We start from the raw sequence: 1,153,433 nt of genomic DNA on the forward strand, positions 1-1,153,433 counted from the left end.
TCTGGGCTACCTTTGTGCCTCACAGACGAGCTTTACTCTTGGCCAAGACAGCCCTTGCCCCAGTGTGGAGCTGCTTTTTGGAACAAGTGAGGCCAGAGCTGTTGCTCGGCTCAGGCTGGGTGCATGCCAGGGCAGTGGTGGGAAACTGGTCAGAGACCTGTGTAGTTTCAATCTGCCCTGTTTCAAGAGTAAGCAAGTCTGTGCTTGTTCCTCATGAGTCGAGTCCAGGCTTCCCCCAGCCCTTCTGTTAGTGCCATCAGCCCTCCAGCCAACCAAGGGATCTCATCTTCCTGGGGCACCCAATATGTGGCTGGAACCGCTCACTCCACAGGAAGGATCTCTGCCCGTGTAATCTCCGTGCTCGTTTGAGTCCCCTCCCAAGGGCACAGGTCCCAACCTGATCACTTCTCTTACCTTCCTGCCTGATTCTTTGTGCATCTTTCTTACAGCCTTGGTTGCACAGGAGTCTTTCTGCCAGTCTCCAGTTAGTTTTCAGTGAGCATTGTTCCACATGTAGATGTATTTGTGATGTGTTCACTGGGGGAGGCGAGTCCCCCATCCTACTCCACCATCTTGATCTGTTTTTGACACTTTGGATATTATCAGCCTTTACCTTTTCTTCCCATCCAGTAGATGAAAATATGTATGTCTTTGACTCTTAGCTAGGACTCTTAAAGCTGTTTCAGCCATTTGTATCTCCTGGATTTCCAGTTTCTATCATCTGCCCAGTTTGATAGGTTTTTTTTTTTTTTTTTTCTTTTTTTGCGGTATGCGGCCCTCTCACTGTTGTGGCCTCTCCCGTTGCGGAGCACAGGCTCAGCGGCCATGGCTCACGGGCCCAGCCACTCCGCGGCATGTGGGATCTTCCCGGACTGGGGCATGAACCCGTGTCCCCTGCATCGGCAGGCGGACTCTCAACCACTGCGCCACCAGGGAAGTCCTGACAGGTTGTTTTTGTTTTTCTTATAGATTTGAACAGAGTTAAGTTTACTTGGGAAACTTTTCTGTGAAACTCAATGTCTATTGCTACTGTGAATGGGGTAATGTTGCTGATACATTTGCTAATTGGTTATTGTTGGTGCGTAGGAGCCCCTACTTTTTGGGTACTTGATCTTATATGCAGCATCCTTGCGGTTCTTGAAAATAATTTGCATGTTCTGTGTGGTTCTTTATTGCAGTGTCCCTGAGATTTCCTGAGGGTACTGTGCAGTACCTTGCAGAAATTTTCTGAGTTTACCTACTGAATACCTTTTTGGACAGTGCTGAGTACATGGCTAGTCGTGGGGGAAATTAACTCATACACAGGTCCTGGTCTCTTGAGTTTATCCACTGAAAGTAAAATAGATACAGAAGTTATAATAGGATAGAAAAGAGACTTGTTTATGTTTGTATCCCCAGCACCATAGTGGGACACTCAGTGTCTGAAATGTCACTATGGTGCCATAAGAAGATGGTTTTCAAACTTTCTTTTTTCAGCTGAAGAACCCATTAGCTAGAGAAGTTCTCAGTGTTCGAAATATTTATGCTCAAGCTCAGCTGGCAGAGAATTGGATTCAGTTCGTCTAAGGTGTGACCAAAGCATCAACATTTAAAAAAAACTTGTTAGGTGATTCCATTGAGCAGCCAGGGATGAGAACCACGGCTGGTCCAATAGGTAAACTCTACAAGTAGAGCTTGAAATGGAGTGGGAGCGCCGCTTCTCCTCCCTTTGGCCCCTGCTAGGGCTTTGTAGAGCACAGTTTGAAAGCCACATCCCTGTGGTCTTGAGAATCCTGTGAGGGTGCTGAGGATGGGGTGCTCACTTGCTGGTGGTGACCTTGTTCTGGGCTTGTGCTGCTGCTTCACATGCCAGGATGGGAAATAGGCAGATATTCTGGTTCAGCCAGACGGAGCCTAACAGCTACCCCTGTGCTGAGGTTGCCAGGCCTGAGAATAGCTGTGGGAAGGTGGTTGGAGTTAAGTGTTAGACCCCAGTGGTGCATGTGTCCAGTTCGGTCAAATAGTGCATTGCTTCTCCTTTCCTCCTTGTCACCTTTGGGAAGGAATTACCAACATAACCCACACTCTCCAGAGGGCACGTTAAGTGAGGATGCTGTACCAAGCGCAAAGCTACTGTTGATTATAGCCAAGATTTGGAGGTGGTGGACTTTTTTATTAAAAATGATCATCTCATGCTTTTAATTAGCGCTTATATCTAATTTTGAACTTTACAAGGATAGCAACTTACACAGGGGCTTATTGCACCCATCTTACTGATGATGATACTGAGGTCCAGAGAAGTTGTACCTTGCCTAAGACCACACAAGGAAGCATGAGCATGGATTCAGACCCTGATAGTCTGACTTCAGAGGCCATGCTTTTCCTCCTGCTCCATTCTGGCTTTGAGCAGCCCTCTGTCAAGAAGTGGGCCGCAGTTATTTATACACCCAATTACACACACACCAACAACCTCTTTATCTGTCACCATCTCCTCTGCTGGGAAGGCTGTCTGTCCAGCTGAGATTGTGACCTGGTGCACAGAGATTGGAGAAGGCTGCAGAGGCAATGAATCTGACTTAGATTCATTCGTGGGTTTCTTTTTTCCTGGTATAAATTGTGACCCCAGAGTTGCTTTCAGTTCTATTCTCTGGCTGCCTAAATGACCGGAGTGCAGGCTCTGTTATCTAACACTCGTTACCCATCACCCTCCAGGACTGTAGACACTGCGGCACCTGTCAGAGATGATGATAAATATCTAGGCCAAAGGTTTTTAAAAAAATCTTTGCAGTTGAATGGAATGCTCAATCAAGATGACAAGGTATTTTCAAGGAATAAATAAAGCACTGATAACCTAACTTTCTCCTCTTTTCTTTCCTCTTGGCTGCCCATATATGACCTGATGCCAGTGGTCAGTCTACTTGGCTGTCCTGCCTCTTCCGGGCCTTTGCTCAGACTTCGTCCCTGCTACTACCCCTCCTCCACCTTCTAGTCCACCTGGGAAGGGAAATTGCTTCTCATCTCCTTCCTTTCCACTCCTTCCATTCCTGGCTCACATCCTGTAAGTTACCAAGTCCTGTTGATCTATTTCCCTCGTTCCTCCAGAATTGCTCTCCAGCCCAGTTGCCACTTCCTGGAGAAGCCACCATCATCTCTGTGTTGGACAGCCTGCACCTGGTCTCCCGGTCCTACTCTTGCCCTACTCACTGTCTACCTTGTATCAGAGGGGCAATAGTGTCTCTGTACTACTTCTGGGGTGAGTGAGCTCTTTGACAGCACCCCCTTATCTTAGTATCCCCCCCTATTTTCAAATACAGTGTCAGTCACACAGAAGTCATCAAAATACCTTGCTTGAGTGAATTACTTCTGACAGCTCTCATATCTGGCTGTCCTGGGCAACGTTTCTCGCCCAGGCAAGCATTTGTGTAAGCAGGGCTTTAGTCACTGACTTCTCTCTCTGTCCTTCAGGGAGCATAAAACCAAGCACAAGTTTACATTTTTCTTTCCAAACATCCCTATTTATAAACCTCAGATGTGTCAGGGACCGGTATGGTCATTTGGTCAGTTCACTTGTACAATATGCTTTATAAAAAGACAATTTATTTACATTTCAGGAAGGATTTAAGCCTCAGTCTGATTTTTTTCAGAGGCCCAAAGCCCTTTCCCACCCCGTCTGCCATACACCCTCTGGTGGAAGCAGTGGTGGGGTGGCATCTAGCAGAGGGTAGTTGGAGCCGTGCTTCCAGGACCCTACCCTGCACCCAGGAGCTGCCCTGTACCTTTTCACCTCTGCCTGGCCCCAGCATGAATAACACTGGGTGGAAACAACCCTTTCATGCTTTGTAGACTTTCGAGGTGTTCTCACACCTGAGTCTGAGGTCAGAGGCCACAGTCTGGCCATCCCCCTCCTTGACCAGGTGTCATGTTTGCTTAATCAAACCCACTTTTTTGCTTAAGTGATGAAGATAAGGGCATAAAGATGGACATCTGCAATAAACAGAGGAACAGCCCTCTTTACCAGCCCCTCCTGGTCATCTTCCTAGGGCAGAGCTTGGTCAAAGCCCTCATTTTTGCTACTGTGGCATCTGATGTTTGCCTGAGCACGTGGAATGTTCCTCCATATGGCTGCCAGGTGGATGGCTGGCCAGGCAGAGCCAGGACCGGTGGGAAGCCACAGGTCCACGGCAGGCTTCCGTGGGTGCCATGAGCTCCCAGTCACAGAGATGTTGAAGCTGACAGGAGTGCCTGGTGCCCAGTCGTGCAGGAGGTCAGATTAGATTCCCCCAGAGTCTCTTCTAGTTCTAAATCCTGGAGAATTCAGTGATGCCCCTCGCTCCCTTCTCTGTCCCTGCCCATTGTGAGGCTGTCATCACAGGCAGGCAGGAGCAGAAAGGAACCCCCTCTTTCCTTTCCTGGAACAGCTTCCCCTTTCCCTTGGCTTATCTTGGTCACTTGTTCCCAGAAGCCTCAGGACTGCTTGGCACATCAGGACATTTCCTGTACTGCCGCCAGCTTTCTGGTCTATCTGTTCCCCTCCACCAGGTCAAGGGCCCCTTGAGTAAAGCCAGTGTCTGAGGTGTTCCTCCTCTTGAGCTCACAGTGGGTGGGCCACAAAGGTTAATGAACGAGCAAGCGAAGTGATGAAGTCCCAGGGAAGGTGGTCTATGGGGATAGTAACAGGCTCACTCAAGGTGTGCCCGGTGGAGGAGGCCCCCCCCCGCCCCCGGCATGTCTGGCCCTGAGTCGGGGCGGGCTGCTGGCCTGCTGTGCCGGTAGAGTGTTGGGGCTCCCACAGGCGAGCGCTGGGGAGGCCTAGGACTGCGGAGCGGCCGGTTCCCACTGGCTCTCCCCCCGCAGTCACTCCCCAGGCCCTTGGCGTGGCTGGAGCAGGGCCGTGGCAGGCCTTGGGCAGCAGAAGTTACGTTTCTGGGGCCAAAAAGACAAAGGCCGGAGAGCACCAAGAGCGGAAGAAGAGCTCGGCCACCTCTGTGCCCAGGTCAGCCCGCATAGACTCCAGGCCTGCCTAAGCGACCATGCCACAGCCCCTCCGCCTCGGCAGACCTGTCACCTGTTTCCTGCCTGGAACTAAGCTTGGCTCATCCCCAGAACGTTCCAGGTGTCCCTCCTCCCTGTGCTCACACACCTACCCTGTCCTGCTGCTCTTGCCTTCCCTGTGTTCTGTCTGCTGCTGCCCTGCTCTAGCCCCAGGAAGCCTGGTCTCCCCATCCCAGCTGTCCCAAGCGTCTCCTTGCCCCTACCCCATCCTCCCTGACCGCTGCGGCCTTCTCCCATTGCCCGCTGTGAACATGTCTCCCTGGCAGTTCCCCGGGACCCAGGGCTAGGGTACCTCCCCATCCCCAGCAGACCAGGGACAGACCCGAGCTGGGGCCTTAGTGACAACACTGCAGGTGGGGAGCTCTGCTCTCCTGGGCTTCTCCCCTCCTTTGCCTCCTCCGAATTGAGCACTTGGACACGGGTGCAAGGAGGAAAAAGAGCGCTCCTTTATTCCCTGTGGGAAGGACTGCTCGGGAGCAGCCGGTACCTTTCCTGAGGGTAGGCTCTGTCTTGAGGCCCCTGCGAGGCCAGGGCAGTGGTGAGGGCACTGCTGGCCCCGTGGACAGGACAGGTCCAGGCGGGGGCTACTGCCCCTTCCTTAAAGCTTCTCCAGGTAGGAGCCAGGGACAAAGCCACGCTGCCCATTCCGTTGCACTGTCCACCAGCCATCCTCCCCTTCCTGGATGACCTCCAGGATGTCCCCCGCAGAGATGTTCAGCTCGTCGGAATTCTGGGCAAGAGAATGAAAACGCATCAGGCTGAAGTGGGCCTGCTGGGAGGGCCTCTGGTCAGGCGTTCCCCCAACCCCAGGCAGTAAATGCCAGCCTGTCTCCCAGATGGGCTGTCAGCTGAGACATGCTGGCCTCCTGGGGCTGTAAGACACGGCCACTCTGGGCTAAGGCAGCCCTGGAGACATAGGGTGTGGGGTGCCTCGTGGGGCTCAGCCTCTTGTCCCCTCTGGTTTGTCATTGTGGGCCTCCCACACAACCTGGGGCTTCTTCCCCTGCTTCACCTCCCTGCCGCTCCCTTCTTCCCCTCCCTGCCTCAGATGCTGCAACCTAGCAAGTCAGGTGTGTTTGCCACGCCCGCACCTCTGCTAGCCCTTGTCATACAGGCACACCATCATTCTCCTGGGCTGTCTCCCTGTCCAGGGACCAGGCTTCGGGAGTCAGTGCAGCCCGCCGAGCCCCGAGGAGATGCTTGGCCTCAGTCCCAGTGGATCTGGAGTCCAGCTCTGTACTCCCTCACCTCAAACTGGGAGCAGATTAGACTCTTTGGGGATCTGGGCACAGCTGCCCTGTGGCTCCTTTACTCATCCTCCCCTTGTGGGCTTCAGAAAATCAACCCCGGCACAGCTGAGGGCCTCCTTCCGACCATGGCTTGTTCTGGGCACCCGTGGTCACGGAGAACAAGGCCCTCAACCTGTGGGTGCAGAGCCTGATCCTCAGACCACTTCCTCAGATAGCTGCAGCTCTGCCAGCTGCTGCACACGTGCACACCTGCCTGTATACCGCATGTGCTTGTGACCAAGGCCCTCGTGCCGTTCATCAGCTTTCACTCAGCACGTCCGCACTGGGCCCCTCCCAAAGGCCAGGTGCTGTTCTAAGGGCACCCACCCCAGCCCACTCAGTGCATGTGCCTACGTGTGAGCACACCCTTGGGCGTGCTGGTGCCCTCCCAAGGAGGGGAGGGCGGGGCCTCACCTGGGCTGTGTAGTCATAGAGCGCCCTGTAATCCTGGGCTGGCAGGGTGTGGGGTCCTGGCGCCTCCTGCACAGCGATGGCGGCATAGACACCCTCATTCCGATCAGAGGTGGGAGTCAGGGTCTCTGTGGAGGCTGAGAGCAGGGTGAGGCCTGGCACCCGCCCCTTACAAAGAACAGTGGTCCCTGGAGGCCCCCCAGACATGGAGCTTCCCCAGACTTGGCCCAGCCTCTTCCCAACACCCAACCTCCCAGCTGTTGGAAGGCCCATCTGTGCCAAGTAGGCATCCTCCCCTTCACCCCAGGTTGACAGTTGTCACCCCCAATTACCTGCAGAAGCTGCTGACGATGTTGTTTTGGGACTTCCATGCAGCAGCCCAGAGAACCTGGGGACAGGGAGGAAAGCAGGTGAGTCGGGGTGGGATGGGGGGAGTAGATGAGGCAGGGAGCCCACAGGGCTCCAGGGCTGGGGTTGCCCCTAGCCTCCAGGCACAGATGTGATTTATGGGGTGCCCCTCACCATGAGGACTCCCTAAAGAGTGGTCCAGTGGCTCTTGCCCAGCCGCACTCTCTCAGTCCCTCACCCTGTAGACGTCTTCTCAGTACCTGCTCCCTGCAGGGCCTAAATGGGGGCTCTAAGACCTCTGTGCTCCAGGGCCCAGGCCCTACACCCACCAGGCCCCTGCTCCAGCCTCCCCCATGGGCAAAGGAGCTGCCCCCTAGAGCTTGGCCCACTCACACCTCGCTAGGACCTTCACCAGCCTGGGCAGCCCAGCTGCTCCCCGACCACACAAAGTGAGGTCCAGGAGGCAGTGCTGGGCTAATTCACCCCTTCCCTCGTGCCTGGCTCAGACCTGGACTGAGCTGGACTCATGGAAGTTTGTTGAATAAAAGAGAGAAAAAAAAGGCAAGAATCAAGAGGCAGAGGCAGACACTGGGGTACCTAGTAAGGAACCAGATGTGGGTGCCCCGAAGCAGACAGTGCTGAGGGCTAAACGAGTAGAGGCTGATGCTACTTCCCCTGATCAGGAAAGGCTTCCTGGCCTGTTGGGGTCAAGCCAAGTCTGCAAAGACTCAGCTTTATCAGGTAGAGACTGGAGTGCAAGGCATTGCCGGTGAATGGGAGAGGAGTGCAAAGGTGCAGATTGTACAGACAGAGGAATTTGGGAAGTGGAGTGGACCAGTTTGGGGTGTATAGGAGATAAGACTGAGATAGGGACAAGGCCAGACCGCCCAGGGGTCTTGAGTGCCCAGTAAGGGGCTGGGCCCGTAGGAGGCTGCCCTGTAGTGCCAGGTGGGACACAGAGACCTTTCCCAGGGTGGGAGAATCCGGGACCCCCGCCCCCTTGCAGGGTTTGTGGAGCTGAGGGCCCAGGATGGAAACACATGGACAGGCATGCATGGACTTGGCACACGTGGGAAGGCCTGATGCTACCTTGGGCCCTGCTGACTTGGTGCCTGTGGCATTCCTGCCCCTGCCAGGTAGGGTTAACCCAGCAGGGCTGGGGCTGGAGGAGCAGCTCGTCGAGGCTGTGTGTGCCAGGGCTGTCTGCGCTTTTGACTCCATTCCTCCGTCCACTCACTTCCTGGCCAGTGGCCCCTGCCCCTCCCCAGCCCTGCCTGGCTTCTGGTCCCCACACGGTGGTCCCTGCCTGTCCCCTGCAACAGCCAGGCCTCTGCCTGTGCGACCTCTTTTCCTCTTTATCTTTCATCCTCATCAGACCCCTTTCTGACCTTTCTTGATACTGCCCCAGGTGAGCTCTTCTGTCCCGTTGTTTAAGTGACCACCTGTGTTGGGATCTGGGTCCTCACTGGGAGTGCAGGGAGGTCTGAGTCCCCTAAGATTTTGTAATGATAGCGAGCGTAGGAATGCCCTCCTCCTGGGGTTCTTACTTTCTCAGGGTTCCCAGAGGAGCATGCCATGGTGCCCACAAGCCTCTGCCTCCCAGGAGCCTTCCTGCAGGGCGGCTCCAGAGGCCTCAGAAATGAGCTGTCCTCAGAGGACCGGGAGCCCGTCACCTCCACCCCACCCGCCTCTCAAAGGCAGGGCCTTCTCTGCAGTGGGTTGGAGAGAGGGAGGAGGTCACAGAGGCCTGGGGGTGGGGGTGGGGCGCAGGCACCATGTGAAGCCCATGGATGCTCCTAGATGTGCACAGATGGGGAGCTCAGGGAACTGGCTCCTGGGCAGGGGGGCTCCCTGAGCAGGCCATGGCGCTCCCAGTGGGCTGTCACCATCGTCACCCAAGGCCTGAACCAAGAGGGTCCTTAGGTCTGAGTCTGCCCCCAACACGCATAGGCCCCGGGCTTAGAGGAGGTGTGTGACTTGTGCAAGTGACACGCTGGGGCCTGACACCAGGACCCTGGCACCTACCACAGCCAGGCCAGGGAAGGGGCCCTGGAAAAACCTGGAGAATTCTCCAAGAGTACTGGCTGTAGGGCCTTCTCCTATGCCCTGATCCCGTGCCAGTGGGAGAGGGTTGCCACTGCAGCCTGACTGTCCAAGGCTCCAACCAGGCTAGCAGCAGAGCCCAAGGGGTCAGCCAGCCTGGGGTCTCCCTGGAGCTCTGAGCATGGTCGCTAGTGAATAAGGGGGCTGTGATTCTTTAATGCCTAGGTCCCCTCGGGCTGAGGGTGTCATGAGATTAGATTGAACCTGTCTTGTCCCCGAAGAGTGCCCAGCACCTAAACCCTGGCACCAGGCACATAATAGATGCCCAATAAATACATGTGGAAGAGCCAGTTGCAGGAGGAGAGGCTGGCCTCCCTCCCTGGCAGCCCCCGTTCCCCATCCCCGGCCCCACCCTCTGTATCCCGTCCGGCTGGCACCCAGCAGGCGGCTCACCTCTTTATCATGCCACAGGACGGCTGAACACCAGGGCTGCTGGACAACGGGGCAACCTCCCGATCATAGTAGTTCTGGTAGGGCACCGGAGCTGCAGGCAGCAAGCACATGAGGCCCAGGGTGGCAAGGGCAGGGCAGGCAGGACCTGTGCCACTCGGCACCCCATCCTCTCCCCATCCGGAGACCCAGACTGGGGCCCCACCTTACCATCCTTGCCCTGGCCACCTTGGTGCTTGAGGACGGGGCCCGCTCCCTTCCTAGAGATACTCACTGTGGGTAGCACCAAGATCGAATAGTCTAGACTCAAGATGTAGTGGCACCAAGCAGGCTGGAGCAGGTGCTCTGGGGAGGCTTCCTGCCTCTGTCCCCATCCTCATCTCCCCCTCCAGTGTCAGTGTTCTTAAGCTCTGCTCATTCTCTATCTTGGATGAGGCGGCAGGCTAAGGACCCAACCAGGGGACTGCACTGTCCCTGACCCCTTCCACGGGCCTGGCCAAGGCTTCTCCACCCAGAAAGGAGCTGTGAGCCACCCCAGTTCTGTCCTGGCAGCTGAGGCTCAGAGAACCTGGGCCAGGCCTAGGGAAGGCGGGCCTGGACCCAGAGGCTGTGCTGCCAGTACGTGGGCCTCACCTGGGGGCTCAGTGCCCGTGCTCTTGGCCTGGATGAAGCTGTCTATGTCGGCATCCACACTGCAGCCTTCTAGCGTCACTCGCACCTCTTCGTAGAGCTGGGGGCAGGAAAAAGCAGAGGCTGAGGGGCCAGGCCTCACCTCCATGCCCACATTGTCAAGCCTGCCCCCACTTCGGGTCTGAACTCTGACCAGGGGCCTTGAGGTGTAACTGCCCCAGGCCTGCCTGAGGGGTTAGAGCCCTGGCTGACAGTTTCTCCTGTTTCCGGAACACCTACTGTGCACAAGTTCCTTTGCAAGGGATTTACCCCACTCCTGTTCTCTGAGGTAGACACTGCTTCCTCATTTTACAGATGAGGAAATTCAGAGGAGAGTGACTTGCCCAAGGTCACAAAGCAGGAATTCAGTGTGCTGGGCTTTGGATCCGGTATGAGAGGATTCAGAGCCCACGCTCCTTCCTCCGCTACAAGGAGGTCACCAGGTGGGCTCAAGTCATTTGGGGAGAAAACCCCTAAAACTCCTCACCCCATAGGCAGAAGGGATTAGGCAAGTAACAGCAGCGGGCATCAGGGAGTCAGGGCTGCCATGAGAGAGGGAGCTTATGGCTCTAGGACTGCAAGGCCCCTGGCAAGGGAGGTGGCGGCCCCTCTCTGCTGAGGAGGACCCACCCAGCCCACCAGGCATGTAGAGCTCAGTAAGGGGGAACCAGGACACCCTGGAGATGTCTAGAGACAGAAGAGGGACCGAACCTTGGCTCCTGCAAGTGCCAGGCCTGGAGCAGGGCAACCGAGGGTCCCCCAGCCTCTCTGCAAACCTCTGAGGTGCTGTGTCCACCTCCGTTCCCCATCCCAGCAGAGGGAGCATGTGTTCTGTGGCTCTGATAGCAGAGCCAAGGCCTTGGAGCAGGGGTGAGCAGAGAGGGCAGATGCCAGGGTAACCACAAAGCCCAGTCTGCAGGCAGAGAGGCTGTGGCCCTTTGTGGTACTGAGCTCCCTGTACTCGGGGCCTGGGGCAGCGGCTCAGCGCTGAGGTCGGAGACCCCTGAGGCCAGGGCTCGGACCACAGAGGACTAGGTATTTGCTGACAGGCTCAGGTGGGCCTGGGTGCGCCGTTGCTAGGAGGCTGACCTTTCCTTACGCCCCCCTCCCACTCCCTACCCCTCCCTGCCCTCAGCCCCTACCTCATCATCCTTGACGCACTGCATAGAGAGCTGGTTGCAGTGTACCCACAGAGCATTGCGGAGGATGGTCAGCCGGTCAAACTCTTGCAGCTGAAAGGCCTGGGGGAGAAGCGGGGGCGGCGGGGGCTGCTGCAGGGCTGGGCCAGGCCAGGCCCCACTCAGCTCAGCTGGGGCTGACCAGCCAGACCCCTTCTGCTGAAGCCAAGCCGAAAGGAAAGACTCTTCCTGGGCATCCCCACCCCCACCTCTGTGCCAGCTCCTGAGGCTTCTGGGGAGGGAAGTTGAACTGCCTGTGGGCTTCCTGCCCCGTCCTTCCTCCAGGCGTGGGGGAGTGTACCCCTGGGGAGTGTCTAAAGAGGAGCCCTGGACCCCGAATCCTGAGGCCTGTCTCCCAGGCCCTGCTCATCAGCAGAGCCCAGGGAAGCTATGGGTTTTGTCTGAGCCTCAGTTTCGGCTTCAGCCAAAAAGGGTGAAGGATGCCTGCCTGCAAAAGGGGACCCAGAGCACAAAGCCAGGCGGTGAGCTCCCCGGGGGCAGGGACCCAGCACAGGGCCTGTGGAGTGAGTGGATGAGTGAATGAATGAAGGAATGATGCCTTTCCCGCAGCACTGCCTCTTTTCCCCCCGTGAAGCGGCGGGAGCGGGGACGGGCGTCCCTCCCATTTCGTAGCTCGGGAAGCAGCCTCCACGCCGGGAGTGTCTCACCTCACAGGTGGTCCGGTGCTCCTGCTCCCACTCGCCCCGCACCTTCTCCAGCTGCTCGATGTTCTGCCTATACACGCGCTCTGGAAGCACAGGCAGTCCTTGGGGAGGCCAGCGGCCTAGACACCCCCCCACAGGCCACCCCTTTGCTCCTGCAGTGCCCCTGCCCAGAGTGCCCTCCTCCTCCTTAGAGAGACCTGCCCTGGCTGCTGGTGCTACATCTGAACGCTCGTAAGGGCCACCCACTGTGGTACTGCCCTTAGGGTGACTCTCAGCTCCCCCTGTGGTCCAGCTGCCTGGGGCTGGAGCAGAGCCTCATACACCCAAAGTCAGAATCTGGGCCTCTCACCATCCCCAGGTCCCACCGTCTCACTTTCCAGATGGGAAACAGGCTCAGAGAGGGCAGCCCTGGAGGAGGGGTGAAGGGGAGCATTGGGAGCTATCGGGCTGGGAAGCCAGCAGGCTTGGACCATGACCTCTGTGCCCCCAGCCAAGGGAGCAGCTGGGTCCTGGGAAAGGCAGCGCTAGCAGGAGGGAGAGCCTTCCCAGGGAAAGGGAGCAACGGTAAGCTCTCTGTCCTAGGAGTTGTGTCAGCAGAGATAGGGGTGTTGGGGTCTTCTGGCATCAGGAGAAGGATAGAGGAGACAGAAGCCCAGAGAAGGCTCTGATGGGTTTCAGTGTATGTAAGAGAGAGGTATGTGCGATGAGTGGGCCTGTCTCCCTTGATTGTGGCTGTGAAAGTCCTGGGCCCTGGAGCCAGATGGCTTGCGTTCAAATACAGTTACTACCACTTATTGGCTGTGTGACCTTGGGCAAGTTAATTAACCTCTCTGTGCCACAGTTTCCTCGTCTCTTAAAAAAAAGGGGATAGTAATAATGACCACCTTGCAGGATTGTTGTGAGTGTTAGTTAAAACATGCAAAGCACCAAGAACAGTCTTGGCAAATGTGAGAAAACGAATGGTTTCGTTTTACTTGCATAAGTATGGAAATGAGAGTGATGAGCGTGACTGTGTCCCCAGGGTGAAGGCAGTGTGCTATGGGGGAAGGGATGTCCAAGCCACCCTACCCGCTAGGCTGAGGAGGTGGGCTAGCCACATACCTGCCTCCATGGCTGAGTCCTTGCACTGCTTGGCTTTGTTCTGGCTCTGAAGAGACAGAGGGAAAGCAGCATTGAAGCCCCGCCCCCGGGAACCCCCCAGCCCAGCCCTTGGGCTCCGAGTTTCCCTGGACAACCCTGAAGGGACTCTGTCACCCCCTCTCTGGCCACACAGGGGGACACTCAGGAGCCAACTGTGGGCAAGTTCCATCATTAACTCCAGCCTCACCCTGCAAGGGCCCACAGCCTGGTTCCAGTAAAAAAGGAATAAAACAGAAACCTGCACTTCATGCAGGTACATGTGAAAACTAGATGTTGAGACCTAGAGGGAGAAATGTAGGCCAGGGGCCGGGCCCTGGGGCCCCACGCCCACTGCTGAACCCACTGGCTGAGGCTGGGGCTCTGTCCCTGACTTGCTGCCACCAACTCACCTGCAGGCCCCTGCCCTCTCTGGGCCTCAGCTTTCCTGTCTGTGCAATGGGCAAAATGTCTTCTTGAGCCCTGGCATCTCTGACACTCCCACCCTGGCCAAGAGGCCAGAGTAGTCAAGAGCTTGGGTTCTGGACAACCTGGGTTTGGGTCCTTTCTCTGTTTCTGCCTGGCCCTCAGACCTTGAACAAGTCACTTACCATCTCTGGGCCTGTTTCCTGTGACATGGGCCTACTGAGCCCTTCTCCAAAGGGTTGTGTGAGGGTTAGCATCTGCTCTCATTGCCCTGTGAGCTCTGGGCCTGGGCTGCAGTGGGCCTGCTCTGAGGAGTGGGTCCTTGGGTGCAGCCTGGAGATGGCAAAGGGGATCAAGCTGACTGTCTATCTAGACCCTGAGATTCTAGGAAACCCATTTCACAGACAGAGGGAGGAAGGTTCAGAGCGAGGTGAGCAGCCAGGATATCCCAGATGCAGACCTTGCCTTGGAGTGTCTGTGGCACCCCTTCCCTCCCTCCCCGCCCTGCCCCAGCCCTGACACCACATGGCCTCAGGGGCTCCACGCACCTTCTCCACCTGCTTCTGTTGACCGTTGGTGCTAATGCGCTCGAAGGCCTGCTCCGCGTCATCTGCATCTCGGCACTTCTGCTCATATGTCTTCTTGGACTGGGGGGGGGGGGGGGGCGGTGGGGGGGCGTGACTTGGGGGCCCCAAGTGAGGCTCCTGAGCCCAACCTCCCTTCTCCCTGTTGGGGGCTGTGGATGGGTTGGGGGCCTCCTCACCAGGGACAAGGATTTGGGGATCCAGAATGGAGATGGAGAAGGGAGTCTTGTTCCCAGGCCCCTTCCCAGTGGGGACAATGTAGCCCTGCCCACAGCCCCGGCCTCTTCAGAGGTGTGGTCGCATCAAACCGCCAGCAGGGCCCTTAAAATGCCATGCGTCATCACGATGCCAGCCTCTGCACACGTGGTGAAGCTATTTTTCTCCTTACTCAGTGAACTAGGAGACACAGCTCAGGGGTCCCCTCTCCCTCTGCCCCTGGAGTCCCCAGCTGACAGCCTGGATGACCCTGTAGACCGCTGTCCGGGACTGGCTGCTTGCCCATCAGTCAGGAGCCCCCCAAGGTCAGGCCGTGGGCCAATCTGCATGGCACCCTGGGAGCAAGTGCAACACCAAGAACCCGACAGGCCACTGTGCCTGTTGCTGGATGGAGACCTGAGGCATCCCTGTCCCAGGTGCCCAGTCTAGGGCTCCTGGCATCCACACCCTGACCCCGGCCACCCCTCCAGGCCTAAGACCCCTGCGCTCACCTCCATGGCCTTCTTGTGGAGCAGCAGCTTGCTCTTCTGGACACGGTCCATGATGGCCTCATACTGCAGGGGACGTAAGGCTCTGAGCTTGGGCCGTGGCCTCAGGACACTCCCTTAGGCCCAGAGGACGGGGTGTCCTTGGGATGAGGCCCAGCATTCCTTCCTGGCTCTGAAGGGGGTGGTAACAAGATGCCCTCCCTCTCCCTCAGCCTGCTCTTTCACAACTACTGCTCAGAACAGAAAGCTAGAGGAACCCGGGGCATGGATACACATGGTGTATCCTCTCCCTGCAGACCCCAGACTTGGTCTCTAGCCCGGGAATACCCAACCTACCTACGTGCACATGCGCACACACACGCACGCTGTCCTTCACTCACAAGCCTCTGTACCCACTCAAAGCCATCATACCCCGTGTACCCACGCTGGCACACACACGCACACACATAAGTAAACGTTAACAGGCCCCCACGCTCCCCCTTGCATATACACAAGGCCTTCACAGAGCAACCTCAGACACCACTCACAAGTACACATACATACACTCTCCCATGTCCGCCACACACAGCCATGGGCCCTGTGTACACACCCCAGACTTGGTCATGGTCACCCGCTGGTGCACACGGGGCCCCTGCACCTCCACCTCGCCTCCCAGACTTCTTGTACAGATGGAGAGGATGGAACTCGGCCTGGACAGAGATTGGCTCTAAGGATAATGGGAAATGAAACACCTCTCGTGTTGGGGCTGGAGCCGGTTCGTGCCTGGGGTCTCAGTGGGGCCGGTGCCAGCGGGGAGACCTCGAGAAGCCACCTGGTCACACACACACACACACTGAAACACATGCACATGCTCACAGGTGTGCAGAGGTGTCCTGTCATTCTCCTGGGTGCACACCCACGTCCATACATGCACACGTGTGCACACACACCCAGGCAGTCTTCCCCGCACACTACATCACGGCTGTCCTTCGCTTGTGGGATCCCTGATCACACCCTGGAACTGTCCCTCTGTCCAGAACAGCTTTTTCAGACATCACAGCCCCACTGGCCACAGGAAAACTCAAAACAGCCATCCTGGGGCCTTGCTGTCACAGTAGATGCTCTGCAAGCAAGTCCCAGCTCAGAGGGGTCACCTGCTGCAGCTCCTTAAGGCTGGGCCAACTTCTGGGGCTGGCTTGGAGGACCCATTGTCTGCTCAGGAACCCAAATTTAGAATCGTGAAAGCCTGAGGCCCCAGCTGGCCAGATGGGCAGACAGGGAGTACAGCCACACTAAATTTCTGTGGCCAAAGCTACTAATCGGAGCCAGCACCCTGCCTGTGAAGACTGCAAGGGGCCTAGTTCTGGGCTGGGTCCCCCAGAGCTTGGGAGGTGGATGTAAGTGTCCCATCCCACAAGAGGGAAACAGGCACAGAGAGGGTAAGTGGCTTGGCCGGGACACCCAGTCCCAGCCTGGCCCCAGCTATGAACTGTTGCCTTCTGTCCCTTCACAGCTCAGTTGTGTGGAATTTTCCATTTTCAGTTCTTTGGACAGTTTACAATAATGCTTCCTCTCCAAGCAAGAAGTGCTCCTGTGCCCTGGCCTCTCCCACCCTGTCCAAGGCACCACGCTCATCACTAAGGCCCTGAGAGGCTGATCATGTGTCCGTACCTGCCTTCCCAGAGGGCCACGTGCTCAGCCAGTCAGAGAGTCTCAGGCTTGGGAGGGGGCCCTGGGACACAGGGGTCACCAAGCCCACCTCCCATCCAACCTCTGCAGCTTCCCTGACAAGTAGCCTCCAGCCTCTGTTTGTATACCTCCCATGATGGGGACCTCACTTCCTCTCCATGCAATCCCTCCATCTAGGGACAGCCATACCCTACAGATGGGTGAACAGTACCTTTGGATGCTGAGGTAGGCTCGGCAGCCCCCACTCCCCACAAGCTCTGTCTGTTCCCCTCAGCCTCAGGCAGCCCTGCAGAGTGGCTGCAGTGACTGACTCCCAAGTCTTCCTTTTTCCCAGGTAAACAGCCCTGATCCTTGGGCTCAGGACCAGTTTCTGGTGACTCCCCAACTTAGGTTGCCTCCTTTGGATACCCCCAAGCTGTCATGGACCCTCTATAGCCTGTTGTAGTAGGATGATCAAAAAGACCAAGGTCTTTCCCTCTTCCTGGCCTGAGACAGCACAGGGGGAAGACCCCCAGTGGGGCTTCCAGGCCCGAGAGCTGGGCCCTGGTCCCAGTACCAGGTGTCTGTCCACAGCCCCCTCCCCTCCTTCAAATCGCCGTCACCCGCAAGCCTGGGGTGCTGCCCATCGGGAGAGCCCGTCCCCTACTGCCTCCACAGCAACAACAGCCACCGCCCACTCGAGGCCCATCCCCACGCCCCCTTACCTTCCTCCTCTGCTCCTTCTGCCTCTCACGAAACTCCTCCAGGCTCCGCAACTCCTCACGCAGGGCCAGGGCCAGCTGGATGTGGGCGCTGCCCACATTCTCCATTTCTGGGGGTGGAGTAAGGACAGTGGTCCCCGGTGTCAGACCTGGTGGGCCCCAGCCACTCACATATTTGCCCCTGCCTGGGCCAGCCCACCCCAACCCCACAGCTCATCTCTGTCATCCCCAAGTCCTCCACCAGCCTCGACTCCCGGCCAGCATCCATCCATCCCCAACGGTGGGGGATCTGGTGTTCCCAGAAGGTCCTGTCACCCTGCAGCCTGGAGTGGGGAGCAGGCGGGACTTACGCTGCTTCAGAGAGTCAAAGGAGGCCCTCAGGGAGCTACAAAACAGAAAGACCAGGGTCAGCAGGAGGACAGTGCAGGGGAACCTGAAGTCCTGGCTGGGCCCGGGGACTTTTATTTTGGTGGGAGGGCCCTGGCTTACTCACACACACTGACCTAGATCCCAGGGACCCTCTAGCAAGACTGTGACCATCCGCTCAGAAATCAAACCTCCCACTGTGACAGAATGCTCTTGGCTTCTGCACATCTTCAGGGCCCTGCCTCGAAGCAGGAGAGGGTGGGGTTCAGACCTGGCAGGTGGCCTGAGGACATTTTGGAGGGGGCTGTGGGGGAAGAGGGGGACAAGCAGGGCAGAGGTGATGGAGGGGAGAGATGTAGGGGCCTTCGGACAGGATGAATAGGAGGTACAGGTGAGGACAGTGAGAAACTGAGGGGCTCCCTGGTCCCTGGCTAGGTGGCTGGGTGGATGGTGGTGACACGTCTGAGAGGGGCCCAGGAGGGAAAATGGGGAGTTATTTTAGGGTGCACTAAGCTTGGGGTGCCTGAGAAAACCCAGTAGGAGGAGTCAGGAGGCACCAGCTGGCCAGTCTGAAGCAGACATGCAGACACTGCCCACTCCAGAGAGGGCACCAAGGAGAAAGGAAAGGGAAGGGGCTGGCTGGGCATAGGAGGTGTGAGGGGGTTACGCCCAAGGGTAGGGTTGCCAGATGGAGCAAATAAAAATACAGGCCACCCAGCTAAGTTCAAATTTCAGATAAACAACAAATAGTTTTTGAATGTCAACATGCCCCATGTAATATTTGGAACACACGTAAACTTTAAAAATATTTGTTGTCTATCTGAAATTTAACGGGGCAGTCTATATTTTATCTGGCAGTCCTGCCAGGGGGCTGTTTCCCAGAGCTACCAACGGAGTTGAGATCTGAGCAAAGATGTTGGAGCCCACTCAGGGCCCAGTCTTGTCTGCTGCTCAGAGCAGGACTGACGGTGAAGTGCCTCTCCCCAGCCCATCAGCTCTCAGGGGCAGGGGCCTCTCAGAGGAGTGAGCTCCCCCTCCTGGCAGAGGAGGGAGGTGACTTGGAATCCCAGGCTAGGAACCTGGGTAGGGGCTTCCTGCTCTGGACTCCCAGGTGCGTTAGAAGCAGACCCTGGAGCCAGACGGCCTGAGTTCAATCCAGGCTCTGCCACTGACTCTCTGTATGACCTTGGGCAAGTTACCTAGCCTCTCTGTGCCTCAGTTTCCCCTTCTGTAAAATGGGGATAATAGCACAAACAGAATGGTTATGAGGATTAAATGAATGTATATGTGTAAAGCACCTCTGAGCTGGTGCAAAGAAGATGCTTTACAAGGGTTGCTGTTGTGCCACCCTCCCCTGAGCCCACTACTGCACACCCTGACCTGGGGGTCCCCCAGGCCTCTTAACCTGACCTGAGCTGTAGCTCCAAAATGCCCCACCTAGGGGCTTACTGCATGCCCCCTCTTATCAGAAACCCCCACTGGATTTGCCTTCAGGTAGGGGGTCCCCTTGAGGCAGCCCCATAGATTGGGCTCCTTTCCCCCCCACTCCCTGCAGCCCTGTGGGTACCAAGACTCCCAAGTGCACAGAGACGGTGTGTGGAGGTTGCAGATTGGCCCTGAAGTGAGGCTTGTCTATCTCAGGGGTAAAATTCTCTGCCTGTGTTTATGGCCCCTTAACTCCCCCCTCACCAGGACGCCTGAGGAGCCACAGTTCCCCCATAGGGGAACTGAGGCCCGAGTGTGGCCAGGCTTGCTGGGGTCACACCCAGGCAGCGGCGAGGATCCTGTTGCTGGCCACATCCTGCTGCAGCCCATCCAGCCTCTCTGCGGGGCAGCGCTCCCGCCCACTGGTGGCCATATGGCCACATGACACCCAGTGAGACAGCCCTGCCCACCCGCCTGCATTTCCCCTCAAGCCTTGCAAGGCAGGCTTCACAGGGGGGGCTCCCTCCTCCCATGGGGACAGTTAGGGAAACTGAGGCCATGGAGGAGCAGCAGACCAGCAGCAGCAGCATCACCTGGGAGTTTGTTAGAAACGCAGATTTCAGGCTCCACCCCAATCCTCCTGAAGCGGAAGCTTGGAAGAGGGGCCCAGCACACTGTGTTTTAACAAATCTGCAGGTGCTGCTGATGTACGTTCAAATGCTGGCCTAAATTATGTGATCCTCACACCTCTGCCAGGCAGGGAGGGTACCATCATTATCCGCATTTTACAGGTGAGAAAAACAAGGGTCAGAGAGGTAAAGAAACTGACCATGGCCGCACAAGTGGAGAGAGCCGGAGCCTTCTGCCTCTTACCAGAGGAAGGAAGGGGCGATTGCCATGGTGACCCCACCTGCCCTGGCGGGGGGTGGAGAGGTCAGGACTCTTCTCTGACAGAATTGACACCTTGCCAGCGGTTACACCTCCGTCTCACACACTCATCTCCTGCCTCAGTCTCCCCATCCATGGTTAGAGCCTCTCTAGGTCCAGTATGGCCACTTCTCCATGCCCCATCATGACCCACAGCATGACCACACCCTGCCCAGACCCCTCCCACAGGCTGGGGCTTGCACACCCACTGCTTGGTCCTCACCTCCTTTTAGACTTCACGTCTCACAGACACCTCAAACTCAGAGTGTCCGAAACTGGACTCATCGCCCTACAAACCTGCTGCTCCTGCAGGGCTCCCTTCTCAGCAAAGGCACCACCGTCTACCAGGTTATGCACACCAGAAACTTACGAGCCGCCCTTGACTCCACCCTCCTCCCCCTCTGTTACCTTCTTTTTCACTTCCCAAATCTCCTATGTGTCCACCTCTCACTGCCACCACCCTAGCCCCTGCCCCATCACCTCCAGCCCTCCAGCTTCACTTCTCACCTGTTATCCCTGTTCTTTGGCCACCTACCAGTTCCTTCTATATGCCATGTTCCTTCTTGCGCAGGGCCTTTGCACGTGCTAATTCCCTATGTGCAGCATCTTTGCCTGGCTTCCTCTTCTGTCCCTTCGGAGCACTTGTTCCTATTGTCATCTTGGGTTGATACCTTGAGTGTCTGTCACAGCACTGAACTGTGAGGCCACTGAACAGTGGCAATGCCTGGTTCTCCTCCCCGTTGTCCCTAGGATTACAGCCCAGAGCGATAAGTTCCTAGGCCTTTCTCAACTCCAAACCACTCAGGGAAACCATGACCCAGATTTCCCAGAGCTCTCCTCTACCGTGTCTCCATCACATGTCAAGGATGGGGACCCCTTGGAAGCCTCTGACCTCTGTTATCAGTCACCAGTGTCCTCATGTGTAACTCATCCCATTGCCCCTTTCAACACTGCTCTCAGGACACTCAGCCTGGAATTCTGTTCCAAACAGTCTGAATTTCCAGTGTAAATGTCTCTCCTTCTGTACTTCTGTACCACCATGTGACACGCACCATCTCATGGTCCCTGCTTTGCCATCCCACTTCCTGTGCACCTGCCAGCCAGGAGGCCCCTGCCTCCCAGCTCACAGGAGATGGGCCTCTTGCTCCCCTTGCTGGAGGCTGGGCCTGAGTGAGCTGACCCCAGAGGAGCCCTGATGGGAACAGGGCCCGCCTCTCTCCCTCCAGTATCCTCAGTGATACCTTCATGCTCTGAGCTCAGAGGAAGAGAGATCATGAAAAAAATCCCTCTCTTTTGACAGGAAAACACAGCGTTTTAGGCTGTGACAAGTGGGGGTGAAGCAGGGACGAGAGGGTGTGAGGACTCAGGTGGGGGCCGTCCTTGCTCGCGGCTACTGCAAAGGGGCTCGCAGGAAGCTGCTCCCAGCCCTGCCTCAATTCCCCTTTATTTCCTGAACCCCTGCCCCATGCAGCTTCTGCAGCTTGTGACACTCAGCACCCTACGTGGCGCAGGATGAACAAGAGGTGGGGGGAGGTGACAGCTTTCTGGGGGAGGTGGTATTTCAGCTAGACCTCGCAGGAGAGAAATGAGGGCAACAGCCAGAGCAAAGGCCCCAAGGTTGGAAGGAGAGTCAAGATGAACTTTCTGTAAGGGCTGGATGTGTGGTTTAGATGTTATGGGTAAGCCCCCTGTACCCACCGAGCGCTTCTTTAAGATGCATTTGAAAGGGCTTGTGGGGATCCTTCGAGTTGAGGACCAGGTCTTATCTGTGTGTCCTCCATTGCCACTGCCCAGCAGATGCTTGCTGAGTTAATGTGTGAAGGAGAGAATGCTAAAAATCACTCGAAGGTGGGAGTAACCTTGTTTTAATATATGTGGCTGAGTCTCCGGCCTTCTGACCAGTCTGAGGTCAGGGGATGACACAGAAATGCTCTATTTCAGGCAGCAGGGGTGGGGAGGCTGGCCTGCTTCACCCTCTCAGCTCTCGCTGGGCTATTTCTGGGGTCACTTCACCCCTTGGCTTTTGTCCTCCTCGTTCACCGCATCCAGCCTATGCACCCCCAGCCCTCCGCCCACCCTCCCAGGGGCTGAGAATGAGCATCCCACGGGACACAGGGGCCTTGGCCATGGGGAGGCAGGGGGCTCCCCCTGACCAGGAGACGGGCCCTGGAGGATGAGCTGCCAGTCCCCACATGGAGTGGCCAGGCCAGCTTTGCCAGATGCCAACACCACAAGTCTCCACGGCGACAAGGAAGCGACCCACGTTGTCATGGTTGCCACTCCCCCTACCCACAAAGAGCCCTCCGCGTTGGTGTGGGATGGGACAACCTGGTCTAAGCCAAGACCCTGACAGGCAGGCAAGGCCAGAGTGTCTGGGAGAGCTTCCTGGAGGAGGTGGGGCACGAGAGGGCCCTTGGAGTGATGTTCTGATGCAAAGGACTGGGGACGAGAGTGAAGTTACCCTCAGTGTGCTAGGCCCTGGCTTCAGAACAGTGAGGCCCTTTATTTTAAAAATTCTGAATCCCTCCCAACTCGGCCTAGGGCATGGCACATAGTAGATGCTCCTTACATGCTTGGATGGCTGAGGGATGCTTGGCCCACGGTTAAAGAAAGGAATGGCTTAATCGTGTCACCAACCCTAGTACATGCCTCGTGGATCAACAGCAATAATGGTGAAGGACCTACTGCGCACAGTCAGCTGAGCTGGGAGCTGCAAGGGGCACAGCCCTACGGGAAGCAGCAGGTGAGCTGGGATGGTCTGCCTCCTGCCTCCTGACTCTCTGGTTCTGAATGTGCCCTGAGCTTTCCAACCTCCAGCCTTTGTCCGTGCCGGTCCTCTGTCAGGAAGGTGCCTTCCCTTCCTGTCCACCTCTCCCAGGACGTGCCCTCTGCTCTGCCCTGCTCCTCTGGCCACCCCAGCTCGAAGGGAAACTCGGGGCAGTGCTGGTATGCATGCACTGCTCCCAGCCTGCTCTGGAACCCGTGTGGCTGTGCAGCGGTTCCCCTGTGGGTTTTGTTCCTGCCTCTCCTTCCACTGGTTAGGCTGAGCCTTAGGGCCTGGCCCTCCCAGCCCAGGCACCAGCTCCTCCTTGGTAGGCAGCAAGGTGGACCCTGACTCTCCTCCCTTCCCTGGCCTGGGGCCCCACCCTGGTGCTCCCACCTTGGATGGAAGCTGTGTCTCTAAGGATAGGGCCAGGGCCAGGGCCAGGGAGGGGCTGGGCCTCATAGGAAATGGTCTGGGCTGGCCAGGCAGGCTCCTTAGCGTTAAACTAAACTGGGTGACCCCAATTTATCTTACTTATGGAGGGGCCCATGAGATCGTAAAGACCCCTGCTGTTTATTGAGCATCGCTGTGGCTTGGCACTCTCTGCTTGACATTGTGACTGTCCAGAGCAACTCTTGGGAGTGATTGTCCCCTTTCACAGCTGAGGACCCAGGGCTCAGAGAGGGGGAGTGACCATCCCAGGGTCACACAGCATATAGGGAAGGGCAGACCTTGACCCACTCGGCCTCCTATAACCACGCAGGGAATCAGTGCTGCCCACAGCCTCGCCCTGGCCACTTCTGTGCACCTCTCCACCCTTCCCACTGCTCACCTGGCTCCATTCCCACTTTATTCTCTTCATTGGTGGCTTCTCCTTCCTTATTTTAAGTCCCCTGTGACTCACAGCCCCCTGAGTGTGCTTCACGCAGTCCATCTCCAGCCTGACCTCCCACCGTGACCCTGCCTGGAACACTTCCCCCAGGAGGTCTCCTCTCTTGTTGGGAAAGTTCTCCTTTTCCAGCAGGCCTGGGAGGGCAGGAGGTGGGCAGGGACTCCCCCTGGGTCATGGTCCCTTGATTCCACCCCCTGCCTGGAAGACAAAGAAGGTCCCCACAGACTTCCATTCGTTCCTCACCATGTCCTGAGCCCTCCTCTGCACTGGTATTCAACCTCGGCCCTGCCATCTTTATCTGCTCAACAGCCCACCAGAGTGGACAGATGAGAACCCAATTCAGAGAGGTTAAGTGACTTGCTCCCAGTCACACAGCTCACAAAGGTCAAGTGGGGACTGGGGCTCCTGCGTTCGTACTCCTGAAGCTGCCGTTCACACTCTGTGGTCCATTCGTACTCCTGAAGCTGCCGTTCACACTCTGTGGTCCCGCGCAGGACCCTTGGGCCTTGAGCATTCAACTCCCCTGGCTCACACCACTCTTCAACCTTCCTCTAGCCCTCCCTAAGTTTTCCCCGACTCCAGGTTGGAAGCAGGGACCAGCCAGGGTTGCCTATGTCTTTAGGAGACTTAGAGCGTGTTGTTTATTCAGACACTCAAACAAGGGGACCCGGTTCTGGGCTTTGCAGCTGACGGGGTCCAGGGCCACTTTCCTTGGGCAGCGTTAGACGCTCACAGGCCTGACCCCTGTGGGAGCAGGGGCAGGGGGCAGGGGTTGCTATGGCAACTGCAGGCTGAGTGAGGACTTGCGGCTCTGGGGTAGGAGGAGAAGGACTCATCAGAGCCCTACCAGGACTTGGAATCCAGGGTCCTGTCTGCCCCTCAGCCTGGCTCGGTCCTCATGCAGCGGGGAGAGTCCATACGTCCCGAGGCAGCCCCTCCACTCCACTGTTAGAAAGTTCTCCTTAGCTGCCCTCAAATCGTCACTCTGTCTCCATCTGCGTCCCCGCCTGACAGTCCGCACACAGAGGCCCAGGCCCCAGGGCCAGAGAGGCCCAGCGGCTTCACAGCAGTAAGTGCCCTTGCTACCTCCCCTCCCAGCCAGGCCTGAGCCAGCCCTGGACTCACATATTCCTCTGAGGAAGGCTGTACTGTCATCTGCTCACCGATGAGGAAATGGAGGCACAGAGTGTCAGTGACCCCCCCACCAAGGTCCCAGGGCTAACGGGTGAGGAACTGGCACCCCCACCTGTGGCCACACAGTCCCTCCTGGAAGCCTGAGCCGATGCTGCGGGGTCTCGGGCAGCCAGTGGGGTCCTGTCACCTCCCCTCAGGGCTCTCAGGACTTAGATGGAGGCCGCCCAGAGGCTGCAGGCTGTGCTGCAGGCACCTGAGGACAGATGACCTCACCCCCTGCCCAGGGCCTCCTTGGTGCTCAGACTGCTGGTTTTCTTCCCACACACAGAACCTGACCTCACCCAGAATGCCTGACTCCCAAGAGAGATGCCCTCCAGGCACCCTGCCCTGGGAGCCATCCAGACCCTCGCCGGCCCTCCCCAGTCCACCCCACACGGGGAGGCCCTAAACCCTGTGGAAAGTGCCTGGCGAAGCAGGAGGGGCCCTCTTACTTGATCTCTGTCTGGCCGCCTGCCTTCCGGGCGATCTGCACCAGGTCCTTCCCATACCGTTCCTCTGCCTGGGCCCTGCAATGACAACCCATGGATGCTGCGTCTCCTCCACTTCCGCCGCCCACGGCTCAGACTCCGCCGGCAGTGGCAGGAGGACCTGATGGTCCACCCGCTCAGCCTCTGGGGGTCAGCTGGCCGGCGGGCTCCTCCTTGAGAAGGGTAAGCCTCCAGCCCTTCGTCTAAATAAGTGTTGGCTAAATTCAAGGACATCTGGAGGAACATTAGATTATTTGCCCACTTGGGGGAGGCCCAGGTCGGGACAAACAGGAGAGTTGCGCTCCTGACTTCTTACAGCGGGGGGTGGGGTGGGGCGCAGCCAGGATGGGGGCTCGGCCACTTCCCAGGGGCTGGGGGGAGGGGCTCACCTCTGCCTCAGCAGCTCCTCCACGTCCTTGCAGGTCTTCCTGCCATCCAGCAGCCGCTGCAGCAGCACCTCGTAGCCCGTGTGGGCCGTGAAGTCCCTGCACTGGAACACAGGACAGAGGGACGTGTGAGGGCCGCAGCCGGGCTGCGTGGGTCAGGGGAATGCAGACTGCAGCCTGGTGAGGACCCTGCTGACCTCCTCCAGCCTGGCCTCCCCGTCTGCCCCCCTCTGCCCTATCCAAGAACGAGCTCTTGGGACTCAGGACCTGGCTTTGAGACAGGCTGGGACCTGGGCCCCTTTGCTGCAGTGCTGCAGTGCTGGCACCTGGACACACCTCTCCTCAAGCTACAAAATACAAAGAAATTATATGGTGTGCATGTGCATTTGGGGCAAATTCTGAACCAAAAGATACAAAAGACCAAAAAAACCTCAACTGCCACTTCTGAAGAGCCGGGGGAGCAAAAGCTCCTTGCACACAATACCAGCTAAGGGGTGGGCAAACCACCTAAGCTACCCCTCCAGCCCGACCCCTGGACACACCCCTACCCTCACCCAGTATAAAGAACAAGTTCTCCCCGCTTGAGCGAGCGGGCAAACAAGGGAACGTGTTGTTTGTTCTCGCTCCCCGGTGCTGCGGCAGGGGCCCCAATAAAACCTTGCCTGAATTTCTTGTCTGGCCTCTGATCAATTTCTATTTATTAAGGAAGCCAAGAACGCTGGTCGGTAACAGCTTCACACAGGCACACAGTAGGTCCCCCATCTGTGGAGGTACCAGGTGTAGGTGAGCCCCTTGCGGATCAGAGCTCATAGTCAGGACACAGCAACTCTAATCTAAGACAGGGTCCCCACCAAGGCTCCGTGATGACAGCCTTTATGGGGTGCCCCACACTGCTCACTCCTGTCACCTTCTCAATTACCCTCTTATCTCAGGGGTCCAAGTGAGAAAACTGAGGCACAGATGGGTGAAGTGTACCCAGGGTGACACAGATTGAAAGCAGCAGGTGTGGCATTGAACCCAGGCTGTCTTATTCGGGTCCGTGCCCTTCACCCCCCTGCACTCTACAGCCTCTGCAGAGACAAGAGCAGCTGCTGTTCCCTGATCATCCACTGTGTACCGGATGCCACTCCGGGCTCCTGCACCCATCCGCTGAGGTGGGCCTTGAGGGTCAGGGCTAGGGCACATCCTAGCACACACTTAGGACACACCTAGCTGCCCAGGACACCCAGCACCCCCTAGGTCCACCTCTTAGCCAGGATGGTGGGGAGAGGGCCATCTTGGAGAAGTCACAGGACACAGCTGCCTCTCTGCCACCCGTCCTGCTGTTGATCTGACTCTCACCCCTGGAGTGGGTTCTGAGCTGCTGGTGTAGGAAGCTGGGGGCGGGAGGTAGTACTTGAGGAGAGGGTGTTTTTCTTCAAAGTCTAAGGAGAATCAGATGTGGTAGAGAAGGGCAGAGATGCCACAGATTGCTCCAGATGGCCCCGTGCCAGGCCCAGCCCACCTTCAGCAAACTCAGAATAATGGAATCTGCAGGCCTGTAGGAGGGTTAGGATCCCAAGCTCACACCCTCCTCCTTAAGCAGCACTAGAAATTCCTGAGACCCAGGTTCAGCTGCCCACGGGGTGACAAGCAGCGGGCCTGGGCCTTGGCTGACTACTCAGAACCCCAGCAGGAGGGAGTCAACCCCCCAACTCCTGCAGGCCTGTCCACCACAATGTCCAGGCTAGTGTGCACCAGGCTTCCATTTCTGTAGCTTTCATGGGCCACTTGCCTACTAACCAGGCAGCAGACCACGGCTTCCTGCCCCTCAGCCTCTGTCCTCCCTCCGGACCCCCAGGACTAAAGCCTGTGGCAGCCAGCGAGGAAAATGGATCTGCCCTCCCCCCCAAGAGGGTCACTCTGAGCTGGACACCAGTATTCAGGGCCAAATTCCATAGACCACCAGAACTGGGAAGCATCTTGTCCAGTGCCCCTCAGTCCTTGGGGAAACTGAGGCCCAGAGAAGGGAAGGACCTGCCTGAGGTCCTACTGGCGGAGGCAGGACAAGGATTTGGACTTGCAGGGCACCTGCTGTAACTCCCCGATGCCTCTGGGAGGGGGGCCTGAGCAGGGAGACGCAGACCAAGCCCAGCCCTGCAGCGGACACTCTGCTCTTCCCTCCCAGCCCCATGCCCAGCTCCCACTCCCCAGGGAAACCCCACTGTCCTTCCTGAGACCCCCAGAGTGGAAAGAGAAGCAAAAGCAAACCTACATTGGCCATTCTGGAGGAGGTGGCAGGCAGAGGGGTCCTGCAGACTGGATCCTCAGGAGCTCAAGTCCCCAAAGCACTCCAGGCTTGAGAGTCTGGTCCAGCCCCTGCTCAGAGCGCGCTGGTGCCGGCAGGGGCTTTGGCCAAGTGAGCCACCGTCACAAGTGACTAGATTGTTCCAAGGAAGTGCCTGAGTCCCTGGGGCCTGTTCCCTGCCAGCCTGTACCCCTCCTCCACCCCACCACTGCCTCTTCCTCCAGGGCTTCTGACTCATGGTTCAGAGCTGGGCACAGCTGGGCTCAGGAAGCTGCTGAGGAAATGAACTAACCAATCATTCAATCAGTTAATCAATCAGTCCTGCAGGCTTACTGTCTAAGGCCCAGCACCAGAGTCACCTCCTCCAGGGGGCCCATCCTGGCCTTTCCTCCCTGCACCTACCCAGCTCCATCCTCTAGGCGTCCAGGGCTCCCTTTCAGGGCCTTGCTGACAGGCTCAGGCTGCCATTTCCACAGTGCAGAAGCTACTAGAAGGCAGGGCCTCCCATCTCCTTCTGTCTACCTGCAGCCTCTGTCACCTGAGACCTGCCTGTGGCCTTGCCCTCTGTGAAATTGCTATTTATTGAGTCCACTTACCACACACCATATCAAGAATATCACAGCTGTTTTCTTATTGAAAACACCACACACCCAGGGAGGTAAGGACGGTGATAAGGAGGAAAAGAGGGGAAGTGACTGCCCAAGTCCCTCAGCTGGTAAAGATCAGAATCTGGGATGTGAACCCAGGTCAGCTTGTCCCCAAACTCACATACCGACATCAGTCATTCAACAGACAGTCCAGCAGCTCTTTTACATTTTGAAACATCAAAAAATGATTAAAGGGGCTTCCCTGGTGGCGCAGTGGTTGAGAATCCGCCTGTCGATGCAGGGGACACGGGTTCGTGCCCCGGTACGGGAAGATCCCACATGCCGCGGAGCGGCTGGGCCCGTGAACCATGGCTGCTGAGCCTGCGCGTCCGGAGCCTGTGCTCCGCAGCGGGAGAGGCCACAACAGTGAGAGGCCCGCGTACCGCAAAAAAAAAAAAAAAAAAGATTAAAAAAAAAAAAAACTTTTGAAAATGATTTCCCAAATTCTCTCTGCTTCAAACCAAAGCTGTGTTTCGGTCTGTCATTCAGTTACCACGGATTCACAGAGGCCAGCTCTGTGCCAGGCTGGGTCAGAGGAACGCTGCCCTGGAGAAGGGCCGTGCTGGCTCTGCAGATGAGCTGCTGAGAGCCGGCAAGCAGCCGGAGGCCCCGCCCTCACCATGTGGCACTAGGGCGATCCGCCCCAGGGGAGGGTGCCAGGTGGCAGGCAGGTGCGGTCCCCTCTTTTGGGAGACCTCCCTCAAGCCAGATGTGGGACCCCAGGCCTTGCCACCCTCACTGTGTGGCCATTCTGGACCTCCTTTTCCCCATAGAGGGGTCAGATCGGGGCTGCAGGAGGAGGTGCTCAGGACAACTCTGGCAGGAGGAAGCATGGTCCTACCTCAGCCTGAAGGCAGCATGTGGGAGGCCTGGGTGCCGGGTTGTGCTCAGGGACAGCCCACCTGCTCCCTTCTCTGGGTGGCTCTGGCTGTGAGCCACTGTCCAGGCCCGCCAGCTGACCCCGGCCCTGCCATGCCCCCACTGGGTGGGTAGAGAGCTAGCCTTTGTACACACTGCCACTTCCTCCTTTTTATACCCATACAATTCTTGGTGGCTGCATGGGCTAGGCCGCAGAGACCAGGGCGCCAAGCAAGCCACTTCCCTTCTCGGGACCTGGTTTCCTCATGGAGGAAGTGAGGGCAGAGGCCAACCTCTCCTGGCCCTGACAGCCCACCCTCTAGGGCACAGCCCTATCAGGGCAGATTGGCCGCCCAGTCAGGGAGGGGGCCCGGGCCTGGCCTGAGAGATTGGACAGAGTTCAGCAGACCAGATAGGGGTTCACACCCCACCCTGTGGTCCTGGTCATTCTCAGCCTCTACTTCCCTCCCTGTAAAGAGAAGCCTAATTGTTCCCACCACCTAGGTTTGATCTGAGAAGCCAGTGAAATAATGTACACAGGTGAGAATAGTAAAAGCAAGGTCAGAGGTTGCCCTGAGCCGGGATTACCCCCATTTTACAGATGAGAAAAATGGAACCCAGAAAGGTTACCTAATCTGCTCAGGGGCCCTGAAGGGCACAGAAGGGATTTGAACCCAGCTCCCCCAGACCAGATCTTGGCTCATTCCCTCACCTCTCTGCAAAGCCCCAGGCTCAGTGGCTGTTCAGCAAGTGGTAGCTCCCCATATGCCCTACCCTGTCCCTGCCTGCCTCTCACCCCCCCCCACCACCCCCACCAGACAGAACCCAAATGTGCCAGGCTGGAAAAAACAAGTTATCTCCCTACCATACACCCTCCCCCACCAGAGGGTCCATTTAAAAGGCTGCAGAAGCCTTTTCAAATGTTCCCTTATGTGGAATTCCAGAATATAAAGTCCCTCAGAGGACAGCTAAACCTCTAACCTTAGAGGGAGAGGCCTGGGTTTTGGTACCAGGTCTGATCTGCCAGGAAGAAGCTGGGTAGTCTTAGTAAAGTCCCTTGCCCTCTCTGGGGGCCTCCTGACTGTGAAACAGGTTTAGGGACAGGAAGTGACCTTTAATTGACCTTCCAGCAGGGAGGCTGCTGTCTGTCTGCTGGCTTTTGGAAGCCATGGCAACCATGGCTGCATCTTACCTAGAGAAGTCTGAAGTCCGGGGTGGGCTGGAGCTGCCTGAGGGGAGTGAGGCCTGGGGAGGGAGCAGTTGGGAACTGGCACCATGTGTTTCCTGGGAACCAAGAGGAGGCCGGGAAGGTGGCTGGGAAGAGCTGCCGGTAGTAAGCGAGGGAAGAGTCCCCGAAAGAAGCTGCGTGGAGTGGACGGTGGGGAGCAGCTGGGAGGGGTCAGACGTGGACAGCTGCAGGGGACGGAGCCCGCCGAGGCAGCCAGGAGAGGAAGAGCTGACCTGTGTGCGCTTGCTACCCGCCGCACCAGCTACAGCAGCACCAGGGAAATAAGGGGTGAAGTACCCCTTTAGAGCTTCCAAGCCCGCGCCCCACGCCATCTGTGGAGACACAGAAGCAGCAGGCAGTGGAGGTGGCAGAACACGGCGAGTGCAGAGACAGACCCGTTCTCTGTCCCCCCGGCAGCGGCTTCCAATCACAGGCCAAGTGGGGAAACTGGGAAACTTTCAAGTGAACAAGAGTGAGATTTTGATATGTGGTGGAACTGGAGGGAGTTAGACCTGAAAAGGACTAGAAACGCTCAACACGTGCCCAGGGTAGAGGAAGGGAGAGCTCCCAGTGGCTTTGGAAGGTGGAAGGAAAAACATTAAGTTTCCTGCTTGCACCCTAACCAAGTTCAGAAACCTGTAAAATGCTAGCCATGCTTGTCAAAAACCTTTCTAATAACTGAGGTGCTCTTGGGTTGCTAGGCGCTCTCTCTCTCTCTCTCTCTATATATATATATATTTTTTTTTTCTTTTTTTTCTTTTTTGGACTGCTCTGCACAGCATGCAGAACTTCCCCAATTGAACCCGCACCCCCTGCAGTGGAAGCGTGGAATCTTAACCACTGGACCACCAGGGTAGCCCTATATATTTTTTCTAATATTTTTCTTTCTTTCTTTCTTTTTTTAAAAAAATCACCTTTTACTAGTGAAGAGGAGACAGAACAGGGAGACTGGACTTACTCCCTTCATCTCAGGAAGCCCCAGAAGCCAAGGACTGCGATTTTGAACACGGTTACAGGCCTCATGGTGCCCAGGCTGCTTTGCCCTCTCCTTTCACCGCAGTTTAACAGTTCTCTGCGGCCAACGTGCCTACCATGGCTGGTTTATTAACAGCTAGTCCACTGTTGCTTGTCTGCTGTGGGCTGAGAAACCAAACCACTGGGATTGTCAGCACACCTGAGGTAGTAAGCACTGAACTCTGGAGAAGGCAGCCCTCTGGAGGCAGAACGTGGGTCTGTTTGCCTACTGGGTCCTGGTGCCCAGGTCTGCACAGCAACACTCAGCAAATACACTGGACAAAGGCTGAGGAAGTGTCTGAGGGAGGCCCTCGAGCTGACGTGGGTTTGACAGCTCCTGAGCTGCCCCATGGAGAACACCAGACCATTTGTTTGCAATTCAATGACTCATTATCCAGCACCTTTAAATAAGCCAGACAGACTTGTCCCCTCTACTTGGTACAAGGTATTATTATCCCTGTTGTACAGATAAGGAAACTGAGGCTCAGAGAGGATAAGCCAATGAATAGCAGCTGGGCTCTTTCCACGGCCTCACAGCTAGTACCCCACATCTCCACCATTATTGGCTGCTAAACTGAGGAAAAGCAAAGGACCAGACACCCACGTATGGCTTGGTTGGATGGATGGATGGATGGATGGATGGATGGATGGATCAGAGACTTAAGTGAGCAAGCCGGTTGCTTACCCAGAGTACCCCAGGAGGAGGGTTGGGTAAAGCAAAGTTCCCTAGTCTCAGCCCTTGAGGAGCCATTCGGGAATGTGGTCATTTGCAGAGCTTTGTGGGGCCATCAGGAGCAGAGGGCGTGTCTGTGGTTGGTGCCCCCAGAGAGGCCAACTCCAAGAGCCCAAGTGGCCCCAAATGTGCAACACAGGTGAGCCGCTCTGATGGAGAATGCCCCATCGCCGGGGTCTATAATCAGGTTAGGGATTCCGCAGAGAGGATTCGCGCCTCAGATGACGTGCTGAACTAGGTGTTCTGGGTCTAGGTGTCCCCTGACTCAAAGACTGGAGGGGTCCATTCATAAGCAGACAAATGGGGGGGTGATTTACAGCTTTTCTAAGATGGCCCAGGCTAGGTGGCAAAGGGAGAGAGCCAAGAAAGCTTCCTTTTAAGGAACAAAAGCACATTGAGTGTGGTTAGATGAGCTACTCTGGGTTCAGCTGGGCTGACAGGGGCTTGGGATTAGAGATGAGTTTCCAGAGGCCTCTAGCTCCCCACTGAGCCCCAGTCTGAGGCCTCCCCTGGGCCTTAGACAGCCCTTTACTCAAGCAGCCCTGCTGGATGGGCCCCTGAGACATCCAGGCCCTTGACCTTGGGGAATCTGGAGGCAGGGTGCTGATGGTTACCTGCGGCCTTCAGTGGGCCCCGTTGGAGCCCTGAGAATGTTCAGGAGCTCTCAGGAATCCCACGGAGCCGGGTGTGGGGGCCAGGGGAACAACACAAGCAACAGAAGGGGACCAACTGTGCACACCTGGGGCCTCTTATCTCAGTAACACCGACCCGGGGAGAATGCGAGGATGAGAGAGGTTATGTAACTTGTCCAGGCTCAAACAGCAATTGTGTGGGCGCGTGTGGCTTCCGACTTTGTTCTTTTAAATAGGCCTCTTCCAGTGTCAAGCAGGAAGGGCCTCCTCTACTGCACTGCCCTCCCCCATTCTGTGATGTACTTCTCACTTCCCCTCTGCTCTTAAAAGCCCAGCTCGATCCCCCACTTCTGCCTCCTGCTTTATGAAACCAAAACGTGTAGTAGTTAGCACGAGAGGTGGGGCAGGGAGTGAACACGAGCTGGGGCGGAGGCCTGGAGGTGGGGATGAGCCCCTCGGGTTTAGGAGACCGGAAGCTTGATGCTCAGAGCTGTGAGTGGCTACAAGCCCAGCAGAAAGCAGCAGTGAGGGGTCTGAGGGGCTGGAGCAGGTGTCTGAAGAGGTAGCCTGAGGCCAGCTGAGGTGGAGCCCTGAGTCAGGCAGACCAAGTGGTGGGACCCTCCCTGGAGGTAACGAGGATTCAGGGCCAGGTTCCAAATTCAGGGGAAGGGAACAGGATGGATGGGATATGGATGGGTAGAGGCCAGTGTTCTCCATGCCTCTAATTCCCAGAGAAGCCTGCAATGTCAGGACTGTGCCCTTACTGCCCCACGTCACAGATGAGCAACGGAGGCTCAGCAAGGTGAGTGACTTGCCCGGGTCACACAGCTCCTCTTTAGTGCCCCCCACTCAAGTTGATTAGGCGGGGGGCTTGTAGGATCCAGCAGTGGCCAGGGCTGAGGGCAGGTAGGGAACATGGTTGGAGGGCAGAAGGGAAATGAGCCACCCGACGCTGAACCCTGGAGGAGACTCTGACCTGTCGGCAAGGGCAGGCACTGACCATCCCCTGCACGTGGCCGGCTGCACAGGGCTCCTTGCTGCATGGCCTCCAGCTTGTAAGTGACCGGCCAGGGACTGGGGACCGGCGTCTGTGGCCCAGGCGCTGTCTCTGCACGTCTCCTTCTGCAATTATCACCCCTCCCACACCTCCTACACCTGCCAGAGGATGGCCCACAGGGAACACCTCGACAAGAGAAAGTCCAGGTAGGGGGTGTGGGAAGACCCCAGGCACTGCGTCCTCGTCCTGGCCAGTCCCACGCACACAAGTTGAGCAAGTTACTTAAGCTCCTGTGCACAGATTCCCTCCTCTGTAAAATGAGTGTGAACACACTGTCCACTTTCCCTGGGACTCTGAGGACTAAATGATATAATATATGTAGGAGCCCAGCAAAGGGCACCCTGAAACTTAAGGAGCTCCTGGAAAATGGTGGCCATGGTGATAAGTACATATCAAGTAAAAGTAAACCAAGAAAGGAAATAAAAAAGGAGAGCTGGGTTTGAATCCTAGCTGGTTGGAATCCAATCGACTGACTGCTTGCTTCCGATCTCTCAGCCTTCATTTTTTCACCCGTATAGTGGAACGCACACTGGACTCCAAGACCTCCACTGGGCTGACGGGGGGTGTCTTGCTTGGTAGCTGTGAATTGCTTCAGGGTGAGGACTGACAGCCTCCTCTGGGCTTGAGACTTGCTCAAGAGACAGAGATGGGCCCCTGGGGTGCAGGAGACCCCCACTCCTCACACCTTTCCCCAAAGGCAGGAACAGACACCCACAGCCCCTGGATTAGGTCCCTCAGCCTCCTCTGCCAGCCTTGGTAGGTTCTGGGCCTCAGAGCTGACCCTGGGCTCTGGCTCCAACGCTTTCCAAGCCCAGGGTCTTCCTGGGCTCCTGTACCTGCCGAGGGTCTATATGCGGGGCTTCTTGCCCTAGGCCATTAACATTCATTTCACCACGTCTATCTTTTAACCACAGTAATGGATTTAATACAGACAAGGAGCCAGAGGCTGAGAGAGTGGAGGGACTCACCAGGGCCACACCGTGAATGCAGTGGAATCCAAGCAGTGCATCGGGTTCTAAAGGCAGTGTGAGAGACAAAGACGGTGCCTTCCAAGCAAGAGTTCTGTGTTGGAGACTGGGAAATTGCTTCACCCTGCCCAACACAGCCAGTGTGCATCCGGCATAGCACAGCACTGTGGGAAAATACATCTCTAAGTGGAGCAAGCTGCCACCTCCAGGGTTCTGGGGCGCTGGGGCTGCCTGAGGGAAGCCTGTGCTCTCTGGAACCATTCACTGCTTACCCTTCCCACTCAGCCCCTCACTTGCACCCGTACGTTGGTAGGACTCAAACCAAGACCTTTGGACCCTGGAATGCAAACTCCTCCCCTCAATGAATCTGCAGTCCCTCTAAGGTTGGGGGTGATCTGAGGACTAAAATAAAATTCCAGCAGCCTCATGGCAGCTCCCGCCCTGACCCAAGACCTGGTCTCAGCTGCTGGTCTTCCCCTGGCCCTGGAATTAGCCACACTGTTCCTTTGGTTCCAGTGTCAATTTCCATCCTCTTCTGGGTCAGACTGAGAACAACTGCAGACACCAACACAGCACCTACTACGGTGCTGCTCTACGCTGTGCAGACCCCCACAGCCCAAGCTGTTAGTATTCACGACAGCTCCAGAGACACTGATCCAGACTTCTGTGTTGATCCCCTGCCTACCACCTCAACCCTGCTTGCGTGGGCTGACTCCAGCTGACCTCCTGGACCTTCCTACCACCTGCAGTCTGGGGTCCCCAGGCCTGGGAGAGTGGGCTCAGAGCTGGTCCAAATGAAGGGAAAACATTCAAGAGGTGACAAAGAAGAGGACCCCTTCTGCTTCAGTGGCTGCCATCTGGGCAGTTGGGGGTAGAAGTCCTGGTTTTCAAAGACCCCTCAGGTCTAGGCAGGCCCAGACCAGGGTGGACATCAATTCCCTCAGGGCCGTCTCATGATCCACTGAAGAAGTCGGTGACCCCAGCCTGTGGGACAATCCTCCTTGAAGAGGGAGAGCTGGTGGGGCCTCAAGTAAGCTCAGAAGTCATGGGCCTTCTCAGGGGGCCAGAGGTAGGGCAACTGTAAGGAGGAGCCCACCATCCCCAGGGGATTCTCTCTAAGGACGGTGTCTCTCCAAGTATGTCCAGGTTTGGGAGAGTTATAGGGGGTTTTTCATAGACTGGTGGCCAGTCCAGGTTGGCAACCTCAGGAAGGTTCAAACCTCAGTTTCCTCACCTATAAAAACATCTCTAGTGTGGAGAAAAAGGAACTCTCCTACACTGTTGGTGGGAATGTAAATTGGTGCAGCCACTATGGAGAACAGTATGGAGGTTCCTTAAAAAACTAAAAACAGAACTACCATATGACCCAGCAATCCCACTTCTGGGCATATATTCAGAGAAAACCGTAATTCAAAACGAACACGCACCCCAATGTTCATAGCAGCACTGTTTACAATAGTCAGGATGTGGAAGCAACCTAAATGTCCATCGACAGATGAATGGATAAAGAAGGTATGATACATATATATAATGGAATACTATTCAGCCATAAAAAAGAATGAAATAATGCCATTTGCAGCAACATGGATGGACCTAGAGATTATCATACTAAGTGAAGTAAGCCAGACAGAGAAAGACAAATATCATATGATATCGCTTGTATGTGGAATATAAAAAAAAGATACAAATGAACTTATTTACAAAACAGAAATAGATCTGCAGACATAGAAAACAAACTTATGGTTACCAAAGGGGAAAAGGGGGGGAAGGGATAAATTAGGAGTTTGGGATTATCAGATAGATATACATTACTATATATAAAATAGATAACCAACAAGGATCTACCGTATAGCACAGGGAACTACACTCAATATTTTGTATAACCTATAATGGAAAAGAATCTGAAAAAGAATATATCAATATATAATATGTATAACTGAATCACTTTGCTGTATACCTGAAACTAATACAACATTGTAAATCAACTATATTTTAAAAAATTAAAATAAATTAAAAAAATAAAAACACCTCAACTCAGGACCTCAATAGCTGATAATTTTGAAAAAAAAAAAAAGAACAAAGTTGGAAGACTCACAATTCCTGATTTCAAAACTTACTACAAAGCTACAGTAATTAATATAGTGTGGTACTGCCATAAGGACAGACATACAGACCAATGGAATGGAACAGAGAGCAAGAAATAAGCACTCACATATATGGTCAACTGATTTTCAACAAGGATGGCAAGACCATTCAATGTGGAAAAGACAGTCTTTTCAACAAATGGTGCTGGAGAAACTGGATATGCACATGCAAAAGAATGGAATTGGACTCCTAACACCATATACAAAAACTAACTCTTAAAACTGAACAACAAAAAGATAAACAACCCAATTCAAAAGTAGGCAAAGGACTTGAATAAACATTTCTCTAAAGAAGATATACAGATGGCCAATAAATATAAAAAAATATGCTCAACATCATTGGTCATTAGGGAAATACAAATCAAAACACCAATGAGGGACTTCCCTGGCAGTCCAGTGGTTAAGGCTCAGAGCTTCCACTGCAAGGGGCACGGTTCAATCCCTGGAAGGGGAACTAAGATCCCGCATGCAGCGTGGCACGGCCATATAAATAAATTTTTAAAAAATAAAATAAAAAGGCAAAGTTTAAAAAAAAAAATACCAAAACACCAAAGAGATACCACTTCATACCTACTAGGATGGCTATGATTGGGGGAAAAAACACACAGAAAATAACAAGTGTTGGTGAAGATGTGGAGAAATCAGAACCCTGTGCATTGTTTTGTTTTGGGTTTTTTTTTTTGTCTGTTTGTTTGAAACCTTCGTGCATTGCTAATGGGAATGTAAATGGAGCAGCTGCTGGGGAAAATAATTTAGCAGTTACTCAACATGTTAAACATAGGATTACCATATGATCCAGCAACTCCACTCCTAGGTATATACCCAAAAGAATTGAAAGCAGGGATTCAAACCAGTATTAGAACACCTGTGTTCATAGCGGCATTATTCACAATATTCAAAATGAGGGAACAACCCAAGTGCCCAATAACAGATAAATGGGTAAACAAAATGAGGTATATACGTAGAATGGAATATTTTTCAGCCATAAAAAGGAATGAAATGCTGACACATGCTAAAATATGGATGAACCTTAAAGACATTATGCTAAATGAAATAGGACAAATACTGTCTGATTCTACTTATATGTGGTCCCTAGCATGGCAAATTCATAGAGACAGAAAGCAGAGTAGGAGGTGAGAAGAGGGATATAGGGAGTAATTATTTAAGGGGTACAGAATTTCTGTTTGAAATTTGAAAAAGTTCTGGAAATAGATAGTGGTGATGATTGTACAACATTGTGAATGTACTAATGCCACTTAATTGCACACTTAAAAATGGTTAAGATGGTAAATTTTACATTACGTATACTGACCACAAAAAAAGTAATTGTATAAGGTTATAAGGTTAAAAAAAAAACAACCCTCTACCCTCTACTCATTCACAAGTGAGTCAGATGAGGTCACGTAAATGATAAAAGCCAGATATATGCTCATTGTCAGCAACTGCGATGCATCCGAAACACCACAGTTATCTACACCAATGGTTCTCAGCCTTGGCTGCACTTTGGAAACTGGAGAACTTTGAAAAATACTGCTCCTCCACCCTGAAATTTGCATGCAATTGACCTGTGGCAGTGCCTGGGCATTGGTATTTTTGATCCCTGTCACATTTCTGATCTTATCTCCAACTACTCTCTACCTCTGTCCCTCTGCCCCAGCCACACAGGCCTCCTTGTCCCTTGAAGAGGTCAAGCATTTCCTGATTCAGCCCATCACCCCCTTTTCCTCTCCAGTATAGCTCAGCTTCTGCTTTTCCATTTCTGCAGTTGGGAAGCCCTGATCCCATCTGGCTGCCCCATCCCCACCCAGGCTGCTAGTCTCTGGAGCACCAGCAGACACTTCCTGTTGCCCAATAGTGGGTGGCCTGTCAACACCAGCAGAAGGGGATGTCACTCACCCGCCTCCTCTGTCACTCATTGCTCAGGGTACCAGGTCTCGGCAAACCACCTCACACTCTCACTGACGCCAAGGGCTTTCTGAACTGGCTGGGAAGGTAGCAGTCAGGCCTAGCCCAGCAGCCCCAAAGTCCAACGGGGTGGTATCCCCAGGCCCACATCCCCTCTATAAGCCTCAGTCTTCTCTATAAAGCAGGAATAAGAATACCAACCTCATGGGGCTATTGCATCTTGTCACCTGAAGCCATAGGAATGAATCTCTAATGGTGGAATTTAGTATGCAACGGTGAACAGAGTTGGGGAGGCATCCTGAGACTGGGAGGATCCACATATGAGGCTCACCCTGTAGGTGCCTATCCAATTATAAGTGGGGATCCCTTGGGATCTGTTACTGGTCTGCTAACTCCTGATGCTGAGCAGAAGAATGTGGACCCCTGAGCCTCTCCATCTTCAAAGCCTTTATCTTAGGTGAGAATCACTCTGACATCCTACAGATGAGGTAACTGAAGTTCAGAGAGGGGAAAGGATTCTCCAGGTTCCCCTCAGAGAGTGAGGGTTGAAGCTTCACAGAGGCCTATTCCCCATTCTGAGACTGGAAGACAGGGAGTGACTGAGCCCATGAGGGAGGGACCTTCCGGAGCTAGCACAGCAGGGAGCCCTAGCATGGGCAGCCCCCAGGGCACAGGGTACCACTCTCTCTAGTTGGACGTGAGGCAGTTTCAGTTTCCACAAGTTCCCTCCATCGTGTGGTTTGCAGCGTCAGCCAGGCTCTAGGCGAGGTGGGCGGGCATCCTACCCACAGCCTGCAGCCTCCAAACCTCTGCATGAGTGGAAACATCCATCCCTGCAGAGGGTGCAAAAAGGAAGAAAGCATCTTTGCCTTCACTCAAGGTTGGTCAAGACCTTTCACAAGCCGGCAAGGGCCTTCCCTTCCTACCAGTCACCCTGCACAGTCCTCTGGGCCAGAAAACCATCTTGCAAACCCACTGTGCCCTCTCCCCCTTCCACACCTTTGCCTGCGCCATTCCTTCCACCTGGAGCATGCTCTGCCCTCCTGCCACCTCCCAAATCCTCACCAACCCTTCCAAACCCAAGCAAGGCCCTTCCTCTCCATCCCAGGAGCTGGCAACCCCGGCTGGGGGGAGGTGCCAGGAACAGCTAGGAAAAGTCCATGAGTTCCTGGGAATTGGATCAAAAAGAGGGTCTGGAGAAGCAGATCTTGTTTTCCACCAATAATAAAATCAAAGGTGTGGTTTATGTTCTTGGCCCAGGACACCGCCTCCAGGAAATCCTACAGGAGAGCATCTGCAGGCATCGCAACAGCAGGGCAAACACAACCACAGACCTCTGCAGTCACCTATTGCCATTACATGGCCAACCGTGTCCTGTGGAGTGGGCGCTGAGGAACCAAGTTCTCAGGTCCCAGCGGGCACACGCGCCACAGAGTGTGCACAGGGTACGTGGAAGAGTTCATGCTATCGAGCTACAAATGTCGCCTAAAAACACCATCTTGGCCTTGAAAACAGGAATTGCTTAGTTGTGTTTTTAAATATTTTCCTTTTAATGAAATACGTAATCTGTGATCACTTGCAGAAAATTATGGAGAGAAAAATCGCATTACTTCCAAAACCATGGAAACCAGTGTTAACCTATAGGGAGCCGCCCTTATATCCAACAGGAGTTATCATTGAACCAAGAACCGGTCAATCTCCTTGGAGTCAGGGGCAGAACAGGATGGGGTCCGACAGAGCTAGGTGGGTGCCCCTGCTTTGTCCTGGACATATGACCATGAACTAGGCCCTTGACCTGCCCATGCCTCCGTTCTGCCGACAGGAGGACTTTGGCAAGTCTTTCCCTGCAGGGTGGGTTTGGGGACACACATGGAATGACTGTCGCAGTGCTTGGCGCCTAACAGACACTGAACAAACAGGCACTGTCGCTCCTCTGGGGATGATTTAAGTAGCTGGGACTCAGAGAAAAAAATCTTCACAGAACAGGAAATAAACATTCTCTTTTTCATTTTTAGTTGTGTAATTTAATTTTTCAATAGGTTATACATTTGCATGTTCAAAAATTAAAAACTATAAAAAGATACATAGTGACAACGCTCACTGACACCCAGCCCTGTAACCCATCAATCGCTTTTCTCTGACTCCCCCCAAGGTTATCAATTTAATTAGTTCTCTGTGTGTCTTTCTAGAGACTCTCATTAATACAAGCCTGTGCCGACATAAATGCTTATTTCCCCCACTTTTCACAACAGGTCGCAGGCAAGACACGCTGCTTGGCTCTATGCTTTTTACACAGAACACCATGCCTTGAAGAGCTTTGCAACCAGCACAGAAAGAGAGTCCATCCTCACCCCTTCTGACAGCCATGGCCAGGGAGACATTGGGAAGGCAGTAGGTGGCGGGTAAAGGAAGGACAGCCAGGGGCCTCCCTCTCCCACCTCCTGCCTCTACAATCCCCTGTTTCTCGGGAGGACCCCACTCCTCAGCCACTGGCCCCCTCAGCCTTCAAGGCCACAGGGCCCTGCCCTGCTGCAAGTCCACCCACAAAGCCTGAGTGGGCTTAGGTTCCCAGCAGAGCCCCTCCAGGCCCAGTCCTCCCAGCCCCTTCCAGGTCCCTCTGGTCCCTCTTTCCTGGATGAAAAGTCTCCTGCCCAGCCAGAGGACTATGAAGGGTCCCAAAGTGACTGCTAGTGCCAAATGCTAGAGAACTGGGCCCACTCTCTCACCCAGGAATGCCTTCTCTTCTGGGAAGCTACCCAAAGTCGTAGTCCTCAAGTGCAAAACCTTGATACACAAAGATCTACCCAGTACATCACTGTCCAGAATACTAAATAATCGGTAGTAACCTAAATGTCCAACAATAGGGGATTGGATAAATAAATCACAGCATGTCCACCAAATCCACAAGCTGGAGGACCATGCAGTCATTAACAATGGTGTTTTGAAGATGAGGAAATCATACCCAGGCCCACATACATTCAAAACAGAATTATGCTGAAAAGAGGGTCTTCCCCACCTCAGTCTCCTCCTCTGTGGGGAACCTCAGAGTCTCAGAACTGGGAAGGAGAAGAGGCAACAGTAGCTGATCAGACACACGGGGCCTGAGTCCCCTCTCCCCACCCTCACCCGGTGCATCCTGGGTGAGTCATTCCCCCACCCAAGGATGTGGTACCTCCTTCTGTCCTCTGTTGAGGAGCTCAGCTCCTCCCAGCTTGGCACAGAGGTTTCCAGCTGAAGCTGGAGCCCAGCCTCAAAGGGGAGAGATGTGACCTCAAGTCAGAGGGAAAAGTTCAGGCCTGTTCTCTCTGTCCCCATTGATGGTTCCTGCCCAAAGCCGGGGCGGCAGGGAGGGAAGGGCAGGGAGTGAGAGGTAGTATACGCGGCCCTTACTTTTCCTTTTAACAACCCCAAGTGGGACAGGATGCGGATCTTAATAAAACCTGGTCCAGACCTAGATTTTCCCTCTTGAAGCAATATCCAGTGACTTCTTTGCAAAGGCGGTTGGACATATAGGTGGGAGGCAATGAGGGGGTAGGAGGGGAAAGCGCAGCTCGGAGCACCCCTCTGGGTATGCCCCGTGCCTGGCCGTGTTATCAGAGAAGCTCAGTCTCCAGCACTGGATTCTGGCCTCCTTGAGGGCAAGACAGTCTCATTCACCTGATTGGACGTGGGGGTGGGAGGCCCAGCTTAGGCTGCCTGGTAGTGAACCCTTCTCAACAAACATTTGCAGAATGTAACTAAAGTAAAATGAAGGAGAAGGTAGGTTCAGGAAGGCATGAGGACCGTGGATGCATTTACTGTTCATTCACTTATTCTATAAACTTTGACTGAACACACACCCCACTCGCCAGCCTTATCCAGAGGAGGCAGACAGGTGTTTCTTGCAGTACAGTTTGGCAAGGAAAGCTGTGTGTACTGGGGAAGGGGAGTGGTATCCCCGCATCCTGGGGGCTTCTGTGCCGCTCGGTGCTGAGTCAGGTTACATGAGCTCTAAGTCCCCCTCAGCTCGAGCACCTGGTATTCTCATCCTCGGCCTTGTCTCACCAACAGCCCCTGCTCTGAGGGTCAGCCGCAAACTTCCTGCAAAGCCGTGAAGTTCTTTATCACTGTGCGTGTATAACAGACATCGAATGATCCCTTCCCTCCCCCTGCGGCTAGGCCCGCCCCTGCCGCACTCCCACAGCGGCCTGCCTCTGAACGTTCTGCTGAAGATAAACGCAGGCTATAAATACATACCGTGTGGCCACACTGGCAAAAGTTGCAAATATCGGCACACTGAGGGACGGGACTGGGCTGTTCCCATGCTGAATGTTCCCACCACTTCTGAACTGCTGTGTCTGCTTTTTATAATTTCTTTGTCTCCTCTTGCTATCAGGCTACCAGCTATCTGTGAAACCGTCTCTGACAGTTCAGGCCCACCAGTATTTAACCAAATGTAGATCCCTACTATTTGCTGTATCTATAGGTTAAAAGACCACATGACCAAGCTTGCTATAACTGTGGGTAAAATCAGAGTTCATGGGCCCTAACCACTCTAGGGCATCTCGTATGAGTAAAGTGTATAAGCTTCAATGCAAGCTCTCAGCTCCTCAGAAAACACTTCTGTTTCCCTCCTCACAACGGAGCTGGTGCGCCTTGGACTGGGGTGGGGGAAAGCCAGGGGGAGGGGCAGGCAGGCCCCTGTCCCTAACACCCCCATGGCAGTTAGATCATTAAGTCTTTTCCATTTAACAGATTTGTCTGTAAATTGGGCTTTAAAAGACTTCTATGGACCTCATCTGATCTTACTTCTCTGGGAGGTGAGAAGGACAGTTTTTCTCCCTCCTCCACCAACGTGGCCCAAAGATCCAGTGATGGGCCCTGTTGCTAGAAGAGCAATGAAGCACCTGGGTGAGAGTCCATACACTGGGGCCAACCTGTCCGGTTTCACCCCAGCTACATGACCTTGGGCAAATGACTTAGGCTCTCTGTGCCTCAGCCTTCTCTTGTGAATAATAGGGATAACAATAGCATCTACCTCCTTGGTTTAAATGGGTGAACAGATACAGAGTCCTGAGAACGGGCGGCTGGTACATCTTTAATGCTCAGTAACTGTTAGCTGTCCTCGTGGGCTGGGTGGGGCTGAGCTCCCGTGAGAGGTGTCAGAATTCAGAGCCCTGGGGGCAGGGGTGCTGCCACCGACCTTCTGGGGCATCTGCCCAGGCTCAGTGTGAGAGGCTCCCACTGGCCACCTCTCCCGTTCTGCTCCAGCCTTCCCTAGGGAAGCTGCACCCTCACCCCAGGCCCAGGGAGCGAGCAGTGGTGGAGAGGGGGCACCTGTAGGCCGTGAAGCCCGCAGCAGCTCAGAGGTGGGGAGAGCACAGAGCGTGGGCAGGATACCGCTCAGGAAGCTGCCACCATACCCTGCTCTCCCTCATGTACCATCCCCCGCTGCCCAGATCCTGCCTTAGGCTATTCCTTGGCCCAGCTGTCCTAGGGAAGGTGGACCCAGGGGCTCTGGGCTGGGACAGATGTCCTGGAGCTAAAATATAGTCAAGATGTCCTGGCCTGCCATGGGCAACTAAGCACCTGGATTTTCAGGCCCTGTCCTTTCCCCAGACTTTGCACTCCAAGTCAGAGCAGTGATGTAGTGACCCGCTGTCCGGCCTGTCACCCCACCCCTGCAGCCCCTCGCCCCTTGCCCCTTGCACGGGCCCCATTTTCCAGCCTGGTGCTTGGAATGGGCCGAGCCAGGTCTGCCTCCCTTGGCTTCTCTGGGCTGGTCCCAGCCCCTCTTTGTAGATATGGGGAAACGGAGGCCCAGAGAGGCATCCCTCTGCCCACTGTGCAGTCAGTGCCGGCGGGAAGCAGGCCACTCACACGCTGGCCACGGGCCCCAAGCGGAGCGTGGCCTGGAAGGCAAGGAAGACCTGGCTCGTTAGCTTTCGTCCTCCTGGCCGGAGGCCCCAGGAAAGAGCCCAGGGAGGCCAGGCTGTTGACTGAGGCCGTGCGAAGTGAGCAAAGAGCCAGGTGTCCTCTGCAGGGCTGGAGGGGATCCCTCAGGACAGCCACATTCCCCAGCAGTAACCAGAGAGGTCTCAGCTTTTTCCTGTGAGCCACTGGGAACAGCCAGAGCTTGGGGAGCAGAGGGAGAGGTTGAGAGACAGCTGGAAAAAAGCTGAAGGGATCTGGGGTCCAAACTGGGCTTGCAGGCTGTGTGGCCTGGGCCAAGCATTTCACCCCCACGAGCCAGCTGGGTGCTGGAATTTCACTAGGAAAAGGCTTGATTTACATGTGCACTGGATTTAAGAAAGTCAGCAAGGAATTGCCCAGCCCTGTCGCCTCCTCAAAGGACCCCTGAGGTCTGCAAGGAAGAGGGGTTGGGTGAGGGGAAGAGAATTCCCATTTGGCGCTCCAGCAAGGTGCGGGGGAGCTTGTTACCTCACCTTGTTTTAACCCTCCCATCCAGTTGGTGCGTTTATTAATATCTCTCTCTGCTATATAGATGGGGGAAAATGGAACTCAGAGAGGTTAAATGACTTGTCCAGCCTCTAAATAGCAGAGCCAACATCCAAAGTCAAGTTTTTCTGGTCCCCAAACCTGACCCCCTCCCTCCTTCGCCTCACAAGACCTCCTCGAGCTCCCACCCATATATCAGACACTCCTAAAAAGTTCCTGCTGTGGGGAGAGGGTCACTCAGGGGAAAAACCAGCCCTGGGAGCACAGAGACTATCCCCCACTCACTGTGTTGAAGTTTGCAGAGAAATCAGTACCCCAGACTGAGGATCCCCTTCGTCTCCTGACTCAGAAGCAGCCCAAGTCACCTCCACGATGATAAAGACCAAAAATCAACCACTATTTTCATGAGAAATCCCCCTCTTGGAGCCGCATCCCCACCCACCACCCCCGGGGAAACTTCGGACGGACTGGCCTCCCCGGGGCCAACACCACTGGCTCAAACCGGCAGCCGTCTTCACTCACCCAAAAGGCATCTTTGAACTGAAGCTGGGGCATCTTCCTCAGCCGACTGCCACGGCAAAGCTCCCTCTCCTGCCACAGACAGGGCTGAACGAGGGCCAGGAGGCAGGCGCACCGTCCCCGTCCTGGCAGCGCTGGCCCAGGGCCCCCCTTCCAGGCCGGCGCCGTCTGCAGTGCCTCAGAAGGCAGCTGTAAGCCAGAGACTGCTGGAGGGAGGAAAAGGGCTCAACCTGTTTTGTTTGGGGCTAGAATCAGCAGCAAAATGAGGAAGGGCTGGTGCCCAGTGATGGGAGGGCGGGTCCCAGTGTCCGGCCCGGCCCCTCACCAGCCCCGTGGAGACGGAGGACACAGCCCAGGCTTCAGGACTGAGAGCAGGGATGCCAGCCCCGGGCTGTGGGGAGGCAGGGGCCAGTGGGAGACGCAGCCCGGGGCCTGTGCAGGTAGGTTTGTGCAACCTCCCCTAGGGCAGGCTCCAGGGCCGTCGCCCCACAGGAAGTGGAGCTGCCATGCTCCCCTGTGCAGCCCCGCCTGCCATCTGCCACCCAGCTACTTGTCTCCACTTGCCTCCTTCCGATGCCCTAGCTGGGCCATTCTCAGAGGCCATAAACTTAGGGAGCCTGAGGCCCACTGAAGCTGTGGGTAAGGAGGGGGGGCAGGATCCCAGGTGCTGTCACCTACCACCCCAAGCCTCACCCCAGACCGGGTCCAGAGATGCTAGACTCTCCACCCCTCACCAGCAAACCTTTTCAGGGAGGGAGGGGCTCACCCAAGCCTAGAACATCATCAGACCCTGGGTGAACGTTGCCCCAGTCCACATCCTGAGCTCAAGGAGCTCACGGTCTGGGCGCAGACAGAGCTGTGTGCTGGGGGGAGCTGTGAAAGCACAGAAGTGGGGTGAGCAGGTAACTAGCCAAGGGGTAACAGCCTGTGGATACTGCCTTCCCTCCAAGTCCCCAGGTGAGGCACTCTCTGGGGCAGGAAGCCCCCCTCTGAAGATGGAGTCTTCAGGCTGGAAGAATGTGGTTGGATCGAGAGACACAGGATTACAAAGGCATAAACGTGGGAGTTTGAAAAGCCAGGTTGAGGCCCCAGTTTCTGTTCTGTCTGGGCCTTACCCTTCAGAGGGACCTTAATCCACCCTCCAACTCTCTGAGCCTCAGTTTCCCCATCTGTCACCCCCAGTCTTTGGAAAAGACACAAAGTAATGTTGAGAATATAACTGGAGTTTTCTGGTTTTGATGGGGCAGGTGCCGGGGGCTCTGTCTGGTATCAACTTGGGAAGAGCCCTGGGCTGGAGCTCCAGATACCGCCCTGGGGAGCCAGGGCCTGCCCACTCAGCAGAAGACATCAGCAGGGGGGCCGGAACCCAGGGTGGGTTGGCAAGAAGGGATGAATCAGGCTCGTCCACAAATCACCACCCTTGGCGATGCCTCCCTTACCATTGACTGGTGGTGATTAGACGGATGAGAGCTGCCGCAGGAGAGAGCTAAGAGCCCAAGTGCCAGTTATGTAAGCCCAGGGTTAGAGATGGGGCACACCCACACTTCTGCAATAACCACCCAAGAGAGAACATGTCAGGGAGAGCTGCAGGGCAGTGGGGCTACCGTGGTAGCCCCCTACCTCCAGAATCCTTGGGGTCAAGCTAATAAACATCTCCAGCATTGAAGGCACCCCAGTCAGGCTGTCTGCTGCTTGCAGCTGAAGACAGCTAATGTAAATTTAACTCTGAACCCCGAAGGCCAAGTGCTGAGGTTGTTCCTCATCCCAATGGCATCACCGCCTCTGATAGCACCGACTCAGCCTCCCTGGCCTTGGTTTTTCCATCTACCAAATGGGGTGACGCTTCTAGTTCTGGAGGCGGACTAGAAACTTTCTGTCGATAGACGGCTCTTACCCTCTTATCAGCAGGAAACTTCATAGCCAGGCTCTCTCCCCTGCCTCTCCAGGGGCTCCTCCCATCACCCCTCACAAATTTCTGCTCCAAACAGGCCTCTTCCCTCTCCCCAAAGGTACCCTCTCTACTCCTACCTCCACAGCTTTGCCCCTCTGCTCCCCAGCCTCCCTCCTGACATGCCTTCCTTCATCTTCCTTCCCTGGGCCAATCCTCCCATCCCCCAAGGTCCATGTCAAGGCTCCCACACATGAGGCCTTCCTTTCCCAGCTGCTCTGGTCCAGTCAGGGCAGCCCCAGACGGATGGCCATGCTGGTTGTGGGGTGAAGCAACTGGGGAAGGAAGTAACAGAGACGTCAATCTAAAGTACTCTGCTGCAGAGAGGTCTTCTCCCTCCCCACACCTCACCTTTTGCGGCTCCCAAGTTTGGGCCACCAGGACAGCCAGCTCGGCTTTGGAGCACTTGCTGAAGCTTTTTACATGGACAACCTCACTTAGTCCTCACCCCATCCTGTGGGGTACACATTATCATCATCCTCACTTCACAGAGGAGCAAACTAAAGAGTTTATGCAACTCGCCCAAGGCCAGTAAGTAAAGCGCTAGGCTTCAGACCCAGGCCTGCCTGATGCCAAAGCCCATGTCTTAACCTTCACAGGTGTCTGTAATCAACAGCCCTCTCGTAACAATGGGTTTCATCCTTCCTTTCTCCAATTCTGCCTCCAGAACCTGTCACCCTGATCCGTAGCAGGAAAAGCTGAGTCCAGGGAGGCTGCTGGGGCTGGTGGTGCCATTGGGTGAGAGTCGAGCCCTGGCACGTGATCTTCCAGGTTCACTTTGTTATTTGCACCCATTGAGGACGCCTTGGCCGCAAGGAACATAAAACCAGAGGGTCTGACGTGGAGGACGTATGTTATCACCCACACTAGGGGTTTGGAGGCAGCACGGCCTCCAGGTGAAGTGCATTGGAGCCCCAGCTCAGTTTCTCTGTGATTCTCCTCATTGACTGTCTCCCTCCTCCGTCTGCAACGGCTCTGGTCTACAACTCGACACAGCCACAGAGGAAGAAACGGGACCCCTCTCCTTGTCTCATTTTCTCCAAAGTCCTCCCCACCCAGTCTCCCGGGAGACCTCCCCGTGTGTCTCACTGGCCAGAATGAGACTGAGTCACATGCTCATATACCACCATCACTGGCCTCAGGAAGGGGGTGCCTTGATTGGGGTGTTACGTGTGTCGGGAGCCAACCACCGTGGCCACTACAGCCTTCTCCCAATCAGGTCCACGAACACTGCTGGGTACCAACTCCTGGCAGGCCCTGCTGGGACTGGGGCTCAGAGAGGACACAGACCTGGTCTCTGCCCTGGAGGACCCACAGACAGGTTCTAGAAAGATGTCTCCAGAGGGGAAGTGGTTGGGAGGGGGTGAGACAAGAAGAGGGTGTTGTAACTCTGAGAGAGGGATGAGGCCTAGATGGGCAGGCAGGGAGGAGGGAATGGATTGGTGGGACATCAGGGAGGTGGAAGAGGGGGACGGAGTCATCTGAGCTCCCCTCAGAAAAAGGAGCTGCCCTCAGGCCTCCCTTCATCAGCAGCTCCCCTGGGGAGGGGGATCCAGTCCTGAAAATCACTATCACAATTGCCTCAAAACACAATTTGCCTTGAGGTCTGGGCAGCTGTGTTTGAGGCACGCTTTGCTCCTTTTCTTAAAGGGGGAGTCCCCCTGTGCAGGCAGAGCCCCATCCTGTTTTGCATGACATTTGAACACATCTACTTGAAGAATTTAAGAGGTAGTGGGTCTGAGGATTGAGAATAAAATGCAAACTCAGTTATTACAACATTGATTGCCACAGCAAGCCCTCTGGCGGGGTTCGGCTCCTGAAGCCACTTCATCCATCCTTTTGAGCCAAAGAAACAACAAAAACAATACTACTAGCCAGCACTGAGGGAGTCTTACTGCCTGCAGGGCCTGCATGTGTTTTACATGCTTGATCTCATTGAATGCTCTCTACCAGGACCAGCCATGTCATTTGCAGCATCAATGCAAAATGAAACTATGGGGCCTATTATTAAAAAGGTAAGGGGAAAATTGCCATTAAAGGTCCTAAAATATAAAGTCTTTTCCTTTCCCATGTTCTCTCAACCTGTCCTGGTGCTTCACTTGCTATTTAATGTTACGCTCCCTTGGGCATAGGAATACGTGAAGGACAAGCACCCTCCATCTCTTGACTCACTTCCGTAGGAGACCCAAGCTGCTGGGTTTCCCATCCTGCCAGTTACCAGACTGCATTCCCCAGAGGGGGGGCAGAGAAGTAAAGCAGGCATCTCCCTTTCCCATGGTGGAGGGTGATCCCCAAGAATATTGCAAACTCATGCCAGGATGCCCTAGGTACCTGGAGCAGAAGTGAGCAGGAGACCCACCAGCCCGAGTCACCTGCTGAATGCGCCACGGTGCTGCCAGCACGGCACAGGGACAACCGCTGCAGTGCCCCATCCTGAGATGCCACCAGTCAACCCTGAGCCTCCCCACACCTGCACCAGGTTCCTGCCGGGGGCAGAGGGTGGCAGTGGTTGCTAGGCAGGAGTGGGGAGGGGAAAGCTGAGAACCCGTCAGGGGTGGTAGTAGGAGACGGGACCACGCGTGAGCCGAGGCTCTGAGCCCTGAATCCATGCTTCATTGTCCCATCAGACTTCACTTAAAAATACAAATCCAAAGATATTATTAGGAATTTCAAGATGCACATCCCTGTAGCCAACCCTGCTCACTACTGTCAGTTCTCCACACAGCAGGGTGACATTTTCAGACCCAAATCTGATCATCACCTTCCCGTTGTCACCTTGCTATGATTTCCCATTGCTGTTAGAACAATGGTCATTGTCCTTACATGGCCTGCATGATCTGGCCCCAGGCTACCCTTCAACTTCATCTCATACAGGAAGAATCTTACGCAATAGCTTGGAGCCTTCTGGAAAGGGGAAGGGGCTGTAGAAACAGAGCATTTCAAAGCTCCTTGGTGACATTAGGAATCCGGAAGGCCCTTACCACGAATTTCATTTGGAAACAGTATCACCACTGGTCCAAGCGACATTTGTTTTGGCCCTTTCATTGCTAACATGCTGTCTTGATAATATCTGCCATTCTTTAGGCAGGCCAGGTGACACATGTATCTCCTTCCTTCCTAGAGGAGCAGAGTGCACTGCCATGATGCTGGCATGGCTGTGGTGTGCCCTCCCACCCCACCTACCCCATGGTTGAACTGGAATGTTCATGTACCCAGCTACTGTGGTCCACTGTTCCCGGGGGAAATGCCTGTGGGGTCCCTCCAGGTGGCCAGGTCCACTGGGCTGGGGCTCCCACTCTCGACCGCAGCTACCCTGGCCCAGCATAGAACAAGCTCTGCTGCAGAGCACCCACCAGCATTTACTGAGCATTTTTGCCTGGAGACCTGGAAACAAACAAGGCAGGGCTTCTGCCTGTCTCAGCGGGGAGGCAGCCCAGGTGGGGAAATGTGCCGAACGGCAGGACAGCAGTGGGTGCAAGGAGAGAGGGGCTCTGCCTGGGAAGTCCTCCCTCAGGAGGGGAGCTGGGGCCTGATTAACCAGAACAAGCTCACTGGTGAGACCAGGCAACAGGGAGTTCCAGGACGACAGAGGTAAGCCTGCTGGGGTCTCACTGCCCAGGGCCCTGTGCTAAGCACGTCACATGCCTGAGGTCTCACCTAATCCAACAGATAAGGAAACTGAGGCTCAGAGAGTTCAGTTAACTTGTCAGAGTTCCATCCTAAGTGGAGTCTTTCCTTCCTAGAGTGTGGGGCTGGAGGTGAGGGGCCAGGGCAGGGTCTGGAGCAGAAGCATGATGAGGAGGAAGGGGAGAGAAGGGAAGTCAGTAGCAGAGGAGGAAGTACGGGGACAAGGGGCCATGCGGGATGGGGCCCAGGGCTCCCAGAAATTATGTCTGCCGCCTGGAGACATCCTGGCCCCAGATCTTCGGAGGGGACCGAGGGTGTGGCTCTTGGCCCTCAGGATGTGATATAGATTCTGTTTTTCAGTTTGCCCCAGGAAAGCAGTTGCAAAAAATAAAGCTTCTTCCCGCTCACACGGCTTTTCTGAGTTTACAAGGTGCTTTCAGATTTAGTAATGTGCAGCAACCAGGGTGTGACTCTGAGTTTCCAATCATCGTTGGTCTTCAGAAGCTGGGTGTTGTTGGCCAGGATCCTTAAAAGACATCAAAGAAGTGCAAAGTGGCCAGTGGGCAGCCAGCAGAGTAATCAGGACCCCCCTGCCCAGCCCGGTAGACATGGGGGAAGGGCTCCTTCAGTGAGGGCTGAGAACCACCACCGCTCACTGGTCAGAGAGTGGAGGACTGCAGTGGTGGAAGGGCCCGCAGAGACGCTCTGGAGGTTCTCAAATGGAGGAAGGGTGCCTATCAGAAGCTGTGGGACTTTGTTAGAAAACATAAGGCCAGGCTCCAACTCAGACCGCCTGACTGCGTCGGGGACACTGACTCCGCCTAGTTTCTAGTCACAGTCCGTGAGTCAGACATACACGCTTGGATGGGAGCTCCTTCTATCCTCTTACTGCTTCATTTTACAGATGGGGAAACTGAGGCCCAGTGGGACAGAACAACTGACCTGATTCTAACAGGGAAGGCATGGCATAACCACCTCCCATGCCAACACCTGCCCCCGTCCTTTCCAGCCTGCTTTGTTTTGTGTTTTCCATCGTAGCTCTTTTCTGTCTCAAAACAGAGCATCAAAACAGTTTTTCGGCATCCTCTCCTCTCCTCAGTTGGGCTGGTCTTAATTTAGTCAGAAAATGACTTGTTCACAGTAAGGCAAAGCTTGATTGTGGCCCAGCTGGTGTTTAATTATCACTGAGAACCTGGGATTCAGAGGTAGGAGACCTGGACTTCAGTCTTGGCTGGGCCAGAAAATCACTAAGTTGAGAAATGGGGAGGGGAGCACGGATGCAGGCAAACGAGACAGCATGGGCCAAAGTGCGGAAACAGGAGGGTTCCAGGCATGTCCAGCTGGGGCGGGGAGGGGGGAGCAGGGAAAGCACTAGACTGGGAGTCCGAAGAGTGGGGTTTGAATCCCGGCTCCAGCCTCACCTCACCGAGACTGAGTTCCTCATCTGGAACACAGGGATGATAAGTCTATGTATTTAATAGGGTTGCTCTAAAATTTAAATAAGATGTTTCTAACGTGCCTAGCCCAGTGCTTGAGAACATGAAAAGGCATCTAGCTCAGATCCCGCGCAGAGCGGGCTTTCAGCCCACCGTGACGATGCACCCACAGACCTGGCATTGTTGCTGCTGAGGCCCTGTCCTCTCAGGATCGACTAGAAAAGCCTCATTCCCGGGACTTCAAACAGCAGAACAAAGCCGAGGAGTGACTGGTAGCCTGAGCCTCGTGGACGGCGTGACAGTAGACTCTCACCAGACGGTGAGACCCCACATTCCTGGGGTGCAGGTGCCCATCTCCCTAGTTCCCTCCTAAGCCCTGCCCTCACCAGCACTCTGCTACGGTGGTCAGTAAAAGGCACATTTTCTCATGTTTTGGTTTGGCTTTTAAATTTTTTACATTTTTATTTTGATATAATTTTAAAAGTAAAGAGTACAAAGATCTCTTGTCCTCTTTCCCCAGATTCAGCAGATTATTTAAATTTTACCCAATTGCTTTATTATTATGTCTCTCTATATACTTACATATGCATATTAATTAATTATATATGCTTAATAGTACAGTATATATTATCTGAGTAAGCTGGAGACATGGAACTCTTCACCCCTAAATTCTTTAGTGTATATTTCCTGAGAACAAGGACATTCTCTTACATAACCACAGCACAATTTAACATTGATACAATGCTCTTGTCTAGTCTGCACTTCTCATTCAAATTTAATTCCATCAATTGTAATGTCCCTTAAGTCTATTTTTCCCTCCTGGTCTCCTTCAATCTCTGACGGTTCCTCTATTTTCCCTTGACATTCATGACATTGACACTTCGGAAAGCAGCAGGCTGGTCATTTTGTAGAATGTCTCAACATTTTGGGACTTCCCTGCTGGCACAGTGGTTAAGAATCTGCCTGCCACTGCAGGGGACAGGGGTTCGAGCCCTGGTCCGGGAAGTTCCCACATGCCGCAGAGCAACTAAGCCTGTGTGCCACAACTACTGAGCCTGTGCTCTAGATCCCGTGAGCCACAACTGCTGAGCCTTTGTGCTACAACTACTGAAGCCCGCACACCTAGAGCCCATTCTCTGCAACAAGAGAAGCCACTGCAGTGAGAAGAGCCCACGCACCACAACGAAGAGTAGCCCCCACTCGCTGCAACTAGAGAAAGCCTGTGCGCAGCAATGAAGACCCAACATGGTCAAAAATAAATAAGTAAATAAATTAATTAAAAAAAAAGAATGTCTCAGCATTTGGATTTGTGTCTGGTTCTTCCCTCATGATTAGATTCAGATCATGCTCTTTGGGTAGGAACACCACATAAGTGCTTCTGTGTTCTTCTCAGTGCATCATATCAGGAGGCACATGATGTCAACTTGTCCCATTGTTGGTGATGTTAACTTTGGTCACTCAATTTCAGTGGTGTCCACCAGTTTTCTTCACCATAGAGTTATTGTTTTCCCCTTTGTGATTAATAAGTATCTTATAGGAAAATTCTTTGAGGCTATGTAAATAAATATATGTATCCTATTCCTCATCACACCTTCACCCACTAGTTTTTTTTTTTTTTGCGGTACGCAGGCTTCTCACTGTTGTGGCTTCTCCCGTTGCGGAGCACACGCTCCAGACGCACAGGCTCACGGGCCCAGCCTCTCCGCGGCATGTGGGATCTTCCCGGATCGGGGCACGAACCCGTGTCCCCTGCATCGGCAGGCGGACTCTCTACCACTGCGCCACGAGGGAAGCCCCACACCCACTAGTTTTGACATTCACTGATGTCACCCAACTCCACTCTTCCATCTATGTGTATTAGTTGACATCCTACTGAACAGAAGAATGTTCCCTTTTCCTCATTTATTTATTCATTTACTTATATTAATGAGGACTCGAGAATTTCTCTTTCAATGGGTTATAATCTGTTGTTATTGTTATTTATTTTGATGCTCAAACTGTCCCAGATTGGCCAGTGTGAGCCCCTTTAGGGTGGCTTGTGTTTCCTTTTGATGTGGCACTATTAGTTTTTGAGCACTTCCTTACTTTCTGGCATGAGATTTTTCAGGCTTATCTTATATATTACCTGTCCCCAGCTCTGGAATCAAGCTTTCTCCAAGGATCCTGGTTCCTTCCAAGGGTGAGTCCAAAGTTTTTGCTCTTAACTCATTGCTCTTTACCGCTTGTCTGTCAGAAATGGTTGGAATAGATTTTAAGGAGAGAGTCAGAATTTTGTATGAGCAGGTGAGCCAAGAATTTTTAGGTCATTGCTGATCTGAGCCCCGAGGAGTGCACATGGTTTGATGGAGCCTAGAGAAACATGAGTTCTTTTATCATCATCATCATCTTCTTCATCACTATTAATAAAAAAAAAAATTCCATTCATTCAGTGATGCTCTGTGCCAGGCTGGGAAGAGGCAGGGCCAGCTCATGCAGGCGTTACATGCCATGTTGAGGGTTTGGACTTCAAACTAAGAGCACTAAGGGGCCACTGAAGACCTTGGAGCCAGAGGGTTCCATCTCCCTTCTTCTTGTGAAGGTCACGTCTCTTTCTAGGGCTGCCTCCTCACTCCCTGATGTCAAGAACTTGTGGCCAAATCACACAGAAAGGGGAAAAGGAGAGAAATGGAAGAATGAACACACTTTCCCAGCAGAAAGCGTATTACGAGGCCCAGGAGCTAGTGCAGGGGGAGGGCAGGAAGTGGTGAGATAAGACAACCGGACATTTCAAAACTTCCAGGCCAGAAAATCAGGAACCAGCATGCTCAGAGGATGTGACTCTCCTGACAGGGACTCCCTTAGTACAAAGACAATGATGTGTTATTTGATTTTCTTTTCCTCTTCCACACTTTTCAAAGCATCTAGAGAAGGCACAGGTTTGTATCCTCTAAAATTTCTCTCCCACAGGGCTGCCATGTACAGTTGAGCAGGTGGTTCACTGCCCAAGCTGTGAAAGACATGAAGCTGTGCTGCCCAGATCCCCGCCCACCCCCCCCCCCCCCTTCAAAGAGAGTGAAGGGAGGGAGAGTGCTCAGTACACAACCTCCTGTCAATTCCTTCCAAGCTCATCGCAGCTGCAGGGGGCCGCCTTACGTGAGATCACAGCTGTCCTGGGGCAGCTCAAATCTGGTGACTGATGGAGACAAGAGGATAGAGGCCCCTCCATTTAGGTCTGATGCTGGACAACTCAGATGACCTGGTGCTGGGTTTGCTGAGACTTGATTGAGCCTAGAACACAGGTTGACTTCTCTCTGCCCAGTCCTGCTTTCTCCCCCTTCCTTTCATAGCTGTGGGTCTCTAGTACATACCACGTGCTCCAAACTCTGCCTCAGTGTCTGCTCTTGCAGAACTCAACCTGCAACACAGAGTATCAAGCCAAGGGGATTAGTGAGGGCTGAAAACCAGAGCTGGTTTCTCTAGCCAAGCAGTATGAACATGGGACTTCACCCACCAAAGCAGGCGTTTTCTAATTCTCCTCGAGCCTGACTTGGGGCTGCCCTGTCCACTCTGCTCTGGCTGTGGTCACTCTCTCTAAGCAAGCCCTTTCCCTCTGACCTCTGCCCTTCCCCTTCCCAATAATCCTTCAGAAAAGTCTTCCCACTGATCCAAGAGACCCAGGGCAGTTCTGTCTCCTGTCTGAAGTAGAAAAACTGTTTGGTAGGTATTTAAACTTATTCAGAGGGCCAGATGGGAAGTCATTCATCTCTTCAGGGCATTGCCAGGCCAGAGGATGTCAGAGACAGAAGGACAACAGAGACTTCTGCAGATGGGTGCGTCAGTGCCCGGCAAGGGTCAGGTTCCTGTCCAGGGGCACTCAGTGAGCTAGTCATAGAATCAGGTGCTGGGCAGCCTGTCAGAGCCCCCTGGTGCCCACCCCTGCCCTTGGGCCAGCCTCTGGGGACCTGATTGGTACCTGGATTCACCTTACATCCTGGCGTTGAACCAGCCCTTCCCTTTGGCTCTCATCACCTTGGTCCTGCCTTTTCCTGTGGCCCCTGAGACCTCTACCCCTCCTTCTTCCCTCTCCTTCCCAGCTCCCCTCCTCAGTCAGCCTGGAAATCACTTCCTCCCTCTGTTTTGCCCCCAGAGCCCTTTGTTCACTTTCTCTAGCCTCCAATCTTGGCCTTTGCCTTCTGCCCTGCTGCCTGCAGCGCTCCTGGGGGCCCTGGCCTGGTCAGTGTAAGGGCACCTGGGCCTGGGCCAGCGGAGGCTGGAGCTGAGGCCTCACCCTGCAGCCTCAGCTTCCAGAGGGCATGACTTCACCCCAGGCCCGACCAGGAGGCTGTCATTCCATAGCAGTAACCAGTTACTGTGCTCCTACTGTGTGCCAGGCACTGAGCTGTGTGCTTCACATCCGCCATCTCTCATCTGCAGAAAACTGGTCAAGGATAGTGTTATCACACCTGTCATGGGAGAACCGACGTGGCCAGGGCTATGGGATGAGTAAATGAAGGGGCTGGGATTGGAACCTCCAAGTCTGTATGATTCAAACCCCCACCCCAACCTATCTTCCTACGATGATCCCCTACCTCTATACAGACTTAAGTCTAAACAGTGCCACAGTTGCTCTAGGGTGCGCCCGAAAAACCGACTCAGAAAGACATTTTGCAGTAGGTATCAAGGGATTACTGAGGGATTTTAAAAATTTGATATACCATGTCCAGGAATTCCATGACTAGAAATCTACCCCAAGGAAATAACAAGAAACATGGGAAATAATTTATGTACAAAGATGTTTGTAACAGTACTATTTATCATAGGAAAAAAAAACAACCCAAAACAATCTACATGTCCAGGCCTAATTAAATCAGGGCATTGCTCTACTGAAAATACACTGCAGCCATTGAAAATATTTATAAGGAGTTCAATTGGGGCTTCCCTGGTGGTGCAGTGGTTAAGAATCCACCTGCCAGGGCAGGGAACATGAGTTCGAGCCCTGGTTTGGGAAGCTCCCACATGCCGCGGAGCAACTAAGCCCGTGCGCCACAACTACTGAACCCGCTCTCTGCAACAACAGAAGCCACCACAATGAGAAGCCCGCGCACCGCAAAGAAGAGTAGCCCCCGCTCGATGCAACTAGAGAAAGCCCGTGCACAGCAATGAAGACCCAACACAGTCAAAAATAAATAAATTAAATAAATAAATTAAAAACAATAAAGAGTTCAATAATCACCGGGTGGAAATATTTATGACATAATGACAAATGAAAATAGCAGGTTATAAAATTATACAGCTCGATCTCAACCACGAAAATGTGCTCTGCAATTAAAATGAGAAAAAAAGGAAGTGTGAGTCTTCCGCAGCTCCACTACCTCGGTATCCCCTGCCTTGTGCACATAACTCCCATAGCAATCCCACTCTCATTGTGTCTCCTTGCTTTGTCTCTCTCCCCACTGGAACGTGAGCACTTTGGGTGGGGAGCATCTGGGTCTTCGTCCTCCCTGATGGAGCAGCAGCCAGGACAGAATCTGTTCCTGAGTGCACAGTCAATCCATATCTGCGGAATGAATGAGCAAATGAAGGAAAGGAGTCCCAAGCCCTAAGCCGCTCACTTCCTCAGAATCAGCCTCCTGACTTGCAGAATCTTAGACCTGCCACCTCCTGTCCTGGGTCCAAAGCCGACCTGATTCTCTCCTAAAGCCTTTGGCAGCCTTGTCACCTGAGAAACGGGGAGATATTTGCCCAGAGCAGTGCAGGATGTCCAGGAGGGAGCATCCCCATCACCCTGGGGAATGGAGCCAGATGCCTGAGCCGCCACCGGGAATGGGCACCTCATACACATCATTCCCTCCAATCCTCATAGCTCTACAACATTAGAATTGCAAGCCCCCATTAACATTTATGGAACCTGAGACTCAGGGTTGTAATTTGCTCCAGCTCTTACAGGAGTAAGTGGCAGAGCTAAGATTCAATTGTCTCTGTCTCTAAAATCCACACCAGGACTGTAAAAGTGACCTCAGCGAGTCCCTTCTCCAGTGTGAACCTCGGCTTCCCCTCTGGACAGATAGCCCGTGATGATAAAACGCCCCGACTCAAACCCCACCTTCCTTTGCACACCCCACCCCAGGTCACTGGAGGCAGTCTGGAGCCTCGAGGACCATAGGACTGCAAGCAGGCCAAGTGAGGTCATGCCCACTGACCCTTCACAGGCAGTCTGGGGCTGGAGAAGAGCTCCTGCCTGCCCCCCTCCCAGGATACTGGCAGAGAGCCCTGGAGCATCCATGCCTCAGAAAGACACACGTGCACCAAGTCGCTGGTCATTTCCCCTGCCGTAACCCCCGGGACTGGCATCTGAGGGTCCTGGGAGGGGCCTCCTGCTGTCTTTGCTCAACTCAGCTCTTATGGCTAAAGGGCTCCAAGAAACACAATCATCTCCCTCCACCCTCAACACACACCCTGCCTATGGGAGAAACCATCGTAATAACAGCCGACACCTGCAGAGTCTCCCACCCACCCCAGCCTAGTAAGGCGGTCAGGAGAGGATGGTAGTTCCATTTTACAGATGGGCATCCTGAGGCCCAGAGAAGGACAGTAGCTCTCCTCAAGCCACACTAGGAAGTGGCAGAGCTGGGACTAAGCTCTAGCCTCTCAAGCCAGTGTTTTTAGTGCTTTCCTGCCAGAGCCTGTTTGTCCCATTCAAGCAACACACATTTATTAACCCCTGTCACAGGAGCTGCAAAATGGGTGAGACCCTTGAAGGGTCTCTGCCCTTGAAGGATTTGCAGTTGAGTGGAGCAGGGGAAGAAGGGTGTCTCACGCAGGAGGTTAATACGAGAGGGTTAAAGAGATCACAATACAAGGGATGAGGTGTCAGAGCTGCGGGTCGGTGAAGCTGCCCGGAATGTCAGGAGCAGAGCGAGACTCCTGGAATACCTGTTGAAGGAAAGGTGGACAGACTGAAGGAGTGAATTGTCAATATTAACAACGGAGAGGGGAGGGCAGGGATGGCAGACATCACCTGAGCCAAGGAGTGGCAGTAGGAATAGCACACACAGTTTGACACACATGCAGGGTATGCATCTGAAAGAAAAGAGAAACAAAGTTGAAAAAGTTCAGTAAGGCCACATTTTGAACCCCTGTAAATGCCAGGCCAAGAAGTTTCAAAGACCTTCTGTAGATAAAGGTTGCCGTTGTAAAACATGCTTCTGGACCATTCATTTGGCAACAAGATGGTGAACAATCAGTCAAACAATGGCAGCTCTGGTGGGTGAGGGTGAGGGGTGAGGCTGGAGGCAGAGAGGCAGGGGAGGAGTCTGGAGGGACATGAGGAGGCTGGCCCAGGTCTGGGATGGGATGGATGTGGGAGAAAGGCGTGTGGGCCTGGCTCTGACACTGCCTTCCTCTGCTCCTAACAGCTGGGGTTCCCTGCTGGCCAGCCTCAGCCTCACGCCACCACAGGGGTCAGTCTTGACTCAGGAAACGAGGATAAGAAGGTAGCCAGCAGTAGGTCTCATCAGCTCTGGCTGGTAGTCAGTGTCTTATCTGGATGAAACACAGTAACACACAGTGGACACTCAGCCCATGGTGGTAACCCTAGACTCTGAGCTGCACTTTCCAGACCCCATAGATGTCACTTTCTCTGAATGTGGGACTGCCCCGCCCACAGCCTGCCAGAGCTGGAGTTAAATGGCCCTGAATCCCAGGTCAAGCTGCCTATAGCCACAATGCTAGGGGCCACCTGCCTGCCGGGCCATACCACCCCCTAGACTGGAGTAGTAGAAAGGGGGAGGAAGATTTGAAGCCAGACAAACTGGGGTGTGAATTCAGCTCTGTCCCTGACCAGCTCTGTGTTCTTGGCAAGTTATTCAAACTCTCTGAGCCTCATTTTCTTCATTTATAGAAATGAGCCAACAATACTCATGTAACAGGATGTTAAAAATGGGGCTTTTCTTCTCTCTCAGAGTTTTGGCTGATGTCCAAAGGTGAAGATGAGAAAAGACATTAGGAAACTACCTGTGTTTGCAGGACCTGCCAAAAGGGGGCTCCAAACAGACCCTGCACTGCTGCCCACTACCTGCCTCCAGCTTCCTATAGAGTTGAGGGGAGAGAGAAGACTGGTGAAGAAGATGATTTTGAAGAGAGTTTTGGGGAATGCTGATGTTTCTTTTCCTCTTCCCTCCTGCAGATTCAGATAATCAAAAGTAGCATTAGGGCTTGGTCAACAGATTTCTCTCCCTCCGTCACCAATTCTCAGCTCTGCTTTCCTTGGGGTTGGCTCTATTCTCAGACAGGCTCTTTCTATGTGGCCACCCATGGCTGTTCAAGGCTTATATCCTTGTTTAGCATCCTCCGACGAAAAGAGACAGCTTCTTATCTAACGGTCCAGCCAAAGTTTCCAGCCTGACTCTCCTTTGCCTGATTTGGGTCATGGGTCCATCTCTGAACCAATCACTGTGGCCAGTGTGGGATGGGCTGCCCTGATTGGCCAGATCTGGGTCACATGTCCTCTCCAGGAGCCCTTATGGATCGAGAGTGGAGAAGGGAACTGAGAGGGCTGTACAAGGAGAGGGAAAGGGATCCTGGGCAGGGGAAAACCTCCATGATCACTGCTTCAGCCTCTGTGCCTCCTTTCCTGATCAGCACATGAGGCCAAGTGAGGTCATGCCCACTGTCCTGGCCGACCTCGAAGGCCTTGAGTTCTAGAGTAGCTCCCTCCTCCCCATTATTCTCCATCTCAACATCCTCCCAACTTCCCTCATTGTTCGCATTGCTATTTAGAATTAGTATTTGATTACTTAACTGTTTGTTTGACTCCTCTGCTCTCCAGTGTCAGATCCAGATCACTGGAACCACATAGCTCTTGTTCACAGCAGTATCCTGCAACTAGCCCAGTGCCTGACACATAAGAGATGCTTAGAGAATAGTTGTGGCACAAATGGTTGTTACCCTCATAGCAAGTGCCCTTTCTCCGGGCAGGGACCATGCTTATTTCCTATGAGTCTGCCACCCACTCCCACCCTAGGCTGCCCCAGAAGGCTCACACCCCATGGGCTCCTACTCACCTCCCCACTCTCCCACCTCAATCTCACTGGCCTTGCCCCAGGCTGTCCTTAACTGAAAGTCATGCCCATGGGACAAGGGTCCAGAGGGCCAAGAAAAGTCCTCCTCTACACTGTCTTCCTACTATTTGCTGTGTGCCTGTCGTACACAGAAGTTGTGGTTGTGTCCTCCTGGAGAAGGCCATCCTCGGGTCCTGCCGGGGAAGGTCCCTGCTCTCCTGCTAGGGAGGAGAGGAGGCAGGAAATGGAACTGCAGGGCAGGGCAGTGTGGAGGGAGGGCTCAGCCTCTTTCGGTCTGCATTTGGAAGCGTCTGGATGAATAGGAGGGTCTCCTGGAGCAAGGAGGAAAAGGCGGTGCTAGTTGTCAGGTTTCTGCCTGAGCCAATTTCCCTTCATTCTCCCCAGGGCTTTGTCTGAGCGGTCTCTACCATCAATGTGAGGCACCACTGAGCTGTGTCACCTGAGAGCTGCCCTTGGTTCTGGCTCAGAACCTCTGATGTTAGAGAAACAGCGCCCCCTGAAGGCTGGTGGGGTCGGGCAGTGCAAATCAGCAAGAGCCCATAGGCCCCATCTTAGGGCTGGAAGAACTTCTTCCTGGAGTCAATCTGGGTGTTTCTGAATTTTGTTTAGTGCCAGAAGCCTGAGCTTCTTGGACTATGGCTTCAGTCCAATAGTTAGAGAAGCTGCTCCCCAAAGGCTTGCCCGGGGGCAGGGGCAGGTGCAGGGGTGCCTACTGATCCCAGGGTGTTCCTGCTCAAGTCTTCTGCCTGCCCGGGCCTGGCCCCAGTCACTTCCCAGCCTTGGGGTGAGGGCTGGCTGTCCCCCTACCCTGAGCTGTGCAGGAGGGGCCAGCTCAGCGTTCAGGGCTTGCCAGCAAATTCTTTGGCGATGTTGGGCCTCTCACCTGGACCCTGGGATGTCTTCTCCTGGCGCAGAGGAGGGCAGAAAGGCTGCTCCTCAAATCCAGCTTTCCTACCTCAAATCCTGTAGTTTTAGGAGTTAAGCCCAGTGCTACAGGGAGGATGGGAGGCGTGGTGGCTCTTCAGACTTCCAAAACATCTCTTCCAGGCACAAGAAAGGGGTTTTGGCACTTGCTGTGCTAATAGGTTTCCAGACTAAAGCCTCTGTCTCAGTCCTATGACCCAGAAATTCTGTTCCTGTGCCCATGATGGATGAGGGAGGGGCAGCCTGAGAGTCCACCGGCGGGGGAGTGGATGAGTAAAACGTGGCCCATGAGCTGCGGGCACACTCAGCAACGTGGATGCATCTTAACATCAGAGCGCTTAGTGAAAAAAGTAGGAAACCAGATGAGATTTTATAACAGAATGCAATTTCCATACATTAATAATACAGGCAGTGCATGCTTATTTTTACCATTGTACTATTGCCGCTGGTGTGAGTAAAATAAACAGGACTATCTAATACCAGTGTGTAAAAGATTTCAAAGACTTTGCTTATTTTTAGGATACTAGGGGAACATATTTTCATCCAAAATCTGGACGCTAACTTTGTAAGCCAGCACAATAGTATAACATTTCTCCTATGTTAATTTTTTTTTTAATTTTGCAATTTTCCATACTTCACATAGTTGAAAGGTATTTCAGTGGTTACTCTCAATAAGTCAGTGCTATTTCAAATGTACCAAAATACTATAAACTGACTTTGGCATAATATACCTACATGGAAATGGAAATGTACGTGTTATTCACAATGTATTTTTGTCCCCCCAATTATTTTTCATTTTCACATCACCTGGGCCCTGAATTTGGAATAACATGCTTATTCTACATTTGCATAAAGTCCCGATAAGGTATTAGTGCTTCTAATTTCCCCTTACATTTAAGAAAAATAAATTATTTTCCAAGTTAGAAAATATATACTCACAAAATACATGCAAGAACACACGCAAATAATAAGATGTGCATTAAGCCCATTAGTGTGCTTACCTATAGAGGAGAGGGGGATGGGAGGGAACTACGGGATAAGAGGGAATTCATTAATTCAAAATCAAGGAAGGGGCCTTGCTCAAAGATGATAATGGACCATGAGGCTAAGTAACTCAACCTTCCTGTCCATACCTAAGGGCAAAACAAAGGAAAAACCCTGCAAAGCTCCTGTCTCCAGGTTCCAGGCCAAGTTCATCTGCTCCAGCTCTGGGGCCCAAGGTCTTCCAAGAGTTTGAGTCAAAAGCACAGTGGTGGGCTTCCGTGGTGGCGCAGTGGTTGAGAGTCCGCCTGCCGATGCAGGGGACACGGGTTCGTGCCCCGGTCCGGGAAGATCCCACATGCCGCGGAGCGGCTGGGCCCGTGAGACATGGCCGCTGAGCCTGCGCATCCGGAGCCTGTGCTCCGCAACGGGAGGGGCCACGACAGTGAGAGGCCCGCGTACCGGGAAAAAAAAAAAAAAAAGCACAGTGGCCTGTGGTTTAACACCCACCCATCCAGAAAATTCCTAGAAGCTTGTGGTCAAGGCTCAAGAAATTTCACCCTAAAAAAGACCGTGAGACTGAGAAACGTGCCCCCTAGAGGCCAGAGATGTGGTCAGAGGTCTATTTGAGTTGAACCAAAATTTCAAGAGAACGGAGCCTAGACAGTCTGTCCTGGCCTACCTCGAAGTCCTTGACTGCCCAACAGCTCTAGCTCCCAGCAGTGTTCAGGCTGCCGTGGCTGTGAGGGCAGGAACTGGCTAGGCAGGGCCTGGCAGAGCACTAGTCAACCCGAAGCCTGCTGTGCTTTTGGCCCTGTACATCCAGCTCCCACATCAGCCAGGATTCCAAGGACACAAGCCTCAAGAGCGCTGCCTTGCTTAAAGAGCCCTGAAGAAGTACTGACCTTTTATGTCTGTGATACATTCTGTATCACATCCTTCCCTGGTATAGGAGCCCTCAGCAAAATTATAAAGACAAACTTGGGTGGAAATCTGTACCGTTTCTGAAGTCCTGTGCTCATTCTTCAGCCCTTCCATGCAGGGGTCAGGGGCTCTCTGGCTGCCCCGGCCCTCCCTGTGGGAAAAGCTGATGAACTTGTTCTCAGTAAGGTATAAGGATCCGAAAGGTTTCCCTTCCTAGAACAAGTTGCATGCTGCTTTAAGAGCCTGGCATGTACTGTGAAAGGAAAATTAAAATGGAGTCGGTATTGCTAATTCTCTAAAATGAAGCCAGGAGGCACTGAGTGAGTGTGATTTATGCACACCTCAGCCCAGACGGAATCTGGCCTTTGATCACTTATGTCTCAACTCAGGCATCCAGAACATCTGCCCAATGTTCCAGACACTCAAGATATCATATGGACCCTTACCCTAAATAACTCATGACAGCCTATCCCTTAAGGAGAAATATTTCCTTTCCTGTATCAGGGCCAATCATAATTCCTGCCAGACAAGTTTAACAACCTTACGGTCTTTGCCTTTATAAACCCCTGACTCTTTTTCTTCCCTGGAACACTCTTTCCCTTCTACCCAAATCTGTGTATCCTAAATTACAATTCTCTTGGTGTGCAGGCTTCTCATCGCGGTGGCTTCACTTGTTGCGTAGCATGGGCTCTAGGCGTGCAGGCTTCAGTAGTTGTGGCACGTGGGCTCAGTAGTTGTGGCACAAAAGCTTTGTTGCTCTGCGGCATGTGGGATCTTCCCGGACCAGGGATCGAACCCGTGTCCCCTGCATTGGCAGGCGGATTCTTAACCACTGCACCACCAGGGAAGCCCCAAAATTGCAATTCTTAAGACCCCCATAAAGCTCTTTGTTCTTTACAGCCTGGATGCTGATTACTGTTTGACAGTATTGCTGCTAATGCCAAGGGAACAAGCACTGAGGGTGGGACTTTAGGTGGCTGAAAAGCAAAGATTGTTCAAATGAACCTGAGAGACAACCACCTGACCAGCCATACCAACAACCCTTGGGGGGCAACTTCCCCTGCTGTTCGGTCTTGGAAAGTATGCCAGTTTCATCTTGGAGGCATGATATGAATTCAATTTCAATAAGCACCGTGACTTTCTCGAAGGTAAGATGTGTATAATTGATCTTGTATTTTTCCCAAACCAAAATAATTGTATTATTTATAATGTTACTCCAAACTGTCAGGTTTTTAATCCTAAAGGATAAATCAGTCCTTTTAAGATGTCTTCTAGGACACCCTCTCCAACCATAGGCCTTGATTTCTCTGTGGCTCGTCATCTTGCTGTGGGGTTAGGGCTGGGGGCCAAGGAAATTATCCTCTTTCTATCATCCTTTAGGTGAAAGTCATGTATTTAAATTGGGATTTTGAAAACTCCAAGGGCCTCCAAATTTTGCTTCATCTGAGATAAAATTCCCATCCTCCCACCAGCCATCGCTGGTGTCACCCTGGGGACTCGTGGACCCTGAGCCCCACTATGGCCCTCCCTCAACCATACCCTTTTCCACAGCATAAGGAGTCAACAGAACCAAGGAGATGTAACCACACAGAGCTGTGTCTCCTTTCTAGAACAAATTTCATATCCCTGAGACTCTGGAATAGCATGCCCACATGGCCCCAAATCTTTCAAGGGCCTCTTCCTCACAATTCTGTCCCCCTAAGTGTAAACTGAACTGTTGGTGTGTGCAGCCCTAGGCCCAAAGGATGGCCAAGGGGCAGCTTTGGCGGAGGATGTGGACAGAGCTTGGACATGTGACCTGGGATATATACACACATGCACACAATATTCTTTACAACGTGAGACAAAGCTGGGGGCGGGGGGGGGTGGGAGAAAAAAGGGACTCCTTTTCCAGATTCCGTGTTCCAGCACAGAATTCAAGAATGTTTAACTGAAACCTGGTGTTCCAGGTCTGTAGGCAAATATATTTTCCAGGGTAAGAGGATAAAACACATTTTACTTAGCAATTTGTTAGCTTGATTTATAACTTTTATTATTTCGATGTCCCATGGCATGTGACTTCCATTTGTACTCTTAGCTTGAGCCCTGCAAATATTGGGGGCAGGCCTAACCAGGCCTTCTCTTGTGAGGTTGATGTACAATCAGCCGTTCTCTTGTTCTATGGGGTTGGCCAAAAAGTTCGTTCGCGTTTCTCTGTAAGATGTTATGGAATATGAGGCGTGGGAGTAGAGAAGGAGAGGCAAAAGGGTCTTGAGAAGAGGGTAGAGGAAAGTCAGCGCCCCTAAATATTCCCTCCAGTCCATCTTTCACAGGTTGCTGCGGGGATCGTTCTTTTCGGCTTCATGGCTTTGTATTTATGTTTTTAAACATTTGATTGTGGAAAATCTCAAACGTATCCAAAAGTAGAATAGAAGAATGAACTCTCATGTCCCCATCACCCACCTGAGTCATTGTCAACTCATGGCTAAACTTGTTCCTTTTCCATCCCCACCCACATCCTGCCCCTCCTCTATTATTCCAAAGCAAATCTCAGATATTGCATTTTATATGTAACTATTTCTGTGTATATTTCTAAAAGATAAGGATTCTTGGAGAAAAACATAACCACCATAACATCACACCTGAAAACAATTAATAATGTTAATGTCATCAAATATCCAGCCAGCTTTCAAATTTCCAACTGTTTTTAAATGTCACAAAATTTTTATTTTATTTTTTTAGTTTGTTTGAATCTCGATCTAAATAAATAAGTCCTGTACACAGTAATTGGTGATATGTTTCTTAAGTTTTTTTCTTTTTATTAATTTTTATTGGAGTATGGTTGCTTTACAATGTTGTGTTAACCTCCACTGCCCAACAAAATGAATCAGCCATATGCATACAGATATCTCCTCCCTTTTGGACTTCCCTCCCATTTAGGTTACCACAATGTACTAGGTAGAATTCCCTGTGCTATACAGCAATGTTCCCATCAGTTGTCTATTTTATACATAGTGTCAATAATGTATATGTGTCAATCTCAGTCTTCCAATTCCTCTCACCTCACCCCTTTCCCCCTTGTATCCATACATTTGTTGTCTACCTTAAGTTTCTTTTAAATATCAGTTTCCTCCTCTTTTTTTTTCCTTGCAATTTATTTGCAAGGAAACTAGATCATTTATCCTATAGAGGTTTCCACAATATAGATTTTACTGATTACATCTCCATGGTGTCTTTTAATATTTTCTCCTGTCCCATGTATTTCCTGTAAATTGCTACTTGAATCTAGATTTAGGTTGAAATTTTTGGCAAGAATACTTCACAGGAGCCATGTGATATCTGGTTGTCTTTGTGATATTAGCAGATGTTGCTGATCCAGTGTCACTACCCATTAATTAATTAGGAGTTGCCAAATGGTGATATTCCAATTCTATAATTCCTTCTTTGTTTATGAACTGAATTACTTCTATAAAGAGAAACTTCCCCTCATCTACTATTTGGTTACCCGGTAGTACAGCCTGTATAGGAAAGACAGATAAATGCTCAAAGATAATTATATGTCTTTATTAATTTTCAAAATAATGAATTTGCTCATGACCATACTCCAAAAGTGACCAATTAAATTTGTTTTAGTATCATTATGAACTCATGGAATTAAACATATTTGATGTATTCAATCCATTGAAGTTTTGCCGTTATTGATGCTAAAAGTGTCCATCTTTGGCCAGAAGGAGCCTCTTCAAGTTGACTTCTGAGTCCTTCTGACACTATCCTAGCCGTCTTTGAGGACTTCCTTCCCATCTGGTATGATAGGCTCCTCATGTTCATTTTCTACCCCAGCCCTGGAATTAACATTTCTTCATGGAGCCCTAGTCTTTTGTCGGGAAATGGAATTTCAAGACTAAGATCTGGGCACCGAGGGTGTTCACTGCTACAGGATTGATTACTATTCCTAGATCTTTTCAGAGATCAGAGCTAGGGAATAATGTTTTCTGTTAGTCTTAAAGATAAAACTTATAAGTTCATACTGATACTTTCAACTCAAATTCAGGGCTACGGGGCTTTTGCATAACCTCTTATTTCTTCCACCTGCATCTCCTTTCTTCCATGCTAAGAATCTCATTTCTCAAATACACCAAGAAAGGGACTTCCCTGGTGGTGCAGTGGTTAAGAATCTGCCTGCCAATGCAGGGGACACAGGTTCAATCCCTGGTCCGGGAAGATCCCACATGCCACAGAGCAACTAAGCCTGTGTGCCACAAATACTGAGCCTGCGAGCCACAACTACTGAGCCCACACCCACAACTACTGAGCCTGCACACCACAACAACTGAGCCCACATGCTGCAACTACTGAAGCCCGCACGCCTAGAGCCCATGCTCCACGACAAGAGAAGCCACCACGATGAGAAGCCCGCGCACGGCAACGAAGAGTAGCCCCTGCTCGCTGCAACTATAGAAAGCCCGCGCTCAGCAACGAAAACCCAACGCAGCCAAAAAAGAAGACAGCAAGAAATATATAATTAGAATTTCACATAATTTCTCATTGGCTTCATCCCACATTGCACACACAAGTCTCAGAACACCAATACCAATTCTCTCACCAGCCAAATGATTGCTGAAAACAAGTTAAGATTGTTTGTTTGCAGTCCTTTTTGTCCTTAGGTCATATCTCTCTATAGGTGTACAGTCAAATTACTGTGTTTGGAACAGTTCCCCTGTGTGCTTACCCCACTAACCATATGCACACTTATGCTCATTTGTTCCATTTTACTTTTAGGAATTCTTTCTTTATTTTTATTTTATTTTTTTTGCGGTACGCAGGCCTCTCACTGTTGTGGCCTCTCCCGTTGCGGAGCACAGGCTCCGGACGCGCAGGCTTAGCAGCCATGGCTCACGGGCCTAGCCGCTCCGCAGCATGTGGGATCTTCCCGGACCAGGGCACAAACCCGCGTCCCCTGCATCGGCAGGCGGACTCTCAACCATTGCGCCACCAGGGAAGCCCTATAGTTTTGTTTTTTACATGAAATTTTTACTTGGTTCCAAAGTCAAATACACAAGCCAAGCTTTATTCAAAGAAGTCCAGCTTTTCTCCCCATCTCCTCCACACTGTACTCTCCCTCCCCCTATAGGTAACCACTTTTCATTGGTTTATCCACTGCTTGTCTGTTTTAAATATAAGTAGATACAGTTGTATGTTTATGTATTTGTATCCCTGCCTTTCTTAGATAAATACTATACACACATTCCTTTTTGGTTTTTTTAATTTTCTCTGTTTTATTTACTTTTATTTTATTTATTTATTTTGGCCGGGCCGTGTGGCATGCAGGATCTAAGTTCCCCTACAAGGGATCGAGTCTGTGACCCCTGCATTGGGAGCACAGAGTCTTAACCACTGGACCACCGGGGAAGTCCCACACATTCCTTTTTTACTCAGAAATATATCATAAGTGGAGATATCCCTCATTCCCTTCTACAGCTGCCTAGTACTTCTTTATTCGACCAGCCTTTTGATAGACAAGTGGGCTGTTTCCCATTACAAAGTCCTGCAATTAATTGATTTTGTATTTTGGTCTGAGGTCATTTGGATGCAAATCCTAGACATTATCTTTTCACAGAGAAATCTTTCTAAAGTACAGATGTGGTCAGGACTCTCCTCTGCTTAGAATCCATCAATGGTTCCTCCTCACTCTTAAGATAAAGTCCAAATTCCCTAGCTCAGCAGACAGTGCCCTACCAGATCCTACCTTGCCCAGCTCACCAAGCCACCTGCTGCTGCTCTCTCCCTAGCACCTCTCATGCCCCTCTCCACCCAGGAGGACAGGTCCATACTTCTGTAACCAAGCAAGAAGGGCTTGTGCATCCACAGCGCAGAAAGTCAAACTCCTGACAGTGTGTGTTAGCGGCAAAGTGAGGGTTTATTGCAGGGCGCCAAGCAAGGGAGTGGGAGACACGCCTTAGATTCACTCCCACTCGGTCTTTGAGTTAGAGGGTTTTTTAAGGGGAAGAACAAAGAAGCTGGGGTTAATAACGGTCTTGTGACATTTCTTAATCGTAGTTTCAGAAGTCAGGATGTCTCTGGTTTACTATCTCTGGCCAGGTGGTCCATGGCTTGGGGGTCTGTTAGCTCATCTTGTCCTGGAGAAAAAACCTGAGTTTGTAGGTTAACGATGTTATCGACAACAGCAGTTTTAGTCATCTGACTCTGGTTGATTAGTGTTCAGTTAGCACAGGATTGAGGTCAGAAGGAGCAAGAAAGGGAATAATTTTAGACAGAGAGGTTAATCAAACTCAGCAGGGGAACTCGGTTTTAGGGGTCTTGGTTTCACTACCCCTGACTTCATGCTGCTTACACATTCTCTATTGTCTGCTTAGAAGCCTTTTTGTTCTTCTTTTATTCACCTTCTTTTCTTCAGCCTGTGTAAACCAGTTGGTATCAGTACATGGATGCCTGAACTGTGATTTTTCCCATGTTTATCCCCTCACCTCATGGTTCCTTCAGAGCTGGAGCTGACAATATGCCCAACGCCAAGCAGAAGCCCAGCAGCTCTATGTGTTTAGTAAATGTTTGTTGAGTGAATGAACAATTGTCTTTCCTTTCAAATAAACAAAATCAGCTTCAGGTTATAGTCATGCCTCTCGTCAACCAGAGAAGAAGCTGCACTATAATGAAATCTCCTTGGTGTTTTCTTTTTGTTATTCTTCTGAAGGAGAAAATTTCTGCCCATTAGGTGTTTATAAGAGAGGCCAAAGCTATCATCACTGTGGAAAAAAAAAAAAAAAAGGACATTATAATCCAGAAGCTCAAGTAGTCCAAGAATTTTATGACAAAAAATCTGGTTCTGTTGGAAAAAAACAGACTCAGAGCCAACAATGTTGGGCAGAGAAGGGAAGGCCCTGGCTGACAGCCCTCCCTACCACGGGTCCGGGGTCCATCTCACATTTGGTCCCTTCAGAGTTCAGGAAGGCCCCCTCTTCACTTCTGAGACCCCCACCAGGGCAGGCCCAGACAGCATCTGGGCCACTTTCAAGGTGGGTCTCTCACAGCTTGGAAAACCCATTCCATTTAGGTCTACCTGTTGGCTCAGTCTGCCTGCCTTTTTTCCTGTCTGCACTGAAGGTGGCTAAAGACAGGCGTGTCCTGCTCGGGGCTTCTGCCCTCGCATGCCACTAGGAATCAAGCCTCAGCATGCAAAGTCCTCACTGTGCACCATCCCTGGGGAGGGGCGTGTGAGGCGTGTGGCTGCATGCACTCTTAGGTTTTTCTCATCTTCTGTAACCATTGCTATTTTGGTGACACACATCCCAGGAAGCTCATGGGCAGCTCAAGAGAAGCCTGGGGAGAAGAGAGAGAAGTTCTGGTTTGAAAAGAGGTCAAAGAACCACAGAATCAGAGGAGCTCATATTGCAAGGGATTTGGGTACTCACCTAGGACGTTCCAAAGAGGATGTGTCCCAGGGATCACAAAAGAGGCCCCTGTTTAATCTGTTTTATAAATTTAAGTACCAAGGGGTACTATCTCACTTGAAGAAAGAGTTCTGATTTTTTTAAATCTGCAAAATATTGACCCTCGTGCAGCTTCTTGCCTGACACAAGAATTTCCTTTATTATGGCGTCTCTGTTACAGGGTCACCTAGACTTACGTGCTCCCGGAGCAAGGGGGCTCCCTATCGCCCCTAAGATGCCATCCCATTGTCGGGCAGCTCTAATGATCAAAAGGATCCCCGCACACCTCTCCGTGGTTCTCTGCATTGGTCCTGTTCCTGGTCAACTTCCCCAGGTCCAAGCTGTGGCCTGTTGAAGGCGGAGCTCACCTCCTCCCCCTTCTCCCCACCTCACTTCTCCCTATTAAATGTCCTAGGGTCCTTGGTCTGCTCCTTTGATATTTAACAGATCATTACCTGCCCTAAAGGGATTCTCTCGTCAGAAGTAAAAATGTTTTATGGCTATCACTTCAATTTGCTGTGCTACTGATTCAAAATAGCAGCTGTGTGTCCCTTTAATGGGTTTTATTTTTTTTCCCAGTTGTTGAGTGCTCTCCCTTTTCAAAGGTGTGAAGATTCAAAGCAGACTCTGGCAGGTCTGAGATTTCCTCGCCAGGCGTTTGTTTCACAGCACTCGCCTCCCTCTCCCCCTCCTGTCATGGAGGCTGTGGCTGTCAGAGAGTAACCACAGCCCTTACAACGAGGCGAATTCAGATGCACAGAAACACAAAGCCGACTTTCTAAACTATTATTAGCAAAGCAATTTGAGGACCACACCAATAGAACAGCAGGCCAGATACATGGTTCTCACACTTGACCCCTAGAATTACCTGGAGGGCTTGTTAAAACACACTCCCAAGTTTCTGATTCAGAAGCCCTGGGTGGGGCCTGAGAGTGTGCATTTCTTACCTGTTCCCAGGTGATACTGATGCTTCTGGTCTCAGAACTACACTTTGAGAACCACTGGATTAAATGGAGAAATACCCCAAAGAAAGCAAGATTTCAAAAAATGGAAGTGTTTCTAAGTGCCCCGTAGGAAAGCGTGCAGCAGGATCCGCGTGCTCCACAGGTGCCTGAGTTCATCGAGGTTCCTTCCTCAGGTGCCTCATCTCCCCCAGCAGCATCACCTCCATGTGCAGTCTCGCAGGGCTGGAAGTGGAGCAACGGACACGTTAGCCTTGTTTGCTGACCATTTCATCTCAGAGCCCAAGGGAAACTGCTCTTGTGGACCCAGTTTTGGCCCTTAGGGGAAAAGTGGGCAAGAAAACAGCCATTTCCTCTTGGAGGCGGCAATAATCAAGAGAACGGCCCTCAAGCATTTCATCAACACTCCCGTGTATGCCTGAGGGCCCTGCAGATGTGTCCTAGGGACCTGAACAAGGAAATTTTCAAAATTCTGAGAAATCTGGTTCCCAGGAGATGTGGTTCCTAAGAGATGAGAAACACTTTAAAATAACAGTAACAGCGACCTGACTTTGCGATCCTAGAGGATGCTAGGAAGGAAGAGAAGCTGAGCAGGGAAACAAAGTAGGAGGCTGGGCCGTCATCAGGGCAAAGAGGTGTTAGAGTCTGGGGAATTTGTTTTGTTGGTTTTTAAAATATTTAACACCACCTGAGCATCAAAGACTGACAACAGACTGTGAAATCTCCTAGTCCCAAAGAGAGCGGGCAATTAAGTTTAAAGGGCAGAAGCTGTCAATTGGTGGCCAATATATATATAAAAGGAACCTTCCTCTCTGGCATCTCACCTTGCAGCCTTATCAAAGGTTTGCCCTTCTGTTGCTTCGAAAGTCACTTTATTGAGATTTTGAAATGCCAGGGTTTTCAAACCTGCAGCAGCAGCTATCCGAACTTAAAGGAGTTTAATCAGGTGTGTATTTCCTGTTTTAACTTCTGAGAGAAACTGCTACAGTACTCACTGAGGTCTGACAAGAACTGTTTCACAACAGCGGGTTCCAGAGCTTTCCTTCATGTCGTATTTTGGCCACGCTTGCTATATCTCTCTATTATTACCTAGCAAGGAAAGAATTTCCCTTTTTTTTTTTTTTCTAGTCTAATCATTCCCCATGAGAAAAACAGTCTGCTTCTCTGTTGAATAATAGGCCCCAAAGCCTGTTAATAAAAATCAAAGTCTGTTTAGAAATTAACAGTAGGTAAGAATCACATCATTCATGTTAATCGTATTTTTGCTACCTGATAGAGCATAAAAAGTAGATTGTCTTTCTGAGTGTGCTTTGAAGGAGTTGGTTCTGTCTCCAAAATGTCTCTACCATCTGTTGCAACCACAGTTGTCTTCCCTAGGGCTCGTTATTGCTTCCTAGATGAGTCAACCCCCTCTTACATGATCTCCCCACTTCCACTCCCCTTCCCTTCTTATCTTGCTAATGATCATTCTCCACACACTCCCCCAAACACAGATCCTCTCCTAGGGCCCACAGATCAGCTCCACACACCTCTTGGGGGAGTGGAGGAAGTGCACCAGGGCAGCACCCTGAGCTACCTTCAAGGTGCGTTTCCTGTACCTGACCTGTCTTTCCAGCTCCACCTTGCCCATTCTCATAGTTCAGCTCTTGCCTCAGACTCATTGCTTATTAAGTCATGCAACCAGGAGCGCATTCACTCGTCAGCACACACTACACCCCGATTTTGATCTTGGGCAACAGGTTAATAATAACAATAAGAACAGCCAATATTTACTGAGGACTCTCTGTATGCCAGGCACTGTGCTAAGTCCTTTCAGGTAAGAACTCATTTGATTCACACATGACTCTACTAGGTAAATACAGCAACTCATCAACTCCATTTAACAGTCATGAGACAGAGACTCAGAGAAGTTAAGCAACTTGCCCAAGTTCAGGTTTCACAGTTCATGGTTCATTCATTCAAATAGTTTTTGGAGCACCTATTATGTTCCAGGCATTGTCCTAGTTGCTTGGAAAACATGAGAGAAGAAAACAAAGAACTCTGCCCTCATGGAGCTTACATTCTGGTGGAGGGAAATGGACACGAGAACAGACGTTATAAGTAAATTATATAGTGTGTTCGAAGGTGATGAGTACTATGGGAACAAAAGAGGAGCAGAACTTAGGGAATGACGAGTCAGTATGTGGGCGGCAGGTTACGGTATTAAATAGGGTGGTCAGGGTGGCTGCATTAAGCAGGTGACTTCTTACCAAGACCTGAAGGAAATAAAAGGAGTTACCCTATGCTATCTGGGGGCAGAGCATCCTTGCGAGAGGGAAGAGCAAGTGCAAAAGTCCTGAGACTGGAACGTGCCAAGTGCCTGGTGTGTTTAGGAATTGTAATGGTGTCCAATGTGGAGGGAGAGGAGTGAATAAAGGAAAAGGGCATGAGGTCAGAAAGTTATGTGAGAAGCCAGATCGTGTAGAATCCTCTAGCTATTTCGTTTTTACTCTGAGTAAAATGGTAAAGTGGTGGGGTGGGCAGGACCAAGTCTATTCTCTGGTCGCCTAGTAGGAAAGAGATTATGGAGAAGGGGAGTCAAAGATGGAAGCAAGGAATAAGAGGCAATTACATGAATCCAGGCAGTACCAGTGGAAGGGTGAGAAGCGTCTGGATTGGACTCTAAAAGTTTTGGGCTTCGGAGAGTGATTTAGAGACCTAAGTGCCTAACCCCGCCTTCCTCCAATTCTACTCTGCCTCCTTGCAGGTAGTTACACAGGAGTCTCTTTAAATTATCACAGATTCATTTGAAATCACACACCCCAAAGAGGAAATAGTTCATTTAACTTCATTTAATACTAGCACTACAGTTTCTAAAAATAACTTTCACCTTTTAAATTTCCTACAGACACTTTTTGAAAGTTAAATCCATCATCTCCACTTTTAAATTCCTCTCATAAAAAGGCTGTGTTTCTTCCTGTCTGTTTAAATCATATTCCACACTGAAATTGGTTATGTAACTTAGGAATGAAAACAATGTCATGCCTTACTTTTCGTATGTCTCCTGGGAGATTGCTACAGGAGGTGGAGTGGGGAATCAGTAAAGTCATAACCATAAAGCAATTTAATCTACTTTTTCTTAATTAAATGGGAAATATAAAATTCTTTTCAGTAAATGTATTAAATATAAAACACACTCCATTTCCAACTGGTTGCTAGGTAAAGCAGCAAAGACAAAGCATCAGAGCTGGAAGGAAATATAAAGATCGACTCCTCTGATCTCTTCCATAGCCCTCTGATGAGAAACCAGACCTGGGAATGAAGAGAGCTGCCTGGATTGCACTGAGGTTAAGTGGCTGAAGCTCAGGTCCACCTTCAGACACCAGCCTAGTGCTTTACCCAGACACAGTGATGCAGCTTCCTGTCAGAAAAGACACAGAAAACAAAATTATGGGCTTTCAAACCTAGACTCTTAAAGCAATATGCAGAGCAACTAGACCAGTGTTTCTAAGTGGGGCGATTTTGCCCTTGGGGGACTTCTGGCAACGTCTGGAGACGTTTTTTTTATCTGTTACAACTGAAGTGAGGGTGCTACTGGCATCTCACAAGTAGAGGCCAAGGATGCTGCTAAACATCCTACTGTGTACAGCCCTTCCTTGTCCCCAACAAAGAATAATTCAGTCCCCAAAGTCAATAGTGCCAAGATGGAGAAACCCTGAACTAGAACCAGTTTGTCAACACTCAGCTGCATTTTAGAATCACCTGGGTGTCTGCAGACCAATGAATCAGAATCTCTAGGAGAGCGGGTCAAGCATCAGTGTTTTTGGAAAGCTCTCCAGGTGATCATAATGTACCCAAAGTTTGAAAATCACTGGTTCAACCCCTACAAATTGGAAAATGAATCACACCACCAACCGAAGAAGATATTTAGCCCTTACTATGTGTCCACCAGAAACTGGAGGAGATATAAAGCACTTCACAGCACAGTCCTTGCCTTAGGGAGCTCACAGTCTGGATGAAGAACAGACCAGGAATCACTATCATTTGTTGTGGGGTATTTAGGTGACGAATGAAGATCCACTCCTTCGGGATCTTCATTCCCAAAGAATGAAGAAGAGGAAGGGCTTTAGCAGAGAGAAGGCAGCAAAGAGCCATGAGAAATCAGAGGGCTCCTGAGTTGTCACCAAAGGTGGGTTTATTGGTGGGACTACTTCACTCATTTTGCATCTTTGTATATGTTTACTTCTATGATCAGAAAAAGCCTTATTTTTTTCAGTCTGCTAGAATTGGGTTAACCTCTTAAGGTACGTTACTTTACCCTCCAAATTATAATTATACATGATTTAATAATATTAAATATAATGTATGTGCATTACTAAGCCCAGAGAGACTGCTTTATTGCTTTTTTAAAAAAATTATACAGGCAATTCGGTGTAACTGATACATTAAGAATATAATTGTCCCCTTACAGTTATTGGGTTAATTAAACCCATCTTTCCCATTGGGAATTGTGTCCCTTAAGGATATCTTGTTCAGATTCTTTAACTTGCCTGTCATTTTTGTGGTTACAACTCCTTCACTTCACAGTATAGGACACAGTATTTAAGACATAGTCTTTTTCATTTTTAAACTAGTGTCTATTCAAAACCTTTTTCCCCTCCTTCCTAGAGGCACTGGTGGTTATAGGCAGTGGTTTTCAACTCTAAACAGACCCAACGCTCCTTGTAATAAAAATTATGTGGTTAATAGCTGGTTTACTATGTTGAAATAGAATTCATATGTAGTATAACTTATCTACATATAAAATTTTTTTAAATCAATATATATTGATTGTCCCTTCTCCCCCATGTATTCTCCATGCTCCTATGACCTGCTCTGGGCCCAGAGAGGTAACCTCCACAGACTGTATCCACCAGGGGTTCCTGTTGCATTAGGCCAATAGGAGGCACTGATACAAAGGCCACAGCAAAAGGAGAGAGGTGAGGGTATTTATTCCCTGCCCCACTGAGGTACCAACAGTGTTGACATATCTCTGTAGACATATAGTCACAGCTCATGTGTGGGGGGGGGGGGTAAACTAGCCTGCTAAGGCTGCCATAACCACAGGCTGTGTGGCTTCAACAACAGACATTTATTTTCTCACAGTTCTGGAGGCTGGAAGTCCAAGGTCAAGGTGCCTACAGGGTTGATCTTTGGTAAGGCCTTTCTCCTTGGCTTGAAGACAGCTACCTTCTCTGTGTCCTCACATGGCCTTTCCTCTGTCCCTGGTGTCTCCCTCTCTTCTTTTATGGACACCAATCCTATTGGATTAGCGTCCCACCCTTTCATCTTTAAAGGTCCTGTCTCCAAATGCAGTCACATCCTGAGGTACTGGGGGTTTAGGACTTCAGAGTATGAATTTGGGAAGGGTATTAGCTCAACATGTAAATACTTGGGAATGACTGTCCCCAGAAGACATCTTGAAGTACTGCTGTCGGCTCTTTGCACCATGAATGGGCTTGGGTACAAATGCAGATGGATACCGGGGTTTTTATCAGAGACTCAAATACCGCTAGTGGCCATGTCATTTGGGACCTCGTTTTCTGCAATGGTGAACAACTCCTGGAAAAGTTCTAAATAAAAGGAAGCCCAACCTTCCTTTGATTTACATAGTAGTTGAATTTCTGGAAATGCAGTGTACATTAAAACCATGTAAAAACTACTTTGTTTAAAATGGAGTTTGCTTCTAGGCTCAGATGATCATATCCAGGTCTTTTATCTACATGAATGTCCACTGGGACATTCTAAAACCATGTGGGACAAAGGACACTTATCTCTTGTGCAGGACTGTCCCAAAAATGGCAGGGCACCTAGGACCCCTGACCCTGCCCTTCAAATGCTCCCAAAGTGCCCCCAGGGTGTGCCCCCCAAGCACAAAATTCCAGGGGATTGCAAGTGGGGTGGGGTACTTGTGGCCTCTGCTGCCCTCTGCTCCTTTCTGGCGTTGGAGTCTGGGAGGAGAGGTGGGATGGCAGGGGGTGGGGAGAGATCACTGTCTGTAGTGAGGATTCTCTCCTCTCTCAGGTGGTTATCATGATTCTGTGGCTCGCAGTGACCGATTAGGCAAATCTTCTGTGGAACTCATGTGAGTTTGATTTTTTCTTTTTTAAATGATCTTTTTGAGATATAATTCACATACCAGAAAATTAAAGTGTACAACTCAACAATTTTTAGAGAGTTCTGCAACTGTCACCGCAATCTAATTTTAGAACATTTTCATCACCCCCAAATAAATCAGGGACTCAATAGCAGTCGTTACTCATACTGTACCCCCAGCCCCAGGCAACCACTAATCTACTTTCTGTCTCTGAAGATTTTGGAATCATACAATATGTGGTCTTTTGTGACTGGCTTCTTTCACTTAGCAGATTATATACAGGTGCATCCATGTTGTAGTTTGTTCTCAGTACTTCATTCCCTTCTATAGCCAGATAATATTCCATTATATGAATATACCACCTTTTATTTTTCCATTCATCAGTTGATGCACATTTGGATTGATTCCATGCTTTTGACTATTATGAGTTATGCTGCTGTGAACATCTTATACAAGTTTTTGTGTGTATGTATGTTTTCATTTCCTCTGGGTATAGACCTAGGAGTGGAATTGCTGGGACATATATATTTCTATGTTTAACCTTTTAAGGAACTGCTAGACTGTTCTTCAAAGCAGCTCCATAATTCTACATTCCCACCAGCAGTGTATAAGGGTTTTAATTTCTCCACTTCTGCACAAATGCTTGTTATTATCTGCCTTTTTGATTATATACATACTGAGTAGGTGCGACGTGACATTTCACCGTGGCTGTGATTTGCATTTCCCTAATGATTAGTGATGTTGAGCATCTTTTCAAGTGCTTGTTGTCCATTTGTATATATTCTCTGGATAAATGTTTATTCAGATAATTTCTTCATGTTTTAACTGGATAATTTATTTTTATAAGTAGTTTTATAAGTAGTTTTTATAAGTAGTTTTTTATAAGTAGTTTCTCAGGTATGATTCGCAAGTATTTTCTCTTATTCTGTGGGTTGTCTTTTCACTTTCTTAATGGTGTCTTTGAAGCACAAAAGTTTTAAATTTTGATGCAATTCAGTTTATCTATTTTTTCTTTTGTTACTTATGCTTTGGTGTCATATATAAGAAGGCTTCGCCCAAACCAAGGTCACAAAGATTTACTCATACAATTTCTTCTAAGAGTTTTATAGTTTCAGCTCTTACACTTAGGCCTATGATCCATTTTGAGTTAATTTTTGTATATGGCTTGAGGAAGGGGTCCAACTTCATTCTTTTGCATATGGCTATCCAGTTGTCCCAGCACCATTTGTTGAAGAGACTATTCTTTCCCCACTGAATTGTCTTGGCACCCTTGTCTATCAACATGGTTTTATTTCTGGACTCTCAATTCTACTCACTGATCTATAAGCCTATACTTATGTCAGTGCCACACTACTTGATTATACCCATATGGGTTCTAAAATGGACCTTCCAAGGGCCTGCCCCATTTCATACTTCCCCTGATATGGGAGATCCAGCTCCTTTTCAACCTCTCTCATTTGCTCCATTGCAAACACCACAGGGATTTACCCCATATCCTCTTACTGCTGGCCCACAAAGCAAACAGTCCTCACAGATGAGATAACGAGCCCATTTTCAAGGACTTCTCAACTCATGAAAAGCTCAAGTATTCATATATGCCAAAAGATGGATGTGCAGCCTCCTTCAACACTGAGATATGGATTTGGGAGTCTCAGAAAAGTTCTCCAAGTTGTGGGGGTAGTGGAAATAGTCTGGGCAAAGTGTGTAAAGAGAGAAAGCCATGGATAAACCCCAGGTGGTGGACGAAAAGCCAATAAAGGAGTCTGAGAAGTAGTGATCAAACAGGAAGGAGAAAAATTAGAAAAGCATGGCATCATGAAAACCAAAAGAAAAAAAGCATTTTTCAGGAGGCTCTAATCAGGAGACATATGCTCAAGAAACCTTATGTAAACTCCATATTTGAGCTTCTGTTTGCACTGTGTTGCCATAGGAATGCCAACCCAGGTGAGCAAGCAGGAAAGGGGATCCAGTTTCTCTAGTTGGAGCCAGCAATGGTTTGGATTCAAGGTTTCTGTCATCAAAACTAGATGTTTCCTCTCCTGTGATCCTGTTTGCCTAGGATACTATCCTATCCCTATCATTGGTGAACTCTATTCTCTCACGCAGTTTTGAATAGAGTCACTGTACACCAGAGTGTTTCTGGTCCCTTTCTCTTCTGCCAACCTGTTCAGTTATAATGTAAACTTCATGTGATACAAATACAATTGAAAGAGAAAATACTTTTTCTGTTTTAAAAGCTCTCAAGAGGGTAGGGACAGAAACCAACAGGTAAGATAATATTGATGGGTATGGAAATTTACAAGGCAGGTTAGTAGTGGGAAGGAAGGGATTGAGAGCACAAGAGGTCATCAGAATACTGAGTATCTGGAGGAGGATGGGATGGGGGTTAGGACTCAGAAAGGCAGAGACGAACTCTGGTGGCCCTACACTTTTGCTACACGTGCCTATTCTAGATCATTTTATCGCCAGAACCAAAATGATCTTCTCAAAGTCAACCTGACAATCTCATACACTTGGTGGCATTACCCACTAAACTCTGAAATGACCCACCTGGTTTCCTGCCATTACCTCCTAATTAAATCCATCTGCAGAACCAACAGTTGCTGAATGGTGTACAATCAATTCTATTGTTAGAAGGTATTTTAGGGAGAGGGCTAATTCTTAAATTTTGATGTATTCTTGAAACTCTTCTTAAGTTTGAAATTATAACTTTGACTTAGATTCACCAACTGTTTATATTTTGCCCCATTTGCATCCTTATTCTCTCTCTTTCCCCTCCCTCCTCCTCTCTATGCATGAACACAGACCTTTTTTCTTTTCTGAACTATTTGAAAGTAAGTTGCAGACATCATACTCCTTTCTCTTCTAAAAATACTTTGCTAAGAACAAGGACATTCTCATAAATACCCACTGTTCAACTGTCAAAATAAGGACATTTATCACTGATACAATATTAACCACAGAACATTTTCAAATGTCAGGATTGCTCCATTCACAACATTGATACCTATTTTTCCTTTCTTCAGGATCCAGTCCAGGATCACATGCTGTATCTAGCTGTCATAGTTTTTTAGTCTCTTTTAAACTAGAAGAGCTCTTTGGCCTTTTTTGTCTTTCTTGACCTTGTCATTTTTGAAGAACATAGGTCAACTATTTTGTGGAATGTCCCTCACTTTGTTTCTGTGAGTTTCTTGTGGTTAGATTCAGACTATGTAGTGTTGACCCTTGAACAACGAGGGGGGTTAGGGGTGCCAACTCTCTGCACAGTGGAAAATCTGAGTATAATTTTCACACGGCCCTCTCTGTCAGCGGTTCCTCTGCACCTCCGGATTCAACCAACAGCGGATCATGTAGTACTGTAGTGTTCACTACTGGGAAAAAAGTCCATGTGTAAGTGGACCCCCGCAGTTCAAGTCCATGTTGTTCAAGGGTCAGCTGTATTTTTTCAGGAATACCATAAAAGTGATGGTGTGTCCTTCTCAATGACCATATCAGAAACACAATGTTGGTTTGTTCCAGTATTGGTGATGTTAACTTGGACTACTTGGTTAAGGTGGTGTCCACCAGGTTTCTCAGCTATAGTTACTATCTTTCTCTTTATAATGAAAAAGTAGGGCTTCCCTGGTGGCGTGGTGGTTGAGAGTCTGCCTGCTAATGCAGGGGACGAGGGTTCGAGCCCTGCTCTGGGAGGATCCCACATGCCGCGGAGCAACTGGGCCCGTGAGCCACAACTACTGAGCCTGCACGTCTGGAGCCTGTGCTCTGCAACAGGGCAGGCCACGGCAGTGAGAGGCCCGCGCACAGCGATGAAGAGTGGCCCCCGCTTGCCAAAACTGGAGGAAGCCCTTGCACAGAAACGAAGACCCGACACAGCCAAAAATAAAAATAATTAAAAGAAGGCTCAACATTTAAAAAAAAAAAGTAATTTGTGTGAAGATACTTTGAAACTGTAAATATAATGTTCCTCATCAAACTTTCACCTACTAGTTTTGGCATCCCTTGATGATTTTCTAACTCCAGCATTGTTTTACATTTATAAGTTGGCATTCTACTGTATGGAAGAGCGTTCCCTTCTCCCCCATTTATTTCTTAATTCATTACTTTATTTCACCATGGACTCATAGATTTTTATTTTATTCGAATGTTATAATCTATTATCATGATTTATTTTGATGCTTAAATTATACCATATTTGGCCAGTGGGAACCCCTACAAGCCGAGTCCAGCATCGTTTTGATATGTCCCCCTAATTCTTCTTTCAAGGAATTTTAAGAATTCCAGTTTAGTCATTTAGTTGACTCAACTGGCCTCTGGTTTGCTCAGACCTCATGGCTAAGTCTAAGAAACAAAATGCAAATGAGATTAACTAGCAGTAGGACTTTTCTCACAATCTGCACATTGCATTTATTTTTAAAGCATTTAAGATTGCATTATATACTTTGCATTATTTTATGCTACTAGCTTATAGTCACATTAAAAATCCAGCTCTTTCAGTATAAATTAACAGTAGAGCTTCTTAGTCATCATGGCGATTGAAATCCTGCTCCAAACAAACTTAAAAGCTAGACAAAATACAATCCAAAACATTTAAGAATATAAATCAGAGTATAAGAGCAAGAAAGAGAAATCTCCAGGTACTAGAACAAAGAAGGAATAAAAACAAAGACGGAATGAACAAGGGCACGATGGTTCACAGGAGGATCACATACGGCACCTGAATATGGGCCTTAACCACAGGGGCTGAGGTCTTAATGCCAAAGAAAAGGAAAGGAGATGATGCTTCTACAGTGGGGAGCTGGCCAGGACCATGAAGGAGGCTCTCTTTGAAATGAAGACTAGAAAAACCCACTCACTGGTCTAAAAAGGAACAAGGAAGTACAGTATCTGCCAATCGTGGGTAGATAAGGTCACTGATGAGAAATCAGACACCAAAACTGTGCCCATGCAGATATATGGAGTCCAAATTCACACTACTGTGAGGTACAGAAACTTCAGGCTAAGAAATTTAACACAGAAACCTGTCTAGAACTGATAAAACCCACAGGACCTAACAAATGACATTTCTACAACCTTGGACACACGAGACTCTATGCAAACAGCTCTCACTAAATGTGAATTCAGTCAAAACTTGCAAACCATAATGAGGGAGAGTCAGTGGACTGACAAATGGGAGTACACCTAGAACTAACAGAATAATCTCAAAGATACTTAAACAAATATATTTAAACATCCAAAGAATTTTTTTTTAAAGAGAGACCACAAGGCAAGAACAGGCTGAGACACTTAAAAAATTAGTCATTGAAACAAACTGATATTATGTCAGCTTTCTCTCATCTTGTGTCACTAGTAACTTCATTCAGTAAATATCTACTATGTGCTAATCACATACTGGGCACTGGAAACACAATGATAAAGATACAGCTGCAGTCCTCAAGAAACTTACATTCCATTCTTTTAACTTTAAGGAAGGATAACACATTGATGTCCAGATAAACTGTTACATTTTTTCTCTTTGTCATACAGGAAATTTTATAAATAAATGTTTATCATGTCCTTTAAATTGAGTAGGAAAGTGGCATTAATACAAATCACCCTCACCTCTTTTCTAAGCTCGCAGTATTTGCTGTTTTGCTTTGGTGGGTTGTTCGGGAGTTAGGAGCTTTGCTGCGGTGCTGGGGTTTAAAAAGTGGAAGGGCTGCGGGCTTCCCTGGTGGCGCAGTGGTTGAGAGTCCGCCTGCCGATGCAGGGGACGCGGGTTCGTGCCCCGGTCAGGGAAGATCCCACATGCCGCGGAACGGCTGGGCGCGTGCATGAGCCATGGCCGCTGAGCCTGCGCGTCTGGAGCCTGTGCTCCGCAACGGGAGAGACCACAACAGTGAGAGGCCCGCGTACCGCAAAAAAAAAAAAAAAAAAAAGGAAGGGCTGAAGGAGCACAGGTGGAAGACTAATTGCTATATGCCGGTGAGGTGAAATACCTGTAAACAGCTTAGTCACAGCTCAGCCTCAGCTTAGCCCAGCTTCCCTTTCCTTACCACCACGAAGGCAAGTCTACAATTAAATATAATCAAGTTTTTTTATTACAGAGTACTCTTACAAAATCAATCACTTGTATGAGGTCATTTGTTCAATTCAGGCAGGCCAGCAGCTGGCACAAAAAACACCTTTGTTCATGCTTTTAGTGTATCCTTGTAGTGAGATGGTCTCTTTACCTGTGTTACCAATCACTGCTAATGGTACTACACAGCAAAAGAACGATGCTTTACGTTCATTGGATCCTGGCCTCAGAAGAAAAGAAAAATATCTTTGTAGAACAAAACAGAACTAGGATGATTTTTTTCGTCTAGGGTACATAAAACCAAGACTAAAGGCTATGTGATTTTTAAACAATCTCTTTAACCATTTTTAAAGTTTTATAAATTCAAGTGGTTTACTTTCGACAGCTCATGAACTAATTTTAGTTAATTTGAAATAAAGATATGGCGAACTCTAGGTATTTCACCATACTTGTTTTCCTCTATACTTGAATTGTCTTTTTTTCCAAATCAAATTGAGACATTTTAGTAGCTGTTCTGGTGGCTCTTAAGTAGTTGAGCTACTCACTGATATCAGTTGTAAAAAATTTCATAGCAGCCAGGAAATCTGGCCAAATATTAGACAAAAACTCAATGTTGAAATGAAGCACACTAGTTGTTATACTTGTTTCAAAAGTTCGACTCTTACTGGCTTTCCCAAATCATTTTCCAAAGTTGAAAAGATCTTATGGAAGTTTAAGTAGAAATTTCTCACTTAAAAGGAAATATGGTAACACAAAAACCTAGAGCAACAATGGTGTACATTCAAAACTGCAAAGTAACCTTAAAAGGCTATATATTGTATAATTCCAACTATACGATGTTCTGGAAAAGGCAAAACTAAGGAGACAGTAAGTTTAGTGTTTGCCAGGGGTTTGGTGCAGGAGGAATGAATGAAGGCAGAGCACAGAGGATTTTAGGGCAGTGAAACTACTCTGTATAAAGGTGGATTTGTCATTATACATTTGTCCAAACCCACAGAATGTACAAGGCCAAGAGTGAATCCTAATGTAAACTGTGGCCTTTGGGTGATAATAATGTGTCAATGTAGGCTCATCAATTGTAACAAATATACCACTCCGGTGCAGGATTTTGATAGTGCAGGGGGCTGTGCATATGCAAAGAGCAGAGCGTATGAGAAATAACTACCTTTTTGCTCAATTTTGCTGTGAATCTAAGACTGCTCGAAAAATAAGGTCTGTTTAAAAAAAAACAAAACTGCAAAGGAAAGAACTAATAAGTAAGGCAAACATGACATCATGGCTTTTTACTATGAATGTCCTGGCTTCCTTTAAGTTCATACCACAAACTATAAAGTCATTTTCTGTCCTGTATATTTGCCCAATCAGAAGCACATATGAACTGATTTGTGCAAATACTGCCAACTTTTCTATTTTGAAGTAGTACCTGAAGTCAAACAGTGGAAGTAACTAAGTCCTTCAGCCAGAATCAGCTTATTCAAAAAGCCTCATTCTATCTTTACTCTCATTCCATATGAATAAATTCGAATTATCCTAATTCTGTTAAAATTTTTTTTTTTTTTTTTTTTTTTTTTTGCGCAGTACGCGGGCCTCTCACTGTTGTGGCCTCTCCCGTTGCGGAGCACAGGCTCCGGACGCGCAGGCTCAGCGGCCATGGCTCACGGGCCCAGCCGCTCCGCAGCATGTGAGATCTTCCCGGACCGGGGCACGAACCCGTGTCCCCTGCAACGGCAGGCGGACTCTCAACCACTGCGTCACCAGGGAAGCCCTAAAGTTTTATTTTTAAAGAGGCTTATTTAAAATTTAAATCCAAATAAAAGCCTTAAAAATAAACTTTTCTATTTTGAATTAGCAGAAGATATAGAAACTCCGTTCAAGTAGATGATGATTCTTCTCCATATGCTTATAAAAGCCAATTGTTTAATACTAAATCTTCACTCAGTAAGGATAGGCTGGGCTCTGCTGTAGTTTAAAAAACAAAAAACCAAAAAACACACCAAAATCTTAGTAGCTTAACATAATAAAAGTCTATTTTTTGATCATGCAAAGTCCACTGATGGTCCAACTGACCTCCATGTGATCACTCAGAAATCAAGACTATTTTGATCTTGTGGCTTCACCATTTCAAGTGAGGCATCCTCTACAATGCCATGGCAAAGGTTTGTCACTGGCCTGGTCTGGGAGTGACTCATACTACTTCTACTCACATTTAACTGGTCAGAACTAGCCCTTGCTCGCCCACATGGGGGCTGGAAAGTGTAATTTTCTTTATGCCAGAAACTAAAGGAGTACAGATACTTGTGACCGCTAATAATGTCACCAAAATTCTTATATCTGCATGAAATCAAGACAATGTAGAATGCTAACTCTTAACTCATTAAGATTAAAAATAAAAGCCATATCCAATGATCTAACAATTCTGGTATAGATTTTGGAGAATCTAGTGAGAAAAACAAATGGTTAGCATGCTAATCAAACTGGTTATTCCAAATATCCCAACTTCAATAAGTCTGACAAGTAGCAGATGAGTGATAATGGTATATCTTTAATTCTTAAAAGGCCAGACAGGTATTGTGTAAGTTAAAATGAAAACCATGTACTTTAGATACCAGGGTAAGCAAGCTATCACTAAAGTGTGAGAGGTTACAATTTGCATTCGCGACTCACATCAGCAGAGGTGGGAGCAGTAGAAAGGTAAGCTGATGCAGTTAATTCTATTGGAAAAGGGCTTCAGATTTTCTCTAGTAACTCATAAAGACTGGCTGAGCCCTCCAGTGCTGTGTGTGCTATAAAGGGGACAACTTTAGATTGGGAAAAGATTAATAGAATGCATAGCTGACCTCGTCATCCACAAATAAAAGTAATTTAAGAAAACAGAAAGAAAAACTATCTGTGAGTCAAAGCTATGAAAAAATGAATTTCTCACCTTCTCACTTTTCTTACTCCCCACAAAGGTAATAAGTTGACTTCCTGAATAAGGTTAAAACTGACCATTTAGGTGTGGAGAAATGCTTATCAAGTATGATTTTAATTTCATTATGACTGATCTTGAGCTCTACTGCGGATAACTAACCAGCTCTACTGGTGATTTCAACCTGTGTAGTTCTTATGATTATTTCTAGCCCCAAATAGCAAGACCACATTTGCCACAATAGCAACTGAAATGTGTCAGGTGCACATTCAATTATAATATGATTCTTTTATCTAGAAAAAAAAAAGGCAAAATAAGAATATGCAGCAAGAATATAACTTAACAGAGTTTTGAGAACATTCACTCCCCAAATAAAATACAGGAATGGATGAGGTGAAGTAATGTATAATACAACAAAACTTTTGCTAAATTCAAGGTTTACGTGAAAGATTAAAGAAAAACAAACACACATATAAAAAGATAGGACATTTCATTTTTAATCAGTCAAAAAAAAGAAAAGAGTTCTGGACAATGTCAAATTCCACTCACCATAATGCTATAGTTACACATTAAATATAATTACTATCTATACATATGCAAAAATATAAAGTTCTATTTCATACAATAAAACCTTTTATAGAAACCATTTTAAAATTAAGCAGAACTTCTCATCATTAACATGTGAGGCATAAGTCCTTCTAAGGTTCCTTTAAAGGTTTTAAAACAAAAATGCTAAAACTAAACACAATGTCCTTCTGTCAGTTCCCAAATTAAATCTACTTAAAACAAAAATTGCTAGCTCAGTCATATACTACTTAAATAATATTGTTCAGCCATCTCTAGAATCCTCCATTTTTTCAAGTATGGAAACAGAACTCAAATATTCCATAATACAGTACTAAACAAATGGAATATTTAGGAAAGACTATGTTGTCATATGGCACAATATTGTTTCATTTCTTCAATATGTTTTGAAATAAATATCAGGTTTTTGTTTTACGTTTCTTCTAAAAGGCCCAAATTTTAATGTACATTAATCTTGACTGTGGTAAGATGTAAGAATGTAAAATATAACATCAACATTTTATCACAAAAGTAAAGCTGGTAACAAACTATAAAAGGAGCCAGTACTCTACTCAGATATACCCGGGGATTAAAGCTCATCGTGATAGAAATATTCATCCTGAAGCTGTCTGCCATAATCTGTGGCTTCGCTGGTAAGAAACAAGTCCTGGTTCTCCAGAATCTCTGCTTCAGACAGCTTTCTGTCACTATTCAAATCCACTTCATCAATTAGATGAAGAGCCTTTAAAATAAAACAAAACAAAAAGGTGTCAAGTGTAATAAGCATTTTCAGCAAGATGTTCACATTTTAATGTGATTTGATTTGTCAAAACCATTCAGGTATGCCAAGTACTCATTATTGTCTAAGTATCTAAAAATATTAACCATTGTGACCAGGTCTGTCTACGGAGTCTCTCATTACCTCCTTCCTTAATTTCTGCTGGGTTCTGCCTCCTCCCAACTCAAATCCAATTCAGGATATCTCAAAGTAAAGCAAAATTAATATAACTCATTTTGAGCCCCTATAGGTAAATACAAATTTTTATTATTCTATTGTGCTATCAGATTAATACATGATACAATCTTAACTTCTTTGTCTCCTTGAAAATCTAACAGATCATAGATTTAAATCAATAAATAGCAATGCATTATTCCTAAATAAATAACTCCACTACTTCTTTCTTTGGCTTAAGATTTTGAATTTCCTTTACTACCAGCACCACCAATTTGGGGATGAGAGAGTAATTCTGTAACACTTACCTCTTCTTGTGCAATGCCTTGATTGTTGGGTACTACCCAAGACAACAGCTCTTGGGGATCAAGCCTGCCGTCAGCATCTTTGTCATAATCATTCAGGAATCTATCTTTCTCAACGAGTAACCACTCTGGATCTTCATTTGCTGCTTAAGATATTAAAAAAAACCCCAAGAACATAAACATGCATATGCAAGAATATCACATGTATCCAATAAGTTTGGTATACCCCTAGAATAAAGGAAATGAATTAAAGCTCACCAAATAAAGGAGGCCCAAAGAAACAGAGGTACTTAACTGAAAAGTCCTGAAATAAGTATAAACCCTATAGTAATTTTCAAAAGTGATACTCAGAGTTTTAAAATTGTTGCTTATTATCACAAACTAGTAATTTTGGTAACTGCTGCTACTTGTTCGGATACAATTTTCCCAAGTTTGAGCTAGGTAATGTTTTTACGTACATCATGTGACTAAAGCTTCCTGCGTGCTCTTACAAAGCAATGCCATGTGTAATTTTAAAGTGACATTCACAATAAGTGATGCTTTTAAGCAACAATTCTGAAAAGACAGCTGCTTTCAGAAAAAGCTGCATTTAAAAACTCCTCAAATTTCAAACACTCAGTAAGCCACCTTCCAGTCTTACTCCAGTCTTTATAGGATTCTATATTTTCTTCTCTTTCAAGATCTGCATGCAAGGGTACAGAAGTCTATTTAAAAATATCAACCTTTACTTCCTCACCCATTTGGATTAATGATTACATTGTATTTGTTTGAAAAGGAATAAAAATGCTTGGATCTAGATGTGGAACTAAAAGTGAGTAAAAACAGCATTCTCAGATAAGTTTTAAGTTCCTTTGTTTCCCTTGTATTTTACTGAACTTGGCAGAACAAGGAGGAATCAGGCCTAGTTCTTCTTCCATTTTCCTCTGTCAAACAGAACTCTCAATGAGCAAGACTGTCTTTCAATTTCTTTCTTCTTCCCCACCCCCTTCCACACATCCCCAAGCTACTTACTTGGGTCCCGCCTGTAGTCACCAAGAAATTCTTCCAAACTAACAAATCCATCACCATTTTTGTCATGTTCTTCTAAAGCCTCTTGAATGACAAATTCCTATTGCATGTCCGTTCACACACACACACACAAAAAAAATTAGTCACAAAAGTTTCAATCCCACCACCATCTGAATCAATGCTACTACAGAACTTATTTAGGAATAATTATTTTGGTTGTCCATACTTGCAAGACAATCTTTCTAAACAATGGAATTTAGAAGCAGGAATAAAACCCCAAATATTAAGTAGCTTAAAATTCAACATCCTTAAGTTTCTATTATTGAGCACTCCACTTCACCCTCCTGAACAACCTCGGCACTAAACTCACACTCCTATTTTCTGCACATTACCCTCCTTCTGAAGAATGACGTATCTTACTACCTTTGTGTTCTTTAATTCCACTTTCCCTCAAATCTATTAACAACCCCAAAAGAACCGCTGTCTCAGATGTCTTTGAATAGAGCTGCTGTTCTACCCCCAGACCTGAAATGGGGCAGTCCCCTATAAAACCTCAACTTCCCTGCTTCTTCTTCTACCAATCTACCCTATCCACACCAGATTGCCCCCAAATCTGTTCCTCACGCTTACCAAGGCTTCTTACCAACCACTCCCCTCTGACCCAGAGACCACACCCTTTCTCATTATACTTGACCCAAGATGACCCATTTAATGGCCAGCTGCTTCAGTACTTCCCTTATTATATTCCTATATCCCCTTGTACCTTCTTCTTATTATGCCAATCCCCATCTAGTACAACAGACTCACTTCACTTTCTCCTTTATTCCAGAATCAGAGAAAGATACAAAAATAGAAACTAGTCCTTGTAAATTAATTTGCCATTTTGGTGGGGTCTCACTGCAGCTTCAAAGTCTATCTCTGCCTCACTTTCCCTAACATACCCTCTACAGCTGTTTTTTGAAACCTCCATTTTCCTTGGGCCTCACCCTAACTCTCTCCAATACACTCTTGACAAAGACCCTCCTGTTTTTCTAAACATGGTACAGGTCTTCTGAAATGCTTCCTTGTTTCCCAGCATTGCATCCTCACCTTTAATTACCTCTATATATGCCTTTTCCTCTCATCATTTTAGGCCTTTGATTTCAGCAGTTAAAGCTCTCTCTCCCTCTTCTCTAGGGTGAAGCCCTCAACTGTCTTCCTAGATCCCATACTACCCCATTTCCTGAGTGCTTTCTTTCACTCTTAACTCCAGCCTCTCCCAAGGCTCCAATCTCTTTTCCACTAGCTCCTTCTTCTATGCCTTTAAAAACATTCAAGTCCCCAATGACTATGCTGCGCTCTTTAGCCACCATCCTGGTTTTTCTTTTCCTCTCATAGGTTATACCTTACAGTTCTCGTTTCCTCATTACCTACTGCCACCCAAATACCTTTCAATCTGGATTCTAGCATCACAACTATAATGAAATGTATTCTCAAAAGTCTACCATTCTAGTCAAACCCAGGGGCTTTATCTATATCTGTATGAAATAACACTGAAATACAAGTTGTTGGCGTTTTTAAAAATCAAATATTACAGATTTTATATATAGAAACCAGGGCATCTTAACCTGGATATCCAAAGATTGGTTTTAGAGAGAGGATCTGAGAATCTCTTGAAATTATAATCCAATACTTCACGTGTATGAGCATGGACATACATAGGATTTTTCTGGGACACAGTATACAGTTTGCATCATATTTTTTAAGGAGTCTGTGACCCAGTAAAAGAATCACTGATCAAAATGATTATTCCTCCATTCAAGTAATCCTCTTGGGAAACAATAGTTTGCATCATATTTTTTAAGAAGTCTGTGACCCAGTGAAAGAATCACTGATCAAAATGATTATTCCTCCATTCAAGTAATCCTCTTGGGAAACAATAGACTTATTACAATAATGTTGCCTTGGTTAAAATAATTTTTGGAACTACGTGAATGAAAATATCTTTAAATTCCAAATTTTAATCCAAAGTAGAATCACTTAGTTGATCTTGTACTCCTGCCTTTTCCTATATCAAACATATCCTTAAAGGGAAAAAGGGATACGCAAAAACAATTGAGACACCAATTTATGGTCACACACCTTATATGCTGCCATCAAGGCCAACTCAGCACAAAGAACATAACTTCCCCATACTGACACACCCCATTCTGCAATGGGCTTTCATTGTTACGCCAGCCCCAAACCTCACAGTCATCTCTGACTCTTGCCCCCCTCCCTTCCCGTGCTTAGTCAGTAACATTCCTGTCTATGCTTTCTTCAAAATGTTGGTCAAGTCTAATTCATTCCATTGCCACCTTGTATTCCGGGGCCATAACATATAATGCCTAAATTATTTCATTGCTTTCATTGGTCATTTCCCTCCTCAGTCTTCAACTGTTCCTTATTCCTCAATCAAGATCCAACATCCTCTGCCTACCATGCTAGGGCTCAATTTTTGGCCCTAATTAAACAAATTGTGCCAATGTTCTTAAACTAGGTCATGAAAAACATATCTGCAGCCTGTCTAACAAGGTAGCAGCATCTGACCATGACCCATTAAACAAAAAGCTACATCTCCCCTCCCTGAAATGTCCAGGGAACTAAGCCACATGGCTGGAGGCTGATGCCAGGCAACAGACCTCAATATAAATGTTTAGCCTATTTTTTAAAAGCCATGTCTTATATTAATCTTTACCCTCCAATACGATAGTTTCTGTTCTCAAGAAGCTTATCAAGTCATAGGAGGGACTTAATCAGTGTTAAATTAAACCTAGAGTCCAACAAAATTTTGAAGAGCTGGTACTTCTTTTAAGCACTAAAGGGATGAGAGGACTCATTATGCCTAAAGTTGCAAAAACATCATTAGTCATTAGCAGCTGTACTCCCTACCCTACCCCCACACACCCTATGAAAGGGGATCCAAATGTGATACATTTTCCCAGACCAAAAGTTTTCACAAGTGATGCTGTAAACTAAATAGGAAGTTCTAGTGTTACTAATACTGCAACACCAGAGGAAAGTCGGAAAACTACAAAAAGACAAGGAAGGCACTGAAGATAATGTGGTTATGAAACAGAAACTAGCCAGGGAAAGACTGATGCTCATATATGTTACAGAGATTAAAGAAAACTCATTCCTTACCTTCTTCCTCCCAATAAGCACACCCCACCCCACCCCACCAGAAAACCTCCTTCTTCCCACTCCTTATCTTAAGCAGGGAAAACTAGATCTTCCTGTCTCTCAAAATTCTGTTTGCCATACAATTCATTTTAATTACTTTGTAAAAGCAAGTTTTAAAGTTTTGGTCATTCAATAGTCATCTTGAAATGTTTCTTCCTTACCGTCATGTAATCAACTTCTTCAGGATGCTCAAAAGCAATAAATTCTTCAAGATTCAAACCAGGACCTGAATCCTGGTTAGCTTTTTCAAATCTCTTCTTGTCTTTTAAATGAAGCTTTGAAAATTAAATATTGAACACGTTTAAAGGTCTCATCCATACCATAACATCGTTAAAAATACTTTGAAAAATACAACTATGTGAAATCTAAAGTACATTTACACCCATTATCATATTTTATCTTCACATCATCCCTCTGAAGGTAAGTTGGGCAAATAACAAACATTTATTAGAAGCAGTACAGAGACACAGGCTCTAGAGTCAGAGAAACTCAGATCTGAATTCCAGCAATGCCACTCACTAGCTTATTACTTAGGGCAAATTGCTTAACCTCTCTGGTCTCCTCACCTATACAACTGGGATAATCTGACACCAAAAGCAAAAATAAACAAGTGGGACTACATCAAACTAAAAGGCTTCTGCACAGCAAAAGAAACCATCAATAAAATGAAAGCTACTGAATGAGAGAAAATATTTGCAAATCATATATATGATAAGAGGCTGATATCCAAAATATATAAAAAACTTGTACAACTCAACAGAAAAAAACCCAAACAGTCCAACTAAAAAATGGGCAGATCTGAATAGACATTTTCCAAATACATACAGATGGCCAACAGGTAAATGAAAAGATGCTCAACATCATAAATCAGGGAAATGCAAATCAAAACCACAATGCGATATCACACCTGGCTGTTACAAAAAAAACAAGAAATCAAGAAATACAGGTGTTGGTAAGGATATGGAGAAAAGAGAACTCTTGTGCACTGTTGGTGGGAATGTAAATTGATGCAGCTACTACGGAAAACAGTATAGAGATTCCTCAAAAAATTAAAAATAGAACTACCATCTGATCCAGGAATTCCACTTCTGGGTATTCATCCAAAGAAGATGAAAACACTAACTCAAAAAGATATATGAGCCTCTATGTTCACTGCAGCATTATTTACAATAGCCAATATATAGTATGTCCAATCACGTAAGTTAGTTTACATGACGGGCATACACTGTCACATGCGTGCATCCTCTATAAGTGGTTGTGCTTTTGTGTACTTTATTGTACAATACTGTATACAGTACAGTAGTACAGTATCTTTATTTCAAGCCCAGGATGTCCGGAAGCAAGCGTAAAAGCAGTGGTAATGTAGCTGGTGCTGCTAAGAAGCACCAAGTGATAATAGAAACAAAAGTGAAAATAATTGAGAGAGTGGAACGAGGCGAAAAGATGGAATTGGAGGCCCAGAGAAAGGATGAAGAGAGACAAAAAGAAGTAACTAAAGAACTGAAGAGATTCACGATACCGGAAATGGCAAGGGGATTTTCTTTATTTGAGGAGGCACTGTTACTTTTCGAGGCACAGGACCCAAACGTAGAATGGTACACGAAGGTTGCAGTAGCCGTTCAGAATGCAACCCAGTGCTACCATGTCATCTGTGACAGGAAAGAAAGAGCTACTACCCAGATATCACTGGATCGTTTTTTCAAGACGGTAGATAGAATTGAATCCAGAAAGCAACCAGAACCTGTGGCATCAGCGTCAGGCGTGAGTGAAATTGCAGCTTGCCCTCCATCTCCTATTGCTGACGATCCTTCAGCTCTACCATCTCCCACCTCCTCTCCCTCCTCCAGTAAGTAACTCTTCTTGCCTGTTCACTCGATGCCAGCTGTAGTACTGTACTACTGTACTTTTCAAGGTACTGTACTGTAAGATTAAAAATGTTCTCTTGTTTGTGTTTATCTATTATTTGTGTGAAAAGTATTATAAACCTATTACAGTACAGTACTATATAGCCGATTGTGTTAGTTGGGTAGCCAGGCTAACTTTGTTGGACTTAACGAACAAAACAAATCGGACTTACGAATGGAACTCATTCGAATGTATGGGACTTATTATTCAGCCATAAAAAAGAATAAAATCTTGCCATCTGAGACAATATGGATGTACCTTGAGGGCATTATGCTAAGTGAAATAAGTCAGAGAAAGACAAATACTGTATGATCTCTTATATGTGGAATCTAAAAACAAACAAACAAAAAACTCCCCCCAAACCAAGCTCAAGATACAGAGAGCAGACTGGTGGTTGCCAGAGGTGGGGAGGTGGGGAGGTGACAGAAATGGGTGAACTGTTTTGTTTTGTTCTTTTAAATAAATTGAACAATTTATAATAAATAAGAAAAAAATCTCTGTTAAGCAATTGGGATGAGAATTCCTATCAAGCAATTAGAAACCTTAAGTATTAGGTATTAAACAAATGTTACATATTACTATTATTGACAGAAAAACTGAGATTAAAATGATTTGTTGAAAGGGATGTCAGGAAAACAGCTAAAATATGTTGAACTTGGATCCTCCCTGTTCTTTCTACAGTACTACACACTATCTTCTTTAACAATCTCAATAATTTTTTTCATGTCCCCAAAGCAATAAATTTAGACTACGTATTAATTCTTGGTATGTCTATTTCTAACTATTTCTGGTCTTCAAAATGACTTTTCAAAAACAGGTTAACAGTTTTCAAAAAATAGTCCTTTAATGAGAATACTTTTGATAAATGTACATAATATTTGGAAGTCTACTCTCTGTAGGCTCTTTACAGTGCTAATTCTGTATGTCCAGATAAAACACATCAAAAGCTGAAAAGGGCCTATCTTGAGGTCGAGGTTAAACAATCATACCCTTTTCTACTTTCTCACACCCATCTTCCTTTTTTTCCCCCAAGTACACTCTGATAGGAAATCAAGAAGTAGCAGCTATTAGGGACAAGGCTGCTTTTAATGAATTTCTCAAAGGTAATTCTGTGATTAAGAGCCTTGGAAGCCAATAGTGGCATATTGCTAATCCTGCATAAATTCTATTTTGAGAATTTCTGGGAATAACTTTCTATAAACTTAAGTGTATTAAACTGCACATTTTTGAAAAAGTACAATTTCAAATATTTTAGAAGCTTTTAACTTACGTGATTCACTGTTGAAAAGAAATACTCTTTTCGGTTTTTTGGAATACTAGAGGTTAGGTAGCAGTCATTTACTGAAACACTAGTTCTTTTACGATGATTGATTTACAGTGGAGAGGCTCATTTCTTTCCCCAAAGAATTTCTTTTAAACATCCAGATTCCACTAGCCAGTTATATCCACCCAATCACGACAGGGGGAAAACACTGTTTCCAAATAGCTGTTTTAACTTAACGTTTCATAATTTTAAATAATTAGACCAAATAATTTACATGTTATGTGCAGGTTTAACATGGGGAAAAGTAGAAAAATAAGAACTTGAGGTACTTTGTTGAGTCAATCAAGTTCTTTTTGAATAAATCACTATTCAAAATACTAAGTGCTTAGATTTCCTTATGAAAGAACCCTTCAATTCAGAGCAAGAGGTCCACGTTTCAGCAGAGGGAGCGGAATTTGGCCAAATTTGCCTATGGAAAGAAAGGATCTCTTTCAACAGCTAAGATTTCTTTAAAAAAAAAAAAAAAAGGTATTTTCTGGTTTACATTTCTCAGTTTTAAAAATAAAATGAAATAATGTGATTTTTTAAAGTTTTAGTCATTTGAGGAACACAATTTAAGAGACTCATATTAAAGAAGCCAATACACTGAAAGACGTTTTTCAAAGTGGCAAATTTCTAAAAGACAACAAAAGACTATCAGTTTCATAAAACCTCAACACTTTTCTCTTCTGTATAAAGACCTTGTGTTTTAGTCGAGAGTAGGAAGTACTATACACAGTAGTAAAAAGATAGAAACTACCATACTCGTTTAGTTTATATTGTAATAGAAACTTGTGAAGAACAAAACTGCCATCTTTTGGTAGACTAAAAATTTTACATGAGGAAATATGTAACCTGTGATACCAGAAAAAAAGCCTAGGTCTTATTCTGATTAACCACATGCAAGATAATATCTTATATAAATAAACGTTGCTTATACATGCACATTCAGCAGCTGGCTTTAGAAGTTAGAGCAATTGAGCTTCTGCCAGGTTGGTCCTCAAACTTTAATTATCCTGCTTAAAAGTGCTGACTATACTTGTTCATCAGATCATAAAGAAATGCTTTTTCAGACATTTCACTGCCTGAGAGGGTCATTATTCCAGGTTATCTATATTCTCTATATGAAACATCAAAAATAAGATAAAATTCAGGTATCAAGTTGATTTTTGTTTATTATTAGGTTTCCATATAGAAACATTTTATTTTATTTAGATATCCAATTACTTTTTATGATTATTTTATGGTATAATGTTTAGTCTCTTACTTCGATTAAGACCGATTCATTCTTCATCCTTGATTTTTTATTTTGAATAATAATGCAGCTGTGTCTGCGTTCATCTTTACACCCCACATCCACTTTTAGTGGGTTATATCTCTATATATCAAAATCTAATAAAGTATTATAAATAGAACTTCATGCAGAGACATATTCCTGTGTTGTCAAAAAATAACCATTAGGACTCCCATTGAGAAGAGTTCATTTTAGGGATCCATAAATTCCTTTAGGCTATTAAGATCCATCTAATTCATTCTTTAAAAGTAGAGTCTTATAATCAACATGTACTGAGTACCTGGGTGGGGAACATAGCATTAGAACCAGACATCTTTTAAAAGAAAAACTGTTCATAAATACTTTATATTAACAAGTCATGTACCTCTTCAAAGTGAAGATTTTCTCCTCAACATCATGTATTATTTCATCCCACACCCCCAACCCTCAAAAGAATACAGATTTTAAAAACCACACACGTTTCTTACTTTTGATGGGATGCTAATTGAATCTTTTGAGTGAAAAAAAAAAAAAAAAAAGGACAGAATCTAATTCTAGTAAGATTTTAAAATACTGTATTTAACTTCTGTATTATTCTCTGGAAGGGAAGTCATAATATCATACCATGGTCTGGTTTTAGAAAAGTCTTGGAATGCGAATGATGCTTTTAAGATGAGTTAATTCCTATAGTAAAGGAGAATAACTAGTAAACAAATCCCAGATCTCATTATTATCATTTGTTTTCTTTTTAGCACTAAGTAGTGAAAAGACTGATTTGCACTCTTTTCAGTCTGCTGTAAGATGAAGACCCAAATAAGGAGAAAAAAAGGAGCAAAGACATTTTTCCCCTATATATTAAATCCTAACTAATCTAAAGCTGATATAGTTAACAAATGCTTAAACAACTTTCAAAAGCTGATTGTATATAAATATTAAAGATAAACATGTGAATCACACCTGCTTTCTTCAACAGTATTCTTTCAAATCAACATAGAAGAGTTTACCAGTCCAAATGCTACTCTCAATATTTATTACTGTTTCTCCATACTATTATCATTCCCATTTTTAGGTATGAGGAAACTGAGGCATAAGGAGGTCTGACTTAACCTAAAGCTGCACCACTGTTAAGTGGTCTGCCTGAATGTGAAGCCAAGCAGACTGGCTCCAAAGCTGGAGCTCTTAACCTCCACACCAGTGGTATATGCATAGCATATGCATAATCATTAGCAGAGAAACAACCAATTTTGAGCTAGTGATGGCCTACAGAGTTCAAGTGGACAATATGATTCTATAATAAATAGCATATACACTGATAAAATATGGCCATGGTAAAAAATAAAAGGTAGATACTAATAATGGGATAGGTAAGTTAAGGAATAGAGGAGCCTCAAATGTTTTCCAAGCACCCTTGATTAATATTTTGGGACACAACATTTGCAACAAGGTGTTTGGTTTTATTTTTTCCACATACAAAAACTCTTTTAAAAAAAGTCTTTACGGCTCCTCTGGTGGCACAGTGGTTGAGAGTCCACCTGCCTATCAGGGAACACGGGTTCGTGCCCCGGTCCGGGAAGATCCCACATGTCGCGGAGCGGCTTGGCCCATGAGCCATGGCCACTGAGCCTGCGCGTCCGGAGCCTGTGCTCCGCAACAGGAGAGGCCACAACAGTGAGAGGCCCACGTACCGCAAAAAAAAAAAGTCTTTAAAATTACCTCTGAAGTACAACAGTATTTGAAATAGTAATTTCTCAAGCTTATAGTAATTTGTCTTAAAAAGTTCCTAGTAATTACTAAGTAAAAAGTCTTTAAAAGTTCCTAGTGATTCCTAAATATTGTCTTCCTCAACTCTGCTTAAGAAATATATTTCAACAAATTAAACAATGAGACACAACAGAACTCATAGTGATACTGAATCTTCAAAAATAAGTTATTTTAAATGGTGCAGCCACTATAGAAGACAGTATTGTAGTTCCTCAGAAAATTAAAAATAGAATTACCATATGATCTAGCAATTCCACTTCTGGATATATACCCAAAAGAATTAAAGGCAGGGCCACGAAGACATATTTGTACATCCACGTTCACAGCAACATTACTCACAACAGCCAAAAAGCTGAAGCAACTCAACTGTCCATTGATTGATGAATGGATAAACAAAATGTGATATATAAATATAATGGAATATTATTATCTTAAAAAGGAAATTCCAACACATACTACAACATGGACGAAACTTGAGAACGTTAAGTTAAATAAGCTAGTCACACACACACAAAAATGTTATGATTCCACTTATACGAGGTACCCTGAATAGTTGAATTCAGAGACAGAAAGTCGAGTGGTGGTTGCCTAACAATGTGAATGTACCAAACAATACTGAACTGCACACTTAAAAGTAGTTAAAATGTAAATTTTGTTATGTGTACCTTACCACAATTTTAAAAAATTTTAGTTATTTTATATAAAACTATGTGCTTAAAAATGGGAATAGGCCTCTACAGTCTTAATATAATAATAAAACCAATTGTTCAATAACAAAAAAAAAATAAAATATTGAGATACATATTCAAAATACACTAAAAAAGCAACCCTGGAAATGAGGACAAATGATGCAGCTGAGAAATACAGATGCAAGGATAACTGAAGTAGTCCAGAATAAGAGTCCTAAATCTGGCTAGAAAGGAAACCATCAAAATGACCACTGAAGTGAAACAGGTGATTGCCTAGAGAACAAAGCAATCAATCTATGACCTCAGGCCTCTTGTGCTCACTCATGCAGGAAGGTAAAGTGAACTGATATAATCAAAAGCTTGTGCACTTGTACTCACCTGCCTAAAAGACTCCTCTTCTGTATCATCCAGAGCAGTGTTCTCATCAAAGTCGATTACGCGATCATACATCTGAATATTGTATTCATCCCACGACACACTACCATCACTGTTTTTATCATATTCAACAAACTGTTGTTTCGCTTCTTGCATAGCATAATGTTTAAAAGACATTTGAATCCATGAACTGAGTTCACCTATGAGAATTTCCCAGAACACAATGAATGTGATAGTAATTCTGATACTTAAAACGAGTGAGAATTTCTAAACATTCTTTAAAAGAAGAAAAAAATCTTTAATGTATCTAAATAGTGAGTGAGAACTGGCCTAGTTGTATTCATAGAAATAGGAGTAGGAGGTGGGGAGAGCTGTTTGGAGTCTTAAGAATGTTATAATATGCGATCTACACAGAATGTAAGCTCTTTGAGTACAGAGAGTTTTGGTATGTTTTGGTATGTTTTGGAGGTACTCCAAATGCCTAGAAAGCACCTGGCTCAACAAGTATTTATTAAATAAACTACCAATTGGCCAAAATAGCACTTGACTTTTAAAACATATTATCCAAAAAATTGTAGATAACTTTTGCTAATTATCACAGATATCTCAGGAAGCACAAATATTTGAATAACTGCCCATTTATGTTAATATGTATTGGAAAAAATAGTGTTCTTCATTTATGAAATATAAAGTTTTCCTTTAAAATACATTTTACATTAAGTTGAATCAAGACTATATTAAGGAAATAATAGATAAGTAAATAGGGCCTAAATTGTGAAAAATGTACTCAAGTGACTGAAGTTTGAGAAATATTGTTACAGTACATTCCCTTTAACTATGTCATAAAGCATCTGGAGGAAATTTTAAAAAGTTATGGGTAGCAATTATGATTTATGCCCTTCTTATAATAGCTGTCTGTCTTAACTGGGTACCTGAAGACATAGGGGAAAAGTTTCTAAATCGCAAATGTCCACCTTCAGATGAACTTTTAAAAATCTATCATAGAAATATTTACTATACTGCATTATAGAAAAAAGGGGGGGAAGAAAAACATAAATATTTGCAAGGAAGCAAGAGTACCCATTTGGTTTAAAGATAATACACCATTTGGTTTAAAGAGTGGTACTCCTCTGTTGGTTTGGGGGAGGTCAGGTGAATAGAAAAGTAAAGACACGTTGTCTCTCCTGAAACTCTAAATCAGGGCAGAATAATTATGGCAACCATGTATTGAACAATTATTATATATCAGGTCCTCTATATACTTTGTCTCTAATCTTCAAAACAAGGCAATTATAATAATTGTTTTACAGTTCAGGAAACTGAGGTTAGGAATTGAGGACTCACGGCTAGTAAGTAGCAGAGTCTAGATTCAAACCCATGTTTGGCTTCAAAGCCCAAACTGAACTTAGCTGTCTCTCAAGAACCTGAGTCCAGTCCTGGCCCTTAAAGTGCAAATAAGCAAAATTCCCTGAACAGTCCTCAAGTGGAATGATCATCATGGCTTAACAGAATACAGAACAAAACAAAGGTCAGAAACAGGGGTTCATACTTCAGCTCTGCCGTAAGGAATAAGTTTACCCTCTCTAGGTTTTGTTTTCTCATCTATAAAATGAAGATTTGGACTAAGTTCCCTTTAATTTTAACTTTTTAAAAAGCTTACTATTAAATATTTGAACACATGTAGGCCCTTACAGATAAACAGCACCAAGTCTTCCAAATCAACTTGTTTTATGTGCTCTCTAGTGTAACAAAAGATGGACCTATTCTTATTGGATAATTAGTCTAAAGGTTCTGTTGTTTAAGTACAAGGAACAAAACCTTAATATTCCTGAGGGCACCAATGTGAATACTTCATTGACAACACATCTTGAATTTACTAATCAGCTTATAATTCTCTCTCCAGCAACTTCATTCTTCAGATGCTGAACAGTATTTAAATAAGAGTTATAAGAAAATAGCTCCTGAATTTTTGTTGAGGATCAACTTGGAAAGTTGATCGGGTTCATCACATGAATTAAGCAATGAGGTGAGGCAGATGCACAGCAATTTATTTGGAATATTCTTTAAAGAATCTGTGCATTTCATTTCTGACTCTAGAATCTACCTAAGAGCACTCACTTTGTTTTTTGTTTCTTTGTTTTTTTAAGTGAAGGATATTAAAGACTGAATTAAGTGCAGGAGATATGGGTTCTAATCCTGGCTTTGCCACTCATTGGAGCAAGGCACTTAATGCCTCTGGGCTTCAGTTTCTTACAAAAAGAGGTGGACATAATGATTCTAAGGCCTCTAACAGTTATAATAATTTGTGATAAACATAATTCACATGCAACAGGTCCTTTTCTACTTGCTTATAAAAAGAAGCAAGTTGTTAAGATTCTAATGAAGCATATATCAAAAGAGCTATAAACCACTTAATGCCTTAAGAAGGTTTTTAGCATGTTTCTCTAAAGTGAATCATGTTGATATTGATAAAAAGTCATGTGAGGAGCAGGGCGTTTGCTCTAGGTGTGACTTGCACACACCATGTAGGGTCAGTGATGTTTATATATTACTGGAGAAAGCACTAAGTGTTAGTTGGTATCCTATGTCTAAAGATTTCCAGGTATAAAACCTACTCACCATGTCCTTTTTTCCCTCTCACACAGTACCTGTAATTGATTGGAACACTAGCAATCTACACTCAACAGACACCCTGCTTAAATGTTTGTATTTCTGTCTCCTACAAAGGGATGTCTCCATTGTTAGTTGTGTAGGACGTCCTTACTTTCGGTGAGAAAGCCATCTGAGTCCAAGTCAATTTTCTTTATGATTGACTTCAGTCTTTTGTGTTGCTCTTCGGGGGTGAGTTTAACATATTCATCGACTTCTTCCTTTGGGGGGTAAGCGATATACAGGGGGTGGTCAAGCATTACTATCAGGAGGGCAAAATGGTGGAGAAAAATAGAGCTACCCTCGCCGAGGGCTTTTGGGGTGACCCACACCTGCTCTCCAAGGCCCCTGCCCCCTACACAACCTCAGTGATCCTGCCTCTTGTAGGGAGGGTAGAAGGGATCCGGCTCCTCGGCCGCGCTATTTTCTCAGCCTTACAGCCCCCGGGGTCCACGGGAGAGTGAGCTGCGCCCCGCCCGGCCCCCATTGTCAGGCTGCCCCGGCCAGGCCTTGCCCGGCCGCCCCCTTTGTCCCGGGACAAAGCCCGCGGCAGCCGCGCTGCGAGGCCCGGCCCTCCCAACCCCCGGCCTGGCCGCCTCACCTGGCTGCCCAGCAGCGCCTCGCGGTCGTAGTCGGCGCGGTGTTCTCCCCGTGGGTAGTGCAACTCCTCGGCCTCCCCGGCGCCGGCTGCCGCGGCGCACAGCAGGAGCAGCCCCAGCGTGGCGGGCCTCGGGCCCAGCCGCATCGCGCCGGCCAGCCGCGGACACATAGAGAGGTGAGCAGGGAGGCGGGAGGGGGCTCAGGTCGGCGGCGGCGCTCAGCGGGCGGCCGCAGAGAGGCGGCGCACGGTACGTGGGGAGGGTGGAACCGAACGCGAACAGGGCCGTGGCCTCCGTTCCTCGGGTGACCACTGGCTGAAGCCCGAGCGACAACTGCGGTGATGCAGCAGGCAAGGCCGAGGCCTATATAGCCCCGGCGGAGGGGCGGGGCGCCAGGCCGCGCCGATGATTGGACCGCACGGCGCTGGGGCCGGGCCGCGGCGATGTGGCGGTCTGCTGCGGGCCCAGAGGCTACAGGAGGCTGGCGGTCGGGGCCGGGAGGGGAGACCCCCGGAGGAGCCTTTCCTTGCGCCACGACGCCCTCTAAAAGACACGCCCCTCCTACCCCCGCCCTGTCTCTTTCCGTCAGCCTCGTTCCTACCAGAAGCCCCCTGTCCACTCCGTGTGTCCGACCCGGTTTCCATCAATAAGAAAGGCTGGAGATTTGGGTGAAAATAATACAGTACCTAGGAAAATCTTTGTTTTTGCCAGTCTTTAATGTATCACTACTTATTTATTTGACCAGAGAACGACGAACGAACCCAAGTACTAAAGCCAGATGTTTGTATGTGATGCTCAATTTCGCGACTTACAAGTTCTGTGACCTTCGCCAAGTTACTTGGCCTTTGAAAACCTGTTTGCTCATTTAGAAAATGATCATAGTAATAAGACTACCTTAAAGGGTTATTATGAAGATTAAATTAAAATAATATGCGTTTAGAACAGTACCTGGCACATATGGTAAAGTGTTCAAGAAATGTAAGCTTACATCATGCTGCTAGAAAAGCAAAAGATGGTTGCGCAAAAGGAATAGTTCAGTAAGTACCTAGGAAATCCTGTGCAGATAGAATGCATGTGCACGTGGTTTTTATTCCATGTCCACCTACAGTTCTATGTGATTTCTGCACCTCATCCCAAGCACACTAAACTCAAAGTAATTTGTAGGCTGCAGCTTGAGCCCTTTTCTTTCATTGATTGGTCCACTTAAGATCAGGCCTTTTCACACAGAAGAAAAGGCTTTCTGGGTCCTCTCACTTCTCACAGTCTCTGTTTGGATTGGGTGCAAGAATTCTGCTCCAGACTGAAAAACTGAATGGGCACAGATTGGACAAATTTCCTGGGTCAGGCTGGAATTTTATTTTTTTAATCAGAGACCATTGAAAAGTTTAGAGAACAAAGAGTAAGTTCAGTGGAATCTTTCCAGTGTTATAAAGATCAGCACAGAATAAAGTTTTAAGTTTCAGAGTGTAAATATAGGCAACACTTCAGGGTTGATTTCTCTAAAACAAACAATTAAAAAACAAAAAAGAAAAGAAAAACTTTTATCATTTTTTTTTTTTTTTTTTTTTGCGGTATGCGGGCCTCTCACTGTTGTGGCCTCTCCCGTTGCGGAGCACAGGCTCCGGACGCTCAGGCTCAGCGGCCATGGCTCACAGGCCCAGCCACTCCGCGGCATGTGGGATCTTCCCGGACTGGGGCACGAACCCGCGTCCCCTGCATCGGCAGGCGGACTCTCAACCACTGCGCCACCAGGGAAGCCCAAGAAAAACTTTTAACACTTTTATCACATTTTAATTTTAACTTTAGTTCTGGGCTTTAGGGCAGTCTGTGAAAAAAGAAGGACTAATGTCACAACTCAGCTTTGCACGTATTGTTCTCCAATAAGCACAAGGTAAAATTTGACCAGCTCCTGATGTGATTCCAATTACAAAGGGTAGGATACAAGATATTATGGAAGTTCTTCTGAACTCAGGATCTCCCCAGATAGAGGCTTTGGGGCAAAGGAGATCTAATGATATCTAAAGAGGTGCTGTTGGAGTGAACAGCATAAATGTCTGAATATCAGAATGTCTGGGTTCTGTCTTCCCTCAGCACCTAAACAGGCTCCTTTCCTTCCTTGGGCCTACTTTTTTTTCACCTGTAGGAAAATGATTGTATTAGTTCAGAGAATCTTAATTTGAAATCTTTGGCTGCTAGGTGGGTCCTAAGTGGTGTGATAATCTCAAAATCCCATGCAAAATTTTGTGCATAGTACATTTTTGGGGAGGAGGTCTATAGTTTCACGTTCATCAAAGTCTCAAAAAGACCCATGTGGCAACCCTTCTAGAAGCCTCTAAGCAGCTCTTCATCTCTTAAAATCCACAATTTTATTATCTTGACAGTTAGGATTGTTAGGAAGCAGATTATAGTAAAGACCTATGCTTAAGAGAGGCAAGACTGATCCACTGTCATTACTTGTAATTAATCCATTTTATTTAGAGAAAAATAAGTATCTACAACAAGCAGCCTGTCAATAAAAAAGGCATTATGAGAATACAGAGATCAACTTTCTTGACCTATAAAAGCCAAATCATGTAGCAAATACGTTTTCATGTAGATTTTTGAGGTGTAATTTACATACAATAAAGTGCACAAATCTTACATGTACAGCTCAACGAATTTATACATATATAAACCTGTGAAGACTGACCAGTACCCCAAAAGTCTCCCTCCTGCTCCCCAAATATCACCTCTGCCAAACATAGTTACTATTCTGACATCTTTCATCATAGCTAAGTTTTGCCTATTCTTGAACTTTATGTAGATGGTGTCATACAGGATTTAGAACTACTAATCAGGGGACTTCCCTGGTGGTGCAGTGATTAAGACTCCGCCTGCCAACGAGGGGGACATGGGTTCAACCCCTGGTCCAGGAAGGTCCCACATGCCACGGAGCAACTAAGCCCGTGCACCACATCTACTGAGCCCACGTGCCCTAGAACCCAGGTGCCGCAACTACTGAGCCCGAGTGCTGCAACTACTGAAGTCCGCATACCTAGAGCCCATGCTCTGCAAGGAGAAGCCACCACAATGAGAAGCCCGTGCACTGCAACAAAGAGTAGCCCCCACTCGCTGCAACTAGAGAAAGCCCGTGCACAGCAACAAAGACCCAACGCAGCCAGAAAAAATAATAACAATAAAAAATAAATAAAATAAAAATTAAATAGAAACAAAACAAAACAAAAACCTACGAATCATATACCCTTCTGCCCTGCTGGGAAGCAGTATGGAAAGAGCATAGACAATTTTGGAATCAGACACACAGAACTTGAATCAGTCTCCATAGCTCACCCACTTTGTAACATTGAACAGATGACCTAATCTTTTAAAAATTCTATTAAAAATGTAATAATAAAAACCTGTCTGATAAGTCTTATGAGAGTAGTATATTAAATACTCTATGTAAGGTGTCTGGCTCATAGAAGGGGCTCAAATTTTTAAATTTTTCTTTCTTTCCCCCTAGAAAATTTCCACTCCACCTTCCAGACCCAGCACAAGTGTTTCCTAAAGGAGGCCTTTTCTAACTCCCTACCAAGCAAAATTGTTGGTCTCTCAAGTCTCTTTGTTCCATTATTGTGCTTTGTATGTTCCTCTGCTACAGCATTTAGTACAGTCTACTGTAGCTATTTGTTGATATTACTACAAGAATTTGAGAGTCTTGAGGTCAGGAACTGTGTGTTTTCACCTGTATTTCATCAGTGCCCCTACTAATAAGAGGAACTCAATAAATTTTTGTGGAATGAATGAATTCTGCTCTATTGGCATTCTTTTAAAAGTATGTACTACAGATAGCAGAGTTAGCTTTGAAACTATTAAAAGAGGGAATTTGTAGATTTTGAGTTTTTTAAAACGTGCATTACAATGGATAGTGGCTTAAGAAACAAAGCAATACTTACTGAATATATTGGTATGGACACTGTGTTATAGGCCCATTTCCATGAGAATGAATGAGATTTGGCACAATACACAACTTATGTGGAAAGGCCAACAAACTGAATGAATTTGTAGCTTTTCCAAAGTCGGAAAACACAAGACAAAGGAATAGATTACAGGGCAGTGAATGAAGGAACAACTTAGACTGAATGATCACATAATTAGAGGGATTTTGTTGGTTGTTTTATCTTTTATTAGTCTTTTGAGAAGAGAAGGAGATATGAAAATTCCAGGGTTATAGTGGGGTCTTAGAAAATGACAGAAAATATGTAGGTGGGTGGGTGTGCCGTAATACCTAGAAAATATACCAAGGAGTATCCAATACTAAGGAGTATCCAAAAGTGTGTAGGGGGCTTCCCTGGTGGTGCAGTGTTTGAGAGTCCACCTGCCGATGCAGGGGATGCGGGTTTGTGCCCTGGTCTGGGAAGATCCCACATGCCGCGGAGCGGCTAGGCCCATGAGCCATGGCCCCTGAGCCTGCGCGTCCGGAGCCTGTGCTCCGCAACGGGAGAGGCCGCAACAGTGAGAGGCCCGCGTACCGCAAAAACAAACAACAAAAAAAAGTGTGTAGGTAGTCATAAAATTGTAATAACCTATTAGAAATAATTCCAACAAATTCAGTTTAACTGTTTCTTACTGAATGAGATTTCCCTAAATTAAACATGGATCTGTCCCAGTGATCAAATAATCAAATGTAATGATAGCTCCATCCTCAAATAGAAGCCATCCTCTACAACCGGCAATTCACATTTATGGCCCTAAGGCAGTTACACCCATCTCTGGCCCTAAAGGCAGCCCAAGTGGACAGATAATAGTCAGAGTGCCTTCCCTGACTTGCTCCCTATACCCATTGGGTGACCATACATCTTGGTTGACCTGGAATAATTATTAATCATGTCCCCATTCACACTTGAAAGTATCCCAGAATGGGGTGATAAATTATAACATCACCTTACATTTGGGCCTCACATGCAGACTGTCCAGCCCCCTCCCAGCCCCCCTCCCCGAGTCCCAGGCTTTATTAAGCTTCAGAACCCTTTCCCACACTCTTTTCCCCAGGCTCTCAACAATAGGTCCTTGAAGTCTTAGTCAAACACATTAGCAGTAAAAACAAAGTATACAAAGAAGGAAGGGATGAAATTTAGTTAAAGAAGGTAGTGAAAGAAGGAGTAAAAACTGGAGTAACATTGTGTACTAATAAAGAATTTCTTACAAATTATAATGAAATTGATTTTCTTTTGGCATTACTAAACTAGCTCTGAAGACAATTTTGTGAGAGGAAATCCGAAACTGATACGAGGAGAGTGACTTCTTTGAAAGACACCACTTCCTGAACCTATAAGTTTTGGAGTGTTTGTGGGAACCAGACGCAGTATTGCTTTATAGTCACACCAGACCTTCAAGGCTTACATGTTGTTAGATCCAACTGACAAAGAGAAAATGTTCCTACGACTCCAGCTCCATCACAAGACAGTGTTCAGGAACTTGGTGCTTCGAGTTTTTTGATTCAGGATCAACCTCAGGTCTGTGGGCTTTTGAGGTTGGTCGCTGTTAAAAAAAAAAAAGATTTGTCCTACAATGTAAGTGCAGAAACAAAGGAGTTACACGAGTAATGCATGCTTACTTATTTACTTTAGCAAAATGAGTATATAAGCAAATAAGCAAAAAGAAAAGAAATGATCATAAATCCCATTCTTATAAATGACTGCTATAAACATTGGTGTTGAACTTCACAGTTTTTCTGTATGCATTATGTACACTTTTAAAGGCAGATATGCCTTATGCAAAAAATAGGATTAAAAAGGAAGCTACTACTATCACTGAAATAGCTCAAGAAAGCAGAGGAGCATAGCCCAGAATGACCTACAAGGTCTGGGGAGCCCTTAAAACTCCTCAGCAAGTATTCACATTCCATCTCAGGAGTTTCTTTGTGTCAATTCACTTTTGCCTGATTTGCTTTTCCTTGTCTTCTATCTCCCTGGTTGTGTGTCTCCATCTCCCACCACAAGTGTGCTTTACCAGATCCATCTCACCTCTGGGAACATGTAATCTATTTTGGAATTGAGAGTAACAAGCTAGACCTTTGAGTCTCCTCCAAAGTATGACTCCTGGTCTCTACGCTCACTTTTTTTTTTTTTTTTTTTTTTGCGGTACGCGGGTCTCTCACTGTTGTGGCCTCTCCCGTTGCGGAGCACAGGCTCCGGACGCTCAGGCTCAGCGGCCATGGCTCACGAGCCCAGCCACTCCGCGGCATGTGGGATCTTCCCGGACTGGGGCACGAACCCGCGTCCCCTGCATCGGCAGGTGGACTCTCAACCACTGCGCCACCAGGGAAGCCCTACGCTCACTTTTTACTCATAATACCCAAATGAGATGTGTCTCACATGCCCTGGCTAAACAAACTCCCACCTGGCACTCAATAGGAGAGTGGAATTAGAACACAAATCTGCAGGGAGGAAAGATGGACATGACTGTATCTGTTATTTATTCTATTAGAGAGGCTGGATCTCAGATTCCTGTTGCTCAGGAACTTCTGAAGAGTTCCCACCCATGTGCACTGGGGAAAAAAAATCTGTATTCTGAAGTCATTGATTGCAGTTTTCTATATATGTCAATTAGGTAACATCTGCTCATTGTGTGGTGTGAATCTTTTATATCTATACTGATATTTTGTCCACTTGTTTTATCAGTTACTGAGAGATATGTTTCATAATCTCCTACTATGGTTGTATATTTCTCTACTTTTGGTTTTCTCAATTTTTGTTATGCATATTTTGAGGCTATGTCATTAAGAACATACAAATTTATATTTTCCTGGTGGACTGATACTTTAACAATGTTATCTTTACCTTTAATAAAGCCTTTCATCATAAGCCTTTCATCATAAGGTTGTTAGTATAACAACATCAGGGTTCTTTTGATTACTGGTTGCAAGTATACATTTTTCTATTCTATTCATTCACTTTCAGCCTCATTGTATTTTTATACTTAAGATGTATTTCTTGAAATCAGCCTATAGTTGAAGTTTTACATTAAGTCTTAAAATCTTTGCCCTTCTAATAGGAGTATTTATTCTATTTATATTTGATAGAGTGACTGAGAGATTTGGGTTTAAACCAACTATCTTACTATTTGTTTTCTACCTGTCCAATACATCTATGTTCCTTTTTGTCTCTTTTCTTGCCTTTTTAAAATAAAATTTAAAATTTTCTTTTTATTATTCTATTTTTTTGTCTATTAACTTGCTAGTTGTCATTCTTTTACTGTCTTTTAGTGTTATAAAAGAGATTATAATATGCATCCTTGACTTAATGGAAATTTCTCTAATATAAATTAGGACTTTTCCCAATTCTTGAACACTGCAAGGATTTTAGAACCCTTTAATTACAATTTACTACTCACCACATACCTTACTGCTATTGTTGTCATGTATTATAATTCTTTCTATATGTTAAACTCTATAAGGTGTTGTTATTATTTCATAAGTCAATATTTATTTAGAATTACATATTTAGCCTAGCAGTCCTAGTAGGAGAGTCATGGCGAAGACCGCTTGGGTTCTAGAGCAGAGTCATGACATCTGTAGCAGAGAATTTTATTGAAGCATAAAGTTAAACTCTATTTTAACCTTGAAAAGCATCTACAATTATGCTATTGTGCCTTGGTAAGAAATGAACATCTGACTATGATGACATTTTGTGAGGATGGGTCTCTATCCTTCTTTACCTTAAACCAGCAATCATTGTGTGGTACTGTGTCCCCAGTCAGTACAATACATGGGTCTGAGAATTAAAGAGTGGAAGTTGGAGTGACTCCACTCACCATCGCTCTCAGAAAACCGTTTGAAGAATTTGTTCTTCCTAGCCCCACAATTTTTAGGTCCTGTGGTTCTGTAGTTCCTAGTTTCCAGAAAAAGGACTCTTCCACCAGGGAACAAAGAATCCTACTTAACTTAATACTCTGACTGCCACCTTGCCACTTTGGGGTCTTTGTGCCAGTGAAAAGGAGCTACCACCTTGTGGGGGAAAAGTGACTTTGATATCATGAGGAGGTGGGGCTACTGCTACGTAATGGAGCAGGCAGAAACATTTGGCACTTTGGTGATCCACTAAGGAGTCTCTTGATATTCCATGGCCAGTTTTAACTGTAAGTGGAAAAATTCAGCAACCATGACCTATTAATGGCATGGTAATCAGGAGCTCAGCATCCCCAGAAATGAGGATCTAGGTCACCCACTAGACAAACCATATAGAACAGCACAAACACTACCTGAGGTTGAGGGAAATCTAGATTGGGCAGTACAGGTGAGAGATGATAAGTATCAATGATAGCCTAGGGTCTAACTGAAGCAACAGGGGCTAGAGCTCATCTCACAAACCCTCCTCTCTTATGTTTTGCCAGAAATTATAACTGACCAGAATCCTGGAGAAGCTGTGATAGAATGGAGTGAATCTAATGTCAAAAACACATGGATCTGAATGGTGCAAGAGGTGGGCCTTGGCAGACATTGTTGATGCTCTACCCAGACCTTCTGAGATTCCTTTAACTACTTTAGTTTTTGTGTTCAGTGCCAGCTGCCATATACTTGGGGTAAAGGGTCATACCTGCAATGTTCTCTGGAAGATTTCCCTTGTATGTTTGAAGCCTCTGGGGCTGGAGATTCCTGGGAGTTATACCAACTGCCCATTTCTTGGACCATGACTAATATCTAGATGGGGTAGGGGTACAAAAATTCCACTCCCTTGCTTCAAGGTAAAAAGGGCTTTGCAGTACACTTTATACTCCATAGCTTCTTGTAGGATGAGACTGAAGATAGATTTCACCTGAAACTCCATTCTTGCATAGTTCCTTTCCCATCCTGCTTCCTTCCCTCCCTTACCTGTCTGTCCTGAGTACATTCTCAATAAGTTACATGCAAACAAATATCCATCTCAGGTTGTTTCTAGGAACCTTACCAAAGACTTCTCACAAAGAAACTACCTGCACCCAACTTCTTCTCCAAAATAAGAAGGAAATCATTCATTCAATGAATTTTAATAGCTGAGAAGACCACATAACCCTAATAGGGGAACTTCAACTATTATAAAAATCATTAAAATGGAATCGCAGATTATCTTGGTATACATAACTATACTTTGTACTTTTAACGGATTTTAATAGACTTTGACCCACTTTCTGTACGGAAGATCAGGTGTGTTTGCAGAAATGTCATTAACAATGACATGAAAAACTTCAAGATGTGAAATTAGTTTCAATGGTGTAAATTTCAGTGAGAAGAAATTTCATTTAACACAAGGGAGAACTTGTAGCTATTAGAGCAGCCTCAGGTTGGGTTGAATTTTGTGTCATCTTAGATTTCCAAACACAAGCTGAACAATCACTTGGTGAAAACAAAACAAAGTGCTCTTCAGGCATCAGAAGCATTAAACTGGTAGCTAGTTGATGCAGGTGATTATAGTTATCATCTATATTCAGGAACTTAACTATGATATTTTGAACCCTCTTTTTGCTGGAGATTCAACTGAGAAATTATTATTTCCAATAATTTACTTTTTCTATTCTTTTTGTTTTGCTTTCTAGTAACCAGTATTAAGTTCATCATTTGTTCTATATACATTTCTCTTTAACCAAATCTCATTTTTATGGTAAAAACTGTTGTTCAAATATATAACCAACACTAGCCTATGGGATCCTTCAGTGAGTTGTGCTGGGCAGTTGACCGTGACTGAAGGTGTGGACTGAAAACCATGGGCTTTCTATACCTATAGATGGTTGAAAACCAAATTTAAATTCCATTTGTTGAATTTAGGCACTTTTTGAAATAATAGCCTTTCTCTTATGTGAAAATTAGGGCATTGATTGGAAAGTAGGATGCCTAGAATTGAAGTAGGATATATGGGAGTGTTTGGACGACTGCTCTCTGATGGCATCATTCAACATCCCTGCCCACCATGCCTCAGATCATACCACCATCCATAGCCTTAAATGTCTTATACACCATCATGGTATCCCATATAACATTGCTTCTGACTAAGAAAACTTCCTTTATGGTGAAAGAGTTAAGGCAATGAACTGATGTCTATGGAATTCACTGGTCTTATCATTTATTCCATCACCTGGAAATAGAAATATAGAGAGGTAGGATGGTCTACTGAAAACTCAGTTAAAATGCTAGTAGGGAGATTTTGCGAGGTTACTGTGCTATTCTACAAGATGTGCTATATGTTCTAAGTCAGCAACCAAGATATGGTCCTATTTTTTTTCCACTGCAAAAGTATAGTCTCCAAGATGGAAGTGGAAAGTGTACCTTTCACACGTAATGCAAACTGGGAAATGTTTTGTTTTCTACCCCTATGATTCTAGAGCGCTGGTATAGAGGTGTTGGTAAGCATGAGAGGAATGCTTCTACCAGGGGACACACCATGGTTCCACTGATTGGAAATTAAGACTACCACCTGGATGCTTAAAGCTCTTCATGTCACCAGGAATACAGGCCAAAAAAGGTGCCAGCTGGGATGACTGATCCTCACTATCAAGAGGAGATAGTGTCACCGATAAACACAGAGGCTTAAAGGACAATGGCTGGGACTCACAGATCTCCTGGGGTTGACTCTTAGTACTGCCATGTCTGCTGGTAAAGTTAATGGAGGACTCCAACAGTCTTATAAGACCATCAAGGGCTCAGATCCCTTGGGAATGAGGGTTCGGGTTCTTCAACCCAAGTAATGAAGCCTGACCAGTTGCAGCTGGTGGCTCTGGGCAGGAGAACATAAAATGTGTGGTAGGGGATGGAAGTTAGAAATATCAATTACAGCGCTGTGACTTCTTTTTTTTTAATTTTTATTTTATTTTATTTTTATTGGAGTATAATTGTTTTACAATGTTGTGTTCGTTTCTGCTGTACAACAAAGTGAATCAGCTATATGTATACATATATCGCCTCCCTCTTGGACCTCCCGCCCATCACTGCCACCCCCCAGCCCACCATTCTGCTCATCTAGGTCATCACAGAACACTGAGCTGAGCTCCCTGTGCTATACAGCAGGTTCCCACTAGCTATCTATTTTACAGGGTAGTGTATTTATGCCAAACCTAATCTCCCAATTCATCCCCCCACCCCCGTGTCCACACATCCATTCTCTACATCTGCGTCTCTATTCCTGCCCTTGAAATAGGTTTGTGAGTTCTTGCAGAAATAAAGATGATAGGATCTGCCTCATTGTTCTGCCATGCATATGTTTAAACTAATTTTTCTTTTCTTTTCTATCCGTTTCTTCCAGGGCATGCTGACAGTGGTTAGCTTTATAATATTGTTCATGGGTTACAGAATTCTGAGACAGGATCATGATGGAACCAGAGGAGGACTGAACATCATACAGAGATTCTATATAAGCTGGATTCAGCCACCAGTAAGATTCCAAGTTATCATCCCTTTAGGGAGAAAGTGAGCACGTTTTGATTTTATAAGGAACAGCTGCATTATGTTAACTGGCAGTATTTTTTCTTCTGGAGGATTAAGTATGGGAAGAAGGGTTTATGTTAATATTTGGCATGGGTAGCAAAGAAGTGCACTCTAGTGAATGTTGTCACTTTTTTTCAATCGAGTGTTTGCTTTCCTTTGGATGATTGCAGAATTTCCCACCTTAAAGTCTGTCTCTCACTCTAGAAGCTGAAAATGGCCTATACTCACTTTCTCACGTTCCTTAAAGTTAGTGTGTGGGTACATTATCTAGGATCCACCACTAACTGGATACAATCTCCCAAAACTATATCAGAAGTAAGCCACAGGAAGACTGCAAGGGACTCTTCGACAGCTACAATATTATAGAAAGATCAAGTTCTTTGAGCAGTAGTGGTGCTCTCACTGACAAATTCTGGGGTGTGAATTTTGGGTATTGTTCCTGGCTGGGTAGCACTGAGCCTGAGATATTTCTAGCCCTCCTGGCAATTCGACATCACTTTTTTGGTATACAAAGTTTAATTTTTATATAATTTCATACTTAGCAACACAACATTGCAAGAATAGTTAAGGAATCATATACCCTTGAGAAAGGAAGAGAGGGATACAGAGAGGGAGAGAGGGGATGAGAGGAACTGGGGGGGGGGGGAGAATGGTAAAGCAAGTGAGGCAAAGTGTAAACAACTGATAAATTTAAATAAAGGGAATATGGGAGTTCCTTAACTATTCTTGCAACACACACACACACTTTTTTTCTGAATCATTTGAGAGTAAGTTGCAAATATCATAGTTCTGTATTCGTAAATACTTCAGTGTATATTTTGTAAGAACATGGATATTCTCTTACATAGCACCATACAATTGTCTAAATCAGAAAATGTAACATTGATATAAAACTATTATCTAATCAATACTTCATATTCAAATTCCTATATCACTTAAACAAATTTCTTTACTGCTTAAGTGAGTCAGTGTTAGCTTCTGTGAGCTCTAATTAATTTGCAATCTCAGAAATCACTTCCTCCAGCATATGTTCCTGGACCCCAACTTTGGGTTAGGCAACTCTCTTATGTACCCTGATAATACAGGGTACTTTACCTACCAGTGTATTTCTAACACTCTATCCCTGATTGTGTTTGCCTCTCCAACCTGAATCAAGCCACTTAAAAGGCAGGTATGTCTCTTTTTCACTGGTCTTTCTTCACTGACTAGAACTGTTTCTGACACATAGTAGATACTCATGAATATTTATTGAACAACTAGATCTGCACACTTTAGCGGCAATTAAGATGAAATATGTTCTAAGTTGTATTTGTCATTTTCCCTCTTTCAGTTGACAGCTGTATCTGTCAAGGTTCAATGCAAAGTAGAAACCACTCTAGGTATTTTTTACAGGAAGAGATTTATTGCAGGAAATTGATGCATATAAGGTTTAGGAGAGAAAGATCTAGGCTGGACTACTAGAAATTATTCCCAGAACAATACAGAATGGACCGTCACCAACACTCCAAGGTCATCATTTGAATTATTCAAGACATACCCCCCCATAGTTTTGATCCAGGGGTCAGGAAACTGTAATCAAGAAGCTGCTGCTATTGCCACCGTGGATGATTGCACCATCTCTCAGCACTCAGAAAGATGGAAAATGGCTACTAGAATCCCACTACAGAAAAAAATTCACATTTTCCCATTTTCTTGACAGTGTAAGGGGTAAAAAGATGGCTTTAGACTTTATCTCACTTCTGCCTTATATTTCATGAGGTCATCCCATTATCAGAAATCAATTCACATTCAGAAACCCTGTTGCAAAGGAGTCAGGAATATGTACTTTTCAGCTACCCAGTCTCTGTAATGCAGCCTATGGAGACTGAGTTAATTCCCAGTATGTACCACACTGGCATCCCCATTCATGAGGTTGCTGAAGCTAGACACAGGTATGTAATCCTCAACCCCTCCCTGACACCAAGATTCTCCCCTTGGATGGAGGTGGTAGCACCTCTTCACCAGGAGATTAAATTTAGAGGGTTAAATTTAGTACTCCCAGGGAATGGAATGAAGTATGCCTTGGTTGACTGCTTCAGAATCACTTACCCTCTGAGCAGTTTTCTGCCTGAGAAAATGGCAGTCACGTGACCAACTTGGATGTTCCTCCCTTTGGAGGTGGCAGTAACATGCTAACTCATTTTCCAGGTACCCCTGTGACTTCTGGGGTCAATGTGGTGGAAGAAAAGTGGAGAAAACAAAGCCCAGAGAGATGAGGAGATGTGTGCAACATCATGGAAAGAGCATGAACTTTATTTTCACATGGCTTTAGATTTGAATCCAGATCGTGCCTCTTACTAAATGTAATACCTGGAGCAAGTTCCTTAGTCTCTCTATATCTTGGTTTCCTCATCTTTAAAATACCTATCTCATAGGATGGTCATGAAATTAAATTAGATAACACATGTTAAGTGCAGGTACCTAAAAGTACACAAAGAAATGTTGGTTCTTGGGACTTCCCTGGTGGTCCAGTGGTAAAGAATCTGCCTTCCAATGCAGGGGACACAGGTTAGATCCCTGGTTGGGGAATTAAGATCCCACATACCACGGGGCAACTAAGCCCGCATGCCGCAACTACTGAGTTCACGCCTCAACGAGAGAGTCCGTGAGCCACAAACTACAGAGCCCACACACTCTGGAGCCTGCACACCACAACTAGAGAAGAGAAAACCTGAACGCCACAACTAGAGAGAAGCCCACCCACACCAACGAAGATCCCATGTGCCGCAACTAAGACCCGACACAGCCAAAAAAAAAAAAAAGAAATCTATAAAAAGCAACTCTAATAAAAAAAGCAAGACTATATGATAACATGATATAATTATCATAATGATAATGCTAATTCAAAAAAAGAATATAAAATTAAAAAAAAAAGGGCTTCCCTGGTGGCGCAGTGGCTAAGAATCTGCCTGCCAGTGTAGGGGACATGGGTTCCAGCCCTGGTCTGGGAAGATCCCACACGCTGCGGAGACTAAGCCTGTGCGCCACAACTACTGAGCCCACGTGCCACAACTACTGAAGCCTGTGTGCCTAGAGCCAGTGCTCCACAACAAGAGAAGCCACGGCAATGAGAAGCCCACTTGCTGCAAGTAGAGAAAGCCCGCGCGCAGCAAGGAAGACCCAACGCAGCCAAAAATAAATAAATAAATTTATTTTTTAAAAAAAGAAATGTTGGTTCTTTTACTAGTTTCTTATGGCTGCTGTAATAAATTATGATAAACTTAGCGGCTTAAAGCAACAAATTTAATTTAAAATTAATCTCTTACAGTTCTGGACATCAGAAATCCAACATCAGTTTCACTGGGCCAAAATCAAGGCGTTGGCAGGGTTACACTCTTCCTGGAAGCTCTAGGGAAGAATCAGATTACTTGCCTTTTCCACCTTCTAGAGTTGCCTTCTTTGGCTGTTGGGCTCTTCCTCCACGTTTGAAGCCAGCAGTACAGTATCTTGCTCCAGTCCTCACATAGCTAGGTCAAATCACACTCTCCTCTTACTTGTGATTTACAGTTAAGGCCTACTTGCATAATCTAGGATAATCTCTAAATCTTAAAATCCTTAACTAATCACATCTGCAAATTCTGTTATCATATAAGGTAACACTCACAGACCCAGAGACCTGGGTAACTTTGGGAGCTGTTATTCACCTGACCACAGTTCCTTTTATCACCAACCCTTACTATCTTTTTAAAGAACCCATTTGGTGTCTTGAACAGTGTGTCCAACAGAAATATAATGTGATGCATATGTGTAAAATTTTCTAATATCCACATTAAAAATGAGTAAAAAGAAACAGGTGAAATTAACTTTAATGAATTTTTAAACCAACATACCCCCCAATACTATCATTTCAACATGCAGTTAGTATAAAAATTATTAATGCAATATATTACCTCCTTTCTTAAAATACTTTAAAAATCCAGTATACAATTTACACTTACTGCAAATCTCATTCAGACTAACCACAAATCAATTGCTCTATGGCCACATGTGGCTAGTGGCTACTGTATTGGATAGTGCAGATCTGGAGGGCTGTAAAATTAAAAGGGCCCAGGGTGGGTTGGACCGTATACTCTTCACATCAAACCCATGTTTCAGCAGCTATAGCCTACACCTCATTCTGCTTATATCCACTACCAAGTTGATGACAACTGCCTCAAATCCTTGTCAGTGTGCCAAGGCTGCCACCAGTGTGTTATAAACACCCCATAGAACCAGACTGAGCATGGGATTAACCTCAGGTTATGTATCAGTTAAGATACAGTCAAGAAAACATAATCTACCCTACGTTTTAAAAGAAGAGGGATTTTTAATTTTGGAAATTATACCAGTTGATGGAAGAGCTGAGAAATTCAACAATAGATAGTGAGACAAACCACAGATTGGCAACATTACACAGCTGCTACCACTTCTAATGATGGAAGGAGAATAGAAGGAGGTGGTGTTGTCTGAAATTGGCACCACCCAAGAGTTAGACCATGGCAAGGATTTTGGACCATGAATGAAGGGACCGTTTGGTGAGAGCTGGAGATATGGAGAAAACATAGCCACTATTGGAGATGTTGCCTGAGGAGGGAGGAGTAAGAGAGGGAAATACCCTGATTCTCCCTTCCTTCCACTCTCCAGTGTTCTGCCAGGGCCTCCCATTGGCTTAATCTATCTGGAAGCCCTTTGTCGAGGGATGCTAGGAAATGTAGTTCTCTGAGAGTTAGAGTGGAGCAGGGGTAGATCAGGGAACAGACCAAGAGCAAACAGGCAAACAAAGTGTCACAGTCCACGCCTTTTGCTATTCATAATATTTACCACCTATGTTACAACTTCATGCTTCTTTCTAGCAGGATGCAACTACGGTTCACAAAAATGAAGATGCCCTCATCATCTCTTCAGTATGGGTGAGGCAAGTCATCATTGCTCTTTTTAAGTCCAAGATCTCTAGGGAATTCACAGTCTTCCCCAGTAAACCATGGCTTCTCATGGTCTGGTGACATATGAACCAATTGACAAAGTTAAATATCATTGACCTTTGTACAAAATAGCCTAGGAAAGGGAAAAAAAAATAATCGGTAAATATTAATATATACATAACAAAAATATGCATAGCTGTTAATCATCTCTATAACTGGTCATAGGGCAGAGTTGATATTTATTACTTCCTTCTGTCACTATTTATTCCATGCTTCCCTTGTCCTTAGTCAATGATTTGGCTGGTGGTGTCTCTTTGCCTGGGTAGTGAGCCAAACCTTCATTCCTGAAGGATCCAAATCCTCAGTGGTCTTGCCTTTATTGGGTTCTTCCTTTAATCGTTTCTACTAGAGATGGAAAAACAAGGGATTCCCCAATGATTCCTTCTGGGTACCAGAATCCTCTCTGCCCTCATTGTGTGGCAGCAATTTAAATCCCCCTTGTTAGTTGGGACTGACCACTCCAACCAGTATTGTAACCTCTCCTCTAGCTATTGGTTTAGTGGCATGAGGACCCCAAAATAGTCAGGTATCAGTTTCAATTTCTCACTCAATTGGACCATTATTGTGTCCCCTCATGAAAGCACGCCTCCCTTGGGGCTGTAGCAGATGAGGTGGATGCCTCTGTCCATATCCCCTTGGTCTACCTGAGTCACCTGCAGCTGCAATAGAGTCTCCTTGCACGATGACAGCTTCCCCCCTTCTCTAGTCTCTTCCTGTGAGTTTTTTCTCACACTCTGCCAAAGGAAAAAAGCCCAGAAATGCAAGGGAGTTAATGTCCTTTAATTGGAGTTGGTGGGTATATGCCTTGCCTTCCTGTCCTCCAAAAGGACAATTCTGAAGCTTGTTCCATACCGTTTTTCAGAGGGATTTTGGTGAGATTGAGCTTCAGTTGCCCACAGCAATCACCTGCTCATCATCACACACCTTACTGGCTTTTCTCCTTTCTCTGTCTCACTTTCCTCCCTTCACTACTTGTGCTTATTGGAATTATCTTCCAGGTAAACTGCATGCACCCAAGGCCTTGTCTTAGGGCAAGAACCCAAACTAAGACAGGAACAAAGACCTCTAAACCAGAGGAATCTATGGCTGGGGAGAAGGGAAACTAAATTTTTTCAGAGGGTTATTAGGTGTAATAGCTTCTAGTACCTGGTTATTTTTGGCTGTAAGAGAAACAGCACCATCTGTTGGTCACTGGCTCAAAACATAAACTCCATCCTGTTAAGATAGCACTGGACCTCACAGGGTGTGTTCCACAAGTAGTGCTGTAATTATGACTTCAGTAGGTTATTCCATCAATCTACCAGATTAGATGTTCTCAGATGATGGGGTATGTGATAATATTAGTGAAATACAAGAGTCTGAGACAATTTCTCTTGTTTTCAGATGAGATCCTTTGTGAGAAGCAATCTTGTATAGGACATCATGATAATGAGTCATGGAATCAGGACATTCCAAAAGTCCACAAATGGTGTTGCTGGCAGAACCATTTTGGATAGGGAAAGAAGAAAGAAGTATCTATTTCAGTGAGAGCAAATTTCTGCCCCACTATAATGGAAGAGGTCCAATATAATCGGCATGCCCCCAGTGCCCTGAGGAATGGTGCGATAGCAAGGGTTCAATATTGGCTTCTGCTCTTGTCAGTCTGAGCTTTCTGCCTTGGAGAGGGAAGTCCATGTTGTTGAGCCCTTATGCCTGCTGCCATGGCTACTAGTACACAAGCCCAGTGAACAAGGACTCAGTGGCTGAATAATGAAGCTGACCAACATCCACAGGATGGGTCATCTCCCTGATTATTAAGAGCTTTCTCTCTTTTCAAAAATTAATTAATTAATTAATTGAAGTATAGTTGATTTACAATATTGTGTTAGTTTCAGGTGTACAACAAAGTGATTCAGTTGCGTATATATATACATTTTTCGGGTTCTTTTGCATTATAGGTTATTACAAGATATTGTATATAGTTTCCTGTGCTATACAGTAAATCCTTGTTGTTTATGGTATATCTACAAAGTAGTTTGTATCTGTATATGGTAGTTTGTATCTGCTAACCTCAAGCTCCTAATTTATCCTGCACCCCTCCCTTTCCCCTTTGGTAACCATGTTTCATTTTCTATGTCTGTGGGTGTATTTCTGTTTTGTAAATAAATTCATTTGTATTATTTTTTATATTCCACATATAAGTGATATCATATGATATTTGTCTTTCTTTGCCTGACTTACTTCACTTAGCATGATAATATCTAGGTCCATCCATGTTGCTGCAAATGGCAATATTTCATTCTTTTTTATGGCTGAATAATATTCCATTGTATATACATACACCACATCTTCTTTATCCATTCATCTGTTGATGGACACTTAGGTTGCTTCCATGTCTTGGCTACTGTAAATAGTGCTGCTATGAACATTGGGGTGCCTGTATTTCGAATTATAGTTTTGTCTGGATGTATGCCCAGGAGTGGAAGTGCTGGATCATACAGCAACTCTATTTTTAGCTTTTTTGAGGAGCCTCCTTACTGTTTTCCATAATGGCTACGCCAACTTACGTTCCCACCAACAGTGTAGGAGGGTTCCCTTCTCTACACACCCTCTCCAGCATTTGTTATTTGTAGACTTTTTAACCTGAACTTTTAAAAGTGAATTTTAAATAGATTCTTGACCTTGATCTTGACGTTTTGGGCTTGATAATTCTTGGTTGTGGGGGGGTGTCCTGTGCATTTCAAGTTGTTTAGCAGTGTACTTGGCCTCTACCCACTAGATGTCAATAGCCACTAACTCCCCTACCTCCAGCTGTGACAACCAAAAACATCTCCAGATATTGCCTGCTAAATGTTCAGTAGGGGACAAAATTGCCTCTGGTTGAGAGCCACTGCTATACAGGGATATCGCAATACTCCCTTCATGGAATTTTTGTGTCTCTGGCATTCTTATGTCTTACTAAGAATATTTGCTACTTCCTGTTCACCAAGCTAATCAACACGATATTATCAATGTAGTGGATCAGAGTGATGTTTTATGGGATGTCCAGATGATCAAGGTCCTTGTGGACTATACTGTGACAGAATTTGAGAGCTGACATGGCCCTGAAGTAAAACTGTAACGGTCAGTCACTGTTCCTGACATATGAAAATTTGTTGCTTCTGATTTTCTTTGCTAATTGATTTGAGGGAAAAATGATTTGTCAGATCAACAACTGCATGCTACGTGGGCAGGATTATGTTGATTTGTCCCAGCAAAAATGCCATATCTGGATCAGAAGCTTCAAGTGAAGACCCTGTCTCGTTTTTTTTTTTTTCATTTGACAAATATTTATTGAGGCACCTATCACACATTCAACACTGTTCTAGGTACTAAGAATATATTTGTGAACAATCATGTATTTATATTTATCTATTAACAAGGGTTAGAAATCTCCTGAGTAGAAGCTTGAATAATCCCAATCACTGTCTAGTTTTGCCACTGTCAAACACAGGAATTAAACAGAGGTGAGAAAAGAGTCATCACTTCTGCATCTATCAAATCTTACATGGTGGCACCGATCCCTGCAGTTCCCACAGGTCTGTGGTATTGCTATTGGCTTACCATTTTGTTAGGGAAGGGCAGTTCCAGGGGCTACTTGGCTCTGCCTACCAAAATAGTCCTCTCTGCAAGTTTCAGGGAGCTAGTGCAGGAGATCTGCCAGTTGCCAAGTATGTCTCGTCTAAATATACAATTAGGACCTGGTGAAATTACCTCAGCATGGGTCTACAGAACCTGCTGAGCCCTCTGTGTGATGGACTTGGACATAAATTTAATTTATTATCTGATTACCCAAAGCCCTCAATCTATCCGGGGGCCCCCAAGGATTAGCATAAATTCAGATCAGTGTCTAATAATCCTTCAAAGTCTGGGTATGTCCCTTCCCTCAGTGCATGCTCATTCTCCTAATAGCCACAGGTCCTTTTGGGAAAGGCTTGGAGAAATATTTATGGTATACAGTTGTGACAATGTCGCAGTGTCCTTCCTCAAGAGAGCCCAGTTTCTCCTTCAATCACTGGGCCCTGGGTATGTGCCGTAACTGGGAGAGGCTATGACTTCCTTTTGTGGCTACTCAAGTTGGGTTTCTGTGTGCTAGAACTTTAGTTTTCCCAGTTGTGTCTATCAAGGAATACTTTAGTAGGTTACCCATCTATTTCATCCCTAGGGACCCTGTCATCAAACTGGTACCCCCACAGACCCCTGAGGGCATTGCAGGGCTTTCAAGGATGCCCATGTTTCTCTCACTAATGTTTTCTCAGTGCGTTAGTGCCCTCTGTGCCCTTCCAGGAAGCATAGTCAGGAGGAGGGTGAGCAGGTTACACATAACACATTCACTCTAATATTCCCATCACCTTGACTCTTTCATATGTGACACTGTGGCTTGACCTTTTTGTACAAGACTCTTTACATTTCTTTCTCCCCATTATGTGAGTGAAGTTCTGGCATCTCAGCTTCATTGAATGTAGGCCACTACTGAATCTTAGTTTCAGTCAACCACATCAGGCAAGCTGTTAGAAAGGCTCAGTTTAGCACATTAAAAGACGAAGGATACCTGTGTTTAAATTTAACCTGACTCATCATTTTATTCTATCTTTTCTCATATAATACCCGTAGAATCTACTCGGGTATAGTTTTCCAGGTTATTGATAATGTAAATATAAAAGACACTGTAATTGTTTGGGTGTATGAGTTTATTTATTTATTTATTTTCTGGAATATACCTTACAATTCTCTCCTGGGTCCCTGGATTTAAGTTTATTTTTTATTTATTAATTTTTTTTATTAAAGATTTTTTTTTAATGTGGACCATTTTTAAAGTCTTTATTGAATTTGTTACAATATTGCTTCTGTTTTGGGTTTTTGGCCGGGAGGCATGTGGGATCTTAGCTCCCTGACCAGGGATTGAACCCATGCCCCCTGCACTGGAAGGTAAAGTCTTAACCACCGGACCACCAGGGAAGTCCCTGGATTTAACTTTAGAATTGGGTTTGGAGGTAATGGGGCGGGGGGCTAGGATTTAAGGGAGACTAGATATCTCTTTGCAAGGCAACTGCTGCATGTAGAATCTTTAAACAAGGAAAGGTCAGTTTCCTTATAAAGGAGAGGGGGCACAGGGATATTTAGGGGGCTAGTTGGAAGTCACCTCAAATGTCCCCATCCTAAGTCACAGGGCCCCGCTAATTTCCAACTGATGTCCTAACTTTAAGGCAGTGACTTAGAAAGGCTGTGAGTTCGATGTCATTATACTCTAGCAACTTGGACAAATAAATTTGTTCTGATCCTCAGCCATGGTCTGTCCTTAAGTCATAAGAAATAAGAGATTCTCTACTACACTGTACAAGCTTTCTGGTTCTCTGATCACACCTTGAGCTGAGAGTTTAACGTCCTGAATTTAACATTTTTGTTCTCTAAGCTGCCTAATGCTTGTGTCTAATGCTTGTCAGCCTACTCTGTAGTCCTTGTAATTATCATTACAGTAGCTCCGAATTTTCTAATTTCCTTACCTTCATCTGGAACTTTATTTCAAGCAACCACAGATACTAATTCAAGCAATTACAGTTACAATTGTCTGCCATGGATTATTAGAATTTTATTTTCCACTCATTGGAGGTGATAACAGCATTCAAATCAAACACGTGAGCAAATTAATCTGCCCGTGAACAATGGAAAGATGTGATGTTATCAGAACATCAAAGCCAAGGCTGTTAGGCAGAATCTAGAGCCATGGCAAGAGGTTCCCAGTTGGAGCTGGAGCCATGGAGAAGATGTATTAACCATTGGAGATGGTGCCTGAGGGAGAGCAAGCGAGGGGAAATCTCTTGGCTTCACCTCTCCTAGTGCCAAAAACAGAAAGAAGCAGAGAAGCCAGGGAATCCACCTGAGAGAAGCAAGAGAGACTGGTTTCGAAGGCCTCCGCATTTCAATTCCAGTCTTACAGTAAACTCTACTTTTTACTGGGTTCTTGTTCCTAGTTTTCAAGGGGATCTAACTATCAGACTTTGAACAAAGTGCTTTGGAAGCCCAGTGGGGAGAGCAACCAAGCTTGCTGCAGCAGTGCAGGAAAGGATATCTGAGGTCCCAGAGGTGAGTGGGAGTCTGCCAGGTGGCAAAGAAGAGCAGGCGCATTCTGGAGGGAGTAGTGTGTCAGAAGTCAAGAGGTGGGAAAGGACAGGGCAGCTGAAGGAAAGGGGACAGTTACATAATAGTACCAACCTCATATCTATTTGTTGCGAGGCTAGATGAGAAAATAAACATTATAGCTGATATAATTTGAGCTCTAACTATAGACTAAGCTATTCTAAGTGCTTTCTAATAATTGATTCATTTAATACTCACAAAAACCCATTGAGGTACATCTTACTGCTACATTTTACAGATGAGGAAAATGAAGTTTAGAGAGTTTAGTAATTTTTTCAAGGTCACACAATTACATGATCTGACCCCAAAGTCAGAGTCTTAACTGCTACGGGATACCACAATTCTATACTTCTATTGTATGTGATTTCTTTAATGGGTTAAATTTAGTCCATGCAAAGTGCTTCAGTGTAATGCCTGCCACATGGTAAATGCTCAATAAAAGATAAATAACTCTATATATTTTTATAGCATAATGATTCAAAGAGGAGCTTTGGAGTCAAACAGACCTGGGTTCAAATCCTGTCTCTGCCCCTTTCTAGCTGTTTGCTCTAGGAAAAGTAAGTCTAGGGACTTTGTTGATTTGTAAAGTGGGATAGATTGCCTAATTCTCAGGGTTGCTGTCAGACAAAATGAGACCATATATAAATATTGTCTTGCACATAGAAAATACTCAGGGAAAGATAGATATTACTGTTATTCCGGTAGTAAGGAACAAATTGGACAAAGGTCCAGGATGGGGAGAGAAAGAGAGGAAGAAGTGAATTCCAGGGTATCAACGTATTTTATTTTGTCTGGAGTATAGGGTGGTTGAGGGAATGGCCTGGAAATGAGCCTGGAGAGGTCAACAGGCCTGATCTTCATGGCCTGGTAGGCCATGTCAAGGAGGCTGGAGGGATAGTAGAGGCACTCACACAGCACATAGGACAGGTGTATCCTTTAGCACAGGCTAGGTTGTGCTGCAGTAACAAATGTCCACACACATCTGAGTGGCTTACAAAGAAAAATGCTACAAGTCCTTTGGGGATCAGCTGTGGTTCTGTTCCATGTCATCTTCACTCTGGAACTCAGGCTGATGGAACAACTTCTCTCTGAAACAGATTGCTAGTCTTGTGGCATACAAAAAGGAGACATGGTGAACCCACCAGCTGGTGCTTAAAGCTTCTGCTTGGAATTGATCCTTCTTCTCAAATTTTATTGGCCAAAGCAAGTCACATGGTCAAGCCTGCCACCAGTGGGGCTGAAGAAGGGGCATTTCATGGAGGGGCACCAGAGTATTTGTCAGAACAATAATAGGAACAGATTTTGTGCAAAAAATAATGAGTGGTAACCCAATTTAAACATAGGCAAAGGATTTGAATAGACATTTCTCTACAACATTCAAATATCTATTTGAATAGACATTTCTCTACAGACATTTCTCTACGTGCACAAATGGCCAATAAGTACATGAAAAGGTGCTGAACATCATTAGTCATTAGGGAAATACAAATCACAATCACAGTGAAATACCACTTCACACCTACTAGGTTGGCTGTAATAAAAAAGACAGGCAATTCAAGTGCTGGAGAGGATATCAAGAAATTGGAAACTTCGTGTACTGCTGGTGGGAATGTAAAATGATACAGCTGGTTTTATAAATAGTCTGGCAGTTTTCCAAAAAGTTAAACATAGAGTTACCTATGACCCAGCAATTCCACTCCTAGGTATTTATCCAAGAGAAATGAAAACATATGTCTACACAGAACTTGTACACAAATGTTCATAGCAGCATTATTCATAATAGCCCCCAAATGGAGGTAACCTAAATGCCCATCAACTGATAAATGGATAAATAATATGAGGTATATCCATACAATGGAATATTATTCAGCCATAAAAGGATTGAAGTATTGATACATGTTATAATGTGGTTGTAGCTTGAAAAACATGCTAAGTGAAAGAAGCCAGTCACAAAATACCACATATTGCATGATTCCTTTTGCATAGAATGTCCAGAATAGGCAAATCTATATATGGAAAAAATAGATCAGTGGTTGTTTATGGCTGAGAGGAAGTGGGCGAGTGACTTTTAATGAGCATTGGGTTCATTTTTGGGGTGATGAAAATGTCCTAAAATTGATTATAGTGACGGTTGCACAACGCTGTGAATGTACTAAAAACCATTGAACACTTTGAGTGAACTGTGTAATAAATAAAATATCTCAAGCTGTTTTATATGTATATAAGAAAGATGAGTGGTTTTTGTTTTTGTCTTCTTGATTTTGAGAGGTTCAAGTGGAGATGACCAGGTAGTTAACCATGTGGCTCTGGAGCTCAAAGCAGAAATCAGGGCTGGAGATATATATTGGGAAATATAGGGGACAAAGATACTAACTGAATTTAAAAAGAAGCAATCACCAGAGAAAGTGTGTCCAGCTGGAAAAGAGAGGGCCTACACCTATCCCTGAGGGACACCAACATTTAAGGGGTGAGAGAAATAACAGGAGACTTCAAAAGAGGTGGAGAGGGAGTGGTTAGAGATGGAGAAGTGAGATCAAGAGAGTAAAAGTGGAAGGCAAGGAAAGAGTGTTTCCAGATGTAAGGAGTGTCAACTGACTCAGAGAAATTAAGTTAGGTCATGATGATAACGCCCATAGGATCTGCAGTAGGGAGATCCCTAGTGACTTTGAAGAGTGGTTTTCATAATGTGGTGGGGCAGAAACCGGAGGGCAGTAACGTGAGTATTTATTTATTTGGCTGCGCTGGGTCTTCATTGCTGCATGCGGGCTTTCTCTAGTTACAGCGAGCGGGGACTACTCTTTGTTGTGGTGAGTAGGCTTCTCATTGTGGTGGCTTCTCTTGTTGTGGAGCACGGGCTCTAGGTGCACAGGCTTCAATAGTTGCAGCATATGGGCTCAGTAGTTGCGGCACACAGGCTTAGTCGCTCCATGGCATGTTGGATCCTCCCAGACTAGGGATTGAACCCGTGTCCCCTGCATTGGCGGGCGGATTCTTAACCACTGGACCACCAGGGAAGTCCCTAACATGAGCTTCTAGACATGAGTAGTAGTTGAGGAATTGGAGACGTCCTTGTGTAGGTAGTCAGAGAGATGTATCCGTGAACGGCAGATCTGTAAACAGAAGAAAGCAAGCAGAGGTTGAAGTGGGGTTTGGTGGGTTGGGTGGGAGATTTCAAGATGGGAGAGGTTATTTAAATGCTTATGGAAATGAAAGAGAGCGGAGAAAGGGGACAATTGATAAGAGGAATAACGCCCTGACCACCTTTCAGGAAATCGCATTATGTTGCCTCCTTATCCTACTCATTTTGTTTACTGTAGTGCTTATCATCTCATTATCATGGAACTTTATTATGTTCACTATTTATTGTCTGTTTCTACCTTGCTCCAGGAAGGCACGGATTTTTATCTCTTTTGTTTATTTCTTAAGTCCAAGCATCTAGAATAGCATCTGACATATAGTAGGTACTCAAAAAACACTTGTTAAATAAATGAACGAAAGAGCAAGTTTTCTAAGAAGGCAAGAGGGAAGAGGAGCCACAACAGCCAACAATATGGGTCCTGCCCTCACAGTACTTACAGTCTAGTTGTGAAGTAGACTCCATTGGATTCCATAACTTCCTGCTTATTGTGGGAAGCAAAGGAGAGGGAAAGGTAAAGAGAGTTTCTCAGATGTATGAAAAGTGATGGGGGAATATTCATGTGATAATTATGGTCTGCGTTGTTCAGAGCTCTAATTTAACACCGTTAAATTGTTAGGTCTTTGTACTTTGAGACTTTCAAGCCTGGCGCACAAGAGAAGCTGAATAAAGCTTTGCGGCAGAGAATAAACTGTGTTCAGCTTAGGGCTGCTGCTTTTCTGAAGCGCTTTCAGTCACAGATTTTTGAGGCGTACTTCTAGGTCCTTTATCTATGGGACAGACTGTGGTGATAAAGGAGGCAGGGGGAAGGGGCTGATTCCGAAAGACAGAGAGAACCGTGTGGCCAAAAGCTCGTGCAATCGCACAGCCTAGGGGGTGGAACAGCCAGCCACCTACAAGCAGCCGTGACCGGGCCACGAAACGCGCCCACGCCCTGCCTCCCGCTTCGGCGGCCCATAGGCGGGAACCGAGCTGCGCTTGCGCGCGGCCTGCCGAAGAGTGGAGCGGGGAGAGGCGCGGCTGCAGCTGGAAGTCACGTGGTGCAGCGGCCAGCCGCCCCGCCCCTCTGCAGCCGCCCCGCCCCCGCCCCGCCCCTTTCCCGGCGGGACGCTCGGAGCCGCCCCGAACTGCGCAGGGCGGTCAGGGGTGAGTGTCCGCGAGGGGCGCGCGTTGCACAGAGTTGGGCGGGCGTGGGCTGGGGTGCGGGCCGGCGGAATGCTTAGCGGGGGCAAGGGGACAAAATGGCGGCGGGGTACGCCCTTTCACCCCCTCCTCTCACCTGGGAGTGGGAGCGGAGAAGGGCAGGGAACACTGCTGGGGGAGGGGAGCCGCGGCTACTCGGGAGGGCCCTGGGGTCCTCTGAGGAGGCCTGGGGGCGGGGGTGGGCAGGCTTTGGGCCTGCCCTGTGGACTCAGCTCGGGGTGTGAGCGACAGCGGACTGCGCGCACCCCGCGGGCCGAGAGGTGGACAGGGGGGCTGCGTTACTCCTTAGAGGGGCGGCCCGGTCCGAGGTTTCTGGAATATCTAAACTGCGAAGGGCTAGCGGAGGAGCCGCCCTCCCAGCCTTTCATTTGACAGGTGATCGTCATCATCTCATTCTCAGCGGGGTTTACCACGCTTTCCCTGCACAGTGACTCGGGTATTAGCTCTCCCCGGGAAGTAGGGCGGGAAAGGTCTCTCCATCTTACAAATGCGTAAACTGAGGCCTGGAGGGGTAAAGAGTTTAACCAGGGCCTGGCACCTGGGTGTAGTAGAACCCAGCCTTCTGCCTGTTCTAGTGCTCTCTTCCCAGCACTTTATTCCCGCCTACCCTCCCCTACCAGTGAGGGACGGAGTGAGGGACGGGATTGTTTGAAACCAGGCAGAAAACTGGTCCTCCAAGCAGCACCTGCTGCTGTCAAGTGGCTCTCGCTGAGGTGGGGCCTGCCCGCCTGAGAGCAGCTTCCTGTCGTTTGTGAACTGTATTCCTCATTCTGTTTGTGCTAAGTTATTCTAACATGAAAATAGCTGTTCAGTATAGTCATCTTACTGAGTAGATAGTAGTTCCTTATGTGTATTATAGTTTGTTATAGTTTACCTTTTGATTTCACCAACATTAATTTCATTCTCATAAACAATCCGAGGTGGAAGGATGGGTTAAGCGTTATGTCCATTTTACCAGTGGGGAAACTGAGGTCATTACTTGCTCCAGATCACCCATTGGTGAATGGTTCATCTGGAATTAAGTTTTCAGACCTGAGGTTGGTATTCTGACCAGTGTCCCTGTCTGGTTTATATTGATGCTCTGGCCCTTGTATTTTTTTTTTCCTCCAGGTAACTATGACTTTTCCTCAAAATGTAGTGGTGCAGATTGATTTATGCTGCATATTGAAATGATCTGAATAATATCCACTAAGGAATTAATATTTTAATCAAAGAATTTTTAATATGATTTGGAAAGGTGTCTTTGTGGGAGGAAGTGTGGTATGATGGCCTTGAAGGCAAACTGATCTGAGTTTGAATCCCAGCTCTCCTACTTGTTCTTGGACAGATTAATTTTTCTGAGTCTTGGTTTCCTCATGTATAAAATATGGATGTTATTATCCACCTCATAAATTTGTTGATAGCAAGTAAATGAGGTGTCTGTAAAGCGTTTAGAACTGCTCCTGGCCCGTAGTAAGCACTCAGCAAATGCATGCTCCTTTCCTTCTTTCTCTCCACTCCACTGAGCTGCCATTCTTTATTCTCTAAAATTCTCTAAAATTCTCTAAACCCTGGTGGTTTAGGTCAGTCTACCTGGTGGATTATGCATGGAAGCATAATCAGTGTTGCTATATGAATGCAGTTATGAATAATTTGTTGATTGGTCTCCAAAGGATCTAGTGTTTTAAACATAGACTTCAAAAATATTTGTCCTTACAGCTTCATAGATATTTAAGAATCACTAAAATGTTGATTTGATATTGACTTTATTAATTCCTTCATTTAACCACTTTAATGTTTTAAGGATAAGATTAAGGGGCTTGAGATTCTGTCTTTTCTTTCACCTTCATACCCAACTACAACCCAACCTAATTTAAAGGAGAAGCAAAAATTCTTTGGGAATCACATGGGAACATTCTTTAAACACTTAGAAAGTGATGGTGGTATTTAGTGGGAAGTTAAATAGAATTTTCTTTAATGGTGCAATCTAATATCCATTGTGAAATTGGCATTTCTGAAATTGTAGAAGTGAAAACGGCAGATGGCATGTATAACAAAATAAGTCACTAATAGAAATCTGTTTCCAGTTTTATGCTGGGATGGTAACCTTTTTCACAAACGTGTTTGGCTTTGGCAGTAAGTCTTAAGGAATATAAGCAAAAGATCTACAGTCCATTGGTGGAGACAACCTTAAAAAATATTAGAATGAAATGATTTATAGGCAGACTTTCCCCTCTGTGACATGAAACACTAAAGATTTCATGAAGCTTTGCTAAAATAATTACTACTTTTTAATGATAACTTAAAAAAATATATGTTTATTTATTTATTTGTGGCTTCATTGGGTCTTCGTTGCTGTACATGGGCTTTCTCTAGTTGCAGTGAGCAGAGGCTACTCATCGTTGTGGTGCCTCTCATTGCGTTGGCTTCTCTTGTTGCGGAGCACGGGCTCTAGGTGCCCGGGCTTCAGTAGTTGTGGCGCGTGGGCTCAGTAGTTGTGGCTCATGTGCTCTAGAGTGCAGGCTCAGTAGTTGTGGTGCACGGGCTTAGTTGCTCCACAGCATGTGGAATCTTCCCGGACCAGGGCTGGAACCTGTGTCCCCTGCATTGGCAGGTGGATTCTTAACCACTGTGCCACCAGGGAAGTCCCCTAACTTCTTAAAGCACTAAGTTTATTATATATTTAATATTATATATTTTGTGAAATGGAGAGAATAGAAAAATTAATTTCTGTATACCAATTTATTTCAGCAGTTACCTATGCATGGACAGTCTTGTCCCGTAAAAGCTATCACTCCCCATTGTTTTGAAGCAAATCTCAGACATCATATTTCATTTGTAAAGATTTCTGTATGTGTCAAGCCAGCTTTTAATATACTATTGGAAAGAGAAGTAATTTTGATATTTTCAAAGAGGCATGCCAGGTTCATGGGAGAAAATAAATGCCTTTTATTTGATGTTTTCATGGTAGTAAATATAGGTGTGATCAGAATTGAAAACCTCATTAAACAACTTGGACTTATAAAATGTCTGTGTTGCTCTTCAGAATACTACTTATTTTACTGTAATACACTTACTTTCCATTAGGAAACGTGAAAAATTATTGATAGTTTTGGAGTATGCGGACATCAGCATTGTTTAAATACCAGTCTCAGAAAGGTAAATACTAAGATTTTCTTATATTTCAGAAAAAGCAAAAACATGGGTGATAGATTTTATGAACATTGGAGAGGAACTGATTGAAATCCCGATTTTTCTAGAATTTATTGACAAACATGAGACAATTCATAGATGTACTGTCCTGACTTCAGTTAATTGGGCCTATAATTTTTAGAATAGTGCTACTAGCAGGCTTCTCACTGTTTTGGGCCTGCCATTTGATTCTTGCCTTTACAGAGCCTGGTGACCGAACTCAGAGAAGAGAGAAGCCTTTCCTGGCACTTGAGCCAGTCTTCACATTTTTATCTCTAGGACTCTCAGGTGTCTCTACATTCTGGGACTGCAGGGCAGGGTAGGACAAGTGAGACCTCAGTTCATCACAGGCAGCAGCTTGTTCAGAAACGTTGGGGCCAGTTAGTCCTAGTGTTCATTCCCTGTTTACTGACTTATTTTGTTTTTTGTGCTCTATTTTCTACGTGGCCATTGTTTTGCCATAGCCTGGGTTCTCAAATTTAATTTGAGTAGCACTGCCAATATATTGCCATATCCATTTTTTTATATTAGCTGATTTTTCATTTAGGTTAGTGTTATAAATTTTCTTTTAAAATTTAAGTAGAAATGTAGTTCTTTTTATAGAAAAATGTTTTGTAGATAATAGTATGGGTGGTAGTTATGGCAAATGTCATGAAACTAGTAACTGATTGAAGTTTTGGAAATTGTAAGTTCTATTTTTAGAAAACAGCTTTATTGAGATATTTAACATACCACTAAATTCAATCATTAAAGTGTACACTTCAGTGGTTTTTAGTGTATTCATGGAATTGTGCAACCATCACCACAATCAATTTTAGAACATTTCAGTATCCCACTATGAAGCCCCATAACTATTAGCATTCATTCCCTATTCCTGACTTCCCTCCCCACTTTTCCATCCTACTCCCTACCTCTGCCCCAGGTAACTACTGATCTACTTTCTTTCTCTATGAATTTGCTTATTTTGGCAAATAGGATCATGCAGTATGCGGATTTTTGTGTCTGACTTTTTCCATTTAACGTAACATTTATAAGGTTCATCTATGTTGTAGCATGTATCAGCACCTTATTCCTTTTTTTAAAATATAAGTTTCAGGTGTACAGCATTATAAGTTACCATCTGTATACACTACGAAGTGACCACCACCACAATTATAGTTACCATCTATCACCATGTAGTTGCCCCCTCCTTCGTCCACTTCCCCCCCACCCCCCACCAATCCCCTACCCCTCTGGTAACTACTAATTTGTTCTCTGTATCTGTGAGTTCGTCATTGTTTTATTTTGTTTGTTTGGGTTTTTTTTCAGTCCACATATGAATGAAATCATACAGTTTTTTCTCTTTCTCCTTCTAACATATTTCACCTATCATAATACCTTCATGGTCCATCCATGTTGTTGAGAATGGTAGGATTTCATTCTTTTCTGTTACTGAATAATATTCCATTGTATATATATATATATATCACATCTTCTTTATCCACTCATCCATTGATGGAGACTTAGGTGGTTTCCTTACCTTAGCTATTGTGAATAATGCTGCAGTGAACGTAGAGGTGCATGTATCTTTTTAAAATAGTGTTTTCTTGTTCTCCCAATAAATACCTGGAGGTGGAATAGCTGGGTCAAATGATAGTTTTATTCTTAATTTTTTGAGGAATCGCCATAGTGTTTTCCGTAGTGGCTACACCGATTTACAGTCCCACCAATAGTGTATAAGAGTTCTCTTTTCTCGGCATCCTCTCCAACATTTGTTATTTCTTGCTTTTTTTTGATAATGGCCATTCCAACAGGCATGAGGGGATATCTCATTGTGGTTTTGATTTGCATTTCCCTGATAATTAGTGATGTTGGACATTTTTTTTCATGTGCCTGTTGGCTATCTGTATTTCTTTTCTGGAAAAATGTCTATTCATATCCTTTGCCCATTTTTAAATTGAGTTTTTTCTGTTGTTGTTGAGTTGTGTGAGTTCTTTATATGTTTTGGATATTAACCCCTTATCAGATATATCATTTGCAAATATCTTCTCCCATTTGGTAGGTTGCCTTTTTGTTTTATTGATGGTTTCCTTTGCTGTGCATAAACTTTTCAGTTTGATGTAGTCCCATTTGTTTATTTTTGCTTTTGTTTTCCTTGCCTTTGGAGTCAGATCCACAAAAACATTTAAAGACTGATCAGTGAGGTTACTGCCTATGTTTTCTTCTAAGAATTTTATGGTTTCAGATCTTACATTCAAGCCTTTAATCTGTTTTGAGTTAATTTTTGTGTATGGTGTAAGATGGTGGTCTAGTTTCATTTTCTTGTGTGTGACTGTCCAGTTTGCCAACCACCATTTATTGAAGAGACAATCCTTTGCTCCTTTGGTGTAAATTAATTATCCATATATGAGTGGGTTTATTTCTGGACTGTGAATTCTGTTCCACTGATCTATGTCTCTATTTCTGTGGCAGTATCACACTGTTTTGATTGCTGTAGCTTTGTAGTATAGTTTGAAATCAGGGAGCATGATACCTCTAGCCTTCTTTCTCAGGATTTTTTTGGCTATTCAGGATTGTTTGTGGTTCCATACAAATTTTGGAAGTGTTTGTTTTAGTTCTGTAAATGTTGCCATTTGAAGTTTGATAGGGATTGCATTGAATCTGTAGATCACATTGGGTCATATGGACATTTTAACAATATTAATTCTTCCAATCCATGAGCATAGAGCATCTTTCCATTTATTTGTGTCTTTTTCATTTTCTTTACCAGTGTCTTATATAGTTTTCAGTTTACAGGTCTTTCATCTCCTTGGTTAAATTTATTCCTAGGTATTTTATTCTTTTTGATGCAGTTATAAATGGGAATGTTTTCTTAATTTCTCTTTCTGATAGTTTATTATTGTGTAGAAATACCACAGATTTCTGTGTATTGATTTTGTATCCTGCACCTTTACTGAATTCATTTATTGGTCTTAACAGTTTTTGGTGGAGTCTTCAGGGTTTTCTATGTATAGTATCATGCCATCTACAAATAGTGAGTTTTACTTCTTCCTTTCCATTTTGGATGCCTTTTATTTCTTTTTCTTGCCTAATTGCTGTGGCTAGGATTTCCAATACCATGTTGAATAAGAGTGGTGAAGGTGGGCATTCTTGTCTTGTTCCTGTTCTTAGATGAAAAGTTTTCAACTTTTCACTGTTCAGTATGTTAGCTGTGGGTTTGTTGTATGTAGCCTTTATTATGTTGAGGTATGTTTGCTCTGTACCCACTTTGTAGAGAGTTTTTATTATAAGGGGATGTTGACTGTTGTCAAATGCTTTTCTGCATCTATCAAAATGATCATGTGATATTTATCCTTCCTTTTGTTATTGTGATGTATCACATTTATTGATTTGTGAATTTTGAACCATCCTTGTGACCGTGGAATAAATCCCACTTGATTGTGGTGTACTTGGTGTATGATCCTTTTACTGTATTGTTGGACGCCGTTTGCTAATGTTTTGTTGAGGATTTTTTAATCTGTTTATCAAAGCTATTGACCTGTAATTTTTTTTTTGTTTTTTTGGTCACGTCCTTGTCTGGTTTTAGTATCAAGGTAATGCTGGCTTCGTAAAATGTGTTTAGAAGGTTTTCCTTCTCCTCAGTTTTTTGAAAGAGTTTGAAAAGGATAGGTGTTAAATTTTCTTTGACTGTTTTGTAGAATTCACCAGTGGTGCCATTTGGTCATGGACTTTTGTTTATTGGAAGGTTTTTTATTTCTGTGTCAGACTCCTTAATAGAAATCTGTCTATTCAGATTTTCTATTTTTTCATGATTGTCTTGAAAGATTATATATTTCTGGGAATTTATCCATTTCTTCTAGGTTGTCAAATTTGTTGGTGTATAATTATTTATAATAGTCTCTTTTGATCCTTTATTTCTGAGGTATCAATTTTAACATCTCCTCTTTCATTTATGATTTAATTTGAGTCCTCCTCCTTTTTTTCTTGGTTAGTCCAGCTAAAAGTTTGTTGAATTTGTTTATCTTTTCAAAGAACCAGTACTTAGTTCCATTGATCTTTTCTGTTTTTTTTTGTTTTAATTTCTATTTTATTTGTTTCCTTCCTATCTTTATTATTTCCTTCTACTAATTTGGGGCTTCATTTGTTCTTCTTTTTGTAGTTCCTTTAGGTGTTAGGTTAGATTGTTTATTTGGGATTTTTCTTGTTCCTTAAGGTAGGCCTGTATTGCTATGAACTTCCCTCTTAGAACTGCTTTTGCTTCATCCCACTGAATTAGGTATATCACATTTCTGTTTTCATTTGTCTCTGGGTATTAAATTCTCCTTTGATTTCTTCAGTGACCCACTGGTTGTTAAGTAACATGTTGTTTTACTGTCCATGTTTCTGTGATTTTTCCCATTTTTTTCCCCTTGCGATTGATTTCTAGTTTCATACTATTTGGTTGCAGAAGATACTTGACATGATTTCAGTCTTCTTGACTTTATTGAGACTTGTTTTGTGACCTAACATGTGGTCTGTCTTGGAGAATGTTCCATGTGCACTTGAGAAGAATGTGTAATCAGTTGCTTTTGATGGAATGTACTCTATTTATCTATTAAATCTACTTAGTATAATTTGTTGTTTAAACCTGATGTTTCCTTATTGATTTTCTGTCTGGATGATCTATCTGTTGTTGTAAGTGGGGTGTTAAATTCCCCTAGTATTATTGTATTGCTTTCCATTTCTCCCTTTAATTCTGTTAATATTTGCCTTATATATTTTGGTTCTCCCCTGTTAGGTACATGTACATTTAGAAATGTTATACAGTCTTGCTGGATTGACCCCTTTATCCTTATATAATGTCTTTGTCTTTTAATACCATCTTTGTTTTAAAGTTTGTCTGTTATGAGTATAGCTATTCCAGCTTTCTTTTCATTTCTATTTCCATGGAATATCTTTTTCCATCCTTTTACTTTCAGTCTGTGTGTGTTCTTTCTTCTGAAGTGAGTCTCTTGTAGACAGCATATAGATGTTTTTTTTTTAAATCCCTTCAGCCACTCTGTGTCTTTGGATTTGTGAATTTAGTCCATTTACATTTAAAGTAATTATTGATGGGTACTTATTGCCATTTTGTTAACTGTTTACTGGATGTTATTGTAGTGCCTCCCTGTTGCTTATTTTCTTTCTCTCTTCCCTTGTGTGTTGGTGGTTTTCTTTAGAGTTATGTTTAGATTCCTTTCTCATTTTCTTCTGTGTATTTACTATAAGTTTTTTCGTTGCTGTTACTCTGAAGTTCACATACAATATCCTACTTACTGTATAATTAGTATGTATTGGGTTGGTAGCAACTTAAATTTGAACAAATTCCAAAGGTTTATCTTTTTACTACCCCCAACATTTTATACTTTGATGACACATTTTACATCTTATTTTGTGTATCTCTTAACTAATTGCAGTTATAGTTGATTTTATTACTTTTTGTCTTTTAATTTTCATGCTTGCTTTCTGAGTGATTGATCCACTACCTTTGTTACTTATTTACCTTTTCCAGTGTGATGTTTCCTTCCATAAATTTTCTTATTAATTAGTGTCATTTCTTTTCAGCTTAAAGAAGTCCCTTTAATATTTCTCTTAGGGCCAGTATAGTGATCATGAGTTCTTTTAGCTTTTGCTTCTCTGGGAATCTCTTGATGTCTTACTGAATTCTGAATGACAACCTTGCTGGGTAGAGCATTCTTGGTTGGAAGTTTTTTCTCTTTACTTTGAATATGTTATGCCATTCTCTTCTGGCCTGTGAAGTTTCTGCTGAAAAATCTGCTGATAGCCTTTTGGGGTTTCCCTTCTATGTAACAAGTTGTTATTCTCTTGCTGCTTTTAGGATTTTCTCTTTACCTTTAACTTTCAGCATTTTAATCATAATGTGTCTTGTTATGTATCTCTCTTGATTCACCTTATTTGGAACTCCTGGGGCTTCCTGGACCTGGATGTCTGTTTCCTTCCCTAGATTAGGGAATTTCTGAGCCACTATTTAAATAATTTATTTTGGCCCTTTCTCTGTCTCTTCTTCTTCTGGGACCCCTATAATGTGAATGTTATGCTGCTTAATGTTGTCCGAAAGGTCCCTTATCATATCTTCACTTTTTAAAATTCTTTCTTCATTTTGCTGCTATGTCTGGGTGAATTCCATTCTTTAGTCTTCCAGCTTGATGATTGGTTCTACCTCATCAAGTCTGCTGTTGAACCCCTGTAGTGTATTTTTCAGTTCAGTTATAATTTCTGTTTGGTACATTCTTATGTCTTCTGTCTTTTCGTTGAAGGTCTCACTGTGTTTTTCCATTCTTCCAAGTTCAGTGAGCATCTTATTATTATTACTATTTTTTGCTGCATTGGGTCTTTGTTGCTGCACACGGGCTGTCTCTAGTGCAGTGAGCGGGGGCTACTCTTTGTTGTGGTGGCTCCTCTTGTTGCAGAGCACAGGCTCTAGGTGCATGGGCTTCATTAGTTGTGGCACGTGGGCTCAGTAGTTGTGGTGCATGGGCTTAGTTGCTCCATGGCATGTGGGATCTTCCTTGACCAGGGCTTGAACCTGTGCCACCTGCATTGGCAAGTGGATTCTTAACGACTGCGCCACCAAGGAAGTCCCTGGTGAGCATTTTTATGACATTACTTTTAACTCTTTATCAAGTAGATTGTTTATCTCTCTATGATTTAGTTCTTTTCTTGAGGTTTTTTCCCTTGGTTTTTCAGTTGGAACATATTTCTCTATTTCCTCATTTTGCCTAAGTCTCTGTGTTTGCTTCTGTGTATTAGCTGTATCAGCTGTTTCCCAATCCTGGAGGAGTGGTCTTATATAGATGTCCTGTGGGGCTCAGAAGTGTAATTCTGCCTGGCCACCAGAGCCAGGTGTTCCTAGGTGGACTGCATGGGCCTCCTATTGTGGCAGGGCCACAGTGACTGTGGGGCACTGATGGGCAGGGCTGTCACTCAGCTGGCTATGAGGCCTGGCTTAGGCACAGGGGTAGGCAGAGCTCTAAGTGGGGCATGGCCACTGGCACTAACAGGTTACATGGAGAAATTCAAATGCATGCCCGCCAGCGCTGGCATTAGCAAGGTAGCCTGACATCACAAAAATGGCTCCCACTGACACTTCCTAACTCACTTTGTGAGGCCAATATCACCTTGATACCAAACAGAGTAAATTACAGGCCAATATCTTTGATGAACATTTCAATACAAGCAAAAATCTGCAACAAAGTATTGTTGAGTCAGCAAAAAGTATTCAGACTGAATTCAACAGTACATTGAAAGGATCATTTACCATAATCAAGTGGGATTTATTCAACATTTACAAATCAGTAAATGTGATATACCACATTAGCAAAATGAAGGCCTCAAATCATATGATTATCTCAATAGATGCAGAAAAAACATTTGACAAGATTTAATGCTAATTTATAATAAAAACTCTCAACATAGGAGGGACACACCTCAACATAATAAAGGCCATATATAAAACAAACCTTCAGATAACATCATACGTAATGGTGAAAAATTTAAAGCTATCTCTCTAAAATTGGGGCAAGACAAGGATGCCAACTCTTGCCACTCTTATTCAGCATAGTATTGGAAGTCCTAGCCAGAGCACTTAGGCAAAAAAGAGAAGTAGAAGTCATCCAAATTGGAAAGAAGTAAATTCACCACTATTTGCAGATGACATGATTTTATAAATAGAAAACTCTTAAAGACTCCACCAAAAAGCTATTAGAAATAATAAATACAGGGGAATTCTCTGGTGGTCCAGTTGTTGGCGCTTCGTGCTTCCACTGTGGGGGTCACAGGTTTGATCCCTGGTTGGGGAACTAAGATTTTGCATGCTGCATGGCCAAAAAAGAAAGAAGAAAGAAAGAATAAATACAGTAAAGTTGCAGGGTACAAAATCAAAATACACAAATTTGTTGTGTTTCTATCTGCTAGCAATGAGCAGCTCGCAGGAAGAGAAATTAGGAAAAGAATCCTATTTAAATTACGACAAAAAGAATAAAATATGTAGAAATAAACTTAACTACAGATTTGAAAGACCTTTACACTCAAAAGTGGAAGACATTGAAAGAAATTGAAGAAGACATAAATATAAATAGATATTCCATGCTTATGGATTGGAAGAAGTAATATTGTTAAAATGTCCATATTACCTAATGCAATCTGCAGATTCAGTGCAATACCTATCAACATTCCAAGGACAATTTTCAGAGAAATAGAGCCAAAAATTATAAAATTTACATAATATTAAAATTTACATGGAACCACAAGATACTGAATAGCCAAGGCAATCCTGAGAAAAAAGAACAAAGCTGGAGGTATCACACTCCCTAATTTCAAACTATACTACAAAGCTATAGTAAGCAAAACAGCATGGTATTGGCAGAAAAATAGATAAACTGGTCAGTGGAAGAGATTTGCGAGGCCAGAAATAAACCCACTCATATATGGAGAATTGATTTATGACAAAGGAGCATAGAACATAAAATGAAGAAAGGCTGACTTCTTCAACAAATGGTGCTAGGAAAACTTGACAGCCATGTGCAAAAAAATGAAACTCTAGCTCACACCATACACAAAAATCACTAGCTCACACCATACACAAAAATTAACTCAAAATGAATTAATGATTTGAATGTAAGACCTGAAACCGTAAAACTCCAGAAGAAAACACAGGCAGTATGCTCTTTGACATTGGTCTTAGCAATATCTTTCTAGATTTGTCTCTTCAGGCAAGGGAAACAAAAGCAAAAATAAACAAATGGGACTACATCAAACTGAAAAGATTATGTGCAGCAAAGGAAACAGTCAGCAAAACAAAGACAACCTACTAAGGGGGAGAAGATACTTTCAAATGATGTATCTGATAAGGGGTTAGTATCCAAAATATGTAAAGAATTCATACAACTTAATAACAAAAAGCAACAACCCAATTAAAAAATGGGCAGAGGATCTGAATAGACATTTTTCCAATGAAGACATACAGATGGCAATAGGCACATGAAGAGATGTTCAACATCATTAATAGGGAGATGCAAATCTAAACTATAACAAGATACCCCTCATGCCTGTTAGAATAACTATTCAGAAAGCCAAGAAATAACAAATGTTTGTGAGGATGTGGAAAAAAGGGAACCCTTATGCATTTTTGGTGGGACTGTAAATTGGTGCAGCCACTGTGGAAGACATTATGGAGATTCTTCAAAAAATTAGGAATAGATCTACCATATGATCCAGCTATCCCACTTCCTGGTATTTATCTGAAGAATATGAAAACACTAATCTGAAAAGATAGCTGTATCCCTATGTTCATCACAGAATTATTTGTTTTAAAATAATTTTTAAAAATTTTATTTATTTATTAATTATTGGCTGCATTGGGTCTTTGTTGCTGCACGCAGGCTTTCTGTAGTTGCGGTGAGCGGGGGCTCCTCTTTCGTTGCAGTGCACGGGCTTCTTATTGCGGTAGCTTCTCCTATAGTGGAGCACAGGCTCTAGGTGTGTGGGCTTCAGTAGTTGTAGCGCACGGGCTCAGTAGTTGTGGCTTGTGGGCTCTAGAGTGCAGGCTCAGTAGTTGTGGTGCACGGGCTTAGTTGATCCACGGCATGTGGGATCTTCCTGGACCAGGGCTCGAACCCATGCCCCCTGCATTGGCAGGTGGGTTCTTAACCACTGTGCCACCAGGGAAATCCCTGCAACATTATAATCACTAAGATATGGAAACAACCTAAGTGCCCATCAACATATGAATGGATACAGAAGATGTGATACATATATATATGATATGGATATGTATTTGTATACACACACACACAATGGAATACTACTGAGCCACAAAAAGATGAAATCTTGCCATTTACAACCACATGGATGGAACTTGAGTGTATTATGCTAAGTGAAATAAACCACATGGAGAAAGACAAATACTGTAAAATTTCACTTATGTGGAATATAAAAACAAACCAAAAATAAATGAACAAACCAAATCAAAAGAAACGTGGATAAAGAGAACAGAGTAGTGGTTACCAGAGAAGAAGGGACAGAAAGGAGTAGGGTGAAATGCATAAAGGAGATTAACTGTGTGTTGACACATGGAATCTAAATTTTTGGTGGTGAGCACACTGTAGGGTATACAAAAGTAGAAATATAATGTTGTATACACAAAATTATATAATGTTATGAACCAGGTTACCTCAAAAAATAAATCTTAAAAAAAGTCTCCTGTCAGTGTCTCAGTCCCTGGGGAATGTTCTAATTGGATTCTGCCTCTCTGGCAGATGCTTCAAGATAGTAAGTGGGTCCTCATTACTTAGGGTCCACGCTTTTTAATCAGGTGTTTTTACGCTGATTCTTGGGTTAAGTCTACCTGTGAGCCCTTTAAGAGTGGGTTGTCCATACTCTGAAGTTTTATAGGTTTCCTGGGTATTTGAAGACAGTTTGGGGGGCCCATCTCTCCTGTGCAGCGTCTACCGGTTGGAGTGCTTGATGTGGAGCTCACATCCCTCACTTTTCAGGCAAAGATCCATACCTTTGTGGTTCCTCCCGATTGTGAATTGACACAGCTGGTGGGTGGGTTTTCCTTGGTGAAACTTTCTCTGCCTCTCTGATCCTCTGCCTCTCCTATCTGTCTTGATGATGTGCTTTTACCTTTTGTTGTGGAGGTTCTGTTTACCCAGTTTTCATGTCCCTTTCCAAGGAAATTATTCCATACGTAGTTTTAGATTCATTGTGTCTGTAGGAGGAGGTGAGTTCAGGATCTTCCTGCAGCACCATGTGAACGCTCCCGAACCTTTTTTTTTTTTTTTAAATAAAACTTTTTTCTTAGAGCGGTTTTAGAATTGCAGCAAAATTATGAGGCACATATAGAGACTTCCCATGTACTCCCTGTCTCCACTCATGCATAGCCTCCCCATTATCAACATCCCCTGCCAGAGTGGTACATTGGTTACAATTGATGAACCTACATAGACAAATTATTGTCACCCAAAGTCCATAGTTTACATTACTGTTTAGTCTTGGTGTTTTACATTTTATGGGTTAGGACAAATGTATAATGGCATGTATCCACCATTATAGTATCATACAGAGTACTTTCACTGACTTAAAAATTCTCTGTGCTCTACCTATTCATTCCTCCTTCCCCTTGAATCCCTGGCAACCATTGATGTTTTTCTTGTCTTGGTAATTTTGACTTTTCCAGGAACTTCATTTCTTTTATGGATGTACCACATTTTATTTATTCATTCATCAGTTGATAGTCATTTGGGTTGTTGCACTTTTTGAATTCTATGGACAATGCTACTATGAATATCTGTGTATAAGCTTTTTTTTGTGGGGCTATATTTTCATTTCTCTTGGGTATGTTTCTAGGAGTGGAATTGCTGGGTTATACTGTAACTCTGTATTTAACCTTTTAGGAACTGCCAGAATGTTTACAAAACCAGCTGCACTATATTGCATTCACAATCCGCAGTGTATGGTGGTTCCAGTCTTTTCACATCCTCTATAACACTGGTTTTGTCTGTCTTTTGGATTATAGTCATTCTGGTAGTTGTGAAGAGGTATCTCATTGTAGTTGTGAGGTTGTGATTTGTATTTCACTAATGACTAATGATGTTTAGCATCTTTTGATGTTCTTATTAGCCATTTATTTATCTTTTTGGGAGAAATGAGAACATGGCCTTTTTAACCTGATGTAATGGTGACATTTAACCTGACGTGGGCTCTTGGTGTCACTCCTGTGCTTGCTCACTCTATTGGTTTTTTTTATTCAAGTGATTGCTCCCCAGAAATCCATTGTATTTAAATACTCTACTGTGACACACACATCCCTTATTTAAGTTTATTAATATACACATTATAGTTTACCCAAGTAAGTTAAATTAGGTCCCATTTGCTTATTTTTCCTTTTGTTTCCTTTGCCTTAGGAGGCAGATCCAAAAAAATATTGCTACAGTTTATATCAAAGAGTGTTCTGCCTGCACTTTCTTGTAGGAGTTTTATGGTTTCCAGTCTTACACTTAGGTCTTTAATCCATTTTGAGTTTATTTTTATATTTTGAGTGAGAAAATGTTCTAATTTCATTCTTTTACGTGTAGCTGTCCAGTTTTCCCAGCAGCAGTTATTGAAGAGACTGGCTTTTTTCTATTATATATTTCTGCCTCCTTTGTTGTAGATTAATTGACTGCAAGTGCACGGGTTTATTTCTGGGCTCCCTGTTCTCTTCAATTGATATATGTGTCTGTTTTTGTGTCAGTGGCATATTGTTTTGATTTCTGTAGCTTTGTAGTATAGTCTGAAGTCAGGGAGTGTGAGTTCAGATTTGTTCTTTTTTCTAAAGATTGCCTTGGCTATTTAGTTTGTTTTGTGATTCCAAATGATTTTTTGTTCTAGTTTTGTGCAAAAATGTTATGGGTATTTTGATAGAGATTGCATTAAATATGTAGATTGCTTTGGGTTATATGGGCATATTAACAATTCTTCCAATCCATAAACATGGGTTATCTTTCCATCTCTCTGTATCATCTTCAGTTTCCTTCATCAGTATTTTATAGTTTTCAGAGTATAGGTCTTTCATCTCCTGGATTAAGTTTATTTCTAGATATTTTATTCTTTTTGATGTGATTTTAAATGTTTTTTTCTTTCCCTGATAGTTTATTATTAGTGTGTAGAACAACAACATATTTCTGTATATTAGCCTTGTACCCTGAATCTTTACTGAATTCACTTCTTAGTTCTAATGGTTTTTTTGGTTGGGACTTTAGGGTTTTCTATATATAGCATCATGTCATTTGCAAATAGGGACAGTTTTACTTCTTTTCTTCCAATCTGGATGCGTTTCGTTTCTTTTTTTTTGTCCAATTGCTGTGACTAGGATTTACAATACTTTGTTAAATAGAAGTGGTGAAAGTGAGAATCCTTGTTCCTGAGTTTAAAGGAAAAACTTTCAACTTTTCATCATTGAGTATGGTATTAACTGTGGATTTGTCATAAATAGCCTTTATTATGTTCAGATATGTTCCTTCTAAACCAGCTTTGATGAAAGTTTTTGTCATGAATGGATGTTGAATTTTGTCAGATACTTCTTCTGCATCTATGATTGTGATTTTTATTGTTCCTTTTGTTAATGTTGCGTATTACATTGATTTGCAGATATCGAACTGTCCTTGTATCCTTGGAATAAATCTTGCTTGATCATGTGTATGATTCTTTTTATATATTGTTGAAATCAGTTTGCTAATATTTTGTTGAGCATGTTTGCATCTATATTCATCAGAGATATTGGCCCATAATTTTCTTTTTTTGAAGTATCTGTGTCTCTTTTTGTTATCAGCATAATGGTGGCATTGTAGGGTGAATTTGGGAGTGTTTCCTCCTCTTCAACTTTTTGGAATAGTTTGAGAAGGATAGGTATTAGCCCTTCGTCATATGTTTTGTAGAATTTCTCTATGAAGCTGTGAGTCCCTGAACTTTTGTTTGCTGTCAGTTTTTTTTTTTATTATTAATTCAGTTTCATTGTTAGTTATCAGTCTGTTCAGATTATCCATTTCTTGTTGATTCCATCTTGGACGTTTGTATGTTTCTAGAAATTTATCCATTTCTTCTGTATTGTCCAATTTGTTACCATATAACTGCTTGTAGTATTCTCTTATGATTTTTTGTATCTCTGTGATATTAGTTGTAATTTCTCCTGTTTAATTTCTTATTTTGTTTATTTGGGTCTGCTCTCTTTTTTTCTTGATGAGCCTGGTTAAAGGCTTTAAATTTTGTTTGTCATTTCAGAAAACCAGGTCTTGGTTTTATTGATCCTTTTTATTGTTTTTTTGGTCTCTGTTTTATTTGTTTCCTCTCTGATCTTTATTATTTCCTTCCTTCTGCTCACTTTTGGCTTTTTTGTTCTTCTTTTTCTAATTCCTATAGATGGTAGGTTAGGATTCTTATTTGAGATTTTTCTTGTTCCCTGACATAGGTCTGTATTGCTATAAACTTCCCTCTTAGGTCTGCTTTTGCTGCATCCCATAGACTTTGGAGAGTTGTGTTTTTATTTTCATCTATCTGAAGGTAATTTTTGATTTCCTCTTTGATTTTTTCATTGATCTATTTTTTTTAATAGTCTGTTGTTTGGTCCCCTTGTGTTTTTTTTTCTCATTTTTCTTCCTGTAATTGATTCTAGTTTCATACTACTATGGTTGGAATATTGCTTGATGTAAATTTTCTTAAATTTTAAAAAATAAATTATATTTATTTTTGGCTGCATTGGGTCTTCATTGCTGCATGTGGGCTTTCTTTAGTTGTGGCAAGTGGGGGCTACTCTTTGTTGTGGTGCGTGTGACTCTCACTGCAGTGGCTTCTCTTATCGCGGAGCACAGGCTCTAGGCATGCGGGCTTCAGTAGTTGCGGAGCTGCAATGGAGCAAGAGGGGCTGGAGCGGGCACTCAGTGTGGATTGGGGCATGCGCTGGGGCTGTCCAGGCCTTACAGTCACAGTCCAGACCACTCCCAATCTGCTGCTTCTGGGAGTGCCAGTAATGGCTGCCCTTGCCCCATTCAGATGCAGAGCTGGGTCCAAGTTGGCACCATCCCCCACAACTGTGCACTTTCCTTGGCAGCGGCAGCCTTCACCCTAGTCGGGAGCTGTGTGGAGGAGCAAGGTAGGCCAGGGCGTGCACTGGGCTGGTTGTGGAAACCAGCTAGAGTCCCAGGCAGTCTCAGTCTGCTTCCTCTGCCTTGTTTTGGGAGCAAGCAAGCATGTGCATGCTCTTAATGAGTGGAGTTCACGTTTCTCACAGCCCCCCTGCCAGTCCCACTTGTCTTCAAACCAGTGAAGGGGATTTGTCTTTCTGGTGTCGGACTCCGGGCCTGGAGTGCCCAATATGTGGTTCAAACCCCTCTATTTCCAAAGAGGATCTCCAAAATGAAGTAATTCCCCTACTTCTGTGTCCCCTCCTTCAGCTGTGGGTTCCAACCTGATCACTACTCTTCCCTTCTTTCCTGACTCTGTGTGGATCTTTCTTTACAGCCTTGGTTATGTAATAGTCTTTATGCCAGTCTCCAGTCTGTTTTCTGTGAGAATTGATGTGTTTCTTTCTTTTTTTTTTAATATGTTCTTGGGGGGAGGTGAGCTCAGCATCCTCCTATCCTGCTGTCTTGATCTCCTCTCCTGCATACATTTCAATTTATATCATTATAATCTTTTAAGGTTGTAATTGTACTCCAGTTGTATTTCAGAAAATCTGGAAAATAGCAAAGAACAAACATAGGCAGATTCTTAACCACTGTGCCATGAGGGAAGTCCTGCGTTACATAGATTTTTAAGTGTCAGTCTTGGGATATGTATTTGGGTCTGACTTCAGAGACCCATTCTTTACTTCACATTGCTTCTTGTCTATTTCAAATCTGTTTTCCAGTGCATATAGATCATATAGTATATAAGTTTTGTGTCTGCCTTAAAAAAGTTATTGGTATCTAGCCTACAACTGTCTTTACTGAAAAGCTCAGTAATTGATTCTGGAATGACCAAAAGAAAAAGAGGTAATTCTGCTTAAGCAACAAGCCAGCCTACTTCCTTCCTTCCTTTCCTTCAAAATCTTTGTTGAGTGACTACCATTTTTTAGATAGAATCTTAAGTAGAGGAAAGAGAAGATCACTGAGATGCTGATCCTGTCCTTCAGGATCCTAAAATATAGTAGAGGAGGAAATTCTCATCCAAGGAAAATGGGGAAAAGAGTATAACACTAATTGAGCATCTACTATGTGCTGGTTTTTATGTATTATTTAAAAAACTATTGGGGTACTTGTTAGGTAACAGATATTTCTTAACTGGTGGAAACTCTAGTATGCTACCATTTAACTCTGTAAAGTAGATATTATTCTCTTTACAAAAGAGAAAACTGAAGTTCTGAGGGATTAATGAGTTGTCCAAGGTTATGTAACTAGTAGCTATAGTAATTTGCTAAATTGAGATTCAGTCCCGTATCAGTGTGTAGTCTTTCCCACTGTGCCATACTGATTTCAGTAGAAGTGTTTCTCATCTAATCCTCCTAACAACCTTATAAATTAAGGATAGCCTTTATTTTTTCCCCTTAAGCTGTGTGCCCTTGTCTTTAATCAATTTTACTGGTATAATTTACAAACAAAAAGTATAACCACTTGTTAAGTGGGCAGTTAAATGAGTATTGACACATTTATATATAATTGGGAACCACTATCGCAATCCATCTTCCCAGAAAGCTGCCTTGTACTTCTCCCCAGTCCTTCCCTTCCAACTGAGGAAATCCTCTTTTGATATTTTCACCTAGGATTAGTTTTGCATGTTCTAAAACTTGATATAAATGATATAAATTCAGTATTCTTTTGTGTTCAGGTTCTTTTTCTGAACATAATGTCTGTGATATCCATCTTATTGCATATATCAATAGTTCATTCCTTTGTATTGCTTTCTATTCTGTTATACATTTATGCCACAATTGGATTGTCTCTTTTCTTTTTGATATTTGGGTTGTTTCCAGTTTGGAGATATTATGAATAAAGCTGCTTTCAATATTTGTATATAGGTCTTTGTGTGGAAAAAATTCTCTTGGATAAACAACCCAGCCTTAATTTTTATAGGTGGGAATACCGATACTCAGAAGGGTTGAATGACTTCTCAAGGTCACATGACCAGTGATTTGGTTGACTCCTGTGCCTATATACTCTTTTTCCACTGTATCACACTTTCCCCCACTTTTTAGAGGTAATGATTACAGATGAAGTGATCTGGGAATTCAGATGAAGATCTCTGTCAGCTGGGGATATCAAAATGGGTTTCATGGGGCTTCCCTGGTGGCACAGTGGTTGAGAGTCCGCCTGCCGATGCAGGGGACGTGGGTTCGTGCCCCGGTCTGGGAAGATCCCACATGCCGTGGAGCGGCTGGGCCCGTGAGCCATGGCCGCTGAGCCTACGCGTCCGGAGCCTGTGCTCCGCAGCGGGAGAGGCCACAGCAGTGAGAGGCCCGCATACCGCAAAAAAAAAAAAAAAAAAAAATGGGTTTCATGAAGATGACTTTTGAGTTGGCCTTGAAGAATTGATAGGCTTTGAATACATATAGGGTGAGAAGAAACGAATATTGTGAGCAAAGGTTCTTTTTTTTTTTCACACACACACATACACACTGTATTTTATTTTTACAAGAGATAAATAGACTAACACCAAGCATTATAAATGGATGACCACAACAAAAGCAACAAGGATTGCAATTACCAAACACGAAACACACTCATACTGTGTCATAATATTGACATTCAGTCCAGTAATCCTCCGCTGTAACAGCTCCTTTACTTTGCAGTGAAAATTGATTTGTGTATTTTTTGCCTCTGAGTCCTTGTTGGATTTTTTTTAATTCAAACAGAAAGTCACAACAATTATAATCATCCTCATCAGTTCACTCAGTCCCATGTAATTAATTTTTTTTTTCATCTTGATCTTTTGTTAGCACTTTTATGAGTTCATCAGTTTTCCATTAGAGTTCTGAAAATGCTTATTCATTCAGTTCAGCACTATAGTCAGTTACCAGAAACCTGTACTTGTCAAAGTCTTTTCCATGAATTCCTTGAAGATGAAACCCTTTTACAGGAACATATTTGCAAAAGCATCAGAGTACACCCAGAACTGTCTGTAAATGACAAAAGACTTAAAAATGACTACAGTTAAAGATTTGATGAAAGTTCATAATAATGCAATTGACAAGGAAATTTAGTTATTTCTGAGATATACATTTTAAAGTAATAACTAGTATTATTACTTATAACATTATACCAGAACATATAAGAGTTTTAGAAATTTCATGTAATATCTGAAACATTTATATTAACATATTTCCATACAAATAACCCAAAGAAAGTTCTGTATTAGTTGTTTGTTTGTTTGTTTGTTTATACTGCAGGTTCTATTAGTCATCAGTTTTATACACATCAGTTTATACATGTCCATCCCAATCGCCCAATTCAGCACACCACCATCCCCACCCCACCACGGTTTTGTGCCCCTTGGTGTCCATACGTCTGTTCTCTACATCTGTGTCTCAACTTCTGCCTTGCAAACCGGTTCATCTGTACCATTTTTCTAGGTTCCACATACATGCATTAATATATGATATTTGTTTTTCTCTTTCTGACTTACTTCACTCTGTATGACAGTCTCTAGATCCGTCCACATCTCAACAAATGACTCAGTTTCGTTCCTCTTTATGGCTGAGTAATATTCCATTGTATATATGCACCACAACTTCTTTATCCATTCGTCTGTCGATGGGCATTTAGGTTGCTTCCATGACCTGGCTATTGTAAATAGTGCTGCAATGAACATTGGGGTGCATGTGTCTTTTTGAATTATGGTTTTCTCAGGGTATATACCCAGTAGTGGGATTGCTGTGTCATGTGGTAATTCTATTTTTAGTTTTTTAAGGAACCTCCATACTGTTCTCCATAGTGGCTGTATCAATTTACATTCCTACCAACAGTGCAAGAGGGTTCCCTTTTCTCCGCACTCTCTCCAGCATTTCTTGCTTGTAGATTTACTGATGATGCCCATTCTAACTGGTGTGAGGTGATACCTCATTGTAGTTTTGATTTGCATTTCTCTAATAATTAGTGATGTTGAGCAGCTTGTCATGTGCTTCTTGGCCAACTGTATGTCTTCTTTGGAGAAGTGTCTGTTTAGGTCTTCTGCCCATTTTTGGATTCGGTTGTTTGTTTCTTTAATATTGAGCTGTATGAGCTGTTTATATATTTTGGAGATTAATCCTTTGTCCGTTGATTCGTTTGCAAATATTTTCTCCCATTCTGAGGGTTGTCTTTTCGTCTTGTTTATGGTTTCCTTTGCTGTGCAAAAGCTTTGAAGTTTTATTAGGTCCGATTTGTTTATTTTTGTTTTTATTTCCATTTCTCTAGGAGATGGATCAAAAAAGATCTTGCTGTGATTTATGTCAAAGAGTGTTCTTCCTATGTTTTCCTCTGAGAGTTTTATACTGTCCGGTCTTACATTTAGGTCTCGAATCCAATTTGAGTTTATTTTTGTGTATGGTGTTAGGGAGTGTTCTAATTTCATTCTTTTACAGGTACCTGTCCAGTTTTCCAAGCACCACTTATTGAAGAAACTGTCTTTTCTCCATTGTATATCTTTGCCTCCTTTGTCATAGATTAATTGACCATAGGTGCGTGGGTTTATCTCTGGGCTTTCTATTTTGTTCCATTGATCTGTGCGTCTGTTTTTGTGCCAGTACCATATTGTCTTGATTACTGTAGCTTTGTAGTATAGTCTGAAGTCAGGGAGTCTGATTCCTCCAGCTCCGTTTTTTTCCCTCAAGACTCCTTTGGCTATTCGGGGTCTTTTGTGTCTCCATACAAATTTTAAGATGATTTGTTCTAGTTCCGTAGAAAATGCCATTGGTAATTTGATAGGGATTGCATTGAATCTGTAGATTGCTTTGGGTAGTATAGTCATTTTCACAATATTGATTCTTCCAATCCAAGAACGTGGTATATCTTTCCATCTGTTGGTATCATCTTTAATTTCTTTCATCAGTGTCTTATAGTTTCCTGCATACAGGTCTTTTGTCTCCCTAGGTAGGTTTATTTCTAGGTATTGTATTTTTTTTGTTGCAGTGGTAAGTGGGAGTGTTTCCATAATTTCTCTTTCAGATTTTTCATCATTAGTGTATAGGAAATGCAAGAGATTTCTGTGCATTAATTTTGTATCCTGCAACTTTACCAAATTCATTGATTAGCTCTAGTAGTTTTCTAGTGGCATTTTTAGGAATTTCTATGTATAGTATCATGTCATCAGCAAACAGTGACAGTTTTACTTCTTCTTTTCCAGTTTGTATTCCTTTTATTTCTTTCTCTTCTCTGATTGCCATGGCTAGGACTTCCAAAAATATGTTGAATAATAGTGGTGAGAGTGGACATCCTTGTCTCATTCCTGATCTTAGAGGAAACGCTTTCAGTTTTTCACCATTGAGAATGATGTTTGCTGTGGGTTTGTTGTATATGGCCTTTATTATGTTGAGGTAGGTTCCCTCTATGCCCACTTTCTGGAGAGTTCTTATCATAAATGGGTGTTGAATTTTGTCAAAACCTTTTTCTGCATCTATTGAGATGGTTATATGGTTTTTATTTTTTGATTTGTTAATACGGTATATCACATTGATTGATTTGCGTATATTGAAGAATCCTTGCATCCCTGGGGTAAATCCCACTTGGTCATGGTGTATGATCCTTTTAATGTGTTGTTGGATTCTGTTTGCTAGTATTTTGTTGAGGATTTTGCATCTATATTCATCAGTGATATTGGTCTGTAATTTCCTTTTTTTGTGGTATCTTTGTCTGGTTTTGGTATCAGGGTGATGGTGGCCTCATAGAATGAGTTTGGGAGTGTTCCTTCCTCTGTAATTTTTTGGAAGAGTTTGCGAAGGATGGGTGTTAGCTCTTCTCTAAATGTTTGATAGAATTCACCTGTGAAGCCATCTGGTCCTGGACTTTTGTTTGTTGGAAGATTTTTAATCCCAGTTTCAATTTCATTACTTGTGATTGGTCTGTTCATATTTTCTGTTTCTTCCTGGTTTAGTCTTGGAAGTTTATACGTTTCTAAGAATTTGTCCATTTCTTCTAGGTTGTCCATTTTATTGGCACAGAGTTGCTTGTAGTAGTCTCTTAGGATGTTTTGTATTTCTGCGGTGTCTGTTGTAACTTCTCCCTTTTCATTACTAACTTTATTGATTTGAGTCTTCGTTTTTCTCTTGCTGAGTCTGGCAAATGGTTTATCAATTTTGTTTATCTTTTCAAAGAACCAGCTTTTAGTTTTATTGATCTTTGCTATTGTTTTCTTTGTTTCTATTTCATTTATTTCTGCTCTGATCTTTCTGATTTCTTTCCTTCTGCTAACTTTGGGTTTTCTTCATTCGTCTTTCTCTAGTTCCTTTGGGTGTAACGTTAGATTGTTTACTTGAGATTTTTCTTGTTTCTTGAGGTAAGCTTGTATAGCTATAAACTTCCCTCTTAAAACTGCTTTTGCTGCATCCCATAGGTTTTGGATCATCATGTTTTCATTGTCATTTGTCTCTAGGTATTTTTTGATTTTGTCTTTGATTTCTTCAGTGATCTCTTGGTCATTTAGTAACGTATTGTTTAGCCTCCATGTGTTTGTGTTTTTTACATTTTTTCCCCTGTAATTCATTTCTGATCTCATAGCGTTGTGGTCAGAAAAGGTGCTTGATATGATTTCAACTTTTTAAAATTTACTGAGGCTTGATTTGTGACCTAAGATGTGATCTCTCCTGGAGAGTGTTCCATGCGCACTTGAGAAGAAAGTGTAATCTGTTGTTTTTGGATGAATGTCCTATAAATATCAATTAAATCTATCTGGTCTGTTGTGTCATTTAAAGCTTCTGTTTCCTTATTTATTTTCATTTTGGATGATTTGTCCATTGGTGTAAGTGAGGTGTTAAAGTCTCCCACTATTATTATGTTACTGTTGATTTCCTCTTTTAGAGCTGTTAACAGTTGCCTTATGTTTGAGGTGCTCCTATGTTGGGTGCATATATATTTATAATTGTTATATCTTCTTCTTGGATTGATCCCTTGATCATTATGTAGTGTCTTTCCTTGTCTCTTGTAACATTCTTTATTTTAAAGTCTATTTTATCTGATATGAGTATTGCTACTCCAGCTTTGTTTTGATTTCCATTTGCATGGAATATCTTCTTCCATCCCCTCACTTTCAGTCTGTATGTGTCCCTAGATCTGAAGTGGGTCTCTTGTAGACAGCATATATATGGTCTTGTTTTTGTATCCATTTAGCAAACCTGTGTCTTTTGGTTGGAGCATTTAATCCATTCATGTTTAAGGGAATTATTGATATGTATGTTCCTGTGACCATATTCTTAATTGTTTTGGGGTTATTTTCATAGGTCCTTTTCTTCTCTTGTGCTTCCCACTTAGAGAAGTTCCTTTAGCGTTTGTTGTAGAGCTGGTTTGGTGGTACTGAAATCTCTTAGCTTTTGCTTGTCTGTAAAGCTTTTGATTTCTCCATCGAATCTGAATGAGATCCTTGCTGGGTAGAGTAATCTTGGTTGTAGGTTCTTCCCTTTCATCACATTAAGTATATCATGCCATTCTCTTCTGGCTTGTAGAGTTTCTGCTGAGAAATCAGCTGTTAACCTTATGGGAGTTTCCTTGTCTGTTATTTGCTGTTTTTCCCTTGCCGCTTTCAATAATTTTTCTTTGTCTTTAATTTTTGCCAATTTGATTACTATGTGCCTCAGTGTGTTTCTCCTTGGGTTTGTCCTGTATGGGACTCTCTGCGCTTCCTAGACTTGGGTGGCTATTTTCTTTCCCATGTTAGGGAAGTTTTCGACTATAATCTCTTCAAATATTTTCTCTGGTCCTTTCGCTCTCTCTTCTCCTTCTGGGATCCCTATAATGCAAATGTTGTTGTGTTTAATGTTGTCCCAGAGGTGTCTTAGGCTGTCTTCATTTCTGTTCATTGTTTTTTCTTTATTCTGTTCCACAGCAGTGAATTCCACCATTCTGTCTTCCAGGTCACTTATCCATTCTGCTGCCTCAGTTATTCCGCTATTGATTCCTTCTAGTGTATTTTTCATTTCCGTTATTGTATTGTTCATCTCTGTTTCTTTTTTAATTCTTCTAGGTCTTTGTTAAACATTTCTTGCATCTTCTCGATCTTTGCCTCCATTCTTTTTCCGAGGTCCTGGATCATCTTCACTATCATTATTCTGAATTCTTTTTCTGGAAGGTTGCCTATCTCCACTTCATTTAGTTGTTTTTCTGGGGTTTTATCTTGTTCCTTCATCTGGTAGCCCTCTGTCTTTTCATCTTGTCTGTCTTTCTGTGAATGTGGTTTTTGTTCCACAGGCTGCAGGATTGTTATTCTTCTTGCTTCTGCTGTCTGCCCTCTGATCGCAAAGATTCTTTAGTACAGGCTTTATTCAATAGTAAATAAGTGTTTAATTAACGCCTATTCAATGCTAGGCTCTGTTCTGTATTCTGAGGCTATAGCAATAACAAAACCAGATGAGAAAGGGGGCGGAGTCAAGATGGCAGTGTGGGAGGACGCAGAGTTCACGTCTCCCCACAACTAGGGCACCTGTTGGATGCTGGTGGAGGACCTCGATGCCCAAGGAAATGGGAGGAACCCCCAAGAAACTGGCTTGGATGTGGGGGGGAGTGAGAGGGGGAGGAGAAGTGGAGGCTGGACAGGACCAGGGCCCCTGAGGTGTGGCTGGCAGAGGGGAGGGATTCCCTCACCTGGGGGACCCTTGGGGGCTCATGGATCAATGGGTAGCACGCCTAGCATTTCCCCTTCCCAGTCAGGCCCCAGGAAGCCTGCTGGGCTCCCAGACCAGGTCTTCTGCTTGCTAAGGCGCCATCCGGGCTGCCTGGATCCTAGGGGCATAGGAGGGAGGTGAAGGGAGAAGAGGAGAGGTGGATGGGGAGGATCCCTCCAGGATCAGAGGATCAGGAGAAGCGTGCCGGGTGTTTCCCCCACCCACTTGGGCCCTGGGAAGCCTGCTGGTATCTGGGCCTGGTGCTCTGCCCTCCGAGGCCCCCTCTGCCTGTGGGGGTCCTAGGGGCATAGTAGGGAGGGAAGAGAGAGAAAGGGGAGGAGGGGCGGACCGGGAGGGGACCCTCTGGGACTGTGGTATCAAGGGAAGTGCCGTGGGCATATTCCCTGCCCACTCAGCTCGGGAAGCCTGTTGGGCTTCTGGGTTACCCTGCCTTCTGGGGCCACCTCTGGCTGTGTGGGTCCTAGCAGCATAAGATGGGGTGTGGGGAGAAAAAGAGAGCAGTGGGGAGGGACCCTCCAGGATTGGAGGATCGGAGGGGAACGTGTCTAGTATTTCCCCTGCCCACTTGTGCCCAGGGAGCCCGCTGGGGTCCTGGACCTGGTCCTCTGCCCTCCAAGGCCTGAGGCACTCCTGGGCCCCTCCTGCTGTGTTGAGCCTAAGCCCCTCTGCCCCCGGTGCCTTTTCCAGCCCTGTGAGTCCGAAGCATAGGCCCTGCCCACTGCCTAAACCTTGCCCCTGCCTAAGCCCCGCTCCAAACAGCCAAGGCCTTTTCTGGCTTTTTTTTCCTTCCTTTTTTTTGCTGCTGTTCCAGTGTACCTTCTGGTTGTTGTTTCATCTATATTTTTATTTAAAAATTTTCTTCTAACACATCTGTTAGTTTTCTAATCTTATTGTATTTTTTACTCTTTGTTATTGTTCTCCTTTTTTTCTTTTTCTTTTTGCTGCCCTGCGCAGCTTGTGGGATCTTGGTTCATGAGCTGGGGGTTGAGCCTGAGCTCCTGCAGTGGGAGCCCTGAGTCCAAACCACTGGAGTAACAGAGAACCAGAGAACCTCAGGTCCCAAGGAATATTCGTTGGAGTGAGGTTTTCGGAGGTTCTCATCTTGGCACCAAGACCCAGATCTACACAACAGCCTACAAACTCCAGTGCTGGAAGTCTCAGGCCAAACAACCAGTAAGACAGGAAGACAATCCCACACATCAAAAAAAAAAGAGATGACAAAAAAATATGTTACAGATGAAGGAGCAAGGTGAAACCTACAAGACCAAATAAATGAAGAGGAAATTGGCAACCTACCTGAAAAAGAATTCAGAGTAATGATAGTAAACATAATCCAGAATCTCAGAAATAGAATGGAGGCACGGATTGAGAAAATATAATAAATGTTTAACAAAGATGTAGAAAAAATAAAGAACAAACAGAGATGGACAACACAATAACTGAAATGAAAAATTCACTAGAAGGAATCAATAATAGAATAACTGGGGCAGAAGAATGAATAAGTGAGCTGGAAGACAGAATGGTGGAAATAATTGCCGAGGAGCAGAATAAAGAAAAAAGAATGAAGTGAATTGAAGAAAATCTCAGAGACCTCTGGGACAACACTAAACTCACCAACATTCAAATTACAGGGTTCCCAGAAAAAGAAAAGAAAAAGAAATGCTCTGAGAAAATATTTGAAGAGATTATTGTGGAAAAGTTACTTAAAATGGGAAAGGAAATAATCACCCAAGTCCAGAAAGCACAGAGAGTCCCATACAGGATAAACCCTAGGAGAAACCCACCGAGACACATATTAATCAAACTAACAAAAATTAAGTTCAAAGGAAAAATATTAAAAGCAGCAAGGGAAAATCAAAATATAACATACAAAGGAATCCCCATAAGGTTAACAGCTGATTTTTCAGGAGAAACTCTGCAGGCCAGGAGGGAGTGGCAGATCTACTTAAAATGATGAAAGAGAAAAACCTACAACCAAGATTACCTAGCAAGGATCTCATTCAGATTTGATGGAGAAATCAAAAACTTTATAGACAAGCAAAAGCTAAGAGAAATCAGCACCACCAAACCAGCTTTACAACAAATGCTAAAAGAACTTCTCTAGGCGGGAAACACAAGAGAAGAAAAAAGACCCACAAAAACAAACCTAAAACAATTAAGAAAATGGTAATAAGAACATATGTATAGACAATAACCTTGAATGTAAATAGATTAAATGCTCCAACCAAAAGACACAGACTGGCTGAATGGATACAAAAACAAGACCCATATATATGCTGTGTACAGGAGACCCACTTCAGACCTAGGGACACATCCAGACTGAGGTGAAGGGATGGAAAAAGATATTCCATTCAAATGGAAATCAAAGAAAGCTGGAGTAGCAATACTCGTATCAGATAAAATAGACCTTAAAATAAAGGCTGTTACAAGAGATAAGGAAGGACACTACATAATAATCAAGGGATCAATCCAAGAAAAAGATATAACAATTATAAATATGCACCCAACATAGGAGCATCTCAATACATAAGAAATGCTAACAGCCATAGAAGGGGAATTCGACAGTAGCAATAATGGTAGGGGACTTTAACACCTCACTTACACCAATGGACAGATCATCCAAACAGAAAATAAATAAGGAAACACAAACTTTAAATGACACAGTAGACCACATAGATTTAATTCATATTTATAGGACATTCTACTTGAAAGTGGCAGAATACATGTTCTTCTCAAGTGCACACAGAACATTCTACAGGATAGATCACAGCTTGGGTCACAAATCAAGCCTCAGAAAATTTAAGAAAATTGAAATTGTATCAGGCATCTCTTCTGACTACGATATGAGATTAGAAATCAATTACAGGAAAAAAAGGGTAAAATACACAAATACATGGAGGCTAAACAGTGCACTACTAAATAACCAAGAGATCACTGAAGAAATCAAAGAGGAAATCAAAAAATACCTAGAAACAAATGACAATGAGAACACGACGACCCAAAACCTATGGGATGCAGCAAAAGCTGTTCTAAGAGGGAAGTATGTAGCAATACAATCCTACCTCAAGAAACAAGAAAAATCTCAAATAAACAACCTAATATTACACCTTAAACAATTAGAGAAAGAAGAACAAAGAAAACCCGAAGTTAGTAGGAGGAAAGAAATCATAAAGATCAGAGCAGAAATAAGTAGAAAAAAAGAAAACAGTAGCAAAGATCAGTAAACTAAAAGTTGGTTGTTTGAGAAGATAAACAAAATTGATAAAACTTTAGCAAGACTGATCAAGAAAAAAAGGGAGAGGACTCAAATCAATAAAATTAGAAATGATAAAGGAGAAATCACAACTGACACTGCAGAAATGTAAAGGGTTAGAAGAGATTACCACAAACAACTATATGCCAATAAAATGGACAAGCACAAAGAAATGGACAAATTCTTGGAAAGGTACAGTTTTCCAAGACTGAACCAGGAAGAATTAGAAGATATAGACAGACGTATTAGAAGTAATGAAATAGAAACTGTAATTGAAAATCTTCCAATAAACAAAAGCCCAGGACCAGATGGCTTCACAGGCAAATTCTATCTAACATTTAGAGAATAGCTAACACCAAGCCTCAAATTTTTCCAAAAAACAGCAGAGGGAGGAACACTCCCAAAATTCGTTCTATGAGGCCACCATCACCCTGATACCAACACCAGGCAAAGATATCACAAAGAAATAAAATTACAGACCAATATCACTGATGATCATAGATGCAGAAATCCTCAACAAAATACTAGCAAACAGAATCCAATAGCATGTCAAAAGGATCATACACCATGATCAAGTGGGATTTATCCCAGGGATGCAAGGATTCTTCAGTATACACAAATCAATCAATGTGGTACACCATATTAACAAATTAAGGAATAAAAACCATATGATCATCTCAATAGATGCAGAAAAAGCTTTTGACAAAATTCAACACTCATTTATCATAAAAACACTCCAGAAAATGGGCATAGAGAGAACCTACCTCAACATAATAAAGGCCATGACAAAATCACAGCAAACATCATTCTCAATGGTGAAAAACTGAAAGCGTTTCCACTAAGATCAGGAACAAGACATGGATGTCCACTCGCCACTCTTATTCAACATAGTTTGGAAGTCCTAGCCACAGCAATCAGAGCAGAAAAAGAAATAAAAGGAATACAAATTGGAAAAGAATAAGTAAAGCTGTCACTGTTTGCAGATGACATGATACTATACATAGAAAATTCTAAAGTTGCCACCAGAAAACTACTAGAGCTGATCAATGAATTTGGTAAGGTTGCAGGATACAGAATTAATGCACAGAAATCTCTTGCATTCCTATACACTAATAACAAAAAATCAGAAAGATAAATTAAGGAAACAATTCCATTTACCATCGCAACAAAAAGAGTAAAATACCTAGGAATAAACCTACCTAAGGAGGCAAAAGACTTGTACTCAGAGAACTATAAAACACTGATGAAAGAAATCAAAGTTGACATAAAAAGGTGGAGAAATATACCACTTTCTTGGATTGGAAGAATCAATATTGTGAAAATGACTATACTACCCAAAGCAATCTACATATTCAGTGCAATCCCTATCAAACTACCAATGACATTCTTCACAGAATTAGCAGAAAATTTTTTTACAATTTGTATGGAAACACAAAAGATCCCGAATAGCCAAAGCAATCTTGAGAAAGGAAAATGGAGCTGGTGGAATCAGGCTCCCTGTCTTCAAATTATACTACAGAGCTACAGTAATCAAGACAGTATGGTACTGGCTCAAAAACAGAAATATAGATCAATGGTACAGGATAGAAAGCCCAGAGATAAACCCACGCACATATGGTCACCTAATTTATGACAAAGGAGGCAAGAACATACAATGGAGAAAAGACAGCCTCTTCCATAACTGGTGCTGGGAAAACTGGACAGCTACATGTAAAAGAATGAAATCAGAACACTTCTTAGCACCATACACAAAAATAAGCTCCAAATGGATTAAAGACCTAAATGTAAAATTGGACACTATAAAACTCTTAGAGGAAAACATAGGAAGAACACTCTTTGACATAAATCATAGCAAGATCTTTTTTGATCCACCTCCTAGAGTAATGGAAATAAAAACAAAAATAAACAAATGGGACCTAATGAAACTTCAAAGCTTTTGCACAGCAAAGGAAACCATAAACAAGACGAAAAGGCAACCCTCAGAATGGGAGAAAATATTTGCAAACGAATCAATGGACAAAGGATTAATCTCCAAAATATATAGACAGCTCATGCAGCTCAATATTAAAGAAACAAACAACCAAATCCAAAAATGGGCAGAAGACCTAAACAGACATTTCTCCAAAGAAGACATACAGATGGCCAAGAAGCACATGAAAAGCTGCTCAACATCACTAATTATTAGAGAAATGCAAATCAAAACTACAGTGAGGTATCATATCACACTGTTCAGAATGGCCATTATCAAAAAATCTACAAACAATAAATGCTGGAGAGGGTGTGGAGGAAAGGGAACCCTTTTGCACTGTTGGTGGGAATGTAAATTGATACAGCCACGATGGAGAACAGTGTGGAGGTTCCTTAAAAAACTAAAAATAGAACTACCATACAACCCAGCAATCCCACTGTGGGGCATATACCCTGAGAAAACCATAATTCAGTAGGATGCATGTACCCCAATATTCATTGCAGCACTATTTACATTAGCCAGGACATGGAAACAACCTAAATGTCCATCAACAGATGAATGGATAAAGAAGATTTGGTACATATATACAGTGGAATATTACTCAGCCAGCCATAAAAAGGAACGAAATTGGGTCATTTTTGGAGATGTGGATGGACCTAGAGTCTGTCATACAGAGTGAAATAAGCCAGAAAGAGAAAAACAAATACTGTATATTAATGCATATTTGTGGAATCTAGTAAAATGGTACAGATGAACCTATTTGCAGCACAGGAGTAGAGATGTAGATGTAGAGAATGGACATGTGGACACAGGGAGGGGAAGGGGAGGGTAGGACAAATTGGGAGATTAGGTTTGACATAAGTACACTACCATATGTAAAATAGAGCTAGTGCGAACCTGCTGTATAACACAGGGAGCTCAGCTTGGTGCTCTGTGATGACCTAGATGCGTGGGGTGAGGGTGGGGTGGGAGGGAGGTCTAATAGGAAAAAAAAAAAAGAACATAATGGAGTTTACATTCTTGTGGGGAAAGAGGGACAGTCCACCAAGTAAGTAAATAATATAAAGTAATGAGTGCTCTAGAGAAGAAGTGGGATAGGGAGTGCCAGTGGTGGGAGTCAGGATAAACAGGTTGCACTTTTTAAAAGAGCGTGTCAGAAGGCCTCACTGAGAAAGTGACATGTGGGCAAAGATGGAGTTAATCTTGAGTGTTCCAGATGGGGACTTTAAATTGTAAAGCCCTGAGGCAGTAGTGTGTCTGGCATGTTGGGGAACTTAAGGAGGCCAGTGTGGTTGAAGTGGAATGAACACCAGAGAAGAGGGGAGTAGGAGGTATGGTCAGAGACTTATGGGGAGTTAGAAGGTTTAGGGTGTGGTAGGCCACTGTGAGGATTTTGACTTCTACTCTGAGTGAGATGTAGAGGCATTGGAGAAGTTGTGAACAGAGGTAGTATATTTTTAAAAGTATAACATTTTTACTGGGATATAATCCATGTACCCTACAACTCACCCATTTAAAAAGTGATTCTTAGTATATTCACAGAGTTGTACAACTGTCACCATATTGAATTTTAGAACATTTTCATCATCCCAAAAAGAAACCCTGTACTTATTAGCAGTAACTCATCATCCTCCAACTCTCTAGCCCTAGGCAAGCAGTAATCTGTTTTTCTGACTCTCTTGATTTGCCCATTTTGGACATTACATATAAGTGGAATTATGTAATATGTGGTCTTTTATGACTGGCTTCTTTCACTTAGCATCTTGTTTTCAAGATTCCTTTATGTTGTAGCATGTACAAGTACTTTATTCTATTTTGTGGCCGAATAAGATTTCATTGTATGGATATAGTACATTTTATTTATCCAACAGTTTTTGGACATTTGGGTTGTTTCCACTTTTTGGCTATTAGGAATAATGTTGCTGTGAATACTTGTATGTAAGTTATTGTGTGAACATATGTTTTCATTTGAAGTGCTGCATTTTAAAAGGAGCAGATTCACTTGATGAAGATAAATGACCTAGACTGTCATCCCAGAAGGTTGGGTTCCAACTGTTGCTTGCTTTTCTTTGTTCAGTAGCTTTTGTTACGGCGTTAAGCCATTTTTTCTCACAATTTCTCTGTCCTCTTGTTTTTTATCTAGTTTCCTAGCTTTGGATTTCTTTGAATAAAGGGTTGACCAATATTAACTAGGTTCCCTGAAAAGTAGGATCTGTTGTACGTAGAGAATTAGATGTTCTGTAATTGAGATATTATGATAAAATCTCAGTTTTCGGAAGTTCCTAAGGAGAGGTTACACAGTGTTTTGTATACTGAGTTGGGATTCATTAGTGGGTCATAAATCAATTCAGTGAAAGCAGTATTTAAAAATTTCATTTAAAAAATGAAATAGAATAGAATAGGAAATAATCAGAGTGCATCTCTCACAATAGGGATAAATATTACTTCATGAAACTTTGTTTCAGTTAATCATGTATGTATGAACTGAGTCATGATATAAAGTGTGTGTGTGTGTTTAGTAAAAAAAAAAGCTTGAAGCCTTTGGATTGGAATGTCATAGGCTATTTATGTAATTAATACTCTTTCTCTTCCATTTAATTTCTTTTGGAGATATTGAGGTATTATTCAGCATAGAGTGTTTGAAATATGCTATAGTATATCTAAACGGAATATAAAGGGGTGATGTTTTTGTTGTTTAATGTAATGAGAAACTTGCGGGGATGAGATTTTTATCTTTTATGAATAAATATGATTTTATGACAATGTTATGACTAAGAGTATGTACTATATATTTTTTATTATAGGAGTCACACCCCATGGGTTTGTGTGGTAAATGAACTTCTTGGCATAGAAGGGAATTGAAAAATGATGGTAAGTGATCAAGCTACCTTGAGCATTAACCTTAGTTTTTTTAGCCTCCTTCTACCTCCCTTCCTTCCTTCTATTTTTAATTCATTCTCTTTTTTGATGTAGTATTTGTTACCTTCAAGACACTCTATGGAACACATTTGTTATAAAGCACAACAATAAAGTAACTGACTGTGAATGTACTGTTCAACTTGAGAGCCATAGACTCTCACTCCTAACATTTGTACAACCTAGGGCAAGAATAGAAATGGAAGTCAGCTTTTTTTTTTAACAATATGTCTTAATCTTAAAAAGTTATAAATCAGGTTATGTCAGCAGCCTGACTTACTTTCCTACCCAGGGCCCAGCCAGCTCTTAAAGGAGCAATATACTCCCTGGGGTTGGCAGGGTGGAAGTTGGGCCAGGGTGGTCTCCGAATCTTAGATGGGGACTGATGTGGTGAAAGTCCCCAGAGAGTCTGGGCAGATGGGTTCTCCTTCCCCATATTCTACTTTTCTAACTCAAGATTTAAGGCAGTTCTAAGTATCTTCTTAAACTATCCCACTCAAACCCAGGAGGAGGAGGGAAAGCAGTTTCTGGGGGAATCCAGGCTGCCTAGACACATTCCTTGGGAGATTGGGGGTGGCCATTCTTAAGTAAAATTAGATGTTTTTACCTTGGTTTCTCAGCACAGAGGCTGTGCTTTGCCTCCTTCCTTCTCTTCATTGTCTTCTCTTAGGATGGGGAGGTCTCAGTTCAGTTTGTGAATCTCTCTCTATTAATTCCTGTACCCTCAATTAGTTACTTATTATCTTTGGGTTTTGATATTTTTGATGTTTTGGTATTTTGATAGGTGTAATCTCCTAAAGTGTAGGGCTCAGGGCAGGAGCCTCCTCTTTTGGGTATAAAGGCAGGACTGTTTCTACCTATATTCTCCTTTCCTATCTCATCCTGCCCCATTCCACACTCCAGTTTCTTTTATATCTTAAAGACATAAAAAAAGCTGAGTTTTAAATTTTTTAAATCTGTCATTTGGGATTGTTTTCTTGCTGCCTTTAATATTCTGAGAAATTCTTATAGTGAGGGCCTTTTAAGTCCTAATAAGCTCTGTTTTTGTTTGTCTAAGGTATCTTTTTTTCCTGCCCTAATTTTGAAAGATGGTCTGCTGAGTATAGAAGTCTAGATTGACTAATTTTTCTCTCAGTATGCTGAAAAAATTATTCCACTGTTTTCAACCTCTTTTTGATTTTTTTCTTTTTACTTTGTTTTAATATTATATGCAATGTTTACATGGTTCACAATTCCTATTAAACAGTATTCATTTAGAGAAGTATGACTTTTCTTCTTCCTCTTCTTCCCTTCGTGGGCAATCTTTTCTTTTCCATGTTTTAAATTGTGGTAAAATGCAGAAAATTTACCATCTCACCCATTTAAAAAAATTTATTTATTTATTTTGGCTGCATTGGGTCTTCGTTGCTGCTCGTGGGCTTTCTCTAGTTGCGACGAGCGGGGGCTACTCCGCGTTGTGGTGCGCAGGCTTCTCTTGTTGTGGAGCACGGACTCTAGGCACGTGGGCTTCAGTAGTTGTGGCATGTGGGCTTCAGTAGTTGTGGCTTGCAGGCTCTAGAGCACAGGCTCAGTAGTTGTGGTGCATGGGCTTAGTTGCTCTGCGGCATGTAGCATCTTCCTGGCCCAGGGCTCGAACCCGTGTCCCCTGCATTGGCAGGCAGATCCTTAACCACTGTGCCACCAGGGAAGCCCCTCGACCATTTTTAAGTGTTCAGTTCAGTGGTATTAAGTACATTAATATAGTTGTGCAACCATCACCACTGTCCATCTTCAGAACTCTTTTCATCTTGCAAAACTGAAACTCTATACCAATTAAACAATAACTCCCTATTTCTTTCCTCCCCCAGCCCCTGGCAGCCACCATTTTACTTTCTCTCTCTATGATTATGACTACTCTAGGTACCTCATATAAGTGGAATCATACAGTATTTGTCTTTTTGTGACTAGTTTATTTCACTTAGTATACTATCCTAAGGTAGTAGCATATGTCAGAATTTACTTTTTAAGACTGAATAATATTCCATTGTACGTATATACTACATTCTGCTTATCCATTCATTTGTCTACGGACAGGGTTGCTCCCACATTTTAACTATTGTGAAAATGCTGCTGTGAACATGGATGTATAAATATTTCTTTGAGACCCTAGTTTTAATTCTTTTTGCTATATACCCAAAGTAGAATTCCTGGATCATATCAGATTTTTTGAGGAACCTCCATACTGTTTTCCAGAGCAGCTATACCATTTTACATTCCAACCAGTAGTGAGCAAGGGTTCCAGTTTGTTCACATCCTTGTTATTATTAATTTTTTTTGGTAGTAGCTATCCTAATGGGTCTTGTGGGTAATCATTTTGACTAGTTTTTGGTTTATCCTTTATTGCTTATATTTTCAAAAAGAAGAAAAATATATAAGTATGTATATAATTTATATATATTTATCATTCTCTTTCTCAAATCCAAAGATACCGTATTCTAATACTTTTTTCCCCCACTTAGCAATATATCCTAGATCATTAGAGATCTTCATTCCTTATTACAGCTGCATAGTATTTCCTTTTGATCTCTGTTGTTTTTAAACTGCTTAATGGGAAAGGTATAGTAAAGCACTGCTTATTGTGACTCTGAAGAATGTGGCCAAAACCCTGAAAGTAAATGAAATATGCCTGTGATCATCCATAACAGATAATTCACATACAGAAAATATATTCACTGTACTTGTAAAATTCTTGCGTTTCTTATTCAGAAACATAGTAGTACATTTCCCAGAATTCTAACAGATAAGAATTGACAGCTGATAGCTTGATAGGGAAGAAGACAAAATAATTAAGAATTAAGTTTTTGTTTTCTGCAAAATCATTAGGAAGTAAAGAGCCCAAAAAGTCTAAAAACACTTTGGCCTGGGCCCATTTATTTTAAGACAGTCATCCACTGCCCTTCTATAGCTCCTGAAGGCTATATATTACAATATCATACAAAAGTTGGTGTTTGTAGTGATAGCCTGAAAGTTTCAAGAAAAGAGGAAGTTGCTTCAGTAGTCTCTGTTTCAGAAGTCAGGGAGCTGTAATTCAGAGATTTTCATCCAAAATGGTAAAATCAAAAAGAATTTGTGCTTAGCAGGGCAGAACTTTACTTGTGGATTTATGTTGAGCACCTTATTTCCCAATGATGTTCATTTATTCATGATATATTTATTTTGTCAATTATTTATTGATGATTTCTTTTTTTTTTAAACATCTTTATTGGAGTATAATTGCTTTACAGTGGTGTGTTAGTTTCTGCTTTATAACAAAGTGAATCAGTTATACATACACATGTCCCCATATTTCTTCCCTCTTGTGTCTCCCTCCCTCCCACCCTCCCTATCCCACTCCTCTAGGTGGTCACAAAGCACCGAGCTGATCTCCCTGTGCTATGCGGCTGCTTCCCACTAGCTATCTTGACGATTTCTTTATCATTCCAATTATTCATCATTCATGATGTATTTATGTGCTGGGCACTGTGCTAGCACACACTAGCTAGAGTGATGAACAAAATCCAGTCCTCCAGAAGCTTACGGTCTAATGGGGAGCATAGATGGTAAACACATAATTATATAATTTAAAATTTAATTGTGAGATGTGCTACAAAGGTGTACAAGTTGATTCGAGTATATAAAAGGGGTCCTGGCCAAGTCTGGGAGTTGAAGATACCTCATTCTGAGAAAGTACCATTAAGTCGGGGCTTGAAAGATCATTAGGCCTTGGCTGGGCTAAGAGGAACACTGTCTTAGTTAGGATGCTTTCAGTAGCAAGTAGAGATAAGACTTGATCTATTAGCTCAACAGTTTCACCAAGGATTTGATTGCTTTTCTTCCCTTGGTTCTGCCTTCTGTTTTGTTGCCATAATCTTAAGGTTTGCTCCCTTTAAGGTCTCCAGTTGGTTAGTGATAGTTTTCAGAACTTTGTATTCCCTCATGTATGGCCAGTAGGAAAATGAGTCTTTTCTCCAATATTTCAGGAGAAGATCTGAAGTCCACTGTGTATTGATCACCTTACGTTACATGCTTACACCAGAATCACTTGTTATGCCTGGAGGAGTGGAATATGCTGATTGGCTTAGGCAAGGTCATGGGTTGCCTGGAGTTAGGGATGAAGTCTACTTCTCTAGAACCACGTGAGACCTCAACAAAATTGAACTATTAGGAAAGATGTAGGGAGTGAATGCTGGGGAGGAAGCCAATAAATGTACATTGTAGAGTGGCAGAACATTCTAAATAGCAGAGAGAATTCTATATAAATGCCTTGAATTAGGAGGGAGCTTGGTGGCTGTAGGGAACTGAATAGAAGTCAGTGGGGTTGGAGCATGACAGACAAGAAGAGTAATGGAGGGACTTCCCTGGTGGCACAGTGGTTAAGAATCCACCACAACTACTGAGCCTGCTCTCTAGAGCCTGTGAGCCACAGCTGCTGAGCCCGTGCTCCACAACTACTGAAGTCCATGTGCCCTAGGGCCCATGTGCCACAACTGCTGAGCACCGTGTGCTGCAACTACTGAAGCCCACACATCTAGAGTCCATGCTGTGCAACAAGTCAATGAGAAGCCTGTGCACCTCAACAAAGAGCAGCCCCCACTTGCCACAACTAGAGAAAGCCCATGTGCAGCAACAAAGACCTGATGCAGCCAAAAATAAAATTAAAAAAATTAATAAATAAAATAAAATTTCTGAGACTCAATTTATCAAAAAGAAAAGAAAAGAAAAGAAAAGAGTAATGGAAGATGAGGCTAGAGAGATAAACAGAGGCTGGTTTGTGCTTTGGTAGATAATGCCAGATTTCCAAAGTGGTTGTACCAGTTTAGCTTCCTGTCAGCAGTGTAAGCAGTTGCCCCAACTCCTCACCACCATACAGTATAGTCATTTATTTAAAAAAAAAAATTTAGTATTTCCGGTGCCTGCTTTTGAGTAGCTTTTTGTATGGTAATTGGTTATTTTTGTATCTTTTGTGAAGTGCCTATTTTCCTGTTGGGTTGTCTTTCTTTTTCTAATTGATTTAAGGAGTTCTCTATCTATCCTGGGTACAATACCTTTGTTTCTTTTATGCATATATCTTCTTTGTGGCTTGCTTTTTCATTCTTTTAATGATGTCTTTTTAGTAGAAGCTGTTCTTAATTTCAGTGAAGTTCAGTTTATTAGTTTTTTCCTTTATGATTAGTGCTTTTTGTGTCTCGATTAAGACTTTTTTCTTTACCTGAAGTTCATGAAAATATCATCCTTTATTATCATTATTTTTAGCACCTTTTATTTTGCTATAATTTCAAATTTAAGAAAGGTTGCAAGAGGAGTACAAGGAATTCTCATATATTCTTTAACTAACTTTACCAATTGCTAATTTTGTCTCTTTTCTCATATTCTCTTTCTCTTTTTCTATATGTATGTGTGTGTATATAAAACATGCAGATGTGTATAAATGTATATATACACAATATGTGTATCTAAAATTACACATAGGGAGTTCCCTGGTGGTCCAGTGGTTAGGACTCTGCACTTCCACTGCAGGGGCCCTAGGTTCGATCCCTGGTTGGGGAAGTAGGATCCCACATGCTATGCGGCAGAGCCAGAAAAAAAAGATCATGTAAACATACAAACACATATACATATGTACCTATAGACATGTACACGTATTTGCACACACATATATTTGCACAAACATGCATATAGTATATGCATGTTATGTGCATAAATATATTACTCTTCCATGAACCATTTGAAAATATTTTGATCTCAAGGAGACAGCAGTGAGTGGTCCTGAAGAGAGATCCTAGTTCCCTGCTCAGAAAGTGAACCTGGGTAGCCTGGGTGAAAACCAGGAATCCTAACCACTTGACCACCAGGGGCTAGAGGCTAGAAGCAAAGTTGCCCTGGCTCTTGCCCCTCACTGAAAAATAAATTTCTCAAGGAGGCAAAAACTGTAAAAACAGGAACAAAGTTTATTACTAGAGACACAGCACAAGTGGGAGAGCACAGAGAAACAGTTTATTTAAGACAGAAGCAAGACAGAGATACACACCTGTAGAGAAAGGATGTGGGTGTCCTCCCTAATGAGGAGGAGTGCACCAGAGAGGTGATTCAAATCACTTACATAGGGCACTTCTTCCTGGTCTTTGTTTACCTTTGGCCAATTATCTCATTTCTTTCCCACAGGGACCTGTCCTAGGGCCCACCCTGAAATGTGTGTGCATCTTTTTGCCAAGATGGATTCCAGTGTAGAGGCCTCTGGGGAGGTTGACACCACCTCTTATGGGGTGGCGCCCCCTCCCCTTTTGACCCCAGAGGAGCCTTTCTGCACACGTGTAGTTGGAGAGGTCTCCTAGTCCTTAAAAATGAGAAATATGTGGTCTCTTTATCTTTCATCCAAGCAAGACTCAGCTCCTCCTTGCTCCTGCCATTATCTTTCTCTTGGAGTATCTGTCCACAGGGGACAGATTCCAGGTGCTCAGCCTGGGGTCCACCTATCTCCTGCCTAAATTTGAAGCTAGCATACTCTTTTATCCCTAGATATTCAGTGTATGTTTCCTAAGAGCAAGGACATTCTCTTACATGACCACAATTCAATTATCAAAATCTAGAAATTTAACATTCATATAATACTATTATATAAGCCACAATGTAGTCAAAGTTTGTCATTATCTCAGTAATATCTCTTGTAGCTATTTTTTTTCTTGATCCATTTAGTTATCATGTCTCTTTGGTCTCCTTTAACCTGGAATAATTCCTGAGACTTTCTTTGCCTCTTTTGACTTTGCCATTTTCGAAGAGTACAGGACAGTTATTTTGAAGAACGTCACTAGATTCTGGTCATGTTTCCTTATTATTAGAGTCAGATTTTGTATTTTTGGCAGAATAGCACATGAATGATGATGTGTCCTTGTCAGTATATCACATCATGAAGCATATGATGTCAGTTTGTCCTACTATTGATCATGTTGACTCTGATCACTTGGTTAATATAGGATATTGTCAGGTTCTTCTATTTAAAGTTTGCCTTCTCTTTTGAAATTAATTTGTCAAGAGATACTTTGATGCTATGTAAATACCCTGCAACTCATCAAACTGTCTACCCATTAGTTTTAGCATCCACTGATGATAATAAATATTAATTAAAGTAGATAATAAATATTTGCTTTCTTCCCAATTATCTGTGCGCCTGTCTTTCAGGCTTTCTGGATTTTTTATTTATTTACTGTTATAATCTATTACTACCATTTATTTTGATGCTCAGATTGTCCCTGATTTAGCTGGTGGAAACTCCTTCAAACTGGCTCTTGTGTCTTTTCATATGCTCCTATTATTCTCTGAGTCTTTCTATACTTTCTAGTGTAACAAGCTGTTCCAGGTTCACCTTATATTTTCCCTCTCATTCTTTTTCTCACCTTATTACATGTGCTAGGAACTTCAGTACAGTGATTCATGGAAGTGGTGATGGTAGGCATCCTTGTCTCTTTCAAGATTTTATCATTAAATACGCTGTTTGTTATAGTTTGTGAAGAATTTTTATCATGGATGATTGTCCAGTTTTATCACATGCTTTTTTCATCTGCTGAAGTGAGCATCAAACTTTTCTCCTTTATTTTGTTAATATGGCAAATGACATTCATTGATTTTAAAATGTTAAATCAGCCTTGCTTCCTGAAATAAAATCAACTTGATTGTGATGTTTTACCTGGATTCAGTTTGCAAGCGTGAGTGTGTGTGTATGTATATGTAATTTTCACATTGTTACTTTTGAAAGAATTTGAACGGGTAATTTACTTCTCTTGTCCTCTTAGGTTCTCATATCCTAAATGTGTCACGTGGGACTCTATGAGTTGAGATTTGATCCTTCTTTTTTATTCTCTGGAAGAATTTAGTGCAATTTTTCCTTCAGTGATTAAGAGAATTCACCAGTGAAACCTATCTGAGCCTGGATTATCTTTTGTGGAACTTCTTCAGTAAATATTTCTTTAGTATTTAAAATTTAAAAATTTCTTTAATAAATACTCAGATTTTCCTGTTTCCTTTTATGCCAAGTTTGGTTGTGTTTTTCAAGGATTTTGTGCATTTCATCAACATTTTCAAATTTATTGATACTATTTATAGCATCCTTTTATGTTTTTGACTTCTGGAGATTCTAGAATCTGTAGTGATGTTCCTTTTTTTTTCTTGATATTGGTTATTTTTGCCTTCTTTTTTCTTTTGTTTGATGAGCCTTGCTAAGAGGTATATATGTTTCTTGGTAAACATTCTGAGCACTTACTTTCTTAGATTATATAGTGAAGAGTCAAACATAAAAACTTTAAGGCTGATGTGTATGCTTTTTATTGAAACATTTAGTTTTTTTTTTAACATCTTCATTAGAGTATAATTGCTTTACAATGGTGTGTCAGTTTCTGTTTTATAACAGAGTGAATCAGTTATACATATACATATGTCACCATATCTCTTCCCTCTTGCATCTCCCTCCCTCCCACCCTCCCTATCCCACCCCTCTAGGTGGTCACAAAGCACTGAGCTGATCTCTCTGTGCTATGCGGCTGCTTCCCACTAACTATCTATTTTACGTTTGGCAGTGTATATATGTCCATGCCACTCTCTCACTTTGTCCCAGCTTACCCTTCCCCCTCCCCGTATCCTCAAGTCCATTCTCTAGTAGGTCTGCATCTTTTGTCCCATCTTGCCCCTAGGTTCTTCTGACCATTTTCTGTTCCTTTTTTTTTTTTTTAGATTCCATATATATGTGTTAGCATACGGTATATGTTTTTCTCTTTCTGACTTACTTCACTCTGTACGACAGTCTCTAGGTCCATCCACCTCACTACGAATAACTCAGTTTCGTTCCTTTTTATGGCTGAGTAATATTCCATTGTATATATGTGCCACATCTTCTTTATCCATTCATCCGATGATGGACACTTAGGTTGCTTCCATGTCCTGGTTATTGTAAATAGAGCTGCAATGAACATTTTGGTACATGACTCTTTTTGAATTATGGTTTTCTCAGGGTATATGCCCAGTAGTGGGATTGCTGGGTCGTATGGTAGTTCTATTTGTAGTTTTTTAAGGAACCTCCATACTGTTCTCCATAGTGGCTGAACCAATTCACATTCCCACCAGCAGTGCAAGAGTGTTCCCTTTTCTCCACACCCTCTACAGCATTTATTGTTTCTAGATTTTTTGATGATGGCCATTCTGACTGGTGTGAGATATCTCATTGTAGTTTTGATTTGCATTTCTCTAATGATTAATGATGTTGAGCATCGTTTCATGTGTTTGTTGGCAATCTGTATATCTTCTTTGGAGAAATGTCTGTTTAGGTCCTCTGCGCATTTTTGGATTGGGTGAAACATTTAGTTTTTGAACAAGCCTCTGTAAAATCTCCCTATGGCACTAGGTGGCACACTGTGACTTTGGATGAAAATACATATATTTTGTTTAAGTCTCTTGGAAGAAAAGAACCTGTGTGAAAATACTGTTTGAAATAGACATCTATAATGTTTTGAAGTATCTCAGACTCATTTATTGCATTTGAAACCCTGATGCTTTAATTAAAATGTTTAAAATTGCATTAAGTTACTACTGACATTTTTATAAGAATAGGATTATTAAAATTGATTATAATATATGAGTTTTTACTGAAAAGAGTCCATTCAGCATATACTGCAGAAGGCACTTGTGCTTTAAACTGAAAAATGGTTTTCAGTCATGTGTTGTAAGATGAGTGTTATAATGTTTTTCCTTATGAAGTATTGGAATTAAGAATGAAGACAGTGTTGAGCTGGTGGCTTTTTCTTTGAATATGTGTATGTGTACTAAGTATAAAAGAACTAACTACAAAATTTGTGGTAGAACTGAAATGTTTATGGAAGAAGACAATATTAGGTTTCCAATTTTCTGGTCTAGCAGTACTACATTGTTGCTCTCTTGTGGTCATTTTAGTTCCGAGAAACTCATTACTTTATGAAGACTCTTGAGTTATAAAGTAAAGAATAGTGGATTTTATGATCTGAGATATATATATATATATGTATATCTACCTATATAATTTTCTGTGATTGCATAAGAGAATTATCTGAAAAAGAGATGAAAAGTAGACCACCTATTTAAATGTATTCATCTGGCCTGAAAGGAATAGTGATACATTTTGGTTAAAACAATGCTTAGATAACCTAAATGATAGATGCCAACCTAAGTTATATAATCATTGGGCGATGTCTTTAAGCAAAAGGAGATTTTATGATGTTACACTGATTGGAAAGTATGGGAATAGAAAAGAGATCATTCAAGTATTTTGCACAGAATGGAGCTGGAACATTGGTCACGGACTAATGAGTCTCAGTGAAAGCTTATGAGTCAGGTAAGTAGATGCCATGTGGATATCCAGGGTAAGGTCAGAGGAATGAAGGAATGTGGAGGCAGGTATTTATTTTAAAAATATAAATAGTCAAGTTTTGGAGAGGGAAATTTGGGTTAACTTCATAGCACAGAGTATTAGAGTGGAAGAGAGCAGTCTTTGTTTGCCTAATAGTTTGAGCTGGGTGGTTCATTCGTGTACACTGAAACTCAGTTCCTGTCACTCGCAGCTTTAGCTTCTTTGGTTATTCCCTGTTTCCCTACATATGCAATTTCACTTCCTATGGATCATTCCCATCAGCATAAAACCATACTATCATCCATCTTAAAAACCTTCTCTGTTCATTTTGCTTTCTTCTTTCTCTTTTCGCCTGTACTACAAAACTCAAAAAAAGTTATTTATACTTACTGTCTCCATTTTCTCACTCAACATTCTCTTGAACTCTCTTGAGTCAAGGTTTTTGACCCTACTATTCTACTGAATAGGTAGTAATAAGTTATTCATTTATTTATTATAAATTATTACTTTTATCACTTCCTGGCCAATTCAAAGCTGTCAGTCTCACTGTATCATTGCTTCAGTGAGAGCTGTTTTTCCCTCCTCTGTATGCTTTTAAGTTTTTCTCTATGTTTCAGGCTATCATCAGTATTTCTGTGGTTGGTTTAGGCATGGTTTTCTTTGTATTTATATTTATCATGCTTGGAGTTTGTAGAGCTTCTGGAATAATTGAGCTTATATCTGTTGTCACCTTTATTTATTTATTTTTTACATCTTTATTGGAGTGTAATTGCTTTAAAATGGTGTGTTAGTTTCTGCTTTATAACAAAGTGAATCAGTTATACATATACATATGTTCCCATATCTCTTCCCTCTTGCGTCTCCCTCCCTCCCACCCTGCCTGTCCCACCCCTCTAGGTGGTCACAAAGCACTGAGCTGATCTCCCTGTGCTATGTGGCTGCTTCCCACTAGCTATCTGTTTTACGTTTGGTAGTGTATATGTCCATGCCACTCTCTCGCTTTGTCACAGCTTACCCTTCCCCCTCCCCATATCCTCAGGTACATTCTCTAGTAGGTCTGTGTCTTTATTCCCGTCTTACCCCTAGGTTCTTCATGACAATTTTTTCTTCTTAGATTCCATATATATGTGTTAGCATACGGTATTTGTCTTTCTCTTTCTGACTTACTTCACTCTGTATGACAGACTCTAGGTGCATCCACCTCACTACAAATAACTCAATTCCATTTCTTTTTATGGCTGAGTAATACTCCATTGTATATATGTGCCACATCTTCTTTACCCATTCATCCGATGATGGATGCTTCCATGTCCTGGCTATTGTAAATAGAGCTGCAATGAACATTTTGGTACATGACTCTTTTTGAATTATGGTTTTCTCAGGATATATGCCCAGTAGTGGGATTGCTGGGTCATATGGTAGTTCTATTTGTAGTTTTTTAAGGAACCTCCATACTGTTCTCCATAGTGGCTGTACCAATTCACATTCCCACCAGCAGTGCAAGAGTATTCCCTTTCCTCCACACCCTCTCTACCATTTATTGTTTGTAGGTTTTTTGATGATGGCCATTCTGACCCATGTGAGATGATATCTCATTGTAGTTTTGATTTGCATTTCTCTAATGATTAATGACGTGGAGCATTCTTTCATGTGTTTGTTGGCAATCTGTATATCTTCTTTGGAGAAATGTCTATTTAGGTCTCTGCCCATTTTTAATTGGGTTGTTTGTTTTTTTGTTATTGAGCTGCATGAGCTGCTTATAAATTTTGGAGATTAATCCTTTGTCAGTTGCTTCATTTGCAAATATTTTCTCCCATTCTGAGGGTTGTCTTTTGGTCTTGTTTATGGTTTCCTTTGCTGTGCAAAAGCTTTGAAGTTTCATTAGGTCCCATTTGTTTATTTTTGTTTTTATTTCCATTTCTCTAGGACATAGGTCAAAAAGGATCTTGCTGTGGTTTATGTCATAGAGTGTTCTGGCTGTGTTTTCCTCTAAGAGTTTGATAGTTTCTGGCCTTACATTTAAGTCTTCAATCCATTTTTGAGCTTATTTTTGTGTATGGTGTTAGGGAGTGTTCTAATCTCATACTTTTACATGTATCTGTCCAGTTTTTCCAGCACCACTTATTAAAGAGTCTGTCCTTTCTCCACTGTACATTCCAGCCTCCTTTATCAAAGACAAGGTGACCATATGTGTGTGGGTATATCTCTGGGCTTTCTATCCTGTTCCATTGATCTATATTTCTGTTTTTGTGCCAGTACCATACTGTCTTGATTATTGTAACTTTGTAGTATAGTCTGAAGTCAGGGAGCCTGATTCCTCCAGCTCCATTTTTCGTTCTGAAGATTGCTTTGACTATTCGGGGTCTTTTGTGTTTCCATACAAATTGTGAAATTTTTTGTTCTATTTCTGTGAAAAATGCCAGTGGTAGTTTGATAGGGATTGCATGGAATCTGTAGATTGCTTTGGGTAGTAGAGTCATTTTCACAATGTTGATTCTTCCAATCCAAGAACATGGTATATCTCTCCATCTATTTGTATCATCTTTAATTTCTTTCATCAGTGTCTTATAATTTTCTGCATACAGCTCTTTTGTCTCCTTAGGTAGGTTTATTCCTAGATATTTTATTCTATTTGTTGCAGTGGTAAATGGGAGTGTTTTCTTAATTTCACTTTGAGATTTTTCATCATTAGTGTATAACAATGCCAGAGATTTCTGTGCATTAATTTTGTATCCTGCTACTTTACCAAATACATTGATTAACTCTAGTAGTTTTCTGGTAGCATCTTTAGGATTCTCTATGTATAGGATCATGTCATCTGCAAATAGTGACAGCTTTACTTCTTCTTTTCCGATTTGGATTCCTTTTATTTCCTTTTCTTCTCTGATTGATGTGGCTAAAACTTCCAAAACTATGTTGAATAGGAGTGGTGAGAGCGGGCAACCTTGTCGTGTTCCTGATCTTAGTGGAAATGCTTTCAGTTTTTCACCACTGAGGACGATATTGGCTGTGGGTTTGTCATATATGGCCTTTATTATGTTGAGGAAAGTTCGCTCTATGCCTACTTTCTGGAGGGTTTTTATCATAAATGGGTGTTGAATTTTGTCGAATGCTTTCTCTGCATCTATTGAGATGATCATATGGTTTTTCTCCTTCAGTTTGTTAATATGGTGTATCACGTTGATTGATATGCGTATATTGAAGAATCCTTGCATTCCTGGAATAAACCCCACTTGATCATGGTGTATGATCCTTTTAATGTGCTGTTGGATTCTGTTTGCTAGTATTTTGTTGAGGATTTTTGCATCTATGTTCATCAGTGATATTGGCCTGTAGTTTTCTCTCTTTGTGACATCCTTGTCTGGTTTTGGTATCAGGATGATGGTGGCCTGGTAGAATGAGTTGGGGAGTGTTCCTCCCTCTGCTATATTTTGGAAGAGTTTGAGAAGGATAGGTGTTAGCTCTTCTCTAAATGTTTGATAGAATTCGCCTGTCAAGCCATCTGGTCCTGGGCTTTTGGTTGTTGGAAGATTTTTAAACACAGTTTCAATTTCAGTGCTTGTGATTGGTCTGTTCATATTTTCTATTTCCTCCTGATTCAGTCTTGGCAGGTTGTGCATTTCTAAGAATTTGTCCATTTTGTTTGTCCAATTTGTCCAATTTGTCCAATTTGTCCAATTTGTTTCTTCCAGGTTGTCCATTTTATTGGCATAGAGTTGCTTGTAGTAATCTCATGATCTTTTGTATTTCTGCAGTGTCAGTTGTTACTTCTCCTTTTTCATTTCTAATTCTGTTGATTTGAGTCTTCTCGCTTTTTTACTTGATGAGTCTGGCTAATGGTTTATCAAGTTTGTTTATCTTCTCAAAGAACCAGCTTTTAGTTTTATTAATCTTTGCTATCGTTTCCTTCATTTCTTCTTCATTTATTTCTGATCTGATCTTTATGATTTCTTTCCTTCTGCTAACTTTGGGTTTTTTTGTTCTCCTTTCTCTAATTGCTTTAGGTGCAAGGTTAGGTTGTTTATTTGGGGTGTTTCTTGTTTCTTAAGGTAGGATTGTATTGCTATAGACTTCCATCTTAGAACTACTTTTGCTGCATCCCATAGGTTTTGGGTTGTTGTATCTCCATTGTCACTTGTTTCTAGGTATTTTTTGATTTCCTCTTTGATTTCTTCAGTGATCACTTCGTTATTAAGTAGTGCATTGTTTAGCCTCCATGTGTTTGTATTTTTTACAGCTGTTTTCCTGTAATTGATATCTAGTCTCATAGCATTGTGGTCGGAAAAGATACTTGATACAATTTCAATTTTCTTGAATTTACCAAGGCTTGATTTGTGACCCAAGATATGATCTATCCTGGAGAATGTTCCATGAGCACTTGAGAAAAATGTATATTCTGTTGTTTTTGGATGGAATGTCCTATAAATATCAGTGAAGTCCATCTTGTTTAATGTATCATTTAAAGCTTGTGTTTCCTTATTTATTTTCATTTTGGATGATCTGTCTATTGGTGAAAGTGGGGTGTTAAAGTCCCATTCTATGATTGTGTTACTGTCGATTTCCCCTTTTATGGCTGTTAATATTTGCCTTATGTATTGAGGTGCTCCTATGTTGGGTGCATAAATATTTACCATTGTTATATCTTCTTCTTGGATCGATCCCTTGATAATTATGTAGTGTCCTTCTTTGTCTCTTGTAATAGTCTTTATTTTGAAGTCTATTTTGTCTGATATGAGAATTGCTACTCCAGCTTTCCTCTGGTTTCCATTTGCATGGAATATCTTTTTCCATCCCCTCACTTTCAGTCTGTATGTATCCCTAGGTCTGAAGTGGGTCTCTTGTAGACAGCATATATATGGGTCTTGTTTTTGTATCCATTCAGCCAGTCTGTGTCTTTTGGTGGGAGCATTTAATCCATTTACATTTAAGGTAATTATCGATATGTATGTTCCTATTCCCATTTTCTTAATTGTTTTGGGTTTGTTATTGTAGGTCTTTTCCTTCTCTTGTGTTTCTTGCCTAGAGAAGTTCCTTTAGCATTTGCTATAAAGCTGATTTGGTGGTGCTGAACTCTCTCAGCTTTTGCTTGTCTGTAAAGGTTTTAATTTCTCCATCAAATCTGAATGAGATCCTTGCTGGGTAGAGTAATCTTGCTTGTAGGTTTTTCACCTTCATCACTTTAAATATGTCCTGCCAATCTCTCCTGGCTTGCAGAGTTTCTGCTGAAAGATCAGCTGTTAACCTTTTGGGGATTCCCTTGTGTGTTATTTGTTGTTTTTCCCTTGCTGCTTTTAATATGTTTTCTTTGTGTTTAATTTTTGACAGTTTGATTAATCTGTGTCTTGGCATGTTTCTCCTTGGATTTATCCTGTATGGGCCTCTCTGTGCTTCCTGGACTTGATTAACTATTTCCTTTCCCATATTAGGGAAGTTTTCAAGTATAATCTCTTCAAATATTTTCTCAGTCTGTTTCTTTTTCTCTTCTTCTTCTGGGACCCCTATAATTTGAATGTTGGTGTGTTTAACGTTGTCCCAGAGGTCTCTGACACTGTCCTCAGTTCTTTTCATTCTTTTTTCTTTATTCTGCTCTGCAGTAGTTATTTCCACTATTTTGTCTTCCAGGTCACTTATCCGTTCTTCTGCCTCAGTTATTCTGCTATTGATCCCTTGTAGAGTACTTTTAATTTCATTTATTGTGTTGTTCATAGTTACTTGTTTCCTCTTTAGTTCTTCTAGGTCCTTGTTAACTGTTTCTTGCATTTTCTCTATTGTATTTTCAAGATTTTGAATCATCTTTACTATCATTACTCTGAATTCTTTTTCAGGTAGACTGCCTATTTCCTCTTCATTTGTTAGGTCTGGTGGGTTTTTCTCTTGCTCCTTCATCTGCTGTGTGTTTTTCTGTCTTCTCATTTTGCTTATCTTACTGTGTTTGGGGTCTCCTTTTTGCAGGCTGCAGGTTTGTAGTTCTCATTGTTTTTGGTGTCTGTCCCCAGTGGCTAAGGTTGGTTCAGCGGGTTGTGTAGGCTTCCTGGTGGAGGGGACTAGTTCCTGGGTTCTGGTGGATGAGGCTTGATCTTGTCTTTCTGGTGGGCAGGTCCACGTCTGGTGGTGTGTTTTGGGGTGTCTGTGGCCTTATTATGATTTTAGGCAGCCTCTCTGCTAATGGGTGGGGTTGTGTTCCTGTCTTTCTAGTTGTTTGGCATAGGGTGTCCAGCACTGTAGCTTGCTGGTTGTTGAGTGAAGCTGGCTGCTGGTGTTGAGATGGAGATCTCTGGGAGATTTCCGCCGTTTGGTATTACGTGGAGCTGGGAGGTCTCTGTGGACCAGTGTCCTGAAGTTGGCTCTCCCACCTCAGAGGCACAGCACTGACTCCTGGCTGCAGCACCAAGAGCCTTTAATCCACACGGCTCAGAATAAAAGGGAGAAGAAGTACAAAGAAAGAAAGAAAGAGGATAAAATAAAATAAAGTTATTAAAATAAAAAATAATTATTAAGAAAAAATTTTTTTTAAAAAGTAAAAAAAAAAAACCAATGGACAGAATCCTAGGACAAATGTTGACAGCAAAGCTATACGGACAAAATCTCACACAGACGCATATACATACACACTCACAAAAAGAGGAAAAGGGGAAAAAATAGCAAATCTTGCTCGCAAAGTGCACCTCCTCAATTTGGTATGATCCTTGTCTATTTAGGTATTCCACAGATGCAGGGTATATCAAGTTGATTGTGGAGGTTTAATCTGCTGTTCCTGAGGCTGCTGGGAGAGATTTCCCTTTCTCTTCTTTGTTCTCACAGCTCCCGGGGCTCAGCTTTGGATTTGGCCCTGCCTCTGCATGTAGGTCCCTGGAGGGCGTCTGTTCTTCACTCAGACAGGACGGGGTTAAAGGAGCAGCTGACTGAGGTGCTCTGGCTCACTCAGGCCAGGGGGAGGGAGGGGCACGGAGTGCGGGGCGAGCCTGCGGCAGCAGAGGCCTGCAGGATGTTGCACCAGCCTGAGGCGCGCCGTGCGTTCTCCCTGGGAAGTTGTCCCTGGATTCCGGGCCCCTGGCAGTGGTGGGCTGCACAGGCTCCCCGGAAGGGAGGTGTGGATAGTGACCTGTGCTCGCACACAGGCTTCTTGGTTGCGGCAGCAGCAGCCTTAGCATCTCTTGCCCGTCTCTGGGGTCCGCACTGTTAGCCGTGGCTCGTGCCCATCTCTGGAGCTCCTTTAAGCAGCGCTCTTAATCTCCTCTTCTGGCGCACCAGGAAACAAAGAGGGAAGAAAAAGTCTCTTGCCTCTTCGGCAGGTCCAGACTTTTCCCCGGACTCCCTCCCGGCTAGCCGTGGTGCACTAACCCCTTCAGGCTGTGTTCATGCCGCCAGTCCTCTCTCCCTGCGATGCGGGGTAAGCCCGAGCCACAGCTCCCAGCCCCTGCCCGTCCCAGCGGGTGAGCAGACAAGCCTCTCAGGCTGGTAAGTGCTGGTCGGCAGCGATCCTTTGTGCGGAATCTCTCCGCTTTGCCCTCTGTACCCCTGTCGCTGTGCTCTCCTCTGCCACCCGGAGTATCCGCCCGCGAAGGGGCTTCCTAGTGTGTGGAAACCTTTCCTCCTTCATGGCTCCCTCCCACTGGTGTAGGTACCATCCCTATTTTTTTTCTTTTTTCTTTTGCCCTACCCAGGTACGTGGGGAGTTTCTTGCCTTTTGGGAGGTCTAAGGTCTTCTGCCAGTGTTCACTAGGTGTTCTGTAGGGGTTGTTCCACGTGTAGATGTATTTCTGATGTATCTGTGGGGAGGAAGGTAATCTCCGAGTGTTACTCTTCCTCCATCTTCCCCCTCTCTCTGTTGTCAACTTTATATTATCAAAGACATTAGTGGAACAGTTGGTGAAATTTAAATAATTACTCTAATTTAGATAATAATTTGGATCAATGATAATTTCCTGATTTGATAGTTGTAGTATATTTATATAGGGGAGTGTCTTTGGATATATGAAATACACATTGGAGTACTTAAGGGCAAAAGATATGATGATTGCAGTTTATTCTCAGATGTTTTAGGAAAAAGAATATATGAGGATATTTTGAGGATTCTTTGTGCTAATTTGTAACTTTTCTATAATTTGAATTTATTTTAAACTGAACAGTAATATATATTTCCCACAGAGCAACACCCATTTGTTTACATGTTGTGTATGGCTGCTGTCACACAAAATGGCATGATTGAGTAGTTGTCATAAGAGACTGTATGGCCTGCAAAGCCTAAAATAATAATTGTTTATTGTCTGGCCCATTGTAGAGGAAGTTCGTGGACCCCTGCCCTAGAGTGTAGTGACTTTTTTCTTCTCTCAAAGTCATACTAATTAATACGTTCTTTTGTTTGAGAACCGTGTGTTGCCTTTCTTTCACATACTCCCCAAATAAGCCAGCAATTAAAATTTACCAGTACGTGAGGGGAACCCAGAAACTAAAGAGTAACATATTACAGGTATATAATGTAACCACACTGAAGGGTTGAGGATGAGACGAAATAATTTAAGTAATTTTGGAAAACAAAATTTAGTACTTTGGACACTGTAAGGCTAAAGATGGAACTGTATAGAAATATAATCTTGTTAGTAAGTGTGTTTCTCACAGAGATGTGGGTTAGCAGTTATGAAACTACTTTATTTTATTTATTTATTTTTTATTACTTTTGGCCACATGGCGTGGCTAGTGGGATCTTAGTTCTCTGAGCAGGGATCAAACCTGGACCCTCGTCAGTGAAAGCACAGAGTCCTAACCACTGGACCGCCAGGGAATTCCCCCTTTTTTTTTTGAAACTACTTTATGTATATATTAGAATTGAACAGGTAAGTAAATATATTTTAGATGATGAGAGCTGGGTTTCTTACTGTTGGAGAAAGAAATTACGAATAAGGAAAGGGGAAGGCTAAAATGAACCTATGATGTAGGATTGAAATCAGAGGTATTGGGACTTCCCTGGTGGTCCAGTGGGTAAGAATCTGAGTTCCCAGTGCAGTGGGCCTGGGATTGATCCCTGGTCAGGGAACTAGATCCTGCATGCATGCTGCAACTAAGAGTCTGCATGCTGTAACTAAGAAGCCCGCATGCTGCAACTGAGAATTCCTTATGCCGCAGCTAAAAGTCTGCATGCCTCAACTAAGAAGCCCACTTGCTGTGACTAAAAAGCCTGCATGCCGCAACTAAGGATCCTGCATGCTGCAAGGAAGATCCCGTGTGTTGCAACTAAGACCCTGTGCAGCCAAAATAAATAAATATTAAAAAAAAGAAATCAGAGGTGTCAGAGGTATTAATATAAACTCACAGTTTTCAATATCTCTATACAGATAGATACAGAAATACAGATGTGTTTATTGTGGATTAGTGTGCATACATATAGTTCCTGTTACCTGTCATGATACTATGGGTTGACTAGGTGGTTTTTCTGCCCTGGGGTGCTGGGATGGCAGCATTCATCCGGGGGCTTGACTGGGCTGCAATGTCCAAGATGGCTCAGTGGATGTTGTCTGTCAGCTGGGAGTTCAGCTGGGCCTGTCCATCAGTGCTGACTTTACGTGGTGTCTCTACTGGTGGCTTTGGCTTCTCATGGCATGGATGGCTGGGTTTCAAGAGTGAATATCCTAAGAAGGAGCATTCCAAGAGACCCAGGTAGAGACTGCAAAGCTTCTTATGACCTATTTTCAGAAATTATGCAGTGTCACTTCCACCTCATTTTATAGGTCAAAAAGCAGGTCACAGAGCCAGGTTCAAAGGGAGGGGATTACACAAGGGCATGAACACCAGCAGGAGTGGTTTATTGAGGGGAAGGGGGGCATCTGGAGACTAGATACCATACTGATTAATTCATATATTAGTTTTTGCTCTTACGTGTTTGGTTCACTCATTTGGATTGTTAATTCTTTGAGGATACGTATATTACCTTATATTTTTGTATTCTTCTCGGTGTTTTACACAGTGCTTGGCACATAGTAATTGTCCAGTAAATTTGTTGTTGACTAAGGATTCCAGGGATGCTAAGAGTTTAGACTGGCAAGAACTAGAAGAGAAGATGAACTCACTCATTAGTTGGACTAGGATTTTGGGCTGGGCCAGGAGTGAATTCTTTTCAGAAAGAGGTAGATTTCCCACATGGAGTTAAGGGTTGGGCAAGGAGGCTGCATCCTTGTGCTCATAGGGATGCTTTAGAGCTGTTTTCTTTTCATAGATTCTTGACTTATAAAAATGGGCTATTTTCTGGTATTGAAGAACCTAGAGGCAGGACAGGAATAAAGATGCAGACGTAGAGAGTTGACTTGAGGCCACGGGGAGGGGGAAGGGTAAGCTGGGACGAAGTGAGAGAGAGGCATGGACTTATATATACTACCAAATGTAAAATAGATGGCTAGTGGGAAGCAGCCGCATAGCACAGGGAGATCAGCTCAATGCTTTGTGACCACCTAGAGGGGTGGGATAGGGAGGGTGGGAGAGAGACGCAAGAGGGAGGAGATATGGGGATATATGTATAGGTATAGCTGATTCACTTTGTTATAAAGCAGAAACTAACACACCATTGTAAAACAATTATACTCTAATAAAGATGTTACAAAAGAATAAAGTAAAAAAAAAAGTAAAAAAATAAAAATAAAAATATAGAGAAGCAAAAGAAGACAGTAAAGGCATCCATGATCTTATTACAACAGAAAAAAAAGGACTATTTTCATATAGCATTCATTAGTGGGAAGGTAATTTCCTTTACATTACTGGATCTGGCTTCCATTGGCCCAGAGTTTTGTTGGGGCTGAACCTGTAGGCTAGTGTTGCTTTCAGCTGTGTGGAACTAGAGAAAGCAAGAATACACACACGCACACACACACCACTTACATGTATACATACACACATTGTGTGCAGTAGGGCAGAGTTTAAAATTTTGCAACTTAAATATGTTAGTTTACAGGAATTATTATTTAGATCCCAATCACTTGGAGATAAAATTATGCAGTGGAAATTTACAGCTGAGTGAAAATTTACTTTAGCAGTATCTGTAGGGAAAAAAATAGGAGTCTTGAAAACATCTTTTGTTGCCGAGAGCTTTCAGAGGGAATATGTACCCTCTTTAACCTGTGATACATATGGGGGAGTGGTGCTGAAATGGGTACACAGCAGTGTTTGTGCTCCTTAGGACAGTTTTTCAAACCTTAGGTTGAATTCATTCTTGAAATGATTTATTTATTTTTCAAGTTGTAAAATTCAGTCTTTTTAGAAGTAAAAAAGATCTGGGACTTACTCTTATTTCTGTCTAAGCACCTTTCCGATCCCAAATTAGTTTTAAGTGTTTCCTTTCTGAGAAAATAATAGAAATGATGAATTTGTCTGCCAGATATATTTTTTATGTTGACTAATTTAATAAACTAATACATGTTCTCTTTTCTGTGCATAGGCTTCATTCCAGCGCTCCAATAGTCATGACAAAGTAAGGAGAATAGTTGCAGAGGAGGGTCGTACAGCAAGAAACCTAATAGCTTGGAGTGTTCCACTAGAAAGCAAAGATGATGATGGTATGTATTAAAAAAAAAGTTTCATTTTTGTTGTAAATTAGAAGAATGTATTTAGTCTTGAACAGTAGACAGACTGAAGACTGTTTATAATTAGAAGTCTTGGGCAAATTAGTATGTATTAAATAAGAAATAATTTTTAATTGATTTTTTATCTTACCTAATACACAAATGAAAATGATATTGTTAGTTTCACTGTTTCACATAGGAATGAAATTGGCTGTGTTATTATGACTGGCAGATTAGGTTTTTTTTTAAAGTTTAGGAGATTTAGATTTTTTCTATCCTCAAGTCCATTCTTTACGTCTCCGTCTGTCTTTATTCCTGTCCTGCCCCTAGGTTCTTCAGAACCATTTTTCTTTCTTTTTTAGATTCCATATATATGTGTTAGCATGTGGTATTTGTCTTTCTCTTTCTGACTTACTTCACTCTGTATGACAGACTCTAGGTCCATCCACCTCACTCATTTGTCAGTCTTATTAGGTATTTTTAGAGAGCAGTTCTTTTGGATCACAAAAACTATTAAATAGAGGTGGAAATTAAATTTTTCTTTTTAAATCTAGCTCCTTACTAGCTAAAATTGTCATATGGAGCTTACTATTACTTCATTTCTTTTATAGAAAATATATATCAACATTATTTAGTACAAAAGTGGCAAGAAACCTAGAAATATCTCATGGTTGCTCTATGTTATAAATACTGTTTTATGAAATTTTCTCATTTTTCATGGGTTATTCAGAACACAATATAGTCTGAAGGTGTTATTATTAAAATTGCTTCTATTCAAAAAACATAAAAGGAAAGAAAATATAATAATGAATCCTATATCTGTATATATCCTGATATTGCACATAAGTACATAAAAAATTGGTCAGTACTATTTTTTTTTTAGTTCGTTTAATTAATTAATTAATTAATTTGGCCGCGTTGGGTCTTCGCCTCTGCACGAGGGCCCTCTCTGGTTGCGGCGAGCAGGGGCCACTCTTCATCGCGGTGCGCGGGCCTCTCACCGCCGCGGCCTCTCCCGTTGCGGAGCACAGGCTCCAGACGCACAGGCTCAGCAGTTGTGGCTCACGGGCCCAGTTACTCTGCGTCATGTAGGATCCTCCCAGACCAGGGCTCGAACCCGTGTCCCCTGCATTGGCAGGCAGACTCCCAACCACTGCACCACCCGGGAAGCCCGACCAGTACTATTTTAAAGCTTCATTTATGCTTATTGCAAACTAATGGAAATAAGAGCACAAAGAATTAGAACGTTCTGAATATCTATAATAATGATGACAAAGGAAAAATGTTAACTTCATAATTTTTAAGGATTATTTTATATTGTTAAAACGTTGCCACTTACAGAAAAATCTTTATTTTGCTTTTTAAAAAGTATCAACTCGTTCTTGTTTTATGGCTGTCATCTATACTCAGATGTTTCTGAGGATGATAATTCAATTTTTAAAAGTTTTCTTCTGTTCTTTGTTTTATTCCTGTCTCCTCTGGTATTTGTTCTAAGCTGATTATTCTCCTGGATATTCTAAGAAGCCTCTGATACATTGTTCTCTATGATGAAAGGATGAATAAAAGGCTGTGTGGGGGTGGAGAGTTCTCTGCCTCCACCCCTGGTAGAACAGTGAGGGAGGCCCTCTGATGTGCAGATAAATTGATAGTAGGTGTTATGGTTCATTTCATTTGTACTGCTTCAGGGGTCTTGGCCCAAAATTATTTTGCAAAAAGGAAAACGAGTCTGTTGTACATTACAGAATTTTACTCCTGTTTTGGAATAGCTCTCAAGAATAGAGTGATTATAAAACAGTAGTTAGTGTCTTTCTTATAAAAAAGAGCAAGTGAGAAAGCTGTATCTGCTGCAGAAATACAAAGAACTGAAAATGTCCCTTTTCAAAATGAAACTATATATTTCATAAATCAGATAAATTAAAACAGAAAATACTGAGTTTTTATATGGTAAAAAAATGTATTCTTGGGCTTCCCTGGTGGCGCAGTGGTTGAGAGTCCGCCTGCCGATGCAGGGGACACGGGTTGGTGCCCTGGTCCGGGAGGATCTCACATGCCGCAGAGCGGCTGGGCCCGTGAGCCATGGCCGCTGAGCCTGCGCATCCGGAGCCTGTGCGCTGCAGCGGGAGAGGCCGCAGCAGTGAGAGGCCCGCGTACTGCAAAAACAAACAAACAAAAAAAACATGTATTCTTAATTTTATTGTCAAACTAAAATTTGAATTCAAAGAACTATTTTCACAGGAGCTATATATAAGCTGAAGAGTGTCACTAACCTGATTTTGTTTTTAAATTATCAGACTATCTGACTTCTTGAAGAAGTTGATTTTCTTCCTATTCTGAGAAGCCATTCAATAAAAGCAGTCTCTGGGACCTTGGAAATTTGTTTTTTATGACATCTGTAGTTCATGTTGGCCATGTATAGATTGTTCTGTGGTCTCTGGAAGGAGATTATGTGTTAGTATGCCTGGATAATTTGCACAGTTCAGTTTTATATTATCTGTTTGTTGATCTATATATTTATCTATTTTTGCCTTGAAGGAAAATCTAAATGTCAAACTGGTGGAAAATCAAAGAGGACAATTCAAGGCACTCATAAAACGACAAAACAGGTACAGCATATACAACTGTTTACTTTTTTGTGATTAATTTCAATTATAAAATCTAATTTTTCAGGATTTGAATATTGCATATTTTATCTTCATATAAAAATTTAATGTAACATCCTTTATTTAACAAATGTGTATGTAGTATTATGTGCCTAACTTGTACTAAATACTTTACAGATATTAATTTGTTTCTTATAACAACCCTTTGATGTAGGCATTATTCTTCATTTACAAATGAGAAAACTGAGGTAGAGAGAGGTTATGTAACTTACTAGTAAGTGACACAGCCAAGATTTGAACCCATGCCATCAATTTCTACAGTTTATCTTCTTAACTCCTCTGCTGCACCTGCCATATTTGTGATTCTTCTATGATTTACTTTCTAGGTATAATGAAGTCTTTTGGATGTAGGATAATAAAGATGTATTGAATCTAAAATTTTTCAGATTGTTCTACTAAAATTTTAGAGAACACAAGCCTACCTTATTTTTAAAAGTGTTTTGGCATATTTATAGTTAGCTCTGTAATCTGTAGTTATTTTCCCTGAACTTTTCATATATATTATTTTAGTTTGATGTTATTAAATATACCAATATGTATTATGTAAACCCCAAACTACACATAAGGAAAACATGGACTTCTAATCAAGGTGGCATTGTGAGTTCATAAAATATTCCCTAGTCCTCTCATACAAGAGGCATCAATGATAAAATATTTTTTAAAAATTAAAGAGACAAGGGATTTTCAAAAATAAAATAAAAATCTCTCTGGATCAGAAATAAAACAAACACATATATTCACAGATAAGTGGAGTTGGGGACACACTTACTGGACAAGTCCTATATAAGGGAGGCTGAAACACCCTGATTGTGGTGGGAAAACAGATCCAGGCTCATGGCATAAAACTTTAGGCTTGTGCAGTGTTCTGCACTAGGAGACAAAGAACACTACAATCTGCCTGGGGTTGTGGCCTGTGATAATTGACATCTGAAGCAATAAAAGAGAGTGGCCCTCTGGTTCATGACTGGGTCTGCTATATTCTTGAAGGATGAGAGCTTTAAGTCCCCAATAAAAGGCCTCTGGAAGGGGACCATGGTGGGCCAGATGATGGTAAACATAAAACTAGTACACATGTAGTTAGGGTGAGCGAAGTGAAAAACTGAAATAAAACAAACTTAAATGCAAAATAAGTTTGCAAAACAAAATATCAAGGCACATGAGGAAAATAATACCGTAAGATATAAACAACACATTCCACAAATGAGAGAATTTACTCCTGAGGTAATGAAAAATGGTCATTTTTCTAAAGAGGACTTTCAAATAAACAAGTTTAAATTCCTCAAAGGAAAGATTAAATATAACGCAAAAAGGAAAATTCTGAAATAAAAGATGGATATGAATTTTGAACATTTATAGATAAAAGTGAACATCTTACAAATGAAAATGTTGTCCGTGAAATTTTAATTTTTTATTCGTACCTGCAATTAGTAAGAATAAATGATATATTGGACAGAGAGATTAGTTAAAGAGAGAATTTGTGAGTTGGAAGACACTAACTACTTAAGAGGATTTAGAACGTAGCTCAGAGAACTAAAGAGATGGAAAATTGGAAAGAGAATTTGAATGAGAAATTCTAACATATGCCTTCTAGGACTTTTGAAATAGAGAATAAATAGTGGGCATGCAATATTTGGAAAAATGATGTTTAAAATTTTCCTTACTTTGAGTTCTCAAGAGATTCAGAGCATAACTGTAGAGCTGAGCAGGGTAAATAAAAATAGATTTATACCTAGATACATTCTAGAGAACCTGCAAAATGTTAAGGATAAAACTCTTAAAATACCAGGAAGTAAACAAAAGCACAGAGGAATAACAATAATCTTGTAATGAACAAAAGAACAGTGGACCAATATCTACAAAGTTATAAGGCGAAATAACTTATAACCCAGAAGTCTGTACCCATTCAAATGATCATTCAAGTGCAAGAGTGAAATAAAGCCATTTTTAGATGTACAAAGGCTAAGGGTTTGCCACCTACAGATGCTTAATGAAGGGACTATTAAAGACATACTTCAGCAAGAAGAAAAGGTAACCTGTAGGAGGGAGCTTGATAAAAGGATAGCTGTAAAATATTTTAGTAAATCTCATTAACTATTGATGGTTTTCAAAAACACTCACACAACTAAATTTAGAAAGGTGGAGCTATAATCTTAAACAGTGTTAACACAGAAGACCATAGGGAGTTTGGAAGGGAGTTAACGTGATAAAATCCTTGTCTTATTTAGGAAGAAGTCTTTGTTTAAGGCTAGCTACTAAAGGACTAAAACAAGCGGGCACAATTTCCAAATAAACAGAGGAAAAGAGAAAGTGAATAAACCAAAGCTTTTCAACTAAATAGAAGGAAAGAGAAAGAAAAAAAGAAGAAAAATCATAGTAAGTGAAAAACATGAAAGATAATGGTAGATACTAAGTATAAATATTTCAGCAAACATAATATCAATACATGTAAACTGATTAAATTCAGTTCTTAAAAGTCAGATGATTGAATTAAACCTCTCATTTTAGATTGAGCTGTATACTGCTTATAAGAGACATATTTAAAACTTCAAGGAAAGTTTAAAACAAAGAAAGAGAAAAAAATCCAGGCAAAATACTTGATATTCTAGATGTGCTCTAAAGCTAGAATAGCAATATTCATATCAAACCAGGTGGACTTCAACATGAAAAGCATTGATTACAGAAAGATAGAAATTATATAATGGTGAAAAGAATAATCATCCAAAAAGTATAAAAGTACAAAACTTTTAGGTACCTAACAGCATGGGCTTGAAATATTTAAAGCCCAAACTAACAGAGTTACAAGGAGAAAAGTGTATTCATGATCATAGTGGTAAATATTCATATCCCTTACTCAGAAACTGATCAAGCAGGAATAAATAGCAAGAAGATAGAATTAAGATGCAATTATGATTGATCTCATAAATACATATACATATATGTATGTATATGTATGCATGTATATGTGTGTATTTATTGGCACTCAAATAGTGTACACAAAGCACATGCAAAAATTGATCACATCCTAGGTTATAAAGAAGTCTCAGTAAATACAAGTCAGACAAGAATATAGAAGTCAGACACAGCATGTTCTCTGACTGTAATGCAATTAAATTACAAATAAAATATAAGGATATTTTCATGTAATATAAAAAAAATTATTGATGGGCTAAAGACCAAATGAGAAAACAAAAAAATTAAGATTATCTGGAAGGATATTTTTATGACCTTGAATTAGAAGAGGCTTTCCTAGACAAGACAAAAAGCATAACTGATGGATATGTTATATCAAAATTAAATTTATATACTAAAAAACTCACTTAAACAAAGTTAAAGGTGAGATTGACTGGGAGAAGATACCATTCATCAAAGACTTCATAAAGAGCTAAAATTCATCAGAAAAAGGACAAATAACCCAATAAAAAATGGGGGAAACCTGAATAGCCTGTAAACCTGTGAAAAGATGCTCAGTTTCAGTAGTAATCAGGGAAATGCCTCTGGATTACTTGTGAAATCCTACAACTTTGCCCTCTAGAAGTAGGTTTGCCATCAGCAAAACTTTCTTTGTTCCTCTCTTCCCTGCACATTCCCTTTACCTTCTTGTTTTAGGTAAATTCCAACTCACGTGTGGGGATACTGCTTCCTCCACAGTTGTTTTAAGTAGTAGTTGTTTTCTTCCCCCACAGCACTCCTACCTGTGATCCTAGAGGTGGCTTAGGTTTCCTGCTTGCTCCTCACTGGCATTTCGGGCAGTTCTCCCTCCCATCTCCTAAAACTCCTCAGATTTGAAGGACATGCCATCAGACATGTTGCAGCACTTACAGATTTCCAGGTCACTTCTTATTCCTTGAAGATATAATTTTCAGGCTCACTGCATGCTCTACACCATTACTGCCGTCCTCTCAATTTCTTGCATTTCTTTCCTCCAATAGTTTTGTCTTCTACTCATTCCGATGGTCAGACTCTTGCCTTGTTCTCACTAACAACTACTCTCTCTCCAGGATCTCAATCTCAGCCATCCCATCTTCTACCTGTCATCTCTCCTCCTGCCTTATTGTCTGTGATCATGTGACTCTAACAATTCTTCAACCCCATGCAATCTATAATTTACTGATCCTACCACCCTTTCATTATCCCTCATCCTCCATATGACCACACTTTCCTGGATATCCACCTGAGATTCTATGGTTTGTCTGTCACAATTGCCTTCTTGCCCACTCTCCCAACTGTCTGGCTACCCTGCCCCTTGGTAGTACACGCTTGACAGAGTTGTCCTCATTACAGCCACTTTTCTGCCTATTCTGCTCTGTGCCCCATGCATTTGAAAGTGGCAGGAGAAAAGTATCAGTTATGTTGAAAGGCTCTTTTGACACTTATGACCGCTAACCTCATATGGATAGTACTGTCCCAAAGTCCTATTGCATGTCCCTACTTATTCATTTCAGTACAGATCCCATGGGCATTAAAAGGACAATAAAATAATACCATGAACAACTCTTTGCCACAGATTTGATAACCAGGATGAAATGGACTGATAGCTTGAAAGACATAATCTGTTAAAATTCACTCAAGATGAAATAGACACTCCGAATAGGCCTAAATGTATTAAAGAAATTAAATCAATAATTAATAACCTTTCAAAACAGAAAGTACCAGGCCCAGGTGGATTCACTGTTGAATTCTACCAAGCATTTAAGGAAGAAATTATACCAATTCTTTACAATCCATTTTAGAGGGTAGAAGCAGAGGGAATGCTTCCTAACTCATTTTATGAGGCCAGCATTATTCTAACACCAAAACCAGACAAAGACATTACAAGAAAACTGCAGACCAGTGACTCTCACAAACATAGATAGAAAAATCCTCAACAAAATATTAGCAGATCATATCCCACAATAAAAAGAATGATACACCATGAGCAAGTGGGATTTATCCCAGAGGTGCAAGGTTGGTTCGTAATTTAAAATAAATCAATGGAATTCATCACAGCAACAGGATAAAAAAGAAAAAACCTACTTTTATATCAATGATGCAGAAAAAAACTTTGACAAAATTCTACACCTAGAAAAGATGATAAAAATCTTTTACTAAACTAGGAATAGAGGGGAACTTATTCAACTTAATTAAAAAAAATTACAAAACCCTACAGCTAACATGATACTTAATGGGAGAAACTAGAAGCTTTCCCATTAAGATCAGTTATGAGGTAAGGATGTCCCCTTTCACCATTGCTTTTCAACATCTTAATGGAAGTTCTAGCTAATGCAATAAGACAAGAAAAGGAAATAAAGGGTATACAGATTGGGAGGAAGAAATAAAACTGTCTTTGTTCGTAGATGACATGATCATCTATGTAAGAAATCTGAAAGAATCAACCAAAAAAACTCCTATAACTAATAATTGATTACAGAAGGTTGCAAGATACAAGATTAACATAAAAAAGTCAGTTGTTTTCCTGTGTACCAGCAGTGAATAAGTGGTATTTGAAATTAAAAACACAATACCATTGGGACTTCCCTGGTGGTCCAGTGGTAAAGAAGCTGCCTTACAATGCAGGGTTTGATCCCTGGTCAGGGAACTAAGATCCCACATGCTGCAGGGCAACTAACTAAGCCTGCGCGCCACAACTAGTGAGCTCATGCACCTCAACGAGAGAGCTCACATGCTACAAACTACAGGGTCAACATGCCCTGGAGCCCACGCACCACAACTAGAGAGAGAAAATCCGCATGCCGCAACTGGAGAGAAGCCCGCACACCACAATGAAGAGCCCGCGTGCCGTAGTGAAAGATCCCACATGCCTCAACGAAGACCCAACACAGCTAAAAATAAATAAATAAAATAAATAAATAATAAAATAATAAAATCTTAAAAAAAACCCCAAACCACAATACCATTTATATCAGCACTCCCCAAAATTAAATAGGTGCGTATAAACCTAACAGAATATGTATAAGATCTATATGAGGAAAACTATAAAACTCTGATGAGTGAACTCAAAGAGCTAAATAAATGGAGAGACATTCCATGTTGATGAATAGGAAGACTCAATATGGTCAAGATGTCATTTCTTCCCAGGTTGAAGAATATATTCAATAAATCCCAGCAAATTATTTTGTAGATATCAATAAACTTATTCTAAAGTTTATATGGAGAGGCAAAAGACCCAGAATAGGCAACAAAATATTGAAGGAGAAGAACAAAGTTGGAGGACTGACACTAACCAACTTCAAGACTTACTGTAAAGCTACAGTAATCAAGGCAGTGTGATATTGGCAAAAGAAAAGACAAATAGATATATGGAACAGAATAGAAAGCCCAGAAATGTACCCACGTAATTAGTCAACTGATCTTTGACAAAGGAGCAAAGGCAATACAATGGAGCAAAGGTAGTCATTTCACCAAATGGTGCTGGAACATCCATACGACAAAAAAAAAAAAAAAAATGAATCCGGACCCAGACCTCACATTCTTCACAAAAATTAACTCAAAATGGACTATTGACCATAAATGCAGAAGTATAAAACTCCTAGACAATAACATAGGAGAAAACCTAAATGACCTTGAATATGGTGATGACTTTTTAGGTACAGTATCAAAGGCATGATCTCTGAAAGAAATCAGTGATAAGCTGGATTTCATTAAAATTAGAAACTTCTGTTCTGCAAAAGACAATGTCAAGAGAATGAGAAGACAAGTCACAGACTTGGGAGAAAATATTTGGAAAAAGATATCTGGTAAAAGACTGTTATCCAAAACATACAAAGGACTCTTTTTTTAAACATGTTTCAATGTTTCAATCATTGAAACAACCTGATTGAAAAATGAGCCAAAGACCTTAACAGACACCTCACCAAAGAGGATGTACAGATGGCAGATAAGCATATGAAAAGGTGTGCCACATCATATGTCATCAGGGAAATGCAAATTAAAACAATGAGCTACCACCACACACCTATTAGAATGACCAAAATTGGGAACACTGATAACTCCAAATGCTGGTGAGGATGAAGAGCCAAGAAACTCTCATTCAATGTTGGTGGGAATTCAGAGTGGAAATTCAGCCACTTTGGAAGACAGTTTGGCAATTTCTTAACACAAGTAAACATACTCTTACCTTGTGATCAGCAGTCATGCCCTTGGTATATATGTAGATGAGTTGAAAACTTATGTCTAAACAAAAACATGCACATGGATGTTTATAGCAGCCTTTTTCATAATTGCCAAACCTGGAAGCCACCAAGATATCCAGTAGGTGAATGGATAAATAAGCTGTGGTACATTCAGCTCTAAAAAGAAATGAGCTATCAGGCCATGAAAAGACATGGAGGAAATTAATTGCATATTATTAAGTAAAAGAAGCCAATCTGAAAAGGCTGCATACTGTATGATTCCAACCTTAGGACATTCTAGAAAAGACTAAATATGGAGACAGTAAAAAGACAAGCTGTTGTCAGAGGTTTAGGTCCATAGGTTTCTTCAGATTCTCAGGGGAGTTGACGAGAGTTCTAAGAGAGGTGAGTCAGAAATCTCAATTTCCTCCTTCCCCTTTCCCTCTCCTTTCTTTCTTTTTTCCTCTTTTTCTCTCAGAAGTGATTGATTAAAATAGTATAACATTTGTTATATTGAATTTTATTTAAAACATGAGATTCAGTTGTGTCTAGCTTTTTCCAGAAGTTTAGGTTGCTTTGTCTTCTGTTGAATGTCTTGGAAACAGGCACAGTAAGTCATAACAATGGGATAGTTACCTGATTTTGAATCTTGGCTTTGTCTCTTACTTAGTGTGAGACCTTGGGTTTATCATTTAATTTAGCTAAACCTCAGTTTTCTCCTCTATAAAATGGAACTAATAATAGTAACTGTGATATAAAATTGCTTCAAAGATTAAATGAAGTATAACTGTATGGAAAGCACTTAGCACAGTGTCTGGCACATAGCAAGTATGACATGAATATTAGATGCCACTGCAGTTATTATTATCACTGCTGTTATTTTTATCAGTGGTACGTAAGAGCGCTGTATTTTGAAACTTTATACAAACTTATCAGCCTCTACAATTTGATATGCTTCTTCTACCTTTCTTCACAAATTTGGCAATTTTGCCATTAGTTTATTCACATTTTTCTGTGAGCATATTTCTTCACCTCTTTGTCTTTCCCACTATAATTATACCTAACATTATATGGGTACTACTGTGTGCTAGGTGCTATGTGAAATGCTTTATGAACATTGGAGCAGAAGTTGGAAGACTCGGTTCTGGTCCCAGTTCTGTCACTCAGCCTTTTGACTTGGTCAAGAAATTGAATCTTACTGATTTTGTCATCTACAAAATAGGAATAATAATATTTCAATATTTGTCCTGTCTTTATAGTTTGCTGTGATGATTAAATGATATGTTTTCAAAAGCCCTTCATAAAATGTAAATAAATGTGCAAATATAAAGTATTACTATTTTTGTCAAGCTTAAATGTCAAATTTGTATAGTACATTGCCCTTCAGATGGAATTACCTAGCTGTAGTTTCTGCCTTTCTGGAGTCTTTCTTAGTAAAAGCCTCACATAGACCAATCACGGAGAATAGAAACATCTTAACCTAAAAGCAGTTTTGCCTATTCTACATTTTAAGAAAGGTTGGTTAAAGTATTTGAATCATATACATATGGATGCATGATAGGGTAAATACATAAATGGGTGAAGATGAGTTAAATTATTTTTGAGAATTTTATAAGATTAGGATCTGAATTCACAGGAAGCTACTAGTGTTTTGCTGATCACTCTAAGAAGTTTGTGAGGGACGTATAATTCAGGAAAATTCAAGTTAATTTTAACTTTGGGTGGTATATAGGAAGAGAAATGAGGTGGTCTGGAATATTCGGTAAAGGGTTGTTAGCACAGGGCCTTGGGGTGCAGTGTAATGGGAAGTCAGTGGTGTAATTGCAGAGTTCTAACTGGAAGATAGTCTCCTGTGGCTATGTGATCTTGGACAAATCAACCTCTAAATCTCAATTTTCTAAGCTGTAAAGTAGAGCTAATAATACATACTTTAAAATTCGTGTGAGTGGGTATTTGCCATCATGATTTATCATTTACTATTAGGGTTGGAAAGTGCTTGGAGAGCCATTGAAGCAAAGGTTTTGTGGGTTGTTGATGATTACTTTAAATTTTATTGCTTGAGTGTTGAGAATTTGGGCCTGGACTAAGGCTGTCAGATAAAATATTTACTAATTTTTATTTGCTGAGTCTGACAACCTTAGTCTGGATGGGGGACTGTGGTGGATGAGCAGTTCCATCTCAGTCTCTTAAGTGTGCATGTCTTTGTGAGTATATATGTTTTGTTTGCTTGACTTTTGATAGTGAAGATTCTATATAAACCGAAGATTGGCTATAAAAGATTTTTGAAGTATAGGAATCACTGTTACATTGAAGGCCAAAGCCTAAAATAAAACAGGAGAGTATTAGCTTCTATTTTGGATATTCTTCACTCTGGGGCTCTTCTATGAAAAGGAAAAACAAACAAGCTAACAGGAATGACATACACACATACAAAACAACCCAAAGAAACTTGAGATTGTTTGTTGTTGTAACTGTAGTACAAGGTTAGTATTTATTTATTTATCAGTTTAAGTAGCCACAGAGAGATAAGCAACTCCTTTGTACTTCTAGTGAGAAGTTCAGGTCTTTATGTAAACTGCACGCTCCTGTTTGTGGGGGAATGATTCTTTGGTACAGTCTATAAAAGTATAGAATATAATCTTGTATTTTCAAAGTCTGCCTGTGCAGCTGAGGAAACATTGGGTCATAGAATACTATAGTTACTTTATTTGGTGAGTCTGCTCTGTAGCTGATGCTTGGTTTTATTAATCAGTGTTCTTTTCTAGTAAATTGTTTTGTATTTATATATTTTTACTTTTAGTGGAAAAACGTTTAAGATAAAATTCAGTAACTGAATATAAGTATAGATATGTCATTTCTAAATGAAAAGAATATATACAAGCAATTTCAAAATGTTGAAATTAGTATCTGTTATTTGTTACTGTATGTAAATGTGCCATACACATATTTTAGTAAATCAGGAGCCACTTTAGTGCTCCTTTTTGACTGAGTCTGTTCACCATTAAAATCATCCTAATCTTCAATGAAACATGTAATTGACCTTACAAACCTGCCGCTTTTATTTAAGTTGAGAAGTTTTGTTTTGATGAATTCAGTGTGATATAAGCTAAAAAGAAGAATGTCATGTTTTTAAGTATTTATGTTGAAAAATTTGATTTATACAAAAATCCAGTTCCTGGAGGCTTTTAAAAAATACTTTTTCATGTTTTGTTTTATTTCATCAGAACACTACAGTAGACTGTAAAATAACGTCATCTACAACTGGAGATAAACACTTTGATAAAAGTCCCACTAAAACAAGGCACCCTCGGAAAATTGATCTAAGAGCTCGATACTGGGCATTCCTTTTTGACAATCTTCGCCGGGCTGTAGATGAAATCTATGTAACTTGTGAATCAGATCAGAGTGTGGTGGAATGTAAGGTAAGCTTTGCTTTGAGGCTTTGTAATCCATTTGAAGTCAGATTCTCCAATTTTTGCTACGTCTGACTTGATAATTTGCCTCAGTACACAGTACTTTAATAATAACTGTAGTCTCCATGCTATACGCTAGATCTGCTTAACTTATTCATCTTATAACTGAAAGTCTGTACCCTTTGACCAACATCTCCCTATTTCCCCTATCACTTGCAACCACTGTTCTACTCTCTGCTTCTGTGAGTGTGTCAGGTTTTTCTTTGTTTTGATTTTTCAAGAGTACCCTTGTTGTTGTTGTTTGCATTACCTACTTATGTACTTTTATATTCTGTGCAAGATTTGGTAGAAAGTTGTCTTGATACATAGTCCTAGGCAAGAAATTAAGGGATAGGTACACATATACACAATTTATTAAAAAATCTCTTATCTGTGTTCTCCATTGGTACTGTAGGTGGCATTAGTGAGATTTTCACATTCTTTGGTTTCCTGTTTAATGTCTTTAATTGGACATTGCTTCTTTTCTGTTGAGATACTTATCACTCTTCTAATTCACTGTGATCAGGGAAAAGTGAGATTGATGGCTAACCGTAAACAATCCTGGGCGGGATTAGGATGTCATTGTAAGGTGTGTTTTCTAATTTTAGATAACCTTGTATTTGTAATAGTATATTAAACAGACACATAGCATAATATGGCTCTAAAAATTCACTAGAAAGTCTGGCCGTTTAGTAGATACAAACTATATACTGTATTAGTTTATACTAAATAAAATTATTTTGAGAAAAACCAGAATGATACATCATCATAGAAATATTACAGAGGTAGCTTCTGTTTCTACAGTGAACATGGTTGAAAATCCTGGAATTCATTGTTTAACCTTTGAAATGTCCGAAGGGTCAAAGCAAAGTTACATGTTGACACAACAGCTATGTTTCCTCTAAAACTGGAAATAGCCAAAATGTTTTAAACTAGCCTAAAAATATGACTCTTCAGAAGCAGTTTTCAGAATGAACAGTGGTTGAAATCACCCAAATTTATGCTTTGGTTGTCACAATTAATATTGTTACTATCAGCATGTAAAACTTTTTATGTTTTAAGAAAAATATTTTTAAGGAAAATCATATCATTGGGGTGGAATGAATCAGCATGTTGTGGTAGAAAACACTATTGGATTTAATTTTGGGTTATAGTTTCTTATATAAAATGAGCATGTGGGCCTAGATAATCTTTAGGTCATCCCTAGAGATCAATAAGATCAGCAGATTCTTTGATTTTGTGATTAAAAATAACAAAAGGTTGACTGAAGAAATCAAATTTGTCAAATGTGTACTTCTTTATAGAAGTGAGTTGGACCAATTGCAGCCATGTCTCTGTGATGAGCAGAAACTCTTGCACCTATCTCTGATACTGTATTCAGGGAAGCTAGACTTGCCATAAGACAGTGTAGCTTTTATTTTTTAAAAAATTATTATATATATGCAATGGAATATTACTCAGCCATCAAAAAGAATGAAATAATGACATTTGCAGCAACACTGGTGGACCTAGAGATTATCATCTCTAGTGAAAGAGAAAGACACATACCATATGATATCACTTATATGTGGAATCTAAAATGTGATACAAATCAACATATCTATGAAACAAAGACAGTGTAGCTTTTATTTTCAGTCCTGTCAAAGCTTTGTGAAAGTTTAACAGTAATAGAAATTGGTTGTGCAAGTTGTAGATTACAAGAATGGAGAAGATTTAAAAACATTTTTTTTTAATTTTTAACTTTTTATTATGAGAATTTTCAAATACAAAGTAGAATAATGCAATATAGGGACTTCCCTGGTGGCACAGTGGTTAAGAATCCGCCTGCCAATCCAGGGGACATGGGTTCGATCCCTGGTCCGGGAAGATACCACATGCCGCAGAGCAACTAAGCCTGTGCACCACAACTACTGAGCCTGTGCTCTAGAGCCTGTGAGCCACAACTACTGAGCCCATGTACCACAGCTACTGAAGCCCGTGTGCTTAGAGCCTGTGCTCCGCAACAAGAGAAGCCACCACAATGAGAAGCCCACGGACCAAAACGAAGAGTAACCCCTGCTCACCGCAACTAGAGAAAGCCCACGTGTAGCAATGAAGATCCAACACAGCCAAAAATAAATTAATAAATAAATATATTTTTTTTAATTAAAAAAGAAAGAAAGAATGGAGAAGATTTTGACAGAGGAGTAGAAATGTATTCTCTATTCTTTGTACTGTGTCAAGATGCTCAAAGGTTTATGCTGAGAAATAAAATCTGGGAGCTTAAAAGTTAATTTCATACCCAACTCTGCTCCTCTCCCCATCTAGGACTTACAGGTGGTGATGTAAAAATATACAGTTTAATATTTGCTTTATCCATGTGCTGGGTATATAATAACTGGAGTTCTATTTATGTTTTGTTCTATTCTCATTTTAAAAGCACTTCTATCCATTATCTCATTTGATTAGTACCACTGTAAGATGTATAACCCTCATTTTATAGATCCTCATTGTACAGGTGCATTCAGCCTTTATTTTGTAGATTTACTGACAATATTTATCCTTCTTCGTGATTTTTGTGCAACGCCTTTGTTAAGTAACCACAGTTCAATTCTTTGTCTCATATGTAAAATGCAGTTAATAACTCCTGTATTATGTAATTCACATGATAAGTACAGTATGAAAAAGTATCTTAACTGTATCAACCAGGATTGCTGACCAGAGCCAATCTCTTTAATCAAGAGGCTAAAATTCTCATTTTTTTCGTTTAAAGGCATGCCTGTTATGCCATCAGCTACTTCACTGCATGACTTGCTAAGAGCTGACTTTTTCAGCAAAGCTGTAATCTGACCATCACCACTGCATTTCCCCTTCTTCCATATAAAGTGGGCTAGGGGGAGATTGCCTTTTGGGGAGTGCACAGTTAATGAAGTTTGATGTGGTGCGTGAATTGCTTGTGAAGTTTGTGTGTATGGCTGCAGGAAACTGGCATCTTGTTCTCTGGTTGGATCTTTGCCGTGCTGATTTTGGTGCCTGTGGAATATGTTGAGAGATTTTGGGGAAAAGCATACTGGGAACATATTGTACTTTCCATTCCCTTTTTTCCATTTCAACCTGGGGGAACTGGATGTGTGGCTCTGGAATATTGGGGGCATCCTTGAATATAGAGAGTGGTACCTACATCTCCCTTAGAAGTTTCATAGCATAATAAGCTTGCTGGAGTAGCTCATGCCAGCTGGGCTTGAAGGGACTTTACGGTAGTATGCTTTCTTTGGAAGGAGATAGGATGGGACTTGTCATTGACCAAGTAAAGAGGAACCCCAGTGCATCTCACGATTTATGTGAGAGTAGAATTGTGTACATTAGTGAAGATGTTGGAGTAATAGGGGCTTCCTATGGGGACACTTGGTTAGGTAAAATATACCAACCTCTGTTGGAGTTGAGGCAGATACTGCTTGGGCAGAGGGAGCCAGGGTGAACCTGATCACTGCCTAGAGAACCATGAATGTTCCCTGTGCAGAAATTACCATGTACTGCAGAGATCAGTAGAGACCACTGACTTCAAATTGATTCAGAGAAAGATTAGGGGTGCATCTCTGCCTGGCAGCACTTGATTCTTTTGGTGGTCAGTATCACCTTAGTCCCTGGAGAAGGACTGGCTGATGACTGTAGTAGATCCATCACTGATAACTGGTGAGCTCTATAATAAGTAGGATATTGCTGTGTTCCCACAGCTGCCACTTATGGCAAGGACATAAGTTTGTGAATGTAGGAGAGTTTGAAGGGGTACAGAGGAGGGCGAGAGGAGAGACACAGTGAGGACGAGAGGAGAGACACCGTGAGGACAAGCTGTGTTCTTCCCCACCACAAGCATCTGCTAAAGCATGTAATTCTCACTTGTGCTAGGCAGGTTGTCTGTAGATGGGATTTAAAAACCAAGCTTTGATAATTGAATGTGACTGAAAAACTGTGGAATTTCACTGAGCATACTCAGCAGGTTTAGGATTCAACTGAGTAGTTAGTTATATGGGGGAAAAATAAAAGTATTCTATGTTTATATCTCAATAGTTGAGACTTCTCAATTCAACAAGTAAGGATCAAAATGAGATGTGAGAAAGTGCTTAGAAAGGTATGACACACAATAAAAAGAAAATCAATTTTATAATTAGATGAAAGGAGAAGTCACAGATGAAGAAAGAGGAATATAGGTCCAGGACAGAGAAAGAATCATCATAGAAGTAGGAAGGAGATAGGAGAATAGGAATGTCCCAAAAGCCATGGAAGAAGTAGGAGAGGTGCATAGGTTAAGAATGACTGCAGTTGAGAGAAAGCTTGTTAAACTTGGCATTCAAGAGGGATAAGAACAGATGGGATCAAGGTGGAAATTTGTGATAAGAATTTGAAATTCCATTTGATGGGTTCTTTGCTCTCTTTATTTTGAAAAGTAGGAGGTGTGGGGTTGGAAGTTTGAAGAGAGTGGAAAGGTCTGAAATAACTGTGATGGAGATGAAAGGGCTGACATATAGAAACCGATTGCCCATCAGCCTTGAAGGTCACAGTTGAGATTGGAAATTCTTCTCTTTCCTGTATCTTCAGTTTTCCTTATTAGATTCTTTTCCCTTCAGCCTACAACATGCTTATTTCTCTTCTATTCTGAACTACAAAAATAAGAACAACAAGAAGAAACCCCCAAACCCTTTCTCTACTTTACTTATCCTTTCATCTACTCTCCCAGTCCCCATTTTCCTCCTCCCCTTCTTAGCCAAGTTTCTTAGAAGAACTTTCTACATTTGCTGCCTTCATTTCCTTTTCTCCTGGGTACTCATTAGTCTACTCCAACCTGGTGTCACATCCTATCAGAGCTCCTGTTAAGTTCTTATTAAAGTCACTCAGTATTACTAAGTCCAGTGGCTGTATTTCAGTCCCTTCCATGATCTCTGAGTAGCATTTCATGCTGTTGACCACTCCCCTCTTCTTACAGCACTCCCTTCTTTGGCTTTTATGGAACAACCTCTGCTAGTTTTCTTCCTCCTTTGTTGGCTGCTGCTTCTGCCTCCTCTTAGCTTTTTCTTTTCCACCTGACCTTTAGCTTTTGAGAAGTTATTAAGGCTCCTTTTAGACCATCTTTCTCCCTCTTCAGTTTTCTCCATGCCATGGCTTAGTTTACTATTCATTTTCTGATGATTCTTAAATTTATATGTCTAGCCTATATCTTTCGTCTGATTTTCAGACTTGTATATCCAACTTGCCTAGTTGGCATCTCCACTTGTATATTTCACAAGCATGTCAAACTGACATATATAAACCAAGTTCATGGTAGCTTCCTTTGCCCCAAACCTGGAGATGTATTTCTCTTCCCCCCTCCTCCCTTCACCTCACACCAGCCACTGTCCAATGAATCAGCCTCTTTCAGATTACTTACTAAATCTTTCTGATCTGTCCACTTCTCTCATTCTCCACTGCTACCATTCTAGTCCAAGCCACCAGTAAAAAATGCCTGGATTACAACTGAAACCTTGTAACAGGATTCCCTGCACCCTTCCAATCCATTCTCCACGTTATAGGCAAAATGATACTTAAAAACCACAAAAATAAACTCTACTTTTATTTTTATTTTTATTTTTTTTTGTGGTACGCGGGCCTCTCACTGTTGTGGCCTCTCCGGTTGCGGAGCACAGGCTCCGGACGCGCAGGCTCAGTGGCCATGGCTCACGGGCCCAGCCACTCCGCGGCATGTGGGATCTTCCCGGCCCGGGGCACGAACCCATGTCCCCTGCATCGGCAGGCGGACTCTCAACCACTGCGCCACCAGGGAAGCCCCAGCTCTATTTTTTTTGATGATAGCGCCTCAAAAGTTTCCCTTTGCTCTGAGCATTAAAATCTTCAGCATGACCTTAAAATCTTGAGTGACTTGATCAGTGCTAACCTCATTTCACACCACTTTTCTCTCTTCCCTTCTGCCTCATTTAAACCAGCCTTCTTTCAGTTAGTCAAACATGCCATGTGCTCACTAGTCTTCAGACATTTACACATTCTGATTTTTCTGCCAGAACACTAATCCCTCATTCTCCTTGCCCAGCACCTCCTCACCTCCCCCATCCCTTTTACCTAATTTCCTTAATTTAGATTTCAGTTTAAGTGTCACTTCCTCAGGGGGAGCCTATCCAGATATTTCAGACTAAACCAGGTTCCCCTATAATATACAGTCGTCTCTCAGTATCTTCAGGGGATTGCTTCCAGGACACTTCCCCCAACCCCTGCCCTGTGGATACCAATATCCATGGATGCTCAAGCCCCTTATATAAAATGACATAGTACATTCAGCCCTGGGTATCCATGGGTTCTGCTTGGGCACGTATGGACCGACTGTACTCTTAATACTTTCCCTAGAAGCACTTATCACAATTGAAATTACATAATTGTTTATTTTGTTGTTTTTATATCTGTCTCCCTTATTAGACGGTAAGCTCCATGAGGACAGAAACCATACTGTTTTGTTTACCCCTCCATCATCAGTTCTTGGAACTGGCATTGAAACATAGTAAATGCTCTGTAAATAGATATCAAAAGGCTGTGTGAAGCAATGAGACTACGTAGAGTTTGGGGGTGAAGACACTGGTTTACACAGTGATGTGATTCCTCTCTCTCCTGAGTTATACTTAGCATTCAGTTGCTTGCTAAAAATGCACAAAGATGGTGGGTAGATGAATTAATCATGGGTAGGTATTTTTTAGGCAGATGCAGTGTAATTTCATTGGAGTAAAGGATTGAAGAGGGTGAGAGAGTAGTTGGAGTAGTGGACCATGGAACCTAAGCTGGATGGGGAAGGAAATGACTACTGCAGAAGCCTGATAGATGTGGAGAAAGTAAAGAAGCTAAGTGTTTGCAAATATCCTTTGGACATGGTAGGAATAGGTAAGGTGGATTCTCTCTAGATAGAAATTGATAAGTTTATATTTTTAAAGTTACTATTTACATACTCCAAATTATTATTTTTTTAATCTTCTTGATCTGTCAGACACAGATATTTTAGTCTCCCACTACTATTGCAGTTTCTTCAATATTTCCTTGAATTTCTGAGATTTTTTTTTTAAGTTGCAAAATTTATAGAATTTATAGATTTATAGAATCATCCCATCTAGGCACACAAGTGCAAAAGTCTAGAAGTGCAAAAGAAGTTTTTGCAGCAAAACAATAGGCTGGAGAGCCTTGGATTGTAGGAGAGAGAAGGGTGGAGAGTGAAGTGGTTAGAGGAGTGTCCTCAGAGGCTTTGACCTGGAGACAGGGAGCCATGTTAGATCAGTTGGGGGGAGCATCGAGGATGGGCGGGCTCTGGGAGAAGACCTCCTCTCAGGCTGTGCATTGCTAATTTGGGGCATTGCCACAACGAAGTATACTCTGCAGTGAGCACCAGAGGGAGGCCTTGAATTTGAGTCCCTAGGAAAACATCTTCATTTAATTCCATTGTTTCTATTGGAAAATCAGATTTAACTTAAGGCAAAACTTTTAGGTAATAACCTGCTGTAGGAATAAGTATTACATGCATGTTTACTTTATCATAATCTACTTTCAATTAATATCACACTGTTTCATGAAGAGTGTAAGGACATAACAACAGCACAATTCCATTGACCTACTCCACCTTTTATGTTCTCATTGCTTATATTTTACTACTCTATACACTGGAAGCGTCTCAATTGCTTAATTTTTGCTGTAAAAATCGATGGTCTTTTACAGAAATTTGAAAAGAAAATATATAAAATAAAGGTACTAAGATTTTTTAAACCATTTTGCTGCCTTATTATTAGTTGTATAAAGGATCATATGAGTTGTATTTTCATTGTGAATTTAACATTTGTGAATTCTGTTTTGTGTGATGTTAATATTATAATCTCTCTATTTTTGGTTTGTTTGATTTGCCTATTGCCCTTTAGCTCGGGTATTGCAGTTTGTTACAAAGAACATGAGATTCTGCACAGGGAGAGTAGGCTAAGAGTTCACCTGTGCATTTATGGACTAGGCTTTGGTTACCTTACCATTGTTTTACATTAATAACTATCTTTCAGAAATTTAGTTTTTATTTATTCAGTATATGTATAAATTGTGAAATGATCACCACAATAACTCTAGCTGACATTCATCACCACACATAGTTACAATTTTTTTTCTTTCTGGTGATAAGTTTTAAGATCTACTCTCTTAGCAACTTTCAAATATACATTATTATTAACTATAGTCACCATGCTGTACATTACATTTCCTGAACTTCATTATTTTGTAACTGAAAGTTTGTACCTTTTGACCAACTTACCCATTTCACCCACCTCCCACCCCATTAATAGCTATCTTTTCCTCTGTCTGTATCTGGTCTTATTCTAGTTATGTATTCTTTGCTGTTTTTCATTCATTGTATGCTTACAGTAAAAATTTGCTATCTTTATTGATTAAAGAATAATTACTCCTATGTGTATAACATTTCCTGAGACATTGTTTTATGATTCAGTGTTTAAGTTGTAGAGGTAGATGAATTGTTATTTTTTAGTGTATTTAACATGACACTTCATTGATGATATCTTCGTTGATAAGTCTTTGTTCCTTGTATTTGGTTCTCATTTATTATAATCAATAGAGAATAGATTATTTTTCTTTGGGGTATTTGGAATAACTTAATAACTTGATCCCACAATCACCATGTTGTAACTATTACTGGGGTTAGTCAAACCTGACTTATCTGGGCTAAGTTCCTAGTAATGGTAACCTAGTTCTTAGGAGTAGCCATCAAACGATATTATACTTTCATTTTAAAAGATTTCTTCCTGATTTCTTTATTTCTGTTAATGACCACCACTCTCCCAGCCACCCATGCTTTCTTCTTTGTCAGCTTCAAAGTTCCTATTCATTTGTTTTTTGCATTTTTTTCCCATTCACACATCCCCTCCCTGTTTCCTAGTGTCAATACATTGCCTTTTAAAGACCCTTATTACTCTCTGGTGAACATTTTTCTTGTCCTTTTGGGTATGTCCCCGTCTCATTTTTTTTGTTGTTGTTGTTGTTTCTGCTTTTGTAGTGCTTTTTACCAATGACGTTAATCTTTCATTTTTTCTTATTTTTATTTTAACATCTTTATTGGAGTATGATTACTTTACAATGGTGTGTTAGCTTCTGCTTTATAACAAAGTGAATCAGCTCTACATATACATACATCCCCATATCTCCTCCCTCTTGCGTCTCCCTCCCACCCTCCCTATCCCACCCCTCTAGGTGGTCACAAAGCACTGAGCTGATCTCCCTGTGCAAAGCAGCTGCTTCCCACTAGCTAGCTATTTTACATTTGGTAGTGCATATATGTTAGTGCTACTCTCTCACTTGGTCCCAGTTTACCCTTTCCCCTCCCCGTGTCCTCAAGTCCATTCTCTGTGTCTGCGTCTTTATTCCTGTCCTGCCCTTAGGTTCTTCAGAACCTTTTTTTTTTTAATTCCATATATATGTGTTAGCATACAGTATTTGTTTTTCTCTTTCTGACTTACTTCACTCGGTATGACAGTCTCAAAGTCCATCCACCTTGCTACAGATAACTCAATTTCATTTCATTTTATGTCTGAGTAATATTCCATTGTCTATATGTGCCACATCTTCTGTATCCATTCATCTGTCAATGGACTTAGGTTAGGTTGCTTCCATGTCCTGGCTATTGTAAATAGAGCTGCAGTGAACACTGTGGTACATGACTATTTTAAAATTGTGGTTTGCTAAGGGTATATGCCCAGTAGTGGGATTGCTGAGTCATATGGTAGTTCTGTTTTTAGTTTTCTGAGGAACCTCCATACTGTTTTCCATAGTGGCTGTATCAATTTACATTCCCACCAACAGTGCAAGAGGGTTCCCTTTTCTTCACACCCTCTCCAGCATTTATTGTTTGTAGATTTTGTGATGATGGCCATTCTGACTGGTGTGAGGTGATACCTCCTTGTAGTTTTGATTTGCATTTCTCTAATGATTAGTGATGTTGAGCATCCTTTCATGTGTTTGTTGACAATCTGTGTATGTTCTTTGGAGAAATGTCTATTTAGGTCTTCTGACCATTTTTGGATTGGGTTGTTTGTTTTTTTGATATTGAGCCACATAAGCTGCTTGTATATTTTGGAGATTAATCCTTTGTCAGTTGCTTCGTTTGCAAATATTTTCTCCCATTCTGAGGGTTGTCTTTTCATCTTGTTTATGGTTTCCTTTGTTTTGCAAAAGCTTTTAAGTTTCATTAGGTCCCATTTGTTTATTTTTGGTTTTATTTACATTTCTCTAAGAGGTGGGTCAAAAAGGATCTTGTTGTCATTTATGTCATAGAGTGTTCTGCCTACGTTTTCCTCTAAGAGTTTTATAGTGTCTGGCCATACATTTAGGTCTTTAATCCATTTTGAGTTTATTTTTGTATACGGTGTTAGGGAGTGTTCTAATTTCATGCCTGTACATGTAGCTGTCCAGTTTTCCCAGCAGCACTTACTGAAGCAGCTGTGTTTTCTCCATTGTATATTCTTGCCTCCTGTCTCAAAGAGGTGACCATATGTGCATGGGTTTATCTTTGGGGTTTCTATCCTTTTCCATTGATCTTTATTTCTATTTTTGTGCCATACCATACTGTCTTGATTACTGTAGCTTGTAGTGTAGTGTGAAGTCAGGGAGCCTGATTCCTTCAGCCCCATTTTTCTTCGTCAAGATTGCTTTAGCTATACGGGATCTTTTGTGTTTCCATACAAATTGTGAAACTTTTTGTTCTAGTTCTGTGAAAAATGCCGGTGGTAGTCTGATAGGGATTGCATTGAATCTGTAGATGGCTTTGGGTAGTATAGTCATTTTCACAATGTTGATTCTTCCAATCTGAGAACATGGTATATCTCTCCATCTGTTTGTATCGTCTTTAATTTCTTTCCTCAGTGTCTTATAGTTTTCTGCATACAGCTCTTTTGTCTCCTTAGGTAGGTTTATTCCTAGGTATTTTGTTCCTTTTGTTACAGTAGTAAATGGGAGTGTTTCCTTAATTTCCCTTGCACATTTTTTATCATTAGTGTACAGGAATGCAAGAGATTTCTGTGTATTAATTTTGTATCCTGCTGTTTTACCAAATTCATTGATTAGCTCTAGTAGTTTTCTGGTAGCATCTTTAGGATTCTCTATGTATAGTATCATGTCATCTGCAAACACTGAGAGTTTTATTTCTTTTCCGATTTGGATTCCTTTTCTTTCTTTTTCTTCTCTGATTGCTGTGGCTAAAACTTCCAAACTATGTTGAATGTTAGCAGTGAGAGTGGGCAACCTTTTCTTGTTCTTGATCTTAGAGGAAATGGTTTCAGTTTTTCACTGTTGACAACGATGTTGACTGTGGGTTTGTCATATATGGTCTTTATTATGTTGAGGTAGGTTCCCTCTATGCCTACTTTCTGGAAAGTTTTTATCATAAGTGGATGTTGAATTTTGTTGAAAGCTTTCTCTGCATCTATTGAAATGATCATATGGTTTCTCTCCTTCAGTTTGTTAATATGGTGTATCACATTGATTGATTTGCATATATTAAAGAATCCTTGCATTCCTGGGATAAACCTCGCTTGATCATAGTGTATGAGTCTTTTAATGTGCTGTTGGCTTCTGTTTGCTAGTATTTTGTTGAGGATTTTTGCATCTGTGTTCATCAGTGATATTAGCCTGTAGTTTTCTTTTTTGTAAATCGTTGTCTGGTTTTAGTATCACCATGTTGGTGGCCTTGTAGAATGAGTTTGGGAGTGTTCCTCCCTCTGCTCTATTTTGGAAGCGTTTGAGAAGGATAGGTGTTAGCTCTTCTCTAAATGTTTGATAGAATCACCTGTGAGGCCATCTGGTCCTGGGCTTTTGCTTTTTGGAAGATTTTTAATCACAGTTTCAATTTCATTGTTTGTGATTAGTCTGTTTATATTTTCTATTTCTTCCTGGTTCAGTCTCTGAAAGTTGTGCTTTTCTAAGAATTTGTCCATTTCTTCCAGGTTGTCCGTTGTAGTGGCAATCGGTTGTAGTAATCTCTCATGATCCTTTGTACTTTTGCACTGTCAGTTGTTACTTCTCCTGTTTCATTTCTAATTCTGTTGATTTAGGTCTTCTCCCTTTTTTTCTTGATGAGTCTATCTAGTGGTTTATCAATTTTGTTTATCTTCTCAAAGTACCAGCTGTTAGTTTTATTGATCTTTGCTATTGTTTCCTTCATTACTTTTTCATTTATTTCTGATCTTTATGATTTCTTTCATTCTGCTAACTTTGGGTTTTTTTGTTCTTTCTCCAATTGCTTTAGGTGTAAGTTTAGGTTGTTTATTTGAGATTTTTCTTGTCTCTTGAGGTAGGTTTGTATTGCTATAAACTTCCCTCTTAGAACTGCTTTTGTTGCCTACCATAGTTTTGGATTGTTGTGTTTTCATTGTTGTATGTTTCTAGGTATTTTTTGATTTCCTCTTTGATTTCTTCAATGAGCTCTTGGTTATTTAGTAGCGTATTATTTAGCCTCCATGTGTTTGTATTTTTTTCAGTTTTCTTCCTGTAGTTGATATCTAGTCTCATAGCATTGTGGTTGGAAAAGATACTTGATACGCTTTCAATTTTCTTAAATTTACCAAGGCTTGATTTGTGACCCAAGATATCTATCCTGGAGAGTATTCCATGAGCACTTAAGAAGAAAGTGTATTCTGTTGGCTTTGGATGTGAATATCTGTGAATATCAATTAAGTCCGTCTTGTTTAATGTGTCATTTAAAACTTGTGTCTCCTTATTTATTTTCTTTTTGGATGATCTGTCCATTGGTGAAAGTGGGGTTTTAAAGTCCCCTACTATGATTGTGTTACTGTCGATTTCCCTTTTTATGGTTGTTAGCATTTGCCTTATGTATTGAGGTGCTCTTATGTTGGTTGCATAAATATTTACAATTATTATATCTTCTTGGATTCATCCCTTGATCATTATGTAGTATCCTTCTTTGTCTCTTGTAATAGTCTTTATTTTAATGTCTGTTTTGTCTGATATGAGAATTGCTACTCCAGCTTTCTTTTGGTTTCCATTTTCATGGAATATCTTTGTCCATCCCCTCACTTTCAGTCTGTATGTGTCCCTAGGTCTGAAGTGGGTCTCTTGCAGACAGCATATATACAAGTCTTGTTTTCATATCCATTTAGCCGGTCTGTATCGTTTGCTTGGAGCATTTAATCCATTTACATTTAAGATAATTATCAATATGTATGTTCCTATTACCATTTTCTTAATTGTTTTGCCTTTGTTATTGTATCTCTTTTCCTCCTCTTGTGTTTCCCACCTAGAGAGGTCCTTTAGCATTTGTTGTAAAGCTGGTTTGGTGATGCTGAATTCTCTCAACTTTTGCTTGTCTGTAAATGTTTTAATTTCTCTGTCAAATCTGAATGAGATCTTTGCTGGGTAGAGTAATCTTGGTTGTAGGTTTTTCCCTTTCATCACTTTAAATATGCTTTGCCACTCCCTTCTGGATTGCAGAATTTCTGCTGAAAGATCAGCTGTTAACCTTATTGGGATTCCCTTGTATGTTATCTGTTGCTTTTATCTTGCTGCTTTAAATATTATTTCTTTGTATTTAATTTTTGATAGTTTGATTAATATGTGTCCTGGCGTGTTTCTCCTTGATTTATCCTGTATGGGACTCTCTGCGCTTCCTGGACTTGATTGACTATTTCTTTTCCCATATTAGGGAAATTTTCAACTATAATCTCGTCAAATATTTTCTCAGTCCCTTTCTTTTTCTCTTCTTTTTCTGGGACCTCTATAATTCAAATGTTGGTGTGTTTAATGCTGTCCCAGAGGTCTCTGAGACTGTCCTCAATTGTTTTCCTTCTTTTTTTGGCTCTGCAGTGGTTACTTCTACTATTTTATCTTCCAGGTCACTTATCCGTTCTTCTGCCTCAGTCATTAGGCTATTGCTTCCTTCTAGAGAATTTTAAATTTCATTGTTGTTCATCATCGTGTGTTTGCTCTTTAGTTCTTCTAGGTCCTTGTTAAACATTTCTTGTATTTTCTCCATATTATTTCCAAGATTTTGGATCATCTTTACTATCATTACTCTGAATTATTTTATAGGTAGACTGCCTATTTCCTCTTCATTTCTTTGGTCTGGTGGGTTTTTACCTTGCTCCTTCATCTGCTGTATATAAATATAAATATATATATATATATATATATATATATATATATATATGTAGTACACATACAGACATGACATATCTTCTTTATCCATTCCTCTGTTGATGGGCACTTAGGTTTTTTCCGTATCTTGGCAACAGTAAATAGTCCTGTGATGAATATAGGGGTGCATATTATCTTTTCAAATTAGTGTTTTCTTGTTCTTTGGATAAATACCCAGAAGTGAGATAGCTGGATCATGTGGTAATTCTGTTCCTAATTTTTTGAGGAATTTCCATACTGTTTTCCATAGTGGCTGTACCTGTTTACATCCACCGTCAGTGCATGAGTTTCCCCTTTCTCCACATCCTCTCCAACACTTGTTATTTCTTGCCTTTTTAGTAATCACTTTTCTGACAGACATAAGGGGATATTTCACTGTGGTTTTCATTTGCCTTTCCCTAATAATTAGTGATGTTGAACAAAACCCCAGTTTTGTTCTTCTTTCTCAAGATTATTTGGCTGTTCAGGGTCTTTTGTGTTTCCATAAAATTTTAGGAGTGTTTTTCCCAGTTCTGTGAAAAATGCTATTGGTGTTTTGATAGTGATTGCGTTGAATGTGTATATTGCTTTGGGTAGTATAGGTATTGTAGTAATATTAATTCTTCCAATCTATGAGGACTGTATATCTCTACATTTATTTGTGTTGTGTTTAATTTCTTTCATCAATAATAATAATTCTTAAAACTCTTATAGATTTCAGAGTACACATCTTTCACCTTCTTGCTTAAATTTATTCCAAGGTATTTTATTCTGTTTGATGCAATTCTAAGTGGATTTTTTTCTTAATTTCTCTATGTGATAATTTATTATTAGTGTATAGATATGCAACAGATTCCTGTATATTAATTGTATATCCTACAACTTTACTAAATTCATTTATTTATTTCTAATAGTTTTTTGATGGAGTCTCCCACAGTTTCCTGTATATATTATCATGTCATCTGCAAATAGTGACAGTTTTTCTTCTTTCCTTTGCTATAAACTTCCTTCTTAGTACTGCTTTTGCTGCATCCTGTAGATTTTGGTATGTCATATTTTTATTTTCATTTGCCTTCAGGTAATTTTTAATTTCTCCTTTGATTTCTTTATTGACCCAATAGTTATTCCATAGCATGTTGTTCAGTCTCCACATATATGTGATTTTTCCAGATTTCTTCTTGAATTTGATTTCTAGTTTCATACCATCATGATTGGAGAAGATGCTTGATATGATTGTAGTCTTCTTAAATTTGTTGAGACTTATTTTGTGTCCCAAAATATGGTCTACCCTTGAGAAAGTTCCATGTGGACTTGAGAAGAATGTGATTTCTCCTCCATTTGGATGGAATATTCTGTACAAATCTATAAAATCCATCTCGTCAAAATTTCATTTAAGGCTGCTGTTTCCTTGTTGACTTTCTGTGTGGATGATCTACCCATTGATGTAAGTGGGGTGTTAAAGTCCCCTACTATTACTGTTGCTGTCAATTTCTACCTTTAGGTTTGTTAATCATTGTTTTATATATTTTGGTGCACCTATGTCAGATGCATAAATGTTAATAACTTACGTGTTCTTATGAAGTATCCTCTTTATCATTATTACTATCCATTTTTGTCTCTTACCTTTTTTACCTTGAAGTGTATTTTGTATGATAGCAGAATGTCTACACCAGCTTTCTTTGGGCTGCCATTTACTTGGAGTATCCTCTTTCATCCCTTCACTTATGTTTATCTTTAGAGTTGAGGTGTGTCTTCTGGAAGCAGCATACAGTTGGGTTTTGTTTTTTAACCTGTCTCGCCACTCTGTATCTTTTGATTGGTGGATTCAGTCCATTTGCATGTAAGGTGATTATTGATAGATGAGGACTTAGTACTGCCATTTTATCTTTTGTTTCCTGGTTCCTCTATATCTCCACTGTTGCTTATTCCTAGTATTAGTGTCTTCTAGTTTGGTCTCTTGCCCCCTTAGGTAGGTGTATTCCTAGGTTTTTTTTTTTTTTTTTGGTGCAATTGTACATGGGTTGCTTCCTTAATTTCTCATGGGTTGTTTCTCTTAATTTACACAACAGTGCATTTCTATACACTAATAATGTTAGTGTATAGAAATGCAACTGATTTCCATATATTAATTTTGTGTCCTGCAACTTTACCAAATTTATTCATGAGCTCAAGTATGTTTTTGGTGGCATTTTTAGGATTTTCTATGTAACGTATCATGTCATCTGCAAATGGTGACAGTTTTACTTTTTCCTTTCCAACTTGGATGCCTCTTATCTTATTTCTTCTCTGATTTCTGTGGCTAGGACTTCCAATACTATGTTGAATAAACGTGGCAAGAGTGGACCTCCTTGTCTTGTTTCTGATCTTAGAGGAAATGATTTCAGCTTTTCACTGTTGAGTATGGAGTTAAACTGTGGGCTTGTCATATATGACCTTTATTATGTTGAGGTATGTTCCCTCTATGCCCACTTTCTGGAGAGTTTTTTTTCATAAATGGATGCTGAATTTTATCAAAAGCTTTCTCTGCAGCCTTTGAGATGATCATATGGTTTTTATTCTTCAATTAGATTTGTTAATATGGTGTATCACATTGATTTGCAGATATTGAAAAATCCTTGTATCCCTGGGATAAATCCCACTTGATCATGGTGTATGGTTCTTTTAATGTATTGTTGGATTTGGTTTGCTAATATTTTGTTGAGGATTTTTGCATACACGTTCATCAGTGATATTAGCCTGTGATTTTCATTTTTTGTCATATCTTTGTCTGGTTTTGGTTATCAGGGTGATGCTGGTCTCATAGAATGAGTTGAGGAGTGTTTTTTCCTTTGTAATTTTTGGGAATAGTTTGAGAAGGATAGGTGTTCCCTCTCCTCTAAATATTTGGTAGAATTCACCTGTGAAGCCATCTTGTCCTGGGCTTTGGTTTGTTGGGAATTTTTGTTTTAATTGATTGTTTCCTTACTGGTAATTGGTCTGTTCATATTTTCTAGTTCTTCCTCATTCAGTCTTGGGAAATTGTACATTTCTAAGAATTTGTCCATCCCTTCTAGGTTGTCCATTTTACTGATATATAGTTGTTTGTAGAGTCTCTTATGATCCTTTGTATTTTTCTGGTGTCCATGGCAACTTCCCCTTTTTCATCTCTGATTTTATTCTCCTTCTTTGTCTTTTTTTTTGGATGTACGATGCAGCATGTGGGATCTTAGTTCCCTGACCAGGGATTGAACCCATGTCCCCTGCATTGGAAGGATGAAGTCTTAATCACTGGACTGCCGGGGAAGTCCCCTCTGATTTTATTGATTTGGGCCCTCTCTCTTTTTTCCTTGATAAGTCTGGCTAAAGGTTTATCAATTTTGTATATCTTTTCAAAGAACCAGCTTTTAGTTTCATTGATCTTTTCTTCTTTTTTTTTTTTCAGTCTCATTTATTTCTGTTCTGATCTTTATGATTTCTTATCTTGTATTAACTTTGGGTTTTGTTTGTTTTTCTTTTTCTAGCTCCTTTAGGTGTAAGTTTAGATTGTTTGAGACTTTTCTTGTTTCCTGAGCTAAGCTTGTATAAATATAAATGTCTTTAGAACTGCTTTGGTAGTCTGTAGACTTTTGATCATTTTTTTTTTTCATTTTAATTTGTCTCCAGGCATTTTTTGATTTCCTCTTTGGTTTCTTCAGTGATCCATTGGTTGTTTAGTTGCATATTGTTTAGCTTCCATAAGTTTGTGTCTTTTACATTTTTTTTCTTGCAGTTGATTTGTAGTCTCACAGTGTTGTGGTCAGAAAAGATGCTTGATATGATTTCAGTTTTCTTAAATTTATTGAGGCTTATTTTGTGGCCTAGCATGTGATCTGTCCTGGAGAATGTTCCATGTGCACTTGAAAAGAATGTTTATTTTGCTGCTTTCAGATGGAATGTGCTGTAGATATCTTTTAAGTCCATCTGGTCTATGTGTCATTTAAGTCTAGTGCTTCCTTATTGGTGTTTTGGCCTGGATGGTCTGTCCATTGAGGTAAGTGGGGATGTAAGTAGCCTTATGGGAGTTTTCTTATGTGTAAGTTTTTATTTTTCCCTTGATGCTTTTAATAGTCTCTTTATTTTTAATTTTTGCCATTTTAATTACAATTTGTCTTGGTGTGTTCCTGTTTGGGTTAGTCTTGTGTGGGATTCTCTGTGCTTTCTGGACTTGAATGTGTGTTTCCTTTCTCAGGTTAGGGAAGTTTTCAGCAATTATGTCTTTAATTATGCTCTCAGTGCCTTTCTCTCTCTCTCCTCCTTTTGGGATCCCAATAATGTGAATATTAATGTGCTTGATGTTGTTGCAGAGGTCTCTTAAACTTTCCACATTTCTTTTCATTCCTCTTTCTTTTTTTGTTTGGCATCAGTGATTTCCACTACTCTGTCTTCCAGCTCTCTATTCATTCCTCTGTATCATTTAATCTACTGTTGATTCCTTCTAGTGTATTTTTCATTTCAGTCATTATATTCTTCATCTGTTTGGTTTTTCTTTATATTTTCTAGCTCTTTGTTTAAAGCTTCTAACGTCTTGCTTTTTGTGTCCATTCTTCTCCTGAGTTCTTTGGGTTTCTTTATGATCACTACCCTGAACTTTTTCTCAGGTAGATTGCCTGTCTCCACTTCAGTTAGCTCTTCTTCTGGGGTTCTGTCTTGTTCCTTCGTTTGGATCATGTTCCTTCGTTGCCTCATTTTGCCTAAGTTGCTGTTTTTATGTATCTGGTAGGTTGGTTATGTTTTTTGACCTCGGAGAAGTGGCCTTCTGTAGGAGATGTCCTGTGCACCTCAACAGCGCACTCCTCTCTCATCACCAGAGCTATATGCTCTAGGGGTTCCCCTTATGAGGGCTGTGTGGGTCTTTTTATTATGGCAGGCTGACTACATGGATGGTATGGTAGGCTTGGTTGGCCCCCAGCCCAGTTGGTTGCCAGGCTCTGCTTGTGTGAAAGCTAACAGCTGCTGGTTGGCAGGACCCGGTCACAAGGCAGCTGACTCTGGGACCCTGGGGGTCCCCAGGGACTAGTGCTGGCTTACTGGTGGTGTAGTCAGGGTCCAGGAGACCCCTGGGCTATTGTCTACCTAGTGGTGGGTGAAGGAGGTCATGGGGCTAGTGCTGGCCTACTGGTGGGCAGAGCCATGTTCCAGGGTCTCGTTGTAAGTCCCAAGGGTCTCAGAGCTGGTGTCATGTTGCTGGTGGGTGGGGCCTGTTCCTGACACATTTGGCTGTGGGGACTGGGGTTTCATGAAGCTTGTGTTGGCCTACTAGTTGGTGGGGCCAGGGCTCAGCCAGTCTCAGGGCAGGATCTGATATGCTAGTAGATGGGCTGTTTCACAGACTGTGCTGTTATGCTTTTCTTGTGGTTGGTGTCTGCCCCCTGTTCGGTAAGGGTGGTTTCCACAGTCTCTGTCTGGAGGGCCTTTGGGGTCCTGGGGTCCATTGCTTGTGCATTGATGTTTGGGATTGGGTCCTGGACCCTCTGGAGGGCAGTGGCTTGTCCAGGGGCAGCTGTGGGCTCAGGGGGTCTTAAGGTAACTTGTCTGTCTCTGGGTGTGGTTTTGTCCCATCCAGTTAGTGTTTAGCCTGAGGTGTCCCAGCACTAGCACCTACAGACTGTTGGGCCAAGATGGGGCTGGGTCCTGGGGCTAATAAGCTAGAGGGGGGATTCCCAAATGGTACTTGTCAACACCAGTGCCAACGTAGTTAAAGGAGTTTCCAGAAATGGCTGCTGCCAGTGTTTGTGTCCCCAGGGTGAACTGCAGTTGGTGCCTCCCTCTCTGGGAGACTCTCCAACATCAGCAGTTAGGTCTGACCCAGGCTCCTATCATACTATTTCTGCCCTGGGTCCTGGAGCAAGATTTTGTACACACCCTTTAAGAGTGAAGTCACAATTTCCCCCGGTCCATGAGGTCTCCTGAAACTGCACTCTGCTGGCCTTTAAAGACAGATTCTCTGATGGCTCATCTTTCTGGCGCAGGGCCCCTGAGCTGGGGAGCCTGTTGTGGGGCTGGACCTCTCACTGATTTGGGAGAGCCTGTGCAATTGTAATTATTCTTACAATTGTAGGTCACCCACCCAGGGGTATGGGACTTGAGTATATCATGACTCCACCCCTCCTACCTGACTTGTTGTGTTTTTTTCTTTATATCTTTAGTTGTAGAATATCTTTTCTGGTAGGTTCTGGTCTTTTTCACTGATGGTTGTTCTGCAAATAGTTGTGATTTTGGTGGGCTTGTGAGAGGAGGTCATCTCAGGATCTTTCAGCGCTGCCATCCTTTCACCTGAATCTCCCCTCAGCTTTTGTTTGTCTGGGGAAGTCTTTATTTCTCCTTCATATCTGAATGATGATTTTGCTGGATAGAGTATTTTTGGGTGACAGTTTTTATCTTTCATATTTTGAGAATGTCATTTCACACCCTCCTGGCCTGTAGAGTTTCTGCTAAGAAATCTGCTGGTGGCCTAATGGGGCTTCCTTTATAGGGTACTGTCTTTTTTTTCTCTGGGTGTCTTTAAAATTCTTTCTTTGTCATTGGCTTTTTTTTCTTATTTATTTATTTATTGATTGGTTGCTGCATTGGGTCTTCATTGCTGTGCCTGGGCTTTCTCTAGTTGCAGTTAGCAGGGGCTTCTCTTGTGGTGGAGCACGGGCACTAGTCACGCAGGCTTCAGTAGTTGTGGCACACGGGCGCAGTATTTGTGGCTTGTGGGCTCTAGAGCACAAACTCAGTAGTTGTGGCATACAGGCTTAGTTGCTCTGCAGCATGTGGGTCTTTCTGGACCGGGCTCAAACCCATGTCCCCTGCACTGGCAGGCGGATTCCTAAGCACTGCGCCACCAGGGCAGTCCTGTCATTGGCTTTTGGCAATTTTAATACATCTTGGAGAAGGTCTTTTTTGCATTGAGGTAATTAGGTGTCCTCTTAGCTTCATGAACTTGTATATCTAGTTCTTTCCCCAGGTTTGTTAAGTTCTTAGCTATTATTCTTTAAATAAATGCTCTGCCCTCTTCTCCCTTTTCTTCTTCTGGGGTGTGCATTACCCTAATGTTACCCTTCCTAAAAGAGTTGGATAACTCTCGTAGAATTTCCTCATTAAAAAAAAAAAAATCCCATTTCTCTTTCCTCTTCTGCTTGTATCATTTCTAGATATTTTTCTTTGAGCTCTCTAATTTTCTCTTCCATGTGGTCTGCTCTATTTCCAGTACTTTCTAATGCATTCTTCATCTTGTATTATCGAGTTCTTCAGCTCCAGAATTTCTATTTGGTTCATTTTTAGAGTTTTAGTCTCTTTGGTAAAGTATTCCTTTTGCTCATTAATTTTATTTCTGAGCTCACTGAACTGCCTTTCTGAGTTTTCTTGTAGCTCATTGAGTTTCTTCATGACAGCTGTTTTCTCTATCAATTAAATCACAGTATTGCTTTTTCTTTTTTTCCTTTTTTTATTGAAGTATAGTTGATGTACAGTATTATGTTACAGGCATACAATATAGTGAGTCACAATTTTTAAAGGTTATACTCCCTTTTATAGTTACTATAAAATATTTTCTGTATTCCCTGGGTTGTACATTATATCCTTGTAGCTTATTTTATACATAATGGTTTGTACCTCCTAATTACCTACCCCTATATTGCCCCTCCACCCTTCCCTCTCCCCACTGTTAACCGCTAGTTTATTCTCTATATCTAAGTCTGTTTCTTTTTTGTTATATTCACTAGTTTGTTGTAGTTTCTAGATTCCACATGTAAGTGATATCATACAGTATTTGTCTTTCTCTGTCTGACTTATTTCACTTAGCATAATACCCTCCAAGTCCATCCATGTTGTTGCAAATGGCAATATTACATTCTTTTTTATGGCTGAGTAGTATTCCATTGTGTGTGTGTGTGGGGTGTATGTGTGTATACAGCATCTTCTTTACCTGTTCACCTGTTGATGGACACTTAGGTTGCTTTCACATCTTGGCAATTGTAAATAATGCTGCTGTGCACACTGGAGCGCATGTATCTTTTTGAATTAGTGTTTACATTTTTTTTTGGACATCTACGCGGGAGTGGAACTGCTGGGTCTTATGGTATTTCTATTTTTAGTTTTTTTGAGAAACCTCCATACTGTTTTCCACAGAGGCTGCACCAGTTTACATTCCCGCCAACAGTGTACAAGGGTTCACATTTTTCCATGTGTTTGCTAACATTTGTTGTGTTCTTTTTGATGATAGTCACTCTGACGTGTGAGGTGATATCTCGTTGTTTTGATTTGCATTTCCTTGATTATTAGTGATATTGAGTATCTTTACATCTGTGTATTGACCACTTGTAAATCCTCTTTTGAGCGATGTCTATTCAAGTCCTTTGCCCGTTTTTGAATTGTTTTTTTTTTGTTGTTGTTAAGTTTTAGGAGTTCTCTATATAGACTATATAGAGGGATACATATAATCCCTTACTAGATACATGATTTATAAATATTTTCTCCTGTTCCTTGAATTTCCTTTTTACTCTGTGGGTCATGTTTTTTTTTTTCATTTCTTTGTTAAATATATTCTTCATAGTACAATGAGAGTAATTTTGTTATCAGAAAATCATTTTTATCAATGAATTTTGAAGTGTTTAGAAGAGAAATTGAGCTTAACTAAATTGTCTCCTTCAAAATCATATTCACATTGTTCATTTTTTTGAATATCTTTTCTTAACATCTTTACTGGAGTATAATTCCTTTAAAATGATATGTTAGTTTCTGCTTTACAATGGAGTGTTAGTTTCTGCTTTATAACAAAGTGAATCAGTTATACATATACATATGTTCCCATATCTCTTCCCTCTTGCGTCTCCCTCCATCCCACCCTCCCTATCCCACCCCTCTAGGTGGTCACAAACCACCTAGCTGATCTCCCTGTGCTATGCAGCTGCTTCCCACTAGCTATCTATTTTAAGTTTGATATATATGTCCATGCCACTCTCTCACTTTGTCACAGCTTACCCTTCTCTCTCCCCATATCCTCAAGTCCATGCTCTAGTAAGTCTGTGTCTTTATTCCCATCTTACCTGTAGGTACTTCATGACTTTTTTTTTCTCTTAGATTCCATATATGTGTGTTAGCATACAGTGTTTATTTTTCTCTTTCTGACTTCACTCTGTATGACAGACTCTAGGTCCATCCACCTCACTATACAAATAACTCAGTTTCGTTTCTTTTTATGACGAGTAATATTCCATTGTATATATGTGCCACATCTTCTTTATCCATTCATCTGTTGATGGACACTTAGGTTGCTTCCATCTCCTGGCTATTGTAAATAGAGCTGCAATGAACCTTTTGGTACATGACTCTTTCTGAATTATGGTTTTCTCAGGGTATATGCCCAGTAGTGTGATTGCTGGGTGGTATGGTAGTTGTATTTCTAGTTTTTTAAGGAACCTCCATACTGTTCTCCATAGTGGCTGTATCAATTTACATTCCTACCAACAGTGCAGGAGGGCTCCCTTTTCTCCACACCCTCTCCAGCATTTATTGTTTCTAGATTTTTTGATGATGGCCATTCTGACTGGTGTGAGATGATATCTCATTGTAGTTTTGATTTGCATTTCTCTAACGATTATTGATTTGGAGCATTCTTTCATGTGTTTGTTGGCAATCTGTATATCTTCTTTGGAGAATGTCTATTTAGGTCTTCTGTCCATTTTTGGATTGGGTAGTTTGTTTTTTGTTATTGAGCTGCATGAGCTGCTTGAAAAATTTGGAGATGAATCCTCTGTCAGTTGCTTCATTTGCAAATATTTTCTCCCATTCTGAGGGTTGTCTTTTCGTCTTGTTTATGGTTTCCTTTGCTGTGCAAAAGCTTTTAAGTTTCATTAGGTCCCATTTGTTTACTTTTGTTTTTATTTCCATTTCTCTAGGAGATGGGTCAAAAAGGATCTTGCTGTGGTTTATGTCATAGAGTGTTCTGCCTGTGTTTTCCTCTAAGAGTTTTATAGTGTCTGGCCTTACATTTAGGTCTTTAATCCATTTTGAGTTTATTTTTGTATACGGTGTTAGGGAGTGTTCTAATTTCATTCTTTTACATGTACCTGTCCAGTTTTCCCAGCACCACTTATTGAAGAGGCTGTCTTTTCTCCATTGTATATTCTTGCCTCCTTTATCAAAAATAAGGTGACCATATGTGCGTGGGTTTATCTCTGGGCTTTCTGTCCAGTTCCATTGATCTATATTTCTGTTTTTGTGCCAGTGCCATACTGTCTTGATTACTGTAGCTTTGTAGTATAGTCTGAAGTAAGGGAGCCTTTTTCCTTCAGCTCTGTTTTTCTTTCTCAAGATTGCTTTGGCTATTCAGGGTCTTTTGTGTTTCCATACAAATTGTGAAATTTTTTGTTCTAGTTCTGTGAAAAATGCCATTGGTAGTTTGATAGGAATTGCATTGAATCTTAGGTTACTTTGGGTAGTATAGTCATTTTCACAATATTGATTCTTCCAACCCAAGAACATGGTATATTTCTCCATCTTTTTTTTTTTTTTTCTGCAGTACGTGGGCCTCTCCCGTTGCGGAGCACAGGCTCCGGACGCCACGCTCAGTGGCCATGGTTCACGGGCCTAGCCGCTCCTCAGCGTGTGGGATCTTCCCGGACCAGGGCATGAACCTGTGTCCCCTGCGTTGGCAGGCGGACTCTCAACCACTGCGCCACCAGGGAAGCCCTCTCCGTCTTTTTATGTCATCTTTGATTTCTTTCATTAGTGTTTTATAGTTTTATGAGTACATGTCTTCTGCCTTCTTAGGCAGGTTTATTCCTAGGAATTTTATTCTTTTTGTTGCAGTGGTGAATGGGATTGTTTCCTTAATTTCTCTTTTTAATTTTTTGCTGTTAGTGTGTAGGAATGCCAGAGATTTTTGTGCATTAATTTTGTATCCTGTAACCTTACCAAATTCATTATTTAGCTCTAGTAGTTTCCTGGTTGCATCTTTAGGATTTTCTATATATAGTCTCATGTCATCTGCAGACAGTGACAGTTTTACTTCTTCTTTTCCAGTATGTATTCCTTTTATTTCTTTTTCTTCTCTGCTGTGGCTAGGAGTTCCAGAACTATGTTGAATAAGAGTGACTAGAGTGGACATCCTTGTTTTCTTCCTGATAGTGGAATGCTTTCACTTTTCACCAGTGAGTGTGGTGCTTGCTGTGTGTTTGTCATATGTGGCCTTTATTTTGCTGAGGTAGGTTCCCTCTTTATCCATTTTTCTGGGGAGTTTTTATCATAAATGAGTGTTGAATTTTGTCAAAAGCTTTTTCTCCATCTATTGAGATGATCATATGTTTTTTATTCCCTAATTTGTTAATATGGTGTATCACATTTATTGATTTGTGAAGAATCAATTGAAGAATACTGAAGAATCCTTGCATCCCTGGGAGAAATCCCACTTGATCATGGTGCATGATCCTTTTAATATGTTGTTTGAGTCTGTTTGCTAGTATATTGTTCAGGATTTTTGAATCTATGTTCATCAGTGATATTGGTCTATAATTTTTTTTGTGTGATATCTTCTTCTGGTTTTGGTATCAGGGTTATGCTGGCTTCGTAGAATGAATTTGGGAGTGTTCCTCCCTCTGCAATTTTTGGGAAGAGTTTGAGTAGGATCAGTGTTGGCTCTTCTCTAAATGTTTGGTAGAATTCACCTGTGAAGACATCTGGTCCTAGACTTTTGTTTGTTGGAAGATTTTTAATTACAGTTTCAATTGCATTACTTGTGATAGGTCTGTTTATATTTTCTAATTCTTCTTGGTTCATTCTTCGAAAATTGTACCTTTCCGAGAATTTGTCCATTTTTTCATGGTTGTTCAGTTTATTGGCATATAGTTGTTTGTAGTAGTCTCTTATAATTCTTTCTGTTTCTGTGGTGTCAGTTGTGATTTCTCCTTTTTCATTTCTAATTTTATGGTTTGGGTACTCTCCTTTTTTTCTTGATGAGTCTGGCTAAGGGTTTATCAACTTTATCTTCTCAAAGAGCCAGCTTTTAGTTTTATTGATCTTTGCTATATTTTTCTTTGTTTCTATTTTATTTATTTCTGCTCTGATCTTTATGATTTCTTTCTTGCTACTGACTTTGATTTTTCTTTGTTTTTCTTTCTTTAGTTGATTTAGGTGTAGGGTTAGATTGTTTATTTGAGATTTTTCTTGTTTCTTGAGGTGAGATTGAATTTTTATAAACTTCCCTCTTAGAGCTGCTTTTACTGTGTTCCATAGGTTTTCTGTTGTGTTTTCATTTTCGTTTGTTTCTATGTATTTTTTTATTTCTTCTTTGATTTCTTCAGTGATCTCTTGGTCATTTAGTAGCTCACTGTTTAGCCTCCATGTATTTGTGGTTTTTACAGTATTTCTTTTTTACTGTTTTTTTCCTGCAGTTGAATTCTACTGTTAATTTTGCATGATGGAAATTTACCAGGTAATGACTGCAATATAGAACACATTTCTTCCTGATGTCCAGATCACAAGGTGTAGCAGCAAAGGTTATATTTCTGTCATGCTATTCCTCAGGATTTTAAAAAATATTTGAGATTTGTTTGCTGGGAGAGAGTCAGTTTATGTCTTCAGAAGAAGTTTTGCTGTTCTATGCATGGTGACTTAGTGGAGGTTAAAATTTTAGAAAAATGTCATGTTATTTTTCTCTTAGGATGTGGGTCGCAATATTACAATATATGTGGCTTGAGGGAGAAAAGTCTTTTCTTCCTTTCAGGTTCATGAGTAGCACTTATGAGTTTTGAATATGTGTTAACATTAGTTTTTACATATGCTGATATTCATAGAAGGAGAGATACAGGCTGCAGGATTCTGGTAGAGTTTCTTTACATGTGATATTTGTGCTGTCCCTTGAAAGGAAAGTAGTCGATTTCATGGAATAATAGTTATTTTAGTGTTTTCTCTACTCTAGTTGCATGACTTCGGAAAAATCACCAAACCTTTTCCTACCTTTGTGTTCGTAAATGAAGAGTTTGGCTAGATGACACCTGAGGACCTTCAGCCTGAATGTAAACATTTAGTTTGGTATTGGGAGAATATTCCAGGCATAAGAAATTCATTAAGTAGTTGTTTAGAGGTAACCATGAAAGTATCAGTGGAGAATTTGAACTTGAGTATGTTGATTTTGTGCATTATAACAATTTTATTTGAGTATCTTTGCTCATTTTTAGTTGCAATAGGTCTCTCAGTTTTCATAGTGGGAAATTACATAAGAGAAAAGCATCTATTCAAGCCAGCTTGCAAATGAGTTGAGATAAAAATTAGCCACTGCAGCAAAATATTTTTTTATCACTACCCAGGCAACTGCAAATTTTGTTTATCCAAAAGGATCCTAGTAAGGATTAAATTATAGGAGAATGGTTTCCATCAGCAGATTTTCATTTACAGGCTTTCATTTGTTGAACATATAATGTATTCTTTTTCCAGGTTGCTTATACTGAAAATTAAGGCGAGATATTTGAAAGAAGTGAATGATAAAGGAATGAACATGACCGTGAATGTTGAAATTAGTCAGTTTCGTTAGTGGTTTACTTGCCATTTTGCTTTCAGATGATTTCCCTTTTGAACTATTTATTTCATTAGTAGTTTTTAAAAGTTAGATTAGCTGTTTTTAAAAAATAATGCTTTTTAAAACTTGTTACACTTTTTGTAAAGTTCTTTCTTTCATAACATTCCCTTTATCACTGACTTCTCATGTGATGGTTATTTCCACTTCTTCATCATCACTGAGGTACACCACTGTGCTCATTCCTGCAGCTGAATTGGAGGGCTGTATTGATGTCCTGGGCCCAAGGGTCTGCACTAGTATTGTGTGTCAGGAGGACAAAGGGATGGCGCCAACCATCCTGCTCTGTGTGCCAGTAACTAGAATTAGTTACAAACCAATCGAATCCGTTGCAGCCAATTGGTAAACTAATTGGTAATTTTAGCTGTACATCTATATGTAGTTATCTGAATGCCTATAACATTACTTTCAGAGCCACTTTTGTTCTGTTTCATCTTGCTTGACAAAATGGCCTTCATAGCTGTAAGGAGGAAGATGTGCATCAGTGACTGTGAGGCTGCTCCAGCTGCTTGTCTTGTTTGTATTCCCTTGTTCGTAAAACATGACTCGGATTACAGCTGCACGGTACCACTCTGATCATTTCTGATAACGTTGAGCTAAACATTCCTTAAAATAGGTTGTTTAAGCCACCAAATGTACTTTCTCTGTGCCAACTTGTATTAGAAGTATAGCTGCTTATATTCTTACCTTTTAGAGGGTTTTTTCTTTTTCTTTTTTTTAGCAAAAAGCGAAATCAGTAGAAAACTTCTAAAATAAATTATCCTGAATTAAAACTTTCTGTGCCCTAAATAAATAGGTCATTTAAGTTAAAGATTTTGAATCTGTTAGTAGAATTGAGAAAAGGAAGCCGACTAAATTTAAAAATTTTTCCTTTTCCTGATTATAAGAAGACTTTTATTACCAGTGATTTGGCACTAAAGATTACCTTTGAAAGAAAATAAACAATACTTCTTTGTTCAGAAGAATCTTTTAAAGTAGAATATAACTTTTATGATTGAAGTGAGGTTGGTACTATATTTCATTTATGAATAATTAGGCGTATATAAGTGAAAAGCGTTTTTGAGGTCTTTGAGGGTCACTGACACTAAAACATCAGTCTAAGATTTTGTTATAGAAAAGTAATGTATTTATAAAACCTAAGCATTTTTATAGTTGGTTAGCATTTTCTGATAGTCATCTTCTGGGAGTATTGGAAAGTTGGCTTTTATAGTAAAGTGAGAGTGGTATGTCTTCAGTCTTTATAGTAAGATGAGAATGGTGTGATACTGGTGAAGTGAATACACTTTGAAGTTCTTTGTCTTATGCATTTAAATGACAACTTTGGCCAATTAAGCAATATCTACACATAGTTACACTTGAAATCAGTTCCTGTTTCTGAGTAACGGAGTGGATGTTAGTGGCCTGTGCATTTAACTCTTGTGTAAAATTTTCATTGTCATTCATATGCAAAACTAGTCTGTGCTAAGAAAAAGTCTTTGCGAGATGTGTAGAATGTAGTGTCCCAGTAATGTTATTTTCTATTATCTAAAGAAGAAAATCAGAGACTTCCCTGGTGGCCACAGGGGTTAAGAATCCGCCTGCCAATGCAGGGGACACGGGTTCAATCCCTGGTCTGGGAAGATCTGACATGCCACAGAGCAACTAAACCCTTGCACCACAACTACTGAGCCTGCACTCTAGCACCTGTGAGCCACAGCTACCGAGCCCACGTGCCACAACTACTGAAGCTGCACACCTACAGCCCATGCTCCACAACAAGAGAAGCCACCTCAGTGAGAAACCTGCGTACCACAATGAAGAGTAGCCGCCATTCACCACAGCTAGAGAAAATCCCGTGCTCAGCAACGAAGACCCAACGCAGCCAAAAATAAATAAATTAATTAGTAAAAAAATAAAGAAGAAAATTAGAGTGCAGCAATGGTTATTATCATGAGTATGTACAGTGGAGCACAGACAAGCTGATTTAGAAATGATTCCCTGTGAAATCCAGTCAATTTAAAATTTATTTTGCCATTGGAAGCTCACTGCCAGTGCAAATGCTGTATTTGATAAACAGAATGCAAGTAGTCCATCATATTATTGAAAACTGGTTTTAAATCATGCATAATTGCCTGTGATATATTTAGCTTTGAGTCAATCGCATAAGAAATGCTGGTAAAATTCTAAACATTTACTTTTCCAAATTTATTTGTTTTTAAACTGATGATTTCACATATATGGTAGTAGAATTTAAGACTGAGTATTTAGAAGACACTATTATTATTTTTTTGAATTTTCACATCAGAAACTTTCAGTTTAGTAGTAAATGTAAAAAGTGTTAATAAAGAACACTGGAAGAAACATGCCCTTGATAATGGATTTTGCTAGTAATTTTTTTCGTTCCTATCTTTTCTTCCTTTTATTTTTCTTGCTGCTGGTGTAGGAAGTCTTGGAGATACGACTTAGCAGAAAGAGCAGTGGGCCAGGTGTCAGTAGGGTTTGGGTTCTGTGCCATCACATCCAGATCGCTAAACGTCAGTGTTATCTTGAAAATGAAGTGGCTGACTATAGACAGTGTGACTTCATCACTCATCAGATAATTCTGTGGGATTTGCTTGTTATTTAATGTATTTTGCAGCTAATAGTTTTACTTATTAATCCAATTTTTTAGGATAAAATTATCTTTTTAAAATTTTTTTATTTACTTTATTTTTTATATCTTTATTAGAGTATAATTGCTTTACAATGTTGTGTTAGTTTCTGCTCTATAATAAAATGAATCAGCTATATGTATACATATATCCCCATATCCCCTCCCTGTTGCGCCTCCCTCCCACCATCCCCGTCCCACCTAAGTTGTCACATAGTACCAAGCTGATTTCCCTGTGCTATGCAGCTGCTTCGCACTAGCTATCTATTTTACATTTGGTAGTGTATGTATGTCATTGCTACTCTCTCACTTTGTCCCACCTTACCCTTCCCACCCTGCCCCCTTGTCCTCAGGTCCTAGAGTAAAACTTTCTAAAGATTGGAGAGAATAGAAATTTGCTTTAAGAGGGATTGTAAATTATAATTCATTCTGTCAGAAAGTACCACTGATAAATGTTACATTGGGTATCTGAGGGAATAATCTGTTTAATTCACTCAGCCTAAAGAGCAGCATTTGCAGGCATGCTATCAGTGTTTTAAAGCATAGAATACATCTCTCCTGTGGTTTGAGTTTCATAGATTCAGTATTTTGGCACATAGTGGGTTCCTAACAAATTTGCATTTGGTGAGTAAATCATAGAATCTTAGAACTGTAAGTAAAGTTGTCTAGTCCACATACCGATTACAGAGTTACCCTTGACCATATTCCCCCAGGTAGCTAATTCTCTTTTGAGACAGCTCTCCCAGGTAAAAATCTGTAATTTTCACCAAGCATTCTTTGTTCTATAAATTATATTCATACGGAAATAATATAATCCCTTTATGTCAAGCTCTCTTATATGTGAAGGTATCTATCATACCATCCCTTTAGTCTTTTAAAATCTAGTCATCCAGTTCTTACTATAGTTCCTACTATGATGTGATGTTAAAGTCTTCCTTATTATCACACTTGTTTTATTGTGTTCTGCTTTATCTATCTAGCCTCCTTAAATTGTGCTTACAATGGCTTATCAGTCAGGCTCTTGGTAGCTAGCAACAAAAATAGACTCTAGCAGATTTAAGTAGAAAAAATAATTTATTGGGAGGATATTGGATAGTTCACAGATTTGTCACTAGAACCGATGAATCAGGGTTAGAAAGTAGGCAGAAACCAAGGGAGGTTTTGCAGAGAAACATCTGGCTAGGTTGTATTGCTGTTTTTTAATAACACCATTGCCTCTTCATCGTTGCCTTACTAGTTTGAGATTCAAAGTCCCAGGCAAGTGAATCTGATTGGTTAAGTCCCAATCATATTTCTGAGCCTTACTGCCAAGTAGTAGGAAGGAGGAGGAGGATCTTCTCCTTTTACATCTGTGCAAGAACCCAATTCCCCAAACTGGAAAGGGAGTGAAAATTCTGGTTAGCAATAAAAAATGTTTAATACCAATGGAAATCCCACAGAGGAAATGGTCTCATTTTACCTTGTGCTGGTGAGACTCACAGCCTTTTCATAGTTGCTGTTATCCTTGTATTATTGAAGTGTGAGGCCTTATTCACTTTTTCCTCTCGCTCAGCAAACTATTTACTCAACTTGAGTTTAGTGTCAAATAAAATTCCAGTCTTTTTATATGTGTCATGTGTTGTTAAGACCAACCTCCCCCCAATCTTTTACTTGTACAGTTAGTTACTGGATCAAAGGGTAGAATCAGAAATTTATCATTTAAAAATCTCATCTTTTTAGATTTGCCAAGTTACTGTAGCCTGTCAAGATCAGTGCCGCCCAATAGAAATATAATGTGAGCCACATATGTACTTTTAATCTTTCTATTTGTTACATTAAAAAGGCAAAAAGAAACATTAAGTAATATTTTAAATTTAACCCAATACATCAAAATTATTTCAACATGTAATCAGTATGACCATTATTACTATTTTTTAGTTATGAACATTAAGGTATTTTACATTCCTTTTCTTTTGGTCCAAGTCTAAGTTCAGATGAGCTACTTTTCATGTACTTAATAGCCACATGTGGCAAGTGATTACCATATTGAACAGTGCAGATTTATATATTTTTCGAATTCTGTTGTCTACCATAGATTTATTTCACCTGTAAATTAGATGAGCATACCCTGTATTGCTTTATGAAAATCACTGGTAAAAATGTTTGGGTAGAGGGGCTTTCACTTCTACTAGAGATGGAGTAGAAAATTCAGGTCAACTCTCTCTCTGAGGACTGGAAGTGCTAGGTGATAAATAACAAATCTACAGACAGCTTAGGAGAGGGAAGAATTCTTAAGCAGGGGAGAATGATAGGGGCATGATCCAGGAAAAGATAGAAATCCTTAGTGGGAAGCCTCAGCAAAACACTTCTGAATAATCCATTGGTCAAAGAAGAAGTTACAATAGAAATTAGAAAATATTTTGAACTGAATGATAACAAAAACAATATATGTGAGATGGAGCCTAAGTCCTGCTTAAAGGAAACTTTATAGTGCTAAAATGCGTATAATTGAAATGAAATAAAGGCTAAAAGCCAATGATCTTAGTATCCAGCTCAAGAAGTTAGGGGAAAAAAGTAAACTATACATATATGTGTGTGTGTTTATAAAAAATATATATATTTCTATTGTCTACTGGGAGCACCTTGAAGTGTTGACACACCAGTACCAGTGAGCACATTAAACACCTAGTCGTGGTCAAGATACCATTCTCCAATAAGAGGAACTAGAGCTTCTTAGAGGAATGGCTGGTTCCAGAGCAGGGGCAGGGAAAATACAAGATGAGCCTGAAAATTCTTTTTGTGACAGAAAGCTAGGGAATGCTCTGATATAATGGGGTCGTGTCAGAAATACATAGGAGCCAGCATTAAGGGCTTCTGATTGTCCAAATCTGGGACAATTTGAGCATCAAAACAAATATAGTAATGGATCATTCAATAATGTAGGAATTGATGAATCCATACTGTTATGAATAACTAAATGAATAAATAGGCAAATGAGGGAGAAGGGACAGCACCTTTCCTACAATAGGATGCTAAGTAGTAAATGTAGAGGGAATGATGGAATTAGAAAATCATCATTTAGCAATATTATAATAATTTATTCAGGCAAGAATCACCAATGGATCTTAAATTAGTGGGTGAAATTTTGTTGAAGAACAGGATATTTATATAGTCACAAAATGTCTCTCTATAAAATATTAATTACAAAGAAAAATAGGAAGTTTAGGTGGGGGAGTTGGTAGGTACCACTTAATCAAATCATCAAGGTTATTATCACCAGTAATAGGACATATACATAGCAGGTGTCCTTTTATTTATTTATTTTTGGCTGCATTGGGCCTTCGTTGCTGTGCGTGGGCTTTTCTCTAGTTGCGGCGAATGGGGGCTACTCTTCGTTGCGATGTGCAGGCTTCTCATTGCGGTGGCTTCTCTTGTTGTGGAGCAAGGCTCTAGGGACGTGGGCTTCAGTAGTTGTGGCTCGCGGGTTCTAGAGCGCAGGCTCAGTAGTTGTGGCGTACGGGCTTAGTTGCTCCGTGGCATGTGGGATCTTCCTGGACCAGGGCTTGAACCCGTGCCCCCTGCATTGGCAGGCAGATTCTTAACCACTGCGCCACCAGGGAAGCCCCAGGTACCTTTTTAAATAATGCACTAAGGCCACAACATCAGAAATGTGATATTCCTGATAATTTAATTTGACCTGAAATTGATTGACATATTATGAAATAACTGGCCTGTATCCTTTATAAATATGAGGTCATGAAAGACTGAGGAAGAACTGTAGCAGAGCTAAGCGGACAGGACAGTTAAATGCAATGCCTGATCCTCGACTGGATCCTGGATTAGATTATTTTTTTTCTCTAACGTACGGTAGTGGGGCAGTTGGTAAAATGTGAGTGGTTTGAAGGACCCACACTTCCTGAATTCAAAACTTACTTCAAAGTTATAATAATCAAAGCAGTAAGTTACCAGAACAATGATAGACATATAGATCAATGCAATAACATTGAGAGCCTAGAAATAAATCCACACATCTGTGGCCACTGTTTTTTGACAGGGGTGCCAAGACTATTTCATGGGGAAAGAATAGTGTTTTCAACACATGGTGCTGGGACAACTAGACATCCACACGCAAATAATGAATTTGGATACCTACCTCACACCATGTGCAAAAAATTAACTGAAAATGGAGCGAAGACCTAAATGTAAGAGATAAAACTATGAAACTATTTGAAGAAAACATAGATGGAAATCTTTGTAACCTTGGACTGGGCAATAGTTTCTTAGATATGATACCCAAAGCACAAATAATTAAATTAAAAATATGTAAATTGAACTTCAACAAAAGTAAAAACTTACGTGTGTTATAGGACACTATTAAGCCAACACTATTAAGTCAAAAGACACCTCACAGAATGAGAGAAAATATTTTCAAACCATATGTCTGATAACAGTCTAATATACACAATATATGAAGAACTCCTACAGTCCAACAATAAAAGGGACAAATGACCCAGTTAAAAAATAGGCAAAGAATTTAAATAGGAGAGACCTTCAAGATGTCAGAAGAGTGAGACGTGGAGATCACCTTCCTCCCCACAAATACATCAGAAATACATCTACATGTGGAGCAACTCCTACAGAACACCTACTGAACGCTGGCAGAAGACCTCAGACTTCCCAAAAGGCAAGAAACTCCCCACATACCTGGGTAGGGCAAAAGAAAAAAAAAAACAGGCAAAAGAATAGGGATGGGACCTGCACCACTGGGAGGGAGCTGCGAAGGAGGAAAAGTTTCCACACACTAGGAAGCCCCTTGAGAGATGGGGGCTGGTGGGGGGGAAGCTTCGGAGCCATGGAGGAGAGCGCAGCAACAGCAGTGCAGAGGTCAAAGTGGAGAGTTTCGCGCACAGAAGATTGGTGCGGACCAGCACTCACCAGCCTGAGAGGCTTGTCTGCTCACCCTCCGGGACAGGTGGGGGCTGGGAGATGAGGCTCTGGCTTCTTCAGAGGTCAGAGGTCAGATACCAGGGAGAGGACTGGGGTTGGCTGCGTGAACACAGCCTGAAGGGGCCTAGTGCACCACAGCTAGCCAGAGGGAGTCTGGGAAGAAGTCTGGACCTGGCTAAGAGGCAAGAGACCATTGTTTCAGGGTGCGCAAGGAGAGGGGATTCAGAGCACTGCCTAAACGAGCTCCAGAGACAGGCAGGCGTGAGCTGCAGCTATTAGCAGGGACACCAGAGGTGGGCATGAAATGCTAAGGCTGCTGCTGCAGCCACCAAGAATCCTGTGTGCAAGCACAGGTCACTGTCCACACCTCCCCTTGGGAGAGCCTGTGCAGCCCGCCACTGCCAGGGTCTCATGATCCAGGGACAGCTTCCCCAGGAGAACACATGACGTGCCTCAGGCTGGTGCAACTTTACATTGGCCTCTGCTGCCGCAGGCTCGCCCCGCATTCCATAACCCTCCCTCCGCCCCGGCCTGGGTGAGCCAGAGCCCCCTAATCAGCTGCTACTTTAACCCCATCCTGTCTGAGCGAAGAACAGACGCCCTCAGGCAACCTGCATGCAGAGGCGGGGCCACATCCAAAGCTGAACCCCAGGAGCTGTGTGAACAAAGAAGAGAAAGGGAAATCTCTCCCAGCGGCCTCAGGAGTAGATTAAATCTCCACAACCTACTTGATGTGCCCTGCATCTGTGTAATGCCTGACTGGACAACGAATCATCCCAAAATTGAGGCGGTGGACTTTGGGAGCAGCAATATATATATATTTTTTCCTTTTTCTCTTTTTCTGAATGTGTATTTGTATGCTTCTTTGTGTGATTTTATCTGTATAGCTTTGCTCTTACCATTTGTCCTAGGGTTCTGTCTGTCCGTTTTTTTTTTTGTTTTTTTTTTTAAGTATAGTTTTTAGCACTTGTTATTATTGGTGGATTTGTTTTCCAGTTTGGTTGCTCTCTTCTACCTGTTTTTCTGTTTTCTTTTTTTTCTTCTTAATTTTTTAAATTTTTAATAATTATTTCTATTTTAATAACTATTTTATTCTATTTTATTTTTTTCTTTCTTTCTTTCTTTTGCTCTCCATGTTCTTCTGAGCTGTGTGGCTGACAGGGTCTTGTGCTCCAGCCGAGTGTCAGGCCTGTGCCTCTGGGAGGTACAGGTGGGAGGTGAGAGAGCCAAGTTCAGGATATTGGTCCACCAGAGACCTCCTGGCTCCATGTAATATCAAATGGTGAAAGATCTCCCAGAGATCTCCATCTCAACGCTAAGACCCAGCTCCACTCAACGACCAGCAAGCTACAGTGCTGGACACCCTATGCCAAACGAGTAGCAGGACAGGAACACAACACCACGCATTATCAGAGAGGCCGCCTAAAATCATAATAAAGTCATAGACACCCCCAACACACCACCGGACGTGGTCTTCCTCAACATAAAGACAAGATCCAGCCTCATCCACCAGAACACAGGCACTAGTCCCCTCCACCAGGAAGCCTACACAACCCATTGAACCAACCTTACCCACTGGGGGTAGACACCAAAAACAACTGGAACTACAAACCTGCAGCCAGAAAAAGGGGACCCCAAACACAGTAAGTTAAGCAAGATGACAAGACAGAGAAACACACAGCAGATGAAGGAGCAAGGTAAAAACCCATCAGACCAAAGAAATGAAGAGGAAATAGGCAGTCTACTTGAAAAAGAATTCAGAGTAATGATAGTAAATATGATCCAAAATCTTGGAAATAGAATGGAGAAAATATGAGAAATGTTTAATAAGGACCTAGAAGAACTAAAGAGCAAACAAACAGTGATGAAGAACACAATAAATGAAATTAAAAATTCTCTAGAAGGAATCAATAGCAGAATAGCTGAGGCAGAAGAACAGAGAAGTGACCTGGAAGATAAAATAGTGGAAATAACTACCGCAGAGCTGAATAAAGAAAAAAGAATGAAAAGAATTGAGGGCAGTCTCAGAGACCTCTGGGACAAAATTAAACGCACCAACATTCGAATTATAGGGGTCCCAGAGGAAGAAAAGAAGAAGAAAGGGACTGAGAAAATATTTGAGGAGATTATAGTTAAAAACTTCCGTAACATGGGAAAGGAAATAGTTAATCAAGTCCAGGAAGTGCAGAGAGTCCCATACAGGATAAATCCAAGGAGAACAGGCCAGGACACATATTAATCACGCTATCAAAAATTAGAAACATGGAAAAATATTAAAAGCAGCAAGGGAAAAACAACAAATAACATACAAGGGAATCCCCATAAGGTTAACAGTTGATCTTTCGGCAGAAACTCTGCAAGCCAGAAGGGAGTGGCAGGACATATTTAAAGTGATGAAAGGAAAAAACCTACAAACAAGGTTACTCTAAGCAGCCAGGATCTCATTCAGATTTGATGGAGAAACTAAAACCTTTAAAGACAGCAAAAGTTAGGGGAATTCAGCACCACCTAACCAGCTTTACAGCAAATGCTAAAGGATCTTCTCTAGGCAGGAAACACAAGAGAAGGAAAAAACCTAGAATAACAAACCCAAAACAATTAAGAAAATGGTAATAGAAACATACATATTGATAATTACCTTAAATGTAAATGGATTATGTGCTTCAACCAAAAGACATAGACTAGCTGAATGGATACAAAAACAAGACCTATGTGTATGCTGTCTATAAGAGACCCACTTCAGACCTAGGGACACACAAACTGAAGGTGAGGGGATGGAAAAAGTTATTCCATGCAAATGGAAATCAAAAGAAAGCTGGAGCAGCAATTCTCATATCAGGCAAAATAGACTTTAAGACTATTACCAGAGATGACGACGGACACTGCATAATGATCAAGGGATCGATCCAAGAGGAAGATATAACAATTGTAAATATTTATACACGCAACGAAGGAGCACCTCAATACATAAGGCAAGTGCTAACAGCCATAAAAGAAGAAATTGACAGTAACACAATCATAGTAGGGGACTTTAACACCCCACTTTCACCGATGGATAGATCATCCAAAATGAACATAAATAAGGAAACACAAGCTTTAAATGATACATTAAACAAGATGGACTTAATTGATATTTATAGGACATTCCATCCAAAAACAACAGAATACACTTTCTTGTCACGTGCTCATGGAACATTCTCCAGGATAGATCATATCCTGGGTCACAAATCAAGCTTTGGTAAATTTAAGAAATTAGAAATCGTTATCAAGTACCTTTTCTGACCACAAAACTATGAGACTAGAAATCAATTACTGGAAAAATTCTGTAAAAAAATACAAACACATGGAGGCTAAACAATAGTTAATAACCAAGAGATCACTGAAGAAATCAAAGAGGAAATCAAAAAATACCTAGAGACAAATGACAATGAAAACATGACAACCCAAAACCTATGGGATGCAGCAAAAGCAGTTGTAAGAGGGAAGTTTATAGCACATCAATGCTACCTCAAGAAACATCTCAAATAAACAATCTAACCTTACACCTAAAGCACTTAGAGAAAGAAGAACAAAAAAACCCCAAAGTTAGCAGAAGGAAAGAATCATAAAGATCAGATCAGAAATAAATGCAAAAGACATGAAGGAAACAGTAGCAAAGATCAGGAAAACTAAAAGCTGGTTCTTTGAGAAGATAAACAAAATTGATAAACCATTAGCCAGTCTCATCAACAAAAAGAGGAGAAGATTCAAATCAATAGAATTAGAAATGAAAAAGGAGAAGTAACAAGTGACACTGCAGAAATACAAAGGATCGTGAGAGATTACTACAAGCAACTATGTGCCAATAAAATGGACAACCTGGAAGAAATGAACCAATTGTTAGAAAAGCACAACCTTCCAAGACTGAACCAGGAAGAAATAGAAAATGTAAACAGACCAATCACAAGCACTGAAATTGAGACTGTGATTAAATATCTTCCAACAAACAAAAGCGCAGGACCACATGGCTTCGCAGGTGAATTCTATCAAACATTTAGAGAAGAGCTAACACCTCTCCTTCTCAAACTGTTCCAGAATTTACCAGAAGGGGGAACACTCCCAAACTCATTCTATGAGACCACCATTGCCCTGATACCAAAACCAGATAAAGATGTTACAAAGAAAGAAAACTACAGGCCAATATCACTGATGAACATAGATGCAAAAATCCTAAACAAAATACTAGCCAACAGGGCTTCCCTGGTGGCGCAGTGGTTGAGAGTCCGCCTGCCGGTGCAGGGGACATGGGTTCATGCCCTGTTGCGGGAAGATCCCACATGCCATGGAGTGGCTGGGCCCGTGAGCCATGGCCGCTGAGCCTGCGTGTCCGGAGCCTGTGCTCCACAACGGGAGAGGCCACAACAGTGAGAGGCCCGCGTACCACAAAAAGAAAAAAAAAGAAAATACTAGCAAACAGAATCCAACAGCACATTAAAAGGATCATACACCATGATGAAGTGGGGTGTATACCGGAAATGCAAAGATTCTTCAATATACGCAAATCAATCAATGTGATACACCATATTAACAAACTGAAGAATAAAAACTATATGATAAACTCAAGTCATGTAGAAAAAGCTTTCGACAAAATTCAACACCCGTTTATGAGAAAAATCCTCCAGAAAGTGGGTATAGAGGGAACTTACCTCAACATAATAAAGGCCATATATGACCGACCCACAGCCAACATCGTTCTCAATGGTGAAAAACTGAAACGATTTCCAGTAAGATCAGGAACAAGACAGGTTGTCCACTCTCACCAAGATTATTCACCATAGTTTTGGAAGTTTTAGCCACAGCAATCAGAGAAGAAAAAGAAATAAAAGGAATCCAAATAGGAAAAGAAGAATGTCAATGTTTGAAGATTACATGATACTATGCATAGAGTATCCTGAAGACTCTACCAGAAAACTATTAGAACTAATCAATGAATTTGGTAAAGTAGCAGGATACAAAATTAATAGCCAGAAATCTCTTGCATTCCTATACACTAATGATGACAAATCTGAAAGAGAAATTAAGGAAATACTCTCATTTACCATTGCAACAAAAAGAATACAATACCTAGGAATAAACCTACCTAAAGAGACAAAAGACCTTTATTGCAGAAAACTATAAGACACTGATGAAAGAAGTTAAAGCCGGTACCAACGGATGGAGAGGTATAGCATGTTCTTGGACTGGAAGAATCAACATTGTGAAAATGACTATGCTACCCAAAGCAATCTACAGATTTAATGCACTCCCTATCAAACTACCAATGGCAGTTTTAACAGAAATAGAACAAAACTCACAATTTGTATGGAAACACAAAAGACCCTGAATAGACAAAGCAATCTTGAGAAAGAAAAACGGAGCTGGAGGAATCAGGCGCCCGGACTTGAGACTATACTACAAAGCTGTAGTAATCAAGATAGTATGGTACTGGCATAGAAACAGAAATATAGATCAGTAGAACAGGCTAGAAAGCCCAGAGGTAAACCCACTCACATATGGTCACTTTATTTTCGATAAAGGAGGCAAGAATATACAATGGAAAAAAGACAGCCTCCTCAATAAGTGGTGCTGGGAAAACTGAACAGCTACGTGTAAAAGAATGAAATTAGAACACTCCCTAACACCATACACAAAAATAAACTCAAAATGGATTAATGACCTAAATATAAGGGCAGACAGTGTAAAACTCTCAGAGGAAAACATAGGCAGAACACTCTATGACATAAATCACAGCAAGATCCTTGTTGACCCACCTCCTAGAGAAATGGAAATAAAAACAAAAATAAACAAGTGAGACCTAATGAAACTTAAAAGCTTTAGCACAGCAAAGGAAAACATAAACAGGATGAAAAGGCAGTCCTCAGAATTGGAGAAAATATTTGCAAATGAAGCAACTCTCAAAGGATTAATCTCCAAATTTTACAAGCAGCTCATGCAGCTCAATATCAAAAAAAAAAACAACCCAATCCAAAAATGGCTAGAAGACCTAAGTAGACATTTCTCCAAAGAAGATATACAGATTGTCAACAAACAGATGAAAGGATTCTCAACATCACTAATCATTAGAGAAATGCAAATCAAAACTACAATGAGATATCACCTCACACCAGTCAGAATGGCCATCATCAAAAGATCTAGAATCAATAAATGCTGGAGAGGGTGTGGAGAAAAGGGAACCCTCTTGCACTGGTGGTGGGAATGTAAATTGATACAGCTACTATGGAGAACAGTATGGAGGTTCCTTAAAAAACTAAAAATAGAACTACCATACGACCCAGCCTTCCCACTACTGGGCATATACCCTGAGAAAACCATAATTCAAAAATAGTCATGTACCACAGTGTTCACTGCAGCTCTATTTACAACAGCCAGGACATGGAAGCAACCTAAGTGTCCATCGACAGATGAATGGATAAAGAAGATGTGGCACATACATACAATGGAATATTACTCAGCCATAAAAAGAAACCAAATTGAGTTATTTGTAGTGAGGTGGATGGACCTAGAGTCTGTCATACAGAGTGAAGTAAGTTAGAAAGAGAAAAACAAATACCATATGCTAACACATATATATGGAATCTAAAAAAAATTGGTTATGAAGAACCTAGGGGCAGGACAGGAGTAAAGGCGCAGATGTAGAGAATGGACTTGAGGACATGGGGAAGGGGAAGTGTAAGCTGGGACGAAGTCAGAGAGTGGCATGGACATGTATACACTACCAAATGTAAAATAGATAGCTAGTGGGAAGCAGCCGCACAGCACAGGGAAATTAGCTCAGTACTTTGTGGCTACCTAGAGGGGTGGGATAGGGAGGGTGGGAGGGAGGCGCAAGAGGGAAGGCACATGGGGATATATGCATATGTATAGCTGATTCACTCTGTTATAAAGCAGAAGCTAACACACCATTGTAATGCAATTATATCCCCATAAATATGTAAAAAAAAAAGAATTTGAATCAACATTTCTCCAAAGAAGATATACAAATGTCCAATAAGCACATGAATATATGCTCAACGTTTTTAGTCGTCAGGGAATTTCAAATAACAACAGTAATACCACTTTATCCTCTTTTTGTTGACTAGTATCAAGAAGTCAGAAAATAGCAAATCTCGGCAAGGATATGAAGAATATAGAACCCTCTCATATTGCTGATAACAATGTAAAATGGTACAGCTGTTGTGGAAAAAAGTTTGGTCGTTAATATTAAATGTTAAACTTCGAGTTACCATATGTAACTATGTACCATATGTAAATCCACTTCCAGTTATACACCCAAGAGAATTTGAAGCATGTGTTCACATAAAAATTTGTACATGAATGTACGTAGCAGCATTATTCATAATAAGCAAAAAGTGGAAACAACCTGAATATCCATGAGCTGACAAGTGAATAAGCAAGTGTGTTTATTCATGCAATTATTTAGTTATAAAAAGGAATGAAGTACGGATACATGCTACCCGGTGGAAAAACGTTGAAAACATTATACTAAGTAAAAGAAGCCAGCCTCAAAAGACCACATATTGTATGATGCTGTTTATATGAAATGTCCAGAACAGGCCAATCCATGGAGACAGAAAGTTGATTAGTGGTTTCCAAGCCTGGAGAGAGGGGAGCAAAGGGAGTGACTGCTTATGGTTTCTTTTGGGCGTGATGAAAATGTTCTGGAATTAGATAGTTGCACAACTCTTTGCATGTATGTTGCACAACTCTGAATTGTATAATTCAAAATGGTGAGTTTTATGGTGTATGAATTATATCTCAATTTTTAAAATTGAGGAAAAAGTGCCAGTATTATGCAAATTCTTCTAGAACCTAGAAAAATAGAGAATTCTTTCCAGCATAACTTTGATAACGAAAGCACTTACGAGAAAGGAGAATACAGGCCACTCTGGAGTACAGAGTGCACAAGTCCTAAACCATGTAACGATGTATCAAATCTGGTTATTTGAAAATTAGACACTACATCACAATCAAGTCAGTTTCCTTCCAGTCCTGCAGTGTTCCTTTAACATTTGAATATGAAATTAATGTTATTTACCAAATTAGATGAGTGAAGGTGAAAAATCATATTGTCTCAGTAGATTTAGGAAAAATATTTGATGAAGTTCAACACCCATTCATGATAAGACTAGCAAACTGGGAATAAAAGGGAACATCCTTACTGATATAAGGAATCTTCCAAAAATTCTAGAGTAAACATCGTACTTAATGGTGAAATGTTGAGAGCTTTCCTTCTGCAGTTGTGAATGAGACAAGAAAGGCTGCTAACCTTATTTCTGTTCAACCTTGTACTTAAGATTTTAGCCAGCAGAGGAATACAAGAATAAGACATAAAAGGTATAAGGCTTAGGGAGAAAAATAGATATGTCATTATTCACAGATTATATATATATATATGTATGTATGTATATATGTATATTTATGAAGTCCAGAAGAATCTAAAGATTAGCTATTAGAAGTACTGAGTGAGTTAAAGTTGCTGGATACCAGTTCAAAATAAATCAACAGTAACTGAAAAAGAAAAACTTTAAAACAACTTCCATTTATTCTTAGGGTTAAATGTAACAGAAGATGTGTAAGACCTATACACAGATAAGTGTAATACGTTACTGAGACACATTGAGTAAGATAAATATATGGAGCTATAGATCTGTTCATAGACTAGAAAACAATGTTATAAAAATGTTGGTTTTCTTCCAGGTCATCTATAGAATCAATGCAAATGCAGTGAAAATTCTGATTTTTTTCCCCTGAGAAATTGACACGCTGATTCTAAAATCTATATGGAAATGCAAAAGCCTGGAATTAGCCTAGACAACTTTGAAGTCAAAGATACAGTTGGAGAATTTACTGAGTTTTGAGATTTACTTTAGAGCTGTAGCAACGTATGATAGTTTGGTACTGGTATAAGAATAGATAAACAGACCAGTGTAACAGAGGAGAGATTCTAGAAATAGACCCATTCTCTGAAAGATAATTTTGGAGAATATCTTCCTGACCTTGTGGTAGGAAAAGATTGCTACATCAGTCTTTAGGTGAAAGGCTCATAAATGAGACTACCTTAAATTAGGAATTTCTGTTCATCAAAAATTCCATTCCATTAGGAGGGTGAAAAGGCAAGTATATATGTGCTGCACATATAATCAACAAAAGACACATATCCAAAAAATGTGAAGAACTTCTACACATCAAAAAGAGAAAGACAGTTGACACTCTAGAAAAATGGGAAGTGTCTTGAATAGGCACTTCACAAAAAGAGGATGGCCAGGAAGCATATGAAAAAGTGCTGAGAATCATTAGTAATCAGAGAAATACATACTAAAACCAAAATGAAACCATTACACCCCCATCAACCAGAATGGCTCAGGTTAAAAACAAAGAAGACCCCAAATGGACAATACCAAGTGTAGGTGAGGGTGTGCAGCAAGTAGAGTTCACATAGACTGCTGGCGGGAGTGGCAACCACTTTGGAAAACAGTTTGGTATTATATACTAAAGTGGAGCATTGGGACTTCCCTGGTGGTCCAGTGGTAACGGATCCGCCTTACAATGCAGGGGACGTGGGTTTAGTCCCTGGTCAGGGAACTAAGATCCCACATGCCGCGGGGCAGCTAACCTATGTGTCACAACTGCTTTGCTCACGCGCCTCAACTAGAAAGCCTGCGTGCCACCAACTACAGAGCCCATGCACTCTGAAACCCGCGCGCCACAACTACAGAGGCTACGCTCCCTGGAGCCTGTGTGCCACAACCAGAGAAGAGGAAACCCACACGCCACAGCTAGAGAGAAGCCCGTGTGCTGCAATGAAAGATCCCGCATGCCTCAATGAAGATCCCGCGTGCTGCAACTAAGACACGAAGCAGCCAAAAATAAATAAAATAAACTTAAAACAATAAATAAAGTGGAACACATGCTTAATCTGTGACTCCGCAATTACACTCTTGGTCATACACTCAACAGAAATATATACACATATGCATAGGACATGTACATGAATAACAGCATATAATTTGTAATATCCCAAATTTGGAAATCACTTAAATCTTCAACATTAGATTGGGTAAATATTGGATAAATAAATATTAAAATGAATACCAACCAATAAACTGGATAAATAAATTTGAGGTTGGCTAAAAAGTGCCTTCGGTTTTGTTTTTTTTTAAAGATTTTTTTTGCATGAGGACCATTTTTAAAGTCTGTATTGAATTTATTACAATATTGCTTCTGTTTTTATGTTCTGGTTTTCTGGTTACAAGGCATGTGGGATCTTAGCTCCCTGACCAGGGAGTGAACCTGCACCCCCTGCATTAGAAGGTGATGTCTTAACCACTGGACCACCAGGGAAGTCCCATCTTCGGTTTTTAAGTAAAAATAAAAGACAAATTTTTCATTTTCACCAAGCACTTTATTGAAAAATGTATTCACCCTTTTGTTCCACTACCTTCTGCCATTTTTCAGACAACTTCATAATTCCATCTTCCCCAAACTGTTTTTATCTTTTTGAACAAAGAGCTTTTCCAGGTGCCTTTTACAGTCTTCTAGGGAATTGAAATTTTTTCCATTAAGAGAATTTTGTAAAGACGAAATAAATGGAAATCTGAAGATGCAGTGTCTGGTGAATACAGTGGATGAATCAGAGCTTCCCAGACAAGCTGTAACAGTTTTTGCCTGGTCATCAAAGAAACATGCGGTCTTGCATTATCCTGATGGAAGATTATGTGTTTTCTGTTGACTGATTGCGGCTGCTTTTCGTCGAGTGCTGCTTTCAGTTGGTCTAATTGGGAGCAGTACTTGTTGGAATTAATTGTTTGGTTTTCCGGAAGGAGGATAATAGAGGACTCCCTTCTAATTCCACCGTATACACAACATCACCGTCTATGGTTGAAGACCAGCCTTTGGTGTGGTTGGTGGTGGTTCATTTCACTTGTCCCACGATCTCTTCCGTTCCACATTATTGTACAGTATCCACTTTTCATCTGTTTTAAAAACGGAATGTTTTCATTACATTTAAGTAGAGAATCGCATGTGGAAATATGGTCAAGAGGGTTTTTTTTGCTTAAGTTATGTGGAACCCAAACATCAAAGCGATTAACATAACCAAGCTGCTGCAAATGAGTTTTGGCACTCGATTTGGATATTTTGAGTATGTTGGCTATCTCCCACGTGGTATAACTGATTGTTCTCAACGAATGTCTCGATTTGATTGCTATCAACTTCAACTGGTCTACCTGACCATGGGGCATCATCCAGTGAGAAATCTCCAGCACGAAACTTCGCAAACCACTTTTGACATGCTTCATCAGCCACTTTTGACACTTTTCGTCAGCCAACTTCTCCATACACAGCAGAGATCTTTTTTTGTGTTTCATCTGTGTTTTTACCTTTCTTAAAATAATAAAGCATAAAATACCGAAAATGTTGCTTTTTTCTTCCATCTTCAGTATTGAAATGGCTACACAAAAATTCACCAGTTTTGATGTGTTTTTTTAAATGCACACTGATATGACAGCTGTCACATACAGCCTAACAAAATTGTTTTGAATGAAGTTAAAGACAACTAAGTGCTACTAGAGCCATCTTATGGAAAAAACCAAACGAACCTTTTGGCTAACCCAATATTAATACATTAGAATACTGTTTAGTAGTGACCTTGGACAGTGTCAGTAAATGAATCGCAAGTACACTCTGCAACATGAATGAATGTGGTAAACGTACAAAAGAAGCCACAGAGTAATACATACTCTGTGTTCATTTATGTGAATTTCAAAATCAGGCAAAATTAACCTATTAGAAGTCAAAGCAGTGGTTACTTTGGAACAGGGGTGGAATAGTGATTTGGAGAGGGACATCAGGGAACTTTTAGAGACTGATATTAATAAATTTTTGGTCCTGGGTGGTGGTTGCATGGTTCCTTGCTTTGAGATAATTTATCTGTACATTTATGTTTGTTTTTTAAAAAATTTTATTGGAGTATAGTTGCTTTACAATGTTGTGTTAGTTTCTTGCTGTACAGCAAAATGAATCAGTCATACACACATATATCCATGCTTTTTTAGATTTCCTTCCCATTTAGGTCACCACAGAGCATTGAGTAGAGTTCCCTGTGCTATACAGTAGTTTCTCATTATTTATCTATTTTATACATAGTAGTGTATATATGTCAGTCCCAATCTCCCAGTTCATTCCACCCCTCCTTCCCCCCTTGGTATCCGTAGGTTTGTTCTTTACATCTGTGACTCTATTTCTGCTTTGCAAATAAGTTCATCTCTACCATTTTTCTAGATTCCACATATATGCATTAATATACAATACTTTTCTCTTTCTGACTTACTTCACTCTGTATGACAATCTCTAGGTCCATCCACGTCTCTGCAAATGGCATTATTTTGTTCATCTTTATGGCTGAGTAATATTCCATTGTATATATATACCACATCTTCTTTATTCATTCCTCTGTTGATGGCCATTTAGGTTGCTTCCATGTCCTGGCTGTTGTAAATAGTGCTGCAGTGAACATCAGGGTGCATGTATCCTATCGAATTATGTTTTCTTCTGGATACATGCCTAGGAGTGGGATTACTGGGTCATATGGTAGCTCTATTTTTAGTTTTTTAAGGAACCTCCATACTGTTCTCCATAGTGGTTGTATCAATTTACATTCCCACCAACAGTGCAGGAGGCTTCCCTTTTCTCCACAACCTCTCCAGCATTTATTGTTTGTAGAATTTGTAATGATGGCCATTCTGACTGGTGTGAGGTGGTGCCTCATTGTAGTTTTGATTTGCATTTCTCCAATAGTGATGTTGAGCATCTTTTCATGTGTACATTTATGTTTTGTGCACTTTTCTGTTTATTAAATTTAACAATAAAAAAAGGTTAAAAGAATGGTCAGTTGAGAAAGTCTTGAGAAGGAATATCAGTACCATTTCTTGGTCTTTAGACTGTCAGCTTTACCTAATTTCTTACCAAAGAGTGAGAATGAAAATAAAACAACCCCCCCTCAAAAAAATATCTGTAGGTTTTGCTGCTTCCTCAATGAGTATATATAGTGTAAAAAATATTAATTCCTAAGTCCTTTTACTCTAAAATTTTTTCTTGAAACTCTTTAGTTTCAGAATGGAATCTAATGTTTGTTGTTTGTTTTGAATTAGGAGGTGCTAATGATGCTGGATAATTATGTAAGAGATTTCAAAGCGTTGATTGACTGGATTCAACTTCAGGAAAAGCTAGAGAAGACAGATGCTCAAAGCAGGTAATGAATTCTGGTCTTTATATTTATAGCAGACAGCAGATTGGAAAACAATTATTAAAATTGACAGTGAACTTGATCTCAGCTTAATTTGAAACTTGTAAAAATCTTAAAGTTGGGAGCTGCATTTCTCAAGTTAAGTAACAAGTATTTATCGGGTACCTACTAGTACAATGCACTTTTATCTGGTACAGAAATTTAATTGCCTAATATGATACATTTACTCCTTTCATGAATTTTCAGTCTAAAGGTCGAATAAAATAGAACTTACTACAATGAAAAACTATTATAGATGTTCAGTGAAAGACAGGGTCATATTTCTTTTGGGGGATAGATCAGGAAAGATTTCATGGAAAATACAGAAGTGTTTAAAGAAAGTGATGGATTTTAACAAAGTGGTTGGCCTTTCAGATGAAGGAAATAAGGATAGCTATAGAAGTGCAGAGTGTGTGAAGTGACAGCATGTAGGGAAAGGTACGGTATTTCTTAATGTAGTAGGCACTGAGGAAAATTGATGAGATGAGGGGAATAATGAGAGATTAGAGATATTTTAGAAAACTTCATTTGGAATCAGCACACAACATCTGAGTGCTATGTGTCAGACTCTGGGACTATTGTGGTGAAGAAAACAGACAGTCCCCGCCCTCATGAAGTGCACAGTGCATTGACAGTAAACACTTACTAGTGTACAAAGTGTCATCCAAAAGAAATGTAGTATACTTTGGGAGTATAAGAAAATGCACCATCATGCAGTTTGTTAAGTCCAGGAGGGCTTCCCCACGGAGGAGGAGGTTACATTTAAGTGGGGAAGAAATATCAAGAAGCAGTTAGCTTGACAAGGAGAGAAGAAAAGTGTAATTCCAGGTAGAGGTGATGGTATATGATATCCTGGAGGTGGAAGAGAGCACAGTGTAGTCAAGAGTTTAAAGTTTAGCAGGGCTGGAGTGAAGAGAGCAGGGGAAAAGTGGCATGAGAGGAGCCTAGAGAGGTAGGGTGAGACCAGATTATGTAGGACTCTGTAGACATGATAAAAACCTTAAACTTTATTTTGAGCCGTAAAGGTTCTTAAGTAAGGAAACCACATACCAGGCTTGTGTTTTTATAAGATCTTTCTGGCTGTAGTGTGGGAAGGTTGAGATTCATCAGTGTAGTTTATAGATGATGGCTACTCAGACTAGAGTAAAGGCACTAGGGAGAGTTGAGAGATATTCCAGAGATAGGTAATCCAACTGGATTTAGTATCATTTTGGCTATGTGCAAAGGCAAAAGAACAATTTACTATTTCGTTTAGACTTAAAAGTGAAACCTGAGCCCTTGTGAAATGGGTCAGTTCACATGGAGCTACAATGATGCCTTTTTACCCAGAGAAAACAGGCCTAGGCTGCCTCTTTCCCTTAGATTTAACCTTGGTTCAGTCTCAGTGAGTGGAACCGTCCTGTAGAGAACGTATCTTTTATCCCATCCTAGTGTATCAGCCCCAGGGGGAAATCAAGAGAGTGAAGGAATCCCAAGAGACAAATCCAGGAAGTCTTGATTCCCAGGAAACCAAATTCAAGGAAGCCATGATATGTTGATCCTTTTAATATTTTTTTCTCACAATGAAAATTTTTTACTCTGTCCCTGGGTGGATCAAGCCTAGTTGTCTTTGTAACAAGCAGTTTCGTCTTTACGCCTTGGTAATAGGTGATTAGATTGGGCAGGGGTGGGGGGTACATTCCTTCACTGGGTTGAACCAAGTTAAGAGATCATCACGCTGATTTGTGATTGGTGACTATATTGCCCTTGTAAAGATAATCAGAGGAAAGCAATTTCAAAGAAAATGGAATAGATGTACAGAGAGAGGCAGAAATGAGAGAAATCATGTGGTCTTTGAGAGTTTAAGTGTTGCTTTAAAGCCTGCCTCTTCCAGGTGGCTAATCATGAGCCACCTTGAGGATGTCCTTGACATTTTACAGTTTGTATCCTTACAATAAGTCTTTATTACTTTTTTCTTTTTTATTTAATTTGATGGAGTTCCTGTTCCTTATATCCAAAAAGGGTCTGTAATATAACCATTAGTGCATTAAAAAAGCTAACTAGATTTATTTTCTTGCTTGCAAACTCCAAGCTAACAGTGGCTATGTTGAAGATTGTATTGAGAAAGCTTGTGAGGCCACGTCCAACAGCTATTCATATCCTACAAAAATATACTTGAGGCAACTATTTATTTATTTATTTATTTATTTATTTATTTATGGCTGCATTGCATATTTATTTATGGCTGTGTTGGGTCTTTGTTGCTGTGTGCGGGCTTTCTCTAGTTGCGGCGAGCGTGGGCTACTCTTCGTTGCGGTGTGCGGGCTTCTCACTGCGGTGGCTTCTCTTGTTGCAGAGCACAGGCTCTAGCCACATGGGCTTCAGTAGTTGCGGCACGTGGGCTTCAGTAGTTGTGGCTTGCGGGCTCTGGAGCGCTGGCTCAGTAGTTGTGGTGCACAGGCTTCTTTGCTCCACAGCATGTGGGATCTTCCTGGACCAGGGCTCAAACACGTGTCCCCTACATTGGCAGGTGGATTCTTAACCACTGTGCCACCAGGGAAGCCCTGAGGCAACTCTTTTAACTTACGTACTTATCAGCATTTCTCCTTTTTGCCTCCTGAGGCAGCTCCCAGATATAGAAAACAACCTTAAATTTCCTGTAGATGGCATTATCCATCTTTCATTCCTCAAATCATGCATCAAAATTTATTTCACGCAGACTTGAAATGTAAATGTAAAAACTGATGTTGTACATGCTTAGAAAAGAAAGTATAAATATTTATATATTTTTATTGTGGGTAAGGACTTTGTGAGACAAAGGCAAAAAGCACAAAGGAAAATATTGATAGGCTTGATTTAACAGGAAGAAAATATACCTTTCTACATAAAAAAATAATTACAAGTGAAATAGTTATGTCATCTATGTGACAAGATTTGTAGCCATAATAGTAGTAATAATAGTAGTAGTAGTAAATGATTGCAAATCAATTAGAAAATGATGCAAGTATCAGTGGATAAAATGGACAGTAGATACCAATGTACAAATCCCAAAAGATGAAGTTTAAATGGCTGGTGAAAAAGTTCAGCCTCACTTGTAATGATAGTAAGTGTATTATAATTTAAAAAACAAAAGCAAATACCATTTTGCCAGTGAATTTTTTTTTTCAACTAAACATCTTTACTGACATCCTTGTAGGAAAAAGAACTCATCAAAGACTGAAACTCTAGCACAGGAGTCAGCAGACTTTTTCTGTAAAGTGCCAGATAGTAAACATTTTAGGCTTTGCAAACAATGTTGTCTCTTTCACAAGCCAACGAAAATTCTAAGACAAGATACCAACTACTTGGCAACGTTAAAGTAAAATGGGTACTTTTCATCTGGTGGAAGTGTAATTTGTTACAACCTTTCTGAAAGGCAATTTAGCAATAAGTTATCAAAAGCTTTAGACTTTATTTGGATAATCATCTATCTGAATTTTCTTGTTTTCTAACAATAAATTTTACTTTTTAATGGGAAAAAAATCACAATCACTAGATTAAATGGAAAGTAAGAGGCAAGGAGATTTGGGGAGTTATGGAGGTCTGATTGAGGGCATAGGATAAAGAAGATGTTGCTTCGGAAAAAACATTTTAGTAGAGATTGTGCATCCTATCAGCTGATTGGTTGTGGGGCCAGTGAAGAAGGAGGAATAGTTAGCTTTTATAGCAAAGAGCAGTGAAATGTCTATGATGTCACTCTCACAGGTGATTAAGAGGTAGAGGACGAAGACTTCATATTTTCCTGTGTATTCTACATTTTAACCCTCACCACTGTATTTCTGTCTTGATCTCGGTTCTACACACTTAGCTCTCCAAGGATATTAGACACAAGCAGCCAGAATTAGTACCATTGCCTTTTTAATGTGTTTTTAGCTGGGTGTATGGAAGCTTTTAAAATATAAGTAGTTTATATCCTGTCTTTGTAACCCCATAGCCCTTTTTTAGATAATTACGGTTATGCTGCTATGCTGTAGTGGGTGGAAAATCCTGGACCATGCATCATCTGGGATTACTTACTGGTAATGTGGTAACTTTCTGGAAAACAATGCACTAGGGAAAAATTGTGACCTGCTTATGTTTTCATGCACTAACAACCAAGAGAAAAGATTAGATTACCCCTCCCCCTGCCACCCCTTTTCTCTGTTAATCTGCTGTATGTCTTGAATTGGCAGACCAACTTCATTGGCATGGGAAGTAAAGAAGATGTCCCCAGGACGTCATGTGATTCCAAGTCCGTCAACAGATAGAATAAGTGTAACGTCAAATGCTCGAAGAAGCTTAAATTTTGGGTGAGATGAACTCAAAAAAGCCTACTGAGGCTTGCATTACAGTAAATAATTTTTTGTGGGTAATATAGTATTATAAAACTGGTATTTCACTATAAATATATCCATGTATATGTTTTTGTTTATGTTTGAAATTGTTTGAATAAAAAGTTAAAAAAATCCAGGAGAGTAAAGTTTAAGTTTCAGGAAATGTTGTATATTCAAACATAATTAGGATCCAAAAATTAAAACTCATAAACATATTTCATGCTAAATGATTTGTAACATCAACTGGCAATTTCTTTCACAACAAATGATCTAAATATATCATAAACTGTGTTACCCATATTATCATATGGATTACATCTTTATACATTATAATCTCATCAACACAGTTTTATAATTATTGTTTTATGCAGTTGACTTTTATATCACATACGAGAAGAAAAAGGTTACAAGAAAAAATAAGTTTGTATTGTCTTTTGAATTTACCTATGTAGTTACTTTTAGTGGTCCTCTTTATTTCTTCATGTGGATTCAAGTTACTGTCTAGTGTCCTATCATTTCAACCAGAAGAACTCCCTTTAATATATCTTATTGGGCAGGTCTGCTAGTGACATTTTTTCTCAGTTTTTGTTTATCTGAGAATATCTTATTCTTCAGGTTTTGAAGGATAGTTTTGCTGTGCATAGAATTCTTGGTTGAGAGTCTTTTTCTTTTAGCACTTTGACTATGTCCTCTCACTACCTTCTGGCTTCCGTGGCTTCTGGTGAGATATAAACTGTTATTCTTATTGGGAATCCTTTCATGAGATGCCTCAGTTTTCTCTTGCTGCTCTCAGAATTCTCTCTTTGTCTTTGGTTTTCAGTAGTTTGACTATGAGGTATTTAGGTGTGGATCTCTGAGTTTATCCTACTTCACGTTTGTTGAGCATTTTGGATTTGTAGATGAATGTTTTTCATCAAGTTTGGGAAGTTTTTGTCCATTATTTCTGCAGATATTCCTTCTGTCCCTTTCTGTCCTCTGGGAATCCCACTATACCTGTGCTGGTAATCATGATGGTGTTCCACAGGTCTTTGAGACTCTGTTCAAATGCCTGCATTCTTTTTCTTTGTGTTTCTTGGGTTAGATAGTCTCACTTTACCTGTCTTCAAATTTGCTGTTTTTTTATTTTGCAAGCTCAGTTATGCTGTTGAGCCCCTCTGGTGAATTTTTCATTTCCATTATTGTACTTTTCAACTCCAGAACATCTATGTAGTTCTTTTTTATATTTAATCTCTCTTTATTGATATTCTGTATTTGATGAAATGTTATCATACTTTATTTTTAGATGTGGTTGCCTTTTGTTCTTAGATATTATTTGAACATATTTATAATAGCTCATGTAAAATCTTTGTCTAGTAAGTCCAAAGTTCAGGCTTCCTTGAGGACCTCTTTCAGTTACTGTTCTTTTTGTGTGTCTGTGAGTAAGCCATACCTTCCTGTTTCTTTGCATATCTTTTTTTTTTGTTGTTGTTAAAAACTGGATATTTTAAATCATATAATGCAACAGCTCTGGGGATCAGATTGCTACCCTTTCCAGGATTTGTTGTTGTGGCTGTTTAGTGGTGGTGGTTTTATTGCTATTTGTTTGTTTAGTGACTTCCTTGAACTAGTTTTATGAAGTCTATGTTCTTTGTCATGCATAGTCACTAAAGTTTCTGCTCAGTTATCTTAGTTGTCAACTAATGATTTGACAGAGGTTTCCTTAAGTGCCTTGAATCAGTAAATCACCTTGAACCAGTAAATCTCCTAGCTCTTGTCTGGTCTTACATGTGATCACTATGTTTTCGGTGCTCTGGAGTTTACAATTCTGCCTTTACTGTCAGTTCCTGCTTCCTCAGAGCCAGGTCAGTCAGAGGTGAGAGATTAGGGAAGCCCTGAGGCAACTCTTTTAATTTAAGCACTTATCAGCATTTCTCCTTTTTGCCTCCTGAGGCAGCTTCTCCAACTTTTCCTTTTAAGTTAGGCCCTGTTTGCCCAAAATGCTATTCACAGCTCTGTCAGCTATGATATTGTTCATCACAGTCATCACTGTTGTTTTCCTTAAATTTCCCTGGCAAAATTTGTTTTTAAAGACGAAAATTTGTTTGGACTTTAGTTCTTTAGAGCGAGTCTTAACATTTGATGTGTAGTGTGAGGATTGGTGAGTAGTTTACTTGGTCAGTTATCTTTCTTCTGTTAAAACTTACCCTTTATTCATGGCTTCTTACTGCTCCCCTCACTGCCCACCCCACCCCACCCCACCCCACCGTGTCACAGTCATTTTTATCTCTTGTTACTGCTAAACCTTGCATATACTTATATTATTAGATTTTCAATGTGTTAAAAATATTTTTTAACATCTTTATTGGAGTATAATTGCTTTACAATGGTGTGTTAGCTTCTGCTGTATAACAAGGTGAATCAACTATATGTATACATATATCCCCATATCCCCTCCCTATTGCGTCTCCCTCCCATCCTCCCTATCCCACCCCTCTAAGTGGTCACAAAGCACCAAGCTGATCTCTCTGTGCTATGCAACTTCTTCCCACTAGCTATTTTACATTTGGTAGTGTATATATGTCAATGCTACGCTCTCACTTCGTCCCAACTTACTCTTCCCACTTCCCATGTACTCAAGTCCATTCTCTACATCTGCGTTTTTATTCCTATCCTGCCTCTAGGTTCATCAGACCTTTTTTTTTTAGATTCCATATTTATGCATTAGCATACGGTATTTGTTTTTCTCTTTCTTATTTCACTCTGTATGACAGAATCTAGGTCCATCCACCACTACAGATCAATTTCTTTTTCTTTTTATGGCTGAGTAATATTCCAGTGTATATATGTGCCACATATTCTTTTTCCATTTCATATGTCGATGGACACTTAGGTTGCTTCCATGTCCTGGCTATTGTAAATAGAGCTGCAGTGAACATTGTGGTACATGACTATTTTTGAATTATGGTTTTCTCAGCATATATGCCCAGTAGTGGAATTGCTGGGTCGTATGGTAGTTCTATTTTTAGTTTTTTAAGGAACCTCCATACTCTTCTCCATAGTGGCTGTATCAATTTACATCCCCACCAACAGTGCAGGAGGGTTCCCTTTTCTCCACACCCTCTCCAGCATTTATTGTTTGTAGATTTCTTGAAGATGGCCATTCTGACTGGTGTGAGGTGATACCTCATTGTAGTTTTGATTTGCATTTCTCGAATGATTAGTGATGTTGAGCATCCTTTCATCTGTTTGTTGACAATCTGTATATCTTCCTTGGAGAAATGTCTATTTAGGTCTTCTGACCATTTTTGGATTGGGTTATTTGTTTTTCTGATATTGAGCTGCATGAGCTGCTTGTATATTTTGGAGATGAATCCTCTGTCAGTTGCTTCATTTGCAAATATTTTCTCCCATTCTGAGGGTTGTCTTTTCGTCTTATTTATGGTTTCCTTTGCTGTGCAAAAGCTTTGAAGTTTCATTAGGTCCCATTTGTTTATTTTTGTTTTTATTACCATTTCTCTAGGAGGTGGGTCAAAAGGGATCTTGCTTTGATTTATGTCATAGAGTGTTCTGCCTATGTTTTCTTCTGAGAGTTTTATAGAGTCTGGCCTTATATTTAAGTCTTTAATCCATTTTGAGTTTATTTTTGTGTATGGTGTTAGGAAGTGTTCTAATTTCATTCTTTTACATGTACCCATCCAGTTTTCCCAGCACCACTTATTGAAGAGGCTGTCTTTTCTCCATTGTATATTTTTGCCTCCATTCTCAAAGATAAGGTGACCATATGTGCGTGGGTTTATCTTTGGGGTTTCTATCCTTTTCCATTGATCTGTGTTTCTATTTTTGTGCCAGTACCATACTGTCTTGATTACTGTAGCTTTGTAGTATAGTCTGAAGTCAGAGAGCCTGATTCCTCCAGCTCTGTTTTTCCTTCTCAAGATTGCTTTGTGTTATTTGGGGCCTTTTGTGCTTCCATACAAATTGTGAGATTTTTTGTTCTAGTTCTGTGAAAAATGCCATTGGTAGTTTGATAGGGATTGCACTGAATCTATAGATTGCTTTGGGTAGTATAGTCATTTTCACAATGTTGATTTTTCCAGTCCAAGAACATGCTATATCTCTCTGTTTGTATCATCTTTAATTTCTTTCATCAGTGTCTTATAGTTTTCTACATACTGGTGTTTTGTCTCCTTAGATAGGTTTATTCCTAGGTATTTTATTGTTTTCGTTGAAATGGTAAATGGGAGTGTTTCCTTAATTCCTCTTTCAGATTTTTCATCTTAGTGTATAGGAATGCAAAAGATTTGTGTGCATTAATTTTTATCCTGCTACTTTACCAAATTCATTGATTAGCTCTAGTAGTTTTCTGGTGCATCTTTAGGATTCTCTATGTACAGTATCATGTCATCTGCAAACAGTGACAGTTTTACTTTTTCTTTTCGGATTTGGATTCCTTCTATTTCTTTTTTGTCTCTGATTGCTGTGGCTAAAACTTCCAAAACTGTGTTGAACAATCTTGGTGAGAGTCAGCAACCTTGTTTTGTTCCTGGTCTTAGAGGAAATGGTTTCAGAGTTTCACCATTGAGAACCATGTTGCTGTGGGTTTGTCATATATGGTCTTTATTATGTTGAGATAGGTTCCCTCTGTGCCTACTTTCTGGAGCATATTTATCATAAGTTGGTGTTCAATTTTGTTGAAAGCTTTTTCTGCCTCTGTTGGGATGGTCATATGGTTTTTATCCTTCAATTTATTATTATGTTGTATCACATTGATTGATTTGCATATATTGAAGAATCCTTGCATTCCTGGGATAAACTCTACTTGATCATGGTATATGATCCTTTTAATGTGCCATTGGATTCTGTTTGCCAGTATTTTGTTGAGGATTTTTGCGTCTATGTTCATCAGTGATATTGGCCTGTAGTTTTCTTTTTTTGTGATATCTTTGTCTGGTTTGGGTATCAGGGTGATGGTGGCCTTGTAGAATGAGTTTGGGAGTGTTCCTCCCTCTGCTATATTTTGGAAGAGTTTGAGAAGGATAGGTGTTACTAGCTCTTTTCTAAATGAATTCTCTAGAATTCGCCTGTGAAGCCATCTGGTCTTGGGCTTTTGTTTATTGCAAGATTTTTAATCACAGTTTCAATTTCATTGTTTGTGATTGGTCTGTTTATATTTTCTATTTCTTCCTGGTTCAGTCTCGGAAGGTTGTGCTTTTCTAAGAATTTGTCCGTTTCTTTCAGGTTGTCTGTTTTAGTGGCATATAGTTGCTTGTAGTAATCCCTTATGATTTTTTGTATTTCTGAAGTGTCGGTTGTTACTTCTGTTTTTTCATTTCTAATTCTGTTGATTTGAGTCTTCTTCTGTATTTTCTTGATGAGTCTGGCTAATGGTTTATCAGTTTTGTTTATCTTCTCAAAGTACCAGCTTTTAGTTTTATTGATCTTTCTGTTGTTTCCTTTATTTCTTTTTCATTTATTTCTGATCTGATCCTTATGATTTCTTTCCTTCTGCTAACTTTGTGGGTTTTTTGTTCTTCTTTCTCTAATTGCTTTAGATGTAAGGTTATGTTGTTTATTTGAGATGTTTCTTGTTTCTTGAGGTAGGATTGTATTGCTATAAAGTTCCCTCTTAGAACTGCTTTTGCTGCCTCCCCTAGGTTTTGGGTCATTGTGTTTTCATTGTCATTTGTTTCTAGGTATTTTTTGATTTACTCTTTGATTTCTTCAGTGATCTCTTGGTTATTTAGTAGTGTACTGTTTAGCTTCCATGTGTTTGTAATTTTTACAGTTTTTTTTCCCTGTAATTGATTTCTAGTCACATAGCATTGTGGTCAGAAAAGATACTTGATACGGTTTCAACTTTCTTAAATTTACCAAGGCTTGATTTGTGACCCAAGATATGATTTATCCTAGAGAGTGTTCCTTGAGCACTTAAGAAGAAAGTGTTTTCTTTTGTTTTTGGATGGAATGTCCTATAAATATAAATTAAGTCCATCTTGTTTAATATGTCATTTAAAGCTTTTGTTTCCTTAAATATTTTCATTTTGGATGATCTGTGTATTGGTGGAAGAGGGATGTTATAGTCCCCTACTATCATTGTGTTATTGTCGATTTCCCCTTTAAGGCTGTTAGCATTTGCCTTATGTATTGAGGTGCTCCTGTGTTGGGTGCACAAATATTTACAATTGTTATATCTTCTTCGATTTATCCCTTAATCATTATGTAGTGGCCTTTTTTGTCTCTTGTAATAGTCTTTATTTTAGAGTCTATTTTGTCTTATATGAGGATTGCTACTTCAACTTTCTTTTCATTTCCATTTTCATGGAATATCTCTGTCCACCCCCTCACTTTCAGTCTGTATGTATCCCTAGGTCTGAAGTGGGTCCCTTGTATATAGCATATATACGTTTCTTGTTTTTGTATCCATTCAGCCAGTCTATATCTTTTGGTTGGAGCATTTAATCCATTTACATTTAAGGTAATTATCGATATGTATGTTCCTATTACCATGTTCTTTTTATTTTAACATCTTTATTGGAGTATAGCTGCTTTACAATGGTGTGTTAGTTTCTGCTTTATAACAAAGTGAATCAGTTTTACATATATATATTTGTTCCCATATCTCTTCCCTCTTGCATCTCCCTCCCTCCCACCCTCCCTATCCCACTCCTCTAGGTGGTCACAAACCACCTAGCTGATCTCCCTGTGCTATGCGGCTACTTCCCACTAGCTATCTGTTTTACGTTTGGTAGTGTATATAATGTCCATGACACTCTCTCACTTTGTCACAGCTTACCCTTCCCCCTCCCCGTATCCTCAGGTCCATGCTCTAGTAGTTCTGTGTCTTTATTCCCGTCTTACCCCTAGGTTCTTCATGACTTTTTCTTTCTTAGATTCCATATATATGTGTTAGCATACGGTATTTGTTTTACTCTTTCTGACTTACTTCTCTCTGTATGACAGACTCTAGGTCCATCCACCTTACTACAAATAACTCAATTTCATTTCTTTTTATGGCTGAGTAATATTCCATTGTATATATGTGCCACATCTTCTTTATCCATTCATCTGTTGATGGATCCTTAGGTTGCTTCCATGTCCTGGCTATTGTAAATAGAGCTGCAATGAACATTTTGGTACATGACTCTTTGAATTATGGTTTTCTCAGATTATATGCCCAGTAGTTGGATTGCTGCATCATATGGTAGTTCTATCATGTTCTTAATTGTTGTGGGTTTGTTATTGTAGGTCTTTTCCTTCTCTTGTGTTTCCTGCCTAGAGAAGTTCCTTTAGCATTTATTGTAAAGCTGGTTTGGTGGTGCTGAATTCTCTTAACTTTTGCTTGTCTGTAAAGGTTTTAATTTCTCTGTTGAATCTGAATGACATCCTTGCTGGGGAGAGTAATCTTGGTTGTGAGTTTTTCCTTGTCATCACTTTAAATATGTCCTGCCACTGTCTTCTTGGTTGCAGAGTTTCTGCTGAAAGATCAGCTGTTAACCTTATGGGGATTCTCTTGTATGTTATTTGTTGCTTTCCCTTGCTGCTTTTAATATTTTTTCTTTGTATTTAATTTGTGATAGCTTGAATTATTTGTGTCTTTGCGTGTTTCTCCTTGGATTTATCCTGTATAGGACTCTCTGTGCTTCGTTTACTTTATTGACTATTTCCTTTCCCATATTAGTGAAGTTTTCAGCCATAATCTCTTCAACTATTTTCTCAGTCCCTTTCTTTTTCTCTTCTTCTTCTGGGACCCCTATAATTTGAATGTTGGTGCATTCAATGTTGTCCGAGAGGTCTCTGAGACTGTCCTCAGTTCTTTTCATTCTTTTTTCTTCTGATCTGTGGTAGTTATTTCCACTATTTTACTTTCTATGCACTTATCCATTCTTCTGCCTCAGTTATACTGCTATTGCTTTCTTCTGGAGAATTTTAAATTTCATTTATTGTGTTGTTCATCATTGTTCGTTTGCTCTTTAGTTCTTCTAGGTCCTTGTTAAACATTTCTTCTGTTTTTTCTATTCTGTTTCCAAGATTTTGGATCATCTTTACTATCATTACTCTGAATTCTTTTTCAGGTAGACTGCCTAATTCCTCTTCATTTGTTTGGTGTGGTGGGTTTTTACTTTGCTCCTTCATCTGCTGTGTATTTCTCTGTCTTCTCATTTTGCTTAACTTACTGTGTTTCGGGTCTCCTTTTTGCGGGCTGCATGTTCGTAGTTCCTGTTGTGTTCGGTTTCTGCCCTCAGTGGGTGAGGTTGGTTTAGTGACTTGTATAGGCTTCCTGGTAGAGGGGACTGGTGCCTGTGTTCTGGTGGGTGGGGCTGGATCTTGTCTTTCTGGTGGGTAGGGCTGCATGCGGTTGTGTGCTTTGGGGTGTCTGTGAACTTAGTATGATTTTAGGCAGCCTCTCTGCTAATGGATAGGGTTGTGTTCCTGTCTTGCTAGTTGTTTGGCATGGGACATCCAGCACTGGAATTTGCTGGCCGTTGGGTGCATGTGGGTCTTAGCATTGAGACGGAGATGTCTGTGAGCGCTCTCGCCAATTGATATGTGGGGCCGGTAGGTCTCTGATGGTCCAGTGTTCTGTATTTGGCTCTCCCACCTCAGAGGCTCAGGCAGGAGCACCAAGACCCTGTCAGCCACACAGCTGGATCTACATCACAAGAGCAAGGAATAGAAAGGGCTCCCTCAGGACTAAAAGCCTCACTGTGGACCTCCTTGCTGGGTCTCTGCAACATATAATCCTGTATGTCATAAGCTGATGGCAGGTCCAAAGCATTGCTCTCCTGTGACTGGCTACTGGAGTGGCTTGCTGATTTGCCTTATCCACCCCACGACAGCAGCTGCCTCAAACCCTCAGTGTGTTAAAATTTTTAATGTTTGTTTACTCTTTGTACTTATATTATGACCTTCTTTAAGGCAAGATGTTTGTCATATCTTCTCTATCACAAGCATCTGGCATTGTATCAATACTTGACCCTTACTAAGAGCTCATAAAGTGTTATTCAGTAGAACCAGTTTTTTGCTTTCATATGAGATTATTAGATAATATTGCCTTAGGTGAAGGTTGATGGACTTTGGAACCTTATAATAATTGGACCTTAGTGGAGTGGGGGAAAGACATATAAGCAAATAAAACCAAATGTTTTTATATTCTATCACCAGTTTAAGGGAAATTTCCCTGTAATGCAGTCCATTGGTCTGTGGTTCAGAGTATTGTATAGTAAATGGTTTATTTTAACCTGGAAGTCTTTAATGCATGCATAGTAAAGGTTCTCATACTGATCTCCATGTATTGTGTCATTGGATTAATTGAGACTCTTTATTATCATTGTAAAACATGTTTAAGCATGCTGAAAGATTGTGGCTTATAGGCTTACTTTAGTATATATGCGCAATTCTGTTCTTCCTGGTTGAGTTAAATGCTTTAGACTATGCAGTTAGTTACCAAACTTGTTTACTCAAGTTGTCTATATAATAACTCATAACTTAAATATTAAGTAAACCACTAAAATGTGAGTGTAAAAGAGTCATTGTTTCTGTGAAAACTAAGATAAGTTTTTGGAAAGCTTTCATAAAGTGAACTGTTAAAGTTTTGCTGTCAGATGAGTGGATAGGACAGCTGTGAAAGATTGGGGAAATTATTATTAAAACTGAGGAGGATTGTGTACTAAGATTATTTAATAGGTGTCACTAAAGTATCACTCCATTTTAAAGAAAACAAAATTGGACATTGTCAATGAGGCATCATGTATGAAATAATATACACAAAAAAAGCCTGTTTTAATAATGCCTACATTGATAAATTGGCAAATTAATGCACATTTATATTAAAAGTTATGAGTTTTAAATGAAAATAAAATTTTAAATAAAAAATATATGCATTTTTTTTAAGATTCCCCATTTAACTGAAATTTTCTTTTAAACCAATCTGGTGAGAGCTTTTTTGTTATATTTGTTCCCATATAATATGTTATGGTATATTAATGAAGTATTAGAAGAAGATAAATTTATGAGTATATTTGCCTTAAATTGCTGTGGTAGTATGTTATTCTATATATGTGGATACACACACACACACACACACACACACACAAAATGCATTTAAAATTTAAATATATTAACTATATTTTTAAAATTTTAACTTATATTTGATTTATTAAATGCTGTCATTTTCTCCATAGGGGTTCACCTGGCACAGTGGCTGCTCCGCGTCTGGCTCCCACAGGTGTCAGTTGGGCTGACAAGGTAAAGGCTCATCATACAGGCTCTACTGCTTCTTCGGATGTAGCACCTGCCCAGTCTTGCCCACCAATGACAGTGCAGAAGCCTTCCCGCAAAAATGGCAAGTGACTTTGAATCAACCTTTGTATGTATTAGACAAGTAGATTTATGTGAAGATATTTATTTTATTTGAATTTGGTGCTAATAACATTATATATTTATCTTTGTGCATCATTTATATGATGTTAATTTGCCTTAGTTAAAATCATAAAATCATCTTAACTGTATGAAAACTTTTGGAGGTCATTCTAGTCTCAGGTTTGCCCTGTGTAAACTTTAAGGAGAATGATATCTTTTGTCAGTTCATTTGTAAGTAGAAAAGAAATAAAGTAGTTCATCTTCTAGGTAGTATACACTTTAAAATGTCATGTCAGTACTTCATTTCATTAATGTTTAAATATTGTTTGGGTACTAAAATAATATCATGTGTTTATCTTTACTCACATATCTGTTTTCCATACCATCAGAATAATAAAGGGGCAAAAATAAATAGAAGGGCTGTAATTCTGAAGACTCATCTGAATTGATTCCATAGGAGTTTCCTTCATAAATCCAGAGTGGATTTTTATACATCTTTAGAGGCTTAGATTTTAGAGTGATAGTAAGTAATAATGAGTTTGTCTTATTAGTTAAGGAACAACTTGAGAATACTGCTTTCTTTTCTATTCAATGAAGGATCACTTTGGAGTTTTTTGGTTCATAAAGAAATGTTTTATTGGATATAACAAAGGTATTGCCACCTTTGCATTATTGATGTTGTTGCGCTGTTTTTCCATTTTGGTCTCAGTAAGTGCTATTGGCTTATTTCAGATACATACCTTACTTTTATGGAATATATTACCCTTGCTTTCTCCATTGAGAAAGTAGAAAATTGAGAGTTGGTATGAGTTCTTTCTTAGGAAAAGGTAGGAAAATGTGGAATCATGAAGTTTAGTGTCTGTGTCTTGAAAGTCTGAGAGAAATGTGTTAAAAAATCAAAACTGCAAAAGAACTTAAAGGAATTATAGTATTAGCATGTATCATGGTTTTGTTTAAAGCAGTACTCTCAGATTATTTATGAGTGTGACCCGTTTGGTTGAAGTGAAATGATAGATCTTCATTATGACTAGGCTTAAAAATACTCGTTAATATACCAAGGAATTTTGTTTTTGACCACTTTGGTTTTCAGTTGTGGGGTTTTGATGCACTGTTTTGCACAGTGAATTATGGTGTATATCTTAAGTAATTTATAATTACAGTAGGTATAGTACTCAAGTTTGTAATGATATGCTATAAAATTGATTTTTGTTAAAGATGATAGAGTGAGCACATGCAGTTACTTTGCTTTTTCCCCAGACTCAACTAAAATGATATGAAAGGACTTAAGGAAAAAGAGACAGGAGAAGAGATGACATGAACAAATTTTTGAAAGTTGGAAAATAGCAAGACCAGTTGTGACATTTGAGTAAGCTAGCTGAATCCTCAGCTCAGGGGGTGGGCAAAACTGTCAAGCAATCCAATTTGATCCACATAACTTCCAAAAGGATCAGAAATTGGTGGGAGCAGGTATCTCTGGAAGTGAGGGTATAGGTAGGGATTATAAGAAGAATCTCGAATCCTCCCCACTTCCCCATAACTCTGAATAGTAGGATGAGAGTAGATGTATCTCTCTCACCCTACAGAATATTGGAGGTTTAGTTTCTAGAGAAGGTACAAAAGATGGTATTTGACCTGAGAGATACCAGACACATTGGAAGGTGGGGGTACTGTATTGCAAACAACGAGACTAAGTAGAAGACTATGGATAAAGATAATGTTGAGATACCTCAATCTTGCTTCCACTTCAAGCCCTCTTCTACTTGAACTGCCAGGTTTCCAGATCAAGAGAACCCACACCTGAGGAACACATCCAAATCTGATATAGATCATGAGATATTGGTCTTCAAGGCTGATTCTCTAATTGATGAATGTCTGGTAGTCTTGGAAGACTTAGGCAATCTGAAGCCAGATTGTGGACTGTGGTAGATTGTCTGCAAAGATGGGTGTGAACAGTTTCTCTCATCCCTGTGCATGCATGCCACTTCCACTGTCAAGTGGTAGATTCTGTTTTCCCTCGCCTTAAATCTTTGGTTGGTCCTGTGACTTGATATAATCAATAGAATGTATCTAGAGTGAGGTTTGGTAAATTCCCAACCTAGCTGGTAAGAGGGCTTGCAGCTTCAATTTTCTCCTTGTTGGAAGCCAGCTACCATGTAAAGAAGCCCAAGATAGGCTGCTGAATAATGAGAGACCATGTGAAGAGAAAGTGGCCCGGAGAAGAACTTAGTCTCAGCCAGTAACTAGTATGAAAGATTTGGACATGTGGTGAAGCTATCATGAATTCTCTGGTCTCAGTTGAACCACCCTTGCTGACACCATATGGAGATGAGATGAACCCCCTCCTACACCTCCCCCCACCAAACTGAGCACTCTTCAGATTCCTGAGTCAAAGAATTGCATGGAAATAACATAGTATTTTAAGATGCTAAGTTTTAGACTTATTATATAAAAATAGATACTGGACTATCCACTATTTGAATAACATGGATTATAGAAAGATAAAGGAAAAGGAAGAAGTCATGAAATAATTAAAGGAAATTTTGTTTAACAGAAAGATAATAAGTTTTTAACCAAAAGGGCCCATTAAGTGCCCACTATAATGGATGAAACTGCAGTGACATCAGAACATGTTGGGAGGGGCTTCCCTAGTGGCGCAGTGGTTGAGAGTCTGCTTGCCAATGCAAGGGACACGGGTTCGTGCCCCGGTCCAGGAAGATCCCACATGCTGCAGAGCGGCTGGGCCCGTGAGCCATGGCCGCTGAGCCTGCGCGTCCGGAGCCTGTGCTCCGCAACGGGAGAGGCCACAACAGTGAGAGGCCCGCGTGTCGCAAAAAAAAAAAAAAAAAAAAAAAAAAAAAGGTGGTAAATTTATGAGTACTACAGACGATGAGAGGCTCTAAAAAATTAGAGAAAAGAATCAGTTTGTATACAAATGACCAAGAATCAGAATGACACCTGCTTTTGCAGAATTATCACTAGAAGCCACAAGAAAATTGAGCAATGTCTTCAAAATTCTGGAGGAAAATAATTTCTAAGCTAAAATCCTATGTCCAGCCAAATTATCCATTAGATGTGAGAGTAGATTAAAGACATTTTCAAACATTCTAGGTCTCAAAAGATTTTTAACTCTATGGACACTGTCACTACAAGAGGGAGCCAGTACAGAGAAGAGGCGAAGGTAATAATTCTGTGGTGGTGATCCCAGGATGATTGCTGTGTAAATGTCTAGATAGCAGCCAGTCCAGATTTTTTTATGGTCACAGTGCCCTGGAAGGGAGGAATCCAGGAAGATAAATGAAATTCTTAAAACAACTAATGTGTTTACCCACACTGAGAAGAGATTTAAAATTTAGGAGAGTTGGGATTGAATTAATTCTAAGTCAGTAGAAAATACTGAGGCTATATCATGGAGAGAAAAGAGAGAGAGGAGAATGCAGAGAAGAGCATAAGAGGCACACCTGTAAGTGGAGTCTGAAGGGATGGAATGAATGGTACAAAAGCAACCTTTGAGGAGGTAATCACTGAAGATTTCCCCAAACTGTCAAAAGATACTGTCTTATATTCAAGAACCACTATAAACTCCAACTAGGAAAAATATAAAACAAATCTCATCTAGATGCAATATAATAAAAATATTAAAAATCAAAGAAAGAGAAAATCTTTGCAAGTAGTCACAGCTTTAAAAAAAAAAAAGACTTTTAAAATGAGCAAGAGTCAACTTATAGCTGATGAAAGCCAGATGGCAGTGGAATGAGATCTTTAAGGTGCTGAAAGAAAATAACTGGAGAGACAGAATTCTGCATCCAGCAAAAAATAACCTTCAAAAATGAAGGTGAAATAAAGGTAGTTCTAGATGAATAAAAATTGAGAGAATTTGTAGTCAGACCTACACTAAAAAAAACCACAGAGTTCTTCAGATGGCAGGAAAATGATTCCAGATAGCATCCCAGAAATGCATGAAGGAATGAAAAAAACTAGAAGGAATAAAAATGCAGATAACCTTAAATGTGTATTGACTGTGTGAAACAATGTCTTGTGGAGCTTGACATATATGTAGAATGAAAATTTATGACAGTAACCCAAAAGATAAGAGAGGAATAAATGGAGTTTATATTTTCTAGGTTCTAACATTGTCTAAGAAGTTACAAGAGTGCTCGTTTGCATTAGACATAAGTCAACGCTGTGTTATAAATTCAGGAAAACCACAAAGAAGAATAAACGAATGTTCAACTAATAATCTTTTTGATCAATCCAAAAGAAAGCAAGAGGAAAAAAAGAAACACAAAACACATAAGACAAATCAAAAAAAGAATTATAATGTAATAGAAGTAAATGTATCAATCCCTACATTAAATGTAAATGGTCTAAATATTAAATTTTAAAAATGAAGATTATAACACTTTTAAAAATAGGGGCTTCCCTGGTGGCGCAGTGGTTGAGAGTCCGCCTGCCGATGCAGGGGACACAGGTTCGTGCCCCGGTCCGGGAAGATCCCACATGCTGCGGAGCGGCTGGGCCCGTGAGCCATGGCCGCTGAGCCTGCGCGTCCAGAGCCTGTGCTCCGCAACGGGAGAGACCACAGCAGTGAGAGTCCCGCGTACCACACACACACACAAAAAAGCCCAATTGTATTCTGCTTATAAGAGATACACCTTCAATATTAAAATGTAGAAAAGTCAAAAGGAAAAGGCAGGGAAAGATATTCTATACATACCCCATTCAATTCAAAGCTAGTATTGTTACCAGATGAAATAAGAGTAGCCAAGCAACATTTTAGAGATTTTTAAAAATTATTAAAGGGTCATTTCAACAGAGAGATAAAGTAACTCTAAATTTATATGTACATAACATATCTTTAAAACATATAAAGCAAACCCTGACAGGACTGAAAGGAAAAATTGAAAAAAAGTCTATATTTACACTGGGAGATTTTACCATAACTGTCTCAAATGATAGTACCTGTAGATAAAGATCAGTAAAGATCAAAAATATCTAAACAACCTGATTAATGAACTTGACATAATTGATATGTCTAACAACTAATGCTTTTTTTTTTCCATTTTTTTCCCTTTTGTTACTTCAATCTGGAAACGTTTTACTGATATGTCTTCTAGTCATTCTGCTCATCCTCTGTTCTGTATGTCTAATCCATATTTTCTTGAACATATTAATAATAGCTATTTTAAAAATTTGTGTCTGAAAAGTAAAATGTTTGAACCATCTGTGAGTTTGTTAGTTTAAAAAACAGTTTTGGGGCAGTTTAGAGTTATTTTACTCTTTTTGATTAGGATGCCTCATATTTAATTGAATGTTTAACACTGTATACTAAAAGTTATAGAGACTTCTTCTAAAAATATATAGTTTTTTATGGCAGTAAGGTAGAGAACAAGCAGAACACCTTAATCCTGTCAAGGTTTGGCTTGAGGTTTTATTAAAGTTGATGTGTTTTAGTTTTTTCTTGTTCCTTTTGGAGTCTCAATTGAAAACCTGGGGTGCTTGCCAAGACCACTTCATTCCTGAGTTCCAACTTTTATTTCCTCGGCACCATACAGTTGCTACAATATCTGCTTAGTTCATTAGCATCCCAGCTGCTGTTTTCTGCTGGGTGTCTTGGAATCTTGCCCTGTATATGCAAAGCTTAGCAGTTGTCAGACTTCTTAGGGGAAGATTGAATGCAGATTCTTTTGGCTTACTTTCCTGCAGTTTCCCCCTCTCCAAGATTTTTTCCCCTGAAGCCCCAGTTTCTTTAGACTCATCGAACTCCAATATCTGTCTTAGCTAGATAGGACTGCTGGTTTCTGCTAGAACTCACTTTCCTACACTGTGAATTCCAGCAGTCTTCAGGGAAAATTCTAGGGTGAATGTGGATCTCATGTTGTTGTCCCTATTCTCAGGAATTGTAGTTCCTCAAGTCTTGCCTATACTGGTTGCTTTCCAATGCCTTTAAACAATTCATTTATATATTTCATCTAGCTCTTGTAGTTCTGTTTGGCAGGAAGAAGATTAATTTTAATACAGGCTACTTTGTCATGCCTGTAAGTCCAAATACATATTCAAGCACACATGGAATATTTACCAAAATTGACACAGTAAACAAGTTTCAACAACTTTCAGATGATTGAACTTATTCTGCCTGTCTTAACACAGTGGAATGAAGTTAGAAATTAATTACAAAAATGTAGCTGTACAATTTTCAGATTTTTGGAATTTTGGAATATATATCTGAATAATCCATGAGTCAGGGAAGAAATCACACTGAAAATTAGAAAATGTCAGTTGAATAAGAATGAACATTTGAAATCTTTGGGATTAGGGTAAAGCTATGCTTTGAGGAAATTTTCTAGCTTCAATTACACCAATTAGAAAGGAGGAAAACCTAAAATCCATACTCTGTCCATCTCAAGAAGTTAGAAAAGAACAAGCTAGACCCAGGGAATATGGAAGGAAAAATACAGGTGAGAATAGAGAAAAATTAACAAAACCAAAATGTAGTTCTTCAAATAGACCAATAAAATTAACAGACTTCTAGTAATACCAAGAAAAAAAGGAGACAAGGCCTAGCACCAGGAATGAAACAGGGGCATTGGCACAGATCCCCAAAATATTAAAAAGAAATTCTGAGCAATATTATACACTAAATTTAGAAATTTAGAAGAAATTAACAAATAACTTGAAAAACATAACAAAAATTGCATAGCAAGAATTAGAAAAACTTGAAGGAATGTATAAGTATTAAAAAAATGTGAGTTAATAATGAAACATTTTTTCACAAAGAAAATTCCAGGTCAAAATGGCTTCACCTGTGAATTCTTCCAAACATTTTAGGTAAAGATACATTCAATCTTAAAGAAACTCTTCCTCAGAATAAAAGAGAGATCATTTTATAACCTTAATATCAAAACCTAAAAAGGATATTATAATAAAACATTTTCTCTTGAACAGTGAACAACATATTAGTGAATTAAATACAGCGATAAATAAAAATGATAACAAATCACAGTCAGGTTGGGATTATTCCAGGGCTTTTTCTTTTTCTTTTTCTTTTTTCCTTTAATATCTTTACTGGAGTATAATTGCTTTACAATGTTGTGTTACTTTCTGTTGTATCACTATATGCATACGTATATCCCCATATACCCTCCCTCTTGCGTCTCATTCCCACCCTTCATATCCCAACCCTCTAGGTGGTTGCAAAACACCGAGCTGATCTCCCTGTCCTATGCAGCTGCTTCCCACTAGCTATATTACATTTGGTAGTGTACATATGTCAGTGTAACTCTCTCACTTTGTCTCAGCTTCCCTTTCCCTTCCCCGTGTCCTCAAGTCCATTCTCTATGTCTGTGTTTTCATTCCTGTCCTGCCCCTAGGTTCATCAGAACCATTTTCTTTGTTTTCCTTTAGATTCCATATATATGAGTAAGCATATGGTATTTCTTTTTCCCTTCCTGACTTACTTCACTCTGTATGACCGACTCTAGGTCCATCCACCTCACTACAAATAACTCAGTTTCATTTCTTTTTATGGCTGAGTAATATTCCATTGTATATATGTGCCACATCTTCTATATCCATTAATCTGTTGATGGACACTTAGTTGCTTCCTTGTTCTGGCTGTTGTAAATAGTGCTGCAGTGAACATTGTGGTACATGACTCTTTTTTTTTTTTTTTTCGGTACGCGGGCCTCTCACTGTTGTGTCCTCTCCCGTTGCGGAGCACAGGCTCCAGACGCGCAGGCTCAGTGGCCATGGCTCACGGGCCCAGCCGCTCCGTGGCATGTGGGATCTTCCCGGACCGGGGCACGAACCCGTGTCCCCTGCATCGGCAGGCGGACTCTCAACCACTGCGCCACCAGGGAAGCCCATGACTCTTTTTGAATTATGGTTTTCTCAGGGTATATGCCCAGTAGTGGGATTGCTGGGTCATATGGTAGTTCTATTTTTAGATTTTTAAGGAACCTCCATATTGTTCTCCATAGTGGCTGTATCAATTTACATGCCCACCAACAGTGCAAGAGGGTTCCCTTTTCTCCACACCCTCTCCAGCATTTACTGTTTGTAGATTTTTTGATGATGGCCATTCTGACTGGTGTGAGGTGATACCTCATTGGAGTTTTGATTTGCATTTTTCTAATGATTAGTGATGTTGAGCATCCTTTCATCTGTTTGTTGGCAATCTGTATGTCTTCTTTGGAGAAATGTCTATTTAGGTCTCCTACCCATTTTTGGATTGGGTTGTTTGTTTTTTTGATATTGAGCTGCATGAGCTGCTTGTATATTTTGGAGATTAATCCTTTGTCAGTTGCTTCATTTGTAAATATTTTCTCTCATTATGAGGGTTGTCTTTTCATCTTGTTTATGTTTTCCTTTGCTGTGCAAAAAAGCTTTTAAGTATCCTGAGGTTACATTTGTTTATTTTTGTTTTTATTTCCATTTCTCTGGAGGGTGGGTCAAAAAGGATCTTGCTGTGATTTATGTCATAGAGTGTTCTGCCTGTGTTTTCCTCTAAGAGTTTTATAGAGTCTGGCCTTACATTTAGGTCTTTAATCCATTTTGAGTTTATTTTTGTGTATGGTGTTAGCGAGTATTCTAATTTCATTCTTTAACATGTACCTGTCCAGTTTTCCCATCACCACTTATTGAAGAGGCAGTCTTTCCTACATTGTATACTCTTGCCTCCTTTCTCAAAGATAAGGTGACCATATGTGCGTGGGTTTATCTCTGAGCTTTCTATCCTGTTACATTGATCTATATTTCTGTTTTTGTGCCAGGGCCATACTGTCTTGATTACTGTAGCTTTGTAGTATAGTCTGAAGTCAGGGAGTCTGATTCCTCCAGCTCCATTTTTCTTTCTCAAGATTGATTTAACTGTTCAGGGTCTTTTGTGTTTCCATACGAATTGTGAAATTTTTCGTTCTAGTTCTGTGAAAAATGCCAGTGGTAGTTTGATAGGGATTGCATTGAATCTGTAGATTGATTTGGGTACTAGAATCATTTTCACAATGTTGTTTCTTCCAATCCAAGAACATGGTACATCTCTCCATCTATTTGTATCATCTTCAGTTTCTTTCATCAGTGTCTTATAATTTTCTGCACACAGATCTTTTGTCTCCTTAGGTAGGTTTATTCCTAGATATTTTATTCTTTCGTTGCCATGGTAAATGGGAGTGTTCTCTTAATTTCACTTTCAGATTTTTCAGCTTTAGTGTATAGAAATGCAAGAGATTTCTGTGCATTAATTTTGTATCCTGCAACTTTACCAAATTCATTGATTAGCTCTAGTAGTTTTATGGTAGCATCTTTAGGATTCTCTATGTATAGTATCATGTCATCTGCAAACAGTGAGAGCTTTACTTCTTCTTTTCTGTTTTGGATTCCTTTTATTCCTTTTGCTTCTCTGATTGCTGTGGCTAAAACTTCCAAAACTATGTTAAAATAATAGTGGTGAGAGTGGGCAACCTTGTCTTGTTCCTGATAATAGTGGAAATGCTTTCAGTTTTTCCCCATTGAGGACGATGTTGGCTTTGGGTTTCTCATATATGTCCTTTATTATGTTGAGGAAAGTTCCCTCTATGCCTACTTTCTGGAGGGTTTTTATCATAAATGGATGTTGAATTTTGTCGAAAGGTTTTTCTGCATCTATTCAGATGATCATATAGTTTTTCGCCTTCAATTTGTTAATATGGTGTATCACATTCAGGGATTTGCGTATATTGAAGGATCCTTGCATTCCTGGGATAAACCCCACTTGATCATGGTGTATGATCCTTTTAATATGGTGTTGGATTCTGTTTGCTAGTATTTTGTTCAGGATTTTTGCATTTATGTTCAACAGCGATATTGGCCTGTAGTTTTCTTTCTTTGTGACATCTTTGTCTGGTTTTGGTGTCAGGGTGATGGTGGCCTCATTGAAGGAGTTGGGGAGTGTTCCTCCCTCTGCTATATTTTGGAAGTTTGAGAAGGAGATGTGTTAGCTCTTCCCTAAATGTTTGATAGAATTTGCCTGTGAATCCATCTGGTCCTGGGCTTTTGTTTGTTGGAAGATTTTTTTTTTTGCGGTACGCAGGGCTCTCACCATTGCGGCCTCTCCCGTTGTGGAGCACAGGCTCCGGACGCGCAGGCTCAGCAGCCATGGCTCACGGGCCCAGCCGCTCCGCGGCATGTGGGATCTTCCCGGACCGGGGCACGAACCCGTGTCCCCTGCATCGGCAGGCGGACTCTCAACCACTGCGCCATCACGGAAGCCCTCTGTTGGAAGATTTTTAATCACAGTTTCAATTTCAGTGCTTGTGATTGGACTGTTCATATTTTCTATTTCTTCCTTGTTCAGTCTTGGCAGGTTGTGCATTTCTAAGAATTTGTCCCTTTCTTCCAGTTTTTCCGTTTTATTGGCATAGAGTTGCTTGTAGTAATCTCTCATGGTCCTTTGTATTTCTGCAGTGTCAGTTGTTACTTCTCCTTTTTCATTTCTATTTCTATTGATTTGAGACTTTTGTTTTTTTTCTTGATGACTCTGGCTAATGGTTTATCAATTTTGTTTATCATCTCAAAGACCCAGCTTTTAGTTTTATTGATCTTTGCTATCGTTTCCTTCATTTCTTCTTCATTTATTTCTGATCTGATCTTTATGATTTCTTCCCTTCTGCTAACTTTGGGGTTTTTTTGTTCTTCTTCCTCTAATTGCTTTAGGTGTAAGGTTAGGTTGTTTATTTGAGATGTTTCCTGTTTCTTAAGGTAGGACTGTATTGCTGTAAACTTCCCTCTTAGAACTGCTTTTGCTGCATCCCAAAGGTTTTGGGTCCTTGTGTTTTCATTGTCATTTGTTTCTAGGTATTTTTTGATTTCCTCTTTGATTTCTTCAGTGATCTGTTGGTTATTAAGTAGTGTATTGTTTAGCCTCCATGTGTTTGTATTTTTTACAGATCTTTTCCTGTAATTGATATCTAGTCTCATAGCATTGTGGTCGGAAAAGATACTTGATACTCTTTTAATTTTCTTAAATTTACCAAGGCTTGATTTGTGACCCAAGATATGATCTATCCTGGAGAATATTCCATGAGCACTTGAGAAGAAAGTGTATTGTGTTGGTTTTTGGATGGAACGTCCTATAAATATCAGTGAAGTCCATCTTGTTTAATGTTTCATTTAAAGCTTGTGTTTCCTTGTTTATTTTCATTTTGGATGATATGTCCATTGGTGAAAGTGGGGTGTTAAAGTCCTCTAGTATGATTGTGTTGCTGTCAATTTCCCCTTTTATGGCTGATATTATTTGCCTTATGTATTGTGGTGCTCCTATGTTGGGTGCATAAATATTTACCATTATTATATCTTCTTCTTGGATCAATCCCTTGATAATGATGTGGTGTCCTTCTTTGTCTCTTGTAATAGTCTATTTTAAAGTGTATTTTGTCTGATATGAGAATTGCTACTCCAGCTTTCTTTTGATTTCCATTTGCATGGAATATCTTTGTCTATCCCCTCACTTTCAGTCTGTATGTGTTCGTGGTTTTGAAGTGGGTCTCTTGTAGGCAGCATATATATGGGTCTTGCTTTTCTATGCATTCAGCCAGTCTGTGTCTTTTGGTTGGAGCATTTAATGCATTTACATTTAAGGTAGTTATTGATATGTATGTTCCTTTTACCATTTTGTTAATTGTTTTGGGTTTGTTTTTGTAGGTCTTTTCCTTCTCTTGTGTTTCCTGCCTAGAGAAGTTCCTTTAGCATTTGTTGTAAAGCTGGTTTGGTGGTGCTGAATTCTGTTAACTTTTGCTTGTCTGTAAAGGTTTTAATTTCTCCATCGAATCTGAATGGCATCTTTGCTGGGCAGAGTAATCTTGGTTGTAGGTTTTTCCCTTTTATCACTTTAAATATGTCCTGCCACTGTCTTCTTGGTTGCAGAGTTTCTGCTGAAAGATCAGCTCTTAACCTTCTGGTGATTCCCTTGTATGTTATTTGTAGTTTTTCCCTTGCTGCTTTTAATATCTTTCTTTGTATTTAATTTTTGATAGTTTGATTAATATGTGTCTTGGCATGTTTCTTCTTGGATTTATCCTCTATGGGACTCTCTGCACTTCCTGGACTTGATTAACTATTTCCTTTCCCATATTAGGGAAGTTTTCAAGTATAATCTCTTCAAATATTTTCCCAGTCCGTTTCTTTTTCTCTTCTTCTTCTGGGACCCCTATAATTCGAATGTTGGTGCATTTAATGTTGTCCCAGAGGTCTCTGAGACTGTCCTCAATTCTTTTCATTCTTTTTTCCTTATTCTGCTGTGTGATTGTTATTTCCACTATTTTATCTTCCAGGGTACTTATCCATTCTTCTGCCTCAGTTTTTTGGCTATTGATTCCTTCTAGAGAATTTTTAATTTCCTTTATTGTGTTGTTCATCATTTTTTATTTAGTCTTCAGTTCTTCTAGGTCCTTGTTAAAGTTTTCTTGTATTTTCTCCATTCTGTTTCCAAGGTTTTGGATTGTCTTTGCTATCATTATTCTGAATTCTTTTTGAGGTAGACTGCCTATTTCCTCTTTAATTGTTTGGTCTGGTGTGTTTTTACCTTGCTCCTTCATCTGCTGTGTAATTCTCTGTCTTCTCACTTTGCTTAACTTACTGTGTTTGGGGTCTCCTTTTAACAGGGTGGAAGTGCATAGTTCCTGTTGTTTTTGTTTTCTGCCCCCAGTGGGTTGTGTAGGCTTCCTGGTGGAGGGGTCTGGTGCCTGTTTTCTGGTGGATGAGGCTGGATCTTGTCTTTCTGGTGTGCAGGACCACGTCCTGTGGTGTGTTTTGGAGTGTCTGTGACCTTATCATGATTGGAGGCAGCCTCTCCGCTAATGCATGGGGTTGTGTTCCTGTCTTGCTAGTCGTTTGGCATAGGGTGTCAAGCACTGTAGCTTGCTGGTCTTTGAGTGGAGCTGGGTTTAAGAGTTGAGATGGAGATCTCTGGGATTGTTTTCGCCATTTGATATAACGTGGAGCCGGGAGGTCTCTGGTGGACCAATGTCCTGGACTCGGCTGTCCCACCTCAGAGGCACAGGCCTGACACCTGGTCAGAGTGCCAAGACCCTGTCAGTCACACGACACAGAAGAAAAGGGTGAAAAAAAGAAAGACAGAAAAAATAAAATAAAATAAAGTTATTAAAATCAAAAATGAAAAATAATTATTAAAAAGTAATAAAAGAAATAAAAAGACAGAAAGAAGAGAGCAACCAAACTGAAAAACAAATCCACCAATGGTAACCAGCACTAAAAAATGTACTTAGAAAAAAAAAAAAAGACAGACCGAACCCTAGGACAAATGGTAAAAGCAAAGCTATACAGAAAAAATCATACAAAGAAGCGTACACGTACACACTCACAAAAAAAGGAAAAAAATATATATAAAAGTAAGGGAGCAACCAAATCAATAAAGAATTCTACTAATGTTAATAAACTCTAAATACTAAAGTAAGATAAACGTATAACCAGAAGCAAATTATTTGCAGAAAGCAAACCCCAAGTCTACAGTTCTCCCAAAGTCTGCCACCTCAATTTTGGGATGATTTGTTGTCTACTCAGGCATTCTACAAGTGCAGGGTACATCAAGTTGATTGTGGAGATTTAATGTGCAGCTCCTGAGGCTGCTGGGAGAAATTTCCCTTTCTCTTCTTGTTCACACCGCTCCTGAGGTTCAGCTTTGGATTTGGCCTTGCCTCTGCGTGTAGGTCACCTGAGGGCATCTTCTCCACTCAGACAGGACGGGGTTAAAGTAGCAGCTGATTAGGTGACTCTGGCTCACTCAGGCTGGGGAGAGGGAGGTGTATGGTATGCGGCTTGAGCCTGCGGCAGCAGAGGCCGCTGTGACGTTGCAGCAGCCTGAGGCATGCCGTGTGTTCTCCCAGGTATGCTGTCCCGGTATCATGGGACCCTGGCAGTGGCGGGCTGCACAGGCTCTCCTGAGGGGAGGTGTGGATAGTGACCTGTGCTTGCACACAGGCTTCTTGGTGGCTGCAGCAGCTGCCTTAGTGTTTCATGCCCTTCTCTGGTGTCCGTGCTGATAGCCATGGCTCGTGCCTATCTCTGGAGCTCGTTTAGGCGGTGCTCTGAATCCCTTCTCCTCGTGCACTCTGAAACAATGGTCTCTTGCCTCTTAGGCAGTTCCAGACTTTTTCCCGGATTCCCTCCCAGCTAGCTGACTAGGTCAGTGTCTACCAGTTCTGACTTTCACTACCTCGTTAAGTCTCACTGCTGCTTGGTGGGTGTGGAAGTTCAGCTCCCACTGACACTAGATGTGAGGGAAAGTGGAGTGCTGAGTAAACGGTTCCTACTGCTTTGTTTAGTGTTATTAATGCCAACTGGAGGTAAGAGCTCAGCTCACTGTTCACCTTTGCTGACATTGTTTTGGTGAGGGAATTGGACCACCATCTGCTTCTGCCAGGTGGGCAACGGAAGTTCAGCTCTCTGCTTACCCCTATTGAAACTATGGGGTGGAAGTTTTCCACTGACGTTTGGCTAGAATAGAAGGAATATTGCCAAAATGGTTGTCTGTTTTCTTAGGCCATCCTTTTCTCTGTTCTTTGGCTTGGCAAAACAAGTTTTGCTGTTGCCTGTTTTGTCTGTGTCAGTTGGTCCTTCTGGATTGGAGGCTTTTATAGCATCCTGTCAGCAATAAACAAAACCAGAACTCACTGCTGTGCTGCTTTTCAATTCCCAGGGTCACTAGGCAGTCCACCTACTACTTTCTGTCTTTTAAAATCATCCTGTGCTTATTTTGTATGTTTTTTTCCAGAGTTCTTAATTGTAAGTAGGAGGACGTGGAAATGAAGGTGAGGCTACTCCATCTTGGCCAGAACTGGAAGTCTTCATACTAATTTTGATAGATTACAATTAGCCTATAAAATTTTAAAAATTGTGGCTATCACTGTATACATATATATCTCAGGTTGTGAAATTTTGAAACATTTTGGTAGAAACTTATTTATTTTAGGCTAGTTTGCTCTGTGACTTTGGATACAGGCCCTCATTTTCTTATGTGTATGGTGAAATACTGGACTAGATCATTGAGGGTTCATTCATTTAACACTATAATCTTATGATCATTAAAATAGTTTTTTACCTTTTTTTCCTAAGTCAGTGTATACTGTTAGTACTGAGACAGGGGAAAAAGAACGTGGATTTTGGACCAAGGCCTATGTTTGGATTCTAAAAGAAGGGGAGGTAGTTTTTACATATTCGTTGGGTATGGACATCAGAACCAATTTGCCTAGACTTACATCTTGGCTTTACCTTTACTAAGTGTGTGACCTTGGGTAAATTACTCAACCTCTCTTTGTCTCAGTTTCCTCACTGGTAATATGGGAATGATAGTACTGATCTTAGAGGGTTGTTGTGAACCCTCTAAGAGGGTTTATTTAAAAGAGTTACATCTAAGGCACTTAGAACAGTTCTAGCACATAGTATACACAGTATAAATGTTATTACTTTCTGACTGTGGGGCCTTAGGTCAGTCTTTTTTGTTTTTTAAGGATTTATTTCTTATTTATTTATTTTATTTTTGGCTGCATTGAACCTTAGTTGCGGCACACTGGATCTTCATTGAGGCATGTGGGATCTTTCGTTGTGGCACATGGGTTTCTCTCTAGTTGTGGCACACAGGCTCCAGGGTGCATGGGCTCTGTAGTTTGCGGCATGCAGGCTCTCTAGTTGAGGGGTGTGAACTCAGTAGTTGTCGTGCTCTGGCTTAGTTGCCCCTTGGCATGTGGGACCAGGGATCGAACCCATGTCCCCTGCATTATAAGGTGAATTCTTTACCACTGGACCACCAGGGAAGTCCCAGGGTCTTAGGTCAGTCTTAATCTCAGTTTTATCATTTGTAAGATAGGGATAATGATACCTACCCCACAGTGTGGTTGTAGGAACTAGAGAATACACAGACACACTTGTGCACAATACACCTTGCATAGTAATTAGTGTCATGTTTATATTTTAGTTATATTTAATGGGAATTAGATTGGAAAATGTTATTTTGTAGGTTTTTGAAAATGTTTATCATCAAAGAAATCTTGATTTATTTTCTTCCCTCAATTGCGTAGAACGGAAAGATGCTGAAGGATGGGAAACTGTTCAGAGAGGAAGGCCTGTTCGTTCACGATCAACAGCAGTGGTGCCAAAAGTTTTATTACCAACAGAAGCATTAAGGTCAAAGGATGACAGTGATAAAGAAAATGTACGTCTTCTACCTGACAAAAGTATTCAGAAAGGTGAATTTGTTGGAGGTGGACCTTCTAATACTATAGAATCTCGGCTCAAAGACTCATTACACTCATGTGATCATCCTCTCACAGAGAGAACCCAGGTAGTACATTCTGAAAATCCTTTTATTGCTTTTTTATAACGGATATATATATGTATGTTGGAATGTCTTAATTTTTCTACTTCATTTTTTACTTTTATTGTGAAAAATTTCAGATCTACAGAAAAGTTGCAAGAATAGAATAATGAACTCTCCTGTACCCTTTTCGTAGATTCACAGATTAACATTTTGCCACATTTTTTTCTCTCTCTAGTTACATATTACACCCTCATATTGTATGCTAAACATTTGAGAGTAATGTGCAAATATCGTAACCATTCACCCTTAAATGCTATAGCATATATCTCTAAAGAACAAAGAAACTCTTTTACAAAACCACACTATAATTATAAAATTCGGGGAATTTGACATTTATATAATATTGTTATCGAATTTATAGTCTGTATTCAAAAATTTCCAGTTGTCCCAATAATTTCTTCATAGAATGTTTTTCCATGATGCATGATCCAATCTAGAGTTACACATTGTATTTGGCTTTGTTTCTTTAATGTCTTTCACCAGGGACAGTTATTCAGCCTGTCTTTGTCTTTCATGACATTAATATTTTTGAAGTATACATTGTGGGTTTTTTGTACAGTGTTCTTCAGTTTGTTTATTCATTATTCACTTTAGCTTATACATTTTTGAGAGAAATAAAGTGATTGTTCTTAGCCTCACATTTAAAGGCATATCATATCAATTTGCCCAAGTTTGTTAACTTTGATTACTGGTTAAAATGGTGTCCTCCTGCTTCATTTGTAGTGTTATTTTAAATGGTGATGAAAGTAGAATAATTTTTCACTTGCTCTACTTTTACTTCCTACAATTCGAGTATAGAGTGATTTATATTTAAATAATTCTTTAAAGTTAATATTCCCAGTACTCTTCTGTCAGTCCATTTGAAGTTTATTCTACTTACTTGGTTAAGCAAGGCATTTTTTTTAAAAAAACAGGACTTTTAAAAAAATTTTATTTTATTATTATTATTTTTTTTTTTGGCCACCCTGTACGGCATGTGGGATCTTAGTTCCCAGACCAGGGATTGAACCTGCACCCCCTGCGTTGGAAGCATGGAGTCTTAACCACTGGACCGCCAGGGAAGTCCCAGCAATGCATTTTTAAAAGATATTTGTTTGGCTTCCCTGGTGGCGCAGTGGTTGAGAGTCCGCCTGCTGATGCAGGGGACACGGGTTCGTGCCCCGGTCTGGGAGGATCCCACATGCCGCGGAGCGACTGGGCCCGTGAGCCATGGCCGCTGAGCCTGCGCGTCCGGAGCCTGTGCTCCGCGGCGGGAGAGGCCACAGCAGTGGGAGGCCCGCGTACCGCAAAACAAACAACAACAAAAAAAAAGATATTTGTTTACAAAAAAATTTTATGTTCAGTTAGTATAATTTTATGTAAAATGTCCAATGAAATATAAGAGAGATTCTTTGATAAGGTACAGGGACTAAGTAAAAAAGTTGTAAAATAGTTGTCATATTTCTCAGTACAGAATAGTATCTGCCTTTTAAAATTCTCTCCTTTTACTTGTAGGATATTTATTTTTATTAGAAACTGTACTCAACTTCCATGGTTTTTTTCCTTAATGATAATAATGGCTCTTAATCCTACATTGTTCCTGATGTTTTATAACTCTTTAATGTATGTATGTTTTGTGCCCACATGAGATTTAAAGCTCCTTGCGGGCATTATCTTATGTTGCCTTTTAATTTCCCACAATATGGAGCAGAGTCAAAGATACGTAGAAAGTAATCAGTACATAGTTGTTGGGTGAAACTTTAAGAAACTTTTAAATGTAGGTAAATTTGATGACGAAATCACTTTCTATATCACTTAACTACCATCTGGCATTCTTGGTACATGTATTATATTTTAACTATAAAATTTAACAGTATAAAAATTATGCTGATTTTGTGTAATGAATAAACTTATGTGATTTTTTGAGGTTTTAGAAATAGTCTATACATAGAACTTTTGAGTAATTATTGTTAAATTATTTCAGTATAAAAGTTCACTGCTTGTGGTGGCCAAGCTAATATTAATAATTGTTTTCTCCACTGTCATTCTGAAAATGGAATTAGCATTTTTATATATTTTTCAACATTATAGTTTAGCTTTGATTTTGTTATTTAAGTTGATATTGATTTTTTAATAAACAGCATTGACTATATTGTGAAGATCAATAATGCTAATGTAAATATTACTGAGAAGATTATAAACCATGGTGACTGATGTATGGATAATGTTGATAGCAATATAAACATTGTGATGCAATGTGAATAATGCTTATGCTAAAATGAACACTTTGGGACACTTTAAAGTTCTAACCAATAGTAGGATTTTTAAAGTAGTTTATATGACTTGGCCAAGTTTAATATTTATATAAATACTATATCAAACTAGGGTTTTTATGGCCACTGCACTGTTTATCTAATGTTTATTTAAGTAGTGATGTGAGTAAGTTTTAAATTCACAATTTTAGATTTTAGTTCTTCTCCTTGGAGTTCATTACTCTGAGTATAGCTGGAAAACATAGCACCATTCTTTCTGTACTCTGTTAGAAAGTGAAAATAAAGGCTTGTTCCTATTCACTAAACTAGAAAGTTTTTTAAAAAAATGGGTATGTATTTGACTTCAGCATAAGTTGTATTTGTTTAAATGGTTTTTACGTTTCTCTTGGTTATGTGTTAAATATTTCTAAAGGGGAATGGAGAGCCTATTGAAGTCTAAAGAATATGAATTGCATAATGAAACTGCATGCTGACATATACTCTACTTTTTATGGTGTATTTCTCTTTTATATCTGAGATTTGGTATTATGTGCTATGTGGTGTCCTAAACATAGTAGATGTGCAAATAAAATTTGTGGCTGCTTAATGGTTTCTCTTCTTATACTTGAAACATACCAAAAAATGACTGAGTCATCTGTCAGTCAACTGCTGCTTTACAGTTGATAGGTTAAACAGAATCAGGTTTTCTAGAGTGAAATAAGTTGGTGAGTATTTTCCATTATCTCTGATTCAATCTGTAATATGTTTCGTTAGTTCACAGTGAGTACACTGGATGATGTCAAGAACTCTGGCAGTAGTTTCTTACAAGACAATTCTGTGCAAACTTCTGAAATACCTGCCGTTCACATTGATATAGAGTGTGTTTCAGTTACTCAGCAAGCTGACACACCTTTGCAAGCAAGTGAAGACAAATTTTCAGAAGAGAAAGAAAGAATAGAAAGTGAAATGGATCCTTCAGATATTTCAAATGTGAGTGCTGCTAACTTGGTAAGAACAACTTATCGAAATTCTGAGTAAATATATTAAAGAGACATAAACTCCGATAATAAAAAATTGTAATGTATATTTCTCTACACTTTACAAGCACTTTTTAACATAGCATTTGATATATGTTATTTCATTTTAACATTTTATTCTTATAGCAATCTTTTGATATAGTTAAGTTTCTTCTTCTTTTGCAGAGGAAGGAAATGAGACTGTGAGAATTAAATAACTTGCTCAAAATCATTCACTTTGTGTGTGATTTGATCACATGTTAAGAAACTGTCATAATAATGTTTTCTATGCAACATCTACCACTCTGATAGATGGGAAATTGTGCTTAATGAACTTAGCTTTAAGAATTCTCTTAACAGAGTACTTTAGACAGTTATTATCATTTGCTTGGAGTTGGTCTTTAAGATGAAATTTATTTATCATCCCTATGGCAGAATCTTTAAAAATGCATTGACTTAAAATTACTTATAGGTTTATGTTTTTGGATGACTGTTTAATTCTGCTCATGTCTTTCTCCTTCCCGTTTTAGTATTAAGATGCTTGGCCTGAGTATAATTCAGATTAGGTCATGTTGGGTTTGTTTAAAAAGTAATTTTCAAAAGGAATAGGCACATATAAAAAGTTGTTGAGAAAAAATTCAAATTTAGTTCTTTTTTTTTTGGCAATTGACAAGGAAATTTAGTTTTTTCTGAGATATACATTTTAAAGTAATAACTAGAATTATGACTTATAACATTATACCAGAACATATAAGATTTTTAGAAATTTCACGTAATGTCTGAAACATTTATATTAACATATTTCCATACAAATAACCCAAAGAAAGTTTAGTATTAGGTTTTGTTTGTTTCTTTATACTGCAGGTTCTTACTAGTAATCAGTTTTATACACATCAGTGTAAACATGTCAATCCCAATCGCCCAATTCAGCACACCACCATCTGCACCCCACCGCGGATTTCCCCCCTTGGTGTCCATATGTTTGTTCTCTACATCTGTGTCTCAACTTCTGCCTTGCAAACTGGTTCATCTGTACCATTTTTCTAGGTTCCACATAAATGCGTTAATATACGATATTTATTTAGCCCTTTCTAACTTACTTCACTCTGTATGACAGTCTCTAGGTCCATCTGTGTCTCAACAAATGACTCAATTTCGTTCCTTTTTATGGCTGAGTAATATTCCATTGTATATATGTACCACAACTTCTTTATCCATTCATCTGTCGATGGGCATTTAGGTTGCTTCCGTGACCTTGCCATTGTAAATAGTGCTGCAATGAACATTGGGGTGCATGTGTCTTTTTGAATTATGGTTTTCTCGGGGTATATGCCCAGTAATTCTATTTTTAGTTCGATTCTATTTTTAGTTCTCCATAGTGGCTGTATCAAATTACATTCCCACCAACAGTGCAAGAGGGTTCCCTTTTCTCCACACCCTCTCCGGCATTTGTTGTTTGTAGATTTTCTGATGATGCCCATTCTAACTGGTGTGAGGTGATACCTCATTGTAGTTTTGATTTGCATTTCTCTAATAATTAGTGATGTTGAGCAGCTTTTCATGTGCCTCTTGGCCATCTGTATGTCTTCTTTGGAGAAATGTCTATTTAGGTGTTCTGCCCATTTTTGGATTGGGTTGTTTGTTTCTTTAATATTGAGCTGCATGAGCTGTCTATATATTTTGGAGATTAATCCTTTGTCCATTGATTCGTTTGCAAATATTTTCTCCCATTCTGAGGGTTGTCTTTTTGTCTTGTTTATGGTTTCCTTTGCTGTGCAAAAGCTTTGAAGTTTTATTAGGTCCAATTTGTTTATTTTTGTTTTTACTTCCATTACTCTAGGAGGTGGATCAAAAAAGATCTTGCTGTGGTTTATGTCAAAGAGTGTTCTTCCTATGTTTTCGTCTAGATTTTATAGTGTCTGGTCTTACATTTAGGTCTCGAATCCATTTTGAGTTTATTTCTGTATATGGTGTTAGAGAATGTTCTAATGTCATTCTTTTACCTGTAGCTGTCCAGTTTTCCCAGCACCACTTATTGAAGAGACTGTCTTTTCTCCATTGTATATCTTTGCGTCCTTTGTCATAGATTAGTTGACCATAGGTGCGTGGGTTTGTCTCTGGGCTTTCTATCTTGTTCCATTGATCTGTGCTTCTGTTTTTGTGCCAGTACCATATTGTCTTGATTACTGTAGCTTTGTAGTATAATCTGAAGTCAGAGCGTCTGATTCCTCCAGCTCCGTTTTTTTCCCTCAAGACTGCTTTGGCTATTCGGGGTCTTTTGTGTCGCTGTACAAACTTTAAGATGATTTGTTCTAGTTCCGTAAAAAATGCCATTGGTAACTTGATAGGTATTGCATTGAATATGTAGATTGCTTTGGGTAGTATAGTCATTTTCACAATGTTGATTCTTCCAATCCAAGAACATTGTATATCTCTCCATCTGTTGGTATCATATTTAATTTCTTTCTTCAGTGTCTTACAGTTTTCTGCATACAGATCTTTTGTCTCCCTAGGTAGGTTTATTCCTAGGTATTTTATTCTTTTTGTTGCAATGGTAAGTGGGAGTGTTTCTGTAATTTCTCTTTCAGATTTTTCATCATCAGTGTATAGGAAATGCAGGAGATTTCTGTGCATTAATTTTGTACCCTGCAACTTTACCAAATTCATTGATTAGCTCTAGTAGTTTTCTGGTGGCAGTTTTAGGATTCTCTATGTATATTATCCTGTCATCTGCAAACAGTGACAGTTTAACTTCTTTTCCAATTTGTATTCCTTTTATTTCTTTTTCTTCTCTGACTGCTGTGGCTAGGACTTCCAAAAGTATGTTGAATAATAGTGGTGAGAATGGACATCCTTGTCTCATTCCTGATCTTAGAGGAAATGCTTTCAGTTTTTCACCATTGAGAATGATGTTTGCTGTGGGTTTGTCGTATATGGCCTTTATTATGTTGAGGTAGGTTCCCTCTATGCCCACTTTCTGGAGAGTTTTTATCATAAATGGTGTTGAATTTTGTCAAAAGCCTTTTCTTCATCTATTGAGATGATCATATGGTTTTTATTCTTCAATTTGTTAATATGGTGTATCACATTGATTGATTTGTATATAGTGAAGAATCCTTGCATCCCAGGGATAAATCCCACTTGGTCATGGTGTATGATCCTTTCAATGTGTTGTTGGATTCTGTCTGCTAGTATTTTGTTGAGGATTTTTGCATCTATATTCATCAGTGATATTGGTCTGTAATTTTCTTTTTTTGTAGTATCTTTTTCTGGTTTTGGCATCAGGGTGATGGTGGCCTCATTAAATGAGTTTGGGAGTGTTCTTCCCTCTGCAGTTTTTTGGAAGAGTTTGAGAAGGGTGGGTGTTAGCTCTTCTCTAAATGTTTGATAGAATTCAGCTCTGAAGCTATGTGGTTCTGGACTTTTGTTTGTTGGAAGATTTTTTTTTTTTTGCGGTACACGGGCCTCTCACTGTTGTGTTCTCTCCAGTTGCGGAGCACAGGCTCCAGACGCGCAGGCTTAGCGGCCATGGCTCACGGGCCCTGCTGCTCTGCGGCATGTGGAATATTCCGGGACTGGGGCACGAACCCGTGTCCCCTGCATCGGCAGGTGGACTCTCAAGCACTGCGCCACCAGGGAAGCCCTGTTGGAAGATTTTTAATCACAGTTTCAACTTTATTACTTGTGATTGGCCTGTTCATATTTTCTGTTTCTTCTTGGTTCAGTCTTGGAAGTTTATACCTTTCTAGGAATTTGTCCATTTCTTCCAGGTTGTCCATTTTATTGGCATAGAGTTGCTTGTAGTAGTCTCTTAGGATGCTTTGTATTTCTACGGTGTCTGTTGTAACTTCTTTTTCATTCTAATTTTATTCATTTGAGTCCTCTCCCTCTTTTTCTTCATGAGTCTGGCTAATGGTTTATCAATTTTGTCTTCTCAAAGAACCAGCTTTTAGTTTTATTGATCTTTGCTATTGTTTTCTTTGTTTCTGTTTCCTTTATTTCTGCTCTGATATTTATGATTTCTTTCCTTCTGCTAAATTTGGGTTTTGTTTGTTATTCTTTCTCTAGTTCCTTTAGGTGTAAGTTTAGATTGTTTACTTGAGATTTTTTTGGTTTCTTGAGGTAGGCTTGTATAGCTATAAACTTCCCTGTTAGAACTGCTTTTGCTGCATCCCATAAGTTTTGGATCGTCGTGTTTTCGTTGTCATTTGTCTCTAGGGATTTTTTGATTTCCTCTTTGATTTCTCCAGTGATTTCTTGGTTGTTTATTAACGTATTGTTTAGCCTCCATGTGTTTGTGTTTTTTACGTTTTTTTCCCTGTAATTCATTTCTAGTCTCATAGCGTTGTGGTCAGAAAAGATGCTTGATATGATTTCAGTTTTCTTAAATTTACTGAGGCTTGATTTGTGACCCAAAATGTGATCTATCCCAGAGAATGTTCTGTGCACACTTGAGAAGAAAGTGTATTGTGTTGTTTTTGGATGGAATGTCCTGTAAATATCAATTAAATCTATCTCATCTATTGTGTCATTTAAAGCTTCTGTTTCCGTATTTATTTCCTTTTGGATGATCTGTCCATTGGTGTAAGTGAGGTGTTAAAGTCCCCTACTATTATTGTGTTACTGTCGATTTCCTCTTTTATAGCTGTTAGCAGTTGCCTTATGTATTGAGGTGCTCCTATGTTGGGTGAATATATAATTATAATTGTTATATCTTCTTGGATTGACCTCTTGATTATTATGTAGTGTCCTTCCTTGTCTCTTGTAACATTCTTTATTTTAAAGTCTGTTGTATCTGATATGAGCAAAGCTACTCCAGCTTTCTCTTGATTTCCATTTGCACGGAATATCTTTGTCCATCCCCTCACTTTCAGTCTGTATGTGTCCCTACGTCTGAAGTGGGTCTCTTGTAGACTGCATATATATGGGTCTTGTTTTTGTATCCATTCAGCAAGCCTGTGTCTTTTGGTTGGAGCATTTAATCCATTCACATTTAAGGTAATTATTGATATGTATGTTCCTATGACCATTTTCTTAATTGTTTTGTGTTTGTTTTTGTAGATCCTTTTCTTCTGTTGTGTTTCCCACTTAGAAAAGTTCCTTTAGCATTTGTTGTGGAGTTGGTTTGGTAGTGCTGAATTCTCATACTTTTTGCTTGTCTGTAAAGCTTTTGATTTCTCCATTGAATCTGAATGAGATCCTTACCTGGTAGAGTAATCTTGGTTGTAAGTTCTTCCCTTTCATCACTTTAAGTATATCATGCCACTCCCTTCTGTCTTGTAGAGTTTCTGCTGAGAAATGAGCTGTTAGCCTTATGGGAATTCCCTTGTATGTTATTTTTCATTTTTCCCTTGCTGCTTTCAATAATTTTTCTTTGTCTTTAATTTTTGCCAATTTGATTACTATGTGTCTCGGCATGTTTCTCCTTGGGTTTACCCTGCATGGGACTCACTTCGCTTCCTGGACTTGGGTCGCTATTTCCTTTCCCACATTAGGGAAGTTTTTGACTATAATCTTTTCAAATATTTTCTCTGGTCCTTTCACTCTCTCTTCTCCTTCTGGGATCCCTATAATGCAAGTGTTGTTGCGTTTAATGTTGTCTCAGAGGTCTCTTAGGCTGTCTTCATTTCTTTTCATTCTTTTTTTCTTTATTCTTTTCCACAGCAGTGAATTCCACCGTTCTGTCTTCCAGGTCACTACTCCGTTCTTCTGCCTCAGTTATTCTGCTATTGATTCCTTCTAGTGTAGTTTTCATTTCAGTTATTGTATTGTTCATCTCTGTTTGTTTGTTCTTTAATTGTTCTAGGTCTTTGTTAAACATTTCTTGCATCTTCTCGATCTTTGCCTCCATTCTTTTTCCGAGGTCCTGGATCATCTTCACTATCGTTATTCTGAATTCTTTTTCTGGAAGGTTGCCTATCTCCACTTAATTTAGTTGTTTTTCTGGGGTTTTATCTTGTTCCTTCATCTGGTACATAGCCCTCTGCCTTTTCATCTTGTCTATCTTTCTGTGAATGTGGTTTTTGTTCCCAGGCTGCAGATTTGTGGTTCTTCTTACTTCTGCTGTCTGCCTTCTGGTGGATGAGGCTATCTAAGAGGCTTGTGTAAGTTTCCTGATGGGAGGGACTGTTGGTGGGTAGAGCTGACTGTTGCTCTGGTGTGCAGAACTCAGTAAAACTTTAATCCACTTGACTGCTGATGGGTGGGGCTTGGTTCCCTCCCTGTGGTTGTTTTGCCTGAGGCAACCAAACACTTGAGCCTACCTGGGCTCTTTGGTGGGGCTATTGACATACTCTGGGAGGTCTCTAGCCTAGGAGTACTTCCCAGAACTTTTGCTGCCAGTGTCCTTGTCCCCACGGTGAGCCACAGCATCCCCCCCACCCCCGCTTCTGCAGGAGAACCTCCAACACAAGCAGATAGGTCTGGTTCAATCTCCCCTGGGGTCACTGCTCCTTCCCCTGTGTCCCGATGCACACACTACTTCGTGTGTGCTCTCCAATAGTGGAGTCTCTGTTTCCCCCAGTCCTGTAGAAGTCCTACAGTCAATTCCCACTAGGCTTCAAAGTTTGATTCTCTAGGAATTCCTGCTCCGGTTGCTGGACCCTCAGGTTGGGAAGCCTGATATGGGGCTCAGAACCTTCACTCCAATGTGTGGACTTCTGTGGTATAAGTGTTCTCCAGTCTATGAGTCACCCACCCGGCAGTTATGGGATTTGATTTTACTGTGATTGTGCCCCTCCTACCTTCTCATTGTGGCTTCTCCTTTGTCTTTGTATGTGGGGTATCTTTTTTGGTGAGTTCCAGTGTCTTCCTGTGGATGATTGTCCAGCAGCTAGTTGTTATTTTGGTGATCTCGCAAGAGGGAGTGAGAGCATGTCCCTCTACTCCGCCATCTCGGTTCCTCCTCCTACACTCCAAATTTAGTTTTTAATTGGCCACTGTATACTATAATTTCTTTTTAAATTTAATGCCTCATCATGTTGAAAGATGATACCAGCAGATGATATTAGGCCAAATTATACATTTTAGAGAGAGAACAAGATTAGGTAGTTGAAATTTGATATGGATTGTTTAAGGGAAAAATAAGAGTTACAGTAATAAGAACAACAAATATTTAGATTCCTTTATAAAGGAATAAAGGGCAACTTTTTTTTAACTTAGGTTTTTTAGTGCGAATGTTTTAAAGGTTAACTAATATACGGTCATATAAATAGTGGGTTTAATGTATCGGTAGAAATTGGTCGTATTTATATTTTTGTTTTCATAGCTAGCTATCATATTAAATTATGTATTTTGCAAATGGATTCTATGAGAATCAAATTTCGAAAGAGGAAAAAGATCCTATAGTTAAATAAGCATAAAATAATTATTTAAAAATTCTTCTCTCATCATTTTTATTTTGATCACGTAGGTAAAATAAGCTTATGGTAGAGTATTAAAAACCCTTGGTTATTTTGAGAATGACATTTACATACTTGAAGGAAAATAAGTTCTGCTTTACATATGAATATTATCATATCCTTAGAGGTCTTAGAGGAATTTTAACTAAACTAATATTTGGAGAAAATTTTATGTTTTTAATTTGTCTTGGCACAGATACTTCTGTGGGTTGCTCTAGATAAGCATGTCATTGTTTAGGTTCTAAATAGAGGGTTATAGAGAATTGCTGCAGTGTTGAGAAAATTGTTTTCTTTTTTCCCCTCAATATAGTATTGTCACATACATGGTTCAACTAAAAAAATCTGTAGTTCTCTTATTTAACAGAAGCCTAAGCAAAAAATGACTGTAAGAATTTATAATAATAAAATTTATTTATTAAACATAAAGGACCCTTTATGTTTAAGGTCCACTTTTGCCACCATTGTAAAAATATGCTGATGTAAATCCTAGCTACCATGGATTTATTTTTTTTAGATTTACTGAAATTACAAATTTTAATGAAAATTTAGAAATTTAAAAAATGATTATGTATGCAGGTATGTGTTTGAATTTCACAGTGTGAAAATAGTAGAAGTTGTATATGGATAATTTAATCATTATTTCATCCGTAAGCTCTGTTACTCTGTTAAAATCTCTTCAGGTCTTAAGAGGTGAAATAGAAATGTTCTCTGGAGAAGATAAAATTGAGAAGGAAATAGGCTTATGTGAGAATTTACTTTCTGCAAAGTTAAATATATTTAACTTTAATAGTTTTTTTAAATCATTGTTAGGTATGATATTTGTGTGGCACCTTAACAAGTTAGTTTCTATAATATTCTAGCGTTTACAGAGAAAAAGCTTATGATGCAAAGAAATGGTCTGTCATCTAAACTCTCTCACCCCATTCTCTTCCCCAGGGACAATCTTGTATGTTTTGAGGGGGCAGAGTATCGACAGGGGAAATGAAGTGGGGAGGGCAAGCTTTAAGAAGGATACCCATGTCTAGGCTCCACTCCAGACCAATTCAGTAATAAGCTGAAGCTCAAGCACTTGCATTTTTAATACCTTTATTGAGGTGTTATTGATTTGCAGTAAACTTCACATATTTAAGATATACACATTGATATATTTTGACATGTGTTTATACCTGTGAAATCATCACTATAATCAAGATAATGAAAGTATCGATTGCCTCCAAAAGTTTTCACTTTCTCTTTTGTAATCCCTCCTTTCTGCGCTTCCCTGTTTCCCCTTCCCAGGGTTATCACTATTCTGCTGTTACTACATATTAATTAGCATTTTAAGAAATTTCTGTATATGGAATAATGTAATCTTTGTTTAGCTTCTTTCACTCAGCATAATTATTTTGAGATTCATCCATGTAGTTGTGTATATTAATAGTTCCTTCTTCTTTTATTGTCTTTAGGAGTACTCTGTTGTATGCATGTAACTCAGTATGTTCATCCATTCAATTGTTGACAGATGTTTGAGTTGTTGCCAGTTTCTCTATTATGAATAAAGGCACCATGAACGTTTGTCTTTGTTTTGAACATATGTTTTCATTTCTCTTGGGAAAATATCTAGGTCAGTTTTGTTGATAATATTGTTCAGGTTTCCTTTGCCAATTTTCTTTACTTGTTCTATCAGTTGAGAGAGGGGTATTGAAATCTCTGCATATATCTGTGGGGCTACTTTTTTTAAGCCAACTTTATTGAGATATAATTTACATAGCATACAGTTTATCCATTTAGAGTGTACAGTGCAGTGTTTTTTAGTATATTCACAGAGTTGTGCAGACATCACCATAATTAGTTTTAGAACACTTCCATCACTACAAAAAGAAACCCAGTGCCCAGCAGCAGTCCTCCCTTTCACCCCACCCACCCAGCCCTATACAACCACTAATCTGTCTTTTGTCTCTATAGATTTGCCTGTTCTGGACATTTCATAGAAGTGGAATACAATATGTGGTCTTTGTAAATGGTTTCTTTCACTAGGCATATTGTTTTCAAGGTCATTCGTGTTTTAGCCTGTATCAGTATTTCATTCCTTTTTATGCCCAAATAATATTCCACTGATTGAAAATTGTAGAATATACCATATTTTATCCATTCATCAGTTGATGGACATTTAGGTTTTCTCCACTTTTTGGAATTTATGAATAATGCTGCTTTAAATATTTGTGTACAAGTTTTTGTGTGAACATATGGTTTCGTTTCTCCTGAGTTTTTGTGTGAAACTATCAGACTGTTTGTGAGAAACTTTGTGGGAAAAGTTTGTGAGAAACTATCAGACTGTTTTCCAAAGTAGCTGCATCATTTTACGTTCCCATTAAGTTTATTTTGTTTTGTAATTCTATCAGTTTTTGCTGCTTTCATTTTGAAGATCTATTATTATGTTCATAAACCTTTAGGATTGTTTTGTCTTCTTAGTGAATTAACAGTTTATTATTATGAAATGACCTTCTTTATCCCTTGTCATATTTTTTGCTCTGAAATTTACTGTGTCTGATATTAGTACTTCAACTTTCTTTTGGTTAGTGTTAGTATGGTAGCTCTTTTATTTGTAATCTGTTTATATTCTCATATTTAAATTAGGTTTCGTATAGGCAGCATGTGGTTTGGGGTCTTGCTTTTATCCAATTTGAGTCTCTATTTCCGTGTAATGTGATTATTAATATGGTTCCTTTAAATCTATCATCTTATTGTTTTTCTCTTTGACTCATCTGTTCTTCATCCCCTTTTTCCTTTTTCTCCCATCTTTTTGATTAATTTTCTTTTATAATTTATCTTCTTTGTTGGCTTAGTAGCCATAAATATTTGTTATTTCACTGTTTGCTTTAGGGTTTATAATATGCATATTTAGCTTTTTATAGGGATTTATTAATTAATAATTCTGATGCATATATTTGTATTACATAATTCTAATGCATAATTTTAAGTAAGGTATATATGTTCAGAAAGTGTCATCACCAGTACGGCATAATTTTTTTTTTATATTCCCTTTAAAGTATAATGTTTTTCTTTGGTTTTTCAAATATTTGACCTGTAAATGTTTTGAATTTTGGTGCTCAAATGAAATTCACAGTTTATTATTAATAACAATAACTATTATTTATACAACTTCACAGTTTGTCATACACAGCAGTTTAGTAAAAAGGTCTCATGGATTATTGTATCATTTTATGGAATATAAAATAGTCTTTTGCTTTTAAGAAATTTCCGAGTCATATATCTGGACCCCAAGTTTTATAATTCTAGATCAATGCTATTTTTATATATACTATTTATGATTAGAACATAAAGAAATACTTACTTAACTTTCCAGTCAACTGATTTTGTTTTTCACTTTATAGTCTATGGCAGAAGTTCTTGCTAAAAAGGAAGAGCTAGCAGATCGTCTAGAAAAGGCCAATGAAGAAGCCATTGCTAGTGCTATTGCTGAAGAGGAACAGTTAACTAGAGAAATTGAAGCTGAAGAAAACAATGATATCAATATTGAAACTGACAACGACAGTGATTTTTCTGTGAGCTTTTAGAATTTTTATTCTCTGGGTGATTGAGACTTATACGATAAACAATAGCAAGTTTTTTTTTAAGCACTTTACCATTACTAAGTGTTTTTATATATAATGCAATTGACAAGTTGGAAGTTGTTTTCTCATTTTACACATCAAGAAAATGAATGTCAGAGTAAGTAAATACGTAACATTACTCAGATTATAATTGTACAGATTGAAGAAGAGTCAAAGATATATCTTTCCTTCTGCTAATAAAAAGTAAATGATACATTGCCTTGCTATCACTAGGCGCTCAGGATATATATGTTGATGAGAGGGATTTCTTAAAGAATAAAAGTATCATGAATGTTTGCTATGTTATCCTATTAAATTGTAATGCCCAACAAATACTTTTTAGCTTTTCTGATGTATGCTCTAAATATGTCAGAATTTATGTAGTAATAGTTTAAACCCAGTAGTTTTCTTTTAAAATTACTTGGCTTGTCTCTGCTGTTAATGGCACGTAGGTTAGTCTTCCTCTTAAAATGTATAGGCTGTGGTATTTTTAACTTGGTAATTATTGTGACTGTAAGAGGTATGTAACTTTTTTCTGGTTTTGGACTGTTTGCTAAATGAAATATATGAGCAATAGGTAGAAAAATTTCATATATAGTTCATTTTATAAGGTTATAATTGGTTCAAATATTTGTTACTCAATTTTTCTTACTACATTTTAGGCCAGCATGGGCAGTGGAAGTGTATCTTTCTGTGGTATGTCTATGGATTGGAACGATGTCCTTGCAGATTATGAAGGTATTACATGTTTGTATGTTTGTGTGTGTGTGTGTTGTATGTATAGGTAGAGGGGTATAAAATAGATTATCTTATTACTTGGGGTTTTTGTGTAAAATAAATAAGAGTGGGATGCCTTTTAAAAGTCTGTTCTCAAATGTTGGTTTTATAGAATTATGTGGTTAAGCAATAGCAGTTTTCTTTTTTCTGAAAACAGCTCGTGAATCTTGGCGCCAAAATACATCCTGGGGGGATATTGTAGAGGAGGAACCTGCTAGACCTCCAGGACATGGAATTCACATGCATGAAAAACTTTCCTCACCATCTCGTAAAAGGTCTGGCCTTTGAAAATTAATTTGAAATGTTTCACAGGAAGGGAACTAGATGTTCTTGACTATTAAATGGAGTTACTACATACTATTTTAAGGTACATTATTCAAGACATTTCCAGATCCATTGAAAAGTGACAATGTTTCTGTGAAATTTTAGGCCAAAGTTAGTTTTATATATTTTTTATATTTATTTTAAGAACTTTGAAGACTAAAGAAGATATTACTGACTTTATCATGTAAACATTTGTGTCTCTTGTCCATTTGTTTGTATTAATAGAACAATTGCAGAATCTAAGAAGAAACATGAAGAAAAACAAATGAAAGCACAGCAGCTAAGGGAAAAGTTACGTGAAGAGAAAACATTAAAGCTTCAGAAATTGTTAGAAAGGGTGAGTTTTTAATTTTTAGGGAAGTATGATTGCCTTAAGTTAATGGGCTTATTTTCAACTTGACTTCTTCTGGTTCGAGAGAAGCTAAAAGAACAATAAAAATAAATTTACTAGGAAACAAAAGCATTTCTATCTACTGAGTTACAGAAAGCTACCTGTTAAAGAAAGAAAACAGAATTTGTCATTCCTAAAAAAGCTGGTAAATTGATGTTTTGCTGAGTTCGCATGGATTATTAAAGGTGCGTGTTGTCTTTTGCCATTTTCAGTGGAGGTTTCCTTGGGGAGTCTTGTGCAAAGTGTTCACTGAATTGGTAGGACAGTTTTGAGCTTGGGATGATCAGATTTGAATAAGTAGGGCACTAATTAGATTTATGGAAGACATTCTTGGAGTGTTTAGAGCAGTGTAACTTCTGGTTAGTATGATGTAGTGGAAAGAACATGGGCTCTGGAGATGGCCAATCAGGTGAAATCCTGGTTTGAACCACATAATAGGATATGATGCCCTGGGCAAATTACATAACAATACTGCCTTTTAATTTCTTTATCCATAAAATGACAATTATCATTGTTAACCAGTTGTGATGATGAAAGTGGCAAGTAAAACAGTAGCGTGGTGCTCAGGTGGCTGTTGCTCAGCATATGGTCATTCTTATTGTTAGTTACACATGGCAGACATGAGTACTGTATTAGTTATGTGTGCTGTGTAACAAAGGGCCTCAAGACTTAGCAGCTTAAAACAACACACATTTTCACTTAAAACAACTGCTCACCGTTTCTTGGGCATGGAAACCAGGAGTGGCTTGTGTTGTTATTTCTTTGTTCAGAGTCTCTCCTGAGGTTGCAGTCAAGCTGTTGTCTGGGGCAGCAGTCATTTGGAGCTGAAGGATCCACTTCCAAACTCTCATATGGTTATTGGCAGGCCTGGATTCCTCTTTAGCAGTTGGTTATGGACCTCAGTATCCTGCCATGTGGGTCTTTCCATAGCCTGATGTTCTTATAACATGGCTGCTACCTTTCCCACAGAGTAATCTGAGAGAAGACGAGAAAGAGAGAGAATGAACAAGTGAGCTGCCAAAATGGAAGCTGCACTGTCTTTTATAACCTAATCTTGGAAGTGATATACCATCACTTTTGCTGAATTGTATTGGTCACGAACCTGATACAGTGTTGGAGGGAAAAACACAAGGGTCTGAATACCAGGTGGCTGGGATCATTTGGAGCCATCTTGAAGTCTGTGAACTACGTATACCTAACATAGCATGATAGAAGATAGGTAACCGTTATAGCATAGGTGAACTCCTTTGTTACCTTCTGGTCCTAGAAAGGAGGACTAATATGCCTAGGTTAAAAATATTTGCATTACTTATGTTTGTTTTAAAATTGGGGAAAACAATTGGACCAAATAATTTGAATGTAAAAATGAGGTGGCATAAGATTCTCCTTAGTACAGTGGACAAGTTGGCTGGGAAAGGAAGAAAATCTGTAATTTTTCTCTTTACCTGAATCTCAAGAATTTAATCATTTTAGTCAAGATTTTAATCATTTAGATTGAATAGATCAAATATGAAAAACAGTCTCCATGTCATGGGGCTCTATAAGAGTTAATATATTATTTCATTTTAAGCTTGAGAAAAATGTTTTAACACAATTATAATTTCCCTTCTTATTGTATTTTTAATACAAATAAAATTATATACTTTATTTTCTCACTATATAATATAATCTCCAGATACTCATGCAAACAAAACAGTAAATTCTTTTTTTTTTTTTTTTTTGCGGTACGCGGGCCTCTCACTGTTGTGGCCTCTCCTGTTGCGGAGCACAGGCTCCGGACGCGCAGGCTCAACCACTGCGCCACCAGGGAAGCCCCAAAATAGTAAATTCTTGAAATTGTACAAGACGTTAGAGGTTCTCTGGTTTAATTTTCCCATCAATGTAGGTATCCCTGCAATTATTAAATGATAAATCCCACCTTCCATTTATATAATGAGTTATTGTTTCAACAATATTCTATACATATATGGTCTCATCTGATCACCACAATACCTCCGTGAGGCACACAGAGTTGAACAGATCCTGAACCCCATTTTTTAAAAAATTTATTTTATTTAATTTATTTATTTTTGGCTGCCTTGGGTCTTCGTTGCAGTGCACGGGCTTCTCACTGCGATGTCCTCTCTTGTTGTGGAGCACAGGCTCCAGGCACGCAGGCTTCAGTAGTTGTAGCGTGCGGGCTCAGTAGTTGTGGCTCGCAGGCTCTAGAGCGCAGGCTCAGTAGTTGTGGTGCACGGGCTTAGTTGCTCCGTGGCATGTGGGATTTTCCCAGACCAGGGATCGAACCCATGTCTCCTGCATTGGCAGGCGGATTCTTAGCCGCTGCGCCACAAGGGAAGTCCCCCTGAACCCCATTTTATAGATGTGAAAACTGAATCTAGGAGAGGCTAAGGGCTGTTTCCAATGTCACATGACCAATAATTTGCAGAGCTAGTTACCAATATCACCTGACCAATAATTTGCAGAGCTAGAGCTTTAAGGACCTGTTCCTAGCTCCTAATCCAGTACTGTTTCTGCATCATACTTTTTTAGGTGGTTAAATACATTATTATATAGATGAAATTCAACTGAAATGTTAGTTTTCTTCCCATTCATGTTGAGCCAACATTGATTTTCTATAATTCTTATTGCAGGTGCAGGTTCTGATTTCTTGGAGCACAGGACAAGTCTTTTACTTCTATTTGATATTGTTTTAAGGAAGTAAAGGGAGCTAACGTAATTATTCTTCTATAGTCAAAACTCTCTGTTCCTTCAGAGAATGTTTCTTATGCAAATATTTATTTTTCAGACTTCTCACCTTTTTTTCAATTTCTAGGATAAAATTATCTGTCTTGAATTTGGGTTATAGAGCCATTAATGTTTATAAGGATAAGACATACAAACTATTTTCATTTTAAGTGTGCTCATAGTGCAGTATAATAATAACAGCAAATATTTCTCTTGAGCAATGTCTAATGTACTGTTCTAAGAGTTTACATATATTCACTCAATCTTGAAAACCTATGAGTTAGGTACTACTACTATTCTCTTTATAGATAAGGAAACTGAGACATAGGCTAAAAAAGTTGCCCAGTTTATATATCTAGCAAGTGACCATGGTAGATTATGAACTCATCAGTCTGGCTCCATAGGCTGTGTTCGTAATCATTAGTCATGATCCTTTAGGTCTTTCCACATTCTTGACTTTATAATTCCTAAGCTGTTTATCTGTTTGCACTTCTTGTCAAGTGACTATGTATGCTGAAATTAATGATGTGATAATTCATTGCATATAGGAGAAAGATGTCCGGAAGTGGAAAGAAGAGTTACTAGACCAACGACGTAGGATGATGGAAGAGAAATTACTTCATGCTGAATTTAAACGAGAGGTGCAGTTACAAGCAATTGTTAAAAAAGCACAAGAGGAAGAAGCTAAGGTATAACTTAGGTGCTTTGAACATTGAATTAGTTACTTGAGTACTTTTTCAGTTGTTACACGAGAAGCTAATGTTTATCAAATGTTTATCCTGTGCCAGAATAACAGCATTTTTACATGCTCATTTGATACTTATTATGTGCAATATCTTATTCTTACAGTAATCCTGTGAGATATGTATTACTTTTTACAGGTTTATTGAGGTATAATTCACAGACAATAAATAACACATATGTGAAGCATCAATTTGTTGAGTTTTGACATATATATTCCTGAAACCATCAGTACAATGAAAATAATAAACAATTCCATCACCCTCAAAAGTTTCTTATACCTCTTTGTAATTCATTCCTTCCTCCAACTCTGTTACCACACAATTGCTGATCTGCTTTTTGTCACTATGGATGTTAGCATTTTCCAGAATTTTATATGAATGGAATCATAGAGTATGTACTCTTTCCCCTGGCATCTTTCATTCAGCATAGTTATTTTGAATTTTATCCATGCTGTTGTGTATCATTTCCTTTTCATTGCTGAGAAGTATACCATTGTGTAGAAATACCATAGTTTGTTAATCCAGTCACTTGTTGATGGACATTTGTTTTCATTCCAGTTTTTGGCTGTTATAGATATAGCTGCTGTGTAAATTCGTGTACAGATCTTTGTGCAGATGTGTGCTTTCATTTTCTCTGGTAAATACCTGATATTGGCAGAGTCTTATGATAGGTTTAACTTTTAAAGAAACACTTTATATACTCTTACCAGCAGTGGATGAGAGTTCTAGTTAGCCACATTCTCACCAACACTTGACATGGTTACATACTGTAATTCTAACCATTCCATATTAGTCTTTATGTATAGTGTCATATGGTTTTAATTTGCTTTTTGAACATCTTTTCATGTATTTCCTATCTGTAGCTCTTATTTGGTACAGTGTTTGTTCAAATATCTTTGTTCATTTTTTAAAGTTAGATTGTTTTGTTATTAGTCAAACAGTTCTCTTTTTCAGCTTTTTTGAGATATAGTTGACAAATAAAATAGATATTTACATGGTGATTTGATATACATATACATTGTGAAAGGATTTCCCTCATCCAGTTAATTAACATATCCATCACCTCACATATTTATCTTTTGTGTGTGTGTGTGTAAACATTTGAGTTCTACCCGGTTAGCGTATTTCAATTATATCAATACAATACAGTGTTATCAACTATAGCTACCATGTTATACATTAGATGCTTAGATTTCATTCATCTTATAATTAAAAGTTTGTCCCCTTTCACCAATCTCTCCCTATTTCTATCTGCCTCCCCCCGGCCTGTGGCAACTACTTTTCTGTTCGCTCTTTCTTTGAGTTTTTTGAATTGAAGTATAGTTGATTTACAATATTGTGTTAGTTTCAGGTGTACAGCATAATGATTCAGTATTTTTACAGATTATACTCCGTTAAAATTATTACATGATAATGGCTGTAATTCCATGTAATAGCAATATATCCTTATTGTTTATCTATTTTATGCATAGTAGTTTGTATGTCTTAATTCTGTACCCCTAATTTGCCCCTCCCTTCTCCCCTCTTCCCTTTGGTTACCACTGGTTTGTTTGTTTTCTATATCTCTGAGTCTGTTTCTGTTTTGAATATATATTCATTTGTATTATTTTTTAGATTCTAATTATAAGTGATATCATACAGTTTCTGTCTTTCTCTGTCTGACTTAACTTCACTAAGCATAAAGTTCTCTAGGTCCATCCATGTTGCTGCAAATGGCAGAATTTTGTTCTTTTTTATGGTTGAGTAATAGTCTATTGTGTGTGTGTGTATATATATATATATATATATATATATATATATATATATATATATCACATCTTTTTTATCCATTCATCTGTTGATGGGCATTTCAGTTGGTTGCATTTTCAGTTGGTTGCATATCTGGACAGAAAATCAATAAGGCAATGATGGTCTTAAATGATGCAGTAGACTAGTTGGACTTAATAGATATCTATAGGACATTATATTCAAAAACAGCAAAATAAACATTCTTTTCACGTGTACATGGAATGTTCTCCAGGATAGATCACATACTAGACCACAAAACAAGTCTCAACAGATTTAAGAGGATAGAAATTATGTCAAGCATTTTTTCCAACCACAGTGGTATGAAACTAGAAATCAACTACAGAAAGAAAAATCTGTTTCGATGAGTTGCACTTTTTCTTTTATATTCCAAATATAAGTGATACCATGCAGTATTTTTCTTTCTTTCTCTGGCTTATTTCACTTAGCATAATACCCTCCAGTTTCACCCATGTTGTGGCAAATAGCAGAATTTCTTAGAGGACTTTGTATATTTTAGATATTAATATCTATGTTTTGCAAATATTTTCTCTCAGTCTACGGATTGCCTTTTCATTTTCTTAAAAGTGTCTTTTGAAGTTTTAAAAATTGGAAAGGTCCCATATAGACTTTTTTTTTTCTATACTTTATGTTTTTCTGTACCCTATTTAAAAAAGTTACATAAACTTAAGGTCACTAAGATTTTCCCTTAAGTTTTCTCTAGAAGTTTTAAATTTTACAGTGAGGTCTATGTTCCATTTTGAGTTAAGTTTTTTATATGGTGTGAGGTAGGGTTGAGGTTCATTTTTTTCATATGGTTATATAATGTTCCAGTATCAGTTGTTAAAGAGACTATCTTTTGTATAATGAATTGCCTTAGACCCTTGTTGAAAAGCAATTGGCTATATATGTGTGGGTCTATTTCTGATTTTCTATTCTGTTACATTTATCTTTATAAATACAACTTTATCTTCATTACTGTACCTTTATAATAAGTCATGAGATCAAGTATAAATCCTTAAGTTTTATTTTCTTCTAAAACTACTTTTGCTCTTTTAGGTTCTTTGCATTTCCATGTAATTTATAGGATCAGCTTATGAATTTCTACTCCTCCTGCCCAAAAGAGGCCTGCCTGTATTTTGATTAGAATTGCATTGAATTAATGCAATTCTAATCTGGGGGAGACTTGTCATCCTAATGATATTAATTAATTAATGCAATTAATCTGGGGGAGACTTGTCATCCTAATGATATTTAGTATTCTGAACCATATGTCTGATGGCATATATCTCCATTTATTTTGGTTTGTATATATTTTATGAAATTTATCTGCAGTTCATATTTTTAATGCTCTTGTCAATAGTGTCTTGTTTTAAATTTGTTTCTAATTGCTTGCTGCTAACTTATAGAAACACATTTGATTTTAGTGTATTACCTTATATGCTACAACCCTGCTAAACCTACTAGTTCTAGTTTTATTACTTCTTTTCCTGTATGTTTTTCATTTTTAAATCTCCCTTTATTGCATTAACCAGTACTAGCACAATGTTGATTAATGATGAGAACCAATATCATTGCTGTGCTCCTAATATTAGGAAGAAAGCGTTCAGTCGTTCACCATTAAGTGTGATATTAGCTGTAGATCTTTCATAGATGTTCTTTATCAGATTGAGGAACTTCCTTTCTTTTCCTAGTTACTAAAATTTTTTTACCATGGACTTTGAATTTGGTTACCTGCTTTTTCTGCATTTATTGAGATGATATTATGTGTTTTTTTAAGATCTTAAAATGGTGAATTTCAGTATTTGATTGTCAGATACCAAAGTAACTGCAATTCTGGGATAAACCTCACATGGTCATGATATAATATCAGTTTTATATTTTGGTGTGCTTCATTTGCTAAAATTTTAAGAATTTTTGCATCAATGTTTGTGAGGGATTTTGATCTTTTTTTTTCTTTTCTTACAATGTCTTTGTCTGCTTTTGGTAACAGAATATGCTGGCCTCCTAAAGTGACTTGGGAAGGTTTCCATCCTCTTCAGTTTTCTAAAGTAGTTTATGTGGAACTGGTACAATTTCCTCCTTAAATTTTTTGTGGAATTTACCAATGAAGCCGTCTGGGCCTGGGGTTTTCTTTGTGGATGAGTTTTTTAAATAAAAATTCCATTTTTTTATATACATAGGGCTATTCATATTATCTATTTCTCTTGTGTAATTTGTGTCTTTCTAGGAATCTGTCCATTTCCTTAATGACTAACAATATTGGGCATATATTTATGTGCTTATTGGCTATTTGTATATCTTCCTTAGAAAAAAGTCTATTCAAAGTCCATTGCTCATTTTTTTAAATTGGGCTGTTTGTCTTTTTGTTGTTCAGCTGTAGGAGTTCTTTGTATATTCTCAATACTAGTCCTTTATCAGATATATAATTTGCAGATATTTTCTCACACTGTGTAGGTTACCTTTTCACTTTGTGGATAATGTTCTTTGCACAAAAGTTTTTAATGTTGATGAAGTCCAATTTATCTATCTTTTGTTTTATTTTTTGTACTTTTTGTGTTAAGAAATTATTGTGAAATTCAAAGTCATGAAGATTTACCTCCATGTTTTCTTCTAAGAGTTTTATGGTTTTAGCTTTTATATTTAGGTCATAGATACATTTTGAATTAATTTTTATATACAGAATGAGGTAGGGGGTCTGCCTTTATTCTTTTGCAGGTGGATATCATTTGTCCAAGCACTGCTTCTTGATGACACTATTCTTTCCCCAGTGAATGGTCTTGGCACACTTGCTGGAAATCAATTAGCCATAGGTGTACAGGTTTATTTCTCTTCTCTCAGTTCTATTCCACTGGTCTATACGTCTATCCTTATGCTGGTATCACACTGTTTTGATTACCGTAGCACTTCAGTAAGCTTTGAAATCAGGAACTATAGTCCTCCAACTTAGTTGTCTTAGCTATTTGGGGCAACTTGCAGTTAGGATGAGGATAAGCTTTCCATTTCCGTAAAAAAGTCCATTGGAGTTTTGTTAGGATTGCATTGAATTTTTACCATGCTTTGGGGAGTATTGCCATCTTAATAATATTAGATCTTCCAATCCATGAACACAGGATATCTTTCCATTTATTTAAATCTTCCTTAATTTCTTTATGGAGTGTTTTCTAATTTTCAGCACACAAGCCTTTCACCTTCTTGTTTAAATTAATTCCTAAGTATTGATTGTACTCTTTTGGAGGTGACTGTAAATGGAATTGTTTTCTTAATTTCATTTTCAGATTGTTTACTGCTAGTGTATAGAAATACAATTGATTTTTATATATTTATCTTATCTCCTGAAACCTTGCTTGAACTTGCTCATTAGTTGTAATAGCTTTTTAGTGGATTCCTTAAGATTTTCTATATTCAAGATCATACCATCTGCAGCTAGAGATAGTTTTACTTCTTCTTTACCAATTTGGATGGCTTTGATTTTTTTTTGTTGTTGTTGTTGCTTATTGCTCAGGATACAACCTGCAATACAATACTGAATAGAAGTGGTAGGAGTGGACATCCTTGTCTTGTTCCTGATCTTTGGAGTGGGAGGCATTTAGTCTTTCATCATCAAGTATGATGTTAGGTATGGGGTTTTCATAGATACACTTCAAAGATTGAGGAAGTTCCTTTTTACTTCTAGTTTGTTGAATGTTTTTAGCATGAAGGGGTATTGGATTTTGTCAAATCCTTTTTCTCCATCTATTGCAAGAATAATGTGGTTTTGTCCTTTGTTCTTTTGATATTTGCTGTGTTACATTAATTGAATTTCATATATTTTATATGTTTGTCTAATTTTTTAGTTGTTTAAGGTGGGAGGGTGCATCTGGACCCTCTTACTCCATCATAGCTGGAAGTGGAAATTCTGAACTATGTATTATTTTTATATTTTAGAGAAGCAGTCTGAAGGCAGATTGTTGATGGTCACACAGTCGGAATTAAAATCCTGATGTTTGTGGTTCGAAAGCCTATGCTTTTACCACTGTTCTTATTATTGGTTTAGTATTTTCATTTTGTGGTCTTTTTTTATATGACTTGTATGAATTTTGATCTGTCTAATTGCCTAATATATTTACTTTCATTATAATCTCATTAAACCAAAGTGGCTCCTATAAACATATTAACCCAAACTATAGTTTAAATAATTTCCGTCAAGATAAGTGGTTGACTGCTGGTTGTTTTTACATAAAGATATCAGCTACCATTTTCAGTTTTAAAAATTCTTAATAATCCAGGTTCACTGAGTTAACAGTCTGTACTAAGATTTTTGCTAATATGAAATTCTGCTTTAAAACCCTGCTACCAACTGCTGTCCTGTTGGTTCTCTTAATTTTCATTGCTTTCTCTTCGATAATCTCTGAAACCCTCTTTTGAAATGTATTATATCTACAAAGAAAATAAAAATAGACAATCTAGTTTTTTGTTTTCTCATTCATTTAAATATTTTATGAATGAATTGTTCTTAGTATAATTACATGAATATCTTAAAAGTTTGTGTGAAACATTGTCGATTACTTTCATCCCCAGACATTTTAATCTATGAGACAAAACCTCCTACCTTTGGTTTTATCACATGCCAATATTTCCCAGTCTTGCCTGATTATAACAGTAATATGAGTTGTTAAAAAGAGAGATTTCCAAGCTTTGCAGGTTTTTTTCAGTAATGCTAGAGTGGCCCCTGAGGAGCTTTATTTTTTTATAAGCCCCCCAGGTGATTTTTATGATCAGGAAATTTGGTTCCACATATATCAAACAGTTGCTCCTTCTTCAAAAGTAATTTTTCATCATAATAGTGAGGACTGAAGTCTCTGGAGTTAGATAAATTTGGATTCAGGTCCTGACTCTACCACATAGTAGCTGAATGGTCTTGGGTGTTATTTTAGCCTCTCAGCCTATTTGTTGATCTGTAAAATAGGAATAATCTTACCTACATCTCAAAGAATTGCTGAAAGGATTAAATTAGGTTGTGCGTATTGTGAAGCAGTTAATGCCATCCTTGGTATGCTGTAAATACTCTGTAAAATATTACAATTTCATAGAATGCCACATCCTATTTGTGTTCCACTTCCTAACTTTTCCTTAAGTCCCTAATGCATTTCTGTTGTTTTATTACTAATCCAGAAGTTCTAATAATCCAGTGATTTAAAATATACTTAAGTTCCACTAGAACTTAAGAATATGTCCTTGAGACATACCAAATATATTTATTTCAGTCCTGTGTAAGATATTTTTTCCACATATACTTTTTTTGTGAGTTTTTGGCATAAATTAACAGTCTTCTCAAATGTCTTAGTTCTTTCTTGGATACACAGATGATTGAAAATAAGTCATCTACTATTTAGTTGTTAGTGATTATTATTACAGGCAGAGTTATTCAGCACCCGATTTTATCATTTATTTAATAGTATAAAATGGCTTTTATTTTCAGTTTCTTAATGGTCTCATTGATAGCTTTTCACATGCAATGTGTCTACTCATAATTACAGGGTTTTGGGGGTTTTCTTTGAGGAAAAGACATCTTTTTCCTTATTTATGGCAGTAGCCTTTTCCTTGTGCTGTGTCCTCTTGCCTGCTTTTAAAATTTGCTTCATCAGTTATCTTCTTGTGCCTGCTCCTTTGCTTTCTTCCTCTAGACTGACTGCTTCCACCTGTTCTACAGATTACCTACTCTTTCCTTTTGGAAATCATTAGATTCCTAGAAAGAACTGTCTGTGCTCATTTCCACTACCTCATCACTCCTGTCTTCTTGAATTCCTTATGACACCATTTTTCCTCTATGCTATACTGCACTTTCCTTTCAGAATGTTACTCTGTTATCACTATGTTTAAAAGCCTTTTCTGGATCTGTTCATTATCAACACTGTTATGTATTTTTTTCTAGAACACTTTCTTCTGCACTATCTTGGTTTTCCTTCTGCTTTCCTAACCAATGCTTTACTATCTTCCCTTTTTCTTTTGCTGCTTAAATGTTACTGCCTTCAGTCCACTTCATTTATTCCTTTCCTTGAATATCACATTCTCCTTGCTTCAGCTGTCCTCTCTGTAATGACTCCTAGATCTGCATTTTAACCCCACCCTCTCAATGAAGCTCTAGACTCAGTTACCTATTGCTTGATGATTGTATCCAGTGAAACTCATCAGCTCACCACCCCTGTATCCCAAATCATTTGCCTTTCCTGAAATTCATATTTCAGATGAATGGTATCACTAGTCTCCCATTAATCTAGACTTGGAAAGCTTGTGATCATTTATCAATATTTGCAGTTGTTATTCTTGCCTTTTGTCCCTACTCCCTTCAAATTAATCTTTCTTAAGGGCATTATTGTATTACCTCTCAACTTAAAAACCTTTAGGGACTTTCTCTTGTCTTTCTTAGTATAAATGCATTACTCTAGCTTTCTTTAATACTGTTTTATATGTAGAATAGTGGCCATATTGTTATGAAAATGGTTTATTCTCATTTTAAAGAATTCAAGCAATATGTAGCAAAGGAAACTCAAAATCCCACCCTCAGAAATAGCTACCATTGACATTATAAATACTCTTCCAGAAATCTCTTTAGAATAATGTTCAGATTGAATGAATAGATAACTTTATAAAATAGAATTATACTATCAGGCTTCCCTGGTGGCGCAGTGGTTGAGAGTCTGCCTGCCAATGCAGGGGACACGGGTTTGAGTCCTGGTCTGGGAAGATCCCACATGCCGCAGAGCAGCTAGGCCCGTGGGCCACAACTGCTGAGCCTGCGGGTCTGGAGCCTGTGCTCCACAACAAGAGAGGCCGCGACAGTGAAGGGCCTGCACACCGCGATGAAGAATGGCCCCCGCTTGCCGCAACTAGAGAAAGCCCTCACACAGAAACGAAGACCCAGCACAGCCAAAAAAATTAATTAATTAATTAATTAATTAATTAAAAAAAAGAATTATACTATCCATGGTACTTCTTAATAAGAAGTATTCATTTCTATTTTAGTTCCATTTTAAGAGAAGGAAGTGACGTGGAAGTAAAATTGAGGGACTTACTGAATTTGTAACAAAGGTTTCTTTATCACAAGATCTCCTCCCAACAATTTTCATAGTTTCATTATTTTTACATTGTTAAGGTTTATAACATTTACATTTTGCTCTGAAACTATAAATTCCACAGTTTAGTTTTCCTTCTATGTATGAATGGATGCACAGCTTGCCTAATCCTCCATTCATGTGTTCTTTGTTTTGACCTGGTTGGCTGGATTTTATTAACAAGTAATTTTTTCAGGAAGAGGTTATTATGCTCTATTCCTTGAGTTCTTAGGTATCAAAGGCCTGTGGCATTTCTGAGTACATCTTGGCTAGAGATCAGATTCATGGTTCAGAATATCTTTCCTTCAAAATTTTGTAGGCATTATTCCATGTTTTTCTAGCATTAACTAATTCTGTGGAGAAGCCTGAGGCCAGACAGATTTTTTCTCCCTCTTTCTCATAGATGACTTGCATTTACTGCCTGGAAGCTTAAAAAATTTGTGCTTGTTCCTTAATGTTTTGTGATTTAATAAGGATATTCTTGGTGTTGATCTTCTGAATAAATTCTTCATGAAATAAAGTGGGCTTTCTCAATTTTCAGTAATTCTTTTTATCAGGGAAAATTTTCTGTATTATATATTGGAATATTTTGTCTTTCTTAACTTTACAGATATTATTCTTACATTAGATCATCTTAACTTGTTCTCCATGTTCAAAAGTTATTACTTACACATAAATTTTCATTTTAAAGTCCATATTAACTGTGATTATAACAAGCCTTTCCTCTGTTAGTGATTCGACTTTTTACCATCTTTGCTCTGTTTCATGCTTTTTCTAATTTAATTAATTCTGTGATTGTGTTACTTTGGCCTAAGTTTCCTTAACTCTCTAGTCTTCCTTTATTTTATCATGTCATTTTATCATCTTTTTTGCACCTTTAAATTCAGGTTCGTGTTGACTTCTTTTTACATTACTAAGTTTGCCTGGGAGATATTCTGCTGTTTCTTTGGTTATGTTTTCTTCCAGTTAATTTCCAGGAAATGTCTTATTTATTTTTTTACTTACTTACAGTTTGATTGAGATATCATTGACATATCAAAATTGTGTATATTAAGGTGTACAACTTGATTTTTTTTTGTTTTTTCAGTACGCGAGCCTCTCACTGTTGTGGCCTCTTCCGTTGCGGAGCACAGGCTCCAGATGCGCAGGCTCAGCAGCGGCTATGGTTCATAGGCCTAGCTGCTCTGTGGCATATGGGATCTTCCCGGACCAGGGCATGAACCCGTGTCCCCTGCATCGGCAGGCGGACTCTCAACCACTGCGCCACCAGGGAAGCCCACACTTGATATTTTGATATACATATACATTGTGGGATGATCACTACAATCCAACTAATTAAAATATCTGTTACCTCTACTTAGTTACTGTGTGTGTGTGCGTGCACACACACTAAGAAGATTTCAGATCTATCTTCTTAGCAAATTTCAAGTATATAGTACAGTACTATTAACTATTATCACCATGCTGTACATTACGTCTCCAGACATATTCAACTAGCATAACTAAAATTTTGTAGCATTTGACCAACATCACAGACTGTATTTTTTATGCTGCTTTTGCACATTCTTCCCTCTGAATTTTATTTTATTTATTTTGTCTGGAACATTAGGTCTCATTTCTTTTTCTTTCATCTTGATTATGTTTAACATGTGACCCTTGATACATTATGATTAATTTTCCTTGAGCATACCTGTTTGTCTTATACTTTCAGTATACCTTGAGAAATGATTATATTGTTAATTTACTTATGAAAGTAGTTACATGGTGGCATGGAGATTGGGAAATCTTTGCTAGAACTGTATTCAAACTTTCTTGTTTCAGTTTGTAACATATCTAGTGATAGATTTTATTTCATCCAACATGGATTCCTGGAGTCTATACTACTTTCAGAGAGAGTAAGCTTCAGAGTTTGTTTACTTCCCAATTTCACTCTACCTTTTTCACTGTGGCATGTCTTCCTTCTGGCTTTCAAGAATGAGAAATTTGACCCCAACAGACATTTTCCAGTTTTTTATCATTAACTGTACTTTACTCATAAAAACTTTACTCTCCTTTACCATTGATCTATATTTCTGTTTTTGTGCCAGTACCATACTGCCTTGATTACTGTAGCTTTGTGGTATAGTTTGAAGTCGGAGCGCCTGATTCCTCCAACTTCATTTTTCTTTCTCAAGATTGCTTTGGATATTTGGTGTCTTCCACGTTTCCATATGAATTGTAAGTTTTTTGGTTCTAATTCTTTGAAGAATGCCATTGGTAGTTTGATAGGGATTGCATTGAATCTGTAAATTACCTTGGGTAGTATATTCATTTTCACAATATTGATTCTTCCAGTCCAAGAACATGGTATATTCCTCCATCTGTTCATGTCATCTGTGATTCCTTTCATCAGTGTTTTATAGTTTTATGAGTACAAGTCTTTCGCCTCCTCAGGGACATTTATTCCTGGGTATTTTATTCTTTTTGTTGCAGTGGTAAATGGGAGTGTTTCATAAATTGCTCTTTCTGATTTTTTGTTGTTGCTGTATAGGAATGCCAGAGATTTCTGTGCATTAATTTTGTATCCTGCAACCTCATCAAATTCATTGATTAGTTCTAGTAGTTTTCTGGTGGCATCTTTAGGATTTTCTATTTACAGTGTCATGTAATTGGCAAACAGTAACAGTTTTACTTCTTCTTTTCCAATTTGTATTCATTTTATTTCTTTTTCTTCTCTGATTGCTGTGGCTAGGACTTCCAAAACTATGATGAATAAGAGTGGTGAGAGTGGACATCCTTGTCTTGTTCCTGATCTTAGTGGAAATGATTTCAGTTTTTCACCACTGAGTATGATGCTTGCTGTGGTTTTGTCATAAACGACCTTTATTATGTTGAGGTAGTTTCTCTCTATGCCCATTTTCTGGAGAGTTTTTATCATAAATGGGTGTTGAATTTTGTCAAAAGCTTTTTCTGCATCTATTGAGATGATCATACGGTTTTTATTCCTTAATTTGTTAATCTGGTGTATCACATTGATTGATTTGCATATATTGAAGAATCCTTGCATCCCTGGGATAAATCCCACTTGATCATGGTGTATGATTCTTTTAGTGTGCTGTTGGATTCTGTTTGCTAGTATTTTGTTGAGGATTCTGCATCTATGTTCATCAGTGACATTGGTTTGTAATTTTATTTTTTTTGTGATAATCTTTTTCTGGTTTTGGTATCAGGGTGATGGTGGCTTCATAGAATGAATTTCGGAGTGTTTCTCCCTCTGCAGTATTTTGGAAGAGTTTGAGAAGAATGGGTGTTAGCTCTTCTCTAAATGTTTGATAGAATTCGCCTGTGAAGCCATCTGGTCCTGGACTTTTGTTTCTTGGAAGATTTTTTTTTTTTTGTGGTACACGGGCCTCTCACTGTTGTGGCCTCTCCCGTTGCGGAGCACAGGCTCTGGACGTGCAGGCTCAGCGGCCATGGCTCACTGGCCCAGCTGCTCCGCGGCATGTGGGATCTTCCCGGACCGAGCACAAACCCATGTCCCCTGCATCGGCAGGCGGACTCTCAACCACAGCGCCACCAGGGAAGCCCTTGGAAGATTTTTAATTATGGCTTCAATTTCATTACTTGTGTTGGGTCTGTTTATATTTTCTAATTCTTCCTGGTTCAGTCTTGGAAAGTTTTACCTCTCCAACAATTTGTCCATTTTCTTGTGATTGTCCATTTTATTGGCCTATAGTTGTTTGTAGTAGTATCTTATAATCCTTTGTGTTTCTGCAGTGTCAGTTGTGATTTCTCCTTTTTCATTTCTAATTTTATTGATTTGAGTCCTCTCCCTTTTTTTCTTGATGAGTCTGGCTAAGGGTTTATCAATTTTGTTTATCTTCTCAAAGAACCAGCTTTTAGTTTTATTGATCTTTGCTATTGTTTTCTTTGTTTCTATTTCATTTAATTATGTTGGTGGGAGTGTAAATTGATATAACCACTATGGAAAATGGTGTGGAGATGTGTTAAAAAAACTAAAAATAGAACTACCATATCACCCAGCAATTCCACTACTGAGCATATACCCTAAGAAAACCATAATTTCAAAAAGAGTCATGTACCACAGTGTTCATTGCAGTACTATTTACAATAGCCAGGACATGGAACCAACCTAAATGTCCATCGACAGATGAATGGATAAAGAAGACGTGACACATACAGTAGAGTATTACTCAGCCATAAAAAAAATGAAATCGAGTTATTTGTAGTGAGGTGGATGGACCTAGAGTCATACAGAGTGAAGTCAGTCAGAAAGAGAAAAACAAATACTGTATGCTAACACATATATATGGAATCTAAAAAAAAAAAAAATGGTACTGATGAACCTAGTTGCAGGGCAGGAATAAAGAGGTAGACATAGGGAATGGACTTGAGGACATAGGGTGGGAGGGCAAAGCTGGGGCAAAGTGAGAGTAGCATCAGCATATATACACTACTGCATGTAAAACAGTTGGCTGGTGGGAAGCAGCAGCATAGCACAGGGAGATCGGCTCGGTGTTTTGTGATGATCTAGGGGGGTGGGATAGGGAGGATGGGATGGAGGCTCAAGAGGAAGGGGATATGGGGACATGTGTATGCGTATGACTGATTCACTTCGTGGTGCCATAGAAACTAACACAGTATTGTGAAGCAATTATGCTCCAATAAAGATCTATTAAAAAAAAACTGTACTCTAGCAAAACTTGACTGTTCAGACTCAATATATGTGAAGTTGAGGATGAGGTATATAGTTTAATATCTTGTACCTAATTGTCACTTATTTGGTGTATGTTGAAGAAAAATGATTTGTTTACTTTAAGTTTTGTCATCTCATACTCATTAGAATAATGTACATACCTATTAAAATTAATGTAACTTGTATAATGTCAAATCACAATGATATTAAGTAACTATAAAATGGTTTCTATAAAAATCTTAATTTATCTCTTAAAAACATTTCAGTGGAGGCCCAAATAGACATTTCTCCAAAGAAGACAATATAAATGGCTAACAGGCACATGAAAAGGTGCTAACCATCACTAATTATTAGAGAAATGTAAGTCAAAACTACAATGAGGTACCATCCTACACTGGTCATAATGGCCATCATTAAAAAGTCTACAAATAACAAATGCTGGAGAGGGTGTGGAAGGAAGGGAACCCTCCTACAAAATTGGTGACCATGTAAATTGGTACAGCCACTATGGGGAACAGTATGGAGGTTCCTCAGATAACTAAAAATAGAGTTACCATATGATATAGCAATTCCACTCCTGGACATATATCTGGACAGAACTATAATTCAAAAAGATACATGCACCTCTATGTTCATAGCAGCACTATTTACAGTATCCAAGACATGGAAACAACCTAAATGTCCATTGACAGATGAATGGATAAAGAAGATCTAAATATATACAATGGAATATTACTCAGCCATAAAAAGAATGAAATAATACCATTTGCATCTACGTGGATGGACCTAGAGATTATCACATTAAGTGAAGTAAGAATGAGATGACAAATACCATATGATATCATTATTCATAGAATCTAAGCTATGACACAAATGAACTTATCTATGAAACAGAATCAGACTCACAGACATAGAGAACAGACTTGTGGTCGCCAAGGGGGAGGGTTGGATTGGGAATTTGGGACTAGCAGATGCAAACTATTGATATTATATATAGAATGGATAAACAACAAGGTCATATTGTATGGCACAGGGAATTATATTCAATATCCTGTAATAAACTATAATGGAAAAGAATATATGTATATGTATAACTGAATCACTTTGCTGTACACCGAAACTAACATAACATTGTAAATCAACTATGCTTCAATAAAAAAAATATATTTCAATGGCAGACCTTTACTCTAAATCAGGGGTCCCCAACCCCCGGGCCACGGACCGTTAGCAGTCCTGTGGTCTGTTAGGAACCAGGCCACACAGCAGGAGGTGAGTGGCGGCCAACCAAGCGGCTTCATCTGCTGCTCCACATCACTTCCCTTACCACCTGAACAGTGCTTGCATTACCGCCTGTACCATCACTCGCATTAATGCCTGAACCATCCTCTCACCACCCCCGTCTGTGGAAAAACTGTCTTCCGCGAAACCAGTCCTTGGTGCCAAAAAGGTTGGGGACCACTTCTCTAAATCACTTCTTACTGCGGCCTATGGGTTTGTTATGTACACTGGATTATTATCCATTTGGGGGATAAGTATTGAAAGAAAAGACTATAAGTCGTTCATTTTTTGGTCTATGCCTTAAAACTGGTTTGTATTATTATATAAAGACTGTTAAGTTTCTTATTTTTGTGATGTGACTTAGAATTAACCTGATTTGAAACTCACTTTCTTTTTTTTTATTGCAGGTAAACGAAATTGCCTTTATAAATACCCTCGAAGCCCAGAACAAACGCCATGATGTTTTATCAAAATTGAAGGAATATGAGCAGAGGCTTAATGAGTTACAGGAAGAGCGTCAGCGAAGACAGGAAGAAAAGCAAGCACGTGATGAAGCTGTTCAGGTAGAATTTTATTCAGCAAGCATTTATTGAGCACCAGCCATTTCCTAGGCTCTGAGCCAGGTGCTGAGGATACAAAAAGGAGTAAGACCAAGTCTGTGTTCCCAAGGATGCATGGTTTAGTGTAGCACGGTTTGGAAATGGGAAGTCTGATTGCCAAGGCAGTGTGTACTCCTTCAGAAAGGGTATCAGTGTTTTTGTCAATTTGAATCTCTAGTCTCAACCAGATGAAGGACTAAATTGCTCTGGACAGATTATTATCTATTCTTTTCTAATTGGGTTGGGCAAGAATATGTTCCTTTCTTCCCTTACAAATGGATTGTGTTTGAACCAATGTATATAGCCTTAGTAACTGGGCAATCTTTATGCTTATGACAAGGAGCACCTGTCATATATTGGGCAGTGTCATCACGTACTTTAACCTCTGTAGCATACCCTAAGTTAGCTACCATTTTCAGGATGGGAAGAAGACTTAACACATAAACTTTAGTGATGGTTTTAAACTATTTAAATCTTCCTCAAGATCAAATATGGATGCAGACATACTTTATCTGTTATGACTAATATTTGCTTGTTTATTCATTCAGTCATCGTTTATTGAATTACTGCTATAATCTGTGTGCTGTGCTTTGCTCAAGGACATGAAAAAGATATATCCTTGATCTCAATGGGAAGACATATATGTAAACAAATCTTAACTCGTAGGATTAGTGTAACAGTAAAGACGTTTTTGGAAGCACAAAGGAGAATCTGTTACTCAAATTGAGAGTGGCAAAGACGTGAGAACATCAGGAAAAGCTTCCTGGAGGAGGCGGTGCCTCAACTAAGTTTTGAAAACTGAGACAGTCGTAAATGGTGCAAAGTAGGCATTCTATGCAGGAGATGAGTGAGTATGGCATGTAGAGTTAGGGACCTGACCATGAAGAGCTTTGTTGTTATGTTAAAAGCTAGGGATGTTATTAATGTTTCATGCTTCTTCATGTCACTGGTAATTTTAGGAAATTAAAATATCATTACAGTTTTCAAGTTTATTGGTTACTTTATGCTCTTTTTGTACACTAGCAATCAGTCCCATATTCACCCCAATCTCTATTTGATTTGAGTTCAAGGTCTCATTTTAATCTGAGTGTGAAGCTAACTTATGTTTAAAAATACAGGATACTACTTTTAGAGAAACTTTAGCTTTTCCTCTCAAAGGAACAGTAAAAAATTCATTTTTATCATTTAAAAGTTAATTACTCATTAACTAACATTCTTAAATGAGTAAATGAAATAGGATATTTGAATTTTTAATTTGACCCATCCCTTCAGCTTTATTGCTCTTTCTTTTTCTGCATCAAACCAATTTATAAAAATAATTATTTTTTTATACGCCAATAAAGATGTTCAAAAATAATTATTATTTTGAAAATTGTGTGTTACTTTTGAGCAACCATTAGGCATTAATAATTCAGAAATAAATGAGATATGATCTTTGCCTTTATGGCAAATAATACAACATAGTGTGAAAGTGTAATAGAAACCTGTACTGTATAGGTTACAGTGGTATCACAGAGTAGGGAATAATTAGCTCTCTTGGTGGAAGGGGAATGTCAGGGAAAGTTCAGTGGAAGAGGTAACTTCTTAACTGGATTTTGGGGGGAAATATATGAGTAATATTGTATATTTTTGAGTAGACATCTTTAGTTACTTTTTCTGCATTTATTTTGCAGATTTGAAGATTTGAAATATAACAGTTATCTTCTGTTTAAAAATGACGACTCTTATTTTATAATATGGAACATTTATTAAGGCGTAAAGGAAAGCAGTTATTTTCTGAAAGTAGTAAGGAATCTTCTGAACTCACTAACACTTAAAGTTTTTTTGACTACTCAGACTTATTTTTATCTTTAAAAATGTAGAAATTTCCTATGGATTTAATTTTCAGTGAAAAATTTAAAATGTATGTACATAAGTTTAATCGAGATAACTGATACTAGAAAAATTCATTGGTAATATATAACATATATATAAAATTTAAAAATTTTTTAAATATGTAGTCATTACTATATGTGCAAGGAGATAATGCCAAACATTCTGTAAATACAATAATAGTAAGATACTGACTTAATAAAGAATTCAGAGGCCCTCCATCTGCTTTAATTTTATTTTTGAAACATTCACATAAATGTTAAATTGTTAAAGGCAATTGTGATTCTTGTTTTTTGTAAGTGAAATACTAAGTTAATGCTGCCGTCATATATTCTCAGTTTCCCTTTTTTGCCATATAAATTATTGATGGATTAGTTTTAAGCCCAGTTTTCTTAGATATTCTGCCTTGTCCTCTTGCCCTAATCTTCTGATTTGTAGGCGTAAAGGGCGGGGTTGCAAAATTCTTTCTTAGGCTGCCATAAACACATCGTTGACTGTGAAACAAAGTACATGGGAGTCTGAGAGGTTTCAGAAGGGTTGAGAGTTAGAAATCTTTACAGTTCATTTGCTGTAGGTTTATGCTTTTTATTTGTGAGTATATAGATTTATAATGAATATTATAAAGTTACGCTTCATTTGTCTAATAGATATTTATCGAACTCCTTCCCTGTACAAGATGCTTTTGTGGGGTACAAAGTTTCCTATCTTTAGGAAACTTAAATTTTAGAAAGGAAAACACTAGGTGAATTTACTAATTTTACTCATTAGGTATACAGTTACCAATTTTCTCTTCCACTTATTAAAAACAGAAATTAGAAGATTGGATATTTTTTGAAGTCCAGTTATTTCTATTAGTACAATGTTGGAGTATTTCTTATATCCGTAAAAACAATCAGCAAGTTGACATCATATTTTTGCGTACAACGTAGCTACATTGCACATACACATAAAGTAATTGTTTATATATAATATTAATAAATTTCATTTATAAGACCAACTTATAATTTTTAAAAGTATATCCCTCAAGATTTTGGTTTTATAAAATATGAAATGAAAAGTTCTGGTTTAATTCTTTATATTTAATGCTTTAACCTTTTGCATTTTAGTGTGAAAGTTGTGTTTTCAGACATAATGCAGACTTTTTAAAAATAAATTTGAGTTTAAGGGAAAACTCTTTTGTTCATGTTTTTAAATATTTATTTATTTATTTAGGCTGCACTAGGTCTTAGTTGTGGCACATGGGATCTTCGCTGCGGCATGTGGGATCTTTAGTTTCTGCATGTGGAGTTCTTAGCTGTGGCATGTGGACTCATAGTTGCAGCATGTAAACTGTTAGTTGAGGCATGCATGAGGGAATAGTTCCCCGGCCAGGGATCGAACCCAGACGCCCTGCATTGGGAGTGTGGAGTCTTAGCCAATGGACCACCAGGGAAGTCCCTGTTCATGTTTTTTATTGGAGAAAATTTTCTGTACCAGGTTTGATTGTTTTTTACTCTTGAGTTTTTCAGAGAGTATATAACTAAAAAAGTTTCTACATGTTATATTTAGTAATGAGAAATAGCTATAACCAGTTCATGAATAGTATGTTAGAAAGTAAAGACTATATTTAAAATTTAATTGCCCACCTGCAACAGTCTATGATCTGTCAGATGTGCTCTCATGAATTCAGTAGTTCTCAGGCCCCCTGCCAAAAAAAAAAGAAAGAAAAGAAATAGGGACACTTTTGTGTTACTACTTTAAAAAGGTTTTCTTCCCCTGGGTAGATACAGCTTGTTGTAGATATAAAGTTACCATTGTGAGCTTATTAGTAACTTAGTTAACTATTAGGAATATTAGCATCTCTCCCCAGTGTTATCTAAACAGAAACTGCTTTAGCATTTCTTTTCTGCTCTCATTTACCGAACACTTTACTATGTACTAAACACTTTGCTAAGTACTTACCTGTGTTAATAATTTAGATCTCACAGCAAACTGGGTCTCTTTAAGGTAAAATGACTTGCCCAAGGCTATGTAAGTAGTGGTTACTAGAGCCTAGATCAGTGTAGCGTGTTCCATTTATCATAAAGAGTAGGGACCAGGGAGATGTTGTGTGAGCTCCCTGGGGGATGGGGATGAATTGAAAGAAATATATCAATACATCTAGTAATATGGTGAAAATTAGCTAAGTACTCCTAGTAGGCAAAAATACACAGGAAGTATATCACAGTATTTTAATGAAGTATCTTCTCCATTAATGATGATGATGATGATGATAATTATTGAGAATTTAGTATATGCCAACCCCTATGTAAGTGCTTTTCATGTATTATCTCATGTGTTCTTCACAATATCCTAAGAAATAAGCACTATTGTTACTTGTCTTCCAGAAAACTAAGTCACATATATAATATAACTAGACCAACTGGTAAATAATGTAATCAGGAAACAAAATCAGGGAATCTAATACAGTGTCCACTTTCTTACCCACTATGCTATATTACAATGCCTCTTTCTCCCTGCCACAAGCTTTTCTCCACTTAAGTCCTATATGGAAGCTTAGTTCAGAAATAAAATCTGTTAATTATGCTTTCTTCATCATGTTCTGTTATTTCTATAACCATGTCCAAACACAAGGCTTTAGAAGTGATTAACCATAAAATATGTATCAGGTTCTAATAAGATAGTATCTGCTTAAAATAGCATTTATTCTTTTTTAAATAAATTTATTTTATTTTATTTATTTTTAGCTGTGTTGGGCCTTCATTGCTGCGTGTGGGCTTTCTCTAGTTGTGGCGAGTGGGGGCTACTCTTCGTTGTGGTGCGCAGGCTTCTCATTGCAGTGGCTTCTCTTGTTGTGGAGCATGGGCTCTAGGCATGTGGGTGTCAGTAGTTGCAGCGCGCTGGCTCAGTAGTTGTGGCTCCAGGCTCTAGAGTGCAGGCTCAGTAGTTGTGGCGCACGGGCTTAGTTGCTCCGTGGCATGTGGGATCTTCCTGGACTAGGGCTCAAACCCATGTCCCCTGCATTGGCAGGAGGATTCTTAACCACTGCGCCACCAGGGAAGCCCAGCATTTATTCTTCTAATTATTTGTAACACTGGTAAATGACATATGAAAACCAGATAGTATTGGTATTTGATTTTATTTAAATTCTGAGAAGCATACCTAATGAGAAGCCAGGGATCTATTTGGCTTGAATATATAAGTATATGTCAAAGCTGTGTCACCTTTAATCATTTTCATCTTACACATAATTCTAACATCTTTTAAAATATTTCTGACATTAGGAACGTAAGAGAGCTCTAGAAGCAGAACGACAGGCCCGTGTAGAAGAATTGTTAATGAAGAGGAAAGAACAAGAAGCCCGAATTGAGCAACAGAGGCAAGAAAAGGAAAAAGCCCGGGAAGATGCTGCCCGGGAAAGAGCTAGGTACTTCATTTGCTATCTTGATTTTGATCCTGATGAACATTTGCAGTGAGTGCATATTCAAATCAAGTCTTGAAGCTATTTGCCGTCATGTAGAATTTTTAGAAAGTGTTACAAATACAGAAATGTTATACTGAATTTTGATTTCCAGGAATTAAGACATACTACTCAAAATGGAAAACTTTTGAAAATTTCTGTTGGATGGGAAACTTGATGTTTCAAGATATTTTCAGTTGTAAGAAATAGAATTTGATTCTGGCTAACTTAAGCAAAGTAAATTTTAAGTAAAATATTGGGAGCGAAAGTGATAGGTGGTTAGATGACCAGGCTGGGACATGGTCAAGTATGAGACTAGGTCCCAGGAGCCACGGCAGTGGTCTTTTGATGGAAACGGTCTGGTCAACATGTTGCCGCCCTGATTATGTTAAATGACACTCAGCCATGCCTACATTTTAAAATCACTTGTTTAAGATTCAAAGACCCAGGAAAAAGCATTTAATTGGCCAAATTGATTTGTGCTTTTTGATCTTGTTTGTGAAATCCTTTTATACCCTGTGTCATAAGATAGTCTTCAAAATGTTATAGTTTTCCAGTTTGACACACATTTAGGTTTTAATTCCTTTTAAGATACCTTTTATGTATGGTATGAATCAAAAATATAAATTTATTTATTTGCATATAAATATCCATTTATCACAGCCCCATTTGTTGAAGAGGGTAGCTTTTAAGAGACTATCCTTGCTGCCTCTTCACGGTCAATTAATCATAGATATAAGGGTTTATTTCTGGACTCTGTCCTGTTCTTTTGATATCTACATGTCTATTCTTACTCCAGCACCACACTGTTTTAACTACTGTAGCTTTCTAGCAAGTTTTGAAATCAATTAATGTAGGTTCTCTAATGTTGTTGTTCTCTTTCAGAATTGCTTTCCAAATAACTTTTTAGGGTAGGCTTGCCAATTTCTAAAAAAAGAAAGCTTGCAAGCATTTTTATAGTAATGCCTTGAATCTATAAGTCATTGTGGGAAGAATTGCCATCTTTACAATATTGTATATGATCCATGAATATGGTATGTGTCTCTATCTGCTTTAATTTCTCTCAACAGTATTTTTTAGTTTCTAGAAAATAGGTCTTGCATTTCTTTTCTTAAATATTTTCCTAAGTACTCTTTTTGAAGCCATAGTGAATGGAGTTATTTTATTTCATTTTTGTTAGTATTTTTGCTAGTATGTAGAAATACAATCAATTTTTTATATATTTTATTTTATAATTTTTTATGATCTTGTGCAACTTTCCTATGCGTATTTTCCTATTAGTGATTTCTTTTTTGCTGTTGTTTTTCCTTAGGATATTTTACATAAAGGCTCATGTCCTCTGCAAATTGAGATTGTTTTACTTCTTGCTTTCTAATACAGATGTCTTTAATTTCTTTTTCTTGCCTTATTGCACTGACTAGATCCTACAATATAACATTAATAGAAGTTGTGACATTGTATATCCTTATTTTGTTCTTGATCTTAGGGGGAAAACATTCGGTCTTTCACTATTACGTATGATGTAGTTGTAGGTTTCTCATAAATCCTCATTATCAGGTTGAAGAAGTTCTCTTCTATTTCTAATTTATTGAGAGTTTTTAGCACGCATGTACTTTTAATTTGGTTAAATAAATGCTTCTTTGGGGGCATTCACTGAGATGATCATGTAGCTTTCATTTTTTATTAATATGGTTTATTACATTAATTAATCTTTGGATATTAAACCAACTTTACATTCCTGGGTTAATTCGCACTTGGTCGTAGTGTAAAATCTTTTTTATGTGTTGTTGAATTCTTATTAAGGATGTATTCATAAGGGATATTGTTGTGTAATTTTCTTGTGATGTCTTTGTCTGGCTTTCATGTCATGGCAATCCTAGCCTCAGAGAATGTGATGGGAAGTGTTTTTTCCTCCACTATTTACAGAAACTCTTTGTGTAGAATTGTTACTTTTTCTTGCTAAATGTTCAGTATACTAGTGAAGCCATCTGGGTTTGGAGTTATCTTTTGGGGAAGACTTTAAATTACCAAATAAATTTTTCTTAACATGTTATCAATCTGTTGAGATTTTTCTGTTTCTTATTGAGTCAGCTTTGGTAATTTGTGTTTTTCTATGAATTTGTCCTTTTCATCTAAGTTGTGTATTTTTATAAAGTTGTTAATAGCTCCTTATAAGGATTTTAATTGTAACATGATCTATAGTGATGTTCCTCTTTTCATTCCTTATTTGCTAATTTATGTCTCTCCTCTCTGTCTCTGTCTTTCTGTCTCTCTGTCTCTTGGTAGTCTAGCTAAAGGTTTGTACATTTTGTTGATCTTTCCAAAAAACCAGCTTTTGGTTTCTTTGGATTTCTACATTATGTTTCTGTTTTCTGTTACATTGATTTCCACTTTGATATTTATCATTTCGTTCCTTCTGCTTATTTTGGATTTGATTAGCTTTGCTTTTCCTACTTTTATAAAGTCAAAACTTAGTTGATTAATTTTAGATATTTCTGCATTTCTAATATAAGCATTTGAATTACCAGTTTTCTTCTTAGCACTTCTTTAATTTCATCTCATCAGTTTTGATACATTGTATTTTTATTTTCATTCAATTCAAGATTTTTTCTAATATTTCTTATGATTTCTGATTCCTGAGTTATTCAGAAGCATGTTATTTAGTTTCCAAATATTTGGAATGTCTCCCGTTTTTCTGTTTTCTAATTAAATATTTTGTGGTTGAAGAATGTTTTCTGTATGATTTCAGTCCTTTTAAATTTATTGAACTTATTACTTTATGGTCTTGAATGTAGACTATCCTAGGGAATGTTCTATGTGCTCTTGGAAAATACGTGTATTCTGCTGTTTTGGATGAGTGTTCTCTAAATGTCAGTTAAATAAAGTTAGTTGATAGTGTTTAGTCTTCTGTATACTTACTGATTTTCTGTCTAGTTGTATTAATTCTTGAGATAGAGTTATTGAAATCTCCAAAAATAATTGTTGAATTGTCTATTTCTCTTTTCAGTTTTGACAGTTTTTTGCTTCATGTATTTTGGTGCCTTAGTATTAAAGGCATGTAATTTATACTTATTATAACTCCTTGAAGTATTGACCCTTTTATCATTATGAAATATCCCTCGTTGGGTTTTTAAAAAAATATTTCTTATCTTAAAGTCAATTTTTTTTATTTTTTAAATATTGCCATGTTTATTGTTTATATGATATGTCTTTTTCTGTCTAAAGGGGAACATTTTTTTGTGTCTTTGTATCTAAAGTGTGTCACTTATATATAGTTGAGGTTTCTTTTTATATCTGGCCTTCTATTTTCTGCCTTTTGATTGTTTAGTCCATTCTTATTTAATGTAATTTATTGATATGACTGAATTTAATGTCTGCCATTTTGATATTTGTTTTCTGTATGTCTCAAGTTTTTTTTCTCCTTTACTGTCTTCTTTTTTGTTAAACCAGTACATTTTAAAAATTATTGATTTATTTAGTTTTGGCTGTGTTGGGTCTTCATTGCTGTGTGTGGGCTTTCTCTAGTTGCCGCCAGCAGAGGCCACTCTTCGTTGCGGTGCCTGGCCTTCTCATTGCAGTGGCTTCTCTTGTTGCGGAGCCCGGGCTTTAGGCGCCCAGGCTTTGGTAGTTGTGGCGCACAGGCTTAGTTGATCTGCGGCATGTGGGATCTTCCCGGACCAGGGCTCAAACGTGTGTCCCCTGCATTGGCAGGGGGATTCTTAACCACTGTGCCACCAGGGAAGTCCCTCAACCAGTACTTTTTAGGGCATCATTTACATTTTTCTCTTGATTTTAAAAACTGTATTACTTTAGTTATTTGCTTAGTGTTTGCTTTCTTTATTACAGTATTCATCTTGACTTATCACAAACTACTTCACGTTAAAATTAACTTAATTTTGGTAAAATAGAGCAACTTTGTTCCAATATAGCACTATGTCTTTTTCTTCTTGTACTGTCATATATATTACATCTATATATGTCATAAACTCAACAATACAGTGTTACGATTTTTTAAATGCAGTCCCACATTTTTCAAAGGAATTAGAATAATAGAGAAAATGTATTTGTAGATTCCTTTATATTTATCCTCATATTTATCGTTTCCTGTGTATTTCATTTCTTTCTGTGGATTCAAGTTACCCTTTGGCATATCTTTTCAGCTAGATGGACTTCCTTCAGTATTTCTTGCAAGGCAGGTTTGCTTTCATTGAATTATCTTGGTGTTTGCTTATCTGGGAATATTTTTATTTTGGCTTCCTTTTGAATGGTAGTTTTGATGGATATAGAATTCTTGGTTTTTCTTTCAGTACTTTGAATCTTCTTACTTTGGTTGTTTCTCATGAAAAGTCAGCCATTAATCATACTGTTTTTCCTCTGTATATGGTGAGTTGTTGGGGGTTTTTTCCTGTTTTCAAAATTTTCTTTTTGACTTTGTTTTTCACCAGTAGGTTGGTTCTCTTCATGATTATCCTACTCTGTACATTAATGCTTTTCATAAAATTTGGAAAGTGGCCACTATTTCTTCAGCTATTTAATTGTCATTTCTCTTCAGGTTCTTCTGAGTTGTAACAGTTTCTCAGACTTTCCATGGTTTTGATGACCTTGACAGTTCTGAGTAGTGGTTAGGTATTTTGTAGACTTTTCCTCTCTTAAGATTTGTCTGATGTTTTTCTCATGGTTAGACTGAGGTTATGGGTTTTGGGAGGAAGCACAGGGGTGAATATGAATTACCATTTTTAAAATGTCTAAGGTTCATACTGTCACCTTGACTTATCACTGATTTTGTTAACCTTGATCACCTGGCTAAGGTAGTATTTGTCAGATTTCTCCACTGTATAGTTTAAAAATTTCCCTATGCTGTCCTCCTTGGAAGCAAGCCTATGCTGAAGAGATGGGGAGTTATTCTCTACCTCCTTGAGACACGAATTTATACATAAATTATTTGCAGTTCTTCTGTACAGGATATTTGTTCTCCCATTTATTTATTAAATTCCTTTGTTATGTCAATGGGGACTCGTTTATATTTGTATTCTACTATGGGTTACAAACCAGTATTATGGTATTTATTTTGTTGCTCAAATTGTTTCACCTTTGGACATTGGAAGCTTTTTCATTTGACCCCTGCTTGCCTTTGACATACTTCATCATTTTGTTTTTTTGAGTACTTCCTTACTTCCTGGCACTGCAAGATGCTTCAAATTCATCTTATATTTTCCCTGCTCCATCCATAGAAAGCCATTTGTTTAAGGACTCCTAGTTCCTTTTGTTGGAAAGTTCTTAAAAAACGTTTTCTCTTTCTCTGTTGAGATTCTCTATCTGTTGAATCATTGTCACAATATTTTTCCTTAGGTTGGCATGCTTTCTTTTAATTCTTATAATGTATTTATAATACCAAATAAATCTAGCATATGGCCTCATTCAGAGAGTTCCATTTGACTGCACTTTTCTTAAACATGGTCATACTTCTTTGTATGTCTTATAATTTGTTTGTGATTGATTCCTCTCGTATTCTCTTTGTCTTTGTGAATTTTTGCCTTTTCTATTCCTTTCATATTGTTTTATAGGTTTTTGGAAGGGAAAAGAGATAAATATATATTTTCAATATGCCATATTTAAATGACAGCCCAGAGCTAGTATTTAAACCCATTCTTGGGTCCAGAAACCTACTTTTATAAATAATAATGTCTGTTGCTTCCCAAATGTTTAATGAGCAATAATATATCTGAGACTTAATAGGCATTCAGAAAAAAATAATTTAAAAAACTCTCTAGAACATATAAGCCTGTGTATCCTAATTGTATTTTTTTAACCTCATGAAATTTGTTACTCTAAGCAGTTGAGTTTATAATTTTTAAATATCTTCTTATAGAGACAGGGAAGAACGATTGGCAGCACTCACAGCTGCTCAACAAGAAGCTATGGAAGAGCTACAGAAAAAAATTCAGCTCAAGGTAGGAATATTATATATTTTAATTTGAAATTTTAGAGCTATTTTAATGTAGCATGAGATTAAAATTTTATCGATTTAATTAATTGTATAAAAACTGAATTAGGGGCTTCCCTGGTGGCACAGTGGTTGAGAGTCCGCCTGCCGATGCAGGGGACACGGGTTCGTGCCCCGGTCCGGGAAGATCCCACATGCCACGGAGCGGCTGGGCCCATGAGCCATGGCCGCTGAGCCTGCGTGTCCGGAGCCTGTGCTCCACAACGGGAGAGGCCACAACAGTGAGAGGCCCACGTACCGCAAAAAAAAAAAAAAAAAAGAAAAAAACTGAATTAGGGCTTCCCTGGTGGCCCAGTGGTTAAGAATCCACCTGCCAATGTAGGGGACAGGGGTTCAAGCCCTGGTCCGGGAAGATCCCACATGCCACGAAGCAACTAAGCCCGTGCGCCACAACTACTAAGCCTGCTCTTTAGAGCCCGGAGCCACAACTACTGAAGCCCGTGCACCTGGAGCCTGTGCTCCGCAACAAGAGAAGCCACTACAATGAGAAGCACACGCACTGCAACAAAGAGTAGCCCCCACTCGCCACAACTAGAGAAAGCCCACGTGCAGCAACAAAGACCCAATGCAGCCAAAAATAAATCAATAAAATAAATAAATTTATTAAAAAAAGAAAAGAATCAGTCATATTTCTTTTAAAAAAACTGAATTAATTTGTATTCCTAATATCAGTATTTGGAGAATAAGACATATGGTTTTGGCTATGATCAATTCCAACTCAACTATCTGAAACCTGAAATTATTTTAGTAAGATAAAGCAATTGACAGAAAAAATGTAAAGGAATTTTAGCATTTCTTGATTTTAGTAATTAATTTGTTAATGACTTGAAGACATTGCTACTAGCTTTCTTATATTCACAGACTTTTAATTATTTAGAAATAAACTAAAAGATTATTTCAATGTTTATGAATTGCACAGTTGTTGCTTGGGAGATTATGATAAGCTGATATTTTCTAGAAAATCTTTACCATTAGTAGTTTCTAGCAGTATGAATATTTTACATTGTGTCACAATTATTTACATGTTGGGTTTTCACAGGGGTAGTAAATTCCAGGGAGTAGAGAACCCTATTTTACTATTTGCATAGCTCTAGAACTTTATCATATATTTAAATTTAATGCAGCAAATATTTATTGAGTCTTGTGCTAGGCATGGGGATACAGAGATGAGTAAGACATGGTTCTCTCTCAGTTTCAAGAACTCAATCTAGTGTGAGATTCAGATGCTAAGCAGATAATTTCCATATGGTTAGAGTGCTATGGAGTGCTATGAAAGTACAGAGGAGGATATTAAGCTAACATGAAGAATTTCAGAAGTCAGGGAAATAATTTTAGAGAATAATTTGTGAGCTGAATCTTGAAAGAAAGACGAATTGAATAGGTAGATGGGTGGGATGGCATCCAGCCGTATGAAATGGTATGAGCACAAAGTCAGAAGTCTGAAATAGTGTTTTTTAGTTGGTTTATTTTTTGTTTTCTGGGAAGTCACTGGAGTCGATGTGGGTAAAGGTCTGTGTCATGATGGGCCTTGTCTGCTGTGAGGATGAGCTTGGTCTTTACCTGTGGGGCAACATTTCCCATAGTGTGTTCCAGGAAGTGCTTCTCAAAAGTATGTTGTCAAAAAAAAAAAAAAAAAAAAGTATGTTGTCGTCAAATAAGTGTGTAAAATGTTGCTTAGTGTAAGCTAGGTTTATTGAGTCATAATGCACAGTGACAAGCTGGAGTAAGTAAGTAGCTTTAACTTAATATTTTCCAAGTTTATTTGACCATAGAACCTCTTCCACAAAATATCAACACTTATTAATAACCCACAGTGTAATTCCATGAAGTACACTTTAGGAAATGTTACTGTGCATGTAGGAGATATTAAAGGGCTTTATGTAGATTCTTGTCCTCAGTGTCCAAGTTAATACTGAATTAAGACATTTTGTTATATTAGAAAGTTTAATGGAAATATTACTTTTTCAAGTTCTCAGTATAACTTGAATAAATTTCTGTATTCTCACACTTCGACTTCATTTACAGCATGATGAAAGCATTAGAAGGCACATGGAGCAGATTGAGCAAAGAAAAGAAAAAGCTGCTGAGTTAAGCAGTGGACGACATGCAAATACTGATTATGCCCCCAAATTGACCCCTTATGAAAGAAAGAAGCAGTGTTCTCTCTGCAATGTCCCGGTAGGTTGTCAGTATCAGTATTGTTATGATACGTTATAATTTATTTACTAAAGTTTATTAAACTATGGAAATATATTCTCCCACTCTTTTAAAAGTCATACTAAGGCATCTGCTGACTACCATGGATTTCTTTCACGATTTTTATGCAAAGTAAGTAAGTAGTACAAAAATAGTATCAGCAGTTAGGAGTAGCAGTGCAAAGAACCAAAGCATGCAGTTGCTGCTAAAATGGATGTATACCTGCTTAATGATAGCCCAAGTCAATATTTTTGGGTATTATGACCACAGAAGAAAAGGAACATTTTCAGTGCTGAAACTTGAACCTTGATACTTAGAAGAAATGATACTCTGTTAAGGTTGGCTTTGATGACATGCCTTTTTGACCATGTGTCTTCTGGATCAGAGGTCCCCAACCTTTTTGGCATCAGGGACCAGATTTCGTGGAAGACAGTTTTTCCACGGACGGGGGAGAGGGGATGGTTCAGGTGGTAACGGAAGCGACAGGGATCGGCAGATGAAGCCGCTCGCTCGCTGGCCGGTCACCTGCCGCCTTTCACTTCCTGCTCTGCGGCCCAGTTCCTAAGAGGTCCAGTAACGGTCCGCGAACCCGGGGTTGGGCACCCCTGTTCTAGAGGATTCTCAGAATTGTATTCTAAAGAAAATATTTTTAAAACTAATATGTAAATGCTAGAGTGATCGCAACTTGCATATAGTATACTGGATAGAATGTGTAATATTTAAAGTAAGATATAATTATATGTTCATTACATTGCTTTGATTTTATGCTTTTAGATCTCTTCAGAGGTGTATCTTTTTAGCCACATTAAAGGAAAAAAACACCAGCAAGCTGTGAGAGAAAATAGCAGCATCCAAGGGCGTGAACTTTCAGATGAGGAAGTGGTAAGCTTTAATTTTGTTCATTTATTGAGTACCTTCTATGTTCTTTTCTATTATGAAGAAATCCATGTTCATATGTATTTCTGTGATTATTTAAAACTATATTTAATATTTAATAACTACTACAATATAGTATACAAATGTCCTTATCTTAGTATATATATTAAAAGAAACATAGAAATAAGAATTTAATACTGTTTATATAATTTCAGTGCAAAAAAAGGTTTATGGTATTTTAATAATTTAAAAATATTAATAATTTAAATAATTTTATTTAGTGATGTTCTATGTTTCTTGGAAAACAGTTAACAATATAAAAATCATATAAATTGATAATTTTGTATCAGTACAATACTTAGAAATTTTTGGAAAGGCATTATTTATCTACCTATAATTGCTATTTACATGGAATTTAGATTTGTATAAGTAGTTTTATAAATGTTTTTCACTCGACTGTTATTGAGATATGTATGACATTACTAATCTCTGAATTTGTGGGTTCTATTTTTAATAGAAAATTTCTAAACATACCCAAAGATGAGAAATTCATGTTTGTCAAGCATCTTTTAAGATGTCCAGGAAAGGTTATTGTGGTTCTTTGAGGGCAGTACTTGTGTGTATGTGCACATGTGTGTTTAACTCTTTTTTGAAGTAGAGCATATATTAATAGAATACACAAATTTAAAGTATATATAGCTTGATGAATTTTTACATTTGTTCCACTCATATCAGCACATAAATAATTTCTTGAACCCCAGAAGGCTCCCTCATGCCCCATCTCAGTCGTGCCCCCAAAAGGTAACTGTTCTCTGACTACTAGCACAATCAGTTAGTCTTGCCTATTCTTGAACTTCATATAAATGGTATCATACAGTATGTACTTTTTGTACCTGGCTTCTTTCACTCATCCTTAAGTCTGTGAGATTGATCCCTAATATTTATATGAAGTTCATTCTTTTTCTTGGGTTTTTGTCAGTGCTCTCCAGGCAAAGACCATCAGGAACGCATCTACAGTTGAATAAAATTAGGTCTATTGACTTGTTAAAAGAAGGGAAAATGCACACTATGGGAAGTTATAGTTTCTCAATAATGTGTTAGAAAGGACTTATTATAGGATTTGGATCTTTGCTAGGTGACCTGGAGGTTGGGGGGAGTGTTCAAGGACGTGGGACTTTGCTCTGGAATGGATGCTGTCAGGAAGCAGGGGTAATTCTGTGGATGGTTCTTAATAAATCTTACCTAGGTAGGAGGAACAAAGCTGCTGTTTTCTCCTAAGTTTCTGGATATGACCAGTGTTTGAGGGGAAATTGCACATGGTTAATTTGGCTCACTTCTTTATGATTCCTCCTTTTAAGGATTTTTGCCCCTCAAGTTCCAACTATTTTGACAGCTCTAAACCAAATTCTGTCTCCTCAGCTTAGTAAGACTGCCACTTTCACCTTGCGCTGTTCTCTCATGCCAAAAATTGGCATACGCCCTTAGGGAAAAATCCAGAGTGAATGTGGAGCTCGCCTCATGTGCTTTCCTCCTTTTAGGGATCATGGTCTCTCAAGTTCTGGCTGTGTTGGCTGTTCTTTAATGCCTTTAAATAGATGTTTTGTATATTTTGTGCAACTTTTGGAGTTGGAAGATTAGTCCAGTATAAGCCAGTCACTGTGGCTGAAATTGGAAGTCTTTAAATGTTTAATTTCTCTAATAGCCATTGTTTGACATAATGCTTGACACATAGTATGGTATTTAATAAGAACTCATTTAGTTGAGTTGAACTGAAAGGTTATACAGAATGGCTTTAGGTACCATTAATAAAGGTGAAATAAAAAATGGAACTAATCATCTATTTAGTTTACCTGAAATAATTTTTTTGCCTTTTAATCAAATCGTATGGGTATTTTAAGAGAGAGTAACATGGAATTTTTTTTTTTTTTTACTTGAATCATTCATGTGATTATCCCCATTCTCTACTTAAGTTTACTGTTTAGAGCTAGAGTCAAGTTTATGTGTGTTCCACTATGAAAAAAAATTCTCAATTGCTTCATTAATTAGAATTTAATTATTCCCATTATAAAGGAAATTCTTCCACTTATAAAAATTGTTTGTAACTAAGTTCTCTTAATAAAAAAAACTAAATATATTATTCAATTTACAAAAAAATATTTTAAAATTTTGTGGAGCACTGCTATTATGTAAACTGGAATCTAAATTTTATGTGTTTTTATCTCAATGAGAGAAGTAGAGAAGGAAAGAATATTTAATTCATGTACTTTGGAAGAAAAATGTGTAATATTATCTAACTTTTTTAGCTACTAAAGCATAGTTTGATGTTTAGCTGTTGTGGTTTGAGATTTGATTGATGTATTCATTTTGTGTACTGTTTCAGTATAAAAGTATTAAATTTTCTTTAAGTTCTCGATTCATGTAGTTATTCTTGGTTATAGCCCATTTTTCCTGAAAACAAGTGTGCAATGTAGTTGTGTAATACAGAAAGGCAATTTTATATTTACACACACACGTCATTTTTAATCAGCAAAGGTATCTATAGTAAACATACTTGTTCTACTTAAAGTTATTACTTGTCATCTGTGATGTCTTTATATTATATACACTTTATCTGTGACCCTTCTTCTTTGACATATAAGATTTTATTTATACCACCTCTGACCTAATAAAATTGGACCTTTGACCTTATGCACTTGACATATCAGATAACTTACTCTTGATCTCTGACACATTTTGTTTCAAGCCTGTTAAACATAATAGGTAGCTGCCCAGCAAGAAAGGTTTAATGTTTTGTGTTTTTATTGTAATTTGACCAGGAAATTTTTCTTATGTTTCTTGAGACTTCACAAAAAGAGCTGTTACATGTTTGTTTTTTTTCTCTTTCATCATCCTAGAATGCAAACGATAAAAGTACGTGATTTTTAAAGGTCAAAAGAAACTGGTGCTAGTTTAAATACATTCCAAAATTTAATTTTTCAGCACATTACTAGAGAAATAGTAAAGTATTAGTTTTAATTAAAACTCTGATTTCTTTTGTGATCCTGTTTTCACACTCTCTGAGGAAGCTGATAGTGATTTTTGTAGGACTTGCATAAAGTACATTTAATTCCATATAGAAAATGAAATTAAAAAGGTTTAAAAAAATTTTTTTAAGTTATCCATTTCTGTGTTTGTGAGACTTCTTGGCCCTAAAAGCATATACATTATACCTGTTTGTCAACCATGTTATTTAAATATAGAGAAAATAATAGTTTATTTTCATTTAATTCATGGAAAGTATGAAAACAACTTTTATGAAGAATCTTAAGTTATAATTTAGTGAATATTTCACTAAATTATGTTTCACAACCAAGTGTGATTTTACAAATCCCAAATTAGTATTTCTGCTTGGAAAATTATGCTAATTAGGTGATTGAAGGAAAAAATGAAAATTTTAATTAGTAAAAATATAAAGATATCACTGTATTTAATGGGATATAAGCCAATCTCTTTGGCTAGAGTGTGCCTGGCATTGATGTGGAAGAAGTAGTAAAGGGCTTCCCTGATGGCGCAGTGGTTAAGAATCCACCTGCCAATACAGGGGACACGGGTTCGAGCTCTGGTCTGGGTAGATGCCACTTGCCTGCGGCTGCGGAGCAGCTAAGCCCGTGTGCCACAACTACTGAGCCTGCGCTCTAGAGCTCGCAAGCCACAACTACTGAAGCCCTTGTGCCACAACTACGGAAGCCCGCGCACCTAGAGCCCGTGCTCCTCAACAAGAGAAGCCACCGCAATGAGAAGCCCGCGCAGCACAAGGGAGAGTAGCCCCCGCTCACCGCAACTACAGAAAGCCCGCGCACAGCAACGAAGACCCAATGCAGCCAAAAATAAATAAATTAATTTAAAAAAAAAAAGAGGTAGTAGATGTCTCCCAGAATTGATGGCAGTCTGAGAAATAATAGATAACTCCGTAATTCCTAATAGATTCATTTTCTTTTTACCTTGGTTATTACGTTTGTAGAAGTACAAGTATTTACTCTCTTTTAATAATCATGTTAGGAAAATATCTTCTTTGCCTTTCAACAGAAAATCAAGTCAAATTAAAAAACTAGAACTCATTTAGAATGGATCTTCATTTCCCCCCAATACTTCAATAAGTACATTTTATGTTAGTTTGAGAAATGATGTAAAAACATCTTACCCTTTCTTATAGGACATAGTTTCCATTGCCTTCATTTTCTGTTTAATAGGCTGGGAAAATTTTTATAGTTGTGTGTGTATATAATTCACACACACATATAGCTGATTGTTAATGTGTATATTTCTTCTCACTTTTGGAATTCTTATGGTGGTAAATTCACTTGCATTGTACCTGGGATTTGCAGAGAATATGTAGCTATCTATCTATAGCCGATTTAGTCTTCTTCGTTGGTTCGAGGAAGAAATTTTTTTTTTTTAAGGAAGAAATTTTAAGTAGGCAACCAGTTTATTTTAAACCTTAGTTTGATCTGGTAATTTAATTAGTTTCCATAGTTAGTACCCAGCCTCTTTTATAACAATCCTTGGTCCCCATCCTCTTGCTTATTTCCTTAAGATGGCATCTTTGCGTATCGAAGTAAGAGTATGGCATACGTAACCCCATGTTAGGAGGAAAAGTTGGGATCGTACTACATCGTATCTTTGTCTTTTCTGATTTCCAGTGTGGGTTTCTTGTTTACCTGTTCACTTAGTTTACTTAGGGCCACCGATCTGGAAGGGTGGCTAGTGAACTCTTGATCTATTCTTTCCACTTGGACGGTGTTTCAGTGGAGCATCAGCCATTTATTTACCTCCTCCTGATCAGGCCACCCCTCAGTTCTCTCTGTTTTCATATCTCTGAGACTTTACCATAACCTCCATTCTGGCCCCTGGCATCCTACTGGCTTCTATCACATAAGAACTAAGGGCATTTGGGGAAAGCTAAACCACACAGCATGGCCATATTAATGGACCATACCCTATTTGGTGCCAGGGACACCTAGAGAGACAGTTTCTTTTGAGAATCAAAATAATACTTTTGTCATTACTCTGATTTAGCTAACACACCTATCTCCCTTGGGACACACTTTTTTTTCCTCCTTTCATCTCCAAAATTTTTGGCTAGAAAGAAGTAAAATTTACTTCAACCTCTCTTTCCTCCTTATTCTAACCAAGTAACTAAGCCTTAAGGTTGCAAAAGGGAACTTTCTCTATACTTTGAAGTAAATGCTATAGGAATCCTCCAAGCTTGATTATTGACATGCTAAAGGGCAAAGTAAATAAATTTATTAAACCTCAGGATATTAACTTGGCTTATAAAACTCTTCTCTTGCTTCATATATCTGTTCTGCATATCTAAAGTTGATTATAAGGTGCTTTTTTTCTTTTATTTATTTTGGAACAAATTCTAATCACCTGTCTAGCTGGGTTGAAATGGGCAAAGGCCATGTGCTAAGGAAGGTAAAATGGATAATCACATTAATAATTTTGAAATAGTGCTCCAGTGATACCTGTTTCTCATGCTTCTTCTAATGTTACGTGTTGTGCTTTCACTGCTAATCACTGTCTCAGTATTTCTTCCATTGATCTTTGCTTTTAAACAGTTGCTCTATTATAAAATGCATTTTTAAATAGGTAACAAATAACTGCAGTTTAGAAACTTAAACTATTTAGTTTTGGATAAAATTTCATTCTGTGACTCTTAGCTCTCAAAATACTGTTAACCTGTACAAATGTGAAAAGCCATTTCAACCATATTTTCCTGCATGAGTCCTTGGTGCATGTATACTGTAACACATGCTACTTTTCTTTTGCATCATGGTGGTTGCCTAAATTTCATAGTTTACTTAAACTAATTAAGATTAGTTTTTCCTTTTGGCATCTGCTTATTTGAGGTTTAGAATGGAGTTTTCTAGATGATATGTTAAGTGTTTTACTTTTTTTAATATAAACTATTTATTTATTTATTCATTTTTGGCTGTGTTGGGTCTGTTGCTGCGCATGGGCTTTCTCTAGTTGCGGTGAGCAGGTGTTATTATTCGTTGCGGTGCGTGGGCTTCTCATTGCGGTGGCTTCTCTGTGGAGCATGGGCTCTAGGCATGAGGGCTTCAGTAGTTGTGACACATGGGCTCAGTAGTTGTGGCTTGCTGGTTCTAGAGCTCAGGCTCAGTAGTTGTGGCACACAGGCTTAGTTGCTGCGCAGCATGTGGGATCTTCCTGGACCAGGGCTGGAGCCCGTGTCCCCTACATTGGCAGGTGGATTTCTAACCACTGCACCACCAGGGAGGTCCCTATAATATGTTTTTGGCAGTTATTTGCAACAGGTATCCATTGCCTTTAAGAAGTTAATTACATACCTAAACGCTATTGTTTTATAAAAGACAACTCTTAAACTCCTTAAACTCTTAATCCAGATCATGGTAGCTAGGAATGACTAGAACCGTGGCTAGTTCTATACATTCACAGAGTATAGGCTGATACTTTCCCATCTGGCTCTTAAGTGTCAATTACAAGGAGCTGCAGAATTGTGTCCATGGGCGATGTTAAAAGATCGGAGCAACTGTGATCACCATTTCTCAGCTGCTGTCTTTCAGTTGGATGATGGAGGATCTGAAACAGGGTTACAGTGAGACAAATTTATACAGCTCAAGCTGCTTCTACTTGAATATGCTGTAAAAGTTTTATAATATGTATTTCTTTATATAGAAATTTTATGCCTGCATAATCTTAAAATCCATAGTATGACGATTTCTTGTGGGAGGGATAAAGGAAATGAAAGATTTATTGATAGTTTATGAGAGGGAACATTGCTGCCCTAATGAGGATAGATGACAAATTTAGCATTTTACATGCCTAATTTAGATAATTCTTCTAATTTTCCTTAATAAATAAGTGATTATAAATGCTTTTACTTTAATTAAGACTTTATTAGGTTCTTTATCTGAAATTCAGTGGCCAGTGTTTTAGTTCCAAAGTAGATATTCATAGAGGAGCAGGGAACACCTATCTCTGATCAAACTTACTGAGTTTTAGTAATAATTATTCTGTCACTTTGGCTTCTCTTGCAGTTGGCAGAGTAGGCACATCTGTTGTGTTAGGAAAATCACAAAGCTATAAAGCAAAATTGTCACAGTCCCGTAGTTTGGTCCTCTCTCTCAAAAAAATTTTATTTAGATTATGAAGTATCTTAGCATAAAGAATTTTTAAAAGAATAGATACATGTGTATGTATAACTGAATCACTTTGCTGTACACCTGAAATTAACACAACACTGTTAATCAACTATACTCCAATATAAAATAAAAATAAAGTGGCCTAGTTTAAAATTACATTGAAGAAATTTTTATAAAGTGAAAAAGTTTTAGATGTATATATTATTATATTATGTGAAAATTTCAGTCATGTAAATTTAATATTTCATTCCTTCTAGATAATTTATATATATTACTTGATGCAAAGATAAAATATATTACTTTTTCTCCCATATTTCACTAGTGTTGCTGAATTTTCTTTTTAAATATTAAAATTTTACACCAAAAAAAGAAGAAAGTAATGTAGTAAACCCCATATTCCTGTCACCTGGATAATTAGGTGATAACACTTCTTTATTTTCTTTACATTTGGAAGGATAGGGGAATACATGAGATACAAAGTGTGGGTGGGAGGACCGGGTTCCAGGAGTAGAGCTTAAGTCCTTATGTTTCACAATGAAAAGTCAATAGATACTCCTAAAATTGAAAACTGAAGAAGTAGCAACACAAAATATATTAAGGAGTATAGAGAAAAAATGATAAAATAACCAGCTAAAATCATTGCCTCTGGATTGAGGAAAGAAGTGGGGGAACCAGTAGGAAACTACTTTCCTTGAACTATTGACTGTGTAAATTATGTGTATGGGTAACTTTGATAAAAGCAAAAGCATTTTAAAAAATTAAAAAAGAAATAGAACAATGGAGATGTGTCCCTGTTGCTCCAGAGTCTTCTGTGCCCCTTTTTTGCTTTTTCTTGATTCAAGGTTAAAATTAGATAAATGAATGCATCTGCAACCATAAAAGACCATTATGGTGAAGTTGGGTATTTTGGCTTGTTACATCCTTAGTTCTTTATTCTTTTAAATTGTTGCAATATCCTTTGATGCCATTATAAAAGACAAAATACTAGATTCCATTTTGACCACTTTGATGAGATTTGCTCAGATAGGTGCATGTATTCTTAATTTCAAGTTGGCTTTTTAGCTTTTTGGCATTGTAGAACAAGTGAATTAAAGCATGTACAATTGACTCTTGCCAGGGTTTCATCTGTGTTAACCATGCTATAGGATTTGGGGTACAGAGTGACCTTAGATTTATGCTGGTTACTAGTTCAGTAACTTGGCATTTTAAGCTGAATGAAATTAAGACTTTTTTTACCCTGTTTATTTTCTGATTTGGAGTTTTAACAATTTACAAGTTTTTATAAATGGCTCTCATCAAGGTAAGGAAGTTCCCTAGTTTTGTAAGGTCTTAAAAAAATAAGTAGGTATTTTTATTGAAATTTTTTTCTGGATCTTATGGAAAGGTCACTTTTTCCTATATTTTATTTTATTTATTTATTTTTTTGGCCACACTGCACGCCTTGTGGGATCTTAGGTCGCCCACCAGAGATCAAACCCGGGCCCTCGGCAGTGAAAGCGTGGAGTCTTAACCACTGGACCATCAGGGAATTCCCTCCCTTAATTAATTAATTTATTTTTTTATTATTTTTTTTGTTTTTTTTTGCAGTACACGGGCTTCTCACTGTTGTGGCCTCTCCCGTTGCGGAGCACAGGCTCCGGACGCGCAAGCCCAGCGGCCATGGCTCACGGGCCCAGCCGCTCCGCGGCATGTGGGATCTTCCCGGACCGGGGCACGAACCCATGTCCCCTGCATCGGCAGGCGGACTCTCAACCACTGCGCCACCAGGGAAGCCCTCCCTTAATTTTTTTAATGTGATATATTACATTAATGACTTTTCTGTTATTAAACTTATTTGGTCTTGATTTAAAGATATGTAGTTGAGGGGGGAGAGGCCACAGCAGTGAGCGGCCCGCATACCGAAAAAAATAAAAAGATATGTAGTTGAATTTGTTTTGCAAATATTTTAGTTAGATTTTCCTAATTTTCCTTTCTCAAGATTATATTAGCTTCATAATATAAGCTAACAAGTTTTTCCTTTCTTTTTAAACTCCTGGGATAGGTTGCATAAAATAGAAATAATCTTTTCTTTGAAGGTTTTGTTTAACGTGTCTATAAAATTATATGTTCTTAGTATATGTTTTTTCTGAAAAATTATTTTCTGTTTTTTATTTGTGGTAAAATACACGAGTTAAAATTTATCATCCTATCCATTTTTAAGTGTACAGTTCAGTGGCATTAAGTACATTCACGTTGTATGCCATCACCAACATCCAGCCACAGAAATCTTTTCATTGTGCAAAACCGAAACTCTTTACCCTTTAAACAATAACTCCCCATTCTCCCTCCCCCCAGGCCTTGGCAATCACCATTCCTTCTGTCTCAGGATTTGACTACCACACACACCTCACACAAATGGAATCCTATAGTATTTGTTTTTTTGTGACTGGCTTATTTCACTCAGCGTAAGATTCAACCATGTTGTAGCATATGTCAGAATTTCCTTCCTTTTTAGGGCAGAGTAATATTCCATTGTATGTATATACCACATCTTGTTTATCCATTTATGTGTTGATAGACACTTGATTTGCTTCCACCATTTGGCTACGGCAAATAATGCTGCTATGGACATGTACAAATATCTGTTTGAATGCTTGCTTTCAGTTATTTGTATGTATACCCAGAAGTAGATTTCTGGATCGTACTGTGATTGTATTTTTAATTTTTTGAGGACACTAAACTTTTTTTCACAGTAGCTGTACAGTTTTACTTTCCCATAAACTGCTCAAGGGTACCAATTTCTCCACATCCTTGCCAACATTGTTATTTTATGTTTTTTTGGTAGTAGCTATCCTAATGAGTTGGTCAGATTCTAAATTAGCAATTATTTATTTGAGTGTATTTTGATTTTCTATGATTTACTACATCTATTTTGGTAAATTTTCGTTTACTAGGAAATTATATGTTTTCTTAAGTTTTCAATTGTCTTGGCAAAACATTTTTGATAGTATTCTTTGTGATTTTTAAAGGAATCTTTAACTGTGTCTCCTTTTTCATTTCTAACATTTAAAATTTGTGCCTATATTTTTTTTAAAATATTTATTTGGCTGCATTGGGTCTTAGTTGCGGCATGAGTATGCGGGATCGTTTTAGTTGCGACAGGCAGGATCTTTTAGTTGCGACAGGCGGGATCTTTTAGTTGTGGCATGTGGGATCTAGTTCCCTGAACAGGGATTGAACCCAGGCCCCCTGCATTGGGAGCGTGGAGTCTTAGCCACTAGACTACCAGGGAAGTCCTGTGCCTATGTTTTTTTTCTTGATCTTTCTTGTCATGAGTTTGTCTATTTTATTAGTATTTCTAAAGATTTGGTTTTTAGTTTTGTTGATCCTATCGCTTCTTTGTTTTTTACTCAGTAAATGTCATTTCTTGGTTTTATTATTTCCTTTTTACTTCTTTCTCTGAGTTTATTTTTGCCAGTCTTTTTCTAACTCCTTAAGGTGAATGCTTTGCTCATTAATTTTTAGCCTTTTTTCCTAAAGATATTAATCTCTAAGGCCTTTTTTGATACAATATATTTTCATTATTACTCACTTCTAAATATTTTCTAATTTCCTTCAGAATTTTTTCTTTTATCCATTGGTTGTTTAGAACATTGACTTGAAATTTCCAAACATAAGAGTTTTGTCTGTTGATTTCTACATTAATTACAGTAAGATCAGAGAATGTAGTCTTTGAAATCCTTTGAAATCTGAAGTAGCATAGCACAGGGTAAGATTTTGTAAATGTTCTGTGCCTGAAGAGAAATTGTATTTTCTAGTTACCTATTCTATCAAGCATATTAGTAATGATATTACAATATTCTACATCTATATTGAGTTTTGTCTACTTTCAATTACTGATTGAGGAGATTAAAGTCTCTCACTATGATCATAAATTTATTTTTTCTTGTTCCAGCCATTTTTGCTTCATATATTTTGAGGCTACGTTACTAAGAGCATACAAGTTTACAATTGTATATCTTTCAATGTATTCAGCCTTTTACTATATGAAATGGCTCTAGCATGAGTAATGCTATAGGTGAATAGTTTTCCTTTTTATCTGCAGGTGCTTTCTGGTTTTAACATCAAGTTCATAACAGATTCACAAAATAAATTGGCTTTTTTTTCTACCTCTGAAGAATTTTCTTGAAGTCTTATTTTGTTTGACAGTAGTATACATATACTAGATTTCATTTATTTAGTATATGCATGGTGTATCTTTTTCTACTTTAAAATATTTTGGTGAAATTCATTATGTAACAGAAGAGTACGTAAGATGTATATATACTGTTTGTAGAATAATAATAGAACAACTGTCTTTGTGCCTACTACTCAGGTTAGTAAGAATCTCCCAGTAGGAAATTTTGTTTGTTTGTATGTGCTTTTGTTTATGAAAGATATTTTCACTGGGTAGACATTTGCAATTTTACATTTATTTTCTCCAAAAATTGAGTAGATGTCATTTGCTGTCTTCTTGCTTCTACTCCTCATAGGGTCAGTTTGTTCTTCTTTATTCTTTTTCAAAATTTCCTTAGCTATTCCTCTGCTTTTCAGTTTCTACATAACCTTTGCAATTAACTTGTAAGCTAAGAAAATCCTGTTTGTGTTTTGATTGAGACTGCATTGAGGTAAGTGTGGACATCTTTTAAATATTCTTTCTTTCCATCCAGCCACATGTTTGTCTACTCATATATTGTATTTGTATGTATGTGTCATTCAGTAAAGTGTATAGTTTTCTTCATTTAAGTCTTAAGCATTTCTTGCTGGCTTGTTTCTCAATAATTAGTGGGTTTTACAAGTATTTTGTATTTCAGTTTTTATTTTCTTTTAAACAAAGAGGTAGTTCCAAGGTTATAGATTAGAGTGGTGGCAATGCCTTTTGCTTTATTTTATGAATATGAGTGTTTGTGTGTATTTAAAAGTGTGAAATGATTCATGGATTTGACTGTCAGATATTTTGCATAGGAGCCAGGCTAATCTTCTGTGCATTGCTTTAATTTAAAATATGTAATGCCAAAATGAGCACTATTCTTTGTTTTTAATTTCAATTTTTATTTCATTATGGTCATAGGTTATGCCTTATATAGGTTCTACTTTGGGAAATTTAATGATTTTCTTTATAGCTTCATACATTGTAAAATTTTAAGAAGAATATGTTTTTTTCTCTTTGGGTATGTATAGTATATGTTAGATCAAATTTGTTCATTGTTATGTGAATATTCTTACTTTTTTACACCTATTTTTATGCTCATTAATATCCTTTTCTCAAAAATGAAGACTACCAATATGCTATTATTATTTATTCTTGCCTCCTTGTATTCTTAAAGTCAGTTTTTGCAATATATATATCACAAAGTTTAATTATCGTGGTCATAACTATTTACACATTTTTCATCTTACTGATGAATTATACCTTTTAAGAATATGAAACATTCCTCTTTCTTATTTAATGCCTCTCTCCTAGAATTTTTTTTTTTTGTATTGTTATGGCAAACCTAGTTTTGGTTAGGTTTTTGATATGTACTTTTATATTCTTCCTCTTTCCTCCTCTTCCCTTCATAGTTTTATTTTTGCATCTAGATCTGTTAACTAAAAAATATACTTTTATTTTAGTTGTTTTCTGCTCTATAAAAAGTTACCATGCTGTATGTGATCTTTTTGAACTTAGCTCTTTTCCACTCAGTATTATAGTGCCTAGATTCATACAAATTGGGAATTTCCTGCTGTTTTTAAAGCACTTTGAGGTATAAATGTTATACATTAAACTGCACTTACTTTAAAGTTTATGATTTAATAAATTTTGTCATAGTCATACACCCATGAAACCATCACCAAGATCAAGATAGTGAACATAATTGTCACCTCAAAAAGTTTCATCATCTGCTATATCCTTGCTGGTTTTCTGCCTACTTTTGTTCTATCAATTTTTGAGAGAGGGATATGGAAATCTTTTATTTTAACTGTTAATTTTTCTATTTCTTTTGGCAGTTCAACCAGTTTTTGCTTCATGTTGTTCAAAGCCTTGTTATTAGATTCATAAATGCTAATCATTGTTATGTCCTCTTGACTAAATTGACCCCTTTTTATTGTCAAATGACCTTCTTTATTCCTAATAATATTCTTTGCTATGTTGTCTAATATTAACATAACCACTCCGGCTTTCTTTTATCTAGTGTTAGAGTGGTATATCCTTTTTTATCCTTTTACTTTTAACCTATGTATTTATTTTTTTGCATGCATCCTTTTCTTAAACATTTAAAGGTCAATAGACTTAAAGGGAATGTTTATTCTGGTACTGTTGACTATGATGTGAAGCTGCTAACTCTCTCAAGCCCTTGTCACCCAGGGCTTGTGAAAGCCACTCACAACTGGGGAGTTCCAGCTCTGTCTATGAGCATTATTGTCTCTTTGATTCTGTATTGAAAGGGTGATGTTATTTGTGATCTGTGGTAATATTGTTACTGGGATATTATTGAAAGGATTTCTGAGGATGAAGTCTGATACTAATCTAAGTTGCTATATTTTAAATCTGAGAATTCTGCAAAGATATTTTTCATTATAAGCCGTGGTTCAATACTACTGAACCATTCCCTGTTGTAGTATTGAGCTCAGACCTCTTTCCATCTTCACAGCATGATAAATTATAAGCTTGTTGAACTCTGGGCTTTTCTTTGAGTCATCTGTTAAACCTCAGATTAGATCAGAAAGGAATATCAGTATCTGAAAAAGAAGTCTTTACCTCATTTATCATCTCCACCAATCAGAAAACTGATGGAGTATTTGTAATTGTCACTGAGTGGCAGGGGGACAGATGGTGGACTATCATTCTATCAGAAGATGGCCTTTTCTCTTTTACATGGTGTCTGTTTCACAGTATTTCATTAGCTTCATTTTTCTCATCGGTCACTTCAAACAATATAATACATAGATTGTAGTAGATAAGAACATAAGTGTATCCTATACCTGTAGACAGGGACCTTGGCAGAGTTGAATCTTTTGTATAATTAAAATAGCCTATCGAGTTTTAAAAATTGTCATTGTCACATGTGTTTAATTTTTCAAAATGATGCTGTCACAAAGGGCATTATTTTGATAAAAGGCATTACATTTCAGATTTTCTTAAATTTACTGTTTGACTAAATTTAAAATTTTATTTAAATATAATGGAACTCTCAAACTTTTTTTTAAGCATTTCTTCAGCACCTGCTTGTGCACTCTGCACTAGTCCAGGGACCAGGGAAATACAGATAAATAATGTCACTTGAGCCTATCTCTTAATTTTATGCTATCTCTGATAAATTTCATAGTTTCATGAATCTCTAAACACTCATTTGAATATAAATGAACTAGTTTTTGTATATGGTGCTTTCACTTCTTAATAGTGCCTGGATGATAATAATCTGTAGATATGGCTAATGCCATCCAAACAATCAGTAATTACAAATCAGCTTTCCTGTGAAATCTTTCTGGGGGATAATCTGCTGGAATAGTTTTATGGAAGAGTGATATCAGTCAAAATAATAGTTTAGATTCTTTTGGTCTTATTCTGAGTAAAACTCTGACTCTTTAACTTAAGCTGTTAGCATAAGCCCTTGACACTTAGTATTGAATTAAATGTTAATAAGTTAAATGTTAATGAGCTAACCTGTTATTATTTTCAATATACTATGTGTCTGAGGTTGGTATTCAAAATATGTGGTAAAGTACTGTCTAAAAATGCCATGTTGTTTGTGGTTGAGTATTTCTTTATTTCTTCCCTTCTTTCATCTGCTTCTTCCTCTTTTTCTCCTGATTTTCCTTCTTCTTCCCTTCCCAAACACCTTCATCTCTCCACTCTTCCACCTCTTCTTCACCCCTCACTTTTCTTACCATCGTCATCCAGAGAAACAAGAAAAACAAGTTCCAACCCTCCAGGCCTTCACCCTTTCCCAGTTTTGTAGAAGACAGTGAGGAAATATTGTAAAATGCCTCCTATTTATCTTACTTGTTGTTGTGCCAGGCAGGCTTCAAAGAGCAGAATGCCTCATAATATTTTTAAGAATTTAAGAGAAAACATTATTTAGTTCTGGAATTGATTAATATCATTGGATTTTAGATTACAAAGTTGAGAAAGTAAAGGATGAGGTTGAGAGAAAAATGTTGTTTTCCAAACAAAATGTGAGAACCCTTGCATTAATTTCTCATCTATTTAGATTAGTAACTTGGCATCCACCCTGCTCTTGAAAGTAAACTTTTGGCTCTAGAGAAATATGCCTCTTGAACATGACGTTTGATTTTCAAGTAAAAATACATTTGTATTACTGTAATGAAATTCTGGTCCTTTTTATTCAAAGAAGACATATTTAAATGCTTTTTGATCAAGGAAGAATAACATCCTTAAAAATTCTCAGTTCTGTATTATAATATTTTTAAATAATGGGAAGCAAATTATTTTCTTTGATGTAGCACATTTTATGAAATGTATTTATTGTGTGGTAACCCTTGAGAGAGCTATAATAATTATAGTTTAATAAAATCCTATATTGTGTCATTTATATTTTCCTTCTAATCAACTATTTTTAGAACTTTGACATTCTTTCCCAAAGATCATGAACCTATCTATGGCTTAATTTTTTCCTGTCTCTTTTAAAAAATAAAGAACTATGAGAGCCTTTAGGAAGAGTCTGATAGAATATCGAAGTCATAAACTTCAATATGAATTATTTCGTTGAATATAGTAAATTATGTTAGAAAGGCCAGGGTTTGGTCTAGTATGCCGTAAAAGGTAATTAAAAGAATAAGAAGGGTATAAACTTTGATGAGATCATCTGTATAGGTATTAGTTTCCTTATATGTTGTACTGGTATTTCTTATTGCAGCAATGTTGTTTTTATATAAAAAGTCACAACTGTGACTTTAAAACTAGACTTAAATTTGTGTGTGTGTATGTGTGTACACAGTTAGCCATCATTAATTAGCTTTTGGGCTTGATACATTCATTTCCAGAATGTTAGAAAATGGGGGACTTTGCAATTTACTGTCTAATCCCTTTTCTTTTTTTCCTACTGAGGAAACTGAGGCCCAGAGAAGTCACTTAGCCATGAGCTGTAGAATTTATCCTGGTATAGCTATCTTGACTCACAGTTCAGTGCTGTTTCCACTGCATTGATTTGCTTTTCTATTCCTAAGGAAAAACAGTCTCCCCTCTTAATGGATATTTAGAATTAACAGTGTCAAATACTGAGAATGGCCAATGAAGACTCATTTCTGACTTGTTAGTAGCAGATTAGTACTTGCACTGAGGAGGATTCCAGGGTAGGAGCTGTATTTTTTAAATTTTTATAGGAAAGAAGGAGATCCAGGGGTCTTTGGATGATTTTTGGTCCTGATTGATTCATATTTTGGAAATGAGTCATAGATACTGTGTCTCAAAGAGTATACTTTGCTTTTCCTTGTGCCTGTGCCATAATAATTAGGATTGTGGATAGATACGAAAAGATGAGTGTATTTTTATGTAGTTATACTTATTCTTCTGCAGCACAAATGAGCCTATAGCAACTTAACCTAATACAAACAAATCCTCTTTTCTTTAAATAGCTTGCCTTTTCCTTACATTTCCTTATTACCATTAATTTCACAATAATTAAAATTTAAATATATGTCAATTGTGGAAAATTTGAGAAAAATATAATTTGCCTACTATTAGCATTTTGATCTAATTTTCAGCTCTTTACATATGAATATATGAATCTTACACACTTATTTATATATAAGCTGCACTGCAAGGATTGAATCCTGAATTTTATTTTATTTTTTAAGAATATAAGCTATGTGGTTTAATTGTATACATTGGTCTTAAGATTTTTGGTCTTATTACTTGCATATGTGATCTGTTTCACACTCTTTAAAACAGAAAATCATTGAGTAGCAATCAGATTTCAAAAAATCTTCCAAGTACAGCCAGACAGTTGTCTACGTGATATGCTACATATGACAACATAGAATGTACAATTATATTAACACAGACTTCTTTTCCAAGGGATCGGTATTTTCACACATCTAATAGGTCTTGCACACAAGATAACAAACAGCAATATCGGTGTCTCTCAATCACATTAAGTTCATCAGACGTATTAAAAGGGTAGCCCTTTTTAATTGAGATTTTTTTTCTTTTCTTTTTTGCGGTACGCAGGCCTCTCACTGTTGTGGCCTCTCCCGTTGCGGAGCACAGGCTCCGGACACGCAGGCTCAGCGGCCATGGCTCACAGGCCCAGCCGCTCCGCGGCATGTGGGATCCTCCCGGACCGGGGCACGATCCCATGTCCCCTGCATCGGCAGACAGACTCTCAACCACTGCGCCACCAGGAAAGCCCAATTGAGAATTTTTATACATATTATATATATATGCTTTTTTAACATTTTTTCCTACATTATCTCTCTTTTAGATAAATGCAGAGCTTAGGAAATAATACTTAAATGAGAACACCTTGGACAAATCGTCAGGCTCTATCCTACAAGTGTTCCATTCAGGAAGATCTCAGTACTTCTTCTCCACTTTCTTATAAAAATTTACAAAATGATTCATAACCAAACCACTTTGGAAAAAGAAGAACAAAGTTGGAGATGTTATGCTACCTGATTATAAGGCTTATTATAAAAGTTATATCAATCAAGATGGTGTAGTATTAGTATCTAGATTGGAAAATAGACAAGTGGAACAGAATACAATTTACAAGCTGATTCATAACAAAAACAACTTTGGAAAAAGAACAAAGTTGGAGATTTTATGCTACCTGATTATACGGCTTATTATAAAAGTTATAGCAATCAGAGTGGTGTAGTATTAGTATCTAGATTGGAAAAAGACAAGTGGAACAGAATAGATAAATGGATCTACACCTGCATATTTATATAACTAATTTTTTTTTGTACAGCAGGTTCTTATTAGTCATCAGTTTTATACACATCAGTGTATACATGTCAATCCCAATCGCCCAATTCAGCACACCACCATCCCCACCCCACCGCTTTCCCAGCTTGTTGTCCATACGTTTGTTCTCTACATCTGTGTCTCAATTTCTGCCCTGCAAACCAGTTCATCTGTACCATTTTTCTAGGTTCCACATATATGCGTTAATATACGATATTTGTTTTTCTCTTTCTGACTTACTTCACTCTGTATGACAGTCTCTAGATCCATCCACGTCTCAACAAATTACCCAATTTCGTTCCTTTTTATGGCTGAGTAATAATTCATTGTATATATGTACCACATCTTCTTTATCCATTCATCTGTCGATGGGCATTTAGGTTGCTTCCATGACCTGACTATTGTAAATAGTGCTGCAGTGAACATTGGGGTGCATGTATCTTTTTGAATTATGGTTTTCTCTGGGTATATGCCCAGTAGTGGGATTGCTGGATCATATGGTAATTCTATTTGTAGTTTTTTAAGGAACCTCCATACTGTTCTCCATAGTGGCTGTATCAATTTACATTCCCACCAACAGTGCAAGAGGGTTCCCTTTTCTCCACACCCTCTCCAGCATTTCTTGTTTGTAGATTTTCTGATGATGCCCATTCTAACTGGTGTGAGGTGATACCTCATTGTAGTTTTGATTTGCATTTCTCTAATAATTAGTAATGTTGAGCAGCTTTTCATGTGCTTCTTGGCCATCTGTATGCCTTCTTTGGAGAAATATCTATTTAGGTCTTCTGCCCATTTTTAGATTGGGTTGTTTGTTTTTTTAATATTGAGCTGCATGAGCTGGTTATATATTTTGGAGATTAATCCTTTGTCCTTTATTTCATTTGCAAATATTTTCTCCCATTCTGAGGGTTGTCTTTTCGTCTTGTTTATGGTTTCCTTTGCTGTGCAAAAGTTTTTAAGTTTCATTAGGCCCCATTTGTTTATTTTTGTTTTTATTTCCATTTCTCTAGGAGGTGGATCAAAAAAGATCTTGCTGTGATTTATGTCAAAGAGTGTTCTTCCTATGTTTTCCTCTAAGACTTTTATAGTGTCCATTATTATATTTATGTCTCGAATCCATTTTGAGTTTATTTTTCTGTATGGTGTTAGGGAGTGTTCTAATTACATTTTACATGTAGCTGTCCAGTTCTCCCAGCACCACTTATTGAAGAGACTGTATTTTCTCCATTGTATATCCTTGCTTGACCATGGGTGTGTGGGTTTATCTCTGGACTTTCTATCTTGTTCCATTGATCTATGCTTCTGTTTTTGTGCCAGTACCATATTGTCTTGATTACTGTAGCTTTATAGTATAGTCTGAAGTCAGGGAGTCTGATTCCTCCAACTCTGTTGTTTTCCCTCAAGACTGCTTTGGCTGTTTGGGGTCTTTTGTGTCTCCGTACAAATTTTAAGATTTTCTGTTCTAGCTCCGTAAAAAATGCCATTGGTAATTTGATAGGTATTGCATTGAATCTGTAGATTGCTTTGGGTAGTATAGTCATTTTCACAATATTGATTCTTCCAATCCAAGAACATTGTATATCTCTCCATCTGTTGGTATCATCTTTAATTTCTTTCATCAGTGTCTTATAGTTTTCTGCATACAGGTCTTTTGTCTCCCTAGGTAGGTTTATTCCTAGGTATTGTATTCTTTTTGTTGCAGTGGTAAATGAGAGTGTTTCCTTAATTTCTCTTTCAGATTTTTCATCATTAGTGTATAGGAATGCAAGAGATTTCTGTGCATTTATTTTGTATCCTGCAACTTTACCAAATTCATTGATTAGCTCTAGTTGTTTTCTGGTGGCATTTTTAGGATTCTCTCTGTATAGTATCATGTCATCTGCAAACAGTGACAGTTTTACTTTTTCTTCTCCAATTTGTATTCCTTTTATTTCTTTTTCTTCTCTGATTGCTGTGGCTAGGACTTCCACAACTATGTTGAATAATAATGGCAAGAGTGGACATCCTTGTCTTGTTCCTGATCTTAGAGGAAGTGCTTTCAGTTTTTCACCATTGAGAATGACGTTTCCTGTGGGTTTGTTGTATATGACCTTTATTATGTTGAGGTAGATTCCCTCTATGCCCACATTCTGGAGAGTTTTTATCACAAATGGGTGTTGAATTTTGTCAAAAGCTTTTTCTGCATCTATTGAGATGATCATATGGTTTTTATCCTTCAATTTGTTAATATGGTGTATCACATTGATTGATTTGCGTATATTGAAGAATCCTTTCATCCCTGGGATAAATCCCACTTGGTCATGGTGTATGATCTTTTTAATGTGTTGTTGGATTCTGTTTGCTCGTATTTTGTTGAGGATTTTTGCATCTACTGAATTTTTATTTACCATTATACAATGAATGTTTCTAATATCATTACTGTTGTTTGAAACTAAACAAATCTGTATAGTATCATATTAATTCATGTACCATAATTTATGGAGTCAATTCCCTACTGCTGATATTTTGTTGTAAATCTCACTGCAGTGTGAATATATTTATAGAGTAATATTGTTGGAGAAGTAAATTACTTACAGTTTCTTTTTTTTTTAACTGAACATTTATTAATTATTAAGTAGACTGGGCTGTGAAGCTATTTGGTTGTTCATATAGAATGGAGGCAGGACTATCAGTCTCTGAAAAGCTCTATTTTTGGATGACCAGAACTATAGAAAACTTGAAGCAAGCAACATTTCGGGTAAAAGGAGATGAGACTGCTGTATTTTTCTTACCTTAGGCAGTTCCTTGGGGTTTTAAGAAAGGATGTCATTAAGGATTATTTTCTGCAGGATATTGTCTCCTTCTGTCCTTACAATAGATTTCAAACTTGTAGTACACACTTTTAGCACTTGAATAGTGTGCAAACATGTAAATTTCATTTTAAGTCCAGTTCTTAGATGCTTGAGATATAGGAATATTGTGATTTCATTTACTCCTTTTGGCAAGACAGAGAATTTTAAGATGCATGTGTACAAATTATTTCTTGTTACAAGATTTTCTAAACTGATTATTGTGGAGAATTTAAAACATTTATAATAGTAGTCAGAATAATATGACAAGCCTCCATGTAATCATTACTCAGCTATAACAATGATAAACTTATCCTGCCTTATTGACGTTCCATTCACTTTCCTCAAATACTCTTTTTGAAGTCAATTCCAGATTTCATCTCATAAGAACTATTTTAAAATGATTTACCATCTACTTATACATGCTTATTATAAATGAGAGAATTAAAAATCTATCACAATCATCTAGTGACAACTTTTAGTAATTTTCCACCTTTTTTTTAAAATAGATCTTTATTGGAATATAATTGCTTCACAATACTGTGTTAGTTTCTGTTGCACAACAGAACAAATCAGCCATATACATACACATGTCCCCACATCCCCTCCCTCTTGAGCCTCCCTCCCATTGCCTTATTTTCTTATAGTCATTTTATGCACATACGTATACACATATAAAAATGCAAAGATATATATATATAATTATTATAAAATTTTGTACATAATTGCATTAATTAGGGAAAAGACTAATCTGCTGTAATAGTGACAAAAATACAGTGGTTTTAAGAACATAGAAGTTTATTTCTCACAATAAAGTCCTGAGGTAAGCAATCCCAAGTGGCCAGTCCTGAGGTAAGCAGTCCCAAGGCTTTATGCCATGTGGTTTTTCAGAGATCCATCTTCTGTCTCTGTTATCCCCTAAGTTATGCCCTCCCCTTCAGAGTCAGAGCTGTGTTATAGGCCCTTTTGTGTTCTTTTCATGTTTTCTCCATTCTCATCTTTTTTTATTAGTAATTCTGTGAAAAGTCTGACATATAGCCATTATATAACTATATTTCTTTACCTTTTAATCACTAGTGTAGTCTTAGTTCTGTAAGTGTACGTGTAATGTTTACCACGAGTCTTATGTCTGTGTCTCTCTAGTCATGTTGGTTTTCTGAGGCTTGTTCTGTAGTAGATTCTTCAGGAAGGTCTTATGAGAATAATATTCTCTGAGGTTTTTTTAAATGTTGATAACAGTTTATCTGTGCTTTTCATACTTGAAAGTTGGTTTTGCTGGATATAAAGTCCTTAGCTCACATTTCTTTCTTTAAAAAATACTAAGTACCTTACAGTAGTCCCCTCTCATCCTTGGAGGATATGTTCCAAGACCCTAGTGGATGCCTGAAACCATGGATAGTACCAAATACTATATATACAGTTAATCCTTGAACAACACGGGTTTGAGCTATGCAAGTCCACTTATACATGGATTATTTTCAATAAAGTGATCTGTGGTTGGTTGAATCTGCAAACATGGAAGGCCAGCTGTAAGATTACATGTAGATTTTTGACTGTGTGCGAATTAGTATCACTAACCCCCATGTTTTTCAAGGGTCAGCTGTATTGTTTTTCCTATACATAAATACCTGTGATAAAGTTTAATTTATAAATTAGGCAAGTAAGAGAATATCTGAATTGCCAGTATCACTACTCCTGTGCTTTGGAACCATTATTAAGTAAAATAGCATTACTTAAAAACAAGCACTGCCGTACCACAATCCATCTGATAACCTAGATGGCTACTAAGTGACTAACGGGTAGGTGCAGCATGGAAACACTGGACAAAGGAAGATTTACATCCAGGCCATGTAGCAGATTGGTGTGAGACTTCATCACACTACTCAGAACAATACACAATTTTAAACTTATGAATTGTTTATTTCTGGAATTTTCCATTTAATATTTTCAGACCTTGGTGACCACAGGTAACTGAAACCACAGAAAGTGAAACCGAGGATAAGGGGGAACTACTGTACTTCATTTTCTTCTGGCATAAAATATTGCTGTCAAAAGGGCTGATGATAATCTAATTTTTTTCATAAATTATATTTTTAGAAATTGTAATACAATATGTCTTGGTATTAGCCACTCTGGGTCAATATTTTCAGATATGTGGTATACTCTTTCAATATTTAATTATATTCTTTTTCAGAAAAGTTTTCTTGAATTATAGTTTTTAATATTTGATTTGTTCCCTTGGTTTGATTTTCTTTTTCAGGCACTCCTATTCAGTTTGCTGCATCTTTCCGTATCTTCTGTATTTCCACTTACTCTCAAATAATTTTTATTTCTTTTGCTTTAAGTATTTTTCTACCTTTATCTTTTAGTTGTCTGAGGCATTATTTGTTGTGTTTATTCACTCTTGTCATCTGTTTTATCTTCATTTCTTAAATGATTTATTTTCTTTTGCAGTCTTCATTGAGTTCTGTGACCTAAATGCTGAGGTTTTAGGATGGCGATTTGTGTTAGAACATTTTCTGTATTTGTTTTAGTTTATTTTGAAATAGAAGGTTGCGTTTTTATCTTTTCTGTGGATTTTTTTGGTGTGTTTTCATTGTTGTAGTGTTGCTATTCTACTTATTTTCTTTTCTTTGAATAAGTTTGACATTTGACCTTGATACTTTTGTATTGCTTATTTTTATGTGGAACTGGTTTTATAAGACTTTTATAATGAGTTGTGACTCAGGGTACCTATTCTAACTTCTTAGAGCTCCCTCTTCTATTGTTTTTGTGAAAAATATAGTGACTTGCTTTCTAATATTTCTTGATTCTATTTCCCTGCTCTGCTTTTATCGAGGCTTTTTCCCCCTTTGTCTCAATTATCCCTAGTTGGCTTAATTAAGTTCGTTTTTTAACAGTTTCTCCTTGGCTCAGTTTCGAGAGTTCATAGGGCCTAGCCTTCACCACACTGTTCAGACCTTCTTAATGCAGGCACCTTTTACTCACCTGCCATTTGAGTGGGAAACCCCTCTCAGTTTTAGATGCTGTTTGCAAATTGGCCTATTGAACTCTCCAGTGAAAAACAGTTCCTTTTAGAGTTCTGCTCTCAAGTTCATTATTCACTCTTGTTGTTTCCCTCTGATTTCTCCTTCAAAGGCACTGAAACACAGCTGACCTATTGGTAGTTTGTCCTCACCCTCTTCTATTTGGAGGCTGTGGGGATACCTTGTCACTTACTTTGTTGTAAATATTTTCTGTGGGTTTTGTTTTTGCTATCTAATCTTTCTTTCTGATTTATATGATGATTCCGAGAGAATCTTAAACATTGCTACCACTGCCTTCATTTTCTCAGAATTCTCATAAGTGTTTTAATGACTAATACTTCATCATAGAAATATACCATAATTTTCTCAACCACTTCTCAGTGCGAAAAACCTTCTTTGTACATTCTCTCCATCTTCAGAAACCATCTCAAAACCTTCTTCCTGTATAGTCTTCTATATTCTTCTATATATATAGTCTTCTAAAGTCTTCTTCATTATAGTTTTAATGGAAAAATAACTATTAATCATCCTGTGTCACATCCAACAATGCATTTCTTTTATCATCAAAAGGCGGTCTCTTGCTTACAGAAAGTGAAAACATAATGCAAACCACCAGAAGCAAATCTATAAAACCTTGAAATGTGTCTATAGAAAGCCAGACAAAAGACACATTTTAAATCACAGAAGACAAAATACAAACAAATGGTTAAGCATACTAATATCACTTTTTCAGCTAACAAATTGACATATTTACAAAAAAGAAAAAAGACAAAAGAAAACCGAAACACTAGGTACTAGCAAATCACTTGTGGGGACTTAATTCTCATTTTGGTTGTTTCGGAATACATATGAAAAGCCTTAAAAATATGTGTAATCTGTAACCAAGGAATTTCAGTTCTATGATTTGATCATAAAGGAATAATATACTCTGTGTTTAAAATTTTAACTATAGGAATATTTATTGCACTGGTATTTATTATATTGAATACATAAAATAAATCCAAATATCTAACAAAAAAGCATTTAGTAAAATTAGGTGTACTGCTATAATCAGTAGATTATGTTCTAGAACATTATTTAATGGTATGAATATATTTGCAATATTGAATTTAAAAAGCAGATTATAAAATATTATAAAAGGTATGCCCATTTTAATAAAAATATATATGAAGAAAACTGTCTGGATGATATACTCAAATAATTATTTTTAGGTGTTAAGATTATAGGAGATTTTTATTTCTTAGTTTTATTCATATTTTCTATAATTAACATGTTGATTTTGTATTAAGAAAAAAGTGAAATCAAACAAAAATATATATTCTCATTTGGTTTTAGTTTTGAGGTTTTTAAAAAATTAACATAAATTTGAGGGCATGATGTGTGTTGTATGTGTGAATCTGTATATAAATGTAATGTCTTTTTAAAAGATGCAATTTTTTTGTTCTGGATAGAATCCAAATTTTTCTATATAATGTCTGCATTTTCATAATAAGGATCCTATTAATACTTAATGGATTCTATTAGATATGTAAATAACATTTATGTACAACTGAAAATAGTATAATTGAACTTTTCACAAAATTGAAGACGTCATTTAAAAGATTTCCTTTCCTTAACGCAGTGTTAGAAATTAGATGTCAGAGACTCAGCCCACATGAGCAGTGTAGCGGGAGGGAATGTGGAGTAGTAAAAAAGGTTGGTCTTGTGAAGTCAGCCAGTTGTAGTTTTGAACTTGAGTTTTGTGATCATGGACATAATATTGAACCTCTTTGAGCCTTTGTTAAATATCTGTAAAATATAAACATATTGCCACCTGTTCTATGGGGTTGTGAAGATTTTAGGAAATAATGTATGCACTTTAGCCCTTTGCTGATCACAGTAAGTATTTAATAAATGATTAAATAAAGAAAATAATTGCTTCTGCATTTGAGAGAATATTTTCTGCCTTTGGTTGTGGAGTTTCTGTTTTGCTTTTTTGGTAGGTTTATGAATTGAAAAGTTTCTTTTTTATTGAAGTATGGTTGATTTACAATCTTATATTAGTGTCAGTTGTACAACACAGTGATTCAATATTTACATAGATTATACTCCATTTATAGTTATATATTATATAACATATATATATCTACATTCCCTGTGCTGTATACTACATCCTTGTATCTTATTTATTTCATAACTAGTAGCTTGTACCTCTTAATTCCCTTCCATTGTCTTGTCCCTCCCCATCCCTCGCCCCAGTGGTAACCACTAGTTTGTTCTCTGTGACTGTGTTTCTGTTTTGTTATATCCATTTGTTTTATTTTTTGGATTCCACATATAAGAGAGAACATAAAAGATTTGTCTTTCTCTGACTTCACTAAGCATAAAATTTTCATAATGAGCACAACCCTATGACTCAAACTCATTTTCCAGCCATATATGTAAGGTACTAGTCAAGAATACAGACTCCATAATCATACTGTCTGGGTTTAAACTTAGGCTCTATCACTACTACCTCCAAAGCTGCTTAGTCATGATCTTGACCTTTTAACTTCAGAAAAGTTATTTGATTCTGTGTTTGTTTCCTCATAGTTAAGATGGGAATAATAACAATATATACCTTTTAGTATAAAGGACTAAATGATCGTACGTAAAGTACTTACCTCAATATATGTTGTAGAATAAACCCTCATAAATACTATTTTTGTCTTTTTTTAATTGAGATATAATTGGCAGAACATTTGTGTTAGTTTTAGGTGTACAACATAATGTTTGATGTATATAGTGTATGAAATGTAAACTTACCATATAAGTTTAGTTAAAGTCTGTCACCACACATAGTTAACAGTTTTTTTTCTTGTGATGAGAACTTTCAGGATCTATTCTCTTAGCAACTTTCAAATATACAATACAGTATTGTTAACTATAGTCACTATGTTGTACATTACATTCCCATGATTTATTTATCTTATAACTGGAAGTTTGCACATTTTGACCACCTTCATTCATTTGACCACAAATACTATTTTAGATCTTATTACCTCACCCTCTTCTCATCATTCATTTAACATTTACTTATTGAGTGCCTACCATATGCCAGGCACAGTACCAGACACTGAAACATCACTGAGCAAAACGAAGTCAGTGCCCTCATGAAACTTATATTCTAGTGCAGGAGATTGCAAATGAATATTGATGTTAGGCACTAATATTAGACAAGTCCTATGAAGAAAAATAAACAAAATAAGAAGATGGCAAATAATAGAAGGTGTTACTTAAGACTGGGTGTTCATTTTACCTGAGACTATGCAAGTACTTGGAAAAGAATATTCTTGGCTAAGGAAACAAGAGTCCTGATGCAGTACCATTCCTGATGAATGTGGGGAACAACAGCAACCACTCCACTGTGGATAGAAAGGAGTGAACAAAGGAGAGAGTAGTGTAAGATGAGGTGAGAGAGGTTGATGATGTGGGGGCTTAGTAGGCCATGGTAAGGACTTTGGATTTGACCCTAAATGTGATGAGAACTCAAGATTTTGATAAGAGGAATGATATGATGTGATTTATATTTTTAAAAGTCGCTGATTTTGTAAAGGAAAGATTTGGAGATCACAGAAGCTGCAAGAACATTTAAGAGGCTATTGCGATAATATGGATGAGAGCTGATGATGCCTTAGACTAGGTGATGTGGTGGGGAGAAGTGGTTGGATTGGGATTAATATGGTTATATTTGAAAGTAGAGCTGATAGGAGTTACTAGTGTATTAGATGTGAGCAATTGTACAAATAGTGGGACCATTTACTGAACACTCTAAGAGCAGTTTATATTGGGAGCGTAAGAGTTTTGTTGTAGAATATTATTTTGGAAATTCTTATGGTGGAAATATTCTACTTAAGTGGAGATTTTCAGGAGACAGTTTGATATAGGAATGGAGTTCAGGGGAGAGGTCTGGACTAGGGATAAAAATTTGGGAATTGCCTGTGTGAATAATGTTTCAAGTCACTGCACTTGATGGATAAGTTTGAATAGAGAAGAGGGAGGATCTGAAGATAGGTCTGAGATGTTTAACATTTACCAGTTAAGAAGAGGAAAAGGATCTAGCAAGGAAAACGTAGAAGGTACAGCTGGAGTTAGGAGGACAATGTGATGTCTAGTAACCTAGTGAAGAAAGAGTGTCAGGGAGGAAGAAGTGATCTACAGTGCTAATGGTGTTGGAAATTTAAGGAGAAGGTCTAAAATAATTTCTAGGAAGGAGAATGTGGGTAGACTAAGGTTGCTTGATTGCCTGGCAATACTGGAGCCCATTTGAGGTGTAATGTCATAAATTTAAAGTTAGAGTAGTCAACATGGTTTGTAATTATAGCCATATTAATCTGCTCAGTTATGGGTACAGAGTAGGGAAAGAGTTGGATTTAGGGTTAGGATTTTTCCATGCAAGTATGAAAGAAGAACAGAGGGGCAAGTGAGTTGTGTACATGCAAGGGAGTGATTACGGTGATGAGCCGTAAAATCCAAGACGGCTAAGGAGGGCACTGGGGCCAACTTCTGCTGCCAGTAACCACCTTCCACTTTCTCATCTCTGCCTGTTTTCTGAGATGCCCTTTTCCTTTCCCCTTCCTGCCACCTTTACCAACTACCAGCCCAAACAAATACACACATCCCCAATATCCATATGTTCAAATTCAATCAAGGGATAGCAGACGTGGTGCTTCCTTCTTAAAATCTTTCCTCTTTACCCTGAGTGAACAGTGATCTTGTTTTCCCTTTTGAGCTCCTATAGCACTCTTAACTCTCAAGCTTGGTATTATATATTTGTGTACATATTTTACCTCTCCTACTGCAGTGTAGGGTTGCAAGGCACAGGGATATATTGCTGTATCCTTAGCATGTAGCGCAATTGATGTGCAGCAAAGGTTTGGTGAGTCAATGAAAATCTCAAGTAAAACAGTTTCTTCAATTTTTCCCCAAGCAATTTTTGAAACCAGTATTTCATAGAGATTACTTTTACTTTCATCTATATATTCTTTCATACTCACTGTAGTCTGTATCAATGCTATGTTATTTCTTAATCATCATCATCATCACCATTATTTCATTTATTTATCCTGCAGGAGCACCTTTCCTTAAAGAAGTATATTATTGACATTGTGGTTGAAAGTGCAGCTCCACCAGAGCCTTTGAAAGATGGAGAAGAGCGACAAAAAAACAAAAAAAAAGCCAAAAAGATAAAAGCCCGGATGAACTTCAGGTACTAAAAATATCCTTAAAAACAAAGAAAAACTCTTAGTGATGTATCTTTTTTAATGTAAATCCAAGGAAGACCCTGTCTCCCCGCCAAAAAAGTTTAAACTTGTTTGCTTCAAGAAAGCCTTGAAAATAACACTGATGAGCCTAATTTATAGCCACTTTCTTTGATTAAGAAAGAAAGCTGCATATCGATCTGAAGGCCTTGCTTTCACCTGTTAAGAGCTCTTCGTATAATTGGATGCCAAAGCCCTGCCAAACTTGTGCCTCCTTCAGCATACAACAGTATGTTTAAGTATGTGTAAACCAAGCCTATTTTTCTTTCCACTATTGATTTTTAAATGAAGTATCAAAGAAAATCAATAGCAATCAACAAATAGAAGTCTGCTGGCTGTAGTGTCAAATACCATGACTAGGTTTAATCAATTTGGTAGCCTGTCACAACAAGAAAAAGTTCAAGAAATATCTTGAAATGGAAAGTGAGTTGTCAGATCTGTAGTTTATCATCTGCCTCCAAAGTGATATCTGAGGATCAGACAGCTGTGTAGTATATCATTACCTCACAAGCTTTGAGCATCATCTGATGACTGATGAGTCTTGTTTGAGGACACAAATGTAGTTCCTCCTTAGAAGATAGTTCTTTGCTATTTGAAGGAAGGTAGTCTGAATATGTTGTTATACCTTTATTCCCAAATGGTTTGAAAGATGGAGAAGTTTCACCCATGGGATTACAGAAATACAGGTCTAGAATAATGGTGAACCGGGGTTATCTCTCTATAGTTTCCAATTTCAGATTGTAATTTAAAAAGGTGTCGATTTCATCTTATAGCATCAGTGAAAACTTGAGAGTACTCATTCAGGCAAAGAATAGAAAAGGCTTTTTTGATTATATTTTTTGAAGTTCCTCCAAGTTTCTAAAAATAGTTTTGCAGTATATACTTCAGGGTGTTACTGACCTTCATTTCTAGTTTGTGCTAAGAACTTGCTGAGGTCCTGAAATGCTGTAGAGTCCATTCTTTGGACCTTTTTTTTCCTCTGTGTACACATTCCCTTGGCTAGTTGACCCAGTTCTGTGGCTTTAAATATTCTCCATTTGCTGATGACTACCAATTTTATATATCTTCAGTTTTACTCAAACTTAGTATGTCCAAACAACAAGCTCCTGCTTTCTTCTCTGCAGCACCCCTCCCAAAAAAAAACCCGTTCTTGTCCCATAGTCTTCCCTATCATAATGACCAGGTGCTCTGTTCCAGTTGTGTATGCCAAAACCCTTGAAGTTGTCCTTGACCTTTTTCTTTCTCCCACACTACTCATCCAATCTAACTGCAAATAATGTTAGCTTTGCTTTAAAATATGTTCAGAATTTGACTGTCTTTCCCTAGCATTACTACTTCCTCCTTCAACCAAGCCTCCATCATATCTCACCTGGATTATTGCTGTACTCCTCTGACTAGTTTCTTTGTTTCTATCCTTGGCTCCTTACTGTCTATTCCAAACACGCTAGCCAAAGTGAACCTGTTAAAATGTCAGATCACGTCACTTCTCTTCTCAAAACCTCAGGGCTTTTAAACTTCAATACTTCAGTTTTCCTCTTCCTGGATGGCTCTTCCTACTTTTATCTATAGAGCTTAGCTCCCTTACCTCCTTCAGGTCTTTGCTCAAGTGTCACCTTTTCAGTGAGGTCCTTCAGGGAAGTATAGTATAGTTTTATTTATATATATATATATATATATATACACACACACACACATATATATATTAATATAATATATATAGTAATATATATAATATATATAGTAATAATGCTAGTTTATTAAAGAAAATCTTTAAGTTATAGGAAAAAAACTATAATTCTGATACTAATATTTTGGCATATATATCCTTTTTATGCATACTTATCTGTATCTATAGACTTTTTTTTCATTGCAGTATGATTTACTTAAGTGAAAGTAGAGATCTCTAATGTACAGATTGTTGAGTTTTGCCAAATCTAGATACTCACGTAAGCCATACTCCTGTCAAAGTTTAGAACACTTCCATTACTCCACAGAGTGTCTTTGTGTCTCTTTTCCAGTCAGTCTTCCACCACTCCTGGTGCTTGGTAACCACTGATCTGCTTTCTATCATTATAGATTAGTTTTTCCTGTTCTAGAAATACATACAAATGAAATTAGATTCCTTTGTGGCTGGCTTCTTTTACTAAGTACAGTTGGTCCTTGAACAATGAGAGGGTTAGGGGCACTGACTCTCCATACAGTCAAAAAATCCACGTATAACTTATTGGTCCTCCGTATCTGCAGTTCCTCTGTATCCATGTTTCCACAGCCATGGGTTCAACCAACCGGGGATTGTGTAGTACTATAGTATTTACTATTGGAAACAATCCATGTATAAGTAGACCCACATAGTTAAAAGCCATGTTGTTCAAGGGTCAACTGTATACTGTTTCTCAGACTTATCTGTGTTGTGGCATGTATATAGTTTGTTCTTTTTCATTGCTGAACATATCCATTGTGTGCATGTCCCACAAATTTTTATCTGTTCATATGTTGATAGACATTTGGGTTTCCAATTTTTGGCATTTGTAAATTAAGCTCCTATCAAGTCTTTGGGTGTATACACATTTTAATTTCTCTTGGTTAAATACTTAAAAGTATAATACCACACTGTTTTCCACAGTGGTTGTACTGTTTTACACTCCCATCAGCAAACTGTGGGAGTTCCAGTTGCTCAACAATTTGTCAGTACTTGGTATTGTGAGTTTTGAAAATTTTAACCTAATTCCAGTGTGAGCATAGTGGTATCTCATTGTGATTCTAATTTGCATTTTCCTAGTGACTAATGACATGTATTGAGTATCTTTCCATGTGCTTTTTAACCATTCATATCTTCCTTTATGATGTGTCTGTTGAAGGTTTTTGCACATGTTAAAAGTTGTCACTTTATTTTTGAGTTGTTTATATATTCTAGCTACACGTTCTTTGTCAGATATGTGTCTTGTGAATTTTTTTCTGAATCTGGAGCTTGCCTATACATTTTGTTACTGATAGCTTTTAATAAGCAAACGTTCTTTAATTGTGATGAAGTCTATTTTATCAATATGTTCTTTTTTTAACATCTTTATTGGAGTATAGTTGCTTTACAATGGTGTGTTAGTTTCTGTTTTATAAAAAAGTGAATCAGTTATACATATCAGATTTGTTCCCATATCTCTTCCCTCTTGCGTCTCCCTCCCTCACACCCTCCCTATCCAACCCCTCCAGGCACTCACAAAACACCGAGTTAATCTCCCTGTGCTATGCGGCTGCTTCCCACTAGCTATCGACCTTACATTTGGTAGTGTATATATGTCCATGCCTCTCTCTCGCTTTGTCACAGCTTACCCTTCCCCCTCCGCATATCCTCAAGTCCATTGTCTAGTAGGTCTGTGTCTTTATTCCTGTCGTACCCCTAGGTTCTTCATGACATTTTTTTCCCCTAAAATTCCATATATATGTGTTAGCATACGGTATTTGTCTTTCTTTTTCTGACTTACTTCACTCTGTATGACAGACTCTAGGTGTATCCACCTCATTACAAATAGGTCAATTTTATTTCTTTTTAAGGCTGAGTAATATTCCATTGTATATATGTGCCACATCTTCTTTATCCATTCATCCGATGATGGACACTTAGGTTGTTTCCATCTCCAGGCTATTGTAAATAGAGCTGCAATGAACATTTTGGTACTTGACTCTATTTGAATTATGGTTTTCTCATGGTATATGCCCAGTAGTGGGATTGCTGGGTCGTATGGTAGTGCTATTTGTAGTTTTTTAAGGAACCTCCATACTGTTCTCCATAGTGGCTGTACCAATTCACATTCCCACCAGCACTGCAAGAGTGTTCCCTTTTCTCCACACCCTCTCCAGCATTTATTGTTTCTACATTTTTTGATGATGGGCATTCTGACTGGTGTGAGATGATATCTCATTGTAGTTTTGATTTGCATTTCTCTAATGATTAATGATGTTGAGCATTCTTTCATGTGTTTGTTGGCAGTCTGTATATCTTCTTCGGAGAAATGTCTGTTTAGGTCTTCTGCCCATTTTTGGAATGGGTTGTTTGTTTTTTTGTTATTGAGCTGCATGAGCTGCTTATAAATTTTGGAGATTAATCCTTTGTCAGTTGCTTCATTTGCAAATATTTTCTCCCATTCTGAGGGTAGTCTTTTGCTCTTGTTTATGGTTTCCTTTGCTGTGCAAAACTTCGAAGTTTCATTAGGTCCCATTTGTTTATTTTTGTTTTTATTTCCATTTCTCTAGGAGGTGGGTCAAAAAGGATCTTGCTGTGATTTATGTCATAGAGTGTTCTACCTATGTTTTCCTCTAAGAGTTTGATAGTTTCTGGCCTTACATTTAGGTCTTTAATCCATTTTGAGCTTATTTTTGTGTATGGTGTTAGGGAGTGATCTAATCTCATACTTTTACATGTACGTGTCCAGTTTTCCCAGCACCACTTATTGAAGAGACTGTCCTTTCTCCACTGTACATTCCTGCCTCCTTTATCAAAGATAAGGTGACCATATGTGCGTGGGTTTATCTCTGGGCTTTCTATCCTGTTCCATTGATCTATCTTTCTGTTTTAGTGCCAGGACCATACTCTCTTGATTACTGTAGCTTTGTAGTATAGTCTGAAGTCAGGGAGCCTGATTCCTCCAGCTCCATTTATCGTTCTCAAGATTGCTTTGGCTATTCGGGGTCTTTTGTGTTTCCATACAAATTGTTAAATTTTTTGTTCTATTTCTGTGAAAAATGCCAGTGGTAGTTTGATAGGGATTGCATTGAATCTGTAGATTGCTTTGGGTAGTACAGTCATTTTCACAATGTTGATTCTTCGAATCCAAGAACATGGTATATCTCTCCATCTATTTGTATCATCTTTAATTTCTTTCATCAGTGTCTTATAATTTTCTGCATATAGTTCTTTTGTCTCCTTAGGTAGGTATATTCCTAGATATTTTATTCTTTTTGTTGCAGTGGTAAATGGGAGTGTTTTCTTAATTTCACTTTGAGATTTTTCATCATTAGTGTATAACAATGCCAGAGATTTCTGTGTATTAATTTTGTATCCTGCTACTTTACCAAATTCATTGATTAGCTCTAGTAGTTTTCTGGTAGCATCTTTAGGATTCTCTATGTATAGTATCATGTCATCTGCAAACAGTGACAGCTTTACTTCTTTTCGATTTGTATTCCTTTTATTTACTTTTCTTTTCTGATTGCTGTGGCTAAAACTTCCAAAACTATGTTGAATAAGAGTGGTGAGAGTGGGCAACCTTGTCTTGTTCCTGATCTTAGTGGAAATGCTTTCAGTTTTTCACCATTGAGGACGATGTTGGCTATGGGTTTGTCATATATAGCCTTTATTATGGTGAGGAAAGTTCCCTCTATGCCTACTTTCTGCAGGGTTTTTATCATACATCGGTGTTGAATTTTGTCGAAAGCTTTCTCTGCATCTATTGAGATGATCATATGGTGTTTCCCCTTCAATTTGTTAATATGGTTTATCACATTGATTGATTTGCGTATATTGAAGAATCCTTGCATTCCTGGAATAAACCCCACCTGATCATGATATATGATCCTTTTAATGTGCTGTTGGATTCTTTTTGCTAGTATTTTATTGAGGATCTATGCATCTATGTTCATCAGTGATATTGGCCTGTAGTTTTCTTTCTTTGTGACATCCTTGACTGGTTTTGGTATCAAGGTGATGGTGGCCTCGTAGAATGAGTTTGGGAGTGTTCCTCCCTCTGCTATATTTTGGAAGACTTTGAGGAGGATAGGTGTTAGCTCTTCTCTAACTGTTTGATAGAATTCGCCTGTGAAGCTCTCTGGTCCTGGGCTTTTGTTTGTTGCAAGATTTTTAATCACAGTTTCAATTTCAGTGCTTGTGATTGGTCTGTTCATATTTTCTATTTCTTCGTGATTCAGTCTTGGCAGGTTGTGCATTTCTAAGAATTTGTCCATTTCTTCCAGGTTGTCCATTTTATTGGCATAGAGTTGCTTGTAGTAATCTCTCATGATCTTTTGTATTTCTGCAGTGTCAGTTGTTACTTCTCCTTTTTCATTTCTAATTCTATTGATTTGAGTCTTCTCCCTTTTTTTCTTGATGAGTCTGGCTAATGGTTTATCAATTTTGTCTATCCTTTCAAAGAACCAGCTTTTAGTTTTATTAATCTTTGCTATCATTTCCTTCATTTCTTTTTCACTTATTTCTGATCTGATTTTTATGATTTCTTTCCTTCTGCTAACTTTGGGGTATTTTTGTTCTTCTTTCTCTAATTTCTTTAGGTGCAAGGTTAGGTTGTCTATTCGAGATGTTTCCTGTTTCTTAAGGTAGGATTGTATTGCTATAAACTTCCCTCTTAGAACTGCTTTTGCTGTATGCCATAGGTTTTGGGTCGTCATGTCTCCATTGTCATTTGTTTCTAGGTATTTTTTTATTTCCTCTTTGATTTCTTCAGTGATCACTTCGTTACTAAGTAGTGTATTGTTTAGCCTCCATGTGTTGGTATTTTTTACAGATCTTTTCCTGTAATTGATATGTAGTCTCATAGCGCTGTGGTCCAAAAGATACTTGATACAATTTCAATTTTCTTAAATTTACCAAGGCTTGATTTGTGACCCAAGATATGATCTATCCTGGAGAATGTTGCATGATCACTTGAGAAAAATGTGTATTCTGTTGTTTTTGGATGCAGTGTCCTATAAATATCAATTAAGTGCATCTTGTTTAATGTATCATTCAAAGCTTGTGTTTCCTTATTTGTTTTCATTTTGGATGATCTGTCCATTGGTGAAAGTGGGGTGTTAGAGTCACCTACTATGAATGTGTTACTCTCGATTTCCCCTTTTATGGCTGTTAGTATTTGCCTTATGTATTGTGATGCTACTATGTTGGGTGCATAAATCTTTACAATTGTTATATCTTCTTCTTGGATCGATCCCTTGATCGTTATGTAGTGTCCTTCTTTGTCTCTTGTAATAGTCTTTATTTTGAAGTCTATTTTGTCTGATATGATAATTGCTACTCCAGCTTTCTTTTGGTTTCCATTTGCATGGAATATCTTTTTCCATCCCCTTACTTTCAGTGTGTATGTGTCTCTAGGTCTGAAGTGGGTCTCTTGTAGACAGCATATATATGGGTCTTGGTTTTGTATCCATTCAGCCAGTCTGTGTCTTTTGGTGGGAGCATTTAGTCCATTTACATTTAAGGTAATTATTGATATGTATGTTCCTATTCCCATTTTCTTAATTGTTTTGCATTCGTTATTGTAGGTCTTTTCCTTCTCTAGTGTTTCTTGCCTAGAGAAGTTCCTTTAGCAGTTGTTTTAAAGGTGGTTTGGTGGTGCTGAATTCTCTTAGCTTTTGCTTGTCTGTAAAGGTTTTAATTTCTCTATCAAATCTGAATGAGATCCTTGCTGGGTAGAGTAATCTTGGTTGCAGATTTTTCTCCTTCATCACTTTAAATATGTTCTGCCAATCTCTTCTGGCTTGTAGAGTTTCTGCTGAAAGATCAGCTGTTAACCCTATATGGATTCCCTTGTGTGTTATTTGTTGTTTTTTCCTTGCTGCTTTTAATATGTTTTCTTTGTTTTTGACAGTTTGATTAATATGTGTCTTGGCATATTTCTCCTTGGATTATCCTGTATGGGACTCTCTGTGCTTCCTGGACTTGATTAACTATTTCCTTTCCCATATTAGGGAAGTTTTCAAGTATAATCTCTTTAATTATTTTTTCAGTCACTTTCTTTTTATCTTCTTCTTCTGGATCCCCTATAGTTCGAATGTTGGTGCGCTTAATGTTGTCCCAGAGGTCTCTGAGACTGTCCTCAGTTCTTTTCATTCTTTTTTCTTTATTCTGCTCTGCAGTCGTTTTTTGCACTATTTTATCTTCCAGGTCACTTATCTATTCTTCTGCCTCAGTTATTCTGCTATTGGTCCCATCTAGAATATTTTTAATTTCATTTATTGTGTTGTTCATCATTGTTTGTTTCATCTTTAGTTCTTCTAGGTCCTTGTTAAATGTTTCTTGCATTTTCTCTATTCTATTTCCAGTATTTTGTATCATCTTTACTATCATTACTCTGAATTTTTTTTCAGGTAGACTGCCTATTTCCTCTTCATTTGTTAGGTCTGATGGGTTTTTCTCTTGCTCCTTCGTCTGCTGTGTGTTTTTCTGTCTTCTTATTTTGCTTATCTTACTGTGTTTGGGGTCTCCTTTTTGCAGGCTGCAGGTTTGTAGTTCTGTCTTGTTTTTGGTGTCTGTCCCCAGTGGCTAAGGTTGGTTCAGTGGGTTGTGTAGGCTTCCTGGTGGAGGGGGCTAGTGCCTGGGTTCTGGTGAGTGAGGCTCGATCTTGTCTTTCTGGTGGGCAGGTCCACATCTGGTGGTGTGTTTTGGGGTGTCTGTGTCCTTATTATGATTTTAGGCAGCCTCTCTGCTAATGGGTGGGGTTGTGTTCCTGTCTTGCTAGTTGTTTGGCATATGGTGTCCAGCACTGTACCTTGCTGGTCGTTGAGTGAAGCTGGGTGCTGGTGTTGAGATGGAGGTCTCTGGGAGATTTTCGCTGTTTGGTATTATGTGGAGCTGGGAGGTCTCTTGTGGACCAGTGTCCTGAAGTTGGCTCTCCCACCTCAGAGGCAGAGCACTGGCTCCTGGCTGCAGCACCAAGAGCCTCTCATCCACACGACTTAGAAAATAAAGGGAGAAAAAGTAGAAAGAAAGAATTAATAGAAGTAGAAAGAAAGAAAGAAAGAGAGGAAGAAAGAAAAAGAAAGAAGGAGAAAGAAAGAAAGGAGGGAGGGAGGAAGGAAGGAGGGAAGGAAGGAAAAAAGAAAGAAAATAAAGTAAAATAAAATAAGATAAAATATAATAAAGTTATTAAAATAAAAAATATTAAGAAACAAAAGATTTTTTTTTTAAAGCAAAAAAACAAACAAAAAAAAAACGGACGGTTAAAACCCTAGGACAAATGGTGGAAGCAAAGCTATACAGACAAAATCTCACACAGAAGCATATACATACACACTCACAAAATGTGGAAAAGGGGAAAAAATCATAAATCTTGCTCTCAAAGTCCACCTCCTCAGTTTGGGATGATTCGTTGTCTCTTCATGTATTACACAGATGCAGGGTACATCAAGTTGATTGTGGAGCTTTAATCCGCTGCTTCTGAGGCTGCTGGGAGAGGTTTCCCTTTCTCTTCTTTGTTCTCACAGCTGCCAGGGGCTCAACTTTCGTTTTGGTCCCGCCTCTGCGTGTAGGTCGCAGGAGGCCGTCTGTTCTTCGCTCAGACAGGACAGGGTTAAAGGAGCAGCTCCTTCGTGTACTCTGGCTCACTCAGGCTGTGGGGATGGAAGGGCACGGAGTGAGGGGTGAGCCTGTGGTGGCAGAGGCCGGCGTGACGTTGCACCAGCCTGAGGCGTGCCGTGCGTTCTCCCAGACAAGTTGTCCCTGGATCCCGGGACCTTGGCCGTGGAGGCTGCACAGGCTCCCCGGAAGGGGGGTGTGGATAGTGACCTGTGCTCGCATACAGGCTTCTCTGTGGCGGCAGCAGCAGCCTTAACGTCTCATGCCCGTCTCTGGGGTCCGTGCTTTTAGCTGCAGCTCGTGCCCGTCTCTGGAGCTCCTTTAAGCAGTGCTCTTAATCCCCTCTCCTCGCACACCAGGAAACAAAGAGGGAAGAAAAAGTCCCTTGCCTCTTCAGCAGGTCCAGACTTTTCTCCAGACTCCCTCCTGGCTAGCGGTGGTGCACTAACCCCCTACAGGCTGTGTTCACGCCGCCAACCCCAGTCCTCTCCCTGCGCTCCGACCGAAGCCCGAGCCCCAGCTCCCAGCCCCACCCGCCCCGGCGGGTGAGCAGACAAGCCTCTCGGGGTGGTGAGTGCCGGTCAGCACCGATCCTCTGTGTGGAAATCTCCCCGCTTTGCTTTCCGCACCCCTGTTGCTGTGCTCTCCTCCGCAGCTCTGAAGCTTTCCGATCCGCCACCCACACTCTCCGCCCACGAAGGGGCTTCCTAGTGTGTGGTAACCTTTCCTCCTTCACAGCTCCCTCCCACTGGTGCAGGTCCCGTCCCTATCCTTTTGTCTCTGTTTTTTCTTTTTTCTTTTGCCCTACCCAGGTATGTGGGGAGTTTCTTGCCTTTTGAGAGGTCTGAGGTCTTCTGCCAGCATTCAGTAGGTGTTCTGTAGGAGTTGTTCCACGTGTAGATGTATTTCTGGTGTATCTGTGGGGAGGAAGATGATCTCTGCATCTTACTCTTACGCCATCTTCCCCTCGTCCCCCAATCAATATGTTCTTTTTTGTTCTTATGCTTTCTGGGTTCTAAGAGGTTTTTGGCTGACCAGAGGTTAAAAAAGCCTCCATATTTTTTTTCTAGAAGCCTTGTAATTTTATCTTTGGCATTTAGATTTATGATCCATCTCAAATAAATTAGTGAGTATGATAGGAAGCATTGGTCCAAGTTTATTTTTCCATATAGATGCTACCAACAAGGGCTTAATTTCTAAAATATACAAACAGCTCATACAACTCAATAAGAAAAAAACAAACAAGTCAATCGAAAAATAGGCAGAAGACCTAAATATACGTTTCTCCAAAGAAGAAATACATATGGCTAATACACACATGAAAAGATGCTCTACATCGCTAATTATTAGAGAAATGCAAATCAAAACTACAGTGAGGTATCACCTCACACTGGTCAGAATGGCCATCATCACTGATCATGCAGGAGGTTATGCATGTTCAGGGCAGTAGATGTATAGGAAATCTCTGTAACTTTCAATTTTACTGTGATCCTAAATCTGCTCTAAAAACTAGTTTAAAAAAATTCCCATATTTTATTAAGCCTGTATGGATTGTAGTGACATACACTTTTTCATTCCTAAAAGTTGTAATTGTTTTTTTTTCTTTGGTCGCTCTGTCCAGGAATTTATCAGTTTTATTAATCTTTTCAAGAATGAACTTTTGCAGTCATTGATTTTTCTCTACTTTTTAGTTTTCTATTTTATTGATTTATGTACTTTATTATTTTTGCCTGTCTTTACTCTATATTTATTTTGCCTTTTCTCCTAAATTCCTAAGGTGGAAGCTTAGATTACTGACTTGAAACCTCTCTTCTTTTCTAATATTTGAAATTACACCTATAAAATTTCCTCTAAGCCCTGCTTAAACTGTATTCCAGTATTTTCGACGTTGTGTCTTAATTTTCATTCAGTTCAAAATATTTTTCAGTTTCACTGACCCATTGGCTACTTAGAAATGTATTGCTTACTTTCCAAATAATTGGCAACTTTTCATGTATCTTTTTGCCTTTTTTTCCTGTGGTCAGAGATGCTACTGCACACAATTTCAATTCCTTTAAATTTATTGAGACTTTTATCTTGAGCATCTGGTCTGTCTTGGTCAATGCTGCATGTTTACTTGAAAAGCGTGTATATTTTGCTTGTGGTAAGTGCATTTTCTGTAGTGTCACTTAGGTGTGTTTCGTTGATAGTGTTGTTAAAATCTGTATTTTATCTCTGGTATTGTCCATTTCATCTTGTATCAGTTACATAAAAAAGAATATTAACATTTCTAAATATAAATGTGGATTTATCTATTTCTCATGTTAGTTTTTTCCAGTTTTGCTTCAAATTTTGAAGCTTTATTGCTAGATATATACAAATTTAGTATTATTTTACCTTCTTGAAAAATTGATCACATTACCATTATAAAGTGTCCTTCTTTATATCTGGTACTATCCCTTATGCTGAAGTCCACTTTTTCTGTCCCTTATGCTGAGGTCCACTTTTGCTAATAATTACCATTTCCACGATAAATTTTTCTAAGTCTTTTAGTTTTAAACGTAACCAGTGTCTTTTTATATATTTTGAGCATCTCCTATAATTTTCATATGATTTAATCTTCCCTTTTTATCCAGTGTAACAGTGTCTATTTTTTGCAGTTTTTAATCAATTTACATTTAATGAAATTACTGCTGGGGTTGTTTTAAGTCTACCATCTCACTGTTGTCTATTCATCTGTAAATATTTATGCACCCAACATAGGAGCACCTATGTTAAATATATAAAGCAAATATTAATAGATGTAAAAAACAGATTGACAGCAATACATTAATAGCATATGACTTCAGTACCCCAATTTGGCCATGGATAGATCATCAAAACAGAAAATCAGTAAGGGGGCACTGGCCTTAAACAACACATTAGACCAGATAGACTTAACAGATATGTATAACCATTCCATCCCAAGACTGCAGAATTTACATTCTTCTCAAGTGCACATGGAACATTCTCTAGGATGGATCACATGCTAGGGCACAAAACAAGTCTCATTGAATTTAAGAAGATTGAAATCATTTAAAACTTTCTGACCACCATGGTATGAAACTGGAAATCAACTACAAGAAGAAAACTGAAAAAAACCCCACACACATGGAGACTAAACAACATGAAACTAACTAATCAATGGGTCAACAAAGAAATCAAAGAGAAAGTCAAAAAAATATCAGTCCCTTGAGATAAATGAAAATGGATAAACAACCTTTGAAAACCTATGGGCTGCATCAAAAGTAGTTCTAACAGGGAATTTATAGAGATACCTAGCTCAAGAAAAATCTCCAATAAATAATCTAACTTTACACCTAAAGCAACTAGAAAGAGAAGAAGAAATGAGGGCCAAAGTTAGTAGAAAGAAGGAAATAATAAAGATCAGAGCAGCTTTATTCCTAGGTATTTTATTATTTTTGTTGCAGTGGTAAATGGGAGTGTTTTCTTAATTTCTTTTTCAGATTTTTCATCATTAGTGTATAGGAATGCAATAGATTTCTGTGCACAAATTTTGTATCCTGCTACTACCAGATTCATTGATTAGCTCTAGTAGATTTCAGGTAGCATCTTTAGGATTCTCTATGTATAGTATCATGTCATCTGCAAACAGTGACAGATTTAATTCTTCTTTTCTGATTTGGAATCCTTTTATTTCTTCTCTGATAGCTGTGGCTAAAACTTCCAAAACGATGTTGAATAATAGTGGTGAGAGTGGGCAGCCTTGTCTTGTTCCTGATCTTAGTGGAAATGGTTTTTTACCATTGAGAAAGATGTTGGCTGTGGGTTTGTCATATATGGCTTTTATTATGTTGAGTTCCCTCTATACCCACTTTCTGGAGGGTTTTTTTTTTTTATCATAAATGGGTGTTGAATTTTGTCAAAAGCTTTTTCTGCATCCATTGAGATGATCATATGGTTTTTCTCCTTTAGTTTGTTAATATGGTTTATCACATTGATTGATTTGCATATATTGAAGAATCCTTGCATTCCCGGGATAAATCCCACTTGATCATGGTGTATGATCCTTTTAATGTGCTTTTGGATTCTGTTTGTTAGTATTTTGTTGAGGATTTTTGCATCTACGTTCATCAGTGATATTGGCCTGTAGTTTTCTTTTTCTGTGACATCTTCGCCTGGTTTTGGTATCAGGATGTTGGTGGCCTCTACTATGGAGAACAGTATGGAGGTTCCTTAAAAAGCTAAAAATAGAACTACCATATGACCCAGAATCCCACTACCGGGCATATACCCTGAGATAACCATAATTCCCAAAGAGTCATGTGCCACAATGTTCATTGCAGCTCTATTTACAATAGCCAGGACATGGAAGCAGTGTAAGTGTCCATCAACAGATGAATGGATAAAGAAGATGTGGCACTTATATACAGTGGAATATTACTCAACCATAAAAAGAAATGAAATTGAGTTATTTGTAGTAGGTGAATGGACCTAGAGTCTGTCATACAGAGTGAAGTAAGTCAGAAAGGGAAAAATACCATATGCTAACACATATCTATGGAATCCAAAACAAAAAATGCAAATGGTTCTGAAGAACCTAGGGGCAGGACAGGAATAAAGATGCAGATGCAGAGAATGGACTTGAGGACATGGGGAGGGGGAAGGGTAAGCTGGGATGAAGTGAGAGTGTGGCATGGACATATATACACTGCCAAATGTAAAATAGATAGCTAGTGGGAAGGAGCTGCATAGCACAGGGAGATCAGCTCGGTGCTTTGTGTCCACCTAGAGGGGTGGGGTAGGGAGGATGGGAGGGAGATGCAAGAGGGAGGAGATTTGGGGATATATGTATACATATAGCTGATTCACTTTGTTATACAGCAGCAACTAACACAACATTGTAAAGCAATTATACTCCAATAAAGATGTAAAAAAAAAAAGATCAGAACAGAAATAAATGTAATAGAGGTGAAAAATACAATAGAAAAGATCAGTGAAACTAAGGGCTGGTTCTTTGCAAAGATAAACAAAATTGCCAAACCTTTAGCCAGACTCTTCAAGAAGAAGAGAGGGCACAAAAAATAAAATCAGAAATGAAAGAGAGGCTACTGCAAACAATTATACATGAACAATTGTGCAATTTAGGAGAAATGGATAAACTCCTATATATAAAATTCTTAAATATACCATCTTCCATCACTGAATCAGGAAGAAATAGAATATCTGAATAGACCAATCACTAGTAATGAAAGTGTATTAGTAATTAAAAAAAAAAAAACTTTCAGCGTACAGAAGTCCAGGACCAGACAGCTTCACAGATGAATTCTACCAAATATTTAAAGAAGAGTAAATACCTGTTCTTCTCAAACTGTTCCGAAAAACTGAAGAGAGGAAGGAAGGCTTCCAAACTCATTCTATGAGGCCAGTATCACCTAATGCTAAAACCAGAAAAAGACTCTACAAAATAAGAAAATTAGAGCCCAATATCCTTGATGAACATAGAGGCAGAAAGCTTCAGCAAAATATTAGCAAACCAAATTCAGCAATATAAAGGATCATATACCATAATCAAGTGGGATTTATTCCACAGATGTGAGGATTGTTTAGCACCTGCAAATCAATCAGTGTGATACAAAATATTAATAAAATGGAGGATAAAAACCATATAATAACCACAATAGATGGAGAAGAAGCATTTGACAAAATTTAACATACATTTATGATCAAAACTCTCAACAAAGTGGTCATAGGGAGAATGTACCTCAACATAATAAAGGCTCTATATGACATATTCACAAGTGACATCATTTTCAATAGTAAAAAGGTGAAAGCTTTTCCTCTAAGATCAGGAGCAAGACAAAGATACCCACTCTCTGGTATTTAACATATTATTAGAACTCCTAGCCATAGCAGTCAGACAAGAAAAAGAAATAAAAGGCATCCGAATTGGAAAGGAAGAAGTAAAACTATCACTATTTGCAGGTGACATGATACTATGAATTGGAAAGCATAAACACTTCATCAAAAGTCTATTAGACCTAATAAATGAATTCAGTGAAGTTGCAGGATACAAAATTAATACACAGAAATCTGTTGCATTTGTATACACTAATAATAAACTATCAATCAGAAAGAGAAATTAAGAAGACAATCCCGGGCTTCCCTGGTGGCACAGTGGTTGAGAGTCCGCCTGCTGATGCAGGGGACACGGGTTCGTGCCCTGGTCTGGGAAGATCCCACATGCCATGGAACAGCTGGGCCCGTGAGCCATGGCTGTTGAGCCTGCACGTCCAGAGCCTGTGCTCCGCAACGGGAGAGGCCACAACAGTGAGAGGCCCACATACCACAAAAACAAAAAAGAAGATAATCCCATTTGCAGATGTATCAAGAAGAATAAACTATCTGGGGATAAATTTAAGCAAGAAGATAAAAACTGGTCATCATTGATGAAAGAATTTAAAGATAATATAAATAAATGTAAAGTTATACTGTGCTCATGGATTGAAAGATTAATATTGTTAAAATAGCCATAGTACCCAAACAATATGCAGAGCCAATGTAATCCCTATCAAAATACCAATAGCATATTCCATATAACTGGAACAAATTATCCTAAAATTTGTAGGGAACCACAAAAGACCCTGAATAGCCAAAGCAATCTTTTTTTTTTTTTTTTAAAGTCCCCATTGGAGTACAGTTGCTTTACAATGGTGTGCTAGTTTCTGCTCTACAACAAAGTGAATCAACTATACATACACATACATCCCCACATCTCCTCCCCCTTGCGTCTCCCTCCCACCCTTCCCATCCCTCCCCTCTAGGTGGTCACAAAGCTCCAAGCTGATCTCCCTGTGCTATGCAGCTGCTTCCCACTAGCTATCTATTTTACATTTGGTAGTATGTATAAGTCCATGCTACTGTCTCACTTCGTCCCAGCTTACCATTCCCCCTCCTCAAGTCCATTCTCTACATCTGTGTCTTTATTCCTGTCCTGCCCCTAGGTTCTTCAGAACCTTTTTTTGTTTTTTGGATTCCATATATATGTGTTAGCATACGGTATTTGTTTTTCTCTTTCTGACTTACTTCACTCTCTGTATGACAGACTCTAGGTCCATCCACCTCACTACAAATAACTCAATTTCGTTTCTTTTTATGGCTGAGTAATATTCCTTTGTATATATGTGCCACACCTTCTTTATCCATTCATCTGTCAATAGACACTTGCCAAAGCAATCTTGAGAAGGAAGAAAATATCTACAGGTATCATACTTCCTGACTTCAAACTACAGTTGTCCATCAGTATGTGCAGGAGATTGGTTTCAGGACGCCCTGTGGATACCAAACTATGTGGATGTTCAAGTCCCCCATATAAAAATGGCATACTATTTGCATATAACCTATACACATCATCCCATGTACTTTAGATCATCTCTAACTTACTTATAATACCTAATACAATTTAAATGCTCTGTAAATAGTTGTAAATGCTCTGTAAATAGTTGCTGACACACAGCGAATTTAAGCTTTTTGGAACTTTCTAATATTTTCAGTCTAATATTGTCTAATATTTTTTTCTAATATTTTCAGTCTGTGGTTGGTTGAATCCATGGAGGTTGAACCTATAGACACAGAGGGCCAACTGCATACTATAAAGCAATAGTCATCAAAACAGTATGGTACTGGCACAAGAACAGACATATAGATCAATGGAACAGAATAGAGAGCCCATGAATAAGCCCATGTACCAGAAGCAAACCAAAAAGACTATCCCCCTTGGTCTTGAACATAATTCTGTGAGTTCTAGCCAAAGCAATAATACATAATTTATAAAACAAAGGGTCTAAAAATGAAAAAAATATTTATGAAAAATAACTTTTCTAAAACAAGCAAAAAATTTAGTAAGAAGAGTTATGTTAATTTTCTTAATGTCTGGCTTAAAAAATAGAGGTGGATTCTCAAATTTGCTTCTGTGTTGTAATATCACATGCCATATAGTCTCACCTCCATTGTATGCTTGTAAGAGAATGAGAATGAATGAGTTTTTACCTTGTACCTCTGAAAGATTCTCCGAGACCCCCTGGTATCACATCATACTCTAAAATCTACTGGCCTAGTATCTAAGAGATAACTCAATAAATGATAAGTTTCATGTTGTTTTGTTAATATAGATCAAATCATGAAACAGGACAATGATTTTCAAACTGTAGTCTTTGACCCCTTACATCCGAATCACTTGGTATCCTATTTAAAAGATAGGTTCTTGGGCTTCAGCCAGTTGATTCTGATTAACTTGGTTTTAGGTGAGGAATCTACATTTTAGCAAGCTCACAACTACTTCTAATCTACCTAACAATTTTTAAAATTTATTTATTTATTTGTATTTTGGCTGTGTTGGGTCTTCGTTGCTGCATGTAGGCTTTCTCTAGTTGCGGCGAGCGGGGGCTACTCTTCATTGCAGCGTGCAGGCTTCTCATTGTGGTGGCTTCTCTTGTTGCGGAGTATGGGCTCTAGGTGCATGGGCTTCAGTAGTTGTGGCCTGTGGACTCAGTAGTTGTGGCTCACGGGCTCTAGAGCACAGGCTCAGTAGTTGTGGCACATGGGCTTAGTTGCTCCGCAATATGTGGGGTCTTCCTGGAACAGGGCTCGAACCCGTGTCCCCTGCAGGCGGATTCTTAACCACTGTGCCACCAGGGAAGTCCCTACCTAACAAATTTGTACCTACTGTTTATAAGAATTTAGAATCATGGAATCTTAGAGCTAGAAAAGACCTTTAAAAATTAGCTAGTAGGGGCTTCCCTGGTGGCGCAGTGGTTGAGAGCCCGCCTGCCGATGCAGGGGACGCGGGTTCGTGCCCCCGTCCGGGAGGATCCCACATGCTGCAGAGCAGCTGGGCCCGTGAGCCATGGCCGCTGAGCCTGCGCATCCAGAGCCTGTGCTCCGCAACGGGAGAGGCTACAACAGTGAGAGGCCCACGTACCGCAAAAAAAAAAAAAAAAAATTAGCTAGTTGTATTCCCACATCTTACAAATGCGGAAAACTAGGCTTACAAAATACAATGGCTTTCTAAAGGCCATACTTAGAAATAAACAAAAAAACTTCCTCACACAAAGTAGTTAGACAGTGGTTCAGTAAGGATCAAAATTAGATGCCAGAATGTTTGGCACAGACATGTGGAGGAGTAGATAGATACAAGAAAGAAATCTGAGATAGATTATGTGAGAGAGGGAGGCAGGAAGAAGTTGATGATGTCCTTAGAGCATCTAGCTGTATGCTGATGTATGTCCTTGATTGCAATAGGGAGCACCCATAAAAAAGAACGAAATTATGCCTTTTTGCAACAACATGTATGGAACCCCAAAGGCATTTTACTATGTAGTAGTAAGACAGGGAAAGACAGATATTATATGATCTCACTTATACATGGAACCTACAAAAGTCAAAATCATATAAATAGAGATTAGAACAGTGGTAACCAGGGGCTCAGGGGTGGGGGAAATGGGGAGATATTGGTCAAAGGGAACAAACTTCCACTTATGAGATGAACAAGTTTTGGGAATCTAATGTGCAGGCTGGTGACTATAGTTAACAATGCTATATTTTAATACTTGAAAGTTGCTAAGGAAGTAGATCTTAAATATTTTCACCACACACACAATGGTAATTATGTGAGGTGATGGAGGTGTTAATTTTATTTTGGTAATCATTTCACAGTATATATGTGTATCAAATCATCACTTGGTACACCTTAAACTTACACGATGCTGTATGTTGATCGTATCTCAGTAAACTTGGGGGGAAAAAAGAAATAGGGGCACAGAGATGATGTGGCTGAGCATACAGCAAGTAGGTTTCAGCTCTCCAAGTGGTATCCCAGAGGAACTGGTAGACAGTGTCCACATTCGTAAGCCTGTTAAATGCCTATTTATTCTTTTCAGTTGAAGTTTATTTTTGTAAAAGTAATAATTTCCTCCTATTTCTTTCCTTCTGCATTAATCTGTGCAGGTATTAAGCTGTACTGCTCCCTGCTAGCAGTATCCTGACTGGTGAAAATGTCTCGATAATGGACTGTGCAAATCCAAATTTATAAAATGCAGTTGATATGTCAGAGAATATAAAGTTGAATAAGTAGCAAAGGGTCAAATTATGGAGAGCCTTGAATGCTAGTTAGAAGATTGACTATATCTTTTGGGAAAGAACTACCATAGATTGCCAAGGGAATAACATCAGGAAATTAATGACTTGGGAAGATTTGTCACCTGTGCTATACAGGTAGGATTAGAAGGTTGAGAGCTTGGGTGCATAGGAGATTATTTTACTAACTCAGGCATGAAGTGATAGGGCTGACATTACACTGTATAGTACAATAAATTTAAAGAAAGCAATCAAGAAATGTTTTAATCTAAGATTAGTGATTTGATAATAATATTGAGAAAAGAAAATGAAGAATAGAAAATAATTTTGAAATATTAGTCCAAAGTACTATTGAAAAATAAAGGTAAGTGGATGTACAATGTTAAGAATGATTTTGGTTTTAAAGATACAGAGAACAAGGTGAAAGTTGAACTTCCAAGTGAAGAGCTTCAGGAGTTTGAAATTTGGACTGTAAGTTAAAATTATATATTTAGCATTCATTATTATAATATTAAAATTGCAATAGTAACAATAGATAATTGTTAAATGGAAGTGAAAGGAGATAAGGGCATGAAAAAGGCATTGATAGTGAGATGTGAAATATAGTCAGAAAGTTCAAGGAGAATGAATACAGAGAAAAAGCCATTGTGTTTGGTAATACTGGAGATCATTGATGACTTTCAAGGAAGCATTTTTAATGGAGTAGCATGTTTATATAATAAGCATAATTCTGTATTCGTTTTACCATTGCTGCCATTCTGTTCCTTGAATATTCCCTAGTGTATTGGCACTTGATGTTCCCTCTAGCCAGCCTGAAATTCCCCGAGATTTCCCTGTGACTGGCTCTTTCACTTGATTCAGGTTTCTGCTTAAAGACTTACTTCTCAGAGGCCTTCCTTCATTGTGCTCTATAAATCCTTCACCTCCTTGACACACATACATATAATCAGCCACTGTATATTAATTACTTTATTCTCTTTATAGGATATCTTATTCTCAGATATTACCTTATTTATTTTTTAAAATTTTTATTTACTCTCCTCACTGTAAACTCTTAGTAAGAATAGTTACCATGTCATTCTTTTTATATACTGTGTGTTTAATGCTCAGAGTAATTTTTTTGTTGTTGAAGTGTAGTTGATTTACAATATTGTGTTAGTTTCAGGTGTACAGCATATTGATTTGTCTTTGGGTTTTTTCTGCAGACTATATTCCATTATAGATTATTATAGATATTGGGTATAATTCCCTGTGCTATATAGTAAGTTCTTGTTAATTATCTATTTTATGTATAGTAGTTTGTATCTGTTAATCAAACACTCCTAATTTGTCTCTCACTCCCACTTTCCTGTCCTCTTTGGTGAGCATAGTTTGTTTTCTGTGTCTGTGGGTCTGTTTTGTATATAGATTTATTTGTATTGTTTTTTAGATACCTCATATAAGTGATATCATATAGTATTTGTCATTCTCTGTTTGACTTATTTCACTAAGCATATTCTTTAGGTCCATTCATGTTGCTGCTAATGGCAATGTTTTGTTCTTTTTTGTGGCTGAGTAATATTCCATTGCATATGTGTGTGTATTTGTGTATGTGTGTGTCTATATATATATATATATATATATATATATATATCACATTTTCTTAAGCCAATCGTCCACTGACGGGCACTTGAGTAGCTTCCATGTCTTGGCTTTTCTAAATAGTGCTGCTGTGAACATTGTGGTGTATGTACCTTTTCGACTTACAGTTTTTGTTTTTTCTGTATGTATACCCAGGAGTAGGATTGCTGGATCATATGGTACCTCCATTTTTTGTTTTATAAGGAACCTCCGTACTGTTTTCCATAGTGGCTGCACCACTTTACATTCCCACCAGCGGTATTCTCCATAACCTCTCCAGCATTTACTTTTTGTAGACTTTTTGATATTAGCCATTCTGACCAGTGTGAGGTGATACCTCATTGTGGTTGTGATTTGCATTTCTCTAATAATTAGCAATGTTGAGCATCTTTTCATGTGCCTGTTTGCCATTTGTATGTCTTCTTTGGAAAAATGTCTATTTAGGTCATCTGCCTATTTTTTGATTGGGTTGTGTGTTTTTTTGATATGGAGTTGTATGAGCTGATTGTATATTTTGGATATTAACCCCTTGTCAGTTCACATCATTTGCAAGTATTTTCTCCCATTCAATAGGTTGTCTTTTCATTTTGTTGATATGCAAACGCTTTTGAGTTTGATTAGGTCCCATTTGTTTGTTTTTGCTTTTATTTCTTTTGCCTTGGTAGACTGACCAATAATGAATGGGCAAAGGATCTGAGTAGACATTTCTTTAACAAGGTATACAAATGGCCAGTATGACCAGGAAAAGATGCTCAACATCATTAGTCATCAGGGAAGTCAAATCCATAGTGAGATTCCACTTCACACCAACTAGAATGGCTATATTCAATAGACAGACAGTAACAAGGATGTGAAGAAATTAGAATCTTTATACCTTATTGTTGGGAATATAAAATGGTCTGTCTACTTTGGAAAACAGTTTGTTAGTTCCCCAAAAGTTAAACACAGAATTACTGTATGACCTAGTAACTCCACGCCTAGATTTATACCCAAGAGAATTGAAAACATGGTCAAATAAAACTTGTACAGGTATGTTCATAGCATCATTATTCATAAGAGCCAAAAGTGGAAACAACCCAAATGTTCATCAACTGTTGAATAGGTAAGCAAAATTTGATATATCCATACAATGAAATAGTATTTAGGAATGAATACTGACATGTGCTGCAATGTGGATGAAACTTGAAAACACTATGGTAAGTGAAAGAAGCCAGTCAGGAAAAGGTCATGTATCTTATGATTCCTTTTATATGAAATGTCCAGGATAAAAAATTTTATAGAGATAAAAAGCAGATTAGTGTTGCTTGGGGATGTGAGCAGGAGGAGAGAAACTGGGATTGAGTACTAAAGGTTACTGGATTTTATTCAGGGAAAATAAAAATCTTCTAAAGTTAGAATGTGATGATTGGCTATGCAACCCTATGAATATATTTAAAAACATTGAATTACACATTTAAATGGGTGAATTATATGGTATTTGAATTATATCTCAAAGTTGGTTTAAAAAATAAAATGGCAGAAATAATGCTAAACACATCAATTATAATGTAAATATGAATTAAGGTCTTTTATTTAAAATTTTAAAAATCCTGAATGATGTGAATAAAAAGGTAGGGTAGGGAACTCCAAGAGTCCATATTGCCATAAAAATAATGAATCAACTGGCAAAAACTGTCAGAATCAACTTTTTTTGAACTCAGGAAATGACCAAAGGCTTACTGCTACTGGGGGAAAAGGCAATTAAGAAAAATCAGATGGGCTTCCCTGGTGGCGCAGTGGTTGAGAGTCCGCCTGCCGATGCAGGGGACGCGGGTTCATGCCCCGGTCTGGGAAGATCCCACATGCCGCGGAGCGGCTGGGCCCGTGAGTCATGGCCGCTGAGCCTGCACGTCCGGAGCCTGTGCTCTGCAACGGGAGAGGCCACAACAGCGAGAGGCCCGTGTACCAAAAAAAAAAAAAGAAAGAAAAATCAGATGAACCTCGTTAAGAGAGGGAAGAGAGTGGCCAACATGGCAGAGTAGAAGGACCCCAAGCTCACCCCCTCTCATGAGCACACCAAAATCACAACTATCTGCAGAACAAACATCATTGAAAAAGACTGAAACCTACCAGAAAAGATCCTCTACAACTAAAGATACAAGGATGGAACCACAACTAGACCCATAGGAGGGGCAGACTTGAAATATAATCAAATTCCATATCTCTCAGGTGGGCGACCCACAAACTGGAGAATAATTATATTTGCAGAGGTTCTCCCACAGGAGTGAGAGTTCTGAGCCCCACATTAGGCCCCCCCTGCCCAGGGATCCAGCACCAGGGAAAAGAGCCCCCAGAGCATTTGTCTTTGAAAGCCAGTGGGGCTTGATTGCAGGAGCTTCACAGGATTGGGGGAAATAGAGACTTTACTCTTAAAGAGCGCACACAAAATCTCACTCATACCAGGACCAAGGGCAAAAGCAGTAATTTGATAGAAGCCTGGGCCAGACCTACCTGCTAGTCTTGGAGGGTCTCCTGTGGAGGTCGGGGTGGCAGTGGCCCCCTGGGGACAGCGACACTGGTGGCGGACACAGTGGGGAGCATTCATCTGCAAGAACTCTCCTGGAGTCTGACATTTTGGCATCAAGACCTGGCCCCACCCAACAGCCTGTAGACTCAAGTGCTAAACAACACACCTCAGGCCAAACAACAAACTGGGTGGGGATGTGTCCATCTACAAGCAGGCTGCCTAAAGACTCTCTGAGCCCACAGCCACCTCTAGACATGCCCCTAGCACGGCCCTGTCCATCAGAGGACCAAGACCCAGCTCAACCCACCAGCGGGGCAGGCACTGGCCCCTCCTGCCAGGAACCCTACCCAAACCTTTAGACCAGCCTCATCCACCAGGGCGCAGACACCAGAAGCAAGAAAACTACACTCCCACAGCCTGCAGACTGAGTCCACAAATCCAGACCAGACACTACCCTGGGACCAGCTGGCCCCTGGCTCTTGGGTGATGAGAGGGGTGTGCACTGCTGGGATGCATAGGACATCTACAGAGAGCCACTTCTCCAAGGTTGAGAAACTTAACCAACCTGCCACATACAGGAAAATACAAGTAGCAATTTAGACAAAATGAGACAACAGAGGAATATGTTTCAGATGAAGGAATGAGATAAAACCCCAGAAGAAGAACTAAGTGATGTGGAGGTAGGCAGTCGACCCTAGAAGGAGTTCAGAGTAGTGATCATAAAGATGATCAAAGAACTTGGGAAGAGAATGGATGCACAGAGCAAGAAATTAGAAAATTTTAACAAAGAATTAAAAAATATAAAGAACAACCAAACAAAATTGAAGAATACAATAACTGAAATGAAAAATACACTAGAAGAAATCAATAGTAGACTAAACGAGGCAGAAGAACAGATCAGTGAGCTGAAGACAGAGTAGTGGAAATCACTGCCACTGAACAGAAAAAAGAATGAAAAGAAATGAGGGCAGTTTAAGAGATCTCTGGGACAACATCAAGCACGCTAATATTTGCATTATAGGGATTCCAGAAGGATAAGAGAGTGAGAAAGGACCTAAGAAAATATTTGAAGAGGTAATAGCTGAAAACTTCCCTAACCTGGGAAAGGAAATAGTTACCCAAGTCCAGGAAGTACAGAGAGTTCCATATAGGATTAACCCACAGAGGAATACCCCATGATACAACCTAAATGTCCATTGACAAATGAGTGGATAAAGAAGATGTGGTGTATACATAATGGAATACTACTCAGCCTTAAGAAAGAATGAAATAATGCCATTTTCAGCAACATGAATGGACCTAGAGTTTATCATACTAAGTGACACAAGTCAGACAGAGAAAGACAAATGATATCACTTATATGTAGAATCTAAAAAATGATACAAATGATACAAACTTATTTATGAAACAAAAATGGATTCACAGACATAGAAAAGAAATGTATGGTTACCAAAGGGGATAGTGGGGGTTGGGGTATAGATTAGGAGTCTGGGATTAACATATACGCACTACAATATATTATAAAATAGATAAACAACAAGGATCTACTGTATAGCACAGGGAACTATACTCAATATCTTGTAATAACCTGTAATGGAAAATAATCTGAAAAAAAAAAAAAATATATATATATATATATATATCACTGAATCACTTTGCTGTACACTTGAAACTAATACAACATTGTAAATTAACTATACTTCAGTTTAAAAAAAGAGGCTAGGGGTGTTTTAACTTACCCTGATCATGTCTCAACTTCCCAGCATCCCTGTTACAGGTACTTAGTAATGGAGGGAGCAGAACAAACCTTGTACTCAAAGAACTGTAGTTGTTTTAACCTGACTGATGGTTCTCTGAAAGGTTAGTTCTAAGGGTTTGTCTTCCTTTTACATAACTCAGGATCCTCCCAGAGCTGAGGAGGCTACCTGGGGGTGATTGTCAAAAACAATTTAAAGGCAAATGTATTAGTTGGTGGTGCCCAGTGCAAGGGTATACAATTAGTGTAAATAATTAATCAAAAAATTTGCAGGGAAAGGCTGAGGATTGAGATGCCTTGGGGAACAAGGGCTTTGAAAACCTCCCACGTACTCTGAGAAATCTAGAAGGCCATATCATGCCCAGGGATGGGTACATGATCAGAAAAGATCCAAGAAGGTCCTGACCATTAGTCTTTTATGCAAGCAGGAAGTGAGGGCTAAGGTAGAGTTTTAATCTGCCTGACTGAGTCTTGTTGGCTTGCCCCAACACACACACAGAGCCCATCTACCAAGACTAGATTAGGAGTTTTGATGTTATTGTTTGTGGTGTTTAAAGAAATCTCTTGGATCACTAATTGATTGCTAAAGTAATAGAACAGAGACTTTAGGGGCTATAATGACAAAGAATATAAACTTCAGAAAATTAGTTCAGAAAACTCACTAAACAAATGTACATCAAGTAGCAAAAACAAAACCTGAGAGGAAGGAGAATCTGATTTCCAGAGTTGCCACATTATAATATTTAAAATGTCTTGTTTTCAAGAAACAGTTGCAAGGCATGCAAAAAAAAAAAGAAAATTGGCCCATACACTGGGAAAAAAAATTAATAGAAAATGTCCCTGGGGAAGCCCAGACATTGGCCTTACTAGACAAAGATTTCAAAAAAAAATTTTTTTTTTTTGCGGTATGCGGGCCTCTCACTGTTGTGGCCTCTCCCATTGCAGAGCACAGGCTCTGGACATGCAGGCTCAGCGACCATGGCTCATGGGCCCAGCCGCTCCACGGCATGCGGGATCTTCCCAGACCGGGGCACGAACCCATGTCCCCTGCATCAGCAGGCGGACTCTCAACCACTGCGCCACCAGGGAAGCCCTAAAATTTTTTTAAATATACTCAGAGAACTAAAGGAAAACATGTGAATGATATGTAACCAACTGGATAATGTTAATAATGAGATAAAAATTTTAAAAGAACTAATAGAAATTTTGTAGCTGAAGAGTACAGTAATTGAAGTGAAAAAAATTACTTGAAGGGTTCAGCAGCTTATTTGAGCAGATAGAAGAAAGAGTCAGTGAACTTGAAGATTCTCAATTGAGATTATGCACTCCACGGAAGAGAAAGAATAAAGAATGGGGAAAAATTTGAATACAGTCTCAAAAACTTGTGGGACACCATCCAGCATACCAACATATACATAAGGGGAGTCCCAGAGAAGAGTAGAGAGAGAAAAGGGCAGATAACATTTGAAGAAATGATGGCTGAAAGTTTTCCAAAGTTAATGAAAGATATGATCTGCAGATCCAGGAAGTTCAACAAACTCGTAAGTAGGAGAAATGCAGAGATCCACGTTATGACACATTATAATCAAACATTGGAAGATAAAGACAAAGAGAATCTTGAAAACATCAAAAGAGAAGCAATTCTTCATATGTAAAACATCCTCAATATAATAACAGTTTATTTCTCATCAGAAACTATAGAGGTCAGACGGCAGTAGGATAAACATATTCAGTTTCCTGGTAGAAAAACACAAAAGCAGAACAAATTGTCAACCAAGAATTCTATATCTGGCAAAACTTCAAAAATGAAGGAGAAATTAATACATTCCATGATAAACAAAAGCTGAGGGATTGTCACTAGTAGACCTGCACTTCAAGAAGCTCTAACGGAAATCTTCAGTCTGCGATAAAAACACAGTAGACAGTAACTTGAATCCACACAAAGAAATAAAGAATGCTGTAGAAGTAACTATATATGTAATAAAGTAACTATATCAGTGTAAATGTAGTATTTTTGTATCTCCTCATTTTTCCTATTTGATTTAAAAGAGAACTACACAAAACAATAATTATAAACCTATGTTGATGGACACACAATGTATAAAGAAATGACCTATAATAATAGCATAAAGGAGGTAAATGCTATATAGGAACATTTTTGTATACTACTGAAACTAGGTTGGTATTAGTTCTAACTAGATTGTTGTGAATTAAGATGTTAATTATAATTCAGGACAACTGCTAAGAAAACAATAGATAAATAAATAAGTATATACATATGCTTGAAGAAATGAGAAGGGAATGAAAGTGGTACACTAGAAAATATTTAGCACAAAATAAAGGAGTAATGAAGGAATTGGGGGACCAAAGAGATATACAGAAAATGCAAAATGGCAGAAGTAAATCTGTCCTTATCAGTAATCACATTAAATATAGATGCATTAAAGACACCAGTAAAAGAAACAAATTGGCAGAATGAATTTTTAAAAATCATTCAACTATATGCTGTCTACAAGGGACTCACTTCAAATATAAGAACCCAAGTGGTTTAATGTGAAAGGATAGAAATATTTCATGCAAAGAGTACCCTCTGCAAGATAATATAGCTGAAGTAACTATATTGCTATCATGCAACATAGACTTTAAGACCAAAATTATACAATAAAGAGAGAAGGATATTACATAGTGATGAAAGGATGAATCCATCAAAAATACATAAAATTACAAACATATATGCACCTGAGAAAGTCACAAAATATATGAAGGAAAAACTGACAGAATTGAGGGGAGAAATAGACAGTTCACCAATAATAGTTGGATACTTCATACCCCACTTTTAATAATGGATAGGACAACCAGTCTGGGGATCAACAAGGAAATAAAAGTCTTGAACAACATCAACTAACTAAACCTAACAGATGAATAGAGAACATTCTACCCCAAAACAGCAGAATACATATTCTGCTCGAGTGTACATGAAATACTCTTCAGCACTGATCATACGTTAGACCACAAAACAAGATTCCATAAATTTTAAAATATTGAAATCATGCAAGATATCTTCTCTAACCACAAGGAAATGAAGTTAGAAGTCAAAAGGAAATATGAGAACTTCACAGATATAAAGAAATTAAGCAAGACACTCTTCAAGGATTAAAGCAACTGGAACTCTCATTCTTTGCTGGTAGAAGTACAAATTGGAATGACCTGTTTGGTAAACATTTTTGTATTTTAAGGTTAAGCACATGCTTATCAGATTGCTCAGCAACCCCATTCCTAGGTACTTATCCAAAAGAAATTAAGACATCTGCCCATGCAGTGACTTGTCTGCAAATGTTTAGAGTAGGTAGTAGCCCCAGATTGGAAAGAAGTAAAATATCCAACTGGAAATGGATAAATTGTGGTGTCCAAACAATAGAATACTGCAAAGCAGTGAAAAGGAATTAACTAATAATATATTTGATTATGAAAGAATCTCGAGATTTATTCTAAATGAATTAATCCAGACACAAGAAAGTATGTATGATTGTAGTAATTTGATATTCAGATATCTATACTGGGAAAAAGTAGATGGATTATTCCTAGGAACAAGAAGGTGGGGGCAGGGGGAAGAGAACTATTACCGAAAAACATGAGAAAATTTTGTGGGGTGGTGGAAATGCTTTATATCATGATTGTGGTTTCACTTATGTTGGTAGGCACAACTGTGAAAACTCATCAAGTTATACACTTAAAATTTAAAGTTTTTATTGTTTGTAAATTATACCTCAATAAAGCTGACCCAAAAATGAAAAAAAGAATTATAAAGACAAAAAAATTAACACTTCGGAACCAAGGGGTGGGAGTGGGCCAGAAAACATTATTTGAAGTAAGAGTTTTTAGGAGTAAGACAAAATGGAAATACAAACTGTTTGAAATTTGTGACAATGAGAACATGAAACTTATGGAGTATGGTCAAAACTTTACTCAGAATGAAATTTTAGCCTTAAATTATTTTATCAGTTGAAGTAGTAGTGGTCTAAACAACTCAAGGGTTAGAAGAATATTCATATCTTCTTCATGGGAAATAGGATGTATTTATTTTTATTTATAGATGTATTTATTTTTATTTAACAAATATACATATGGAACTTACAATGTACTATATCTTTATAAAGATAAAAATGGAAATTAAATAGAAGTTGATAAGATCTAATTCTTGGAGAATATTGGTAAACTCTGAAAAGCTAACAAAAAATAAAACGGAGTAAATAAATATCCCACATTATGGCTAAGAAAGAGTACAACCACGATGACAAGGAGACTAAAAGTGAGGGAATGCAGTATACAACACAACACTAATAAATTTAAAATATTAATAAAGTGGGTCATTATCTTAAAGAGTAAGTAATCAGAATTTAATAATAATAGAGTTTCTGAAATAATTCTTTTCAGCCTTATCTCTCATTATTCCCACATTTTAATCTTTTGCTGCAGCAAAAGGGATCTGTACACTGTTCCCTAAGCAAAACCTGTGTTTTTCCCATGTCTAGCATTATTTGCTCACTTCTATACCCTATGAATGGCATTTTCTTTTCATGTATTCAGATGCTACCTATCTTTCAAGCAGGTACACTTTCCATTTCCTTGAGGAAACTCCCCCTAGCATCTTAGGTGGAAAAGAGCACTTGTGACAGTATGCATGAGTCACTTACTCAGCTTTTTAGAACTATGTATCTTTTAATGCTTTATCTTCCTTCTCCTTATGGAGAATAAATACATGGAATATTCCCTATATGTGTGTGTATATATATATATATATATATATATACCCCATCCCTGATATATATATAACTCTCATTATCCCCCCATACTCTAGTTTATACAGAGTAGGGGCTCTGGAAATAAATATTTAATTGATTGCTAAAAGTGAATCAAGGTGAGATTCAAGTTAGGAAAAAGTGGTTAGCTACCATTCCAGGTAAAGTTAGGATTTCTTTGGGTAGTATTTTTCTAGTTAGGTGTGCATGAATGGGAGAATGTATTCAGTTTTTTCCACTTGAAGGCTCAGATAAAATATATGTCTTGATATAACTGGCATCTTCCTAAGCCTCAAATTCTTTTTTGTAAAAGGAGGACAATATATATATTGAGTTTGTAAGACTGTATGAGACAACGAATGTGTAGCTCCTTGGCACAGCTCTTGGAACATATTCAATCCTGCAAAATTGTTACTTTCCCCACCTTTCATATGAGGTCACAATTACTTGCAACTACAATGTGGTTATTTCCCCATTTTGATATGCCTTAATATTTTGGTTGATAGCAATGAGCACACGTAGGTTGAAACAATACATAATTTAATGTTTAATTCTAATTTAGTTATTTCTTCATTCCCAAGCATAACCTATGCTAGATTGCTTTTTTCTCATTGGGTGTGTTGTAATTTGCATCTTTCAGGTTTTTTATGAAACAGTTTTTATTTTTTCACCTGTCATTGCTGTATGGATTGGTGTACATTGTGACTAATTCTTTCATAGGTCACTGGACTAATTATTTGAGACTAGAACCCTTTGGATGAATGGTTAATATTTAAATTAGTATTTTTCTCTTTTTCCTCTGAAAAGGGAAATTGACAAATTAAGTCATTGTTAATGGATTGCTGTAGTGACATCTGCTTAGTTTGGTGACCTGTTGATGGCTGTGACCTACAGTTACAGGCAAGGTGGAGCTTAGTTGGACAATGGCAGAAGAGTGTTATCTCAGATTTTTGCAGACTTTTGGTATTTAGTCAGTATAAATAACAAAAGCAGAACAAAACAAATCTTTGAGTATCTGGTCAAGTCATTTCCACTGCCTTTTAAAATTATCTCTAGAGTTAAGTGACTATTCTTTACCTGTATTTAATCTTGCATTATATGCCTCCTGAGGCACCTCAACCACCTTGTAGAAACTTAGTATGGTTTTAAATTTAATTATCATGATTTTAACATTTCTGAAAAATAGCACCATTCTGTACCATGTCCCTAAACTCAGAAGTGTTTTTATGAATCTGTTTTATATCCTGTGAGAAAATATGTATTTTTTAGTCTTTTTTGATAGATTTATAATATTTAAAGATGCAATCTCAGAAATCTAAGTGTGAAAATTAGTGTGGTAATGTTCCTAGTACTGGGAGAGGAAAAACACAGCCAACGTTTTATTTTGTTATAAAAATTAGCAGCAAAATAACTAACAGTGATAAAACTCTTTTCGCTTTAGGGCCAAGGAATACGAGAGTTTACTGGAAACAAAAAATTCTGGCTCAGACTCACCCTATAAAGCAAAGTGAGTATTTTATCCTACATTTTAGTTCTTTGTCTTTTCAGTCTTTGCCTGTAACAAAAGCTTATCTGAACCATCATTGTATGCCTGTGGTCATGGACTTTGTATCTGATGCCTAGAATTTTATTCTGCTAACACAGTGGTATCCAACTGGGGATGGTTTTGCGAGAGGACATTTGTCTGTGCCTAGGGGTATGTGATAATATTTTGGTTATCACAGCTTGGAAAAATGGTGCAGCTGCCATCAAGCGTGCAGAAGCCAGGGGATACTGTTAAACATTCTTCAGTGCACAAGATAGGCCTCCACAGCAAAGTATTACCACATCCAAAACATCAGTAGTGCTGAGGTAAAGAAACCCTATTCTAACAAAACAAGTTCTGGCAAGGCTGTACTGGTTCTTACTCTGAGGAGATCTCATTCAAGATTGTTGCAAGGGCCACTTGACAGATGAGGATTTAGACTCCGCCATTGGGTGTAAGCGTAATTACTAAGTGTAATAGCTAAGTAAACAAAAACATCATCATTTTGCTTCTCTCAAATAGACTACCAGTAGAGGTGCAGTGAGAGAAAGGTACTTATATAATACTACCGATGGGGGTACAGACTGGTGTAGTCTTATTGAAAGGCAATGTGAATCTGGAGCTTAGGATGTCCACTTTTATGTTTACGATTAAGATATCTTTTATTCATTATGTATATGATTAAGTTCTAGCACTTGAAGTTGTACTTTATTTTTTTAATTTATAGTTGATTTACAATGTTGTGTTAGTTTCTGGTATACAACAAAATGATCCAGTATATATATTTTTTCCAATTCTTTTCCATTATAGTTTATTACAAGATATTGAATATAGTTCCCTGTGCTATACAGTAGGACCTTGTTGTTTATATATTTTATATATAGTAGTTTGTATCTGCTAGTCCCAAACTCCTAATTTATCCACCAAATAGTTTTGTATTGGCATGTGAATAATAATACAGATTAATGGAATAGATTTTTTAAAACAGTCTAGAAATAGATCCAAAATTTGAGGAAATTTAATATATGATGTGGTATAGTGTTTGCAAAGATGGCCAGAAGTTGTTGAGCCATTCCTGGAGGCATATCCCTTTGCAATATAACTTTGCCACCTCTCCATCAAGGAGTGGACTCTATTTTCCTTACTCTTGAATTTGTTCTGGCCTTTTGACTTGTTCTCATCCACAGTCTACTGCAGAAGCAATATGTGACTCCTGAGCCTTGGCTCCAGAAGTCTTGAGGCTTCTGCTCACAACTTTGCTTTCTTGCTCCCCTGTGACTGCCATATAAGGAAGCTTTGGTCAGCCTCCTTGAGGATGACAGATCACTTGGTCATGGTGTATAATCCTTTTAATATGCCATTTAATTTGTTTTGCTTGTTTTATTGAGGGTTTTTGCATCAGTGTTCATAGAGGATATCAGGCCTTATCAAGCCTCTGCTTGTGTCACATTTGTTTATGTCCCATTGGCCAAGGCAAGTCATTTTGCCAAGTCCGTAGTCACTGTCTGAGGTGACTATGTACATCATGGCTGGCAAGATATACTTCAAGGGGGACCTTTAATGTAACCATCTACTATACAACTTTCTCTGGATTCTCCTCTTACTTGACTAGATGCTCTTTTTCAGTATCTTTTGCCTGGTTGTTTCTTGTCTCTTTGACCACTGACATTAACATGCCTTTGTCCTGAGAGTTCAAATAGAGAATTACTCCCTTGGTAATCTCATTTAGTTTCATGACTTTAAACATCTAGTATCTGGATGAACTTTAAATTTATGTTTCCAATACAGACCTGTCCCCAGAACTCCAGAACACTATATCCAGCTTCCTATTTAGCATTTCCACTTGAATGTCTCTGTTCACTTGGATGCCTCAAGTGAACATGTGCAAAATCAAACTCCTGAAATTTGCTCCCATACCTTACCCCTCATATTTTTGCTCATCCTTAATTTAAGGATGGCAAGCCCATCCTTAAATTAAGACATCTAAAATCTTTAGTCATCCTTTTTCTCACACTCTTTCAGTCCATCAAAAAATTCTATTGGCTCTATCTGTAAAATATATTCAGAATCTGACAACTATTCATTACCTCCATAGTAACTAGTGTAGTCTAACCTACCAGTGTCTCTCATCTGGATTATTGTAGCAGCTTCCTAATTAGTTCTACACTGCTCTGCCCTTGTTTACTACAGTCTCTTCGCCACAGGGCAACCAGGGTATTCTTTTAAATTATAAGTCTAGAAAAATGGCAGTAGCAATAGAAGCATAATTTTTCAATATCTTCAAATTTTAATATAGAAACCAGATAACTAATAAAGAAAACCCAAAACCCATGGAAGCATTTACAAAAAACACTGCATTGCCAGGTATCTGCATGAAATCTGAAATGCAAGTGGATGGGAACAAATAGCCACAAGACCTGCATGGTAATGACATCATTGTGAAAGAAAGCAAAGAGAAGCAACTGGGATAACAGATGTAAGGAAAGGATAACCCCCAAATAACTAACTGAGCATCAAAAAGGATAATTATTGTAACCGATTGAAATTGGTAACCAAATAGCAGATGAAAAGAAATGTCTCCTTATAAAATTATTCTAGCTAATAAATGAAAATGACTCTTCCACCAGTTTCCCCTCCCTTTCCAGAAAAATTCAGTCCTAAAGCCACTAGAAGAGAGAGCACCAAGCAACCATCTGCACTGGCTGGATGGCTGGAGGCAGCAGTGGCACAACGGTGGGTGTCAGAGTAGGCTAAGGAGGGGCGCCAGGTATGGAGGTTCAGAGCCCAAGCAGAGCGCAGGGAGCTTCCATGTGGGGTAGGACACCATGGCCTGGTGTGGGGAATCAGAGCCAAATGAGGAGGGTAATCCATGGAATGTAATCCTGGCACAGTCTGTCAGGGGAGTCTTGCAAAGGGTGTGAAACCCAAGCAAGCTGAGAATGGCAGAAGAGCCCAGAGTAGGGAGTTGGAGGCCAAGCAGGAAGATAACAGTATGCATAAAGAAAGATGCATGATATATTAGGTGGATTGTTCACATAAGTCAATATATTAAGGATGAGAGAAGAGAGTTAAAAATAGACCCAGGGAGAATAGAAAATCCTGTGGTGGTGAATTGGAATTGTAGGTATCGGTTTTAACTCGTATTTTCCATTATATATATAAGTAGAAATAAATATAGATGTAATGTGTAGGGATACACACACACACACACACACACACACACACACACACACACACACACACACACACACACACACGTGACCCTTGAACAATGAGGGTGGGGGCTGGGGCACTGGCCCTCCGAGCAGTCAGAAATCTGCCTGTAACTTTTACGGTCGTCCTTCCCCTCCAAAGTTCTGTGTTCACGGATTCAACCAATCCTGAATCCTGTGGGACATACGTAGTGAAAGAAATCTGCGTATAGATGGACCTGCACAGTTCAAAGCCCTGTTGCTCAAGCGTCAACTCTGTGTATATATAATTATATATATAGTTATATGTTTTTGTTTTTGTTTTTGCGATATGCCGGCCTCTCACTGTTGTGGCCTCTCCCGTTGCGGAGCACAGGCTCTGGACATGCAGGCTCAGCGGCCATGGCTCATGGGCCCAGCCGCTGCACAGCATGTGGGATCCTCCCGGACCGGGGCACAAACCCGTGTCCCCTGCATCGGCAGGCGGACTCTCAACCACTGCGCCCAGTTATATGTATTTTTTATATTTATTTATATAATAATATACACACATTTTCTAGATCTTTCCACTAAGAATGAGGGTCTGGGAGCAGGAACACCCTGATAGCATTGAGCACATCTAGTATACCCATGTAAGTATGAAGGTGAGGTAGTTCCCTGAAAGGGATAGATGGGTTCTTTTTCCACAGGAAAGGATGCTGGCTGGCAACAATGAATGATGATCAATGTAGGAGGCAATATATGCACACTGATTTTTTCATCTTATATGGGGATTTCTTAGGCTGTTACATTTAGAAATACAGGCTTAAGCATATTATTTACAAATGGAAGGGGAACCAGTAGCCTTAAATTTAGACTATGTACCTTTCAAATAGAGGAGGTGAAAGAAAAAAGAAGTTAATATGTTTATGTCTTCCTGTACATCACACCGAAGAACAATGTTAGTTCCTAACGTGGGCCCAGTCCCCTTTCTTACACTTTTATAAAACTTCCCAATGATCCTAATGAACCTCCCAAAATTGACTGTGATAAAAGTTAGGGATCCTTACAGAGAAGCCCTTACATTTCACATTTGCCAGTGACAGGTTTGAACTTAAGAGTTGTTAGAATTTGTTCAAGTTTTGAGAAGAAAATATCTGACCTTAAAAAATTCTCCATAAAGCCATTTACCTGACAGATACTTCTCATGTTCTAGGCTAGGAGTTATGAATCCTTCACGTTTTCTTTTCATGCTAGAAAAAATTAACATGCCAGAAGTAACTCAAATAGCAATTTCTGTATTAATAAAAACTGCACCCTCTAAACAGCTCCTATTCTTGCCCTGTAGGGAAAATACAGCTTTCAGGGCTTGAGTCCTGTGACATTCTATCATTATTTATAGTATGAATCAAAATCTAATGTTTTTCTTGAGAGGGGCTGTATTATTTGTGGTACTTCTTTGGAGGCAGGGAATAAAACAGAGGTTTAGCTCATGTTACCTAAGCATCCCCTTGATTTGGCATTCTTCCTTGAAAGATAGGTTCATATGAATCCCAGATTTGATTTACCTCAGGGTGAAATACAAGCCTCTTGTATTCTGTGAATTAAAATGGCCCTTGTGCCTCCCTAAATACCCCTGGTTTTCAGTGGAATGTGAGCATTCTTGTTAAGAATAGTGCTAGATTCATATGCATCCATTGCTATGGCTGGATATTCAGTTACCTGGTGTGCAGGCTTTATTCAGCCAAAAGCTGAAGTGGCTACTTATCTGTCACACAATGAAGTTCGCTGCCAATATTCATCCACATGATAAGGTCAGTAACTTTAATCGGATGGGACTCTAGCCCATATTCGATTAGGAAGAAAAGAAGTATGTTGCTCTTATTCTATTTTTGTATTTTTTATATTCCCTTTTTCCTTTTGTTAGGTTGAGACTTTCTGTCAATGAACAGTAATAAGAGTTGGTCATTTATTGAATGTCTACTTTAGTGAATGCTGTTAGGTACATTACATTAATTATCTCTAATCTTCAGAAGCTCTGAAAGAAAAAAAAAAATATATATATATATATAAAATCTCCACTTTCAAGTTGAAGAAACTGAGATTGAAAGTAGATAAATAACCTCCCCAGGGTTTACATATGTGGTATGTTCTGGAGCTAGAGTTTAAGCATAGGTATTTCTGATTTTAGAGTTTGTATTTATTCCTTGACTTATCGAAGTAAACTTCATATGGATAGCTTAGGTTTAAACTGGAGTTCACCAGGGCCTTTTTGAGCTGCAATTACTGTTGTATTCTTTGAGGAGTTCAGTTTTTTTACATAAATACATTTCTAGATGAAATTATATTCTAAGATATTATTCATTTGTGAATGAAATTTCCTTATTTGAATTGACTAATATGGTGTGGAGACAAAGCATGAAATTTGAAGATTAAAGGCCTAGGTTTCTAGTCCCAAAAATACATTTACCAGTCGTGAGGCCTTGGGAAAGTCACCTAATTTGCCTGAGCCTTGGCGTCGTCATTTTTCAAACAGGGATGGACAGTGTTTTTCAGAGGACTAAAAATGATCATGTACATGAAAGCATTTTGTAACATATGAGGTTATGGATACTATTAATATTAATGTAAAGAAGAAATTTCTTCTTAGACCATTCATCATTAAATATCTATTGAGGGTACTTATCTAGAGGTGCTACGGATAAGATGGTGAATGGGTCGACAAGAACCCTGTCTCGGGATTTCTGTAGTGGTGCAGTGGTTAAGAATCCACCTGCCAATGCAGGGGACACAGGTTCGATCCCTGGTGCAGGAAGATCCCACATGCCACGGAGCAACTAAGCCTGTGCACCACAACTACTGAGCCTGTGCTCTAGAGCCCACGAGTCACAACTACTGAGCCCGCATGCCACAACTACTGAAGCCCTCGCACCTAGAGCCTGTGCTCCACAACAAAGAGAATCCCCCACGATGAGAAGCCCGTGCACCACAACGAAGAGTAGCCCCCGCTCGCTGCAACTAGAGAAAGCCCATGTGCAGCAAGGAAGACCCAATGCAGCCAAAAATAAATAAATTAATTAATAATAAAAAAAAGAAAAGAACCCTGTCTTATGAAGTTAATACTGTGCTTCTGCACTGTCCAGTATGATAGCTTCTAGCCACATATGGCTTTTTAAATTACTAAAATTAAATAAAACTTAAAATTTAGTTCCTCAGTCACACTAACTATATTTCAAGTGCACAATAGGTACATTTGGCTAGCAGCCACCATGTTGGACAGTACAGATATGGAACATTCCCATCATTACCAAAAGTTCTGTTGTAAATCTCTGCATGGGAGAGACTTGTAATAAGTGATTTGAAGGAATAGTCAAATCAGAGAAAGCAATGTTTGGCCTAAAAACTTAGGGATAAGTAGGAATTTTCTAGATAATGTGGAGGTGGGGGAAGCATTTCAGAGGAATGAATGAATAGCATTTGCAAAGACACTGAAGCAGGAAGAGCGGGATTTAGATCCAGGAAGACCTCGTGCATACAGAGCCTGTGTGGCAAGACTAGCCCTACATGGGAGGAATCAGTCTTCCTTGATTGTAATAGGAGAAATAAGGGAGAGTATGGGTGAAGTGCTGATATCCTTGTAGATTTTGTGGCAGAAAGATTTTCTGGTTCCAGTAGCTTCCATTTTCTCTATAAGATGTAAGATCTTCATATGTGAAAGTAATGGGGAGAAAGGAATGGGTGGAGTTGTGAGGAGATTGAGCAATATATGAAGCAAGTCTTTGTAGGAGAGTGAGCAGACTAGACAAACGTATATTAGTAAGATTCTGAATCTGTAGTCATACCAGTCTTTTGCATGGTATGACTGTTTCTCAGTATCAAAAATGGAAAAGGCAGGCAGATGTTCACTAATCCAGCTAAATAAATTAATGTATGCAAGGCACTGAGAGGGATGCCTGGCCCACTAAACAAACATTAATGATTGTTACCATGGCTGGGGGTTAGCTGTAGGAGTAACAGAACAACAGAAAGGGAATGTAGCACACGTTTACAAGAAAGTGATTATAATGATGGCCTATGGAATCAATCATAGATAAAAATGGAAGTAAGGCAACAGGGAGATGATGCGTAAGGGAAAAGTGGAGAGATCTGGGAAAGTGTCTGGTGAGTATCTGCTGGTAGGATACTCAAGCAAGTAAGTTGAAAGGAGAGGAAGATTGATCAAAGAGTAAGGTATATGAAACAGAAGAAGTAAGGGCTTCAAAGAAATATTACATACGTTCCCCTTACTAAAGAATCTTACGATCTAGGAAATATGTGTTATTCTTGGTGAAAAGGAAATAATTGCTCTATTGTCTAAATGACATCAGCAGTGGCAGGAAATCCCCAAATTGCCTGTAAATTGGAAAATGGAGAGTTTGATATTCTGAGAGTTTACAGTGCTTATAACATGGTATCCAAGGCTACCTTGAAGATTTAAATCAAAATATGAAAACCTGCTCAGGGTCTTATACTCATTTTCTCTGCCATCATACTCTCACCTTTCCCCATCTCCAATTCTGTTCTAGTTTAAGGGTCACGTGGAAACTGATGGCAGCAATTGCTCCAGCTAATCCTGTGAATGGACAATACTGTCCTCTAGATCTATTTTGTGTCACAAGGACTAGATTGATGTTTGTGAACATAGGATAATACCAGCCTTAGGAGTGGTTTGTTTTTCTTCCCCTTAGGTGCTCTATGAAGCAGTTTCTAATACAATAATGAAAGTAACTTTTGTTTAAAAATATTTAGGAAAACGAAATATTATAGTCTAATACATTCATGCCATTCTTCTCTTTCATTTTGTATCCAAGGCTTCAGCGATTAGCCAAAGATCTTCTAAAACAACTACAAGTACAAGACAGTGGCTCATGGGCAAACAATAAGGTTTCTGCTTTAGATCGTACCCTTGGTGAGGTCGCTAGAATATTGGAAAAAGAGGTATGTAACTAATCTCTGGCCTCTGGCCTTAATCTTTATGTTTCTTTCTTATTATGATGGACCCTGGGGCTATAAGGCAGACTCTCAGTATATGTGTTTCTTCGGTGTTTCCAAAAGCTGGTCAACCATTGGTGGATATTTTTTCTTTTTGTTCTTAAGGATATCGAAGTTGTTTTTAGTTGTTTTAATTGACGTCCTCTATGGCAAAAATATATTCTTTAGGTCATGGTTTTCTCAGTCATATTTCCTCCCACACAAACAACATGAAATTATTTTAAATGAAATCAGAGTAGTAAAGATACACAGTTTTATGGCAGAAAATATAAAACTTTGAATTATAAAGCTCATATATCACAGATTTTCACAAAATACCAACTTCCTTCCTGTTTCCAATGGAAGATTTGGTAGTTTTCTTTCATGACTTAGAGTTATTAAATGTTTCAGTGACAGTTTTAAAAATCCTTAATGATTTTTAAAGTATTTATTATTCACTATAGAAAAATTTAAATGTACAAAGAAGAAACAAAACTCCCTGTAATACCCACTATTGACATTTTATTGTATTTTTTCTAATCCTTTTACTGTACATTTTTTACATTATTTTATCTAACTCATTTTATCATAAATTTTTTCTCATATATTTTAAAATTCTTTTTTACTGAATGAACATATCACAATTTACACAATTTATATCACTTAGGTGGTTTCTAATTTTTCTACTTAAGGTAATGACTATCTTTGTTTATGAGCTGCATTTTTTTGTTTTCTGGGTTTAAAATGTATTATATAATATTTTATATATACAAAAGAATGTAGTGATAAAAATTACATAAATACGTGAACAGCTGCAATCTCATGACCAACCTAAGAACTAGATTGATCCCAGTACATTTATGGTTCCCACTGTGTTCCTTCCTCACCCTATCCCCTTGCCTCTGCTCCCTCTGAGGGAAGTACTGTACAGAATTAAAGAGGTATCCTTTCTTTGTTTTTTAAAAATAGTGTTATTGCTTTATCACATAAATATATATTTAAATAATATATTATTTAGTTTTGCTTGTGTTTAACCTTTATAAAATATCACACTGCAGACTTAACGTGATTTTTTTCAATCAAAATTATGGGTCTAAGTTTTATTTAAGTTTGTAAATGTAGCTGTTTTTCATTTATTTTCTCTGTTGTATAGTGAGTACTACATTGTGTTAGTAGTACATTTTTTTATATTGTTCTCCTGACAGTAGATGTTCATTTTTGGGATTGGATGTTTGTGGGGGGGCGGTGGGGAGAGGTAGAGAGAGAAGGGGCAATTCTGCTCAAACAATTCTTGTATCAGAGCAAGTGAACAAGAATTTCTCTAAAGCAGGGAGCCTCAGACTTTAGTCTGCATCAGAATCACCTAGAGGACTTGTTAAAACACCTTGGATTTCTGATTCAGTTGGTCTGGAGTGGGTCCCAAGAATTTGTATTTCTAATATGTTCCCAAGTGACACTGATGCTGCTGGTCCAGGGACTATACTTTGAGAATCAGTGTTCTACTCTAGGGGATATGCCTCATGGGTGGAATTACCAGGTTTTCAGTCATATAAATGATCAGCTTTACAAGATAGTGCTCAGCTGCATTTTGGCATCAGAAAATACAATCCTCTATAGGAACTGAGAGCAGCATATTCACTGTGATATCATGGCAGAGCCACATAGAGTCAGTTCTTCTGTATAACATGCCCCTTTCAGAGTATGAGAGAGTTCAGAAGCTGTTAGTTGTCCAACATGTACTAGGTGGAGTGTTTGGAGGTTTTATATACCTTGGAAAAATCTCTAATTATTTTAAAATTAGCAGATACTGATTTTTTTTTATAAAGGGTACTTATACTTTGAACTAAAAGGCATTTGCTTGAAGATACCACCATGTATACCATATCTCATGAATACTGTTTCAGACTGAAGTAATCACAAAATTTTTGAGGAAAAAGTAAAATGATCTGTATAAGAAAGGTATTCAGTATGGTATTTCAGTATGAAAATCTAAGTAAAGTTATTTCATTCACAAAGGGGCAATTTACTGGAATACCACTGATCCCTTATAATTTGAGGGAGAAAAATGTTGTCTGGCTCCCAGCCTAAATGATCTGTGTCAGGAACCTTGCTGCAAAGCTGTCCTCAGAGTATACACTGCAGGACCACCTAAGAGTCTAAACTTACCTACAATAAGATCCTTTTGCAACTTTTATAACTAAAATCCTTTTTACCTAGCCAAGACAGACTAACTTTATGTGAACTTCTGTTCATAGAGTTATACGGACATTTCAGTGTAATTCAGCTGATGGTATTTATGATTTCAGTCTAGGAATTATAAATAACCATTCCTTTTTGTTTGGAAAACTGCCTGGAGTAACAAAATCATTAACACCAAAGCCAAGTACCCAGTGAAGGATTTGAAGACAGCCTAGAAGTGATGGGGGTGGGGGTGGGGGACTGGTAGAACTTGGGCAGGCACTCACTGAGGAATGGTGAGAGATTAATCTTGAGGTCTTTGTCCTCTAATTTAGACCTCAACACACTGATGCTTTCTGTTACTGCTTTGACACAGTTTCCTTAGGTAATTTTTCTGAAGTTCTGAGAAATGTTTTTAGGACTAACAGGTTAAATGTGTGATGCACAAAAATGCTCTTGTCACAAAAGAGGTTTGGAAACTGAGGAGACCTGGGTTTTGGAATACTTCCTGTGTGTCTCACGTCCCTTCTGGCTTTTTGGGTTCTCTGATTCTGTTCAGAAATAAAACGTTTGTAAGCTTTCTTGCATGTATTATGCTTTTTAACAAACCGCAGCCACTTCTGTAAGAAATATGGTGATCTAGGGGACTTGCACCAACTCTACCATCAAAAACATCTAAAAATTCTGGAAAAAATTTAAAAGTAATTTTCTTAAAAGCATCAAAGAGCTAAGGAGAAATAAAGAGTTATCAGGCCAAAGAAAAAGCAAGAGTTTAGACAGTTTTGGTTATAACTGAATGCCCCAAGAGTATTTGCCAGGCTGGCAAATGTGAATTACGATTTTGCAGGCCTCATGGGGTAGGGAGACAAAAGTAAAAGCCTAAGGGCTACCTAAGGTATGAAGTCTAATAGGAGATTTTCCCTTCACCAAAACCACCATAGCCTGCTCCCCGACGTAATGGTGAACCCTCTCACCTGACCTCAGAGACTGCAAAGAATGTGTCTCGGTATAGTGCAGAAGTTATAACCATAATCCAGCCCTGGAGTAGATTTGCAGTCCAAGTTCACATTACCTGTATTATATCAAATGGTGAAGTGAGTTTAAAATAGTCCCAGATTGGTTAGTAGCATCCCCTAGAAACCTGGCAGAAGGAAATGCGAGTCCTAATTGGAAGAAGACACCTTTATCCTAGGCCTCAGGTAATTTTTGTCAAGTAATTTTATAAGAACGAATAGCTGCAGTCAAAAAACAAGCACAAAAGTGGATAAGTCATTATGAGTAAGAGCAAGCAGAAACTAGAACTGTAAGGCTTTGTAAATACCAGTCACAGATCATAAAACTGTTCTTTTACGTGTTAAGGAAACAAAAGATAAGCTTGAAAATATTTAGTTATAGACCTAACAGCAATGACAGAGGAGGTAACTCAGAATAGTCCTCTCACTGATGACAATGAATAAAGCTAGACAAAATACAAACTGGAACTGAATTGCTAATAAAGTAGTGAAGAATTACTGGTCTAAGATCTGGGAACATGGCAGGCATTTTGGGGCTGGGTACAATTGGTGATCCAAAAGGGGCGGATGAGAAGCTGAGTAGTACTTTTGATATTATTGCAGAACTGGTGGGGAAAAATTGTTGGAGTCTAGAACTGTAAGTCGTAGGACAGTGGCCAAAATCCCATGTTTTGGGTTGGGACCTTAAAGGACTGAACTGTAAACAGGAAGTATGCCAGTCGTTGCACAGACAGCAGATAAACGGCAAATCATCTGGGTAGCTGGGAAAATCCCATCATTGGAAAAAGCAGTAAAGAGATCTTGAATTGCTAATACCCCCAGGTACCTAACAAAAGCAAATGGATAGTCTACTCTGGAGGAAGATAATAATCAACCTAAGTCTCAAATTACTTCAACAAAATAATTTTCAAATATACTGTCTGACAGAGAAAGATAATTAGGCGTATAAAAGGCAAGACAACATGGATAAAAATCAATAGAAACAGGCCAATAGGAGCTCTAGAACTATGCCTATTATGTTCAACGATATAAGTATTAATTATTTTTTTAAAGGTACAGCACATTTGAAAGAAAATAGAAGTTTTGGAACTGAATATTTTAGTAATTAAAATCAAGAAAACTGTACGTGAGATAACAGCAGAATAAACCAGCTGGACAGGGAATTAGTATACTGTAAGGTAGGTCATAAGAAAGAATCCAGACTGAAACATGGAGAGAAGATGACATGGAAAACACAGAGAAGAGTGTAAGAGGCATATAATATGTAGTGAAAATGCCTAATGTATGTATAGTTATTCAGAAGGAGAGTAGAGGAGTAGAAACATTATTTGAAGTCATCATCATTTAGCACTTTCTAAAACTTCTAAATCAACCCACAGATTCATGAAGCCAAATGAAGCTCAAGCCAGGTAAATAAAGACAAATACACACCTACAGACATCATAGTGAAATTGGAGAAAATCGTATTACAAGCCGATCTCATTCATGAACTTGGATTCAGATTTCCTAAACAAAATTTTGGCAAACCGAATCATGCAATGTATTAAAAGAATAATATATAACAACAAAGTTGGATTTATTCAGGATATTCAAGTTCGGTTTAATGTTGGAAAATCAATCATAGCTTATATTAATAGAAGAAAAAAGAAAAAAAATGATCATCTCGAAAGATGCAGTAAAAACATTTGGTAAATTCAGCAGCCAAACAATTCATGATGGTAAACCAGGAATAGAATGGAATTTCCTTAATCTGACAAATTGTATCTACAAAAAAAAAAAACATAGCTAACATCATAAGCTAATAAATAAGTTTAACAAGGCCACTAGATACAAGGAGAGTATAAAAAAAATCAATTGTATTTATGATATCAAAATATTATATAGGAATAAATCTATCATGTTCATGGATTAGATTATTCATATCTCTTGCTTAAAGCTGCAGTAATTAAGAAAGTGTGCTGTTGGAGCAAAGATGGAGAAAAAGAAAAATGGAACACAATTAAAAACATAAATAGTCCTATTCAAATGTGTATGCCTGTTTATGTATGTATGGAAAAAGGAGGCACTGTAAAGCACTAGGGGAAAGTATGGTCTATTTTGTGAATGATGCTATAATGATTAAATATCCTTATTTTTAAAAAATGAAACTTGACCTTACCTCACATCATAAACAAAAAATTAATTCCAGATTGACCTAAATGTAAAAAGAAAAAAAAGCCTTTCGGAAATAAGAGAAGAATATCTTCTTGACTTTGGGGTTTTGCCTGGACAAAAAAAGACATTAACCATAAAGGGAAGTGTTGATAAATTTGCATTAAAATAGGAACTTCTATTCCTCAAAAGACACCAGAAAAAAGAGTAGAAAGACAAGAGAACAGAATGGGAGAAGATCTTTATATGTACAACCCATGAAGAAGGGTATCCAGAGTATATAAGGAATTCCTACAAATTAATGAGGGAAAAAAAAAAAAACCTACCAACAACCCAGTAGGAAAATGATCAAGAGAATAGGCATTCCAAAAGGAGGAACTTACTCCCAATGCAGGGGACACAGGTTTGATCCCTGGTCGGGGAACTAAGATCCCACATGCCACACAGTGCAGCGGAAAAAAACCAAACCAAAACAAAACCAAAAGGAGAAACTTAATTAGCCAATAAATATATGCAAAGATAGTCAATCTCTTTATTGATCAGGAAAATCCAAATAAAAAACGCAGTGTGGTACTGTGATTCACCTATCACAATGGCAAAAATTAAACACTGAAAATACCAAGTATCAGCAAAGATCTAGAGCAATGGAAATGCTCATACACTGTTTGTGATAATATAACTTGGTACTACAAGTTTATTTTTTTAATTAATTTTTATTGGAGTATAGTTGATTTACAATGTTGTGTTAGTTTCTGCTGTACAGCAAAGTGAATCAGTTATACATATGCATATATCCACTCTTTTTTAGATTCTTTTCCCATATAGTTCATTATAGTATTGAGTAGAGTTTCCCTGTGCTATACAGTAGGTTCTTATTAGTTATCTATTTTATCAATATATATAGTAGCGTGTATATGTCAATCCCAATCTCCCAATTTATCCACCCCTCCACTTTCCCCTTTGGTAACCATCAGTTTGTTTTCTATATCTGTGACTCTGTTTCTGTTTTGTATATAAGTTCATTTGTACCATTTTTTTAGACTCCACATGTAAGTGATATCATATGATATTTGTCTCTGTCTGACTTACTTCGCTCAGTATGACAATCTCTAGGTCCATCCATGTTGCTGAAAATGGCATTATTTTGTTCTTTTTATGGCTGAGTAATATTCCATCGTATTATATATGTACCATATCTTCTTTATCCATTCATCCGTTGATGGACATTTAAGTTGCTTCCATGTCCTGGCTATTGTAAGTAGTGCTGCAGTGAACCTTGGGGTGTACGTATCTTTTTGAATTATGGTTTTCTCTGATGTATGCCCAGGATCAATTAAAGTTGAAGGCATGCATATCATATTTTACTTCTAGGTTTATACCCTAGAGAAATTAATGCATATATGCACCAGGAGACACGTACACAAATGTTCAATAGCAGCATTGTTTATAATTACCAAATATGGAAGATAACCCAAGTATCCATCAACAGCTGAATATATTAATTATGGTATGTTCATGTAATGGAATATTGTTCAACAGTAAAAATGAATGGGGAGATGCAAGAGGGAGGAGATATGGGGATAAATGCATATGTGTAGCTGATTCACTTTGTTATAAAGCAGAAACTAACACACCACTGTAAAGCAATTATACTCCAATAAGGATGTTTAAAAAAAAATGAATGAACTACAGTTATGGGTAACAACATGGGTGTATCTCACAATGTGTAGTCACAAGTCGCCAAAATATATTTATATACTGTTACATTTCCAGTTACATAAACTTTAAGGATAGGCAAAGGTAACATTATTCTTTTAGACTGTATACATAGGGGGTAAAACTATAAAGAAGATACGGAAAATATTTCTCGTCAAAATCAGGATAATGATTATCCAAAGAGGAGGGTGAATGGTATGATCAGGAAGATTTACCTAAGTGGCTTCTTGAGTGCTTCTAGTCTTCTTTTTTCTTGACCAGATGGTGATGTTATGTTCAAATTATAATTATTCTTTAAAATTGTACTAAATGTTTTCTTTTTTTTCCTGTCTTAATGTATGTTTATGTTTCACAATATAATTAAAGTTCAAGTTAAAATAAATTGCTCCTAAGACACTTCTGTTGCAGAAATGTTTAATTATTTCAAATAAGAGTTTCTAAAACATTCTCATATATGCAAAGGCACTTTCATCATACTTGCCATTGTATTAAATTGGTTCTAAGTAAATGTGATTTGTATTTTTATTGACTTTCTCATTACTCTGCCATAATGAACATTACATTTAAGTTTGGATAGTAACAGCATCCCACAAGCTTTCTGTGGTTTATCAGTAACATGAGACATTTGTATGCTGTTACTATAAGTAAACACTTTAAGCAAATGGATTGGACGTGGATTTTGTCCAGTTGCCTTTCCTGACTTTTTTAGAATCCTGCCAAATTTAAATAGGGATTCAGCTGTGAATCTCTTGAACCTGAATAAGTAAACCACGTAGCTGACAGCATTCATAATTTAACTGAATTGAGATGTCAAATCACAATTGACTTTGTCATACCTATAGCAAACCCCGTCTTACTTTGGTGTTTTTGAAATTTATCTTGCAAAATTCCACCAACAAAAAACTGTGGAAGGTAGAAAGGTAGAAATCCTTCCTCACCCCACTCCCCTTTTTTCTGCTTTTTGTGGCTATTTGACACATGCCTAGAGAAGATAAACCACTAATCCCTAAGAGCTTTTTCAACCTAATTGTGTTCAGAAAATTGTGTCCAGGTCCTGGTAGACACTGTCTATCCTCCAAACCTCATGGTTGCATTAGGTTTTACTTCTCTTATTTTCAGCTGGAACTCTTCAGTTTGAGAGGAACTGGAAAACATTCAGTCGTAGGATCGTCTTATTTTGATCCCCTCACTTACTGTGTTCTCAATTTATGTAGTTGTTTCCTCGTAGCAGCTGCCAAGTAACTGTATAGCTTGTATGACACCCATATCTTGTCAGAAGGTGACAAGTGTATCGTATGGCCCAAAGTAAAATGAAAATGTTTCTGATACTTCTTCAACTAGCTTGCATTAGACAATTAATATAAGGAAAATGGAATTGTTATTTTAAGAATCATACAGAAATTTAATATGTATATGGTTTGTATTTTTTAAAAAGAAACAGTGAAGGAAAAGAAAGGAGGAAGTGTTTGTGTATTTTGTTTTAGATGTGGTTATATAGGTGTGTCCAGTTGCCAAAAGTCATCAAACCAAATACTTAAATCTGTGCATTTTATGTAAACTATGGCTCAGTAAAAAACAAAAAAAATTAGATAATCATGATTCCAAAATAGCTTATATTATTTTTCAGATGTTGAGGCTTGCCTTTATAAAAACACACTATTTTAGTCATCTCGTGTGAAATCACTTATTGTGGCTTCTTTTTGAAGAGTGCTCTTTTAAAAGCAAATAAATTTGTTATAAAAACTCAGTGATGAATATTTGTACTGCTAGCTTATAGTAACGTTTTTTTACACAACTTGTGATATTTTCTGATTATGCACATTAACTCTTTGTAAACTCTTTTAAAATTCTTTTTAAAAAACCTCGTCTTAAAAAAAAACCTCTTATGTAATACAACACACAGAAATTTGTGTAAAACACACTTGCACAGAAAAATGAATAATTATAACAGCAAGAAACCCTGGTGACTACTTGTTCGAGAAATAGAACATTGCCAGCATCTCGAACCCTGCAACCCACCTACATTTATTTTGCCAATCATGCATTTCTTTTAATATTTGGATAAATTATTACTTTGACTTTTTGGAAACCACTTTTTAAAAATTTTCTGTATGGTTTTACTCCCTAAGGATCCATTCCTAAATAATATATGTTAGTTTAAACATGTCTAGTTTTGAACTTTATATAAATGGAATGCTACTCTGTATTTTTGTGTCTTGGCGTCTATCAGGTTTATGTATTTAAGAATTTATGTTGTGTAGAGGGTTTTTTCCATTGCTGTATGTACTGTGTCATTATATAAATTTGCCACAGTAGCACTTACCCATTTCACCATTGATGGAAATTTGGGTTGTTTTTATAAAAAATGTGCTTCTAAACATGTATTCTTGTACTCATGTGCAAGAATTTCCCTAAGGAGTGGAATTCCTGGGTTATAGGGTATGTGTACCTTTAACTTTTCTTGATAATGCTGTATTGTTTTCCAGATAAGTTGTACCAAGCCACTCTACTGACAGCAGAGTGTAAAAGTCCTGTTTCTTTCTCCTTTTCTAACACTTGATGTTATCAGACTTTTTAATTTTTGCCAATCTTGTGGGTATGTAGTAGTATGCTTGCTGTAGTTTAATGTGCATCTCTATTGGCAGGTAGGTTTGGGCACCTATTCATATTGCTTGGCCATTTGAATTCTCTTGTGACATGCCTGTTCAAATCTTTTGCTCACTTTTCTGCTGATTTGTAAGAATTCTTTCTACGTTCTGGATACCAGTTCTATGTTTTTGAAGTGTATTAAAGATACCTATTTCTATTACTCAGCTGTCTTTTTACTCTCTTTTGGTTCTTTTGATGAACAGTTCTTTTTTTAAAAACTGAAGTATAGTTTATATACAATATTATATAAGTTACAAGTGTACAATATAGTGATTCACAATTTTTAAAGGTTATACTCAATTTATAGTTATTATAAAATACTGGCTATATTCCCTGTGTTGTACAATATATACTTGTAGCTTATTTTATACATAATAGCATGTACCTCTTAATCTACTACCACAATATGGTAGTGTCCCCCCGTCCTTCTCCCCCCCGGTAACCACTGGTTTGTTCTCTATATCTGTGAGTCTGTTTCTTTTTTGTTTTGTTCACTAGCTTGTTGTATTTTCTAGATTCCACATATAAGTGGTATCATATAGTATTTCTTAATTTTAGTGTGCAAAGAGTTATCAGTATTCTATGGTTAATAGTTTTTGCTCTTTATAAACTATTGTCCCATTCCTGAGTCAAGAAGTCTTTTTCTATATTTTATTCTTGAAGTTTTATAGTTTTGCCTTTACTTTTAGTTTATTATCTGCCTGGAATTAATTTTTCTGCTTATTGTAAGGTTTAATTTCATTTCTTTTTTCCATCTGGGTGCTTAATTTTTTGAGCACCATTTATTGAAAAGACTAGTTTCCCCTACTGTTCTTTGGTGCCTCATCTGTTGTAAATCAAAGTTTTGTAGATATGTGAGTTTCTTCTAGCTTCTCTGTTTTAATTTATTCTCTCCCCAGTTGTCTCTGATACACTCTTAAAACTATCCATGAGATTCTTAATTTTAACCACAGTATTCAATTTTCTATGTCTAGAAAGCCTGTTTGCTCTTTTTCACACCTGCTATGACCTTTTTTATAATTGCATGTTCTTTGCAGATATTTTCAAGCTTATTTTTTATTTATACACAGAAAACATTTTACAATCGGTGTCTAATAACCTTAATATCTCACATCTTTCAGTGTGTGTTTTTACACGTTCTTTCTTGTGATGTCTTGTTTCCTTTTTAACCTGTTTATTTTTCATTACATGCTGATAATTGTAATTGTTGAGAACTTTTGCATCTATACTCATAGGGGGTACTAGTCTAGAATTTCTTCTGATATCTTTGTCTAGCTGTATTATCAGGATGATACAGGCCTCATAGAATGAGATAAGAAGTGTTCTCTCTACTTCTGTGTTTTGGAATAATTTGAGAAGGATTGGTATTAATTCTTTAAATGTTTGGTAGAATTGACCAGTGAAACCATCTGGTTCGAGGCTTTTCTTTGTTGAGAGGTTTTTGATTACTGATTCAGTCTCTTTGCTTGTTAACAAATATATTCCAGTTTTCTATTCCTTCTTAACTCAGTTTTAGTAGTTTGCATGTTTCTAGGAATTTGTCCATTTCATCTAGGTTATCTAACTTGCTGGCATATAATTGATCATAGTATGCTGTCATAATCCTTTCTATTTCTGTAAGGTCAATAGTAACATCCCCACTTTCATTTCTGATTTTAGTCATTTGAATCTTCTCTTTTTTCTTTAGTCTAGCTAAAGGTTTGTCAATGTTTTTGATCTTTTCAAAGAACCAGCTTTGATTTCATTGATTTTTCTCTTTTGCTTTTCTGTTCTCTATTTTGTTTATCACCACTCTAATCTTTATTTCTTTTAGTTTTGGGTTAGCTTTGAGCTTAGTTTGGTCTTCTACTTCCTTAAAGTGTAAAGTTAAGTTATTGATCTGAGATCTTTGTTCTTTTTAAAGCAGATATTTACATCTATAAATTTTCCTCTGAGCACTGCTTTCAGTGAATCCCATAAGTTTTGTTATATTGTGTTTTAATTTTCACTTATTTCAAAGTATTTTCTAATTTCCCTTGTGATTTCTTCTTTGACCCATTGGTTGTGCAAGAATGTATTGTTTAATTTCCACATATTTGTGAGTTTTCCAGACTTTCTTCTGTTACTGATTTCTAATTTCATTCTTTTGTGGTTAGAGAAGATACTTTGTATAATTTCAGTCTTTTAAAATTTATTTACATGTGTTTTGTGGTCATTGTATTTGAACAATTTTTAAGAATAATTGAAAACCTAATATGATGGTGCCTTCCTCTGGAAATATTTTCATTTATTTTTGGTAGGTGCTAAGAGTACTAATGTTTCTGGAACCATGTTAATTCAAGTTCAAGGTCTAAGGTTCCCCAGGCCACTTGGGTGTCCTAAACATGCTGCAAGTATGTGGATTGGCTGGCTGACTTCCATTTCAGGCTTATCATGAGGATGAAACTTTTCAATCTTTTTTGGAATGGTTTAATTTGTGTCATTTTGTAACTGTTTCTCATGGATCAGCAAAAGCAGCTTTGAGGGCTGTGCTTCTGTCTCTTGGTTTTTACCTTCTCCTGGATTTTTGACTTGCAGTTCTCTCTCTGGTAGCTTTAATTTGTTTAGAATAATAAAAATGTTTTATTCAGCTTTTTTGGTTGTTTTCAGCAGGAGAGCTTATCTTAATTGCTTAGTTTCCCATTTTTGAATGAGGTACCTTCTAGTATCATTTTAAATCATACTTTTAATATAAATTAAGACTGGAAGGATATTAATGTCTGTAACAGCAGCATTTTGAGAAATGGCTGTTAGAGTTGTTAGCTAGTTGTGTAACTGAGGATCAACCTGTTTCATATCAAACCATGTTGCAAATCTTGGAAAACAGCTGTGTGTCATCTTCTACTTAGAAAAGTATCACACGTAGAGGATTTAGTTTAAAAAGAGAATGTCTGTCTGTGTTGACTGAACAGTGCAGGTCCTCATTCAGAAAAGTATTCAGTTCACTGACCAGAACTATAGGACATTAGAGTTATTTATAACTGAATCCCAGCTACACACCTTTTGGTGGTTATTTTTCATTTCTTCTTAGAAGTAGAGAGATTATGGTGTGCTTAAAGAGAGCTAAGCATGAGAAAGCAAAACCAAGTTCACTACTCATCTAGCTAGGTGAATGCCGATATACTGTCGTTAATCGCCTTTCCCTAGAACATTGCTAAGGGGGGCTTCTCAAAGCTATTAGATACAAAAGTACACTTCCCTGGAGTGTCAGTTTTATGCAAATATTAGCGACAAAAAAAATTGTTAAAAAATTTTTTACACTCAGGTTTTTGTGAAAAAGACTATTTTAGTATTATCTCTTGAATAAATACTTTGTGGCAAATAATTGATAAATTTTAACCAAAGCATGTCAATTATTGTATTAGGCAAGAAATGTCATGAAAATCATGTTTGAGAACCAGAAGTAGGACCATGAATTATTTAATCTTCATTTACATTGCTAAAAATGACAATGCTACTGATAATATTAAGAACAAATTGTTAGAGTTATTTCTTCACTAATAAAGTTCTTGTTGAGTACATTGTTGTTATGATTTTAAATAAATAAGTAAATAGACAATGCTGTATAAGAGATCCTTTCAGCCCAGCACATGATATGAGTGATTTTACCTGTCAGTAAGATGTGCTTTTTGAAGTTTCTTCCCATAGCAGCCTGACGGTATTCCATCATGCTACCTCTCTGGCAATATTCTACTCTTGGGCTCACCTTAGTTATTGACTGCTGGATGCAGTGAGTAAACACTTACTGTTTTTAACCACATTTATATAAGTCTGGGTTCTCGGAAATAGTGACACTAAAAAATGAGAAATTGCCTGTATAAGGACCTTGATGCTAGCTGTCTTCAGTTCAGCTCATTTTTTTTACATTAATAGACTCCATGGCAGATACCTTGTGTATGAAGTAAGGCAAGTAGAAAACTATTTTCCTCCTCAATAGTATGTCATATAAAACTATTTTCTGGTTAAAATAAACATAGATGATATCATGGAAAGGAATGCAACATTTTTTTATTTTTGAAACAAGATACTCATGAAGATGCTTCTTGCTGTTACTAGGTGTATACCCCCCATGTCCCTGGAAATTCACTTTTTTTCTGACATTAGAGATACTTAAATGGACATTTGGAGAAACTCTGCCTTAGAATAAATTAAATCATCTATGTTGTCCTCTATTCCATTCTCAGGAACTATGAAGAAATAGAGGATTGTTGAAAGTTGCACGTGATGTTGGTCAAAATTGCACCAGCAATGGGCAGATATTAAGGAAGCAGATGAGAGCAATGTTAAAAGCATGGGCCTAGAACCTGCTACCTATTTATTTTGTGAACCTGGACAAATTAATTAATCTATCTGGGCTTCAGTCTTTCCTGTCAGTAAAGTGTATGATGTTGACACGTCCCAAAGGATTGTGTGACTATTAAATGAAATAATTTATGTTAAATTCATGGCAATAATTAGGCAGTCGGCAGATGTTGATACAATGTAATGCAGCTATTAAGACCACAGGCTTTGTAGTTATGGGCCTGAATTCAAATTCCAGATCAGCCATGCAGTAGCTCTGTGAGATTAGCCAGATTATTAACCTTTGTAGGAAACTTCACTTTTCTTTTTTTTAATTAATCTTTTTTTTAATATATCTATTTTTTATTATTTATTTGGTTGCACCAGGTCTTAGTTTTGGCAGGTGGGCTCCTTAGTTGCAGCTCGCCGGCTCCTTAGTTGCAGCATGCAGGCTCCTTAGTTGTGGCATGCGAACTCTTAGTTGCAGCATGCATGTGGGATCTAGTTCCCTGAGCAGGGATCGAACCCTGGCCCCTGCATTGGGAGCGTGGAGTCTTAACCACTGCGCCACCAGGGAAGTACCAGAAACTTCACTTTTCTCCTTTGAAAAATATGGGTAGGATTGCATATCTAACTCTTTCAGTTGTGAGAATTAAAATTTAGTAGCAACATAATCAACTATTATTTATTACAGAAATGAAAGGATTGATATAACATCTAAAAATAAATTAATATAAACCATCATTTTAAAATTAAAGGGGAAAAACAGTATTAGTAGAAACAGAAAAGGCATAAATTAAAATTCAACACTTACTCCTAATTTTTAACAATTTTAAAGATTTAATTTTAAGAAGAAGAGGCTAGTTTAGGGTGGTTACCAAAAACCTGCAAAAAACATCGTATTTAATAATGAAACATTGATTCACTGTCCTCAAGGTCCTGGACGATATATTTTCTTGTTCAATATAACAAGAAAAAGCAGTGCTGATTACTGGCTGATATGCACCAGTACAGCCAAATGGATTGTTTAAAGCCATTGCTTCCTTTTGATTGGTTGATATCTGTGAAGTATGTTGCTAACATATCTGAACATCATGCCTGAATAACAGATAAGCAGTAAAGAAACAAAGTTGTGTATATTTGCTGATAAGGTGCTTGTCTATGTTGAGAATCCAGGAAAATTCACAAATTCTTAAAACCAAAAAGACGATAAAGATTCCTGGTTACAGGATCCATTTACCAAATTAAGTTGTGTTCTTAGACACCAGTGACCAAAAACTACAAATGTAAAAAAGAAAAGCTTTAATCTCATTCTTAATAACAACAGAAACCATTATATGCCTAGGAATAACCTTTTTTAAAAAAATAAGACTTTTAGGGATAAAATTATGAGATTCTATGGAAGGAGTATTTCAACAAATGGAAATACTTGATGTTTGTGATTGTGAAGACTTATAAAGTGTCAATTCTCTACAAATTAAAACATAAATTAAATTCAGTTAAAACTGCAATTAACTTTTTCATGGAATATTACAAGATAATTCTAAAAGTCTTTAGAAAAATAAAGTTGAGAATAACTAAACCAATTTTAAATAAGAAATAAATGAGAGTTGGTGATATCATCAACATGGTGGGTTAAATATTTCCTATAGTCTTCCCCCTGCCCAAGAACACCAATTTAGACCCAGGGGAAGTTCCATCACACTGTTGGAGCAAAAAATTTTGAGATTGGATACACTGAAGAGGATAAGAGGACGTGTCACCTCTACCCCAAGGAGGCACAGCACAGTGCCATGAGACACCTTTTAGGCCTGTGATTTCTCCCAAGGAGGAATTGTGAGAGCATATTAGAGTTAGTCTTCCCCAGCTGGGCAGGACGCTGACAAAGAGACCCACTTCTTTTTAGCCCCATCCTCAATACTGAGGTATGCTGTGTGACTAGGAGTTTGGATGTGACTGGGAGAACAGCAGCTAGTGCTCTTGGAGAACATCAAAGGGACATGGATCCTATGAACCACATTGTAGACTCCATCAGGAAGCTCGCCCATGAGATGCTGAAGACACCTTGCCCTAGAATCCCCTCAACTGGTCCACAAGTACCCCAGCACCTCATCCACACAAACCTACACCCCCTGGCCAGCTCCCAGTGCATGCCTCTAACAGCAGCAAGAAGGAACCTCTGCCAGTGGCTAATGAGCAACACAGAAAGCTGGCCCAACTCTGGGGAATTGAGAGAAATCACCCAAATATGAACATTCAGCACCACCCTAGGGAAAGCAAAAGGGAGGCTGTCAGCACATGGCCTGGCTTTGCAGGATCAAGAGAAGGCGTATAATCTTAACATTCCCCCAGAAGAGGAGCAAGAAGTATGCAGCAAGTGTATTCATAGTTCTGAGAAAACTTAGAATCCCTAACAGGGCTGACCAAATTAATTTTTCTACTGAAGCCAGTCAGTAAAGAGGAGGTGATGGCTTCTTTAAACAAGAAGATAGCAATGCAAGACATGAATGAAATATGATACCATCAAAGGAACACAGTTTTCCAGCAACTGACCCCAAAGAAATGGAGATGTAAGATTTACCTGAGAAAGAATGAAAAAGAGTGAAGAAAAACTAATAAGAACCATGGTCTACCATTAAGAAAAAGTCTGCATTATTGGAGTCCAATTAGGAGAAGGGAGGGAAGGAAAGGGTCTCTTGAGAAAGCTTACTTAAAGAAATAATGCCTGAGAACTTCACAGATATGGGAATCTGGGAAGAGTTTTAGACATCCAAATTCATGAAACTCATAGGTGCCCCCAAAATTGCAATCCCAAATGATCTTCAAGACACATTATAATAAAATTGTCTAAAGTCAAAGACAAAGGGAATTTTTAAAGCAGCTAGAGAAACAAAATTCTTCACATACAAGGGACCCCTCCCCAATAAGGCTATCAGTGCATTTCTTAGCAGAAACCATGTGGGCCAGGAGAGAGTAGGATGATATTTTCAAAGTGCTGAAAGAAAAAACTGCCAACCAAGAATATGTTAGCCAGCAAAGCTATCCTTCAGAAATGAAGGCGAGATAAAGACTTTCCCAGATAAACAAAAGCTGATGGAATTCATCACATTAGCCCTGCCTTATAAGAAGTGCTAAAAGGACTTTTTTAAGCTGAAATGAAATGATGCTAATTAGTAGCATGAAAATATAAAACTGGTAAAGTTAAGGTCAAATTTGAAATACTCTAATAATGTAATGTGGTGTGTTAGTCACTTAACTCTTGTATAAAGGTTCAAGGACAGAGTATCAGAAGTAACTATAGCTACAATAGTTTGTTAATTATTACACAATATAAAAAGAGGCAGCAAGTTGCAACATCAAAAAATAAAATGGGGGAAGGGATTAAAAAGGTAGACTTTTGTATGCAATCCAAATTACCAGTTTATAAGAGACTGTTATAAGTTGTTTTATGTAAGCCTCATGGTAACCAAGAAACAAAACCCCCAAAATAGTACATACCAAAAGAGGAAGAAAGGATAAGGGAACTACAAAGTAGCCAGAAGACAGTAAGATGGCTTTAGCAAGTCCTTACCCATCAATGATTATGTTAAATGTAAACTGATTAAATTCTCCAATCAAAATGTATAGAGTGGCTGAATGGATTTTTAAAAAGACCTCAGTATGTGGTGGCCACAAGTGACTCACTTCAGCCTTTAACAACACACATAGACTGAAAGTGAAGGCATGGAAAAAGACATTCCATGCAAATGGAAACCAAAGGACAGCAGGGGTAGCTACATTATTTCAGACAAAATAGACTTTAAGTCAAAAATTATAATGAGAAAAAGAAGGTAATTATATAATAATAAAATTATGAGTCAAATAATCAAGAGGCTATAAAAATTGTAAATGTATATACATCGAACATCAGAGCCCCTAAATATATAAAGTACTAACAAATCTGAAGGGAGGTATAGACAACAATACAAGGGAACTTTAATATCCCACTTTCAATAATGGATAGATCATTCAGACAAAATCAATAGGGAAACATTGGACTTAAACTATACTTTAGACCAAATGGACTAATAGACACAGAACATTTCATCCAACAGTAGCAGAATACATACTCTTCTCAAGTGCATAGGGAGCATTAACCAGGATAGATCATATGTTATGTCACAAAACAAATCTTAGCAAATTTAAGAAAACTGAAATCATACCAAGTATCTTTTCAGCTGCAGTGGTATGAAACTAGATATCAAGAACAGGAGGAAAACTGGAAAATACACAAATATGTGGAAATTAAACATCACACTCCTAAACAACCAATATCAAAAGTGAAATTTTAAGGCCACCCTGGTGGTGCAGTGGTTGAGAGTCCACTTGCCGATGCGGGGGACATGGGATCGTGCCCCCGTCTGGGAGGATCCCATGTGCCGCAGAGCGGCTGGGCCTGTGAGCCATGGCCGCTGAGCCTGCACGTACGGAGCCTGTGCTCCACAATGGGAGAGGCCATGGCAGTGAGAGGCCCGCGTACTGCAAAAAAAGGAAAAAAAAAGTGAAATTTTAGAAAGATCTTGAACGAAAATAGAAGCATGACATACCATGACTTATGGGGTGCCATGAAAGCAGCTCTAAGAGGAAGTTTATAATGATAAACATCTACATTAAGAAAAAAGAAAGATCTCAACCTAATTTTGTACCTCAAGTACCTAGAAAAGGAAGAAACTAAGCCCAAAGTTAGTAGAAGGTAGGAAATAAAAATGATCAGGCCAGAATACATGAAATAGAGAAAAAAAAATTTAGAAAAGGACAGTTAAATTGAAAGCTGATTTTTGGAAAAGAGAAACAAAACTAACAAATCTTTAGATAGACTAAGAAAAAAAGAAACCAGAGACATTACAACTGATAGCACAAAGGATCATGAGAGACTACAGTGAACAATTACACACCTAGAAATTGGACAACTTAGAAGAAATAGCTACATTTCTGGAAATGTACAACCTCCCAAAACTGAATCCTGAAGAAAGAGAAAATCTGAACAGAAAAATAACAAATAAGGATTTGAATCAGTAATCAAATACCTCCCAAAAAAGAAAAGCCCAGGGCCAGATGGTTTCACTAGTCAGTTCTACCAAACACTTAAAGAAGAATTAATTCCAGATCATCTCAAACTATTCCAGAAAATCAAAGAGGAGTGAATACTGTCTACTCATTTTACAATGCCACCATTACCCTGATATCAAAGCCAAATAAGGACACTACAAGAAAAAAAAGTGTTAAGTCAAAATTCCTGATGAATGTTGATGTAAAAATTCTCAGCAAAATACTAGGAAAACAAATTCAACAGCACGTTAAAAGGATCATAAACCATGATCAAGTGGGATTTTTTCCCTAGGATAAAAAAATGATTCAGCATACACAAATCAATAAATGTGATATACCACATTAATAGAATGAAAGATTAAAATTATGTGATCCTCTCAGTAGATCCAGAAAAAGCATTTAACAAAATTCAACACATTTTCATGATAAAAACTCTCAACAAATCAGTTATGAAAGGAATATACCTCCACATAATAACATCCATATATGAAAAGCCCACAGCTATCAACATACTCAATGAAAGATTGAAAGCTTTCCCTCTAAGACCAGGAATAAGACAAGGCTGCCTACTGTCACCACTTTTATCCAACATAGTACTGGAAGTCCTAGCCAGAGAAATTAGGCAAAAAAAAGAAATAAAGAATTCAAATCAGAAAGGAAGAAGTAAAATTGTCTCTGTTGGCAGAAGATGTGATCTTATGTATAGAAAATCCCAAAGACTCCACCAAAAAAAGCTGTTAGAACTAATAAACAAAATCTCTAAAGTTGCAGGATACAAAATGAATATGCAAAGATCAGTAGTTTTTCTATACACTAACAAGGAAGTATTTGAAAAAGAAGTAAAACAATCCTATTTACAATAGCATCGAAAACAATAAAATACTTAGGAATAAATTTACCCAAAGAAGTGAAAAGATCTATACACTGAAAACTGTAAGAAACTGATGAAAGAAATTGAAGAATGTGCAAATAAATGGGGAAAAAATCTCATTCATGGATTGGAAGAATTAATATTGTTAAAAGTGTCCACACTACCCAAAGCCATCTATAGATTCAATGCAATCCCTATGTAAAGCTATAGTAATCAAAATAGTTTAGTGCTGGCATAAAAGCGGACACAAAAACCAGTGGAACAGAATCGAGACCCTAAAAATAAACCAACACATAGGGTGAATTAATATTTGACAAGGGAGCCAAGAATAGTCAACAGGGATAGGATAATGTCTTCAAAATGGTGTTGGAGAAACTGGATAATCGTTCAAAAGAATGAAACTGGACTCTTTTCACACTCACAAAAATTAACTCAAAAAAAATTAACTCAAAATGGAATAAAGACTTAAATCTAAGACCTGGAGACATAAAACTCCCAGAAGAAAACAACAAGCAAAAAATTCCTTGGCATTTATCTTGGCAATGATTTTTTTGGATATGACCAAAATCACAAGCAACAAAAGCAAAAATAAACAAGTCAGACTACATCCAACTTAAAAGCTTCTGCATAGCAAAAGAAACAACCAACAAAATGAAAAGGCAGCCTGTGGAATGGGAGAAAATATTTGCAGACCAAATATCTGATAAGGGGTTAATATCTAAGATATATAAGAAACTCCTACAACTCAATACCAAATAATAATAATAATCTGATTTTAAAATGGGCAAACGGACCTGAATTGACGTTTTTTAAGAACACATAAAAAGGCCAACAGGTTCTTGAAAAGGTGCATCATCATCATCATCATCAGGAAAATGTAATGGAAACCCACAATGAGATATCACCTCACACCTGTTAAAATGGCTATTATCAAAAAGACAGCAATTGGGCTTCCCCGGTGGCGCAGTGGTTGAGAGTCCGCCTGCTGATGCAGGGGACACGGGTTCGTGCCCCAGTCCGGGAAGATCCCACATGCCGCGGAGCGGCTGGGCCCGTGAGCCATGGCCGCTGAGCCTGCGCGTCCGGAGCCTGTGCTCCGCAATAGGAGGGGCCACAGCAGTGAGAGGCCTGCGTACCGCAAAAAAAAAAAAAAAAAAAAAAAAAAAAAGAGCAATTAACAAGGGTTGGCAAGGATGTGGAAAATAGAGAACCTTGTACACTGTTGATGGGAATATAAATCGGTATACCCATTATGGAAAGCAGTGTGGAGGTTCCTCAAAACATTAAAAATAAAACTACCCATATCATCTCACAATCCCACTTGTGGGTATATAGTCAAATGAAATGAAACCACTATCTTAAAGAGATATCTGCATTCCCATGTTCATTGCAGTATTATTCACAATAGCCAAGACATGGAAACAACCTAAATATCCATCAACAGATTAATGGATAAAGAAAATGTGGTGTGTACATATGCAATGCATATTATTTGGCCATGGGAAAGAAGGAAATCTCCCATTTGTAACAACATGGATAGAGGGCATGCTGTGTGAAATAAGTCAGAGAGAGAATGACAAATACTATATGATCTCATGTATGTAGAATCTAAAAAATCGAACTTACAGAACCAGAGAATAGAATGGTGGTTGCCAGCGTCTGGGGGGTAAGGTAAATGGGAAGCTGTTGGTCAAAGAGTATAAGCTTCTAGTTATAAGATGAATAAGTTCTGGGATCTAATGTATAGTGTGGTGGCTGAAGTTAACAATACTGTATTATATAGTTTAAAGTTACTAAGAGATAGATCTTAAAGGTCCTCAACCCCCCCACACACACAATGATAAATATGTGAGATAATGAAGGTGTTAATTAACCTTATTATGGTAATCATTTCATAAAATATATGTATATTAAATCAACACATTATTTGATTAAACTTGATACCTTAAACTTGTACAGTGTTATGTGTCAATTATATCTCAATAAAACTGAACGATAAATTTTGAAAAGATAGTCACTGGGAAAAAAAAACAAAGAATTAAACGAGACTTTTTTTAAGCTGTAGTAAATATGTGATGTTGGTGCAAATAGACAAATACATTTGTGGAAAATATTAGCCCAGAAACTGTTTTACATATATAGGTGTGTGTGTGTGTGTGTGTGTGTATATATACATATATATATACCTATATATATAATACATACATGTACACATATACATGTATATAGAGAGAGGATCTTGGTATTTGACGTAAGTTGCATATTCAATAGTGGAGAAAGAATGAACCCTTCAGTAAATGGGACTGGGACAGTTATTTTTCCATACTAATCAATCAATGAATGGATGTATGTGTAAGTGAATAAGTGATGGAATAAGACCCCTATCTCACAAACTTGAAAATTAATTCCAGGATAAGTTAAAGTCCTATATGTAAAAAGCAGAACTTTTATAATTTAGAAGAAATACAGTATATCTTTATGATATTAGTTATAACATAATTTAAGATCTCAAAAGCATATATAATTAAGGTAACATGACTGACAACATTAAAGTAAAAAATGTCTTCAAATAATAACTCAAACAAAGTTATATGCTTTGAATGAAAAGAAGATATTTGCAACACATATAACCAGAAATTGGACTAGAAAAATATATTAAAGTTATCCTACAAATCAGTAGGAAAGAGTGAACCCATGAGGAAATTGAGTGGAGTCATAAAAAAAGAGAAATCCAGATGGCCATTAAATATTTGGAAAGATGTTCAACCTCATTAATAGATTTCTATAAATTTAAACAAGGCACCATTTCACTCCCAGTCTGGTGAAAACTGAAAATGGAAAATACTAAGTGTTTGAAAGCATATGGTGAAAGGAATCCCTCATATACTGCTGGTGGGAATATTAATTGATATACTACTTTGTAGAGCAGTTTGGCAAGATCTGGTAAAGTAGAAGCTTGCATACCCTGTTTGACCCCCAAAATTCTATTTCTAGTTTTATACTTTGGAGAAACTCTTATACCTGGGTGCAGTGAGATCTATACAAGGATGTGTGTTCTATCCTCATTTTAATAGCAAAATAACCTGAATGTCATCAGTGGGGGAATGGCACTAGGAGAATGAATGAATTGCAGCTTTGTCGTATAATAGAATACTATGAAGCAGTTTATTGATTCATTTATTTAAGAAACATTAATGAACTTTCAACTGTGTACTAAACACTTTGGATACTGAGGATATGATGGTAAGCAACACAGAGTCTTGTAAGTCATCACTTAAGTTGTGGCGGTTAAAATGAATGAAGGCAAAGAGTATGTTCACTTTGTGAAGTCATCAAGCTTTATACTTATAATTTATGCACTTTTCTATATGTATACTTAAGTAAAACATTTACTTTTAAAAATGTAAATGCAATGTTGACCATAAAAGGAAAATTGTAAGAGTCTACATACAGTATGCTTCCGTTTAGGTAACAATTTAAAATGCTCAAAGAAATGTTATGTTGCTAGAGAGGGAGGGAGGGAGGGAGAGAGAGAGAGAGAGAGAAAGGGTTACATAAAAGTGTAAAAGCACTAATAGGAGGTATATATACCAATTCGAGATAGTCATTACCTTTGAGAAAGTTAGGAGGGGAAGGTAACCCTATTTGTTCTGTTTCTTTTTTAAAAATTAAGGCAATTTGAAAAAATAACATTTATTAAATGTAGGCAATGAGCCCATAGATTTTAGTTATATTATTCTCTATATTTTTGTGTATATTTGAAATATTTTGTAATATTTCATTATTCTGAAAATATGTAAATTGAGGGAAGGAATCAAGTGTTTATCCTGGCTTTTTTATGTAGATATTATCTTAGGGTAACCAAGTAATCGATATTAATAAATTAATAAAGAATGTTGAACATTGAAAATCACTAGTTTTGTAAATCCTCTAATGAAATGAATCTAGATAATAACCACCAGTAGATACTAAAAACAATTAGGTGTATAGTTAACTGGTCCTCTATATATAGGGGGACCTTAAGGAGACATAATTCATATACCATACGATTAACTTATTTAAGACATACAATTCAGTGCTCACAGAGCACAGAGAATATATGCTCACAGAGCATATATTCACAGAGATGTGCAACTACCACCACAGTCGGTTTCAGAACTTTTCCATCACCCTCAAAAGAAACCCTGTACCCATTAGAATCACTCCCCATTTTCCCCTACCCTTTCCATCCTAGGCAACCACTAATCTATTTTCTGTTTATATCAATTTGCCTATTCTGGAAATTGCATATAAATGGAATCATACAATATGTAGACTTTCGTGACTGGCTTCTTGCACTCAGCATAATATTGTTAAGGCTCATCCATATTGTAGCATGTATTAGTACAATATTCTGTCCTCTTTTTATTGCCAAATAATATTGCATTGTACGGATGTACCACATTTAATTTTGTTGATAGACATTTGAGTTGTTTTTACTCTGGGGCTATTATAAATAATGTTGCTATAAACATTCATGTACAAGTTTTTGTGTGGCCGTATGATTTCATTTCTTTGGGGTATGTGTCTAGGAGTAGAATTGCTTAGTTGTATAGTATATTCTAGATTTAACTTTTTGAGAAACTGGCAAACTTTTCCAAATTGGCACCATTTCACGTTCCCACTAGCAACATATGAAGGTTTCAGTTTCTCCACATCCTTGTTAATTTCTGCCAATAAATAGATAGATACACAGGCAGACAGACAGACAGATATAGATATAGATATCCTAGTGGGTGAGAAGTGGTATCTTGTTGTGATTTAAATTTGCATTTCCCTGATAAGTAATAATATTGAACATCTGTTTGTGTATATTGGCTGTTTGTATATCTTCTTTGAAGAAATGTCTATTCAAATCCTTTGCCCATTTTTAAGCTGGGTTATTTGTTATGGTTGAATTGTAAGTGTCCTTTATATATTCTGGTTATGTCTCTTATCAGTACTATGACTTACAAGTAATTTCTCCCTTTCTGTGGGTTGTCTTTTCACTTTATTAATGGTGTCCTTTGAAGCATAAAAATTTTAATTTTTATTAAGTCCAGTTTTTTTTTTATTCTTTTGGTTTTGGATTTGGTGTCTTATTGCAAAATCATGATATTGAGGTCTTAGTTTTCATGGTATTATGGAAGTCCTACCTTATGAGTACAAGCCTTCCCAAAATAGAAATCAGAAAATATTTTTCCAGCCTCCCTTACAGCTTGGCATGGGCCTATGATCTAAGTTCTTCCAGTTAGAAGCACCCATGCCAAATTTTGCATCCGAGTCTAAGGAGGTAAGGAAGAAAGGCACTACAAAGAATCCATTCCAGTAAGGGTAGCAGCAGATACATACAGTTCTCAGATTTCAACAATGACAGGATTTAGAACTACATTCCTTCTGTCCACAGTGCAAAGTACAGTGCTGTGCGCAGCAGTTGTAAGCACAGTGTCTGCACTGAAAATCTCCCTCTTACCATTAGTAATTCATTCCTGAAGTGAATCCATTATGTGTGAGAATGCTAACTGCAAGTCTGTTTCCCATTATTTTAAATGAGAAAAAAAAAACACATTACATTTTAAACTCCAGTTTCCTAAACTGTACTAAAACACGGCAAAATGTATATGTAAGTAATAGACACATTACAATGTAAAGTGTCTAAAACATCATAATGATTAATATGGTGGTTAATATTTTGCTTTGCATGCAGTAGCATATTACATACTCCCTTTGTTGTCAGTCAGTGCATTTTTTTGAACTATCTACATGGAATCCTGACGTTTATGAGTTCTATTTGGAGTGTAATTCAACTTGCATATCATTGTATTTAAAATGTACTGAGTTCGGGGTACATATAAGTTTTCTGTGTATATTTCAACTGAAAAGCTTTGTAATGAGAGATAAGTGCGTTCTATCAAGTTTGGGTATTAAAAACCAAGGGGCTTTGTACCAGGAAAATGTTATCCACAGAACACTCTTCAGAGGTATGCCTGTTTTTATTGAGCACCTGTAATATGCCAGGTACTGTACAAGGGATGTGATTCTTGTCTACAGGCCCATATTTTAAATAAAACATGGTCGTGTTTCCTAACCCTGTCCCAGATACCCTAAAAGTGATATAGAGGGTAAAAGAAGCAGAATTCTTTCTTTTTTCTTTAACCAGATAAGCTGTACCTCCTCCTCTCAACTTTATGGAAAATTGTAAAACATCTCATCAGATGAGTTATGGATTCCAATCTTAGCTCTGTTTGGGTATAACCCTAGGCAAGTCACTTCCCTTCCCTAGGTGACAATTTCTTCATAATATGAAAAGTAGATTGAATTAGAAGATCTCTAGGGTTCTGTCCAGCTCTAAAATTATGTTTTGCTTCAAACACATATATGTAAATCATATAAGCAGAAAATATTCAAATGAGTGAAACAGTTTTAAAACTTCCCCCTTCTAGAATATTCAGAATTTCCCTAAATAGCTTTTATCCTGTAATCGCTCTCAGAAAAACCCAGGTGTTCCCCTTGTTTAGAAATTATGTACTGATCTTAACAGGGTAGGAAGACAGTGGTCAAAAATTGTTTTTATATCTATTTATTTTGTTAATTTAAAATGTTACCAGCAAGTATTAAGAAAAAGCACGTGAATCACAAAACTGATTATTAACTTTTCATCATGTATGTTTCTAGGTGAATGTCCGTAATAAGAAAAGGGCAATGAGAAGATAAATTTCACAGTGTTAATAGGCAAGTCCTCTTTGGAGTATTTTTTTCTTTTTCCAAGCATTACTCTGCCACTAGTGAAGTCTCATTATTTCTAAGTGTCCTAATCAATAAGGTCATGAAAGATTGATTTCAGGAGCTGTCACTGTGTTTATGACAAGAAACATATAGAGTCATTTATAGGAGTGGGCAGTAATTCTCCTGTTAACTAGTAAGTCAGGGAATCAGTAAGCCCATCTTACATGTCTTTAGGTGGTGAGGAGAATCTCAATGGTGTTCATCACTGACAGAGGAGGAGGCTAATATTGCTAATTGAATTTCTGTAAAGAGAACAAAAATATACCATCATGTGTGGGGAAGGGGAGAAGGAACAAATCCATACAAGTCTCCAATATGTATGAGTTGGTTGCATTGATTTTCCTCTACTAATGGTACGGGATGGATACAGAATTGTCCTCAGAAAATAAAAAGTTGATTACAACAGCTCTTTTCCACTTAAAACTTTCAGAAGCAAACTACCAATGTTTCAAATAAAAATATATGTATTTTAATATAATTTTAAAATAAAACATTTTAGTTTTATTCTAGTAAGGTAATGTGTGTTGGTAGAAAATGTGTAACACTTAAACATTTTCTTAGTATTTCTTATGAACATGATTTTAAGAACCACACAGTTTTCTATCATATGAGAGTACTATAATTTATTTGGTTAATCATCTGTTTGGGAGACCTTTAGGTTTACGATAATGTATGTTGACTGTTAAAAACAAAATTAAGCAGTACAGAAATACATATATAGAAAAGCGAAAGCCCCTTCATTTTTCCCTCCTAGTCCCTCATCTCAGACATAACAGCTATTAAGGAGTTAGGAAAATATCCTTCCATATTTTTTGTCTGTTAATATTCTTATGCATATACATACATATATACTTTTTCTAATTAAAAAAATCAAGCTATATGTATTGTTAGTCCTTTCTTTTCAGTTAGTAGCATATTATGAATATTATTCCATGTGAGCACATGATCTACGTAATTCTTACCTTTTTAATTAGCTGGGCTTATTTTTCAATTGAAAAAATGGCAATACATGGCTTAAAAAAAATTAAACCATCCAAAAGGGAATTCAATGAAAAGCAACCTTCTCTTTTATTTACCCTGGAAATTCTTTTTAAAGACTGCATAGTATTCCATGGAATAGTTGTGCCATTGACTTATTTAACCATTTCCCTATTGATGGACTTTTGTTTGGATTTTGGGGGGGATTTTGCTTTTTCAAATAGTGTGTCAATGTACATCTCTGTACCTGTGCTGTCGTGGACTTGGGCTTATTTTCCAGGATAGATTTACTAGGTATGGAATTGAAATTCTGATTTTAAAAAAGCCAATTATATATACTTCATACATGTTAAAAAGTAGTAACCTTCTTAGCCAGTATAATTGAGATCAATTGTAGTTGATCAGTTAAGCCCAAAGGTCAAACCAAGGAAATCATGATAAATGATACCTAAGTACTTTAAATACTTTGTTTCAACATATAAAACATTTCAGTTTATGTTCATTCACCAGTCTTCTGGTGTAGAAGCAAGGCTTTTCTTTGTGAATAGATCTCTTCTTTGGAATTCCATTCCATTATTCTTACATGAGTATTATTACCTATAATACAATAGCTACAGATTTCACATTCAGGTTTTTTAAAGTGTAAAACCATCTGAGTTCATCCTAGCCCTCTAGATTTTTATGTTTTTCCCCCAGTCCTTTCACTTATCTCACTTAGACCTAATTTGCTGGCAGTTTTGTATAGCAGCTGTTATTATCGAATCTTTCCGAAGCATTCAACTTAGTTTTCACAGAAATGTTTTTTTCCTAATACATCATTAATTTTCTCGACATTTAGTTAAATTACATAATATGGTGAAGAGTCAATTAACATAAACTTCTTTGGGAACAGATGGAACCTACGCTGTGTGTGATAACACTCAGAGGCAAGATGTTCACTGGGATGTAGGCATCAGTCAGCATGTTTTACAGGAGAAGTGGAGAGTGTCCCATAAGCCATCATTCTGGCCAAGTGGAGAGCAGCTGAAAGAATTTTGTACTATACTAATTCACAAGCCTACCTATGGTTTGCAAGGGTCCATTTCCACTCATCCTTGCCAACACCAGGTATTATTAATCCAAAAGGCATCTTAAAGCTGGAAAATGTTTCTCAGTGAACAACAGAAAGAACAAAACCCTAGCACTTATTGAGCATCTACTGTCAACGCTTTCCTATGTTGTCTCATTAACTCATTATAGTAACATTATAGTATAGTAATGTTATCTGATGTTATCCCTATTTTTAAAGTAAAGTCACTGAGACAGAGAGATTAACTAACTTGGCCAGGGTAACACAGTAAGTAGCAGAGCTGAGATTGAAAAATACTTTTAAGCCTTTTTATTTGGCATAATAAGTTTATTGCACGAATGGGATATTCAGCATTTCAATGTCTTATATTTCATATAAGAAGTTAAAACATTCTGGCAAAATATAGAAGTAGTCCTTGTAGAAATATGAAATTTTTAGTATATTTTCCTTTCATGAAATATTCTTTCAGAATGGTTTATAAAATTTTTTCACTAAGTATATATTGAGCCTACAAGGCACTTTCCTGGTTTTACAAATTATAGGAAGAAAGTCATAGAATGTTAGAAGTTAAGTCACCTTAAGAGTTATTTAGCCAACTCTCTCATTCTTTTGTTTGTGGAATATGTGAATGAAGTGTGCTGATGCTTTAAGTCCGTAAAGGCCATATCAATACAGATTAAAATTGGAATTTCCTACACTCTTAATGGAAGAGGATAACGTGGTCATGGCATGGGCATGGTAAACCAATCAGTCTATAATCCTAAATGTTAAACTCATTTCTACAGGACCTACTGAGTGTGTCTGCTCTAGCATGTTTTCATTGTATAAATTAAGACCTGTATTTCTCTTTACATTGAGTTTTACCTTTTGTTATAGTTAACATCCAAATGTAAATAAGAGAGACAGACACACACCAAGCTGCTAAGCCACAGTTTCTGAAAAATGTTTTGTTTGATAACCTCTTGAATTTACATTGAATTCTCACCTACTACATCCCCGTGATTATGTATTTGGCATTTCAATTCCAAAAGAAGAAAAGCCAATCTTGATTTTACCCTATGATCTTAAATTTTCTTCAGAAGGGAAAATATTAGTAAGTGGCAAAGTTTGTTGAATAAAAAAAAATGACCTACAGATCTTGCAGAGTACTTGTGTTAAGTATTTCTGCAGGACATATTTCTAGAAGTAGAATTATAAATTGCACATTGCATCCGGCATTTTGTGAGAAGCTCTTGGGGTAAAGTCCTAAAGCACGTAAATTGATGTTCAACTGAGCAGCGAAGAAGAGGACTGTAGTCCCTTCTCCACTGGGAATCCTAGCCAACCCAAGAAAAGGACAACAGCAGGAAAAGGAACTGTAGCAGTGATAACAGTGAGCTTGGAGTGCCCATGGTAGATCCCCATTTTTCTGATTAGAAATCTCTACGGCAAAATGAAGGATTGGAAATTCCACTGTTAGAAAACCAGCTGATGTGTTATATTCTCTGGAAGACTTCCCTACCAAGCTGCCCTTTCTGTACCTGTACACACACACACACACACACACACACACACACACACACACACACACACACACACACACACACACACACACACACACACACACACACCTGCCTGTCATCACTCCAGATTAGCTACCCTTTCTTTTTTTTATTTATTATTTTTTTTAACATCTTTATTGGAGTATAATTGCTTTACAATGGTGTGTTAGTTTCTGCTTTATAACAAAGTGAATCAGTTATACATATACATATGTTCCCATATCTCTTCCCTCTTGTGTCTCCCTCCCTCCCACCCTCCCTATCCCACCCCTCCAGGCGGTCACAAAGCACCGAGCTGATCTCCCTGTGCTATGCGGCTGCTTCCCACTAGCTATCTACCTTACGTTTGGTAGTGGATATATGTCCATGCCTCTCTCTCGCTTTGTCACACCATACCCTTCCCCCTCCCCATATCCTGAAGTCCATTCTCTAGTAGGTCTAGTAGGACACAGTCTTTATTCCTGTCTTACCCCTAGGTTCTTCATGACAGTTTTTTTTTTTCTTAAATTCCGTATATATGTGTTAGCATATGGTATTTGTCTCTCGCTTTCTGACTTACTTCACTCTGTATGACAGACTCTAGGTTTATCCACCTCATTACAAATAGCTCAATTTCATTTCTTTTTATGGCTGAGTAATATTCCATTGTATATATGTGCCACATCTTCTTTATCCATGGAGACTTAGGTTGTTTCCATCTCTGGGCTATTGTAAATAGAGCTGCAATGAACATTTTGGTACCCTTTCTTTATAATCTCATCCGTTCATGTTTACCTCTCTTAGCACTATCATTAATATATTGTATTGATCTCAACTCTGTGCCTCAGAATTATTTAGGAATTTTTTTTAAAGTAAATACAGATAACTGGGCGATTCTCTCTTCTTTTTTGTTATGTTTGAAATCTTTTATCATAAAAATTAAAAAGAAAATGATGCTTTGGGTCCACCACAGATTTACTAAATAAAAATCTCTACCAGTAATTTTGAGATAGAGCTAGGGTGGAGAATCATTGCTATACCAGAATAGCTCATTTGCTTGTTTGTCTTCTTATAAGATTGTAGAGTCCTTGAGGATCCTTTTGTCTCTGAGTCCCTAGGACCTAGCCCAATGTCTGACATATTACTAGATGATCAATAAAGATTTACTGAAGAAATAAGAAAATTAAAGAATGGATGAGATTATTCTGTTAACTAGGAAAAGGGTAAAGAGTAAGCTAGTGGAGTTTGTATACATAATGTTTTTAATAAGAAGGTCTAAGATATACCATCCAATTTCTTTGAGGTTAGAATGAGAAATGAGCCAAAATGTACAACTTCATAGACTATGAAAACTTTCTTGCCTATAAAGATTACTAAGCTATTTCAATAAATAGGTAATTTATGAAGGGTGTAGACTTCCTTTCATAAGATGGTAGCTAGGCATTTGTCCTGTACACTGGGAATTTAGGCTAAAGCCATCCATGATGTGTAGTTCTAGACTTTGGGGCCAGGACAAAGTTGGTGGAAAATTTTAGAATTAAACAGTCACAGGGTGAACCAAACCAAGACTGTAACGTTTTTACTTGAGGCTATTCTAATGTAGGTCTTAGGTATAAAAATGGTGCTGAGCATCTTGACTGATGTAAAAGGCAAAGACGGGGAAGAAACAGAAGAAAAAGCAGCAAAGTTTTACCTGGGAGGAACAGAAGCAGATGGAAGCTGGCACGCAGATCGATCAAGAAATAGGTTAGTACTAGGCTGTGACTAGAAAGTATTGCTGAGCTGCTGTTTCTCTGGTATTGGGTGTGTTCAGGGGGCAGGTAGGTAGTTGAGAAGAAACCATAGAGGGCTTAACATATGACTGATATTCTATAAAATACAAGACTGAGCTAACCAGTGGGAAGAACTACACTAGGTAAACAAATTCATGTGCTTTTGTCTTTGATTTTATAATTACATGATTTACAAAATGAATCTAGTGGTTTTGATTTAAAATATAATGGTACAGGGTGAATAAAGCTATGTCAGTTTTTATTTTAGCTGATTGATCAAGGTAAAATATACAGATTCTTTTTTCATTTTCATAGTAGGAATATCTCCCTTCTCTAATCTTGAAAAGAGGTCTTTGAAGTGCATTTTACATATTCTAAATATTGGTTGAATGACCAAAGAAGAGTAATCTTAATAAATTCACTAGAAAAAATTGACTTTAATTTGCCATATAGTGCAGTATGAATTGCCTTATATAAAACGTAGACAATAATTTAGTTGATATTTATTGTGAACTTTAAGAAGCCAAGTCCTTGATTTTGGACTCTCACTTAATATATTTGTTACCATGTCTTGAAGTGACCGCCATTCCATTTTATAAACACTTTTTTACATATCTAGAAATTAAAAGTTTTAATATGTCTCTCCTTCATGTTGAAAGTCATCATTAAGGTCTAAGTATATGTAGCCCAGGAATACAGATACAGGAATTGTAAACATTTACAGGCTGTCATAAAAATTCAGTCAGTGATATTCTAACCTTATAACTTATAAATATTTAATTTAACCTTATAATATATCATTATAAAATAGTAGAATTTGGTTTGCAATGCCACCTTAATTAAAAGGTAAGTTGAAGTTTTCCAGAGCACTGGGCTGGACTTGCATAACTTTTCAGGAAGGCCATACAAAGAAGTAATAACAATTATCTCCCGTAGAATTGAATAAATGAAAGAATGGATTCATTAAGTTTTTTAGAAAATTAGTTATAAATTTTATTCCATACTATTCCACTTAAAGTCATTGAAAAAACAGAAATTAAGGTTAATAGATTTTAAAATTCAGCTCCAATTAAAAACTGTCCTTTAAAGAGAAATTTTCACCTTTTTTCTACTGGTTAAAAACTGTGCTTTAGAGTAAAAGAAAAATTTACCCTTTTTCTACTAGTTTCTAATTCTTTTGTCTCTCATATTACTTATTCTTGCCTCAACTGAGTTGCGACAATACCTTTTGGTGCATATTTTCTCAAGACTGATGACAACACTTATGACCTCCCAAAGCTGCTCCCTTGGTGACCACTAATGGTTTATCTAGTGTCAAACAAGATCTTTGTTTTCTTGATTTTAGATAAATTTGCAGCCCACTGCTTCACCAGTCACGAAGTCAGTTGTTTACATTTCAACAAAATGTTTGTCGTAACTTTCAAATACAGAGGAACTATAGACAGACGGTGTTTATCACGTTGTAGAGACTGTCAGAAATGGTTGGCCTCAACATAACTGAGTCCAGCTCAGTGTTTACATTTTCATCTGCAAACTGTCAGGCCTGCTCACTATAGTGACCAACTGCAGCACAAGAAGATGAATAGCACAGAATTTTTATACTAGTTGCCATGTATTGCTCTGAATTAGTCTTTTTTAAAAAAAAATGTGTTTTACAGATGATGGCTAAAGGATGAGAAGAAGCCATTCCAGTATTAGAAATTATATTACTATTTTGGTTAATGACCCTCTTCCAAAAGTGAAATGTGGAGACTCACATGTAGAATGTGTTTCCTGTGGTGATATTTTTTCCAATCATCTCCAAGTTAGGTCAGAAAAATGTGCTGACAAGTAGACAGAGGAGGAGTTTTTAGAAAGGAGGAGTGGCCCTTTGCTTGCACTGTAGTCATGTCAACTATTACAGCCAATTAAAGCCTGTTTCTCAATTTCAGGTATTTACTTAATCTTTTATTGAGCAAAGGTTTGGGGAGTGTATAAATAAAGTGAATGTTGCTTAAGATCTGTCCAGAGATCATATGTATGTATATAAATACTGACATACTGAATTTTTAAAAAAATTTTTTTTGGCTGCATTAGGTCTTTGTTGCTACGCGTGGGCTTTCTCTAGTTGTGGCGAATGGGGGCTACTCTTCGTTGCGGTGCACAGGCTTCTCACTGTGGTAGCTTCTCTTGTTGCGGAGCGCGGGCTCTAGGCACACGGGCTTCAGTAGTTGTGGCACGTGGTCTCAGTAGTTGTGGCTCACGGGCTTAATTGCTCTGTGGCATGTGGGATCTTCCCAGACCAGGGATCAAACCCATGTCCCCTGAATTGGCAAGCGGTTTCTCAACCACTGCGCCACCAAGAAAGTCCATGACATACTGAATTTTTAACAGTACATTTCATTCCCAACGGCCTCCATACTGCTTCTTCCTCTGAAACACCTACTCCCTGAAGCCATCCCCTACTTGTTCTTCAAAACTAATTTCAGTAATCACCTTTAGAAGCCTTATCTCAGTCCATTGTTTGATTTTAAAGTCCTTACCAAGTTTTGTCATAGCTGCATAATACAATTTGTCATTTCTACCTCATAATATGATTACTGATTTTCTTGTTTGTCTCCCCTACTAAAATGGAAGCTTCTAAAAGGTAAGGGCTGTTTTATTTAACCATGTGTCACTAGTGTAAAGCAGAGTGTTTGGCATTTAGTAGGTGCTAAATAAATGTTGAATTATTTAATTTAGGACATCATATATCTGCTCTAGAATGCTAGCATTCATGCCCTCCCTCACTGGTTCTTCATTCCCACTTCTCCAAGGGCATCACCCCTTGTTAATCAGAACAGTATCCTCTGTATTGTGCTTACACCATCTTTTTCTTTCTGCATTTCCTTGCTTCTGTAATAGGCCCCCATTTCCTCTGTTTATCTGTGCCTACTGTTTTCTTCAAGATCACATTCAAGATACACTTCCTTTAGAAAACCTATGATTAACTCAGTCCTTGAGGCTTTCAAGAGTACAGTGAGCAGTATAGGCCCTCAAGATACTTAATGAAAACATAAATGAGTAATAGATAAATTGATGAGTGGAAGTCAACATTAGACTATAAACTTAAAAGAGAAAAATATGTTAAACAAAAAGGAAAATAAATGATGGGAAAAATAATCTCAATGGAGCTTGAATGTTAGTCATATAGTCATCTTACTGCCAGTGTAGTCATCTTTGTGACAAGGGAGAACAGTGCCAGAGAAATGATAAGCCTCAGCTTCTTGCTCCAGATGTGTCATTACCTGGTTGTATGTGCTTGGGAATGACAAAACCTTTTAGCCTCAGTTTCCTCGTCAATGAAACAGTGGTTTTGAGGGTTCTTCGAGCTCTCCAATCTTGGACTCTTACAGATACGTGAAAGTAGCAAACTGGTTTTTGGGTGGAACTATTTAGAAGGCAGATTGAAATTTAATTAGCGTTATGTCTCTGGAACCATACTGTGGAAGCTACTTTCTGCTGAGGGAGTTGTATAGTCATGGCAAGGGGAGTTTTAAGTTATTATGTGGCTAAAGAAGAAAAGCGTTGTAGGATTTCAAGACAATGGTTACATCATTCAAAGAGAATTTAAATGTAATTTTTCCTCTGACTGCCTCAAACACAATTATAGAAAGGTAGAATATGAATTAGAAAGTTTTTGGCCAGTATAATCAGAAGGTGGTGGAATCTCAGAATAGATGTACCATCTCTCCAATCCCACAATAATAGTAATAATGCTTATATTTGCAGATGGCATCATGGTTTCCAAAGAATCTTTCTCATTTCATTCCTCATATGAGAAGATCCTCTTACAGAAGTTAGAACAAAGCTGATGGCCACTAAGAGTTGGAATGAGGATAAGGAAACCAAGGGTACCTAGTAGGGGGTGGCAAGTGGGAGAAAACTTATGTTCTATCTACTCCATCTTAGAGAAGATGTTTATTCTTGCTGGGGGATGCTTTTGATTATCTGTGTTCTCTACCATGCCCTGATGCCAAAGGGACAAGGAATCTGCTGAGGAAAAGAGCATGGACACAACCCAGTCACCCAATTCATTGACTTTACTAAAGATTGGTAGATGGGCCACTAGATCTCTGTGGGATCCCGAAGGCTTCCTTTACTCAGAACCAAAAGATACTGGGAACGTAGAAGAAAACATCTGTGGACAGTATGATTCAATAGGTGCAGACTAATAATTAACACTTATTTTGTGCCAGGTACTCATCCTAAATTTTTAACATAAACTTAACACATGTTATCCTCACAGCAGTCCTGTTGCTTTATCCCCATTTTATAAATGAGGAAACGGAGGCACTTTTCCAAGGTCCCACAGCAGATAAGTAGGGAACCAGGGGTTGAAAACAAATCAGTTGCAGCCTGAGTCCAAGCTATTAATCACTACAGTGTACTGAGCAAAGCAAGTTGATATTTATCTTGCTGCCTCTTCCTTGCTTGAGCATGCATCTGGATGTGACTGTCCCTTAACTCCTTTGTCCAGAGCGCTTCACACATTCCCATAAGCCACAACTACAAGAGCCATATTTCAGTCTCAGATATCTTTTTGGAGGGAGTATATTTCCAGCCCAGTCAGGAAAACAGGCATCTCATCCCAAGTGGTTTGATCTTCTGATTTCCTCTACCAACTTCAGTAGATTCTCCTAGCGAGTTTTACTTAAGGGTCTCTATGCCCTCAACTTTTGCTAAAGTGTTCAAGAAATACCAGTATTCCTGAAGGCTAACATATGTATAGTCAGTTTTTTTAATTCTGAGATTTACAGACTTCAACCCTAAATTTTTGTTACAGTCATCTAAATCACTGCTTTTATCTATATAGTTCAGAACTGATTCATAAATATGTTCTTTGTGGTTTGGGTTAAATATATATACACACATAACTTTAAAGTTCTTCGATTACAAGAAATGTGTCTTCTTGATGTTTTCTTCCATCATTAACATACCTCTCTGCCTCTCTCTCTCTTCATTCCTTCCTTTTCATTTTTCCCTTCCCAGTGATGTAGGTTGGTCTGTGAACAATGGTACATAATTAGCATACGATGGTGATGATTTCCAGATACATAGCATGTTCACAGGAAACAGATGCTCTCTAGTTCCCCCAGTGCACACTCAGAAACCATGTGCAGGTACATATACTCACTTTTTTATTTGGAAAAAACATAAAAAGAACAAGATCCTCATGAGAAAGTTTGACTATGAAGGGTTTGATAAATTTGCCATAGTGTCTTTGGAACAGATTTTTCTAGACAGTGGATGCCTCGTACATGATACCTTTAAAATTTTCTCATCCTCAGACCACATTTAGATAATTTGGGTTTGAAAGGTTCAGGACGTGGTTTACAAGGAGGCAATGCCTACTCCTCTTTCAAAAGAGTACAGTGACCAAAAAGTAAACAGGATGCCTGAGAGTAGGATTCACCTGGTCATTGAAAACCAAGGAGTCACATGGTCATTGAAACACAGAGATAAGTTATAACATGTAGATAATTTAGTTGATGGACGCAGACTTTATTGTGATGTATCCTGCCTTTCATTTTGGAAGGATACTTCATCTCTCTCCTAAAAGGCATTTGATGTTTATTATGCAATATGTTCTTAGGAGAGCATGTTCCTTCATTCCTGAAAACTATGTTTAAAAACAGATCCTTGGGAAGTACATCATTCTTTCAATAAATATAAATGCCTAATGTATGTGTCACACTCTGCGCACAAGGTGCTTCAGTCTAATAGCTGACTACAGAAAAGCAAAGAGGCAGTTAAAATACCATATAATAAGTTGTACAATAATAGGTCTCCTTGCTTCCATCCTTGCTGCTTTCAGTCTGCTCTCTACACAGCATCCAGAATAATTCTTAAGTTGGATCACATCACTTCCCTACCCAGTGCCTGCCAGTGGCTTCCCAGTGTATTTGAAGCAAAAGTTAAGGTACTTACAATGGCCCAGAAAGCTGTAGATTTGCCCCACTCTTTACATCTCTGATTTCATCTCTTACTACTCTTCCCCCTCACTGACTCTGCTCTAGCCTCATGGGCCTTGCTATTCCTCACACATGTCAGTCCTCTTCTCCCTTAGGCCCTTTGCACTTACTCTTCTTGCTGCCTGAAAATCTCTTCCTCCAGATAGCTGCATGGCTTATTCCTCACCTCTTTCAGGTCTTTATTCAGACATCATCTTCTCAGGAGGCCTTCTCTTCCCATCCTTTAAAAATTGTAACCCTCTTTCCCTCCACGGCCCCCAGCCCTTCATCTCTACTTTATTTTTTTCTGTAGTCCTTATCACCATCTAACATACTCATTTATGTTATTAATGACTTTCTACCCCAACTAAAATAAAACTTTCATGAAAGTAGGGATTTCTGTCTGTGCTTAATAAATACTTGTTGAGTAAATGAGTAAAATTTAAATACTAGGTGCTGTGAGAGCACATAATCTAGTAATTGATATCAGAGGAGACCTTACAACAAAGCTAAGACTTGAAAGATGAGTAAGAGGTTTTTAACAGAGTGTTTCAGGCAGAGAGAACAGCACTTGCAAAGACCCAGAGAAGCACACAAGAGTGTGTGGTACTTTTGGTCATTTATCATAACTGGGACATAGCAAGGATGGGGAGTGGTAAGCAGTGAAACTGGAGAGATAATCAGGGACCAGTGAAGGGTCAGATAAAGACAGTGGGAGCCACTGAAGGACTTCAATCAGGGAGCGAAGTCAGTAGCTTTGCTATTTCTTTTGGAACTATCCTTCAGGCTGCAGTGTGGTGAGTAGATTGCAGGAGGCCAAGCTTGTAGCAATAAAGCGTTTTAGAAGCCTATTTTGGATATTTAAGTGAGATGGTGGCAGACTAAGTTGACAAATGTAGGGATGAGAAATGGATGCATTTGAAAAGTATTTAAGAGATATTCAATCAACATTGGCTGTGAGGAGTATGGGGAAGGAAGAAGCTTCACATGAAGTGGATGATGGTGCCTTTTAGTACCAGGTTTATAAGAAAAAACAGAACAGATTCCATTTTTGATATGTTCATGTGCTCATGGGACATCCACATAGTGATATCCAGTATAAAGTTAATTCTAAAAACAAGGGGCTTAGAAGAAGCACCTAGGCTAAAGATTTAGGATCATCGGCCTGAATACAGTGAAGAGAACAGTAGAAATGGATAAAAATCTATAGAGTAATGAAAGGATAGAGTGGAGGAGAGAAACCTGAAAAATAATAATATTTACTGCAGAGTTTGGCAAACTAAGGCCCATGGACCAAAGCTGGCCCACTGGCAGTTTTTTAATGGCCCACAAACTACGAATGCTCTTTACATTTATTAGTGATTATATTTTACATAATAGCCTTCATTTTGCCTGCAAAACTTAAAATGTCACTATCTGGTCCATCAAGAAAACTTTACTAACCCCTGATTGAAGCAAAGGAAGACAAGCCTTCAAAGATGAAGGTAAATGTTAGTGAGGGTGATAGGGAAAATCAGAAGGGGAAAACAGGGTTTTCAGATAGTTAGGGAAACTTTGGATCATGTTGGCATAGGAAGTTTATATACTGGCACCTCTCTTCTGCTTCAAATACGTAACAATAATAAAAGATATTTTAAAAGAAAACTAAGGGGACATAGCCAGGTCAAAAGCAAAACTGGGATTCTTGTGGACCAGGGTGGAATGAATAGAAACACAAAGTATTAACAAAAGGGCAGAAGTCACCATTCCATACTACTCTCAGACCAGAGACACTATGGCGACCAGGATTGGGCTCCTGTGGACTGAAAGCGGGTAACTGTCCCATACAAAGTCATGTTCACAGCCCAAGGACAAAGCTTGGGCTAGGGAATTTTCCACTCATGAAAGCAGGTTGAATAAAAAATGCTTCTGACTACTGCTTAGTGCATCAGCTTGCAGGAGGTTTCAGGCCTAGGAAGGAAGAGAACACACAGCCTCACAACCAAGAATTAAACCAAGCCACCTGCCTGCTCAGTAACCAAATCTACAGTATCTCCAGGATCGTTGCTGGAGCTCCAACCTCTGAATTGCTATTTAAGTGACCTTGAGCCCTGGCTGCCCAGGGGAAGCAACTATGAAACGAGATAAGGGAGAATAAAGGGATAGAGAGAATAAAACAAAACACCTCTGCTCAGAATATGCCTACAAGTCAAAATTACAGACATGAATAAATAAAATGTTAGAAAGAATAGCCAACCAATTTCTTAAATGGAGCAAGAATTTATAACAGATGAAATTGATTTTATAGAATTCTCTGAAAGAGATTTTTAAAGAAATATATTTAGTATGCTCAAGGAGATAAATGAAAGCACCCATTTAAAATGAATAGGAAAGCATGAAAAAATAGGCAGAAGTGAAATAATAGGTAATATGAGAAAAAACTAAAAGAAATCTAGGAAATAAGAATACAGCTCTTGAAATAAAGAATAAACTCAACAGGATAAAATATAAACTGAAAGTAGACAGGGAAAGAATTAATCAGTAGCTTGGGAGATGGTATTAAAGAATATCCCCCAAACACAGAAGAAAAACAGATAAAAAGAATGAAAGAATGATTAAGAGTCATGAATATATACTGAGGGGATTCCATAGTATCTATTTGGAGTTCTGGAGGGAAAGAATGGTGAGAAAAGTGGAGTTAATATTTCACACTCAAACCTGAGAATTTTCAAGAATGGAAGAAAGGCATGCATTCACATTATAGTGAGACTGCAGAAGATCTAAGAGAAGAAGAAAATATTTTAAACTACCAGAATACAGATTATCTTAAAAGTACAGTTAGGCTGAAACTTCTTGTCAGCTATGAGAGGTACCAAAAGGCAAGAGAACAGTATCTTCAAAATGTGTAATATCAACCAAGAATTTTATGCCCAGTGAAATATGACTCAGGAATAAAGGCAAAATGAAGACATTTTCAAACATTTGAAGACAAAGAAATAGAAGAAGTGCAGGCCTTCACTAAAAGAGCAATTAAAAGATATGTCAGCAAGAGGAAAATGAGTTCAGAGAGAAGGCATGGGATATGTAAAAATGGTGAGCCTAGAAATTGTAAAGATGCATCAGTTTGCTTCATTAACCATTGACAATGTTAAAAAAAAAAAAAAAACTTTTTATTTACACAAAAAGGAAAAGGAAGAAAAACTTAACCCTTTAGTTGGTGATAACAAGATATGAGGAGGGTATATAATTGGGAGTTAAAATATGCAAAGGACTTTATGACAGAAATGGTAAAGTAAGAGTAGAGGAGAGTGAATATTTTCAATAAATTACTATGCTTATGAATCAAAATTACTGCACAGCAATAATGTCATATTATAAGTTTAGATTCTAGAACAAGGTTTCAAAATCAGGTAAATCATAAATGAGGCCAGTGATTTCCTAAGGCAAAGATAAAACTACTTGACCTAGCCTTGAAAACCATTAACAGGGTAAACTTCTAATTAAATTTAATTAAAATAGGCATCTGTTAAGGGATACCTATATTTTTTTAAGTATGCATAGAAAATCCAACTTTACCAAAAACTGAATTCTACCTTACAGTCATGTATTAACATAATCAGTATTAATGTGGACCAGTAATTATGTTTAATTTTTCATAACTTAAGTGTCCTATGATGGACTTTTTGAGTAGTTCAGGTCTCAGAAGATCTTCCCTTCATGTAAGCCTATAGTTGGAAGGCTTTATTTCATATTTATTCCTGAGATATTTCAATATTAGGTTGCAGTTCTTGTTTCCTTCCAAAGATAACACTCTCATCTATTGTTAAGTCTCTGAATGAATGATAAAAGACTCCAGAAATTGTTAACTATTGTCTTAAATATCCCAAAAAGTACAGAATGAACATTTCTCAGCAGAATGTGGGACTGTCCTCATTTCCTATCTCAGTATCATAAAAATAACATGGAGGCAAGAATAATTATGCAGTAAGATGTAAATAAGTGAATATATTTTAAAATATTCACTCAGCTATATGGTGGTCTTGTTTCTAATGGAATCATCCATAAAAGCCTAGTAATCCAAGTGAAAATATCTCCCAAAGGAGTAATGATCTCTCTCTTCATTGAACTCTAAAAACACTTTGTCTGCATCTGTCTTAGGACAAGTACCAATTTTTGCCCTGGCTTGTAGCTGCTTGTTCTTTTATCGCTTCGAACACTAGTCTTCTCAAGGTCTCTACCATGGCTCTCTATATTCCACAAGGTAGATGAACACAGTCTATACACACAGCGCACAAATGTCACATGAATGGTCGTTTCGTATATCTGAGTTTTGTGGAGTTTTTTTTTTTTTTTTTAACTCTAACAACAAAGCATTCTATAGGAGTATGTTACCGCATGTTGTCTTGCAAAACTATGAAAATTTTACAGATTTGCTGGTAAAGTAAGTAAAGTTTCTATTTGAATAATCAGGCCATTAACATTAGAAAGATTTGTGTAAAGCTAATTGTGTTGATGTTTTAAAGGAACTTCAAACCGTATTTGAAATATGAAAGAGTCTTATTTAAGTCCTGACAGTCATTTCAGTCTCATGTGAGTCAGGAATTGATGGCATGTGTGAGGTAACTAAGGTGGGAGAGGTTAAGTGAATTTACCCTGATCACACACAACAATTGGGATTTTTGATAGTTGATTTATGCACTTCTTTTTTTACTAAGACACTGAAGTGGAATGTATATCATCCTGTCCAGCATACATGATAACATGCTATAATTGTTATTTTTCATATATAAAGCATGTACTTTCTTTTTAAAATACAAGCAGCAATTTCTCCTCTTTCTGTGTTCTCACAGCCCTCTGATTATACTTATGTTATAGCATTTACCATGGAATTACAGTGAGTTGTTTGTTTTCCTTACACAGTACTTCCCACCTCAGTACTGTCATTGGATGGATACCCCCAAATTAATAAGGAAGCACAAGACTTAAATGACACAAAAATGTTTATTGAATGAATGAATGAGATCCTGACAGTAGTTTAATTCCCATGGAATTCAGGTGCTTAAGGTTGTTTATATTATCATGTTTTCTGAAGCACAGAAATTCTGAATCTCTTTGTTGATTATTCGTTGGTTCTATCAGATTCCCATAAAGGGTAATCAGTGACTGTCCTGGAAACCTATAACTCATAACTTCTGGCTTCTGTGCGAGAGAGAGAAACATGTCGGTCCATATCAGAACCTAGAATCAGAGACTTTTGTCTGATACTAAGTTTTTCTCATTTTTGTGCAAATGTATGTCTGATCTATTACTTAAGACTTTCTTCAGTCCTGTCAACTGAATCTGAATCTTTTATAAAGTAGAAAATATTTTCATAAGTGTTGTTCTAATTTGAATTTTATGTACTATGTTTACTTAAGGCAATGTGCCACTTTTAGTAAAGACGTTAATACTGCGTGAGAACTATGCTAATCGGTCTATTCTGAAATTGCTGTAAATGTTTCAAACCCAATATTTCAATAAATCGTGTGGTTTTTAGTAAAACCATTTTGTTAACATTTTAAACTGCTTTATGTTATTGTTAACATTTTAAACTGCTTTAAACATAATATAGAATTCACCCATTTAACAATATAATTTACTGTTTTTGTATATTCACAGTTGAATATAATCAATATAATCAATTTTAGAATATTTTCATCACCCTGAAAAGAAACTCTGCACCCTTTAATCATCACTCTCTAATCTCCCTCATCCCCCTTAGCATTTTGTTAACATTTACACTTGAAATATTTATTTCCTACCCTGTCTTAGTATAATGATCAAAGGTTCACATTGTGTGTGTGTGTGTGTGTGTGTGTGTGTGTGTGTGTGTGTGTGTGTGTGTATTTCAACCATCTCTGTAGAGTCCAGGTTTTCACATCTCACTGCAAGCTATTTGTCTAAATGAGCTCCAAATTTAGTAACTTGAATATTATCGTTTTACCTTTCCTTTCAACTATAAAACTTAAAAATTAGTATACTATTTGAGGAGCAACTATTGCTTTATTGACAGAATTAAAATCGTCAATATTTTAATTGACTCACTACCAGTGAATCAGTTACCATACCGTGATTAAAGAGATACCTCTCCACCAAACTGAAATTGGAATAAGTCATAGTGGGTGAATGTATCTCTTATAGTTTGGATTATGTGTATTCAATTCAGACTTCTCGGTCTAAATTGTTCTTTATCATAGATTTAGACAATTATAAGAAAATTAAAGTCAGTCACAAAGCATTTTGGATTTTTCAGAATAGAAAACCCCATGTGGGTGACAAGTTAACGTTATACACTACTTATTCTACTTTGATTAATAGAAAAGTTATGTAAATCACTTGTCAGAAACACATGAAATGATCTTTTTATCTGTATCATTTACACTAAGTTCTTGCTGGCACAGAGCATTTTCTGAATTAAAATCTCTGCAACAAGCAGTAAAATGCATAATGTACTTATGAATAATACATTAAAAACCTTATAGTCAAGATCAGTGATAAACAAATTGGTAACCTGGTGTCTGGGGACACATTAGACTGCTGACTCCGTTTGATAGAGGACGTTTTGGACTTGTCTACTATCTTTGTATCAAGTGCCATAGAAACAAATTTAATAAATTTCTTATCTAATTCAAATGAGGATTTAGGTAAATTCGTGATGAGTCTATGCAGCTTCTCTGATATTTGTGTATATGCTTTGTGTACCCTTTGTATACAGTTTGCATAACTTGTATCACGTATGTATTTTTGCAATGCCTAATTGTAACATTAGGAATAGGAATGGATTACTAAAGTACAACTATGAAGGGTTGACTTACTTTTCTTATCACTTTGATTTATTAACTAATAAAATTACTTTTATCGTTTGGTTTACTTAAAGCAATAAATTTAATTTTGAGAAAAGCATTTACCAGTAAGAATTGAGTAGTACTTTATGATCTTTCACTGAGTTTTTAATCCTTACGTATTTGTGAATAGAAACTAATTATACCAGACTAGAATGCTAGACTATAAACTCCATAAAGGGTTGGACATGTCTGTTTTAACTGTCCCCAGAACCTAATATAAGAACATAATGGTTGCTTGATAAATGTTTGTTGAATAAATGAATGAAAATGTCAAGCAACAGTGGGCAGTAAGAAAGTATTACCCAGTCAGGAAAATAGTGACTACTTCAGGTATTTCAAAAAGAAGAGTATTTAAAACAAAGATTTCATTATAAAAATTATTGGACAGGTTGGAGGAGCAAAAAGAGGAGGCTGATGGTACCCAGAGAGTTATAACTGCAGGATGCTATTCCTCTCCACCCCTGCACCACCCAGAGCTGGAGTAGTAAAAGATGGGAATGTAGGATTGCCTGGAACCTGTAAATCCACACCGATCACTGGCAATGCTGTAGCTCATCTACCTTTGAAAAAGTAATATTTCTGATTAGTTATAATATATGCATTGTATGTATATATTGTACAGTGCAACTTTAAATTCTGGTGTAATGTTCATTGGACACAGCAATGTGTGTAGAATGTGATTCTCTTGTGCTGCTTGTGCATTTTGGTATTTCATATGTTTAGGGATTGCAATCTTTTGATTTATTCCTTTGTAGGCTGGGAAGTGTTTTATTAGTATAAAAAACTTGCATTTATTCAAGTACCTACTCAGTACTTAAATGCCAGGCACTGTGTTAAATATTAGGATTATAAAAATTAATTTTTAAAGTGCAAGTTGTAATATATAAGTAAATTTACCTGACAACACTCACATCTTCATGTAAATATGTTCAGACCATATATGTAAGGTGTTTAAGCTTGTATAGAAATTTTTAACTTAACAGTTTTGACCTGCCTGTTTCCTTTGAAATAGCCCTAGTTCTTCCTATCAAGTTAATGTTGTTCTTTAAAAAAGGGGAGGTAGCATAACTGCATATCTGACACAGTCTACTGACTGTTAGGCAGTGCCACTCAGAGGCCATCTGAAATATGGTAAGTGTATTTCTCAGCAGATTAGAGAAAAGGTGCTTTGTCAGAAATAGGTTAATTTAATAAAATGCACTTTCTGAGAAGACAAAATCATGTCTATGGGTGGCTAATAGCTTACAAAGCTTAAATATACACTGCTTCTGAGCTTATGGATATACTGACTAGGGCTTGGAAAACGTGAGCACAAGATCATTCAAAAGTCTTTCACTGACGTTCTGGTCTCCTCTTTGAACTATTCCGTGTTCAAACTGTTCCACACTCTGTTCTTTGGTACAGATTATAGGGGCCTATGATGTAGCCCCCCCTGCTGCTATGAACATAGAAGAGATGCCAAACCAATATCTACAAAACCTTCAGAGGACAATGGCACGTATATGGTGATGCCATAGGGATCCTTTTAAGTTCAAATTAAGGAGAAAGAAAAGTAGGCTTTTTTTTTCAGAGTCATGGCAACCAATATATGACGTTCATTGGGAGAAATATTGCCTTTCCTAGAAAAAGCAGTGTATCTTCCTGTTTCTTCCTTCCCCTTCTCCTTCATATTTTACTCCTTTATCTTTTCTATGAAATTAATGTTATTGAACAGAGATGGCTGATTAATGACAAATGCAGTAAAAAATCTGTCTAATTTTCAGTCCTATGTACAAATACCCAATTCAAGCCACTGTTCCATTTACCAAGGTTATATATTAAAAGGTTAAAACCGTTTTTAAACATGTTTTTCACTTGGCATTATGAAAAGGAGGCATGAGACCTGTCTCTCTCCTGCCTTGCATGAACCCTGTGTCCTGTGACTGCCACATACTCATTTAGCATGTAGACATTACCTTGAAAATCATTAGATTCTTTTTATCCCTAGTATACTTAACTGAATTCTAAGCTTTTTCGTGGAGGAGAGTCTGATCCTGTGCCAGACCAGTTTGTATCCATTTTGCCTTATACATAGAAGATGATTGGTAAATTGACTCTTCTTTCTCCCACATCCAGTCAGCAGCCAAGACTGTTGCTTTTACTTGTAAATATAGCTTTTAGCCAGCCATCCTACTTCTCTATTTGAATTGTCACTGATGGTGTTGGGTCCCTAATCATTTCTACTATTTGAGTTGTGTTTTGTCTTACCCCTCTCCAGTCTGTCCTCCATATAGCTTCCAGAGCGTGCTTTCAAAAGTGAAAATCTGTGTGTGTCAATCTGCTTTAAAACCTTTTGGAAGCTCTCTGTTGCGTTAGAATAAGATTTAGACTCTTTCTTTGAGTACGAGGTCCCCTGCAAAATTTGTTCTCTTCCTACCCCTCTGTCATCATCTCTCAATATTTCCCCCATCACTTCACACTCGTAACCATTTTCAGTGGCTTATTGCCCCTTGAGTGGGCCTTGTACCCTTTTATCTGCATACACCTCATCCCCTAGAACACCTCCCTCTCTCCCGCTCAGTGCATTTGCCTCCCTCCACCCCACTCACCCACCCACACACAGACATCCACCCTCACCCCATAATCAAATACTTTTACCTGGATGGCTTCTTTTGAGGCTCAACTCTGGTGTCACCTCCTCTAGGAAGTATTCCCTGTCATTCTTCTGATCTTCACCCAAGCAGGTTAGGTACCTACCACGTAAGCCCAGGGTGTACCCTGTACCTCCATCATATCACACTATGGACTTATCACACTATGTTGCATTAACCTGTTTTTTAATTTTCTTTCTCAGTAGAATGTGAGGTCTTTGAAGGCAGGTCCTGATCCTCTGTGTGTCTGTATTTCTGCCATTTAACAAACACCATGCACACAGTTGGCAGGCAATAAATGTTTGTTCAAATAAATTGAATGGTTTTTTGGCTTGTCTTCTAGTCCATTCCTTGCCTTAAGGCAAGCAAATGCCCAAACATTCAAGATAGATGTTTGTCTGGGCCAAATAGCTTACTTTACAGAAGTAGCCAACTTGGCAGATTTGGTAATACTAGGAAAGAGTTCTGGGAATTACCTCACAAAGTCAGTCTATTCAGAGGGAAAAATTGGTGTTATCTCAAAGAGTTGCAGCAGTGGCTCTGTTTTATTGTGTTTGCTGTCATTTACATATCCCAAGTTTATTATACTTATATCAAGGACCAAAGGAAGCTGGAAAACATTTTTATCTTTAAAAGCCTATACATAATTTACCTCATTAATTTCTTTTTTTAATTGAATTTTTAAAAATTGATTGATTTTGGCTGCGCTGGGTCTTCATTGCGGTGCGTGGGCTCTTTGTTGCAGTGTCCAGGCTTCTCTAGTTGCGAGCTTCTCTAGTTGCAGCTTGCAGGCTCTAGAGTGCGCGGGCTCAGTAGTTGCGGCGCGCGAGCTTAGTTGCGGTATGTGGGATCTTAGTTCCCCAACCAGGGATCGAACCTAGGCCCCATGCATTGGGAGCATGGAGTCTTAACCACTGGACCACGAGGAAAGTCCTCTGCATCATTAATTTCTTGAATACAAAATCCAAAGTACAGACATTAGTTATCCTTAAATTTGATTTTTTGCTATCTGTCGATTTGGTCTTCTGAAGCACCAACTACAGTTCCTTATATATTCTGGGTACTACATAGATTATTTGCTGAATTGATATAACATGCTTGTTCATCTATGTACAAGTTGTGACAATAAGTTATAAAATATGCCATAAAAATATAGTAAGATTATAGAGCACATAACATTTGCCAAACTACCTAAAATGGCCACCTTAAAATATTCTATGGTGCATCTTTGCCTGATCTAATGTGTTCAAATTATATAACGGAATTAGATCATTTTCAGGTTCCTTCTTAATCTAAAATTTTTAGTTTCTATAATTATTTTCTGCCTCTTACCATTTACTCCTAGCTACTTGAATAATAGCTCATTTTCAAAGCCTTATTCTCAAGAACAATATAGAGCCATCCCTTATGTAGAAATGTATAGTTTATATGTCTATAATGCTATCTTCCTGTCTAGGGAAACTTCCCAGCACTAACTCTATATCATTGTACTCACTCACAGACATTTTAGTTCAATGAAACAATTTTGTTTTTCAGTGCATAGTATGCAGAGAGGCAGAATAGTGTGATGGTTAAAGCTCAGATTCTAGACTCAGATATACCTGGATTTGAGTCCTAGACCAGCCCTTACTAGTTACATAATCTTAAAGAAATTACTTATCTTCCCTGAACTTTAGTTTCTCCAAGTAAATGGGAATGATAATTGTATCCACCTCATGCTGTTGTATTATATGAGATGGTGCTTGCAAAGCAGCACTTAAGAGAGTACCTGACTGTGTGTGCACACGCTTAACAAATGTTAGTGAATTTTTTATGTGCCAAGCACATGGGAAATAGCACTAATTCAGACAGATACCGACCCTGCCCTTATAGGCAGTTAAACAGTTAATTACAGTAAAGAGTGATGAGTTTTTGAGGAAATGATTGAGGATACAGAGTTGTTTGTGGAAGTCGTAGGAAGACTAAATACAACCTAGAGGTCAGAGAATGCCCTTTTGAGGAACTAATATTGAAGCTGAGGCTGATGAGGTGAGAAGGTAGAGTCAGCTAAAATAAAGGTATTTATGAGAGAAATCATACTTCAGTGAAATTTTGAGGTATCAGAAAGATTCCAGGATATGTCCTCTCAAGAACATTAAGGGTCTACTCTTACTGGTATTAGTACTGAATGAACTAGAAGTGAAATGTGAAGTCTAGAAAAAGCAAGAACCCTCAGCAGTTAGGAACTAATATTTATTTGATGACATTATACTAGGTACTTAGCTAAAGAAGCAGGGACAATATAAAGAAGATGATGATTCTAATGTTTATATAGGTCAATTTATTTAATTCTCTTACTAACCTTTTGAAGTGGGAATTATGTGCCCTCATTTGTAAGAACACTGAGGCATCAAGGGGATAAGGAACTTGCCTGATGTTATGCCTAGTAAGTGAACGAGTTGGGATTCAACCCGTGGCAGAATTAATCCATAGGCCATGCTAACAGCTTCTAAACAGTAAATAAGACATAGTTTGTATCTAATTCACATACCATAAAATTCACCCCTTTAAAGTATACAGGTCAGTGGGTTTTAGTTTATTAACAAGGTTGTGCAATCATCGCCACTATCTAATTCCATAACATCATCACCCCAAAAAAGAAACCCCATACCCATTAGTAGTTACACCCCATTTTCTCCTCCCCCAGCCCCTGGCAACCATTAATCTACTTCTATCTTTACAGATTTGCCGATAGAATTAATTTTTTTTAATTGACTTATATTGTGAGACCTTGTTAAACTCACTTATTATTTTTAGAGCTTTTTTGTATGTTCCTCTGGATTTTCTGCATGTATATTCAAGTTGTCTGAGAAACTGAATATACAAATAGACAATAGCCAGCCCATATATAACAATAGAACAATGACCAGCAACCAGTTTAGGAAGCCAATCTACTACCTCTGAAGCAATCAACCCAGAATGGTCAGAAATTGATCAGTGACTGCCAGCTTCACTGTTTTCTGATCCTGCTTCTAACTCAAGACCCACCAGGAAAAGATGAGTATGCTACTCAGGCCATCACATAAGATGCCCACTCCTAGTTAACCTACCTCTAGCTTCCCCATGCCAATAGCCTCCAAACAGTGCATACTTGAAGCCTTCTCTTTTTTTCATTATAAAGGTTACCCATCCCTCTGCCAAATGTAACTGTTGGTGGCTATCTGCTATAGCAAACTCTAAACAAATAACATCTGTTCTTTAAAATTAAAAAAAAAAGACCATTTGTGCCATAACGAACAATATCTAAAACATCATTTCTGCCTGTCTTTCTCAAATCTCTACCTCTCCCTGTCCCTGCTGAAAAGGCCTCCTAGTGTTGTATGCCTTTTAATGTTTACACATGGATGTCCTCAGAAGTGTGGACTCTTTTTAGGATCTTTACATTTCTTTTCCATAAGATAACTTTACTTCCCCATAATGGAAGGATATGGACTTGCATTCTGACTTAAAACTAAAACCTTTTTCAGACTTCAGACTAAAAGCTGTGTAAATATAAATTGATTACCAAATTTCTCTTCAAATGAACTTCGTTATTCCTTGTAAAGAGAAAGAGATTCATATATGCCTTTTTATAAAGAAATAAGATTCTGTAATGGTCTGGTGTTCTCCAGACTTAATGAGTCTTCTGAGTTTTGTTTGCCTTGAATAAGCAGACTTTTAAACATTTTCGTTCACCTTTAGTAAAGGTCTTATCTTATTCTCACTAGCTAAAAGTGGTAGCACAGAGCATCTCTAATTCAGTTACAATTCAGTCGGGCAGCACTAACTCTTCAGTAAACATTTGATCATATTTGATTTAGCAAAATCAGGAAGAATGACCAGATATTCTGCCTTTCACACTGTTGTCTGTATAAGGAGGTCTTGTTTGCAGCATCTTAATGGGGAACAAAAGCTCTGCATGGTTACACAGTTTTCATCCACGATCAAAGTATAAATTAGCACAATCATCTTGAAGTCCAAAATCTGAAAGGCTGCTCATTTTTGCCTTCTTCCTTGCCATACTTTGTATCAGTCTCTTAAGTAACAGATGTAGTGTGGATTTTGTCTCCTCTGTTTTCCCTGTATACTTTAGATGCTAGAGAACAGGAGGGGCTAAACCGGAGTGCAGACTCCAGATAATCCATCTGAGAAAACATTGCCTATCACTAGTTATTTCCCCCCTTTCATTTCCTCCTGACTAAATTAAGCAGACCCAGTGCTTCCTAGCAGGATCATTTCGAAAATCAACTGTAACTGATTTTCCTAGTGCCCCATCACAAGGTTTTTAACCTAGCTGCTTCTTGGAAAAAAATCTTGCAGTAAATATCCTATCATGGGCACAAGTGGGAAAGGCATACTCTGAAGACTTTGAAGCAGTATCATGCTACAGTTGGAAGGCTTTACTGGATTTCACTGACATCCAGGAAGGAAAGGGTTTTGAAAGCCTGCCATAGGCCAAAAAAGTACTGAAGGCCAATTGGGCCTGGAGCTGCAGGGGGAGACCATCCTGGGCCACCTGGAGTCTCTTCTAACCCTGGTCCCACATTCCCTCCCTCCTCACCCAAGGCTTGCTTCCCTCCTGCTGTGTGCACATTTCTTCCCATTTCCTGACAGTCTCAAGAACTGCACCACGAGTTAAAAGAACTACTCATATTTCAGTCCCTTAGAATCTAGTTAGCTCTCATTTCCTTTTTTATTTACTTGTGATAGTCAAACTTGGCATTCCTTTGCATTCTCTGAGTCTGGATTACTTCAAGTTTTTTGAATTTTTTTAGTTGCTAGTGAATGCTAATATAAGAGCTCAGAATCCCCCCTCTAATGCTAAGAGTAACTTCACCTTGTCTTCACAATAACATTGAGCTAAATACAATGTGGTATTCTAGATGGGATCTTGGAACAGGAAAAGGTCATCAGTAGAAAAACTAGGGGAAATCCAAATAAGGCCATAGCTTAATTAATAGTATAGTTTTAATTTAATCTCTTAGTTTTGATAAATGTACCATGGTTTTGTATGATGTTAATATGAGAGAAGGCTCAATTAAAGCATATAGGAATTCTCTACTGTACTTGTAACTCTTCAATCTAAAATTATTTCAAAATAAAATATTCTTTGAAATTTTAAAATAATATCAAGTCCAAGATTTTACAAAATTGGGATATTGAGTGATAAGTGTGCCAAAAGTCACGTACATTCCTATAGCCACACACTAGATTTCCCCCACAGCTTTCTTGGTATAGACCCATTATACCCTTGGAAGTCAGATAAACCTAGGCTCAATCCCTGGCTCCACCACTTGCTAGCTGTAAAAATTTAAGCAAGTAATTGACTCCTCTAAGACTATTTTTCTTTAATGGGATGATGATGAGGTACCAGTTTTGAGGGCTTAGATTAGATAACAGCCTAGGGCCTGCCACATAGTAATTCCTTGAATTGTCACTTTCAGCCCTCCAGGATGGCACTTGGAGAAAATTGCTCTCCCCATCCCTTCTTAAGGACATAAAAGGGTCTGGGTCATTACTTCCCTTGAGAATAAAGGGGAAAAAACAAAACAAAAAAAAAGAATGCCGAGATGACTAAGGCAGGACATAAGCAAAGATGACTGGCAAAGGCCTTGCAGTTGGCCTTCACATTTCTGGCCTCTCTTCTCTGGGCTTGTCCCCTTCAGGCAGGCCTAACACCAGGGCCTGCCTTGCCTTATCAGCCACAGTTTCTAGCTTACCTGTATCCTTGCCTTGACTCTCCCAGGCACATGAGTGTTTCTAAGCCTTTTCTTTCTCATTAAGGATTGATGGCTTTTCTTTCCTCTTAAGAGAATTTCTGATGTGAGAGCCCAGAAATTAGACTGTACTTTTATATTCAACAGCTATTTATTGAATAAATAAATTTTTGCTGGACCTATAGAAACGTAATCCCAGCTGTCAAAGAGCTCACAGTCTACCTTGTGATTAAATAAATAGATAATCAGTGTGATCTAGTTTACAATTAAATAATAGAAAAATCAGTCAAGAAGTGCCAGTGTCACAATGGAGCAAGAACAGAGTGCTCTAGGACCACTCGTCTCCATTTCCTTGCATCTCAGTGGACAAGAGCCTCGAGCTCTATGGTCCTGCTCCCTGGGAGCTGCTGGACCTAAAGGAGTTTGTCCTTGTTACTGGTCCTTGTCCGTATCGCTCCCTTGCCCAAAACAGATTCTCCTTGTTCTCATGGTCCTGAGTTTCTTTTGCCTCCCAACTTTAAAGCACCCAGGAGAGTTAAGATGCAGCAACAAGGGAAACAGGGAACTGCTGTGGTAAGACTCCTCAAGTTCTGCGGTAAAGCAGCGGGTAGCCTGGAAGTTAGGAATGGTGGGAGAATAAAGGAGTTGCACGAGAAACTTCATATGTAGGTCCTTGACTTTGAATCCTTTTTTTGTCTTTTAGTTTGATTACATGATAACTCAGAAAACTGTCCACATTGACACCCATTATATCCTGAAGAACTAGTCCTCTGTGTTCATACAACTCTTTGTACATCCCCTTATTATAGTGCTTATCTCACAGTGTTGCATTTGTCTATGTTAAGTCTGTCTCTCACTGTAGCTATGAGTGCTGGGTCTGGCCCAGTGCCTGCCACTTGGCAGCTTTGTGGAGCGTGAAGATGAGAGAAGATCAAAATGACTTTATTGTGAGTTTTGTTGGATTGCAGTAATAAACTCTATACACTAATCTTTGGTCATCTGTCTCATAACAGCTTAAAGAGAAGGAATGAGAGCACTCAGGTCTGTGTCCTGCTTTCATCCTTCAGTTCCTGCACCACCCCCTCTCACTCACCCTGCCCTCATCTCACTTAGTCCAAACAGGTCAAACATGGCACAATTTAGCTCCCTCGGGAAGAGCCTTCCACAGGGTCCATGTTCTGATTAGCATCACAAAGGAATTCTTCCTCTCATCTTGAGAAAGCTTTTCCAGCCTCTCTCAGCCCCACTTACCTTATTACCTAACCCTTCAAACTGTGGGTTATGATTTTACTCTTTTTGGCACCACAGTCCCACAAATTTACAATTTCCTTGTGATATTCTTGACTCCAGAAACTGATTCTTTCAAGTGTGAGTGTCTACGTCTGAAAGACTGAGCCAAACATTTATGTAGATTATGGGAATGTGAAGAAGCAGACATTAGAAGGCTTAGAAGAGAAAAACCATGTAACAGAAGAAGGAATATCTGTTCATTATACTTGCTTCTTTTAAGCTGACCATAACAGGTGAAGATAGTAGTTGAGTAGAGATGATGTCATTTAAACGGTAGGAAAGTTTTCATTATGGGAAAAACAGCTGTAAAACAATTCACTCTAGAATCTTCTCATCTCTATAAATGGGGCTACTAGTTCTAAATTTATGAACTTGCCAAAACCTACTTGTACTATCTCTAAACAGGTCTTAAGGTGTCACCAGATGCTCCAAACAAATCTAGCCTAGCCTATCCTGCTAATGAACATGCAAACAGTTTTCCCCATCTGCCACCTCTGTCTAAAAGGCTAGGAAGGCCTTCCTCTCTGATCACAAAGAATGTAATTACTGTCTATAGAGAAGTCAAGTACAAAGGCCATCAGCCTTTTCAGGCCACCAAAGATTAACAGCTGCCTCTCCTTTAATTGGGAGAGGTAATAACAGTTACTCTAGTTAATAATTGAATGGATTCCTAGGCCATGTAATTCAGATTGAAGCTGTCATTTTTTGCTGGCCTTTAGCTAAGCTGGGTTATTATAATGGAGCCTCTAATCCTATTAGTCAGTTGTCAGTCTCACAGTGGGAGAGAGCAAAGGAAGGGAGAGCTATTAAGGTGTTATGTCTGGTACACAAGTAAAGCCACATATTTCCTCTTCAGAGGTATTTTTTTCTTGCTCACATCAGAATGGTAAAGCTATTTATGAAAGTTCTAATTTCATAATTTCTGTCTGAACGCAGAGTATTTGGAAAAGGGGTAACAGAAAAAAGGAGAAATATCTAGTTCACCTTTCTAGATGAGGTATTTTCAATCAGTTAACAAACTTTGCTTGGTATCTGCAGTATGTGCATCCTGTGCTTGACCACAGTTGAGAATGCAGAGGTAGGAGAGCTTAGGCTTCACAGTGTAGCACATGAACACAAAAAGCTCTGGGATAAAGTCAAGAGTGATAAGGGCCATAAGAGAAATACAGTTAAATACAAAGACCTTTTGACTTTTGTTGAGGGGATCAGGAAAGACTTTATGAGTGATTTGATCTGGGTCTTAAAGGATTGAGAGATAGCATTTGAACATTACAAATCGAGAAGGGGGCAGGTTGGATGGAGAGTATAGTTATGGTTAAGCATTTTTTGCATACTTGCTTTTTTCTAGACACTGAGAGGGATAGGAACAAGTATATGACCATGTATTTGAGGAGCATCCAGCCTCACTGTGGCATCCAGGAATATAAAGAGAGCAGTGTATAGGAAGTACCACGTGATTGGCACAAGAAGCTAGTGTGGTGGGAAAAGAGAGGAGGAAGAAATGAGAGGCTCTCTACGTCCTTTAAGTCTACCTGGATTACTGTGTGAAAGTGATCTTCATTTGCATAAAGAGTATTTAATGCCACCTGCTTAAGAAGGTGTTTTTCCCCCCTTGATTTTAACATTTGGGCAGCTCATCATTGAGCCAGTTTGAGTTTCCCTTTCTGTCCCCCTGAGGTGAAAAAGGCATAGGCTATCAGAGGATTGTCTCATCTACCTTTATGTACAGAGAGAGGGAAGAGCTGTTCATTCGCACTGTGTTAGGAAATAGGATCCAGTGGGAGGTGTTTCTCCTTGTTATGCTCACGGGCCCCTATAATTGTGTTAAACTGTCATATCTCACAGGACATTTTTGCTGTTTGAGAGAGATCTTTTCATTTGTTCATCCTTTTGTTCAGTCACTCATCCATCAAGTATTTACCATTTCTGTTCTGTGTCATCACTGGGGCTGCAGAGATGAGTCAGCTGCCACTCTTGAGGAGCTTGCAAACAGAGAGAAATGGGGCCCTGAGGTAGGGCAGAGATGATGGCATGAATAGGAGTTGATGTGGGGCATGAAGAAGAAGTTAGGAGGATACTGAACAGTGTTCCCACTTGGCCATGCTCTGTGGATGAGAATCCAAAAATGGCTTGTTGGATCTGTAATACAGAAGTGCACATGACCAAAACCATCCTTGATTTCTCTGGGGAGAAATTTGTGAGTTTTTTTATTTCACAGTTGGTTTTGCTTTTTTTGCTTCAGTTCCTTGAAAAGGTGCAATTGATAAATTAGAACTTCAATTTTCAATAATACTTTAATAAAAATTTGGCTTTGAATGGCCTATCTTCCTGAAATTGGCTTTTTTTTTTCCTGCTTAATGTCTGTTAGAGCCCATGTTTTAAGTTTTTCAAGAGGTCATATCCATGTTGTTGGCACTGCATGAAAGGCTTTGAGTTTATTTTGTTTTGTTTTTAAGGCATAGATGTGTACATTAAGATGGTCTGCTTTCACTCAGTCCTTTTCCCCTACACTTTTGCAATGTTGACCCAGTTCTCTCTTGTTGTGGAAAGGTCTGTGAGAACAGCAGTGGTGCTGTTTTGTTTCTCTGTGGACAGATTGCATCAATTGGTGCATCTGCTTGGCTTAGGGTATGACATAACTTTGAGTTGAGAAATATCAAAATACAAAGGCTTTACACTGAAATGGAGTACAAGTGGAGAATTTAGTTTCTTGGTGGCTATTAAGGAGGCTCAAGGTGAACATGTGTTTCAGTCTCGAAAAACTGAATTTTGTTCTCCGGTCATGAAGCTCAATCCCAATGAAAAACTATTCCACTAGGCACATGCAGTAACAGGAATTGTATCCTGGGATCATACCAGAGCAATTGACTATCTGTGTTTTCACAGTTAAAATCCTGTTAAAATACCTTTGTGAGCCTTCTTTTCCAAAACTGTTGATGAAGCATTTTCCGAACAACCGTTGATGAAGCATTTTCTAAGTACATTCCCCTCTGCTAAGTGTTGGGGATATGGTGATGAAGAAGACATGGTCCCTGGCTGCAGGAAGTTCTGAGTTTAGTGGGGATACAAAGATGAAAAGCTAGAGGATCATCCCTTCTAGGAAGATCAGTATATGCCAAAGCACAGAGGCATGAAACAGCATGGACCACATGGGGAATCTGGTTGAGAGAGAGGCAGGAGCATGGCAGGGAAGGAAGCTGTTAGAGAGGGATCAGATTCTGAAGAATTGTGCTAAAGAGTTTGGGCCTCATTCTGTAGACAGTGAGGAAGCAGTCATTCAAATGTTTCACCCACAGAGTGGCATGATCACATTTACTCTTGAGAATATTATCTTCATTGCATATAAAGGCATCCAGAGCAGGGCTACTCAAAAGAGAGTCCACAGGCCAGTGCCAGGCTACTGTCACTAGAAGATGGTGAGATAAGTACACAAATCAAGAGTAATTTTATGTCTTTCATCTAATATTTTAAAATGTGGGCTCAAACTTAGTACACCTTTTTTCCCTCATTTGTTTAGTATTTAATTTGTATTTCACAAAACTGTTGGTCACAATGGAGTGAAAATATTAAAAACAAAGAAACAAACAAAAACACCTGACTTTTATCTTAGAGTGTTTGGGAAGCACTGCTCTAGAGAATGGTGTGCTGTGAAGTAAGCTAGGATCCAGAGATACTAGTTAGGAGGTTGCTGCAGTGCCTCAAGCAACAGACCATGAAAGCCTGAACTGACATGGTAAGAATATAGACATGGATAGAAAAAGCAAAAGTTAAGGGCCATAACAGGAGATGAGTAATCAGAACTTGGAGGCTGAATCAGTGTGAAAGCTGAGGAAGAAGAAAGAGTCTAGAAGGGCAAATGTTCTTTTAAGAGTCTGCTGAAAGTTGGACCCTTGCTCTATGCATTATTATGAGCTTTTCCATCCCTGTTTTACAGAGATGTTTCACTTATTTTTAATGTGGTTATTTTTTCATATTATTAAATATTTTATCTATAATTCCTATTTGAGTATAGAAGAAAGGATATGTACATATGTGTTTGCTTCCCTATCTTGACTCAGAGCCCCTCTGCCGTTTCCCCTGGGCTAAAGATGCTTCCGTGATACCCTAGGCCTGGCTCTGGTAAAACTGCTGGTAGGATAACCAATCACTACCAAATTAAATATTCATACGTACTACATGATCTCATTTATATGAAATTCTACCGTGGACAAAACTAACCTACGGTACCATAAATCAAATCAGTGGTTGCATCAGGGAGGAGGGATTGACTGTGAAAGGGGCATGAGGGGACTTTCTAGGGTAATGGAAATGTTCAGGTCTTGATAGGTACTCATCAAATTTAACTGAATGGTATCCTTAAGATCTGAGCTCTTCACCCTATTGTAAAGTATACCTCAAATTAAAAAAAAAAAAGCCAATGAACAAAATGTGTTCAACCCCATCATTATCAGGGAAAGACAAATAAAATCCTCAATTAAATGTGAGTATACAGGGACTTCCCTGGTGGTCCAGTGACTAAGAATTGGCCTGCCAATGTAGGGGACATGGGTTCAATCCCTAGTCCGGGAAGATCTCACATACCATGCAGTAAAGTAAGCCCATGTGCTACAACTACTGAGCCCGTCCTTTAGAGCCTGCGAGCTGCAACTACTGAGCCCGTGTGCCACAACTACTGAAGCCCACACGCCCTAGAGCCCGCACGCTGCAACTGCTGAGCCCACACTCCGCAACTACTGAAGCCCGTGCCCTCTAGGGCCCGTGGGCCACAACTACTGAGCCCATGTGCTACAGCTACTGAAGCCCACGTGCCTAGAGCCCGTGCTCTGCCACAAGAGAAGCCACCACAGTGAGAAGCCCGTGCATCACAACGAAGAGTAGCCCCAGGGCTTGAACCCATGTCCCCTGCATTGGCAGGCGGATTCTTAACCACTGCACCACCACGGAAGCCTCACTGCATCCCCGCCGCAACTAGAGAAACCCGCATAGAGCAACGAAGACTGAACACAGCCAAAAAAAAAGGCGAGTATACACCCATTAGAATCACTAAAGTTTAAAAAAAAAACTTGATAAAGGCAAGTTTTGGTGTCATTGTAGAGTAACTGAAATCATCACGGCACTGCAATGTGTACAAAAATTGTTCTGAATATTTTAGAAAGCTGTTTGGCTATAGCTAATAACACAACCTATGCACACTCTGTGACCCAGCAGTTCTGCTTTTAAGCATATACTCAACTGCATGTCACATGTGCCCAAATACATATACAACAATGTTGAAAGCAGCATTGTCCAGAGTTTCGAAGTGGAAACAACCCAAATGTCAATCAGCGGTTAAACATTTAAATAAGTTGAGGTATGTAATCAGACAAAGGAATACCATACAGCAAGGAAAATGAATCGAATACTGCTACAGGCAACAATATGGATGAATTTAGGGGAAAAAACAAGCAAGAAAAATTAGATATTATAGAATATATAAAGTGTGATTCTATTTTTATAGAATTGAAAAGAAAACAAAAGGATTCTGTGATTTTAGAAGTCAGGAGAGCCTTTACATCGGGGAAAGACGGAGAGATAATGAGTAGGATGGGCAACAGGGGTATTATGGCATGTTATAGAGCTTTATTTTTTAATTTTGGAGTTATTACAATGTGTTTTCAATTTGCCATATAGTTTGCTATATAGTTATGATTAGTGCAGTTTTATCTGTGTATGCTATGTAGTAATACAAAGTTGTTACTATTTTCTAATTATATTGACATCCTAGCATAAGAAGAAAGAATGGTAACAGCATTATGGTTTTAAATAAATTACTGAGCACCTAGTTTTCAATTTTCTGATTGTTAGTTTTATTGCAAGGAAACATTTTTTCATTAATAACAACATAAATTGTTAATTTTTAATCTTAAAAGTGTGAGGTCTTGTCTAGGATTCATGATGAACTTCTTATAGTCTCAGACTGTATTTTATTGTGCACAAAGAATGAGTAAATGAATGATTAAGATATTATACTACCAAACTCCAGACATGTACTGGAGCCAATAATTGATAGTCCACATCAAGCAGGCAGAGCATTGTGCTTTGAACATCAGAAGAATCAGGAAAACATGTTTGACAGAGCCTGTGAATAACTCATATATCTCCCCCAAGTACCCCCCCAATAAAAAAGCCCCTCAGTATTCCAAAGACATTTGAAGGCTTAATGAACTGTAGAATACTATTAAAAGAAATATAAGGGGGTATTGTAATAGAGGGGTTGAATATTAGTTTCCTAGGGCTGCCATAACAAAGTACCACAGACTGAGTGGCTTAAATAGCACAAGTTACTTTTCTCAGAGTTCTGGAGGCTGAAGGCCAGGGTGAAAGTGTTATGAGGTTTGGTTTTTTTCTGAGGCGTCTCTCCTTGGTTTGTAATTGGACACCTTCTTGCTGTGTACGGCCTTTTTCTCTGTGCATGTGCATTCCTGGTTTCTCTTGTTCTCTTATAAGGACAACAGTCATATTAGATTAAGGCCTCACCCTAACAGCCTCATTTTAACTTAATCACCTCTTTAAATTTCTTATCCTCAAATACAGTTACATTCTGAGGTACTAGGGGTTGGGACTTCAACATAAGAATTCAGTGGAGGGTGGGGACACAATTCAGCCTATAGCAGGTTGCTATCCTGTATTTCACATATTTGATGCAGTGATTCTGTGTATGCTTAAAAACTTGCCGTCCCCATGCCAGAGGAATGCAAAGAGCTTATATATCCTTCCCACAAGAATGGTATACAAATCAGAAGTTGTATAGAAAAATCATAGGTTGAGTTCTAAAATGGTTACTTAATATTCTCCCTAAAATAGGTGAAGTGGCTTTTTTTATTTTTATTTATGTATTTTTAGCTCTTATCATTATCACAGACTTTTTTTTTTTTTTACATCTTTTTTGGAGTATAATTGCTTTACAATGGTGTGTTAGTTTCTGCAGTATAACAAAGTGAATCAGCTCTATGTATACATACATCCCCATATCCCCTCGCTCTTGCGTCTCCCTCCAACCCTCCCTATCCCACCCCTGTAGGTGGTCACAAAGCACTGAGCTGATCTCCCGGTACTATGCGGCTGCTTCCCACTAGCTATTCTACATTTGGTAGTGTATATATGTCCATGCCACTCTCTCACTTGGTCCCAGCTTACCCTTCCCCCTCCCCATGTCCTCAAGTCCATTCCCTACGTCTGTGCCTTTATTCCTGTCCTGCCCCTAGGTTCTTCAGAACTTTTTTTTTTTTTAGATTCCATATATACGTGTTAGCATACGGTATTTGTTTTTCTCTTTCTGACTTACTTCACTCTGTATGACAGACTCTAGGTCCATCCCCCTCACTACAAATAATTCAATTTCGTTTCTTTTTATGGCTGAGTAATATTCCATTGTATATATGTGCCACATCTTCTTTACCCATTCATCTGTTGATGGATACTTAGGTTGCTTCCATGTCCTGGCTTCTGTGAATAGAGCTGCAATGAACATTGTGGTACATGACCTTTTTTTATTTTATTTTTATTTTTTTAATTTTTTTTTTTTTTTTTTTGCGGTACGCGGGCCTCTCACTGTTGTGGCCTCTCCTGTTGCGGAGCACAAGCTCTGGACGTGCAGGCTCAGCAGCCATGGCTCACGGGCCCAGCTGCTCCGTGGCATGTGGGATCTTCCCAGATTGGGGCACGAACCCATGTCCCCTGCATCGGCAGGCGGACTCTCAACCACTGCGCCACCAGGGAAGCCCTACATGACTCTTTTTGAATTATGGTTTTCTCAGGGTATATGCCCAGTAGTGGGATTGCTGGGTCGCATGGTAGTTCTATTTTTAGTTTTTTGAGGAACCTCCATACTGTTCTCCATAGTGGCTGTATCAATTTACATTCCCACCAACAGTGCAAGAGGGTTCCCTTTTCTCCACACTCTCTCTAGCATTTATTTTCTGTAGATTTTTTGATGATGGCCATTCTGACTGGTGTGAGGTGATACCTTATTGGAGTTTTGATTTGCATTTCTCTAATGATTAGGGATGTTGAACATCCTTTCATGTGTTTGTTGGCAATCTGTATATCTTCTTTGGAGAAATGTCGATTTAGGTCTCCTACCCATTTTTGGATTGGATTGTTTGTTTTTTTGATATTGAGCTGCATGAACTGCCTGTAAATTTTGGAGGTTAATCCTTTGTTAGCTGCTTCATTTGGAAATATTTTCTCCCGTTCTCAGGGTTGTCTTTTCATCTTGTCTGTGTTTTCCTTTGCTGTGCAAAAAAGCTTTTAAGTATCCTGAGGTTACATTTGTTTATTTTTGTTTTTATTTCCATTTCTCTAGAGGGTGGGTCAAAAAGAATCTTGCTGTGATTTATGTCATAGAATGTTCTGCCTATGTTTTCCTCTAAGAGTTTGATAGTGTCTGGCTTTCCATTTAGGTCTTTAATCCGTTTGGAGTTTATTTTGGTGTATCGTTTTAGGAAGTGTTCTAATTTCATTCTTTTACATGTAGCTGTCCAGCTACTGTCCAGTAGCTGCACCACTTATTGAAGAGGCTGTCTTTACTCCATTGTATATTCTTGCCTCTTTTATCAAAGATAAGGTGACCATATGTGTGTGGGTTTATCTCTGGGCTTTCTCTCCTGTTCCATTGATCTATTTCTGTTTTTGTGCCAGTACCATACAGTCTTGATTACTGTAGCTTTGTAGTATAGTCTGAAGTCTGGGAAGCTGATTCCTCCAGCTCCATTTTCTTTCTCAAGATTGCTTTGGCTATTTGGGATCTTTTGTGTTTCCATACGAATTGTGAAATTTTTTGTTCTAGTTCTGTGAAAAATGCCAGTGGTAGTTTGATAGGGATTGCATTGAATCTGTAGATTGCTTTGGGTAGTACAGTCATTTTTACAATATTGATTCTTCCAATCCAAGAACACGGTATATCTCTCCATCTGTTTGTATCATCTTTAATTTCTTTCATCAGTGTCTTATAGTTTTCTGCATACAGGTGTTTTGTCTCCTTAGGTAGGTTTATTCCTAGGTATTTTATTCTTCTTCTTGCATTGGTAAATGGAAGTGTTTTCTTAATTTCTCTTTCAGATTTCCCATCAATAGTGTATAAGAATGCAAGAGATTGCTGTGCATTAATTGTGTATCTTGCTACTACCAAATTTATTGATTAGCACTAGTCGTTTTCTGGTAGCATCTTTAGTATTCTCTATGTATATATAGTCTCATGTCATCTGCAAACAGTGACAGCTTTACTTCTTCTCTTCCAGTTGGGATTCCTTTTATTTCTTTTTCTTCTCTGATTGCTGTGGCTAAAACTTCCAAAACTATGTTGAATAATAGTGGTGAGAGTGGACAACCTTGTCTTGTTCCTAATCTTAGAGGAAATGGTTTCAGTTTTTCATCACTGAGAATGATGTTGGCTGTGGGTTTGTCATATATGGCCTTTATTATGTTGAGGTAAATTCCCTCTATGCCTACTCTCTGGAGGGTTTTTGTCATAAATGAGTGTTAAATTTTGTTGAAACCTTTTTCTGCATCTGTTGAGGTGATCATATGGTTTTTCTCCTTCAATTTGTTAATATGGTTTATCACATTGATTGATTTGCGTATATTGAAGAATCCTTGCATTCCTGGTATAAACCCCACTTGATCATGGTGTATGATCCTTTTAATGTGCTGCTGGGTTCTGTTGGCTAGTATTTTGTTGAGGATTTTTGCATCTATGTTCATCAGTGATATTGGCCTGTAGTTTTCTTTCTTTGTGACATCTTTGTCTGTTTTAGTATCAGGGTGATGTTGGCCTCGTAGAATGAGTTTTGGAGTACTCCTCTCTCTACTATGAGTTTGAGGAGGATAGGTGTTAGCTCTTCTCTAAATGTTTGATAGAAGTCACCTCTGAAGGCATCTTGTCACGGGCTTCTGTTTGTTGGAAGATTTTTTTTTTTTTTTTTTTTTTTTGCGGTATGTGGGCCTCTCACTGTTGTGGCCTCTCCCGTTGCAGAGAACAGGCTCCGGACACGCAGGCTCAGCGGCCATGGCTCACGGGCCCAGCCGCTCCGCAGCATGTGGGATCCCCCCGGACTGGGACACGAACCCGTGTTCCCCGCATTGGCAGGCGGACTCTCAACCACTGCGCCACCAGGGAAGCCCTGTTGGAAGATTTTTAATCACAGTTTCAATTTCAGTGCTTGTGATTGGTCTGTTTATATTTTCTATTTCTTCCTGGTTCAGTCTTGGAAGATTGTGCTTTTCTAACAGTTTGTCCATTTCTTCCAGGTTGTCCATTTTGTAGTTACTTGTAGTAATCGCTCATGATCCTTTGTATTTCTGCAGTGTCAGTTGTTACTTCTCCTTTTTCTTTTCTAATCCTGTTGATTTGAGTCTTCTCCCTTTTTTTTTTTGTTGAGTCTGGCTAATAGTTTATCAATTTTGTTTATCTTCTCAAAGAACCAGCTTTTCGTTTTATTGATCTTTGCTATTGTTTCCTTCATTTCTTTTTAACTTATTTCTGATCTGATCTTTATGATTTATTTCCTTCTGCTATCTTTGGGGTTTTCTCTTCTTCTTTCTCTAATTTCTTTAGGTGTCTGGATAGGTTGTTTTTTTGAGATGTTTCTTCTTTCTTGAGGTAGGATTGTATTGCTGTAAACTTCCCTCTTAGAACTGCTTTTGCTGCATCCCATAGGTTTTGGGTCGTCGTTTTTTCATTGTCATATATTTTTAGGTATTTTTTGATTTCTTCTTTGATTTCTTCAGTGATCTCTTGGTTATTTAGTAGTGTATTATTTAGCCTCCATGTGTTTGTATTTTTTACAATTTTTTTCCTGTAATTGATATCTAATCTCATAGCATTATGGTTGGAAAAGATACTTGATAAGATTTCAGTTTTCTTAAATTTACCTAGGCTTGATTTGTGACCCAAGATATGATCTATCGTGGAGAATGTTCCATGAGCACTTGAGAAGAAAGTGGATTCTGTTATTTTTGGAAGGAATGTCCTATAAATATCAATTAAGTCCATGTTGTTTAATGTATCATTAAAAGCTTGTGTTTCCTTATTTATTTTCATTTTGGATGATCTGTCCATTGGTGAAAGTGGGGCGTTAAAGTCCCCTACTATGAGTGTGTTACTGTCGATTTCCCCTTTCCTCGCTGTTAGCATTTGCCTTGTGTATGAGGTGCTCCTACGTTGGGTGCATAAATATTTACAATTGTTATATCCTCTTCTTGGATTGATCCCTTGATCATTATGTAGTGTCATTCTTTGTCTCTTGTAGTAGTCTTTATCTTAAAGTCTATTTTGTCTGATATGAGAATTGCTACTCCAGCTTTCTTTCGGTTTCCATTTACATGGAATACCTTTGTCAGTCTGTGTGTGTCCCTAGGTCTGAAGTGGGTCTCTTACAGACAGCATATATACTGGTCTTGTTTTTGTATCCATTCAGCCAGTCTATGTCTTTTGGTTGGAGCATTTAATCCATTTACATTTAAGGTAGTTATCAATATGTATGTTCCTATTACCATTTTCTTAATTGTTTTGGGTTCCTTATTGTAGGTCTTTTCCTCTCTTGTTTTTCTTGCCTAGAGAAGTTCCTTTAGCAGTTGTTGTAAAGGTGGTTTGGTGGTGCTGAATTCTCTTAGCTCTTGCTTGTCTGTAAAGGTTTTAATTTCTCCATCGAATCTGAATGAGATCCTTGCTGGGTAGAGTAATCTTGGTTGTAATTCTTTCCGTTTCATCACTGTAAATATGTCCTGCCACTGCCTTCTGGTTTGTAGAGTCTCTGCTGAAAGATCAGCTGTTAACCTTATGGGGATTCCTTGTATGTTGTTTGTTGCTTTTCCCTTGCTGCTTTTAATATTTTTTCTTTGTATTTAATTTTTGACAGTTTGATTAATATGTGTCTTGGCATGTTTTTCCTTGGATTTATCCTGTATGGGCCTCTCTGCACTTCCTGGACTTGATTGACTATTTCCTTTCCCATATTATGGAAATTTTCAACTATAATCTCTTCAGTATTTTCTCGGTCCCTTTTTTTCCTCTCTTCTTCTTCTGGGACCCCTATAATTCCAATGTTGGTGCGTTTAATGTTGTCCCAGAGGTCTCTGAGACTGCCCTCAATTCTTTTCATTCTTTTTTCCTTATTCTGCTCTGGGTAGTTATTTCCACTATTTTATCTTCCAGGTCACTTATCCGTTCTTCTGCCTCAGTTAGTCAGCTATTGCTTCCTTCTAGAGAATTTTAAATTTCATTTATTGTGTTGTTCATCGTTGTTTGTTTGCTCTTTAGTTCTTCTAGGTCCCAGTTAAACGTTTCTTGTATTTTCTCCATTCTATTTCCAAGATTTTGGATCATCTTTACTATCATTACTCTGAATTCTTTTTCAGCTAGACTGCCTATATCCTCTTCATTTGTTTGGTCTGGTGGGTTTTTACCTTGCTCCTTCATCTGCTGTGTATTTCTCTGTCTTCTCCTTTTGGTTAACTTACTGTGTTTGGGGTCTCCTTTTTGCAGTCTGCAGGTCCATAGTTCCCGTTGTTTTTGGTGTCTGCCCCCAGTGGGTAAGGTTGGTTCAGTGGGTTGTGTAGGCTTCCTGGTGGAGTGAATTGGTGCCTGTGTTCTGGTGGATGAGGCTGGGTCTTGTCTTTCTGGTGGGCAGGGCCGCATCTGGTGGTGTGTTTTGGGGTGTCTGTGACCTTATTATGATATTAGGCAACCTCTCTGCTAATGAGTGGGGTTGTGTTTCTGTTTTGCTAGTTGTTTGGCATACGGTGGCCAGCACTGTAGCTTGCTGGTCTTTGAGTGGAGCTGGGTCTTCGTGTTGAGATGGAGATCTCTGGGAGAGCTTTCACTGTTTGATATTACATGGTGTCAGGAGGTCTCTGGTGGAACAATGTCCTGAACTGGGCTCTCCCACCTCTGAAGCTCAGGCCTGACACCCGGCCAGAGAACCAAGACCTGGTCAGTCACACAGCTCAGAAGAAAATGGAGAAAGCGAGGGAGGGAGGGAGGGAGGAAAATAAAGTTATTAAAATAAAAAGTAAAATAAAATTATTAAAAATTAAAAAGTAATTAAGAAAAAAAAAAAAGAAAGAGGAAAGCAACCAAACCAAAAACAAATCCACCGATGATAACAAGCACTAAAAACCACACTAAAAAAAAGAAAAGAAGAAACCGACAGGCCAAACCCTAGGACAAATGGTAAAAGCAAAGTTACACGGGCAAAATCACGCAAAGCATACACATACACACTCACAAAAAGAGAAAACGGAAAAAAAATATATATATATCATATATATATGATATATCATATATATATGATATATATATATGATATATCATATATATATGATATATATATATATATAAAGGAAGAGAGCAACCAAATCAATAAACAAATCTACTGTGATATTAAACTCTAAATACTAAACTAAGATAAACATAAAACCAGAAACAAATTAGATGCAGAAAGCCAACTCCAAGTCTACAGTTGCTCCCAAAGTCCACCTCCTCAAATTTGGGATGATTCGTTGTCTATTCAGGTATTCCACAGATGCAGGGTACATCAAGTTTATTGTGGAGATTTAATCCACTGCTCCTGAGGCTGCTGGGAGAAGTTTCCCTTTCTCTCCTTTGTTCTCACAGCTCCTGGGGTTCAGCTTTGGATTTGGCCTCGCCTCTGTGTGTAGGTCGCTGGAGGGCGTCTGTTCTTCACTCAGACAGGACGGGGTTAAAGTAGCAGCTGATTAGGGGGCTCTGGCTCACTCAGGCCAGTTGGAGGGAGTGGTACAGAATGCAGGGCGAGCCTGCGGCGGCAGAGGCCAGCATGACATTACACCCGCCTGAGGCGCGCCGTGTGTTCTCCCAGGGAAGTTGTCCCTGGATCACGGGACCCTGGCAATGGCAGGCTGCACAGGCTCCCGGGAGGGGAGGTGTGGATAGTGACCTGTGATTGCACACAGGCTTCTTGGTGGCTGCAGCAGCAGCCTTAGCGTTTCATGCCCGTCTCTGGTGTCCGCGCTGATAGCCGCGGCTTGCACCCATCTCTGGAGCTCAGTTAGGTGGTGCTCTGAATCCCCTCTCCTCGTGCACCCTGAAACAATGGTCTCTTGCCTATTAGGCAGTTCTAGACTTTTTCCCAGACTCCCTCCAAGCTAGCTGTGGCGCACTAGGCCCCTTCAGGCTGTGTTCACGCAGCCAACCCCAGTCCTCTCCCCGGGATCCGACCTCTGAAGAAGCCTGAGCCTCAGCTCCCAGCCCCCACCTGCCTTGGCGGGTGAGCAGACAAGCCTGTCAAGCTGTGGAGTGCTGGTGGGCACCGATCCTCTGTGCGGGAATCTCTCTGCTTTGCCTTCTGCACCCCTGTTGCTGCGATCTCCTCCGTGGCTCAGAAGCTTCCCCCCCGCCAACCCCCATCTCTGCCAGTGAAGGGGCTTCCTAGTGTGTGGAAACCTTTCCTCCTTCACAGCTCCCTCCCTGAGGTTCAGGTCCTGTCCCTATTCTTTTGTCTCTGTTTTTTCTTTTTTCTTTTGCCCTACCCAAGTATGTGGGGAGTTTCTTGCCTTTTGGGAAGTCTAAGGTCTTCTGCCAGCGTTCAGTAGGTGTTCTGTAGGAGTTGTTCCACATGTAGATATATTTCTGATGTATTTGTGGGGAGGAGAGTGGTCTCCACGTCTCACTCCTCCACCATCTTAAAGGTCTCCCCTTTTTTAAAAAAGGTACATCTAACTGGTTAGTTATTAGATTATCTTGTATTACTGAACAAAGAAGTTCTAGCAAAGGAAATCTTTGTGGAAGTCAGTTTGTCTTGTTAAGTGGTAATTAACATTACAAAATAATCCAGTTTTTAAAAGTGTTGCTAAAAACTTCTGTATGAAATGATTTTTTCCTATGCTTGGAGTGCTTCATCCCTTTCCCTTTTCTTTTGCCTGTCTCAAAACCTCAACTTTCTCAGAAAAGTCTGTGCTGACCCCTTTCCCCAATATACAGTTGATTCCCCCACTGTTCTCATAGAGCACCTTTCCTTTTTCTTCAGAGTACTTATTGTAATTCAAATTGTTTTATTTATATTTATTTGATGAATGTTGGTCTCATCCACTAAATTTTAAGCTTCATGGGGGACAGCAACTATGATTTTTTGTTCACCACTTTTGGCCTATAGTTCCTAGCACTGAGTAAGCATTCAATAAGTGTTTGTAGAATAATTGAACCAACAGAATATTTCACACTACAACTAAATATTTCATTTGGTTATAATTTTATGCCTGGGAAATGGGGTTAATTTCTTTTTGTATTTCTGTTTAGAATGTGGCAGATCAGATTGCATTTCAAGTTGCTGGTGGATTAACAGCCCTTGAACACATTCTTCAAGTAGTGGTCCCAGTCACAAATGTGAACACAGTTTCACGAATTCCTCCTAAGTAAGTATAGTTTTTTAATCTGTCTTTCACGTTTCACTTGTGAGTCATTTCTGCCCTATGGTTTCCATATGGGGGACCACAGGAAAATTGTATGTTTATTCAAGCTTGAATAGCAAAAGCTTACACTCCCCATTAGGGAGAAAAACAGAGGTGCTCGACTTCATTTACAAAACTCAAATTGAGCTTGAAAAGCCTTATGAAGGAAATTTCTTTGGTCTGTGACCTTTTCTAATCCTAAATCAAGAAGAACTGATGAACTTGTGAGAAGTTCTAACTGCTTACAAAATTTGAACAGAAATGAGTAGTAATAACAGCTAACTTTTTGTATTGCATACAAAAAAGGAGGTAAGTACATTGACAAAGACCTGAGCTGTGAAATTTGAAGAAGTCCCTAACGTACAGGAAGAGCAGTCTGAGGCCAAGACTGCCATAGTCTGGAGTCCCAGCCAAATAGTTGGGAAGTGGATTGCAGTTTGGTCTTTTAACTGCAAATTGCTCTGTCATAAGGATCATGTGCATCCTTTAGACCCAAGATCTACTTGCTTATTCTTTTATATCACCCTTTGGTCCCTGGCCATCTAGGATGTAGTAGCAGACAGCATTATTTCAGAAGTATTGTATTCCTGAGTTGTAACATGCACAATTTTTGGATTGTGGAGACTCTTATTTACAGGGTTTAAATGAGAAGTTTTGATAAAAGTTCAGTTATATCACTGAGAAACTTTTAAATATTTAATTAGCTCTATAAAAGTGATTGCTTCATTTGTGTGCTGGATACAACAGAAAAAAAAAAATTCCAAGAGTATGTTATCTTTCTTCCTGAGAGATATTTGGTAAAATAGAAATAGCGCCAGCTTTGGAGTCAAACAAACCTGAATTCCAGTTTTACCTCTGCTGGTTACTAGTTGGGAGAATTGGAACAAGTGCCTTAATCTTGTTGCATCTGTTTCCTCATTTGGTCAAACAGGGGTAATCATATTCACCTCACAGTGTGGGGATCAGTTGAAGTAATAATGTATGTGAGAGTTCTTTGTAAACCTTAAAGTGTTATATAAATATTAGGTGACAGTTTTTAAAGTAGTAATCTTGCCTGGTTCAAGACAGTCTTATCTATTTGACGTGAGAGATTTCTAAGTACAGACTTTGATACTGAGTTAGTTTGGGTGGTTTTGCTCTACTGACAAAGTAGAGATTAATGAAAGAAGGTATAGGTGTCCTTTAAAGTCAGGATATCTTTCTTTGGAGCAGAAAACCATACATGGGGCAGTTATAGCACACAAATAGATGTTCTAACCCAGAAGAGTTGCTACTCCTTATCAAAGTAGACTTTATTGACAGTGTGTTGCTTGGCATGTTGTCAGCCCTCAATGTATATTAATTGTCAGAGAGAGAGGAAGGAAAGAATGAAATACAATAAAATGTTTGAGGTAAGAAAGGAAATGACATTTGATTCTTTGGGACAGTGCTTTTCATAACTGTTAATAATTCATATTGTTCATCTTAACTGCACCTATAGTTTTTTTGTTTTTTGGTTTCATTGTTGTTGTTGTTGTTTTGTTTGTTTTCTGGTAGGTTGCAACACGCATGACCCTGAGCTCCCTTAATGGTAACCTAGATGAAATGCCTATTTCCCCAAAGCTACTTTTGTCATTGTGGCAGAGGGCATGTTCTGGTGCTTATTTGTGCCTCTTGTTTAGGGAACAGAAGAGGTTTCCACAGTTCCCAAAAAGACCTAAGTAAGAATTAGCACACCTGCTTTGGAAAGGAGCCATGGAATCCTGAAAGTCCAGATCAATGCTTCTCAGCTGGCCACAGTACCAGGATTGAGAGTTTGTTTCTTCATCTCATCTTAGGCCAATAAGTTTGTGTTTTCAGCCAGGTACTGCTTACTGAGTGAGGCCAGCACTCAGGGCTGTGGGCATCTAGCATTGACTCTAAGATTCTCCTGTCCGTCCTTAGCACAGCTCAAGATCATGACTCTACTTTCTAAACTAGCCTCACTTCTCCGGGCTAATGAATTAGGGTTATGCTGCTTACTTGGAGACAGGCAAGAAAAATGCCACAACTACATTAGATTTAAATGTAGACTCAAAGCACACTGGTGGGCCTGAGTCAGTGACTTTTTCATATTCCTCCTAACTGCTCTCTGGCCTTGGGACTTCCTTTGCTCTCAACTTGCCCAGATCCTCCCCTTCTATCCCTGTTGAGCTCCCAGCCCTCATCATCATGAAACTTCTGCCACCTTAGCGCATTTTGTTTTCTGCTTCCTGTGGCCTTTCATGGCTCTTACCTAGAGAGACTGTATTTTGTTTCTCGTTGTTTTTTTTTTTTTTTTTTTTTTACTATCCTACAGTAGTTCATTTTTCTCAGCAATAAACAGGAAAAGATTTGAGAAGTTGCAGCCACTGTCTAGTAACATTTATCATGTGGATCACCTATGACTGCAAGCCTAATGCTTCACTGCCCCTGCAGCCCCAGAGCTCTGTGAGTGGAAAAATCAACTCCCTGATCCTCTTTCCTCACCAATTTGCCCATCTTCCTTTTTACTACACATGGTACCTCAGCAGTTGTCCTATAATTATTGCTAGGTAACTCCCTCTGAGTGAATATTTTGCTTCCAGCAGAATTTTTTAGTGTGAAATTGAGAATTATACCCACTTATGAAAATTTAAATTTTTGAAACCTTTCTGAATGTTCACTGGGTTGTTTTTCTTTTTTTTAGAAACAGAGAAAGCCCATAAACCTGCTTGAATCCTTTTCAAATTATCATTGGTTAGGTCCCATTTGTTTATTTTTGTTTTTATTTCCATTATTCTCAGAGATGGCTCCAAAAAGACATTGCTGCAATTTATGTCAAAGAATGTTCTGCCTGTTTTCCTCTAGGAGTTTTATAGTATCCAGTCTTACATTTAGGTCTTTAACCCATTTTGAGTTTATTTTTGTGTATGGTGTTAGAGAATGTTCTAATTTCATTATTTTACATGTAGCTGTCCAGTTTTCCCAGTACCACTTATTGAAGAGACTGTCTTTTCTCCATTGGCTATTCTTGCCTCCTTTGTTGTAGATTAATTGACCATAGGTGTATTGGTTTATTTCTGGGCTTTCTATCCTGTTCCATTGATCTACATGTCTGTTTCTGTGCCAGTACCATACTATTCTGATTACTGTAACTTTGTATTATAGTCTGAAGTCAAGGAGCCTGATTCCTCCAGCTCCGTTTTTCTTTCTCAAGATTGCTTTGGCTATTCAGAGTCTTTCGTGTTTCCATACAAATTGTAAAATTTTTTGTTCTAATTCTGTGAAAAATGCCATTGGTAGTTTGATAGGGATTGCGTTGAATCTGTAGACTGCATTGCGTAGTATACTCATTTTAACAATATTGATTCTTCCAATCCAAGAACACGGTATATCTTTCCACCTGTTTGTGTCGTCTTCAGTTTCTTTCATCAGTGTCTTATAGTTTTCAGAGTACAGGTCTTTTGCCTCCTTTGGTAGATTTATTCCTAGGTATTTTATTCTTTTTGATGCAATAGTAAATGGAATTGTTTTCGTAATTCTTCTCTTTGATCTTTCACTGTTAGTGTATAGAAATGCAACAGATTTCTGTGTATTAATTTTGTGTCCTGCAACTTTACCAAATTCATTGATGAGCTCTAGTAGTTTTCTGGTAGCGTCTTTAGGATTTTCTATGTATAGTATAATGTCATCTGCAGACACTGACAGTTTTACTTCTTCTGTTCCAACATGGATTCCTTTTATTTCTTTTTCTTCTCTGATTGCTGTGGCTAGGACTTCCAAAACTATGTTGAATAAAAGTGGTCAGAGTGGACATCCTTGTCTTATTCCTGATCTTAGAGGAAATGCTTTCAGCTTTTCTCCATTGAGTATGATATTAACTGTGGGTTTGTCATGTACAATGGAATATTACTCAGCCATGAAAAAGAATGAAATAATGCCATTCGCAACAACATGGATGGACCTAGAGATTATCCTACTAAGTGAAATAGGCCAGGCAAAGACAGTTATCATATGATATCACTTATATGTGGAATCAAAAAAAAAGATACAAATGAACTTATTTACAAAACAGAAATAGGCCCACAGACATAGAAAACAAACTTATGGTTCCCAAAGGGGAAAGGGGTAGAGGAGGTATAAATTAGGAGGTTGGGATTAACATATACACACTACTATGTATAAAATGGATAAACAATAGGGGCCTCATGTATAGCACAGGGGACTATGCTCAATATTTCATAATAACGGGCTTCCCTGGTGGCGCAGTGGTTGAGAATCCGCCTGCCAATGCAGAGGACACGGGTTCGAGCCCTGGTCTGGGAAGATCCCACATGCCGCAGAGCAACTAGCCCCGTGAGTCACAATTACTGAGCCTGCGCGTCTGGAGCCAGTGCTCCGCGGGAGAGGCCGCGATAGTGAGAGGCCCACGCACCGCGATGAGGAGTGGCCCCCACTTGCCGCAGTTAGAGAAAGCCCTCGCACAGAAACGAAGAGCCAACACAGCCAAAAATAAATAAATAAATAAATAAAATTTAAAAAAAAATATTTCATAATAACCTATAAAGGAAAAGAATCTGAAAAAGAAGATATAGATAGATAGATAGAGCTATAGATTTATAGATATATAGATAAGACTGGACCATTGTGCTGTACACCTACAACTAACACAATATTGTAAATCAACTATACTTCAACTAATATATATATATATCAGTTATTACTGAAAGGACTTGGTCGGGATATGGTATTCTAAAATCAACCTTTTTAACAAATGTGCTCCAGTAAAATTGTTTTCAGTGCCAGGAAAGATCACCATGAAACAAGGCAATTTTCTTTCTTTTTTTTTTTTTTTTTGAATTTTTATTGGAGTATAGTTGCTTTACAATGTTGTGTTAGCTTCTACTGTACAGCAAAGTGAATCAGTTATACGTATACATATATCCCCTCTTTTTTAACAAGGCAATTTTCATTTCATGTTGTATCTACTTTTGGAATGACTCATGTTATTCTGCCTCCTAATTTTACTTGGAGAAAACAAGTACAAAACAACGAATGACATATTCTAACCTTTTCTTTGGTTTAGACTAATAACAGTTGTTTTACATAGCTTTTTTTAAAATCAAAGTATAGTTTATTTACAGTGTTGTGTTAATTTCTGCTGTACAGCAAGGTGATTCAGTTATACATATGTACATTCTTTTTTATATTATTTTTCATTATGGTTTATCACAGGATATTGAATATAGTTCCCTGTGCTATTAGGACCTTGTTATTTATACATTCTATATATACTAGTTTGCCTCTTAACATAGCTTTTAATATTTGAAAATAAATGATAGTTTGTCATTTTCTTTGGGCTAAAGGAATGCCCCATGTTATGTAAATAAGAAGATGGATCTGCTGTGACCTAAACTTTGTGTTGTGTTTTTGTAGTATATTTACATAGTGGCAATGATAACAGAAGTGAGAGTTGACATTTGCTGGCATTCCACATCTCCAAGCCCTTTTCAGGCAACAGTAAATGTTCATATTTCATAAAGAAGCCAGCAAACCTTTTGGAACACCAAAAATGATACTGGGCTGTCTTTCCCAGGTTGCCTTTTACTTATCTGGTATTTCTAGTTCTTGACAGGTACTCATGGACAATAAAGGGGCCAAATAGTTAAGCTATTCTACTTAACTATTTTATTCTCTAAGCTGCTCTAGGTTGTTCTGTAGCAGAACTAACCAGCCCCTCTTTCTTCTCCATCAGCCTTGCTTCTCTTCCTCCATTGTCCCTCTGGACACAATTTTTTTATATGTAAGTAGTCTTATCAACATGGAGCAGTGCAGACCACATTGTATAATGGAGAACAGACAGGCTCTGCAGTCAGATCTGAGCTTAAATCTCTGCTTTCCACTTGGTAGCTATGGGATCATGGGCTAAATTGCTTGTTATAACAGAACCTCAGTTAAATGGTAACCCTACCATGTAGGGTAGGGCTTGTTGACTGCTAAAAGTGTGTGTATTTATTAAGTGCTCTGCACAAAGAAAGCACTTAGTTAATATCAATGGGGGTTTTTTGGTAGTTGTTATTGTCTTGACTCCACTTACCCTACTTAATTATTGAACTTTAAATCCCTAAGTCTGTATCACTTTGGGTTCTAAGAATCTATGATCTATTAATTTTACTTGGTCATTTGTTTTTTTCACCCTAAGTCCAAACTTCATCCTGGTTAATTTTGGCCCAGCCTGTCAAGATCGTTTTTGGATCCTGATTTGGCCTCTAATTTAGTTTCTTTTTCTTTAACTTTGTGCCACTCCTGAAGTTGATCTGTAAAAGATATGTATCTTCATCTAAATCATTGAAGAAATATCAAACAGTTTAGAGAATAGTCCAATTTAGCACTTTATTAATGTTGCCAAGTACTCCATTCGTTGTGTTATCTTCTCCTCAGAGATACTGTAATTCCTTGGGATCAGAGACCATAGTAAATACATTACTTATAAATCATATGATATCGTAGTAAATATCATTTGAATACATGAATGAATTCATTTTCTGAGACACGGAAGTAAAGCAGTAAAAGAGCACACTGCTTCAAATACTTGACTCTGTGGACTTAAAATATGATCACATCTCAATCTTAGCCAAATAAGGCCCTACTGATTTTGACCACTCTGTTAGCTAGACTTAAGGCAATATGTTTTTATTCCATCTTTAAACTTCTGTGGATTTGTATATCTTATATCTATAACTTCTTTCCTCAAAAGGTCAAAGGGAATGCTACAACTATATTCTTGGTTGTTGTCCTTATCACAGTTTTAGAATCAGAGTACACGGGTTTATATAAGATTACCCCTGTTTTAATCTATGATGAAAAATAAATTCTTCCTGCTGCTGTGGCCCTTATAAAGTATACCTCTCTATTCACATCAAACAAATTAAGTTGCTTTTTTGCTTCTTTAGAGTATATACATTTATCTATCTAGTAAATCAGTCTCAGGTAGAACAATAGTCACTGAATACAGTAAAAATAAATAAGTTTAGGATGATGTGAGGTAGAGCCTTGCTTACTAGGAAGATCACAAATTTATTCTCCAAAGTAAAATAACATAAACTTATGCAATTTATCTACCTGGCAATATTGCATTTGCTTGATCCTTTGAAGTTGGTGGGGAGGCAGAACTTAACATTTATTGAGAGCATCCTCAGTGCCAGTCCCTGTGTCAGATGCTTTGCGTGGCTTCCCTTGTTCACTCCTCACAGTCGCTGGAAGCCATGTACGTGACCGCTGCCAGAATGAGGGTCAGGAGCAACAATGTTTGGGGCATGACTGCAACCTGAAAGAGAGCCATGATACTCTTTTTTCAAAGAGTGTTTCTTCTTTCCAAATGGCAGAGTGTTCGGAATTACTCTCCCATGATTATTGAGGTTTCATCCCTAAAGGTGTCTGTTCCTTTTTCTTGGTCTAGTGATACTCACAGGGTAGCGACTGATGCAGTTCATTTCATAGTGGAAAAGGGATATCCCGTTGTATACCAGAAGCAGGTACATGACGTAGGGCTTCTGATCCTGATACCCAGGGAAACTGTTCTCTAGGGATTCCTTTCTTGGGATCAGTTGTATGTACATATGGACATGGGAATGGGATTGCCACATCTAGGAACTATTTGAAATAGACCTTGTCCTTAGGGAACTTACAGGGAAATGAGGTGGGTTAAACTCTAAATATCATTAGTACTAGCCTGCTGTGTTACCTTTGTGGAGTAGCCAGCCTGGTGGTATATGTAAGCTCTTCATAAAAGGAACATTTTGTTACGTATCTAATGTCTGCAAACTTAGTTTCCTCAGATGCCTGGCCTCGTGTGCCTGGCCTATAGCTTGCTTCTTATTCTGGTCTCTTGACTCACATGTCTGTTCTCTTTGGAGCTCATCTACTGTTAAATCTTTGCCTTTCTCTTCAGTTTGTAACACAATCCAGACTCCGTTAACCTGTTTTCACCATGAGCTTCCTTCCCTACTACCCTTTATTTCTTCTTGGCTTGTCATATTCACTTCATATTCGCCTCAACTCCATTCCTATTCGTTGTTCCCTTTTTCTGGGTGTTATAAATACTACATGTTCTAGGCATTGCAGCTGTGCCTCTTCTAAGCAGCTATATTTTATGCCATAGGGTGTTTCCCCCAATGGCCGTAGCTGGTTAAACCAAGAATGGACATTTGACTCAAAAGCAGCCAATCTATAGACCAGCCAGCAGTATCAGGCTTAAAACGCAGCCCCCAAAATTAAACTGGTCCAGTCAAGTTTCTCTCTCAGGGATTTGCAGTTGGAAAATTATAAAACTCCAACCTATTTTGTGTGTGTGTGTGTGTGTTTGAATTTGAAAAATCATGTAGAATAACTTCTGGGATGGTCATTACAGGGCTATGTTCACTCCAAGTTTAGCAGGACTAATGAAGGCCAGTTGGGGGGAAAGGAGGAGACCAAAACTGCTTCATAAGAGAAAAGGGGGCTGGAAATGAGAGTACGCCCAGTCCACAGAGCTGGCATTGTTCCTGCCCTCCTGAAGTGTGGTAGTTCATTTTCTCCTGGATTCATGTGAAAGTTCCCAACAGCCTTACAGTAAATGCCTCTTTTTACTTGACATGTTTTGAGTAAATTTCTGTCCCTTCCAACCTAGAGCCTGATACTTTTAAATACAAATATTAAAGATTTTTTAAAACTCTAGATTGGGTTGAAAATATGGGACTATGGTATAGAACCTTCCTTGCAACCTCATAGAATTGTTTTTCTAAATTCTTTCATACCAAGAAAGAATGAATGAATGCCCACGTTTTAAAGTAGAAATAGAGAAAGCACGTTTTACAAGTTCTCTAGGGTATAGTTCTTTATGAACATTAAATGTTTCTACAAGCTGGGACTGGCAGAACTTTCCTTTTTTCTCCTAACCCCAGTTTGGAGAATCTGTATAGAAAATTATATACATTAAACATTCTGTCCCTGGATGCTAAGGTAAGCACACTTCAAGTAACATACTCTAGAGTGCAGAGCTTATTTTCAGGATCACAGATTAGAAAATGTATTGTGTATTGTTCTTTAATAACAATACATAAGTTCTCCAAGAACAAGTAACAGTACTACTCATGTTCTTTATAGCCCTCAAGTGTTAACTTTCTTGGTTGGCCCTTGGGTCACAGATTGATTACCTCATTATTAACTTTATAATTAGAACTTAGTTTGAATCCCAGTAACACTGTCTTATTTTTACAAAAACTAGAAGTATATTTTCTTAGACTCTATTTTCTCAGACTTGATCATAATGGACCATAGTCCAACTTTTTAATAAAAAAATGTTTGTTCATGATGAACTTAATCAGTGTACCAGTTATCTTCTGAAATTAGAACCAGTTGCCTGTTTTGAAGCTGAGGTTAAGATGTTTTGAATGTGAGGAGATTGCAAGAGCAGTCACCACCCCCCAACCCCCCACTCAAGTCCTGACAGCATGATGCAGCTCAGAATGTTAATCATATACTACAAGGTAAAGCTTTATTATATTTTTAAGAACTGAATAATATGCCTTTATTTTAAGTTTTAACGGTGCAGTTTCAACTGCTAGGAGAAAGATATAGCATTGGTAAAAGACAAATGATTTTTTTGTTAAGTCATTTTTATAGTACTTAAAAGAAGGAAGAAAAACATTGACTTATTTCAGTTCAAGCTTTTTTTGGACTTGCAATTTTGTTCTTCTCAGGGAAACCACACAATATCTCCATATTATTAAACATCTATCCCAAAGCATGACATAGTCAAGTACCTGATGCAAGTTTCAGGGCATTGCATCATCCTATTCCTCTCTCTCTCTCTTTCCCAATAAGAAATGCAAAACTTTATTCTAGATGGGGTTGTTGTTTTACCAAAATTGCACTGGTAGCTGCTGGATTCATGTTTTCTGATAAAATTTGCAGTTTTGAAACTTTTTTCTTAGCCCAGTCTACATTAAGGCATTTTCTTTCCATGTAGAAAGTTCTCAAGTAATATTTTGTTGGTTGAACAGTTTTGGTTACGTGTCTACTTAAGAAAATCTTTAACTTGAACTGTCACTGGTAAATAACTCCTGGGATGTTACTCACAACTTATTTGAGGCTCTAACTTGCTTGCTATTTCCTTTACACTAATGCCTTCTCCAGGGAATCATTTTCATCAAGCCTAGCTATTGATTCAGAGTTCAGGTTATTGCCTTACTGAAAATAAAAATTCATATAAATAGTTCTCAGCATTGACATTTGAGTTAATGTAAATACAAATCTCTCTCAGTTTTTTCAAATTTATGCATTCCAGCAAAGATGGTTGTAAAGCTAATTTCTATTAAGTGAATCCTATTTTCTTATTAATTTCCTTCTAAAATCAGCAGTGTATTTCTGTGAGGAAAGTGTCAATGCACTAAACAATTGATGTAGAGTTTGTGACCAAGTCCTTTGGTGTTCTAGACAGTGTAACACAGCAGTCCTACTGAAATACTCTGTAGCACTTTCAGAATTATGAACTATGTAGCAATTTGCTAACTTTGTAACCTCTTTTCTTTTGTTACTGTCTGGGACTTAGATTCTTGAGAAACACCTAAATAGGATGAAGATTATAATATCACATTTTACAAATATGTACACAGTCTAACACATAATGTATTTTAGGCTAAAATCTACTTCTATAAACATATTCACTTTCCCACTTGATTAGTTCTAGAACTGAAGCCAGGAATATCTGTATTTAGAATTAGAGAAAAGGGAATATAATGCACTAATGGATTAAACTCAGCTGGGATTTAGAGTCAGAGCATTAGAGTTCAAATACCAGCTTTGCCAGTATTTAATGTGAGACCTGTCTCTTAAGACCTTATTGTGCTGTAGTATTTTTCATCTGGGAAATGGGGGAAAGATTTCTATCTCACAGGGTTGTTGTGAAGGTGAAGTGCTAATATGTAGAAAAGGGCTTTGTGAATTGTCACACTCTAGCATGGGATACCAGTGGCACTGGGTCAGAATGCGGGATTGCCCTGCACACTGCAAGGTGTGTAATAGCCCATTAAATACCTCTGCCCTCAGTCATTGTGACAACCAAATATGTTATTATACCTTTACACACATACCTAGGAGGTTTGTACAATTCTGATTGAGAGTTGTGTGCTGAGCAGTAGACTTGTGGAAATAAAACATTGTCCATACCCTCAGCAGGCTCATTCATTAAGAGGTGAGCTAAACAAGGGACGAGGTAATTTAGTGTGATGTGCTAAGAATAACTATGGAAGCATGCACCAAGTACAGAGATAGCATGAAGGATGGAGTAATTAACTGCCATAGGAGGACACAGAATCTTTCCTGTAGGATATGCCATCTAAATTGGGTTTTAAAAGATAGATTCAGAGTTTGCCAAATTAACAAATCCTACTAGGCAGAGAGCACAGCATGCGCAAGATCATGGAGGCCTGAAATAATAGGATGTGCTTGGGAAGCTGTACACATTTTGATATTCTTAGGGCACAAATGTTCTAATAAGAGGAAAAGATATTAGAACACTGTCAGTACAATATCAAAAATAATTAAGTCTGATGGAATTGGACAAGATGACTAATTCAGGGAAAAGTAAAAGGTATTTATTCCTTATTTATTTCACATTTTGGCAAGAAAAGTTTATATCTCTTTCATTCACTCATCTTTCTATTAGTGCTGCCACTACCTTAATTTAAGCCCGTATTGCTTATGCTATTTTAACCAAAGAGGAATTCTGTCATTTAATATATTCTTTTATTGCCATGTGCGTAGTACTTTGTTTAGTATTGTGGGTAAAAGATGAGTGAGAGACAGAACCTTTACAAAGAAGCTGTTTTGAATCCCTGCAAAACACTTGGCATTGTCAGAAATACAAGAGTAATAAAACTGTTTTATAAATATATTACATTTATTTAACAGAGTTTTTGGCTTGTCTTCACCAATTTATCACATTATATAAATGAAGAAACTAAGGCTTAAAAAGACTGAATGATTTACCATCAGTTATCACACTGGCAGCTAGGACTGCGCATTCTATTCTGGTACTCTTCCTTCTCTACCTTATTGCCTACATGGTATCACCAAAGAGAGATATTATCAGTCTTCAGGTATTTGTTAAATTTCTTCTGAGATATGTGAGATTTTTATCTTCAAAGAGCTTACATCACAACGGGAAAGATAAGACTAATCAGTACGTTACTCTACACCACACAGCAAAAAAAAATTGAATTATTGAAGGTGTATGTAGAAAGTGTGATTTAATTTGTTTGAGTCTATAAGGGTCCTCAGTGGATCTCTTACAAAGCTGGTATTTACAGGGTAATGATGGCTATGCTTTTGTTTCTGATATGTGAATATTTAACCTTTAAAAATTTAATAAAAATTGAATATTTCTTTGATACCTTATAAAAATTACTGTCATCATTCCTGTGAGTAGCTTGGGGTTTTTTTGTTGCTGTTATTTAGTTTATTTGTTTAGTTTTTTACTTTTGGTGGAGGTGGTATTGTTTGGTTGATTGGTTTAAGGTTTTTAAACCAATTATTGTAGTGGCTTATTGGTGTGGGTACAGAAAATGCTTGTGGAATGATTTTTCCCTCCTAACAGGTTAGGAGCCAAAGAGGGACAACAGGAATGATCTAACAGAAATTGGGAAAGATGAACCAAAACCACTTGTAACTATCTGTATGTATGAGACAAAATGTTCAGAGAAGATCTAGCAATGAAGTCTAAAAAAGCAGTGCAACGTTTCTGTGTTACCTTAAACACCCTTCTCATGACTTAAATCAGGTGGCAAATATGGAGTAAATTTATCATAAGACTTATTTCCCATCAGTAACAGATGTGGGTACTATAGAGGTGGAAATCATGCGCCACCCCATGTATCTGCTACGTTATAGCCCCTCATTAAGTGTTAATAAAATGGTATTTGCCAGTGTGGGTGAAATTTAGGATACAATCCATTGTTAATAAGCAATTCCTTATTTCTAGGCAGGATTATTGTAATATAATTCTAAATGTCTATTTTTAGATCAAGGTTTACTAGAAGTGAATAACTTTCCACAAGACAATAAAAGTAAAAACATTGTTTTGCAAGCTAATTAGCCATAGTGATTGATAAATACTCATCTCCATTTGACATATTGAGGCATTTTGTTTATGCCTTGGAAGGCTGAACACAAATGGTTACAGTTGACAGCTGTTGTACCACTAATAAGATTAAAGTAAAGAAATTAGTTGTGTCGACTTTAATCTGCTGTTTAACATTGCAAACCACCTGGGGTCTTCTCCAGAGCCAACATGTTTAATTGTGACTTTAAAATTATATAACCAGATCCTACGTAAGAACATATCTAAAGACTTGCTAATCATAACTGTCTTGTTATTAGACAAGACAGAGTTTAACAGTAGACTTTAAAATTAATGTTTTAATTTGATGCTCATCCTACATTTTTAAATATATTTTTGTAATCTTTGAAACATAACACCTTCTCAGTGGGAGATTAATTTTAGGAAATGCAGAAAGTCTAATTAGGTTGTGCTTAAAATATATATGGTTTCACATTTAAAATTAGAATATGTCTCTGTGGAATAATTAAATTGCCTATCTAATTGTCCCAAATTCACCAATTAAAGAAGAACCCTTGAAATAACATATCCACTTGAAAGTTTCTTACTCCCGCTCTGAGGCATCATTATACTTAGGAAAATCATTTAATTAAAAAATTACTCTCAGTGTTATTAAAATGTTACATTGTAGAATATGATATGCAATGTAATGATCATTTGTGATTGTTACATTGAATTTTGATGCAAACTGAAGTGTAGGATGCACCTAACTTACATACCCATAGTACAGATCGGTTGGTCGGCAGCATTATTAGCGTCTCTTCAAGACCCCTTGAGCTGTCTTGATTTGCAATTCCTGGATGTTGGCCCCCCTGCTATCCCCGCCCACCCTAAGTGTTCTAGCGTCAGAATGGAGGGAGTCAGAGGTAGAGAAGGCAGTGTGGATTTACACTAGTCATCACTGTGCCAGTGGGAAAAGTTTTCCTCTTTGTCCGCAGCTCACACGGATCCAAATGTCCAAATGTCCACTGTAAAAATACCTCCAAATTCTGTCACAAGTCCACATTCTTTGTGGTCACAAAAATATCAAAACTGAATGATCTCTTCCTTATTAAATTTTCTGCATCATTCTTCTGTCCTCAGATTTCTTGCTGAGAAGACATTTTCTTATTAACCAAGACTTGCTTATTCCATATCTTCAAATTTTATCAATAAAATAATAACACTTAAAAAGATTTCCATATATGCAAGACCACATATAGAACTTTTTGCAAATACATTTTCCATGTTAAATACTATTTTGCTTTGCTTTTATTCAGTTTATTTTATTCTAATCAGTACTATATGTCTAAAATCTATTTGGTACAACAGACCAAGTGAACATTATTAAAATGAGACTGCTTTAGAAAATTTTCTCCCTTGCCTCAATAAATAACTTTATAAGCATAATCAAATAGCACTCTCTGTTAACACTACATGTTAGCATTCCATGTTGTTTTATAATTTTAAATTCACTGGTTCAGTAATATACACTAGAGTCTTTCTACTTTCTGTAGAGAAGAACTAAGAGATCTGATACTAAAAGATTTGCAAATGAAAGCTGATTTTATTTGTTTTAAAAATTTAAAAATCATGAACTTTCCACATGTTTCCCAAGCTGGGTAGTGTTCTTTCTCTACCTTTTTTTGTTGAGGAAGAGAGTATTACATTCATTCGCTCTGTTGTCAGTGTTTATTTTTTAGTTCCTGGTATGTATAGACCAGGACGTGTTTTATGTGCTTTGGATACATTACAGAATAAAAGGTAATAAATGGGCAAAAGATTTGAATAGATACTTCACCGAAGAAGACACACAGATGGCAAGTAAGTGTATGAAAAGATGCTCTACCTCATTAGGAAATACAAATTCAAACCACAAGAAGAGACTTCATCATACCTACTAAAATTTCATAAAAAAGAAAACTGATACTACCAAGTGCCAGTGAGCATACAGAGCAATTGTAACTCTCTTACTTACACTACTAGTGGGAAATGCACAATGGAACAGCCACTTTGGAAAACAGTGTGTAAGTCTCTCATAAAATTAAATATATACTTACTATATGGCCCAGCAGTCCCACTCCTAGTTACCCCAGAGAAATGAAACAAAATATGTGCTCAAAAAAACCCGTAAATGAATGTTTATAGCAGCTTTATTCATAATTGCCCCAAACTTGAAACAACCCAAATATTCTTCAACTGGTAAATGAATAAGCAATTCATAAGCATGGAAAGTATCTATGCAATTAAATACTATTCCGAAATAAAAAGGAACAGACTGTCTATGCATGCAGCAACACGGATGAATCTCAGATGCATTGTACTAAGTGAAAGAAGCCAGAGTCAAAAGGCTGCATATGGAATGATTCGATTTCTATGACTGAAAAAGACAAAACTACAGAATTAGAACACAGATATGTGGTAGTCAGGGGTTAGGAGAGGAGATGACTAGAAAGTAACCATCCAGGGGAATTTGGGAGATGATGGTTCTATATCTTTATTGTGGTTGTGGTTTCACTGCTGAATGCATTTGTCAAAACTCTGTGCACTAAAAAGGGTAAATGGTAACTGTGTATAAATTGTACTTCAAATTTTAAAGTTACATATTGAAAGTGCAAAAGAGCACATGATATATAAATGAAAGAAAATTCATTTATCATTAGACTTTTCAATATCAGTGTTTTATTTCAGAAGAAAATGAAATAACATTTTTAATATACTCAAGAAAAGAAGATACGTGCCAAGGAGTTTATATTCAGCAAAATTGACCTTCCCTTATAAAAGGGACAGACACTTATCAATATGCAAGAACTCAGGGAATATTGTTCCCACAAGACCTTGCTAAGGAGTCTAATAGAGAACAAGCTTCAGACAAGTAATGAATATAGATACATTGACATGTGGACTGATAGTGAACATTAAATATATAATTATGGCACTAAAACTAAAGAAGATTAAGAGGGAGAGTGTAGTATGAGATGATTGTATGTTCTGACAGTGTAGCTAGTACAGCCTCTTTGGAGGTGAGTAATAGATATGGCATATGCCAAAATATTTTTAACTGTTTTCAGTAATCATAATTAGTGTACTATTAATTTTGTTATTCTCAAACTGCTGTGTGTTATAATGTAGCATAAAGCAAATAAGTAATTATGGATATTCTAACTCTGTCATCCTTGCTGCTCTTAAGGACCAGGATTCTCAGTGTCAAAGAGAGGAAAGAGAGCTGTTATATGTTGATAGAAGAGTTTGAAGAAAAAATCCCGTAGTCCTGAGTTTGAATCTGAAATAACAATATGAATTTACGAGATACTTGATCTTTAACTGGGGGATGGGGTTCCCACCCCTAGTCATTCTAATGAGTGTTTAAAAAAGCAGAATAGTGGGAAATGTGGTTAATTAATGTGTTAGCATGTTCCACAGTTGTACATTCTTGTATATTCTCCTTGAAACAAGGAAGACAGTTGTCCCTTCATTTAGACATCTCTGTGCTCAGCCAGCTCTGTGCTGCATACTATGAGGGCCCCAAAAAGGATGAATCAGGCAAGGACCTTGCTTAGAACTAACTTAAAGTAGTTGTATAATAGAATAGAGTTTTCAGTGCTTTGACACTAGTCTCAGTTTTTAGCCTCCAGAATTGGCACATACAGCTTTCAGGTGGGCCAGTCCTGCAAGGCCAGGCCTACATCACAGGCCCCGTTCTGTGAGGGGCCACTCACTTGGTGGGTCCAGTTAGGGTGTTAGAATTCTTAACTGCAGTTGCATCTCCCTAGTTTCAAATAATTCTTTTTAATAATATCTTAAAAAGTTCTTGTAGTTTGGAGCTTTATAAAGACAAAGCATAATTTGAGAATGGCAATGCATATAAGCTATATACCATTTATTAAATGCTTAATGCAAACAAAATGTACGTGGTAAATTATAATATGTTTGAGAGCTCTAGTTTTAATATTCATTTCTCCCTTCCCTAGGAAACTGGTATTACTCCAGGGCTGTGTGTTCTGGTTCAGTCCAGATAATCTTCTTTCCTTAAACTATATCATTTGCTGTGTTTTGTGATGTTCTGTCTCTTTCCTACACTTATCCACATCAAGCCCATCCTTTGCTTACATGAGGGCTGAAACAGTAACTGATGAAAATTCCAAGTTTCTCTTTGCAGCTATATTGGTGTGACTCTTATTACTTGCTGTGCCTACTTAGCACAGAATTTTGCTCTGCGGGAACTTAAAGCCTTCACTCACCTCCATGTGTATAAGCTATATGCCATTTATTAAATGCTCAATGCAAGCCAAAGGCAAATTATAATTTATAATATAAGGCCTCTGGTTTTAAACTGCCAATGACAGTTGTTTTTAAATGTCTGCTTTCTTGACACTGGTATGAGATAGTGGATTTTGGTGAACAGTGTTTCCTGAAAAGTCTTAATCACTAGAAACTGCATAAAGATATAAACTTACATACTTCCTTAGTTATATTATCAAGTCCTCTTAGGCTGCAACCACCTGGGGCTTTTCTATTTAACTATTTCATAACATCTTAGATACTAATCTTAATGTCAGAGGTGTACTACACTTGTATTCTATTAGTGTTCTTTTGGGGTATAAATAGGTTCCTGTATTTATTGCTAAAATACCCAGCTTTATGACGCCTTTTCTGTCCTCTGTTTTTCAGAGGAAACATTTGCAGTGAGAAGACTTACTGACACAAGATTCACTCATGTATTCATGATTATTTGGAGCAGAAAGCCTTTATCTAAACCCAACCACAGTGTACTTTTGACAGAAAGGACAGTAAGATTTTACTGTCTTCTCAGAAGATACTTTTAAAATCTGGGGCTTTCTGTTTGATGTTAAAAAGTGCTTCCAGTCATTTGAGTTTTAAATTACAAGGAAAGCTGCTTGGGCAGACCACCCAAGCTGGGTTCAAAGAAGTGATCTTTCTAAGACAGGTGCTCTTCAAATAGAGGTTGTTTTTCAAACAAGTTCTACTAAGTGGACAAGTTTTTCCTGACCCTGAGATTTTTGGTTACTGCCCCCCCCCCACCCCGCCCCGCTTTTTTCTCATCAGAAAGTAGTTTCTTTGTGGAAGTTTCTTTGGAGAGTTTTGTGAGCATAAGATTATACAGATGCATATTCCATACTTTACTAGTAAATGCAGTTTCTTTAAAGCACAGAGGGCTTTAGGACAAAATCCCCTACCATGTGCTGTTTGCTTTTTCATGTATTTGTTTATTTATGCCTTACAATATTCCACAAAAGATTTTAGACAAGTTGTAGGGATTTAATTGAATAAGACAGAAAAAAGATTAGAAATCAAGACCATAAAATTTATAGATCAAAACCAAAGGGAAAAGAGGATACAATTATAGAACTATAATTCCACGTGTCATTCTAAATATAGTACCCTCATTTTTTTTAAGCCTTGAGGGATCTATAGTTACATATGTTAGTCCCACTGTAAAGCTGCAATACACAAAACAATGTGATATTGGCACAATCCTGAACAATATTAGCAACTAGACTAGGAAACCAGGGAATATATCCTATATATATAGTTATAGTTAAGGTGGCATTTCAAACCAGTAGAGAAAAGGTGAATTATTGAGTAATCTCTGGGGCGGGGGGTGGAATTTAGGCTTCTGCCTCATGCCACACCCCAAAATAAATTTTAAATGATTTGATAGTAAATTATAAAACCATAAAATTACCACACACAGTGATGATTAAAGAAAAATAAATACAAATGGCTAGACAAAGACATGTAGTTACCTCATCTTATAGTGAAGAATAACCTTTTAAAGGATAAAAGGAAAGGAAGAAAAAAATAAATCACAAAGAAAGAATTATTTGACTGCCTAAAATTGTTTAGCTTCAGTACATAAAAAATGCCTTCAAAATAACAAGCAAAATTAATGGCAGTAGGTAAACTGGAAAATATATTAACAACATATATTAACTCTTTTTTATATTTATATTGAGAGAATCCTTATAAATCACTAAGAAAAAGATAAAAACCTCCAATAAAAATTTTAAAATAGAGGATAAGAATAATTAACAAAAAGATAAGTGGCTACTCACCTTATACCTTATCCCACAATCAATTTCATAGCTTGCATTTAAATGTAAAAATCTATGAAAATGCCAGAAGTAAATTTAAAAGAATGTTTTTATAATCTTGAAATGGGAAGGTCCTTCTAAGTTTTACACAATACCCAGGTGTACTAAAGGGAATGTTTGACAGATTTTATCAAATAAAAATGAAAACATTCTTTATGACAAAAAACAAAAAATTTAGATAAGCAACAGACTGGAAAAGTTATTTTGCTACATATGATGATAAAAGGTTAATATCTTTATTATTGGTAAAGAGCCTTATAAATCAATAAGAAAAAGAGAGACCCCCCCAATAGAAAAATGGGTAAAAGGTTCACAGTGATAATTCAAGAAAATATAAATATACATTGGCAAAAAGCACATGAAAAAGTCTTTGATCACACTAGTAATAAAAGAAATGCAACCTTTAAAAATTCCATTTTTAGGGCTTCCCTGGTGGTGCAGTGGTTGAGAATCCGCCTGCTGATGCAGGGGACACGGGTTCATGCCCCGGTCTGGGAGGATCCCACATGCTGCGGAGCGGCTGGGCCCGTGAGCCATGGCCGCTGAGCCTGCACGTCCAGAGCCTGTGCTCCGCAACGGGAGAGGCTACAACAGTGAGAGGCCCGCGTACAGCAAAAAAAAAATTCCATTTTTAGCTGTCAGATCAGTAACAGTTGTTTATAATGAAATTATCTGATGTTGATAAAAACATGGAGAAACTCTTTTTCTGGGAGTATAAATTGGTTTAAAATATTTTTTTCTGGCAGGCAATTTGAATTTTGCAGTGTCTCAAAAATCTTAAATGTTCATATACTTTGACTCAAATTATCATTGCTGAAAATTCATCCTAAGGAAGCAGAAGGATTTGTTCAGGACAGCTATTGTGAACATGAGTTGTGCTATTGAGCACATCCTATGTTTCTGGAGCTCCCAAGCATATAATGTGGCCCTCCCGCTATAGAGCATGAGAATGCCAGGTATTTGCTTCCCAGTATTCTTTGTGTCTAGTATATAAACTTGTGACCTAGGCTTCACAACCCAACATACCCACTCCAGACTTTTACTCTGAGGCTAATGAAGTAAGAAGCAAGGACATCCCAAACTCTATTCTTTTGACAATTGGAGGCAGCTGCATCTGGTGTCCAAAATCATAGTGTGAGTTCAAGCTGTGGCATATGGTGCCCAGTGTTTTTTTTAGCAGATCAATTTCATGGTATGTGATTTGGATATTGGTCCGGGCAGGGTAACTTCTATGCCTGTGTTTTCTAAATCCTATGATATACCCAATATCCTGTCAGTTAATTTCCTTAATATTTAAGTCAACCAGAGCTTACTTCCTGTGGCATATAACTAAGAACTCTGAATATTAAAACAGTGTTGTTTATAACGTTGAAAATTGGGCACAATAGTAAGGGATTGATTGAAGTAAAATTTTATATCCATTGGATGACACTGTTCCATCTTTTAAAATCTATAATATTTCTCAATGTAAGTATTTTAATCAGAAAAGGAATTTAAAATAAGAAATTGGATGTTTACAAAACTGTTGGAAAAAGTTGTAGACCTTTTGTTGTTGACTCCAAAACAATACCAGACATATCCACTGGGGGCACTGCTCCCTTTGAGGCCAAACACAAGTTAGGAAGGAAATAAGCTAATGCCACACACAACTTTCTCTCACAACCGGGAAACCACAGAATGGGTACTTAAGGCTGCAGATCAGAGGTTAGGAAATCAAATCAAGTAGTACAAGTTATCCCACTGGTTCTTGACACACAGAATTCGGGAAATGGAACCTGAATATTACTGCAGGAAAACCTCACTTTTCCAAACCTTGCTTGATAAGGACAACAACCAATGGCACGGGAAGATGGCCTTGGCTCACTTCACCCTCCAAATCTTGTATGATACCATTTGTGTGGGAGGGAACAACTCTTGCATATGCACAGACTACTTCTGGAAGGATATGTAGACTAGTAACCATGGTGATTTCTAAGGTAGGGAACTAAGTGGCTGAGGGAAATAAGTAAGAGGGAGATACTTTTCACCATGCTTTTTTGTGTGTGTTGTACTAAGGTCATCATTCCTATTCAAAAAGTTACCAAGTTAAATTTTATTTGTATTGAAGCTCAGTAGTTTTTACTGTACTCCAAGGGAACACACCCGTAGGTGTCGCCAGGCCTCTGAGGAACCCTTCAAGGCTCTTTGAGAGGAGAACAAAGTAGGGTCCTGGGTCCCCCACTTCTGCTTCAGTCAGAAGAGGTCTGATTTTATCTGTTCTTTGGTTTAAGCTTCTGAAAAAGATTTTGTTAGCTTTTAAGCTTCTGAGTAAGAAAGCATTCTGCTGCTTTTTCTTTAAAAATTGAAGAACAGTGTTATAGAAGAATTTTTTTTAAGATTTTTTTTGATGTGGACCATTTTTAAAGTCTTTATTCAATCTATTACAATAGTGCTTCTGTTTTATGTTTTGGTTTTTTGGCCCCAAGGCATGTGGGATCTTAGCTCCCTGTCCAGGGATCGAACCGCTCACCCCCCGCATTGGAAGGCAAAGTCTTAACCACTGGACCACCAGGGAAGTCCCTATAGAAGAATATTAAATGTCATGGAGAAATATTCATTGTACACATATTAACTAAGTGAATATTTGTAAGAAGAGAAGACTGGAAGTACAAATACCAATCATCTCTTGATAGTTTTTTACTGTTTATTTGTGCTTCTCTTTCCCAAAGTTATGACAGTTATCTAAAATTATTTTTATAATCACAAATACATGTTATTTTTTAAATTAAAAAGAAAAGTCCTCTTGAAAAATCTAAATATGTTACCTAATAACTGAAATAATGTTGATTTGCATTTGTGGAGAATTTGTTAGGTAGTGCCTCCAACCAATGTGTCCTAAATGAGTTACATGTAGGCCACATTTTCCTGTACAATCCTCAGGGATTAAGTCAGGCCAGAGCTGAGCCTCCTCCTGGCTCCCTTCAACTTAGAGTCCTTTCGTTGTTTGTTTGTTTGTTTGTTTTGCGGTACGCGGGCCTCTCACCGCCGTGGCGCCTCCCACCGCGGAGCACAGGCTCCAGACGCGCAGGCCCAGCGGCCACGGCTCACGTGACCAGCCGCTCCACGGCACGTGGGATCCTCCCGGACCGGGGCACAAACCCGCGTACCCTGCATCAGCAGGCGGACTCCCAACCACTGCGCCACCAGGGAAGCCCTCTTTCGTTGCTTATGCCAGTATGCCATGAAAAAATTTGGGACACGCCGTGCTTTATTATCCTGGAAATAATAGCTTCTATAGCACACTTTGGATTTTTTAATGTTTTATTTGTGCATTATTCTTAACAAGAATAATAAGATTAATAACCCTAACGAAGTCTATCATTATTAAGTATTTAAGCATGTGCCAGGCACTGTCCTAAGTATAATATTTTACATCTGTTACTTCATTTAATTCTCATGATAACCATGTGAAGCTTAGGTATTATTATCTCAGTTTTATAGGTAAGAAAATGGATGCTAAGATATTAAATGACTAACTTGCTAAAACCTCAAATGGCACAACTGGGTTTCTAACCTAGTGTCTTATTCCAGTACCTCTACTCTTAACCAGTGTATTCTAATGCTCAGTTTTCAGGAACCTATCAATTATGTGAAGCAAGATACAACTATATCAGACAAACAGATGATTACAAGTACAAGAGGGGCTGTCTTCACCGTCTTTCTCCTACTAGAGCATCAGCTCCATGAGGACAGAGAGCTTGTCTGTCTTGTCCACCTAGCACAGAGCCTGGAAAATCATAGGCACTTAGATATTTGTTGAATGAATGAATAGTCACTTGTTGGTTCTTAGACCTGTACTTTTCAACTCTAGCTATACATCAGAATTGCTCATAGAACTTTTGAAACATGCAGATGTCTAGAGCCCTCCCATTCCCCAACTAGCATCTCCAGGGGAGGAACTCAGGCAAGTATATATCTTTGAAGATATACAGGTGATGCTAGTGCTCTGTCAAACTCTAGAGCCCCTATTCCAGAACAGTGGTCCTCTGACTTGAAGATGCATCAGAATTACCTGTGAAATTTGTTAAAACACAAATTGCTGGACTCTACCCCCAAAGTTTCTAGTATTTAGTAATCTGGGGTGGAACCTGAGAATTTGCATTTCTAAAAGTTCCCACGTGATATTTATGTTACTGGTCCATGGTTCACACTTTAAGAATTGTTGTTCTAGAGGGTTGGTTGTAAGGGACTAAATCGAAACACTTATACATAGGACTTAAGCAGGAGATTTAGTCAGACAGGCAGGAATCAACATTGATCACTCAGGCAATGCAGGTTAATCACAGTTTTCAAAGCACTCAGAAGAATACCCATTGAGTGTTGCTCCAAATGTTTCTTTGAACAGTGGCATATAATTTTTTAATCCTTAAGAAAAAAAAAAACATTTCTTTGATGGGTTTGACCTTAGACTGTTTTACTCTCTAGGTCCTCCCCTGCTCAATCTCTGAGCAGGTGTGGTGCTCACTCCCCAGAACTCTGCAGTTCTTGTCTCACAGGGAAAGCCTCTAGTTTCTCCTCATGTGTGCTCCCTTCTTCCATCATCTGCCCTTGTCAACCAGGAGATCTAGCAACAGGAGCTTTGGCAGACCTTTTTTTCTGGGTATTATTCAAAGAATTCTAGATCCCAAAATTCCTGGGTAATATCTAATCTTAGATTATTAAGACCTTGTCAGTAGACTGGTAAGTACATTTCCATTGCCTGCTGCTGCAACTAAGAAATTAATAAGAGGTAAGAATTAGTTACTAATGAACACTGGGCTGTGGATAAAAATTACAAGCTTTTATATCTAGCTGATGGACCTTGTACCTAGTAATATTTGGCTTGTTTTTTTTTTTAGAGTGACTTCTATCCCATGCCTGTTGCTTTTATACCATTCATTTTATGTATTTTAAATTGTTTAGAGAAGAGCTGCACGAGTTTTATAAGTGGTGTTTTTCTCCTTCTGTTAGGTCTCTCTGCAATGCAATCAATGTTTACAACCTCACCTGCAATAACTGTTCAGAAAACTGCACTGATGTTCTGTTTAGTAACAAGATTACCTTCTTAATGGACCTCCTCATACACCAGTTGACGGTATGTAATATTATTGCTTTGAGTTAGAAGCAGCTAAGATTTGAGAAATATCCCCTGTGGAGAAAACTAAAAGCTTATTTACTCTCCAGATTGGGGAAAAAAAAAAAAAGTGAAGATGATTGGGAGAGTAAAATAGGAACTGGCAGAAAAACCTCTTAATTTGAAAATCTTATATTGCATTCTCCTAACTTCCAGTATTTGATGGGTAATATACTTGTAGCACTTGCTGATATCATAAATTTACATGGTCATACTAGGGCTTTGGAATCAGTTAAGCTCAAAGGCAAACCTCTGAGGCCGTAGGAATGAGCGCTGTAGAAGGGAAGACAGCTGGGAAAGTCTCAAAACCTATCTTACCAGCTCAGTTAAAAGGGTCAGTTTAAAAAGGACTTTTTGATGACCATTGATATATTTTTTTGAAGCAAGAAACTCCTCTGTCAGAAAGGGGCAAACCTGTTATACTTTTGAAATGGGAACAAGCAGCCAATTGTAGCCTTAAATTTTACTTCGGTTCACAGATGTTGAAAGAGGTAAGCTCAGCATAATATCCAAAGGTTTAGGCCTGTCAACTGCAGTCTCCAGAACACAGCCCTGGGGCCAGAATTTTCTTGGTCAAGTTTCTGAGCTCCTGAGGTATTGGCACAAAATCGCTCTCAAGCTGCGAGTTTATAACACAGGAGATTTATTTTTCAGAACCGATCTACTTTTACTCAGCATGTATTTCTAATAGCTCATCCTAAACTGTGTGCCTTTTGCTCTCTTTCCTTCTCCATATGGTTAATTTCTACACATTCTGCAGACCTTTACTGAGACATAATGGCACCTTCTTTATGAAACCTTCCCCAACCTGACTCTTTCCCCAAGTCCAGGTTAGGTGTTCTTCTTATATGCTCCTCTGCATTATGTCATTCATAGAATTAACCACATTGAATTGTAATTAACTGTTTACTTGTCCATTTCCCCAGCTAGCCATAAAATCAAGGAGGACAGGAGGTAATTTATCACTTTCTCCGAGATCCTAACACAGGGCCTGACACAGTAGCTTCAGTATGTCTTTGATGAATATATAAGTAAATAAATGGAACCCCATATGTTTCAAGCTGAAAATCAGAAAGGAAATGATGAGGCCCTTACACGGAGGTATACTGACAATGAGAAGGGACTGCAGTGAGAGAGAACAAAAAACACAGACCTAGAACTGTTACACAGTGCAATAATGGCTATTTATAGTGATGACACTGAGTCATCACTTGAGGGCTAAGTTATATGTGGTTTTATCTATAAAAGAAGGCATTGAAATACGGGTTACACATTTAGCAAAATTCTATCAGAAATAGTTGAAAGGCAGGGGCAAGGAGAAAAGACTTAGCATTTGTGGTATGGCCTTATTATATTCCAGGTATTTTAATATATATTGCTTCATTTAACTTTTAAAACAGAAAGTCAGTATTATTATATCATTTTACGGATGAGGAAACTTGAGTCCCAGAGAGGTTGGTTTGCCCAGGGCTACATAGATAGTAAGTCACGGAGTCAAGAGTCCAACCTAGGTCTGTCAAACCCAAATTAAGGGACATTCTACACAAAAATTGACATGTACTTTTTAAAAGTGTCAGTGTCATGAAAGAAAAGGAAAGGTTGGAGAACTGTCACAGACTGGAGGAAACTAAGGAGATCTGACAGTTAGATGTAATGTGGGATCCTAGACCAGAAAAAGGACGTTAGTGAGAAAACTGAACGTTCAAATAAGGTCTATAGAATAGTTAATTTTATTGGCTCACTTCGTGCTTTCGGTAATTATACTATGGTTTTGTAAGGTGTTAACAGTAGGGGTACTGGCTGAAGGGAACTCTACTATTCTTGCATCATATCCTGTTTTTAAGTCTTCTTGCATATTCTTTCACATTTAAAAGCCATTCTCTTTTGTTACTTGTCCTGTACAAAGTATATAATTTATATTCTTCCATTTCCAATTTAAAATTATTTCAAAATAAGAAGCAAAAACTATAAAACCAAACCCCATGCTCTCCCACTGTTGCATGCTGCATCATCTGGAAGAATTTACTCTGTGAAACCTATTCTATATTGCTAATGGAAGAAGATACGTAAATGTACTTTGAACAGAACAAGTAACAAAAGAGACATTTGAAATGTGAAGGAATGAGCAAGAAGACTTATAGACAAGATCTTCCATCCTAGCTGTTCATTCTTTTCTGATCGAAACCTTTTCTTATTGTATGAGGTAGTTTGTTTATTCTCTCACTTAATAATTGTAAGCGCCTACTATTTCCAGTTCCAGAGAAGCATAAGACATGATCCCAATCATCCAGGAAATTCCTGCATAGGAGTGGGAATAGACACGTAAACTGCATATAAAAATGGTGTGTTGGAAACCTGTACATAGTATAATGGAGCACAGAGGAAGGAGCTCAGTAGCCTCTGCCCGAGACATCACAAAGGAGGGACATTTGAGCTAGACCTTAGCTTCTCATAATAGCTTTCAATTACTAAGTGCCTACTATGTGCCAGGAGCTTGTACAAGTAGCTTGATCCTCTCCCTGTATTTTGAAATCCCCAGTTTTCTTTGAATAATATTCCCTTACTTGTGGCCTCAAGGTTTCTTGACACTCAGAAAGCTTTTAATCTCCCAACCAGTGGATTTCACCACATTCTATGTTTATCTTGTTCAGTTTAGAACTGGGATCCTGGGACATTAGTTTGTCAAACACATTTCATCCCCCCTATATGTGGCACTTTCTGGTTTCTGCTGTTCCTTTTGGCTTTTCATTCTCTAGCTGTCAATTCTAATACCGCTGTGATAGAGTATGTGATAGTTGGGAGAGGAGGGTATGTTTTCTAAGTTGGGGAAGTGGAGGGTGGTGGTGGCTAGTGATGGTGATTTTTATTTTTCTGGAAATCACTTGAGTGCATTTCCATTTTTATTGCTGACTTGTTTTGATATACATGTAACTGAAATATGGATCACTAACTTGTTAGTACCCTTTAAGTAAAGGATAGAAAATAGTCATCAACACATTTTCCAGAAGGATTAGAAAGAAGCATAAAAGAAGCTAATTAATTGAGATCTGGTGTAATTTATATGACACCTGATTATAGTGCACTTCAGCCTTTCTGGTTCTTCAGCAAACTGAGGTGGTTTCGAAGACTTTATTTTCCCCCAATCTAGCTGTTTGGAGTTTGTTTTAGCACTCTTGTATTTCATCTCAATTATGTGCAAAGCATTGTACATATTCCAGGGTTACAGAGGTGAATTGGACACAGTTCCTTCCCTCTAGAAGCCCACAGTTGAAGAAGGAACAACTTACATACATTAACATTAAAGGAAAGCTATGAGAAGTTCTGTAACATAATCAGAGCTACAGAGTAGCCCACACAGCCTAAAAGAGTGCCTGGCACATAAGAGGTGCCTGTTAAATATTTGATGAATGAATGAATGAGTTCTAATTGGAGCATTGGAGAGGCTTTCGGGAAGAAATTGTATTTGCCCATGCCTTGAGGAAGGATGGAAACTCTACAGTTCTGGATTATGATTTTTACAAAAGCTAAATTAGCATATGTGGCACTGTAAAAGTATGTGCTTTTTCTTGCAGCGCAGATTCAAAGTAGGATTTTTAAGATAAGGTCTTGAGGAATTTATTTGGAGCCCTGTAAAAACAGTACATTTAGACAGGCATGATCTAGGATGAAGGCTAACAGAGATGTATTATCTTCCAAAAAGTATGAAAACTTTAAAATATGTTAAAGCAGATTTCATTCAATAAGTAATTGTTAAGAATCTTCTCTGTACCTAAATCATTTCAGTGCATAGAAAAGTAGGCCTCTACCTTCAAAATGTCTCCTTGAGGAGACCAGACATGCACATTAGAAGGCAATAGAAAGACCAGTGAAAAAGAGCAAATTGACAAAATAGGAAGCCCCAGTTCTCATTCCCCACAGAGATACTTAACAACTATATACAGACCAAAATACCATTGTGAGAACTCTGGTAAACAGTTAAGATATTGCAATACCCCAGATGATCTCAAAGCCAAGAACAGCCACATTGATGTGGGTAAGAAGAACTGTTTTGCTTTACTCATGATCACCCCTCTCTCAAGTTGGCACAGCTCCACACTGGAAGATAATACCCCAGGCCATGGGTTCTCCCCTCTAGGAGGGAGGGGAGTTGAGTGTGAGTCCTGCATTCTGGCTTTTTGGAGGGCTGCCAGGGGACTTGTATCTGTCTCACCTGACTTATGGCACTGACAGGAAACTGGCATACTTTGGATGCCTGGCAGGCCCTGAGAACAAGAGAGAGCAAGGCAGCTTGCTTCTGAGAACCAGAGAACTTGCAGTGCTGCAGGTAGACACCAGAGGGAGCAAGAGGTTATGATCTCCTGAAACAGAAACCAGCAAGCCTTTCTAATTGAGGAATTGCTCACACAGGCCCAGAGAAGTCCCATCCCCTACAAAAGTGTCAGAGAATGCCTGATTCCCTAGTCAAGGTGATTGGTGTCTTCCCCTTTACAAAGCCAGTATGTACAGTCTAAAAGTCATGCCTGTTTTTTCAAATGTGCAGATCCCAACACAAAGTTACAAGACACACAAAGAAAAAGGGAAACATGGCCCCTACAAAGAACAAGATAAATCTTCAAAACCAGCCCTAAAGAAACAGGTATATGAATTACCTGACAAAAAATTCAAAATAATCATCATAAGGATGTTCTATGAACTCAAGAAAATGATGTATGAACAAAATGAAAATAACAAAGAGGTAGAAAATATAAAAAGAACCAAAGAGAAGTTTTGGAGCTGAAGAACAAAATGATTGAACTGAAAAAATTAGAGGAATTCAAGATCAGCATTGATCAAACAGAAGAAAGAATCATCGAACTAAAAGATAGGTCATTTGAAATTATCCAGTTAGGAATAAAAAGAAAAAAGAATGAAAAAAGCCTAAGGGACTTATGCTGTACTTTAAAGTAGGCCAATGTATGTATTATGGTAGTCCCAAAAGGAGAGAGAAAGAGAGGATGGGGCAGAAAGCTTATTTAAATAAATAATGGCCTAAAATTTCCCAATCTAGTGAAGGAAAGGGAATCCAAATTCAAGAATTCCAACAGATCCTAACTTTGATGAACCCAAAGAATCTCACAGAGACACATTATAATCAACTTATCAAAAGTCAAAGACAGAATTTCCAATGCAGCAAAAGGAAAGCAACTTGTCACATGCAAGGGAACTCTCATAAAACAATCAGTGGATTTCTCACCAGGAACACCACAGGCCAGAAGGGAGTGGGAGGTTATAATCAAAATGCTGAAAGAAAAAAAGCCCAACCAAGAACACTATATCCAGCAAAACTATCCTTCAAAAATGAAGGAAAAATAAAAACTTTCCCAGATAAATAAAAGCTAAGGGAATTCATCACCACTACTGGACCTGCTTTACAAGAAATTCTAAAAGGAGTCCTTCAATTGGGAACAAAAAGACACTAAATAGCAACATGAAAGCATATGAAAGTATAAAGCTTACTGGTAAATGTAAATATGTAGACAAATACTGAATGCTGTAATACTGTAATGGGAGGGTGGTTAAATCACTGTTAATTCTGTTATAGAAATTAAAAGACAAAAGTGTAGAAATAACTATAACTATAAAAGTATGTTAATGGATACATGATATAAAATATGTATTTTGTGACATTAGTAACATAAAATACTGGGGGGGAGAAGTAAAAGTGTAGCATATTTGTATGTGATTGATGTTGTTATCATCTTGAAATAGATTATTATAACTATAAGATGTTTTATGTAAACCCAGTGGCAACCACAAAGAAAATGCCTATAGAAGATACTCAAAAGAAAATGAGAAAGGAATCAAAGCATGTTACTACAAAAAAAAAAAAAATCAGCAATACAAAGCAAGACAGCAGGACAGCAGGAGAGGAATGAGGGACAAAATAACTACAAGACAGAAAATAATTAACAAAATGGCAATAGTAGTTCCTTCTCTATCAATAATTACTTTAAATGTAAATAGATTAAACTCTCCAGTAAAAAGACATACAGTGGCTGAATGGATCAAACTCATTTGTCAACAACAGACTCACTTTAAATTTAAGGACACACGTAAGCTGAAAGTGAAAGAAGTGACAAAGATAATCCATGCAAATGGTAACCAAACAAGAGCAGAGGTGGCCATACCTATATCAGACAAAATAGACTTGAAGTCAAAAACTCTCAGAAGAGATAAAGAATGACATCATATAGTAATAAAAGGTCAATTTTTCAGGAAGGTAAAACAATTGTAAATATATATGCATATGCACCCGTCAGAGCACTCAAATATAAGAAGCAACCATTGAAAAGAACTGAAGGAAGAAGATGACAGTAACACAGTAAAAGTAAGAGATTTCAATACCCCACTTTCAATAATGGATAAACATCTAGAAAGAAAATCATTAAGTAAACAGAGGATTTGAACAACACTATATGCTGAATGGACCTAATACACATATACAAAATATTCCACCCACCAGCAGCAGAATACACATTTTTCTCAAGCACACATGGAACATTCTTCAGGATAGATCACATGTTAGGTCACAAAACACATCAACAAATTTAAGATGACTGATACCATACCAAGTATATTTTCTGACCACAATGGATTGAAAATAGAAATTAATAGCAGAAGGAAAACTGGAAAATTTACAAATATGTGGAAATTAAACAAATTCATGAAAAAACCAGTGAATCAAAGAATGAAATTAAAAGAGAAATTAGATAGTATCTTTGAGACAAAATATACAAAAACTTATGAGATGCTTAAAGGCAGTGCTAAGAGGGAAGTTCATAGCAATAAATGTCTGCATTAAAAAGGAAGAAAGATCTCACACAAACAACTTTATACCTCAAGAAACTAGAAAAAGAAAAACTAAGCCCAGAGTTAGCAGAGGGAAGGAAATAATTCAGATTAAAGCAAACTGACATAAAAACAGACACATAGACCAATGGAACAGAATAGAGAGCTCAGAAGTAAACCCACAAATATACAGTCAACTAAGATTTGACAAACCATCAAAAATACACAAAGGAAAAGGTGGTCTTTTCAATAAATGCTGTTGGGTAATCTTCAGTAAATGCTGTTGGGAAATGGTGGATATCCACATGCAAAAGAATGAGATTGGACCCTTATCTTACACAACAGGTCCCCAACCCCTGGAACCAGGCCACACAGCAGGAGGTGAATGGCGGGCAAGCGAGAAAAGCTTCATCTGCAACTCCCCATCGCTCGCATTACCGTCTGAGCCATCTCACACACACACTGCCCCTGCACCCCAGTCCTTGGAAAAACTGTCTTCCACAAAACTGGTCCCTGGTACCAAAAGGGTGGGGACCATACACAAAAATTACACAATACACAAAAGTTAACTCCAAATGGACTTAAAACTTTAATGTAAGACCTGAAACCATAATCTCGTAAAAGAAAACATGAAGAGAAAGCTCCTTGACATTGGTCCTGGCAAGGATTTTTTGGGGGGGATATGATGCCAAAAGTACAACAAAAGCAAAAATAAACAAGTGGCACTACATCAAACTAAATGGCTTCTGTACAGCAAATGAAACAATCAGCAAAATGAAAAGGCAAACTTCAGAGTGGGAGAAAATATTTGAAACATATATATCTGATGAAGGGTTAATATCCAAAATACATAATATCCAAAAATCAAAAACACAGAACGTAACAAGTATTGGCAAGAATTTGGAGAAATTGGAACCTTTGTGCACTGCTGGTGGAAATGTAAAATGGTGCAGCTGCTTTGGGAAACAGTAACAGCAGTTCCTCAAGAAATTAAAAATAGAACTACCATATGGGATTACTTCTTGGTATTTACCCAAAAAGAACTGAAATTAGAATCTCAAATAGATACTTGCACTCTCATGTTCACTGTAGCATTATTTTATTTTTTTTCACTGTAGCGTTATTCATAGTAACTAAGAGGGGGAGATAACCTAAATGTCCATTGACAAATGAGTGGATAAAGAAAATGTATGTACATACACCAGAATATTGGTTCGCCATAAAAAAGAAGGAAATCCTGACGTATGCTACAACATGGATGAACCTTATGAAATAAGCCAGTCACAGAGCGGCAAATACTGCATGATTTCACTTATGTGAGATATCTAAAGTAGTCAGACTCATTAAACTGAAAGTCGAATGGTGATTTCCAGGAGCTGGGGTGAGGGGAAGTGAGAAGTTACTGTTCAGTGGGTATTGAGTTTCAGTCATGCAAGATGAAAAAGTTCTAGAGATCTGTTTTACAACCATGTGCATATAGTTAATTAGACTGTAATGTATACTTAAAATTGTTAGACGGTAAATTTATGTTACGTGTTTATTACCATAAAAAAAAGACCAGTACAGGTACTACTGAGTGCTGTGAAAATAGATTGATAGACTTTTAATGTTGAACAAATTCTAAATAGTCCATATTACAGATTAGTAAATTGAGATGTGGCAAAGAGATCATACAACTACCTAGTGATAGAACCGTGACCTGGATGCTAGTCTCCTGAGTCCCTGACCAGGACATCCCTTCCTATAACCTAAATTGATGTGTCCTCACCTTATTGAGTTGACAAATGAGATAAAGTAACATTTCTGTGACTTTAATTTTATACATGTTTAATATTGTCACCTGGGTAAGATACACTAAAGAAGCATTTAATTAAAAGATTTATAATTTCTTGATGTTTCATTGCACTTTAAAAGGCATTACATATTTTATTAGCATTCTTATTTTTAATTCATAGTAACCTGTTCCTCATGGAATATTTAAAGAATACTCTTATAAATTGTGTGTATATATTTTCTGGAGCCAAGGAAACTGTTAATTGAAAAGTGATGTACAAACCTTAAATAATTGATATGGTACTGTTGGATCAAAGAGACTGTTGGTGAGCACTTCAGAATGTGACAAGAAAGCCCTGTGTACAAACAAAGAAAATATAAGTGCAACCTTACAGCAAGGGGATCATTTTTCACTGAGTCGTGTGCAGAGCCATGCAGGTGCCTATTTCATTTTCATTACAGTAGCAAAGGCCTGGAATTGGCCATTCACCACATTGTTTTCTTTGTACCAAGGAGCCAGAACATGGACTTAATAGTTAATTACAGGGAGCAGAAATCCTTCAACTCTACTGGTAATATTGCTCTTCCTGATGCCACTTGCGTCTTGTTTCTCCTTTCCTCACTATGTGGCACTTGCTCAGCATGTCAAGGACACCCTACCCTTTTCTTCATCAATAATGTGAACTCTGTGTCTAGTAGGCTATATAGCTTATTGATACAGAGTATATCAGAAACAGAGAGGAGGCCTTCATAGTATCCAGTCTAGTCCAGTCCTCCTTGTTTTACAAATGAGGACAACGGAACTCAAAAAAGGAGAAGAATGAGAGATGTATAGGGTGGGTATTTGCCAAAAGTCTCACAGCCTGTTACCAATAGAACTGGGATTCAAATTCAGGTCTCCAAAATCCCAACCTAACCTTCTTTCTACTGTATTACATGACACACCGCTAATGTAAGTTTGGTGAGAACAGTTAAAGGATATTGTAACTGATGTAGAACTTTACCCTCAAAGCTATATTCAAAATTGACCTAGTGAAAGAATATGGGTCAGATTATAACTCTAATTGCCCTTCTACTGCAGTCATATGAAATAGTATCATCATCATTATTATTACTGTCACCTAGAATCATTAGTTGACCGCTTGAGGGAGAAATTGACACATCCAGCATCATAGTGGAGATTTTATCACACTGCTTTCAAATGGTGGGTAAAGCAGACAGATTGTTAAATATGTACACAGCTGAATAAAACAATTCACAGACTTGGTTTAATGCACATAGATAGAACCGTAGGGCAATATTAGAGAATATACATTTTTTATAAGCTCACATGGGAAATTTACAAGAATTGACTATGCACTAGGCCATAAAGCAAGTCTTAACATATTTGAAAGAATCAGTATCATATAGATAATCCAGTACTGCTTCAGATATTATTGAATAAGCTCCTACCAGACTGACCCTCCTGCAGATGACAAGTATAATCTCTGGGTAAAGTATGAAAAAAACCTACCTGAAGGTACTAGAGACCAATCAAACGCAGACAAATTCTGATTGGAATAGATACTTGGAAGAAGGGAACAGCATTGAGTGAGTTTCCTGGTTTTATGGCTTTTAGCCTGAGGGCAGGCCACAGTTGGTACCACATGGGATGACTAGAACTACTGTAGAAAATCTGCAATTCTTCTGGCCTAAAGAACCAGAAGACAGAATCTGGGGCAAAGACAACTGCTAGAATGTAAGGCTGATATTCAAAAAGGAGAGAGCCAGAAAGGAGGATCCCCTAAATTATTTATAAATATCTGAATGACCCTGGTACCATATATGTGTGGGACAGACTCCAAGTGCCTCAGCTAAAGACAAACTGAACTGAGATTTCAGCTGCTATCCAAGAATAGAGTTTTCCAGTTGAGTCCAGAAAAGTCATATGCCTGCTTTTTTAAAAGAATCAAACTGAAAAATACAGTAACTGAATTTAAAAATTCACCAAATGAATTAATGAGAGGGAATGATGAAAAATAGAAAAATCACATTAGACAAACACCACAGTAATTATTATTGCAGGAGAGAATCATCAACGGATGCAAAAATTAGTGAGTAAAAGTATGACGAGAAACAGGATATTTTCGAAGTTTCAAAATAACTCCACACGAGATACTTTGAATTACAAAGAAGGAAAATAGAAACTTTACAATAAAGAAATTTGGCAGATATTACCTTAACTATGTGATCAAAGCTAACATCACCAGAAACAGAACATATCAATATCATTTACCCTCTAATATTATATACTTAGAAGCTCACATCATCATTTCTGTGGTACTCTTGCCAAAAATGCCATCTAAATATGAGAAAATATCAGACAAAATCGAAATTGAGGACAGTCTACAAGATAGCTTATGAAATGCAAAGACTGAAAAACTCATAGAGACTAGAGAGATGTGACAACTAAATTCAGTGTGGGATTCTGGATTGGATCCTGAAGCCGAAAAAAAGGACGTTAGGGAGAAAACTGGCAAAATTCTAGTGAGGTCTGTAGATTAGTTCATTGTTTTGTATCAGTGTTAATTTTCTGGTTTTGGTAATTGTGCCATAGTTATATGTAGGGTGTTAACACTAGGGAAGGCTGAGAGAAGTGTAAAATTATTTACAAAATAAGTATACGTTTTTAAAAAAACAATTCACTAGTGGGCTTAACAGCAGAATGGAGGTAAACAGAAGAAATATTATTGAACTTAAAGTTATATGAATAGGAATTAACCAGTCTGAAGAATGTGTGTGGTGGAGGGAATGGGGAACAAAAACAAAGAAAAAGAACAGAGCCTTAGGGACTTGTGGGACAATATCAAACAGTGTAATATATATTGGATATCCAGAAGAAGAACAGAGAATGAAGCATTAAAATATTTTGGAAAGAATAATGTCTAAATTTTTTCCAAATTTGGTAAAAGTCATAAATATATAGATTCAATCAGAAGTTCAACAAACCTCCAAAAGGATAAATACAAAGATAATCATGCCTAAGTAAATCATAGCCAAACTGATAAAAACCAAGTATAATAAAAAGAGAAAATGTTGAAAGTTGTCACACTGCATACAGGCAAATAATGATTCAGATAGTGTCTGACATCTGTCTCATCAGAGGCCAGAAGACAGTGAGCATCTTCAAAATGCTAGAAGAAGAAAAAATTCAATCCAGAATTTCTATATCCAGCAAAAAAAATCCTTCAAGAATAAAGGTGAAATAAATACAGTTGACATTTTAAAATATATGCCTATGACAATTAATTGACAACAGATTTGCAGTACTAGAAATGCTAAAGTTCTTCAGACTGAAGGAAAATGATACCCAATGAAAATTGCTATCTTTAGGAAGGAAAGAATGAAGAACACTGGAAATGAAGATTTTTTTCCTCTTTGTTTCTTTAACAAAATTTTAAAGTACATGTTATGGTTTAAACCAAAAATTTTAGCACTGTCTTTAAGGTTATAACATGTTTAGGTGTACTGCAAATGATAACTATAGTATAAAGGATGGGGAGGACAGAAAACCTATAAGGTTACAAAGTTTCTGAATTTTATACAAAGTGGTACGATCTTAGCTCTAAGTAAATTATGAAAAGTTAAGATTGTGTATTATAATCCCTTAGAGCAGCTACTAGCAAAATATCTTAGAAGCTAATATGTAAATTAAAATGGAATTCTGTAATATATCTAAATATTCCAAAACACAGTGAGACAGACAGAAAACAATGAAACAGCAGACCTAACCCAAATATATCAATAATTATACTAAACAGAATGTGCAAAACTTTCCTTGAAAAAATTACAAGGCATAAATTGTCAAAAAGGGTAAAAACCAAGACTCAACCAAATGCTATATACATGAGATGTACTTAAATATAAAAACACAGACCTATATAAATATGAGTTGAAAACAAAACAAAACAAAAAGCTAGAATAGCTACATTCATATCAAACGAAGAGGAGTTTAATATATAACAGTATTAGAAGATATAAAGAGCAACATTGCAAATTGATAAAAGGTTAACCAATAGGAAAATATAACAATTATAAATGTATATGTACTTAATAATAGCTTCAAAATACAGGAAGCAAATATTAACAAAGAGAAAAATAATTCCATTCTCATAGACGGATATTCAGCACCTTCCTTCAGCAACTGATAAAATAACTTGACTAAAAAAAAAGTCAGTAAAAATATAGATGTTACCACCTAGATCTAATTGATATTTATACATCACTACACCCAGCAACTGCAGAATACGCACATTCTTTTCCAGCATACATAGTGTGTTCAAGATTGACTATATTCTGGGCCATAAAACAATCGTAGTAAATTTAAAGAAACTGAAAGTATATTCTCTGACCACAATGGAATAAAATTAGAAATCAATAATATACCTACAAAATCACAAGGGAAATTAGAAAATAATTTGAATTGATTATAATAAAAATATAGCATATCCCCAAAAAGCAATGCTTAAGGGGAAGTTTATAGTTTTGTGTGTGTGTGTGTGTATGGTTTTTTTTTTGCGGTACACGGGCCTCTCACTGCTGTGGCCTCTCCTGCCGCGGAGCACAGGCTCTGGACGTGCAGGCTCAGTGGCCATGGCTCACGGGCCCGGCCGCTCCATGGCATGTGGGATCCTTCCGGACCGGGGCACGAACCCGTGTCCCCTGCATCGGCAGGAGGACCCTCAACCACTGCGCCACCAGGGAAGCCCTGTAGTTTTTAATAGAAGTATTCTGCAACCAATTTTCTCTGAATGTAATGCAATTAAGATAGAAATTGATAACAAAAAGATAAACATCCATATACATTTAGAAATTTAGAGACTTAAACTCAGGAGTCATACAGTAAGTCACAAATTTTTGAACTTAAAATAGGACAATAATGAAAATACTACATATCAAAATTTGGGGGGATGCAATAAAGCAAAACTGTAAAATATATATATTTAAATGCTTATATTTGAAAAGAATAAAGTGTATGGATAAGTAGTTGAGTATTTAACTTAAGAATCTTAGAAAAAGAACAGCCAAATTAACCTAGAGAGAAAACAAGGGAAATTATAATACGTAGTTAGCAAACAAACATTGGAGAATATCAACAAAGCAAAAATTAGTTATTCATAAAATCTAATATAGTAGGCAAGCCTCTGCCAAACTTGATCACGAAAAAAAAGAAGAGACACAAATAATATAAGGAATATAAAGAATTAACTGCAGCTTGAAGAATTAAAAAGTTAAGAGAATACTTCAAATAACTTTATACCAGTGCATTTAAAATTTTAAATTAACAAATTCCTAGAAAATTATAACTCAACAAACCAACTTAAGAAATAGAAAGCCTGAAAATTTCTCTAACCATTAAAGAAATTGAATTGGTTATTCACAGTCTTTCCACAAAGAAATCACAGGCTTAGATGATGCTTATACCCAACTTCTATCAAACATTCAAGGAAGAGATCATTTCAATTTCAAACTATTCCAGAAAGAGAAAAAGTGGAACTTCTTCCCAATTCATTCTTTGAGGCCAGTACAACCTTGTTAACAAAACCAAACAAGAAAAAAAAAAAAAAAATGCAGGCCAGTTTCTCTCATGAACCGAAGCAAAAATTCTAAAAATATTAGTAAATTAAATTCACTGATTAATTTTTTCAAATATTATTTTTATAAAGTGTGAAAACAAGGGAAACTAAAAATTATATTCTTTAGGGACACATACATATGTGATTAAAAAAACTTTATTAAGCAAGGAAATGACAAACACAAAATTCGTGATAGTGGTTACTTAAGTAGAGAGGCATGGAGTGGGATAGCAGAAGAGCCAAAAGAGTTTAAATCTGTTGGTATTGTTCTAGTTAAGTTATTAAATTTTTAATGGACTAAAGCCACAATCTTAGTCTTCTTGGAATTTACAGTCTTGTGGATAGTTCAGTTCAAACAAGCAAACAGACAAATGCGATATAATATTTTAAGGGTTATGATGAGTCAAGACAGGGTGCTGAGATAGTCAAGAGTCGGGGGAAGTTCCTAGAGGAGCTATCTAAACTGAGAACTGATTGATAAGTAATTTAATCATTATCTAAGGAAATGAGAAAAAAATATCAACCTTAGTAAGCTTACAGCCAAAATAAAGGCAGAGGGAAAAGGAGTGAGTGCTAAGCGGTGAGAGCTCCAGCCGGACTTAAGCCAGGTTCAGTTTAAGACGGATACTGAGTTAACAGTGAAATGACATGGCCTTAGCTTTTACCCTACAGAAGCTTGCTTATTTCTCAGGTTTCAAATGTGAGGAAAGAATACATTTATTGTACTTCTATATTTTTAAAAATAATGGCCTATGTTTTAAATAGATACAAATGGTAATTGATCTGTCAGTTTAAGCTGGAAGACCTATATCTCAAATTCTGTTCCAAATATCACTCTGCCTTTTTTTAACCAGTGAAAGAGAAATATTTACTTTTTTATGAAATACTTATGCTGTACCCATTTCTTTAAAAAAAATGAATATGTGATGAGGAATAGGATATTTACCTAGTTTCAAAGTACATTCCTACCAAGTTGTTATTAATTACAAAATAAAAGTGACTTTGTAGTGGGAAAACCTGGTACACACCACCTTAGGTGATGAAAGTGAACATTATCAGTAGTACAACAAATCAAAATTGTCTGTCACCTGATAGGCTGCAATGAGAAGAACACAGTATCACTACTGTGATATTCCTGCCAAAGATGCATAATCTGAATCTAATCGTGAGGAAACATCAGACATACCCAAATTGTGGGACATTCTTCAAAATAACCTGTAATCTTCAAAAGTCTCAAAATCATGAAAGTTCAAGGAGTCACTGAGGAATTTTCTAGATGGGTAGGAACAAGACATGACAACTAGGTACAGCATGACTCTGAACTATAATTGCAACTTTTCTGAAGTTTGATATTTTATACACATACAAACACACACATACATATAGATAGATTTTAAAGCAGTACAGAAATAAAAGTTCTAGACTTCCGGAATTTGGGAAGAGTTATGTGGTTTCCATCAGCTACATGCATTCACCTCAGTAACTGAAATACTTGGTAATTTAAATACCAGGACTTAATTCTTAGGGCTTAAATATGGCCTTGAACTTAAAAAGATTTCTTTATTGGAAAAATGATTGTTTTTATGAAAGGAAAGTGAAGCTTTCATTGTAGACTGTATATCTATAGCTATATAGTTGAAACATGTTTTAAAATACCTGCAGAGGAATTTTAAAAACAACTATTTAACCCATGTTTTGAAAATTCCTTAAAGGGAGTGCAGCTATTCAATGTACATTTTGAACATGCTATGTTGTCATTTAACATAGAGATTCAGGAAAATGGGTGATCCTGGTACTCAGATTGGAACCTGTAGTACCTAGCTGCAGGGAGAAAACTACTGCAAATGAAAAGCACAAAGGCCATCATCAACAATTGCAAGGGAATAATTCTATTTCTTTATGTCTAACAGACTTCATAGCTTTTGTTTGGGAGGAAGAAGAGAGACTAGGAAGAGAAGCCTGAAATAAGCTTAGCAAGGGTGAGAATCATGCACATGCACATTTGTACACATACTCAGAAAGCAGAAAGATGAAAGAAAATGGAAGAGACTAAAAGGAAGACAAGAGTGGGACCCAAGACGAGAAGGAAACAGACAAGAGGAGGGCTCAGGAGGGCAATATAGAATGGAGAGAAAAAGAGACTACTAGTGGGTCAGGTGTGGAAGATAGGCAGAAATTAGAAGGGTGAATATAGATGAACTCTATTTAGGCCTTTTCCAGCACCCTATAATAATTCAGTCTCTCTTCTTGCCCTTCTGAAGCTTACATCCCAACATCTTCATGTTTGTACTTAGACACAGCAGGGCATCAAGCAGAGGCCTTCTGGCGTTTCTAGTAAATGAAAGAGAACAGTAATACCAGACATTAAAATGGTCATACACACAGCTAAGTTCCTGTTTCTATGCCCTTTCCCAGTCCTCTTGGGGTTTTATGAGATACTGGAAATAGACTAAAAGCATTCTTTATGGTGGGCCTCTGCTCTTGCTCAGTTCATTCTCACCTATGAAAGCAGTGTGTGTAGAGAGGAAAAGCAGCAATATTAGGTCTCATTAACACCTCTGACCGCAGCAAATGAGAGTCTTAATGTAGACCACACTTCAGTATGTAGTTTTGTTCCTTAAAAGATAACCTGCTTGGCTTCGCTGGTGGCGCAGTGGTTGAGAGTCTGCCTGCTGATGCGGGGGACGCGGGTTCGTGCCCCGGTCCGGGAAGATCCCACATGCCGCGGAGCGGCTGGGCCCGTGAGCCATGGCCGCTGAGCCTGCGCGTCCGGAGCCTGTGCTCCGCAATGGGAGAGGCTACAACAGTGAGAGGCCCACGTAACACACACACACACACACAAAAAAAAAAACAAATGACCTTAGCAACCTTATTCATAACTAACTAAAATCCCTAAACAACACACATAGCCACCCACAGGTGATATGGTAAACAAACTGTGGTATATCCATACAATGGAATAATATTTAGCAATAGAAAGAAATGGACTGATGATACACTCAACAGCATGGATGAATTATTCAGAATTCAGGGAAGCATTATTCAAAGTAAAAAAAAAAAAAGCCAGATTCAAAGTCCACCTACTCTATGATTCCAGTTATTTGCAATTCTAGAAAATGCAAAATAATCTATGATACACAAAGCAGATCAGTGGTTGCCTAGAGCCCTGGGGGTGGAGGAGAACATTGACTTCAAAGGAGCACAAGGGAACTTTTCGGGGTGTTGAAGATGTTCTCTACCTTGATGGTTCTTATAGAGGTGCATATTTGTCAAAACTTACTGACTTACCAACATCAGATATTACAATGTAGATATATTCTGTATATTAAAATACTTGCCCATCTGCTAAACTGAAATGGAATCTCACTAATGTTTTAGATAAATTTAGATAACTTAGTAAGATTGCATATCTTTGCATATATTTATTGGTCATTTGTATATCTTCACATCGTTTATCCATCTTAATTGAGTTGTCTTCTTAAATTCTGTTCACACATTAAATTTTTTATTTATTATCTTTATATATTTTTATTCCTGTTTTATAGATTTGTTGCTAACATTTTCTCCTAGCATCTGGTGTCTCCTTTTCCTTTAAATTTTGCTTATACTGTCTTTTTCGGTATAGAAGTTACTCATTCTATGTAATCAAATACATTAATATTTTCCTTTAAGGATATTGGATGTCATGGTATGCTTGGGCAAACACTCTTCCCCAAATGTTTAAGAAGCAAAACTTTAAAATTTTCTCAGAAAAAAAACTTGTTGCAAGTTACACTTAAAATAGGTGCAGTTTACAATAAAATTTATTTTTGAAACGTGCTTTTGCAGATGTAGCAAAATGATATCAGTTGGTGAATCTAGGTAGAGTATAGTTCATTGTTTAATATTCTTTGGCTTTTCTAACAGCTTGACGTTTTTCAAAACAAAAAATTGGAGGAAATGTGCTTTTGTTATATGCAGAAGGGCCTTTGGCTTTTGGCATTGTAAGGGCCATTGGCATTGAAATTTAATTTTTTGCCCTAGATTTAGAAAGGGAAAAGTATTGTCTAAAAGGCAGCAATGTAAAGACACTGATTAGATTATTGAAGGGCTACACCATCTTCTTATGCTTTTATATCGATTCTCTCTCTTTTTTTTCTTGAAATGAATAACATAGAGGGAATGGTTATTGATTTTCTTTCCTCCCATTTTAAGTGTACATAATTTATTCCATCTATTTCTGTGCCATCTTTAGGCAAGAATATGTTATACTAGGCATCACAAGGAATGCAGAGACAATATGGTGTGGAGCTTGCTCTCAAGAGCATTATCGTCTAGCACGAAGGTCAACAAACTAGGACATACAGGCCAAACAATCACCTATTTGTAAATAAAGTTTTATTGGAATAGAGCCACACTCGTTTGTTACATATGGCTGTTTCCTCCCTATAATGGTAGAGTTTAGTAGTTGTGATGGAGACGGTATGACGGCAAAGCATAAAATATTTACTATCTAGCCCTTTATAGAAAAAGTTTGCCATTCTCTGGTCTAGTAAAATAAGACATGAATGCCAAAGCAAAGAGTGCCATAAGCAAAGTAAAGATTGGGTGTTCTGAGAGGTCAGAGGAAGGAGCGATTCCTTCCTAACAGGAAGGTTGGAGAAGGCTTCATTGAGGAAGTATTGTTGGAAGCTGAACCTAAGTAGGAATTAGGCAGGTGGGAACAGAGTGGTAAGTGGTTGGAGCAGGAAGCGTGGAAGGAAAACTTTGCATATGCTCTTAAAAATCACCAGGTAGAGAGAAAAGAATGTCTAATTTAGCAACCTTTGACCCACTTGTCAACAAATCATAAAATATAAAGAACTGTAAAGAACTTGAAGGATTCTCTCATACAACCCTTTCAAGTTTCAGGTGAGGCCACAGACTTAAAAAGGTTAAATAACTCATGCAAGGTCACAAAGTTAGTGGGGGAGCTATACTAAAACCCATTGCTTTTGCTTCCACACCTTGTGTTGGGCACATTGAGGCACGTAAACCAACATTTACCGAATTGAACTGACCTGCCTTCCTGAAGTACCTTTCTAGGGCAAGAAGTCTCATCTAAGGTGTGGGAATGCAGATCAGACTGTCTAAAAGACTTTTTTCAAATCATATGTACTCTCCCTTCCTTTGAGGTTTACTGTGTGCAATGAGAAATGTCAGGGGGGATTTGTTTCCCAAGCAAAAGTTGTGAAAGAGGAAGACCAAAACCCTTTTTTAAATTGTGCATTTCACATACAGTTTGATAGATATTTCATAGGTATTTTTAGAAGAACAAATAAATGACATAATTTTGAAAACTACTTATTGTTGCCTATAATTAACTTGGGAAAATGTGGCTTCTATGTTACATCAGATTACCCATCCTGAGACTAGCACTTTTGTATTTTTCTCTGTTTCATTCCTGCATTTGTTTTTGACCAAGTTGCCAAAGATTAAGCTATCATTTGTAAAATGCCAGCATCATCAGCTTTATTGTATTGCTGTCATTAGGCATCCTTGTACTTCCAGTAGAAAAGAAATGACAGCTCATTGGCTTCTGGTCATACTTACCACCCCTGTGTGTCACATCCAGGCATCTTAAAGAGCTGTCTGCATCCACTTTTTTCTCTTCCACAGTACACATTCACTTTCTACCCACTGTAGTTTGGCTTTTTTCTCCCACCATTTCACTCAGAGTGCTTTCACCAAGATCACCAGTGACTTCCACATTAAAAATCTCCCCTCCTTTGGTTTGTGTAAAATCTCCCTCTGGACTTTCCTCATAGAGGACCATTTTGCAAATGTTGATGTTTCCTAGGATTCCCTTTTGAGTTTTTCTCCTCCTCCTCCTCAAGCTGTACAGTCTTCATGGACAGTTTTATGTTTATGACTTCAACTGTTGTCCACACACTGACGATCCCAAATCAGCATCTCCATACCCAGTACCTGAAACTTAGCATGCCCAAAGCTGGGCCTGTCCTCCCCCCTTACCTCCCCCCTACCCTGATAAATAAACTACCGTCTATGTCAGAAACCTAGGAAATGTTTTAAAACCATACCTCCCTTCGTTCCTCTTCCTCCCCATTCACCAGATATGCAGTTAATCAGATTATTCTACAATCCCCATCATCTCTCATTTGTAGCAATATAATAGGCTTCTTCCCTGCCTTTAGTTTTAATCCCTTCCATAACACCACATTATGACAAGAGTCCTATTTCTAAAATGAATCCTTGATTGGCTTACCCATCACCTTCAGGGTTAAGAACCAAAATCCTTAATGAAGCATACCAGGCCTGTGTGATCTGACAGTCTCATTTCCTGCTGCTCTAGCTACACCCATCAACCCGTAGCTCCCTAGATGTCCGCACTCTCTCAGGCCTTCATTCATGTTGTGTCCTTTTGTGTACTGTACTGCCCCACACCACCGAGACCCCTGCAAGCTAAGTTCTTCTCTTCCTGTGAGACTCAGCCCAGGAGTTACCTCCTCCACACTGTTCCTTGTGCCAGTCCTCGCAGTGCCATGAGTTTACTTCTAGGGTTGTACTTATTACATGGAATTCTAATTACAGTTTAGTTACCTATGAACCTTTGAGAGCAGGACTGTGTCTTTATCTTCGCCCATTGAGCTTATCACAGAGCTTAGGACGTAGTATTGGAAAAATGATAAATGAATGCAACAGTGTTGTAAGCTAATGTGCTTTAGAGAATTATACATCATTTCAAATATAGTTGAAATGTGAATGATATACATTTCCTTTTTCATGTGAATTTGTCTACTTCATGATCTACATATAACTATTTATTTAAAGGGATTCCTCCACAACTTAATCTCCTTCCTATAAAGTAGATAGCATGGCTCAGTGATTATCCATAACACCTCTCGCCTCACAACTTCTGTTTAAACCTATCTAAAGAGATTAAACCAAAATTCAGCTCCCATTTCTATATGTGAAAAATGTAAAAATACCTATGAGAAAATAGTCTGTACATGTATTTCCCTAAAGTTCTACCTTTAAAACTTTCATTCAGAGGTGCTTTGCAGCTTTTACGGAATATGAAACTTATCTTTTGGGTAGCTGGTACAGTGGAAAACAGTGTATAAATGATTCATTAGCTTTGGATGAAGCCTGAAATTTCATTTACCTAATCATGGTCACTTGTCAAAGTACTCTGAAGAGTGGTAATAAAAATTCCCTCACACTTGTTTAGTGCTTTCTAATTTTCAAGCACTTTCACACGTCATCTTGATTAATCCTCACTACAGTATAGTAAAGTAGTTTTAAGGCCCAGGCTTAGCAGTGAGACTGCCTGGATTGAAATCCTGACTCGGCCATAATATAACCTCTCTAAACCCTAGCTTTCTTGTCTGAAAAAGGAGTAGCAATGCTGCTGTTTGGCAATATTGTGTGGGTTAAGTGTAATGAACCAGGTGAAGCTGTTAGCATTGGTATCTCACATTGTTAAGTGCTCACTAAGTATAAGCTATTACTGTCCCTACTGCCTCTTTCACTACTTCTGTTACCACTGTAAGAAAAATCCCTGCACAGTGACAGTGGCTGTTACTCTCTGGAAGAATCAGAGGCCTTAAGAAGGGGTTAAGCACTCATGCATTGCTCTTCTACCATGGTGGTTTCAGAGAAGGCTGGGTGGGAAACTGGGATTTTAATCCTCACCTAGCAGTAATGAGCCCCCCTCGTCCCACCAGGGTAAACACAGACCATGCTGAGAGCTTGAATTTTCACTCCACCCAGAGGTAGTGAGACTCCACTCTCTCTCTCACTAGAGTGGCATCAGAAAGGGCCAAGTAGGATGCCAGGACTTACCACCTTCCTCTAGTAACAAATCCTACCACCCTTACCACCTGCCTGAGGTAACAAGCCCCACCACCTTCCTGTGGAGGCCATGTGGGGAGCAGTAACATCTACCTCTCCCTCTCCAAACCAGCAAGCCAGTGTGGTATCAGTGGAAAACTAAGTGAGGAGCCTGAACTCCTACCCTCACCCAACAATGATGGGGCACCCTCCCCCGCCAAGGGTGTCAGTAAAGGCCAAGCAGGAAACCTGCACTTCTGTCCCCACCTGACAGTAACAAGGTGGCATACCCTACCCCATACCAGCACGGTGTCAGAGAAGGCCTTTTACAATGCAAGATTTAAATAAGAACCAGAGTCTTGTAATACCCAAGACATCAAAGATATAATTTAAAACATCAGTCATCATACCAAGAGCCAGAAAAACCTATACCTGATTGAGAAGAGAGAGCCAACATACGTTGTGATTATCTCACAGGATTTTAAAGCAGCCATCATAAAAACGCTTCAACATGCAATTACAAAGATGCTTAAACAAATGGAAAATAGAAAGCCTTAGCAAAGAAATAGAAGATATACAGATGAACCAAATGAAAATGTTAGAACTTAAAGCTATAATAACCACAACTTTAAAATGTAGGGAATGTGTTCAACAACAGAACAGGGAGGAAAGAGGAAAGAGGAACAATCGAAATTACCCAATCTGAACAACAGAGAAGATAGACTGAAAAAAAAATTAACAGAGCTTCAGGGGCCTGATGGGGCTATAACAAAAGATCAGATATTCATGTTATCAAACTCACAGAAGGAGAGGAGAGGGAAGACAGGACTAAAAAAGTATTTGCAGAAATAATGGCTGAAATTGTCCTAAATTTGGCAAAAGACATAAATGTATAGGTTCGAAAAGCTGAAAAGGCCACAAACAGGATAAACAAAAAATAAAATGATGGACTTAGGTCCTAACTTATCATTAAATATAAATAGTCTACTTTATTTGTAATAGCCAAAAATGGAAACAACCAAAGTGTCCTTTAATAGGGAATGGTTAAACTTTAGTACATCCATACCATAGAATACTATTAAGCAATTAAAAGTCATGAACTACTGATACACTCAACAGCTTGGTAGATCTCAAGGGTACTATGCTGAGTGAAAAAAGCTAGTTTCAAAAGGTCATATACTAAATGATTCCATTTATATAACATTCTCAAAATGATAAAATTTTATATAAAGATGGAAAGTGAATTAGCGGTTGCCAGCAGTGAAGAATAGATGAGGAGGATGTATGTGTGACCATAAAGGGATGTTTTTGTGGTAATGAAGTAGTTCTGTATCTCGACTGTGGTGGCAGTTACACTAGTTTTCATAGGTGATAAAATGGCATAGAACTAACTATACACACACATTGTACCAATGTCAATTTCCTGGGTTTGCTATCATACTACAGTTATTGATATATAAAATGTAATCATTGGAGGAAACTGGGAAGTGTACATAGAACCACTTTACACTTTTATTTGCAGTCTCCAATTAATCTGTAATTATTTTAAATTAAAGAGTTAAAAAAACTCATGCCAGCTCACCCAGCCTGAACATATTTCTTCATGCTTCATAATCCAACAGTCTTTCAACATCCTGCCTTGCTGTTCTGTGCTGCCTTCAAATCATCTTAGGGCCTAATTAAATATTTAGGCATGTGTAGCCCAGCATCCCATTTATGATGCTTATTTATTTTCCTCGTTGTGCCTCACTCCTTTCACTCCTGACACTTTTGTCACAGCAAGTGAAATATTCTTTTCTGTTCTGTGTGAATTTTATTTAGGCTGTGTCGGTCTCTTGCCATTTACTAGGCTGTATTCCAGAAAGTCCTTTAAATGTCCACTAGAAATTAAATGACTTCAAGTGTGACTCCAGAAATCACACTTCTGGATATGTATCCAAATAAAATAAATATCTCAAAGAGATACCTGCACTCTTATGTTCATTGCAGCCTTATTCATAATAGCTAAGATATGGAATCAACCTAAGTGTCCATTGGCAGATGAATGGATAAAGAAAATGTGGTAGATAGATAGGTATAATGAAATATTATTCAGCCTTAAAAAAGAAGGAAATCCTGGGACTTCCCTGGTGGTCTAGTGGTTATGCCTCCATGCTCCCAATGCAGGGGGCACGGGTTCAATCTCCAGTTGGGGAACTAAGATCCTGCATGCTGCTCAGCGCGACCAAAAAAAAAAAAAAGAAATCCTATCATTTGTGACAACATGGATGAACTCAGAGGATGTGATGATGCTAAGTGAAATAAACCAGGCATACAAAGACAAATACTATATAATCCATTTATATGTGGAATCTTAAAAAGTCAAACTCATAAAAGCAGAGAGTAGAATGGTGGTTATCAGGGACTGGGGCCTGGGGGAGATTGGGATATGTTGGTCAAAGAGTACAAAGTTATAGTTATGTAGGATAAATAAGTCTAGAGAGTTAATGTACAATATATAACTATAGTTAATAATACTGTATTGAATACTGGAAATATGCTAAGAGATTTCAGGTGTTCTCATCACAAAAAAAAAATGGTAGCTATGTGAGTAGATGTTATGTTAACCAACTTGACTGTAGTAATTTCACTCTGTATATCAATTCATCATGCTGTACATCTTAAAAATATATATTTCTGGGATTAACACATTTACAATATGGTAAGTCAACTGACGTAAGAATCAGTAATTACAGTACAACATCAGAGTCAGACGAGAGATAAGTACATAGCACCTTGTTGGAATAGGGAAAGGAGAAAATAATATAAATATTCTTCCTTTAAAATTGTTCCAGACCAATTGCCTTTGACCCTAAAATTCTCAACAAATCCCTTGGAAGGAGGCCATCTTGGATATAGTTCTACTCTACTTGCTATTATTTTCCAACATATTGTGACCAAGAGGGAAGTTATTCAGACTAGAATTATATATCTTAACTCTGTGATTGCATTTTCATTTCTATATTATCTTAAATTCTCTCTATTTCTGTGTAATGAAGTATGTGGATGCAGATAAAAATAATGGAGATAAAATAAGAAAATGCTTGATTCTTAAAACTGGATCAAGAGGACTTTAAATCAAAAAGGTTACAAGAAAAAAAGACAGACATTATATATTTTTGGAAAGTTTCAATATGGCAAGATATAACAGTTATAACCATTTACATACCTAATATCAAAATATGTGAAGCAAAAACTGACAAAATTGAAGTGAGAAATAGATAGTTCTACAATAATAGTTGGAGACTTCAGTACCCCAGTCACAATAATGGATAGAACAACCGGACACAAGATAAGTAAGGAAATAGAGGACTTAGCACATTAAACCAAGTAGCTGTAACAGATTTATACAGAACACTCTACCTAACAACAACAGAATACACATTCTTCTCAAGTGCACATGGGGCGTTGTCCAGGATAGACCATATGTTAGGCCACAAAAAAGTCTCAATAGGTTAAAAAAGACAGATATTATATCTCCTCTGAACACAGTGGGATGAAGTTAGAAATCAGTAACAAAAGGAAAACTGGAAAATTCACAAATTTGTGGAAATTAAACAGCACACTTTTAAACAACCAATGGATCAAAGAAGAAATCACGAGGGAAATTAGAAAATACTTAGCGATGAATGAAATTGAAAAAAAAAGCAAAACTTAAGGGAACCAGCAAAAGTGGTGCTGAGGGGAAATTTTACAGCTATAAATGCTTACATTAAAAAATAAGAAAGATCTCAAGTCAACAACCTACTTTACAACTTAAGGAACTGGAAAAACAAGAACAAACTAAACCCAAAGAAAATAATATAGACTAGAGCAGGAAAAAACTAAATAAAGAATGGAAAAGCAATACAGAAAATAATGAAGCCGAAAGTTGTTTTTTTCAAAAAAGATCAACAAAATTAACAAACCTTTGGTTAGATGGACAAAGAAAAAAAGGGGAAGACGAAGAAGACTGAAATTACTAAAATCAGAAATGAAAGTGAGGACATTTTACTACCAATTCTATGGCAATAAAAAGGATTATAAGAGATTAGAGTGAACAGTTGTTCACCAACAAATTGGATAAGCTAGACAAAGTGGACAAATTCCTAGAGGCACAGAACCTACCAAGACTAAATCATGGAGAAGAAAATATGAATAACCTATAACCAAGGAGATATAATCTGCAATTTAAAATCTTCCAACAGAGAAAAGCCCTGTACCTGATAGGTTCATTGGCAAATTCTACCAAACATTTTAGAGAACTAATATCTATATTTCTCAAACTTTTCAAAAAAATAAAATGAAGAGAAGGGAACACTTCCTAACTCATTCTATGAGGCCAGCATTACCTTGATATGAAAGCCAGACAAGATACTACAAAAAAATAAAACTACAGACCAATATCCCTTATGAACATTGATGTAAAAGTCCTCAAGAAAATACTACCAAACCAAATTCGGCAGCATATTAAAGGGATTATATACCATGACCAAGTGGGACTTATTCCTGGAATGCAAGGATGTTTCAACATACAAAAATAAATTAGTGTAATACACCACATTAACAGAATGAAGGAAGGAAACACACATGATAATCTCAATTGATACAGAAAAGCATTTGACAAAATACAAAATACCGTTTCATGATTAAAAAAAAAACTCTCTATAGACTAGAAACAAGGAAAGTATCTTCACAGATACCATATGCTAACGCATATATATGGAATCTAAGAACAAAAATGAATCTTCACATAATAAAATTCATATATGAAAACCTACAGCAAACATCATACTCAGTGGTGAAGGGCTGAAAGCTTTTCCTTTAAGATCAGGAGCAGGCAAGAATGTCCACTTTCACTACTTCGATTCAACATAGTACTGGAAGTTTTAGCCAGAGCAGTTAGGCAAGAAGTAGAAACAAAAGTCATCCAAATTGGGAAGGAAGAAATAATCTCAGTTTTTATCTGTTATGATCTTATATGTAGAAAACCCTAAAGATTCCACACAAAAGAAAAAACTGTTAGAACTAGTAAATGAATCCAGCAAAGTAGTAGGATACAAAGTCAACAAACAAAAATTAGTTGCATTTCTATACACAAACAGTGAACAATCTATAAAGAAAATTACCAAAACAATTCAATTTACCATAGCATCAAGTAAAATAAAATATTTAGGAATTAGGTTAACTGAGGAGGTGAAAGACTTGTACAAGGGAAACTACTACTATTGCTGAAAGATTCTAGAGAAGACATATGTAAGTCGTAACACATTCTGTGTTCACAGATTACAAGACTTAATATTGTTAAGGTGTCAATATTAGCTAAAGCAATCTGTGTGTACCATGCAATTTGTATCAAAATCCCAATGATGTATTTGTGGGGAAAAAAAACCTGTTCCAGAATTCATGTGGAAAATCAAGAGACCCTCAAATAACCAAAACAACGTTGAAAAAGAAGAACAAAACTGGAGGACTCACACTTCCTGATTTCAAACTTAGCTACAAACCTACAGTAATCAAATGGTGTAGTACCGGCATAAAAACAGACATATATACTAATGGAATAAAATAGAAAGCCCCAAAATAAACCCTCATATATATGATCAAGTGACTTTTGTTGATGTTGCCAAGACCATTCAATGGTGAAGGGACAGTCTTTTCAACAAATGGTACTGGGGAAACTAAATACCACATGCAAAAGAGTTGGACCCTTACCTAACACCATATACAAAAATTAAGACAAAATGGATCAAGGACCTAAATATAAGAGCTAAAACAATAAAATTCTTGGAAGAAAGTATAGGGCAAAAGCTTCATGACATTGGATTTGGCAGTGATTTCTTGTGTATGACACTAAAAGTACAGGTAACAAAAGAAAATAGACAAATTGGACTGAGTGAAAATTTTTTTAATTTGTGCATCAAAAGACACTGTGAACATAGTAAAGAAGCAACCTTCAGACTAGGAGAAAATATTTGCAAATCCTATATCTGATAAGGGATTAATGTCCAGAATATATAGGGAACTCCTAAAACTCAACAACAACAACAAAATAAAACCCAATTAAAATATGGTCAAAAGACCTGAATAGACATTTCTCCAAAGAAAATATTTGAATGGCCAATAAGCACATGAAAGGATACTCAACATCACTTATCGTTAGGGAAATACAAATCAAAACTACAATGAGATAATACCTTACACTCATTAGGATGGCCATTGTCAAAAAGATCAGAAAACAAATGATTTGGTGAGGATATGGAGAAATTGGAACCATTGTGTACTGTTGGTGGGAATGTAAAATGGTACAACCATTGTAGAAAGTGTTTTCTTTTAAGGAACTTATTCTTGAAAGAACTAAAAATAAAATTACCATATGATCCAGTAATTTCACTTCTGAGTATATACCCTAAAGATTTGAAATCAGAGTCTTAAAAAGGTATTTATACACCCATGTTCAAAACAGCATTATTCACAATAGATAAAATGTGGAAGCAACCTAAATGTTCATCAGTGAATGAGTGGATAAGTGAAGTGTAGTATAGCCATACAATGGAATATTATTCAGTCTTTTAGAAGGAAATTTTGTCACATGCTACAATGTGGATGAGCCTTGAGGATATTATGCTAAGTGAAAGAAACCAGTCACGTAAAGACAAAATACTGTGTGATTCCACTTCTATGAGGTGCTTAGAGTAGTCAAAATTATAAAGACAGAAAGTTGAATGTTGGTTGCCAGGAGCTCTGGGAAGGAGAGAATGGGGAGTTGTTCAATGGGTGTAGAGTTTCAATTTTATAAGATGAAAAGAGTTATGGGGATGGATGGTGGTGATGGTTGCACAACAATGTGAATGTATTTATTACCACTGAACTGTGCACTTAATAATGGTGAAGATGATAGGACTTCCCTGGTGGTCCAGTGGATAAGACTCCGTGCTCCCAATGCAGGGGGCCCGGGTTCAATTGCTGGTCAGGGAACTAGATCCCACATGCCACAATGAAGATCCCACGTGCCACAACTAAGAGCCGGCACAGCCAAATAAATAATTTTTTTAAAAAAAATGGTGAAGATGGTAACTTTTATGTTATGTGTATTTTACCACAATAAAAAAAAGACATAAAAATGGGTAAGAGAGAAGATGCTTCTTGAAAAGTATCTCATATACCTTAGAAGGCATATAGCCTGGGCTCTGGAATCAAACTACCTGGGTACAAATTCTCACTCCATAATTAGCTAATTTTTAATTTTGAACAAATTTCTTCACTTCTCTAAAACTCAGTTTTCTTACCTATAATATGGGGATAAACAATAGTACCATTTTCAAAGAATTGTTTAGTCTTTTAAAAAATATCTATTAAGGGCTTCCCTGGTGGCGCAGTGGTTGAGAGTCGGCCTGCCGATGGAGGGGACACGGGTTCATGCCCCGGTCCGGGAAGATCCCGCATGCCGCAGAGCGGCTGGGCCCGTGAGCCATGGCCGCTGAGCCTGCACGTCCGGAGCCTGTGCTCCACAACGGGAGAGGCCACAACAGTGAGAGGCCCGCGTACTGGAAAAAAAAAAAAAAAAAAAAATCTATTAAGCACCTATAGTATATAAAGAACTGAACATTAGGTATTATGAATAGAACAGTGAATGAAATACATTTGTCCTAATCTTTGTAGAGCTTCTATTTTACCAGGTATGAGGAATAGTCATTATGCAATTAATTATGTGACTACTATTGTGTTACATGCTAAATGAATATTTACAAGGTACTAGGAAAGCATAAATGGGAACTGACCAAGCTAGGAGGGTCAAGAAAGGCCTCCATGAAGAAGTGATATTTAAACTAAATCCTGAAGGATTAGGTTTTGCTTATTAGCTAGGCAAAAAGGCAGGTGAGGGAATGATCTAGGCAGAGAGAATAGCTCCTAAGAGAGCTCTGAGGTGGAAAAGGGGTTGTGTAATTCAGGTAACCAAAGGAAGGCCACTGAGGCTGGACCCTAGTGAGCAAGAAGTGAAGGCAGTCAATTTGGGCAAGTGAGGTAGATTTAGGGGCTGGAGCATGCTGAATTTTGTAGGTTCAGTTAAGTTTGTGACTTTAATCATAAATATACATTCCTGAAGGGTATCAGATATGATCAGATATACATATGGATATCTAAAATGGATTTTTTTGGGGGGGGGCAAATATGGATTCAGAGAGACCAATTAGATTATCAGAGTAGTCTGGAAGAGAGATTATTGGTGACTTGGACTATTAGGATGGCCATCGAAATAGAGGAGTCAAGAAATATTCACCTTGGTAATGGATATGTAGGGTAAGGAGGATGAGACCAAGGTTTCTGGATTTTGTACTTAGATGGATGGTAGTGCCATTATCTACGATAGGAAAAATGAGAAGAGTACCAGGTTTATTAGAGAAGAGCCCCTTGTACTTAAGGATGATTTTTTGTTTTTTGGTCGATAGAATTTTGAATGGCAGCTTTGAGCAAAAGAGACATTATTTGCTGCAAAATGCCAAATAATTTATTTAGGAATTCCACACTTATGTGATAGGAAACCCAGTGTTTTGCCTTCACAGATATTTACCATCTGTGAAGGTGTGGGTGTGCGCACATGTGTGTGCACACACACACACGTATATATACTTCTCCCATTCACACCCTGCCAACCCCCAACCCATAAACCACAGTGGTTTCCATTTGACAAATGGCATGGTTTGAGTTTCCAAAAGAGAATGAAAGCTATTTCAATAAGATGTGCCCCAGCATGGGTTCCTTGGTTGGCTATGTGCATTCAGAGCCTTTGGGCTTAAGCCTTGTATTGGTAGGAATCTGGCTATGAGAGGCATAGAATGCAGGCATATCAAATTTGCACAAAACTAGGAAGGATAGGCTGTTTTTAGAGTGATAGAAATAGGACTGATAAAGACCTCGGTGGACTGGCATTTAGGTTGAAAAAAATCAGCTACAGGATGCAGGGTGTGGTGGTAACCTAGCTTTTCTGTTGCATCAGTGAAAAAGACTCAAGGTTGGAGGAAAGACCTATAGGTTTTAGATGACTATGAACTTAGTATATCTGGAGTGAAACATGACTTCTGAAAAAAACTGATGTCATATCATATAGTTGAATGGTGTGTAGAACAAGAGAATGACAGTCCCTCTGCAGAATAGAGAGTAACCTGATGGGTAAAGAGAATGTAAATCATGCAAAATAAGAAATAAATGAAGAAACTGGGATTCAATATACATGAGGACTGTTTTTAAATTTCTCAATGGTTCTCCTAGGGACAGGGGAACAAACCTATTCTGATTGCATAGAGGAATAAGAAGACCAATGACCAGTGGGTCAGTGGAGATTGATAGGGCTAGGAGCAGGGACAGACATTGACATAAACATAATAAATAATTAGAACTGTCTAAAATTGGAAAGGTCTGCCTTGGCGAATGGTTGGTGGAGACCCTGTGGCTGAGGGTGTCAGACCCATATTGAGAAATTCCTACATTATCTGGGAGGATGAACCAGTTAATGCTTTCAGTTAATTCTCAGAGCTTTCCACTCTGAGAATCTCTGATTTTCTGTACTTCGGGTTCCTCCCTCTAGTATTTTATGATGATGCTTATAGTGGTGCTGTCATTTTTTACCTCAACTTCCACTGCTTAACTATTTTCTCACTGGCATCAGTATGCCTGATTCCATCTCCTTTTTCATTGTTTTTTTGTTCGTTGGTTTTTTGGTTTTGTTTTTGTCTGTTTGTTTTGTTCCCTGGTCCTTGCTTGTATTCCAAATAGATGGCTTTACTTGAATAACTTCATGATCATAAATAAATTAGGCCTACAGAATCAAAGAATCTGAGAATAAAAAGAGGCCTTAGAGAGTAATCATTGCAACCTCCTACTAAGAAAGATACAGTGATGTTGGGATAAGTCACTAAACGTGGAATCAGATGTCTTGAATTTGAGAAGCTGCTTCATCATTTACTGACTTCACAATCTTATGCATGTTGTTTTACCTTTCTGAGCCTCTGTTTTCTCAGTTGCAAAATAGGGATAATAATAGATATAATAGAGGGTTGCTGTAAACATTTAATGAGTTAAATGCTTATAAAAGTACCTCTCTCACCATCTTACTTCCAAATGACTCAATAAATACTAAAGCCAAATGCCGTTATTTTATGCATAAAGAATTGGAGACACATAGATCATGTTGGTAATAATGGCTAAGCTAGAATGAGACCCTGGCTTACTAACTCCCAGCACAGTAACGTCAGCATACCAATACTGCTTTGTAAATGCCTCTAGAACCTACTCATTCTTTCATTCCACAAATATTTAGAAGCACCAAGTAGGTAGTTGGCACTGGAATTACAGAGACAAATAGCTTACGGTCTAGTAGAAAAGAGAGATAACAGACATTTAAAATTCATTGCAGTTAGTACTGCAATAAAGCAGAGTGTGCCCAGGGTGTTTGGGGACTTTAGTGAGGCACATAACTTAAACTGTCAGGTGGGGAAAATAGAAGACATATCCCATAGACTGCAGCAACTGAACTAGGAATAAGAGGTGAAGAAGAAGTAGGATATTGCATAGAGAAGGGGATAACATGCAAAATTCCTTTCTTCCTTTTACTCACTTTACAAATTCATCCAGGGTGACTACGTACTGTACATTTTTGTTTTTTAAGTGCTGGGGGGTTTTATGTTTTTATTCATTTTCTTTCCATTTATTTTTTAGTTTTTAATTTTTTTGTACATCAGGTTCTTATTAGTTATCCATTTTATACACATCAGTGTATACATGTCAATCCCAATCTCCCAATTCATCACACCACCACCCCCACCTCCCCACCACTTTCCCCCTTGGTGTCCATACATTTTTTCTCTGCATCTGTGTCTCAATTTCTGCCCTTCAAACCAGTTCATCTGTACCATTTTTCTAGGTTCCACATATATACGTTAATATATGGTATTTGTTTTTCTCTTTCTGACTTACTTCACTCTGTATGACAGTCTCTAAATCCATACATGTCTCTACAAATTACCCAATTTCGTTCCTTTTTATAGCTGAGTAATATTCCATTGTATATATGTACCACATCTTCTTTATCCATTCATCTGTCGATGGGCATTTAGGTTGCTTCCATGACCTGGCTATTGTAAATAATGCTGCAATGAACATTGATGTGCATGTGTCTTTTTGAATTATGGTTTTCTCTGGGTATATGCCCAGTAGTGGGATTGCTAGGTCATATGGTAATTCTATTTTTAGTTTTTTAAGGAACCTCCATACTGTTCTCCATAGTGGCTGTATCAATTTACATTCCCACCAACAGTGCAAGAGGGTTCCCTTTTCTCCACACCCTCTCTGGCATTTGTTGTTTGTAGATTTTCTGATGATGCCCATTCTAACTGGTTTGAGGTGATACCTCATTGTAGTTTTGACTTGCAATTCTCTAATAATTAGTGATGTTGAGCAGCTTTTCATGTGCTTCTTGGCCATCTGTATGTCTTTGGAGAAATGTCTATTTAAGTCTTCTGCCCATTTTTGGATTGGGTTGTTTGTTTTTTTAATATTGAGCTGTATGAGCTGTTTATATATTTTGGAGATTAATCCTTTGCCTGTTGATTCGTTTGCAAATATTTTCTCCCGTTCTGAGGGCTGTCTTTTCGCCTTGTTTGTAGTTTCCTTTGCTGTGCAAAAACTTTGAAGTTTCACTAGGTCCCATTTGTTTATTTTTGTTTTTATTTCCATTACTCTAGCAGGTGGATCAAAAAAGATCTTGCTATGATTTATGTCAAAGAGTGTTCTTCCTGTGTTTTCCTCTAAGAGTTCTATAGTGTCCGGTCTTACATTTAGGTCTCTAATCCATTTCGAGTTTATTTTTGTGTATGGTGTTAGGGAGTGTTCTAATTTCATTCTTTTACATGTAGCTGTCCAGTTCTCCCAGCACCATTTATTGAAGAGACTGTCTTTTCTCCATTGTATATCCTTGCCTCCTTTGTCATAGATTAGTTGACCATAGGTGCATGGGTTTATCTCTGGGCTTTCTATCCTGTTCCATTGATCTGTATTTCTGTTTTTGTGCCAGTATCATATTGTCTTGATTACTATAGCTTTGTAGTATAGTCTGAAGTCAGGGAGCCTGATTCCTCCAGCTCCGTTTTTTTCCATCAGGACTGCTTTGGCTATTCGGGGTCTTTTGTGTCTCCAGACAAATTTTAAGATTTTTTGTTCTAGTTCTGTAAAAAATGCCATTCGTAATTTGATACAGATTGCATTGACTCTGTAGATTGCTTTGAGTAGTATAGTCATTTTCACAATATTGATTCTTCCAATCCAAGAACATGGTATATCTCTCCATCTGTTTGTGTCATCTTTAAGTTCTTTCATCAGTGTCTTACAGTTTTCTGCATACAGGTCTTTTGTCTCCCTAGGTAGGTTTATTCCTAGGTATTCTATTCTTTGTGTTGCAATGGTAAATGAGAGTGTTTCCTCAATTTCTCTTTCAGATTTTTCATCATTAGTGTATAGGAAAGCAAGAGATTTCTGTGCATTAATTTTGTATGCTGCAACTTTACCAAATTCATTGATTAGCTCTAGTCGTTTTCTGGTGGCATTTTTAGGATTCTCTATGTATACTATCGTGTCATCTGCAAACAGTGACAGTTTTACTTCTTCTTTTCCAATTTGTATTCCTTTTATTTCTTTTTCTTCTCTGATTGCTGTGGCTAAGACTTCCAAAACTATGTTGAATAATAGTGGTGAGAGTGGACATCCTTCTCTTTTTCCTGATCTTAGAGGAAATACTTTCAGTTTTTCACCATTGAGAATGATGTTTGCTGTGGTTTTGTCATATATGGCCTTTATTATGTTGCAGTAGGTTCCCTCTATGCCCACTTGCTGGATAGTTTTTATCATACATGGGTGTTGAGTTTTGTCAAAAGCTTTTTTGCACCTATTGAGATGATCATATGGTTTTTATTCTTCAGTTTGTTAATATGGTGTATCACATTGATTGATTTGTGTATATTGAAGAATCCTTGCATCCCTGGGTTAAATCCCACTTGATCATGGTGTGTGATCCTTTTAATGTGTTGTTGAATTCTGTTTGCTAGTATTTTGTTGAGGATTTTTGCATCTATATTCATCAGTGATATTGGTCTGTAATTCTTTATATTTTTTTTGTAGTATCTTTGTCTGGTTTTGGTATCAGGGTGATGGTGGCCTCATAGAATGAGTTTGGGAGTGTTCCTGCCTCTGTAATTTTTTGGAAGAGTTTGAGAAGGATAGGTGTTAGCTCTTCTCTAAATGTTTGATAGAATTCACCTGTGAAGCCATCTGGTCCTGGACTTTTGTTTGTTGGAAGATTTTTAATCACAGTTTCAATTTCATTACTTGTGATTGGTTTGTTTGTATTTTCTGTTTCTTCCTGGTTCAGACTTGGAAGGTTATACCTTTCCAGGAATTTGTTCATTTCTTTCAGGTTGTCCATTTATTGGCATAGAGTTGCTTGTAGTAGTCTCTTAGGATGCTTTGTATTTCTGCGGTGTCTGTTGTAATTTCTCCTTTTTCATTTCTAATTTTAATGATTTGAGTCCTCTCCCTCTTTTTCTCAATGAGTCTGGCTAGTGGTTTATCAATTTTGTTTATCTTCTCAAAGAACCAGCTTTTAGTTTTATTGATCTTTGCTATTGTTTTCTTTGTTTCTATTTCATTTATTTCTGCTCTGATCTTTATGATTTCTTTCCTTCTACTAACTTTGGGTTTTGTTTGTTCTTCTTTCTCTAGTTCTTTTAGGTGTACAGTTAGATTGTTTATTTGAGATGTTTGTTGTTTCTTGAGGTAGGATTGTATTGCTATAAGCTTCCTTCTTAAAACTGCTTTTGCTGTATCCCATAAGTTTTGGATTGTCCTGTTTTCATTGTCATTTGTCTCTAGGTACTTTTTGATTTCTTCTTTGATTTCTTCAGTGATCTCTTGGTTATTTAGTAACGTATTGTTTAGCCTCCATGTGTTTGTGTCTTTTACGTTTTCTTCCCTGTAATTGATTTCTAATCTCATAGCGCTGAGGTCAGAAAGGATGCTTGATATGACTTCAATTTTCTTAAATTTGCTGAGGCTTGATTTGTGATCCAAGATATGATCAATCCTGGAGAATGTTCTGTGCACACTTGAGAAGAAAGTGTAATCTGCTGTTTTTGGATGGAATGTCCTATAAATATCAATTAAATCTATCTGGTCTGTTGTGTCATTTAAAACTTGTGTTTCATGATTAATTTTCATTTTGGATGATCTGTCCATTGGTGTAAGTGAGGTGTTAAAGTCCCCCACTATTATTGTGTTACTGTCAGTTTCCTCTTTTATAGCTGTTAGCAGTTGCCTTATGTATTGAGGTGCTCCTATGTTGGGTGCATACATATTTATAATTGTTATATCTTCTTCTTGGATTGATCCCTTGATCATTATGTAGTGTCCTTCCTTGTCTCATGTAACATTCTTTATTTTAAAGTCTCTTTTATCTGATATGAGTATTGCTACTCCAGCTTTCTTTTGATTTCCATTTACATGGAATATCTTTTTCCATCCCCTCACTTTCAGTCCGTATGTGTCCCTGGGTCTGAAGTGGGTCTCTTATAGACAGCATATAAATGGTTCTTGTTTTTGTATCCATTCAGCGAGCCTGTGTCTTTTGCTTGGAGCATTTAATCCATTCATGTTTAAGGTAATTATCAATATGTATGTTCCTATCACCATTTTCTTAATTGTTTTGGGTTTGGTTTTGTAGGTCCTTTTGTCCTCTTGTGTTTCCCACTTAGAGAAGTTCCTTTAGCATTTGTTGTAGAGCTGGTTTCGTGGTGCTGAATTCTCTTAGCTTCTGCTTGTCTGTAAAACTTTTGATTTCTCCATCAAATCTGAATGAGATGCTTGCCAGGTAGAGTAATCTTGGTTGTAATTCTTCCCTTTCATCACTTTAAATATTTCATGCCACTCCCTTCTGTCTTGTAGTTTCTGCTGAGAAATCAGCTGTTAGCCTTATGGGAGTTCCCTTGTATGTTATTTGTTGTTTTTCCCTTGCTGCTTTCAATAATTTTTCTTTGTCTTTAATTTTTGCCAATTTGATTACTGTGTGTCTCACTGTATTTCTCCTTGGGTTTATCCTGTATGGGACTCTCTGTGCTTCCTGGACTTGGGTGGCTATTTCCTTTCCCATGTTAGGGAACTTTTCGACTATAATCTCTTCAAATATTTTCTCGGGTCCTTTCTCTCTCTCTTCTCCTTCTGGGACCCCTACAATGCAAATGTTGTTGCGTTTAATGTTGTCCCGAGGTCTCTTAGGCTGTCTTCATTTCTTTTCATTCTTTTTTCTTTATTTTGTTCCACAGCAGTGAATTCCACCATTCTGTCTTCCAGGTCACTTATCCATTCTTCTGCCTCAGTTATTCTGCTATTGATTCCTTCTAGTGTATTTTTCATTTCAGTTATTGTATTGTTCATCTCTGTTTGTTTCTTCTTTAAACATTTCTTGCATCTTCTCGATCTTTGCCTCCATTCTTTTTCCAAGGTCCTGAATCATCTTCACTATTATTCTGAATTCTTTTTCTGGAAGGTTGCCTATCTCCACTTCACTTAGTTGTTTTTCTGGGGTTTTATCTTGTTCCTTCATCTGGTGCATAGCCCTCTGCCTTTTCATCTTGCCTATCTTTCTGTTAATGTCATGTTTTTATTCTTTCTTTCCTTTCTTTCTTTGGCTGCGTCGGGTCTCAGTTGTGGCATTTACAATCCTCCTTGAGTCATGCGGGATCTTTTGTTGCAGTGCATGGGATTCTCTCTAGTTGTGGTGTGCAGGCTTTTCTCTCTCTAATTGTGGTGCAGAGGCTCCAGGGTGCATAGGCTCTGTAGTTTGCAGCACTCGGGCTGTCTTGTTGAGGCGCGCGAGCTCAGTAGTTGTGGCACATGGGCTAAGTTGCCACACGGCATGTGGGATCCTAGTTCCCTGACCAGGGATCAAACCCACGTCCCCTGCAGTTGGAAGGCAGATTTTTTACCACTGGACCACCCGGGAAGTCCCTTAAGTGCTGGTTTTATTTTTAACTTAGAACTTCTGAATATGTTACAGTAATTGGGTTTTTAAAATTGAAAATCAATATCTAGGTGCATTAAACAAGATATTTTTTTAACACCTCCTACATAGCCAGTGTTGTTTTAGGCACCAGGATCAGAGAATTGAACAAAACAAAATCTTGCCCTCATGGAGCTTATATTCTAGCTTGGAGAGAGAGGAAATACATACTAGTTTAGACCATTGCAATGGGAGAAAAATAAAGCTGAGTGAACAGGAAAGGGAAGTGGGTTTGGGGGAGAAGAATGTAACTTTTAAAGAGATAGTCTGGAAAAGCTTATGGATAAGATGGCATTTGAATAGAGACCTAGAGGAAGAGGGGGAATGAATCATGAGGATACCTGGGAGAAGTGTATTTAGGCAGAGGAAATAGCAGAGCAAGAGCCATACAGACAAAGTGTAATACATGAATTCAGAGAGGTAATTGGGGAAGTAGATCAGGAAGGGCCTCTTTGGCCATTATGCGGTTTTGGACTTTAGCTTTGCAGGAGATAAGAAGCCAGGGATTCTTTTGAGCAGAAAAATAATATAATTCAACATTAGTAACAAAGAAATTTCCAAGCATCAAGACCACTAAGGCATGCACTATAGAGCTTTCTGAAACTATATTATTTAGGATTTTGGAAAATGTATAAACAGAGTCTGAAAGGCATAAATATATTAAAAAAGGGTAATAATATTTGGGATAAAATGCAACATTCTCTTTAATATTGTCTTGATATTGTTTGTGAAATTTAAAAAAGATAACGTTGAAAACTATTAGCCATTCATATGTAATTTCTTTTCATGCTTTCAAGCCAATTAAATCATCAGGGTAAATATCATTCATGAGTTCTATTTTTATACATAATACAACATGAGCATAGATGTTTTATAAAATGTCAATGGTGAAATGACTGTTGTAGTCTGAAGACAGTTTAGCTAAGGAAATAAAATGGTGCCAGCAATGTGGAAACCTGTGTCTGATGCTGGAGCCCTTCCACATTTTTTTGCCTTTTTTTCCCCTATACTCTGACATTGACTTGACAGGAGCTTTCTAAACAATCTCCTATTGGTTCTCAGTGAGTTTAGTTCATATTCTGACCATTGTGAACACACTCTACAACTTAAAAATACTTAAGCCCAACTTCACAATACTGAAAATTAGTTGGATAGAATTACCACTGATTACCAAGTTAATTTTCTGTCTCATGGAATCATGTTACAGATGGATAGATTTATACTACTAATAAAAACATCTTTCTGGATTGCAAAAAAGAATGTGGAAAGTTTTCACAACTACTTTGATGGTGGGAGGTAGTGGGGGAAAGAAAGAGTGTGAGCTCGTCTTTTAAAAGTGATAATGACTTTTAATTTAATTTTGCTAAAACACTTTGCCTCAGAGCTTAGCCCTATAGATATTGGGTTTCTCCTTGGAGTAGGTTTAGAGAAGTAGCACAGTACTTATTCTAGCCCTGATGGTTTCTTCATTCTCAGGAAAGTCTCTTTCTCCTCTAGACCATTATTTCCTCAAATATAAAATGAAAAAAATTGATGCTAAGTTTCTTTCTTGATCTAAAACTATATGAAATATCTGCAAATTTTGAGAAAGCCAAATATTTTTTGAGAGGAAGGAGAAATTTTATAAATAAGAGTATTATATGAAATTACTTATAGTTTGCTGCTACTATGAGAGTAAGATAATAACCACACCAGTGTATTCTAAAGAAATATACTAAAGGAAATACCTTGCATCCATTGAAGAGAAATTGTGGCTTTTAGATTTCTGCCTCAGGAGTGACAGATTCAGAAGAGACAAAAGCTACATAGCTCTGTTTTTTCCCAGGCCAGGCCTGGTACGTACCAGCAGGTGGTAGTTACAAGCACTGCTGCATGCTGGGAAGGCAACCTTCCCCTGCCCTCCACAGACCACCCACCCTAGGATGGAATGTGTTCCAGACTCAGGTAAGCCAGGTGTGCAATAGACAGCGGACGGGGGGAAGGGAGGATGTTGCTTGCACACCTTTCCTACAGGACAGGCCCCTCAACTTGCAGTGTGCCCTTGGCCCAGCAGCTGTGTTAGAAGGAAGTGCAAACTCAAGTGTTAGTCTATAAGCGTATATCAGAACTCTAGGTGTGCATTTCATCTACTAAGTGTCCCAAAAGAGCAGGCTGTTAACGAGTTACTTTACCTCTGGCAAGTAACAGTGATACCCAACTAGACAAAAGACAACAGTGCAGAGTACTGCTCTGAATAGAATATCCTTTACAGTGTAGATACCTTCTCCTTAAAGTTTCTCTTTATCAAATCTCATTCTTGAAGACTAGAAAGAACCTTTTGTCTAACTGAAGATAAACCCCTTCATACTTTAATTCAGTCAATTTTGAAATTCTTTCTTAGATGAAACATCAGTTTCCTATTTAAAACATTGTGGTAAAAGGATTTTAAACCAGCAAAAGAAAAATCTATATAGAAGGGTGAGGAGAATTTCTGTGACCGTTTGAATAAAATAATGTCCTTATGAGACAAAGACTTCACCAAAGGTTACAAGCAAAAGAAAACTCTATTCTCAGCAGTGAAAGGATCAATATTAAATAAGGAGATTAGAGAGAAAAAAACAAATTTGGGGCAAAAATATGATGAGGTGAGGGGCTTAGACTGTTGGAAAATAGGAAACCACAGTGAGAAAATAAAAGACTGTTCAGTACAGTGAGGGACTTTAGACTGAGGTCTGAGGTCCCAGGGTTCACCATGGCAAGCTTGGCTCCTGCAGGCCACAAGTGTTCTTCGTATAATTGCCAGATGGTTAGAGAATTTTTTCAATTTCTGTTTACTTTATTAAAAATTGCCAAAATGGTGTTTCTAAAATTAAGCAGAAAGCCCCAATGAAATAGAAAAATCAAAAGTTGTCAGTTGTGGACAGAGAAAATAAGAAAAGTGTAAAAATATATCTGATTTACTTTACATTGAGCTTATTTTGGGGGGGCTGATGAAGAAGTAACATTTGGTCCTTCAACCACATTTATGGTTTCTGAATAATAAGTTTAGTATATTTCACCCATAATTATTCCAACAACCTTTAAATAAAATATTTTCATGCCCTTTGGTCAAGAATAAAGTTCAAATTAATTAAGAGCTTTTTTTTTTTGCGGTACGCGGGCCTTTCACTGTTGTGGCCTCTTCCGTTGCAGAGCACAGGCTCCGGATGCACAGGCTCCGGACGCACAGGCTCAGCAGCCACGGCCCACGGGCCCAGCCGCTCCACGGCATGTGGGATCCTCCTGGACCGGGACATGAACCCGTGTCCCCCGCATCGGCAGGCGGACTCTCAACCACTGCGCCACCAGGGAAGCCCTAATTAAGAGCTTTTAATGGAAGAGACATCAGAAAGGCAATGTTTGGCCCATGATCAGTTTTCACCTCCCTCCAATTGAGACAGTTGCTCCAGAATCCTCAGTAGAAGAGATGGCCAGTGGGAGGAAGTCAGTGTGGGGTAAGAGAAAGCACATGGGCTTCAGAGTCTGATAAACTCAAGTTCAAGTCCCAGCTCTTCTATTAACTAGCTGTGAAACTTGGACATGTTGCTTGATATCTCTGAACTTTGATATGTTAATCTGCAAAAATTAAATGTAATGGTATAAAGAAAGTGCTTAAGTATCTGGCATAGAAGAAAAACTTGATAAATGTTAGTTTTCATCCTTTTTTCTTTGCCCCCCCCTCAAATAAGTGAGGCTCATAATTTAGCTTTTTTTTTGATATCTTAAGGTTGTCATTTTGAGCATAAACTGTTATACTGATTTGTAGTAAATAATAATTTCAGTGCAAATAAAGATGAGTGAGTCCAGTAAAAATAACATGTCTCACATTGCAGTGCCTTTAGCATTCTTATATCTGTTTTTTCTTATGCTTCCAGAATTAGTGTTACATTTTGCTACTGCCTACCTCTAAAATAGCTACCACTCCTCTCTTTTATATTGTTCTTTCTGTTCTACTATAAACCAGTAAACCACAGCTTTCTACACTTATTTGTAAAATCAAAGTATACAGGGTCTAAATGACCCTTAGAATAAGCGGAGCATCACTTTATTCCTTTGACCATGGATGTAGTAGATATTCAAATGTTAGATGAGCAGGTGATTAAATAAATGACACTAATTTGGGTATCTCAGAAGTCTTTAATGTCTTTGTGATTCTCAACTATATTCTTAAAGGATGCAATTATTGGATAAAATACTTCTAGAGAAGTGAAAGATTGCTAAATGCACATGTATAGTGTTTTATTTGAAATACTTAATATCAGTACAAGGTTTTTGAAAAGAAAGGAATATGAAAATCTGTGATGTATGAAGAACCCTGACATTACCCAGAAATGTGTTTCTCATATTCTTTCTGTAGTTTGTAAAAGAAAAAGAAACTTGTGTCTTTAGGTGATTTATTGAGTTAATTTTTAGATGTGGCCAATTGAACACACAAGTTACATTCTCTCTCTCTGAAGGCCCCCACTAATATTATAGTAAATAGATAAACAGATAAAGTTCTAACCCCTCAAAGACAGAGAGAATGGGAAGGAAAGTAAAGCAAGTATGTTTTAATCTGGAAAGCAGATGATTGAAAAACAGTTGCCTAAAAGCTAAAACCTCAATTAGCAGGAGGTCTTCCTACCGGAAGAAAACCTGTGCCACATAACCCCAGAAGGCTCAAAAATTAGAGTTCCCAAGTATCTCAGAAAATGAGGGTACAAGTAGGGCTGGAAAGAGGAGGATTGGTTGAAAGTCTAAATAAGAGGCAGTTCAGATGCCCTAGATCCCATCTGCTACATGTACAGCCAAGTGAATGCCCCTCCCCAAACACTGGCAGAAGACAAGAGGTTGAACCAAAGTTACTCAGGACATGGGGCCACCAGGTACAGCCATATGGAAATCATACAAAAACAAAATGATTAAGTGAAAATCTGTTCCTTAAACACTGAGACACTCAGCCCCTTCTTCTATGAACCTCTGAGAAAATGAGCAGGCCATGTCATATATTCTAGGCTTAGAGGGCATAGGATTCCATTCTTGTGACACTAACTGTCCCAGGAGAATAGACCTATAAATATTGACAGTTGGGATTCCCCAGCAGGGTCTCTGCTTAGTCATTCAAATTGGAGCCCCTCATGCTGACTTTGTATCCAGCTTGTGATTAGATCTAGATTGTGAAACACTGAAATCCATCTATGCATTAATCTTAAGTATGAACAGAAATCTCCAGATTACCACATATTTAAGGAAAGCCTACAACCTGAAATACAAAGAAAGAACTCAGAGGAAACAAAGACCATGCAGGATACAAAAGAATATCTTTAAAAATTAGAATTTCACAGAGATGAGAAAATATTGCAGCCATGAAGCAAAAACAAAGTACTGTAAAAACAAAACAGGGAGCCCAAAAGAACTCCTGAAAATTAAAAATACAATTGATGAAATGAAAAATTCAGCAGAAGGACTGGAAAATAAAGTTAAGGAAATTGCCTAAGAAGTAGGACAAAGTAAAAAGATATGAAAAGCAGAAGAAAAAAATACAAGAAAATTCAAGACTCAGTTCAGGACCAAAATCCAACAGAGAAAATAAATGAGAGGAAATTAGCAAAGAAGTAATACAAGAGATATCTTCAGAAGTGAAACACATGACTTTCAGATTGAAAAGACCACTGAGTTTTTGAACAAAAAGTGAAGGAAGACCTATACCATGACAGAAGAAATCAGGGGTAAGAAGTGCCGAAAAGTTTCCAGAGAGGACAAGATAGGACATGTACAAAAACGTTAGGAATTAATTGGACTTATGAAGAACAGTACTTAAAGTAGGAAACAATGGGACAGTCCTTAAAAACTCTGAAAGAGGGACTGCCCTGGTGGCGCAGTGGTTAAGAATCTGCCTGCCAATGCAGGGTTTGAGCCCTGGTCCGGGAAGATCCCACATGCCACGGAGCAACTAAGCCTGTGTGCCACAACTACTGAGCCTGCGCTCTAGAGCCCACGAGCCACAACTACTGAGCCTGCGCACCTAGAGCCCATGCTCCACAGCAAGAGAAGCCACCGCAGTGAGAAGCCCACGCACCACAACGAAGAGTAGCCCCCACTCGCCGCAACTAGAGAAAGCCCACGCACAGCAATGAAGACCCAACGCAGCCAAAAATAAATGAATAAATAAATAAATTTATTTAAAACAAAAAACTCTGAAAGAAAATTAGTTCCAACCAATATTAGTTCCAACCAAGAATTCTATATCCATCCAAACTATCAGTCAAGTATAAGGATGAAATAAATATACTTTCAGACTTACAAGGTCTCAAAATTTTTCTTCCCAAGCACCCTTTCTTTGGAAGTTGTTTGGAATCCAGGAAATAAAGGAATCTAACTTGGGGTTGAGGGGTGGGGGTGGAAGGAATTCTTAGGATGAAGATGAAGGGCATCTCAAAATGAGAACTGTGTAGCATGCCTAGAGAGCAACCAGTCCAGATTACAGCAGGAGGAGGGCGGTTTCAGGACAATTGTCTCCATTGGAGGGAGAAAAAGAATCAACAATCCCTGATGTGTTTGAACTTGAGAGGAAATTTCATTTTAACCAGAAAGATTGACAATGAACTAGTGATACATACATAAGAAATTCAACATCTGAGTGAAACCAAAAATTTGTACAAGAAAGTAAAGGTAATCATTTACTAAATAGCTTAACTGTGAATAATATTTGTATAGTCATACTAGAAGAAACAATATTTTGCTGTCGGTAGTGCTGTGGACCAGATGTTCTGATTCTCCCCCTCTTACCAAGTACATAGTAGAATGACGTTTCTTGTCTTCCTTGTGGTTGAATTGGACTATGTGATTTGTTTTGGCCAATAAGTTGTTAGCAAAAATGATGTGTCATTTCCAGGCAGCTCATTTAATGTTGACACAAGACCCTCCAGAGATATTTTTTGCTCTCTGCCACTGTGACCTACAGTCCTCTGTACTGTTCAATACACTAGCCACTATTTAAATTAAAATTAACTAAAATTAAAAATTCAGTCCCATGTCACACTAACTACATTCGAAGTACTCGTTATCCACATGTGACAAGTGCAGATGTAGAACAGTATAGATTGAAACATTTCAGTCATTTTAGAAAGTTCTGTTGGGCATTGTTGCTCTAAATGATGGTTGCTTTGTCACCTAGACTCTGAAGTAAGGACAACAGGAGCCCCAGCCAGTCTCAGATGAACATGTCATTTGAATGAAAAATAAAGCTTTATTGTTTGAAACCACTGAAAGTTTTGAGGAATTTTTCACTGCAGCATAACCTAGCTTATCCTGACTTATACAGAAATCCTTGATTCAAACTCAGCTCCTAATACCACCTTCTGTATTGGGATAGGCTAGATTATGCTAGTCACAGCTTGAAGAAGCTCTGTGACTGTTTTATAGAGTTTCAAAGGGAACTTCCATCAGCACATACTGCAGAAAGATTCTACTGTAATTACTTTGGCTTAGGAATTGCTCAGTGGTTAGAGATGGTCAACAGTCTTAAACAAGGCTATTCTCAGAAAAGTAACTTTCATGGAATGTCTAAATGAACAACTATAAACAATGGAGGGAATATTTGCTTGTGTTTATGAAGATCTTCCTTTTGAATCCTAGTGATCATTTATTCCTCTATCTTTTGATAGAACTGGTGCAGATAAAGAATGAGAATGAGGCAAAGACTAGTTGTTACTAAGTAAGTGCATTTGTGAAGTTATTAGTAATAATTTACCAAGTGATTTCCCATTCGTCATCTTATTTGAACTTCATGGTAGTCCTAGCAGGTAGACAGATACAGAACCCAAAGCTTGGAAATGTGAAGTATTTACATACAGTCATGTGACGTGCTGGAGGAGGAACTGGAACTTAATTACAGTGCTATCTGATTCCAAGTCCAAACTTCCTTTCTCCCCACCTTTAGCTTCTTGTTTCTGCCCCTTTCTTGGTAGTGAGGCCTTCAGGAGCCCCTCTTCTCCGTGGGCAGAGTGAACCCTTATGTAGCCAGTATCACATACCAAGGCACAGAGCTCCCAGCCTGATAATTATGTATCTAGCCACTGTACTTCTACAAGAGCTGTACTTCTCTGCAAGAGCTGATGTTCACACACAGTAGTATTTACTCCTGGTAATAGTAGGAATCACAGTAAGAGTAGCAGTTATAGTAGCAGATGACACTTTTGTAGGACTTACCTATGTGCCAAACATTGTTCTAAGAATTTACATATGTTGATTCATTAGATACTAAGATTATCCTCATTTAACAGTTGAGGAAACTGAGACACAGAAAGGTTAAGGAACATGTCTAAGATCACGTATAGCTGCAAGGCCAGAACCCAAGCCCAGGTTCTGACTCCTTGTCCAGCTTTTAACGGGCATATTACTTCCTGTAAACCATAAATAAACAGCTCAATATGACCCTATGTATTAGGCAAAAAACTATTTTACCATTTTGTAATAAGAAATGCAAATTTTTTCCTAAGAGAGGAATTTAGATTAGATATTTTAAAAATTCACTTTAACAAGAAACAGTGCTGTCGGTTTACCAACTGGTTTGTTTTCTGAGTTTATACAAATTTGTAATATACTTTATTCAATTGAATAACTAATATTTATTGAGTGCTTATTATGCACCTAGGCACAAGCTAAGCATTTTATGTTATTAGCTCATTTAATCCTCACAAGAACCCTATGTTATAGGTAATGTCATTATCCGTGTTTTATAAATGAGAAAATTGAAGCTTGGAAGTAACAACCTACCCAAGGTCACCCAGCTAGCGGGCGCAAAGCTGAGATTTGAACTTGACAATCTGACCTTAGAACCAATACTCAAACATTCAGATGGCACCTCTATAATTTCAAAATTATTTATGATTCCAGAAAATTTCCATATCATCTCTGTTCATTTTTGGTGGTTTTATTGAAACACAATTACTGTATTTTTTTTCTATCTAGGTTTATGTTCCAGATGAAAATAATGCTATTTTGGGAAGAAATACAAATAAGCAAGTTTTCGAAGGCTTGACAACTGGACTTCTCAAAGTCAGTGCTGTGGTTTTTGGCTGCCTGATTGCCAATCGACCAGATGGAAACAGCCAGCCAATTACACCAAAAATATCAACACAGGAAATGAAAAGCAAACCCTCACAAGGTGATGCTTTTAACAGTCGAGTTCAGGACCTCATCAGGTAAATTTCTAGATTTCTTAAAACTGTCTTTTTTGTTAAAAAATATATATTAAAATAATTTAAGTCTCAGGGCCCAATGTGATGGCAATCTTTCTCACACCATCCACAAATTCCTAATACAAAATATACCACATTTTGTAGAGAGAAGGAAAATCCTATTAATGAAAAGCATTACAGTTAGAGCTCATTTGTCTTTCTTGGTATTTAGATATTTGATATTAGAATAGGTAGTGTCCAAGCTTTTTATAACTTTTTTGCTGTCAACTCCTTCCAACTCAAAGAATTTCTAAGAATTTCCCTATCTCAGGTCATCTCTGGTTATAAATTTGGTTCAGATTTAAAACAGTAATAATAGCTATCATTTATGGAGCACCCATTATGTGTAAGGTACTGTAGTAGAGGCTTTACAGCCCTATAAGTGTAGGATTTCTAATACAGACTTTGTAGGTAAGGAAATTGCTCAGTGAGGTTAAGTGCTTTGCCCAAGGTTATGTACTGAGTAAGTTTAAAAGTTAAGTAGGAGAGTTGAGACTGGAACTCAGGTCTAGCTGTACTCCCAACAGCTGTATGTTTTCCACTACACAAATGTGGCAATTCCTAACACCTGTTCAAGGTCAACCCTGCTTCCTTCCAAGGTCCACCTTCTCTCCTGGGAAATTTATTCCTACTTTGACATCTGAATTCTTTTTCCCTCATGAATCTGGAATCAGGTAGGACATTTAATTTCCCAACAGGGTTCCATCTGGTGTTAATCAATTACCTGTCCCACCTATCAGAAACTCCTCTGTGATCTGCACTGATCTCTGACTTCCAAAACCCATGCAATTTGTTACTCTCTGAAGCTTATAGTAGGTTCATAGGAGAAAGAGAATGCCCTCTTCTGCATTTGCTTCTTTCACAGTTCATAAATTTTACACTGGTCTCTTGTAGTGCTTTCTTGAAAACAGTTGTTTCATTCAGTATCTTTCTTACCCTTGATTACTTTGCTAACTTGTCCCTTCCATCTGCCTGCCCTCTTTCCCCAGGCATATTTATTGCCAGAGAGTACTAGGCCCTTTGGGTCCACAACCATTTATCATACAGCACTTGACTTTGACCCTCCCTGGCCTTTCTCTCAGTTGCTTGATCCCATTCAATTTCCCCATGTCCTTCTGGTCATTGTAGAACCTGGCCCTCTTTGCTGATGAATGCCATTCAGCCCCAGCATTCTCCCTTGGGCTACTCTGTGATGCAGCAACCCTGCATTCTTGTCATCCAGACAGCTTAGCCACATGCCTCAGCTGTGATGAGGCAGAAGGTCCAGCCAAGTGCTTCAATGCAATTCTGGTGGGCCTTCCGGGAGAAAGTACCTACATTTTTACATATATTATTATAGTTACCAGATCCTTTGTAAAAAGAAGAAGGTTATTGGGGAAAAAAAATAACAGTGGTAATTTGCCAAATAACTCATGTAGCTTAAAAAGGGTGATTGACAATTATAGTACTTCAGTACAAAACCATGCCACTCTTTATCTGACTTGAACCACTTTTGTTAAATATTGTTTTCTTGTAGATAATGCATTGCAGGCTGGTTTGATGATCCCTATATGTAGAACCACAAACCTTATCTCAGATCTTCTCAATGAAGCAAACAGAACATGTTTAACTACTTTTATGCTTTCTTTCTCACCTTCTCAAATATGAAGTGACAGGAAATCTCACACCACTCCCTGCTACAACCTGTGCATTTTTTGTCAGTTTATATCTCTAGCATTGTAAAGTTGTGAGGAAAGCATTCCAACACAGTCTTTGGCACTATTCTCTGACCTGTACCCCTAAGGCAGAGCTGGAGCAGGGCACATCACCCTGACATATGTCCCTGTTCTCTCCTTATCTGGCATAGAAGAGGCAAGAGGGTGTCTAACCAAGATGAGGTAATAACAGTGTTTATTCTCATTATTTTACATAGTTTAGTCAAGTTTCTAGATCTAAGGGATCCTCTAATATTTATCACCTCAAAATATGATCACTTGTGCTCACTTTGTGCCAGACACTTCACAAGGTCCTGGGATAAAAAAAAAAAAAAAATTTAAAGAAAATCCTTTAACAGAATATCCAGATAATATCTTTCGGCTATCAAACATCAGAATTCTTTTTTCTGTAAGATGCAAATATTGTCTGTGTCAAATGTTTAGCATAGTTCTAGGAAAGCAGTATTGTGTGTAGGGTAGAAGCAGATTGCAATTTGAAAAAAACACTGGTTTGAAATTTGCTCAGGAAATGCATCAACCCTGAAGCTCTGCAATTCTGTTTTTTCCCAGCTTTACTGAGATATGGGTGACATATAACATTGTGTAAGTTTAAGTTATACAACGTGATGATTTGATACACATATATATTGCAAAATGATTGCCACAGTAACGTTCATTAACACTTCCCATCAGCTTACATAATTACCGTGTGTGTGTGTGTTTCGAAACATTTAAGAGCCACTCTCTTAGCAACTTTCAAGTATGTAATACAGTATTGTTATTTTTAGTCACCATGTTGTACGTTACATCCCCAGAACTTATTCATCTTATAAATGGAAGTTTGTACCCTTTGACCAACATCTCCCCCTTTCCCCGACCCTCCACCCCAGCCTCTGGCAACCACCATTCTACTCTGTTTCTGTGAGTTCAGCTCTTTTAGTTTCCACATGTAAGTGAGAACATACAGGATTTATCCTTTACTGTCTGACTTATTTCACTTAGCATAGTGCCTTATATGGCCACCCATATTGTCACAAATTGCAGGATTTCCTTATTTTTTATGGCTGAATAATATTTCATTGTGTGTGTGTGTGTGTGTGTGTGTGTGTGTGTGTGTGTGTGTGTGTGTGTGTGTATTTACCACTTTTCTTTATCCATTCATCTGTTGATGGACACTTTGTTTCCATGTGTTGGCTATTCTGGATAATGCTGCAGTGAACATGGGAATGCAAGTATCTCTTCAAGATAATGATTCACTTCCTTCAGATATATACCCAGAAGTGGAATTGATAGATCATATGGTGGTTCTGTTTTTAATCTTTTGAAGAACCGCCATACTGTTTTTCATAGTGGCTTTACAAATATACTTTCCCCACGAACAGCGTACAAAGGTTCACTTTTCTCTCCACATCCTTGCCAATGTTGTCTCTTAGTTTGGGGGGCTTTTTAGTTTTGTGATTTTGTTTTTGATAATAGCCATTCTAACAGGTGTGAGGTGGTATCTCGTTGTGGTTTTAATTTGCATATCCCTGGTGATTAGTGATGTTGAACATCTTTTCCTATACCTATTGGCCATTTGTATATGTTCTTTGGAAAACTGTCTATTCAGGTCCTTTGCCCATTTTTTAATTGGATTATTTGTGGTTCTACCATTGAATTGTAGGAGTTCCTTATTTTTTCGAATATTAACCCCTTATCCAGTATATGGTTTGCAAATATTTTCTCCTGTTCTGCAGGTCGCCTTTTCATTTTTTTGATTGTTTCTTTTGATGTGCAGAAGTTTTTAAGTTTGAAGGAGTCCCACTTGTTTATTTTGCTTCAGTTGCTTGTGCTTTTGGTGTCATATCCAAAAAAATATTGCCAAGACCAATGTCAAGTTTTTTCCTCTATGCTTTCTTCTAGGAGTTTCATGGTTTCAGGTCTTACATTTAAATCTTTCATACATTTTGAGTTCTTTTTTTGGGAATGGTGTAAGATAGGGGTCCAGTTTCATTCTTCTGCATGTAGTTATCTGATTTTCCCAGCACTGTTTATTGAAGAGAGTATCCTTTCCCCAGTGAGTATCCTTGGCTCCTTTGTCAAATATTCATAGACCAGATATGCATGGGTTTATTTCTGGGCTCTCAATTCTGTTCCATTGGTCTACATGTCTCTTTTTATGCCAGTACCATACTATTTGGATTGTTGTAGCTTTGTAATATAGATTGAAATCAGGAAATGTAATACCTCCCGCTTTGTTGTTCTTTCACAGGATTCCTTTGGCTATTCATGGTCTTTTGCTGAAGCACAATTCTTTTCATCATGTTCAATTAGAAATTTATATCTGTCTCTCAAAACAGGGAAATCAAACTTTGCAACCTAGAGGCAAATAGATAGTCCAAGTCACTGATACCAGCCTTTTGGAATCAAAAATTAGTAAACATAAGGCATCTATTCAAGGAGAAGTCATAAAACTGTACTTTAGCCAAGCACTTTCCTAGCTGCTAGGATGTACTACAGGCACCTCAGGCTCCACAAGTTCAAAACTGGACACCTTATCTTTCCACCCAAAGGAGATACTTTTCCTGTGTCTTCTGTCCTTATCTGTAGCACCAGTATCCCATTCAGTTACTTAAGCCAGCATTCTGAGCATTGTCAAAAACTCTTCACAATCCTTTACCAAACCAACATCCAATTAAGTCTTTAGTACCTATTGATTCTACCTTGTAAATATCTCAGATTTACCTTTGCTCCATTGCTACTTCTTTAAGAGTGCAGTCTCTCTTGTAATAGCAGATAGCTTGCCTCTGCCTCTCTCCCCATTCTCCTTTTTAAAATAACTTGTTTCCTAATTATAAAATTAATATGTGCTCAGTGAGAAAAACGATTTGAAAAACACAGAAAAGCACAATGGATTTTGTTGAATACACAAAAATTATCTTTAATCCCACCTCCCAAAGATAATCATTGGTTTTGTTTTGGTTTTGGTACATATATATGTGGTTATTTTATGAAAAAAACTGTAATACTTATACACATTGTTTGGTCATACTTTTTTTTAAGTGCTTTTTTCCAAATCAACAGAAACTTGCAAATGAATTTTTACTGGCTTTCCAAGTATTTAATTATGTAGCCATGATTTGCTTTAGGTAATCTATTATTGCTTACATAGGTTTATTCCAGTATTTTACTCTTACAGATAATACTGTAAAGAACATCTTTCCCTACAATTGATTATTGTCTTCTATTAAACATTGAGAAGTATAATTTGGGGGGTCAAAGAATATGCATTAAGGATTTTGATCCATATTGCCAAATTGTCCTACATAAAGATTACATATGAGTACGTCCTTGTACCCTCAGCCTAGACACTGTCGGATATCATCATTCTTCTGAGTCCTAGCCAAACTGAGAGGCGAAAATATTTCATTTTTTGTATTAGTAGTTACATTGAACATTTTTTAATGTTCACTGGCCATTTTAATTATTTTGTGAGTTGCCTGTTCATGTACTTTGCCCATTTTTCTATTGGAGGTGTTGACTTTTTTAATTGTAAAAGCTCTTTATGTATTAAAATCATTAGGCACATGCATAGAGGGGCAACCATACGAAAGATAGCAAGAGGGTAGCCATCTGGAAGCCAAAAAGAGAGGCCTCAGAAGAATCCAACCCTGCTGGCACCTTGATCTTGGATTTTCTTGGCTTCCAGAACTTTGCTGAGATATGGATGGAATGTGCTAAAGAACAGCCGACTGTCTTGTACTATGAAATGGAGTCCAGTGCTGTAGATGATGCTCCTGTTTGTCAGGATCAGTGTTGATTCCCTGTGATAATCCTCTGTTTACAAGGTCTTAGTTCATTACTTTTGATCAGATTCTGTCATCAAACAGATGGCCTCACAAGAAAGCCAGATAGTAACTATCCATAGACAAGAAACCATTGTGAAAACTCAGAATGCAGGAGGTAGATGAGACTGAAGCATCTCCCCCCAGACCTCAGAGATCAAGAAGTACCACATTAGAAGAGTAAGAGGAGCAGCTACACTCTGACCACAACAGCCCTCCCACAGGCCAGCACAACACTGCATGAGCCCCCATCCTCCCACAAGCCTGTGGTTTCTCCAGTGGGAAGAGGGAGCCCAAATGGACATCCAGCTCTCCCAGCATTGTGGGACACTTCCACTTGGGTCTCACCTCACCGGGATTGCTGGGGGAATCTGCAGAGCTTGACCACTGGTGATCAAGTAGAAAGGTGTGGAGGGGCTGACAGCAGTCAGCACTCAGATCTTGGTGGACTGTATTGCTGCTTGCAGTGGTGCCCAAGAAGAGATCCCAGGCAGCAGCTCTGCCCATCTGTGGAACTGAGCCTGTACCCCATCTGGCCACGGAGCTCAGTTGGCAGTTCTGCTGATTTGGGTCCCCAGTCCCCAGACTGTACTGGCTGTAGAGCTTGTTTTACCACACAACCTGGGAAGGAAAGCAAAGTATCATCCTTGCCCTCTAGCTCAGCATCGCCTTTATTCTGACCATCTAGGAAGGCCAGCTGGGGAAGCCAGGCAGCCGCAAAGCCCAAACTACAGCCCTTCTTAGGCAGGGAACCAAGCCAACAGAACTACCCAACTGTTGAGCTTAGCCTCTGACCCCACATAACCAGGAAGACTGAACAGTAACCCTGGGCAGTCTTAGAGCCCAGCTATTGTCCCACTCAACTACAGAGCATAGCCTGCATCCTCACCCCACAATGGAGCCCAGACAAAGACTCTCCCAACCACAGAGACAGTTTCTTTACCCACCCAACTATGAGATATAAATGGAGGCCCCTCCCAGCCAGAGAGGCCAGCCAGTGACCTTGCTCAACATCAGAGCACAGCAAGCAGCCAACCTAATCAAGAAGCCCAGCCTGTGGCACAGCCTTTCAGAATATTGAAGGAAAAAACTGTCAACCAAGAATGCTGTACCCAACAATGTTGTCCTTCAGGAATGAAGGAAAAATAAAGACTTTGCCAAACAAACAAAAGCTGAAGAAGTTCATCACCACTAGACCTGCCTTACAAGAAATACTAAAGGGCATTCTTCAAGTTTAAAGAAAAGGATGATAGGGACTTCCCTGGTGGTCCAGTGGTTAAGACTCTGCACTGCCAATGCAGGGGCCCCGGATTCAATCCCTGGTCAGGGAACTAGGTCCTGCATGCCGCAACTAAAGATCCCGCATGCTGCAACTAAAGATCCCACATGCCGCAATGAAGATCCCGCTCGTGGCAATGAAGATCCCGCGTGCCTCAACTCAGACCCAGCGCAGCCAAATAAATAAATAATTTTTTTTTTAAAGAAAAGGATGATAAGTAATAACATAAAAACATATGGATGGGCTTCCCTGGTGGCATAGTGGTTAAGAATCCGCCTGCCAGTGCAGGGGACACGGGTTCGAGCCCTGGTCCGGGAAGATCCCACATGCCGTGGAGCAACTAAGCCTGTGAGCCACAACTACTGAGCCTGTGCTCTAGAGCCCGTGAGCCACAACTACTGAGCCTGAGAGCCACAACTACTGAAGCCAGCGCACCTAGAGCCCGTGCTCCACAACAGGAGAAGCTACTGCAATGAGAAGCCTGCTCGCCACAACCAGAGAAGGCCCACGCGCAGCAACTAGAGAAAGCCCACATGCAGCAACGAAGACCCAGTGCAGCCAAAAATAAAATAAATAAATTTTTAAAAAGACGAAAAAAACATATGGATGTGTAATACTCACTGGTAATGGTAAACATATAGTCAAAATTCGATCCTCTGGTATTGTAATGGTGGTGCATAATTCACTTACAAGTCTAGTTTGAAAGTTAAAAATCAAACATAATAGGGCTTCCCTGGTAGCGCAGTGGTTGGGAGTCTGCCTGCTGATGCAGGGGACACGGGTTCGGCCCTGGTCCGGGAAGATCCCACATGCCGCAGAGCGGCTGGGCCTGTGAGCCATGGCCACTGAGCCTGTGCGTCCGGAGCCTGTGCTCCACAACAGGAGAGGCCACAACAGTGAGAGGCCCGCGTACCGCAAAAAAAAAAAAAAAATCAAACATAATAGATATAAACATAACCACAGTAATTTGTTATTGAATGAACACTATAAAAATACATAAATTATAACACGAATAACCTAAAATATGAGGAGGGAGAAATAAAAGTACAGTTGACTCTAGAACAACACAGGTTTAAAATGTGCAGGTCCACTTACATGCAGGTTTTTTTCAATAAATACTACAATGCTACACAATCTGTGGTTGGTTGAATCTGTAGATGCAGAACCGAGGGTATGGAGGGCCAATGATGGGACTTGAGCATCTGCGGATTTGGGTATCTATAGCGGGTCCTGGAACCAATTCCCCACAAATACTGAGGGACAATTGTATAAAGTTTCTGTATGCTATCAAACTTTTTATCAACTTAAAATAGGATGTAATATATATGTTTTATTTAAGCCTATACGAACCTGTAGTAGATACATATAGTGTAAAGAAGTCAAAGCATACTGCCACAAGAAGTCATCAAATCACAAAAGAAAACAGCAGGAGAGGAAGCAAGGATCAAAGGATCTAAAAGCCAGAAAATAATTAGTGAAATGACAATACGAAGTCCTTACCAATCACTAATTATCAATATGTTAAGTGTAAATGGATTAAATTCTCCAATCAAAAGACATAGAGTGGCTGAAGGGATAAAAAAAAACAGTATCCAACAATATGATGCCTATAAGAGACTCATTTTAGCTTTAAAGACACACATAGACTGAGAGCAAAGGGGTGGAAGATATTTCAAGGAAATGGTAAGCAAAAGAAAGCAGGAGTAGCTATATTTATATCAGATAAAATAGATATTAAGCTAAAAATGGTTAAAAGAAACAAAGAAGGTCATTATATGATAGAGAGGTCAGTCCACCAAGGATATGACAGTGGTGTGGTAAATATTTATGCACCCAACGTCGGAGCACCTAGATATATAAGACTGATACTAAAAGAACTAAAAGGAGAACAAAACAACAATACCATAATATGTCGGGACTTTAATACCCCACTCCCAACAATAGATAGATCTTCCAGACAGAGAATCAGTAAGGAAACAGCAGATTTCAACAACACTATAGGCCAAAAGAACCTAACAGACATATATAGAACACTCCATCCAACAGCAGCAGAATACATATTGTTCTCAAATACGCATGGAACAATTGCTAAGATGAATCCTATGTTACGGCACAAAACAAGTCTCAACAATTCGAGAACACATAACTTATATCAAGTATCTTTTCCAATCCCAGTGGTGTGAAACTGGAAAACAGTAACATTTTACAGTATATACATATGTCAAATCATCACATTGTACACCTTAAACTTACATGATGTATATATCAGCTATATCTCAATAAACATGGGGGAAAAATACATTAGGCCTTCATCTTACACGTTTCAAATGCTTTTTCTGTTTGTCATTATTGCCTTTTAAAATATTTAAGTTTTCTATTATTTTATGATGAAGTATATCAACATACACCTAACAAAATTATCAATACCTGTGTACCAACTTGACAACATTTTTCAGTAACCAATAACATTTTTCCATATTGTCTTAGATCTTTTTTCTTATTGGTAAGAAACCAAATGTTGTAGATACAGCTAACTCCCCATCTCCATCCCTTTCCTCTTACTCTCGCTCAAGATGTAAATCACTATGTTAGAGTGTGTGTATATAGTTCCTATGCATTTTTATAAAATTTTTATATACATGTGTGTAATATATATGTATATATGTAAATATATACAAATATATATAAATATATTTGTGTATATAAATTTTATATGTATATATTTATATATAATAAATATCCATAAACGATATATTCTGCTTTCTATTTTTTGTATTATTTAAATTTTACATAAATGCTATCATACTATTTTGTCAGTTTCTATGTTCACATAACATGGGGTTGAGCACTATGTTGATGCATGTAAATCTGATAAATTTATTTTAACTGCTCTAAAGATTCTATTGAATGAATAAATTCCCAGTTCATCCATTTTCTATTTGAGGGCAATAGTTTCTATTTTTTCACTATTTCAAGCAATGATACAATGAATATCCTTGTAGAAGCCTTCTTTTGCACCTATATGGGAGTTTCTCAAGCTTATATGCCTACAGTAGGAATTTATGAATGTTATGATAAATGCATGTCCAACTTTACCAAGTAACACCAAATTGTTCTCCAAAGTGATTTTACAGATTTCACTTTCCATCAGTAAAGGATAGGAATTCCATTTCCTCATATCCTTGTCAGTGTTTTATATTAACTCACTGATTTTTGTCAATCTGATATTTGTGAAATGGTATTTTGTGTTGTCTTCATTTTCATTGTATTTATGATTAGTAAGTTTGCATGCATCTATTTTTAAAATACTAGTAGTACTAGTATTTAAAATACTAGTAGTATTTAAAATACTACTAGTAACAATAAAACTAACAATAAAATGTATCAACTTCTTTGCATGTATTAGCTTATCAGTCACTTATTACAAGAACCTTATACTAACATTCTATTACATTAATAAAGGAAACAGACTAAGAGGGGCAAGGTAATTTGCCCAAGGTCATCCAGTAACTTGCAGGGCTAGGGTTCAGTATGTCAATATGTCATTTTCCTTCCTTCAATGATGACCTAGTGGTCATCATTTCATACTTCCCAATTTTAAAACTGTAGGATAGTGGTCCCCAACCTTTTTGGCACCAGGGACCGGTTTTATGGAAGACAGTTTTTCCACGGACTTGGGAGGGGGCGGTTTTGGGATGATTCAAGCGCATTACATTTATTGTGCACTTTATTTCTATTATTATTACATTGTAATATATAATGAAGTAATTATACCGCTCACCATAATGCAGCATCAGTGGGAGCCCTGAGCTTGTTTTCACTTGCCACTCACTGATAGGATTTTGATATGTGTCTGCAGGCAATTAATTTATTATAGTCTCTGTGCAGTCAAACCTCTCTGCTAATGATAATCTGTATTTGCAGCCACTCCCCAGCACTAGCATCTAGTACTTCTTCAGCTCCAGATCATCACGCATTAGATTCTTATAAGGAGTGTGCAACCTAGATCCCTCGCATGCGCAGTTCACAGTAGGGTTCGCACTCCTATGAGAATCTAATGTCGCCGCTGATCTGACAGGAGGTGGAGCTCAGGCGGTAATACGAGCGATGGGTAGCAGCTGTAAATAAAGATAAAGCTGTGACAAAGTGAGAGAGTGGCATGGACATATATACACTACCAAACGTAAAATAGATAGCTAGTGGGAAGCAGCTGCATAGCTCAGGGAGATCAGCTCGGTGCTTTGTGACCACCTAGAGCGGGGGGGGGGGGATAGGGAGGGTGGGAGGGAAACGCAAGAGGGAGGGGATATGGGGATATATGTATACGTATAGCTGATACACTTTGTTATAAAGCAGAAACTAACACACCATTGTAAAGCAATTATACTCCAATAAAGATGTAAAAAAATAAATAAAATAAAGATAAAGCTTTGCTAGCTCACTGGCCGCTCACCTCCTGCTGTGTGGCCTGGTTCCTAACAGGCCACCGATGCTCAGTAACCAGATAAATGCATTTCCAAATGTAAAAGGAGAAAGGGAACATTATTTTATACCTTTTAAATAGTAAACTTAGAAGAGGCTCCAAACATGAATTATTCATCAGCTTTCCTTCCTTTTACAAAAAACTGTATTAGTAAATGAATAGTGATAGGGATTTTAGTGCACTTACAAGCAGAAGCATCAATTCCTTTGCACATGTTGCTGAAAGTTTGTATGTGTTGATTTCCAGAACTGCTGTATTCAGAGTCCTGCGCTTTTCATACATGTAAATGCAGTAGCAGTGAATTGGTATAAAATGTCTAAGCTAAGGCTGATTTATCTACAAGGTCATTTATAGTCTTCAGATATTTTCAATTATTTCTGCTTTGTAGACTAATAAAAGAACTACTGTTGTTGGTCCAGGTTAATAAACGACTCTGGAAAACTGTTTAATAGACTGAAAAGATGAAAATGACTTCATAAGTGTTACTGTCAACTCTCAGGACTGCTGCTTTTTATAACAGAGAGCAATTAGATTCTCACTGTTATACTTCTAATGGTGATAGGGTTTAAAAAAAAGTAGAGAATCTAAAGTGGCATTAGAAGTTTAGGTTGTAACAGGACTGTCTGGGTAGCATTATCTTATTTTCTGAATCCCTGAATTCTGGTGAATTTAGCTTCTTAGTACTTTAGGAAGTACTGCTTTTCAAGAGGATAGAGATCATTATAAATCATTTCAATTATTGTCAGACTCTCTAGACCGGTGAGAATGATCAGATGATCACTTTCCTGAAAAAATAGCATCAGAATAACCAAAAGAGAAAAGAGAACCATTTACAGAAATAGCTGATTATTCAGGACTAAATCTTAGGAAATTGTTATTTAAGATGCTGTACCCAAACGTATGTGTGTTGTGTTTGCTTGCTTGAAGGGTCTAAGCCTGTGTTTGTTAAGATTTATCTTTGAAGGTGAAGATGTTGCCAGACTATGCAGATTGCTAACACACATTTCTCCCCACATCTAGCTACGTGGTGAACATTGGTCTGATCGACAAGCTTTGTGGCTGCTTCCTCTCGGTGCAAGGCCCAGTGGATGAGCATCCCAAAACAGCCACATTTCTGCAGCATGCCGCAGGGCTCTTACACGGAATGTGCACGCTGTGCTTTGCTGTCACCGGAAGGTAAGGCCTCTACTTGATGTCAGTCTGGAGTCAACTTTTGAAACATCTCTTGGATTTTGCTCATTTTGGAGTCATTTCATAGGGATGTACATGGTCATCCTGGGCTCTTTTCCTCTTTGTGCTACCTCTGTCCTTATTGGCTTCCCATATTGAGGCTTGTCTAATATGTCTCATTTTCCCTGGCTACATGCTCCTGTCAGAGCCTTTTTTTCTTGTTGGTGTCATAAACTTAACTATAATTTCTACAAGAGACCTTAGAAGTCATCCAGTTCCTCTTCCGCTGAGATCCAGAGGAATCAGGTGATTCTCCTTGAGTCAGCAAGTCAGCGACAAAGCCTAGACCAAATCAAGTCAGGCCTTCAGCGCAACACGGCACAGCTTCACAGTGCCCTGACCGTCACATGCTTTCAATTATCCCCTCCTAAGTTCTTTATTTTCCCCTTTGTCCTTCCAAGGTATCTCCATGAATAAGAGAAAGGAGCCATCCAAAAACAGTAGCCTCCTGACGTCACACATGACCCATGGGCATCATTTTAGCCAGTGTGCCAGGGACTACGACTGGCCTGCTTGGCTCTGTAAACCCCCTCACCCCACCCTGTGGACTGTCCTCAAAAACAGTAATTCTCTAAGAGAGAGTAAACTGCCTCGTGTTCTTTTCTCTCCCCTCCTACCAAGTAAAAATCATTTGCAATAGTGACTCAGTGTTTCCGATAGAAATATGACCTATCCCTCAGGCATATTAAGGATGTTCAGTAAAACAATTTTCTTACAATTAAATTCTAAACAACACTGCATACAAATATTTATATATATATATCAGGGATTTGTCAAGAAGAAAACTAATGATTTGAAACTAATAAAGTCTAGGTACTTAAAGAAATCTTATCCAGCCGTATTCAATGTACACACAATGCTAATGTCTATATTCAGAATATTTTAAAAGAGAATTTGTTTCCTGAAATGAACTTCCTCAACATTTGTTAGTCTGTTATGCATAGGACCCCGACACCCACCTATTCTTCCTTATTCTTGCCTAGTCCCTCTACCCTGAGTCACATTTCTAGGAAGATTAAGACTGTCTGAGTATCAAGGAAGCCAAGCACGACCTGTAGTCAGTGTTCCACTTAGTCTGTTCCCTCTAGAAATGTAGCCAGAGCCTACCTTCCAGGGATTTGATGAGAACTCAGGAAGTGGCTATGTGTAGGTCTGTGACCTAAGTAAGCTCGGGTGGTCCCACACTGCCCAGAGGCTGGCAGCAGTGACAGGGCTCCATCCAGGGCCCTGGCACCTGCCAGCTTGGAGGCTGCCATGCTGCCCAGCTAGCTCCTGTGCAGTAGCCAGGCCACTCCCTGGGAGGTATCCTCTCACCCAGGAGACCCTTCCAACACTCACTCTTTTGTATACACACCATTATAAACCTGCCAGCGTCTCAAGTCTTTGTCACCTATACTCTTTCCTTGAATACAGATGAATATCACACATAAACATTTCCATATGTGGTTGTTGTAAAGTTTGTGGGCTTCAGCTTTCACTTACACATGGATTCAGTCACTTGAAATCTGTGGAACTTGAAAGAAGTTTAAAGGTCATTAATAGCCACTCATTTTTATAGGGAAAGCAACTGAGCCAAACTAACTTGAATTAGGACCCAAGATTCCTCCCTTGGTGTTCCCTCCTACACACTTGACTTTATATTATTCAAAATATGGTAGCATACGTTTTGTTTCTTTGAAAAGTTTCTCAATTACATATGTGGAAAACAGGATCCTCTTCTCTTTAACACACACAGTCATGTCCTTGTCTAGTAGACATTGACTGAACATCTGCCTTGGGCCAGACACCAAGCTAAGTACTAAGGTTACTGCCCTCAGGGAGCCCAGAGTCTGGTGTGGAGTCAGACTTGCAAATTAATAGCTACAACATAATAGCTGCAACAGAAGAGAATGTGCCCAGAGAAGGAAGTAAAGCACTTCCAAAGGAGGTCAAGAAGGGCTTCAATGGCCTAAATCTTAAAGGATCCAGGAAGACAAGTGGAGTAAAGAATTCATTCGGGGGAAAGGGCATAATATGGGCACTGCATGATATAGTAGATGTTATTGGTGCCTGTGGCCTATCAGGTCACCTACAAGTGGCTTCCTGTATTTCTCTGCCTGAGGATATTCACTGAACAAGTAGCTGTTCGCTAGAAGTGCCAGGGAGTTAACACCCCCAGGAGTGACTCTCCAACAATACATTGGTGGGTAATATCCCAGCTCCGCTAACCCTCAGTGGGACGATCCTAAGGTATGTTCTGTACGGTTTCTCAAAGGGACCCAGTGGTAACCTGTTCACTAACACTTACTTGATTAGCTTTTCTCCCTACCCTCTTTTCCTTCTCTACTTCCTCACAGATAAACTACTAACACCCATATCTTTGTTTCAGGGACTGCTTTGGGGGCAACCCAAACCAAGAGTTATGGATATATAAGACATTGTCTCATGTTCAGTTTGATGTAGTTTACAATAGGGTGACTGTGAAGAGTGGCAGGAGATGAGGTATTCAGTGCACTCCGTACATGTTCAAATTTCTGTGATAGGATGATCACTCCTGAAAACTATAGAAATGACTGGAATGGCATGAGCCTAGAGGCAGAAGGAATAGTAAAAAGGCTCTTGAAATGTTGAGGGCTGTGGAGACAGTAGAAATAGAGAGGAGCAGATACATTGAGGACACAGAATAAATGTAAGGGAAATGGCATAGAGCTGATAGTATGGGATGTAAAAGGAAGTGAGGAGTCTGCAATGACTCCCAAGTTTCTGACTTGAAATTTTTGAGTGGTAGATGGTGTAGTCTCCAAATTAGGGGATATATGTGGTTTTCCATGATTCTAGACATGCCCAAGGATTATCCAGGCAGACCAAAGTGTGAGTGTGTATGTATGAAGTTTACATATAAAACCTTATTCTATACGTATATACACACACTCATAAAATGAAGTATAATTATTTCTATGTACATATACAACTGGATTTTAAATAAATCAATGATTAACCCTTAGTGGTTTTTAAGAATTCTTCATCTATTTTTTACCCAATATAATTTCCTTCTCCAACCTCAGTTACTCTGCAAATTTCTATTGGTAGGCCTTGCTGCAAAAGCAGGTTCGGGTGGTTTCCTGGCTTAATTTACCTAGGAAATTCTTAGCAGTATCAGTGTAAGCTGCTTCTCTGAGAGACAAGGAGAATGACCCCTGTCTGATGTTCTTCCTCTCATCCTTCAATCTTCCAGTATTTCCTGAATACTGCCAAGCTACAGGAATACAGGGAGTTTTTCCTACATCTTCTGATTTGTTTACCTCTAATATTTACAGCCCATTTTGTGCTACAATACTTCCCATTTCTTTGTGGAAATTATATTTTTAAACTATAATGACCTGTTGAAAGCACTTTGTTGCATGTGTTAAATAGTCTCAGCACAAGGTCAAAGCCGTGTGTGGGGAGAAAGGTAGCTTGGTGGTTGTTATACTAGAGGAATTCACATAATTCCTGTTGGGGCTGCCAAGGGAAGCCAGCCAGAGCCTGAGCGCCGAGGAAGGCTTGTCCTCAAAGCCCTTCTGTGACCAACAGGAGTAAAAGACAAAGGGGGCCCAGAGAGACCTTCAAAAACTGCCTCTTGTGAACTGGCAGACCCTGAGATAATTATGTACACTAATTGATAGCACAGGGCTTTGAGTAAACACTTTGCAGTCTGCCGGTGGCCGGCCTTTGTGATGGTGATTATAGCAGGTCTGCCTTTGCACTGCCCTGCTATTGTGCCCTTAATCTTCTAATTTTTACCTAGGTTTTCTGAAAGACAATTTGGGTGTCAGTATTTACACTGTTAATCTCTGCTTCAGCATGGGGGAGAAAAGTACTCACATGATTTTTGTACCAGCCTTGGTTTTGAACAGTAAACTTGCATTTCTTCAAGTAAAAATCGAAATTGTGATCTTCTGGTGAAAGGATTGATTTTTATATTAGGATTACTCTACAATTTTAATATGCGAATTGTTCACAAGCTATAATTCTTAATCACTTCAACAAAATTCAACAATCTGTAATAGGACTTTCAGAAATGACTGTTGGGCCTTAACTGTTACCAGTTTTCCATTCTTGGGCCTGCAAGAAATAAGGAAAAAAGGATAGTTTTCAAATCTCAGGGCAGTGACTCAACTGCCATAATTGGCTAAGGCTCAAGTCCCCCTTAAGGTGCTGGCTCCGTAGCCAAACTAATAGGATCTGAACAGTAATGAGGGATTATAAATTGTAACCAACACAAAACCTTTCAGTTAATCAGCAATCATTTCTAGATGCATAACTATGCAAAGTACTATATAGCAAGAGTGCCAAGAAGTAGTGGATCCAAAGTGAAAGAGTTTACAGTCCTTGTGACTGCACAGAAGAAAAACAGGAGCTTGTAAAACTTAGTTAATTCTGATTGGTTGGAAAACACTATTGTGAATGCTAGAATATTTTTACACAAAAAGAAATTTGTTACTATGTGTATTTGTGGTTTTTATTTTCGCATGTGTAAACTACACTAACAAAATGAGTTCTAGCCAAGGTCTCTGGAAACCTGTGTCATAAAAAGATAAGAATGGGGGCTTCCCTGGTGGCGCAGTGATTGAGAGTCCGCCTTCCGATGCAGGGGGCACGGGTTCATGCCCTGGTCCGGGAAGATCCCACATGCCGCGGAGCGGCTGGGCCCGTGAGCCATGGCTGCTGAGCCTGAGCGTCCGGAGCCTGTGCTCCACAGCGGGAGAGGCCACAGCAGTGAGAGGCCCGCATACTGCAAAAAAAAAAAAAAAAAGATAAGAATGATTTGTAATTTAGCCCATTAATTATGTGGATATAAATGAGTGCTTCTCAAGTGTTTAAGGGTGCTTGAAAACCATTTGTTCAAGCAAAGGTAAACTTTAACTCTGCCTGCCTGAATTATTCATTCATTCATTAGACAAATATTTATACAGTGCTTGCTCTGTGCCAGGCCCTGTGCTAGGCTTGGGAGAAAACAAAAATGACTAAGATGTTGATTGAGTCCTCAAGGACCTTGTAAGCTAGTAAAGAAGAGGTATATGCAAATATCCATGGTATAAGGCAGAGAGTGTTACAGAGGATAGAAGATAACACACAAAAAGCACTTAGCATGCTGCCTGGCACATAGTAAATGCTTAATAAATATTGGATTATCACATCATCATTGATGGACTTCAGAGGAGGGAGAGATCACTCTTAGTTGTAGGAATTAGCTGTTTTCTAGAGCAACTAAAATTTAATTTAGGCCTTGGAAGATAAAAAGGGTTGGAACATTTAGAGTTGAGAAAAACATAGACAAAGAAAATAGCATACGCAAAGACATCAAAGCAGGAAAAAACATGAAGAATGAACAGAGTACTTAATTTGGCTGGATTTTGAGATGTATGTATTGGTGATTTTAGTGCCTACCAGACTGTTATGATGTTCAAATGAGGTAATAAATATAAAAATACTGTGTGATATATAAAACAATCTGCTGAATGTGGTGGTGGCAGTGGTGTCGTTAAAAGCCTTTGATCAGGGCAATGACATGCTAAAAACCATATTTGGGAGTTATCATGTGAAAGTGTATGAGAGAGGCTGTAGAAAGTGGGAAAGACCATTAACAGCATCTGGGCAAGAGGCAAAAGGAATGGAAAAGAAGAATCTTTTTTTTTTTTTTTTTTTTTTTTTGGTATGCGGGCCTCTCACTGTTGTGACCTCTCCCACTGCGGAGCACGGGCTCCGGACGCGCAGGCTCAGCTGCCATGGCTCACGGGCCCAGCGGCTCTGCGGCATGTGGGATCCTCCCGGACCGGGGCACGAACCCGTGTCCCCTGCATCGGCAGGCGGACTGTCAACCACTGTGCCACCAGGGAAGCCCGAAGAATCTTTTTAAATCCTCTCATAGTCTCTCTTTTTATGTATGGTATCACTGGTCTCTCGGGCATCAGGCTCCAGATGTCATCTCTCTCTCATCCGTCTTCCTTGTACCCCAGATCTAATGTGCTGTCACGTTCCATTGACTGGAAGGAACCTTAAAGTCACCTTAATCCAGTCTTCTGTTCAGATTTGTAGCTCTTCAATAACTTCTTTCAGTTTACATTTGAGTATCTTCATTGACAGGGAACTTATTATTTACCCGGGGAACCTATTCTATCATTGATCAGTTTTTTTTTTTTTCATTGATCAGTTTTAATGCTTTAAAAGCCTCTCCTTATACCAAGCTGTAATCCGTCTCCCTAATACTACCTACTAGTACTAGTCCTATTTGCTCCTTGGCAACATATAGATTATTCTAACCCCACTCTTCTCCCTACACTTCTCCCATCTCACCAAACCACATATTCTCCTTTGCTTTCATTCTTGTTCCAGTTACTGTGGTTGTGTAACAAATTACCCCAAAACTTAGTGGCATAAAATGACAATCTATTAATCTCACAGATTCTGTATGTCAGGAATTCTATCAAGATACGGGGAGAATGGCTCATCTTTGTTCCACAGTCTCTAGGCCTCAGTTGGAAGACTTGAAGGCTGGAGGTTAGAATCATCTGTGTGCTTGTTCACACATGACTGTAGTTCATGCTACCTGTTTGTTAGGGACCTTTCCATGTGGTCCCTCTGCACAGGCTAATTTGGGCTGCACAGCATGGTGGAGGTTCAAAGGAGGAGCATCCTGACAAGTGAGAGAGCTAGGTGAAAACCATGTCACCTTTTATGACCTAGCCTCAGGAGTCATGCAGCATCCCCTCCACTGAATTCTGTTCAGCAAGGCAGCCACAGAGTCCCATTCAGCTTCAAAGGGAGGAGAAGTAGACTCCCATCTCTTCATGGGCAATATAAAGGTTCTGGAAGAGCGTATTGTACCAGAAATATTGCTATGTTTATGTTTGAAAAATAGAGTCTTCCACGTTCCAACCTACCCTAGAGATAAATGTGTTCCCAGTATCCTGTTCTCATCTGTATTCTTTCCTCTCTGCAGTCTCATACTTGGTATTATCATTTCTCTTGGCATCTTTAGCCACTGTCCTCAGACAAAAGGCTTGCTGGTGTTGGGAGATGGAGAATGAAGTGAACATAAGACTAAACAAGTGTAACTAAAGGAAATAACATTTGTTGAACACTGTTTATGTGCCCCAGGCTAAGGGTTCCTCATGAGTTATCTCCCAGCAATCCTCACACTGTCCAAGGGAGCATAACAGCCTCTAGACTGATAAGGAAGAGTGATTGTCCGAATCCTTCAGGTCTGGAAAGTGAGAAGAATACAGGAACAGGAACCTCTGGGCTGTCTCTATATTCACAATTGGGCAAATGCTAGTACAGAGATTTCTGAAAGATCTATCCCAGCTGGTAATAAAGTCGTAGTTGACTTGTAGGGACAGAAAGATGATCGCTTCATTGCTGCAATTCAAACTGTGTGTCTACTGTGTGCTAGGCACTATGCCAGAGAAAGGGAGCTGCCTGGGCCTTAGCCCACAGGGCCAGCATTTAGGGGCAGGCTTCGCTGACTTACTACTCCCAGAGGGGAGAGGGTGTGATGAAGGTAGTCTGCCAATACGTATGCAGGCTCACCACACTTAGGATAGCAGAATATATCTGGTGTACACTTGCAGTTGAACTCCCACTGGCTCTAGGACTTTGGGGGTCAGGATCTCAAGAGGAAAATCCTTTTGTACTGTTGTATTGAAGAGCCCAGGTTTGGGAGTCAGAAAAATGTGAATGCAGTTCCTGCTCTCCTAGCTCTGTGACCAGTGACAGATTCTTTAGCTTCTCAGTGCCTGTTTCCTCACATTATAAACATGAATTTGACAATTCTTCTTCACAGAGTTGGTCAGGATAGGGGCAAATGGGGGCTAACATGTCTGTCACCCTAACCTTCTGCCCAAGGTGCTTTTTTATAATATTTATTACACCCCACCCTGTTCCAAAAAGATTTGAGATGGCTTATAGAAGTATATATGTCTTCTTATTTTTAAAAAATAGATGAAAAAATTAGAATAAAAGAAAATAGGTAAGGAAAAGTAAATGAAGCCAGAAGCAAGTGAAGTTAAGGCATAAACCATATTCATAAACAAGCCCCTGGTAGACATTTCCTCTTGGAATTCCTACTGGCAGTTTCTACCAGGAACTTATATTTAATATGTCAGATTCTAAGCTCATTGGCTTTCATCCAAAGTTGGCTTTTCCTCCTGATTACCTTACTCTGCTCATGACTGTAGTAATATGAACAGATTTTAAGACCTCAGACTTTTATTATCTTTGACTTCTGTCTTTCAGAATCCAATCCAGTCCTATGCAATTAAATCAAAAAGATGCTTGCCACAGAAATATGAGGTGGCTCCTGTTATTTATACCTATGACTTGATATTTGTCTACTTCTAATTCACTAGTTCCTTTGTCCTGTGTATATGTTTTGTGTCTTCAAATGAAAAGGTTTCCCTAAGGAGAGAGACTAAATATCCTAGCAGCTCCCCTTCAGGCACCTAGCATCAGGCTAGAAACAAAATAAGAAGTCGGTAAGTAGCTATGACTGGCAGCATTAGCAAATACTGGTGTGCACCATCGACCTATGCCAGGGCCCCATTTCCTGGGCTTACTCTTAGCATAGGAAGAAGAGGTGCCTGTGTCTCACGTTCTTCCTCCCCTAAGGTAAGAAGGAGACGTCCAAGGCCTTCGTGCCTTTGGCATACCTTTCTGAGACCAGTTCTCTCTCTCTTCCTTCCATTGCTTTAGCAAATCTTTATTACTGTTTACTGAGCACTTGATATGTGCCAGACACTTGTCGAGGTATTAGGGATCCAGTGGTGAACAAAATACTCACTCTGTGGAGCTCACAGTCTAACAGGAGAAAAAGATGATAAACCAGTAAATGAATAAGATAATTTTAGCTAGTGATAGTGATATGAGAAAATAAAGCAGGGTAATATAGCAGAGTGATTTGGGTGAGTGGTCAGGGAAGGCCTCTCTGGGAAGATGACACTGAGCTAAGAAGGAGCCAACTCTGTAAAGATCGGAGGGAAGAGTATTCTAGTTGAGCAGAATAGGAAGTTGATGACTCCCAAATATCTGAAGTGGGTGTGTACCAGAAACATAGAAGGCAGTGTGCTGGAATGTGATGAGCAAGAAAGTGCTAGGAGACGAAGGGCCAAGAGATCAGGACAGAGAGAGTGGAAGTTTGGGTTTTATTCTAAGTGTGATAGGAAGCCACTGGAGGATTTTAAGCAGGAGAGCAGCATGATCTGATTACTTAAAAAGTAATGGATTTTTACTCTGTGTAGAATGGATTATAGGGGCAAGAGTGGAAGCAGGAAAGATTAATTAGGAGGGTACTGCATCACGCAGCCCAGATATGACAGTTTTTTCCTCCCAGTTACTCACCCAGAAGAAGTAATTGCTTTCATTTGGCAACACAGCAGAGCCTCTGGCAGAGCTACTTCAGCCTAACTGCCAAATACTAAAGATAAGAGAAGCCCAAAATATCAGCTGAACTAGCCAAAATCAGCACAGGGCCCTTTTGTGTTTTACAGTGATAATGAGAAAACTGAAGATAGAGAGGTCAGAAAAGTCCCATCTGAGAAGCATTCTTGGACAACAGTCCTAGTCTGTAGTTCCAAGATCTAGGACCATATACTGTTGTCAGTCATCCAGAGCTGCCGTATTCTCACCTTTTGGACTCCTCCCTGCCCTTTCTCCATTCACCTTTGGTTGTCCCCAGACTGTCTTTATCTTCCACTTTCTTGGTCCTCCTCCCAGACCTCTGCCAGAGACCACAGTTTCTTCTTAGGGGCCTCACCCTTTACCTTCCATTCTCATTGGTGTCCTCTTGGTCTTCTTCTTTCTCAAGCGTGTTCTAGGTTGTTGATCTCCAACAACAAGAATGTCTCTCTGTTTTCATCATCTATCACTTCTCTTCCCAGAAAGGTTTCCTTCTCAAAAGTTCCTCTTTGAATTCAACTGAAACTAATGACCAGGTACTTTGGAAATCCTCCCAAGTAATCAGCCAGCCTCACCCTACCTAATATTCTCACTATTTAATTTCTCCTATATTTTTCCTCTTCTCTAACCAAATGTCCAGACTATCTTATAGTGCTTACACATGTATCTTTTCCACCTTGAGTTTTCTCTTGCTCTAATATCTCTACTAAGTCATCCTCATTCCCTTCAACAGGGCTCCAAATTAGATCTGCATTAAACAAGCTATTTTCTCCCTCTACTGTATACATAAAATATAGGGGGGGGGGGTGTGTGCCTGTGTGTGTCTGTGTAGGAGACTATAATTTTTGAAGTAGATTCACACCTGTTATAACACCCCAGAACTGAACAGAATCTTAGACATCATCCTGTCCATTGCCCAGCTGAGTTTTGAGTGCCCTCTGTCAATTCAGTGAATGTATTCCTCCACTGATTCAGAATAGTTAAGAATGTAATACCTCACCAACAGCCCATTTAACTTTTGGGTGTTCTGATTGTTAGAAAATTTTCTGTAAGTTTATCTAATATCTGCTTTCGGGTAGCATCTCTCCTCTGGTGTCATAAATAACAGTGTAATACCTCTTCAGTTTGAAGATAACCTTTATATCCTCCAGTTCTGAAATAAATTTCCCAGTACTTTCAAATGTACCTCAGGTGACATTGTTTCCACATAGTTTTACGACACAATTCACTTTCCTTGGGAACTTTCTGATACATCAGTGTCCTGAATGTAGTGCCATACCCAGTGCTAGAACCAGTACTTCCAGAGTAGTTGTTCATTGCAGTGGATCAGGATAAACCTTTCTGGTTGTGTACGTTTTACTCCTCTTAGCTCAGTCAAAATTGAATTATATTCATGGGTAATCAAGCAAGACTGTTTCTTCATTTGAATGGATAGGAAGCTAATTTGCTAAGTCTTTTCCCCCTACTTATCATTGAAAGCTATATTCCAGTCCCCTGTCACTTGCCTTCTTCCCATCCTAAACCTATGCAGTTAGTTTTTAAATCTAAAAATAGGATTTAATAGTCATTTCTATAAATTTCATCCTTTTTTAGTCCTTATTTATTTTTAATTAAACTTTTTTATTTTTTACTTCCTCCTCCTTGAAACTATCTTCACTTTGCTTCTAGGGCATCACACTTCCCTGCTTTTCCTCCTACCCCACTGGTTTCATTTTTCAGTTTCCTTTGATGATTTATTCTCATCTCCCCAACTTCTACACTTTGGAGTATCCCAAGGCTCAATTCTCAGACTAATCTATGTTCACTCACTAGATGAGCTGGCTTTAAATACCATCTGTGTGTTGATGACTCCCAAATATCTCAAGCCCAGATCGCTCCTCTGAACTCAGACTTGTATATTCATTTATTCAACAGATGTCTATTGAGTGGCTACTCTATGTCAGATACTGTTCTAAGCCCTGGAGACAGACAAAATTCCCTACCCTTGGGAAGCTCATTTTATCCAACTTCTGATCCAGTATCTTCACTTAGGTGTCTAATAGGCATCTTGAATTTAACAAGTTTAAAGGTGAACTCCTCATTTTCCTCCCCAGACATGCTCTATCCACTGTCTTTCCCATTTCTGTAAATGGCAGCCACATTCTTTTAATTACTCAGGCAAAAAAAACCACTGAGCCATTTTTTACTCCTCTTTTTCTCACCCCACATTCATTCTATCAGGAAATCCTATTGGTTTTCCCTTCTGAATATTTTTCAGAATCCAGCTACTTCTTACCACATCCATGACTACCATCCTGGTTCATCCACCATGATCTCTCACTTGGATGATTGAAACAGTCTCTTAATTGGCCTCTCTGCTTCTGTCTTGGCTCTTCTAACAACTTTTCAACCAATTAGCTATAGTGATTATTTTTAAACCAAAGTCATATTATATAACCCTTCTGCTCAAAACCTTACAATGGCTTTCCATCTCATTCAGTAAAACCCTTATAATGTCCTTACAGTGCTCTACAAGACCCTACCTGATCGTCTTCCTGTTTCCTCTCTGACCTCATCCCCCATTGTTCCTCCACTTTGCTTAACCAGCTGTAGCCACACTGGCCTTCTTGCTGTTTCTTGAATATGTCATGCATGCTCCTGGCTCCAAGCCTTGGGACTTGCTGTTCCTCTGCCTAAAAACACCCTTGCCTCAGGTATCCACATGGCTTCTTTCCTCACTTTCTGTAGAATTCTGTCTAAATAGCACTTTAGAAAGTGTTTCCCCAACCACCCTATATAAAATAGCATCACACACACACACACAAACACACACACCCCTGCATCTTCATTCCCTACCCATATCCCCTGCTCTTCTACAGTACTTAGCACACCTGACATACTATATATTACATGTGATACTTGTTCATTTGTTCATTGTATCTCGTACACTAAAATGTAAGTTTTATTAGAAAGAGAACATGGATTTTACTGCTGAATCCCAGTGCCTAGAAAAGTGCTTACACAGAGTAGGTCCTCAGTAAATATTTGTTGAATAAATGAATCATGAATGAATAGGCCCATGTGACAGAATAATGCCCCTCCTGAACATTCTACCCCAAGGCAAAATACACATTCTTCTCAAGTGTGTATGGGACATTTTCCAGGATAGAATACCATGTTAGGCCACTAATTAAGTCTCAGTCGATTTTAAAAGGTAGACATCATACAGAATATCTTCTCTGACCTTAATGGGATGAAGTAAGAAATCAATAATAGAAGTAAAACTAGAAAATTCACAGATTTGCAGAAATTAAACAAAACACTCTTAAACATTACATAATGATCAGGGATCAATCCAAGAAGAAGATATAACAATTGTAAATATATATGCACACAAGATAGATGCATCTAAAAACATAGAGCAAATATTAACAGACATAAAGGGAGAAACTGTCAGTAACACAATAATAGTAGGGGACTTTAACACCCCATTTATATCAATTGACAAATCATCCAGACAGAAAATCAATAAGGAAGCACTGGCCTTAAATTACACATTAGACCAAATGGACTTAATAGATATATAAAGAAGATTCCATCCAAAAGCAGCAGAATACATATTCTTTTAAAGTGCACATGGAGCATTATCCAGGATAGATCACATCCTAGGCCACAAAACAAGTCTCAGTAAATTTAAGAAAATTGAAATCATATCAAGCATCATTTCCAACCACAACACTATGAGACTAGAAATCAACTACAAGAAAAAACTGCAAAAATTACACAGGTGAGGCTAGACAGTGTGCTACTAAACAACCAATGGATCACTAAAGAAATCAAAGAAGAAATTTTAAAATACCTGGAGACAAATGAAAACAAAAACACAGCAATCCAAAATCTATGGGACACAGCAAAAGCAATTCTAAGAGGGAAGTTTATAGTGATACAAGATTACCTCAGGAAACAAGAAAAATCTCAAACAAACAACCTATCCATACACCTAAAGGAACTACAAAAAGAACAAACAAAACCCAAAATTAGTAGAAAGAAAGAAATCACAAAGATAACAACAGAAATAAATGAAACAGGCTGTAAAAAAAAAAATAGAAAAAATCAGTGATACCAAGAGCTGGTTCTTTGAAGATAAACAAAATTGATAAACCTTTAGCCAGATACATCAAGGAAAAACAAAAAAACAGAGCACAAATCGATAAAATCAGAAATGAAAACAGAGAAGTTACAGCCAGCACCACAGAAATATAAAAGATTATAAGAGATTACTACAAACAACTATATGCCAATAAACTGGACAGAAGAAATGGACAAACTCCTAGATATGTACTATCTTCCAAGACTGAGCCAGGAAGAACTAGAAAATATGAACAGATCAATTACCAGTAATGAAATTGAATCAGGAATTTTAAAACCTCCCAAAAAACAAAAGTCCAGGACCAGACGGCTTCACAGGTGAATTCTACCAAACATTTAGAGAAGAGTTAACATCTGTGCTTCTCAAACTTCCAGAAAGTTACAGAGGAAGGAATGCTTCTGAACTCATTCTACAAGGCCCACATCACCCTGATACCAAAACCAGACAAATATATCACAAGAAAAAGGAAATACAGGCCAGTAACACTGATGAACATAGATGCCAGAATCCTCAAAATATTAGCAAACCAAATCCAACAATACATTAAAAAGATCATAAACCATGTTCAAGGGGAAATTATCCAGGGAAGCACAGATGGTTCAGTATCCACAAATCAATCAGTGTGATACACCACATTAACAAATTGAGGAATAAAAATCATATGATCATCTCAATAGATGCAGAAAAAACTTTTGACAAAATTCAACATCGATTTATAATAAAAACTCTCCACAAAGTGGGTATAGAGGGAACATACCTCAACATAAGAAATGACCATATATGACAAACTCATAGTTAATTACATACTCAACAGTGAAAAGCTGAAAGCATTTCCTCTAAGACCAGGAACAAGACAAGGATGCCCGGTCTCACCACTTTAATTTATTTATTTTTTATTTTTTATTTTTTTTGCAGTACGTGGACCTCTCACTGTTGTGGCCTCTCCCGTTGCGGAGCACAGGCTCCGGACGCACAGGCTTAGCGGCCATGGCTCACGGGCCCAGCCACTCCGCGGCATGTGGGATCTTCCCAGACCAGGGCATGAACCCGTGTCCCCTGCATCGGCAGGCAGACTCTCAACCACTGCGCCACCAGGGAAGCCCCTCACCACTTTTATTCAACATAGTATTGGAAGTCCTAGGCACAGCAATCAGACAAGAAAAAGAAATGAAATGAATCCAGATTGGTAAGGAAGAAGTACTGTCACTGTCTTCAGATGATATGATACTATACATAGAAAATCTGAAAGACACCACCAAAAAACTACTACAGCTTATCAATGAATTCAGTCAAGTTTCAGGACACAAAATTAATATACAGAAATATGTTGCATTTCTATACACAAACTGTCAGAGAAATTAAGGAACAATCCAATTTACAATCACATCAAAAAATAAAAGAAAATAAAATACCTAAGAATAAATCTAACTAAGGAGGTAAAAGACCTATACTCAGAAAACTCTAAGAAACTGATGAAAGAAATTAAAGATGACATAAACAGATGAAAAGATATATACCATGTTCATGGATTTTAAGACTTAATATTGTTAAAATGACCATACTACCTAAGGCAATCTACAGATTCAATGTAATCCCTATCAAAATGCCAATGGCATTTTTGACAGAGCTAGAACAAATAATTTTAAAATTTGTATGGAAACACAAAAGACCCCAAATAGCCAAAACAATCTTAAGAAAGAACAGAGCTGGAGCTATTACGCTCCCTGACTTCAGACCATGCTACCAAGTTGCAGTAATCAAAACAGTTTGGTACTGGCACAAAAACAGACACATAGCTCACAGAACAGAATAGGGAGCCCAGAAATCAACCCACACACTTATGGTTTCTGTGACAAAGGAGGCAAGAATATACAAGGGAGAAAAGTCAGTCTCTTCAGTAAATGGTGCTGGGGAAACTGGACAGTTACATGTAAAAGAATGAAATTAGAGCATTTTCTCACATGATATGCAAAAATAAACTCAAAGTGGATTAAAGACCCAAATGTAAAACTGGAAACCATCAAACTCCTAGAAGAAAACAAATAGAATACTCTTTGACATAAATCCAGTATTTTGAAGGATCTGACTCCTAAGGCAAAGGAAACAAAAAGAAAAGTAAACAAATAGGACCTAATTAAACTTAAAAGCTTTTTCACAGCAAAGGAAACCATTGACAAAGTGAAAAGACAACCTACTGAATGGGAGAAAATATTTACAAATGATGCAACCGACAAGGGGTTAATATCCAAAATATATAAACAGCTCATACAACTCAATATCAAAAAAAGAACAAACAACACTATTAAAAAATGGGCAAAAGACCCAAAAAGACATTTCTCTAAAGAAGACATACAGATGGCCAGTAGGCACATGAAAAGATGCTCATCATCACTAATTATTAGAGAAATGCAAATCAAAACTACAATGGGGTACAACCTCACACCAGTCAGAATGGCCATCATTAAAGAGTCTACAAATAATAAATGCTAGAGAGGGTGTGGAGAAAAGGGAACCCTCTTACACTGTTGGTGGGAATGTAAATTGGTACAATCACTGTGGAAAACAGTATGGAGGTTCCTCAAAAAACTAAAAATAGAGTTGCTGTATGATCCAGCAATCCCACTCCAGGGCATATACCCAGACGAAAATATAATTTGAAAAGATACATGCACCCCTATGTTCATAGCAGCACTGTTTACAATAGCCAAGACATGGAAACAACCTAAATGTCCATCGACAGATGAATGGTTAACGATGTGGTATATATATATCCAAGGGAATATTATCAGCCATAAAAAAAGAATGAAATAATGCCATTTGCAGCAACATGGATGGACCTTAGAGGTTGTCATGCTAAGTGAAGTAAGTCAGAAAGAGAAACAAATACCATATGATATGACTTATATGTGGAATCTAAAATACGACACAAATGAACATATCTACAAAACAAAAACAAACTTAACAGATAAAGAGAACAGATTTGTGGTTGCCAGGGGCAGGCAGGATGGGGAAGGAAAGTTAGCTGGGAGTTTGGGATTAGCAGATACAAACTACTATATATAGGATGGGTAAACAAGGTCCTACTGTATAGCACAGGGAATTATATTCAATATCCTGTGATAAACCATAATGGAAAAGAATATATATATATACATATATGTGTGTGTGTGTGTGTGTGTGTGTGTGTATATATATATATATATATATATGTATATATAGCTGAATCACTTTGTTGTACAGCAGAAATTAAACACGGCATTGTAAATCAACTATACTTCAATAAAATTCTAAAAACCACGAGATAACACCTCACACCTGTCAGAATGACTATCATCAAAAAGACCACAAATAACAAATGTTGGCAAGGATATGGAGGAAAGGAAACCCTTGTACACTGTTGGTATAATATAAATAGGTGTAGCCACTCTGGAGAACAGTATGGAGGTTCCTCAAAAAACTAACATTAGAACTACCATATGATGCAGTAATTCTACTCCTGGGTGTCTATCCAAAGAAAATGAAAACACTAATTTGAAAAGATACATGCACCCAGTGTTTATAGCCACATTATTTACAGTAGCCAAGATATGGAAGTAACCTAAGTGTCCATCAACAGATGAATGGAAAAAGGAGATGCATACACACATACACACAATGGAATACTACTTGGCCATAAAAAGAATAAAATTTTGCCATTTGCATCAACATGACTGGACCTGGAGATGTTATGCTTAGTGAAATAAATGACACAGAGAAAGACAAATGCTGCGTGTTATCACTTGTATGTGGAATCTAAAAAAATAAACTAATGAATATAACAAAACAGAAACAGACTCACAGATATAGAGAACAAACTAGTGATTACCAGTGTAGAGAGGGAAGTGGGGAAGAGCAACGTAGAGGTAGGGGATTAAGAGGTACAAACTACTATCTATAAAATAAACTACAAGGATATATTGTACAGCACAGGGAATATAGCCAATATTTTATAATAACTTTAAATGGAGTATAATCTATAAAAATTTCAATCACTACATTGTACACTTGAAACTAATACAATTGTAAGTCAGCTATACCTCAATAAAAAATAAAATAAATTAAAAACTCATGGGACAGTAAAAGCACTGTCAAGGGGAAAGTGTATAGCTATAAGCATTTACACTAAAGCAACTAGAAATATCTCAAATCAAAAAATTAACTAGGGACTTCCCTGGTCATGCAGTGGTTAAGAATCTGCCTACCAATGCAAGGGTCATGGGTTGGAGCCCTGATCCAGGAAGATCCCACATGCTGCGGAGCAGTTAAGCCCATGCACCACAACTACTGAGCCTGTGCTCTAGAGCCCACGAACCACAACTACTGAACCCCACATGCCTAGAGCTCATGCTCCACAACAAGAGAAGCCACCGCAATGAGAAGCCCATGCACTGCGATGAAGAGTAGCCCCCGCTTGCCACAACTAGAGAAAGCCTGTGTGCAGCAACGAAGACCCAACGCAGCCAAAAATTAATTAATTAAAAAAAAAAAACTATACAACTTAAGGAACTAGAAAAAAAGAACAGACTAAACGCAAGCCTAGCAAAAGGAAGGAAATAATTAAGATTATGGCAGAGATCAATTAAGTTGAGAATAAAATAACAATAGAGATAATCAGTGAAACCAAAAGTTGGTTCTTTGAGAAGATCAATAGAATTGACAAACCTTCAGCTAGAAAACAAGAGTGAGAACTCTGAAATTACTAAAATCAGAAATGAAAATGGGGTGCTCACTTTGACAGTGCATATACTAAATTAGAATGATACAAAGATTAGCATGGTCCCTGCACAAAGATGACACTCAGATTCTTGAAGTGTTTTTTTTTTATGGTTGTAGTATAGTATTGTATATTGAAATTATAAAAGAGTAGATTTTAAGCATTCTACCAAAAAAAAAAATTAACTATATGAGGTAATGGATGTTTTAACTTGATGATAGGAATAATTTTACAATGTATATCAAATCATCATGTTTTACACACATTGAATGTTATAATTTTATTTGTCAGTTATACTTCGGTAAAGTTGGGTGGGGGGGGAGAAATGAAAATGGGACATTGCTACCAATTCTACAGAAATAAAAAGGACTATACAAGAGTACTATTAACAACGTATGCCAACAAATTGAATAATTTAGATGAAATGGACAAATTCCTAGAAACACAATACCTACCAAGACTAAATCACAAAGAAATAGAAAATCTCAAGAGACCTGTAACTAATAAGGGGGCTGAAGCAGTAATCAGAAGTCTCCAAAGGAAAGCCCTGGACCTGATGGCTTCAGTGGTGAATTGTACCCAACATTTAAAGAACTAACACTAGTCTTTCTCAAACTTCTCCAAAAAATTGAAGAGGAGAGAATACTTTCTAACATGAAGCCAGCATTATCCTGATTCCGAAGCCAGACAAAGACACCACAAGAGAGAAAATTCCAGACTGATATTCCTTGCGAACATTGATTTAAAGATCCTCAACAAAACACTACCAAACCAAGCTCAGCAGCATGTTTAAAGGATTATACACCATGACCAAGTGGGATTTGTTCCTGGAGTGCAAGAATGGTTCCGCATATGAACATCAATCAATTTAATAGACCACATTAACAGAATGAAGGGGAAAAAAAACACGATCATCTCAATTTATACAGAAAAGCATCTGATAAATTTCAACACCCTTTCATGATAAAAACACTCAACAAATTAGGAATAGAAAGAAACTACCTTCACATAATAAAAGCCATATGTGAAAAGCCCACAAGGAACATCATACTCAAGGATGAAAGAAGGAAAGCTTTTCCTCTAACATCAGGACAAGGCAAGGATGCCCACTTCTGCCACTTCTACTCAACATAGTACTGGAAGTTGTAGCCAAAGCAATTAGGTGAGGAAAAGAAAAATAAAAAGGCATCTAAATTGGAAGGGAAGGAGTAAAATTTTCTCTGTTTGCAAATGATATTATATGTAGAAACTACTAATGATTCCACACAAAAAAGCTTAAAACTAATGAATTCAATAAAGTAACAGACTACAAAGTCAACTCACAAAAATTAGTTGCATTTATATACACTATATACTATGAACAATCTGGAAAGGAAATTATAAAAATTCCATTTATAATAGCATCAAAAAGAATAAAATACTTAGGAATTAAACAAGAAGATGAAAGACTTATACAATGAAAAGTATAAAACATTGCCAAAAGAAATCAAAGAAGGCATAAATTAGAAACACATCCCATGACCATGGATTATAAAACAATATTGTTAAGATGTCATTACTATGCAAAGCAATCTATAAATCTGTACATTCCTTGCACTCCCTATCTAAATCCCAAAGGCTTTTTTTTTTGGCAGAAATAGTAAATCCCATCTTAAAATTCATATGGAATCTCAAGGGACCCCAAATAACCAAAACAATTTTGAAAGAGAAAAACAAAGGGGGAGGACTCACACTTCGGATTTCAAAATTTACTACAAAGCTACAGTAATCAAAACAGTGTGGTACTGGCATAAAGACAGACATATATAACAATGGAATAGAATAGAGAGCACAGACCTAAACTCTTGTATTTGTAGCCAAATGATTTTTGACAGGGGTGCCAAGGCCATTGAATGGGAAAGGACAGTCTCTTCAACAAATGATGCTGGAGAAACTGGATATCCATAAGCAAAAGAATGAAGCTGGACACTTATCTACCACCATAACTTAAGATGGATCAGAGACGTAAATGTAAGACCTAAAACAATTAAACTCCTAGAAGAAAACACAGGGCAAAAGCTTCCTGACATTGGATTTAGCAATGATTTCTTTGGATGTGACACCAGAGGCACAGGCAATAAAAGAAAAAGTAGACAAATGGGACTGCATGAAAAGTTTTTTGATTTGTGCATCAAAATATAATATCAACAGAGTAAAGAAACAACCCAGAGAATGGGAGATAATATTTGCAAGTCATATATCTGATAAGGGGTTAATATCCAGGAACTATGGAAAACTCCTAAAACTCAACAACAAAATAACCCAATTAAAAAATGGGCAAAGGACTTGAATTCCAAAGAAGAAATACAAATTGGTCAATAAGCACATGCAAAGATGCTCAATGTCGTTGATAGGGAAATGCAAATCAAAACTACAATGAGATATCACCTCACACCCATTAGGATGGCTACTATTAAAAAAAAAAAAAGAAAATACCAAGGTTTGGTGAGGATATGGAGAAATTAGAACCCTTGTGCATTGTTAGTGGGAATGTAAAATGGTATAGATGCTGTGGAAAATGTTATGGCAATTCCTCAAAAAATTAAAAATAGAATTATTATATGATTGAGAAATTCTACTTCTGGATATATATCCAAAAGAATTGAAAACAGGGTTTTGAAGACATGTTTATACACCCATGTTCATGGCAGCATTATTCACAGTAGCTAAAACGGAAGCAACCCAAGTGTCCATCAGTGGATGATGGATAAACAAAATGTGGTATACACATATAATGGAATATTATTCAGCCTTGAAAAGGTAGGAAGTTCTGCCGTATGCTACAACATGAATGAAACTTGAGGACATTATGCTAAGTGAAATAAGCCAGTCACAAAAAAACAAATACTATATGATGATTCCACATATATGACATGCTTAGAGTAGTCAGAATCATGGAGACAGAAAGTAGAATAGTGGTTGCCAGGGGGAGGAAGGAATAGGGAGTTATTGTTTAATGAGTATAGAGTTTCAGTTTTACATGATGAAAGAGTTATGGAGGGCTTCCCTGGTGGCGCAGTGGTTGAGAGTCCGCCTGCCGATGCAGGGGACACGGGTTCGTGCCCCGGTCCGGGAAGATCCCACATGCCACAGAGCGGCTGGGCCCATGAACCATGGCAACTGAGCCTGTGTGTCCGGAGCCTGTGCTCCGCAACGGGAGAGGCCACAACAGTGAGAGGCCTGCATACCGCAAAAAAAAAAAGACTTAAAGAGATGGTTGGTAGTGATGGTTGTACAACATTATGAACGAATTTAATACCATTGAATTGTAAACTTAAAAACAGGTAAGATGGTAAATTTTATGTGTATTTTACCACAATAAAAAAAAATCAGGGGTGGGGGGAGATAATGCCCTGCCAAAGATACCTGTATCCTAATCCTCAGAACTTATAAATGTGTTACCTAACGTGGCAAAAGGAATTTTGCAGAAATGGTTAAGGATCTTGAGATGGAGAGAGTAGCCTGGATTATCCAGGTGGGCCCAGTGTAATCTCAAAGGGAAGCAGGAAAGTCAGTGTTAGAGAGGGATTTGAAGGTGCTATGCTGCTGGCTTTGAATATGGAAGAAGGGGCCAGGAGCCAAGGAGCAACCATACTCTAGAAGTTGTAAAAGGCAAGGAAATAAATTTTCCCCTTCAGCCTACAGAAGGAACCCAGCTCTGGTAACACCTTGATTTTAGCTTAGTGAGACATTTTGGATTTCTGACCCCCAGAACTTTAAGAGAATAAATTTGTGTTGTTTTGAACAACTAGCTTGTGATCGTTTATTCCAGCAGCAATAGGAAGCTGATGCACATGCCTGCCACTATTAGACTGTAACATTCTATAGGACAGGGGTCTGGTCTTCCTTGATTTTGTAATACATCACAGGTCACTGTTGCTGGAGCACAGGTACTTTGGCTTTTTCAATAGAGAATATATGACAGATAATCATGTCCCTTTTGCTCACCACAAAGCCTGATAAATGATGATGTTACTAGATGAAGGTCAGCTTTCTAAGACTGTTCCAGTACATAAGAGCCCACAGCTGGAATAACTCTGTAAGAAATAATTCACTTCTCCTTGAACAGTGAAGTTCACATTCATCATTGGGAGGGACAGTGACTTAACTCCGTCCACTCCCAGCACTATGCAGACCTTTGTGGGGAGTGTTCTGGATTCAGAGGCTAAAATGGGAGGTTCTGATAAGATGCCTCTGGGATTCCAGATCTAAAGGAGGGAACAAAGCCAAAATCCAAGAAGCTAGGAGAGCAGTCTAGAAGATACCGGCACTGAAGGGGATCAGGGTGGATGTTACCGAATCAGAAATCTGCGACCAGGGATACAAGAGCAAACAAGCCAGGAACAAATGGGGAAAGGGGGTTATAGTGTGTGCGACTGTCACAGCTGCTTTTTTGGGCCAAATAAGGCCTGTTACATAAGTGGTTTAAAATACCAAAGATAGAACAGATGGCAGGTGATTCATGCCCACACAAATTATTGCTTTTTTTTTTGCCCAACTATACTCTCCTTTAAGGCAAAGTAGGGTTTTCAAGAGCTGTGCAGGTATATTGATGGCCCAGTTATAGTTTTTCCTGATTGAATCTCACAATTAATGAACAGAAATGAATATGCCACTAAGATCTCTAATCCTAGAGACCAAACAAAAACACTTTAAAATCCAGTAAAATTGAGAAGATCTTAGAGTGTAATATACAAAATTTCAGATCTGATTTTTCATATCTTCAATGTGTTTTTAAAAGAAAACTTTATGGGCTTCCCTGAGGGCGCAGTGATTAAGAATCCCCCTGCCAATGCGGGGGACACGGGTTCGAGCCCTGGTCTGGGGAGATCCCACATGCCGCGGAGCAACTAAGCCCGTGCGCCACAACTACTGAGCCTGCGCTCTAGAGCCCACGAACCACAGCTACTGGGCCTGTGTGCCACAACTACTGAAGCCCGCGCACCTAGAGCCCATGCTCCACAACAAGAAGCCACCGGAATGAGAAGCCCACGCACCGCAACAAAGGGTAGCCCCCGCTTGCCACAACTAGAGAAAGCCCACGCACAGCAACAAAGACCCAACGCAGCCAAAAATAAATTTATTTAAAAAAAGAAAACTTTTTATAACCTGTGCCTGATATGAATAAGGCCTTTTACTTTTTTATTATAAACATTTAGGCTTAAAGTGATTATAGCTGACATTTAAGACCAACAGGAGCCAGTGGCCTGTTCAAGGACAAATTATCCGTATTTCAGACTAAATCAAAAGTAAACATTTTCTAAAGTCCCTTCATGTCTACATTAGTTCTGTGGAAGCCAAATGCAGCAGACAAGCTCTCTCCCCTCCCCTCCACCCTGTATATTCTGTAGGCTAACTTTAAAAGTGTCTTTTCCACAAAGCAATATTAATATACATTTTGAACCATTTCCACATCTGAGTTCTTGAATGCTAATTTAATTGAGTTTTCTGAATCAACATTTTTATTTCATCAGAAGAATATTGCAAAAGATCCTGAGTTATGTTATTTTATAGTTTGGTATTTTCCTAAATAGGGTGGGGTGGAGAGAAGAGAAACTATTCTGATGATCTTCACTTGGTGGGTTTTTTTTAATTTATTTTTTTAAACAAGTAATAGCAGTGAATTCATGTCATTTCATAAATGCTTGCAAAGATTAACTGTTACAAAGTTTTCTAAATAATAAAGCTATATTCCTGAATATCTGCATTTGAATATGCTAATAATCAGTTTAAAAGCAACACAGGCAGTAAAGGGGAGGTGACCATTCTGAATCACAAAGAAGAAAAAATGTTGTCACCAGCAGTGATGTCACTCATCCCCAAGGTTCTGAAAGCCTATTAGAAATTAGCTTTAGGGAGAAATGTCTTCTGACTTGTCATTGGTTCTAAAAGGCAGTCATTGTTAAACAAACACAGACCCCTTTTTGGAATCTATATAATAAACTCAAGACACATTAATCTCTACTCACGTCTTTAGTCGGGGTCTGACCCCTAACTCTCATGGCTATAATGGAAGGAAGGAAGGAAGGGTGAACTGAAATGACATTAGCTAACAGTTTGTGTAAAGGTTCAGATGTGCCTGTAAGCAAATAAATATAATTTCTTAACTTTTTGTTTTTACTGAGTCCCATAAGACAGAAAGTGTCTCTCCGTGATGATCAGGATTACATTACAACGTCTGTGTACTTTGTTTAACAGTGTTCAGTTAACCCCGAGATTTGATTTAAGAAAAGGCATGGAGACGAAAGAAGAGGTCACCTCCTGTTTGGCCTGGATGTTTTGGTCTTTGGACAAAGCCCTGCCTTTAAAGAGTCAACAGTTCTTGGTAGTACCCCTGCCTTTGCCACTGACAAATGTTTATGACCTAAAACATCTCACTGAATCTCTGAGGGTCTCGGTCGTGTCATGTGTGAAGTGAGGAGAACAACACCTTCTCTACCAACTATGAAGAACTACAAATGAGGCGGGGTGGAAGATGTGAATGTACTTAGCAGGTCCTGCCATGCAAATGAGATGATAGTATTTCATAAGACCTGCTTTCTTAAGAAGAGAACAAGTATAAGTGTCATCCCACATTCTTAGACTATCAGAAATAGTGCACATTCAGGAAACAAATGCTTACCACAGTTACGAATAAAACTATACTTTGATGAAACTAACAAATTAGAATGAATAATATAATCCCTTTAAAAAGTTATAGATTAGAAAACTAGACAAGATACTAGAAACTTGCCAGCCAGCACTTTCGAATTCATATTTACTTAGTGGCATCTCTTCAGTGCTTCTGGGCAAATTTATGAGATAAGCATAGATCTTTAATGCCTCTCTCCCATTCTAGATTCCAGCTGAAAGGAACAATAACAACAACAACAGAAAAAGGAATGGGAGGGACCTATATTAGTGTTAAATAGGGAAGGGCATCATCCTGTGGCAGAAACATAAAGACACTTCTGCTCAGCTTTATGCAGATCATACCAGGTTAAAGGGAGACACTGAGCAGGGACTTGTAACTTCCCTTCCTGAGAAAAAGCTGTGTCCCATGAAGAAAGGTGACTGACCCACTTGGAACAGCCCAGAGACCTGAGGATTTGTGCAGTGGTTAGAACAAATGGCTGCAGCAGCTTACATTTCAGATTCAAACCTGTGGAGAAAAAGGGAGGGCTTCTTTCCAGGCATTTCAGCCCAAGAATCTCCCTCCATGTTCCCCTTACCTTAGACCTACATACCCTTGAGCCAGAGTGAATAGGAAGGGGGCCCCACCTGAAGCATGTTGGCTGTGGGAAGGGGAGAGAAACCTGGGTATGGTTTCTAGGGGCAAAAAGGGTGAATGAATGCTTAGCAGCCACATTTACTAAAATTGTAGGCTCTTGATCACTAGATGCTTCACGCATACCTGAGTTCCAGAGTGAGGTGGATTTAGCAAACCCTTCCTTTCCTATTGATTTGAGGAATTCATTTGCCACTGCCGTTGCTTCTTGCTCATCCATACTGCCTGCCACAATTGCTAAGCTAACTTCAAGGTGATTTGTACAAAGCTAACCCAGCACTAGCTTGTTCTTGAGAGCCTGGCCCCTACAACCTGTCCTGCCAATACTCCTTGATGATGGAACTGTGCCTTCAGAAGCGGTTGAAGTGTCTCCCTGTCACGGTATACCAACACACTACTGGGTTTTTGAGGCCTCGTACTTTCCCAGTAACTGCCTCCCCTGAGAAGATTCCCTTGTGTATCCAGAAAGGAAGCCATGGTGTTTTGAGTTCTGAGTCCCAACAGCTCTCATGGACTCTGTCCAGTTCCACCAGGCCTGGAATCTAAACAAAGTGAGGCTATCTAGGCTGCAAAGGGTGGAAGCAGCCTCAGCCTGGCTGCAGAGTACTCAGTTGCCACTGCTGCAGCAGCCGGTCTCCCAGCTGGAGAAAAGGGCGGGCCGCAGTGCACTTGGTTGGGGGGAGGGCTGCATTTACTCCTGGAGGTTTCTTGTTACCTTACTACACCACTCACATGGTTTGCTTTTAACGGTCTGCTTGTCATGTTCCATTTGACCTATAAAAATGCTAGCATCCTTTAAGTAGATTTCTGTTAAAAAGTTGAATGTTTCTTATCAGGTCACACAGCATATTTGACAATAATCGCCAGGATCCCACAGGACTGACAGCTGCTCTTCAGGCCACAGACCTGGCTGGAGTTCTGCATATGCTCTACTGTGTCCTCTTCCATGGCACAATCTCGGACCCCGGCACTTCTAGTCCCAAGGAGAGTTACGCTCAGAACACAGTCCAAGTGGCCATTCAGAGTTTACGTTTCTTCAACAGCTTTGCAGCTCTTGACCTGCCTGCTTTTCAGGTACCAGGAATTGGCTAACCAGCCAAGAGTAAATAATTTTGTGTAGATATGGTGAGAGGTTCTTTTCCTGGATTGGGGCATAAGGAATAAGCTACAATACAGGGAATAATAATACGTACTATTTATTAAGCTGCTGTATTCTAGGAACTGGATTAGGTGCTTTGCATATGCTTTCTTATTTATTCTCATGACTACCCTACAGAATATTATTATACCCATTTTACAGGTGGAAAAGCTGGCAGTTAAGTAATTTCCCAGGGTTACACATGGCTGAGCCAGGACTGGTACCCATGGCCCCAAGCCTATGCCATTCTGCTACTTATAAATCTTCTGTCTTGATTTCTTTAGAAAAGGCATTATCATACCATAAACATTTAAATATTAAGGAAAGTAATGGTTTCTTATATAAACACGACCAAAATTAGATAAATTGTTTTGATTGATATGACTGTCTATGAATGATTTAACTGACTTGTATCCAACGTAAAGTGCATGTGTAGTTAAATGTGCAAACCCCTATAAATACTAAGTTTTTATAGCTAAAGAAAACTTGCTTTATGTTATAACACCAGACTGTCAGCTTAGAAACAGATTGTTTTTCATGTAGGAAATTTAATTTTCAAAAACACTGAACCTTTGGAACAGAGCAAGCCCCAAGGAGTAGACTTTCTCTTTCAGTTTATTAACTGTCAAGTGATTTCATTAAAAAGGGAACAAACTTGGCAGATAATGAACCCCTAATTTAGATGAATTGCTTTGCTCAAAGGGAAAAAGGTTATAGAGATACAAATGTATGAAAATTGTGGTCTTTGGTCATCGCAAGATGGAAGAAACACTTCTGTTTTGTAGCTGGTGACAAATGTGCAGTTCTTGTCTTCCTGTCATTCTCTTCACAACTGGAAATTAGTAAGTCGTATCATTGGATTCAGTATCTTTCAACTTTGTAGAGTTAGTTTATCCATCATAAGAACAGAAATCTCTTCCTTAGGGTTAATGCTTTTCAGTTTTCAAAGCACTTGAACTAGCCTTAGGTGGTAGCTACACAATATGTAAAGTTCTGAGAGTTTACAGCCACACCTAGAACAAGAGGTACCTGCTCCAGAGAATGCCAATGGTTCTTGCCTCTGGGTTGAACGTAACATTTGTGTTTTATGAAGACCCAACCCCATTGTGTTCCGTCTGGAAACAGCTTAGAAATCAAGATATGCTAATTTTATGCCCTCAGAATATGGAGACCAGCAGGCTACCCATCAGCTAGGTCCAACTAGAGTGATTTCTTTTGTTACCAGGGATTATGAAAAGCAAATACCTAAAAATGTTCCTGAGCTCCTGGTTTATGGGTCTTCTGACCAGGATTTATACTGCTTCAGGGGTCACCACATCATACACAAGCATTTACATTAAGTCAGCCATTTATTCCATCAGTCACTCTGAGTGTCAGGGAGCCCCAGGTCCCTGCCCTACCCCCAGCCCTCCATGAACTCACAGCCTGTGCAGCCTTACTCAAAAGAACCAGTGAACTCCAACCAGCCCTGCTCCCTCATGACCTTTAGGCACAATGGCCAATAATGTTAGAAAAGTCAAAAATCTATTTCTGGAGCCCTTCATGCCCAACTGAGATGAAACCACGACTTCTTCTCTGCAGCTCCTTGCCGTATTGAGCCCAGAATATATTCCCTACCTGAGCCGCTTTTGCCACAACCCCAGGAGAAACACCAAGGTGACTCGAGAGTTCGAGCCATTCTTAGAGTGAGATGCCCACCTCCCCAGGGGAATGTCCTTTTGTGGCTGGTTCCTAACACTTCTTTTGCTTCTTTCTTCTCTGTCCTTCCTGTTACTCCATATTTCTCTTAATTCTTTCCTGCTTTTTCTTCTTTTCCTTTTCTCTGTTCTGACTCTCCTGTCTTATTTTAGTCAATTTTGCCATCACTGCTTCTCATCCTCTCCCCAGACATTGTTCCCAGGTACCTTTTTCCCCTTAACCAGTGCATGGGCCAGGAAGGCCTTCAGGGACCTTCCTCCTGGCTGCCATCCTTTTGGTGCCCAAAGTCGAGCACATGTTTTTCTCTTATGCTTCATCAGTGTGTGCAGGGACCCAGATACCTAGAATTTCTAACATCAGGTCCTTTAATACATCTACCAATGATTACCTTACTGTTCCAGTTACTTTTATACATTTGAAAAACAAACAAACTTAGTGGGGTAAACAACAACCTTTATGATCACAGATTCTGTGAGTCCAGAATTCAGGCAGGGCTTTTCACAGTGGAGGTGGCTTGTCACTACTCCACGATGTAGGGCTTCAGCTGAGGGGCTCGAATGACTGGGGTTGGGGGGTATGGAGAAGAGGGGCAAATTGACTCAAATAGCTGGGAGCTCAAATTATCTGGAGGCTCCTTCACTTTCATGTTTTATGCCTGGGATTGATTACTCAGAGACTAGGTTCATCAAGGACTCCTGGCCAGAGACTCTACATATGGCTTCTCTATGTGACTTGGGCTTCTCAAAACATCATGGTGTCTGGGTTCTCAGTAGGAGTTTCCTGAGAGGAAGCTCCTGGAAAACAACTGCTCCAAGAGAACCAACGGAAGCTGCATGGCTTTTTTATGCCCTAGCCTCAGAAGTCATATGGTTACATATCAGCCATCCTCTCTTGGTTAAATCCGTCATAAGCCTTCCAGATTCAAGAGGAGAAGACATAGGCCCCATCTCTCAGTGGGACGGCTGTCAAAGATTTATAGTCCTTTTTTTTAACTAACCACTACACTCTGTTGAGCAAGCTAAAGCAAAGCATCTGACCACATAGACATCATTGCCATAGATAGACACCTGATCAATCGTGCAATACTCAAGTAAATAGCATACAAATACACAATATTTGCATTGTAAAGCAATGGGTGAGTTTAGGAGAAAAGTATTATTTTTATGATAGATATGGTCAGAGAAACTCATATTCTAGTTCATTAAAACAACTTACTTGTCAAAAGTGAGATTTCAGGAACTATGTTTATAAAGCACAGGAAAAGAGATTTTAGGTACAGCATGGGTCTGAGCTCAGAAAAAATCTGGGAGACAATTTATGAATTGCCTGAGAGGATTGAAGGAACTGAAGAAGAAAATTGAAATGAGATAAATGGTCTGACCCTCTGAAGAGTTAGACAAGACAGTGTAAGACATGTTGACGGTTTGAGTCCCAGTGCATCGCAAGAATGCATCTCTGTAGAGCTGTTATGGAGAAGCATCCTCATCAAGACCTCTGGGTCTTGAGTCAGACTGACCTGACTTTGAGCCATCATACTACCAAGTTGTATGACCTTGGACAAGTCATTTGAATCCTTAACACTGAGTTTCTCATTTGTAAAATAGAGATTAAAAACACTTACCTCACAAGTCTGAGGTTTAAATGAGATTACATAAAGGCACTGTGCTAACTAGCACATAGTAGGCCCTCAGGAAATGTGGACTGACTCATATTCTGAAGGTGAAGAATTTACCCAAACCATCTTGCAGATGCTGAATCAAAAGGTTAGGTTTCAAATGCAACATTCCCAGTGCTTCTGCACCCTTCTTTGAAGCCATAAACCTATGTGATTGTTTTGGTTGAGAACTCATCGCATAGTAGTCACAAAAGATTATCCATTAGAATATTTTCTTAACTGGTTCCATTTCATTATATACTAATAAGGCTGTCAAAATATTTTTCTCCCTTCAGCAAAGAGTCTGATTTCACTCTGAATTCATATTGGCACAGATGGCCTTGAGATCCCGGATATTGTATAGTGCATATACTTTGACAGTTTTTACAATTGAAGGTAGTCTCAAGAAACAAATCAATGTACTGACTTGGCAATTAATTCTGGCTAAAAAGGAAATATAGTTTCCTTGATAAATTGGTTTAATTTTTATATTCAAACTTACATGCCCCTTGACCTGCTCTTATCAGTGAAGGTTAAACAGAGGGCACTGGGTCACAGCAAGCTGGACACAACTAATTAAATAAGGGCTGAGCTGAGAAGGTGTCACTACTTGATTTAAAGGAGCAGGGCCCTCCTGAAGTCTCTTTGGGGCTTGAAAAACATTTTGTCTCAGTGCAATGAAATGGAGACAGAAGGCACTCTTAAAATTTAGTAGTAATTTTGTTTCAACAGTATTTATTAAAAAGACTGTGCCTCCCCGGCTGTTAGGCAGAGTGAATTCATTGAAACTTCCAAGCTGCAAAGTATCTGACCTGGTTCAAGCCAGCCAAGACCTCAAATCAAGAGATGAGTTTAAAACACTGCCTTTTCCCACAGGCTGGCAGTGGTGCTTCATTCCAGTGTGGGCTGCGAGTGCATTCTGTGGGCCTCGCCTCTCCCCTTTGCCCTCCTGTCGCTCTGTCTGTTTGACATGTTTATTAAATAGACGCTTCAGGCTGCACAGACAGACTCAGGCTCTCCTCCCGCGTCGCCCACCACCAACAGCCCTTTGACTGTCTCGAGAAAGGATCCCAGAAGCCTCATAGCTGAGGGGGCTTCATGGTTTGTTTTTTGTGCTCTTTTGGGGGGGCAGGGGGAGGTTGTTGGGTTTTTTTACATTACTTTGGGAGCACAAGAGCTATTTGAATAACTAATTGTTATTTATATTTCTTTTCTATTTGAACATAAGTAAATAATTAGAGTCATATTTTTATCCCTGCATACAAGAAAATATTTTCTCCTTCAGAAAAAAAAAAAAGTATTGGAAGTTAGCTAAATGGTAGATTTACAGGTGAATTTTAGTATTATTATATTTTCCCAAATTTTCTACAGTGAGACTGTGCAATGAGAAAAAAAATACCTTGTTAAAAATGGGATAAATACTCATGCTTTAGGTGAATAGTGTCTTGATCCACGTAGTACAGGCATTTGGTCTGCTATGCTTTATTTTCTGGTTTTTTTTTTTTTTTTTTTTTTTTCAGTTTAAACGTTGCATTTATTATGGTCGTTTATTGGAGCAGGAATCCCTGAACTGAACTGTTAAGCACAGTGCTCTAGAAATTTCATATGCTTTTCTGGCATCATGGCAGAAGGTGCACAGGGCCCAGGTGTGTTTTGTGATTTGCAGCCCTGGCTGTCCCTGGGCTGGGGAGTTCTAACTGCTCCTTGTCTTTGTTAGTCTATTGTAGGGGCAGAGGGCTTGTCCCTTGCATTCCGGCACATCGCCAGCTCCCTACTGGGCCACTGCAGCCACGTCTCCTGCGAAAGCCTCCTTCATGAGGTCATCGTCTGTGTGGGCTACTTCACTGTCAACCACCCAGATAACCAGGTAAGAGGCACAGGAAAGTTCCTCAGACTGCTTCCCCAGCACTGAGAGTGTGAGGTATTGGAGTGAGAAAAGGCAGGCTAGCCTGCTGGAACCCATCTGTCCTGTGTGAGGCCCTTTAACCAGGCTCCAGGGATATGCCTCTGACTTCTCTCCAAAGAGATTTGATCAGCACTAGACCAGCACTAGGACTTCCTCTTAAAGCTATAACAATAAGATATTTTTAATAAAATGTTCTTCTTAAGCCACACAGAAGCATCTACTCCCTTACCACATAGATCCTGATGCTTTATTCATATTTTTTTGTGGTTGTTTTAATGAAATAGATTACATCTTTCAACTTGGGTTACTTTGCAAATATTATAGCATTAGTCTGGTGCTTTATGAAACTGCTCTTGGTCTTTGGCTTCTGCCTAGGTGCTTAAGAGGGTGCCAGATGGTGTTGGAGGGGAGCCTGAGAAGGCAGGGCTTGGGCCTTACCCCCTTGAATCACCCAGAGTAGTTTTGCTTTTAACTATTTTGATTATTCGGTTTCTAAGCAAGATTTCATTTGTAAATAGGGTTCTGTTGCTTTAAAAAGTTGGGAAATCTGTGTTACAGATTTTATTTTAAAAATAACAATAATAAAGCACTTTACCCTTTTTTAACTTTTTATTTTATATTGGAGTATAGTTAACAATGTTGTGATATTTTCAGGTGTACAGCAAAGTGTCATACATATACATGTATCTATTCTTTTTCAAATTCGTTTTCCATTTAGGTTGTTATCTTTATTTTTAAAAACAGAGTCATGGCATAACTAACACATCAAATTGTAATTCCTGACTACCCCAGTTATCTAAAGCCTCATATTCAGCAACCTTAATTATGTGGATTATAGCTGAGAAAAAGGCCTATGAACAGCCCTTAACCCTCACTCTAAGCTTACTGATTTTTATTTTAGGCAACTCACTAATAAGTGTGCTTACTAGGTTTATTAGCCTGCAGTAAACTAGACCAGGGCGGAAGAAGGAAGGAGATAGCTGTAGTGCCAGAGCCAAATACAAGGTGAGAACCTACACACTGAGAGCTGCAACTGCCTATCTGATAAGGAGAAAGAGGATAGAAAACAACAAGACAAGCACAAGACCTCAGAAATTGTAGCCATCTGGGACTTCCCTGGCTGTCCAGCGGTTAAGACTCTGCGCTTCCACTGCGGGGGGCGTTGGTTTGATCGCTGGTCAGGGAACTAAGATCCTGCGTGACGCGTGGCACGGCCAAAAAAGAAAAGAAAAAAAAAATTGTAGCTATCTGGTTTCAAAGGGACACTAAGCCCTGTATTTGATTTCCCTGGATGATTGTTGATGCCCCCCGTGCAGACCCTGAGTGAGCATGGAGGCAAAATGTATGTTCTGTGCATTCCCTTTAAGAAGGCTAAGGAATATGAAGTCCATTCTAGAAAGATTTCCATGATTAAAATGTAGAAAATGTGGACCCTTGCCAGAAGAAGCGTCATACGTAGAAAAATTCCCCTTTCGCAGACCTCGTTGCCAGAAGGGCAGATCTTTCTCACCTCCCGCCACAGGAGCACTCACGCAGTGCTCTCTCAGGTACTGATGCTTTGTCGTTTCCGTGGACTAAGCCCAGCAGGTCCACGAGTCTCTTACAAGCTACTCAAGGAAGGAAAGTTGAGCGAAATCTCCTGTGTGGTTTTCTTTTCTTCATGTGTGTCCATTTGACCTACTAAACTGCATTTTGTTTCCCTCTAAAAGTTTGTTTTTATTTTTCTGATTACAAAAGTGTTTCTTACTCATCATGAAAAAGATAGGAAGTGTAAAGAAGGAGGAGGAGTCACAGTTATCCCTGATCTCACTGTTGAGATAGTCACTGTTACCATTTTGGCAGGTTCCTTACAGTCTCTTTTCTGTGAATATTTTTGCCAGTTAATATTATTGAGATATAATTAACATGTAACACTGTCTTATTTTTAAGTGTGTACAGTGTGAAGATTTGATATATTTATATGTTGCAAAATGATTAGCACAGTAAATTTAGTTAGCCATCACCTCACATAGTTAAAATTTTTTTCCTTGTGATGAGAACTTTTAAGATCTACTCTCAGCAGCTTTCAAATATACAATACAGTATTGTTAACTTCAGTCACCATGCTGTACATTACATCACCAGAACTTATTTACCTTATAACTGGAAGTTTGTACCTTTTGACCACCTTCACTCACTTCACCCACTCCTTAGCCCTCTATGAATATTTTTACATGGCTGAGGTCATATGGTATATACACTCCTATCCTGCTTTGTACACTTAACATTATATCATAATCCTTCTTTGTGAATACAGTTCTTAATGGCTGCGTGGCTTTATCTTGTGTAGACAGCCCATGGTTTACCTCACAATTTCCTGTTAAGTCGTTTACCATTTATCATGACACTATCTACTGCACTTATAAAGAGGTAAGTAATTTGTGTGTGTGATAATATTTTGCTGTACAGTTCTACAGCAAAAAGTTCAGTTTCTTCAGCACACCCATGTTTAGGGATGGTTGAAGCTCTTTGCTTAAACCAACTCTGTTGTGATGAATTTACTGAACTCAGAACTGTGTAGGATTTCAGAGAGATTTTCTGCTGTTGCCGGACCACAGACTAATCCTCTCCTATAGATAAAACACACACTCTAAGTATCTCTGGGCTCACCAGAGTCAATGAGAAATGGGGTCGGGGGAACTGGTATTTGGAAATGGCATGTTAGAACTGACGTGGACCTGATGGCAAAGTAAAGACTGGGCATGTTGGGACAGGAAGAAAGCAGATTAAATGGGCAGAGAGAGCAGCAAGCAATCCAAGGAGGAGACAGAGACCCTATGGCTTCTCAGTTGGGGAAGAAGCTGTGGGGTTTAGAGGTAATTGTTGAGAGGAAGAAATTAGAAAAGTAAAAAAGGCCAGACCTCCTTTCTCGACACCTTGCCTCCCAGAGGGATTGAATCCTAACTGGACATCCACTTCTGATTTGGTGGAAGGTAGAAGGTCAGAGAAGTCAGTTCAGTCCTCAGGCAATTGCTGAAATGCAACAATCTGTGAAAAGAAAGAATATGACAAAAAGTAGAGAAGAAATCAGAAATTGATAGAAATGATAGTAATTGTCAAACACTGAGACATTGCACCTTATGGAGGTGCTTTTCTAAAGCATAACCTCTGGTATTTGTAGAATTCTTTATACTGCTTGCCCCATCTGTGGCCTCTTGGACCTCATTAGCACTTCATTGAGGCTGTAAGGCAGAGGAATTACTCCCACCTCACAGACAGGTGAAGAATCTGGACTCAGAGAGGTGAAATGAGCCCCCTGAAATGACATAAAGAATTGCTTAAATACCAGGACTAGAACACAGGTCTTGCAAAGCCCAGCTCAGTGTTCTTTTCATTTCACATTGCTTAAGAAAATTAAATGTATCACCGGCCCATTCTACCAGTGATCTCTGAAGTATTTCTTGGGCAGGGGTGGAGGGTTTAGAAGATGATGCCCATTTACCTAGACAGTACACTGAGAAGCTGCCATTCTGCAACTCTGAATGCTTCTGGGACATATCTGTGTGCCTTACGTGGGGAAGACACGTAAAGATCCTGGGAAAGTGTAAATGAGTGTGTTTTATGAGCACAAAGTGGACCATAATCTAGCAAATAGTAGGCCTGGGCTCTAACCTCAGCTCTGCCACTAGCTGCAGGATCTTAGATAAATAATTTTCCCTCTTGAGGCTTGAGCATTTTTTTTTTAACATCTTTATTGGGGTATAATTGCTTTACAATGGTGTGTTAGTTTCTGCTTTATAACAGTGAATCAGTTATATATATACATATGTTCCCATATCTCTTCCCTCTTGCGTCTCCCTCCCTCCCACCCTCCCTATCCCACCCCTCCAGGTGGTCACAAAGCACCGAGCTGATCTCCCTGTGCTATGCGGCTGCTTCCCACTAGCTGTCTGTCTTACGTTTGGTAGTGTATATATGTCCATGCCTCTCTCTCGCTTTGTCACAGCTTACCCTTCCCCCTCCCCATATCCTCAAGTCCGTTCTCTGGTGGGTCTGTGTCTTTATTCCTGTCTTACCCCTAGGTTCTTCATGACATTTTTTTTTCTTAAATTCCATATATATGTGTTAGCATACGGTATTTGTCTTTCTCTTTCTGACTTCACTCTGTATGGCAGACTCTAGATCTATCCACCTCATTACAAATAGCTCAATTTCGTTTCTTTTTATGGCTGAGTAATATTCCATTGTATATATGTGCCACATCTTTATCCATTCATCCGGTGATGGGCACTTAGGTTGTTTCCATCTCCAGGCTATTGTAAATAGAGCTTCAATGAACATTTTGGTACATGACTCTTTTTTGACCATACAAAGAGGTATTGGGTTGGCCAAAAAGTTCCTTCGGTTTTAAGGTAAAACTAAGACACATTTTTCATTTTCACCAGGAACTTTATTGAACAATGTATTCACTGTTTTGTTCCACTACCTTCTGCCATTTTTCAGGCAACTTCATAATTCTATCTTCCTAAAACTTTTAATCTTTTTGAGCAAAGAACTGTTCAAGGTGCCTTATACAGTCTTCCAGGAAATTGAAATTTTTTCCCTTAAGAGAATTTTGTAAAGACCGAAATAAATGGAAATCCGAAGGTGCAATGTCTGGTGAATAAGATGGATGAATCAGAATTTCACAGCCAAGCTGTAACAGTTTTTGCCTGGTCATCAAAGAAACATGCAGTCTTGCGTTATCCTGATAGAAGATTGTGCGTTTTCTGTAGACTAATTCCGGATGCTTTTCGTCAAGTACTGCTTTCAGTTGGTCTAATTGGGAGCAGTACTTGTTGGAATTAATCGTTCAGTGTTCCAGAAGGAGCTCATAATAGAGGACTCCCTTCCGATCCCACCATATACACAACATCACCTTCTTTGGATGAAGACCAGCCTTCGGTGTGGTTGGTGGTGGTTCATTTCACTTGCCCCATGATCTCTTCCGTTCCACATTATTGTACAGTGTCAACTTTTCATCACCCATCACAATTTGTTTTAAAAATGGAATGTTTTTGTTATGTTTAAGTAGAGAATCGCATGTGGAAATATGGTCAAGAAGGGTTTTTTCTCATAACTTATGTGGAACCCAAACATCAAAGCGATGAACATAACCAAGCTGGTGCAAATGATTTTCAACATTTGATTTGGATATTTTGAGTATGTTGGCTATCTCCTGTGTGGTTGATTGTTCTCAGTTAATGTCTCGATTTGATCGCTATCAACTTCGACTGGTCTACCCGACTGTGGAGCATCGTCCAGCGAGAAATCTCCAGCACGAAACTTCGCAGACCACTTTTGACACGATTGATCAGTCACAGCACCTTCTCCATACACTGCACAAATATTTTTTGTGTGTTTCAGTTGCATTTTTACCTTTCTTGAAATAATAAAACATAATATGCTGAAAATGTTGCTTTTTTCCTTCCATCTTCAATATTAAAATGGCTACACAAAAATCCACCAATTTTGATAATTGTTTTAAAATGCACTCTGATATGACAGCTGTCACAATACAATCTAACAAAATTGTTTCGAATAAAGTTAAAGACAACTAAGCACTACTAGAGCCATCTTATGGCAAAAAACAAACAAACCTCTTTGGCCAACCCAATAGCTTGGTTCTGGAAATGGATAGTGGTGATGGTTGCACAATATTGTGAATGTACTTAATGCCATTGAGAATGGTAGGCTTAAAAATGGTTAAAATGGTAAATTATATGTTATCCATATTTTACCACCAAAAAAATGTTGTGGGTTTTTATTTTTGTTGTTTGTTTGTTTCTTTTATAAATTTATTCATTTATTTATTTTTGGCTGTGTTGGGTCTTCGTTGCAGTATGTGGGCTTCTCATTGCGGTGGCTTCTCTTGTTGCGGAGCACGGGCTCTAGGCGCATGGGCTTCAGTAGTTGCGGCACACGGGCCCAGTAGTTGTGGCTCACGGACTTAGTTGCTCCGTGGCATGTGGGACCTTCCCGGACCAGGGCTCGAACCCATGTCCCCTGCATTGGCAGGTGGATTCCCAACCACTGCGCCACCAGGGAAGCCCTTTTTTTTTTTTTAAATGATGATCTAGGATGACCTAGGATTGTCCTAGATCATCTCTCCTTTGAGCTCCGTGAGTCTGTGATATTTTAATGGCTGAGATTGGAACCACAGACCAGCATTCTGATTTTATGGAGACATATTGTGGTTTTTTAGATCCTCCTTGCCCTACTCCAGATTCTTTCAGTATCAGATAGCTTCATGAGCTGCTTGCCCACTCCATGGCAGCTCATCCTTAAAAGCTGAATATACGTTGGTTCTCCTATTTTAATACAGGGGGGTCCACTGGCAGACACTCACAAGCAGAGACTTACAGGTGAGATGTTAGTGTCCTTGCTGTCTGATGCCGTCTCTAGCCACAGTAGTTTCGCCTGCACCAAACAGCCATGCTCACCATCCGTGGCTGGGCTCCATGCCCATCAGGCTGCATGGCAAGGGAAGGGTAAGGGAAATAGCCTCAAGCTTACTTAATGATAACTGCTCATATCCCAGTAGAACTGGGGAGTTTTCTATAACTAAAAAGTTGACTGTTTATTTTCATTCTAAATCCCCTTTCTGCTCCCTCCAAAACCCAGTAATTTGCCAAGTGAGCATTTCCTGAGGGATATGGAAGTGCAGTTTTAAGCTCTCATTCCAGTTTCAATCACAGTTTCATGGAGCCTTCATCCTGGAAGGGCCCTGAGATACCTAGTCCGGCTCCCTCATACTGTAGATGGAGAAATTGAGGCTCAGAGAAGGAAAAGGAATTGCCAAGCAAGAACTGGCAGAGCCCAACCTCCTGATTGGCAGTCCAGTTAGTGCCCTTTCCACCTCACTTCTGTTCTTGTGAAAGTGAATTTATTTAACCTCATGCCACTTACTTTAAATCAGAGAAATTTCAGAGGAGAAATTATGATGCTCAATTCATTTCATCTTTCCGTATCATTAAGCAGAAGTCATGTTAATTTTCAGTGCCTGTTTGTCCACAGAGGATCCTTTATTTCCAGCTTGTGTCTTTATAAGACAGGAGATCCTGAACTCCTGCTGCAGCCTAAGGCTGTTTTATTAGGAAACTGCTTTGCATAAAGGATTGGCACTTTTTATTTGCCACCATTTAGTCTATTAACTGGAAGGACTGAGCCCCATGATACTAAAGATGACTTTAGAAGAGAAACCTGGATAATAAAAGTAATGCCCCATCCTTGATAGAACCAATCATCTGTTTCCTATAGGGCTGCAGTTTCTAATTAAAATATTCTTTTTAATCAAAAGCTTCCTTGTCTTTTATGGTACTTTCATGACTCTGCGTTCCTTCCCATTTAATTATTATAATGAACATAATTAGTATGGGCTGTCAGACCTTCACTTTATTTACATTTTATATTTGATAATTAAATGTGGTCTGATAATTAAATTAACTTGAATGACAGATGATTTGACTGCCTGCATATTACTGTATTGGGAATAAGCACCTTTGCATATTCATTGTAGTCAGTGACTGACTTTTTCATTTGGAAAGACCCCATAGATTCCAGCAATCAGAGCAGGAGTCTCCTGTGATAGTTGAAAGTAGGAAGGATCCCGTTGGCCCACCCTCCCCCCATCAGCTTCTCTGTAGAGAGTCATGCAGATCATGTAATCATCTGCTCGGCACTGCACCAAAGGTTCCCTAATGTGTCTGGGGGAGATGAGAACCTGCGAGTAAGCTGGACACTGAAGCTCTTGAAACTAGATTCTGCCTGAGCTGTGTGACATGCGTTTTCCAAGTCTTTTGTAGTTTGATGGCTTAATAAGACAATCCAAATGTTAATTGACTAAATGGTCCTAAAATGTATCTGTTGTACTCACCTCAGATGTTTCCCTGAAAACAAAAACAGGGCAGTTTCCCAGTTGTATACCATCTACAAGTGAGGAACACAGAGTTGTGTTTTAAGAGTGGCGGTTTTCCAGAGCTCCGTTGTAGCCTTTAGAACTTTCAGAGGTGGCCTAATTCCTGCTCACACATTCTTACTTTACTCTTTGTTTTTCTCAAAGGCAGATGGTCCTAGGTCACACGCATTTGGTAAACTCCCGCAGCCCCATCCAAGTCCAAGAATGGACTCTGCTGTGGTGGGCTCAAAGTGGAAACTCCAGCATTCAAGGCCTTTCTGTTCTCCCAGTGTTGGCAGCTTATTCTCTAGCTGTCACACAAACGTCAGCTTTCTGTATTTTCTTTCTTTGTGCGACAGATACAGTTCCTTTCACAAAATAAAAATGTATCGTGTCTAAGGCAGAGCCGAAGAACTTCAACAGTATAACCATTTTGGAGTTACTCTCAGTATTACAGCACCAAAGAAAAATATGGGGTTTTTCCCAAAAGTAGAATAATAAATTTCCTAATTAAAAATAACTTCTGGGGCTTCCCTGGTGGCGCAGTGGTTGAGAGTCCGCCTGCCGATGCAGGGGACATGGGTTCGTGCCCCAGTCTGGGAGGATCCCACGTGCCGCGGAGCGGCTAGGCCCGTGAGCCATGGCCGCTGAGCCTGCGCAGCCGGAGCCTGTGCTCCGCAACGGGAGAGGCCACAACAGTGAGAGGCCCGCGTACCGCAAAAATAATAGTAACTTCTGCCTAAAGATTTTTTTTTTTAATTATTGATTTATTTCTTTTTGGCTGCATTGGGTCCTCGTTGCTGCATGCGGGCTTTCTCTAGTTGCGGCGAGGAGGGGCTACTCTTCGTTGCGGTGCATGGGCTTCTCATTGCAGTGGCTTCTCTTGTTACAGAGCATGGGCTCTAAGCACACGGGCTTCAGCAGTTGTGGCACGTGGGCTCAGTAGTTGTGGCTCGTGGGCTCTAGAGCACAGGCTTGGTAGTTGTGGCTCATAGGCTTAGCTGCTCCGCAGCATGTGGGATCTTCCCGGACCAAGGATTGAACCCGTGTCCCCTGCATTGGCAGGTGGATTCTTAACCACTGCGCCACCAGAGAAGTCCTCTGCCTAAAGATTTATTCTAAGACTTCTAGTGAGTGACCTGGCTGATATTAGAATGGAGAAATTTGCCAGTTAGCAATTTTGGCTGCTTGTATTAAAAGTCACCAATGTCACAGAATCCAAATAAAAGATACCTTTTACTTCCCTCATCTCTTTGGTGTCCTCATCTCTCTTTTCCAACACAAGGGTAGTTTGAAGTACCATGAGCTCGTACCAAGTACCTTTTAACTCCAAAAACCACCTGAGAAGTTATAAGGAACTCCCTCCTTGACCCGGTGGCTGCATTGCCAGGGAATCAGCTGGAGTAAATGGCAGCCTCCGCAAGGGAGCCTCCACTGAGCTCTCAGATGGAAGCCTTCACCACCCAAGACTAATGCTGGCCAGGTATACTTGTAGCACTTAACTGAGAAAGGAACATTCTTCTCCCCCTTTGTACAGGATTGTGTCCTAATTCGTGGCTCACTATAATCCCATGGGTCCCCCGCTTGTGGTTGATACAGCGATAGTTAAGGTGGCACCTGAATGGATTCACTTCTTGAGTCAGTCAGCAATTGAGGTTTTGAACTTGATCTCTGATAGTACTAAAAGTCAGATGTCACACCTCCGTGACATAGAGCATAGGCTCTGAAGTCAGCTGGCTTTGAAATCCGTGTTCTGTTCTTTCCTAGCACTGTGACCTTGGTTTGGTCAAGTTACTGAGCTGTGAGCTTCGGTTTCCTCATCTGTGAAATGGAGGACATAATACCACTACTTCTCACATTGTTGTGTGAATTAAGTGAGACAATAAAGGCCCTGACTCATAGTGAATGTTCAAGAAAGGCAGCTGTTGCTATCCCTGATGGCCCTGTTACCGTCATCTTTATGGCACTAAATAATACACCTGATTCAGCAGTAGGCTGAATTCATAATTCTGGCATAGTGATCGGAAAAAAACACAATTGTACAGGTAAACTATCCTTCCTTCACCAGTCTTCTCAGTTTCTCATTTTGGGGGAACTCAGATTCAGAACACTCCAGTAAAATAACTGTCAGGAAATCTAACATTGAAACTTTGAAATTGAAAGCTAACCATAGTTTCATCTCCACTCTCCTATAAAAAGTTGGGAACCCACTAAGCGCCTTCAGCAGTGGAAGTGAGACCAAGAGCATGGGTAGGGTCACTGTGAGGGCTTAGTTTAGCCGCAAGATGCCATGAAGTTAATCATCTCCTTCTGAGCTCCATCCCAAGACTGAGCAGAGCAGCAGGAGATGCGCAAGGGGAAGCCAAGCAATAAGCTGTCAGCACCCTATTCCCCAGGTGCCCAAACCCTGATCCTGTGAACAAGGTCCAGAGCTGAACCCTACTGCCAGGTCATGTCAGTCATCCTTTGCTCACTTGGAAATCTTCTAATGGGGTGGAAAATGAGGCCAGAAGGGATATTTTGTCAAAGTTTAACTCATGACCAGTGGTGAATCTAATTGTTTCTGGTCCTGCCTTGGTGTTTGGTCATAGAGGGACCTTTTTAATAAATCACTGAGATAGACTATAAAGACTTAATCTGTAATCACAGAGAAAACACCTGTCCTGAGATAGGAAATCTTATATGAGATCCTCATCAGTCACAAAAAGCCCAGCACCAAGGAACAAATACTAGTGCAGCAGTCAGGATGGCTGGGTCCTCTCACAGCTGTACAGCTGTGTGACGCTGGGCAAGTCACTGCCCTTCTCTGGGCTTTACCCAGAGTTAGGCTGGGTACTCCCAAGGGCCCTTCCAGCTCTGATGGAGGACAAATATATAATTCTAAGGTGAAGTGGGAAGTCATGTCCAGACCAACATAAGTACTTGAATTTAATAATCTTCATTTCTACTTGCAGTAATCGCAAGTACTCCACTATAGCCATGCTGGTCTCCTTGCTCTTCTACAAACACACCTCTCATGTCAAACCTTTGTTCTTGCTGTTTTCTACCTGGGAATCTTTTCCCTCAGAAATCAGCATGGTTTGGGAGGTGGGGGTGTTTCAAAGGTTTTTTTCTCAGATGTCATGTTATCATGATCACAGTATCTAAAATAGTGTATCAGACCCATGGTTACTGTTTCCCCTTTACCTTGCTCTATTTTTATTCATATACTTATTACCCGCCCTTGACATTTATTTATTTTGCCTGTCTCCCCGCTCCCACCCCATCCTACTAGAATGTTAGTATCTTGAGAACAGCGCCTTTGTCTGCAGTGCCTACAGCAGTGCCTGGCACAGAGTAATTACTTAATATTTGTTGAATGAATTATTGGATGTTGAGATAATACATCTCTTCTTAGGCATAATACTGCAGGAAAGGATAAAATGGCCCCAGATTTTGAAGGATACAGCACTTCTGTTTTAGTGACCAAACCTCCTGAACTGACTTTCAGCTAAAAATTTAAGAGCCATTTCTTTGGCACTATAAGTTGTTTATCTTTGAATTTATTCTAAAAGAAACTTCTTAGTCTTGCTTTTGCTGGAGCCAGTAGTTCTGAGATCCAAATGAAACCACTGTGCTTAAGGTTTGGCAAATCCTGCATTTGAGAAAACAGCGGTGTGTGAGAGAAAGCTTTGGAGGCAGACTTAGGTTCACGTCCTAGACCCTCCTCTCACTTGAGTGATGAACTTGGGCAGGTTACCCTGAGTGTCGCTTTCCCCAGCTGTAACATAGAGCCAAGAAGTCCTAACTCACAGGATTGTTGTGAAGGTTAAATGTCATCCTTATTACGTAGGCCCCAAGTTTGACTCTCAGCTGTGAGAGTGGATGTCTTTGGGGTATTTGCTTATCAAGTTGGTGGCATTGTCACAGCAAATCTACACTGACTTGTTATGATTTGGTTAAAAAAAAAAAAGGCTTTTTGGCAGGTATGCCTCACTCTGAAAGCACACACTGGGAAAATCTTCACTTAAAGACCCCCAAATCACCATATCATTCATTTAATAGCAAGTTTCCTGGGGGGATTTTAAAATATTTTTCCTAAATCTCTTCATGTGTATGTAATTCCTTTGGGATTATGCACCTTTGGTCTGCCGTCAGATAATGCACACCTCGTCAGAGACCCTAGTGTGCAGGAGTTCTGTCATGGTAGCCATGGGCTGGTCTCTGCTTTAAGGAGTTGGTAGTATGTTTCTATAGCATGATGAGAGGAACATGGGCTCTGCAGCCAGGTGACCTATGGTCACAACTATACCACTTACTAGCTCTGTGATCCTGGTCAAACCCCTTACATTCCTGGTGCCAGTTTCCTCACCTATAAAGTGGGGATAACATCGATAACACCTCATAGGGTTGTTGTGTAGATTAAATTTGATCATGCGCGTAGTGTTAGCACATTCCCTGGCTGGGAGCAAGTGTTGACTATGATGTTATTGAAACTATCGTTGTCAGCCTCCACATTCCCTGCTCTTAATAGGAAAATCCCTGGAGCATCCACTCAGTCAGCTCTGACACTTGATATCACCTTAGCTAGGCCATCTCTGCCGTCAAAGCGTGTATCCCCATCTGTTGAGAAACTGAAGAGAACTCTGTGTGTCTCCATGGACCCAAAAGATGTAGAAGCACCAGGAGGTCCCCCTGTAGGGGTCTCTGGGCTGCCACTCACCATGCCGCTCCAGCACAGCTGCAAAGAGAGGTTGGGAGGGTCAGTCTGCTCTGGCCAGCTGCCAGCTCCCCTTCCCAAGGGGCATGTGTAGTTCATCTGGATGTACCTGACAGGTGATAAACATATGCTTGTGTGGAATGCAATGAAGGAGAATCTCTACTCACCATTTGGGGCTGCAGAAATAGGAGGAAGGGAGACCTCACACCCGAATAATTCTCTTCTATATGGGCAACTGCTAAACTGAAAACACACCACAGAGGTAACTCAGAGGTACACTGAGATTGTGTTAGGAAAAGAAACTGGAAAATGCCTCACATGAATCAACGTGAACATTTAATGGGCCTTAATTGGAACCTTATCCTACTGTACTTAGAGCAGAGAGATGAAAGTAAAAGAAATCTGAGAGACCATTTATTTCACTTGAGAAAGCAGTAAACTGAAACTACAAAAAGATTTGACTACTATTATATTTTTATGATTAAATAAAATTGTCATAGACTGGTGCTAGTGAGTCCATAAATGCTCCATGGAATGCATCCATGCTCTCTGGCTGCTGTTAGGATGTGACCAGAAAATCTATCAGGCTGTGCTCTGCATTTATTAACCCTGCTGTTGTTCTTACACCACCCAAAGGCTCCATGGTGAAGAAGGTTTGACCCAAGTTCTCCTCACAGGAACGGTCCAGAGCCCACTTGGAATATTTGTATTTTAGGGCATTATAAAATACTGTCCATCTACCTACCCACCTCCCAACCCCCCCACACACATGTCCTGTTAGTCTGTAATGGACATAATCTTGCCAGTATTCGTGTGTTTGTGTGTGTGTGATTATAAGTTCTCTTTTCTTAAAGAAGCTGGATTAGAAAATCAGAATAGTTGAGAATGTGGAGATAGCATGTTTTGTGTGAAGACTTTTCATTCATTCATAAGAAAAATATATTCTAAACTATTTTTTTACCATATTTAAATGTAATATCTGTGCAGGTATAGTCAACAAAAGGTGCTTATGTGTGTGAATGCTCATAGCACAGGATTATATTATTTCTGCAAGTTCACAGACCTTCAGAGATCATCTAGTCCAACTCCCTTCATTGCCAGACAAGAGAAGGACTTGCTCAAGTCCCTGGAGCCAGGCCTCCTGGCACATTATCTAGGACTTTTTGTGACCAGCCTTCTCTCTTCTCCCCTCCCCCCACCTTGTGGTAGATGGGACACAGATAAAGCAAATAAACAAAAAATCCAAAATAAAGTAGTCCCTCAAATGTATGACGGTACAGTGAGTCTGTATCATTTCCAAGGTTTGTGCTCTTTAGACAAGGTTCTTTCTCAAACATAAATTAAAACAGAAAAAGCACGTATGGGTATAGTCCCTGACAATTATAGAATCTGTGACTTTTAGGGTTAGCCAAGTTTTTAAGAGAATCTAGCCCACACTTCTTGTGCTACAAGATGTGTTTGAAGGGAATTTGGAACATGCTTCATTTAAAAGGTAACTCTCCTCACAAAATAGACAACATGAAAGAAGTAAAAAGAAACTCTAACATGGAACAGAAGGCTGGAGGTGACTTATTCTTGGGGAAATGCCCCATATCATGAGCTTTCTGTCCATATGAGCATTCATCACTCATTCCTTCTCTCATTTATCAGCTTTTGCTAAATGCCCACCCCATCTCAAACCAAGTGCCGGGAGATAAAGAAATGAATACAACCCAGATCTTGTCCTTGTGGAACCCACAGCCTAGGAGCAGTGCTGTCAGTGCTGAGACTCATTCCTTCCTTCCACAAACATTTAATGAGTGCCTGCAATGGTCCAGGCACTGTTCTAGACACCCAGGAGACAGAGAAAAACAAAACAGATTAAGTCCCTGCTCTCAAGTTGCTGACATTCTAAGAGAAAAGGGAGAGACAGACAGTAAACAAACCTGGATCGGTGCTAGAGCTTCCTCTTAGAAGTATTTCACAGTGGAGCTGGTGCTTGAGCTGATATCTGACAGTGGAATAAATACTTACCAGGTAGCAAGGTAGGAAAGACATTCTAGGCACAGGAAAGACCATGAGCAAAGATACTGAGATGTAAAATAGCCTGGGAAGGTTTAGGGAACTGCAAACTGTTCATTCTGGCTGGAGCTTAGGAGGTAGTGGAAAGAATAAGAGCTAAGAGTGAAGAAGCAGGCCAGGCCCAGGTCATGAAGAGACCTACGTGTGGGGCTGAGAATTGGGGATTTATCCTCTAGGAGATGATGAGGAGAGCAGCAGGATGATATGTTCAGCCTGCGTCTGAAAGTCACTCCAGTATGTGGAGGTCATCAGGACTTCCACACTGGAGCCCCAGGACTGGGACCTGATGCCCTGGTTCTGAAGCATCATTCTCGCCTGCAGGAGCAGAGTGGAGTTTGAGGGGGAGGCCTGCCCAGAAGCCTCCTTTGCACCCCTCTGCTGGTGGTACTCAGCACACAGCCTGTCACCCATAGGAAGCAGGGAAGACAGCTCAGGGGCCTTCTCACCCAGTTTCCCTGGAGGGACACTGCAGGACAGCCACTCACCCTTTACTACATGAAGAAAGCCCTTGTTTCTGTAGGATCACCTGGTTTCCAAAGCCTCTGAGAGGCCAAGCCCCCAACTACTGGCTTTAGCCTCTCCTCGTGCCCCTGGCTGCTTTCCTCCCTCCTTCCCTTCTTCCCCCTCTTTCCTTCCTCCTTGACCCTCTGCTGGCGCTAGACAGCAGTGAATCCCTGGGACCACCAGCGAGAAGGCTAGTGCTTAAAGGGCCTGCCTCCCACACAGTCTGCTAATATCTCTGCATTTAGTCTCAGCCTAGAAATCTATCTTATGGCAGAAGCAAGCTTGGGAGGAGAGGAATTTGTTTGCAGTGCTAGCCAAGGGAATCTTTGTGTTTCTCTGCTCTGAATTTGATTTGATTATGTATGTGGACAGACTCTTAAAACTTTTCTCATGTGGTATTTAAATAAAGCCACTTCAACACCCTCCCTACTCTACCCCCAAGGCATGAGATTAGAGAAACAAGGTGTGTGTGTGTGTTTGGGGCATGCCGTTTCTTTATATGATTCATAGAGGTCACTGGCCTCAAGGCCCCTCCTGTCATATTGTTCCTCTCCTGGGCCTGGGCTTCAGGTGTGATGAGACTTGTCAAAAGCAATGTGGATAGAGAGGCTTGTGCACTGGCCTGGCCACTGCGGCTGCTACCTCTTCACTTCAGCATTGTAGCAGGACCAGTTTTGCGGGAAGGAATGCAACAACTACTTTGTTTCTGCTCTGCTAGAAAAATATTCTTTGTTCCAATGATTTACAGACTCTTTTGGCTGTCTCTTATAATGAATTTAGATGTCTAGACACCTATTTTTGCCCCTTTGTTGAGGACACCTTGTCTCTGACAAGAAATGGAAAAAAGCAAAACAGGAATTCCTGAGCATAAAGAATTTGCCTTGGTGAGATTTAACTATTTGTATACATTTCTGTCTGACCCATATTCCACTCACCCTACCACCCTGGCCGACGGAGGTGGTTTGGCCTTAGGCTTGATTGATCAGCTCACAAGTCTTGCTGAAAGACGCTACCCCTGCCCCACCTAGCCCTACTCTCCGCACCTTTGTGCCAAGAGGCTATTGGATTGGACAGGGTGCTGGCTGAGGTACTCAGTCAGCTGTTCTTGTAGGTCCAAAGACAGTGTCTCTGAGGACCTTGAAGGCTCTGGGAAGAGTAGGCCCAGGGCTCTGGTGCGGAAGGTATAGGCTCCTAAAGTCAGGTTTGGAAACCAAAGCTCAGTCCTCATTCATTCATTCCCCAGATGGTTATTGAGCACCTATAATTTGTCAGGCACTGTGCTGGGCACTATGCCAGATGCTGGGGACACAGCAGTGAATAAAAGGGACATAACCCCTGTTCCCATGGAGCTTATAGTCTTAAGAGTGTTGAAAACTGGAGAGTCACATCTGCCTGTCTTTGCCTAAACAACTGCTCGTGCATCTGGAGCCAGGCAGGCCATATGTGTGTTTCTGTCTTCTGGTCCATGGCAGACATAGGACTGGAGTCCCAGTGACGTAAGTATTTAGAAGCTTGCCAGAGGGCATTCTGAGAAGAAAAAAAAAAAAAAAAACTAATAAAAATAAAACAAAATGCAAAACTTTCTCCTAAATAAGAGGGAAATTCAGGATCATTCTTAGATCTTAGCAAAATCAGCAGGATTCACAGAGTATAAGTAGGTAAGACAGAACATGACCATTTTCTGTTTTGTTTCCTTGAATTAGGTGAGTTCTAGAGAGAGAGAGATTTTACTATAGTACACCATGGCTGTGTCTAAGATGCTTGGAGGGATGGATGGATGGATGGATAGATGGATCTGGAGAAGGGCAAGAAACTGTCACAGAACCTTTTTCTAGTTTATTTCTATTATTTAGTGTCACGGTTTTGGTATGGTCAGGGAATGAGCTGTTCCCATATAAGTGAATTTTGCAGAAGACCAAACCTACGTTTAAAACATGATGTTTATTTAACATTAACTCCATTCTCTAGTAGGTCTGTGTCAATGGACTTGAGGATACGTGGAGGGGGAAGGATAAGCTGGGATGAAGTGAGAGAGTGGCATGGACATATATACACCACCAAACTAGTAAAATAGATAGCTAGTGGGAAGCAGGCGCATAACACAGGGAGATCAGCTTGGTGCTTTGTGACCACCTAGAGGGGTGGGATAGGGAGGGTGGGAGGGAGGGAGATGCAAGAGGGAAGAGATATGGGGACATATGTATAACTGATTCACTTTGTTATAAAGCAGAAACTAACACACCATTGTAAAGCAATTATACTCCAATAAAGATGTTAAAAAAAGAACAAACATTAACTACTTGTGTTCATTTTTTAAATATTACAGTCTCCTTCTTCTAAAACTTAAATTATACTTAATATATATTTTTTGATGCCTTAAGAAATGAATACCTACTATAATATGAGGTACAGGAGAATTATCATGTATGTGAAGCAAATTTTTATTTTTACTTCTTTTTTTAACATCTTTATTGGAGTATAATTGCTTTACAATGGTGTGTTAGTTTCTGCTTTACAACAAAATGAATCAGTTATATATATATACATATGTTCCCATATCTCTTCCCTCTTGCGTCTCCCTCCCTCCCACCCTCCCTATCCCACCCCTCCAGGCGGTCACAAAGCACCCAGCTGATATCCCTGTGCTATGCGGCTGCTTCCCACTAGCTATCTACTTTACGTTTGGTAGTGTATATATGTCCATGCCTCTCTCTCGCTTTCTCACAGCTTACCCTTCCCCCTCACCATATCCTCAAGTCCATTCTCTACTACCTCTGTCTTTATTCCTGTCTTACCCCTAGGTTATTCATGACTTTTTTTTTCTTAAATTCCATATATATGTGTTAGCATACGGTATTTGTCTCTCTCTTTCTGACTTACTTCACTCTGTATGGCAGACTCTAGGTCTATCCACCTCATTACAAATAGCTCAATTTCATTTCTTTCTGTGGTTGAGTAATATTCCATTGTATATATGTGCCACATCTTCTTTATCCATTCATCTGATGATGGACACTTCGGTTGTTTCCATCACCGGGCTATTGTAAATACAGCTGCAATGAAAATTTTGATACATGACTCTTTTTGAATTATAGTTTTCTCAGGGTATATGCCCAGTAGTGGGATTACTGGGTCATATGGTAGTTCTATTTGTAGTTTTTTAAGGAACCTCCATAATGTTCTCCACAGTGGCTATATCAATTTACATTCCCACCAACAGTGGGAAAAGAGGGTTCCCTTTTCTCCACACCCTCTCCAGCATTTATTGTTTCTAGATTTTTTGATGATGGCCATCCTGACTGGTGTGAGATGATATCTCATTGTAGTTTTGATTTGCATTTCTCTAATGATCAGTGATGTTCAGCATTCTTTCATGTTTTTGTTGGCAGTCTGTATATCTTCTTTGGAGAAATGTCTATTTAGGTCTTCTGCCCATTTTTGGATTGGGTTGTTTGTTTTTTTGTTATTAAGCTGCATGAGCTGCTTATAAATTTTGGAGATTAATCCTTTGTCAGTTGCTTCATTTGCAAATATTTTCTCCCATTTTGAGGGTTGTCTTTTGGTCTTGTTTATGGTTTCCTTTGCTGTGCAAAAGCTTTGAAGTTTCATTAGGTCCTATTTGTTTATTTTTGTTTTTATTTCCATTTCTCTAGGAGGTGGGTCAAAAAGGATCTTGCTGTGATTTATGTCATAGAGTGTTCTGCCTATGTTTTCCTCTAAGAGTTTTATACTTTCTCGCCTTACGTTTAGGTCTTTAATCCATTTTGAGCTTATTTTTGTGTATGGTGTTAGGGAGTGATCTAATCTCATACTTTTACATGTACCTGTCCAGTTTTCCCAGCACCACTTATTGAAGAGGCTGTCCTTTCTCCACTGTACATTCCTGCCTCCTTTATCAAAGATAAGGTGACCACATGTGCGTGGGTTTATCTCTGGACTTTCTATCCTGTTCCACTGATCTTTCTGTTTTTGTGCCAGTACCATACTGTCTTGATTACTGTAGCTTTATAGTATAGTCTGAAGTCAGGGAGCCTGATTCTTCCAGCTCCGTTTTTCGTTCTCAAGATTGCTTTGGCTATTCGGGGTCTTTTGTGTTTCCATACAAATTGTTAAATTTTTTGTTCTAGTTCTGTGAAAAATGCCAGTGGTAGTTTGATAGGGATTGCGTTGAATCTATAGATTGCTTTGGGTAGTAGAGTCATTTTCACAATGTTGATTCTTCCAATCCAAGAACATGGTATATCTCTCCATCTACTTGTATCGTCTTTAATTTCTTTCATCAGTGTCTTATAATTTTCTGCATACAGGTCTTTTGTCTCCTTACGTAGGTTTATTCCTAGATACTTTATTCTTTTTGTTGCAGTGGTAAATGGGAGTGTTTTCTTGATTTCACTTTCCGATTTTTCATCATTAGTGTATAGGAATTCCAGACATTTCTGTGCATTAATTTTGTATCCTGCTACTTTACCAAATTCATTGACTAGCTCTAGTAGTTTTCTGGTAGCATCTTTAGGATTCTCTATGTATAGTATCATGTCATCTGCCAACAGTGACAGCTTTACTTCTTCTTTTCCAATTTGGATTCCTTTTATTTCCTTTTCTTCTCTGATTGCTGTGGCTAAAACTTCCAAAACTATGTTGAATAAGAGTGGTGAGAGTGGGCAACCTTGTCTTGTTCCTGATCTTAGTGGAAATGCTTTCAGTTTTTCACCATTGAGGATGATGTTGGCTGTGGGCTTGTCATATATGGCCTTTATTATGTTGAGGAAAGTTCCCTCTATGCCTACTTTCTGCAGGGTTTTTATCATAAATGGGTGTTGAATTTTGTCGAAAGCTTTCTCTGCATCTATTGAGATGATCATATGGTTTTTCTCCTTCAGTTTGTTAATATGGTGTATCACGTTGATTTATTTGCATATATTGAAGGATCCTTGCATTCCTGGAATAAACCCCACTTGATCATGGTGTATGATCCATTTAATACGCTGTTGGATTCTGTTTGCTAGTATTTTGTTGAGGATTTTTGCATCCATGTTCATCAGTGATATTGGCCTGTAGTTTTCTTTCTTTGAGACATCCTTGTCTGGTTTTGGTATCAGGGTGATGGTGGCCTCGTAGAATGAGTTTGGGAGTGTTCCTCCCTCTGCTATATTTTGGAAGAGTTTGAGAAGGATAGGTGTTAGCTCTTCTCTAAATGTTTGATAGAATTCGCCTGTAAAGCCATCTGGTCCTGGGCTTTTGTTTGTTGGAAGATTTTTAATCACAGTTTTAATTTCACTGCTTGTGATTGGTCTGTTCATATTTTCTATTTCTTCCTGATTCAGTCTTGGCAGGTTGTGCATTTCTAAGAATTTGTACATTTCTTCCAGGTTGTCCATTTTATTGGCATAGAGTTGCTTGTAGTAATCTCTCATGATCTTTTGTATTTCTGCAGTGTCAGTTGTTACTTCTCCTTTTTCATTTCTAATTTTATTGATTTGAGTCTTCTCGCTTTTTTTCTTGATGAGTCTGGCTAATGGTTTATCACTTTTGTTTATCTTCTCAAAGAACCAGCTTTTAGTTTTATTGATCTTTGCTATTGTTTCCTTCATTTCTTTTTCATTTATTTCTGATTTGATTTTTATGATTCCTTTCCTTCTGCTAACTTTGGGGTTTTTTTGTTCTTCTTTCTCTAATTGCTTTAGGTGCAAGGTTAGGTTGTTTATTCGAGATGTTTCCTGTTTCTTAAGATAGGATTGTATTGCTATAAACTTCCCTCTTAGAACTGCTTTTCCTGCATCCTATAGATTTTGGGTTGTCGTGTCTCCATTGTCATTTGTTTCTAGGTATTTTTAAATTTCCTCTTTGATTTCTTCAGTGATCACTTCATTATTAAGTAGTGTATTGTTTAGCCTCCATGTGTTTGTATTTTTTACAGATCTTTTCCTGTAATTGATATCTAGTCTCATGGCGTTGTGGTCAGAAAAGATACTTGATACAATTTCGATTTTCTTAAATTTACCAAGGCTTGATTTGTGACCCAAGATATGCTCTATCCTGGAGAATGTTCCATGAGCACTAGAGAAAAATGTGTATTCTGTTGTTTTGGGATGGAATGTTCTATAAATATCAATTAAGTCCATCTTGTTTAATGTATCATTTAAAGCTTGTGTTTCCTTATTTATTTTCATTTTGGATGATCTGTCCATTGGTGAAAGTGGGGCGTTAAAGTCCCCTACTATGAATGTGTTACTGTCGATTTCCCCTTTTATGGCTGTTAGTATTTGCCTTATGTATTGAGGTGCTCCTATGTTGGGTGCATAAATATTTACAATTGTTATATCTTCTTGGATTGATCCCTTGATTATTATGTAGTGTCCTTCTTTGTCTCTTCTAATAGTCTTTATTTTAAAGTCTATTTTGTCTGTTACGAGAATTGCTACTCCAGCTTTCTTTTGGTTTCCATTTGCATGAAATATCTTTTTCCATCCCCTTACTTTCAGTCTGTATGTGTCCCTAGGTCTGAAGTGGGTCTCTTGTAGACAGCAAATATATGGGTCTTGTTTTTGTATCCATTCAGCCAATCTGTGTCTTTTGGTGGGAGCATTTAGTCCATTTACATTTAAGGTAATTATCGATATGTATGTTCCTATTCCCATTTTCTTAATTGTTTTGCATTCGTTATTGTAGGTCTTTTCCTTCTCTTGTGTTTCTTGCCTAGAGAAGTTCCTTTAGCATTTGTTGTAAAGCTGGTTTGGTGGTGCTGAACTCTCTCAGCTTTTGCTTGTCTGTAAAGGTTTTAATTTCTCCATCAAATCTGAATGAGATCCTTGCTGGGTAGAGTAATCTTGGTTTCAGGTTTTTCTCCTTCATCACTTTAAATATATTCTGCCACCCCCTTCTGGCTTGCAGAGTTTCTGCTGAAAGATCAGCTGTTAACCTTATGGGGATTCCTTTGTGTGTTATTTGTTGTTTTTCCCTTGCTGCTTTTAATATGCTTTCTTTGTATTTAATTTTTGACAGTTTGATTAATATGTGTCTTGGCGTATTTCTCCTTGGATTTATCCTGTATGGGACTCTCTGTGTTTCCTGGACTTGATTAACTATTTCCTTTCCCGTATTAGGGAAGTTTTCAACTATAATCTCTTCAAATATTTTCTCAGTCCCTTTCTTTTTCTCTTCTTCTTCTGGAACCCCTATAATTCGAATGTTGGTGTGTTTAATGTTGTCCCAGAGGTCTCTGAGACTGCCCTCAGTTCTTTTCATTCTTTTTTCTTTATTATGCTCTGCAGTAGTTATTTCCACTATTTTATCTTCCAGGTCACTTATCCGTTCTTGTGCCTCAGTTATTCTGCTATTGATCTCATCTAGAGTATTTTTAATTTCATTTATTGTGTTGTTCATCATTGTTTGTTTCAGCTTTAGTTCTTCTAGGTTCTTGTTAAATGTTTCTTGCATTTTGTCTATTCTATTTCCAAGATTTTGGATCATGTTTACTATTATTATTCTGAATTCTTTTTCAGGTAGACTGCCTATTTTCTCTTCATTTGTTAGGTCTGGTGGGTTTTTATCTTGCTCCTTCATCTGCTGTGTGTTTTTCTGTCTTTTCATTTTGCTTATCTTACTGTGTTTGGGGTCTCCTTTTTGCAGGCTGCAGGTTCGTAGTTCTCGTTGTTTTTGGTGTCTGTCCCCAGTGGCTAAGGTTGGTTCATTGGGTTGTGTAGGCTTCCTGGTGGAGGGGACTAGTGCCTGTGTTCTGGTGGATGAGGCTGGATCTTGTCTTTCTGGTGGGCAGGTCCACATCTGGTGGTGTGTTTTGGGGTATCTATGGACTTATGATTTTAGGCAGCCTCTCTGCTAATGGGTAGGGTTGTGTTCCTGTCTTGCTAGTTGTTTGGCATAGGATGTTCAGCACTGTAGCTTGCTGGCCGTTGAGTGAAGCTGGGTGCTGGTGTTGAGATGGAGATCTCTGGGAAATTTTCACCGTTTGATATTATGTGGAGCTGGGAGGTCTCTTGTGGACCAGTGTCCTGACGTTGGCTCTCCCACCTCAGAGGCACAGCACTGACTCCTGGCTGCAGCACCAAGAGCTTTTCATCCACACGGCTCAGAATAAAAGGGAGAAAAAGTAGAAAGAAACAATTAGTAGAAATAGAAAGAAAGGAGGGAGGAAAGGAGGGAGGGAGGGAGGAAGGAAGGCAGGAAATAAGGAGGGAAGGAAGGAAAAAAAGAAAGAAAGAAGATAAAGTAAAGTAAGATAAAACAATAAAGTTATTAAAATAAAAAAATTATTATTAAGAGAAAAAGAAAACAACGGACGGATAGAGCCCTAGGACAAATGGTGGAAGCAAAGCTGTACAGACAAAATCTCACATAGAAGCATACACATACACACTCACAAAAAGAGGAAAAGGGGAAAAACTCATAAATCTTGCTCTCAAAGTCCACCTCCTCAATTTGTGATGATTCGTTGTCTAAAGGAGGGAAGGAAGGAAAGAAAGAACGAAGATAAAGTAAAATAAAATAATTAAAATAAAAAGTAATTATTAAGAAAAAAAAATTTTTTTTAAATGGACGGATAGAACCCTCAGACAAATGGTGGAAGCAAAGCTATACAGACAAAATCTCACACAGAAGCATACACATACACACTCACAAAAAGAGGAAAATGGGAAAAAAAATAATAAATCTTGCTCTCAGAGTCCACCTCCTCAATTTGGGATGATTCGTTGTCTATTCATGTATTCCACAGGTGCAGGGTACATCAGATTGATTGTGGAGCTTTAATCCACTGCTTCTGAGGCTGCTGGGAGAGATTTCCCTTTCTCTTCTTTGTTCTCACAGCTCCCAGGGGCTCAGCTTTGGATTTGGCCCCGCCTCTGCGTGTAGGTCGCGGGAGGGCATCTGTTCTTCGCTCAGACAGGATGGGGTTAAAGGAGCCACTGATTCGGGGGCTCTGGCTCACTCAGGCTGGGGGGAGGGAGGGGCACGGAGTGCGGGGCGAGCCTGCGGCGGCAGAGGCCGGCGTGACGTTGCAGCATCATGAGGCGTGCCGTGCGTTCTCCCGGGGAAGTTGTCCCTGAATCCCGGGACCCTGGCAGTGGTGGGCTGCACAGGCTCCCCGGAAGCGGGGTGTGGATAGTGACCTGTGCTCGCACACAGGCTTCTTGGTGGCAGCAGCAGCAGCAGCCTTAGCATCTCATGCCCATCTCTGAGGTCTGCACTTTTAGCCGCGGCTCGCGCCCGTCTCTGGAGCTCCTTTAAGAAGCGTTCTTAATCCCCTCTCCTCGCGCACCAGGAAACAAAGAGGGAAGAAAAAGTCTCTTGCCTCTTGGGCAGGTCCAGACTTTTCCCCGGACTCCCTCCCGGCCAGCCGTGGCGCACTAACCCCCTGCAGGCTGTGTTCACACCGCCAACCCCAGTCCTCTCCCTGCCTCTGACCGAAGCCCCAGCCTCAGCTCCCAGCCCCGCCCACCCCGGCAGGGGAGCAGACAAGCCTCTCGGGCTGGTGAGTGCTGGTCGGCACCGATCCTCTATGCGGGTATCTCTCCGCTTTGCTCCCCCGCATCCGTGTTACTGTGCTCTCCACCACGGCTCTGAAGCTTTCCCCCTCCGCCACCCGCAATCTCCGCCCGCGAAGGGGCTTCCTAGTGTGTGGAAACTTTTCCTCCTTCACAGCTCCCTCCCACTGGTGCAGGTGCCGTCCCTATTCTTTTGTCTCTGTTTTTTTCTTTTTTTCTTTTGCCCTACCCAGATACGTGGGGAATTTCTTGCCTTTTGGGAGGTCTGAGGTCTTCTGCCAGCGTTCAGTAGGTGTTCTGTAGGAGTTGTTCCACGTGTAGATGTATTTCTGGTGTATCTGTGGGGAGGAAGGTGATCTCCGCGTCTTACTCTTCCGTCATCTTCCCAGAAGCCTCTCTTTGAAGCAAATTTTTAAAGTGTAGAGTACTAAGAAAAGGTAATGGGTTATAATATGATATTTTACTACAGTACATTAATGCACTCAAGACCAACTATTTATATACTAAATGGTTCCAGGCAACTTTTTGAATTCTTATTTATTCTTGAAATAATTTTAATTCCCACCCGTCACTTATTCGTGTCAGCAGATGCTTCTTCCTGTTGTCAGTTTATCTATCTCCAGCAGTCTCCTAATTTGCTGATTCCAATCCACTTTGTTAGACTTGCTTCTGAAATATGAATTGGTAGACTGAGTTGGAGCTTGCAGAACTTTGCTGTCAATAATTGACATCAGTTTTGTGGAAAGACTGGGCACTCTATGAGGGCAAGGCTGTGTCTGACTCATTCACTACCCCGCTCCCCGAGCCTAACACAGCACTTGGCCAGAGTAGATGCTCAGTAGATTTTTGATGAATGAACTGATTTGTCTGCTCACTTCCTGGTTCTTGGCTGCATTCCAGGTGGTCACAGTTGGAGGAAGGGGGCCTTCTGGGTGAGGAGAATCAGGCTGTTTTCCATTTACATAACATGATAGAGTCTCCATAGGCCTTCCTAGCCACTCTCCTTGGGATCTTTGAAGTGAATACAGCAGTTGTCATTTCACAGGTGTGAAATCTGCAAACTCTCCCCAGGCCGACTGCATTTCTAGACCAGACTTAGAACTACTCAATAGCCTACCTCCACTTTCCTTTTTTTCTTCTTTAAATTTAACTGTTGGGAAAAACTATTCAGGTCATACCAAGGATTAACATTATAAATATATTATAGATGATAGCAGTTGTTTCAAAAATGTAAGACCAGATTGGCAGGCACTCAAAACCCAGAAGGCAGCTGACTACATAACCATCACAAGAGGGTCCTCGTTTCGGAGTCACATGTTCCAACAGTTCACTCCTGAGAATCTAGCCCCATTGCCAACCGTTCCTCCCTTTCAAGTTCTTAGGTCTGATCATTTGAGACAAGCCCTTAGCACAGCACAGCCCATAGCGGAGAACTGGTTATTTGATACCTAGCCAAAGAGAATATAGGGTTTTGAAGAAAGGCCTTTTGTGTTGGTTTAATCTGTATATGTCAATTGGTTTAGTCTGTTTAGAATGACAGTATGTCATCCTCATCTTCATCTGGGTGGGCAAAGTTGTGCGAGAAGCTGGCTGGCAGCCAGTCATTGGAATGAGCTCAGGTGACAGAGAGCCCCTCTGCCTAGTAAGGGGCAGCATCATGAGTGTCTGATAGCCCTGGACAGGCCTGAGTGGTGAGAGAAAAGCCAGCAGTCAGTCGTAAGAGTTTTCCAGGCCCAGCTCCATAAGTGACTGGCTGGCGGACCTGCGACAAGTCTTTCAAACTTTCTGAGCATTAGATCTCTTCTTAGAAAAGAGTATAGTCATCCCTGTCTGCCCACCTCACAGGGTGTTTAGAGACTCAGACAATGTAGGGAAAGGGGCTTTATAGACTGTTGAGTAATGTCTCCACCAGTGACAGGCTTTCTGTTGTGTTGGGTATTGCTGAGGTTCTGGCAACGTGATATCCTAGAAGATTTTGGATTCTTTCACATCAAGTGAGAGACCAGTGTCACCCACCACCCACAAAGGAGGAGGATTTTTTCCAGACCTCTCTTTATAACCAGGCCAGGGAGCCCTGAGTTTGTGCCTAGGACGCTGAGGATCTCAAGCCCAACTTCCTTCTAGGATAGGAGACAGAGCATCACAAAATCCATTCTTTAGGGATGTCTTAGTTTGGGCTGCAATAACGAAGTTCCATAGACTGGGTAGCTTATAAACAATAGAAATTTGTTTCTCACAGTTCTGGAAGCTGGAAGTCCAAGGTCAGGGTGCCAGCCTGTTCAGGTTCTGGGGAGGGCCCTCTTCCAGGTTACAGACTACCAACTTCTCGTCGTATCCTCACATGGCAGAAAGAGGACTAGAGAGCCCTCTGGGGTCTCTTCTATAAGGGTATTAATCCCATTCATGAGGGCTCCACCCTCATGATCTAATCACCTCCCAAAGGCCCCCACCTCCTGATGCCATCACATGAGGGTTAGGATTTCAACATAAGAATTGGTGTGGGCTTCCCTGGTGGCGCAGTGGTTGAGAGTCCGCCTGCCGATGCAGGGGACATGGGTTCGTGCCCCGGTCCGGGAATATCCCACATGCCACAAAGCGGCTGCGCCCGTGAGCCATGGCCGCTGAGCCTGCGCGTCCAGAGCCTGTTGCTCCGCAACGGGAGAGGCCACAACAGTGAGAGGCCCGCATACCGCAAAAAAAAAAAAAAAAAAAAAAAAAAAAAGAATTGGAGTGGAGGGGATGCAAACATTCAGTCTATGACAAGGGACTAGCTATGCAGACTTAAGGCAACATGATGTGGAGACCATTGAGGCCCCTGAGTCAGAAAACAGCATCTATACCTCATGAGAAGAGATTGTGGTATGATTCTCCCCCAAGGTAAGGCACAGAAGAATTTGTTAAGTAGGGACCCTCTGTCACTTTGATTCATTCATTCCAGTAACTTTGATGTGCCTAGCCCTGTAACAGAGCAATGGAGAACAGAAGAGTAAAAGATACAGTTCCTGCCCTTCTGGAACTAGGAATTAAGCTACACACACTTAAATATGTAATAGCTGCTGCCTTGTCTTTGGGTTGAAAAGGAGAGGCATTCTCAGGCTGTGCTACCTGGGAAGACTTCCTGGGCTTAAGGATTTCCTCAAGTGCTTGGAGGGAAGCTCCTCCTGGGTCTGAATCAGGAGGCCACAACACCAGCCTATTAGCTTTGGCCCTTCCTGCTCTGTCTTCAGATTGACAAGTCTAGCACAACAGGCTCAAAACACACACACACACACACACACACACACACACACACACACACAGAGTAAGCTAAGACTGTTTCTCTGTACCACTACCTGCATTTCTTGGATCGTGCTTATGCTAGGATTTTCTTTTCAGAGCCTTCAGAATGCACTTCCTACCCCACCACCACGAGGTCCTAGCTGCATCCCCAGCACTGTTTGCATAGCTGTCTCCTGTGCAGACAGGGCCAGGGAGAGGCCGCCACAATGGCTTCCCAGGTGGCATGAAGCTTGCTGATGAGTCCCAGCCAGAGCAGGGCCTGCTGCTGCCAGATGCCCTGTTCTAATGAGCAACCCTTATGGAGAGATGGGGGTGGGATGATGGAAAGCATTCATTAGGCCTAACGCTGGGAGGGGACTTCTGATCCTGCAAGTGTAAGGAAGCCAGATCCAGCAGGAGAAGACTCAGAGCAGCACAGCTGGTGAGCTAACCAAACGCTCATAACTAACATTGTTTTTTATTAATGCATTGTGGTCACGAACACTGTCTCATTTGATCCTCATGTAAACCCTGAAGGCTGCCATCTACCTCTATTTTATTGAAAGAACACTGAGGCTCAAACTGGTTAACTGATCAGAGCCAGGCCTAGAGCCCAGGGCTACCTAACACCAAGCACCCTTGAGCCTGCAGATTCACGGCTTATGCCCACTGAGAGACAACTGACCCAGTCACTTCTAAAATCCACCTGGTTAGTGAGGGTAGCCTGCTAATGAAACTTTATTCTGGCCAGGGGTGATGAGGAATCAGACCTGAGCTATGGATTGAATTGTATCCCCCCAAAATTCATATGCTAACCCCCAATGTGACTGTACTTGGAGATAGGGCTTTTAAGAGTTAATTAAGGTTAAACGAGGTCATGAGGGTGGGGTCCTAATGTGATAGGATTGGTGGCCTTATAAGAAGAGGAAGAGAGAGAGCTCTCTTTCCATGTGCACTCACTAAGGAAAGGCCACATGAGGACACACTGAGGTGTCAAGTCTGCAAACCAGGAAGAGAGCGCTCACCAGAACCCAACCATGCTGCACTCTGATCTCAGACTTCCAGGCTTCTGAACCGTTCAAAAATAAATTTCTGTCATTTAAGACACCTAGTCTATAGTATTTTGTAATGGCAGCCTGAGCAGACAAAGACAGGCTGGTTATTGAACCTAGGCGTTTCTTCTCTCCACCTAAAATTCCTCCACCTACAATTCTCGGTGCTCAAATCTGATCTAGCCTTGAAGGTCCAGCCCACCTTCTCAGTGCAGCCTTCCTCGCCTAAGGAAGGAGGTGAGGGGCCCCCTAGTACCTTATCCTTCCCTCTCTGATGACCCAGGCTCCTTTGCATCATTGTCTACTGTGGACATACTTCATCTCCCTGAGAGCTAAAACTTGATTCCTGTCCATGTCCCCGACAGCATTTGGCACACAGGAGGCACTCAGCAAACGTCCTCTGAATTTAGAGCTCTCTTCTGGCTCTCTCACTCAGTGCACCCAGATTATGCTTCACTTGGTAGGAAGTACAAAGATTGGAGCCAGAAGGCTTAGTGGGTAGTCAAGGATCAACAGATGAAAGAATCAACGTGTCCACTTGTCTACTCCAGATTTCTTTTATTTTTATTTTTTTTCCCAGATGCCTTTTTAATGCCAGCATTCAGATCCTCTTGGCCCTCTTTCCACAGGCTATAGCACACGTTGGCAGCATGCAACTTTCCTTTTTCTAAAGCCCCTTCTTCCCAGAATTGTTGATAGTTCCAAAAAGAAAAGGAAGTGAGGGTCTCTCTCCCACTTCCTCTCTTACCCTCTCCCTACTCCCTCCCCCAACCCCTTGCCAATGATACCAAAGAAAAAGGTGGTGAATGCCAGGGCATTTGGGTAAAAGGTGTCTTTCTTCAGTGACTGAGGAATTAGGCCCACTGGCCTTTGCTTAGAAGACCAAAGGAGAATTCTCTCCAGAGAATGATTGATAGAGACTGAATCCAAGAAGGCCTCGAAGTGCTAAGAACATAAGAGAGATCTTATGTTCTACTACAGTCAAGTAGTTTCTGTGACTTGTCTTAAATTCAAAATGCAGAAATCTAATTTTCAGTGAGAAAGAGTGTATTAAAGACCCAGAACCCTTGGTCGTGTTTTCTTTCTTTATTTGTACGCTGGCGACACAGGTTAAGTTCACTTCGTGAAAAATCAAGCTATTAACTTAATGGGTGTGTGTGTTATACTTCAATGAAAAGTATACTTTTTAAAAAATGAAAACTCAAAGCAACTGAGCTGTTTGCTTAGGTCACACAACTAGTTGGTGACTAGATTGAAGGCAGGAACTCAGATCTCCTAGTTCTTCTTAAGTTAGTACCTATTTTAGAATCACACCTAAGAGCAAGAGGCAAGTTCAGTTTCAGTCTCTTTTGATCTGAATGTTGCTAGAAATTCCCTTGGTTTCCTTGAAGCCCTCCTCTGCATCTGAAAATGGACATCATGTTTGAGAGGAGGTTTCTCATTACTACTGAGGCCATACCTACTGTCTCTGATGACTGTGGCCACCAAAGAAATCTACAGGCAGGTCACATCCTTCCCTTGGTGCAGTACTCTGGAAAGGGGCTCTGTGAAAAGCTTCTTTATATTTGTGTTGGCCTGTGTGTCCTGAAGGGAAGGGCAGGTGGCCTGGCCAGGTTCAGGGTAGTACCACCTTAGGCCTTATTGGTAACCCTTTGTCTGGACAAAGGTGGCAGACCAGCAGTTATTGATTTAGTTGCAGCTCCATGAGGAAGGCATATAGAGAGACATATTTACATCATATTGTATGCCTGAGATTTCTCTTATGTACGTTTCTTTCATTCAGCAAGAACTTCATGCCCCGTGATGGCACTCTATTGACTTTCTACTGATTTTGGAAAGCTTAAGTAGTCCAAGGTGACATTTGACCTACCCCCTAAGGCCTGGGAGTGAGTGGATGAAATAAAACTGAATGATGCCTTCATCCCCTAATCTGTCAAAAGCCCCTCAGGAAACTCTCTCCTGGTACCCAAGGCCCTGAGCATTGAGGTCAGGCTGTTTGTATCCCAGCCTTGCTTCCCTGCCCCTACAGGAAGTGCTTATTAGCCTAATTTAGATGACTATTTTAGCTGTGCTCATGACATCAAACTGCCATTGCTCTGTGCCAAGAGCCCACCTGAATTATCCAGGAGTCTCGCCAACTGAGTCTCAGTGCTACAGGTTGGCCACTTCCGGGGTCTCCTAATCCTGTCTCCCCACAATGTCTGAAGTGTGATTTGAGGGACAGTGACAACTACATGTCCTACTCTGGCTCACAGCCAAGCCAAGGGGTGTGGCTCTCAGGGACTGGACCCCTTACCTATAATCTGGTTGAGTCCTGTCATAGTCAGTCCTGTGGGTAGAACTCCTTACCCCAAGGGAACCAAACTGCCTGCCTCCATTTGTGTCTTCTGCAGTCTCAGGACTTAAAGCTAGTGGCCTCTGGCAGGTCATCTCACTACACTCCTGGTGACCTCTGTAAACTCACTTTTTCAACAGGCAACTGATAGCCAGCCCTGTTCCCAGAGGGGACTGACCCCCAAGGGGCTCTGCCTCACCCCAGCGAGAGTCAGGAGTCCAGGTGGAATAAGTTATGGTTAAGCTCTCATGTTCTGGGCTAATTTACCAGGAACCAGGAGTTGTCATCTTTGAGTTAACATTGTGCCTGTGCTAGCCAGACTGTCCAGTTTAATGTCTTTTCAATCAGTGAGTCTTCCAATAATAGCATTTTAACAGTGAAGTTCCAAAGAAAAAACTTGTTCTTAATTTTTGTCCAAAGGGAGAAAAGAGACTTCTAATAATGGTGTCATTATAAATTCTAAAGTGATGATCATTTGGCTGTGCTACAAAATTTGTAGCTAATAATTAAAATAAAGATTTAAGCAAATGCTTTATCAATAAAGTGGATGATAGGGCATATTTTTCTCAGCCAGTGTCAGAAATGGCAGCATATAGCCATGTGCTGAATTGTCACACTGCAAGTCTTTAAAATTCCTGCTGGATTTGAAGGTATTAACAAGTCCCTATCAACATTCTCTAAAGGTTTTTGATGTCATTTTAGCTATTGAACTAAAATATGTGATCTATTACTTTGTTGATTTTCTTCTTAAACCAAACTGCATTATCATCTGAGAGTGTGTTCTTAAAGTATTGTTAAAAGTACTTTGAAAACTTGTAAATCCCTGTAATTTATGTTTCTCCTGCCTCTGCTGTTTCATTCTGTCCTTCTGGTTTTAATTTGAATGCAGTCCTGTCTGGGTGTGTACCTGTAAAACTGTGTTTTTCCAAGTACAATTTACGGTCTTGACCTTAGATTTTACAGTGTTCCTAACCTTCCGTGAGCTTCCTCCTATACCAAGAAGTGGGCTTTGGGTCACCCAGCTCTTTTATATTAGAACAGTCTAATCAAGGTTACTTGAAACAGATCTGATTTTGACATTTCTTAGTTTATCATGTAGGCCTAGGGAGTAAGTTAGGAGGGCTTCCCTGCAAGCCCATTAATTGCATTGCCCCATTTCTTAAAATGTACACAGTTGTAAACCTAGACTGCTTCAAGACAACAGTCTCATTTATCTAAACAATTCTCCTTTTAGACTCAGTGGCACTGATGGAAACATAGATAAGCTGTATGGATCGGAGGAAGGAACTTTTGGAGCCTGTGTTTGCTGAAACTGTTCCCATTCCCTTTACAATCCCCTTTCCTTTCCAAGGGTTTGTCTGCATACAGAATAGATCTATCTGTGTTCAATATATTCCGTGAGCTAGTTTAGTGGGCAGGAGTATAGGAAAGGGTATCTTTCTTGTGAGTGAGCTCTTTGCAGGTTTTAAGGAATATGGCTGTTCTGCTTTAAGGGGAAGAGTGAAGGGTGGGGCACTCTGTTAAAGCAGTGTGTATCCCAAACCCATTTCACAGGCACCCTCTCTCCATGATAAATGCATGATTCCTCGTGGATTATAAGAATTTTTAAATGGGTGCAGAACTTTTGGAGTCTTTTCCCTTAAGTTAGGAAATGAGATTTCTTTCTTTTCTGCTCCTTTCAAATATCACTTAAGTTAAGCTCTGGTAAGGAGTTGAGGAGTCTTTTTCTTTCCTCCTTACACTTATTCAGCATATTCTCCATGGTTCTTACTGGCACTACTGGCTGGGGAAGGGGGACACAGGGCAGGCAGGCCGGGGCTTTTTGGCAGCTGACCTGGGGTTCCTCCTGTTTCAGGTCATCGTGCAGTCCGGCCGCCACCCCACGGTGCTGCAGAAGCTTTGCCAGTTGCCCTTCCAGTATTTCAGTGACCCACGGCTGATCAAAGTGCTGTTCCCTTCACTTATCGCTGCTTGTTACAACAATCTTCAGAACAAGATCATTCTGGAGCAGGAGATGAGCTGTGTTCTACTGGCCACGTTCATTCAGGTACCTTCTGTGTTATGCCTAATTCTCTGGCTCTGTGTGTAAGCTAATGCAATTGAAAAGTAAAAGCGAACCAGCTGTTTATTCTTGCCATCCACGCTACCTTTTAAAAATTTCACATATTTCTGTGCTTGAAATTAATTTCTAAAATATCATGATAGTAAAACTGGGGTTTGGGTGTTGTATCATTTCTACTTGGAGGATTTCAAGAAAAGGGTATTTTTCCAGTTAATGAAATGGTAAGCCTGCACTAAGGAAATGTTTTTTAAAAGACTTCTTTAAGGCTTTAACTGTTAATTCATCTTGCTTTTTGTCTATTTATAGGGAAAAGTTAATGATTGCTGAAGAAAGATCAATAAAAATGTCCGTTTATTTGTAAATTTTTAAATAAATATTTAAAATAAATTTTTAAATAAATAAATACACACAGCCTGTGTGTGTATAATAAAAATCTGTTATGTTGCTTTTTCTTAAATCTAAAACTTTTAAGTATGGCCTTATATTTTTCTGATCCAGTTAAATTCTGTAGGACTGGAATCAGAATCTTCCATTTTCCTTCAAATGTGCCACCCTAAAACCAATCTGTTTTTGTTCCATGATGCACATGTGATTAATAGACAGTGTTTTCTGTTCATAATAATGGAACAGAAAGCAGAGCTCTGTATTGTTATTGTTCCTTATTCTGGCTAATATACGAATATCACTTTTGAAAGGGTGTAACTGTGCCCAGCTGGCTGGGATGGCTAAAGAGTCCCCCAAGCCTTCTTCACCTTAGATGGCAATCAGTGGTTTACATTTCTTAAACTATCCTCTATTAGATGATCAGTTAATAAACATACTAGATCAATTGTTTAGAAATGTTTTATTTTCAGCTTAATTGTTCTGTTTGAGTCTGGATTCCAATTTCTGAAAATTTTTTCAAAGATATTCAGATCTATAGGTAGGGTAGAGATTTTTCAAAGAACATCTTGTGATTAATAATTAAAATCTTAATGAATTTTCATGTAAACATCATAATTAGCATTTAGGATTCTTCAGATATTCTTACAGCCTTAGGATTAAATTTAAACAGAAAAGATGTTATAGAGAATTTTAAGACTGTGATCTTAAAATTCATTCTTTCTTTCATTCACTAATTTTTTAGTGCCCTCGGTGTGCTGGGCACTGCTCTAGGCACTGGAAATACAGCAGCAAATAACACAGATACAAATTCCTTCCTTTAAAGGTCTTTCATTAGAATGGGGGGAGTCAAAGCAAAAAACAAATAAATAAGTAAAATAAATAGCATGTCAGATGGTACTAAGTGCTGTGGAGAAAAGTAAGGCAAGAAAGGGGGACAGGGACTGCCAGGGAGGTGATATGCAGTTTTTCATGGCATGAGCAGAGAGGCCTCAACCAGGACAGTGATTGTTGAACCAAGAGAGTGATTGTTGAGCAAAGACAATTTTGCATCTGTACCAACTTAGTCCCTTACATTTTCAACTGCTTGGAAAACAATTTATAAAACTATAAATGGTATCAGAATCTAAAGTAAGGATCATATATATTATTTTCATCTGGTGTTGATCTCGGAGTACTTCTAATTCAACTCTTCTCCATTACAGTTAACACACAATTAAATGTAATTTAATGTAAATGTAACACATTTAACATACATTTTATTTTAGCACACAGATTTTATAAATACTACAGAAATTTCTTATAATGCTTATTTGGGATAGCACTTTAGATTGCTGGAGTTAAATCAAGTTTGGTTTTTTTCTATAAATAACTGTGCTCAAGGGAACGAAAATACATTGGATTTTAGTTTATAAAATGGTTCTTCAAGGTCCCCTGTGTTAGATGATTAATAGTTACTAGAAAATTATATTTAAAATAAGAGCTAGTAGTTTGTCCTAGGTTCCTGAAACTTTACATGTTATAGATGACATTTTTCATGTTCCATCTAAGAGTAAAATTACTAGACTTTAAGATTTAGCTGCAGAATGGATGGACCTAAAGAGTATTATGCTACATGAAATAAGTCAGACAGAGAAAGGCAATTTTACCATATGGTTTCATTTATATGTGGAATATAAAAAACAAGCAAACATAACAAAACAGAAACAGACTCATAGATAACAGAGAACACACTGGTGGTTGGGAAAGAGGCATGGGGAGGTAGGAGGTGGGCAAAATAGGTGAAAGGAATTAAGAGGTACAGACTTGCAACTATAAAATAAATGTCATGGGAACATAATGTACAGCATAGGAAATATAGTGAATAATATAATAACTTTGTATGGTGACAGATGATAACTAGACATATCATGGTGACCATTTTGGAATGTATATGAATATAGAATCACTATGATGCACACCTGAAACTAATATGATACTGTATGTCAGTTATACTTCAATTAAAAAAAGATATAGCTGCAGAATACGTTAAGGGCTTTTTAGTTGTGCTTTTTAAAATGTTAAAAATCTATCAATATTTTAAGACAGTATTTGGCTAAAGAATTCAGTTTGTTAGATATAAAACAAAGTTGTACTTTCCACAGGAGGCAACAACCTGGCCCCTGGTGATACTTAGCAAGATTTGAGTCATCATTATTTAATTTAAATGTATGAGAACCTGAATTACATAATGTCAGTTTCTTCAACTTTTATATTTGGGCTCCAAACTATTCATGCAAAAATAGTTGCCTCAGGGTGTGGAGAAAAGGGAACCCTCTTGCACTGTTGGTGGGAATGTAAATTGATACAGCCACTATGGAGAACAGTATGGAGGTTCCTTAAAAAACTAAAAATAGAACTACCATTTGACCCAGCAGTCCCACCACTGGGCATATACCCTGAGAAAACCATAATTCAAAAAGAGACATGTCCCACAATGTTCATTGCAGCACTATTTACAATAGCCAGGACATGGAACCAACCTAAGTGTCCATTGAAAGATGAATGGGTAAAGAAGATGTGGCACATATATACAATGGACTATTACTCAGCCATAAAAAGAAACGAAAATGAGTTACTTGTAGTAAGGTGGATGGACCTAGAGCCTGTCATACAGAGTGAAGGAGGTCAGAAAGAGAAAAACAATACCGTATGCTAACACATATATATGGAATCTAAAAAAAAGATGGTTCTGATGAACCTAGGGGCAGAACAGGAATAAAGATGGAGACATAGAGAATGGACTTGAGGACACAGGGAGGGGGAAGGGTAAGCTGGGACAAAGTGAGAGAGTAGCATTGACATATATACACTACCAAATGTAAAATAGATAGCTAGTGGGAAGCAGCTGCATAACACAGGGAGATCAGCTCAGTGCTTTGTGACCACCTAGAGCGGGGGATAGGGAGGGTGGGAGGGAGGCGCAAGAGGGAGGGGTTATGGGGATATATGTATACGTATAGCTGATACACTTTGTTATACAGCAGAAATTAACACAACACTGTAAAGCAATCATACTCCAGTAAAGATGTTAAAAAAGGGCTTCCCTGGTGGCGCAGTGGTTGAGAGTCCGCCTGCCGATGCAGGGGACACGGGTTCGTGCCCCAGTCCGGGAAGATCCCACATGCCACAGAGCGGCTGGGCCTGTGAGCCATGGCCTGTGAGCCATGGCCGCTGAGCCTGCGCGTCCGGAGCCTGCGCGTCCGGAGCCTGCGCGTCTGGAGCCTGTGCTCCGCAACAGGAGAGGCCACCAACAGTGAGAGGCCCGCGTACCCGCGCCCCCCCCAAAAAAAAGATGTTAAAAAAAAAATAGTTGCCTCAGAATTCAGAAGCATTTTTAAAGCCACGCTCAGCAAAATTCTCTGTCCGTAGCATTGGTATTAAAAAAAACACTTTTCTCGTTTCACACAGGATTTTGCACAGACTCCAGGTCAGGCAGATACCCAGTCTTATCAGCCCAAAGGTACGTCTCTATTAAATTAAATGTCATGTGTTTGTTAGCTGGACATTTCTCACTCAACCCTCTGAAACTGTTAGAGAAATCAGTTTATTACATCACCTAAAATATTTGAGATTCGGATACCAAATATATTTCAGGGAATAAAGAAATTGATTTTGTCATCAAGCATGAGTACATCAGAATATACAGAGAAATCTATGGAAGTACAAGAAAACCACAAAACGTCTTTATGTAATTTATACTCACCTCATGCAAGGTATAATAAATGGTGAATAATTACTAAAGAGCTACTTTGCAATACAAGAGACAATCAGATCATTAATATTGGCCTACATTATCACATAAATGCTGAAATCACATACATTTGGTTCCATGTTCAGAATAAAATCATCATTGGTAGTAGCCCGTACATCCCCCTAAATTCAAGTACTTGAATTTTTTATTGACAATAGAAGTGTAAAATTGTTCTACATGACGAAAAAGCCATCAGATGAGCACAGCACAGTTCAGGGGCCAAAAGATTTACAAAGGTTTTTTTCCCTATAGCATTCCTGCTGAGGTGAGTCCTGTGATCAGAGCTGAGATGTAGAATTTTAAAGTGCATATTTACTTTTTGAAATATTCTGCTACCCACACTGTAATTGAGAAGTTGCTCTTTGTCTGGCTCTCGTGACAGCATCTCTGATTAATGAGACCTTAATCCAGATTTTCTCCAATTCTTCCATTAGTTTGATAGTCTTTAAAGTGGCCAGAGGTTTACTCCCAGCAAAACCCTATGGGGCACCCATTCAGTAGCCCTTACTTGGGAGAAGGGGAGGTCACCCTGGGGTGTGTGTGTCTGTCTGTCTGTCTCACACACACACATTATTTATAGTGGGCAGGTGTTGAAAAGTACGTATAAGAGAATATATCTAAAACTGTAACAATATGAAAAAATGTCGTTTTATTGGTTCAGGCACTCAGAGAAGTAAACAGAAAGCTATGCCCCTTTTTAGAAATTCAAGTCAACATCATACTTGGTACCATTTGTCTAAGCCTGCATTAGTGTGCAAGTTCACTTCTGCCCTGACTCAGTGACAGCATTTTTTTTTTAAGCTGTTGGAGGCTAGACAGAAATCAACATAATTTGTTACTATACCTTATAAAACAATGTTTTAAATTTTGAATTTATGAAAATGCCTAGAAAAATCTTCTAATGTATTTTTTAATTTATTTTTTAATTGTACAGCAATTTTTTTGCCAGTAAGGCACATAAACATTCTTTTTTCTTCCTCTTTCTCCTGACGTAAGGATGAGTCACAATTTGCTGCCTATCTGGCAGGCAAAGTCCCAGGGGCTGACTCTGTCTGCATGGTTTCAACCTTCTTTCCTTTTCCAAGGGACCATGTTCTCTGACTTTCATGCTTTCCCCAATGTGGATTTACTATGGGTTAATCCACAAACCAACAAATAGGGAACTGTTCTCTGCTTTGCTTAGAAAAAGTCATCACTCTACTGGTGACAGCTCATAATATGCTTACTTGATTTTAAAAAATGATGATGCCACACTAAGTTGCCAGTTTGCACCTTGGACATCTGTTCCCCTTTTGCTTAGATTAAATCCCCCCAAAATGTTTCAAGATGTTTCAAGATGTTGAGTTCATTGCCCAGGTGAACCTCTAAGTTCTAAGTGTAAAGCAGCTCCTGGCAGCACCACATTCTTATTGCTGAGGAAGAATTCTGTTTTTCAAATACTCGCTGCTAGATGACTGGCTGGCCAGGAGATCGTTTGTTTCAAGAGCCAGTAAGGCTCCTGACAGTTCCCTCTGCTTTGTTAGGTGACTGAGTGCCAGATTGGAACATTTTTAAAGTTATGTTTAAACTAAAATCATGTTTTAGATTAAATAGACTATTTTAGAAAATAACTGTAAAGTTTACATACAGATTTAGCCTTTCAAGGCTAACTTAAGGATGGAATACGTGACTGTCACTTTGTTTTGTTTACCATACTTATTTACTTATTTTCTTACTCCAGAGTCCAAAAACAATGTTTTTCACAATGTTTTACATAGGGGTTAATGTCTGAATAGGTTAGAAGCATGAAATAGATTGTGATTAAAATATATATTATATATTTTAGACTATAATAGATATAGATCAGTTACCTTTACTTAAATTTGCATCATGATTTATTTGAAGAGTATGTCTCCATTTTGTACTCAGATATCAAAATAATTTTCATTTCTGACATTTTGAAGAATTTAACTCTTTTTAATTTTACTCTTCTTTTTTTTCTCTCTCAGGAAAATGCCTTGGTTCCCAAGACTATCTTGAGCTGGCTAACAGATTTCCTCAGCAGGCCTGGGAAGAAGCTCGACAGTTTTTCTTAAAAAAAGAGAAAAAATAAATGTTTTGGTTGGTTGTATATTTGAGTACCCTCATTAATATTTTAAATTGATCAAACATTCTAACTGTTCCTTAAGAAGTTCATTTTCACGTGTTTATACTCTGTAGATATGGTATATACTTTGCACTATTTATAAAGACTGTAGATACTTTAATGTTCTTTCTAATTCTGCAAGTTGAGTTTATTTCATTTATGCACAATATTTTGGAGTTTGGTAACTTACATCCTATGATAATATATACTTTGCATTTGTAATGTGGGTAAAATTAGACATAAAATTAGCAAGTCTGTTTTGTTCTTGTAATAAAATAACTTATTCTGTTTGCAATGATGACTTTTCTTGTTAAAGCAATACAAATTTGAAAGAAAAACGTTAATTCCAACTCCGGAAGTATCTTAATTAAAGACTTACTAAAAGTTAACCTGCTCTAAATTTCCCTTTTATAGGTTTGAGTAAAAGATGTTTATAACAGTTTTACATTCTAATTACATAATATGTTTTGGGGGCTATTTGAAATGAATTTAAAGCATTATATTCGTTGGTCTGCTTAAACTTTCCTAGCGGCCAATACTGAGAATCTCCTATAGAAATAGCATCGCTGAACTGAAATTCTCCAGAATAAAAATTAGGGATCCAAAAAGATCAACCATAGTGAATCACCCTAAAGTATTTTCTCAAATAACTGCAATGAAAACCGAAGTAAAAATAAAACAGACGGTCACAAGGGCTTTGAATTGAAGTTTTCAACTCCTGTGCACGGCTCACAGCTGAACGGGAGGAGTGTCTGCCAGGAGATGTTGACCTTTTCATATCTTGTTCTCATCGGTTCTCCACCTTACGCCAACGGTCAGTGCTAAGCCGGTCACTGAGTGACATTGGTAATAATTTCTGTCAGATAAGGATCAAACATTACCAAGAAGAAAGATCTGGTCGGGGGGAAAAAAATGGTTTTAATAGTATCAGATTCAAGACTGGGGGCGGAGGGGACTGGAAAATACAGAAGTTTCATCGGATTGTTGAAAGCAAATTTAGCTACCTAATGTTCAGGACACTTCTTTTTGGAGCCTCACAAGGCTGCCGAGTTTTGTATATGCTGTTTTTACTCCTTTGCAAATAGAAAATAAAGAGATCCAATTTCAAACGAAAAAAAAGAAAAAGCGAACGCATCCCAGTGCGCTCTGTACTTCCGCCGCCCGGGACCCGGCGTCTTCCGCGCTCGGGCTGCGGGGCCGAAGCCCGGCTGGGCTCGGGGCGGGGACGGCGGCTCCGAGGCTAGTGGGACCGACTCTCGGGAAGTCCCTGCCGCCTCGGCGGAGCCCGCTGCCAGGGCTCGGCGGCGACTCGGCCCGGGGCTCCGGACCCAGGACCCCGGACTCTCCCCGCGGCGCGCTCCGAAACACCGCGAGCCGCGGCCGGGCTGAGCGCCGCGCCCCCGGGAGGCCGAGGGGCCGGGCCCTGGCGCTCGCGCCTTCCTCCAGGACGGCGGCCCGGGCTTCTCCGCTGCCCGAGGGCCGGGGAGCCAGGTGTCGGCGGCCGGCTCCTTGCTCGACCCGCCGTCGCCCGGGGCGCCCCAACCAGGGGAGGAGTTCCCAAATCCCGCTTGCCCCGCGGGTCTTGGGGCGTGGACGCAGAATCCTTGTAGCTGAAAGGAATAATCAAATATTTATCAGATTTCCTGCAAGACGCTTCACAGTAGAATATACTTCTTATCAGGTCGGAAATTTGCCAAAAAGCCATAAATAATTGAGACAGCTGTGATTAACCTTCCAGAAACCATACCAGAATTCGCAATTAAACATTTAATTGAGTGGTCTCATTTGGTCCCCTCGTCCGGGAGGGGAGAGGGTTTGTTTGAGACAAACCCCGGCTCCACCCGGCTGGGGAGCCTGCGAGGATCGGGCCTGGCGGCTCCTCTGTGACTCCCGACCCGCGCGGTTTCTGCAGGTCTCAAGTTCCCTCCTTTATTGTGCGCTCCGCAGGGCCAGAGTGATTTAAGCTCTAACTCCCTTGGGTTTTACTACTTCTAAACTCTCCGGGGGGTGGGGAGAGAACAGCGCGCAGGTGAGCGCAGGCACATCTTGTTCCAATTTGCGGAGACAAGTGCCACCAACTGGCTTTCTCCTGGGGCGGGGGCCACGTCCCGCGTCTCCCGAGGCTCAGGGGCCACAGGTGGACCCGCTGGGCCGAAGCGAAAAGTCTCTGCTGGGTCCAGCCTGTAAACCTGACGACGCGACAGGGCCCAGTCGGAGCAAAGGTAACAATTTCGCCCAGGCTTTAGAGCCCAGAATTTGAGCCAAATAGGTAAAAGCCGCCCGAGGTCCGGGGTCAGCGACATTTGAACGCCCAACGCCGCTGCCCAACCGAATTTCCCGCTCTAGGCGGCAGCTCGCTTTCCCGGAGCTCTACAGGGCTCGTCACACCGGACGCCCAGCAGGATGCCGCTTTCTGCCGAGTTCCGGAGCCTCTCCCTCCCTACAGGCAATTGGAGGCGTTGTGACCCTCGAACCCTGAATCTAGGTCCGGACCTCGCCTCCTCTACTATCTTTCCTTCCTTCCCCAGGAAGTAAAGCACGTGGGCCATTTTTTCCAGAGCTCCTTGCCAAGCTTTCTGAATTCTTGGGTCTCAATCTGGGAAGGGATTACTCCTCACCATTCCTCTTCTTCCACGTCCCTCTCCCTGCTCCCACGCCCCGAACGAACACTGGGGTCTCCTGCCTTAAACACTGAAACTACCGCCTTGAATATCCTGTTTCCCACTGAGGAATCGCTCAGGCTTCCTGAACTCCTGCCCCTCTGCTCACCCCCTGACCCACTCTCTCACGAGCCCTTGACCTTATGGACCAGGCGGTGCCCCGATGCAAAACATGGCCTCGCCTAGCACTCCAGCCTTTCTGGCATGATTTCTGCCGGGCGCCAAACTTGCTTTATAAATTGAACCACTCCCCCTACACCACTCCACATCTGGATCCCAATGGAGTATTTCTCTGTGCCCTTTGTCTCTCCCATTACTGCTCTCAGCCTAGCTCCATTTATCTGCATCTTCCATGCACAGTCTCCATCAACAAGGTGCTAGTCTGTAATTGGTCACACAATCCTCGTTATTGCACTGAATCCCAGTATCCTGAAGAAAGTTTACCTTTACATCAATCAGACCCATATTTAAAAGCCTCTAATCTTCCCTACATCAGCTTAATAAACTCTCTGAATTTCCTGCTTTTATCACAAGTCCATTGGGAACTCCTCTGCAAATCGTTTATTATTCATTCATTGTTTCCCCTCTCCAGCGTGCTGCTAGTCAACTAATTCTCTTGCTCTCTTTGGTGAATACTTTATGGGAAAAGACAGCTAACTAAACGTGTGGCAATTTATGCCCTCCCCAGACAGCAGCGGCAGAATCTCACATTTTTTAGAGAACAATCTTAGACAACGTCTCATTTAAACCCAGTATTTGCAGCTCTGACAAAACTAAGCTTTAAGCTATTTCATATTCAAAACTGAAAGGCTGATTTCTGTTCCACAACCCATTAAAAATTAAAGTTCGTTGGGAATACTGCCACAGGGACTCTGAATTTCCCAGAATTGTGCTGCCTTTCAATATGTATTAAATTTTGTGGTGTAATAGCCATAAACTTTTCCATCTCTGGGAATCCCTTTCTGCCTCCATTACATAGAGCTATCCAAACTATTAGATAAATCCATTGAGAAAATCTTATTCTAAGGTGAATCTAGTTAAATAACTTACTCCCATTTCCCATCTATGGCCTCTTTGATGGAACTGACTTTTTTTACTACACAGCTGGGTATCTCACTTTAAAAGTTCAGTAAGCATAAAATACAACACTTGTAATTGTAATTACAATTTACAAATGTACTTGTAGTTTAATTTACAAGGATATCCCTACTGTATTACAGAAGATGTTTAAAGATGACCTGGGAACCAGTAAAACAGATATTTATTAATGTAACTAACCAACCATAGATCTGACACCTCACCAGGGACCGCTGTAATAAGGCTTCAGAGTCAAACCCTTTCCTTGGAAACCCACAAGGAAAACGATGCGCCCCTTTGGGTGGCTAGCAACAAACTACAGGAGAACAGCTTGTGATGTTTTATACAACAATACACATAGATACAGGTATCCTAATACACAGTAACCACCGTGATCTGGATAATTTCCCAATATTCAAAAACAGACACACTCATATAAATATCAAAAAGAGGAATTAGATTTTTGATCTACGGATGTCAAGGGAAGAGGTGACTGTAATTAGATAGGCAGATGTTTCCATTTGTAGCATTAAAACACTGCAGTGTGTTCAAAGCAAAAATTCAGAGCTAATTAACAACAACCATTAATGAAATTTTTTAAATTCAAGAACCTGTTATTTCCTTTTTAAAAATGACAAAACCCAATATTCTGGATAAATCAAAAGTTTTCAAAAGTAAGATTTCTTGGAAGTTTAGCCCCCTAATCCAATGGCCAGCCAGAAGGTAAAGGGAAATATCTATAGTTCTGTTTGGGAGGGAATGATCTAAGTTAAAGGAATGAACCCTCAAAGAATCTAACCCTGATTATTAAAACACTTTCTGGGCACTTGAGAGTAAAGCTGGTCCTCATTAAACCTACATATCTCTCCCCTTATCTCTAAGTCTGCAGCACCATTTCCTAAATTCTGAAGAGGGGAAGATTCTCTTTAATTTTTGTGCTAGCATCACCTTGACTTTCAGGAAGTAAAACATAAATGTGGCCCGATCTTCCCACCTCCTCAATTGCCAGCCAGTCTTCCAGCCTCCCATCTCTAATGGGGGGGAAGGGGAGAAACCTGCTGATGGAATTCTGCCATCAGTTCAGCTGAAACATCTACAGCAGGCTCTGGCATCCAATCAGCCCATGGCTTTTCAACAGAAAGCATCGATTCCTCTATCCAGCGACCACAGATGCCCCCTCAGACACATTTTTCCTTACCAGAAGCTACCTGAGCTAAGATTGCAACTATCCCCTACTCAGTAAGGGCATTGCCCTCTTTCAAAACAATGCCTGGACAAAGAAGGAGCTACTTAAGGGTCTTTTAACTTGGAGGGACAAGGAAACCCAATGCCAGAGATTGTTCAAGAGTAGTGGAATCACTGGCAGGCTGGCAGCTTTCTGAGTCCACCAAAAGAGGACTGGTCTGGGAAAAGAATTACCCCAGGCTGCCAAAGGGTTAAATATTTGTGAAGGGTAAAACCTGAGCCTCCCGGTTTTTTGTGCTTGCCCGGGGGCCTGCTGGAGATTCAGTATCTCTTGGTTATTTCCTGCGATCACTAAAGCCAGTTTTCAAGAAAACAAGTCACAGGGGTTTGAAATGTCACACCAAGTGACCTGGGCACGGCATATCCAGGGGCCATTCCCAGCTCCCTCCCACCCGGGCCATCCCCCGCCCCCTGCATTTCGGGTCTGGAAAGAAAATAAACCAAGGACACGCCAGACTGGTTCTGGGTGGACTTATTTTCCCTGGCAGCCTCGATCCTAGCGGGGGCTTGTTGTGGCTCCTTCAGTGTATCGCTTGCAGGTGATGCCAAATGCAGATAAGGAGCCGCCGCACGGCCTTCTCCTCTGTCTAGACGGGGGAATTAATAAATGCAGCGGGATTGATCACGTCGCGCATCCACTCTGGGGACAGCGCCGAGGACGAGCCTCACGGCCCCCCTGTTCACCCCGGGGCGCGCGGGCTGGCCTCGCTGCTCGGCGGCAGGGCCCGGGTGGCAGGCGGGCGAGGCGCCCGGGGGTGGGGGTTCGGGCTTCCAGACCCGCGGGAAAAGAAACGCAGGCGGGGGGCCGAGTGCACCCGGCCGAAAGTGGAGCGAGGGTCTAGGGGGCCTTGAGGGACGCCAGGCTGGGTCCAGCTGCAGGAGCTGAGGCCAGGTTGAGACGGAAACGCTGGCCCTAGCCAGCCAAACGGACGCCATCGGAACATCGCAGGTTTCCCGGCCCAAACGGGGTCACCCCACCGCCCCGCGGGCTTCTGCCGCGAAACGCCGAGAGTGGAGAGCCAACAGGGAGCGCGCAGGCTTCCGGGAGTTCCTGGGCTCTCACATGCTTCTCTGGGCCTCGCTGGGCCGCACTGGGCGCTAGGAGCACAGGGACCCAGCCCCGCCCCCCGCGCGACGCCCAATCCCCGCCGGGCCCGCCCCTGTCTGCGCGGGAGCACGCCGGCCAGTGGCGCGCGAGGCGCGGGCACCAGCGGTGGGCCCTGCGCGGAGCCTCATCTTCGTTGAAACAAGCCCCAACCCCAACCTGCCTTCGTCCAGCCCTCCCGCTGCACCAACAGCACACAGGAGCAGCATCGATCGGGTTATTATCTTTTTTTATTAAGATCAAAATATTCGTCCCACTATGAACTGGCTGTCCTCACAATAAATAACAATAACTTACGTTTTGTTCGGCAAAGGCTCACACACTCTGTCCTCCGTCGACCGATAATTTAAAACATTTTCAAGGAAAGTCTCGTTTCTACTTTTTTCCGGCAATCATGCGCTTTGGGGGATTGAGTGCCTGTTCCTTTGGATTGCGCCGTCCTCTTCCCCGCTAGAGCCGGGGCGAGGCCACCTGGGAGCGCGGGGCCGGGCGGCGGCAGATGCCCGCATCCGCGTGGGCGAGCTCGGGGCTGGGCCGGCGCGGGACCTGACCTGCGCGTTCTCCACGCACAAGTGGGTGCGTGGGCCGGGGGGCGCGGTAATAGAGCGGCGGCGGCCACGCCGAGCGAGGGAGAAGAGATGGCAGAGCTAACGTTAGTAAACCCAAATTCTGGTTTTGTAAAAAGAAAAGTCCTCGGAGCAGGGCTTTCCAGTCTGGTGAAAGCAGGTTGCGTCCCGGCGCTTTTGGCTATCCCGACCGCTTCTCTCAGTCCTCTCTCTTTAAATAGCAATAATAATAATTACAAAGGCGAGAGAGTTTTCGGAGCTGGAATGGCCTGAGCATGGGTAAGTCTCATGCAGGGAGCATGCGAGGTCCGCGGGCTGGCGGGGAAGGGTCCCCCTCACGTTTCCACGGGACTTGGCACCATGCTGTTGGGGGTGTCCGGGAGCTGCGAGGACAGGGAGGTCACGTCGCTGCCGGAGGAGTTGCCTAGGGAGCCAGACTCAGAGAAGGAGACCTGGGGCAGCGGAGACACCGGGAAGGAGCGGGTGAAGAAGCGCCCGAGCTGGTTTTCCCGGGCCACCTATTCCCAAAGGTGTCTCTTGGGGACAAGCCACCGGCTGGGAGCAGGCCCTTGGATAAGTCGGCCAGGTCCCCAAGCGCACGCAGGGGTATTAGGGCGGGGCTGCGGGTTGGGTAATCCCTCGACCTCCCCTGCGAGCGCTTTAATCCAGGGAGACCTGGTTTAGAGCGAATTAATGAGCCGGGTGCGGTTGCAGCTACCCACCTCCCCCCAACCCTGAGAAACCCCCACCCTCATCCCCTGAGAAACCCCCACCCCTTCCCACCTTGGCTAAGTGGCTAAATCCACCCCACCTCCCCCGGAGTCCTGAGTTCCGGGCGGGTAGAGCAGGGCCTCACCAGCTGCTGGAAGGCGGGTTGGTCCAGGTCACTCTGGAGGGCGAACTCGCTGAGCGCTTTCCATGGCGGCTGGTACGTCTGCACCTCAACTGCACTGCCCTGCACGGCGCTCTCGTGACGGATGGGGCTGCCCGCCACCAGGGGCGTCCCGGTCAGTCCCTGCAGGCTCTGCGGGACAAGCAGGAGAGAGGGTGGAAGATGCTCGAATTAGGTCTTGCGTTTCCCGACATCTTTGAGACTGGGGCCCCAGGCACTGGCACGTGATTTGGAGCCTGAAACGGTTTAGGAGAGGCATACACTTGTTCGCAGCCGAGTGAGCCCGCCTTATCCAGTGCAAATTCCTCGGGCCCAAAAACAGCCACCATAGGCCAGCCTCGGTCCTGGAAGCCAACATGGCAAGGGAACGAACGTGAGGCCTGCGTTCCCATCCCTCTCCAGGTTTACAGAGGAAAAGTGTTCAAACCGAGTCATGCTGAGAGAAGGACACAACCCGCCCCGACTTGCTGGCTCTGGCAAACATGCCACCTTGAACTCCGAACTACGCCCCAGACCCCAACTCTGGTCTGCCGCTGGAACTGGGGAAGACCTGACCTCGGATACAGTAATTAAGAAGCCTTCAACCTCAAGGTAAGCCTTGCTCTGAAAGCACCAACACACGCTATTGGGGAGCCCAGTTCCCCCTGGATCTCCCGAGAGCCGCCCCAGAAATGGGCACGCAGATGCCGCAGGGCGAACCCGAGGCTCCACCCGATCCGATCCTCCAGCTCCCAGTCTCTCACCGTCTTGTCATTGTGCTGCTGCTGCTGCAGCTGCTTCATGAGGATGGATTTCTTCTTGTCCTTGCACCGCTTGTTCTGGAACCAGACGCGTATGACCCGCGGGCTCAGGCCGGTCATCTCCACCAGCTGCTCCTTCATGAGCGCGTCGGGCCGCGGGTTAGCGGCGTAGCACGTCCGCAGAGTGTGCAGCTGCTTCTCGTTGAGCACGGTCCGCACGCGGGTTGTCTTCTCGGTCTGTTTGTGCACGTGCGGACGCAGCGAGGGCTGCCGGCCCGATCCCGGGTCTGCAAGGGAGCGAGAGATGAGAGAGTGACCGCCACTCACTCTCCCTGTGCCCGGCCCCGCGGCGGCCGAGTCCTCCGAGGCCCGATTTCGTTTCTCGTTTATTCCGTTTATTTCGTTTTATTGTTCGTCTTCTCTCCCTTTCCGTCTGTTCGCCCTACCCGGAAAAAGGTGTGCATTTTCGTCCCTTCCCTAGTTCCTCCACAGGGCTCTCCCCGCAGCGATCTCGCCAGCGCGCAAGCGGGGCGTGGGAGTTCCGAGCTAGGCCTGTGCGGGACGGGAGTGGCCGACCCCCGCTGTGCTTCCTCCACTTACCAGACCCTAGGAATGCCCGCGTGGGTTCCGCGGGACGAGGGAAGCTCTCCGGAAGAAGTCGGAGTTTCAGAGGAAGAGGAAGGAGGCGCGCCCGGGACTCTGGAGGGGGAAAGGGGAAGGGGACCCACACGGACCCCAAGCGCCGCGCTGCCTCGGAATTGGGGGGCTTGTCTCCCGCTCCCGGGTGGCCCCCAAGAGCCCTTCTCCCTGATTCAGAGGCCTCTCGGACAGGGCCAGGCCGTGTGTCGCGAAGACCTGCCCTGGGGCGCGAGTGGGCCTCCAGGGCCTGGAACGGTTCCTTTCTGCCCACCCTCGGGCCTCGGCCCGCCGGGTCTCCTCCCTCAAGGCTCCAGGTTCCCTGGCCCAGCGGCCGCCCTCCCGGCCCGCGCGCAGCCGCTGGCACTTTCCTCACTCGGCCTTGGGTTCTCTCAACCCCAGGTTAAGTAGAATCGGGTATTTAGGGCCGGATTCCCGCGGCCCGCAACCCTCAGCAAACAAAAGGGAGCCCCTCCGACACCCGAGCCCAGGGTACCCTCAACACTGGCTTCATCCTGTTTCCGCACTCCCATCTGAACCAGGTTTGGATACAAGTCTCACTGTTTCAATTTATATCCTCTTCTGGGCATATCTAGATCTGGATAAATATTTACAAACAGCCCATCTAGCCCAATTTTCTCATTCTATACGGGAATAAAGGGAGGACCAGAGGAAGTGGGAGCACTTCAAGCACACAGCACCCCGAGGCTCAGCCTGGTCTAGAGGTTGGTGCTTCAGGTCTGTGGCTACTTGCTGGTAACTGCTCAGCCAGAGTCACTGTTCCTACCCGGTAACCACACACTTAGAACCCACCTCTGGGCATCTCCTGATTAGGACCCAGAGCATCCCCTGAGGTGTATGATCCCTGAGTCCACTGTACGTCCACTCCTTCCCCACCGAGAAACGTTTGGCTAAGTTGTTCATCAAACTGGGCCTCAAAAGACAAATGCAGACACTAGCTCTTTGTTGAGTGGTTAGCCTTCAGAGCTGTCCTTACGGGTGGGCTTCTGGCTGGCTGAACCCACCTCTAGGCTGGGAACTGTATTCCTTACACACATACCCCCAGGCAAACCTATCTTTTCTCTCTGACGACACACATACTGCTTGAAATTCCGAGTACAAGTTCCACAGACAAAGTCACCACTTCAGATTCCCCGTGATCATTCACCTTCCTGCTCATACTACTGTGTTCCACATATTCCTGATCACGGACAACACAATTCCCCACTATTCTGCACACTCATACACACAATCCCGGCTCACATTTACCCACATGCAATTTTTCCCCGTCACACGAACACACACTCAGCCGCGTTCCTAACACAGGGTTCTGAACTCACCCAGAAAACCCCACACTGCAGGCAAACGGAAATACACCCAAGTGACAACTTTTCGTCCGATCACAACCACCCCCCATACGAACACACACCCATGCACTCACTCCCGAGCCGGCGGCGCAGTACCGGGCGCAAGCGGCTTACCTGGTAGATGCAGGCCGCGGGCGCCGGGGAGCGGGCCGGGGCTGCGCGGGCTGCCGGCCGCAGCGCGCTCGAGCAGGAGGCCGTGGTCGGCGCGGCAGAGCAGCTCGTGCTCCCGCAGCGAGAACTCGTCGCCGGGCAGCAGCTGGCGGCTGCACACGGAACAGCGGAAACACTCGATGTGGTACACGCTGTCCCGCGCCCGCATCACCAGATCGCTGCTGCTGAAGCCCACCTGGCACTTGGCGCACTTGATGCCGAAGAGCCTGCGGGCCCAAGGCACGGGCGGTGGTGTCAGCACGGGGCCTGCGGCCGGCCTCGCCTGCCGGGCTGCTACCCACCCCGGGCACGCGCGCCCAGGGCGCTTTGTGGCCCAGAGGGAGGCTGCGGGGACCAGCCCTCGGGGGGTTCCCAGGCCAGGAGGTGTGCGGCGGCACGCGTTCGGGGTTGGGGGCCGTGTTCTGCCCGCGCCGGGGCGCGCGGGCGGCCCGCCATCCTCGAGCCCCGGCCCCAGCGGGCGGTGGCGCAGCCCGGGCTCTCGCGGGCCTCACCTGACGTAGTCCCGCTTGCAGTAGGTCTTCCCGTCTCTCACGAAGCACGTGCACGTCTCGTCCAGGTACTGGCTGCACTCGGCGCACTTGAGGCAGGCGGCGTGCCACTCGAGGTCGGGCGACACCCGCAGGATAAACTGGTCGTGGATCTGACTCCCGCAGCCCACGCACATGGCCGTCCCGGGCTTCTCTGCCGGGGAAGGGCGCGGGGCCCGTGTCAGGCCTGGCTGCCCGGACCCCGGCCGAGGCCGCTCCAGCCCCAACCCAACCCGCTGGCGCTCTCGCTCTCTTTCAAGAATTGCGACCACAAGAAAAAGGAAATGGGCTTTCCATAGGTCCAGACAATTGGAAACGAAAAAACAAAATCTTCTGAATTTGCGAAGGCTTTCTGTCTTCCCCCATCCCCCTCCCCGATTTTTTTCGCTATTACATTCACTTGGACACAGGCGTTTTATCGATATATCTTGTAACTAAAATATAACAAGTCAGTGAGAAGAAAGAGTAAATAGACATTTAAACCCTGCGGACGCCACACTATCAATACTGGACGGTGATGTTCCGGCATTGCCGTCCGCACACTCCCTCTCACAGCGACTCCCTCCTATCCCAATACAGACACATCAGCTTTCGGCGGAGTCTCCGCTCATCCTCTGACATTTCTTAGTTTAAATATCCCAGATCAAGCTAGAGAAATCTTCCTTATTGGAAAGGCCGAAAGACAAGCAAGCAAGCAAGCAAGCAAACAAAAAAGCCCACATCCCTAAATCAAACCTATTGCCTTAGCGCGAAACAGAAGCAGATTTCACAGCCTGAGGTCAGCCTAGCAGGCTTGAGAAAGAGTGTTTAATTATAAACTAAAACAACAGGATTCCAACGGATAAGCGGTCCTGCAGGAAAATGCATTCGTTTTCTTTTTTTTCTCTCCCAGTGTCCTGTCAAATAGAAGCCACTTGTAGAATCCACTAAACATTCTTCTGCGTTAGAAATATTGCATATTAAGCACACACACATAACAACGCACACACACACAGGAAGACTTACTCTTGGAATGATCCCCCATAGTACCCAGAAAAGGATAATGAAAAATAATATCCACCATGCAGAAAAGAGATGTGCGCAAAGCGTGCGGCCAGGGGCAGAAGGACGAAGGTCGCGCGCCCAGCCTCGGCTCTTTTGCTAACTAACTCCTCCTGCCCCGCGGAGTTGAAGGAGCGATTCCGCACCGGCCCGCACGCAGCATGACGTCAGCACGCATTCGCCCGTGGCCGGAGCTGGGGGCGGGACCTGTGGCGTCACGAAGCTTCCCCAGAACCGCTGGGGATGCAGGGGAGGTGTTGGGGACCTGGGGGCTGATGGGCGGGGTAGATTGGGTGGAAGGCGGGGGTGACGGAGGATTGGCTGGGAGGAAATGGGCTAACCCTGATTGGCCCAGAGTGAACAATGGAGCGCAGCCCCCCTCCCCTGAAATGTACAAGGATCCTCACTCTGGCGCTGGGTCGGGCTATCCCGGCTGGACCTTGTGCCACCGCTGAGCTGTCTCTGCTGCCGCCGCAGCTCTGAACTTCCTCTTGGACTTGCGGTGCGGTCTCCCCAGGCGCGCTCGAGCAGGGTGATGGATACCTGGGGGAGTGAAGGGGGGCCTGTCCTTTAGATGCTCCCTTGTTTCCTTAAAAAAAAAAAAAAAATCCACTCTCTTAGGACGAGAGCTGGGGGGAAGGGTGGTCTGTTTGGACAAGACCTTCAACCGTCCAGCCGGTCACCGTTCTCCTCTCAGGCGCCTTTGTTCTCAGGGTCCAAGCTAGAGAGAGAGGTTAAGGATTTGGATAAACTCTGTTTAGCCTTCCCCACCCGTCCGCCTGTGGAAAACTTCTCCCAGTTGGAGCGTTAGGTGGGTAACGCCAGAACGCAGAATCCGAAGACGATCACCGGATCCAGATTCGAGCCTTGACTTGCATTTGGGGCGGGAGTGTAATTTGACACGGACTCCCCCATTCTTTCCCCACTCGAATAGCACAGCTCCTTCTAGGAACAAGGCTGGGGTCGAATGTGTGTCTCACTTCCAGAATAAATGATATTTATAAACTCTTCTGTTTTATTTCACAAACCAACTGCAACGCAAATAATCAGAAACAAATGTGGCGCGCGGGGTAATTTACTATCTGTGTAGCGGCTTGTCGTTCCTCAGAAAACCCGCGACTTCTGAGCAGAGTCCAGGCATTTTTCTTTCAAAGAAATCTCTGTGGGTTTTGTTTGAAAGGGTTCAAGAACTGGCCCATGAATTATAAATAACATTTATCCAACCATGGTGGCTGTCGTTGTTTTCCCATTAAAAGGTGTACCAAGAACTTGGTGCGCGATGGGACGCAGGTGGGCGCCTGGGAATAAAATGTCTCCACGGGAACCCCAGATCCCGGCCCAAGTCGGCCTGAGGGCGCGGTCGAGCTCGGCGGCCCTTCTGCTAAAAACCTAGGGCTGGTTGGCCTCACACTCTGGGCTGCTCGCCGGGAAATGGGCGCAGCCAAGCGCGAAAGGAGAGGCTTTGCGCAGAGCCGGGGCTAGGCCCTCAGCGCACACTGAACTCACTACTGGATGACGGCCCGCCACCCAGCGCTGTGCTGAGCGCTTCACGTGGTGGCCCCGTCGGTCTTGTAAGGCTTTTAAACACTGCCACTACCTTTGGAACGCCTGGTCTTTCTCACCCGTCTGGTTCTTCAGTACAGTTTACCAGCCGCTGTGCCAACAGGCCATTTCTTGCGTCTTTGGCCACTAGTGCCCCAAACAGCGCTCGCCCTGAGTGTGTGTGGAGCATGTCGGGGCGGGGACAATGCTGTGTGTCTATGAAAATAAACGGGGTTGAGGAGCGAGGGGACGGGTATGGGTGGGTATGTCTGCACCAGGCCACTCTGTGACCTCAGGCACTTTATTTTACTTCTCTGACCCTCGGTTTCCTCATCTGTAAAATGAGGGATAAAAATAATATCTACCTCTACTATTGTAAGGATTAAAGCATTCTCTGGAAAAGGCTTAGAACAATATCTGGAGCATAATAAGTGCAATACATGGTAACTATGATCATCACAATTATGGCTGTATCTTTGTGCTGGGAGCCTCTGTGTATGCTGTGCCTTTCCTGTGTGCGGTGCCTGCGTGCCTCTGGGCGTGGAGGGGAGGTCTACGTATATCTGTGTGTGTGTCATCTGATGATTTCTTTGTGCATTTCCATGTGTGCTTGCTCTGTGTGTACCTCCTGTGGGGCTGGAGGATCAGAAACTGTGGACTGAGTGCAGAATTTGTGTACAAATAATGTCTGTGTATCTGGGTGCCGTCTCAGAATGGGGAGGAGGCTTGTGGTAGGCGTGCTTCCCTAGTGAACTAGGAGGTGCTCCTGGCCGGTTGGCCTCTCTCTCCAGCCGCTCTGGGCCTGGCCAGACTGTCAGCACCCAACTAGGAGCAAGCAGATCAATTAACTCAATGGCACAGGCGGCCGGGAGGGGGAGGCTCTGTGTTGGAATCCTAGGTCCAGACTTTTAACACTCTCCTGCCAAGAGGAGAAATTCCTCCTTACCAGAAAAAAGCCAATTCTTTGAGACCCTATGAGGGAGGAGGGGGGAGGTGGTGATTTCTCCTGAGATGTCAGGTAGCTGGGTCAAGAACTAATATTTCTTTAGTCTCCATCATGTACAAAGCCCCAGTTATTAGCCTATTAGGTCTTTACCGCAATATTATGAGGTGGGTAGTATTAGACTCATTTAGTCCATGAGGAAACTGAGGCTTAAGGAGGTGACCTGATTGCTTCTGGTCACAGGGTAAGTCAGAGTTGGCATTCAAAGCAGGGCTGCCTGGCTCCATCTCCCTTGCTTCTTTCACTGTGCGGTTGAAGACCCACATGGGTGTGGTTCCATCACTCACCAGCTTCACTTCTCTGGAGCTGTAAAACCCCGGACCCGTTTCAGGATCCCTCTGTGTGGGTCTCCTGGGTCACAGCCATCCTTGGGAGACCAGCACTGGAGTGAGAGAAGTGAAAATCCTCTTTCCCCAGCACAGCCACAAGACACCATTGATCTGGCCCTGCCCTGGTTCTCTGCTTCCTGGCTGCTCCCAGGGTCCCCTTCTCCATGTCCTGGGCTACAGCACATGGGAGATCTGGGAGCCTCCTTTCCTGGGCTTTAGATCACTCTCTGTCCTTACTGGGAATAGCAACTTGAGCTCCATAGCTCTGTATTATCCCATAAAACTAGTCCCGGGGCTTCCCTGGTGGCGCAGTGGTTGAGAGTCCACCTGCCGATGCAGGGGAAACAGGTTCGTGCCCCGGTCCGGGAGGATCCCACGTGCCGCGGAGCGGCTGGGCCCGTGAGCCATGGCCACTGAGCCTGCGCGTCCGGAGCCTGTGCTCCGGAACGGGAGAGGCCACAACAGTGAGAGGCCCACGTACCGCAAAAAAAAAAAAAAACAAACTAGCCCCGGCTATGACCCTCTTCCTGAGAAGACTGCAGAAGCACAAAGAAGTCTCTCTGGATTCCTTCTCCCCAAACCTCCCCCAACCCCATCTCTGTTGCCTTAAACTCTACTCACAATTCTCCTGAAAGATAGGTTTACTGTGCAGAAATCCTTGAGAAATCACAGAACAGGTGGTCATTCACGATACAGGGATAGCAGCTCCTACCCTGGGAACAAGTCCTGAAAGAAAGAGCAGGAAAGCACTAGGCATGGGGCCAGGGCCTAGGAGCAGATCACAGAGCAGGCCAGGTCACCTAAAGCAAACCAGGCTTTATTATTTTACAGTTTTGTTTAGTCAATCCTCCATTCTTCCTTCCTTCTAGAACTCTAGAATGAATACGCTGGAAGACCCTTTGGAGACTTTCTCTTTCAGACCCTTGTTTGACAGAGAAAAATCTGCAGCCCAGAGAGGTGGTCATCCTTGCCCAGCCTGCCCGTCCTCAAGCTCAGAGCCCCCAGACAGCTCCTACAGGCCCACATGTGCGCACACACGCTCCATTTCCTTCCCCACTAACCGCCTTGCTGTTCTTACCCACTCAGGAGAGCTTTACCTGCCAGGAGATGATTTGTCTCCTATTTGTCATGGAAATGCATATGTGGGAAGGAATGTGGGGCTTAACCTATATCTTCAGTATCATCATGATCGTCATGGCTAACATATAGGACTCTCGCTTGGGGCCACCTTCACACACATGACTGCCTGTATGCTCACAACCATTTCAGGAAGGAGTTACTATTGTTAAAATTATCCTCATTTCACAGATAAGGACACTGAGGCTTGGAGACGTTAAGTAATTTGTCCCAGGTTACATAGCTCGTGGAGCCAGGCTCTCTGCCTCCGGAGCTTGCTGGTGGAATCATTACACTGTCTTGCATCTGGATCACTCACAAAGGGCATGTCACAGGCATAGTGCCCACCCAACACAAAGGAAGCTGTTGCCAGTGATGGGAGCATTAAACCCACTGTGAGTGTCAGAGAGGAAACTGAGGGCCAATGACCTGTCATCTAGCATATAAGTGACAGAAATGGAGCTGGAAGCCAAGTCCCCTGACCCAGACCAGGGGTCTTCCTGCTGGAGTCCTTTAGGATGGGATTCTGTTACTGCCCACTTGAGGACCAGGCCTCCTCCTCTGCCTCCTGCCTCCATCCCCCTCCCACCCCACGACCTTGGCCTCTACTTTTCTCCAAAGGCACTTGGAGACATTGTACAGAATAGGCCAGAAAGGGTCTCAGCATCCCCATCACCACCGCCATAGGCTTCTGAGAGCTCGACTTTGGGGGAGTTGGGCACCATGTTTCAGAGACAGCAACTAAGGCCCAGGAAGAGAAAGAAACTTGGCAAATCAGAGTCAGACTCCAGGCCTTCAATATCCAAGCCCGTCCTCTCTCCCCAGGCTCTCTTGCCTGACCCACACCAACTTCCTTTGAGCAAACAGGTATCCAGTGACACTGCCGGGCCCCTCTCCCTCTTTCCTGAGCCCCTTTCTCCCTCCCTAACATTCACTGAGCACTTGCTGCAGTCCAGGCCCTGGGCTAAGCAATCGTAGAAGGTCTCATTTATAGCTCCCAACAACCACAGGGCAGGATGGGCTACATAATTTGCAGATACCTGTGCAAAATGAAATGCGGGGCCCCTCGCTCAAAAATGAGGAACAATTTCAAGACGGCAATGGCAGAGCATGAAAACAACCATGGGGCCCCATGGACTGTACCGCTTGCATCCCATGAAGCCAACTCTGCCTCTGAGGCATTGAGGCAGGTCAGGTCCTCTTACCATCTTCCAGCAGCTCAGAAATGAATAAATTAATAACCTTCACGAGTTAATACAACTAGTAAGAGCTGGGACTGAGACTCAAGCCCACTAGTCCGTGAGACGAGTTATGAACTTGTGCTACTTGAGTCTATCCAGATGGGAATGAACTTGTTTGTTTGTTTGTTACTTTGTTTATAGTGGACATGTGCCAGGGTCATTCTGTATTAAGAAACCCACAGTCTCTAGCACTCTTTTCCTTGCGGGATCAACATGGTCATTACAGAAGGATGAGAAAAATTAACCCTTTAAAAAAAACAACACATGGGAGCCTTTGTTTCTTTCCAAAGCACACCCTGGTAGCCACAGGGATAAACCGCCATGCCCAGATCTCAGGAAGGGAGGGGGTCATAGGAAGGAGCTGTGCTGACGCCTTTTGGGACAGTTGCATTTTTCCCATCTTTCCAGAAGGGGGAGCCCCAGCTGGCTCAGTGTGGCCTGGGAGTGGTTCTGAGCAGCCTGACCCAGGGCACTGGCATTCCTGGCTGCTTCTGCCAGCCTGCAGAGTCACAGGGCCTACCTTCTAGGGTTCGGTTTTTTTCTATCACTATCCCTCCCCTTGCCGAGATCTGGATACTGGGAAAAATGAGAAAGAAAGGGAGGGAAGGAAAGAGGGAGAGACTGAGCTCCAAAAGGAATAGATTAACCAAACCAGGATTGGGTGGTTTTGCAGAGAGGCCAGTCTCTTGCCAAATGGGCCAGGCTTCGGGCTGGGGCCCCGGTTGGACAAGGTGCCTTCACTGAAACAAGGCAGCCCGGTAGAGAGAAGAGAAAGATGATGGTAGGTGACACAGGGTCTCTCCTTGATCAGACTCTAGCCAGCCTCCTCTAAGCGCTTTCTCAACTAGACCTCTGTCTTAGCCTATGAAGAATTGAGCAAAACACTAACATAGTTTATAGTGTCTCAACGCCACATCCCTAGGATGACCCCAGCCCCGCTTAAAGTGCTTACCTGAAAAAAGCTCAAGGTTGCTGAAAGAATTTACTTTTTGTTCCATCCAACACCTTAAGATAGGGCCAGTGTCTCCCAGCCTCTGTGGGAGGGTAGAAGCCTACCTTGGATAAGCAGCAGTTAGCAAACCCCGATGGATTTCTCACAGACCAACCCCTGATTCCTGCCTTTTATAATTTATCACTTTGCTGACTCTTCCCAGCCCCCACTCATCCCCCTCCCTGTTCCCTCATTCTCCCTTTACAATTCCCATCCCCTCCGTACAAATCGAAGTTGAGTTCGGTTCATGCGGGACTCTTCTCCCTGTTGCAATAGATATTACTAATTAAAATGTGTCCTTGCCACTTTACCTAGTGTCCAGCTTTGTTCACCTTTGACTTAGGGTCAGCAATGGGACGAGGGCTACCACAGAGCTGAGAACCAGAGCTGCAACAGGAACACCAAGGAGGGAGCACAGAACGGGATGACTAGAAAGGCTTCTTGGAGCCCACGGCAAATCATCTGAGCCCTGTATGATGAGTATGATTCTTCCAAGCAGAAAAGGAGCAGGAAGGTCTGCTTGGAAGAGGGAACAGTCTCAAAGACAGAGGGAGGAGATGAGTGAGTTGAGTGCATTTGGGGGAAAATGTGAGCAGCTGGGAGAGGCAGGAATGAATCAGGGCAGTGGCACAGGCAAAGCCCCGTAGAGACAGGGAAGACCCCTGGAGCCACCCAAGGCAGGTCCGTGCGGCTGGACTCCCACAGAGGAGTCAACATGAGCGAAAGACTGAAAGGGAAGCTCGTGTCAGACAGTGGGAAGCCTCAGGCTTCCACTGAGGAGTATGAGGGACTCTCTTGGCAAAGGAGAACCTCCAGGATCCTGCTGTTGTACTGAAGAGATTCAGATGGGAAAATGGCAAGAACATAGCTGTGCTGTGGGAAAATTAACACGTGGGTAAGTCAAGCGAGGCAAGAGGTAACAAGATCGTGAGTCAGGAGCGGGGGCAGGGGACGAAGGGAGAAACCCTCTGGCAGGCTCCTCTCTCCACCTAGAAACCTAGAAACGGCAGGAGGGAGGCTGGTTTGAAGGAGGGGTGGCTGGTAATCAGTTGCTCGCAACCATTTCCATGGGGTGAAGGGAAGAAGGAGGAAAAGAATACCACTCACTTGTAACTTACTTGTTGAAGATATTGAAAAATACATCTGGTTTGAGATACAGACATCAACATTGCGGGGAACAATCCTGCTTTGCGAGTTGTATCCTTCTGGGGTGGGAGTGACTTCGGGCTTTCTCTGCTGTGCTCCAGCACCCGCGGGTCTGAGAACGTGGGCGCGATGTTAGAATTGCCCGAACTCATGTGGTCCTAGCATTTCCCTTGAGCGGTATTTCTTTTTAATAAATGTATTTATTTATTTATTTTATTTTGGGCTGTGTTGGGTTTTCGTTGCTGCGCGCGGGCTTTCTCTAGTTGTGGCGAGCAGGGGCTGCTCTTCGTTGTGGTGCACGGGCTTCTCATTGCGGTGGCTTCTCTTGTTGAGGAGCACGGGCTCTAGGCGTGTGGGCTTCAGTAGTTGTGGTGCTTGGGCTCAATAGTTGTGGCTCGTGGGCTCTAGAGCCCAGGCTCAGTAGTTGTGGCACGCGGGCTTAGTTGCTCCGCGGCATGTGGGATCTTCCTGGACCAGGGCTCGAACCCATGTCCCCTGCATTGGCAGGTGGATTCTTAACCACTGCGCCACCAGGGAAGTCCCTTGAGCGGTGTTTCTAGATGCAAATGAGAGGAACAATCAGCTATCGGAGTTCAGTTTGACCTTCCAGCAGGAAAATGGAATATTGTAAAAGGTCCTCCATCCTGCACAAATGTGTGCATGTGTGTGGGTTTAGGTTTTCAGACTTTTGGGGCCAGTTACGGCTCCTTTACCAATCATAGATGCTTGCTTTTGCGATACTAAAAGAAACAGAAAAGGAAGTATCACATATCTCAAACGTGAGGATGCCTCTTCAGAAAGTTGTTGCCCAGATCTTTTAAAGGTTCTGAAGGATGTCTTTTATTGTTTCCAACACACATTTGTAAGAAGCTAAATGTGTGTGTGTGTTTCTCGTAACAAAGACCACAGACTTGTGTCCTATTTGTGTATTCATCACCTGGAAACAAAATAGGAATCATAAATAACACCAAGTGCTTGGCTCTATTTGAAGCCTATGAAGTGACAGTTTTTCAAAAGAATCTACAGAGGAGCCTCTTTCACTGGAAAACATCTTCTGGAGGCTAGAGTTACCAGCAAATTCCAAAAATAGGTAATAAATGAGATAATAGAAACTGGGTTGTCACCTCTTGTCCAATGGGATTATCCAATGTCTAAGCATGGACAGATTGTGATGAATGTGATTGCAGATGGGGCATTAATCCGATTCGGGAGGGAATCCAGGCAGATTTTCATCTGCGCCGAATGTGTAATTGGTTTGGAGGCAGCAGAAAAGCAGCTTGTACCAGATTTTGCCGCATCACTGTGATGAGGTCTATTTTGATCAGCTTGAGTTATGGACAGTATAAATTATTTATAGCCACTTTAGACATGCCTTGTGCTTGTAAAGACCTTCAGAACAAAATAATAACACTCCTCTTGCTGTTGTAGGAATCTCATTCAGCTGAATCCTGGTGCCCACAGTTTACAAAAAGCAAGGAAGAGAAGAGATTAAAGTCTGGTAAGTTCAGCACCAAGTACTCACTAAACGTTACAGGGGGCAAGAGGTTGAGCCAGGCCAGTGTAGGAGGCAGACTCTGATGCACACTGAATGGTCCAGGCCCTAAAGGGAGCCGCTCTAGGGAAGATGGACCCAGATTCAGGAGGGCACAGGCAACCACAGGAGACGGTATGTGATGAGGCTCACACAAGCTGAGCATGAAGAATTCCCCATGAGCTAGACAGCATTTGTGAAGGAGGTGGGATTTGAGCAGGGTCTTTAAGGGTGAGAAAGCTTCAAGTGTGGCCTGTGGGTGAGGAGGGAGGTTGCAGGAGCAAAAGCTGGAGGCAGGCCTGCACTGGATGGGGAAGCAAAGCCTGGTGGGGCTGGGGGTGGGAAGCGGTGGGGTGGGGGTGAGGTGCTGTCATTTACTGAGCAGCCACTGTGTGCTGGGAACTGGTGATACTCTCCATACCTCACTCAGTCTTCATGTATCGGCAGGGTGCTTTGGGCTAAAGAAGGCCCAGGCGAAAGGGACATAAACAGAAAATGAGCTGGCTCAAAGAACAAGCACAGAGGCAGGGTAGACCCCAGAGTTACACGACCCAGGGGCTCAAAGATGTCATCAGCAGTGCCTTTCTGTTTCTCTGCTCTACTGTCCACAGACTCAGCTTCATTCTGAGAGTGGTTCTTATGGTCACACACGGCTGCCAAAATATACACATGCCTCCTTGTCTGTGACCAATTGGAGAAGCTGGCTTCCTGGGGCTCTCACCAAAGAGCAAGAGAGCTTCTTTTCAGAATCCCCTGGGAAGCCTCTTTCCTGTTTCACTGGCCCAACTTGGCTTAGATTTGTCCATTCGTGAACCAATTACTGGCAAGGAATTTGGGATTCCCTTACGGCTTAGACAAATCATCATAGGCACATACATCCCACGAGTGGGGTATTGATAAACGTTTAAGAACTGAGTCTCTAGGGAAGAAATTTTATACATATATACACACATATATATACACACACATACATACACATAAAGCATATATATGTTCATAATAAATTTTACTGATATAAAGGAACCATAGCAAATAATTTACAAATAAATTATAAAATACTCAATACTCTGACCTGTAAATTCCACATAGCCAACTGATTCTCACAGAATTCTTTCACTGATTTTTGCCAAACTCTTACTAATTTATGGTTGCATAAGTAAGTAAAAAAATATATTTTTCCTATAATCTAACAATAAACAGTTATTAAAATATACTAGAGTTAGTATATTTTAAATGAAAATATTTAAAACCCTGTCATTAATGCGACAAGAAATATGTCGAGTGTACACGAATAAACCTATCTTGATGAGGGCCATGAAGAATGCACAGAATGCCAAACATGTTCTGGTATGGAATTATGGGGTGTCATTTCTCCCCCAAATAATCTATATGTGTATAAATCTATAAATGTATTTTGGTATGCTACAGATACTATTAAATTGCCAATGGAATTTGACAAAATAATTCAAAAGATAAAATGAAAGAAGAAATGTGTGAGAATAGTGAGGAAAATTTATAAAAGAAGTGAAATGAAGGGTGATTTTTCCCACTGGATACTCAAATGCATTATAAAGTTCTAATAATGAAAACAGTTTGATACTAAAGCAGAACATGATGGACTTAATGTAACAGATTGAAAAGGCCAAAATTAGACTTTTGATTTTATCTGAATTCAATTGGAAAGCAAATGATTATTCAGTAGGTATTATTGGTACATTTGAAAGTAATTAAAGTTGGACTTTTCTGCACCACCGTTTATTAAAACCCTCTTTAGATGGATTAAAGATTTAAATGTAATAAAAAAACACAAAAGTACTAGACAAAAATGTATGTGACTCTTCCTATAACCTTGGGATGAGGGTGGGCTTTCCAAGTGCACAACAAAGATAGATTCCAGATGGGAAAGACCAATGGATTTGACCACATAAAAATGCAATGGCTGATTATTATTTATGACAGACAAAGGGGTTGATACCTTTAAAACAAATATATTAAGAACTCAAATAAGAAAATGATGAATGCTAACAGAAAAATGAGCTAGAAAGAAGAAAAAAAACATGATTAAAAACACGTGGAAAAATTGTAGTCTTGTTAGTTATATTAGCACACAACTCAGTGGCGTAAGACAACACCCGTCTATTATTTCAGGGTTTCTGTAACTCAGAAGTCTGGGCATGGCTTATCTGGGTTCTCTGCTCTGGGAGGGCCTTACAGGGCTGAAATCAAGGTGATGGCCAGGCTACATTCTCATATGGAGGTTTGACTAGGGAAGGACGAAGTTTCGAGCTCCCAGATTGGTGATGAAATTCACTTACTTTCAGCTTCATTTCATGACAGTTTGCTTCTTCAAAGCCAGCCACAGAGAGAGTTTCTGCTGCTTTGAGTCTCTCTCTAACGTCAATGATCCCTTTAAAGGGCTCGCCCAATTAGGTAGGGGCCACCCAGGATAATCTCCCTTTTGATTAACTGAAAATCAAGTGATTAGGGATTTTAATTACATCTACAAAATCCTTCACTTTTGCCAGAGTCTCTGCGGGTTACCACCACATTAGTAACTAAAGCATCAGAAATTGCCATTTTGGGTCTCTCACATTGGCAAAGATTTAAAAAAACAAAACCCCGATAATTCCCAATGGTGGTAAAGTGTGGGGAAAGTGGCCTTCTCATAGCCTGTTGGAGGGAGTGTCTAGGGTACAACATTCTGAAAAGGCACAACAATCTGAGATGCAGTTTGGCAAATTTTGACAAAGCCTTAAAATGCTGTCATCACTTTGACCCAGCAAATCCTCTGCTAGAAATTATGCTATGGAAGTACTTACGGATAATGTTCATAAAGATTTACTCGTGAGGTTGTACAGGGCAGCTTTATTTATAATACCAGAAACTTGGGGGAAAAAAAGGGAGATGAACAAAAGTAAAAGACTGGTTCAATAAATTGTGATAAACCCATATAATGGAAGTGCACTGAATCATACTGTTTTGGAGTTTGGGCTCCAGAGCCAGGCACCCCTGGTCAGAAGGCCTGTACTACTTAGCAGCTCTGTGAAATGGGGGTGTATCTTATCCTCTCTGAGCCTCAGTTACAAAGAGGGAATAATAATAGTATCCACTTTATGGGGTTGTTGTGAGGATTAAGTGTCTCATACATGTTAAATGCTTACCACAGCAGCTAGACCAAGTCAGCACGTCATAATTGTGGAGGGGGCTTCCCCGGTGGCGCAATGGTTAAGAAACCGCCTGCCAATGCAGGGGACACGGGTTTGAGCCCTAGGTCCGGGAAGATCCCACATGCTGCGGAGCAACTAAGCCCGTGCGCCACAGCTACTGAGGCCCGCACGCCTAGAGCCCGTGCTCCTCAACAAGAGAAGCCACTGCAGTGAGAAGCCTGTGCACCGCGACGAAGAGTAGCCCCCGCTCGCCACAACTAGAGAAAGCCCGCACATGGCAACAAAGACCCAACGCAGCCAAAAATAAATAATATAAATAAATTTATTTTTTAAAAAATTATGGAGGAGGAGGAGGATGGAATATTATGAAATTACCAAACAGTTTATACAAAATAACTCCATTTTTGTTAAAAAGTTAAGTGAAAAACTCAGAAAATGGAATAGAAGGGCATCTCTCAGACTGTTTATTTTCTCTTGAGAAGTGGGGCTATAGAGGATTTCTGTTTTCTTCTTTGTGAGTTTTTACATTTACCAATTGTCCTGCACTATATACTTAACGACTTTAGAAAAATATCCTAATTGATATTGTGGTTTTTTTTTCTTTTTTTTTTGGTACACGGGCCTCTCACTGTTGTGGCCTCTCCTGCCGTGGAGCACAGGGTCCGGACACGCAGGCCCAGCGGCCATGGCTCACGGGCCCAGCTGCTCCGCGGCATGTGGGATCTTCCCGGACCGGGGCACGAACCCGTGCCCTCTGCATCGGCAGGCGGACTCTCAACCACTGCACCACCAGGGAAGCCCTGACATAGTTTTTAAAGAAAGGGAAAGTGAACCCTGAAGGATCAGGGAAGACTCCAAGAGTGAGGTGGGGATTGAACTGTTCTTGTATGATGGTGGTTCTCAGACTTCTGGAATTCAGGAACCAAGGAAAAAACAATGGGGACATCACACAGGACTGCCAATTCCATGATGCCAAGTGAGGCACTTAAAAAAAAAAAAAAACCCACTATCTCCTACCATAATTTCATGTAAGAGGTAACATAGCAACACCAAAAAAGAAAGCCTAGTCTCAGAATCAATGGTCCTTCCCATCGAGCTTTGTGAAAAACTCATTATATTATTCTGGTTTTTCTCATTTGGCTGCAAAATGCCAAAAACTTCTTCTTGGGTTGAAGATTAGGAACCACTGGGGTAGAGTCTTGGCAACGAGGAGGGTGCACCAAGGCAGCAGGCACCTGGCAGCAAAGCCGGGAGGCAGGAATGAACCCGAAATATGGGGACTGTGAAAGGTCTGGCCCCCTGCTTGGCCCCAGTGCTCTCATTATAGTTTCATGGTGTGTATGCTTCAGTGTGGAGACACCCGGGGACCACGTGATGATTTAGTTCTTAGGGACTCCCTAACGGAGTTTGCCTGAAATCCCTTTTTTAAACACTGCAAACACAGCTGTGAATAAGACAGATATAATCCTTGCTCTTTCTCGTGGAGGCAGGGACTCTAGGACGAGTGTTTTTCATTAAATCTATGAGCTCAGAGATGGTATCAGTCTCTTCTCCGGCATCCTCCATGGGCCTGGCAGAGGACGGCAGGCTCCGCAAAGAGCTACTGAACCACAAAGTTTTCAGTGACCTGAAACGGCCGGTCAAGGGCATTAGAGGGAATGACAGCCATCCAGTGGGACTTGAATTGGTATCTCTCAGACACCTGGGGGCACTTCTGCATCAGCAAAAGTTCCAGTGTCCGTTTCTGTCCATGGGTATATTAGAAAGATGTGCATGTTTTATTAAACTTGGAATAAGACTTCAATATTTATGTATAAATCTCAAGCTTCACTTCAGTATCATGAAGGCTGGTGAGATGCAAGGCTAATCTGATAATGGAGGAAATTCCTTTGCCATTAATCCCATGAGTCATACATGCCTCCTCTAAGAACCTGAAATATAAATATTTTAGCACAGGTAAAATATCAAGGGAGTAAAACTTCACTAATTAGGGTAAACTGGGAGGTCAGAGTGCCTTCTAGAAGATGTTAAACTCAAGGTCACCTTATTATATAGTACATACACTATCTATATATACACGTTATGTTAAACATCAACAAAATTGACAGTCGATGAGTCATTGCCAAATAGAGGTCCCACCTTAGTTGCTTTTACATAGAGATAAGGAGCCCAGGACTTTAGAACCTTATTAGTGTGCCTATAGATGCAGCCAATGTCTGAAAATATAGTTTTGGAAAATAACCTTGTTTGCTGGGCTGTGGATACCATCAATTTGCCTAGTACACCTTTTTCTCACAGACAATTAGAATGGCTGTCTTTACTTCTGCTAGAATCCTTAACAGAAATTCTCAGGCCCTAAACTGAAAATTGCCCAGTCATCCAACTTGTAATAGTCACCCTTAGGGAGAGTTTCCCTAGCGGGAATTACCTCGATCATGGCTATACCTCTGATTAGCAAGATCTCCTTTTGTGAAGTTTTTGTCTCTTTCTTTTTCTTGAGGGAAAAACACATTTCTTGAGCACTTACTATGGGCCTCTAGAATGAGAGTCGTGGCGGGCAAGGACAATGTCTATTTTATATCTCCGGAGCCTAGAAGGGCTGTTGAATTCGTGGTGTTCAGGGATGCCTTCTGGGTACTCTATCTATAGGTGGTACCCAGCCTCCACCATGGCCTCCAGTGATCCCTGCCTCCTGTTCTAGTCACCCTGGCACAGTCCTCTGCCACAATGTAACAGGGTTGGTTAGTGTGACCTGTAGAATATGGCAGTCATGATGGTATGTCACCATTGAGTTTAGGTTATAAAAGACTGCAGCTTATGTTTTGGTATCTCTGTCTCCATCTTAATCTCTGATCACTGCCTTTGGGAGAAGCCATATGGATAGGTCCCTGTGGTGAGGAACTGAAGCCTCCTGCCAACAGCCACATGAGTGAGCTTAGAGGCAAGTCCTCTGATCCCATTTAAGTCTACTGAGACTGCATCCCTGGCCAATAGTTTGAATGCAATCTTGTGAGAGATTCTAAGCTAGAACCGCCCGGCTAAAGCACTCAATTTCTAGTACTCTGAAACTGTGTGAGATAAAAAACATTGTTTCAAGCTGCTAAATTTGGGAGGTAATTTGTTACACAGCAATAGATAACTAATAACTAATTGATAATAATAAATAACAAAAAATCCCACACACTTCTCAACAAAACTCTATGAAAGAGGCATTAACAGCACTCTTTACCAATGAAGACACAAAGGATCCGTGAAATTAAAGAATCTGTCCAAGACATCTCAGCTAAAAGTGGGAAAAAATGGATACAAATCCAGGCGAGACACCCGCTATCTCTCAGAGAACAAAAAGTCACATTTCTCTTGCCCAAATAATCTTACCCTTAAAGTCTGTCACTTTGTTATCATTTGCGATTTCAACATCTGGTAATAATAAGAGCAGTGATTATTAAAAATATACCAAAAGAAGCAGTTTGCATAACCCATAAATGTTCGAGGTTTCACGGTCATGACTTTCAAATAGAGAAATGACAACACATGGGAAGGAACAGATACGTTGAAAGGAGAATCTGAAAGTGGCACAGTTAAAATAATTTGCAGGTAATTTTAGCACCAAGAAAGAAGTCCTGTTGCCAGACACTGCTAAAAAGGGCGGTCCATTTCCGTGTGCTGTATTTAGAAAGGCAGTATGTCATTGCAGAATAATTGTTGGGAACACGGGTGAGCCTTGAAACTGTGAAGCAGGTTTTAAGAGCATAGACCTGGGCTTCCCTGGTGGCGCAGTGGTTGAGAGTCTGCCTGCCGATGCAGGAGATACGGGTTCGTGCCTCGGTCCGGAAAAATCTCACATGCCGCGGAGCGGCTGGGTCCATGAGTCATGGCCGCTGAGCCTGCGTGTCTGGAACCTGTGCTTCACAACGGGAGAGGTCACAACAGTGAGAGGCCCGCGTACAGCTAAAAAAAAAAAAAAAAAAGAATATGAAGTTTTTTTTTTTTTAAATCTAAATGTATTTATTTTTGGCTGCGTTGGGTCTTCGTTGCTGCGTGCAGGCTTTCTCTAGCTGCGGCGAGCGGGGGCTACTCTTCCTTGTGGTGCGCGGGCTTCTCATTACGGTGGCTTCTCTTGCTGCGGAGCACGGGCTCTAGGCGCGCAGGCTTCAGTAGTTGTGGCACGTGGGATTAGTAGTTGTGGCTCGCGGGCTTTAAATCACAGGCTCAATAGTTGTGGCGCAGAGGCTTAGTTGCTCTGCGACATGTGGGATCTTCCCGGACCAGGGCTCGAACCCGTGTCCCCTGCATGCAGGCAGATTCTTAACCACTACACCACTAGGGAAGTCCTGAAGTTTCTTTTGGAAGTGATGAAAATATTCTAAAATTGACTGTGGCTTGTATGCTACAAATAATTTATTTATATACATGAAATGGGTGAATTGTATGGCACATAATTATATCTCAATAAAGGTGTTGTTAAAATTAAACAAAAAGAGCAAATGCCAGAAAGATGAGGAAGAGGGAGAGATGGCCTGGAGAGGCAGGCCAGGCGGTCTGAGAAGGCTTCATAGCAAGTAAGCTCATTTGTTCATTCATTTGTTCATTCACAAAGTATGTACTGAGTCCTGACACTCACCAGATATTGTTCTAGGGGCAAGGGATACAACAGGGAATAGAATGAAGTCCTTGCTCTGAAAAATAAAACATAATTAGAAGATGGAGAAAATGGAGAAAGAACTACCTGGTTGTGGTCAGAAAAAGTCTCTCCCAGGAGGCAGTACTTAAGCTGAGACCTGAATGAAAAGTGGGAGCAAACTGAGCAGAAGGTCTAGAGGAAAGGCATTCCAAACAGAGGGAACAGCAAGTGCGAAGTCCTCAAGGCAGGAGTATGCTCATGTGTTTGAGGAAGAGTAGAGAGACAGAGTACCTGAAATGGAAGGAGAGAGAGGAAATAAATAGGAGAGCCAAGCAGGGGCCAGATCAGGGAGGGATTTGCAACCATGGCAAGAGCTTTGGAGTTTCTCCCCAGCAGGATGGAAGGGTTTGAATGGGGTGGTGTAATGTGATTTACGTTTTAAGAGGATCACTAATTGTTCTGAGTATAGTCTGTGAAGGCAACAGCAGAGACTCAGAGACTAGTTAGGAGGCTGCTTCAATAACCCCAGGGAGAGATGACAGTGGCTAGACTAGAGTGGGAGCAGAAGGCTAGAGCCAACAGGATTTGCTGGTGGATTGAATGTAGGATGTGGGTCAGATTACAAAATGAAATGTTTCAGTTTATGTTTGCATCAATATCCTGATTGTAAATTGTATCAGCAGAGGGTTCAGTCTGGTGACCTGCTGTATGTGTGTGTGGATGTGTTTTAATCAAGTTTACTGAGGTGAAATTCACATGTAATGAAATTCACCAATTTTAAATATACAGTTTGTTGAGTTTTAATAAATGTACATAATCATTGATATATATACCACAATCATGATACAGAACACTTTCATCTCCATAGAAAGTTTCCTCGTGCGCATTTGCCATCAATCTCCACACTCCATTCCAGCTCCTGGAAACCACTGATCAGCTTTTTGTCCCTTTAGTTTTCCCTTTTACAGACTGTCATATAAATGGAATCGTATGTCTTGTGTTTGGCTTCTGTCACTTAGCATGCTGTTGATATTCACTCATGTTGTGTGTATCAGTAGTATGTACCCTTTTTATTGTTTTACAATGGAATACAATGGATCATGCTTAGCTTGGGCTGCCATAACAAAATGCCACAGATGAGGGGCTCAAACAACAGAAATATATTTTCTCACAGTTCTGGAAGTCCAAGATCAGGGTGCCAGCATTGTAGGGTTCTGGTAATCCCAGCTTGCAGACACTGCCTTCTCTCTCTGTCCTCTAATGTGGGAGAGAGGAAGGGTGCAGTAATCCCATCACCGGGTCCCCACCCTCATGACCTCCTCTGAACCTCATTATCTCCCAAAGTCCCCATCTTCAAATACTACCAAATTGGGGGTTAGGGCTTCAATACATAAATTTGGAGGGAATACAATTCAGTCCATAGCACAATGGAATACAATAGACCACGATTTGTTAATTCATTCACCAGTTAATAGGCATTTGGGTCATTTCCAGTTTGGGGCTATGATAATAAGCTGTTGTAAACATTCGAGTACAATTTCAATCTAGGCCCTGAGCTAAAAATCACAATAAAACCTTATCACTGCTAAACCGTCAAACTGCTATGTAGTAGCACAAGTTCAGCTTCTATTTCTGAGCAAAAAAATCACAGAACTGATAAGAGTCCATGAGAGTGAATGAATTTCACTGCTGACACTGAGACAATGAAAAATGATAGATTCAAAATATTTTCAAGGAAATAGCTGCTGACAAATAATACAATGAATAACTACAGGCTTTACACACCTTACATTTTCACAAGTTTTTAAATTTGTCTAAGCCTTTTTCTGCTTCACACATATTTTTGCCACCATTGGCTGTGTAATACATCTTAGCAGATTCCACTTCAGGTTGTACTGATTTGTGTTTTCTCACCTTCTTAGGGAATAGTTCGTTCATTCAGACTATTCACAGAGGGCAATTCGACAGTAACTTCAAACTTAGCATTGACTCCTTGAATAAACAAGACTAACCGGGCATTATTGGTAACATCTGTTAACTCATCAAAAGCCACAGAAAACTACTTGAAATAATTTACCTTGATTTTTAATTGATTATTGATGTTGCTTTTCACGTCCTCATTTCTTCTACCCCCCCCCCCCAAATCTAATCATAGTAAACAAGTTAATTTTCTCTGGACACATTTTCTCAGCTGCTGCGATCAAGCCCAATTTAATTAAATCACCATCAGTAAAAAGGCTTTCCTTGTTTGGCTAACAAATGAGCCAATCAGAAATTTACTTTGGTTGCAGCTTTGTTTTCAGTCTTTCCATTTGTGAAGAAATTCTGATGTAATGAGCTATTCAGTTTCAAATATCACAGATGATACATTCCAGTTTTAATTTTCTAATTTTTCTGATGGTTGTTCTCCTACGGGTCGACAATAATGTGGTTTAGTCTGTGAATGTTGACATATACTGTATTCTTTTAGCATGGCAATAGTGTTATTGCATAATAAACACAGTGCTTTTCCGCTTATTCAATAACAGAATAATTCACATTCCATTGCATTGTTGTTCAGGCCTACATATCTTCCCAGCTTCTCCTTCTGCCCCATTCTGCTTCTCTCATCCTTTACAGAGGTGTGAATCTTAAGGGCATCCCCCAAATAGTCATCAGGTACTTTAAACTTGTCTCAGAGCCTGCTTCCAATAGAAACAGGAGTATGAGAGTGGTCTGAGAAAGCAGGTGATAAGATAGGGATTTGGAGCTGTATTACTCTTTGCTAGACCAGCACTGAGGACACCCTCACTGCCAGTAGCTGGAATACAGATAGCCCTTCATGTAAAGTGGTGGTTCAATTGTTACAGCTTTCACTGGTGGTGAATTGGGATGCTTTGCCTGTGGAAGGGAATATGCTAGGCATTTGAGAGATACAGGGAAATAGTAACTACAAGACAATAGCATTGGGTGACAATTCCTAAGCTCCACTGATGCCCTAGAGAAAAATATAAAAGACTAGGAGTGATTAACAGGCAATTGAAAACCATGTGTAAAAGTCAGAGGGCCTCCTTGGCAGCATACAATGAAGCAACATTTACGGGTCTAAAGGAATCCCGTCATTTTTCCATTCAGTTCATCAGTATTGTCCCTGCAGAAACCAGACTAAACCTAGAGGATGACAGTGGACTAGCCCAAACTCACCCAAGTAGGAGCCCTATTGCAGCCACCACACCAGTTTGGGTATCTTGGCTAGAGCAAATGAACACAGCCTCAGGTACATTTTATGTGGATATCGATTTGGTGAATAAGTCCTTTCCTATCCCTATGAGGAAAGTGGATCAGACACAGTATGCATTCATATGGAACATCAACATTATACATTTAGAGTACATTTATAGTTTTGCTCCAGAGCTATGTTAACTTTCAACTTCTGTAGTAAGACAGACTGAAGAGATCAAGACCATTTAGACATCCTGCAAAACATCACATCCTGATCTGTTACAACAAAGACATCATATTAACTCAGTCAGATGGACAAAAAGGTGGCTAGCACATTAGAGGCCTTGGTCTGACACATGTACTCCAGAGGGTGGGAGATAAATTCTATAAGGGCGCAGGGGCCGATAGCATCAGTAGGATGTTTAGGGGTCCAGAGTCAGGGGAATGCCACATAACCCATCCAAAGAAAGAGATAAATTATTGTACCTTCTACCATGAATAAGGGAGCATAACGCCTGGTAGTCCCCTTTGGGTTCTTGGCATGGTATATTTCACACCTGGACATATTGCTCTGGCCCATAAACCAGGTGACACAAAAGGCTGCCAGCTTTAATGCAGCTCAGGGCAGGAAAAGGTTATACAGCAGGTCCAGGCTGTAGTCCCAGCAGTCCTGCTATTAGGCCATTTATGTTTCCATAGCTGGTATTAGTGCTATCAGTTGTAGAAGAGATGCTGTGTGAAGTTTATGGCAACCTCCACTGGGAATCACAAAATAGGCCCTTGCCCCTGGAGCAAGGCCATGCCACCTACAGCAGAGATTTATGTGCCTTTTGCAAAAAGGAAGCTGGTGTAACCACACCAAGTAACCATATGTCAGAAACCACCCATCATAAGCTGGGTTCTATCAAACCCACCAAGTCATAATATCAGGTAGGCAGCAACAGTCTGTCCTAGGATGGAAGTGGTACATCTGGAATTGAGCACAAGTAGGACCAGAGAGCATGACCAAGTTGCCTGAGCAGGCAGCCCACACCCCATGTTATACCAGCACCCATCCTCAGTTCACACTTACTGCTCTGTGTAGGATCCCTCACAACCAGCAGACAAGAGGACGAAAATCCTGTATATGGTTTATGGAGAGTTGACCCAGTATGTGAGTTCAAACTGAAAATGGATGTCAGTTGCATTGTAGCCCCACTCCGGGGTGACCTTGAAAATAGTGGTGAAGGAAACTCTTCTTAGTGGGCTGAGCTTCAGGAGGTGCACCTGGTCATCCACATTGTGTAGACAGAGAGGTGCCCCAAGGTTAGAATATATAGGAGTTCAGGGGCGGTGATGAATGGCCTACATGGCTTAGTAGGGGCCTGGAAGAAGAAAGATTGGAGGATTAGGGTCAAAGAGGTCTGGGATAGAGACACAAGGATGGATGGGTGTGTGAACGTTGGCACCAAGTATGAAAGTATTTGTATCACATGTTAACACCCACCAGCAAGCATTCACCATGAAAGAGGCACTAAATAACCAAGAAGACAAAAAATCACTTGGCCAGATGACCTCAGCCAGCCTCTGCCGTCAGCCACCCGGTGCTGGCACTAAGGGTACATGAATGAAGTGGCCACAGTGACAGCAAGAGAGGCTAGTGTGAACCTAGTAGCATGGGCTCCCACTTAAGAAGGCTGTTCTAGCTACTGCTGCTGCTGAATGAGCCAGCAATATGGTACCATTCCTCCAGGACACCAACTGGCCATGTGGTGACATGTTGACTACATTGAACCCCTTCCACCCTGGAAGAACCATGATTCATCCAGATAGGAATTAACACATATTCAGGGTACTGTTTACCTTTCCTGCCCCCAAGACCTTAGCCAGCACCACTATCTGAGGGCTTATCGAGTATTTGATTCACCAGCATGGGATCCTACGAAACATCATGTCAAACCCGGGACCTAATTTATTGCAGTGGAGGTGCAGGAATGAGTCTGTGATGACAGGAGTCACTGATCCAGTCACACACTCTACCACCCCAAAGCTGCTGGCCTGATAGGGTATCAGAATGACCTCCTGAAGGCCCACTTGAAGCACCAGCTTGGAGGCAATACTTTATGAGGATGGGGTTCATCCTCCGGGATGCCATGTGCATCTTGAATCAAAGACCTTTATATGGTGCTGTGTCCCCAGCAGGAAGAATACATGGATCCAGGAACCAAAGGGTGGAAGCAGGAGGGGCCTACTTTACCATCACTCTCAGTGAGCACTTGAGGAGATTGGGCTTCCAGACCTCACAGCTCCGGGCTCTGCAGGGTTAGAGGTCTTTGACTCCAAACTGGGACTCTTCCACCAAAGGACACGGTAAGAGTCCCACTGAAGTATTTAGCTACAGACGCCACCTGGGGCATTTTGGGCACCTTGTATGCAGGGACGAAGAGGAGACATCATCTTGGCCAAGAGTGATCCACTTGGGTGCTTCTCAGTACTCTCTTGCCCACTTGTGATGATAAATGGACAAGTACAACAACTCTGGTCTAAGAAGGGCCTGGTGGTCAAGGGCTCAGATCAGCAGATAAACCACTGAGCCCAGAGGAAGTGCCAGCTGACGGTAAGGGGAGCCTAGCATGGCTGACGAGGAAGGAGTGTGGCCCCCCAAGAGAGTTGCAGCAGCTGGGGCTGTAGTTCATCCCACTAACTCTCCTCTTTTACGTTTTCACCAGGAATCCTGGAGAAACTGCTCCTGAAACTGGCCTGTGAAGAGGAAAGAGGTGAGGTGAGCTGTTTTTCCAAAGAGACTGGAGTAAGTCTTCAGGGCTTGACTGTGGCAACTCCTTCCTCCCTCTCCCCACCCTCTCTTACTCCCTTTTCTCTTTGGACAAACATTTCTACAAACACTCACTAAACATGAACCAGATAATAAAAATCACGGGGTCTTGCCATCAGAGCAGCTCATAACTGAGGGGGAAAAACAGACACCCAAGTATCTACAGGGAAATCCCTCTAAGTTAGACGTTTTCGTACACACATTTCGGTGGTTGTTGACCCGCATGTGAATATAGAACTCCCCCCCACTCCCCGGCAAAGTCCCAAGGGGCGTCCCCTCTGTGCTCATGCGCAGGTCTGGTCAGTTATCATAGACCTGGGCAGTTTTCTGCTTCTTCCTTGGCTCTGTCTCGGCTCTGCCAGGAACCACCCTGTCTCTGTTGGCATCGCGCCTCTGCTGGGCACAGCTGCTGCTGATTCACCGGAGGCTGGGTGGTGCCAAAGCTGCCCAGTGGGAGATGGAGGTGGAGAGGGGGTGGGGAAGCTCCTCTCCTCTTTTGTGTTCTGCTTTGTCATGGGTGGGGAGGCAGGGGAGGAGGTGGCTTTGTGGACCACTTTTTTTTACATCGTTTTTAGTAAAATACCCCTTTCAGTTTTTACTTAAAGCACCCTTCCCTCTTCTTTCCACTTCCATAGGACTATGAGTCCAACTGGGAAACTGGGTTGGGAGGCAAATGCAGTGATATACGGAATACTAAACGGCCCCTCCTACATGCAGACTCACTGAGGGGGTCCCGAGCCCCAGCCCACCACGTGGGCGCAGACATATTCTAAGTGGATGTAACGTATGCTCAATTTATGGTCACAGAACCAGGAGAGTGAAGAAGAGGAAAGGGTTCGTTCATCCTAGAGGGGCGGGGAAAGCCTCACAGAAGAAATGTCATGTGAGCTGAGTGTTAAATGTGGAACAGAGGCCTGCTGAGTGGGGAAGGGAATTCCAGACAGAGGCAAGAGCAAAAGCCAAGCACAGGGCCCTTCGAATGTTTGTTGGCTCAGAGTTCTTGCTCCAGGGAATTTACATTCCCATGCAGGGAGATTAGCAAGAAACACAAATGAATAGAAACGTGCATCCTCTCAGTTGGTGATAAATGCCAAGAAGGAAAGTCAAAGGAGCCGACTGAGAGCGCAGAAGGAGGGGGGCTCTTTTACGTAGGGTGGCCAAGGTCGACCTTTCTGAAAATGTGGCTTTTGAACAGAGACCTGAATGAAGTGAGAAAAAGAGGCACGTGGGTCCCCAGGGGAGAGCATTTCAGGCAGAGGGAACAATGGGAGTGCAAAGGCCAGAGATGGGAGCTGCTTGGTGTGTACAAGGAGCAGCGAGTTCTGTTGGGGCATAGTGACAGAGCGGGCAGTGGCAGAAGAGGGCTTTGAGCAGAGCACACAATCAGTCTGCTGTTTGGAGAGGAGACTTCAGGAGGCACAGGTATAAACAGAAAGACCAGTCAGGAGGTTCCTTCCATGATCCAGGGCAGAGATGATAAGGGCCTGAGGGGAGGTGGTAGTGGTGGAGGAATGAAGACGTGTTGGTGGAAGTTGTTGGATTCTGGACATCTTTTGAAGGTAGAGCCAGTGGGATTTGTTGGTAGACTCGACAAGGATCGAAAGGTAGATGGTTAGGAAATTGGGAAGTGAGACAATTTCTGAGTGTATTACTCCCCTGCTTAAAGTCCAGACTCTTTAGCCAAGTCACTCATTGATTTGTGGATTCATCCAACAAACACTGATTGAATGCTTCCTGTGAGCCAGGCATTGTGCAAGGTGTGAAGACACATTAATAAAAAAAGTAGGATAGACTCTGCCTTTACGGGTCTTACAGTCTGGTGGGTGAGACAGACAAGTAACCAGGCCATTACAACCAATGTGGCAATTGCCGCTATATACAGGTGAAGTACAGGCAGAAATAGGGGCATGTGGAAGAGAGGTCTAATTCAGAGTTACTGGGGGGAGGAAAGTCCAAGCTGAAATGTCAAGAATGAATAAGTATTAAACAGTTGAAGGAGTAAAGGGGAGAGGAAGGGGGAAGAGAGTGGGGAGGCAGAAGGAATAGGGCGTTGGAGGATGTGAAGGAAATTCTGTATGGCCATGGGAGATGGAAAGGGGGTAAAAGAGCAAGGAAGAGATCAGCTCACACAGGGCTTATACATCACGTTAAGGGGTTTGCATTTTATCCTAAAATCAATGGGCAGCCATTGAAGTGTATTATTCAACAGGGGAGTAACATCACCAGTTTGCTCTTTTGAAAGAGCCCTTCGGTTGCAGTGGGAGATGGATTGAAGACTGGAAACTGGGAGAAGAGTAAAGAAGCAACTGCAGCAGTGCAAACACAGAGCGTGGTAGAGAGTCCTGGATGGATTTGGGAGCTGTTCTGGGAGTGGAATCGCTAGAATTTAGTGACTCATAGGATAGGGAAGAAAGGAAGAAACAAGTCAAGTATGACCCCCAGGTTTTTGGCTTGAGCAGCTGGGTGGAGGTGGAAAGCATTCCCTGTGAAAGGGCATACAGGAGGAGAATAAAGTCTGGAAGGGAACGCCCAGTCAGTTGTGGATATGGGGGTCTGAGGTGTTGAGGAACATCCTGAGGAGATGCCCAGTAGGCAGGTGGATAAGCTGATCCAAAGGTCAGAAGAGATTTGGCAGTCAAGAGCACTGAAGGCAGGGTGTGGGTGGGCCTGTCCTGGGATAGGAAGAGTGGGGAGAGAAGAGGGCTAGGGTGGGGCCGCATGTTACTCCCCCATTCAAGACCTTTCCCAATCTGCTTCCTTCTACAGGCAGCACACAGCATCCTGCCCCTTGTCCTTGGACCTTCCTGTCATGTTCCTTCCCTGTTTGTGCTCCGGAGGTTCCTCCTTCTAGAACCCAGCTCAAATATCACCAATTCCAGGAATCCCTCCTCCCATAATAGTAATGATAGGTTTACTCGTATGTTTCCTCCAGAGTTTGGTGAGGTCAACATTTTATGCATACTTTTATTATATTCCCCTGACCTGGAAAATGTATTTAGCACATTGCAGGGGTTAACATTGATATCCGTGAGCAAATTAACAGGCAGAAGAATGATTAGAGTGAGAGAGGTGAACTTCGTCCAGAGGTCTGGGAAGCCAGGACAGTGACGTCATCAGCTCAGTGGGAAAGTTCAGTCTAACAAGCGTTGCACACTGGGGCTGGCAGACAGTCTGGGCTACGGTCAGCGGCAGTTAGACCGCTTTGCCCGTGCCTTTCTTTAGCCTGGCTTCCCCCTATGTCTCCTAGTTAAAAGCCTCACCTTTGCCCCACTCCCAAGTCCAGCCCCTAACTTTCCGCCGGCCCCATTGGCTGCGCGACCGCCCAGTGGGCAGGCAGAAACCGCGGGCTTGCTCTCCTCGCCGGGGAGTCTGCTCTCGTTCCCGAGTCTCGCGAGCGTTACGGTAACTCGCGGAGGCGGTGCAGTTGGGTACGTTCACGGCTAGTGTGAAGCGAACGGGTGCCGTGACCATGTTCCGAGCGGTGGCTCCTGGGCAGTTCCGGCGGGCGGTGAGTCCGGGAGGGAAGGGTCGAGCCCGGTGACGGTCCAGCCTCGATCTGCTGTCCCTGTGAAGGTCTGGGCGAAGGTCACCGCCACCCCCGGACCTGACTGGCCCTCGCGCTGGCAGGCCCAGCCCGGCCTGGGGCTCGGGCTCAAAGTTCTGGGGCCTGCCCTTGCCTCCTTTCGGGCCGCCAGGTGGGGGTCGAGGTCAGAGGTCAGAGTACTGAACCTGCGCTCCCGCTGCCCCTCCTCTTCCCCGTCTTCTTCCCAGCCCCTCTCCCAGCCTCCAGCACAGACAGGGCTCCAGTTTCTCCACCTTTGACGGGGAGCGAGCAGCTGAGTCCCCGGGGAATCTTTACCCGAGGGAGGAAAATGTCGCCGCCGGCATGTCCTCTTGGAAAAAGTTTAAAACCTGAATTCAGCTTGGAAGGTGACGTTTCTGGAAGAATTAAACATTTTCCCTGGATGCATTGCGGCTCTTCGAATCCACTCACTCACTGTCAAGTGCTGGGGCGAGCGAGGGGCAATGTGGTTTTGGAAACCTGCTCTGCTCTCTGGCTAATGGGACAGTGCTGCGTTTAGGTGATTGTGCTGACAGCTGTAGCCAATTTTGAAAGGCAGGCGTCTTTTTACTGCAAGCTGACCTGCTTTTAAACCAGCAGATTGCTGGTTAAATAGCTAGGGAACGATATTGGTAGCGGTAAGTTTTTGATGCTTTCATTAGTTACAAATCATGAGTTTACCACATTTTGCTATTGTGAGAAAGACTGATAGAAAATATGTGTTTTCCTAATGCTATGGGACAGTAGTATTTGGAGATTGACCAATTACAAGTCAAGTAACAATTTATATTGTAGATTCTGTAGATATTCTGATGGTTAAGTGACAAGATTGCTAAACTTGGGTCAGAAACTTTCCTGACATTTTGTACTTTTTCTACAGTTTTTCTTGTGCATGCATGTTTTCATACCCACCGCTGGGATTTTCTCCCTGAAACATAGTTGGCAGTATTTCTAGATATCTGTAGGCCCTTTTCTTATGTATTCTTGGTCCCTTAAAAAAAAAAATCCCAACCCTGCCCCCCCCCATACGCTCAAAGTTCAAACCCACATCCTTCAGGTCAGTGTTCAGTCTTCCCCAGAAATTTTCCTCAGATGACTCAGACATAAACAAGTTAAAGTCATGGATTTGGGAAAGTTCCAGGTATCAGAGCCAGATTCTTACCTATACAGTAATTGGAAGATAGTTATGTGGACAGGTTAGAAGTCTGGCATAAGTGAAATAGTTGTGGAGGGGGAATTTAGGACTCAGTTATTTTGTAGCACTAACAGAAAAAAATGGAATGACTAGCTTAAGTCATTATAAACACTGCCAATATACATAGGCAGTATTTCCAAATCTTTGCTGTGGTTTGCCAAAGACTTTGACCTTGACTTTATTTTCAGAGTTTGAAGTCATGCTTAGAGTAGCTCCTCTAAAGTCATTAAGAACATTTGAGAGATTTGAATTTCAAGGGTATAGGAAAACAGCGGGAACACTTGTAAAATGGATACATAAATACACATACATATTTAACTTTAAAAATTTAGATATTTCAAGCTTACAGAAAAGTCGCAAGAATAGTACAAAGAATTCTCAAAACCCTTTGCTGAGTTTCACCGGCTATTAACAGTTTGGCACATTTGCTTTCTCTCTCCTCATATATACATATTATTTTTCTGATATAATATGTATGTTGCAGACATGCTCTATACTAAATAATTCAGTATATGTTCTATGAACAAGGAGGTTCATCTTTCATGATCACAGTATAATTGGCAAAATCAGCAAGTTTAACGATACAATACTATGATCTGTAGATATTACTCAGGTATTACCAATTGTTACTCATTTGTAGCAGTATTTTTTTATTGTTGTTTTTTAGTTGAAGTATAGTTGATTTACAGTGTGTTAATTTCTGCAGTACAGCAAAGTGACTTATTTATATATGTGTGTGTGTACACATTCTTTTTTATATTCTTTTCCATTATGGTTTATCTCAGGATACTGAATACAGTTCCCTGTGCTCTACAATAGGACCTTGTTGTTTATCCATTCTCTATGTAATAGTTTGCATCTGTAGCAGTATTTCTTATTCTGGTCTAGGACACTCTGGGATCATGCCTTGCATTTAGTTCTCATGTCTCTTCAGTCTTTGTTAGAAAACTCCTCAGCCTTTCTTTGGCTTTGATGGCATTGACATTTTTGAAGAGTACAGGCCTTCTATTTTGTTGACTGTCCCGCGATTTAGGTTTGTCTGGTGTTTCCTCTGATTAGTTTCAGGTTATGTACTGGCAGGAGTATCACAGAAGTGGTATTGTGTTCTCAGTGCATCATATTAGGAGGCTCATAATGTTGGTTTATCCCATTATTGGTGATGTTAATTACTTGGCTAAAGTGTTCAGCAGGTTTCTCCACTATCAAATTACTACTTATCTGTTAACTAATTTGTGGAGAGATACATTGAAACGATGTAACTCTTCTGTTTCTCATCAGACTTTCACCCATTAGTCTTATCTGTTGATGATTCTTGCCTGAGAAATGAGTACTGTGATGTAAAATAGCAATTTTTCTAATTTCATCATTCCTTCTACTTTTTAAAAAAATCAATTTTATTTTATTTTTGGCTGCGTTGGGTCTTCGTTGCTGCACGTGGTCTTTCTCTAGTTGTGGCGAGCGGGGGTTGCTCTTCGTTTTCATGAGCGGGCTTCTCATTGCGGTGGCTTCTCTTGTTGCAGAGCTTGGGCTCTAGGCGTGTGGGCTTCAGTAGTTGTGGCACGTGGGCTAAGTAGTTGTGGCTCGTGGGCTCTAGAGCGCAGGCTCAGTAGTCGTGGCGCACGGGCTTAGTTGCTCCAGGGCATGTGGGATCTTCCCAGACAAGGGCTCAAACCTGCGTCCCCTGCGTTGGCAGGCGGATTCTTAACCACTGCGCCACCAGAGAAGTCCATTCCTTCTACTTTTATTAGCTTTGTATAATTATAAGAAAGAACATTTTCTTCTTGCTTATTGATGTATTTATTTATGGACTCATGGATCCTTACTTCATTCAGTAGGTTACTTCATCCATTACTACTCTTAAATGTTTTGGTGCTCAAGTTGTCCCAGATTTCTAAAGTGCAAGTCCCTCAGTCTGGCTCCTGTTTACTTATATTTATGATACCGTAAAGTCAAAGTGAGTTATCTGAATCCCCACTCTTGCAATTTAAATAAATTGTTCTGTAGCTAACCATGAGTAAATTCAGGAAGATATGTTTCTACAAAACCACATTTTTAATAATAGATTTATCTATTAAAAGATTAAAAAGATTAAACTGTTAACATCATAATGTGAATATAGCTAACACTATTAAACAGTACATTTAAAAATGATTAAGATGGTAAATTTATTGCAACTAGTGAAAAAAAGATACCATAAGCTGTTAGAATGTCTAACACTATTAAACTGTACATTTAAAAATGGTTAAGACGGTAAATTTATTGCAACTAGTGAAAATAAAAGAGATACCTTAAACTGTTAGAATGTAAGTTAAATGACTCACATTTGGTATCTAAATTCCATTTTCATTTTGATTTATCTGTGGCCTTGAGCAAAGTCTCTTGGTGAGGGGGGAGTGGTCCTCAATGTTATCTGTTAATGAAAGTGTTTTCCATCTGGGGAACACAATAAGAGGAAAATAGGTAGTTAACATTCTTGCAGGGTTATTGATTTGAATTATTAGTATTATTTTATTCATTTACATTTGAAATTGATTTGTTGACTAAGGTACCAAAGAGATGTTTTACATGGAGAGTGAAGCAACACTTTTCAAGGTTATTTGAGTCTTCCTGTTACTATATTCATTGCCAGACAGGAGGCATATCTACCTTGATTCAGAAGCTATGAAACTGGTATGAAGGAACATGACATTTTTCAGAGTCCACGGTCTATCATTGATGAATGAGATTGAACTCTGTAATTCACATGCAAATTTTAATTTCTTTTGAAAGAAGAAAGCCAAGTTTGATGTGGTACTAAAACATTTATTGCATAAGGGGAATTCCGTAAAATTATGCTTCCTGCCAACGTGTCTACTTAAGGGTCTTGTCTGTTTTTAAAGTGAAGTAAATTGACTGTGTTTTTAATAATATAATCAATGTCATATGACATTTCTAGTCATGATTAAAAGCTATCATATTTTATTACTAAGGAGGTTAAAGTACAGAAATGTAATATACGTTTTTAAATTACAAAATATATGTTAAAATAGGGATGGGTAACTTTAATTATATATTTATCTTTTTCAGTAGAAGTTGGAAAGATTTTATAGTTTGTTCCTGCTTTTTAATTTTTGAGTTAAGCAAAACGACCCCCACACCCTTACCATTACCCCACTTAGTTTTCAAAGGTGGGGGAGGTAGGTTAAACTTATTCTTACTACTTTAGGTTTTGAGTGGGTTTGTACAGTAGGGAGTTAGAGTCCAACTTTTTTTTTCCTTCTAACACCTGTGGTAGTTTACTACCTGAACATACAGTTAAAGGCACAGCAGGAGCACCTGAGCAGTGAATCTCCTTTGTTGCTCCTAAAAACACTGAAAAGCAAAAACAGTGTCAAAACTGTTAAGGTTGAATAAGAGAAGGACCAAAATGTGTTCACTGGACTTAGCTATCCCAGGTTGTTGGTGACTTTGAAGAGACTGGATTCAGTGTTGTAGTGGAAGTGAAAGCTGGTTTGCTGTGAGTAAAGGAGAAAGAGTGAGGTGAGGCAGCAGAGTTTATGCTTAAGGACGTTGTTTTCAAGAAGTCTGGCTCTGAAAGGGTGGAGAGAGGATGATGACCCCTTTAATCCTATCTTCAAGAATACTGTCTCATTAAGGCCAGTCAACTTAACAAGGGTATGTGGCAGGTATGCAGAAGAAAACTTCACATTTTACTGATGGGAACTAAGTCTACTTAGTAGTCTAGATAAGTTCTGTAAAAGTATGATGGGGTATTTCTTTAGTGATTTAGCAAGTTTGCGTACTGTCCTTGGTAGATACACATATTAACTGCTTAGATAATTAAGTTATCAATGAGAGAAAAACGGTTGCTTTTTTAGTTTTTGATCATTTAGGGGGAAACTTTTCAGTTAGTCGCTAAACATTCATTGAATGCCCACTATGTGTCACGCTCAAAGATAGATACTGAGTTCACAGTGGAGGATGAGACAGACCTAATCCCTGCCCACATGGTGCAAACAGACTGGGAGAGACAAATATTGAACACATTATTTTAAGTGTGATCATTGTGACAGAAAGGTGTATAGGGTGTTTGGGGAATATGTAATTGGGGAGAGCATTAATCTAGTTAGGGGGCTAGAGAAACCTGTGAAATTACTTTGTAAACTAAGGTGCTTTACAACTGTTGTTATTGGCTGATGAAGTAATAGTAAGGGTGAAGGATTTTCTTTAGATAAGAAGGCCACTTCATTTTTGAGTTTTGGCTATCTTAAATCACCTGTTTACCATTGTTTTAATTCTGTACATATTGTATGTGTTCTTATTTGATCATATCTTGCTTTTTTTTAAAACATGGCGTTATTTCCAGGGTTGAATTAGAAATAAAAGAATGCGTCAGTCATGTTAGTTTGATTATTCTTAAAAAAACCCCAAAAAACCACCCAAAGTCTGTGGCCCCCTTGCTTCAGTTCTGGACAACTCTGAAGGGCCATCCTAGTTCCAGGGTTCCTTGTGAGATCAGCCGAGAGCTTTGTAGTGACTGCACTGCAATATTGCAGTTCAGCTTCTTCCACCGCCCAGTTCTATTTCCTTGATGCCTCCTGAGTGTCGTTCTCAAGAGTACTCCCCAATAAACTTCTTGTACACCCACACACACAAAAGGAAGATCTAAGTGTAAGGTGGCAACAAACATTTATAATCCTTAAGCATTCACTGTATGTAATTAAATAACTTCTTACCTGTGAATCTGGAATGGTCCTAGCTATGTTCATTCTCAGGAGAATCAAGAAAACAGTTATTCGCATCATTTTCTGTGGTTCAAATGAATAACCTTGAGGAGTAACTAATCTAGAGTCTTAAAATTGTTTTTTTTATAGCTCAGTGTATAAAGTAGAAGTTTAAAAGGATGTTTTTGAAGCAACAGATTTTTTAAAAATAGACTTTATTTTTTGGAGCAGTTTTAGGTTCATAGCAAAATTGAGCAGAAAGTACAGAGCATTCCCATATTACCCCTTTTTCCCTCCCTCACTATCAACGTCCTGCACCAGAGTGGTACATTTGTTACAATTGAAAAACCTACAGTGACACATCATTATCATCCAAAATCCATAGTTTACGTTAGTGTTCACTCTTGGTGTTATACATTCTATGGGTTTTGACAAATGTACGGTGATAAGTATCCACTGTTATAGGATACAGAATAGTTTAATTGCCCTAAAATCCTCTGTGCTCTTCCCTTTCCCTGCCCACCTCTGGCAACTACTGATCTTTTTCCTGTCTCCATAGCTCTTCCTTTCCAGCACGTCACATTGGTCAAACCGTATAGTATGTAGCATTTTCGGACTGTCTTCTTTCACTTAGTAATATGCATTTACAGTTCCTCCATGCCTTTTCATGGTCTGATGGCTCTTTTTTTTATTTTAAAGCATTGACTAGTAGTACTCCATTTGCTGAGTGGTACCACAGTTTATCCATTCACCTACTGAAGGACTTTTTTTTTTTAATTAAGTAGGTTGCACTGGACCTTAGTTGTGGCTGATGGGCTTCTTAGTTGCGGCTTGAGGGCTCCTTCGTTGTGGCTCGAGGGCTCCTTAGTTGTGGCTTGAGGGCTCCTTAGTTGCAGCAGTCAGGCTCCTTAGTTGCGGCTTGCGGACTCCTTAGCTGTGGCATGTGAAATTTTAGTTGTGGCATGCATGTGGGATCTAGTTCCCTGACTAGGGATCAAACCTGGGCCCCCATGTTGGGAGTGCGGAGTCTTAACCACTGTGCCACCAGGGAAGTCCCCTGAAGGACGTTTTGATTGCTACTAAGTTTTGGCAATTATGAATAAAGCTTTCATAGATATCCGTTTGCAGGTTTTTGTGTGGACGTAAGTTTTGTTTTGGCCACACCACACAGCATGTGGGATCTTAGTTCCCTGACCAGGGATGGAACCCATCCCCCTACAGTGGAAGTCCAGAAGAGTCTTAACCGCTGGACCACCAGGGAAGTCCCATTGTGTGGATGTAAGTTTTCAACTCATTTGGGTAAATACCAAAGAGTGTGACTGCTGGATTGTATGGCAAGAGTATGTTTAGTTTTGTGAGAAAACGCCAAACTGTCTTCCAAAGTGGCTGTACCATTTTGAATTTACACCAGAGTTCCCATTACTTCATATCCTCACCAACATTTGGTGTTGTCAGTGTTTTGGATTTTCACCATTCTAATAGATGTGTAGTGGTATCTCATTCTTGTTTTAATTTGCAGTTCCCTAATGACATATGATGTAGAGCATCTTTACGTGTGCTTATTTACCGTCTGTATATTTTCTTTGGTGAGGTGTCTATTCAGAACTTTTGCCCATATTTAAATCAGTTTGTTTCTTATTGTTGACTTTTAAGAGTTCTTTGTGTATTTTAGATAACAGTCCTTTATCAGATATTTTTTTTTTTGCAAATATTTTCTCCCAATCTGTGGCTTGTTATCCTTTTGATGAAGAAGTTTTTAGAAGCAATTTTCAACTCATTTATTAGACATCTACTCTGTGCTAGACATTGAAGTAGAAGCTGGGGTTGTAGCGGTAAGAAGACCAGACATGACCTCTGTACTCAAAATCAAGAAGGGAAGACAAAGTAATCAGGTGCGTGTGGTCAAGTGCTGTAATGAAGTCGATTCAGGGTACTGTGTTGGTGCTAGGAAAGTTAACCAGTTGGAGGAGATCCAGGAAGCTTTCATGCTAACTTTTATTGAGCATTTATTATGTTCCAGGAACTATCCCAAGAGCTTTATTTTACAATTACTAATTTAATCCTTCCCAACAACTCTGAGATTATTACTGTTGTTATCATCATCTACATTTTAAGATCTGGGAACTGAGGCACAAAGAAGTAATGGTGGAGGTGGGATTTAAACCCAGGCAGGAATTCCCTGGCTGTCCAGTGGATCAGACTCTGCACTTTCACTGCCCGGACCCAGGATTGATCATTGGTTGGGGAACTAAGATCCTGCAGGCCGCACAGTGCAGCCAGAGAATTTAAAAACAAAAACAAAAAACAAGAACAGGCAGGGGAGCTCTAGAGCCTGTACTCTTTACCACAGCACTGTACTAAAGTTTCTTGCAGGGGTTGGCATTTAAGCAGAAAATCTAAGGGTGATTGGAAGCTAATCCGGTAATAGAGGAAGAGGTCCTTAAGTCAGAGGGAACAATGTGAGGACAGGCTAAAGGTCAGAAAGAGCAGGGCAAGTTCAAGTATCCGAAAGTAAGTTATAAATAGAGCAAAAGATATATGGCTAGGGAGGTAGATCAGGCCATAGAATAAATGCCTGGTAAGCCAATCTAAGGAGTCTAGTTTACCATATCCTAAGGAGGCAGGAAGCAGTTGACTTGTTTGAGCAGGAGAATAACGTTGGATTTTTATCATTGAAAGATCACTGAGAGAAATGGATTGGAGGGGAGCAAAGTTGGTTTGGGAGTCAGTTGGAGTAATAAGAGAGGGTTAATGGCCTGCACTAGGTAGTGGAATTAAAGATGGAGAGAAGTGAGTGGAGTTAGGATATACTGTATTTAGAAGGAAGAATTGTTACAGCTTTAGTGGTTGATTGGCTGTGAGAGTTGAGGAAAAAACCCAGATATGACTCTCAGATCATGGTTTGGGCAACTTGTTAGGGGATGGTGGATCCCCTGAAGAACTCCAGAGAAGCAGTATGGGAGGGGGCTGGAGGATCAAGGGAAAGATGAGTTAAGATTTGGATTTGTTGAGTTGGTGAGTGATTGATGAGACAAGTTAAGCAATTGGATATGCAGGTGTAACCTAATTATATAGGTCTAGCACTTAGGAGAGAGATTTGATACCTCTATCTCTGTCTGTATATCTGTCATTTTTATATAGATGATAAATTATTAATTAAGCAATGGAAGTAAGAATGGACTAGTCAGTAATTTCAAACATTTTGAGAGAAGAAGTAAGCATGAAAAGTATTTGTTGGTAATTTTGGTGAGTGCAGAAGCCAGGATACAAGTACAGTAGTTGAGGTGTGTATGGGAGATGAGGAATTAGCTGGAGTGAAAGGTGGGATAATGGATTTTTAATTTTGGGTTTCATTAAAATTGGGAGAGCTTCAAACATGTTTTAAAGTTGACGGGAAGGAGCCCAGGAAAAGGGAGAGGTGGGAGAGGTTGGAAACGTTACTGAGAGGTGATTACAGAATGAAGTGTTTGACTAGATTTGAGAGGATGGAATCCAGAGTCCAGATGAAGGGATCAGATCCAGGAGGAAGGACCTGCAGCAGCTTCTACTGTGATAGAGTAGGGGTGGGAATTTCTGTGTTGGATATCAGGAAGGGGAAGCAGTTCTCTTCTGATGGCTTCAGTTTTCATTGCAAAGTAAGAAGCGAGGCTTTCTTCTGAGAGTAAGGAGCAGACTATGTTGGCAGTTTGAAAAATGTCAGAAGGGGATATTGGAAATAGTTGCTGTGGAGAGTGAGTGAGAGTGCCAACAAGGATGTCATAGTAACATTGCCAGGCAGAGGGCCCAGATAAGGTTGATGACCAAGAATATATGGTGGCACTGGTCTGCATGAATTAATTTGAATTTAAGTAGCAGTGTTTTGAAGAGATTGAGATTCTTTTCTGAGCAGCTCTCTTACTGATTTCAATAGTTACCTTCAGATGTTTAAGATTTGGCTCCTTTTTTCCCCATAAAAGAGAGGGCCCTAAAGTCTACAGATGCAGTGAATGGGTCATAAGATAATGAAATGACTTTCATTTAAAAACCTTTTCAGTAATGGGACCTGTATTTTTTTTTTTTGCGGTACGCGGGCCGCTCACTATTGTGGCCTGTCCTGTTGCGGAGCACAGGCTCCGGATGCGCAGGCTCAGCGGCCATGGTTCATGGGCCCAGCCGCTCTGCGGCATGTGGGATCTTCCCGGACCGGGGCACAAACCCGTGTCCCCTGCATCGGCAGGCGGACTCTCAACCACTGCGCCACCAGGGAAGCCCGGGACCTGTATTTTTTGTATCTTTTGTGATATTCTATACCACTTCTATTTAAAATAGGATTTTAGGGTTACAGAATTCTTAGAGCTGGAAAAGAGGCCTTTGATATCATCTTTTTGTTTCTTTTTGACCAGTGCTATTTTTTTTTTAAACAAGAGAATATTTGCTAAGTGAAACATTACAGGAATGACCCATATATAAAACAGCTAAAAATGATGGTGCTTTGATGAGAGCTGGTAATTAAAAACCCCAAATCTGGAGTCCAACTACCTGGACTTTAACCTGGCTCTGTTTCTTAGCTATGTAGCCACTAAGCTCCAATTCCCTCATCTGTAAACTCAGGATAATAATGGTACCTACATCATAGAGGTTTCTTGAATTTTAAATACGATTTTGTCTTAGTACAGGGCTCTATAATATTAGTTTGGTTAATTTGGTTAAAGCAAAGCTGGGGACCATTCTGGCAGCCCTACCTGCCTGGTTCTCACTTTATTCTATGCGGTCGTTCCTGAGGTGCCTCCCTGGATGGAGTATAGTCTGAAAACCATTGATCTAGTTTGTCTCCTTCAATTTGAAGATGAAGAAACTGGGCTCTGGAGTGAGGAATAACATTTTAAAGGTCACAGACCAGTTTCTTCTGCTGTAGGCTACACATAGCTGTTATTGCTGAATTAAGCTACATAACCATGTTTAGATGCTTGCAGCTTCTCTTTAGGTGGTATCTGAGAAATAGAAGATGGAACATTGAATTAGAAGAAAGCGTAGTATTAAAAAAACTATAAAGGAGTCAATTGATAAAGTAATATGGAGTGCCTTATGATATATGTAGTACTTAGTAAAGATTGATCAGATAGACGGACTGAGTAGTTTCTTATGTATATTCTTTTGTTGTTTATTCTTATAAATTTAATTTTGAATAGTCTTTTAGAAAGAATATGCAGTGATCCCTTGGAAGTTCTAAAAGGCTTGACAGTTCCTTAGGATACTACCTAATTTATCTTATGTTAGAACTATAACTTATAGCAAATATGGGCCTTTTGCCACCAAATCTTGGATTTATTCTTTAAATGGTGATGAAAAGCTCATAATTTTTATGGCAAATGATGTGTGAAGCATAATCAAAAATATGGTGTCTGATATATATTGGTAATAAATAGTTTGTTACTGGCAATTCTTGTGAAATGTGATTTAAATCATAAATTATGCCATTGGGTCCTAATTACAAAGTTCTTTACAAGATACTGTGCTCTTCTGATTAAAAAAGAAGTACCGTATAATTCTACAGATGTATATTGGAAACAATATTGTTCTAGACTATGGGGATACAAAAGTGAACAGGCATGGTGTTTGTCTTCTAAGAACTTTCATGCCATCCCAGGAATTGTGAATTGTTGTGAATTGCTACAACTTTTCTGGAGAACAGTTTGCGTCAATCAGTATTAAAAGCCTTGAAAATGTGTCTATCTCTTGATCTAACACTCCTAGGAATTTGTCATAAGAAGAGAATCTTAAGAAGTGCATAAAGATTTCTAACCTTAACCGTAAAGAATTTCACCTCTCGTGAGAAGGCAATTTTTTTTATCGTAAAAAAGGAAAAGTTATACAAACAGTGACTTGATTTGGCAAAAACAAAAGTCTAATTTTCTCCCCTTTTCTTGCTCCCTTTGAGTGAACAGAAAGGGAGGAAAAAAGACAAGAAATGCTATCCACTGATACACAATGCAGCAATTTCTTCCTCTGGCATATTCTTCAGTGCTGTCCTCTTCCTCTTTCCATTCTCATTCTGTGGCTCTGGAAGCATTTCTGCCCCTGAAGGCTTGCCTTGGAGTCTCTGGCCCCCAGCTCTGGGATTAGGTTCATCAAGGATAGAGGGGGTTTAGGGGGCTGAGGAGAAGGAAGGGGTTGCAGTGGTAGAAGTAGGAGGCTTAGAGGAAGAAGGGCCTATTTTGTTGAAGGTTGCACAGAATCTGACTTAGTAATCCGTGGAAGCAGAACAGGTAGAGTAACTTGGCTAAGTTTCAGCCAAAAAGGTCTTACTGGACTAAAAGGAACTCTTATCTGTTGAGGATAAGTGCAGAGCTTTGGCTATGAGGATGCTCGTCTCTGCATTGTTTATAATAATAAAAAATTACTAATAACCCAAATGATTATGGAAACTAGTTGAACTGATATGCTCATATATTAATAAAAAGGTGAAGGATATAGCAATTGGTATATACAATAGAGTAAACAAAAAAATATGTATTTTGTCAGTTTAGTTGTGCAACCAGCCTTATAGTCCTGTATGTACCTGGCTTTCCTTCATTCATACCCTCTTTGTAAATTTCAAGCTCTGGGTACATGTTACACCCTGCTTTGTTCACTCCAACTCCAGATCTGAAGATTATTGCTGAATTTAAAGCCACAGAACCATGACATTTGATCATCAGTGCCCCTTTTTCTCATTTCTCATTGCCGTTTTCCACAAGGATAGTTCCAAAATTTTCTCCTTTCCTCGTGCCTGTGGTATGCTTCCTTATCCTTTCACATGGTAGGAATACCTAAACTTCCTTCCATTCTTCCTCTTGATTCTCTGCTTCATGATCGGCAGCTGCCAACATTTTGGCTCTCTTCATTAACTGAAAACTTATAATTGTATGTGAACAAGTCTTATAATTGTATGTGAACAAGTCTTAATTTCTCTTGAGAACTTTGAGTGCAGGGACCATTCTTGTTCATCTTTGTGTTTCTGGTGTTTGAAATTATTTCAAATGACCATGAACTATTGGTGGTCTCTTGATAGTCCACAGTAGCTATGGATGGTTATTAGTTGGTTCCAAGATACTGTCCAAAAGCTTCTTTTTTGAAGTTGGAAGCATATTTGAACAATTGAAACTTTAGCAAAATTGCTGTGTAGTATTGTATTTTAAAGGCAGATTTACATTATCAGTTATTTTGGTATTCATTTTGCCTGAAGCAACAGAACTTTAGTAATTGATTTCATAATCATTATTTCTAGATATACTGTACTGTTTAGCAGTATTGCTGCAAGTGAATGTAATTGGTAGTAGTTGATTCCCAGTTTGATGGTTAATGTGTTCTAAGGATTTTAAATTTAGATACATTTATCAGTTTGTTATTGAACATGGATTAGTGGGAAAGTTGCTTGGAAATAATAAAATTTTTTTTCTAACAGTAGAATACTAATTTGTATTCTCTGTTTTTATTAGGTAAGACTATCAGTAATAGAGTGATAGACACAGCCCAAATTTTTGCTACTGAGCAAGTATTTTATAAATACATTTATAAAACTGAATATTGCATACAGTTTTCTTTAAAGCACACATGCTTACCAATTAGAGTAAAAATAAAGTTTGTATTACAACATTCTTTTCCTTTTTTTCTTTCTCTTTTTAGGCCTCATTGCTACGATTTCAGAGTACCCTGGTAATAGCTGAGCATGCAAATGATACCCTAGCACCCATTACATTAAATACCATCACTGCAGCCAGTCGTCTTGGAGGTGAAGTGTCCTGTTTAGTAGCTGGAACCAAATGTGACAAGGTGAGAAATTTTTAAGGTCAACCATAGCAAATATAATCTCCATCAAGAGACAGGGAAAGATGGAGACAGAGAATTATGCTGAGGACTGTAACCCAAACTGGTCTCTGATCCTCATTAAATGCTGAATGTCACAACCGTTACTACGTGTGAAAAAAGGAACTAAAAGGTTTGCTCACCAGGCATTTTATCTTTTGAAACGAGGTAGAATACTTAATTTAGTTCCACTGGCACCATCATGTACCATCAGGTACCAAGTAGAGTGATAATATTTGAGTCCCCTTAGAGGTTAATAGCTGATCCCTTTTTGTATTGATGAATATGCTTGCTAATTGCTTTTAATTCCTGTAAGTGGTAAATCTGGAAAAAGTATCATGCGTGTTAATTTTTAATTGGTGTAAGAATTCAAGTGTAAGTATTATGCTTTCTAAACTATAGCTGCTACTAAAAGGTGTTCTTCATTTTGGTTGTTGTTGAAATAAGACAGTGACAGCTTTGTAAACTAACCCCCTGGAAAGGAGCTCTAATGTGGTATGCAGAGTCTGTACCTCTGGGCTGTAGTGTAGTTGAAATTGTGCTTCAATTAAGCTTACCCAGCTTGAGCCGCCCGTTCCCTCTCACTATACAGGAGTTGCCAGTTGTATAGCTGGGGGCTTGGACCTCAGAGGAAGAAATCCCTAATAGAGCATGTTTCTTTTTAGAGGATTTAATTTATTTTTTATTAAATGGCATTGTTGCAGAGCATGTGATATAATGCAGGTTCAGAATGTTAGTGTTGCTTCTGTCCATATTCTTATGTGAAATTGGTATCTTAAAAGAATGTATTCAAGCAGGTTTGCGGTTATGTGGATTTCTTTACCAAAATCCTGCTAACACTTGTTGAATCTTATATAGTTATTAACCACAATGTATGATGATATAGCTAAGCTATCTTTTTGGTTGCCCTACTTTCAGATATACTAGTTCTGGATTTGATTATTTATTTTGCTGTGATTTTAAATAATTATTCTAATATGACTTAAAAATATTTGATGCTATTTTATTTACATTATTTTGAGAAAGATCAAAGCAAATCATCTTTTCTTCAGTTACAATTTTATTGTCGTGTCACATTTTAATCTTAAAGAAAAACAATCAGTACCTGTATATAGAGACTCTGTTAATAGCCTAGGCGTATTTCAGTTTTATATTGTTTTCTGTAGCTATCATAAACAGCAAGTGACTCTTCTGTGTAGTGCCTGAAGTTTTTGCTGGTTTTTTCTTTTTTTTTAAAAAAAAGATGGTTTTGATAGTACAAGATTGTCTTCCAGTGAACACTTGATTCAGAAGAGGTGCTTTTGCACTGCATTCTTTCTTCAGTGAATATTGTTACAATCTTACCCTCCATCAAGGGGGAGGGGACAGGAGGCACAGCATTTTATGCCTACACCGCAGTGAATCAGCATGGAGGTAAACAAGAAGACAGTAGACCATAATATGATTACCATGTTTCTCCTAAAGCAGAAACTAGTTATGCTGTAATTAAAGAGATTTAAAAGAAGGAATTCTAATTGTCTTCTGTATACAGGAAGTCTGAGTGGTCAAAAAGCTTATCCAGAACCCCATCCTGATTCTGAACAGAAGAAATGAGGATTTCAAATACAAAATATTTTGCTTCATCATAGATAAATATATGTCAGTGAGTAGGAACTCAGTGGTTCACAGGGGACTGTTATATAAGATTTTCTTTATTGCCCAGATTCACTCACTAATTTTAAAATCAGCAGAAATTATTATTGCCAGATAAAGTGCAGTAGTCTGTATACCAATGTGGTTAACTCCTGTTCTTTAGCTCTAGGAACCCTGAGTCTGAAGTGTATTGGCTGTGTTGTTATTGTGAAAGAATCTAACTGTTGCTTCATTTTCACCATTTCTAAAATGATGAATTTACATTTGCACTGAGTGAAAGGAAAGAGCACAATGTACAACAAAATTTGAGTAGGCAGCTGTGTTGATTTTGGTTTATCAATTAGTACTTCTCTTTTTCAAGGCAGGAATTTTTGTTTAAGGTCAGTGGACAGTAAGATCAATTGGCTTAAGATTTTCTTTGTTAAATAATTTTTTAATTTCTCAAATAGTCCTTTTTCCCATAAGAACAGTTTTTACAGTTGGCCATTAAGATTTTATGCTCTGTTGATAATTGTAGTGGTGGATCTATCAGTATCTTTCTGTTAGATGGATAATTGAAAACTCTTTTATTCATAGGTGGCACAAGATCTCTGCAAAGTAACAGGTGTAGCAAAAGTTCTGGTGGCTCAGCATGATGTGTACAAAGGCCTCCTTCCAGGTGAGTTTTTCCAGTAGAAATAAATAAGTTTATGAATTTATGAAATAAGTAAAATACTATGAAATGTGTTTATCAAATGTGTTTAATTCTCAGAGGAACTGACACCATTGATTTTGGCAACTCAGAAGCAGTTTAATTACACACACATCTGCGCTGGAGCATCTGCCTTTGGAAAGGTGAGAAGATTGAGACTGGAATCTGATGTCACTACTTGGAAGCATTAGATTTCATTGTGCTGAAAATGTACAACAGACTTTGTTTAGATAGCTAATCCTGGCTTTCAGAATTAATGTGATAGTTTTGCTAAAATTTATTCTTTCAAGATTTTGTTATAATTTCTGTGAGAATGCTATCTCCAGGCTTTCCATTTTGTCACAGAGACAACTCTGTTCTTTCAAGATTTTGTCATAATTTATTAGAATGCCTCTTCCAGATTTTCAGATTTTGTTATGGAGAAAAACTCTATTTAAAAAAAAATCATTTTTCTTTAAAAACAATGTTGAACTTTCTCATTGTGTGAATGTCATTTGTATTAGTAACCCATCATAAGAGATGGCTTTGTTTGGGTGACTGATGGATATTTAGAAAGGCCAAATTTATCTACTTGGGGGATTTGGGAAGGGCTGTGTGGTGGCTGAAGACATCCTTAGGGTAGAGAAAGGTGTAATCTGATCATGTGCATTGTGATATGTCTGAAGAAAGAATGTGCTATGAGATGGGTCGTGGTCTGCAGGAAGTTTAAAAAAAGGGAGGGGGAATGTAGGGGGAGCCCAAGAGAAGGAATTTGTCAGTGGGTCTTTCTTGCTCTCCCTGTGACCATGGGTATTATTCTAGCTCCCTTTTCTTTTATCCCATTCTTAATAAGCTGCAGCTTGTAGCTTTTATTTTTACCTTTAAAGATGGTAAATTAAGTTGTACACGAATACATTCTTATTATAAAAGATGCATACAGTAAAGCAGTATGCAGAGCAAGGTATCACAATTCCCCTTTCTTATTCCCAGCTCTCTTCCCTCTTCCAAAGTACTGGTGTTAACAGTTGTACATTCTTTTAAGCCTTTTCCTGTGGATTTTCAAATTATAATAAATGTACTTTTTTTTTTTTTTTTTTTTTTTTTTACTTCTAGAATGTGATAGTATAGCATGAATTGTTTTGTGACTGGTGGTTTTCACTTAGGAGTATATCTTGAAAATATTTGCTCATAATGTGTCTATCTCATTTTTTAAATGGCTGCATAATATTTCATAGTTAGCCAAGGATGGACAGTTAGGTTGTTTCTAATTTTTTGTATTTATAAACTTTGCTGTGAAGAAACGTCCTTGTATATACCTTTGTATACATGGGCTGGTATTTATTTAGAACAGAGTTCTAGAAGTGAAATAGCTGGGTCAAGACTACGTGCTTTTAAAATGTTGATGTATATTGCTAAATTGCTCTCATGAAAGGATGCCTCAGTTTGCACTCCACCAGTTGCATAGCTTGCCAACACTTGCTATTGTACATTTTAACATTTCCCCCAATCTGATGTGTGAAAAATATATCTTTCAAAATTTTGCATTTCTCTGATTGATAGTGAGATCAAATATCTTTTCATATAGTTATCAGTCATTTAAATTTCTTTTTTGAATTGTCTTGATTTGACTTTTTTTCCTTTTACATTCACAATTGTAATTGATTTTTAAATATGAGTTTGGGGAATAAGATATAAGCTCTTTCATCAGCTAACCATGTCTAGTGGTAATAGCAGTGAGTTCCCAATACATTGATCCCTTTTCTTGCAAAATGAATAGTGTTTGTGAATATTTATATGTAGTGCAATATTGCTTCTAGACGTGAATCGCTGCAAACATGTAGGGATCTTGCACTGTCACCCATGTGAATTGCTCTAGTTTGTTTTTAAGCTCAGAATTATCACTTTGAATTCATTAAATTTTTTCTTTTAAGATTAGTAGAATTTCTGGGCAATAACAGAATTTGTAATCTACAATGTAAGTACATGAGTTTAATGAATAATTGTTCTTTTACTAATAACAGTGTGACAACAATTAGGTTGTCACATTGCAGCCTATCATAAGTTTTCCCATTTTTGTGTGGGGTTTGGTAATTGCTAAGTAAGATGGTTCTATATATATGATATATGACTCTGGGCTAGTCATTTACCTTCCTGAAATCTGTTTTCTGATATGTAAAATGATGCGGTTTGGCCAAGTGATGTCTATGATCTACCAACTAGAAATGTTAAAATGGAATGGGTTTTTTCTATGGCAGGTTTCACTTCCCTTGGAAATGATTAAGTCAGAGGCTTGACATCCAGCTCCTGTACTTTGGATTGTTGTACATGAGCATTGAACTAAAAGATCTTTATGGACCATTCCATCTCTGAGAGTTTGGTTCTGTGTTGGGTGATTTAAACAATTTCGTGAGTCTGAGTTTCTGTGATGACAGTTTACCTAAAAGATTGTTAAACCAAGAAGGGGTGTTTGTTGTATCTGATTAGCTAGATTTTAATACTCTAGCCTTGATTGCTATGTTGTGGCATATGGGAGTTTTGAGAACAAAGGTCACATAATAGTAGCTGTTGCTGCAGCCTCTGAATGGATTTGGAATGAGGAAGAGTCCATCAGATTAAGCTAAACAATTGGCTGTGTAACAGTTCTTCACCAATTGTGTTTTCAAGATACCACACCTTTGTACTGGTATGCTAGAGTTTAAAAATCTGTCATCTTTTTGTGCATCAAAAGAAAACTGTGTTAGTTATTGCCTCTCCTTCCCTGAAACCATGTGGTTGAGCCTGTTGGATAGTGTAGAAATAGATCTGTTTACCATCCATCCTCTCAGGACATTCAGACAGAAGATCAGACCTGGAAAAACATGTGCCTTTAAGTACTGTGGTAAATTTTTTTCAAGAAGTGCTAAAATAAAACAAGGGATAATAGAAGTACAAAGTACATTAAATTTCAAGTTTAGAAAGTTCTAAAATTTTAAAAAGAAGCACGGTCTGCGTATCATAAAATTTGTAAGAGAATCTGCTCAGCCAGGTAACAATATTCCAGCAGTATTTCCTGAACAATTTAAAGAAGGTGGCTCAGGAAAAAGAGTTACTTACTGAAGTAGGCTTTAAATGCTGACAAATTTGGTTTGTTTTAAAAGCACGTGTCTTCTAAACCTCTTATTTATCAAGTTAGAGCTATGTTTAATGGAATTTTAATTATCTTCCCAAGCCCTTTATTTCCTATGAAATCTTAATTTTTTCTAATTGTGGATTTATAAACTAGAGTACTTTTCAGTAGCTCTTTTATCATGGTTGAAAGGGGATTACTATATAACATAGGTAGCAATAGATTGAAAATTAGAAAATCTTTATAGATTTTCAGATGCAACAGGAGGAAATTTGATTCAGGCTTTTAACACTTGTTAGCATCGATTTATGTAGAACTGCTTATTAGATACGGGGCAGAGACACAAGAAGCAGAAGACACACAACCTCTGTTCTCAGGGTGCTTTATAAATTTAGTTGAGGGTCATATAGTATGTATATTAAAAAGTATTTTAAAACAAAATACACGTTAGTGCCAATTAAATAGTATAATTGTACATGCGTGCAAGAGGATGAAGAATAAAGGAGTGATTAGAGGATAATCCTGAGAGAATTCTTAGAGGAACAGAGAGTTTGGGGATGGAGTGAGGAGAGGAGCTTGAGTACTGTCATAATGAAAGTTTGCCTGCTAGAGGTAGTATCATGTGCTGAGTTTAGGAGATGCCATGGAGTAAGCTCTCTGTAGAAAGTAGTGTACAATTCACCTTTTCTATTTATGTGATCAAAGCAACACTTCACTTTTAAAATTACACGTAGATGGTGTCATCATCTAAGAGAACCTCTGAGTCTAGAAAGTATGGATATTCATTCTTCACTAACTGATTCTGTTTTAGAGCCTGAGAGTCAGAGAAATTTAGAGCAGAAGCATAGAGATTCTCTTCCTCTCTTTGTGAGGTGAAGTAACTAAGGCCTGGGAATATTGTGGCTTGCCCAATGGTCCCTGCTAGTGGGAGCAAAGTTACCACATGTATGTATTCCAAAGATGTTATATGCATATACAAGGAAAAGCACGTACATTAATTTTTGTTGAGATATATGTGTGTGTGTGTGTGTGTGTGTGTGTGTGTGTGTGTGTGTGTGTGTATAGAGAGAGAGAGGCATTGTGCTTTACTTTTCTCATTTTTAAAAATTATATGGATGAACTATAATTTATAAACCTATCCCCTATTGATGGACACTTAGGTTAGTTTTGGTCTTTTAAAATGCAACATCACTTTTTAAAAAGGTGAAAATGTCTGCTTTGAAATTTTTTGTTTCATGTACATTAAATAAACATATACAAGTATGTTCTTTCTCAGTATTTGAGAATTTTACTACTACTCTAAATATTTTTCTATATTATCTAAATTCAGTAGTCTATAACTGTCACACTTCATAAATGATGATCATTAAAGCAAATATCGTATCATAATTCAGCATACTGAGTTAAGGTAATTTATTGCTATAAAACTCTAATGTAGTTAGAGTAATCATCGACTCTTACTTATGCTCAAAGACTATCCAAAAAGTTGTGCTTGAAATTGTGATTTGTCTAAAGATGCATGTGAAATACAAAAGATTCAAATTAAAATTTCTACAGAATTTCCATTTAGAGAATGTTATTGCTTATACTTTATAGCCATCCATCAGCATGTATGTGTGTAACTCACTACTTATTTTGCTTTTAGAACCTTTTGCCCAGAATAGCAGCCAAACTTGATGTTGCCCCTATTTCTGACATCATTGCAATCAAATCACCTGACACATTTGTGAGAACCATTTATGCAGGTGAGTACCCAAGGAAAATAATTAATCAGTATGTTAAATTTTTGGAAACTTTAAAAGAAGAGATTAATCTTGAAGATAGGATTTTGAAATATGGACCATCTTAAAGATTTCTGAGGAAAATCTTAGTCTTAGAATTGCTGCTGGACCATGACATGACATTCTCTCTGGTAAATCTGGAACACACTTCTTTCCTTCCTGATCATTCAGTGTACAGAGTGAGATTTTTCCAGTGATCAATAAAAATTAGATTTACTATTTAGTATATTTTGTAAGTGGCACCTGGAAAAGAAAATTTTCTATTTTTTTAAGTAGTATTTTCTTTTTTTTTTTTTTTAACATCTTTATTGTAAAGTAGTATTTTCAGTCTTCTTTGCTGCTTCTACTTCATTTCCATCTGCATTACGATATTCATTTTGGTATCTCTTTAGTTGATCTTTTGGTAAGCATGCTGGTCTCTAGTGGGGCTGGAGAAGGCAGTGAACTCTTTGTTCTTTCTGATCGAAGTTGTGTGTTTCAGTATAAATGGGCAATTCTCAAATCAGATCTTTCATCGCTAGTAGTGTTTAAAGGAAAATATTTGGTCATAGTTTAGGTCACTCTTAATGTGATTGCTAATCCATAAGAAATGTTTCAAATCCTTTAAAAGTCTTGATGCATCACACTTCCTGTCCTTTATGCCTGATCATGTTTTCACTTATTTTCCTCCCTTAGCAAGGCATAGTAGCTTCGTTCTTAGTAAGTTGTTGCAGCTCATGTTGTTGAGTTACTGATTATGTTGTTTTTGGAGAAGGAAGCTTTTGTTTATATTCCTTTTAGGAAGAGTGTACCTGATTAGTGTGACTGCCTTTTCCAGTTTGTTTCTTCCACGCAGGTCAGCACTTGTTCTATTTTTAAAGACATCCAAGGTTATACAGAGAGCCACTGATATGTTTCTTCAGTGTGTAGTCCTTTATCCTATACTTAGTAAAGGTAGAAAACAAGTAACTGGTCTACAGTTATTTCTTCCTTCTCTTTGTGAAGTAAATTCTGAACTTCAAAGGAATATTTGGGAGGTTTTTTGCCTTTCATGGTGGTTTTTTAAAAATAAATGTGCATTACAGGAAATGCTTTATGTACAGTGAAGTGTGATGAGAAAGTGAAGGTGTTTTCTGTCCGAGGAACATCTTTTGAAGCTGCAGCAACAAGTGGAGGTAGTGCCAGCTCAGAAAAGGGTGAGTGTTCCTTTGAATTTGTTTGTATTTATTTCAGTTTTTTAGTTTTTAGCTCAGAGATTATATTAGAATAAGAGAAGGCTTCTAGTTAAATTTCTAATGCAGAGTGTTTGAGAGCTCAATCTAAATATTATTCCCAAGTTTATACAAAAATAAGAAATATTTATATCATTTTTGGTCCTCGGATATTTGCTTTGGTGTACCTCAGAAGGGTGGGGGGGGGCATTAAGATTAATCCGTTATGTTGATGTAAAGATTTTTTACTCCCCTCTCACTGTTGCCTGTTATAATAGAGATTCAATATAATGGAATAATGTAATAATAGTAAACTTATGGAAGGTGTTATACTTTAACATATACAGTATCTTGTTGAACCCCATAGAGAGAGGCTTATTCCAATTTTATAGCTAGACTCAGAGAGTTAAATGACTTCTCAATGAGCTAATGAGGTGAAGGCTGGAATCTAGTTGTCTTTCATAAAATCAGAGAGAATGAAATTAGTGGCATAAAAAATTCACAGTAACTAGCAAAGTTAAATTTCCTGGAATTAATTCTTTGTGTATTTCTCTTAAAAATTTTTTTACTGTAGAACTTGAATTCATGCTCTATGTTTTGTTATATGTATCAATATATGCAGCATCAAGTGCTTCCCCAGTGGGGATATCAGAATGGCTTGACCAGAAATTAACAAAAAGCGATCGACCAGAGCTAACAGGTGCCAAAGTGGTGGTATCTGGTGGTAAGTGGAATATTGTAATTTATTAATTTTAAAAAATGATGTAAACTTAAAATACTTTCCTTTTATTAGTACTCATTTAAGAGGAGCACAGGTGTTTTTTCAAATGTAAGAAGTAGGTAAGTTGCGAATATTAGTCCCATTTTACCGATTAGGAAAATGAAATCATGAGTTTAATACACAGTTTGGACTTTCTGTTGCAAATCTGTGTCATTGGCACCAGGGGGAGCATGGTACAAATCTCTGAACTCCATAGCTTTGTCTTTTTGACTGACTTCTGTGTTATTCAGAAGAGTATGGTTGACTTCTGAAATCACAGAAAGAACTGGTTGGAATCTCAGGGCTGTGCTGTGTGATTCCCACCTTTCATTCTACTTTGAAAGACCTCCAGTGCAGTCCAGGTCTCGCTGTGTTGTATGATTCCCACCCTTCACTCTTCTTTGAAAGACCTCCAGTGCAGTCCAGGTCTCTATGGATAACTCTTTGAAAGTTTTTTCACATTTAGTATCAAAGCTGTTAATATTGCACAAGACTTGCTTCTTTTTGTACGTCATGTTTCTTACTTAAAAAAAAAAAAAAGACCAAGAAACAAACAAAAAGGCCCACATTTTATAGCCTGCTGGCTTTTTAAAAAAATAACTGCTGTGATTTAAAAATTTTCCCAAACTAAACATCAAATGAAATAATTAAACTTCCATACAGCCTCCTATTGCAAGTGGCATTGAGAGGAAATAATTTAATATTTCAAAAAAGGTATATCTGAATAGTTTATTCACTTATTTTTTTAAGAAATGTTTATTGGGTATATGTTCTCTGCCAGGCCCATTGCAAAGTGCTGAAGAAACAAAGAGGAAAAGGCAGCTTGTTCTTGCTGTTGAGTTGAAAGTCTAGTGGAATGACTTCCATGAAAATAATAACTTCTTTCAGTTGTTCAGCTAAGTATTGCTAAATATAGCAGTGACCAAGATAGGTAAGGATCTTGTATTGAAAGAGTTTTTCTTCTAGTGGGGAAGACTGATTTTAAAGACTGATTATACCATTAGTTAACCAGTTAGTTAATTACAGTAGTGTTGAATGCTTTATAGGAGAAGTACAGGAGTATCATGGGAGAACTCAGGAAAGGCTTTATAGAGGAGATGGTAGTTGTGTAATATGAAGATTCACTCATGTATACGAAGTTCAAAATTTTTATGGAATGGAGTTTATATTTGCTCAATTTTTTTTTTCATCTTTTTAAATGAGGTCGGGGTTTGAAGAGTGGAGAGAACTTTAAATTGTTGTACGATTTGGCAGATCAACTACATGCTGCAGGTAAAGTTACTTTCCTTAGTAGAAAAATGTTCCCATTTCGTTGGAAATATTTTTTCTTCATTATTTCTTTTGTATATAAGTCATTCAAAGCTGCAGATTTTTTGCTTTCTCTGGTTTTCAACTTTTCTCTCTGAAACAGTTTTTCTTAGTCTCCAAGTAAATGGTGTAGCGTTCAGTGAAGAGAGGTTGTCTATGTTCTTTTTTTATTATTTATATGACACACTTAACATTTGCCACATTTTAGTAGTTTTTTCCATTAAAAAAAAAATTAAATGTCAGCTTCATTGCCTACTTCAGATTCAGGAATGCCTTATTTTTCCCTTTATTGGTGGTCTAACATAAATCTCTCATACAAGTAGAAACTAACATTTAACATTATTTTTTTAAATTTATAGGGAAGAGACATCTTGTTATTAAAAGTATATTGAGAATGGAATGATGTTTTTTGAAAAATCAGAAAACTAAAAATATTTTAGTTTTTAATTATACAACCATTACATGAATATGTTCTTCTTTTTATAAAAATATCTGTTTTGTTCTCCCCCCTTTTGAGAGTTTTGTGTATAACTTTCTAAACTTTTCCTGTGCTTTTATATTACCTAATATGTGTACCCATAGAAACAGTTATGGTTTTGTCTGAATAAAGGCAGGATATCGACTCTTTATAATCAGATGGTGGTATTTGACTGAGGATATTTCATTCATTCATTCATTCACCGAACAAATATTTATCAAGTGTCCGCCATTTGGCAGGCACTATTTTAGGAGCTAAGCGAAAGCAATGAACAAAATAAGCAAAATTATTCTCTTACAGCTCTAGAGGCCACAGGTGTGTTGACATCAAGGTGTTGGCAGAGCCACACTCCCTCTGGGGGTGAATCTGTTTGTTTCCAGTTACCAGAGGCTGCCTTGGCATCCCTGGGCTTACGGCCGCATCACTCCAGTTTCTGCCTCTGTCCTCATATTACTTTCTTCTCTCTGTATCTGTTTCATATCTCCTTCTGTGTCCTTCTTACAAGGATACTGTGATGACATTTAGAACCCACCTAGATAATTCAGGATAAGTGCCTTCTCCCAAGATCCTTAATTTTTTATCCTATCTGCTGTCATACAGGTAATATTCACAGGTTCTGGGTATTAGAAAGTGACTATATCTTTGGAGAGGCCATTTTTCTGCCTACTACAGACAGTAAACACAATAAATTAGTAAATAATATAGTGTGTTAGAGGGTAGTAAATGCTATGAAAATAATAGAACAGGAAAAGGAGAAGGAGGAGGATTGGAGGGGGAGGATTGCAGGTTTAAATAAGCTGGTCAGAGTATGCCTTAATGAGGAGACATCCGAATAAAGGTTTGAAGAAAGTAAGGAAGCAAGTCATGAGGAAATCTGAGAGAGAGTGTTTCAGGTAGAGGGACCAGTAAAGTGCAAAGGGCTTTTTGCTAAGGCAGGAAGGTGTCTGGCCTCCGTGATGAATAACAAGGAGGCCAGTGTGGCTGGAATGAAAAGTGCAGAAAGGGAGAGTGGTAAGAGATAAGATTGGGAGTAATAGACCAGATCACATAGGGCTTGTAGGCCTTCGTAAGGAGATTGGTTTTCTCTGAGTAAAATGGGGAACCATTGAGCAAAAGAGTTGCATGATCTGACATATATTAAAAGCATCAGTCTGGCTACAGTTTTGAGAATAGACTATAGGGTGATAAGTCCAGTAACAGGGAGATCAATTAGAAGACTGTTTTAATCATTCAGTGAGAGATGCTCATGGTTTGGACCGGGTTAGTAGCTGTAGATGTGGGGAGAAAGAGTTTTGGGATATATATTTGAACGTAGAACCATTGGGATTTCCTGATAGACTGAATATAGATTATGAGGAAAAGTTTTTATCTGGCAGCTGGTAGGATGGAGTTGCCATTAGCTGAGATGGGGAATACCCCAGGTGGCACAGTTTCCAAGGATAGACCAGCAGTTGAGTTTTGGGCATGCATTCAGGCCACCATATGTGCAGGTTCTGCATCCATGGATTCAGCCAACCATGGATCAGAAATATTCGGGGCGGGGGCTTCCCTGGTGGCGCAGTGGTTAAGAGTCCGCCTGCCGATGCAGGGGACACGGGTTCGTGCCCTGGTTCAGGAGGATCCCACATGCTGCGGAGCGGCTAGGCCCGTGAGCCATGGCCGCTGAGCCTGAGCGTCCGGAGCCTGTGCTCCGCAATGGGAGAGGCCACAACAGTGAGAGGCCCACGTACTGCAAAAAAAAAAAAAAAAAAAATTCGGGGGGAAGAAATTCCAGAAAGTTCCAAAAAACAATATGAATTTGCCTTGCACTGGCAGCTGTTTATATAACATTTACATTGTATTTATAATTATTTACATAGCATTTACATTATTCAGTATTATAAGTAATTTAGAGATGATTTGAAGTATAGGCATTGCACTTCGCAGATATTACATTTTTTACAAATTGAAGGTTTGTGGCAACCCTGCTTTGAGCAAGCCTATTGGTGCTATTTTCCCAACAGCATTTGATCACTTAATGTCTCTTGTGTCACATTTTGGTAATTCTCGCAATATTTCAAACTTTTTCATTACTGTTATATTTGTTATGATATGTGATCAGTGACCTTTGATGTTACTATTGCAAAAAGACTGTGACTTGCTGAAGGCTCAGATGATGATTAACATTTTTTAGCAATAAAGTATTTTTAAATTAAGGTACGTACATTATTTGTTAGACATAATGCTATTTCACATTTAATAGACTACAGTATAGTATAAACATAACCTTTATATGCAAAAAAATCCATGTAACTTGCTTTACTGTGGTGGTTTGGAACCGAACCAGCGATATCTCTGAGGTATGCCTGTGTACGTAGGTTATATGCAAATATATGCCATTTTATTGTACATAAGGGATTTGAGCATCCTTGGATTTCAGTATCCTTGTGGGGCGGGGTTCCTGAAACCAGTCCCCTGCGGATACTGAAGAATGACTGTACTAAGTTTTGAGATGTCTAATAATAGACATCCTAATAGAGATGTCAATTAAGCAATTGGTATAGGAATGTGGAGTTCAAAAGTTTGGGCTGGAGATAGAAATTTGGAAATCAATTGCGTTTCTTTGGCATTTGAAGCCATGAGACCAGATGAACTCACCAAGGGAACTAACTGAGTGTAGATATAGAAGAGGTCCCAGGACTAAGCCTTAGACTCTGCAAGATTAAGAGGTAGGGGAGAAGGGGAGAACGAAGACCAAAAGGAATGGGTAAGTAAGGCAGGAAAATCAGGATAGAGAGTATGATGTTTTGGAATCCAAATGAAGTGTTTCAGTAAGGGAAAGAGTGATGACCTATGTCAAATGCTGCAAGGACGGAAGGTCAAGGAAGGTGAGGACTGAAAGGTGACTAATTGATTCAGCCACTTAGAAGTCATTGGTGACTTTGAGCAGTTTTAGTAATGGGGGTGGTGGGTAGTGGGGGCGAAAACCTGATTGGAGTGGGTTTAAAAGAATGGTCCTAGGTAGTAGTTACCTGGTTGTATTCACTTTATGATCAGGCATTGAGCAGTAGCACGTTTGTGATTTGTGTGCTTTTGTGTATGTGTGTTATATCTTAATAAAAAAGTTTTTAGAAATAGAATGGGAGGCCTGGCATTGGAGACAGTGAATGCAAACAACTCTTTAGAGGCTTTTAACTATATGGGAGAGCAGAGAAATAGACAGTAGCTAGAGGGGGAGTGGGACGAACAGAGGGACTTTTTAAAGATTGGACAAATAATAGCATACTTACATGCTGATAGGAGTGCTTCAGTTAAGAGGGAGAGATTAATCATACACGAGATAGACAGGAGAGTTACTGGAGGGATGTTCTTGAGTAGACGAGAGAGAATATGAACACAGCTGCAGGTTGATGGGTGAATGTGTTAGTTGGAGCATGTGGAAACTCTTCTGATTGTTTCAACTTTTTCAGTGAAATAGGCAGAATCTTAAAGAGTATTGGAAGTTTGAAGAGAGAAGGAAAGATATGAAATTATATCGATAGTTTAAGAAAGATGGAGAGAATTAAGGCCTATTTATTTAAAGGAAAACCCAGTTAACATGGCTGAGTATTGGTGTTTTTCTCCAGCCATGCAGAACTATAGTAGGACAGGTATGGAAAAGGTGGAAAGATTGCTTAATCAGTAACCAGAGATGGAGGATTTCCACTTGAGTGTGATGGTACAAGAGGAGGGCAAAGAAATTAAAGACATTTGCAGAGGAGTGATTAGAGTCACTGATCATAGAAATTAAGCTGGGTAAAGAAAGAAGAGAGAACATGAGGGGAGAGAGGGACAATGAATACAATTGTGGATCCCAGTGTGGTCAGAGGGTTGTTGGAGTAGGGTACTAAAAATAGTCAGCTAGAAAGGGGAGGTCACAGAGAGACTTTGGAAATCAAGATTATTGAGGGATGTTGCTAATGGGCTGGTTGGGGATATGACCATGGGCAGAGTGAAGGACAAGATGACTGGAGGAGAGTTGCTCAAGGAACTGAGAAGCCAGGGTGTCAAAGTCTTCAAGAATTAAGACTAGTATTGGAGAAAGTGACAAAGACCCAGAAGCTAAAAATCATTGAGGAATGAAGGGGATTGACCTGCTGGTTGATAGATGACACAGCAATATATGGGTGACATGATCTGATGACATGAGATTCGAAGCTGAAGGGTTTTAAGGAGGGAGGAGGGGAAACTTTCTGAGAGTGGCAGTGAGGGCCTGGTGTACCACCTCTAGGCCCAGTGGTATGAAGATGGTGGCAGGCAAAGCAACATCTGCTGGAGAGGGCTGCAGGGGAATCCTTGTCCTCAGGGAACATTTAGACAGATAGGTGGAAGATACAGAGACTTGTGGTTTGCTGGTATCAGGCTGTGAATTCCAGAAATCATAGTGTAAGATTTCAGGAATTGGGGAGCCATGGGAGAAGGTGCAGATTGGGGAGCATGCAGGGCATTGTGGGGATCAGTGTATGGGTTATGAAGGATAACCTTTGAGTCTGGGGCTTGTTGCAGTGACTAATGTAAGTGAAGGGCAGAATGTGATCAGTCCTGACTGACTCATGATAGGTAGTGGAGGTGAGTCTGTGAGTGTTAAGAGGTAGTGAGGAGTATTCACTAGGGCTCCCCCTTTTTGTCCTCTCTAGATGGAGATGAAGAGGACCTGAGGCTCATTGTTGACCCCTGCTGGGAGTGGGGTACCTTTTCTCCAAGTACAGGGCCCCTTTTGACTCCTGCTGAATGAGGATAGAAGGCTAGTTAAATTCTCATTTTTATTTTTAGATAGAAAATACTGGTTAAGCCTTTATCTTGTGTTGTATGTAACTCTTTTCTTTATCTGGTCCTAGGGGTAAAGATATTATAATACCTTTCTTTAAAAGCTGTGAAGTTACAGTGTAAAGGAGCATTATATAATGACGTCCCAAACAGGTTATAATGTATGTTTTATGTATGTACTATATCAATCTTTTTTTTTTTTTTTTTTTACTGTTATCAGTGAATATTCCAACTAGTTGAATAATAGAGCTTAAAAAAATGACAAATATTTTTTCCTTAGTTGGTGCGTCTCGTGCTGCTGTTGATGCTGGCTTTGTTCCCAATGACATGCAAGTTGGACAGACAGGAAAAATAGTAGCACCGGTAAGTATCGCAATAAAATACGCCATGCAGAATTCTATGGGGATAAGAACTGTATATATTTGTGGAACAATCATCCCTGTGATTGGTGCCCTATTCAATGTACCTAAGCAGTTAGCCATTACCATGGTGAATGTGTCCTTCTCACAGGTCTGTGGATTTCTTGGCCTCAGTAAAACACAGAGCAGTTCTTAAATCCAGCATTGTTTTTCACATTTTTTAAAGCAGTGGAATAGTTTGTCAAATTTATGTCACAACACTAAATATAAAATTGATAGAAGCAGCATTTTATTATTAAATGGATTTTACAAGTTCACGTTAACATTTATTTACCATAAAGCCTATATATTATAAAATCTATCAGTAAAACTGATGAATCTATATTAATGAACACAGAATCTCAAAATTGGGAGCCGTGAGTGACAACTGTGGTCTTATATCTTCCTGAACACCTAGTTTATTTCTGTATTATGTCTAGTTGCATGAAATTCAGAAAATTCTTATCCATAGGGGTAAGTGATACTAGACTATTCAGTTAAAACTATCCAAAACTTACAAAAGGAATACTTTGGTTTCAAAGTTGAATCACTAACAATATCTAATGATTGTTCACATTTCTTAGATGATTCAGGTTTTCAGTGAATACAGTTCTCAGCCAGTTTAAGTCTTTATTGTGTGGAGGAAAATGAATTTTTTTATATATTTCAAAATTTTTTTAATGTATTTCAAAATTTTTTTAATGTATTTCAAAACAGGATATTAAGTCATATCTGTTTTTAAAAATCTCATATCTCAGTGCCCTGTTCCATCAGAGGTTCATTCAAAGTTTCAAAATAGGCAAAAAATTTGTCTTGCTTTTGAAGTTTGTTTTGAAGAGTGTTCAGTCTTTTGCCCATTTTAAAATTGGGTTCTTTGTCTTTTTATTGCTTCTTTATTCACTTTCTTTTGAAGAGCAGAAATTTTTAATTTTTATAAGATCTAACGTATTGATGGTTAATGCTTTTTGTGTTATTCAGCTTATTTGAAGTCAGATAAGATCTCAGAATGTAAAATAGTTACTCAGTAAACAAAGTCACAAAACCATGTGACCCATTTGCTTGTGATACTGCATTAGTCAGGCTGTGAGAGCATTTATTGAGCAAGTAAGCTCAAGCCTTCCCTAGCATTTAATGAGCTGTGGCACATAGGTATTTTTTTGGTAGAAATCTTGTTTGTCCTAGTTTACATGAATAGATAATCTTTAGGCTTGAATTTATTTACAAAAAATCAGACCCACAACCTTCCTAATCAATAATACTTCTACAAGGAAGTATGGTGGGAGACAAACTTTTATTTACATTGACTTTTCAGTAACAACACACTTGTTATTAAGTAGGATAGCAGAATGACAGGGAATGACCAGTGGCATCCTTACCTGTATTGTAAATAAATGCCATACAGTCAGCTTTCTTCAACATTACTGTCATGAATATAGGATTATTGAAAATTTTTCATAAGGAATTTAAATACATTAAAGGCTTTGAAGACTTTCTTTAACATAAATCATGTAAGCCCCAGAGATTCTGATTCATTAACTCTGAGTTAGAGTTTGACATGTATATATATGTGTACATATTTATTTTTGTGTGTGTGTGTGTATTTTTCTTTAAGACTTTAAAGCCTTTTTGAGATGATCTCAAGTTTACAGAAAACTTTCAAGGACAGAGTAAAAGCCTTTATTTTTGTGGACTATTTGAGAGTAAGTTGCTGAGATGATTCTCCATCATCTCCAAATATGTAGGACATTGTCCTATAAAGCCACAATACAACTTTTAAAATTAGGAGATTAACATCAATTTACATTAATACTATCTAATCATCAGACCTTGTTCAGGTTTTGCCAGTTGTCCCAATAATGTCCTATATAGCAAAAGGATGTATTTCATACTATCAGATGGTACACAGTTTCATTGTGTCTTATTAGATTTTCACTTTGACCATTTGGTTAAATTTTTCATAAGGAATTTAAATATATTAAAGGCTTTGATATCTGTCAAACCTCTCCACTGTAAAGTTATTTTTCCCTTTGTAATTAATAAGTGTTTTATGAGGAGGTACTTTGAAATGATGTGAATATTCCAGTTCTCCTCACTTTCAGTTTATTTATTTATATTTATTTATAAATGAATGTTAAATAAATATTCATTTCTTTATAATAGGACTTATGGTTCCTGTTTTATTCAATGGGTGAAAATCTGTTGTTATTATTTTAATTGATGTAAAAATTGTTCCACATTTGGCCAGTGAGAACCCCTTCAAGGTGGCTTCTGTATCTTCTTGACATGTTCCCATAATTCTTTGAGGCCTTTCTTACTTACTGGCAGAGTAAGATGTTCCAGGCCTTTTGTACCTTTCCTATCCCAGCCCTGGCATCAGTCTTTTCTCCAGGGAGTCCTGGCTCCTTTTAGTGAAGAATAGTATGAAGCTGACATCTGGATATTAATTGTGCTCGTTGCTATTCCCAGGACCCCTCAGTGAAAAAAGCTAGGGAATGTGTGTAGGTATGTATATATGTATGCAGATATACACACATATGTATTCATACACACATACAAACATTTATATCTATTTCACTATCAGTCTATCTACATTGAAAACCATGAGTTCACAGTGACATCACCAATTCCAGTCCAAGGTCAATTCTGACTCTCCCTTTCCCTGTTTGTAATGCCTTTCATTGGCAGTAAAAAACCTGGACCCTGCCAATACGCTAACCTGCACAAATGCTCTCCTTGCCCCACTCAGGCTCCCACACCCTGCACTGAACATTCAGCCCTCCTATATAGATAACCCTACCTACCTTGCTTGGACTCTGACACCCCTCTGGATCATTTCTTGCCAAAGTAGTTGTACAGTTTTATATTTTCACCAACTATGTATCTGGGTTCCACTTGCTCCTCATTTTCACCAACATTTGGTATTTTAGCTGTTCAGGTGCTTGTGTAGTGGTGTACTTTATTGTGGTTTTAATTTGCATTTTCCTGATATCTGTGATGATGAACACTGTTGTGTTATTGGCCACTCAGATGTCTTCCTTACAAAGTATCTGTTCAGATGTATGGCACCTTTTTTATTGAATTGCTTGTCTTTTTGTTATTGGGTTGTAGAAGTTTTTTAAAAAATCTATTCCAGATATGTTACTTGTCATATATGTTTTGCAAATATTTTCTCCCAATCTGTGGCTTGCCTGTTTATTTTAATGGTATCAAGATGAGGAACTTCCCTTCTGTTCCCGATTTGCTGAGAGTTGTTATCGTGAATGGTTGTTGAATTTTGTCAAATATTTCTCTGCATCTGTTGAAATGATCATGTTTTTTTTCCTTTTTTCTGTTAATTTGGTGAATTACATTGGTTGATTTTTGAATGTTAAACCACCTTGAGTTACTGTGGTAAACCCTACTTGATCATGATATGTTATCCTTTTAATACATTGCTGGTTTTGATTGACTAATTTTTTTTTTAAAGATTTTTAGGTCTGTCTTTATCAAAATAATCTGTAATCCCCCCCACCCAATATCTTTGTCTAATTTTGGTATTGGCATTATGCTGGCTTCATAAAATGAGTTGAAAGATATTCCCTCCTGCTATATTTTCTGAAGGAAAAATCTGTGTAAGATTGGTTTGTGTGTGTGTGGGCTGCTTTTACTTTTTGACTCTTATGAATAATGCAGATAGGAACATTCATGTACAGGTTTTTGTGTGGACATATGTTTTCATTTCTCTTGGATATGTACTGAGGAGTGGAATTGCTTTTCATATGGTAACTTTATGTTTAACCTTTGAGGAACTGCCACACTGTTTTGCAGAGCAGCTACACCAATGAACCAACTCTTAGCTTTGTTAATTTTTTTCATTGTTTTCTTTTTATTGATTTTTGCTCTTAATTTTCTTCCTTCTAATTACTTTGGGTTTACCTTGCTCTTAAGGTAGAACTTTACTTCATTAATTTTGTATTTTGCTTGTTTTTAAATGTAAATATTAAAGACACAAATTTCCCTCTAAATAGTACTTTAGATGCATCCCACAAATTTTGATATATTTTCATCATTCGTTAAAAAAATTTTCTAATTTAGAAAATTAAGAATGTTTAATTTCTATATATTTGTGATTTTTTTTCCTAGATAGCTTTCTATTACTGATTTCAAATTTAATTTTGGTGAGCATCTCTTTAATATTTCAGTATTAGAATTCATTGAGTCTTATTTTATGGCCTAACAAATGCTCTATCTTAGTGAATATACCTTGTGCACTTGAAAAGAATGTTTATCCTGCCATTAGCCACTACAAGAATAAAGATTAGTGAACTTGAAGATATGGCAGCAAAAACTGTCCAAAATGAAACACAGAAAATTTTGAAAACACAGGAAAAAAATGGACAGAGCCTTGGTGAGCTATGGGACAACTTTAGGAGGCCTAATATATGTGTAATTGGATCAGGAAAACTATTGGAAGAAATAATGACCGTAGAATGTCCAAATTTGATGAAAACTATAAATCCACAGGTCTCAGAAGCTCAACAAACCCCAAGAACAGGAAACAGGAATGAAACTACAAGGCATGTAATAGTCAAATTGTTTACAGGATGATAAAAAGAAAAAAATTTTTTTCAAAAAGGAAGTCATTTTATTTTTAGTACATTTGCTTTGGAGGGAGAGCCAACTAATTGGAAAAAGTCCATAATTTAACCAACATCAGATCTCCTTGCTGCATTCCCTATTGAAACTTTTTTCTTTTTCAAATTCTTTTCCCATTTAGGTTATTAGCAGAATACTGAGTAGGGTTTCCTGTGCTATACAGTAGGTCCTTTTTGGTTATCTATTTTAAATATAGCAGTGTGTACATGTCAGTCCCAAACTCCCAGTCTGTTCATACCCCCCACCCTTTTACCCTGGTAACCATAAGTTGGTTCTCTAAGTCTGTGAGTCTGTTTCCGTTTTATAAATAAGTACGTTTGTATCATTTTTTCTTAGATTCTGCATATAAGCGATATCATATGATATTTGTCTTTCTCTGACTTCACTTAGTATGATGATCTCCAGTTTCATCCATGTTGCTGCAAATGGCATTATTTCATTCTTTTTAATGGCTGAGTAATATTCCATTGTATATATGTACCACATCTTCTTTACCCATTCACCTGTCGATGGACATTTAGGTTGCTTCCATGTGTTGGCTATTGTAAATAGTGCTGCATTGCACATTGGGGTGCATGTATCTTTTTGAATAATGGTTTTCTCCGGATATATGCCTAGGAGTGGGATTGCTAAATCATATGGTAGCTCTATTTTTAGTTTTTTAAAGAATCTTCATACTGTTCTCTGTAGTGACTGTACCAGTTTATATTCCCACCAACAGTGTGGGAAGGTTCCCTTTTCTCTACACCCTCTCTGACATTTGTTGTTTGTAGAATTTTTGTTGATGGCCATTATGACTGGTATGAGGTGATACCTCATTGTAGTTTTGATGTGCATTTCCCTAATAATTAGCAGTGTTGAGCATCTTTTCATGTGCCTCTTGGCCATCTGTATGTCATAGATGTTAGTTTCCAGATTCACTGACTTTGCAGTTTTCTCCAGTTAATGATCAGCAAACACCTTTTATTACTATAAATGAGAACAAAACGAAGACCTGAAATCTCATGATCAAGAATTGTTTTCTGATGGACAAGCAGAATTGTTTGGTCTATTTTTATGGTTGATATAATTGTATTCAAAACTCATAATGTACATCCACTTCAATACTGATAAAAATAAATTCTTAAAAGCAGTGAGAGAAGACTGTAAATGAACTCAATATTCCAGTCAAAAAGCAGAGATTACCAGATGTATAAAAAGCAAGACTCAGCTATATGCTACCTAAAAGAAATACATTTTAGATAGAAAAAAATACACCATACAAATAGTGAGCATAAGAAATCTGGTTTGTCTTTTTTAATATCAGATAAAGCAAACTTCAAGACAATGGGTACTGCCAAACATAAAGAGGCCATTATGTAATGATAAAAGGATCAATTTATCAGAAAGAACTATCATGAATGTGTAACTGCCCAATAACAGAATTTCAAAATACATCAGGCAAAATCTGACAGAACTAAAGTGAGGAATAAACAAATCCATAATTATAGTTGGAGGGTTTAATACCTTCTCCCAGTAATTGATAGAATAACTAGATGAAAAATTTCAGTAAGGACATAAAAGATCTAGACCAGGGGACAGCAAGCTATCTGTAAATCACATAGGAAGTATTTTTGGTTTAATTGGCCATAGTCTCTGTTGTAACTACTTAACTCTTCTGTTGTAGAGCAGAAGCAGCCATAGACTTGTAAGTAAGTGAATGAGTTGTATTCCATTATAACTTTATGTACAAAAACAGATGGCAGTCCAGATTTGGCCTGTTGACATAGAACACTATGCCACATTATTTTTCTCTACTTTTATTCTAGGACTCCAGTTGCACATATTTTAGATATCTTTATATTCTTCTGTAGGTTACTTAAGTTCTGTTCATTCTTTTTCATGTTTTTTTTCGCCTCTGTTCTTCAGATTGAATAATTTTATTGGTCTATCTTCAAGGTTACTGACTCTTTTATAATTTCTAATATACTATTAAACCCATCTAGGAAATTTCTGATTTTGTATTTTTTAGTTCTAAATTTTCATTTGGTTCTTTTTATAGTTTCATTTCTCTGCTGAGATTTCTTATCTGTGCAGTCATTACAGGTATCTTCCTTTACATCCTTGACCATACTTGTAATAGCTGCTTTTAAATCCTTGTGTACTAATTCCAAGTTCTGGGTTATTTCAGGGTTGATGTCCTTTGATTGTATTTTCACACTTTCCTGTTTCATTATGTTTGTAGTACAATGGTTCTCAAATTTTTTGTCTTAGGGATCCTTACTTTTAAAATTTATTTAGGGCTCTCAGAGCTTTTGTTTATTTGGGTTATATCTATTGATATTTCTTATATTAGAAATTCAAGCTGAGAAAATTTTAAAATATTCTTTTGAAAATAACAACAGTAAAGCCATTTCTTTTAATATAAATAACATTTTAGTGAAAATAACTGTCTTCCAAAACAAAAGAAATTTTATGAGAATAGTGGTATTTTTTTACATTTTTGACTTGATATCTGGCTTAGTAGAAAACTGCTAGATTCTCGTTTCTGCTAACTGTGTTGTTTTATATTGGTTTGATTGAAGTATATGAAGAAAATCCAGCATCATACAGATATATAGAAAGAAAGGAGTATTTTAATAGCCTTTTCATAAAATTGTAGATATTCTTCTTTTACACTACATCAGAACTTGGCAAGGAGTAAATTCTTAAAGGGTATTGGCAGTGTGGAATCTGAAACATATCAATGAACTTTTCATACCCTTACATTAAAATCTGTTGGTCTGTATTGTACTTCGAATGGATCTTTCACTATCCTGTAACATTTAGAAAATAATCTTTAGTGAGTTTTGTAGATCTTTCAAATGTTGACACATTTTATCAATATCAAAACATTACCTTCATCAATATCACCACTCATCTCATTAGAGGCGTCTTTACAGTTCATATTCATGGATACAAGTTTTTAAAAAATTCTAATTATCAACTTAATTCACAAATTTTGTCCATGGCAACAAAAACTTTGTTTTCTAGGAATTGATAAGCTCACCTCATTCATTTTCAATAAAATGTCTGCCAAAACTCCAAATATCTATCAGTTGTTCTTTGAAGTGGAAATGGTGATCCATGAAAATGTGGGTGGTTTACTCAAACCATCACACGAGCCATTTTCCTCAAGACAATCATTGTGCTTTTGTATGCAATGGAAGTACTTTGCATACTTCGTGATTTGTCACACAGAATACTAAAAAGATGTGTACTCAAAGGTCAAGATTTAATAAAACTAATAATTTTTACTACTTCATCAAGGGCGTTGTTAAGTGAAACCAGGTTTTCTTTTTTTTTTAAACTGTATGTGGCCATGAAGAATGCAGTGACAACTAGTACAGTTTGGCGCAACTGTCTTGCTTAATGCTGAGGCAGCAGTTTTACCCACTGTTATTTTTACATCATCAGTGCAAAAGTCAATACAGTTTTCCTAGGATAAACCATGAGATCCAAAAATGTTACTTAATACTTTGAATTTTTCAGTACCACTTTTGTTTGTTGCCAAGCATTCACATAAAGGAATTCTTCAGTATTTAGTTGTTATTGATACTGGACAAATACAATTAAAACACAAAACCCAACTATATAGATTTGTCTCTTTGTTAGGCAAAAGTACAATTTTGCAGATGATTTATTAACTTAATATTCATGTTTACAGTTGAATCTTTTATTCAGCAAGTTCCTGTATCATTGGAATGTGGCAGTGCCATAGTTTCTTTCACTGATTTTTCATCTAGCAGGCATTTAGCAAGGTCACCTTTATTCGTCTTTTAGCAACTGTGCTTGTCTAGCCAATGAAATATGATAACCCATATGATGCTTCAGTGACTTTTTCCTTCCTGGTTTGAAAAGCTAAACAATTTTTTACTTTTAAACTCATCACATCTGTGTTAAAAATAAAACATTCAATTAATTTTTCTCTAAATGGAATTATTTTCAAAATGGCCATCATTTCTGTTGCAAAAGACACAGTAACATAAATTATTAACATCTCTGAAGCCAAGAGAAAGATAACTTTCATCATATTTTCACTTATTTTTAATTTTACACAATATTTTTTAGAATAGATTCCTCTTTTCCATAAGTTAGAGATCTCTGTTATCAGTTTCATCTTTATCAGCATCTTTTGATGTAGATGTTGGAGCTGTGGGTTGGGAAAGTGAGTCTTCTGTATTTTAGTATAAATATTAGCAAAATCCAAAATTATAGTTTTAGATAAATTTTAAAATATATAAAAATTTGCAAAACATTTTTTATTGCCATATAAGGTAACAAAATGTACTTCTTGTATTTCCTTGTAGGCACAGGGAAATCTTTGGGATTCCAAATATCAATTTATTGGATGATAATGAGGTTACAGAAATTATAACTATAAGAGCACAAGCTACTGTACTGAGAACAAACTGAGTTAATCTCTCTAAACATACATATTTATACTTAAAACCTACTACTTTAAACATTTTTAGGTAACACAGAAATACAGATGCATACCTTCTGGTAGTTATCAGAGAGATGATTTCCTCAAACAGTCATGTAACCACTGGAGAACTGCACTGTAGCATTGTGATAGAATGAGAGAGAAAAGGACAAATAACACTTTAGTATTACCATGAAAATATTTTTGACCTTGCAGACCCCTGAAAGGGTCTTGGGACTTACAGGAATATGCAGATCACATTTTAAGAATCACTGGCCTAGTACTTTGGGATCATATTATGCAGATTGAATAATATGTTTAGAGATTATGGATTCTGTTATATTTCTGTTGAGAATATTCATTTTTGTTTTCGCAGGCAATTAATTTGACTGCACTCAAACCTCAAATTCTCTTCTCTTTTAGCCTAGCCAGCTGGCTTAGAGGCTACCTGACACATGTCCAGTGTGTGTCCGGGGGTGGTCAGCCAGAGTTTTGAGCAGAATATGTATGCAGAGTTTTTGGTTGTCCCTCTGGAATATTTTCCTCACCTTCCAGCTAATGTTGCGGCCATAAATACTGTCTTGTTTGTTCCCTCCACTAATAAGACTGCAGGTTTCTATCTAAAGTGGCTGCTTTCTGAGGGGCTTTTATTTCCCTTGTGGGAGATTTGCATATGTCCCAAGGGAAGAAGTAGAGGTGTATGGTGGACTCTTTTCATTGTGCTTCCCTCCCCAACAGAATTCTGGCTTCTCAAGTGTCCACTATCTTGGCTGATCTCCAATGGATTTAAACAGTTGCTGCCTTTATTTTCACCAGGTTTCACAGTTTTTCTCTGCAAGAGGAGGGTTAGTCTGATACAAACTATTCTCAGGGCCATAAACAGGAGTCCTGAGGTTTAGAATTGAGCACATTACTTCATGTGTGCTCTGACTAGTACAGAGTTGGATTATTATCTTCCTAAATAATATTTTAATTAGTGCTACGTAATATTGCATTAGATTCTTGGCAGCCAGATCCTACTGTTGGCATTTGAAGACATCCAAAATGTCTCTTCTCCTTCCTCCATATTTTGTTGTTTGCTGTTAAAACTGTGTCTAGTAATAATGCAATGTTTAGTAATAATGCAATGTTTCTTAGTGTTTAAAGCTGAACAAAGTACTTTTAGTTATCTTTATTAAATTTGGGTCTGTGTTGTCTTACCACCAAAACCTCCTGAATCTTTTAAAGCTTGATTTTTTTTCATTCTTATTCCTTTTAACTTTATATTATTTGAAGATCCTATGTTGTATTTTGTTGCCATTTTGTTACAGCTATGGAAAGCATCATCATAGTTCTCTCCGATGATGAATAGTAAGAAGTTCCTTATTTCACGTAAGGGGACACTTAAAGGCAAATTTTGTTATTTCACAAAATAATTTTACTTTTATTATCACTTTTTTAAGAAAATATCTAATACCTCAGAGATGGTATGAATTTAGTTATACTTTTAAATACATTTTTATATTATCATTCATAGCAGTTGACACGTACGTATGGAAGATTACTGAACATTTATTTATATGGAACAATCTGGCATGTTTATGGATTCATGCTGCCTGCAAGAATTCAGACCCAGTTATAGGGATCCACTAGTCTGTAGCTTACTGTTGCAACAAAGACTTCTATTCCTTTTTTTTAATTAACTTTTTATTTGGAAATAATTTCAAACTTATAAAAATTTGAAAATTAAAAATAATACAGTGTGTGTGTATGTGTACACATATGTACACAATTTTTTTCTGAACTATTTGACAGTAAGATCATGACCTGTAAATACTTCAGTGTGTATTTCCAAAGAGTAGAAATAGTCTCTTACACAAACGAATATGAAAACAACCATACGAAATGTATGGAATCCAGCAAAAGCAGTTGTTAGAGGGAATTCATAGTGATACAGGCCTGCCTCAAAAAACAAGAAAAATCTCAAGTAAACAACCTAACCTACCACCTAAAAGAATTAGAAAAAGAAGAACAAACAAAACCTAAAATTGGCAGAAGGAAGCAAAGAATTAAGATCAGGGAGGAAATAAATAAAATAGAGATTAAAAAAACGATAGGAAAAAACCAACAAAACCAAGAGCTCGTTCTTTGAAAGGGTGAACAAAATTGACAAACCTCTGTCCAGGCTCACCAAGAAGAAAAGAGAGAGATCCCAAATAAACAAAATAAGAAATGAAAAAGGAGAAATCTCAGCCGATACCGCAGAAGTACAAAAAACTGTAGGAGAGTACTATGAACAATTATGTACCAAGAAATTTGACAACCTAGAAGAAGTGGACAACTTTCTAGAAACATACAGCCCACCCAAAATTGAATCAAAAATAAATAGATAATTTGAACAGACTGATCACTAGAATTGAAATAGAATCTGTAATTAAAAAAAACTTCCTACAAACAAAAGTCCAGGACCAGATGTCTTCACAGGCACATTCTACCAAACATACAAAGAAGAACTTACACTGATTCTTCTCAAACTCTTCCAAAAGATTGAAAAGGAGGGAACACTCCCAAAGACATTCTATGAATCCGCCATCACTCTGATACCAAAACCAAAGACACCACCAAGAAAGAAAATTACAGGCCATATCTTTGATGAATATAGATGAAAAATTTCTCAACAAAATATTAGCAAACTGAATCCAACAACATATAAAGAAGATCATATACCACAACCAAGTGGATTCATCCCAGGTTCACAAGGATGATTCAAGATATGCAAGTCAATGTAATATACCACATTAACAAAAGAAAAGTAAAAAGCCACATGATTATCTCAGTAGATCCAGGAAAAGCATTTGACAAAATTCAGCATCCATTCATGATAAAAACTGTTACCAAAGTGGGAATAGAGGGAACATATCTCAACATAATAAATGCCATTTATGACAAACCCACAGCCAGTATAATACTCAAGGGTGAAAAGTTGAATGCCTTCCCATTAAAATCTGGAACAGGACAGGGATGCCCACTCTCACCACTTCTCTTCAACATAATAGTGGAAGTCTTAGCCATAGCAGTCAGACAAGAAAAAGAAAGAAAAGGTATCCAAATTGGAAGGGAAGAGCTAATATTGTCACTATATGCAGATGACATACTGTATATAGAAAACCCTAAGGACTCCACACAAAAACTATTAGATCTAATAAATGAATTCAGCAAAGTAGCAGGATACAAGATTAACATTCAGAAGTTGGTTGCATTCCTTTACACTAACAATGAAATACTAGAAAGGGAATGTAAAATATATATATACCTTTTAAAATTGCACCTGAAAAAATAAAATACCTAGGAATAACCTGATCAAGGAGGTGAAAGACTTATATGCTGAGAACTATAAAACATTAATAGAGGAAATAAAAGAGGATTCAAAGAAATGGAAAGATACCACATGCTCTTGGATTGGAAGAATTAATATTGTTAAAATGGCAATACTACCCAAAGCAATCTACAGATTTAATGTGATCCCTGTCAAATTACCCGTGACATTTTTCACAGAACTGGAACAAATAATTCAAAATTTTGTATGGAACCATAAAAGACCCAGAATTGCTAGGGCAATCCTGAGGAAGAAAAACAAAGCAGGAGGCATAACTCTTCCAGACTTCAGACAGTACTACAAAGCTACAGAAATCAAAACAGGCATACGGATCAATGGAACAGAATAGAGAGCCCAGAAATAAACTCACACACCTACGGTCAATTAATCTTCGACAAAGAAGGCAAGAATATAAAATGGGAAAAAAACAGCCTCTTCAGCAAGGGGTGCTGGAAAAGTTGAACAGCTTCATGTAAATCAATGAAGTTAGAACACCCTCACACCATGCACAGAAGTAAACTCAAAATGGCTTAAAGACTTAAACATAAGACATGACACCATAAAACTCCTAGAAGAAAGCATAGGCAAAACATTCTCTAACATAAATCATACCAAAGTTTTCTTAGGTCAATCTCCCAAGGCAATAGAAATAGAAATAAAAACAAAAACAAAGGGCACCTAATCAAACTTACAAGCTTTTACACAGCAAAGGAAACCATAAAAAACAAAAAAGCCCAAAAAGGCAACCCTCAGAATGGGAGAAAATATTTGCAAATTAAGCAAATATTAAGCCCAAAAGGCCTTAATCTCCAAAATATACAAAGAGCTCATACAACTCCATAACAAAAAACCAAACAACCCAATTGAAAATGGGCAGAAGACCTTAATAGACATTTTTCCAAAGAAGACTTACAGATGACCAGTAGGCACATGAAAAGATGCTCAACATCACTGATTAATAGAGAAATGCAAATCAAAACTACAGTGAGGTACCACCTTACACCGGTCAGAATGGCCATCATTAAGAAGTTATAAATAACAAATGCTGGAGAGGTTGTGCAGAAAAGGGAACCCTCCTACACTGTTGGTGGGAATGTTAGTTGGTACAGCCACTATGGAGAACAGTTTGGGGGTTCCTCAGGAAACTAAAAATAGAATTACCATATAATTCAGCAATCCCATTCCTGGGAATATACCCAGACAAAACTATAATTCGAAAAGATACATCCACCTGTATGTTCATAGCAGCACTGTTCACAATAGCCAAAACATGGAAACAACTAAATGTCCATTGACAGATGAATGGATAAAGAAGATGTGGTAAATATATACAATGGACCACTCAGCCATAAAAAAGAATGAAATGCCATTTGCAGCAACATGGATGCAATTAGAGATTATCATACTAAGTGAAGTAAGTCAGAATGAGAAAGACAAACACCATATATTACTTATATGTGGAATCTAAAATGTGGCACAAATGAACCTATCTGCAAAATAGAAATAGACTCATAGACATAGAGAACAGACTTGTGGTTGCCAAGGGGGAGTGGGGGAGAGAGAGGGACGGACTGGGAGTTTCAGGTTGGTAGATGCAAACAATTACATTTAGAATGGCTAAACAACAAGGTCCTAATGTATAGCACAGAGAACTATACTCAAAATCCTGTGATAAACCATAATGGAAAAAATATTTTAATAAATGTGTACATGTGTATAACTGAGTTACTTTGCTGTATAGCAGAGATTGGCACAGCATTGTAAATCAACATACTTCAATAAAAGAAAAAAAAGAAATAGTCTCTTACATAGCCAAAGTACAGTTTACATTCCATATCTGGATGTTGTCAGTTGATATTCCAATTCCAGTTTTCCATATTCTAATGGAATATTCCTATTTTATTAGCCTGTTGATGTTCATGATAATATATTTCCCCTCTCAGTACAGCATCTAGTTTAGGGCCAAGTATTGCATTTAGTTGTCATATCTCTTTAGTCTTTGGTTGTGTTAAGGGGTGGTTCTCAGTTCTTATTTAACCTTATCTTAGGCAGGTCCTCTGCACCTGGGCCTCAGAGATAGGGATTTCTTAGTGTTCCTGCTCTGACTTTCCACTCCCATACCTGTCACAGCCAAACTCTGCCTTGTATCTCTTGGGGTGAGGTGGGGGGGTGGCTGGATAGCAATTTGAGTGGTCTTGAGAAAATTCAGGTGGAGGGTAAACAAAGGTTGGAGATATGTGTTGAAACTAGGAGAGAGATTTTAAAGAAAATAAATTCTGTATGGCCTTGTCCATTTGTTAGACCCGGGCTGCCAGTTTGGCACTAGGTTTTCTAGAAGCCAGTTCATATTGGGAAACAAGATCAGTGTCTTCATTTACATTGTCCCTAAGGTAAAAACAAACTAATTGCACATGGGAAGCATAATTTGGCCTGGTATCAAGATCAGAGAAATACATTTATCCCTTGAGCCCTTATACAGAGGACACTATTGACTAACATCCTCAACAATATCTTTATTATAAATAGGACAGTGGTTTCATAGGGCAGGTTTTTTTTAAAAAAATAGTATTTTTCAGTGTCAGCCAATTGCCTAATATTTAAGTGTACTACTGTAAGGAGTCAAAATTATTTGCTTTTGGGCCTGTAGGTCTGGCTAGGGTAAAATTTCATAGTGGTTTCGTTGTAGAGCCCTTCTTCATATGAAATCTTATCAGAAAGCTCCATACATAACATAAGAAAAAGTGGGATTGAATTGGGGCCATGTATCTGGAGTGCTACTAACTCAGCTCCCTCCCTTTCTCAGTATTCTGAGAGATTTTCTATGGCACCTTTGCAGAGTGATTAGAGCCCTGAGCACGTTTTGAAAATCACTTGTCCAGAAAAAATTGGTGGATTGTATAGCCTCAGACAGTTTTCCACAAGTGTATCTACCTGAACTGAATTTTGATTTGTTAGTATATATCAACTACATTATTTTATATTGTACCAATTTTTTAAACCCCTCATGTAGTATCATTTCCCTTATTCTTGGGCACTGACCTTTCCTTCTGCTTCACAAGTCAACTTATTGTCCTCTCTATGAAAGCAAAAAACAATACAAAACAAAAACCAAGGTTACCTATATGTATCAGAGAAAGAGGTGGCCCTTTTCTTATTTAATACTAATATGTCTACCTGTCATTGGATCCCATCACTTCTTACCTCCTTTGAGATGGTATTTCATTAATTACCCCCATACTTTGGGTCCAGGGCACCTCTCTACTGGCTGCTATTTATTTATTTATTTTAGTTTTACTTATTTATTTATTTGGCTGCCTTTGGGTCTTCATTGCTGCATGCAGACTTTGTCTAGTTGTGGCTAGCAGGGGCTACTCTTAGTTGTGGTGTGCGGGCTTCTCATTGCAGTGGCTTCTCTTGTTGCAGAGCACGGGCTCTAGGCACACAGGCTTCAGTAGTTGTGGCTTGCAGGTTATAGAGCGCAGGCTCAGGAGTTGTGGCGCACAGGCTTAGTTGCTCCATGGCATGTGAGATCTTCCCGGACCAGGGATCGAACCCGTGTCCCCTGCATTGGCAGGCAGATTGTTAACCACTGCGTCACCAGGGAAGTCCCTGGCTGCTATTTTATAACCTTAAAAAAAGAAAATTATTCATCTACCCACCCAGCAGCTCTTTTTCCCTGCTAGCTACCACCCTGTTTATCTCTCTTGCTAGGCTAAGCTTGAAAAATTAGCTTATGTTTACTAAATTCACTTTGTTTCCCATTCTTTTATTTTTATTTAAAAAATATATATGTAAATATATATTTATATATAAAATAATACAGTAAACACCTACGTTTTTACCACCAAATTTAAAAAGCAGTATTACAATTGAAAACCCCTGTAACTCTTTGCTCAATGCATATCCTTCCCTCCCTTCAAACGTAACCATTACCCTAAATTTGATGATTATTTTTTCAATGCATTTCATTTTTACTTTTACTGTATATCGACAGATCCCTAAACAGTATATAGCTGAACTTTTCAACTTGAGTGCCGTGGATGATTTACAAGTTTGCCAAGATGTTGATCCTCTCAGTCTTTGGAAGAGTAAATATTATGACTAGCCTTGTTCATTTAGCCTAGTGTACCATACAAATATTACTATTTTCTGTGTGCCATGATATAAATAAGTTGGAAAACACTGATACATACTACTGTTTTGTATATTTTTAAAACTTTATGTTAATAATAGCATGCTGTTTTTTTGTTAACATCCATCACCATATATCGTTATAGAACTTTTTTTCTGATGAGTACTTTTAGGATTTACTCTTGTAGCAACTTTCAAATGTGCAGTACAATATCATTAACTATAGTCACCATGCTGTGCATTACATCTCCATGACTCATTTATTTTATAACTGGAAGTTGGTGCCTTTTTGACTCCCTTCGCTCATTTTGCCCACCCTCTGACCCTTCCTCCCCACCCCCAGCAACCATCAATCTGTTCTCCGTATCAATGAGCTTAGAGTTGTTTTGTTTGCTTTTTTAGATTCCACATTAAGTGAGATCATCTGGTGTTTGTCTTTCTCTTATTTATCATAACGCTCTCAAGGTGGCAAGATTTCATTCTTTTTTATGGCAGAATAGTATTCCATTGTATATATGTACACACCATATTTTCTTTTTCTTTTTGTTTTTGTTTTGTGGTACGCGGGCCTCTCACTGTTGTGGCCTCTCCCGTTGCAGAGCACAGGCTCCGTACGCGCAGGCTCAGCGGCCATGGCTCATGGGCCCAGCCGCTCCGCGGCATGTGGGATCTTCCTGGACTGGGGCACGAACCTGTGTCCCCTGCATCAGCAGGCGGACTTTTAACCACTGGGCCACCAGGGAAGCCCCACACCATATTTTCTTTATCCATGTATCCATTGGTGGATACTTAGGTTGTTGCCGTATCTTGGCTGTTGTAAATAATGCTGCAATAAATATCTTTTCAAGTTAGTGTTTTTGTGTTCTTTGAATAAAAATCCAAAAGTGGAATTGCTGGATCATATGGTAGTTCTCTTTTTAATTTTGTTCTCCATAGTGGCTGTGCCAATTTACATTCCTATCAACAGTGCACAAGGGCTCCATTTTCTCTACACCCTAGCCAGCTGTCGTCTCTTGGGTTTTTGTTTGTTTTGTTTTTCATAGCAGCCATTTCTAAGAGTGTGAGGTGCTATCTCATTGTGATTTTGATTTGCAGTTCTCTGATGATTAGCAACATTAAGTATCTTTTCATGTACCTGTTGGCCATCTTCTGTGTGGCTTCCTTGGGAAGAATGTCTGTTCATAACCTCAGCCCATTTTTTTAATTGGATTCTGTTTTGTTTTTTCTTCGCTATTGAGGTGTGTGAGTTGTTTACATGTTTTGGATATTAACCCCTTATTGGATATATGATTTGCACATACTTTCTTCCATTCAGTACGTAGCCTTTTCATTTTGTTGATGGTTTCCTTTGCTACGCAGAAACCTTTTAGTTTGATATAGCCCTACTTGTTTATTTTTGCTTTTATTGCCTTTGGTGTGAAATCCAAAATACCATCACCAAGACTAATGTCAAGGAGCTTACCACCTATGTTTTCTAAGGGTTTTATGGTTTCAGGTCTTATTCGAGTCCTTAATCCATTTTGATTTGATTTTTGTGTATGGTTTAAGATAGTGGTCCAGTTTCATTCTTTTGCCTGTGGCTGTCCAGTCTTCCCAGCACCATTTATTGAAGAGATTGTCCTTTCCCCATTGTACATTCTTGGCTCCTTTGTCATAAATTAATTGACCATATGTGAATGGGTTTATTTCTGGGTTCTCTGTTCTATTCCATTGATCTATATGTCTGTTTTATGTCAGTACCATACTGTTTTGTTTACTATAGCTTTGTAATATAGTTTTAAATTATATTACAAATTTCTGATATGGTGCCTCCAGCTTTTTTATTCTTTTTCAAGATTACTTTAGCTATTCAAGGTATATTTTGGTTCCATACACATTTTAGGATTGTTCTAATTCTGTGAAAAATGCCATTGGAATTTTCATAGGGATTGCATTTAATCTGTACGCTGCTTTGGGTAGTATGGATGTTTTAACAATATTAATTCTTCTAATCCATGAGCACAGAATATCTTTCCATTTATTTGTGTCTTCTTTAATTTCTTTCATCAGGGTCATAGTTTTTAGTATACAGGTCTTTCACCTCCTTAGTTAAATGTATTCCCAGTTATTTTATTCTTTTTGATGCAGTTGTAAATAGGACAGTTTTCTTAATTTTTCTTTCTGATAGTTTGTTGTTAGTGTGTAGAAACACAACAGATTTCTATATATTGATTTTGTATCTTGCAAGTTAATTCATTTATTAGTGCTAACAATTTTTTGGTGGAGTCTTTAGGGTTTTCTCTTTTTAATTTTCAGACATTATTTTATTTTTATTTTTTAACATCTTTATTGGAGTATAATTGCTTTAAAGTGTTGTGTTAGTTTCTGCTGTATAACAAAGTGAATCAGCAATATGTATACATATATCCCCATATCCCATGCCTCTTGTGCCTCCCTCCCACCCTCCTTATCCAACACTCATAGGTGGTCACAAAACACCAAGCTGATCTCCCTGTGCTATGTGGCTGCTTTCCACTAGCTATCTATTTTATTATTAGGTAGTGTATATATGTCAGTGCTACTCTCTCACTTCGTCCCAGCTTACCTTTACCCTTCCCTGTCTCCTCAAGTCCATTCTCTACATCTGTGTCTTTATTCCTGACCTGCCCTTTGTTCATCAGAATCGTTTTTTTTTTTTTAGATTCCATATATACGTGTTAGCATACAGTATTTGTTTTTCTCTTTCTCACTTACTTCACTCTGTATGACAGACTCTAGATTCATCCATCTCACTACAAATAACTCAAATTTGTTTCTTTTTATGGCCGAGTAACATTCCATTATATATGTGCCACATCTTCGTTATTCATCTGTCAGTGGACACTTAGGTTGCTTCCATGTCCTGGCTATTGTAAATAGAGCTGCAGTGATCATTGTGGTACATGACTCTTTTTGAATTATGGTTTTCTCAGGGTATATGCCCAGTAGTGGGATTGCTGGGTTGTATGGTAGTTATGCTTTAGTTTTGAAAGGAACCTCCATACTGTTCTCCATAGAGCTGTATCAATTTACATTCCCACCAACAGTGCAAGAGGGTTCCCTTTTCTCCACACCCTCTCCAGCATTTATGTTTGTAGACTTTTTGATGATGGTCATTCTGACCTGTATGAGGTGATACCTCATTGAAGTTTTGATTTGCATTTCTCTAATGATTAGTGATGTTGAGCATCTTTTAATGTGTTTGTTGACAATCTGTATATCTCCTTTGGAGAACTGTCTATTTAGGTCTGCCCATTTTTGGATTGGGTTGTTTTTTTTTTTTTGATATTGAGCTGCATGAGCTGCTTGTATATTTTGGAGATTAATCCTTTGTCAGTTGCTTTGTTTGCACATATTTTCTCCCATCCCGAGGACTGTCTTTTCTTCTTGTTTATGGTTTCCTTTGCTGTGCAAAAGCTTTTAAGTTTCATTAGGTCCCATTTGTTTATTTTTGTTTCCATTTCCATTTCTCTAGGAGGTGGGTCAAAAAGGATCTTGCTGTGATATATGTCATAGAGTGTTCTGCCTGTGTTTTCCTCTAAGAGTTTTATACTGTCTGGCCTTACATTTAGGTCTTTAATCCATTTTGAGTTTATTTTGGTGTGTCGTTTTAGGAAGTGTTCTAATTTCATTCTTTTACATGTAGCTGTCCAGTTTTCCCAGCACCACTTATCGAAGAGGCTGTCTTTTCTCCATTGTATATTCTTGCCTCCTTTATCAAAGATAAGGTGAACATATGTGCGTGGGTTTATCTCTGGGCTTTCTATCCTGTTCTGTTGATCTGTATTTTTCTGTTTTTGTGCCAGTACCATACTTTCTTGGTTACTGTAGCTTTGTAGTATTGTCTGAAGTCCAGGAGTCTGATTCCTCCAGCTCCGTTTTTTGTTCTCAAGATTGCTTTGGCTCTTCAGGGTCTTTTGTGTTTCCATACAAATTGTGAAATTTTTTGTTCTAGTTCTGTGAAAAATGCCATTGGTAATTTGATAGGGATTGCCTTGAATCTGTAGATTACTTTGAGTAGTAGAGTCATTTTGACAATGTTGATTCTTCCAATCCAAGAACGTGGTATATGTCTCCATCTGTTTGTATCATCTTTACTTTCTTTTATCAGTGTCTTATAGTTTTCTGCATACAGGTCTTTTGTCTCCTTAGGTAGGTTTATTCCTAGGTACTTTATTCTTTTTGTTGCAGTGGTAAATGGGAGTGTTTCCTTAATTTCTGTTTCAGATGTTTCATTGTTAGTGTGTAGGAATGCAAGAGATTTCTGTGCATTAATTTTGTATCCTGCAACTCTACCAAATTCATTGATTAGCTCTAGTAGTTTTCTGGTAGCATCTTTAGGATTCTCTATGTGTAGTATCATGTCATCTGCAAAGAGTGACAGTTTTACTTCTTCTTTTCTGATTTGGATTCCTCTTATGTCTTTTTCTGCTCTGATTGCTCGGGCTGAAACTTCCAAAACTATGTTGAATAATAGTGGTGAGAGTGGACAACCTTGTCTTGTTCCTGATCTTAGAGGAAATGTTTCAGTTTTTCACCATTGAGAGTGATCTTGGCTGTGGGTTTGTCATATATGGCCTTTATTATGTTGTGGCAGGTTTCCTCTATACCTACTTTCTGGAGAATTTTTATCTTAAATGGGTGTTGAATTTTGTTGAAAGCTTTTTCTGCCTTTGTTGAGATGATCATATCGTTTTTCTCCTTCAGATTGTTAATATGGTTTATCACATTGATTGATTTGTGTACACTGAAGAATCCTTGCATTCCTGGGATAAACCTCACTTGATTGTGGTGTATGATCCTTGTAATGTGCTGCTGGATTCTGTTTGCTAGTAATTTGTTGAGGATTTTTGTATTTATTTTCATCAGTAATATTGGCCTGTAGTTTTCTTTCTTTGTGACATCTTTGTCTGGTTTTGGTATCAGGGTGATAGTGGCCTCGTAGAATGAGTTCGGGAGTGTTCCTCCCTCTGCTATATTTTGGAAGAGTTTGAGAAGGATAGCTCTTCTCTAAATGTTTGATAGAATTTGCCTGTGAAGCCATCTGGTCCTGGGCTTTTGTTTCTTGGAAGATTTTTAATCACAGTCTCAATTTCAGTGCTTGTGATTGTGCTGTTTATACTTTCTATTTCTTCCTGGTTCAGTCTTGGAAGATTGTGCTTTTCTAAGAATTTGTCCATTTCTTTCAGGTTGTCCATCTTATTGGCATATAGTTGCTTGTAGTAATCTCTCATGATCCTTTGTATTTCTGCATTGTCAGTTGTTACTTCTCCTTTTTCATTTCTAGTAATGTTGATTTGAGTCTTCTCCCTATTTTTCTTGTTGAGTCTGGCTAATGTTTTATCAATTTTGTTTATCTTCTCAAAGAACCAACTTTTAGTTTTATTGATCTTTGCTATTGTTTGTTTCATTTCTTTTTCATTTATTTCTGATCTAATTTTTATGATTTCTTTCCTTCTGCTAATTTTGGGGTTTTTTTTTTTTTCCTTCTTTCTCAAATTGCTTTAGGTGTAAGGTTAGTTTGTTTATTTGAGATGTTTCTTGTTTCTTGAGGTAGGATTGTATTGCTATAAACTTCCCTCTTAGAACTGCTTTTGCTGCATCCCATAGGTATTGGGTCGTCATGTTTTCATTGTCATTTGTTTCTAGGTGTTTTTTTATTTCCTCTTTGATTTCTTCAGTGGTGTCTTGGTTATTTAGTAGCATTATTGTTTATCTTTCTTTCAATTTCCGTTTGCATGGAACATCTTTTTCCATCCCCTCACTTTCAGTCTGTATGTGTCTCTAGGTCTGAAGTGGGTGTCTTGTAGACAGGTTGTGTACGGGTCTTGTCTGTGTATCCATTCAGCCAGTCTATATCTTTTAGTTGGAGCATTTAATCCATTTACATTTAAGTTAATTATCCATATGTTTGTTCCTATTACCATTTTCTTAATTGTTTCAGGTTTGTTATTGTAGGTCTTTTCCGTCTCTTGTGTATCTAGAGAAGTTCCTTTAGCATTTGTTGTAAAGCTGGTTTGGTGGTACTGAATTCTGTTAACTTTTGCTTGTCTGTAAAGGTTTTAATGTCTCCATCGAATCTGAATGAAATCCTTGCTTGGTAGAGTAATCTTGGTTGTAGGTTTTTCTCTTATCACTTTAAATACCTCCTGCTACTCCCTTCTGGCTTGAAGAGTTTCTGCTGAAAAATCAGCTGTTAACCTTTTGGGGATTCCATTGTATGTTATTTGTTACTTTTCCTTGCTGCTTTTAATATTTTTTCTTTGTATTTAATTTTTGATAGTTTGATTAATATGTGTCTCAGCATGTTTCTCTTTGGGTTTATCCTGTATGATACTCTCTGTGCTTCCTTGACTTGTTTGACTATTTCCTTTCCCATGTTATGGAAGTTTTCAACTATAATCTCTTCAAATATTTTCTCAGTCCCTTTCTGTTTCTCTTCTTCTTCTGGGACCTCTATAATTTGAATGTTGGTGTGTTTAATGTTGTCCCAGAGGTCTCTGAGACTGTCCTCAATTCTTTTCATTCTTTTTTCTTTATTCTGCTCCCTGGCAGTTATTTCCACCCTTTTATCTTTCAGCTCACTTATCCGTTCTTCTGCCTCAGTTATGCTGTTATTGATTCCTTCTAGAGTATTTTTAATTTCAGTAATTGTGTTGTTCATCATTGTTTGTTTGCTCTTTAGTTTTTCTAGATCCTTGTTAAATGTTTCTTGTATTTTCTCCATTCTGTTTCCGAGATTTTGGATCATCTTTACTATCATTACTCTGAATTCTTTTTCAGGTAGGTTGCCTATTTTGTCTTCATTTATTTGGTCTTGTAGGTTTTTACCTTGCTCCTTCGTCTGTAACATATTTTTTTGTCATTTCATTTTTTTTTTTTGATGGGTGGTGCTGTATTCCCGTCTCACTGGTTGTTTGGCCTGAGATGTCCAGTACTGGAGTTTGCAGGCAGTTGGATAGAGCTGGGTCTTAGTGTTGAAATGAGGACCTCTGGGAGGCCTCACTCCAATTGATATTCCCTGGGGTCTGAGGTTCTCTGTTAGTCCAGCAGTTTGGACTCAGAGCTCCCACCACAGGAGCTTGGGCCATACCTCCAGCCTGGGCGCCAAGATCCCGGAAGCCAGTCACTGGGGGTTCCTCCTGTCCCCTTAGGTGTCCATGGTCCCCCTCTGGTGCCTGATTGGTGCCCTTAAAATCACGTAGAATGATGAGAATCTATTCAGGTCGACCTCTAGGATGGAAAGGAGCCCATTCATGAACATCTCTGGAAAAGACCTCTCAATATCCCGAGAGAGCTGCTCAATGGTCGTACCATCGTGGTGGGGACGCGAGGGCCTTGCTGGCAATGGGAAATGATGCCACAGCTTGGGCCACTGAGGGGCAACCCAGAGCACTGCAGGGGCACCACTGAGGGCAGGGCGAGATGCTCTCACACACTGAGGGGGGTGCATGGTGGTGGCAGGACACCCCCGCCCTTACCCCACTGTGGGGAGGGCCTGTCATGAGACGTGCAGTGAGGCTAGAGTGCCCATGGCATGAGAGGCAGTGGTGGAAGACCAAAGGCAGGCCGGGGTCCACACCCCTGCCTTCCATGCACCACTGCCAGGTGGGCGGGAGAGCTAGGGTTTTCTGTATATAATATCATGTCATCTGCAAATAGAGACAGTTTTATTTCTTCCTTTCCAAGGAATGCCTTTGGATGCCTTTTATTTCTTTTTCTTGCCTAATTGCTGTGGTGAGGACTTTTAATACTATATCAAATGAGATTGGTGAGAGTGGACGTCCTTGTCTTACTCCTAATCTTAGAGGAAAAACTTCCAGCTTTTCACTGTTGAGTATGATGTTACATGTGGGGTTTTCATATATGGCCTTTATTATGTTAAGGTATATTCCCTCTATACCCGCTTTGTTTACTGTATGTGTTCTTTATCCTGTTTTTAGTCAGTTTTGTTTGTGAGATTCATTCATTTAATGCGGGTAGCATCTTTTCATTTGTGTTACATTGACTTATGGTATTCTAGTATATAAATATATCATAACTCCACCATATTCCTAGTAATGGATTTTATTTAGGTAGTCTATAAATTCTTGCTATTACAAGTAATGTTGCTATAAAGATTCTTAAATGTCTCCTTGTATGTTAGTATTTCCCTAGAGAAGTATGCCTAAGGGTGGAATAGCTTAGTTACCAGTAAATGTCTAGCTTTACCAGATATTGACAAATTATTTTCCAAAGTGGTTATTTACACTTAACAACAGTTTATAAAATTTACCTTTATTCTCATCATCTCTGTATTTTGGTATTTTCTCTTTTTTAAGGTTTTGCAGTTCTAGAGATAGATGATAGTTCCAAAGATAGGTAGTGGTGATGGTTGCAGAGCAAGGCAAACACACTTAATGCTACAGAACTACACTTAAAAATGATTAAAATGGTAACTTCTTTGTTAGTTATGTTTTACTACGATTTTTAAAAAGTTTTGCTAGTCTTATGGGCATGAAATCTCACTGTGTTTTTTAATTTGCTTTTCCCTGATTATTAGTGAGGGATCTTTTCGTATGCTAAATGTCCATTCATGGTTTTTTCCCTCTCTGAGTTTCCTGTTTATATCTTTGTGGCCCATTTTTCTATAGAATTGTCTGTCTTCTTATCAATTTCTGGATGTTCTTTTATATATTCTAGATACTAATCTTTTGTTATGTATGTTACATTTCCTCTCAGTTATGGCTGTCTTTTCCATTTTTTAAATCATATTTTTTGATAAACAGAAGCTTATAATTTTAACATTGTTGAACAGTTTTTCTTTTTTGATATGTGCTTTTTGTGTCTTATTTAAGGACTCTTTCCTAAGACAGGGTCTTAACAATATTAATCAGTATTTGTTTTCTTAAAAGTTTTAAAGTTTTGCTTTTCCCATTTTGGTTTATAATCTACTTGATTTGATTTTTTGTTTGGTGTGAAGTAACTATTTAATTTTTCCTCATGTAGCTAATCATTTATTACACATTTCCTTTCTCCCCCCACTGATCTACAGTGTTACCTCTTACATATCAAGTTTACATATATGCACAAGTCTATTTCTGTGTTCCCTGTTCTGTTCTATCCATCAGTTGTTTATCATTGTACCAATACTGCACCTAAAGCTTTATAATAAAATTATCTAGTTAGGCAATACCCCTCTCCCTCATTCTTCTCCAAAATCGTCTTAGCCATTTTTGGCTCTCTGCCGTTCTTCACAGTTTTAGAATTAATTTGTCAAGCTCCACAGTTGGAGTTTTGATTGATAAACATCCCTATCTCTTATTTTCAAGGGAATTCTAGTGTTTCACCACTAGGTATGATGTTAAAGTAGTTTCCTACAATAGACAGTGTCATATAATGGTTAAAAATGTTAACAGTCCAGACTTTGTAGCCGGATTGTCTGAATTCAGTTCTTAGTATTACCACTTGCTTGCTGTGTGACCTTGGACAGATCACTTAGCTTCTCTGTGCCACAGTTTTTTCAGCTGTATAATGGTGATAGTAACAGTCTGTATACTTCATATGGTAGTTCTAAAGATTTAATGAGTTAGTATATGTAAAACACTTAAAACTGTGCCTGGCATATAGTATAAGTACTGTGAATTAGCTATTTTTATCATTACTATTATAAATCCTTGTTAGCTGAAAGTTTGTTTGTTTTGAAATCATGAAGAGGTATTGAATTCTTTAACTAATACCTGATAGTTTGTTAGGACATTAATTAACATGTGTTGAGCTTAACAGAGTGTCAGATTTATGCTCTGACTAGAATTTAATGAATATGGCTTTTTAAGCCTTGTCATAGTTAGTGGTAGTTCCCATTTAACTTTTTTTCTGGATTGCTTTTTAGAAGCCCTGTTGATGACTTTATGCTCCTAATCATCCAAACATATAAGCTTATTGCAGTCATTAAAGAATCTGTTACCTAATGCCAGGAAAATGTGTTTTTACACTTAGTGGAAGTAGATTACTTTGTCTGTATTTTGGTATTTTACTAACAGATTAGTGGTTCATTTATAATTGTAAGACAAGGTGAATAGTTACTAGATGAAGAAGCAGTTTTGGGGAGAATTTAGCAAGACAAGAAACTTTGTTTCGGGGTTCTCTTGAAAAATTTCACTAATGTGAAAAATCTGTGTATGAATAAATTTTATGGAGTTATTTGTACACAGCTGGAACTGAATTTATGGACTGCTTTTCTGACTTGCTAAAAAGCTAAAGATTGACAACCCCTTTCATACTGCATTATCCAGCTTGGCTTTTAACTCCAAGAGAACAGTGTTCACAAATTGATGCTCTGTTCCTTTGGGGTTGGTGTAGAAGCATTAAATTGTACTAAAATATTCATATGTGAGTGCATTTAGCTGAAAGCAATTGATGTTCTATTCCCAAGAGGACAAAGAGAAATGCTGTATGGACCTGTAGTCCAGAAAACACCCTAAGCATGCTTCTTAAAGGTAATTACATGGCCTGGATGATCGAAGCCCTTACAGTGAAGCTTAAAATGACAAAGGAGAAGTTGTAGAACTAATAAACTGTGATTTGGATGTATAAATAGTTTGGTTGTGCAGTAGTTAAAAACTTCTTTGCTAAAAGTTAGTTGTAATTGTATCTTTGGGTTCTAATTAAATCTTTGCTTTATTTACTTAGCTAATTTTTATTAGACTGATTTCTCTAAACATTTATTTCAGAGGACAAATATCAGCCAGGTTTTTTATCCATTACTACTTTATATATAAAGTTAAATTTTTTAAGTTTTGGAGAGACAATTGAATTTTTTAATGTATATATTAGAACTTTAAAAAAAGATTCCACTGATATAATTGACATGTAGGTGGTCAATCTCATTTAACAGCTGGCACGAAAATCAGTAAGAGTAGACAGCAAATCTTTGTTGTAGTTGTCGTGGTGTGGCAACTTGAATAAAACTATTCTAAATTTCTATTCTTATTCTAACTGTATTTTTGGTTCTTTCATATAAAAGCTAATTTTTTTCTCATGTGTAGTTTCTGATAAGATAAACATGCACATTCATGTCAGAGAACATAAGACACTGTACTAAAAGGAAATGTTTATTTAATGATGGTTGATCAGTTAGAGTATGTAATTCAATCCTTGTGCTTACTTTAGGGCCAAAGACATGAGTACTTGGATCTTGTATAAAACATTTTAATAACTTATTTTAATATAATTATATATTAATATTAACTAAACTTAGTCTGTAAAGGAATTTGGGAAATGGTATTTGGGGCAGGGGAATATCTTCCATTTCCTTAAAGTGAGATTACTTAGAAGGTCTCCAGTAAGGTTGGAAGAATAGTAAATTTATTATTGTGTTATAGGCACTTGCCTTTTCTACATTACTAGCTCTGCTCCAATTCTTATAACTTTAAAATGTGCTTCAAGGAGTCTTTGTGTAACTTGGGCTGAACTTCACAGAAAACTCTAGTTGCTTTTTAAAAAAACAAAACAAAACATTTTAGAACAGTTTTAGATTTACAGAAAAATTGCAAAAATAGTACAGATAATTCCCATCAATCTTTTACCTGGTTTCACCTATTGTTATTTTTTTAATGTTATGTTGAACTATTTACTTTTGATAGTTGTTGAAACCATAGGATTCTAGAATTAAGTGTTTTGAAGACGGATAATTATGTAAAGGATTCTGTCAAGGAAATTACTTTTTGATGATTTTATTGTGGTAAAATCTAATGAAATTTACCATTTTAACCATTTTTAAATGTACAATTCAGAGGCATTAATTACATTCAGAATGTTGTGCAACCATAACCACTGTCTGTCTATTCCCCAAAGTTTTCATGGCCCCAAACAGAAGCTCTATACCCATTAAGCAGTAGCTCCCCATTCCCTCCCACCCCAGTCCCTGGTAATGCCTAATCTACTTTATGTGTCTATGATTTTGCCTATGCTAGATATTTCATAAAAGTGGAATCATACAATATTTGTCCTTTTGTGACTGTCTTCTTTTAGCATGTTTTCAGATTTAATCCATGTAACGTGTGTCAGAACTTCATTCCTTTTTATGGCTGAAAAATATTTCAGTAATAGTCCATGAACATTTTTTTTTTTTTTGCGGTACGTGGGCCTCTCACTGTTGTGGCCTCTCCCGTTGCGGAGCACAGGCTCCGGACGTGCAGGCTCAGAATCCATGGCTCACGGGCCTAGCCGCTCTGCGGCATGTGAGATCTTCCCGGACTGGGGTACAAACCCGTGTCCCCTGCATCGGCAGGTGGACTCTCAACCACTGCGCCACCAGGGAAGCCCCCATGAACATTTTGTTTATCCATTTATCTGTTGATAGATACTTGCGTTGTTTTGTTTTCACCTTTTGGCTATTGTGAATAATGCTGCTATGAACATTCACATACAGATATCTGTTTGAGTCCCTGTTTTAAATTCTTTTGGGTGGTATACCTAGGTGTGGGATTGCTGGGTCACATGGTAATTCTCTGTTTAGCTTTTTGAAGAACCTCCAAACTGTGTTCCTCTGGTTACATTGTACCTTTCATAAGCTCCTTGGCACAGAAGTTATCTTAATAATTTTAGATTAAATAATCATCAAGAAAGGCTGTGCACAAACAATGGCCTTCTTAGTAATTTTGGGAAAGAGGTAGCTTGGTGAGTGAAAAGAATAGTACTTGGAAGTCAGGTTCAATTGCCAGCTTTGGTTTTTGGGGCCTCTGTTTTTTCATTGATTAAATAAAAAGATTATGCCTAAATTTGTAGAGGTTCCTTAGTACTCCAAAATTCTATATAGGTATATATAATTTAGCATGATCTAACTAACCATGTCAGTTAAAAAACCTTACTGATAAAAAATTTTATAGTCAAAATTTTTATTTGATCTGTTAAAATGCAAAGTTTGTAATAGACTGATTGTATATCTAAATATTTTGATGTCATACACCCAAATATTTCATTGTAATTTAATCATCTGAATAATTTTATATAATAATTTTATATAATATGCTTTGCTTTCTATCATTCTAGGTATACTTGAAGAATATCTCCCCACCGTAGAAAATCTGTGAATTGGTATAGAAACTAATTACATAAATGCTAAGCATTTAATTGCAAAATAGTTAAATATTAAAAATTTATTGTCAAAATATTCTCTTAAGAAAAATTAAAGGTTAAGAGGCTGCCTTTTACTAGGTGTATATAACTTTGAACAACTCAGCAGGCCTGCCTGAGCCTGTGCTTTCTGTTCTGTAAAATGAGAAGAATTTCCACCCCTTAGAGTTGTCATAGTTAAGTGAGTTAATGTATATAAAGTAGAATATGGTTACTGGCAATATTATAGACAATTCATGTAGTTGTGATGATTACTATGCCATCTTGAATCCTGATAAAACCTGAGTTAGTCCTAGTATAGGAGCATTGTCTGATGGATGGGACATACCTTCAGCTTCAAACCAAGAGTATGGGTAAAGTTCTCTATTCATGTAAAACTCAGTTTAGCCATAATCCTGCCTGAGAATTTCATAATATAGGCAGAGAGCTGTTTGAGAAAAGGGCCACAGATAGTTGTGCTTTGCGTTTTGGGGCCTCTTCCAAAAAGAGAAGAGACTTAAACACAATTTGGCAAACAGAGGAAATAGTTTGGCCTTTTAAATGAGCAACAGGATGAAATATAGCAATATTAATGCACAGGAGACTTGCCCTAATTAGAAAACATAATTCAGTTAATCTACTTCTCAAAGAGACGTTCATTATTTGTTATGATGAATTCCATTTAACTCCTAACCTGGCATTTGTCCTGTGTATGTGTTGTGTTTTAGCTGTAACAGTTGCTGTTTAAGTTTATGCCTCTGTAGTCTTCTGAGTAAACAAGGTTGAGAGAGCATGTGCCATTCTGTAAAACTTGTCCTGTCTGAGGTAGTCATAGGGATTGTTTTTGAGCACGTAACATTGGATTGCTGAACTCTAGTGAGAACTACTTATATGACGTCTTTAAAATTTCTTGTCTTTGAATAAATGTAGTTTTTTACATTCCTTCCCCAACTCTATTTAGAAAGGGAGACTTGGTAGGAAAGATATTTTAAACCTGATTTTTAAAGAGATGAAGTAATATTGGCCTGGTTTTTCTACTTGGAAAGCTCCAGATTTAACTACTCCTCTCATAGCCATATTTCATATAAACAAAAAAGTAAATGTTTAAATCTTTCCTTTCTACTTTGTTTAAAGTAAAGCAGATCTGAAGTTGCTGCAGCAGAATACTGTTCCAATTCTAGAAAAAAAGTGTAATTTCAACTTGATATATGTATTTTTTGTATGACCAATTTGACATGTCTTGGTACCTGTATGAAGATTGTGTTAGAATTTTGTAAAGAAACTCACCTCAACTTCCTAGGCCGGCCAGCACTGTCTAGAAAGTTGGGCAGAAATTCAAACTTTACAGCTAGTACTAAATGCAAAACAGAAACTAATAAATATCAATAAAAAGAAATTTCCTCAGTACATTATCCCAGAAGAATTGTATCAAGTTAAGTAACAACTTGCCTTGAGATAGTAATAGTTACTATTACAATAGTAAACTACTTAAGTAGTTTAAAGTGGAATTTATATGGTAGTTGGTTGTCTAATGCCTTCTAGTTTAAAGATTTAGTGATCATTCAGTAATAATAATAATAGCATTAATGTCTAATATCTTGAGCACATCACATGCATTCTGTTATTTAATAACCACAGCAATCCTTATTAGCTGCAGGTATTTATCTCCATTTTACACGAGGAGATTGAGCCTTTGAGAGGAGAGGTAACCTACCTGAGAACACAGATGTTAAGTGGAAGAACCAGGATCTGAACCCATCTGTCTCTGATCTTATTCTATTTGTTATGGTGATCTGTGAAGAGTCACCTTCAATGTTACTACTATGGCTTGCTGAAGGCTCAGATGATGGTTAGCATTTTTTTAGCGATACAGTATTTTTAAATTTAGATAGGTATGTTGTTTTTTTAGACATAAAGTTATTGCACAATTAATAGGCTACAGTAGAGTGTCAACATACTTTTATATACATTAGGAAACAAACTTCTTGTGACTCGCTTTATTGGGATACTCACTTTATTGCAGTAGTCTAGAACACACAAAATCTCCACAGTATGCCTGTACCCTTTTTTAAGAATTGTGAGCTTCTCAGGATAGATTTTTCAGGTTTTTCTAAAATTTTAAGAAAAAATATCTTACTAGAGAACAAAATTTGATAATTAGTTTCAGAGTATAAATTTACTGTTTTTAAACCAGTCATTTTCATCTGCTTTTGGTTTTCCTATGATGGTCTACTGTACCTGAAAATTGATGGATTTTTGTCATCTATTTGTGTCTCTATTGGCTGCTCCCTTGTTTAATTTTGCTGTCTCATGTCTCTTACACTCATCTTCAGCTTCGTCATTCTGCTGACTTTCCTTTTTGGTTCTTTCACAGAGTTTGAACAACCTATAAATGTTCTTGTTCTGAGATAATACAAGCAAAGCTGACACAAGAGACTAATGTCATTCTATCCTGAGGTCTACTATCAAACTATGCTCTACAGTACCTCTTAGAGCTTACAAGAAGGCTCTTGTTTAGCTTGTTTTTGTTTGTTTGCTTGTTTTTTTGTTTGTTTTTGATTTTTTTGTCTATGCCTCATGGCTTGTGGGATCTTAATTCCCTGACCAGTGATCAAACCCAGGCCCTCAGCAGTGGGCCCTGGACCTCCAGGGAATTCCCTTCTTTAGCTTGCTCTTAAATCATCTTGGATCTGTGCTGTCCAGCATGGTAACCACTAAGCTACATGTGGCTATTGGGCCCTTGAAATGTGGCTAGTCTTAATTGAGATTATATTATTAAAATTGGTTTCACCTATTTCATTTTACTTTATTTAATGAGGCTAATAGAAAATTTTAAATTATGTAGCTCACATCATATTGTATATCTCTTGGATTTAATAACGTTAGGCAAAAATCACAATGAGGAAATAAAATTTTCTCCTTAGCTTTTGCACCAGAATCCTCTAGAGAGCAGGACTCAGAAATAAATACCTCTTGGAATTCCAGATTTCCTGCACAAGGTTTGGGTAAAGCAGGAGAAAGATGTTAGCACATACTTTTTGAAGAAAGCAGCCCAAACCCAAATCATCCACCAGGGAATACTCTGACCATGTCGATTCCACAGGTTGGTTAGATTTCTGTAAAAGTGTTAAGATTTCATTCCGGTCTTTCTGTTTTCAGACATACAGATTTATCATCAGGCTAGGATCAATAAAACTTCTTCTAAAAGCTTATTTTATTTGAAGGACTAAGGGAACAGGAACAGATGGATATAAAAGTGGACTCCTGTTTGGCAGAGGATAGAAATGACTACAGAGGACTGTCATCCTGTGAACTGCTTCCTGCTTGTAAAGGCCTTTCCACTTCTCAGTGGCAGGAACAGAAAGTAAGGGGTTGCATAAGAGACCAGAGCTCTATCACACCATGATTTTTTCCTGTAATGAATTACAGATTTTTATTATCTTACCTTAACCTACATTGTTAGACTGTGAGCTTCACGAGAACACAGGACAAAGAATTAGTTGTCTTTATATTGCCTGTAACGTATAACTGTACCAACAACAGTAAAACCATGTTATGGCATCCTTAAGACAATGACAGTGTTTGTACCACAGGGGGTTCTTGCTGCCCTGCACTTCTACTAGTCCATACAACTCTTCTGTATGAATTAGGAAAAAAGTACCCCTTTATCAAGTTACTTTACTGCCATCTGTTGGAAAATTATTGTAATAAAATGCAGATCTTTAACGACTATGATATGAATGATACCTCCCTTCAGAGTTGTTCAGTATACAGCCTGCTCAGCTGTACATGGTAGCCCTGGGACCACCCCAGGAGTCCACTGGTCACCCAGTGGGCTGAGAAAATCAATGTTTGAGCAAATCTCAATTCGTGAGTGGCACACCAGTGTCTTGGGAAACCAGATACTTATGCTAAGAACTGAAGCCTTACAGTAACCCTATGAAGTGGGGATTCTTAGAATCCCAGTTTTTCAGATGAGCAAGCTGAGGCATAGAGAGGTTAAATAATTGGCCCACGGTCTCATGTCTGTTAGGTGGCTGAACTGGCATTTAAACGTAGCAGTGAGATTCCAGAGCCTAGATTCTAAACAACAATAATATGCTTCTCTTGCAAACCTCTGTTAACCACACTGGATGCAGAAGTTTCCAAGCCCCATTCTTGTTTTTATCTGAGCCCACTCTAGAGTAGTTTAGACATCTGCCCGTAAGTTCTTTGGATGAGTCTACAGCTGTAGTCTTTTTTAGGCTTTGGCAAAGGAAGAGAGATTTGTGTTTACTTTTGCCAGAATTTGTTTGTATTGAAGAAGGTGCTGTCCCTTCTTTATATTTCAGAATAACCTCTGGTTCTCTTACTGCTCTGTGGCTTTATTTCTCCCCACCAGTCTCTATCCTTGAATTGCAGGATGATCCACCCAGACTGCTACCAGCTGTGTAGTTTGTCCTAGTCTCTTCACTCTTCAAGATTTCCCTCCCTTTGTAAAGGCTACTAGGATTTTATCTCCAGGACTACCCCTCCTTCCTTTTGTGTCTGTTCCTTTCTTTAATCCCACCTCTTCTTGAACCCTTAATTGCTGTTCTCCCCTCCAACATCGCCTCTCATTTTCTCTCCAAATTATCTTACTACCTGATTTAGAAAGAAAGTGCCTCAGGGCAGGCATTGCCTTGTTATGTTGTGAAGCAGTGTCTAAAGTGCTCCATAAATTAGCATCTGTGGAGAGTTTTGTACATACTAATTATTATTATTGAAATACAGAAATGCTTTCTGAACCATGAGGAAGCATCCTATGACACTAGTCTAATTGCCTGTACATGTTTTTTAAAAAAGAAGAAAAAAGCCTCTCTTCTGCCTTAGAGAGCTATCAGATTTCAGAACAGCAGCCAAAATCTCAGGACTCGTTCAGGGCTGTTGTTTCAAAGCTTTTATATTTATTAAGAGAACCATGTTTGCAAGATAGTATAAAATAAGGTCCTGTTGGTCATGTGGACCTATTTGGGCAATTTATGCTGGTAAGAAAGGAGGGAATGACCCTGGAACCACTTGCCTTTGGTTTCCTTTGCCCCAGAATCTGTTATTTCCTTAGTGACATTTATGAATAAAGCCAACAGTATTCATTTCTCAGGGGGTTTAAAGTAAATTTCATTTATATCATATTTATGTTGATGTGTAGTGCCAGAGTGAATCAGCATTTTTTATTAGCATTTTATAATGCAAATGGAGCAGCTTTTAAAACTGGCTGAATTTTCTTTTTTTAAAAATAAATTTATTTATTTATTTTATTTTTGGCTGTGTTGGGTCTTCGTTTCTGTGCGAGGGCTTTCTCTAGTTGCAGTGAGCGGGGGCCACTCTTCATCACGGTGCATGGGCCTCTCGTTGCGGAGCACAGGCTCCAGACGCGCAGGCTCAGTAGTTGTGGCTCATGGGCCCAGTTGCTCTGCGGCATGTGGGATCTTCCCAGACCAGGGCTCGAACCCATGTCCCCTGCAGTGGCAGGCAGATTCTCAACCACTGCACCACCAGGGAAGCCCAGACTGGCTGAATTTTAATGAAGACATGTATGTCAGAAAGACTCATTTACAGAACTATTGATCCTTCCCAATACTTGCTTTGAGAATATACTTAAAAGAGTGGTTAGTGAGACAGTGTCTGTCTAAATATCTTACTTTAAAAATCTTTACATAAGAACTTTTTGGCCTGGTTTTCCTGAATGTAGGATTTAGTAAGTATATTTTGATTAATAACTTAATGAATGTTCTTTCTTGAAAGAAATGCTAGTCAGAATAAACTGAAATGATGCTAAAATTATCAATTGAAGTTACCTGTAAAATCTTCAATGGAAAATAGTGGTGCTTGTTTATTACTCATGTGAGTGTCCATGTCTGCTAAGACAGTATAATGACAGGGCCTTATTGTATTGTCCAGCTGTGTATGGTCATAATTGACACATTGGATTATGTTTAAGATAGAATCATGGAGCATGGGATTGCTTTTTATCCTCACCCATACACTTTACTTTCTGCAGTATACCCTCCACCCTAAGACACAGTCTGTTCAGGCCAAATTGCTCTTTCTTATCGTCAGGCTTTTGATGGTTAACTATAGAGCAAGTTGAATCAGAAAACAAGCCCAGCTCATTTTAGATTTTTAGATGATTAACTCACAATGGGGGCTAGGTTGCGTCCTTTCCGGGGTACACAGTGTATCTCACTGCTCTAGAAGCAATGGACACTTTATGCCTTTAAAGATGAGACCCAGAGATATGCTGTCAATGTGCTGTGTCGAGTTACAGGTTTCAAGCTGCACAAGAGCTGAGGATCATCTGTTTTACTGGGCCTCAGCTCTAGCTATACATTAGAGCATCGTGGGGAGCTTTTTAAGAAAGGTCCAATGCTGGAGAGCTTTTTTAAAAAGCTCCAATGCTCATAAATAAGATTATGAGCAGTACAGAAAACAAAGTGGGACCACCTGACACTGTCACTGACTTCGAAGTATCTGCCCTGTAATAAAACTGAGTGTGACAGAGCCACCTTCAGTGCCTTCCATGTTATTCATATTGAGGAGAAACTTTACTGTCATTTGTGACAAAACTGTAGTGTTATTTTGGTTACATGGTAGGTGCACCCCCTACCCAAGCCAGGACTTGTTAGTTCAGTTTATGTGTGGGAAAAGCTTTTCAGTTGAAGCTTTAATTATCCCTACTAGACAGAATAGAGCAGCTAAGCTCTTTTAATTAAGCACTTATTAAGTCAGTTTTCCATGATGATAGTGAATTTTACTTGTCAAACATGGATACTTTAAAATTTTTAGATAAAGGGACAGAGAGCAGCAGTAAGTCATCATTCCCTTTGTAATTAGTGGGGGCAGAGGGGTAGGAAGAGATGCAAATATCATCAACATTTACTTAGAAACTACAGTGCGGTGACCCATTTATTAGGCGTTAGAAATACAAAGGTTCATTCTATGCCTTTGAGAAATTTGTTATTTTTTAGTTAAGGAGATTGTGTGTGTGTGATGACTCTTGAGACTGATTTGTATTTTTGGTTTTTCTAAATATGAAGCTTAATAAATATACCCTAATTACCACTTCCACAAATATCCATGAGAAGGCAAACAATTAAGTCAAAATATATTTTAATATGTGTAAGTGTATGTGTCTATATGTTTATATACAATGTGTGTGTATTGTGAATGGTTACATACAGAGTGATGAGTTGAAGTGTGGTTATCCAAATGAGTAGCATAGACAAAAAAGTGCTACCTCACAGGAAGTTGTGAGATTAAGTGAAACAGTTGATGGAAAATGCTTAGCACAGTGGTTGACACATAGTTAATGCTCAATAACTCTCATTATCCATGTATTTATTATTATGCCACCACTACTATAGGAATTCAGAGGAAAATGAGGACTATGGGTTAGGGAGATCAGAGAAGGAGGAAAGCATAATTTAAGTAATACATATTGCATCTATTCTATTTAAAATACTTTTGGTGTAAGACTCGAGTTGCTAATTAGCAAATACTTTGGAAGGTATAATATATAAATACATACTAATGATATGGTCTCTTTTGTTTCAGGAACTTTATATTGCTGTAGGAATATCTGGAGCCATCCAACATTTAGCTGGGATGAAAGACAGCAAGGTAACTACACAACAATAAAGATGCTAAGAGGAAAAGTTTGCATATTTTAAAACTAGGGTTTGACTGGTATGTTTCTATGTAGTTATAGTGTGTATAGTGGAACCATTCACATGAACACAAATCTAGGAACTGAAAGATAAATAAGCTACTGTACCCTGCCTGAAGATGTACCATTGGTAGGAGAGGCAGTGCTATGTCATGGAAAGAGGTGTGAACCTGAATCCCAGCTCCACTGCCAACTTACCACGTGACATGTCCTATTGGTACCTCAGTTCTGTGTCTGCCAAATGCAGGTGTTGGGTGATGATCTCTAAGATCCCTTTCAGCTCTGACAATCTATGGATAGAAAATGTGCGGTGAAAACAACTAGATGAGGTTCTGACTTATCTAGTTTATGAGGTTCTGATGCCTGATTCTCTCTCTGCTTCACCCTAGTCCCCTAATGGTTCCACCCTCATACCTCAGCAAGGCCCCTCTTCTTGGGTTGTTACTAAATTGCGACTGACATGTTTTGGATTGGAGTGTCTCAAAACCTCAGTAATTGTCAGAAATACAGTGTATAGAGGAAACACTTGATTTTAACTTGCTACTTGGACTCTATGTGTGATGACTCTGTGAACATATATTTCAGAATATGACACATTAATTCATGCATAACAATGCACAGTTGGAATTATGAACTTAGTCTTTCATGAAGTCAGAGATGCCTCTGACACTCCTGCTTTTATCCATTCAGATGGAAGTTTGATATAAAAGGTAATAAAACTTTTAATAGGTTTAACTTCTAACTTGAAAAGATGCATGCACTACCTCCTTGTAACCTCTAAATGAATTGGCCCCAAATCAGTCAGATTTCACAGTTGGATGGCAGGTTTCTTTACTGAGCTCTGAAAACAGCAGTGCCAATGGGGAAAATGTTATTGCTGCATTAGAGGAAAAAACCACTCCAACACCAGCAACCTTAAAAAAATATTTTTAGCTGGGCCAGTTCAGACATATCTAGAATTCTGCTTCTCTAAAATAAAAGACTCTACCTGCCTAGACGATCTTGGTGAAAGTTCTCATTACATGCCAACAGGGCTGGATTGGGAGAACTGGACTAGATAGTCAAAGCAAAAAGAATAATTGAAGCAAGGAGACCAGTGTTGGGGAACAATCCATAAGAATAAACTTGAGCCAAGAATTTGTCTCTCCATGCCATCAACAAATATTTATTAAACATGTGTACTTTGTACTAGATGCTGGAGATGCTCAAATGAAAAAGACATCGTCCCTGCCATCACTGTCTTGTGTGGGAGACACAGCAGTCTTAGCTTGTAATTTTGGTTAAGCTCTAAAATGGAATATTAAGTGATTGGTTTAAATCTGATAGTTGCATTGCATATAACCTGTAGTTTTAGTTAGCATTGTGGTCTAGTTGAAAGAATATGAAATTTGATGGAACTGTATACATATTAATATGGTTGAATACAGTCTGTGCTTTAAAAGGTCTGTAAGGAAGAAGAACATGCATTTATAGGGACATATTAAAAGAGCTCTAAGGTGCAAGTAAGATTTTATCATAGTTATTTGCAGTTGATAATTCAGGAATATTCTTTTAGTAATCTGAAAAACTGTGAACAGCCCAAATCTTTTTTCTTAAATACTATAGTGGTTCCTTTTCCACAGTTACGTGCTCTTTCTTTAAAAATAACTTTTATATAGTGGGATGAAAAAGCTTTCAGATGATTGAACTGTCAGACGTTTGACTAGGTGGCCTCCAGGAAAATCATTAACCATCGTTAATTTAATAAATCTCTGCTAGTAGCTGTGAAGCAGGCTACATATTGCCAGAAGAGAAACACCTCGATGCAAATCAATGCCTGTGATTCAAAATGTTTGTCCTTGTGACTTTGGATTTGAGGCTCATATTGAAACCCTCGTTTATCGTCTCTGACCATACTTTAATATATATGGCATGTTTCTCTGGATCAACTAGTTACCTGGACTACAGTGTGTGCCAGTTTCAGATATTCTGGAATATTCCGCCTCAGGACCCCTCTAGGGGAGTTACACATAATGTCATGTAGCCTATATTTTAAGTCAGACTATATCAAAATACTTTAAAAAGGTGTTCCAGCTGTTTTCATGAGATGGTGTAATAGTCAGGGAAGTACTTAATTTTTCTTCTAGAGATTCACATTATTATGATCTTTTTATTAAAATAACAGCATGTTAGAGTCAAAACTCTAATTTTACTTTAATTGCAATGGTGTTAGAAGCATCTGTGGGGAATACCAAACTATTTGTAACTTACAAATAAGTCTGTTGTTAATCGAATAATTGTTTAAACATGACACCTTTTTTAGTGACTATTTCTCCTTAATCTGTTACTGAACTGTCATTATAACCTTCTACACTTAAAAATTTTATAGGGGATAAGAAGAACTTGTGGTAGTTTTTGTAGGAGATGTCATAATTTACTTCCTTTATTACATTTATTTATATTTGCTGCATACATAAAGACTTAAACTTTTTTGTTTTAAAGTTCATCTTAACAGGCTGACTAGATAGTTAAATTTTGTATTCTCACATAGACCCAGAATAGTAATTTTAAAATATTAAATTGAATGCAGTACATGGAGGATAAATAGTGAGCTACAAAGCCTATTAGGATTAGGAGATGGATTAGGAATTAGGATATGGATTTGTTACTTGTTTAAAGTTGAAATCTAACATTTATAGTCACAAGTTTAAATATATATACTTGTTAATAGGAGATAGAAAATACTAATCATTTTATAAGTGAAATAAGCTGAGGATTGACTCTAATATGTATCTCATGATGATTTTATAAAGTAGACTTCTGTCTTATTGAATAAAGCACTCCAAATATAAAATAAGTTAATTAATTTTTCATCCATGGTTTTCATTCAGTATATCTAAAATTTTTCGATGAACTGCCAAACTTTCCAGTTATATTTGGTTTGTTTGGTTTAACTCAGATTATTGAGGTATAATTTATATACAGAAAATTCAAAGTTTTTAGTACACTGCACTTAATATTTTTTGCATGGTAAAATACACAAAAAATTTACCATCTTAACCATTTTTAAGTATAAAATTAGATGTGTACCCACTGTCAGTGGTATTAAATACATTTATAATGTTGTGCACCCATCACCACTATCCAACTCCAGAACTCTTTTCGTCTTGTAAAACTGAAACTCCATACCCATTAAACAGTAATGTCCCAGTCTCCCCCCACACTCTCCAGATCCTGGCGACCACAGTTCTATTTTTTTTGTCTCCATGATTTTGACTATTCTAAGTACATCTTTTAAGTAGAATCATCATTTGGTATTTCTCTTTCTCTGACTGGCTTATTTCACTTAGCATAATGTCCTCAAGGTTAATCCATGCAGCATGTGTCAGAATTTCCTTCATTTTTAGGCTAATAATATTCCATTGTATGTATGCACCACATTTTGGTTATCCATTCGTCCATCTATGGATACTCGGGTTGCTTCCAAGTTTTAGCCTTTGTGAGTAAGGGTGCTATGAACATGGGTGTACAAATATGTTTTCAAAGCCCTGTTTTTAATTCTTTTGGGTATGCATCCAGAAGTGGAATTGCTGGATCATATGGTAATTCTATTTTTAATTTTTTGAGGAACCACCATAATGTTTTCCACAGCAACTGTACCATTTTACATTCCCACCAACAATGCACACGGGTTCCAATTTTTCCACACCCTTGTCAGCATTTGTCTGTTTTTTTGATAGTAGCCATCGTGATGGATCTGAGGTAGTATCTTATTGTAGTTTTGACTTGCATTTCCCTAATGATCAGTGATGTTGAGCATTTTTTCATGTGCTTATTGGCCATTTGTATATCTTCTTTAGAGAAGTGGCTATGGAAGTCATTCACCCAATTTTTGAATCGGGTAGTTTGGTTTTTTTGTTGTTGAGTTTAGTAGGTTTTTGAATATATTCTGTATATTAATCCTTTATCATGGGACTTCCTTGGTGACGCAGTGGTTAAGCATCTGCCTGCCAATGCAGGGGACACGGGTTCGAGCCCTGGTCCAGGAAGCTCCCACAGGCCACAGAGCAACTAAGCCCGTGTGCCACAACTACTGAGCCTGCGCTCTAGAGCCCGTGAGCCACAACTACTGAAGCCTGTGCGCCTAGAGCCCATGCTCTGCAACAAGAGAGGCCACTGCAATGAGAAGCCCGTGCTCCACAGCGAAGAGTAGCCCCTGCTCACCACAACTAGAGAAAGCCCACATGCAGCAATGAAGACCCAACACAGCCAAAAACAAATTAATTAATTAATTTTAAAAAATCCGTTATCAGATATATTATTTGAAATATTTTCTCCCATTTTCTGGGTTACCTTTTTACTCTGTTGATAGTGCCTTTGGATCCACAAAATTTTTAAATTTCCATGAAGTTCAATTTGTCTGTTTTTTCATTGCGTATACCTTTGATGTCATATCCAAGAAATCATTGCCAAAACCAACATCATTCAGCTTTTGCCCTGTTTTTCATCTTAGAGTTTTGTGGTTTTAGGTCTAGTGTTTAAATCTTTGATCTGCTTTGAGTTAGTTTTTGTATATAGTGTTAGGTAAGGGGCAAACTTCATTTATTTGTATGTGGATATCCAGTTTTCCCAACACCATTTTTGAAAAGGCTATCCTTTCCCCATTGAATGATCTTGACACCCTTGTCAAAAATCATTTGACCATATATGTGAGGGTTTATTCCTGGGCTCCCTCTTCTATTTCATTGGCCCTATTTAGGGTCCCTTGAGAGTCCATATGAATTTTAGGATGAGTTTTTCAATTTCTGCAAAAGTCACTGGAGGGACAGTTTTGATGGATAGAGGGTTATTGGTCGACAGTTTTTTTCTTTTAGCACTTTGAATATATCAGCTCACTACCTTCTGGCCTCCAAAGTTTGTGATGGAAAATCTGCTGATAGTCTTATTGAGGATTGCTTGTGTGTAGCAAAACAATTCTCTCTTTCTGATTTCAAGATTCTCTTTTTATCTTCAGCTTTTGAAAGTGTGATTTTGTGTCTTGGTGTGGATCTCTGAATTCATCTTACTTGAAGTTTTTTGAGTTTCTTGGCTGTTTCTATTCATATCTCTAATCAAATTATTTCTTTAAATATTCAGCCATTATTTCTTTAAATATTCTCTCTGCCCTCTTCTCTCTCTTCTCTTTCTGGGACTCCCACCGTAGGTATTTTGGTCCTCTTAACGGTGGTCCACAGGTGCCTTAGGCTCTGTTCACTTTTCTTAAATCTTTTTTCTTTCTGTTCTTCAAGCTTGTTAATTTCCATCATCCTGTCTTCAAATTTGCTGATTCATTCTCCTGCATGCTCAAGTCTGCCTTTGGATCCCTCTAGTGAATTTTTCATTTCAGTTTTTGTACTTTTCAGTTCCAGAATGTCTTCTTGGTTTCTTTTTGGGTTTTCTCTTTATCACTATTTCCATTTTGTTCACACATTGTTTTCTTGACCTTCTCCTCATCTTCCTTTAGTTCTTTTAGCATCTGTAAGATGACTGTTTTAAAGTCTTCGTCTAGTAGATCTGCCATCAGGTCTTTTTCAGGAACAGTTTCTGTTGATTTTTTTTTTTCCTTTGAATAGGCCATACTTTTTTGTTTCTTTGTATGCCTTGTGATTTTTTTTGTTGAAAACTGGACGCTTGAATCTAATAATGTGGTATCTCTGGAAATCAGGTTCTCCTTTTTCCCCAGGTTTGCTGGGTTTTTGGTTATTGTTTTTGCTTATTATTGTTCTTGTTTTTTTGACTGTTGTAGGCTGTCTCTGTGCCACGTATTTACCTGAGGTATAATACTGTCTTCTTGGGTCTTTTCAGAGCCTGTGCCTTTCCCTGGGCATGTGTGGTCACTTTGTAGTTTTCTCTTGATATGTATTTGCTTTTCAATGTCCTAGGCTTTAATGTCTGGCTCCCAAAAGGGGAAAAAGAAAAATGAAGAGCACTGATCCTTTAAATCTCCTGGAAATAACTTTGACGGGAGGGGGAAGGCATGAACAATGATGGTTAAGGTACAACAGCAGTAGCCACTGTCCTCTTTGCACCTTTGTGATCAGAAGCAGCATTCCATGATCAAAGCACAGATCCTCAATATTTGGAGAACAGCGTCCTTTTTGCCCACTCTGGCTCCTGTAAGCTGTGTGAAAGCTGCCCCAGGAACATGTGCACAGCTACCTGCCACTAGGGCTGGGAGTTGGGGGGTGGGTAGCAACTATTTTGCTAAGAGCTACAGTTTACCATGCAAGTCTTCCCCTGGAAGTTGCAAACCTTTAATAGATTCCAAAGTTCCAAAATGGTTACATTAGAAAGATTCTGCCAGTTCAGTTGTAGTGTACGTGAGGAGACAGATTCCCAGTGCTTCCTAGTTGGCTGTCTTCCCAGAATCCTCTCCTCTGATTTGTTACTTACCTAAAACATTTATTTTTATAAGTAAAAAAATAACTTTAAAAAATAATAATTTAAAACCTTTTTAATACTGCAGTGGGCTAGTGGTGGGGGTGGGAGATAATCTTGTTATGTTCCAATCCAGAAATTTCTAAACTTACAATATTGGCATACATTAATCAAACTAATCTTATATGGTAGACATTTTTAAGAATACAAATTTGTTAGGGAAGTTAGAATAGAACCATCAATCTGTGTGGTATGTTTTCTTATAAAGGCCAAACTCTTTCTTTTTGTTTCACAGACAATTGTGGCTATTAACAAAGACCCAGAAGCTCCAATTTTTCAAGTGGCAGATTATGGAATAGTTGCAGATTTATTTAAGGTAAGTTGGCCTTGAGAGTGATGGCTGTTATCTAGGTTGTCATCCAACAACCTCCAGGAGTTGGTCAGGAAGGAAGCTATTATAGGAAAACATTGTGTTTGTGTATCTGTGTCTGTCTGTGTATGTATATGTTAATATACGCAGTTTTGAACTACTTAAAGTGAAGAGTTGTTCTGCTTAATATATGATGTTTATATAGAGCATTATAACTTTCCCTTTAAGAAGTCCATATTGTCTTTCAAATATCCACATGGCTCTTGGCATCTCATATGCCAAGTTAGTATACAGTGTGAAATGACTCAAGTAATTATAACCTAGAACCATATTTGGCAGGTACCTTAAAGAAATTCACATCATAACCCCTCATTCAGAGATTTACTAGTGATGCTATAGCTTTTCATGGGATGAGTGGGCACTCAAGTCCACTTTATCTACTCAGCAAGTATGCTCTGCTTGCTGTGTTTGAGAGTCACAGGCCTTCCTAACAGTGACAGCTGTAGAGAAGGACACTTATTTCCCACTCCTCGCACTCTTCGTTTTTTTGAGTGTTCCTTCTACCCTGCTACCACCCCTGTATTTGCCCTCTCCGTGAGAGAATTACTTTAGTGATATTGTTGAGCACCTGATATTCATTTGGCCACATTTAAAGGTCATAGCTTATGCATGGTCTGGCCTCTTTTTGTCCCTCAGGGCCTGTCTACTGGCTTCCAGGTCACCTTGTGCAGAAATCACTCATGCAGGAATTGAGGCTCTGAAAGTAGCATCCAACCCTGGGTTTACTGGAGTGAGGAACCCCTCACATAGAAGTATAATGAGCTACTGTGGGCCTTAATGGAGAGGCTGCAACCTGAGAACAGAGCCAGGGGTGGTCTCCCCAGCAAGAGGATTGGCCCATTACCATGGCTTCTCCAGCACTGTTTATGATCCAGATGAACTAATGAGTACACTTAGAGAGCACATCTGTATTTTGAAGTGTGTGTTCATGCTCAGTGAAAGATGGGCCCTTCAAATGCTCAGAATTATTCAGTAATGGTCCAGACTTCATGGAGAGACTATAATTGGGGCTATTGTCCTGGGTCAGCATAGGGCAGCTTTCCCCATGGAACCTCCCCCCTCCCAAAAGAGCCTGTATATTGCATGGGAAAAATACACCCCCTCTTCTGTGATCCTGGGGTTCTGTATCTGAAATTTAGGGTTTAGGTAGGTTAGCTGCTCCTGTGACCTGGCCCAACTATGTAAGAACAAACAGTAGTGGCAGTCATTTGACCAAGATATCCCAGTGGGAGGAAAAGTTAGTATGAAAAAGATAAATGTTTTTGTATTTCTGTATAATAATACCTTTGTTCAAGTAGAAAGCATTTAGTTCCAGTGAGATACAGATAAAGGGATAAAGACCTTTTAATTTAAAAATGAAAGCAAACACTTTCTGAACCTTAACCATGTATCATGTTGATATGTTTTCAGACAGGCATCTACTGTAGTTACCTTTTATTTTTCCTCGAGAATATTTGAGTAAATCTATAAGTAATTTTGTTTATTTTAAGTTATGTTATTCTGTCTGCTTATGTACTATGTATTGCTACTTACATGCGGGGCTTACTGGATAAAAGAATGAAGTGTTAGACAGTCAGAAATTTGTGATGTTCATACTGTGTGGGACACCATTGCATCTATCATTGCTACAAAGATGCTCCTGCCTCAAGGCAGGATATCATTGCTATCTTTGTAGCAATGGTAGATGCAGTGGTGTCCCACACATTGTGCATTAACATGAGAGAGTGTATGTATCTGTATTGTATGTGTGTGTGTGTGTTTGTGCGCATGCACGTGATCAAAGAGATATCTCATTCAGAGTCCTAGGACAGTAAAAGTGGAAAGGGACCTCAAAGATCATCCAGTCAGCTGATTTCCAACCTGAGATTCTCAAGCTATTTTTGGTGTTTTAAGAAGCGCACTTTTAAAAATTTTTTGAAAAATTTTTTTATTGAGATAACATAGTTTTATAACATTATATAAGTTTCAGTAATTATATAAGTTTATATAAGTTTCATATTTCTACTTCTGTATACCCTACAGCATGCTGACCACCAAAAATTTAGTTTCCACCTATCACCATACCGTTGATCCCCTTTACTCATTGCACCCTCCCCCAAGCCCCTTCCCCTCTGGTAACCACTATTCTGTTCTCTGATTCTATGTGTTTGTTTTTATTTGGTGTGTTCATTTACTTTGTTTTGGTGGGGGGGGGGTATATTCCACATGAGTGAAATTGTCTTTCTCCTTCTGATTTATTTCCTTAGCATAATACCATCAAGGTCCATCCATGTTGTCATAAATGGCAAGATTTCATCCTTTTTATGGATGAATAGTATCCCATTGTATATGTATACATCACATCTTCTTTATCCATTCACTGTTTGATGGCCACTTAGGTTGTTTCCCTATCTTGGCTATTGTAAATATACTGCAGTGAACTCAGGAGTCCCCATATATCTTTTCTTCTTTTAAAATTTTTAAAAACTTTTTGTTTTATATTGGAGTATAGCCGATTAACAATGTTGTGATAGTTTCAGGTGCACAGCAAAGCAACTCAGCCATACATATACATGTATCCATTCTCCCCCAAAGTTCCCTCCCATCCAGGCTGCCACATAACATTGAGCAGAGTTCCCTGTGCAATGCAGTAGGTCCTTGTATATGGGTCATTTTAAATACCGGTATATCTTTTCAAGTTAGTGTTTTTGTATTCTTCGGATAAATACCCAGGAGTGGGATAGCTGGTTCATGTGGTAGTTCTATTCTTAATTTTGGGGGGAATCTCCATGCTTTTTTCCATAGTGGCTGCACCAATTTACATTCCCACCAGCAGTGCAGGAGGGTTCCCTTTTCTCCACTTCCTCAGCAACACTTGTTATTTCTTGCCTTTTTGATAATAGTCATTCTAACAGAAATGAGGTTTTGATTTGCAAGTTCCTAATAATTAGTGATGTTGAACATCTTTTCATGTGCCTGTTGGCCATCCATATGTCTTCTTTGGAAAAATGTCTATTCAGCTCCTCTGCCCATTCTTTAATGAGGGTGTTTGTTTTGTTGTTGTTGAGGTGTATGAGCGCTTTACATATTTTGGATATTAACCCCTTATCGGATATATGATTTGCAGATATCTTCTCTTGTTTCATAGGTTGTCTTTCCATTTTATCAATGATTTCCTTTGTCATGCAGAAGCTTTTTAGTTTGCCATTTGTTTATTTTTTGCTTTTGTTTGCCTTGCCTGAGGAGACATATCTGGAAAGATGTTGCTAAGACTAATATCAAAGAGCATACTGCGTATGTTTTCTTCTAGGAGTACTACTACGGTTTCAGGTCTTACATTCAAGTCTTTGATCCATTTTGAATTGATTTTGTGTGGGGCATGGTCTATTTTCATTTTTTTGCCTGTGGCTGTCCAGTTTTCCCAGCACCATTTATTGAAGAGACTATTCTTTCTCCATTGTATGTTCTTTGTTCCTTCATTATAAATTAATTTTCTATATATGTGTGGGTTTATTTCTGGGCTCTCTATTCTCTTCCACTGATCTGTGTATCTGTTTTTGTGCCAATACCATGCTGTTTTGATTACTATGGCTTTGTTATATAGTTTGAAATCAGAACATGGGATACCTCCAGCTTTGTTCTTTTTCCTCAGGATTGCTTTTGTTTTGGGGGGGCTTTTATGTTCCATGTAAACTTTAGAATTTTTTGTTCTATTTCTGTGAAAAATGTCCTTGGGATTTTGATAGGGATTGCATTGAATCTGTAGATTGCTTTGGGCAGTATCAACATTTTAACAGTGTTAATTCTTCCAGTCTCTGAGCATGGAATATCTTTTCATTTATTTATGTCTTCTTCAGTTTCTTTCAACAATGTCTTACAGTTTTCATTGTACAGGTATTTCACTTCCTTGGTTAAATATATTACTGGGTATTTTATACTTTTTGTTGTGATTGTAAACAGGATTGTTGTCTTAATTTCTCTCTGCTAGTTCATTGGCAGTATGTAGAAACGCAGCAGATTTTTGTGTGTTGATTTTGTACCCTGAAGCTTTGCTGTATTCATTTATTACTTCTAATAGTTTTTTGGTGGAATCTTTAGGGTTTTCTATATATCAAATTATGTCATCCACAAATAGTGACATTTTTACTCCTTCCTTTCCAATTTGGATGCCTTTTATTTCTTTTTCTTGCCTAAATGCTCTGGCTAGGACTTCCAGTACTATGTTGAATAAGAGTGGTGAGAGTGGGCATCCTTGTCTTGTTCCTGATTTTAGAGGGATAACTTGGTTTTTCACCACTGAGTGTGATGTTAGTGGGTTTGATACATATGACCTTTACTATGTTGAAGTACATTCTTTCTGCACCCACTTTATTGAGAGATTTTACCATAAATGGATGTTGAATCTTGTCAAGTGCTTTTTCTGCATCTGTTGAGATGATCATATGGTTTTTGTCCCTCATTTTGTTAATGTTGTGTGTCACGTTAATGGATTTGCAGATGTTGAACCATCCTTGCATTCCTGGAATAAATCTCACTTGATCATGGTGTGTTATCCTTCTAATGTATTGTTGTATTTGGTTTGCTAATACTTTGTTGAGGATTTTTTCATCTATATTCATCAGAGAGATTGGTCTGTAATTTTCTTTTTTTATGTTTTCTGTGTCTGGGTTTGGTATCAGGATGATGTTGGCCTCATAAAATGAGTTAGGAAACGTTCCCTCTTCAGTTTTTTGGAATAGTTTGAGAAGGGTGGGTGTTAAATCTTCTTTGAATATTTAGTAGAATTCACCTGTGAGGCCATCTGGTTCTGAACTTTTGTTTTCTGGGGAGCTTTTTATTACTGTTTCAGTCTCTGTACTAGGGACTGGTCTATTCACATTCTCTATTTTTCATGATTTAGTCTTGAAAAGTAGTATGATTCTAAGAATTTGTCCATTTCTTCTAGACTGTCCAGTTTGTTAGCATATGTTCATAATACTCTCTTATAATCCTTCGCATTTCTGTGGTACCCATTGTTATTTCTCCTCTTTTGTTGATTTTATTTATCAGAGCCTTCTTTTTTCTTGGTGAGTCTAGCTAATAGTTTGTCAATTTTGTTTATCTTTTCAAAGAATCAGCTCTTAGTTTCACTGATCTTCTCTATCATATTTTAGTCTCTATTTCATTTATTTCTGCTCTGATCTTTATTATTTCCTTCCTTCTACTGACTTTGGGCTTTGTTTGTTCTTTTTCTGGTTCCTTTAGGTGTGAGGGTAGATTGTTTATTTGAGATTTTTCTTGTTTCTTGAAGTAGGCCTGTGTTGCTATAAGCTTCCCTCTCAGTACTGCTTTTGCTCCATCCCATAGATTTGGGTATGTCATATTTTCATTTTCTTTTGTGTTCAGGTAATTTTTTATTTCTCCTTTGATTTCCTCATTGGCCCAACAGTTGTTCAGTAGCATGTTGTTCATTCTCCACATTTTTATGATATTTTTCTATCTTTCTTCTTGTAGTTGATTTCTAGATTCATACCATTATGATCAGAAAAGATGCTTGATATGATTTCAGTCTTCTTAAATGTATTGAGAGTTGTTTTGTGTTCCAACATATGGCCTATCCTTGAGAAAACTCCATGTGCACTTGAGAAGAATGTGTATTCTGCTGCATTTGGATGGCCTGTTCTGTACAAATCTATCAAATCAGATCTGACGTTTCATTTAAGGCTGCTCTTTCCTTATTGACTTTCTGTCTGAATTATCTATTGGTTGATGTAAGTAGGATCTCCTACTATTACTGTGTTGCTGTCAATTTCTCCCTGTAGGTCTGTTAATAGTTGTTTTATATATTTTGGTGTTCCTCTGTTAGGTGCATATATGTTAATAAGTTGTGTCTTCTTATGAGCTGTCCCCTTTTTCATTATACATTGTCCAATTTGTCTCTTGTTAATTTTTTTATCTTGAAGTCTTTTTGTCTGATATGAGTGTAGCTACACTTTCTTTTGGCTGCCATTTGCTTGGAGTATCATCTTCCATCCCTTAAGAAGTCCACATTTGACTATAGGGAGACTATTTGGAGTAAGACATAATTTTTATTTGCCTTTAGCTAGAATTACGGTAGTGTCTATCTCATGCGGCTCAGAAGTTCTGAAGTACAGTTATATATGCCTTTGATTAATACAAAGTGAGAAAATCAGTCCTTAAAAATGCAGTTTGGGGAAAAACTAGTAAAGAAGATACTAAAAATTCTGCTTGAGTTGCGGCCTCCCATTTATTACTATATGAGTAACATGCAGGGTGTGTTCTTCTTAAGTTGTCTGTGTCCCAGAGAGATGTGATTTGGAGAAGCTGCTCAGCAAGTTATTGGCACAACTAAGCCAGGCTCCTGATTCTGTTCGTTTTCTCATCACTCTGCCTTTCCAGCTCATCAGGTACCACAGCTGGGTGGTTCACCGCTAGTCCTGTACCTTAGATAAGTTGCAGTAAATAGAACCACATCTTTGACAGACTAGCAGCCAAGGCAGAACTAGATAGAAATCAAATTGTTTTCTCAGTTGAAATCAGAATGATTCCAGATGAATATTATAGTAATTCTGACAGAAGAAGAGACAGGGTGGCTCAGTGAATATACTTCTCACTGGAGCCACCCTCTCTTTAAAAATCAAATATTTAAAGGTATAACAACTTGAAAAATACAAGTATGCAAATGATGAATGAAAATTATTATCTATTTGGGATTATGATCTTAAAATAACATCATAAGTCAAATAATAGCTGTATAAAAAGGGCTTTTTTAGATCAAATTTTTGTTTAAAAATTAAAAATTTCAAACTGTATCACACATAACAAGTGTATATAGCTGTTAGACTAATAATTCTCTAAGGGATACTGTGTCCACCAAATTTCATCATGTCTGGAGTAAAAATGTATATGCATAACATTTTATTTTCTTATATTCATCCTTTCACTTTACCCTTCAACAATCATATGAGTTAGGACAAATTTTTTTTTTCTTCATATGACAGAAATAACATGGTATGGTAATTATGAGCTTTGTTTCATATTCTGTCTTGGGCACATACTAATTAAATTATCTTAGCCAAGTTATTTAATCTCTCTGAATATAAGCTTTCTCATAGATAATATAAATATTATACTACCTTGTAATGAGAATTAAATGAGATTATACTGCACCTAGTATAGTCTGTGTTAAATATTAGCCTACCTGTTTGTATTTCCTACCATACATTTACATAGTAGGTGCTTAATAAATGGTAAATATCATAATCAGCGTTAGAGTGATAGGGCAGAGGGCACCACCTGACTGGTAGTTTGGGGTCTTTGTTTTTGTCTTAATATAATAGCTTTACTGAGATGTAATTCATATACTGTAAAATTTACACTTTTAAAATGTACAGTTCAGTGGGGTTTTTTTTTTTTAGTATATTCACAGAGTTATGCAGCCATCACTACTGTCTAATTCTGGAACATCTTCATCACACTGAGCGGAAACCCCATACCCATTAGCAGCCACTCCCTATTCACATTCTCCCCAGCCCCCGGCAACAGCTAATCTACTTGGTGTCTCTGTAGATTTGCCAGTCTTGGATATAGAATCATGTAATATGGTCTTTTGTGGCTGGATTCTTAGCATAATGTTTTAAAGGTTCACCATGTTCTAGCATGTATCAGCACTTTATTCCTTTTTATTGCCAAGTAATAGCCATTATATGGATATGCCACAATCTGTTTATCCATTCATCAGTTGATAGACTTTTGAGTTGTTTCCATGTTTTGTCTGTTGTAAATAATGCTGCCATGAGCATTCATGTATGAGTTTTTGTGCACTGATTCATCTTGTTTGGATATATATCTAGGAATGGAATTGCTGGTTTACTTTATAACTCTATGTTTAACATGTTGAAGAACTGTCAGACCGTTTTACAAAGTGGCTGCCTCATTTTACATTCCTACCAAATAATATACAAGGGCCCCAGTTTCTCCATACACTGGCTGACACTTGTTATTGTCTTTTATTATAGCCATCCTAATAATGGTTGTGAAGTGGTATCTCATTGTGGTTTTGATTTGCATTTTTCTGATGACCAGTGATATTGAGCATTTTTCATGTGTGCTTTTTGGCCATTTGTATATCTTCTTTAGAGAAATGTTTATCCAAGTCCTTTGTCCGTTTTTTAATTGAATTGTTTGTCTTTTTGTTGTTGAGTTGTAACGTTTCTTCATATATTCTGGATGTTAAACCCTTGTCAGACATATGATTTCTAAATATTTTCTCCCATTTTGTAGGTTGTCTTTTCACTTTCTTGATAATGTCCTTTGATGACAAAAGGTTTTAATTTTGATAAAGGCCAGTTCATCTATTTTTTTTCTTTTGTTGCTTATGTTTTGGATGTCATATCTAAGAATCTGTTGTCATGATCCAAGAGTCTTATGGTTTTCGCTCTTATAATTAGGTTGTGGATCCATGTTGAATTAATTTTTGTATATGGTGTGAGGGGAAGGTCCAATCCAACATCATTCTTTTGTATGTGTGGATATCCAGTTGTCCATCTCCGTTGGAGAGACTATTGTGTTCCCATTGATTAGACTTGGCATATCTCCTGTCTTTTTAAACCTTTTTCACCTCTTCCCAGCATAGTCTTTCACTGGAGTCATTCTAATCCCTTTACTGTCTCTGGAACCTGCAATGTTTATCTGTTTGCCTCCTTATTTTTTTGCTCAGTATCTTTTTCTTCTCCATGGTAATGTCCTGATTTTTCTTAGTCTGCACCAGTCTCAACTTTCCTCAGGACTCCTGAATTTGGAGCTTTTAGTGCTGTTCTTCTCATCCTCTTACATTACAGTGGAAGATGAGCACATTTCTAATTGGGTTGTTCATAGGCCTCTGGCTCTTCTCTCCAAATAGTGAGTGGAACTCCTCATGGCCAGGAATCAGGCCTGAACTTCTTTATCTCCCATAGTGCTTATCCTGAGGAAATACTAGGTAAATGAGTGAAATATAGTTGTGCTGTGACTTATATCAGTAGATTATCGTATTTTAAACATAAATTCACTCTCATTTGGTCTTACTGAATAGGGAACTGCCTCTGTAGTATCTAAAATAGAATAAAAATAAGAATCCAGATCCTTCAGTGTGCTAAGACCATCAGATACTCAGTAAACTGAGTTGACATGTTCTTTTTCCTAACTAAGGCATTGTGTGGTATGCTTGGAAAGTCTGAGGTTGATCTAATAAAAAGGATGTAGAGGATGGAGAGAGAGAGACCCTTCGACTCTTTTTTGGGGACCGTGGCAGGGGGACATTCTGTAAGGTTTTTAAAAACTGTGTTCTAAACCAAATTAATGTTTTATTTAAAAGAAGTTGGGCTCTAGCCTATTTTTCATGAAACACGTAGGTCCCACATGAAGCTCATTTAGCATGTCATCTGTATGACTGGCATAAGCTCATGGTCTCTCCACCGAGAAAAGCTGGGAGAAGTGGTGCCAGCACTTAATGCTGCCCCTGAGCTAATGCCTCCTGGCTCCATGGTAAACATGGGCCTTTTAATAGTCTGGAGACAAAGTGACATTCGGAAGGAACAACATGTCAACAATTTCCTTAATAAATTTTGTACGAACACATTATTTCCACCTAATGGAAATGTAGCTCTCTTAAATAATTGAGAGGCTATATTCATCAGTGGCGAGTTCAGCTGGGATCTTTGTGAGCTAGGGCAGTCGACAGCCCCTTGGAAGACTGAGTAATTGATATTTTACATGAGTGGCTCAGCTAGTTTTCAGGTGGGCTCTGTGTGACATTCCCCTGCAGTCCCCACATGTAGCCCTCCTCTGTTGTCCAGGCTGTTACAAAGCAGCTCCATGCCAAAAGCTCCAGTTGCAGCCACTAAACTGCCAAGACCAAGGGTTAGTAATTAATCCTTTTCAAGGTGGGAGCCAGCTCGGTCAGTTTCCCTCACTGTGGTTTCTTACTGCGTCTGCTGACCAGCCACTGCATCAGCACAAGGCCTTGATTTTAATAAAGAGTGATGATGGGTAATGTTCAGCATGCAGCTCATTTTTATGTGCCAGAAGATAGTAACATATGCTGAGGAACAACAGCCACAGTGTTTGTTAAATGAATGATGAATGAATGAATGAACAATGAGAAAACAAGTACTAGAGGAGGTTGACAGGAGTCATGACTAAGCAAGAGACTCTGGTGTGGACTTTGAAGGAAGGGCAGGAATGCAGTGAGGGAAGGAAGAATGCTAGAAAACACGAAGGTAACAAATATACACTATTTGGTCTGTGTCTTTATTCCTGTCTTACCCCTAGGTTCTTCATGACATTTTTTTCCCTTAAATTCCATATATATGTGTTAGCATACAGTATTTGTCTTTCTCTGTCTGACTTACTTCACTCTGTATGACAGACTCTAGGTCTATCCACCTCATTACAGACCTACTGGAGAACAGACTTGAGGATATGGGGAGGGGGAAGGGTGAGCTGTGACAGGGCGAGAGAGAGGCATGGATGTATATACACTAACAAACGTAAGGTAGATAGCTAGTGGGAAGCAGCCGCATAGCACAGGGAGATCAGCTCAGTGCTTTGTGACCGCCTGGAGGGGTGGGATAGGGAGGGTGGGAGGGAGGGAGACGCAAGAGGGAAGAGATATGGGAACATATGTATATGTATAACTGATTCACTTTGTTATAAAGCAGAAACTAACACACCATTGTAAAGCAATTATACTACAATAAAGATGTTAATATATATATATATATATATATATATATATATATATACACACACACTATTCTCAGCACAGAGAAAAGTTGGACTTCCTATTTTCTGTGGTGCCTTTCTGAGGTTTGAGGTTGTGTCAGAAAGGCTCCTAGGCCATGAGTGGGCTTTGGCCCTACCAGCCATGTGTCCCAGGTGACCTTTCCCTCCCAAGGTTTATAGTTTCCCCATGGATGGGAAGAGAGACTGGGTGAACTGGGAGTTCCTGGGTGGGGGAGAGAAGGGGGCACTTTGTACCTCTGTAGTGATTCACATTGTTTCTTTTGGCCTCTTTTTACTTCTTAAGGAGCTGTGACCATATCACAATGAAGGCTCAAGTTGCTAATAACTTTTTTTTTTTTAATTTGCAGGTTGTTCCTGAAATGACAGAACTATTGAAGAAAAAATGAGCCATGACCATGTCTTAAGAAGGAAAATTGTATCAAAGTATATTCAGCTGAAATAGAAATTCATGGCTAACGTAACAATCATTGGAAAGCGTGGAGAGCTACATTTTGTAATTTGAGGAAAAATTCTAACAGGCGCCAGAATGCTTTTTTATGGGGTTATTATTATGTTTCTTTTTAATTATTTGTGGTTCCACACAGTTATTTTTTGAAATTTTCTAGTTCTGTAATAAAATATATAATAAAGCCTTTTCACAGCTTTAAAACTATTACCAGAAATATGCCTATCTTTGTAAAGGAAGAGAGAAAATTGAAAAAAAGGAGTGAAAGTTAATTTATTATTTTATCTTTGCCTGTGTTGTTCACGGAAGGCTCTGTGTTTTAGGCAAAATTGTAAACATGAATGTTGCCACCAGCCTAATCAACATAATCTAGTAACAGATAAGGGAACTGGAATGGCAAATTGAGAGTTAAAAAAGCATGGCCACAAAGCATGGATATTATCTTAAATATATTCCAGTCTTCCGAAAATCATAGCTAATGTGACAAAAGCAGACCTGACTTAAACCTGAACCTGCTGAATATATTTAGTTGGCTGAAGTTAATTTAATTTTCCATTTCATTTTAAGGTTTTGTCAGCTGATAGGACTTTGTGTCTATAAAGGAGAGGGAAGTGGAGAAGGAGGGGCTGCTTTGAGACAGTATGGCCTCTTATGCTAACAGATAGTTTGATATTATTGTAAATGTTTAAAGTCCTGCTCAGAGAATGCTCTGGCTTTTCTTTTGCCCTTCTGGTGGCTTCCTTTGGGCTGTCTTAGAAAGCAGCCAGGTATGTGAGTTGGCCACATGTGTGGTGAGCACTGGCACTCTCCCTCTGCTGCCCTAGGGCATGGCTGAGGTTGAGAGTGTCGCAAGAGGCCAGAAGCTGGTGTGAATGCAGCCCACAGAACAGAGGCTGGTGAGGCTTTGGCCAAGCCTGCAGGAAGGCGTGGGCAGGTATCTGGGGTCATAGAAAGGCCAGGAGTCAGTAGGCAAGTTGAATGAAGAGAACTGCCACCCTGAAGCCAATCTGCAGAAGGTATAGTAGTTGACAAGGAAAATGGCAGGGAAGAGATGGGAAGTGACTAGTGATACATAAGGGGAGGGAGCAGAGGGGCCAGCCAGTCCCTTTGTGTGGCCAGCCTGGGACTGACTAGGTGAACCCTTTTTGATGTGTCATAATCATTTGCTGTGAAACACTGGCATTTCTGCCTTCTTTTAATGAGATGAGAGGAGCATCAAAGTGATGCTCTGCTAGAACTGTAGAATCCTAGAATGCAGAGCTGAATGATCATCAGGTTCATACCTCTTGGACAGATAGGGATACTGAGGCACAGAGAAGAAGTGAAGGAGGTAAAGTGACTTGTCCAAGGCCACACAGTTTGAATCACCCTTGCAAAAGTAGTTCTCATATCTTTTTGCTGTCTTTGGGGCTCTTCCGAAGAAAGCTAACCTTGCTCATTGCCTTCTCCTTTTACTCCTCATCCCTATTGGACACTGTAACTGGGGGAGAGGAGAGACAGCAAAGGTGATGGCTGCAGAGGTACCCCCAGTATATATAGGGTGTGCTGGCTCACGGAGGACCATCCCAGCTGGTATCTCTGTGTGGCTCCTAGCCTCAGGGTTGAACTGGTTGGTCTTTCTCCCTTTTGGCTCCCTCCTATCGTGACTGCCCTGCCCCAGCTCTAAGCAGCTGTTCACTTAATTTACTGGGTACAACTCAGCACCATCATAATAGCATTAAATATGGCGCTTACTATATGTCAGGCACCGTTCTAACACTTGAAATATATTAAACCCCTTAAGTCCTCACAATACCCTGTAAGATAGATGCTATTATTATCATCCCTGTTTTACAGATGAGGAAGCTGAGGCACAAAGAGGTTATATAACTTGCCCAAATTCAGACAGCTTATAAATGAGAGCCAGGATTTGAAACCAGGAAGTTTGGCTTCAGAGCAGTGGCTTCACCAGTATGTGATTCTGCTTCACTTCGGCTCAAGGAACAGGGAGTCGCTGCACAGTAACCTCAGGTAAAGGGCACTCAGTGCTTGGTGCTGGGTGGGCAGGGCACATCCTCAGGATCCTAGTTGAGGAGAAGAGTCAGTGTTCTGGGCTTGTCTTTCCAGCAGGAATTCGTTCAACTCAGAAGCCCCTCTAAGTGTCCACTTAAAGTTTACCTTAAAAAGGCAGTTGTGTGAGATGGGGGCAAATTGTTAAAACTACCATATATGCCAGAAGATGCAATTTGACGTGCCCTTTTTTTCCTTATGTTTTGTTGGAAACCAAGCTGTCAGTTCCAAATGACTGCCCCTGCATCTGGCTTGAGGACCCAGAGCAGTAGCTCTGGAAGCAGTGTGGGGAAAGATGTTAGGAGTAGCTTTCTATTCTCCCTAGTTTTTTGAGGTCTTTGGTTAACCTCATACGGCCCCTGGGAATTTGGTTAATTAGGCAGAACCCGGAGTCCCTGAGAGAGCAAAAGTACGCATGTAGAAGGGCAGCCCTGTGAGGGCAGAGCTGAGTAGGTCCTTGGGGCCGTTTAGATCAAGCGAACAACTCCTTACTCTATGGACTGAGGCCCAGTGAGGGCCCTTGTCTCAGCTTTCCAGTAGTTGAGAAAGTACAGAACCCAGCTTTGCCCCTGGTCCCACGGTCTCTCAGCAGTACTATGGGGCATATTCCCTGGTTCATCCGCCAGCTGTGCTGTGTGGGATGCTGGAGCAAACACCTGGAAGTCTGGCCCAGCCACTGTCCTGAAGCTTGTGGTCCTGGCAGGGAGAACAGCTTCCTCCTGGGCTCTGAGAATACAAGCTGTTAGAGGCACAGCCCCGGCCCTCAAGATTTGCAGCTACCAGGGAAGATGAGACCCAAGTGATTAGAAAAGCAGATAGCATGTAGTCAACGCATACAGGGCGAGCTCCCTCAGTGGGCCAGCTGTGGTTATTCCTTGGGCGTGGAGGCATTAATATTAGCATGTGGGGCAGAAGTAGAACAGATAAGGGCTCACGTGGATGCTTGAGGCAGTGACGGGTGGAAACACAGGGCGTCAGGAAAGGGGTTGATGGTGGTAGGTAGTGAAGGCCAGATTGCAGAGGACATTGACTGATAGGCTGAGGAGTTTGTCCTTTTTCCTTATTGGTCAGTGGTTCTCAAACTTTGCCCTCAAGGAATACTGCCATTTCAGGAGCTGGGCTGGGGATGGTACAGTGAAAGGTCTTTTCCTGATTTACAGGAAAAAAATAATAGAATTTCCCAATCTAAGTCTTTCTTGCATACGTTTTTCTAAAACTTTGGTTGCTGCTATGTCGTCTTAATATAAGTAGATTCCAAAGTGAATGAACAGGTAGCAAATAGATATTAACTAAGGAGGTCAGCAGCCACTGACCCTCCACAGCTTTTGTTTAGTGGACATGTGTTGGATCCTTAAAAATGCTCTCTGCTGGTGGTTCTGTTCCTTGTTTGTATGTTAGAATTAAACATGTCAGTATGTCCAGAATGTTCCACAAATAGCTGCATATGACGTCTTGAGGCCCTGCCACCTGAACAGGTCTTAAGAAGCACCCTCCGGGCAACAGGGAGATATTGACATATATAGAGGAAGGCCTGTAACCTGATCTGGAGGAATAACATAACCTAGAGGAATAAAATAACCTGGCAGTGTGTACAGGACAGATGGAGGGAGGAGGAGAAGATGGAAGTGATTAGGAGGCTGTTGCAGGAATCCTCTGGCCTTATGCCCCGGATGGGTTTGGCTGAAAGCTCTTTGGGTACAGAATGGGTCCCCTGAGACTGTGGAAATGGGTCCGGTGCTGTGGGCGAGGCTGGCAGAGACTGGGGCTCTTCCTCCCAGGACAGAGTGGGAGCCATGCTGCCGGCAGAGCCTGGGCGTGTCTGTACTGGGCTGGGGGGCTTTGAATGAAACCTCAGCCATAAGTGCTCTCTTTGCTGTCTTTCTGAAAGGGATAGTCAGCTTGGTTGCATTTCACACTGTCTCTCACGGGGGTAAGAGGGGTTTTTGTTTTGGTCCACATAAAAGTGTGCTTAAGAGGCTGGGAAACGCGGAGAACACTATTGATTGTAACAGATGGATTTGGTTAGCTGTTGCTGAACTAAAGGAGACTTGACTGATAACCTGTAAAAAAAGCCCATATAGGGTGATATAATGCCACAATTCGTATAGCCCTAGGGCTTTAAAAATATTTTGTGGGAAACCCAAATGAAGAAGAGTTGCTGATAATCCTTGGTTTATAAAAGCACTTTCATGTAAGTTACTCCGAGAGGTGGAAAAGGTAGGAAACAGTGAAGAAGTCAGGGTCTCGGGAGAGGTGATTTGCCCAAAGGCATAAAGCAGATGGTAGAGGTAGAACACAAACCAGAATTTCGGCAAATGTTACTTGTTAAGAACCTACTAGGTGCATTGTATATCCTTCTCTAATACTATGATCCCCAAAGGGGGTATCACTAACCCCTACTTTCTGGATGAAGAAATGCGCTGAGAGGTAACCGAGCAGAGGCAGTAATTGAGATGTGGAACCTAAGCTGACTTCAGGTTTGGAGAGCTTGGCCTTTGCACCGTGCCAGGCTGCCCCCCAGCATCTTCCAGCTTCTCCAGGACTTATCCTCTGGCTTGCACTGCCTCAAAACAGCAAGCTCGTCATTAGAAGCATGGAAGTGTGATGGAATTAGGAATTTGTTGGGAAGGAAGCTGGCATTTACTTTCTTTGGTGCCCGACTGGTGAGCAGTCAGGCCATGGTGAGGTTTTACTTGTCTGGGCTTCACCTTCTTTGCCTACCACAACTGGTCACGTGGTTAAAGGCAGCTTACTGCTGCCTTTTTGTGTACTCAAGTCCAGCTTGGAGGGCTGTTTCCCTTCCCAGCGTGGGGCCTGCACGGGGAACATTGGGGTGTGGGACCTGGGGACCACAGGAAGGGCTGAGCACTGGCTGGTCACCAGGACCCTTGGATTCTTGTCCTTGTTCTGATATGGTCTCAGAGGTACCCTGGCCACATTCCTTCTCCTTTTAGCCTTCATTTTCCTCATCTGTAAAACGGCAAATTGCACTTGGTAATCTTCCAAGATATCTTCAAGCTTTGACCTGTGTGAATGTGTTGTCAGATATCAAACAGCTTAGGTAAATGGAGACAGTAACCACTTTTGAGAGCTTTTTAGGCCCAAGATGCTGTGCTGAGGGCTTTACAGACATTATATTTCATTTAAGCTTCATAACCCCACAAGGTATAGTAGTATTCTCCATTCTCCAGTTGAGAAAACTGAAGCCTACAGAGCTTAGAACATTTGCCAAAGGATTCATTGCTAGTGAGTGGTGACCTTGGGCCAAAGTTTACTCTCACCCACATGCCATATTCTGAGTCCCTCTTTGGGAACTCAGAGGATGTACCTAATCCAGCCTGACTGGGGCAGGCTGAAGCGGAGGGGAGCAAGATGAGACAGCTGAGCCGAGTTCAGAAGGACCAGTCACAATCAACCCATAAAGAAATGTATCCCAGGCAAAAGGCCCAGCGTGAACAAGGCCCAAGAACGTGACACACTCTGGACCCCAATCCCTCAGTCCCCTTTTAACCTGATTCCTCCATTCTAAAGTGTTCCTTGCTGAGGGAAGTAGGGGGTCTTTGTACTAGAATCTGGATCTAGTCTGCACACTGGCTATCTTTTGTGGCACTTAGCAAACCCAGGTCCAAGAACCCCATGCCTCTTCTTTATGCAGTGGAGGCGGAGGTGAGCCTACCTAGATGTGAGGCTAATTGATGTTGGGGAGGCTCCTAGAGCGCTTGGTGAAAGGTGCCCTGTAAATCTCAGGCACTGAAGAATTCTGCCACATTCATCACAGTGTTTAATGTCCTGATTGATCTCCAGGGTAGTCAATTTCATTTGCTTGTTTCAGGATGAATAGGCAGCCTGCTCCCCTATGCTATATAGCCTGGGGCTCTGCATAAAATTATGCCAGCCCTGTCTCTTTGGTAGCTTGCAATAAATTTAGCAGCAAATGTTCCATCATTTTCTTTGGATAATTAAATTAACTATTCACCAGGAGACAATACTAAACTTTTAAGTGCTGGAGCAAAAAAAAAAAAAAAAAAAATTCCAGAGTAGATATGAATTCATCACTCAGTTTATGCCATGGAAATGTATGTTTTTGGCTTGTACTGGAAAAGGGAGAGGAAAGCAGATAAGGTGGCTCCTGTCTGGGGAACAACAGTGCTGTAACTTGGTGTGACTCCAGGGCATTATTTACAGGGGAACCAGTGGGGATACAGTGCCTGAGCTGGCTGTTGGGGCTGGGGGGTGGGGCACACGTCCTCTCAGCACCCATCTACCACCCTCTCCCCACATCAGACTATCAGTGGCAGCAAATGAAATAGCTGAGCATCTCCTGGGCAGCCTTCCCCAGAAGTGCTGAACGTGGGTAGGCAGTGAAACACGCCAGGCATCTATTATTAATAAGGATGGTTTCTGTTTGTGTCTCCCTTGAAACATTCTCAAAGGGCTTTCCCTTCCATTATGTCATTAGCTATCCCAGCAACCCTCACGGGGATGGGGGCGGAGGGGACGAGAGTTATTATTCCTGCTGTACAGGGTGAGGAAGCAGGTCCAAGGATTCGCTTGGAGCCATGTAGCAAACCAGAAACAGAGCTGGGCTGAGAATCCAGGGCTTTGGCACACCCTGTATGCACCACAGCATCTGAGGTGGAGGGTGGAGGTGGAGCGATCCAGACTTCTCTCCTGCCCTGAGATGTCCTTTCAAAACCTGGGGTTAACTCCCAGAGTTGTTGGGTATCCTTGTTAAGCAACTCTGTGCAAGTGTCCTATTGACTTGTTAGTAAGATACTTGGTTTTTAAGAAGGCTTCCTTGGACCTCATCTTATTTGAGGCTCTCCCCAGCTCACAGAGTGTATGGCCCCACCTTTAGTCTCTTTAGAGATGAGAAAATTACACCAGAGAGGAACGTGGAGGCAGCACCAGTCAGGAGCTTGGAGTCAGAAAGGTGTTCCTGAGCTGAGAGTCACTGATGGAATAAACACCCACCACGCCAAAGAGAACTCCTGGCCACCAGCCTCTAATTGTCCAGGGTCTGTGAAAAACCCGAGTCTATGTGACTTGATCTGAAAAACCAAGGTTTGGGCTGGAGGACTTGCCCAGGGCTGACTGGAGAGGGGCCAGTTGTGTCATTCAGGGAAGGTCTTACAGCTCCCCAGTTCTGGGTGGACTTAGAGCCAGGCCTGCAGGTCTCTGGCCAAGCTGCCTTGGAGGCTGGCCACCAGTACTGGTGGCTCTCAGCCTTGCCTTCGCTGCCAGGTTTGGCAGGTCAGGGTGGCACCCTGGCCACAGGATTGGCTCCTCTCCAGCTTCGTGGCAGAGCGGAGCCAGGAGGCTGGCCCTGTGGGAGGAGCCACAGGGCTCTGCAGAGAGGGTGGGTGGGTCCCTCCAGCCTGAGGGGCCATGTAGGCTGATTTCTCTCTCTGGCTCTCCTGATGACACCTGGTTTAATTCCCCACAGTTCGTTTCACCATATCCAGCATGGCATCTAACCTAGACAGACCTGGGTTTGAATCCTGCCAGTAGTTTAGCTGTATGCCCTTGGGCAAGTTATTTAATTAATCATTCTGTGTCTGTTTTCTCCTCTGTAAAGCAGGGAAAACAGCACCCAGTTTGCAAGGCTGTGATCAAGAGGGAACGCTGCAAAGAGCACCCATCACAACAGGAAATGAATAAATGGGAGCCATTACTGTTATCACCCTCTTGTTGGCTTATAGGAGACAGCAGCTGTTACCAGACCCTCCTGTCTCCTGGAAGATTACCAGAGTGGGCTCTCAGTGGGTTGACGAGCAAGGGGAGCTATTTCCCAAAGCTGCAAACCTCCCAGGGAGTGCTCAGGCTCCATGTCCACCGGTCCCCAGCTGCCCGCCAGCCATAACTCGGGGCTGTGGCACCCGGGGGAACCGTGAAAGCCAAAGCTTTTACGCTCCACCTCCTGCACTTCAGGCTGTGAGAGACTGCCCTGCGCCTGTCCTCAGGTGAGTGGCTTCCTCTGTCTGTGTGCACCCTCTAACTCGGTGACTGTAGACTCTGTTCTCAGAGAGGTGGGACCACCTCTTGGCATCTCTGCCCCCAGTCTTCATCTGCTTGTGCGGCAGTTCCAACACTGCTACTGCCTGTTCAAGCAGGAGGGCAACAGTGAGTGCTAAGGCAGAATTTCACCTCGCAGCAATTTGTAAATACCCTAAGAAACCAGCTTTTAAAAGTGGAGGTCTTCTAGGTGGGGAAACTGAGGCAGAGAGCAGGGCCCACTTGCCTAGCATCTTACCCCATTGCTTTCCTCCCTGTCCTGTGGTTTTCTCTGCAGTAGAAGGCCACGGCAGAGGCGGTGCCAGCTAGGAGCTGGGTTTCAGCTCTGGCACAGGACAGGCTCATTTACCTGTTTGGGTAGCCAGCACTAGCCCATGAGCTGGGGTGACGGGAAGTCAGCAAAGAAGGCATCACAGCTTAGCAAGCTGGGCCTGGCCGAGGAGGGTAGCTGTTTCTAGTCCAGCAGATGCAGACCGCTAATAACAGACCCTGCTGACTCCTGCCCTAGAGATTGTAAATCAGGTAATGCCCTCCAGCCCATCATGTGACAAAACCTAAGAGTGGCCACTTTACTTCCAAAGGCTCTACAACTTGGGAGTCCTAGCACCTAGCACACGGCCAGGCAGATTTGGGCTCCAGTTTCAGTGCCTCTCTTATTAGTGTTTGACCTCAGAGAAGTTTCTTAAACCTCTCAGCCTTGGGTGCTACACCTGTAGAATGGGCCGTGTTACCACCTCACAGGATCATCAGAAGGTTACAGGAGCCCAAGTGTGTAGAGGCCTTACAGAGTGCTCAGTAATGGAAGCTGTAACTGGAATGCCTCAGATTACACCCCAAAACGGCTTGGTTGGACACTGCCCCCTTTAATATCTTTTTTGACAAGTGCTGATCTCCCCACAAATCATGAGGGTGTTCTTTGTCTGCATGTGGTAATTTCCCTCCTTTTTTCCAATTCAGCCGTCTTTCCTGAGTGACTCTGTGCCCAAGCCTGTGGCCTTACGCAGGGCTCTAGGGTTTTAATGGGACTCGGGCCTGATCCCTGATCTTGAGGACCAAGGGGACGCAAGCAGGGATGCAGATGCTGACCAATCCAGGGGATCACTGACTGACTGCACTGTCAGGGTGAGTCCAAGGGGCCACAGGAGCTGGGAGGACACCCTGACCTACTAGTGAGACACTTGAGTAGTGAGAACAACCTGCACACACAGGGAGAGGAGAAAGAGCAGGTTGGGAGGGGTGGCCAGGGGGCAGGCAAGTGAGCTCATTTAGGAGTTGTGAACCCACCAAGAAACTCAGTTGAGGCAATGGGAGCCCTTGAAATGAAAAAAATTCCCTTCCCTTTTTCTTCTGGACATATAAAATGAAACATAGTGGTCATAAAATCCCTTGGAGGCTTTTCAGCAAGGGAGACAGTGACCAGGCTCAGCAGCCCGGGTGGGGACACACTGATTGGAGGGGGGTGGAGCCAGAGCTGGGCCTGGGCCTTAGCAAGGCTGTGATGATGGGGTCTGGGGCAGGTGACTTGGAGCGCAGAATGGCCAGCGTTCCTTGACTGCTTGTGGGGGATGAGAAGGGAGCCAACATTCATTCACGTTCATGGCTGGGTGGATGGTGGTGCCCTGGCTGGGAACCCGGGAGGAGGCGCAGGCTGCGGGCAAGATATCATGCTCAGCTTTGGACCTGCTAAGTTCAAGATCCCTGAGGGATGGAGCCCTGGGTCAGTGAGCTGCGTCTGGGAGTTGTCAGCAAGGAACACAGTATTCTGAGCTCCATTTTGGTGGGGAGATGAGGGAAGGGAAGGTACTAGTTGACAGTCAGTCACACAGGCAGGCAGTGTGAGCGCTTCCCTCCCGGGGTCCAGGGCTCCTTCCACTCTATAAAGGCCTCGGGCACACCAGAGAGGGGTTGGGGCTCCCTGGGTTGGTTTTCAAGGCCAACTCGAACCCAAACAAGCTACTCTGGGGTCCTCACTTGGACTAGCAACCAAAGGAACACCTCTGCCAACTGGAAGTCTCAGTGCAGGTGGTTTTTATTATTAAAGCCAAGATTGGAAAATGGCTGTCCCCCCACCCCCCTAACCCTCCCACCCACCTTCAGATCCATCCCTTTATGTCCTGTGAAGGTGAAAACTAGATTTGTCTTGAAAAGACTCAGAAATGCTCATGCCTAAATGAGAGAATGAGGACAAATGAAATAGGCTCAGATGGTGGTCTGTGTGTGATTGTGTTGGCTCCACCCAGGATTCCTGGAAAAGACGGCTTGGGGGTGGGGCTGGATAGCCCCTGCTCACAGTGCTGTTCCCGGGGGTCCGGGGTGGGCATCAGGAACAAAGGCAACGGAAGAGGCTGAGCTGGCCCCCGCACTCTGCCCTGCTGAAGCTGGGCCACAGGCTGGTTTTTGTAAAAGTGGTTTAAAAAAACCCCAGCCACGAGCACCACCCTCCCCTGAGCAGGGTGAGAGGAGGCGCCAGCTCTGGGCTTTGAGGTCTGAGGCGTGTGGCCTCCTGGCCTGGCGTCACCTCCCTGGAGGCAGGCAGCACCCTGAGGGAGGCCAGGAGGGCTCCTGGGCCCCTTGTGTGGCCCCGGTAGCCTCCAGGGCCCTGGGAGAGCGTGAGATGGCTGGCTGCCCTGCTCCCTCCCAGCCTGCCCGGAGGCTCTAGGCTTCAGGGACCCTGTGCAACTTTTGCTCTTTGGATTCCAAAGATCTGAACTTCTCCTCCAGCACAGGTGCAGCAGGCTGGAAATGGATGACAGGCTTGATCTGAAAGACAGTGAAGCCCTCCTGGTTCTTCTGGTTGAACAGACTTACCCTGTGCTCCAGCTCAGGGCTGGTTTGGGCCAAGCCCGCTGTGCTGGGCCGGGCAAGGGAGGCTGGGTCCAAGGCCCTCTGGGATGGGCAGGGGTCCTCTGACAGGGAGGACAACAGGTCCTGGACTGTGGCCTCTGCCGTCTCCTGCTGAGGTGGTGGCGGCAGTGGCAGAGGGGAGGGGCTAGGCTCAGAGGATGGCTCCTCGCGGGCAGTGCTGCAGTCCGTGGAGGAGCCCAGCGTCTGGCTGCTGTCACTCTGTGCCTGGGTGACGGAGCCGCGAGTGGAGCGGGAGGCGCTCTCAGAGGTGGCGCTGGCGCAGGTACCATTGCTGCCAAGCTTCAGGGGCACATCGACAGAAAAGAGGTCAGAGGAGATGGGCTGGTGGATGTCTATGGCCGCCGTGGTGACCACGCACACAGCTGGCTCTGGGACACCGCTGTCTGCAAGGAAGGAGGGGATGCGGGTCACACTCCGCCCTTGCCACACCTCTGCGTGCCCTGATGGGGGCAGGTCTAGGAATGGGGCTGGACAGTGGGCAGTGAGTGTGAACGGGCTTTGCTGGGAGAAGTCTTGGTAGGCGGTCCAGTTCTCCAGTATTCACTGACCACCCTGAGGGAGGATTATGCCTCCCCATCTTGCTGAACTCAAGTGCGGACACGTGACGTGACTTGGCCAATCATCTGTAAGAACTGAGCCGTGGCATTTCCCAGAGAAGCTATGTAAACCAGACGTGCTTTGCTCTGGCAGTCAACACTGTTCTGGAAGGGGTGACAGGTGTTCTGCCTGCTGGGTGCTAGAGTAAAGATGACAGCCTGGGCACAGAGCCCCTGGCCAGTGTGCCATGGGCCTTTGTTGATTTATTTAAACCACACAGATGTGGGGTTATTGCCACTGTGGCATAACCTAGCCCATCCTAACTCAGAAAGCATGGTGTGCCACGACAAGGAATTTGAATTTCATGGTCAGAGGGGGTCAGAGTTTTAAATGGGTCCAGTGTGATAGTGACATGACCAGAGCTGTGCCTTCAGAAGACTGATTAATCTCTATATGATGCATTGTAGGGGGAGGGTGGAGGACACCTCAAAATGTCTTTTCTCTAAGTGAGAAGTATCAAGGGGCTGAATCATAGTGGATGTAGTGTGGTCAAGGTTTCTTTCTAAAGTGGTGGGGAGAGTGTACTAGGAGACAGAAGAGGGAGTCTAGCCTTAAAACGGAGTTTACCAGGATTTAAGGGCTGTGAAACCCAAACTACAAGATTCAAGACATTGGCTAAGGAGAAACAAGACGTTGAAGGACTGAGTATTATTTTTAAACTCAACCTTTCCCATAAATGAAAACCACTAGGTCCCCCTAAGACTTTCTGAGGTGCAAGAATGAAACATAAATCAAGCAAGGACACGCCCAATGCCTGTTGCTTCTCGAGCCCAATTACGCTGCTATCTCATCCCCATCATGCTCATCCTGAAAGGTTCTCAGGTTGGGAGGCGCTGAGGTCACTTAGACGTCTAGATTCCAGCCCCCTTCCATTCCAGGGTCCCCCACGCAGCTCTCTTTGGCGATCCCAGAGCATTCCCACCCCAGCACCCACAGCTCTAGCACTAGAGTTTGCTGGGAGCCTTGAACCCTGCCTGCAGTTATGGTTCACAGGTGCTGGGAGATGGACAGCCAGGTCGAGTTGTCCCTAGCCTGGATGTTAGGGGTTGCCAGGGTCAACTCTGGCACAGGGCCACACAGAAGTTCTGGTACATGCAGAACAGCCGCCGACACAGACTTACCACTGCTGGGCCCATTGTAGTACTGGCTGATGTAGCTGTTCATGTCATCTTTCACTGCAGCTTCTATGGAGGTGGGGAAGAGAAGGGTGAGTGTGATGGTAAGCCAGAGAGTCCAAGAGGCAGGGGCTGTGGCCAGTTCACGCTCCTCCCCGAGTATTCCTGCCCCTACCCCCATTACCACGAGGGGAGGCAGGCACTTGTCTCCCACAAGCTCTCTGATGCTTTGATCCTCCGTGGGGGACTGCATGTCTCATCTGCCCCAGGGCTAGGCTGGACTGGGTATCAGGGAGCATCTCCAGCTTGCTGTGTGATATGAACAGGCCCTTTCCTTCTCTGTCTTCAGTTTCCCCCTCTCTGAGATAAGGGGTGTGGAAGTAGTTCCTCAGGGCCTTCCCTGCCTGGATGTCCTGAGTCTCTGAATCCATCTGAGGTTTTCAGGGTCACCGGGAATGCTGTCCTCAGTGCAAAAGCCTCAGAGCCCCATTTGCAGCCACACACAGCCAGGTGCTGATCATCGGCGACAGCCCCCTCGGTCTTCCACGCTGTACAGGAATGGACATGGGCGCTGGGCATGCCCACCCCCTACACTGTTCCCAGCACATGGTAAGTGCTCACTAAACAGTTATTGAATGAATAACAAATGAGAAGGTGTAAAGCTGTCCAGGTCAAGAGAGATGGTAAGGGAACAGGGTCTCAAAGAAATGTTGGTTCATTTTCCTGAAGGGGTGGGGAAGGAATGGAGAAAGGAGAGGTGAGAACTTCACAGAGAGGCCTGCCCATAGGAGGAAAAGCAGATGACAGGAGACCCCAAAAGCCATCCTAAGGAGCTTAGCTTTGCCTCAAGTACAGTGAGGAGCCACTGGAAAGTGTGAACATGGTCAGGTGTGAGTCACTCCCAAAGTTGTGGGGAGAGTGGCTGGGAAGGTGTCAGACTTTAAGACAGGAGAACAGAGACCACAGAACAGAGACCCGGGTGAGGAAGACAGGCCCTGAGGGAGGCTGGGTGGTGCCTGATGGGGCAGAAGGGAAGGACTGGGGTCCACACCCCAAGAAGCCATGGTCTGCAGGTGACTGGGCCTGATGCTTTCTGTGGCCACCTTCCTGGGCACACCTGAGATGGCTGCAGAAGCCAGTCTGCCCTGACACTGGGAGACTAGGTGGCAGCACACACAGCAACCTGGCTCTTAAAAGCTTTTTTGGCCTCTTTTGATCGTTAAATGCCTGTGGTCATTTCATTCTTTTTTTAAATGAAAAAAGGTGTGTTTTTCACTAATGTCTGAGCTGAGGGAGGGGCCCCAGGCTGACTCCAGGCCCTGCTTCAGGATCAACCAGCAACACTCCCTCAGAATCAGACAGCAACACTCTTCTCCATGGTCCTTCATAATTTATGTTGTAAATGCTGTCTAGCCCTGCAGGCCACCCTGGGTAGTGGGAGGTGGAGGGTTCTGGTCTCTTATCTTGGTTTTGTCCTGAGGCCATGGCAGCAGGCACCTGTGATGGGGCTGTAGAGGGCCATGTGACATGGGCAGGACAATGAACTCAGCTAAAGTATCCACAGACCCATGAATCCCAAAGGGGCCACTCTCAGGAGGTAGCCTGGAGTGAATGAGAAAAACCCAGAGCCTGGGCTCTTGCGCCCACCATGGGAACCTGGGCACGTCACAGCCCCTCTCTGGGCCTCAGTTTCTTTATCTGTACCATGAGGGGGCCAGCGGGGCTCTTAGAGATTACGACAGCTGGCTCCTGACCCCTCTGCCAGCCCTGAAGTTCCAAGAGGTGGAGTCAGAGCAGAGTGGGAAGGGACCAGAGGCATCTGAGCTGTGTCCCGAACCCCCAGTGCAGGAATCACCTCAACACCTGCCTGATGGGGGGCTCTCCCCACCAGGGCCTGTGCACCTCAGGGAAGGGGACTCCTACCTCTTTGTTGAGCAGCTCTAATAATCAGGGTCATATCACTGATGAACATAGATGCAAAAATCCTCAACAAAATACTAGCAAACAGAATCCAACAACAGCACATTAAACGGATCATACACCATGATCAAGTGGGGTTTATTCCAGGAATGCAAGGATTCTTCAATATACGCAAATCAATCAACGTGATACACCATATTAACAAATTGAAGGAGAAAAAACATATGATCATCTCAATAGATGCAGAGAAAGCTTTTGACAAAATTCAACACCGATTTATGATAAAAACCCTGCAGAAAGTAGGCATAGAGGGAACTTTCCTCAACATAATAAAGGCCATATATGACAAACCCACAGCCAACATCGTCCTCAATGGTGAAAAACTGAAAGCATTTCCACTAAGATCGGGAACAAGACAAGGTTGCCCACTCTCACCACTCTTATTCAACATAGTTTTGGAAGTTTTAGCCACAGCAATCAGAGAAGAAAAGGAAATAAAAGGAATCCAAATCGGAAAAGAAGAAGTAAAGCTGTCGCTGTTTGCAGATGACATGATACTATACATAGAGAATCCTAAAGATGCTACCAGAAAACTGCTAGAGCTAATCAATGAATTTGGTAAAGTAGCAGGATACAAAATTAATGCACAGAAATCTCTGGCATTCCTATACACTAATGATGAAACTTCTGAAAGTGAAATCAAGAAAACACTCCCATTTACCACTGCAACAAAAAGAATAAAATATCTAGGAATAAACCTACCTAAGGAGACAAAAGACCTGTACGCAGAAAATTTATAAGACACTGATGAAAGAAATTAAAGACGATACAAATAGATGGAGAGATATACCATGTTCTTGGATTGGAAGAATCAACATTGTGAAAATGACTCTACTACCCAAAGCAATCTACAGATTCAATGCCATCCCTATCAAACTACCACTGGCATTTTTCACAGAACTAGAACAAAAAATTTAACAATTCGTATGGAAACACAAAAGACCCCGAATAGCCAAAGCAATCTTGAGAACGAAAAACAGAGCTGGAGGAATCAGGCTCCCTGACTTCAGACTATACTACAAAGCTACAGTAATCAAGACAGTATGGTACTGGCACTAAAACAGAAAGATAGATCAATGGAACAGGATAGAAAGCCCAGAGATAAACCCACGCACATATGGTCACCTTATCTTTGATAAAGGAGGCAGGAATGTACAGTGGAGAAAGGACAGCCTCTTCAATAAATGGTGCTGGGAAAACTGGACAGGTACATGTAAAAGTATGAAATTAGATCACTCCCTAACACCATACACAAAAATAAGATCAAAATGGATTAAAGACCTAAATATAAGGCCAGAAACTGTCAAACTCTTAGAGGAAAACATAGGCAGGACACTCTATGACATAAATCACAGCAAGATCCTTTTTGACCCACCTCCTAGAGAAATGGAAATAAAGACAAAAATAAACAAATGGGACCTAATGAAACTTCAAAGCTTTTGCACAGCAAAGGAAACCATAAACAAGACCAAAAGACAGCTCTCAGAATGGGAGAAAATATTTGCAAATGAAGCAACTGACAAAGGATTAATCTCCAAAATTTATAAGCAGCTCATGCAGCTTCATAACAAAAAAACAAACAACCCAGTCCAAAAATGGGCAGAAGACCTAAATAGACATTTCTCTAAAGAAGATATACGGACTGCCAACAAACACATGAAAGAATGCTGAACATCACTAATCATTAGAGAAATGCAAATCAAAACTACAATGAGATATCATCTCACACCAGTCAGAATGGCCATCATCAAAAAATCTAGAAACAATAAATGCTGGAGAGGGTGTGGAGAAAAGGGAACACTCTTGCACTGCTGGTGGGAATGTAAATTGATACAGCCACTGTGGAGAACAGTATGGAGGTTCCTTAAAAAACTACAAATAGAACTACCATATGACCCAGCAATCTCACTACTGGGCATATACCCTGAGAAAACCATAATTCAAAAAGAGTCATGTACCAAAATGTTCATTGCAGCTCTATTTACAATAGCCCGGAGATGGAAGCAACCTAAGTGTCCATCATCGGATGAATGGATAAAGAAGATGTGGCACATATATACAATGGAATGTTACTCAGCCATAAAAAGAAATGAAACTGAACTATTTGTAATGAGGTGGGTAGACCTAGAGTCTGTCATACAGAGTGAAGTAAGTCAGAAAGAGAGAGACAAATACCATATGCTAACACATACATATGGAATTTAAGAAAAAAAAATGTCATGAAGAGCCTAGGGGTAAGACAGGAATAAAGACACAGACCTAGTAGAGAATGGACTTGAGGATATGGGGAGGGGGAAGGGTATGGTGTGACAAAGCGAGAGAGAGGCATGGACATATATACACTACCAAATGTAAGGTAGATAGCTAGTGGGAAGCAGCCTCATAGCACAGGGAGATCAGCTCGGTGCTTTGTGATCACCTGGAGGGGCGGGATAGGGAGGGTGGGAGGGATGGAGACGCAAGAGGGAAGAGATATGGGCACATATGTATATATATAACTGATTCATTTTGTTGTAAAGCAGAAACTAACACACCATTGTAAAGCAATTATACTCCAATAAAGATGTTAAAAAATAATAATAATCAGGTTCATCTGTGCTCAACACGGTCAGTGTGCCTGACCCTCTACCTCCAAGGAGCACAGTCAGGGCCTCCTAGGGACGTCCACTCCTTGGTCAGGCAGCCAGTCTCTGTCTCCTCCGGAAGAGCCTGCCCCCACAGGTACCAAGGCTAAGCCGATTTCTACTCAGTCTGTATGACAGAACTTCCAGCACTTAAAAAGCCCTCACATCCCTCCTGAGAATTCTCTTCTCCTGAGAAACCCCTGTCCATTTTTCACCCCTCCCCAGTTTTCCAGCCTCTCCACTCTGAAGCTTTCACTGTGGGCTCTAGATGAGACCAAGATGGGGGGAGGAGTAGGGAGGAGGAAGCTAGCGTTTACTGTGCCCTTCAGTGCTCCAGACTGCAGGTTCGGCACTTCACACACCAACCTCCTTTAATCCTCACTGCTGTCCTGCAAGGCTGGGATTGTTCGACAGATGGGTCCTTCCCAAGATCCGGTGTGATCATTCCCCTAATGCAGCCTAACCTCCTCCAAGTGGGTTTAGCAACCACCCTACTCTGCTGACTCACGAGCTCGTGGCCAACATCAATGCCCAGGTCTTCTCTGCAGGAGCTGGGGCCAGGCCAGCCAGGCCTTTGCCATGCTGTAGCTGTGTAACCCCCCTCCCCCAGAGGACTTCATGTTTATCATCTCAGGCAAATGTCAGCTTGCTGGTTTCAGCCCAGAGCCTGCTGAAAGCATTCTGAATCTTGATTCAGTCTACTAAGGTATTCTCTCTCTCTCCTATCTCAGTGTTGACTATTTGAGGATGCTCACATCTTCATCCAAGCCATTGATAAAAATAACCTAGGCCAGGTGACCTTCAGCCCAGATATCTCTCCTGAGCTTTTGACTTGTCTGGCCAACTGGACAGCTTCACCTGGATGACCTCCAGCTACCTCTGACTCAACATGTCCAAAATAGAACTCAGTTTCTCCCTCCACCTCCATCTTGGTGAATGGTTCCCTTGCCCACCCAGGCTGGGACCCTGGTCACTTCTCCATGCTTCTTCTCCATCCTTACCAACAATGCAACTGCTGCTGAATCTGACCAGTTGAGGGACCCCAGATACCCTCTGCTATGGCCCATAGTCCAGCCTTAGGTCAGACCTCTTGCTTTCCCCTTTGGACTCTCGTCATGCCTGTGGGATTAATGAATGGGATTGCTCACTCCATGCACATGCCTGACACAGAACCTAGGTCTCCAGGCAGCCACTGCAGGCCTGTCCAGTCTGTATTTGCTGCTTCTGCTCCAAACATGTTCCCACACAGGGGCCTCAGAGTGAACTTTTAGACAAGTCAGAGCAAGGCCTGCCCGGGCTTCCCTAGCAGTGCTAATGCTGCCCGCCCACCCCCACCCCCGCCCACCCGTCTCTGCTTCAGGTAGGCCCCCTTCAACACAACTGACCACTTGCGCTGGAGTTCTGTCCCCATCCACACAGGGGCCCAAGAGCCTTAGAGGGCAGGGGCCACATTTTACTCAGAGTCTCCCCAGCACTTAGCATGGGGCTTGGCGTATACCAGCGGCCAATAAATAGGATGACTGAACAGTGACTATGGCTGGGTCAGGGGCATGCAAGACCTCCCAGGACCATTCTCCTCACCCTCTGAGATGCTCTTTGCACCCTGCAGCACACAGCCTTGCTCTCAGTCCCTGGTACTTCCTGCCCAGAGACTAGTGACTACTGGGTGTCTGGGAGCTTGAGGGGGAGGGAAGAAAGGCAGGCACAGATGCTTGTGGCCAGGAAGAGGCCATCAGTCAGCCTCAACATGGGACTACCCAGCTTCCATTTAAGAATAACCCCCTGCCCCACAGTTTGTTTTGATTTGGCACCAAGGAGCCCTAGGGCCATGTAGGAACTGCCTCACAGGGAGACTGGGTTGGCTGACCCTGGAGGGGTAGGAAAGAAGGGTTGGTACAAACACAGGCTCCAGGACAAAAGAGCCCAGGTGCCAACCTCAACTGTGCAGACATTTGCTGTGTGGTCTTAGGCAAATCCCTAGCCACTCTGAGCTTCAGCTTCCTCACCTGTAAAATGGGAATAAGAAATACCTACATGCAGGTGAGCTGTATGTTTCACTGAGATAATGAAGGTCAAGTCTAACCTGGGGCTGTTCCTCACCTCCCTGAAACCCTGGCCCATGGTGCTCCCTGCCAGCCCCAAAGTCTTGGGTCGTTTCTGTGGCAGCTGCTCTCAGCTGCCCAGCACCTTTCTTCCTAGGGTGTGAACATTCTGCGAAGCCATCCTGACTAATCCTCCTAAAGCCCGTCAGGTGCTGTGGTGGCAATGCTCATTATGTGGGGTTTGCTCCTTGGGCAGGGCCCCAACCTGCCCAGCGAGGCAGAGGTGGAGCAAAAGGGTGGTGAGTCAGCTGGGCCTCCCATAGGTGACAGGACTGGCCAGCCTGGGGGTGGGGGTCAGGACTGCACACCCACACATCCTGTGTAGATCCAGGCCCCAAAGCCCAGAGGGAAGCCCTGATTGCTGGTCGGGACTCCCACTCCCAAACTCCAACTTGCTGCTCCACAGCTCAGCAAGCCTCGCTGAGGGGGGACAGTACTATTCACTGAGCACCTGCTGTGTACCAGGCTGAGAGCAGAGTGTATGACTGAATGTTCAGTTCCTCTCAGTGAAGATGTGCTTCCACTACAATTCTCATTTTGGAAAAATTAGGGTTGAGACACAAGACCAGCTGCATAACTTGTGGGGCCCCTTGTTTAAAAATCATTAAGGTTAGGACTTCCTGGTGGCGCAGTGGTTAAGAATCCGCCTGGCAATGCAGGGGACACGGGTTCAATCCCTGGCCTGGGAAGATCCCACATGCCACGGAGCAACTAAGCCCATGCGCCACAACTACTGAAGCCTGCATAACTTGAGCCCGTGCTCTGCAACAAGAGAAGCCACCGCAATGAGAAGCCTGCACACCACAACCAAGAGTAGCCACCACTTGCCGCAACTAGAGAAAGCCTGTGTGCAGCAACAAAGACCTAATGCAGGCAAAAATAAATAATAAATAAACTTATTTTTTTAAAAAAAGCATTAAGGCCCAGAAATAAACCTACCCATGTATGGTCAACTAATTTACAAACAAGGAGCTAAGAATACACAATGAGCAAAGGACAGTCTCTTCAATAAGTGGTCCTGGGGAAACTGGACCACTCTCTTACACCATAAACAAAAATTTACTCAAAATGGATTAAGATTTGAATGTAAGATACCCTCATCCACCAGAGGGAAGACAGCAGAAGCAAGAAGAACTATAATCCTGCAGCCTGTGGAATGAAAACCACATTCACAGAAAGACACACAAAATGAAAAGGCAAAGGAATATGTACCAGATGAAGGAACAAGATAAAATCCCAGAAAAACAATGAAATGAAGTGGAAATAGGCAACATTCCAGAAAAAGAATTCGGAATAATGACAGTGAAGATGATCCAGGACCTCAGAAAAAGAATGGAGGCAAAGATCGAGAAGATGCAAGAAATGTTTTAAAAAGACCTAGAAGAATTAAAGAACAAACACCTAGAAAAATTAAAGAACAAACAACCAGAGATGAAGAACACAATAACTGAAATGAAAAATACACTAGAAGGAATCAATAGCAGAATAACTGAGGTAGAAGAACAGATAAGTGAACAGGAAGACAGAATGGTGCAATTCACTGCTGCAGAACAGAATAAAGAATGAAAAGAAATGAAGACAGCCTAAGAGACCTCTGGGACAACATTAAATGCACCAACATTCACATTATAGGGGTCCCAGAAGGAGAAGAGAGAGAAAAAGGACCTGAGAAAATATTTGAAGAGACTATAGTTGAAAACTTCCCTAACATGGGAAAGGAAACAGCCACCCAAGTCCAGGAAGCACAGAGAGTCCCAGGCATGATAAACCCAAGGAGAAACATGCCAAGACACATAGTAATCAAATTGACAAAAACTAAAGACAAAGAAAAAGTATTAAAAGCAACAAGGGAAATACGACACATAACATAAAAGGGAACTCCCATAAGGTTAACAGCTGATTTCTCAGCAGAAACTCTACAAGCCAGAAGGGAGTGGCATGACATATTTAAAGTGATGAAAGGGAAGAACCTAAAACCAAGATTACTCTACCTGGCAAGGATCTCATTCAGATTTGACAGAGAAATCAAAGACTTTACAGACAAGTAAAAGCTAAGAGAATTCATCACCACCAAACCAGCTCTACAACAAATGCTAAAAGAACTTCTCTAAGTGGGAAACACAAGAGAAGAAAAGGACCGACAAAAACAAACCCAAAACAGTTAAGAAAATGGTCATAGGAACATACATATCGATAATTAACTTAAATGTAAATGGATTAAATGCTCCAACCAAAAGATGCAGGCTCACTGAATGGATACAAAAACAAGACCCATATATATATGCTGTCTACAAGAGACCCACTTCAGACCTAGGGACACATACAAACTGAAAGTGAGGGGATGGAAAAAGATATTCCATGCAAATGGAAATCAAAAGAAAGCTGGAGAGGCAATATTCATATCAGATAAAATAGACTTTAAAGTAAAGAATGTTACAAGAGGGGCTTCCCTGGTGGCACAGTGGTTAAGAATCTGCCTGCCAATGTAGAGGACACTGGTTCAAGCCCTGGTCCGGGAAGATCCCACATGCCGGGCAGCAACTAAGCCGTGTGTCACAACTAGTGAGCCTGCGCTCTGGAGTCCATGAGCCACAGTTACTGAGCCTGCATGCCACAACTTCTGAAGCCCACACACCTAGAGCCTATGCTCCGCAACAAGAGAAGCCACCGCAATGAGAAGCCTGCGCACCACAACAAAGAGTAGCCCACACTCACCACAACTAGGGGAAGCCTGCATGCAGCCACGAAGACCAAACGCAGCCAAAAATAAATTAATTAATTTTAAAAGAATGTTACAAGAGACGAGGAAGGACACTACATAATGATCAAGGGATCACTCCAAGAAGAAGATATAAAAATTATAAATATATATGCACCTAACATAGGAGCACCTCAATACATAAGGCAAATGCTAACAGCCATGAAAGAGGAAATCAACAGTAACACAATAATAGTGGGGGTCTTTAACATCTCACTTATACCAATGGACAGATCATCCAGACAGAAAATTAATAAGGAAACACAAGCTTTAAATGACACAACAGACCAGATAGATTTAATTGATATTTATAGGACATTCCATCCGAAAACAGCAGAATACACTTTCTTCAGTGCACATGGAACATTCTCCAGAATAGATCACATCTTGGGTCACAAATCAAGCCTCAGTAAATTTAAGAAAATTGATATCATATGAAGCGTCTTTTCTGACCACAACGCCATGAGATTAGAAATAAACTACAGGGAAAAAAACGTAAAAAACACAAACACATGGAGGCTAAACAATATGTAACTAAATAACCAAGAGATCACTGAAGAAATCAAAGAGGAAATCAAAAAATACCGAGAGACAAATGACAACGAAAACATGATGATCCAAAACCTATGGGATGCAGCAAAAGCAGTTCTAAGAGGGAAGTTTATAGCAGTACAATCCTACCTCAAGAAACAAGAAAAATCTCAAATAAACAATCTAATCGTACACCTAAAGGAACTAGAGAAAGAAGAACAAACAAAACCCAAAGTTAGCAGAAGGAAAGAAATCATAAAGATCAGACAAGAAATAAATGAAATAGAAACAAAGAAAACAATAGCAAAGATCAATAAAACTAAAAGCTGGTTCTTTGAGAAGATAAACAAAATTGATAAACCACTAGCCAGACTCATTGAGAAAAAGAGGGAGAGGACTCAAATCATTAAAATTAGAAATGAAAAAGGAGAAATTACAACAGACACCACAGAAATACAAAGCATCCTAAGAGACTACTACAAGCAACTCTATGCCAATAAAATGGACAACCTGGAAGAAATGGACAAATTCTTAGAAAGGTATAAACTTCCAAGACTGAACCAGGAAGAAATACAAAATATGAAGAGACCAATCACAAGTAATGAAATTGAAACTGTGATTTAAAATCTTCCAACAAACAAAAGTCCAGGACCAGACGGCTTCACAGGTGAATTCTATCAAACATTTAGAGAAGAGCTAACACCCATCCTTCGCAAACTCTTCCAAAAAATTGCAGAGGAAGGAACACTCCCAAAACTCATTCTACAAAGCTACCATCACCCTGATACCAAAACCAGAGAAAGATACTACAAAAAAAGAAAATTACACACCAATATCACTAATGAATATAGATGCAAAAATCCTCAACAAAAAACTAGCAAACAGAATCCAACAACACATTGAAAGGATCACACACCATGATCAAGTGAGATTTATCCCAGGGATGCAAGGATTCTTCAGTATACACGAATCAATCAGTGTGATACACCATATTAACGAACTGAAGAATTAAAACCATATGATCATCTCAATAAATTCAGTAAAAGCTTTTGACAAAATTCAACACCCATGTATGATAAAAACTCTCCAGAAAGTGGGCATACAGGGAACCTACCTCAACATAATAAAGGCCATATATAACAAACCCACAGCAAACATCATTCTCAATGGTGAAAAACTGAAAGCATTTCCTCTAAGATCAAGAACAAGACAAGGATGTCCACTCTCACCACTAGCATTCAACATAGTTTTGGAAGTCCTAGCCACAGCAATCAGAGAAGAAAAAGAAATAAAAAGAATACAAATTGCAAAAGAAGTAAAATTGTCACTGTTTGCAGATGATGTGATACTATGCATAGATAATCCTAAGGATGGCATCAGAAAACTACTAGAGCTACTCAATAAATTTGGTAAAGTTGCAGGATACAAAATTAATACACAGAAATCTCTTGCATTCCTATACACTAACAACGAAAGATCAGAAAGAAAAATTAAGGAAACACTCCCATTTACCATTGCATTGAAAAGAATAAAATATCTAGGAATAAACCTACCTAAGGAGGTAAAAGACCTATACTCAGAAAACTATAAGACACTGATGAAAGAAATCAAAGATGACACAAACATATGGAAAGACATACCATGTTCTTGGATTGGAAAAATCAATATTGTGAAAATGACTATACTACCCAAAGCAATTTACAGACTCAATGCAACCTCTATCAAATTACCAATGCATTTTTTACAGAACTAGAACAAAAAAAAAAAAAACCTTAAAATTTGTATGGAGACACAAAAGACCCCAAATAGCCAAAGTAATATTGAGGAAAAAAAAACAGAGCTGGAGGAATCAGACTCCCTGACTTCAGACTATACTATAAGGCTACAGTAATCAAGACAATATGGTACTGGCAAAAACCAGAAATATAGATCAATGGAACAGGATAGAAAGCCCAGAGATAAACCCACACACCTATGGTCAACTAACCTATGTCAAAGGAGGCAAGGATATACAATGGAGAAAAGACAGTCTATTTGATAAGTGATGCTGGGAAAACTGGTCAGCTACATGTAAAAGAATGAAATTAGAACACTCCCTAACACCATACACAAAAATAAACTCCAAATGGATTGAAGACCTAAATGTAAGACTGGACACTATAAAACTCTTAGAGGAAAACATAGGAAGAACACTCTTTGACATAAATCACAGCAAGATCTTTTTTGACCCACCTCCTAGAGAAATGGAAATAAAAACAAAAATAAATAAATGGGACCTAATGAAATTTAAAAGCTTTTGCACAGCAAAGGAAACTATAAACAAGATGAAAAGGCGGCCCTCAGAATGGGAGAAAATATTTGCAAATGAATCAATGGACAAAGGATTAATCTCCAAAATATATAAACAGCTCATGCAGCTCAGTATTAAAAAAAACAAACAGCCCAATCAAAAATGGGCAGAAGACCTAAATAGACATTTCTCCAAAGAAGACATACAGATGGCCAAGAGGCACATGAAAAGCTGCTCAAACATCACTAATTATTAGAGAAATGCAAATCAAAACTACAATGAGGTATCACACCGGTTAGAATGGACATCATCAGAAAATCTACAAACAACAAATGCTGGAGAGGGTGTGGAGAAAAGGGAACCCTCTTGCACTGTTGGTGGGAATGTAATTGATACAGCCACTATGGAGAACAGTATGGAGGTTCCTTAAAAACTAAAAATAGAATTACCATATGTCCCAGCAATCCCACTACTGGGCATATACCCAGAGAAAACCATAATTCAAAAAGACACATGCACCCCAACGTTCACTGCAGCACTATTTACAATAGCCAGGTCATGGAAGCAACCTAAATGTCCATCAACAGACGAACGGATAAAGAAGATGTGGTACATATATAAAATGGAATATTACTCAGCCATATAAAGGAAAGAAATTGGGTCAATTGTAGAGATGTGGATGGACTTAGAGACTGTCATACAGTGTGAAGTAAGTCAGAAAGAGAAAAACAAATATCATATATTAACGCATATATGTGGAATCCAAAAAAATGGTACAGATGAACCAGTCTGCAAGGCAGAAATAGAGACACAGATGTACAGAACAAATGTATGGACACTAAGTGGGGGAAAGCAGGGAGAGAGGGTGGTGGTGGGATGAACTGGGAGACTGAGATTGACACATATACACTAATATGTATAAAATACATAACTAATAAGAACCTGCTGTATAAAAAATTAAAATCAAATATGAGTCAAAAAAAAAAGAATGTAAAACCTGAAACCATAAAACTCCTAGAAGAAAATATAGGCAGTAGGTAAATTCCTTGACATTGGTCTTGGCAATGCATTTTTGGATTTGACACTAAAAGCAAAAACAGAAGCAAAAATAACTGGGACTATACCAAATTAAAAAGTTTCTGCACAGGAAAGGAAACCATCAACAAAATGAAAGGCAACTTACCGAATGGGAGAAAATATTCGCAAATCATATCTGGTAAGAGTTAATATCCAATATACATAAAGAACTCATACAACTCAATAGCAAAAAAACAAACAATCCAATTAAAAAATGGATCTGAAAGACATATTCCCAAAGAAGACATACAGTAGGGCAAAGGTACATGAAAAGGTGCTCAACTTTACTAATCATCAGGGAAATGTAAATCAGAACCACAGAGATATCACCTCACACTTGTAGAATGGCTATTATCAAAAGGACAAGAGATAACAAGTGTTGGAGAGAAGATAGATAAAAGGGAACCCAAGTACACTGTTAGTGGGAATCTACATTGGTGTAGCCACTGTGGAAAACAGTATGCAGGCTCCTCAAAAAACTAAGAACTACCATATGATCCAGCAATTCTATTCCTTGGTATATATCTGAAGAAAACAAAAACACTAATTTGAAAAGATACATGCACCCCAATGTACACAGCAGCATTATTTATAATAGCCAAGATATGGAAACAACCTAAGTGTCCATCAATAGATGAATGGGTAAAGAAGATGTGATATATACATATACATACATACACACACATATACACACACATATATATACAATGGAATGTTATTCATCCGTAAAAAAGAATGAAATCTTGCCATTTGCAACAACCTGGATGGACCAGAGGGCATTATGCTTAAGTGAAATAAGTCAGACAAAGACAAGGTATGATCTCACTTTTATGTGGAATCTAAAAACAAAACAGGAGGACCTTCAAGATGGCAGAGGAGTAAGACGTGGAGATCACCTTCCTCCCCACAAATACATCAAAAATACATCTACATGTGGAACAACTCCTACAGAATACCTACTGAATGCTGGCAGAAGACCTCAGACTTCCCAAAAGGCAAGATACTCCCCACGTACCTGGGTAGGGCAAAAGGAAAAACAGAGACAAAAGAATAGGGATGGGACCTGCACCTCGGCGAGGGAGCTGTAAAGGAGGAAAAGTTTCCATGCACTAGGAAGCCCCTTCACTGGTGGAAATGGGTGGTAGGCAGGGGGAAGCTTCAGAGCCACAGAGGAGAGCACAGCAAGAGGGGTGCAGAGGGCAAAGCAGAGAGATTCCTACACAGAGGATCGCTGCTGACCAGCTCTCACCAGCCTGAGAGGCTTGTCTGCTCACTCGCCAGGGTGGGTGAGGGCTGGGAGCTGAGGCTTAGGCTTCAGATGTCAGATCCCAGGGAGCGGACTGGGGTTGGCTGCATGAACACAGCCTGAAGGGGGCTAGTGCGCCACAGCTAGCCGGGAGGGAGTCTGGGAAAGTCTGGAACTCCCTAAGAGTCAAGAGACCATTGTTTTGGGGTGTTCGAGGAGAGGAGATTCAGAGCACCGCCTAAATGAGCTTGAGAGATGGTCACGAGCCACAGCTATCAGTGTGGACACCAGAGGCGGGCATGAAACGCTAAGGCTGCTGCTGCAGCCACCAAGAATCCTGTGTGCAAGCACAGGTCACTATCCACATCTCCCCTCCCGGGAGCCTGTGCGGCCGGCCACTGCCAGGGTCCCGTGATCCAGGAAAAACTTCCCTGGAAGAACACATCGCATGCCCCAGGATGTTGCAATGTCACACCGGCCTCTGCGGCCACAGGCTCAGCTTGCATTCCGTACCCCTCCCTCCCCCCGGCCTGAGTGAGACAGAGCCCCCTAATCAGCCATTCCTTTAACCCCCTCCTGTCTGGGCGAAGAACAGACGCCAGAGGGCGACCTACACGCAGAGGCGGGGCCAAATCCAAAGCTGAACCCCAGGAGCTGTGCGAACAAAGAAGAGGAAGGGAAATTTCTCCATGCAGCCTCAGGAGCAGCAGACTAAATCTCCACTATCAACTTGATGTACCCTGCATCTGTGGAATACCTGAATAGACAACGAATCATCCCAAAATTGAGGCAGTGGACTTTGGGAGCAACTGTAGACTTAGGATTTGCTGTATGTGACAGATTAGTAACTGATTTTTATGTTTATCTTAGTATAGTTGTTAGCACTTGTTATCACTGGTGGATTTGTTTACTGGTTTGGTTGCTCTCTTTTTTTTATTACTTTTTATTATTTTTTTATTTTAATAACTTTATTTTAATTTTAAAATATTTCTTTCATTTTTTTCTCCCCTCTCTTCTGAGCCGTGTGGCTGACAGGGTCTTGGTGCTCCGGCCGGGTGTCAGGACTGAGCCTCTGAGGTGGGAGAGCCAAGTTCAGGACATTGGATCACCAGAGACCTACCGGCCCCACGTTATATCAATCAGTGAGAGCTCTCCCATATATCTCCATCTCAATGCTAAGATCCAGCTCCACTCAATGACCAGTGAGCTCCAGTGCTGGACACCCCATGCCAAACAACAAGCAAGACAGGAACACAACCCCACCCATTAGCGGAGAGGCTGCCTAAAATCATAATAAGTTCACAGACACCCCAAAACACACCACTGGACATGGCCCTGCCCACCAGAAAGACAAGATCCAACCTCATCCACCAGAACACAGGCACCAGTCCCCTCCAACAGGAAGCCTACACAACCCACTGAACCAACCTTACCCACTGGGGGCAGACACCAAAAACAACAGGAACTACAGACTTGCAGCCTTCAAAAAGGAGACCCCAAACACAGTAAGTTAAGCAAAATGAGAAGATAGAGAAATAAGCAGCAGATGAAGGAGCAAAGTAAAAACCCACCAGAGCAAACAAATGAAGAGGAAATACGCAGTCTACCTGAAAAAGAATTCAGAGTAATGATAGTGAAGATGATCCAAAATCTTGGAAACAGGATGGAGAAAATACAAGAAACATTTAACAAGACCTAGAAGAACTAAAGAGCAAAAAACCAATGATGAACAACACAATAAATGAAATTAAAAATTCTCTAGAAGGAATCAATAGCAGAATAATGGAGGCAGAAGAAAGGATAAGTGAACTGGAAGATAAAATAGTGGAAATAACTACTGCAGAGCAGAATAAAAATAAAGAATGAAAAGAATTGTGGAGAGTCTCAGAGACCTCTGGGACAACATTAAATGCACCAACATTCGAATTATACGGGTCCCAGAAGAAGAAGAGTAAAAAGAAAAGGATTGAGAAAACACTTGAAGAGATTATAGTTGAAAACTTCCCTAATATGGGAAAGGAAATAGTCAATCAAGTCCAGGAAGAACAGAGAGTCCCATACAGGATAAATCCAAGGAGAAACAGGCCAAGACACATAGTAATCAAACTATCAAAAATTAAATACAAAGAAAAAATATTAAAAGCAGCAAGGGAAAAACAACAAATAACATACAAGGGAATCCCCATAAGGTTAACAGCTGATCTTTCAGCAGAAACTCTGCAAGCCAGAAGGCAGCGGCAGGACATATTTAAAGTGATGAAAGGGAAGAACCTAAAACCAAGATTACTCTACACAGCAAGGATCTCATTCAGATTCGATGGAGAAATTAAAACCTTTACATACAAGCAAAAGCTAGGAGGATTCAGCACCACCAAACCAGCTTTACAACAAATGCTAAAGGAACTTCTCTAGCCAGGAAACACAAGAGAAGGAAAAGACCTACAAAAACAAACCCAAAACAATTAAGAAAATGGTAATAGGAACATACATATTGATAAGTACCTTAAATGTAAATGGATTAAATGCTCCAACCAAAAGACATAGACTGGCTGAATGGATACAAAAACAAGACCCACATATATGCTGTCTACAAGAGACCCACTTCAGACTTAGAGACACATACAGACTGAAGTGAGGGGATGGGAAAAGATATTCCATGCAAATGGAAACCAAAAGAAAGCTGGAGTAGCAATTCTCATATCAGACAAAATACACATTAAAATAAAGACTATTATAAGAGACAAAGAAGGACACTACATAATGATCAAAGGATCAATCCAAGAAGAAGATATAACAATTGTAAATATTTATGCACCCAACATAGGAGCCCCTCAATTCATAAGGCAAATGCTAACATCCATAAAAGGGGAAATCGACAGTGACACAATCACAGTGGGGGACTTTAACATCCCACTTTCACCACTGGACAGATCATCCAAAATGAAAATAAATAAGGAAACACAAGCTTTGAATGACACATTAAACAAGGTGGACTTAATTGATATTTATAGGACATCCCATCCAAAATGAAAATAAATAAGGAAACACAAGCTTTGAATGACACATTAAACAAGGTGGACATAATTGATATTTATAGGACATTCCATCCAAACACAAGAGAATACAATTTCTTCTCAAGTGCTCAAGGAACATTCTTCCAGGATAGATCATATCTTGGGTCACAAGTCAAGCCTCGGTAAATTTAAGAAAATTGAAATCGTATCAAGTATCCTTTCCGACCACAACACTATGGGACTAGATATCAATTACAGGAAAAATTCGGCAAAAAATACAAACACATGGAGGCTAAACAATACGCTACTAAATAACCAAGGGATCACTGAATAAATCAAAGAGGAAATCAAAAAATACTTAGAAACAAATGACAATGAAAACACGATGACCCAAAACATATGGGGTGCAGCAAAATCAGTTCTAAGAGGCAAGTTTATAGCAATACAATCCTACCTCAAGAAACAAGAAAAATCTCAAATAAAGAACCTAATCTTACACCTAAAGCAATTAGAGAAAGAAGAACAAAAAACCCCCACAAAGTTAGCAGAAGGAAGAAATCATAAAAATCAGATCAGAAATAAATGAAAAAGAAATGAAGGAAATGATACCAAAGATCAATAAAACTAAAAGCTGGTTCTTTGAGAAGATAAATAAAATTGATAAAACATTAGCAACAGTCATCAAGAAAAAAAGGCAGAAGACTCAAATCAACAGTATTAGAAATGAAAAAGGAGACGTAACAACTGTCAGTGCAGAAATACAAAGGATCATGAGAGATTACTACAAGCAACTATATGCCAATAAAATGGACAAGCTGGAAAAAATGGATAAATTCTTAGAAAAGCAAAACCTTCTGAGACTTAACCAGGAAGAGATAGAAAATATAAACAGACCAGTCACAAGCAATGCAATTGAAACTGTGATTAAAAATATTCCAACACTGCCCTGGTGGCGCAGTGGTTGAGAGTCCGCCTGCCGATGCAGGGGACATGGGTTCGTGCCCCGGTCCGGGAAGATCCCACATGCCGTGGAGTGGCTGGGCCCGTGAGCCATGGCCGTTGAGCCTGCGCATTCGGAGCCTGTGCTCCGCAATGGGAGAGGCCACAACAGTGAGAGGCCTGCGTACCGAAAAAAAAAAAAAAATCTTCCAACAAACAAAAGCCCAGGACCAGATGGCTTCACAGGCGAATTCTTTCAAACATTTAGAGAAGAGCTAACACCTATCATTCTCAAACTCTTCCAAAGTATAGCAGAGGGAGGAACACTCTCAAACTCATTCTACAAGGACACCATCACCCTGATACCAAAACCAGACAGAGATGTCACGAAAAAAGAAAACTACAGGCTATATCACTGATGAACATAGATGCAAAAATCCTCAACAAAATACTAGCAAACAGAATCCAACAGCACATTAAAAGGATCATACACCATGATCAAGTGGGGTTTATCCCAGGAATGCAAGGATTCCTCAATATACGCAAATCAATCAACGTGATACACCATACTAACAAACTGAAGGATAAAAACCATATGATAATCTCAATAAATGCAGAAAAAGCTTTTGACAAAATTAAACATCAATTTATGATAAAAACCCTCCAGAAAGCAGGCAAAGAGGGAACGTACCTCAACATAATAAAGGCCATATATGACAAACCCACAGCCAACATCGTTCCCAAGGGTGAAAAACTGAAACCACTTCCACTAAGATCAGGAACACGACAAGGTTGCCCACCCTCACCACTCTTATTCAACATAGTTTTGGAAGTTTTAGCCACAGCAATCAGAGAAGAAAAAGACATAAGAGGAATCCAATTCAGAAAAGAAGTAAAACTGTCACTGTTTGCAGATGACATGATACTATACATAGAGAATCCTAAAGATGCCAACAGAAAACTACTAGAGCTAATCAATGAATTTGGTAGAGTAGCAGGATCCAAAATTAATGCACAGAAATCTCTTGCATTCCTATACACTAATGATGAAAAATTTGAAAGAGAAATTAGGGAAACACTCCCATTTACCACTGCAACAAAAAGAATAAAGTACCTAGGAATAAACCTACCTAGGGAGACAAAAGACCTGTATGCCGAAAACTTTAAGACACTGACGAAAGAAATTAAAGGTGAGACAAACAGATGGAGAGATATACAATGTTCTTGGATTGGAAGAATCAACATTGTGAAAATGACTATACTATGCAAAGCAATCTACAGATTCAATGCAACCCCTGTCAAACTACCAATGGCATTTTCCAGAGAACTAGAACGAAAAATTTCACAATTTGTATGGAAACACAAAAGACCCTGAAGAGCCAAAGCAATCTTGAGAAAGAAAAACGGAGCTGGAGGAATCAGGATCCTGGACTTCAGACTTTACTACAAAGCTACAGTAACCAAGAATGTATGGTACTGGCACAAAAACAGAAATATAGATCAATGGAACAGGTAGAAAGCCCAGAGATAAACCCACGCACATATGGTCACCTTATCTTTGATAAAGGAGGCAAGAATATACAATGGAGAAAAGACAGCCTCTTTAATAAGTGGTGCTGGGAAAACTGGGAAAGCTACATGTAAAAGAATGAAATTAGAATATTCCCTCACACCATATACAAAAATAAACTCAAAATGGATTAAAGACCTAAATATAAGGTCAGACACTATAAAACTCTTAGAGGAAAACATAGGCAGAACACTCTATGACATAAATCACAGCAAGATCCTTTTTGACCCACCTCCTAGAGAAATGGAAATAAAAACAAAAATAAACAAATGAGACCTAATGAAACTTCAAAGCTTTTGCACAGCAAAGGAAACCATATACAAGACCAAAAGACAACCCTCAGAATGGGAGAAAATATTTGCAAATGAAGCAACTGACAAAGGATTAATCTCCAAAATTTATAAGCAGCTCATGCAGCTCAATACCAAGAAACAACCCAATCCAAAAATGGGCAGAAGACCTCAATAGACATTTCTCCAAAGAAGATATACAGACTGCCAACAAACACATGAAAGAATGCTCAACATCATTAATCATTAGAGAAATGCAAATCAAAACTACAATGAGATATCATCTCACACCACTCAGAATGGCCATCATCAAAAAATCTAGAAACAATAAATGCTGGAGAGGGTGTGGAGAAAAGGGAATACTCTTGTACTGCTGGTGGGAATGTGAATTGGTACAGCCACTATGGAGAACAGTTTGGAGGTTCCTTAAAAAACTACAAATAGAACTACCATATGACCCAGCAATCCCATGACTGGGCATATACCCTGAGAAAACCATAATTCACAAATAGTCATGCACCAAAATGTTCATTGCAGCTCTATTTACAATAGCCAGGACATGGAAGCAACCTAAGTGTCCATCATCGGATGAATGGATAAAGAAGATGTGGCACATATATACAATGGAATATTACTCAGCCATAAAAAGAAACGAAATTGAGCTGTTTGTAATGAGGTGGATGGTCCTAGAATCTGTCATACAGAGTGAAGTAAGTCAGAAAGAGAAAGACAAATACCGTATGCTAACACATATATATGGAATTTAAGGAAAAAATATGTCCTGAAGAACCTAGGGGTAAGACAGAAATAAAGACACAGACCTACTAGAGAATGGACTTGAGGATAATGGGGAGGTTGAAGGGTAAGCTGTGACAAAGCGACAGAGAGGCATGGACATATATACACTACCAAACGTAAAACAGACAGCTAGTGGGAAGCAGCCGCATAGCACAGAGAGATCAGCTCGGTGCTTTGTGACCACCTAGAGGGGTGGGATAGGTAGGGTGGGAGGGAGGGAGATGCAAGAGGGAAGAGATATGGGAACATATGTATATGTATAAGTGATTCATTTTGTTATAAAGCAGAAACTAACACACCATTGTAAAGCAATTATACTCCAATAAAGATGTTAAAAAAAAAAAAAAAGCAAAGGAAACCATAAACAAGAAGAAAAGACAGCCCTCAGGATGGGAGAAAATATTTGCAAACAAAGCAACTGACAAAGAATTAATCTCCAAAATATACAAGCAGCTCATGCAGCACAATATCAAAAAAACAAACAATTCAATCCAAAAATGGGCAGAAGACCTAAATAGACATTTCTCCAAAGAAGATATACAGATTGCCAAAACACACATGAAAGGATGCTCAACATCACTAATCATTAGAGAAATGCAAATCAAAACTACAATGAGGTATCACCTCACACCAGTCAGAACGGCCATCATCAAAAAATCTACAAACAATAAATACTGGAGAGGGTGTGGAGAAAAGGGAACCCTCTTGCACTGTTGGTGGGAATGTAAATTGATACAGCCACTACGCAGAACAGTATGGAGGTTCCTTCCAAAACTAAGAATAGAACTACCATATGACCCAGCAATCCCACTACTGGGCATATACCCTGAGAAAACCGTAATTCAAAAAGAGTCATGTACCACAATGTTCACTGCAGCTCTATTTACAATAGCCAGGACATGGAAGCAACCTAAGTGTCCATCGACAGATGAGTGGATAAAGAAGATGTGGCACATATATACACTGGAATATTACTCAGCCATAAAAAGAAACGATTATTTGTAGTGAGGTGGATGGACCTAGAGACTGTCATACAGAGTGAAGTAAGTCAGAAAGAGAAAAACAAATACCATATGCTAATACATATACATGGAATCTAAAAAAAAAAAAAAAAAAGGTTTTCCGAACCTATGGGCAGGAAAGGAATAAAGACCCAGATGTAGAGAATGGACTTGAGGACACGAGGAGGGGGAAGGGTACGCTGGGGAAAAGTGAGAGAGTGGCATGGACATATATACACTACCAAACGTAAAACAGATTGCTAGTGGGAAGCAGCTGCATAGCACAGGGAGATCAGCTCAGTGCTTTGTGACCACCTAGAGGGGTGGGATAGGGAGGGTGGGAGGGAGACGTAAGAGGGAGGGGGTGTGTGGATATATGTATACATATAGCTGATTCACTTTGTCATAAAGCAGACACTAACACACCATTGTAAAGCAATTTTACTCTAATAAAGATGTTAAAAAAATAAAATAGAAAATAAAAACAGAACAAAACTAAAAAGAAACAGATACAGAGGACTGATTGGTGGTTCCCAGAGGCAGGGGCTGGGGGGTGGGTGAAATGGGTGGGTGAAAGTGGTCAAAAGGTACAAACTTCTAGTTATAAAATAAATGTCATGGGGATATGATACAGCATGGTCACTATAGTTAATATTGTATTTTATGTTTGAAAGTTGCTAAGAGAATACATCTTAAAAGTTCTCATCACAAGAAATAAAATTCTGTAACTATGTATAGTGATGGATGTTAACCAGGGTTATTGTGACTGCAGTATATACAAATATCAAATTATTACCTAGTATACCTGAAACTAATATGTCAATTATACCTCACTGAAAGAAAAAAAGCATTAAGAATTTCAAGAGTGACAGCAGAGCATCGAACCAAATGTGAGGCCCTCGGTGACTGTATGGGTCACCCCACCATAAAGCCAGACCTGCTCAGAGTTTAAGTAACTTGTTCAAGGCCAAGTTGAGATTCAAACCCAGCCCTGAGTCTTAAACCCACGTCCTTCCCTCAGTACCACCCACACCAGCTCTGCCCTGTCAGCTGCCTCGCTGCCCAGTTCTAGTTCTACAGCTCCAGGGCTCCCCGGGGTCCCCAGGGGCCCCCATCAGGCACACACATCAGGAGGCCAGTGATGGCAGAAACCCCGGCTTGCCTCCATTGGCACACAGGCCCCTCCTCTCCCAAGGTTAAACACTGGTGCCAGCTCTGCAGGCCTGGTGCACCTCTGGGGGGGTTTCTCTGAGCGCTGGTGCAGCACGGGGGGACACCGAGGCTCACTGTGATATATGGTGGAAGCTGCGGCACTCCCACCAGGGGCTGTAATTCAGAAGTTATGGGTGAGCTTCAAGACTAATAAATTTGGGAGGGAAGTATTAATGACTACACAGGGGCACTGTGAACTTGGCAGGCCCCAAAGCCTGCAACTTTGCCACCTGGGTTTTAAAAATGATTTGTGTTGGAGCAAGTTTAAACAGAAGCTGGTCGGCATTAGTCTGACTGTGACCTGCTGGCAACTGTTGAGACTGCAGGAGCCGCTTCTGCCCGGGCTGAGGATGGCACTCCCGCCCTCCTGGGCTGCCATCCCCCCCTGGAGCAAGGCCCTTGCCCAAGGGTCCTGAGACTTATCGCTGTTGCCTGCAGGTTAATCCCCAGATGGTCTGTACTAGTGTGATATGGTGAGCTTCAGGACCCTCGCTGGCCTGAAGGTCATGGTGAGCAATGAACGTTGACCTTTCTCCGTCTCCAGCGTGGCCCAGAGAGCCCCTAGCTTGTCTAGCCATAATTTCTAATGACGTGGAAATCCCTCCCTGGACACAGCTCCTGGTCAAAGAGAGATCAGCTGGGGTGCCCTGTCTCTCTGGCCCATCTGAGGCTGTGAATCACGCATGCCACTTGCTAGCCCCCCAGGCTTCTGCCCTCTGCCTCAGAGGCACTGCCTTTTCTATTGACAGCTCTGGGGGTTGGCCATCAAGTGGCAGACCAGGAATGCGCTGTGCTCTACTGAGTGGGCTGGGGCAGGCAGGTGTGCATCTAGAGAGCTGGGAAGTAGGGGGTGTCACAGAGGAGATAAAGGAGACAGGACTAGATGGGAAGGGCATTTGCAACTGCTCCCAGGGGTGCACGTTTGCCACCTCTATGGGAGGCCTGAGTGCCTCGTTCAGACATGCCTCTAGTTTCCGGGAGGGTCAGCACAGACCCCATAACACCCTAGCTGGCACATGCAGCCAGTCACTTTCTCCCTTCTTATTCTGTGTCCCTCCACTTCCTCCTGGAAGTTGCCCACTATGGGGACTGCAGAGAGAGGAGGAACAGGGTAGAGAGGGAGGCACTCAAAGCTTCACAGCACTAGAATGTGTGGGATTATTTTAAAGGCTTTGTTTGTTTGCAGACTCTCTGACCCCCGATCTTGACTCCCTGTGAATCCAAATGTGGCATCAGGTGTCCAGGGTCTGGAGGTCATTGGCTGGGGGATAGCAACGGCCATGCTGTTATCTCAAGAGCTCAGTCTCCTGATGAGAGAGACAGAGAGGTGCTGCAGAATGTGTGGCTGTACTGGAGGTGCTCAGCTGAGCTCAGGTGTTTCAAGGTGAGCTCAGCTGAAGACAGAACAGCACCGGGCAGGCTCAAGCATCAGGTGAGCAGCTGCCATGGGCAGGGCAAGAAGGCTGACCACTAGGGAGAGCGAGGAAGCGGCTGCTCCAGCCCCCTCTGCTCCATCAGGAGGAAGGTCCTGTGATGGACCAGGAGACTGTAAACCTGCTCTTCGCATCCTTGGAAAGCAAGACAAAGTGGGCAACAGCTGCCACTGACTTCCAGGAGAACTTTCAAAAGGAAGATTCTTCTATTCTTGTTCTATTATATTCTTTTATTCTGGATTCCACAAGCACCAGCATGGGGAGCTGAAAGCCAGGAGTGGGGTTTTTGGAGTGGGCTATTGCCAGATGCCCCCGAGCTCCGAGAGAAAACCCAGGATTGCAGGACCCAAGGGAAACAAGTGATGTCCACAAGCCTTATTTTGTTCTTCGATCAGTTATGGGCTTGCAGATTACATTCCATGCAACAGACTTTAAGGGGAGCCTGCTGAGGGCCAGGCGCAGTGGGCGCCGAAGATAAAGTGTGGGAGCGACCTGGCACACTTGGGGCCTAGTGGGAGATCGTATAAGGTCTCAAGAGAAGGGCGTGGTGACTGGGAGCTCACTCTGGGACGGGTTTTAAGGATGTTTAAAGAAGTTTGGCAGGGAGGCCTGTCCTGCCAGTGAACAACATATGGAAAGGCTCAGAGACTTACTACTGCGCAGAACACTTCCCAAACGCAAAGATGTTTCACTCAGCTAGAGTGCAAGTGAAGACAGAGTGCAGACTGGAAGGAAATGAGATGGCGGGGGTCGGGGGAGTGGCCAGCCTGGGACAAGACCATCAAGGGTCTTATATGCCACCTGTTATGAGTTGAGTCATTGCGTCCTCCCCCCCAAAGTCATATGTTGAAATCCTAACCCCCAGTACCTCAGACTGTGATTTCCTAATTTGGAAATGTGATTGTTGCATATATAATTAGTTAAGATGAGGCTGGACTTCCCTGGTGGCAGAGTGGTTAAGAATCCGCCTGCTGGGCTTCCCTGGTGGCGCAATGGTTGAGAATCTGCCTGCCAATGCAGGGGACACGGGTTCGAGCCCTGGTCTGGGAAGATCCCACATGCCGCGGAGCAACTAGGCCCGTGAGCCACAACTACTGAGCCTGCATGTCTGGAGCCTGTGCTCCGCAACAAGAGAGGCTGCGACAGTGAGAGGCCCACGCACCGCGATGAAGAGTGGCCCCTGCTCACTGCAACTAGAGAAAGCCCTCGCACAGAAACAAAGATGCAACACAGCCAAAAATAAATTAATTAATTTTTTAAAAAAAGAATCCGCCTGCCAATGCAGGGGACACGGGTTTGAGCCCTGGTCTGGGAAGATCCCACATGCTGCAGAGCAACTAAGCCCGTGCACAATAACTACTGAGCCTGCGCTCTAGAGCCCACGAGCCACAATTACTGAAGCCTGCACGCCTAAAGCCCATGCTCTGCAACAAGAGAAGCCACCGCAATGAGAAGCCCGTGCACCACAAGGAAGAGTAGCCCCTGCTCACCACAACTAGAGAAAGCCCGTGCACAGCAACGAAGACCCAATGCAGCCAAAAATAAATAAATGTATTAAAAAAAAAAATGAGATCATACTGGAGTAGGATGGGCCCCAGACCCAACATGACTAAGGTCCTTATGAAAAGGGAAATCTGGACACAGACACACACTGAGGGAGAACACCATGTGAAGAGAAGGCAGAGGTCAGAGTGACGCTTCTACAAGCTAAGGAATGCCAAGGATTAGCAGCAAAGCACCAGAAGCTGGGGGAGAGGCCTGAAACAGATGCTCCCTCACAGCCCTCAGAAGGAACCAACCCTACCAAGACCTTAATCTCAGACTTCCAGCCTCCAGAACTGCGAGACAGTAAACTTCTGTTGTTTAAGCCATCCAGTTTGCAGTACTTTGTTTCGGCAGCCCTAGGAGATACCAGCCAAGGTGTTAACTCAGGGAGTGACATGAAGGATTTATGAAAGATGACTGTGTGTGTGTAGGGGGGGACAAAGGACTGAAGAGGGCACCTATGGGGGCAAAGCTGAGGTCAGGGAGCCAGCCGAGGTCCAGAGATAAGGAAGGCTGAACAGTGCACATGGAAAAGGGGAATGTTTCACGATATATGTAGGCAGTAAAACCGGAAGGAACTGGTGACGAGTCAGGATCTACAAAGTCCTAGAAACCCGGAGTAAAGGCAGGAATCAAACAAGCTACAGCTGAACACAAATGAATGTCAAAATCCACACGGGGGTACAGAAAGTGCGCTGCCCAAGGATGGGCTGCAGGGACACGGGGCTCGACAGAGCCATGTGGGCCTGGGTCACCTGTGAGCTCAGGCCAGGCAGCCACCACAAGGCTCAGGAGTTTTCTCGCCTTGTCACAGGGGTCTTGGGTCCAGAAAAAAGGCAGGGGTGGCCCCTCGACACTCTGCCCTGGTCTTGCAGCTCCCCAAGAACTGCGTGACTGAAACATTGGGATGCTCAGGGAGGGGCAGAACAGCAAGAACTTGGAGAGCTTGTCCCCTGAGGACTGGTTGTGGGAATGCAGGTGACAGTCTCTGGAGGAGAAAACACTCAGAGGCCAGTCTCCGAAAGGATATCTCAGCTGGGAGGGCACCCACCAGGCCTATATATAAAAGCTTCGTCCATGTGGGAGAGGTGGGTGCCGGGGGCGGACCTCAGCACAGCCTGAGGAAGAATTTTCTAACAGGCAGAGCCATCTGATGTTGGGTTGCCATGGGCTTCTCTGGGAGGTTCGGGGTACCTATTCTTAGAAGAAGGTAAAACTCTTGGCAGGTGTAATAGATGGGATTAGCGTATCAGCTGAAGAGCTGGACTCAGAAGTCCCTCCTACCCCCCAAATTCTACAGTTCTAAGGTTGGAAGGTCTCTCAAAAGATCATAATAGCAATCACCCCGCTCCCCAAAACCTGTTCACAGTGCCTTACAGCCTACAGAGCTTTCTCACATCCATCAGTTCCCCAGACTTCCTGTAAGGCAGACAGCTGGAGTGATGAGTCCACTTTGCAGAAGGGAACACGGAAGCCCCAAATCACAGAGCTGGGGAGTGGCAGTCTGGAGCTCTGGCTTCCTGCTGCCCAACCTGCCCAGCCCTGCTGGCTGCCGCTGCCCTGGCACGGAGCACTCAGCACGCCAAGGCAAAGCGGGCCCCACATCAAGCTGGAGTTTAGGATCCCACAGCCTCGGTTCCAAGCCCAGCACCTCCATTTCTTTTGTGTGACCCCATGAAATTCTCTCGACCTCTTTGGGTCTGAGTTTCCTCCTCCGTATGAGAGAAAGGAGGTGTGAGGACGAAATGAAATCACACTGTAAAAAGCTTCTCTTGGAGGAGTTTGATGAATCTTAGTTCCCTTACCTTTAGGTAAAAAATGGGGACCCAAAAATGTATTCTGAATTATTAGGGGACATCGATACTTTAAAAAATATCTTGGTAAAGTGAAGAAATCCCTTAACCATCATTTTAGTGATAACATTTTCAGGTGCAAGTTGGGGCAGGGAGGACTCAGACATGAGCGTTCATGTTCAGGCTCCCAGGATTCCCCCGGGGCTCCAGCAAGACCACAGATCTCCCCTGCTGTGCCCCCTGAGCCGAGGCTGATTCCTGGCCTGAGCCCATGAGAACACATCTCTCCAAACCTCCCAAAGGCCCAAACCTGACACGGCTGCATCACCAGGTGAGGGTACTTTCACCCCCAATCACGAAATAATACCACCTGACATTTGCAGGACTACTTTGCAATTCTGGAAGCCACTTTCACCTGCTTCCTGGAGCCTCACAACAACCCTGTGGGAAAAGCTCAGCATTGTTCCCATTTGACAGCTGGTAAAACCAAGACCCAGAAAGGTTAATTCCCCTCTACAAGGTGACACAGCTGGTCGGTCTTCTACAGAGGATTCCGCCCCAGGGTATGGCCGGCACTCCCATTTCCACCAACATCACCTGCCCATCAATTTACTACCATCCCCAAAGCATAGGTTCTGGGCTGTTCTGGGCCCCAGGCCTGAACTTACTATCTGGGCCCTAGTGGGCTGGGCAGTCCAGTAGGAAAGTCCTAGGCATCTGGCTGGAAGCCTAGCTCTGCCATTTATTACTGAGGCACCTTTGGACAACTTTCCTGGGTCGCAGTTCCTTCATCCATAAAGTAGGAAAGTCAAGCCTCCTGCAGGCGGTTACCGCGAGGACTGGGGAAATAGTGCACGCAAAGCAGCCAGTGGCCCACAGGCATGAAATGAGTACACGCCACTGAGATCATGTAGAGGTCGGGTCAAGGGAGCTTACCTGAACGCTTTCTCCGAGGATCAGAAAGGTAGTCCCGGGGGCACTGATCTGAGGGTCACCACCACCGCCACCGCCACAATCGTGGGCCGAGATGGGGGCACGGTCCTGCCAGGAGGCGTGCTCCAACTCCGGGAAACTGTGCACAGAGCCCTAGGGCAGGGGTGGGGACGGGGCTCCCCACGACGGGACTGGGGAGGCCGCGGGCGGGCTCACCTTGCACAGGCTGCAGCTCCTCCACGACGCTCTCATCCGCGGTCTCCTCGGCCCACGTACCGGCCTCCACCACCTTGTAGCGGCTGCGCGGCTGGCTGAGCACGTGAGGGGCCTGCAGCGCCGCCTCGCGCTCGGCCGCCAGGTCTAAGTCCTGCTGCGCCAGGTGCGCCCGCAGTTGCCGGATCTCAAACTGCAAGAAAGAGCGGGGCGGTGGGTGGTGGGCTGCGCAGGGGCGGGGTGGGGGGTGGGGGCGTGGACCCGGCCCGAGCCCGACGTCTGGGCGCTTTGCTCTTGGGGGAGCGGGGAGGAATGGGCTGAGCATCCCAAGGCTGGAGGGGGCGTTCCTTACAAATCTCCCAACGACACTAGTCGCAAGAGTCTCTGACGTTTCTGGAGCCTTTTCCGAGTACTAAAAAACACGTTCCTGTGTCTCACCTCGGATACTGTGTAGTCTGGCCCCATAGTGAAGACAAGATGGCCGTGAGAGGAAACACAGCCGTGGTTTGCGGGAAGAGCATCGGAGGAAGAGGAGTCAGGGAACGGGATGCGTTCTGGTTACTTGCCTAAACGTGCCACCCAAGAGCCTTATTCTGGTGTCCCACACTGATGATTGGTGGAAGACGGGAAACCCCGCAATATTCAGGGTCAGTGTAACTAGCCGGTGGGAGCCCCTTGTGGCTTACTGGGCTGCGCCCTGACACATCTGTCTTCCAGCAACGCCCACATCCCCTCTTCTAGGAGGTGTTCCGAGGGCTGGCCAGACTAGACTGGACTCTAGTTCCCACGCTGCGGCGTACTGCCATGTGTTCTTATCTGTTACCACCCCACAGAGCTCTCTGAGGACTTGAGTGCTTCATAAAGGCTTTGTAAAAAGCTGCACACATTTTTATTTTGGTTTCATGTTTTGTTGTTGTTGGGGAAGGTTGCCTAGAGAGGCTTCCAGATGCCTCTTGAGTTTGTGGCTGAGACGGCTGTTCACACGCTGGGGCCTCCCTGGGCCATCTGGGTGAAGGCAAAGTTTGGGTCTGACACTGAAGGGCCTGGCCATGGGCTCAGGAGGAAGGAGATCTTTCACTGCCACCTAGTGTTCCAAACACACATTGCATCGCTTTGGCATAACCCCACAACCTCCAGTCAAACCTCCAAAGGCCTGAAGCAGGGAGGCAGGTAGAGGAGTCCCAGGGAGTCCCCGGGCCTGGGCTCCCTACCTAGGAGATTACCTACTTGCCCATGATCCCAATCTCCAGCCCTGGCCCCTCCCTGCAATGTCAGATCAAACCTCCAACTGCCTACCTGACAGCAACACAGAATTGGGGCACAGGTGTCACAAACTCAACCTAGTCTAAACAGGACACTTCGCTCTATCCCCACACCTGCCCCTCAGGTGTTTTCATCTCATTTTAGCTGTATCCCAAAAAATGCAATCTCCTCCCTTGCTTCCACACTTTCCCTTATCCTTGCCGTCCAATCTGCCCTCAAGTCCAGCTCCTTAAGTGCTACCACAAGCCTGCCCACCTCCCTCCACCTCCACTGCCAGCTCTCACCTGGATGATTGCAGCCCTACAGCCCTCTACCGTCCATTCGCCAACAGGGCTCAGAGGGATTCTCGTAAACCTAGATCACATCATGTCACCCCCTTGTCCATAGACCTTGTCCATAGACCTTGGCTTACGTAACAGGTGCATGTTCTGGCTCTGCTTACCTGGTTCACTTCACCACATTCTTTCTCCCTTTACCTCCCGCTGTGACACAGGCCTTCTCGTCATTCCTTAAACACACGAAGTGTGTGTTGGTCTCAGGTCCCTTTCCCAGAGACCTCTGGTCCCATATCACACGGCTGGCTCCCCCTCTTGGAGGCCTTCCCCGACCCCTGACCTAAGGCAGCCCCCCAGGCACTCCATCACATCCCTCTGTTCGAATTCTCTACATTTTGCTTGGCACCTTCTGATATTTTTGTTTATTTTAATGTTTTATTATTTTTCTTTTGACAAAAGTGAAACACACAGTTGAAGTATTCACTAACACTAGGGTGGCCAGGCATCGGGGCAACTTCCCAATGTCAGTGTTCACAAATTTTGTCTCTGGGAACACTCAGGTTTTCCCAGAGTTCCTCAGCCTCCTGCCTGAGGACACACCTCTGGCTGCCTCTGTGCTGGGAGCAGGGCAGAAAAATGGGGCAGAGGGTCCAGCCATTAGATGAAAGGACTTTCACCTAATCCTCATTTTCAGCCCTGAACCTCTCCCCAGGCCTCTGCCTCACCCAGTGCCCACCTGCAGAGCCCTCTGGTTCAATTTCTCCAGAGGACGAACCTCTTGCCTCTTGTATGATGGGGGAGTGTGCAGAACTTGGGAGGGGACACGGAGGGTTCAAATATTATGTGTACAGACTTCTAGCCAACCCCTCTCCCCTGTGGTGAGCTTCACATTCACCCCGTTCCTCCCAAACTCTAAAGGGTACTGAGGGGGGAATTAGCCCATTTCCCTCACTATCCGCCTCTTTAGACACTAGAGTTATAGATTCTCCACTCTGCTAAATCACTCCCCATTTCCCTAAATCCACTGAAATCTGTATCCTTTTTGTCCTGATGGACAGGACTTAAAGAGAGTTTCTTAATTCTTATGTGTTTATGATTTTTTTCTTTACTATCATCTCGGTGGAGTTTGGGGAAGGAGATCAGATAAACACGTGTGGTCCGTCACTTCAGCTGCAGTAGTGTGCTGGTATAGAAAAAAAGAGGCCTGATTTATAGTACATGCTAATCTCTGGTATAAATACTCCCACCATGGCCAATTGCAAACTACCAACATGATGTCATGCAGAACTGTGAAGAAATGTGCACAGCTGGCTCTCACGAGTCAGTGGGAGCTCCAGCACACCACTGCCACCCTCACCGCTCTGTAAGCGCAGGGATATAGAACAGAATCTATATAAGAATAGAATATAGAATATAATCTCTGTAAGAGCAGGGATCTTGCCTGTTTTGTTGCTTGGTGCACAGAAGGGACTCGGTAAATACTGCTGAATGAATCAATAAATCAGTGTGTGAAACCAGTCAGCTTTGCCCAGCTTTTTTCTGCGGTTTCAGGCTGAGCCCTAACTCCAGCCACAAACTGGGCCCCAACCTTAACCCAAAGCTGAGGCAAAGCCTGAGCCCCAACACTGAGCCCCAAGCTTGGTCACACACTGAGTCCTGACCCAAGTCACATACTAAGACCACATCCTGATCACACACTGGGCCCTAACTCTGGTCTCAGACTAGGTTCAGACCTGGATCTCAACAACCCAGTACTCGAATGGGGCCACTGGTCTCAGAAAGTGAGAAAGCGAGACTAGCTTATTATAGAGTGGCCTTCTGTGCAGGGGGAGAGGGCTCGAGCCACCCTTCTCGCAGCAAGGTCTCAGATGTCACGTAGGGCCCATTAGGCAACCCTCCTTAGCTCTGCTGGGGCTGGGAGCCCCTCCTGCCCAGGATGATCTGAACTTCCCATGGGCATACCCAGCCCACTCTCTCCAAGGCCGCTCATCAGGGCCGGCAGCCCTAGCTAATGGCCTCCTAGGCCACTCTGAACAGATGCATTATTGATAACTTGTAATTGATACAGAGCTGCCCATGAGTGTCCCACTGGAATTCAGGCCAGACGCCAGAGGCCATGGCTGCCCAAGCCCACATGTGCAGACATAGGCATGTACACTGAAATAAGTTTTAGGCTAGAAATATGAACCCGAGTGTATGGTAGTTCCCCCATTCACTCCTTTATTCACTTATTCACTAAGAAGTCAGGTAAAGCATGGCGAGGGAAACATTAAAATCCTGTTATGTGTATTGGAATGACACTGCCTCTCCCAGCTTCACAGTGAGTCCTGGGTGGCCCAAGCGACAGGCACTGTCTGCGGCACTGCAGGGAACAAATGTCCCAGGAGAGTTCTAAGGGCTAGCTCTGGGTGACATTTGTGGCAGAAGAGGCACGGTGTGTCCGGGAGACAGAGACCGGGAGGTAAGAGGTGTTGGGGGAGGTCAGCAGGGGTCACACCAGGCAGAGCCTTGTAGCCATGGTAAGACATTTTAAGGACTTCAGCCCTTATTTAAAGAGAAACAATATACCACTGAAATCTTCTGAACAGAAGGGTGGAGGGGTGGAGGAGTGGTGATTCAGACGAGCATCTTGAGAGGACTGTGCTGACAGCTGAGCGGGGAATGAACTGGATGGGGGTAAGCCAGGGCGGACATGGGAATACCAGCTGGGAGGCTGCTGCAGCAGTGCAGGCCAGGGATGACCAGAATTTGGACTAGGGTAGAGACAGTGGAGATGAAGATGAAGACTGTTTAGGAGGTAGAAGTGTCAGCATGGGCATGGATTGGAATGCGGGTGAGGGAGGAGGCAACCTGCTTTGGGGACATATTTTTACAAGCTTCACACCCAGAGGGCATGGGGTGGCTGGATGCTCTGATCCCTCACCCTGAGAAGGAACGGCTGACTCCTTACGGAGACACTGCAGATGGGCTAAATGGCTCTCAGCTCTGGCCACTGGCTGTGACAGCCCAGGGGACTGTCTGGATGTTCTAGCTGGGACCCTCAGAGCCTGGTTCCTGATTCCCATATGCTGAACATGGCCACGTGTGCTTCTCCAGTTGATGAAGGGCTGTCAAGGGGTCCTAGGAGAGCAGGGCCTCTTTAGTCAGATGGGTGAACTGAGGCCCCGTGATGGGCAGGAGGCTTTTGTGCTGGGGGACAGTGTGGGGTAAAGGCTAGGACCACATGGTGCATCAGAGCAGAGTTGGGCCCAGAACCCATGTCTCTGGCTTCCAGCCCCCCAGACCCTGTGTCAGGGAACTTGAAGCCTTAAGGGAGAGATGGAAGTGACTCAGCTCAAACAGAATATGGGGGAGCTTCATGGTATCGGGGGCCAGGAAAGAGCAGGAGGGCCCCCATGTGGGGAAAAAGCCAGGGCTGGAGGAGGAGCCTCAACTCTCGGCCCACCACCCCTCCCTCACTCTGACTTTGGTAAGTCTCCTTTCCTCTTTGGGCCTCAGTTTCACTGTGTGTTCAGTAAGGCTAACGGAGCAGCTGAATTCTGGTCTATAACAAGCTCTGTGCTGGCTCTGGGACTGTAACTGGGAGGGAACAAAGTGAAAGGGCCAGTTAATTCTTGGTGCTGTCTTCAGGGCCATCCCCTGCTCCTACGGAAATGCCTCACTGTCAGACAGCCAACTCTTTAGAGAAAGATAACATAACCCAGAACCTCTAAAATGCATCAACAATGTGTAACGTACAATAAGAATTACTATTCATGCAAACAAGCAGGAAAAAGGGATCGATTATCAAATCATAAAGCAGTTAGAGAAAAGTGTGGGAAAAGATGGACAAAATAGTTGTAGCATTTCAGTGGAGAAATAGAACCTAGAAAAAGAATCAAATGAAACTTTTAGGACCTTAATATACAATATTTGAAATTGAGCACTCAGTTGGATGGGTTTAATAGCAGACGACACAGTAGAAGATAGGGATGTTGAACTTGAGGATAGGTCTATAGAAAAATACTAAAAGTTACAGCCAGGGATTTCCCTGGTGGTGCAGTGGTTAAGAATCTGCCTGCCAATGCAGAGGACACGGGATCGATCCCTGGTCCGGGAATATCCCACATGCTGAGGAGCAACTAAGCCTGTGCGCCACAACTACTGAGCCTGTGCTCTAGAGCCTGTGCGCCTAGAGCCCGTGCTCTGCAACAAGAGAAGCCACTGCGATGAGAAGCCCACACAACGCAACGAAGAGTAGCCCCAACTCACTGCAACTAGAGAAAGCCCACGCACAGCAACGAAAACCCAACACAGCCAAAAGTAAAAATAAATAAATAAATTTATTTTTTAAAAAAAAAGTTACAGCCAGAAAAAGAAAAAAGAGAGAGAATGGGGGAACAGAATAGGGTCTAAGGAAAAAGTGAGGCATGATCAGAAGGTCTAAGATGTAATTAGAGCTCCAGAAGGAGACTGATAGGATGGGACAGAAGCAATAAATAAATGATGGCCAAAAACTTTGCAAATCTAATGAAAACACCAACCCACAAATCCGAACCCTAAGGAGGATAAATACAAAACTCCCACACCTAGAAACCCTATAGTCAAACTGCTAAACACAGATAAGGAGAAACACCCGTAGCGCTGAGGCTCTCCAGGTTCACGTGAGCCTGGGCCTCTGGGACAGAAAGTGCATGGTGGCTTTGAGGATAAAATGAAGCAAATTTTCCACTGGCAAACTGGGCCAGTGGGGAAAAACAGACCATTCTATGAGTTGGGAAGAAGGAAAGTGCAGTCACAGCCCTTCTTAACGCACATTATTAGCTAAGTATTTCTAATCAGATAACCTGACCAGATCTGCTGGGATCCACAGGGAAGCCCTCAGCGTGCATTACTGGAGTGAGTCAGGCCCCTTCCATTGGGCTGGGCTTTTAATGCATGCCCAGGCGGGGCCAGACCCCGGTGCGGGGGGTGGGGGGGGGGGGCGGCAGGGCGGGCACACCCAGCCCATCTCTGCCTTTAATGGTCTGGTTTGTGAAGTACAACTGACAGGGCCTTGGCCTGATCAATGCACACTTTGGCCAGAAGCTCGATGGTATCTAATGCAATAGCAATAATTTTCTTCCATCCTATTAGTGCTGTCTGCACAGACTGCCCTGCCTTCAAACCCATCTGCTATTGGGATGGCATCCAATGTTTACTTCCATTAGTTTCACCATTGTTGGTAACAATAAAACTCAGGAGACAGTTGCAAACTAATGATTTAGGAGCAGGGTGAAGCTGAATTCGACCTTGGCCCCTTTCCATCCACTGTGAAGATGACGGGTAGTTGGCCATAAATTTAAATTATGGCAAAAGGATAACATAAATTATTCCTCTGATGGCTAATTTTATCAGCTAAATAGTCTTGTCATTAAAGCTATCGGCTGTTTTACAAATCACTGCCCATGTTTAAAAAAAAAAAAATTCACTTCCCACAGTGGGGATCTTGAATAATCCGGGTAACAAAGACTATTGTGCTGAGCTGGGGGGCTTGTGGCCTCTGCAAGAAAAGAGGGGGCTCTCTGGAACGAGTCAGCATCTAGCGACACCCCCAGAGCCAGGATAGAACCCCTTTCCTGCTGCTCGTGACCTGCTGAAGGGGCTGCTGGCCCTCGAAGGACCGTGGAGTGGACACTGCCCCCCACCTGCCTCCAGTGGGAATGCCTATCGCTTAGGGCCCAGGTTATCGTCCTGTTTCTTCAGGAAACAGGCCAGGGAGACTTGCATCATCCCGGAAGGATTAATCATTGTGATGGTACCTCCTGCTAGTGGGAAGCGGGGAATGGAGGTAGAAACATCCTGAGCCTATTAGGTGACTGTGCAGGTGACTGTTTTCTCCTTGGCCACTCAGACTACTTTTGTCAGCATCTGGTGCCTTAGGTGTGACTGTGTAACTGAGTCCTCCCACGAAATGGGGGCAGAAACAATGTCACCGCTTTCAGGCCCGGCCAGTAAAAATCTATGCACAATTCTCTACCCTCCCTTTCTTAATCCCCTGGCTGAAGGGAGAAAACTCCAAACACTTAGAAGAAGAAGGAACCATGACACGGGAAGAGCCTGGAGGCCAGAGTGACTGTGTGGAACAGTGTCCCTTTACCCCCTCCCCAAAGCAATTGCACTGGGCTGCGGTGTGGGTGACAAACACGCTCCTCTTGTGTTCGGCCACTGAGATGTCTGGATTTGTTTAATGGAGCAGTTTGTGTTACTCATTCTAACAGTGACTTGTACGGATGCCCTATTTCTGGTGGAGGAAAATGGACACTGAACTCTGAGTTCCACCCCAGCCCTTCCTTCCATGACAAACAGTGAGACACTGGGCAGGCAGCAGCCTCTCTCAGACTCAGCCTTTCCATCTATAAAAGGATTAATAATACCCAGCCTGCCAACGTTGACCATCAAAGTCAAAATGAGCTAAAACACGTGGCAGCACATTTGCAAATGGTCACCATTATATAAATGATTTAGTATTATTTTTGTGCTCTCTCGTTTTTAACATTTACTGAGAGACTCCAGTGAGCCAGACTTTATATATTACCTGAATTAATCTGATAGTCACAGCACCCTTGTGACGTAAGCCTTGTTTCCTCCATTTTTCCAATGAGGATCCTGAGGTCCAGGGGTTAAGAGGGTTATTGGTGGAGCTGAGGTTAGAATCCCACTTGCTGATTCCCACGGTAAGAGGATGCTCTCCACCTTCCGAGCTGCCCCCGCACAGGACTCGTCTTTCAGAGACCACCGTCTGCCCCAGGTCTAAGGCTGACCTAAGGGGCTCACAGAGTTCCACTGGCCTCCTTGCTGGGCCTCAAGTCACCCTAGACTGAGCCCCACCTCCCTGGGTCTTTTGCCAGTGGTCTCACTGGATGGTGCTGAAGAAGAAGAACTTAACTGGTCCCACAGGGCCCAGCAGGGAAGAGAAACAAACTTCGACCATGAGCTGAGTTGGATCGTATTATTTTGGACCAAAAGTTGTTGCAAGGCTTATAAAGCAAAGAGCAAGTACAATGGGGACTTCAGAGTATGTTTTGGAATCAGAGCAAGGTCCTGGGCAGGGATGTACTGAAACCTCAGAAGTGGTTTCTTAAGACAAGTTGGAAGAATATATCACTGCATTGATTTAACCACTGCATCTGAAATAGCTTTGATTTCTGAAGCAGCCAGTACAAAGAAAGAGACAAAAAGTTCATACCATCTCTCTGAAGGGCAGGAACTAGCACCCCACCTCTGGAATCCATCTGTGTACCAGAGAGATGAGTGCCTAAGAAAATTCTGGCTGGACGGGCAGAGAACAAAATCCAGATACAGGGCAAAATAAAAGTGAAAGGACCTTCCAGTCGAAGGACTGTTGAATGCAGGGGTCTGAGGCGACCTGCTTCCACCACAGAAATGAGCCATCTGGAAGAAGGCTGCAGAAGGTCAGCCAGGGCTTGGGAAAGGTGAGACTGACCAACAGTGTCCCCCTCCCTCCCCCTGCCCCAACCCTGGCCCCTCTGGGCTCCTCTTTCCAGTAGGAATCTGCTAAGGATGAGGTGAGCCAGTAGTCAGGAGAGATGAGGGAATGAGGGAAGCACTGAATCCTGTCTCCCTGTGAAGACCAGAAGGTCAGTGTGATCTGGGGGGAGGAAAGGATTAGAATGAGCTGTAAGAGACCCCTGTTCCATCCTAATCTCCTAACTGGCCTCAGATTCCTCCAACTGCCAAATCCAGGGCCCCCTCATCTATAACACAAGGGAGTTCTGGGGCACCTTGGGCATGGCCTGTGGTGAGAATGAGATGCCATGTGGCACAGAAGATAAAATGTGTGAGATATTCATGCAAGAAGCTAGCAAAGCATGTCACCCAAGAGTCTCCACAGGGTCACAGTAAGAAGCAATTTAAGCTTTCTAAAAAGGCTAAGATGAATTTAAAAAGAGTCACTTTACAGCGGAGAGACCTGACAAACACTACGTCAGCGTCAACATCCACGGTGATGTCATAGTGACAGTATGTACCTTTGATATGATGGGATGAGAATGGCACGGGACCTCTGTCTCCCTCCCCAAAACCCAGAACTCCAATCTAATCACGAGAAAAGCATCAGTCAAATCCCAACAGAGAGACATCCTATAAAATACCTGATCAGAACTCCTCGAAACTGTCAAGGCCATCACAAACAAGGCAAGTCTGAGGAACTTTTATAGCCAAGAGGAGCCCAAGGAGACATGATGATTCAATGTCATGTGGTGTTCTGGATGGGATCCTGGAACAGATCAAGGACATTCGATAAAAACTAAGGAAATCTGAACAACGTGTGGGCCTTGATAATAACATATCAATATTGGTTCATTAATTGTAACAAATGTATGATACTAATGTAAGATGTTAATCATGGGGAAAAGGTGGGGAAAAGGGGTACAGGGTATATGGGAACTCTGTACTATCACCACAATTTTCCTATAAATCTAAAACTGTTCTAAAAAATAAAGTTTATTTTTAAAAATAGCTAAGATGAGTGAAGTGTTGGCAAACAGTTTTACAAATACATGCCAGGGAGAGAGCAAGGTGAACGCAAAGTGAGTGTCTTGTTTAAACTGAGATTCTACACACTTCATTGGAATTTTGGGTACATTTCAATTTCTTAGGTAGCATATACAAATTCAGTTTGGAAATTGCTTCATTAAGCCCTAAGAATTCCTGCTGGGAGAGAGAGAGAGAGCGCGCAAGAGTTTGTGACAAAGATGAACAGAATGACCTGGAATGGGGTTGGGTGGGGCGGGAGTGAGGGCAGCAGCAAGAGACTCTTTGGAAATGCTACTGAGGCAGCTGAGGGCAGCCAGGTTTGTGCCTGCAAGAGAAGAGTTGTCCTCAGGCAGTGGGTTAAAGACACCCTGGTGCACAGTCTAATCAATGTTTTCACCGAGCCCTGAGAAGTGACATGGGTATAAAAATGTCATAGACCATGATCCTTAGCAAGGTGAGCTGGGGAAGAACACCTTTCACAGATAGGACACCTGGATCCACTCCTGGCTCTAAAAGCCCTCTCTTAGCTCTGGGCTCTTGGGCAAGTCACCACTTTTCAATTTTCTTATCTGTAAAATGGGTGTACGTGGAGAAATGGGTGGTTAGTTCCCATAGAGTCACCATTTATCACGTGCCAGGCTTTAGGCTAAGCGATCGCACAGCCATCCTTCAAGGATTGTATTATTATCCCCATTTTTCAGATTAGGAAAACCAAGGTCCACAGAGGTCCCCCTGGTGCCCAAAGCCACAAGTAGCCAAGCTGGCTTTGCACTCAGGTCTGTCCCTAACATCCTAACCATTCCAGGCACTATTCTCTCAAGGGGCCTAGCCATCCCTGACATTCCACGAGCCAGCATTCGCATTTCTTTAAGGGCATTTTTTGCTCAGTCAAGTCCCAAGCCTGGTCTTAAAATCCAGCTGAAAATGAGGTGTCTATTTGCTCCACCCTGTGGAGCGGGCACGGCTCTGGGAGAGCAGCGTTCGTGGTTTCTCTGCAGAACCCAGTGACCCAGCGTGTGGCTCTGGCCAGCCCCTCCCGCCTCCCTGGCAGCCTGCTGGGATTCCAGCCCATCTGGCCCTTTTTTGCTGTCTTAACTAAGATGACAGGCTTCAGGTGTTTTTTAAATTAAAATGGTTTGTTTCTGCTTATCTCTTTTCCAGATGTCACTACGTAGAGGGAATCTGTCTTTATTTATTGGCTCTTTCCTGTGCAGAATCCAAGGGAGTCTCCCTCTGGCCCAGATCCCTGGGAAGGAGGCCACATATAGAGGGTGACGTGAACCGGGACGGCAGGAATGTGGGGTCCCCGGGGGCTCAGGACGGGGTCACAGTGGAAACCAGGAGGGGTGGCCTGCCATCAGCCACGCAGCACGTGGGCTGTTAACGTGGCCATGCATTTATGGAGGGCAGATGCGGCGCTGTGTCTGTGTCTTTCACGTGGCCAAATGCAACGAAGCAGAGCATTCATTTTCCTATGAGACAGCAGACTGAGAGCTGCCTGACCACGCTCTGGCCGGGTCCTGGATGACACTTGAGCTGTCCTCTCCCTGACCCCTCCACCTCCCTCTGCCCCAAGCCCAGGCCGCGTTCCCCTTGGTGGTTCTACCGCCTCTACCGGGCTTCCCGTCTCCACTCCTGCCTCTCCCAACCGTCCTTCAAAGGCTTCCAGAAAGATACACCAAAACCTCAAATCTGAGCAAATCCCCCCGGCCCTGCTTCCAACACTCCAGGCTTCTTCCCTCCCAACTGGATGAAGCCCAAACTCCCTGGTCAGCCCTGCGGCCCTCCCCAAGCCTGCCTCCAAATCCCCCCACTCCCCGCCTCTGCTCACACCCTGAACAGCCTTGATCCCCCCAGCACAATGCCCACTCTCGTGCCTCACCTGTCCCCTCTACCTGGCGCCCTTCTCCAGGGGTCCGTGGCTCAATGTCAGCGCCTCTGGAAACCCGTCCACCCCACCGAGAGCCCCCGACGTGTCCCTGCTGAAGCATGCATTACACGGGCCTGCTGCTGTCTACCATGGGCCTGCTAAATGCCCCGAGTCACCCAGAGCCTCCTGAGGGCAGGGGCCTGTCCTGTGCACACTCCTGGCTGACCAGATGCACAGGTAAGCACGAAGCTGACGCCAACTGCTTCGGGACCGGAGCATCATTCTTCTTCCCAGCCTAGACGGCCCCACTCCCGGGACCCCATGGACAATGTGCCCCTGGGGACTGTGTCCCCTGATGGCCCCTCTTGTCACTCATAAGCGTTTTGTGCTGAAGTGAAAGGCCGTAGTGTTCCCCAAGTAGATAAAGAGATAAATGTCCCCGGACAGACATTCCAAGGGGATGACTTGGAAGACGTGGCCTGCGTGTTCCTGTGGGGTAATTCCACACACTCCCCACCCGCTCCAGCGCCTCCTCCAGCCACGAGAGCCTGGGGCTGGGGAGCCAGGAGACCCACACGTAGGGGGTGCTGGGCTGGGGACAAACACGAGTTGGACGAAGCCTGCCCTAGGGGAGCATCCAGCTTAGTGGGAGAAGCAGCTCCGGGTGCGAACAAGCACGGCCCGCGGCAGTGAGTGCCCAGGACCCTTGGAGGCCGACAGCGAGGGCTTCGGGGCTGGGGCCCATCCTCCCACACACGTTCCCACCACCTTGCGAGCTCGTCGCTCTGTGGCATTCCCACCCTGCACGGCTGCTACCAGAACATTCCCTGCACTTGAGGCTATGTTTCTACAGCGCTTTGCAGCCTTGCTGCAGGGCCCTGCTGTCCTCCGACCTCCTGAGCACCCCAGTCCCCTCCCCTAAACTCCTATAGAAGGGGCTGTCTGTCCCACTCACATGGGAGCGGTCCCCTCATCTTAGGGAGGAAAGAACTGAGGGCAAAGAAGTGTGTGACTTGGTTGAAGTCCTGGGGGAGGGAGCAGAGGACTGGGGGGCTGGACCTTGAGAGAAGCCTCTGGATTCCCAGACAGACCCTCTCCGAGCCCCGGTTGCCTGTCCCCCTGGCTCTGCCCAGCACAGCCTTGGAGGGCCCGTCCCTGTCTCTGAGTCTTTGCCAGGGTTCCTAGAGGGCAGAGGGCGACTGCTGAAGCCTCTCTAGTGTGTCTGGGGGTCCTGGGTGGCAACTGGCCCACAGCGGTGCCCAGCAACCTCTGTACACAGAATCCGACCCCTGCTTCAGAGACCGCCGTGCCCAGAAGACCCTGATAACTGAGGGGACGACTCAGCCAGTTCAGGTTGGAGAGCTGACTGGTCACCACGGAGAGATGAAAAGAAGCCTGGCCTTAGAGCCAGGGCAGAGTCCGGGCCTGGCTGGGCTGGGCATGAGTGACCTTAGAGACGCGTCTCCCCACTCTGGGCCTCAGGTTCCCATGTGTCTGTGAAGGGGCTGGAGGAGGTCGCTAACCGCAGGGCACCTGCAGCTCTGGCACCCTAGGGGACTTTAGAAACCACTAGGGTCCTCAGCCCTGGACGGAACTGGGCAGAACTGAGAGTGGCCACGCGTTACCCCTTGCTCCTGACAGATCTGCGTCAGTCTCTCCAGCTGCTCGTCCTGGATGACCTTGGCCTTCTCGTACTGCTGGATGACCATCTCCATCTCCACCTTCACAGGCAGGACGTAGGCTGGAAAACAGAGACAGCCCCGTGAACAGCTTGGCAGCGGCAGGGCTTGGTGGGGGAGGGGCTGGTCCCAGCATCCAGCCAGCAGCAGGCTCAGGCCCAGGTGTGGTTCCTGGAAGAACTGGGGCGGGGGCGGTGGTGTCAGGTACCCAACAGCACCCAGAAACTATAAGAGGGCTAGAACCCTAACCCATCACGACTAAGATACCGTTTTTTTTTTTTCCTTTTCCATAGTGATAGAAGAACCCTTAATTTTGGCTGTGTGCACAGCTGCCTGGTATGAGGACTGTATTTTCCAGTCTCCTTTGCAGCTGTGAGAAGCCATGAGACTACATCCTGCATGACGGGATGCAAGTGCAGGTGTTGTGCAGCGGCTTCCAGAAGCCTTCCTTAAAAGGCACCTGGAGTTGAGGAGGAACTGCAAATATTAGAACCCTCCCACATTGCTGGTGGGAATGAAAAATGGGGTCGCTGCTCTGGAAAACAGGAGTTCTTCAAAATATTCAACAAGGAGTGACCATATGGCCCAGTAATTCCATACCCAGGAACCTAAGAGAAATGAAAACATATGTCCATACAAAAACTTGTACATGAGTGTCCACAGCAGCCCAAAGTGGAAAGAGACAAATGTCCATCAACTGACAAATGGATAAATGAAATGTGGTATATCTATACAATAGAATACTATTTGACAATAAAAAGGAATAAAGTACTGATGCGTACTACAACAAGTGAAAGACGCCAAACACAACAGACCACATAAATGATTCCACTTATATGAAATGTCCAGAAGAGGCAAATCTATTCAGACAGAAAGTAGATTAGTGGTTGCTTAAGGCTGGAGGGGAATGGGGAGTGACTGCTAATTAATGGGTATGGGTTTCTTTTTGAAGTGATAAGAATGCTCCAAACTTAGATTTTGGTGATGTTTGCTCAATTCTATGAATATACTAAAAAGCATCCAATTGTGTACTTTAAATGTGTGTTTTACGGTGTGTGAACTATATCTCAATAAAGATGTGTAAAAAGAAAAGGCAGCTGGGGCTTTCCTTTTGCTTCTTTATCTTCTTCCTCCCTTCCTTCTTCCTATTGGCTGAAATGAGGATGTGATGGCAGGCACTGAAGCAGCCATCTTGAACCATGAGGGTGACTTTGGAAAGTAGGCTATGTGCAGCAAAGCAACAATACAAGAGGAACCTGGAATCATGACTTCAGAAGCTCCTTATTGGCCCTGGACTCCCTACCTTACTGGCCCAGGCTTTCATGTGGGAGAAATAAGCTTCTGTTTTGTTTTAGTCACTGCTATTCTGAGTCTCTCTTACTCACAGTGGATCCTACTTATAAAAGACATACATTGAGACCCAGAGAGAGAGCCTGGACTCTGGATTACGGGGCCCCATGAGCTCCCAGCCAGTGGCAGCCCCTCAGGGACAGAGCCAAGAGCAGAGCCTGTGCAGATGGGGGAAGCTGAACAGCTAAGGAAACACTGGTGGGCGTCAGGGGTCCTTGGCTTCACTGCTGACTCAGAGCTGGTTTCCTGTGTGACCCTCATCCCTCTTGGCTTCAGTTTCCCCATCTGTGAAATGAGAGGAATGGACTAGATGATCTCCCAGTGCCTTTCCTGCGTGGGCCTTACAAAGCTGGACCTGATCACATCTCAGTTTGATGAGGACTCTGGATTAGGGGCTCCCTGGCAAGATGTCAAACCCCACAGTGTTCACAGGATGGGACATGGGGCTGGGGACCAGGGAGAGGGCACCCCGATAAGGGGATGAGAGACCCCAGAGACCATCCTTCCTGCCTCGAACTCACCCCTTTCGTGCCACTCACCATCGATGACCCTCTTCACCCGCCAGATCCGGAGCATGATGATGAGGCTGATGGCATCCCAGGGGCTCCTGGGCCCGTTAGCCACAGTGGACGCCACCATCGGGGCCAAGGACAGGATGATCACAGCCCCATCAAACACCTGTGAGAGGAGGTGGATTTCAGTGCCCTGGGCCAACTTCCTGAATGTCCTGGAACCAGAGGCCAGGTCAGGCAAAGCAGCTGGTGCTGGCCAGTGATCCCCTGCACCCCCCTCAGAAGTTCACCCCCATCCCTGGCTGCCTCTCGTGACCCTCCTTAGTCTTTAGGGACCTCCCACCCCAGACGTGCCCCTGAGCCCTCTCTCTCCTCCAAGTGACCTCAGCCCATCGCCAGCCTTGGTTCGGATGGCCTTGGGCTGTTCCAAGCTTCTTTTGCGAGCATACGTCTCCGGCATCTTGTCCCTTCTCGGGGTGGGGTTTGCATCCCGTGTCGCAGGTTTCCTGCGCTGGCCTCACTGAATCCCTCACTGGCAGTGGAGGCTGAAGGCAGGCCCCTTACCCCTGGGAAGCAACAGCCTAGAGCCCACATCTCATCTGCATCTGGTGCTGAGTCTCTAACCCTGCATGGAGGCAAAGCTCGGAGAGAAGGGGACCCAGCCTGTGCTTCAGCTCTGGGCCTTGACCTTCCATCTGCCTGTTCCAGCCTGGCCTGGTCTGAGACTTCCACAGGCCAGGCCCCTATGTCTGCTCCCAGCATTTGGCCCAAAGAGGCTAAAAAGTGTGTGTGGTGAGGAATGGGGTGGTGAGGAAGGAGTGGGCAGCAGACACTGACAGCCTTGCCTTGTCCTGTGCACACCAAACTCTGGGGGTCAGCCAGCCTCATCTCCACCCACCACACGCCACCTGCTTTTATACAAAACAAAGCAACCGGTTTGCTCTGCAGAAACCCAGGCTGAGAAATACTTTTATGGTTCCCCCACTCAGCTCTCTGATCATGGGGCCACTTTAGAGTGGATTTGTTTTAAAACACATTTCAAAAGATTTCCAAAATGATTCAAGAATAACTTTTTATGGCATGGACATATAGACACCACCAAATGTAAAACCGATAGCTGGAAGCAGCTGCACAGCACAGGGAGATCAGCTCCGTGGTTCGTGACCACCTAGAGGGGTGGCACAGGGAGGGTGGGAGGGAGACACAAGAGGGAGGGGATATGGGGATATATGTATCTGTGTAGCTGATTCACTTTGTTATACAGCAGAAACTAACACACCATTGTAAAGCAATTATACTCCAATAAAGATGTTAAAAAAAAAGAATAACTTTTTAAATTTTGCAGAAAGTCAAGGAGATTTTTTAGACCATTCCTTTGCTGGAAACTTTCTCAGTTCACCCCCCTCCCCACCCACCCAAAGGCACAGCTGAACAGACTCCTGTGTCCAGTGTGGGAAGGAGATGGCCTTTGTTGATGGCTCCCACCCTGGGATGGATGGGACAGTGACATTTCCTGGCTTCCAGGATGGTTGGCTTGGGGGGTGCAGATGGACATTTGTCTTTACCTCTATTTTGTTTTCAATGTAATCCCAGATCCCGAGCACCACTATCCGAAGAACAGTCTGAGAGGAAGTGAGAAAAGAGGTTATGGTTATTGTTCTCCCTCCCCCCTCCTCCCGGCGGAGAGGATTCCAGAGCTCGGAATCAAGGGCTCTGCTTCCTGTTCAATAATGGGAGAAGTCTTCACCATCCCCTAAGTGTTTCTCAGCCCACGCGCTCTCTCCACCCCCGCTTTGAGTGCCCTAGCTCAGGTCTGTGTCACCGCCTGTGCCAGCCCCTGGCTAAGCACCTTCAATGCTCCCATTACATACACATACACTCTGAATCCTTGGAATGATACGCAGGACCCTGTCTCCTTTTCCAGTCATTTGTTGCACTCCTGTCATGTCACAAACCACTTGCAAATCAACAAACATGCAAGCTCTTTCTCCTTTGCCTTGTCTTTGCACGTGGCTTTGACTCCCCCATTGACTTCCCCCCCACCCCCAATCTCTCTTCTCTCCTTATACAATAATTGGAATTTCAGCATGGCCACCCAGATAAAGACTACATTTCCCAGCCTTCCTTGCATCTGTAGTGGCCATGTGACCAAGTTCTGGCCAATGGCTTATAAGGAGAGAAGCTCTGTGTACCACCTCCTGGTTGCGACCTTTAAGGGATTAGGCTCCTCCTCCTATTTCCCTCTTCCCAAAGACTAGAATGTGGGCGTGTAGGTGTGGTGGGGAGGTGTCTTCAGTTAGGGAGGGCTGGCAACAAGCATGCTGGGCCCCCACCAGCTCCAAGCCACCACGTAAGCCTTAACTGCTGACCCCACCTTGTTTAATTAAGTCCATGTGTTTTTGGTTTTCTTGTTAGAGCATCTTGGCCTGTGTGCTAACCAGCAGGGCCTTTTCCCCTTCCTCTTCTTGGAAAGGCCTTCTCCTTCTGGCCACGGCTCAAATGTCACCTTCATGAAGCTTTTCTACCCTCCCAGGCTCGGTGCCTCTTTCCTGGGTGTTCCTATAGGCCTTGGACCATCAATCACCACCCTCCCTCCCTTGGACTTGATCTTACTCTGTGGTGACTATTTGCCTGATCCCCCAATTCAGGCTCAGGAGACACTGTCTGATTTCTCTCCTTTACCCCTAATCCCTGGCATAGAGTGACACTGAGTGATTACAAGTTGTGAATGAATGAACAAATGCATGCATGTCTGATTCCTTAAAGCCCTCAGGAACTCACTCCAATGCCTCCGCCTTCTGTAGCGGTTTCCTCACCAAGAGTACATCTTTCTCCAAAGAAGATACTTAAAAGCTGGTCTCATAGGACCCTGGTACAATTGTCGTAGGCCCTTCCTTGAACCAAGATGAGAAGTTCACAGTAATTCACACCAGGTGAGGTCCCTGCTCCCACATGCCTATAGTACAAGGCCAGCCATCTGAATGTGGCAAAGCTGTAGAAAGCCTAGGGATCTCTACCCACACTTAAGCCACAAAAAGGCTTGGCTGCTAAAATGTACCTCTTCCCCATAAAGGACTATTCTGAAGAGATGAGAAGGAGGGATGCTGGTGGCGGCCAGCTCTGTCACCATGTTTGATAACACACAGGGACATGTGGCAGCCTGATGCCCATTCCACGTGGCTTCCCAATCTCTCGCTTAACTGCACCACAGCTGCGAGTGGGTGCAGAGAGATCTGGGTTGGAGTCCAATATCTTGAGGTCACAGCTCAGTAATCGGCTGGTTGTGTGGCCTTCGGCAAGTCAAATAACCTCTCTGGGCCTCAGTTTCCCCTTCTGCTAGAGAGATGAGTTAGAAGATACAAATCTTCCAATTCATTATGAGACTAACATTTGCCATCTGGTACATATCAGTAGGTTGCAGAGCCTGGGCCAACCCTCCTCACACATGATTCTCATTTTACTGAAGGGGAAGCTGAAGCTCAGAGAGGTTAAGGAAGCTGCCCAAGGTCACTCAGGCATCGGGAGGTGAGTCGGCCTTTGGACCCAGAGCTGTTTGACTCTGTGTAGTGTACTCAAGCTGCATAAAAACGCCAGATACTGTCCTAGTTTCTTTTGCTGCTGTTCACTCCCTCGAACTGTGCTGACTTTGAAACTCAGTATTTGTCTCCTCTGAAATGATACACCAGCCACATCCACCTCAGAATCCCAATTCTGGGGCTCCCACAGCAAAAAGTCCAGGCTAGCACAGAGAGGAACAGGGCCTGGTCCGGATGTGATACCCGCTTCTCCCCGCCCTGCTATTGCTTCGTCTTTGGAAATTGTGGTCAAATATACAAGCATGAATTATACCATTTGAACCATTTCTAAAAGTGAACCGTGGCATTACGCACGTTCACGCTGTTGTGCAATTATCACAACCAACCACCTCCAGAACTTTTTCATCACCGCAAACTGAAACTCTGTGCCCATTAACCATCAACTCCCCCTTCTCACAGCCCCTGGCAACCACCATCTACTTTCCATCTCTATGAATTTGACTCCTCTAGGTTACCTCATTTAAAAGGAATCATCCTGCTTTATAAACAAAGCAGCATTTACTAAAAAGTCAGTGTGGGTATGAGGAAGGGAGCTGGCCAGGCTGAAACTCAGCCAGGAACCCCAGAGAGGGGAGGAGCAGACGGCAGACAGCACCGGCGGGGCCTCTGTGCTCTAGGAAGGGATGGAGGTTGCGTGGGCTTATGGGTCAAGGTGGTACCAGGTAGGCAAGTGGAACAGCGGGAGTACTGGCCACCTATTTGCCTTCCCTCCTTGCTGGCCCATCCACAGGGGACCCACCCTGTGAGGGAGACTTTCCTTCCTAGCCCAGCCCATGGAAACAGAACAGCCAAAAGGCAGCTGTGGAGATGGCTTGGGAAACAGCTCCTGGGCCAGCCTCCCGCTGTAGATGGGAAATGGCCTGGAACTGGCTGTTCCGAGTCAGGGTCAAAGGTGGAATGAGAACCCAGCTCTGAAACACTCCACCCAGGGGTTTTTCCCCTGCAGCATCCTTTGCTGTCCGTGGAGGTAGGGACCTGGCCATGCTGCCCTGCCGCGTCACGGCCCCCAGCACGGGTCTCACCCAGACTGACTAACCCATTGTTGGCCTGTGTGTCTCCATGTGCAGGCAAGGACCCCCTGCTTTAGCAACATCTGGGGATTTTGTTTAAAATGGAGATTCCTGGGCTCTCATGAAGATCCAGGATGTCAGGATCTCTGGGTGCAGGGCCCAGAAATATGCCTTTTTTTAAACAAACTCCCCTGGAGTACCCAACAGAATGGCAGGGATGTGTAAGGTGACAATGCCCTGGGTAAACCCAGGTAGACCACATGCCCAGATGCAAGAAGGAGAAAGAGAGTTAGATCAGGAGTCAAAGGTCAGGTCCCCCTTTTGGGCTCTGACTATCCCTTACTAACCATGGGACATCGGCCGAAGCCCTCAGTCAGCCTGCAGGAAGGCAGAACTAGTGACCCCGTGCTGCCTGCCTCAGCTAGCCAGCTGCTACAAAGCTCCGTTGGAAAGAGCTTTGTTAACAGAACTGCAGGAGGACACTAAGGAGGGGTTATTTTTATCACCCACCCCCACCCCAGGGCCCGCGGCCTTGAAATCCTGCGCCTAAGATTTGCAAAGGGCTTTGAGGGGGGTGGGACTGAGGGACCTGGACCCTCAGCTCCAGCTGCCTCTGTCCCACCTGGGACTAAGGGCTTTCAGCCTCCTTCATTCCAGTCTCACCTTCCAGAGATGAGGATGCTCTGACAATCAAGATAGGCCAGAGTCTTGGCAAAATCTCCAGGATGGCACCATCTATTATTTACTATAATCCAAGCTCTCGTGCCATTTTACAGATGCACAAACTGAGGCTGAGAGGGGTAGGTAAACCTTCTGGTCCCCAGGCCCCTCTTCCTTCCCACCCCAGAGGCCTCATCTTTTCCCTCGGCAAGCCCCGCTCTCAGGAGGGACTCCCCTCATTTCTCCCAAGGGAAGGGGCTCAGGCTTCAGGCAGCACGAGGGGAGGATGGGAAGTCCTGACCCTCTGCATCTGCTCCAGGCCCTGCCTCGCTCAGGTGGCAGCAAGGACTCCTGGCCTCCTGCCGCCTGAGGCCTGAGCCCCTCCCCTTAGGGGAATCGGCCTCTTTCCCTGGGATGAGGCCTGATGAGTTTCCTAGGGTTTAGGAACCCTGGGAGATGCAGGCAGAAACACCTGCTCGTCTATCAGACGCCTTTGAGCAAATTTTTCAAAGGCACCCCTTCCCCAAGCAGAGGGAGATCCCCTGGCTCACTGCCTGCTGAGCAGAGTGGGGGCTGGCACCCTTGCTCCCTGCAGAGCCATCCCCAAAGCCGGGCCCGCCAGCCGGGGAAAAGGGAGCAGCACACATCTCGCCCTGAGCTCGTGCCCCTGGAAGGCTGCAGCCGGTGGCGTTGGGGAGCGGAGTGCTGCACGGCTTAGGGGAACAGCCTGGCCGAGGAAGACACACGATGGGCAGCAGGCCGCTGGGGGCTGACCCCTGGTACTTCCTCAAGAAGCAGATGTACCTTTGGGCAAGTTTTTGCTGCCAAGACGGCTACAGGCTCCCTCCTCTGCAAGCCCCCGGTTAAACTAGAGAAGCAAAAGGAAGACATGGAGTCCGGGATCCAGCTACAAGGAGAACTTAGGAAATGTGAGGAACGTTTGTGGGGGCTAAAAGCAGTCTTGAACTGGTTTGCAAAAGAAAGGTTTGCTGGATGACATGCACAGGTTGAGGGGTGATTGCAGGCAGCACAAGGGTGCCCCCTGGGGTTAGGCGTTGATAAAACAGGAGTAGAGCCAGCAGCCACCCCTTCCCTCCTTCACCCTCAAGTCTTCCAAATCTGTGCGGAAGAGGATGGTGAATGGAGACTGCCTCCTCCCTAGGGGTCTAAAGATGACCCCCTTCCGAGAGGCAGCAGCTGATATCTCCAGGGACCTGGGCTCCCAGGCACACTGGCTGCACTGTCTCCCGCCATGCTGGGTTCATTTTGGCAGGAGGTTCCCAGCTACCTTAAAAGAATGGGTTCAAGACCCACGGGGTAGAGCACGGTGGTGACAACATGACCAAACGGCAGTGAATTAAGCACTGACATGCCCTGGCTGTGTGCTCACTGTGCAGGGGGCACCGTGCTAGGCTTGGGTGACGAAGAGAGAAACTGGAACCCACGTGATGTGCAAGGTTTGTCCCAGAACTCCCTCTGGGCATAGGAACATCTCCACTTCCTCCACCCTGTAACATCTCTCACTGACCCCACGTTCTCCCAAGTTTCTGAAGAGATGCCTCCACTAAACCCACTGCAGTCTGATGCCAGCACCCAACATTCCAGGAAAACTGATCGCCCCTGGTTACCAATGACCCCTCAGCAGCTTCAGGTGTGCTGCCGGCTTCCTTGTTCCAGAAGGCCTCCTTTTGTTTCCAGGATCCCACACCCTCTGGGTTCTCCTCCCACCTCCCTGGCTCCACTTTCTCAGTCAGCTTTCCATCCCAGAATTGTTTCCTGGGGCTCCATTTCTTCTCTCACGCTCCCTTATCCCCGGACAATTGCACCCTTGGCTTCAACTCGCACCCGACACCCTGAAGCCCCACCCAGTCCACGACTCCAGCTGAGACCTCCTCCTGCAGCAGTTCCCAGGCTTAGCACAGGGCATCCCCACCCCCTCTTAGGAGGCCAGCCTCCCCCGGAAGTCATGCTCACCCTCACTCTCGCTTGCACGTGCCCCCTCCCCCAGGATGGCCGGTCCCCAAGTCCTGCAGAGTTTAGCTCCTTCAACTCTGTCCAGCTTGTCCCTTCCTCCATCCCACCTCCACTGCTCTGGGTCAAACCTTTAACCTCTTACAGCTAAATGGCACCTCCTAAATAGTCTCCAAATTCCAGTCTCCCCCCACCTCCGACCGCTGCTGCTTACCAGCTGCCAGAGGGATTTCTCTAAAAGTCCAACTTCATCACCCGCTTCTCCTGCCTGGAGCCTCCTCCCCACTGCCTTCAAAACAAGACCCCCACTCGTGAGCAAGACATGGAGGGCATTTCATGACCTGGCCTGGTGCCCAGGACATCTCTCACCATTCTCTGCTGTAGTCAACAACCAGGCACGCTGTGGTCGCTCACGCTGTCCCTCGTCTGCTCTGTGACTGCTGCCAGAAGGTCCTCTATCCCCACCGTGCACCTAGCACCTCACACATCCGCAAGCAGCCTGCTTTCCCTCTGAGGTCTCCTACTGACTGCAGCAGGAGACTTACGCTCCATTTCCGGTTCTCTCATTACACACGTCCCCTTGGCGGCTTCCCAGTAGACCGCAAACACCTGAGCTGGGCCTGCATCTTGATGGTCAGGGCAGAATCCTCACGCCCAGTACCACCTACAGCACCTGGCAAGGAGTCACTCAAAAATGTGGGCTGAATGAATAAATTAACAAGAGCTTCCATTTATCAAGTCCTTCCTCTGTGCCAGGCTCTGTATTAGGAGCTAGGAGGTTAATTTTACGTGTCAACTTGGCTGGGTCGCAGGGTGCCCAGATATCTGGCCAGACCTCATTTGGGGTGTGTCTGGGAGGGTGTTTCGGATGAGATTAGCATTTGAACTGGAAGAATGAGTAAAAGCTGATTGCCCTCCCCAATGTGAACGGGCCTCATCCTATCCAATCCACCTGATAAAACCAAAAGGCAGAGGGAGGAAGGATTTGCTCTCTCTGCTTGACTGTCTTTGAATTGCAACACTGCAGATTCCGATGTGCACTGAGATGCGCATCATCAGCTCTCCTGGGCCTCCAGCTTTTGCCCCCTACAGATCTGGGGCATTTCTTGACCTCCATCACCACGTGAACCAAGAAGTTGTAAATCTCTCTTATTACATAAATATACACATCTAGGTTATATTTGTTGGTTTTGTTTCTCTGGAAAACCTAGACTAATAGAGGGACTTTATACACATTATTTCGTTTCTCACAAAATCCCTCTAAGATGGATATTTTTAACCTCCTCTTACAGACGAGGAAGGCTGATGCTCAGACAAGCTAAGTGACCTCCCCAGGGCCAGACAGCTGGCAGGAGACTGAACCAGGAGGCTCAGAGCCTGGGCCTGGCTTTCCCTCTATGCCACTGGCCCACATGAATGAACTGCCGCCTGGGTGGGAGGACACGCCACGACAGCCAGAAACAGCCAGAAGTGGTGCGAGGCGAGGGCGGAAGAGAGGACTCTGGGCAGGAGAGGAGCAGGGGGTGGCGTCACACGGGCTCAAGGGTCACTGCTCTTAAACCCAAACTGAGTCACGCTGAGATGGGGTGAGTCTGCAGGGCTGTTGCTGTTTATAACAGCAGAAAACGGGGAGAAATCCCACAAGTCCAAGATGAGGGTTAATCTGGGGACATCGTACAACGGCTGCAGCCACTGTATGGCAGGGGATTGCCAAAATGTTAGGATTTGACAAAGCTGGATGGTGGGAACACACGTGTGCATTAAATGGTTCACTATGTTTTTGATGTGTTTCAACTATTTGCTAATTAAAAAAAAACAAAACACTAGGTAGAATCCCAAGCATGTGGTTGTAAAAGTATGTACATGAAAAGACATTTACAAAATATTCACAGACAAAAAGTGCGTTCCAGAATATCAGGTCCACTATAACCCCGTTTTTCTTAAGGAAAAAGTGTGTACGTACACACTTGCGCATTGAAAAAGGCTCACTGGGCGTAAGCCAAGTTAATAGTACTTGTCTGTGGGCGATGAGAATGTCCAGTGACTTGGTCACTGTTGACGTAAACCAAGTTAATAGTGGTTGTCTGTGGGCGATGAGAATGTCCAGTGACTTGGTCCCTGTTGACGTAAACCAAGTTAATAGTGGTTGTCTGTGGGTGATGAGAATGTCCAGTGACTTGGTCACTGTCGACGTAAACCAAGTTAATAGTGCTTGTCTGTGGGTGATGAGAATGTCCAGTGACTTGGTCACTGTCGACATAAACCAAGTGAATAGTGGTTGTCTGTGGGCGATTTGTTTTTTCTCGTTTTGTCTTGTCTGTATTTTCTACAATGGGCGGAATTATCTTTGTAAACATGAGGATTATTGTTATACATCAGGGTGATGAGACGGAACCTTGTGCTTATCCAGAGGAGTCACCAGGGACCCAAACTTTGGGTTGTCCGTGTGGTGGCCTCTCAGCTCCTTCTGAATGTCACCCTGACAGCCCGGCATGAGGTCTTGGTCTGTGTCTGAGGCCAAGGGTCACTGCGAATGTGCTTCTTCCCTACTAGGTCCCTCCTCCAGGAGGTAGAAGTATTAGCCCAGCTCTCCCCACTTGCACGGATCAGTTGTTGCTGAGAATGTGGTGTTAAGTGGAATGTTCTGGACCTGGGATTATTTCTAGAATCTCAGAGCTGGAGGGAGGACCTTAAAGGTTACGTTGCATGGCCCAACCACCTTCCAATGATTTTTCATCCCTTGTCTGGTAGCCCAATGAGCTGGTCATCTAGCCTGAGCTTGCAGACTTCCACCAGCGGTGAGCTTGACATTGTCCAAAGCAGTACATTCCAACTTGTTTAGAAAATTCATCTCTATATCCAACTTTCATGCTCCCTAAGATCACTGTCAAGGTCATGGCAAATGAAGAAATGAAAACAAGATTTTGAAAAAGAATTTCTCACATGTTTAATTTATTCATGCCTTCATTGGTGGGTGTCAGATGCCCAGCCCTACGCCAGGTGATGGGGGAGACAGAAGACTATACAGGCACACCTTGGAGATATTGCAGGTTCAGTTCCAGACCACCTCAATAAAGCGAATATTGAGTATGGTAGCTCCTCAGAAAACTAAAAATAGAGTTGCCATATGATCAAGCAATCCCACTCCTGGGCATGTATCCAGACAAAACTATAATGCGAAAAGACACATGCACCCCTATGTTCATAGCAGCACTATTCACAACAGCCAAGACATGGAAGCAACCTAAATGTCCATCAACAGGTGAATGGATGAAGAAGATGTGGTACATGTACACAGTGGAATATTACTCGGCCATAAAAAAGAATGAAATAATGCCATTTTCAGCAACATGGATGGACCTAGAGATTATCATACTAAGCGAAGTCAGAAAGAGAAGGACTAATACCATATGATATCACTTATATGTGGAATCTAAAATACAACACAAATGAACATATCTAGGAAACAGAAACAGATTCACAGACATAGAGAACAGACTTGTGGTTGCCAAGGGGGAGATGGGTGGGGAGGGAAGGATTGGGAGATTGGGATTAGCAGATGCAAACTATTATATACAGGATGGATTAACAACAAGGCCCTATTGTATAGCACAGGGAACTATATTCAATATCCTATGATAGGGGACTTCCCTGGTGGTGCAGTGGTTGAGAATCCGCCTGCCAATGCAGGGGATACGGGTTCGAGCCCTGGTCTGGGAAGATCCCACATGCCGCAGAGCAACTAAGCCCGTGCACCACAACTACTGAGCCTGTGCTCCAGAGCCCGTGGGCCACAACTACAGAGCCCGCGTGCCTAGAGCCTGTGCTCCACAACAAGAGAAGCCACCGCAACGAGAAGCCCGTGCACCACAACGAAGAGTAGCCCCCGCTCGCCGCAACTAGAGAAAGCCCACGCACAGCAACGAAGACCCAACACAGCCAAAAATAGACAAGTAAATAAATAAATTTATTTTAAAAAATCCTATGATTGGGGCTTCCCTGGTGGCGCAGTGGTTGGGAGTCCGCCTGCCGATGCAGGGGACACGGGTTCGTGCCCCGGTCCGGGAAGATCCCACATGCCGCGGAGCGGCTGGGCCCGTGAGCCATGGCCGCTGAGCCTGTGCGTCCGGAGCCTGCGCTCCGCAACGGGAGAGGTCACAACAGTGAGAGGCCCGCGAACCGAAAAAAAAAAAAAATTCCTATGATAAACCATAATGGAAAAGAATATTAAAAAGTATATACATGTATAACTGAATCACTTTGCTGTATAGCAGAAATTAACAAAACACTGTAAATCAACTATACTTCAATAAATTAAAAATATATTTTTAAAAGTGAATATTGCAATAAAGCAAGTCAGGAATTTTTTGATTTCCAGTGCATATAAAAGTTATGTTTACACTACACTGTAGTCTATTAAGTGTGCAATAGCATTATGTCTAAAGAAATAACGTACATACCTTGGTTAAAACATACTTATTGCTAAAAAATGCTAACCATCTGAGTCTTGAGCAAGCTGTAATCTTTTCGCTGTGGAGGATCTTGCCTCGATGTTGATGGCTGCTGACTGATCAGGGCGGTGTTTGCTGAAGGTTGGGTGACTGTGGTGATTTCTTAAAATAAGATAACAAGAAGTTCGCTGCTTGGATTGACTCTTCCTTTCACGAATGATTCCTCTGCGGCAGGCAATGCTGTCTGATTGCATTTTACCATAGTAGAACTTCTTTCAAAATTGGAGTCAATCCTCTCAAACCCTGCTGCTGCTTCATCAACTAAGTTTATGCAATATTCTAAATCCTTTGTGGTCGTTTCGGCAATCTTCACCAGCAGTAGATTCCATCTCAGGAAACCACTTTCTTTGCCCACCCATAAGAAGCAACTCCTCACCTATTAAAGTTTCATCATGAGACTGCAGTAATTCAGTCACATCTTCAGGCTCCACTTCTAAGTCTAGCTCTCTTGCTACTTCTACCACATCTGCAGTTATTTCTTCCACTGAAGTCTTGAACCCCTCAAAGTCATCCATGAGGGCTGGCGTCAACCTCTTCCAAACTCCCATTAATGCTGCTATTTTGACTTCTTCCCATGAATCATGAATGTTCCCAATGGCATCCAGAGTAGTGAATCCTTTCCAGAAGGTTTTCAATTTATTTTGCCCAAATCCATCAGAGGAATCACTATCTGTAGCAGCTAGAGCCTTACAAAATGTATTTCTCAAAGAATAAGACCAAAAAGTCAAAATTACTCCTTGATCCATGGGCTGCAGAATAGATGTTAGCAGGCATGAAAACAACATGAATCTCTTTGTACATCTCCATCAGAGCTCCTGGGTGACCAGGCACATTGCCAGTGAGCAGTAATATGTGGAAAGAAAGTAGGTATCAACAGTGGCCTTAAAATATTCAGTAAACCATACTGTAAAGAGATGTGCTGGCATCCAGGCTTTGTTGTTCCATTTTACAGCACAGGTAGAGCAGACTTAGCATGATTCTTAAGGGCCCTAGGATTTCCAGAATGGTAAATGAGGATTGGCTTCAGCTTAAAGTCACCAGCTGCCTAAGTCCCTAACAAGAGAGTCAGCCTGTCCTTTGAAGCTTTGAAGCCAGCACTGACTTTTCCTCTCTTGCTATGAAAGTTCTAGATGGCATCTTCTTCCGGTAGAAGCCTGTTTCGTCTACATTGAAAGTCCTTTGTTTAGCGTAGCCACCTTCATTCATGATCTTAACTAGATCTTGTGGATAACTCGCTGCCGCTTCTGCATCAGTACTTGCTGCTTCACCAGGTATTTTTACGTAATGGAGATGGCGTCTTTCCATCAACCTCATGAACCAAACTCTGCTAGCTTCCAACTTTTCTTCTGCAGCTTCCTCGCCTCTCTCAGCCTTCACAGAATTAGGGCCTTGCTTTGGAGTAGGCTTTGACTTAAGGGAATGTTGTGGCTGGTTTGATCTTCTATCCAGACCACTACAACTTTCTCCATAGCAGCAGTAAAGCTATTTCCCTTTCTCAGCCTTCGTGTGTTCACTTTTAATTTCCTTCAAGAAAGTTTCCTTTGTATTCGCAACTTGGCTAACTGTTTCATGCAGGAGGACTAGTTTCTGGCCTGTCTCTGCTTCTGACATGCCTTCCTCACTAAGCTTCACCATTTCTAGCTTTTGATTTAAAGTGAGAGATGTGTGACTCTTCTTTTCACTTGAACACTTAGAGGCCGTTACAGAGTTATTAACTGGCCTGATTTCAATACTGTGTCTCAGTGAATAGAGAGGCTGAGGGAAGGGAGAGAGACTGGGGAACAGCTGGTGGGTGGAGCAGTCAGAACACACAAAACATTCATCGATTAAGTTCACCATCTTACAAAGGATTCATCTCCAAAATTTACAAGCAGCTCATGCAGCTCAATATCAAGAAAACAAACAACCCAATTCAAAAATGGGCAGAAGACCTAAATAGACATTTCTCCAAAGATTGCCAACAAACACATGAAAGGATGCTCAACATCACTAATCATTAGAGAAATTCAAATCAAAACTACAATGAGGTATCACCTCACCCCAGTCAGAATGGCCATCATCAAAACATCTACAAACAATAAATGCTGGCGAGGGTGTGGAGAAAAGGGAACCCTCTTGCACTGTTGGTGGGAATGTAAATTGATACAGCCACTATGGAGAACAGTATGGAGGTTCCTTAAAAAACTAAAAATAGAACTACTATACGACCCAGCAATCCCACTACTGGATATATATCTGGAGAAAAACATGGTCTGAAAGGATAGAGCACCACAAAGTTCTTTGCAGCACTGTTTACAATAGCCAAGACATGGAAGCAACCTAAATTCCATCAACAGATGAATGGATAAAGAAGATGTGGTACATATATACAATGGACTATTACTCGGCCGTTAAAAAGAATGAAATAATGCCATTTTGCAGCAACATGGATGGACCTAGAAATTGTCATACTGAGTAAAGTAAGTGAGATAGAGAAAGAGAAATATCATATGATATTGCTTATATGATACAAGTGAACTTATTTACAAAACAGAAACAGACTCACAGACTTAGAGAACGGAATTTATGGTTACCGGGGGGAAGGGACAGTTAGGGAGTTTGGGATTGACATGTACACACTGCTATGCTTAAAATGGATAACCAACAAGGACCTACTGTATAGCACGGGGAACTCTGCTCAATATTATGTAACAACCTAAATGGTAAAAGAATTTGAAAAAGAATAGATACATGTATATGTATACCTGAATCACTTTGCGGTACACCTGAAACTACCACAACATTGTTAATCAACTATACTCCAACATAAAATAAAAAATAAATTAAAAAAAAGAGAAGCACAACCCTCTTGCCTTCCATCTGATGACTGAGGCTCACCAGGGCCCCCCTGGGAGGAGGGAGCAGGCAGGAGAGGGACCCCTCACAGATCCAGAATCTTGGGGTGGCTGCTGATGTGCACAGATGAGGGAGGTCCTGACTCACTTTAGTTTGGCAACGGCCCTCGCTTGGCACACAGCACAGGTAACCCAGCAGGCCAGACTCCCTCGAGACCCAGCGCAGCCGACGACAACTTTAAGAGACAGTGCCGGGGAGAACGAGGTGGCCCTAACAGCTGATGTTAAAGGAAACCTTGATCAACTGACAGGTGGATACACAAAATGTGGTCTATCCATACAATGGAATAGTATCGAGACATCAAAAGGAACAAGGCGCTGATGCATGCTACAACGTGGATGAACTTGAAACTGTGCTGCATGAAAGGGCCAGACACAAAAGGTCATACATCGGGCTTCCCTGGTGGTGCAGTGGTTGAGAGTCCGCCTGCCGATGCAGGGGACGCGGCTTCGTGCCCCGGTCTGGGAGGATCCCACGTGCCGTGGAGCGGCTGGGCCCGTGAGCCGTGGCCGCTGAGCCTGCGCGTCCGGAGCCTGTGCTCCGCAACGGGAGAGGCCACAGCGGTGAGAGGCCCGCGTACCACCAAAAAAAAAAAAAAAAAAGTCATACATCATACCATTCCAGTTATATGAAATATGCAGAAGAGTTAAGTTCATAGAAACAGAAAGCAGGTTAGTGGTTGGCAGTGGCTGGGGAAAAGGGGGGATGGGGGAGTGGCCACTTAATGGGGACAGAGTCTCCTTTGGGGGGGATGAAAATGCTTTGGAACTAGGAAGGGGTGATGGTCACACAACACTGTGTGTGTGCTAAAGGCCACTGAACCTTTAAAATGTTTTGTTATGTAAATGTCACCTCAACTGAATCCTAATAATAATAAACAGGAGGAGGACGAGGAAGAGGACGCAGCAGCTGCAGCCGCTGCCTTGAGGCTCCTGCCTAGAAGGCCGGCCGTGGGTTGGCTTTCTCCTCTCCCAGGAAGAGCAGGGCCTCTCTGCATCTCCACCCCAATTAGCGGATGGGGCCGACACCCCATGACCTGTACTAAGGCCCTGCTGCAGGGTAGCCCAGCCTGGCCGGGCCCCAAGGCCTCATGCGGTCTCAGGAAGAGAAGTTGCTGGCCTCCCTGGTGGCAAGTGGCTGCTGGGCCTGGTCTCAGACAAGGGCAGGGGGGCACTTTGGAAACACCGTTAGCATAATTCTCCATCTGGATTCCGAAGGCTCTGCCCCATCTCGGTGCTGCAGGGCCCCACGGAAGTGGGATGACCCTGCCTGACCTAGCATGGCAGGACCCAGAAGCCTCCCAGGCACCCATTGTCACCTCAGGCCCCTGTAGGGCACCCACACAGCCTGACTGGGTGCGGGGCGCCTGCTCTCACCTGCCTCACTGGTGAATAGCTCGGCCTATTTGAATAGATGTCGCCAAACCAGCCCTGCACTTCTCTTCTGTGGGCCTAGCTCTGTCCTCCGGGGCATCTTCCCTGGAGCCGCCCTCAGAGCTCTGAGATGGGCAAGGATGGGCTGGCCCACTGCACACCCACCCCGAGGCCTGCATCTGTCCCACCTGCAGGCCTGGCCGGTTTCTGCTCCTCCTATAGGCCTCAGTTTCCTAACTCACAAAGTGTCCCGCCCAATTCAGGGGCTGTCCTAAAGCTCAGTTGGGACAAGGGGTGGAATATTGCTCAGCACAAGGTGAAAGGCTGCCTGGCATCAGGAGTCCTTTGGGTTGGACTTTCTTGGAATTTGCCTGTGACACCACACCCATGTTAAGTCATCTGGCTCGGACTGACCCCCACCCTTGGCCTGCAGCCATTTCCCAGAGGAAGAAAGGCCAGCCCCGAAGGGGTGGCATTCGCTTCTCCCTAGGTGAGGCGGCCTGCCAGTTGTGCTGGGTTTGTAGTCAGAGGTATTCCAGGGCTGGGCTTTTTCTTTCTCAGTTGCTGGTCCAGGCCCTTCCCCCAGATACTTGGTCTGCTCCCCACCTGCCGGCACTAGGGCCATGGGGAGGATGCAGTGGTGACGGACCAGACGAAGAGTCCAGAGCCTTGGGCCGCTTTTGGTGGGAACTGGCTGTGTGACCCTGGGCTGCCGTCCTCGTCCATGTGGTTTTAAAGGGACACTGCTGGCATTTTCAGCAGGCAAATAACGCAGGGCCTGCTCTGTGGCTGAGGGATGTTTGGCTGCCCTGGCCCTTCCCACTAGAAAGAGGGAGTCACCGTGCCCCAGTCATTGTGTCCCAGTCATTGTGAGAAGCACAGACACCTTTCCACATTTCCAGCCCCCCGGGGAGCAGGGGGAGGGGGCCTCTATGGGACTGTTCTAACCTCTTCGGATGCTAGGTTCTCCTGGGAGGTCCGTGGAAACCCCGGCTTGCTAGCTGGGCTGCCTCCTCACGAGATCACTGGGTACCAGCCCCTCTGCTCACGCTGGGCTGGGTGTACTGGGGGAGGCAGGTCTCCCTGGTTACTTTCCTGTTACGCCTCTATTACCTCTCTGTTACTCCTCTGTTACCCCTCTGTTACTCCTGTTACCCCGTTACTCCTCTGTTACTCCTCTGTTACTCCCACCTTACAGCTCCACCCCCACCCTCACCATCTCTAACCAGGTCCAAGGTCACAGTCATCCTCCGCCAGCCCCCAGCTCTCCCTGCTGAGCCTGTGGGAAGCCCAGACCCTTCCGTGGCATGGGGCGGGGGGCGAAGGGGGGGATCTGAGGCCGCCATTCCTCTGCACTGTCGCTTGTCTGTTTCAGGTGGCTCGTCTTCGGCAGTGACAGGAAGGGAATGCCAAATTAACACTGGGTGATAAATTCTGCAGAGCCAATAAAACGAAAGCAGAGGGATAGATGGAAGAACCGCAGCAACCGATTAAACATTTTTGTTGGCAGTCACAGACACATGGCACATTTTCCAAGGTTTGCATCAAGGAGACATCTGGCCACAGCCCATGTGTGCATGGGAGGGAATCCCAGTGAGCGGAGACAAAGGGGGCCAGGAGGGCAGGACCCTCCAAGGGGCAGCAGGCTGGGGAGCAGGCACTATTCGGGGGTCTGAGGCGCCTCCAGGGCAATGACCTCGGCGAGCTGTTAGGGACGCTTCCCAGGAAGGGCAGTGTCGGAGTCCTCGCCTGCCAACCCCGTGGGCTGCGGGAGCCGAGGCCTGGGAAAGAATGTTCCATGCTTGGAATGCCTGCTGACCAGCCCCACCACACCCCACACCCAGACTCAGGATTCTGGATTCAAGGCCTGAGGCGCAGGCCTCCCCTGAGTCTGAGAGAGAAAGTGCGTGCCATTAGATGGGGTCAGAGCCGGCCCAGGAGGACCCTGGGGTGCCTAACTCCTTGGGCTCCCTGATCACAGTACAAAAAACTTTTCCTCCGTACCTCCACCCACAGCATTGCTCTCCCGGAGCATCCTTCCTCCTTCAAGGTCCCGCTGGGCTCTGGGACTCAGAGCCCCTCTGCCTCTGAGACCCTTGCTGGTGTAAGCTGCGTGCGTGTGTGTATGTGTGTGTGTGTGTGTGTGTGTGTGTGCACGCGCACACGTGCAGGCATACATGCCACCCCAGCAGGCTCTGTACCGTATTCCTTTCTTTCCGCCCACGGTTGCTGACCATGATGAAAGGCCCCACTGGGGCTCTGCATGGGCTAATTTGGACCTGTGGTCGTGGGGCCGAGGGCACACACAGGGAGTGGGCCAGTGGCCAGCTGACTTGGGCCCGTCTTCTGTTAGGAGGAACAGGATTTCCACACAAAACTCTCCAGTCCTTCAAAGACCCGCCACCGCACATAGGATGAAGCCCAGTCTTCTCGGCTTCCCCTGAAGACCCTGCCGGGAGCAGCCCCAAGTCAATGCCCTGACACACAGGCCAGGGGGTCACTGTGAGAGGCTGGGAGCTGCTCAGAGGACGCGTCACTCACCCCCATGTCAAGGTGGGGGAACTGTTCCCACACATTTCAGACCCACTCAGGGCTATCAGCTCCCACCAAAACCCAGGGTCCACGAGCTTCCAGGTGCTTTTTCCCTCTTACCTCACACATAGAGATACGGACTCGGGCTTCATCAGCTGGCTCTAGCAACGGCGAAGGGCACCCATGCTCCCTCATCCCAGACACGTGCCCCTTTGCTCCCACAGAGGGGGCACAGCTCAGTCTAGCCAGACCGTGTACCCACTGAAGTACTGGGTCCAGTCCACTGCCCAGCCCTGTGACTCCGCCCTCTCTGCCCCCTGGGCCTCGGCCCCGAGGGGCAAGTCACCTATGTACCCAGGACCATGGCCACAGCGTCCTAATCAGTCTCCCCACCTCCAGCCCCCTGGGCTTCAGCCCGGCCTCCGCCTTCTCCTTACCGGTCACACAAACTATTTGCTCTCCTTCAACTATGTCTCACTCAGTCTCACCTTCACAGATGTCACCATCTACCCTCACCTGGACGACACCTGCTCACCGTCTGGGTCACCCGCTGAGGCCCAGCACAGAACTCAGCTCCCTGCATCGTGTCTCCCTCTTTGCAGCCTCAAGGTCTGGCAGAGGGTCTGTCATTAGAAAGTGTTTAGAGAGTAAAGCTTGGTCTCCCCGGGCCAGGAGTCGCCCTAAAGAGATGGTCACGGGGCCCAAGTCTCGACCTACCTCTGAGAAGAACACTGAGAGAATGACCAGACTGATCCAGTGTATCACGCCAGCAAACTGGAATGCACTGGAAACTGCAGAAGCACAATAACAGGGGCCAATTTTAGGAGCAAGGAATTAGGTGCAACTGTAGAGGGGCCCTCACAGCGCGGAGGCAGGCCTCCAGGAGCCCGGAGCATGAGTATTTAGAACTGGATGCATTCGGGCCAGAGAACACCAGGCAGCTTTAAGGGGTGTCTGTGATGGAGGTGGTGGGAGGCTGGTGGGCCAGTGATGCTGTTCTTCCCTCCATCCAACGGGCTGCCTCTCAGAGCTCCAGCTCCGTCCCATCAGCCGCCGTGGGCTTTGCGCCCAGAAAGAAGCCTTCCAGGGGAGCCTTCCAGAGGGAGCAGGAAGACACCTCAGACCTGGGTGGGCAGCTTCGGTCAGATCGAGATGAGCTTCCAGAAATCCCCATAATTCACCCCCAAAGCACTGTGCACTGTGAGTGGGGCTTCAGGCAAGCTTACTCTTCTCATTCTGAAAATTCTCAGTGGCTGAGACGGCGGCGTCAGCCAGGGTCTTCTGGGGGAGAAGGCAGGAGCCGGGACTGGAGAGGACACCAGTGGTGGGGCAGGGTGTCAGCCTCCCGAAAGTGGCAGAGCGAGCAGCTGGGGGCTGCCACGCCTCCGGACACCAGAGTATGAGCGGGGAGAGCTATCGGCCACTGAAAGCTCCCACCCCCCCTTCCACCAGGCAATCCTTGGCATTAAGGCAGCACCTCTGGCAGGCCCTTTCACAATAGAGGGGCCGTGACCAGCCTCTGAGCTGTAGCGGAGCGTAGTTTATCAGGGAGTAAGGCCAAAAGTAGGGTGCTGGGGCCCAGGACAAGGTCAGGTGGGCTCCGATGGAGAGCGGGTGGGAGGGGATGCCCCCTCAGAGGACCAGCCTAAAAGAGATACTGGTAGAACATCCCCGGACAGTGGGGCAGGACTAAAACAAGGTGCAGGAAGGCAGCTGGGAGCACACTTCCCTCTGGTCAGCACGCAGCTCAGATCCCCTGGGGGACAAGGAAAGATGCCCAGAGCTATCAGTGGGGTGGGCTGGCCGAAAGAGAGGAACCCACAGCCTCCCCCAAAGCTCTGACATCGGCAAGCCCTGGGGGTGGGTGGAAACAAGGCCCTGGAGCATGTCCTGGGGGAAGGAGGCTTCAAAGACAGGTTCCAAGTGGGAGACTTTGGGGTTCCTGGCTTTGGACCAATACGAGCCTCAGAAGGCAAGTCCTGCCACACTGTGGATTCTTTCCGTCCTGGGTCACATGAATACGAGTGGGAACCGGGAGGCTGAGGCCTGTGTGACTCTGAAGAGACCTCCAGATGATTCTGGAAGCATAAAATCTCTCCCCATTATTTCTCAAATGAATTCCTGTGCCTTTTTTTATGGTTTGCTTTAGAAGAGCAATAAATCTCTGATTGTGCATTTTATGGAATTTAAGATGCCTTTTATGAGCTGCTAGTGGATCTCCCACCAAAATCAATCTCCTGGATGCTTAGTTTTAAGCAAAATTCCAGTGTCGGCCGTGTTCTCAGTTCTACTCAATGCCTGAGCGGCCAGGAGCCCCAAGTATAACCCAGGAAAGAATGACTCTGTTACGGTCAGACCTCATAAAAAGCAGACATACCAATGAGTAGGAGGGAAAGTATACAACATGGTTTAATTGAAGACAGGTTGACTGTAAAATCAGTGCTAGTCACTTTCTGCTGGAAGATACTTTGATTGGAACCAAGGGGCCACCAGCTGTACAAAAGCCAACGAGGCTTATCAGACAAAAGCAGTTCTGCACTCCCCGCCATCCTCTCTCAGAGAGTGGGGAAGGCTAATAGGACTTGGAACCCTGAAGAGGACGGACCCTGAATACAGAGACTCCGGTAAAGGGTCTGGGGGCATTGGAGAATACAAGTCTAAGATGACTGAATGGGTCCGGGGGTGGCCAGATCTACAGTCCTGGAAGTTGGCCAATGGCAGGAAAGGAAATCTCTGGGGTGGGGGTGGGGTCAACAATTTCATTTCTTTTTTTCATTTGCACTTGAATGAGCCGTCTTCTGACTGGGGGACCTCTGGGGAGCCAGGAGCTCTACCAGAAACCACTCACTTAGCCAAAGCCAAGAGTCAAGACCCTTGGCCCCCTGCTGGTGCACCAAACAGGGGTCTACAGGGTGGGAGGCGGGAAGAGGGCCCTCCGCTCTGACAGACGTGCTGCCAAGGGACACCTGGAAGGACAGAAGAGGTGGCGGACAAGCTATCCGCTGCCATGTGCGTCAGGCTCCCGTGAACATGAAACTAGGACGAACACCAAGAGGACCAGGTTGGGAAAGAAAACTGGCCTGATGGCTTGAAGTCCCGGCTCTAATACCTCTCAACTAGGAAAAGTCTAACTTCTCCCAAGCTTAATTCCCAAATCCATAAAAAGGGATAATACCAGTCTTGCCTGTCTCACAGGGTTGCTGCTAGGGTCAAATACATGGAGAAGTGCTTTCAAAATGATCACGTTATAGATAAATAACGCTGCCAACTTACAGATGGATAAAAATACAAGGAATCAGAGCGTCATTGTGGCTGCTGTCATTATTAGTTACTACAAGGTGAGACGCCTCCACACATGGGAACTCTCTTTAAGCTACAGCAAATCCCAACCTGGAAAATTCCAAACGGGAACAATAAAAAAAATGGTGCACACAGGGGTCCCCAACATTTTGGATCTCATCAGTTTCTGATCACGGAATGCTGGGGAAGGGGAGTGAAGAGGCCACATTGGGCGGAGCGGGGCAAAGCGATGCTGGGGGTGGCAGGGAGAGAAGCTGCCAGATGCTTTCCTCCCAGTGGTCATACCCATGAGCCATGGGGCCAGGGGTGGGCAGTGCCGTCAGGCTGGGGGCAGATCACACTGCTAGTTGGGGACCCCTGATGAATGCACATGGAATATTGACATCATATGTATTTACATATGTATCTCTCTTGCTACTCACACTGGAGAAGCTTTATATCTATTAGAAGTTCCAGAGTCAGGAGAATCACCACCAATATTACACAGGCTACCAGGAAACTGTTGACACTTGCACTGAGCAAAAATACCTGCCACACGGCTGCTCTCTTCCCACAGCACGGCTTCAGCCAGGTAGACCTGCGGGGACAAAAGTGGGGGAGGAGGCACTGAGAGGGGGTGACGTCCCCACCACAGCCCTGCTCTCAACACCTCCCCGGCTCTGTGCTTCCTGATGAAACACAGCTTTCTTCAAGGGGTCACTAGGTAGAATGATGAAGACCGGAAACATCTCATTAAGAGATGGAGCTCGGTATGCAGGCTGACCCTGGCAGCTCACAGCATCTCCCTGTGCTTCAGTCTCCTCATCTTTAAAATGGGTACAAAACCACATCTCATAGGCTTCTTGTAAAGATGGAAGACCCCAAAGGTTAGTGGAGAGCCTGGCTATGTGGTAAGTGCTGCATGAATTATTATTATTACACTTATTATGTTATACTTCCGCATAGGTCTCAGAACCTAGCACAGGCTCTGCATTTAGGATACCCTCAGCCCACCTCTAATAAATGCTCAATGAATTCGTAAGTGAATTTTCTGTTTTCTCAGCTATACAAGGAAAGATTTGAACTGATCCCTGTTTCTCAAAGTAGATTGTAAGGAACGCTAGTTCCACAGAAAGTTAATGATTGTTACTCAATAAAAAGTTACTAGGGTTGGATAAGTTTTAGAAAATTTGGGTCAAAGTTAAGTGGATAGGGCTTCCCTGGTGGCTCAGTGGTTAAGAATCTGCCTGCCAATGTAAGGCACACAGGTTCGAGTCCTGGGCCGGGAAGATCCCACATGCCACGGAGCAACTAAGCCCATGTGCCACAACTACTGAGTGTGCGCTCTAGGGCCCGTGAGCCACAACTACTGAGCCCGCGAGCCACAACTACTGAAGCCCATGCGCCTAGAGTCCATGCTCCACAACAAGAGAAGCCACCTCAATGAGAAACCCGTGCACCACAATGAAGAGTAGCCCCCACTCGCCACAACTAGAGAAAGCCCGCGCACTGGAACGAAGACCCAGTGCAGGCAAAAATAAAATAAAAATTTTTTAAAATTATAAAAAAAAAATTAAGTGGATATTTTTCTCTGCAGGACCTTGTAGTGCCATTAATATGCTATCATGCATCACTGTGCTCCAAAAGGGATTACAGTATCAGTTTTTCCCAAACTCACTGGCCCACGCACCCTTTTGTCATGTAGCACCTGGAGGGGCTAGTGTTCTATGGACCGTCTTTTGGGAAACCTTTGACTAGATGATCGTGAACGTTCACACATAGACATGAGGCCACCAACAATGAAATCTTTCCTGAGTAGGTTTGGAAGTGGAGAGAAGGCACAGAATCTCAGAGCTGGTGGGCCCCTGAGGGCATTTGATCCACTCCCTTCAGGAACACAAGATCCCGGTGGAAAGGGGGTGCCTCTAAGGGGGCATGGGGATGGTGAAGTCAGACCTCACTGCCTTGGTGGGTTGTTTAGAAGCTGGACCCGCCCGCCTGCCTTGATGAGGAAGAATTAGGTGCCCTAGAACAGCAGAGACAGCACTGGCTGGGGAGTCCTCACTGCTGGCTTGGCCTTCAGCCTCCCGGGACCATGTCAAAGGCACTCCAGACGTCAGCCTCCCCATCTGTCAAACTCCTTAGCCTCCAGGGTTATTGACAGTTAAATGAGAAAATGTATCTGACCTTAAAGCACCATGTAGTTGATGGTGATGGTGATGATGATGATAAATTATCTGATGGCCCAAAGATTCGGCCGTCACCCACTGTCCTTCCTGTCCAGAGGGAGCAATTGGCTGGAGCCTGCTGCAAAGCGGCCGGTACCCATCCCTGAAGATCCCGAGGGTGTCTCTGGAAAGGGGAGCTCTGCCTTGAGGTGCTCCCTTCTCCTCGGAGGAATAATGTAGGTGCTTCAGGGAGATTTCTTCCCCACGGTCCATCAAGGGAAAGCTTGAAGGAGGCCCCAGCTGTTGGAAAGTGGGACAAAGCTCATGGCTCTTCAAGGAAATTTGGCTTTCAGGTGACGGGGGAAGAGGAGGGAGGCATTTTTGGACAAGCAGAGGATGACTGATGGGACACCCTCGCCCATGGCCAAGAGCATGGGGCGAGAAGCGAGGAGAGCTGCCAGGCAGAAGAGAGGGTTCTCACTGAGGACAAGCAGAAGACAGGGGGACAAAGGTGAGCGGAGGCCAGACAGAAGGCCATCGATGAAGGCCTGCTTCACGCGCTGCAGATGGGTTTCAAAGTCCCCCGTGGAACCACTTCTCTCCACCTTCCTGCAGGTTCACGAGGGCCACCCAAAAGCAACAGGCTACAGGGTAAACCCCAAACTGATGCCATGTGGAGCTCAGTAGGGTTGCCAGAGAAAATACGGGACAAGCAGTTATATCTCAGGTAAACAATCTATCAACGATTTTCTAGTATAAGTATGTCCCAAATGTTGTATAGGATATACTGACACTAAAAAAATTTATTCATTGTTTATCTGAAACTCAAATTTAAATGGGTGTCCTCTATTCTTATTTGCTAAACTGACAGCCCTAAATTCAGAGCAGAGGGGTCTTGAGGGGGCCTGGTGAGGGTGGCTGGGATTTGGTCAGAGGAGTGCATGGGATCCCTGGGATACAGATTAGAAGACAGTGTCAGGAAAGGAAAGGCCACGTGAAGGACACCTGTGGGAGGGCTGAGCGTGTCTGTCCAGGAGGCCAGAAAAGAAGGACCAGAGTGGTCAGGGACAGCCGCGCCCTACCTGGCACAGAGAATCCTGGAGGCTCCACCCACAGGTGCTATCAGCTGTGTATGCTTTTGCCTATGAAAGACCCTTTGAATTGTAAGGTACCTTTGGCCATCATTACTTGGCTGACCTCCTCTCCTCCTGATACATCCCGAGAGTGTCACCCCTCCTTCCCCCATAGTGTGACATCCCCGCCCCCTTCCGCTGGCCCTATTTTAATCTTTCGCACCTCTCACCCCAGTTCTCACCCAGCCTCCAGCTGCCTCGGCACTCCCTCTGGAAGTTTCCTGCGGCCTCTTACTCTTCTGCCCTCCTCCCCGGTTCCCAAAGGAGACCCAGCTCCAATTCCACATCCTCTCTAAAACCCAGTCCGATCGTCTGTGGCCCCTACACTGATGCCATTTCACTGTCACCTGAAGTCTGAGGCAAGCACCCTCCGCAGTGATAAATGAAAAGGGCAGGTGCCAAAGCCGTCTGCCTGGGCTGCTGCCATGCTGAGCAACCAGAGGAAGACTCGCCTGCACGTCCAGTGTGAGAAGCGGGGCACCTGATCTCACCTGTGCCTTGTGCACCCCAGAAGCGTGGGGTGCATCCCTCAGAGACCGGGCCTTCTTCCCTGAGAGGAAGGTCCCACGGGGAGAAGGGGAGGAAACAAACCATTTGTTTCTTCAAGTGGCAGGCTTTCCCTCTAAAAAGGAGACTCCACACTTGACCTGCCTCTCCATGGGAACGAAAAGTCATTTTATGTGGCGGCTTCAAATGTTAAGATGTTGCTTTTGGGACTTCCCTGGCGGTCCAGTGGCTAAGACTTCACGCTCCCAATATAGGGGGCACGGGTTCGATCCCTGGTTGGGGAACTAAGATCCCGCGTGCTGCAAGGTGCAGCCAGAAAAAAGAAGAAAAGATGTTGCTTTTCGTTTTCTTGTTTGATCAGAAAAACTTCCTAAGCAGACCCAGGTTTGGTTATTGGGAAGCGGTCGGTTCCCAAAGTGGGGACCTGTAGTCCAAAGCTGGCAATGCGAGCCTTGCCCTGGCACCACGGCACTCCTGGGCCTCGGGAAGCAGCCAGGGAGGGGCCAGGAAGGTGGCAGGACTCAGAAACCAGGCGGGGAGGGGAAGGTCTGGAAGTCAAGTGAACGCCAGACACCCCATGTGCTAGTCAGGCACTGTGCTCAACACAGGCCACGGCTCTAGGGCAGTTGACATTCCAGTGGGTGAGAGTCAAACAATAAACATAACGAATTAGGAAACGAGATGGTGTCCTACAAGGTGGTAGGTACTGTGGGAGGAAAGGGGGGCATGAAGGGTGACATTTTAAACTAGGTGGTCAGGGTAGGCCTCACCCGGAAGGGCTTCCCCTTCAGGGTGGGGGGCAGCTGACCTAACCCCACCCCGAGCAGGTGTTGCAGGTGTTCCCACAGCCCACGGGGCAACCAACCAAGGCAGTTCCCAAAAAAGCCCAAGGCAGCTGCAAAGTGGAGCCCATGCTCACTGCCCTGGTCCTGTGCTTCCGCTCCCGCACCAGCCCAGTGGTTCCCCCCACCTCTGCTCTGCCTTCCACTAGAAGCCCCTCAACCATGCCCGTCTGGGGGTGACTTCCTGAAACCCCCTTTGTGCACAAGTTCAAGGGGTGCTATTTGCACACACTCTATGTGAACCCCAGGACAATACACACAGGGGAGGACTCAACTGAAGCAGATGGAGGGAGACCACCCATCCAAGAAAGGATGGTGTCCAGGGATACAGTAGCGGCTGAGGGGTGGTGGCAGGGGGGCTGCAATCTGTTTCCAGGTCAGTGGTTCTCAACCCTGGCTGGTCCGAGGACCACTAAGAGAGCTTTTAAAAATCCCAGTGCCTGGGCCACACACCAGACCACGCAGACCACACACTGTGGGGTGGGACCCAGGCCTTAGCATGTTTTGATCTCCTTAGGTGATTCCAATGTGCAGCTGAGATTGGGAACCACTGTCCTTGCTCCTTGATGCTCAGTGGGCTCCGCAGACCAGCAGCATCAGCATCACGTGGGACCTCGTTGGAAATGCGGACTCCTGGGCCTTCCCATACCCACTGAAAAGTGTCTGCATCTCAGTGAGATCCTGGGTGATTTAGGCGACAACCACTGCTTTGGATTTAACAAGAGGTAACGGGTAGCTCAGGAGGCGGGCAGGGCATGGCAAAGGGAGTCTGGGTGCAGGAGAGATGAGGCAGTGAAGGCAAGCAGGTCCCCAGCCAGCCCTTGGGGCCGAGGTGCAGGACCCGACACTGAGGGAAGGGGGAAGCGGGTAGGCCCCCTGGGGAGCAGAAAGTAGCGCTGAGACTGAGTGTATGTGTTTGGGGGCATCGAGGGCTTCTTAGCCCAGACCTGAGGCTGAAGCCGGAGCCCAAGCAGGCTCTGGGCTTCCAGCTCCTTGAAGAGCAGGACCATGGACCCCAAGACTCCAGAAAAGAGGCTGGGATGAAGCAGAAGACTTTCTGGCTGCCTCAGTGTTTGGAAATCCCAGCTACTAATAAAATTTCCTCTGAAATTCAAATGACTCAGATATTCCTAGGAGACTGGGTTTTAGTAGAAAAATAGAATCTTTCCAGCTTCACAATATCCCTGAGTGATTAAATAATGACTCAAGGAGTTTAATGGGTCAAAAGGGAAATCAGCATTGACTCTTTAATTAGAAAAGATACCTTCCTCCATCTCTTGAGCGTTCAGCCCATCAAAGCCCTAGAGCTGGTTCTCAGGGTGGTGTTATCCCCAGGATCACCACCAGAGGGCAGGCGTCTCTCAATTTCCTATCGGTGCAGTGGCAGCGAGGGGACAGCTCCAGGAGGCCGGCTTTGGCTGCCAAAGTCTGTAAATACCAACCAGATGGCATCTCCTGGCAGGCAGGTGACTGTTCTACTGTGTGGGTGCACCAGTCACTCCTGCGGCCTCAGAGAAACCCTGGAGAGGGAGGAGAGGCCGAGTACCCTTACTTCTTCTGCTTTCTATACTTAGGTGTCTTCATAAAAGTTTGAGAGGATAACTTTTAGAATATTAAAATGAACTCTGGCAAGTTTCTGATGAATCCTTTATATGAGGTCAAGCCACGAGAGTGGCCCAGAAGGAAGCGGCTCCAGGTCACTGCTCCATCAGGCAGCATTCCCAAGCCTGGCACTGAAACAGCCCCGTTCTGAAAGGTAGAGCAGAATTGCTCTGTGCAGTGCCAGGATGGCAGGGGCTGTGTTTGCTCCTGGGGGGTCTGGCTTCTCCCACCCTGGCAATCCACAGTGCGGCTGCCAGGCTGGTGTGGCTGGGAGGATGCACGATGGGGGGAAGGGGCGGTGGCGAGGTATGGGGATTGTGGAGACCCCCAAGTTGCCTGCAAAGTCCACAGGCAGGGGACAGTCATGATGTCCCTGGAGGAGGCGGAAGATCACAGAGAGCTTATTTCCCAGTAGGTGGCCAGACCAGATGGCCTGCCAGTCCTACTCAGTGGAGATTTCCATCCATTAAGTCCCCAAAGAAAGGGCGTGTAGTTGAAGCCTTAATGAAGTCTGGGGTGCTGAGCCTCCCCAACCTGCCTCAACTATGACCTTGGGAGGCACTGCTAGATCAGAGCCTCAGAACCCTTCTGTGTTGCAGAGCTCTCCAGGGCATGAAAACCGTGGCCCCATACCTGAACAGTGCACAAAACAACAACACTGTGCATAACATTCCAAGGGGTGCACGGACCCCTTGATTCTCACTGATAGGTCTTCTAAGGACACCTGGGATCCGAGTTCAAACCCCGGGACTGGGCAGTTGAGACCCGTCCAGGCCCTGAGATGCTCCAATTCTGTGACGCTAAACACCTGCCGCCTGGAGCCACAGACTTGGTGGTGTTTCTGTCAGAACATCCTATGGCCCCACTTGATTTTTCTTTACTGTATTTTTTCCCAAGGATTAAAATACTGTCAGAGAAAGCCACGAAGCTGACTTAAATCCAACTTCTGGCACTGACCTGGGTTTTATTTTTATTGATTTAGCAAACACTTATAAGGCACTTACTATGTACGTATGCTATTCCGAGCACTTTACAAATGTTAACTCATCTAGTAGTTTTAAAAGACAATTCCTTCTATTTTTTTCTCTGTTGACAAACAATGGGGAAAGCCAGACTCTTCCAACTGTCTAGGTTTTGGTGGTAACTGTAGCCCCACCACTGCCTGAACACTGAGTGCGATCTTTGATCCCCAGTTTCCTAAGCTCCCAAATGGGAATAAGTACTATCTTACTGCAGGATTGTTGTTCTAAAATATTAAAAATAACATATGTAAAGCCCATAACATAACGCTTACTGCACGGCTACCATTCATATCTACTATGATGATTTAGGCCTGTGAGCATTAGAAAAGGGATTGATCATCTAAATATGGGCAGTTCCAACATCCATTCCATTCTGTACATAGTCATTACATGCCCACTAAGTGCCAGGCACTCTACTGGGCGCTAAGCACAGGAGAGTGCTCAGGGCCTTCATCCGCATGGAGCCTGCAGCCTTATAAGTGAATTCAGACTATGCAATGAGCTCTTTGCCCCAGACTACCCTGAAAAGCTAAACACATAAAGGGAGAGGAAAACGCAGGAGAGGGAAATGAGCTCACATGTGCAGAACTTCTTCAGAGAGACAAATATCCACCCATGAGAACCATCAACCCAACACCCACAGGGACACCCTTGTACTCCTTTCTCACTCTCGCAGGGAGAACCAGAAGAGCAGGAAAAGCACTGTCAAGCATCCCCTTTGTTCCTGTACCCAATTCCAAGAGGCAAGCCACAGCAGCACAAAACACCCAGAAATGAGAGCACACAACACACTGCAGTCACGAGGACTCTCAGGTTGGAGGTCAGAGGTGACTCTCCCAGCCCTTGGGGGAACTGAAGAAATTGAAGTTCCCATACGAGCAGCTTCCGTTCTGCAATCAGAGCTAAAGGTTAGCCCCACTGCCTTGGGGGGAGGTAGGGAGGAGGGCTGTGTGCAGCTGGGGTCACGGGAGTCTGACATGTTCCTGTTCCAGAATCTCAGATTTCTTGCACCCTGGGAAATGCAAGCGCTGGGAAAGACAGCAGGGTGTGGTGGCAAGAGCCCAGTCCAGGAGCTGTCACCCCGCTTGGCGAGCCACCAACCCCCCTCTGGGAACACAATGGCTAATACGCACCATCGACTGGCTGCCCCTACTTGGAGGAACCCAGGGCATTGCCCACACATCTCTGAAGGGCTTCCATGGGGTTCAAGCCTACTCAGGGGAGGGAGTGGGGCCCTGCTGGACCAAGGGGCCACAAGACCCTCTCCCACCTCGAGTCCTCAATTCTGGGAACTGGCCAGAAGCCTGAGAGTCTCCTTCACGCTATGCTTTGTGGGCAGGGCTGCCCGAATGAGGTCAGCTTCCTACCCTGGTGGGAACCAGTGGGCTACGGCTTTCAGGCACACCCCACGCCCACTTCTCTGTCCAGCTCTCTCTGGTTCTGAGATGTGGCTTGGCAAATCCCGGGATGGCCAGCTCCCTCTTCTTCTCTTTGGCTAAAGTTCAGATCTCAAGGGCCTCCGCAGATGACTGGAGACCCCCAGATCCCATAAAGTCAGCTCACTTTCCTTGGGCGACCTGGCCTTGGCTTCAAGTCCCCCACCCCATTCCATGCAGCGCTCACGCACCCACGCGAAGGTGGTCAGAGGTGCTCTGCCGCCACCTAGTGCTCTCCAGAGGCTGTACACCCTGCCCTGTGAGTAGGTGGGGACAAGAGGTTTATTTCGCTGAGAAATAATGTTATCTGTGAACTTACTGCCTTCTTAATCAATATAAAATCTTTGCAGTTCTTGGACTACAGGAAATAGGCTCACCTGTGCTTACCAGAAAATGCTTTTTGATCTGAATCAAACCTTTATTTCCTGGTTGGGACATCAAGAACCCTCATGGAAGCCTAAGCCTACAAAAAATATAAGGAGTCGTGGGTCACAGGGTCAGCTCGGGTCCAGGGACAGCTGGTGTGCCAGAGGAAGAGGCAGAGTTTTATTAGAAACAAATCTGCTTGGCATCAAGCAAATGCAATAAGGAAGCTCTTTTTAACTTTTTTTCTTCCTTGAGGGAAAAATGAATCAAAGACTTCACAAGCCACGTGATGCAGAACTTCCGGACTTTGCACTTGCAAGGTCATGGCAGGGATGCAAATGCCTGTTAACCCTAAATGCCCAAAACCCTTCCCTTCTTCTAAAAGGACGCTAAGATTGTACTAAGTGAAGTGGGCATGTTCTGAGGCAAATCTGATTTATTTCTTCTAGGATGACTTTGTGGAGGGGGTGTGGAATTAGCAGGGATGCTCAAAGGTGGGCCAGCCACAGACCATGGCCTTGAGTTGTGGGGAGTGAGAAGCCTGGTCCCTTCCTGTGGTTCTTCCTGGATGCCACATAGGTCTAGAGCCAGCCCCCAACTCTCCCCAAATGGAAGTGGCCTTCCCCTTCTCTTCTAATCCTTATCTTAACCCAGCCTCACTCATCCACTCACTCGCTCAAGTCATTCCTTCATTTAATCAACACCCCTCACGTTCCAGGCTCAAAGGATCTGATCTCTGCCCTGAGGGAGCACTTGGTCCAGTACCAGAGGCAGACTTGAGAACAGAGTAAAGCTCAGTGTCACAAGTGCTGAGATAGAAGAAGGTCAAGGGCTATGGGTGCACCAAGGTGAGGCTCTGGCCTGGGTGGGGTGGGAGACAGAAGACTTTCCAGAGCAGGTGGTCCTTGGGCTGGACAGTATGGGAAAAGAGAAGGGAATTGGGGGTTATGGCTCAGGGGGTACCTCCCCTCCTCCCTCTTTGCCTCCAGTCTTTGTTTGCTGGCATATCTAAAATTATTTCAGTCCTTATTTAAAGATGTTGCTATATTGGACCCTGTCATCTTTTCCTAGCCTGACATCTCAAAACCATTAGGTTTTCTTTCTCTGATTGTTAAGTTCCAGCAGAAATGTGCCATTGGCATCATCTCCAAGCAATAACGTCCCTTTCTGTCTACCCAGCCTTCCTCCAAGCTTCTCCCATCTGGGGCTCTGGCCCTGACCAACCAGGTCAGACCTCTTAGAACCCTAAAATGTAAATGATTACAAAAGGCTGAATATCTTTCATTTCTTACTTTGTTTTTATATCTTGACAAAGACTATCCTACCTACTCTTCCATGACCCTCTCTGCACCCTCTTTCCACTAAAAAGATGGGTAGCACTATCTCTCGATGTGGCCCACAGAGTCTCCTCTATAAAAGGGGGTGATGACCCTTGCCTTCGCCGCCTTCCTCACACATATATTGTCACCATCATTTTTCCTATCGGCTGTGAGCTTCCCGAGGGTGGAGGTTCTGCGCTTCTCCGAATTTTCTGTCTGCTGTGGCCTCTTGTCTAGCCCAGACCCTGCAAACCAACCAGGCCTTCAATGTAGTGTAGCTGGTTGAGAAAGAGTAGAACTCCCAGTCTGTGCCATGAGTCAGCCTCCTGCAAACCCAGTGTCCCTCTTCCAAAGGTGGACAGTTGGTTCACTGAGAAGCAGTTCTGTGTCTCACTTTCCCACTGTTGAATGGGGTGATGTCCAAAGGCAACCAGGCAGAAGGGGCTCTGGTTACATGGAAACACAAAGCGTTGTCCCCTGGGAGAGTGGACACAATTCAAACTGTATCTGAGCGAAATAATCGAGCCAACCAAGTTACTGAAGAAACAGTCTGAGAAGGCAGACATGCTTCTAGATCTTTTCCAAGTCGAACACTGACTAGAAAGGAAAAAGGGAAGCTCTAATTCTGGATCAAAAGCTACGAATGGAGGCTTGGCTTTCTTAGAGACTGTGGTGTATTGCGGGCAATTCTCCAATATCCATCCCACCCTTGACCCACGAGGTAACAGCAGTGTGTTGTGGGAAATGACACAGTTCAAGGGTGGCCCTGACTGGGCTGTGGATTCCCATACCCCTTACCATGTGACCCAATTCTAGCCAATGGGACATGAGGAGAGAGCAACTAAAGGATTCCGGGAAAGTTCTTTGCTGCTCTTAAAAGAGAATGATGGGTAGCCATTCTCTGTTGCCAGACATGTATGAAGGATGTGGCCAGATTACCAAGGGCAGCCCTCTCAAAAAATAAGGGGAACCTTACAGCATGAAGGTTGAAGCTAACACTGAAGCTTACAGGATGAAGCTAACACTGTTGACAGCAGAGTGGACAGACAGAAGGAATCTGGTCCTTGTTGCTACTGTTGAGGGTCTGGACCAACCTCAAAGCTGCCCTAGCTCTGGGCTCCATGGGCCATGGGCTGATGAAAACCCTCATTGTTTGAGTCTGAGATAGGCTTCCTGTGGTATGCAGTCCAAAGCACCTGGCTGATAGGGTTACCAATCCTTTGTGAGAAGGATGATGCAGTGAAGAGATATTAGGGCAGGAGAAAGGTACAGGACTTGGAGATGACAGAACATGAGGACGAAGGAGAAGGAATTAAGCTGGTCTCTCAGGGTACCGATGTAGTGGGGCGTTGTGGCTGGCTCAGCTGGGGCTCAGAAGTGCTCAAGAACCTCCTCTGTTCCCCTTCCCCCTCCTCTGTCTGTTCACATCTGCAGACATTCATGGAGATCTGTGTTTTACCACTATTGAAGGAGGAGGAGCATGGCTGGGGGGAAGATGCAAGGAGGGAAAGGATGATGATGATGATGATGATGATGGTGATGGTGTAGCTGGCATGATGTGCCAGTGCAGCCCCTTGGTTTGAACCGGAGACCTGGGTGTAGAGAAGTGAAGGCCAGAAGCAAATAGGACCAGAGCAGTGGCCATAAGCAGAGACAGTTCTGGGCTCACTGATAGCTTGGTACAGAGTCTGGGGGGAGGGGAGGCTTTTCTTGCCCACCTTGCATGGGCATCCTGTGGCCTTGTGGTTTCTGAAAGGCCCTGAACTGGGCACTAGTGTTCCCACAGTGGACACTGTCAGTGTCAGCGGCTTCATGGGCAGGGAACATGGACAAGAGGGAGCCAAAGCAGGGGAGGAAGAAGGATGCAAGTTCCAGTGGTGACTATGCCTGACTGACTGGCTTCATGTGTCTTGGAAGTGTCTTGGCTTCAAGTGTCTTGGAAGCCACTGGCTCCTGTTGAGGCAGGAAGGAGGCTGAGGGTCATTGGAAATGAGCCAACATGCACATGTGACTCCCTCTGGTAATGGGTTGGGGAGGTCAGCCAGGTAAGTCTAGATCCACTGACTGGGGCCAGACAGAATATGTTTTGGGAAAAGACAGTTCAGTTTGGGGCCTTGTTGGGTTTGAGATGGCCAGAAGTCCTGGTTGGGCAGATAATGGTTCCTCAGGCTGGATTTAAGTGCTGTCACCAAAAAGGCTATTTTTAGCAATGACTTGGGTGGAGACAAGAACATTTGCTCAATATTTGCTCAAATATGCAGCCAACTCAGAGGTAGAAGAACAGATAATTCCACAGACACTTGTTAGGATTCTAGGTGTGTCTGGGATCCTGTGGAGATGTCCAGGAAGTAGTTGGATGTGAGCCAGCAATTTGAGAGAGAGAGAGAGAGAGAGAGAGAGAGAGAGAGAGAGAGAGAGAGAGAGAGACAGCAGCTGTGCTAGAGACTCAGCTTTGAAAGTTACAAGCTGAAGAATGTGAATTTTGGTTATGTGGGTGGATGCAATTACCCAGTGGGTAGAATTAGTAGAGCTAAACTGGCCAAAGACAGAAAACGAAGAACCCCAACATCTAAGGACAAAGCAGAGAAAGAACAAGTTTTAAAAGGCCTAGAATGGACAGCCAGAGGGGTAGGAAGAAAATCCAGAAAGTGTGATAGAGCAGAGGACACACAAGACTGTGTTTCAAGGGCGGGGAGTGGATGACGTTTTCAAATGCTGGACAGAGGACAGTGTAAGGACCCTAGCAACACGGAGGCCGTTGATGACCTTGAGGAGAGCAGTTTCCACGGTGTGGGTGGGGCTAAAGCTGGACTGCAGCAGGCTGAGGAATGAATGGGAGAGAGCAAAGGGGGCATGGCTAGTGCAGATGAGGCTTTTAAGAAGTCTGGCTGCAAAGAGGAAGAGAGAGATAGTGGCAGCTAATGGGGGCGTGGAGTCAAGGGGGGATGTGAGAGACCTGAGTGTGTGACGAGTCAGTGTGAGGATGCAACTGATGCAGCACAGTTCATGAGAAGGTGTGAGGGGAGGGGAATCAACTCAGAGGTGAGGTTGGCCCTAGAAGGGAGGAAGCGAGGGACTGAGGGGTGGGGTGAAGCTCATTTGTGACTGCTTCTACTTTCTTAGGGAAGGAGGAGAGGAGGTCATCTGCTGGAGGCAAGAGAAGGCTTGGGGGAAATGGAAACAATCTGAAATGGCCACCTGGGGACCAGGAGTGAAAGCTAACCAGGACCACAGAGAACTGTCAGGCAAAACTGAGAAGCAAGTTGAGACTGGAGGCCTTGAGTCTGGGAGGTGCTTTTATAGACTGAATGTTTGTGTCCTCCCCCCCAACCCCCCAATTCGTATGTTGAAGCCCTAAGCACCGCACCCACCCCACCCTGACGTGATGGTATTTGGAGGTGGGGCTTCTGGGAGGTAATTAGGTTTAGATGAGGTCAGGGTGGGACCCCTAATGACTAATGATGGGATTAGTGCCCTTATAAGAAGAGGAAGAGACCAGAGTTCACTCTTTCTCTCCACTCATGCACAACGAGGAATGGCCATGTGAGAACACAGCGAGAAAGCAGCTGTCTGCAGCCCAAAGAGAGAGCTCTCACCAGCCATTGACTCTGTTGGCACTTCAATCTTGGACTTCACACTTCCAGAACTGTGAGAAAATAAATACCTGTTGTTTAAGCCACCCAGTCTGTAGTCCTTTGCTATGGCAGCCCCACCAGACTAAGACAACACCAATTTGCACAGTTGTCTGACTTTCCTACCTGAGCCCTCAGCAGTCTGTGTGTAGAAGCAAAGAGGGTAGACAACAGATAGCTCTGCAGTTTAAGATCTGCTAGGCAGGTCCACGAGAAGGACAAAGCACTGTTAGGAAAGTCAAGGAGCTTGAGACAGATGAAACTCTTCCACCTGTGCCTAGGGGTTTACCCACATCTCAGTGACTGCACGCCAAAAAGTTAAGGGCCTTTGATGGTATAGCCTAACAGTGGTATCATGTACAATGCATGCTAACCATAGTCACAACTGCGACGTTGTAAAGGGACAGGTGACAAATGGAAGCCCAGTAGTGCCAGCCTGGATCAGGAGCCAGGGCTCTATTTTTGTCTCTGTCACTATGTGACCTTGGGCAAGTTCCTTCCACTCTCTGGACTCTGCTATCCTATTAGAATATTTAGAATATATACTTTCTAAGGATTTTTCCAGCTCTAACATTCTCAGATTCTGGGAAACTTAAAAGCACTGAAATACCACTGAACTCAAAAGAAGTGAATGGTGGGGTGGCTGGGCACTATCTTGCTGGGGTCCCTGAGGTCCCTTCATTTCCTACAGAAAAGATTCATTCCTATATATAACACTTCCCTTAGTAGGAAGAGGTGTATTTGACAAGACTTACACCAAAGCTTTTCGAAGACCTACCAGAACTGTAAATTGTGCTGTTTTGCATCATTTCAGAAAGGGCCAGGTTGGAAATTTGGGGAAAACCCCAGGAAATGCAGCAAAAGCCAAGAAGCTTGTGAAGAGAGGCTTTTTCCCCCCTTCACAGTGTGCTTTTGTTCTGCTTCCTTGTCACCTGGCTTGTGTCCTGTGCCTGCTCTTCCTTCCTCCAGGAAGCCCTCTAGCTGCCAATGGAGCCGGCTGCCGAGAACTCCAGCAGCGAAGCAAATCTCTTCACCCGGCTGCTTCCTATTTACCCAACAGGAGCAGCTTTCCAGGGCACACCTGGAGACTCAAACCAAATCAAGAGCCTCTCTGCCTTGCAGGCATCCCATTTGTATTCTCCCTGCTCAGAAGAAACCTTGCAGGGGCCTGATTCAGAAGCAAATGGAATGACAAAGCAGGGACTCTGCCTTCTCCAGTTCAGGCTAAGGAGTGGTGCCCCCAAAGCCTGGACCACCTGTGGTGCGTATGCCTCCAGGGTGCAGGTGTGGATAGGGTCTGAAACTAGATCCTCCAAGGTCTTCCCGCTTCTTTCCTTGCCTTCCGATTATAAACTTGAAAAGAGCCTAAAGGTGGCGCTGGTGGGGCGGGAAATGAGTCCATGAGAATGGCTGGGGCAGGATACCAGGCTGCACTACCAATTTTGACCTCCAGAGGGCAGTGGCACAGTAGCCAGGTGCTCAAGGAAGGCTTGACCGCCAACATCTCTGGCGGAGCCAAGGACCTGGAGACCTGGAGAAGCTGGCCCTGTGGTCGGATGGTGCTGCCCATGCTCAGAATGCTGCCACCGTCCGCCAGGCCACCCTGAACTATTTCCAACCCGTTTGCCTACCCTTGTTTCCAATGTCTTGCTGATTCTAAGCACAGTACTTGGAAAAAATTGTATTTTCAGAGAAAGCCACTGGAGTGAAGTTTTTGCAAAAGGTGTATGGTTTCACAATTGTTACGCAATTTATCTTAGGAAGGCGGGGAGGCCCTTCAAAAACACTTACAGGGAATCCAAGCTCTGGAAATTTAATTGTAGCTAAGGCTTCTCATTTGCTTCTAAAATAACCTGGCAACCCTTCGTTTTTATATTCAAAGCTGTCAGCATGTTCCAAAATATTTAGCGGTGGCATCTGAGGAAGGAGAGTAGCCCAGAACTGGCTCCCAAGCTCCTGGCCAATGTTTAAAAGTCTATATCTAAGAGCAACAGGGTGGGGCTGGGGAAAGTCTGACCTGCCCTGTGACCCCAGGACCTGTTCTTGCCCTTGTCCAGCCTTCAGCTTCCCCCACGTGAATGGAGGGTGTCACTGCTGTGTCTTCCCTGTCCAGATTGAACAAAGGCATCCAATCTGATTGACCAGTTAAGTAGGAGTAGGTAGGGGCCACTCCTTTGAATCAGGGGCCAGCATCTGCTATTTGTTCTCACTGGAAAAAGCAGCAGACCTTTTTAAGGTCTGCAAAGCTCCTGGCTGAATGGTGCTAAATTCCCTCCCACCCTTAGCATGTTACTGCACACATGCTTTCTTCCCCATCTCGTCCCTGGTGAAAGAAGACGTGATAAAAAGAAAGTATATTCTAAATCCATTCTTTATAGGCACTGAGACCTTGGGTGAGTCACACTAAATCCTGTTGGTCTCTTGATTCCCAGGTGTCCAGATTGGGGGTTGGATGGGCTATTATGCAGTGTGACAGCGTTTAATTTTATAATTCCCCAAGTTCCAAGCAAATGTCACTTAATAGGTTGTCTAGCAGCAACAGGTATTTTCTGTGCCCACAGCCTTTTTCTGAGGAAACAATATCTGAGGAGAAGAGCTGGAGTGGCCTGATGTGAACTTCTGGTCTCTTACTATTCAGCACCTCTCACCTCTGGGCTGCCTCGCTGTAGGTACCCATGGAAACCCAGGGAGTTATGCAAGAGACGTCTTAGCTACTCAACGGTACCAACACCTACCCTTCTCTTTGGTAATCTTCATCCAGATTTGACAGGAGCTGCGAGCCCACCGTGGAGAGGTCAACCGCAGCCAGGGGCAAGTCCCGATAGGCAAAGTTCACCAGCTGCACGGGAGCAATGCTCTTGGTTTCTTCGTCTACTTGTTGGGAGATGATCTCAACTTCGGAAGTTCCTCCTTCTGTGGCAGGCCTGAGTTGGGGATGGCAACAGGGCAGAGTCATCCCTCAAGAACAAAACGATTTTTCCATTCCCCAAGGAAAAGAGGGAGAATGCACCAGAATCTGTGCTGGAGGAGGGCAGGGGAAGTGTGAGGTCACCATTCTTCCCCGCTGGCCAACCCAGGGACTGGACTGAGGCCCTACCGGCCGCATCTCCCTCACGAGCTGGGGAAAAGTGGAAGCATGCTCAGATCTTAAAATATGAGGTTTGGGGGGCAGAGTCCTTCATCAAAGGGAGGTAAAGACCCAGATGGAAACTCTGCCAACCAGCAAAGCCAGGACTTAGACTTTTAGTCTTCTCGATAACTAGACTTTACGTTGGAGTAATACATTCTTTTAAATTGTCTTCCGTGTTTCTTTGTAAAGGTCCTTGGGAATGTTTCTACCATCTGTACCACAATAGAGAAGAGAGGTGTTTGTTCACAACTGGATGTACTGCTGGTGCTCGGGGAGCTGACCTGGAGGCCTGTAGGGACCAAGTGAGCCTTGGGACGGTGAGGACAGGAGGGGCCAGCTGTTCTGGGTGCCACTCCCTTCCTACTTCAACTGGTCCTACTACAGCTCCCTTTATAAGGTTGACAGTAGGAAATGGGGTTCACTTGAACAAATGTCTGAGGGGTTTTGGGTCTCCTACTAGGTTACCATCAGGCTCCCCTAGGGCACTGCAAGTAACCCACAACTCCATTGGCATTACAGGGCATCTCAACCAGAGGCAGGACTACCTCCCAGCCCACCAGGGGTATTTGACAATTGGTGGAGGCACTTGTGGCTGTCACATTACCAAAGGAGGTCACTAATGACATAACTAAGAAAGGGGACATTACACATCCTGCAGTGTGTTCAGGAACTAAGAACTCTTCTTTCCAAACACCAACAGCTACACCGTGAGGAGATGGTGGGCTGGATCATTTTCCTTTAACTTCCTGGGCTTCCATCTTTGGTTCCCCCAACACATCCTTGACCCTATTTCATCTGTAGAATCTGAGGGGCTGGGTCTTGTGTCTCTGGCCAAACAGTGGAGAGGAGTAAAAATTAAACATCTGAGGGAACACTGAGAGGCCAGTTGTAATGCAGCCCAGTCTGCGATAAACCGTTCAGGGGCTCTGGTGCCGATTCCAATGCTGACTTCTGCGGACCTCCTCTGGGGCCTCAGTTTCTCCAGCTGAAGCATGAGGAGGTGGAATAGAGGCTCTATTCTTTCTCTGTGATCTGACATGGATGTGAGAAATATGGAGCAGGTGGGAGGGGCTCTGGAGTGATAAGTTCCTACACTTGGCTGGACAGTACTACATTGTAAATTTTTCCAACCACCATTGAAAGCTAACCAATAATACACAGTGGCAGTTATCCAGAAAGTTTGGAACTGAATCTGCCTACTTCTCTTTTGCTTGAATCATCCCAGATAATTGAGAAAAAAGTGGGATTTTTCCTTGAACACCACAGATTGGCTGCCTAAACTACCTGAATTCACCAAGTAATTTCCAATGCCCCACTTCTCTTTTGTAGGCTTTATTTAAACCTTAGCTCTTTGCTACCTGTCAAGCACAGATAATAGTACTCATCATGGTGTGGCATTTACAAAATGACTCAAGATCTTCAGACAGAACAGTCACAGGATGTGAAGCTTCTGTGTTTCTCAACAATTGAAATAAAAGTGTGGGTGTTCCTGGGGGGAATCCTGGCTCTTCCAGATGTTTCCCAAAAAGTAGATGCTGGGTCAAATCTGTTCTTTTGCAAACTGTGGACTGCCAAACTGAACACGTAGAGCTTTCTGATCAATGAGATATTCATGGAGGGCTGGGGTGAGTTTCTGAAACTAACAGGATGTGGCTCTGAGAAGCATGGAATAAGCTACTCCTGCCTTCCTGCCCTCTGTTCCCCTCTTGCCAATGGCCATGGTGGCCCAGCACCATCTCTGGCCATGGATCATCTCAGCGGGAGGAGACAAGGCCTCCTTTAGGGGGAGTGAAAGTCTCACAGTTATAGCCTGAGTACTGGGACTATTCCCTGGTCTTGAATATGAAGAACAGTATGGTGGACAACACGTATCAGTGGCTCTGCTCTGCACCCCTCACTTTGCCACGTGACTTTGGAGCTTCCCATCAAAGGGAAGAGTATATTTCCCCACCCTTGATGCTGTGTTCAGTCATGAGACCTGTTTCGGCCAATCTGATATTAGCAATCCCACTGGATTAGCAATGGGATTACAATCCCAGTTTTGGATTGCAGAATTCCTCTGCCTATTTGAACTAAAAAATGAGATGACATGAATAAGGTAACTCTGAGAAAAAGTAGATGTTAACACATTATTTTAATGTCAGGCTCAAGGACAAAACCACCTGGAGCCCCTCCATCTCTACAGGGCTGGGGAAGGAGCTATTGGCTGTACCCCCAATCCTGATGTGCCAACTCAGTATCCACAGAGGGCCGATCCCAATGCTACTTACTGCGGACTGGTCATGTTGAAAGATGCAACCAGAGCCATGGGTTTTTTGGGTGTCTAGTGGGGCTCAGCTGTCTTGAAGCCTGATGTCAGCATGTCCAAGCGTGGGTTCTATAAGGCATACAAATGTGGTGCCCTGAAAACAAATAATTGAATAGTAGGAATTGATTACACTCAGATGTCAAAACCAAAGTCCTCCTAAGCTCATCTAAAAATGGAAGCCCTTAGAACATTCTTCCATATAGACTTTCCTTCAAAGTAATAGTGAACAGATTCCTACCATTACCTATGGCGGATAGCAATAGGCATAATTTCACTCTTTTTTAGAGATGAAGAAACAGGCTCAGAGTGATAAAGTGACTTTCCTGTGTCACACAGAGATGGCAGAGAGCCAGGTTGGACCACAGCTCTTTCTACTAAATAGACAAGGAAAAACCAGGGTAACTTTGTATTTCAGCTTTAGGAATCTCAAAAATCAGGTTTGTCTCAAAAATCTCGTTTCCAGGCTTCCCTGGTGGCGCAGTGGTTAAGAATCCACCTGCCAATGCAGGGGACACGGGTTCGAGCCCTGGTCCGGGAAGATCCCACATGCCACGGAGCAACGAAACCCATGAGCCACAACTACTGAGCCTGCGCTCTAGAGCCCACGAGCCACAACTACTGAGCCCACGTGCTGCATCTACCGAAGCCCGCGTGCTGTAGAGCCCGTGCTCCGCAACGAGAGAAGCCACCGCAATGAGAAGCCCACGTACTGCAATGAAGAGTAGCCCCCGCTCGCGGCAACTAGAGAAAGCTGCGCGCAGCTATGAAGACCCAACACAGCCAAAAATAATAAATAAATAAAAATAAATAAATTAATTTTTTTAAAATATCTCATTTTCCCAGAAATTTCTTTCTCCCGAGATTTCCCTCTCCTCTGGTAGTTCTGTCTCTCCACTCTTCCAGGCGTTCCTCTCTTCTTCCCAATTGGGTCTCTCCAGGAGACAGGCAGCACACCCTAGAGCCAGCCTGCCCGTGGTCATGAGTGAGGAGATAGATGGGCCCCTGGGCTGGACAGTTGGTGTCTGTCAAGTGGAGTAAAATGGAAGCTTTGTTCTCACCCAGACGCTCCAAGGACAAAGCTAGTGGCAGAAGCTGAGCTGTGCTGAAGTAAAGAGATAAGATGACCGCTCCGGAGGTCAAGGAAAACGTCCCTGTCTGCACATGTGCAGAAAGGCTCCTTGGGGGTCAAAAAGGGAGGGGGCGCCACCCCATAATAAGTGTGGACATACCCCCACAGGCCTCTGCGGTGGGATCCATCCCAGCAAAAAGTTGTGCAAAACGTTGGGGAGGGTCCCAGGGCCAGTCAGGTGTGAGAAAAGAAACAAGATGCTTGGCCAAATGTAAACAAAGACCAGAAGGACTGCCCTATATAAGTGATTTCAATCCCTTCTTTACTGCCTCCTCATTCAGGACGCCTGCACTCCTCTCTGGGTGTGTATTTCTGCCTTGCTTCTGACTTCGATAAATAAACTGTTTCTGGGCTTCCCTGGAGGCGCAGTGGTTGAGAGTCCGCCTGCCGATGCAGGGGACATGGGTTCGTGCCCCGGTCCGGGAGGATCCCACATGCCGCGGACCGGCTGGGCCCGTGAGCCATGGCCGCTGAGCCTGCGCGTCCAGAGCCTGTGCTCCGCAACGGGAGAGGCCACAACAGTGAGAGGCCCGCGTACCGCAAAACAAAACAAAACAAAAAAATAAATAAACTGTTTCTCTCTGTGCTCTCCCATACCGTTGTGCTGTGCCTCTTATAATAAACTTTGTATCTGTTTTGCAGTTTTTGCCTCCTTGAAACATTTTTGCTTTCAAAGGAGGTAAGAACCAGGGAACTTTGCTTCTAGCCTCTAGCCCCTCGTGGACTAGCCGCTAGGTTCAATCCCTGGGAAGGGAAATAAGATCTGCTTCAAGACTGCTGTCCCAAAAATAGTCAGAGGCTGGCTCCCACTCACTAGCCCTCTGTCCTCAGTTTGTCCACCTATAAAATGGGAATAATAATAGAACTAACTAAATGAGTTAATGCGTCTAGAACACCTAGAATAGTGCCTGGCATGTAGTGTTGGCTTTTATCGACATAGTTACTGTTTTATAAATTTAAATTGCACGGTCTGTTGAAAGCATTTGGATGGCCGAGTGTAACATTTCCTCTTAAAATCCAGACTAGGTAAATAGAGTATACTTTTCTATAAGTGGATGCTGTGGTACCACCTAGAAGTCTTCTGGGAGACAGTAACAATCAGGCAGAATGTACAAAGACAAGGAGACAGACCCATGTTCTGGGTGATTTTGAACAAGTTACAAGGGAGGTTACTCCAAGGGGCGGTCCTTTTGTAAGTTATATTCTAATTGCAAACTGCTTTTCCTACAAGACATCAACCCAGGATGAATACCCTCTCCCAATCCTGAAGCTCAGGAGAGACAAAGGGATAGAATTGTTACATCACGCAGAAGTAAAAGGTGCTCCTGGAGTAAGCAGTGATGGTAAATTTACAAAGTGGAGAAGTGTCTCTAACTTCTGTGTAATTAAGAAAAGTGAGAGGCTTCCCTGGTGGCGCAGTGGTTAAGAATCCGCCTGCCAATGCAGGGGACACGGGTTTGAGCCCTGGTCCTGGAAGATCCCACATGCCGTGCAGCAACTAAGCCTGTGTGCCACAACTGCTGAGCCTGTGCTCTAGAACCCGTGCTCTGCAACAAGAGAAGCCACCGCAGTGAGAAGCCTGCGCACCGCAGTGAAGAGTAGCCCCTGCTCGCCACAACTAGAGAAAGCCCGCGTGCAGCAATGAAGACCCAACGCAGCCAAGAATATAAATAAATAAATAAATTTATTTAAAAAGAAAAAGAAAAGTGAGAGCTCAAGTTAAAGGAAACTGAGGAAATCCTGGGAAAGTCTGAACTTCGAGCAACCGGAAATAAGAGAGATGGAGAGCTTTCTAAAATCATACTGGCTTTAATACAGGGGACCACCGTTTTCACACCAGATGTTTCTGGGGCAAAAACAATAACAACAACAACATGGAACCAAGAGGCAGGGACAACAGCAAAGAGAATTTGGACAGACATTTTGTAGCCACACCTTGCCAGTGGTTTCACTTTACCTTATACTTTCATAAAGAGGGTCTACATGTAAAAGCCAGAACTCTCCTGTAGTATTTGTAGTATTAACTGCCTAGTAAATTTATAACGTTCTCCATTCCATAACACAGATTTAGTCAGTTTCAATGATTTCTGTTCTCTCTACAAAGCCTCAAGCTAACCAACTCCTCCCAGTGGTAGGAATGGTCGTGTGGACTGTCCATCCTCCACTAACAATGAAGTCGGGATGGAGGTGTCCACAAATAGGAGACCAGGTGAGCAACACTCCCTTCTGGAATGGTGTTTTAACGAGCTGTATTCCCAGGGCGGGCACTTTACAAGCTCCACAAGGTATTAGCTCTGTGGAGAATATACTAGGAAGGTCTCTGCTTCCATGGACCTTCCAGTCCAGCTGGGCAGGCAAGTGTGAAAAATAAAAAACTCCAAAATTTTGGGGTACCCTTAGCAGTGAAGAACAAGTAAAACTTGATAAATCTATATTTATAAAAAAATAAACATCAACTCCTATACTAATATATTATGGCTAATATAAAATATATATAAAAAATAGAAATGAAAGTGATTTAATTTTAATTTGACTTTTTAGGAAGGAAAATTTCAAATATAGAGAGTGGTAGGGAACTGTACAGTGAAATTCTAGTTAGTCATCACCCACTTCAACAGTTAACAGCTCAGGGACAGGCTTCTCTGTATCCTGCCCTTTCCCCACCTCTCATGATTATTTTGAAAGAAATCTCCGACGTCACTTCATTCATCTGTAAATGTTTCAATACGTAGCTCTAAGAATAAGGATAAGGATTCCTTTTAAAAGATGTAACCACAAAACTGTCATCACTACTAAATCAACAATATTTTCTTAATATTATCAAATATCCAGGAATTGTTCACACTTCCTTGTTTTTCCTGTAATTTTTAAAGGTTTGTTGAATCAGGAGCCAAACGAGGTCCACACATTATGGTTGGTTAATATGACTCTTCAGTCTCATTGAGGGTTGCCTCCTAGATCCATTAATTCATTAGGCCTTGCAAAAGGATCATGCTACGATTTCACCTTTCCTTCATTTATCAGCTTCTATGAAGAAAAACTCCCCCTCATCAACTATTTGATTAGCCTAAGGTACAGTTCATATAGAAAAGGAAGGATAAATGCTTAACTTTTCCCCCTTTATGTATTGGTTTTCAAAATAATCTTCCGAAGTCAATCGATGAGGTGTCGTTTATTTTCCACAGTGTCACGGATTTAAACACTCACTCAGCAGGGGTTGAGCGGGGGAACAGGCTCGCTGGAAACAGGGACTGCAGTTTCCTGGAAGGAGATGTGGGAGTGGGGAAGAAATGATTGGCATCTCCTGTACAAGGCGGAGATGAGGCAGGAGAGAGGGTTAAAATCATATTTGGATGGACAGTAAGTAGGCTGCTTCGGAAGTTTTGATCCTTAACAAGTAACACATTTTAGAAGGCAAGATGCCTTAAGATGATGTTCTTTAAAAATAATATTTTCCGAAGGAAAGAACGCCCAGAGCACAAGCCTAGCGTGAAGCAGGTGTAGTCTAGCACTCTATAAATGAACATCTGAAGTGCAAACCTGCTGTGTCTCATAAACCCGGTAAAAGCAGAAGAGAAAACCTGTTTTGGATTTACTGGGTCTGGCAGTGGTGGGGAGCAAGGCTGCTGTTTAAACTTTAGGAAAATTCCAGTCCTTTCCACTTGTTGCTCATGAGTCTGTCTACGTAATTTGCCAAGACCATCTTTGCTTGTTCCAGCCAGATCTGCAAAGTTCAAGTGGGCATCCTAGGAACCTTAGAGCTGAAAAAGACGTCTAAGATCAAGCAGTCAGTTCCCTTACCTACCAGGTGAGAAAATCCATAATTCAGCTCACCTGTCCCCGGGGTGACCAGGTCTATTCCTCATCTCTTACTAGAGTGACAGCCCCTTGGCATAGGTGACCTGCTTTCATATGCATTCCATTGGTTACCAAACCTGGTTTCACTGTGAATCACCTGGGGGCCTTCCGGGAAATATAAACTCAGAGGTTACACTACAGAAATGCTGAATCAGAACTCTGCAGGTAGAGTTTCAGAATCTTTTTAAAGTTCCCCTGGTGTTTCTGACATGCAACCACTCCAGTTGACCCTCAGTATCAGTGGTCTTACACTTTCCATTGCAACTGAATCACCTGGAAGGTTTATGAAGACACAGATTGATAGCCCTACCCACGAAATTTCTAATTTAGTGTGTCTGGGGTGGAAGCTTGAGAGTCTACGTTTTGAAGAAACCCCAGGGGATAATGATTTGCTGATCCACAGACCACGCTCTGATCTTGTGATTCAGAAAGTTTGCTTGAGGTAATAAAGAAGGTATTTTTTTCCCAACATATTTTGCAGATGAAGTTAACTGGTTACAAAGCTAGTGTGGTGGAATTGTCAGCAAAACCTACCCTGGCCAGGCTGAAGATGACCAGATATATCAGTTAGGAATACTTTTTATTTGCCAGTAACAGAATATCTGGCTAACAGTGACTTAGGCAGTGAAGACTTTTAATTATCTTACATAGCAAGAGGCCTGGAGGCAGTGGCTCAAAGGTATCACCAAGGACCCAAGCTCTTTGCATCTTTCCATTCCCCCATCCCGTGTGATGCATTATTCACACTTGTTGCCTTGTGGTTGCAGAATGGTTGCTGCAGCTCCAGCTTGCACATCCTCACACTAGCTCCCAAACAAGAAAAGAATCAAAGGTTTACTCCAATTAAGATGTTAAAAAAAAAAAAAGAATCAAAGGCTTTCTCCTCACGAAGCTTTGATCTTTTATTCAGTCAGCATTATCTCTCCAAGTCCTCTAGTCAACATCTGATGTCTCTTGCGCAGAGTGGGGTCACACGGCTGCAAAGGAACCGAGGACAACGCACAGCTGGCCAAGGGAGTAAGGAGTGATATGAGAGCCTAGACCAACCCTGATTCATCCTTTGGAGCTGTGCATATTGTTTCCATAAACAAATCTCAGTTCTCTTAACAAGCAAGGACAGGAAGGAGCTATTGTGTGTATAACCAATTGTCTGCCAGACCAGGTTTGGACACTCCGCTGAATAAGTTTCCTGGGTCTCCAAACAAGACTGGCCAAGTGTTGGTAACTGGTCGGCAGGAGATGTGAAAGATGTGTTCTTACCAAACCTTGGGGCTCTTTTAGTTAGACAGCATTGCATGTGTGTGGGGTTCAGTTTTGACATCCTAAAGCTCGCTGTAGAATCTGCTCCTAGGGAGAAGCCACTCAGGCACCTTTCACAGACATGATGTTCCACACCCCCAGGCGGAGAAGGGTGATTCTTATGCTAGAAGAGAAAGGTTGGTGTATAACAACATGAAGTCATCCTTGTTGCTACCCTGACCCATTCACACCTTGCTCCGTTAACAAGAAGTGAAAATGAAGAAAATCAATCATGTCTCCGAGCATTCTCCCACTCTGATCTCCAGTCCACTGCACAATCCTTAGTGGTTAAGCAAGTGGGCAGGGAGCGCACAGTGGCTCTCTTTTCTAGATGCAGCACAGTCTCCCGTGGACCCCTCTTACTTTCTATTGTTTGCGCCTCTTCACTTACACAGCCTCTCAACTATTACCAGTCTCACAAAGCAGGGGAAACACAAAACGAGATCACACAAAACTAGATCTGAAATTACTCAGGCATTCCGAGAAGAAAACAAAGAGGACCGTTATTCTAATCCTTCCCTTCCTCTCGATATTCTTTTTCCTAACAAACACTCCCCTAAGTTGTCCCTGCTGGGGCAAAGGACCTACTGGCTCCTCACCCCTGGCTGGCCTGGGCAGAAAAGGATGCCCCCCCCCAAGCAGGCATTCCTCAACCCCAGCCTGATGTCATTTTTCCCTCCAGAATTCTGCAGAGCTCCTGGGGAACTCAAATAGCTATGATATGGGGAAGCACCAACAATGAGCTAGGGCTGCAAGTGGCTGCCCTGTTACCCCTACGTTTCGCCTTTTCCGTCCCAGTCAAGCAAATCTTAAGCGTAAGATTTAAGATCTTAAGTGTAAACGCCGCAATTTGCAAATCTCTGAAGCAATCTTCACCTGTACGTGATGTTGACTAAACATGTTAAGAACCCAGACATAATTAACTTGGCAATTGAATTCTACATGGCACCAGGCAAGTGACTCTTCTTTGGTAAATGGAGGGACGAAGTCCTCTTTCTTCAACACTTTTTGGGCTACATACGGTATGATGCAAAAAGGACCCCATTCTCACCCTTCCTGTATTTGTCATTGTTACAGACTGAACGTGTCCCTCAAAACTCATATGTTGAAATCCTAAGCCCCAACGTGATGATATTAGGAGGTAAGGCCTTTGGAAGGTAATTAGCTCATGGGGAACGAGCCCTCCCAAATGGGATTAGTACCTTATAAGAAGAAACACAAGAGAGATGACTTCTTAGCCATGTGAGAATACAACCAGAATACCACTGACTGCAAACCAGAAGAGTTCTCACTAGACCCCAGATCTGCCAGCACCTTGACCTTGGACTTCCCAGCCTCCAGAATTGTGAGAAATAAATGTGTGTTGTTGAAGCCCCCCAGCCTAAGGTATTCTGTTACAGCAGCCCAAATGGACGAAGACAAGTCACATAACTTTCCACTGCCCCTTCACCTGTCACTGGGCTTGGCCATATGACTTGCTTTGTCCACGTAGGTTGGAAACTTGACACGCATAAAGGGATGTTTGGTTAGATAGTATTTCTGGGTGTGTCTGCAAGGGTGTTTTGGATGAGATTAAAATTTGAATTGGTAGACTGAGTAAAGTTGGTTGCCCTCCCCAGTATGGGTGGGCCTCATCCAATCTGTCAATGGCCTACAGAGAACAAAAGGCTGAGTGAGAAAGAATTCTCTCTCCGCCTCACTGACTTTGAGCTGGGGCACCAGCCTCTTGTTTTCAGACTCAGGCTCGAATTTACACTATGGGCTTTACTGGGTCTGGACTTCTCAGCTTCCATAATCCTGTGAGCCAGTTCCTTGTAATAAATCTCTTTATTCACACACACACACACACACACACACACACACACACACACACAGACAATACACATATATATTTATCCTATTGCTTCTGTTTCTCTGTAGAACCCTGACAACCGTATCAGCAAACATGAAAAGCATTCATGTGGTTGGGACTGCCCTCTCACGTACACATTTCCATGACAGCCTGCATGCCTGGTCACCCCAGCCAAGGACAGCCAACAGCCAGCTGCCCACCTCCCCTCCCCCCCACCCCCAGGCATGTGAGTTGGATCAAGACCAGAAGAGTCACACAGCTGTGCCCAGCCTAACTCGCAGGCTCACAGACCCAGGAGGTGAATAAAACTTTGGTTTTTAAAAAAAAATCATTCTTTAGTCATTTATTAGCACCTGTTGTGTTCTAGGAAGTATACCAAACATTGGAGTTATCAAGATAAAAGAGATGCACTCAAGAAACTAGTGGGCTAGTGATAAAGACAGATGCATAGATAGAAGTTAAAATTCAAAGAGGTGAGAAGAATGAAGCATTACAAAGGAGTGTTTTGAAAGCTCTAAACTTCCTTATAAATATTAGGTAGCTAATGACTGCTCACACTGGCAGGAACAATCCTCCTCTTCCTTCAGCCATCTGTTAGGAAAGGTTTGTTTCTTTAAGCCCACCAAGTTTTGGGGGTGGTTTGTTATGTGGTATTTTTGTGGCAATAGATCACTGACACATTATAGATAAATGTTCACTGCAACACATAAAATAATACGAAGATGTATATTTTAAAAAAGATAAACCTCTCTCCAGCCTCCATTTTAACCCTCCACTTCTCCCTTGAGGTCTTATGTTAATACCCAGGTGTGGAAACCCTTGCTCAGAATTATGCAAGCATGTACTCACATATATAGGCTAATTTTTGTGGGTTTGTGTTTAACAAAACAAAACCAACTTTGCAATTTGCTTTTATCACTTAGCAATATATAATGGACATCCTTTCTGATCAATTGGTAAAGATTTACATTTTTTCTAACTTCTTAATTCATATATATACACAGGTACAATATATAATTTTATATAATGTGCTTATCATAAAATTCATGACTTTAGTGGCACCTATGTTTTCTTTTTTGCCTGCTTCCCCCTCCCTTAATATACATATTCACAAACACACACCAGTGTTAAGCTTGTGTATATTTTTCCTTACTTTTCTTTGTGCTTACACAATTATGCACAAATAAACATCTCATTGTTTGTTTTATTAAAAAAATACATTATTCAAACTTAACTGCTCTTTGCTTTTCACACTCAACAGCGGAAACTATAGAAATCCCCGTCTCCCAAGTCAGGCAGTAAAACTCGAACTCGTTCTTTCTTTTATGCTACATAATATTCCATGGTATGAATGCTCCATAATTTAGTTAACGATGTTCCTGTTGATAGGCAGTTTTAGATGGTTTTTTTTTTGGCCACTGTGAAAAATGCTACAATAAATATCCTTGTATACATTTCATTATGTACTGGTATTTTTATTTGTATGGGATAGATTCCCAGGAGTGAGACTACTGGGCCAAAGAGTATGTATCTTAAATTTTAATAGTTAAAACAAGACTGCTTTGCAAAGGGCTATAGCAATTCACACTCCACAGCAAAGTATGAATGCTCCCTTTTGAGGGAGCGTCTTAATCATTTGCAAGCTGTTGAGGGTGGCTGTGGACCAAATAAGTCCAAATACTTGCTTAATTATACCCTCTTCTCCATGGGCACTGGCGCGAAAATGGAGGACAGGATGAAACCAAAAATAGCAATAGATATCCTTACACCACACGAAAAGACATAGTTGACTTAGGAACTACCCTGTCACAGTATTTCTGAGCTGTTTCAGCAACAGTCAAGGCCCGAGGATCCTGTTTCCTTCCTTGTGCCATAAACCCTAACCTCTCCCAGCTAAACCAACCACATAACCAGGTCCTGGGTTCCCACCCGTGCCCATCTCCTGCCCACCCCCAGGAGTTACAAGTTGTGCTCTATGGAAGCAGATCTGACTTTCCTGGGAATGAGGACAGGAGAGCACCACAGTGGAGGGGGCGACTACAGGAAATTCTGGTGCCACTTTCTAACAGTTTCCAGTAATTTTTGGGGCACTAACCTATATATTGATATACTTACTTGTTAAAAAGAGAGTGACTCTTGCTAAAATTCTCCTTTGATAATGATTTTTATCTAGTTGGTCAGGAACTATATCTAATTTAAGCCTGCTATATTTCCACCCACACTCTCTGCCAGCTTAGAAGTCTAAATGACATGGACCTCCTCAGGTGTACCTGCAGGGGCAGGTCTAATCACGGGAGAGACTAGGACCAACCCCATCCTTGAGGGGCTTTCTCCAACGTGGCTGTTCAAGGGGAGGTAGGGGGACTTCCAGGGTGGTCCAGTGGTAAAGAATCCGCTTTACAATGCAGGGGTTCAAGCCCTGGTCTGAGAAGATCCCACATGCCGCAGAGCAACTAAGCCCGTACGCCACAACTATTGAGGCTGTGCTCTAGAGCCCGCGAGCCACAACTACTGAGCCCGCGTGCCGCAACTACTGAAGCCCACGTGCCTAGAGCCCGAGCTCTGCAACAAGAGAAGACATCACAATGAGAAGCCCACATGCCGCAACGAAGAGTAGCCCCCACTCGCTGCAACTAGAGAAAGCCCATGCGCAGCAACGAAGACCCAACAACGAAGACCCAATGCAGCCAAAAATTAATTAATTAATTAATTTAAAGAAAAGGGGGGCGGGAGGTAGGGAGCTGTCAGGAACCAAAGGGTGACCTTTGTCCCACTTCCAACAGGACAGGATGTCCTTCCAGTTCAGTGGAGAGAGCCCGGCCACAGCCTCACTCTGAGGGGTGAGGTCAAGGGAGTCTGAGGGGTGAGGTCAAGGGAGTCTGGCTTCTGGGGCCGTGATTTCCAGAATAAAATTCACAGACGCTAAGTTGGCCCACCTCCTCAGTAAGCAAAGACACATAAATTCAAACCATTTTTTTTCTCTAATGGACTGGGAAAGATTTATAATCCCTAGTACTGAGGATGGTGTGGGAAAATGGCCATTCATGTACATTGTTGATAGAAGTGTAAATTGTTGCAAATTTGCTGATGGGTAATTTAACAATATTCATCAAAATTATCTTAACGTGCACACTTTTTGGCCCAGTCACTCAACTGTTAGGGGATACACTTTAGGGGAATAATAAATGCATACACACATATACACATATAGAAGTTCGTTGAATTGTTATAATAGCACCATGCCTAGCACATAGTAGGTGCTCCACAAATATGTGTTGATAAGGAATCCATGAAACAATAAATTGAAAGCAATGTAAATGTCTATCAATAGGAGACTGGTTAAATACACTAAGGAACTTCTATATTATGGGACTGTCATACAGCTATTGAAAAGGATGAAGTTGAATGGTTGCCTGGAGCTGAAGATTGGGAAGTACTGACTGCAAAGGGACATGAGGGAACTTTTGGGAATAAAGGCAATATTCTAAATCTTTATTGTGGTGATGGTTCCAAGTGTGCATTTAAAATGGGTGCTTTTTATTGTTTATAAATCATTCTTTCACCAATGTGGCTGATACATTTTTAAAAAATGGATGAAGGTGTACTATTCTCATTAACATGGAAAGTTGTCTGCAATATAACATTAAGTAAAAAGGTTACAAAATGACAAGTAGATGATGATCCCACTTACATAATATAGAGAGAAAATATGTGTGTGACAGGGTGTGCAATAGGACTTTTCCTGTTGTCTCAGAGTTTTGCAGATGCCCAAAAGTTGAGGACAAAATGGTAAGTACTCACATTTTCTAAAGAGAGATGTCAGACTATATATTTGGAACATACTAACAGATGGTGAAGCTGGTCCAGTAACTACTACTCCTGACAGCCTGCAGGAGAGAAGGCAAGAGAAACATATGCCAGACTCCCAGGCTGGCTGGGGCATGGGAGGTGGCCAGGTGGGGACAGAGAGCATTGGTGGGAGCAACCTGCCCTTAACCACCAGGCTAAGCAAGGATGTGGCATCAGTCAAGGATCTTAGTAAAAATTAAACTCAATAGTTTAAGCAGAGTATGCATTTTTAAAGGATGCTGAATGCCAGGTGGGTCAGAGAGCCAGGCATCAAAACTCTATGGTCAGGAACAGTGACCGGACCCTGGCGCTGCTCCAGCAAAAGCATCGCTGATGCCACTGCACCACACCAACATCCTCTCCTTCTCAGCTTCCAAATCCTAGGTCCCAGCTCCATCTGATTGGCAGAGACAGAACACACAGCTGTATCCTGGCTGCAAGGGAGGCTACCACCTTGCATGGGGGGTAGACTCAACATGGGAATTTCCCCAGATCTAGAAAAGCCACTAAAAGGATGCAAGATGATCACAAATATGGCAAGTGCCCTCTACAGTTATAGATTCCAGGGGACATCTTGACAGGACTCCACCCAAGAAGGCCAGAGGGGTTCCAGGGGGACAGTGTCAAAAGCAGGAACTGAAGGTAGCCCTCCAAAGTTAGGCAAGTATCCAGTGGAATAGTGCATGTAACTCCCCTACTGCCCCCAGAGGGGTTAGAGTGGGCAGAACACAGGAGGTGGGTTTCTAAGGAACTTACAAAAGCATCCCAGGATTAGGCTGAGTGAATTGTGGGGAAGGAGCAGAAGGGCTGATCCGCAGGTCAGGCTGTGTGGACTGGATGGAAGTTTTGATTTACATGGGATAGTTTAACACCTGAAAATCAGCCTGTCCTAAATCCTGAAAGTGGCTAGAAAAGCTAAGGCATCTTCCCACATTCATGTCAGGTGATGGGAAGAGAGAGACAGCAGAATATGTTGGAAGGACGTATCGCTTGATATGTTCATCTAAAAGGTCCAGATGCTGTATCCAAAATTATTAACAGGTAGGGAGGTAGGGAAGTGGAAATCTTGAGGAGAGGTCTTGTTTCTCAGTGCTTTTTGTTCATGAGCGCCTTTTGTTTAAAAAAAAAAAAAGATAATCTAGATATAATGAACCTTGAAAACACTGTGATAGGTAAAAGAAGCCAGATACAAAAGGCCACATATTGTACGAGTCCATTTACATGAAATTTCCAGAACTGATATATCTCTGGAGACAGACAGCAGATAAGTGGTTGCCAGGGGCTGAGGAGAGAGGAATAGGGAATGAATGCTTAATGGATCCAGGGCTTCCTTTCGGGGTTATGAAAATGTTCTGGAACTAAATAACAGTAATGGTTGCACAACACTGTGAATGTATTGTCAATAATGGTATATTTCATGTTATGCGTATTCTACCACAATTTTAAAAACTGGGAAAGCAAAACCGAAAACCAACCAAAACAACAACAGAAATCTAGAAATACTGATTGACAAGGAAAGATGTTCACTGTAAGGTAATTTTAAAAAGTAGGCTTTAAGGGGTTCCCTGGTGGCGCAGTGGTTGGGAGTCCGCCTGCCGATGCAGGGGACACGGGTTCGTGCCCCGGTCCGGGAGGATCCCACGTGCCGCGGAGCGGCTGGGCCCGTGAGCCATGGCCGCTGAGCCTGCGCATCCGGAGCCTGTGCTCCGCAGCGGGAGAGGCTACAGCAGTGGGAGGCCTGTGTACCGCAAAAAAATAAAATAAAATAAAAAATAACTTCTAACTTAAAAAAAAAAAAGTAGGCTTTAAAACTATGCTCATATTTGTAAAAAAAAAAAAAAGCCAGTATAGTGTGATTTATATAATGTGATCTGAAAGGATAGAGCCATAATGTTAACAGTAGTTATCTCTGGGTGGTGGGACTACAGGGAACTGTTTACTTTATATGTTTCTATGTTGTCTAATTTTCCTTAATAATGAACTAAATCTACTTTTAAACTAAAAAAGATACATAAGGTAAAAATTGATAAGTGTATACAAGAGATACAGGTAAAGGGATATGGGAATTCAGAGGCTGAAGAGACAGCTTCCAACTTCCTGGGTTCTTGATACTTCCTCAAAGTGGTCTTCTGACAAGTATCCTTACCTCCAGGCTTCTTTTCTCTGACACATCTTATATGCTGCTACCACATGACTCTTCTGAAGCACAGCTGGGGTTTGCTTGGTCCCCGCTGCTTACTGAACATGGTCTCAATTCCTTGGCCTGTGACTCAGAGGTTGCCACCAACTGGCCATAACCTTTGAAGCCATTCTTCATCCTCTTCATGTGCTATGGTCCAGCCACCTTGTGCAGACACCACTTTTCCCAGGACACGGACACATGCACACACATTATCCACCTCCCTGCCTCTGCTTATGGAATTCTCTCTGCATGGAACATGGATTCCCCTATTCCACAGGCCCCAACCATAATACCTGCTCTCCCATCCAATCTTCTATAACCCAGTGTCACTGCTTCCACCTGAAGACAGTGTGGGGGAAGGGCATCTCTCTCCCAACCACTTTAATGGTACCTCACTCAGTGCATGAATCACTTTTCTATCTTGTGTTATAGTGGTTTAGGCTCCTGTACCATCTACTCTAGACTACAAGCTCACTAAGGTCAGGGTTCATATTAGCAAATTAAAAAAAAAATCTCAAAGCACTTGAAAAGATGCTCAACATTGCTAATTGTTAGAGAAATGCAAATCAAAACTACAGTGAGATACCACCTCACACTGGTCAGAATGGCCATCATCGAAGTCTACAAACAATAAATGCCAAGAGGATGTGGAGAAAAGGGAACCATCCTACACTGTTGGTGGGAATGTAAATTGATACAGCCACTACGGAGAACAGTATGGAGGTTCCTTAAAAAACTAAAAATAGAACTACCATATGATCCAGCAATCCCACTCCTGGGCATATATCCGGAGAAAACCATAATCCGAAAATATACGTGCACCCCAATGTTCATTGCAGCACTATTAACAATAGTCAAGACGTGGAAGCAACCTAAATGTCCATCAACAGAGGAACGGATAAAGAAAATGTGGTACATATATACAATGGAATATTACTCAGCCGCAGAAAAGAATGACATCATGCCATTTGTAGTAACATGGATGGAGATCATCATACTAAGTGAAATAAGTCAGACAAAGACAAATATCATATGATGTCACTTATATGTGGAATCTAAAAAGATGATACAAATGAACTTATTTACAAAATAGAAAGAGACTTACAGACTTTGAAAACAAACTTAAGGTTACCAAAGAGGAAAGAGGGTGGCAAGAATAAACTAGGAGGTTGGGATTAACACATACACACGAACATACATAAAATAGATAAATAACAAGGTCCTACTGTATAGCACAAGGAACTCTACTCAGTATTGTGTGATAAGCTATATGGGAAAAGAATCTGAAAAAGAATGGATATATGTATAACTGAATCACTTTGCTGTATACCTGAAACTAAAACAACACTGTAAATCATCTATACCCCAATATAAAATAAAAATTAAATTAAACCTTTAAAAATAAAAGATAAATCCCTCAGGCACATTTCTATGTGCCAGATTTAGTTCAGCAGCTTTTCTAAAGGCAGAAAAATAATTCAGGGCCCTTAGATGGCCCCCATGAGTATGCTTTCTGCATTCAAAAAGTATTCCTCAGTAACCCATAAAACTCGAGGACAATTCTCAAACCAAGTCAATGCTTTGAGGCAGGCAGCTTTTGGAGGGGCTGTCAGCAGTGAATGTGCAAGATCATCTTTGCACCTAAGGAGAAACATGGATGAGCCATTACCCAGCAACTGATCTCCCTTGGAATTCAGTAGCACATTTTAAAAAATTTAATAGACTTTATTTTTTAGAGCAGTTTTAAAGTTTACAGAAAAATTGAAAGTACAGAGCATTCCCATGTGACCATCTCCCCACCCCCACCCCATAGCTTCCAACGGTATATCTGTTGCAATTGATGAACCAGTATTGATACTTTATTGTTAGGGTTCAGTCTTTGTGTTGGACACTCTCTGGGTTTTGACAGATTCAAAATATCATGTGTCCACCATGACAGTACCATACAGAACAGATCCACTGCCCGAAAAATCCCCCCCACCAATATCCAACAACAACTGCTCTTTTTACTGTGTCTATAGTTTTGCCTTTTCCAGAAAGTCATATAGGTGGAATCATACAGTATGTAACCTTTTCAGTGTAACCATATCACTTAGTAAAATGCATTTAAGCTTCCTCCATGTCTTTTTGTGGCTTCATAGCTCATGTGTTTCTATTGCTGATTAAGTTCCATTGTCTGGGTACACCTCAGTTTGTTTATCCATTCACCTATCGAAGGACATCTTAGTTTCTTCCCATTTTTGGCAATAATGAATAAAATTGCCATAAACATTCGTGTGCAGGTTTTTGTTTGAACACAGTTTTCAACTCCTTTGGGTACATATACTTAGGAGTGCGCTTGCTGGATCATGTGGTTAAGAGTACGTTTATTTTTGTAAGAAACTACCCAACTGTCTTTCAAAGTGGCTTCACCAAGCTGCATTCCCTGCAGCAATGAATGAGAGTTCTTGTTGCTCTATAGCCTCACCGGTGTTTGGTGTTGTCAGTGTTTTGGGATTTTAACCATTCTAAGAGGTGTGTAGTGGTATCTCGTTTTAATTTGCCATTCCTTCATGACATATGATGTGGAGCAACTTTTCATCTCCTTATTTGACATCAGCATAGCTGCTTTGGTGAGGTATCTGATGTTGGGATATTTTGTCCACTTTTCAACTGGGTTGTTTATTTTCTTATTACTAGGTTTAAAGAGTTCTTTGTAGACACTGATGAAAGAAATTAAAGATAATACAAATAGATGGAGAGATATACCATGTTCTTGGAGTGGAAGAATCAACATTGTGAAAATGACTCTACTATCCAAAGCAATCTACAGATTCAAGGCAATCCCTATCAAACTACCAATGGCATTTTTCACAGAACTAGAACAAAAAATTTCACAATTTGTATGGAAACACAAAAGACCCCGAACAACCAAAGCAACCTTGAGAACGAAAAATGGAGCTGGAGGAATCAGGCTCCCTGACTTCAGACTATAATACAAAGCTACAGTAATCAAGACAGTATGGTACTGGCACAAAAACAGAAAGATCAATGCAACAGGATAGAAAGCCCAGAGATAAACCCACGTACATATGGTCACCTTATCTTTGATAAGGAAGGCAGGAATGTACAGTGGAGAAAGGACAGCCTCTTCAATAAGTGGTGCTGGGAAAACTGGACCGGTACATGTAAAAGTATGAGATTAGATCACTCTCTAACACCATACACAAAAATAAGCTCAAAATGGATTAAAGACCTAAATGTAAGGCCAGACAGTATAAAACTCTTAGAATCAAACATAGGCAGAACACTCTATGACATGAATCACAGCAAGATCCTTTTTGACCCACCTCCTAGAGAAATGGAAATAAAGACAAAAATAAACAAATGGGACCTAATGAAACTGCAAAGCTTTTGCACAGCAAAGGAAACCATAAATAAGACCAAAAGACAGCCCTCAGAATGGGAGAAAATATTTGCAAATGAAGCAACTGACAAAGGGTTAATCTCCAAAATTTATAAGCAGCTCATGCAGCTCAATAACAAAAAAACAAACAACCCAATCCAAAAATGGGCAGAAGACCTAAATAGACATTTCTCCAAAGAAGATATACAGATTGCCAACAAACACATGAAAGGATGCTCAACATCATTAATCATTAGAGAAATGCAAATCAAAACTACAATGAGATATCATCTCACACCAGTCAGAATGGCCATCATCAAAAAATCTAGAAACAATAAATGCTGGAGAGGGTGTGGAGAAAAGGGAACAGTCTTGCACTGCTGGTGGGAATGTGAATTGGTACAGCCACTATGGAGAACAGTATGGAGGTTCCTTAAAAAACTACAAATAGCACTACCATACGACCCAGCAATCTCGCTACTGGGTATATACCCTGAGAAAACCATAATTCAAAAAGAGTCATGTACCACAATGTTCATTGCAGCTCTATTTACAACAGCCCGGAGATGGAAACAACCTAAGTGTCCATCATCGGATGAATGGATAAAGAAGATGTGGCACATATATACAATGGAATATTACTCAGCCATAAAAAGAAATGAAATTGAGCTATTTGTAATGAGGTAGATAGACCTAGAGTCTGTCATACAGAGTGAAGTAAGTCAGAAAGAGAAAGACAAATACCGTATGCTAACACATATATATGGCATTTAAGGAAAAAAAAATGTCATGAAGAACCTAGGCGTAAGACAGGAATAAAGACACAGACCTACTAGACAATGGACTTCAGGATACTGGGAGGGGGAAGGGTAAGCTGTGACAAAGCGAGAGAGAGGCATGGACATATATACACTACCAAACATAAGGTAGATAGCTAGTGGGAAGCAGCCGCATAGCACAGGGAGATCAGCTCGGTGCTTTGTGACCACCTAGAGGGGTGGGATAGGGAGGGTGGGAGGGAAGACGCAAGAGGGAAGAGATATGGGAACATATGTATATGTATAACTGATTCACTTTGTTATAAAGCAGAAACTAACACACCATTGTAAAGCAATTATACTCCAATAAAGATTAAAAACAAATGATACAAAGGATCTTACTTACAAAAAAAAAAAGAGTTCTTTGTATAATATGGACACAAGTCCTTTATTAGATGTGTGTTTTACAAATGTTTCCTCCAAGTTTGTGGCTTATCTTTTCATTACATATTGTTCTTTACCTTTATGAAAATAAGTACCACAGCACATAGACAGAGAGACTGGGGCCATCTTTGACATCCAGCATTTATTGGGCAACTCCATTCGGCCCCCCAGGTCTATGGGCTTATGCTTGGTCCTGTGTGTGCCCTGAACAGACCTCGATTCACTGGGGTCAAAAGAAAAACTAATTTTTAAGTCAAATAGAAAAACCTGCCATTGCCACTTTTGAAGTGTGCCAGGAAGTGTGTAAATCATCACTAAGCATGTGGAGTCTTTTAATATGTTGAACTATTGCTGCTGCATCTTTTTTGATCTTCATTTGTGCATTTATTCAACAAACGTTAGAGCCCCTGGAAAAACTCGGTGCTGGGCCTGGGTCCTTGCTTCCAAAGCAGCCACACTGCCTCTGCCCCACGCCCTGGGCACCACATAATGAGCTGAGCCCGCAGCCTTCCCTCTCTATCCATGGACTGTGTTCAGAAAGACTCCAAGCCTCTGCACCTCTGCTAACTCCCAAACTACAAGTTTCCACTTCCATCCTCACCTTGCCCTTCAGGTCTGGTACCTGCTGAGGTCTTTCTAGTTCCAACTTGGGTTCCACCTCACTGTGCCTCTGATCCCAGGAACACCTGGTACCAAGACCCTCCAAGGCACAGGCCCAGGTACATGGGCTTTCACAGCTCATGCGGCCTCTCAGAGGGGACTTCAAGGGAGATACACAGAAGAATAAGATATATCCTTGCTTCTAACAGTCTAATTGGAAGAAAAGGATATTAATACAAAGTAGTCTGTGATAAGTGCCAACAAATTCTGCAGATAGCAAATACAGTTGGTAAGTATAGTTAAAATTTAGAGGAGACTTGACTGTGAGTTTAATTAATCCCTCCCCCCTTAGTTTTCTCACCAAAATCCTAGCTTTTCTGAGTGCGGTCCCTAGACCAGTAGCAGCATTGACATCCCCTGAGAGCTTGTTAGAAATGCAGATTCTCATTCTCATTCCAGACCTACTGAATCAGAAATCTGCATCTTAACAAGATTCCCGGGACACTTGTAGGACATTACAGTTTGAAGAGCAGTAGGATGCATGATGTTTAAATTCCCTTTCAGTTCTAAGCTTCTACAATTTGTGACCTTTACTATGACCTGATCAGGAAGGAGGCTGCTAGGAGTTCCCTGGGAGGATGCTGACTGGCTAGGCCTGAAGTGAGCCTGAGGGTGCCTCCCTAACCAGGCTCCAGGGCAGGCATCCAGGCACGGCAGGCAGCTGCTGGAGGCTAGTTAGCGTGACCCTGTTGTAAATTCATGCTGCCCTCCAGCCAAGGAAACAGCGCAAGTTGTCACGATGGAGCGTGACCTGAGATGAAAGCTGGGGGTGGCGCCCACGTGCAGTGAGCTTTGCCGGTTTATGCGGCTTCACTTGGAGACCTGGAGTCCTGGTCACAGAGCAGGCTCAACTGCTCTGCCCATCCTTTGGGCTGCTGGGTAGGTGGAGTTAAGAGGAGAGAAGGGAATTGCAAGAAAGATTTATGACGAGTTCCGAGGCTGTGGAGATGGGGAAGAAAATGCCTGCTAAAATCTGTCCCTGCAAATACAAAGAAAGCTTCAGATATCAAATTCCCATGCTTTTTTGGCGTTGATCATCTGCATGACAGAAGGACACAGAACAAAAGCAGTGCAGTGGGAACCAGCAATGTGGGTTCTAGCTCCTGACTTCTCTTTTTTTTTTTTTTTTTGCGGTACGTGGGCCTCTCACTGTTGTGGCCTCTCCCGTTGCGGAGCACAGGCTCCAGACGCGCACGCTCAGCGGCCATGGCTCACGGGCCCAGCTGCTCCGCGGCATGTGAGATCTTCCCGGACCGGGGCACGAACCCGTGTCCCCTGCATCGGCAGACGGACTCTCAACCACTGCGCCACCAGGGAAGCCCCTGACTTCCCTATTTTGATTGATTTGGACAAATCTCCCCGCATTTCTCAATTTCCACATCTGTAAAGTGAGACCAGATTCGCTCATTCAAGTCTTTGAGCTCCTAGGATGAGCCTGACACTGGGGCTAGGTGCTGAGAACACACGTGATATTTACGGCGTTGACATTTGGATCATTTTCTAAAGAAACTTCCAGCTTAAATATTCTATTTTAAGGACAGGATTTGGACCGAGACCTGGGTTCAAATTTGAGCTTTGTGACTTAGCAGCTGGGTACAAGCAACCTCTTAAATCTCAGTTTTCTCATCTAGAAAATGGGATAACAGTTCCTCTTTCATACGGTTGCTGTGAGGGTTGGACAGTAGGTGTGAAGCACTTCACAAGGAGAACTCAATGCAGTCACTTAGTAGGCAGCTACCACCACGTGCCCTGCATGAACTACGTACTCTAGCGTAGCTAGCCCAAACTAAGATGTTCTGTCCATGCAAAATACACACTGGACACTGAAGACCTAGTATGAATAAAATCATTTTTATATTGATTACACGTTGGAATGATAATATTCTAGATATATTGGTTATATAAAATACATTAAAATTAATTTCACCAGTTTCTTTGAACTCTTTGTATGTGCCCCTAGAAAATTTTAAAATTGTGTATGTGGCTTACATTTCTATCGGACAGTGCTGGTCTCAGAGAAACAAACGCACACTCTGCTGCCCTTGTGCTCTGTTAGCTTACACTGTGATGGGGAGATGATATTTACATGTGAATCCATACCCAAGAGAACCCCAGTGCGGTGCAGAAGCACAGGATTGTGAAAAAGTAGAAAGGAAGGGGGGGAATCAGGCGGCCTGGGGTGGCTATGGCAAGCTTTCAGGAGGAGCTCAGGTGAGTATGGTGTGGGTAGGCAGAGGGCACCCCTGGAGGGATGCACAGACTGTGAGTGAGCTTCTTCAGGGAAGGGCCTATGATTCTCCCACCATGCCTTGCATACGACTGATGACTGTTTGTTCTTTGCAGGGGCCGAGGGGTGGTGGGCTGAAGGGGAACACAGGAACCATGCAGAGGGAGAGTGAACACAGAGGGCTTGTTTGTGAAGAGGCTGGACCCTCAGAACTGGGGGGCTGTGCACCTGGGAGCAAGTAGGAGCAAGGTTGGCTAGACAGGGTGGCAGCGTAGCATTGAGGCAGTGGATGGCGAGGCCAACTCCGATCTTTCCCGGGTGCCCAGGGCTCATGCTCGCGTGTAATCCTTCCCTAGTCACAAGGTGACTGTAATGACAGACCACTGACAAATAGACCAAAACTTGCATGTCTGAGGGAGCACTGTCTTGTAATCTAAGCATCTCGGCAGGCCAAGTATTTATTTCAGCACATCCATTCATCTTTCATCCATTCAAACATTTCCTGAGCCCCTACCTGGTACCCAGATCCGACAACAGATATGGGGGCCACAGAGATAACTGAGACACCAGCTCTGCCATCTCCTTGAGCAGGGGTTGGCAGACTATGGCCCGTAGGCAAAATCTAGCCCACTGCCTGCTTTAGTAAACAGCATTTTACTGGAACACAGTCACGCCCAATCTTTTCTGTATTGTCTGACTGCTTTTGTGCTACAATTTGTGCAGAATGAATAGTGTGACAGAGATCAAACAGCCCACAAAGCCTAAAATATTCACTATCTGGCCCTTTGCAGAAAGTGTTTACTGACCCCTGTCTTCGAGCAACACCCATGTAAGCAAATAATGATAATGTGACACTACCAGAGTTCTGGGAGAAGGATGGGCACTGCTGAAAAGAAAGGGAAGGAGGTATCAGAGGGGCTGATGCTCAAACTGTGCCTTGCAGGACCACGGGTTGGCTGGGCAGACAAGGGAGTAGAGAAATGGAAAGGATCCTCCTATGAGAAAGAGCTGCATATGTGAACACACAGAGGTAAAACAGGGCAAATTCTGGAAGTTGGCTCTGGCAGGGCCACAGGCCTTTTCTTTATTTTAAAGATAGATTTTATTCATTCAAAAAATTTTTTTGTTTATTTATTTTTGGCTGCATTGGGTCTCGGTTGCTGCGCGCAGGCTTTTCTCTAGTTGCGGCGAGCAGGGGCTACTCTTCCTTGCGGTGCGTGGGCCTCTCATTGTGGTGGCTTCTCTTGTGGAGCACAGGCTCTACAGCGCAGGCTCAGCAGTTGTGGCACATGGGCTTAGTTGCTCCGCGGCATGTGGGATCTTCCCAGACCAGGGCTCGAACCCGTATGCCCTGCATTGGCAGGTGGATTCTCAACCACAGCACCACCAGGGAAGCCCAGGACCACAGACTTTAAGCAAGCCCTTGGTGCAGCCTGGCAACCCCACATCCATCCCCTAATCCCACCACTCTCGCGCTTTCCTGGATGACTCCTCGATGCCTCCCTCTCTCTCCTCACACCTCCAAGGCCTCTGTTCACACTCAGCTGATGAACTCCTTACTGCCCTGGGGGAACTGAGGCAATCACAAGAGAACCTCCACATGCTCCCCAGCTTCCCTCTTACCTGCCGCCTTGCCACCAACTCTGCCCTCCCTCCATCCTCCAGATGAATTGTCCATATCTAACCAAAGACCATCCTACCGCTGGGGATGAGATCCTGTTGGCTCTTCCTTACTCAAGGCATGGTTTTCTCAATTGTCTCTTGCATCATCAATTTCTCCTTCTCCATTGGATTAATCTCAAGTGCTTCAAACATGCTATACTCCTCCTCTTGTCCTGAAAATTTCCCTTAACATCATAAGCCTCTGCCTATCTCTCTGCTCCTTCACAGCACATTCATCTGAAAAGGTGTGTGCATGTGCTGCCTCCAATCCCTCTCTCCTCATTCTCTCTGGAATCTATCTTCCCTCAAGCTTTTGCCTCCCCCTCCTCAAAACTGCTCTCACTGAGGTCACTGATGACCTACTTGTCGTTAAATCTACCCGTCCATTCTTCCAAACAGGCTTTTTTTTTTGGCCACACCACATGGCATGTGGGATCTTAGTTCCCCGCCCAGGGACTGAACCTCTGTCCCCTGCAGTGGAAGCGCACAGTCCTAACCACTGGACTGCCAGGGAAGTCCCTCTACGGGTCAATTCTTGATTGTCAGTCTACCTGGCCTAATAAATGCATTTGACCTCTTCTGTAGTACACTTTCTTTACTGGCATCTAGGAATCTATCCTTTCCTGGGTTTTCCTCCTCCTGTACAGGTCACTCTTCCTCACCTTGCCAACAGATAAATGCTCACTTTTCTCCATTTACTCCCCTGGGAATCTCATCCAGACATATACGCACTGTCCGACGAGCTTGCTGTGATGATGGAAATGTTCTATACCTGTGCTGTCCAGTATGGTAGCCCCTGCTCACGTTTGGCTATCGAGCACTTGAACTGTGGCTAGAGTGCTTGAGGGACTGAATTTTAAATGTTAGCTAATTTTAATTTATGTCAAATTTAAAAAGCCATTCGTGGATAGTGGCTACCATACTGGACAGTGCAGGTCTATTTGCTGATGACTCCCAAATACATCTTTACCCTCAACTGTTCCCCTTAATTCCAGACTTGTGGATCCAACTGCTGACCAGACAACTGTACTTAGATGTCTCACCTGCCTCAACACAGCCTTTCCCGTCTCTGTGAACAACAACCCCATCCTTCCAGTTGCTCAGGCCAAAAAGCCTTGGGGTCATCCCTGACTCCTTCCTTTCATACCCCACATTCACCCTGTCCGCAAATCTGTCAGTTCTGCCTTCAAGATACATCCCCAAACTTAACACTTCTCACCACCTCTCTACTCTGGTCCACGTCCCCCGTCATCTCTCAGCTGGATTACTGCAATAGACAGCTCACCTGTCCCCCTGCTTTCTCCTTCGCCTGTCCTTCGCCCAGCAGAAACCCTTTTAAAACCCAAGGCAGATACATCACCCTGCTGCTCACCACCTCCAGTAGCTCCCTACCCTGGCTGCCGAGTGACGGCCCTCAAGGTACTGTACCCTGCCCCCCGGAGCCCCTGCAACTTCCACCTGTCTCCTCTGTGCTCACTTCTCCAGCCACGCTAGCTTCGTTCTTCAAACGTGTCAAGCACACTCCCCGCTCTGGGCCTCTTCTCTGCCTGGGATGCTCTTCCCTGAGACGTCCCAGGGCTTGTACCCTCACCTCCTTCAGGTCTTTTCTCAAATGCCACCTTATTAGCAAGGTCTTTCTGGACCACCCTAATTCAAATAATACGCTCTGCCCACATTTCCTATCTCCTCTACCAGCTTTATTCTTTTCACAGCACGTCTCACCATCTGTATAATATACTATATGATTAGTATGTATTTATTAAGTACCTCCCCCACTAGAACATAAGCTCCTTGAGAGCAGGGATTTTGTGTCTCTCTCATTTACCACGGTATCCTCAGCACCCAGAACAACACGTGCTCAAGAAATATTTATGGAATGAATGAAGTATAAGTGGCGATGAGCACAGGAAAGTGGAGAGGCTTGGGAGGTAGATGGCTCATGAAGAGGCTGGGGGACACGACCCTCAGGGACTGGGCATGGATGGAGAGTCACCAAAGGTCGCCAGATCACCTTGCCCCTCTAGCCAGGTGGCTTCTTTATCCTCCCAGCACTGCTCCCAGAACTGCTGACCTCCTGCCAGCCCCCATCTCCACGGAGTAGGAGACACACCCCCGCTTCCAGCCAAGGAACCTGGCTCTTTGTTTACCACGATAGTAGCTGGGGCGGTTCCCGAGTGCCTCCAAAGGGGGAGGCAGTCTCTGAAGAAGAGCACCTGCTCCTGGCCCCACTCCCACCTCACCTGAAGTGGGTAGCTGGCCAGGGTTGGGGGGGGGTCTACCTGCCTTCGGGCTGCCCTCCCACTGCTCCGGCTGGCTGTCAGAGGGGAGCGGAGTCTGTGTGTGACAAAGGGGTGCAGGGAGGGATGTGTCCTCGATGTGGGTCTGAGGCTGGAATCCCAGCCTTTTCTGGATTCTGACGAGACATGTTGCAATTGGTGTGGCCTGCAATTGCAAAGTGTCAGGGCATTTTCACACTGGAAGAGCCCGTGGACATCACCTAGGCACTAGTCTGACCACCTCACCTCACAGGTAAACAAACTGAGGCCCAGGGTCCTGCCCAAAGTCACTCAGTGAGTTAGTATCTGAGCCAGGACTGGAATCTGGGTCCGCTTCCTGCACCTCTTCACCACATGGTGCTGTCTGGATAACAGTGTCCTTTGGATCCATTTCCCTTGGCCCCTCTTTCAGACCAGGCCTGGTGGTTTCAACAAAATGCTGATTCCTGAGTCTAGCCTGGGCTGTGCCATCACAACCTGGGAAGGAGCATCCTCCTTTGGGCCTTAACCTCTGTGCCTGTATGCAAGGGTCTGACCCTGATCCTCACATGCTCTGATGGAAATTAGAGGACTACTGTAGTTGTCATGGCAACTCAGAAGTGCTTTTGCGTCAGGTACTTGGCATCCCTCAGCGAGGTGGTTTGCTACTGTCACCGACCAGCTATGTTGTCCTGGGAAAGTCACTAATTCATCCATTTATCCACCCATCCATCATTCACTGACATCCAAACAGAATCTGTGCCAGCTTAAAATATCACATACAAAGCATGACCTCTAAGAGAAAAATAAAAGCTCAAAACCATATTCAGGTAGAAATAGAGAGAGATTATAGGGGGTTAAAAAAAAAAAAACTCAAGCTAAGCATTGAACATGTATTGCTTTGGTAATTAGGAAAAAAACACTTAAGAACTTAAGCTGATACAGCTATTACAATTTAACTGTAGGTTTTCCAGTCCTTTCTGCTCCCTGGCCTTAGTTTCCTCATCTGTAAAATGATGGGGTTGGACGTAGTGACCTAAGGTTCATTTCAGCGTTGTCATTTTGTGACTTTGCTCTTATAGAAGAATGAGGCAGAGTGTCCACTCCACACCTCCTTCTCTTCCCACCTCCCTCTTCCACAGTGGCAGAACAATGACTGACACATAGACATACTTAAGCTACATTTCCAGGTTCCCCCAACTGAAGGAAATGGACATGATCTGGTGCTAAAAGAAGCCACTCATCCAGTTCATTCAATATTTACTGAGCATATACCATCGGCAGGGCATGGTGCCAAGGCTATGGTGATCAGTCAGATAAATCTGGCAAAGATGCTGTCCTCAAGGCATTTTCAAAGGCAACTGTAGTAACGTCAGAAGTAGTGGGTTCTAATCAAATATACTCCAATAAAATTTTTTTAAAAACACAAAAATTAATGGAAAAAATAAAGAAGCAGTGGGTTCTAAAGAGGGCAGAGACAGAGACAAAACCCTACAGGAGCTCAGAGGATTGAAAGCCCATTTTTTACTAAAGGAATTAGGGAAGCTTTGGGAGGAAACTTTTACCCTAAAGGAAGGGTAGGAGTTTTTTTTTTTTTGATACGCGGGCCCCTCACTGTTGTGGCCTCTCCCATTGCGGAGCACAGGCTCTGGACGCGCAGGCCCGGCGGCCACGGCTCACGGGCTCAGCCGCTCCGCCGCACGTGGGATCCTCCCGGACCGGGGCACGAACCCATGTCCCCTGCATCGGCAGGTGGACTCTCAACCACTGCGCCACCAGGGAAGCCCAGGAGTTTTAAATGATGAAACGAATCTATGCACATAGTAATAACAATTCAAATGGTACACAGGTATATAATATGACAGAAAGTAAAAGTTTTCCTCTCAGCCTCCCACCCCCCAGTCCTAACCTGCAGAGGCAACCACCTCAGGTTACTTTTTAAAATATATGTTTCCTGTCTGCTGCATCCATTTGGGTCAGTATCTCCTGCCCCTCCAGGATGTGTGATGAAGTCATTGGCCTGGACACTTCTCTCGGCCTCTCCTGAGGAGACAGGACAGTGGATTGTATGTAGATGTAGGCTCTGGAGCCAGATGGCTGGGGTGCTGATGTCACTGCTTCCATTTTCTAGCTGTGTGACCCTGGGCAGGTTACTTAGCCTCTCTGTACTTCAGTTTTCTTATCTGGAAAATGGATATAAAAATAGCACCTAACTCATAGCTTTGTTATGAATTCAATAACCTATAGTAGGCTTAGGATAGGGACTGGGACATAGTAGAGAGTCAGTAAATGTTAGCTATCAAATTACTAATACCCTTCTCCACATTCCAACTTTCGATTAGCTGATTGATTGATTACCAATGCTTCTTTACATGTCAAGGTTTAAATCATTCAGAGTGTGTTTCCGAGCTACATGAATTTTTGCATGCTTTGCAAATTGCTCATAAATTGCATCTAAAACTTGTAGAGCAATAAGCAACCTTTATATTTATGATTATATCCACTGCAGAATCAGGTAGTGTGGTTAAATCAGGACAGAAAGGGATGTAACACTATTTCTATCGAAGTTTCTGGATGGAAAAAGTTCAAGTATATAGGTTTGTTTTTCTTTTCTTGTACGCCATCAAGCTGCTCAAAATCATTCTATACTTTAGTATGCTTCGCGCTTAGTCCAGACATCTTCCGCAGGTTTTTCTTTATACTTCTGAAGTTTCTCACTGCCTTTTTTCTTACAGAAAGTAGATATATATGTTTTCTTCATCTTATGGTAAGATCATCAAGATTTCTAATTTTCCTGTTAAATGGTGAATTTTGGACACATTACTCTATGGATCTGCTGCACAGCTGTTATCCTGGCTTGGTTCCTTTTTTTTTTTTTTTTTTTTTGCAGTACGCGGGCCCCTCACCGCTGCGGCCCCTCCCGTTGCGGAGCACAGGCTCCGGACGCGCAGGCCCAGCGGCCATGGCTCACGGGCCCAGCGGCTCCGCGGCACGTGGGATCCTCCCGGACCGGGGCACGAACCCACGTCCCCTACATCGGCAGGCGGACTCCCAACCACTGCGCCACCAGGGAGGCCCGGTTCCATTTTTTTCCACCTCAGATACCATGTCCTCCTCTTTGCTGAGTTCCTTTTATTTACGCTGGAGTTACATCCTCAAGTAATTTTCCTGAGTAAAATTATGTGGAAAGTAGATGTTCTAAGTATTTGCATGCCTGAATGTGACATAATTTTACATTATGCTTTTTCTAATTTTTCTCTTCCTACTTCAACACTGTGGTTTCCACCCCTGCCCTGCAATAAAAATGATCTTGATATGTTAGTCAGGAGCCTCCTAACTACAAAACACAATGGACACCTTTAGTCCTGAAACTTTCTGTGAAAGTTGACATTGCTGATGACCGTCTGATGCTTAAAACTCTTTATTCTCTTGGTTTTGGGGATTCTTTGTTCTTTCCTTCCTTTCTGCTTTTATTTCCTTTAAAGTTTTTCCTTCTCTTCACAAAACTTCAATGCTTATATTCTTTGATGCTCCATCTCTGCCCACTGACGGTCTCTTCTACATGGGCTTTCTGGAAAGGCTCATCTAACACCAGGACTTCAGCCACCATCTCTGTGTTGAAACAGAGCTCTAACTAAACTCTGCATAATAATTTCAAAATTAGTACATCTAAGGAGACAAAAGACCTGTATGCAGAAAACTATAAGACACTGATGAAAAAAATTAAAGATGATACAAACAGATGGAGAGATATACCATGTTCTTGGAGTGGAAGAATCAACATTGTGAAAATGACTCTACTACCCAAAGCAATCTACAGATTCAATGAAATCCCTATCAAACTACCAATGGCATTTTTCACAGAACTAGAACAAAAAATTTCACAATTTGTATGGAAACACAAAAGACCCTGAATAGCCAAAGCAATCTTGAGAAAGAAAAACAGAGCTGGAGGAAGCAGGCTCCTGGACTTCAGACTATACTACAAAGCTACAGTAATCAAGACAGTATGGTACTGGCACAAAAACAGAAATATAGATCAATGGAACAGGATAGAAAGCCCAGAGATAAACCCACACACATATGGTCACCTTATCTTTGATAGAGGCAAGAATATACAGTGGAGAGAAGACAGACTCTTCAATAGTGGTGCTGGGAAAACTGGACAGCTACATATAAAAGAATGAAATTAGAACACTCCCTAACACCATACACAAAAATAAACTCAAAATGGATTAATGACCTAAATGTAAGGTCAGACACTATAAAACTCTTAGAGGAAAACATAGGCAGAACACTCTATGACATATATCACAGCAAGATCCTTTTTGACCCATCTCCTAGAGAAATGGAAATAAAAACAAAAATAAACAAATGGGACCTAATGAAACTGCAAAGCTTTTGCACAGCAAAGGAAACCATAAACAAGACCAAAAGACAGCCCTCAGAATGGGAGAAAACACTTGCAAATGAAGCAACTGACAAAGGATTCATCTCCAAAGTTAACAAGCAGCTCATGCAGCTCAATATCAAAAAAACAAACAACCCAATCCAAAAATGGGCAGAAGACCTAAATAGACATTTCTCCAAAGAAGATATACAGATTGCCAACAAACACATGAAAGGATGCTCAACATCACTAATCATTAGAGAAACGCAAATCAAAACTACAATGTGGTATCACCTCACACCTGTCAGAATGGCCATCATCAAAAAATCTAGAAACAATAAATGCTGGAGAGGGTGTGGAGAAAAGGGAACCCTCTTGCACTGCTGGTGAGAATGTAAATTGATACAGCCACTATGGAGAACAGTATGGAGGTTCCTTAAAAAACTAAAAATAGAATTACCATATGACCCAGCAATCCCACTACTGGGCATATACCCAGAGAAAACCATAATTCAGAAAGAGTCATGTACCACAATGTTCACTGCAGCTCTATTTACAATAGCCAGGACATGGAAGCAACCTAAGTGTTCAGCAACAGATGAATGGATAAAGAAGATGTGGCACATATATACAATGGAATATTACTCAGCCATAAAAAGAAACGAAATTGAATTATTTGCAGTGAGGTAGATGGACCTACAGTCTGTCATACAGAGTGAAGTAAGTCAGAAAGAGAAAAACAAATACCATATGCTAACACACATATATGGAATCTAAAAAAAAAGTTTCTGAAGAACCTAAGGGCAGGACAGGAATAACGATGCAGACGTAGAGAATGGACTTGAGGACACAGTGAGGGGGAAGGGTAGGCTGGGATGAAGTGAGAGAGTGGCATGAGCATATATACACTCCCAAATGTAAAATAAATAGCTAGTGGGAAGCAGCTGCATAGCACAGGGAGATCAGCTAGGTGCTTTGTGACCACCTAGAGGGGTGGGATAGGGAGGGTGGGAGGGAGATGCAAGAGGGAGGAGATATGGGGATATATGTATATGTATAGCTGATTCACTTTGTTATAAAGCAGAAACTAATACCCCATTGTAAAGCAATTATACTCCAATAAAGATGTTAAAAAAATTAGTATGTCTAAATCTTTTTTTTTTTTTTGGCTGTGCTGTGCAGCTTGTGGGATCTTAGTTCCCCGACCTGGGATCAAACCCGCGCCCTTGGCAGTGAAACCGCTGAGTCGTAACCACTGGACTGCCAGGGAATTGCCGAGTATGTCTGAATCTTAATCATCAGTTTACCTCCATTCAAAGGCTGTTTCCATTCTTGTGGTTTTAATTTGGGATCATGGAGTCACCATTGACCCAAATCTCCCTATTTAAGAACTGTGCCGTCATCCTCAACCTCTCCCTCTTTCATATCTCCCAACCAGTCGCCTAATCTATTCAAGTCTATATCAGAAATATCTCTGGAATTTCATCATCTTCCCTATTCTCACTGCTACCTTAATTCGAATTCTCATCATTTCTCACTTGAATTACGGAAACAGCCCCCTAACTGGCCCCTCTGTCCCCAGCCTCCTCCCAGTCTCTCTATCCTTCATTCAGCTAGTTACCTTCCAAAATTTTTTGTGTGTGTGTGATCATACCTTTCCTCTGTTTAAGACCCCAGCTGGCTCCCTACTGCTTATATATATAGAACAGTGCTTAAACTCCTTAGGATTATACAAAATACTTTGCAATTTACCTCTCTACATTTACATTTCCACCCCTCCTCTCACCCTTCACCCCCACATTTTCTACATACACTTCAGCCATAGAAATTTCTGAGGATCCCATCCCTTCCTAGACTTTCCCCTTCACGGCGCTATGCATTCTTATTTACTGTTTCATTCCTAACTTTTTCAGGCTCAGTTGTCCTTCCACATTCCCAGAGAACCCTGCTAATAACTTTTTAGCATACAATATTGTTGAGATCTATTTTCCTCTTCCTCTGTGGCTATGCTGTCAACTCCTGGGAAGCCAGGCCTGTGTTACACTTACTGGTATCATCAGCACCCAGCACAGATCTAACCATGAGAAGATGCTTCAATTCGATGTCAAGGGAAGAAAAGAAGGCAAAACCTCAGGGAACGAGTATGTTCAGGAGCAGGAAGGGGAACCATGGAAAGGGTTGCGTGAGGGTAATAAGGACCCTATAGAGTCACAAAGGCCTAGGGGAGAGAATTTTAAGGAGAAGGAGATGGTCAATGATGTCAAATGCTGCAGGGAGGTTGAAGATGAGGCTGGGAATAGGTCACGGTATCTGGAGACTTGGAGGTCTCTGGCCACCTTCAGGAAAAAGCATTTCAGTAGCATGAGGAAGGAGCTGATGAGATCTGAAGGGCTTAGGAGAGAGGAAGTGGCGTGGAAGCAGTTCTTTTCTGACCTGACTGCTACAGCATTTGACATCAACCCTGCCTATTTATTGAATCACTTTCCCCTTCTTTGGCTTCTATGAGGCGCATTTTTACATCTCCTCAGATTCCTTCATGGGCTCCTTGTTCTCTACTGCCCTTTAAATGTCAAGGTTTCCAAGGTTCTGTTTTTAGATCTTGTCTCTGCTCCCATTCATGATGATTGCAATGATGCCTACCTCTTGGCGACCCCACATCCTTATCTCCAGCCTTGGAATATCCCCAGGCTTCAGACCCATATCTAACTCCACCTGTTGGATGTGGAGATGCCCCAGGGGCACAGCAAGCTCACATTTCTGGAACTCAACTCATCTCCCACCACCAAAAATCTCCCTCGAAAACTTGCTTCCCAATGTTCACCAACTATACCTACCTACCAAAGGGTACAACCTGAAGTTTTCTTAACTCTTTCCTCTTATCCCTTTTTAAGTTTTGTTATTCCTATCACCTTCATTTTATACACTAAAAAAGAACCAGCAGAAAGAGAAATCACAAGAAAGCAATCCCATTTACAATCACATCAAAAAGAATAAAATGGGGCTTCCCTGGTGGCACAGTGGTTGAGAGTCCGCCTGCCGATGCAGGGGACACGGGTTCGTGCCCCAGTCCGGGAAGATCCCACATGCCGCGGAGGAGCGGCTGGGCCCGTGAGCCATGGCCGCTGAGCCTGTGCGTCTGGAGCCTGTGCTCCGCAACGGGAGAAGCCACAACAGTGAGAGGCCCGCGTACCACAAAAAAAAAAAAAAAAAAAAAGAATAAAATGCCTAGGAATAAATATAACTAAGGAAGTAAAAGACTTGTACTCAGAAAAACTATAAGACATTGATGAAAGAAATCAAAGATGACACAAACAAATGGAAAGACATACTGTGCTCATGGATTGGAAGAATTAATATTGTTAAAATGAACATATCACTCAAGGCAATCTACAGATTCAATGCAATCCCTATCAAAATGCCAATGGCATTTTTTCACAGAACTAGAACAAATAATTCTAAAATTTGTATAGAAACACAAAAGACCCTGAATAGCCAAAGCAGTCTTAAGAAAGAAGACAAAGCTGGAGGTATCACACTCCCTGATTTCAAACTACAAATCTACAGTAATCAAAACTATATGGTACTGGCATAAAAACAGACACATAGATCAATGGAACAGAATAGAGAGCCCATAAATGAACCCACACTTATATGGTCAATCCACCTACGACAAAGGAGGCAAGAATATTCAATGGGGAAAAGACAGCCTCTTCAATAAATGGTATTAGGAAAACTAGGCAAAACTACATGCAAAAGAATCAGACTGACTACCCTCTTACACCATATACAAGAATAAACTCAAAATGAATTAAAGACTTAAATGTAAGACCTGGGGGACTTCCCTGGTGGTCCAGTGGTTAAGACTCTGTGCTTCCAATGCATGGGGTGCGTGTTCAATCCCTGGTCAGGGAACTAAGATCCCACATGCCGTGTGGCAAAAAATAAATAAATAAAAGATCATCATAGAAAAAGACCTGAAACCATAAAACTTCTAGAAGAAAGCATAGGCAGTATGCTCTTTGACATCAGTTTTAGCAATACGTTTTTGGATGTCTCCTCAGGCAAGGGAAACAAAAGCAAAAATAATCAAATAGGACTACATCAAACTAAAAAGCTTTTGCACAGTGAAGGAAACTATTAACAAAATGAAAAGGCTGCCTACTGAATGGGAGAAGATATCTGCAAATGATATAACTGATAAGGCGTTAATATCCAAAATACACAAAGAACTTACACAACCCAACATCTAGAAGACAAAAAACCCGATTAAAAAATGGGCAGAGATGGGCTTCCCTGGTGGCGCAGTGGTTGAGAGTCCGCCTGCCGATGCAGGGCACGCGGGTTCGGTCCCCGGTCTGCGAAGATCCCACATGCCGCGGAGCGGCTGGGCCCGTGAGCCATGGCCGCTGAGCCTGCGCATCCGGAGCCTGTGCTCCGCAATGGGAGAGGCCACAACAGTGAGCGGCCCGCGTACCGCAAAAAAAAAAGGCGGGGGGCGGGGGGGGGGGCAGAGGAGTTGAATAGACATTTTTCCAAAGAAGACATACAGATGGTCAAAAGACACATGAAAAGATGCTCAACATCACTAATAATCATGGAAATGCAAATCAAAACCACAATGAGATATCACCTCACACCTGTCAGAATGGCCATTATCAAAAAGACAAGAGATGACAAGTGTTGGTGAGGATGTGGAAAAAGGGAACCCTTGTGCACTGTTGGTAGTAATGTAAATTGGTGCGGCTACTCTGGAAACCAGTATGGAGGCCCCTTAAAAAACTGCAAATAGAACTACCATACAATCAAGCAATTCCACTCCTGGGTATTTATCCAAAGAAAATGAAAAGACATATGCACCCGTATGTTAATTACAGCATTATTAACAATAGCCAAGATATGGAAGCAATCTAAGTGCCCATCAACAGAAAAATGGATAAAGAAGTGGTGATATACAGATTTATAGATACACACACACACATACGTACACACAATGGAGTATTACTTGGCCATAAAAAAGAATGAAATCTTGCCATTTGTGACAACATGGATGGACCTAGAGGTGCTAAGTGAAATAATACAGACAGAGAAAGACAATACTGTATGATTTCACTTACATATGGAATTTAAAAAACAAAGTAAATGAACAACATAACTAAATAACAGAGGCACTGATACCGAGAACTAACAGGTGGTTGCTAGAGGGGAGGGGGTTGAGGAGAGAAGAGAAAAAAAATCGTATTACCTCAAAAATCCAGAAATGTATCCCCTCTTTTTCCAAACCCACAGCTTAAACCCCAGCCCTAAAAATTTTCAGCTGCATTGTTAGTCTCCCCAATTCAATTCTCAATCCCTCTTCCAGCACGCTCCAACTGCTTCCAAAGAAGTCTTTTTCCTCTAGTACTTAAAAAATGGATGCATAATTTACACACAATAAAACACACAAATTATAAGTGTAAAGTTTGATGGGTTTAAACAGAACCACCACCCGAATCAAGATATACATTTCTGTAGTCTCAGAAAGTTCCCTTGTGATTCTTTTCAGTCAAGCCCCTGATACCCAGAGGCAGCTGATATCTTGATTTCTATCACCATAGATTAGTTTTGCCTGTTCTAGAACTGTATATAAATGGAGTCACATGGTATGGATTATCTTGTGTCTGGATTCTTCAGTCAACACAGTGTCTGTGAGAGTCATCTAGGTTATAGCATTTTCACTAGTTTGTTCCTTTATATTGCTGAGTAGTATCCAACTGTATGGATATACCATAACTTATTTTTCTATTCATCTGTTGATGAAAAATTGAGTTGTTTCTAGTATTGGCTCGTATGAAAAAGCTGTCATGAACATTTCTGTGTCAGTCTTTTTTGGACATAATATTTTCAATTTTAGAGAAGTATGCAGGAGTAGAATTGCCAGTTCACGGGATAGGTGTATGTTAAATTTTATAAGAAACCGCGAAACGGCTTTCCAGTATGGTTCTAGTATTTTATAATTCCACCAGCCATGTCTGAGAGTTCCAGTTGCCAAAACAAGTCTTTTTCAAATGCAAATCTGTCATACTATTTTCCTACTTAAAGACCATCTCTGGCTCTCTCCACCTATGTTCACATTCCAAAGGAAATAGGCAAGGCTCTCCATTATTTGTGTCCCAATTGTCCAGCTTCATCTCTTGCTACTTCTCCACATGTTCCCTTCACTCCAGTCATACTAACCTCACTCAGTTCCCTCAACTCATGAAGTTCTTTCACTTCTTTAAGTCCTTCCCTCTGCTGCATTTGCATAGCGAATGCCTACTCATCTTTTCAGAGCTATGTGCTGATTACTTCACACCTGTACCCACACCCCTGTGAGTTAATTGCTGCTATTCTGTGCTCCCTTAACATACAGGATATAACTCCATTAGAATACTCTGCTCAAAGCACTAGAACACATTATTTTCTACTTGCTACTGGAGTAGCTCCTGGAAGACACTACTACCATTATTTAATGATGGTCTACCACCAGACAGACACTATACTAGCTGCTATGCATAGAATGAGTAATAACAGTCATGGTCCCTGCTCTCCTAGAGCTTAGGGAAGGGTGGAGAAGAAAGCCAAGTAATCACACTCACAAATGCAGAATTAGAAACTGAGTTAAGTGGTCTGAACACAGGGAGTGATGAGTCCACGAATATGTAAACAAGAATCTGTCCTAAATAGGGTGGAGGGGGCATGGAAGGTTTCCCTGAGCAAATAATACTGGAATCTAAAGGAGGCACAGGAACGAATCAGGTGAAGTGTGTTGCTCCTTATTGTGGGAGAGAACCTGAGACTGTTCAGGAAACTGAAATTAAGCTGGCGGAGGTTTGAGAACAGAGACTAATGGGCCCCGTGTGAGGGAAAAGAGTTGGGCAAGGGCCAGACCAGAAGCTGCTCACATGTGGCCACCGTCTTGGTCAAGACAGAACAGCAGCAGACCTGGTAGTATCATCCTCTGCTGACAGCCATGATGGCTGTCCACTGTCCATCACTGTACCCAGCGACAGGGTCATGTGAAACAGACATTTGTGAATTAGTCAATTTTAGAAGTGTTCAAGGAGTTTGACAGCTAATGGAAAGAGAGATTACATGTATCCTGGGTGGGCTGCAAAGTTGGGGGAAGAGTGTTTTTAAGCAAAGGCACAACTTGGGTTTGTTGAGGGAATACAGCCAACAGAGGTAAAGGGATGAAATATGTAAATACAGTTCTGCCATAGCTGGAAAGGATGGAATCACAAATACATAGATTTTCAGTTTTGAAAAGGAAGAATCATTCTTCCTTTGAGGTAAGAGAAAAGGGCAGGAAAATGGGGAAAGATCTAGAGAAAAGACACTAACTCTTGGTAGTTATTACAGTCACGTGGTTCACTGGACATTTTCCTGAATCTGCATGGTGCTATCAGACAATCACTTTTTGTCAGCTGTGTCATGGATTCTGCCCATAATCATGGTAGCAGATTTATGGACTGGTGACTGCAACCAGCACAATGCTGGGAGTTTTCACGTACATTCGCCATCTCACTAAATTTTCATAATTTTTCAAAGTATATAGTTTTAGGCCCAATTTACAGATAAATTACAATGTACAGAACTTGGGTTCAAGGAGGTTACAAACCTTTCCTGGATCTACACTGTCAGTGAGTGGGTGACCTGGATTTGGAACTCAAGGCCTGTGGCAACTTGGGAGCCACAGAACGTGAGTTCTTGTCCCTTCTCACTGGTTTCAGATGTTTTGCTCCAATACAGCTGTAGCCTAGGCACAGTGCAAGGTGGGACAGGCAGTTTTTGCCTATAGGGTCAGTTTAATTTGCATAATGTGCCCTCCAGGGTCTCATACCAGTGTATGAGGAATAAGAAGACAGTTTGGGAGGCTAGAATGTAACACTTTGGCATAGAACACATTGTCTTCTTATTGAGATGGGAAGGATCAGAAAAAAACCAACACTGGAGTACATCACAGGCTAACCTAACTAAAGATGAGATCAATAACTTCTCCACAGAGTCCCATGGAGTCCAAGAGTGCCATGGAGACATGCCTTCATGTGACCTTTTGAGCTCGGGGCACAAATGCCAAGATGGCAATAACTTGGGTGATAACCAGAGCGACTATGGGTGGGGCAGCCCTTAGAAGACAAACCTATCCCAAGAGGAGAAAAAGAGCCTTTGGAAGAATTGCCAGTGTCCATGGAAAGCTACAAAGCTGTGAAGATCCTGCACCAGGAGACAGGTATCCACACCCACAGAGAACAGCAGGCGATGTGGGAACTAGTTCCACCTGTAGAGAGCAGTACTGCTGGAGTGATCTGAATTAGAGGAGGGCAGGAGAGCCAGATGGGCAGGTTCCCCATTTGGAGAGGTGCCTTTAGGGATATTAACAGGAGACATCATTGTGTATCACTGCTGCCACCAGAGAGGGTGGTCTCTTGATCGTTACCAAGCTTCCTTATTATCTTACAGCCCATGCACTTAACAAATTGGTATCTACTTAGTCTGTGCTGTAGTTGACTCACATTTATTTTAGCATAACCTAAGACTCATTCCAGCCCTGACAGCTTTTCCAACTTGAGGAGCTATATAGTCAGTTGAATAGTGTCCCCACAAAATTCATGTCCACCCAGAACCTCAGAATGTGATCTTATTCAGAAATCAGTCTTTGTAATTAGTTAAGATAAGGTTATATGGAGTAGGGTAGGCCCTAATCCAATGACAGCTTTCCATATAAGAGACAGAAGAGGAGACAGAGAAGGTCAAATGAAGACAGATGCAGAGCTTGGAGCGATGAGGCCACAAGCCAAGGAAGACCTGAATCCACCAGAACTGGCAAAGAAGGATTCGCCCCTAGAGCTTCTGGAGGGAATATAGCCCTGTTGACTCCTTGATCTTAGACTTATGGCCTCCAGAACTGTGAGAGAATGAATTTCTGTTCTTTTAAGCCACTCAGTTTGTTGTACTTTGTTACACCATCCCTAGGAAACAAATACAGGAGCTGAGGTCATTCTCCCTAAAGGGCATGTTTAGGAGCTCTCCAGCCCCTAGCTACACCCCTATATGTGAGCGCCAAGAAAAAATGTCTGCTGAATAAATGCATTTCCCAGATTTTAAATTGAGGGAGAAGCATGATGTCCCTGAGTTAGCAGGGAGGGATCAACAATAACACTAGATAGTATCTGGAAGATCTGAAGGCTGTCTATCAAAAAGTCTCATCGTGTGGCTTTGGCTGGCAAATTCAGTAAGTGTCAGGATGCGGCTTCTAGTTTTGTCAATCTCAAGGTTGAGTCAACCTTAGCATGATTAGCTAAATCATGCTAATCAAATTCCCAAGGAATAAAAACAAGGCTGCAAATGTATTGATCTGTATGTGTGTGAGAAAGAGAGAAAGCTTCTCTTTCAGGATCCAAAATGCTCAAGTTCACTGGCAGGGGCCCAGAGTCAGCACACCTGGAAGCTGATCAGTGACTGTAAGTTGTATGGAATGAAAGCAAGGAGGCAGGGCACCACCCAGCAAGCAAAGAGGAAGGGACTCCATCCAGGCCATAGAGAGGCCCAGTGGCCTTCCCTGTACCATGACAGACCGCAAAGTTCAGGCCCGCCTGTCTGCAGCATTCACGGCAAGTTTCTGGTTTTCTGGCTCTTCTTCTCCATGGTCTGGGGCCAACTGCCCCACTTCCATTCACATAGCTGTCCTCTAAACAGGGTGTTAAATGATTATGTTTAAACTTGCTATATTACAGTTATGTCTGGACTTGCCTCCCTAAGATCACAAAGCAGGTAACCTTAACTAAAGTTCTGGGTTCTTCCAAACCCACATCTACAATTTGTTTAATACCATAATAACTAATACCGCCTGCATTAGTTTCCTGTAGCTACTATAACAAAGTACGACAAACTTGGTGGTATTCTTTTTTTTTTTTTTTTTTTGGCGGTACGCGGGCCTCTCACTGTTGTGGCCTCTCCCGTTGTGGGGCACAGGCTCCGGACGCGCAGGCTTAGCGGCCACAGCTCACGGGCCCAGCCGCTCCACGGCATGTGGGATCTTCCCGGACCGGGGCACGAACCCGTGTCCCCTGCATCAGCAGGCGGACTCTCAACCACTGTGCCACCAGGGAAGCCTGGTGGTATTCTTTTTAAAGAATAGAAATTTATTCTCTTACAGTTCTTGAGGCCAAAGGTCCAAAACCAGTGTGTCAGTGGGGCTGGGCTCCCTCTGAAGGCTCTGGGGGAGAATCTGGTCCTGGCCTCTTCCAGCTTCTGGTCACTCCAGGTGTTCCTTGGCTTGGGTCTCATCACTCCAATCTCTGTCTCCGTGGCCACACTGCCACGTCTTCTTCTCCGTGACTTTCATACTGATAATCCAGAATTACCTCATCTCAAGATCCTTAACTTAATCACATCTTTTTCCAAATAAGGTAACATTTACAGGTTCTGGGGACTTCATGTGAGTATCTTTCGCAGTTGGGGGGATTTGGCACCACCATTCGAGGCTTTTGAACACTGGACCTATCTATCTGTATTCATACATCTTCAGTGTCTCATACATGAATGAGACTGAAGAGCTAAATTAAGGCAATCTTATTTCTAAATTCTAAGGCACCTCACTACCGCTATATACCATCAATATCGCTCTGAAAGGAAATCTAGAATCTTGATATCATAGGCCTCTCAAGCACAGGCCAGTGTGAATGGGTTTCATGGGCTCATGATTCAATGTGAATTATCTCTGACATCTCTTCAGGCCAATCTGTCACTATAAACTGCAATTGCAATTAGCATTAAATTTGACTATGATATCAAATATCTGGCATGATTATCTTTTACTCTACCTCTTCAAATCCTTTCTACCTTTTGAGGCCCAGCTAACCCCTTGCCTTCCCAGGGCATGACATTTTCTTACTCTCCACAGCTTCTCACAATCCTGCTTTCCTCTGAGGTCTTCCTACCCTGACCGTGGGAATCACTTGTGCCTGGGACTTGATAAACTCGTCCTGAGAGTTTCTTTCTCCAATTAGACTCGATGCATATAATACAGTCTATTGTCGGAATTTTGTTAAATAACTGTTGGTTGATGAATGTAAGGGGAACTAGTGATGGTTAAAGCACAGATCACACCAAAACAAGACTGCTCTCCATTGTGAGGCAGGAAAAAAACACCTGTTTGCTTGGAAGGTCCAAGAGAAGAGAGAATACTTGTTTTGAGTCAACTGATTTAGAAAATTAGATAATTATCTCCTAGAGGATGAGATGTTTAACATTCAGCTAAAAGGTAAAGTTCTTTTACGTAAGTGGTAACTGTTAAGACAGGGAATGTGATTTTCTATCAAGAAATATGGCATAGATCTTTCAGGAAGGAAAGTTAGAGGACCCAAAGTGTCTTCCTCTCCTCCCAGACAGGATTTGGTGAAGCATCTGTATAGACAAAATATAGCCCCAATTTCAAAATGTATGTGAATATCTGACAGAAGACCACTAAGAATCAGAAGCACTAAAAGGAAGGAGAACTGCCTGATTCAGGAGTCCCCCCCACATCATCGGTTAGACACAGACCCTGGTGACGGGAGCCGCATCCCAAGTACGAGCCATGACCTTCACGTTGCTAAATACGACACGCAGTTTCTCAGCCGCATTAGACACAACGGACCGCTCATTCCTTCTTCTTGAAGTATTTTGTTCTCTTTTTCTCTGCCCTCATTGGATGTTCCTTCTCAGTTTCCTTCCCTGGGTCCTCCACCTCCTCTTGACCTCTAAATGGTGACGTGCCCCAGGGCTCAGTACTCAGGCCTCATATCTTATACATCTATCCTCTCTGCCAGGGCCTAGGTGAGCTCATTCAATCTCACGGCTTAAAATGTCATCCACACAGGCTTTCTCCAAAATTTCTATTTCTGGCCCCATTCTTTCCCCTGAACTCCAGACTTGCATATCTGCCTGCCTACTTGAACTTCTTTAGTGAGACATCTAATAGACTGTAAAACTTAATGTGATTGAAACAGAACTCTTCATTTCCCCCCACCTAAAATCTCCTCCTCCTCCGTCTCCACTTCGGGAAATGGCAGTTTCATTCAGTTGCTCAAGCCCAGAACCTTGAAGTCAACCTTGACTCCTCTTTCTCTCCCACCCCACATCCAATCCATCAGCAAATCCTACCGGCTCTACCTTCAACATATATCCAGAATCCAACCACTTGCCTCTGCTTCCACTGACAGCAACCTGATCCACGCCACCATCAACTCTCACCTGAAAGAGCCTCCCCACTGCTCTCCTGTGTCCTCTCCCAACCCCTACCAGTCACGCTCTAAAGAGGAGCCCAGTGAACCTTCTGAGAAAAACTAAGTCATGTTACTCCTCTGCCCTCCACTATCCAAAGATGTCCCAGTTAATTTTAAATGAAGTCCAAGTGCTCACCATGGTCCACAAGGCCCTGCAAGCTCCCTTTCCAGTTTCATTTCCTACCCCCTTCGTCACAGCACTTTGGTTACACAGGCCTCCTTGCTGTCTTCAGCAGGTTATTAAACTGAACGTATACTACCTAAAAATGTAAGATATAAAGAGAAAATTTGTGACATCAATAACACAGAGTGTGTGTAGGGGGTTGTGGAGCTGCAAAGGAGTTTTTGTGTTTAACAGGTACAGAGTTTCGGTTTCACAAGACGAAAAGAGTTCTGGACGTGGATGGTGGTGATGGCTGCACAACAGTGTGAATGTACTTAATGATAGGCTCTATTTCGTACAGATCTCCAGAACTTAATGTGAATGTACTTAATGTCACTAAACTGTACATTTAAAAATAGTCAAACTGGGGCTTCCCTGGTGGCGCAGTGGTTGAGAGTCCGCCTGCCGATGCAGGGGATGCGGGTTCGTGCCCCGGTCCGGGAAGATCCCACATGCCGCGGAGCGCCTAGGCCTGTGAGCCATGGCCGCTGAGCCTGCACCTCCGGAGCCTGTGCTCGGCAACGGGAGAGGCCACAACAGTGAGAGGCCCACGTACCGCAAAAAAAAAAAAAAAAATTAGTCAAACTGGTAAATTCTATGTTATGTGTATTTTACCAAAATAATAATGAAAAGAAAAAGATAATTAATATATGTATACATGTATAACAAGTCTGAAAGGATAGGAACAAAAGGGGAATAATAATTATCTTTAGGGTTACATATGATTACATATGATTTTCTTATTGCAGGAAAAGTATTTATGTATTACTTATGTGTGATTTTTATATATTACATATGTAACAAAATACATAAAGAGCTGTGTATAAAACTTATACCTAGTGTGGTGATAATATTTTAACTACATACAAACTCTGGAAATAAATACGTGTCACTAGCTATGGGCCCCAAACTTCCTATTGAGTGTCATCAATTTCAACGGACTCATCTCCACAGGAACCAGACAAGAGGCCTTTAATCTAAATACAGGAGCCCTCAGGTTTTCAAACGCAGACTCAGGTGAAAACGTGGATGCTACCTGACACAGGCCAATCATGCTACAGATGAACGAGCTGTTGCAAAAACTCTGAATATCTCTACCATGTGTCATTTAATAATGTGGCATCTTTTGACACAGACCAAGCTACAGAGCTGCCTATCGTGTATAATTAAAGGTTTCGGGTGTACTAAGGTTTTCTCCTGCCAAATGCCATTCATCTATGCTTGAGTCTTCCAACAAATAGAACCGAAGTACAATTTGAAAAGCAAACTCACTGTGCAAATTATTTTGTCCTGCTGTTTTAAGTCACTGCACGGTTCAGAGGAGTAGAGAAATTATTCTGGAACACCTAAACCACAAAGCACAATCCCATCATTCGGGGAGAGGATGCCGAGACCCAGGAGAGTAAAGTGACTGTTCTAGAGCTACCCTCCTAGCGTGTGGAATAGCTGGGGCTGGACTCCAGACATCCTCATACCTTAGTCCCGTGCTTCTTCTCAAAAGTTGGAATGTTATCTTTGGAAAAGGAGAGTAATAACAGCCTGAATGTGGTTACGACTAGAAACAGCTTTATTTCTCTCCAACCTTTGTCTTCAAACAGACTCTATAGCTTTCTGGTTACACTTTCGAGAACCACCTCATTTCAGCCATTAAGACTAATTTTCAGGTGTTTCAAAAAAAAAACAACTCATCTGGTCTAAATCAAGTCTTCAATCTCACATCCAGCTCAAAGCTCTTCCCCTGATCGTGGCTCAGACTGTCTGTGATCATGGCTCACAGCTTGAGGTCTTGTGATGGGGAAGGGGGTGAAATCTGCTTTCTCTCCTCCTCCCCTTCTTCCACGGCTCTGGTTTCCCAGGATCACTGGTGGGCCTGGGGTGGGGGAGTTGTCAAGGATTGAAGTCAAGGGACTAAAGTCTCTGCACTTGACTGTTTCTAGATCTCCCTCGGCTGACAGCATTCTCTGGGCTGGTGTCCAAATGCCGAATGTGCCGTGGGAGGCAGCTACGGCTTCTGAAAAGGCCTTATGGGAACCTCCAAAGGATCTGAGTCAGGGGCACCAAACTGCTGGTGCTCTGGGAGCCCTCTCCCTTGGCTGGGAGGAATCAAGGCTCTCCCCGCTCTCCCACCCCCCACCATTGCACTGTCCCTCACACTCTGCCCAGGGAATCAACTCTCCTTGAATGTCTAGTCTTTTCTTCACACAGGCTATATAGGTGGGTGATGGCAGCCAGAAAAGTTCAACCACCTTTACATAAATCTTGAGCGGTTGTGCCTAGCTGTTCCTCTTTAGAAGGTGGGGATACGTACCACCTAGTATCTTCATAAAAAAAATCCCAGTCAGTATTCTCTAAGAAGAGTCCTAAGTGTTGTTTGCAAGGTGGGAGGGTAGTTCTTACTTTTGGAAAGGAAGACATTACACAAAGAGGAAGGAGCCGCCGGGAAGGTCCTGGGGAGAGAAAGGGAACTGCCCACGGACTGCTGGGAAAAGGAGGGGCTGCCTCCAAGGACAAATCCCTTCACCTTAGGGAATGTCAAGGACTCTGAGGGGAAGACTCTGAGGGGAGCTGCCTCCCTGGAACCAACCAGATTGGGTGCACGAGGATAAGACAAAACCCCGCCTCTGCCCTTCACCCACTCAGTGGTACAGCCTGAGCCCTTTCCTCCTTCTGGGCTCCAGGGTCCCCATCTATAAAATAGGGGGATGGTGAATATTTGTGGCTACAAAGCATTGGAGTACCCTCTCGTTTTGGAGGAATTCCAAGATGGGATGCAGGCAGACTCCCTCCTGGTCCATCACGGAAGCCCAAGAGGAGGCCATATAGTCTCATTCCCTACCCCTCCCATATACTACAGCATGGAAATGTGACCCAGGCTCAGCTGAGGACTTTGAATCCTTAAGAATGCAAAAGTCTAGCTGTGGTGGAATGAGAAGTCCAGGGGTATGGCATGAATGCTGACTGGAAGTGACCAGCCTAGAAGAGTACAGGAGTGCCCAGTGCCCCCGGGCTGTGCCTGGCCACCTTGCTTATTTGCTGAGGCTGGCTCTCTAGTCCCCTATGATTCTGCAGAAATGCCATGTTCTTCTGTGATAGTTATTTCAACTTGACTCACAAGCCCCATTCAACCTCTTTCTCCCTTGTTTCCCTCTACCCTAGAAGCTAGAAAGCAAAATACTTGAATCCCCAGATGCCTTTGCATTAAGAAGTGGTCATGTGATACAGTTCTGATTATTAAAATAAAGGAATAAGTCCCTTCCCCCAAATGAAGGCAAAACCTGGAGAGGAGAAAGCTTTTGCACTGGAGAGGAGAAAGCTTCTGCATTTCACATTTGTCCCTCTCCTTCCTCCTGCCTGGAATACAGATGAAATGCCTGGAGGTGAAGCAGCTGCTCATGACCATGAGGAACAAAATGCTAACTAGAACCCTAGCCTCTGATGATATCTCTGAGCATCAAGGCAAGCCTGGACCACCACCTTTAGACTTCTTACACAATAAAAATAAGTCATTTACCTATTCAAGCCACTGTTTTTCAGACCTTCTGTTACTTTCAGATAAGCATATTCCTTCATGATATATCTTCAACAAATAAAAGTTGAGAATGGTTGTATTTACATTTATAAAATATTTTGTAGTTCATCAACTGTTCTGTTGTTTACCACCAGGAACTCCAAGTGGTACCACAAGCTCTCTTCCAGCTCTGATATTCTGTCCTTATAAGAGGGACATTTCTCTTACTAGGCAAACTCACATCACCCACAACTTTTACAACTCAACAAAAAAGAGCAGTTGTCTTGCTCTCAGCTGTTCTTTGAGATGGTACACCACTGAACCAGGTGCCCTACCTCCTTCTGCCTTCTCCATCCTCTGATTCATTCCCTAAAGCTAAGGGCCAACCCCCCTACCTGAGACCTCCTAGCCTAATACTACCTCACAGAACTTCCAACTTGACTAGAGGTCAACTTACAATTTTCAGAGCCAAATAGATTCCTGCTATCCAGGCACAATCTGAGTTGAGTATGATATTTATATTAGTAAAATATTTTGTAGTTCAGAAACTTAAACTGCCTTTTTTTGTACCATCTCACTGATCCTCACAACAATGCTGAGATAAACAGGGCAAGTATAAAGACTGTGATGAGCCACGGGTTCTAGAGATAATGAATAAAAGTGCTACATGACCCGAGGCAGTGGGGAAAGGGGAACAGACATTGGACTAGGAGTCAGGAAACCTAGGTTTTGTGTTCCAGTTCTACCATTAACTAGTAGCTTGACCGTGGGAAAGTCGTTTACCTCTCTGGGTCCAGTTTCCTCATCTGTACAATGAGGATGCTGGATGTATTAGTCAGCTCGGGCTGCCATAACAAAATACCATAGACTGCATGGCTTAAACAACAGAAACTTATTTCCTCAGAGTTCTGGAGACTGAAAAGTCCAAGATCAGGGTGCCAGTATGGTCTGGTTCTGGTGAGAGCTCTCTTCCTGGCTTGCAGACAGCTACCTCCTAAAGATCCTATCTCCACATACAATAACACTGGGGGTTAGGGTTTCAACATATGCATTTTGGGGGTCCCCATCCAGTCCACAGCACTGGAGTTCCTTCCACCTATTAGCACAAGTCTGGAACATTGAAGATGATCACAATTACCTGTGGAATCAGTAATTCCACCTGACCTTCTTGATTCAAGAAACTGCACAAGGCTTATTTCTCTACTCTCGGGTAGTGAGCATCTTGGGGTCTTCTGTGTATGTTTTTCCTTTTCAAAGGCAATTAATATACCAAATGTCATCTCTGACCAAAGCAGGTCTCTCCTAAGGCTGGAGCCTTAACGTTTTTCAGAAAGCTGTATGTTTAACTATTACTTTCAGTTTTGGGGTATGGCATGCAAATTAGCTACTGCATTTAGAAAGAACACAATGGTGACTGTCAGTTGGAGGTGGGTTTCAAATCACAAGTATACAGTTAAATTTTCTAATAGCCATGGAGATCGCTGATCTACTGTTGCCCTTCACCAAAGCCCAAAGTGCCTTGTCATTCCTACTTCGCCCCTGAAGTGCCTGAAAGTGCTGTTTTCAAGCAGGTTTGTGGTCAGAAGCAGACTCTGGTGAAGAGAGCCAGCCTACCTTAGGTCAAATATAATTTTCTCCATTGGTAATCAACCAAGATTTCACTAGAAATATTAATGATTTTTGGTTTAATATACTTACTGTCAAAGGCCTAAAAGTATGTGGGGCACTTAAATACAATTCCAACAAAAACACTCCAAGGATGATTGAAACAGTCCTAGAATGTGCTCTTGTGTTCAGACCTGAATGGTCTCAATTTCTGTAACTGCTTCATTTGTTTACTTCTTCTTATTTATGATAGACTCTAGAACTGCTTATTAACACTAAATTTTCTCTGTGTTAGTAATTTCAAACCCAAATTTACCTTTCATAGCTATTAAAATCTTTATCTTCAATTGCCCCCGACTGTCTAAACTCTGGTATTCTACAAAACGGTAAGATGCTGAGTTTTCCTGATTGATTCTATAGAGCAACGGTTCTCAAATGGGAGATGCCAAATGTTCCCAGGGGGCATCTGGCAATGTGTAGAGACGTTTTTGGTTATCACAACTGGGGGAGGGTGGTAGTGCAACTGGCATCTAATAGGTAGAGGCCAGGGATACTGCTAAACACCCTACAGTGCACAGGACAGCTCCCCCCAACAAGGAATTATCCGGTCCCCAAAGTGCTGAGGTTTAAAAACCCTGCTATAGAATCTCAAGATGCAAACAACATGGTCCTTAAGGCTTCCAGGGGAGCACAAATTCTATTGGTTTTATTGGTAGCCCAACTCTGTGACTGTACACGACCTCAGAGACACAGCAGAAACTGATGGAATATTTGCCATGCCAACGAAGAACGAAGAACGTCAGGAATGGGATTAATTTTTTTTTTTTTAAGTAGGCAGCCCTTCCTTTGATCTTCATTCAACCTCAATGTCCTCTTCACCTGGGTAGTAAGGGGAAAGAAAACAGGACTAGAGCACTGGCTCAGGAGCAGGCCTGTGACAAGGTCTGAAGATTTTCCACTTATACCCTCAGGGCTCACTTTACTTGGGAGTGATGGTGTGAGGACAGAAAAAAGCTCCACACACTATAAAATCCTAACAGCTTCATGGGTTGGTAGGATTTCAAACTCCTTTTAAAAAGCATTAAATTACTCCCTGTGATCCCATTATTTTAATGATTTCTGTATATCCCTCCTCATTCCAAAAACGTTGATGTGGTTAACTCGCCCTGTGGTGTTGACTCAATTTTCCCCTATAAAGCTTAACTGGGCTTTAGGACTGATCAATAGAAGTTTCAGTGTAGGAGGAAAAAGGATTTTGGAAGGACCAAGAAAACCTATAATGTTTTGGCAGTCCAAAGATATGAGTTAAATTCCTACTATGTGTAAAGTATAGTGCTAAATGTTGAGGCGTATATTTTTTTTTAAGTATAAATCACAGCTGGTGTCCTTAAGTAATTTATAATCTGCCTGAGAGGGATAGGCTTGGTGCCCAAGGGAGGATGTCTTTCATTACAAGGCGGTCTGTGCTCAGAGCCTCCAGGCAGGCACAGCCCTCAGCTCTCTTTCCCTCCTCTGGCCAGGGAAGGAGGGGCAGAGCAAAGGCTCGGAAGTGGGCACACACTGGAAAGGGTCAGGGGCAGGAAGCAAACTAATCAGGCGCTAAAGTTACGGTTTTATCTTGCAGCTACAAGAGAGTCTCCAAAGGCATCCAAACAGGAAGTTATAATGATAAAAGGTGACACTGACTGAGTGCTTACTGTTTTCTAGGCACACTCATTTCATCCTCTTCCTGACAGCCTTATGACATAGCCACTCTTCTTCTTCCCATTTTACTGAGGAGGAAACTGAGGCACAGGGTTGTAAATCACTCCTGCAAAGTCACATAGCTGGCAAGGGCTAGAGCCAGGATTCACCCCTTGGGCAGAGCCCACACTCTTAACTGCTTCTCCAGACTGCCTGTTGACAGAACAGGAAGGATAAGAGCTGAGGAAAGACCAGACACATTAGGAAGAAGCTGCCAGCATTTCAAGGAGTGGAGTCAATGGGGTCAGATGTTGCTGAGCCATCAGGAACGAAATCTGAGAAAGGGCCACTGGATTTGTGATTAGGCAATCAGGCGTGACCTTTAAGAGTTATGTTTCGTAGAAGGGTGGGGACCGGGGTTCCTGGCAGGACATGAAGTGGGGAGTGATAGAGTCCTGGGTAGAAACTGATAATGGAAGGACAGGGAGAGATGGGAGAGAATTTTCCAGGCTTCTCTTTTGAGACTATGCCCTCCCAAACAATGGAACATTTTCTTTATTTGAGGGATTACAAATATAATTCACCTTGTTCTTTTGTTTTGAAGGGCAAAACTAACAAATTTTAGTAGCCATGGTTAAACGAGAATTAGCAAGTGTCACAGAAATTTTTTTTAAAAACACTGCGTTAAACTCAGGTAAAACCAAAGATTTAACTGTTTGAAGGGAAATCGTTATGGGAGAAAGGTACTTGACCATACTATACATGGCATTGGCTGGACATGATGGCAGTTCTGAAACTGGGGTGGGAGACTGAGAGAATCACGGATGAAATAACTTGCTTCGGACTTGTTTCGAACCAAGAGTAGCAGAAAGCATTGCATGCCTTATGGCTTGAGAATGAAATCCAGAGAAGAGCTGCCTGACTGCAGTCTGGACTTCCAAATACCTGGGCTGCAAAAGGCAGAAATACTTATTAAAATTCTTTGTTTTAATGAGCTGTGGGAACTGAGTTATCAGCCCCTATCCTAGCTACTGAGTAGTTTCCATTACAAATCAAAAGCAGTTTTAGGGAGGCTGCATTTTCTTGGAGGGGAATTCTCTCCTGGCAGATAATTCCGACTGCCTAAGGCAGCAATTAAAGACACCGAAGAGGAGGAGGAGGAGGAGGAGGAGGAGGGGGAGGGGGAGGGGGCAGGGGAGGAGGGGGGAGGGGGAGGAGGAGGTTGAGGGGAGGGGAGGAGGGGGAGGGAGGAGAGGGAGGGGAGGAGGGGGAGGGGAGGGGGGAGGGGAGGAGGGGGAGGGGAGGGGGGAAGGCACCAACAGGTATTTTAAAAAAAAAAAAAGCAAGATGCTGATGCTGGTAGTGCAGTGATTAACCTGCCTGTGTGAATGTCCACAGATTCCTTTTCCTTTCTAGTGACTCAGGCCATGGGAAAGTTGGTGGAATCTGGAGCACCATTCTTGGAAGTTTTCAAAATATTTTGCACTCCAAATAGAGGGGAACCCACACAGGTCTCCTCCCCAACCCAGGCCATCTCCGCATGTAGCTTTTGCTGCCTTGTTATACAGCCCAGCCCTCAGGAGACTTTCTTTCCATCTTTACGGGGCTGACTCTACCTGGGAGGTTCCTCTCTTCCTAACCTCGACTCAAGAGTAAGACAACATCTCTCCCAATTCTTCTCTACTTTCCTTGCTGTTCCCCCTGCCCCCAAACACATATAAAGCCTTTGCATTTGAGAGGTTTCACTGCTCACTACCAGAACTGTAAGGGCTACAAAAAACAAAAAGTGTGGGAGGCTGGAAATACTCAAGGATGCCACCGTGACCTGTCAGTTCTTTTCCACAGCACCAGGGTTAGGGGAGTGAACAAAATAGACAAAATCCCTGTACTCTGGAGTGTTCATTCTCTGTGGGAGATTTATATAGTATATTTAGAAGGGCTATGAATAAAAGCAAAGCAGGGAGGAGGAACAGGAATGCCTGTGGGAGGGCGTGTAGTTTTAAAGGAGTGGTGAGACTTTGAGCAAAGCCAGAAAGAGGTGAGGGCGCAAACCATGCAAGAATCTGCGGGAAGGGCAGTCCAGGAGACGGAAGCACTAGTGCTAAGGCCCTAAGGCGGGAGAACAGTAAGGAGGCCTGTGTGGATGGGCAGAGGCAGAGGAGGATGGGAGGCCAGAGAACGACGGGACACAGCACTCTCCCTCCTGCAATCAGAGTGAAAAGAAGGAGAAGACCCAGATTTTGAGCCACACTGACCTGGGTCTGAATCTCAGCTCTGCTCCTTATGTCATGGACCTTGGGCTCTTCTCTCCTAATCTAGAAACAGCTGACCACAAAGGGTCATTGCAAAGGGTTAAAGGAGATATGGAATGTGAAACTACCTATCCCAGGACACAGCTGATGCCAGGTTCCTACCCAGCACACATTACTTCCCTTCCTCTACCCCTGGTTACAGGGCTCCTCTCATCTAGTTCCCATTGTGGCTGTGTCTGAAAGTATGCCATTCAAGGGCCTTCTAGAGGTCCAAAGTCTACTACCAAGTGCAAGAAGAGAAACTGCAAAATAGTGTGCATCTATGTATAGTATTGTTGGCAAACAGTAACATTTTAGTATCCACATTCAAAAATCCAGAGAAATCTATACCAAACTATTAATGGTGGTCTCACTAAAGTATAAGAATATCAAAGATTCTAACCATGGACCTCTACCTTCTCTATTTATGTAATGATCAAACATTTTATAATGAATACATATTTGCAAGCAGAAATCACAATATAGACTAGTGTTGGTACAGGAGAAGTGATTTCCTGACTCTTTCCTACAAGTAGCCTCCATCCTACTTTGCACCCAAGGCCCACTGGTGTGAGCTCACTTTAGGACCTCTTAAATCTTCCATATGGGGAAAATGAGCGCATGTAAGTCCAGCAGGAGGTCTAGGGTTCTCTATAGGAGAAGGTCCTATGGTGGGTGTGCCTGGCCAGCATTTGTGAACTCTGACTGGTTCAGTTTGGAAAGGGGATGGCTTAACTTGCAGGTTGTGAACTGCTTTCTAAATAAAATTAAAACGCTTGCTATAGCTTCCATCAAGGAGAGAAAAAGAAGACTGGTGAAAATCAAGTATTTCAGAGTAAGCTGTGAACTACTGTGATTCAAGATTGTTGACATTGAAAAAAAAATCTCATTTTAGAGACTACTGAGTTAAGAAATACTGTTAAGAAAACAAGACATTTCACAACTAAGTAGCCTACAAGGTCAGTCAAGGAAAGTCAAATACGCCAGTTCCCAGTATCTTACTCAACAATGCATTAAAATGTGCATTACAATCAGTCACTGCAATGCATGCTAGTTATATAGCTTGGAAAAATTTTAGTTGCTTCCCCACTTCCAAAAATAAGAAAAAAAAACCCTTGATGAGGGGAATAAAAAAAAATAATGCTTAAGCATCCATAGTCGTTCATATGGCTTTTCCCAGTGTAAACATATGTTTCAAGAAAACAAATATGTAGTCAGAAACATTTTAACATTCCTCAAATTGACCATTGCACCAAAAAAGGGTGCTCAGGTCTGCAGTAAATAAAATCCTGCTTGAACAGAAGAAAGTAGACTTCTTAGATGCTTTTTAATCATGAGACTTCTGACTGAAGAAGATAATGGTGCTCCCCATAGGAAAACCAATTTGCTCCCCAGAATCAAGCAGCACCTCTCTTTGCTTTCTGCTTTTTTCCCAGTAACATCAGGACTCATCTTGAGTTTATCTGATCATAGACTGGAAAACCCCAGGGCAGAAAGACTCCATCTCAGCATTTCCACAAGCACTGGGGCTGAGCTCTTCCAAAACCGAGTGATTTCCATGAGGCAAAACGGCTATAACAAATTACTTTACTATCAACAGAATAGAGTATAATGAAAAAAGTAACATCATGGTGTCCTAAAACCAGTCAAGAAAGAAAACAGACCTTATAGAATTTACAAGAGTCTTTTATTTCTGACCTAATATTATTCCTCAATTTATCATTAAAGCTGTAATTTCCATGGGATATAATTTTCAAATAACCCCTTCTACTTAGCTGTACTTTTCTCACCACCATCTCAAATACGTGACCTGAGCATAAAACTTTGTAGCCCCCCCGAGTGAATTTCCCATTGATGCAACTACAGTGATTTCTAAGTCTGTGAGAACTGTTAGGAATATGCAGCACAATCCAATCCCTGCATTATAATAATGCATTTACAAAAAAAGATTAAATTTATATCCACTGTTGACTGTACAAATTCCAAAACTTTCAAATGAAGAGCTGCTACAATCACAGAGACTGGATTATGGTTCACGACTTGTACGGATTCCTTCACCTGGTTAAGGCACTCACACACAAGCATGACAGACAATGTTGTTCTAATGACTGGCAGCGAGACCAGAAGATAGTGTGCAGGGCGGCAAGAAGATTGGAGGAGGATGTGATAATGAAAAACGTAATTCATTCTACCTGATGCATATACATTTTACAGATTTAAATCTGAAGGGAAACAACTTTTTGAACTTAATTGCTTGTTTGGGAGAGCTGAATGGAAACATCTTGAACCCCATGTTTATAGGCTCAGTGCCACCTTAAAAAATTCCACACAAACCCATTCTGAAACAACAGTTTCTCGTACTGGAGAGCCACAACGGTTGATGTGAAATCTATGAAATGGAAAATCAGATCCAAGCTTGTGTGCTCATGCATAAGCTTTGATCTTAATGAAAATGTAGATGAAACAGCAACACCAGGGTTAAAGGCTACTCTCATCCCCCCCCGACCCCCCCCAGCAATCAGATGCACTAGAGTTTGCATCCTTATCCTGTCCCTGGCTGTGTGACCTTGGGCAAGTTAGCTAACCTTTCTAAGTCTTAGTCTCTTTATCTTCAACATGGAGATAACAGGTTTGTTATGAGGATGAAATGAGATATGTACCAATAGCTTGTAGCTCAGTACCTGGCACATATGAGCATTTAAGAAATGTGTTCTCATGATTAGATGTGGCACTCTGACTACTATATATTTTAGAAGAAATTACAGTCCTGCTGCCATACCCCAACATCTTGTGGTAACCATTTTCATTCTATATTTCTAGCTTTTACTATTTTTTTCACCACAGTATTTCAGGGGGGAAAAAAAAGAAAGGTAATCAGTTACATACATCCCACTTTTTGAACTGTTTCTTGAAGCAAGGTGAACAGCTGGGGAAATAGGCAACATCTACACTGAAGAGAAATTTACTCTTTAGGATATGATGTTATATGTGTATGGAATATAAACAAATCATGTAATTTCAATCTATAACCTATGGGGCATCAAATCATAGGTAGGTTTTATTTTAAAAGAGACAAAAGCCAAGCAGTATTAAAGAATATGGAAGGAATCAATATGGGCCTATTGCTATCTCAGTATTAGTGACTGAAACAGGGATTGGTGGGCTAGATTACGGGGGATTTCATGGGGTCTAACTTCCAACAGGTGGCAAGCTTTAGTCATCTTCAGATGCAAAACCTTAATGAGTTTGAGTATGCAAGTCTCAGGGATTCTGTTCAAGGCCTCCTCTCGGCAATCAAGGGATACAATTTTCTGGTTTTAAGCCACCCTGGCAAGTTAGCAAGCAGGGAACTGTCCGCCGTAGCTTGCACCTGTCCCTAGAACGGGGTTTTGGCCTGACGGTGAAAACCCACCATCCTTTCCTATCAGTCCATCCTGCCGCTGTGGCGCCTCCAGACAAATGGGGGAAGCCCACTAGGAAGTGGTCACGACCAACAAAGCTACAAATCCCCAGGATGTGGGATTTCCACCTCAATACCACGCCTGAAAACCTAAAATAGGCACCCGCTTGTTATACTGCAATGGGATTCCCCCCCAGCAGCAATCCCCAACCCCCAGCTTGCATGTTTTATTAATAAATGCAAGATGGCACACAGAGGCAAAGAATGGGAGGTAAGGCATCTGCAGCTGGACCCGAACCAGGGCAGTTTGCAAAAATAAATAAGAAGCATGTGACAAGAAGCAGATCCCCAGGCTGGAGCTGAAGCCCTAGGCTGCCCCAGGCACCCTCGCCTTGCTACAGCGACCAGAGGGGATGAAGGTCAGTGGTAAGATCCCAGCCCTCCCGGACACGTACCCTGCAAACCCTGACCGGCCCCCACCCCAGCCCCGGGCACAGGACCCGGGAAGAGTGGCAGGGGAAGCCCCGGCCACGGCCGGCTGCGGGGACACATACCTGCTGCCCGGGCTGTGGATTCGCTCGGCTCTGCAGCGGCGCCGGCCACGGCTCGCGCTCCCGGGGCTCCCCTCTCCGCCCCCCCGCCCCCTCGCCCCCTCGCGGCCCGCCGCTGCCTCCGCTGCCTCCGCTCCTCCGCCCACCGCGATCGGGGGCGCGCGCGGCCACGCGCCGGCGGCTCGCCCGGGCCCGCGCCTGCGCCCTCGCCTCCCGCCGTCGGCGCGCGCGCCCCGGAGGCTGCGGAGCGGCCGCGCGGCTGTCTAGGAAACGGCGGCCTCTGCGGGCCGGGCAGTCGGCGGGAACTGGGCAGGGGGATGGGGGCTGGGGACTCGGCCGGCGCCAGGGCCTGAACGGAGCGCGCCGGTTTCGTGGCGTGGGTGAGGGGGTCGCGGGGCCGGGGGAGGGGGGTGCTGTGCGTGCGCTTGTGGAGAGAGGAGGGGGTCGCGGAGAGAAGGTCTGAGGTGGAGGCCGGCGGGGCCGGGAAGCAACAAGTGCGGAGGCCGAGGGGGCCCCACCCGGGGAATTTCGTGCAGCCGAGAATAGAAACCTCCTCTGGCTTTGGTGCAGCGCTTTGCGGTTTCCAAAGCTCTTTGCTAGTTGTTGGGCACATCCACACACGGCACCCCGTGAGGGAGCAAACGGCGGGCATTCACTGCCCTCTGAGGTTTGAGGCACGGAGAGGAAAACACCTCTTTATGGCCGAGATCGAACCAGAATCAGAGACCCTTGACCCTTAGGCTGCTGTCTGGGAGAAAATTACCTGTCAGGACCTTCATTTGATGGTTTTAGCTCAGGACCCTTATAGGACAGTGTTACTTCAGCCTATTTTTTTCTTTCCATTATCGTTCTCTTAAGAAAAGCCTTTTTAAACGTTTTGTTCACCAGTCCCTTCCTCCCCACCCGCCATGAAATTATAATACCATTCATATCCTGAATAGCTGTTTATGTACCATACGTGTATCTGTGCTTTATACATGAAAAGAGTAAGATTTCGCCCCTTGGAGATAACATCAACCCCGTGGAGAATGAATGCTTGCTTTAGGACCGTGGCTCTTGGTTTTAGCGGGTGGAGCAAGTGGAGTACGTGAGGGCTGTGGATGCACCCATAATACTCTCTGTAGGTTAAAGTCCTCCCATACAACTCTTTCTAATGTCTGCAGGTGCTGCTGTGAGCAGTGGAATACAATCACTTAAGCAGCTTCTGGATTCGGAATAGGTTTTGTTACTCGTCTCAATTCAGGCTAAACTAGCCATTTTCCAGTAGGGTCCTGACATTTTTGCTAAGATACTTGAAAAGATTGGAAACCCTCTTTTCTAGAACGCTAAGTTCCAGGATGGGCTCTAGCTCCGCAGACAGCCTTGATTTCCGGTTCTCACACCTCTTCTCGAGTGGGTGTTTTGTTTTGTTTTGTTTTGTTTGTTTGTTTTTTGGTTAGGCCTATTTGGTCTCCCAGGAATGTCTTAGTCATTCTTGCCTCTTCCTCCTCCCACCTCAGCTTTTCTAGCTAGAAGATGGAAATCAAAACCCAGGTCACAGAATTGCCACAGGGGCTTGGATCATACTTTTCTTAGACACAGGAATTTCTAGGTAGGGAATGAGTATCGAATTTTGGCAAGTTGGGAAGTAAGTAAAATTCCTTCTTCAAGTCCTCCCTCATCTTTCAATGTTTCTTAACCCAACTGTAATGGAATTTCAGAGGAACACAAAGCCCTTGGAGGTGATATTTGTAGAAGCTACCTGGGTTGCCAGAGGATTTTTTTCTACATTTAATGTGGACTGGAAAAGAGAAAGTGGGGATGAGTCAAGAAAACTTGGGAGGGTGGATGGGATTGCTGGGTGGGTATAGTTTTCTGACAGGTGGTGGCAACATTTCAACTACACTTTTAAAAAGTGTTAAAAAAAAAAACCTCGGCATAGCTTGTTAAAGTTGTTTTCCACCCCATTCCCCCCCAACCCTCACACTTAGTAGAACTCTAAAGACTTGATTAAAACCATTGAAAAGCATCCAGTTACAATGCTAGTTAAAAGAGTAGGACAAGTATTTTGAAACCTGCAGACAGAAAAAGTGGAACACCACTTTGGTTTACCTGGAATCTTTGTAGTCTAATACCAGGTTTGGATTCAGGTGCAAGGCTACTTCAAGGGAAATTTTTTCCTACAACAGCTGTCAATGAAGACCCTCTAGAGAGAGAAAACTGGAAATTACATGCTAACATATTTTATCTGTGTCTTTTAAGTGTGCTGCTTTGGGGTTTTTGTTTGTTTGTTTTTGTTTTTTTTGTAATCTGAGTTCATGGAAAATGTAGGTACACCATTTTATGTGGTAGTGTGAAGTCAAAAAATCCCCAAACATGTGTAATTTATCAGCTCTATGCTGCTCCCTGGTGGTGTCGTACTTCACATCACCTATCCAAACTAAAATCTTCCACTTCTTTCATTCTTTAGGATGTTGGAAACCTAAATCAGAGTTGTAGACAAGATGGTATTCTGCTTTCTCCAAACTTCTCCTGCTCTATTTTCAAATACCCTAAGTCCTAATACCCAAAGGAGGATTAGCCCTTGAGACTGATCAATTTGGAGGAACTGTGAAGATCTCTGGCAGGCCTCTTTAGTTTATTCTTAAATGTGTCTGTAAGAATCTCTTGAGGATACTTGATTAAAATCAGATACTGGAGCCTCACCTCAAACCCATTAGAATCTAATTTACGGGAGTGTGGCCTGTTATTTTTATTTTTAACTGTCCCAGGTGATTCTTATCAATGGGAGAGGTTGGGGAATCCTAGAGCTATAAACGGGACGGGTTTGGCTTTAGTAGATTGTAGGTGACTAGTGAGTGGGATTTTGTGGGTGAAGGAGCCCCACAGCATAAAAGAAAATAGGACCTATACAGTGGGAGTAGAAGAAATTAACTGTAGGTTTAAGGCCTGTGTGTCACTTTCTTGCCAGATATATCTGCTTCTAATGTGGCTGTAATTGGCACGCTATCCCATACCAAAGTACCTTTTGAGGTAAGTCAGATTTTCTTTCAGTTAAAAAGACTGTCTTTTCAAGAGTACCAGAATCACATAACCAGAAAATTTGTGCATGTATGCAGCTGCAAGATTATGAGAAGGCAGACTGGAGGTTATGTTGATCCTATGAATGAAAAAGATTGCTCTTAGAGTTAAAATTTGTTCTCTTGAGGTAGCTGCTTGAAAAAGTAGAACATATGAATCTGATGCCACATGAGTTGTGAAATTTTAAAATATCAAGAGATTTTAAGTTGTTAATGTTTATGTAAATGTTAATATTTTAAAACCTCTTACGAATGTTGATTTGTGATGCACCCTCACTTATTTGGAACACAGGGAGAAAGCCAATTTAAGTTAATGAAAAGCTTGAAAAATGGAATATATGTGACTCTGATAATTATTTTAAAATTTAAGTATACATAATAACTGCTAACAAAATAGCTTTAAAAATTCTGCTGAGAGGGCTTTAATGAATAAATGTGATTGACTTGTAACTAGCAAAATTCATGTGCTTACATTCTATGTGGATAAAACAAAGCACAGTACCGTGCACTGAATAGGTCCTCAATTAACATTCTTTTTAAAAACGTTTTCTCATAAGTAGCTTAAATACGCTTAACGTAGCGAGCCCATGTTCAAGGATAGTACCTCACTGGCAGATTTCACCTTGAGCAGTGGCATGCCAGGCGTGGGGGCAATGAGAGCATCACTTGGGGTGTAGGCAACAAAAATTCTCATTGTCTGTAGGGAATTAAACTATAAAAAACCCACTAAAAGTCTGTCCAATTTTTATTACCAGCAATTTCTGTGTACCAGAAATTCAAAACAGTGTCAATGATAAAATATTTCTCCCTGAAAAATTTCTTATGAGTTTATGTTCTAAACAATTACTGTAGTTACTGTTAAGTTTTAGTAATGTATACGTAAGCTTCAAATTAGCACATTTTAATTATTGATCCTTTAATAAATATCATATTCTACATAGAAGTTAAATCAGAGAACTCCCAGTTATACAGTTGGCCTTCAATAAACATAGACTCAGCTCTACGGATATTTTTCCAAATAAATTCATAAAAACTCAGGGTAATTCAAGGCTTCAGGTGCAGTTCATGTCTGCAGCCCCTTTGGTCCATATCTTTGCATTTATATAGTAGATTCTTAAGCAGTGATTGCATAGCGACTATAAGGATGAAGAAACAGACTTGATGACTTCAGTGTTGTCATTCTGTATGACCACTTAGGGTTTTCATTTTGCATGTAACATTTGAGGGAAACAAAGTCTAATATTTTTGGCTTGTAAGTACAAATTTAGTTAATATGTGAAATTATTCTTCGGAATAATTGAATTTAAAAAACCTTTTACTTTGAAATTTGTTCTTTTTAAATTATTAATGTTTACTTCAAAACTGAAGAAGGAATCAATAGGAGGTGCAATGTTATTACTTAGTACTTCCACAAAACAATATGTAGGTTTAAGTTTTTCCTTTTTTCAGAAACATGAATTCCGTTGCATTTTTCCTTCTTTGTACTGTAATATTTATTTTATATTTGCATATAAGTGGAGTTGAGTAAAAGAATTTTCACTGTCTGTTTCTTTCCTGGCTATTATTATTTGTTTCATTTCACGATCATTACTAAAAATAATTTTGTCACGTAGAGGAGGGTGTGTTAGAAAAAAAAATGATCCTTTTGGGTGTCATATTCTGAGTATACCGCTGGGCTCAAGTGATCACAAAATAAATGGTATTCAAATTAAGTGAGCTTTATTATGTGTTTAATATCTGGAATTTTGCATGTACTTCATGAGGAAACCGTTTTGGGGGCACTGTTTATATGGCAAAATGAAATATCAGTGATTGTATATGTATCTTAAAACATAAAAATGATCTAGTATTCCAATTCTAGTCTAATCAGGCTATTTTAAAACCTAGCAAGTACATGTCCATGTGTTTATTGATAGACTCCTAATGATTACTGACATGTATTAAATGCCTACAGTGTGTCAGACATCATTCTGTGAGCTTTATTTGTATTAACTTTTTAATAAGTCCTGTTGGGAAGGTATAGTTGTTATCTCATTTTACAGATGAGAAAACTGAGGCACCGTGGGATTAAGTAATTTGCTCAAGAACACCCAGATAATAAGTGGAGGAAATAAGATTCAAACCTGGACAGTCTGATTCAGAGACCTCAAGTTCAACCCTACTGCCTCACTGCCTCACATACACACACAAAGTTGTGTCTCAGTAAGCTTGAGGAATTAAGTGGGAAAAGCATTCTGGATTCCAGCGTTTCACCTCCAATTCATTCTTTAACTTTGAAAAAGGCAATTAAATGAATGTCTCTGATTTGGAGAGGATTGAACTTGGTACATCTAGAAATTCTCTAAATTTCTTTCTAGCTCTAAATTTTTCTGATTCTATGATTATTTTTATGTAAAGAAGAAAATTTGATTTTTCACTTATCTAACAGACTAAAAATGAACCAGAGGGGGGAAAAAAACTAGCATGATTAAATTTGAAGGTAGATAAACTTTTGATATTTTGTAGTTACAAAATTATACTACTTTTTTTGAAAAAAATTTTATTTATTTATTTTTGGCTGTGTTGGGTCTTCGTTGCTGTGGGTGGGCTTTCTCTAGTTGCAGTGAGCGGGGGCTACCCTTCGTTGCAGTGAGTGGGCTTCTCATTGCAGTGGCTTCTCTTGTTGTGGAGCACAGGCTCTAGGCGCGTGGGCTTCAGTAGTTGTGGCACGCGGGCTCAGTAGTTGTCACGGGCTCTAGAGCACAGGCTCAGTAGTTGTGGCGCACAGGCTTAGTTGCTCCACGGCATGTGGGTCTTCCCGGACCAGAGCTTGAACCTGTGTCCCCCTGCATTGGCAGGCGGATTCTTAACCACTGTGCCACCAGGGAAGTCCTATGCTACTATTAAACCTTTCATGTTCATTATTCCTGTGACTACAGAAAGACCATAAACTTCTTTTTTTTAATTGAAATATAATTGCTTTACAATATTGTCTTAGTTTCGTGTGTACAGCACAGTGATTTTGTTTTTTTGCAAATTATATTTCATTATGGATTATTATAAGATATTGGGTATAATTCCCTGTGCTGTATAGTAAATCCTTATTGTATCCATTATAATTTATCCCTCACCCTCTCCCCTTTGGTAACCATAAGTTTGTTTTCTATGTCTGAGTCTGTCTCTGTTTTGTATACAGATTCATGTGTATTAGTTTTAGATTCCACATATAAGTGATAGGTAGTATTTGTCTTTCTCTGACTTATTTCACGAAGCATAATATTCTCTAGGTCCATCCATGTTGCTGCAAATGGCAATATTCCATTCTTTCTAATGGCATTGTATATATACATATACACACATATGTATATATATTCCACAATTTATTTATCCATTCATCTGTTGATGGACATTTAGGTTGCTTCCATGGCTTGGCTATTATAAATAGTGCTACTGTGAACACTGAGGTGCATGTATCTTTTCGAATTAGAGTTTTCGTTTTTTTTCCTGGCTATATACCCAGGAGTGGAATTGCCAGATCATTTGGTAGATCTGTTTTTAGTTTTTTTAAGGAACCTCCATACTGTTTTCCATAGTGGTTGCACCAATTTATATTCCCACCAATGGTGTATGAGTGTTTCCTTTTCTCCACACCCTCTGTAGCATTTATTATTTGTAGACTTATTGATGATAGCCATTCTACTAATGTGAGGTGATACCTCATTGTGGGTTTGATTTGCATTTCTCTAACAATTAGTGATGTTGAGCATCTTTGCATGTGCCTATTGGCCATCTGTATGTCTTCTTTGGAAAAATGTCTGTTTAGGTCTTCTGCCCATTTTTTGATTGAGTTGTTTGTTTTTTTGATATTGAGTTGTGTGAGCTGTTTGTATATTTTGAATATTAACCCCTTGTGGGTTGTATCGTTTGCAAATATTTTCTCCCATTCCATAGGTTATCTTTTCATTTTGTTGATGGTTTCCTTTGCTGTGCGAAATCTTTTAAGTTTGATTAGGTCCCATTTGTTTATTTTCGCTTTCATTTCTTTTGCCTTGGGAGACTGATCTACGATTTATATCAAAGAATGTTTCACTTATGTTCCCTTCTAGGAACTTTATGGTGTCATATCTGACATTTAGGTCTGTAAACCATTTTGAGTTTATTTTTGTATATGGTGTGAGAGAATGTTCTCATTTCATTGTTTTACATGTAGCTATCAAGCTTTCCCAGCACCATTTGTTGAAGAGGCTCTCTTTTCTCCATTGTATATTCTTGCCTCTTTTGTTGTAGATTAATTGAACATAGGTGAGTGGGATTATTTCTGGACTCTCTATTCTGTTCCACTGATCTTTGTGTTTGTTTTTGTGCCAATACCATGCTGTTTTGATAGCTGTAGTCTTGTAGTATAGTCTGAAGTTTGGGAGGGTTATACTTCCAGCTTTTGTTCTTTTTTTCTTCAGGATTGCTTTGGCAGTTCTGAATCTTTTGTGGTTCCATATAAATTTTAGGATTATTTGTTCTAGTTCTGTGAAAAATGTCATGGATATTTTGATAGACATTAAATCTGTAGATTGCTTTGGGAAGTATGGCCATTTTAACAATATTAATTCTTTCAGTCGAAGAGCACAGGCTATCTTTCCATTTCTTTGAATCATCTTCAGCTTTCTTTATCAATGTTTTATAGTTTTCAGCATATGGGTCTAGAAAGACCATAAACTTCTGAGGGATTGATTATGCATTCTGATAATTGGCTTGATATAAAAATTTATATTATTCATATATGCCACTTTTATATACTTAAGGTGTTCTGAGCCTTGACCTTCTTCTTCATGCCATATAAAGTAAAGCTCTTTGGGAAAAGGAACTTTTAAAGTGGAAGATAGATCATATTTTATACCACTTTTTCCCTTTCTTTCTCATGAAGGTTACCACTTTATTGAAATGACAATCCTTATTAACTCTCTATCCATAATATTGTATGTAAATTTTTTTCTTGGTGGAGATATAACACAAAAAGTAACTTTCATAGAAAAAGAAATAAAATTCCTTGTCATCCCCCAAAAGTCTCTGTTTGAAAGGGTTTTTTTCCTCCCACACAATAATCTTCTAATAAAATTCTATTTCCCTCTTAATCCAGCTCCTAGCCTAGTATTTAGAAGTATTAACAATAAATAGTTTTCCTGAGGCTTAAAAAAGGGGAAGCAGGAGAAATTAAAAATATTAAAGTTTCTGTTACTTATTACGAAGTTCTTTGAGAGTATTACTAAGTAAAAGAAAAAGCCCATAAAATTTGTAAACAGATTCTACTCCTCTCTTCCATGTGTTGCTAAAATTGTTATATAAAATATTTTCTGTTTTTATTTTTCTTTATGGTGGCCACAATTTCTATCAAAGCAGAAGAAAAAGAGGTGAACTATAAAGTGAGAGCCAGTTTCATCTCTACTCTGCAATCTAGGAGAAAAACTTTCACCCGAGGACAGATCAGGTAAGTAATTATTTGTTAATTCATTCTTTGTAATGTTTTGGGGCCATTTGTGGAGCCATAATTTGTCAACTATAGCCATAGATCATTGTTTTAATTCAACTAAGAGAAAATAGTGGTAGACTCCACAATATGGAAAGTTCTTTAACTTTTAAATTACAGAAGCTTGGGTCTCCATTCTAAAGTTGGAAAGGTGTATGTGTATAGAACCATGTTCAAGTATGTGTTAACTATTCATAAAAACATATTAAAAACAACAAACTTGTCAGCTGGTCTGGTCTTTGTAATTTAAAAATAATATGAATAGAATTAAAGAAGGTTAAGAAAGCCTTGGAGAACAAGAGTCTGGAAAATAGTTCAAGTTGTTGAGTTTAGAAGAGTGAAGGCTAAGGGATGATGTTGCTTTTCAAGTAGTTGAGATGCTGACTTACGGAGGATGGTGCCTGTCCTTTTTCCATCTCTATAGAGGAAAAACAGCAGGAGAAATTTAGATAAGAGTCAAAGCTTTTGAAATTCAGGATGTGTAAGATTAGAATGATTTACCTTGGGAAGTTGTAGAATCCTCTTTTTGGAAGGTCTTCTAAGTACACGGATCATCTGCCAACAATAGCTTATATATCCATCATAAGGCCTTCTAATTTTCTGTTGCTACGGTTTATTTTGACAAACATACAGTGATTTATGTCTAAGGCAGTAGCTAACATGATATATTTCTGATGACAGAATATATGAACTAGTAGAACTTGACTTTAGGAGTATTATAGAAAATTATAAAGTTCTTTTAGGAGCACAGAAGTAGTCATGTGTTTTATTCAGTTTGTTCTGTTGTTGACCATGTGATCACCATTACCATGTTTAATTTTTCTGGTTCATATAATGCTCTTCAAATACATACGTTACTGTCAACAGAAATTGAATCACCTCTATTAAGACTAGAGAGAAGGATGGGAGGATAAATTTAAAGATGAGTGTGTTCAGATAGGATTGTTGAGAACAGCTCTCTGAAATGTGAGATAAGGTAGAGATTTCAAACAGTGGAGAGTGGGCCACAGTGTGATGATCTGAAAATGGCATTTGGGAGCAAGGAAGAGGCTGTTCCTCACTTCTTCCCATCGATTCAGAGAAAGCAGAAAGTAAGGACTAAATAAGTTATATTGGAAAAGGTACCTTGTGATCTAAGGAGGAACCAGATTTTTATTAAGAGTAAACTGCAGAGGGACTTCCCTGGTGGTGCAGTGGTTAAGACTCCACATTCCCAATGCAGGGGGTCCGGGTTCAATCCCTGGTCAGGGAACTAGATCCCACATGCACGCCACAACTAAGAGTTCGAGTCACAACTGAGGAGCATGCCTGCCACGACTAAGGAGCTGGTGAGCTGCAACTAAGGAGTCCTTGAGCTGCAACTAAGGAAGCCATGTGCAGCAACTAAGACCTGGTGCAACCAAATAAATAAATAAATAAAGTATTTCTTAAAAAGAGTAAACTGCAGAAAAGTGAAAAATAAATTTGGATAAAAGAGTTTTTCCTCAAATAAATGGACTGTCTAGTAGATGGGGGATAGGGCAGAGGGTAAAGAATGACAGAAGTTGAAGAATTGGGGGTGGAATGAGCGTGGTTGGGGGAGTTTGAGAGTGAAGATGTGCCAGTCACATGCAAAAGGGAAAAAAGACTTGTGCTGATGGAGGCAAGTAAATAAAACAGAAGAGAAAGAAGTATTTGAGTAGGAGAGAAGAGTAGACATAGGTTAAAGGAAAATCAGGGCCATTTAGGATAATATTTCTTTGTGAGCAAGGAAGTATTAAACTTGACCAGTTAGGGAGGGTGGGAGGGAGACACAAGAGGGAGGGGATATGGGGATATATGTATACGTATAGCTGATTCACTTTGTTAAACAGCAGGAACTAACACATCATTGTAAAGCAGTTATACTCCAATAAAGATGTTTAAGAAAAAAAACTATGTACAGTAAGGAAAATGGGAATGGATGATAATTACTCCAGTTCTGAGAAGGGTACACACATGTGAAAAATAACCAGGCTGAGTGACCCCTTATTTCAAGAAAAGTTTTCTGGGGCAGTGTTCAGAGACTTAATTCTGTTTGGATATTGGTTGTAGAGTTTCTAGGCTCCAAGGACATAGGAAACCTCCAGGAAGACCAGGATCAACACTGAGAGGTCAGTGGGGTTGGGAAGTGCTATGATTATTATCTCCTTCACATCTCTGTATAGAGCTGTAGCCTTTTGTAGGAGACATGTGTAATTCAAGACTATTCCTGGCAGCAAAGAATGGGAAGTTTGCTATTGCCATGTGGGCAGTAGCTTAAAAGAGTTTATAAGTCAATTACCAACCAGCTTTGAAAGAGTGATTCTTTTTTTTTTTTTTTGCGGTACGCGGGCCTCTCACTGCTGTGGCCTCTCCCGTTGCGGAGCACAGGCTCCGGACGCGCACGCTCAGCGGCCATGGCTCACGGGCCCAGCCACTCCGCGGCATGTGGGCTCTCCCCAGACCGGGGCATGAACCCGTGTCCCCTGCATCAGCAGGTGGACTCTCAATCACTGAGCCACCAGGGGAGCCCGAAACTGTGATTCTTGATGAATTATTAATTGGGGGGGATTTTGTGTTATTTCATATTTTGCACGTAAAGTGAATCTTTATTATCAAATCATTTTACATTTGCATTAAATGCAACCATATACTATTAGATTTTCCAGTGAAGAATAGTGATAGCTAACACCTGTTGAGTGCTTCTTGTGTTCCAGGCACCTTATATATATAAATTCATTTTATTTTCAGACAACTCTTTGAAATAGGCACTATTATTCTGTCCCCCGCTACCTCAAGCCTCACATATGGATGAGGAAAATTGGCACAAAGATTTTTGCCCGATTCTATGGTAGAATGTTCTAATGTGGAACTAGGATTTGCACTCTAGCCTTCTGGCTCCAGAGCCCATGCCCATAACCCCTACACTACTTATCTTTTTATACATAAAAATGGTGATTTGAGGGTTGCTTGGAAACTATTTTACTTTGAATGGTTGGTGACTCGAGTATATTTATAGGTAGCACAATTTACATCAAAGAAAGTGGCTCTTGTGAGCAGCTACATGGAATGAAAATTGATTAAATGTTTTAAAGAAGTTCATGCCAATACACTCAGTGATGTAAAGGGCTATTGCTTGGGGCAGGCCAGCTGCTTTTATTCAAAAGACCACATTGGGTGGTATAACCTTAGTGAGTTTACTAGGGTCTAACTCTCAGTCTTGTGGTCTTAGAAACCTGATCTGGTCAGTAAGTGTCCCAGAGAGGATTAAATTAGTCTAACGACCTCATCAGCCTAATATGTAAAGTCAGAAAGCAAATTAATTTAAATATTGGGTTGGCCAAAGAGTTCGTTCGGGCTTTTCGGTAACACGGAAGAACCCAAACGACCTTTTTGGCCAACCCAATACAATGAGATAAAATTGTTACAAAAACCAGTTGTACCAGTATGATCAGTGTATTTTCTTCCAGGTGGTGGATATAGATGGGAAACCAAATTATAAGAGGTTTCTTGGTGAACAGCAGGCACCATGAATATTTCTGGTTTTGGCTTTTCACAGTATTTATCTGTTTTATATATTTCTCAAGGATTTCATCAATAATAGCTGCTATTGGCATGTACTGTCAGTCCTTAAATTATAAATAGCCTCCACCCCTGTGCCCTTCCACCAGGGGCTCTGCTGCCATAGAAACAGCTGTTGAATAAACATGGGTATTTTAGAGAATCTGTGGGTTCAGAATTGAAGGAAGGGAAGAGTCTGTGAAAAGCAGAGTTACTAAAGGGTGTTAATTTAAGGGATAGACTCCTAAGTAGGATGGGTATGCCTGAGTAGAGATCTCTTTACCTAAAGTGTATTTCTATAGCACTGCCTGAGGAGCTTCCCCCCGCTTCTGTTATATTGCTTGAAATTTCACCAAATAGAGATTGCTTTTCATTTTTCAAACATTCTCTTAAAACTGTAAATGTCTATGTGTGGAGATATTCTTAGTGACCTTCCTTATACCCATTCCCTATTGCTTACCTTCATTTTGTTAGGGACAGCAATGTTCCCGGCTTCAAGCAAAAAATCCTGACTAGTTGAAGCCAGTCATGACAATCCCATTTTCCTTGGCCAGTGATCATGAAGGGAAGGCTCCCAAGTTCAGGGATGGCTTTTGCTTTCCTGTTAAAGAGAACAGTGGTGGCTGGTACTCTCCTCTTTCCCCCTTCTTTGTGCCTTAAATGAAGACATGAAGCCTGGAGATATAGCAGCCATCTTTGCAACTATGAGATGACAAGTATGAGAGAGGAAAGATGATTCTGACAAGCTGAGGACCATGAAGGAGAAGGATTGAAAGAGTCTGGACATTGTTGAACAGCTCTTCCAATCTTGGACTGCCTACCTCCAGACATTATTGAGAAAAATAAGGAAAGTTGTAACCCTTGTTATACAGTAGCAAAGCATTTGATTAATCTGTACCTGCTGTTCTGTGGAAGGCTGACTATGCAAACTGAAACTGTGGTGTTAGGAGAAATGAAAGGAAGAATTTGGAATATTGTGCTGTATTGGTGACTTCTTGTGGCATTTCAGTAGGATCCTACAGAAGGGGGTGAACTCAAATTAGTGCTCCTCAGCATGAAAGCAGAGAGGGCAGAAGACTATAGCTTTGCTACAAAGGTATTCTGCCTTTAGCTTGTACTCTAAATTGACAAAAGAGCCCTGTAATTTGGAATTTTGTAGCGATTAAGGGTAGGACCTTCTTACCTAAGACTGTTGTTGGAATTGCCTTGTCTGTTATGAGAGCTCAGAGGTCAGCAGCTAAGAGATTAGAATCTCCAGGCTTAAAGATTATTTCTGGAAATGTTTTTTGGGTGTGGTTACTCACACAAGGAATTGATCTGAAGCAGACAGACCAGAAGCTTGATATGTTTTTGAGGGAACCTGCAGTACAAAGCTGGCGATTCCTTGTGATTGTCTCTACCTTCCAAGCAATCCTCATCCTTTCCTCCCTAAGTCAAACCAGTATGAAGTAGGCTACAAAAGCTGTGGATCCCCTGGGAAGGACATCTGCTTCAAAACCTGCCTTAGATATGGCTACAGAGAACAATGACAAAGCAGATCCTCCTGAGACTTAAAGTAGGCGCTGTCAGAGTGACTGGCCAAGGGATTTACTTTATTGCCTGCCCAGGAATCTGTGATTTCTGTCTAGGAAGATATGATATAGATTGTGGATTCTTTACTACTGTGTACTTCCTCTTATCTCCCTTTCTTAATGGAATTTTTTGGGGGTCACTCTGTTCTTTCTTTTTCATCGTTGTATATATGTGAGGGGAGTGGTTAAGAGACAGCTTCCCTTTTAGCCATACAAATGGTCAGTTAAGAGTTGTCATATTTGGACTTGATAGAGCAGACAGAAAATCAACCAAAGATCCTGCGTCATGCAGTAATTGGATGAGATAGTGGGGTTGTCTTCCTTGAAGAGAGGATGAGTATGTTGTGAGAGAGAGAGGATGAGTATGTTGAAGAGAGGATGAGTATGTTGAAGAGAGGATGAGTATGTTGTGTTTAACACATGTGTAAGAAGTATGTGTGTGCATATTGAGTTGAGGACTGGCAGACACTGTTGGCTGGCCAATCTATATCCATTTCTTACCTCTACCATAAAAATTAGCAAAGTTAAATATTTGATTTTCCAGTCTTCTTTACTGCTACAGTAGTCATGTAATACAATTCTAGCCCATAAACCTGCTAGGGGACTTCATTGAAGGCTTTCCCTTTTTCTGATAAAAGGGTCAGACAGCGATGGGGTTAACTTTTTTCTTGCTTTGACCTTAGATGTGATGCTTGGAGCTGCAGTGACCATCTTGAAAGCATTAGGCAACAAACACGAATATTAAAAGTAAATACACTCAGGATGGTGAAGCAAAAATATTGAAGATATGGATAGCACCATTGATGGGTAAACACCAACCTTAGCAATCACCAGGTCAAGATTTTTTGTCTTGTGAGAGAAGTGAATCCATATTTGTTTATGCTGTTGTGAACTGAGTTCTCTGTTGCCTGCAATCCAAAGCATTCTAAACTGATGCAGTATAAATGTCTCTTTCCTATACTGCAACCTCAAGGATAATTTTTATTTGTTGGTTCATTTTTACCATGAAGTCTTATTAGTAAATAGTTATATGAAGTGAGGAAAATATTTTTTTTCCAATGGATAATGGAATTTTTAATGGTATATTCACATAAAAGAACACTATACAGCAGTGAACAATCTACAACTGCTTATGGCAATATGGATGAACCTCAGATATATAATGCTGAGTGAAAGGAGCAGACATAGGACTTTGCTAGCAGTCCAGTGGTCAAGACTCTGTGCTTCAAATGCAGCGGGCGTGCGTTTGATCCCGGAGGAAAAGATTTTTTAAAAAAAACTTTGACAATAACCTGATTCACATATAAATTGCATTATTGATGCGTTACTGTCGACAGGCATCTCCTCCATATGTGACTTATCTTACAGTTTTACTTTTTGGAATAGAATATTGGCACGGCTCAGCATGCACATTTAATATAATTAGGGAACACCTTTTGGAAATTGGTTTCTCCTGCTGAGGTATACAGCAAGAAAAGCTAAAAATTGTTACAACCAAATAGAAGTCTTCAGGAAGAAATTGCTGACTGGAGTAGAACAGGTTCAATGTAAGTCTTGACTTTTGTATAGGACAATCTTTTATTTCTGCATCATTGACTACTAGTAAATGTTTACTACTTCCAAAATGATGTTTTACTCTAGAGCCTTTATATCAGAACATGTACTTTTTCTTCCAGTGTCCTTTTAAATGTTTTTGTTCATCATTTCAGAAAAATTTTTTATTCCAGTTTTTGACTCCACCATATGAGGTTCGTGATTGTACTTTTCTATTTTTGCCTTTCTTAAAATTAATTAGTGGTAATAGCCATGTGTGCCAGCTTTTTATATCAAAAGGAAATGCTTGAACACTAACCAAAGGTAAATATGGAATTAAGGAGAACAGACATATTTATTTGGATGTATTTTATAGAAAAATTAAATTTGGCTTCAAGAAAAGCTAGCTTTTTAATTTGTGTTCACATATTGACAAAATGTGATCCAAATCATTTTTTTCACTTCCTAAAAAAGTATTTTAACCTGAAAGTTTCTTTTAAAATACATTAAATTCTAAAAACAAAAAAGCTTTTATTTATTTATTTATTTTATTATTATTATTATTATTTTTTGCGGTATGCGGGCCTCTCACTGTTGTGGCCTCTCCCGTTGCAGAGCACAGGCTCCGGACGCGCAGGCCCAGCGTCCATGGCTCACGGACCCAGCCGCTCCGCGGCATGTGGGATCTTCCCGGACCGGGGCACGAACCCATGTCCCCGGCATTGGCAGGCGGACTCTCAACCACTGCGCCACCAGGGAAGCCCTAAAAACAAAAGCTTTTAAATTATTTTTAGAATAAGCTGGAAAGGCCTGACACTGAAGATCCTATTATCACCATATCTAAATATACATGAAGTGATTTTGGCGTATTGAGATATATTGGTCTCCACTGTGATTTTCTTGTTTGCTGGTTTCATACATAATATTTTGCTTTCCTTTCCTGATGTACCCTGAGTCAGTCCTGCCAAAAAACTACTAATATTGTAAGACTAGCAAGCTAACATCTAAGTGGGAAATTCTTAAATATACGATAAGGATATTTTTAACCAACTGATGAAAACTCTTTTTTTTTTTTTTTATGGTACGCAGGCCTCTCACTGTTGTGGCCTCTCCCGTTGCGGAGCACAGGCTCCAGACGCGCAGGCTCAGCGGCCATGGCTCACAGGCCCAGCCGCTCCGCGGCATGTGGGATCTTCCCTGACCGGGGCACAAACCCGCGTCCCCTGCATCGGCAGGCAGACTCTCAACCACTGCGCCACCCGGGAAGCCCCTGAAAACTCTTTTTGATCTACTAAGATTTGAACACTCTATAGAAAGAGTTTGAAACAGAGTGTAAAGTTTGGGGATTTTCTTGATTTAAATTACTCTTATTTTTAAGCATGTATTATTATTGGAGTGGTGGCTTTTATGACTACTGTATAAAGTCTGCTGGGTGATTCTCTATCTACTTTTTATGGTTAAGTTTGCAGGCTTAAATCCTATATGATGTACATGTGCCCATCTTCTTTCACTATGAGAGGCAGCCTTGCTAGGTGGATGCCTCCCACTCTGGCCTCATCTTATGCCATTATCTGTTCAAACTTCACAGGTGGTCTTTTAGTACAGGTACCCTAGTTATCTGACTGTTACCTAAGTTCCCACAGTTATGAGATTCCAAAGGGAAGCCAAAGTTATAATAACATTCACTAATGAACAAACCACTTATAAAATTGGTTGTCCCTCATGCATGCATCCTTGTCTAGCTTAGAGGCATTGTTGGCCGGTCCTCTTATGATTGTTGAATACTCCTATAAAACACAAATACAATACAAGTGATTTTAGGGCAAAATTGTGAATCTTGAAAAGATGTAGGAGAGATGATGAAAATGATGTTGGTGAACTCAAATCACAAATGAAACCAATGACAAATGAAGATTTGGCAGAGTTAGGCCACAACAATTGAAAAACAGAGAAATTGCAATGATGATGATGACTCTCATCTCTTAAAATATTTGGATATCAGGATTAAAGGAGGGCCTTGGGAAAATTGTCAACAATGTCAAAATTTTTACAGCCTTCTTTACGACTGTCCATATGGAAACTAGACATTAGATGAAATCTGTTTATATATAACACAATGTTGTCAGAAAAATTATGCCCAAATCCCCACTTGATTTGTTCCTTCTAAGAATTAGCACACACTGGTATCGCTTATATGTGGAATCTAAAAACATGGTACAAATGAACCTATTTATAAAACAGAAATAGAGTCACAGATGTAGAAAACAAACTTATGGCTACCAAGGGGAAAGCGGGGGTGGGAGGGATAAACTGGGGAATTGGGATTGACATATAAACACAACTATATATAAAATAGATAGCTAATAAGAACCTACTGTATAGCACAGGGAACTCTACTCAATAGTTTGTAATGACCTATATGGGAATAAAATCTAAAAAAGAGTGGATATATGTATATGTATAAATGATTCACTTTGCTGTACAAAAGAAACTAGCAAAACATTGGAAATCAACTATACTCCAATAAAAATTAATTATAGGGCTTCCCTGGTGGCGCGGTGGTTGAGAGTCCGCCTGCCGATACAGGGGACACGGGTTTGTGCCCCAGTCCGGGAAGATCCCACATGCCGTGGAGTGGCTGGGCCCATGAGCCATGGCCGCTGAGCCTGCGCACCTGGAGCCTGTGTTCCACAATGGGAGAGGCCACGACAGTGAGAGGCCGCGTACAGCAAAAAAAAAAAAAAATTAATTATGAAAAAAGAATTAGCACATAATTACAATTATAACCCAAATTTGTTAAATAAAAGATGAAATAAACATCAAAATTCTTACCACTATTTTTTTAAATTTAATTTAATTTTTATTTATTTATTTTTGGTTGCATTGGATCTTTGTTGCTGTGTGCAGACTCTCCCCAGCTGCAGTGAGCAGGGGCCATTCCCTGCCGCTGTGCGTGGGCCTCTCATTGCGGTGGCCTCTCCTGTCGCGTGGCACCAGCTCCAGGCACGCGGGCTTCAACATCTGTGGCATGCAGGCTCAGTAGTTGTGGCTCACGGGCTCCAGAGCACAGGCTCAGCAGTTGTGGCACACGAGGTCAGTTGCTCCACACCAGCATAGTTGCTCCACACCAGCTCAGTTGCTCCGTGGCATGTGGGATCCTCCTGGATCAAGGATCGAACCTGTATCCCTTGCGTTGGCAGGCGGATTCTTAACCATTAGGCCCACCAGGGAAGTTTCTTACCCCTCTTTTTATACGAAATTTTCATCTCTTTTAAGTGGACTTTTTTTTTTTTTTGGCTGTGCCATGAGGTGTTCAGGATCTTAGGTCCCCAGCCAGGAATCGAATTCATGCCCCCTGCATTGGGAGTGTGGAGTCTTAACCACTGGACCACCAGGGAAGTCCCTAAGTGGACTAACTTTAAATGGCTTTTTTTTATATAATCACAATCATCTTCAGAGAAAGAGGATCTCAGATACATTCTGTACCTGGGATTTAAAACAATTTTATATATCCTATATCTTGGATTTTGAGGATATATTTACATATTCCATTTATAAGTAAATTCATAAGACTAAGTATGTATAGTTTATTTACCATGGCAAATTTTTTAAAATTCTGCCACTTACAAGCTGTACCTTGGGAAAAGCCACTTCACTTCTCTTAGCGTCAGTTTCCTTTGTAAAAAGAAGATAATCCCTACATTGTAAAACTATTGTTAAGTCCTATATAAGGTATATGAAGCTTTTATTATTTTGTCTGGCATACTGTGAGTGCACAGGAAATGGTAGCCATTATTATTAACTCACATGGATATTATTGTCAGTCACATGTGAACATTTTTTTGACTTTGATTTTTTATCCACAGTTCTTGTTCATAAAATACTGAGAGGGCATAGAGCAATTCTGTCAAGCCAAAATATCATAGATCTAATTTAGGTTCATTCTTTTTTTTTTTTAACATATCTATTGGAGTATAATTGCTTTACAATGGTGTGTTAGTTTCTGCTTTATAACAAAGTGAATCAGTTATACATATGCGTGTGTTCCCATATCTCTTCTCTCTTGCGTCTCCCTCCCTCCCACCCTCCCTATCCCACCCCTCTAGGTGGTCACAAAGCACCGAGCTAATCTCCCTGTGCTATGCGGCTGTTTCCCACTAGCTATCTGTTTTACATTTGGTAGTGTATATATGTCCATGCCACTCTCTCACTTCGTCCCAGCTTACCCTTCCCCCTCGCCATGTCCTCAAGTCCATTCTCTATTAAGTCTGCATCTTTATTCCCATCTTGCCCCTAGGTTCTTCATGACCTTTTTTTTTTTTTTTTAGATTCCATATATATTAGGTTCATTCTTGAATAATCAGTTGTATTATCTGAATCTGATTCACATTTGGGGGCTAACAAAGATTTTCTTCTTGACCAGTCTCTAGCCAGGGTCCTCTAAACCCTCTTCTTGACTATGCCTCAACCTTGAACAGAACAGTAACATACCTTCTAACAGCTGAAGGCCACATCCCTAGAATTACACTCCCCCCCACCCCCAAAGTTCCTGCCTCAGGAAACTCAAGGTTGCCAAAAGAATTTACCCAAAGATAGGGTTCCTATCTCCCACCCTTTATGGGAGTGTAGGAGCCTACCTTAGATAACTGCCAGTTAACAAACCCAGATGGGACACACATGGAAAAACCTCCCCACCTTCTTGCTTTTTGTAATTTTTCAATTCCTCAACTCTATTAAGCCCCCACTCACCTCCCCTCCCTATTCCCTCATTCTCCCTTTAAAACACCCAGTCAACTTTGTCCAAATCAAAGTTGAATTCAGTTCATGTTACCTTTTCATTTTGTTGATGATTTCTTTGCTGTACAGAAGTTTTTTAGTTTGATACAGTTCTACTTGTTTTGGCTCTTGTTGACTTTGTTTTTGGAATCAGATCCAAAAAATCATTGCCAAGACCATATCAAGGTACTAACTGCCTAAGTTTTCTTCTAGTTTTATGGTTTCAGGTCTTACATTCAAGTCTTTAATCAATTTTGAGTTAATTTTTGTGTATGCTGTAAGTTAGTAGTTTCATTCTTTTGCATGAGACTATCCAGTTTTCCCAATACCATTTAGTGAAGAGACTGTCCTTTCCCATTGTATATTCTTGCCTTCTTTGTCATAGATTAACTTACCATATAGGCATGGGTTTATTTCTTGGCTGTCTATTCTGTTCCATTGTTGTATGTGTCTGTTTTTATGCCAATACAATACAGTTTTGATTACTATAGCATTGTAATAGAATTTGAAATTGGGGAATGTGATGCCTCCAGCTTTGTTCTTTCTCAGCGTTGCTTTGGCTATTCAGAGTCTTTTGTAGTTCCATACAGATTTTAGGGTGATTGGTTCTATTTCTGTGAAAAATGCATTGGGGTTTTGATAGGGCTTGTCATATATAGCCTTTATTATGCTGAGAAACGTTTCATCTACATCCACTTTGTGGAGAGTTTTTATCATAAATAGATATTGAATTTACCACCGTGTTCTTAGTTTCTTTACCATAGAGTTCTTCATTTCTTCTTGTGGAATCAGGCTTCAGTCTGGGATCATTTACCTTTAGCCTGAAGAAATTTCTTTGTTGTTTTTTTGGAGAGTAGGTCTATTAGCTACAAATACTCTCAGCTTTCATTTTAAAGTGTCTCTATTTTGTGTCATTCCTTGAAGAATATTTTTCTTAGGTACAGAATTCTATGATAGAAGAATTTTTGTTTTTTCTTCAGCACTTGAAAGAGGTCCTTATTCTTCTCTTCTGACTTATTTTGTGATGAGAAATTAGCCATTGTTTTTTTTTTTTAAACAACATCACCCTATTTCCTGCACCCCCCAGCTCCTGGCAACTATTGTTTCACTTCCTGCCTCCATGACTTTGACTTTTCCAGATTCCACATACAAGTAAGATGATGCAGTACTTGTCTTTGTGTGTCTGGCTCAGTCTACCCAGTGCTATGTCCTCCAAGTTCATCCACGTTATCACAAATGACAGGATCTCCTTCTTCCCTAAAGCTTAATAACATTCCATTGTTTTACACCACACCAGCTCCAACCATTCATTTGTTGATGGACACCTAGATTGACTCCATATCTTGGGTATCATGAATAACGCTGCAGTAAACGTGGGAGTGCAGATATCTCCTCGAGATTTGATATCATTTCCTTTGGATGCATATCTAGATGGGGGACCACTGGATCACATAGCAGGTCCAATTCCGGTCTTCTGAGGAACCACCATACTGTTTTCCATAATGGCTGTAGCAGTCTACATTCTTATCAGCAGTACACGAAGGCTCCTTCTCTCCACATCCTCACCAACATTTGTTATTTTTTTATCTTTTTGATAATAGTAATTCCAACATGTGTGAGGTGATATCTTACTGTGGTTTTAGTCTGCACCTCCCTACTGATCATTGATGTTGAGCATCATCCCGTATATTCATTGGCCATTTGTATGTCTTCCTTTGAGAAATGTCTATTCAGGTCCTTTGCCCATTTTTAAAATCAGGTCCTTTATTTACAAAATAAGTTATCACTCAGAACCTTAATTCATTGGCCGTGTTAACAGGTTTAAGACATTTCAATTTACTAAAGCTAAATAATTCAATCTTTAAATAAAGAACTATAAGGTGTTTGGGAAAAAACAAAAAAAACAAAATAAGATCAGGTCATCTATTTTCTTGCTATGGAGTTGTCTGAGTCTCTCATATATTCTGAATACATTCTGAACTCCTTACCAAATGTATGATTTGCAGACATCCTCTCCTGTGCCATAGGCTGCCTCTTTAGTCTGCTGAGTGTCTTTGCCATGCAGAAGATTTTAGTTTGATGCAGTCTCATCTGTTTATTTTTGCTTTTGTTGCCTGTGCTCCTGGGGGTCATATTCAGAACGTCCCAGGCCAATGTCAAGAAACTTTCTTCCTGTGCTTTCCTCTAGTAGTTCTACAGTTTTAGGTCCTATGTTTAGGTCTGTAATCCATCCTGAGTTGACATTTGTATGTGGTGTGAAACAACGTTCCAACCCCACTCTTCTGCACACAGACATTCAGCCTTCCCAACACCATTTATTGAAAAGATCATCTTATCTCTGTTGTGCACCCCTGTCAGAGATCAACTTACTGTAAATGTGAGAATTTACTTCTGGGCTTTGTATCCTATTCCATTGGTCTCTATGTCTGTCCTATGCCAGTACTACACTGCCTTGATTACCATAGCTTTATAGTATATTTTGAAATCAGACAGTGTGATGCTTCCAGCTTTGTCCTTTCTCAAGATTGCTTTGGCTATTCAGGGTTTTTTTGTGGTTCCATAGGAACTTTAGGATTTTTTTTTTTCTATTTTTTGTGGAAAATGCCATGGAATTTTGATAGAGGTTGTTTTGAATCGTATATCTTTTTTGGGTAATATGGAAATATTCTTCCAATCCATGAAGATGGAACATCTTTCCAATTATTTGTGTCATCTTCAATTTCTTTCATCAGTGTTTTATGACTTTCACTGTACATTCACCTCCTTGGTTAAATTTGTTCCTAAGTATTTATTTTTTGTAAATGGGATAGTTTTCTTAATTCCTCTTTATTTTAGATAGTTCGTTGTTAGTGTATAGAAATGCAACTGTTTTTTGTATATTTATTTTGTATCTTGCAGCTTTACTGAATTCATTGATTAGTTCTATAGTTTTTTTGGTGGCGTCTTCAGGGTGTTCTATATGTGATATCATATATCTGCAAACAGAGAATTTTGTTTCTTCCCTCCTGATTTGGATGCCTTTTATATCTTTTTCTTGCCTAATTACTCAGACTAGGGCTTTCACTACTATGTTGTCTTGTTCCTGATCCTAGAGAAAAAGCTTTCAGCTTTTCACTGTTGGATATGGTGTTAGCTGTGACCTTGTCATATAAGGCCTTTATTATGTTGAGGTACATTCCATCTATACCTAATTTGTTGAGAGTTTTTAATCATGAAAGGATCTTGAATTTTGTCAAATGCTTTTTCTGTAACTATTGAAATGATGGTAGGATTTTAATCCGTCCTTTTGAAACTGCACTCCTTCTTGGGTGGGACTCGAACCCACCCGCACCTCAGAGTGGGGCTTGAACACACAATCCCTGGCTTAGGAGGGGACTTGAACCCACTGTCTTTTGATTAGAACTGCTCACTTGGTGTCAGTACTTACTGAAGCTCAGGTTCTTTTGTCTCATTACAGAGACAATTCAGCGCAAAGAGTGAGTTTACTAGCATAGGACACTGGTGAGAGATACAAGGAGCCCGGCAAGGGAGCAAAGCCCCAAGAACAAAGAGGGATACATTTTTATAATCAAAGAAAAAGTGGAAAGGGGAGAAGACTACCTACTTCCTCATTCTGTGGCAGACATCAAGACTTACATCATTAGTTCCTCCTTCGGCCCTACATGGTTTAACCGGGACTGTCACGGTGATATTTAAATCATATATATATTAGCAAAAGGGTGGTGACATATACTAAAATATGGTAATTAATGTTAGGTTTCAGTATAATGTCCCCTTTCACCTAATTTCTTTCCCCTGTCAACTATATTTCTGTCTTGGCTACATGTAAAAATGCTACTCTTCAAGGACTATTAACTCTCTGACTTCACAAGATTGAGACCCTGTATCTATTGTCTTGTATTTTAACTGTCAGGGTTAGTGGCTTGAGTGTGTTGGCACTTGGGCACACCTGGTCTTCCTTCAAGGTAGTGTAGATTGTTTCTAGGTTACTGGATTCTTTTCTTGAGTGGTCATTAGCTTACAACAATCTCCAAACCTCCCTTAAAATTCCCTTTCTGTGTTTAATCCCCTAGTGGGATTTCTAAACTGACTCTTTAATTATCCTACTCTATCCCTATCACTTTTGTTAATATAGTGAATCACATTGATTGATTTGCACATGTTGAACCGCTTGCATCCCAGGAATAAATCCCACTTGATCATGGTGTATGGTGACTTTTAATGTGCTGTTGAATTGTTTTGCTAGTGTTTTGTCGAGGATTTTTACATCTATTTCATCAGGGATATTGACCTGTAATTTAAAATTTTTTTCTTGATAAATCTCAATAAGTGTTAGTCAATTTTTCTAGTCTTTTCAAAGAATCAACTTTTGGCCTTGTTAATTCTCTCAGTTGTATGTTTGCTTTCCATTTTATTGTTTTTGCTTTTTATTTCCTTCTTTAAACTTTCTTTGATTTTGTTTTTCTTCTTATTTTTAGTTGGATGTTTAGCTTATCATTTGTAAGCAATTTTTCCCCTTAACATATGCATTTAAGGTTGTAAATTTTCCTCTAAATGTGGCTTCAGTTTCATCCACATGTTTTAATGTATAATATTTGCAAAGTTGAGTTAAAATATGTTTTAAATTTCTTCACTGACCCATTTAAAATTTCTAGTTTATTCTCACTGTGGTCAGAGAACTTACTCTGTATGATTTTAATCATTTAAACGTTTCTGAGACTTGCTTTTCAATAATGATATGTTTTTTATAAATGTCCTGTGTATGCTTAAAAAAAGTATATTTAGCAGTTGTTAGGAGCATTGTTTTGTATATCTTCATTTGATCAAGTTTGTTTATTATGTAATTCAAACGTATATCGTTGTTCTAACTTTTTACCTAAATGAAATATCTGCCAGTTACTTTTCCAGCAACAAGAAAAGTGGGTTTATTTGGGATCAGCAGAGAATTTCAGTTTGGGGTCTGCAACCATGGTGAGCTACGTGCAAGTCCCCACACAGCAAAGGAAGGAGAACACTTTTATAGAGGAGAGAAACAAGTTGGAAAGGCTATAGTAAACAAAGAGTCTGTGACTTTTTCATTGGCTGAGTTCCTAAGAGGAGAGGGGAGAAGTCTTCTTCCTGTTTACTCTGTCTCATCTGTTTCATATTTATTTTCTCCCCTTTGCCTTCTTTGGGATTTTTTTTTTTTTTCAGTTTTCCCCTCTGCTAGTTTGAACTTAAACAGTTTCTATTCTGCTGGTAGTTACCTTATTAAGTACAACATACATTCTTAACTTAGCAAAGTCTAATGTTATTCAATACTTTTGCTGTCATCCCACAAAATAAAAGGACATTAGGACACATTTAACGTACTCCTTCTTAACTTTGATGCTTTTGTTTTCAGGTATTTAATACTACATGCATATTAATTAAACCCAAAGGACATTTCACTTTTTATATAGTGTTTATTTAGATTTACCACCATATTCACAGCTTTCTTTGCCCTTAATTCCTTCTTACATCTATATCGTTAGCTAGAATCATTTTCCTTCCTTGCATTCATTCTTCAGTACTTTCCATTCATACTTTAATGCAGTTTTTTTAGTGGAACTTTTTTCATGTTTGGTTTATCCAAAAAGTGTTTACATTTTAAAAAATAAATCTGCTATGAACATTTGTTTACAAATCTTCTAGTGGATGTATGTTTTCATTTCTTTTAGGTAGATTCTTAGGAGGAGGATTGCTGGGTTGTATGATAAGCACATGTTTAAATTTTTAAGAAACTGCCACACTTTTCCAAAGTGGCTGTACCATTTTACATTTCCACCAGTTTTGTATGAGGCTTCCAGTTTCTCTACATCCTTGCCAAAACTATATTGTCAGTATTTTTTATTATAGCCAAGCCATTCTAGTAGGTATGTAGTAGTATCTCACTGAGGTTTTTTTAAAAATTTATTTTATTTTTTATTTATTTATTTTTGGCTGCATTGGGTCTTTGTTGCTGCGTGCGGGCTTTCTCTAGTTGCAACGAGCAGAGGCTACTCTTCGTTGTGGTGCGCAGGCTTCTCAATTCAGTGGCTTCTCTTGTTGCAGAGCTCAGGCTCTAGGCATGCGGGCTCAGTAGTTGTGGCTTGTGGGCTCTAGAGCCCAGGCTCAGTAGTTGTGGCACATGGGCTTAGTTGCTCTGCGGCATGTGGGATCTTCCCAGACCAGGGATTGAACCAGTGTTCCCTGCATTGGCAGGCAGATTCTTAACCATTGTGCCACCAGGGAAGTCCTCTCATTGAGGTTTTAATTTCAATTTCCCTAAGTTGAAAAAGTGGTTGCCCATTTTTTGATTGGGTTGTCTTCCTTCTATTTCATTTGTAAGAGTTATTTATATCATCTGGATACAAGTCTCTAATCAGATATATGATTTGTAAATATGTTCTCCCATTCTGTGGCTTGCCTTTTCATTTTCTTAATTTATTTTAATTGAAAAAGTTTTAAATTTTGATAAAGTCTACTTTGTCAATTTTTTCTTTTATGAATTGTGCTCTTGCTGTCATATCTAAGAAATCTTTGTCTAACCCAAAGTCACAAAGATTTTCTTCTAGAAGTTTTATAGTTTTAGCTCTTACATTTAGGTCTGTGATATATTTTGAGTTAATTTTTCTGTATGCTTTAAGGTAAAGGTATAAGTCTGTTTTCTGCACGTGGATATTCAAATATCCCAGTACCATTTGTTGAAAAGACTATCTTTTCCTCACTGAATTACCTTGGTTCTTTTGTCAAAATAATATAAGGCTTTATTTTCAGTGCACAGTTCTTGATCTGTAGATTCGACACATTCCCTATCAGTATCCCAACAGCATTTTAAAAATAGCAATTGTCAAGCTAATTCTAGAATGTATATAGAAAGGCAAAGGACCTAGAATAGCCAAAACAGTTTAGAAAAAGAAGAACAAAGCTAGAGGACTTACACTACCTGATTTCAAATTTTGCTGTTTTAGTAATAAGGGAGTATGCTTATTTCCAGGAAGAAAAGAGAAATGCCAACTTTAGACCACTGTCTTTATTTTTGAATTCTTTTCCATTATGTTTTATTACAAGATAGTGAATATTGTTTATGCATTTTATATATAGTAGTTTGTGTCTGCTAATCCCAAACTCTTAATTTACCCCCCTCAACCTTTCTCCTTGGTAACCATAAGTTTGTTTTCTATGTCTGTGAGTCTGTTTCTGTTTTGTAAATAAGTTCATTTGTATCATTTTTTAGATTCCACATATAAGTGATATCACATGATATTTGTCTTTCTCTGACTTACTTCACTTAGTGTGATAATCTCTAGGTCCATCCATGTTGCTGAAAATGGCATTGTTTCATTCTTTTTTATGGCTGAATGGTATTCCATTGTGTTTATGTACCGCATCTTCTTTATCCATTCATCTGTCATGGGACATTTAGGACATTTACTTATTCCATAAATAGGACATTTATTTATTTCATAAATAGTGCTGCTATGAACATTGGGGTGCATGTATCTTTTCAGATTATGGTTTCCTCTGGTTATATGGCCAGCAGTGGGATTGCTGGAACATATGGTAACTCTGTTTTTAGTTTTTGAGGAACCTCCATTCTGTTTTCCATAGTGGCTGCACCAATTTACATTCTTACCAGCAGTGGAGGAGGGTCCCCTGTTTTCCACACCCTCTCCAGCATTTATTATTTGTAGACTTTTTAATGATGGCCATTCTGACTGGTGTTAGGTGATGTCTCATTGTAGTTTTGATTTGCATATCTCTAATAATTGGCGATGTTGAGCATCTTTTCATGTGCCTTTTCGCCATCTGTATGTCTTCTTTGTAGAAATATCTGTTTAGGTCTTCTGCACATTTTTTGATTGGGTTGTTTTTTTGATATTGAGTTGATTGAGCTTTTTGTATATTTTGGAAATTAATAGACCACTATCTTTAAAGCAGAAGTTTCTCTGTTTAATTTCTTGTTATCAGGACTGTAATCTATTTTGGATATTGCAAAGGCATAACCATCATAGGCACTGAAAAATTTCAGAAAGTTTTCTGGTTGATGGGTTTTTATCTTTTTGAGATAAGACTAGTGGCAGCTAACATTCTTTTCTTGTGTTTGGGAGGTGAACCAGAAGAACCTGTAGAACCTGTAAGAATGAGATTTAAAGGTGTGTCACTGGCCAGTACATTCTTTTGTGCAGTTCCAGTTCATTCCATACAGAATTATTTTTTAGGGTTTATGAAACACACACTTCTATTCAGCTTATGTGTAAGAAGATGAAGTTTGAGGTGTTGATAATTTTTCTGTCTTATTTACATAAATTAAAATGGAATATGGGAAGATTGATATGCTCTTTTAAGAAATCCCCTTGATAATTATGAAAAAGCTTGTCATTTTTTAGTAAAACATAAGGAATTACAAGTCAGTCTAGCAGTCAACCATCAGCAATAAATTCATAACAAAATATTTGTTAAACATCTACTGTTAATAAGGCAGTAGGCCAGATTTAGCCTAGAGGGATAAAGATAAATAAGACACTATTCCCGTTTCAGGAAACCTATAGTCTAGTAAGGAAATAAAGCATATTCATATAGAGACTAAAGAGAAATCCAGGGTAGCAAATTAAGAAAGTTATTGAGTTTCTCCTTTTTATCTTTTCTCTAGGTGATTAATTCTCCATTTTTCTTCCAGTGAATTCCTTAGAGTTTTATTCCCTTCATCAACCTGGTAGTACCCTGTGGATATGTTCTAGTTTATACAGCACAGACTACCATAGACATTCAAATTGTAGACTAATATGATGGTTCTCAAAGCGCCAAACTAGCACCATACCATCATCTGGGAACTTGTTATAAATGCAAAATTTCAGACCCCACACCGGATCTACTGAATTAGAAACTCTGAGGGTAGGGCCTAGCAGTCTATTCTTCAACAGACCTTCCAGATAATTCTGATGCTTGCTGATTTATCCCTTCACCTGTTGACGGACATTTGGGTTTTTCCAGTTTGGGGCTGTTATGAATAATGCTACTGTGAATACTCATGTACACATCACTCTGCAGATGTGCTTTTTACTCCTCTTGGGTAAATATGAGAGAGTGGAATTTCTGGGTCATATGGTTGGTTTATTAGTTATCTATTGCTGCAAACAAATACTCAGAGGCTAAAAACAACAAAAATTTATCATCTCACAATTTCTTTAGGTCAGGAATCCAGGAATGACTTAGCCAGATAGTTCTGGCTCAGGGTCGGTCAAGGTGTCAGTCAGGACTTGTGCTCATCTCAAGGATGACTGGGGGAAAATCCACTTCCAAGCTCACACATGTGGCTATTGTCAGGCCTCAGTTCCTTGTCATGTGAGCCTCTTTATCAGGTCTGCCTCATGACATGGCAGCTGGATTCCCCCAGAGTAAAGAAATCTAAAAGAGGGAAAAAAGAGACATCTAAGACAAAAGCCACAATCTTTATAATCTAGTCTTGAAAGCAGCACGTCATTACTTCTGCCGTATCTGTTCTGTAGAAGTAAGTCAGTAAGTTCGGCCCACCCTGAAGGGGAGAAGGTTATACAAGAGTGTGAGTATCAGGAAGTGGTGTTCATTGGGATGCACCTTAAAGGTTTTCCACCACAGTAGATGTCTGCTCAAATTTCTAAGAAATTGTCACACTGTTTCCCTAAGTCTTTATACCACTTTACACTCCCACTAGTGATGATGAGAGTTACAGTTGTTCCACATCCTTGCTGACATCTGATATGGACAGACAGCCTTTTTAATTTTAGGCATTCTAATAGGGATGTAAATTTTTATTGTGCTTTTATGTTGCCTTTGGTGATTAATTATGTTGAGTGTGTGCTTATTATTTTCATATGTCTTTGGTAAAATGACTTCACATTTTTTTTGCCCATCTTTTAATTGAGCTGTCTTATTATTGAGTTGGAAGAGTTCATTTATATATATATATAAACATATATAAAAACATAAAATATATAAATATAAAATGCAAATCCTTTGTCAGATACATTTATAGGAAATATCTTCTCCCACTTTGTGGCTTGCCTTTTCATTGTCTTCATGGTGTCTTTCAAAGAGCAAAAGTTTTGGGACTTCCCTGGTTAAAACTCCATGCTGCCAATGCAGGGGACATGGGTTCGATCCCTGGTCAAAGAAATAAGATCCCGCATGCCACGCAGTGTGGCCAAAAACGAGCAACAACAACAAAGAGCAAAAGTTTTTATTTGCTCAAGTCTAATTTATCCATTTTTTTTTTCTTTTATGGTTCATACTTTTTATGTTCTAAGAAATCTGCTTTCTCCAAAGTTGCAAAGATTTTTGGAGATTTTCTTTTTATTAGTGTGAACTGATGGAGGATTGGGAACCTCTCAATAATGTTATAGCAAAATACTATAACAACTAACTATTTTTATAATTTATGTATGTGTAACATGTAGAAACTGCTTTGTGTGGCTATACATTTGCTGTTGAACTTTTCATGTTTCTCATCAACTAAACTATATGCTTCTTAAGAGTAGGAAATGATTTAACTCTTTTGCGATTCTTTTGTTGTCTGCTACAGAGTAGGGACTCAGTAAGTATTTGTTGGTTTGAATTCTGTATTTTGAATTTAAATAGAAGTGGGATATTTATGTGTAAGAGTTCAAAAGTGGAGCTTATAAGAATGATTAGGGCTGTAAATAAAAATGAGAGTTTTTTTCCATAGAGGAGTAATTGAAGCCATGGGAATGGACTAGATCTCCAAAGGAGAGAGTGTACAGAGTTGAACCTTGGAGCATAGCACCTTTAAGCTATAATCAACAAGGATGCTTTATTTGATCTGTTCTTAAGAGGAAGGATGAATTTGGTTCAGTTATTTGCGTTTTTTCTGACATCTCTGCTTGTACTATATCTATGCCATTGAATATTAAAATAATATTTTCAGGGCTTCCCTGGTGGTGCAGTGGTTGAGAGTACACTTGCCGATGCAGGGGTCACGGGTTCATGCCCCGGTCCGGGAGGATCCCACATGCCGCGGAGCGGCTAGGCCCGTGAGCCATGGCCGCTGAGCCTGCGCGTCCGGAGCCTGTGCTCCACAACGGGAGAGGCCACAACAGTGAGAGGCCCGCATACCGCAAAAAAAAAAAAAAATTAATAATATTTTCAGTTCGAATAGTAAGAGTAAAATCTTTCAGTAGTCAAAAATTCATCCAGTTCAAGTACTGAATTATGAGGAAGCTTTAATTTGGCCTTAAGGCCAAATTTTAGCAATGTTTTCAACTAATTATATCTAATTGGTAATAGTATTTATTTATTTATTTATTTGTGGCTGCATTGGGTCTTTGTTGCTGCACGCAGGCTTTCTCTAGTTGCGGCGAGCAGGGGCTACTCTTCGTTGCAGTGCGGGGGCTTCTCATTGCAGTGGCTTCTCTTGTTGCGGAGCACGGGCTCTAGGCATGCGGGCTCAGTGGTTGCGGCACACAGGCTTAGTTGCTCCGCGGCATGTGGGATCTTACTGGACCAGGTCTCGAACCCGTGTCCCCTGCATTGGCAAGTGGAAGGGAAGTCCCGGTAATGCTATTCAATTCAGAATGCTGCTTTTGCATTGTACATTGTTTTAAGTTACAAGCCCAGCGCTTCTTAATGTACAGTCTGGGTATTTGGATGCTATTCTCTCTCTTTACATGTTTCATCCTTGAGGTGTTTTGGTTTTTTTTTTTTTTTTTTTGGTTGCATTGGGTTTTTGTTGCCGCATGAAATTTTTAGAGCAATTTTAGGTTAACAGCAAAATTGAGCAGAAAATACATGGAGTTCCTATATGTTTCCTGTTTCTATACATGCACAGCCTCCCCAGCTATAAACATCACATTGACACATCATTATTACCCAGAATCCATGGTTTATATTAGGGTCCACTCTTGGTGGTGTACATTCTCTCAGTTTTGACAAATGTATAATGACATGTATCTACCATTATAATATCCTGTAGAATAGTTTCATTGCCCGAAAAGTCCTCTGTGCTCTGCCTATTCATCCCTCCCTCCCCTGTAACTGCTGGCAAGTACTGATCTTCATACTGTCTCCATAGTTTTGCCTTTTCCAGAATGTCATATAGTTGGAATCATACATCGTGTAGCCTTTTCAGGTTGGCTTCTTTCACTTAGTAATATGCACTTAGGGATCCTCTATGTCTTTTCATGGCTTGTTATTGCATTTCTTTTTAGCACTGAATAATATTCCATCGTCTGGATGTACCACAGTTTAATTACCTGTTTTTCTACTGAAAGACATCTTGCTTGCTTCAGAGTTTTGACAGTTATAAATAAAGCTACTATAAACATTAATGTACAGGTTTTTGTGTGGACTTAAGTTTTCAACTCCTTTGGGTAAATACCAAGGGATGCGATTACTGGATCTTATGGTAAGAGTTATGTTTAGTTTTGTAAGAAACTGCCAAATTGTCATGCAAGTGGATGCACCCTTTTACCTTCCCAGCAATGAATAAGAGTTCCTGGGACTTCCCTGGTGGTCCAGTGGTTATAACTCCATGCTTCCACTGCATGGGGCACAGGTTCAATCCCTAGTCCAGGAAGTTCTTCTGCATGCTGTGCAGTGTGGCAAAAAAAAAAAAAAAAAAGAGTTACTGACATTCCACTTCCTCACTAGCATTTGGTATTGTCACTGTTTTGGATTTTTGCCCTTCTAATAGGTGTGTAGTTGTATCTCGTTGTTTTAATTTGCAGTTCCCTGATTACATATGATGTTGAGAATCTTATGCTTATTTGCCATCTGTATATTTTGTCTGGAGAGATGTATGTTAAAGCCTTTTGCCCACTTTTCAATTGGTTTGATCATTTTCTTATATGAATTTTAAGAGTTCTATGTATATTTTGGATAACAATCCTCTATCAGGTATGTCTTTTGCAAATGCTTTTTCCCAGTCTGTGGCTTGTGTTCTCATTTTCTTGACAGTGCCTTTTGTAGAGCAGAGTTTTCATTTCCAGCTTTATCAAGGCATTATTGACAAATAAAATTGTAATATACTTAAAGTATACAATGTGATGATTTGATATATGTGTGCATTGTGAAAGGATTTTCAAAATCGAGTTAACACATCCATTACCTCATATCATATTTACATTTTCTTGAAATGAGAACCCTTAAGTTCTACTCTCTTAGCAAATTTAAGTTATACAATACTGTATTATCAACTATAGTTGCTTTGTTATACATTAGATCCTCAGACCTTGTTATCTTACAACTGAAAGTTTATACCCATTTACCACCTTTCCTCATTTCCCCTACCCCCAGCTCCTGGCAACTGTTGTTCTATTCTCTGTTTCTATGAGTTTGAGTTTTTAATTAAAAAAAACTTATTTTTAGACTCTACATATAAGTGATACCATGCAGTATTGGTCTTTCTCTGTCTGGCATATTTTACTTAGCATAATGCCCTCCAGTTTCATCCGTGTTGTTGCTAATGGCAGGATTTCCTTTTTCCTTTTTTTTTTAATTGGAGTATAGTTGCTTTACAATATTGTTAGTTTATACTGTACAGCAAAGTGAATTAGCTATACGTGTACGTATATCCCCTCTTTTTTGGATTTCCTTCTCATTTAGATCACCACAGAGCACTGAGTAGAGTTCCCTGTGCTATACAGTAGGTTCTCATTAGTTATCTATTTTATACATAGTATCAGTAGTGTATATATGTCAATCCCAATCTCCCAAATCATCACACCACCATCACCTGCCCCGCCCCACCCCTGCTTTCCCCCTTGGTATCCATATGTTTGTTCTCTACGTGTGTCTTTATTTCTGCTTCATAAATAAGATCATCTATACCAATTTTTTCAGATTCCATATATATGTGTTAATATACAATATTTGTTTTTCTCTTTCTGACTTACTTCACTCTGTATGACAGTCTCTTGGTCCATCCATGTCTCTACAAATGACCCAATTTCATTCCCTTTTATAGCTGAGTAATATTCCATTGTATATATGTACCACATCTTCTTTAGACATTCCTCTATTGATGGAATTTAGGTTGCTTCCGTGTCCTAGCCATTGTGAATAGTGCTGCAGTGAACATTGAGGTGCATGTGTCTTTTTTTTTTTTTTTTTTTTTCTGTATGCGGGCCTCTCACTGCCGTGGCCTCTCCCGCCGCGGAGCACAGGCCCTGGACATGCAGGCCCAGCGGCCGTGGCCCACGGGCCCAGCCGCTCCGCGGCACGCGGGATCCCCCCAGACCGGGGCACGAACCTGCATCCCCTGCATCGGCAGGCGGACTCCCAACCACTGCACCACCAGGGAAGCCCTGCATGTGTCTTTCTGAATTATGTTTTTTTCTGGATATATGCCCAATAGTGGGATTGCTGGGTCATATGGTAGTTCTATTTTTAGTTTTTTAAGGAACCTCCATACTGTTTTCCATAGTGGCTGTATCAGTTTACATTCCCACCAACAGTGCATGAGGGTTCCCTTTTCTTCATACCCTCTCCAACATTTTTTGTTTGTAGATTTTTTGATGGTGGCCATTCTGACCACTGTGAGGTGATACCTCACTGTAGTTTTGATTTGCATTTCTCTGATAATTAGTGATGTTGAACATATTTTCATGTGTTTGTTGGCCATCTGTATGTCTCCTTTGGAGAAATGTCTATTTAGGTCTTCTGCCCATTTTTGGATTGGGTTGTTTATTTTTTTGATATTGAGCGCATGAGCTATTTGTATATTTTGGAGATTAGTCCTTTGTCAGTTGCTTCATTTACAAATATTTTCTCCCATTCTGAGGGTTGTCTTTTTCTCTTGTTTATGCTTTCCTTTGATGTGCAAAAGCTTTTTAGTTTAAAAAGCTTTGTTTATTTTTTGTTTTTTTGTGTTTATTTTTGTTTTCATTACTTAGGAGGCAGATCCAAAAAAATATTGCTGTGATTTATGTCATAGAATGTCCTGCCTATGTTTTCCTGTAGGAGTTTTATAGTGTCCAGTCTTACATTTAGGTCTTTGATCCATTTTGAGTTTATTTTTGTTATGGTTTTAGAGAATATCATATAATATCACTTATATGAGGAATCTAAAAAAATGATACAGATGAACTTATTTACAAAACAGAAATAGACTCACAGATACAGAAGAAATTGTTACCAAAGGGGAAAAGGGGGAGGGATAAATTTGGAATTTGGGATTAACAAATACAGACTACTATATATAAAATAGATAAATAACAGGGACCTACTATATAGCACAGGGAACTATATTCAGTATCTTTTAATAACCTATAATGGAAAAAAATCTGAAAAAGAACAGATACATATATGTGTAATTAAGTCACTTTGCTGTATACCTGAAACATTGTAAATCAACTATACTTCAATAAAAAAATAAAAGTTAAAAAGATAGTGATTATTACTGATATGCTGAATTCGGTATAGCTCTAGATTTGAGTAGGAGGTAGAAAGAGCTTTGGAAAGGATGTCTAAGAAAATGAAAGAAGACTACATGTAATAAATAGTATGATTAGGAAGCTGAATATCTGAGGGCTGGGGCTGCAGGCCACAAGGCTAGGGCTGTTGCTGTGCAGGGTGGGCACCAGGCCGGTGTCATCAGGAGGAACATTCCTGGGGTTGTCCTGTGCCCAGGTGAGGACTCATCCAGGTATGCCCTATGTACTTAGGAAAAGCTGCCCTGTCCCTGCCCTCCACTTTGCCCAGGAGAGTCGGTGAGTATGGGCATTGCAATACGCTCTGGAACTGCCCCCTGAGCCTCTGAATCAGGCCCTGGTTGCGTACCCGCTCTGGTTAGCACCCTGTCCTCATGAAAGCCCCAGGGCTGGCTCCTCCCGCACTCCTGTATTATACACTTGATTGTAGACATGCGGTAACTTCCTGTGCCTCCTTGGGCTAGTGCTGGGCCAACCCAAGACTGAAACCCAGGTGTCTAGGATCCTAAAGGAAAGCATAACTAATCATCACAGTTTGCATGTTCCTCCCAAGTGTTGGCCTAGAGACCCAGTAGGTGTGGCAGCTCTTAAGCCGAAGCAACTGCCACAGAAACAGAAGACGACACCTTTCTCTAGTGGTTTCTGCTTCTCATTCCTATTGCTATCTTTGGCCCAAGGACATGGCAGGTCCAACGTCAGAAGTGGAAGCTAAAGTTGATCACAGAGCTAGTCTAGAGTGGTGGCCAAGCCCATCTCACTGCCAACAGACCCAGTGGAACTGAAAAATCTGGAGTACAGGCCAGTGAAGGTCAGGAGGCACTTTGACCACTCCAAGTTGCTGTCATGATGTTTTGGACCATGGTGAACCCTGCCCAGGAGGCTGGCCTACTGGCTCTCTTTGTTCGGTGGTGCTACCTTTTTACTCTGCTGACCTGGGAATTACCATCCTGCTAAACAGACGGTTTGTGCCCAAGAAGAAAGTGAATCCTGAAACATGGTGTAAAGGACAGATTGAGGGAGAAGTGGACCTAGTCGTGATGGTGAGGCTGACAGAAACCAGGAAGCCCTTTGTCTCTGAGAATAATCCAGACAGGAACCACTGGCATTACCACGACCTGGAGACCACGTCCAGGCTCCCAGGTGCAGACCCCATTTTCACTGATGCTGACTTCCAGAGCACAGTTCTTAAAAGACCTATTGGAGGGCAAACTAGAGTCACTCTGAGGAATGAGCACCTGCAGTACATCATTCACCTGGTACAGACTCTGTGCAGCCACGTCATACCTGTGGTTTAAGAAATTCCTACCTTGGACTCCTGGTGTGTGAAGAGATTAGCTGATGAGCCCTGTCCCTGAATAATTAGGAAGTCACGGAGTAAACATTTCAAGAGATTTGGTTTTATGCTGGATCATGTGCTATCGGTATAAATAAATCTCTACACTACAAAAAAAAGCAGCTGAATATTTGAGATGTTATGATAAAGCACATTATTTTTCAGTCGTCTCGCCCCCCCCCCCAAAAAGAAGGAAACTGTAAACTCTAAAGCTGTGCAAAAAAAACAGGATACAAATAAGATGCAAATTCAAATATAGCATGATTTTAATCAACCTAGAGTTTAAGAAAAGAGAATTTATTTTATCTTGCTTTTGGGAATATTGTCTTATGAATGGCCCAGGTATTGTGACACTGAAACAATAGAAGGAAATGTTATTCTTTCACACTGCATGGATCTGCTGTGATTACTATTTACAGTTATATTGACAGAACTGTAGTTTATTGGTTTTCAAGTTTTACGTCTAGAGGCAAAGTTATGAAAACACTTCATTAAGGTCACAGACGAGAATGTAAATGTTAAAAACCTTCATGATGTAAGAGTCACGGTATAGCTGCTAAGGCAGAAAGAGGAAGTGGGGAGAGAAAAGGTGGAAGCAAAGTTAGCAGTACAGTTACTTATTTTACATGTTAAGAAGTTAGTCTGTGAATTGACTCAAGTTCATTGATGAGGACAGAAGTATGAGTATATTATTTAAAATTACAGATATAACAAAGAGAAGAAATAGGTAATAGTGTAACTTATCAAACATTCAAATTAAAGAGGTAGAGGGTAGTGTAAGAGAGCTGAAGCCTCATCTTTCATCACTGGGAGTTAGATGTTGTCTAGAGTACTAAATCTAGAAGTAGAGAGGATAAGCATTTTGAATTATGGAAGAAGAGCTTGCCATTGATCATATTGGTTCTTCTCTTACTTCTCTGATAATTTCTTAGTGGGCTCCTTCTCCAACCATTAAATGTTGATATTTTCCAGGGATCAGTCCATGGCCTCTGTCTCACACATGTGCACACTCTGAGCTAATGACTTCAGCAGCCACCTGTGGAATTTGAGTCCCAAATGTCTTATCTCTAACCTCATTCTTATCGTACATGCAAGATCTGCATTTTCAGGCATTTCCTTCTACATGTCCCAGTAACATTTTAAATATACCATGTCTTGAGAGAAATCATTATCTTACTCATGACATCTGTTTTGGTATTCCTTTATTTTGTTTTTAGCAGCTTTATTAAAGCATAATTTATATACCATAAAGTGCACTTATTTTATATTTTACTTTTTTTTTTTTTTTTTTTTGGTGGTACGCGGACCTCTCACTGCTGTGGCCTCTCCCGTCGCGGAGCACAGGCTCCGGACGCGCAGGCCCAGCGGCCACGACCCACGGGCCCAGCTGCTCCGCAGCACGCGGGATCCTCCTGGACCAGGGCACGAACCCGTGCCCCCCGCATTGGCAGGCGGACTCTCAACCACTGCGCCACCAGGGAAGCCCTATATTTTAGCTCTATCAAATTTGCAGCCACCTAAACAATCCAATTGTAGAATATTTCCATCATTCTAAAAACATCCTTTATGCTCATTTGCATAATTTCCTTTTCCCAGCCCCAGTCCCAAGCAATCATTAATCTATTCCTGTCTCTTCTGATTTGCCTTTTCTAAAGATTTCTTATAAATGGAATCATACAATATGTGGTTTTTATGACTGGCTTCTTTCACTTAGCATGTTTTGTTTTAATTTTTTTAAAACTTAAATGATATTTTATTGGTTATAAATGTCTAGGTTCAAAATTCTATACCTTTAACACTCCAAATGTTATCCTATTGTCTTCTTTTTTTTTTTTTTTAACATTCTTATTGGAGTATAATTGCTTTACAATGGTGTGTTAGTTTCTGCTTTATAACAAAGTAAATCGTTTACTTTATAACAAAGTAAATACGTTTACATATATCCCGATATCTCCTCACTCTTGCATCTCCCTCCCACCCTCCCTATCTCACCCCTCTAGGTGGTCACAAAGCACCGAGCTGATCTCTTTGTGCTATGTGGCTGCTTCCCACTAGCTATCAGTTTTATATTTGGTACTGTATATATGTCCATGCCACTTTCTCACTTCGTCCCAGCTTACCCTTCCCCCTCCCCGTGTCCTCAAGTCCATTCTCTACATCTGCGTCTTTATTCCTGTCCTGCCCTGGGTTCTTCAGAACGTTTTTTTTTTCTTTTTAGATTCCATATATATATATATATATATATTTTTTTTTTTTTTTTTTTTTTTTTTTTTTTGCGGTACGCGGGCCTCTCACTGTTGTGGCCTCTCCCGTTGCGGAGCACAGGCTCCGGACGCGCAGGCTCAGCGGCCATGGCTCACGGGCCCAGCCGCTCCAGGGCATGTGGGACCTTCCCGGACCAGGGCACGAACCCGCGTCCCCTGCATCGGCAGGCGGACTCTCAACCACTGCGCCACCAGGGAAGCCCTAGATTCCATATATTTTTATTAGCATATGATATTTGTTTTTCTCTTTCTGACTTACTTCACTGTGTATGACACACTCTAGGTCCAGCCACCTCACTACAAATAACTCAATTTCATTTCTTTTCATGGCTGAGTAATACTCCATTGTATATATATGCCACATCTTCTTTATCCATTCATCTGTTGATGGACACTTAGGTTGCTTCCATGTCCTGGCTGTTGTAAATAGAGCTGCAATAAACATTGTGGTACATGACTCTTTTTGAATTATGGTTTTCTCAGGGTATATGCCCAGTAGTGGGATTGCTGGGTCATATGGTAGTGCTATTTGTAGTTTTTTAAGGAACCTCCATACTGTTCTCCATAGTGGCTGTACCAATTCACATTCCCACCAGAAGTGCAAGAGTGTTCCCTTTTCTCCACACCCTCTCCACCATTTATTGTTTCTAGATTTTTTGATGATGGCTATTCTGACTGGTGTGAGATGATATCTCATTGTAATTTTGATCTTCATTTCTCTAATGATTAATGATGTTGAGCATTCTTTCATGTGTTTTTTGGCAGTCTGTATATCTTCTTTGGAGAAATGTCTATTTAGGTCTTCTGCCCATTTTTGGATTGGGTTGTTTGTTTTTTTGTTATTGAGCTGCATGAGCTGCTTATAAATTTTTGAGATTAATCCTTTGTCAGTTGCTTCATTTGCAAATATTTTCTCCCATTCTGAGGGTTGTCTTTTGGTCTTGTTTATGGTTTCCTTTGCTGTGCAAAAGCTTTGAAGTTTCATTAGGTCCCATTTGTTTATTTTTGTCTTTATTTCCATTTCTCTAGGAGGTGGGTCAAAAAGATCTTGCTGTGATTTATGTCATAGAGTGTTCTGCCTATGTTTGATTCTAAGAGTTTTAGACTGTCTGGCCTTACATTTAGGTCTTTAATCCATTTTGAGTTTATTTTTGTTTATGGTGTTAGGGTGTGTTCTAATTTCATTCTTTTACATGTAGCTGTCCAGTTTTTCCAGCATCATTCATTGAAGAGGCTGTCTTTTCTCCATTGTATGTTCTTGCCTCCTTTGTTGTAAATTAGGTGCCCATATGTGTGGGGGTTTATCTCTGGGCATTCTATCCTGTACGTTTGATCTATATTTCTGTTTTTGTGCCAGTACGATACTGTCTTGATTAGTGTAGCTTTGTAGAATAGTTGGAACTCCAGGAGCCTGATTCCTCTAGCTCCGTTTTTCTTTCTCAAGATTGCTTTGGCTATTTGGGGTCTTTTGTGTTTCCATACAAATTGTGAAATTTTTTGTTCTAGTTCTGTGAAAAATGCCAGTGGTAGTTTGATAGGGATTGCATTGAATCTGTAGATTGCTTTGGGTAGTATAGTCATTTTCACAATGTTGATTCTTCCACTCCAAGAACATGGTATATCTCTCCATCTGTTTGTATCATCTTTAATTTCTTTCATCAGTGTCATAGTTTTCTGCATACAGGTCTTTTGTCTCCTTAGGTAGGTTTATTTGTAGATATTTTATTCTTCTTGTTGCAATGGTAAATGGGAGTGTTTCCTTAATTTCTCTTTCAGATTTTTCATCAGTAGTGTATAGGAATTCAAGAGACTTCTGTGCATTAATTTTGTATCCAGCTACTTTACCAGATTCATTGATTAGCTGTAGTCGTTTTCTGGTAGCATCTCTAGAATTCTGTATGTGTAGTATCATGTCATCTACAAACAGTGACAGCTTTACTTCTTTTCTGATTTGGATTCATTTTATTACTTTTTCTTCTCTGATTGCTGTGGCTAAAACTTCCAAAACTATGTTGAATAATAGTGGTGACAGTGGACAACTTTGTCTTGTTCTTGATCTTAGAGGAAATGGTTTCAGTTTTTCACCATTGAGAATGATGTTGGCTGTGTGTTTGTCATATATGGCCTTTATTATGTTGAGGTAAGTTCCCTCTATGCCTACTTTCTAGAGGGTTTTTATCATAAATCGCTGTTGAATTTTGTCGAAAAGCTTTTTCTGTATCTATTGAGATGATCATATGGTTTTTCTCCTAGAAACAAATGACAATGGAAACACAATGACCCAAAACCTATGGGATGTGGCAAAAGCAGTTCTAAGACGGAAGTTTCTAGCAATACAAATTTTTTGATTTCCTCTTTGATTTCTACAGTGATCTCTTGGTTATTAAGTAGTATATTGTTTAGCCTCCATGTGTTTGTTTTTTGGTTTTTTTTGCTGTATGCGGGCCTCTCACTGTTGTGGCCTCTCCTGTTGCGGAGCACAGGCTCTGGATGTGCAGGCTCAGTGCCCATGGCTCACGGGCCCAGCCTCCCCGCGGCATGTGGGATCTTCCCTAACCGGGGCACGAATCCATGTCCCCTGCATCGGCAGGCGGACTCTCAACCACTGCGCCATAGGGAAGCCCCATGTGTTTGTATTTTTTACAGATTTTTTCCTGTAATTGGTATCTAGTCTCAAAGCGTTGTGGTCAGAAAAGATACTTGATACGATTTCAGTTTTCTTAAATTTACGAAGGCTTGATCTGTGACCCAAGATATGATGTATCCTGGAGAATGTTCCATGAGCAGTTGAGAAGAAAGTGTAATCTGCTGTTTTGGGATGGAATGTCCTGTAAATATCAATTAAGTCCATCTTGTTTAATGTATCTTTTAAACTTGTGTTTCCTCATTTATTTTCATTTTGGATGATCTCTCCATTGGTGAAAGTGGGGTGTTAAAGTCCCCTACTATGATTGTGTTACTGTTGATTTCCCCTTTTATGGCTGTTAGTATTTGCCTTATGTATTGAGGTGCTCCTATGTTGGGTGTGTAAATATTTACAATTGTTATATCTTCTTCTTGGTTTGATCTCTTGATCATTATGTAGTGTCCTTCTTTGTCTCTTATAATAGTCTTTATTTTAAAGTCTATTTTGTCTGATATGAGAATTGCTACTGCAGCTTTGTTTTGATTTCCACTTGCATGGGATATCTTTTTCCATCCCCTCACTTTCAGTCTGTTATGTGTCACTAGGTCTGAAGTGGATCTCTTGTAGACAGCATATATACGGGTCTTGTTTTTGTATCCATTCAGCCAGTCTATGTCTTTTGGTTGCAGCATTTAATCCATTTACATTTAAGGTGGTTATCAATATGTATGTTCCTGTTACCATTTTGTTAATTGTTTTGGGTTTGTCATTTTAGGTCTTTTCCTTCTCTTGTGTTTCCTGCCTAGAGAAGTTCCTTTAGCATTTGTTGTAAAGCTGGTTTGTTGGTGCTGAATTCTCTTAGCTTTTGCTTGTCTGTAAAGGTTTTAATTTCTCTGTCAAATCTGAATGAGCTCCTTGCTGGGTAGAGTAATCTTGGTTGTAGGTTTTTCCTTTTCGTCACTTTAAATATGTCCTGCCACTCCCTTCTGGCTTGCAGAGTGTCTGCCGAAAGATCAGCTGTTAACCTTATGGGGATTCCCTTGTGTGTTATTTGTTGTTTTTCCCTTGCTGCTTTTAATATGTTTTCTTTGTATTTAATTTTTGATAGTTTGATTAATATGTATCTTGGCATGTTTGTCCTTGGATTTATCCTGTATGGGACTCTGTGCTTCCTGGACTTGATTGACTATTTCCTTTCCCATATTAGGGAAGTTTTCAACTATAATTTCTTCAAATATTTTCTCAGTCCGATTCTTTTTCTCTTCTTCTTCTGGGACCCCTATAATTCGAATGTTGGTGCGTTTAATGTTTTCCCAGAGGTCTCTGAGACTTTTCTCAATTCTCTTTTCATTCTTTTTTCTTTATTCTGCTCTGTGGTACTTATTTCCACTATTTTATTTCCAGGTTATTTATCCGTTCTTCTGCCTAAGTTATTCTGCTCTTGATTCCTTCTAGAGAATTTTTAATTTCATTTATTGTGTTGTTCATCATTGTTCGTTTGCCGTTTAGTTCTTCTAGGTCCTTGTTAAACGTTTCTTGTATTTTCTCCATTTTATTTCCAAGATTTGGGATCATATTTACTATCATTACTCTGAATTCTTTTTCAGGTAGACTGCCTATTTCCTCCTCATTTGTTTGGTGTGGTGGGTTTTTACCTGCTCCTTCATCTGCTGTGTGTTTCTCTGTCTTCTCATTTTGCTTAACTTTCTGAGTTTGGGGTCTCCTTTCTGCAGGCTGCAGGATCATAGTTCCCGTTGTTTTTGGTGTCTGCCTACAGTGGCTAAGGTTCGTTCAGTGTGTTGTATAGGCTTCCTGGTGGAGGGGACTAGTGCCTGTGTTCTGGTGGATGAGGCTGGATCTTGTCTTTCTGGTGGGCAGGACCATGTTCGGTGGTGTGTTTTGTGGTGTCTGTGACCTTATTATGATACTAGGCATCCTCTTTGCTAATGGGTGGGGTTGTGTTTCTGTCTTGCTAGTTGTTTGGCATAGGTTGTCCAGCACTGTAGCTTGCTGGTCATTGAGTGGAGCTGGGTCTTAACATTGAGATGTAGATATCTGGGACAGCTTTCACTGTTTGATATTACGTGGAGCCGGCAGGTCTCTTGTAGACCAATGTCCTGAACTTGGCTCTCCCACCTCAGAGGCACAGGCCTGACACCCGGCCAGAGCACCAGGACCCTGTCAGCCACACAGCTCAGAAGAAAAGGGGAAAGAAAAGGAAGAATGAAAAATAAAATAAAATAAGTTTATGAAAAAAATCGTTAAAAGTAAAAAAAATTAAAAAGTAATTTAAAAAAAAAAGAAAGAAAGAAGAGAGCAACCAAACCAAAAAACAAATCCACCAATGATAACAAGCACTAAAAACTATACCAAAAAAAAAAGGACAGACAGAAATCTAGGACAAATGGTAAAAGCAAAGCTATACAGACAAAATCACACACAGTCCGCCACCTCAGTTTTGGGATGATTCGTTGTCTATTCAGGTATTCCAGAGATGCAGGGTACAGGAAGTTGATTGTGGAGATTTAATCCCCTGCTCCTGAGGCTGCTGGGAGAAATTTCCCTTTCTCTTCTTTGTTCGCACAGCTCCTGGGGTTCCGTTTTGGATTTGGCCTCGCCTCTGCGTGTACGTTGCCTGAGGGCATCTGTTCTTCGCTCAGACAGGACAAGGTTAAAGTAGCAGCTGATTAGGGGGCTCTGGCTCACTCAAGCCGGGGTGGAGGGAGGAGTACGGAATGCGAGGTGAGCCTGCCGCGGCAGAGGCCAGTGTGACATTGCACCAGCCTGAGGCATGCCATGTTCTCCCAGGGAAGTAGTCTCTAGATCACAGGACCCTGGCAGTGGCGGGCTGCACAGGCTCCCGGGAGGGGAGGTGTGGATAGTGACTTGTGATTGCACACAGGCTTCTTGGTTGCTGCAGCAGCAGCCTTAGCGTTTCATGCCTGTCTCTGGTGTCCACGCTAATAACCGTGGCTCACGCCCATCTCTGAAGCTCGTTTAGGCAGTGCTCTGAATCCCCTCTCCTTGCGCACACTGAAACAATGGTCTCTTGCCTCTTAGGCAGTTCCAGACTTTTTCCCGGACTCCCTCCCGGCTAGCTGTGGTGCACTAGCCCCCTTCAGGCTGTGTTCATGCACCCAACCCCAGTCCTCTCCCTGGGATCTGAACTCCGAAGCCGAAGCCTCAGCTCCCAGCCCTGACCCGTCCCAGCAGGTGAGCCAACAAGCCTCTCAGGCTGGTGATTGCTGGTCGGCACCGATCCTCTGTGCGGGAATCTCTCTGCTTTGCCCTCTGCACCCTGTTGCTGCGCTCTCCTCTGTGGCTCCGAAGCTTCCCCCCCACCAACCCCCATCTCTGCCAGTGTAGGGGCTTCCTAGTGAGTGGAAACTTTTCTTCCTTCACAGCTCCCTCCCAGAGGTACAGGTCCCGTCCCTATTCTTTTGTCTCTGTGTTTTCTTTTTTCTTTTGCCCGACCCAGGTACGTGGGGAGTTTCTTGCCTTTTGGGAAATCTGAAGTCTTCTGCCAGCGTTCAGTAGGTGTTCTGTAGGAGCTGTTCCACATGTAGATGTATTTCTGATGTATTTGTGGGGAGGAGGGTGATCTGCACATCTTACTCCTCCGCTATCTTGAAGGTCTCCCCCCACTTAGCATGTTTTTGAAGTTAATTCATGTTGTAACATGTACCAGTACTTCATTCCTTTTTACTGCTGAGTAGTATTCCATTGTATGGTTGTACCACATTTTGTTTAGCTATACATCAGTTGATGGACATTTGAGTTGTTTTCTAGCTTGGGGCATTATGTATAATGTTCTAAGCATTACACTCCTATCTTTGTGTGGACCCATATTTCCATATCTCTTGGATACATTTATGGCAAATTTATGTTTAACTTTTTAAGAAACTTTCAGATTATTTTGCAGAGTGACTGTACCATTTTAGTCCCACCAGCAATGTATGAGAGGTCTAGTTTCTCTTTGTTATTGTCTGTCGTTTTTATTATAACCATTCTAGTAGGGTGTGAAATGGTATCTCATTGTGGGTTTAATATACATTTCCCTAATGGATACTTGAAAGTTAGCCTTGATTTTTCTTTCTTTTGTACCCTGCTCTCCCATTCTGTGGGTGTACCTATTAAGTATATCTTTAGTTCTCTCCTTTATCCTCATTCCCATTGCTTTATTTCTTCACTATTCTTGATTAAAATGTCCTCCAAATAGTTTTCTCTGATACCAGTTCCTCGGCAGGTTGCAATCTATTTTCCACACCACTATCAAAATGAATTTTCTAAAATGTAGATGTGATCATGCCACTTCTTTGCTAAAAACCTTTCAAAGTATCCCTATTGCCTTTCAGATAGAGTTACTATTTGAACCCTGGTTATTTTACAAGATCTATTCTTACCACTCCTTCCCCCACCATCCTATCCTCTTATGAACTCACGTACACTCCACACACATACTCTGCACACATCCTGACCTGTAATCTACCTGCAGTTATCTGAATACATTAGGATTTTATTTCTTCTGTGCCTTTGAACATGCTGTCACCTCTGTCTAGAATGTTCGTTCATCTCTGTTTACAAACTCTGACTCATTCTTCAAGGCTCAGCACAAATAAAACTCCCTCTTGGAATCTTTCTCTGATTCTCCTTAAGCTTTGTTTTTGTGTGTTATTATAGTGACATAAATAGGTGTCTTTGAGACTATATTTGGTTGAATTGCATGAAATTATCATTTTAAGCCCAATTATCATTTTAAGCCAAAATATGGTTTATATGTCAGCCTACACATTTTTGTAGTTACCTGTTCTTGTTCATGTGTCTATCATTTGTTAATAATAGCAGGCCACTTACAACATATTTGATAATAGATGCATGAACAAATTATTCTTAAAGACCATGGCTTTTATTTAGAGTGAAAAGTCAACTTGAAAAACATTAGGTCTTCTTTAGAATCATGTAGCCTCAAAGGTTAAGTTTATTTGTATTGTGTGAAAAATTATTAATACCAAACCAACTGCCATGGTATGTCTCCTAATAAATACATCTTTAATATCCTGAATGAAGTCACAGATTATTATCTCTTACATACAATTTAGTAGTCATTTTCATGTTAGTGGACAGCATCATAGTTCCATAGTTCAAATCACATAATAAAGGTTACTGATTTTTCATAAAAATACCATTTTAAAATCGAAACACTGTAAGCTAACAAAATTTTATATATATGTGTGTGTATATATGTATGTGTGTGTATGTATAAGATTGTAACTATGTAAAAATTGCCTTTGAATGTGGAAGATAATAGTAATGAAAAGAATTGTTCTCAGAATATGAATTATATGAGATTATTTTAATATTTTCTTAAAAGAGCAAATGTATTCGTTTCCATGTTTTACATCAAACAACGAGTCATGTCTGAATTGTGGTTTTAGAAAAGATAACCATCTGAATGGTTGGCATACTTTAGGTAATTACGTGCTGAAGAACCCCGCACTTCATTTTAAACAAAATTATAGTTTTTGTCAATATTTTAAGTTATTTATGATTTTTAAACCTCATAGCTTCCCTTAATGCATGTATTACAGCTTTGTTATAGTTTGCAGATGGTTATATTGCCATCAGTATTAGTTATGTTCAGTGATTATATTCACTTCATATTGCACATGTTATTGTACACGTGCTGTATTATAAATATTACCATCTTTCAGTTTTATAAGTACTTCAAATCACCATTTGTATAAACGTTACATGTTTTGTAAGGAAATTCCTTTTTTAAGAAAACCCCAGGGAACACTTGTCCACTAAATCCATATTCAAATTCCTTTTCTTCACAAAGTTGTACAACACTTTGGAATTATTCAGACATGCAGAGATAAATTAGCAGTCTAAAGATTCTGGTTTACTTTATAAGTTAAAGAATTGGACAGCGATTTGAGAGCTCAGCTTTTAGTACAACTTCTTTTCTAAATAAAATTTTGCTCCATTTGCAACTCTGAACATGTGGACTGAAAGGGGTAGTTCCCTTGGCTGGAGCCTGACCTCTGTGCACACCTTGGTCTTTGTCTCCACTGCGCCCACACTGCACACTGCAGCCATATAAATCAGATTTTTGACGTGTTATAAAGGGCAAGGCACAGCTGCTGCAGACTGCATTGTTCAAAAACTTTTGAAGCGCTGCATATCCAACAAAATTTATTGTTTGTATGAATGTGAGTTTTTACTGAGGTAAGCCTTGTTTCTTTAGAAAAAGAAACTCATATGATGAGACAGTGATTATGTCAAATTAAATAGGTTTAACTTCTGTCTTTCTTTCTCTCATTGCTTGTCTGTTTAAGAAAGAGTGACTGGCTTTGAGAGAAGGCCTTGATTATTACACCTGTGTTAATAGGAAGTTGTTGATTGAGATTTCTGTTACAAAGTCTTTCTGCTTAAGTCAGGAGTGAGTCTCTTTTATAAAAAGAAATTGAGAGCATGTAATCATAATGTAAGTATAAATCTGTCATCTTTTCAACTGTATTTTGTAATTCCTTTGTTTCTGTTATAGCAGATAACTTCATATATAGCTACTTTGCTTTGCTAGATGCCAGATATTTTTTAAAAGATATTTGTATATTGGTAAATGTAGTGCAATCTACAGTAAATTTGAAAGTACTTTTATAAAATTTTTAAAGTTTCTGTAGAAATGCAGACCTTTTAAATGCAGTTCGTTTTTTCTATAGTGTGTTTTTTGGCCATTTTTAATAAACTGAAAAATAGAAAGTTGTTCTGTTAAAGTCAAATTATAAATAGGCTTTATGAAAAAGTTGAAAAGTCAATTCAGGTTATTCAGTTTCACTTACTGACTCATATCTTTCACATATAATCTCATATAGTATACTACTAATTTAACAATGTTTATTAAAACTCAAACATTAGACGTTTCTTCAAAGAGAGATTTAAGAGTATATTATATTATTTAGGCAATGATTTGTATCTGGTGCATTTATACTGCTTGTTGATCTTTTAGTTTTATCTGTTCAGATTTTTTTTATTGATATGTGATAAGTATCTAAAAAAATAGATGCTCTAACCGAAGAATTTTGTCCCTAGCCTTTAAATGTCTTAATTATTTTCATCGTTTAAAAGAATATTACTGTTACAATATTTGACATTTTATAATGCTCTCAAAAGAAGATAATTTTTCCTAAATTGTTAATTTTAGGTGCTGTTTTTCAACCCTAAACTTTTGACCAAGAATGAAACTATTTAAAAATTAAGATGCCAACAGGTAATTTCTTGTAAGTTTATACTTTTGTCAATGTGTGTCACATAGAAATAGAACCAAACAACAAATGTATAGACTGTATTTTTCCCCATCTAAAATTGTCCTAGAAATATGGAATACCTTGGTTTTGAAAGACCTTCCTTTATAACATGAAACTATTTTATTTTAGACCTATATTTTATCACTTTTATCACTTTTTACAAGCTGACAAATTCTGGCTTACTCTAAATCTGATAACAACTTTACAAATAAGTAAATGAAATCAGAATAAAAATAGATTCAGAGATAGTGATTCAGGTTAGATGAGTATTCTTTACTGATAAAATAGCAAGTGCTGAGTCATGACTGGTTGTAATCTTATTAAAAACAAGGACATTAATTTCAGCCACAGGAAGCATTCTGTGATGAAGTTGACACTCCACCCTCAATGGAGAAACCCTATGTGATGACTTCCATGATTCTAGCATAATGTAATGTCAACTGGGATTTTATTTGTTAGCCAAATTATTCCTGAAGAGTTGTAAGAATTATCTTATTAAAAGTTGTTTGGTTGTAAAGAAGCATGACATTGTGTAAAAAAGAAAAAATCTAAAAGATTAGTTCTGGTTGGTTTACTTTCTTCTTTTCCACTTAAATTCTTTATAGTTCTGTTTTCCTCTTTACATTTTTATACTTTTATAATTGTAATGTGATGGTGAAACAGAATCTTCTCAATTCTAAAGTAAAAGGAAAGTTTTAAAATTTCAAATTCTGATAGTGAAGACATCTGGTTCTACAGCAGTTATATCTTAAGGGTATTGATATCTTAGTGGCAAATAAATGCTAGATAACTTTTTAAAATTAGTATGCTATTTTTTTAAATGCTAAATTGGAATAATGCCATTTTCTTCTTCACAATAGATTCTATGTCACTTTCTGGACAGAACCAATCAGGAACCAACAATGTGCGATTTTAAAGCAATGTGATTTCCCCCTTCAGGACCAAAAGATAAATCATTCAGCAATTTGCTTTTCTAATCATAAATAGTAGTATACAGTAGTATAATGACTCAATGAATTCTACTATGTTATTTCTAAATTTTTCTGTCTGATGGTTTTGGTGGGATTTTTTTTTAATGGTGGAGGAGGAGGTAGAGGCTGGAAGGAAGGAGAGGTACCAAGAGAGAAAGGGAAGGCAAAGAGAGAAAGAACATAAAGGAAAGGTCAAAGATAAAGATAAGATAGATAAGATAGATAAAGATAGAGATAGATAAGATAGGTAAAGATAGATAAAGATAAAGAAGGATGGAGAAAGAGGAGGAGAGAAAGGAAGCAAGAGAGAAATGGAGGTTTATTTTCTTAATATTCTGAAAATTTTTGCTATTTATCAGATGATGACTCAGGTTTTCAATAGTTACTAGTTATTACATAAAATTCCCTTGCAAACCAAAACCTAATAAGATTATATTTTTGTTTTTTTGATGTTAAAATTGTCATATGTAGAAATATTTAAAGATGATTTTGCACATCAGAATTTATTTAATAATCTAATTTTTTTCCCACAACAATTTCAGACTTTAATGTATTTGAGACCTTAAAGGAAAGGTAGGAATCTAAATATACACTTGGGACAGAAAAACTCTAAGCAAAGCTGCAGAATCTATGTACTAAATGAGAAAAGCCACTATTTATTTTAAGATCATAATGTCCTCCTTTTAATCTATTATAGAGATTCCCTATTTCTGTAATATAGCTTTTAACTCCATTATAATTAATGACCATATCTTCAAGACAGATTAATTTTTTTCCTCAAAGGGATAGAAGTCCCTGCTCATCAAATAAGGAATAAGATTAAGTCCTTCATTTTAAGAAACAATTCTTCATTCTAATTTTTAGAATTACTACTTCAGTATAAGATACTTGGTCCTTTTCCTTATTTTATTAGAAAAACTATAATTTGTTTTTCTCTATTTTATTTATGTATATGTTTTAGATCATGAAGAGCCCTGTGGTCCCAGTCATAGGTCATTTTGCCTGAATGGAGGGATTTGTTATGTGATACCTACTATTCCCAGCCCATTTTGTAGGTGAGTGAAATGGACTGGGGGAGAGGGTGATTTTATTTTTTATCATCTACTAACTTCTTTGAGAAGTGATAAATATTGAACAAAGAGTATAAGATGAAAAAGTGTGAGGAACAATCTTCATATTTATGTAGAACAAAATTATGGTTTTAAAATAAAAACAAAGCAAAGTGGCAAATCACAATCTCAAAAGTGTTTAGTAGCTTCAAGCCTATTCAGATTTTTTAATCCATTTTAGTGAACTCTCTATGATTTTAGCAATTTAGGGAAGACAGTCTATACTTATTACTGTCAAAACAGCTATAGAATTCACTAATGTAAGAAAAGCAACATGAGATATTTTGCTTTGATTTAGAATACATGATAACTGTGTTGGTACCAAAACTTCATTTGATATATTAAAAAGAAAATGAAGAGTTAAGTTTTTCTAATGGTAGCAGCAAATTTTAAAAAGAAGGGTATCTTAGCCATTATTGTTTTAAAATAATATTATTCACTTTGGGAGTATCGTTATAGCCAGTGATCAATAAAAGACTTGAAAATAGTACTTGTGTAGCTGGCTTCGTGTGAGTTTGGTTGAACAGGATTTAAGGGGGTTATAATAAACCTCTTTTAATATGTGAACGAAAAACATAGCACTACCAATAATGTCCACAGATTTTAGCAGAGCTAACATCTAAAGATACTTTGTAGCATGTGCATCAATTACTCTGTTTTTGTTACTTAACTGAAATGTGAGAGGTATAGAATCTAGAGTTAAGATCTTACTAAAGGATAGGAAAGTAAAATTCACAGGAAAAGTGAAAGATACTGGGATTTAGTGTGGAGGAGGAGAGGCAGAGAAATAACCTTATAATTATCTCAGGAAGTTTTTAGAAGTTTTCATGGAGGGAATAGTGAGTGACTATTTTTAAAAATAGGCATTTTTTTCCTCTCAGGTAAAAAAGGAAGGAGATAAAGGAACAAATTAGCAATTATTTCTTACCCACCAGGAGCGTCTACGTTATTTTACATTTTTAAATCCATTTACTGAGATATAATTTATGTATGACAAACTACATTCATATTTATTTATTTATTTGTGGCTGCATTGGGTCTTTGTTGCTATGCACTGGCTGTCTCTAGTTCTGGCAAGCGGGGGCTACTCTTTGTTGCGGTGCGTGGGCTTCTCATTGCAGTGGCTTCTCTTGTTGCAGAGCACTGGCTCTAGGTGCACGGGCTTCAGTAGTTGTGGCTCGTGGGCTCAGTAGTTGTGGCTCGCGGGCTCTAGAGCACAGGCTCAGTAGTTGTGGCGCACGGGCTTAGTTGCTCTGCGGCATGTGGGATCTTCCTGGACCAGGGCTCGAACCCATGTCCCCTGCATTGGCAGGCGGATTCTTAACCACTGCGCCACCAGGGAAGTCCCTCTACGTTCATTTTAAGTGCATAATTGATGAATTTTGACAAATGTTTATACCTGTGAAACCACCACCACCACAAAATACAGAACATTTCCATTATCCCCCCAAATTTCTTTACTGACCATATTCTTTATTTACATTTTCATGTTTCATTCTCAGAAAAACCTTAGAGAAAAGGGGGAGAGGAGACCTAAGGAAATAGAAAAATAAGGGGATAATGAAAAATTAACTGACTTGCCAAAAGTCATACAACTAGGAAGAAATTAAAGAAATGGCCTATGAGTATAACTCCCAGGGTTCACTTAATCTTATGATATATTCATTCTGGATTCTTTATAAGGGGATATGGCATGTGGCATTCATAGAACAAAACCAAAATGCTTACCAGAAAAAATAAATTTAATAATTAAAAAAATAGTAACATTTTGTATCTTGATCTTGGTGTAGCTATATGGGTGAAAAGGCTATCCTTTCTCTGTTGAATTGCCTTTGCATCTTTGTCAAAAATTAATTGACCATATATGTGTGGGTCTACTTCTGGGCTATTCTAAATCACTGATCTGTATTTCTGTCTTTTACCAATAACAAATAGTCTCAATAACTGTAGCTTTATAATAAGTGAAGTCAGGCAGTGTGAGTCCTTAACTTTGGTCTTCAGTTCATTGATCTTTAGCCTTCTTTTTAACAGACAGTATTTAATGTTAAAAATTTCCAAATACATTTTAACTCCTTCCTACAAATTTTATAGCCTGTTGTTCAGTACTAAGTTTAAAATTTTTTCCATTATGATTTCTTCTTTAACGTATGGGGTTTTTTTTTGGTTATCCTTTAAGATTTATATCTAATTTAATTGCATTGTAGTCAGAGTATGTGTTCTGTTAAGCTGTATACTTAATACTTGTCTGTATCCTAAATAAATGTCTGTTATGCTGCAGTGAATAAGTTGAAAGAAAGAGTTCAGAGTACTGAAATTTGGAGAATCATTGTAATGGGAAGAAATCTAGGGTCTTAGTTCAGGCTACTATGGCAAAATATCATAGACTGGGTGGCTTATAAACAACAGAAATTTATTACTCACAGTTCTAAAGGCCAGAAGTCTGAGATTAGGGTGCCAGCCTGGTTGGGTTCTGGTGAGTGCCTGCTTCCTGGTTTGCAGATGTACCTGGGTAGAACTTTTGACTGGCAGATTTATTTTCTGGAAGAGCTAGTAAGGAGCCAGCTATCAGACTGCAGAGACAACATATGACAGAATGAGGAGTACCTTCTTCTAGATGTAAGCAAATTACAAACCACAGGCCAGATCGTTTTTGTATGACCCTCAAGCTAAGAGTATTTTTCTTGCTTTTTACAGCGTTGTAAAAAACACATGCAAAAATACGGAAGATTATGCCATACATGGCAGGAAGAGAGAGCTTTCTAGAGCCTCTTTGGACTTTCTTTCAAACCAGCCTCCTCTCATTTTTCTTATCTACATTCTTTATTTGGTGATTTAGCACAGTGATTTTCTTTTTTTAAGCTAATATTTTAAAGTTGAGGACTACATGACATCAGTTCGTTAGTGTTTGTTGAGATTTGCTCTGGAGCCTGGTTCATGTACAATATTTTAAATGGTCTGTGTCTCCTAGAGAAGAATGTATATTCTTTAATTGACAGATATAGGGTTTTATATATGTACCTTAGATCAAGCTTGTTATAATGTGCTGTTCAAATCTTACATATCCTTACTAATTTTCAATCTTCTTGATTTATCAATAACTGAAGAGTTATGTCAAAATTTCTCACTGTTTTTGGATCTTTAATATCACAATTTCTGTTAATTTTTGCTGAAAATATTTTGAGGCAATGTTATTAAGCCTATATTAATTTAGAATGGTTATGTCTTCTGGTGAGGTATCCCTTTTTATCATGATACAGTGACCTTCTTTATCTCTAATGTTTTTTGCCTTAAAATCTATTTATCTGATATTAAGGTAGCTATACTAGCTTTCATTTTTCAGTATTTGACTAATACACTTTTTTCTTCCAATTTTTCAATGTGTGTCTGTAAATACATACAGTTAGTTGAACTTTACCTTTTCTGTCTTTATTGAAATGATTTTTATTTTTCCACCCTACATTCTATTTATTTTCATTGATATGTCTTGAAATTAATTTAGTTGTGTCTGTCTTTTTTTTAATGAAAAGAATAGAAAAAATATTAGAATAAATAGTACATAATGAGTGTATTATTTGTGAAAGTTGTGCTTCAGGTGTGTGTGTGTGCATGTGTTTGGAGTCATGTCTATTATTATTTTTTTGATTCAGTGGCTCAATATTTTTTTTTAATTGGAGTATAGTTGATTTACAATGTTGTGTTACTTTCTGCTGTACAGCACAGTGAATCAGTTATACATATACATATATCCACTTATAGTATTTAGTAGAGTTCCCTGTGTTATACAGTAAGTCCTTATTAGTTATCTGTTTTATGTATAGTAGTAGTGTGTATATGTCAATCCCAATCTCCCAATTTATTCCTCCTCCTCTTTCCCCCCTGGTAACCATAAGATTGTTTTCTACATCTGTGACTCTATTTCTGTTTTGTAAATAAGTTCATTTGTACCAACATCTAATTATTTACAAAGTCCTGGATTAAATGGAATTTATCCTTACTTCTGTATCTCTTTGCTCTTTCCTTAGTATTGTTTCTCTCCTGAGGTATTGCAGTAGCCTTCTTTCTTCTATCCTAGTCTCATTCACAATACTGCTGTAGTTGTCTTTGTCTTTTCTGTTCACAAAATATTTCAAAGGATGCAGTGTTTCTCCAAATTTCTTAGCCTGGCATTCAAAGCTTTTCATCATATTGGTCTGTTCTGTTGACATCCTCTCCTATAACTTCTTCATACATACCTTGAGTTCTAAACATCCTGAACAATGTGAAGGTTCCCAAAGATGCTAAGCCTGATTCCATGCTTTGGCATATGTCAGTTCGCCTGCCTGAAATGCCTTTCCTCCCTTGTCTTTGAAGAGAGCTAATTTATCACTTCAGTGGAGCCTTCTTTGTCTTAACCAGGCAGTTTCATGGGCTCTTTCTTTTGTACCCCATAATACCTTGTGCATTTCATGCATACCTTTATTATGCCACTGATTAATATCTTAACTGTTTATTTACTGCCTTCCTCAAAATTGTGAATGCCTTGAGGGCAGAGATTTGCCATCTTTCTGCTTTTTGTGCCTAGCAAAATAAATAAATGAATAAATAAGTATAATGAAGGAAGGAAAGGAACAAATTATACCTATGTATTGCTGCAAGTAATTACAGAAAACTCAAATTTTAAATTGTTTAGTAAAATGTACTGTGTTATATTAGCATTACAAGATGAGTATATAATTTTTATGCAGTGATTATGGGTGGGTTTTTTTACACCTTTTTTGTGGTTTTCAGTATATTTCATATAAAAAAGAAAATGAGGCAGTATAAATGACAGTATAAATATATTTTACATACTATTTATTAACTGAAGTTGTGAATTTTCCTTTATGAAAGTATGATTCTTATTCACCATAACACTTAATTTAAAGGTTTAGGTGAATTCTAGTATTTTTTGAATTATTTTTTATTGTAGTAAAAGATAGATAACATAAAACTTACTATTATGACCATTTTTAAGTGTATAGTTCAGTGACATTAAGTACATTCACATTGTTATGCAACCATCACCACTATCCATCTCCAGAACTTTTTCATCATATCCTAAATGGAAATTTGTACCCATTAAACAATAACCTCCCATTTCCCCTCTTTCCAGCGCTGGTAAGCATTGTTCGACTTTGTGGCTCTATGAATTTGACTATCCTAGGTTCCTCAAATAAGTGGAAACATAACAATACTTAGCTTGTATGTCTGTCTTATTTTAGCATAATGACTTCAGGGTTCTTCCATTATAGCATAGTGTAGAATTTCCTTCCTTTTTAAAGATTAATGATATTCCATTGTATGTATGTAACATATTTTGTTTATCCACTCATCCATTGGGGGACATTTGGGTTGTTTTTAACCTCTTGGCTATTCTGAATAATGCTGCTATGAACACAGGTATACAAATATCTCTTCAAGACCCTGCTCTCAGTTCTTTTGAGTATATAACCAGGAGTGGGATTGTATGGTAATTCTATGTTTAATTTTTGAGGCACTGCCTTGCTGTTTTCTACAGTGGCTGCACCGTGTTACATTCCTACTAGCAATGCACAAAAGTTCCAATTTCTCCACATCTTTGTGAACACTTGTTATTTTCTGTTTTTTTGATAATAGCCTAATGGATGTGAAGCAGTATCTCATTGTGGTTTATTTTATTTTTTAAATTTTTGGCTGCGTTGGGTCTTCGTTGCTGCGCCCGAGCTGTCTCTAGTTGTGGCGAGTGGGGACTACTCTTTGTTGCAGTGTACAAACTTTTCATTGTGGTGGCTTCTCTTGTTGCAGAGCACAGGCTCTAGGCACATGGGCCTCAGTAGTTGCAGCAGACGGGCTCAGTAGTTGTGGCTCGCGGGCTCTAGAGCACAGCCTAAGTAGTTGTGGCACATGGGCTTAGTTGATCCGCGGCATGTGGGATCTTCCCAGACCAGGGCTCAAACCCATGTTCCCTGCATTGGCAGGTGGATTCTTAACCACTGTGCCACCAGGGAAGCCCTCATAGCGGTTTTTGTTTTTTTTCTACATCTTTATTGGAGTATAATTGCTTTACAATGGTGTGTTAGTTTCTGCTTTATAACAAAGTGAATCAGTTATACATATACATATGTTCCCATGTCTCTTCCCTTTTGCATCTCCCTCCCTCCCACCCTCCCTATCCCACCCCGCTAGGCGGTCACAAAGCACCGAGCTGATCTCCCTGTGCTATGCGGCTGCTTCCCACTAGCTATCTACCTTACATTTGGTAGTGTATATATGTCCGTGACACTCTCTCGCTTTGTCACAGCCTACCCTTTCCCCTCCCCATATCCTCAAGTCCACTCTCTAGTAGGTCTGTGTCTTTATTCCTGTCTTAACCCTAGGTTCTTCATGACATTTTTTTTTCTTCAATTCCCTATATATGTGTTACCATACGGTATTTCTCTTTCTCTTTCTGACTTACTTCACTCTGTATGACACACTCTAGGTCCATCCACCTCAATACAAATAGCTCAATTTCGTTACTTTTTATGGCTCAGTAATATTCCATTGTATATATGTGCCACATCTTCTTTATCCATTCATCCGATGATGGACACTTAGGTTGTTTCCATCTCCGGGCTATTGTAAATAGAGCTGCAATGAATATTTTGATACTTGACTCTTTTTGAATTATGGTTTTCTCAGGGTATATGCCCAGTAGTGGGATTGCTGGGTCATATGATAGTTCTATTTGTAGTTTTTTAAGGAACCTCCATACTGTTCTCCATAGTGGCTGTACCAATTCACATTCCCACCAGCAGTGCAAGAGTATTCCCTTTTTTGCACACCCTCTCCAGCATTTATTGTTTCTAGATTTTTTGATGATGGCCATTCTGACTGGTGTGAGATGATATCTCATTGTAATTTTGATCTGCATTTCTCTAATGATTAATGATGTTGAGCATCCTTTCATGTGTTTGTTGGCAGTCTGTATATCTTCTTTGGAGAAATGTCTATTTAGGTCTTCTGCCCATTTTTGGATTGGGTTGTTTGTTTTTTGTTATTGAGCTGCATGAGCTGCTTATAAATTTTGGAGATTAATCCTTTGTCAGTTGCTTCATTTGCCAATATTTTCTCCCATTCTGAGGGCTGTCATTTGGTCTTGTTTATGGTTTCCTTTGCTGTGCAAAAGCTTTGAAGTTTCATTAGGTCCCATTTGTTTATTTTTGTTTTTATTTCCATTTCTCTAGGAGGTGGGTCAAAAAGGATCTTGCTGTGATTTATGTCATAGAATGTTCTGCCTATGTTTTCCTCTAAGAGTTTGATAGTTTCTGGCCTTACATTTAGGTCTTTAATCCATTTTGAGCTTATTTTTGTGTATGGTGTTAGGGAGTGATCTAATCTCATACTTTTACATGTACCTGTCCAGTTTTCCCAGCACCACTTATGGAAGAGGCTGTCCTTTCACCACTGTACATTCCTGCCTCCTTTATCAAAGATAAGGTGACCATATGTGCATGGGTTTGTCTCTGGGCTTTCTATCCTGTTCCATTGATCTATCTTTCTGTTTTTGTGCCAGTACCATACTGTCTTGATTACTGTAGCTTTGTAGTATAGTCTGAAGTCAGGAAGCCTGATTCCTCCAGCTCCGTTTTTCGTTCTCAAGCTTGCTTTGGCTATTCGGGGTCTTTTGTGTTTCCATACAAATTGTGAAATTTTTTGTTCTAGTTCTGTGAAAAATGCCAGTGGTAGTTTGATAGGGATTGCATTGAATCTGTAGATTGCTTTGGGTAGTATAGTCATTTTCACAATGTTGATTCTTCCAGTCCAATAACATGATATATCTCTCCATCTATTTGTATCATCTTTAATTTCTTTCATCAGTGTCTTATAATTTTCTGCATACAGGTCTTTTGTCTCCTTAGGTAGGTTTATTCCTAGATACTTTATTCTTTTTCTTGCAATGGTAAATGGGACTGTTTTCGTGATTTCACTTTCAGATATTTCATCATTAGTGTATAGGAAAGCCAAAGATTTCTGTGCATTAATTTTGTATTCTGCTACTTTACCAAATTCATTGATTAGCTCTAGTAGTTTTCTGGTAGCGTCTTTAGGATTCTCTATGTACAGTATCATGTCATCTGCAAACAGTGACAGCTTTACTTCTTCTTTTCCAATTTGGATTCCTTTTCTTCTCTGATTACTGTGGCTAAAACTTCCAAAACTATGTTGAATAAGAGTGGTGAGAGTGGGCAACCTTGTCTTGTTCCTGATCTTAGTGGAAATGCTTTCAGTTTTTCACCATTGAGGACGATGTTGGCTGTGGCTTTTTCATATATGTCCTTTATTTTGTTGAGGAAAGTTCCCTCTGTGCCTCCTTTCTAGAGGGTTTTTATCATAAATGGGTGTTGAATTTTGTCGAAAGCTTTCTCTGCATCTATTGAGATGATCATATGTTTTTTCTCCTTCAATTTGTTAATATGGTGTATCACGTTGATTGATTTGCGTATATTGAAGAATCCTTGCATTCCTGGAATAAACCCCACTTGATCATGGTGTATGATCCTTTTACTGTGCTGTTGGATTCTGTTTGCTAGAATTTTGTTGAGGATTTTTGCATCTATGTTCATCAGTGATATTGGCCTGTAGTTTTCTTTCTTTGTGACATCCTTCTCTGGTTTTGGTATCAGAGTGATGGTGGCCTCATAGAATGAGTTCGGGAGTGTTCCTCCCTCTGCTATATTTTGGAAGAATTTGATAAGGATAGGTGTTAGCTCTTCTCTAAATGTTTAATAGAATTCACCTGTGAAGCCATCTGCTCCTGGGCTTTTGTTTGTTGGAAAATTTTTAATCGCAGTTTTAATTTCAGTGCTTGTGATTGGTCTGTTCATATTTTCTCTTTCTTCCTAATTCAGTCTTGGCAGGTTGTGCATTTCTTAGAATTTGTCCATTTCTTCCAGGTTGTCCATTTTATTGGCATATAGTTGCTTGTACTAATCTCTCATGATCTTTTGTATTTCTGCAGTGTCAGTTGTTACTTCTCCTTTTTCATTTCTATTCTATTGATTTGAGTCTTCTCGCTTTTTTTCTTGATGAGTCTGGCTAATGGTTTAACAATTTTGTTTATCTTCTCAAAGAACCAGCTTGTAGTTTTATTGATCTTTGCTATCATTTCCTTCATTTCTTTTTCATTTATTTCTGATCTGATCTTTATGATTTCTTTCCTTCTGCTAACTTTGGGGTTTTTTTTGTTCTTCTTTCTCTAATCACTTTAGGTGCAAGTTTAGGTTGTTTATTCGAGATGTTTCCTGTTTCTTAAGGTAGGATTGTATTGCTATAAACTTCCCTCTTAGAGCTGCTTTTGCTGCATCCCATAGGTTTGGATTGTCGTGTCTCCATTGTCATTTGTTTCTAGATATTTTTTTATTTCCTCTTTGATTTCTTCAGTGATCACTTCATTATTAAGTAATGTACTGTTTAGCCTCCATGTGTTTGTATTCCTTACAGATCTTTTCCTGTAATTGATATCTAGTCTCATAGCATTGTGGTTGGAAAAGATACTTGATACAATTTCAGTTTTCTTAAATTTACCAAGGCTTGATTTGTGACCCAAGATATGATCTATCCTGGAGAATGTTCCATGAGCGCTTGAGAAAAATGTGTATTCTGTTTCTGGATGGAATGTCCTATAAATATCAATTAAGTCCATCTTGTTTAATGTATCCTTTACAGCTTGTGTGTCCTTATTTATTTTCATTTTGGATGATCTGTCCATTGATGAAAGTGGGGTGTTAAAGTTCCCTACTATGATTGTGTTACTGTTGATTTCCCCTTTTATGGCTGTTAGCATTTGCTTTATGTATTGAGGTGCTTCTATGTTGAGTGCATAAATATTTACAATTGTTATGTCTTCTTCTGGGATCGATCCCTTGATCATTATGTAGTGTCCTTCGTTGTCTCTTCTAATAGTCTTTATTTTAAAGTCCATTTTGTCTGATATGAGTATTGCTACTCCAGCTTTCTTTTGGTTTCCATTTGCATGCAATATCTTTTTCCATCCCCTTACTTTCAGTCTGTATGTGTCTCTAGGTCTGAAGTGGGTCTCTTGTAGACATCATATATATGGGTCTTGTTTTTGTATCCATTTAGCCAGTCTGTTTCTTTTGGTGGGAGCGTTTAGTCCATTTACATTTAAGGTAATTATCGATATGTATGTTCCTATTCCCATTTTCTTGTTTTGTGTTCATTATTGTAGGTCTTTTCCTTCTCTTGTGTTTCTTGCCTAGAGAAGTTCCTTTAGCATTTGTTGTAAAGCTGGTTTGGTGGTGCTGAACTCTCTCAGCTTTTGCTTGTCTGTAAAGCTTTTAATTTCTCCATCAAATCTGAATGAAATCCTTGCTGGGTTGAGTAATCTTGGTTGCAGATTTTTCTCCTTCATCACCTTAAATATGTCCTGCCACTCCCTTCTGGCTTGCAGAATTTCTGCTGAAAGATCAACTCTTAACCTTATGGGGATTCCCTTGTGTGTTATTTGTTGTTTTTCCCTTGCTGCTTTTAATATGTTTTCTTTGTATTTAATTTTTGACAGTTTGATTAATATGTGTCTTGGCGTATTTCTCCTTGGATTTATCCTGTATGGGACTCTCTGTGCTTCCTGGACTTGATTAACTATTTCCTTTCCCGTATTAGGGAAGTTTTCAACTATAATCTCTTCAAATATTTTCTCAGTCCCTTTCTTTTTCTCTTCTTCTTCTGGAACCCCTATAATTTGAATGTTGGTGCGTTTAATGTTGTCCCAGAGGTCTCTGAGGCTGTCCTCAGTTCTTTTCATTTGTTTTTCTTTATTCTACTCTGCAGTAGTTATTTCCACTATTTTATCTTCCAGGTCACTTATCCGTTCTTCTGCCTCAGTTATTCTGCTATTGATCCTATCTAGAGTATTTTTAATTTCATTTATTGTGTTGTTCATTGTTGCTTGTTTCATCTTTAGTTCTTCTAGGTCCTTGTTAAATGTTTCTTGCATTTTGTCTATTCTATTTCCAAGATTTTGGATCATCTTCACTATCATTATTCTGAATTCTTTTTCAGGTAGACTGCCTATTTCCTCTTCATTTGTTAGGTCTGGTCGGTTTTTATCTTGCTCCTTCATCTGCTGTGTGTATTTCTGTCTTCTCATTTTGCTTATCTTACTGTGTTTGGGGGTCTCCTTTTTGCAGGCTGCAGGTTCATAGTTCCCGTTGTTTTTGTTGTCTGTCCCCAGTGGCTAAAGTTGGCTCAGTGGGTTGTGTAGGCTTCCTGGTGGAGGGGACTAGTGCCTGTGTTCTGGTGGTTGAGGCTGGATCTTGTCCTTCTGGTGGGCAGGTCCACGTCTGGTGGTGTGTTTTGGGGTGTCTGTGGACTTATGATTTTAGGCAGCCTCTCTGCTAATGGGTGGGGTTGTGTTCCTGTCTTGCTAGTTGTTTGGCATAGGTTGTCCAGCACTGTAGCTTGCTGGTCGTTGAGTGAAGCTGGGTGCTGATGTTGACATGGAGATCTCTGGGAGATTTTCGCCGTTTGATATTATGTGGAGCTGGGAGGTCTCTTGTTGACCAGTGTCCTGAAGTTGGCTCTCCTACCTCAGAGGCACAGCACTGACTCCTGGCTGCAGCATCAAGAGCCTTTCATCCACACAGCTCAGAATAAAAGGGAGAAAAAGAAGAAAGAAAGAAAGAAAGAGAAAGGAAGGAAGGAGGGAAGGAAGGAAGGAAGAAAGAAAGAAAGAAAGAAAGGAGGGACAGAGGGAGGGAGGGAGGAAAGAAAAAAGATAAAATAAAGTAAGATAAAATAAAGTTATTAAAATAAAAAATAATTATTAAGAAAGAGAAATCTTTTTTAAAGAAAAAACAAAACAAAACAAAAAAACGGATGGATAGAACCCTAGGACAAATGGTGGAAGCAAAGCTATACAGACAAAATCTCACACAGAAGCATACACATACACACTCACAAAAAGAGGAAAAGGGGAAAAAATAATAAATCTTGCTCTCACAGTCCACATCCTCCATTTGGGATGATTCTTTGTCTATTCATGTATTCCCCAGATGCAGGGTACATCAAGTTGATTGTGGAGCTTTAATCTGCTGCTTCTGAGGCTGCTGGGAGAGATATCCCTTTTCTTCTTTGTTCTCACAGCTCCTGGGACTCAGCTTTGGATTTGGCCCCGCCTCTGCGTGTCATGTAGGTCACCCGGAGGGCATCTGTTCTTCGCTCAGACAGGACAGGGTTAAAGGAGCAGCTGCTTCGGGGACTCTGGCTCACTCAGGCTGGGGGGAGGGAGGGGTACGGTGTGTGGGGCGAGCCTGCGGCAGTAGAGGCCAGCGTGACGTTGCACCAGCCTGAGGCGCGCCGTGCGTTCTCCCGGGGAAGTTGTCCCTGGATCCCGGGACCCTGGCAGTGGCGGGCTGCACAGGCTCCCCGGAAGGGAGGTGTGGAGAGTGACCTGTTCTCGCACACAGGCTTCTTGGTGGTGGCAGCAGCAGCCTTAGCGTCTCATCCCCTTCTCTGGGGTCTGCGCTCTTAGCCGCGGCTCGCGCCCGTCTCTGGAGCTCCTTTAAGCAGCACTCTTAATCCCCTCTCCTTGCGCACCAGGAAACGAAGAGGGAAGAAAAAGTCTCTTGCCTCTTCGGCAGGTCCAGACTTTTTCCCAGATTCCCTCCCGGCTAGCCGTGGTGCACTAACCCCCTACAGGCTGTGTTCACGCCGCCAACCCCAGTCCTCTCCCTGCGTTCGACCGAAGCCCGCGCCTCAGCTCCTAGCCCCGCCCGCCCTGGTGGGTGAGCAGACAAGCCTCTCGGGCTGGTGAGTGCCGGTCGGCACCGATCCTCTGTGTGGGAATCTCTCCGCTTTGCCCCTCGCACCCCTGTCGCTGTGCTCTCCTCTGCGGCGCCGAAGCTTTCCCCCTCTGCCACCCGCAGTCTCCACCTGAGAAGGGGCTTCCTAGTGTGTGGAAACCTTTCCTCCTTCACAGCTCCCTCCCCCTGGTGCAGGTCCCGACCCTATCCCTTTGTCTCTGTTTATTCTTTTTTCTTTTGCCCTACCCAGGTACGTGGGGACTTTCTTGCCTTTTGGGATGTCTGAGGTCTTCTGCCAGTGTTCAGTAGGTGTTCTGTAGGAGTTGTTCCACGTGTAGATGTATTTCTGGTGTATCTGTGGGGAGAAAGGTGATCTCTGCGTCTTACTCTTCCGCCATCTTCCTCTCGTCTCTCATTGTGGTTTTGATTTGCATTTCCCTAATGATTAGACATGTTGAAATCTTTTCAAGTGCTTCCTGGCCATTTGTATATCTTCTTTGGAGAAATGTCTATTTAAGTCCTTTGCCTATTTTTGAATTGGGTTGTTTTTTATTTGTTGTTGTTGAGTTTTAGTTCTCTGTACATTCTGGGTATTAACACATTACCAGATGTGTGATTTACAAATATTTTCTCCCATCTTATGAATTGCCTTTTTACACAGTTGATAGTGTCATTTGATTCACGAAACATTTTAATTTTGATCAAGTCCAATTTGTTGTTTTTTTTGTTTTGTTGCCTGTGTTATTGGTATCATTTCCAAGAAATCCTTGCCAAGTCTATGTCATGACACTTTTGCCTTATGTTATGAAGCCTTTGCCCTATGTTTTCTTCTAAGAGTTTATGTAGTTTTAGGTCTTATGTTTAGGGCTTTTTGTATTTTTAGTTAATTTTTATATATGGTGTAAGGTAAGGTCTTTTGCATATGACTATCCAGTGTTCCTAGCACCATTTGTTGAAAAGACTGCTCTTTCCCCATTGAATGGTCCTGGCACGCTTGTTGAATTGACTGTATATGTGAGGGTTTATTTGGGGACTCTCTATTCTATTCCATTGGTGTATATGTTTGTCCTTATGCCAGTATCATACTGTTTTGATTACTTAGCTTTGTAGTAAATTTTGAACTTGGGAAGTGTTAGTCCTCTAACTTTGTTCTTCACAATTGTTTGTTCTGTCTGTGCAGGGTCCCTTGAAATTTCATATGGATTTTAGAATCAGTTTTCTTGTTTCTGTGGAAAACATCTATTTGGTTTTTAATCAGATTGTCTCGAGTACTTACATAGGTAGTTATTTTTTAATGTGGCAGACATTTTGTGTGAAAACTGTAGAGATATTTTAAGGTCTTTGATGGTGTTATCTTCTTTTAGAGAGGATTTACATAAGATTCTGACAAGTGGTTAGAGGCACTAGTAATCATAGATTACCTAATCCAATTAATGATTGAGATTGTTCAAAGCAGGGCTTCAGCTGCTGTGTAGAAACTAGTCTGTCTGGTTTACCATTTTGTCTAATTAAATTTTGGAAGCAGCTTGTCAGCTTCCAAAAAAAATCCTGCAAGGATTTTAACTGGGATTGAATCTTTAGATCAAATATGAGAATTGGCCTCAAATAACGTTGAGGACTTCCAATTCATGAACATGTTATATACCTTGATTTTATGTCCTTTTTCTTTTCTTTTTTTTTCTAACATCTTTATTGGAGTATAATTCTTTACAATGTTGTGATTTTATATCTTCTTAAATTTCTTTCAGCAATATCTATTTTTTAGTCTTGGTGTTATGATCTTGCATATATTTCATTAGTTTTTAAAAATAGATATTTTAATGTTTTTGGATGGCATTTTCAATGGCATTAAAAAATCATTTTCCAAATGCTAACTGCTTGTGTATGGAAATAAAATTATTTTTATACTGATTTTATGTGTAATGATCTTGCTGAATTCACATATGAATTATGATAATTGTGTGTCTAAATAGTCCTAAAGAATCTGCAATCTTGTCATCTTTGAAAATGGCAGTTACACTTCTATCAGATCTTTATACCTTTTTTTACTTTGTTGCCTGCTGTATTGTAGTGGCTAGAATCTGTAGTATATTTGTTGAATAGAGGTGGTGAGAGCGCTCATCCTTGTCTTGTTTCTGACCTCAAGGAAAGAAAGCTCAATATTTCATTTTTAAGTATATCAACTGTAGGTTTTTTGTTGATATCTTTTAACAGATTAAGGAAGTTCCCTTCTGTTCTTTGCTGAGAGTTTTATCATAAATGTGTTTTATATTTTATTAAATGCTTTTTCTGTGCCTATCAAAATGGTCATATGATTTTCTTCTTTTATTTGTCTAATGTAGTAGATTATATTAATTTTTTACAGCTTGATATGGTATATTTAAGGTATATTTTATACCTGTATTAAAGCATATTTAAAGAGTGCATATTTAAAATGTACAGTGTGAGTTTTGACATAAGTATGGAGCTATGAAACCACATGCATAATCAAGATAATGAAAATATCCATAATCTCAAAGTTTCCTAATTCCCCTTTGTAATTCATCTCTTCCTACCATCCCTGTGTTCTCAAGTAAATGCTGATTTGCTTCTTGTCACTATTGATTGATTTTGCAGGGGCTAGAATTTTATATAGTAAATGGAATTATACACTGTGAACTCTTTATAGGGTACTGCTAGCCTCATAGAATGAGTTGGAAAGTTGTTCCCATCTCTTCAGTTTTCTGGAAGAGTTTATGTAGGGTTTGTAATATTTCTTTCTTAAATATTTGGTTGAATTTAAAAATGAAGCCATCTGGGCCTGGAGTTTTACTTGTGGGAAGATTTTTAAATATAAATTCAATGCCTTTAATAGATGTAAAGTTAAAGTTATCTGTTTCTTCTTGAGTAATCTTTGGTAGTTTGTGCCTTTCAAGGAATAATTCCATTTCATTTAAGTAATTAAATTTATTGGCATAAAGTCATTCTTGATAGTCCCTAATTTAGTACAAAAAATTTAAATTGGTAAAAAGAATTCCTATAAAGAATACAGGATTAGAAGATGCAGGGAGCAGCTACTACCTCTAAGCTGAGGGAGAGTACTCTAGAAAGGAAAAAACTTGGGAGATGCTCCATCAATGCTGAGATTCAGATCTTGATGGAGAGAGTTTGGCTATGGCCTATTAGATGGTGGAGAAATTCTCAGGCCAAGGCTATTAAGCAGAAATCACCCGTTGGGTTGCTGGTGAGTCTCACTGGGAGGCTGCTTGCTAGTGTGTGAGCAAGACCTGCTGGGGTGCTGTTGAAACCTTCTGGAGGGTGTGTATAACTGGGTATACCACCAGAAGCCTCCAACTGGCCATCACACCATAAGAGCAAGAAAAAAAATCCCTTCTTACGGTGTCCTTCCAGTGCTCTCTACTGACAAGGCCTAACATTATGCCAGCTGGCAAAGGAGAAATAGTATACTTTCAAGCCCAAGTTTCACAAGGCTTGGACAAAGTCTAGATTTAGAGGTGAGAGGCAGTAAATTGATAACTGGCATATCCCTCCTTTGGCTACCCAGCTTCTATATGTACATCTTACACTCACTTGAACTTCCACACACCAAGAAATTCTCATACTTTCCCCAGATTAAGAGGCATTCAGTCCCAACAGTAATTGTTTTTATAGCTGGCAATATTAATTACTCCTCAGGTTTAGTCGTAGTGCAACTGAATATACTGTAATATAAAGACTAATCGCTAAGTTTAACCTCCGGTAATGGTAAGATGGAGAATGAAAAGAAAATGGTTAATATCTCCAAATAAATGCATACATATAACAAGCAAAAAAGATACATATTACAATCTTTTTTGTAAGTATTTGTTATGAGACCATAGGTGGTATCTGTGGCTTCCTTCTCCACTACCCATTCCATACTCCACTTGTCTTCAGCCATCGCATCGGTAGATTTCTTACCAAGTGGAGTAACCCAAACCTTCTTTCCTGAGGGATCTGAGTCCTCAATACTCCATCCTTTTTTTTATTGCTGTAATTTGCCATTAACCTGCACTATTGAGAATTGATGTAGAGTATTAAGAGGCAGCCCAGAGAATTCCCTGGGTTCCAGGTATAGTCTTCCTTTTCCCCATTATATGCCAATAGCCCAATTTCCTCTTGATCGTTGGGATTAACTGCTGAAGCCAATAGAGTAACCCCCTCTTCTTCCTTTTGGTTCAGTTGCATGTGGAGCCCAAAATGACCATGTGGAAGTCTTACCTTTCAATTCAGTAGACCATCTGTGTATTCCTTGATGGAATTGTTATCCTCTTTGGGTCTAGCATCTCTGAACTTCATAGGCATGAAGTTCAAAATTGTAAGGTGAGAATAAAATTCAACAAGTGGGTTACTAGGTATAATAGTGAGTGAAGGCACTATCAGTTCCACCTCTTGATTCCCAGACCCATGCATTCTAACTATGGGGGAGACAGCACCGTATAAAATGATATCTGTCTGATTCAAAGCACATAACCAAATCCTGTAAAATGGAACCCCATCCTTTCAGCTTTATTTTTCTCCCATTAGTTTTATTTCATTTTTAATTAGGCCAGATGCTTCTAAGTGATAGCATACGTGGTAAAACCATTTTCATTCCATGGATATGAACTCAGAGCGGCACTTCCTTAGAAATGAGTTCCATGATCAGAAGCTGTGTTATGGAATACTGTGATGGTAGATGAGACATTCTGTGAGTCCTTGGATGTTTGTGCTGGCAGACCATTATGAACAAGGAAGGCAGATCCATATTTGGACTACGTGTCATTTCCAGTGAGAACAAATCTCTGCCCTCCTCTGTGATGGAAAATGTACCATGTAACCAACCCACCACCAAGTAGCTGACTGTTCCCCCAGAAAATAGTTCCACATCAGGGACTCAGTGTTGGTCTCTTTGTTGGCAGACTTGGCACTCAGTAATAGTCAGCGTTGGTAAAGGGAAGTCCATGTTGTTGAGCCCATTCATATCCTCCACTCTGCCACTATGGTCACTTTGTTACTGGACCCTTTAAGCAAGCACTAGGACGGCTTGGGAAAGAGGGTGACTGACACAGCATGTCATTTTGATTTAGAGCACATCACCTTATTATTAAGAGCACCCTCTGCAGTGAAGGCCGTTTGATATGCAGTCACATGGGAACCAAATATCTTCACAGTCTGTGCCCATTCTGAAATATCCATCTACCTACTTCTCCACATCTTCTTGTCACCTATCTTCTATTCTTGTTACTTCCTTCCCTGACCATACAGCCAAATTGTTAACAACTGCCTGTGGATCTATATAGATCTGTAGAGCAACTGCCCGTGGATCCATACTTCTTGCCATCTTTTTAGACAAAGTGGATAGGCAATGTACTGCTCAGAGTTCTGCCCACTGGGAGGATTTTCCTTTATCACTGAATATTAGTCACCCCTGCGTACGGGGTGTAATGCTGTAACTGTCCACTTTCAGCACCAGCATATTGTACAGACCCATTTATAAACTAGGCTTGAATATTTGCTTCCTTTGCTAGTTATTAGGAACTCCTCAGGAGACTATAAGCATAGATTTGAGAAGAGGTAACACAACAGGAATCAGAGTCTGAACTACTTGCTCATATAACTTATTGTACCTTATGGATTTGCCTATACTTGGTCTCTTATATGGTATTTCCATTTGATCATGAATTGTTGATGCTCAAACACAGCTAGTTGAGTCAGACAGCACGCAGTTCATGATGGGAAGCTCAGACCATATGGTCATCTGATGTCTCATGGTGGCATCACCCATAGTCTATGTGGCCTACACAGAAGAGCAACCACAGAGCTCCTCAGAGATACAGATGCTGCCCTCACTAATGAATTTACCAATGCCTTAGTGACAGGAGTGCCTTCTACACCTTCTTGGGAGACATAGTGGTGAGGTAGTCATGTAGCTCACACACGATAAATCCACTTCAGCACTCCTAACCCTAAGATTTCATGCTCCCTCATGTACAGCATGCCATAGGAGCTCCAGCATTTTATTTTCATTAAATGTAGGCTACTGAGTCCAAGTTTCAGTTAACCAACCAAGCTGTTAGCTCATACAATGGGAAGAAGCTCTAACACATTAAATCCAGAATCTCTAGTAAGTGCACCCATATCAATAAACTTATCCCTCTTTGGTCTTTTCTTAGAATCTACTCCTGCACATATTCCCCAGGATACACACACACACACACACACACACACACACACACACACAATGTAATTCTTCTGGTATATAAGCTTTCTCCTCTTGGGTCATAGTGTATACATTATGTTTGGAGTATGCTGATGTTTGACCCTAGTTATTGGCCTAGTAGAAATAAGGGTTGATTTTGGTTGGTCTTGAGGAGAACGAGTGTCCCCTTGCCAGGCATTTGCCCCATGTAAAGTTATCACAGAGTTCTTTAAACAAAGGAAAGCTCCTTTCCTCAGACACAGGAAGGCCAGCTACTTCCACAATTAAGGGACTAGGGTATTTAAGATTGCCAGTTTCATCTTGCCTACCAGATGTCCCCATTTCAAGTTTTAAGGGCTCATTCTTTATCAATCAGTGCCCTGTTAGTCACATAAGAAGCTTGGAAAGACCATAAACTCAACTAGTATTGTAATTCAATAGCCTGAACTAAGTAAATTTCACATTAGATTTTCAGCAAAATCAGCCCTGTGGCTATAAGAAATGGATTATTTTAGGGCGGCTCTGGGAGCTTTTTAGTTCCCAGACTCGGATTTGAGTTTATCATTTTCTTTCTATAAGTGCTCTAGTGCATTCAAGACAATCTATCCCATACCTTGTCCTATGGTCAACATTACTGCCATAATACTTAAGAGCTCTTAAGTTGCTTTAATTGGTACAATTACAATGAATTGTAATTCATCACAATTAATTGTGATGCTACTGCATGCTATGGATTAATAGCCTCCCATTTCCTGTTGTCAGGGAGTTTATGCCTACGCTTAAACCTAAGGGCATGACCAGATAAATCCCAAAATCTTATCCTTGAGGTTCTGTCTCCTGCCATCACACCCAGTACCAATTCTGTTTTAGTTAGGTTCAGTCAGGAGACAGGAACCAAAACAGTAACTTGAACAGTAATCTGAGTATTAAATATATAGAGAATTATTAAATATGTAAAAGAGGATTAGCTTCTAAGAAGGGTATAGTGAAACCTAAAGAATGCAGGAATAACAGGTGAAGAGAGCAGCCACTACCTCTAGCCTGAGAGAGCCTACCTAAGGAAGAAACAAACTTAGAGAACACCTTGCCCAATACCCCAGTTGTGGTTCAGATCTTCTTGAAGAGGGTAAGGCAGTGTCTTACTGGATGGGGAAGAAGTTTGCCAAGGTACCTTAGGCCAGTGTTGATGACCTTTCTTCTTTCTTAAATAAACATCTAGTGCTATAATTTCTTCTGAAAGCACTGTTGTTGTTGTTTTCTTTTTTGGCTGCCTCGTTGCTGCACACAGGCTTTCTCTAGTTGTAGCGTGCGAGGGCTACTGTTCATTGCAGCACGTGGGTTTCTCACTGTGGTGACTTCTCTTGTTGCGGAGCATTGACTCTAGGTGCGCAAGCTTCAGTAGTTGCAGCACGTGGGCTCAGTACTTGTGGCACACGGGCTCTAAGGTGCACAGGCTTCAGTAGTTGTGGCACACGGGCTCAGTAGTTGTCTCTTGCAGGCTCTAGAGCGCAGGCTCAGTAGTTGTGGTGCACAGGCTCAGTAGTTGTGACTCGCGGGCTCTAGAGCACAGGCTCAGTAGTTGTGGTGCATGGGCTTAGTTGCTTCACAGCATGTGGGATCTTCCCGGACCAGGGATCGAACCCATGTCCCCTGCACTGGCAGGTGGATTCTTAACTACTGCGCCACCAGGGAAGTCAGAAGTCCCCTGAAAACACTGTTTTAGTTCCCATTGTTTTTGATACATTGTGTTTTCATTTTCATTTAGTTTATTTACTTTCTAATTTCCTTGTGATTTCTTCTTTGACTTATAAGTGTGTTGTTTAGTTTCCAAAGACTTGGGGATTTTCTAGACATTTTGTATTATTGATTTTTAAGTTAATGCTACTATGTTCACATTTTATACTTTGTATGATTTGAATTCCTTTAAATTTATTGAGCCTTGTTTTAGGCTCATAATATGTCTAGCATATCTATCATTTACCATGTTCCATGCACACTTGAAAAGTACATGTATTTCTGATTTTAATGAGTGGAGTGTTTGATAAATGTCAATTAGATCATATTAATTGATAGTGTTCAGGTTTCTATATTTTTGCTGACATTCTGTCTATTCCACTGAAATTTACAACTGTAGTTGTGGATTTTTCTATTTGTTGTTTCTTCTATTGGTTTATGTTTCATGTATTTTGAAGCTTTGCTATTAGGTGCAAAAGCAATTTAGGATTGTTATGTTCTCTTGATGAACCGTCTCCTTGATCCTTAGAAAATGACTCTCTTTATCCCTAGTAATATTCTTTGCTCTATGCCTGCTTTGTCTGATTTTAACATAGACATTCCAGCTTTCTTCCCCTTAGTTTTAGCATGGTATATATTTTTCCCTTTTTTAACTTAAAGCCTATTTATGTCTTTATATTTTAAGTGTATTTCCTTTTGATGGCATATAATCGGATTTTTTAAAATCCAATGGACAATCTCTGCCTTTTAACTAGATTGTTTAGACTATTTACATTTAATGTAGTCATTGATACAATTAGCTTTAAATCTGCTATTTTGCTCTTTGTTTTCTACTAGTCCCTTCTGTTCTTTGTTCCCTTTTTCCTCTTCTTCTGCCTTCTTTCAGATGGAATGTTTTTATAGTTCCACTTAATTGCCTTTGAATCAGCTACAGTCTCTTTGCTTTTGTTTTTTTTTGGTGGTTGTTTTTGGGTTTTATAGTACATCTTATCATTGTCTACTTTCAATTAATATTATACTACTTCAATTATAATATAAAAACCTTTCAATAGTACACTTATATTTCCCCTCTTTTGGCCTTTCTGCTATTATTGCCATATACTTTAAGTCATTATATGTTATAAACCACACAATACATTGTTATTATTTTTGGCATTAACAGGAAATCAACTCTTAAAGAGATTTATAACATATGAAAAAAAAACCTCACTCTATATCTTTCCTTAACATGATCGTACTTTCTTCCACCTTTTTGGACATATGGGATAATTTGTAATAGCTGTTTTTAATATCCTTGTTCACTAATTCTGTCCTGTGTCACGTCTGGGTTTGTTGTGTTGTTTGTATTTATTTAAATAATTTTGAGCTTTTTCCTAGGATGTTGTTAATTTATTTGAAAGCAGTATGATCCTTCAGATTTGCTTTTTAAACTTGGTGAGATTAGAGAAATTTTTAATCTAGTTAATAATTTACCCCCACTACCGAGCCAATGCCATTCTGAATACACTACCTGATACCCGTGTATTACAAGGTTTCTCTGTTCTGGCTGCCAGGAGCATGAACTGTTCAACCCTGTGTGAATTTCATGAATTTTTCCACCTGCTTTTTTCCAGTGTTTTCTTTTTTTTCCCCAACCTTGTTTTCCTTATGTGTGTGCTGATCGGTATCCAGTTGAAGACTTAAGTAGAACCCTCTGAAGCTCTGTGGAGTTTTCTCTCTCTGGGCAGTTCTCTATATGGTGATGTGCCATGTGAATTTTAGCTTCCTTGGCCTCCTCAGATCCTAAACTCTGTCCCTCAAATCAGGAAGACCCATTTCCACATGAATACCCCTCCCTGTGCTGTGGCTTGAAAATTTTCTCCAGCCAGTAAACTGTGGTAATCATAGAGTTTACCTCATTTATTACCCTTCTCTCAGGGATCACCATCCTGTGCTGCCTCTTGTCCACTATGAGTAAACATTGTTTTATATTTTTGTCTTTATTTTTTAGTTGCTTAAGGTAAGAAGATAAATTCAGCCATCATGGCTGAACAGAAGTCTCTACATTGATTTTCAAATGTTTAACCAACCCTGCATTCCTGCGATAAACCCCGTTTATTTATGTTATTCTTTTTACATATTACTAGACTTGATTTTCAAGTATTTTGTTTAGGATTTGTGCATATGTATTCAAGAGAATATTGGCCTGTAATTTTTTTTCTTCTAATACCCTTTCTGGGTTTTGGTATCAAGGTTATACAAGTCTTATAAATTAAATTTGGTAGTGTTCCCTTTTTCTCTAGTCTCTTGACAGAATTTGTGTAAAATTGGTATTATTCGCTAAATGCTTAGAAGAATTTATAAGTGAGACCATCTGACAATAGCACTTTCTTTGTGAGACAGTTTTAAATTGTATACTTAGTATCTTTAACAGAAACAAGAAATTCAGCTTTTCTGTTTATTCAAGTGCTAGTTTTGGTAAGTTGTATTTAAGGAATTTTTCCATTTCATAAGATGTCAAATGTGTTGGCATAATGTTGTTTATATTATTCTCTTATTACCTTGTAAACATCTGAAGAGTCTGTAGTGATGTTCACCTTTTAATTTCTGATGTAGAGTTTTGTGTTTTTTTCTTTCTTTCCTAGTGGTTTATTTATTAATTTTTTTCAAAACCAATTTTAAGCTCTGTTGATTTTTCTCAATTGCATTTTTTTTCTATTTCATTGATTTTCTTTTCCATTGAAACTTTTCAATTAGAAATTTACTTCAGTCCCCATCCCAAATCACATAACTTCAAGTCAGTTCAGCCCTTAGGCTGAGCCTCATGACCAATTGTTTTTACATAGAAGAAATCAAATGGTGTAGTCAACTTTTTCCATTTAACATTATCTCATAAATGCTTTTTTACATTGAATCGTCTACTTGACAGTGATCACTTTAATGTCATTTTTAAATGAAGTATAGTTGACATACAACATTCCATTTGTTTCAGGTGTACAACATAATGATTTGACATTCATATGCATGAATCTGGATGTCTGTGTCCTTCCTTCAGTTAGGGAAGTTTCAGCCATTGTTTCCTTGAATAAACATTCTGCCCCTTTTTCTCTCTCTTCTCCTTCTGGGACCCCTACAATGTGATTATTCTACTTGATGTTGTCCCATTGTCCTTTAAGCTGTCTTCACTTTTTAAAATCTTTTCTCTTTTTGCTGCTCTGGTTTGGTGAGTTCCACTCTGTATTCCAGACCACTGATTATTTCTCTTTCATCTAATCTGCTATTGAACCCCTCTAGTGTATTTTTTAATTCATTTATTGTATTCTTCAGCTCTGTGACTTCTCTTTGGTACTTTCCTATATTTTCCCTTTCTTTGTTGAAGTTCTCTCTGTGTTTATCCGTTCTTCTCCCAAGTTTGGTGAACTCATTGTTGGATGTTATTGCTTGCACAATGCTGAAGTATATAACCTTGTACATAAATCTGCACATGTATGAAGTTATTTATCTGTAAAATAAATTCCTGGAAGTGAGATTTCTGGGCTAAAGGTATATACATGTGTGATTTTAATAAGTGTTGCCAAACTGTTCTCTGTGGGGATTATAATACCATTTTGAACTCCCACCAGTAATGTATTTGAGTACTTGTTTCCCTTGCAACAGAGTTGTCAAACGTCTGCATTTTTGCCAATATGATAGATAAAATCATGGTATCTCAGTGTTCTTTTTACTTATATTTTCCTAATTATAAGTAAAGTCAGGCAACTTTCATTGTTTAAATATTAACTATCTTTTTTGATAAGTATTTGTTCACATATTTGCTTATTTTTAAAAATTGTGTTATTGATCCTTTTCTTTTTATTTCTAGAACTTTTCTTATATTAGGGAGATTAGCCTTTACTGTGTAATATTAATTTAAAATAATTATTTATAGTTTATTATGTTTCTTTTTACCTAGCCTATGGTGTTTATTTTTCCATGCAGTAATTTTTTTGTCTGCAGTCAAAATTTTCAATCTTTGTTTTCTTAAACTTCGAGTTTAAGTCATACTTAGAAAAGCCTTTCCTATACCAAAGTTGTAAAGAATTTTCCCATGCTTGTTTCAGCTTCCTTTTTTTTAATTAAATATTTTTTCTATTTGGAATACATATATGGTATGAGGTATGGATCCAGATTTATCTTCTTCAATATAGCTACCCAGTCCTTCCAATATTTGATTTAAATGTCATAATCCCCATTAGAATGTCATCCTCATGAGGGCAGGAATTTTTATTCATATGTTTACTGCTAGAATAGTGCCTGAAACATAGTAGGTACTCAATAATTATTTATTAAATGCACGAATGCCCCCACTGATTTGAAATGCCAGCTTTCTTATATACTAAGTTTCATATGTATTTAAATTCTTACTGGAATTTCTCTCATTTTCCTTTGGTCTGTCCATCTGTTCATGTGCCAGTAGCAACCTCTTTTAATTGATGAATCTTTATAGTGAGATTTAATATATGGTAAGTCTAGTTTTTGTACCACCACACCCCTAACCATCCTTGCTTTTTAATTTTTTCATATGAACTTCAGAATTAATTTGTTTGTCCAAAAAGAAAAACTGTGGACTTTTTGAGGGGGTAATTGCATTAGTTTGATACATTCACATAAGGAAAAATTTTTTATAGTGCTGAGTCTTTTTATCCAAGAACAGTACATATCTTCTTACTTATTCAAATCCTCTTTTGTGTCTTTCAGGGGTGTTTTAAAAACATTTTATATAGGTTTTGCACATTTCTCTAGTTTTTTCCTATAGATTTTATTTTTTGCTACAAATGTAAATCAATTTTATACATAAACTTAATAAATATCATGTTACTTCTATATTTAAAACTCTTCAGTGACTCTCCATCTCTGTCAAATAAAGATCAGAGGCCTATAAAACCCTAATGATACGGCCACAGTATTTCTCTGCCCTCATATCCTTCTCATGTCCTGTTGTTCAATCTACTTCAGCCACACGGACATCCTTGCTGTTCTCAATGCCAAGAAAATTCCTGATCATAAGATAACGTCCTGGTTTTTCTTTCTGTGTGGAATGCTCTCCCCCAGGATATCCTTATGGCTAACTCTCTCACATCCTTCATGTCTTCACTGTCAACTTCTGGATGAAGCCTCCCAGACCACTTTTTAAAAAAATGAAACCTATTCTTCTCCCACTTCCACTCTTTCTTTCTCCAAATCTCTTATCATCTACTAACATGCTATGATTTTTTATTTACTTTTTTTATTATTAGTATCTCCCCAAGCTAGATTATAAACTCCATGGATTTTTTTTTAATTTAAAAATTTAAGAATTTTTATTTTATTCAATGATGTTTCCCATGCATCTAGAAGAGGCATAGAGTAAGCACTCAATAATTATCTGTTGAATGAGTGAATGCCCAACTACTCTGCTGAATTCTTTTATTGTTCGTAATATTTTTTTCAGTTGATTCTCTTGGCTTTCCCATCATGTATGGTGGAAACTGATAAAGTAGAGTGATCTGATACCCAACTCAAGCGTTACATTTTCTATGAAGTTTTTCCAAGTAGAATTAACTGTTTTCCATTTGACACCCTGTGGCAGAGCCTGTTAGTGTTCAATAAATATCTATGGGGTCCTCTACATTTCCCAGCCTCACTTATCATTAGGTTGGGTCCACGTGATTGAGTTCTGGGACAGTATGCTTGCTATGGGAAGGGATTCAGGCCACTTTGAAACCTGGCCCCAAACAACCATCTCCTGAAAAACTCCAGCCTGTCTTTTTCCTGCCTCAGTGACCTTGGAGGCCATGTTTTCCAGGTAACAGATTTAAGAGATGGAGAAGTGCTGCCTGTCACTGGGCATTAGACTGTAATGTAAACAAGAAATAAAACACTTTTCTTGTATTAAGCCACCAGTATTTGAGGGTTTACCTTAAATGGCAGCTAGTATTAATTTTCCTGACTATTATATGCTCATGTTGTACTCAGACATGTTTCAGACATCTTTATAACTCTCTACTTCACTTAATGATTTATGTATATGCTGCTCCCTAATAGAATATAAGCTTCTTAGAAGAAACGCATCCTCTTATTTGTCTTTGAATTGCCTCCATCCAGTATAGGTCTTGGAATATAATAAATGCTAAAAGAAAATGTTTTTTGAGTAAAATGTTGAGGAGGAAAACCAGGATGGAGAAGAATTTGGAAGTCTTATCACAGAAAAATAGGGATATTTAATACCAAGCAAACAAAGCTAAGATATAATAAGACATTCTGTGAGGAAGATCTTTGTAATAGAGTAGATTTGAAAATAAAAGTTATTTGTGATTTTCTACAGAGATGTTACTGAATTGTTTTTTTACCCTTCTTTTTTAGTTTACATATTGCCTTCTATCATTAAGTTTATAACAAACCAGTGCTTCTGAAAAGATCAGAAACTTTTCTTAATCTCAATAGAGTATTAGAGTGGGAAAGGGCTCATATGGGGGGAGGGCCGTGGAAAAAAGTCTTAAAAATATCAATAAAATAATTTCCTTTGTTTTACACCTGCCTCATCCTTTTTACAAGGCATCTTAACCAATATGTGTTAAATGGAAATTCAAAATGTAGAGCTAATTCTGGCCATTAAGAGGAAAGGTGTAATTCTGATATTTATAGATCTTTATGATGCAATTCTCATAACACATTTCACTGGGAATATTTGAGGTTTGATCTAGGACCTGTTCATTTTCACATTCTGATACAACCATTTTGTCTGATTTCTACCAAGACAGTACAAACAGATGTAGTAATAATAAATATAATATTGAGATCTAGCACTATCATTATGTAGATGAATGGTCTAAGCAATTCACTAGTTGCTGTAAAAATAAATTATTATAAACAAGAATTGGGCACTATTTTCCAGTTTTGTGAATGAATCTCTTTTCTGTTACGTCTAAGGGATAGCTTATGTTAGGGACTATGTCTCATTTCCTGACCTTTCGCCAATGTTCTCTTTTGTCAGCAGTATCTCTTTATTCCACTGTCCTATGTAATCAAGCACATCTGTTAAAAAGCAAAGTTTTTTAATAATATGAAGATTTAAATTTCAAACTCTTGTAATTAAAAAGAAGATGATTTGAACGACTCAGTGAAGCTCGTACACCTAGGAAATAAATAGCCTCATGAAGTACTGTGTGACCATGGTATTATCATAGTCTGGAGATCTCCTCTCAGCTTCTATGCTTAGGAAGCTAATTAAGCATATTGTGATGGGGGGGGTGGGTCTCATCTCTCATGAGCACAAACTAGACTTACAGAGACCAATGTCTAAAATAACTATTCTAATTTATTAATTTATGAGTGGTAGTTTACACAGACTTGAGTTAATGTGAGTCAGATATCCTCTCTCTGTGTGACTGTCATACAAGGAAAGTCAAGTTTATAATTAGAATGTTATTTAGTGAATATAGAGTGGAAACAAGAAAAATTATATAAATTGAATTTGTCACTAGCCTGATGCATTCATTTCCACAAGAGGAATAATCTTACCTAGGACTGTACTTGAAGTCTTCGGGCCATAACTTCTTCTCTGTTAGTGCTTAGATGAGCACTGCTAAGGTTTGCCTCTTGTGCCTTTTTTCCCTTGGTTTCTCTTGCTGACCAACAGCTCCTCAGATTGACAGCCTTTTTCTTTAGATATGTTAATATATATTCAGCCATTCTCCATTTTTTTAAAGGACCTTGGCTTTGTTCAGTTCTGACCCATGGAATTTATAATTTAGCTTTCGTTAAATAACCTTGTTTCCTTCATTTATCAGTAGTGTAGAGCATCTTACAGTTGTACCCTTGTATTTAATACACAATCTAAATGTAGTTGAGGTATGTTGCAAGTATTACGTATTCTTGTATTGTTTATTTTTCTTTAAGTGTCCTTTAGCCCATGACTATCAACAGTATGATTCTTATGGCTAGTACCATTCAAACTGACTAAACATTAAAGTAGAATTTTAATTTATCTGTAAGCCTTTTAACTACCTCTGTATTATTATATTTTTAGTTTTTGCTCCAAGGCTTTGAATGTACAGACTTAACTTTACAGTTAATATAATTATATTAACTTTCATATAATTTTCACTTCATAGAAGATGCAGAAATCTTGCAACCATATTGTTCCATTTACTTCCCTGTTCTTTATGCCATCATTATTGTAGGTATTACATCTACATAAGTCTATAAACTCCATAATACAATGTTATTGTTTTTGGTTTAAATAGTCATTATATTTTATAATCGATATTTAAGTGACACTTCTTTTTTTAACTGTTTCCAATGCTTATCATTGCTTTCTGTAGATTCAAGTCTCCATCTAGTTATTTCCTCTCAGCCTGGAGACCTTCCCTTTACATTTCTTACTATGCAGGCTTGCTGACCATGAGTTATCTTAATTTTCTCGTATCTAAAAATGTCTTTATATTGCCTTCAGTCTTTTTTTTTTAACAGCTTTATTGAGATGTAAGTCACATACCATATGATTTGCCCATTTAAAGTAAACAATTCAGTGTTTTTTCGTATATTCACAGGGTTATGCAACCAGTTATCACTGTAATCTAATTTTAGAACATTTTCATCCCCTCCTAAAAGTATACCACAAACATTAGTAATTAATCCCTATTCCCCACCACACAGTTAATCTACTTTCAATCGCTATAAACGTTCCTATCTTGGACATTTAATACAAATGGACTCAGACAATAAGAGTTATTTTGTGAATGGCTTCTTTGACTTAGCCTAAGTTATTTTATGTTGTAGAGTTATCTATGTGTAGCATGTCTCAGTACTTTATTTTTATTGCCAAATAATACTGCATTGTGTGGATATACATTTTATTTATCCACTTATCAGTTAATGGACATTTGAGGGTTTTCCTACTTTTTGGCTATTTCGAATAATGCTGCTATTATTGCCTTCATATTTAAAGCATATTTCTGCAAGATACAGAGTTCTGGGTTCAATTTTTTTCTTTCATCACTTTAAATATTTCCTTCTACTATCTTCTGGTCTCTATAGCTTCTGATACAAAATCAGCTGTCATTCATATTACTGTTTCCCCATATGTACTGTGTCATTTTCTCTGATGGCTTTCAAGATTTTCTCTCTTTTCCCCCAGCCCTTTAACTGTGATGTGCCTAAGTTTGCTAGGTGTAGGCTGAGTTTCAATATGCAAATTTGTCTTTCACTGAAGTTGGGAAATTTGGGGCCATCGTTTCATTAAATATTCTTTTTTCTGCCCCATTCTCTCTCTTTTCTCCTTTTGGGTTTCCAATTACAAATATGTTGACCTTTTAATACTGTTCCACAGATCAAAGGGTTTTTCTTTCTTTTTTAAAATTTTTTTCTGTATTTTAAACAGATAATTTCTACTTATCTGTCTTTAAAAATTTAAAGAAGACTGACACTCAATGAGGAGAGTGACAAAGACTTTATGGCCATCTTTAATCCACCACAATGTGCTTTCTCCCAAAGTTATTTTACTGAGAACTAGCTCATAGATTTATTTATTGTTGGGTTTTTTTTTTCTGTTTTGTAACCCATTTATTTCTGCCTTTATCTTAAGTTCTTCTATTTCCCTTTTAATTATTATATCATTGTTTTTAATCAAGAGGACTTATTAACTTGTTTTCAGTTTTTCTTTCCTATTAATGTAAGTATTTAGAACTAATGTATTTAGTATTTAGAACTAATGAACTTTGAACTAATGAACTTTGCTTTGAACACTGCTTTAACCGTATCCTATAGATTCTAATATTTGTGATTTTCTAGAAATGCTATAATTTTGCTCTTAATTTCCTCTTGACCCAAGGAACTTCCACTTGGAAAGACCTTTTGTTTTCTGCTTTTATTTATCTCCATTTTTTCCCTGCAATATTATCAGGATGGTCTCTGTAATATTTCTCCCTTTTGGAATTTATTAAGGTTCTGTTTTGATTTTTAGTGGTTTAATATTTAGTATTTTGAACTATTCCTTGGATATTTATATAGAAGGATTACACTATTTTTAAGGCAAAAAGTTTAATGTGTCAATCAGGTCATCTTAATTATATTATTTGGTTCTTTATTCTTACATAATTTTTGTCTATTTTATTTGTCATGGACTGTGAGAAGTAAATTATAGTCTTCTACTACTACTCTTGTTTCTGGCTTTTCCTTTATCTCTTGCAATTAATATTTCATGGTTATTGCTGCTCTGTTATTTTCTGTGAAGATATTAATAACTGTTATGTCTTCATTGTGAGTTAGATCTTTGTATTATGGAAGTACCTTTCTTCATCTAATTTAATGCTTTTTGGCCTGAATTCTACTTTGTCTAATATTAAAATCATGACTCCTGGTTGCCTTTCCTCTATCTTCCACTTTCTTCCTTTCTAAATTACTTTATTCTGGATATGCCTCATAAATGCAGCATAGAGTTGAGTTTAGCATCGTGAGCAATATGAGCATCTTTTTCTTTGAAACCCCTTTTTATTTATTGGTGCAGCACGTGTTTGGTTTTAATTCAGCCATGTTATTTTTTGTTCCTGTCATCTTTCCAAATCCTCCCACCCCATTTCTTTAGGTAACATCTATTAATTCCCTACTATAAACGGTGATGAAGATGAGCATCCTTTCTCTTCTCCCCGCCTCTCCCTTTAGTTTTAGACAGTGATATTCTTTTTCAGTTTTTTTTAATAACATCTTTATTGGAGTATAATTGCCTTACAATGGTATGTTAGTTTCTGCTTTACGTTTTCAGTTTTTTAAAAAATCTTTAATGTGCTTATACTTCTCTACTACTTGATGTTTCAATGTTAAATACATGCCACGACTGCCAGTCAACGTATGCTTTAGATCTCAGTCCTCACTTTACCCCTATCCTCCTTACTCTCTTCCCAGTTTTTGTAAATGGTACAATTTCTACTTTGTCAGAGTATATGACATTTTCATTTGTTTTGTCACTACTTTCCCTCATCTGTTTTAGTCTTTGTTCTGTAGTTGAATATATTCAGTGCTCCTTGCTTGCGCTTTTGCCAGTGCCTCTGCAATCCTGTCACGATTAGCTGAAGTTTGTCTCCTAGCTGCCTTCCAGAAGTTGGGCTCACAGGTTCAATATTTCCTCCATGCTCTGCATACTTGCACATTTCTGCCACTGTGTCTCACCATTCATGTGCTCCTGGTTCCTTGTCAGGCCACTGCAAACAAGAAACCAGATTCTTGGAAGTCAAAATGAGCCTTTCACCTTCCAGGAAGCAAATGGTACACACGGAGTTCTCCCTCCTTCATAGTCCCTCAAGCTCTTATTTTGTAGCGCCTCCCCCATCTCAGCTTCTTTTGATATTTCTCACAGATATTTTAGAATCTGTGGATTACATCTTTTCAAAAAGTAGGAGGGAAGAAAAGGAGACACTTCTACTCCTTTTAAGGATATTTTCTCGAAGTTGGAAGTTGCACCCATCAGTTTTCTCACACTCTATTAGTTGGAACCTAGTCACATGGCTATACCTCAGTTAAAGTGAGATTTAGAAATGCAATCTTTATTTCATGCAGCCCTGTGCCTAGCTAAGGATTCTGTAATTGGAGAAGAGAAAGGATAAAAGGATAATGGGAGTAGGGGATATCTAGCTGTTTCTGCCATATTTCCAGTCTTATTAAGGAAAAGGAGCATTATTGTCTCAAACACACGTAATTAAATGATAAAGAATAACATATATAACATTGGTAAGGATTAAAGGATAGATGTGTATTTCTCAAGCTAGAATATGAAATAGTCCTTTTTTTCTAACAATGATCTAAATTGAGAGGAGCCTTAGTTATATAGAAAGTTTTCCTTGAGGATATCTAAATTCTTTAGGTGATTAATTGCTCAACTTCCCTTTAGTGGGAATAAATGTAGCCAATTATTATTACCCAAATCTAGCTAAATGTGTAAAGATCTTGACTGATGTGACTTGATTATTTTCTGTGAATTGTGAGGTCCTCTGTTATATGCAAATAATCCTCCAAGGATTAATGCTTTGGTCATTAGTATTACTTAGTATTAGGAATCAATTTATCAGAACTGAGCGAAATGTCTCTGATGGATGGAGGGGGCAGAGAGTGGTCTGGAGCATGGGATCTTTTCTGGATATCACTGCAGTAGGATGTCCTAAGTACCTTTTAAGACTCAAGGCTTTGGAAGTGGGTGCCATGTGGCAACAGAAAACTGAAAAGTGAGGTGAAATGATGCCAGAGATAACCTTGAACGCTTGCCATTTTGTTTGGAAATACCCCAGATTGTGTCTGACGTTCATACTGGGGGTATTCTTCCTCATACTATCTATTGGTTTGCTGTATTTGATTATACTAATTAACATCAGTTAAGAAGTCCTCAAAGAAAACTTTTTTATTTATTTTGAATTTATCCAATATTTTTCAGTACACCCCCACTATTCCTTTCACTAATCTCTATTTTCGCTTTTACTATCCTCTGGAGTCAAGATATTTTGGGAAAGCTGACAGTTTCTTATGTGCCTAGTAAAAAAATCCTTGAAATGCATTCTTATCAGTTAATGTTTGTTCTGAAACTAATTTGTTTTACTACTGAACAGTTGGTTCATGTTGTCCAGTTTTAGATTGTGGACTCTTTTGAAGCAAAATTCTTTCTCATATATGTGTTTTGAATAGGTTATAAGATTATCAGATAAAAATAGTAAAAACAGTTAAATTTCAGCTATTTTGATCTTGACAAATAATATTTTCAAAATGGCACCAAGAAAGAATTATTTGTTTGTGTGTTCTCACTCTAAACCTACATATTTAGGTTCATTAAAACAGAAAATTGTATTTCCCACATAATACATTGCTTGGAAATATAGAAGTCAGATATGTTTGTGGGTATATATAAATGTATTTTATATGCAGAGAGAGAGAGTTAGCCCAACTACAAAAGAAAGGGGGGGTGTCAAAATCCATTCAATTTGGAGATAAGAAAAGAATAGTATAAAGAGTTTTGCTGATATAAGCACAGGCTAATGCTATTACTGCCTAACTATAGCTATGCTGAGCTGTTCCACTGTTTTCAGGTGTCAGCATTTCTATTATGGACTTATGTTGTCATTATAAGAATTTACTGTAATTTATAGTCTGGAGTAAAAGGATACTACTGTTTTCGAACTTCAACTGAGAATGTTAATACAATAGGAAGAAAATATAGCACAAGTTTTAGATTTTCAGTCATATCATTAGCTTTTTACTCACTTTTAAAGAAAATGTATGTGTAACTACCTCACACTTTTTAAAGAAATTTCAGAAAACTGAGTAATTATTATACATCTTCATAGATTCGTATGTATATAGTATATTTTGTAGTTAATCAGATACTCTATATATTTACTCTGGTTTTACAAATAAATTTCAGAAATCCACATGCTAGGCTTTTGTTTAGTGTGTCTAATTTGCATTATTCCTTTTTGCATTTATTTATTCATTTCCTTCTCAGACTTTCTCTGCTAACACCATTCATAAAATTAGGAAAACAACAAACAGTCAGGCCACAGCTCATATTCAAGAGTTTGTTCGATCATTTATTTGTTCATAAACATTTTTGATCACCTTGATATGCCAGGTGCTTTGAAATACATGATCTCATTGGATCATCCCAAGGTCCCTTTTAGAGGGTGTGAGGCCCCAAGTTTGAGTAACTTATTTCAGGCCACTAGCCCTTTCTACTGCTGTACTCCTTCTTACCTTTGTGTACCCAAGACTTCTCTTAGGAACACGTATTCTAATTTCTGTCCAAGAAAAAGGTGGTTGTTAATCAGGGGCCAAGGGTGAAGTAGCAAAATTTTATCTTTTTACCTCTTTTTGTGTCATGATTCTTTTCCTTCTATTATACATTCTTTTCATGTTCTTTCTGTTTTAAAAATTCTTTCTGAAAATTTCCGTACACATGGAGATTTAAATGACAGTGTAGCTTAATGTATTAGTTTTCCCAAAGATATTGGCGTTTTAACTTTATCTGCAGAAAGAGAATTGAGAGCAGCTGAATCTCATGGCACCAATTGCCTAGCTATTAGGAAGTCCTTTACCCATATCTCATCAAAGCTGCCACTAAATTTGTTAGGCCCAATCTAGATGGATTTTACTAATTTATCATTTACTTGTTGGTAAGATAAAAGAAATTACAGTTGATTTATTGCTTGACATTCCTTTTTATATTATTTTTGAGATTATTTTCCTGTTATATTACAGTGTACATGTGGCAGAAATTAACCCATGGCATTTTTTCTTAACATCTTTATTGGAGTATAATTGCTTTACAATGGTGTGTTAGTTTCTGCTTTATAACAAAGTGAATCAGCTATACATATACATATATCCCCATATCTCCCCCCTCTTGCGTCTCCCTCCCACCCCTCTAGGTGGTCACAAAGCACCAGCTGATCTCCCTGTGCTATGTGGCTGCTTCCTGCTAGCTATCTATTTTACATTTGGTAGTATAAATAAGTCCATGCCTCTCTCTCGCTTCATCCCAGCTTACCCTTCCCCCTCCCTGTGTCCTCAAGTCCATTCTCTACATCTGCGTCTTTATTTTTTATTTATTTATTTTTTAAATTCCATATATATGTGTTAGCATATGGTATTTGTTTTTCTCTTTCTGACTTACTTCATTCTGTATGACAGACTCTAGGTCCATCCACCTCATTACAAATAACTCAATTTCGTTTCGTTTTATGACTAATATTCCATTGTATATATGTGCCACATCTTCTTGATCCACTCATCTGTTGACGGATGCTTAGGTTGCTTCCATGTCTTGGCTATTGTAAATAGAGCTGCAGTAAACATTGTGGTACAGGACTCTTTTAGAATTATGGTTTTCTCGGGGTATATGCCCAGTAGCAGGACTGCTGGGTCGTATGCCATGGCATGTTTTGATTCTGAAAGAAATTACATTTTTCTTTACTTTTACATACCTAGTTGTTAAAAATAGGGTAGTAGAAAAAATTGCAAAAGTATGGTTCTTTTCTAGTAAAAGAGTTTGATCCAGGGTAGTTTGTTTTATCATGACTTTTATCTTACCTTTAATTTTCACATATAACATGTTCCTGAAAACATGTTTGAAGGTCATTGTCTGAAAGTTGAATGATAGTGTGGTGTAAGGTACCCTCAAGGCCTAATGTGTCATAAAATTCCCAGATATGATCATGTAGTTTCTGCTCCCCTCTATCTTTGCAACCTAATTGGAGGGATAAGAACCTTCCCAGGCTCTGTAGCCTTGGGTCAGCCTTCCTGATGTTATAATTTTTTTTAAAAAACGGTGAAGGCCTGACCTCATGCAAATGTAAATGAACACATGAAAGACATTGTTTAGTTCATTAATTAATGAGGGGACCAGTAAGATGTTAAAACCAGTTCAAAGCAACAGATGCATATATAATCAGGAATGCTGAAAGAAGTTTACAAATACATGCAAAACTATTCAATATCTACAGGGCAATAATCAATTGTATTCCACCAGACAAAATTCATTTGAATTTCTATGGAAAAGAATCATTTGTATTACTCTAAGTTTTCTATAATTTACAGAGTTGTAAAACAGCTGGAAGACAATGAAAGATGCAGGCCCCTAAAGAATCAGATCATCCAGAAGGATGGATTGGACAGAACACCCAGTAGTCTTTTTTTTTTTTTTTGGTCTGTTTCAAAGTCTTTCATAATTTTTCATAACGGTCTTCCCCCTTGTAGTTATATAATCCCAAAAAATTATTCTATATTGGAAAGTGAAAATCCCTTGTAGTTATATAATCCCAAAAAATTATTCTTGGTGTAAAAAATGCTAGTGCAATAAGAGCATTAGTTAAATATATAGAATTACTGAATTTTGCAATTCAGTGCTGAACATCCATGACAGTTACAAAATTAACTTCTGTTTGAAAGTTTTCATAAAGAATCTTGGAATTGACTTTATAAGCCTCTATTATTTGTTGTTGTGGGGCTAGAAAACCAAGCCTAAGAAACTAACTATACCAGATTTCACTTGTAGAGTACCTGTAAATTTGGTGAGTTTCTCTTTTCTCAGAGTCCCCCAAATTTGCTAAGGTTCTTGGCCTGCCAATAAGTGACTTCCTTACCTCCTGAGGGCTTGAACCTATAAGCCAGGTACCAGGCCATTTTTACTGCTTTGTAGATTTTGGATCCATATGTAAAGTCAGCTTTTGTTTTGTAAAAGTGGCTTGACTCACCTAATTCAAAGAGAGTCATTCTCAGAAACGATAGTCCATGGGAGGCCTTGGTTGATCAAATGATTTGTCCAGTTTTGTCCTAATGAAAAGAAGAACGGGTTCTTGTTGGACATATGCAAATAACTATATTGCCATGAAGATTAAGGAGACTCAGTAATAGTTTCTGAATTTGCGAGTCAGGGGATGCTTAATGAGAATCAGATAACATTTCAAAGTATTTTGTTGCATTTTACAGAAGTACTATTTACTAAATTGTTGTGGGTTATGGATAGCTTAAGAAAAAAGAGAAGGTTTTTTTTTTTAATATAAGAAAAATAGATCATTACAGTATTAACACTGTCCTAAACAAATAACCACAATAAATTCTCATCAATTCATTCAGTCCTGTGCTCCTTGAGATCTTGGGTTAACAACCTGCTTTCATGAGGCTGTCTGATTTTGAACTATAAAGAATCCTGATTCAGTCCAGTCACCTCAGAAGCTTGTACCCAAGAATCTTTTTTTTTAAGTGTCAGAAATTTGCAATCCTGGTACATTCTTTGTCCATGAGGCTCTGGGACTGTCCTTTTTAGTTCAGAATACAAACCCTGCCTTATAGCCTGTAGCAGTGCCTTCTGACATGCATCACATTAAAACAAAACTACATAGATGACAGATATGTAATGGCTGTGAGCCAGTTAATAATATCAGGGTGAATAAGGGTAAAATTCTCTGTTGGAAGTATAGTGTACAACTATTTAATAAGAGTTTTGATTGGCATTTGCCCTGAGATTAAAAACACTATGGACCGGGAATTCCCTCATGGTCCAGTGGTTAGGACTCTGTGCTTCCACTGAAGGGGGCACGGGTTTGATCCCTGGGAAACTAAGATCCTGTACGCTGCACAGCGTGGCCAAAAAAAAAAGAAAGAAAAAATTATGTGCAGCAAAGGCATTGACAGATCTCCAGGAAATTTCATAGATTTTTGTTCATTATTTTACTGTTATAATTATTTCTATCATCTCTGTTTTTAAAAGATAAAAGACAAAGAAAATTTGTGATTTTCTGGGTTTTCTCGAGAAATCTCAAATACAGTTTTGGGTGACTTTTTTTTTTATTTCTTCTATATTTAGGATCCAATTTTGAGAAGACAAAATCAAAAAACTTGTCAGAGGAGATTTTGGCACTTGGTTAAGATAGGTGCCTGAGAACTAATATTTAATAAACTCTTTCATCAATGGGACAAAATAAAGTTTATTTTCTAAATTCTGTTCACTACACTTTCCCATATTCTAATTAGAACAAACTGACCTGGTTCTCTTTCAGGGGTTTTACCCGTTGAAGCCATTTTTATAATACTGAGTGTTATTTATAACACACTGTGTGTTCATATTATTATCTTCAAGTGAATCAATAAAGTATTTGTAAATTAAATAAAATAATGAAAGTATTTTTGTAAATTTATATTTCACTTTCCAATATAATAAATACCAATAGTTTCTTAACCCATGTAAACAAAAGCTCTCTGGAGTCCTCAGTAAGTCCTAGAGTCCTTTGGACTAGAGACTAAAAAGCCTGAGAACTACTGCAAACTGCTGCTTTCAGACACATCTACCCTTGGAAAACAAAAGTACCACAGAGTTGTGTTTCTCTGTCACAGTTGTTCCAAATATAGTCTCATTACTCATATCTTTCAGCCAAGTAACTATAACTAACTTCTGTTTCACAGAGAACACTGGGGTAGTGGATAATTTAGAACTGTATGGCATACACAAGCAATTTAGTAGACTTGCAAAGTCATGAACTCACATATTACAACTTTCTACTGCCACACACATCTCTTCTATGACTCCTTAACGTGGCAAAAATGAACATGTTCATTAACATGACCAAAGCTGTAACCTTCAGAAGCAAAATTATATAAACTTGAAATTATACTTAATGATTAATGTTTCAGTATTCTATTTTACTTAAAAATTATCTGTGTCTAATAATATCCATTAATTCAATTTAATATAAATTCAGAGTGGCAGGGACATACATACCTTACCAAATGTAAAATAGCTAGCTAGTGGGAAGCAGCCGCATAAGGTAGAAACTAACACACCATTGTAAAGCAATTATACTCCACTAAAGATGTTTAAAAAAATATATATATAAATTCAAGCTTTTACCTTAGAAATTATCTACTACAAAACATAAATACTACAGAACATAATTATGGTTGAAATAAATGTTTGTCAGAATAATGATAGAATTTAATTGAATACAGTTTTCATTTTTCATAGTTTTTAATAATATGTAGGAGTAATATTAGCTTATTTGGTCAGTAAACCTGTATAATTTTAGGAAAAGCAAACCCAAGTGGAATAAAATATATGCTTCTGTTATACCTAATACTGATAAAGATATAGCTGTTTTATTAAGCCAAAATTATTAAGCTAGTATTGTTTAGCAAAGATTTACTCTTATTAATGTGAACTTGGATTCTTAAAATGTTTCTTAGTTTTAGCAAGAAGAATTTTATTTAAGTTTAGTACGTTTAAAGCATTAGAAGTTCAAACAACAAGGTCCTACTGTTTCGCACAGGGAATTATTAATATAGTCAATAAACTGTGATTAAACCATAATGGAAAAGAATATGAAAAAGAATATGTATGTATAACTGAGTCACTTTGCTGTACAGCAGAAATTAACACAACACTGTAAATCAACTATACTTCAATAAAATTTTTAAAAATAAAGTATTAGAAGTTCGATTTCCTATTCTGGTAATTTTAGCAGTACTGAATTTATGTAAGAGCTTGTTTATCTCTGTAAGTCAATCAGAACAGAGCTTCTTTAATTTAAGAGTCTTTATACTATCATTTTTTAGTATCCTCTGGAGAAAGAAAGAAATTTCACACAGAGTAAGAGGTAAAGGCCTTTCTGAGTTTGACACATAGGGACAGAGAGAGCTTATAGCTTCAGATCTATAACTTTGGCACAGATCAAGTAAACACAGAAACATAAAATCTCACTGGTCCAAATGTCCAAGAGGTACTCTCCTTCCCAGTGGGTATGTAATTTTTAATTGATTTAAGCTAAAAAAATGGAGAAATAAATTTTTAATAAGAGTCTGACAAACCAGTTTCTCTATCCTTTCACCTGGTTGAGTAGATCTCTATCATCCATTTACAGAGATCATCAGATTGTCAAACTATAAAACCAAACTTCTTACCATTGCTCTTACTAATGGGAAAATAACTTATCAGTAGTAACTAAACCAACGACAAAAAAATAAAACATAAAGTTAGTGGAGAGGGGAAAAAAAGCTAGAGAAACAGAGAACCAGCAAATTTTAAGTTCTATTGGTGAGTGGGATTCACCTCTGGGAGCCAGGAAAAGACATACCTGGGCTTAAGCTATTAAGGAGGTGCACTTCACTGGCAACTCCATTTAACTAGCTCTGTCAGATGAATCGATCTCAGTGGGCAACCTTCAAACTGGAAAAAAAATAAATTTTTATATAAGGGAAAATCATGATTTTCATACAAATATAAAATGAACATGTGTCAAAGACATATTTAACTCATTCATTAACAAGGGAACCAATAAGACATTACAACTGACTCAAAGATGAATTCAAACAACACATACTTGGGTGTTCCCTGGCTGTCCAGTGGTTAGGACTCTGGGCTTTAACTGCCGAGGGCCCGCATGGCATAGCCATAAACAAAAACAAAAACAACACACACATGTAAGTATAGGTGATCAGCCATGTTGAAATGAAATACTAAATACTTATCAGTATCCACAGGGAAATCTCTTGTATTACACTGGACAAAATTTATTTATTGTAGGTTTTCTACAATTTACAGAGTTTGTAAAATAGCTCAAAGACAATGGAAAGCACAGGCCCCCATAGAATCAGATAACTCAGAAGGTCGTTAGACAGGGCACCTAACAATCTTTCTTGTCTATTTCAAAGTCTTTCACTGAGAACAATCCAGGCAGAAGCCCTTTCCAGCCCTTGTCCTCTTTGCCAACTTGGGCACAACGTCAGAAAGCCCCTAATCTTTCAACCTTCCAACTAGAACTTTATAGGTTCGTGGAGCAAGGATGGGGGAAAGAATTTGTCTTCACCTATGTTTGCATCACTAGCTGGATGAGGCCTTTCCTTGCTGCCTCACTTTCCTCCAGGCTTCTTGTGATCACCGTGAAGCCAATCATTGCACAGTGGAGGTGGAGTCTTAAGACATCAGGCAAAGGGGTATCTGTTGGTATAGCTACCCAGAGTGACTTAGTAAGCTCCAGCTCCCTGAGCCTGATCACCAGAATTCTCCCAGAGGGCCACAAGCTCAGACCAAAGCAGGCCCCTGCTGCCTTGACAGAAGCCAAGCTTTGTCCCCTATCCACAACAGTCAGTGTTGGCTAGGTAGAAATCATCATTTGTCAGGTGATAAAATAAAGACTGAATTCTATTTAAGAGAGGCAATTTAGGAGTACCAACTTATAATATATGAAAGGCTTGTTTTATGAAAGTAAAATAATTGAGGTTGAGAATCACAATTGGAAAAATGTAAGAAAATCAACATTTATTGTGCTTCTGCATTTGATACGTTGCCTCTTTTAATTGTATATTGCGTGTGTGTCTGTCCACAGTTTTGCTGGACCTCAGTGTGCTTTTTACTAAACTCAGTTTCCAAAAGGAATCATCTGGGTTTTATGAGTTGTTTTATTAACCACATAAAATTTTAAAGTTTTCTTAAGGTCAGTTGGTTACCATAGGCTAGTTCTTGGCACTCTTTTTAGGTAAGACTTCTGTTTTTTCATCTGTAAATTTAGTAGAAGGTTATGGTTCAAAGAAAAAAAATCCAAAATGCTACTGTGATATTAATCAGAACAAAGTCCTTTTTACTTTGACTTTGGGCACTGTACAATATGCTTTATTAAACATCAGGATTTAGATTGATCTTCAGAACACCTTTACAGAAAGGAAATCACAGCCTTGAAGCTGATAATAGAACAGTTGCAAAAAGCACGAAACAGCTGCTCTATTTAGCTATGCATTTTGTTAACACTTTTCATATTAGTAACCTTACTTCTGATAAAGCCTTTTCATTAGTATTCTCAGCAGAAACAACTGACATATCTTTCTTGACCTCACCATGCTTAGAACAAAAACTTAAAAGAGGACCAATCTTCTTGAAACCATGTTTTTCCAGATCATCTGCTTGTCAAACATAGCAGAATATGGTTTTGAAACAGTGGAAACATAACTGCTCTCTTAGGTCTGCTTGTCTTCCACCAGCATTTGTCTTACTCAGTTGTGTCACTTGTTCAAGAGTAGAAGCTACTCTTCAGAACTAACTCAGGTTAGCTCATTGCTGTTCTAGGAAGCAGAATGCCAGTGAAAGATAATGAATGTCGTCCTTTAAAGCTCCTTCATTTTCTTCTTATTTGTTGCATAATAAGTTATATCAGATTACGCATTTGCTTCTGAATTTTGGTTATCCTTTTAGATAGTGTCTTTTCATCCACTATTTCCTTTGAAAGGCCCCTGAAAAATATCCCAATTTCTCACCAGTAAGATTTCATTTTCAACATAGGAATACCATGCAAAGTGACAACTGTGACTTTTGTTCAGCTCTAATACTTAACTTCTTTTGTCAGGAAGTGAACTGATGCTGGCTTCTCTTTGTCTTATTCCAAGTTGGGGCATGAGATTTTCCCTGCATTAGAAGGTTGTTGAGACCTGAAGCCTGGGAAGGTAAGATGCCAGCATGAATATTGTCCGTTTAGAACTGTGGTTTAATTGAGTGTCTGGTGATTTAAGAGCGTAAGTCTTTCCATTTGTTCCTGGATTTATGGTCTTGATGTCCTTTAAGTTTTACCAAAACATGTGAAAAATGTCTACAATTGGAAGGCCCATTTATAATTTATCATTTATAAATTCTAAATATAGCTTTATATTTACTGAAATTATTACTTAAAAGAAAGGAAGAACTGACCTATACCAGTTTTTATGTATAAATAAATCTTTGTATATACAAATATATGTGTATTTTTTACACCAAGGATCATAACAAAATAGAATACAAAAAATATATATATATTTTCTGCTTGTAGTTTTACTTTTCCTCCCTGATCATTTTTTTAAAACATATATATACCTTATCTGTCAAGAGCAGTTTTGGATTTCCTCCCTGATTTTTTTTTTTTTTTTCCCTTGAGGAAAGCAAAATAGGGTGAGAATTGAGATCATTATTTTTCTAACATGGAGGAAGACAACATTTAAGAAACATTTTTTAATCACAAAATTTTCCCCAAGTACTCTGGTGAACCCGGCAGCATTCTATGGGTGTCTCTCCCAAAAAGTCTTAATCGGAAAAGAATAGCCAATGCATGGATTCAGTAATGAAGGTTGTGTTTTAAACTACTGCTGCTCATCATTTGTGTACATGCTTCCTTCATTCACTGTGCTTTAGCTAGTTTCAGTAAGTAAAATATTTCACATTTTCACAGTGATTTACTTAAGCAAAAAAATTATAACCCTTCACAATAAAATTATAACAATACCGTACATAATGACAAATACGAATTATTCTCTATGCAGGATGTTTTATTCATTTATATACAGATATAGTCTGTAGTCCATTTCAGCACATGAATTATCTTGTTCATAGTCAATCTTGGAAGAACCTAATAGATTTTGCTTTTTTACTAGACTTAGATTATACTTACACACTTGAAGCATACTAGTTATTGGTTTTAATTGGTGCTAATATCATATAAATATTAAAACTTTTGCAAGATCGAATATTAGCTAAGTATCTCTAGGTACTATTAAGAATCTAATAAATGCTTAGTGAAGTTACATTTATGGCACTAGCTAATAAAAGAGTCAGTCTTCCCTGAATTCTTGGCTTCTAAAAATCTAGTAGGAGTTTCATAGGATGTTGGCATGTTTGTGTATTGTTATCTAGCCCTGGAATGCGAAAGGGATTTAAGCCCATGTGGTTAATTTGTGTTTCTTGAACAATCTAATAGTTTTATTTTATTTTGGTTTTGTTACCATTTTTCATGGGTTTCAGATTGAACTTTGATTACTACAGAGTAGGAATCAAACTTGGAAGTCAATTTTGGCATATGCCAATATTATACTTTTTCTTTCCAGGATAGGTTAGCCCAAGTGAAGTGGCATTGACGTTGAATCACTATTTGGTTAGTGGACTCTTATAAAGTTGTTTATTGTTTCTGAAAAATATTTAATAATAATAACACATTTATTGATCTCCATGCTCTTAACTTTTTCTGGCTGTAATTTTTCTTGAGCATTTTATTAGCTACTTTAATTTCGGTTTCACTTGCATAGTGTGTTTCAATGTTCAAGTCACTTTTAGACATTATTTGATTCTGACAATAGCCCTATGAAATAGCAAAAGCAGGTGTTATTTTGATTTTTACAGTGTCTTAGAGAGTTTGAGTGGCTTGCCCAAGGTCACACAGCCAACAATCATAAGAGTGGGATCAAGAAATCAGTTTTTTCTAGCTCATAGTCCAATACTCTTTCTTGAAGCTAAATGGCACTGTTTGTTTACATGATTAAAAACTTGGTTCTTACAACTTACCTGGAAGGCTGTAGAATCTAATGAGTTTATTTCATGTCCAGTGTACTAAACATAGCTTCTGGGTTTAAGGACAAGATTGTTGGTGGTATTCAGCCAGAAAACCAGCACCTTATGACTTGGATTCTGAGTTTTGGAATTTCTCACCTAGTTGAGCATTTGTACCTGTTCCAGCATTCATCTTTCAGTTCCAGGAGAATGTGTGTGACCCTAGTGCTTGGTATTCACCTCATTAGGTGGAACAACTGTTTGCTACTTGGCAGTCTGTGCAGAAGTGATGTCCGGAAATAATTTAGCAAGAAAGTTACATAAAGACTGAAGGCTACTTAGTTCTGCATGAAATGGTGGTACAAATGCCTCACCTTCCTGTTTTGCTTCATCTAGTACTACCATTTAGTTATCTGTCTAAATCTTCTTAATTCACCCTTATTTATCCTTAAAGGAGCTGACTTTGCCTAAAGTTTGATATTTGTGTCATAACTGGGTCATAACATTTTCGTAAATGAGCTTGAGCTTTAAAAGTGGAATCCTTGGGCTTCCCTGGTGGCGCAGTGGTTGAGAGTCCGCCTGCCCACGCAGGGGACATGGGTTCGTGCCCCGGTCCGGGAAGATCCCACATGCCGCGGAGCAGCTGGGCCCATGAGCCATGGCCGCTGAGCCTGTGCGTCCGGAGCCTGTGCTCCACAATGGGAGAGGCCACAGCAGTGACAGGCCCGCGTACCGCAAAAAAAAAAAAAAAAAAAGTGGAATCCTTGTACATACTCATTGGTAGGCTGTGTTTACTTTTTTGTATGATAAATATCTGAAATTTTTAAATTAATTTTTAGGTTAGCTATTTCTACTTCTTAGATAACAGCATAATATTTAAATTTCTTTGCTTTTCTCTAAATTCTGATTTGACTAGTTAAATAATAACAAGATGTGTTTATTCTTCACTTTGCTTTATTTAAAGATACCATCAGCTCTTGACTTTCCCACAAGAGCATGTGTTTGCTTGGCCCTGCTGTAAGACAATAGAACAACACTGTAGTGTTGATTGTTTTCCTTTATATGCCTTTTTTGTTTGTTTGCTTATAGCCTGATCTGACCACTCAGCTTATATTTATACCATTCTCTTGACTCCTTCCAGCTCAAAGTAAACACATAGGGTTAGTTACATCAGCTAGTTTGTCATCTTTTTCCTTGAAGTTCAATCTTACCTAAACTTGAACAGCCTTGAGTAATGAGTTTATAGCATTTTAAAAAAGAAATCTTCTTTATAAAGAAGAATTATACTGTTTCAATTCAGAATTTATTTCTTTAGAGTTCTAGCTATATTCAAATGGAAACTGAACCCCATTTTAATATCATTTCAAAACCTGAGAGTTATTTTAAAACGATGACAGTAACTTTTCCAGTGGCTAAATCTTTTCTTTAAAAACCTTCGGAAGTCATAAATAATTACTACTTACTGAATTCTGGTTTTGAAAAATTTAGAACTTTTTTTTTTTTTTTACTGTGTGGAATGCCCCTTTCCTTCTTTGGTTATTTTGTGATGACATGTGTATTGATTTTTTTGGTAGTCTCTATATTAACTTTCTAGGCCTGTGTGTGTCTGTGTGTGTGTGTCTCTGTGCGTTATTTATTCCCTTTTTTGGAAGTGGGATGTGGGGCTAGAGGAGAAAGAAACAAATTATTTTCATTTAATCTTTTTTCTCCTCATACTTATTTAACTGACTTGATCTTTGGAAAAAATAAGTATTTTTTATTTAGACGTTAGGTAATTGTGTTTTGTAAAGTATTTTACTTGCATTTCAGTTTGCCACTCATATTCTGTCCTTTCTTTTCCTTTCTATGTTTCCTCAACTCCATCTTTACAGTAGTTTGAGAGAATCAAAACTGCTTCTTTGCTCAAACTGACACCCCTCCCCCCTCAGTGGAGGCTGTAACCAATAACACCACTGCCTCACCATGGGTAGGGCTTGAGGTTCATAAAACATCTTGCATATGCTCATTTAAGTAAAATTGATCCCTTGTGCTATAACTTGATATTCTTTTCTCTTATTTATTTGTATACTGCTTTATTAGCCTATTGCGTTAGTTGCCAAGCTTTGTTAGTAATCAGTTCAGCATGTAACTTTCTAGGACTGCATCCTTGTTAGACTAGGGTGGGAGAAAAGAAGATAACATTTGTAAATACTCCCTAAACTGGAAAGAGGTGAGGAGGAGAATTAATTTAGTAGAACAGATATTTCTATTTTGGGTAATACTAGCTTAAAGAATATATATACACACATATATATACACACACATTTTTTTTTACGCAAAATTATTGCGTAAATTGGAGTAAAAAGTGTAGTTTACTCCAGCGGTCCCCAACCTTTTTGGCACCAGGGACCAGTTTCGTGGAAGACAGTTTTACCACGGAGCCGGTGGGGAAGGGGGATGGTTCAGGCGGTAATGTGAGCGATGGGGAGCAGCAAATGAAGCTTCGCTTGCTGGCCCGCTGCAGACCAGTACTGGTCCGTGGCCCGGAGGTTGGGGACCCCTGGTTTACTCTGTAACTTCATGGGTTGCTTTATAAACAAACATAAGTATATATTAAAATACTATTCTTTATTTTAACTGCAACTATGAAATAATGAAATTGATCTGGTGCCAAACTCATTAGTTCATATCAATCTCTAGTTTTATAATCTCTGAACATATTAACAGGGAAAAAGGAACTGACTGATATTACCAAAGATTATGGTTCTCTCTATGGTCACATAGTTTTAAAGAGCTGAAAGTAATTGGCTTTAAAATATTTGGCTGGCAAATGAAAATATCACAAAATCTCTAGAAAAGGAAAGTAATAAGGTAAGGAGTAGAACTACCGGATACTAAAGCATATTATAAAGCAACAGTATTGAAGCAATATGGTAGAAGCCCAAGATTAGTTGTATAGATCATTGAAGAATAAAGAAATGCTGTTACTTATACAAGTTTGACATACATTAACGGAGGCACTGTTAAACAGTAGGAAAGGGAATGATTATTTAATAAATGGGGTTGGAATAACTAGTTAGCAATGTCAAGGAAAAATATACTTAGAACCACATCTATACCAGAAATAACAAAATAAATTTCAGATAAACTTAAGTGTAGATAATTACATATTGAAAATCTAAAAGATAAAAGGACTGAATATTCTATAATTTCTCTGGACTTTCTAAACAATTTGAAAACTGGAAAAGGAAGATAGCAAAGATTAGACTGCACATGCTAATTTGTTTTATTATAACTGTAGCTCTGTGAGCATTATAGGAAAGCATGCCTATTCTATGTTCACAATCTGAAAATTAGTCTTATTTTTTTTTCATACCAGCTGGAAACCTTATGCTTTCTATACTAGTTAATGGAACAGAGAATGCAGTTCTTTATCTAAAATTTTATTCTGTAGATGCATTGAAAATTATACAGGAGCTCGTTGTGAAGAGGTTTTTCTCCCAAGCTCCAGCATCCAAACTAAAAGTGACCTGTTTGCAGCTTTCGTGGCATTGGCTGTTCTTCTAGGAACTCTTATCATTGGAGCCCTCTACTTCCTTTGCAGGTAACCAAAATAAAAACATGCTTTTGGAAAGAAAAAGTAATGCAAAAAGTAGTTATCCTACTAAATAATCAATATGCCCTTTAGCTCTAGATTATTTTTCCAGATTGTTTTTCTGTTTAGAGTTATTTCTCTAATAGAGTTACTGTTATTAAATTTTATTATTTATTTATTTTTGTTATTAAATTAATAAGTCATTTTTGAAAGGATCTTAAGCAGTCTCTATTTATTCTTTGTTACAGTCATCATCATTATTTACCTTGATTTTTCTAAACTAGTAAGGTAGATCCACATTCACTAAAGTCATCCTGCCAAAAACACCTAAATATTTGGACTAGGTCTATTTAAAATAGATTTTGTGAAAGGAAAGAAACAATTTATGCAACACGCTGTAAATATAAATTTAAGACATAGTTAATATCTAGGATCAGCTCTTTATTTAGTGCCTACTATGTGCTAGACACTTTATGCTGATAAGCATAAAGAATATAATAGTGAAGAAAATAGACATGTTCCCTAACTTCATAGAGATTTAAATCAATTTGGAGAGACAGGTGAATTGGCAGGCAATTAATTTGATAAGACTAGTAACTCATAAGACCAAAGGAAAATTTATTCACATGAAACAACGCTTTGCACTGAAGATTACTTTCATTCATTAGTTTTGGTCTTCAGCTTTTTCTGAAGTTTTGTGAAAGTAAGTGAATATAGAATTTATTAAATGTAGGAGTTATCTGGTATCATAACTCTCATTATTAATTTTTATTAAATGCACACTGTATGCTATCATAGATATTTGTGCAAATGGAAAATGGAGCTGAGGGTAGTCATAAAAGAGATACAGTGGGCTTGAGAAATTTATATTCTAAGAAAAGTAACATATGTAAAATTATATTTCATAAAATCCTCAATTCTGAATTACTTCACACCATGGAGTAAATAAAAATTGGAGATTGTGCTTTTAAAATATGTGGTATTGGTATTACATATTTTATTCTAAAATATATTATTTAGGCAATCTAATATGTTTTATCTCTCATAATTTTAGCATCTTACTACAGATACAAAAATTTAAATACAAGCTCATTGTGTCAGATTATATTTCCCAAAGATAGTCACAACAATATCTCTCATTCCCACATGCTCTTCTGCAGTGTGACCTTGCCACTCCTACAACAAGAGGAAGAGTTTATTTCTCTAAATCTTTGAATCTGGGCAGGCATTCAGTCTGCTTTGACCACAGAATATTGTGGAAATGGTGCTGTTCTAGTTAAGGACATAGCCTTTAAATGGCCTGGCAGCTTCCATCTCCTGTCACTCATACTTCCGCTGCTCTTTCACACAATCAGCTACCATGTTGTGAGAACAGAGAACCAGCCTCAGCTGATCTCTCAGCCAACAGCCAGTGTCAACTACCACCATTTGAATAAGCCACCTCAGACATCCAGCTCAATTGAACCTTTAGTTGATCCAGATTTAGCTGCCAGTTGACTGCAACCACAGAGATCCCAAGCAAAAACTGCCCAGCTGTCAACCCACAGAAACCCATGAGAGATAAATTGTTTTAATCCACTAAATTCAGGTTGATTTGTTATACTGTTATAGATAACCAGAACACCCATGTTTGGAATTAGGTGTACTCTTGACTTTAAATCATGTTTGGAAAAAGAATGAATAATGATTTATTATTTTATTCTATCCCTCTAAATATTTTGTTGGTCTAATATGCTAAGGAGAAGACCAACTGACTAATTCCCTCATTAATCACTCTAGTGCCAGGTTGGAAATATAGCATTTCATGTGTTATTGATTGGATAATAAATACTTTTGTAATATCAATCAGGATAGGCTAGGTAATTATCAACCCTAACAGTTTAGTGGCTTAAAAAATAAGACTATTTCCCATTCATAGCGTATAATTGTTATCATTTGGCAGACCGGCTTTTATAATCATAGTCACTTAAAATCTCAAACTGATGGAGCAACCACCATCCTGAATGCTGTGGGTTGCTCTGCCAGAGGGTTTCATATTTGAGTTGAAATGATCTGTCTGGCCATGATTCATTGGCCAGAATGAGCTGCATGGTCCTACTTAATTACAAGGGGTACCAGGAAATGCAATTCTACCATATGCCTATAAGGTAGAGAGCTAGAAATACATGTCCTACATAATGACCAAAGGATTTATTAGGAAATCTAATATTCATTCCACTGGGAATTGTTAAGAGGCATTTTTTTTATTCCATAGAGCTTTAACATTGCTGTAATTGTCTAAAAATGAAACTCCTGTGCAAACCCATTGAGTTTGTGCCATGGTATGTTGTACCCCACAGGTGCTTAATGACACAGAGTTTCAGAGGAGACCTTCTAGAACACAGTAACTCTGCAAGCTTGAGCCAGAATTTAGCAATATTGCTAGTATGAGCAGGCTAAACAATACCTTTTTGGTAGAAAGTATAGATAAAAGAAAAATGAAAGTACAGTTGACCCTTGAACAACACAGGTTTGAACTGCATGGGTTCACATATATGCAAATTTTTTTCAATAACTACTACAGTACTACATAATCCATGGTTGGTTGAATCCCTGGATGTGCAATCATGGATATGGAGGGCCAACTGTAAAAGGTATATGTGGATTTTCAACTGTGTGGTGGTGGTCAGCACCCCTAACTGCTGCATTGTTCAAGGGTCAACTGTATATAAGAACAAGAAAGGACAAAAGGAACCTCCAATCACAAATATTATCTGGTTTGCATCCCGATGCATTCTGAACGTCTAGGGAAAAAAAGCTAGGAATGTTGAATAATCCAGGCTGGCTGGATTAATCCAGGTGGTTGACAGAAACAAATGCAAATTAATTCTTGAAGAACCCACTTTCATCCTTTACCTTAAAAAGTATCTCACAGTATAACAAGATTACCAAACATATAAGAAAAGAAGCACCATGAGTTAGAACCCACAGAAACAACTGATAGTAAAATCAGATATTCAAAATGTTTATTTTTTGGAAGACTCAGATACGTAATATAAAATACATATATTTAATATATACCAAGAAATAAATGAGAGGCTTGTAAATAAGCAAATTTGACAAAGACCAAAACAGAACTGTAATGCCTAAAATATAATAATTGTAATTTTTTAAAAGCCAATACATGTCTTAGTTCAATAAAATTTTTTAACCAAGAATATGTTTTTAATAGCAAATTAGACACAATAAAAGATTTAATGAAGTGAAAGATATAGATAAGAAATTACCCAGAAGGTAATTCAGAGAAGAAAGGAAATGGAAAATGTTATAGAGAAGTCAAGAAAAAGGGAGACCGGAGAGAAAGTACCTAGAAATGTATGATAGAAGAGAGAAGGGGGCAAAGGCAGTATTTGAAAAGGTGATGGCTGAGACCTTTGCAGAACTGATGAAAGTCAACCACAGATTCTAGAAGTCCAACAAATTTCAAGCAGGATAAAAATAAGTTTACCTATGGGCACAGACCAGTAAAACTGTAGGGTGCTCAAAGAGAAGATTGCAAAAATGTTACAAAAGAATGACAGATTATCTTTAAAAATGCAGCAGTTTTACTGAAAGCTGGCTGCTCAGTAGGAAAGAAGCAAAACCAGAAGACAGAGCAAGCAATCATATTTTCAGTATCCACTGAAAATAACCATCAACCCCAAATTTCTATATCACAGAAAACATCTTTCAGGAATGAGGGTAAAATGAACATACTTTTATTTATTTATTTATTTTAATTTTATTTATTTTTGGCCGCATTGGGTCTTTGTTGCTGCCCGTGGGCTTTCTCTAGTTGTGGTGAGTGGGGGCTACTCTTCGTTGTGGTGCATGGGTTTCTTACTGAGATGGCTTCTCTTGTTGCCAAGCACGGGCTCTAGACACACGGGCTTCAGTAGTTGTGGCACAGGGGCCCTAGAGCGTGTGGGCTTCAGTAGTTGCAGTGCATGGGCTCAGTAGTTGCAGCACACAGGCTCTAGGGCACATGGGCTTCAGTAGTTGTGGCACGCGGGCTCAGTAGTTGTGGCTCGCGGGCTCTAGAGCGCAGGCTCAGTAGTTGTGGTGCATGGGCTTAGTTGCTCCATGGCATGTGGGGTCTTCCTGGACCAGGGATTGAACCCGTGTCCCCTGCATTGGAAGGCATATTCTCAACCATTGGACCACCAGGGAAGTCTCAAAGATACTTTTAGATAAGCAAAACTTGTAAGAGTTTGTCCTCTCATATTTTCAAGCAGAAGGAAATATATTGAGATGCAAGAAAGAAGAAAGATCAGAGAAAGTCATTATGTGAATGAATCAAAACAAATATTGTATAAATTTTAATAATAGTACTATACTATGTCTTTGAAAAGAGGAATTAAAACACATGATGGCAGGACTTCTCTGGTGGCGCAGTGATTAAGAATCCACCTGCCAATGCAGGGGACACTGGTTCAAGCCCTGGTCTGGGAAGATCTCACGTGCCATGGAGCAACTAAGCCCGTGCGCCACAACTACTAAGCCCGCTCTCTATAGCCCACTAGCCACAACTACTGAGCTCACGTGCCACAACTACTGAAGCCTGTGCTCCGTAGAGCCCATGCTCTGCAACAAGAGAAGCCACCACAATGAGAAAGAAGCCCATGCACTGCAACAAAGAGTAGCCCCCACTCACTGCAAGTAGAGAAAGCCCACATGCAGCAACAAAGACCCAATGCAGCCAAAACTAAATAAATAAATAAATTTTAAAAAAGAAACACATGATGGCGATAGCAAGTAAGTTGAAAGGATTGTAATTAACATATACTAAAGGTTTTTAAATGGGAGGAGGATAATATATAGGTTAATGTGAGACCTTGATATATTAGGAATGAACATGTCTAGGGTGACAATTGAAGAAAAAAATCAAAACACATAATTTACAACTTAGAGGAAGGACAAAAAGGAATAAAAAATAATCAATTGATTAAACATAAAGAAAAATAGAGAAAAAAGGATAAATAGAAAGTATGATATAACATGGTAGATTTAAATCTAAATATATCAGTAATTATTTTAAATATAATTGTACTAAAGATTCCAGGTAAAAAACAAAGATTGTCATAATACACCTATATTTTAAAATCTAAATTCTAGATGCTAAGTCCTTCCAGATAAGGATACAAAAAGATTAGGAGTAAAAAGGTCATATAACTATCAGACAAAATAAATGTTATGGTAAAAGATTTAGTTCACTAGGAGGATTTAACAATTTAAAAATGTATGTGCTCTTATAAGCAAAATCTTAAAAAGTATAAATCAAAATTTGAAATACAAAGGAGAAATAAGCAAAACCACCATCACAGTTAAATTTTAATGTATGAGTCTCAGAAATTTATAAGAAAGGAGATAAAAATCAGTAAGACTTTATAAGATTTTAGCAATGTAATTAACACATTTGATCTAGACTTATTCTAGAACACAGTACAAAATTCTTTACAGACTCATACAGAATATTTATGAATATTATTCTGTGCTGGGCAGTAAAACAGTTTTCAACACATTTCAAAGGTTTGATGTTACACCACATGCTCAGTCTTTAGTGTGATTAAGAGGAAAGTCAGGGACAAGAATAACTATCAAAGACCTTCACATGTGGAAATTAAGAAATACATGTCTGTATAATTCATGGATCAAAGAGCTCACAATGGAAATTGGGAAGTATTTTGACTGGCACTATAATGAAAATACTGTATAACAAATCTGAGAGATGCAAATAAACCAGCAGAGGAAAACTTATAGCCCTAAATGCTTATATGAGAAAAGAAGAAAGCCTGGAAATAAATAAGCTAAGCATTCATCCCACTAAGTTAGAAAAAGAATAGCAAAATAAATGCCAGGAAACTAGAAGGAAGTAAAACTAAAGAGTAGGAGTTTAAGATAATAAATGTACAATAGGTGTAATAGAGAGGAACAACAAAGACAAAATTTGGTTCTATAAAAAGATTAATAATATTGACAAATCTCTTTCAAAGAAACGGGGGGAAGGCACAAATGAATAATATTAGGAATGAATAAAGATATAATAACTCAGGTGCCACAGACATTAAAAAGATCAAATAACCTACACATATCCTCCCATATACTTTAAATCATCTCTGAACACCTAATACAATGTAAATGGTAGGTAAATAGTTGTAAATATGATATAAATACTATGTAAATAGTTGTCAGCATTAGGCAAATTCAAGTTTTGCTCTTTGGAGCTTTCTGTATTCTTTTTTTCCTTTTTCAAATATTTTCGATTTGAGATTGTTTGAATCCACGAATGCAGAACCCTCTGATACAGCAGGTCGACTGTACAACAGAAATGGTTTACAGTGCAGTGGGGAAATAACAGACTTTCCAATAAATAGTCTTGGCATTACTGTTTATCCACATGGAAGAAAGTAAAGTTGGATCTTTGCCTCAAAGCATATCTCAAAATCAGTACAGGTAGATTAAAGACCTAAATGTGAAATGCAAAATGAAAACTCTCAGAAGAACATTTAAAGAATGTCTTTGTGCCCTTGGGGGTAGGGATAGATTTCTGTAACAAGATTCAAGAAGCACAAATTGTAAAACAAATGGCAGATAAATTTGACTAAACTTCTAGTTATCAAAAGACACTATTGAAAAAAAAGCCTATCTACAAAGTGGGAGAAGAGGTTTGCAACATGTGAAAATAGATGCATCGTGAACTCCTACAAATCAAGAAAATAGTAAACCTGTAGACAAATGGGAAAAATTTTAAAAACTTATAAAAGATGAAGAAAATTCCATAAAATAAACATGAAAAGATGCTCAATCTTCTTAGTCAGGAAACTGCAAATTCAGCCTGCAATTATCTCGCCCATAAGATTGGCAAAACTTTTTTTAAAAACCCAAACAATATAAAATGTGAGATTTTAGAGTTTGAAACAGTTTTGAACACTTTTGATTCAGTTTGCAAATGTCTTGTAAAGTTAAAAAACTATATGTGCTGCAACCAAGCAGTTTCACTTCTGAAATTCCTTTAAGCTGAGGGCCTTTTGAAATTTAATAAGTAATTAATGCCATATTTGAATGAGGTCCAAAATGATAACCCACTAATGCTGAACTCCAGGCTAGAATCAATTGTGTTTCATGAGGAGGAATCAGTATATTTTTACAAAACACTTTCATTTTGCTATGGTAAAAGTGGTTTTGAATTAATTTTTATTCATGTAAGGTAATATTTTAGGTACTGACTTATTGAAAAAAACTGAAAGGAAGTGTACATTCCAAAATCTCATTTAATATTAAAAATAGTTGTTTTTGTTTTTGTTTTGCGGTACGCAGGCCTCTCACTGTTGTGGCCTCTCCCATTGCGGAGCACAGGCTCCGGACGCACAGGCTCAGCGGCCATGGCTCACGGGCCCAGCCGCTCCGCGGCACGTGGCATCTCCCCGAACCGGGGCACAAACCCGTGTCCCCTGCATCAGCAGGTGGACTCTCAACCACTGTGCCACGAGGGAAGCCCCAAAAGTAGTTTTTTAAAACTCTGTCATGACACCTGAATACAATTAGAACCTATATTAATTGACACGATGACCAAAAAGATTGATGAACTGAAACCTTATAAAAGTGCAAATGAGTTTTTCAGTAGTTGACTAAAGCCACCCCATGTCACATAAGGGTCCCAATTAATAATTAAAGCTAGCCACTTGAAGAAGAGCACAAAAACATTACACTAAAATACAACAGTTCTGCTGTCTTAAAGGAGGAAGACTAAGTGGCATCATCAGCATCTGAGGTCCCCACAGATGACCTACCTGGCCTGGTGGATTTATTAAATAATGGGGCATGGTTTGAGGGAAGCTCTGGCAGTTTCAGAGAGTTGTGGAAAGGAAAATGTACCTCCACATATTCAACTTTAAACTTTCTTTCCGGTTTTCCACTTACCCATTTTCCATTTGTGTGTTTCTTTCCTCTTTACTGTCAGGAAGGGCCACCTTCAGAGGGCCAGTTCGATCCAGTATGATATCAGCCTGGTAGAGACAAGCAGTACCAGTGTCCACCACAGTGAGTAAATTCAAAATGAAGTGCTTATTTTAAAGCCCTAGATTAGATGGTGGTTGTTACATGGGATTTGGATCTATCCAAAAAATGGTTGACCCAAAATTTTTTTCCGTGGGTTTTTCATGTGAAGATGAATTTCTTACTAGCTATATGACACAAGTCACCTTTTTACCCCAAAGAAAACCATGTTATCTCAATATGTGAAATTACGATGTTAGCTATAATGTGTTACATAGATTACTGTAAGGGACTGATCTCTCCAGAAGTAATCTGAAGTGGACTGGTCGACAGGGAGGAGGAGGAGGAGGATTTTTACCTACAAGTATAGGCAAATCTTTGGGAAGCTTGTAGGTCAGTTCATGTTTTAAAAGTATTGTGAGACTTCTGCTTCTGACCAAGATGGAGTAATAGGGCCTGGATTTACCTACTACTTGAAAAATTTAAAAATGGACATTATACATTAAGCAATGGTTTTCAAGACATTGGACGACAGGAAACAAAGGATCGTGATCCCTGAGAGATGGGAAACAGTTGAGATGAGCCAGTGATTGCCTCAGATTATTGCCTTGAAGGAGTTTCCAGGCTGTGGCACAGGGGTTTGGGGGGATGGCCCAGGCTGAGCTTGGTTGATTCCCTGAATTGAGAAGATGAAGCTGAGAGTCCAGAAACATCAATGTGGCTATAGTTCACTGAATGGAGTACTGGAAAAGAGAGCTGCAAAGAGAGAGAATTTCAGAGATCTTCAGTTCAAGTATTCAGCTGAGTAATAATCAGCACATATATAGTAGGAAAATACTTGAGGTTAGGGTAAGAATTACCTGACAGGATTAGAGGTACCCAGTACTCACACAAGGCTAGGAAAAGTGCCTGTTCCCAATAATAAGGCTAAAAATCCTAAATATTCATTGGGTAGTAGGTAGAGTACACAGAAGAGTGTTTCCCCAGTAGTGGGGAATAATTAGCCCTAGACTGAGCACTGCTCCAGTCCTGTCTAACAAACCTTAAAAGCAAGAACTGAAAGAATCAACTTGTTTCCAAATAACTGCATCCGAGATCAAAGCTCAATAATACAAAAAAAAAAATCCAGTACCCAACAGGTAAAATTCACATATCTAACATCCAATCAAAAATTACAAACCTGTTAGTTTAACATATGAAAATCAGTCAATGTGATACACCACGTTAATAGAGTGAAAGATAAAAACCACATCATCGGGCTTCCCTGGTGGCGCAGTGGTTGAGAGTCCGCCTGCCGATGCAGGGTACGCGGGTTCGCGCCCCAGTCTGGGAGGATCCCACATGCTGCAGAGTGGCTGGGCCCGTGAGCCATGGCTGCTGAGCCTGTGCGTCCAGAGCCTGTGCTCCGCGACGGGAGAGGCCACAACAGACCCATGTACCGAAAAAAAAAAAAAAAAACACATCATCACAGTAGATGCAGAAAAAGCATTTAACAAAGTTTGACATCCATTTATGATAAAAACTCTCAACAAAATAGGTATAAAAAGATACTTCCTCAACACAGTAAAGGCCATTTATGAAAATCCCACAGCTAACATCATTATCAATGGGGAAAAACTGTAAGGTTTTTCTCTAAGATTCAGTATAAGGCAAGGATGCCCATTCTCACAAGTTCTATTCAACATAGTACTGGAAGTACTAGCAAGAGCAATCAGACAAAGAAAAGGAAAGAAGAGAAAGGAAAAAACATCCTGATATGAAAGGAAGAAGTTAAATTATCTCTGTTTGCAGATGACATGATCATATATGTAGAAAACCCTAAACACTCATTAATAAACTGTTAGAACAAATAAATGAATTCAGTAAAGTTGCAGGATACAAAAATCAGCATATAAAAATCAGTTGCATTTCTCTACACAGTGGTCTATACAAAAAGGAAATCAAGAAAACAATCCTATCCTCAGTAGCGTCAAAATGAATAAAATACTTAGGAATAAATTTAACCAAGGAGGTGAAAGATCTGTACAATGAAAACCATACAATTCCAATAGCATTTTTCACAGAAATAGAAAAAACAATCATAAAATTTGTATGAAACCACAAAAGACTCTGAATAGCCAAAGCAATCTTGCAGAAGAGGAGAGTTGGAGGCAACATACTTCCTGGTTTCAAATTATATTACAAAGCTACAGTAATCAAGGCAGTATGGTACTGGCATAAAAAGAAACACATAGATAATGGAACAGAATTGAGGAAACCAGAAATGAATCCCATCATGTACAGTCAATGAATTTTTGAAAGGGTGCCAAGAATACACAAAGGATAGTCTTCTCAATAAATGGTGTTGGGAAAATTGGATATCCACATAGAAAAGAATGAAATTGGACCACTATAGTGCATCATACACAAATATCAACTCAGAATGAATTAAATACTTACATGCAGGACCTGAACCATAAAACTCCTAGAAGGAAATATAGGAAAAAAGCTCCTTGGCATTTGCAATGATTTTTTGGATATGACACCAAAAGCTCAGGCAACAAAAGCAAAAATAAACAAGAGGGACTACATCAAACTAAAAATCTTCACACAGCAAAAGAAATAATCAACAAAATGAGAATGCAGCCTAAGGAATGGGAGAAAATATTTGCAAACATATATCAGAAAAGGGGTTAAAACCCACAATAAATAAGGAACTCATACAACTCAATAGCAAAAAAACCAACCAACCCAATTTTAAAATGGGCCTCTCCAGCATGCTAAGCTCATTCTTTCTTTGAGTTCTCAGAGAAATGTATGTGGAATGCCTTTTTACTGCTATAATTCTAAATATATGAAATATTAAACTAACTGTTTATAAAGCAGTCAAATGGGATTTTAAGTGTAGGATTTCTTATGAGTTAATCACAGTTTTATTTTTTAAACCTTAAGTTCAAGTAAGATTCCTCTCTCTTCTTACTGAGTGTCATAGGACCAATTACATCTTAATACATAAGCCCATGAAGGAGACAAAAAATTTCCCAGAGTTTCCAGAAATTAGTTTTTTCCTTTGTGTGTGTGACCAAAAAGGAGGAGAGGAGCAAAGGACCTGAATGGACATTTTTCCAAAGAAGATATACAAATAGCTAACAAGTATATGAAAGGTATTCACTATCATTAATCATCAGGGAAATGCAAATCAAAACCACAATGAAATATTACCTCATGACCATTATCAAAAAGATAAGTGTTGGCAAGGATGTTGGAAAAAAAGGAGACTTTGTACACTGTTGGTGGGAATGTAAATTGGTTAAGCCATTATAGAAAATGTTATGGGGCTTCCCTGGTGGCGCAGTGGTTGAGAGTCTGCCTGCCGATGCAGGGGACAAGGGTTCGTGCCCCGGTCCAGGAAGATCTCACATGCCACGGAACGGCTGGGCCTGTGAGTCGTGGCTGCTGAGCCTTCGCGTCCAGAGCCTGTGCCCCGAAACGGAAGAGGCCATAACAGTGAGAGGCCCACACACTGCAAAAAAAAAAAAAAAAAAAATGTTATGGAGGTTCCTCAAAAAATTAAAAATAGGACTACCGTATAACCCAGCAATCCCTCTTCTGGGTATATACCCAAAGGAAATGAAATCAGTACCTCAAAGAGATAGCTGTGCTCCCATGTTTATTGTAGCATTATTTACAAGAGCCAAGATATGAAAACAACCTGTGTCCATCAGTGGATGAACAGATAAAGAAATGGTGGTATACACAACGAAATATTACTCAGCCTTTGAAAAGGAGATCCTGCCATTTGCAACAACATGAATGGACCTGCAGGACAGTATGCTGGGTGAAATAAGCCAGACAAAGAAAGAAAAATACTTCATGACCTCGTTTATATGTTTTTTTTAATCTTTTTTTTTTGGCCACACTGCCTGGCATGCAGCATCTTAGTTCCCTGACCAGGGATTGGACCCGCGCCCCCTGCAGTGGAAGTGCAGAGTCCTAACCACCGGACCACCAGGGAAGTCCCACATACGTTTTACCTACAAAAAGTTACACAGAAGCAGAGAGTAGAAGAAGGGTGGTTATGGGGGTAAGGAAGTGGGAGAAGTGGGGAGACGCTGGTCAAAAGGTTGCAAAGTTGCGGTTATGTAGGGATGAATAAATGAAGAAATCTAAAGTACAACATGATGACTGTAGTTAATAATACTATATTGTATACTGGGAATTTGTTAACATGTATATTTCATGTATATGTAAAAAAGTAAAACTGAGTAGTATAAATCACCCAAGCTGAACAGAAAAAAGAAGAAAAGATTTTTAAATCAGGATAGTTTGAGACCTTTGGGACAACATCAAGAGTACTAACATCCACATTATAGAGGTCTCAGAAATTGAGAAGAGAGAGAGAAAGGGGCAGAGAATTTATTTGAAGAAATAATAGTTGAAAACTTCCCTAACCTAGGAAAGGAAACACATCCAGGCCCAGGAAGCACAGAGAGTCCCAAACAAGATGAACCCAAAGAGGTCCACACCAAGACACATTGTAATTAAAAATGGCAAAAAATTAAAGGTTAAGAGAGAATCTTAAAAGCAGTGAGGGAAAAACAACTAGTGATGTACAAAGGAACTCATAACACTGTCAGCTGACTTCTCAGCAGAAACTTTGCAGGTCAGAAGGGAACAGCACAGTATGTTCAGTGTGAGGAAAGGAAAAAACCTACAACCAAGAATACTCTACCCAGGAAGGAGAGATAAAGAGTTTTTCAGACAAGCCAAAGCTGAGAGTTCAGCACCAGTAAACTGGCTTTACAAGAAATGTTAAAGGGATTTATATAAGCAGAAAAGAAGAAACCACAGCTAGAAATATAAAAATTACAAAAGGAAGAACCTATAAAAACAGACTCATAGATGCAGAGAACAAATGGGTGGTTGCCAGAAAGGAGGGATGGTGGACAAAATAGGTGAAGGGCATTAAGAGGTACAAACCTCCAGTTATATAATAAATAAGTCATGGGGATGTAACATACAGCATAAAGAATATGATCAATAATATTATAACTTTGTATGGGACAGATGATTACTAGACTTATCATTATTTCATAATGTATGCAGATGTCAAATCATTATGTAGGACACCTGAAACTAACATAATATTGTACATCAACTATGTTTCAATTTAAAAAAAAGAAAAGAAGAAATAAATAGTATAGCTACTGTGGAAAACAGTTTAGCAGTTTCTTAAAGAGTTAAACATAAATTTATCTTAATATCCAGCAATCCCATCCCTAGATAACAACCCACAATAAATGGAAACATATGTCTACACAAAGACTTGAATGTCCACAGTGGCAATATTGATAATAAACCCAAAGTGGAAATAATCTAAATATTCATCAACTAGATATGGTATGTCCATAAAATGGAATACTATTCAGCCATAAAAAGGGACAAAGTATTGATACACTCCGTAACATGGATAAATCTTTATGCTAAGTGATACCAGCCACAAAAGACCACAAATTGCATGCTTGCATTTATATTAAGGTTAATGCTATAACATGCATGAACCTTGAAGATACTATGCAAGTGGTTGCCTAGGGTTGAGTTTGGAATGGGAAGTGACTGCAAAAAAATTAAACATAGAATCACTATATGATCCAGCAATTCCACTTCAGGGCATATACATAAGAGAATCCAAGCCAGGAGCTCAAATAGTTATTTGTATACCACTGTTCATAGAAGCATTATTCACAATAGCCAAAAGATGGAAACCACCCAAATGTCCATCAAGGAATGAACTGACTGGACAGCTGCATGTAAATCAATGAAGTTAGAACACACCTTAATACCATACACAAAAATAAACTCTAAATGGCTTAAAGACTTAAACATAGGACATGACATCATAAAACTCTTAGAAGAGAACACAGGCAAAACATTCTCTGACATAAATTGTACCAAGGTTTTCTTAGGTCAGTCTCCTAAAGCAATAGAAATAAAAGCAAAAATAAGCAAATGGAACCTAATCAAACTTACAAGCTGTTGCATAGCAAAGGAAACCATAAACAGAACAAAGAGACAACCCACGGAATGGGAGAAATATTTGCAAATGATGCAACCAACAAGGGCTTAATCTCCAAAATATACAAACAGCTCATACAACTCAACAAAAAACCAAACAGCCCAATCAAAAAATAGGCAGAAGAACTAAACAGACATTTCTCCAAAGAAGACATACAGATGGCCAACAGGTACATGAAAAGATGCTCAACGACTCTAATTATTAGAGAAATGCAAATCAAAACTGCAATGAGGTATCACCTCATACTGGTCAGACTGGCCATCATTAAAAAGTCTACAAATAACAAATGGTGGAGAGGGTGTGGAGAAAAGCAACCCCTCCTACACTGTTGGTGGGAATGTAAACTGGTGCAGCCACCCTGGAAAACAGAGGTTCCTCAAAAAGCTAAAACCAGAGTTGCCATATAATCCAGCAATCCCACTCCTGGGCACATATTCAGACAAAACTATAATTCGAAAAGATACATGCACCCCTGTGTTCACAGCAGCACTATTCACAATAGCCAAGACATGGAAACAACCTAAATATCCACTGACAGATGAATGGGTAAAGAAGATGTGGTATATATACACAATGGAATATTACTCAGCCATGAAAAAAGAATGAAATAATGCTGTTTGCAGCAACATGGATGGATCTAGAGATTATCATACTAAGCGAAGTAAGTAGAAAGACAAATACCATGTGATATCACTTATATGAGGAATCTAAAATATAACACAAATAAACTTATCTATGAAACAGAAACAGACTCAGAGACATAGAGAACAGAATTGTGGTTATCAGGGGGTGGGGGTGGGGGAGTGATGGAGTGGGAGTTTGGGGTTAGGAGATGCAACCTGTTATATATAGAATAGATAACAACAAGGTCCTACTGTATAGCATAGGGAACTATATTCAATATCCTGTGATGAACCATAATGGAAAAGAATATTTTTTAAAAGATTGTATATATATATATGTATAATGGAATCACTTTGCTGTACAGCAGAAATTAACACAACATTGTAAATCAACTATACTTAAATAAAACATTTTTTTAAAAAGGAATGAATTGATAAACCCAAAGTGGTACATAAATCCAATGGAATATTATTTAGCCTTAAAAAGGAATCAAATTCTGATTCATGCTACAGCATGGATGAACTTTTAAGACAGTAGGCTAAGTGAAATAAGCCAAACACGAAAGATAAGTATTACATGATTTCACTTATTTGAAGTATCTAGAGTAATCAAATTCATAGAGACAGAAAGTAAAATGGTTGTTACCAGGGGCTAAGAGTAGGAGAATGGGGAGTTATTTAATGACTACAGAGTTTCAGTGTGGGATTATGAAAAAGTTTTGGAGATGCATGGCGGTGATGATTGTACAACAGTGTGGAACTGAACTGTACAGTTAAAAATGGTTAAAATGGTAAATCTTATTATGTATATTTTGCAATAAAAAGCCAGAAAGAGATGCTGTTATTAAATGATACTGTCACATGATTCATTTTAATATGCTCAAAATTAACTTTTGAGTTATCAAGAGATTGAGATGTGTTCGTCTACTTTGTAATTGAGTGAAATCATGTATTTTAATGATTTGGTGAGTTTGTTGATTTTTGCTAAATTTGTAATAATGATACTGTCTGGAACTACATTCATTTGTAAAATGCCTGATGGTAAAGTAACCAGTGAAGAAATTCTCAGAGAACTGAAAATTTATTATTGAGCATGGTTTTAACTGGGAAGATTAACACAAATAAGGCTAAGTCTGACAAGAAGAAATGTAGGAATGGTTAACTGAATGCACAAGGATCCGTGTTTGTAATTCACCAATAACATTTCTCTTCAAAAGGTTTGCCTCTTAATTTTTTTTTTCAGAACGTTCAATGGGATGGTAAAAACTCAATTATTTTTTAGAAAATGTACACACATAAAAAACAAGTCGACCTCTTCCTGTTTATAAAGACATGTTTGTAATAAAATAGAAGCTACCTTGGAGCCTTTCCACACAGAGGTACTCTGGTTTCATTGAGAAAAGAGTTTTGGCACTTAAGTATTAATTTGCTGCTTTCTTTTAATGGAGGCAGAAAATGTCACAACAAAGGGTAAAAATCTAGATAAGGTATTGGGCATAGCTCACAAAATTAGCTGACTGACCACTTATTTTTTCAAGGTCAAACAGTCTATCAGTAACTGCAAGGCCATTACTTTAAGAAAAGCAAAAAGAAATGCCTTTTACCGCATGTGACAAGATCTGTGTCATGAAAATAAAGTTGATCATGCGGACTGGGAATTGCTTAATGCTATTAGCTCGTATTTGTTATGAAAATCACAGCATGATGGTACACTCTATTTTAAATTTTATTAATGACCTGCTTTCACCAGGAAACTCCTCTTGCCACCACACCATAAAGCTTTATTCATTTTATCACTCCCTTCTGATAGGTTTGTTCGTGTCACCCTGTGTGCCTCTGGAATATAAACCTCCCTAGGCAATCTTTTCAATTCGTTCATTAAGTAAACCTACAGCCTAAAGTCCTAGCATACATTTAGATTGTGATTATGTATCCCTATTGCAATAATGCACTAGTTCTGAAAGTACAGCTCTTCAAATGAAAAGAAAGCAGTGTAATACGTAATCATGAACATCAGGTGTCTGTAGGTGCCAGGCACTGTGGTTGATATCTCATATCGGAGAAGGAGAACTCTTTTAAGTCCTAACACCCATTGTGAGGCAGGTGGTATTATTCTCACTCTACAAAAGAGAAAACTGAAGCTTAGAGAGGTTAACATCAAGATCACACATGAGGTGGTAGAACAAGGATTTAAACCCCAAGTCCAAGTTTTTTGTACTGCACTTATGCTTCCACAGATATGGGTTACAGACTTAGGGCTCATCGGCTATGGAGGGAATTGTCCCTACATTAAATAGTCCTAGCTAGCCACAGGGTTTTTTTGGTTTGGTTTGGTTTGGTTTTTAGTCCTGATTTTTGTTTTGTTTTTGCTACTTTCTTCTGTTTTCTTGCCATCAGTTATTAATTTTTATTGCCATTTGAATGACTCACTCTAGCAATTTTTTCCCCTTACTCTCTTTATCATTTGTAATATCTTTTAAAAAATTCACCAACGGGGCTTCCCTGGTGGCACAGTGGTTGAGAGTCCGCCTGCCCATGCAGGGGACACGGGTTCATGCCCTAGTCTGGGAAGATCCCACATGCCACGGAGTGGCTGGGCCCACGAGCCATGGCCACTGGGCCTGCGTGTCCAGAGCCTGTGCTCCGTAACAGGAGAGGCCGCAACAGTGAGAGGACCACGTGCTGCAAAAAAAAAAAAAAAAAAAAAAAAAAAAAAATTCACCAGGCTTGTTAGAACTTCAGGTAACAGAAAACAGGCAGTGAGGAAAGGCAGGGACACTTTCCTCTGTGAGATCTGAATGGAGGTGCTGACACAACTCTTCTGTGTTCTGAGGAGCGTCGTGTGGCTTATTTGGATGTTCTAGGCTAGTTCACCTCAACTCTTCATATCACAAACAGAAGGGATGGATGTATATGTGTGAATAAAATAAAGATGTGTTGGAAGGTGTGCATATAAAGAAAAATTGAGATGGAGAAAACATCTTAATTCTTATTTTCTATAGGTCATGGAGAACATTGAAGAAATATCACAGTGAACCCAAATCACTGCTTTTTTGTTACAAAGGCAGAAAATGTAACACCAAAAGGTAAAAGAAATTAAACATTAATCCTTCTTTGTTCTCTAAATAAAAGACTGAAAGTTATCATACCCTGAAACACTGTCCTATTGCAAGGTATGTGTGTTTCTGTCCCGTGTATTATTAGCTCATTTGCAGCAGGTAAATAGGGGAGTAATATCAATCCTATGTGAGAGTTGCATTGGTCAAACATGATTTTTCCCAGTAAGCTAATGTGTTGAAGCATCCAGAGGCAAACTTTCTCACAGCTAAGGAGAAACTTTTAGCAAATATACCACGACCCTAAGAGAAAAGATGAAAATGCTAACTAAGGGCAAGGAGAGGCTTCAGTGGCTTTCACTGGGTTAAGCTGTCTGGGGAAGTTGCAAGTACAGGTAAGGCATGAAGACATTTCACCCGGTGATTAGAAAAAAAGCACTGATTGATGAAGGTGAAACCACACAACTTGTCTCGGGACTTAATAACTCACAGGTTCTTATGTCTCGGTGCAGAAGGAATTCGGTGAGGGACAAAGTGGCAGGTAAGAAGTGGATTTATTAGTATAGGATGCTTCTGAAGGATACAAGTGGGCAGGCAAGAGAGCTCTGCCCCAGGAACTAAGTGGGCTACGTTTTTATAATCAAAGGAAAAGTGGGAAGTGGGAGAAGCCCACCTTCTTCCACATTCTTTGAGTAGACATCACGCTTACATCACTAGCTCCTCCTTTGGGTGGGGCAGAAGAGTTTTTGACCCTATTTGGTCAAACGGGGACTGTCAGGGTGCTATTCAAATCAGCAGAAGGGTGGTAACATAGGCTAAAATATGTTAAATCATCTCAGGTTTCAGTATGAGGGTCTTATACTTTGGAATGCCACCTTTCCCCTGTATTCCTGTACATGCTCAGGTGCACGTCCTAAGGATCATTATCTTGCTGACCTTGACCAGCAGGCTGCAGGCCTTGTTTTTTCAGTTAATGGCCTGGGGCATATCTCGTGCTTTTATTGCATGGTTTCATTGTTAAGCAGAGCTGTTTTGTTTCACAGTGTTCTGATTGCTTTCTTGAGTGTTCATTAGCTTACAATGGTCTCCCAAAGTTCCCTTTGTGTCTATAATCCCCTAGTGGGACTTCTAAAACTACCTGTGTTAACTATCCTGCTCTATCCCTATCATTGGCAGCTACCTTTAGGTCATATTTTTCATATTGATGAAAATCATTTCTCTATGAGAAGCAATTGATTTCAAGGATCTATATCTGAAAGAAACACAAGCCCAAAAGTTTAAGTATACAGAAGATGGACTAATTCTCAGTGGATACTAGTGGAAATTTAGGATTCTAGTTTTTGTTACTGCTCAGGTTACAAAATTCCAAACTTATTTTCCCCATAAGGCTTTTAATTTTAGGGCATGATTTTGCAGAATGTGAGGTTTTCATCTTATTAGGAGCAAAATAAAGAATTCATTAGGCCAGAACAGTTTCTTCAGTTTTTCCAACTGAAAAAAACAATGGCAACTTTCAGGACATATGAAGAGTTGTGGAGTAGCTTGGAGCAGTGGAAGTTCTGAACACCAAAGGTCTAGGGCTAGTAAATAGCTGAGGCAGAGGAGCAAGCTCTGGCCAAATGAACAGCCCACCTGTGAACAACTTCCCCTTCAAGCCAGTTCTCCACATCCTTGCCAACACTTGTTTTTGTTTGTTTTAAGGGCCATCCTAATAGGTGTGAAGTGGTATCTCATTGTGGTTTTGATTTGCATTTCCCTAATTAGTGATGTTTAGCATCTTTTCATGTGCTTATTGGTCATCTGTATATCTTCTTTGGATACCTGCCTATTCAAGTCCTTTGCTTATTTTGAACTAGGTTTTCTCTTGTTGCTATTGTTGCATTTTAGGAGTTCTTCAGATATTCTGGTTATTAATCCCTCAGTCGGTACGCACTGACTTTTCCCAACAGTCTAGCCCAGTGTGAGCACTGTGAATTGAATCTGTCACTAGTGCCACTGATTCATTCATTCACTCACTCATTTACCCATCATTCACTTACAACTAATACATATGAGCTTGAGGCACTAGAGTATACAAAACAAAAAACCCTCACAGAATTTTTTAACAGACTATTTTTTTAAAAGTTACAGATTTATAGAATGATTGAGAAGACATTGCAGAGAGTTCCCATATACTTCCCTCTCCCACACAGTTTTCCCTATTAAACATCTATGTAAAATGTACTAGTGCACTACATTTGCTAATATAAATGAAACAATTATAAATTAAATGAAACAACGTTTACAAAAGTCTATAGTTTACATTAAGGCTCCTCTTTTTGTTATAGTTTTATGGATTTTGACAAATGCATCATTTTATGTGTCCACCACTACAGTATCATGTTGAATAACTTCACCATCCTAAAGATCTCCTGTGCTCCATCTACTCAGCCTTCCCAATCTCACAGTGATAACCACTAATCCCTTTACTAGCTCTATAGTTTTCCAGAATGTCATAGTTGGAGTCATAGAGTATGTAACCTTTTCAGACTGTCTTCTTTCACTTAGCCATATACAAATTAAACTTCCTCTGTGTCTTGTGGCTTGATAACCTTTTTTTTTAAAAAAATAGCTAGGTTATGTGACTTTTGGTGGTTTAAAAAAGTTTTTATGGTAGAAAAACATACATAAGATGTACGATTTTTACATATACAATTCAGTGGCATTAAGTATATTCACACTGATGCAACCATCACCACCATTCATCTCCAGAACTTTCTCAGCATTCCATACTGAACACTGTACCCATTAAACATTAACTCCCCATTCCTCCACTCAACACCCTGGTAGCCAACATTCCACTTTAAGTATTTGAATATTCTCAATACTTCATGTAAGTAGAATCATGTATTTGTCCTTTTGTGTGTGGCTTATTTCACTTACCATGTCTGCAGGGTTCATCAGCACTATAGTATGTATCCAAATTTCATTCCTTTATGTGACTGAATAATATTCCACTGTATCTATCTACCACATTTTGCTTATTCATTCATTAATCAGTGAACATGAGTCATTTCACCTTTTGGCTAGTGAGGTAATGCTTCCATGAACATACATGTGCAAGTATCTGTTCAAGCCCCTGTTTTCTGTTCTTTTGTATAAATACCCAGAAGTGGAATTGCTGAGTCAAATGCTAATTCTGTATTTAATTTTTTGAGGAACTGCCTTACTGTTTTCTACAGCAGCTATACCACTTTATATTCCTAGCAGCAATGAACAGAAGTTCCAGTTGCTCCACATCCTTGCCAACACTTTTTTTTTTCCCCAATAATAGCCACCCTAATGGGTATGAAGTGGTATTTCATCATGGTTTTGATTTGCATTTCCCAAATGGTTAGTGATGTTGAGCATTTTTTCACGTGCTTATTGGCCATACTGTATCTTCTTTGGATACCTGACTATTCAAGTCCTTTGCCCAGTTTTGATTTGGGTTGTCTTTTGTTGCTGTTGTTGCATTTTAGGGGTTTTTTATATATTAATGGATATTAATCCCTCATCAGATATGTGATTTGCAAATATTTTCTCCCATTCTGTGGATTGCTTTTTTCACTCCATTGATAGTGTCCTTTGATACATAAATGTTTAATTTTTGATGAAGCCCAGTTTGTTTTTTCTTCTGATGCCTATGACTTTGGTGTCATATCCAAGAAATCACTGCCAAATCCAATGTCCTGAAACTTTTCCCCTGTTTTCTTCTAAGAGTGGAGTTTTAAGTCTTAGGTTTAGGTCTTTGATCCATTTATATGGTGTTAGATAAAAATCCAATTTCATTCTTTTGCATGTGGATATCCTATTTTCCCAACACCATTTGTTGGAAACACTGTCCTTTCCCATTAAATGGTCTTGGTGCACTTCCCCCAAATCATTTGACCATATATGTGAGGATTTCTGGATTCTTTATTCTACTCCACTAGTCTATATGTCTGTTTTTATTCAGTACCACAGTTTTGATTATTGTAGCTTTGCAGTAAAATTTGAAATCAGGAAGTGTGAGCCTTCCATCTTTAATCTTTTTCAAGATTGTTTTGGCTATTTGGGGATCCTAGATATTCTGCTTATTTTTCTATCTTCTGTAAAAAATGTCATTGAGATTTTGAAGTGGATTACATTGAATCTGTAGATCACCTGACATCATACCAGTATTGTCTTCCAATCTATGAACATGTGATGTCTTTCCATTTATGTGTCATCTTTAACATCATTCAGCAATGTTTTGTGGTTTTCAGTGTATAAGTCTTTCACCTTCATTAAGTTAATTCCTATGTATATTATTGTTTTTGATGCTATTGTAAAGGGAGTTATCCTAATTTCTGTTTTGGGTTGTTCATGTTAGTGTACAGAAAGGCAACTGATTTTGTGTGTTGCTTTTGTATGCTTCAACTTTGCTGATTTGTTTCTAAGTTCTGACAGATTTTGAGGTGCAGGGAACATTAGTGTTTTCTACATATAGGATCATGTATTCTGCAGAGATAATTTTACTTCTTCCTAATTTCAATCTTTTTCTTGACTAATTACTCTGCCTCAAACTTCCAACACTATGTTGAATAGCAGCAGTAAAAGCTGCATCTTTGTCTTGTTTCTTTCAGTCCTTCTCCATTGAGTATGTTAGCTATAAGATTTTCATATGTGGTCTGTATTATATTGAGGTAGCTTCCTTCAATTCCTAGGGGAGTGGTGGGTTTTTTTTTTTTTAATCAAAAAGAATTTTGTCAAATTCTTTTTCGGCATCAACTGATGGGATCCATGTGTGACCCTCATTCTGCTAATGCAGTGTATTGTATTTGATTGGATTTTCATCTGTTGAACCATCCTTGCATTGCAGCAATAAATCCACTTGTTCAAAATGTATAAAACTGTTAATGTGCTCTTGAATTCAGTTTGCTAATACTTTAAGATGTTTGCATCAATATTAATCAGGGGTATTGGTCTTTTTCTTTTCTTGTGTTGTCATTGTCTGGCTTTGGTATCAGGGCAATACTGGCCTTATAATATGGATTAGGAAGTGTTCCCACCTATTGAATCTTTTTGAAAAGTTTGAGGACTGGAGTTATTTCTTCTTTAAATGTTTGGTTGAATTGAGTAAAGCCAGAGGTTGCAGGATTTTCCTTTGTTGGGAGGTTTTTGACGGCTGATTCAATCAATCTCCCTTCTACCTATAGGTCTATGTAGATTTTTTATTTCTTCATTAATCAGTCTTAGTATGGTTGTGCTTTTGTTTTTAGAAATATATCCATTTTATCTAGGTTATTCAACTTGTTTAAAACTGCTCATAGTACTCTTATTCTTTTTATTTCTGTAGACTCATTAGTAATAACCCTACTCTTATTTCTGTTTTTAGAAGTTGAGTCTTCTCTTGTTATTGATCTAGCTAAAGGTTTTTCCACTTTGTTAACCTTTTCAAAGAACTAGCTTTTAGTTCAAAATTTTCTATTGATTTTCTTTTCAGTATTTTGCTTATCTTAGTTCTAATCTTCCTTCTACTAGCTTTGGGTTTAGTTTGTTCTTCTTTTTCTAGTTCCTTAAGTTATAAAGTTAGAACGTTGATTTCAGATTTTTTTTTTTTAAACGTAAGCATTTACAGCTAGAATTTTCTGTCTTATGGGGTGCAATGAAAGCAGTGCTGTTTTGGTATGTTGTGTTTTGCTTAATGTATTTTGAGGATGTTATTAGATGTGTAAATGCTTATAACTGTAACATTGTTGTATAAAACCTCTTAACATATAATGTACTTTTCTGTCTCTTTAAATCCAAAAAGGTTGTAAGTCTATTTGTCTCATAATAATATACTGTTCCCTTTTGGTTACTATTTGCATGGAATATTTTTGCTCCTTATTTTCTGTGTTAGTGTCTTCTTTTGTGTTTTGTTTTATAGTGAAACATTTAAATTCTCTTTTTTCCTTTTGTGTGTATTCTATAGCTATTTCTTTGTGGTTACCATGGGGATTCCATTTACCATCATGAAGTAATGACACTAATTTGAATTTACAGCAGCTTAACGTCAATAGTGCATAAAAACTTTGCTCTTATATAACTTTGCCCTCACTCCCTTTCAACTATTACTGTCACAAGATTACATCTTTAAGCATTGTGTCTAAAAACATAAACCAACTAAAAACATAAACCAGTAATTGTATTTTTATATGTTCGTTCCTAAATTGTGTGGAAAACAAAGAGTTACAAATCAAAGTTATAATACTAGCTTCTATAATTGTTCATGTATACCTTTACTGGAGAGCTTTACTTCTTCATATGGTTTCCTGTTCCTATCCTTTGTCCTTTCATTTCAACTTGAAGAATTTCCTTTAGCATTTCTTGCAGGGCAGGTCCAGTTGTATCAGTGTCCGGTAATGTTTTAATTTCTCCCTCATTTTTGAAGGACAGTTTTGCCAGATAGAAGATTTTAGGTTGACAGTTTTTTCGAGAAATCTGATAATCTTATTGAAGATCCCTTTTTTTTTTTTTTTTAATGTGGTACACTGGCCTCTCACTGTTGTGGCCTCTCCCGTTGCGGAGCATAGGCTCCAGGCACGCAGGCTCAGCGGCCATGGCTCACGGGCCCAGCCGCTCCATGGCATGTGGGATCTTCCTGGACCGGGGCACGAACCCGTGTCCCCTGCATTGGCAGGCGGACTCTCAACCACTGCGCCACCAGGGAAGCCCTGAAGATCCCTTTTATGTGATGTTTCTTCATTCTTGCTGCTTTCAAGATTCTTTCTCTTTGTATAGCTTAATTATACAGATTTTCCTCCAGTTGCAATGGGGTTGTATCTTGATAAACCCATGGTAAGTTGAAAATATAAGTTGAAAATGCATTTTATATACCTAACCTACTGAACATCATAGCTAAGCCTATCCTATCTTAAATGTGCTGTGAACAATTACGTTAGCCTGTAGCTGGGCAAAATCATCTAATACAAAGCCTATTTTGAAGTGATGTAATTTACTGAATACTGTACTGAAAAACAGAATAGTTGTACATGTATTAGATGTTTACTCATGATCATGCAGCTGACTGGGAGCTGCAGCTTTCTGCCACTGCTAGGCATCATAAGTGCATATCTTACTGCATACTGCTAGCCTGGGAAAAGATCAAAATTCAAAACTTGAAGTAAGTATGGTTTCTACTGAATGCATATCATCTTTACACCATTGTAAAGTTGAAAAAATCCTAAGTCAAATTGTCCTAGGTCAAGGACCGTCTATAATGTATCTTGGTGTCTCTTTTGACTTTACCCTGTTTGGAGTTTGTTGAGCCTCTCCTGATATGTACATCCATGTCTTGCATCACATTTGGCAAGCTCTTTTGTCATCATTTCTTCAAATAAACTTTATGTAGCTTTCTCTTTTCCTTCTGGGACTCCTGTTTCGTCTTCCATTTGATGGTATCTTACAAATCCCTTCGATTGTTTACTTTGCTTTCTTAGACACAATTACTTCAACTGTCCTGTCTTCAACTTGCTGATGAGTTCTTTTGCTTGCTCAAATCTGCTGTTCAACCCCTCCAGTGAAAATTTTGTTATTGTAACTTTCTGCTCCAAAATGTTTGGTTCCTTTTTATAATTTCTCTCCACTGGTATTCTCATTTTATTCATCACTTTCTTGATTTCCTTTAGTTCTTTGAGCATATTTAAAGGTCTTTTTCTAGTAAGTTCAATGTGTGGGCCAAGCCAGTTTCTGTTCCATTGAATAGGCCTCGTTTCCCTGTTTCTCTGTATGCCTTACAGATTTTTTGTTGTTGAAAATTGGGCATTTCACTATTACAGTACTGTAATTCTGGATATAACATTCTCTTCTATTCCCAGTGTTTACCAGTTGTTGCTGACTGTTGAACGCTGTTGTTCATTTGTTTTTGAGACTTCTCCAAGGTACTTTTACAAAGACTATCCCTTGTGTGTGATCACTGAAACCTCTGTTCCTATTATCTCATGTTCAGCTGTTTTTAGAGATTTCCTTGAATGCCAGTTCTCCTTTCTGCATTTCAGCTGTGTGCTAAGGCACTCCTGCAGCTCTTAGCTAGGCCTGCTTCTATCCTAGGGATCAGACCAAGATGAAAACCTAAGGCTCTCTTAAATCTTTTCTGAGCATGTTTTGCCTGTGCATTCATTTGGCATTCTATATCTTCCCCTGGGTACAACTGCTTTTGAATGCCCAGTTTCTCACAAATCTCACCCCAGCTTCTCCTCTAGGCCTTACACAGCCTGTTTTATGTCTTCACCCATATCCAGGTGCCTGTGATTCTGCAGTCATCTTGCAGCTTTCACAAGCAGTGCCTACTCTTTCTTGCCTGATTTCCAAGTTATGCAAAACAGTGATGAGCACCTTGAGTCAGTCCTTCTAATCCCCCCCCCCCCCAGATTAGAAAAGACAAACAGTGATTTGCAAATAAAGTCTATTCTTCCTCTTCTGGTTTGAGGGAGGGAACTGGAAACCATCCTTCTGTCATTTTAAGAATAAGAGCACCACTGCATGGGAGGCAAGGGTGAGTAAAAAATCACAAAACTTTCCTACCATTCTGAGGATGGGTTTTCTTCACTGGGCACTGTGTTAGTTGCTGTAAACCTTTGTTTTCCAGAGCACCAACAAATTCGGTTCACACAGTTGCTAGTGTCACTCAGCTCAATTATGTTTATTCCTATCTGTAATTCTAGTATCCTGACTAGGCCTTGAACAGAGTTATGTTTTAGATACATGTATGGTAACTGAATTTTGGTTAGATGTGGAGGTATTGTGAAAAGGTTAAGAAAATGGTCTCAATTATCTTCACTGATTTACATTTAAAATTAATGAATATATGTATTTTTTCCAATTTCTTGTAATTATCTTGCCTTTTTTACTGGCTGTGATGTCACTAGAGAACAGTAACTTTTATAAAAACTTTATGAAGTGAAATGCTCCATACACTCTTAGTACCAAGACATTAAATGAAGTTTATTGGGGCTTCCCTGGTGGCGCAGTGGTTTCGAGTCTGCCTGCCGATGCAGGGGACACGGGTTCGTGCCTTGGTCTGGGAAGATCCCACATGCCATGGAGTGGCTGGGCCCGTGAGCCATGGCCGCTGAGCCTGCGCGTCCGGAGCCTATGCTCCGCAACGGGAGAGGCCACAACAGTGAGAGGACCGCATACCGCAAAAAAAAAAAAAAATGAAGTTTACTGGCCTCTGCCAATGTTTTCTACTTTAGAGTAGCATATATTCTTCTATTCTGTCTCCATCATGGCATAAGGCAGAAATGAAACAAAAATAATATGTCTTGTAAATATTTGACTATTTTTCTCTACACAGGCTAATATTAAAAAAAACTTTCTGGTAACATTCTTTACATAGCACATGTATTAGTTTTGTTTATTTAACAAAGATGTTATTTATTACTAATACTATGTTTTGTTATTTTAGGATTTTCATTAAGCAGACTCATTCCCTTTCTACAAATGAAAACCAAGTCAGTCATCTAAAATCTCAATTTCAAATCAAGAGGATTTAGTCTTCTGTTTTCATTAAAATGGAATTTATGGTGGTGCTCAAATGGGTTAGACTGGGCACAAAATGACAGAAGTAGATTTTTTTTCTCAAAAATTTCTGCAGAATGCCTAGGAAATTCTCAGATTTGTAAACGTTTATTTTACATTCTTTGCATGTTCATTGTGTTAAGTTTGTAATATAAATTAGTGGCAAAACTCTTGCTGTTTGGCTTCTCTTACTAGGTTGAAAAGTTGTTTTATTTACCAATGATGCAGGTTTAAGCAAAGTTGAGAATTAATTACAGTAGTGAACTGGCCTTCTGGACCTCCTTCATTACTCTAGCTCACAGACTATTAATTATAACAATGTGTAGGGTGTCTGTTTTGAGATCTTAATTCCAAGCTTCCTTACTCTTTTTTATATTGCTACTTGGCATTTCAAGGAGTTTATTCCTTTGAAGCAGCCTTTAACAAGGCAAATTGTAGCTGCAGAAGGATTCTGCTTTGAAAGCACATTAAGGAAATCAATATTTTTTAAACACCTTGATTAAACTATCCTATCCTTGTCACTTGATAGAAGACAGCTCAGTATTGTAAAGAAAACAGTAAGGGTACATCTTCTCTTTTTGTGCTCATGTCAGCTTTTTCATGTGATCATTTTTCCAGTTTCACAAATAACTACAACAGTTGCCATTTCTAGGAATTATGTTTTTAGCTGAAACAGTAACTTTTTCTTTAATGCCTGCTTTTAAGACAAGCCTTTCAAAACCATAATAAATTGTTTTAACTTTGGTTAAATTATCATCCCCCCCCCCCAACTTCCACAGAAATGTCAAAGCCTCTGAGAGGCAGGGCCAATAACTTTTGTTTTCATCAGTACTACTCCTTCAATTGGTTCAACTTCTTCCCTTTCTATTTTGCACCAGGGTTACAATCTTGTGGCCAAATGAATTTACTGTTCCTAACAAGCTCCAAAGTCTCAGCTATAAAAAGGAGCCATATATTAACCTCGAATACTGTATGAAATGACCTTGCAGCAGACTCTCCTTTGAGTAGTAATAAAACATTTTATGTATTAATTTGAAAAAAATAAAACAGTTCATTCAACCAGGTGCATTTTGTTCATATTTCCATTTTCAAAATCTTTTTTCCTCTACTGTTCAGTCAACTCTGGTTAATATCAAGGACAAAGAAAATTTACAAAGTATTTTCCTTATATGCTATGTAAGCATAACCAAGGACTTAAATTTTGAGATATTCTCTACTTGATAATGGGTACCAATGTCAAATAATAGAAGAGTTAATAAATAAAAATGGCTAAATATTAATATTCACAGATTAAAAGTTCTATGGCAATCAAACTTTTCTTTGGACTTTCTTCAGGAACTAAGATTGAGTATAACCATAAATTAAAGAAACTTTTAAGTATTTTTATCATTTATATAAATAAACAGCAAGAAAAAAAATCTTTTGAAGTAAAAATTGGTTTAAAAAAAGTGATTAAAAATAGAAAAGCAGGGGCTTCCCTGGTGCAGTGGTTGAGAGTCCGCCTGCCGATGCAGGGGACACGGGTTCGTGCCCCGGTCCGGGAAGATCCCACATGCCGCGGAATGGCTGGGCCCGTGAGCCATGGCCGCTGAGCCTGCGCATCTGGAGCCTGTGCTCCACAAAAGGAGAAGCCACAACAGTGAGAGGCCCACATACCGCAAAAAAAAAAAAAAAAAAAAAAAAAAAAAAGCAGGAATGTTGTTAATATATTTGATTTCACTTACCTTGCAAGTTTTCTTCTATCCCATTAAAACCACTATTACAAAAGTGCCATATATTATATCATACTGTATTAGAATATGCTAATACAGATATCCTGTAACAAAGACCTGGAAAAAAACAAGTGCCTTAGGCAAGAATTATGTTAATTTCTGTCTTGTAAAACACTCTGGAGATAGGCAGTCCAAATCAGTAATGGTAGCACGTCAACAAAACTGTATGGCAACCTAGGATCATTCTGTGTGATCGCTTCCACAATAGAGCACTGCCTCTTCTGTAGAGTCTAAGATGGCTCACAATCATATACACTTCTAAGCAAAAGGATCGAAAAAAGGCAAAAAAAAAAAAAAAAAAAAACAGTCTGTTTTAAAGGACACGTTATCATTTCCCTCACATTTCACCAGCCAGAACAGTCATACTTGCAAGGGAGACAAGGATGTAGTCTTTATTCTGGTGTGCATGTGCCTAGCTGAAAATCAAAGGTTTTATGACTGTGTGAAAAGGAAAGAATGGCTATTGGGGGGGAAACTGGTTTTCTCTACACAGATTTCATTTTGATATTTACATAATGAGAAATTTAAACTTGAAAAACATTTTACTGGAAATATGCCAGGATTTGCTAACTAACAAATACCATTATTCTGGGTTTTCTTTTCTAAAGGATTCCTTCACTCACTCACTAAAAGCAATGAAGTACACAGCTATCTGAGTTTCCAAGGTATGTTTTATTGGTATAAAACCGAAATAAGGTGATGTAATTGTCTCATCTGCCAATTAGTTACATAGAAGTAGGTGAAAAAAAGAATTTTCTGTTGCAATTTCTTTATTGAGGGGAAAGGAAAATTTTTTTCCTTATAAGGTAATAAAATACTGATTAGTCTTGGCAATTTATTTGACTAAGCAACTTTAGAGTACTAAAACAAAAATAGTTCTTTAACATTTATCAAATAAGTAAAAAGTCAGCAATTTGTTACAGCTTCGGAAAAAAATGGTAAAATTGTAAAGCAGAGAAAAATTTCCCAAGCCATCTGTGTATTTTTCTCCTTTATTTAAGGGAGAAAAATATCTTCATGAGTCTGCTGAAAGATCATCTAACATTGCAGAGGTAGTCATGGAATGTCTTAAATCTCCTTTCTGTTGATGAATCCTTTTTCAGTCTTCCTATGCAGAAGACTATTTAAAGTCCTATCACACAGCAGCTACATATCTGGTGCAGTATAGCCATAATTGGTTCACTTGTGCCTGATGCAAAAGCTCTCAACTCCCGGTCTTGCATTACATCATGTACAAACTTGTCCTTCACCTAATATATTAAAAACTACTAAATAATCTTCAGAATGTCAAAGCTACAAAACAGATACATATAAAGTTTTTTGTTTGTAATATACATATCCCAAGTTTCCATTTTCTGGAAAAGACAGAGCCCAAAAGTTATACATTGTGAAAGCCACTTTACAGGTGGCTTTATTTAGATGACCCAAGATGAATTAGTGCCATTATTGTTGTATAGCTGTGAAATAGATCATCATCCTTTACCTCATTACATTTCTTCAATATAAAGTTTCCAGTGACTATGCGATCACATCCAATTTCTCCATTTCCAAAGAAGCCAAATAAAGGAACACTAGGAAAAAACTTTCTAAATGCATCAGCCTCCACATTCCCCTTGTCTCTATAATACTGAAAGCCCCTACCAACACACGCAAACATGAAGCCAATGGTATTCTGCTCTGGAATGTTGGCTGCTTTGAGGCGCTGCATCGCAGCCTCAGCAGTCTTCTCGTCATTGACATCCTCATTGAGAAGCACTGTGGCACTCTGGATACGATGTCCACTAAATGACAGTCCAACCACACCGGTGGCATCAATATCCAGAGGGTTCCTAGAAAATTAAATTAGAAAAGTGGCAATATATCATGAAACACCATTCAAATTTACAGTATAAAAGAAAAATCCTCCTGATTCATTGGTTGGGAAGTGCTGCCTCAGTCTACAGTTAGTCTGAGGCTTTCTCTCCCTGATCAGAGGACTGTAATAAGGGTTAAAAATTAAACTACTGAAATTAATATATTAAAAGAATGCAGAAGGCAGATCTACGGAGAAGAAAGCAACCATTTCCTCAGTCACAGATACAAAGGGGCAAATGCATCATCTCCACAAAGATTTCTAAAATCCAACCTGAGTTTTAGAAGGGTACAGAGTATTCTTACCTTTCTCACTTCCCTGAAAAAGGAATCTTACAGTTTTATGCATATATACTATGATATGTATTAAAGCTTTTGGTATTATTTACCTCTTTGGTATCTTTTCTCCCCTACCTCAGCTGTCAAATTCTAAAAGAGGTGTATTAAATATTCAATCATGGAGGATAATTTTATTAAGAACCCATAATTCCAGAAGTTTTAAGCTCTATACTGTTTGGTCCATAAAGGAATAGACTATATTGCTGTGTCTTATTTATTGCTTTGACCTGATAATTTAGCTTAATCTGAAGGTAAAATCATACATTTTCTTTTTGTTTCTATTTGCCTGGTATTTTTTTTTAATGAAATATTTTATGGTTACTACAGAAAATAAAAATAAAATGCCAATAAAGTTGTAAAGCATAATACAGTGAACACCCATCGGGGGAAAACCAAGTAAGTACCTAACATTTCTATCAGAGTTTACGAAATGGGCAGGATTCATTGGGTTAACAAGAAACTAAGACTTAAAAAGCTTAAGCGCTGAGCAACTTAAGGCTAACTAGTGGCAAAACCAGTTTCTGAGGGGCAGAATCCATCTTCTGAAGTCTGCTGCTGTTCCTTTAACCTTATTACATTTCCTCTTTGGTATACAACTGCAACACGAGTCTCCTGCCTAAAAAGAATTATTCACCTTTTTTTGGAGGGAGCGGGGCTCCTATCTGGACACCATTAACATGGAGCACTGATTTACTCAATGGCTTCCCTTACTCCATGACACAATGTAAAGACCACGTTAAAATTAATGTGTCATGTAAGAGGTAATGATTGTTGAGGGTATATTTCCCATATTAGGTATAAAGAGTAGATTATATACAGACAGCCATGCTAACAGGCTAGCACCTCAGTTATATGTCTGAGTGAGCTGCATTTCAAAAATCAACTGTATGTTAAATTGCCATTGCCCTATCTGTATATAATTTCAAAGTAAAAGCAAAGACAATAAGGAAAATTAGGCAAAAGGAGAAATAACCCACAGATAGCTAACAAGAATCAGGTATACTTATGCATGAAATCCAGTGCTTAGAGTTCAGTGCAGTTGGCTTTCCTCCCTTCTTCCTCAGGTTCCAGGGAACTCAACTTAGCTACCTGCTTTCCCTGATCCATCAGTGCTGACTACCAGGAGGGAGATGATGACTGGGACGATTTAAGCTGCTCTTAATGATACTGATCTCTAACAGTGTGTCTCCATGTCACCACTCTAGGATCCAAATACTAAACACAAATATAGAGAGAAACAAATAATAGTGCTTGCAGGAAACATCTGGAGGATGGGGGTGGGGGGGGGTGTCTCATTTTCTTGCTTTTGGAAACAGCTGATATTTATGCCCACTTAATTAGCTCAAACTCAAAATACTACATACTTTCATTGGAAATGGAAAAGGAGTAATGGTTTAAGATAGAAGAGCAAATATTTTTTATCTTTGAAAACAAAAGCCCTAATAATAAAATGAAAGATGCATCATTTTTGAGCTTGAAAAAGCCTTTCAAAAGATCTAGTACAGTATTTCCAATAACATGTGCCAAGTAATATTGCTATATGTGGAATCTAAAAAAATGGTACAAATGAACTTATGTACAAAACAGAAATAGAGCCACAGATGTAGAAAACAAACTTACTGTTACCAAGGGGGAAGCGGGGGTGGGGGGATAAATTGGGAGATTGGAACTGGCATATACACACTACTATATACAATGTAGATAATAAGGACCTACTGTATAGCACAGGGAACTCTACTCAATACTCTGTAATGACCTATATGGGAAAAGAATCTAAAAGAGTAGATATATGTATATGTATAACTGATTCACTTTGCTCTACAGCAGAAACTAACACAATATTCTAAATCAATTATACTCTAATAAAGATGTTAAAAAAAAAAGATCTAGTACAGTATTTCCAAAAATGTGTGCCAAGTAATACCAGTCAGCCTGCAAGATGCTCCATGGACAAAAGGTTTTGTGGCCAAACAGATTTAAGAAGGGCCACAGGTAATAATATTCCCCCTCCCTCTAAAAGATCCAAAGTACTGAGCACAGTATTAGAGGCTCTGAGAAGTTTTACCATAAAGATGTACTGTTGAACCACGCATTTCCTTTAGAGGAGGAAAACAGAGCCAGAGAGGAAGTGACATACATATGAACCATACGAAGTCCCCTGCGTACGAACAAGTCCCCTACATACGAACAAGTTCCGTTCCGAGAGCATGTTCTTAAGTCCAATTTGTTAGTTAAGTCCAACAAAGTTAGCTGAGGTACCCACCTAACACAATCGGCTATATAGTACTGTACTGTAATAGGTTTATAATACTTTTCACACAAATAATACATAAAAAACAAAAAATAAAACATTTCTAATCTTACAGTACAGTACCTTGAAAAGTACAGTAGTACAGTACAACAGCTGGCATACTGGGGCTAGCATCCAGTGAACAGGCAAGAACAGATACTGACTGAAGGAGGAAGAGGAGGTGGGAGATGGTAGAGCTGAAGGATCGGATCGCTCTAGGAGATGGAGGGAAGCTGCAATTTCACTCACGCCTGACGCAAATGGCACAGGTTCTGGTTCCTTGCTGGATTCAGTTCTATCTACCGTCTTGAAAAAGTGATGTCTGGGTAGTAGCTCTTTTTTTCTCGTCACAGATGACACGGTAGCACTGGATGGCATTCTGAACAGTTGCTACAACCTTTGTGTACCATTTTACGTCCGGGTCCTATGCCTCAAAAAGTTAACAGTGCCTCCTCAAATAAAGAAAATCCCCTCGCCATTTCCTGTGTCGTGAATCTCTTCGGTTCTTCAGTTACTTCCTCCTCTTGTTTCTCTGTGCCCTTTCTCTGGGCCCCCAATTCCATCAGGTCTTCATTAGTAAGCTCCTCATGTTGCACAGCAAGGAGTTCAATGAAGTCGTCCTCTTGCAGACCTAGCTCCAGCTTCTCGCTGAGGGTCACTAAGTTGCTGAAGACCTCTTTGGATTCCTCATCCACCTTCTCAAATCCACAAAAGTCATGAACAAAGGTTCTTCCAAACCCCATTCATGGTGACGGCCGTAACCTCACACCAAGCAAGGTCAATGTTTCTCATGGCCTTGTATATGTTATAGTCCTCCCAAAAGTGTCACAAGGTTGTTCCTGATTTGTCACTTGCCTTTACTGCCTGACGAAAAGTGTGACATAAATAATATTTCTTGAAAGTCATTATAACTCCCTGGTCCATAGGTTGGATGAGAGACATTGTATTCAGTGGCAGATGCACTACTCTGACGTGGGATGAAAGCTGTCTGTGAATGGGGGGGTGGCCCAGAGCACTGTCAAGCAGCAAAGGAATGCTGAACGGGACGTCCTTCTCCAAGCAGTATTTCTCTACCTTCAGGATAAAGTGGTGGACAAACCTGTCCTGGAAAATGGCCTATGTAATCCAGGCTTTGGGGTTACTCTTCCACACAACAGGAATAGAGCCCCTGGCTATGTTTTTAAGGGCTCTTGGGTTCTCTGAATGATAAACTAAGAGAGTCTTCAGTTTCATATCGCTGGAAACACTGCCACCAAACAACAGAGTTAGCTTATGCTTTGCTGTTTAGAGCCTGGCATCAACTTTTCCTCTTTACTGATGTAACTTCGGTCTGGCATCCTCTTCCAGTACAGTCTCATCCACATTAAAAACCTGCTCAGGTAAATACGTGCCTTCATCAGTAATTTCTCGAAGCATTTCAGGAAATTCCCGGGCAGCTACCATATCTTCACTCGCTACCTCACCACTTACTTTTACATCATGAAGGTTGACTCTAGTCTTGCACCAATGAAGCCAGCCGTGGCTGGCATTAAAAGATGTGCCCTCTGATTCTTTGCCATGTTTCTTCTTCAAGTTTTCATAAAGGCTCTTAGCTCTCTCTTGAATCAGCATTAAGCTGAGCGGGACTCGACACTGAGGCTGATCCTGCATCCACACACTGAGATGCTTCTCCATCTCCTCCATCACTTTTCCACACTTCTTCAATAATATTGTCAACATCACCGGCACAGCAGACTTCACATGTTCTTGTCCTTGTTCTTTAGAATCGTGCCAATGGTTGAACGATTCATGTGATGATAATGAGCGACGTCTACCATCTTTTTGCCTCGCTCCGCTCTCTCAGTTCTTTTCGCTTGGCGTTTCTTAGCACTATCAGCTACATCACCGCTGCTTTTATGCTTGCTTCCGGACATCCTGGGCTTTAATTAAAGATACTGTACTACTGTACTCTATACAGTACTGTACAGTACACAAAAGCATAACCACCTGTAGAGGATGCACGCATGTGACAATGTATGCCAGTCACGTGAACTAATTTACATGATTGGACATGCAAACGCACAGAAGTTTTGCAACTTGAAGGTTCGTTATGTAGGGGACTTACTGTATTGCAGTTACAGAGTACAGAGCTGTCAAGGGAGCTCAGTAGACAATGTTGAAAGTCAATTTTGAGGAGAGTATAAGTCCAACTAAGTTCTTAAAGGATAACATATATAAATTTCATTCTTCAAAGATAAGCAGAATTACATTGTGTGAGCCCCTCAACCTATGTCTATTGCAAAACGGAATTAACTATTAGCAATTCTTTAAGCATGTTTTTTAAAAACCCAAACACTTCCCATGAGAACATTTCCCACGATGTGCAGAAGAAATCAGAAGCACATCAGACATACTTTTCAGAGGTCAGCGATGCCAGGTTGTCCACCTGGCCTCCAGCCAAGATGACATTCATATCACTGAAAGTGCTCACTACATGCTGCAGATAATTATTGGCTCCCACTTTACAGCAATTATAGCCAAATACAAGGACCACACGAAGCTCAGGGTTATCTAAAAGACCTGCAAAGAAATGAAAAGAAACAATTAAAGATAGCCTTAAAAAGAAATCCTTAAAAAGGAATTCTTCATTTTATTATTTTGCAAAATGAAATGTTACTGCTAATGTCCTGTAAGCCTAGTTAAGTGCAGTTTAAGCTGTCAAGTCCTCCATTTTTTTGCAAAACTTTAACATTACTCAAAATCTTTGCTATAATTAATTTTTCATCATTAAGAATACTAAATGGCTATTTGAAAATAATACAATCAACACTCAACACAAATAAGGAAGCAGCTATGTAACTGAGCAGCACCCTTGGTGGGCCTTGGTGCCATTCCACACAGCCACCACCTGGAATGGAAGGGAACACTGGTTTACGAAGGACAGAGTTAGACGCAGTGGGAATTTAAACATCCAGAGAAAATGGACAGAAACAGCACTAACCACCTGTAGTGGGTTGAATGTGGTCTCCCAAAGACATATCCACACCAAATCCCTGGAAAGAAGAATGTGACCTAACTTGGAAAAGAAAAAGGGTCTTTGCAGATGTAATTAAATCTTGAGATGAGATCATCTGGATTATCCATAGGCCCTAAATACTATACAAGTATCCTTATAAGAGAAATAGAGACAGACAGAAGAGGCAATGTGACCACAGAAGCAGAAACTAGAATGATGCAGCCATAAGGAATGTCGATGGCATCAGAAGGTGGAAGAGACAAGAGATTCACCCCTAGAGCATCCAGAGGGAATGCAGCTGCATCAACACCCGGATTCCAAACTTCTGGCCTTCTGTACTGTGATAGAATAAATGTTTTAAGCCACTAAAGTTTGTGCTAATTTGTTACAGCAGCCTCGGGAAACTAATACACCATTAAAATACAGGCCTTATCCATATATTCCAAGAAAGGGAGTGGGAGTGAAGGTGGTTTAACCATTGGAAACTCATTCCAAAGCAGGGAAATATTCAATTCTGCAGCATATGGATGAAAAGCAGCTACCACTAGAGGGCAGCATAGTCTACCAGGAGGCAGGCAGTACTCATGCTCTCCCCTACAAGCTCCCAGGCTTTCACATGTGCCTCTTGCACCTTGTTTATACACTATCAACTTGAAATTTGCCAAAGAGGTGGCTCTGGGACACAAAAAAGAAAAAAAATCAAACACCTCACTCACATTTGAGTTTCCACTGACTCAGCCACATGACTTCCATCTTCACAGACGTAAGGGTAAATAAAGGTTACCAGAAATAAGGCTCACTTAATAAGGAAACGGGGTGGAGCAGAGGTGAGTGACCAATTCCTAACACCAAATAATGATTTATCTAGGGAGACTGCCTCTGGTCCATTTCTAATTCTCTATACAGTACATCACTGATTTGGAGAGTAAGAAGGATATTCGTACAAACCAGTACTTTCAAGATACCACATACCCCAAACCATTACTAAAAGGTCTTTTTCTCCACACAGACCAGCCCAGCAAATTTTCAGAGAATGTTTTTTTTTTTTTAGAATGAATTTTCAGAGTCAAAAGAGGCCCGTGGGATCAACAGTTTACGATTGTTTTACAAAGAAGGGCTGCTAATCCTAGAAAAGTGACTGGCCCAGGACGGCATCTTGGCAGCCTCTAGACCCACATCTCCTGACTCTCAGTTTTAAGTTTTAGAAACCTGAAAACGTCTAAGTCTCTCCCTTTCCTGATTTCTAAGCTCTAGGCCCTCTTTTACAATTGCCTACTAAGATTTTCATCTGAATGTTCTATAGGCACCGCCCTTATTCATCCAACGCACACTGAGTGCTTTCAACATCCTCCTCCAGTGGTCTTGTTCTACAGCGGGACCACACACACACAAATCTAGAAACTAGACTCACTTCCCCCCACCCAACTTGGAGAACAAATCTGCCTTAGCCCAGGCTGGCTGCCTGACAGAGCAGACAGGTCTGTATCATGTACCAGAAGGAAGGTACAATTCAAACTCCCTGACACTAAAAATTGAGGCCTAAGATACACGAGCCTGAAAAGACGACTACCCAGCTCATTCTGAGGGAAATCCTGGCACTGCCTCAGTCCTGCCTCTGTGGGGAAACAGGAGGGCCCTCTGCTCACTACCAGCATCTGAGGACTTTCAACTTCAGGAAAGCACGCTAGCCATATTCTCAGCTCCGATGTTTGTTGGGCAGATGACGTACTCGACCAGCCCAACTATAAAAGGTGCAAGTTCCAGTTCACTGTTCCCCGAAATCCAGCATGAGATCTAAGTCACAGCAGACTGAGTGGCTGAAGAGCACATGGGCCATCCATTCCTTTGGCAGCTCTAAACATTTTTAGATTTTGCAGAGAGCTCAGTAACCAGACCTCATTGGTTTGGATCCTACAACTGCTTTTATTTTAAGGAGACATAGTTGGGGTGATGCCATTGGTGTTCATAGAGTGACATGGGGTAAGAAACAGCTTGAAAAACAAGCTATTTATTATAAGGGCATATGGATCCACTAGAATTTATCTCAGTTCTCAGAAAACTGGGAAGAGTTAATGCTGCTTCTGCCCTAGCTCAGCCAAACCTGTGGCCCACATCTAGCAAATGATGATGGTCTGTATCTCATGTACTACCCTCCATCCTGGCTGCACTATATTCCTCCTACACGTGTCCCTCAACTCAGAATTCCTCCACTGATAGTCTATGTATCTTTGTATGCTGCCTTAAATTCATTTTCAAATAAGGCAGAATATAAATTCATTATAGCTATGCTCAAGCTGGAAGGTTAAATAAAAGGAGAAAAATCAAATCTAGACACCCAGTGCAGCATCAGATTCAGGAAAGCCAGCTATCAAGAACTATTCCAAAGATTGGCTAGGACTGCTTGAAAAGGCTTTAGGTCTGCGTGTTCAGATTTCTACTCTTTTTAGGGAAGCCTCTCTGAAGACAGCTGTTTTATGGCCTGTTTGAAAGTGATGTAATCTAAATGCATGTAGAAAACCTACGTGAAAGATAATGTCTACTTGAAATGAGAGGCTAATACCATGAACAATTCATGAACAATTCATAGATAGAAGCTGTGTTCTCTCTTCCTCACAACCTTAGTTTTAGCATCACTTCCTTCCCTGTATCTTTATATCCATCTTTTTTACACTAAACATGTATAAATATGAAGTCAGCATGCTAGGGCATGACTTTTGGAGTCAGACCTGGATCAGAACTCAGGCTCAACCCCTTGTAGCCATCTGACTGAGCAATTTACTAGACTTCTCCAAGTGCAGCTTCCTCCTCTAAAACTGGGGCAGGAGCAAGTCTCAAGAGTGGTTGTGATAATTAAATACGATAATGTCATAAAGAAGCATCCAAGCCTGCTCAGTGCCTGGCCCCCGGTAAGGGTTCAATAGAGGAGAGCTATCAAAACATGGTCTGGCTAAACTGAGGGCCCCGACCACGAGTTACACAAGTTATCAAATAATGAAATGACACTCAAGATGCTATCTCCCCTTGAATCAAATGAATCTGAAGTAAACATCATATTTAGAGGGAAAATAAAGAAGCCATGCATCCTATCCTCCAAACCAGCTAGGGGTCACCTGTGCTGCTCTGGCTATCACGTAGTTGTCATGCTTTTTGGAGATGCACCTTATCCAAAAATCTCTCTGATATCGTTCAATGAGAAGCCGTGTCACTTTACGTACATGGTAGGGGATGAAAAAAAAAAGAAGCACCACACCAGTCAGCTCCATGAACATGAGCCTACGGCCCGGGGGCTCAGGGGCTGTATCCTGCCAGCACCATAACCTGGGAGCTGGCCCCCACCAGGCCCCTTACAGCTCTCTGCTAGTTCTCTGCTCTCTCCTAGCTCTTTGCTCCTGGAGCTGAGTGAAATCCACCACAAAGGGCAGGAAAGCCTAACAAAACACTGGCACCACCCTCCTTCTAAGTCACCTTCCTGCTTTAGAAGCTGCCCAGCTTTTTCAAGGGCTAGGCAGCTTCTAAAGCAGGACAAGTTCCGTCACTTAACTTTTAGCACCATTTTTCTCTGCTTTGCACCTGATCACTGACTGTGGCCCCCTCAAGATTCTCTATGAAATCTCCAGATAATTTAAAAACCTAACCCCTCAAATTTTTTTTGGACTCTGACTTAACAAATAATTAAAATTTAGTTTTTACACCTCTCAGTTGCTGGCAGAGTAGTCATCAGAAGACCAAAATGAAGCAAGCAGGAAGGACCCGAACAACAACCATTAATTACCTGATATTCCTAAATTTGTATCTGTGGTCGAGACCATTCTGAGCTCCAGACCCACATATTCAACTGTCTAATCAATGTCCCCATCTCAAATTCAATGTGTCCAACCCAGAACTGATCACCTGACTCCTCCAACCTGCGCCCCCGTCTATTCCTCACCTCAAGGAGAAGGTACTGCGCACCTGCCCTGGCAGAAACCTCGGTGACAACACTGCCATGGTCCTCATTCTCACCCCACAACGTTTTAACCCATCACCTCACCCTGTGGACTCACGTGGGAACTTCATCTTGAATCCGCCCATGTCTCTACAACACCACTGCAATAGCCACAACAGCCCCCGTTCTCCCTGCCTCCCCTCTTGTGTTCCTCCAAAGCCATCACACCACAGCCAGAGGGGCATTTTCCAAACACCCATCAGTTGTGCCACTCCTTAGTTTAGAATCCCGGCTTCGGCTTCCGCTGCCCTTGGGCACGTCAAGATCCTCAGTGCTGAGCGGCACCACCCTGCATCCCAGCTCCACCTCACACCACACCCTTCCTCACACCCACCACTCTCCAGATACGCTGGAACTCCTTACATTTCCTATGAGCCGGTGAATCCACAGCACCTAAATCCTGAAGGTGACTTGCCAGGCCCTTTCTATGTCCTGTCCTTTCATCTATTTTTGTCAGTAAGCTGGAAAGAAGGTACAGTACTCCTACGATACTCTTCCTGACTCCACATCTGAGGGACCTCTCCCCACTCTAGTTCACTTCTACCCAGCGCTCTGCCCAAATGTCACTTTCCCAACACCCCAGAGTGGATTAAGTCCATGATTACGCTTCCTGGCACCTCTTCTACTTGGTAACACTTACACATCTGTGGTACTGTATTCAAAGTCAGCCTGGCCTGCTAGACTGGAAGCTCCAAGAGGCAGGACAGTGTGTCTCCAACAAGCATCTCCAGAGCCCCGCACATACAGGGACTGGCATATGACATGCACGTGAACAATTTTTGAATGAATGGACATTGGCTTTTATGGCACTTAGGGAACAGAGGTATTTTTGCCTTCACTCCTTAAGAATTAAGTGCTAGCCCACATACACATACACATACATATATATATATATTTTTTTTTCATTCCAGAGACTATTTTTAACACAGGATACCATTCAGACTTTAAAACAACCTATGCCTTGTTTAAGAAATGCACCAGTTTGGTAAGTTCTTCAAAAAGAATATAAAAGAAAGTGTGCATGTGTATGTATATATATAAATTTATACGTACCGTGACAGTGGGTCCGATTACGACACTCCCTATACACAGGGTCTGGAAAAACTGTAATATCACACACGAGGTCCCTGCGCACAGAGGCACTGCCTATTTCACAGACCAAACACCACCTTCTAGTCAGAGTGGCCAAGTCTACAACGCAGGGGAAGACAGACCACAGCCCAGGGGCCAAATCCGGCACCCCTGCTTTTGTATAAAGTTTTATTGGAACAAAGCTGATTTTTTATGTACTGTCTATAGCTGCTTCTGCACTCCCAACGGCAGAGTTGAATAGATGCAACTGAGGCTGTATCACTGGCAAAACCTGTAATATTCACTATCTGGCCTTTACAGAGAAAGTGTGCCGAGCCTGAGGGACACTACCAGGAATGGGGTGCCTTCCACTGTCATGGAACATAGATAAGAGTTGCTCCGGGTGTCTGGTTCAGGAGTGCAGGTGGGACTCTGGAGAAGGCACGTCCCACAGGCTCCAACCACTCACTCCTTGCCCACCTCAGAGGCCTCCATCTTCTCGTCCACATAAAAGACAATGGTCCAATTTTAGAAGTGAAGAAAATAGTATGGGAAAGAATAGAGATTATCATCTCAATCTAGGCAAAGCCTCAATTTCCAGAAGGCCACGAACAGGATGAAAATGATGCCTTGCAATAAGCCAAACTTGTTGACAGCAAACAGCTTAGGGAAAGGACACCAATAAAAACGCTTCACACAGCAGAAAAACGTAGGGCTCTTTTTCATTTCAGTTTTCTGATTCCTATACTTATTTAGCACTATAATGCAAACAAGGTCTAAAACAAATCTAATAACTATTTTATCATAAAATAGATGGTTCCTTCCACTCAAGATTTTGGGTCTTTCTTGTAAATGGACAAAACTAGGCTTCTAGCTTCAAGCATACCATGAGGACCTCAATCATGGATCCCCCAGGTTGCTATAGGGCAGAGGGGAGCATGCCCAGGAGGCACCACACTTACTTCTGGACCCAAAAAGACAGTACAGAGGAGGCTTGGCAATATGACCTTCAGCAAAAGCACTGAGTCAAAGGCCAAACAAGCTTCTCTAACAAGTTAACCCCAATCAGTTCATCTGCAGAGGTAGATGCAAGGCCTTAATACTGCTTTGCTTGAATAATTAGTTTGTTGCTTACTATATTAAATTAAGCTTTCTTATCAGAGCTTAGAAACTGAGCTAACCTTTTACCTCTTCAAAATCACCTCATGGGGCTTCCCTGGTGGCGCAGTGGTTGAGAGTCTGCCTGCTGATGCAGGGGACACAGGTTTGTGCCCTGGTCCGGGAAGATCCCACATGCCGCAGAGCGGCTAGGCCCGTGAGCCGTGGCTGCTGAGCCTGCGCATCCGGAGCCTGTGCTCCGCAACGGGAGAGGCCACAACAGTGAGAGGCCCGCGTACCGCAAAAAAAAAAAAAAAATCACCTCATGCATGACCTGTCTACTCCAGCCAAGCTTCCTGCCTGACATATCCTACTAAACCATTGTTTGATATACTCTGCCTTAACTTACACTATTTCTAAAACTTATCAAGTTCGTTACACTTATTCCCGTCTTTCTAATTAGTCAATATTGAACTAACCTGTATCTTTTAATTTTTGAAAAAACAAATGCTTATTACTAGCATAAAAGAGAAATAAAACCTTAAACTTTTCAGCTTCAAAAAACAAAATAGAAACTTTTCAGCTTCAAAAAACAAAATAGAAACTTTTCAGCTTCAAAAAACAAAATAGGGCAAAATGATAAGAAAACGTTCAAGGGCTTCCCTGGTGGTGCAGTGGTTGGGAATCCGCCTGCCAATTCAGGGGACACGGGTTTGAGCCCTGGTCCGGGAAGATCCCATATGCTGCGGAGCAACTAGGCCCGTGAGCCACAACTGCTAAGACTGCGCTCTGGAGTCTGCGAGCCACAACTACTGAAACCCGCGCACCTGGAGCCGGTGCTCCGCAATGAGAGAGGCCACCGCAATGAGAAGCCTGCGCACCGCAATGAGAAGCCTGCGCACCGCAATGAAGTGTAGCCCCTGCTCGCCGCAACTAGAGAAAGCCCACGTGCAGCAACAAAGACCCAACATGGCCAAATAATTTTTTAAAAAATAGAAAATGTTCAAAGAGGAAGAAATCCTTCAAAATTCAGAATTAAATACAGAAAATTCATCTCTGGTTCTCTCAGGCTTTAATGTAAGTAAAATAATTTAAAAAGTAAATCCATTCTACCAAAAACAATATTGCACTAGCCTCTGTTAATCACTAATTTGAATTATCCACATCTGCAGTAACGTGTACTTAATTCAGACTCTCTCAAAGTAACAAACAAAATCAATCAACAATACGGGCAATTAATGGTAAATAATAACAACTTACCTACTTCAGTGAGTTGATGCCTTTCTAGTGTTAATTTCTTTGGATCCATAATAAAATGAAAGGGTTTTATTTTTATTCCTTCAATTTGAGGAAATAATAGAGCAAAACCAGATTCTCCAATTTCTATTTCCTGAGGTGGATTGCTACTTGATCCCATTGGCGTCACTAGGAAAAAAGTTAAACAGTTTTGTGAACAGATTCAATAAAAACAGAAGTTTCACCTGGTGTAAATTACCCAGCCACACCTAGGTAACTTCAGTTTAGGTCACTAACATAATCAATAAGGTAACAGGCCACTATGTGAATAAGAGTTTCTCAGCTTTGAAATTTTTAGAGGTATAAGGTCATGATGCCTAAAATTTACTTTCAAATTGTTCAGAAAGAAATGTTTTCATAAACAAAGACAGAAAAAGCAAATGTTGCAAAATTTTTTACAACAGTGAATCTAGATGAAGGATATATGGGTGTTTATTGTACTATTCTATTATTCTTTCCCCTTTTCTATAGGTTTGAAGCTTTTCTAAATGAAAAGTTGGGGGAGGGTAGTAACTACATCTTCACAGCAATTCTACTTGTAAAATTTATCATAGAATATTTGACAATTATATACACTATATATATTGTGTGCATGTAGAACTGAAATACACACACACATATATATATAACTGTATTTGGAGATAAGGCCTTTAAATAAAGAGGCAATTAAGGTTAAATGAGGTCACAAGGGTCAGGCCCTAATCCAGTAAGATTGGTGTCCTTTCAAGAAGAGGAAGAAACATCAGAGATGAAGGCATACAGAGAAAAGAGAAAAAGCTATGTGAGGACCCAGTGAAAAGGCAGGTGGCTGTATGTAAGCCAAAGAATGAAGCCTCAGAAGAAAGGAAAAATGCCAACACCTTGGACTTCCAGACTCCAGAAATGTGAGAAAATAAATTTGTTGTTTAAGCCATCCAGTCTATAGTATTTTGTTATGGCTGCCCTGGCAGATCGATACAAATACTGCAGATTACAAGTTCGCTGAAAACTGTATTTTATATAAATATATAAATACATATTTTATGCACGCACATACATATACACACATATATACATATATCTATACTACATACCTATCTGTATCTATACTCTGTACTACATACCGAAAGTCTGGAAGGTTATGCATCATAAACTTAACAGAGTGGTTAACTCTACTTAAAGCTTAAAGTAGCTTAATTTTTTTCTTTTTTGCTTTTCTAATTTTCCTTTACTTTTTTTTAAAAACAGTAAATGGCTCTTACTAGTATAAAAAAGAAACTCTTAAAAAAAAGTGTTAATAAGCCTTTTAGAAACCAAAGATAGAACAAAATGGAAAAAAAATTTTCAAAGAGAAAATTTCAAAATCTAATCAAACCCCACATAACATATTCTGAATTTAAAAACATGAAAATAAAATTTCAGAGTTTATTATGAGGCCCTCTTCTACAAAAAAATATCAAAACATAAAAGCAATTTTTTTTGTCCGTAGCAGGCCTCAAGACAATCCGAATTAAAAGCCAATAGGCTTTGTTATAGAAATTGACAGGATGCTTCTAAAATATATGTGGAAATGCAAAGGACCTAGATAGCCAGAGCAATTTTTTAAAAGAAGGACATCAAGATCTATGGAAATCAATCTTTAAAAAGAACATCAAGACCTACAGTAATATGACTCTGGCTTAAGGATACACAAATAAATCAATGGAACAGAATCAAATCCAGAAACAGACCCACAAACATACAGCCAATTATTTTTGACAAAGGTGCTGAGACAATTTAATGAGGAAGAAAAGTCTTCAACAAATGGCACTGGAATACCTAGATAAACATATGAAAAAAAATTAACCCTGAACCTACCTTATACCATACACAAAAATTAATTCAAGTTAAGTCACAGAATACTACTCTAGAATTTTAATGAATTACTCATATGCAAAATAACATGAGTCTCAAAAATATTATGTTGTTAAAAATATTTATGTTGAGTGAAAGAGCCAAGATAAAGAGAGTATATAACATGATTCCATTTATATTACATTCACCAACAGGCCAAACTAACCTATGGTCACTGAAACTGGAACTGGGGTTTCCTACGGAAGTAGGGAATGGCAGGAAGAGGGCATGAGGGAACTTCCTGGGGTGATGGAAACATACTAAATATTGACTAGCATGTCAGTTTCACCAGGATATGAATTTGTCAAAACTCATTAAACTGGGGCTTCCCTGGTGGCGCAGTGGTTGAGAGTCAGCCTGCCGACGCAGGGGATGCGGGTTCATGCCCCGGTCTGGGAAGATCCCACGTGCTGCGGAGTGGCTGGGCCCGTGAGCTATGGCCGCTGAGCCTGGGCGTCCAGAGCCTGTGCTCCACAACGGGAGAGGCCACAGCAGAGAGAGGCCCGCGTACCGCAAAACAAAAAAAAAAACTCATTAAACTGTACACTCAGGATTGTGCATTTCACTGTAAGTAAAGTTTACCTCAATTAAGAAAGAAAATGATCTCTGTATATATAAAAATGAACAAATTCTCAAACTTGAAATTTTTCCAACCTAAAGAAGGAAGATGGGTTAGTAGCCAATGGCTATTTTAGAAATAATCACTAACTGTGGCCTAAGAAAAAGGAATCCAATCAACTGTCTTGGTGGAAGTTTTTCTGTGACATATGTGGAACAAAGAAAGTGCTCAGCTGTGGGAACAAGAATCAATAAGAAGGGTAAGGAGTAGGTCCAAGAAAACACAAGAGGACAAGTCCCGACTAAAGGGAGTTGGAATGATACTCACTCCCGACATGAAGATCGTTAAGAGAACTTAGGAAGATGACCAACTGCTCTGAAACATGGCAAACATGAGAGGAAGGCTTCAGGTAGACTGCCCACCCCTCACTATGGGGTCATGGAGGCAAGAGTGTTGCCCAGGTTGGCCCGCCCTCTCCTGTCCCTAACCCCCAGCTGAAATTTTAAAGAGGAGAACCTTAGTCATGCTTTGAGGACGCCACAGAGTGTAGGGTGGGGAGACCTAACCAAATGATGTAAGAAATGAAAGCTATGTTTCTACAGAAGCATTTGTTAATAACTAATAATGGTAAAAACTAGATCACTCATTTAAGGAAAATTCGAAAGTTAAAAGAAAATCAGTCACTGCCGTCATTTTTTTTAATCCAATGAGAAACAAAATTTGTGGTGATGGGGCTGATATAATAGTATAGGGGTGGGAGCTGATAGCAGGAGGGATGAAACAGTCCCCCATCAACCATACATTTACCCTTATTCATCTGTAAACACTTGAAATCCTTTGTAGTTCATTGTACAAGACTCCTAAATTCCAATCAAAAGTCTCTCAGTGAAGATTAAAAATGCCATTTACAGAGTGCAACAAGAAATAATAATAGCTAACATTTAGTTACCACTTATTGCATATCTTTATTCTAAATGCTGTACATGTGCTAACTCATTTAATCCTCAAACCCTCTGAAGAAGGTACTATCAATCACCCCCATGTAATAGATGGGGAAACTGAAGCCCCATGAGGTCAGCTAACTCGCCCAAAGTCATACCGATACTAAAGTGGTACAGCTGGGAATCCCCATCTAGGGATGCGAACCACTGCACCATGACAGCTTTAACAGGATCCCACTCCCCCCATTAGATACAGAAGTCAAAATAATTAAAACCAGCAAAAATTCACCAGTAGCAAACTTGGAAAGTTCCTGCTATAAACTTCAAACAGTGGCAGCCAAGCAGAGAAAGTTTCCTAGTAAGGCCTACTGCAACTCCTGATCCCAGCCCTACCTCACCCCATCCACCAGAAACAGTTCTGGCTGAACTGACGAAAGTAAGAATGCTTGCTAATACTTCCCAGTTTGTAGAAAGGAAGAATGAGATCTCTGTCCCCTTATGAATGGCTCCTGGAAAGATATGAATTAGATTTGGTTTACATGGACAGCCCTGAGATTTGAAATATTAACCACAATAACCTAAGGAAAATTAATATAAGTGAAATATAATACGATGGTATATATGACCAACTTTATTGTACTTTGGATGGCCAAAAATATAAACATGCTGTTAGCTACAAATAACCCACCAATCTATAGGACCCTACATTAATGCAAAGCAAGGAAATCAAGTTGGTATTCTCTCACCTACAATCCCTGGGGTCACAATCCCAAGGACTTGGCATTGTTTTGGGAACAGCTTCTCAAGGGCAAATGCTGCTTCCATAGAAGTTCTTTTCCTGGCTGTAATAACACAGGAAAATTATTCGATGTCATCCATTTAAGGTCAAATTTGATGAGGAAGGGGGAAAAAAAGCAAATATTAAATTATTTTACACGAGAACACTTTACAAGGAAGTCTAAAAACTTTGATTAAAAACAAAAAAGTTTTTCTGTTTTGAGCCCTTGTTTTATACGTTAAATTCTAAATCTGACCTTAAACATTGCCAGTTTGCCGCCTTCTACTTGTTCACATACTGCTTCTGCCTCAATGACAGCAGCAGCAGCAGCTGATTTTCAGATTTACTATTATACCTTTCTGTTCAGCTGATATTAAAGAATAATGACTTTTCTACCACACTGTCACCTGGATTCAAATCAGACAATGATAATCCACTATCCAAGTCTAACTCTGGGCCTCAGTGTGCCCAACATGGGATAGAGTCTGCTTCTTCGTTTAGCAAGCCAAGAATGCACAGTATCTACAGATAACCTTGGTAAATGGTCATCCAATACAATAAAAGGCTTGAATACCCAAAGACATCCTGTTTTAATAGTAAAAAGAAGTGCCTGGAGGATTCAAGTATTTCAAAAAGAGAAAAACACCTTACTAAAGTAAAGAATTTGTTTCAATTGTACCACAAGGTTTAGAAATCAATCTTCAAAGCAAAAGGGCTTCTAAAAGTTCAAAGACAGCATATTCATGCATTCTCCAGGGAGTAGACCCATAGCCTCAGAAAGTCAGTAACTCTCAGAATGAGAATAGTATTTATCTCCAAAAAGATGTACACAGGGAACAAAAAAAAAAAATCCAAAACTTTTTCCTTTGATATTCACCTCTCTTATGGCCACGACACTCCTCCAGACTAATGAAAGTTTCTGAATCAGCCATGTAAAGAACTGTCTGTGGTAAGATATGGACATTCTGCAAAGGGAAAAAAAAAAAAATCAGAACCTGATCACACAAATCTATGAATGCTTTTGTGGTCCCTTAAATTTCTGCCCTGGTCCAAACTACTGTTGCCCTACCCTCCCTTCAGGTCAGTATTGGCATTCTGAGTCGATCCATTTCTCACTCATTTTTCACTCATTTCTCACTCATGAGCTTTCATTTTCAGTTCATTCATTTGTTGAGCATCTATTATTTCTTCAAGTCAAACTCATTCCAGCTTGACTCAAGAAGTTCATTTTCACAATAATGTAAGCTCTTAAACAAAAACATTAAGTACCAGCAAAAGATTCCACTTGCTTTATGTGAACAGGTACCACAGCAACAGAAACATCTCAGCAACAGAGGGAAGGTATACAGACCGTATCATTCCTCTTTTCATTGCCTACCGAATTAAATAATCCAGGTCTTCACTTCCAGCGTGCCAACTAGTTTCCTACAGGAATCTATTGCTCACTACTATCCAGACAAGCCCGCTTCTGTATATATTCTTCTGCAGCTCTCTTCCTTTTGTACTTGATTTAAGATTGTTTCCCTTAAGAAACAGCGTTAAGTGCCAGACCCTCTATAAAACCTTTTCCTAGACTTCCTTAGGACCTCTGACCTCACATGCGACATCCCTGACATCCCAGTCATTCTTGTTTGTGTCTTATCTCCACTTACAAGGGAGGGCTGTAAGCCCTTACAACTTGGGCTTATTTGTTTTCCACCAAAATTCGTAACAGACAAGTGGCAAAGTGGCTCAACTAAATGAAAAGGTGAACATATTTTTCCTCCTAAGCTGGTTATTTTCAAAGATTTTTACTATCAAAATGGAATGAAGAAGTGAGCATATAGCAAAGCCTCAACACTGACTAAATGAAAAAGAAATGTTGATTTCGGAAAGTTAAGATGTTTCAGAATAGATTCCATATAGACAAACTCATAAAACATACTGAGATAGAATGATGACCCTGAGGTCGCTTAAGGGCTGGATAAGACCTATGGATATAGTTTCCTTGGTCCACAAGGCATTTTCAAAGAATATAATTTGGGGAGGAGTGGCTAAGATAACAGAGTGATAAGACCTTGACTCACATCCTACCACAGGCACTCTAAAATTACAACTATTTATAGAGGAACTATTGATGAGAACAACTTCAAGACTAGCAGAAAAAATTTTCCACAACTAAAGACATAAAGAAGGAACCACCATGAGAAGGGCAGAATGGGGAAACTGGAGATACAGTATAGTCAAGACCCACACCCCTGAATAGGTGACCTACAAATGGGAGGATAATCACAATTGCAGAGGTTCTCCACAAGGAGTGAGGGATCCGAGCCCCACATTGGACTCTCCAGCCCAGGGGTCCTGCACCACGAAGATGAGGCCCCAGAACATCTGGCTATGAAGGCCAGCGGGGCTTGTGTACAGAAGAGCCGGAGGGCTGGAGGAAACAGAGACTCTGTTCATAGAGGGTGCATGCAAAATCTCATATGCCCTGAGTCCCAGCTAAGAGGCAGTAATTTGAAAGGAGCCTGGGTCAGACATACTTCCTGATCTTGGAGAGCCTCCTGGAGAGGCAGGAGGCAACTGGGACTCTCCCTAGGGACAGAGACACTAGCAGCAGCCATTTACAGGAACTTGTTCTAGCAGGAAAACACTGATGCTGGCTAGCACCATTTTGGAGTCCTCCCTCTAGTCTACTAGTGCCGAGGGCTTACCTACCCACCAGCTCCAGCCCCTTCTCCAGGCCACACAGCCAACTTCACCAGGACCCAGCCCCACCCACCAGCAGCTGGCAGCCTCCACATGAGGAGCACCTGGCAGCCAATAAGGCTGGGGGGCCAGCCTTGCCTACCAGCACACCCACAGTAATGAGCCCTGCCACAGCAGAAGGGCCCTTGCAGCCCACAGAAGGGGCATCCCTAGAGGATATAACTCTGGTGACCAGAGGAAACTGTGCTCCTGGGCTCCACAGGACATCTCCTACTTCTCCAAGATCAGGAAGCATAAATGACCTGCCTAATACAAAGAAATAAAAACAGAAAAATCAGGCAAAATGAAGTGAGAGAGGAATATGTCCCAAACAAAGGAACAAGACAAAATCCCAGAGGAAAAAGTAAGTGAAGAGAGATAAGCAATCTACCTGATAAAGAGTTCAAGATGACGATTACAAAGATGCTCAGTGAAATCAGGAAAAGAATGGACACAGTGAGAAGTTTAACGTAAGTGATAAAGAAGAATCAAACAGATCTGAAAAACACAATAGCTGAAGTAAAAATCACACTAGAAAGAATCAACAGTAGCTTAGATGATACAGAGGAATGGATGAGTGTACTAAAATATACAGTACAAACTACTCAAACTGAACAGAACAAAAAAATTGTTTTAATGACAATAGTTTAAGAAACCTCTGGGACAACACCAAGAGTACTAACATTTACAATATAGGGGTCCCAGAAGTCGAGGAGAGAGAAAGAGGCAGAGAACTTATTTGAAGAACAGTAGCTAAAAACTTCCCTAATCTGGGAAAGGAAACAGACATCCAGGTCCAGGAAGCACAGTCCCAAACAAGATGAACTCAGAGGTCCACACCAAGACACACTGTTATTAAAAGGGCAAAAATTAAAGATTAAGAGAGAATCTTAAAAGGACCAAGGGAAAAGCAACTAGTTAGGTACAAGGGAATTCCAATAACACTGTCAGCAAATTTTTCAGTAGACACTTTGCAGGCCAGAAGGGAATGGCATGATATATTCAATGTGATGAAAGGAAAAAATACACAACCAAGAACAGTCTATCTGGCAAGGCTATTATTCAGATTTGAAGGAGCGATATAGAGTTTTACAGACAAGCAAATCCTAAGAGTTCAGCACCTGTAAACAGCCTTTATAAGAAATGTTTAAGGGACTTCTCTAAACAGAAAAGAAAAACACCACACTAGGCAATATAAAAATCTAGTAGGAAGGTTAAAAGACAAAAGTAATAAAATCATCTATATCCACAAAAAGTAGTTAAGGGACACAAACAAACAAACAAAAAAGGAAAATATAATGTAAAAGAAACAATAAAAGGTGGGGGTGGATGCAGGTTTGTTAGAATGTGTTTGAACTTAAGAATCGTCAACTTAAAATAATCACAAATATATACATAGGCTGTTATATATGAACCTCAAGGTAATTACAAACCAAAAATCTATAATAGATACACACACAGGGCTTCCCTGGTGGCGCAGAGATTAAGAATCTGCCTGCCAATGCAGGGGACACGGGTTCAAGCCCTGGTCCGGGAAGATCCCACATGCCGCAGAGCAACTAAGCCCGCAAGCCACAACTACTGCGCCTGCGCTCTAGAGCCCGTGAGCCACAACTACTGAAGCCCTCACGCCTACAGCCCGTGCTCCGCAACAAGAGAAGCCACCATGATGAGAAGCCCACGCATCTCAACAAAGAGTAGCCCCCACTCGCCACAACTAGAGAAAGCCTGCACACAGCAAAGAAGACCAAAACGCAGCCAATAAAATAAAATAAAACAAATTAAAAAAAAAAAGATACACACACACACACACACACACACACACACACACACACACACATGATAAAGGAATCCAAACCTAACACTAAGGATAGTCATCAAATCACAAGGGAGGCAAGCAAAAGAAGCAAAAAAGAACTACAAAAGCAACCTGGAAACAATGAACAAAACAGCAGTAAGTACATACTTATCAATTATTAATTTAAATGTAAACGGACTAAATGCTCCAATCAAAAGACACAGACTGGCTGAATGGGTGAAAAAATAAGACCCTTATACATAGTGCCTAGAAGAAACTCACTTCAGATCTAAAGACACACACACTGAAAGTAAGGGGATGGAAAAAGGTATTCCATGGAAATGGAAATGAAAAGCAAGCTGGGTAGCATTACTTTGATAAATGGATTGATCCAGCAAGATATAACAATTGTAAATATATATGCACCCAAAAAGGGAGCACCTAAATACATAAACCAAATAGAAACAAAGGGAGAAAGTCCCAGTAACAAAATAATAGTAGAGGACTTTAACACCCCACTTACATCAATGGACAGATCATTCAGAGAGAAGATCAACAAGGAAACACTGGCCTTAAACAATACATTACGATAGACAGACTTAATAGCTATAACATATAGAACATTCCATCCAAAAGCAGCAGAATACACATTATTTTCAAGTGCACATCAAACACTCTCTAGGGTAGATAACATTCTAGGCCACAGAACAAGTCTCGATAAATTTAAGAAGACTGAAATCACATCCAGCATCTTTTCTGACCACGACACTATGAGACTAGAAATTAACCACAAGAAAAAAAAATGGCAAAAAAACACTGGTGGGCCAAACAATATGTGACTAAGTAACCAAAGGGTAACTGAAGAAATCAAATACCTGGTGACAAGAAAAATATACCTGGTGACAAATGAATATGGAAACACGATCCAAAATCTGTGGGATGCAGCAAAAGCAGTTCTAAGAGGTAAGTTTATAGCAATGCAAGCCTACCTCAGAATACAAGAAAAATCTCAGTACAAAACCTAACCTTATACCTAAAGGAACTAGAAAAAGAAGAACACCACACAAACCCAGTTAGAAGAAATCATAAAGCTCAGAGCAGAAATAAATGAAATAGAGACAGTAAAACAACAGGAAAGAGCAAAGAAACTAAGTACTGGTTCTGTGAAAAGATAAACAAAATTTAGATAAACCTTTAGCCAGACTCATCAAGAAAAAGAGAGCTGAAATCAGTAAAATAAAACGATCAAGGAGATGTTACAACTGACATCACAAAAATACAAAAGATCTGAAGAGATTACTATCAACAATTACATGCCATGGGCTTCCCTGTGGCCCAGTGGTTGAGAGTCTGCCTGCCGATGCAGGGGACACGGTTTCGTGCCCCGGTCAGGGAAGATCCCACATGCCGCGGAGCAGCTGGGCCCGTGAGCCATGGCCGCTGAGCCTGCGCATCTGGAGCCTGTGCTCCACAACGGGAGAGGCCACAACAGTGAGAGGCCCGCATACCGCAAAAAAAAAAAAAAAACCAAAAACCAATTACATGCCAATAAAATGGACAACCTAGAAGAAAGGGATAAATTTCTAGCAACATATAATATCCTAAGACTGAATCAGAAAGAAACAGAAAATATGAACAGACCAACTAGCAACACTGAAACTGAATCAGTAGTTTAAAAACTCCCAAACAAAAGTTCAGGACCATGGAGCTTCACGGGTGAATTCTACCAAACATTTAGAGTTAACACCTATCCTTCTCAAATTATTCCAAAAAAAAGAAGAGGAAGAAATGCTTCCAAACTCATTCTTATGAGGCATCACCCTGTACCAAAACCAGATAAAGACACCACAAAAAAGGAAAATTACAAGCCAATACCCCTGATGAACATAGATGCAAAACTCCTCAACAAAGTATAAAAACACCAAATACATTAAAAGAATTATACACCATGATCAAGTGGAATTTATCCCAGGGATGCAAGGATGGTTCAATATCTGCAAGTCAATCCATGTAATACACCACATGAACAAACTTAAGAATAAAAATATGATCATCTCAATAAATGCAGAAAAAGTTTTTGACAAAATTCAATATCCATTTATGATAATAACTCCAGAAAGTGGATATAGAGGAAACATACCTCTACATAATAAAGGCCATATATGACAAACTCACAGCTAACATCATACTAAATAGACACCATACTAAATAGTAAGAAGCTGAAAGAAAACATTTCCTCTAAGATTAGGAACAAGACAAGGATGCCCACTCTCGCCACCTTCATTCAACATAGTATTGCAAGTTCTAGCCATGGCAATCAGACAAGAAAAAGAAATAAATGGAATCCAAATTGGAAAGGAAGAGGTAAAGCTCTCACTGTTTGCAGATAACATAATACTATATATAGAATACCCTAAAGAAACTACCAAAAAAATATTAGAGCTATTAACTGAATTCAGTAGTTTCAGGATACAAAATTAATATACAGAAATCTGTTGTGTTTCTATACACTAACAAAGAACTATCAGAAAGAGAAATTAAGAAAACATCATTTATATCAAAAAGAACTGGGACTTCCTTGGTGGTCCAGTTAAGACTCCATGCTCCCAATGCAGGGGGCCTGGGTTCAATCCCTGGTCAGGGAGCTAGATCCCGCATGCCCAAACTAAAAGAGCCAGCATGCTGCAACTAAAGATCCTGCATGCTGCAACTAAAGATCCCACATGCCGCAATTAAAATGATCCCACACGCAGCAACAAAGATCCCACATGCCGCAGCCTAAATAATAGGTATTAAAAAAATAATAAAAGGGACTTCCCTGGTGGTCCAGTGGTAAAGAATCTGCCTTCCAACACAGGGAACGTGGGTTCGATCCCTGTTTGGGGAATTAAGATCCCACATGCTGCAGGGCAACTAAGCCCGCACACCACAACTATTGCACTCACACACCTCAATGAGTGAGCCCACATGCCGCAAACTACAGAGCCCACCCACCACAACTAGAGAGAAGCCCAAGCGCTGTAATGAAGAGACCGTGTGCCACAATGAAAGATCCTCCATGCCTCAACGAAGATCCCATGTGCCTCAACTAAGACCCAATGCAGCCAAAAAAATAAAGAAAATAATTTAAATAAAAAAACCCTAGGAATAAAATAACCAAGGAGGTAAAAGGCCTGTACTCAGAAAATCATAAGACACTGATGAAAGAAACGGAAGATGACACAAATGGAAAGATATGCTCTGGTCATCAACTGAAGAATTAATATTGTGAAAATGACCATACACCCCAATGTACTATAGGTTCAATGCAATCCCTATGAAAATACCAAAAGGCATTTTCATAAAACTACAACAAATAATTCTAAAATTTGTATGGAAACACAAAGGACCCGGAATAGCCAAAACCACCTTGAGAAAAAAGAACAAGGCTGGAGGTATCACGTTCCATGATTTCAAACTATACTACAGTAATCAAAACACTGTGGTACTGGCACAAAAACAGACACATAGATCAATGTAACAGAATAGAGTCCAGAAATAAACCCACACTTACATAGTCAATTCACCTATGATGAAGGAGGCAAGAATATACAATGGGGAAAAGACAGCCTCTTCAATAAATGGTGTTGGGAAAACTGAAGAGCTACATGCAGAAGAATCAAACTAGACTACTTTCTCACACTGTACACAAAAATAAACTCAAAAGGCATTAAAGACTTAAATGTAGTACCTAAAACCATAAAACTACTAGAAGAAAACATAGGCAGTACACTCTTTGACATGAGTCTTCACAATATTTTTTGGATATGTGTTCTCAGGCAAGGGAAACAAAAGCAAAAATAAACAAATGGGACTACATCAAACTAAAAAGCTTTTGCACAGTGAAAGAAACTATCAACAAAATCAAAAGGCAGCCTACTGAATGGGAGAAGATATTTGCAAACAATATGTATCTCTTATGGGGGTTAACATCCAAAATCTACAAAGAACTCATATAACTTATCCAAAAAAACAAACAACACAATTAATAAATAGGCAGAGTAAAGCAACCATACTTCAATAAAAATTATTTATATATAAAAAAAGGTAGAGAACCTGCATAGACTCCAAAGAAGACTTACAGACAAGCAACAGACACATGAAAAGATGTTCAACATCACTAATCATCAGAGAAGTGCAAATCAAAACCATAACAAGATACCACCTCATACTAGTCAGAATAGGTACTATCAAAGAGAAGAAACAATAAGTGTTGGCAAGGATGCAGAGAAAAGGTAACTTCATGCATCGTTGATGGGAATGTAAAATGATATAGCCACTGTAGAAAACAGTATGAAAGTTCCTCAAAAAATTAAAAACAGAACTACCATATGACCAGCAATACCACCTCTGGGTATTTTTCTGGGAGGAAAAAAAAAACAAACAAAAACACTAATTTGAATAGATATATGCACTGCAGCATTATTTACAATAGCCAAGATACAGAAGCAACCTAAGTGCCCACAAATAGATGAACGGATAAAGATGTGGTATACCTACAATGTGATATTACTCAGCCATAAAAAAAGAATGAAATCTTGCCATTTGTGACAATACAGATGGACCTAGAGGGTATTAGGCTAAGTAAAATAAGTCAGAGAAAGGCAAACATCATATGATTTAACTTATATGTGGAATCTAAAAAACAAAACAAATGAACAAATGTAACAAGTCAGAAACAATCATAGATAGAGAATAAACAGGTGGTTGTCATTGGGGAGGGAAGTTGGGGGATGAGTAAAACAGGTAAGGGAGATTAAGAGGTACAACCTCCCTGTTACAGAATAAATGAGTCCCAGGGATGAAATGTACAGCATGGGGAATATAATCAATATTATAATAACTCTGTACGGTGACAGAGGAGAACTAGACTTATGGCGATCATTCTGTAATGTATAGAAATATTAAATCACTATATTGTGCATCTGGAACTAACTTAGTGATGTAAGTTAAGTATACTTAAATTGTAAAATAATTAATTTTCCCGAAGAAAACAAAGCAGACAGACACACACACGTATTTCGGTTGCCAACATTTAAAATTCCCACAAAATATTTATATAAAATGTGGATTTATTTTGAAAAAGTAGACATTCTGGCAACACTTATTAGACTGCATTCCCCTTGACTGGGGCCAAGGAGAAGCAAGCACTATCTGGTCTGCCATAGCCCTATCACTTTTTATGATGGCACACTGAGTCATCCACCCACTGTGAGTTACCTAACTCTGGAGTCATTTGAGTTTGTGATGCTGGGTATAGTGAGTAAAGGAGAGAGAATTTAAGAGATTTAGGTGTTAGTGCTGACTCTGCCATAAACCAGCAGAATAACTCCTGGAAGTGCTTAGGCCCTGGGTTTCCTATTCTTAAAGTTTGGAAGTCTAACCCTGAGGTTTTATGATTCTCTTTTCTGGTACGTATTGAGAAGCAACTGCTGAATTTTCCTTCCCAAGTCTCACTAGAAGTGACAGTGGCAATCATCAACATGAAATGTTCTCAAAGCAAAATAGAAGACAACTAGAACCTCATTTAAAGAAGTTCCAAATGACAAGATGTCTTATAAAATTTTCAGTGGATTTTAAAATATTTCTAGTAAAAATGCTAAATCAACTTTCTTTATGGCTATAAAGTATCATGTCTACTAGATAATTTGGCAAACACAAAGAAAAAGAGCATGAATGATTTGGACAAGGTTTTCATGTTTTTGTCTCCACACTAGAGTTTTCTACAATGTATAAATTTCTTTAAGGGTATTAGTATATGAATTTTAGTAATGATATTAATAGAGAATAATACTTTCAATTATTGAAAACATTATATTCCTGGCACTGTAGGTAATGTTACATGGGTTAACTTTTCATTATTTAATCCTTACAACTCTGTAAGAGTGTAAACGGCATTATTTTCTTTTCATTTTACAGGCTCAGAGGGTTTAGGTAACATTTTCAAAGTCACACAGCTAGTATGTGCCAAAGCTGGGTTCACACCTATGTCTGCCTGGCTTTAACAGCCTTTGCAATATATAAACTTTTAAAGCTAAATAAAAATAATACTTGCAGTGGTAAAAATCTGAAGGAAAAGAAAAAGTTTTTAAAAACACAGTGTACACACACACACACACACACACACACACACACACACTTCTACCCCCAAAGGAAACTGTTGCTAGCATTTTGGCTTATTTCTTTTCTGTTCTTCCTTTTTTGCTTTTAATAATTTAGATTATACTAAACATATAATTTTAAACAGGACCAGGGATTGAAATTTTGGGGTTTAAGTATTGGTTCTTGGCATTTTTATGTGACACTATGCAATAGAGAGCCTTCAGTTACCACCCCTGCAAAACAGTGACAAGGAAAGCAGGTAAAAGGATGGTTCTAAACAGCATTTTCATAACAGTGGCAATCTGGATACATAAAGTGCCCAATATGTGAAGAACGGTCAAAGCAGCCATGGCACATCCTTACAATATAGTCATTAAAACTGATGTTTACAAAATCTTTTCATGTCACGAGAAAAACCTGCCTAAATTACAAAAAGTAACGCCATATACAAAATTGTTGCATTTAGTTCTCAACGACTGACCCACCAACCCTGCAAAGGACTGTACACAACACCCCTTCTTACTTACCTCAAGCTTTTCAGCTACCACGCGGACCAAGCAATGCTCCTCCAGGTGGCCGGCAATCGCCAAGCGCGCGGAGATCCAGGTCACACTCCGATGGGTCCGCAACACTCTGCGCACACACTCCCTCCATAAGCGACACACGCTGGGGACGCAAACGCACAAAGGGCTGTGAACGGACGTTCACTTCCCTCTCTCCCGCGGCTCACAAACCACCGGCCCTCACCACCCATTAGCGCAACTGCAGGAGATTCCTGCGGGATCCAAAGTCCCCGGGAGGGGGAGGCGTCGGGCGCCGGTTCGGAGGGAGAGCCGGGGGCAGAGAAAACCTGGCTCCTCTGGGAAAGGTCCCCGGGAGCACTACGGCCGGGGTACCTAGCTTATGGGGCCACCACCTGGGGCAGGGGTAGGGATAGGGAGCCCGGGTCATCCCTGGGTCCCGACGGTATCCGCCCACCCCGCCAGCCCAGGCAAGTCCCGAGGTAAGCTTCCCGCCTCCTCTCCCCTCACCCGGCCACCCGCAGCAACGCCTTGGCGGGCAGGAAGGTGAGGACACGCTCCACCACCTCCGCTAGGTTACTCAACACGAAGGTGCTTCGCGGGTCTGCGGGGGAGGAGCCGCGGCGATCACCGCCACCGCCACCGCCCACCGGCTCCATGCCTCACCAACCCGACGGGGAAACAGTACGGCGGCTCCGAGGGAGCGGCGTAGGCCGGGCCGTGCGCGTACTGAGCAGGCGCGCGCGCCACTTCCGGCCGGTCAGGGGAGGTGGTGCCGCTGAGGAGGCACCCACGTGACTCCAAGCCAAAGCGTTTCCGGCGCTGGTCTGGGAGCGGCGGCAGGTGCTTGGAGGTGGTGGCCACGCGTCGTGTAATCCTCCTGGAACTTTCCAGGAGGCTTTCCACAGTCGAACCACATCCACCTCCTTCTGTGCCTCTCACTGCACTTGCAGCGGTATTTTCTTTGTCGGTACAGGTCTTTTTCTAATTCATGAGTTTTGGAAGGCACAGACTAAATAATGGGTCTTCACAGTCCCAATGCCTGTTAACCGCATGAGTCCAATTTTTGAACTGGCAGTATCTGCTTTAAGATAAACTGTGAAAATCACCACCTTTATTCAACACCGTGCAGCCCTCAAGTGCTGAATGTGTTCAACGGCTTAAAGAGCACCTACCATTGCTATGAAAGCACGCCCCCAAACACTAGTTCCCTGCTAGTAGCATCAGATTCACCTGAGAAATTCTGTTTGGCGTATTCTCGGTCCTCACCCCAGGCCTACTTAAACACTTGGGGGTGGGGCCCAGCAGTCGTAGTTTCAGCTTTACTGTGATTTAAGCTTTCCCGTGATGCAAACCCAGCTTGAGAATCACAGATAGAAGGAATGTAAGCACAGCAGATACTGCTGTATCCCCAGCTAACATCTATTCCTCTTGCCGCTTCCTGGCTAACAAGGGCCTGATCTGATGCCCAGCTCTTGACTGGTAAATTTGGCTGGTCTAAACAAGCTGGTCTCAAACATTTTGGCCTCAGGACTGCTTCACAATCTTAAATATTGGCAACACTAAAGAGCTTCTTTAGATGGGTTATGACTATTTATATTTACATTAAAAATTAAAACACTGGGGGCTTCCCTGGTGGCACAGTGGTTAAGAACCCCCCTGCCAATGCAGGGGACACGGGTTCAAGCCCTGGTCCAGGAAGATCCCACACGCCTCTGAGCAACTAAGCCCGTGCCACAACTACTGAGCCTGTGCTCTAGAGCCTGCCAGCCACAACTACTGAAGCCCACGCGCCTAGAGCCGGTGCTCCTCAACGAGAAGCCACCGCAACAAGAAGTCCGCGGACCGCAACGAAGAGTAGCCCCTGCTCGCCGCAACTAAAAGAAAGCCCACATGCAGCAACGAGGACCCAACGCAGCCAAAAATAAATAAATTTTATTTTTTTAATTAAAACATTGTAATATTAATTCACTTAAAATTCATGACACATAAACAAAATAACTTATGAAAAAATAACTTTACCAAATCTCCACCACTCTCCCCCTCCAATATTGAATAAGTGTAGCATCTTTACATCTTGCAAACCTCTAATTTCTGGCTTAATAGAAGACAGCTTGATCTGCTTCTGAATTCAATCGGTTGCAATATCACGTCTATCACATCACGTAGCCTCTGGAAAACTCCACTGTACACTTGTAAAAGAATGAGAGTGAAAATAGCAAATAATGCTTTAGTGTTAAGAGAATTGTTTTGATCTTAAAAACCTCCTAGAAGGGTCTCAGGAGCTTCCAGCTTTCTCCAAATCATAACTTGAGAACCACTGGTCCATATTAATCATGAAGGTCTCATTCTTTTCACCAGCCATTAGTTTAGGGGTAGACACAGGCCCGAGTTCTAGCCAAGGAAAAGTGAGAGGCAATAATGCTTTGGGGGTGGGGGGGGACTTCTAAAGAGCTCCTCACTTCCTAAGGCGACACTAGACAACAGGACCATTATCTACCTCTGGATGGATTAAGGTGGCTGCACATCCAAGACAACAGTCTATCCAAAGATGAAACCAACATGGAAAAATCTCAAAGCAGCAGAGGTACCATGCCTAGAATTTTCCTACCTCTGGACTTCTTGTATGTGAGATAAACTGACAATTGTGTAAGAGGCTATGGGTATACTAAAGAGGGAGCAGATTACTGTAACCTGGAGAACTAGGGACAGCCATAAAGAAAGTAGCACTTGAATTTATATTAAAAAATAAGTGTGGGAGAGGGAACAGGTTGAGGAAGCCCTGAGTATTCCAAGTCTATACACACCAATTCTGGATTCTCTAGCTTTCTCTTGTGAAATCAATCTGCCTCTCTTCCCCTCAAGCCTCTCACCCCATCCCACCATATATAATCCTATTCCAGAAACCCAACAGCCTGTAGAAACTTGAAGCAAAGACTATCTTTTATGAGGGAAAAGTGACAAAGTTATTTTTTAAATGGTTCTTTATTCATAAACTTGATGCAAGTTTACAAAATTTACTGTACATTGCCAAATAAATCTGCAATGAAAAATAAAGTCCCAAAAAAACCAAAAAAAAACAAACAAACAAAGCATGCCGAATGTGCAGCTGTCAATCTGCTAGCCATCAGGATATTAAAGAATTCAATAATGTATTCAAGATTTAGCCTTAGGTTTAAGGAACTTTAATGCTTTAAAGAATTCTTCCTTGTCACTTATCTGAGCAACTGGCGATCATAACTTTATACAAATGTAACCAAGTGAACAAGAATGCCAGAAAATCTTTTTCTACTGTCTTCTTAACCAAAATAGAAAAAAAAAAAAAAAAAGGAAATTAAACACAATAATGCAGAAGTGCCAAGTCTCTCAGATGTGGCTTACAAAGTTAAAAACTGAGTCTCAAAGCATAAGAAACACTTTTGAACTTTGTAATTGGTTTGTGCAGAAAAAATGTGCTTCTGGATTTCTTTTTAAAAGTGCTTAATAACTAGAGTTTACTTTTAAATCAAATTTGGGTATATAAAAAAATCTACTACCAACCCAACAGGACTGATTCTGGTAAGGCAATAAAATGAAGAGTACACTGATTTAAGTCAGGTTTTATAAAAGAATTAATATATGTAGAGTTCCTATTAGTCTTTCAATGTAAAAGCCATTGTTATGACTATAGCAAAAACTTTAGGTCTCCAAATTAGATACTTTTTGTACTTAACTGTGCAGTTTTTGTTCAAAGAGTCTTTGTGCCAATCACTTTATAAGTTTATTAGTTTACAACTGATTGCAACATCCCGTTAATAAAATGGAAACGTAAAATGACTTAGTATTTAAAATAACTTCAAGCTCTATACTTCAAGCTCTTCTTCATAGTAAATATTGAACCAACAAGAAGCAGATTCAGCCCAGCAAGACTCTGATGCCCCAGTGGAAATGACTACTTACAAGCCTGAATTGGCACAGCCTTGCTTTGCTTTGCCTAAAAAGTACAACTTACTAAAGAGCAAATCTTGGAAAAACAATTCAGATCTTCATAGCCATAAAAAAAAAAAAATCTTAACAGTTTAATAAGTATGTTTCCTGTCATTATTTTGGCAATATCATAAAATGGTTTTAACCTGAAAAGGCTACTGTGATTTAGAACATCTTAAATTTTCTAAACCAATATTAAACATCAATTAAACTTTTATTGGCTTTAAATGGAACAATATATTGCAAATCCTCATAACACATGAGCTCAAAATGGGACAGTTGCCCTCAAGTTGCAACTTCAGTAACCTGATGCTGACTTGTCTGCTTAACACATTTCACCTTTCAAAGAAAGAGATAAGGAGTGGCCAGTATGTGTATTTATCAGGAAAAATATAGTAAAGGCCCCACTGCTCAGTCCAAGGTACCTAAAATGAGAAAAATGGAAAGGCTGTAACTTATACTGGATCAGTTGACAGATTATCCACTAAAATATCTATTAGCTAACATCTTCGGTACTGCTGTTATAGGGGCACTCAAAGCTTGTGTCTGCATGTTGGAAAGATTTTCTTTAAAGCAACATTGGTCCAAACATACAAAAGTCAACACATTTAGCCATCTTCCTTTGGAGGGGTGTACCAGCCTGAAAAAGAATGGGGAAAAAAACAGTTAAAATATTTTAATTCTTAAACCAACTAAAAGCAATGGCATTTTACCAAGGTTAGATAGTTTCTCTACCCATAATTTTCCTCTGTAAACTACTGTAAAAATTAAACTTACACTTGGGTTGGTAACATAGCATTTTGATATTTATGTTCACAATATAAAGTTATTTTCTATGAATAAACTGTACTTGAGTTTTCAATATAAGATCTCTATATTAATGGCATTTCTACCAAAAGAGAACAGTATGGAAATATTAGGCAACAAGCTAGGTTTTATATTTCATTGCAATTCAGTATTTGAAAGGAAACCACACTGAAAATAGCTATCCCCCAAACAAAATCCTGGTATTTTAGAATAAGAGGAACTTGGACTGTCATCAGGCAGTGATGTCATTTTACCAGTGAGGGTGCCATCTCAGCAGGTGCACTGATTAAGTAAGCCCAAGATCAGATTTAGCAGAAGATACTAGAAGCCATCTCCTGAATCTGAATCTATTGCTCTTTCACCATAGCTAATTATACACACACCCACACTTTCTCAAATAGTTTCCATAAACATTTTTGAATGCTGACTACAACATCTAATTTAACAAAAAATAAGACATAAGAAAAAAATATGTTTCTAAGCTCAACAAAAATATAAGCTCTCTCTAAAAAGGCAAATGAGATTAAGTACTGCTTGGTACGAAATTGCCATTGGAACAGTATGAATATACCAAGATTTGTGAAGCATCCACGTGGTTAATGAAGTAGCATACAGGAGTCTTTGGGTCTGTTAATTTAGGGTGCTGGAGATTATTATTATGAAAACCCAGCTTTGTCCTCAAGTTTTTTATCATTTCCCTCTTCAGAAGCTTGAAAATTGTTCTGAATACTACTCTTTCAGAAGTAAGCAGTCACTGCAAAAGTGGCAAGTTTGCTCTGTCATTAAAATAAAAGTGAGCACACACAAAACACAAATCCTAAGTCACAAACTACCACATTCTAGCAAAGTAAAGAACACTTTACTGTAAATACTCTTGAAGAAAACTACTTCCTATCAATTTACTTACTCTGCACAAAAAAGCATCAGTTTCACTACCCCAGCTACCACGAATATCAGCACTTGGTTATAAAATGCTGTGCGTACACACTACTCGCTTTTTCCTCATGTTCGGCAAGACAGACATCATGCCAATTTTAGAGATGAGGAAACTGAGGCTGAGCGGTAATGGGACTAATTACCCATTAGCTAATGGGTGACACAAATGCCACTTGATAATAGGTCTTCTGATTCCAGGTCTACTTGTTTATTGCCTCACTATTAGAGACAAAAGCTCCAAACATGCATTGTGAAAATAAGCAAAATTTTAAAAGGCCAATAAAGTTTTGAAAGGTATTTTAATATTTTTTTAAAATATACAACTCAAATATTCTTAAGTATAAACTGAAATCAGTACTTTTTTACTTGAATAAATAAATGTGTACAATTGTCAAAAAGCATTAAGTAGTCTGAAGATGTTTCAGAAACTGGTTCATGATCCTGATTGCATTTACTCAGTATTAACAGCAAGAACTCCACCTTTAGAGTTGCCTTTAACTCAATTCCTATCCTAATACCATACATTTCAAGTGAGTAAAGTGATCCATTCCTCAATCTACTCAAAAATCTTGACTCTGACTCAGAGGTTCGCAGGCCAAGTATTTAGGATACAAAGATTTTGAATGAAACACTGTGTATCCTCAGGTTAAAGTTTTTCACTGTAGTGGCTGTACTTTGTAAGAAATTAAAGCAAAAACAGAAGAATAAAACATGATAAATATCAACAGTACATTATGTAAAATTTCATAAATGGCAATAAATACTTATTTAACTAAACATACCATTTTTCTCATGTATCTGTACAATGGAATTATAGGATTGTTGGGCTCTTGCTAGATTATATTGATTCTGAAAGAGAATTATACATTTTATATCAAAACTATAAGTAGATGAAAATCATTACAAATAATTTATGGATGCATCACTGCTGTACTTAAAAGAACACAGGAAACTAAGTTATATTTCCATTTCCAAAATAAATTTCTCAATTTCATTATTCTCTACCATTTTAGAGGGACAACAAAACCATAACTGTTCTCTAGGAAAGATCTACAAAATTCACAGTTCATTTTTGTAAGTCCTCCTACCACTGCACAAGTACAAGGCTTTATGAATAAAGTTAAAGGATGCTATTTGGATGCAAGTAGAAAAACTCTTCCTCATAACTTCCATCAAAAAAAAAAAAAAGAACTACAAAATATTACCTTCAGGTAAGGAAACATTAGGCTTTAAGGACTACACATATGAATGACATTTTGAGTTAAAAATCTAAAGAATGTCCAAGTGGCATCAAGCCATTACTAAAGGAGTCTTCTTTTGTTAACCTCTAGATCAGAACCTCTTTTAAGGGGCCAAGTTTAGCATTAATTTTATCCCCATGAGTACAACTGGCCTACATCTTAACTTCCAGTTAATACATCATAAGCATTCTCCATAGTGGTACACACCTATTATATTATGTCACAAAATTTTTAAATAAATTCACACAGCATAAGAATAAATGTATAAACATATTCTAAGTAACAACTCTCCTTCCTACCTGTCCTGAAACCACCCAGTTCCTCCCCTATCCACCTTCCTTCTTCTATCCAAATTAAATACTGTTATTAGTTTCCTTGTATATCCTTAAGGTTATACAAGAAAATTAATGTACAGCCTATTGTTGTCAGTCACTGTCCCCTGCTTGTTCCTCTCAACAAATGATAGGTAGCATGACAAAGTAAAAAATTATATCCTCCTGGTTAAATGAGACTTTCATCATTAAGTAGCTGCTAATGCTTTCTGTTCCAAAATCAAATTGTTTGATACTGCAGCTACATCATCTTTTTGTTAGTGTATACAGGCAAACCTCATTTTATTGCACTTCACTTTACTGCACCTAGCAGATATTGCCTTTTTTACAATTTGAAGTTTCTGGCAACCCTGCGTCGAGCAGGTCTATAGGCTCCATTTTTCCCAGCAGCACTGGCTCATTTTGTGTGTCTGAAATATTTTGAATTACCAAAATGTGACACAAACTTTTTCATTGCTCTATCTGTTACAGTGATCTGCGATCAGTGATCTCTGGTGTTACTACTACAACTCACTGAATACTCAGATGATGTTGTAAATGTTAGCATTTTTTAGCAGTAAAGTTTTTTTTAATTATGGCATGTACATTGTTTTTTAGACATAAGGCTATTGCACACTTAATAGACTGCAGTATAGTGTAAATTTTGTAAGCACTTGGAAACCAAAAAGTTCATGTGACTTGCTTTATTGTGATACTGGCTTTATCGAAGTAGTAGTCTGGCACTGAACCCATAATAGCTCCAAGGTATGCCTATACTGGCCTATCTTTATCGTTCTTCTTTAAAAAAAATTTTTTTTTCAATCTCTTTGTATCCTTACATTTTAAATATACTTCTTGTGACAAACCATAATGTAGAAGAATATAAAAAATAATATATTTACATATGTATAAATGAGTCACTTTGCTGTACAGGAAAAAATTAACACAAAAGAAATTAACACAACATTGTAAATCACCTATACTTCAAAAAAATTTTTTAATAAAAATAAATAAACAAATACACTTCTTAGAGACCACTTTTTTTTTTCTTTTTTTCTTTTTTTTTTTTTTTTTTTCGGTACGCGGGCCTCTCACTGTTGTGGCCTCTCCCGCTGCAGAGCACAGGCTCCGGACGCGCAGGCTCAGCGGCCATGACTCACAGGCCTAGTCGCTCCGCAGCATGTGGGATCTTCCCAGACCGGGGCACGAACCCATGTCCCCTGCATCGGCAGGCGGACTCTCAACCACTGCGCCACCAGGGAAGCCCAAGACCACTTTTTAATTTGAACTAACTGGTAACTTTAGTCCATTTTTATTTGTTATGACTTATTTATTTGGGCCTGCTTCTACAACTTCACTTTCTGGTTTCTATTTCTCTCTTTAATATAATTTTATTATCTCCTCCTGGGATTCGAATAAGACATGTTTTAGACCTCATTCTGATCTCTACCTCTTAACTTCTGCTGTACTGTCTATCCCCAGGTCTCTCTGTGCAACATTCTGAGTTATTTCTTCTAATCAATTAATTCTCTCTTCTGATGTCTAATCTATTGTTTCTCATTTCAACATTTTTCATTTCTATAAATTCTATTTCATTCTTTTTCAGATCTGTCTCATCATTCCTGGTCTTATCATGTGCTCAATTTTATGATTCTTTTTTCTTTACACTAGATTTTACATATAATTATTCATTTTCTCAAAATTCTAGTATCTGCTAATTCCAAAACCTCAAGTCTTTGGGAATATGTATCTCTTATTCATTGTTTCTGCCAGTTCTCATGTATGTTAGGTTGTCTACTTATGTGCTTGTCATCTTTCACTGAATTCGTATTTGCTTGATCTTAATCTTTGAGAATCTTACAGGCTTAAATTAGAAATGCTTTCCTCTGAAGATTGTATCTGCTGCTGATGAGAACTGTGGATACAACTAACATGAAACCACTTTAGTCCCCTTGGAGAATCTCGGGATTATTCAAGGTTCCCAGATTCGGCTCCCCAGTCTCGCTCATTTATAATAGAAGACTGGAGTGCTTAGTATAGGTAACAACTTCCCCCAGGGGAAAAAAAAAAAAATCAGTTCTCTCATCTGAATGTGATCACTGACTAGGGGATCCTATAGGTAAATAATTGGAGGTCTATGGGCTGTAGAGAAGACAGATGCCTTTCCTGATGATAGAAATAGCTAGTTAGGGCTGTGTGCTCTAGGACTTCACTATTTAGCTCAACTACCATTACCCTCCAAACAGTGAACAGAAGCTTCTTAGAAGGCACTGTTTTGCCTATCTAAACCCCCAATTCCTGCTAAAAGTCATATGATCAGACCTCTACTTTAGAAGGCTTTCTCACTACTATAGCCTAGAGTTAATGTTACAGTCTATATTCTATTCCATGTTAACTGAATAAGAAAACCAGCTTTGCCAAGATCCTTCTGTCCCAGGCATAGCTGCAGATCCTCAGCTCTATCCATCTGACCCTATCTCCAAATTTCATGTGTGTGGATGGGCAACTTTTTCTGTTTTTCAGTACTTACGTATATTATCTCATTTTAATAAGTTTTTTTAGGGTACAAACTCATTTATTTTGAACCAATATCTGACAGTATTTTTTTATATTTTAAATAATTCTGAATAGTTGTATGGCAAAAAGAAATTCAAATAGCACAAATGATTTACAGTAAAGTCTCCCTCCCAATTCTAACCTGCCCCCTCAATATTTCAACACTCCCTTGTCAGAAATAATCGTTATTAGCATTTTCTTGAATATCCTTCCAGAGATATTCTCTGCTTATAAAAGCACATCTATAATATGTCCTTGTCTATCCCTCTTACACAAATGGTAGCGTATTTTTAACACCATTTAGCACCTTACTTTTTTGATAGTAGTATTTTTAAAGTTAACATTCAGACTATTCCCTGCTGAGTAGAAGGGAAGGTAAAACTCATATTACATCATGCAAAGTTTCTACATTCTTAACTGACAAATATTTCTTAATAAGAAAAAAAAATAGAAGGGTAAGGTTTCACCTTGACAATTAAAAAAATTCACCTTCTAAGACATACTCTAATATGCAAACATATTTAGCTGCCTAACTTGGCACTCTATATAAAATGGTTATATTTACTTGCTAACAAAACTACAATTATGAAAATGTAAAGGTTTAAGGCAATTATATTGAAATTGATTGATTCCAAGGGAATTACAGCACTGAACAAAGATAGCGTATTGTTATTACAGAATGTTAAAACTGGAAGAAACTTAAAATATCCAGATCAATTGTATTTCAGGTAAAGATACAGATGCCCAGAGAGGTAAGTTTACAGTGTGAGTTATTGGTAAAAATGGTCTTTCAATTACTCAAAAAAAAATCACTGTTCTAAGCTTTTTGTATTTTCTCTTAATGGGAAAAACACGCTAATTAAAAAAAAAAATGATGAAATTTAACATCAAGTTCTACATATAAATAAATGCCAGGAAGAAAATTTAAAAGACTGGAAGTACACCAAAATGCTAATAGTATTTCTAGACACTCAAATTACAGATGACTTTTTTAGTTTGTATTTATTTCTATTTGTATTGTATAGTGAGCATAAATTGTCATTTAGAAAAACAAAGTTTTGATGTTCTAATACATCATTCTATTGCCACATTTAAAATACCTAAAATACATACACTGTTAAGAAACACAAGTTAAATGTAGTTATAAGCAATTCACTACTTTTCAATTAACTTCTAGATTTTATACAAAATGGTACTTTGTTCTAATGCAAAGAAATAGCTGTTTAAAAAGCTAAAAGTAAGTTATTTTATAATATTATCCCAAGTATATAATTCTGTAAAACAGCCTTTTCAATTTTTTGCTTCCCCTGTGAGTTAAGATTCTAGTGGGCTCACGATTTGATGTGCAATACAGTTATAAATACCTATTTAGATTTAGTACTATTTGGATAGGCATTTAATACAAAATTCACAAGAAACTTTAGGAACATCCAGATTTTTTTAAATGTCAGGTCAGGATGATTTCCATCACATATTTTTCCAAAACATACTAACTTCAGAGTACATCCTTAAGTGTCCACTTAAGTGTTTATAGATAACTACAATTGGACATGAAAAGATATTTCTGATATAGTAAGTGAATAAAGAAAAGAACTCAGTGGTTAAGAGCAGAGACTAACAGCCAGAAAGTCTGGTTCCAATCCTCACTCTGCCACCTGTGACCTTAGACGAGTTACTAACTTCTGTGTGCTTCAGTTTCCTCATCTACAAAATGAGGACAATAACAGTACCTACTTTGAGGTTATTAAGAGGACTGAAAGTTAATACAAATAAAAAGTTTAGATTACAGCCTAGCACGTATATGCTCACTGGGAATTAACTATTACAACATGATCTCAATTTTTGGAAACTTACAACTACATATAATTTTTTTACTTATTAGTATATATAAACCAAGAATAAATTTCAAATTATAGACATATTTAACTATAGTAGAAATAACAAAGACTAAGAGAATAGAAAGAAGCCTCCTCATAAGATAACAGGAAATATATCTTATAGTTTATGTGACATTCTTAATAAAAGTACCTTATTTGCGCCAAACTGCACTCTGGCTTTGCCTTTGACTAAGGTGGCATTGATTTGCATGATGACCGATTCTATTGAATAGGCACTGCTCCAGCCCTACAGAAAGAAGAAAACACTTTTTTAAAACACAGTGGTATTCTTGATTCCCAGTTAGGAAAGCTTAAGAAAATGGCATATAATGACTCAATAACAGCAAATTAATGTTAAGAAGTTTGTGGTCAAAGAGTAAAAGTAAAGTTGGACCATTTCCAAAATCTCACAAAAAACGAAGCAAAGCAAACCAACATTCGAAGTGCTAAAAATGAGCAAATTACAACTTTAAATATACATAACTCTTATTGCCCATCCTAGCATAGATTAAGCAGCAAGTACAATGTCATTTTACTGGTTTAAAAAGCTTTCATTATTAAAAGTAGGTGCTTTTAGCAAAAAACAAAAATTATGTTAAAGTAGGTACTATTACAAAGAGCTTTGTCCACTTAGAATCTAATTTACATAGTTAAAACACTCTATGTTTGAAAAACACGAGTACCATAAGAAAATAGTCACCTGTTTTGTGAGTAGTTCCATGCATAATGCTCCACCACCCAACACATACCTTAAAAAGAAAACGGAATCATACAAAATTCTCTAGATCTTGGTATTCCTTCTTCATCAATTTTTAAAGTACCATTACTAAGAAAGTATGCATACAAGTAAAGATTAGAAGATAACATGCAAAAATGAAAATAGTTGTTAAGAGTTACAGGACTATGGGTAATTCTAAAATTCTGATGTCATCATCTAAATGTCTTTTTTTTTTTAAATAATAGTTCTTAATAACAGAAGACTTTTAAGGTATCAGAAACTAAGAACTTAGCCCTAAATATTCCAGAGAATGGGGGAGAAAATGGGGGAGAAAAATTTCCTTATATGGCCTTCAACTGTTCTACTCAACCAAAGATTTCTCCACCATCATGTTACACAGCCAAAAGTTTTTCCTCTGACAGGAGTGACTTTACCCTATCTATAATAATGAACATCTGCATTTATATTTATACTTAAAATTTTTTTTCATTCTGTTTTGAGGATCAAATGGTTCTGACCATGGAGCCCCTCTCTGGGACTCCCCTATTTCTCTTCCCAGTCCTGAGGACTGTTCTCTGAACCAACGACAGTTACTGGGGATTTCCCAGATCTCTGTTAGGAAATCATTATTTAGATCAAGATTCTTCAGCCTTTTAACACTTTCTCAAACAAAGTAATTCCTCCTTTAATGTTAAACTTTAAAACACATTAGGACTTCCCTGGTGGTGTAGTGGTTAAGAATCCGCCTGCTAATGCAGGGGACATGGGTTCGAGCCCTAGGTCTGGGAAGATCCCACATGCCGCAGAGCAACTAAGCCCGTGTGCCACAACTATTGAGTCTGTGCTCTGGAGCCTGCGAGCCACAACTACTGAGCCCATGTGCCACAACTACTGAAGCCCATGCTCCGCAACAAGAGAAGCTACTGCAATGAGAAGGCTGTGCACCGCAACAAAGAGTAGCCCCCGCTCGCCACAACTAGAGAAAGCCCGCACGCAGCAACGAAGACCCGATGCAGCCAAAAATAAATAAATAAAAATAAATAACTAAATTTATTCTTTAAAAAAAGAGCTCGAATCTTTAAAAAAAATCATTAAATATCATGCTTAAAAATAAAATCAAAGGAATGGTAATTACAGAAGAAAAACTGTGGTAATCTTGAAAATACATAAGGTAAGACCACTGATCAGGTCTAGGTGAAAAGTGAGTCTACCACAAATTTTTTTTGTCCTCTGGGACTTTGCCCATGCCTTTCCCTTCCTTGCCTGAGATTCCCACTGCTGCCTACTCTTCCAAATGCCATATTCCCCCCTGCCCCATAAAACTTTCCAAGACCATTCTAGCCAGCAAATTTTGCATTCTGGCTAACCAAATGCATCCTTGTGTTGACTAAACCAAATTACACTTAAGTAAGCAATCTAAAAACTTCTACTGTAGACCATTAGTAAAAACAGTTACAGTGAAATTATTCACTATCATAAAGTAGTCAGTAACTACCCCCATCCTGAAGAATTTAGGCAACTGTCTCTCTTACTTGCTTGTCCCAACTTCTGGGAACTTTCAAAGTAAAAGTTTAATACGAAGGAAAGAAAAACACTCCAAAAAATTAAATTAGGGAGGAGAATCATGGGATTTTAAACTTTGTATATTCTCTTATGTTCCTGAAACTCAGAAATCTGTCTCCAATTCTTGGAATCTCCCACTGGGCTCAAAGTGCATCTTGTATATAGTCAGCTTTAAATAAGCACTTGCTGATTTAACAGAATTACAAGATCCAAGTTCTCATTTGGATTTTGGCTCCTCCAGAACTGCTCAAAGTCTAGTAATCTGTTAATGAGTTAACACTCATTACACTCATTGGTCCTTACACTTCAGAAATGCTAAAGAGAAACATTTTAGCAAAAGGAGATTTGTAGATGACACTGAGTCACGAATTATCTAACCACCACCTTCCCTTTTAGCACCCCACTCTTCATTTTGGGGTGGAGAGTCTTGTCAGGAGGGAAGAAGGGAAGTTTTCATACTTGTAGATCAAAAGAAAGTACATTTTCTACAAGCACATAATAGCTATAAAAATGTTTGTTGGATGTCTAACACAAGACAGAAGTAGTTCTAGTACCTATGCAAAAAGTGAGCTAAGTATATATTAATGCATATTAAACTTTTCCTTAATATACACTTACTAAGCTTTTCCTTAATATATGCTGTCAGCAGCATTTACACCTAAAAAAAAGTAGCCAATTCTACTTTTGTACTGTATCATTTTATCAACTCTACTTCTGTACTGTATCATTTTATCAATATGTATTCCAAGCGCTTATTGCTCTTTGCCTCCAAAGAGTTGCTGCTGAATATTGAGACAATCCAAGAACACTAAAAAAATAATAAGAATCTAAGAGTCATCTAAAGATAAAATGCCATATACATGGGCATAGTAATATTTTCAACTTAAAAAAATTTTCAATTGCCAAAGTTGTATAGCAAACAGTATCCTAAGCTCAGCCTCTTCAGGCATTCAATTTATAGAATTTTTGTTTTACTAGAAGGTTCCTGCAAGAATGTTTGCCAGCTAACCTCCCCACCCACAGTCTATGATGATCACTTAATTGCTTTGAGGGGACAACAGATACCATTAATCAGTACTTAAGGGGACAACAAGGAACATTAATCACACAACATGATTCTTAAATCATATGACATGATCCAAAAAACAGAGATGAGAAATAAAATTTTTATATTATAGTCAAATTCTTGATAATGACATTAAAAAAAAAGACAGGCTTATCAGCCCACACAGAACAATCATAATCCTCCCCTTTCGAGGTAAGGAAAGGGGCAATGGATTCTAAGAACAGAGCCCTAAGAGAGGGATAAAGAAAATTCTGACATTTAAAACCAGTTTCTTAAGATAATGTTCTCTCAATACAGACAGAAACAACCCATGGTCATCTAGAAGTAGAAGTATTTTCTTTGTGGATGACTGGGGCACAAAGAATACTTCTTACTATATCAACCAATAAAGCATCTTCAGTTGCCTACAAACAGCTCTCTCACAATATATTGTATTATCATCAAATAATCTTTCTGATTCTCACTACACTACACCCTGGACTAAGCAAGAAAGATGGTCAAGTTTCGATGGCTCAATAATATAGCTCATAAAAATACCAGTGGACTGGGAATTGTATATTACCCTAAATTGCCTACATCTTGCTAACTTACTGTATTTTCCTATCTCATTCATTCATTCAAAAATATCTACTGCATATATAGTATGGATGCTAAAGCACTGAACCAGACACAGAGCATACAATGAAGAAAACTGACATGACCCTGCCTTCATGATGTTTACAATCCAGTAAAGATAACAGATGTTAAACAAATAAAGTGGGGGATGGAGACCCAGAGTTCTGTGAGTAGGAAAAACCAGGAGGCTTATTTTAAATTTGCTGGTCAGGAACAGCATATCTAAAAGTGACACACAGGCTGAGACCTGCAGGAATTGAAGTGTGGGTGGGAATAACATTCCAGGCAGAGGAAATGTATATGGAAGTCATGAGGAAAGAGTCTGCTCGGCACTAGGGGCTGAAAGACAACTAGTGGGGCATTAGCTCAGAGAGGAAAAGTGTAGTAACAAGATGACTGAAGAGGAAAGCAAGGGCAAGATCACAGAGGGCGTGCAGAATATGGTAAGGACATCAACCTGTAGGAGCAGTGGGAAGACATGCGAAGAGCTTAAGCAGGGGAGCAACATAATCAGAACAAATTTGTAAAAGCTCACTCTAGAGAAGCTTTATGAATGAGGGAATAGAAGCAGGAGTCTGATCAGGAATCCTCTGAAGTGATCCAATTGGGAACTGATGGTGGTAGCAACAAAAATGGAGACAAGTAATTGGATCTGAGAACTCTTTAAAAGGGAGAATCAAAGGAAAATGAGGAAAAGGTGATGTAAAGAATGACTCCTAGGTTCATTAATTAAGATAAGCAAGACTGGGGAAGGGAAACTGAAAAGAAGATGGGTTCAAGTTTTTGTCCTGAAGAGTTTGAGATGCCTGTATAAGAGACATTCAAGTTGAGGTGTCAAGAAGGCAGAAGGATATTGGAAGCAGAAAAGACATAGGGATGTGAGATACGAACCTGGGAGTCACTGGCACATAGAAATATTTCAAAAGCCATGGGAGCTTTTTCAACGAATCATGCTAGAGCAACTGGACATTAGGCAAAAATCTATGACCTACACCTCATACCTTATGCAAAATTTAATTCAGATGATTCACAGACTTATCTGTAAGTAAACTGTAAAACCTTGAGGAAAAAAAGGTAGGAGAAAATCTTTGGGATCTAGGACTAGGCAAAGAGTTTTTAGATTTGACACCAAAAGCATATCTATATAAGGAGAAACATCTATAAATTTGACTTCATGAAAACTAAAATATTTTGTTCTACAAAAGATTCTGTTAAGAAGATGAAATGAAGCTACATACTAGAAGAAATTTAAAAACCACATATCCAGGGTTTCCCGGGTGGCGCAGTGGTTGAGAGTCCGCCTGCCAATGCAAGGGACACGGGTTTGTGCCCCGGTCCAGGAAAATCCCACATGCCGCGGAGCAACTAGGCCCGTGAGCCATGGCCGCTGAGCCCGCACATCCGGAGCCTGTGCTCCGCAACGGGAGAGGCTACAACAGTGAGAGGCCCATGTACCGCAAAAAAAAAAAAAAAAAAAAAAAACACATATCCAGCAAAGGACTATTATGTAGAATATATTTTTAAAACTTTCAAAATTCAATGAAATACAATCCAATTAGAAAACTGGCAAAAGACATGAACAGATATCTCTTGGAAGAGTATATAAAGCTGTCAAATAAGTACATGAAAGATATTCAACACTGGGGAATATTAGGGAAAGTAAGTTAAAACCACAATGAGACATCACTACACACCTAACAGAATGCCTATAATAAAAACAAGTGACATCACCAAATGCTGGCAAGGATGTGGAGAAAGTGTGTCACTCACACATTCTTGGTAAGAATGTAAAATGGTAAAGCAACTCTGGAAAACAGTTTGGTAGTTTCTTTAAAAACTCTATATGCAATGACCATATGACCCAGCAATTGCATTCCTGGACTTGTATCCCAGAAAAAGGACAATACATTCACAAAAAACACCTGTACACAAGTATTCATAGCAGCTTTACTTGTAATACCCAAACACTGAGATCAGTCTAGAAGTCCTAAAGCAGATTACTGGTTAACCAGACTGTGGTACATGGTGCACCGTGGAATACTACTCAGCAATAAAAAGGAACAAAGTAGTCAGATACTTAGATGACACTCTAATTATGAGTTAAAAAAAAAGCTAATCCCTAAAGTTTGCAATCCAAAAATGTATGATTCCATTTATGTAAATTGTTTTTGAAATGACAAAATACTAAGAATGCAGGACAGATTAGTGGTTGCCAGGAATTAAGGGAAGAGGGGGCATTACAGTAAAATGGGTATGGTTTAAAGGGGCCTCAAGAAGGATCCTCATGGTGTTGGAACTGTTCAGTACCTTGACTGTGGTGGTGGATACACAAACCTACTCAATATAGAACTTAATACACACATACACACACGAGTTATAAGTAAAACTAGGAAAATCTGAATAATCTCTACTTATCGTATCACTATCTCTGTATCACTGTCTCATACTGTATCACTGTCTCCTCGTAATATTATACTACAGCTTTGCAGAAATGGTACCACTGGGGAAAATAGGCAAAGGGTACAAGGTATTTCTATTATTTCTTACAACTGTGTGCAAATACACAATTAACTCAATTAAAATTTTAATTTTTAAAAAAAGGCAAAGGAGGGCTTCCCTGGTGGCGCAGTGGTTGAGAGTCCGCCTGCCGATGCAGGGGACACAGGTTTATGCCCCGGTCCGGGAAGATCCCACATGCTGTGGAGCGGCTGGGCCCGTGAGCCATGGCCGCTGAGCCTGCGCATCCAGTGCCTGTGCTCCACAATGGGAGAGGCCACAACAGTGAGAGGCCCATGTACCGCCAAAAAAAAAGGCAAAGGAATGAAGGGGAAAGAAAAAAGGACCCAGTACTAAATTCTGAAGAACTCCAACAGGTAGAAGTTAAGTGAACAAGGAGTTTCCAGCAAAAGAGACTGAGAAGAGGCAGTCAGAAGCCAAGGGAAAAATGTTTCAGTGTTGCTGAGAAATCTGATAATCAGATATGACAGAGCCTGAAAAGGGACTTCTGTCCAATACCAAAGTCCCTATCAGCTATACCAGTTTGTTAGGAACACTAACAGCCAATGCCAGACTACATGGGGCTGAAAAGTGAACAGGAAGTGAAGAGTGTGGTTATATACACATTGCTTGTGGGAATGTAAATGGTACAGCCACTTTGCAGTCTGGTACTTCATCAAAAAGTTAGTTACCAAAGGACCTAGTGCCTCCTCACATAGGTATATGCGAAAGAGAAATGAACATATGCACACAGAAGCGTGTACATGAATATTCACAGCATTATTCATGATAGCCCAAGGGTGGAAAAAATAAATGTCCATGCATAAATAAAATGGAATGAAGTATTGATACATGCTGCAACTTGGATGGACCTTGACAAATTTTTTTTAATATAAATTTATTTTATTTATTTATTTTTGGCTGCGTTGGGCCTTTGTTGCTGCACACAGGCTTTCTCTAGTTGCAGCGAGCAGGGGCTACACTTCATGCGGTGCGCAGGGCTTCTCACTGCGGTGGCTGCTCTTGTTGCGGAGCATGGGCTCTAGGCACACGGGCTTCAGTAGTTGTGGCACGCAGGCTCAGTAGTTACGGCACACGGGCTTAGCTGCTCCACAGCATGTGGGATCTTCCTGGACCAGGGCTTGAACTCATGTCCCCTGCATTGGCAGGCAGACTCTCAACCACTGCGCCACCAAGGAAGCCCACAATTTTGTTAAGTGAAAGAAGCCAGTCACGAAAGGCTGTAATTTGTTTGGTTCCATTTAAATGAAATGTCCAGAACAGGCAAATCCAGAGAGACAGAAAGGAGATTAGTGGCTGCTGGTGGGTGCGGTGTAGGAGGGAGGAATGAGAAGTGATTGCTAATGGGTACAGAGTTTCTTTTGGAAGGTGATGGAAATTAGTGGTAAAGGTTGCACAACTCTCAGTATACTAAACCACTGAATTATACACTTTAAAAGGTAAGTTTATCATATGTGAATCGTATCAAAATAAAGCTGTTATGTTTAAAAAAATTTTTTGACTATGACAAGAAACAAATAAGGGAGTAGCTAGGACATGTGGGATATAAAATATCTGGAACAAAAATTGCTTAATAATCTATCCAGAGTCACAGTGTTCAAGCTTTAGCCTTATTCTAAGATTGCAAGCTCTGTTCTATCAGGCTTCACACTTTTTAGTTCTTCTTTAGTTCTTCCCGTGTCAGCCAGTAATTCTTCCTCTTTACTTAATAGTAGATTGTTTTTTTGATTTTGCCTCAAAATCACTTAGATTCTGCCTCAAATCAGCACCCACCTTTCATTCATCTTTCCATTCCCATTACTACTGTACCGATTTAGGTTCTCATCACTTCATCCTAAGACAGTGGCCTCAGCTCTAGTTAACAAGGCTTGCATTCTTCCAGGTTTTGTGAATATAAGTTTGTCCTGTAGTCTCTTCTACTGTCACCATATTTATCGTTCTAAAACATTCTCTTTACTGTTATGTCCCTGTTCCTGAACCAGTTACAGAAAGATAAATTCAATATCCATGGGAAATAGTTTGCTCACCAATCCATGCTCCTATATAATTATAAGATATTGTCAACACAATTTCTTATAATTCTTCTATATGAATTCTACCCCTCTTGTGTTATAGCTCAAACTGATCTGGTACACTCTGAATACATCATGCTCTTTCCCAAATGAGTGACTGTGTTTACTTTTCGCCTACATAGACAATTTTCCTTCAACCTCCGTCAGTTGACCAAACCCCACCCAATACTTCATGGCCTAGCTGAGATCCCACCTACTTGTCCAAGTCTTCCCAGATCACTATCGCCAGAAGCAATCTCCTTCTCCTTCAACCTCAGAGAACTTAAGTCCATATTTAACATTTGACAATCAGTTGAGTACTCAATACTTTTAATCTTTTACATTGCTGGCTTTTTGTATAATGGAAAAATACTTTATTAGAAGTTAGAAGATTTATCTGGATAAGTCACCAGCTTATTATTCCAGTTATTCACTTGAATAATGGGAAACTAACCCCATTTGGTAAAAGGAATCAAAGAGAAACTGTTCAATATATAACAGATTTTTAAACTGAAAATGGCATTATTCATAATTTCATGTGTTTTCTCTACAACAAGGTGGTAAACTACTAAGATCATAAATTCTTAAAATTCTTGGGATTTTTCACAACAGAATGTGAAAAATCTATGTCAAGTTTACATGAGATTTCAAAATGATCTGATAAAAATATTTTTATATATTTATCCTGAATTTACAAAAAGTTTCCAAATATTTTCCTCAATCATTTATAGCCACCCAGATTGCTTTAATCTAAATGAAACTATTACTATATCAACCATAGAGATGATCAGAGGACTGGATATTTTTAGGTTTTAATCACCATAATATGTCTCACAAAGTGGAATTGATTAGCTGAGCATATCAGAATTCTCAAATTAGTTTAACTGCTCTTACTTTGAGGATCTACAGAACATTTCACAACTAACCTAGGTACAAATTCTGATCTTTTCCCCATCCTTCATATGACTTCTAATCACCAAAAGGCAATATAAGCTTCAATTAAAAAATGGATGACAATTACCATTTGATCCTACCAAACTGAGACAACTACCTTTAGAAGATCAATGACCAGCTCCATAGGCCCATGAGATTTCCTGTATTATTCCTAGGATCATAGGCATGTGGGAATCACTCTAATCCTAACTTTCTCTAAACCCTCAATCACATCTTACATTTGAAAAATTTGCGATTTTTTAAGGTGAAGTATATACAAATAGAGGTCATTAAAAACTCTACCTGTAAACATAATGGTTTATGCCAATGATTCTCAAATTATGGTTCCCAGCCTAGAACATCAGCTTCACCTGAGACCATCTAATACATGCAAATTCTTAGGCCCTACCCCAGTCCTACTGAATCAGAAACCTTGAGGTAAAGCCCAGCACTCTAGGCATCCTAGCATTTAACTACCCCTCCAAATGATTCTGATGTAGACTATCAAAGAAAACAATCACTTAAACTTACCCTCCTGAGAGAACAGGTAACACCACTCGAACAAATGGAGGATCAAATGGAAAGTTATCCTAAAAAACAAATAAGCAAGTTTAATTTTAAGAATATCCTTAATACTGTATTATTTAGACGATTTAAAAATACTCTATAGCCCAGTCACTGAGCCGCCACCAAGGACTCAGCAGCCTCCCCCTTGAGCCCCCTCGCTTCCCAACACTCTGTCCCCACAACCCGCCTTCTCCAGCCGCCGCCTTCCACAAGCCGTTTCCACCGAGGAAAAGGGATTGCATCGTATGTCCACTATCCAGAAGCTCCACACTATCTACCCCTTTGCTGATGCAAGGGTGATGATCTGCTTCCTGCTGGCACTGAGGATTATATCCATATAAGAATTCAACAGGAAAACGGCAGGAAGACCCTTACTACTGTCCAAAGGATCACTGATGATTACGATAAAAAGAAACTAGCGAAGGCGTTTAAGAAGAAATTTGCTTGCAATGGTACTGTAATTGAGCATTCAGAATGTGGAGAAGTAATTCAGCTACGGGGTGATCAGGACAAGAACATCAAAAATATATGCCAGTTCCTCGTAGAGACTAGACTGGGTAAGGACGATCAGCTCAAGGTTCATGGGTTTTAAGTGCTTCTGGCTCACTGAAGCTTAAGAGAGGATTTCCTTGCAATGAGTAGAATTTTCCTTCTGTCCCCTGTCACAAGTTTAAAAACCTCACAGCTTGTATAATGTAACCATTTGGGGTCTGCTTTTAACTTGGACTAGTAACTCCTTCAGGCAATAAACGAAAAAGAGCCAAAAAAAAAAAAATAAACATTAAAAAGAAAGAAAAAGTTTATAAAGAATGTATACATTTATTATCTAATGATGAATGAGGGTCATAAACATAAAAATAGTCCTGCAAAATGAAATGAAATGAAAACGAAAGCTAACATAAATGAAGTTAAGATCAGGCCCAACAAAAACAGAAATATAGATCAATGGAACAGGATAGAAAGCACAGAGATAAACCCACGCACATATGGTCACCTTATCTTTGATAAAGGAGGCAAGATTATACAATGGAGAAAAGACAGCCTCTTCAATAAGTGGTGCTGGGAGAAATGGACAGGTATATGTAAAAGTATGAAATTAGAAGACTCCCTAACACCATACACAAAAATAAACTCAATATGGATTAAAGACCTAAATGTAAGGCCAGACACTATCAGACGCTTAGAGGAAAACATAGACAGAACACTCTATGACATAAATCACAGCAAGATCCTTTTTGACCCACCTCCTAGAGAAATGGAAATAAAAGCAAAAATAAACAAATGGGACCTAATGAAACTTCAAAGCTTTCACACAGCAAAGGAAACCATAAACAAGACCAAAAGACAACTCTCAGAATGGGAGAAAATATTTGCAAATGAAGCAACTGACAAAGGATTAATCTCCAAAATTTACAAGCAGCTCATGCAGCTCAATAACAAAAAAATGAACAACCCAATCCAAAAATGGGCAGAAGACCTACATAGACATTTCTCCAAAGAAGATATACAGATTGCCAACAAACACATGAAAGGATGCTCAACATCATTAATCATTAGAGAAATGCAAATCAAAACTACAATGAGATATCATCTCACACTGGTCAGAATGGCCATCATCAAAAATCTAGAAACAATAAATGCTGGAGAGGGTGTGGAGAAAAGGGAACACTCTTGCACTGTTGGTGGCAATGTAATTTGATACAGCCACTATGGAGAACAGTATGGAGGTTCCTTAAAAAACTGAAAATAGGGCTTCCCTGGTGGCTGACAGTCCGCCTGCCGATGCAGGGGACACAGGTTCGTGCCCCGGTATGGGAGGGTCCCACATGTGGCGTAGCGGCTGGGCCAGTGGGCCACGGCCGCTGGGCCTGCGCACCCGGAGCCTGTGCTCCGCAACAAGAGAGGCCACAATGGTGAGAGGCCCGCGTAACGCAAAAAAAAAAAAAAAAAAAAAAAAACCTAAAAATAGAACTACAATACAACCCAGCAATCCCACTACGGGGCATATACCCTGAGAAAACCGTAATTCAAAAAGAGTCATGTACCAAAATGTTCATTACAGCTCTATTTACAATAGCCAGGACATGGAAGCAACCTAAGTGTCCATCAACAGATGAATGGATAAAGAAGATGTGGCACATATATACAACGAAATATTACTCAGCCATAAAAGGAAACGAAATTGACTTATTTGTAGTGAGGTGGATGGACCTGCAGTCTGTCATACAGAGTGAAATAAGTCAGAAGGAGAAAAACAAATACCGTATGCTAACACATATATATGGAATCTAAGGGGAAAAAAAATGTCATGAAGAGCCTAGGGGTAGGACGGGAATAAAGACACAGACCTACGACAGCATGGACTTGAGGATATGGAGAGGGGGAAGGGTAAGCTGTGACAAAGTGAGAGAGTGGCATGGACACATACACACTACCAAATGTAGGGTGGATAGCTAGTGGGAAGCAGCCGCATGGCACAGGGAGATCAGCTAGGTGGTTTGTAACCACCTAAAGGGGTGGGATAGGGAGGGTGGGAGGGAGGGAGATGCAAGAAGGAAGAGATGGGAACATATGTATATGTATAACTGATTCACTTTGTTATAAAGCAGAAACTGACACAACATTATAAAGCAATTATACTCCAATAAAGATGTTAAAAAAATAAAAAAATAAAATAAAAAGATCAGGCCCAAATAGGACAGTATATTGTAAACTTAAGAAACACACAGAGATAGCCTCACCCACCAGAGGGCAGCCAGCAGAAGCAAGAAGAACTACAATCTTACACCTATGGAACAAAAACCACATTCACAGAAAGACAGACAAGATGAAAAGGCACAGGACTATGTACCAGATGAAAGAACACTATAAAAGCCCAGAAAAACAACTAAATGAATTGAAGATAGGCAACCTTCCAGAAAAAGAATTCAGAATAATGACAGCGAAGATGATCCAGGACCTCGGAAAAACAATGGAGGCAAAAATCGAGAAGATGCGAGAAATGTTTAACAAACATCTAGAAGAATTAAAGAACAAACAAACACAGATGAACAACACAATAAGTGAAATGAAAAATACACTAGAAGGAATCAATAGCAGAATAACTGAGGCAGAAGAACGGATAAGTGACCTGGAAGACAGAATGGTGGAATTCACTGCTGCACAACAGAATGAAGAAAAAGAAAGGATGAAAAGTAATGAAGACAGGCTAAAAGACCTCTGGGACAACAATAAACGCAACAACATTCGCATTATAGGGGTCCCAGAAGGAGAAGAGAGAGAGAAAGGACCCAAGAAAATATCTGAAGAGATTATAGTCAAAAACTTCCCTAACATGGGAAAGGAATTAGCCACCCATGTCCAGGAAGTGCAGAGAGTCCGATATAGGATAAACCCAAGCAAAAACAGGCCGAGACACATAAATAATCAAATTGGCAAAAATTAAAGACAAAGAAAAATTATTGAAAGAAGCAAGGGACAAATAACAAACAAGGGAATTCCCATGAGATAAACAGCTGACTTCTCAGCAGAAACTCTACAAGCCAGAAGGGAGTGGCATGATATACTTAAAGTGATGAAAGGGAAGAACGTACAACCAAGATTACTCTACCTGGCAAGGATCTCATTCAGATTTGATGGAGAAATCAAAACCTTTAGAGAAAAGAAAAAGCTAAGAGAATTCAGCAGCACCAAACCAGCTCTACAGCAAATGCTAAAGGAACTTCTCTAGACATGAAACACAAGAGAAGAAAAGAACCTACAAAAACAAACCCAAAACAATTAAGAAAATGGTCATAGGAACATGCATATCGATAATTACCTTAAATGTGAATGGATTAAATGCTCCAACCAAAAGAAACAGGCTTGCTGAATGGATACAGAAACAAGACCCATATATATGCTGTCTACAAGAGACCCACTTCAGACCTAGGGAAACATTCAGACTGAAACTGAGGGGATGGAAAAAGATATTCCATGCAAATGGAAACCACAAGAAAGCTGGAGTAGCAATACTCATATCAGATAAAATAGGCTTTAAAATAAAGAACGTTACAAGAGACAAGGAAGGACACTACATAATGATCAAGGAATCAATCCAAAAAGATATAACAATTATAAATATATATGCACCCAACATAGGAGCACCTCCAATACATAAGGCAACTGCTAGCAGCTTTAAAAGAGGAAATCGACCGTAATACAATATTAGTGGGGGACTTTAACACCTCACACCGATGGACAGATCATCCAAACAGAAAATAAGAAAGGAAACACAAGCTTTATATGACACAACAGACCAGATACAACTGATATTTATAGGACATTCCGTCCAAAAACAGATTACACTTTCTTATCAAGTGCGCACGGAACATTCTCCAGGATAGATCACATTTTAGGTCACAAATCAAGCCTCAGTAAATTTAAGAAAACTGAAATCATATCAAGCATCTTTTCTGACCACAATGCTATGAGATTAGAAATCAATTACAGGGAAAAAAACATAAAAAACACAAACACATGGAGACTACACAATACATTACTAAATAACCAAGAGATCACTGAAGAAATCAAAGACAAAATCAAAAACTACCTAGAGACAAATGACAATGAAAATACAACGATCCAAAACCTATGGGATGCAGCAAAAGCAGTTCTAAGAGCGAAGTTTATAGCTATACCAGCCTACCTCAAGAAACAAGGAAAATGTCAAATAAACAATCTAACCTTACATCTAAAGGAAATAGAGAAAGAAGAACAAACAAAATCCAAAGTTAGCAGAAGAAATCATAAAGATCAGAGCAGAAATAAATGAAACAGAAACAAAGAAAACAACAGCAAAGATCAATAAAACTTAAAGGTGGTGTTCTGAGAAGATAAACAAATTTAATAAACTTTTAGCCAGACACCTCAAGAAACAGAGGAAGAGAACTCAAATCAATAAACTTAGAAATGAAAAAGGAGAAGTTACAAAAGACATCACAGAAATACAAAGCATCCTAAGAGACTACTACAAGGAACTCTATGCCAATAAAATGGACAACCTGGAAGAAATGAACAAATTCTTAGAAAGGTATAACCTTCCAAGACTGAACCAGGAAGAAATAGCAAATATGAACAAACCAATCACAAGCACTGAAATTGAAACTGTGATTAAAAATCTTCCAACAAACAAAAGTCCAGGACCAGATGGCTTCACAGGTGAAGTCTATCCAACATTTAGAGAAGAGCTAACACCCATCCCTCTCAAACTCTTCCAAAATATTGCAGAGGAAGGGATACTCCAAAACTCATTCTATGAGGCCACCATCACCCTGACACCAAAACCAGACAAAGATACTACAAAAAAAGAAAATTACAGACCAGTATCACTGATGAATATAGATGCAAAAATCCTCAACAAAATACTAGCAAACAGAATTCAACAACACATTAAAAGGAACACATACCACGATCAAGTGGGATTTACCCCAGGAATGCAAGGATTCTTCAAAATACGCAAATCAATCAATGTGATACACCATATTAACAAATTGAAGAAGAAAAACCATATGATCATCTCAATAGATGCAGAAAAAGCTTTTGACCAAATTCAACACCATTTCTGATAAAAACTCTCCAGAAAGTGGCCATAGAGGGAACCTACCTCAACATAATAAAGGCCATACATGACAAACCCACAGCAAACATCATTCTCAATGCTGAAAAACTGAAAGGATTTCCTCTAAGATCAGGAACAAGATAAGGAGGTCCACTCTCACCACTATTATTCAACATAGTTTTGGCAGTCCTAGCCACAGCAATCAGAGAAGAAAAAGAAATAAAAGGAATACAATTTGGATAACAAGAAGTAAAACTGTCACTGTGTGCAGATGACATGATACTATACATAGAGAATCCTAGAGATGCCACCAGAAAACTACTAGAGCTAATCAATGAATTTGGTAAAGTTGCAGGATACAAAATAATGCACAGAAATCTCTTGCATTCCTATACACTAATGATGAAAAATCTGAAAGAGAAATTAAGGAAACACTCCCATTTACCATTGCAATAAAAAGAATAAAATACCTAGGAATAAACCTACCTAGGGAAACAAAAGACCTGTATGCAGAAAACTATAAGACACTGATGAAAGAAATTAAAGATGAAACAAACAGATGGAGAGATATACCATGTTCTTAGATTGGAAGAATCAATATTGTGAAAATGACTATACTACCCAAAGCAATCTACAGATTCAATGCAATCCCTATCAAATTACCAATGGCATTTTTTACAGAACTAGAACAAAAAATCTGAAAATTTGTATGGAGACACAAAACACCCCGAATAACCAATGCAGTCTTGAGGAAAAAAATGGAGCTGGAGGAATCAGGCTCCCTGACTTCAGACTATACTACAAAGCTACAGTAATCAAGACAATATGGTACTGGCACAAAAACAGAAATATAGATCAATGGAACAGGATAGAAAGCCCAGAGGTAAACCCACGCACCTATGGTCAACTAATCTATGACAAAGGAGGCCAGGATATACAATGGAGAAAAGACAGTCTCTTCAATACGTGGTGCTGGGCAAACTGGACGGCTACATGTAAAAGAATGAAATTAGAACACTCCCTAACATCATATACAAAAATAAACTCAGAATGGATTAGAGGCCTAAATGTAAGACTGGAGACTACAAACCTCTTAGAGGAAAACACAGGAAGAACACTCTTTGACATAAATCACAGCAAGATCTTTTTTGATCCACCTGTTAGAGTAATGGAAATAAAAACAAAAATAAACAAATGGGACCTAATTAAACTTAAAAGCCTTTGCACAGCAAAGGGAACCATAAACAAGACTAAAAGACACCCCTCAGAATGGGAAAAAATATTTGCAAACGAATCAACGGACAAAGGAGTAATCTCTGAAATATATAAACAGCTCATGCAGCTCAATATTAGAAAAACAAACAACCCAATGCAAAAATGGGCAGAAGACATAAATAGATGTTTCTCAAAAGAAAATATACAGATGGCCAAGAAGCACATGAAAAGCTGCTCAACATCACTAATTATTAGAGAAATGCAAATCAAAACTACAATGAGGTATCACCTCACAGCAGTTCGAATGGGCATCAACAGAAAATCTACAACCAACAAATGCTGGAGAGGGTGTGGAGAAAAGGGAACCCTCTTGCACTGTTGGTGGGAATGTAAATTGATACAGCCACTATGGAGAACAGTATGGAGGTTCCTTAAAAACCTAAAATAGAATTACCATATGACCCACCAATCCCTCGACTGGGCATATACCCTGAGAAAACCATAATTCAAAAAGACACATGCACCCCAATGTTCATTGCAACACTATTTACAATAGCCAGGTCATGGAAGCAACCTAAATGCCCACTGACAGACGAATGGATAAAGAAGATGTGGTAAACATATACAATGGAATATTACTCAGCTATAAAAACGAACAAAACTGGGTCTTTTGCAGGGACGTGGATGAATCTAGAGACTGTCATACAGAGGGAAGTCAGTCAGAAAGAGAAAACCAAGTAACGCATATTAATGCGTATCTGTGGAACCTAGAAAAATGGTACAGATGAACCAGTTTGCATGGCAGAAGTTGAGACACAGATGTAGAGAACAAACGTATGGACATCAAGGGGGGAAAGTGGCGAGGTTGGGTTGAGGGGGGTTGTGGGATGAATTGGGAGATTGGGATTGACATGTATACACTGATGTGTATAAAATAGATGACTAGTAAGAACCTGCTGTATAAAAAAAATAAAATTCAAATAAAAAAGAAATACACAAAGGTGTTCCATGTCCAACAGAACTATATAAAGGAACCATCCCAATAATGATAGACTAGGTAATTTGGATCGATCCTCTGGCTAAGAATTAGAAAAGGTAGACAAAAATGTACAATTACAGAGCTAAGATCAGGAAGAGAAAGGGAACCCCAGAGAGTGGGGCCTTTTCTTTCCCTTTGGGTTTTCTTTCAATTACAGGAGAGGAAGATAAGAGGTTAAGAAGCTAGGGCTAAGAAGATAAAAATTGGATCTCAGGGTCCACCAAGGGAGACCTTTATTAGGCTCCAACACTTTAGGTTGGGACCCTGAAGGACAAACCACAAACTGCCCTGATGGAATGAAGCCAATCTTTACATCATCTCAATGCCTTTCTGGATTCAGTGATCCTGGATTGCTACTGCCCAAGCACCTGACAGGGGCAAAGGTACATCTTCTCTGTAGAGCAACAGCATCTAAGCCTTCGAATTACCTCTCTAATTTTTCATATATAATATCTATCATCAAAAATAACCAGTCAGAAAAGACTTAAAGACAGCCATGTGAGGCCTGGTCTTCTTGCACTTGAGGCTCCACGTGAGTTGCCTGCATGCAAAGAGCAGCTCCTCCAGGTTCCTTCCCTGTGCTAAATGTGGCCCTGCAGCTTGTCAGTACCCTGGGCGGTGCTTGTGGCCTCGGTGACCTGGGTGCCCGCGTGTCTGTGGTACACCCAAACCAGGGGTCTGTCTAGCTTCTGTAAAGTCTCCAGGGAAAGCCATTTTTTCAATGCCTACAATGGAATGGCAAGGCCTCTGATAAGCAGGTGTAGAAGATATGCTTGCTCTTCAGGCCACAGTTCAGAAGAGGGGACCTTCAACATGGCGGAGGACTAAGACATGGAGATCACCTTCCTCCCCACAAATACATCAAAAATACTTCTACAAGTGGAACAACGTCTACAGAACACGTACTGAACCTTGGCATAAGACCTCAGACTTCCCAAAAGATGCCTGAAGGCGACCTACACGCACAAGGGGGGCCAAAACAAAAGATGAACAGCAGGAGTTGTGCGAACAAAGAGAACGGGAAATTTCTCCGTGCAGCCTCAGGAGCAGAGGATTAAATCCCCACAATCAACTTGATGTACCCTGCATCTGTGGAATACCTGAATAGACAACAAATCATCCCAAAATTGAGGCAGTGGACTTTAGAAGCAACTGTAGACTTGGGGTTTGCTGTCTGCTACTGATTTGTTTCTCATGTTTACCTTAGTTTAGTTTTTAGCTCTTGTTATCGGGTAGATTTGTTTATTGGTTTGGTTGCTCTCTTCTTTTTTAATTATTTTTTTATGTTAATATTTTTTTTTTAATTTTAATTTTCTTTCTTTTTTCCCCCCTTTTCTTCTGAGCCATGTGGCTGACAGGGTCTTGGTCTCCAGCCAGGTGTCAGCCCTGAGCCTCTGAGGTGGGAGAGCCGAGTTCAGGACACTGGACCACCAGAGACCTCCCGACCCCCCATAATATCAACTGGCGAGAGCTCTCCCAGAGGTCTCCTCCTCAACGTTAAGACCCAGCTCCACGCAATGGCCAGCAAAGCTCCAGTGCTGTATGCCCCATGCCAAACAAGGCAGGAACACAACCTCACCCATTAGCAGAGAGGCTGCCTAAAATCATACTAAGTTCACATACACCCCAAAACCCACCAACACACGGCACTGCCCACCAGAGAGACAAGATCCAGCCCCACCCACCAGAACACAGGCACTAGTCCCCTCCACCAGGAAGCCTACACAACCCACTGAACCAACCTCACCGACTGTGGGCAGACACCAAAAACAATGGGAACTAAGAAGCTGCAGCCTGTGAAAAGGAGACCCCAAACACAGTAAGTTAAACAAGGTGAGAGGACAGAGAAATATACAGCACATGGAGGAACAAGGTAAAAACCACCAGTCCAAACAAATGAAGAGGAAATAGGTAGTCTACCTGAAAAAGAATTCAGAATAATGAGAGTGAACATGATCCAAAATCTTGGAAATAGAATGGAGAAAATACAAGAAATGTTTAACAAGGACCTAGAAGAACTAAACAGGAAACAAACAATGATGGACAACACAATAAACGAATTTAAAAATTCTCTAGAAGGAATCAATAGCAGAATAACTGAGGCAGAAAAATGGATAAGTGACATGGAAGATAAAACAGTGGAAATAACTACTGCAGAGGAGAATAAAGAAAAAAGAATGAAAAGAATTGAGGACAGTCTCAGAGACTTCTGGGACAACATTTAACATACTAACATTCGAATTATAGGGGTCCCAGAAGAAGAAGAGAAAAAGAAAGGGACTGAGAAAATATGTGAAAAGATTATAGTTGAAAACTTCCCCAACATGGGAAAGGAAATAGTCAATCGAGTCCAGGAAGCGCAGAGTCCCATACAGGATATATCCAAGGAGAAACACACAAAGACACATATTAATCAAACTAACAAAAATTAAATACAAAGAAAAAATATTAAAAGCAGCAAGGGAAAAGCAACAAATAACATACAAGGGAATCCCCATGAGGTTAACTGCTGATCTTTCAGCAGAAACTCTGCAAGCCAGAAAGGAGTGGCAGGACATATTTAAAGTGATGAAAGGGAAAAACCTACAAACAAGATTACTCTACCCAGCAAGGATCTCTACCCAGCAAGGATCTCATTCAGATTCAGCGGAGAAACTAAAACCTTTACAGACAAGCAAAAGCTAATAGAATTCAACACCACCAAACCAGCTTTACAACAAATGCTAAAGGAACTTCTCTAGGCAGGAAACACAAGAGAAGGAAAAGCCCTACATAAACAAACCCAAAACAATTAAGAAAATGGCAATAGGAACATACATATCAATAATTACCTTGAATGTCAATGGATTAAATGCTCCAACCAAAAGACATAGACTGGCTGAATGGATACAAAAATAAGACCCATATATATGCTATGTACAAGAGACCCACTTCAGACCTAGGGACACGAACAGATTGAAAGTGAGGGGATGGACAAAGATATTCCATGCAAATAGAAATCAAAAGAAAGCTGGAGTAGCAATTCTCATATCAGGCAAAATAGACTTTAAAATAAAGACTATTACAAGAGACAAAGAAGGATACTACATAATGATCAAGGGATCAATCCAAAAAGAAGATATAACAATTGTAAATATTTATGCACCCAAAATAGGAGCACCTCAACACATAAGGCAAATACTAACAGCCATAAAAGGGAAAATTGAGAGTAACACAGTAATAGTAGGGAACTTTAACACCCCACTTTCACCAGTGAACAGATCATCCAAAATGAAAATAAATAAGGAAACACAAGCTTAAAATGACACATTAAACAAGCTGGACTTAATTGATATTTATAGGACATTCCATCCAAAAAGAACAGACTACACCTTCTTCTCAAGTGCTCATGGAACATTCTCCACAAGAGATAATATCTTGGGTCACAAATCAAGCCTTGGTAAATTTTAGAAAACTGAAATCATATCAAGTATCTTTTGCAACCACAACACTATGAAATATCAATTACAGGAAGAACAACTGTAAAAAACACAAACACATGGAGGCTAAACAATACGTTACTAAATAACCAAGAGATCACTGAAGAAATCAAAGAGGAAACCAAAAAATACCTAGAGACAAATGACAATGAAAACACAATGACTGAAAATCTATGGGATGCAGCAAAAGCAGTTCTAAGAGGGAAGTTTATAGCAATACAATCCTACCTCAAGAAACATCTCAAATAAACAACACTAACCTTACACTAAAGCAATTAGAATACTCTGGTTTCTCTTCAGATAGAATAAATCTTTCGCCTTTTACAAAAAAAAAAAAAAAAGCAATTAGAGAAAGAAGAACCAAAAAAACACAAAGTTAGCAAAAACAAATCATGTAGATCAGAAATAAAGGAAAAAGAAATAAAGGAAACAAGAGCAAAGATCAATAAAACTAAAAGCTGGTTCTTTGAGAAGATAAACAAAATTGATAAACCATTAGCCAGACTCATCAAGAAAGGGAGAAGACTCAAATCAGCAGAATTAGAAATGAAAAACGAGAAGTAACAACTTACACTGCAGAAATACAAAGGATCATGAGAGATTACTACAAGCGACTATATGCCAATAAAATGGACAACCTGGAAGAAACGGACAAATTCTTAGAAAACCAAATCTTTCTGAGACTGAACCAGGAAGAAATAGAAAATATAAACAGACCAATCATGAGCACTGAAATTGAAACTGTGATTAAAAATCTACCAACAAACAATAGCCCAGGACCCGATGGCTTCACAGGTGAATTCTATCAAACATTTAGAGAAGAGCTAACACCTAGCCTTCTCAAGCTCTTCAAAAATACACCAGAGGGGGCTTCCCTGGTGGTGCAGTGGTTGAGAGTCCGCCTGCCGATGCAGGGGACACGGGTTCGTGCCCCGGTCCAGGAAGATCCCGCATGCCGCGGAGGGGCTAGGCCCATGAGCCATGGCCGCTGAGCCTGTGCGTCCGGAGCCTGTGCTCGGCAATGGGAGAGGCCACAACAGTGAGAGGCCCACGTACCGCAAAAAATAAAAATAAATAAAAAATACAGCAAGGGAGGAACACTTCCAAACTCATTCTATGAGGCCACCATCACCCTGATACCAGAACCAGACAAAGATGTCCCAAAAAAGAAAGCTACAGGCCAATATCCTGAGGAACACAGTTACAAAAACCCTCAACAAAATATTAGCAAACAGGGCTTCCCTGGTGGCGCAGTGGTTGAGAATCTGCCTGCTAATGCAGGGGACACGGGTTCAAGCCCTGGTCTGGGAAGATCCCACATGCCGCTGAGCAACTAGGCCCAAGAGCCACAACTACTGAGCCTGCGTGTCTGGAGCCTGTGCTCCGCAACAAGAGAGGCCGCGACAGTGAGAGGCCCACGCACAGCGATGAAGAGAGGCCCCCACTTGCCACAACTAGAGAAAGCCCTCGCACAGAAACGAAGACCCAACACAACAGAAATAAATTAATTAATTAATAAACTCCTATCTCCATCATCTTCTTTAAAATACTAGCAAACAGACTCCAACAGCACATTAGAAGGATCATACGCCAGGATAAAGTGTGGTTTATCCCAGGAATGCAAGGATTCTTCAATATACCCAAATCAATCAATGTGATACACCATATTAACAATTTGAAGAATAAAAACCATATGATCATCTCAATAGATGTAGAAAAAGCTTTCGACAAAATTCAACACCCACGTATGATAAAAACTCTCCAGAAAGCAGGCTCAGAGGGAACCTGCCTCAACATAATAAAGGCCATATATGACAAACCCACAGCCAACATCGTTCTCAATGGTGAAAAACTGAAACCATTTCCTCTAAGATTAAGAGCAAGACAAGGTTGCCCACTCTCACCACTATTATTCAACATACTTTTGGAAGTTTTAGCCACAGCAATCAGAGAGAAAAAGAAATGAAAGGAATCCAAATCGGAAAAGAAGTAAAACTGTCACTATTTGCAGATGACATGATACCGTGCAGATGACATGATACTATACATAGAGAATCCTAAAAATGCTATCAGAAAACTACTAGAGCTAATCAATGAATTTGTTAAAGTAGCAGGATACAAAATTAATGCACAGAGATCTCTTGCATTTCTATACAATGACAATGAAAAATCTGAAAGAGAAATTAAGGAAACACTCGCATTTATCACTGCAACAACAACAAAAAAAATACCTAGAGATAAAACTACATAAGGAGACAAAAGACCTGTATGCAAGGAATGAAGACACTGATGAAAGAAATTAAAGACAATATAAACAGATGGAGAGATATACCATGTTCTTAGATTGGAAGAATCAACATTATGAAAATGACTATACTACCCAAAGCAATCTACAGATTCCATGCAATCCCTATGAAACTACCACTGGCATTTTTCACAGAACTAGAACAAAAAATTTCACAATTTGTATGGAAATACAAAAGACCCCAAATAGCCAAAGCAATCTTGAGAACGAAAAACGGAGCAGGAGGAATCAGGCTCCCTGACTTCAGACTATACTACAAAGCTACAGTAATCAAGACAGTATGGTACTGGCACAAAAACAGAAAGACAGATCAATGGAACAGGATAGAAAGCCCAGAGACAAACCCATGCACATATGGTCACCTTATCTTTGATAAAGGAGGCAAGAATATACAGTAAAGAAAAGACAGCCTCTTCAATAAGTGGTGCTGGGAAAACTGGACAGCTACATGTAAAAGAATGAAATTAGAACACTCCCTAACACCATACACAAAAATAAACTCTAAAGACCTGAATGTAAGGCCAGACACTATAAAACTCTTAGAGGAAAACATAGGCAAAACACTCGATGATATACATCACAGCAAGATCCTTTTTGACCCACCTCCTAGAGAAATGGAAATAAAAGCAAAAATAAACAAATGGGACCTAATGAAACTTCAAAGCTTTCACACAGCAAAGGAAACCATAAACAAGACAAAAAGACAACCCTCAGAATGGGAGAAGATATTTGTAAACGAAGCAACAGAGAAAGGATTAATCTCCAAAATATACAAGCAGCTCATGCAGCTCAGTAACAAAAAAACAAACAACCCAATCCAAAAATGGGCAGAAGACCTAAATAGACATTTCTCCAAAGAAGATATACAGATTGCCAACAAACACATGAAAGGATGCTCAACATCACTAATCATTAGCGAAATATAAATCAGAACTACAATGAGGTATCATCTCACACTGGTCAGAATGGCTATCAACAAAAAATCTACAAACAATAAATGCTGGAGAGGGTGTGGAGAAAAGGGAACCCTGTTTCACTGTTGGTGGGTATGTAAATTGATACAGCCACTATGGAGAACAGTATGGAGGTTCCTTAAAAAACTAAAACTAGAACTACCATACGACCCAGCAATCCCACTACTGGGCATATACCTTGAGAAAACCAAAATTCAAAAAGAGTCATGTTGGGCTTCTCTGATAGCGTAATGGTTAAGAAGCTGCCTGCCAATGCAGTGGACACGGGTTCAAGCCCTGGTCTGGGAAGATCCCACATGCCACGGAGCAACTAAGCCTGTGTGCCCCAACTACTGAGCCTGCGTTCTAGAGCCTGTGAGCCACAACTACTGAGCCCACGTGCCACAACTAATGAAGCCTGCGTGCCTAGAGTCCGTGCTACGCAACAAGAGAAGCCACCTCAATGAGAAGCCCACATACCGCAATGACGAGTAGCCCCCGCTTGCAGCAACCAGAGAAAGCCCGCACACAGCAATGAAGACCCAACACAACCATAAATAAATAAATAAATTTATTAAAAAAACAAAGAGAGTCATGTACCACAATGTTCACTGTAGCACTATTTACAATAGCCAGGACATGGAAGCAACCTAAGTGTCCATCGACAGATGAATGGATAAAGAAGATGCGGCACATACATACAATGGAGTATTACTCAGCTATAAAGAGAAATGAAATTGAGTTATTTGTAGTGAAGTGGATGGACCTAGAGTCTGTCATACAGAGTGAAGTAAGTCAGAAAGAGAAAAACAAATACCATATGCTAACACATATATACGGAATCTAAAAAAAAAAAAAAAGGTTCTGAAGAACGTAGGGGCAGGACAGGAATAAAGACGCAGACGTAGAGAATGGACTTGAGGACACGGGGAGGGGGAAGGGTAAGCTGGCACGAAGTGAGAGAGTAGCATTGACATATATACACTACCAAATGTAAAATAGCTAGCTAGTGGGAAGCAGCTGCATAGCACAGGGAGATCAGCTTGGTGCTTTGTGACCATCTAGAGGGGTGGGATAGGGAGGGTGGGAGGGAGACACAAGAGGGAGGGGATATGGGGATATATGTATACATATAATTGATTCAGTTTGTTATACAGCAGAAACTAACACAACATTGTAAAGCAACTATACTTCAATAAAGATGTTTAAAACAAAAAAAAAAACTTAAAGACAACATGATCAGAAAACAAGAAGCAAACTACAGACAAAACTATAAGGGGTCAAAATAAGAGTTATCAGACACAGATTTTAAAATAACTATGCTGAGTATGTGTAAGAAAAGGCAAGATTGAAAACCTTGGCAGAAAATTAAAATTATAAAAATGAACTATATAGGAATTCTGAAGCTTAGAAATACAGTTACTGAAATTAATAACTTAATGGATGAGTTTACCACCATGGAGACTTGGAAGAGAAATTCAGTATGCTAGAAAAATAGGTCAGAAAACATCCCAAATGAAGCCAAGAGAGAGAAAAATGTGGAAAATGCAGATAATAAACAAGACATAGGGAAATGTATTGAAAAGGCTAATCATATATGTAGAGTCCTGGAATGGGACAGATGCAATATTTGAAGAGATAATGCCTGATAATGTCTGAAAATTTTCCAGAACTGATTAAAGGCTTCGTGAGATTTACACACTATAAATACTTCAAGAGAAACAATGGAAGCTATAATAAGGGAATGATATCTTTGAGGTGCTGAAAGAAAGGAATCTCCAAACTAAAAATCTATACACAATAAAAATACTTTCCAGGGGCTTCCCTGGTAGCGCAGTAGTTGGGAGTCTGCCTGACAATGCAGGGGACAGGGGTTCGAGCCCTGTTCTGGGAAGATCCCACATGCTGCAGAGCAACTGGGCCCGTGAGCCACAACTACTGAGCCTGCGCATCTGGAGCTTGTGCTCCGCAACAAGAGAGGCCGGGAGAGTGAGAGGCCCGCGCACCGCGATGAAGAGTGGCCCCCACTTGCCGCAACTAGAGAAAGCCCTCGCACAGAAATGAAGACCCAACACAGCCAAAAATAAACACATAAATAAATAAAATTCAACTCTTAAAAGAAGAAAATTTAGGGTACTGAAAATTATATATATAAAAAAAATACTTTCCAAAAGTGAAGTCCAAATAAAGATATTTTCCTATAAGCAGACCCACACTGAAGGAAACAAAAAAGGATATTCTTCACGCAAGAGAAAGAAGATCCTAGATGGAAACCTGGAGAATAAAGACCATGAAAAGAGCTAATATGTACAAAGATCCAAATGAATACTGATGAATTATGTAACAATAATGTATAAGGTTTTAGATAAATATAGAACTAAATGCATGACAACAACAGCACGTATTTGGCAGGGTGTACATGTTCTAAGGTCTTTGCCTTGACAAGGAAAAGGAAAAACACAAATTAACAAATTTATATTATACTTTGACAAGCTAAGGATATGTATTATAATTGTAAGGTAGTAAATCAGAGTAAAGGATGATAAGCACCAAGCTAACAGAGGTGGGAAACTGGAGTAATAAAAAAAAAAAAAAAAAAAAAAAATCCAAAAGAATGTGGCGGAAAAAAGCATGGAGCAAGGACAAGTAAATGAGACAGATTTAAACCCGAATAGCAATACCAACATTAAATGCAAATAGATAATTGCTCCAATTAATCTGACAACGATCATCAGACCTGATAAAAATATATAATGGCAAGATGAGAGAACAGAACCTCAGCTAACTCTCTGGCTGCACAATTCTCTGTTTCAAATTTTCAGTCCTGGAAACTGAGGTTTCCAAAAGAATAAAACTTTTTCTCTCAATGAACTGAAGTAAAGATGGTAGCTGAAGTGGCCAAGAGTGTTAGAGGTCAGTCTCTAGTGGCCAGGAGGCCAAGAAGGCTATGCCTCACTTTCCTACAACAGAGGAGCAGAGTAAACAGCATACTGCCTCCATGAAGATATGTCAGGAAGTCTAAGAGAAATTACTTCTGATTTCTGTGTTCAAATAAATGAGAAGAAACTAACACCTCTTATAAAATCAATTTGCAAGTAAAAGAGCTAAGCAAACATTTGTTTCATCCAGTTATTTCTAAGGAACACAAAACTACAGTTTTAACTGGAAAAATAACCAGGATAATTCCAGTACCTTACTACCCATCCTCAAGTAAGATTCTGAGGAACATGTAAACTATGTAAATTCAATCCTAATAGGAGAGGGAGATAAAAAAGCACACTTCTGACGGCTAAAACAGATAATCTTAGCTATCTACTGCAAGGCAGAAAAAGAAGAAATCTACCCACACAAGAAACTAGCTTAATGACAGTTATTACAATCTACTTCCAAATAAGTAGCTTACCTTTTATCTACAACTTAACAGATAAAGAAAGGCATAGATGCAAAGCTTGGTAAAGTACAACTTCATTTAATTTTCTATATTTCAGATCTTTAAATATGTGATCCCAAATGAGTGACTACCACACCTTGTTTTTATATATATAAATTTATTTATTTTTGGCTACATTGGGTCTTCATTGCTGCATGCGGGCTTTCCCTAGTTGCAGCGAGCGGGGGGGCTACTCTTGGTTGCAGTGCGCGGGCTTCTCATTGCATTGGCTTCTCTTGTTGCGTAGCACGGGCTCTAGGCATGCGGGCTTCAGTCGTTGTGGCTCACGGGCTCTAGAGCACAGGCTCGGTAGTTATGGCACACAGGCTTTGTTGCTCCACGGCATGTGGGATCTTCCCAGACCAGGGCTCGAACCCGTGTCCCCTGCATTGGCAGGCGGATTCTTAACCACTGTGCCACCAGGGAAGCCCCAAAACCTCTTTTAATTGATTATGTGACAGTGAGAACTCCCTTCATTTTAAGTAATCCTTCAGATTAACTATTCTACATCAAAACACAAGGATTCTATTCCATAAACTCTGTACCTTGGAACTCAGTAATCAAGATTTTACAGAAATAAAAAGGCATGGGGTTGTAGGGGGGTTGTTTACAGGCATTGGTGGGTGGGGTGGAGGAAGGTTTCTGTTTAAATAGATATGCAAGAGGGAATTCCCTGGTGGTCCAGTGGTTAGGACTCTACGCTTTCACTGCCAAGGGTCCGGGTTCAGTCCCTGGTTAGGGAACTAAGATCCTGCAAGGAACTAAGATCCCACAAGCCGTGCAGTGTGGCCAAAAAAAAAAAAAAAAAGATATGCGAGCTATTGTGGTATACTAACTCAGAAACTAAGAACCTCAGGTTTTACAAGGATGTCATAAAGTTATCCAATTTCCAAATCAACATCTTGGGCTTCCAAGCTATTCTCAGCCATGAGGCACATTCTATTTTTAAAAGACTAGAGCCATCATCAGATGGCTCTAAATAGTTATACATCACCTCCTTATACTGAATTGAAAATTGTCTCTTTACAGTTTGACTTACTAATTCTATTGTCATGGCTTGTGTTCATCAAAAACTAATCAAACTAATATTTATACACATACAGCCCTTCAAATAGTTGAAGACAAGGTATCAGGAACCCCCATGTTCTCCTCTCCAAATCTATAATTTCACCTGCTATCTTAGGACATGGTATGGAATCTTTCTAATCCTTGCTACTATTCTCTAAATAAACCCAGATTTGTCTAAATAAACCCTTCTTAAAGTACAACCTCAAAATTCAACTCAGTAGATCAGATGTGGCCTGAAAAGCCAGACCACCACTTCCTTACCAAGTTGCTGACAAATCTAACAGGTCCCATTCCCTCCTACCCCTTCCCCTTCCCCATCCTTGTGTCATGTTACATCTCAAGTTTCATTTTCTTACTCTTTATGACCCTCAAGTTGTCACCATGGCCATCCAAGGCCCTAAATACTGTTCATGCTCCTTCTGTGACTCCTTCTTTCTGAGTCATACTTGCTAATCCTCCAAAGTCTATGAATCCCGATACTAGTAACTTGGCAATTGAGTTTAAGATCCTCTTAGTGAGGTCAGTTAGCTCAAGGCAATCACATTCTTCCCAGGCCTCTCAAGAAATACTTCAACCCTAGCAAAGGTCCTTCTTTCTGATATCAGGAACCATGGTTCAGAAACAAATCCAACAGAATTTCAGCCATTTACCTCCCAGATCATCCCCTCCCTGAAGTTCTACCTAAAGCAGGAAAATATAATGAAAACGCTATCTGCAGTCACAAGACCTTCAGTTTCCTGGTCAAGATTTCAGATTCCCTTAAAAGATATCTCTGAAAGACGAAGTAAGAGGGGAGGGGCCCACATCAGTCTTCAAAGATATTGATAAGGTTCTATTTCTTAAGCTTGGTGTTGGGCCTATGGGAATATGATTTAATATGATTGCTTAGATTTCAGGTTAAAAATATTTTGCATGTATTTTTTAAAAAGATACATTCTTAGAGTTTTTCGTCACCATATGCATCAGTAAAAATACAGTCACTAGCAATTTCAGTAAATATATACCAGATTCACTCTCTAGGAAGACAACCCAGTTGATAGCCACAATAATTTCTACAATAACAAAGCTGTGGGAAAACAATGACATTTGACATTTGGGCTATTTGAAGAAAGTTCAATCATAAATGAGGATATAAGCCCAAACAAGAATATACACACACAAAAGCTAAGTAAGCAGCTTTCAGAAAATTACCCTTTTTGCAAGTATAAAAGTATCCTTTCATGTCTTTTGTTTTCTTCCTTCAAAACATCTCATATCCATCTATTCTCACCTATTCCTACCACTACCAACCTTCATTGCTCTTTGCTCAGATTAAAATCAAAGTCCCCAACTAGTCTCCCAGAAATCTACTCTATCCTATCTACTCTGATGCTGAAGGCATACTAATTCTTCTTTAAAAATAAAATAAAAAGCCTAACAGATCAATCATGCCCCTGCCTAAAAACCTCTGTTGGCTTTTTACTGCATTAAGGTAAGCTCCCAGACTCTTCATCATGATCTCCAAAGCCCTACAGTTTCCCTCACAGATTTCTCCCCAGAAAGACTACAGGCTCTTGAAGAACAGGGATTATTTAGATGCCCCATGTCCTCAAGCCTTCTATAGCACCTAGTGCATTGAAGTCCACCTAACTGAAATGGGGGGGGGAAAAAAAAAGTTTACCTGCAAGACAACTGTTACACAATTTTTTCTCAATTTCAAAGAACAGGTCAAAAAGAAGCTCCAAATAATTAAAATATAACCCCTTAGAAACACTTCCTACTTTTTTTAAACAAAGATTTAAAACCACTACATTTTACCTAGATTCCATTGCTTTAACCTTTATTTTTTAGCATCTTTTAAAAACAAATCTAACACATAAATTTAGAAAAGTGCATAAAATATAAAGGTACACCATTACAAACTAGCATGAAATAGTATCCATGCAACTACCACCCTGGTCAAGAAACAGACTACAGTCAATAAACAAGCCGCCCCCCTGTGTCCCTTTCAGCTCACAACTCCCTCCCCGCTTAGCTAGATGTACTTGCTATCCTAAACTGTATGGTAATCACATCTTCGTTTCTCCTGATAGTTTTATTGCCCAAGTATGAATCCATAAATATTTCTCATTTTTGTTCCACTAAGAAGCCTTTTTAGAATAATTTTTTCCTAACTCCTCCCCGTCCTGCTCCCCGACAAAACTTTTAATACCACAGACATACTGTGTATCTATTTATGTATTGTGGCCCTTTCAAGGGCTACAGACTATTGTAATATTTAAGACTTTTTCACTCCAAGGACCAATTTTCACCCCATTCGGGGGAATACTGCCTCCGATGAGAAGGCATGCTTAAATAATATAATTCAGTTTTACCTATTTTTGAGCTGTACTAATGAAATTGTACAAAACATGTTTTGGGAATATGGTTTCTTTTGCTCAACACTGTGTTTAAGATTCATCTATCTTGTTGCACATAGCTCTATTCCATTTTATGAATACCACAGTGCTCCATTCTATTGGAACAGACACTTGGGTTATTTTTATTTGAGGCTATTATTAACAATGCTGCTTTGAACATTCTTGTGTTTGTCTCCTGGTGCATCTAAGTACTCATTTCTTGCAGGTTATATATCTAGGAGGAGAATTCCTGGACCACAGGATATGAGTATCTTCTACTTTACCAAGTTATACCAAATGGTTTTCCAAAGCAATTGTACAAATATACGTTGCCATTAGAAGCATATGGAGTCCCCTTACAATTTTCTTACCTTAAAAGAGAAGTTAAGCAAAATATATTCTATGCCTTCTTTTTCTTTTAAGATCTGAAGATCACTGTGCAAAGGACTATCAGGATCAACCCTAAGAATTACAAAACAAAAAACAGTTCAAACAAAAAGTCAGATTTTTTTTCTCACTAAACTCAAAAATGAACCATTCCAAGAGCTAAAACAGAGCCCCTAGGGTAAATTCCAAACAGAGAAGGTCTAAAGCTGCTCTATGGTTCCTGGAAAAACAAATTAACTATAGCCTCCAACGCCTTGGGATTAAATGTCCAAAAAGAGATCACAGTATTCTACACCTACTCTCCTAAGGGCATGCAAAGTTAGCAGTTATTCTAAAGGAAAGGGTCATATGTACATAATCTTCTCAAGAAAGTCTGCTTCTCTCAAACTGTATTATTAGACAAGGGGTTCAAGGAGAGAAATTTACCATGGACAAGACCAGAAAAAGTGAAATCACTAAAAAAAATCTAAATTTGTCTACAACTGTTCTATATATTCAGGCCCTACTCAAATTTCTTATTTCAAATATAAACTGGTTGTCACAGTCAATCTCATCAAGTTATTTATACACTTTTGTTTGTATAGTTCCTAATTGTCTCATTAACTCCATGAAACACTTTTTCCCACAGCTGGCTCTTCTTTTTCTCCTCCTTCTTTCTCACTTTACTTATTAAGCCCAAGAAACAACTCATTTTAACAACCTAAGAACTATTTCTACAGAAACAGTAAGTAAAAGCCACAGTAAATAGGTATCAAATTAAGGGGGAAAAAAATCTCCACTGTAATAGTCTACCATTAAAAAGAGTGGATTAGCATAAAAAAGCACTTACTTCTGCAGTTTAACATGCCAGTCATATAAACTGTCATTTATGAGTTCCACTGAATAAATCCCTGTAAAGGTATAGGGCATGTTAGTTACTCTTCATTTGATCTTATAACTATTGCTCTGGTGTAAATATATACACTAAATAGCCAACAAAAGCTACGAATTTTGCCATTAAAACATGGAACAACTAAGCTGCATTATAAGTATTTTGGTGCTGGAGCTGAGTATCTTATACCGTTAACAGATGGACAACTAAAGCCATCAATGAAGAGGATTTTGGGGGTTGAAAAACTGTTTACCATTAATTGTAAGAGGAAAAAAAAGCTTATGCAAAATCATATGTACTTAAGACTTTTCTCCTATGCATATATGCAAACAGTTCTATTAAAATGGAATCCCTCTACATACAGTTTTATAATCTTTCTTCAACTTTTTGGGACATCTTTCCATTAGAATATAAAAATTTATTGTCAATCTTTTTAATAACTGTAGTAATTTATTTTATGGATAAGCCATAACTTAATTCCACCATATAGCTGGTTATTAATTTAATTTTTTGCTACTACAAATAATGCAGTAACAAACAAGTGATGACTGAACATTTTAAGGTAAACCAGTATTCAAATATTTAACTTTATTATGTTTCTACACACAAACTTTTAGATTTCTTATAAGAGGAACTGTTAGGACACCAAAACTTCTAACAACCTCAGAAACAAATTTGACTTATCTTGGACTCTATAAAGTAGGGGGTTTTTTTTGCTTGTTTGTTTTTAAGTAAGCTCTAATGATTTAGACTTGATCACTCCGAAAAATTCTTAATGGATCATAATGCTACCTTTTCAAACAAACTAAAGTTTGGCTCTTTCTCTTATTCAATACTGTTAGACTCTCTGCAATAATCTGAGGGAATTTTATTTCAATTAGAGAGATTCCATAATATTTAAGCCTTATTGGGTAAGAAAGAACTCTTAAGTCAAACTATAAATTTTTAAAAGTAATACCATTAACTACAATAAGAGTTGATTATGTTGTTTTCAAAAAAAGGAAAAAAGAACATAAAAATCAACTTGACAACAGTTCTCTGTTCATACAATAAACATATACTCATTTATTTTCCAAAGCATATATTTCTTGTACCTTTCCCAGAAGATAAAAATCATGAGTTAATCCCCATCAGCAAGAAGATAAAAAATTATGTGTCCATAAAAACATTTTTAAAAATCCAAACAAGTGAACTCATCCTATTTTACCCCGTCTTTTGGTAACTTGATTAAATTTGTGTTTCACATTCCTAAAATAAAGTTAATAAACATTTCTGTTTCTGTCCAGTTATACTATAAGAAATGAAGTTACTATCTGAAAATTTAAAAGGGCATAAGGACAACAGCAGAGATCCAGAGGTCCTTACCTGTTTTATAACTCTGTGATCTGTATATGTCCCTGAGCTCTTTCATAAGTCTATCTGAAGCTTGTACAGACCCAGAGACTGCACCCTGAAACATAAAATTTGCTGTTTACCAGGATCTACTGATTTAAATAACTAAAGATTTAAGGTATCTGAACCTGAAATAAACGTTTACAATGATATCGTAAAAATGGATCACCACTCAACATTTTAAGAAGACAAAAAAGTTAAGTTCAATTAAATCAATGATCATGAAGTTTCAGTAGGAATATAAATTTGGGGCAGGTCTGATTCATTTACTATTTGTCATCTGAAAAAAAATAAACAAACAGCTAACCTATGTTCAGATCACCATGGCCACTCCAATAGCCTAGAACTAGTAAGGGTCTATTTCAAATTCCATCAATTAAAAAAAAATTTATTAATTTTTTTCTTCTTTACGATTTTATTTGGGGTGGGCAGTTTTAGGTTCACAGCAAAATTGAGAGGAAGGTACAGAGATTCCCCATATAGCTGCCCCCCACAGTGCATAGTCTCCCTCATTATCAGCATCCTTCGGAGGTACATTTCTTACAACTGATCAACCTATTTGGACACATCATTACACCTGAAGTCCATAATTTACCTTAAGGTACCTTTACCTTTTGGTGCTGTACATTCTATGGATTTGGATAATGACAAGTATCCGCCCATCATAATAATATACAAAGTATTTTCATTGCCCTAAAAGTCCTCCATGCTCCGCCTATTCATCCCACCCCCCACCCCGAAACCCCTGGCAACCATGGATCTTTTTACTGTCTCCATAGTTTTGCCTTTTTCAGAATGTCATATAGTTGAAAACACAGTCTGCAGCCTTTTCAGATTGGCTTCTTTCACCTAGTAATATGGATTTAAGGTTCCTCCATGTCTATGTCCTGTCCTTGACAGCTCATTATTTTTTTTTTTTTTTTTTTTTTTTTTTTTTTTTTTAGCAGGGACTAATATTCCACTGCCTGGATGTACTATAGTTTATTTATCCATTTTCCTACTGCTTCCAAGTTTTGGCAATTATGAACAAAGCTGCTATAAACATCTACGTGCAGGTTTTTGTGTGGACATAACTTTTCAATTCATTTGGGCAAATACCAAGGAGCTCAATTGCTGGATTGTATGGTAAGAGTATGTTTAGTTTTGAAAGAATCTGTCAGACAGTCTTCTAAAGTGGCTGTGCCATTTTGCGTTCCCATCAGCGATTAGAAAAGTTTCCTGTCGCTCCACATCCTCACCAGCATTTGGTGTTTTCAGTGTTCCAGATTTTGGGCATTCTAATAGATGTGTAGTAGCTCCATGCATTTTTGGAAATACTAGAAGACCCTCAATGTGATACATTAACTAAAGCAGGTCCCTTAATCAGACTATAAGAATCTTATACTAACAATCTAGTTTACATATTAAGAAATTGAGAAACAACATGTCCACATATATGCAACTGGTTTCAGTTCTTTTCAGTGTTCCACCTTCTCTGAAGATGAAAATGCACCAGTATCTTATCCTAAGACTGAATATGAATGGAACTATTTATCATAAGACAAAAACATTTAGAATGTCTTCTGAATTAAAAAAACCTGACCTTGTAAAATTTTAAATGTTGCACCTTCAAAAGTTGCACTACACTTTGAGGTGGGGTAGAAAATCAGGTTTACAAAAGAAATCAAATGGGAAGGCATATAAACGTTAAAAGACTTTGCTTAGTTTGTCATGTGATAGTGTTCAATAATTTGTAGTTGTTTTGACTATAACACACAAACTGGAAGCAATCACAAGATACAGAAAGTATCGTAAATATCTTTAACTTAGATACTACAAGCTTTTTTTTTAAAATAATCAAGATAAGGACTTGGCTAAATTTCTTTGCTCTCTAAAGAAAGATTTGCCAATTACATTAATACAGTAAATAGGACTGAAGAAGTGAGAGTAATCTACCTGTTTACAACACTTGTCATCTCCTTGCATAACAGTTCATTCCCTGTGTTTGAGAACCTATGCTCAGGACAAAAGAACTGGTTCTCAGATTTTATGGGTTTGATAAATAGCTCTAAAACAAAGGCAGTAAGTAAATAATAAGTATTGAGATGGATAGCTAGACCTTCGTTTGATATTTCCCTACTCTGGGCATTTTATATACATCGTTCTCATTTATTATTTACAGGAATCATCTAAATGGTACATAATGTCCACATTATAGAATTGAGGAAGGGGACCTCCCTGGTGGCGCAGTGGGTAAGACTCCATGCTCCCAATGCAGGGGGCCCAGGTTTGATCCCCGGTCAGGGAACTAGATCCCACATGCATGCCTCAACTAAGAGTTCCACCTAATAAATAAAGATTAAAAAAGAAATGGAGGGGGGATGTGTAGTCAAGTGGTAGAATTGAGGAAAATGAAGCCACACAGCTGTGTTTGTCACCATGCTGCTTCACATAAAAGATGTTAAGTCAAAAGAAAAAATTACTTTTGGTTCAGTCAGGGCAGGACAAACCAGATGGCAGCTTCATGAAGAAGAAAGAATTTGAATTATACTTTGTACGAGAGACTGAATTTAAATTTGCACATCCCACAGGAGAAGGGTAAGGAGAGAAAACAGGATAAACAAGTTGGAAGGTGAATGATTTCAGATGAACAGGGTAGAAAGTGGCTATCAATAGATGAGAAATGTTGTGGGGGGGGGGGTGGGAAACTAGGGCAACAAAACATATGGCTGAATCTACAACCAAGGCAGGGATGGAGGGGGGTGGCTTTGATTGGTATCTTATTGAATTGCCCTGTATTTATATTATTCCTATACAGCTGACTCTTGAACAACACAGGTTTGAACTGCGTGGGTCCACTTACATGCAGATTTTTTCAATACATACTACACAATCTGCAGTTAGTTGAATCCTCGGATGTGGAACCGTCGATATGGAAGGCTGGCTGTAAAGCTATACGTGGATTTCGGTGCAAGGTCAGCACCCCAGCATTGTTCAAGGGTCAACCGTAATTACTTAACCACAAAAGTCCAGGTTCTATACATTTACACATACTTACATTTAGATGGTCTTGCCTTTGAGTCTTCCTAATTTTCTCTAATATTGCCAAATTTTCTTTTTCAATTCCTTCATCCTCTGACTTTTTCCCACTAATAGGCTCTTCTTCCTTCATTTCATAATGATCTAAGTCTTCTATATCCTAAAAAAATTTAAAAATTTAGCTTATTCAAGCTCATGTCAAAAGCTAAATTATTCCTGACTCAGAGAACAAAGAGAATACATGTATCCTAAAAAAGCCTTCACATTCCATTCAAAAGGTTCTCTCCTTTTATATACTATACTTTAAAGCTAGAATCTGAGTAAAGCATATTTAATAGTTTTACAAAGCCATAACTACTACCAAATGAGCCATCTTAAATTGCTTTAAATCTCCTATTAAGGGGAACTTTTGCAACAGTTTAGCATGAGGTACCAAGAACCATAACTCGACTTCTAGAAATCTATTAGATTCAGTTTAGAAATTAGTCTAAAATGTGAACACAGATTTAGGCATAAAGATGCCTATTTCAACTTTATAACCACAAAAACAAAATCTTCATGTGCAAAATATCAGAACAGTTAACTTAATTCAATGGAATACCGGAAGACCATTAAAATGCCAACACAGCATAATGGTTTCTTCTGTATCAATAATGAAATGAAAAACACAGAATACAAAAACGAATATATAGAATCTTAGTTATGCCAAAATAAGCACAGAAAAAAAGAATAGGAGGACACATACTGAAATACTAATAATTATCAATAGAGACATTTAATGCTTTTCCTTTTCCAAGTTTTCTGTAGTGAGCACCTATTGATTTTTATAATTAGGAAAAAAGTTAGAAAAAGAATTTGAGTATCGCTAAGCCAACATCTTTAATCACTACATCATTCTTCTCCCTCCCTTCCCTTAGCATCAGCTCTTACAAATTTAAAAATTCTGCATAGATTTGTATAATAAATCCTAACCTTTTCCTATTACCTTTCTTCTAACTTTACCTCAATCATCAAAATCTCTAAAGAAGTAGTTTATACTTTATCTCCACTTTATCAAGCAGACTAATTCACTGTGATTTCTAGACCAGGTTAATAATTTAGATCACTTTCGTCCAGACTCAATGGTCTTTTTCTTGGACTGCCATCTCTTCAACTCCTATTACATTCCTTTCTTATTCATACCGTGTCTATGACTGCATGCTTCATGGAGCTCCCTCCCCCTGGTTTGCACCTTTCAGCTACAATTTTCCGTCCTACACTTGTTTTCTTCAGAGTTCTCACAAATACCCTTGGCCTGTACCTCCTCCTCCTCCTCCAACTTCAACCTCAGTCATGTTCTAATCCACAAAATTTCTCCACTTGAGTATTAATCAACACAGAATTCATCATTATCTTTACAAAACAATATTCACTGTATACTATTCTCTGCTTAAGGCCTTACCAACAATCATACCAAATATAAACATATTTGTCTCTAATTCAAGACTTAGCCATCTGCCTTTTCTAGCCAAACTTGCTTTCCAAGACTCCAATACAGCAGTGTCTTTCTCCCAAAAGGACAGCGTCCAATGCACCCAAACACACCATGCCCAGGGTTGTTCTGGGCCTTTTTACCACATTATTTTAGTTGCCTAGGATATCTTTTCACCTATCCTAATTTGACATCTCCAAAGTCCATCCCACCTTTCTAGATTTCCCTAAATGCTGCTGTCCTTTCTTCATATTATCTTGTGAGGGGAAAAAAGAAAGGTACATAAACTTTTTGAGTACAATGTCTACTTTATTGTACATTGGACCCATGGTAAAGGTTTAATTTTTCTTTTTTTCTGTTTTATTTATTTTTGGCTGTGTTGGGTCTTTGTTGCTGTGCACGGGCTTTCTCTAGTTGCGGCAAGTGGGGCTAATCTACGTTGAGGTGCACAGGCTTCTCATTGTTGTGGCTTCTCTTGTTGCGAAGCACGGGCTCTAGGTGTGCGGGCTTCAGTAGTTGTGGCACGTGGGCTCAGCAGTTGTGGCTCACGGGCTCTAGAGAGCAGGTTCAGTATGTGTGGCGCACGGGCTTAGTTGCCCTGTGGCATGTGAGACCTTCCCAGACCAGGGCTCGAACCCACGTCCCCCTGCAATGGAGGGCAGATTCCTAACCACTGTACCACCAGGGAAGTCCCAGTTTAATGTTTTCTTGCAGTTTATTCCTAAGTTAAACTGCATGAAAACATTAAAAAAAAAAAATCTATCCCCCCAAAAATCATCCTAACTGGACAATGTTAAGAACTATTTTACTTCCAGACTCACGAAACAAACCAACAACTACTTTAGTTCTAAGGCATTCTAAGAAGTGTATTTTAGATTTAAGGTAATAACCTAAATTAATTCTAAGATCCAAACAGAAAAATGTTTTAAAACCAAGACTGTGGAACTCAAATCCCTTGTATCAGGTCAATGTAGAGACACAGATTCTTCATTGTGAAGTTTGAATTTAAATGCAAAGACTCAGAGCCTGAAAACGTCTAAAATTTTATCAATGGCTGGCAACTAAACTGACTGAAGCTCAGTGTCTTTGGAATTTCCTCTTTGATATTCTTAGATGATTTTTCAACATGAGATAGTTTTCATTACTTCTAGTGAATAGTCACTGAAATGTGGTCAAATTCTCCTTTTATTCAAACACAAAAATTCTGAAACTTCGTAGTTCCTATTCTTAAACCAAATCAGGTTAAGTACTGATTACTATTAAATGTAAATATAATTTTAGTGCTAAATGTTAAGAGCTCTTATTTTTCATGAAATAAAATCCAAGGACATCAGATAAGAAATTTGCTAAAAAGTATACCATGAATTAGAGGTAAAGCCAGACTTTAGAAATTGTATTAAATTACAAATTCAATGTGCTTCTCATTATTCCACATTAACAATGGTTTATAAAGGAGATTAGAAAATTAATAAAATGTTCAAAAGTGAAGATAGTTATGAAATGTTATTCTTATATAAAATACCTACTTCAGCCATCTCTTCCTCTTCCTCCTCTTCTGAAGTCACTTCTTCTGCTGTCCCATTCTGCAAAGAGAAAAGAGTTTGCCAGGACTACACAGAATAAGTAAGCAAACACTGAGTACTTCAGAAGATTTTAGGGACAAAGTATCAATCATCTGTCACTGCAGTTCCACTAAGAGCTTATTAAAGTTGAAACATTTACTTTTAAATTCAGCTTTGATTTGACAAATAGTATTTATCAGCTTTTTAAGAAGAAGCAATTTTGAAAAATTCAACTTAATAGATGCCTTAGAAATTAAGAAAGGCAATTAGTCAAATATAAAGCAAAACAGAAAAAAAAATTAAACATATTCTAATTTAAAGTCAGAAAACATTTTACACATATAGCTACGTGTATAAGGCTAATGGCTTCTTTTGCTTAAAATACCCCAGACGATGGGTTTCTTAAAATATCTACCTTTTTAGCTTTGAAAAGCCTGAATCTTTCCATAAATTCTACTGGCTTACATTTTAAAAGGTCAAATGTGTTACACAGGCATAGACACTGTACAAAACTAAAAGTTACAAAGTGATCACCATTTCACTAAGGAGCTATTTTTCTTTTTTTTTTTTAAACAACATGTCATTTACCACAATATTTCTGTATAAGACACAATTTAACACTCATTCACAACGAATCTGACGAGGTTTCAAGAAGGGCCTTCATACCTAGTTTTGTCAGAGTTCATAAAGACAAGCTTCCTGGACCACAGCACAGTTCTCTACGACACAATATATAAAAATTTAGTAGGATTTTTTTCCCCTAGAAATTCTTGCTGTATTTGTTCCAACTACAGCTGGTAAGGATCACACTCATATAGGACGCCAACCTTGCTGGCCTCTTAGTGTGTCAGAACCAGAGAGAAAAGACAATTTTTTAATGTAACTCAATGCAGCAGCAAAATTTCTTAACAGATTTATCTCTCCCTTTTACTCAGGAGTTGTAAAAGTCCACCTGCCAGCACATCCCCATTCACGTGCCACAGGCAGAGCACAGGTGTGCAAAACCAGAAAGGGGAGGCCATAGCACAGAAGACTGACAATTGCTGAGGACACTCATAACAACTGATACTGATCAATGGTATACCTCATCTATAAATGAGTAGATAACCAAGCATCACCAGATATTTGAAGAAAACTAGCAATGTGAAAGAAAGGCACCCAGTTGAACAAGCAGAAAAAGTGACCTGAAGCATTATTAATTAAGGCAATAAAACAGAATTTAAAAATCTAATAATTGGAATCTTTAGCAGTAATTGAGAAGATACTGCATCCACAAAACCTAACAAGATTATTATGTAAAGAACAAGAAAGTTCTGGAAAATCAAAAAGATCTCCCCTCAAAGAAAAAAAAAACTCAGAGGGGCCAGAGAGAACAATGGACCTAAATGAACAAAATATTTATGACTGAAGAAGACAACCAAACTGTGACATTCCCCTAAAATGTGGAGAAAAAGGAGGTGGGAGACGGGGAGAAGGTGATTAAAATAAGAGAAGAGTTAGGGAAATGGAAATAGGAATACAGAGATCCAATATTTATCCAGCATTCATTCAGAAGATGAGGGAAAGGGACAAATGTTGCCAACCTAAAGAAGGACTTCATAATAGCAAGTGGCTCTGAATGCCCCAACGAATGTTGGAAATTAAAACCCCATGCTTCACAGTTAAAGAAAAAAACCATGCCGACTTCCAGAAAGAAAAAATATAAAGAGCTAAGAATCAGACAGGCATCAGCCTTTTCATCTGTAACAACAAATACCAGAAGAAAAAAGTGTAAAGAACTTGGAAGAGACTCAATTATGAACTTAGAATTTGATATCTAGTTCCATCAGGATGGGAGCCATACCTGTGTTTTGTTCAGCAGTGGATCCTCAACATTTACATAGAGTACATACAGTGCTTTACACAGAGTCAAATAAATATTTGTTAAATGAATAATAAAAACAGACACAGTATTCAAGGAACACTCTTCATACACATCCCCACAAATCCTTTCTAGAAAAAAAGACATTATTCAGGGATATAGTTCAGAAAGGGGCAACCATGGAATACAAGAAACAGCAATAAGCGGAGACAACAGCAACATCAATGGTTAAGTCTAAGCAATTGCTGCTAATGCAGCTGAAAGGTTACAGGCCATATTCTCTGACCACAGTGAAAAACGAAAAACCCCAAAGCTGTCTGAGAATCTCTAAAAACATTTTTTTCTAAATAATTCTTGAATTTAAGAAGAAATGGACCGTCATGCCCCAGTAATCCACTCTTAAATACATGCCCAGAGACATACTTGCACGGGTGTACTATGTACTACAGACAAGAATGATCATGGTAGCACTGTTCCTAATAGCAAACTGGAATTAACCCAAATGTCAGTAAACAGTCAAATGGATAAGTATGTTATGGTACATTCAAACAATGGAATAAATACAGCAATGTAAAAGAACTACAGCTACACACAATATAAATGAATATACTCACAATGGTGAGCAAAGACAAACATGAAAGACTACATAGTATAACTTAATACGAAGCTCAAAAAACAGGCAACACTAAACCATATTGTTCAGGGTTGCATATATGAGTGATAAGACTAGAGAAAAGTAAGGAGAGGATTAGCATACAAGGGAATGATAATCTGAAAGGAGCCTGCAGAAGATTCTGCAGTGCTAGCAATGTTCTATTTCTTTACCTGGGTGGTGGCTAGGTGGTATAGTTGTCAGGTATTCACCATAACTTTTATACTAAACTTATGTCTATATGCTTTCAATACATATTATTTCGAACTTTTTCTTGTAAAATATAAGAGTGATACGAACAAGAGATGGAATCAAACTACTTAGAAAACACAAACTATTTAGAAAATAAGTATACTAAATTTTAAAACCTGTGCAATAAAGTCAAACAGCACTCGGAAAAAAACAAACACCCTTACATGTTTGATAAAAAAGCACTTTAAATCATATTGATCCAGTAAACTAAAAACGTAAAAGGAGACATTATTAAGACTGGACTGAAAAATAAAAACATTCAATTTAACAAATAAAACTAAGGGCCAGTTCTTTCAATAGACCATTATAATAAAACAGACAAGCTTCTGACAAGGACTCAAGGAAACTTCAGGATTATAACCACAGATGAAGATGATGCAAAAAGTGAATACTCTGCACATCTTTCCAAGAGCTTCAAATGTATAGATGAAGTTACCAATTTTTTAGAACCTAAAATTACTAAAACTGACAGAAGAAATGGAAAATCTAAATAGACTAATACACAGAAGAGAAAAATGGATCAGGTTCAGATCTTTGTTTAAATCAGGCTTTCTCAACCTTGGAACTATTGATATTTGGGGCCAAATAATTCTTTGTTGTGGGGAACTGTCCTGACATTGCAGGATGTTTAGTAACATCCTGTCTACCCACAAAAAGCCAACGGCACACTCCTCCAACCCGGCCAGCTGTGACAATCCAAAATATAGCCAGATACTTCCAAATGTCCCATGGGAGGCAAAACTGCCCCCAGTTGAAAATTACAACTGTCCTAGATCTTAGGGAAAAAACAAAGGCTTGGGGCTTCCCTGGTGGCACAGTGGTTGAGAGTCCACCTGCCGATGCAGGGGACACGGGTTCGTGCCCCGGTCCGGGAGGATCCCACATGCCGCGGAGGGGCTGGGTCCGTGAGCCATGGCCGCTGGGCCTGTGCGTCCAGAGCCTGTGTGTCAGGAGCCTGTGCTCCGCAACGGGAGAGGCCACAACAGCGAGAGGCCCGCGTTCCGCAAAAAAACCAAAAACAAACAAACAAAAAAACAGAAAGCTTCCCAAGTCATGAGACTGCTTATACCCTGATACCAAAATGAAGCAAGAAGAGCTTAAAGGGAAACAGACTATATTACAATCTCACTTAAAGTATAAAAATCCAAAAATAAAGTATCACATCTATTGTGTTCCACCCCCAACTACCAACCTATGTAGGCGCCAAACGTTTATTATGGGAATGCAAGGATGACTCAAAATTAGGAAATTTCTTCATGTAATTCACAAGTTATATCTTGTGAATGGAATTAAATGCAGTCGTGAAAAACAAGGTAGATCTATATGTACTGTGTCCACGATATATTAAGTTAAAAACCTAAGTTGCAAATATTCTAAAGAAGCAGATTGAACATAAAATATATTCTTCTCCCATCTCTTTCCTGAGGCTCCACTAGAATTACAATGAAGACATACGATGAAGAATAAACACTGTACAAACACATAATGGTAACAAAAAATAAAAGGGGGCTACCAGCAGAAAAAAGAATTCACTCATGCTAGAAGATGACAGTGAATGGAAGAATGGTAATTAATGGAGCAAACAAGTAAAGCCATAGGGTAGGGGATAATCAGGTGGCTAATTTGTCCCACAGCACCCTGGAGAGGCTCTAGACTCAGACACCAGGTACATTTCGACAGCAGGAGTGATGGATAGGATTGAAAATGTAGATTAACTGAAAGCCTATATACAGAACAAACTGTGCAGCCACCAAAACACACTGCTCTCCTTAAGCAAAACTCAGGCATACATATCTACCTCAAGCAAGAGATTATAAGGTTTCATGTCCAGAGAAACCAAATAGTTCCAGCCATCATTTATGATTATGCCAGGAAATAGGGGGTGGGGGATAGGGGGTTGAAGTCAGCTTAAATTCCTCCTAAAAGCGATCAGTTAACAAGTCTTGGCAACAAAGAACTCCCAATCAGCCTTTCAGTACACCTCTCTCAAATATGAATGAAGAAGAGGAAGGAAAAAACATGAATAAGCAACAAAGAATAAATAGATATATGAGGAAAGTCTTCAGAAAGAAAAAAAAGACCAAGATAAACTAAAAAAAAAATTATTAAAGACTTATTAAACTTATTAAAGAAAAATAGAGATGCTTGAGGGAGAGTATCAAAGTAACTCCTTAAAGACACTCACGAATATATTACATTGATAAAAACAAAAACAGAATGCTATCAATAAGGAATAATCAGAGAACAAGAACTTATGGTTCATCTTTGGAGAGGACCCACAATGAACGACACCTCCCAGCATTCATCCCTTATATGGACCCCTCCCACCACATGGGCTGACCCTGGACTTGCTTTAACCAATAAACATGGTAGAAATGACACTGGGCCAGTTCCAGATCTAAACCTTACGAAACCCTGGCAGCTTCCACTTTTGTGCTCTTAGAAGCCAAAAATAAAAATTCTGACTACCTTCCTAAATAAAGAGAAGCCACGTAAAGAGACCCTGGAATGAGGAGATGTCATGTGGACAGAAGGGCCATGTGAGGAACAGCAAGGCACCAGACATGTGAATGAAGAAGGCATGCTGGACATTTCAGTGCAGTCATGTGTCCAAATAACTACCAGTCCCAGCCACTATCTGACTGCACAGTGAAGTCAGCAGAAAAACTGTCCAGCTAAGCCTAACCAACTGACACAGTCGTGCGAGATAGAACTGTTGTTTTAAGCCATTAAGTTCTAGTGTAACTGGTTAAGCAGCAATAAATAACCAAAATAAAACTTAAAGTTATGACTGTTCAAATAAAATTTCCAGAAGTTGAAAGATAAGAAAAACGTTCCAGAATTTGAAATTAAGACAAAGAGACAGAATACAGTGATAATAAGAGATACAAAGACTCAAATGAGGAGGTCTAAAATCCTATTAGTAGGCATTCCAAAATGAACAAATAAAGAATGGAAAGGAGAAAGTTACCACAGAAAAAAATACAAGAACATTTACCCAAGAAGAAAGATTCAAGAATCCAAATTTGAGAAGGTCCATCCATACTGAGTACCCAACAAAAATGGAAAAAACAAACAAACAAACAAAAAACTCAGTACACCACTGTGATATTTCAGAACAGCAGGGAAAGGACAAAGTCCTAAAAGCTTCCCGAAGTCGCACAGAGATGACTAAGACTCAGAATGGCATCAGGCTTCAATACCATTGACTAGAAGACAACAGCAGTTACCATTTATTCTCAGGGAAAATTATTCTCAACTTAGAATTATATATTCAACCACACTATCAGTCAAGTGAAGGCAGTTACCATTTATTGGGCATTTACTATACATCAGGAACTGCTCTAAATGATTTACATGCACCAACTCATTTAATCTTTATAGCTCTCCCCAAATATAGGTATTACTACCATTTCCCCATTTTGCAAATGGGAAACTGATGTACATATTGCTAGGTAATTAGCCCAAGCTAATTAGGTAATTAAACCAAGATTCAAACCCATGGTGGTCTGGCTATACATATATATATATATATATATATATATATATATTTTTTTTTTTTAAGAAGTTGGAACTCAGAAAATGTACTACCCCTTGACGTTTTTCTAAGATTTTACTTGCGTAAAATCATTTTCCTCAGGCAAAATGAGAAAAGGTAAGCCAAGAAAGAAGACATGAAATCTGGAAACAATGGATCTACTACTCCAGCAGAGGAGACAAGAAAAATTTCAATATGACAGCTTAATAGCCAGCCCAGAAAAGAACCTGCCAAGACTGGTGCAGAAGAGCCAAAGGCTCCAGAAGAGAGGGAGATCTCATAGAAAAGAGACAGAACATAACTTTTTTAACTACGAATTATTATTATAAGGACGACATTGCAAAACAAAAAACTGTACAGATGAAATATAAAACTCTACAAAGTCCTAATGATAAGTGGTGATTATTCATATTACTAAATATAATGATGTTTTAGGAAGGGGAGGTGGGTGGGTAAGTGGGTGGTATAAAAGCTAAATCTTTGTTATTGTACAAATCAATAAATTATGCCTAAATAGGTAAATCCAGAAATCCAGAGAGGTTAGAAGTGGTGGTGAGCTAGTGGGTACTTCTGCTGCCTGGAGGAGATAACATTTGAGTTAGGACTTAAGAAGCACAAATGGGTATAGAGAGATGGCATTCCAGGTGAAGGTAAGTGAATAAACAAAAGCAAACAACTGCAGAAGCAAGGAACAGTTATGGAAACCAGGAACATTAACAAAAAGGTGGTGGTAGGGAGGGGGCAACTGTTTGCCTGTCATAGTAAATAAGAGCAGCTCCCAAGAATGAAAAGGTTATTTTTAGTACCTAAAACAAACAAAACAATTCAACAGGAAAACAAAAACTAAGTTCTAAATAAGTTGTATAATAATGAGAAATCATCCTAGTTTTACTTGTGCTTGAGACAATTTATTTTAGCTCTTGAACACTAGAGAATTTTTACTTTACCTGACCCGTGGGTAGTGGTTGATCTAGCATCTCAACATCCAGGTGCTTAGGAAGGTTATATAATCTGCAGAGTTCACATATCAACCACTTCAACTGCTGACGAAGCTACAAAACACATTTCAGTAAATAAGCATTATGTTAAAGAGCCCTTAGAGACATGAATAACACTATAACTACTGTAACTAATCCAGTAGGAAATGAGAAAAGTTTATTACTGCTCAATTACAGCCTACAGATAAAATAACAGTCTTTAAAAAATATTTTAGGGGCTGCTAGTGTAAGAAAGTTACTATGGCTTTAGTGCAATCCCGACAACTGATACCTAGCAGAATGACATCAACAAAATGGCAGAGGAAGGGGAGCTCCAGACATTGTCTAATTTTCAGTTGTTAACTTCTTTTCTTAGTAACTTACAAGAGTACATTAATACATTAATGAGGCTACAAAAAACAGAGGCAGTGTTGCTGCACACGGTTTATAAAATTATATATTTCACAGTCATTCATTTGAAAGTAGAGGCAAATGTGGTCTAGCAAACAGAGCCTTGGAATCCAGGTGACCTTGGATACAGTATCTAACGCCCTGAGTTTTGAGTCTCCCCATCTATAAAACAAGGAAATTAAAACCTTCTCATAAGGGTAAAAATTAAATGAACTCTTCTGTGAAAACACTTGACATTTAGTAGGCTCTTAAGTGTTTGTCTAAACAAACAAACAAACAAAAACCTTACTAGGAAAACTGCAAAGAATAACTCATTTCCATTTTTAAATCCAGATTTTTAAGCATATTACTTTAAGTAAGCAAGGTAAATTATGTGCACAAACATGTTTTTCATTGTTTAAAAAATTGTTTTCAATGTATAAGTTTAGAATTATGATTTAAGAAGAATGGTCACTATCAGTAACCATGATTGGCAGCAAGTAAGGTAACTTACTTCACTTGGTCAGGAACAGTTTCCTGGATGTCTCTAACCAAGAAAAGAGATGAAGAGAAAGGAGCAGGTTTATGAAGGACTGAGGAAAACAGACACAGAATTAGAATGGGTTAAACAAAGCAAAGAACAAGCCTTTCCAAAGCGGACAATGGAGCAAGTAAAAATGAAGAAAGTTGAGCAGTAAATTAGTATAAAAAAATATCCTCAAGCTTAAAAAGCAGCAAAGCCCCACCGTGGATTTGTTATCCATCCAATAAGCTCTGTTTTGTGCTCAGTACATAACAAAGACGAGGCAGGGTGAGCTGGACACAGACCCGACACTCCAACCCCTGGTACAGGAAGAGCTACGGTAGCACTGTGGGAAAGACAGCAGCGTGGTGGAGATGCACCAAGCAGTAAGAAACAGGGCAGCACAGCTTCCAGGAATTTCAACTTCACGCTCCACCCAAAAAAGTGTTTGAGGGATCGAAGGAAGTAACTAAGATCATGGGGAAGAATTTAAGAAATACTTATAGAAGGGAGATGAACAGGTCTTAGAAATTTACTAGATAGTCTGGAGTTGAGGGGGTGGGAGTCAGGAAACACTGGTATAAAAAAGAACTCTAAGATAGTTCCCAGCTTCAGACATGGGTAACAAGTTTCATTATTTCATTTTGCCCCATTCACAATCACAGAGAGAATTTTTGAGGGGAAACGTGATGCGGGAGGTGGAGTACTAAGAGGTAGATGAGTTTAAATTTAGATGTAATCATTTTGAACAGCCACAGCACATCTGAGTAAGATTCCCTGGATCTGTGTGATATATAGACAGATAATGGGTTTCAAACTCAGGAGATAAATTTTATCTAGAGATACAGATTTAGGAATCACTGGAATATAGGCCATGATTTAAGTACTGGGAGTAGAAGAGATTACTCAGAGAAAGCGCAGAATGAGAAGAAAGAGGCAGACCAAGGAATAAGAGCTCAGAGGAGGCCAAGGCAAGGCAATAATAAGAGATAAAAACAGGAGACAGTGATCTGATGGAAATCCTCATCAGATTATCAGTTCCCAGAGGACAGGGATATGACTTGTCTTTTATACCCACCACTTACCACAAAGCCTGGCATAGAAGCCAATTTTTTAAAAAATACTTTTCTGCGTTCTACTAATAGTTTCCTGTATCCACCCAGGTGGAAAAAAAGGTATGTATAATCCAGCATAGATTTATTATTTTTATTTATTTATTTTTACTTCGTATACTAAAGGAGCCAGATTATAGACAATATGCTATGCCCTGCTTTTTCACCTTAGTATATCTTGGAACATTGTATGTGCTCTTGTGGAAAGACTGGCTGCATTCTTCTTAACTTCAACATGATATTCTATCATAAAACTATACAGTAATTTTTATTTAACCAGCTCTTTATTGGTGGACAATAAGGAATATGTGTTTGTTGAATGGAGAAATGTTTCAATAAGGAAAGAATCAACAGTATCAAAATGCTGCAGAAACTTTAGGACTAAAAAAGAAGTCCTGGATTTGGCAACTAGAAGTAAAAATTTTAGTACAACAAAGATGGCAGAATCCAGATTATAATGAATTAAAGGTGAGGAAATAGAGCTTATTCTTATTCAAGACTAGGTAATAAAATAACTGGCAGAGAGTATAAGAAAGAGTGAAGCGTGAGTTTTGGCTTTTTTCTTTTATGTAAATATTTATTTATGAAATTGGATCCCATTTTATATCCTATGTCAATTTACTTTATGAGCATTTTTTTGATGGATACTTTAGACATCAAAAAATAACCCCACTCATTTCTACTATTACAAAACTTACACCTTTAGATCTTTAGAGGCAACCTCCTAAGCAGTAAGGGAGCTAAGTCTATCCCTCTTTACCTGTCCTGTTGCCCCCTCCCCTGCTGGAGATGTGAACATATGTCTGTCTAGCTTTTACTTTTTTCCTCTAACTTTCATGGCTCTCTTATTACTCTTATAATACTCTATAAACCAATGTTCTTCTGTTCTTAATTTTAAGAATAGATGTGCTTAAACCACCTCTAACTTATGGTGACAAAAATCTGAGGTAAGTCTCTAAATTCCCCAAATCATTAGTTCTCCCATTTATTATTAATAGAACAATCTATCCTTTCCTTATTGAGTATTTTGGTTCGATTTAACTCATTCTAAATTCTCAGTTGCATGACTCTGTTTCTAAACTTCTAACTGCCTTTACTTGTCCAGTTCGGTGCCAGTACTCAATATTTTATTTTATTCAATATCTGGTCAGACATGTCTCTCATTTTTTTTCAACTCCATTATTGTTTTTGATTATTTACTCTTCAAAAACTTTAGAGTCACTTGTCAAGTCCCAAAAATAAATCTGTTGGGATTTTTACTGGAATTGCATTCAATTTATAAACTAACATGAAGCTATACAGATAACTGACATATTTATAATATGGAGTCTGCCCATCTAGGAACACAGTAGTCAAGTCTTTCATTTTACTCAGCAAATTTTTGTAGTTTTCTTGATACAAAACCTGCACACCTAACCTTATTCCTAGGTATTTAGAGTTGTCAATAAAATACTTGCCCACCATATTTTCTGACTATAGCTGATATTTGGGAAAACTTGATTTTTATATAATAGAACTTTTAACCAGTCATCTTAAAAATCGCTTTTTCAGCTGACTCCTTTCGATTTTTTTTTTTAAGGTAAACAATCATGTCACCTGCAAATAATAATTGGTATTTTTCTGTAAGGACTTTGTGACATCGTGGAAAAATGTAATGATAATGTTAACTTTAAAAAAGCATTTAAATTATATAAAACATAACCTCAACTATTTAAACATATGTATAAGAGTATGTGTATTTTACTAGCAAGGGAAAAAAATACCGAGAAAAAATAGCCATCATGTCAACAATGGTTGTATCAGGTAGAGAAAATAAGATTTCTATTTTCCTTTTTTTGTTGTTTTTAATTTTATTAGTTCTCTCACAATGGTCACTTATAGTTTTATAATCAAAGAAACCATGTTTCTAAAATGGAAAGTTAGATTGTTTTATATATTAGAAAATAACTTTTTATTTATATACCTTTGACTTTTACTCAGAGTTATAGACTCTTGACAGAAACAGCAATTGGTGTCATTCTGTCATTATTTCCCCCTCACATCTACCTTGATCTTTTTCCCTTTTTCTACTTCCTACCTTGGTTAGTGGTCCCAACCAAAAAGGCCTGCTTAGTTTAATGATTAGGATTCATGGAAAAGAGACCACCTAATTCCTGATCTAAATTAAGACTATACCTATGGGGAATAAAAATGAAAAACCAGGTATTAAACAGTAGAATATGAAGGACAAAAAAAAAAAGAAATCTTAAAGGAGCTAAAAACCAGGTTATCAAATAATCATTAATCAGGCTTCTATAACATATTACCTCTTAACACTTAAATTCTATATGTTCATGAGAAACAAAAAGTAGTGTGGCTTATTTTCTCACCGAATTGTTGTTCTTAGTGTCTTCTAGACGTTCCAGAACTGATGTCAGATTTGGGTCATCAGAGTCCACAAACCATATTGGTGAAGAAGATGGATAAGATTCCTGTTACAGAGACACCTACGTTAAACACATTTACAGACAGGATAACCTGGATATGCAATTAAACCTCACCACTAAATGGCAAGATGACCACAAATTTAAGTAAAGCATATCATGGAAAGAAAAGTAACACATTAAAATCCATGTGTGGAGAAACAAAATTTTTAATGGATTTTTTTAAATAAAAATTATGTTTTACAGTTTAATCTTTCCTGTTCCATGTTACATAATTTATTAGTCTTAAAAAAAAAGGACTTTACCCAGTAAGCAGTATGATTTAAAACAAACAGAAGAGAATACACTTCAAAAGTTATGTTTCATCAAAAGTATGCAAGCACCAAGGAAGACAGGATTCCTTTCTTTACAAAGAAAGGTCTATCATGGCCTGGATTCACCAGCTTTAACATTTAAGGGCTTTAAAATCTGGTATCACAATAAATCCCTCAAAAAGCAAAAACAAATTAAAAGCAAAAACTAAAAAACCCCAACCTTGAAGTAGTCTACAGAGTTAAACCATACTACTTTTTGCCTTTTAATATAATAAAACTACATTTCTAAGATTTATCTAGATGAGATCTAACTCTGAATTTTTTTAAATAAAGCAAAGGAATACATATCTAGGCACATGTTTTTAAATCCTTACAAATGTTAAAAATGATTTTTTAAATCTTCTACTCACTATACTACTTGCCTTCTGAGTAGTGTAATTACAGAAGCTACTTTGAGATTTCTCTCCAATAGAAAATTGGCCCCTCTTGGCCCCTAAAAATCAATCCCATTTAATTTTGCCTTTTTCCTAATAATTTCCCATCCCTTCTTAGATTGCAAGGAAGACTCTGGCTTCTAAAGGACAAATTTCTTAAATGAGGTTAAGATTACTTCTTCAAGACAGCAAGGTGTTAGAAAGGCAGAACAGACAGCAACATAGCTGTCTTAGGGCTACATTAGCCACTATGACATTAGTCATAGTGCTCACTAGCCACTGGAGTTGGGCTCTGAGACAGGCATTCTCCTTGTACAGCTACTGTCTGCGTGCTCCAGCTCATCCAGGTCAATGATGTTATTGAACACTGTAATAGGCTGCCTCTAAAATGGTTCCAATAATCTTAACCTCCTGGTAGTCACACCCTTGTACATGTTTCCACCTAATAACAGACATTTACTCTGTTCATTTGCACTGTTTTCTATTATATATTAGGGAAAAGCTATTAGTATTAGTATTAGGTACAGTTAGATTCTAGTCATAGAGAAACAACAATTTTGCAGAAACAGTTTAAAGAAGCATTGCTTTGAGAACTCTAATCTCAATTACAAACTGATTATTTTTAAAGCATTTTACAAAATGTTCTTTAAAGAAAGAAAAACTGTATTGAAGTAGGACATCATTATATCCATTCAGTAATGGTTTATTTTTGTATTCTCATTCCTCAAACTCTTACTGTGTCCCAAACCTCTTTAAGGCTAAAAGGTAAACAGACTGTCTTCAAAATTAATCCTATTCTTAAAAGAGAATTACTTATTACATTTTCTTTAAATTCTTCAGCCTAGTTTGAGAACACACCATCTAAACCATTTTTATTGTTTTAGATTTGTATTTTCTTTAGCCTTAAAAGAAAAAAAAAGCACTAAATTCTCAGCTTCATTATGTAGATTAAACTTCTGCATAAGCAAAAGAAAATATATGAATTGTTGCTCTGGACTAAAACCCCTCAAAACCATATTATGAGAATTGCAAAAAAAGAGAAAAACATAAAAGAAACACTGAGATCAGTTACTACCTATGCCATATTTTTCTAATCCTGTACAAAAGAAGACAGGATATATACTAGGTCTAAGCAACTATGTTAACAGTTCTCAAGTGGGGCCCTTGGACTCCTAGGTCCAAACTATTTCTACAAGAATACTAAAATGTTAATTGCCTTTTTCACATTGACATCTGTACCAATGGTGCAGACATAATGGTGGGTAAAACTAACTGCTGGTACCTTAGCACAGATAAAGGCAGTGACACCAAACTATACTTGAAGACATGGTATTCACCACCAGTCATTCAAGGTGTTTAAAAGAAAAAAAAGGCATTTCACTTATGAATGTCTGTGATGAGGCAGTTATTTTACTAAATCTCAATCCTTATGTCTTTTTAATATTGCAAGTGATGAAATGTGAAGCACACATGAGCACTCCTACAGAACACATGAGAAAAAGCACTTGTATGACAATTGTGAGCTGAACTAACCACTTTCACAGGACACAATTTTCACTTGAAAGAATGACTGACAAATAATGGTTATTCCAACTTGGATTTTTGATAGATGTTTTCTCCAAAAAGAATGAAGAGAGCCTATCATTTCAAGGAAAACACAGGACAGTATTTATTGCCAATGATAAAATTCAAGCTTTCAAGCAAAAATAGAATTTTGCAAAACCTGTATCTACCACTGTGAGCCTGACAGCTTCCTAACAGTATTCTGATGAGGTTGATGGTGATATTAATGAATATAATGTTTCCATGTCACCTAACAAAATGTATCAACATTTAGAAGATTTCAGTGAACCAATATTTTCCAAATGACCAATGCATGATGTCATAATATCATGGGTAAAAGATCCATTCAAAGTTCAAGAAAAAAACAAGTTTGGGTAGAGTATCCAAAATGAATATCTACAACTATCTAAAACAGCTGTTACAATATTCCTTTTTCCAACCAAGTATCGGTGTGAGGCTGGATTTTCTTCCTATTACTTCAACCAGAACAACATATCACCACAGATTGAATGCAGAAGCAAATGATAGACCAGACATCAAAGAGATTCACCTCATAAAATGTAAAATTGTGGGGCTTCCCTGGTGGCGCAGTGGTTGAGAGTCCGCCTGCCCATGCAGGGGACACGGGTTCGTGCCCCAGTCCAGGAAGATCCCACATGCCACTGAGCAGCTGGGCCCGTGAGCCATGGCCGCTGAGCCTGTGCGTCCGGAGCCTGTGCTCCGCAACAGGAGAGGCCACAACAGTGAGAGGCCCGCGTATTGCAAAAAAAAAAAAAAAAAAAAAAAAGTAAAATTGTGCCACTATTCTCATTAAAACTTTTTGGTTTAGAGCATAAGGTCATTTTCCACAAAAACATTTATATTAACATGTAATGAGTTTATCTTAATGAATATTTTAAATATTTGTTTTAATTTCTAATGATAAATATTGACAACCTACATAAACAAAAGCTCCTTGGGACCTCAATATATTTTTAATAGTGTAAAAGAGTCTTGACTCCAAAAAACCTTGATAACTGCTGCCTGCCCCCTATCTCCCAACCTTTTTCCCCCTCACTCTCAGAATTTCTTCCTTGGAAGAAACATCCTTTTATCATTCTATATTAATGTGGTTCTACTGAGGTTAGTTTTCCTATCTCCTTCCCATCTTCCTACCTGCCTCCCTTGACCCAAAACCTGATCACAGGTCTCTACCAGCCTATCCTACTCCCAGTGGTTAGCTGTCAGATGAGCTAAACCAGGCAAATCTGGGTCTTCTCTGGAACTAGAGCCGTCTTTCTTGGAGATCCAGCATCACAAGGACAATGTTGGCCAACCGGGGTAGCCAGCATATATCTTGCCAAAATAGACAGGGTTAAAAGAAACCAAACTGGGCTTCCCTGGTGGCGCAGTGGTTGAGAGTCCGCCTGCCGATGCAGGGGACACGGGTTCGTGCCCCGGTCTGGGAAGATCCCACATGCCGTGGAGCGGCTGGGCCCGTGAGCCATGGCCACTGAGCCTGCGCGTCCAGAGCCTGTGCTCCACAACCGGAGAGGCCACAACAGTGAGAGGCCCGTATACCACAAAAAAAAAAAAAAAAAAAAAAGAAACCAAACTGTTTTCTAAAGGGTCATAGATATTTATACTATACTTTGTGCCATGACTGTGAGAATGCCCCTTTCACTTCACACCTGCTAACGTTTTTACCAATCTAATAAAAGCTGCTACCTGGAAGAAAAAAAAAAAGTTCCTATACAATATAATTTGTTACAACATCTCCAAAAACCAATTCATCAACAAGAATAGAAAGCTATCACTTCTAGGAAAATTTCAAAGGATATTACCTATATGCACAAGGATTTAGCTCTAGCTATTAATGCTCAAAGCATTACTTAAAATAGAAGAAAACAGAAACCACTGATAGTAGCAGACACGACTGACTCAATGCTGTAGTCATGTAACAGAACAGCACATGATAATTGAAGACATTGGAGGAAAAAGTTTATGACAAAGGTCTACAACATTACTGAGTGAAAAATCAGATAACAAAATAACCTGATTTTTTTTTAAAAGGGAGAGGGAATCTACATAAACATAAGAGAAAAAAGATGACCAGATGACAAGATATGTACCATAATTTTGACAGTGGTGTCTTCTGAGTGGTAGAATTACAGGTGATTTTTTTTTTCTAGTTTTGCTTATCTGGTTTTTAGACTTCTTAAATGTCTTATTTTCCACATTATAAAATATCCACTACCACCACCTCTGGAAACGTAATCTTCAGCACAAATTTCACATCATGGTCAAGGCTTGTTCAGTGTAATATTTAGAAGACAATCTACATACTTTGAAAGGCATCCAAAATTATCACCAATATTTAAAACTAAGCATTAATGCTTTCAACCTCTCATATACCTCAAGCTTTTAAATTTTTACAAGGTTAACAACTAAGCTTTGTATCTATCTTGAAAAGATAGTTTCCTTACTATTTCTCTTTAAAATGACCCATGATATACAATTTTTAAACAACAGATGGTGCTCTAAAATCCCAGTGTAAGTTCAAGCAGCTTTCCTTACATTAAATGTTTAAGTGCTTCTAACACCTCTCCTCGCCAGTTATGAAAATTTTAGACAATTATCTAAGCATCTAATTACTCAGGGACCCTGTTTTTCCTCAATTCTACTATTAGTTTTATAGTGATTTTAAGGCTTGAAGGATGAAGTTGTCTGTGACCACCACCATAAAGGTTACCATAAGTGGACAAATTTCAAAGAAATTCACCACCACGGCCACTGCCACCATAAAATGTTGTGTTGTCCTAATCTAAGGCAACATAACTCAAGGTTAATCAAACCAACCTCTTCGCTTGTCATTGCCTAAGGAGTTTGTCTTGTTCAGAAATAGCTTTACCTATTTTTCCACATAAATCCACTAAGAGACCGATGTGTGGCTCTATATCAAGCACCAGCCAGCAAAACTGCCTGCCAGAATGCTCAGTTTCTGGCATTTTTCCAAATGTCATGAAATCCTTGGAGATGGCTGTATCCTAACTTTTTTTGAAAATTGATATACATACTTCTTGTTGAAGGTTCAAAGGTATAACAGTTTTAATTCTTCTGGAGAACAGCTATGGGACACTCTATTTTCACACTTTGCCATTCAATAAATGTGGGATGGAGAATGAAATAAACTGACAGAATTACCATATGGTAGCTTAATAAAATTCTAAATGACCTGACAACATAAAAAAGCTACCCAAAAAAAAGAAGAAAGAAAAAGAGATTGCTCCCTGATAATCATTTTACAAGTAAATAACATACAACTAAATATCTAACATGACCAGAGCCCAGAGAAGCAGAGTAAAAACACTAACATTTGGTAAAAGAAAAATGCATATATACCCCTGTGATCTGAAAAAAATTCCTAAGTGCTTGTTTGAATAGCAAATTACAGCTAATCATAACATCATTCTAAAGGCACTGAGGCAGAGAAAACAAAAGTGCTGAAGAGAATTCAAACCACCTAATCTGCAGAAACCAATGGTTTCCTTGGATCTGAGTCCGCTTTGTCTCTCAGAATGATCTTTCAGAAGAGAACACAGAACACTATTACAATGGCCTTGGCAAAAGGGACCTCTGCTTCACCACTCTGGCTCTCCAGTAATGCTTTATTTGGCAGGGACTATTTAAATTCAATTCCCCACTAAATTCAATTCCCCACCCCTCAACTAGCTGACATTTATCTAATACTATCCTTTTCCAGGCCTAAGGAAGTTTAACAACAACAACGAAAAAAAACAAGTTACTAAAGGATACACCATTCACAAAATGGAAATCTAAGTCTCCCCTCTTCATGTATCTGTTCCTTTCAAGGAAGGGCATAAAAATGGGGATGAGGGAAGAGAGATACCAACTAGGAATTTGACTCTATATTATAAATTGGTCAAATGAATGGAAACAATGATTCCTCTGGACTGAAAGTACCACTGAGGTGCTTAACATGACAGCTGTGATACTTCCAAAAGATTCTCCAGGAGTTCAATTTGGAAAAGTAATCTGTCCCAGGAGAGTAGACCAAAGAAAAGGTCTTGGGCTCTTTAGTCAAGTTTTGTTATTTTCCTTTGTATAACCTTCTCTGGGCTACTTTTTATCAATGCAAAGACTAGAAACAAGAAAAATTAAGAAATTAACAGCACTGGTTTATTTCCCATGAAAAGCTATTAAAAAGCATTTTCAAAAGTGTTATTCAGCTGCTAATGACACCATCACTTTTATATTTGCAGAGATCATTATCAATGTTAAAGAGCTTTCCTATATATGCTCTCATGTGGGGCAAAAAGTAGTATCTATTTCAGAGAAAAATACAGTGAAAGTAGTAATTTGCTTAAGGTCCCAAAGACTAAAGACTAAATTTTTTTCTGTCTCCTAAACTCTCAGCTCTAACATTTTTAATTTAGTATCTTGCTGTTAGGGTTGGGAGGGGGGTAACCTTTTTGGCAATGATGAATAGAAATTTAATTAAAAAAATGTTCCACCACAAATAGCCTGGCAAATAGCCACTCAGGCAGAAAGAGTAATGATTTATGCTACACAAATAATAAAGTACTATGAGGTTTTATTTGTTTACCAGCTAATTTACTTCCTGGGGGGGATTTCTCACTCTAAAACAGCAATTCCCTACCAAGAGTTCCCAAATGCCAAGAAGTCCATAAAAGGAGTAATGGAGTTGCCAAGGTATGCTAAATATTTCAAAAGGACTAAAACAAAGTCCTACACTAGCTCCCAATAAGGCTGCACAAGTTATTAAAACGAGCTGCTTTGATTTTAGGTGTGATCATAACTGGATGTTAGCACTGACTGGCAATTAGATCTATTTACTGAAAATGGAAAGACAATACTTCTAAGTTTGCATGACAAACTTTCATATCATGAGTTCACAGAAAACAAGTTTTTTAAAAAAGACTCCTTGAAGTTGAAAATAGCACTCTTTCCCTTTCATACTTAAGATTAGGACAAATTTATAAAACAGAAAAAAAAATTAGCTTCATTCCCTTGGCCTAAAGAGTAACACATCTATGCCTTGTTTTTTTTTTTTTGGTTTGTTTTTTGTTTTGTTTTGTTTACTTCTTAAAACGCTTTCATGTGAAGTCAAATTGCAGATTTCCTATCGAACCCTAAGTGGCCTTTTAAATATTTATGCACTACCCATGACACTTTCTTGATGTTTTCTCTGCCCTTTTGACCAACTCTTGGCAGTTAACTTACATGGTAGTTAAGATTTTTGTTCCAACAGAATATAGCTAAAATGGTGGCCATATCATCAATAGTACAAATATTTACTGAGCATTTAGTGAGAGGAAGATGAAAAATATTACAGAATATTCCCCCCTGCCACCATAAAAAAGACTTTTAAAAACTACACAACTAAAAAAAACAAAAAACTCCCCAAGTATTATAATATTAAGAAAACATAACCAAAGCAATAAACAGTTAAGGACTATAGAAGACAGGAAAGGAAATAGATATCAGCATAAACAGCTTCTGACTAGAAGAGCCTTGGGGATGGTCAGACATGTCAAGACAGATTGGGGTAGGGTAAGGGGCACATTCCACATGGGAAAAAATGCTGATGCAGAAGCCTGAAAGAAAAAGGGGGCACAATATCTTTAGAGGACTACTCAGAAATTGACATGCAGGTGTATAAGGAAACAACTAGTGAGGTACCATTCACTCAAACATTACAGAAACTGCCTAAGGATGCTTCTTGATAAGCATGGAGAAGACAGGGCCTGGCATGTAGAAGAGCTCAATAAATATATGGGAATAAGAGGAAATAAGAGGAAAAGTTTTTTAAAAGATAGATCAAAATTATCATTATTTTTTAAGAGCTAAAACTTTTTAGAGAATAGCAAATCAAACACAGTAGACAGGTCCTGACATATGAAATCCAGCCCCATTTTTTCCTTGCTCCTTCCCCTCTAAGAAAATGGCATCAGCAAGAGCAAACCATGGTGATTTTATCTAAACACTCAGCCATGCTTAAAGAGTCTTTATCTTTTAGAGATACACACCGAAATATTTACAGATGAAGTGATATGTCTGGAATCTGCTTCAAAATAATCCGAGGTGGGGTATAGATGAAATAAGATTGGCCAAAAGTTTATCACTGTTGAGGCTGGGTACGTGGAGGTTCTCCACACTATTCAACTTTTTATATGTTTGATGTTTCTCCATAATAATGTTAACACACATTCATATACACTGAGCATCTACCATGATAATTATGTTCTGATAATGTGTCATAATTCACTAACATCTCAATTTGAATAGTTTGTGTTAGTGGTACCATTATACTGGTCCCCACCAGAGCCTCCTTTTGCCAGGTGCCTCTAATTCACTTCTTGTTCCACTTCCTAATCCAGGTCATCACTCAGTATCTTTCTGTGCAGCTGACTCCATCAGCCTCCAATATGGCTCTCAATAGGGCACTGCTGGCATTTGAAGTGGGATAATTCTCTGTCGTGGCAGACTGCCTGAACATTACAAGACATCTGGCATCCCTGTACCCCTGCCACTAAATGCCAGCACAGCACAGCAACACCACCATCCCACCCCCACTGGGATTACCAAAACCACACACTTTTCCTAATGCCACCCACTGTACAGAACCACTCCTAGTCCTGGATGGCAAAAACATCTTCCCATTTACCTAACTCAGCAGCTCGCCCACAAGCCTACAAGTTCACTCTATCATTGAAACCAGCCCTACTTTTTCCTGGCCATACCTGAACCTGTACCAGAATAATCATCATTCAGACTAGCCAGTCTCTTTATTATCACCTACTTCATGCTCACTACTACTTCCTGTTTTCCATTCTTGGAAAATCTTCACCTTCACCAGCCTATATCCTGGGCTTCTCAAGTCTCATTATAACTTCTCTACTCCTAGTCAATCCACATTTTCTCAAGCTTTGCTGTCTTTTTTAGATGGAGTTTCCTCTGCCTGAAATGCCCTTTCCTTCCCTTCCAAAATTCTACTCACCTGTGAAAGCCCAACTCCACAATCAGCCTCTCCTCAAGGCTTTCTCTGAAGCGACACCACCACCACCAAAGTCCAAGTTAATTGCTCTCTTTGGCTTTCATGATGATACCATAGAACCTGGTCACACTTCGTTGTGTAAAACTCTTCCCCCAAGAAGACTAAGTTTTGAAAGCAGGGACTGCGCTACCCAGTTGTGCAAAACCAGCGCCTAGAAAAGAACACCTGAGTACAGCTCTTTACTGAACTTTTTTTTTCTGAAATATACACCTGCTCCCCAGTACTCTGAAAACTACTTTAATGTTAATTATCATAACTTCAAGGCTTTTACAGACTGCGGAGCGCCAGGTACGCTGCAGGGTAGGCACTTAAGTACCTACTAACTTAACAAAAGGGAGTTTAATGACGCCAGACTCGGTTTTAGCCATATTTACAGAGGAACGTGAAACCTTAACTCCTGTTATAAGAGGCATATTCCGCAGTTTGGACCAATACCCTAAAGAGTGAGCTTTAACGGGTCTTCTCGGCTTTGGGACATAAAACAATCCTACTGGGCAGCAGACTTGGGCACGTATCGCCTTTCGCCAGCTCCTAATCTGAACGGCTTACCCACAGGAGGGGCTGCACAAACATACTCCCAGAACACCTGCCGCATCCAAGGTCCAATGCGCCTTCGGAAACGCGTTAGCGCGGAGCCAGGCCAGCAGGAAGGGGATAATTCAAACAGTGCCAGAAGCTGCATTCTAAACTTTTTTTCCTCAAATGCGTCAGTTTTCAATGTTAGCTTTTCCTTAAGCACAAACTTAAAATATAATTGGGGGAATACGCGGAACCAGGGAAATCTGACTCGAGAAGGACGCGCTCAAACTTGAGGGCCCTTCGCCTGCCCCGCCGGGGCTCAAACAACAGCCGACCCGCCGCACCGCGGCCCCGGAGGCAGGCCCCTGGCTGTAGGCGGCCATGGCGACCCAGCGAGGGCTCGGCCGGCAGCGGTCTCCCACCTCAGGGCGCGGCGACGGGGGCCGAGAGGGACCAGGAGTCCCAAACCCAGGCCGGCGAGAAGAGCCGGAGAAACGAGCAGACCGCCTCCTCCCACCCGAGCCGCGCGCAGTCCCGGCGGGGCTGGGCCGGGCCCTTCTCCGGGGAAAGGGGCGGGCCCGCCCCGCCCGGGGGTCCGAGGGGCCTCTCCGGGGCAGGCTCCCCTTTGTCCAGGGACTCTGGGCGCCCCTTTCCTCCCCGGCCCGGCCCTACAGGGCTGCGGCCGGGCGCCTCACCGTGATATTGCAGTGGAGTGTGAGCGGCGGCAGCGGGGAGTGAGGGCTGCCCGGCGGCGCCGGTGGCGGCACCAGGAACTGGCAATGCAGCTCGTCCAGCTTCCAACTGACGATGCGGAATCTCTCGTGGTTCTTGTCGAAGATGGACGCCAGGAACTTCAGCTCGGCCTTGAGCCCTGACACGGACATCTTCCCCTCATCTCCGGCGGGAGGGGTGCGGAAGGGGAGCCGGGCCCGGAGCCGCCGTCACGGCCGCGACCGCCCCGCGGGGCCGGCCCGGGCCGCGCTCTCGCGGCTCCGCCTCTCCCCGCCGCCCCGGCCCGCGTCGGTCGGGGCTGGAAAATGGCGAGGGGCTGTGTGGCGGCCTGGGCGGCTGCTCCCTTTGTAACTGACTCCACCGGCAGGAGGCGGCTGCCCCGCGGCTTAAAAGGGCAACAGCGACACCACCCCCGCTACCGCCTTGGGAAAGGGCTGCCCCCACTACCGCCTGGGAAACGGCTGCCCCCACCCCGCCCCCATCCCTCCCCGCCCCGGCGCGTGCACGCGGCTAGCGCGCGCGCCCGCCAGGCCGCCCCCTCCTCGCCGTGACCCAGCCCCCTTCCGCCCGGCCCAACTGCTCTGCTCGCGCCCGCGGACGCCAGGCTCAGGCCAGCTGGCGCCCCGGCCTCTGATCACCAGGAACCTGAGACCCCCGCGCTCCCCTGTTCCCCAGCTCTGGAGCAGACACGTGCGCGGCCTACTGCGCCGGCCACGTCGGCGGGGCAGCGGACGCGCGCCGGCCCCTGGGGGCGGTGCTCCGCGAGGCTACGAGCGGGCCACCCACTCACCTGACCCAGCCCCGGGCCCTCCCTGGTGGGAGACTGCGGGCTGTGAGGAGCATTCGGGACCCGTATCGGCCCACCTAGCCTCATCTCCGCTATTCTCATCCTAGTCACCTAGCCACCACTAGCCTGAGTTCCTGCCAGGACCTTCTCGCCGGACTCTGCTCACTCCTTTGCTCTCAAACAATCCTTTTACCAAAAAATGATAATTTGGTCTCTGCCGGCTGCTCCCTCCCACCTCTCGCAATTTCATCCTTCCCCTTACCCACTACCTCTGTTCACTCTGGCATTCATTTTCTCTCCCTCTTTCCAGCCTTGAGCTTTTGTCATTGCCCAAGCTTAAGATAACTCTCTCCACCTCCCATGGAGGCAGGGCTGGCCTATTTTCAGTAAAGTCTTAGTTCAAATGTCATCTCAGAAAGGGCCTCCCTGACCACCTAATCTAAGACAGCCACCTGGGCATGGACATATATACACTACCAAATGTAAAATAGATAGCTAGTGGGAAGAAGCCACATAGCACAGGGAGATCAGCTTGGTGCTCTGTGACCACCTAGGGGGGTGGGGATAGGGAGGGTGGGAGGAAGAGGCAAGAGGGAGGAGATATGGGCATATATGTATATGTATAGCTGATTCACTTTGTTATAAAGCAGAAACTAACACACCACTGTAAAGCAATTATACTCCAATAAAGATGTTTAAAAAATAAATAAAATAGCCACCTAGTCACCCTGTATCACATCATCCTATGTTAATTTCTTTCTCATCACCTGTCACTATCTGATATTTTTCCTGTTTATTTATTGTTTCTGCCCAACATGAATGTCTTATGCAGAGCCATAGTCCCAGAACCTAGAACAAGGCCTTTTATGTAATAGACACCCAATGTTATGAATGTAGGCTCCTATCTGGAATCCACAGCACTTAACACAATCCCTGGCATATTCTAGATGCCCCCAAAATGGATGGAGGACTGCGTGGCAGTCCAAAGGAATATAACATAATTGGGCAGGTAATTAATAGTGTGTTTAGTGGTATGTCCTAAGGGCAGGACCAGTTTCATGGGTGTGCAACCTGTAGTTGCATAGGGGTCCTGGCTTAGAAGGGCCTTGTGCTTGGTTTAATGCTCTGCTAATAATTTTCCAACAAGGGGCTCTGCATTTTCCTTTTGCACTGGTCTTGACTGGAGGTACCTAGCCTTCTCTGGTCCCTAAATGTATCCTACTTCATGATCTACAAATGGTCCCTTGTCTACTGGTCCTTTAGATAACAAAATTCAGAACAACACTGGGAGGTAGTAAGTCCACTGAATGGGGAACATTTTAAAAGTTTTTATTTTCATTTACTTCTGAGATATCGTATCATGTTATATTGCCTTTCAAGGGGTCACAGACCCCTCTGAGAATCTAATAAAAGCTATGATCCATCTTCCCAGGAAAATACCTCTGCAGGTAAAGTGTTATATTTATGGGGATTCCTGACCCTGGCACTAGAGGTACCACTATGAACTGGGACTGGGAGAAGAAGGGGTTCCAGTCCTGAGCTCTGAGCCAGAAATAACTAGGATACTGTATTGGCATTATTGCTGGGTTAAGCACAAGTATGGCTTGCTGCTTTTTTTTCCTTCAGTCCCCAGTACTCTTGGGACCCTAACAGGCATGGCAGTCACAGACAAGGACTTGAGAAAAAGAGAACAAATTGTTCAGAACTTGGTATGACTTTGAGAAGTAAAATTCCCTGAATAAGTTATTTAATCTATCTAAACTTTATTTTGTTATCTCTAAATTGCTATGAGAAAATAGAGCTTTATAAATTGCAAACACTTTTACTAGTTATATCTCAGAAATATATATATATTAATTTCACAATCCCATTTTTTGAGTATCTGCTGTGTTCCAAGCCCTAAGAGAGCTAGAAATGTAAATAGATACAGTCCCTGAATTCAGGAAGCTTAAAATCTAGCATCAGAAACAAAACATTGTTTCCTGGTGCAAATAACAGAAAAATGTGACTTAAAGTGGCTTGGACAATAAGGAAATATATTACTTCACATAATAGGAAGTCCAGAATCAGGGCAGGCACTAGGATTGGTTGATTAAAGCTTTGATAATATCAAGAGCGCAGACTCTCTATTTCCTTTGTCAAGATGAGAGCAAGGTGGCTGGAGCTGTTCTTGCAGGTCACAACCAGACATAACAATATCCAGAATCGGAAAGGACTGTTTCTTCCATGTCTCCTTCCAAGACATGGGGATTTTCCAAGAATATACCCAGCTGACTTCTCTTCTGTGTCGCTGGCCAGAAATGTGTCACAAGCCTACCCCTAAACCAATCACAGGTAAATGGATGGGATCATTCATTGGACTTCCAGTCATCTGGGGTGGAATGGATATTGGGGAGTCAACCATAATGTCTACTACAGACTCATAAATAAAGACAACATCAGATCACATTTGATAAGAGGTTCAAACTACTGAACTATGACATATCAGAGGAGGACGAAATTAATTCCAGAAATTATTTGCATTAAAGTATGGCCATGTTCAGAGAACATCCAAGAGCCCAGCTGATTATATAGTACAGCAAGGTGCCAAAAAGAAGATATAGTTGAGATTTTATTTGAGCCTGGATTTTGGAACCCTGAAATACCTGGGACTACTACAGTTTCATTTGGTGAGAGTCACCACTTTTAAGAAGATTAATCTGGCATTTGTGCACAAAATAGATTACAATGGGTTTAAAACTGTCAAGTAGCCAACGAAGAAGAGGCAGGAAACCCAGATTCTAGATCTGGCGTGCCATTAATTTCATGGGGCAAGTCACATCCAACTCAGACATTCTCCAGCTCCAAGCAATAGAGTCTTTTGGATTGGTCCAAGTCAATAGTGAGAAACACTGAAATAGAAATGGCAGTGGGCATGGAAAGACTACACTGATTCTAGGGATATTTCTAGAGTAGAACTGCTAGATCTTAGAGCTGATTCAGGGATAGAGGAAGGGAGAGAAGTGTTGCTTTGTTTAAAGTAACAATTTGAAATTTCTACGGCAGGTGGCTGGGAAGGAGTGATAGTATTGACACAGCCAGACAAAGATGAATTTGAGGTGCTGATGGGACCTCACACAGAGAATTGTATTATAGGTCTGGAGTTTATAAGGGAAGTCAGAGCAAGGGACATATACTTGTGGATCAGCCAAACGGGATGATAGTCAAAGTCGAAAGTCAGAGGATGACCCGTGTGTCAAATTATTTGTGGAAAGGGCAAGAAAGATCAGGACCAAGAAAAAGCCATGGGCTTTAGGGATTAGGAGGTCAATGGTGTTTTAGAGAAAACAATAGAATGATGGGCATGGGGAGGAAGTGGAGACAGTGTATGTAGACTACTACCTTGAAAGGTTTCAGAGTGATGAGAAAGAAAAATGAACAGTCATGTAGTAGCATAGCAAAGGGAAGCTTTGGGGTTTTGTATTGTTTTTATTATAGTATGGACAGAGGTGGATATACTATGTCACTTAAGATTTAGGGCCCCTTACACAGGCAAAGGCCCCCTTCTGTATAAATATTAGCTTTTGGTTTTAAGTGGGTATTTGTAATTTTGTATTCTTTTTCTTGAAGAGAGCTCTCCAGATTGAATAAGATTCAGGCCCTACAAAACCTGGATCTGCCCCTAAGGAGAGAGCCATTTACAGGCAATGAAAACTGAAGACACAAGAGGGGAGATAAGGCATAGAACTAGGTTCTGGAAGAGAAGGGAAAGGATGGGATAAGGAGCTACACATAGAGAGGAATTCCCCCTCCAAGGAGGATGGGGGGTGGGGGAGAGAACTGGGGAACACACAAAGAAATGTTGAGTTAGAGTGGAGGGTTGTTGAGAGACCTCATGCTGAATAAATGACCTTGAATATAGCAAGGCACATTCAGGGATGGGCAAGACAGATAAATACAGAAGCCAGAGGACAACGGAGCGCTGACAAAAATGGGTTGAAAACTCTGACCATGGAGTCCCACCTGGATGCACATGAAGGACCATGAGAAGAAGCTGGGCCTGAGAGTCTGGAAGTCTCCAGGGAGACAGAGCAAGTTCAGTATGAAAGAAGAGTGGGAGAAATCACAACGTGTACAGAATTGCAAACTTCAAGAACTTGAATGCGGAATAATTCCCAGTGACAGCATATTCCATGCTACTCTGTTTCAACATATCCTGTAGGGCTACTCTCAAATGGCTTTATCCTTTTTCAAGCCTTCCCTAGTCCTCTAAAATGAATTTAATCTCTCCTTTTCTCCAATTTCCCAGTACCTTGCCTGTTCCGGCACTTATTTCATTGGTTTTGCCTTGGTTATGACTTGCTGGTTTTAGGTTTGTCTCCTCTACTAGATTATAAACTTCTTGTCTTAATCGTCTTCATATCTGTAGCACTTAGCCCAATCCTTGGGACATAGAAAGCACCCAATGAGTGATCACAGAGTGAACATAGCCTACTGGAAGTGAAAGCCATGTAACGTCTTCAATTAAAGAGACTGCAAGTAAATTGTGAGAGAAGTGATCTAGTTTCAGTGAAATCTCAGGGAAGCTGCGAGGACCTCTCTCCCTCTCTCCCTGTCCGAAGAGCGCACACATCATTATGTGGCCGCATATGCCCAAACCACGGGGCTCCTCACGAGGCACAGGAAACGGGGCCCATCCCTGTTGAAATGAACAAGTGACTCATTATTCTGCTGCAGCCAACTCAGCCAGAAACTGTTCTAAGCTGAAATTTTCACAAGTTTGGGCTCTGGCTTGTAATAAAACTCCTATCTTTGATTTTACTTTTAGTTACCGATGCCCACCTCTTGCCTGTATTGTAAGGGGCTTTCACCAAGGTGCAAACACGCTGAAATTGTGTGAATTTGAAGTAGATATGCATATGAATATTATTCTGGGGAGAAAGTCGAAAGCACCACTATCCTGTAGAACTTTCTGTAGTGATGGAAGTGTTCTGTATTTGCACTGTCCGCTAGCCATATGTGGCCATTGGGCACTTGAAAAGTGATTAATGTGACTGAAGAACTGAAAGTTACTTTTATTTAATTGTAATTAATTTAAATTTAAATAGCCACACATGGCTAGTGGCTACCATATTGGACAGCACAGCGCTAGGTTATTCTATAATACCGCATATTAGCTCAGTCCAGCACTTTTTAAAACATGTCTGTCCTTCCTTACTCCTTGAAAGCAGCGACCATCTGTTGCTAATTACCATATCTTCAGTGCCTGACAGACTCAGTGTTTAATAAATGTTAAATGAAGACCAAATTTCACATTTTCTCTGAACTTAGTTTTCTTATTTCTAACATAAAGACAGTGTGCACTAAGATTTCTTCTAGCTCAAAAAACAAAAACAAAAAACCCTAAGACTCTAGTAAGCAAATATTCACTCATTCAACAAGTATCTATTGAAATAGCCAAGTTACTCCATCATTGTAGCAACCTGAGGAAACTATCATTATACTCCCAAACAACTGAATTTCAGAAAAGGGAAGTAATTTGCCCAAGATCATGCAGCAAGTAACTGACCAAGCCAGAATTTGAACCCAGGTCGGTCTAGCCGTTTCCACGATAATCCTGCTTCTATATAAATTATAAATAAAAATGTAAATTTAGATAAATATGAAATAGCAAATAACTTAGCATTGAGAAGGCAGGGCAGCACAGAAACTTCACTGGAGTGAGATATAGATCGTCCTGTTAGGAAGATAACAGGTTCTACAGACAGATTCTTGATTGCTGAGTGAGGGCTGCCAGCTCCTTCAGGAAGACCACCTGGTCTATTGAGTAGGGGCACATGCTCCTCCAGAGAGGCTACTTAATACAATGGGAGGAACTCCCGACCCCTGATGCGGATGAAAGGAGACAGGAGGGAAATCAGCCTGAGGTTCATTACAGTAAATCCCTAGAAACCTTTCAGAGCATTATCTCCCCTCCGTTATCAGCATATGAAAGATTCAAATAAAAAGATTCCCTCCTTATCCCATCCACTTGGGAATTCTGTCACATTCTTACAAAATGTTCTTTTGGAATGTTTAAGGCTAATGAGTGAGAACATCTTTCTAGAGCTAGGCATAATATACCTTCGACCCAGTAATTTTTCAAATGTAAGCATTTATCCTGAAGCATTTATCCTTGAGCACATACGTCAAGATTTAGTTACCAAAGGGAATGTTACCAAACGCATCAAACATTTATGAGCCAATTGGAGAAATCTGAACATTAAATATTTGCTGATATTATGGAATTATTGTTTAATTTTTTTTGGTGTGGCAATAGTATTGTTATTGCTATTTTATTTTTCAAATGAGAGTTACCTTTTGGAGCTACTTATTGATGAAATAAAAAAATTTTCATTAAAATATTTATTCCAGCTCTTTTTATGATAGTAAAATATAAGGAGGGACCCAGTGCTTAGAATTGGATGTACCAATGTAAGTTTTTGTCTGTCCTCACAATGGAATAACGTGCAGCCATTAAAATCAAGTTGTGTTTATATATCTGGAAGGATATACCAAAATGTTAACAGTGGTCAATTCTCTTGAAAAGTGGCACATAGGCAACTATAGCTCATTCCCCTCCAGGGAACTCTGAGAACATTACAGAATATGCCTCAAAGTTATCCCGACCATGAGGGAAGACGCTGGTGTATTCATTCACCAACTCCCCGTTCGCTATTGGTCATGGGCTGAGTACACTGTGCATGACAGAACGTGCCCCCCATGATAGAAGGTTGCATATGATCACAGATTTCTTTTTTTTTTAGTTATTTCTGAGATATACATTTTAAAGTAATAACTAGAATTATGACTTATGACATTATACCAGAACATATAAGATTTTTAGAAATTTCATGTAATGTTTGTAACATTTATATTAACATACTTACATACAAATAACCCAAAGTTTAGTATTAGTTGTTTGTTTGTTTGTTTATACTGCAGGTTCTTATTAGTCATCAATTATATACACATCAGTGTATACAGGTCAATGCCAATCACCCAATTCAGGACACCACCATCCCCACCCCACCGCGGTTTTCCCCGCTTGGTGTCCATACGTTTGTTCTCTACATCTCTGTCTCAACTTCTGCCCTGCAAACCGGTTCATCTGTACCATTTTTCTAGGTTCCATATACATGCATTAATCTACGGTATTTGTTTTTCTCTTTCTGACTTACTTCACTCTGTATGACAGTCTCTAGATCCATCCACGTCTCAACAAATGACTCAACTTCATTCCTTTTCATGGCTGAGTAATATTCCATTGTACACATGTACCACATCTTCTTTATCCATTTGTCTGTCGATGGGCATTTAGGCTGCTTCCATGACCTGGCTATTGTAAATAGTGCTGCAATGAACATTGGGGTGCATGTGTCTTTTTGAATTATGGTTTTCTCTGGTTATATGCCCAGTAGTCGGATTGCTGGATCATATGGTAATTCTATTATTAGTTTTTTAAGGAACCTCCATACTGTTCTGAATAGTGGCTGTATCAAGTTACATTCCCACCAACAGTACAAGAGGGTTCCCTTTTCTCCACACCCTCTCCAGCATTTATTGTTTGTAGATTTTCTGATGATGCCCATTCGAACTGGTGTGAGGTGATACCTCACTTTGGTTTTGATTTGCATTTCTCTAATAATTAGTGATGTTGAGCAGCTTTTCATGTGCTTCTTGGCCATCTGTATGTCTTCTTTGGAGAAATGTCTATTTAGGTCTTCTGCCCATTTTTGGATTGGGTTGTTTATTTCTTTAATATGGAGCTGCATGAGCTGTTTATATATTTTGGAGATTACTCCTTTGTCCGTTGATTCGTTTGCAAATATTTTCTCCCATTTTGAGGGTTGTCTTTTCGTCGTGTTTATGGTTTCCTTTGTTGTGCAAAGGCTTTGAAGTTTCATTAGGTCCAATTTGTTTATTTTTGTTTTTATTTCCATTACTCTAACAGGTGTATCATAAAAGATCTTGCTGTGATTTATGTCAAAGAGTGTTCTTCCTATGTTTTCCTCTAAGAGTTTTATAGTGTCCGGTCTTACATTTAGGTCTCAAATCCATTTTGAGTTTATTTTTGTGTATGGTGTTAGGGATTGTTCTAATTTCATTCTTTTACATGTAGCTGTCCAGTTTTCCCAGCACCACTTATTGAAGAGACTGTCTTTTCTCCATTGTATATCTTTGCCTCCTTTGTCATAGATTAGTTGACCATAGGTGGGTGCGTTTATTTCTGGGCTTTCTATCTTGTTCCATTGATCTATGTTTCTGTTTTTGTGTCAGTACCATATTGTCTTGATTACTGTAGCTTTGTAGTATAGTCTGAAGTCAGGGAGTCTGATTCCTCCAGCTCCGTATTTTTCCCTCAAGACAGCTTTGGCTATTCGGGGTTCTTCTGTGTCTCCATACAAATTTTAAGATGATTTGTTCTAGTTCCATAAAAAATGCCATTGGTAATTTGATAGGGATTGCATTGAATTTGTAGATTGCTTTGGGTAGTATAGTCATTTTCACAATATTGATTCTTCCAATCTAAGAACATGGTATATCTCTCCATCTGTTGGTATCATCTTTAATTTCTTTCATCAGTATCTTATAGTTTTCTGCATACAGGTCTTTTGTTTCCCTAAGTAGGTTTATTCCTAGGTATTTTATTCTTTTTGTTGCAATGGTAAACAGGAGTGTTTCCATAATTTCTATTTCAGATTTTTCATCATTAGTGTATAGGAATGCAAGAGATTTCTGTGCATTATTTTGTATCCTGCAACTTTACCAAATTCATTGATTAGCTCTAGTAGTTTTCTTGTGGCATTTTTAGGATTCTCTATGTATAGTATCATGTCATCTGCAAAGAGTGACAGATTTACTTCTTCTTTTCCAATTTGTATTCCTTTTATTTCTTTTTCTTCTCTGATTGCTGTGGCTAGGACTTCCAAAACTATGTTGAATAATAGTGGTGAGAGTGGACATCCTTGTCTCATTCCTGATCTTAGAGGAAATGTTTTCAGTTTTTCATATTGAGAATGATGTTTGCTGTGCGTTTGCCATATATGGCCTTTATTATGTTGAGGTAGGTTCTCTCTATGCCCACTTTCTGGAGAGCTTTTATCAAATTGGGTGTTGAATATTGTCAAAAGCTTTTTCTGCATCTATTGAGATGATTATATGGTTTTTATTCTTCAATTTGTTAATGTGGTGTATCACATTGATTGATTTGCATATATTGAAGAATCCTTGCATCCCTGGAATAAATCCCACTTGATCATGGTGTATGATCCTTTTAATGTGTTGTTGGATTCTGTTTGCTAGTATTTTGTTGAGGATTTTTGCATCTATATTCATCAGTGTTATTGGTCTGTAATTTTCTGTTTTTGTAGTATCTTTGTCTGGTTTTGGTATCAGGGTGATGCTGACCTCATAGAATGAGTTTGGGAGTGTTCCTTATTCTGCAATTTTTTGGAAGAGCTTGAGAAAGATGCATGTTAGCTCTTCTTTAAATGTTTGATAGACTTCACCTGTGAAGCCGTCTGGTCCTGGACTTTTGTTTGTTGGAAGATTTTTAATCACAGTTTCAATTTCACTACTTGTGGTTGGTCTATTCATATTTTCTGTTTCTTCCTGGTTCAGTCTTGGAAGGTTATACCTTTCTAAGGATTTGTCCATTTCTTCCAGGTCGCCCATTTTATTGGCATAGAGTTGCTTGTAGTAGTCTCTTAGGATGCTTTGTATTTCTGCGGTGTCTGTTGTAACTTCTCCTTTTTCATTTCTAAGTTTATTTTTTATTTTTTTTTCTGCGGTACGCGGTCCTCTCACTGTTGTGGCTTCTCCCGTTGCAGAGCACAGGCTCCGGATGCGCAGGCTCAGCGGCCATGGCTCACGGGCCTAGCCGCTCCATGGCCTGTGGGATCTTCCCGGACTGGGGCACAAACCCATGTCCCATGCATCGGCAGGCAGACTCTCAACCACTGCGCCACCATGGAAGCCCATTTCTAAGTTTATTGATTTGAGTCCTCTCCCTCCTCTTCTTGATGAGTCTGGCTAATGGTTTATCAATTTTGTTTATCTTCTCAAAGAACAAGCTTTTAGTTTTTTTGATCTTTGCTGTTGTTTTCTTTGTTTCTATTTCATTTATTTCTGCTCTGATCTTTATGATTTCTTTCCTTCTGCTAAATTTGGGTTTTGTTTGTTCTTCTTTCTCTAGTTCCTTTAGGTGTAAGGTTAGATTGTTTACTTGAGATTTTTCTTGTTTCTTGAGGTAGGCTGGTATAGCTATAAACTTCACTCTTAGAACAGCTTTTGCTGCGTCCCATAGGTTTTGGATCGTCGTGTTTTCATTGTCATTTGTCTCTAGGTAATTTTTGATTTCCTCTTTGATTTCTTCAGTGATCTCTTGCTTATTTAGTAACGTATTGTTTAGCCTCCATGTGTTTGTGTTTTTTACGTTTTTTTCCCTGTAATCCATTTCTAATCTCATAGCACTGTGGTCAGAAAAGATGCTTGATATTATTTCAGTTTTCTTAAATTTACTGCTGCTTGAGTTATGACCCAAGATGTGATCTATCCTGGAGAATGTTCCATGCTCACTTGAGAAGGAAGTGTAATCTGCTGGTTTTGGATGGAATGTCCTATAAATATCAATTAAATCTATCTGGTCTATTGTGTCATTTAAAGCTTCTGTTTCCTTATTTATTTTCATTTTGGATGACCTGTCCATTGGTGTAAGTGAGGTGTTATAGTCCCCCACTATTATTGTGTTACTGTCGATTTCCTCTTTTAGAGCTGTTAGCAGTTGCCTTATGTATTGAGGTGCTCCTATGTTGGGTGCATATATATTTATAATTGTTATATCTTCTTCTTGGATTGATCTCTTGATCATTATGTAGTGTCCTTTCTTGTCTCTTGTAACGTTCTTTACTTTAAAGTCTATTTTATCTGATATGAGCATAGCTACTCCAGCTTTCTTTTGATTTCCATTTGCATAGAATATCTTTTTCCATCCCCTCACTTTCAGTCTGTACGTGTCCCTAGGTCTGAAGTGGGTCTCTTGTAGACAGCATATATATGGGTATTGTTTTTGTATCCATTCAGCAAACCTGTGTCCTTTGTTTGGAGCATTTAATCCATTCTCATTTAAGGTAATTATCAATATGTATGTTCCTACGACCATTTTCTTAATTGTTTTGGGTTTGTTTTTGTAGGTTCTTTTCTTCTCTTGTGTTTCCCACTTAGAGAAGTGCCTTTAGCATTTGTTGTAGAGCTGGTTTCGTGGTGCTGAATTCTCTTAGCTTTTGCTTGTCTGTAAAGGTTTTGATTTCTCCATCGAATCTGAATGAGATCCTTGCCAGGTAGAGTAATCTTGGTTGTACGTTCTTCCCTTTCATCACTTTAAGTATATCATGCCACTCCCTTCTGGCTTGTAGAGTTTCTGCTGAGAAATCAGCTGTTAACCTTATGGGAGTTCCCTTGTATGTTATTTGTCGTTTTTCCCTTGCTGCTTTCAATAATTTTTCTTTGTCTTTAATTTTTGCCAATTTGATTACTACGTGTTTTGTCATGTTTCTCCTTGGGTTTATCCTGTATGGCACTCTCTGTGCTTCCTGGACTTGGGTGGCTTTTTCCTTTCCCAGGTTAGGGAAGTTTTTGACTATAATCTCTTCAAATATTTTCTCAGGTCCTTTCTCTCTCTCTTCTCCTCCTGGGACCCCTATAATGCGAATGTTATTGCATTAATGTTGTCCCAGAGGTCTCTTAGCCTGTCTTCATTACTTTTCATCCTTTTTTTTCTTTATTCTGTTGTGCAGCAGTGAATTCCACCATTCTGTCCTCCTGGTCACTTATCCGTTCTTCTGCCTCAGTTATTCTGCCATTGATTCCTTCTAGTGTATTTTTCGTTTCAGTTATTGTGTTGTTCATCTGTGTTTGTTTGTTCTTGTTAACCATTTCTCACATCTTCTCGATCTTTGCCTCCATTGTGTTTCCGAGGTCCTGGATCATCTTCACTACCATTATTCTGAATTCTTTTTCTGGGAGGTTGCCTATCGCCACTTCATTTAGTTGCTTTTCTGGGGTTTTATCTTGTTCCTTCAACTGGTACATAGCCCTCTGCCTTTTCATCTTGTCTATATTTCTGTGAATGTGGTTTTTGTTCCACAGGCTGCAGGATTGTAGTTCTTCTTGCTTCTGCTCTCTGCCCTCTTGTGGATGAGGCTATCTAAGAGGTTTGATGGGAGGGACTGGTGGTGGGTAGAGCTGACTGTTGCTCTTGTGGGCATAGCTCAGTCACAGATTTCTTAACTTTGGATATTTGTGTTCTCTCTGTGACAGACCATAGTTGTCCATGTCTGCCCCACCCCAATGCCCCCCCCATTCTCCTCTTTCAAAATAAGAATTTAAATTGGACATAGGGCTACCTAACCAGAGATGTCTTTTTCAACTTTCTTCACAAATAACTGTGGCCAAATAGCCTAGTTATGGACCATGGCGTGTGGATGGAAGGATGTACACTACTTCCAAGTTTTGCCCTTAAAAGGATGGGTCAGACACTCTACTACTCCCCCACCCTGACTCCCCACTTTCCTCTGGAGGGGATGCTAAGACCAGAACAGCCAATCTGGACTCAGTGACAGAAACCACATGTTAATGATGGAGGAGCCACCCTTCCAGCTTTTGAAGCTATCTCCTGGTTGTTATGTAAGAGACAAACTTCTTTCTAGTTTAAACATTATATTTTGGGGTCTCTATTTATACCAGCTTAGCCTGTACCCTAACCAAAACAATTCCTTTCTCTCAGGACTTTAAATTTTTCCTTTTTAGCCTTATCTTATCCCTCTTATTGGATAATGTCTTTTAGTATGTTTCCTTACCTCCTTCCTGGCAAGAGGCAAGTAATTTAAAAAAATAAAGAACAACTAAACCCCCGTGATATTTGCCATATCCATGGCTTCCAGTCATGCTTTAAATCATCTTTTTATATTCGGGAAGGTTCTGTCAAAGATAAATACAGCTGGACATGAGTAAAAGTGATCTAAACAGAGTTTATTCAGTAACTACTGACAGCACAGGAAATACTGTGCTCTGATTTGTACAGAGGTGACAGTGCATTTTAAAAGGAGAAGGAAGGAGCAGGGAGGGGGAGAAAGAGGTAACTCAAGTAGAAAGTTACAAAGGGTTGCCAGGTGTACATGTGATTAGCCCAGCTGTGTCTGATAGCTGGCAATTACGGAAGTTAGGATTCTCTCCTCCCACACAGACTGGGAGACAGAGGCCCTATCCCTCTTGATGATAACATTTTAGAGAAATTGTTTTCAGGTTCTTGAAAAAGACACTCCTGACTTGTAGGAGATACATAAACATCTGGAGGGGACAGAAAAAGGATTCATAATTGCAAGTCCTTTCTGATAAATGCTCTAAGAAAGGGAGATCAGATGCCTTTCCTCAGGTATTGGCTAGAACAGACCGTAAATTCCTTTGACAGCCCTGAGCTTTTCCAGACAGGCACTCGGGAGGCGGCTGGGTTGTCCCAGGCATGCAGCCTTAGGCTGCTAGAAGCCATGTTTTTGCAGTTCTCAGTTCCCACTTTATGAATTCCACCACCTCAATGAAGGAGTCAGAACTCACAGCTCCAGACTCCCTTGCAGCTAGGTTGCAGGTGCTTGACGAAGTTTCTAACATATTCTTGGATGGTAACATGTGAGTAACATGATGAGAAGGCCAGACTCAGGGAAAATGATCTTCAAGTAAGCACAGTAGTGAAGATATTGGGATTTCGTGGCAGCAAGGCTGATGTCTCTGAGGGGTTGTGTAAGACTGGGTCTCAGAGCGTATAAATACTGCGTATGGAATTGCTTGCTTCTCCTTAAGACAACTGCCACCACCAGGATGAAAGACTGCTGCTGGGGGGATGCTGACAGAAACAGGAAGCAATAACAAGGAAAGCACAGATCCCTTCTCCCTTCTCCAACCTTTCAGATGCCTTCAAGCAACTCCTACCACCCAGTACGCAGAAGAGGAATATAGTCTGTAGCCCCAATACCCCAAGCAGAGTATAGAAGGGTGGGTTTGAAACAGAGAAACAATAGCTTAATAATCAGCAATGATCTTAAAAACAAAGGTGTTATATGTTCTTAGAGGTACATTATTTCTTGCAATGGAATAGACCCTTTGGTTATTTCCTTTATTTGTCTCTTTTCTTCTTGTCCTCTTCTCTCTTCCTAAGTGATCTCCTCCATGGCTTCAATTACAGTCTCTATGACATTATCCCCAAATTTCTATTTCCAAGGCAGACCTCTTGTCTGCACTGCAGGCCTATATATTTGATTGCCCTCTCAGTATCTTCTCCTTTTGTCTCCCAGGCCCCTCAAACTTAACATATCCAAACTCTTGGTCTTTCCCTGGAGGATGCTCCTCCTGCAGCATTCCCTAGTTCCACGAATACACCATCATTTCCCCATTTCTTCTTCTTCTTTTTTTTTTTGGCCACACTGGGTGGCATGCAGGATCTTAGTTCCCCAACCAGGGATTGAACCTGTGCCCCCTGCATTGGGAGTGTGGAGTCTTAACCACTGGATTGCCAGGGAATTCCCACCATTTCCCCATTCCATGCTAACACCTGCGAGCTACTCTTGATACCTCCCCTCTTTCCTCATTTTTCACATCCATTTAGTACCAAGTTCTGTGGGCATACCTCCTCATTATTTTTGAATGTCTTCTTCACTTCTCTCCACATCTACTACCCCTGCCCTGGCCCAAGTCACCATCTTCTCTCACCTGAGCTGTTGCAATAGCCTCCTAAGTAATTCCCTGCATCCACTTTTGCTCCCCACAAGTGCAGTCTTCTCAGTGATCTTTTAAAAATCTGATCATAACTCCTCTAGGTTTAAAACCCTTCACTGGTTTCCTGTTACTCTTAGGATGAAGTCTAGAATCCTGACCATGGCTTGCAGTCTGCCTACCTTCCCAAACCATTTTACAGCCCTCTCCTTCTGACCATTTATATACTAGGCCATGAATCTGTTTTCAGTTATTTCAAAGTACCATCTCTGTCCTGCGTCACGACCTTTGTACATGTCTTTCCCTCTGTCCAGATTTCTCTTCCCATCTCCTAGACCCTTTACCTCACTATCTTCTACTAATCCTTCAAGTCTCAGCTTAAATGTCACTTCCTCAGGGAAGCCTTCCCAGATCTAACTTCCGTCACTGTCGCCTGGGCTAGGTAAGGCCTGCTTTTATGAGCTCTAATAGTACCCTCAAATTCTTTGTGGCGTTCATCACCCTTGTAATTGCTTATTTATATAATTATAAATAATTATACAATATGTAATATGTCTTCTCACTACACTTAAAGTCCATGAGGACAATGTCTGTCTTGTTCATTGCTATAGTCCAAGCACGTATCATTTATCTATCCCAGCATATATACCACAGTGTCAGGCACATAGTAATACACAGTAAATATTTGATGAATAAATGAGTGAGTGATAAGAAAGCTACTTTAAGAAGTGGCATAGCATAGTAGAAATCACACTGAACTAATAGCCACAAGACCTGGGTTCTAACCTTGGTTTCATCATTTCCCAGGTAATTTTCAGCGATTATAAATTTCATTGAGTTTCATTGTCCTACTCTTTAAAACAAAGAGATAATGAATGGTCTCTGAGATTTCTTCAGTTTCCAAATGCAGTACTACTTTCTAGTGATGACTCTAGTGGCCACATGAAAGGGTGTCACTATGTTGACTGCAGTTCTGGAAAAGAAGAGCAGTATCTTTCCCCAGGTTTCTAGATTCACCTTTCCCAGGTCCTCCCCATCTCACCTCTCTTGGCTTGATTACAGAGTAAATATCCCTGTCATTACCACCAAACCAACAGCTGACCCATCTGTTTGGCAGATTAAGAAATAAAGAAGAAGTTAAGGTGTGTCAAGCTTCTAGCAAAGACTGGGAACTGGTTCCCCTGAAAACAACTTTCCCTCTTGGGCTTGAGAATTAGAGAGTCAATTTATTTATTTTTCTTTGAATTTTATTTTATTTTATCTTTAATACAGCAGGTTCTTACTACTTATTTGTTTTATACATATTAGTGTATATATGTCAATCCCAACCTCCCAATTCATACCCCCCCCACCCCTTTCCCTGCTTGGTGTCCATACGTTTGTTCTCTGCATCTGTGTCTCTATGTCTGCCTTGCTTTGCAAACCTGTTCATCTGTACCATTTTTCTAGATCCCACATATATGCGTTAATATACGATATTTGTTTTTCTCTTTCTGACTTACTTCACTCTGTATCCACATCTCTACAAATGATCCAGTTTCGTTCCTTTTTATGGCTGAGTAATATTCCATTGTATATATGTACCACATTTTCTTTATCCATTCGTCTGTCAATGGGCATTTAGGTTGCTTCCATGACCTGGCTACTGTAAATAGTGCTGCAGTGAACACTGAGTTGCATGTGTCTTTTTGACTTATGGTTTTCTCTGGTTATATGCCCAGTAGTGGGATTGCTGGGTCATATGGTAATTCTATTTTTAGTTTTTTAAGGAACCTCCATACTGTTCTCCATAGTGGCTATATCAATTTACATTCCCATCAACAGTGCAAGAGGGTCCGCTTTTCTCCACACCCTCTCCAGCCTTTGTTGTTTG

At 40.2% G+C, this 1,153,433-nt stretch overlaps 9 protein-coding genes, 3 long non-coding RNA genes, 2 other non-coding genes and 3 pseudogenes across 31 annotated transcripts; 9 read left to right on the forward strand and 8 right to left on the reverse strand.

The window, feature by feature from the left end:
* Positions 1-5,455: 5,455 nt before the first annotated feature.
* On the reverse strand, positions 5,456-46,484 carry PSTPIP1 (proline-serine-threonine phosphatase interacting protein 1). 3 transcript variants are annotated; one of them, XM_033852037.2, is made up of 15 exons: positions 46,138-46,484; positions 25,708-25,808; positions 25,283-25,357; positions 17,634-17,668; positions 17,287-17,393; positions 14,918-14,980; positions 14,175-14,273; positions 13,186-13,231; positions 12,088-12,167; positions 11,384-11,482; positions 10,206-10,302; positions 9,576-9,666; positions 7,064-7,119; positions 6,735-6,859; positions 5,456-5,761 (listed from the first exon to the last, which is right to left on the reverse strand). In XM_033852037.2, the coding sequence occupies exons 1-15, from the start codon at positions 46,168-46,170 to the stop codon at positions 5,630-5,632; spliced, it is 1,239 nt and encodes a 412-aa protein (XP_033707928.1). In that variant the 5' UTR covers positions 46,171-46,484; the 3' UTR covers positions 5,456-5,629. The 3 variants fall into 3 exon arrangements, with proteins under 3 accessions (XP_033707928.1, XP_033707927.1, XP_033707929.1); XM_033852036.2 differs by having other exon boundaries at positions 6,735-6,868; positions 46,138-46,475; XM_033852038.2 differs by lacking the exon at positions 46,138-46,484 and adding an exon at positions 27,959-27,982 and having other exon boundaries at positions 6,735-6,868.
* On the forward strand, positions 17,387-26,371 carry LOC141278046 (uncharacterized). The gene is made up of 2 exons (XR_012330232.1): positions 17,387-22,744; positions 25,120-26,371. It is a non-coding gene; the product is annotated as an uncharacterized lncRNA (long non-coding RNA).
* Positions 46,485-70,910: 24,426 nt separating the features above from the next.
* Positions 70,911-75,253, reverse strand: LOC109552585 (uncharacterized). Of its 2 annotated transcripts, none has more exons than XR_004525269.2 (3): positions 74,689-75,253; positions 73,405-73,644; positions 70,911-71,773 (listed from the first exon to the last, which is right to left on the reverse strand). It is a non-coding gene; the product is annotated as an uncharacterized lncRNA (long non-coding RNA). The 2 variants fall into 2 exon arrangements; XR_002179430.3 differs by lacking the exon at positions 74,689-75,253 and adding an exon at positions 74,244-74,676.
* A 13,723-nt stretch (positions 75,254-88,976) lies between these two features.
* Positions 88,977-105,413, reverse strand: RCN2 (reticulocalbin 2). Of its 2 annotated transcripts, none has more exons than XM_019950241.3 (7): positions 105,084-105,413; positions 104,598-104,703; positions 101,837-102,033; positions 94,689-94,802; positions 91,330-91,426; positions 90,322-90,461; positions 88,977-89,803 (listed from the first exon to the last, which is right to left on the reverse strand). In XM_019950241.3, exons 1-7 carry the CDS (start codon positions 105,249-105,251, stop codon positions 89,651-89,653), a joined length of 975 nt encoding a protein of 324 aa, XP_019805800.1. In that variant the 5' UTR covers positions 105,252-105,413; the 3' UTR covers positions 88,977-89,650. The 2 variants fall into 2 exon arrangements, with proteins under 2 accessions (XP_019805800.1, XP_004327714.1); XM_004327666.3 differs by having other exon boundaries at positions 90,322-90,464; positions 105,084-105,412.
* A 26,456-nt stretch (positions 105,414-131,869) lies between these two features.
* Positions 131,870-625,851, forward strand: SCAPER (S-phase cyclin A associated protein in the ER). Of its 4 annotated transcripts, none has more exons than XM_019950258.2 (32): positions 131,877-131,953; positions 166,546-166,612; positions 188,464-188,581; positions 191,120-191,190; positions 201,581-201,778; positions 250,296-250,396; positions 254,620-254,736; positions 264,921-265,081; positions 281,163-281,425; positions 284,467-284,700; positions 295,483-295,653; positions 296,364-296,439; positions 296,636-296,753; positions 297,028-297,139; positions 300,469-300,609; positions 315,924-316,079; positions 321,251-321,393; positions 327,296-327,377; positions 329,456-329,608; positions 330,401-330,508; positions 359,543-359,679; positions 391,265-391,330; positions 399,369-399,495; positions 469,440-469,555; positions 493,814-493,937; positions 541,095-541,327; positions 553,664-553,819; positions 580,312-580,549; positions 585,683-585,832; positions 619,051-619,242; positions 623,089-623,140; positions 625,420-625,851. In XM_019950258.2, exons 2-32 carry the CDS (start codon positions 166,607-166,609, stop codon positions 625,521-625,523), a joined length of 4,224 nt encoding a protein of 1,407 aa, XP_019805817.1. In that variant the 5' UTR covers positions 131,877-131,953; positions 166,546-166,606; the 3' UTR covers positions 625,524-625,851. The 4 variants fall into 4 exon arrangements, with proteins under 4 accessions (XP_073657393.1, XP_019805817.1, XP_019805827.1 ...); XM_019950268.3 differs by having other exon boundaries at positions 284,467-284,682; XM_073801291.1 differs by lacking the exon at positions 254,620-254,736.
* On the forward strand, positions 172,150-172,222 carry TRNAG-UCC (transfer RNA glycine (anticodon UCC)). Its single transcript has one exon. It is a non-coding gene; the product is annotated as a tRNA-Gly (tRNA).
* On the forward strand, positions 548,140-548,212 carry TRNAG-GCC (transfer RNA glycine (anticodon GCC)). The gene has a single exon. It is a non-coding gene; the product is annotated as a tRNA-Gly (tRNA).
* On the forward strand, positions 572,180-572,280 carry LOC117311283 (U6 spliceosomal RNA; annotated as a pseudogene).
* Positions 625,852-631,862: 6,011 nt separating the features above from the next.
* ISL2 (ISL LIM homeobox 2) lies at positions 631,863-637,678 on the reverse strand. Its single transcript, XM_019951231.3, has 6 exons — positions 637,548-637,678; positions 636,507-636,696; positions 635,959-636,221; positions 633,845-634,128; positions 633,066-633,233; positions 631,863-632,661 (listed from the first exon to the last, which is right to left on the reverse strand). The coding sequence occupies exons 1-6, from the start codon at positions 637,603-637,605 to the stop codon at positions 632,545-632,547; spliced, it is 1,080 nt and encodes a 359-aa protein (XP_019806790.1). The 5' UTR covers positions 637,606-637,678; the 3' UTR covers positions 631,863-632,544.
* Positions 637,679-663,658: 25,980 nt separating this feature from the next.
* On the forward strand, positions 663,659-749,282 carry ETFA (electron transfer flavoprotein subunit alpha). The gene is made up of 12 exons (XM_019950292.2): positions 663,659-663,794; positions 677,391-677,537; positions 679,779-679,860; positions 679,954-680,036; positions 684,624-684,723; positions 685,824-685,934; positions 686,572-686,673; positions 687,913-687,981; positions 693,561-693,643; positions 730,929-730,994; positions 737,732-737,812; positions 748,978-749,282. Exons 1-12 carry the CDS (start codon positions 663,756-663,758, stop codon positions 749,014-749,016), a joined length of 1,002 nt encoding a protein of 333 aa, XP_019805851.1. The 5' UTR covers positions 663,659-663,755; the 3' UTR covers positions 749,017-749,282.
* Positions 749,283-759,236: 9,954 nt separating this feature from the next.
* TMEM266 (transmembrane protein 266) lies at positions 759,237-903,335 on the reverse strand. Of its 2 annotated transcripts, XM_073801293.1 has the most exons (12): positions 903,262-903,335; positions 847,786-847,917; positions 845,121-845,309; positions 830,546-830,826; positions 828,908-828,956; positions 825,797-825,870; positions 808,097-808,153; positions 806,559-806,697; positions 804,616-804,731; positions 791,069-791,258; positions 761,723-761,785; positions 759,237-760,387 (listed from the first exon to the last, which is right to left on the reverse strand). In XM_073801293.1, exons 3-12 carry the CDS (start codon positions 845,140-845,142, stop codon positions 759,795-759,797), a joined length of 1,584 nt encoding a protein of 527 aa, XP_073657394.1. In that variant the 5' UTR covers positions 845,143-845,309; positions 847,786-847,917; positions 903,262-903,335; the 3' UTR covers positions 759,237-759,794. The 2 variants fall into 2 exon arrangements, with proteins under 2 accessions (XP_073657394.1, XP_033707930.1); XM_033852039.2 differs by lacking the exon at positions 830,546-830,826 and having other exon boundaries at positions 828,802-828,956.
* Positions 903,336-903,483: 148 nt separating this feature from the next.
* Positions 903,484-1,030,760, forward strand: NRG4 (neuregulin 4). Of its 9 annotated transcripts, XM_073801303.1 has the most exons (10): positions 903,485-903,638; positions 906,209-906,270; positions 911,691-911,778; positions 947,967-948,119; positions 952,111-952,176; positions 954,146-954,239; positions 1,002,266-1,002,415; positions 1,010,385-1,010,464; positions 1,020,100-1,020,183; positions 1,029,584-1,030,760. In XM_073801303.1, exons 5-9 carry the CDS (start codon positions 952,167-952,169, stop codon positions 1,020,114-1,020,116), a joined length of 351 nt encoding a protein of 116 aa, XP_073657404.1. In that variant the 5' UTR covers positions 903,485-903,638; positions 906,209-906,270; positions 911,691-911,778; positions 947,967-948,119; positions 952,111-952,166; the 3' UTR covers positions 1,020,117-1,020,183; positions 1,029,584-1,030,760. The 9 variants fall into 9 exon arrangements, with proteins under 9 accessions (XP_073657397.1, XP_073657396.1, XP_073657401.1 ...); XM_073801296.1 differs by lacking the exon at positions 1,010,385-1,010,464 and having other exon boundaries at positions 903,484-903,638; positions 911,688-911,778; XM_073801295.1 differs by lacking the exon at positions 1,010,385-1,010,464 and having other exon boundaries at positions 903,484-903,638.
* On the forward strand, positions 938,908-940,009 carry LOC101333958 (surfeit locus protein 1 pseudogene; annotated as a pseudogene).
* On the reverse strand, positions 989,395-995,445 carry LOC141277861 (uncharacterized). Its single transcript, XR_012329727.1, has 3 exons — positions 994,628-995,445; positions 991,256-991,334; positions 989,395-989,950 (listed from the first exon to the last, which is right to left on the reverse strand). It is a non-coding gene; the product is annotated as an uncharacterized lncRNA (long non-coding RNA).
* A 1,361-nt stretch (positions 1,030,761-1,032,121) lies between the features above and the next one.
* FBXO22 (F-box protein 22) lies at positions 1,032,122-1,062,394 on the reverse strand. The gene is made up of 7 exons (XM_019951030.3): positions 1,062,241-1,062,394; positions 1,061,737-1,061,875; positions 1,051,421-1,051,508; positions 1,050,512-1,050,607; positions 1,046,358-1,046,522; positions 1,038,342-1,038,507; positions 1,032,122-1,033,297 (listed from the first exon to the last, which is right to left on the reverse strand). Exons 1-7 carry the CDS (start codon positions 1,062,387-1,062,389, stop codon positions 1,032,880-1,032,882), a joined length of 1,221 nt encoding a protein of 406 aa, XP_019806589.2. The 5' UTR covers positions 1,062,390-1,062,394; the 3' UTR covers positions 1,032,122-1,032,879.
* A 1,253-nt stretch (positions 1,062,395-1,063,647) lies between these two features.
* On the reverse strand, positions 1,063,648-1,136,439 carry UBE2Q2 (ubiquitin conjugating enzyme E2 Q2). Of its 2 annotated transcripts, XM_019950305.3 has the most exons (13): positions 1,135,953-1,136,434; positions 1,125,296-1,125,397; positions 1,120,872-1,120,976; positions 1,113,586-1,113,642; positions 1,110,608-1,110,748; positions 1,107,544-1,107,628; positions 1,106,137-1,106,197; positions 1,105,292-1,105,382; positions 1,083,419-1,083,477; positions 1,074,125-1,074,173; positions 1,073,576-1,073,671; positions 1,068,222-1,068,288; positions 1,063,648-1,066,336 (listed from the first exon to the last, which is right to left on the reverse strand). In XM_019950305.3, the coding sequence occupies exons 1-13, from the start codon at positions 1,136,139-1,136,141 to the stop codon at positions 1,066,305-1,066,307; spliced, it is 1,134 nt and encodes a 377-aa protein (XP_019805864.1). In that variant the 5' UTR covers positions 1,136,142-1,136,434; the 3' UTR covers positions 1,063,648-1,066,304. The 2 variants fall into 2 exon arrangements, with proteins under 2 accessions (XP_019805864.1, XP_073657395.1); XM_073801294.1 differs by lacking the exons at positions 1,063,648-1,066,336; positions 1,068,222-1,068,288; positions 1,073,576-1,073,671; positions 1,074,125-1,074,173; positions 1,083,419-1,083,477 and adding an exon at positions 1,101,644-1,101,858 and having other exon boundaries at positions 1,135,953-1,136,439.
* On the forward strand, positions 1,083,700-1,084,252 carry LOC101324187 (eukaryotic translation initiation factor 1 pseudogene; annotated as a pseudogene).
* Positions 1,136,440-1,153,433: the final 16,994 nt, after the last annotated feature.

This window comes from Tursiops truncatus, chromosome 2 (genome assembly GCF_011762595.2).
Source record: "Tursiops truncatus isolate mTurTru1 chromosome 2, mTurTru1.mat.Y, whole genome shotgun sequence".
Lineage (NCBI taxonomy): Eukaryota > Metazoa > Chordata > Mammalia > Artiodactyla > Delphinidae > Tursiops > Tursiops truncatus.

Bases quoted from the DNA above. Each gene is read 5' to 3' on its own strand.
- FBXO22 (XM_019951030.3), bottom strand. From the start codon at position 1,062,389: ATGGAGCCGGTGGGCGGTGGCGGTGGCGGTGATCGCCGCGGCTCCTCC. The intron at 1,061,876-1,062,240 runs GTGAGGGGAGAG...TTGCGTCCCCAG, and splicing joins GCGTTGCTGCGGGTGGCCGG to CGTGTGTCGCTTATGGAGGG. The intron at 1,046,523-1,050,511 runs GTGAGAGAATAC...CTTTTTTCCTAG, and splicing joins TGTGACCCCAGGGATTGTAG to TGACGCCAATGGGATCAAGT.
- SCAPER (XM_019950258.2), top strand. The intron at 295,654-296,363 runs GTGAGCTTTTAG...ACTACATTTTAG, and splicing joins ACAACGACAGTGATTTTTCT to GCCAGCATGGGCAGTGGAAG. The intron at 553,820-580,311 runs GTAAGGCCTCTA...GTTTCTTATCAG, and splicing joins TGCTTTGCTGTCACCGGAAG to GTCACACAGCATATTTGACA.
- UBE2Q2 (XM_019950305.3), bottom strand. From the start codon at position 1,136,141: ATGTCCGTGTCAGGGCTCAAGGCCGAGCTGAAGTTCCTGGCGTCCATC. The intron at 1,107,629-1,110,607 runs GTAAGTATGTGT...TTTATGTTTCAG, and splicing joins AAAGGCAAGACCATCTAAAT to GGTGCAGTCTCTGGGTCTGT. The intron at 1,106,198-1,107,543 runs GTAAGGACCTCT...ATACCTTTACAG, and splicing joins ATCACAGAGTTATAAAACAG to GGATTTATTCAGTGGAACTC.
- TMEM266 (XM_033852039.2), bottom strand. From the start codon at position 847,823: ATGGCTCTGGTTGCATCTTTCAACATGACCAGTCCGCA. The intron at 804,732-806,558 runs GTGAGTGGCACG...TCTGTTTTCCAG, and splicing joins GGTGAAGAGGGTCATCGATG to CCTACGTCCTGCCTGTGAAG. The intron at 791,259-804,615 runs GTAACGCGTGGC...TCTTTCTTGCAG, and splicing joins AGATCTGTCAGGAGCAAGGG to TTTGAGATCCGGCAACTGCG.
- PSTPIP1 (XM_033852036.2), bottom strand. From the start codon at position 46,170: ATGCCCCAGCTTCAGTTCAAAGATGCCTTTTGG. The intron at 12,168-13,185 runs GTATGTGGCTAG...CTGTGCTTCCAG, and splicing joins GGACTCAGCCATGGAGGCAG to AGCGCGTGTATAGGCAGAAC. The intron at 5,762-6,734 runs GTGAGGCCCCGC...TCTCTTGCCCAG, and splicing joins TCTATGACTACACAGCCCAG to AATTCCGACGAGCTGAACAT.
- RCN2 (XM_004327666.3), bottom strand. From the start codon at position 105,251: ATGTGTCCGCGGCTGGCCGGCGCGATGCGGCTGGGCCCGAGGCCCGCC. The intron at 104,704-105,083 runs GTGAGGCGGCCA...TACCCCCCAAAG, and splicing joins AGGCGCTGCTGGGCAGCCAG to GAAGAAGTCGATGAATATGT. The intron at 102,034-104,597 runs GTAAGGACGTCC...AAATTCTCATAG, and splicing joins AGATGGCTTTCTCACCGAAA to GTGAACTCAGTTCATGGATT.
- ISL2 (XM_019951231.3), bottom strand. From the start codon at position 637,605: ATGGTGGATATTATTTTTCATTATCCTTTTCTGGGTACTATGGGGGAT. The intron at 636,697-637,547 runs GTAAGTCTTCCT...CTTCCCCGGCAG, and splicing joins TATGGGGGATCATTCCAAGA to AGAAGCCCGGGACGGCCATG. The intron at 636,222-636,506 runs GTGAGGCCCGCG...TTGGGCCCGCAG, and splicing joins TGCAAGCGGGACTACGTCAG to GCTCTTCGGCATCAAGTGCG.
- NRG4 (XM_073801296.1), top strand. The intron at 954,240-1,002,265 runs GTGAGTGAAATG...TTTATTCTGTAG, and splicing joins ATTCCCAGCCCATTTTGTAG to ATGCATTGAAAATTATACAG. The intron at 1,002,416-1,020,099 runs GTAACCAAAATA...TATTTTCTATAG, and splicing joins GCCCTCTACTTCCTTTGCAG to GTCATGGAGAACATTGAAGA.
- ETFA (XM_019950292.2), top strand. From the start codon at position 663,756: ATGTTCCGAGCGGTGGCTCCTGGGCAGTTCCGGCGGGCG. The intron at 684,724-685,823 runs GTGAGTACCCAA...TGTGCATTACAG, and splicing joins TGTGAGAACCATTTATGCAG to GAAATGCTTTATGTACAGTG. The intron at 685,935-686,571 runs GTGAGTGTTCCT...CAATATATGCAG, and splicing joins TAGTGCCAGCTCAGAAAAGG to CATCAAGTGCTTCCCCAGTG.